Raw genomic sequence first — 1,026,741 nt, forward strand, 5'->3', positions numbered from 1 at the left:
GAACAATATACTTACATAATATTATGTGTAACGTAAGGGTTTTACAGTTTTCGGTGACAATGAATACTTACATCCCTAAAATAGAGTGGTCATCCGGCCGAGTTCCCATAACATGGATGGTGAGAATGTTAAACGAAAGACGGCCTTCATCGTTAGTTATCACATCGTTTCCTGGTCCATTAATACATTTATACGTTAGGAAAAATAATTTAACTCCGTTGGTAGAATTAATTTGAAAAGAAACAAGAAATTTAAGCCTTTATGTATCTCGCAAAAGAATTCTCCAGAATCTCCAAAAAATGCGTGACGTAATACTTGAACGCTTCCCATACACTACGATGACGTCACAGAAAAACACCTCAGTTTTCATCGTGCTGCATAGTCAGTTGTACACTTCGTGTTGCAAAATCGAGTGATGCTTCAGTTTTAGTTAAGTTTATTTCAGCTGAGGTATAGTTTTTTTATAGAACAGGAGGCAAACGGGCAGGAGGCTCACCTGATGTTAAGTGATACCGCCGCCCATGGACACTCTCAATGCTAGAGGGCTCGCGAGTGCGTATACCATGAATTCGACACAATTGATAGCATTATATACACACTATATATACCACAGGGTTGTGAGTTCAGTAAGCTGTCGGGTTCTATCAAGCCACTAGCCTGTTGCACTTCATGAATTGGACGATGTTGGCATCAAGGATTAAAAACGTGTACGAACAAGATTCGTAGAAAAGGAACCAAATCAAGGGAAATTGAAAGTCTTTATATGCTTAAACTTTATTGCACTTAAAATTATACCCCGAAGGTTAAGATTCAGAAGAAAGAGACTGGAAGCGATGCATATTTAAACACGTTTTTTATTTACGCTCTTTTCTGAATATTACCCTAAAACGGAATGTTAGATCAAACTTAATTTTATATTTCGATATTGTTTGCAGAACTTAAATTAAAACAATAAAAACATATGTCTAATATTATCAAAAACAATAGAACGTAATGAACTGTATAACAAAATATTACAATGATTTCTTTAGTACATATACAATTATTTATACGCAGGCAGGCATTTGTCTTAAATCATTTCTATAGTAAATTTCAAATATGAACTAAAAACTACCAAAAATATAAATTTTCCTTTAGTTAAAGCAAAAGTATATAACAAGTTAATTATCGATTTATACTGGATTCTTATATCTAACGAATCGTAAATTAGTGGTGGAATAGTCGAAGCGTGGTATGCGCTAAAGTGATTTTATGTTCGTCACAGGCCATTATCACTTCTTGATCATTGTTGGAGCCAGCCGGGCTTCCGATGTATTCCACGCCAACCTAAAAGATTTATAGTTCACGATTAATTCAAATTCAATAGCAATTTTATTATTAAATACTTTAGCAGCAATTAACCATTAGCGCCTAATGAACGCCATCTACTGTCGAGAGTAAACAATATATCGGCAGATTTCATTATATCATTCGCATTTATATCCGTCTGGAGAATTTTTTGTAAATATTATTTTATTTATGTATAACTAATCTTACAGCTAACATGCATATTATAAAACAAAACACTAAGGGCCTGTTTCACAATGTATGGATAGTGCCAATTAGCTATGCAACACATAAATTATTCGAAAGATAAAAGTTCCAAATAAGATACTTCGCATTTCATTACGTATAGCGCTATCTGACAGTCGTGAAACGCAAAAATATTTTATCCTACCAATAAGTAATAAATAACTTATTTGGAACTTATCCGGACATTGTGAAACAGGCCCTTAGACAATACAGAAATCCAAAGAACATGAATATAGTAAAGAAAACTGAAATTGAACATGTGAAACAACAAATAATTCTCAATATATTAAACACACATCTTTGGTGATGTGGAAAATATCAATATCCTCATAATTGGTGTAATAGTTAGATAAAACATAATTGGCAACAAATAATCGAAGAAGCATGTGCAGTATGAGATTCATGTAGGGTTATAGCGGCATTATTATTATTGTATAAGTAAATAGAGAACTTATACCACATACATCGAGTAGGTATTAGTAGCTCGTATCATTTCGTAAAGAGAATATAATATAAAATCCTACATCGTAGTTCCTAATTTGATGAAGAGATGTCGCTAAACACAAATGAAGTTATAATTCAATTAGAAGTTTGGATCATTTTGTTTTGTCTTTGGTCTACAGATATAATGTAAATCACATTTATATCCGTTAAAAAATATTATATGTTTTGTCTCTTTTAATACGTTAAATATTTTATTAGTTTTATAAAAAAAGCATTCTAACTTGGTTAAGGATGACGTTCATTCAAAAATAAAAGTATTATTGTATGTTAACTGATAAAATCTGTTGTTTTTTAAGACTTCAAAACACGTGTGCTAAATTTCAGCTGTATTTGTTCACAAATTTCTCAAAATTTGATTCGAATCTAATATATTGCAAGCAGACAGTTGGATTATCTCCAGTCACTATTTTTTTATTTTTTTCAGTTGACATGTACCTACTTAAAGCCAGTTTTTTATGGCTTCGACAAATGCAGAAACGAGGGTTCAACTAACCTGAGCAGCTCTATCAATATTATCTCTAAATGGGAAGAAGGCGTCAGATGCGAGGGCAACTTTGTCCATCTTCTTGACCCAGTCTTCGCGTTCCGCATCAGTTAGCAGGGCGGGTGGAGCGCCTTCGAACAGACTGTTCCATTGGTCGAAGGGCAGATCCGATCCTGGAAAAGATTTATAGTTGTACTAGAACGATCATTTTGAGGATTATTTTTAATAATAATAATAATTTATTGCAAGAATATGGTCCAACAATGTGTAAAATACAATCGTAAGTTCTCACATTCTGCCACACACAATGGCGCGCAAATTTGTCTTGGTAATGAATTTTACATTATTAGTTATATGTTGGTCAACTTTTATATTGCACATATCATATCATACATTATTAAATTTATATCAAATTCAGATCTTACTAAAATAATATTTTATTGAATAATATATTTTTTCTAAAAGTAATATACTTACCAAGTCGACTTTTAAAGACTCTAGTCGGAAGATCTTTTTGTTGTACCACGGCAGTACTTACTTACTTTAACTATGTCATTAGATGGATATGTCATCTCCTAAGAATAACTACGAGCTTTCTCTAAAGAGTTTTTTTATATATACAAATTTTAAATTGTTTATAGAAATCCTTTGTCGATACGTCGCTATTGCGTATATTAAGGTTACCATAGTAACATATATCATATATCATAATATATTAATAGGATTATAGCCAAGAATACAGCTGTTCCACTGCTGAGGAAATGCGATGGCCACTCTAGACTAACATTATAGTTTTCATTGATGATGGAAATCCAAAACAGGATCTCCGAACAACCCAAATTTCTGTTATGCCAACTAAACCACGATGGTTGCAGTCAGAATGCGAGCTTATTTCTTCCGATCTTAGAAGAATGAGCTTTTGAATAAAACAGAATATTATTTAGAAAAATTAAATAGATAATAGTTTCACTCACCAACTGTACCACTAACGTAATTGTCAATGGCATTCGCCTGAACCGCCCTCGTCACTCCAGCCTTAAAGTTCATGGCGAGAACACGTGGGTGGTGCCTCATCCACCACAGGGAAGCCTTGCCACCTGCCAGTCTTGTGCAGTGGATGCGTGATTGTTGGCCGGCACCAATACCTATCACCTGTAAAAACACTCTAATGAGGCTCTTTGTAAGTCAGAAATCTCAAATCGAAGTCAATTCAGAGTCAGAGAAAAGTATCTCTCCATTTAGCACATGGAAGTAATTTAGGACTAATGGTTGAAAAAGACTTGACTAGGTCTGACGTCAAACATGTACTGGATGCTTTGATACGGAAGTCATAGTTTCAGTTGGTCTTTGATTACCTTTTGTCATAGGTTTGCTCACATACATTTCTCACAATTTGAGGAAATCTAGCAACCTTTAATAAAATATAATTTATCAGTTTAAAATAAATTAGTTATATGTATTTACATTTTTTAAATACACGCACATATATATAGGTCTATAAAAATCGTAAAACTTCAATATAAATTAATAGCACAATTATGTACTTACAAAACATAAAAAAATTACTTCTACAATTTCTTAGAAATTATTACTACTTATTCATTAGTCACACAATGCGTATTGTAACATCGATGCGACCTACCTGTACTTGTGTAAAAAAAATTGTACATATTCTAATATTTTTATTTTATATAAGTAGCCTATTGATAAATAGTAGCTTATTTTTAAAACGATGTGCATTATTAACCTAATAACTAATTTCTCACTAAGTGAATGTAATTCTTGGAGAAAATTATCTTTGAACCGACCTTTAACAATGACACTGCAGTGACTTTAGTCGACTTCTAAATCGAAAAACACCATCGATTCCTATTTCCCGGATATAATTCACGACTAGGATTTAGTTAGATTATGTTTATATTGATTTCCCGCAGCCTGGTCAGGTGACCGTTAATAGACAATTACAAGATATAATTATAAAATAATATAAAAATCGAAAGCATTGTAACTTTAACTCAAACTTTATGGTAAAGTAATATATCTTATGTATTTTAGGGATGCATCCAATATCGATCCCGATACCGATATATCGGCATCGGCGATATTTCTATTCTCGATATAACGATAACGATACTTTTCAAATTTTGCGCTATAAAAAAGTAATGTACAATTTTTTATATAGACAGACTTGCGTAATAGACTTTCTACACAAAACATGAGAATGCTCTGTTTTTTAAACAAAAATCTTATCAATGTTTATTTTAATTATTGGCGTTATGATTGATTAATTATTTATTACAGACATATTAGAACACATCCTGTAGTCGATTGAGAATTCTCGTCAAGAACAGGTTTCTTGCATCGGCTATGTATGAAGCGGCGGTGTTTCGATTGTTTTAGTGCGTTGTTTGTGCAACTTTTGAGGGTAAAGGGGTTTTGTTGTATATTATGTCACTTTATTAAGTTAATTATAATTAACTAAATATTTTCGACGTCCTGGTGGACAGAAAAACTGTGTCCAGTTTATGTTTCCACCATACAAACTTCTACTATTTAAGATTATTTATACAATAAAGAAATAAGTAAGTTATTACTCCTAATTCTTAATTTTATAAAACTAATACAATTTAAGCAAACTTGATATACTATATCCGTTGGTATCGGTATCGGTATTAATATGGACGATATTTCTATAGGAGTATCGTCATCGGTATCGTATATACATAGTTAGTATCTTTATATAGTTGTTCCTCTAATTAAAATGAACTGTACAAAATCCAGCCGAGTTGTTATTTTGATCATCATATAAATAAGACTAATGTTGCCTGAAATGTTTACAATATTTTGAAAAATTACAAGTTGTTATATATTAAATATTCCTAACGATACATCATACACAGGTCAAATTATTTCAATTATTTATTGTAACCGATAATAACTCCGGTGATAAAACTGAAACCAACAAAAATGGTTTTACATAGCTACAAACGTATACGATAAGGCAATTGAGAACTAGCCCTTACAATAACTGTACGATAGAGAGAGCGAAGCAAACAGTGTGTTAGAAAGGGATAAAAAGTGGGCGGTACTTGCCACCCAGAGCGAAAAAACCGTCATAGCGACGCTTCTATATTTTGATTTGGGTATATGTGTATTAATGGTTCACATATAGCGCATAATATCCATTGTTGTGACCCGTTAATTTATATGTTTACCAACGCTTTACTTATAAATAAGCTTTTATTAAGATGACAATCGTCACTAAAGAATTTTTTTCTTTTATCAATACAAACGATTTTTGAATTGTGATTTTTTTTCTCCAAATTTAGCTTTTCTGTTTCATAATAATTATTAGAATTCCGTCGTATATATTTTGTTAAAATCAAAATTTTAAGTAATTTGTTGGTAAGATGGTTTTCTATTTCTCCAATTACAGAACGAAATCAGTTTAAAATAATATTTATAAAATCAAATATTTTTTAGGGACTCAACGCAAAGTCAAACTTCCGTGCGTCAAAAAACGTCAACGATTTTGACATATAGATACCGAAGTCCGAAGATAGTTTTGTGCCTAATTTCACAATAAATGCCAATGTCCCGAAGATAGTTCTACTTAGATTATAAAATGAAGATAAATATGTTTATTATGGAACAATATAGACAGGATCACTTATTCCACATCATTAAATTCCATCCAATTCATTAAATTTGAATCTGTAGGCATCCCTAGTCATCGACAAAGAAGACATAGGATATAGGCTGAGAGAAAAAGCCGGCGTAAGAAACTCTCGGTACTCTTTTAAAAAAGTCATCAAACAACACTTATTTTAAAACAAATATAGCAAATTAATTAGAAGCAGCCTGCCCAGCACTAAGTCCCAGGCCCTTTTATCAACTAGATAATCGCTAACTTTATAAGTAGTAAGCCTTTTTGCACAGCTTTTATTTCAGTACGGGGAAAAATTATATATTAAAATGTTTAAATCTGATAGGTCGATACAGCAGGTAAGATCACGATTTACCTATAATTGTATGGGCTACCTGTATTTCCCCAAAAGTAGGAGGAGTGAAAGGAAAACTATGGTCAAAATGAGACCCCTGCTATAGACCAATACGAATTAACAAAGAAAATAGGAGTTCGGCTGTTTATTGTTTACTGAAAAACAGTTTAGAGGTGAATTCTTACCATGTTCCTGAGGGAATTTGCGTTTTAACGTCTATTTGATATTATTTATTTATTTAATAAGGAAATATTTACACGTGCAAACAATAATTTAATTAAATAAACTGAAATCGAATTTACAACGTAAATTATTGTAGATGCCTGTTTATTTTTTCAAAAGAAAAATGAACATGAGGGTGATGTGTATCCAAACTTTAATTCATGTGAAATTTTGAATTTGGAACTTTAAAATATTCTACCCGAGAATTCTACGTGTCTCAAGGCTTAAGCGCAAAACAAAATATTCCACAGTATTGTAATAAAACAATTAAGCTTTACTAAGCTGTTATAAAGCTAGTTCTATAAGTCCTATTGTTATGTGTAACAAAAAGATATGACGTTAGAGAAAGCATATTTTTCATGGTAACACAAAATACAATACTAAAAATTTCATTATTTAAACTTTACTTTTGTCTCAGTATAAATCGAGTATTTTAATGACTAGAACTAAGGTAAAATATACCAAGGTCAATTTTATTATAATTTTATTTTAAAATATGTAAAATTATAGTAGATTATATGTTAACTAATAACACAGATTTTATTACCAGGATTTTACCAGAACTTATTTTCTAATGAGCTAGAATTGAATACATACTATAACAGTTCCTTCATAGAAGATGGCTTTCCACCGCTAGACTACTAGACTAGAATATTCTTAAAATAAACATAACCTGTCTCAATAATGTAGCTTCTAATGAAATAAATGTATTAACCAGCAATGTTACTTTTAAGCCTTCGATAGACACAGAAAAGAAAGTTCTTACTCCAAGTAAAATGTTTCTATGTTCTTTAATTAATTAGGAATTATCAATGGTCCATATTTAAGAAGTGTGATAAGGCAAACTCATACATGAGTGAGTGCGACAGAAAATCATTTCAGCAGTTTGCAACAATGTACGATGTAGGTACGGCAACGTCGCCGTACCTACATCGTATGTAATGGGATTAGACACTTTAAAGGTAATAATAATTTATTAATAATTAACTAATAAGGGTCATTAAAATAGGATACATTAATTAATAACTATTTGTAATACGTAAAATATATACTAAGTCTTAGACTTGTATTTATTTTGTGGTGGCGTGTATACACAATGACTGACACCAACTTTTGCTCTCACCTCGCTTGTATTACTTCATTTTACCATATTTTGATAAATTTAAGATTCGGTGTATAGTTTAACGTCAATGTTAACTCGGGTGGGCCTTTATCATATAGATGTATATTTTTTTTGGATCTACATACCTACATAATAAAAACGATTTCAGAGGAGTTCTACTTAGTTATTACAAAGATAACTTTATAAATAGTACATTGATACGTCTACGAGAATATCCTTTTTAAATCTTTTTACCTATAGACACCTAATTATAACGTACCATGCTTGTGATGTTGTGTATTGCCAAATATGGGACATTTGGCATTCAAATGTTGGGACACTAATGGGCTTTTCTTTAGAGGCTATAAACATATATTTTATACATATGCACTGGATTTCTTGTTACCTATAACTATTTGATTTTAGGTATTGTCGTGGAATAAGCACAATCTAAGTATTTTAAATCCTAAATGCAGAACGAAACGCATTCATTTTTTTTATAAAACTACCTGGCGTCCCCGTTAGGTCATTATAGGAGGGGCTTGAATAATTATTTGTAAGTAAATATTCATATCGATAAATGATAAATGAAATCTTGTGATACAAAGTTCAAACTAAGTTAAAGTGCTAAATCTATTGATTTATGAAATTCACTTATCACGAAATATGGCCAAAGAAAAATCATATCTACACCGGTGCATTAGAACTCTAATCGCATGTACTTTAAACTTTGAAATACAAAATATCTTTAAACCTTTTACCCTTATTCAATTAATATCTCATAATCGAATATTTATAATTACAAACATTTATTATTGCATATATAACGTATTAACATTACTGACATATAGTTCTGCGATAGATAATATAATTTTGGGATCACATAGCGTCTCGAATGTGTGAGCGAGACGGCAAACCATTCCAGAAAGAGACAAAAGCGAAGGGTCAAAATGCCCACGCACCCACGATCCCAAATCACCAATTTTGTTTTGGGTCCACGTGAACCCTTAAAAGGTTTAGGTTTTACATAAAAGGGACTAAAGCCTATTTCTATATAATAATTGGGACGTACATTGACCCAAACCCTCGGTAGAAATAAGGTACATTTAATATACAAAACAAACCCACCTCGGAGGTACTTTCAGACTAACATGATATGATAGAGAGTTCCTTCGAGATATCGCTTCAATTAAACCTGTAAAAGTATCAATAAATAAACTGCGAGTATATTTTAATGCCACGTGGTAATGTTCTATGCGTCTGTTTTCAAAGCCGTTTTCGTCTAACAAACACAAATTTACAATAGTTGGGGACTATTCCATTAATACAGATGTACCAAAAACGCAAAACAAAGTTCTATTTATTGATTATTAATTCTATAACATCACCCATATGTATTTTAAGATCATTATACAAATACGACACATTCCACACATGTTACGTTTATTTCTTACATAAAAAGAATTCCCAAACAATTCAACAAGCTGTTAGATACCCCAAAAATAGCGCATGTTCTTACCCTTATCTAAGTGCAAGAGAGACAGAGATGTAATTACAATAGTGTAGTGCAAGTACCTTATCAACGCGAGTGAAAGAGATAGACAAAACTGGTTTGCTTTACTCCCAGTAAATAGTGAAGCATTATACATATTACAAAATTAGTTGTCAACTATCTCTCGAGGAGGCATAACGTGTGAACAGAAGAAATTATTACGTGGACCTTATCACTGGAAGTTTATAGGAAAATAACAGGTACTACTTAATATAATTTAAAACTAGGAATTTTATCGTTTTTGCTACAACGAAATGCCTACAATATAAATATGTAACTAATATTTTTCTCGAATTAATAAATAATGTTATAAATTTGACTATTTGTGAATTGAAATTAATAATAACGTGCTTTTAATGTTCAAGTGTGATATTATATTTGTACTTAATACGTAGGGTGGCGAGTTAGGCTTAGGCTAAACTTTTTAAAGTGAACTTGTCAAAATGGCGCTGTAGACGCATTCGACGGACGCGCGGTACAACGGAACGATGCAAACAAATGACCAGCGCCATCTTGGCGCTTGGTCATAATGGTATATTCGTATAAAGTAATTTACTGTAAATTAAAATAACTTTCCTGCTTGGAAGCAAGCGCTCGTGTTAATATATAGTTTTATTATAAATTATTATTATTATTTAAGACAAAAAGAAAGCAATTCGTATCTCAGTTATTACAGTGTTGAGCATAATTACGTCATAATATAATTAGTGGTTATATCATTGAGTTCGTCAAATTAGTTCTTAATTAATGTTGACATTAGCGCCACCTACATGTATAAATTGTAACTAAATACAGCTGTTTGTTAGTAATGACAGAACAGTTTAGGTAATTTCTTTTAAAATATTTTTTCTAGTTACCAAATTTTTTTGCTAATTGTGTATATAATATATTGTTTCATCGATAACATTTCTACGGCAGGAAAAATTATTTATTGGTTTTTAAATACAATATATTTATTTTAGTACCATTTCGATTTCAGATCTCAAATCAGACAAAATGACAGTTGGTCCTGAAACAGAAGACTCACTATTTGGTTTTGGAATGCCATCGTTGGAGGTAAGTTTTATCAGTATCTTACAATCACATTTTTCAATTGTTTTTATATCAATAAGATGATCAAACAATACAAAGCTCAAAAAAAAACGTTCGTGTACTTAAAGCAATCAAAGAAGACTTGGAAGTTATGCTTCGGCGTAATAAGATAAAAATGTTATCAAAAAAATATTCTACGTTTGTAGAAACGACACAATGGAGAAACGGTATTTAATCAATTGAAAGTTTTATTATAACGCATTGTCTAGTTAAATAAAGTTTATTTAAATATCACAAAAAATCTAAAATGTTGACTATAGTTAACGCCAGGGTGTCGGTTTTTTATGCGACAGTGTGCATAGTAAAATTTTACACTCATAATTTTTACCTAACGCGTCAAAAGAAGTATAACTTCTAATATGTCACCACAAAGAGTATGGATTGATACAGGCAACACTTTTCAGGTCAGCTCTGTACTCAGATATCAAACAAACCACGACTAATAAATGGATCAAGTCAATTACTAAACAATTTAAAGTTAACCACATACAAATTGCATTAACATTACTACAAACCACAGAGGATTTCAAATTAAATTATAATTTATCTATTAATATGTATTTAAAAATAAACTAACATTATATTTTACAGGCGTTGGGAATCAAGAAATTGGAAAGCGAGAACCACACCGCCCACCTACATCGACCTGATACTCCACCTGATTCACCAGAACCAGACGAGGTACAGCCAGACGAAAATGTTGCCAGAATGGATGAAATGCAGAGAGGGAATGAAAATATCGCCCATGCCGATGTTATCGCTGAATTCTTCCGAAAATATCCCCAGGCGAACAATTCTTTCGCAAACATCATGGATCTATACAGTGACAGACATTTGGAGGAATTACTGCGAAGAATTGATGAAGAAAACTTACATGAAGGGGATCCTATGAAAAGGTTCATTTTGCTTTACAATTTCTATAAAGCTAGGGAAGACTTCGAAAACGATAAAGATATTTTGATGAAGGCATGCCTCGCTCGTATAGATGCAGGTGAACCGATATTATTTTGATGACAAAACGATAAACGTAGAGGAATTACTAAGACTTAGATGTCTTAAAAAGACAAACCAATGCTTAACACGTGTTTCTTATGAAAATAAGAAATTGAACGCTTCCCCCTAAGTTTCGTTTTAGAAACAGAGTTCAGTGTTAAAAAGGTTTCAGTTTTGATATAATTTATTTTTCTATTTTTTTTTAATGATCGTAAATTTTGATTCTCTGACTGACTCCGATAAGAAATAATTTAAAAATAACTACTAAAATGTAATCACTAATTTTAGCCGTTTTTTGGGCTTTATTTAGAAACTAGACAAAAGCTGTTAATGCACATATCAAAGAGTGGGAATTTAAAACGAACCATGGTCGATTAGCTAGTTTTGCGACAAGATCCGAATTTCCGAAGGACCAATCACATTCAAACGAAACTAGCTATCGTGTCGTCTTTTGTTTTTCATTACTTCCTCCTCAAGTTAGCACAACGATATTGAGGCGGTGACTTCGGTGTTACTGCATGTTTACAGACTTGGGGCCATGTGTCTAAGATAGGCTTGATTTAGATTGGTAACATATCATTAACAAAAAATTCGAATCATATTTAACATTTGTGCAAGTGTTAGCTACCTCACAGTTCTTCGCCGTACATTTTAAAACGAGTTTTTTCAATCACAAATAAGAGTAAGTTATATTAAGTAACCGTTCATAGTGAGCGGAATTTAGTGATATGTTGTAACTTTGTGATATTTTATCTAAGAGAGATAAGACTGAAAATACTGACGATAGTGAGGTTTTAGGTTAAGGTATTATAAGTTAGATGTAAACGCTATTTTTTGATATAAACCGATTCTATACAAATGCAAATACAGTTAATGAAATAAAAAGACCTACTTGTAAAAAATCAATAAATTCAGGTACTCTTTCTACTACTTTTTAAAACAACTTTCTCTATAAATTCTAATTAATTTGGTAAAATATAAATAATCGTAAATAAATTGTGAATCAATTACGAAAACTCTTGTGATTTTTGTTTTGTCTCAAATTTATTCGTTATATTAATAAAATTAATGTTATATTTATTGTGTATGTGCTGTGATTCGGTTATAAATGTTATATAAGTAACTCCATCTTTTATTTCCGCTACCACTGTTTAAGGACCTCTACCGAGTATTGCGATTCAAACATAAACGACTTGCGACTAACCACTAACTAGGGGCGCTGTCAGATTTTCAACTAATTTCATTAAATCTGAAGGAGCTTATCAATTAATCGTGTATTTTTAGTACAAAGCGCCCTCTGTACTAAAAAAATTGATTTGGATGAAAATTGTCAATTTTTGTGAAACACAAGTTCGGCTCTGTACATCGAGAGCAAACACCGTATATGGCGAGAGAACGTTGCGGTATTTGCTACCGCTAATAAATAAGTCTACCCAAGTAGATATTAGATTGCCTAACACTAACCACCATAAACTCTAAACAAAAAAACGAGTGTGCCTATGATATTAATTAACCAATGAAAACATGAAATAAATTTAAATATTTGTAGAAAATTATATATTATATATTGTACACACACACACACACACATATATATACATACAGATGGAGCGAAAGAAGTTTCACTTCAAAAACTACTTTTATATGCATTTGTCGCGTTTCATAATAAGACTGCTATAGTTACACACAACATAGAAGCCACAGCGGTTTTAGAATGTAACATTTTAATAAGAAATGCACACAGTATTTGTTATTATAATTTTTATTGAATAGGGATTTCGGATTTTTTTTTAACTAACTTGTTTAACTATCTTGTAGCTAAAGGAAAACTGCCTACTTAAGAATCCCTATCAATTTCTTCAGTTTAAAAAAAACTGTCAGTTAAGTACTTGACTTGTATTAGTAGTAGTAGTAATTGCAGCCTCCGGCCAAGAACATGGCACTGTATATCTTATTTATCAAAAATAGATTAAGTTTCTCAATTCGATCATATATTTCTTTGTGCAGATAATTTCGTCGTTTATGAACCGATTTTGACGACTCTTGGTTTTGATGATAAGGATCCGAGGATGATGAGATTACCTTCGAAAATCCGTACAAAATAAAAAAAAATACGATTCCTTCGAAAGTAGTTTTTTTGTATAATTACATACAAATTCACACAACACTAAAATTATTAGTATTACGTGTACAACCAAGTTATTTGCAGATACAGTTTCTGCACGGAAATAAACTTATTTAAATATATCAAAAATTAACCAGAAAATTTGGCACTAACCTGTCCGTCCCTGGCGTAACAGACCGAATTACTTTGAGTATATTTGAGAGCGATGGTAGCGACGACAAGATCCCTCAAAGCATTTTCCGGTAACTTCGCACTCTTGGTCACAATGTTCTTGAACAAATCAGCCGTGATCTTAGCATCATTCCTCCTCTGTTCCAGAGTGAGGCCAAAGATCGTCTTCTGTTCCATTAGATCTGGAGTGAAGCTGGGGTCCATCTGCAAAATCCCATTTTAGTTTAAGCAAGCTTATTAATATAAGACCCCAACAGGATACTTAATGGGACCTAGCGATAAGTTTCCGTTGCCTTCTATTTAATTATTAAAATCGTATGTATATAAATATATATATATAGAGTTAAATTAAAATTAATAATTATTTTTTAATGTTTGTACTTTTTACATTTTGTGTCACAGATCCAAAGGACTATGTTACTAACTGACTTAGAAAAGAGGAGGTTATTAATTAATTTAACTTTCTTTTGTGTGTTAACGTGACAGATAAATGTGGCTTAATTTGGAGTATGTATAAAACAAACCTGTAAAACACAGTAGTTTCCACCTTTCTTCTTGCTTAGTATGGCTAGAGCCTCGGGGGTGTATCCCGGAGCTACGATACCATCTGACACTTCCCGTGATATAATTTTCGCGGTGATTTCGTCACATACATCTGATATCGCTATGAAATCGCCGAATGAGGACATTCGATCGGCACCACGCGCTCGTGCGTACGCGCACGCTAGTGGCGTTAGTTTTGGAAGCAAATCACGCACCATACACACTGATGCCTGGAATAAAGATTTGGAGAACTTAGGAAAACTTGTGTGTGTAGTACTTTTAGTGTAACACTCTTTCATACTATTTTATATCGAACTTTGGAAAACATGTAATTTGTTTCTTTTTTAATTTTTTTATTGACAGTTTGGAGTAGGAGTTATGTGAAATGAACAAGATAGGCAAAGATATAACATCATCGATTTAAGTCATTTCCCTAGCTGTTTCATCAAATGGCTGAATCATTCAGGCCGCTAGTTAAACGGCGCTGTTTCGTAAAGAGACTAGGCTGTTGATTGAACGGCTTATTAAGCTTAGGGAGCGTTCAAATATCACGTAACGTAACGTACAAACTCCTTCCCTCTGTAACGCACCGTAACGTTTTTCTTTACGTTGACGTCGGCGTATACAGACGGAATAAGTTTGTGCCGCCCTAGCCAGTCATAGTCAGGTAATAGTATTCTGTATTCCATATGTATTAAAGAGGGCTCTAACTTCAAAAATATAATCCCCCCCTCCACCCTAAATTGCGTTACGTATTATTTGAACGCTACCTAGCTGCGACATATACATAAAAAAATGTTAAACCCATTGTATTTATTGTCTATGCTAGGGTTGCCAGAAAGCAAAAGAAAAATTAATGAATTTCTCACCTCTTCCTCCGTAAGTGGGAACCCTACAGCAGCCCCAGCGGGCGACACATGCTTGAAGCTAGTCGCGGCTGGCAACCCCAAGGCTTCCTTCAGCTCGCTGACCAATTGCCACGCGTTCAGTGCGTCACAAAGGTTAATGAACCCGGGCGCACCGTTTAATGTTGTTAGAGGTAGTTTATCACGGGTTGTAAACACCTGAGCGGGTTTCTGATGGGGGTTCATACCTAAAAATTAATAGTGACATCTTAATACTATTTCACTATGCCTCCTGCTGATAGAGGATGTTTGACAGTCCATTACTTAAGATGTCATGTGGAACATGGTGTAATTGGTTGTAGTTACAAACATTGTGTAAAACAAAAATAAACTTGGCTTAAAAAGAGTGGCGGAGGGAGAGTTTATTGCCAGTTCTTCTCTTCCGTTTTAATTGAGAACGGGCAGTAAATGTAAAATTAGAAGCATTTAATATATATTTCTTTTTTTATGTTCATAAGTGTTGTGTTATCTATGAGAATAAATGATTTTTGACTTTTGATTTTTTCTAACAAAAAAAAAGCAGGTTCAGAGATGTTTAGGTATGATTTAAAATAAAATTAATTAAAAAAAATGTTTATTTTGGAATATAAGATACAGGTATCACTTATTCCACGTCATTAAATAGAATTGGGTTTGCTTCACGGTTTTTTTATGAGCGTAGGTGGTTTATCTGATGTCAGTCGATACCGTGGACACTGTTATTGCTCATCGCAAGTGCGTTACCGGTCTTTTGAATATTGGTTTCGTTGCTTTAACGTTTTCGGCAATACTTTATTGTCAGCTGATTCCATAATGGCCATTTAAATTATAAAAAAGACAAATTTAAACAAATTATATACTTACTATTTATGTAACAATTGAGTATAAGAAAGTATATAAGTAAGCAAATTCGCGGTGTAATCCTCAATTTGACTATGGCAAATAAAGCTTACCTAATCGATTATACTTAGGGCCTGTTTCACAATGTATGGATAAAGTGCCAAATAGCTATGCCTTACATAAATTATTCGAAAGATAAAAGTTCCGAATAAGATTCTTTGCATTTCATGACAAATAGCGCTATCTGACAGTCGTGAAACGCAAAAATCCTGTTTATCCTACCAATAAGTAATAAATAGCTTATTTGGAACTTATCCATACATTGTGAAACAGACCCTAATTCTAATTAGAAATTTTAAACGCGAGTCCTGTGTCATTGAGTGTCTGTCAGCCTCCTACCCGTTTGCCCACTTTCATAAAAAAGGTATTTACTCACCATATCTTAGTGTTAACTGAGATTCTCCAGCGGAATACTGCTTTCGGAAGTAATCGGAAATAGCTGTATCATATTGTGACGTGTGCGTAAAAGCCTTCAATGCCAATCTTTGCCTGAAATTATGAATTATATTACCACAAACAGAAAAAGAAAGAACCACAAAAAGAAGAGTCACCCTGCATCGCTGGGTTCGATTCCAAGTCAAGAATTAAACAAACTTGTACTACTTCTCGATTTTTGGTAAAAATCTTTTACCATAAATATATTAATTTATATTTGTATACAATTTCATATAAGGAGTGATTTATCATCCGAAGCCTGGTTGGTTGTATGCTTAGATTTGTTCTGTTACGAGTGTTATACTAGAAGTCACCATTTGTTTTAAAATCGTTTATATTTCTTTGGACAAGGCTTCAAGAATATTGACCAGATTCTGCCTTAAACTTATTCCTACTATATGATGTTATTGGACACTTTATGTAAAATACTGTTTATAGTAAATTAGGTTAAACTTTAATTATCTACCAGTGGCGAAGAGTCCATACAAGCCGATTCCCACCGGGTTACCTTTCAAAAATCAGTTCCATATTCATACAAAAGTATTTACATTCTATTTCATTAACAAAGTATTATTAATTAAATGCCTGCGCGATTTACAATAGCAATAGTAATTCTTAGCAATACCCTAAGTATCACATTTCATTTTATAGTCGTAAATTAATCAGCGCGTCAATTTTTCGTACCTAAATTACATTAAAGGTAACTCGACGAATTACAGCTTATCTCGGCCAACGTTTTACTATGAGGCGAAAAGAGACAGAGCGTGTCAAACCATCTCTTTCTAATGCTCGCTAACTGTACGTAAAATTTAAAGAAAGATAAGGCTGATCGCGACCGGCTTGCAGTTCTCTCCTCTCCTCTATTAGAAAGAGACAAAGAAATTATTGTTATTGAACCACGGCACGGGAGAAAGAAAACACGACAAAATTAAAAAGAATTAGCGTTATAATGAAATCCTTCGCAAGTCATATTCTTTTTATTTTGGCATATTTTCGCGTTCCATTTCGTTTGGTTGAAAATATATTATTTTTAGTATGTGACATGTGTTCCTATACCACTGGTGCGTGATAATTTCGTTTGTTATATTTTAATATTTGTGTTATTTAAACTGTGACTGATTCTGTAAGGTAATTTAATCGCAGATTTGGTTAAATACTGTGGATTTTGTTTGTTATTATGGCTTTAATTCATATAGAGTGCTGTTCAACATTTTTTTGGACCGGCTTCCCTTTGCCAAAATTTCACCCTTCGCCACTGTTATCTACTCATAAGTAACGCTCGATCGTAATGTTCTATTATGTTTCAGTGAAGAGAATATGTAACAAAATATTCGGATTTATCAAAAACCATCACCAATATGACCCCCATACATTTTTCACGTACGATAAGACTTAGGCGCAATAAAAACTGTGATATCGAACCGTGAACGAATAGTGTGTATCGAGCCTTAGGGCTAAGTTTCGTATCTGAATCACGCCCTTATATTAGGCATATCACTAAACTTCGCAATTTATATTAAAGTGTACTTAGCAACAATTACGATGGCCAAAAGTTCAAATGAGATAATTTTTATCTTTCGGTCACGTAAACAAAAATATTTCAATGTCCATTTACGTCATTGTCCTATTGTGTACACATGTTGTTTCTCGATTGATTATAATTACCCAAAAATAAATTTTTTTCAGTGCTAAGTGTATGATTTTTAGACCCTTAATATAAACTGAATTGTCAAATCACACGACGAATATATTGAAAAGAACCTATTAAATGAACATATATATTTTATAAGATAGGTTTTATATAAGGAGCCGGAAGGCTTACGTCTTCATTTTTCTTCAGAGAGAATTTATGATAGATATTATTTGTATATTATGGTATGAATAAGGGTTGCCAAATTTAGTTTAGTTACTTGATTGTTTGTTAGCGACTCTATAAATATAATTAGTTACCAGTTGTAAGAAATATGTACATAATTTAAGAAATATGGTTAATGTTGTTAGCGAGTCTATAATTAGAATTATTTATGAGCTATAAAATATGTTCATAATTTAAGAATGGTTTAAATAAATGAATAGAATGCTTCGCCAAAGTATGTCGTGTTATCAAACGAATACATAAACGTATTATCCCCTGCAGGCCTGAGTCTCTGAGGTGTCGTGGTTCGCAACAACATTGTTAATATTATTATCAAATTCTTGTGCACGAATAAATAAATATTTTTTTATTTGTTTTGTGTTTAATTTGATATCTTTTGTTTTCGTATTTTTTGCCATAATTTTCTCTTCTTTTTGGTTTAAAGGAATTTATTATGTGGTGAGGTTAGCTACCCTTACGGGTACTAAAACTAAGAAGTAAGGGCCCGTTCGGTACGTATCCAGATTTACTGCAATTTAATCTCCCCCCCCACTCTTGTCAATAAAGTTAGCAAAGCTTTTAAAAATAATTGTACATAAACGTATTATTTTTTAGTAGGAATAGACAATGTGTGGGTGAAATGTGAAAAAAGGAAATAAATACTGTTGACGAAATCACCAAATAAGAAAATCAAAGAACCCCCCCCCCTGCCCCTATAGTGCTTACGTACTTAATCGGTAAGCAGAACAAAAATTAAAAAAAATTGTTTAGTTACCTAGTATCCAGCGACGTCTGGCGATCCTTGCTGTTCTTCAACTCATTGATAACCTTGTCATAGTCTGTGGGGTCACAAATAACAGTGACTCTGTCGTGATTTTTAGCTGCCGCTCTCAATAACGTGACACCGCCGATGTCGATATTTTCCACAGCGTCAGCAATAGTTACGTTCGGTTTTGAGACCGTCTCAACGAATGGGTACAGATTGCATACAACAATGCTTATCATATCATACTTTTGACGTTTCAGATCGGCTTGGTCTGAGTCTGTTAACCTGAAAGGAGAGTGATTCTTGTGTATATTCATTTGAAGAAAAAGCAAAGAAGAGGGTTAAGTCTTGATGCGAAGACTCAAAATTAAAAATTTATAGCATATAAAAGTTTGGTGTATGAGATTGCCTATACTTGGTCACGTGATTTCCATAGAAATTCGTCTAGCAAAAGGTTCGTTCCCCGCCTGTGTACCAATGGACTTTCTTATAGCGCATTTAACAATCGCTCGAACGCTGACGACAAACATCGTGAGGAATCCGGCCTAACTTAGACCCAAAAAATTAACGGCGTTTATCAGGAGATTGACATATAATAATGAAACAAATACAGTAATCTAAAGCCTATTTCTAAAAAGGTCGTAGCGCCACTGATTTATTTCTTATATTTTTTTTGTATTGTCATACGTAAATACGAATCGTAATATAGTATAATAAATGCAACTATGTGCTCAATTGTAACTAACCTAATAAGCATACATCCTTTCGAGTAGCATACGTGTAGTTAACTAAAGAAATTGAATATAATGCCTACTTGGCAGCTGTCAAAACTGCCATTATCGTATTTAAACTGATAAACTGAACATAAACAGAAAAGATGTTAAATTGATTCTAAATTTACATTTACTACATGTTCGCAAGTCAAGTCAAAGAATCGGCAAGAAACTCACCGCCACTCTTTTTAATCATAATCACGTCAAATAATCGTACTCAAGATATGACCCCCTAAGGTATTTGTCCTAAATAAATAAAGCATTTCTATGTTATGTACATACATAATATGTTATACAATACCTGGACAAAATACCAGCATGGACGGCTGGGTGGAGAGACTTGACTCTTCCACCCAGCATCTCAGGTGCACCGGTAATATCTGACACATCCAAAACCTTAAGACCAGCATTTCGAAGAGCTGATGCAGTACCTCCACTTCCAACTAGCGTAAGTCCAATCTCTGAGAGATACTTCGCAAGTGGAAGTAGCCCGGTCTTATCGGAGACACTCAAGAGAGCTGAAATTTGAAATCGTACTATTAGTTTAATAATAAATAAAATTTATTTAAAATTACTTGGAACATAAATATTTAGTAAACAAAAATCATTATTCAATTTAATGACATGAATAAATAATTACAATCCCTGGATACGCCATGAAAGTAAGCCTACCACTTAACTTCCAAAAGCGAATATCTCAATATTGAGTTTAGTACTACGGACTTAATTGGAACCAAATACGATAGTATTAATTTAACTTGAATTATCCTCTGAAGGTCTTGCAAAAGTTAGGTTCCACGTTTAACCCACACGTAGAATAACCAGTAATATAAATTGGAATCATATTTCTGCATTTCATATTTACAACGACGAAATCAAACATAATAGTTCTTTGAGTTACTCATTACTCAACTATATAGCCTGTTTGACTGTTAATTTCACTTTAATTCGACTCTCTGCCATTTTCAAACTCGAAACTATACTCTTCAAACCGTCTATATGGCGTCGGCAAACGACAATTTTGATGGTTTTGTCCAATGTTTCATGAAAAACAACTAGAGTATAGTGACCATAATGTAAATTTGACTGAAGCAATTTCATTTTAAAATCAATATTTCTTATGTATAATATGTAGTGTAAATGAAACCATATGTTTAATCTTTTTTATTTTTGACAAATAATGATTATCGTATGAATGGAATAGGCATTAGCCAGCCAGTTTATTAAATGTTGTAACAATTGCTACGGCTACGGGAATATCTTTCAGGCCGCTAGTTAAACGGTCGTTTAGTTAAAAGGCTAGGCTGTTAATTGAATGGCAAATTAAGCTAGTTGGCTGCCACATATACATAATATAAGCCCACGAAACTGGGTCGCCTTTTCGTATGGTCTAGAAAATATAGAACGTAGTTACAATATGATACAACAAGACGAACTAGTTATTCAAGAAAATATGACCTACTTTCAATACATTAGTTACGCGACTTAATAAACCGTATAAGTGATTTTTCACGGTTGAGTGATAATTATATATTTACGGAATATATGACTACATGATATATTTGTCATGCTGTTTTTAACTGTTTAAAATTGTTGAAATTAATTTAGTCATTTTTCAAAATGAAATCATTATATAACAAATGCAAATTATATTCTCATTACATTTCAAAACATTTTTAGTGACAATAACATAATATACTAGTTGCAATTGCAAGTATTAATTGAGAGACATTAAACCGCGTTTATAGTAAGTTACACAACTTAAAACTGGGTAATTAAAATTTAAATAAACTTGAGATCTGACGTGATAAAAATTAAAAAAACATGATCAAAGTGTTCAGAACTATGCCACCAATAGTTACTACATTTTATATTTGTTATATTCACTTTAAAACCTAATTGGTAGGTGCTAAAAATCATCTTATTGCCTTTATACTTTGTGAATTAGGTCAATAAATGTTGTTTTTGCACTTGCATAGATACTTTACAAACTTTTTATTAATGATGTATATGTCATCTACATAATTTTATAACTTACCAAACCTGCGTATGCATGTAAGATAAAACAATTTAAAGTTAATTGCATGATAGATGTGTATATGATATATAGAAAAGAGGCTGTGTCTCAGTTACAATTGTATATAGCCTGAAAACCCTCTCTCCATAAATTGACTAACACAAAAAAACTTGATAAGGTTGTTCAACCAAACAAACTGCCGCTTCAGTTCATATTATTTGTATATACATATAATATTTAATATTATTTATGAGTAACTTTACAGCTATCTATATTATAAAAAACAAGTAGACAATACAAAAAGCAAAAACAGATTACATTAATAAACAATATATATATGAAAAAGAAAACATAAGTACATTAATAGACTAGGAGAAAAAGACAAATTAAATTTTAAATGTTGGACAAACTAAAAAAAATACCTAATATTTTAAAGGAAAAACTTAATTGCTTTTCAAAAAAAAATTCTTAAAATATTTATCCACATCCTCACCTCAGTGGGAAGGTGGAAAATATTAACAAAATTATTAACTTACCTAATGTTCCATTGGAAGCCATGTTGATAGTTCAATGAATAATATGAAACTGATCTAGTAATAAAACAGCTGGGTTCAATACCACTTGACCTTTCACAGGGGTCCTGATAACAAAATTGAGAGACTTAATAGGGTTGGTTGCATACATTTCTTACTTAGTATATGGCAAAACATACAAATAAATTCAGTAAAGGTAAAATATCAGAATTTCTAAAGATTCCTTTAAAGGTTTGTTTTCCTTCACAAGTTTGAGTAAGTATTAAAAAAAATTAGAATCTTGATTGGACATTAATGTGGACATTTATTAAATTGTAAAATTTAACTTGTATAATCAACCATAACTATTATTCCATTTGGACTTCTATATATACCTAAAGTTAATTAATGGCATTTACATATTTAATTTTTACTTGTATACATAACTGCTTGTGGCAACCCTGACATAATAATATGATGAAAACACTGATGTAATCAGACATTATTTCAATAAGAAAAACAACAATAACATAATTTTAAATATGATTTAACCTATACATATAATGCAAAACATGCTGTAGAGAACTTATACATGATTATATCAAATATTATTTATCCTATAAGCAAGCTATTTAATTGATAGGTAGAATATTTTTTCTTACTTCTAGATAAAATATATAAAATGGTACTTATAAAACTAAAAGCAATATGTTCTGTTGGTCAGTTTTTTATAAGCAGCAGAAATACTGTCAAGGGTTAAAATAACACTTAATACAACTGGAATGAAGAATCTTGTTAGAATTTCTCTGGTTAGAAACAAGCTTAATTTCTTATTAAGCTTAAAGTGAAAGCAGTCTTGATAAAATATGTAGATTAACTTCTTACTTTGGTTGAATTTAACAGTCCATTGAAATCCGTAAATGGAATCTCCATTTACGGATTTCTCTCATAGTGAATAAAATATTTATTATAAAATTTAAGTACAAATTAATATTAAATAAAAGCAAATATACTTCTATTAGGATTAGGTAAAGAGAGTTAATCTAACTTAATTTATCGATTCTAGATTGGACGTACTATAGTATAGTATCTGACTTTAAAATTAGAAACTCACGTAAATTGTTTAGGTTGTAATATATAATCCGCATGCGGTTCTCATAACATACACTTCGCACTTCGCAATCCGAATTCCGAATTCCGAAGGCTCCTGGCTCGCAAGTCGCACAGTTCAAAAAATACTTTTGTAAACGCGCCACTTTATCCAACCACAGATCAAAAAAGATTTAGTTATCTTTCAATGACATTGATGACTCTTCACGAAAACTCCATTAACTTGCCAATTCATTTTAGCTCTCAACTAACAAACATCAGTTTTTAATGTCTTCTATTTTAATAATCTGTGCCATGTGTAAAGTTTTAAATAATAACCATGTGTTTTTGATATCTCTGTTTTAAACATTTTTCAGCTTAAATGTATATTCGAACTAAAATATAAACATGTCATTACCGCAAGCAGCAACTAAACCACCAGGTAAAAGTTGGCGCGATATAAATCAAGAGAGAAAAGCCTTGAAACGGCAACGAAATGAAGAGAAAATTGTAAAACGTGAAAAAAAAATGTTAGTAGAGAAAGAACTTGAAGAAAAATTCAAAGAAGAATGTGAAAAGGAAAAGAAGTATGCTGAGATTTCTACGGTCAGCATCGCCATACCGGGTTCAATTCTAGAGAACGCTCAATCAGCAGAACTACGAACGTATTTAGCAGGCCAAATTGCCCGAGCTGCCTGTGTTTTTTCTGTCGATGAGGTGATCGTATTCGATGATATAGGCGATAAATTAAATACAAAAAAGTCAAAGTTAGAAGATGGTGATGGAGTTATAGTTGCGCGAAAGAGTTGTGTGCAGTTAGCTAGAATTTTACAGTACTTAGAATGTCCACAATATTTAAGAAAGCATTTCTTTCCAATCCATAAAGATTTAGAGTTTGCAGGTCTTTTAAACCCTTTGGATGCCCCTCATCATTTACGAATGTCTAATGACTTCAAATTCAGGTAATAATAGTCAATATGTAATCTTTACTTATCCATAATTACAAACCTTTGAATGTGGATATCAAAAAACTGCTATCTTAAATTACAGGGAAGGAATAACAATGAACAAAAAGGTTAAGCCAGGAAAAGGTTCCCAAGTCAATGTAGGACTGCTGAAAGATGTCTCAACTGATAAACTTTTAAACCCAGGTATTAGAGTAACAGTTAAAATGTTACCTACTTCTGAAGGTAGTAAGAAATTAAAAGGAAAAATTGTAAGTCTGGCTACACCTCGGGCGGAAACTGGTGTATACTGGGGCTATACTGTAAGGATAGCTAATAACCTCAGTCAAGTGTTTACACAGTGCCCATATAAAGATGGGTAAGAAATTTTTACATACTTTTTATTTTATAGAACAGGGGGCAAACGGGTTCTAATACAAGAACTTATTATTTATAGATTTTTAATTAATTTGTAATTTGCCATATATCAGTTTATCTATAACATTTAATTTAAAACAATTACCAAATTTAACAATTGTATTTGTGCCACATATTAGGTTTTAATTATACACTAATTACAATATTTTTTTTTAGATATGACCTTACTGTGGGAACTTCAGACAAAGGAAATTCTATAGATGACATACCAGATAAGGCAGTCACTTTCAACCATGCCCTAATTGTTTTTGGTGGCTTACATGGCATAGAAGCAGCACTTGAAAGTGATGAACAATTACAAGTTAATGATGCTAGCCTACTCTTTAATCATTATGTCAATGTTTTACCTAATCAAGGCTCTAGAACCATTCGAACAGAAGAAGCTATATTGATAGCACTCACTAGCCTTAAAGCCAAATTAAAACCTAACAATGCTCCTATGGTTTTTAAAGAGGGTGGTATAGCAACTAGTTCAATTTATTCAATGCAGAAAAATTATAATTCTGCTGTTGCAGATAACAATGTAGATTTAAGCAAATTTGATTAAAACATATTTTTACAAAAATATTTTATTGTAATTTAATGGAAGACAACAAGAATAAGTATCCAGAATTAACAATATTTTATTGCATGTATTGCATATATACATGGATTTTGCATACAAAATCCATGTATTTAATTTATATAAAAATATATTCATGATACTTCTGCTTATATTTGGTTAAAAAAATTATTGTGAGATTGCTTGTTGTACTGTATCCCTAAGTTGTTTGATAGTGGCAGCTTGATCTTGAGCACCTATCACAGCTGTTCCAGAGACTATCATATTTGCTCCTGCCTAAAAAACAATTAAGTTTCATAGTCTACAAATTCAAGAATGGAAGAGTTGATTCCTTCCATTCTTAACACATTTTTCATCATTATAAGATAGTTTTTATTCATAATAATTACTACATCAATATATTTTGCCCACTTTAAATTGCTTTTAAGCACAAAATGAAGTAAGAAAATTTTAGACTAACTTACATTAGCACAGCACCCAATAGTGGCAAGACCTACACCACCATCCACTTCAATATTTAACTGTGGATAATGCTCCCTTAAATGCCGAACCTTTATCATCTGATCTTCCATGAACTTCTGTCCACCAAACCCTGGCTCTACTGTCATTATTAACACCATATCTGACATTGAAATGTATTTTTCAACATCTGACACAGGAGTACCAGGTTTAATTGCAAGGCCAACCTACACAATAGAACTTAATTTAAAATTTAATTATTTACAATAATCTATAATTAATAGAAGAGATGATATCCCATCCTACCTTCATTCCACTTTCTTTTATTTTTCTACAAACTCTTTCAACATCATCCACTGGTTCAATGTGAAAGGTATACTGGTTCACACCAGCATCTGCCATTGGGGAAATCCACTGAAATTTTTTTGCCACTATATGACTTTTAAGTCTTGTTACACATTTTTAGCCTGCTATTAGTACATAGCAAGGTAAAACAAAATGTTTTATTGAAATTAACACATGATCTCTAAGTTTTATGGAATGGTATGAATTAACCACCTGTGGAGGTTGAGGTCTTGTAAATTGTAATGTGTTATAGTTAGAAGCTAAGTTATTGCTAGAAACATTATGAAACCTGTATTAATAGCTATGACAATAGAGAACCATATACTATAGCTTCTTTATTTTTTTTTGAATACTTACTGGTTACTGTCTATATCTAGTCATATCAACTCAAGAATCTAAAAACTGAAGAATTTTACAGTTTAAAATAAATAGACATTAGATGCAAATATTATTGTGTTATACCTGTTCAGGATTAGCCACCATCATATGGGTTTCAAAAAAGGCATCTTTAATTTTACTTCTAAGACACTTCACTACTGGGTGACCGAAGGTTAGATTAGGAACAAAATGGCCATCCATTACATCCAAATGCAAGTAATCAGCTCCATTATCTAAAAGTTTCTGAGATTCTTCGTAGAGTCTTGATAAATCGGAATTAAGAATAGATGGTCCAATTAAAGCTTTTAAATGTTTTGCCATATTTGCTATTAAATATTTATGCAGTTCTCAGGTTATATGTAATTTTATTTGAAGTATGTATAATACTATAAACTAAATTAAACCTCGGTCCTTGGTTGTAGTCTGTACTCTGTAGGATATTTTCTAGGTTATTGATAATTGATAAAACTTAAAAGTCATAATAAAGTTATCATTTGATAAGAAATGTCAATTATAGTCTAAAGTCCTTTACCTGTCTCATTAAGGATAAATTTAATATCATCATTTTAGGGTAATGTCAATTGTCATTGATTAAGTCTCGATGTTTATAGTGTTCACAACCTGAAGCCAGGCAACTATCGTACCAGAGGCCGATAAATTATCGTACATGGATAAAAATTATCGTACAAGTCAGGAAAATGGATGAAATACTTTTAAAAATCATATGAAACGTGCAATAATGTATGTAGGAAATGATTTATAGTTTAAATCTTGTAGACTTAAGATACACGGCTAATGGCGACGTGTATCTCGCTCGTATATAATATATACATATTAATATTAAGTTTCTCATGTAAATAAAATATTTCTGTTTTGTAATGAGAAATAAAGTTCTTTAAACATTAGACTTGTGTTTTTTAAATTGAAAAAAAAAACATATGTGCAATTCACACATGGTAGAAGTGAAACCTTCAAAAACATTTTTTTTATTATTAATCATATATAAATTAATCATTTTCCATTATCTAAATGTGTGTGTTCTTTTAAAACAGTATATTTTAATGATAAATTTTAATTTATAAGTTTAATATAAATTTTTAATTTGGGAAAAACTAAAACATCGAAAGTTTGAAATTCGATCAAATGAAAAAGCGGCAGTAAAGAGAGGCTGTATAATGCCTGCTATCTCATTTTCTCCCACGTTAAATCATATGATGAATTGATGTTTCTGTCTCTCTTTACCGCTGCATCCGGTTTGAAATCACGACGATTCGAAAGAAGTTTATCTATCTCATTTTCTCCCACGTTAAATCATATGAATTAATGTTTCTGTCTCTTTTTACTGTCGCTTTTTCGTTGCATCCGGTTTGAAATCACAACGATTCTAAAGAAGTTTCACTTCAATAATAATTCAAATTAAATGTTCGACGTATGGCAAGACTTGAGCTGGGAGTGGACGTTGGACGAGGGCATTTCGAGTGTCTTGAACGTGCCAACATTTCGAATTTATATTGAACAACAGTAATAACCAATGAAAGGATTGCGCCATGAAGCAACGGCATGTGATCCTAATAAAACAATGAGCCAATAGATGGCACTAACACTAAAAACTGTAATTATTATTGGGCTATCTGTGTAATCATCAAATTTTTCATGAGAACGGAAATTATCGTACTGTGTACGATAGTCGCGTACCATCGTACATCGTACGTAGCTATGAAATTATCGTACATGTACGATAATTATCGTACGGTTGTGAACACTTCACTCTAATCATATTCTTAGGTTAAAATATGTTAAAATTGTTAAATCAGTGTTGCAAAAGTTCCCGATTTTTCGGGAGATCTACTGATTTCAGCTCGTTCCTCCCCATATACCGATTTCACGACCAAATCTCCCGAATTTCAGTTTTGCTGATTGAATTGAAGATTTCCAATCAAAAATAATCCTCTAAAGGATTTGAGAGCCTTGTCTCCAGAAAATGTAAAAAGAGGCGAACTGCCATCTATACTTCCATTATGTAGGCAGTTCCCAAATTTAATGGACACTAATGATTACCAATGCATAGATACACAATGGCGCTTGTTGCGCAATATGAAAGAAATTGCGTCGTTTTCTGACAAAACTGAGGAATTTTGGGCTAGCGTTAACGACATGAAATATGGCGATGGTACGCTAATATTTGAAAACATCTGTTCCTTCGTCTTTTAAATAATATCATTGCCCAACTTCTGCCAATGTAGAAAGAATTTTCTCTTCAATAAATCTAATGAAAACCAAAACCCGCAATAAATTATCCACAGAATCTATAGTAGTGCTTCTTTACACTAAACGTGTTGTAACAGAAGAATATCAAACATGTTTTAATTTTGACATTGAAAAGAAAAATGTTCGAAAAAATTGCTTCAAAGAGATGGTATGAGGATGAGGATAACTAAACCTTAATAGTTTGAATATATCTTTACTGTTTAATAAAGTAATAAGAGCCTAAAATGCATTTATTTTATTTTTTTAAACCTATCGTTTCTCTCCCGATTTTTGGTATAGGAATCTCCCTTTTTTTGACTTTTGAAACACTGATTGTATTCAGTTCTGAAATGCTTTTAGCGTATGACGTTATTGCACTGATTTTAGAAGATTTAAATATAATAAAATTAACAAATTTATAATAAATATAATTTTGACCAAAATGATTGATGTTTTATTTCTAAAATAGGTAATTTAAATGTTTAAAATTGATGACACTTAATACACTATAAATTTACGATGACTTATTTGAATAATTTTACCTATATTGTAAGATATTTCAATTCAAGTATTTATATCGGAGATATTACCTCTTGGTATTTGAAAAATAATAACTACTTCATTTCTAGCAATCATTGCTATATTGGTTCTTATATTTAATTGTATAATTATAACCGAATATTCAAACATTGCTGGTAGCATCAGTGTAAAAATAACCATATATGTCACTAAACATATTATTAATAGAAAAAAAGTGGGACAGCGTGGCAACAGGACCTTTTAATATTCAGGTCGCTATTATAAAGATCATGTTAATGGGTTAAAAAGGGTTACGAGGGACGGATAAATTATTTATCACAATAAAACTTCTCAAAACTATTTAAAACTTCAGTGTAAACCATGACCACGTAATGGCATGCTTATTTAATAAATACTATATATATATAATACTAATACTTAATGTATTAGAATTATGTAACGCATAGTTTCAAAAACTACTAGACTTATACGCGGACTACCGATTAGGTACACAATTTATTCGCGGAATGTTAAGAATCATATCTAAATTAATGTCCAGAAGTCTCTAAAAACCGCTACAATTTTGTAATTGTTATATTTATGTAATAATGCTAGAAATAAAACGCAAAATTACTTTAATCTGTATGTAGCAAATTATGTAAATTAATTAGGTAGGTATTCAAGAGGCAAGTCATCGAAAAACTGGTTTCCATTTGATTGTTGCTTTATTATCAGACATTTAATTTGTATAATTGTAGGAATTCTGCAAATAATATTATAGGTATATGAGAGTCGCCCTTCTGCGGCTTCGCTCAATCAAATAAATTAATTTCCTATTCATATGGTTTAGCAAAGCAAAATTTTAAATGTCAAAATGTTAACAATTTATTCTTAACATGCATATTGCGAATTGATGCACACTTTTTTGTGAGGTATGAAGTAATACAAATGATTTAAGTTCTACCGAATTAGATTATATGTAAAGTGATCTAAAAACGAATCCTTTACAGCGTAGGCGTCTCCGAACCCAGCATTAAATCTCTCAATTCTTGCAAACATATTTACCTCATTTACGACAGACAGTGTTCAGAGGATTAATATCTGCATCTTTATCATCGAGGCTGAATACGAAATTCCAGGCAGGCAGTTGTCGCCCTGCACCATCACTATGTAGAACCAGCCCACTAAAGTATTTCCGAATCAATTCCACTGGAAAAGGGCGTACCAATCCTTAAAAGGCCGGCAACGCACTCGTGAACCCTCTGGCATTGAGAGTGTCCACTTAAAAACAGATGAGCTTGCTGCCAGTTTGCCACCTGTTAGATAAAAAAAACACTGGTAAAACATTTTTTTAAATCGATTCACAAACTATCCCTTTCTGCATATAGATAATAATAATTTAATAACTCACTCGAAGAAACCCTTGAGAAATTTAAATTCTCTCCATTTCAATTGCGATTTGAATTTATTTTTATACTTTTATTGAAATTTCGTTTTATCCTTTTAAATCCTAAATCTAGTTTCAACATAATCTAAAAACAGTTTTACTTTTATATTTTTCAAGGAATTTTTCAATTTACGTGGGCAACTCTGAAAATGTTTAGAACTGGCCAGTTGGAAACATTGCTATTGATATCTTGATATCTTTTGTTGAATTTCAATTTTAGAACTCTTTAGAAACCTAATGTAGTATGTATATTGCATTCGACGTCCTGGTGGACAGAAAAACTGTGTCCAGTTTATGTTTCCACCATACCAACTTCTACTATTTAAGATTATTTATACAATAAAGAAATAAATAAAATAAAATAAAAATTCATTTGTCATTTGTTCATTTGTTCATTTTTGTGTTTGTTGTTTGTTTGTTTTGGTGAATTGGCGGCAAATCTAAAACTCTTGTTACTGGTGAAAATAAACCTTTCGTTGTAGGCTTTCTCAACAACACAGCTATGATAGGCTTAATTGGCATTTCTTAATGAAACCCCATATCGCGCCACTATTTACAATTGTTTTAACGAGTTTTAGCGTGGACGCAGCAATCTTAATCAGTGTAACATCAGACTTATCAGCAGATACCGGCATGCCCAGGCTTTGGTATGTCAAGTTAAAAAATCTTTGAGCCAGATGGATTTCCCATAGTTTAACCGACGGCCAGAAACACCTTCGTATGGACGCATGGTATCGCCAAATGTAAGATAAGTTCAACGGAGTTGATTCGAATACTGTATTTGAAAAAAGACAATCAGCTAAGTGGGTGTTTCCTTTCAGGATGTCAAATAATCAATCTATTTTTAAAGTAAAGAAAAGTTTTGTGTGTGGTGTGGCGGACCACAAAGTTTATGTTAATTCTAGAGGAGGGCCAGAATTATAAAAAAATGCATTGTGCGTTAAAGCTTTAATTCATAAAATTACAAGTAGAATCTACATTTTCTTCATCGTTCTTCATCTATCCGTGTCGATGGACCTTCGGCGGGCCAGGTTAAACACTTTTGCGGACCGTACTCTGTCCATCACTGGCCTAAGGCCAAATACCAACAGTCAAGATGCCTTAACAGTAGTTTTTTTATAGAAGAGGGGGCAAACGGGCAGAAGGCTCATCTGATGTTAAGTGATACCGCCGCCCATGGACTCTCTCAATGCCAGAGGGCTCGCGAGTGCGTTACCAGCTTATTAAGAATTGGTACGCTCTTTTCTTGAAGGACCCTAAATCGAATTGGTTCGGAAATACTTCAGTGGGCAGCTGGTTCCACAAAGTGGTGGTTCGCGGCAAAAACTGCGTAGAAAAACGCGCAGTTACAAAGTGTGCAATGGTGCATGTAGAAAGTCGAAAACTAAATATGTATGAAAATTACCGAGAGCGAGTTCGTGTCGACTCTTTCGAACGTACGTATTGTATTTATAAGACAGTCTTATAGGAATTTACGTGTTATTCGAGTTCAATATTACTGCTTTTTGTGGAGTTGTTGTGGTAAAAATATATTTTGTAACTGTTTTAATGTAGGAAGATTTTTTGTGTAAATTTTACTACCGTCAATAAAATCGAAAATTTGTGTGTGTTCTGTATGACATGATTTCTGGCAGCTCTATCTGTTGATTATCTTAAACTACGGACTTTTGACTGTGATATAGCAAAATAGAACACGGAACAAAAGGTTACATTTACCTTGAAATGCTCTGTAATAATATGCTTATATTTTCCGCTTACTCAAAAACCCATATGTCTAATAATTGCGATCTAAACGTGATTGAGTCCACACGTATGTATTTCGTGTTTTATTTTTATTTCATATTTAAAATTGTTAGTAGCGTGGCAATTGTGTAACTATATAAATTTTTATAATATTTCGTTGAGTTTATTTGATTTGGAAGTAAGTTAAGATAGATACGAAAACGGAAGTATAAAGCCGTATATTTCTGGTACCTTTGTGTATAATTATACAATCTGTAATAGTCTAAGATCATCATTTGTCAGACGAGCAAAGCGATAGGATAGGGTAGCTCCGATGATATTTAAAATATTTAATTTGCTTAAATGTTTACGATTGAATATTTGAAAAAACACTTTCACTGTAAAGTTTTATTTTACAATTAACCTTGGATTTCTTTGTCCTCGTCTGACGAATGATGTTACCCATACCTCTCTTGTCCACTATCTTAAATATTCATCATCTTTAACAGACTCTTATTTGCGACCAGATTTAATAAGCAATTAGATAAGATAATTAATATAAAAAATATATATAAATATTTCCATTTTTATAAACGAAAATGTATTGAAATCACACCTGCTTACAGCTGGCTGCGGCCAAGAGCGCAACAATAACCGTGTTTTTTTAATCTTTATATAAATAGCCGTTATGTAGACAATATTTTATTTAAAAAACAAGGGATCGAATTTTTCCAAAAGTCAATTAGAAATACGAGCGGCCAAAATTTGATAGGCAACTTAGTACATGTATTCACCTGCTTATACATATACATAAAAATTGGGTCCTTAGCAAATAATTGATGAACGCGCACTAATCACAACAACAATTTCTACTCTGGAATTAATTCCACACTTAAGAACAACTTTTTATAATGTTTCATCTCTGGTACTTACGTAAGAAGTATTTTAAAAATTCTATAAAATAGATAAAATGAAACTAGTCATAAAAAACGAATCTATAAATTATTTATAATATCAATTATGGCATTTAATTAAAAACAAATCAAAATTACTGAATGAAATCGTTTTGCCCAAGCCGATACACGTCCTAAGCCTCCTATATTGGTAAAAACAAGGACATTTATTTGGAGAAATACCAGCGATCTCGATAAAAAGGGTTGGAACGATTGGGGAAACATTTTTCCTTATTGTGGGACGTTGTACGATAGTGTGTCATCAATGTACGAGTATCACGCGATGATACCTACGTAACAATATGCAATTGACTTTATATAGATAATATAAATATGACTTTATGAGATAATAAATATAATCTGTGCCATTACATCGATTGGAAAACTGTATTATGTAAGATCCTACACAAGATTTAAATAAGGAAAAAAATTAAATGACGACATTTCAAAAATTCAAAAAGATAACAAACAGAAGACTGATTTCTATCGCCGCGGCCGATGACAAAAAAAAACATGCTTAGTTACGAAGAAATAAATTATAACAGGAAAGTTTTAGGATGACGTCACTATAGTGAAATTAGTTACAATAAATTTACCATATTATTATTACAAACTAAAAATAATGTTTTTGCACTGTTATATCGTTATGTGGCGTTAACATATTCACGGGAAAAAATATATTTATATAACAAAAAAGTAAACTATCCATATTCAAGACAATTGATTTTCTATAATAATGTAAATCACACAAAAATAAACCAGTTTCTCTATATTATTAGTATTCTAGCCAAGATGACCTTATTTAACTAAGCGCTCGTAAATAATATTTAGAAGTGAAATTTACTTCTCCCGCTTTTGGATGTTCTCTTGTCTCTGGAAGTTGCAAAAACTCTTAAAAACAATAAGTCACAATAACAACTATTATATGAACTAAAAACGTACTAAAGTGAGAAAAAATATTGAGGTTTTCAATTGTAATATTTATTAAATATACATTCCCTAGCCATAATTTTACTTATCGTACTTATTACTAATGAAATAGAAAATTTAAATTCCACACACCACATTTCCTCGTAAAACCTTATTAAGTATTGATGATTGGGTTTTCCAAAAAAGTATTCCTCAATTTTATCCAATGTGAATATATTGTTGAAATGTTAATTTGTAACCGGTAAACTAGTAAATTTTAATTACTTTTATCGAAGGTAATATTCATTAAAATTACAATTAAGCATGACTTTCTAATTTACGTACGTAACAGAGAAGTACTACACGTTTTTTTGTAATATGAATAATAATACGTAAACAACGATCGTTTAAGTTATTTCCATACCAAAATCAGAAATAGTTTAAGCAGAAAATAACAAATACATTGTGTTATTTTTTAGTACATCTATTATAAAACCAATCAACCATTTGCTGTAACAATGCTAATTATTTCCTCCACGCGTCGTTTCTTCATTCGGTCAGACACTTTTCCTAGTATTACAGACATAAATGAGATATAGGTGTAGTTACATTAATCAAGAAACAATATCTAACTTTAAAATATATTATTAAAAGGGGGCTTTTACAGATTTTATTTTTAACGAAATTCGAAATATAATAATATAGTCAAAATCTGTTAAAACGACATCGAAGAGAATATTTGGTCGTAAATCCCGATAGTCGTAACAGCCGATGACGTTGTTATTAAGAACCTTATACAATAGAATGCAGCCGGGACCTTTACTTTTGGTTAATATTAACTGTATGTTGTTCTAAATGATGTTGTAAACGGTTTTGATCGTATATACAAATACTACTCAAACGATGCATTGCAGCCGCGGAGCAATATTCATACAGAATCAACTGAGCTCTAGTTAAGAACTAACGTTGTTATTTCTTACATGAAGTACAGACGTTTATACATTAATCTGTTTTATTAATTCACTAGCTATCAATATTTCTATCTTTCATGCAAGAAGAATGATTGACAAATAGCGCAGTCATTGGTGTATTACGGCGGTTTTTATTTCTAATATTTTATGTTTTTATTTACATAAACAAAACATTTGCAAGGTTCTTCTATCAAAAGAAACTAATGTGTAAATTACATGAAAATATAAAGATTTTTTCGTGAGCTGAAATAAATCGAGAGACATTAATTTTTCCCAGGGAAGAATTTTTTAAATATATCGATTCTTTATATTTTATCGTAATTCCACAGTTCACATTTAAACGCATATCATAAGATATATGTTATCTTGCTGTTTATAAATAACGATGCTATTCGGTCTTTAGTCACACAATTGTCATCGCTGGGACTTATTTGAAGTTTTTAGTGTCGTGAAAAATGGCTCCTGAGGTTAAATACACCAAGGTTAGTTCTTTATAATTATTTTATAGTTTTTAAGCCAATTCACAGAATTTTCGAAATTAAAATTCATTCAATATTTAATAAATTTTTGCGTATCGAAATAATTGTGGTTTTCCCAGGATTATATTATATAGAGATCGAGTGTGTTCAGCTATATGGTAATGTATGTGTATAATAAATATGCCTAAACTACTCTACAGGAGAGATTAAAAACATACATTATCAACATATTTGTTTTTATTACACAGATAAATGCCCTATCAGTATCAAATTATGATACAATATTTATATAAGTACGACAATACCTGTTAATTTTCAAAAAGAAATCATTAACCGGTCGAACTATTTATGTTTTCAATTTAACCGTCTTTACATTATATAATAAAATATATATTATAGAAGCAAAATATAATTTATTGCCTAAGTAAAGTTTTTTTGCTAGTAACAATAGTTATGTAACTTAAAATTATTAAAGTTACATAAATATATTTTAGTTAATTTTTAAAAGCACAAATGTACAAACAATAGTACCTATACTTATCTATAAAGTATAATTTGCTTTTTTTCCCACACTTATGTTGTCGTTTCCGATAGAGTTTAATAGTTCACTTATATTCGTTACAGTTGACATAAGAATCATTTAAATTTAAGAACCCTTAAGTCAAGTCAACAACGCCTAATTGTATATAATTTATAAACTGAATTTTTAAGCGATTAAAAGCCACCCAATTCCAAACAAAGAGTTTCGTTTATATGAACATCCCTCCAACAATTACTTTTAACTCGGTGCTACATATCTACATATTGAAGTCTGATCGAAGTTAAAACAGTATTTATAATATTTTTCACCTTCTTTATTTAATAATAACGAAAAATTGATAAATCGGATAGGCAATATTGCCTCACTGTATTGCGATTATTCGTATATATTTAGGTTCGTTGTAGGGTATCGGGTAATCAGTTCATCTCGTTTGATGTATCGTTTATAATTCCACTTAATAATTAGAGCACATTTCTCTTATAGACTAAAGCGTTACATGTATATGTAATATATGTATGTATATTATACTTTATACTGACACAATAGATATATATCAAGGTACAAAATCAAAGTTGGATGATAGATTCGTGTATTTGACCCGTTTATTATTTCCCGCCTACTCTGCAGCAGAGCCAGCGAAACAATGAAAGAAACGCTCTTGCAATCCTCCAAGGTATCATAGATATCTGTCCGCTTGCCATCGTCTGTAGCGAAGCCTGTTGTCTCCAAATTTGTTGGAATATTGATAGTAGTAGTTCGCACTTAATGGCAATGGAAGGACATCCATTTAAAAACATATTTACATTTTTTAAATTTTCTACCGCCCAACTAACAATCCTTTTTCTATGCGTCAAATATGCCCCGGGAATATCAAATTTGATATACAAGTTTGCGTGACTCTGAGACCCTTTTTTGACCATTATTGTAAAATTATTTTAATTCAATGTACAGGCAATAAATTTTATAGCTAGTCATTATAATAGATTTTTTTTGTGTAAATTAAATCCACTATTTAATTTATGGTACAATTGACTTACAGGAAGTGTAAATATTGCTAGTTTTTATAGCTTTATACTCTATTCTCTTTTTTCTTAGTTCAATTTCAATGAAACTTATAATCTATTATAATTAAGTTTTGTAAATAAAGGCTATTACTACTAGATATATTCTATATCTAGCCTCCAGGGGTTGAAAGATAGAGACACTTTACTTCGTAAATTCTCAGTGACGTCTAAATCAATATATTCCACAGGGATTTGTTTCTTGGTCCTCTAAAAGCATGTCAATTATCTATTAACATTAATGTTGTTTTGTTTCGTAGGTAAATAAAGACAAAACGTTAATTTCTGAGAACTTTTGCATTTTGTTTGATGTGGTCGTCTTTGTCTGGTGAGATAAAACATTTATGAAACAGATGGAGAAATCTGTGACCCTGATTTATTTTTATTTATTATAATAGTGAGATATTAAACGCATTTTTTTATTATAAAGCCGATTAAAAACAATATTTCTTTGAAATGTCGTGTTTCCTTTTTTATGTATTATCAGTAAAAAAAGTTCAAGAGCTATCACTACAAAAAAAGACCCACTAAAAAAAATATGAAAAACGAATGTGAAATAAAATTTCAGATTCTAATATTCGTATAATAATATTATATCTTGTTTTCATATGGGAAACCAAATCCTACATAAACATTAATTTGATACGTCACAGTAATATAATTTTGGCCCAATAAAAAATCTCTACGCAGTTAATAATTTATTTTTTTCACGTATGTTCTTAGGTGTTCTGGAGGCCGCATCTAAATTAGCCATGAATCTTATTCTCATTAGTCATTTTCTGTGACTTTTTTCTTCACTTAAATTTAAATATCTATTGTCATATTTTCCGGACTTATTCTTATAAGTATTTATATAACTATGTTGAATTAAATTGAAGATGAGGTGGGTGAATTGAATTCGTGTATGCGGTGATGTTAGTTATTTCGACTATGATTTCCATGTTGTTCCCACGAGAAAGTAAGTGCGTGTTTTTATTTCACCATGCCTCGTGCTGATAGAGGACGAATCTTTATTTTAATTTTATTATTAATAATTTATTTATTTATTTATTTATTTTGTACTCCTACAGCTAACACAAAATACATATAATAGCAAACAAATACACCGAGAACATAGCCACAGATGGAATACATGATACATTATAATAAAAAGATTTACAAAAAGGAACAAACAAACAAAGTATTCAATACAATTAACTAACTGATTAAATTTAATTAATGAAGCCTACATTGGTTGTGTTGTGTAATGGTGTAAAGTGTGGGTGTGTACGTGATGGTGTGTATGTGTGTCGTGCTTATGATGTAGATGATTTTGCGCTATGTATATTCTTTATACATGTTTTAACCACATTCCGCGATAACCTAAACAAGTCAATGTCTAAATAGTGGTCATTGTATGTCCGAGCAGCGCGATATAAAACTGAGTTTTTAGCGTAATTTGTATTCATGTGAGGAACATGAAACAATGTATGAATACGAGTTTTATAAACAGGAACAAGGAAAGGTAACTTTTCCAGAAGTGAGCTGCAATCAATTTTATTTGAGATAATGTCATGTAATAGTATTATATCATATTGTTAATTAATAATTACTTAAGATGTCATGTGGACCATGGTGTGATGGCTGCAGCTCCTTACAAACGTTGTGTAACACAAAAAACTTGGCGACTAAAAAGAGTGGCGTAGAGTTTATTGTTAGTTCTTCTCTTCCGTTCTACGTCCTTTATTTAAGAACTGTCAGTAAAAGTAAAATGAGAACCATTTCATATATATTTCTTTTTTTGATAAGTGTATATTGTGTTACATATATAAATAAATGACTTTGAATTTCAGTTGTTTTCGTTAGAAATATTGGAGAGATTATTTTAATGCGTATTGGGTGGAATCGGATTGTTCGTCCATTAAATGGATTGTTTGTAAAAAAAGGAAACTTGTCACAAAAAAGCCTTTTTCTATATTTATAATCGATTTTGTAGACGGTTAAAAAAATACTTGGTGTACAGCAGGGTTATAACACAGGGCCTTATAGTTTTAAATATCAGAAGGCTAACCTGTAGTCTGAACTGTTTACACACTGTATACGTGCTAATGATAATATAAATAAATATTCAATCTGCGTTTACTGCACAAGACGTTATGTGACAGAATTGCCATCTAAAGTTATAATATGTAACTACTAAACGATTACCAATAGTGTGTAGTTTTTCTCGATCTCCTTTTCTCACTCTTAACAATTAAAGCCTTTCGTGGGAATGCCTATTTATTGGGTTCCACTCTTAAATATACAAAAATATGTTTTTTTTTTCATTTTTTAACGCAAAAATATATTCAATTAATATAATGCACATGTAATGAGTAATAACGAAAAGTATTATTAGGTCCATACATATGAAATTTACGTTTTGTATGGGTGAAACAAAAAGCAGATTTTTTAAATCATCATATTTAAATCATCAAAGTATCTATGCTCTTTGGTCATCTCGCATAGGTAGTTCAGTGATCCTAAATCTCCATTCGGATGGTAATAAATCAAATCTTTCAAGGCAATATCGACTGCCTCGTCTGAGTTGATTTTTTTACCTTGCAACGAGTTATTCAAATTAAAAAAAAATGGGAATCTGCAGCAAGATACGTGGAGTACGGTGGATGTCTTAGACATTCCATTCGAAACTCCACTAATCTGTATAATGTGCAGTCTGCTGTGCAGTACAGGACCTAATATACCTATGTATATACTTACACATGGCAAAATATTTTTTTTATCCAAATAAATCTCTTCACATATAGAAATAGATTGTGTAAGGAACAAATTTCCAATCATGATGACAAAGCATATTAATCCCACTCGAAGATACTATCCGAACTGATAAAGAACTTGATTACATCGATCTTTACGTAGCAGCAAGTATTTTTGTTTATTCAAGTTTACCACATCATACATATCGTATCAGCGATAATATATATACTATAATTATCTTTGGTAACCGTACGCATAATTATTTTAAAATTACTGATTATATGCTATATTGGGGTTTTCATTCAATAGCGACTTAATAAAAATATACATACATTACTTTTAATTTATAATTGATTTTATAAAACGCATCGCAGACTTGCATTGCTATTTTAAAAGAGTACCGAGATTTGTTTACGCCGGCTTTTTCTCTCATCTTCCGACACTCTGTCTTCCCTCTATGATACAAATTTAACGACTTGGAATAAATGATACCTGTATCTTATATTCCACAATAAACATATTTTATTTTAACAATAAAACTGGCCGGCAACGCACTTGCGAGTCCTTTGGCAATGTGCCTGACTTCTGCTATTTACTTGTTGTGTCGTTCTTCTTTACCGTAATTGTTTTATAACATTTTTTATTTGTTTGTGAATTTATTTGACGTATACAGTAAATAAATAAACTGCCCTTCTTGCGCGTGTCTGTCACTATTTGTTAATGCTAGCACACAGTATTGGAACTACGTACATTAGACGCACATTATAGAATATATATAGGATTTTTCGGTTTCAGCTAACTACTAGCAGACACTACGGTACTTGCAGGCTTGTAGGATACATATTCATCGTTTCTCAGTTAATGCAGTAATGATGAATTATTCTACCAATGTTCGCCAATGAATCGATAAAATTTAACATGAATTAGTCATTGTAAAACCAGAATTATTTCATTAATTTTTTATTTTTATAAACCTATTGCATTGTGTATTTCCAGATCTTCATCAACAACGAGTGGGTGGACTCTAAGAGTGGAAAAACGTTTCCCACATACAGTCCTCATGATGGCAGCGTTATAGCTCAAATTGCTGAAGGAGATAAGGTAATATAGATACTTAACTTTTTTTTATTCGGTAGGCTGATTCCTTTTCTACACTATTAAGTATCTATGCAAGGTTATGAATTTGACCCTATTATTAATATATGCCGTCGTAGTTGGATAAAAATATAGGGTGATTATTTTCAAGAGTATGTATAAAGGTTTGGCAGATTGTCATGAAAAGTCTCATCCATTGCGTCATCAAAAATATTTATCATTTCAGGCGGACATTGATCTAGCTGTGAGTGCGGCAAAAGCCGCATTCCACCGTAACTCCGAATGGCGTCTTCTGGATGCATCTCAACGTGGAAGGATCCTATGCAAGTTTGCCGATCTTGTGGAAAGAGATGCCAAGTACCTGGCTGAGCTTGAAGGCTACGACAATGGCATGGTATGTGCCTTCAGCCGAAAAATGTTGACAAATGTGCCAAATCAAATAAGATACATTGCAAGTTTGGCGGACAAAGTTGAAGGATCGACAATCCCTATGGGTAATATTTTTATTGATAAACGTTAGTTCCTTGAAGTGTGATGGACGCTTGTTTGTAAAGTTTATGTTTAGACTGATTATACAAATGATTTTTTGAGATGTATACAAAGAGATTTGTAGACAACATATTTGTTAAATTTGTTAACAAATAGTTCGGGCCTTTTCTAAAAGAGGATTTGACATAATTTAATGTTTGTATTACTTTGAAAAGAAAACAAATAAAAATAATCAATTGTGTTTCCACCACACTATATTTTTTCCATTTAAGATTATGTATACAATTAATAAATAAAATGAAATAACTAAACCAGTATCATTTCAGTTTTCATTCCATTTCAGTTGTGTTTATGTATGACTGTTTTTATATTTAGATGTTTTAAATACTAATTTTAGATGGAGAATTATTTGCATACACACTGAAGCAACCAGTCGGAGTTTGTGCATTGATCCTTCCGTGGAACGTCCCAATTCTGATGTTTGTTAACAAAGTTGTCACAGCCCTAGCAGCAGGTATTATATTATATAAGCTTTGGTAATTAAATCAAAAAAATTTCAAACAGGAACCGATTTAGTAACATACCTGAGAGGATTAAAAACCGATAGCGATAGCGAAACCAAAAATTGTTAAAAATTTAAACTTAACATTTTATTTTAATAGTTCTAAATTTACGTCTAATGGTAGATTAATAACTTTTCCAGGGGGTGATATATTTTGTAGGGGGTTGATCAATTTAAAAACAGCCTTTCTGGCCGCCCGTAATGATATTTTTAACTTCTTTATATATAGGTGCAACTGAGTAAATTTCATGCCCATTAATTAACCGCTGATTCAAGGAACCGTAGAATATATGCCTTAATCCTTACAACGTGATATGTGTCTCATATGTAATCAAAATGTAATTACAATTACTCTAATGCATCTAAAACATTAATATGTAACTTAAATGTTCCTAGCTAAGAGCTAGTAATGGAGATTGAAGATAAGAGAGTTACCAGTTAATTACAACATATCGAATCAGTTCATACCTATAGAGTAACTTCACATTTCAGTGAATTATATGTATGCAGATTTAATTAAATACAATTAATTTTATAGGATGCACAGCTGTTGTGAAACCCGCAGAACAGACCCCTTTAACGGCATTGGCACTGACAGCGCTGCTTAAAGAGGCTGGGTTGCCAGCTGGTGTGTTGAATGTGGTGCCAGGATTTGGAGAAACTGCCGGAGTGGCCCTAACGCACCACGTCGATGTTGCCAAAGTTTCCTTCACTGGTTCATTGGAGGTAAATTATGAAATTTATAAAGTACTTATTTTAAACTATTTGTAAAATTAATGATAAAAATACGACAATACATTCAATTATTAACCATATAATTTTCACTTATACATTTTGGCAAAACACATATAAACACAGACTCAAAGAGCCTGACACAGTTTGTATATGTTTTAATTTTCTACTTTTTCCGAGAAAGGGACTTCATTAAAGTTATTATAATGGAATTTTTATTAAAATTAATTAAGCCCCTTTCTCGGAAAACGTAGAAAATGAAAAATTAAGTAATCTAGATCGGGCTTTAGCTTTCCCGCTAAGCCCGAGCGACGACTGCTCTGAAAATATCTGATCCATGGAAGAATCGGCGACCTCTGACTAGAGATACCCGAGTCTCGTCTTGTGCTATTCAACTTAGTCATATTTATAATTCTGTCACAGAATTTTTTAAGTAGCGATCTGTGCTAGAGCAAGCACCAAACCACCATTGGGCCAGTTGTTTGGTCATAGTTGAACTCGCAGTTTCTCACTTTTATTCTTAGACATAGATTGGTATATTATGTACGATCTCAACGTTTATGAGTGAGGATGGCGTAGTTTTGCTCTTTCGCGAATTTTGTAAACGTTTTTGACATTCATAAGCATGCCTTAAGTCGCATCTAAACTGAATAAATAAATTTTGATTGATTGATTGATTAATTTATATTTTAGGTCGGAAAATTAATCCAAAAAGCAGCTGGTACCAATAACTTGAAGCGCGTGACCCTTGAATTGGGAGGAAAGAGCCCATTGGTCATCATGAACGATGCTAATTGTAAGTGTATTGATAACTAAACTCACAATGATTTCCAGATAAATGTGTTCGATTAAAATATTCAAACATATTTTTCACATACAAGATAGATATATTATTTTAATACTTGAAAAAATTGACAAAATAATGCATTCTGGTGATTGTAATTCATATAAACTCGTACTCTGTTTTATGAACTTAATTGAAGGAAAGAAATGCCTCACACGTAGTCGATATTTGTAACTCAAACGTTTTATCAAAGATCCACAGGACTAAAATTGCTATATATGTTGTATATGGTGTGAAAAGTATTAACACATCATATAATGACTCCTGCAAATTGAAGTAAAATGAGAATTCTGAACCAAACATTCCGACAGTTTTAGCGTTCAGATATATGTATGGATGCCTTCACGATAAGACATTAATCGTAATTATAAGACAGTCTTAAGTCGCACTTGTCTGTGACGGCTTAACTGAGTTTGCGTAATCGCATTCAAAAACATTGTCCTTGTCAAACTAAGTCTCTGGTTTCTACTGTTTACAGTAAATTTTACAAATAACTTTTAACTAATCTGTACAAATATCTGTAGTCTGTGCGAAAAGGGAACCGTCTTTGAAGTCGTAGCAATGCTACATTACCCATTTCCCAGAAAAGTATATTATTTTTGGACATACATAAATGCAATTACTCATTTGTTCGCATTACCGACATTTTAAAATTTACTAGGCGATTGAAAAACTACATACTTACATTAAAATCTAATATTTTTTACTTTAATATTCATTTACTAAATAATTTATAAAATTCATAAAACCCAAATAATGTTTTTTGCACAGCATCATCTAATACATATATAAATATTAAAATTGGATTTTAACATACTTTGTCACATACAATCTCGAGTCTAAATCACAGATCCCAGAAGTCTTTAACAAAGTTTCAAGATAGTAAAGGATTTAAGTCTTTCAAAGAAAAAGGAATGAACAGATAACTGGAAATACAAAGAAATATATTAGAATAGAAATTGCAAGCATACATGTTTTAGTATAACCCTTCGTATAAAGTGTTTTTCATCCCAAGGATCGTAGATTAATTTCAAAGATAAGGCCAACTTAAATTATTATTACAAATGTCGGCCATTATTTTGATAGACTATATTGCTGGCCATAAATATCCTATATCTATTATATAGTAGTTAGCAGTATCCGTAGATCAGCGCGTAGTAAATTGATTCTGGGTTATATGCTTTTTGTTTAGCACATTGAAAGCTTAAACAATGGATTTAAAGTAATAAGCCTGAAACCAAAAAATTTTTTAGCAAATTTTGATTAAGTCAATATGAATGTTTGAAAATATGAATGTGTCTTATTAATAAAAAAAAACATTGTTCGGATCCTAATGGTCGGCATACAACACATTGGGTGCCGGATACTCGGATTCGGGTGCTAGGGATACCAATGGTTTAAAAAAATTAACGGGTCGCCGAGTAGGCGGCACCGCTACTATGACGCCGCTCTACTCGGATCCGAGAAAAGAGCACTTAAGGTGTTAATACTTGCTAATACACCAGAAAATTGTGAATGTCTGTTAGGCTGAGTAGGTCCTTCGCTCTAACGAAAAAAAATGAATTATGTGTCTGCCCTATATCAGCTGTGTGACAACAATAAGAATGGAAAACAGTATGTGTGTATTAAACTTAGAGATGTTATTGCAGTGGAAGCGGCAGTTCAGTACGCAGCAATGGGTGTGTTTTCAAACCAAGGTCAGATGTGTATCGCAGCATCCCGTCTATTTGTTCAATCGGGAATATACGACCAATTCGTTCAAGCTGCGGCAGCTGTTGCAAAATCTCTGAAGATTGGCAACCCTGCTGATGCATCTACCCAACATGGTCCACAGGTTAATGATGATTAGTATTTTTTTTAATATAAATCTAATCTAGAAAAAAATCTACTAACAAATAATTTGGTGAAAAAAATAGGACTTTTCCTTGCGTCGAAATATACAAATGCAAAATTCAACATACACTTTGTTTACAATACTAGTTGAAGTATGATTTAAGCTTTTGTTTTCACTAAAATACGCCCAAGTAATTCTTGAAACTTTGACTTTTAAAACTTGCCTAGCTAGGTGCTTACCTTTTTAAAACCTACATATCCAATAATAAATTCAATAAATGTCTAAAACTGAAACTCTAAAATAAGTAATTTATTAAAGATAAAGATAAAAACACTGGAGTATTTGGGTATTCCTGGAAGCAAATACAGTAACGACATTTCAGCCAGGTTAATCGAAGAATATCCTCAAAGTTAATCTTACAATTATTTCCGTATTAGTCTGAACCTTTAGTACTAATTGGAAAACTTCGAGAACAGTGCACTGACACTAGTATTACGATAACAATGTTCATCAAACAACATTTTTTTTTTATAGAACAGGGGGCAAACGGGCAGGAGGCTCACCTGATGTTAAGTGATACCGCCGCCCATGGACACTCAATGCCAGAGGGCTCGCGAGTGCGTTGCCGGCCTTTTAACTTCAAATTAAAGATATAAATTATTTTAGGTTGACGAAGAGATGATGAACAAAGTGTTGGGGTTGATTGAGAAGGGCAAGGCTGAGGGAGCGACGTTGGTGACAGGAGGAAAACGCGTCGGTAATACTGGGTACTACGTCGAACCGACCGTGTTCGCTAACGTCAAGGACGAAATGACAATAGCGAGAGAAGAGGTATATTATATGTATTCATACTTTACTATATAGTAATGAGTAAGTTTGAAAATGAAAAATGAAAATGAAAAATATTTTATTTCTTCAAAAACGGTACAAAAAAAACATTCCATGGTTGCGACCCTCAATTAAGTGTAAAAACACCTGTGTTAGAAGGCCACGCTCTTCCATAGCAAAAAGATTTTCGTACCATGTAGTTGTGATATCTGTGATTCATGAAATGAAAGAAATGTGTGGTGAGTGTGTGTGTGTGTGTGTGTATTTGTGTGTGTGTGTGTGTAGGTAACAGTGCGGTGCGTGCAGCTTTATCTAGGGTACATCAAAAGATCCTCAACTTCAGCATAATCTAATGACTTTAACCATTCAGTCACCCTATGTTTAACATCATGTTTATTTAGCATGTAGATACTAAGCCTTCCATTTACCACTTTATACAGATGCTCTGCTTGTATTTTATATTGACGCCCAGCAAAACTGCTCGAAAAACTGGTCAACATGACAACTGCATCTTTTCTTCTTTTCAAAAGATGGGCGGGATCAGGAATAATGGAACTATGTTTTCTGAGTGTTGCATGAAGAACATATAGTTTTCTAATCGACAACAGGTCACAATCTTTATACAATTTCTCAGTGGAGTATAGTCTAGGTTTAAAGTAGGCAACTTTTAGAAGAGCCCTCTGTGATCTTTCTACATCCAAAAACTTGGTTCTTGCGGCACTGCCCCATACCGTAATACAATAAATTATGATTGATTGCGCAAGAGCCAAGTAAATTGAATTTAGCAGAAGCTTGGATGCCACGTGCCGTAGGTTTTTAAAGATCCAGATAAGTTTCCTTACTCTATTACCTATTGTCTCAAGATGTACATACCACGTTAAGTGCTGATCTAAGTGTATACCAAGATATTTTAAAGAGAAAACTTTTTCAATTGTGGGACAAGAGCAGTTTTCCAGGGATTGACAGCTATATTTATGTATGTATATTTTTAGATCTGGAGGAGGTTGAGTGGATTTATTTATAGTATGGCATAAATACTTCGTCTTTTGCGTGTTTAGGGTCAGTAGATTGTGGCTTAACCAAAGATCAACTTGAGAGAGTCCTGCTTGAGTGTCGCTAACTATAGATTTCCAAGTCTTACCCGTAAAAACTATAGCGGTATCATCCGCATATGAGAAAAAGTTTGCATTTTTAAGTTGAGACATTAGTAAATCGTTAATATAGATGAGAAACAGTGTAGGCCCAAGTACGCTTCCTTGGGGCACTCCAAAAGATATGTTACAATACTGACTCACCTTATTATCTACTTTGACACACTGTTGCCTATCAGATAAATAATCTTTAAAAAGAGCTAGAGGTATACCTCTTATACCTATGTATTCCAGTTTTTTTACAAGAATCGGGACAGACACGGTGTCAAACGCCTTTTTTAAATCTAGGAAAGCTGTGAGACATTTGTTTCCTTTGTCAAGTTGTTCAACAATTAATGTACTTAGAGCTAGAACAGCGTCTTCCGTTGATTTGTTTTGTCTAAATCCAAACTGATGGTCAGATATGATGTTGAATTTATTAAGATAGTTGATCAGTCTTTTATTGATAATTTTTTCTAATATTTTAGCAAAAACTGTAAGTACTGATATTGGTCTAAAGTTGCCAACATCGTCTCTGTCCCCTCCCTTGTAAACTGGTGTCACAATAGCCTTTTTCAAGGCAATGGGAAATACACCTTGATTAATGCAAAGATTTATAAAATGAGTCAGCACAGGAACTAATTCATTTTTAGCAAGTTTTATAAAGCTAGTGGGAATAGCATCATAACCTGAAGCACTTGTACTCTTTAAATTCATTATCGTTAACTCTGTTTCTTCAAAATCCGTATCTAATAGAGCAAAAGAGTCCGGTAGTCTATTTTTTAAATTTAAATAATCAGCACTTAATGTGTTAGGCATAGGTGGTGTTGTTATTTGGTTGGCTAAGTCACTTCCAATGTTAGAAAAATATTCATTGACAAAATTTAAAGACTGTGAAGTTGATTGTTTTAAGCTAAGTAATTGTGTGTTATCGGCTTTGGGTAGTTTAGAGTAAGTAATACTATTTATAGTCTTCCAAAGACTTTTTGAGTTTTTAGCAGAAATTTCCAAAAGTCGTCTTTCATATGATCTTTTGATTTTTTTAATAAGATTATTGCAGTAATTACGATAGCGTCTGTAAGTAATTTTTAAGACATCATTATCAGGATCATTTCTTAACTGTTTTTGTTGTTTATTTCTATTTCGTATGCAGCGTAGTAAACCTGGAGTTATCCACGGTTTTATGGTTCTTTTGCTATTTGGAATAGTTATAGTTTTAGTGTTTGCTTGTAAAGACTCAGATACAGCATTTGTGAGAAGGTCAATGAGTAAATGTGGGTCATTACAAAACATTAGCTCAGATAAGTTTTTCTCGGCTAAACTAAGTAGAGCTTTATTGTAGTCAGTTTTTGTAGCATATTTGGACACATTAGAACTAGTCTTAAGATTTGACAGGAGCATAACAATCATGGCGTGGTCGGTAATAGTGGTGTTTACGACAGCAATTCGTGCAATAGTTGTACTCCTATCTAACTTTATCATAAAGTGGTCTAAACAGTTATGTAGCCTCGTCGGCAACATGTGTCCAGGCATAATACCTAAAGACACTAACATATTGAGGTAGTAGTGTCTGTTTTTCCTTTTAAGAGCTGTTTCATTTTCAGTGACTATTAGATTTATATTAATGTCTCCAGTTATTGTGATATTTTTGTGGCTTTTAATAGTTTCTAAGTGTGAACACAGCGAATTTACAAAAGGAATAACATTAGTAGTTGATGGAGACCTGTAAATGCCAAGTACAATGTGGTCCTGTAGATCAATTTGAAGGCACGACGCATCATCAAGCTTGATTTCTTTAGTATTAGCTCTATGTATGTCATTTATGAAAGCTACAACTCCATCATTTTGATTAAGTTGATCATGGGTAAAATGCGAATAAAAATTGTCAAGATGTGGAATTGGCTTGTCTTTTTGTAGTCTGCATTCTGTTAAAATTATCAAATCTGGTCTAAAATCAATAGATGCTAAAGTTATTTTAAGTTCATCCATTTTGCTATACACACTTACTATGTTTTGGGATATAATTGTCATGTCATGTTTTTTAATTGGGAGGTAGCTACATATTTCTTCTGGATCGCATTTAATTGCAGAGGCTATTTCCATGTTATCTAGGTCAGCTATCGTGTTAAGAGCCATATTTGAGTGATAAACAGTTTGCAGTCTTTAACAAAGATGACTTTTTGTTTAGGATTTCAGAGTAGTTAAGCTGTAAATAGTAGTTAGTTATTATTATTACTGATTTTATAGAGTTGGTATAGAGAAAATGGGCGCGTGTGTAATAGAGTTTGTGTGTGGGTAAATCGGTGTAGTATGGTGTGTGTGAATGTGTGTTACATAAATCAAAAAATCTTATAGTTAAGTGAGTGTACAAAGAGTTAAGCTGAAATTCAGATTGACAAGGCGACAACTTACGTATTATTATCACATTAATAACTAGTCATTGCGCATTCATGAGTTGGGTACATTGAGCTTCAGACTTGATGTTGATGATTTGAGAATTTTCGTCTCTTCTGACATAAACTTTGCCATATGCAGTCCAGCAAAACTTGTAATTTTTGCTCTTCACAAGGTCACGTGCCAGGAAATGAAGTCGAGCTCCTTTACTCGTCAAATTTTCGGAAATAAAAATAGGAACATCCTCATCCTTACGGAAACCTAAATGTTTGGCAGTGAGCTTGGACTTGTGTTTTATATTGAATAATTTACACATTTTCATAAGTTCACTCTTTGTCAAAGTCGAACCAGTTTCAACAATAATCGGTGTGTTTTTGAAACTATCCGTCTTTCCGCGGACTCTGTAAATGTCTTTTATGTCTTTTTGTGATTTCACAGCCCACAGTGTTAGAGAGCTGAACCACCATCTCAATCAGGTCTTCTTTAGATTCATTATTTTTACGTGGCACGTTTTTCAGTTCAAAGTTTGCTTTGCGGTTTGACATTTGTAAGTCCTCAATTTTATTCTCAAGCAGTGATATGTACTCATTATCCTCTCTTCTTTGTGATTCCAGGGACAAAATTTTGTCTTGTAATAGTTTATTCTGCTCTGTAAGGAGAGAGATTGAGTCCACAATTCCACGATTGGATTCTTGCACCTCTTTGAGACTCGAAACCATTTGACAAATTTTCTTGTCCGATTTGGCGAAGTGGGCAGCCATTGATTTCATCATTTCGTCTCTAAAAGTGGATAATTCAGCCATTCCAATGCTATCCTCCTCTCTCCTTCTCTTGATGCGCGTGACAGCAAAGTTAGTCGGAGTCACAGACAATTCAGGCTCAGATGATGACTTCTCTAAGGACATGTTCATATCAACAAGAGCGTTTAGGTAGGTCACGTGATTATTTTGAGTTAAGTGCCGACTTCCTCAGTGCTTTGCCCGATCGCTGTACTAGGAAACTAGAAGCCTCGAATGGTTTATAATCAAAAATCAGCGAAGCGTAGTTGTAACGGATACTTCTTTACAGCGCAGATATACCAGGGGTGCAAAAGTTACCAGTAGGTCTTATAAATTGTTCAGAGTGACGTCACGACGTGACGTATTCAGCACTTCGTCGCGTAGTTAAGATTCACAAGTACCAGGCGACCAGGAGTTACAAGGCAGTATTAGCAATAATAGTGTCGTAAGGGGTCTTCATAGATTGGACGTGATCGACGATTTCATATTAAATTATTTTCCGTCCAGATTAAGTAGATCCCCGTCGCGGGAGTGGTTCTCTCACCTAATTCTTGTGTTTGAGCGCTCGAATCACCTCCTTGCAATTGATGCACTCCTATTTTACTGTTTGAATATTATTTTACAAAAGTATTATTTTAATATTTAATTAAATAGTTAAAGGTACAGTGGCACGTTAACTCAGAGCTGAGGTCCGGAGGGAAGAGGAATTTTTAAAACAAATGGTGACTTTCACAAGTATAATACGCGTAACAGAACTAATTTGAGTGTGCGACCAACCAGGCTGCAGAAGATAAACCACTCCTTATATGGAAATTGTATTCGTTTTTACAACAAACTCCCAAGCGAAATTAGAGAATTGTCACTAAATAAATTTAAAGCCCTTGTTAAAAGTAAATTAATTAATAAAGCCTTTTATAAATGTGACGAATACTTAAATGATCCTAATCCTTGGGATTGATTTGCTCCAGTTCAAACAATTTGTATTAAAAACTTGGCGATTGAAAAGAGTGGCGGAAAGTTTCTTGCCAGTTCTTCTTACCCGCTCTACGCCCTTGACTTGCGAACTGGTTGTAAATGTAAACTTACGATTAATTTAATTCGTTTTTCTTGACGTTCATAAGTGTAAAAGTTTACCTATATGAATAAAGATATTTTGATTTAATTTGATTTGATTTGATTAATAGGGAATGCAATCCTGATCTCGCAAGATCGGGTTCGATCGGGATTGCATTGAGCATTCCCATTGTATGTCGTGCCAGTTTTTGGAATTAACTCGTAGCATATCTTTAAGCGCTGAAAAAATTAAACCTCAGCGTTGTTATATTTGAGAAATCTATTTGGTTATAAAGATAACTTAGACGGTTGAAAGGCGACGAAAGTTTCCATTGGCTTAGCAAGTATATGGTGAGGAAAAAAAATGAAACTATTATATCGCTAGATAAACTATTTTCCGTTTAAGAGCTGTTTTGCAGCAGAGATAGTTAGACAAGCTGATAAAAATTACATTCACCCTTTCAATGATTTGATTCTTCACAAGTTTACATAAGGAATCGGACAAGTTTAGACGTATATTGAACAATATTAAAGTACTAATATTTCATCGAAAATCCGCAAAGTCAGCGTTAACTAGGTGGAACGTCTCATCGGGGCGAGGCCACGACATCTCATAATTTACGGAAAATTACATTTACCACCAGCAGTCTAATATTCTCTTTCTAAACTTATAAGCGAAATTATTAAACTTTAATTACCTAAAATTTTTACGTAAATATGGTAAAAGTCCAACGGAATATGGCAACATTTTTTTTATAAATCAAATTCGTCTAACATTATTTTTTTATATCGTCAATCACATTGTAATTAAGGCAGCTAAAGTTATTTATCTCGGCTTCAGCCACTGGGCCATCTGGCCAGTTGGTTGTTGGAATAGTAGAAAATCCTCTGTTTAGGAGCATCATCCTTTCTCTCTTAATATTATGAACTTCACACTTATAAATAGTCGTTATATATACGTTATATCGTCCGTAATCTGATTTTTCTGACATATCATTAGTGTTGCTACAAATAGTTCTTAACCGAAAAAGAGACAAATTTTACCCACTTAGGGGTAATAAAAATAGAATACTACGTATTTACTATGTTTACCTACAAAAAGGTAAATCTTATTAAAAACATTTGCATACTCAAGAGACCTAACACAAAAATAACATATATTTTAATACCACGAACAATATATTGGATTAACATTAATAACTTTATTTCATTTCATAGCTGGCATCACTGCCATAAATTCCAGGTTTACAAACCTTTTTAATACAATAAGATGTTATCTTTACTTGTGCGTTTTTTACTATTTGTGATGATAAGGGACGTAATTATCACTCGCCGTAAATACATTAATGTGGAGAACCGCACTTAATAAAATGGATACATTCACTATCAAGTAATATGTATGAACTATGTTCAGATTCGTATTGAAATTGAAAAATCTGCCCGGCCAAAAGGGTCATCTCTGACATATCAAAAAATGATAGATTCTTTGGAATTATAATCAGAGTTTAGCTTGTCATAACGTGTAAAAGTTTATTTCTCCCTTACAAAAACAATACGTGAAGATTGAACGGTTTTCTTGTAATCATGTATAAATTTCAGATCTTCGGGCCTGTGCAGAACATTTTAAAATTTGAAACACTCGAAGAAGTCCTTGACCGCGCCAACGATACAAACTATGGTCTCGCCGCTGGAATCTTCACTAGCAATGTCAACACAGCGCTACAGTTCAGCAAGCACGTGGAATCTGGCAATGTTTGGTATGAACACTTTTATATGAACCTTTTTTAGGGCCAAGGTTGCCTTAGTGGCTTCAGCGACTCTCTTCCCTAAGGACGTAGGTTCAACTCCGGCTTTGCACCAATGGATGTTCTTTCTCTCTACGCAGTTAACATTCGCTCGAACGGTGAAAAAAAATCGTGAGGAAACTGGCTTGCTTTAAATCCAAGATGTCGACGGCGTGTGTCAGGAGCACAGGAGGCTCACCTACTTGTCTATTAGCTTGACAAATCACCATAAAACTGATATAGAAATCTGAGACCCAGTAATAATTAGGGTTGTAGCGATATCATTTCTTTATTATATTTTATTACTTTAATACATTATGTAATTTCATAGATTATGATTAAGGGCCTGTTCAACAATATATGGATAAAGTGTCAAATAGCTATGCAACACATAAATTATTCGAAAGATTCCAAATAAGATACTTCACTTTTCATGACGTATAGCGCTATCTGATAGTCGTGAAACGCAAAAATACTATTTATCCTACCAATAAGTAACAAATAGCTTATTTGGAACTTATCCGGACATTGTGAAACAGGCCCTAAACCTATCAATAAATGTAACAGACACTCGCAAAATTTCAAATAAACCGAAACCTCCTTTTGATAATACACGTCGAGCGAGTTTGCTTATCTTGCCGAAGCGGCGTACACATTATTTGAAGAATTCTATTAAGTATGAGGGTGTGAAATTATTTAATCAATTACCGTCGCAAATTCGCAATATTAGCGCGTTTAACAAATTCAAAAGGGCACTAAATGTCTCAGACACACATGTCAGAGTGAACCTAAAAGATAAAATTGGGACGGCTAAGTGCGATGTGTATCTCGCTTGTATATTAAGTTTCTCATGTAAATTAAATATAATGAGAAAAAAGCTCTTTAAACATGAACATTGATTTAACTTTTTGACGACGCGTCGCGACGAAAGATTTTATTCGGCCTTATGTATGTGCGATCCATTAAAATATTTTTTAAACAAATACTTTACCATCCTTGTGTCGATTATCAATTTTTGAATTTACCAAGTTTGCCTTCCAGTGTGAGAAAGTGGGAATAGCAGATATAAAGAAACCTCCATTGGTTGAGTTTGTACGCTCGATATCATATCTGAATTAAATTGATAACCATTCAATATGTATAATTAAAAAACTAGCCTACTTCCGAGGTCAGCACAATTGGGGCATATTAAAATTGGAGTCCTTATTCACATAGCGGGTTATATTTAAATAAATCGTTGATTTGCCTTATCGTGCGAAGTAAATGCATGCGTTCCCACATTAACGCTTCATTAAACTTCTGCAAATTGTTTCTCAAGATATAATCCATGTCAGGTTTGTTTCTGTAATGTGCTGTTTCTTTAGCGATTCTAAAGCAATGTTTTTCTTACAGGGTGAACACCTACCTTGCCCTCGGCCCTCAAGCACCATTTGGAGGTTTTAAGGACTCTGGAATCGGGCGTGAATTGTAAGTATTATCTATTTATTTTAAAGTTTTCTTACATATATCTATATTATAAAAGGTGTGTCTTTTATATATGCAAAGACAAAAAAGTGTGGCACTTGGAGACTGCCGTGGTAAAGCTATTGCATAGCATTTTTTATCAACTTGTGCAAGTATTTACAAAGGCATTTTTGTCTTTTATATTAATTCCATCTACCACTCAACTAGACTCACGCCTATATGGTCTGTCTCACTCTTACGCGTATTGGTTGCACCGGCCACGTTTACACTACGTCACCGATCTCGTTAGCGAGATGTGAATACGCAGTATGCGTTCTATCCCACTCTAACGCAAATTGGCCGCACCTATATTGCGTTTTTATTTTCGTTACGGGATTTCTTGATTCGGTCGCCGTACTAAAATCTATGCAATAGCTTAAAACAGATTAAATTGATTAAAATCATATACGAAACAGAAAACATAAGTAAATACTTATGTCTTTATAATTTGTGATATAGTCAGCTAAAGTCCAAACCATTGGCGAATTACGCAATAATTAATACCAAAAATATTTAGTACGAGGCACATGGAACAATTGTAAATATCACATGCGGGGGAGGGATTCTTAGATAAATTAACGACAGCAAATAGGGGCTATCTATCCGCTGATTAAGAATAGCGTGCAAAAATAATAAGTCTGAGGAATTACACAAACCTTTTTTGTATATTTTGACCAGATGAAACTTGCATACTATTGTATAAATAACTAGTAACTATTTTATTTAATTGATAATTCTTTTGGCGTTTAATTAAGTTCCTTTTAATTTTTTTAAATTTCCTCTCAAACATTTCATTAAAATAAGTTTAATTCGCTTCATACTAGTATTTTTTATCTGTGTGTCATTCTGTCATTATTATTCTTTTAGTCATTTTCAACCATCTTATTGTCTGAAGGAAATTTACATATTATGTGTTTTAATTAACAGTAATTTGTTATTGTCATATCTGCGGAGAATTAGACATTCTTAAATTGATTTGCCTAGTTTTAAATATTGTATCTTATATTTTTTCTTTTCTCAGAGGATCAGACAGTCTGCAAGAATACTTGGAAGTGAAAACTGTTACCATGGCGCTACCCAAGAAAATCTAATTTATAAATCGTTATTTAATTAAATATATTTCACTCAAAAACACGTTGTTTGATTGACAACTGTAATGAATTCAACATTCATAATTTAATTTGTACGTGGAAAGAATCTTAATTTATTCCTATTTTCGTTTCTTCCTATTTGAAATATTTAATAAGTTAAGGAAGTGTATTTGTTGGGACATGGATATAAAAAGTATAATCATACATGTATTTGTTTTAATGAAGAAAGAAATAACATAATACATAAAAATATATCTAATAACTAAACTTAAAATTTAATTATTAAAAAAGTATAATTACATAAAGGCCGGAAATGCACACGCGAGCCCTCTGGCATTAATAGTGTCAATAGGCGATTTAAAATGGACAATTTAAAATAAATTGTAAAATCATATCAAGTGAATTTCATTGTTTTGTCAACATCAACTCGAGATTGGAGCATACTCGTCTCATTGTACAAGTACGAATAAAAGTTTCGAAATACGAAATTCAATAATATATAAGAACCTTACATCGGAATATGTGTAACAAACAGGCTATTTTATATTACAATTAATCTTTTATCTGATCAAACATTATTTATAGAACAGGCTCATCTGATGTTAAGTAATCCCGCTAAGAACCCTCTAAATTCCTGAAGGCTCGCGAGTGTGTGGCCGGCGTTTTCGGAATTGGTAACATAATATAACGTACTCGACGTCAGTTAGAATTGTTTGTTTAGAAGCTTCGTGATTTTTAATTGACGCGTTTAAAATTATAATACGAAACATGTATGTAATTATAAATAATAAGATCAGAATATACATATTATACGTTTATGTAACATAAAAAAAAAACTGCCACTGGGGCCTTTGGGCCGAACAGTTTCCTTCCACATGTCTGTTGTTTCCACAGTAATGTAAGTTTCTATTTCACCATGCCATCGACGACATTAAAAGCTATTATTAATATGGGGTTACAATTAAATAAAAACTCTTTACAATTAAAAAAAAGTACAAAGAGATTGCCAGTTTGTAGAACTCCTTAGACTTTTGGACAGTGCCGATATATGTTAAAGCGTTTCCTTTGTTTACTTAGTTTTCGTACGTAGTATACATTGCTACCAACACAAGGTATACTCAACATAAATGCTAACAAATTATATTTGATTTTCCTCGCCTTTCCTTAGAACGCTCACTTATAATTAAGACTCATAAATTGGTTTTAATGTTTATTATTACTTTTACAATGAGTTACAAATATTTCTGTAGTTGGTTTAAATCATTCATTTTCAAAGGACATATTAACAAGGCACTTGCAAGCTAAGTATTAAAAAAATTAAACTAGTTGCCTCTATCAAAAGGTGTCATATGGAGAAGAATGGGCAGGAAAGTGCATACTTACTCTTTAAAAAAAGTTTTTATAATATTCTGTTTACATTAATTTGATAATTATGTGTGAGAACTGAAAACCATGTACCTAGAACAAAAACTACTATACTAAAACAACGCGCATGATGTTATAAAAAAATCCAACAGCAGATGACTTTATTATTATGTAGATACATGGTCCTCAAATATTTATAACTTTTAACTGATAACTTTATAATCGTTTTTCATATTCGCATATGAACGTACGGAGAAACGGAGCATGCGCTTTGCATATCTGAGAAATTCAGACTCTGTAGTATGTATCATCGCGACGGATGTCCTACTCGTATGTCCGTTTTCAACTTTGAAACTTTAAAAGTTAAAAATTGTAATTAATTCATGAGAATTATATGAGTAGTTTTTATAGACATTATAAAGTTGCTGTGTTTGTGATATATAATATGTAAAGGTAAGTTCAATTCAGTATATATTTATTATATTTTAATTTCAAGAGACATATCAATTTTATTCACATATTTTTTAATAATTTACTTTATGTTATTATTGTGATAGAAATGACCATACAATTGATACTGCGTACATAGTTCAACATCAGCTTTAAACGAATTAAGGCTAACAGGCTTAAGATTTCTAAATTCTTATAATTTCTGGCACAAAACTTTTTAGATACAAAAACAATTGATGATGGTCGTACTTGAATTCGAGTATGCGGTGACATTAGTTGTTTCTACTATGTATTTGCATGAAATTCCCGCGAGAATGTAAGTGCGTGCTCCTATTTCATCATGCCTCCTGCTGATAGAGGACAAATCTTTGTGTTTTACCACGTACAATTCTCAGTAAATGATTATTCATTAACCGCTTAAGTTGGTCTTAATTATAAACGTACATATGCTAACAGTTAAGAAATCTTATTTTTATTTTACAATCAATCACCCCAAATCAGTTTTATAACTTACTTCGCTATTTACGTCATGTAAAGCCACGCCAATAATTATTCATAATTTCTTTAATATAACATTATATAAACAATATTACAAGTATGATGCGAACAATACAAATGAAACAATACATTTAAAACTTGTACGAGTTGGAAGAGATTCTAACAGATAAATCCTTTAAGCGCCAAGCAAAATCTCTCAACTTTTGTTTTATAAGAGATTTGAAATCTTTGGCGTTGTTACGTATACTATACAGACATCTCATCATAGAATTTTATGGGTCTATTTGCATTATTTAGCAGCTCGTGCAAACAAGGTAGGAGGTGAGGTGGTATTTCTGAGTATTTTAGTATAAGAGTGCCATCTTCCAACACGAAAAATATAATTAAATAATTAAAAAGTCAATAAATGTCTTCTAGTCGAGCACTTTTTTAGAGATGACATAAAAAAACGTGTGGAGCATGACGTACAGACTCGAGCGATAACGCAAGTTCGGCTCTGTACATCGAGAGCGAACAACGTATATGGCGAGAGAACGTCTAATAAATAGTCTACCCAAGCAGATATTATGATAGCCTAACGCTAACTAACTTAAACTCTATATTAAAAATGACTTTTATATGCATTTGTCGCGGGCCTAAACAAAACAGTTCTGGTTACATTAATTCTGGTTACAGCGGTTTTCTAATGTAACATACTGTGATATATTATATTATTATGTTATGTATCCCCCGGTACAACAAATAGCAATTAACATGATCCCAATAAATAAAAAAACTCGCAATTCTTTCGAAGGTATTTGTTTGTATTTGTATCAAAGGCGAAGTGCAATTTGCTACATTGTAGGCATTATTTAAGAAATTGGTTGCGCCATTTCTTACTTCAAACTGTATTCCTATATATATATGGTTTGGAAAATAAACTTTGCCATGTTTATTTGATGAGAATGTTAGACGAAATACAAAACGATGCGTGTTTTGTTCGATTCTGATTGGTCAATAATGTTTTGGTCCAAGACACTCTGCTACGCGACATGCTACGTCATGACATTACATCCGTTTCTGCCAATCACACGGTACCTCACACTAGAACTGGCGGTAAAAATAACATTCTAAGAATAATAAGTTGCCGGCCTTTTAAGAATATTAAATAATATTCTTAAAAGGCCGGCAACGCACACGCGAGCCCTCTGGCATTGAGTGTGTCCATGGGCGGCGGTATCACTTAACATCAGGTGAGCCTCCTGCCCGTTTGCCGCCTGTTTAAAAAACACACAAGGGTCAATAAAACGATGACGCCATTTTGAATTTCGTTTTATATTTTGACCGCATCACTTTTTCCATGCATGCCTAACAAAAATCAAACATAAGGCAATACCACGTATTACAAAAACATTGACGCTAAGGCACTGTATTATCGCCAGTCCATGACGGGGAACAATTTTATATCATGTTATGTAGTAAGTTCATCACAAGCAAAAATTCTAGGCATACTCTAAGCTGGTTGTAGCCCATAAAACCAAAAATTAATAAGGCCGTATATAGGTATTTACACTGTATATACCAAGATGTAAATAACTTAAAATACATTTCAATAGGTTTTCATTGTTTTGACTATTCATCTAACGCATTTTTTACAGTATCAATTTGATTTCGACATATTCCAAATTCGAACGTTAATTATAGCTGTAAAAAAATAGGACATTAAATTGGAATTTATGGTGTGAAAAAAAAGGTTTTATTACGCTCGTAATACGTGCGCCAGATTCAACTCGTAATGCTTGCTTCATTTGCTTTATCAATGCTTTATAACTACAATGCTTGGCCGTTGTTAAATGGCTAAAAATATTAAAATTACGTTACAATTTAATCTAATACTTTTGTTTACTTCCTTTCAGATTATTAGATACACACTTATATTCACAATCTAATCAATATACAGATTGTACTTTACAAAGAATACTTATATATCTAATACATAATATTATGAATACCATAAAATTTTATGATTAAATTATGAGATTTCTTATCTCACAATCAACTTAAATAAATATAAGGTAATTTTTATACAATAAATTCAAATAGGATATTTATCTATATAAGCGATCTTGACACATGGATAAAGTCATAACAGCAAGCAATAGTAATAATTCCTTAGGCCAATAGGGCTTCATTAACACTACATCAGGAGTACTCCAAGGATCAAAACTTAGCCCGATATTATTTAATGCTTTATTAGACTTGCAAAAAATATTCGATTACTATTCTGCCTATTCGGCTGCTTTTCTTATATGTATTCGGGCGAATACCGAATACTTAAATAATATATATTGTCACAGAGAAATAATTGGTAAAATGAAAAATTAAAATCGATTGATTACGTATATATTCATATTTCTGTTATAATCATTTAAGTAGTCATTGGTATATCTTCTGAATTGGAAAAATGGAGGAGTCTATTTATTTGAATTATTGTTGTATAAATATAAATAGTCTGTTTCGGCTTTGTGTTTTGTGGTAAACATTACTCACCATTGGGCTCCTCTGTTAAGGCACACTGCAACTCCTCTGCTCTGACACAAATAATAGAAGAGAGTAGAATAGAAGTTACAATTATTACTTCATCATCACATTATTAAAATGTATTATTACGTTATTAAATTAATATTAATTATAATGTTTCACGCAGATTATCATTGATAGTAATGATTTTTTTACAAAAGAAGTACATTAAGTACTTTCATATAATATATTTTTTACACTTTTGCACCAGAATTAAATAATAATAAACAATACTTTAAAAAAAAGGAGACTATTGTACAACGGGCGGTCGTGTCGCTACTCTTGAAGGCTTCAAAATAAATAATGAAAAAAAAAATAAAAGGGCTGTGAATAATTGCAAGCATGCGAAACTTAGTATGTCATAAAAAATAATAATATTAATGATAATTCCACAAAATTAAAAAAAATGGCAAAACAGAAAGATAAAAATGAAATAAATAAATTCAAAGATAAAAACTATTATAATTAAATAGACGGCATAACATAATTTGACGAGGCAAAGAGAGCCGGTAGGACTTGGAGCGAGGTGAAATACGAGGCTCAAGACCGAACGCGATGGAGACTCACTGTGGACGCCCCCTGCCCCACCTAGGAGTTAAAGGACATTAACTAACTAACTATAACATAATAAATAAAAGGTCAATAAGTATAAACATGGTAGAATGTAATAAATAATTTAAATTAATACTGGAAGGTGAGAAAATTCGTGTTTTATTTTACCAAATACAATTTTCACATAAATAAAACGGGAATTCTATTTATGAACACAAAAACTTTGTACTAATCAAAACAGAGTGGTCTTTATTTTTCCAGATTTACGCAGACAAAGGACATAGAAAAGAACAAGAGTAAAATAATTGTTTAAATTGTTGAAGCATATTGGATAAAATTTTTGGAAAATTGAAATTGGAGTTGGAAAAATATTTTTGTGTTATTAGGTCGGTTAGTCGATGACATTCTAATATTCCTTATATGAATAAATAAAACTATACAGCATTTTTTTGTGTTTAAACTTAAATTCTATTTAATATTTCTCTCGGATACCACGTGTAAATACTTTCGCTCTCAATATATAGAACCCCGTATATAAAATTTGACAGTTTATAAAACTTATGTAAATGCGAAATCGTAATTATTGTTTGTTTTTCATCTTCAAATATAGTTTAGAGTTATTTATATAAAAACTATTCTATCAATTCTTCAGATTATAATAATGTAAGCATTATATTCAAGTCAATGTATAATACGTTAACTTAATTTAAATATATCCTTATACATGGAGCATGTTAAGAAAAACCAACCAATTACCTTTCCAACTAGACTAATTTAATTCTAGTCTACCGTCTGGTTCATTAAATCACCATATGCATATTGGAAGTTAGAGAAAGAGTTTCTCTCAACAAAATAACACTGACATTTCTGACTGAATGACATTTTCTGCTTAAATACATATTATACTACAACTTGTGTTTTTTCTTTAAATATTATATCCTCTATGTCGTCAGTAAACCGTCAGTAAACTAGTAATCTAGTAACTGATTTCCTTTCAGGTACGACGACGAGACACGACAATGTCCATGTTCTATGTGGGCGAGAATACAACACTTAGCTATGTAATATTGTGCGGGACTGAATATTTCCAAAATGACACGCTTAATGACACGTTTGGGAATCACACCGGAACATCTCCACATTCCTGCGCTTCGATCAAGAAATCTGAAACGTTTTTCACATCATTCACATTTCACTTATGCGTTTATTTCATGTACAGTATCATCTTTGCTTCCTCTCTGTTCGGGAATGGCCTTGTTTGTTTCGTCGTAAATAGTTCAACGCAAATGAAGACAGTAACTAATCTATTTATTGTTAATTTAGCCGTTGGTGATATAATGATGACAATTTTTTGTGTTCCATTTTCCTTCGTGTCGACGTTAGTACTACAACATTGGCCATTTGGTCCCGTTATGTGTAAAATTGTGAATTTCTCTCAAGCAGTTTCCGTTCTTGTCAGTGCGTATACGCTGCTAGCAATATCTGTAGATAGGTATATAGTTATAACAAAACCATTGAAGCCAAGATTAGGAAAGAATATAGCGAAGCTGATCATTATGGCCGTGTGGATTGGGGCTATGATAACAGCAGTGCCTATTTTAGTAGTGTCGAGATTACAGCGTCCCACAATATGGCACGAAGTTTGTGAATTGTAAGTAATAGTCAAATAGATTAACGCCCGAACCCAATAATTAATCCACAATCTCAGATTTGTTAGAATTGAAATTCTGTGAGAGTCGATCGATCTCCTATCTGCATTGCAATAACCAAACCCTACGTAGATAATCCATTTTTGGCGACGAATAGAATGCAATCTCTTCGCTCTTTACACCCATATTTAATAATCAATATAAACCAAATAAAGTAAATTAAACTGTACAAATAATATTAAAATATACATGTCTATATTTAACACATATCAAGTAGCTTTTAATTATTTTAAAAACTGGTGTAAGTTCTCTCTATATAGGATATTAGCACAGTTGAACTGTCATTTTCATACAAAAGTCTATCCAAGTATCCACATACAACGATCCGACCTACCATGGATAGCTTGTATTGACAGATGGCTATTACAATCCGTCAATAGGTTATTGGCACACTTTTATCAATATTTGGATTAAGATGTCTATCTCAGATGGTCAAAAAAGGATTGAGATAGGTTATTGGGTTTGGGCGATAATAAGAGTTATTTCTAGATTTCAATTGATAGCGCTTATATTGAAGTCTACGCTTCTAACGTTATTAAGTTCTAGACAGAATTCTGAGAATACAGTAACGTTAAGCTTTCTCTGAAGTTACATGTGCAGTTTCCATTCCATTACTCTATATATTCGTAAGTAAATGCGCAAATGTTTTTAGGGATATATGTTCTGAGATGTGGCCAGAACCAAAACAAATGACACATTACACGTGGGCCCTATTAACACTGCAGTTTTTGCTTCCACTAATAGTGTTGATCAGTACGTATACAAAGATCGCCTGTATGGTGTGGGGAGAACAGCCTCCTGGTGAGGCAGATATGAACAGAGATTCTCGCATCCAGCAGTCTAAAAGAAAGGTAAGCACTTATAATGGGCTATTTAGGATTAACCTTTGATTTATTTGTGGACCACAGCTTGAAATGGTAGAAGTAGTCAATCTCAACTCTTCATACGCGTAAGAAGAGTTGAGCTTAACTACTTCTTATTTGTACAATTAAACAAAACATTGTGAGTTAACCGGCGTAACCCAAAAAGTTGTCGGCTTGTGTTAGGCGGCCGATTGCTGATTGAAAAAAACAATTGATCATAAAACACTTACAAAAATAATCTGGTTCATATGGGACTGTGACTTTATCTTGTCCAAGCTATATCGATCTTTATGGGATACAAAATCGCAGAAATTTTCTATAATGAAGATTGGACGCTGATGCTGACAGAATACAGGTATACATTTATTTTCTGGTATGGGTCAAATAAAAAACCTTATCACGTAAACTTGATTGACGGATCTTTATTAGATCTGACATTTAAGAAATAATAGATCTCGCAAAAAAATAACTTTGTTGCTTATACATATATAATGGGACAGAGTACGCTGACAGTAATAAATCTTCCTTACACTCTTTATGTTTTTTTTTTCGTGGGGAAATGCGTTACGCATACCCTCCCGCGGCACGGTTGCCTGTGTAGGGTTATGTGTGTACACTCTTTATTTAATGTAACATAAGTTATATATTATTGGAGTTTACTCCTTAAGAATCGATTTTCATATATAAGGCGCCCGGTATGAGAAAAATATGACAGGTAAAATCTACTGATGAGTGACCTCGTTACTGTTTTGGTGCGCACCTACGGTGCGCAACTTTCTAATTTGGTTCGATTGTTTTAAAAATAAATGATAATTGTCAGATAATAATAATTACATAATTTATCAACATTCCTAATGAAATATTTGTGCACATCTGAAATTGACTATTGTGAAAAGTTTAATGTAAAATATTTCGCCGATTTGTTATAATAAATGTATATAAAATGAATAAATATATATTTATATATGTATATTATTTTCATTAATTTGTTAATTTACCCTTTCATATGCTATTAATCTTATTTTCAGTTGGATAAACTCTTTTTGCGTATGTTTAGACAATCGTACTTAAGGAGTAAACTCCAGTCGTGCGTCGGAGCTGACACACACAATTTTATTATATTCTTTTTAGTTAATTGGTTAAAGCGTTAACAACATGTAAACAATTACACTTGAAACTGAAATGAGACCTACAGTTGTTACCACATGCTTAAATTGTAATTTATGCATGTGGTAAAACATTCTCGTTTCCGATAATGTCCAATAACATAAGTCTACATTAAAGAACACTTCCAAAAGTGAAGATAGTTTTTTGTTAAGTCAGCGTTGTGCCCCACTAACCCTAGTGTTTTCTTAGTTATAAGCTCATTATTTGACCTTGACCCAGCTTTAAATTAAGTGTTTCATTTAACATTATTATTATATATATATAACATTAACATTTAACAGGAACTGAACTTAACTCACTGTAAAAATAAAAAAAGCTATGATATAATTATTATTTCTATTATTGTTTATGCATATTTTTATTTATTGTTATTGCTATTTTTTCTATAGATTTTACTTTATTTTATTTATAGTAACGTGTTATTTTGAGTTTTTTATTGTTAATTAGTTTGCATTTATTGTACTCTACCCTCTGTAGGTGTTTCTTTTCGTTGTTCCACATTAGGGTCGCCTGGAAGAAATCGCTTCTTAGTAATAAGGCCGCCCGTTGCCATATAACTTTTATAACCTTTTTTTTTATTTTTGTTATGTGTATGTTTTTGAATAAGGTAATAAAGTATAAATAAATAAATATTTCAGTAAATACTGTTTCTCAGCGGCATTTATGTCGTGTCTAAAGTATACATACATATAACTAATACTATTGGGTGGGAACAAAAAGCCTTCAAGACTTCAATTTGGCTACAAACTGTGATATTGCTTTTAATAGACTCATTTTATTCTTGAATTATGAATGTTTACTTATGTCTACGCAAAGCGGACCAAATTTGAGTCTAGTTGCGGAAAATGAGTCCACCTACCCTACTTATAGTGCTACCGGTTTATAAAAAGTGGCTTTAAGGATTATTTTATCTTATACATATATTGTCTACAGATGATCAAAATGATGGTGGCAGTGGTCACAGTTTTTACGATATGCTGGTTGCCGCTCAACGTGTTTTTAGTAAGTAAATAAAGGCATTAGCTATATAAATCATAATCTTAAAAATTTATTTTTTAATAGTCAAGTTCATAGAGAAAAAAATCTGTCATGTTTCTGTCAGAAAAGTTGAGTAGCTTAGGTATTTACTTTTTTAAATTCATAATTTGTACTTTAATTTTTTCTTCCTTTATTATTTATTTTTCTGTGGTCACAAAAGTTTAAAAAAGCCTTTGGAACTTGGATAGTTTGAGATAGGCTACAATTTTTCATTTGGGGACAAATCTATCTTGTAAAAAAAATTTTAATAGGAAACGAGAAAGCAATAAATATTATGCGGCAATTTTTTTTATTGGTAAGAATGGTTTGGATAGACCTGGTCGTACATACCTAGACGAAATCCAGGACAAACAAGAGAAGTAGCCATAACCAATGGGCACCTGTCATGAAAGTGGATGAAGCGAGAGAGGTATGTCAGGACTATAGCAAGTGGAGATCTATGGTCCCTGCCTCACACTTTAACACTCATTACACTCATTCAATAGAGTTATATTATGGATAATTGCGCCATCTATGATGTTCAACTTTACACATTCTGTTTTCCATAGTGTAAAAACTAATAGTTGGCGATATTACATTCTGCCAATTAAGTTTATTGTTGGAACCTCATTTTTGATAGTTACCAATTAGGATGATTCGTCTAAATCAAGACAATCAAGATGTTTGTTACATTCGTTGAGACTTATTAAAAACTTCTAATAATTTTAATTAGCTAATTTTTTTTCCCAAATAAAATAAAGATGCCGCGCGCTTATGAATTAGTTGGATAATTTTTTATGGCCATAACTCTCGGCAAAATTCTTTTAATTAATTTATTTGTGTTAAGGAACTTAATTTAAATAATTAAAAGTTTTTATTGTTAATCTCTTTTCACTGGATCACGCTACTTTTCTCGCACTTTATCGAAATTTGGTCGGTATAAATATTAATGCTTTATACAGATACCGTCAGACTTCTTGAGCAAGAGAGTGGGGGAAAGTTTGCGCATATCGCAGCGCGGAACACAAACGTCACTCTCCCGTCGCCCCCTTTCACTGATACCTAAAAATCGCTTGACATGTGTTCAAGATGTTTGCCGGTATCTGTATTTATGAAAACATATTTCGCTTATTACATTAACAGTTGCTTACACCGTAAAAACGTCTGTCTCACTACAAAGGCGAGTCATTAATATGTTGCGTAATTCACAATTTTATAGTATACATTTTAGCGCCTGTATAATTTTTAAGGCAATACCTCTGAGCCTAATAAATATGTATTATATTTATTGTGTTTCATTTGAAGATACATTAATTATTTTTTATGGCAACAGTTTTAACGTTATGCTACACGCGAGAAAAAACAAAAAGATATCAAAAGGAAACAAAGTGTTTTTAATTGAACAAGTAGTTTTAGTAATTACGTTATTTTAAAGTGAGATATAAATAATATGTATAGATGTTCTGGAGTGCCCACGAGAATGATGAAGAATGGATTACATGGCCAGGGATGCCATACGTCTGGTTCCTTTGCCACTGGCTGGCGATGTCGCACTGCTGCTACAACCCTGTCATCTACTGTTACATGAATTCTAGGTATCGCCGAGGGTTTCAAGAGGTATTTATTTTTACCCTTCCTTTCTTCCGCACGTAATCCTAAAATTACTAGAACTACGTAGATACTTCTCGCTTCACTGCTACATTTAATGAGCTAACTCGATATTACAACATTATTATATTTTAAAAGAATCTTCATACCGTAACTTTGTGCTCTTAATGAGGTTGAAATTTCTATTTAGGTGTATTTAGGTATTTATTAGGTGTTGTATTTTTTGTTTTGTGGTTGCTTATGTGAAGTATCTTCCTGCCACTTTAAAATATTTATGATCTAATATAATTGATGTGTATGCGTATGTGTGTAAAATTTGAGATGTCATATTTTCTTGAATAATTTAAGCATTCATGTTGTTTTAGGACTTCTAAAAAAAATATCAAATTTTACAATTTCTAGTTACGGCCTCAATTGGAGTTTGTGTTATGATAAATATTTTTTTTGCAAAAAATTTTTGGCGCTTAAATACATTTCCGTCTCAACCTTCTTGCTTATACTATTACAGTAATAATCTTTGAAAGCTGTATGACGTAACTCACGTATAAACAATTGCTTCATTTATATTCTAATTATATAGGAATTTACCAGTATGTCAGCCATCAAAAAATCAGTGTTAGGACAAAGTATTGGAATATAAATGAAATAAAAAATAAATTCACGTTAAAATCCATCGAGAAGGCAATGGTGTATTTAACGAATTATTGATAAATTATACAAATTAAAAACAGTTATCATAACAGTTAAAATTGTATAAATATTTTTGTACGTCGTCGAATGGACTAATAAAGGTGCTTTTAGATAATTGATACATTTTCAAATTAATATTTTTTTAAATATACCGAACATAGAAGTCGGAATTTTATGATTATAGTTTAATTATTGGGTATTATTGACTGACGTAATTTTTTAATTTTTTTTTTAAAAACAATTTAACGTGGAGTGCCACGAAATAAAGCGATTTTTTTTATTAGAACTTTACCCTCAGGGATTTAATCCTCTTTCCTTCGTACCGACATTCAATATTTTGAATGAGCGCTTTGATGATAAGCTACAAACTGCTGCATTGTCTATGAGCAATCACTTTTTTTAATGAACCCTAGTTAAGCCCGGTTTCATTGAAGAAAAGGTTTCAATAAGAGTGACATTACAGTCTATTTATAGCTTGTTATAATTTATTACATTTTTACATATGCGTATTTAAAAAAAAAAGAAAATACTGAGCCAAAATACAATGCCAAGACGGGTTAGGTAGTTACATTGTCACGCATATAGCCAGAACGCACCATAAATGTTAAAACGATACAACGATTGTTTAGTTTTGTATAATTTTTATCATGTAAGGGTTTTTAGCTGTAAGAATGTAATGAAATTAACTTTAGTCTAACATCGACCACCGTAGATTTAGATTATGGAGTCTTAAATCGACCACCGTAGAAATAGGGTCTGGTATCGACCATAGTTTAAAATTACACTTGTAATATTTTTATAATTCAATAATAAAGTTTCTATTTTTTTAAACCTTTAAATACCGTCGCGTATTGACTACGTACTATAAGTAAATGTTATTTATATAAACACGCCATTGAAACCCATGTTACAGGCCCTAAGAAGACTCGTTTGCCGACACAAGAATGCCACAAGCTGTTCAAGCCATCGATTCAGTGTATGCGAAGCCATTCCCTTGTCTGGTAAGTTCTATTACACCCCCAGCTGACAAATTTTGTTAAATTCATTAAATCATTAAAGTTTAGTTAATAGTAAAACAATACATTATGCAAGTAAACCATATATATTTTTATATAAGATATATATATTCCTTTTGTAACCGATATAAACAAATTCAATACATTTACACTACACGACGTCTCAAGAGCTTTTAAGTATGGGGTACTAACCCATGATCAATATTATAATTATTTCAAGTTTTCATGCGAATTAATTTAAGAATCAAAATTGTTACACAAACCCTATTAAAAATCATTACAATACACTTCTACGTCTATTACCTTATTCATTTTTCTTCATATTATTCTGTAACCTTTTTTAAAATATTTTTTTTGATAACCCGGATTAAACACATCCTAATTCTTATTATTTTTATAATAATTTGCACAATCAGCCATATATAAATAGTCATGCAAATGTTATATTGATTTTTATAATGTCATATAATAAGAAAATTAATGTCATATTAATAAGTTTTAGTTTTTATTTTTTCATAAGTTAATAATAATGATCTAAATACTCGCCCACGCTTAAAGGCACTTTCCCTTTAAGAAATAATCACCTTTCCCTTGAAAGAAAAGAAGAGAAGAGAAGAACTTCTAGGAAGGTGATTATATAGTTTTGTAGCGTAACAAATATTGTCGAACATTATTTCTTGTAAGTTATACCTTTCGAATCATTCAACTGTTTTGCTACAAGGACAACACTACTGTATGTATTAGTATGTTTGGTGGCGATTATTTGAGGGATGTTCAAATGTAAAATGAATTTCTTTGTTTGAAACCGGCTGCTGGCTCTAATTGTTTTAAAGTAAATACAATTAGTAGTGAGATTGCGATCCTAACAAAAAACTTGAATTATTCAAGGGTTATTTGATCTAAGATACTTTAATATAAGTGTAGTCGAACTTTGGGCATTATCGGAAACAAGAATGTTATATAACAATTTATGAGTTTGGGATAAACTAAAAGGCTCATTTTGGCTTCAAGTATGCGATAAATGTTAACATTTGGTTGCGCTTCTAATTTACTAACTGGAATATATACTTAACTCAAGTTATGTAACAACTCTAGCAAGGTGTATTTAAAAACAAAGGAAATGTACACAACCAATGTTTGAATCCAACCTAGCCTCGTTTGAATTGCAAGTTCTAATAAGTTATTATTATGATGCTCTAAATGTTACTGAGTGCTTTCCACAACTCATTTTGCAGACTTGAAAAGTTATATATTGTGGGACACTAGCTTATTAGTTTGCTTATTTAAAGTTTTAGTGATTTGTGATAGGGTTTGTGATTTAATAAAATAATTTTACCAACGAACGAAATGCATTTCTGAGGATTCCTAAAACAATTAAAACGTTTATGTACTTTTATTTTTGGGAGCTTTGCTTAATTTTGGTGACAAAAGGAGGGGGGGGGGCGTAATAATTGCAGTAAATCTGCATCCGTAATACTTAAACGGCTCCAAGGCTTAAATCGTCTTAAGATCTGACATAGAGAGAACAAGGCTAGTCATTCGTATAATCCTCCTTTGAAGATGAAGGTCGATTAACGAAACTAACAGACACACAAACGTCTTTCACTGCATTAGCATTCAATAGTATTATTACTGAAGACGTTTGGAACATAGTAATCCAGTAGCATAACAATCCTACGGCCTCTTGCCACGTATGACGTTTGCGAACGTAGTGGATACCCTGCTAAACAAATCTTCAAAGGCCGGCAACGCACTTACGGGCCCTTTGCCATGGACTTACATAAGCAGCGGTATCACCTCACACAAATAAAAAGTTATTGTACATATTTTAAGATTAATTCGTCGTTAAGAGTAGACTCTCACGGACAAAAGGTTGTGAAATATAATGTGTCTTTCACAAAATAGTTAATTATTACATGTTTTTTCCTCTGATAAGTGTAAGGACTTCTCTAACGGATATAGACGTCAAGTTTCCCTGTCACTTGTATACAAAATCAATTCGCATTGACAGTGGCAAATACATTTAATAACAGTTTGTATACAACACAAATTATTTTCCAACTGTGAACGCTTAAATATTAAAATTTTATTAATTTAAAAGCTTCGCTTCGGGGTGTTGACTGCAAAATTACTTTCTAAAAGGTTCTTTGTTTACTTTAAGAACTTGATATCTATCTTTTTTACATTTTGCGGCGAGTTTTAGCGAGTAACTTTTATAAAAAAATATAAAAGTCACTTTGATGCCTTGATATTCTAAGCTTTTACCATTTTGTAACTGGCATCTCATCTCATGTTAAGTAATACCGCCCATGGATACTCACATTCCTAGAAAGCTCGCAAGTGTGTTCCCGGCCTTTTAAGAATTGCTACGCTCTTTTCTTTTGTACGATTGTTTATTTTTTTAAATTAACGAAGCAAAGGGGCAACTCACCTGAACTTAAGTGATACCGGCCGCCCATGGACACTTACATTCGCAGAATACTCGCAAATGCGTTACCGGCCTTTTTTTAATTTTAAAATTAAAGAAGTACGCCTTATTTATTACGCGTATAAAACGTATGTTTATTTTTTACTATTTTCGACCCAAACAACGTCTTTGGACTCACAACGTCCGCATTTCTTTGATTCTATGGGGCTCTAACTTATCGGTGTTTTTTAAGTGCTTAAGCAACACCTGGCAAAACGCAAAATGTCCATTTTGCGTTACTAGATGGTTCAAACAGCATTAATTGTCATGAACCTAACAACATTATTAATATACCTTATATTTGAATTCGAATACATTATACGTTTAATATTTTGACTTCAAAAACTAGTGTAATGTATAAATATGAAATTTTAAATATTTTCTAACTCAAATACATAATAACGTTCCTCTTGAGGCAATTTGAAGTCACTGTACAAATATTAACAACACGAGTAAACAGAATTTATCATTTTTATTTAAATTGAGTCCCCTTTTATATTGTCTAACGTTTTGATGAATAAGAACAGATAGTAACTTTTGTACAGTGTTTTTAAAGTCCTTATATTAAAAGTGGTAAATTGAAGTGGGACCAAACTTTTTAAATTTGTTTAATTTTTTTAATGGCACAGGGGGCAAACGGGCAGGAGGCTCACCTGATATTAAGTGATACCGCCGCCCATGGACACTCTCGATGCTAGAGGGCTCGCCAGTGCGTTGCCGGCCTTTTAATACTATTTAATTATTACCTAACCTACAAAATGTTAAGAAAATTATAAATAAAATTATAAATCGTAAATAGTGTTATGCAAGTGCTTAACGGGAGCGGGAGTGTAAAGTTCATTGATTTTAGGTTACTGACCTCACCTAGTATTCCTAATTTCCTAGGTAACATTGATTTTTTATAGAAATTTGCCAATACTTTTATTGTTCGAAGTAAGCTCAGTTCCACTCTACACATCGTTCGATTCAACCACTCAGAAAAGCAGTGAGTCTTCCTTAGGCATGGCATTTTCTTACGCTTTCACCGTATCTTCAGCGAATACCTCGAATTATCATTAGTGCGCTGAAGCATTGTCGTGGTGAAGGAGGATCCTGCTTCGAGGGCGCTGCTGTCAAATTTTTTCAAGAGAATAGGCAAACAGCAATTGACATACCTTTCTGCAGTAACTTTCCTTCCATCTTCTAGCACAACCTTTCCGACCAAAGAGTGAGGTAATCATCCTTTATCCTTGACTGCATCCTTTCTTTACCATAGTTCATCGATCCTCGAAAAGAAACACCCACTGAGCTTAATGTCATTTTGAATGTAATGACATTTCAGGGTTTACGACAGGGTTCGCTGTGTTCTGTGACGATCTCAAATACAGAATTTGAGTCACCGCCGTTGAACTTATCCAACTTTTGGCGACCCCAATCTATGCGAAGATGTTTCTGGTTTTCGGTTAAAGCTTGGGGAATTCATCTGATACAAAGCTTCCTGAAACCTAGGCTGCTCAGATATCCAGATTGTGAAATAATTATTTAAAGATTATAGAATAGAGCTTTTATTGCATATTACATAATATTATTACAAGGGTAATTAGAGTGTGTGAGAGAGACGACCTACGAGAGCGAGAGAGCTACCTAATGTTAACATTGAAAATTCTATTAAAAAGGCGAATTTTTTTATTATATTTAACACAGATTATGCGAAGTATTTCCTTTACAAGTGCATGAAATATTTTTATGATAGACTTGTTGTATTTATATGATTGGATGTGGCAAACGAATCGTAGTGGGATGCCGCCCAATGTATACGTGCAACACTGAATTTGATTACCAATTAAGATAATTTAAAATTATTTTTTTAACAGAATTGAACGATGGGCGACTATTCCGACGATCAACCTGTATCTGTCAACGAAGAGCCCGCCCTTCAACCGCCAAGTCGTCCAAACAAAACTCAATTCAAAACTGTCAGAGAAATGTCACTTTATCTGTTCCGTCGAAATTATTTAATTAATAATCTTAACTGTATGTCTGTATGTTGAAAATAAACTGTGATATTATAAATCGAATTTTTATTATTATACATATATATTCATACCCTTCTATACATTTATAAAACAGTAATATGCTATTTGTAATTTGGCACTATGAAAATATAACTATTCGTATTTTGCTTTGCTTAGTAAAATTTAATAAACTTATTTATTTGACGTTTAATCTGATAAAACAACGCATTAATAACGGTCATTTAATTAGATTAATAACCAAATTAAATGTTCAAAATTTAACGTGTGGTATCGGAATATTTGTGTTGTCGTATGGTAAATGTGAATACGCAGATTAAAGCCAAAATTAATATAGCGGTTCCACTCTAGAATCATACAGGTACAAGAGTAATAATATAACAAAATCATTCGTATTAAATAAGTATCCTTTGTAATAATAACCAAGGAAATTAATATATAGTAATTCCCCAGATAGGAGTAATAAATGCTGACAGTGTCTTACACATCGCCGCTCATTAATGTTAGAATGTACGCGTGTTAATTTCTATTAAAGCACCATCTGTTTTTAGTATTGTACATGTTTATTTATCAAGGGCCTTTCGACGTCGAGACAATATATTCTGAACTTGTATTGAAGCGTCTTCCAATTAATATATACATATATTACAATACATGAGAAAAATTAATTAAAGTAAAAATTACGCCGCCGTACGATATTATTGCATTCGAGTCTATCAAAAAACTTCGCAGGAGTATTCAAAGTCCACTGCTATTTCCCGTATTTCAGGAAGCAAGCTAGTGTAAAGATTCGCTCCGGTAGATTATATTTTGTGACCGTATTTCTGATTTTATATAAATGTATATAATTAGTATGAATTGTGTGTGTAGGTTCTTTCTAACTAAAACGTTGTCTATTTATGCAGCTAAATGTGGATTAATTTTAGTTATATAGTTTTGTTAGTGAAAGTAAGAGTGGGATAAAAAAGTTTATTTTAATGTATTTATTTTATAGAACCTAAGACGTCAGCTTCCGGGCATATTGACATTCGTGAAGTTTTAGACGTTTAGGGCACAAAATCTGGAAGGCAAATAAGAAAATACGTTTTAAAAATAAAATAATTATGACCATGTTTTATTTCAACCGTTACCCTCTAATATCCTATAGTTATATATACTAACATCATATTTATCACTTAATGTGTAGAATGAATACAAGATTTCCGTAGATTTTTTTCTAAACAGTTGTCAATCATTGTGACACACCAATCATCAGAAACCTTGGGGCATTTCGTAAACACATGCGTCTAAAAAAATATTGGATTCGGATACTAATAATAATAATTTATTTGCAAGAATGTGGTACAAAAATTATATGGTTGTACAAACTAATGTTCGCGTATTCTGCATCATATAATCGGGTTCAAATTTATCTTTAAAGGTAGAATAGGAGTTACAGTGTCATTATAAGTTAATTCTTAAATCTTTTTATCTCTTTTACAATATTTTTCTTTCATTAATAGAATAATATTTATTTCCAAAAAGAGAACATTAAGTCGATTTAAAAAAAACCTTCAAGTAAATAATGTAGGTACACTAGTAAAAATATATATACAAATACAGAAAAAATCTTTCGAGTTATCTGATAAAGTCATGGTAATAGTCAATGTGGGAGTACATTATCATCAATCTGTCCTAGTAATTATAATATTTTATCTAATCACGATACTTTAACCGTACAAATATTATGAAGGTGATGATATTGATAGTCGATACAAACTATCGAGAGAACGATTAGGCACAGAACAATTTCTAAATTTACAAGTTCTCTCTGGCCGCACTACTCTGTCATCATACAGTTTATATATGTACGGAGGGTAGGTGGCATAGTTCTTTCACAACAACTAGCCGATATAATATCTTGTGCCTATCTACGCCCGAACCCAATAATGAATCCATCTCAGATTGAAAACAATCTAAGATCACACCGTGAGAGGCGATCGATCTCCTATCTGCATCCCAATAACCAACCCCTACGAAGACAAACCATTTTTAGCGACGGATAGAATGCAAACTCAAAACTCAAAAACGCTCTTTACACTCATATTTTATAATCAATATAAAGCAAATAAAGTTATTATTATTAAAATATACATGTCTATATTTATAACATATTATCAAATATCTTTTTAATTTTAAAAAGGGGTGTAAGTTAAAATCTTAAGAAAGGATATAGGCTCAGTTGGACTATCATTTTCATACAAAGGTCTATCCACATACACCGATCCGACCTACCATGGTTAGCTTGTATCGACAGATGGTAATTAAATTCCGTCGATTGGTTATTGGCAGTTTTTTTCAATATATAGATTAATAAGATGTCTATCTTAGATAGTCAAAAATGAGATAGGTTATTGGGTTTGGCTGTTTTTTTTATTGCACGTGGAAAATAATTATTGCATAAATGAAAAATTAGTATAAGTTGAGTTTATCGGGGAGTGTAGGTAATATAATATACCTACGGCTACAGCGATTAAATAGATTTTGAAATCCAAATTCAAAATCATTTATTCATTTAGGTAACACAATCTACACTAATGGACGTCAAAAATAAATAAATCTCTCCATAGTAGTAGCTTATCTTTAAAATAATAAAACACACCACTAAACACAATACTTTTCTAGCTGCGTACAAATTATTATTTGTAGAAGTCTATTAAGTATGAGAGTGTAATCAATTACCGTCTAAAATTCGTAATATTAGCGCATTAACCTATTCAAAAGGACATTAAAGATACATATCAAAATATCAGCATTGCGAGCAATTCAGCATTGTAGACTAAAACTAGAACGGTGACGTGAATCTCGTTCGTATAAGTCTAATTATATATAAGTAATATAGTATAAGTCTCTCACGAAAAAAAAATTGTACTGAGAAATAAAGTTCTTCAAACATTATTACTTCCTGAATTCGTCCAGCGTCAGCTTACTATAAACGCCAATTAATTTCAAGTCCCCTTTAACGAAATTGAAAATAAAAGATAATATTGAAACCCAAATAATTAATAGGGAATTTCCTGAGCCGTTTTTAATAAACAATATGGCGTCATGTCATCTTCTGATTAATCAATATTCATAAAAGATCTTTGATGGGCGTTGTATGCGTCCGTTCATTAATTTAGGCTGATATAAACTGTAAATTAGGAAAAAGGTCTAGTAAGACTAAGTTTGTGAAAATTGGTTTTGTGGTCTAAAAGGGACTTGATACAAGATATTTGAGAACGGATTGATTGGTAACAGATATTTGAACCAAATATGTGCTAAAAGTTATTTTACGGAAATAGCTTTTGCTGCCGAAACACATTCTCGGTTATTCAATTGGAAATACACGAAAGCGATAAAGACAAAACATTAAATTTAAATACAAAGTTTCATCAATAATTTTCTTTGATACAAGGTGAAACGGTCGCATTGACATTTTTAAGATGTTCAGTCATTATTGGAAAGAGGGATTTTTATCTAATCACCATATGTTTGAAAAGGGAGATTAAAATAATTTATTATGTTATTCTTTTTTGAAAGGATTTTGATTGCATGTTCGACATTATCGCATTGGCTTACTTATTATATAATATAAAATCGGGGAATTTCATAAGCATCTGATGTGAACTCACGAGGAAGGCCTTTAGAGTGATTGAGAGAGATCACTCTGATAATTGACAGTACTGAGCACGAGCCTTTGATGGGTTGACAGACATGTCAACAAAACAAAACTGATCCTATTCACAAACAGTTCCTGTACCTTATAGACTACCCAAAGCATTTACCACAGAACTAAAACTATGGGGAAATCAAATACCTAGATATGACAAAATACTGCTCTAAAATAAACAGCTAGAATGCCAACTAAATAAAGCAACGTCACAATCAAGCAAAATCCGAAAGCCGAGACATGACGAGATATATCAGAAATAAACCATATTGGCTTATAGTCTTATTGCTTCAAATAAAGTACTCATCTATCTCTTTTTAGTTCAAAATAAAGTACACATCTATCTCTTTTCATCAAGGCGGGCACACAATTTGACAGAAATGGACGATACGGGGATTGTCTTTAAGAATGTATTTCTATATACATAATAAATCCACACTAAACAGACTATATGGCGTCTATCCCTACTATGCTTTGATGTAACCAACATTATTAGTTTTAGGGAAGGTGGGGTACAAAATATTGGGACTGGCCTATGTACTGAATATCTTGCGGCGAGTAGTGGGAAGCCCACTGGAACTTCAAGAACTCGGTTTTTTGTGACGGCCAATGTTGTTTGCGATACCAAGAACAAAACCAATATATTGTATAGATACCGGTTATGATTTTAGAATTTGAATAACTTTAATATTAATCAACATTATAGTAGTGGCATAGTCTGTAAGGATAATGTATGTATTTCTGCAATAAATAAATAAATATCTGCTCGCCCAGTCTAAGCCCTATATTTGTAAACTAACTGAAAAATATTTTTTTTATTTTAATCAGATACTACATGAAGATATACATATATGTTCTACGTCCTAATGTACAGAAAAAACTGTGTCCAGATTGTGTTTCCTCCACAGAAAATTCTTTTCTATTTAAGATTACGTATATAATAAATACTATTTTTTTTTACTAGTGCTTCATAAGTAAAATAAAAAACAATATAAATTACAATCAAAAAACCGCAGATAATAACATACACACATATTATGTAAAGCGTAAAATATTTTCCAAGAAATTTTTCCTTTGCCCTCGACTCAGTCGTCACTCATTCATGTAACTATAAATTTAGTTTTGTATAAACTATTACGTAAACTTTGTGAATGTACAGACATCACTCTTGATATTTTCAGCCATGAGCTTTTACGATGTGTGTTTAATAACCTACTACGAAATTAGAGATATTACATATTTACGCTGGTGTTTTGATTAACACCTAATTGAGTTAACAGATTTGACTTCCAATGGGATCTTCTAATATTAAATTGATAAGGTATTAATATATTTTAATGATGTCATGATGTATTGAATAATATAAGAATTGATTAAAATGATATGATTCATAATTAAATAAAAAATGTAACTTCAATGTATACTTCTAGAATTTGAAGTTATCCTTTTGGTGCGTTAGGGAAAAATTATTAAATTAAAAAATTAACCCCGAAATTAGCTATAGTCAATATTTTAGTTTTTACTTGGCTAGTGTCGTTTTTTCTACAAACGTAGAATAATGCGAAAGATACAATTTTTGAAATGATTTTTATCTTGATACGACTTGATTTGTATTTTTTTTTCAAATTTTCACACCATATATCTATATTATAGATAATATTATAAATTATTATTTTGGCGTTATTAAGAAACGAAATCCTAAGAGAAAAAATTTACAGATTTTTTAATCAAAATTAATATAATACAACTAAAGTCATAGAACTTAAACAATAAAAAACATAATAAAAATAGAAACGAGTTCTTCTAGTTCCGATTCCTTTCGAATAAAAATCTACGTTTTTACATATTTGACTCAAAAATATCAATATATTTTTTTTAATTCGGTCGCTGAAATGTATTTCAAATCTACTGAAGTCTTATCTTGGCATAACTCAGTGGCTGTAACTGTAACTGAGTAACTGAGTAACTTGGTGACAAACACTAACAAATACACAGCGCAAGCTTATAACAACTCTTATCTACTTAAATACATGCGCATACACTCCCATTCACACACTCACACATTCACTTCGTTTTATTAGTTTTCTCAAAATACTGTTCTAATCATGATTTATTGTTATCTAGTTACTCACATCACAGGCACTTCCTTTTGTTTATTTACGGTATTATTTCTATTGGTCAAGAATGAAGTCTTCATTATTTTATTAATGTAGTACATAAACAAGCTTCATATACTATCAATCCTTAGGATATTTCTGATCCTGTGTAAGAAAGCTCTTATATAAAAAAAAATTAAATGTAGCATATAATTTAACATTCACAAATAGGAGTGCTAAGATTCAAGTCAAACTGTATATTCTTATCTTGAGAATTCTATTCATACAACTGAATTCTATCACTCCTCCTTTACAGAGGCTAAATACAGCTTTTTACTTTGCAACTTTCAAATCTGAAAACTCATTTGAGATATCCTACTAGATCAAGGTTATTAATCATAAGATTTTACTTTTATATTTTTTCGATTTAAGTTATTTATTCTAGTTTCACATGTAATTATATTTTTGTTAATTTAACAAAAGAAAAGCTTTATAGGTTTTTATATGTACCTTGAAGCTAGTAAAAAGTAAAGAAATGACTTAGTTCACATGAACGCTTATATTTAAAAAGGAAGATCTAAATGTATTTTTACTACAAGTTCAAATCAAGGACTAAGAGCAAATGAGAAGTCTGGTGCGTAGATGTGTAAAACCACATTCTTAGATTTGAAGATAATTAAACCGTGATAAGAAAACCGGAAATTATAGATTCGTAATTAATTTTCATTATATTTCGCATTACTTAATTAATTTTGTTTGTAAAGGGCGTTAATAAAGAAAAAAAAAACTCAGTTATATAAGGAGGTTACGCTTTTTATTGAGACTATACAAAGCTAAATATTTCATAGGGACTAAATCATAGTACATTATATTTTTTATTGAAATCTTAGCTTAACGCATATACTATATATATATAGTATATGATATATATATATATACTATATATATATATATATTATAAGTACACCCAACTTCACATATGTACTAAACATATTAAAGATCAATTTCATAAAGTTTTACAGATACTTTTATCCCTCAAAGCAAATATTTGCGCACCCTCATTGAGAATAAAGTGTGATTAGACGCTTTGAGTCAGTCGAGCCGCGATATTCGGGGAGTTTGTCGCCTTCCGAGCTTTTCATCCGCAGCTTTTGTTCGGTGTTCGTGAAAAGTGAAATAAAGTTTTAATTCTTGTATGTATGGTGAGTATCTTTTTGGGGTTTATTTCATTCTTTTTAATATTGCTACATGAAATGTAATAGAATAACTTAGTATGAAGACATCATATCCAAAATTTTAATAGTTAAAAAACTCGTTTAAATAAAAAAGTTTATTAACAAGTTTTAGTATAAGTGTGTGTTAAACTACGTAAAAGTTTTGTAGATTTACTACGACAGAAAGTATTTTGTTTATAGGATTTGTAGACTAAAGTCGATACTGCCAGCACACAAGTGTGAAGCGTGCTATGTGACAAAACAATCATACGTCTTAAATATTGTACTTTTAAATCAAGAATAACGTAACTTTTATTATTTTATTCCTTAGTTTTGTTTTTACATAAAATCCCTGTTACTTGACTTATTCTCAAAGGCAGAGGGCGTCCACATTGAGACTACATCGCATTCTGTTTTGAGTCTCGTATTTCACCTCGATTCTTCGAAGTCTTTCCGACTCTTTTTGCCTGCAACACTACAAAGCCAGGTTTGCTTGGGACGACCACGGTTCCGCTTTTCTTGCGGTTTTAAATCAAGCGCCTGCTTGGGGATGTAATTGGAATTTTTTTGGAGTGTATGGCCTATCCATTTCCACTTGCATCCCTGGGCTCGTCTGCTGGCTAATTGGTGTTAATCGGCAGTACTCCTGTTTTAATACGTGCTCATTTATTATTTATAAGCAGATTTACTTAAGAAGCTGTTTTATACTCGTTAATTCAGCCACAACGCTTTTACCAGCCTTTATAGATAAATAGGTTAGTACGACTTTACATAAGTAGACTAGGCTAGATAAAAAAACTTTTTTTTAAAATTTGAATCCATACTTTAGCTTGCAAACACGACAGTTTTGTGGTATACCGGTATTCAGTATATGTAAAGAAATATTATTTCTTTCAGTATACTCTTGTGGAAGTTTAACTTGACAGATAACAATGTAGACAGAATGATAGCGGTAAATTGTGAGTAGAATTTGAATATGTAAGGGATCGTATATTTATCTTCGATTATGTTTTCAAGTTGATTCGATATAATCACTAGCTTCAACAAATTTCGTTGTGTAATATATTATGAACCTTATTTATTTCTTATTTGAAAAATTTCCAGTCTCACATTACAGATAAAAAGCTCATTATTTCTTAATTATCCCATAAAACTTTTCTCTTTATAGTAGATATTTATATGCACCTATTGAAATATATATAGTAATTTCTTAATCTATGGATTAAATATATTCGTGTTAAGGCCAGACTAGAATTTGTTCATTGTATCAATACACGTTTCACCAGAAATTGAACCTAGTTGCTACAGTGATATAAATAAATCTAAATTGCAGTTCTTTATTATTTCTACAAGCAATTGGACACGTGTTGTTTGAAAAACGATTTTTAAATAAAATATAACATTTTGGATTCAAAATAAGATTCAGTTTTCGAAGATTTATGATGTTGCAATGTTATTTTTAATTTGTTCCAGCTGTTAGCTGTCACAACGTGCTTCTAATTTTAAAAACACACCGAATTTTACTAATTAAATTTTCGTACGTTGAGTATAAAACTATTAAAAATTAATTCTGTAGTTAGGTATTGTTATGCTTTTATTTGAAAGATAGAAATTACTTGATTTCCTATGTTCTGAATTTCCTTTTTCTTACCTTTTTTTATGTTAAGTGATATCGCCCATGGACCCTCACATTTCCAGAAGGCACCAAGTGTGTTGCAAGCCTTTTAAGATTTAACACGCGTTCTACGAGAACCCTTACTCAAATTGGTTCGAAAATACTTCAGTGGGCAGCTGGTTCCACATAGTTGTAATACGCGGCTAAAACTGCCTTGAAAAACGCGCACGGACGCGTCCTTGAAGACGGACGTCGAGGTTACTCGGATGGTTCCTATTCTGTCTTGATATCTGATAATGTAACTCAGCTGCAGCTGCAGCATGTTCGTCTCCGATGGGATTACGAATGCACCAGTTTGATTTGTCGAAGAAAGAATCTAACTCTTACTGGAGGAGAAAATAAAATATAAATAATAAATAAATATTTTCCGTTACTTACGTTATCTCTAAATTAACACCACATTTAACCCGTGAGAATCTGGGGCGATTCTTTAAATAAATTACCATATCAAAATAACACAACAGATTGTTGTCAAGAACCTTATTACTAGCGACTTTGCTACACTTACAGTTACTTGCTGTTCAGTTTTTGATATTTATAGATATCGAAATTGGATACAAAATCGACGGGCTTAAGGCTATGACCGCTCAACAATAACAAAAGAACTGAATGCATTGGAACAAATTTATGTTCATGTTTTTTCTGCACTGCTCGATGCCCCATGCCCCCTTTCATCTTCCCTAGACATTTTAACATGGGTTTAAGCGGCGGTTAGGCGTACAGGCGTACGGCGGACACGACGTCTGGATTGGCCTCATCACACTGAACATCAGGTGGGATTGTATCCAAATACCTATTCAGTTCTGTAAACTAAAACATAATTTTTTTAAAAGATTTTATCTTTATCAACAAAATCACAAAAAAACATGGAAATAAATCATCTACAGTTTAATATAATAAACTCTTATAAGCGTTGTTTATACATTGCTTGTTTACGTTAACTTCTGAATTGTTTTTTTTATGTTCGTAAAGTTAATAATTTAACTTGTTTTCTGTTTCATATCACTCGGTCCTGTCTTATACACGTTTTAAGATGTTTTAATAATAAAACATATTTATAGACCTAAAAATATAGTAATGTTGGTTAATTCTTCATTTATTAGGTGGTATAATATAACTATGTTGTATGTACTAGCAATGTGTTGTAAAAAATTATATATAACTAGCTGAACTGGCAAACGTCGTTTTGCCATGTATATCATTTATGGTTATTGTGCCTCACTCGACATAGATAGGTATAGTGTGTCGGACTTTTTTGTAGATATTTATAAAATCTACAATTAGTTAGAACATTTTATGGTTCTATCTTTAACAGTTTAGGCAGGGTACGCCAAATAAGTAACTTTTTTGGTTGATTTTTTACACCTTGTATCCGAAAAACCCTAATATCTTACGGAACACTATTTTTGTTCAAAATTAAATATAGCCTATATTACTTGTGGATAATGTAGCTTTCGAATGGTGAAAGAATTTTTAAAATCGGTCTAGTAGTTTATGAGCCTATTCATTACAAACAAACAAACAAAGTTTTCCTCTTTATAATACATATTAGTGTAGATATGGGAATAGACTCAGTAAGGATATATGCAGGTCAATCTTCATAGTTATAGGAAAGGACTGTATTTCACATATATTAAAGAAAACGCTTTTTAAAGAGTATTAAGTGTTTTTGCGCTTTTTCTGTAAGGGTTGTCAGTTTAAGTAAGGTTTTTTAAGTTCGTAGTCGAGACTGACATTTAAAATTTTAATTAATTACCAAGATGTTTAAATTTCTATTTTATTGTTTACGGGAATCGTATCTACTCTGTGGACATTGTGTTATTAATGCTGAAATATGGGACGATGATCAAGTTAATGGAACGTAAACAAAAGCCTCCATTTTCTAGACGCGAAATAAATTGTTAATTATAACGTGTATATGTATTCTAATGAAAACATATCAACTAATGCGGAGTTCAAGTATTTTAACAATGGAAATAATTTTTTGTATAAGAACATAAATTTATTGTATTATAATATTATTATTATAATTATTAATTAAACTTTATGTTGTTTTTTGTCAGCTCTGATTCATGTTTATTTTTAATTTCTATGATGCACCACGCTTTTGAAATGCGCGCTCTACTGCCATCATCAGTGGTGTATATTAATTGTAGATTACACGATTTTGCGGGGAAAACTTTTGTATTAATGTAATTCATAATATCTCTCCCTAAAATATTGAGAGGGGGCCGATAGATGGCCATGCATCATACTCGTGAACGGGTGCTACTTGTGGTGACTGGTCGTACTTGAATTCGTGTATGCTGTGATATTAGTTGTTTCTACTACGTATTTGCGTTCCCACGAGTATGTAAGTGCGTGCTCCTATTTCACCATGCCTCCTGCAGATAGAGGGGAAATCTTTATTTTTAATTTATTTTATTATTCTTTATTACTCAAGATGTCATAACATGGTGTAATAGTTGCTCCTTACAAACGTTTTGTAAAAGAAAAAACTTGGCGATTAAAAAGAGTGACGAAGAGTTTATTGATAGTTCTCTTCCGTTCTACGCCCTTGATTTGAGAACTGACAGTAACTGTAAAAGAAGCATTTAATATATATATCTTTTTTTAACGTTCATTAGTGTACATTATGTTACCTTCATAAATAAATGATAAAAAAAATAAGGAATATTAAAATAACTATTGATTTTAAAATTTATATCTAAATTTCATTTCTATATGAGCCGAACACATTTGTGGAGACAACGTGTTTGAGGATTTGCATTTGGATGTTGTACGTAAGTAAGTTAGTTAAGTAATCTAAATATCGTAAGTTCTACCGTGATTAATGACCGACTCGCAAAGTGCAAATTACAAAGTTTAGCAGCTCGATGCTCACGTTTGTATACTTACATTTCTACATAATATCTGACAATTCTTAGTAACTTATGCTAGTGTCTCGCGGTCTATGCCGAGTATGCACGTGTATGTACAATAATTTGACATCCGTAATCCACTGGGTATATTACAAGCTAAATAATATATAATTACTAGCGGATCCGACAGACGTTGTCCTGTCTACACATCTTTAATTTCAAAATTTCAATTTTTAATAAGCCATTTTGATGAAAATTATTATTCAAATGTTATGACAATATCTAACGATCCAGCACATGGTCACACACGATATGACACAATGATAACAAAACTTTTTTTAAATTTCGGGACAGACTAAAATTAAAATTCGAATATTATTTAAAATTTGACACTGCGATGGTAGCGCCGTCTGTCGGATCCAATGTAAAACATTCCAAAATCAACAACAACTAATAAATTGAAAATTAATTAAAAAAACATTGTCCAGCGGACAAAATTGTGAATCTAAACCATTCCCAGATCCCCTTGAACACACACAAAAAATTTCGTCTAAATCGGTCCAGTCGTTTAGGAGGAGTTCAGTCACATACACACACACGCACGCAAGAAATATATATATTAAGATATATATATTGTATCCCTATTTCCCTTGGTCACGGCATCACGAGTGAATGGCTGGACCGATTTCGTTAATTCTTTTTTTGTTGTGTTTGTTATTGTCAAGAGAAGGTTCATATGAAAGAAAAAAAAATCCCGGAAATTTGTAACTTAAAGAATATTTAATCACCAAACATTTTTTTTTATATAACCTTACGTTTTATAAATGTGACAAATACTTAAATGATCCTAATCCTTAGGATTGATTTGCTCCAGTTCAAATAATTTGTATTAAAAACTTGGCGATTGAAAAGAGTGGCGGAAAGTTTCTTGCCAATTCTTCTTACCCGCTCTACGCCCTTGACTTGCGAACTGGTTGAAAATGTAAATATTACAATTAATTTTATGTTATTATTATATTTTTGAGTTTGAGTATAATATCTTTACATATACACAATTCTGCTGAACGTGTGTATGCCATTGAACTCCTCTTAAACGGCTGGATCGATTTGAATGTTTTATTCTGTATGCGTTTGGGAGGCGCCTTGCATGGTTAAGATTCACAAATCAGGCCGGCAGATTGCGATGCAGTCGGTACACTCAGACTTTGTTTAACATAGATAGATATGTTCGTTCCACTAATCGCTTGAAATTTCTATTTAATGATAGATGTTTATATCGACTTCGGGACGAAAGAGTCTACTTATATCCTACTAAAAACTGATTTGCTCAGAACATTATAAAACACCAAGAAATTTGTAAGTCATAAACAGACTGCAATAAAGTTAAGATTTTGTAAAATGTAAATTTATTCCGGCGTTATTCAGAACTTGGAATAAATTTGACAACGTCCTAAAATCTTCACACTTCCAAATTCCCTTTGTTATTAATCCGGGTACCGCTGGAACTTTCTGAGCTATTATTATTAAAATCTTAGAACATCGATTTTTATATTAATTATTGCAGAGATTGTTTTTTAATTACAATATAATTTACTGTTAATTCTTATTGTCAATAACACATTTATTTGTAATACTCGATTTGTTTGAAGAGTCCTACAGTATTTTATATAAAATAAAATACATTTTTGGGGCTTACCTTAACAGAGTGTAAGCACAAAAAAGAAAATTTAATTAACTCAAATAATGGTAAAATGCAGAAAATAAACATTAAACTTTCAACACTGTTTTTTTTATAGAATAGGGGACGAATGGACAGCAGGCTCATCTGATGTAAACTGATACGCCGCCCATGGACTTTATCAATGCCAAAGGGCTAATGAGTGCGTTGCCGGCCTTTTAGGAATTGCTACGCCCTCTTCTTTAGGTAGAAGAATTAATTTGGAAATTCTTATATACCTAATCTTAAAATATTACTTAGTACACACATAAGTTCTATTACAAATGAAAATGTATTTTTTATAAAGTAATATTATTAAAAATTTATACATATGTATGTATTCACTAAAGTCTCAGTAAAAATTTAAAAAAAATCTTCTATTTGAAATGGACACCTTTGGATATTTAACTTTAACTCCTCATTCCATATTGTAATTTGATATTGATCTTGAAAAAATATGTGAAAGGCAAAGGAAAAGGTAAAGGGCAAAATCGAAAGAAAATTTTAAATATACGTGTTCCAAATTCAAAACAATTAAAAAGTAGAAAAAAGTTTTTATTTAACAGTATTTATGGCCAGACCAGTTATGATGTTAAACAATATTTATATAGTCCCATTACAATATATTTTTAAATATATTATATCTTAAACATGCATATAATATAAATCTGTCGTTCGACTATATATGCTATTAAAAATTAACAATAATTAATTGTTTTAAATTTGTGCACCACATACTTAAATCTTAAATATATTTTATATTATTTTTTTCGATTTTGCGATTGCAAATTCATTTGATTACGCACCTGCTGAGACACAGGATTACAGCTGTACAATTATGTTTCTGTATACATGGAAAAAAAATCCTTTTCCCTTTCAAATTTAACGCACAAAAACAATATGACGTTGATTTACTAGGGTTCCAGCAGTAGTAAACAACTTTTTATTGTAGAGGAAAAAAACTCACAGGTGACATGGTCGTCAACGTTGTTAAGTCAGGGTTATTTTGAGATTTTTCTTATTATAACAACTGTTATTTTTATTTGACAAAATACTTTACTGTTCCGCCTTTAAAATGTACAAACCGATTTGACCACGACAGAATATAATCTCTCTATTGAGACTTACAATAGCACAGAGGCAAATTTGTCTTTGCGAAGACAACAATAAAATAATTTCAATAAAAACAAATATTGACGATTGATTAATAATATATTTAAAGAATGGTTTAACTCAAATAGGTATCTTTTAATGTTTTACATTACATAATAGTCTATTAAAATATAACAATTAATATTTGTTATAACGAATTAATCATTATTAACAAGGAACACGAAGCTGAAAGCCGACAACTGAAATCCTCATAGCGAAGTAAACAAAGCAAAAGCATACCCAGACTAGAGAATATTAGTCCTGTTCTCAGAAACAGAATATTCTCCTTTAACATCTCTGACTTTCTCTATTACTATGATTTGTGTAATCATAAGATATAAGGCAATTATAATCCGGACATATTTATGAAGCACTTACAAAATATGGATAGCAAAAATTTTACAAGATTTCACAAAGACGAGTTGGACCCCTGGCACCATGTTCGTTATCCACTTACTTCACAACAAGGCTAAGATAAAAAGTGTACTAGATGAACTATTTATTGAAAAGATAGTATCATCGAAAAAATAGGTATCAATTATTCAGTTTATGAATCCAGTGATCATCAGGTGAGTCCCTGCCCGTTTGCCCCCTGTTCTATATAAAAAAAGTTGGGTATTTGATAAACTTATACTAATTGCTTAAAGGCCCGTTAAAAGTAAATTAACGTCTCCAAGTTGATATAAGTTTTAACCCACTATAAATTTGATACATATTAATTAGGTCAAACGATATTGCAACCAACTGGCAATTATACAATTGAACTCAAACTTAAAATAACTTTATTCATATAGGGTTACATATACATTTAATGTTAGTTCGAAAGGCAAGGTGTGGGCAATAATAACTAGCAAGAAACTCTCCGTTTTACGGCGAGTGATAATTACGTCGCTTTTCATCACAAACAATAACAAACGCACAAGTAAAGATAGCTTTTTTAAAAGGTTTACTGTACCTGGAATTAGTATGCAATGATGCCAGCTAAAGTATAAAATAATTGAATTTAATTCGATATATTGGTCGTGATATTGATATATTTGTTATTTTTGTATTAGGTAGCTTGAGAAAGTAAATAGATTTACCTTTTTGTAGGTAAAACATAAAAAAATACGTAGCATTTTATTTTGATTGCCCTCAAATGGGTCAAATTTGTCCCTTTATCGGCGGAGAACTTTTCAGTAGCAACACTTATGAAATGTCAGAATTCTACCAAATGAAAAATCAGATATATTCAAAGTAAAGTTTTTCTCCACTTAAATTTTTTTAGTCTCTCTGAGATCTAACAGACGCTGCCTTAGTTACGAACAAATGGTTTTCTAACGGTATAACTACCAAAACTTTTTTAAAACTCTTTTTTATCAGGTTTACAAGTGGCCTAGTTTAAATGTGGCCTAAATCGACCTCGGTGCTTCATTCCCGAAATTAATATAACTGCGACTAAATATACTATATATTAAACGAGGATGTGATGTTGAGTTGATGATTTATTTACGGGGCAGCTGTCTGGCGCCAAAATTACTTCGCGCGTGTTATTTAGCACGCAACGAGCCATGGCATTTTGACCCAGCTTACACCTACGCTATGCTACAGTGCTCGAAGCATAGAGTAGCAAGAGCTTCTACAAGAGTGCTACGTTAGTGCTACATTTATCTAAAAGATCTACAAATTGCTACGATTGCTACGTCCAGATCGATCAGCTTTGATACTAACAAACTAAACATGTTACATTTGATGATTGATTAATAATAAATATGTAAAAATCTGCTCAAGTTTACCCTTTTTTCTAGAATAGCGATCTATCTCATTTACAGAAGCGAAAAAAGCTTTTAAGAATATTTAGGCTATATGGTATATATTTAGAACGACTAGGCTTACTTTGATATAAATAAGTAAAGGAAATGAACAAAATAAAATGAAAACGGATCATTAATTTCTATTGTAATTAGGTCATCTTCAGCAAACGCTGTATAATAAAGAGACTCTTGATTACTTTCTAAAAGTAGATTTTTAATGAATAACGTCGATTTAGCGAACATCTTTCATTTCTAGTCGTCTTATCGATTCTTATGAATGTAGAAGTAAAAACTTGTGTCACTTTGAAAATTAATAAGTTGGGCAATATTAAAATAATTGAGTTTGATAAGAATTAAATTTAAATTATTAGTTTTAGTAAGAAACTTAGTATGTTAGCAGGGCGCGACAGTAATTCACTTACAATATTCAGTCATATTTTCATTAATAAAATGTGTATGTTTCTATATTTCTTATATCAAGTTGCAAAGAAATATTATGTTATTATGTAATATCAGAATAGAATATTGGAACTATCTTTAAATAGATTCAAAATACATATAAAAAAATATGTATAAAGGTACTACACAGTTAATGATTACTTAGAAGATAAAAATGCTTGGCAATAGTTCGAATTATATTGTTATAATTTGTATTTTATCTTTGAAGTGTTGTAAATATGGTAAACCACAGAATAGATTTTTATTTTTTTTACTTATGTAACTTTAATGACGTTGTGGTTTATGACAATTTCCTTTGAAAAATTGTAATGCAGAGAGAGGGTAAAACTTTTTCATGCCCGTTCTTCTCAGAACAAGGCCTCCTGGTAGGTTTGCGAATGGATGGGTCTAGTCTTGCTATTTCGCAAATTTTGTAAACATTTTTGACCTTCATAAGCATGCCCTAAGACGCATCTAAACTGAATAAACGAATATTGATTTTATTTTAAAGAGTGTTGGAAGGTATAAAAGCAGTCCCATTGTGCAAGTTTCGGAAGATACTGGCAGCGTTCCCCTTTGAATAGCTAGACTATTTTTAGTCCCAGATAGCCAACTCTCTGGTCTCATTTAAAAATGATGTAAAAATGTTCTGTGACTTGTGAAAGACAGTGAACTTGTAAGGTTTAATTGTTTTATTTATCAAACAAAAATGTTTATTACGCTAATATGACTAACTTAAAACTGTCTGGTAGGTGTAATACATACTTTGTAAACATTCTCCGAATGAATAAAACTCAAGAAACCCTATAATAAAAACAATAACAAAAGCTTTTATTTACTAAAGTAGTTCATGAATGATGTTGCATTTATATGGATTCTGGAATAAAAACATAATTTTAGTAGTAGGTAAAATACAATGTAACATTTAGGAACCATCATATGCTTGCCTTGTTAGGTTTTGGTCTGTCCACTGTTGGACTTAGACCTTCTTCATCTGGTTCCACTCGGGAACCCAGGCTGTTTTAATTGTTTTCACTACCTCCTCTATGTATATTTGGGCCCAGGTAGGCAAAAACTGAATCCATATTAATCTGGCTGTAAACAGTATTGTAATCAACTAGTTCACCACACAGTGTGCAATAGGTAATTAATTTGCTACGTTTAGTTATTGAAGTTATACTTCGTTTGGCGTGTTAGGGAAAAATGATGATTTGCAAATGATTTGCAAAGATTTTTATATTGTTACGCCAAATAAGTATAATTTCTAACGCGTGTAGTAAGTATCAGTACACACACGTTTTTCATTATCATTTCTATCTCCACCTGAAAAATCTTTTCACCACGAGACTATGACCTATGCACAAGGCGTGCGCAGCGTGGTACTATTTTGCTGTAAAACCAGCAGCAGAAGTTTCTTCTGAATTAAATACATAAATTTTGCTATGTTCAGAAGACAGCTTTAAATTTTTTTTCGAATATGATATTGATAAAATATATAGAAGTTGATATTTAAGACATATTATGCATTGTAGACTCTTTAACCCCTAGTAATCATAATGATAAACTGTAATGATATAAGAAGATCTATAATAAGTCGTTGTAAACGTTTGTATAGATAAATACGATAATAATAGATAAATATATTAAATAAATAATAATAGAAGAGAATAATACAGAATAAATAATAAATAAATAATAGATAAATATATTATACATACAACAGTGTGGTCATATATCTAGTGGTGTACTTGACTTTGTCCATATTTCGCTGATTAAATTTCTTTATAGGCATAGGCATTTCTACACGCCTATTATCATTTAGAAAAGAAACCTCCTGTCCAAACATAAAATTAAAAATGTAACATAAAAAAGGGTTGACTCACACAGACACGAAATCCATTATTATACGAAAAAAAATAAGATCAAAAACATTGGGTAATTGGTGAAAGGAAGCGACCACTTTCACCAAAATGTAACCAATTTGCGGTCAGTCATCCATCTTTTCAAAGAATTTTTTCGCCTCTGATGTTATACTTGAAAGATATTTGAAACACTTCATTTTATACGTACAAGAGGTAAACATTATTTTGTCCTTTTAAAATTGTTATTACATTTACCTTTATGGCAACTATTTGCACAAGGGATATTTATTTACTATTTTCGTAACGTGTGCATATTAATATAACTTCAATAAAAACATTTCTAGAGTAATATATCAAAATTATTGGTTTTACGAATCTTTATCCATTATTCGCATTACTGATAAATTCATCTCATAGATTATTTTACATGTTTTAAAAATAGAAATTTGTATTTCTTAAAACTATAATTAGGAAATTGTATCTTTATTAGACTACACTGTAAATTTGCATAATTTATAATTTTTATTATCATCACTTCATTTCTGTATCTGAATTAATAAAATGTTAAAATGTGCTTGCATGGGTTTATAGATTACAGATGAATTTACAATTAGTGGGATATTAATTATAAAACATTAATCCTTCAATTACGTTGCATATTATGCAAATTATACTATTTTGGAATTTCCCTATAATCCAAATAATCTACTTAATGAGAAATTATATGACATGTTAACATTTCCATTAATTAACAATAACTTAATGAATCGAAATGTTGATTGTAGAGATGTAGGTATGATTTAATTTATGTTACTCTGTTCCGTTAGGTGGTAATTGTGTAATTAATTATATGAATGCATTATAGGCATTGTGCTTTCAGCGTGCCACTTTCACGACTAAGTGAAGTTAAATGTCATCTAATGCAATATATTGATCAATGCAAATTAATAGAACGTAAATACTGTAAATTGATACCTACACAAAGTATAGAAATAAAATAAGAAGATTTAAACTACCGAAGATAAACAAACAATACGCCATAAACAGTCCAACAAAATAAAAACATGCTCAGATTATATCCGAATAAAACTTCGCTGATCTTCAGATGTCCCAGAATTTTGTGAAAGGCAATTGTGAAAAATAGAAAAGGCGTCTATAGTACAATAAAAAAACTTAGTAATAATTAGTGTATTATTTTTATTTGTACCACAAATAACAAAAAAAAAATGTTGTGTGGTTTTATGAAACCACGGTAAAAGTGAAACTTTTTTCACATTATAGACATTTAACTAAAAAAATTGGAATAAAATTCCATTAAGGATATAAAATCGCTTTATCAATCTTAATTTTATACTTGGAAAATTGGAATGATAATGGGACTAACAAAAGTAGACTAAGTCTCCAACTAATATTTTAATTGAAAGCTGTTTTTTACAGAGTACGACATACATAATACTTAACAATTATTTAGATTATAAACACATATTAAAATAGCGTGGAGCACTGGCACAAATTAATAATAGTCTATACACCACACGGTCAGCTGCTGCGAACTATGTGCGCCGCCATATTGGCCTTGGCTGCTATTACGAGCGCCTTTCACTTTATCCCTACTTCGCGGCCGACCGTCACGCGACATGCGCCACACATACCAAAAAGTTTGAGACGATGTAATAAAAATTTCACTTTAATAACTAATAACGAACAGAAAAAAGTCGTGTATTGCGGATATGAATTTAGTATGGAAACCGCAGATCGCCGTGCGGCGACTGCTCTATAGCAGTCGGTCTCGACTGTAACATGCGGTCCGTCTATGGCCAGCCTTAAACACAAAAGTGGATTTCATGCTTATGATTTGAAAGAGATAATTAATATGTTTTTTGAAGTGGATTAAGTTTAGTGGCGGTTGTTGTATGGATGTTTAGACATATGTTAAATGGAACACTTTGTTTGAAGCTGGGTAACACCTCACTTAAATGATTTAAAATATGAGATCATAACAAACATGAAATAAGGGCAACGACCCTAACAAAAATTAACTTCACTTATGGAAGACTTCTTATGCTAAAGGGCTTATTTCATTGCTATATATATATTATCGCTTGAAGTGTGCGGTGATCGCTTACATATTGTTTACGTTTCTAATTATTAACTAAAATGTATATGTAACATAACTATTGTTAGATTACTCGTGCTGCATTTTCAAAAATACCTAAAAGATTTTAAAGAAATTCTGTGGTCCGACCTAAAAGCCTTCCCCATGGGGCCATAAAAATGAACCCATCCCTTAAATATTTGCTACCCACGTCCCCTTTTGTCGGTTAATACACCGTTAATAGCCTATTTCTGAAAATTCCGCTCAGGAAGTCGCGCTATAGACTATAAACTGGCCTTTAATCCAATAAATCTAAGTGATAACTAGTATATTGTGATATTTTAAATATATATATATAAGAGAATATTTTTAATTTCATTATATATTTCATAATCGTTTTGCATCTTTTTTACTAAACATTTTTCTTTCATTTTATTATTAATAAATATCCAGCCTCATTATAAACTGTGTTTATCATGTTAAGATGTTGTTTCTTTATAAAATAACGCAAATGCAAAGCTGCATCCGCGTTTTCTAATACTGGCTATCCGGTTCTTAGTAAATGCCAGTCTCAAACAACCAAGTACACATCCAGATTGCACGAAGTCAGTGTATAGCTATATACTTAATTACTGCGATTCTAATCTGCCTTCTAACATCTAAATGAACAAAGAAGTTTTGTTCTTTGACGAGAATAATATAAATAATGTTGCTTAAGCCAAGTGTCGTGTAAAAGACTCTTTCCGCAAAAGCTTCCTTATAAATTGCGTTCTGTACTCGACAATGTTTATTATCCAAACGAATGTACACATATTTTTCAGTGCTAATATATATTCACATTTACTGTACCTAATTTTTAAAATTCTTCAGCATGTTATTCTTAAGGGAAAGTTTTTAAAAAACTAGTTAGCGTTCATAGACTATAGAATGATCACGAATTTACAAAAACTGAGGCCTATTTTTTAAACAGTTTTAACATATTTTATTTCTTAAAAAAATTTCTTTTTATTTTGTATGTGAAAGTTGGCTGATACAAAAATAATTGCAATGATCCGCCGATACTTAATATTATACTTTAACCTCGCCTTTACACGAAAGGGTAATCGGATTTTCTTATACTTCCTGTCTTCGCCAATATTACCCAATTCCCACAGGATGCCTATTTTTATATTAACAACCTTGGAATCGTATCATCACAATATGCTTTAAATACCATTTTCATAATGCGAATTCACTTCATTATTTTTAAATAATAATAATTTCACAAACACAGCAGACAAATGAAACTAATAACTTCGCGAGTAAGAATAAAATGTTCTACACATAGAGAGTATATTCAGAGAGTTATGTAACCTAACATATATAGTTATATATACATGTATAGTTATATATTTAAATTATTATAGTTTAAGGGACTTAGTTTTTTTTATGTTTTACTCTTAGAAGAGAAAAATACTTTTTTAATTAATTGTATTGTTGAAACGACGTTCTAGCAATACAATTAGAATTTCTAATTTTGTTTGAACAATTTAAAAGACCATAACTTTTTTACTATTTACATTTATTTCAACCAAACATTACATTAACAACTGCATTTCTAGATCTAATAAAAAAATATAAATTTAATGTTACATCTTGAATTGCAGTACCCGAATAAATAAATTTACTGCATAGAGCATATTTACCACAAACAAAAATATTTCCAACAACAGAGAGAAACAATGTTTGAAAGGTTCCTATGTGATTTAAAAAACGGTTTGCTGTGACTAGTCAAACACGTACTTTTAGAACTTTGGATAAAAATTTTACGTTGCAACTGCTGACCGGCAGTTAAATAAAACTATGTTTCAGAACTGTTACCAATATCATGGATAGGTCAGAAACTACTTTTTTTCCGAAATGAATAAAGTTTTTTGGCTCTGGTGAACTATTGCAATATCTACTTCATTACCTACGTCGATATTTTTCTGCTTTAATTATTTGTTGTCTATTAATGATTCGTTTTACTTGTATACTAGTTTATGTATGTCCTGGTCACCTATGATCTAATCGACAGATTCGCTTCCGTTCTCGTGAAATTAATACCAACGTGTGTGGGAGCAATAAATAAAAGTGCTATAAACCTGAAGAGGAAGTTATGGTAGTTATATTAAGCGTAGGTGAGACTTATTAGATCATCTTTATATATTGATAAATTAATGTAATAGCACCGTTTTATATACTATATATAAACTTAAAACTAATTACCATTGTCTAAAATACTCATCTGTTTATTTTCATTATAGCGTAAAACCAATTTGGCAGAAAGTGACAAAATAGAAATTACACTTATTTAATTTTAATTAATGAGCGGGTAGTCTTGTTATTCAAGGGATACAAAATTGAGATATATAAGATCGAGAGCCTGCCACATGCTTAATGATATATGTAATAAACGAATTGCAGACAACATAATGGATATTCAATATACTATTAACTTCAAGCTGGACATTTTTGTAACTTTGTTAATGTAAAATACAGTTTCATTCAGTTTTTTCAGTTCTTGATATCTACTTACTAATAGATACCATTAGTACGAGATCCGGCCGCAGGATTACTTCGCTCATCGGTTATTTGCTAAAAAACAATTCTTTATGTATAAATACTTATAAGTAGAAGAATGTATATCTACCAAGTTGCCTATCAAAATTTGTCCGCTAGTTCTTTTAGTGAAATTATTTTGAATTGATTTTTGGGAAAACATTTCGTTCTATGTTATTTACATAAATTATTGTTCACATGATGACAATTTACATAAAGATTTAAAAAAAATCACGGATGCCCTTGATCACATGGCGGCACTTCTTCTAGTTTGTTTAAATTAAGAACTCTAAATGAAAAATCGTTTAATAAATAATAAAAAAATTCATTAACAAAAACTAATTAGGCGGTCAAACGAGGCGGTATGGATAAATAATCTGCTGTATCATCAGCTAAAACCCGTTAATAATAGGATATAATTTATGACCGCTTCTAATTGTAGACTGTATATAACTGTGAAATTCTCAATTCAAAAAACAGATTCAAATGGCATTTTTTAATTTCAGTCTCATTTCCGCTTCCGCTTCCTACCATAAATATTTAAAAGGCACTTCATAAACAAACACATTTGGAATTATAAGCATGCCACACAACAATTAGACAAGGTAATGGAATTTGCCCTGCCCGTAATGCTTAGTGCAATTCCTCTTGTCGCCATAAACACGTGAATATACGACAAAGCCACAAACAGTATTTGTTTTGTCTGAAAGAGCCTCGTTCTACGTTTATATTGAGTAATGAAATCATATTTTTTATTTATGCTATTTCAAAAACTAAGTTAATGTAAACTATCGTATTATATATATAAATTAAATTAAATTAAAAAAATAATTTCTGCTAAATTTTAAAGTTTATTTAAAAAAACACTTGTTAAATACGTTGTAACTACCAACGTAATTTATTTGTGTTAATGTAACCTTATTTCATAATTTATAAGCTATGTTTATAGCGAGTTAAATTGCGTGTGCAGTTTTTCAGGGTATGGTTGAAATGAAAGTGTAACTTTTTATGAATAAATATATTACATACATTAGAAGGTGGTTCAAGTATTGCATAAATTGTATATAAACTATTCATATTTAGAGTGGCATTCATCTTTCTTTAACAGTTTTGATCGTGTTCTTTGACATTTTCATTCGCTGATCTTCAGATTTCTTTTTACGTTTGTATCTTTTCCTATCCATTTTACAGTAATAGAACAGCATTAATATAAATATGACATGAATAAACTTCGGTGGTGGCTGTTGGAGGGATGTTCAAATGTATGTTAAATTACTCTTTGTTTAAAGTTGGGTTTCCACTGGCTTTAATCGTTTAAAACTTAGGCGTATAACTAATATACATTTAATGGCGTTACGAGGCTTGACTTACAAATCTAACTTTTATTTATTTATTTATTTCAGTAAATTTTTCTATCTTAACAGTTACAACTAATGCGATAGAATTCCAAAATATTTCCCACACCAACTATCCTACATACAAACATTAAAAAATTAAACTTATATTCCTAAATTTTATAACTAACAATATAGCAAGCAACTCTTGTAACTGTTGCTTGTGTCTGTATAACTCAGATCTTGAAGGATTCTTAAATCTAAGTGATACCTATATTATCTATAAAGAATATAAATGTTGTCGACTTATTTGACATTATCGAAAACGAGAATGTTATATTACTATTTATGAGTGTGTGCAAAGTGGAAAATCGAAATGGATGATCCCTTTCGTTTGGCTTCAAGTGTAAGATGATTGCTCCTTATTAACAAAAATACATATTTGTAACTTAAAGTTTTAGTTTTTTGACGTTTATAAGTGTACAATGGTTTACATGTTTGGCTGTCAATTTTTTCATATCATGGTATTAAAATGGCTATTTTAATTCTATTTAATATGGAATTCATCGTTCTTTAACGCGTTCTTTATTTTGCAGATCTTTCTCTGATTTCATGCCCAGCTTCAAACACTTCTTATGTGAAGTTAATTAGAATGATTATATAAAAAACTGTATATTATACTACCTTGGCAAAGTGTATATAACGCATAACGGTATATATGTATTATTTTAGGTCAACTTCGTTCTTTCGGAAAGACAACATAGATTGCAAAATCTAGACTTATAGACGATGTCACTATATATATAAACATGGTATTATATCTAATGTCTATGGCTGTCTCTGATATTTGTAGTAAGTCGCTTATGAAACATATAAGAACTACTTTGTACTACTTTAGAGATTACAATATTAAAAAAAACATTACATATTCCAAATGGATCTTAAAGCAGATTGACGTCCCTTCTTAGATGTTATAAATATATATTCTGTAGGGCTGTATTTATTATATATATTTAAATTTTTAGGAAAATATAAAAACAGGTAATCAATAAAGTAAATCAAATCCCACATTATTCAAACATGCCCAAGCCTAAGTTTAAGTGGAAATAAAAGGAAATCCGCGAAAATATTTCCATTTTATGTTCCCGTAAAATCCGCCCAATAAATCTGTAGAAGCTTTAACGTAAGAATTACCCGCAAGGACTTCCGGATGACCGCAAATAAAGTGGAAACAGCAAAAAGTAGTTACAATCCCATTAGGAAAGGATAAATCAGTTTACAACTTGTTTTTCCCCAGTTGTTTTGTTTGTCCTCAGGTGTAATGGAATTTTTATTTGGAACAGTTTGTATTTACAAGAAATCGTTTTGAATTAAATCCTATTGAGATTATTCGTATTCATTTGCCAAATGTTACAATGACACATGTCAGAAGTGAAACTTATTTGTAAATTAATTATTACTAAGGTAAAAGCCCCAAAAGCTCTGCACTGCTTACGCGTATCTATACGGGCTTATGACAATTTAAATAAAAAAAATCTGCGGTTACGCTATGCGACAGAATTGCCATCTAAAGTTCTAATATGTTATCACAAAACGAATACATCCACCAATCGCGTGTATTTTTTCTCGATCTCCCTTTCTCACTCTTATTCTTTCTTACTATAGCTCTCTCCCACCTCTCGCTCTATTTGCTTCATGCTACGTTTGCATTTTCTCACTCTCTCCCTTTTATTCAACAAAAACGCTCTACATCTTCGTAGTCCTAGTATTGTTATTGCGTTTCATACGAAAAAAAATTACCCTCATTCGCCTAAAGAAGGTTGACTATAAAAAAAAGCCAAAAAATTACCGGAAGAATTAAACAATTAAAACAAAATAACAAATTAAAGAATCTGCGAATTAAAAACATTAAATCGGCAATATATTTAACTATTCATTACTTCAAATGTATATGTTTAGGTTTTATCAATCAAATAAAATAATATTTCCAATTCCAGGAAATTAAATGTGAAAAATAAATTCGAATTTATTTAATCCATTTTATTTATACAAGCTGAGTGCTGCGGTTTCACTTGCGTAAGATTAATATCTGCTTTGACAAGATAAATGTGCGATAAATATTAAAGGTAGTAAAACATTTAGTTCTTGACAAAGCTCCAATTTTGGGCTTTAAATCAATTTTTATAATCGCTAAATTTAACATTTTATAAAGATTGAAACTGATATCAAATGAAGGCCCGATTTTATTTAATTATTATTGGTATTTAACTACATATGTATATTCTAGCTTAAGTAACATATAATTCAGACGACGGCATATAGAAATATCAATAATTATATGATATCTAGATATTGTATCTGGTTAACATGTTAATCGAATTTGCTCTTTTAGCATACGTACTTATCCTTCTGCCGGTTTTAAGAACAGATATTTCATGATCATATTTTAATAAATCTCTTCTTATTCTATTGTGATTCGTGTGTGAGTGCTGCATTTCCTTCGATTACAGCATCCGTAATTGTTTCTCTTATTAGGCGAATAGAGAGGTTATCAAACAGTGTGGCATCAAAATCAACAATAAGCTTTCGTAGAAGGCATGAAATTTCACCTACTACCCTATGTAATCTATTTGAAACTTGGCGATCTATAGCTATAGTGTTCTCGTACCATCTATGTTCTTAATTTGTTGATGTAATTTATATATAATTACGGAATATTATTTTTAATTAGCTGGCGTTGATAACTGTATATTAAGTTACATAAATAAATAATCTGCCCCGCAAAGCTCCAGACCTTTTGTGACTTCATACAGTTAATGATACTTTCATAACATTTCAGGCGAACGATTACATTCGCCCACATCTTTTATTATCAATAGCAGGTAGATCTAGTTATATTTTACTAATACAAGCGTAAGCATGAAAAAATCCAGAATTAGACAATATTTGTGTTATAAAGAAACCAACATAAAATCAATCAATTCTCACACTTTCAGCATTGTAAAGGTTGATGTTAAATTCTTGACGTGTTTATTTATGAACTAAATGGTTCTCTGGTGAAAGAGAGACCTTTGACATGAATACGATGATGATACCATTTGATGAGCCAATTATATAGTTATATTATTTCTGATGCAGCTCAAGGATTTTTGTTCTATTTTATGTTATTTTTTTTAACTACTTTCCGGTAACTCCATTCGTCACCACTCTTTTTGAATACTCTACACATAGCCTCAGCTAGCATATGAATACTGAGCATTGACATATAGAATGACCGTCGGTTTCACGGTAATTTGGAAGGGTAGGAAAAGCTTCATTGGTTTATTTGAGGCGTAAGAAAATATTTGAATTGGTTTAGTACGATATCAATTAAATTCAATACACACATTGTATGAATCGTTGCGTTCACATTGACAGAAGTTGTCATTATTGTACTGACTGTATTTAAACTATAGAACAGTGTTAGCCTAGCGGCTTCAGCGTGCGATTCTCATCTCTGAGGTCGTATCTTCGATCCCCAGCTATGCACCAATGGACTTTCTATGTGCGCATTTAACATTCGCTCGGAGGATGAAGGTACTGTCTCGTTGGTCCAATAGTTGCAGGTACACTTCATGAGGTATCGGTTTCGAAGATACAATCATAGTTTTAGTTTTAGTTCTTGTCTGATCTTTTATTCCTGCCTGTCGCGTCGTACATTCGTCCCATTGTAGTAGGGCAGTTATGAAATTTTGTCTTTATTTCGGACCCTACATACAAGTCTTATGTAATATAAATGAGTTTAGGTATCTATAAAGTACAGCAAGAGTTGGTCTGGAACATTATTTTTTATAATACATTGTGGTTTTTAGGTTTGAGAGATATCGCCGTTTGTAGGTTGGAGAGATAGCTTGGAGAGTTCTTAGAGTGTTTCAATGGTGGACAGTTCTTCCAACCTAAAGGTTGGATGGCCAGTCCGAAGGCTCTAGTGGCTAAGGTCGAGTTGATGTTTATGTCACAGCTTAATTAGCCATTCAATTAATAACCTAGCCATTTAACTAAACGGCGCCGTTTATCTAGCGGTCTGAAAGATGTTCAGTTGATCAAACAGCTAGGCAGATGACATGGACGTTTCAATAGTTTCTTCAAAGTGACAATATTCAAACTTCGGCAAACAACAACTTTAATTGTGTTTTCCAAAGTTTCATAAAAAACAACAAGTACTCTGGAAGAATGTAGTTCCAATAATAATGAGAATTTGACTCGAGCAATTTAATTTTAAAATTAAGCTTATGTTTCATCTTTTTTCATTTGTGCCAAATAATGACTCTATCGTACGAATGGCCTAAACATTATCCATCTAGTTTATTCAGTTTGTAACAAACGCTACGGCTGCATCGTTGAGGCCGCTAGTTAAACGGCGGCATTTAGTTAAAACGCTAGGCTTGTAATTGAACAGCTACTTAAGCTGCTGCGACATCCACAACATTCGGTATAATTTAGCACGTGTCATGACGTCATCCCAATAATTGTAATCTCGAATTATAGGTGTTGAAATAATCAGGCACAGAAAGCAGATATGTGTATTAAGAAGAAAACAAATACCGAAATCTGGAACCAAAGTTGTAGCACCACTGTTTTGTTTAATGCAGTTTCAATTATGAAAATAATCTACAAAATTGGCCATTGTCAAATGCAAACATCTAAACGCTAAAACTATTTAAATCGGAAAGCCACATACATGACCCTCGTAATATTATATAGTACTATTCCGATATGTGTTAGATAATATTATCAAGAAATATCGAGACGTCAAACAGATATAATTTAATATTCATAAAACTATCAAACACAAACCACTTGTGCCGTCAAAACGGAAATTTATTAGCTAATTTACAAAATGTTTAATGCTATTCTTTTGCCTTCACATTATATTTTTAGACAGAGCGTTGAATGAATAAACTTGATGTATCATCGTTTTATGTTCGTTTAAATGTAACATTGTTTAATGTTGTAATTGTGTACGTCTGTTAAAAAGTAATTTAGATTCAGATAGGATTTAGACAGGAATGAGGTTTAATTATAAATTACGAACTAGGATTTGACAGGGAAGTAAGTTAAAGACTAAGAATGTCGAACAGAACTTGGAACAAAGCAAAAGCAATTAATTTGTTAGCGTCAGCCATTTTGTTTCGACTTTACTTTGTAAATGCTCCTGATTTATTTGACCGCTGAATAGAATTGTGGGCGGTTTTTTTCTTTGTTGGATGGAAACTAGCTCAGTTCGAGCTGCTTTGGGGAATGTACGAACGTACTGCCGAAAATTTTTACCACGTCTAGCACAAAACTTGCGAGACTTGGTCCTCGGCTTGAGCTGTCTTGGGTCACTTTTAGGGCGGCAGCTCAATGCAAATCTCAAAAGCGAAGTACGGAGTTTTATCACTAATCAGATTTTTTTTATATAGTACAAGGGCCAAACGGCAGGAGGTCACTTGATGGTTAGTGATACCGCCGCCCATGGACACTCTCAATACCAGAGGGCTCGTGAGTGCTTTGCCGGCCTTTCAATCATTTGTAGGCTCTTTTCTTGAAGGACCCTAAGTGGCATTGGTTCGGAAATACTTCAGTTTATTAGTTTATTAGTTTGGCCACGCGCATGATGGATTTATATTTGACGAAATATTTGATAGTGTACTACTAGTGTTGCTAAAAAAAAGTGTCAGCAAAAGAAATTCTAAGGGCTGACGTATCCATCAATCATTTTGCTTAAATCTCGAAAACAAAGCTTAGCGTAGCTTTAAACCAAACTAACCTTATAGCGATGTATATGGACTTTTGTTTTTTCAATATTTAGTTCTATTTTTTATTATCAGTAAAAACAACAAAGAAAGTCATTGTTTATACATATATTGCATGCGAGGTAACAAATATTTTGGTATTTCTGTTTTTAATATTTAAAGTCCTGCGCAGTGTAACAATTATATAAATTATTAGGACGGATACAACAGTTGCAAACCCGCGTTCATCTATTTATACGGATTTGCTGTAAAGGTACAAAATACCATTTACGTAAGCTATTTAATAATTCCGACGACGACAGGCTATGTAACCGGGGAATTATCTAGAAAACATAAAAAACTGCGTTTTCAGGGTTGAAGCATGATGTTATGCCACCGAAATTTCTTGATTAATGGACACACAATTTAAAGTAAAATTCAGATTAGTGCTAAGTTTTATTATATTAGAAAAATAAAGAAATATTATAACATTTATGTTTATTGTTTCAGGAAGTGATAAAAACAGACAGAGGTGCTGTACAAACGTAATAAAGAATGATTACGCATGATGGTGGATGTGTCTGAGTACCAGGAGATAAGCACACAGTACAATAACATCAATCTGACAGTAAATAAAACATGGACGAAAGAGCTGTGCACCGTAGACACCAGAAACTTCCTTTCCACAGCATTATTTCATTCCCTAGTGTATATCCTCTACTCTACAATTTTTATCACGTCCCTTTTCGGAAACGGTCTAGTGTGCTACATCGTACAAAGCTCCCCCAGGATGAAGACTGTGACCAACTACTTTATCATGAATCTGGCTATCGGTGACATTTTAATGACATTATTGTGTATACCGTTTACCTTCGTACCGATGCTTGTATTGCGAAAGTGGCCCTTTGGCATGGTGATGTGTAAACTTGTGAATTATTCCCAGGTGGTATCTGTGTTTGTGAGTGCGTATACGCTGTTAGCGATCTCAATAGATAGGTATATGGCGATTATGAGGCCGCTAAAGCCGCGTTTGGGGCGGGTAGCTGCTAAGTTTATTGTGAGCGGTGTCTGGGCGAGTGCCTGTGCGACTGCGGCTCCAATTTTCATTGTATCGGAGATTAAGAGGCCGACTGAATGGCATGAATTCTGTGAAGAGTAAGTTTTAGATATAATCAAGTAAATACAATTAAGATATATTAAATAATTAAGAATAAAATAAATAAAATAAAATAAATAAAAATAAAAATAAGATGTTTATGGGATGCTTCGAATGAAGTGCTGAAATGATCACCTGTAAACGTCTGAGTTTTTGCAATGCGGAAGCAATGCATCTGTATTATAGTCATATTGAAGTACATGTTTAATTAAAACTTAATTAAATATATTACTGACTAATGTAAATTAAACACATAACTTTACATTAATCGTCTCTTACTGATAATGTGTGCTAGAAAGCAAGATGTTTTACTTACATAATAAAAAAATATTCAACAAATTCGTTCTAAATAAACTCTCGCAAAAAAAGAACAACTAGGAACGTTCTAAAATCGATTTTAGATAAATAATGAAAAATTTGCTGGTTCAGTAAAGGATTTCGGCATAATATCCAAGGCAGAATTTGCCAAATCCAAAGTCTATAGTTATAACTTCAATTTATATTAAAGTTTTCAATCAATGTTTGCGAAGCCAATTTTTATAAATCTGAAATATAAACCCAAAGAACAAAAAACGTGTTTATACGAAATCCGACCTGATAGATTGTGCCTTATCTTTTCATATCGCAGAACAGTTTCCGAATCCATTATAATGGAATATCTTTCATATTCTGTAAATAAACATGGTTATTTTGTAACTATTTCGGATAAATTAAATATATTCAACCCATACTAACACTACTTAGCACTCATAAACTCTTGTTTAAGCAAATTAAAATAAATATAATATGCCCCGATTTGTGAGCTTTGAGAATAAGGATCTGTGGTACCAAGTGGGTATGGGTACAGCTCAATTAATCCTCCGAGACTGCAAGCTGAAATTAATCCATCTGAAAATATCCTCTATCGCCTGATAGGAAGCTATTTAGCACTCCATTTACAAGCTATCAAATGTTTCCCCTCTACTCTTAATAATCGCTATGGAAAATATGTTATGCAAGTCACGGAATTTGATCCAATTTTCAAGTAATTTTATCGGCCATCTCATCGTTATTAACTTTTATGCATCTCTTTATACGTGATACACGTAGTTAGTCCCATTTTAGTCGTGACAAACCTTTACTAATGGTATTTTAAAATGGTACCTATTTTATTACGCACAAATACGTAATAAAAAATAGGTATGTACCCTTTTTTTCCTTTAACAAACTAAAGACAGGTAAAGCATTATAATGACTTAAATATTCAGAAGCAATCAAATCACAGGCTGTCCAAATAAACCTTCTAATCTCAGGTATTAGGGTAAAGTAAACATTATTTGCACGAATTGTACGTGCCTATTTTATCACGAAAACTTCTCAGAATTTTCTTGATAAGGGCCGTTCAAGTATCATATTAGTATTACGTGGGCAACACTAATAATGTTTACAACTGGCCAGTTAGAAATATTGCTTATTAATGAAAACTTTTTTTAAATTTCAATTTTAGAACTCTTTGGTAACCTAATGAAGTATATTGCATTCATTTGTCATTTGTATATTTGTGTGGTTTTGTGACAATGTGTGTAATATGTGTAAAAAATAAATAATGACTAGGCGCAAAATATAACAAAATCAATGAATTTCCGAAACAATTAGACTTAAGGCCCTTCAAAAAAGAGCGTAATTCTCGAAAGGCCGGAACTTGCAAACCCTCTTAATGTGAGTGTCCATGGGCGGCGGTATCACCTAACTTCAGTCTCTCTTGCTTCACATCCCCACACTAAAAATAATTTCTCTGGTTTATGTGATTACTATATCTGTGGCCATATGTCAGAATATGATAAATGCAATTTCATTACTTTACAGGACAAGCAATTAAATTATTAAGAATAAAATTCTTGAAGGCACTGTTAAAATATAAAACACTCGATATATTAATAAGTCATACTAATCAAAAATGTACTTATGATCTGATCTGATAAATATATGACCTCACATATACTTTAATAAGACTTTTTTTTAACGAATATAATCGGATCGGTATGCAAATGACAAATTTAATTAGCGTTTACATTCCTTAAAATTAGTATAGAAACCTAAGTTGTATTCTCAATACATCCAAAACGATCCTTTACAGGGATCTATGCTTGGAACAATGGGAGAAATCAGAACACAGCCAGCAATACTCATACGTCCTGTTGACACTTCAATTCGCGCTGCCATTGACAGCTCTTGTATTGACATATGCGAGAATAGCTCACGTGGTTTGGGGTGGGAAGCCCCCGGGTGAGGCTGAAAGCCTTCGGGATTCACGGATGCAGCTGGCTAAAAGAAAGGTACAACAATAAATCTGATTCATGAAACTGTTTCAAAAGGAGTGAAACATTTAAATATAAAAAAAAATCCTTTTTGCCATATTGGTAAAACGTATGAAATATTGTTTTTATTTTGAAACAGTTACATTAATAATTTCTATTTATACTTCATGTTTATATTTTAAGTAATTAAGAATTAAGTTTGGTTCACAGTGGTTGCTTCAAAGAGATCGCTCGAAAGCGATATGGCCTCCAGTTGCCTGCTATTCATTGAAATATGTCAATTGTATTATGTTTCTTCAACGAAGTGTTGATAAATAAGTACATAAAACAACCGCTAAAATTAAATAAAATTCGTATTTAATCAAATATTGTGCTATTCGATTTAATGGAAAATCTTTATAAAAATTATTTTTTGGTCGTTAATTTATTCACACGACACGCGCCTTGAAATAATAGCGACATAATGCAAAATTTAAATTATTCTTTTAAATCTACGGTACGATAAGATATCTTTATTATTTTGAATCCATCGTCGATGTTTCGCAAATATGTCGTCCAGGGCCTAAAGAACTTCAAAGTCCTATAGAAAGAAGGCGGTCTTTTTGCTGTCAAATTTGACACTGACAACTGATAAGCTTGACGTTTGTGAGACATTTTAATAAGTTTAAAGGTTAATTTCGGGGTGAGATTTAAAACAAAAGAAAAACGTAGCGTTTCGTTTGAATGATGCTTTAGTCTTGTGCTCAGTCAGTTAAACAATAATTTCAATTATTGACAGCTCTTTAGAGCTTACATAAAAAGGAAAGTGTTGAATGCAGGGTTTATAATTGGTTCTTTTCCGTATGTGTCTTGAAAAATAGTCAATTATCTAATTTTATTTTTTTTTTACGTTAGGGTCACTTGTGCCCTAAAAACCATAAGTATATATAATATAGTCATAAAATATATGCATAAATTTTAACTGGGTTTGTTGCCTTGTCTATGAACCGTAGACTTAAAATGTTTTTCTCTTTCCAATAGTGACAATAATCATACATGTATTTTTGTAGATGATAAAAATGATGGTGACAGTCGTTGTGGTGTTTACAATCTGCTGGCTACCTCTTAATATTTTTATTGTAAGTATACATTAAAAAATACAATCTACATCATCAATAAATAGTACATATTCGTGTATAATTTAATACATTGTCTCTTTACTGAGACATCATAGAGTATGACGGCCTAGCTTCTTACTTAAGATTAATAAGTTATTTAAGTCTAAACCAATTTAGTAATGAAGATATTTTTCATAAAAAAAAATTCAATATTTAGTCTCTATTAAGGAGAAAGCACTTTTCACTTTCCACTTATTCTTCGTTGGCCCTTTTCAATCTTCTCACTAGGCTTATGTCGTGAAGTCAAATAGCCTCAACATTTATGTCATATACATATTTGTATATATAACAATTTGGGCAGCACTCAAAATAGAACTAAGCTGAATTAAAGCGAAGATGAAATAATGAGCCTTCTTCTGTTACTAGCGAACTTTGATGAAAAAAGAAAAAAAATGACGAATTTATTAAATTTATTTCAATATAGCACGATATGTATAAAATAAGTAAAAAATATATCATAATTTCTGATGCAGCAAAGACGTCAAAAAATAACAAACGCAATAGCGTTCAAATAAGAATTGTGTTTTATGTAATAACTAACACTAGTCTGAAATAAACTTTTTTCTTTTCTAATACAGAAATTTGTCTTCTTTCCATTTAACGACAACTCCTTGTATCAAAATGTGCACAATGTGTGTGACGATGCGATGTTCCTTAATAAATAAAATAAATAAGTTTACTAAAGTATTCTTTCGTCTTTTTTCTCAAATAAATTGCGACAATGCTTGGATGAAAAGAACAGATAAATAGTTTTGTAAAAATGCTTAAAACGGTTAATACTAATATTTTACAGACGAAAAATTTGTATTTTGTAACAAAATAGAATAAAATAAAAAAGAATCTACTGGGCTGGTTTCATCTTTCACCTTTAGAATACTATATAATCCCGATTAACATAGATGTAAATATAAATATTACTTTCCAAAATTTATATTTTAAATTTATAAAACAAATAGATTGCAAAATTGCTTTTGCGTTAAAAAATGCTGAAATTAAGTAATACGAATACTTCAAGTACGAAGTCTGAAGAATACTATCTGATAACGAATGCTGATAGCTCAACTTACCGTATTTTACGCCCAAGTTTTTAATAAAGAGAAAAATAATCCTAGTAAAGTGATACCTCATTGTTAAAGAGATTTCAAGTATCTTGTAAATCTTGTCAATTAAGAATATAATTAATGATAATATTTACAGATGAAGCGAGGCTAATTGTTAGGAATCCTTATTAATTGAAGTAAATGTAGGTATAAAACGTCGTAATTTATTAAATTATCATTAAGTCTCTTAATCCCTGAATTGTTAGTACTGTTTGCCGATGACACTTTGGTTTTATTTAAACGACGAGGAGACTCGTGAGACGCGAATGTAAACAGTTCTATCTCAAGTGTATTAAATTTACAAACAAATTTAAAATGTAGTATTGCAAAATTTAAAAATAAATTATGAGGACAGGCTTTGTTGGTAAGTGTAGTCTGACTCATAAAGTCATTTGTGGTCCTGTGTCTAACTTCATTAAGTACAAAGCAAATACGAGACTTAATCTGTCGCAAATTCGTAAAAACCTTTCTGCTAATTTTGTATATGTACTTTTAAAATTAAATTATGTATCATATTTTATTTTGTATACTTTTCACTTTGTAATTTTTCATACAAATTTACCTGATAATATTTTACAGGAGATGAAAATATAGGTTAATTTATTCCACGGAATATAATCGCGAGCTGCAATTAAATTTTTAAGTGTAACTAAATGTAAAAAAGCCTGCTGTAAAAAGGCTGATATGAAGTCAGCGATAGACAGATTTTCCTTTTTTAAATCTGCGTCGAATATTTTCTATCGTAACTTCAAATGAATTTTCCGCTGGGAAATAAAGGAGCGCTCAACTTTTTGAGAGTATGATAACTTGACAGTTTAAGAAGTGGTTATTTTTTCATCTACTATATAATCTATCATCTATTAATATGAGATATCAAAAAATATTATGTTATGATTAAAATGTCTTTAGCTTTTTTTAAACATACATAAATACGTATAATATTTATAAATGATTGTGAATAATAAAAAATGAAACCAGCACCAGAAGAACACGTAATATTAGAAACATAATATATGCTCAAATTTAATAAAATAAGAACAATAAAACAGATGCTGATATTATCAAGACATATAAAGGATTAGTTCAGTCAGTCACGCATCAACTAGTATAGCCTCACCTCTTCTTGTAGTTTCCAAATTTAAATATTAAAGCCATCGTCATGAATTGCACATCATTATAACTGTCCTACTGTTAAAAATAATCAGTGGTGCTACAACCTCTTTAGGTCTTGGCCTCAGATTTCTGAATCTGTTTCATGATCATTTTTTAAATCTAATAGGCATGGCGGTCTAAGACATGTCCGTTTCCTCACGATTATTTCCTTCACCGTTCGAGCAAATGTTAAATGCGCACATAGAAAGAAAGTTCTTTGGTGCACAGCCGGGGATCGAACCTACGACCTCAGGTATAGGAGCCGCAGGCTGAAGCCTCCAGGCCAACACGGCTCCGTTAAAAACATATCAAAATTAACACAAGTTTTGTTATTTTACCCTTAGGGCCTGTTTCACAATGTCCGGTTAAGTTCCAAATAAGCTATTTATTACTTATTGGTAGGATAAATAGTATTTTTGCGTTTCACGACTGTCAGATAGCGGCTATACGTCATAAAATGCGAAGTATCTTATTTGGAACTTTTATTTTTCGAATAATTTTTGTGTTGCATAGCTATTTGGCACTTTATTCATACATTGTGAAACAGGCCCTTTGTCTATGTTAATTACTGTTAGGTTAAGTCCCGAGCATTCCATTTGGATCTACTCTTAGATTCCTCCATCCAAGTTTCCCCAGAAACCTTCACTATGTCGACAGGCTATCGCTTTTCGGTGTTTCCACTTTCACCTTTTAGCTTCGGATTTCGGCGATCCATTTTTAATCTGTACACACGTCGGTCTTTATAAATCAAACGAAAACTCTGAAAAGAGTCTATAATCGATATGTATGCTTACCAGATATTATGGACCATTCACGCAGAAGACATGACTTGGGCGACGTGGCCAGGGATGCCATACGTCTGGTTCGTTTGCCATTGGCTCGCCATGTCCCACTGCTGCTACAACCCCATCATCTACTGTTACATGAACTCAAGGTATCGCCGAGGATTTCAACAGGTACCTTTTCCCGTATTTATTTACAAATATTAGATAAATATATTATAACAGATAAACTAATTGTATATACGTAGAAAATCAGCATATTTTCAACACTGAGTAATTAATTGTTAATAGAAAAGATACTCGAAAAAAAAATACGCTAATTTAACTACTGGGCAAACAAAAATTGTCGGCTATCGTTAAAAAACTGTAATATTAGTCATCTTTAGCTTAAAGTACACACATGTATGTTATGTGGTGTTACTTTCACATAGTACTTGCCCTCAAGACAGAAATTCAGTACAGAGAACTGTTACTCTGTTAACTCCAATAACGATCCCTACTTTATTTTACAATCTCTGTAATAACGTAAATCCATACGTAATCGACATATGTACAAGTTCGTACCTTTTTCTCTGGCTTAGGAAATAGAGAATGGTTTTGAACAACGAAATAATATTAATTCATGCTTTCGAAATGGGAGAAACATATATTCTCCCATTTCGAAAGATACACATGGATTCTAGATTTTACAATATATTTAGCTCCTTCTTTTCTAGTTACCGGGAGCTATATGAAAACCTAAACAATTTAGTATACATTTCATAAGGTAGTAAAATTCATTTGTTTATTGCAACTACTAGACTTTGAGACGTTTATTAACGCTATTTTTAATTAGAGACGTTTATGTTTCCTAATGTTTACATTTAACATTCCTGGAAGAAATTGTTTTAGGGAGGCTACGTACGAGGAGTTTTAATGATTTGTTCGTGCTAAATATATTCTCTAGTCGTTTAATTCTCGATTCATTAATATTACTGTCTACTATCATATTTTGTAAATTTCTCGAAAAAGCCGAACAATTTTTTTAACGTTTATAGTGAATTAATAGTATGTGGATAAACTATCAAAACGTCACCCACGCTTTAAACTCCCGCCAAATGGAACTAAACTTATCACCTCAAAAAGGATTATAACTTGTAACATATAATTTAAGACTAAATGAACGTACAAAACAAGATAATATATTATCTATAAAGTGATACAATATTCATCCCAGCCTGATTAAAAGCAGAGAGAAACGCTTGAAATACTTAAAGTGAGAATAAAAAAAATCTGTGGTGAGAATCAAGTCACACTTATCTGTGAAAGCACAGTTATTTGAGGAATACCCGTGGTAAATGTTTTTATTTTTTGTTGTAGTTTTGTATTATTTCCGCTTCCTACAGAAAAATACTAATGTCCCTTTAGTTTGCTCGAGTACGTTTGATTAAAACAAAAACGATACAACTTCACTGACGCTATCATAATGTCAAAATGTTAAATGTCAACTTGATGTGACAGATGACAATCTCTCGCTGACTACGACTTTTGTAAACAAAAGTCGACTTTTTTAGCTTTACGCACTACGCAGAGCGAAAAGTCGACTTATGGCATAAATTCATAATTAATAAGGAGAGATACATTTTGTATGATAAGAAAAAACGCGCGTGTACAACCGATCTATATGTTGAGAGAAATAAATTTAATTAGAATTGGTAGTTAAGGGAACAATTAAAATGCGCAAGTTCTAGTTTGCATTTCTTGCTTTTAATGTTTGATGCGTCCATAGGGTGTGGTTACGCTGAAGGTTCTATGTTCACTCCTTATTTAGAAATTGTATTCGTTTTTACAACAAACTCCCGAGCGAAATTACAGAATGATCACTAAATAAATTCAAAACTCTTGTTAAACAATAAAATTTTGGGATTATTTAAACGATCTTAATCCTTGGGTTTAATCTGCTCCAGTTTAATTATTCATGGCTGCTCTCACTTATTTAGCTTCCTTTACAATGTGAGTGACTCAAAACATGGCGATTAAAAAGAGTGGCGGAGAGTTACTTGCCTGTTCTTCTTGCCCTTGACTTGTAAACTGGTAATAAATGTAAATTTAGAATCAATTTAACATCTTTACTGTAGACGTTCTTTAGTGTACCTCTATGAATAAAGTTATTTTTAGTTTCCGTTTAAGATTATTATTATTTATCTCTGGCCAGTATACAGAGAGTAATAACGATTTATTTTCAATGTAAAACATATGTTTTGTAATTTCTGCAAAAACTATATATTTTAATTAGAAATCAAAGTAGTTATACACTATCTGCATTCACAAATATGCTACTGCAGTCTATTTTGGAGTATACAAGTCCTCAGACAAGAGGTCACTCTTAAAAGGACACACATGACACAATGCTTGAAAATAATTAATAGACTGCATAAATTACCAAATTACAGACGTTTTAAATTGTCCATTGTCCTGAGAGATTTCCTTCATGTCAGTTAGTTCCTATACAGAATATTTGTATTACAGTAAATATATTAATCAAATTTAGCAATTTTCGCCTTTTGGCTGCAGCGTGCGGCTCTCATACCTGAGGTCGAAGGTTCGATCCCCGGACTTTCTTTCTATGTGCGAATTTAACATTTGCTCGAACGGTGGATTATCGTTAGGAAACTGACATGTCTTAGACCCAAAAAGTCGACGACGTGTGTCAGGCACTGGAGGCTGATCACCTACTTGCCTATTAGATTTAAAAATGATCATGAAACAGATTCACAAATCTGAGGCCAAGACCTAGAGAGGTCGTAGCGCCACTGATTTATTTTTTTAAATACATATTTTAATCTATTACTATTTAATTGTGTGTTGTTCTTTTTCGTTGTGTATGTATTGTTTTGTATGTGATAGAAATTCAAACAGTTACCGCATTGGAGTTATCTGTTATCACTACCGCAATAAGAGTGATGAACATGGTTACATCCTATGAATTAACTGAATGTCCATTTATAAAAGGATATTTTATATTAGAGATTTTTACAGGCTCTTAGTTGTATACTGCGCCCGCGCACTAATAGCAGCACTGGTCAACAGGGCAATTGCAGCGGGGATGCATTACCCTTAACAGGTAAAATTTAACCTAGCCTTTGACTAAATATGCTTTTTGTGACTAAGCTAGCAATTAATCATATTTTTATAACGCCCAATATGTTAGCTATTAAGCATTTTTATTTTACTATTAGCAAGACTTACTTAAGTAGCTCCTGTAAACGGCAAATCCTATGATCAAGGTTTATAAAAGCTTGTGAAACTACAACAGAAACGAAAATGAAATAAAATACAGTCAAGCGAATGAGCCTTAGAAAACTACAATATCTACAGAGGACACTCATTCTTAATTTGTAACACTAAAATTATTATTATTTTTATTTTTTTAACTGTTTGAAACATGTACCATGTACAACGGAATAATTGTTTTTTAGTTACTCACAACACAGGGCCTCCCTAGTGTGGGGACTAGCGATATATAAATTGGTCATAAAATGTGTTTATTATTATTATTCAAAAGTTTTACTTTTTTGTTCCATATCCCAATATCAAACTTTTGATAGATTCTGCCAGCAATAATAAATTGTCCACAGATTAAATCAGAATTACTCATCCAGATAAATAAGCCTTTGAAGAGTTCTTCATCTTTATTAAAGAGACAAAAGAAACTTTGAAACTCAAATCGTCAGGGAAATACCATGAATAAGTTCATAAATAATTATTCTCTTATTTGTAAAATGCCATTTGTAAGACTCTTTAGACTTCGATTCGAAGAATATATAGAATTCGAAACTTTAGATTCTTTGAAAGGCCATATTTTTCTTTTGAATAGTTTTTGTTATTATTAAGAAAATTAAGGCTTAACTATTTACCGAAAAATCTATTTTAAAATATGCCATTTTTATTAAAATTATGGCGTAATTCGAATTTAAACAAAAGATTTAAGAACTTCTTTATATTCCCTCACTCAAAAAGTTCCAAAATCCCGACTTGGCAATATTCTGGCAACCCTGGTTGTAAGTCACCTTTATGTAAACGAAAGTAAACACTATGACGCCGACAGCGACAGTAATCTCCCATTACCTAGCCAGTAGTGTCTACCGAATCTTCACACTATCTGTTTCCTGTCCAAACAAAACTAATGTACTCAGTGGCGACGGTATCACTTAAAATCAGGTTGCTCCCTAAAAGCCTTAATATGCTTAATATGCTTAATATGCTTCTATCTTCATATGAACTCTAATAAGGTTTGGAGCACTACCTAGCGATACTTTTAACCTTCAAAACTACTTTAGTGATTTTCAAAGTGTCTCGTACATTATGATCAGTAAGTAAAATTTATATCTGTGAAAAAAGTTCTGTAAAGAACAGTGTTTTTCTAGAACCTCTCATGTTATAAATATGACGGAAGCTTACACTAATCTGACAAGCATAAAAGTCGTGCAAAGAGTACTACTATAACAACGATGTTATGTTTATAAAACTAAGTTTTTTTAATAATCACTCGGCCATCTTGGCACCTTGGGCAGCATCACCCAGTGCCTAAAAAAAGATTACTTAATCACAAATTCATAATGTACAAACAACAAGGTCTAATAACAAACCCATTGATTTAATTAATATTTATTTCGTGATTCATTTGAATTTAAAGTCCTTTAAATTTTTGGATTAATAATTTCAGCTAACAGGTAATTGAAATTAGAACAAACTGTCATTAAGTGAGCTTCTGTGTCAAACAAATAGTTTTGAAGGTAAAACTTTGCCAGCAACAAATTTCAATCGAATTCTGCTATAAATGTGTGGTGACGCGTGTGAAACTAATTGCTTTACAAGTGTTAATATTGTGCTCGTTTCAATTAAAATGTTAAATAAAACAATAAGAATACCCAAGGCGCAATTTAAAAGCTGTCACAATCACGTAATGAGACGCAATTATAGTGTTTTTATTTATATCAGTACAACTTCTATTGCTTATTTAAATAATAAATCGTACGTGAAAAGGCATGAAACGTTTGTCGGTAGATAAGATTCAACCAGAGGATTGGCTTATTAATTAATTATTGCTTATTTAATTTTGATAATGTGGTATCACACTGTTCTGTGGTCGCTGTATCAAATAACATATTTACGAACAATACAAACGTATTGTTCGTAAAATACTAGTCTTGTGTTACAACACTGTAATGTTAATTCTCCCAAAAATTTTACGTTTCATTAATAATTTCTGGAATTGGCATAATATTACGTGCTTCATACTCTATTATATTCGTGACTTTTTTTTAGTTAATATTTACTGTGTTTTTTTAGTAGGGCTTGTGCAGAGCGGAATTAGGCTTTCCTCGCTCCGGAAAGAGTATCACTTGCCCCGGGGCAAAAAGTCGTAAAGCACTACGACTGTTTCAATGTCTTCTCATTTTTTACTTCAACTATTTTAACAACCATAAAGTTAGTTTTAGTTTAGATTGTTATTCTACCAAATAATTATGATGGTTAATGCGACAGTTAGAATACAATTAAAGAGTTGTATAATATATCTCTGTTTCACCAGGCTCAAAATTACCGTTGTAATGTGTCGTCTGCAATTATACAAAATGAGTCTACACATGCAGGAGTTTGAATCTGATTTAAATGTTACTCCGTAGTGTTTGTTATACTGAAACTGTTGTTGAATTGTGTCATGGGATTTATATTGTTTTTCTTATTATTGATAAATTGTTTAATTTAAATCCAAAAACGATTGCGGTGATTTATCTTATATTAATTCATGAACCGTTGGTAGTTTCTTATTATAGATTATATATACACCTACTATATATTCCACTACTGTGTGTGTTTTAGTGAATAATCAAAAGCGTAAACAAAATGTAAGCAATCATCGCACGCTTGAAGACAAAATGAGCACTTTTGGTTTAACAAGTGTTTTAAACCAAAAGTGTTCGCCCTCTGGCAAAAAAATCACACTCTAAATGGTAAAACAGTCTCGTAACCCCACTATCCCTAATAGTATCTTTGTTATGGGCTCGTGTTTTAAACAATTTAATCCAGTTGACATCCATCTTCAAACAAAGTGTTTCATTTAACATATATTTGAACATATCTAAAACAACCGAACTTAAACCTTCAAAATTATAATAGCTATAGAAAAAAATGCAAAAAAAGCTTAGGGAGCGATCAAGTATTACGTCACGCAATTTTTGGAGATTCTTGACCCCCTCCGCCATGTTACGCGCCGAAACGTTTTTCTGCACCTCATAGTATAAAATAATATTAACAATAACGCATAATTCAATCCTCGCCCCGCATCGTTTCGTTTTACCTCAAATATTCCCCCCCCCCAAATCTCTCCTTTATGAGCTGAAAATGAAATGAAAAACAATAGCCAGAATGCTTTGTTTGACTGTCAAGGGTATTAAGTCTAATACACGCGAGTGTTGATGGAAAAATTCAATCGAATATAAAATCGCATTATCGTCTAGTCTTTCGCTATACATTGTCACCCTCACGATTTATTTCGAAAATGCTGGCATGGCTTTGCCAAAGCTAATATTACCTATTCATTAACGTAATTAACGTTTCAAATTACCAATTAATACACTGATATTTATGATTAATACATAGTATATACAAAAATATTCAAACATTTAACAAAACATTACATTGTTGAAGTGAAACTTCTTTAGGCCCATGAAAGTAAAACTTTTACGGGTCGTCACGAAAATTTGCAGCTTTTTGGTCGAAGAAAAAGGAGAGAACGATTGAGACGATAGAGATAGAGAGAGAAGGGGAGATCGAGAAAAAATACACGCTATTGGTGTATACACGCATGTATTCGTTTTGTAGTTTTTTTTAATAAATATTTGCTAGATAATTCCCCGACTATATAGTCGTCGGATGTAGTGTTAAATAGCTTACGTAAATGGTATGGGTGACTCGGATGATAAACCGCTACTGCCAATTTCTTTTAACTACTTTTTGTATGACCTTCACAGCAAATCGCAAAAAGATGCCTCTTAATTTAATGTTGAACATTATTTCCTATAAATTCGTCTCCGCTACTTTTATGCCCATACCTAGCTCAGTGTTAAACCTATCGTATTCGTTTTGTAGTTTCATATTAGAACTTTAGATGGAAATTGTGTCGCATAACGTCTTATGCAGTAAATTTTTTTTATTTATTTATATTAGGATTAGCGCTTATACAGTGTGAATATATATACAAATACATGGAGTGATCATATACTGGTACATGATCATCTATTGGGGCTTTTACCTTAGAAATAATTAATTTATAAAGACACGTGTACTTTGTACGCATGCACTTTTTTATTTTAATACATAATATATATATGTATTGTTGGCTGGGAGGTATGGCAGGACTGATGATATAAATAAAAAAAATATATTTTTGTAAAACGTTTTAATACTATTTTTTTTATAGAACAGAGGACAAACGGGCAGGAGGCTCACCTGATGTTATGTGATACCGCCGCCCATGGACACTCTCAATGCCAGAGGGCTCGCGAGTGCGTTGCAGGCCTTTTAAGAATTGTTAAAATTAAAATTTATCTTGTTTCAGCAGATCTTATGGGTACCAATGGAATCGCGCGTCGGGGGACGACCAGCACAAACGTTAGTAGACGTTTCACGGGCTCGTCTTTCATAGAAATGAAACCACGTAACGCTCCTATCCGAGCGCTTTCCGTACGATCCCATTTCCATTAGAGTTATACACAGAATATTGTATTATATACAAATTGTTATTCATAATAAAACTGAGATATATAATGTTGTTATTTCTTATTATAAATCAGCCAGCCAAAATACCAATAAATATTAATAATACTACTAATATTACAACGCGAAGTTTGAAAGATGGATGTGTGTTAATCACACAAAAACTACTGAATGCATTTTAATGAAACTTTACAATAATATCGGTTATACAGCAGAATAACCCATAGGCTACAATTTATAAAGATATTGTGCGAATTTTCCAATATATCAACTAGGAAATAATCTACCATTGCGGGCTGTTCTGGCGTTCTACCAAAACCGCTAGAGTTTATCTACATATATGTAATATATGTAGGAAATGTTTAGTCTTAAATAGTCCAACATGAAAACCCGCCACATATCTATATCCATAGCCTTTATAGTCAAAGTAATCAACTTTGACTAAATCAAAACAGATACTTTTGTTGCTTCTGGATTAGGCTCTTAGTTCTCACCCTCAAATATTTAGTTATTTAGGGCGGCTTAATGCGCTCATTAAATTTAAGAAAATAAATCGAAAGTATACTGCTGAGCGCAAAACTCGAAGTCAGCTACATAGATTTTTTACGAAGAGAAGAAAATAGTTTTATTTAACACTTTAAATATTTCGGAAAGCGAAAATATATAATGCATAGCAAAGGGTTCCGTATGTTGATATGTAACTACTTAAAAGGTACTCTTGACTTATCTACCATCATCAATAAGTGCAATGAGACCGGCCCATTTCCATAAATAATAATCTAATATATAAAATTCTCGTATCAAGGTGTTTATAAAATCCTCCGAAATAGCTCAAACGATTTTCGTGAAATTTTGTGTGTGCATCATCTATTTTTCATCCTCCTAAACGTTAAGGGTTGTCCACCCCTTCACCCCTTTTGGTTTTTTTTTATGATACAGCGGACAAAAATAACCCTTAATTTTCACCACTCTACGATCAACCTTTATTTTTTATTTCATATATAAAAACATGAACTTTGTACAGGGAAAAACTCAGAAAAAAAGTTTTCATTTCCGGAAAACCGAACATTCTCTGGGGTAAATGGTCTATGTTGGTATGTAGTACCTAAAAATGTAGGATAAGTAAACACACATCGCCCGGATGGGGTTTATTACTGACATTGTTCTGTTTTTGATTTCTGCACTTGAAATAAATATTAAACGCAAGTATTAATAAAAGTACAGTGTAAAATACTATGCGGTGGTTCAGCTGTCGCGTGTAAGTATAATGAAAAAAGAAATCGATGAGACTAAGCACTTACCATCAACGGTAGTGTCCCACACCAAGATCTGAATCCTTATGAGAATGGTAAAAAAAAAATGCGGTACGATATGAAGTATAATGTTAGTGGCACGCGAACTCCTCATCCTTGCGCCATCACAATTAAAACTTCCTTTTTTTATGTTAAAGTCATTTTTTTTTCTACAAAACAGAAAACATAAATCAAGGTACATTATTATTTACAAAAAAATCTGAAATTAACCATTAAACAAACTATAACTTAATATTTTTAAGAAAAAAAAAATTGTCACTTCTGCTAAATAAAGTCTTCCAGCTTACTAAAATATTTCATCACACTTCTTTGTAAATATGTACATCTTCATATTAGTTATTTCGACTATCTATTTGCGTGTTGTTTCAACGAGAATGTACTCAAGCGTACTCATATTTCATCTACTATCCAAAATGTGTAAATGTAAGTGCCTACTGCTGATAAAGCACAAATGTTTTTAAAACTATTTATTAACTCTTAATTACCCAAGATGTCATGTGAAACATAAAGCTCCTTATAAACATTGTGTTAGACAAAAAACTTGAACTATTGAAATATGATACTGTCTACATTTTGTATATTTTCTACAGCTTTTATATATTTTAGTATATTATTATAGTGTAAACATTTACAGAGTTACTTAACTTAATAATTAACAATAACTATTGTAAATCAAATAACAAGTACGCCGAAGCAAGTAAATAAAATGTACAAATATTTAATTTCCAACTCACTGTAAACGACTGTAAGTAATTATAAATATTAAAATAGAACATAAACTTTTCTCGACTGTTAAATACAGTGAAAGAATATTTAACCTGCGGGCATTGGAGAGGGTGATTTTCTGCAGTTTCTTACAATCTCAAAGTGAAAATTCACAATTTTCTCAACAATTTGCTACGTTATCCCCTCTGAGTTTTCAAATTCATTTTTTGAATTGGCAATCTTTATGTCTTTCTATTTAAATAATATATTCTACACTGCTGATCTCAGTTTTGTTTTTTTTTGATGATCACTATAGTGTACTACTCAGTATACGAGTAGAGAAGATAAGATTAACCACAAAAGTAGAGGAGTAGAGCATTTTATAAACAAAAAAGCAATTGCTACGGCCCTAGCCCGGCACGGCGGCTTGATGATTCCTGGGTAAAACGGAATGTTTAGAACTGGCCTGTTAGAAACATTGCTAATGAAAACTTTTTTGAATTTCAATTTTAGAACTCTTTGGTAACCTTATATAAATTTTCGATCATTTTTCATTTGTTTTTATAAATTGACGGCAAATCTAAAACGGGTCAGGAAGCTTTGTACCAGATGGATTCCCCATACTTTAACCGACAACCAGAAACACCTTGGACTGCTCGCCAAATCGCCAAATGTTAGATAAGTTCAACAGCGGTGACTCAAATGCCGTATTTGACATCGTCACAGGTTATAGAAGCTGGAAATATTGCTACGACTAAGACAAGCAGCTCAGTACACTGCTTTTCTCAGTGGTTCCAAAGAATAAGATTATGTAGGTATAGAGAGGAACGGAGATTACTTCGAAAAACAATAAAAGTATTGGCAACTTTCTACATTAACTCATTTTTCAATTTCTAAACATTTTTAGTGTTACCTTGGTAATAGAGTATGCTTAATACAAAAAAAAATTTAGAAAGTACAATGTCCATAACCTCAATATTTAAAAAAAATACCATTCTCTGAGCTTGTCAATAATTAAACGACAAATTTCGAGTTGGATTAAAATTGACGTGTAAACATGAATTATATTTTAGACGTCAATGTCAACACAATCGTATGAACAATATATTAATATATTGTATATATTATATATAATATATTAATATATTGTTCAATTAATCGGCCATCTAAATAAACGAACCTGTAATTGATTGACATTGTTACATGACAACCACTTAATGAAACATATCACAGCATATATTTTATTTCTTTTGATTAAATGAGTTCATTTGATTTACATTGCGATTCTAGCCATATCTACATAAATCATAACAAAAAAATTACACTTTAACTTGGTAGAATTGTTTCATGATTTGATTTTTTTTAAGAGTACCGAGAGTATTTTACGCCTGCTTTTCTCTCGGCCAACACCCTTTGTCTTCTATGCCGATGAGTAGGGATGCCAAGAGGTTCGAATTTAATGACGTGGAATACGTGATACTACGATGATCTTATATTCCAAAATAAACGTATTTGGTTATTATTTTTTTTAATAATTAAATGTTGAGTTCTACTGCACGATCTGAAGGTTGGAAGGAACTACAACAAAAACGCTTATTATCGCAATTGAAAATTACCGGCAAGAAACACCCCTTGCCATTGCGTCGCCATCTGGATATAAAGACATTACAATTTAAATGTTTTTACTAATATTTTTATTTATGAAATGTTTTGTGGACAGCGAAAAAATTTGCGAATTGTGTTTTCAAAATAATGGCAGCAATCCATTATGCGAGGTATGTATTTATAAAATTTTCATATTTTAATATATTTTACGCCTACAAGATTTTGCACTTATTGAATGCTGCCTTGGACACTATCTACATATTTGTATGTTCGCAGAGTAAATCCACAGTAGCGTTATTATGTGTTTAATATTATATACTTTTCTTGATCTTATCGCATTGGCAAATCCTGTAAGGATAGTGTTTGTATTTCTGTAGAAAATTAATTGTGTTCATATGACCTTACAATAAAATATTTTAAACAACGAATTAGTGAACTGCTAAGAAAGATTTTGACACTTTAACTTTGGGATAACTATACTAACTATATACGTAAAGGCATCTTAAACACATTTTTGTAGCTTTTATCTAAAAATACTGTGCGTTTAGTATATCAGAATCGAAGTATGATATTTCGCTTTATCCCATGTATTGTTAATACAATATAACTATAAAATTCCTAAACCTTTTTCTAAAATATCTGCGAAATTACGGCAAAAGCCTTTATTTTCATGTTAAGATGAACGGTAAAACATTTTTTCAATACGATATTCGTTTAAGCACACCATTTATTTACTCAAAATATATTTATGCTAATTGTATATAGAAGCCAAAGAGTTTGGTCGGTTGAACGCGATTATTTCAGAAACTACTGGACCAAGTTAATTTTTGTAGGCTTGGCTACACGACAAATGATCTGAAAATTGGAAACAGTATTTCTTTCTAGAGAGAATTCGTTGCGTTGTGAGCCGCGCAAACGAAGTTATACTAAAATTGTTCGACCAAATTATTACTTTTCTCATTTAAAATCTAGAACAGCATTGTAAGGTTAACTTACTTGAACCCTATTAACATATTTTAATAATTAGGTAAACTTATCGTAAGTCAATAGTTTCAGAAGGGCCTAGCATCAAATTGCTATATGCATGAGACGTTACTAAAAACTGACAAAGATAAAGAAGAAATTCTGAATAAAATAAATAGCCGACGAAATAAAGTAGCATCGGGTGCCATACGATCATTACCACCTGCCAAAAATATGATGAAATTGGTAACTTATATAATATATAATAGATATAAATATTAATCGTACAGTGGCGCTACAATCCAATGGAACAAAACGTATGAATGGCGCCTAAATTGGAATGTCACAGACAATAGAAATCAATCACCTCGCAAATTTGCAAATAAAGCAGAAACTCCTTTCTGATTCAAACTTTTTGGAACTGTTTATTTATGTCTAACAAGGATCTTTGACTGTATAGTATTCAATTGTTTCTTTCATGTTCTAATGTTTTTCATAATTCATTTATTTTTGTATGTATGAAAACGTTGCTTAAAGTTTAAAATGAAGTCTAACTGCGCGATATATCTACAAACAATCGCTAATTCATATGTTTATATTGCATTGTATTTCATGAATCTGTCAGTACGTTACCTGTAGTTTTGTTTTTGTTTATATGGCTATGCACTTCTTGCACTTTACCTTAAATAATTCTTTCTTTATCTCCGCTAGGGTTGCCTGGAAGAGGTCGCTTGTTAGCTATAAGGCCTGACTGAAATGATTAATAATTCAGAGTCTTGTCCTCAGTTTGCAACTTCTTGACCATTGTCTTTTTGATAGACAAGTAGGTGATCAGCCATCTGTGCCTGACACATCTTGGTTTAAGACGCCGATGTTATCTGACGACATATGAGCATATGTTCTTTGTGACAATCTCATCTGACCTCATTTAGAGATGTAAGACTTCATCCTATCAAATTGTTAATTTAATAAATATAATAACTACGGCTAAGCAATCAAAACAAGATAAAACAATTTAAACTGTACATATGTAGAACATTTCTTTTGAAATCCTCCACAAATAATGAAGCGAAACAATAAGATTTATTTGCGTATGAAAGATTAATTACGCCAGTAAGCATAACGTAGGGACGCATTTTTGATGAATTAATCATAATGTATTTGTCATTCTTCATAGGGATTAAAAACAAAATAAACACCGGTCTACGTAGTTCATTTGCTATAAATATTTTATTAATTATGAAAGTTTTCCCGGTATAAACAAGAGGTATATCTAGTCTATCTATCAGTGACACTTGAATGGAACTATGAACGCCCCATTCGATGAAAATTAGCATCATCCAGTAGGCCTCGCAATGATGACGTCACCATGGTAAATCTTTATATACCAGAAATATCTACAACTCCCCTTGGTCTTGAGGAACTTTTGGAGACACCGCTTGTCCGATCTACGTAACGCCTGACTTTGTTTGGCTTTTGATATAATGTAAGACCTTGTTTTGTAGCGTATTTCTTGGTGACAAGTATGATATATTTTGTCTGATGATGTGGTATTCCTAAACCGAAGTGATTTATAATTTACAACAGTCAACATTAGTTTTATTTCAAATTATGATGCGGTTAAAAAAATCAAAGTATTAAAGAGACGTTTATTTCAAACAAATGATTCAGAAATCTTCTCAATAAATTATATCCTATATACTTTTCGTAAAAAATTAATACGTTTAATTAATTTCCATCGTCGCGGCTTACGGTCGGATTTATAAGACAACTATTTTATTGAGGGCATCAAACAATAACAAAATAATAAATAAGTGATTGTTCGTAAATGTATCTACATCTACAAAAATAATAAATACATTATGATATCATCTCGTAAGAAGATACGGAAAAAATACTACAACATGAAAGAAACAGTAGTATAATATACTCGTCAAAGAACCTTTTATGTTGGTCCCTAGAACCCATATGATGTTCTAAACAAAGTCGTAAAGTTTTACTGTATTTAACCTAGTAATGCTTAATTTGGCTGTGATGAAAAAAAAAATACTCAATTTAACCATATTAGGCGATAGCTTATAGCTATCGAAGATAGCGAAGTCAAGGCTTAAATATTGCTTGTTTTATATCCGGTTTCCTCACGATGTTTTCCTTCACCGTTCAAGCGAATTTAAAGAAAAACACTTTTTTACGGATTATAGTTATGTATTAAAAAATGTTTAAATACAATAATACATAACTATAAACCGTAAAAAAGTGTTTTTCTTTAAATGTGTAAACGTTATGTTAATGAAAGACAATACTAACGTTCGAGCGAATTTAAATAGGTGCACTGCCAAGGTTTGTACCGACGACCTCATGAATTAGTGTCGCACGCTGAAACTACTAAACACTACTCTGAAGTATGCATGAAAAAAACTAGATATTAAATATTTGTGTCATGTTATTAAAGCATGTGTTAGCCTAGTGGCTCCAGCGCGCAAATCTCATACTTGAGGTCGTAGGTTCGATCCCTAGCTGTGCACCAATGAACTGTCTTTCTAAGTGCGCATTTAACATTTCCTCGAACGGTTAAGGAAAATATCGTGATGTAACCGACATGTCTTAGACCCAAAAAGTCAGTGTGTGTGTCAGGCACTGGAGGCTGATCACCTACTTGCCTATTAGATTTAAAAAATTGATCATGAAACAGATTCATAAATCTGAGGCCAAGACCTAAAGAGGTTGTAGTGCCACTGATTTATTTATTTTTTATTAAAGCATACTCATTATTTAATTATACGTTTGTTGATATGATATAATCAAAAGTAAATACTTTTGATTATATTGTCTAAACGTTATTCTAGATCTAAGTTGCGTATAAAATAAACTGTTCACATTAAATAAAAACGTAGTCGTATTCTAAATGCTAGCATGTCTAAATTAATATGTTAATATTCTACGAAGCAGAATCTCATGCATTACGACAAGAAGGTACTTACTATTCTGGAACTTAAATTAGTTTAACGTTTCGTAATTGTTATTCAATATTAAGTTAGTTTAGCTTAGTATTATATTACAACAATATAATCAATGTATTTACTATACCGAACATTAATTTATGCCTGGGTTTGTTTCAAACAAAATACTCATGTGTGATCTTTTTTATTAATAACAAATTAGTGTTAGGATGTTTTAACTACAACGAGTTTGAACGTTGTAAATAATTAGTACGAACTTATTATTTTTCTCCAAAACGGAAGTGACTCCTGACTTAATGTCGAGTCTGATCTGTGGACTTATTTAACTCTACTTTTTCCTGATTGAGAATTGACCGGTCCGATGTGAGGAATCCGATCACAAGCTTCTTATTTTAAACTTATTCCTAATTGAGAATCGGCCAGTCTGATTGAGGAATCCGATCACAAGCTTCTTATTTTAAACTTATTCCTAATTGAGAATCGGCCAGTCTGATTGAGGTATCCGATCACAAGCTTCTTATTTTAAACTTATTCCTAATTGAGAATCGGCCAGTCTGATTGAGGTACCCGATCACAAGCTTCTTATTTTAAACTTATTCCTAATTGAGAATCGGCCAGTCTGATTGAGGTACCCGATCACAAGCTTCTTATTTTAAACTTATTCCTAATTGAGAATCGGCCAGTCTGATTGAGGTACCCGATCACAAGCTTCTTATTTTAAACTTATTCCTAATTGAGAATCGGCCAGTCTGATTGAGGTATCCGATCACAAGCTTCTTATTTTAAACTTATTCCTAATTGAGAATCGGCCAGTCTGATTGAGGTACCCGATCACAAGCTTCTTATTTTAAACTTATTCCTAATTGAGAATCGGCCAGTCTGATTGAGGTACCCGATCACAAGCTTCTTATTTTAAACTTATTCCTAATTGAGAATTGATCGCTCTGATGTGAGATATCCGATCAAAGGTTCTGGGTATATGTTGTCCATTTCCTTTTATAACGGTATTGCGTCAAAGGGGTACCGGTATGGTTATGCGTGGCAAAGGGAGTGCAATGGATATGTAACAAGTTTGTAAACAGCGTGAATATAGTTTATACACAAATACATGTAGTGTTCATGTACCGGTACATGATCATCTGTTGGGGCTTTTACCTTCGTAATAATTAATTTACAAAGTTTCATTTCTGACATGTGTACTTAGTACGGACGAACTTCTTTTTTTAATTTGTATACTTGAATATCTTAATTAATAGTAACTGACAAACTTAATACCGATATTTTAAGTTTGTCATCATGTGTTTTTAGTTGTTGACTGCGTATTTTTTATCAGAAATTTTTATATTAAGAATTTCAGGAGAGCGACCGTGTGACCTATATATGAGCATCTTAAAACGACCAGCCGTAACTTTCAGTTTCCGATCCTAAATAGCCTTAACGTATTTTAAGATATTATATAATAGTCCTTTATTCTGAAATGTAGGGACAAATTGGACGACGGAATGCCTTGTCTATATGCGACACGAATGTTAAATTAACTTAAAATGCTTGAGCAATTGTAGAGAATGCAATAACTTCCTACATTTCTTGACTGTATATATAATGAATACCCAGTTACAGTAATAATTAATCCAATAATGTATAATATGATCACAGGAGTGGAATAATGAATTGGCGTTTTTGGCACAGCGTTGGGCTGATCAATGCTCCACTAACGATTTGATGGATGAGTGTACAGGTAACATTTGGCGTGATTCTTTTTCCTTTATACTGGCTACTTCCCTTTAGTTTTATATTAGGGGCAAATGAGCAGAAGTATCATCTGATGTTACGTGATACCACTGCATTTCCAGGGGGCTGTCGAAATCCGGAAACGGGCTTTATAAAGACAGTGCCGACTTGATTATTTTATACAGTGCCATAATTTGTTTTTGAATAGCTAGGATTCTTTCCTTTCACAGTCACACGCTTAACCACAAGCCTAACATTACCGTAGTAAGTGAATTTGTACGGCAATAACATTCCCAATCATTTAAAATGTAATCAACATTAAATTCCGATACGAGCTGTTAGTTTGGTTCATTTAATAAATTATTTGAATCGCGATAATTACTGTATTTACTGGTATTACGAATTGAAATACGCTAATATACATTAATGCTTGTTTTGTGTAACATAATAATAATTATCCTGCATACAGATAAGGAGCTGTGTAAAGTATAGTGGCTTCAGCTTACAAACTGATGTCGTAGGTTCGATCCCCGGCTTTGGACCAATAACATCATGAGTAAGCTTGCCTTAGACCTAAAAAGTCGACGGCGTTATGAACGTCAAAAAATTAAATTAATTGTAAATTTACATTTACTACCAGTTCGCAAGTCAAGGGCGTAGAGGCAAGTAGAGTGGGCAAGAAACTTTCCGCCACTCTTTTTCTCTCGCCACTATTTCAAGTGAAGACAAAAGAAGAAGAAAGTGTAACTGGTATAACAAACGTAAAAAAATACTATTTATATTTCAAGGTAACGAAACAATGGGCCAAAACATTGGCACACTATATGGTGAAGCACCGAGACTCAGTCCTGCAACATTAGTCGATCTGTGGTATATGGAGCTACTTGGTTTTAATTCCACCATCATTACTGATTATCGACCGTAAGTGCGATATAATTGTATCTAAATAACACATACTCGTACGTATACATAATAAACTAAAAAAAACCGCGATGAAAGAAATTTCAAAATATTTGATCGGTAAAGAAAAATAATTGTTTTTAATAAAAACATATACAAAAATATCTGCTCTTTGCAAACTAGCAAACTTCTATACTTCAAAAAGCAGATGATTATTTTTGATCGGTAGGCAAAGAAACATCACGTGACACCCACTAATAATCATTACTGTGTTATTAATAATTATCTAATATATAAAATTCTCGTGTAATTAAACTCCTCCGAAATGGCCTGACGGATTTTCGGGAACTTTAGTGTGCATATCGGTTATGTCTACGAATCGGCTAAAATCTATTTTTAATTACCTTTCACAATTACAATTTTTCGACGAGTTTAACGACCATTACAATTTTTTTATTGTATTTATTTGTTAGTATGTACTAAAAGGATAGGTCTAACTAGAATCACATTAAGGAAAAACGAAGTTGAAGGCAGCTGGTATCTTTATATATTTAATGACTAAAATACCTATTTTAATAGTTCTACAACGTCACGCCTCGCCCACTATGAGTATTTCACCCAACTTATTTGGGCAAAGAATAGACAAGTAGGATGCGGCGCTGTCAAATTTCAGGTAAGCTTTTCAATCATAATTCCGTTAAGCAAGACAAGATGATGAATAAATTTATTTTGAGTTATACATATTTTATCTAATGTTTCTTATAAAAGATGAGGTATTTTGGTCTCTATGTATCATTTTTCTTATTATAATTGGGAAACAAATATTTTTTTCCGTACGATCAAATGAAGTTTTTTTTTTAATATTATGTTAGTTTAATTAATTATTTTTCAGGAAAGAACAGGAAATAAAAATAGAACAGTTCAGAGACTAGTGTGCAACTTCCTGCCCGGCGGCAATATAATGAAGCAAACTGTTTATAACGAAGGAAATCCCTGCAGTGACTGTCCATATAAAAGCGACTGTAATGCCAAATATACATCTCTGTGTGGTAAAATCTATGTCAAATTTGAAATATTCTCATTCTGATACATTAATTTATTAGGTCTCGGATTTTGATAATTACTTTTAAGCATTAACGACAAAGCAGGACTACTTGGTGAGGGAAAATTGCCTGCGTCTTATTCCCTTAATATATTAAGGAATAACGTACGTGCTATAATCGACAAAACGTGACAGTAATAAGCTAAAGAGCGCTAGATAGATTTTTTTAATATGCACTCGCACAGGCACAGGCAAACACATACTTTAGTTTATGTGAACTGTAAATTTTTTTAATTATATTATGTTTCTTCACACAGGGCAGATTACTGTCTTGAAAGAAAATGTCGAAAGGAGAGTAAGCAACCTATATTCGAATATTTTAATAAACAACACTTCGACAGGCTTAGATACCAATGAAAAATTCAAGAAAAGAGAATCAAGTAATGATACAGAAACAGATATCGCATTTGATTTGTATGCACATCTCTTTAACGTCAGCAACAATGAATACACTACAAAGAAGGAAAGTACTACTTTTTGTAAAAACCTGTTGGCTGTCGATGAGTTTATTGACTTGTTGAGAAAAAAATTAAGTACAGATAATATATTTAGAGAATTGTTACTTACAAAAGCTCCTAGCGGAGAAAGTCAATATACTGATGCTAAGATTGATGCCATAGTAAGTAAAATATATAGCAAAAAAACACATTCCACAACGACAAAGCCAACGGACAGTGATGTCATGAATTCTACATTACTTGCAGATTTAGTCGAAGCTGTCATATTTCGGAATCGAGGTAATATTATAATTAAATTTATTACATCGTAACTAAAAATATTATTAGAAATATAAAACGGTTATTTTCCCACAGATAAAATTACTACACTTGAAGTTGTGTTTCCCAGTACAGAATTTTTAGAGGCAAAAACAGTTCAGATGCAAGCCGAATTAGGTGAAATACCGCGCAACTTAGAATTTACTGGACATTACTTTTTCCCGGAAGATAGTGAAGACGAACAAACTGATACCACAGAATCATATTATGATCAGTCTAATATACCTGTATCTGAAATAATTATGGAACTGGAAGAATTAAAAAGAAAACAACAAACAAGAGATTTCGTAGAAGAAATTCTTGAATCTGATTCTAATGCAAACACAATAACGAAAAATCATATTATAGCGAGTGATAATAATATGAATGGTAATTAATGTAAAATTAAAAGAGTAAAATGTTCAAGTTGACTGATTTACACTGTCAGTACAAAAATCTTTAAATGTATTTTTATCTGTTTTGTTACTTACAGATATAATAAAATTAATAAGAGACAATGATTTTGAAATTTGGAAACATGTGTTTATTGGTCCAAAAGGTATTGACAGAGAAAAGCGAGATACAAGACGTAAAAATCAACATAATTTCGTAAGAAATTTATATAGCTACGGAGAAACAATATTAAGTTACGAAGAATTGTTAAAACAATTGGCGACAGATTTGAAGAAAATAAAATTAAACGCTAAATTTCATTGCTCTCATCACACAACTTCAACAACAACCTGCTCAAAAACTATAACAAAAATAAATTCATTTATGTATATTATTTATTTTTTAAATAGTCAGCGCAAAATATAATTATTACAAGATAATTTTAATATAATATTTAAAATGAACAAAAGCCAAACATTGTATTGTTTTTCAGTTGCCAAATTACATGAACACTTTTCCGATTGTATTTTATTGTTTAAATTCCAATTTGTCATCAGTTTATTGACGACCAAATAAAATAAATCTCCATACGATAATGAACCATAACTTTTAGATTCTCTTTTCTTAATAAATTTTTGTTCACTAGTTATTCTTTTATTTCTGAGATAATCGTTTTCACATTCACAGGTTTCCGATTCTATACCTTCGTGTTTGCTTTGAGCTAGATCTTTTTCCTTATTCTGTACAAAAGGTACATTAGTGTTAGGGGAAACATTAAAAACTTCTTGTACCTTTGAATCTCTTCTAACATTTAATGATCGTTTTTCACAATAATCTTCATCACTTCCATCTTCCACTTCAGGCTCAGTACTGGGTGTTGGGATTGTATCCATTTTATTACGATTCATGAAGTCACGTGTACAAGTGGAAGTTCGCGTGCAGCCTTCAACATAGCCAGGAGGAGTTCGAGAGCCTCTATTGCCGATATCCGCATTTCCTTCATTATCCCCTAACGACGCAGCGGTCCAAGTACACGTTAACTTTCTCGTGCAATGTTTTAAACGTATAAAAGGGGTATTTGCTGTATACTCTGATGTACTGGATTCGGGTTGTGTGGCTTCGGTTTCTTCAGATTGTGCTGGTGCTGATTCATCTGCACGACGTGCATTAATATCAGCAGTATTAAGTTTTCTTAGCCGTAAGAGTTCATCGAATGACAAAAACTTCTCCGTGGCAAATTTTTTATGGCTTACATTCATGGATATTGTAATTGGTTCGGTCACTTTAACAAGGTTTTGTGTATTAGATGATTTTACGGGCCTCCGTTTACGTGTCCTTTTAGTATAGCCTAAAGTTGTAAATCTTATCGATTTTAATTGGTGCTGTTTTTTATCAAATTCCTCTTCTTGCCAAAATGGTTTAAATGTAATGTCTCCTCTTCTTTTTCTTTCACTATAAATATTTAAAGACAAACAATAAGCATTTATATAGAATTAGAATAATAATAAGAATACAATCTAAGCATTATACCTTGAATCGAGTAACTTTTTTGATTTACGTAATAAAATCCGTGTAGGTACATCCGAATTCGGAAATCCGATATCTTTGAATTTTAATTCTAGTTTTGGTGTATCTACCAAGCTGTAATCATTTCCAGCATACTTATCGTAAGGATTTTTAAATTCTTCTGTGATAATTTTACTTGGCCTATGTTCTTCTAAATTCCTCCTCATTGGGCAGTTGTTTGATTGTTGACTAGCCGTTATACATTCACAATTATTATTTTGAAGGCATGGTGATAAATTAACTGACGTTAAAGTTTGACATTGGCAAAGATTTTGTGTATTCTGGCAAAATAATTGTTTAGTAGTATCAAAGTTTTGACTGTATGCACCGCAATCATTGTTCTGTCCCCTAGTACACAGCTTTAGTATATAATCGTTTGAAATCTTTGTATCAGATTTCCGAGTGCATTGATGAACGCGATTTCTTCTATAAAATCCAGTTGAATAATATTCCGGAATGGGGCTTGCCGTATCGAATTTTCTGAATTGACTTTGATCTGGATGCAGATAATCAAATTCTTCGGTGTGATCATGACTATGATATATCCGGGACTGCGCTCTTTCTCTTTGGATAATATGACTCTCAGTTCTTCCAGCATTAGGTAGGCTCCAGCGTACCTCCTTATTATCCCTCTTTAAAACTGAAACTAAATACTAATATTTAACTTCCTCCTCTCTTTAGTACATGTAGCAATAAAACAGTTAATTTTTCTTACCATAATTTTTGTTACTGTTTTGAGTATTTTGACCACTAATTAAATCCTTCTTTACCATATCGTTATGATGATGTCTGATAGGATCAATTTCACTTGTCACTGGATTAATAAGCAAACTAGTTGGTACTGTCAAGCCTGTAATGAAATAATCTTCAGAGGCAATTATATATGCATTACACAATTACACATGTATAGCGATATACTTGGATACATCCTAGTAGTATTCTATAGATTTGGAACGACCCAGACATTTGTAACAATGAATAAAAGGTTTGATTAAGTTTAGGTAAAGATCCCCGAGTAATTAATAAGAACGTTTAGGATTGCATATTATCGATAATTTCATGTTAACAACACAGTATTTTTTTATTTATAAGTAACTCCTTTTAATTGATGATCTTATTAAATGAATATTTATAATATGCTTTTAAATAATTTATTCATTATTTATTTATTACACTACATTATTCTACCTTAACAGTTACTACGAATTCGATAGAACGCCAAAATAATAACAATTATCCTACATAAAAAACATTAAAAAATTATACTTATATGCCTAAATCTTATAATTAATATTGAGCGACTATTCGTATTAAATATATAAATAAACATACCGTTATCAGTAGAGCATAGTCCTGGATAGATTTTATCAGGTTCCAAACGCTCAACACACTGCGTTGCGGGCAAACCAATAGTGTAGATGGGACGACGGTTAATATTTCCTTTTGGCATAAAGTTGCAAACCAATCTATCAACTCGTCGACGCCTACCATTCATCCTAATCTGAGGACACAATAAAAACATTTGATGTACGTTATGTACGTACGATTGCACTTACATACAATACTGTTAGGAAGAAGTCTCTCTTCACATAACAATTTTTTTAATTTACTGGCTGGAAATTGTTTGTAGGCTATTTCAGAGCAGTTTTTAAGAAGAACATTTTAGGGCGTTTTTATAATTGTTATTTGGCGATGGAATATTCTGGACTCTAGAATCCAGATTGATAACACTATCTGGTGTGGAACGAAGGATACGCGAGGGAGAAGGTAGCCTTCTCTACCTTCTCGAAGCCAAGGATGGAGCGTTAAGGCTGCGGAAGAGATAACAAGAACGTATGTTCTAGAGTTGTGCGTAAAGAATAGAACAATAGCTACTCAGTACAGCTCCCACCAGAGTTTTAGTATATCGTTGACGATTATTCAGCCGAAACGAGACTTTCAGTGCGATTCCGAGAGATAAACAGCAAATAGTCCTAAGTGTAAATATTGTGCCAAGTGATCAAGTACTGTGCGAGTGTTATGCGATTATTAAAGTAATTTGTGGCGGGGTTTCGTATCTTTACAGTGTATTTCTTGGCATAATTTGTGTCTCATTATCGTTGACTATTATTAAATAATTCTTGAAGATATCTGCGGCGTTTCTATCCACTTGTAACAGCATGTTCAAAATTAATTTAGATGTTCATATCAAATTATCTTGATAAAACAAAGGTTTAATTTACCTACATTGTTAATTTTGTAGAAACCGTTAATATATCAATGCATTAATTATGGAGTCAACGTTTTAACAATAGGCGGCTTAAAATACTCACATGAAAGAGGGCTTTTCCGCAACCGACGTTATCTGTTTGGGCCCAAATTAACTGTACGAAATTATTACATTTAACATTTTCTGACCTGTTGAATGAAGTTTTTAATTAATTTTTTTATGATGAAAAATGAAATTTTCAGTGAGAAATTATATTTTTTTTTAGTGCTTCATATCTGGTAAGACTAGGCTTTTGGTACAGAAGGGTACTTCATACAATTTTGATCAAGTATTATCAGTGAAGGACCATAACTTTCTAAAAAATGTAAGTATTTATTGAAATTAGTGTTTAAATATACTTAAAACTTGACAACCCCTGTAAACTTCGTATCACCTACCCTCATACAAAAGTTTTAAAACCAACCAAATAGATTGGAACCTTATACTACAGATATGAAACATAAAGTTCTGAAGGCATCAGGATTGGATAAATATTGGAAGTGACATTTTTATTTTATTACCGAGGAACAGTTATTCCCAACCATTTTTTTATACCATACCCCAACTTAGACTTGCTAAAAATCACTTCCTGAATGTAACATAATTTTTAGGTTTTAGGAAAAAAATACTAGGAAATTGTTAACAAAATATAGGGAAAGGTAAGATTAAAAAACAATAAAAACTACACTTTAAATTCCAAATTATTTTAATAAATTTTTATTATAGCCCCCTAAATAATCAAATTGTGGAGTGTGGGTCCCACGTTGGAAAATACTGGATTAAACCTTCCCTGTACTTCTACATAATAATATAAAGCATATGTAATATAATTATTTCTCGAGTTTATTTTTACTCATTTTTATATGTCGGAGCAATGGCGCTAGTAACAGCTGCCATTGTCATTATAATTCAATAACTTCAAAGTCAAATTAGTTCAAATTGTTCTGCGGTTTATTAGGTTTGCACTTCACATCTACAAATTAACAGACTATTTGACTATTATGTTATTAAATTTAAATGACAATGGCAGCTGATATCAGCGACGTTGCTGAAACATATATTATGTTATAGTCATTGTGCAAATATTAATATAAAATAGCAACAGTGCTGATATCAGCGACATTGCTGAAGCATATATATTATATAGTCATAGAGAAAACTTACGAATTATAGTACACAACATTTCCTCTAAAAGTGAGCGATTCCATAAACCAAATATCAATAAAATATTTCACATTCAATCCGTTGGTTACCCCTGTAACCGTTGCTATGTTTTGTCCAACTTTCGTTCCCTCTAAAATAATTTTTTGGTGCAATTTTATAAGTTTATCGCATATTACCAGCAGTAAATGAAAATACTGTAATAGATATCAATATACTTATGTGTCGTAAAGAAATAAAAATCCTGTACAATATGTTACTGGATTTTGCTGACAACGCGTATTATATATATTTTTCTTTTTGTTTTAAACGTCCGATTATATGTTTAGACAAAAGGCCAGCAACACACTTGCGAGCCGTCAAGCAATGTTAGTGTCTGGCGGTATCACTTAAAATCAGATGAGTTTCCTCCAGTTGTCCTTTTCATTTTCATGTTCAATTTTTATTATGTTAATAGTGAAGTGACCTCAGATTTACGCATCTGTTCGGTGATTATTTCTTATAGGAAAGTAGGTCATCGACCTTCTGTCCTTGACACACACTGTCGGCTTTAAAGGCAGGTTTCCTCACGATGTGTCCTTCTCGGTACGAACGAGTTTTAAATGCGCACATAGACAGAAAGTTAATTGTTGCACAGTCGGGGATCGAACTTACGGCGTCAGGGGTGAGAGCGCACGATAAAACCAACTAGGCCAACACTGAACAGTGTTAACCTAGTTTTCTTTTTTGCACAGGATGCAAACGGGCAGGAGGCTCACATGATGTTAAGTAATACCTCCGCCCATGGACACTCTCAACGCCATAGGGCTCGCGTGTGCCTAGTGTTAGTACTAGTTGTAATAATATAATTACCATACCAAAAAACATCAGTGTAAGAAAACATGTTTTCCTATTAAATTATATTTGTTAATAAATGTTAGCACTATAAATTGGCTGTCAATATAATAGTTTAGTCAATTAATACCAACCTAAATCTCTACAGTCGTCCTCTTTGTCCGGCATAATTGATGGATCACACTGGTTTGCCCAACGTTGGGCAATCACCGCCAATTCACTGGACCATGTCTGGATAAATAACGGAAGTCTTTACACTTCTGATTAAAATGTAGTACAGAAAATGACCGGAAATGGATTTCCTATTTAATCGACAATTGTCTCAGTCAACAAATCATTTGAGATTTGGCTTTTTCTGCTCGATTCATAATAAAATAATTTACAAAAAAAAATCGATTATAAAATTTGAATTGAATGTTATATCACGTAATAAATCTAAATTGAATTCAATTTTCAACAAAGGAAAAGATTTTTAATTAAACATATTATTTCAATTATTCCTATTTAGGTACTTTTTAAACTTCGCATTGATTTTCGTTTTACCTTGTCGATATAAAACTTAGAATAACGTTTGACATTATTTATTGATTATTCCTACAATTAAACAATATTATCTGTATGTCGCAGTTAAATCAGAGAGTTAATTAAATCTCTAGACAGTTAATTAAATATCGAAATTCAAGTCGCTAGCATTTTGATTTAAATAAATCAAACTTCATTGAACAAGTAAATATTCGTTATATCTAGTAATTCGTTGAACTAGGATTTGTTCAGTAAAGAGCAATTTCAACTTGAATCTTTAACAATAGTGACGAGCGCAAATGTTTACATTACTTTCGCTCAAACAACAATGATTGTTTTACGAAAAAAAGCGCGTCATGAATCACATACTATGATATTAAAATTTAACATACATCGGTGGTTTTGGGTTGAAAAAATTCCTTAATAAGAGGTTAATACTTAATAGTTGGTCTTGATAGTTCGTTATAAACAGATTGCTCGCAAAAAATGTTCGTTATGTAAAATATTTAACATTGACTCATAAAGACCATGCAATTGGATTCCGAAGAATTTGTTAAGTGACAGTCGACCTGCTTTTCATAGTCAAAGTTTTGAATAGTAGTAAAACTATGGTAACAACTTTGCTAACACTATTACAATCTAAAAACTGTTACTAATTGTGACTAGACTTAATAAATTACGAAATAAGTTATTTAGGTACAGATTTATGAACGTACAATTTTCTTCATATTTGCGGCTTGAGGAAACCCTCTTAAATATCCCATCGCAACATAATTTCTCTTTTCATTTATTCTGTCGACAATTTCCTTGATATCATTGTCTGTGAGATTGTGTTCAAATCCCATACATCTGTGATGTGGTCTTGAAACCTAGCGATTTTTATTTTAAATCAGTCTCTCACTTCCCTGGCTGTAAACGCCCTAATCTCAGGAACTACTGGTTCAAATTGAGGGAATCTCTTTGTGTTGGATATCCCGAGATATAGCACATCATTATTTGCCATGCTCAGGTACATAAAACTATTCAGAAATGATGTTTGTCTGGGATTTTATTTAATTTGTACTACATTTTGATTTGACGTTTATGCAAGAATGTGAATATTACTCAAGAATATGCACTAGGCGTTTACTTCAAAGCGGTATACTTTATACAAATACACTTTTAAGGCAATATATGGTAATGTCTGAAACTTTTCTGTATCAAAATAATTTTGTAACAAACATTTGTGGGACCAAAAACATTATTGAATAGAGTTTGATAATTTGAACTGTTTGTCCAGTATACAAACTACTTACTGTATATTTGCACATTGTATGATTTAAACATATTTTACAGTATTTATTACTCGAAACTAGAACAGCACACAAAATAATAACGCACAATTTAAATTTAAACATAACCATAACATACAAGTGAAACACAAAAACAAATCTGGGCCTTATAGATTTTTATATATATTTTCCGTCATAAAACGTTAAAATGTAAAATTTAGTTTTGGTTATGTTTATTGTGTTTTTCATTATAATTTTAATTAAAATTAATTTTAAATCTACGACTGCTGCGGTGTACAATTATGGACATGAAGGAGAACCTAATCACAATGGTAATTAAATATTATACAGTATTGGATTTTTATACTTAAACCACTGAAGCGATTTCAATTAAGTTGCATAAACGTCACGAGAGCAGCGTTGAGCACTGCGAAAAATAAAGTAATATTATTATATAATTATAAAATTAAGTTATATATTTTAGTTATTTTGCGAAATAAATACTTAGTAGTGTCACAATGTTTCAGTTTCAACAAAGTCAGATATGAACACAGCGACATTACCTTCGAAAATGTTATTTGAAGTTTCCAAGCTCCAAATCAGCAACTTGAAAAACTTAAAATCAAATATATTCGATAAAATGCTGTCAGATGAAATGCTATCAATAAAGCAACAAATATTTGAAAGAAATTCGACACCGTCCCCAGTACAAATTAGCAGCAAACGATATGTTCCTACACCAATACTTGAACTACAACAGCGATGGCCGATAGATAGAATACAATCTAACATGGAAAAGAAGTTAGATTTTGAAAAGCACATGAAGAGAATAGACGAAACCACATTCACAGAAGAAACTAACGAACAAGAAGTGTCTAAATGTAGATCAAATTATACAAGTGAGAGAGTACTCGAGTTACGAAGTCTTTCCGAGAAATTACATAAAATAGACATGACTACTAAATATCCACGTTCATCAAAACCATGCACGTGTATCAACGGTGTCGAGCACTCTCATACATCTGTACATAAGCACACCAAACACACTCTAGGTTTCAAAAAACAAGATGATCAAAATTCTAATAATCCTAACGAATGCACCAGATCCACTTCAACAGTCCCTCCAATAACATATCCTTTTTATATTACATATTCACCCTACTTTGTCGGAACCGTAATAGACTATACAAACTTTTACTATCATCCGGATGCAATAAGTGATTTAAAACTACCCAAACATCATAAAAATAGAAAACACAAAAAGCCTGCATCCGAAGAAATTGATAGTAGTGTAGAAAACGACAGAGATTATGTTTATTACGAATATGATGAGTCTCCCAAAAGTACAAGAAGACACAGAGATAAAACGAAATCTGATGATAACTTTAACATTATCGTTCATCCTACAAATGAACCAGATAATAGTTTAAATAATAGAGAAAATTTTCAGGTTGTTGATCAAGATAAATTCGTCGAAGAAATAGTAGAAGATTTGAAAATGTATTATAACGAAGCAGTCATTAAAGATTGTTACTGTTCATCGTCTTCATTTAAAATAGGTTTACAAATAATTATGTTTGTTTATCTATTACAACTTTTAATATAATCATATAACTTTAAAAGACTAGTTTTATTTGTATTAGTATTATAAAGAGAGGAGAGATCTTTGTATGTATACTTCTAACAAATTAACATCGATTGAAAATTAACTTACACAGGCAATGAGTAATTCCAAAATAATTGTCGTTAACTATGTACTTAAAAAATATTAATAAAACATTACCAATTATTATTATTATTAGCTTCAAAAATTTATAACAGTGACGTCTGTGATCTGATAAGTATTTTTTTTTTGGTTAATTGGTTTCCGTAGCTGTCAATGTCAAATTTCAGCAAGTTTACAATCAATTGACATTTAAAAATAAGTTTTACTTTGTTTTGAGTTGGAATCATACTCGCCGTTAAAATTTGCATTTTGCATAAAGTTTCACAAGAGTTCTCGTGTTGGTATGGGGTTAAGTTTGTTATTATTAGGTGAAAAACAATTCATTTAATATTGGTAAAGCACTTTAAATAAACAGCATACTTTTTTATCGCTATGGAAGGATCACATATTAACAACTTTGCATTATCATTTAAAAACAATCGGGTGAGTCCAAGTTTCTTTTGTAAAATATATTAAAAAAAGAAATATGATATATTAATAACTATAACTATCTTGGTGTATAATATGTTTATTAAAGGTATTTACAATTTAAGTAACAGTCTCAAGTCCACTCTTAAGATTATTGAGATTCTTAAAAAAAATTTAAATTTCTATTGAATATAATTTTTATTATTAAAATGCAGTTTAAAATAATAATTATAAAAAATTACTTTCTTTAAAGTAATATTTTATCAATAAAACTTGTATAAATAATTTTGTAAGACTTGTTATCAACAACAATTGAAGTACTTGAGAGAAATATTGAACAACCTGAGTTCTCAGCTTCTATCAAAAAATTAATATAAAAAAGGCTATGCATAAAGAAAACCAGCATAGTGGTTAGGGATACTAATAATATAGTATAGTTATTATTTGGTTTCAATCTATATATACTTACACAGAAATTATATACTTTTAATTTACTTTTTTTTAAGTTTCAAGATAATTACTATCAGACTATTGATTATTATTAGACATAGTCTAATAGTATGCTGAGATTCACAGCATACTGCCAGCTTAGCACCGTGATCTTAAATCCAACAACAGTTCTCTCTGTACAATGTACATACTAAAAACCATTGAACATTATAAAAAAATGTATATAGATTATATTTATATAAGCAGCTCTCAGGATAATGGACCTTGAAAATATAATTAATTAGTAACACAAAGGGAATAAAATTAAAGAGATTGTATATACATTTTTGCAAAAAACTTTGTGATATAAAACCAACTAATAAAACAATTATTAGTTCTGGATTGAAGAACCTTAGCTTACTATAAACAGAGAGGAGATAACTTGATTTAGAGTTATTAGTACAGTTTTATTTTCTTCTCAAATTCAGTTTGAAAATTATACTGTATACTGTATTAACCAGTTATAATTGGCACCCACAGTCCTATTATAGTTGCATTATATCATAAACCTTAAATGAGATTTGAGTATATAAATATGATTTTTATTGTTTATAACCATAAACATATTCCCAAAAGGTGAAAAATTTTCTGTTTTCAGAACATACTATAAAAATTAACTTTCATTGCAAATATCAAGACATACTTTATTCTCTTTTTATTGAGCACTAATGGATACTGCTCAACACTCTTCTCAGATCCAGTGCAGGAACCAATTACTGGACATTTATGCTGTTGACCTATATAAATAGGATTTAATAGTCTGATCGGCTAGCAGTCTACATATCTGCTCTTTTAATTTATAATTTTGTTTCATAATTTACTTCTTAATGTTTGATTCTAATAATGCATTTGCTGCTGGACATAGTTTAATAGTTATGTATTCCTTTTTAACCCGCCGCCATACTATTATCTCATTATAAAACCTCTCTGTTTTTTTATTAAATTATGGACTTACAATGTCTATGTTGTTATTTTTTTGTATCAGTACAAGATATCCGCGTCGTTTGTTATACAAATATTAAAATGTTTGTGTTGTTTTCACTAATATTCTCTTATATAAGGAATATTTTTGTTGAGAATCAAATAGCAATATTTAATATGAGTATTTTATTATTTACTTTGCTTGAAAGTTATCTTTGTCCATTAGCAATAATAAAATTAATGGTTATAATAAGTAACTGGAGTATATTGAAAAGATTAAAAAGGCCACAATATACATATAAACATACATACATTTTGCAGTTGAAAACTTTTATTATTAGTGATGATGTGTGCCGAATCTCATTTGTTAGTATTGTGATGGAGGGGCAGGGAAATATCCAATATTATCAGGTAAAGACTTATTAACTTCTTACAAAAATACTGAGAATTTTAATAATAAATAATAATAATTTTTTTATTGTTTCTCAAATTTTTACATTAATAAGTGAGTATGAGACACCCCCCGTAAGTAGTCAGAGACACTTGTGTTGGGGTAATTAAAATAAAGAATTGTTCATTAAATTCAGTGTATATTAACTAATTGTAATTATTATTATTTAAAGAATGCTGCATGTATCAATGTATCTAAGAAGTTTTATCACGGATATAGGATACAAGGCGAGTGTTTATGGATTTTTTTCTGAGGCAATATTTTTGGATGAAGTAAAAAATATATTTGAATATTCCTTATTGATAACATAGTGATGGTTTTGTTTAAAATCCATAAATAACACTACAAATGTATCTCTTTTTATTTCAATCAATAGAAATAAAACATAATTATGAATACTGAAAGGAAATTCTTATTTACTGTCGTAGACAATCGGCTTAATAAGATTATGTCTAAATACATCTCTTTAATGAGATCATTGTGTTCTATTCAACTCTCTGAGATAAAAGCCTTTTTACAAGGAGTGACGATTTCCGCAGGTAGTGTCGTGAAATGTGTAAGGAAATCGATGATAGATGGAATAGGTTTTCATGTTAATACAAATCAAAAATCATTTATTCATGTTGGTAACATAATGTACACTTATGAACGTCAAAATAAAGAAATTTTAAGTATTTAAATGCTTCTAATTTTTCAATGCAAACGCCAAATGTCGAAAAAAATATAAATTCAGGCCAAACACAACATCATGTTGACGAGACAATGGAGTTAATATATAATAGGAATTATAGATTACCTTATGTATGACAATTAATTTTTAACGAATATATTATTTATTCTCCGGAATACTCATTTCCTTTCGATTCATAACATAAAGTAAAATCACTAATCAATATATATATTTTTTATTTTTTTTTATTTTCTCGGTAATGTAGCCACAAAAGTGAAAGAAAATTGCGCAACTTCAAATATTCATACTTCATAGATTTTGAAAAAAATTCATTAGATGTGAAAAAATTCAACAGACGAGGCAAAGAATAGTTCTGGTACAAAATTTAATATTTCAACCGTATTTTTCATTCCATACTACACACATTACTGTCTAGTGGAGCCTATAATTTATGACATAATTATCTGTTCAATACTTAACAATAGGGTATTAGGAGCTCTTTTATTGTCTTTGTATGGCTTTACTATCAATGACAGATCGTTCAAAGGCTGGGCAACCAGCTTAATGGCCCTTGCAACCGGAAATCTAGCAAATAAATATTTTCCTTCGCTGTATTTTTTGGTTTAGATTACGATACTACAATATATCGTTCGTTTATCCCGTTACTGCAAGCTGCACATTAATTTATTTTGGCAATTCGATAAAAAATACATGGGCGTATATCATTAATTTCAGGAATCAGGAATTTTTTCTCCGCCTCTGAATACGCGACCCCAAGTGATTCCTTCATGACACAATGTAATTAATATGGCAAAAAACAACGAATTAGAATTACTGCCGTAGAAGAGACGGTAGTGTTGAACACATCTATCGGAGACTCAAGATCTTGTATCTAATCCTCTGTAGTTCTACTCTGAATTTAACAAATCAGAACATTTGTATGCAGTATCCGCGTAACCATAAAACTTGCTATGTTATTTCGCATACGAGTATACGATAGAAATATTTAACACAGACAGTTCAATTAATCGAATTAATTAATCAGCAATAATTATTATTGCTGTCTATCTATATTTTATTGCAACATAAACATACGATTGTATCGAAGTTCACTATTAATGAAACAGTCGTTAATAACAGGTTCCTACAATCGGTGGGTAGAAGCAAAGAATAATTTTAATAACGCGTCTAATTAATATTCATTGTACACACACCCACACATCTGTAAAATATTGTGTCAATTTTTATTTTGGTACTAATTCAGTTTTGAATCAGTAATTGTAATATAAATCGACGTACACAGAAAAAAAATCATATTCCTTATAGGTTTTTGTATAATTATTTAATAAATCACTAGTTAGTTATTTAGGCCTAGTAAGACGTGGCTAGCACTATATATATAATTACCTTGATTCTAGTTTAATACATCACGACTACATGATCTCAACGCTAGGTGTAACAGAAAGTATTAATTTAGATAATGTATTGAGTTTAGCTAACAGTTTCACTTAACCCATTTTGCTACATTAACTAGCAGAATGGCTTGGGTCACTTTAATTAGAGCAATGTACACTTATCAATGTTTTTATTGTACTTGTACTACACATTTCTTTGTAACATAAAGTAATCCAAGGCTAGGTGACCTTTTGAAAAGGTCAAAAACAAGGACCTTATAGAACAAAAAAATTATATAAACTTAATATATTATTAAACTTGTTTACAAAATTTGGGTTTTACGATACAATTTAAGTGGCAGTATGTAATATGACTTTATCTGAATAATAATTAATTACTTATTGATTTGTCACGATAACCCGAAGTCAAATATCGGATATTTATGACCGAGTAAACTTTAAGAGAAACACTTTAAAAAAGAGTTATCAAAAGTATTTTGTTATCTCTTTTCGAAAGTGCGTTAGATATCGTTGCAAGTATAATGCTAGTATTTTAGAGTTTAGCGGGTACGTAGAGAGTAAGTTTTGAGGGGACCTCTTTTCAGTGGTCTAAATAGATAAATAGTTGATATAGTTCATATGATAAAGATATCACTAGAAGAAATAACAAGGAAACACAAAAAATTGTGTTTCCTTGTTATGTATATTATATAATTGGATAAAAATCCAATTCTTTTGTCCTATGTAAAATGTTGTGCACTCTATTGGGACTGCCTTACCTTTGAGTTCATATGTTTCGAAATCCCTCAGATATTATCTACATGCCTTCTTTATAGAAACATTGGGTTTTACATAACGCAGTACTAATATAATTTATTTACCCTTTTGTAATTGAATTTAGTAACCCAAAACACTAACTTATTTAAAGATGAAGTTTCGTATGGACTAAATATAAATCAGCTGTTAACATAATTACTGAGTAAAATTGGACGTGTCAAAAACTCAAAAGTCTCTCTGTCAGAATAAATGATTTATTAGGGTTAATGTATTCATAATACTTCTAGACTTTAAGACTTCTGAATTTTAAGCTGCTAAGCAAATTGTAATCGTTTAAGCCTGCTCACAAGAACTCATAAAACGTTTATTCAAATCCCTCAATAGATAATTCACAAGATTGCAAGCTTGTCATATTCTTTGACAACATATGTACAAGACTGCAAACCAGTACAGTATTTCCCACTTAAGTTCATAACAACCCTTGTCGATTACAATTGTAAACTATTGAGTTTCAGGAATTTGTGGCTTCCTATATGAACCTCCTTTCTGTGTCTATGGAATTTGTGGCGAGACAAAGGACCCTTCATATCTGTTTCATTCATATTGATGGAAATGTTAGACAATTTCGCGACAGTTTTGATATTGAACTCACTATATGTGGCTTCATGCGAATACTGAAATCGTGCTTCCTAACAAATGGGTATTTATTTCTGTGCCCCAAAATCGAGATGTGTCGAGCACAGAATAGAGCACAGAAACATAGTTACATAGTAATTGTATCGACTCGATCGTATACGATTTTTTTAGTGCGAAGTACGTCTATATGTCACATACGTATTGATTCGAGTGCTTATTATTGACTCTGAGCCTTACTTAAACCGTATCAAATCCTAGCATGCAAACAAATATATACAGATATATGTTATTGCGACGTTGTACAAAGAGCAATTTCATATACGTGTAATGAAGTCCTCGGCAAATAAATGCAAACATAAAACCGATAAAGTGACCCGCGATAAAGATAACGCCGTTATAAGACACGATATAACGACAGAGTACAAATCACAGTAGGGAAATTCGTGACACCAATACGCGTATATAAAAGTTTTACCAGCAGACTGAGTAGACTGCAGACTTGAGTGGCATTTGGTTACCGAATATTTTTTGCTACTTCATAGAAATGAAAAGATTTCTGCATGACGATTTTTGATGTTTTAGAGATAGAATTGTTGTCTGCTTACGACTTTCCCCTCTCACTTGTCATTGTATATTCGGAGTAGCAGACTTCCATATTCTAGAGTATAGCAGTTAGTACGCCTCCGAATTGTATGAGTGAAAAAAGCGAAATGGCAGAAAATGTATCCTCCTCCTAACAACAACAATATCTTGAAAATTTGTAAATCCGCCACTATGTAATAAAAAATTGGCTGATGTGCTTGTGGAGAGAGGCCAGTATTGGCCTGTTCGACTGGAGGAAGATAGAGAAGGCCTACCCCCAGAAATCAATCCAAAAACTAATAATAAAGGAATGATAATAAAATTGGCTGTGTCAATATATAATTTCCTGCTAAATCCATACCGCCCTGAAATAAAAATGCAAAAGTCGGCATTTAGCAAAATTTTGTCTGAAGTTTGCGCGTGAAAAGATGTTTACCTTACTGCAAGTAACTCAGCTATAGTTACTGGAGACAAAATGGTTAAATTTGATGCGTCCAACTTATGGTGTCTATCCTGAGTTACGACTGGTAATATAGGGATTAAGAATACATATTGTGTTTCTTACAATCTTCATATTACGCATTTTACAGCGATATTCTTCACAAAAGAGATAAATAAAATATATTATATACAGCCTATATTCGAGTACCATAATAAGGATTACATTCAGTTTTTGGTATTATATTAGTACATCACGGAGTGAAGCCCTCCTCCAAATTCTTCCAATCTATCTATCTCTGTTATTTCATCTTTCCAGGGTTTTGTTGCCTCTCTCTTTTCTTTCCACTGGGTCATTCCATCTATTATATTTCTTAATATTTATGACGGAGTGAAAGCCTCCTTAAATTTCTTTCATTTATCATTCTCCCTTCTATTTTCCAATATTCCCCGCTATCTCTTTTATTTCATTATGCAAAGTTTCAGGTGGGCGTCCGCTCTTCCCATTCCAAGTAAGGGTCTTTTTGAGCGGCCACCACACCGCACCGCACGACAATGTGACCGGTTAAATTCCACTTTAATTGATTTTGTGGGGTTTACCACGTCTCTTACATTTACATTACTCCCGGGTATAGACTGAATATTTTTGAACCCTTTGATATTAATGCATTTTGTGCACATTTTAACATAATGGCTTTAATACATACGGTTATTGATTGTTCAATTACAAACAAGAGTGTTTTCATAAAAATAAATCAGTGTAATTACACCATTATAACTCCTCTCTTTCTGACACATCGTGACATCTCATTTTATCACAGAGTTTACGCTTATTATTATTATTATAGATAGAATTAAATAGATAATATATAGATATTACAGATAGAAAAAAAATGGTTTGGTCTCTGTGGCACTGTACCTTTAATGCCGGCAGAATTTCCTCCCTGTATGGTGATACTTATTCCTTAAACGAGGAGAACACCAGCTCTTGGACCACCGATAATATCTTCCAGGCGTTTACTTTATTTTTTTCTGTGAGCCCCAAGAGTTTGCCTTTAATGCTGGTAGAATTTTCTCGCTGTATTGCGATACTGAGCTATTGTGGAGCGAGGAAACAGTTTTTATCATTATTATGTAGGTGAAGAATATTGTGTACTCTATATTTGCGTTGGAAATAAATGATTATCTTATATGTTCATATAAAATTAAACTTCGTATTTTTGACTCTCGTCACTAACAATACTCTTTGCGTATGATTAAACCAGAAACGTTGTTTCTATTGGTTTATTATCTAAGTCTATAAAAATATATTGAAACACTCCATCACATATCACTTATAACACCGCTGTCAAACTGTCTTTCGCGGAGTTTGACAAGTTTTATAACGTAGTTAACGTCAAGCCATCCCTAGCTTTATTGGTTTACGAACAGTGGAAATGGGAAAATTTTAAGTTTTCGAAAGAAAAATGACGGTTATTTTACAATATACAAATTTATATTGGAATAGGTAGTGGGTAGCTTTCATAGATAATTTTGTATTAAATTTAATATCATGGTTTTTTTTTCTAGAGCAAACGCAAAGGCTCATCTGATGTTAAGTGATACCGCCGCCCATGGACATTCTCAATGCCAAAGGGCTCGCGATTGCGTTTTCTTGAAAGGCCCTAAGTCGAATTGGTCCAGAAATACTTCAGTGGGCAACGAGTTTCACATAGTGGCCTTGAAAACGCTCACTTGTGGAACGACGGCCGTCGAGGTGATAGTTACTGATACTACTACTGATACGTCCGAAGATGAAACTCAGCTGCATGATTTAATCCGAATAACTCATCTGAACACTGGTAAATACGGTAGAAGATGCAGAGTAACGTACCTCTACGTAAAGTAGGTACTTTGCTAAACTGTAGTCCTGTATAGCTAGACTCGATAGGACTCAAATCTAAGGGCCAGGTTGCAATGGCAAAATTTCTACAAGGAGCTTACAGTACACAAATTGGATTTGATATAAGCGAGTGATGCTTAGCGCTAAGTCTGGAATGCATGTTAAGGGTGGTAATAATATATTCCTCAAGTATTTTTTATGATACATTGGTCAGTCTACGTTTTATTCGTAGTTTATGAAAATATATTTTGAATGAAGTGTAAAATGCGGACCAATTTATCACACAAAGTAGGAGTTGGAATCATTGAATATTTACAATTTCAATACAATTGTTACAGAAATAAACTTCGTCTAGACTTATTTATTGGAAAATCGTTCATATTTGAATTATACTTTTATTATTGGTAGAAGAATTATGATATGTGGGTGCTCTTATAGGTATTTTTTTATTCTATAAGTGACACGACATGATCAGACGTCTCTATCTGATGCTATTTTGGTTCTAAGAAAGATAAAGTCGAGAGCTAAGTAAGCGTTTGTGTCAAAAAATGTATTGGATTTTGACATACAATAACCATTTGACAGCCTGTTTAGCACGCATGATTAAAGGGTTGAAAGTCACTATACAAAAAATATTTAGCACATATTTCACTTGAACTTTACAAAAAAACTTAATTATATTAGCGTTGTCTATGTTATTACCTATAATTTAAACATATTTTAAATAATAGGTATATTTTTAAATATGTTTAAATTATAGGTATTTGAGTACATTTGTCGAATATACCACAACAAAGGTTCTCGTAATATCGAATCATCGGCTAAATACCATAGTTTATTTTATGTGTTCTGTTACAGTTAAGTTACTGTGGTCAAGACTGTCAAAAAATCCCACCAGCTCTATGGAACATGTATGGCGCCAAAGTCAACTATTTAGACTTAAGGTATATATCATATTTGCTTTTAATTATCGAAGAATATACAATATCGAGTATCCATTTTAATAATAATTTCATAAAATCACGAAATAAAATAAAATTACTGTCAATAGTCCCTATAATTTGATCCATCACCGGAATAATCACAAAACTGGCACAAGAATCTATTACATTGTTACACCTCCCTCTCACCATATGGGCAAGAATAGGTCAGTAATACTAAATATGACTGAATGAATTTTAAAAAAATAGTCATAGACAGGAATTGACCCTGAGCTAAAGTCATGGTTTAAACGACATACCGGTTATAATAACCAAAATCAAAAGTCCCGGCTGAATTCTATTGTCTGTTTTTAAGACAAAATATTAGTAGACCTTAGATGTCGTTATAACAGATTTTGACTGTATGTATTTAATTACATTGTATCACTGAGGCATCATGGAAACTTAGAGAATACAACTCCACATTGAAATCGAGAATTGCAATCTCTATTCAATGTTACATCGTTTATTTTTGTTACTCATAAACGAAAACTTTCAAAAAAATTCTCAAAAAAGCAAAATGGCTATTTTGGGGTGAATAGTCCTTTTAGTCCTTTTTATCCTCTTATCAAAGTTCTATATACCAGAAATAGTTACAACTAAATGTTCTGTCCTTATCACTCTAGTGTAAATACGCTTAAATGTGACAAGACTGAGGGAAATTCCATTGCCATCCTCCTTATCATTCAATAATTATTAAGTATTCTTGTTATACGTTATCCTATGGGCCAGTCTTCGGCTTTTATAAAGTCCAGAACGTTGGTTTTAGAATTTTGACCGCTTTAGAATCGTGAGTGTACACCTTGTAATTTTGCTGAAAATTGTGAAAACATTTCCCTTGGGAATGACGATATTTCTGTGCTTTTCATCTGCGTATCGAGAACGAAGGCGTTTTAATCGATCCACTCTCTTTAATTGTAAACATTGATTTAGGGCATGTATATCGACGATAAGCGAGCTTCAGGTTTTTATTTATAATCCACGACAGAGTCCTGGCGGGAATTCATTTCTCGCGATAAGATTTTTTACATCCGGCTGAAAGCAAGCATTTGAAGTGTCTGTTATATGACCGACGGCTCCATAACCACTTTGTGCATGGCGATCAGCAATCCTAAAAATAGTCTTAAAGAAAACTTTAAGACCCCATTCCATATTGTAATTTGACTATGAACTCGAAAAAATATGTGAAATGGCGCAAAATACAAAAAACTTTTTGAAATAACATACGTGTTCCAAATTCAAAATAAATAAAACGTTGAAGAAAAGAAAAGTTTTATGTAACACTATTTATGGCCAGTAGCTACTATCCATTTTATCCTTTACATTTACTAATTAAGGTTTATAGTAGTTTTATTAATACAACTCCATATGCCAATAATTACGGTACACGACCTGTAATCTACTGATTACGGCATTGAACCTTTGCGTAGGCATGTTCTGTTTATGCATTGATTAAGATATTGTAAGGATATATAATATATACATATATTTAATAGCAAATTCTGTTTCAGTTACAACAGTATAGAAACATTGAAGGGGCTAGAAAAATTCACAAGATTAGAAGAACTTATTCTGGACAATAACAAACTAGCCGATACAGTTAACTTTCCCTTCCTGCCATTCTTGAAGACACTGTCTTTGAACAATAATGAGGTAATTAATATTATCTTCAAGCACTGAAGAGTTTGAATCAAAGGGAAATGGGGGAATGCAGACAGAGATCTGCGTCGTTCATTTATGTTTCTTTGTAGACAAGTTGGTGATCAGCCTTGTTTGATGTCATAGAATCAATTACGTCGATATTCTGGTTCAAGACCTCACGATCTTTATTTTTAGTAATTTTTCAAAGTTCATTACATCTTGTATATAAAAGAAATTGTTAGACACAGTAATTATAACTCAAAAACGCCTGAGCCTGGCTAAAAATTGGTGGCAGGTTCTTTTTATCGTGTTACCGTGGCACGTAACCAAAAATGTATTCTACCCGTTCGTTTGATATAAATGGTAAAACAAAACGCAACTGACAGCTAATCGTTATGTTGTCTATGGTTAAGTATAATTGAAAATATGACAAGTAGAAGTTTTGAAGTTAATCGGTTGATTTGTTTACTTCGAGTTTCTATTATTATGATGCCGATATATCATTAACATGCCACGATCAAGACGATCGAATCTTTCCGAACCGATTTTGTGTGAACCGATTTTGATGAGTTTAAGTGAATTTGAGAATAGCTTAAAGGTCGTGTCACAATGTATGGATAAAATACCAAATAGCTATGCAACAAGTAAGTATCGCGTTTTCACACTCGGCCTGCCCACTTCCCTGCTCACTACGGCTGAATGTAAATGCGGTATAAGACCCTGTAAAGGATTCCTTTCTGTCGTATGGAATCGAAAAGCGTTCCGTTATTCCACATCTTTATGGCAGAGATAATCAAGAGATATTTACATCAACATCCAACAGTTCATTAATTAATTTTATAAGCATAAGCAAAAAGCATATATTTTGCAACTACTTCGATCTAAGAAACGCATTGCGTATATAGTATCAAAATTTATAAGCATTTAATTAAAATTATAGTTAGCAAAAGTGTGCTAACAAATCAAGTATTAGCAATTTTAAATAGTTAATTCGCGTGTGCTTATGTAATGTTTTAGAAAGTTTTCTATTACTGGTTTACATCATGTAATCATGTGTGTCTTATAAACGTTATAAGTAAAACATTTTGATGGATGCGCGAATTAAGTACAAATTTAAACAACTTGACTAGACTCTATTGGGCTTGGAAATGTTTGTAGTCATTTGTTTTTTCCTACGCAAGCCTTCTGTTCCCACACGACTTTGTCTTAAGACATGCCGGTTTCCTCACGATATTTTCCTTCACCATACGAATGAGCAACTAGAAGAAAAATCTATTGAGGTATCGAGACTTTCAAGTTTCTACCCTGTCAACCTGATGTGGTCTCGTTGTCTAGTATTGTTAAAAATAAAAATAATGTGTTAAATTCATGTTTTTATTAAAAAAGGTTTTATTATTAATCTATTCCCTAAACCGCTAAGTTTTATTTCTACGAATCGTTTTGTTTGCTGTGCCACGGAATATGCTACAGTTTACTCTGATCTTTTGCCAGAAATAAAAAGGCTTTTTTACTACTGCATATACACGAATAACATATAGTGAATTTAAATATATGTTATCAAAATACCATATATTTTGCAACGCTACCATAACTTGAAATAGGTTTTAATTCCTAACTCGTAAAACTTTAGAGTTTGTAAATTATTTACTTTTTTACAGATAACCAATCTAGAGGATCTAGTCAGCAAGTTGTGTGATGCATTTCCGGAGCTGACATACCTCAGTCTACTAAGCAATAAAGCCTGCCCAAACCAGCTCTCGGATCTAGAGAAAGATGAGTCAGACTACCAAAGATACAGGTAAAACATCATATTACAGTATAATAAAGAAGAATTATTTATTTATTTCGTAATCCTACAGCTATCTAAAATTATATATACAAACTTCACTATTTGCCGACGCTTTATAGTTATAGTTTGGAGTAGAATGGCAGAAAGTGGAACTAAATTGAAATGAACAATATAAGCAAGTAATGTAACGTCATCGATTCAAGTTATTTACCTAGCTTTTTCATCTAATGGCTGAATATCATGTTTATTGAACCGCTTGAGTTTGCTGCGACATAATCGATTATTTAAGACTAAAGAGAGATACACAAGAGATAATCTCGTTCAAATATACTCTAAAGCTACTTATAGCTATAAGTTAGTATAAGTATTTAATGCGTAAAAAGCTTTTAAATCTTATGTCAGATCTGCGATGTTATCTAAAATTACTAATTCTATTTAGAACTTTCGTAATTTATGAAAAAAGAAAAATGTATATTAGAATTTGATAATCTTCGGTCGCAGACCTGAAAGCTAAATTCTTTAAACAAAATTTTATTTATAGATCTCCATAATGCGATCCATATCTCGTTAGAAAAAATAAAATGTTAAAAACCAGTTTTAAAATGGAGCACTGCACTTAATAAAATGGATTCATTTGCTACCAAATAAAATGTGTGTATAGACTCAAATGTTCAGACTCGTATTGAATTTGAAAAATGTGCCCGGCCAACAAGGTATCCATCTCTGACATGTCAAAAAATAATACCTGTCAGAATCCTACGCAAATAAAAATCTATATATTAAACATAGTAGTAGTAGTTTTAGAAGCTTTTTTTGGATGGAATTCTGAATGGTTTTTGACACACTGGAGATATGTATCTTATGTATGTCGCTTTTATTATAATATATAACTAATGGTTAATCAATACAGTATTTGCGAACATTATACTAAAAATGAATATTAGCAAATCATCGTCGTCGATCAATGTCGTGAATGCTGATCTTAGTAATTAAATAGATGAGCCCGTTACGTTTATAGATCTATATATAATTTGTTATACCCCAGTTAGTCCCCAGGGTCGTTCATTAAAACTTAACGCTTAGTAGTCATAAGATTAATTAGTACACAATATGTTAAAGAGCATTTCCTTTGAACAGCTTCAGTAAGGGCTGATGTTCAATCGTAAGTAAACGCGCGATTTTAAACCAGAGGTTGACTTTTTCTATTTATGCAATTAACACAGTGAAGGATAATATTGTGAGGAGACCAAGATGAGGCTGTTGTCTGTTGGTAAAATTTATAGATCTATGGGGTAGGACAAGGATGTTAGTATTTCTTTGAATCAAAAAAAGTGCATGCGTACAAAGTACATGTCAAAAGTGTAACTTCTTTGTAAATTAATTATAACTAAGGTAAAAGCCCCAAATAGATGATCATGTACAATTATACGGCCTGCTGATAATATACATAAATAAAAATCTGTATTTATTGCACAAGACGTTATACGACAGAATTGCCATCGAAACTTCTAATATGTAACTACTAAACGAATACATCAACTAATAGCGTGTATATTTTCTCGATCTCCCTTTCTCACTCTCTATCTATCGGTCTCAATCACTCTCTCCCTTTTCTTCGACAAAAACCCTGCAAATCTTTGTGAAGTTTGCGTAAAATATTTCCCCTGAGCACTTAAGAAGTTTCAATTCACAACAATGTCAATAAAAGATTCCAAAATCAAGAATGTCATAAGAATTTTGGAGTGCAACACACCTGCAAATGAAATGAAACAATAAATGCTTAGTACTATTAATTTATTTCCATTATCACAGTTTTTTTTTCATTGATAAAAGCTTGCCAACACTCGGCACACTTTTCCATCAAACACAAAATACTATTTTTAATATTACAAACACTTAAAGGCAAACATGACATACACGAGGAGATCATACAAATATTAAACAAAACAAACGTTAAAAAAAAAACAAAAAAAAACTAATCAAAAAATTATGGAGTTATGAATGGTATGTCGATTTTACATAGACGCCGTGACTTTGCATAAATTACTAGTGCAAATTATGATTATATTGTAAATATATAAGTGCGATGCCATCTCAGAAATGTGCTAGCTCGCCGTTTTTAAATTGAAAATACTTGGGCGGACGAAATTTGTAATTTTAAAAACGAGTTTAATTTGTGCAAATGCGATAGGATTTACTTTCGCAGGTGCGATTTGTATAATTATTTAATAACGTTAAATTATTATTATGGACGTGAACTTTTCACTATACGAATATAACTACTTCAAATAAAGAGCGTACCAATTCTTAAAAGGTCGGTAACATACTCGCGAGCTCTCTGGCATTGAGAGTGTCCATGGGCGGCGGTATCACTTAACATCAGTTGAGCCCATTTGCCCCCTGTTCTATAAAAAAAAACACGACTCTATCCAGGTGTGACAGTAGAGTGGAGCTTAATATAGAGGTGCTAACAGCTAAGCGGTTCCTTAAAATGATTGTTAAAACTGGTTTGATTCGGAACTGAATTTAAATTGTAATATCCGCCCCTGAAATAAGGTTTTGCGAGAAGCTTAATCAATATTTAGTTCAAGTAACCTATTTAATTAAATTGCGAATATACAAAACATCCGCATATTAAACTTAAAATAAGCTATATAAGTATGTATAATAATGAATCAACTTGCTAGACAATCAATAACCGGTCAGTTACAGAATTTTAAATGGCGTTTTGAACCGGTTTGGCAGACTTCCTATTATGAAATCATCTTTTTATCATAGCACACAGCCGATTTTTGCTTTATAACTTAACTCATTTTTACATTTTAATCGCCCATTCATAGATTACATTTATATATATATAATAGAGATAGCTTTCATAACCTGGCGAAATAGATATCACCTGTGGCGCGATTATTTTGTGCTGGGTTAACTAGGACTCCCTGTGCACTGAACCCCAATCGCTCTTGGCGGAACACGATAACAGACAAGCCTTGTCTTCATCAGGTCAACTATAATATCTATATATATATACAGTATTATTAGCAGCAAACAAGGCCAGTGAGTAGGAGAACATTTCAAAGTGTATTGCAAGTTTTTACGTGAGGCTTTTACGCAAATTACAACGTAACACATAACGATTACGTTTTACAGCGTCTTTATGAAGTTGGGTTTCTAGATTATTCTATGTGATTACGTGTGCTTTACTATATTTTTAAACATGATATATGAAATATGAAAAACAAATGGTATTACTGAGATAATTTAGAACATTGTTAACAATATTTAAATAAGAAAAGTATGTATCAGCCTATTTTTCAGCATATTTTTAAATTTAACACGGTTAGAAACGATTAAAACATTTCAGTCGTTAAACGTTTGTTTGAATTTTTTCCCTAACAGGAGGGACCTTGATTCTGATAAAATGATTTATCTTCTCTTCCCTGGAATATACGATTTCTAATTGTTTATATATCGCATGCTCCTAACTTAAAGGCTACAACTCTTCCACAAAAATGGGTGACCATGCGCTGCGATGACTTCCCAATTTTGATATCCCGCGGGTCGTTTGCCCTTTCTCCCCTATAAGAAAAATATCCTGAGGTCAAAATATATATCGTATATGAACTATATAATTTAATGTATCCATCAAATTCGTTAACGTGCCCTATTTGAATTAATTTGACACCCAACTTTTTTCAGCATTTCTGTGAAAATCTGACGGAAATATCTTATCAAATACCTGTGAATAACTTTTTGTCTCGATCGCTGGAGTTTCATTTTCAAAATTCGATACGATACGGGACGGGGATTGAATTATGCGTTATTGTTAATATTATTTTCGACTTTCCGATACTTTACACCACATAAATGGCAACTTTTAGGTTTAATTATTGGTAACGAAACATTTTACTATTGGGTACAGAAAATCGTCACGGTGCGTCATGTGGGGGGGGGGGTCAAGAATCTCCAAAATTGCGTGATGTAATACTTGAACGCTTCCTATATGTCGTCGCCACGTCGTAGAATTGATATGTCACGTGATATGTCAATATTTAGTAGAATTGATATGTTCCAAAGGAATATCTTGGCACAAATAATACGGAATCTCTAATAGTTTAACAGCTATTATAATTAATACAGCCAAATCCCTCTTGCTTAAAGGCGATTATGCATCTCCTGATTATTTCTATTAACTCATGGCTAAGCAAACTATTGTTTCGGTTAACCCGTGGGTTATTATACAAACACAGGAATGTCTTCTAGCTAATTTGACTGTATAATCTTGATGACGTTTCAGAAATGTCAAAAACTGACATTATATTGACTTTAAGTAAAGTTCGCTCTGAAGTCAAAAGAGTAGATTTGTTATTGTAACTCTGTCTTTCGTAATATGCACCTCAAACGGGCAAAAATGCAATTTTTAATTATATGATCTGGATGGATATTGTATATTAGGAATGCTAAGGTGGTTTGGCCACGTAAAACGAATGAATGAGAAGCGGATAACAAGACAAACATGGATAGTAGAGTCATGGATGGTTGGGTCCCTTGGATAGAATACCTGGCGAGCCCCAAGGGCCCATCTTAATGGCGTGTGATAGGTTGTTGTTGTGGGTTGGGTGTCTCAACTCGCTACCCTTCTGAATAGCAGAGTTTTTGAGAGCCAGTCCCGCATTCCTCGCGCCTAAATTTAAAAAAAGTTCTTGTACCTGGACCAAAACCAGAGAAGGGACAAGTTCAACGTTCCCGTAACCTACGAGCATGCATGGTCAATGCCTTGAAAGTGGATGAAGCTAGAGAGATATCAGGATCGTAGAAAGCGGAGATCCGTGGTAAAAGGCGTGATAAATAAATAAAACTAATATTTGACAGTCGCGAAATTTCGCGTAGTATTTGTTGGGTACACTCTATAATGTGCTATTAACGCCATTTACACATCTAAAACTAAATTAACCCGAGTTGAACAGATAAACAGTTAATGAGTCTGCTAAGTTAACTTGATTACACGATTAAAATTTAAACGACCCAAGGTATCCTAAACCACAGGAACTGTATGTGTAAAATTCGTTTTGGAATTTAAGAGATTTTCAAATAAAATCATTGCTATTCTGGTATGTAGATGATTAAGTAAGTTGATTGGTTCCCAAAAATATGTCTAAATATAATGTTATATATTAAATTCTCGTGCTCGATTACTCCTCCGAAACGACTCGATCGATTCTTATGAAATGTTTTATGCATATGGAGTTTTTGACTTACTGAATGAAAAACTTACTGACCCCAAAAAATATGTATTTTTTATGATACTGCATACAATATAATCTAGGTTATTTATAAGTTCTAAACGAAAGCATGTTATCTTTTCTCCAGATATTTCGTGATATACAAGTTGAAGAGCCTCCGGTTTCTGGATTCGAGGCGTGTCACGGATCGTGAGCGTATGGAAGCGAGCGCGCGTGGAGAATTCATGCGCGTACGCCGACCTACGAGCGACGTCATTCCAAACGATCCCGGTTCGCCTGAGCTTCGCGCCCGTCCGCTGCCGTTAGACCTCAATGCGCTTGGGAAACATAAAGGTACTACGCAGAAGTTAACTAGGCACCTCGCCAATTATTATCGCCAAATCAGGTGCCAAGTTGATTTATATTTTTATGTACGATTTCTTATAAGTGGTGTGCTGCAAACAGTTATTTTTGTAAGATTTTTTAATATTCTAATCACTCAAGTACTGAAATAGTAAATTCGGAATATACTCAATAATAATTGTCGCTATTTACGTAGCCCAAAAAATATATAAGAACCAATACACAAAAAAAACTAAATTTCCTATTTTTGCGTATTTCAACGCGGTAACTGGAGAATGATGATACAAATTTCATTCACGTTTTGATAGAAATAATTCTGAAACTTGCATAGAAACTCTTTCTTTAACGGACGGACGGAAATAATAACATATTGTTTATTCTTTATTTGAGTTAAATCGAAGACTCGTACAAAATATATGCAAAAATATTCATGACTAAACAACGCGTCTTGGGTCATGTAGAATAATATTGTTAATAAACAAAGGGTTATTTCAGCCCATCTTATATGAAACACAACGTTTTGGTAACTTTTCATTGATATTTATTTTTATAACCAATGTTCCAATCTAATGTTGGCAAAAATACTATGTAAGATCGCTTTACGATATTACTTCGGCAACGCTGTCTAATTACATAACTTTGTTCCCAAACTCAATATAATGAAACCGCTCCTTAGATACCCAATTGAAGCAGTAAATTTGAGTTAAAATAACCAACTTTGAGAATTTTCCTTGTTGGTTTTCTTAATTGAAAATATTTCGTGAAACTGCCTTCGGTAATGTAGCATCTACATATACAAGCATGTGACGTCATAACAGCCCTAGTTTACCACAAGATGGCTGATGATTTTCGGGTGTGCTTTTGTAGTAAAGGCAGATTTCCAAATTTTTTAAAGCACACCAGTAACAGTATATATGCACTATACATGCGACAACTGGGTTCGAATTTAGGATTAATTTTTAAATATTACTCTGTCTTTTTTATATAAATCCATATACATATATGAAATTGATGAAAAAATTGAGAAATATATGAAGTATATGTATATATATTAATATGAACATTTATTTAAATATCCGGACATAATATGAAATCAGGGTCATATATTCCTTTTAGGGTTAGGGTTTCATGCAACTAAATCTTTACTGTTTTTCAGGTGCTTATGGTAAATGTCTCTACAAATACACAGGAAAGCACTCAGAGGGGAACAGATTCATTTTGAACAGTGATTTGTGACACACAGTTCTCTCTGTGCCAGGATTAATAATTAAAAGTAGAACTTTTCTTTTCATATAAATTGACCGTGTAAAGAGTCAGTTTTTATGTGCATGATTTTTGTAATATTTTATATGGTTACTGCATGTTATATCTAAGTAAAAATCGTTTGTTTGTTTTGATTAGCTTAAACAATGGTATTATATAGGAAATTTGTTTCTTAAGCGTAATTTCTTATAATAAAATAAATATTTGGGAAGTTAATGGCAGGGGATGTGTAGAAAGATATACGTAAGTTGTTTTGGTGCTAAAAGTTCGATAAATATTTAGATAAATTAAAAAAAAGACTGAATTATATAATACAAATACGAAAAAAAATGCTGCCGGAATTAAAAATCAAAAGGAGTTGTCACAATAATTATAGTTATTAGATAAAATATATTTCTGTTCTCAATACTTGTTTTTATTTGTCTAGAGCCGCCTTGTTTTTTTTTCCGCCGCTGGCTGTTATACATAATTAGTCGTCATTGTAACCCTGTTTCGAAAGAATATCATTATTAGGAAAAGTTTTTGAGTCGTAAGCGGTAATTAAAATTTACATATATCAAAATTAAATACGTTTTGACATTGACATTGTAGTTATATTTTTTTATATTACCGCAAGCCCTTGGTTCGTAAAAGTACCATAATTTCAAACAGCTATTAAGTGTTTTATATTTATTCAAAGATACCAGCACTACCTTTTTAGTCTGGGCCATTCAGATCTCAACATGTTTCGTGATCATTTGATTTTTCTGTGCTTGACATGCCGTCGACTTTTTGTGTCTGATGCCGGTTGCCTCACGATGATTTCCTTCACTGTAAGAGCCAGTATTAAACGCCTGCATATGATGGAATGGCTTCGGATCGAAAATACCTGGTGGTTTGGGGCCTTACAAGTATTACGAATGCACTATAGGGGCGAGGGCGGTCTTTAATTTTTTTATTTAGTCAAGAAATCAAAATCAAAAATTTCTTTATTGAGTAGTCTTAAATCTATATTTTAGTACATCGCTTTTAAGTTCGAGAACCTGTCAGGGATGAATGCTCTTTCCTATGTTAATACTTAATCAATTTAACAAAGCAAAACAGTGTAGGTACTTAAATAGGTAATTAATATATTATACATACTTTAAAAACCCAACATCTGCCGATATTAAATCGTAATAACTAAACAAGTAAGGTAGATAAAGATCAAACAGAAAAATCGGTGGATTTGGTGATTACGTCAACAGTAATTATTTACTTTTTTACACATTACTCACAGATTGTCTATGCTTAAAAACGAAATGCATTTTCGAGGATTCCTACAGAAAATTAATACGTTTATGTAGTATTATTTTTGAGAACTTTGTTTACCTTTGCTGATTAAAGGAAGGAAAATAAATTGCAGGAAATATGCTTACGCTAGAAGTTTTGTTTTGGACATTTCTCGATATCCCTGACGAGAAAAAAGGAAAGAGCAATTTCTTCTCCCCACATTTGTTTTTTTATCGATATCTCGATAACGATGATTGATACGTGAAAAATGTATCTTAATTGTAGATCATGCAAAGAGCAACAAAAAAGTATTCTTTGAAAATTTTCGTATCTCAACGGGGAACCAAGTTATGATGAAAAAACTGAATTTAACTCTTTTTCAAGATGGCGGAAATTGCACAAGGTTATTTTGGTCGACAATATTTGAACTTGAGCTTTTCTAGCCGCCCCCACGTAATATCCAAAATTTGGCTTTCTCGGTTCATTTTCTTTTCCAAATGTATAAAATGACTGGAGTATTGATAGAAAGGGAGAAATAAAAAACGATATAATATCATAAATGTAATTATTCAATGAATACAGTACCGTAATAAAAACATCTGGAATGCACGAAGTAAGTACTAAAATATTAAAAAGTCACCTTACACTAGGTTTATCAAATAAACCTGCGAAGCCTATATACATTTGGGATTATCTAATTAATGCAGGACATTGTATTAAAACATTAATTTGGTTAGATCATAGTTACAAAATAAGGACCAGGTTTAACCGTTGGCTAGTACTGGCAGTTGCTATAGGGATAACAGTTTTGAATCTTATTACATAACAGTATGTCATTTTATATGATTTAAGATTCCCGTCCCAGAATTTCTTAACCCTAAGCCAACAGTATTATTTATGCAATGATTTCATCAATGTTTTGTTACGACGTTGTCACGTTAAACTATCGTCTGTAAACCGACTGGTCTTGAATATTCTGGATTGTCACATTCACTTTAAGAATTGTACTTATTATCGTTGTTATATATATATATGTTCAAAATAGCAACTGCAATTATCTGCCAACACTTGACCCATCTGAAATAATGTTTCACTCGTTCCTGTTCATTCTTTAGCTAAAAGACTATAAAGGTATTTGTCTTAATATTTAATAGAAATAAGTGAAACAGTGTTTACAGTAAAATAAATCGATACCTTTAAGATCTGGTAACCATTAGTGTCAAATATATGAGAATATAAAAGGCAGAGGGAAACGGATGGCGTTTCATTTTATTATGATTGGTCCACATCTCTAGCCCAATCACAGAATATAAAAATGTACAAAAAGAATATATTGTTCAGAATAAATAGCTTAGATCATTGATATCGATTTATTAATATATTCAGTTAGCAACTAAACGGAAAGTTAAAGCAAATAGCACAATGTACAGTTTTCAGCTCAGGTACCGTTCTTTGTTTGGACAGTTTGAGAAAAATAACTTTGTACCAATAAAACTACATAAGCTGCGTATATATCGAGCAATGTAACAAGCATGTAGAATTTGCAAAACATAATTTGTACCTACAAAAATATTACTATAATTATGAGCGTTCGCACATTCGGTACGTGCACGTACGAGCGTATACGCATATGAAATTTTGCTATGAAAACTATTATTAATACACTCGCTGCATAATATGTTTACATGTTGTACAATTTCCAAGATAAATAAAAACTAATTGCAAACACGAAAAGTTAAACTGATTAACTTGTTAAAATTTTCAATTGTTAAATTTTTTAACGTTATAAGTTAAGATTCAAAATACACAAGCGCCTCTGTTTCGTATCCATAGCAAAAATATTCAATGAGTATTCATATACGTCAATATATAGATTTTTATTCAATACTTAAACAGCGTGAAATTCGTGCGAATAGAATTGTGCAGTGTCAACAAATTTCATGAATAAATCGACGCCTTGAACTGTCAGACCTGGACATTATTGTATTGACGTATATGATATTAACATATCTGTGAAGTTTAAACGATACATTTGACGAAAGTATCGTTACGCCATACGCCGAGTATGCGAACGCTTGGAACGTTTGTGCACGATTAAAGCCTTAGGAAGTGTCTATATTATTTAGGCAACATTTATCACAATACCTAACATTACAACCTATCGAATTACAAGAACGTAAATAAAATTCATTACTTTACGTGTAATCAAAAATGTAAAATCAATGCAATCCAAGACGATTTCATTCAAATTTCTTTCACAAAATTATTACAATATATTATGCAATTCAGAAGTGATCAAACAAAAATTTGAGCTTCCGATTTAAAATGTAAATATTTTACAAAGAAAATTGGATATGTAGTACAAAGGTACACAGTTTTCTATCTTATACATAATAATCCGGTTATTGGAATTTACAATTTCCTGAACGTATATAAATTGCCTTTAAATCACACTCAATATTCGAAAATTAAAACTATTATGCATATGTATATCATCTTATTAAATTTCCATCTACCTACATTCTCACCTATATCCTATCCCTACTCTCTAGTACTAGAGAATTGTATCTTTCAGATTATTGGAACATCAATATTATATTAAGTTTACAGACGAATTCAGTTACATCACAACCCAAGAAAACTTAGGCCCTGATGGTTATAAGCATTGTCGTCCTTATTACAATGTGATAGGGTACATTTTACATCACTCCGGTACTCAGCTATAATCTAATCTATATATTATATAAACATTTATATTGATTTATTAAGTACGTTCATGTTATCGTTATAATTACGCGTAAGCTTCAAAATAACTTATGTAAGCGATTAAAACTACAACTTAAAATTTAAATATAATTTGAAAATACTTTTATCAAAGTAATATTACTTTTACGTACAGTTCTCGACAGCACGAATGGCACGCTTAATGTACTTAAAATCCAAATAGCACTTGTTAGGACCAAAGGTTTCGTAAAATGTCTAAGGTTCGATTCAAAATACAATATCAATAATTGGCGCTACAGCATTTTGAGGTCTAGGCCTCAGATTTATGTATCTGCTTCAGGATCATTTGTAAATCTAATAGTTAAGTCGATCAGGCTGTGCCTGACGCCGTCGAATTTTTGGGTGTAAGCCGGTGTTTTAACAATGTTTTATATCACCGTTCGAGCGAATGTTCAACATAGATAGAAAGATTGGTACAGTCGGGAGTGGAACCTACGACCTCAAGGATGAGAGTCGCACGCTGAAGCCACTAAGTCAACACTACTCATATTCAAATTTAAACTTAATTATATATTAAAAATTGTACTGAAAAATTACAGTTTTGACGACGTGAAACGGCATACGTATTGGTCATAATTTTGTTTTTCAAAAATTGATATCTTTTCATTCACCGAACGCAAGACGCCTTCTTATATTATATCTCTTCTTCTTATATCTCATTATGAACTAGTTTTAATAAAAATGATGATGAATTTTGTATGTTTAAAACTAATATTTGGATTCGATATAAATAAGTTAAACTATTGAAAATAGTAAAAAAGTATTTATTACATAACAGATTTGTCTTAAATTGACGTCAAAATTTACTATTAGACTGCGCCACTTGTTACAATTTTTTTATACCAATTGATTGAACAAAATCTGATAAATGCTAATCACATTAAACTTTAGTACCAAAAATTCTCGGTTATTTTATTTTATTTTGTATATATTTGTCTTATCTTGTATATGTTTTTAATTGCATTTTTTTAATTCAAATTTTTTGCAAAACTTATTTTACATATAATGACATACATATTAGATAGAAGATTTTATAAAATTATCAGTAAATTTCGTAATATATATGATGTTGTAGACTTAATAAATAAAATAAAATACACTTTACGATGGCTAGTTTATTCGACGTCATGGTATGAACAAGCAAGTTCGGTTGTAGATTCTCTATAAGAGCTCATGAAAGACTCCATGGACCGAAGTATTCGTATTCGTCGCTATGGTTACCATTTTTATATTGAAGAAATCATGATATTTAATTTGCGTTTTATAACACTGTTAAAACACCGTTGACAATTGACGAAAAGAATTACAAAGATCAGTCAGAGCACAAGAGAGCGAAAAAAATTATAAAAAAATATTTTCCGATATCGAACTTCAGACATTCAATCACTATTATATTAAAATCTTTTTATAATTGATATTGTTCGTCCATCTGTAATATTAAATGCATTTTCCCAAATAAACTAAACGGTGGTAAATTTCATTTCGTTGACTTTGGACTAGACTCAAAATGCAATTAACAAATTTGTGCTATAAAATATTGGCGAATGAAAAACGGCCTTTCTCCGTTGAAATAAAGTGCAAATTAAAACTACACTAGACCTGGGTGACGCACTGCGCCAACTTCTCCATTTCAGTCTGAAGCGTTTGTCTCTTCTCCGTTTCAAGAGTTAGCTTGTTTGTGAGCTCCTCAATGGCTGCCGTGAATTTGGCGTTTTGTACTTCTATTAGCTTCTCTAGGTTCGATATCTGGAAGACACCGGTTCTATCAATATCCAATATAATAAATCTTTGAGATATTACAATTTTTTTTTGTTTATTGATATAAAACATTGTACATACACATCAATTACATTAGAACAAAATACATAATTCCAAACAAGAAAGAAAAAACTTGTAAGTATACACACACATGTACATGCGTTAGAAATTAAAATACTTTGCCGTAACAAGTTAAAAACTTTAAAAAATATATATTTTACGTTTGTATAAAAACGACAATGACTATAGAAAAAATGTTAATACATTGAAACTTTTTAAGTTTATTTAAGTATCACAAAAAACTTAAATGTAACTTCAGAGTGTCGTGTTTTGTGACGCACTCATCGTAAAAATTTACCCTGATAATTTTTTCGTAAAGTACAAAAAAAAAATAAACCAGCAAATACAAAATAGAAAACAACAAAAATAAACATAAATAATTTATTTATAGATGATAAATATCTTCATTGTCAATGGTAATGGGCTGATCGTGTGCGGACAAAATCCCACCATTGAATTGCATTTTTTTTAAATTTAATACAAATAAACTAATCAATAGAAGTAAAATATCGTACCCTGCTATTTAGTTGAGCGATCAACGCATCGTTGCCTTCATGATCCTGTGTTCGTGTGTGTCTTCTTTCCAAAGTGCTAGTCCGCTCCGCGTTGGGACTGATGCCGCTCGAACTCAGTATACTAGAACTGAGAAAAGGCAACATTGATCTCATAATTCTAATATTTTTTTATGTATAGCACGTTGATATTAATGCACACAGTCCGCTCCCCACGATCGTACTTAACACACGTGTGTATTTTGTGTCAGTTATTCAAGTAAACTTTTGCATTATTGAACACTGTCTTTATTTATCAGTTTACATATATATCCCCCAAAAATTATTTAATTAACAGTCGACGAATTTTATGAGTAAAGCTTATTGTTTTTCTATAAATATAAGATTTTTGTTATGACACTCATTACTTTACGTACGATTATTAATGCACAATGAAGAATTTATTTTCTAACTTGGTTTGAAAGACATTTAATGGTGACATTTATCTTACAAATTATTAACTAAACGAAAAATTATACCTATGAAATACTTTTCCATTCATTCACAATCAATTCTTACGCATCTCAATCATCACTACATCTCTCCATTAGACCTATAAGTGCGAGCGAGACAGACAGATTTACGACGAAGAAGAAGCCTCAGTTCATGCGTCGAATTTAGGGTATAATCACAACTTTTTTTGTAATGTTTATAAAAGCTAATAAAAAGATCTTCATAGATTAAAAAAAAACATTTCATATTATTACTTTATGGCAAGCAATAAAGTTTAAAGCTTTGCCTTAAAAAAAAGCATCCAGTCTAGCAGATATGATATATTAATGAAATCTTAGAATTTTTTTTTTTTCAAAAACCTTAGAAATCTTTCTATTTAATAATTTAAGGCTTGCTTTATAAGTCCAAATAAAACACAACTTACCTAAAACTAATCCCTTTCTCTTCAACTTCATTGAAAACGCTGGAAAACCTGCTGATCGTCTCCAATCTCTCCGTTTTCAACTCCGACTTTTCCCTCAACTCCACTTTGTCCGACTTATCTAAGGACTTGTCAGACCTATCGAGCGATCCATCCAGAGATTTATCGACCGATTTGTCCAGGTCCAACCTTGCGGAGGCCAAGGGCGGAGATGGCGTTGGAGGTTTCTTGATGTCATCAAGCATCGTAGTTAATGTTCGTCCTAAAAGTTTTAATTGTGTACAATATAAAATAGTTTTAAAGAAAAACACTTTTTTACGGATTATAGTTATGTATTATATAATAATATTTAGAAATTAGATAATACATAACTATAATCCGTAAAAAAGTGTTTTTCTTTGAATGTGTAAAAGTTATGTTAATAAAAGACAATACTATAAAATAGTTTTGTACAGTTTACGTACAACGAACCTATTGAAAGTCTAAGTGCGGAAATAGAATCCACATACCGATATACCGATAACCGATAGTTTTCTACAGAGACTAACTAATTCACTATTATTTTGTTGCTGACTTGATCCTTAAATGATACACAAAACTAAAATTTTGATCTCAATAAAAAATCTCTTTGGAGATAAAATAATAATACTTAATTTCTCCCATACAACATTTGCAACAAACAATAATATTACGGTTAAGAATCTGTGAAGGGATGTTTTATTCAAAAATAATATAATACATGAATAGCGTATGTATTCGGATGGCGATGTATATAATGCTCTCTTTTCTTCAGAATTCAATTTGTTTTAGAACATTGACGTCAACCTTAAATTTTATAAATAAATATATAATAATAATATATAATATAGACTCTTTTTATAAATAGTAATTTAAACCGTTAACATAGCAAATAAACCTCTCAATAACGTTATTAAAAAAAACTTTAACTCTCCTAATATTTATTATATTACAGTTTAGTTGTCATAATTCCTCTAAAATTGAGCAATACAACAAAATGACTTCAATACAAACTATTGGTTTCTGATATAAAAGCATTCAACCAAACAAAACCTATTGGACCGCATTCGAACGAACCAATTCGATGGTCCTTCAAGTGCCGATTAAAAGACAGGCAACACACTCGCGATTCTTTAGTATTGAGTGTCCATGGGCGGCGGTATTACACAACATCAGGTTCCTGATCTTCCCCCTTCTAAAACAAACAGACACATACCAGCTGCGGTGGGTGACGTTAAAGGGGGCGGCTTTGTTGTCGGCAGATCTGGTGGCGGACTTTCCTTCTTATCCGTGGTTCTGATTTTCTGTAAGAAATTTATTATATCCCTTATCATTATAATTAATTCTATTAGATCTTAGTATGTAACGCGCTACTATACTAATATTATTAGAGTTTTATTCATAAATTCATACAAACATGGGTTAGTAACATACATAATATGAGTATTCGTTAGTATAAGTTGTAAACAATTAAGTAATCAAGGGATCAAGAATCTCCAAAAATGCGTGAGGAAACACTTGAAGCTAGTTAATTTCCTCACGATGTATTCTCTCACTGTTCGAGGGAATGTTAAAAGCGCACAAAGACAAATTCTATTAGTACACAACTGGGAATCGAACCTCAAGAATGTCAGTCGCACGTGGAACCACTACGCCAACACTAGTTTATTTAGCATTTAACCTACCCAAAATCTTCAAAGTTATTTATTTAATACTTACTTCGAAACTACACTCAGAACTCTCCATGACAGATATTCGACTGCTAATAGACGATGTGCTCTTTGACATCTCCATGGAGTGTGACGATCTCTTTTCTTCTACACCACAGTCAACAATTCTATACATATATCAAGATACAATTTATTGCTGCCACATATTTTCACAGACAAATATGGGATTTTAATAAATTACGAAATTGTGACAATTGACACCAGATTGCAATGACATGACAAATTATTAATTCATAATATTCATTTTTTTTAAACATCATATGAACACTGAGATTTTTTTAAATATTTTTTTTATCTTTTCACAACCACCAACCAAATATAACTCTAGGTATAATAAACGCATTTCTCACCTATCTGTGCTAGTATGCTGTTTTCTATCCCCTAATCCACCTTTTTTAGCTTGGTTCAATTTCAATTCCGCCATCCAAGGCGCTCTATGTTTCTCCCACTCACGCGCACGCGGCTTTATTTCCGAAGATATATCTAACGATTTATCCGACGATCTATCTGAAGATTTGTCCAAGGTCTTGTCTGGAGAAGCTAAAAAAACATTATTTTAAACTAATTCGTTTGTTAATCCACGAAATGCATTATTCAACTAATTAAGGTTTATATTCTGTAATTGAGGCGTTTATGAAGTTCAGATAAGCTTTGTTTCCAAAAGGCAAACATCGGCTTGAAAGTTGAAACATCTGGCGAAATTCACATGTCTCTTTTTATCACAGCATTAAGGCAATTTGATAGAAAGAGACGAATAGTATTTTGTTTACAGGGCAAATATAATAATAACCTTCGTGTCCGTTAGTCAAACCAAGTGAGACTGGCGAATCATCTCTCATTATTTGGCTGGGTGGCCTGCGTCGCGGTGCTTTCACTCTGTAATTTTAAAAAAATAAATATGAATAATTATTAATTCTAATAAAATATATAAAAAGCCTTAGATTTTCGTTTCGTGATTGTTTAATTGTTTTAAGTAACACATAATTTTTAACTTCACTAGAAAAACATAAATTAAATAGACAGAAAAATTCGTACACCCGAGTTCGAACGACAACATTCGCACCTAGTGAACACAAAATCATATTCAAAATCTATTATAACGACATCGAAGGACTATTCATTGGTCGTAAAAACAAAATAGAATTCAGCCCTTTGATTTTAATCAATAGGGTATGTTGTTCTAAGCGATATCGTAAACAATTTTGACTGTATAACCAAAAAAATCACTTTCAACAAAATATCTTCGCCTTGCTATGAAATTACCTGCTAGCTCTCGGGTCGTTGAGTATGGAATTCCTCTCAACATGATCAAATGTGCTAGTATTAGCAACTTTACTTGACGACACACCATCTGTTTTATCCCCTTCCACGCTGCTGTTGCTACTATTGGATATAGAAGTTGAAGTTTTTTCGCTGAAATTATTAAGAAGTCATATATTATAGCGGACATAATGCACCCATGTTAAATACAACATTTTCAAACTACCAAAACTAAAAAAAACAGAATCTTCTGCATACAATAGATTTCATCAAACGGACCAGACGTATAGGAGTTTAATTACAAGTACAAGCACAGAAGATTTGTATATAAAGATATATACAATAATTCTATATACCTAACTTCCTTACTAACTATACTTTAAGCATAAGCATAAGTTTTTTGTGACAAAAAAAACTTATTTGAATGTTTTTTGCGGTTTTCAAGGTAAATTTTTTTAAATTTATTAATACGAATTGCAAAGCGATCCATCTTGAAAAATAACCAATTTAAAAAAAATGATTTGTGTTCATACCCCACTATAGGCATGTTTAATCCGAATTTGAACAAATTCTTTTTTGCTGTCCGCTTCATTAGTTAGCTCATTATTTAAACAAAACAATATTAATTGTTTAAATAAATACACTGAAAAAAATCCTCACCTCTTGTCCGAAGAAGACAACATTTTGTTCTTAAGTCCACTAAACAGTCCTGTTACAGCAGACGTTGGGGTCGGGCTTTTCTTCACCGGTACTGGCGGTTTCTTTACCTGAAAGTATACAGTACATAAGAACTAACAAGTAATTAAATAGTTATACAAATTTATATTGTCTCCTGTTTTATATACTATAACATTATTACATTGCAAATACTCAATATCCTATTAAGAGCGCCGAATAGAAGATGGACACTAGAAATCACGAAATGGACTGGACCTTATGGAAAGAGATCACAACAAAAGAAAAGACGGACAGATGACATTATAGAACTAGCAGGGAGAAACTGGATGAATATTGCTCAAGACGGAGAGAATTGGAGAAATATGGAGGAAGCTTTTACCCTCAAAGGGGCCATACAATTAACAACAAAAATTGACTTAAATTTTGGTTTTAAACTTATACCAACTTAACTAATGCTAATAGTAAGGTATAAACTAAACAATTGTTGTATGGATTAATGAAGCTTTAGTAATAATAATAATAATTAAAAGTAATGAATACCTGTCCCTCCGGACCGTCGGTGACAGATTCACTATGTATTATCTTCTCCGAGTCGCTTTTGCTTGTGTGCGTGACTGTACTTTGTGTGCTGCTCTCTTTACTGACCGTATTTTCTTTGTGCATGCTGGAAAATATATTTTTTTATAAGTAATCATATGAACTGAATCACAATCGAAATAATTTTATTTATTTATTGTAGAGCAAAAATTAGTTTTATTTACTACTTAGGTTTTTATTCCGGTAAAGCGAACAATCTCTATGGGGTAGCATAGCAAAAATTTACTTATGTTGGTATATAGCTACAAAAAAGGTAAGCTAAATTAAAAAAGAACAAATAATGGCCGTATTTCTCTGTGTCAGCTAGAAAATTAATGAAAACTTATTAAATATTTGAGGAACGAAATACACACGAACATTTTATATTTATAGAACATTATATATTGTATCTATGAGTCAGATACTTTTCTGTATGCATTGATTTTTTGTTTAAGAGATCAGCCTACTGATAAAGTCAGTCTTTTAATTCGTCAACGAGCAACTCAAAAAGACAAATGTCTCTTGAGATTCAAACAGTCCACAAATATCACTATACACTAGAACAACCTTTAAACACAACCAAATTTTGAATTCAATTACTACCACTAAAATATATTTATATATCTCTAATTACATAACTCACTTTCAAGTTCTAGCTGACAGAATAACTATAAGATATTAAATCACGTTATATGCATTAAATGAAATCATTAACGCAAATGATGTCATTAAAAAATATGGTCAGTGAATCATTACAACAATAATGATACTATGATAATCATTAGATAAAATATTAAGTCTTAAATAAGCTTATCTATGTTTTCCGACTAAAAGCATTTTAGTAAAGGTTCTTAAAATCTTAACTATTTATAGATACCATCAATTGGATGTTTTTGTTTTCCTACAAATAAGTTCTCAAAAGAGAGTGAGACTACCTGAGCTACAATCTAGTTCATCATCATCATGTCTATCGCTTTTCAACAATTGTAATGTCACCCACGACAAAGCCAAAAAGTTAAGTTAATATATATTAAACGAATCTTTTGTGTTTGTATGTTGTTTTTATTTATTATTTTTCAACCGACTGCGACCCCAAAACAAAAAGCAATTGCCAATCTTATTAGCCTCACCGTTACTTAGAAATAAATGTTTCTTACCTTAGCTTAGTTGTGGTGAGTTCTTTGACTGACGATATTTTCTCCGAGTATTTATTGAGCACTGGGTATATTGAATTGGAGCCCTTCGACGGCGGCCGGTCCGGCTTCTTCTCCTCGACATCTTGTGCAACTGTTAATAAAGTTTAGTGTTAACTGTAATAAAACTCAAATCTAGTTCGGAATCTGTTACCATCTACATTTTCCTGAAGACAGAGTCTCCTGAGTCAGAGACCATGGATCTCCACTTGCTACGCTCCTGGCATATCTCCTACCTACTTTAAGAGATCATTTAATTTCACCATGTTTTTAATGACGGTATATAGTCAATTATTAATTAAAGATATAATTTAAACTAACTGTTCTTTTCTGTCTTTATATATTTATGCTGTTTTAATGATACATTTGTACTAATTTAATTATTCACTTAGTTTTTTTTATAAATCAGTGTAATCGTTTAATCTGATATAGCTAATAGATTTGTACAACGATTAAGTCAAATATAATTAAATAATCGTTAATAATTATTCATTAAGGTACAAGAAGAACATACAATTTCCATTATAGTCAGTGTTTTAATTTTGGGTGAGCATAATTAATAAATGAGCACGAAATATTTTTATAACCTAATTACACGAAACCCATACACACTTGTTTGCCTATAAACAAACGTCGAAATACTTTTTAGTATGAATAATTATCCAGTTGCGTGGCAATTACTTTTTTTATATTAAGGCAAATGAGCCTACGGAACATCTGTAACAGCAAGTACCGCAGCTCATAGATACCCAATTTCACTTTTCTCTTCTGGTATCTGCTGTTCAGGTCTTGGCCTCACATTTCTGCATATGTTTGATCATATCTTTAGCGAGCAAGCCTTTTACGTATGCCTGACATATCATGTAACATTTTGATGCCTAAGGCGCATCGAATACCTCACAATTACTCAAAGTCAAAGTCAAAAATAATTTATTCATATAGGTAACATAATGTACACTTATGAACGTCAAAAAAAGAAAATAAATATAAAGTGATTCTAATTTTACATTTACTTAATGCTACTATAAAGAATACCAATCTAACACAAAGCATCTTAGCTAGCTAGGTAACAGTTAGGAGGCTCGCGTTGCATGGACCATCCAAAAACAAGACCTAATCTACTAACAAAATTTTCTCAGTTTGTAAATATTCCTTAAAATATTTCACGTGAATCACTATTCGCAATGGCATAATCGAAAATAACCTTGGCAAAGTATATTTTCCTGCGCGTAGGCAACAAATAAAGAAAAGTTTTAAATAAAAATAAATGTATATATGAAGCTGCTTACAAAATTAATGAATAATTAATGTTATAATCAATTAGTTGGAGCTGATAAGACGCATCTTAAACAGTGATCGGGGCACGTCCTATATTATGTAAATTAATTCAATGATTGCATAACTTTGTAACATTTTATTTGGAAGGTCTTTAAGTGGCCTTTGCGAAACTCTAACACCACAATATCCTCGAGCCAATTATAGCATTTCTAATTACAAAAAAAAAATAAGTATTGGCCAAGTAGCCTCAACGTGAGACTCTCATCCTTGAGAACGTAGGTTCGATCCCCAGACTGTGCACCACTGGACTTTTTTCTATGAGCGCATTTAACATTCGCTTGAAAGTTGAAGAAAAACATCGTGAGTATAACCATTATGCTTTAGACCCAAAAAGTCGACGAGTTCCGTCTGTCACAGGGGGCTGCCTATTAGATTAATAAATGCTCTTGAAATAGATACAGAAATCTGAGGCCCAGGCCTTCAAAGATTTACGCGCCTCTGATTTATTTTATATAAAAAAAATATAGGATTTAACTATCGTTTGATTATTGGTGAGTGTCATTATGTTAAGTAAATAAATTTTAAATAACTTATTTAGCAAACTCACTTAAACTCAGCAAATAGAGCAATGAAAGTTAAAAGTTACCTGATAAAAATATTAACATAAACAAAAATTTTGAATTCATTAATTCTGTATGGGAATATAGATTTTAAGTCGCAGTTTCCAAAATGTAATTTTACAACGACAGCGCACGAATACTATAAAATAGATAACCGGACCTGTTTTGATTCGATGCTAATAATTAAAACAAACGATTGTTTTCTTACACCATACTTAAGTTAACTTTTCCAAAGACTAAAAAAAATTGTATTGAGAAGAACATATATTTAATATTATATTTTAAATAAAACAATATATTACATATTTTAATCCGGCATTAACAAATCTCTATTGTATCAGAAAATTATATTACGAGATAAACAATTGAAAGTTTAACATATAACAAAAAACAATCAAAAACCAATCAACGCGATTTCAGCCCTAAATTTCCTTAGTTAAGGCGCAAAATCCAACACGAAGATCAACAAAACATAACTCACTGGCAATGCCCATATTGAGACCACTACACAACACAAACGTGCTCGCTACTCGAGTGCCCGTCACGATGAGGTAATGCAATCACGACAGCCGTAACCTTCACAACAAATGTCAATAGTGGGCGACAAGTAAACATTCACTTAGAATCGGGACTTTGACCCAAAACTCAGGACTTTAGTGAGATTTTCTTGATATCGTTGGCTTCAAGTCGCCAGCGACTACTACCGGTAACGTTATGTAAATAGTGATAACTAAGTGAGATTTACTAGATTTATTTCGACAGTTTTACAGTCGTGAGTGCCTACTCTACTACTGTAATTAGAATTGCCTCCTCTTCTCATATCATACATGTTTATTGCAGTTCAGTGGAAACTTTCGAGTCTTTCGATCTTTCAACGGCATCACGATTATAACATTTGCAAATGCCATCCTCCCAGAACAATTATTTTTATGTAGAAACTCTTTTAATGTTTTCTAAAATCAAACCGGAATCCTTACGTTTAAAGCCCTATATCAGCACGAATTACTGTATCAGTGTGGATTACGATGCGCATAATATTAAAAAATAATACTAAAATGGATTACTTGGCTTGCGATAAAATAAATCGTGTAAATTTCAAATCAGGTTTTATATAAATTTTCGTCATAAAATTAAATCCAAATTGTCAAAAATTGGCCATGCTTGGATTATTTTTCTATCGAGCGAAGTTATTTAAATCGTGAATCGATCTCTCAAAATGGATACATAAACTACTCAACTTCACCATATATTTTTTCCATTTGCCCTACTTTAAGAAACGATGACAAAAATGGAAAGAAACAATATACTTTTTTGGAGTTAAGCCCAGGGGACGGTGAAATTTCCCGAGTATATCATTATTATACATTAATTGCAAATGTTATTCGCCAGCCATATGCGGTATAGGATCTACAATAATCTTAAAATTATATGCTAAAATTTATTATCAGATGTGGTTTTAATGATGAAAGATGATATTTGTTCGTCGCTTGGATGTGCGCTGTACTTTTATATCAGACCCATTCAATTGCCTTCTCTAAATACAGTCTATACATTAGTATGTAAAATCAATAATATTTACTTCTAAGCGATATCTCAAGATATAATAATTTACACAGGGCTCGACGTTTATCGGCTTGTTTAACAAAACAAATGTTATACGAACACGCGTAAAGTACACAATTACTGTAAGGAAACTGTTCAGTAATTACGAGCTATTTGTCATCATTAAAAGTAAGTGAAAACTAAAGAATAAATAACTTTTATATAACTATATTTTTCAAGCAGGCATACAGCCACGCATATTTTTGAGTTTCGAATAAGGTCGTATTGATTTGACTATTGAATCGACAACAGTTTTGCTTCGAAGACTACTGTATGAAAAACCAACGAATTGATTTTCCATACGTATGACAACTCCTATTTCACAACAGATCATCGCTTAATTATTCCATACTCCAAAAATAGTTCGATGTATCTTCAAGTATTCCATATCAAAAAAATTTTTACAGAAAGATCATACGTCCGCTTGGTTGAAAACAGCCTCTCCATCCATACAAAATGTTTGTAAAGCTTTTCGATTTTACATATCACGTGCAACTGTCCAATTTCCTAATAAGTACGTGATCTTTAACAAATAATAAAGGTCTATTTACTATCATGACGTCACCCTACAATCCGCTAAGTGACGTCAAAACCTATTGATGCGAAACGATTTTCATTTTAGAAATCAACAGTCGTTTTTTGTTTCACTATTTCTCAGTCAATGGCTTCTTCATATTTCAGTTTTGTCAATAAAGTTTAAAAATATTTTTTTGATTTATAATAAATTAAGATATAGTAGGCCCCGAAATATGCCTGATGTTTCCATGTATAAGGTTATCATTTTTTAATAATAAAAAAAACAATCCAGAAAACAACTTTATCGTCCTTTGAATCGTTATTCTGGTACAGAATAGACATAATACTCGTCACGCATAAAATTCACACGAAAAGGGTTTTTATTCTGTCCTTACAGTTTCATATAACAAATGGCCCATTCAATGGGTGCACTGTACTGATATTTGTATTATTTACGAATGCTTTATGTATATTTTTGTATTTAACAATATGCATGGGATCTTTTGTGTAACACATAAATACAGATTAAAATAGCAAATATAAAAGAGAGTCCGGATTTTAACTATGTTTTTGCTTAGGTATATAACAACTTACAAAGCCATCAGATTACCGTATAATCTTATTAATTGTAATTATATTAAATTCTATCTAGTTATAAAAACTTTGTCGTTAACGTGATGGGATATTCTTAAAATTATTGCTAGATCTTAGATCCTTTTATTTAATATATCCAGAGAAAACATGGCAGAAGAACGTAAGAGAGTAATACAGCGAGAGTATTACTCTCATACGGTCTCCTGAAGTTTTCTCCCTTTTATTTCTGTCAAAATCTGATAACGACATCGAAGGGACTACATACTCACATTTGATCGCAAAACTGATAGTCGTAGCACCTTATGACGTTGTAATTAAAAACCTTATACAATAGAATTCAGCCTAAGATTTTGGACAATATAACCGGTGTGTTGTTGATGTCGTCATAATTTTTTTGATTTTGACTGCTTTATACGGTTTTTTATATTTACATAAATTAAATACTAGTTCTCTTAAAAAATCCTAACCATGTAAAAGAACATGCTTACTCACCAGCAGGCAATAGTTGCACAAAGTTATCAGGGAACAGTCCAACGCGGCCATTAACTTCGCCACGCCACCAGCCGCGATCCGGCGCGTCCTTTGACACGATCGTGACGATATCACCGTCCGCTAACGTCAACTCGTCTTCATTCACGGCAGTGTACGGAAATAGTACTCGGCATTGTTCTTTTACTGTATAAAAAACATTGTATCTTATGTATTGTATACAGAAGTAGGTGATCAGCCAGATGCAGGTCTAAGACATGCCGGTTTCATCATCATTTCCATATCACAGGTTCTTACCTAGTTTGGAAATCAGTCTCCCAATACTGTCACTGTATTTTTTATTATTATTGTTAATGTTTAAGGGAGAAAAATAAATAAATTATTATTATTAATTATTAAATTATTATCACCACCGTACGAAGAAGTGTTAAATATGCAGATAAAATCCAAAGTAAAATAATAATTACATTATACAACAGATTTCATTACCAATACAAACACATGGTTTTAATCAAAAAAGATTTCTATTTAAATTCAAAAATTACGGCCAAATACGAACCGTGCGTCTATCATAATATTTCAGAAATTTATTTTCTCTGTACATATAGTTCAGTCATTGAGAAGCGATTACTACATTTGGTGGATGATTTTTGGAGCAAAGAGAAATTTTTAATTTTCCAACACCAATATTGTTTAACACGTAGATAAAAGTTACCAAACAACAATATCTCTTTCTGTTCCTATGGATTTAAGCAAGACAGCGCTATATCTATTATACTTGGCTTTGTGGCTGCTGACTGAGAGTTGGCTACAATTTTTTTTACTTCCTTACATCATTTCTTTTTAAACGTTAAATTAATTATAAACATATATGTAGTTTTAATTTATATTTGCAAATTAACTACCGGCAGCTTATTATCATTTAAAGGTAACCTATCGCCTAACCTATATTAGCCCTTCTCAAGTTTAGGGTATTAAATAAAACAAAACTCACTAGTAACACTTTCAATATGAAATCATTAGCTTAAATAAGTATTTATTGAAAGTGTTACTATATTCAACAATGTTTGTAAAATACCTACATATTTTTAATATTAAACGTGACGAAATCGAGTTTTAGATTTTAAAGTGGAAGTGAGGCAAGATATATTACGCTGCTATGTAAGTTCATATATTTTCTTTATTACAGTTACGGGTATTATATTCGGGTACGTGGGAGCAAATTTGCGGGGCACGTAGCATTGGCTACACCTGGCTAATCAGGCACAGATTCCTGACCTCTTCACATAAATAAGCGATAATAGCGTTAATCGTCCCGTGACAATGTTCAAAATTTTTAAATTTTGTTTTAACTTTATTTTTATTATTAGGTTAATTAAAATTGTATTAGATTGTTATACGTTGATAGCTATATTAGAATTCTAAGGCTACAATATAATTATTTAACAGTGATAATTGGTATCGCAATCAATAGACACCGGCTGACATGAGTACAATGTTATAATTTATCTGAAATTATCAAACCCATAAACTCTAGCAATAACTCACATTTATAAATGACTCTATTATTTACATTCGGCCTCCATTTACGGAGAACTCAATAATTAAACTAACAAATGATGGTTCATGAGACAATGATTATTCATAAGTTCTTTGAAAACATTACTCTCCTGATAACATTAATACTTTGTTGTTAGTTATCATCAATCATATGATATAGGAGAAATGTGAGACAATTGGAATCAGCAATCGCCATGCACTAAATTGGTCTAGAATTATCTGTGGCTCAATGTTGCCGTAATAGAATGAACAATGGAAAATGACTGAACTTACCAGGTTTGGGCGGAAGGGCGGGCGCGGGTTCGGCGGGGGCTGGTTGTTGGGTAGCGTTGGGAGGGTCAAGCATTACCACGAAGTTCGAGGGGAATACCCCTACGCGACCAGCACGACGGCCCTGCCACCACCCCTCTTCTACCTACAGACAAACAACCACTAAATGTTTAATACTAATAGACAATAATATTTTACAATACATAAGCTGAGATTAAAACATATCACTCAACTTCTTGTATTATTAAGACTATCTATAAATCCCTATTTCCCTTGGCATCACGTGTGAACGGCTGGACCGATTTCGCTAATTCCTTTTTATGTGTTTGTTATTGTCAGAAGGTTCTTAAAAAATTAAGAATATTGCGAACAAAAATTAAATTGTTTAAGAATGAAAAGTAATCTTGATTTTTGTTACGATAGCAAAACTTTATTGAAAAATTATTACATTGCATTACATATTTATATTATGTGTATATTATAATATTTTATTGTGTGTATGTCCCGAAACTGCTGAACATGGCTGAACCGAATTAAATTAATTTTTCGTATGCGTTTGTGTGGCGCCTTGGATGGTGTAGATTCACAAATCCGCCCGGCAAATTGCAATGCAGTCGGTACTTTCAAACTGTTTAATGTCCTAATCGCTTGAAATATCATGCAGGACAACGCTATCGGGTCCGCTAGTAGATAATAAAAATACTTACCTGAGACAAAGCACTATATAGTACCCGGTAACGCCAAAAACAAAGGCGACATTTGTATAGAAATATGAAGTCATTCGCTATCAATAATTTTATATTGCGATAGCGGTTCCAAATACTCTTGCCCATTAATTAATACTCTCTGTAAATTCTACTATACATACCTCTCCAAGTACTTCAAGCACGTCACCAACACAGAGCGGTAACTCGTCAGGGTTGGCAGGCAAATAGCTGAACACGGCACGGCACCGCCCTTGCACAGCGTTAGTCCTGAAAATATGAGCCTTTATAGAAAAATGAATACAACATACGTATTATTACAATATACTTATGTTTCTAGGACTTGTTTCACAATCAGAGAATATGAGTTTATTGACAAAAAAAAATTTTTTTGTTATTGCAGAGTCGAAGAGTATTTCCTGTATTTATTTGAACTAATGTTATTAAAATTGTATGTATGAGAGCAGTGTTAACTGAACCTTAAAGTATATCTATGACTACGGTTCTAATTTTCCGTTACGTATTCGGAACAGGAAGTCGGTTGTAAATTTTTTCACCGCGCACTAAAACAAAAACAGACATACTTAAAACCTACCTATAAAACAGAATCAGAAATGAGAGGCAAGTATCATGATGTCACTAGTTTATCTAAATTGACTATTGAGTATACCGTTTTAATTAAGGTATTAAAATATAACGCACACACCACAAAATGAATCACTTTCATTAATTTATAAATTTAAAACGCACCACACTCACACACACACCGTTTAATAACTCTACTACCGATTTTCGTAAAAATAAAAACACACTGAAGTCTGGTAAAACTTTGACGGGAGTTATCAGTCGTTATCATTAGTGATGACTGATTAGATAGGACAGTGATTAAAAGTCAATGATTAAGAAATTGTAATTATAAAAGAAATTGTTAACTTAAGTAATCCTCATTTGCAGTTAACAATGCTTGGTAGTTTGTAAGTACATATTACATACTTGTATAAACTATACTCTATCCTAATATTATAAAGAGGAAAGATTTGTATGTTTGTAACAAAATTGCTCAAATTTTTCTGCACCTATTTTAAAAATTCTTTCAATTTTTTATTAAGGCTACATTTAATATTATATTTTTACACCTAGGTATAGTTATATTGACTAAAATGACCTATGGATACCAATTTAATTTTAACTTCCTTATATTACTGACCACAAACTATATATTTAAGTATATTTTATTATTTTAAAACATTTAAAATGTAGCATATATAAGTAATAAAATAAATTCATGATTATGTATTTAATGAATAGTATCATAATTAGGTATACTTTCATATTTAGAAGTCAAAGACTTATAGAAGTACAGCTCAACACTTTTTAATAAAAAAAAGCTACATAATTATTTGCTAGTTAACTGCTATTTAATTGCTAATTAATGGCCATAAGAAAATAGTAGTAGGTATTTAGTATGTATGATAAATCATATAGACTTTGCATATAAAACAAAATACCTGTGAACATAAAAGTATATAAGTATAATTTTCTTAACTGTAGATAGTAGAGTAAGTAAAAAAAATACCTATTAGTTGCATGTTCTTGTAGTACGGTAACAAAATTATCAGGGAACATGCCCCTCCTGCCTCTAAGTTCACCACGCCACCAGCCACCAGGCAACCGCTCTATATCCTTCAAGACATCACCTGGTCTTATGGTCAGCTCGTCTGCTTCAGATGCATCATATGTATAGTTCACCACACAGGATACTACAACAGAAATACCAAATTATTATGTAGTCATTATTTATAAAAATAATGTTTTCTTTGGAAACATACAATTTTACAGGAATTTGTTGTATGCTACATTTGCTAAGAATAATTTTTGTATATAGTAGTTTTTAATAGTTTAAGTTTATTATTTAACAATAATTTTCTTTCAAGCCAAATCATTTTTGTTAAGAATCTTCTGTAGTACTGTATCATGAGTATATCGATATTATGTATCAAAGTCATACATAATATCAATATACATGTAATCAAGTAAGTCATTTTAAATATAATCATATACTTAATTATTTAAAATGACTTGTCTATTCATTCTGCTATAATAATAAGGGGTGAATTATATAAAGCTTTATTATAATATAAATGACAAAATTTTAAAAAGTATGTTTTTTTTTTTCAATTATTAGAATTTTTTTAAATGCAATAGAACTGTACAATGTTAACAACGAGAGTTTAACACAAGTACAGAGGCAAATTAATTTGCATTTGCTTGTATGGATAGCCCTATGTAACCTTATGTGTTTTGTTTATTAGCTTGTACATGACATCACAAATCACAATCCCAGTAATGACTCATAACTTGGCAATACTCAAGGCAAATATGTCAGTGTTTACTGTAAGATACATATCTTAATCAAGATATTTTTTTCTAAACTACTACAGGTGTTTTAAATGGATAAATAAATATCGAAGTGCGAATATTTTGATAAATATGGGAAATACAACGACTGTACTACCTCAGCCGGAACAGTGTCGCAAGAACAGTTATTCATACACAAACAACATAAGCTTACAAGTTAGTCATTACTCACCTTTTTGACTTGAATTTGTCTCCATTTCTTAATTAAACAGATACATCACAATGTCACAACATTTTCACTAACATCAAAATAGTACAATTACAATGAATTCCTCGACGAACATAAAACAATAATAATTATTCAGATTGTGATAAGTTTCGACAAAATGTTCGCGATCGCGATTCGACGTCAAATAAAATGTTATTTGACAAAATGGCAGAATGACAACCATTTGTCACAGATGTCAAACAAAGATGGTTAATGGTATAGGATATGATATAATCGAATACTTGTCATGTCTGCTTTTAAAATCCTATTTATATCTACGTTGAAATTTTAATTTAAATTAAAGTAGTGTAGAAAAAGGATAATATTGCATTGATTGAGAATTAATGTCTCTTTAACAAGCTAAACTTTGTTCGTGTCTCATACAAAAATACAAACACTACCTCAAACACTACCACATTTATTTCGCAAGACTGCGGTTTCAAAAATTTTGTTGAATTAAATCTATGAGCTACAATTGCGTATCCAGTATAGTAGTAGATTGGAGTGATTGGTTTTTTTCGCTGTTGCCTTTACAGCTCAGTTCGTGCTGTTTTGTTTTCACGCGACTCGAGCAAGGTGGTCTGCTGCGAGACTCGGAGGTCGGAGCTCAGCTTGGGCTGACGCGGATTGTACAATCGCCTTAAAGGCAGGAGTCAGGACGGAAGTTCACTGGAGTGAGCGTAGAGCAAGAATTTTTAATTTGTCGTTAGCTATCGTTATCGGATCCGAAGGGACATGTTGCCTGTCGGGGCCTTTTTTGCACAAAAAAGGCCTTGCGCGTTATTTGCTCTTTTTGAAAGCAAATTTTTTCCGGGGATTGAGCGAAAGCATCGGGTTTGACCCTGGTCAAGAGAACCGCGTCGCTTTATTTATTTGGAAGCCCCATTTCCGAAACTATACGCCTAGCGACGTGTTTACGTTCTAGAGTCTGTCCACGATGACACCTTTATCTTCGGGCTCTCTAGGGATGTCGCCAGTGAACAGCGTGGACATGAGTGGCGCGAGAACCGAGCCTTGTTGGGTCAAAAGGACAATAACGTTCTCTCAATACGATAGGGCATCGAGCAGCTGGATAAGTCGTGTACGATGCGCACGAGTCTTAGTGGCTTGTGAAGAAAGCTGTTCATGTTCTACCAGACATTTATGGGATTTTAATAAATATTTAGAGGTACTTGAATTTGGTCCTGGAAGGAACATTCGGTAGGAGTTGGCATTACTAGACATGAGTTTATTCATAATATATTCTCAGGTAATATAAAGCATAGGTTCATAGAAAGTTGTAAATAATAAAATTGTCTACCAAAAAAATGAGTACTTTTTCATTATTTTGATTTCCAGTTGATTTTTTTTTTTTCATCAATACTAAGTGCTATTTTGATTTATTGTCATTCATTAGTATCCTACAAAACCCAAAATCCATTCTACAGGGCAACAATTTATAGATAATTTTACCATTACAAAATCTCAAGTATGATGGAAGTAATATGTTCTTGTGAAGCCCTACAATAAATAGAATATTGAGTCTAACAGCAACATATTGAGTCCCCAACCACCAGGGATATCATAGCTGGTACAAAAAGTAATAGGCCATTACAAATTAAAAATAAACGGGAACTACAAAATTATATTTTACAGATATTACATAATTAATTTAACTACTCCACATAAGGTTATTTTACTTTTTCAAGGGACCAGCTGAATCATCTGGAATGCCCAATTCCTCATTAGTCCAAGTACTAGGATCAATGTATGGCCATTCACCCTGTAATCAGAACAAACTTTTTTTGACACAGTTATAGTTAAGATACGAGTTAGTTTTAAAGCAATTTCAGTTCCATTAAAGAATGGAAATTAATAAAATAGTCTATTCACTATAATGTAGACCAATAGCAGTTAATAGCACTACCCAGTTGGCTTGACAAGTGAGTTGAGTTTAGCTATACAAAATACTAGAGACAAGTACTATTTTCAGATACTCTGCATCTTATTGAAATAATCAAGAACTACTTACATAGATATGCTCAGGTTCTGTTGCAATATGATATAAAATCCACCACCAGCAAAGTGCTCCGAGACCTTCTGCTAACAAAGTCTCCCTTTTAGATGCCAAAGGTGGTGGTGCTCTGTACGTCCAGGTACTGTAATAAACATTTCCTTAAAATTAATTTTATTGTTGTGTTATCGTAAAAAGTTCCAGAAGAAAAGGGCAACTCAGTCTAAGTTAGATATTTCATTCTTTTTAAAATTTTGTATGTAGCCAATGACATAACGACTTGGAGTACTTACCCATGGCCACCGTTCCTTATTTGTTTAAGATTCGTCGCAGCATTCTTCACGTTTCGTAATAAAACCGCCTGTTTCAGTATAGAGCGACTCAGCATTTTTATTTTCTATTTTTAAGCGAAAATCACATTTAGTTTTAGTAAAAAATACTTGGTGTCAACTCAACTCTATGAGTGACTGTCAATATCAATTATTTTATTTTTATAGAAATGTCATATTTCTGATTTGTCCCAAATCACAAAAAAGTCACAACTCACTATACTGTATGCTATATCCAGTATTGAGTATTTTTTGAGCTTTGACACACGCTGTTAATTTTATGCTTTATCTGTGGCACTCTAGTTATTGTAGATTGTTCAATATTTTTACTTATTTTCCAATTTCCACTTTAACCAAAGAATTGAATAATATTTCATGCTTGGTGACTGGTGTGTAAAGAAATATATTGTAATAAACTGTTATTAAAAAATCGCCTGCCATCATGCCGCGTATTATGATAAAAGGCGGCGTTTGGCGCAATACCGAGGTAAGCATATAGTTCTGCATAAATACACACACTGAGCCCTCATTTGTTTTATATCTATTTTCTTTACTTCAAATTATAGGATGAAATCCTCAAAGCGGCGGTTATGAAATATGGCAAAAATCAATGGTCTCGTATCGCCTCACTGCTTCATCGTAAGTCGGCTAAGCAGTGTAAAGCTCGTTGGTATGAATGGCTGGATCCTAGCATCAAGAAGACCGAGTGGTCGAGAGAGGAAGACGAGAAGTTGCTCCATCTCGCCAAGTTGATGCCAACACAATGGAGGACTATTGCACCTATAATTGGACGAACAGCTGCTCAATGTTTGGAGCGATATGAATACTTACTGTGAGTTGAGATGTCAGTGGAAAAACAAGCCTTGCATGTTATGTACTTTAATAATCCAAATTAAATTTGTGTTGTTGCATAGGGACCAAGCACAAAAGAAAGAGGAGGGAGAGGATATTGGAGATGATCCTCGAAAACTTAAGCCTGGAGAGATTGATCCCAATCCTGAGACTAAACCAGCTCGGCCTGATCCAAAGGACATGGATGAAGATGGTAAAATGCTTTTTTATTAAAAAAATTTTCCACAATTAAAGTCTATGTATCTTAATGTGTAAAATGATTTAGGGTCTGTTTCACAATTTCTGAATAAGTTCCAAATAATAATATATATTATAATCCTATTTTTTACTTATTGGTAGGTGAACTTTTATCTTCCAAATAATTTGTGTTGCATGGCTATTTGGTATGTTAGCCATACATTGTGAAACAGAACCTAGTATAGTTTATGATGTATAACTAAGATTTTACTGAGAAACTAAGATTTTACATTAAAACACCACTTAATTTTTAGAGCTGGAAATGTTATCAGAAGCTCGGGCTCGCTTAGCTAATACTCAAGGAAAAAAGGCTAAAAGGAAGGCTAGAGAAAAACAACTGGAAGAAGCCAGACGGCTTGCTGCATTACAAAAGAGGAGGGAATTAAGTGCAGCTGGAATATCAGTGCCTATGAGGTAATAAGGATACTTTTTGCTGCAAAAGTACATTCGTTGATTTTAGTTTCTGATTGTTTACTAAGTAGATATTATAGTAGTAGTAGTAGTCAATGGTATATATTGCCAATCGCAAGAAATTTTTCCTTGGAGAAAATTTATTTGTATACATTTTTTGGTTCATATGGAAGTTACATACATATCTGCATTTGACTCATTAAAAATATATATTTTTTCTTAAGACAAGTGGGCGATCTGTATTCTACGAAATTAACCCAAAATAATCATTGTTACAATGGGAAAATTCAGGATCCTATGTTAACATTGTGAGCAATCTAACTACTGAGATAGTGATGAGTAACATTAAATAATTCTTTATTTTCAAGTGTAAATCTTGAAGATAATGAGTTTTAAACTAAGATATATTATATTTCCAAGCAATATCTGCTTATCCATTCCCATTGTTTATATCAATACAGACGTAAGAAGAAGCGAGGTGTAGACTACAACTCAGAAATACCATTTGAGAAGAGGCCAGCGGCTGGGTTCTATGACACTTCTGAAGAGGTTGTTGACCCCATGGCTCCAGACTTCTCAAGACTGCGACAGCAACACCTGGATGGAGAGTTACAGTCGGAGAAGGAGGAAGTAAGTTTTTAGATTTTTTAATGGTTTATATCATAGGAGAGTAACACTCCATCTAATGCCCCTCTATTTCTTGAACTTGCTTAAGCGTTGAACACTGGTTGGTTTAGCTTGTTTAACTAAGTTGTATTGAGTTGCTAAAATTTGTAAAAACAGCGCAGCTTTATATTTTGTCGCTTTATTATCCTACCCTGAAAAACCTCGTCTGTCGGCCTTGTGCATACGAACTTTTTAAGAAATTCGTTTTTTTGTTCACAAATTTGTATTGATTGAGTGTGATTAACACGTGATGCCTCAATATCGCAAGATATGAATAAAATAAGCAAAAACTACATAACTTTTTCTCAATTTCTCTCTTACAACAATAACAAAATACACTACATATTTTAGATTTATAAAATCCAAAGTAAATTATAGGCAATGTTTACATCAGTAATTATTCAGTACTATTTTGTAGTTGTTGAATCCAAATCAGCTATTAATATTATTGGGGTTTTGAGAAAGCCAAATTGGGTTGCATTTGAATTCATTAAATGAACACTATTCTATCTCTTTGCATGTTCATGTAATTGTTTTTAAATTTTGTTTCCTATATGGGCAATAAGTATAAATAAATAAATAATTTATAGCGTGACCGTCGTAAAGACAAAGGCAAGTTAAAGCAGCGTAAGGAGAATGATGTACCCCAGGCGATGTTGCAAGGAGACCAGCCGGCCCGCAAGAGAAGCAAACTTGTGTTGCCAGAACCACAAGTTACTGATCAGGTATGGAGTATATTTAATTACTATATTATATAAATACTTATGTTCATAAATTTCTCTATGACATAGGCCATAGACTATAATATAGAAAGATACTAAGCATGTGTTTATTGTGGATATTGTTTCTTTACAAAACTTTACAAATCTATATTATTTATATATCTAGGGTTGCCTGAACGAACTTATAATGTGTATTATTAAAGTAGTAATAAAAAAAAACATCTTACCTTAAACAGGAACTTCAACAAGTAGTGAAACTGGGTCGGGCGTCGGAAGTAGCGCGGGAATCGGCGGGTGGAGCGGGCGCTCCCACCGACGCTCTGCTCGCTCATTACGCTCTCACGCCCGCTCCCGCTACCGCCTTGCGTACGCCTACTGCGCAACATGACAGGTATTTTATAATTGTATTATCATATACTACGAATATAAACGTAAATTTATTAAATTTTTTCGTAACTCAATATAAATGAAAGGTATTTTAATAATTTTTACTTTTAACGATTTTACTTTAAATTTAAGTAAAGGTATTGCTACTTTTTACTTTGAATATATAAACATATAGTCAATTTGACCCTAATTTGTATTTAATGTCATAGGATAATGATGGAAGCTCAAAACGTGATGGCTCTAACGCATGTTGACACACCGCTCAAGGGGGGACTCAATACGCCCTTGCACGAATCGGACTTTAGCGGATCTCTGCCTCAGGCGCAGGCCCCGGCCACGCCCAACACTGTACTGGCCACGCCCTTCAGGTAATTTTATTACATTTAAACACATTAAATTATATCGCAATACTTCGTACCTATATATATTATAATTTATCTTAATTATGTTTTACTGCTAAACCGTACGAACAATTAATAAACTGCTTGCATGGACTAACTCTTTATGGTTATTTAACTAACTTTTAATATCTGTATACATATATATAAAATTCTCGTGTCACAATGTTAGTTACCATAGTCCTCCGAAACGGCTCGAACGATTCTTATGAACAATCTTTCCAAATCCGAAGCGATATGGGGTGTCCAGGCCAATATTTTTATTTTTAGACAGTTGTTTTTTTTATGATACGGCATATAAAAATACATACAACCCTTAATTTTCACCCCTCTACGATCAACCCCTATTTTTTATTTGTTAATTAATGACATGAACTTGAGGTTCATATAGAAAAATTTCATAGAACAACCTAAAAAGCTTTTATTCCAGAAATACGAACAGACTCTGGAGTAGCATAGCAAAATGTTCCATGTTGGTATGTACTATACAGGCCTATAACGTCGTTTCTCCTATGCCTAGCCTAAGGCATTAAGGAGAAACGACGTTCGCGGGGGCAGCTATAGTACGAACGCGGAGCACGAAGAATTTCGTACAATGACCTTTGGGCCTACTGCCAGTGGTTAAAAACATTTTTTTATAAGTACGAATATTAAAAACGGTAGCTTTGATTTTTATTTAGACTAAACGGCTTGATGGATTTATAAAAAGGAAAAGTTATGATTGCGACTAAGATTTGGTAAAAAAAAAGAAATACTATTAAAAAAACATTTTTTCTCTCTTTTTCATTTAGTCAGAGGCATCTATTTCTGATGAACTATCAGATGTTTCGCTCGATACGTTACTACTTATATACTATACTATAACATATATACTACTTATAACAAAACAAACCAAAGTACATGTGCACCACCACATGTCTTTATGGTTATGACTAAAAGGTTTACAATCTCTGAATACGGCGGTCACTGCATCTGTGTGAGCGCAACGGCAATATGTTTATGCGCGAGCGACAAAGACATAAGATGAGGGGTCATTGTACGAAATTCTTCGTGCTCCGCGTCCGTACTATAGGTAACATAATATATAATAGATTTTTTTGGGTTAGTTCTATCGAATTAGTAGTAACTGTTTAGATAGAAAAATGTAGTGGAATAAATAAATAAATATTTCAGATCATCACGTAGTGAAGTGTCCACCCCAGGAAGTTTCGCTACTCCGGGACATAATCAGACACAAACTGCACTAATGGTAAGACTTTACTCGTCTAAAGCTATCAAACCATTTCTCCTGTATGTAGTTTGATATTTTTGACAGCGCCCATGACGAAATTATGACTTACTAGCGACCCGCCCCGGCTTCGCACGGGTGCAATGCTGATACTAAATACACTACAGAAAATCTGTGAACGTTGTATATAAAAATGCGGGTTATCCATAAGAGATAGACGTATACCATCACGGACTTTTCTGTAGACCTCTTCAATGTGTACAATACTTAGTACATTATTTTGATAAAACTCGTAGGGTTCAGCCTGCGTTTGCAATGTAGGCGGAAAAAATGTAATTATTTACGACATCATATTAGAAACCTCAAAAATAACAGTACTTCTCCACTATTTAATGGATGTTATTATACATATAAACCTTCCTCTTGAATCTATCTATTGAAAAAAACTGAATCAAAATTCGTTGCGTAGTTTCAAAGATTTAAGCATACAAAGGGACATAGGGACAGAGAAAGGACTTTGTTTTATACTATGTAGTGAAGATATGACTAAGCCTACACCCTCTGTCTTTGCCGATGAGTAGGGATGCCTACAAGTTCGAATTGATTGACGTGGAATAAGTGATACCTAGATGATCTTATGTTCCAAAATAAACGTATTTTATTTTATTTATTTTATTCATATGAATCTTTATGCTGTATGACCCGTGATGAAGCAAAGTGCGTCCACTGTGTATGTCTATTGCGATTAGTCTTAAGTTTTGCCTTTTACCTCGATCAAAATCTTTCCGGCTTTCATCTGCTGTAGTATATTTGGTATTGTTTTTATTTATATTTTCTTACTGAGTCATTCATTTCACATCTCTCACATCTCTAATTAAATCTAGTATATTTAACTTTCAGACTCCAGGACTAAGAGACAAGCTAAGCATAAACCCAGAAGATGGAACAGCTGGTGATACTCCAGCGGAAAACCGTCAAATACAAAAACAGGTTATTGTTATTTATATGTCGATTCCAATTAAAAAATTGATTAAAACCTAAGTTTTGTATAATATTTACACGTGTGTGATGTACATCATTATTTTAAAAATATATGTAAATTTACATTTACTACCAGTTCCTATATAACAATACAAATATGTGTAGGGTGTTTTAGATAGCCGTTTAAGAGGAGTTCAGTGACAGACACACGTACAGTAGAATTATATATGTATTATATAAATCAAATCAAAATATATAGTGATATTAATAGTCGTGATTGAACTCGTGTATATAAGGAAGAGTCGTCGACTATATGTATAATAGGAAGGGAATTAATAATTATAACAATTTATAGAAAACATATTTTAACCCTGGACCTCAGTTATCACTTTATTTAAGACCTGCCTGCTCGTTGTCCTTCTGTCCTAGAAAAATCGCTTTCTGATGATGCTAAAAAATACAGTTTTCTTTTTAATTGTATTTTAATTTTCAGTTAAAATCGTCGGTTCGAAGCGCGCTTCTGTCTCTGCCGACACCGAGAAATGACTATGAGATTGTAGTCCCGGACCAAGATAATGAAGAGAGATCGGAGTCTTCCCTCGAATCCAGGATCGAAGATCAGGCCGATGCTGATGCCAGGTTCGCCAGAGACCAAGAAGAGAAGCGTGAGTATATCCAACGATTTCAAATAAATCACTGATACTACAACTTTTTTTAGGTCTAGGCTTCAGATTTCTGTATCTATTTCATGATCATTGATTAATCTAATAGGCAAGTTGGTGATCAGCCTCCTCCACAAAATTTGATATTTTTTATTTTATGAATAAGTTTTTTTTTTTTTTTATAGAACAGGGGGCAAACGGGCAGGAGGCTCACATGATGTTAAGTGAATCCGCCGCCCGTAGACAGTCTCGATGTCAGAAGGCTCGCGAGTGCGTTGCCGGCCTTTTAAATAAAATAAATAAAGTTAAATCGCTTTTCACACAATAATAAATAAAATAATTATTAAAATGTTAAAGGTCAAGCAGCCCTGGCGCTCCGTAGCGCAGCGATCCGCCGAGGCTGCGTGCGTCCGATGCAAGTGTCCCCAATGGGGGCCCGGGGATCAGCCCCTCTCACGCCCCTACAAAAGGCGGAGGAACTGCTCAAAGCGGAAATGATGACCATGCTGCATTATGACGCATTGCATGACCCCAATATGCCCGTGCCAAGTGAGTAAGAAGAGAGTTCGAGAAACTTCCATTGGTGCGAAGACGTGATGCATGATGATGAGGCTGCTTAATTTCTCCGAATATTTTCAGGTGAAAAGAAATGGTCGGTCCAACAGCAGGCGTCCCACTTGGCATATCTGGAACAGAATCCCTACGAAGAATTTACAGCTGAAGAATTGCAAGCTGCCAGGTCTCTCCTTGATAGCGAGATGGAGGTCGTGAAAGCGGGCATGGGCCATGGGGACCTGAGTATGGATGCGTATACGCAGGTTTGGGAGGAGTGTTTGGCACAGGTATGATATTTTATATTGATCTATTAAAAATCATTAGGATTATACATTGATGAATGTATTTTACGAAATTTTAGTTGGAACCAATAGTTTTTGAGATAAGTACGTTCAAACATACAAACACGATGTATATTTATGATTTTTTAAGAATTGTATATTTTCTTTGTTCTTCAAAGAGTTGTTCTACTTAAAAAATAATAAATTAATGATTTTTTTATGATTAATTTTAAATCTGCTTTGAAGGTACTATTTCTACCGGGTCAGAACCGGTACACTCGTGCGAACTTAGCGAGTAAAAAGGACCGGCTTGAATCGGCCGAGAAAAGGCTGGAACAGAATCGTGCTCATATGGCTAAAGAGGCCAAGAAATGCTCCAAAATGGAGAAGAAATTAAGAGTTTTGACTGGTAAGTTTTGTGATAAATTAATTTAAAACATAATAGAACACAGTATTTTTTAGGTCTAAGTTATGCCTTATCCAGCAAGTTAAATATTTAACCGACTCTCAAAATACATTAAACATGGGACATGCTTCGATGGACATTCATGTTCCAGAAATGTAAAGATCTCAAAACTACTCAAAGAATTTTGATGAAACTTAAGCTTAAGTTAAAAAAAAAACTGACTTCGAAATTAATTATGGTTTCCGTGAACGACATGTAAATAAATAGATCATCATAGTTATCGTTAAATTCCAACAATATAATACGCATACAGGTTTATTTGATGCCATATTAAAAGTAGGTAAAAATATCGAAATTAATTCTAGCGTTTTGTTATAATCAACAAGTAGTATGTCATGTCCTAATGATTACTCAGGTGGGTACCAAAGTCGGACAGCCTCCCTGATTAAGCAGTTCCAAGAACTGCAAGAGCAGATTGAGCAGGCCAATCTCGAGTTATCAACATTCCGGTTTCTCGCTGAACAAGAGAAAGCTGCGATACCACGAAGGATAGAGGTAGAGCCTTGATATAAAGTTTCTACTTTGTAACATGTTTAACTATTTACATACTATTGTATATGTGCTAATGATAGCATAATATTATATATAATATAATAATATGATATATAATATTATATATAATATTACATATATAATAATACATTTGTATAAGTGTAACCTGTTGTGGATGCATCCAGTGTGTTTGTATTGTGTTTTATTTTTGACTTTGTTTTTATTATAAGGATGTCTCTGTTTGGTTTCCCAATAAATAAATAAATATAAGTAAAAAATATGCGATATTGTACAAGATTTTCTGCTACAGATTTGAATTGAAATCATCTTCGTGATGCTAATATTATTATTAGAACGTTTCCCCCGAAAAAAATTACCCTCATGCGCCTTGAAGTTTCACTTCAAAAATAATGAAGACAAAGAATATTTCCATCCGTAATCTTACTGCTAATCTATACTAATACTTTTTAAAGCGATATCCGCTATCTAAAAATTGTATGGAAATAATCACACCGCCCATTGTGTCCATAAAGGTTTATTTACAGGCACAAAATATCTCTAATATCGAATTTATTATTAAAACTTGTATCTTATATTATAAAAATATCATAATTCTAATTAAAATTTATATTTTCAGTCGTTAACGGAAGACGTAAATCGTCAAACAGATAGAGAAAAACAATTACAGAGACGATATTCCGAGCTGCAGGCGGAATTAGAAGATATACACAAGAAGAAACAAATGCCTGTCCAACCGATGATACAATAGATTACTCATATTAATGTTTTGCGACTTATGTTAACGCCATCTAGTTTTATTGTCAATTATTTAATAAAGCTAAGAATTGTAAAAGATTCCTCTTTTTTATTTGACTTTGAAATCCGAGTTTTAACAATTCAGAAATAGTCTAAACTGAACCGTTTTTGTCTCTTTCTGACGAATTGTATTAACGCTTCTATGAAAAGAGACACAAGTTTATTACTTAATGGTGCAATTATAAGATTTAGTTCTCATCAACAAGGCAAAGACTTTATCGTTTAGAAATATTCGTTAAGGGCTCCTAAATTCTACAATAAATTACTACAATAAAAGTAGATATTTAATAGTAACTTTTATTATCTTAAATAATTATCACAGAGTTATCCACCATTGGGATATATAAAAAAAATCCAATAGTTATACAAAATTAAATAAGAAAAAATCTAGCATAATCTCACAATAAATACAAACAATGAAAGTCATGTAATTGTTGCTATTAAGAAAAGGCTTACCAGAGAGTAGATAAATAACTTCCGCAGCATGGAATATGGCAGGGTTCAGAGGGTCCTTGAGATCTCGTCAATTATTGACGCGAAAGAAGTAACTATTGAGCAATATTAACATAATATCTAGAATCCATAAATATCTGTTAATATGTATTGATTGTGTGTGTGTTGAATTTGAATGAGCATTCTGAGTAAAATCACTGTTGTTACAAAATAAACCTAAGTATTTTGCTAAAAATAAATAAATCAGTGGCGCTACAACCTCTTTAGGTCTTGGCCTCACGAATGATTTCATTTCTAAATAAATATATAATTAGAAGCTACCGTATTTTACGTATTTTGTATTTCTTCCGGTTGAGTCCGGGAAAATAATTATTTAATTAATGATGCTGATCTGTCTGTAAAGTTAAACAATGTTGGTTAGGTGAAGCCGTACATTTCATTGAAATCAAATCTAGACACCTGAGAATTGTGTACTATTTTTCTAGTGTTCAGTTCTCAAGACTAGATCCAGTACTTTATCAGCTGCTGTCAGAATCGCTATCAATCTTTCGTCTACATTTTTTAACTTTCCTAACTATCGGACTTTCGATCGTATCATTTTTTGTAAGTTTTCTCTTCTTCCTGTTTTCTAGAATCATTTCAGCGATTTCCAGTTCTGACATATCGTTAGCTTGAGTTAGACCGATATGGGAATCGACGCAAAAACTATCCTGTATTAAAAAAAAATATATTAAACAATGTATTTTTTTTAAATACCAAAAGGTATCACAATTATAACCAATAGAATTTTCAACAAGCTAGAGAATTTACAATACCTACAGAACTTACATATCAATGTTTTATATTATATCGTGAATAATCTTATACTTGTTATTCAAAATAAAAAAAATCGACTTTACTAATAAGAATATTTACCATTTCATAAGTATCTTCTTCGACAAATTGTGAAAAAATTTCTTCATTATTTAATTTCTTTGGAAGTTGTGGAATTTTGAATACACCATTTACGGGACTCCTGAAAAAAAAATTCAGGTGTTATCAATTAACGCTCCATTTAACGCGCCGTGACGTTAACCAAACAATTAAACGTTGCGTGACAACCCAGTCGACTCTTTACATCTTGAAGTTACCATTTTGTATTATGAGCGGCACGAAACTCTAGCGCTGACCGTTATTGCGCAGAAGTAAAAAATAAGGTACTTAAGGGGGGCTAGCGGAATGAAGAGCGTCGATTGGCTCTCCAGTCGCATTCCGGCATCCACGTATCAGCCAGCGCTAGACTTACGTGCCTATAATAATAGTGTAAAGTACCGGAAAGTCGAAAATAATATTACATTTACATTAGTACAAGAGGATCCCCCCCGAAATTCTTGAACGATACCTTAGAGGAAAAATCCGGAAACAACGCACCTAATGCCAACACTAATTTGAGATTTCAATCTTCAAAGGTTAAATAAAACATACTTGACAGATCGTATATAGTGCGCTTGCATATCCGTATCGAGGTGCGCTTGCGCATCATCTATGAACTCTACAAGAGATCCCGCGCTATCTTCACTCAGTTCGTCACCACTGTCACCTGATGATATCTCCGCTTCTAGGTCCAGGAATGAATTTTTTTTTTTCTAAAAAAATATTGTTTTAAGAATACAATTATGATAACATAATATATTTTTATCATTTAATAAATCCTAAAAGAAATTTTCAATTACATATTCGTGTTTTGGAGGAAGGTTGCCTATAAATCAAATCACATCAAAAATCATTTATTCAAATAGGTAACATAATGTTCATAAACGTCAAAAAAAAAATATACATTAACTGATTCTAATTTTACATTTACCGCCAGTTCTCAAATCAAAGGCGTAGAACGGAATTGAAGAACTGGCAATAAACTCTCCGACACTATACAGCATCAAGAGAGAAATATACTTTCGTATACGTGTTTAGTACACATGACAGAATTAAATTAGGGAGAAATTAATTCCTTATAAATGTGAAATCTGCTTTAGCATCGTTGTGAATTGAAAGTCGATGAAATCTTTTTTTAATTCAGAAAATGATCAAATACACACTAATTTAAAGTTTATTAATATCTTGTTGTATCTCACGTTCAATATTATGAATTTATAAGTCTGCCTCTTTTTAGTGTCGCTTTTTCGCTTCATCGATTTTCAAAGTTTAATTATTTTAATTTTTATCAAATATATATAAATATAGAAAAATTACGAAAAGTCTAATACTACATTAAGTCGGTGATAAAGTCTTATTTACATATTATAAATTATAAAAACGTTTTTAATCATTGTAGTTTTTATCAAAATGAATAGTTGATATTAAACTTTCATACTAACCGTTTTGACTACAAGTGATCGTAAACATTCAAAACATTTAGTAAATAATTTCTAAATCCGTAAATGTTTTGCTGAAAACTGTCTGACGTTATACAAATAAAATCTTACCTTTCGATTTGCAGTTCTCTGACTTCTACCAATTTTGCGCTTTTCTTTGCAAGTTCTATCACTACCAACAAAATCATCATCGCTATCATCAAAGGCACTGTTTTCCAATCTTACGGAAAAAATATTTTTTCTTGGTGTATCTTTTCTAAACATCTGAAGGATTTTATGTACATCTGGGGATTTTTCGAGTTCTTGTTTTTCATGATATACGGGCTCGTTTTCCTTTTGCGAGAACTTTTGTGAGCACGTAAAATAATTTACTTGCTTGTCTTTATTTGTATTGAAGTTATTCGATGATATGACAGCTAACACCTTTTCCCTTAACATAAGCGATTTTTTACTTTGTTCGTCCAATTTTCGCCTTTTGTTAAAGTATGGAGACGCTACTATTTGATCGTCATCATCCATCTTTCTTTTTGGCGTTTTTGAACTGTTTGGTGTATTATTTGAGTCTTTGTGGTCCTTGTTAACGTCTTGGAAAAATTCATTCATTTCATTATTACTCGTCCTTTGGGGTTCTGATTTTGGGTCATTTAATATATTTATTGGTACTTTTTCAGTGTAGTATTCTTCAGTATTGTCATCACTGTCACTTTCCAATATAATTAAACTTGCTGGTTTTGAATTAAGAGTTGTGTTTTGTTTCACTGATTCAAGAAATTTTTTATCTGCTTGTGTTAAAAGGATAGGTGATAAACTCCTTTCTTTGGGAATTTCAGATTTATTTATTGTAGAATTATTAGTTTTGTTAATCATATCTACTAGTTGGGTTATTGTGAACATACTTTTACAGTTATTGGTTTCCGAAACATTTCCAACGCATTTGGAATCATTTTCTACTGTCATATGTTTGTCAATATTTTCTGGTTCAAGTATAAGTTTTTTTCTCGCATTAAGAGGGGTTGAACTTTTCAAATTATTTTTCTTGGTACTAAGGTTAAGTTTACGAGGTTGGCTGCAGAGTATAGGAGAGGTAGGAAGATGTAGTTTTAAACTACCAGAAAGTAAAGATGGGCTTCTTATTTTTGTTTGGTTCTTATAGGTATTGGTGGATGAAGCTTCACATACGACGCAGTCATCATCATCAGAAGTTATCGCAATATGGACCTCAGCTTTATTTTCTTCTTTTTGATTAGTTAGTTCTTCATCGGAATCAGCGAATATGTCCTCTATACTAGCTAAACCAAAAAAGCCAAGAGCTTCTTTTGGAATCTCTTCTTTTTTAATTTCACTTAAACCAGCTTCTTCTGGACTACTATTTTCAAAAATATCATCAATATCACCTATATCGAAATTATTAACATTAGTTTTGACTTCAGATTTTATTTCTTCTTTCGGTGACTCTGATAAATCAAAATCAAAGTCTAAGTTGAAGTTTTTACTCTCATTCTGAAGCTTGTCAATGCTACAATTATTATTATCAGAAAGTTCATTCTGATTTGTTTTTGCGCATTTTAATATTGCTTCTGTATTTAAACTATCAATTAAATTAATATCAGGTAAATGAAGTGTACCACTTAGAAATAATAGTGGTTTTGCTTTTTGTTTATTCTTAGCATTTGCTATAATTGTACAGTCACATATGTTTGTGCAAACATAGCATTTCTTAACATTATTCGTTACTTCTAGTTTGAGATCAACGAGTAAATTTATTAAGCTCGTGGGTTGTTTACCATCGTTTTGTATACCAAGATCATTTAATAGTTTTGTATAGTCTTTGGTAGATTTTGTTGCTGTGCTAAATAGTGCTCTAATATCACCATCTTTTTTAATTGGTGATTTCATTGCTGGTTTAAGTTTTTTCTTAGCTTGTTTCGGTTTGGCAGGCGAAGGGACTTTTATATTTTGCGTTTCAAAATCTTGAGTGTTAAAAGCTGAAACTTTATTAAATGTAGCAACCCTTAAAAGTTTAAATGTATAATGTTTAATATGTACGGAGTTCAGAATACGCTATCAAGTGTTTTCAAAGGGATTAAAATTTTTATGTATGCATTTACTAGATGAAATTTATAAACGAATTTACAAAGATCTAGGTATTTTAGTATTATAACGATTTAGATACGGAATTACTATCTATGTAAGCAATTTAACAAGTATGGGGAAAAATTTGCAGAAAATCGATAAACGTTATCCAGAAAATCCTTCTCATTTATGTCTACTTACTCGGATTTTGGGTCGAGGGTGGCGCATCAAATCTCTTATCGTCACTATATTTGAGAAGGGAAATCAAAATATCTGTATCAATCGAATGTTCAATATTAATAGTTGTCTGCTTTGTCCTCTGCCATTCGAGCCAGTTGTGTAACTGGACACGATTGTCTTCTTTTTTACTGGATTCTATAATTGCTTCTGTAATTTATTAGAATAGGAAAATCGGTGAGCGAAAGACTGACAAAGCACGGTTTTTGTAATTTTATGAGGAAGTAAATGGTTATTTACGGGGAATATTAGGGAGGATTATTTAGGGAGTATATTTAAGGGGTTCCTTAGGGGGAGGCCAAGGTGGTTCGTACTACTACTACGTGTATTTTTTGTACCTAATCTTAAAAAAATTATAATATTATTTTTAAGTACCTGTATAATACAAACAAAAATATATAATCTAATCCTATTCTAGAAAATTAAGGACCATCCATTGTTTTTCACTGGCATAAAAATATTAATAAAGGGTTGGTGTAATCACGCGAAAAACATATATTGTACTTGTTTCGTTGCCTTGCAAAAGAGTAAACGTTACTTCACGCCGCTTCGGTTTAAAAATTACCGATTTTGCCGAACCAATTCCTCCCTTCAAACTTCACGTGACTATTAGTCAGCCATTTATTTGTAGCAAGAGATATACATATTTGGGGCTATGTTAAAAATGTTACCTTTATTCATATTCCAATATTCTTTAGCATCATTCAATCGGTGAACATCTTTAAATCCATCGGGAAATAACTCATCAAACTCATCTTCATGTATTAAGTCATCGTTTTCTAATAAATTTGTGCTATTTGTGCTTGTTGACGCCCTGCCTTGTAGCATACTCCTTAAATCTTTCTGACCCTAGTTTGAATATTATTTATTTAAAATAAACCCAAAAGAGTCTATTGATATGGCTAAGAGTGGTAGCTAAGTACTGTTTTCGAAAATGTATTAGATTTTAGACAATTGTATGGAAAACATCGTTAGGAAGTCAAAAGTAGTTTTATTCTATATTATCTTCACACATAATTAGAAGTAGGTAGCAAGTAGAGTCATCTTTATATTTTATTTAACGTTCGTGCCATTTTAGGTGGTCTAATTGGAATAAATGATTTGACTTTGATAGAAAATCGCTAATATGTTAAAATTTAATAAAATTTACCTTTTTCGTTTTATCGGAATCATGTTTTTTATGTACAGTGATGTGCATCTTTTGGCACTGAGGCGTGAAGTCATGCGGAATCATCCTTGGGTTCGATTTATATAGAGAATTTTCCACTTCTTTTGATTGCTGTATTCTTGTATTTAAACCATCGCGTTGGCGCATACAATCTATAAGCGTCTGAAATAAAAAAAAATATAGAAACAGTTGAACAAAAATGGTGATTAAAAAATTATTAATTATTTTCAAGTTATACGCATTTTTGAATACAGAAGTCTGGAATCCAGTTGTCTGTTTTTAAAGTAATTGCCATACTAGATGAAAACTATATAGATTGTCCTAATTTTACTGAATTAAAAATAGTGCCTTCGGGGAAAAACATGGCAATACTAATATTATCTGTCAATAAAATGACACTTAACTTAGTGATGCCAACTTCGGTTTCCCACTAAATTAAGGGGAAATCATGCCTGGTTAAGGGGGAACTTTGATATATTTATTATATTAAGCCTCAAATAGATAGTTTTATAGTTATAGATAATAAAATGCAAGATAAATAGCGGCAACATTATAATTACCGCATTTGTAAGTAGATTTTCATTTAAATGAAATACACATACAAGACATGGAAAACAGAATGATATAAATTAACTATAATTTTTGACATTTTGACTAAACCTTTCATACCTCATATGAGATCAACTGTTTCGTAGTTTAAGAATGGCAAATATTTTTTTGAATGGGACAAATGACAAATGATTTTGAACGTTTTTAATTATAATAAAGGCATTCTTACCTGATGTTCCCTGCCTTCTGTGACCAGAATATGGACTTGACCACCTCGCTCACGCCCTGTACGACCGCATCTGAATTACAATAAAATAACATTTTCAAACTGTTGACCTTACTTATTGTCTATTAAAATTTTAAGAAAATCTTATATCGGGTATTTTTTACTTTAAAGAATTCCCAAATCTATAATTATAATATTATATATATTTACCTTTGAACGAGCCGTATAGGTGACCTCGTAGATATATCAAAGCAAATAATGAGGTCCACAGATCCCACATCGAGGCCTTCTTCTGCGACACACGTGCACACGAGCGTATTGCACGTGCCCTCGCGGAACGAACGCATTACGCGCAACTGTTGTTTTTGGGATACCACTGTTTTACCATCTTTGCCTAGAAATATGTACGCATATATAATATATATCAATATTTTTTTTAAATATATAATATTTAAATGACTTAATAATACTTAATAATCTTCGATTTATAAAGTGTAAAACTGTTTATTTAAAAAAGACGTAGATTGTTGATTATACTTGAATAAAAAACTTGATGGATTTCGCGTATACTTCTGTGAAATCATCCTAAAAGGTGAAATTATTAAACGTATTTTTGTATACTTAAAAAAATGCCCTTTTTCGAGACGATATGAAAATGTATTGTGTTTTCGAAACTATTTAATTGATTCTTCTACAAAATAACTACTAGATTATTGAGTTCTTTATAAAAATCTGAAAAAATAATTCTAGAAACCCTTTTTTTACTAAAACTTACCAGAAGCTCCTTGTCCTACAAACATAAGCGGTACAATGAGTGGACGACACTGTAGTAACATACAATGGACCAGGTTCACACTTTCTCGGTATTCACAAAACACTAAAAACAAAAAGTACCATTATTTTCAGATCAATTACCCAATTATTCATACAAACTATTTATTTACTATTTATATATATATTTAAAGTCTATTTATTTATTGTATATGTCGCAGCCAACTAGCTTAATTAGACGTTCAATTAACAGTCTATGCTTTTAACTAAACGGCGCCGTTTCACTAACAGCCTGAAAGATATTCAGCCGTAGCGTTTGTACAACATTAAATTAACTGGCTTGCTGATGCTTAGGTCATTCATACGATAGTCATTATTTGGCAGAAGTAAAAAAGATGAAACATATAATACACATATAACACACATGACATAAAAATATTGATTTTAAAACTAAATCGCTTGAGTCAAATTCACATCATAATTGTCACTACACTCCACCGTACTTGGGAAACACCATCATTGTGTGGTTTGCCGACGCCATATTGATAGTTTGAAGAGTTCCGAGTTTGAGATTGGCAAAAGGTGGAATTAAATTTAAAGTAACATTCAACAAGCTAGGAAAATAATGAAATATCATCGATTCAAGTAATTGGGAAGAATTTAAGAAAGGCTAAGGCACAAAAAAGGAATCACTGGTCTAAATTCAACATTTTAAATCTATCTCCTTTTATCCAGTGTGAAAACAATTTGATAGAAAGAGAAAAACGACTTTAATTTTTAAGACCCATATATTTCTTTAGTTTTATTATACATATAATAAATAAATGTGTAAATTAAAAACGTATTTTTTAGTTATACCTGTATAAATTTTAATAGAGCTAACGAAAATATAGAACATTTTGCTTATAACCAGGTAAGTCGTCTTTAATACGTTACTTAGATGTTTTATACACCCTAGTAACATAAAAATTTAAGAAACAATATTTTGGCAAAACTCTAAAATACTAATTTATAATCTCATACCAGTCAGAGATCTGTGCATTATAATCAGTCAAAACGTCGAGTTATACAATGAATTCAAGTTGTAGTTTTCATTAAAATGAAAAGTACTGGCGTAAATCAATGACAATATTATAAAACACTCTCAGTAAAAAATCTAACTTACCGATTGCTTTGGTGGTTTCTCCCTTATTTTTTGCCCTTTGAAAGTGATCCAACATAATTTCTTTTAGTTTGTAAAACTTGGGATGGCCAAAGGTCAGATCTTTTGGCATCTAAAAAGAAGCAGAGACATATAACTAATTCAATTTATTAAAGGTAATAAACGTTGGATTATACAGTGCACCGCTAGTAGCAGAAGATCGCAGTGAGCAACATCCATTGCAGTATACATCTACAAATGGCTTCTTCTTCTTCTTCTTCTTCAAGTGCCTCTCCATTACTGGAGGTTGGCTGTCAGTTTTCTGAACCGCGTCTTGTCCTGCGCCAGATGCAATTCTACAAATGGCGCTGGTGCGAAATTCTGATTGGATAGTGCTTTTTTGTTTCTAAAATTTCTTCTTGTGCCTCTCCACTACTGCAGGTTGGCGGTCATCTCGTTAATCTTCTTATTCTTCGCCAAGCTGTTCTACCACTCCCGTCCATTTGCTGATATTGCGGAGCAACGTCTACATCCTTTTGCCAACGCGTTTTTTCCCCTCGAAGCGTTCGTGTCGAAGCGAAGTCCCAAGTAACTTATTTTTAAAACTACCCTCATTATTGACTTCATCAAAATTCTACCATAAACATTCTCATATTTGTTTTTTTATATTTCAATTAAATGACTAAATTACTTTTTTTTTGGCAATAAGGGCTTGTCATATTAGAAATTGAAAATTGTGGTTTTTTACCGATTTATCAGTGATATAAAAAATAAAATACCATTTCCAAAAATTGCTTTTCTGGAAATTGAAGATGCATGGCCATATTCACGGGGAGAAGTCATAAAAACATAAACAAAACCTATAACTTACCTCAGGCACAGTTCCGTCAGGCAACACACTTCTATCCAAAGACAGTGGATTAATTCCTAAATCATCCCTCAATCTCTCCAACAATGATGTTAACTTATCATCACTCTGTATCCAGGACTTCTCCGGATGTTCGTCAAAGAAATTTAAGAAAACCCTTGACCCGTGTTTTAGTAGTAATTCAAGACCATGATAAAGTGCTATTAGTAATGTAAAATCCTTCATTATTATATTGTGCTGTGGGTGCCTGTAGGAATAAATTAAAAAAAAAATACACATAAAAAGTAATCTATACTGATTTTTCATTCCGTAGAATTCTAACATTTTATAAGTGTTGCTACTAAAAAGTATTCCACCTAAAAATTAAAACATTTTATTTTATTGCCCTCATTTGACCCAAATGTGGGCAATAAAATAAAATGTTTGTAATGAAAAGGAACAATTTAGCTTTAGATAGCTAATTTAGATGTGTATAGCAGTTGCTTTCAATCTCGACTTCTCTATCTCTCTCTAATAACTACCTGTTAGTGAATTTTATATTTAAATTTGGTTTACGCGAGTACACATAAGGCATCCTGAATAACAAGAATATTGCTTATTCACGACAATAGATGGAGTCAATATGCATTACATAATATATATTTAAGTTTATTTCCAGTAATCAAATCTTTTTTAATGGTGTGTTATCAAAAATGAATTCATAACATACCTGGCACTCTTATCTCTAGTTTGAAACTCCTTATATAACATAACTACTCGGCCCTTTGACAAATTCCCAAGATTGTGTGGCAGAATGTTTAACTGCTTTAGTCTTCTTGCATAACCATCTAAAATCTAGAAAATAAGTTTATAATTAATATATGTACTTCAGGAAAAACTTCAATGGGTAATACAAACTATATCATTAGTAAAGTAAATACTACTGTTTGTGTTGTTTCAAAATGTGTGTTAAGTGTTTTATTTTTATATAGATTATGAAATTAATACAATCGCAACTGTCAGTACCTAATTGTGTCCATATTTATTGTAATCTAAAATAATATAGAAAATTAAGTGATTTCTTTTTTTTGTGGTAGTGTTACCTCCATGTTAGATTCCTATCCCTTTAACATCCTTTCTACATTTAATAACAAACACTATAAAACTTTGAAATTACATGAATTTGGTTGACTTGTTGTTAAACAATAATGATTATTTTGATATAACATTCTCGTTAGTGCTAGAAACAATGTCCCTTCAGTGATAATATAGAGTTAACACAGTCAATTAGCAATACTGAATTTTGTATAATTTCTTATATGAGAATTACCTCAACATATTGCTGCCTCAAGTGAGTTAATTCAGGTCCCAGCTGAATAATAACAGTATTTATTTTGCGGGAATGGCTGTAAGGAGCAACATCTATGCAATTTTCACTCCTTAACTCCAAGTGAGCTATGTTTAAATTTTTAACTACCTGCAACATTAATATTTTTTTTAATAGAACGTGGGGCAAACAGGCAGGAGGCTCACCTGATGTTAAGTGATACCCATGGACACTCTCGATGCCAGAGGGCTCGCGAGTGCGTTGCCGGCCTTTTAAAAAAATAAAAGCTCCTAATGCTGTCATAATATTAACTATAAGTCCATTTGATTTGATAGTCAAGTAGCTTAAAAAACGCTTTAACAAACATTTATTTTAAAGATATGAATATTAATGATGATTTTTTTTGCAATGAAATGTATTAATTAATCAACTTTTAAAATTGTTTTTTTTTATATTGCCCATGCTTATCATTAGTGTATTACATAACATTGATATGCAGCTGCATTAAATGAAATAGCTTACATTAACTACATCTTCCACTTTACTACCTGGGGTAGCAGACAATGCAAGCACTCTGTATGTCTTATGACCCATATCAGCAAGTGTTGACACAATTTGGCAGTATGCATAGTTCCCTCTTGCTCTATGCGCTTCATCCACAACTAAACATCGTAAACTCTCACCAGGGCATATACCAGACTTAATATCATTGTAAATAACTTGGGGTGTTGCAAAAAATACTCTTTTACTTAACCAATGTTCTTTCCTGGTACTAACTCGCATGTGACCTGAAGTTAGTTTAAATTTTTTTTAATTAAATTTGTTATATAACTAAATTAATATTAATCATAAAAAACCTTAAGATAAGATTTACTGTTCTTCAACTAGCAAGAAAATATTATATTTGTTGATGCATTTAATTTAATTTACATAAAATAAAACACTCAAGTTTAGGAAATTTACCTGTCATTTCAATGGTATCTTTTGGTGGCAATGCTACAATACTATAACAGGCGTCAATTTGTTGAGCTACCAGGGGTCTGGTTGGAGCAGTAAATATAATCTTGCCAAGGGGATACCAACGGTAAAAATTATACATAATAACTGCGGCTATAAACGTTTTACCTAAACCTGTTGGAAGACTTACCTAGAAACATTTTATATTTGACATTATAGAGATATATATGGTTTAGAATTATGTCTAATATAATGGTCCAATACAATACAAAAGTACTTAGCCATAACATCTTTCTCATTTGTTAAAACAAAAACAGAATGGGCCAAACAAGATAATGATAGTTGTAAGTCACAATTTCTGATGATAAAACAAAATACACCACTAAAACTTACGTACCAATGTGTTTTTAACTAATGTAGCTTGAATTATGTTGAATTGGTAATCCCTTATGGGATAGTTTGTAGGATATATCCATGTTTTACCAGTCAGTCTATCATATCCACTTATTTCCTCATCACAACACAAAGCACTGAAAGAATTTGGTTTAAAGTAAGGTTGGTGAAAGAAAATTCGTATTTTACGTAAGCTTTTATCTTAGCTCTCAGTTCATACCTTACGTTCAGGCTTTTATTTGCATTTCTGTCAGAAAAAGAGTCTTCTTTAAATGCAGAATTCTCAAAGTTAGCAAGTAAAGCAGAATCGTCAAAAACATCTTCAAATTCGGTTGTATCGTGTCTCTTATTTTTATTCATGTTTCAAATTGTTTTGAAAGTCATAGTTTTATTCAGAGAAGTAAAAACAATATTAGGAGCTTTTAGGTTTAATGCATATGGAACATAAATCCTATATTTAAACAATTGTTTCTTACAATCCCTGTTATAAGCTATTTTTGTCAAAACATGATAAGAATGACTACTATTTACTTAATTATTCGAAATTAATAAAATGTAAACATTTTTCTTTCAACGAATTCCTTCGTTTTCCCGTGTGAAATGTAAATTGTTGTTGTTGAATTTTGACGTTACAAAAGCACAAATGACAAGAAATTTTGGCAATGACTAAATAAATAACAGAGAACTAATACTGGGAATGGGGAAATGAAATAAACAACAGAAAGATGAAAAAGCTTTAGTTTTGTGACATTACTTTTGTCCACTATCTGTAATGTATAAACTGTCAAAAACAGCTGTTGAATTGTTTTTTGTTTTCTTTGCAGAAATTTAAAAATCACAAATCAAAACAATCTCTATCATTTCTATGGTATTTTTATAGTTAATGTAAACTGTAAAAATGGAAGAGGATGGTTTGGATGATTTACTTGCCCAAATAAGTGAACCTACATCACCGAAAAAAACAAAACAAGATGAACAGCCCGGTAAATCATAGCTTTTCCTCAGTTATAACTGGTCAATTTTTTTTAAATATTTATTACTTTCTATTTCAGGAACATCAAAATCTACATCGAAAACACATTGTGTCTTAGTTAATCAGAAACAGGTCAGAATTTATTATCAAGTTTGCCACATTATCCTGTAATCCTATATAGCTATGGCGTTAGGCTTAGCGTGACTATATTATATTAAATTCTATGTTTGCAGAGAGGAAATCCATTACTAAAGTTTATTGTTAGTGTACCTTGGGAATATGATGAAATAATACCTGACTATGAAATAGGAAAAACTATTGGCATCCTATTTCTCTCTGTACGTTATTATAACTTGAATCCTGATTATATTAACAACAGGCTCAAAGATCTGGGGAAGAAGTATGATCTCCGAGTGCTTTTGGTTCAGGTAAATTCAAGAAAGGGTGAAAAATATTTAGGCAATATCTGACTAGAGTTTGAAAAAAATATTCATAATAATAACTTAGTAAAGCCCTGTTTTTGTTCATAATGCTATGAATACTGTATTATATTAAAAACAGTGTTAAAATTTAATTCTTCGCTAATATTCTCTGATCATTATATTGTAGGTAGACCTTAAAGACCCCCATGCAGCATTAAAAAATTTAACAAGGATTTGTTTGCTAACAGACCTGACCCTGATGCTTGCTTGGAGTCCAGAAGAAGCTGCAAAAATTATAGAAAATTACAAAATCTATGAAAATAAACCGCCTGATAAGATAATGGAGAAAATAGAAAATGATCCACATCAAAAGGTAAACTTGGCCCTCAATGTTTCATAATTTGATTGAAAAGTCATACTCTGTAAAACATGCATATTACTTGACTAAGGTTTGTTTGAGTAATTCCCTGTAACAGTGTAACATTTCTTTCCAAATGACAACTGTCTATTATGCCAGTATTTACATTCATCCGTACATATAATTTGTCAGTATAAACCATGTGCCAAAAATTGCAGACATAAACATTAATTTAATTGCTACTTAAAAAACACTATAAATAATAAGAAAGACACTGACTGAAAAATATATGCATAATATTAATTTATTAATTGAAAGTAATTTATACAAAAAATCGTTATTTTTTATATACATACTATGTCACAGCATTAACTAACTTAATTAGCCGTTCAATTAACGGCGCCGTTTAACTAGTGACCTGAAAGTTATTAGGCCTTTGGTTGCAACATTTAATAAATTTGCTGGATAATGCTTAGGAAATTCTTATTATAGAGAGATTATTTGGTAAAAATAAAAAAGATAAAACGTGACATAAAAAATATTTATTTTAAAATTAAATTGCTTGAGTCAAATTCACATTATTATTGTCTCTACACTCTTCCATTGCCTTTGATGTCTTTCATGATACTTTTGAAAACACTGTGAAAATTGTGGTTTGGCGTAGCCATTTTGACAGTATGAAGAGTTTCGTTCCGAGTTTGAGAGTTGTAGAAAGTGGAAGTAAATTTTAAATTAACAGTCAACGGGCTAGGCAAGTAATAAAACGTTATCTATCTATGTCATTTGCCTAGCTGTTTGATCAACAGGCTGAACATCTTTTAGGCCGCTAGTTAAACGGGAAGGCCGTTAATTAAATTGCTAATTAAGCTAGTTGCATATATGCAAAAATATTAAACGGATATCATAAGACTATGTAACAAAAACTTAAAGCAACATTAAAGCTTTCTGTTACATCAGATTTAAGAGAAAATGCTATCAGGAATCATTATTGTGTACGTAAGTCGCAAACACCCGCTTTTTATATTAAATTCATTTTCAGATAGTTAATGCTCTTTCGTCAATAAAACCAGTGAACAAAACAGATGCATTAACATTAATAGCAACGTTTGGTACTTTAGAAAACATAATAAAAGCTACAGAAAAGAAATTATCAGAATGTCCTGGCTTTGGGGCTACTAAGGCTAAAAAACTCTACAAAGCTTTACATGAACCATTCTTAAAGAATCAAATAAAGCCAGATGTATTTGCAGGAAATATTAGTATAGAAGATATTGAAAGTGTTGAAAATATCGCTGAGTAACATGTGAAGACATTAAATAACTTGTTTTTATAGTTAGTCTATTATTTAACCCCGCCGCCCCGTTAAAGTTTACGTGAATTAGCAAAGTGACTTCCATTTTTAAAATTACGAAATCAAAATTATTACATACGAAAAATTTATTTGATCTCATAATATTGTTCATTATAGACTGTAGATGTATGATAAAATTGAGATACGTATACCCTAAGCAATAAAAGTACAAAATGTTTAGTGGCCAGTGAAGATAAATTGGAATACTATTGTGGTCATACCAATTTATAAGGTAAAAATTACGACTACATATTATACTGACTGACTAAAAGGAATTTCGCAACCTAAAAGATACATTAGAAAGCACCTAGGTCACGTTTCTAAATATGTATTATGAAAATATTGCCAATCGACCAATTAAAACAATAGAATGTGTAATTCTACTAGATTATTGCTGACAATGTTTTCTCCTAATGTCATAACCACTGTTTTCTGCATACTAATGTGTGTGCCGTGTGGTAGTGAGCTGAAAAAGAAGTTACTTTCTTCAATTTATTTTTTATGAGATTCTTGAGGCAGCGCGCGGGCGTCAAAATAAAACAATCAACAACTCAACCGGCTTTCCTTGGGTACGGACGCGCGTTTCTCGAGTCGATGCCCGCGAGGAAGTTATAACGCGGGAGATTTGAAAAAAGAACGTTATAGTTTTGAAAGTGGAAGTTTGGTGTTTTATATGATTTATTTGATCAATACAAGTTTGAAGTTAAAATTATTTGCGTTATTCTCGTGTTAAATGGATTTGGTGCTACGTTTAAATTAAAACAATAGCTGAGAAGTGTAGTTCTTTTGTTGGGAGAGAATAAGGCTCTTTATGTTGAACTTTTTTGGAGCATATTAAGGTAAAACTATTAATTTGAATTTTTGCTCTTACTTTATCTACAATAATTTGAAATCTATTTTCTTCTCAAGTATATGTATTTTTGATAAGTTATCAGGCTACATAAACCGCCTCTGTGTTTCAAATGATAAAGCGATTGGTTTTCTCAACGCGTTTTACATGAAGTAGAAGTACTTAGCGAAAAATAGTATTATAAATAAATTGTCTTTGAATACTATTAAGGTAACATTTAGTTTTTGTTATTAATTATATAATACTATAGAGAGATTGTAATTTTGTTAGAATTCAGTTTATTAAGTCTATTTTATGTTTAGTTAAAAAAATCTGAAAAAAAGCAGATTTTTTAAAAGATTTTTTCAGATCGTTACAAAATTTCTAAAGGCAAATTCTATATTTTTTTTAAACAAAATCATTAAAGTATCCGATTATTTCAAATTTAAATTTTCTTACTATATAATTTCGTGTAATTGTACCGGTGATTGACCTTATCAGAATATTACGTAATCGGTGTTATTCTCTAATTAGAAACTGAAGTTTGACCAATTCAATTAGTAAAGCCTTTACGTACATCTCCGATTAACAGCGTTTTTTACTCAATAAGCTGTAGGAAACATTAAAAAATTCTGGACAGCGGAATTCGCATATTGCTAGCCTGTGCATGCATTCCATTTGTTTTTTATACTCTATGCCCTATGGACTTGAAAAGGTCTCGCAACACGTGAATGGAAGTAAAAAAACACTTGAGAAATAGTCCTATATATAGGTCCGCTTAATTATTTTATGTTATCTTCGTTTGTAATGATTAAATATTATGCATTTTTTATTTTCTGTTGCTTAAAAGATCAAGTATAATTAGTACTGACATACATAAAATATTTTTTCTAGTATAAAATACATTGTACACAAAGAGTTAGCCATAACAGTGAAATAATTGACCAAAACCGCTCAGTATTATGATTTATTTTTACTACTGCATGCATTATGATGTAGTACAAGTGCATATACGAAGTGTATTTATGGACGATTAGGGAGAATTTATAGAAACAGGTGAAGTCAACACGTGCGCGTTCAGGTGGTAATTTTTTATTCATATTGCGAGGAAAATATAGCACCTTTCAAGTTGTCTCGGATTATAATTGTGTGTCACAAACTGTATGGTTTGCTATTTATATTGTTAACAAAGTGTTATTTAAAAGGCAGATGTTTTGTCGTAAAACATACGTAATTATATTTTGAATTGTTATAAGAATTCGTAGATACGCCAAGACTCGCTTTTATACTGCCCCAGTTGAGCACCTTAGTGTCATATTTTGTATAGCGAGTTAAGGTAACCATGGTTTGTCCTCAGCCTAATATTAACCCATCAAAAACCCATTTGACAGCTGTTATAGGCTATAGAGCAAGTTAAGTCAAACTCTTTGGTAAGAATTTGAGCACAAAGCCGTACAAATTTGCAACATCATTAAATTTGACGAGTTGCAGTCTCCGACATACTCATTATTCTAGTCACTGCTCACCAATCTTTGTAACCCTGTCATTGACGGATGATTCCTCATAATGTTACATTGTCACTGCATTAAACATAATGGCTTTATATCTTCGGATGTCCAGTCACGCCATTTAAAACTGTTTTTTTTAGACAGAGGCAAGTGAACAGCCTCATATTCACTTTAATAAATTAACTCTTATATTCGAAATATTGGCGTGTAAATCAATTTAAAATGGCGTTAAAGATACACATCAAAGAAGACTAAAATTAGGCAGTCTGATGGCGAAGTGCATCTCGTTAGTATTATAATATTAAATTTCTCATGCAAAAAAATATAATTTTGTAATGAGAAAGCCTTTTAAACTATGTCAAGTGATTCTGCCACCCATGGACTCTCCTTCCAAGACTAGTAAAACGAATAAGACATAGACAGAGACATATTATTTATTACAAACAAAACACACACACATAAATACACAACACAGCAGTAATCAAAGAGAAAATTTTAAATAAAAGATATAAAGAGAGGTATATTATGTTTTCCTATTTAGTAGTCTTACAAGAAACCAATTCAACGATCGTGAAACTTCTAAAGGTTTGGTTTTAATACGTGCATATAAAGCTAATTGATAACATCGTAGTCTCTTTAGTTTTCTGCTTGATGTTTCAAAGAGTGTAACTGGTTTGGCCCGAATTGATCATGACGCCGGCCCTTTGTTCGAACAACGCTTGATTAAATTGCAAACACCCGTACAGTCATTATTTATTACGTTAGATATTTAGTAATAATATGAATACGTACGTAATATACGTACATAATATCATGAAGTTTTGAATGGATCCAAAGCAGAAAAAGGCTTTTACTGTCTTAAACTTCTAATAGTATAATAAGTCAGTAACTTGCATTTTATTTCGTATTTGTTCAATATATCAATATCAAATCATTTATTCCAATTAGACCAACTAAAATGGCAGTTTTGAATGTTAAATAAAATATAAAGATGATTCTAGTTGCCCCTTCCAAAAGGTAGTTTCGTGTGGAGAAGAATGGGTAAGAAACTACTTACTATTAATTAGTTATAATGTAAAACACTGTGATACATTTAAATTATCTTCAGATATATTAAAATATCTTGTTAGTGTAAGTAATAATATTCAGAATTTTCATAGTTATCACTAGCCATATAACCCATACTAATGATTGATTCTAATACAATGCCAGCCGAACCAGATTTTAATACCCAATAAAATTCGTGCCGCGCTGATTTAACTCGTGCCACGGGTCGGCGCACGCGCAGCCTCCGGTTTTGCTCCTTTTGTGTCACGTACTGGTTTTATGTGTGTTCACTCTCGTGAGTTGTGTCTGTACGCACGTGCATATTATATATAATATTAATATATATATAAATATAAGCTATTGTTGATTGGTTTACAATAACATGACTCATGCATTGAGCTATGCACATTATTGTGCCGCATTTGAGAGGTCAAATTGATTCTTTAAAACTAACGCTAACTGTATATGCAATTATTATTAGGTTTTAATTTTAATTTGGTTTTATATAGGTATTATATACTATGACTATTTCTCTCTGTAATCGGTAGCTGACTGAGTGTCGTGGTCAGAAAGGAAATATGTGGAGCGGACGTTCTGTTTCCATTGGTCTGTCCAGCGCATCTCTTATGACAGCGTATAGTTTTGAGGACGATGAGTCTTTTACTTGAAAGGTCGATCAGTTTGGTAAACCGCCATATCAAATCTATAATTAATGCTTTTGTTATATTATGTCAAATCAAAACAGAATAGAAATTCGTTAGATTATTTAAATTTGACCCAGAATACGTACACTTATTAAAATAGTAATAAATGGTTTGGGTATGGAGATATGATTTTCTGTATCCTCTAATCAATAGGCTTAAATAAAGACCTAGTCGAATAAAATATTTAATTCAGTAATAAAATCTTTAGGAATGTGAATATGTGGTTTGCACTTACAGCTATATTAATTGACGTTGAATCGATGCGGCAAACTGATAGAACCGATGGCCGACGGATATACAGCAAAAAACTTAATAAAGCTTGTCAATACCTTCCGTAAATGAAATAACAGAAAACTGTAAAGTCTAATGTTAGTCATTTGACATATTTCGAATAGTATCCGTCTAGAAAAAGCATGTATGTTTCTTTAAAAAAAAATTATGTAAGGAAGGCAAACGGAAAGGAGCTTCACTTGATGCTAAGAAATACCGCCGCCCATGAACACTCATTGCCAGAAGGCTCGCAAGTGCGTTGATGGCCTTTTAAATTATAACATAAGTACATTGTAATCTTACGTACATTGTAATTCTGTACGATATACCAAAAATGTCAGGCTTCTAGTTGGCGTATTTATAGGTGCACACAACTTGATTTGGTATTGAAAAAATATTTTTTCCGAGTATCCACTGTAAGCCACTGGAATGTCTTCTATATTTAGACCAGTTTTGTATACAATACTATTCTTTGATTTACCACCATGGAATTAGATTTACCTTATCATTGTTATTATTTCGATTTGATTTTACATATTGTTCATGTAAGGGTCTAAAGAGTCCACAATATAAATACATATTTTTTCCGGTGCACATCATCGCCTTGAACTTTAAGCTCCACTTGAACCGTTATGAGAAAGCTTTTAAGTTTATCGTCTTAAAATTATTTATTACTAATGGATACTTGACTTTTTTATTATTCAAAAGCCCCACTTAAGCCGTTCTAAGAAATGGGTAGGTCCCAAAAAATATATCATCTCAATCGAATAGGGTATCTTAAAGTTCAGTTGAGAACACCAGTCTGACACGATATTTTAAAACACTGGATTGAACTCTTACAAGGGAGTCAAATTCTAGTACATTTTGCTTTTCTTGCTGTTGTTTATTTATGTACTATTAAATTGAGACATCTGAAATTCACAAGCCGCCTAATTCTTTGTTTTTGCCTCCGTCTGCATCCCAATTATTAAAGTCTACTAAAATTGTATTCAAGGATATATACTACTACATAGATTCTATAAAATAAGAGTGAAAACGCTGAACTATTTGCGCCACATATACTTAATTAGTATCTACCACAGATTTAAAAAAGAACATTATTTTTATTACTGCACTTTGAATTTTTAAAATTAATTTCAAAATGGCCACCCATGTCATATAATTTTTTCCACATTGAAAAGTGAGCGTGTCTAACAAAAGAATGCGGTCTGCGGTCGCCCGATTATAGTTGATTACAATTATTATCACTTATTACTCTAAAGAATTCACGTACTAATTTTACTCCACTTATGGTAGTTGAATTTTATTATAATATCAGGTACAACTTTTATATACATTGTATCAAATGTATTACGAGATTTTTCGTACGATGTCCATATACGAGAAGGACTGCTAATATTTAGAAACGAATCATTGCGCTAGTCTATGTATGTCTTATACGTCAAAAATACATTGGACTTAGTTAAATATCTTGCCCATAGACATAACTATATGCTATTCTGGTGTATATTGATTCTAAAATTGCATTTTTATGATTTTGTTTTCACTAGATAAAAATAGGAATTAAAAAAAATATTTAAGCGTTGTCTTTTTATATTTGGCCACCTTAACTTAATATTTCATCGTAGAGATATAGTAATTTCAAAAGTGTCAAAGAAATTTTATTTGCTACTAAATAAACAAAGGCTTCATCACGTCAAAGGTTCAACTTTTTGACACCACCGGCCTTGTGAGAAGATTGAATCGGGAAAAATCATTTGAATTAGTGTTAGTGCACGTAACTCTTAAGCGCTAAAATGGTAAGGAAAAAACACAAGACCAGAGTATCTTCCCCTCAATAGAGAGTATTATTATTATTTTTAAGTAGTATATTATTAAGTAGTATTATTGAACACTTATATAAACAATTCTTAGTAAATTTCTAATTCGTCTTAAGTTAACTTAGATCGTAATTTTCAATGATGTCTCATTGAGGCAATATATAAAAAAAACATCTGCTAGATTTAGCTATATCGAGTATTTATATAGTTTAATTATTAAGGAATCTACTACTTAAACGCTTATGAAATATAAAAAAAAAACATTGGCATTTGTTGTGTATTTCCGAATAAGAATGTTAAATGTTAAAGAATAATTATTGTAATGAAACATTACTAGTAAAAGAAATAAAGATCTACCTATATGCAATAAATAATACACGGTGAAGAAGTTTGAATCTGATTTAAAAATGTTAACACAACATTAACAGAAATATAAACAGCGTATGTAGAAAAATCTGTATACGTTAATTTGCTTCCGTAATCATTGCATTCCTGTATGAGCTACCACAGTCTCACTGCGTAGTGAAGAAACAGTTTTTCAATAGATCACCACTAGATCGTTTCTTTGTTTTTGCGACTTAAAAGCTTCCTTAGTAATTGTTTGGATATAGATTGGATATTTTACCAAAAACAAATAAAAAAATAGTGATGACTTGTTAATGTCACAATGTAGTATATATCAATAAAAATAGTACATTTTCCTCCAATTGTTGGAGTTACTCCTCGAGAGTATAACTACTACCTTCAACAATTGTATTACATTCATTTAGCATTCGTTTCATTGCAATTAGCATTTAATTTAAAGCATCCCGCTGCCCCAGGAACAAAGCCTCCAAAGTAACAACAAACAAACTATTTAGCCTTTGTATTTAACTCATTACCTTATTTTTATCTGTTTAGTAATCAATAATTAGGCAAATAAACTTACCGTGGGGGTGAGAATACAAGACGAAACGCAATGATTGTGTGCTTCGTTAGATTGTGATTGAAATTCTCAAGTTGTCATTAATATGCATTGACATATGACGTCATCTGTGTCATTCTTTTTAACATTCTCACCACTACTTGTTTTATTCAAACAAGGGTGTATTAATGTTTTTACGTTAGATAATTTCAATTACCTACCTTAATCTTAATATATATAAATCTCCGGTCACGATGTTTGTCCGCGATGGACTCCTGAACTACTTAACCGATTTTAAATTAAATTGGCACACCGTGAGCTGTCTGGTCCAACTTAAGAGATAGGATAGCTTAGATCTTTAATAATAGTCGCAATTTTATTTTATTGCAAATTATTTGTTTATTATTTGATACAATTCTAACAGATGGCGCTGTGTTAAGAGTACCAACGTTTCACATAAGGTCTCCTACCGTTTCCCTTGAATAGTTTACTACTAAGTAACAAACATCAACCTTAGCCACAGCAACGCTTGGCCGAGTCTGCTAGTATAGTATAAATCTTAAATATTGATAAGAATGAATGTATGAACAGAACATTTAAACACTGGACGTTATATAGTCTGTAATACGCCAAAGCAATTCGGTTTACGCAAGTGATATCCAGGAATTAACCTCGATTTTTGGTAAATTACCAAACATCGAATCTGATTCAAATAGTTCGATTTCGTAATATTTATAAAGTTTCAACGCTGCTCAATTTTATCAACGTATTTAAAGTGAATCCTATATGACTTTCTCATCATCGGAGACATTCAAGATAAGACAGACAGACAGATATAACATTTATTACAAACAAAAGACACACATAACCATACAAAAAAACTAAGACACTGTTTTATTATATATACCTTCAAGTCCTCAAAGAGTGTATCATTTTTTATAGGCCGGCTATGCACTTGCGAGCCCTCTCGCAATGTGAACTTAACATAAGATCAAGTCAGCCCCCTGCCCGTTATACATATATAAAATAATAAATGATACACACGAAATCTACTTCAAAGAATTATCGCGTTATAATGTTGCGAAATCGCATAAATTATTCAAAATCGAGACGTTTCAGTATTACCACAGACTTGCAAATTAAGCAGAAAATCTCAGAGCCGGCAATAAATTAGCAAATAGGTCTGTATTGCACAGAAATAAATCATTGTTTAAAATAGAACGGTTTATAATTTTACAGTCGTTTCGCCGAAGTTAACACATGTACCGGACGCATAATAATCGATGTCTGGTTTACCTCAAAATTATATTTGAGGCTAGATAATAAAATAACTGGCACATTTATTAAAACATAAATTGGCTGAAACACGATGGCTCAATATATCTCATAAATTGATTTTGACTAGTTTTCTTTCTGTAAACCACTTATAAGTGAGCTCTTGTATATGCTGCGAATTTCAGCACAAGGAATTTGGTTTTCTTTGCATTTTAATACCTAAATCAAATACAATAGAAAATAAATTGTTTAACTATTGGAAGTACAGACGGTTCAAACCATCAAAAACTCAATGTTTCTGCCTGTGAATTTTTTGTGGTCTTGGAAATGTAAATTTGTTACATAAATAACTCGACTACTCTACTGATTTTAAATCGCACTCAAAAAATTAATATCATTGTAAAGTCGACAACCTTACCTACTTGCGTAACAAAAGACAGTTGCAATCTACATTTATTATGACATAAAAGTAAGAAATCACATTAAAGAATGTACCTAATCATTATGTCATCAACTGTCAACTATAAAGGTTAGGGGCGCGGGCACAGACTATAATCACAGCTGGAGCCTTCCGCGTAGCTTCTCACACGACGACAAATGACTTAATGCTTCTTTAAAAACATTAAAATGTTTGAAGAAATACATACTGCCGTTACCTGTATAGTAGTTAGAAAAGTGTCTTTATTTTCCTGTAATGGCTTAGTACAAAATTATTTTATTCGGTATTCACTCACAACTTCGTAAATAGAGTACAAATTAAAATCAAATTTAAATATTGCGGAAAAGAAAATGTAAACAATGGATTGTTCAAAACAATGTTCGAAATTAAACAATGAATTAATAATTAGCTGCGTTTAAAACAAGGAATTGTTTTACGCAATTATTACTAAGTAATGCTGCATTTCGTAAAATCGAATGTATGAGAAACAAGATACCCATTGTTTGTTTTATTCGGGAATTGTAATTAAGATGGTGAAATGCTATTTAAATCGACTTTAAAACGGCAGAAGGTTTTTAATTCGGAGTCTTATGATTCAAGACGATTTTGAATTTTGCTGAATTTCTCCACAATTTTCAATCACGTTCATAATTCATTTAATATACAATCATATTAAAACATATATATTTTTTAAGTAACAGTACGCACGCGCCAATAATAATATTCGAATAATAATAGTTTCGAATTTATCGTAGTAATTATTTTTTTGCAAGAAGTACATAAATATTATAGTATAATCTATAGTAAATCTACAAATTCTGCCACATATACCTAATGGCGTCCAAATTTGCCTCAAAAGGAATTTTTCATAGTAGCTCCATACATAAGTTATGAGTCATGTCATTATAGAAAATTATTACTACTTCATCATAATATTATTAAAATATATAATTACGTTCTAAAATAAATATTAATTATAAAGTAGTCATTTGAAGAAATAGTTTTGTGGACTGTAGCGATATGCAATACATGATAGGCACAGTCGGGTCGGTACGTCTCGACTCGGTACTTTAATAAATAACGAACCTTAACAACTTAACCAAAATTAACATAGGTTAAACACTAAAAACAATGTTATACATATACGAAAACTTCATCGTTTACTCTATCTTCCGTTTATTGTAATTACCCAATACTCTTTCCAGATGATGTATCAATCTAGGGAAAAATCCTGACTGAAGACAAATATGGCGACAACAATGTCTGCGCCCGCGCACGATCACTACATCCACGACGGAGAGCTGAGACCTCAGCACTCTCGTGACAATTCCAGAGATTCGGGAATATTTCACACGACAAAGGGCCTCTGGAATGCGCCAGGACTGAATAATTGTTTCCTCAACAGTGCTGTGCAGGTAAGGACAAATATATAGTACTACTTAATAAACGAAGCAATGTATTATTGCTTATATAAATGGTAGTTACCTACGATATATATACTTTTCTTAGATTGTAATATTATACGATTGAATCAGTGTCAGCGTTTTTGTTTTTTTAATTAATAACTATTACATTTTAAATAATTTGTTTTGTATTTGTATATTGTATTAGGGTTTTCTTTCTTTATAATATGTATATGTCTATCTGAAAGATCAGTTATATGAAAAAATAGATTAAAATAGTATATAAACGAGTATTTCGTAATATATGCCGACTAATGTGAACGTGTAAACAACGCAAGTGTTAGTAAGTAATTGAAAGTCGTGCCAATTAACTTTTAAAATCTTTACAACCTTCAAATGTCGTTGTAATTAACAATATTTATTCTTAATACTACTTCTAACAATACTTACTGCAAGAGACTTACTTAAAAGAGTACCGAGAGTTTTTTACGCCGGCTTTTTCTCTCGGCTTACAACCTTTGTCTTATTTGCCGATGAGTAGGCATGTATGTCTACAGGTTCAAATTTAATGACATGGAAAAAGTGATACCTGTCTATCCTTTGTTCCAATTTATTTTAAACGTATTTTAATTTAAATACATATAATAAAAGTAGGTTACATAAGTTATTAGGCAACGAGTATTCTTATCCACCACAATCACGAATTGTTTTATTACTATAATAATTGTTTAATAAATAACAAATACATAAGTTTTACAACAGCTTCCAACTTACCGATCCAGCTATACCGATAGAAATTTAAATCCCATAAAAAATGTGACAGCTTTTGATATCTTTCAACGAGAATTTGTGCTTTGAGATTATGGCTTACGTAAATCGGATGATAAATGACAGTTATATATTTTAACGTTCAATTTTGGAGTCGTCTTTTATAAAAAGTGATGTCGCAATGGAATACATTTTGTGTTATCGTTAAAAATAAGTAGCTATTAAAGATTTTCTGACTCGGTTCTATGTTTTATTTATTTATTTAAATATAAGTAATCTTACAGCTAACATAATATAAAACATAACACTAAGACAACCCAGAAAGCCAAAACAGATTACATAGATAAAAAATATCTGTGAAAAAGAAAACAAGTGTGTACAAAAATAAATTATAAAAAAACGAATGTTAACTGAAATTTAACATTTGAGACAATTAATAATACTCAATATTTCAAATTACAACTTTAACAATATCATAATCTTCAAATACTTCACATCTTTTTTGATGAGGTGGAAAATATCAACAGCTAATTCGAGTTTGTACAAGGCACATGAAACAATTTTGTGTATCTTGTCGCATAAGGAGGAGGGATTTTATGGGAAATTAACGACAGCAAAGTTTCCAAGAGGACCTAGGAGGTTGACGCGTTGTTAAAGTCTCCTTTTATATTTATAGGCGATTCCCAAATATTTATTTTTCAGCATTTCATGTTAACCACGGCTCACCGCTCACGAAGGTGTAATATAAAATTATTGAATCGCATCAAACATACGGCAGTAGAACTCAGTTTTATATACATAATTATCTCAAATATTTACGCTAAAATTTTACTACTATTCGCTTTTACTTTAAAATATTTAATTGTTAAAAATACATTTTAACTTGACATATATTATTTATTAGACGGCCATAAATCACCACAGAGGTCATAGCTTTCCTTTATACTGTACGGTTAAGTGTTAGGTAAACAGTGGTCACTCTAAACAATATGTTTCATTCGTATCTTATAACGGTAGGTCTCATTTACGCACATGGTATACCAATTTAAACCTTATCTTAATAACAGGAGAGTTTAAAGTTCTTTCAAATAATAATGATGACACTAAGTTAGGGTCGGCCGATGACGTGACTTTTGTACCAAAGACGCTTTATTTTGATGTTTGACTGGTTATTCGGTTTTTTAGATGTTGATTTCTTATGTTGAATAAATTTGAATCTTATAGATTAGTCCCTTACAGAATGGTAATCTATACTAATATTATAAAGAGGAAAGATTTGTAATATCTTTGTAACGAATTGCTACAAAAAGTACTGGACCGATTTAAAAAATTATTTCATCAGTTTAATGCTACATCATCACTTAGGCATTATTTTAATTTAAAGAAGAAAATAAGGATCCCTACTTAAACTTCAATAATGTTACGTTAGGTGTAAAAAAGCCTATAAAATATCCTTCGTCGCATGCGCTGCGAAAACGATTGATGATATAACAAAAAAATGTTCCACAATATTAAAGAACATATCACTATTACCAAAATTTAAAAAAAAATCCACCTATGTGAAGCCGAGACGGGCCGCTAGTACATTATATATTAATAAAAACATTCGCGGTAAGCAACTCTCACTAATTCCTAAAAAGTCTAGTTTTGTAACTAACTAATTTGTATTTATTAATTTGTAGTAGGTACTCGCGTAAACCAAATTATTTGAAAGCACATTAAAAAAGCTTGGTTTTCAAACTCTCAATACCGAGTTTCTGAGTTCAAACCCAGATATTTCTATGTGCACAATTAACAAGCTCGTGCTGTAAAGATGTATCGTGTGGACCCAAATCGACAGAAGTCTCATCACCCACTTGCTCCTAAATCAATAAATATAAAGATGCCATCTGAGGCCTCCTATAAAGCGTTGTAGCGACATGGATTATTATTATTATTTTAAATTGAAGAAGTTTTTCCATTATTTACTTTGATGGTATAAACGTTTTTATATAGATTTGGCGATATGACAAATTTTAAAAATCACAAAACTCAAAGCTTATATAAATTTATCTCCTTAAATTATTTGTTCAACTTTATGACTTATATCACGCTCTGCGGAAGTTTAGTCTAATCTTATCTTTTTGTAACTTCACATTTCGACAAGTGTAACTTTTACTTTCTTGTTCTACATTTAAAGATATAATCTCCACGAAATAAGTGATGAAATGAAATAATAAACCATGTCACATAGACATGGTTTGCGCAGTGTAATGTTTCATGCCCAAAACAAACGTCAACGAAGAGCTGCCCAATTTGCTGCATCTGTTTATTGACAACTATAAACTGTAAACTTTCTTAATATATTCTGTGGCATTGCTGGCCGTTAATACAAATCGTACGTTCTCATCATAAATATAAAACCTATTTGCTTTAGAACTGCATTGTTATATTAAACGTGTTCTTATTTCAAATATCATTAGCTAACTACGGGTAACGAGAAAAAGTGTCGGAAATTCCAACGTAGTTCGAGGTTGATGAATACGCTCCATTTTACATGCCCGTAATTACAAGTAAGACAAAAAGTTTGGTCGGCCATCGACATCGCGTAATAGCTTTGGGTTCCAATCCATAAAAAGTCGAACAAATCATTATACGAAGACATACGAGGTTATTGTCAGCGATATTACGGTACGCTACGGTCTACGTTGAATAAAGACAATTTTTCTAAGGACCTATATACAATTTTAACATGTAAAACGTCATTCAAGTAATATATAATTATATAAATCATATTACAAATTATATGTTTCTACAAAATCATATTACATGAGGTATTCCATGTATTTTTCTTTGTGCAAATTGCATGCAAATACCAGAATCATAATACAACAATAGGCGTGACTAACATTATTTTCTAGTTTCAAACCATAATACCTAGATCGACCTAAATCCGTGAAAATTGACGCGTGCAAAAAATGTGGCACGCGCTAGGAATTCCAGAAAAAGGGAAAAATATTATATTGAAGATTACTTTGATAGATTGTACGTTGTAATGCCAGAGACGGTCGGTAATTTGCTGGTTTTTTGCTATGAAAATTTCTAGAACGAATCTTGCTGCATCTGATATAAAACTGCTGACTTTTGTTCAATAGGAATACAATTTCAAGATGTTAATCATTTATTTTCTTAAAAATACTGTAAAATCTATAATTGCAATATTTGTAAATAAGCACCATGTATGTACGTCTTCACATAATATAATAATCAAATCAATGCATAAAGTCTATATTAAAAGAGTAATTATGGAGTTGTGGCCCATTCTTCTCCATATTAAACTACATTTTGTAGTTTTCAACTGGAGTAATTTTTTTAAATAATTTTAAGTTGTAATTTTGATTTTCAAACTCCTTTTTCATTGAAATAAATGATTTGACCGTGACTTTAGTCAATAATTAATTAAAAAGTATAAACTTCAAATCTTGTTTTCCTAAGATAACAAAACTAATATTATGTATTAGTTTTATAGATCTTAGAATATCTATATAATTAAACTACTTATCTGTTCTAAATTATAATATTTGTTAGTAATAACAATAGCATAATATGATTTGATACATACATAATAAACACACCATACATTGAAACATAAATAAATATTTAAATCAACATATATCCGACCAGGTTTCTTAACACTTGTAACGTTATTAAATTATCTATGGTGCTATAGATAATACGGGAGATGCAATCTGTTTAATGAGCTTTTGATAATCTTATCTGTGGTAGGGTTCATCAAACTCTTGATGGAGTGACGCGCTTCTAACTTTGTATTGTTTGCGTAGATAAGCATTATTAAAGCTCGTTCATTTAAAGATTGTCAAGGCTTAAACACACTTTAAATTAGGTTATCGTAATACAAGCGATACAATACAAATTTTATCAATTCAATTACTAAATCTTTATTGTTTGATCAAAGATTAATCCATGGAGGTGGATAGAAAAGCCAGAATCTTGCGCAGTATTTCTTGATATACAATTTACATTAGCAAAGATTTTTCGATTTATCAGAGGAGAGATTGAAATGAGGTAGTAACGAAATGAAATAAGATATTATAAAGAGATATTTACCAAACCTAACGCAAATGAGCACCGTGGGTAGTTAATAACAGTGTAAATAATACAAATATATAAATACGTCTGAACTTCGACTTTTCAACATGCAGGTGAAAAGTTCTACATTATTCGTATATGAAATTCGAGATATCGCTCTACTACACTACTGTCTATTGTTAGTAGAAGACGTTCGTCAAAATTCCCAAATTTGTTAATAAATTACAACGCTAACGTAAAACAGCTCCAGTTTTGTGTTTAGTACCCCAAAGAGGCGCATGTCTTTGGACTCCTATTAAAAATCTGATAATATTACATGTTTGATATAAATGATATTTTCTCTGTTCCCGGTAACATTAGGGTAGAGGGTAAACCCAAGAAATGGTATTAATTTCACAATTTATGATGTTTTAATTAATTTCTATGGGGTTAAAGAGTATGCTTTAAAAGTTAAAACTTAGCTTGTTTCTAACCAATTATCTTGTTTATAACCTAAATTTGTGGCCATAAATTCGAAGCAGAGTTCCTATTATGGCTTCCAGCAACAAATTGCAGACATCACAGGATTATAAAAACGTTTAATCACACGTGGAAATAACCTGTGCGTGTCTCTCTTTCGTACATCATTGGACTTTGTAGGTGCGAGTGAAAGGGAAGAGAGTTGTTCCTGAATTGGCTTCTAAACAATCTTTGAACAGGTGCGCAGGTGATTACATAAGTTTTTTACTATTTTGTTTGAAAGAAGGTGCATTGTATGGCTGGCTGTATTTTGGGCATTAGCTTTGTTGTTATTGGACTTGGGTTTTTGGGGTTGATTCTCGTGGCCATTTAAATATGCTCATTGGTAAATTTAATTCATAAGCATGTTTAAAACTAAATTCATTTCAATGTGTTTTGGTTCCTTAGAAATAGGAAAACGAAACGAAGCACCTTCGAAGGTCGGAAGACGAGATAAGGGCAAATATCAGGAAACTTATGGAAAATGAGAGCTGTTAACCAAGTAAACGTAAAGACAGGAAGAAGCTTTTGACAAAGTTGTCGACTTAGCAGTCGTTAATGAAAGGTTCTTTGTGTGTATGTGACTGAATTTTCATTTACTTTTTACTTGCTGACCCGGCTAACTTCATTCCGCTCGTCTAATAATATCGTGTTAGCTTTGGATAAACTTAATTTAGGATTTGATTAAGGAAAATAAATGATGTTACTTTTTTTCCAAATACAGAAGTGTTTTATTGCTTGCCATTGCGAAAGAAGAATTGCAGTTTTACACATTCTCTCTAGCGCCATTATTGCGATACTGCATGTTCAAACACTTTCTTATAAACAACATGTCTTCGATCAAGATCAAAACCTCAAGATCGGAATTTCTTGAACTGTTACGAATTCGATATAAACTAATACGTAGTATTGTCAACAGATGGCACCACATGTTGTTTGCATTCGTAAAATTTATTTATTTATTTATTGTTATTCGATAAATTATCCGACATGCTACTAGTTATTTCTGAAACTAACATCGGTCGTACCGGTCTTGAGTTCTAAGTGGTGTAAGTAACACGACTTTGTTTTGTATTATATATTTTCATATACCGGTATGTTAGTAGAAATACCTGATAGCATCAGAGCTATTCGCAGTGTGATATTAAAACAAAAGCCTTTTAAAACTTCTAATCTTGAACAAAGAACATTAATCTAACAAATTGATCCCTCATGATGGCTTCGGTCAAAATGTCATACTTGAGAAATAGCTAGCACTTTGATTGATAGTTATTGGGGTCATTATGTAATATTTACATTTTAATGTTTATCAGTGGTTTTAAATCACTACTGCTACAACTGCTGGTACCATAAATTCTACTACTTTCAATTGAAGTAATTTTGTTCGGATGAGCTTTTTAACAATAAATAAAAAATAAAAAAAATATTCATGACAAATTGGTTGTAATAAAATTCACATATCGCTAGTACACTAGGGTGGTGTGGGTAATTAGATAATAATCAGGCAGGGGTAGATGATATACGTTTAATACAGTTATTTGAAAAAAAGTAGCTTTAGTGTTACAACTAAATAAGTCTAATAAGACATTAAGTGTGAGAGGTGTGTGTGCGCATGTATTTGAGAGTGCACCTAAAAATGTTTGGCACCTCAGAGGCGTGCCAAGATAGTAAGGTAGATTCGAAATTCAGCGTAATTATATGATTTGTGAGTTTGTACCTGGATAGTTATTAGTCACCTCCACAAATTTTTGTTTTATACAGTATTATTTTATATACTGTACACATATTAGCAATAAAAATTCAAATTAAGAATTCATAGTTTCAAGAACCTTCTCTAGGCAAGATGGCGTCGCTCTAGTCGCTAGGACGTACCCTACCAGTAAAACGAATAACAAACGTATACAACAAACCTATACGTATTAATCTTTCTTAAATTACACAAATACACATTTTTGAAATTAAATCTTTTGGCGCGTTAGTTTTTGTAGGAATCCTCGAAAATTCATTTCGTTTTCAAGCATAGACAATGTGTGGGTTATATGTGTAAAAAACTAAATGATTACTGTTGACGTTATCACCAAATAAGAAAATCTAAGACCCTATTGTGCTTACGTCATACCTACTTGAACGGCCCCTATACCAAGATCTTTTAACTGACAAGCCGCTATAGTAAACCCAGCCAGTGAACAAACAAATTGGTCTAACTCAATATATATCTTATTTATTAGTATATATAAGAGTGCCTGTGCCTAGTGTTACATTACTCAATACATATAAATTTACCTCACAATAGTGTGCTGAATACAAAGCATTGTTGGCGCCAATGTGACAGGGCTTTGACCATTTTGTTCGCAGAAATAGGCAAAACGTGTTTAATGCCTTAAAGAGAATAGTTTTACTGTCAATTAATTAAAACACCTCAAAGGAACCTCTTACGTTAATGGAATTAAGGTAGGATGAATGTCCTTGTAAATCAATTTCGCTGATGTTATAGCCTTTAAAAATTTTAAGGTTTTTATTTCATGCGATTCTATTTTTTCGCATTAAATAGAAGGTATATACTACTATGTATTTGCGTGTTGTTCCCATGAGAATGTAAGTGCGTGCTCCTATTTCAATATGCCTTCTGCTGATGGACAAATCGTTGTTTCTAATTTATTTTATTATTCTTTATTACTCTTGAGTACAACCATTACACCATGTTCCATACGACATCTTGATGTCGTATGGAACATGGTGTAATGGTTGCAGCTCCTTACAAACGTTGCGTAATAGAAAAAAACGTGGCGATTAAAAAGAGTGGCGGAGAGTTTATTGCCATTCTTCTCTTCTACGCCCTTGATTGAGAACTGCCAGTAAATATAAAATTAGAAGCATTTAATATGTATTTTTTTACGTTCATAAGTGTACCTACATTGTATTGCCTATACTTATGAATAAAATTTTGACTTTTACTAAAAATCAGTTTAGTTATTTTTTTGTCTATGCTAATTGTGTTTCATTTTACAAGATAACATTATTAATATATAATAGAAAATATCTAGTAAGATCTGTATCTTTGATTAGCCTTTTTATAATCAGTCGGCCGCTTTAAATTGTATACTAAAACCCGTACATACGATTGTCCTTTTAATCGTTGCATTAATTGACAATACAGTAAGCGATGTGCAGTTTTTACGCGCATTTCTTGAATAGCGACGTGTGCTGTCCGGCCCGCTCGTTATTTCCGACACAGATCACTGTTTTTCCCAGAAACATAAATATTTATGACACTTAAGTAAATTGCATTTACCTAACATAAAATCGAAATCCAGCTAAAAATATGATTTTAGAACTCGTAAAGAATATCTATATAGAACATTTTCTTCTTATTCGTGATAGCAATGATGAAGATATTCTTAATATTAATGAAAATTTACTGATTAAACATAAATTATTTGTCAATCATGGTTTACGATGGAATTTTTATATAGATATAACAATAAACATCAAATTTAGTTTATTACCACGATTCAACAATATTAAAAAAAAAACACACTTAAGTGCGCATACTTAAGTTCTAATACGACTTTTGTTGAGGTAATTGTAACACTAAGACTACTTTTTCTTTACAATATTAAAACATGCATCCCGCAATCACTGTTATCTTGTTACTCATAACATATGAGTGTGAGACTGTCATTAGATCAATATTGTATTAACCAATTTTGTATTAAATGTAGTATTTATTATTATATATTTATTAGTAATAGCAGCAACGAGTTTGTACTATGTAATATAATTTACGGAAATACGTTAGTAAGATATAGGAATAAGACGCGTGTGAAGATCTTCCAGACGGTAGCGTTACGGGTCGTCGCTCGTAGTTACCGGAAGGTACCCCGTGGGAATACAGGGTGCCTTTTATAGATCTATTTAGCATATTACTATAATCACTGGAGCGGTATCAATTGTAAAAGAATCATAGTATTATTTGTTTGAAAAAGTTGTTTTGCTGTGAGCTTCAAGTGTTGTTATTAAGCGCGCTTACGTAGTGGGTTGATTGACTTTGAAGTCTCATATCCCCCATGGCAGGGCATCCCATATATCGGGCATTGGGCAAATGTTCTAAGATATTGTAATTAAAACAGGTTAAGTTTTTTACATGTTAGTTTTGTATTTGTTATCTATATTTTTAGTGGTTATTTCATTTTTGTTAATACAGTTCTTGCATTTTCCCAATAGAATGTTTTTTATTTGTTTGCGATTAGCCCATCCGTTGCCTACAATTTATGTATATGTACTACCAATTCAATAAATTGTAAAGAAAATTCAGTCCAGTCCAAAAAGAACCTTTTTCCAACAACGTAAAAAACGAATATTAAAATTGAAAACTTTATGATTTTTTGTTTACATACTGACCAATTTCCTTAGCACCAGCACTAAAAACCTATAGTATCCGAAAGATATTAATATTAATTAATGAAAACCTTAAATATTTTAAATCCACTCCGCTGCCCTTGTACTAAGAAGTGCATTAGAATAATTAGTTACTACAGACATGAGTAATTCGCCTCAACAATAATTTTCTAATGTTACCATTATAAAAATTTCCCACGGCCACGCAGAAAGTAATTTTAATTACTATTGAAGTTCACTAGGTCGTTTTGTGGCTATTGAGTTATAATTATGAAAGTTTTACACTGTTAAATTTGTTAAAAATGAAGACGTTGAAGACATAGACGTAACATTTATTTCTAACAAAATACACAAATTACAATAATCAAAAAAATAAAAAAGAATGAGAGATAACGTTTTTTTTTTCTTTAAAGAACAGATTTAAAATGTACCTTACATTATAAGTGTGTTATGCGTGTGTGTTGTGGTAAGAAGACAATTTCTATTTTTATTGTAAGTTAAGTAAATGGTAAACACTGCATTTGATGGCTTTGATTACTTACTATATTAGAAGAATACAAAAGTATTTCTTAACAATATGACGTCTTTAAAAATATTTTTTTTTATTCTTGTGTACCAAATTTTTTAAATGTATTTTTATTTTCTATTTCTGATTTTTCTATTACTATAAATAAATAAACCTAGATGTATTATTTAGCTTTTATTTCATTGTTACGTTTAGCTTTTAGGAAATGAATTGTCATGATTCTTACTTTCGTGATAAACATCGTGTCGTGTATATAGTAATCAAACATAATGACATCAAACAAGATAAACACAAGATCAACTTTATATTGCTCACAATAGCTCCCTATAATGACGTGTCCGTTAAAAGCTTCTATGGGAAAAGCTCCGTATTATTTATGTTAAAATGAACTTAACTGTGTTTTAGAGAATTATATTTGTTATAAGTACGTTTTTTTTGAAATCACAACAAATATCCGGATTATTCTAGTTTACATAAATCCCACGCAACTAAGTACACTTTGAATCATGTCCTAAATTTATCACTTATTATTGTAAAATAATTAAACAAATTATATTTAAACCTTATTAGACATTACATACTAATACCTCTTTAGGTTCTACCTAGTTAAATACGACTACTTTACTTACACAATAATGTTTATTTTGGCGTTAATTAGAACGTAAATTCCCTTATATTGTACAGTTTTTTTGGACAGAAACCGGTGGAAGCAGATAGTCCGCGCAAGATGCATCGTTGCTGATCGCGACGCTCAGACATGAGCTGCCGATTAAAGAGAGATAGAAAGTACAATCTTTTTTCAAACGGTTATTTCAGTATACGATTTTTTAAACCGACCATTGCCAATCCAAGTCTGGTTATACGCCATAGTTACTGAACCATGACCCTCGAGTCATGACCTGTAGTTTGTTGAGTCATCCATCCTGACCTCAAAGGAACACGGGCCTTGAAACACTGTGACTAATTCATGAAATTGTAAAGATGTCCACAAAAGCGATTAGTTTGGGTCAAAGAGGGTACATATTATTACGATCGATTGAGCTATTGTCATGCATATCTTCTAGCCTATATAGGCATTATTCTGTACCTCCATCACATATGTTAGTCATAATCTTTTATACGGTGTACGCTCTTCTATTTTGGCATAGTTTGCCTAGAACGGAATTTATAAGCAAAAAGCATTCCACTCAACCTTTTGATTTATTATCGTTTTTTCGAAAGTCGAAAAAAGTGTCGCAAAAAAGATATGTTGTTGACACCGCAATGTTAAATAAAGTCAAACAAATTATTTAGAAATTATTTTGTCCTTGATTAACTTCAAAACGAGAATCTCTTGCTGATAAGGACTTCCACCTTACTCTCTTAGCTTATTTTTGCCTTTCAAGTAACTAAATACCGATATGTGGAACATTTTAATATGCTACCCCGTGATATTATACGTTTTTTTTTATTTTTGTGTGTATTTTCTTTCCTCAATGAATAAATATATAATAAATACTCGAATTGGTCCATCCCTCTTCGAGTTTAAGCAACATATTATGAGATTAAATTTTTAATTGTATAGATATTATTTAGGATAAATCTCAAGTTTCTTTTTTTTCCACTCCAATGCAATTGATCAAAACATAACCTTTACTTATAAAAAATGTAGCTAAATATTAAATATTAACTTTTTACGAATACCTTTTTGTTGAGTTATATCAACTTAAAATTATATCACTTAAAACGCCGTAACAGCGAACGATAAACAAATCTTTATTTAGTCTTAAGTTTTATTACCACACTTGATTGAACTGAAAATTATGCTGACGTAAGTATATAGAAAAAGAATTTACGCAGTCCTTGTTCGTTTTTGTGACACTTAAAAAGCTCAAAGCTTAAAGTTACGGTCATAAATTATGCATTGTGTATTCTGTTCACAAGCGCAAATTACTTTTGGAGCTTTTGTAATCATTACAACTGAGGCTCCTAATATAGTTTGTTTTTTATACAGTTTCTTTGTATTTGATTATTACAATCTCACACATTCATGGAATTGATAAAATAGTCTCTCTGAAACAAGAGACTTCCAGTGCTCCCTTTTCTGTACTACCTGCCGCCAATTGCTGGCTGACTAGATAAGTGACAGCAGACAAGTTTATATTTGGCTAATGGCTTAAGTATATGCATTAAGAATACGGGGCTTAAGGATTTCTTCTCTCCACGGGCGCCTGTAACTACATTAATACAAACCACAGCGGTTTTCTAATGTAAACATTTTGTATTATACTGTGTTATTTTGAAAATAAAGAGAAAGAGAAAAACTCTTCTTGAGGTGAAGGTTTCCCGAACAATCGAAGATATCTTGTCTTGTATTTTCTTTGACGTTGCATAATTCTATAGTTTACTTTATTCAATGTTCAACTTTATCGAACGAAAATAAAATATTATAATGCGTTGAACGAACTATTATACCGTAACAGAAAAGTTAAGATAATCTTGGTGTAAGTGTGAAGACGTGGGAAAAGCATCGATGCAAGACGCTCAGTTGATCTTATTACACAGGTGCGAGGGTTATTTATGCATTTTGGGGGAATTTGTTAAAGAAATTTTATTGTTATGTGTTCTTTGATCGTCTTTGTGCAATACGGGATCAGATTGTAGGTCTGAATGTCTTAGGTTCAGCCAATGCCAATACTTTCGTGCCTTCTAGATAACCCTGCCCGTTCGAACCTTGACATTTAGAATTTCAAAGTTTAGTGAAGTATTTCTTTTTAAATAGCATTTTAAAATTGGAATATGATACTGTTTATATGTAGAATCCCAGAACACGTTCTAACACAAAATGTTATCAATAAAATTTTACGTGTAAATAAACATAAAATATGGTTCAATTCATTGTCGACGGCACAATATCATAGAGTAAAAAAAGATGACAAATAAAGTATCATCAGTTTCAGTGCATAGACAATCGCATCGATGTTTATGGTATCGGGATAGTGTGGGATCGTGGTTGCACAGCTATTCCCTTCCATTTTTATGTTGTGGTTTCGTACTAATGAAATCATTAAATGTTTATGATGCCTATTGTAATAATCTGGAACTATTTATGTTATTAAGATTATATTATTTATTATTTGCGACTTTGACACTTTATTTGATGATATTGATATTAAATAATTTGCCAATACTTTTATTATAAGAAATTCATCCACATCTTATAAAAAATAGGTATTTATACAATTTTAACTACTCTAAGATGCGGCTCTGTCAGGGAGATGGTGATCTCCTTTTACAGCTATATTTCATTTTGTGCCATCGTCAATCGTCATTCAATTTTTTCCAGCTACCCTTTCGATCCCGTCGGCCCATCGCTCTATTGCCCCTTCTTCCTTGATTTTATTTTATTATTATACTAATTAATAACTATTATCACACAAATTTCTGTAATCTATAAGACCTTGCTCATATTTTGAGTGATTTAAAAACTTTCCTGAAACCTCTACCCAAAAATATTTCATTACGAACCAGTCAAAATGAAATAGATTAAAATAACAATATTTTTGGGCTAATGTTATTCGCAATCAAAGAATAATAGACGTCAAACCGTTACTCATATGAAATTCCCACTGGCCTCATCTAGCAAACAACCGCGTGAGAAATATAGGCCGGTCGCGGATCATGAATTCAACTGCCTTCCGGCTTATACGCGTGGACAGTTTAATTGCTTTATTTGTATACATTGTTGAAATCTAAAAACGACTTTGCAAAGACTACCCGTACTTATTCCATTAAAAGTTTTTATTTATTTAAAAAATATATTTGAATCCTCAAAGGTTGTCAGATTTTAATTGACACTTCATCATCAACAGACATATAGGACATACAGAAGTAAAACATACTGTCTTCCCTTGTCTTAATAGAAATCAAACTGTTTTGACGTTTTCTGACGCTTTACAGATCTGTCAGCAACAAATGCTGACACTTGCTGCACTTGCTGATGACTTTCCCCTCTCACAAACAGCTAGTTCGCTGTCCACCAACGGAATAGATCTCTGCTCCCTCAGCTTACACGTTGTAAAAGTGAAAAGAGCGACATTGCAGAAAATGTATTTCCCTAGGGAATCTATCAACTTCTAGATGCCAGACCTACTACTGGTTGGAGGCTGAGAACTGGAAGGTTTATGTATAATTTAGTGCTCAAAAATCAAAGCCAAAAATTATTTCGGTTGCAATTTTAACGAAATTGTTTGAATGTAAAAATAATCTAGGATGTCACAATTATAGAGGCGAGGCATAAACTTAACAATACATACTTTCTAATATCCCTATTTTAATATGTTATTTGCTAGATATAAACAAAAAAGTGAAGATGTCTTCAGGGCTATCTTCATTAAATTCGTGGCAATCTCGTGGTCGTACCTATGTCTCCATTTCTACAAAACATACAAATCAAATCAAATTATTTATTCCGATTAGACCATCTAAAATAGCACCTGAACGTTAAATAAAATATAAAGATGATTCTAGTTTCCCCCTCCAAAAGGTGGGTGGAAAAGAATGGGCAAGAAACTCCACACTTACTCTTTTAAAATAGAATTTGCAATATTTGTATACATTAGTTAAATATTTATATTATTAATATTATAAATGATATTATGATTAGGTGAATTATATGTTGTTAATAGTGACTGTCTAGACAAGAGATTTCGTAATGATTACGTATTATATCCGTGCGAAATCTATTAACTGATGCGATAATTAATATTGTATAATTACGATAGAAAGTTCGAATCTAGGACGGCCTAATTTCGTCGATTATATTAAGGTAATAATTTTAAATAATGCGATATAAAGAACTTGTAAATTTTGCTTGATTAGCAATTACTCATTAAATATATGCGCGATTAATAGAGTTCAGCGCAAAACCAACGACAATTTTTAATATTAATGTCGTTCATAAACTTTGAGATATGTAATATTTTGTGTTCAAGAGTTAAGAAGACAGTAAGCCTTACGAGTGAAATTCATTAAGAAAAATTATTAAAGTGATGCGTGTAATAGAAATTGCCACATCCTCCAGAAAAGACAAGTAATTTAAAGAAAAAAAATAATAACAAATGTGTAAAAGCTATGTTAATAAAAGAGAAGAAATACTTTTAAGGAATAGCAGAAACGCGAGACTTTAATAATTATCATAATATTTTTATAAATGTCAGGACGTGAGTTGATAAGATTTACGATGTGGAGAAAATTTCTTGTTTGAGTAGGACACCCTTAAAAAGGGTTTCTGCACGTCTCTTTCTAGCCGACGTATTTTCTAGGAAACAGAACGTATCTAACGTACGATTTATGCTGCTTTATGTTGTAATAAACTCTATGAACGTTAACAATGGTACTATCCACGTGAAACATACTCCCTGAATGAGATTTTAATTCATTTTTTATCGAACAAGCAACGATCTTATGTTTTAACGACGTGAATCAAACGTGGGAATTGGTCTCGTCGGGAAAGTTAAACAATTATTGTTATAGAACAATGGAACAGGGTGGTTTATTGTATGTTGTTTAAATATTCTTGGTAGTGTTCATTCACGTGCACATTGTCTTTAAAAATTTTTAGAATTTTGCAACCTCTAAACTAGATGATTGTCTGTGTTTGGAAGCCATTAGGCAAGGCGTGTTTTTTTTTCTTTGGCGACACTGTTTGACATTTGTTGTCTGAATACATTTACTTCAGGCTGTTTTTCGGGTAATTGATAATTATTATTTATTTATTGCCAAAAAGGGTTATAAAAAGGTATCCCATATGTAATGAATCTGTATTGTGACTTAGTAATTACATGTAATGTGTAGCAAAATCGAGAATTAATTATAATAAAAATTCAAATATTATACTCTGTACCAGAAATTGGTATATTTAAGATAGGCTTGTAGATAAACACGGTACATGAAATTCAGAAGCTTTGCCACTTAAGATGACATAATCCAAATATAATTGAGATTGATTCCCAGACGGTAACCCGTGTCGATGGTAATGAAATGAAAATTACAAAACCATGTGTTATAATTTGCATTGTAAGAGTTCTTAGACGTACAAAAGCGGATTCTAGCTCATTCACGCCATCTTGCCGAGTTACAAGTCAATACAAATGGAAATATGTATTGCTTTTAAAAAGTAGCAGGCGTTAAAAATATCTTTTATACATTCTTGTACAGGGTCATTCTATCAACAAAGCACAATAAGACACCATCATTTTTAAGTTAAATATATAATAAAATTCTGTCACTTTTATTTATTTGAAAAGTAGAAATGAAAAATCTTTACTACCTTTGCTGCGGCAACCATTTCTTTTAATTGTTTTCTTAAAATTGATTATTAAAACATAGTAGATACAATTTATTCTACTAAAATGAATTACACTAATTACGGCTAATTATTGCTTACAAGCCAGTGCATACTCTTTCATTAAAAAATAATTTCAGACAGCTGCAGAATCCAGATACCACACCAGTTCGATATACACAAATCTAAGTATATATATATCAGCTAAAACATAGTCTAATCAAGATATTTCTATTTCTTCTATAACGGTAACATGTACGTACGTTAAAAACTGGTTTCATTTTACTACGTTTACTATAGATTAAACAAAGGAAACGAGTTGTCCAAATTTGTACCTTGTTCGGGCCGACTAAGATTATTTTTTAATAAATTATAATCTCTTGGCGGGAAACGAAAGGAAACCGGTCTTAGCATAGATGCGTGTTGATGTGGTTTGAGTTTTGACCAATTTTTGACCACAACATACTTACAGAGGACCTCTTTACTTGAGTATTATGTTTATTCCAAATAAACTTAACATATAATTTCGTATCTTGTATTAAATTTGATATAGTCGCAGGAGTCGTTTTTAGGTCTTTTATATATGCCGTAAATTTTGTCTAACAGAATCAACTTGTACATGTCGATACCAATAAATATACAATCATTGTTGACCTATATAAATTTGATATAGATTTTGCGTGTCTATTTGTGTCTTTGGTAGTCCAATAATTTATAAAATATCACATATTCTGCGTTAGGGAAAATTAGTTCATGCACGCAGTCGGTGTAGTATTACTTAAGAATGTGACATAGTGTATTTAGCTATGTAAGGTTTCTTTACATACACACAGAATACCAGACGCTGTATGAAATACAGTAAACATTAATGTTATATTTACTATATAAAGTAGTCGAAGCATTTTATGTAATTATAAATTTTTTTTTAATAAATATGACCATAAAACAATATTGATAAAAAGGTAGAAATGAAAAATCTATACTTACATTGTGGCTGCGGCAACCATATCTTTAAATCATTTTCTTAAAATTGATTATTTAAACAAAGTAGGTACAATTTATTATACAAAAATAAAGTACACTAATTACGGCTAATTATTATTTATCGGCAAACTATTGCTTATCCAGTGCATACTCATTGAAATTCTTTTAAAATTAATTAATTTTTTGTTGACATCTAGATTGAATTCAATTATTATTATTGTTTCTTAAAAATATTATTATCATCTTTATCTTAATCGCAACATGTTCACAGCAAAATAAGGATGTTTTTTATATCGTAAGGATCTCCCCTCGCATCTCCGATCGCACTTACCGACAATTTTTTATCAAAACACCTGCCTTTTCGATATAAAAACGTTATAATAGTTTAATCCGGTGCACTATGCGAAGAGTGATTAAAAATTTAATCTAATACAACAATGCATACAGTAAAATTATTGTGGAAAGTGGAAAATTAGGGCCTGTTTCACTATGTATGGATAAAGTGGCAAATAGCTATGCAACACATAAATTATTCGAAAGATAAAAGTTCCAAATAAGATACTTCGAATTTCATGACGTATAGCGCTATCTGACAGTCGTGAAACGCAAAAATACTATTTATCCTACCAATAAATAGCTTATTTGGAACTTATCCGGACATTGTGAAACAGGCCCTAAGGCTTCTAATAAAAATTCTTTGTTTTGTTAACCAACTGTTAAACATATAAATTAAATTAAATCTTATTAACATTTAGTCATAGAAAAAAGGCTATACTTGATTTTTGTATATTTATTATTTACATTACATTACCAATATTCATAAACATTTATAATAGAACGATAGAAGTGACATTTTCATAATAGCTTCTGCAATATTTTTACATTTACGTTTTGAGCCCTAAACCAGCCATACCAAACCATCGCTCCCGAAGGCACAACAAAATGGCGTCGAAGGCTTCGAGCTCGGCTCATTTCACGCGTGAAAAGCCCTTAGTTCCTTACTACACCGCGCGCGGCGCCTGCTTCGAACCATCGTACACGCATCACTCCTACGTAGATTTCACATTGTAAACACGGCTACGGCGCGTTTTCCCAGAATAGAACGATTTTTCTTCAATATGCAAGTGTTGTGTATGAATACTGTGTTGTGATAAGGATATAACGATGACAAAGGCGAAAAATTATCGGAATAGTGCATTATTTCACAGCGCAAAGGTAGGTTTTTATATTGATAAACGATTTTGTGACTACTTGTGATAGTTACAGTTTACGCGATTTGCCAAATTTTAGTTCACTTTAGGTTTGCATGCTTAATTTTATAGTTCTATCAAGTTGTCTTAGATAAATGTGACATCCAGATTCCTTTAAGCTAAAGCTATATACACTTCGCTATATAGCTTTTGGACCTTGAAAGCTAAACCCGAATAGCTCAGACAAACCGGTCGTTGAAAGCTTTTGAATCCCGATTTGGATTCCTTCCCGAGCCTGAATCTTTTGTTTTTATCAACCGCCGTTCAATATATTCATCACTTTCAGCAGAGAAAGTACGATTTGGAAAGTCAATGTTATGTAAAGTGAATTAAATTTTGTATTGAATATGTTCAAACTCAATGTTTTATATATAACTTGGGGTTTGTTAGTAACATGTTTCTAGTTATGTTTTAAAACTTATCTTCTATTAAAAACCATTTAAGGGCACAGTCTTATAAAAGAACGGTCACGCTATCGAAAGACATCAACGACAGAGAGAGAAGGAAATACATTTTGTATGTTTTAAAAAGGGATGGGTATATGTAATTGCGGACCGGGATTTTGTATACAGGTACGTTGGGCAGGTAGCTACGGTTGGCCGGTCCCCCCAATTAAAGGGATGTCAAGTTTTGAATAAGGGTCCGTTTCGGGCAGTTGGTACAATTGATGCATGAATTAATTGACTGAAATACTTTATTATCCTTTCAATTCGTCCTGAGTCTTAGGGTTGCCTGGAAGAGATTGCTTGTTAGCGATAACCGTCCGTTGCATCCCTTATAATTTTTATGTATGGTGTTTCTTTGCAACGAAGTGTGAATAAATAAATAAGTTTATTGAAAAGTTTTCTCTAAATAAGAAGGATTAAGAAGACTTTCCCTTACTCCTCATTTTACCCCACGTGGAGCGTCTTGGATCAAACTAAACTAACTGTTGCAGTTAGTTTAAAATAAAAAATCTTTATAATATAGTTGCTTTATAATAAAAATCTTTAGCTTTTACCCCATTAAAGATTAATACTAATAATACATTTATTGCTGTATTCACACTAGTACATACAAATAGGAAGAAGTAATAAATTAATACCAATAATTAAGCCGGTTAAGCAGCTTGTCTTTGGACAAAGGCCTCCTCTAAGAGCATCCACTCTTCTCTGTTATAAGAGTATTAATAATATGTAATAATGACAAATTAGGGCGTCTGTATCTTTAATAATTTTAAAACTCTTACAATATCGCCATGTGAAATAATTATTACATTTCTCATCAGACATCCTTTAAGTATCATTAAAAGTAAAGGACCGAAGGACATCATTATTTGTTCATTATATACTCTAATTCATATTTAATGATTCGATGACGTAAAAAGTCAATGAGTTAAGACAAAGTTCCTAGAAACATGACCACACTCTGACCGGTTCTAGGCGGCCATTCGCCTCTTTCTCTCAACTCTGATTTGTTCTAGCCAACCTCAATTAATATTTTATTAATGACCAATATAAATACAACAAAAAATAGTATAATATTATATTAAGTACTTATTGCCTTCATATAATTTGTCTATAGTAGTCTAGTTTATAATAACAGTCAGTCAGGAATTAATATTACGTGTAAAAAAATATGTCGATTCCCGGTTTAAGTGTAGTTCGATTTTTAGAGGGAATATGGAACTACTAGCTGGTGCCCGCGACTTCGTCTGCGCAAGATTAGTTCGAGTAGCTTATATTAGCGTGGCGTAGATATTACTTCTAAAGATATTGACCATTTAAGATAAACATTTCCATCATACATACCTATGGGTTTAGGTGCCGCACGTTATAGCTCGCAGATGGTTGATTTTTTCTACTAGATATTTTGGACAATTCACACAATATGTTTATAATGTTATTCTGATGTATAAGCTATATTATTGTAAAGTTTCATTAAAATCCATTCAGTAGTTTGTACGTGAAATTGTAACAAACATCCATGCATATTTATATTCCTTTGCGTTAATAATATAAGTAGGACTATGTTCTATTAACTACTTATGCACAAACATATGTACTAAAATTATGCCAAAGATAGTGATTAGTTTAGTCAGTAGATGTTATTTTTTACTAATCTATTACTTAATTACATATGAAACACAATTTTCACTTTTTCTCGTTTCTTTCGTTAGTTAAAATTACTGAAGTAGGTACTCAACCCGTTTATACAAAACATTTATTTTCTTACTTTTCCATTAATTTCGTTGACGTGAAAATGTTAATAATAAGCCGCGATATGAAAAACGCTTGGCAATTACTTTTTGTATGTATTAATTATCTCTCATTACCATGGAATTGTGAAATAACAAGTTCTACGAGTGTCCTTCGATTCAGGTATTTCATATATTTTTTATAGAATTTCATAGGTATGGACAGCAATATGTATATGTTTATTTAATAACTGACTAAAGCAATCGTCATGACAATATTCGTATAAAACTATTAATGAATGAATGTCACAGAAATGTAACTAAAGTGGTAGTCTGGAAGAAATCGCTCTAAAGCGATAAGGCCGCCAGTTGCTTTTCATTAATTTATGTTTAATATATTCTTTTTTTTTTACCTTTTATGTAATGCAACGAAGTGTTAATAAATAAATAAATTATGGGTTTATAGAGGCTCCGTAAAACGTTTATTCAAAGTCAAAATCGTTCAATTCAATGTGCATTTATGAACGTCAAAAAAAGAAACACATTAAATGCTCCTAATTTTACATTTACTGCCAATTCTCAAATCAAGGACGTAGAACGGAAGAGAAGAACTGGCAATGAACTCTAACTAAAATACTGATAACTATATAGTATTTAACTTAACTTACAAAGTAATAATAGTAATTCATAAAAATAAAAATTAAAGCAAGTGTAAAAAGTTTGGTCCCTGTGTCAATCTACTTCTAATACTGGCAGTATTTCCTCGCTGTATTGCGATACTTATTCGTTGAGCGAGGGAAGCACCAGATCTGGCGTCATCCACTATCTACCACTCCCCAAGATATCCCATAATCGATGAAACCCCACTGCCCAAGAGTATCTACTCCAAAGGGAACAAAAATAAAGAAAAGACTAATTTGAGCAATTCATTATTTTTATTGTTTAACAATATTAAGTAAATGCTAATAATATCGTTCTTATCACTGCACACGTAGATTTCAAGATTAATTACATATATCATTTTGTTGAAGCGTGTCTGTCACGCTTTGAAGACATTGTCAAGTTTGTAAGTAGCTTTTGCGGGCGCGACTTGGTTACCATGGTAACGAGACTAGAAGTAAAGCCGAGTTCAGAACAAGTTTAAGTCAATTAAAGTACCTAATTGCAGGCGAAAGAGTATATTTACGCGACCGGTGTAGTACAAATGTTCCATTCGGTTGTTTCAACAAATTGCTTAATGTCTACTTATGAACTTGAAAATGTCATATATCTCTTATATCGATATATATGTATATATAGAAGTATATGTAGAGCAGACTCTAATCCATCTGAGCCCTAACTAAACTCATTATATATCTTGTTGGTCTGTAGCCTCCTTTATTATATTTGGCCATTGTAATCTATTTCGTGCTTCTTGCGTGAACTTCGACCCTATTTTTTCGACCCACTAACGCAGGCTTGTTTTCCGGTAAACCGGGTTTTCTCTTGCTACCTGGCTGTGAGTTTAGTTAGTACTTTGTGGTTCTCCCGTCAGCCATTATATGCCCAACCACTTGAGCCTTTTGCATTTTATTTGTTGACGCAAATAGTTCCAAAAATTATTCTAAGAATATTCATCATTCATAAAGATCAGTGATCAAAATAAGTGATCACTGATCGAGATTTTGAAAAGTTTATTTGCTTATTTATAATTCAAAAGCATTATTATTGTCGTTTAATATTTTTCGCTTCGCTCGTTTTAACAACAAATGCATGAGGCGCTTCCGTAGGGGAAATGTTCTATCTTTATTTTGATTTAAATCAGTTTCCGTTTATGCCTCAACGTTGTTTCATATATTTTGGACCCACCTCAAAAAATATCAGCCTACAATTATTGTAGCCAATATAATATAATATATAATATGTAGACCCGTTACGATCTATAAAACTATATTTATGAATGCATTACAAATTACAAAAATTAGTGTAGTATTATTGCGTAATTAGCTTAGATATGTAAAATTATCTATATTCCCATATTCATAAATACTAAATTGATCAAACTGAAGCATTTAAGTAAAGTTCTCATCTATTTCTTCTCATTTTATATTCATTAAATTCAATTAAATACAGTAAACATTATCGGAAAGAATAAATAGCTAACAATGCAGTTTTATGGAAGACATTAGTCTTACTAACTATTTTATTAGTATATCATGTATCGTTTACTAGCAAAACTTATACTTTCTTCCCACGTTAGACGCAACAAATCAACGTTCTCATATGCGAACGCATCGCTGCACTCCCGATATAAAAACGTGTGTAAAATGACCCCAGTCTATTAAAACTTATATAAGAAAGTTATCAGGAATAAATGGTCAGTTTAATATGATTAATTGCAGTGAGCTTTTTTGCTATATCATGGTGTTTATTGGCATGTTTTGAATTTGTATTGGCATGTGTAAGAATAATTCTAGAGTTTTTTTAATTGAATTAAAAGAACCGTCGTTCCCGCCCGAACGGAATAATGTATCCACAATCTCAGATTGAAAACAATCTGAGATCAGACCGTGACAGTCGATCGACCTATCTGCATTCCAATAACCGAATCCTACGAAGAAAATCCATTTTTGGCGACGAATAGAATGTAATATCCTCGTTCTTTAAATCCATATTTCTAAGTAAATAAAGCGGTACAAATAATATTAAAATATACATGTCTATGTTTAAAATATATCATATACATAATAGCTTTTTAATTATTTCAAAAACTGTTGTAAGTTAAAATCTTTAGATAGGATATTGGCACAGTTGAACCGTCATTTGCCTACAAAAGTCTATCCACATACACCAATCCGACCTGCCATGGATAGTTTGTATCGCAAGATGGCTATTCTGTTGATTGGTTAATGGCACAGTTTTATCTTTCATCTTAGATGGTCAAAAATGGATTTGATAGATAAAAAGTTTAGTCCCTGTAGCAGTGTACTTTTAATATTGGCAGCATTGTCTCGCTGTATTACTATACAACAATCAGGTCAAAATGGAAAAGACATATATAAAAGTATAGTTACATATTTATTATTATTGTAACACTAGAAATTGAACAAGGAGCGAGGAACATTAGCGGTCATAGCAATAAAGTATGGAGCAAAGTCTACATAATGCTTTGTTAGCTTACCAATTTAGTCTTAATGGTTATCGAAATAAGATTTATTTTAGCTTGAAATATACACAGTTGGTACCGTTAAATAGCTGCCGTAAGTCGTTAAACGTCTTACACATATACACGTGGAAGGATATTATATGATTTATTTTGCAGTATTTTTTTATCAACGTACATACTGCTATTTTTTTTATTACCGCGTCTAATTCAAAACCTATTAAAATGTAGTAAAATATTGTATGTAAATAAATTACACTACCATTGAAATATAATTTATGGATTTAGACTATTGTGTGGATTTTTAATAGAACATCAATAAATGAGCAGAAGTCCCTGTAATACTGATTGAGTGAATATTATATCCTGCTCAATTGTGACTTTTGTAATTCTTGATTTCCTTTTATTTTGTATTGCATCCCAAAGCATGTCTCCGTAAAATTAACTTTTTAGATTTTGGTTTGTTTTATTCATATTATATTTTTTATATAACATTTGGTAAGTCTGTTATAACACATCATAATTCTTCTTTTCTATCTCTTACTCTGATTGCCTGGAAGTTAGCGACCCGTTGAAAACTTTATTATTTTTATGTAGTATGTTATTTAATTTTGTATAAATAAATAAGTGATACCCATGGGCACTCAATGCTGAGGGCTCGCGAGTGAGTTGAAGATTCGTAGTAAAGAAAAGGGATAGTTTTTACTTGATAGTTTCTATTTATAAGTATATTTGTTGGGAAATAAAGAGCTCGTTACATATCTTTAATAGTGTGGCATGAGATGTGTTGTGGTTATATGCGAACGGTGTCGGTAGCACTGTCTCGGGTCGGAAGCCGATGACCCCACTGATTTTTACTTAGAATTACACTTAGTTTACGTGATTTAAACGAAAAATGTGTACTTGTTGTATTGTTCACATTTATATTAGAATTAATAATTTTTTTATAGTGAAGTTCATAAATACAGCTACACTAATAATAAATAAATCGTTTATTTACAAAGAAAGTGGTACATTCATATCGATTAATTGTAATTAATTAAATACAATAAATACATCGATGAAGCTACAACCTTTTTAGGATTTTGCCTCAAATTTCTGTTTCATGATCATTTGTCAATATAATAGGCAAGAAGGTGATCAGCCTCCTGTGCCTGACTCATGCTATCGACTGTTTGGGTCTAAAGCCAGCCAGTTTCCATACGTTTTACTACACCTTTCAAGCAAATATTGAATGCGCACATAGAAAGAAATTCCATTGGTGCACAGCCGGGGTTCGAACCTACGACCTCAGGGATGAGAGACGCACGAAAATAAAAATAAGCTTGAAAATGTCATAATGATAAGAACAATTACGTTATTTATAATTGTTGTCAAAACTTATTGTCTACTCGTAAATACACTCATACGCTATGAAGGCACTTAATACAAAATTTATAGAAAACAATAGATTTTAAATTAACGTACACACTGCTGACACAATGCAGATAGTATTTATGTATGATATGAAATAAATGCATAATTTTTAATCTTGCCAATCTCAATTTGTTCCAGAACATTGTTGTCATATCAAATTTAGCACACTTTTAGTTCATATATCCTGAATATCATCTCCTCCTGAATATCACATACATACAGGTTGAAAAACGGTCGATAAAAAAAAGGAAACGCGCCGATGGAATTGTGTTTCACCTCTAAAATTACGAAGAACTCGTGAATTGTTTATTCAAATACCTTTTTAGAGCACTCTTGTGGTTTGTTTGTGCTCTGATAAAGACATTGTCTGTTTCATGGAAGAGATAACAAGAGATAAAAGTATTTATTTATCTGAGTCTGCCAATTTACATATAAAATACGGGTTTAGTACGTGGGTTATTTGCAAGGTTAAAAGTACCTATATCTAAGTGTTTATTAATTTATCTCTACTTAAATTATGGCCCAATGTCCGTATACTTTAAACTTAGCAATTATAGTAATTCATAAGAATTACTTTTTCCTCATTTATATGATTTCAATGATGTTTTAATTATAAAGAAGATTATTTTATCATACAGCCGAAAGGCCATAGTATCTTTCGTTCCGCTTATTTATATAAGGACCAATGTTTTCAACATATAATATTTCGGTATAATTAATTATTAAATGAAAATGTCAGCATATTTTGTTTAATGTCATCTGAATTGCAATAAAATGTTTTTATTTACATATAATATGTAAAGATCACTCACTTGATGGAGCCTGGTGAAAAGTGTCATTGAATCTCAGTTAAAGAACTTTAAGGCTTTACCGGAAAATTGATGCATCTGTTATATGTCGGATGTTACCGGATGGTATTATTAAAACGCTCCTTGTACGTAAATAATATTGAACATATTCTTCCGGCGATCGCATTGAAATGTCAAGATTTTTATTTCATATTAACGATTCCGTTTCTTCAAAACTTTTTTTTATTATCATTGAGTATTAAAGTAATTTTAACACTAGAAAGACGGGAGCAGTCATTTGACTGTCAATTTGAATTTAATGTTGAATAATTCACAAACCATTTGACGTAACGTATTGAAACTTTGTGACTTTTATTAATATTAGTAGTTAAATGAAACTATATATCAAAATAACTCACATCGCTTTTGTTTATTATTTAAAATCTTGATATACCGACAAAGACGGCGGCAGTCATTTGACGGCTGAGATCCGGTAAGTGTTTATAAGTTTCAAGTTTAAGTTTTTAAAAGTTTCTGAGCTTCAAGGTCTTATCACCTCTACCGACGGTACGTCGTGGTCACTTCAATTAGACAAATTTGCACTAATATCAGACGTTTGGAAGAAATTTATTGAAAACTGCTTATCATGCTACAAGCCAGGAGAAAATTTTACAGTAGACGAACAACTGTTTTCTACTAAGGTTACATGCAGGTTTGCTAACAAGCCTGATAAGTTTGGAATAAAATTTCTTGCTTGTGTCGATGTGGATTCAAAGTTTGTGCAACCGTTTTTCTTATTTAATAAAGGACGAAAGCAGGCCACAAAACCAAAGCCTTGGTGAATCCGTTGTTATGCGTCTCGTGGAACCTTTTGCAAATACTGGCCGAAATATAAATACTGACAACTTCTTTACATCGATAAGCTTGGTAAATAACTTGCTCTCAAAACACACTACGATTGTAGGAACCATGAACAGGGCACTACGAGAGATTCCACCTTACGTCAAATCACTTCATATGACTTTGTTTGAAACAAAAATCCTGAAATCCGATAGATGTACACTCACAATTTATGAAGGAAAACGAACGTGTTATTCCTTAGCACGTTACATAACAATGTTGAAATAGACTCCAATCACCCTAAGAAAAAGCCAAAAACTGTGCCTTTCTACAATGCACCAAGTACGGCGTGGATGTGGCTTACCAGATGGCATAAAATCATAGTGTCAAAGCGGCATCTCGAAGGTGGCCGTACATTTTTTCAATTCTTCTCGATCTTCTACTCAAAATCCGGAAACTCGGAAAATGTTAAATGTACAAAAGTGCAAAATTAAAACTAATAAAGACGCTTGTAAAAAGCCACTTTGCGGCTCTTGTAATGTAAAGAAAATGTTAAAATGTAAAATATGTGTATAAATATTATAATTAATCATACATCAAACCCTGTTTTATTACTATAGTTACCATTTTTAACAGCTAAAATAATAAAAAAAGGTTTAATATATTGGAGGAGTCATTTGACCGGTCGCCGTCTTTGTAGGTAGTTAGATTTTCCCGTCTTTCTAGTGTTAACTGATACTTCTTATTAATATTTTGGGTAAAAAATATTCCTCGATCAACGAATAAGCGAGCTGCCAGCGTCACAGGTACCACACTCTTTAAATTTGTTTTAATTTATTTTTTATTATTTTTATTATTACTATGTAGATTAAGAAAATTGTTAATACTGTATACTTGATTGTTTTATATAGGTTATTTTTAAGAAGTGCCTTATATATATATAATATACTTGTTTTACTCGAGAATTAAGGGTAATCTTTATCCCCTATAGTCAAAAGCTTAAGAATAGAGCCTCTACAATTTGGTGAATAAAAAGATGAATTCGCATTATCAATGTCTGAACATCTGCTCAAACAAGTTGGGAGCCACCTGCCGGCCAGACGCCAAAACAATTGTGAATAGGTACGCAGGTGAACGCTATAGAATATAGATTATTGAGTTTGATGAATAATTTGAATTAATTGCTTAGAAACAACATTATGGATTAATAATGATCAAGTGTTTACACAGCAATGTTAGCAAGAAGTTGAACGCAAGACGTGGATGATCGTATAATAGAAGTATACCTATCTTGTCGTACGTGGTATTCTCCGTTGTTCAGTGGTGGTACACCATAGACAAAACCCCCCTATAATGCGAAATAATAAATTAATGTTTCTAGTTTTCAATTGTTAAAAAAAGGTTTTATGAAGACTCAAACAACGCGATTTCCCATGACGCGGTCCGGGTTATGGTTGCAATAACTACAATACTGTATATACTTATAATGTAATATTTTAAATTAAATTGTCTTAGAGAACTTATGTTTAAAAAGTCATGTATGTATATATTTTTATAAAAATCGCGGTGCTCTGGGAATATTAACCTCTATGTGGAACCAGCCTCCCACTGAAGTATTTCCGACCCAATTGTAATTAGGGTCCATCACGAAAAGAGCGTACCAATTCTTACCTATACAGCTTATATATATTGCGACATATATAATGTTATTTTGGATAATAAAAAAGAAATTCACATATTCCAATATTATATCCAAAAGGTCAAAAATCCAGTTTTTAAATGCACACTTTGTAGATATATTTTATTTTGTGCAGTTTGATATTTAAATTATATTTATCAAATGCAAATTAACTTGTTCTAAATCATAATGATCTATCTGCGTAGGCGCAGGAAATTGTTGCAATATTTCTTTATTTATTATCTATCAGAATGTGTATTACTTCATTATATGCTTTAATGTGTATCAAATTTATTCTATTTAATTTAACAAGCAGTCTTTTGTTATTCTGGATCGCTGAAAGGACCTGAGTATTTAATAATAATAGCGATCAGCGGAGAAGTAGGGCTATAAAGAAAAAAAAATTCGCCTGTTTGTTGTTTTTATGTTTTACACACGTACATCGCCATACAGAGCCATCTAGTAATAGTATTTTAAGTTAAATTTTGATTCCTTTATTGTCTGTGGTTCTATTTTTGGATGTAACAATATTGTGCGTGTTTAAAAAACGTATATATGTGATTATCTTTATAGTATAATACATACACTGTTAATAAGCAATCACTTCCAGAATATTTTCTTATGAAAGTATAAATATCTAAATTGCAGTCTCTAATGCCTAAAGATGCGTATTTATTTCCAAAACCTTTATAAAAAAAAGATTCCTTGCAATTTTCCAGTGTTAAAACTATCATTATTTAAAGTTTAATTTATACGTGGTATGTATAAATTAAACTTTAAACAGCAGTTTTTTGCGATGTCATATGTCGCTGCACCTGACGGAAAACGAGTCAATGTCACTTGTAACAGAACCTTACCGATATGCAGAAATTAATATCTTATACTACACTGGAAGTTTGATTTGATTACATTTATTGATACAATATTCCTTACCTACATAGAAATAACTAAATATTGTTAAATAGATAATTATATCAAATTGAAAAAGATTTCCTGTTGCAAAAGGTACCGGAAGCATTTCCTTTCTCAGTTGAATTGGAGGTTTAGGAAATATATCGCTATTTTATGGTTTAATATCCAAATACCTTACCATTACATCATTTAAAGGCATTATATTATTTTTATAAAAATAATAAAATAATGTATACTGTTAATAATAAGTATTATTTCCCAATGATGATGACAAGTTCGTCTAAAGCCTGTGTTATCGACTCTTGTTGAATTAAGTGAACTGAATTTAAATTATATATTTCTTGCAGCGAAAGCAGTTGTGTCTACAATATTAATCACTTATTTATTAATGCTTGTCATAATTAAGATTGCCTCTATAAACTTAATTGATTGAAAAACCTTGTTGCGTAATACTATTTACATACATAAGAATTGGTAGTCATGTGTAATTACTACATTTCGAACAAGCTTTAACTTAAGATAGATGCATAACAAAGTGTATATAGTAAACAGAGAACCTATTATTTCACTTAAACTTTCCTTCCCACTGTTATTCTTAAATACCCTTTCTTAGAAACCGCTTTGCGTTTCCATTAATTCACATGTTCTATTTATTGCGCGTGAGTTTGTTCTATTACGTGAGATTATCGATTTCTTTAGCATAATAAATGAAATAGAAAATACGTTTTAATTTTACTAAGCGTAAATTGTATGCGTGCCGGTATTAAGGAATTTTGTTAGAGATTTTTTTTAATAGTGCCACAGCGACAGTTTTATGGCGTGTTAGTATTAAAGTATATTACTATCAAATTATTATCAATTGATATCATATAAATATAAATTCAATTGATATTGTATATTTTTTATAAACAATTTCCAAATATTCTGGTATCCTTAAAGTGTTTACAATTTTCATTACTATCTATATATCGTCGGATACTTTTGATTTTCTGCTTAGTGAAACAAACACAAACCTCCTCATCTAGTCAAGCACAGATTATGTCAATGTGGGCGTTAATTGCGAATTTTATGTATAACCGGCCATTTATTGCTTTTATAGTTATTTAATTGATTACATAATAATGTTACATTATATGCTTTCTTAATAGACTCCAAAACTTATAGCTAAAGTTATTTTCTGTACCCCGCAGTAACGACTGGTGTCTTAGACGCATATATTTATGGAAAAACAATAATTGTTATAAACAAAAAAAAATGTTTTCTTTATAAAAAAATATTCCTTTACTATTCTTTCTTTAAACAATCAAACCCAAATATAACTGTTCCATACTCAACGGGACTTCAAACGTGGCGTTTGAAAATAATATATTCTTGGCGCAAACGATGTTTTTATACAAACAACATATTCTTTCTTGACCTAATTAATCTAACAGAACACGTTACTAATTAATGGAAATACATGGTGTTTTATTCTTTGCAGGTGCTCTGGCATCTGGACATCTTCCGGCGAAGCTTTCGCGAGCTGACCGGCCATGCTTGCCTCGGACCATCCTGTATTTTTTGCGCTCTCAAGGTGAGTTTTATATGCATTTTATTCACGACACAAAAATATATGGCTTTACTTATGAAGCTAAAGAGGGGTATATAATTTATATTATATAGAGTTATTATGTAACTCATAATATGTCGTAAATAAACGTACAATGGCTCTTTTAGAGGGCCATTTATTGCTTTGATATCTAAATTGTACGTAAGTGATTTTCAAAAAATTTTGGATGCAAAGTCTTTAGGATGCAAATAAACAAAAGAAGCTGTGAGGTGAAAGGATTAAAAATCAACGTAAAAAAATTATTATTTAGGATTTTATTTAATATTTTATTTAATATTTAAGATGAATTTTCTATATGACACAGAAATTAAGAAAAACGTATTGGGATCAGGTAAAAAAACTTACGTGTAGACGTGACACCCACACACAAAGTATCCTATATTTTCAATGAGCAAAAAACTGGTCTCATAGCATTTAAACCAAACGTGACCTTTTGAACAATACCCAGTTCATTGGTTGGCCCACGACCTCAATCTTGAGCGGCAACTTTCGACACACGTAAACGATGACGTTGCAAAAAGGTTTTTAAACTATTTAGATCTAGAACAATGTATTGTTATTTAATTAAACAAATAGGAACAGAACCCGTCTTGTTTTATATATATAACAAAGGGCAGACTACATTAATTTTTTGAATGAAAAAAAAATTACACAGCTAAACATCCGATGAATTTTCGTTGCAATGAGCTTTACTTTACCTGAAGGCTATAGAACAAAGAACCATAAAGCGTTCAAAGCAAAAGACAGCCCTATACTATAGGTTGAATCACGACATAATTCAAACCAGTCTTGCAATGACCGCGAATCTTGGTGCGAATCGCGTAATAGAGAAGCTATTTTAAGAGAACATTCTAGTTATTGTAAAAACTTAATGCAATTTTATAAAGAAACATTGGCTTTTACATGTGCCATTTAAAGGATATTATGTTCGACTTGAAAACTCAGATGGCTGCCATATTGGAATATTTCCATATTGGATAACTTTTATATCAAGGGGCATACGGGCAGGAAGCTCCAAGCAAAGACAACTAAATTTACGGCCGGTATACCTTGGTCCATTGTGAAGCTTAAAAACCAATCAAAACTTAGTACAATTGTTTATATTATTAAACAAAACTGCAGTCTAGCATTCATACGAGTTAAAGTAAAAAGTAGCTAAGGAAAATTAGAAAAATAAAAAAATAAAAAAGCTTTGATTTGCTCAGATAAATTCCAACAATATCTCATACCTTTGAATCACGTCTTCATAAAATGTGGTCTAAGGTAGACCTGAAAACGTAGGTACATACCATTACAAATTACGAACTGCAATCCGTGTTATACTTTTGAAAATAAAACTGTTTACATTTAAATGTATAAACATTTCTCATTTCACAATGTCTCAGATCTAAAGAACGAACGTTTTATTCATTTTATAACTGTTGGGTGCGATTTAGCTTGCGTTAAAAATTGAATTTGTCTTGCGAAGTGTCTGAATGATTGCACAATCTACTTCTGTCTGCAAGCACGTAGTATCACTGGCTTCATGGTCGCTTTGTTGTTATGAATCGAGGTATTGAATATTCATATTATTATATATTAGTTGGTATAATTATTAATTAGTGCGTAACCTATTTGAACTAAGGGCACCTACAAATTCGGATTCAGTTCCATCTGTCACATTTGCTCTATACACTAAGGGTATCATTAGTGAAGATACTTAACTTTGACTCTCATATGTAAATCTTTCATATGCTAGACACAAATTCTTCCAAAGGTCCATCTGCAGACATACTTTCGACAGGTCTCTCATTATTTTATTTGGGTTTTACTATTGTACTAAGTAGTAGTTATAATAGTTGTTTTTAATGTCACACCTCTAACTACTTACTAATACCGTCACTACTACACCATCAAATAACACAGCCAAATTAGATATTACTAACTTAAATGTATTGAATATTATTTTCCTTTTGTTAATGTTAGAACCTTTTTGTAGGTGAATATTAATTATTACACCATCCTTGGCTATATTTTTAGTGTAATTGTTTGTATTATGTATACAGTTTGTTAGCTGAACGATTATGAAGTAATTAAAAAAAGCTTAAAAAACTTTCTTATCATTGAGTGACATATATTTTTATTTAGTCCTATATTTAAAACTTTTGTAAAACACAATATCTTGTACTTTCAAAATTGCTGTGTTATTACTTTTCTTTTAAACAAGTACATATGCCTGTTTTTTGAACTGGCATTATGCTGTGTCAAAGTCGCGACCATTTTTAGATTACGTTAATTAGATTGTATTAAGCGCTATTAAAACCTTTGTGAACTATTTAATAAATTATTCATATTGAAGTAATCGCTGCTAATAAATAGCTGTATTAATGAATATTTAGTAAGCAATTGAATAAGGTATGTAATATAATAATGCACTGTTCTAGAAAGTCTTAAGTATACGTGCTATATCATTATGTAGGACAAACGTATTTGCCTATAAGTTAGGGAAAAGTAGTATTATTGGTGGCCCTTAGTCGTCGAATGTTTCGGTTCGAACCCCGAATCTTAAGAGCGCGTGGAGGAATGGTTAGGATCTTGCTGTGAATATCCGAGGGCTTTTTTTGGTGGCCCTTCCTTGGTGAACCCCGAAAAGCGTGACGAGGGCTGAGATATTTTTAGTGGGAAGGATCTCGTTACCCATCTATTTGAATAGCAGAGGGCTTTGAGGGTAGACTCAGGGCACAGGCCTAACGTCTAGCTCGATGCATGGCGCGAGCTTGCGTACATCTTCACATTAAAAAAAACCACATTTATTGGTAGAATTTGTTCCGAATGAACAAATCAGGAAAGATTTTTAATGACTTTATAAATAAAGTATAGGAAAAACATAACGCATTAGGAAATAGGTGTTGTTTATGTATTCACTTTTAATATACGATGTTATAAAACAGATCGCGTAATAACATCTCGTGAGAGTAATTACGTCGTAATGTATTGGGATTCACTAGGAAGATTAGCTTTGCATAAAAACATTAACTGCAAGTAATAGACCGGTAGCGATGATACAGGAAGATGACGTCATGTTATTGCAATGTTTTAGAATTTTGTATTTGTTGATTTCAAATAGTTTATGATTAAAGAGCCAGTGTCTTTACAACCTAACCTCAGATTTCTGTGTTCAATTCAATCTTGATGTTTTTTTTATGTACACGTCTTGATATCTAGGCACATTGATGAAAAAAGTTTCCACAGTATTGGTGAATTTAACACGCGGATTTACGTATCGAAACTAAAAAAATACATAGTTACAGGCGCGTACATTTACTTCTTAAATGCACGGCGATTCGCGATGTTACGTCTAGGGCGTTTATACACTATCTAAAAATCTTCCGTCTAGATCTAGGTTTATAGTTGGACAGACCGCATACGAAATACAACCGTGCTGGGCAGATTGTAGCAAAACAAAAAAATGCTTATGGTTAAAAAAAGGAAACTTGAATACTTCGAACAAACTTACGTAACACCAAAACATACGAACTACTCCATCTTGAAGAAACTTAAACAATGATTTGGTCAAAGCACCAAGTCATTATTCAGATGCGCGGCATCCAAAATTAAAGTAGTCATGATGATCGCCTACCTTCGGCACTTTAAGAAGTTTCTATTGGTAAAAATAGTCGTCATTTTCTAGAGCAGCTTGGTTTCATATATCATTTGTATAACAGGAGCTAAGCAGGCAATATGTAATTAAGTTTTAACGCAATGGTTCAAATGCCAGAAAAGTAGGTAAACATTTGTATATAAGTACTTTATATTATACAGTATTAAATGTAAACAAGTTATTAAAATATGATCGCGCGCAGCTGCATAGAACCGGTTTTGACTAGCACCACGAAGTACAAATTCGTGATCTACCTATATTATCTATCTATGTATAGAGCTGGCAGTGACCGATTATGAATAATTGGTTGATTGATCTATAGCTGTTCGCTAGGACTTACTTGAATCGATAAACCTCATGAACCCTTATTTATTTATTATAATTAAAGTTTTCTACAATTAAGGTTTTTTTGCGGGACGCCCAAAAAGGGCAGTCATCGTAGCCCATAGACACCCATTTTTAGTGGGTACATTGTATGCCTATAAGGGAGGAGTACGCTCGAATTTTGAACATTTTCAAACAGGGCATACCAAAAAACAACATTCAGATTGGTGTAGCTGTTTAAGGGGAGTTCAGTGATATAACACGTAATAGCATTGTTTATATATCTAAGCTATTTTATATTTTAAGTTAGATCAAACTGCAAACGATGTGCAAATTTGATTGAAATCGGTTAAGTAGTATAGGAGTCCATAACGGACTAACAACGTTAATATAATTATATAGTTAATATATATATATATATATATTATGATACTACACTTTACATAACTTATCAAAAACTGAAACGAATCTGTAGATGTTCTTGACCGCGACGTTACTATTAAAAAGTATTTGGAAAATGTTTCCTAACATCGATGATTCATGTATGGTTTAACAATACGTTGGAAATCCGCTGGCTTAGAAATCTTTACATTAGGATTGCTTAGTTCAGTAAGATTTTTTCCAAATCTTCAATTATTTATTTAAAGTTTTTGAGTCGCCAATATATTTATATAAATATTATAAACTTGTTTCTTTGGATTTTTCACATATATTTTAAAGTTATGTGGCTAAAGTTTAAATACAACAGTTTTAAATCTTTTTATTATCTACAACTTTGCCATTCTGACTTTTTTCCATAGAAATAATAGAAATAAAGCGTTTTTTACCCTTAAAAATTCCCGACCATAGCCAGTCGATTATTTTTATAATATTCTCCTCCTTTTTGAATGGGTTTTTAACGGCTTCTACACTGGTCTAATATACGTATTTTTAAATGAAAGTTAGTAGTAAAAGGCTAACCCACTCGTTTGACAGTTGACCGTGGTTCCACCCACAGCTACTAAATGTAATTAAGGCATGATCCCAATTCACTACCCACATTTGTAATTTGTTAACGTTTAAACGGAAAATATTTCCAGAGATTAATAATGTTATAATTATAACTATCGAATTCCGTGTCGGTGTCCCTTGGTTCATTTCATCTGTAAAAAATGATTTCCTAATAATTATATATAATTATAAAGTATGCAATATAAGTAATATATATTCTGACGATATAGTTCCTCGCAAATCAGCTTTAATATTCACCCCGAACAAACGAAGGTGGGTATTTAATGGCTACCAATTTAAGATATATAAAAACTTGATTCTGCCCGCTACTGCGCAAGCATGGATTTGGTGTGATTTGAATCCCTTCAATACTTATTATTTTAGTAAAATTAAGTAAAATGATTATACATACAATAAAGCTTTGAAAGAATCACTATCTATTAGTGAAAATTCACCAAATTCTTTTTCAAAGGGACAAGGATAAGGGACTTCGTATTTAATAATATACGTAATATATAGGAAATGAATAAAAAAAGAAAGCCTTTTTTGTCTAATCTGTGTTAATTATTTTATGATATGGCTTCCTTGCAGTCAAGTTGCAGTACTGCCTTTGCGTTGTAGATAAATAAATATTATATTAAAACACATTTATCCAGTATGATTCGTATTTTACTTATAAATTAAGATATTATTGAGAAAATTATCATCACCCTTCGTTATATTAGTATGAAAAAAGGTTCAATCTCTCTTTACTATTTATAGTTCAAAGTCCCTTTCCCACAAATTACGTCATTATCTCGATGAATTATTTCTGTGATGTAATTTAAGGTTTTCATCGTGTGGGTATTGCGTAGGTGTCATATATGTAAAATTTTGTAGTAAAATTAATTTTTCTTTAATGAGCTGTCATTGTGTTAATGATAAAGATTTTATTGCTAAAATGGTAAGGAGATTGTAGGTTGTGGCGCCATGAAATTTAAATTAATAATTAAAGATATTTACGACTTTGAATACGTTTTTGTCAATTGGGAGTCAGACTCCGCGATAAAAGTTTCGACCCTGAATCATTTTTTAAATAAAACATGGGCATATGTGATACCGCCGAATATAACACTGACAGTGCCATAGAGTTCGCGAGCGTGTAGTCGGCTTTTTATGAATAGGTACTCTTTTCTTGAAGGACCCTAAGTCGAGTTGGTTTGGAAATACTTTTGTGAAAATCGTTACGCTTATCCCTTTTAAGTAATTTAAATTAACAAATAAGTGCTCTTATTGAAGAATATTTCTGAAAAAGTGTAATACTTAGGGACAGCACTAATTGTAGGTACTCGAAAATGCATTTTTTTTAAATAGTATTAACTGTCATTTGAATTTATTGCTAACATCGTAGTGACTGACATTTAAATTATCATAAAACGATTCTCATATAAAGTTCATGGCAATTTAATACAAGGACAATAAAGGTATGCAACTTATTAATTCGATATAAATCCGCTACTGGAGTGTTATTCGAAAAGTTCATTATACGTAGGACACGTTTATAATTAGGTCCTTACATATGAAATTGGCGTTTTGTCATACTGGCCACTTTGACATTAAATATCTCCTCTTTGGTTAGGAAAAATTCAATGTTTTACAGCTATTTCAATCATATGTGTTGCGAAAGCCATGTTCTTTTTAGTTTCCCGTTTTATTTTTTTATAATACATGATATATCGCGTTATTTACTTGTACGAGTTCCACCGGGACACCAGTGTTAACAATGGTACATAATTTAATTAATTATGTACTATTAAAAAAAATACTTTTTGATCCTCCCATACAAAAAACCAATTTCATTTCGATAGTGTAAGGACCGATTTCCAATATTTCCAGAGGCAATCATTACCTTGTCTTCCTTAACAATTATTATTGGTATTTGATCTATATTAAGTCTCCTTGTGGAAGGACTTATTAATATCCAATAGCATTGGCGTATGGACTTAAAATTCTTTGATTTTAAACAATTCATATTTCATTAAAACCTCTTTTTATATCCATATAAGCTTATATTTGACCTTCGTCGGGTGAATGGTCAGGCAGTGTGGGTACAGTTGGAATGCGAATTACTTTGCAGCTATTATCTTGGCGCGTCTATTATCTGTGGTAATTACGAAGGCTTGATTATGATTTCACAATAGTCAAGATTTTTTTAAATATACCTCGCTTAGTAAATGTTTTGTCATATTTAGTTATTTACAAAGTAACATAAGAGTGATAAAGACACATGGGATTTAGATACGTTTAGGAAAAAAGTTAAGGTCAATATTATTAGACAGTTTATTTCAATTTAATTTTTTTTTAGTTTATAAACTTTATAGATTTTGTTGCAACTAGTCGATCTTGTGTTTATAGAAGGTATATATAACGTAAATAATATAGAATACAAAACGTTACTTTTATGTTATTTCTGGGTGACACAAATTTAGAAAAATATGGGAGTTACGTTTGGCGGTTGTGGTATATATGTTCAATTAAACACTTTGTTTGAAGCTGGGTTAGAACATGACCCAGTAGTTTAAAACATGACCTTTCAACAAAGCTAACATAAGAGGTAGTGTGTTGCGACGCTGGATTAAGAAAAAACTGACTTGACTTATTTAAAAGTTTGTAAATCTAAATGGAATTTATAATATATATACACTATTAAAACTAAAGGGCTCATATTTGTTTCTAGTATGCGATTTCTTTACGCTTTTAATTATTAACTAAAGTATACATATACAGGGCGTCCCACGGCGATGCCACACGGAGGGAAAGTACCTTAAATATTAATGATAGGATATTTTACTGAAAGAAGACATCGTTTAATTTTTAATAATAAGTAGAACTGCATTCACAGATTTTTTAAAAATCGCCTACCTCAACCGGGAATCGAACCCGCCAAATGTGACAGTAAAATTACATGTATTTTATAATAGCGTTTGAAAGGGCTACTCATAAGGATTATTTTTTCCTTAATAACCTAGCATATTAAATGAAGCTAAAAACATAAAATTTTACATTTTATTTAAAAAAAAATTTTTTTCAAATGCCCAAAATGTGATCCGTTCTGTTGTATACAAATTCTAGCTCTTTTAATAATTTCTCTCCCTGTCGATTTACTTATTTTTGCATGGTGGATGTTTAAAATAATACGTCTAAGTTCATTTTGTAACTCCTGCACACTGTTGTACCGATTCCTGTAAACTAAATCTTTTTTTTAAATGAACATTTTCCTTCCTAGATCGGCACTTTTGGACAAATTAGATGGCCACCGAGATCCCCAGATCTAACCCCACTTGATTTTTTTTTATGGGGTTATGTAAAAGATTTAGTTTCCAGGAACCGGTACAACAGTGTGCAGGAGTTACAAAATGAACTTAGACGTATTATTTCAAACATCCACCATGCAAAAATAAGTAAATCGATAAGGAGAGAAATTATTAAAAGAGTGAGAATTTGTATACAACAGAACGGATCACATTTTGAGCATTTGAAAAAAATTTTTTTTTAAATAAAATGTAAAATTTTATGTTTTTAGATTCATTTAATATGCTGGGTTATTAAGGAAAAAATAATGCTTATGAGTAACCCTTTCAAACGCTATTATAAAATACATGTAATTTTACTGTCACATTTGGCGGGTTCGATTCCCGGTTGAGGAACGCGATTTTTAAAAAATCTGTGAATGCAGTTCTACTTATTATTAAAAATTAAACGATGTCTTCTTTCAGTAAAATATCCTATCATTAATATTTAAGGTACTTTCCCTCCGTGTGGCATCGCCGTGGGACGCCCTGTATATATGTATCTTAACTAATGTTGAATTACAAAACTTGCGTTAAATTATTTTTCGTTTTAGTAAACGCGTTTTTAATATACTCAATTTATTACCGTCGTACGTCGCTAATATGAAATTTGTATGAAAACTATGTCACGTATAATTTGGTTGAAAAGCAGTTCGGCAAGTCGCGGGTGAAATGGTCAAGTGGATTGGAAGTAGCACAGCACGCATCAGTGTAGTGGTATTGGCTAAATATACCTGTTTTAGTAGAAATTGATCTGAGAAAGTGGAATTATATTAATATGGTAGTATTTTTCATTGCCTTCGTACTATATGAAGAAACTAATGATATTAACATATCAAATAGTTATGGTTAAATATGATGAAAAATCCTTAACTAGTGCTTGGAAGGTGGAATTAAGAGTAAAATAGAGCCTTAAAAGTAATTATGACGTATACGTATTGAATTTTGACATACGTAAGTCACAGATTACAACAAAATCCGAATCTGACAGCCTAAATAAGTTTTAACAATTTTCAGGGTTATTGGTGATTTAACAAATCTGATTAGGATATAAATAGTTATAGAACAAGTATAAGTAATATATACAGTAAATATAAGTTGAACGATGTCCTGTTATAAATACACTCACTTAAATGTTATATATTTCAGGTTTAAATAAAATATATTAAATAAATAACCTTTAATATTGACGCGGAAGCATCGTACATTATAGAAAAAATAACACACGTAAACTCAACACCTGGACCGATACTGAAATTCTTGGGTGAGAAGAGAAGCCGACGTATATGTATTTCCGTATAAAAATATCTTTACCTTAACCATGACTACTCCTAGACTAGAAACGGTCATGAAAACTGTTCACGTACTAAATTGCTGATTTGCCCAACCGTTTTCGAATTACCTTAATGTCTAAGGCTGCGTCGTTGGCAATTCAACAGATGTGCGCGTGATGCATTATAAATTTAGCACTGTAACTGTTAAAAACCCCCTTGGTATGTTTTTTTTTTAATAAATTTTAAAATTGTCTATGTATCCCTAAGAGCATTGTTGGCCTGCTCGATCTTCGGCTGTACACCAAAGTCCAAATGACTTTGTGTCCAAATCATTGTGTCTTGCCTTAGACAGAAAAACTCTGCGTGTGTCAGACACAGGACGTTTATCACCAACTTGCCTAGATGGACAAATCATTAAATAGGAACACATTTGAGGCCCAGACTTATACAAGATTCCCTAAAAAAAAATATTTTCTTTGAAAAATTCAGTATTTATTTTCTTTAATGTGTTTCTTCTTTGATATCCCAATGTATTAACTAAAGTTGTAAAATTGTTGAGCAATTTAACCTTATATATGCTCTGTGATTATGCGTATGAGTAGTTGACGGAAGAGGAATAACCGATGATAAGACGTGTTACAACATCGTTATCATTACGTTACTTCATCAACGGTGCTATAAGATCAGAGTTAAATATAGTACCGATGTAGTCAACCTATATTTAAATGCTTTTTACTCTAACATTTAGTTACTGTACCTTCATCATACTATGAATGTAAGGGTTATTGAATGTTTTCTCGTTGGCACTGTCAGTTTATAAATAACAGCATCAAGATGTTTAAATTTAAGCTTTTTAAATAACAAACTTGCGTGAGGATCACCTAATGTTAACTGATAGCCTATGGATGCATTGCTTTTCAAGTGCATAGGCTGCCGTAAATCCGCCATAAGTCTATTATTGATGAAACATAAAAACAATGTTTCAGTTTTGTTTTACAAGTTTGAAAACTATCTCGTCCCAAGGAGATAGTCGAGGTTTTAAAAAAAGAGCTCTCTGCCATAAATTAACAAAAGAGTATCCATAGGCTGTGGCAGTTATCTTTTGTGGCTCTTTATATAAAACAGTTTACAAAAAAAACAAATTTTATTAATAGGTAGATAATAGCCATGTTTTCTCTAAATGGCATCTTAGTTTCAACGATAGCATTTCTAAAAATATTCTATCTACAGAATTAACAAATTCGATACATTTGTATTTCAAGGTAACCATTGCCCTGGCTACATATTTACATTTTATACCTAATACATACATCTAGTTAATTATTAGAATAAATTACATCTTAATTAAGAATGTAAGAATTTCGACATGTTGTAGTACTATTTAACATAGAACCTGGCATATTCATTATACTGAGACGCTAATTAAAAGTTTTAAAAAGCTCGCAACAGGCTTCATCTCTACAACTACCATATCGAGATACGTAACCGGACTCCCGCTATTGCCTCCCATCTATCTCCCTCGCACTCATTACTGACGAGATAGGCGCTACAGCCTTACATCTGTCTCTGTCGCACCTGCGAAGCCTGTCGCTGGCGCCCGCGACCCGCGTACACGCAACTTACAACTGCTCTACGAACGCGTTCAGACGCGTATACGTTCGAAAATCGACAAAATTCGCGCATTTTGGATTCAGTGCTAAGTGATAGTGTTACTGTGAAGTGATTAGTGACGTTTTTTTATGTGGTTGCCCTTGCGCTAAACGTATGTACTAAATGTCTCCGATTGCGATAGCATTCAGGGTTGCATTCCGTGCTGGCTTGACATTAATTATTTCGTAATTATTATAATTATAAGCGGTATTGTTCATAAAACCCACTCAAGACACTTGTGTCAACAAATTCGCCAAAGTATACTCCTACGTATTTTAATGCTCTCTTTGTCCGATGTCACTCCCACTTCTATTTTATTGTTTTTAAAAAAAAGTGGTTTGTTAAAGTGTATTTTGTATCCTTAAGAGAAACCAAGCCCGCGAAACCGCGTAAGGGTTAATGGTAGCGGGTTTAAAAGTCAATGCCATCTTAAGTAGAGAGAACTCCTTGAACGGAATACGGGGCTCACCTTTTCAATTATAGTTGAGTCTTAGTCAATCGACTACATGATTCGTTGCAACAAACTAAATTTTCGCCATTTAAATAGCTGCCAAGTATATACGTTGTGTTGTAAATTGTAGTTATGCGGTGTTTCTTGCAAATTTCTATCCTTTCCCTTCTAAGTTCTAACTTAAAATGTCAATACAATGTACTTACAACACAGCGATCCGGTTTGATTGAATTTGAAGTTGCGTGAACAACGCGAGACCAATCGCATATGAGGTCATCATACGTGAGCCTTATACAGACTTATTTTATATTAATTGGTTTTAGGTCAAGAATATTTACATGTTCTTGTATGGAACAATTGAATTGCAGACCACAAAATAATAGGCCGTTAAAATACACAATCGATTATGAACAATATAGTAACTTGTAACAAAAAAATATTTTAAACTAATATAGACAAGATTCCTTCACTGCGAGTGTTAAAGCAAATAGTCAGTAAAAATCACTTTGAATTAGCTAAAACATGGTAGTCATGCATCGGTATAATACCTTAGTCGCATTCTTCATTTCTGAAGGTCGTGTTAGGCCTGTAAAATCCTTTACTTGACCGATCCAGCTACTAGGGGATCGGCCTCCAAATCTGGTCCACTCTGGCACTCACGACAAGTTTTTCTAAACTTTCTGGTGACCTGCGTGTTACATGTCCAAAAAAAGCACCTACGCCGTATAGCATATATGCCGATATAGTCTCCTAAAAGTCCCCCTATTGTCTCCATTCCAAATTTAAGACTATATACGAGGACCTATATCACCACTACATACACATCAATCGTATTCGAATTTGTGTCCCTACCTATCTGTATTGGTTTACATTTCTGTATTGCTAAACTATTGTATTAAGCTAATATTGTGTTGCCAGAATCAGTACACATGTTTAGATAACGTTTTATTACTTTAGCCATCGATTTCGGCGTAAAATTATTGCAACAACAATTCTATGAATTCAATGCGCGTAGAAGTTATAACCAATTGTTTGAATATAACAATGCATCGAAATAGCCAATTTCAAGAATTCGTATGATAATCGTACATCCTTCTATAGAACAAGTAAGTGATAAAATCGATGACTCTGTGGATATTTTCAGCAACTCCATTTGAAAGTGAAGACATCACTTTCGCCGAGTCGTTTTAGAAACTATGCTGTGTTCATTATTTTCTTTTTTCCTACATGTACATTTTTACGAGCCTGCAGGGTGCCAAAAACGTCATAGCAGCCCATAGGTACCCATTTTAGTGGGTGCATTGCCGGTTTTTGATTGTACGTTCGGATTTTGAATAGTTGGAGGTCGTATCTCTCAGGAACGACCCCGGGAGTCGATTCCACAGTTCGCGAGTTCGCAAAAGAAAATGCCTTGTTAAACGGACTGTGGAAGATTTCCAGCCATCAAGGTACATGGCGAACTCATGCTTTTTCTTCAATACAAAGAGACCCTTCGTTATGTGCTGTGATTACTGGATTGTGAGAACCTTGCATGGATTTGATTAGGGTTTCGCCATCTTTAGTTCTCATGTCATTTTCATTTTCCTTTCTACGACATATTTTTATAGATATTGATTGTCCTCGTTTTAACATGTGTGATGTTTGTTAGAAACATAAAAAAATTGGTCTTCTTCATGTTTTTCGTTTGAACTTCGCATCTCAGAAAATCAATGATCAAATTACTTAATAGGGTGCTAGTATGAACTGTATGAGAAAACCCGTATTTTGTAACGGCATGCGGACTGAATCCGCCTTGGCACTTCTGAGAAGTGATGACGAAGCTTGTGTCGAAAGCTGCAACCTTCTGCATTGCTTCATAAGGAAAATTGTATATAAATATTAAGGAAATATTATATGAGCATCATCTTTCGAACTAGGGGTGGTATATTTTACTAAACTTTCTATTAGTCAAAGTTAGTTTTTTAAAGTATTTTTTAAAGTATTAGTTTATTAAAAGAGACTATTTCAAATTAATTTTCAAATAAATAACATCCACACTAACTAAACACATAAGACTATTTAGGTCCGATCAGATTTTTGTATCTGTTTCCTGATCATTTGTAATAAGTAGGAGATCAGACTCCTGTGCCTGACACACGCCGTCGAATGTTTGAGTTTATACCGGTTTCTTCACGATATTTTCGTTCACCGTTTCAGTAAATTTTAAATGCGCACATAGAAAGTCAATTGGTGCAGCTGAGGGTTGAATCTACGACCTCAAGGATGAGTCGCCCGATGAAGCCGCTAGCCCAATACGTTTTAGCTTTTTTTTTATAGAACAGGGGGCAAACGGGCAGGAGGCTCACCTGATGTTAAGTGATACCGCCGCCCATGGAAACTCTCAATGCTCGCTAGTGCGTTGCCGGCCTTTTAAGAATTGGTACGCTCTTTTCTTGAAGGAACCTAAGTCGAATTGGTATTAATTGCTCTGCGTGTAACGTTTATTAAGACTAATAAATCCTATATGTTAATTCGTATACATCACAAATTTCCTCATTGTCGCAAATAGATCGTTACGTGTAGAATCGTGTTAATTATCTGTGAAGTTATATGTAATTGAATATATTTCTCATAGTAACTGGATCATAGACGGTGAGAATTATCTCACGATCGTCATTTCATTGATATTGTGGTGTTGTTTTACCTTTATGCTTTGGAATCATGTTAGTACCACGGATGTATCAATAGAAAATTATCGTGTTATATACAGCGGAAATTTTTAACTACCTGTTAACATTTTTCGTCCACATGAAATGATTTTTCATTACGTTATTAATCTCATTCAGTTCATTAATCTCTAATAATATTATAAAGTGGAAAGATTTGTATGTAAGCATATTTGTAACGAATTGGCTCAAAAAGTACTGAACCGTTTTTAACATTATTTCACCATTAGCATGCTACATAATCACTGATTATACGCTATTTTAATTAACACGAAACGATAAGGTTCCCTAGTAAAACTGCATTAATATAACCAAAGGTGTTAAAATATGATATGTCATTTTGTTTTCAATATTTATGTCCCGTACGCAAAGGGAGCCAGCGACACAATATTGCTAAATATGTACATTATTATTTAGGTATGTCCTGCATTTACTGTAGGTTTTTGCCAAACGTTTAAAAAAATGTCCACCTATGGGCCGGACTGTTGACTATTACTAATAATTAATAGTTGACTATTACTAATAATTAATAGTTGACTATTACTAATAATTATTACTAATAATTAATAGTCAACAGTCCGGCCCATCTATTAATTGTACTTTTAATAATATTTTGAGAAAATGAGAAGGCTAGGCCATACAAATAGATAATTACAAACTATTTTATTTTTTTATTTTACAAGCATTACCTGTCCACATGGTATCCCTAACATTCGTTATAACTGATCGGAAATTGTCGTGATTCATGTGTCCTTTTTTATTATTGGCCCTTTCACTTTTTATATATGTTATAATTGCTTTGCTTTATTTCATTTCTTTTGTCTAAATAATTATGTTTTATGTAGTTTTTCAATTCTTGAGCTCACCTTATCTACCTCTACTTTTTTCTCACAGTGGTTGCCTGAAAGAGATCGTTTGAATGCGATATTGTTCTGCTTTTTATTTCATTATTTTAATATTTCTGTATCTTAACAAAGTTTTATAAATAAATTAACACATCTAATACTTATACAAAGAAATGTACTTACCTATATTACATTATTAATAAAGCCTTAATACCTATAACTAATACTTAATATGTAATACCTTAAACTTTGATCAACACAATATGACATAATTTATTGTAACGATTTTTCATTTCGATGTTCCTTATAAATTTCCCTTATCTATGAAATTACGCTTTGTGGGCGTTGAAGTCCAAACTGTGCAGATGCCACCTAATACGGTTCTAGGCTAACGTGAATCACGCTTAACGATTTCCCATTACGATAAGAAGTAATTTAAAAAACATTTTAAGTTACATACGCTTCCGCAAACGACGTTTAGCGTTTAGACACGTTATTTACATAAAATGCTTTCTTTACGAAAGTTACGTAAACAATTGCGCACACTTACGCTTACATAAGCCTATGTCATTTATGAATAATATAAATTTGTGCCTTGGTCAATTCATACTATCAAAATAATATTTTATATTTACAAAATATCGAGTCGATTAGTTGTCGCCAAAAAAATAATTATACTGCTAAATTTGTCTTCCTCATTCCAAATATATTACGTTTTATTAATAAGTAATAACATATAAATAGAAGTTAAATAATAAACAAATAAGACAAAATAAATATCTGAAAATAACAGCCAATAATAACTTTAAAACTATGTTCATTAATAAAAATTCTTGGTTGACTGGAAAAACAAGATTCTAGATCTGTAGATATCTTCAAGGTAGGGATGTAAACGTAGACCCATTGACCAGTCTTAAATTTATAACGTTTATAAAGGATGCTGTACCACATACTTTCACACTGACTCACTATTAAGGAATGGTGATCGAGTTATTCCATCACATCTGTTACTAATATTAAGTGTTATGCCTTTTCGATGTGTATAGCAATATTTTAAAACACCTTTTTTACTCCTGTTAATTTGACAAGTGATTTGTTTATCCCATATTTATTTTCATTCTTCCTTCGTGAGTCATGTAGAATATTTATATAGTGTGGTCACCTATAATAAGTTTTTTAAGCAACTAAGAAATGTTATCAAATAACAAAAGATTTAGGAATATGTAATGAATATATTAGGGTAAATATGAATGTAATATGTCTACTAAACATTAAATTTTTAAAAAAAATTTTGTTACAAATGAATGAAAGTTACTTCAAGTCAAAATTAAAAACACGAACATCAAAACATATTATTTCGATTTGAGGTGCTAAAAGTTGCCGATGACTTGACGCACGTGTTCTCAAACAAAGCCTCCAAAAGCTCGGTTTATTTTCTAGTTACATAGAAATAAACAAAGCGCCGTAGGCCCATAAACGAACGGGATAGCAACATACACGCACCGTAAGTTGGAAAGAGAGATTGCCCACGTGAGATAAGTTAACAATAGATTATAAAAAGCGGCTCTACCTGGAAGGTTTTACGCCCGCGTTAGTTTCAACTTAGACGTCATACGAAAGCCTCGCGTTGTTTAAGTTAATTCGTGTTACATTAAACTAATTACAAGTGATTTGTTAATGTGACAAAACCCATTTGGAGTGACGCAACCCGACAGTTGTTCGATAGCTTCCCACTTTCAAACACCTGTCGCCTACCTGCTGGCAACTGGTGTCTTCCCGCCTTTAGATACTGATAGTGATACGTTCAGTTCAACAAATTCCAATGAAAAGCCAGTACGCGGTTAGTTTACAAATTACCATTTGCGTTGCGGATATTATCGAGTACATATGTATAGTACATTGTCTTGGTCTTGCAGTGATGTGTTCAGAAATTAAATTAAACTGTGGGTGTTAGTGCGAGCGATGCGGACTAAATAGAAATGATTAAGTTTCGGTATAAACGTAAGGAGACGAGCGATGGAGGGAAGAGTGGAACGGCGATTCAGAAGCAGAAGATCGAAGGGCTTAAAGATAGAGAGCTCTTGCCGCCTAAGGATTTACTTTTATCGGGATCGTTGGCTGGAGTGAGGCATAACACGCTTCCGCGATCTCGTCCGCCTACCGCTAACAAGCGAGACGCACCAGAGTCTTCTTTAAGCCAAACTACCTTGACGTTATTTCGTGTAAGTTTTATCTATATTAATATTTAAGCCTTTGACTAAATATACCTCAAAGGGAATATCGTAAATTTTATTTCGATTTATATTGGATTTAATTTTTTTTAAACCCCTTAGTTGAGATGTGTTATATGTATATTGCGTATTTTGATAGATAATTTTATACAGATGAAGACAGATTCAGATTTAAGCAAAATGCTGGCTGTCCTTATAATACAACTGAAGAGATAAAAACAGAAGAAGAGATAAAAACAAATAATGGAGAAAAAAGTAACAGAAATGAACTTAAAAGAAATAATGATGAGTAAAAGATCAACGTTAACAGAAATATGTAATAAGTAGTACAAATACTATTTTACTTACGATATATATTTACAAAGATTACTTAATACCTCTGACGATAATATAGTATGGGAATAAGCTAATTAAAATATATAAAAAATACATTTACCAGCATTTAAACTGCCTATTTTAATGCAGTTCTCAAAACTCCGTGACTTCCCATACTTAATTAGTAAGAACCACGATTGCGTAATTACAATTCGTTACATATATACATTATGTTGTTAGGATAAATATTAATGATTTACTAGTATCATTTAATCGTAAATGAGAACTTAATTATACAGTTAATCATTATGTATAATTCTTTAAAGAAAGCCAATGAATATCCGCGACTGCACAAAGAATCTTAACAGAAAACTTTAACGTTCATAAAACATACAAAATATATTATCCTTTTAAGTAAACTAATTTCATAGTCCGTTTAATTTTCACATTTGTTAAACCAGCCAGAAAAGGCTTCTAAGGGCTATGATAAAATGCTTTAACATTTTGTGTAAAGAGAATAAATCGCACACATCAATCTTTTAACAGTTACTCATTAGAGTTGGCATTCAGAAGCCGTTTTGACCCTAAAAGAGCATTAAGTTTGAAAAGTAAAATAAGACAATTGTATTCGTAGGATTTGAGAGTCGATTGCGTGTTGCGTGATTTGAATGATCTATTGTTCTTGGATATTAAATTCGATTCGGACGAGTGTTGAATTTATTAGACATTTATGTATTTTAAATATGAATATATAAATAAACTTTATATACTACCTGGGTGTTCATATATTGTTTTGTGAGATTGTTAATTTACAGGAGGTTAATAACGCTGGATTTGATGCTGCATAGGTTGTTTTAATTTCAATGTATAAGAACATTTAGTTTACATATACTGTGTATACTACCTAACGATTTGGTAAATCTACTATATTATTTATAAAATATTGTTATTGTGTAACTGGGAAGCCACAAGCTATAGGTAGGATATACAGTTGACAGTTGACACCAGGAGTCTTGACACTAGACAGTATGTTTGACAGCAAACTTGCAATAATTGCAATAAATTACTATTATTAATTAAAGATCCTCCAATACTCTTATTTTTTAAATACGAAGAGTATATAAAAAATAAGTAGTAATATTCGATACTGTTTGGATAATGTTAAATATGTTTAATATGGCCGATTGGACGCAACAGCGGAAAACACGATGCACGCCGCATCCGCCTTACATCGGCATCTTATAACTTACTAAGCATAAAGATCATTATAATTTGATCAATCGAAAGGTAGTTATTTTAAAAGTCTTACCAGGATATTGTTTAATGAGTTTCCGCCCGCAGTTTTGCACGCGTGGATTTCGTGTATTTGCGTAGAATTTTTGCATAACATAATCATTATATTTCAGTTTTTTTTTATTTATTTCCTAACTCCACAGCTAAATAAATTATTTAAAACAATTAAACTAAAGATGCTAAGTTTGGATATCCATAGTTGCTCCCCTCACACTTTAAAATCGATTTTTGTTTAGTTTTATGTAATTGTTTCTTTTTTGTAATGTATGTTTTGTTTAATAATTGTTTCGATTGATATTTGTATGTGCTCTAAATGAATGTCATGTTTGCCTCTAAGTGCTTGTCACATTAAAAATTGTATCTTGTGTTTGTTTTTACCAATGTATCAGTGTGCCGATCGAATATATAATATGTATATACAAAACGGTAAAACATTTACGATAGGAAAAAAATACATTTAACTAATACCCATTTCTACTAAATTATGTCGAAAGTGATTACGTTATCGCCTACATAAATATGTATTTTGATTTACAGAACTCGGATAATCAAATAAGTTTGTTTGCAATAATAATATATTCCTACTATATTAATCTACGACTATACTATGACTATATTAATCGATTGTAAATGTATACTAACAATGGTTTAAACTGAGGAGAAAGGCACGTAGAATCGAGAAGTGATTGTATTAAATTGTGATTACTCGTGATAAAAAACAAAATGCTATCGGGTCAGAGAACGCATATCTGTGACCTATCGTTCTTTGCTTTATGGTTCATATTGAACTCAATTTAATGTTTACTATAATTTGTTAATTCCTTTTACAGTTTGGGTTTTTTATGAGTATGAAATGGTTTGATAGATATTCCAATTTTCAATTATGTGATTCGATTTTATACCGATACCACGTATATAAATGTATAATAAAGTACCACGTATTGAAGTAGGTTCATATCTAGTTCTAAGCGAGACTTAAGAATTAATAATATGTAACTTTTATTCAGAACGTGTTGATAAAATGTAACTTCAAATCTTGCTTTCAAACTATTTCGAAAGCTTTTGGAGCTTGTTGCGAAGTTGCCTTCATGTTTCATTTTATTCTAGGTCATGTATATTTAGTCTGTAAAACGACAAAACTTCAGCTCTTTATATTATATCTCGTATATGTAAAAATATAATGACTTTAAAATAGTTTGTGAATTCTACCTTCGTGTAAGTACGTTGTTTAGTTCTTTAATTTTTTTTCAGTTCTGAAACAATTTCTCTATTTTTTCAGGAATTATTTGCGCAACTACAATGGTCAGCAGAACGCGCCCCAGCGGCGGACAGTCTGCGGCGTGCTTTGGGCGGCGGAGGAGCCAGGTTCCAGCTTGGCTGCATGGCAGACGCCAGCGAGTGCTTCGAACATCTACTCCTAAGAGTCCATGCACATGTGGCCGCTGGTACCGGCGACAAAAGGGATGATGACGCCTGCAGAGCACCACACTGCGTGCCACATAGAAAGTTCGCTATGATGCTCGTCGAACAATCTGTGTGTGGGGCTTGTCAAGCGACTTCAGAACCATTGCCCTTTACGCAGGTATGTTTTATTTATTCATATATAAACTTACATATAGAAATTTACAAAAAATGCTATAGTATCTACCCATTACAAAGAAAAGGCATTTTTGTGGACTGTGGCACTGCATCCATTTAGGTTCCTAGTGAAACATAGGTAATATGACTGAACTCAAAATTTTGTCTTTAATTTCAGATGGTCCATTACGTATCTGCCACCGCCCTAACAGCGCAGGCGGCGCTTGGCGAACATGGCGACAGCTTCGGTCTTTTGTTGAAGAAGGCTGGAGGCATGGGTGACATACGAGACTGTCCTGTAAGTGTATTATTTTTATAGTCTATAATTTTATATCAACTAATAAAAATAAACGAATGGATAACTATGATAGGTCTTAATAATACATAATGTTAACTTAGCAATAAATTTACTGTTACATTACTTTTCAGAACGCTTGCGGTGCAAAGATTCAGATCTGCAGGACTTTAATGAATCGCCCAGAGGTGGTTTCCATTGGCATGGTCTGGGACTCTGAAAGACCATCAGCCGAACACGTAGCTGCGGTTTATTCAGCTCTCGGCACTGAACTAAGACCAACAGACGCTTTTCACTCTTGTGTCGACCGCGCCTGGGCTGCCCGAGCGACGCATCGTCTCGTCGGTCTCGTCACGTACTACGGAAAACACTATTCAACATTCTTTTTCCATAGCAAACTCAAGCTCTGGATATACTTCGACGACGCTGACGTCAAAGAAATCGGACCCGAATGGTCACAGGTTGTTGAAAAATGTAAACGCGCGAGGTTCCAACCGCTTCTACTCTTGTACGCGGCAGTTGATGGAACACCGTGCGATACACGTCACGCTCCCAAAGACGTTGTTCCATTTCCAGCGCCGGAACCTCGAAGGGCCGTCACTCCCGCTCCCGAAAAGCCTACGAATGGATTCGCTAGACGCGCAATGACTCCGGGACCAGATAATGACAGTGATTATGTCAGCAGAAAAGCGGTTGAAAATATGTTAGAAGTACATGCTAGTAGACGTGCACAATTGGCACGAAGTCTTAGCACCAGCTCAGCTTCTGACACACAAGAAAGACCGCGGGCGAGAAGAGACTCTGGAAATTGGAGTGGCGACAGAAACAGTGCTTCCTCCGCATCGTCTTCCACTATTGAAAGCCCATACATGTATCCTCGAGGTAGAGGACCTGGCAGTATACCCAGTAGTCCTACACGTAAAGGAGAATTGTCTAGCGGCGGGTCTTGTGATGCAGGATACGACTCCTATTCCCTGTCTTCGACAGACAGTCTTCCATTGCAACAAGGCCTTCGACACAATTTACAACTTGCACAAATTCCTGAACTCATAACTAGAGGAGATTGCGAAGCGTTGTGCATGGAAGCTGATCGGTTACTGGAGAAATCCCGTCATGCAGAAGATGCCGCTGACTATGAGACTGCGTTAGTATTATGCGATGCAGCTGCCACAAAAGTTTGTGCAGCTATGGATGCTCCTTACAATAATCCCCATACTATGACATTTGCGAGAATGAAGCATAACACTTGTGTAATGCGAGCAAGAAGTCTTCAAAGACGAATGGCTGGTTTCATTAGACAGACTGAAATTCCACAAATGGCTCCTGTCCGAAACACAAAAGGAGGTCTTGAAAGTGCCCCTACGACGATTGAAATCTATGCTACTCTACCCAAGAAAAAGGGATCTTCAAAAAAGTCAAAAGCTATTGAAGATGACACTGAAAATTCTCCCCGGGAACGGCCACCTAGACACAAATCCCGTGAAGAAGAAAAAAGTAGGGACAAAAGATCTCGAAGTGAAGACCGTGGCCGTGCTAGGAAAGAAATAACCGTTGCTGTCGATAAAAAAGATGAACCCGTGGAAGATAAGAAATCAAACAAAAAGCAACACAAAATACGAAGAAAGTTAATGGGTGGTCTTATAAGGAGGAAAAACAGATCCATGCCCGACTTAACAGAAGGTGCTGATGTTAAGAAAGAAGAAAGCAGCAAAGAAAAGCGAGTTGGATCCGTTGATGACGGTGATGTAGGACGAAAAAAGACGGACGATAAAAATAATTTAAGCGGCTATTTATCAGAAGGGCATCTAGAGTATTCTGCAGCAAGTGGGACTAATCCAAATCTTGAAAGAAGTAAACTAATGAGGAAAAGTTTTCATGGAAGTGCGGGTAAAATGTTGACCGCCGCTAAAGTTCCTCCTCCTCCACCACTACGAACTACTTCCCAGCTTAGCGGGCCTAAGTTTGAGTCAGAAGTCTCAGAGCACGGCATACAGAACCGTCCACCACAGCCCTTGCCTCCTGCTTCGCAAGGGGTATATAATTATACCAATGATAATGATGAAGACGGAGGCTTTTCGGAGCAATACGGTGAAGAGCCGCAGTCATTGCCATTTGTACCCTCATATGATGAACAACCAACGAACCACTATAACTGTACTTTAGATGACTCTCCAAATACGTCACAAAATTTTCAGACTGTTGTTACTCAAGCAATGGTTCATCAAGAGCAAAGTCCAGTTAGGAGAGATCTGACGAGAATATTAGATATTTTGCCTTCCCATCAAACAATACAGAATCTCACTAGATCATTTGATAATGGTATTGACGTGGTAGATTGCCCTCTTCCTCAAAACGTAAGAAGATCGCCGCACTTGTTGGATTTGCCACCGTATCCGAGCCCAATGAATTCTGTCAATCATTCCAGGCAACCGAGTGAAGAATTCCCACCGCCGCCTCCACCTATAGATTTAACTCCATTACAAGATGAGCTTCATAAAATTAACCAACATTGTAACATGGATCTAAACTACATTCATAAGATAAATGATGAACATAACGATGTGCCAAAAGGGTCACTCCTAGCACAACTTCAGGAAAAAAGAAGTCAAATTTTGAGGAATGAAAATAATCTCGCTAAGACTAACCAATTTGAAACAATCGGCAGTTCCGGAGATACTTGGCTCAAGGAGCTCCAAGCCAAACAGGCTGCTATAAAACTGAAGCGATCCGGATCAATAGAGGGTCAACTTTCCTCACCAGGAGAAACCTTTTTAAAGAAACCAGCAGATAATAACTCAAGCGTTAGAAGTATCGCTTCTAGGTTTGAACCTAATCTTCAAAACTCCCCTATATCTCCCCTAGATAATGAAAGATCCCATGTCGGGTACCTCAATATGGGTTCAAATAGAGATGTTATTAATTGCTCAATCCAATCAAGTAATGGACATTATAACCGTCGTACCTCTTCATCATCGACCGAACAAAAGCAAAATGACGAAGAGTACAATTTAGGAAAAACAAACAACACCACTAATACTGGAGATAGATCAAAGCCGAAAAAGAAATCAGTATCATTTTGCGATCAAGTCATATTAGTGGCGACAGCTGAAGATCAGGAAGACGATAGCTATATACCCAATCCCATATTAGAAAGAGTTCTCAAATCGGCTATGAATAAACCAGAAATGACAACTGTCCCACTACAAACAGAGAAACCTTCACTTCATAGACAAGAGTCTTTCGATAGCCAGTCTTCAAGGTCGACTATTTCATCATTATCACAAACCTCATATACGCCGAACGAAGCCAATGAATACTTTAAAAATCAAAACTCTTACCCGAACTATCAAGTAGTTCCAACGCGCTCGCAACAACAGCTTGCTGCACAAAAGCACACGACTTCATGCGTACAAAATCAAACTGTTCAAAACAATAATCAGATATATCAAGCATTACCTGCTAATTCCCAAAATGATAGCAACCCCATACCATATACGCAACCACCATCAGTATATCCGAGTCACAACACGAGCCCACCGAACTATAGTCATAACCCTGCTAACCGTCTTACACCTATTGTTCATAATCAGCCTTACATGACAAAGCAAGTACAGAATATCCAACGAACAGTTCCCAACACATATCCACACGCTCCAAATCAACTGCACCCAGCAAATCAGTCGAATAATACATATTATCATCGTAACCCACAACCTTCGACAACGCCTACACCTCCTGCCAACTATGGTCAAAATCGTCAGTTTCCTCAACCCGTACAAAATAATAGTTCCTCGTATCAAAGCGTACCTACAAATTCACCAGCTTATCAGAGCTATCACCCACCGACAAGTTACGCTAATAACGATTATTCTAGTCGATATCAAGGTAGTAATACAAATCATTACAATGCCTCACCGTATCAAAGAGTTCCTCCCCCTCATGGTGAAGTTGAGAACTACAATGGAAACTCTTACCAGAAAATGCCAAATAATTACTACTCCGACGCTAACTCCAATCAAACACGCGTCGATCCAAGAAACTGTGTTCCCCATCGAGAAAATGGCAATGAGATCAGTCAATACCATCAGAATGGCTATCAGAATTATAATCCATATCAACATTTGGCACCACCTAAACAGATGCAAAAGAAATCAGTCTCATTTGAGCCAGGTACAAAAGGTGGTACTGATTCACCGATACCACATCAGATGAATGGAAATTATTCGGAAACCCAATCGAATACATTGTCTAATGGGCAGAAAACCGTATGCAATTTGTGTCGAAAGAAAACTCTAAGTCCCCCAGCTACGTATTGCCCAGATTGTGACTTTTACATGTCAAGATTTAAACCGCGTTCATAGCAATGATCTATGATTTTAAGTAATGTATCTATAGATCTTAATTTTAATACGGGACTCCACCGATTTTTTAGAAGTAGGTGTATATAATAATTGAATAAGATGCGACTGATCTCACGTGAGAATAAAATCCATATGCGGTAGGAATGTATTTAAATGTAACTTGAAATATAATCTCAATGAATGTAATATACAAATTTTATTGTAGAAGATATGTAGGTACTTATACCTGCGTAAATTTTTATAGCTTATTTTTATACTTTAGATGTATTATCTACTTACAAATAAATGACTTGCTTATAAAACAAATATTTTCATTTCATCATCTCCTCTCAAGTTAGCTATTATAAATTACAACCATTCGATTTCAATTCCGGCAAAAAAGGAAGCTTACTTAAGAGGGCCCTTCCCCATCCGACGAACTTCAACGCGAGCATGGCCAAAAAGCTTGTTGTTTCATCCAGCGCAATGTCAGATCAAGAGGTAAAGCGAAAAGACAGAGAAAGCGGCTGAGCACTCGGGGGCGCTCGGGCGGTAGCGAGCCATTCATAAACATAATCGCGCACAGTTACTAACTATAGTTTTGTACATTTCTCTAAAACAATGCAGGTGTTGTATTTTTAATATTAATATTAATATTTTATATTTTTAATAACACACACAGTTGTATTTTTACCAATCTAGGTACCAAACGTGCTATTTTGATAACATGGAAATTATTTATAACATAGTATTTTCGTACTTTTTGCCTCATGGGCGAACAAAGAAAGTCAGACTGATTCTCGTAAAATCTTTCTAGTAAAAACTGCGCTACTAAGATTCGGCCAATTCGCTGTAAGTTCACTTGGCGACACATCAATTAGTAAAATTATACTTATATTTATCTCTTTATCTCTTGCGATACTTGAGTCATGCCATCCTATTTTAGCAACACATCGTGATGTAGTGTGTAGTGGGTATTGCAATATTTAGTTATTCATGTGTGCGTTAGTGTGCCGATTTGAAGATAAATTGCCGTGTAGGTAACTTATCGATTCATTTGTAATATCATTGATATCTACAAATAAATGTTTGTGTAGGTTAATTTGCACCGTGGTAAAGGCGGTTGATCAGATAAAACAGTCTAAATACAGTTGATATTTTTTATTTATTTCTGAACAACTTTGTTATACTTTATAAAAAATACATAAAACATATCGGATGTCGAGAAGATTCCGATTTCCTCCAAACACGAGTTTTTCAAATTTAATTTCCAGTATATTATGTCGAATAAAGCTTTGGTATTTCATTGATTATTGATGTGCAATGAGTTGTAAGCTTCATTTTACAATTTACCCCAAGATCCGTCTGTTATAACGGTTATATACGGTAGTCCGTCCGTGTCGATATCCCCTTGATCTATCTAAACTCAGGTATCTTTTTTTTACTAATAATGGCTTTGTTTTTTCCTTCATATTAAATACATATATATTTAATCTACCAATCAATCAATCTTACAACTGTGCTTTATGTTTCTGTTTCAATGTGTATTCTGTTTTGGCTTTTGTGTGTAATGTTATTGTTTAGTGATTAGCTGTAGGAATACTTAATTATAATATATTAAATAAATAAAATAGAGAAAAAATAAACAAGCAGATATTTCGTCCAATTGGGCATATCCATTCACAGTTTGGAAAACACCTACTGCACTGGGATTTATACATAATCTTTTTTGTTAGTTTCTTGAGAATAAATTATCTTTTCTATATTACACATTTTGCTTACAAAATGGAAAGTTGACCCTTTTTTCTTTTATAAAATCCATAGAGGTGAAATTACAGTCAAATGGATGATGTGACAGTTGCAAGCTGACTGAAAAGATAAGCGATGTCGAAATCTCGATTTCCCTCTATTTATTTATTTATTTATTTCGTAATCCTACAGGTAACATAAATTATATATAATTACAAACAAATACACTGAAAATATATCCAAAGATGGAATACATCATACATTTTACTACAAAAAGATTTACATAAGGGAACAAACAAACAAAAAGTATACAATACATTTAACTAATGTGATTCAATTTATTTAAATAAGCCTTATTTGGCTGTGTTGTGTGATGGTGTAAAAGTGAGGGTATGTACGTGATGGTGTGGTCTAATAATGGTATAACATTGATATTTTCTTGTTCTTCTGTAATAATTTGTTTGTCGTCTGATAAAGATGGTGCGCTCGAGTTGGCTGAATTTCTTGTTCTGCCAGTTCTTCATCATTATTTCGGTGAAGGGGTCGCCTACAAAACATACACATTTTTAGATCTCCATTATGAAAAAAATGACATGACTATTTTTATGGCACAGTAGTGAAAAAAATCACTCACCATGGTAGACTGTGGTCAATATTTTTTAGTATTGGTCATAAAAAAGTATTTCTGAGGTAGGTAGGTACTCTTTATAACATTAAAATGTAACACAAGTATCAATGAAACAGGTACCTATACAATAGTGAAACATTGTGTAGCAATGGCAGGAATTATTTTTGTCTAATCCCTGGATCCGGCACAGGTTTTGCACGTTCGCATTTGTGTGTACCTATTTGACTCGCTCAATATTAGATTGCTTTTTATCTGTTTCGACTTGTAGGTATGTCTGTGGGCTGTATAAATAGTTACTTACGTAATAGGTATACTTAGGTATCTATTTTAGCTCTTATATTATTATGTAAAAAAATCGACTTACCCATTTTGCAAAACGATAATATCAATCTCCTTCAAATTCCTTATTAAAACAAAATCGGTGTCCGTATTCACTAGTGCCAGGTTCGTTTCACATCAATCACAATCAATAATGCTTTCTCAAGTAAAATCAGTGTCCGGTATGAAAACAAAAAATCGTCGTAGTACGCGCAGGCAACAAATTCAATATGTACCTATACCCGCCCCGCTTACTTCCCGCACATGGCTAAAAAGCAAGTGAGAACGCGATAACATTGAAAATTTGTAGTATGCGGAAATTTCAAAAAACTTGTTCCAAGAAATACGTGTTTTTTCGTAAGCCTTACAGAATTACATAAAAAAAATTTTACATTTAGAAACTCCATTAAATTTGCAAGGTTTCTATGCAAATATATTTTTGTCAGGCTTCAATTATTAAGTACGTTATAAACGCCCAAACTTCACATAAAATTGGTGCAAAAAGCTGATTTTTGGAGATCTGTACTGAATTTGTTTATGAAAATTTTAATTTTGCGTTTTGATAGAAACCTAGATATAGTGCAAAAGATGCCTATTAGTTCAAAAGTTTCAAAGAAAAATCTGTTACAACGCCATAATCACGTAAGAGCGTTTGTATGGAAAGATAGTCAGGTTGGGCCCTCTTAAAATGAATTTAATAGCTTTAAAATCTACTTTACCAAATCTGTGGGTAAAACAATACAGTTACACAATACCTCTACATTTTAAACTGTGATCATAAACTATGCCTATTTAGCTTTTTCATCATGTCATAAAATACTAAATTAATCTAATTGCATCATTTTAACCAAAGCCAAATTGAGTTTACGCTGTGATGAAAAGATACAGGTCGTTATAGCACATTAAACCATTACTTCACGTAATGATTTGAAATGTTCTATTATTAGGGTTTGTTTCGCAATGTATGGATAAAGTACCAAATAGCTATGCAACACATAAATTATTCGGAAGATAAAAGTTCCAAATAAGAAACTTCACTTTTCATGACAGCGCTATCTGACATTCGTGAAACGCAAAAATACTGTTTATCCTACCAATAAGTAATAGATAGCTTATTTGGAACTTATCCGGACATTGTGACAGACAGACCCAGACTGATATTTTCTTCATGAAAGTAAGTTTTTTTTTTGCTTTTACGTTGTGATTTCTTCAATTCTTCTGATTGACCATCTAACTAAGAGATGGCGTGTTCAACAAGTACAAAAATATGGTAAGGAAAATTCTTTGTAACATTTAATTTACTTTAAGTACAGTGGAAATTTTGTGCATCGTTTTTAATAACACTACAGATCTATAATTATTTAAGTTAAATTATACGTTCAAAGTTACTTCTGTGGTAAAGCGATGACAATGAAACGCCATAAGGTAACAACGAGAATTGACAATCTGTCATTGTAATGTTGACGTTTTGCACAAGATTTTTGTCAGTTCTTTAATGGCGACTGTTGATGACGGGTCGCAAGTTGGACATTGGTATTGTTTATTTGGAACAAACATCGTAAATTAGTAAACATGACGGGAATTTTACCGAGCTATCAAAGGTTTGTCAATGGCGTTCCCGTACCATCAATATCACGTCGCTCCTTTCGGCTTCGCGAGAAATACCTAATTATTTCAGTACTGTTGACATTCGGAATCGTGTGGTTAGGTGCTCTCTTCTATTTGCCAGAGTTTAAAAGTTCTACTAGCGTAAATGATAGTGTTTATAATGTGTACAAACGTATTCAAAAGGCGGGCCCAGAATTACTTATGCCACCGCCTCTAGCCCAGAACGAGGTAGGGGACTTTCCTGTGGTGGGTATTGTTCGCCATGGAGAAGATGGAGATGATCCTCATATTGTTCAAGATAGAAATCGTTTGCGAGCTAAGATCGACGAAGATATGGGAATGAAAGTCTTGGAAAGGCCGTTTGACTCGGCGCCGTCTATCTCATCTTCTCGAGGTCCTAGCAAACCTCCTGTAGATGCCATTGAAGAACCAAATGTCGCAAATAACGCAGCTAAAGATGTGTCCCCCGCAGGCGAAAAATCTGTCCTTGGCAGCAATAAATATGTTTTACCCATGATGGACTCAAATACAGATCCTGATATTAGACACAAAAGAGAAACTGTGAAAGAGGTAAGTTAATCTTAATAACCTGTACAGAAGTAATTCAAGTAAAAAAATATAGTTCCAAGTTCTATTTTTATATCACAGCAGTCACTACATAATGCAAAGGTTATCAGATAAATAGCTTTGTGGTTTATAGTATAAACTTTTAACTGATAAACTAATTACATGTCAATAATCATTTAAAATATTGCTACAGTACTAAATTAATATTATATTAATTTTTTACTTGATACTGTCATATCTTATGTAAAAATACATCTAGTTTTCCTTGTAAGTTAAAGTCACAAGTTTGTGGTAACGAAATAGGAATTATGTATAAGGGGTGAAATAGTCAGTAGCAGTAAAACTGAAGTACTTAATAAACCTTTCCTATTTTATGCTTATGGTATGTTGTCATTTTATTTGTCTGTGGCATATATAATAATGAAGTATTCTTAATATGGCAAAAAATCCTTTTTAAATACTATAGATTAGTCTGCGTTGAAATATAATAAACTTAATAATATATGAAAGTTCTATATAATTATAACCACTATTATTAACAGTTATTGACTTCAATACTCATTTTTTACTTAGCACTAAATCACCCATAGCAATTAAACAATTACTTATACATCTATTAATATAAAGATAATCTATGTATTTATTTAGCCTGAAATATCCAACTTAAACAAAATACTTATTTTTTTTCAAAGCTTTCTGTATTGACTCTGTATAATAAGTGTAGAATACTGAGAAAAAGAGTGTCAGTCATATAACTGATACATATATGGAACTTCACATGATCTTAGTAATATTGTTAATTTAGATCAAATCAGATTTTAGATTTGTTATACTAATACAAACAAATAGTAATACACTTCAAGTTATGGACTTTCTTCAATATGTATATGTCATATTAATTCTATGGTCATTGACTGCGAGGCGCCGCCAATTGTCGCCTACACCTACTTATTATATGATGCGTAGTTTATCTTAATCTATGTTAGTAGCACTTAATACTTTTAATCTTAATATTCACATTATATAGACAATTATTTTGTTTAGATAATAATCTTATCATATTATGATATTATTGAAAACATACAAATTTACAGAATTGTACCTGAAACATTATGATTATAAAAGTCTGCTTTTGTTCATGTTTACTGGCTGTTAAAGAACCTTTTACTCAGTCTGTAGCAGTCCACAGTACTGGCTAAGCTATTTACCTCCCTTTTTTTCTAAAAGACAATTTTCGTAAAGTTGCACGAGTGGCACGACGCCATGGCTTCGCCGGAAATCAAATCCACTTTCTTTACTTTACGTTTAATTGTTAATTTTTTATTAACATTATAATTTTAAACAAAAAAGTCCTACAATGAGTATTATTTACACTAAGTCTTAAATACTCATCGTAAATAAATGTTTTAATATAAACAATAAAGCGTCTTGAATTGTCTTGTTTGACGGAACCGGATTTCTACCAGATGTAACATGAAACTTGTTTCTGATTTTTCAATGCATAATAAAATCAAATGTATATATATACAATTCGTTTATTTTCCTTATTTCATATACTATTATGTGAGCCTGGTTTAATACTAAATGTTTTATGGAGTATCTAGAGTTACTTGTGGTGTAAACAACTATTATCAGTGACGCTTTATTATTACTTCGAATGCTGTGTGCGCTAAGGTGTATTTAACAAAGAACAGAAAAGTTGCTTTGCAGATTAGGGTAATGTCCCGATGGTTTCTGATAATTTTAAAATTAAGTAATTTTAACTTGTGCACAGCATATTGACAAAATGGCACCGCCATATGACGAGCATAGTGAGAGAGAGACGAGTATTATTAAAATTTAGCATTGTCTAGTCTACATATCGCTAAACCTCTCCTTAAATCTTCAGCTAGCATCGGAACTGGGCGGGCGACATGTCGAATTACGTACAGTTTCGCGGTCATTTGGAAGGAAAGACTAAATTAGCTTCTAAGCGAGGCGGTACTTCACTGCGGGTCACCGCTTCCCAGTCTATAAAATGCAAATTCGGGCCCATATTCTCACATGTGGGCGGGAGCTCTCCAGTACCAGGTCCCTATACTTGTCCTTATTTAACGAAGAGAGATTCGAATCGTCCACGACCGGACTTTCCGAGCGGCTTTTGCCGCGCTCTACCACTATGGGGAACCAGCTGCCCACTGAAGTATTTCTGAAACAATTAGACTTAGGGCCTGTTTCACAATGTCCGGATAAGTTCCAAATAAGCTATTTATTACTTATTGGTAGGATAAATAGTATTTTAGCGTTTCACGACTGTCAGATAGCGCTATTCGTCATGAAACGCGAAGTTTCTTATTTGGAAATTTTATCCGTCGAATAATTTATGTGTTACATAGCTATTTGGTACTTTATCCATACATTGTGAAACAGGCCCTTAGGGTTCTTAAAGAGAAGTTCGCACATTGGTACGCTACGCTCTCTCTTTTAAGGCCGGCAACGCACCTCTGGCAATGTTAGTGTCCATGGGCGGCGGTATCACTTAACATCAGATGAGTTTAAAAAACTCAACAAAATATTCCAGCAAGAAATGGGAAATAAGAGAATCGTCGAAATAACCATAAACATTTTTTTAAATCCAAATAAGTTGTTTATAGAAGCATATTACTTGCGCAATTCAATTCGTCTTGCCGTGTTTGAATCAATATTTAATCAGCTTATTTTCATTTTGCTCGCATTTTGATAATGTTTGATTATTCGAGCGGTCTCTAGACTCCTTGATTACAAAGCATTGAAATATACAATTTTCACGTTGTAAATCGCTGGCTACTTTATTGTGCTAATATCTACTGCTATAAGTTCGTTTAAAAAATCCATCCCCTGTTCTTTAAAAAAAAACTACATTAATGGTATAGGTTACAAACTATTTTATCTAATATGAATGACAATTTAGGTAAACATTAATGTTACAAAAAAAATTAAAATAAACAGGATAAAATATACCAGCAACTAAGCAATGCTTTCTTTAAAATTGATTAGCCTATTACCTACCGAATATATCCAGCTCATGATAATTATTGTTTATTCCGTTATAATCGCTAAGATTTCGAATGAGAGTTGCCTGAACTCCTCCTGAAAGGTTGGTTTTTGCACACGGACTTAGTATATTTGATGTAAGGGCATACGAAATATCAGCCCTGGGAGAAATATCTGCCCGGCCAGTGTAAAGAGTATCCCCAGTGCTGTCATCCGCATAGCAATGAATGTTGCTTAATTGCAACATAATATGTTCGCAAAGTGAATTCACAGTAGCGATATTGTGTAAATTATGTGTTTAATTTTTATGTCATTACTATATTAAATATTTCTCCACATTGTCGTATTGGCATATTATGCTGTAAAGATAATGTGTGTATTTCTGTAATAAACAAATAAATAGCTAAATGAATATTATTGATATGCAGAATAACAGTGTTGGTGTCAGAACACAGCCTTGTGAGACTCTTTGTTTAAGGTTTAAGGTCGGAACATGCTCCGTCAACGGGCTCCGATGATGACTTTGATGCTTCGATCGGCCAGAAAGCTGGTGATCCAATCGCATAATTTCCCGGGAAGCCAATAGGCTGGAAGGGCGGATCCAGGTTGACCTGGACAAGACAAAACAATTTCTTATTTAATACTATTTTGAACAAAATCATAACCATTTCGTTTATTTAGTTTTTAAGTAATTAATAATTATATAGGACGTGACTTTTGTGTCCTGTTGCGTGCGCTAGACCGCTGTATAAAATACAGTTATATAACTCTATAAAAATAATACTTCCCTCATCTAAACAATGTATGTAAGTAGACCTAAACATTTTAAATTATTCTACAGAATATAATACAGAACAATGTTGTTATTCATACAAATACGGGCCGATTTCGAAATTGTCATTGGTTCCGTTCCCACACAGTTTAATTTACCATAACTATTGTTGAAGTGGAAAACGGTAGTTTCTGCCATCGTTACGAAAAGTTTTCAATATTCCACTATTCATAGAAAACCGTCTAAACGTCAGTATAGGTGGATTTAAATAGAAACAATTGTGTTCCAAGATTTTATTGTAACATATGTTTTATTTATTATAATTGGACTATACAAACATTCTCATTCGAAATAATTTTGACTATTTCGTGGTTCATACAACCGAACAGTAATAGGCCGAGATATATTAAATATTCTCTTGTAATTAAGTAGTTGTACGAATTTTTGTCAAATGTCTAATCATTTAAACAAAGAAATGTTTTAAGTATACTTTCGCGACAAGGTCAATATAACGGCATATTGTCGCGATGCGTTGACACACATACATAATTGAGTACACAATACAATCGCACCTTATTGTCAACGGTAACGTTTTCAAAAGAAATATGTACTTAAGTTTAAAAATAAAAATAGAAAAAATATAAAAGTAGAATTCCTGATATTTCGTTGCTACTAAAACTTTCAAACGAGAACTTTAAGAAGGGACAAATTTATGAAACAAATTATTGAATTGTTTCTGTGAAACAAAACTCGACGATTCGCGACAATAGGTGGCGTTGGTAACACTTTAATATTAAATGTTATCAGTCAACGTGAGAGATTGCTACCTCATGCCGACCAAGTCTGCCGTAAAACAAATAATGTATTTTTTTTTATAGAACAGGGGGCAAACGGGCAGGAGGCTCACCTGATGTTAAGTGATACCGCAGCCCATGGTTAATATAATAATAATTTGATCGTTATGTAACAAAGGAACATAGGCTGTAAATTACTGACTTAGTTTTTGGTATCTATGTACCCCAAAAACTTACTGTTTTAACATTTTAGTCACGATTTTTTCCTGAGCACAATGCTTAAAATTTCTCACAAAATAGTGAAATTTAAAGATTTGCATTGGGATAATGGCATTGTTTGGCTTTAATTAACATACAAACGAGGTGTTTATGGATTCACTTCAAAATTCTAATTGCATTGCCGGATAAGGATTCCCCGGCACGCAATTTCTCTGTGCACTTTAAATGATTCAGCCATTTGACCATTATTTAAATTTTAAATAAACATTATTAACAAATCAAACGAAATTGATTGATTAATTGAATGATGACGAATCTTTATATTTTAGCTTGAGCTTTACTAGGTTATCATAAGCAAGAAAGAACAGCAGTTTACATAATTACATATTATGTGCAGAGGGTGCTAATTTAAAAGGTTTCGAAACTCGTTTCTATGTCCCTGGTACATGTCACCGATTTTCGGCTTAAAATATTTTTTTTGGTTACGGGGCTTCTTCACCGTTATAGGTTATGTATATATTGGAAGAGTATAATAAGATTCCATCCACTGCTCTTGTTATACATAAACTTATCGTCCTTAACAAAACGATACATATTAAATCGTTTTCGTTAAAAAACTTCATATTCATTATTTGCTCTTGTGTCATATATTAAGTAATAATTATGTCTACATTAATATATACTTTTAGACGAAATCGATTATTTTTTGATGGATCTTATTTTGTGATGTATAAAGCGTCCGCTGGGCTAATGTACATCAGAAGGTAATTAGATCGGTTGTTCCGGCCTTTTATTAGCTTTGATGACGGAACGCGAACCATTAGCCGACAATAAGTGCCATACCAAAGTTTTTTTTAGTATGAAATTTGTTTGATCTCCAAATCATTACGTACAATATAGTACTTGTGTCATAACACTAGTTACAGTGCTCATTATTTCTTTCTAACAAATTTAAAAAGCCTTCTGAAGCACGGACGTAATACTTCTGACCAATCACAATCAAGTGAAACGTGCCGTCTTGTCGTCTCATTTAAAGTCACTTCACAAATCAGTTAGTCTAGTTTCCATTAATGCCGCGGTTTAAATATATACCTAACGTTTTTATGCAACAATGGCAAGGTTTAGGTACCGCCAATATAGGTAGGTACTCTTACTTTTACTCGCGAGTAGGTTGATGTGTAATAAATTATAGATAACAAAACACAATTATACAAAAGATATCGCTAAAGACGGAATACAGAATGTATATACAAAAAGGTTCAATCATTTACGAAAGGAAAAAACATTAAATGTATTTAACTAATACCTTATTTGGCTGTGTTGTATGAAGCTATTAAAGTGTCTGCAGGTAGGGGCGTCTGTAATGCAGTTGATTTAGAGCTATGAATATTCTTAAAAGTCCTTGTAGGACACTAAGAATTAATTCAGAAATACTTCGACTGGTTTTACATAGGGTCACAAAAACCATATAAACGCTCAGCTAAACGACAACGCAATTTGCTTGAAGCGATCCTCCCGCACTCCAAACGTATAAGTACATTTGTAAATGTCATTCGAAAGAAAACTTCAAAATGCCAGACAGTATTTTGTTTCTAAGCTTCAAGGGTGTCCTAAAGCTTTACGCTATACAAAATGTCTACATGTTACATATCCATTACACTCCCGTTGCCCCGCATAAGCAGTGCCTATACCCCTCTGACCCGCCATCGTTACCCGAAGAGGACAACAGATACCAGCAGCACTTTGACAAGGCTAAACACCATCCCAACCCGATGGTCCGTAAAAGCCTCTTTCCGACAAGAAAGGCCCGAATTGTGTGTCGGGGCCCCGACACACAATTACGAATCCGGATGATCCAGTCACAGTAGCTAACAACAAATTAAAATCAGCCATTAGAATTGCTTCATTCCTGAATTAAAAAAAAAAAAAAGATTTCCGAGGACAGACTTATATATTATATAATGATAGATAAAAAGATAGAGCTCTGTTTTGAGTTGATGGTTATGAGGTGGTAGCTCCCGTTAACCTAAATCGTCTCAATATTCAGATAAGAGGCCGGTATCGGAAGAGGAAGTTCTACCAGCGGAATGGGTATTTCATGACTTACATACGGGTTTATCTCGAGATTCTGTCTTGAATAGCAGGGCCACTATGTAATACCAAAGCAAGCGCAGATGCCTTTATCATTATGACGTCATAACTATACATATTTCGATGTTCCTAGTTCTTACGGTTGTAGCCCTGATGTGAAGTAGAAGATAGGAGAGGTCTTCTCGTTGTCCTTGTTATTATTTAGGTGTTATAATTTTTCTGGTTTTGTAACGCAATTAAGAGTGAGTTTTAGATTTTGTCTTTTGTACAGGATTTTGTCTTTAATACCAATATTTTACTAATATGATAATTACTCGGAATATATTTAAGTACAATTCATTGCTTATTATAATAGCAACAATTATTTAATGACAAACTTAAAAGGTAATGGAATTTTAAATGTATCTTTTATCGTTGGTTACCATGGCAACCATCTTTCTGAGTCCATATATCATTATGTTTTGCTTCGCTAAACGGCGCTGTTATCTCTATCGTTAGTGCTTTCGGTTGCACACGATTTAGTAAACTCTCGTGTTATAACCACAACTTTATAGGACAATGTAAATCGTGCTTGGTATAATGCAGCTTTAAATGTTATATACAAAACTTTGAAAAAATATATTAGGTAATAATGGGTATATTACCGCCACTGGATATTATATAGTTAAAATATTTTAATGTCTATAATAAAAAACGGTCTATTGGGGTAAAAATCTCATATTTACCTTTTAATGAAATAATGCTGCTTTTGTAGGGTCCCTAGAAAGTCCCGGTAGAATGCTAAAGCGAGAATGTCGGTACTACCCGACGATGTTTTAGCGGCTCATCTCTGAATAGCGGAGATGAGGTGCCTAGGATTAAGTCCCACATAACCCTGCTACTTTTGAAGTCAAGTTTTTTTATATCCGAGCTATAAAAAAGTCCCTAAATCACTAAATTAGTTTCGTTAGTTATTAACCAATTTATGAAACCAAAGTTAGTCATATTAGAAATATTTAAGTCATTTGTATCTTACATTAGATTAGTATAGAATATTATTCTTTTATTTTTTTAAATCCTTTTATATTGACAAGATTTGTTTCATTTCAGTCAATTTACCGACTGTCAAAAGATTTTATCGTGTTGCGATTTCTTGGAATGAAACAATGACTTCGGCCATAATCATCTACCAATCAGGTCTTCGCACGTCTCTCTCAAAAGAACACTTTCAGTGGCCTATGCATTGTTCATTTTTATTGTGCAATTATTTAATCAATTACCATCTCAAATTCGCAATATTTGACTCTTTGACAAATTCAAAAAGGCAGTAAAGATGCATGTTAGAATGAACACAGTTGACTAAAATTAAGACGGCTTATGGCGACGTGTATCTCGTTCGTAATATATATACATATTAATATGTATTAAGTTTCTCATGTAAATAAAATATTTTTGTTTTTTGTAATGAGAAATAAAGTTCTTTAAACATTACATTATTGGCCTATATATACGTAGCTCAATCCCTTTAACTTGGGTTAAGACCAATTTTTTCCTTGAGGCAGTTTTTCTCATAACAATATAAATACAGATATGTCTATGAATTTATTACCTTACTACAAAAGTTGAAAGCAATACACAAAGTATTATATAGTAGGTGTTATGTTTTCACAATAGAGACAATAATTATATTGTATAGATTATGTATAATAATACCGTATTTATCTATTATTATGCGCATACAAGTAAATTACCTTTAAATAACTCACATTTCGTATGGAATGATAGATATTAAAGTATATATATATAGTAGTAGTATATATACGATATATAGACTTTTGAAATTAATTCTATGGTTGCTGATAACGTATTTATTTATGGTAAATTTAAATATTGTAATTTGTTTCAGGTAAGCTGTTGTTAAAATAATAAGCTGTCGGTAGAGGTAAGTTTAATATTCTTTCCGCGATTTCTACGATATGAAATTAATTTTTACCAATCCCTTGATCCCCTGCGAGGAGATGTGGGGTCCCACTACATCTTCTACCGCATTTCATTCTGGTTGTTCAGAGGAGTTGTTCGGATGAATATCTATAGCTGAGTTTCATCATGAAACGTCTAGGCAAAATACGAACTTCCAATCGTATCACCTTGACTTCCGTCTTATTCTAATACTGTATTGGAGTTTAATTTTGTGCGAAAGAAATATAATATACAACGTAAATTTCTTGACGTTTGTTTACCTGTTTACCTCGACTGGCGCTATCTTACCGGAGAAGCGTTTTTGAAATCATAAATGTTTTTAATTTTAATACTTACTTACCATAATTAAAAATTAAAATTTTAGGTTCTAAAGTAATAAATAATCTAAAATGGTTTAAAATATGGTTAGTAAAGAGGTGAGCTTTTGTAGAAATGTTGCCATTTTAATAGTTTTAAGGGTCATTAATTAAAAACATGTAATGTATTTTGCTATTTTTTTTATACCTATGTAATATCTATCGCTAAAGCATTAGACAATTGGTGTTCATAGATTGTAACATGAGCAATGAGCATTAAGAGTTAACATAATTATAAAGGGGACGGTAACCCACACGAGAAGCTTTGTGACTGAGCATCAGCTTGCTCTATTTAAAAAACATAACTGTAATGGGCATTTTTAAACAAATAATCCTCTACATTTTAAAACCAGGATAATATTAAACTCACATTTTAAATCGTGACATAATTTCCCAGGCAATTTTCCGAGTGGAAAATTTCACTCCGCAAGCGATTACATAGTAGCCAGTGACGGGTCTCGCGGATCGCATAAATTGGGGGATCAAGAAATCCACGATATAGGCCAGAACACATTTACGATTCATCACTTAAGTTAGATAATGATGATAGTTGGAAAAAAAATGCAATGTTATTTACGTGAAATAAACAAAATATATTTTATTGGTATTTAATTGTCTCTCCTCTGAAGAAGAAAAATCTCTCTTTCTGAGAACTAGACATTTTAAAATTGCTAAGTATACCTATATATATTTTTACTAACTAGGTTTATTACTTTAAGTCCATATTATGTTTCACATATTTTCGTATTTATAATTATATAATTAAAATAAATATAATAATAATAATAATTTACTAAATCGTCGATCAACAGATAGGACACATTCAGATTGTATGAATGTATACATAGGGGCCGATTAAGTAAGCACTATAGGGGGGAGGGGTATGTCTTTGATTTTCTTAATTTGTGATTACGGCAACAGTAATTATTTACATGTTTACACACATTACCCACACATTGATTATGCTTGAAAACGTATTGCATTTTGCCTACCAAAAATGCATATATACTGACAAGAGTTGCTGACAAGAGAAGGGGGAGGTATAAATTGCATTAAATCTGCTTACGTAATACTTGAACGGCCTTAATTAAGAAAATTATTTGATATCGGCACTAGTAGAAGTCTTAATTGGCTATTGAATGTTTTGTCCCTATCGATGTTGTGTCGCCTTGGGGAAGGCAAAACATTAAGTACTTATGTCGTTTTCTTAATATAAGTGTGTAGCTAGCCTTAACCTGAGAGAAATAAAACACCCCGAGGGGTGCTTTTGAAATAATCCCAATTGCTAAGATTAGCATCTCAGAAATGATATTATTCTATGAAATAATCGTTGAGCGGTAAATGGAATAATTTCAAAGAAATTTTATGATTTTTCAAATGTAATTGATGAATACTATCTCGTGTTAGACTTGTTTCTAAAACAAAAGTAATGGCTTCGATTATTAGCGATACAATAACTACTTACCCTAATACAATTTCACTTATCCGAAAACAGAATGTAAACCACAGAAATGTGCCCGTTCATTGCCAGATTGCGCTTGTATGCCCTCTAACGCCAGTATAGCGGACGGAAGTCTGCTTTTTTTTGTAATTAAATGTTTTTCTACAAGTACTAGCACACTAAGACAAATCTATGCTTACGGTAAAAGAATACAATTGTTTAATTATTTATCTATTTACTTCAATATAAAAATGGAAGAAGAATTAAATGAAAAGTAGGGCAACTGGCGGCCTTATCGCTTTCAAGCGATCTCTTCCAGGCAACAACGTTTACAAATGACTGTAGCACAATGTTTAATACTTGAATTGCCTTTAACAAATGATTATTAATATGGAAAAAAGTCTCAAATACCATAATATGTACATAGGCTTATGGAATAAAATATAAAAATCTAATTTTTCTTAGAAACTTTAATGATAGTTAGAAAGTTGTTATCAACATTTGAACCTTGCCTCTAGTGAGCTTGTGAAGGTGTCAAATTTGCACACCGTGTGTATTTTGATCTAACTTACAAGACTTAGACACTTCTCTGTTCTAATAGCTTACGTAGCTACTGTACGTGTGTATGTCACATAACTCCTCTTAAACAGCTTGTTCGATTTAAATTGTTTTTTGTGTGCGTTTGCGTGGAGCTCTGGATGATTTAGATTCACAAATCAGCCCCGGAGATGGCGCTGCAGTTGGTACTTTCGTACTTTGTTTAATATCCTAATCGCTTGAAATATCAAGCAGGTCAATGTAGCTAGTGTTCTATATTATCTTGTTCTCTGTCCTTAATTAGGGCAAGACGGAATCACTCGTTCCCCATCTCTTCATTAAATAACGGTAATTACAACGCCAAAATCCTGATAACGTTAGACGCAACTCAAAGAGCCCCAATACGTAAGATGTTAAGATAGTTCCCATATGAGACGCCCAAAGGGATTGGGAGATAGTGTGGTTTCGCCTCCGAATTAATTCGCTTATATGAACTAGATGGCAATAAAGATTTTACCTACAAAATAATTCGCTCGATAACAGCCACGTTGGTTTATGTGGCAACATGCTAATTTGTCAAAATTCCTGATCCAAGATTAGGACTGTCTCGCTTTCAATACTGCGAGATGGAGATAGCTGTGATTTAATGGTCGGTTGGTGAAATGTCGGCGGATTTACGGCTGTTCACAACAAAGAGATTCAGACGCAGGAGCCTATTATATGAGACCTATTGCTTTGCGATACGGCGTGTGGATGGCCATTTCTTGGAGTGACGTCACGCATCCTTGAATTATATCGATTTTACAAGTTCAAGTATCATTGCGTATCATTCGACATTCTTGTTCGGTAATTTAAGTTTGACATAAATTTATGAGATTGTGAAAAATTTTACTTTGAATTCAGGGGTGTATACATAATGTGAGCAGACTAGTTTTGAACTGGACTGTCCCTTTGCCAACGAGTCCCGTTGTCCCAGAAATGAACTGTGGGACGGAAATTTGTCCCGTTTTGAGAAACCGCGTGATAATTTGAGTAGCAGAATATAAAAAAACGTGCCAAGAGTTTCAATCATAATTGAAATCGTCACCAGCTATATTAATACAAATTTGTTCTTCTGATCAACTAACTCAACATTTTGGTTATATACACTTTGTGATTCGTAACTTTTATCGCCCAAACCCAATAATAATTAATCCACAATCTCAGATTGTTTTCAGACAGTGAGAATCGATCGAATTCCAGTCTAATATCAATTCGTCGATTGGTTATTGGCACACTCTTATCAATATTTCGATTAAAATCTCTATCTCAGATAGTCAAAAATGGATTGAGATAGCTTATTGGGCGTATACCAACTTATGTTTACCTAAATTAAACCAATGCCCCGTTTTCAGTCAAAGATAAAATGGTCACTTTATGCATAAAATAAAGAGAAAATAATATAATAAAATATATAGTTTTATATTAGTCCACAAAAAGCGATGCAAATATTGATAAGCGATAACAATGTGTAATGACACTGTTGCTGAAAGGTAGAGCTCAGTAGTAGCGGAATTTACCTGCAGGTTGAGAAGCGCCTAGGGCGGCAGATGAATGGGGCGGCAAGTTTTCTAACTGACTGTTTATTTTACTGGTTTTCTGACGTTATACAGATAAAACAAAATTATGTCCATGACGTTCCCCTCTCCCTTGTCATTGTACATTAATCTAATAATAACAATCTTCCAATTTCTAAAGTAAAACAGCTAGTTCTGCAGCAGTTGCACTCACAGCTAACACTTAGATGTACAAAGCGCAATTTTAGAAAATTTATTTCTTACTACCTTATTCCCTCTATCAACAACAACACTTGTCAGTCCTACTACTGTTTGAAGGCTGGGAACTGGATAGTATGTGTAGGTATTATTTTGTGCTAAAATCAAAACAATCATTTTATGTGTATTTTCAACGAAACTGAAAACAGTACCTAATGAAAAATATTCTGAGACATGACTTAGACAAAATAATTTAGAGTTTTTAATCTAATAATTAATATACGAAAAACGGCGGAAAAGACACTACAAGTTGAAACTGCAGCCCGTATTTGGATTTAGAAGGCGGTTGAATTAATTACAAATGTTTAAAATTGTAATTTGGTTGCAACATAAAATTTTTAATCAACATTTTACACGAAAATTCCGAAAGTATTTAAATGCCTCTCTTTCAGTTAAGCGTCATGAAAAGCCTCCGTCAACGGAAATATTAAAAACGTATGCGAAACAAACAATAACAGGAGGGTGGAAGGTTTTCCGCCTCTGAATCAGTGTTTGTTATGATTGCGGAGATTTTTCAACTAAAATATTTTATCTTACGATTTATTATTTTTTTATAATGATACGCGAACATGTACGTATATAACTGTTTTTAAACAAATATAAGTTTGAGATAATTAAATGATTAAACAAATTTAGTCAGGATAAACACAATATGACGACTACGTATCTTCAGGTTACATTACAGGATAACTTTTAGAGAATCAATCAGTTTTAATATATACAGTCAAAAACTGTTATAAAAACATCGAAGGGACTACTCATATTTGGTAGAAGTGGTTGTTATTAAGTACCTAATATATAGAATACAGCCAGGACTTTTGATTTTAGCCAATATAATCGGTATGTTCTAAAAGATGCAATGTCGTCTTAAACGGCTTTGATTGTATATAATCAATTATTTAACAAATCCATGAATAAAATTCATTGTTATACTATTTTTTTGTCATCTGACGTAAAAAACATGGCGATTTCGGTTTAAAGTCTCATAAAACATAAGGTCGCTTTTATGAAGTCTAGACTAGATTGATCTTATTCAAACGTACTATAAACCCCTAATAGCTAATGAATGCTATATACTTTGTCACCATACTTACTTAAATAACATTTTAATACTTATATATATAAGGGATGGATTATTCTATTATCACATAAATATGTCATTAATATTTATAAGCTATGAAAGAGTCATTGTATTTATTATAACTTTTGTATGCGTAAAATGACTGTTGCACAAGACAAAATGAAATAGAAAAAAATGTTTTCACTTTTACTCTAAAAAGGTTCGTACAAATACATATACTAGAACACTACCGAAAATAATTTAATTTTTAAAACTTCAGCTTAACTAGAACTAAGAAATGCAAACTAAACAATTGTATGGATTAATATTAATGAAGGTTTAATATAAATTACGATTTTATGCTTTTGTGCAGGTTTTGGTCAATAGAACCGGGTAACTGGTAACAGACCACTTCAGAATGCGACTTTCATCCTGTGTGCCCATTCAACATTCGATCGAGCGTTGAAGGAACACATCGTAAGAGAACTGTCATGTCTTAGACCCAAAAAGTCAACGGCGTGTGTCAGGCACAGGAGGCTGATCACCTACTTGCCTATTAGATTGACAAATGATCATGAAACAGATACAGAAATCTAAAGCACAGATCTAGATATAATATATATTATGTTTTAAGTACGTTGATAACTTATATATTTGTTTTATATACGTAAGTGATGAATTTGAAGGATGACTCTCAAGTTTTGTGTAAACCTTTTTGTTACTCCGCTTAGTGTTCTCGTTAACAGTTTTTCTGGTCAATTGTTTCTGCAATTTGTAATAATTACAGTTTCCTCGACTATTGTAATGTTGCCCATTTGTTTAGCTTTAATGTACGCTGTGAAAATATCTCGTGCAACTTGTGTCATTTATCAAGATCTGAGTAAATTGCGTATTACTAGAAAGGAATTGCTTTTTTCGTTGCGGTTGACTGCTATATTGATTGTACACGCTTCTAAAAGTAATAGTTTTGAGTCTTTATTTACTTAAAACTTTTATAAATTTGTCGAATCACAGCAAAATACTGTCGTTCTTTACGGCTTGTAATGGTACCCCAAGTAATATAACGGAGGCGAAAAGGATTTGGACGCCTAAATTTTTTAAAGATAATAATATGTAATATTATTACATGCATATAAAATGACATTGTCTCAGTTGTCAGTTCTTAATTACATTAGACAAGGTTTTTTTTCTGTGGTGATTGTGATCAGTTTAGGTTAGGATACGGGCAAAAAATTATACCTTTCATTTATTTCACAAATCAGTGAAGAATTTTTTTCCTTAATGCCAGGATGCCATTTCCTTTTGAAAATTAAATCATCCTTTTTCATTAACATGACAATAATGAAAATATGTCGAAAAGCAGGAGGCGTGATTCGATAAATTTACCAAAATTTTAAATTCTTTTTAATAGTTTTGAGTTTATGAACAATATTAAAGAACTAGAGAAGGCATATTTCGAAATACAACCTGGCAGTTGCTGACAATTTGTTTTTATGTTTAAACAGAAACTTTGACAATCTTGTTCCAAAGTATTTACGAAAGTCAAAAGAGGTAATTCTTAGTATAACTGGAGATATTGCTAACTAAGTTTGGAGAACATTCTTAAGAAAACCTCGAAATATTTCTTTGAAATCATGACGATACTCTGAATTTAATACGAATGTTTAATTCCTTACCTTCTCAATATGTGTTACATGGTCTTAATTTTAATACTAATCAACAAAGTTTTCCAAGAATAATTCTTTTTAGACACGTTCAGAAGACGAAGTTCGTTGTGTATACGTGAGTTGGGAGCGAAAAGTTGGTAAAACGATTTCGATATTTTAGTAAAGATTTTTAATAATAATTTCAATTTGTTTTATGTTCATTAAATATCATTTTTAAAGATAGGACGTAACTTTGTATGAATTGTAATGTCCTTAACCAGCTTCTTGTGTTGATTTTTTTTATTGGCTCACCTGATGTTAAGTGATACCGCCGCCCATGGACACTCTAGATGCTAGAGAGCTCGCGAGTGCGTTGACGGCCTTTTAAGAAGTTTTAAGATGGCAACACTTTTTAATTGTCATGAAAAGATTATCGAATGCGTCTGCGCTTTATTGCCGAAAATAAATGGATAGCCGATAACGTCTTTTTTTATCTCCGTTTGAATAATGATGAAAAGTATATTTAATTAAATTCGTTTACATTAAACATTACCTCCTGTTGTGATGTGTTTATCTGGATGCATTTTTAATTAATTGTTTCGTTTTGTTTGTGGGCATGAAAATGCAATTTACTTTCAAATGTAGGAACCTTCGTTACGTTTTTATTCACTTAGGATATTTTTGTAAATCCTGGAATATTTGATTCTTACCTAAATTAATTGGATTATTTAAACAATTAGTTTACTTATTACTTCACGTCATTTATAAGTTACAATCTATGGATTTGGATATGGAACATATAATAATAAAAATATCATACGTATACATATGGGTATCAATGCCGATTAGGTTACTATCGAATATAGCAATGGATAGATATACATTTCGTTCCACGTTATACATATATGCCAAGGCATAAATGAGAGCGTGAAAAACGTTTTCCATAGGTACAGACTCCTGAGAACGGATTACTTAAATAAAAAAACCTTTAAAATTACAATGCGTTTCGCAACTTAGTCGAGTTAAACTATAATATGCACTAATGTACCTGTGCAGTGGCTTCTGACTTGACCTTACATACATCTACTTTTGCATCTGTATGTCTGTCTTGTCATCTGCGGAAGACGGTTTCTTCACGATATTTTCTTTCACCGTTCGAGCGAATGTTATATTCCTAGACAGAACGGGGATTCATAGATGAGATTCGCATGATGAAGCCGCTTAGCCAACTGCTCTCATGTTTTCACTTATCATATTACTTAAACTTGCATCTTCTACCGCATTTACCATGGAGAGTGTTCAGAAGAGTTGTTCAGATTAATACCAGCTAAGTTTCATCATTGGACGGCAGTATTCAAAATTCCACATCGACATCCGACGTTCCACTACTAAGCGTTTTTCGAGACAATTTTTGCCGTGCACCACAGCTTTGTAGAACCAGCTGCCCACTGAAATTAATTGTATTTCCGAACTAATTCGACTTAGAGGCCTTCGTACCAATTCTTAAAAGGCTGGCAACGGACTTGCGAGCCCTTTGGCATTGAGAGTGTCCATGAGCTGCGGTATCTCTTAATATCAGGTGAGCCTGTTTGCCCCCAGTTCTATAAAAAAACTTTAAATATATTTAAGTAGGTATACGTCAGCAATAAGGCCGCATTCCCAAATTTTATGTCATCCTAAAACAATGATAACATTCCCCATTTGTTAATGTATAAAATGTGACGCGACCAGTCTTAGCACGCAACAATACATGATTAATGCTCGGAACACGGGAATGATTTATTAAACATGGCGACATACCATCATGTCACAAAAACCTACAAAAACGAGTAGTGAAATTAAATTTGACAATGTAATAAATAAATCTTCGAAATTTTACGTTACTTACATGTTTTCGATTATCACGGTTTAATACAACTTTTTTAAGGTTTGGACCTGTCTGTATCTGTTAGATCAATATTTATCGATATAATTGGCAAGTAAGTGATTCTCCTGTGCCTAACACGTCGATTTTTTTGGGTCTAAAGCAAGCCGCTTTGCATTTAACGAATGTTAAATATGCATACAGAAAATCCATTGGCGCACAGCCGGTGATCGAACCTATGACGTAAGACATGAGAAACGCACGCTGAAGCCACTTCTTCCTCTTCTTTTAGTTCCTCTCTATTACTGGAGGTTGGCGATCAGTCTTTTGAAGCCTATCTTGTCCTGTGGCAGATGCAGCAACTCTTCCGCAGTTTCAATATTCCCGTCCACTCCCTAACGATCAGGCCCTTTAACCTGGATTTTACCAATTATAATTAATTGAAAGAGGTGGTAGCGGTCATGGCACGTGGCTCAGGTATGCAACTGTCCTTTGTTTAATGTTCTGTATGTAATCATGAAAAAATGTGAAGCTACTAGGCCAAAACAATGTCTTATTACACTGTTATAAACATCGTAATATGAACTAAAAATGATTTTACCATACCAAGGTTATTCGCGCGGTACGGATAGCATCTAAGTCCTTGTTCGGCTCTTGACATTCTATTCATATGCCATTCTATACTTATTATAAAGATAGATTTTTTGTTATAATAACTACAGAGCTACTTCATTCATCCGAGGCTTAACGGTTTCGTCAAAGATACGGTTTTTATTCTTACGTTCCCACGCGACAAACATTTTTTATTTGGATAAATCGATAGTGCACGAGAACTATACGCGTAGGAATTCTGGTTTAATATCATCTTTAAAAAGGTTACAATTATAATGTATTTTTATTAGTGTATGTATTTTAGGCAGGCTTCGTCTTATCTTCAGATACAGGCTACCAGATTATCAGTAATCAATTCTTTTCTGAGCTGCTTGAACCCTGGCCTTGTTTAGAGATGTGGGGCCACTCTGCATCTTCTACCGGCGGAGTTTATCATGGAGTGTGTTTAGTTTGTGTTTCAGTTCATGGAGTTTTTCGTTTTTAAGGCAGCTTTTGCCGCGCTATGTGGAACCACCTGCCCACTAAATTATTTCCGAACAGAACAGAACGAAAAAGCGTTCTAATTCTTAAAAGGCCTGCAACGCACTCGCGAGTCCTCTGGCATTAAGACCGTGGGCGGTATCACTTAAAATCACATTAGGGTCCTGCCAGTTTCCGCCTGTTCTATAAAAAAAAGTTACAAAGCCCTGTCTTGAAAAAATACTTCAGCTGACTTACCACTTCAATAACGATTCTCAAATTAATATTGAGTTTCGTATCACATAACGTTGCGACATTTACTTCAAACAGGAGTTTTGTTACTTCAATTCCAGACAATTAAAAGCTTTACAAAGTAGTAGAGACTGGTTTACAGTGATATAGACATCAAGAATTCAATTGATAACTATTTCTCATGGATTTTTTATAGCAATTAAAATAGTGAACGCGGAGCTAACGAAGTAGATGGCTGTTTGCGTTGAGTCATGGTAATTGATAATGTAATGGTATGAGATTCTGAATATAAGACGAATAATCTGATATAGTTTTGATTATTTTTAAAACAAATTAATAGAATATACCTAGTGTGAAGTTATCACCTCGCACAGTAGCAAAATACCTAGCAATGAAGTCTTTGTCTTTATCTACGCATTTAAGATAAATTAAGCGTACTGATCTCTTCCTTGCTGACTTTTGTATGTATATTTATCATTTGCTCGAACGGTGAAGGAAAACATTGTGAGGAAGCCGGCTTGGCCAAACAGTCGACGTGTGACAGACACAGATGGCTGATCACTACTCGCCTATTAGATGATCATGAAGATACAGAAATTTGAGGCCCAGACCTAACGTAACTGAGGTAGGCTTTGCTCATGTAAAATTAAATATTTGTGCGTCGAAATATATAATTTACTAGAACGAATAAAAACGTTTATAATATATTTAACATAAAAGAACCTTTTTTAGTGTTATTATTTCCAGATATAGGAGTTTGTGATATAAGAGGCTTAAGAAATTTCTCTTTTGAAGTCGGTTAGAGCATAAAACGCGATTGCAGTTTCAATCTTGATTGATTGTAGGCACACGTAATGGCGGCCCCCGAAGTTTGGGAAAATTGGTTTTATTTTGTTTTGTAATTCGATGCCAGGCGGTCGTGTAACATCTGCCTCTTGCCTATATCTGTGTTATATGTATGTATTGGGTAGTCATGTGGCTTGTCAAATACACCCCTTTAGGCATCAACGCTGAGTATGTATCGATATTTGTATCTGTAAGGCGACAAAACATTTTATAACTACGAGTAATTTTAGATCTTATTGTATATTGAAATTTTCTTATTTCAATCAATATTATATCTGTCTATAACCTTGACGGTGTAAGTTTAAAAATGTTATATTGTAAATAGTAATGTAAAAGAAATCGCTTATCTTGAATTTCCATCTATAGCAGCATGACTGGACTTTTTAAACATTTTCGAAAATAAATACCCTGATTAAATCCATCTTGAGGAAGAGGTCTGGGGTTAACCGTAGACTGTGGTTTTTCAAGGTCTCGAGTGGTATCGCAGGTCCCAATTGACCTCTCACGGATATAAGCTAGCGTACCTTGGGTAGAATGCCTGCCGACGCTGTTTTTGTGGGTACTCGGTACCCTTATTAATAGCAGAGGACTTTGAGTGTATACTCAGCCTTGCAGTTCCTGTGTCTTGACAACCATGGGGCGGGCCTGCGCAAGCGCATTTTCACTTCATTGATATAATGCGATTATATTTTAATTAGATTTCTATATTAAGGCTGTTTTCGCTTGTATTGATCCTCGTTCTCAGTATTGCGTTATTGGCTTTTACGAATAATCTCTTAATCCAATATTAATAATATTAAGTACTAAGAGATTATAATTAAACCAGAGACGTCGTTCTGAATTTTGTTCGATAATCATTAAATCAATGTGCTTATATGTAGATGGGTTTATAGTATTTTTTGTCTTGTAGTGAATGAAAAGAAGATGTTTTTAAATTAACATTGGATTTTTCTTTTTCTTTTTTATAACAGTTGTCTTAGGACATATTACCGTTCATTGTTTTTTTTTCTAATATACAAGGTCACCATTACTTTCTGATTTCTTGAATATATTTGCATGGATGAGATCACCATGATTTCTTTTCTTTCTTTAAAATGTATTGTCACCTAATATTAATATAACTGTTGCGGAAAAAGGTGTAAATAAATAAAATTTCTTTTATAGTTTTTCTAATCCGTTCGACGCCCTATATTTTGGATTATTTTTACAACGTTCATAAGTCTACATTGTCTCACCGATTAAAATTCTGATTTGAATAGTATATAAATATTTCTCTTATTCGCATTATTATTAAAATGGGTGCTCACGCACTTAAATAATTAACATTAGACCACCTTAGACATGACAAACTTTTCCAATAAATTTACGCTTTAATTAAAAATACTACTCACTTCACTTCTAGTCATTATTTAGTGCGTACGTTTAATCGAAATACGATCGTAACAGTATGTTTTTATTAGGATACAAATAACGCCTCTTCATATAAAACTGCAAATGGTATTAACGCTTCGGCGGCTTACTATAAAAGCAATACCTTCGCGTTCAAACAAGATTATGAGAATCGATCATATGTTCGTAAATGGAGACAATGATCATAATCAAGGACGTGTGCGCTGAATAAGGGGTTTATTAAAATAGCACGCCAGTAGAAAGAATATTTACGATTGTAAGCGTAGAGAATGAAAGACATGTTTGATAAACTTACATGTACTATAAACTACATTTAGATAAGTAACGTTGTTCAAAAACCGATCGAAATGGTTTGGTGGAGGATTTTCAAAAAGTCGCCTATGGGGGCATATGCCCCCTTCGAGTTGTGTGGAGGGTTCGGTCCCTGCTGATGCTGCTGTTGACAGGGTGGTACGGGGGCGGTCTATCCAGCTCTGATAGAGACTGCATCGCGCGACGGAGGGTCCACTAGCAGCGCGCTTCTTTAATGGTTCAGAGCAAGAAGCTGGAAGTTAGACTAACAGAGCATTTACTTGAATTATTAAGCGTTCTTATAACTGTGATAGGTACTTTTTACCTATCTGTACAAACAAAATGTTGTTAAGCTGAAAACTCGTAGAAAAATTTGAAAATTTTATTCCTTGGAGTTTTTGATGGAGAGAAAAGTATAATTTAATTTATTATTTAGATTTTATTCCGGCACACAGCCGCAAAAATAGGGTAACAGAGCAAAATGCTCCATATGTTGGTAAAAAAAAATATGATAGTTTATTAATATTGTTTTAGTACTTAATTAAATTGTAAATTTATAAATAAGTAATAATGTTACAAAACTGGCATTGTAGAATTTATTGGATACTAGAGACAGTTACTACGTATTTATTTACCTTTTACAAAAACATACATACAAAAAAAGCAAGTTACTTAATTTATTACGCAACGGGTGGCTGTATCGTTAACAAGCGATGTCTTCCAGGAAACCCTTATATGGAACTATAAAAATACACCTAAAGAAGCTAAAGACAAGTGCATAAAATAACATGTAGCACTAACTATAATGAAAATAAAGTAAAATCTAAAAAGATCAGAGTAAAGTAAGAGTTATAGAATTCATTAAATGAATCGCTCATAATGCTAAACTAAAATATATGTGTAAACTAAGGTTAGATTACATAACTGATAACATCATCGCATTTGTCCCTTCTTTCAAAAGATTGCATGTTGGCCAAAACTCACGTCACACATTGAAATCAATTTTTCTTTTGTTTTAGAATTTATTAATCGATATATATATTTTATTCTCTCAGGTTTATTATAGGCTATAAGTGCTTGGCAAATTAAATGTTGTATTTTTTTTAAATAAGTTTATTTATATAGGTAACCAAGTACACGTATGAACGTAAACAGAAAAGTAAATTATTATAATTTTACATTTACTACCAGTTCGCAAGTCGTAGAGCGGGCAAGAAGAACTGGCAAGAAACTCTCCGCCACTCTTTTTAATTGCCAATATTGACTCTTACAAACTGTTTTAACTGAAGCACATCAATCCCAAAATTAGATTAATTTAAATAATCGTGTAATTTATAAAAAACCTTTATTTATTTATTAACGTTTAACCAGAGTTATGTATTTATTTAGTAATTTAGTTTTTTCTTAAAGTTTTCCATCTTCCATAGTACCTACTAAATTTACGGTATAGGTATGTTACAAACTATTTTATCTAAAATGTATGATATAAATATATACCAGTTAAAATAAAAATACAATATAATAACAATAAATAAATAATAAATGGAGAAAGAGTTTGTTAACCAGAGAATATGTGAAAAGCACGAATAGATATGAATATGACATAAGTAATAATCTATAAATAATAAATGTATAGATAATTGAGCCGATGCCAAATACTCGTCGCACGTTTCAATGAACTCATTTCGTTAATTATTGCAATTTTAATTGCCGAAGAAAAATGTAAGACTCTTAGCGTCGGCGACTTTGTTTTTCTAGAATTAAGTTGAAGGATCGACAATTGACTTCAAGTGATTCCGTCTTTGTAGAAATTCTGCTGTAAGGGTGGTTTATAGACTTGCGTATTTTACCCTATAAGCTATTCTTTGGAAGCGCATGTAGGAAACTTTTGGCACACGCGCAACTGGTACGAGCGTTGACGCGCTTCTAAGCTCGTATAAGTTCGCGGGTAGAGTGTATGAAAGTGACCGGATACTGTCTTGATGCAACCATCGATGTCACCCAGCATCTGTTTCGTCTTCTGATTGGTCGGACGCAAATAGCATTGTTACCTTCGTCGGAATGCATGTTGATACTAACACGACGCAGCTTACGCGCGTCCGATTTTTTGAAGCGCGTATTCTGAAACGATCGTATACGCGCAGAAAAATACGCTAGTTTATAAACCGCCCTAAGTTCGGTTGCATGCATGTTTTATGTCAAATGTGACTCAGTTTTCCTAGTATGTCAAGATATTAAAATTTATTATTAAGTTTTAACCTAAATTGTCATACATTTTAGATAAAAGGGTTAGTAATATATATCGTAGATCTAAGACTATCTATGCTGTGGTAAACTTTAATAAATAAATAAATAAGCGAGTTTTTATGTAACTTTTTTGGTGAGGTTACACATATTTTCACTTTTGTCCTATATTTAAAAATAAAATCCCATCTTTATATGACCTCCACGAATGTTGCTTAACCTAGCTGATCGATCGATGTGCGCTAAATCCAGTTAACTACGAGACTGGGAGTAAAAAGTAAACGACAAAGGAGTTCTTTATTATTGAAAGCCACATCACGAAGTCGCCAACTAAGTTTATTTACTATCGCAAACTTCTCTTTGCTCCTTTGTGAAACTCTAAAGCTATGGCCCTCCGAGCCTCTTTCCGGTTTTATTACTTAACTTTTTCCATACGTGCCTAAGGAAATTTCGAATGGCCTTAAATTTACTTAACACTTCGTGGCCTTTAGCAAAGCGCGGTACTCATTTCCGAAGTTAAGTTCTGTAAGCGTCTGAAGTTTGTTATTTAATTTTTTCGTGGTGCAAATAATTCGTATAGTACGACAGTTGTATTATTTATTACTTACGCTTCAATACTTTAAACATTCATATAAAGTATAAGTTTACATAAGTTCCCTTATAACAGGCGGCCTGACGCTATTTATTAAGAAGCGATTCCTTCCAGGCAACCCTGGTATGGATTAATAAAATAAATCTACTGAGGGTAAAGTGCGTAAATAATTAATAAAAAAACATTACATGTAACACTAGACTTTATTTTTCTTCTGCGAGTATTTGCAATCAGTCCTAAGGCTATAATCAAATCTGTGCTGTGGTGCCGTCATGTGGAAGCATCTACTCATCTTCTGCCAGTCTTCTAGCTTTAGAATATGGTGACGTTTTAGTCGTGTCACATACTATCGTGAGTTGGCGCGCAAAGTTGTTCGAGTGAAAGATTAACCGCTCTTTGTATTTAGCTGGTGACGACGGATTTACTCTTTAATTATTCTTATTTTAACGTGTTCGTGAACTTCGTCTTGCACTATACAATATTAAACTTAAATAAAAATAAGGTAAAAGCTTACGGTTAATGAGTCATAATTAATATGTTATTCTTAAGTACGATAAACATTTCAAAAGTTTCCATTCATACGTGGTTTAAGGAAAATTATTAAAACGCTACAAAAGTTTGTTTACATTAGGTATATATATATGTGTGTGTGTGTGTGTGCGTAACAATCTTGTGTCACGATATTTGTGGGTGTCCCCCGGCTCCATCGTGTTTTATATTAATGAAAATTAAGTTAATAGATTTTTTTCCTTCACTCACAGTGCTTGCCTGGCAGAGATCGCTCGAAACAGATAAGGCCGCCAGTTGCTCTCCTTTTCATTTAACTATGTTCAATTTTTATATTGTAATGTAACGAAGTGTTTATAAATCAATAAATTAATATATTCCTTCATAAAGTAATTTAATATTGGAAACAGACGTTTATCTGGTTTTTTGTTATTACAAAGAACTGGACCGTAGAGTCAAATACATGAAAATGATACTGGTCTCTGTCAGAAGTAATGGAAAACAGAAACTTGATAATGTTATAGATTGATATATATACTTGATAAAGTCTTTGATGCCTGTATATTACCGTGCCGTAAAACTAGACGCCGAGAAGAGTTCTCAGAGGAAGCCTATTTCCAAGGAGAAGCTATAAAACAGAAATTAACGGCTTGCCTATGAAGTATTAGTAAGTTAATAGTAGATAGTTCATATTTCTAGTAGGATAATTATTTTACAGCATTAAAGGTTGATAATGATTAGTATTTTGGCAATATTTTGCAATAACCTTTTCGACAATAATCCGGTTCGGTAGTCTTTCTACGTGTTCCACAGACACACATAGTGTTAGGAAGCGAGCGAACTATTTAAAATACAGAATAGACACGGAGTGTTTATTCTGTATTTTAAATAGTTCGCTATTTCGACCCAAAATGTGTAAAATAATTAACAGAAATGTTAATAATGCCTTGCAAGTTTGTAGCATTTACGTTAAATTAAATCTGCGCCAAGCTCGGGAATTCTTAAATACTAAAGAAGCTAGAGTATCTTAGGCAGCCGGGTAGACAGTTAGGTGCTTCGAAGACACGATACTTTTTGTTATTTTGACGTTCTGGTGTATAGGTGTTTCATTAAATTGAAAACCAATTTAAAACTTCACGACAAAGTTGGTTACAGTAATTCATAATAAAAGATAAATTAAACTTTTTTTATCAATTAAACTTAATGGTAATAAAATAACACTAGCGGAAAACATGCGCGAGAATTTCTAACATGCAAATAGCAATCGAAACGATGAGTTGTCAATGTCAAATTAGTTAATCAAAGTAATCTTATATTCAAAATTTTTGTTTTTTGTTATTCTTTAAAAGATTTAAGTGTAGGAATCGACACAATATTACTTACAGCAACAATATCATTTAGTCAGCGCCGTATCATATCTATAACTATTAACAAGGTAATATAACTCACTGCTATGTTAATTCGCGTCAAAGCAAAAGCGTTTTCATCTATATAGGAAAAGCGCTGTATTATGTATGTCACAAATGAAAGCACCACTTCATCATATTAAATCGATGTGTGCGGTGGGCCTACAAAAGCTTAGCGTTGGCATTTTGCCTGGAAACTAGGATTGGTGCAGCTGCATCTGCGGGCTGCCGGCTGTCCAGATCACGTAGCGAGCATTATTTGCTCTCGAGAGCCTCTGCTGAAATTTTATCTCGATGCGGTTAGCTTATTTTTATCCATAGACTAGATTTTTATAGACCATTAGCCTCGTTTATGATATGCGACCAGATGTTTGCTATTTTCAATTTTACAATCGCTCAATGGACGCAATTATTTGGAATGTTTGGAATTTTTGTTTTGACGTTGAAGATGTGAATTCATTTCGCATTATACACTTTATCATTGGTTCAGTTTTTAAATAGGAACAGTTTAACGATGAAAACCTACTTGGTTATGTACCCAAGTATTAGTTAAATATGTGTTGAAGGTTATGAGGTGGACATATTTCTGAATACCACTTAGTTAATGGTTCTTCGATGATGCCCTAAAATCTTTACGTGTAACTTAATTAGGGGCCTTTCTTTATGAGGGATTATGCAAGCCAGTTGGTTGTACGGCTGCATGTATAGCTGTTTAGTTACTTTGTGAAGTGTATATGTGTAAATATCTATAAGTACTATTTGTTAGGTCCTTACATATGAAATTGGCGATTTGTCGTAATGGCCAATTTCATCAGATATATCTCATCTTTGGTCAAGAATTTCAAAATTCGTTACAGCTTGCAATTTATTCACGCTTTGTTTTTCGAGAACCATGATTTACTTATATCATTTTTCCGTTTTACGTTTTTTTTCGTTGCGTCACTATTAAAAAAATGAAAAACCTTAAATATTGCGCTATTTACAAGTACGAGTTCCACCGTGGCACCGGTGCTGCAGAAACGTCTCGAAGATTGATGTGATGGCGGCGGTGTCGCAAAAGAAGCGTGCGTTTTTGGTCCCAACGTTTTCGTTCTGGAAATTTCGACCAGCAGAACAAACCTAGGGCTGTCATGGAAGCGGATCCATCGCGAACTACGTCCGAGTTAGCTGCAGGATGCAGTGTTAGATTATTCTAGATTAATGAAGACGTAAATTTCAGCTAAAATACAAAGCTACGGAATTACTATTGAATATTGTATTTGAAAGCACAACAACCAATATACAATGCTCCTTTGAATAGTGAAGTCAGCAAGGCGTGTTCGTGTCGACACCGCCTGCTAATTGCTACCGGCTCGAGACGTTTCGATAGCCCTTTAACTAGACCACGTCCAATTAAGGCCGGCCAACAGACACGATCATACGAACCATGTATGAATATGCATTTCTTTTTACTACAAGGAAAAGCAGGGCTGCTATATGTACCTAGTGGTAAATCACTGGTCTTGATAGAATATGAACTTGATCTTCTTTGATCCTATTGGTGCGTCCTTAGGTGGTTCTGATGGGTCACAGTCAGAGTAGACAAGTGCTAGAGTGAATCCCACATACACATAGACTTTTATACAACAGGTAGCAAACGGGTAGGAGCTTGATAACGGCGCTCATAGGCACTCTCAATACCAAAGGACTCGCGAATGTGAGAATTAAAAATTGTTACGCTGTTTTATAAGGACCCTAAGTTGAATTTCTTTGGAAATAGTTAAGTGCGCAGCTGAAGATATATAAATGAATTACCTGCATCAGCGGACGACAAATAAGGCACGAATTTTTGCCGAACCACGTCTATGTGGAATTGGCTGGTCACTAAATTATTTTCGAAACAATTTGACTTAGGCATTTTCAAGAGGTCCTGCAGCGCGCTTGTAGAGGAGTGGATCTTGATGCATGTGAGATTGTAGTGTGTAAATACTACTCTTGTAGTGCATTAATATATGTGCAGGATTAATCCAGATGTTTAAGAGTAAATATGTATGTATATTATTTAGTTCCGACACTTTACGAGATGACCCAGATTAAATGATACGTTGAAAAACATTATACAAAGTTTATTATCACTAGTTCCTGGATTAGCAAATGCATAATGTACACATATTTCATTTTAGTTTATTTTTCAAAGATTTTTTTTCTAAAAAGCTATTTTAAGTTTTCATAAATTGCATCTTATAAATGTATGAATTAATTCAAGTCAGAACTACGGGAAGTAGATAACATTTGAATTACATTTCGCTCCGATGTGTACCTCACACGAACGCTCCGTACCAGCTCGAGTGCCTACTCAGTCTACATTAAATTCTTCGAGGACCAAGTCGCGACTACATTATGCACGCCAACACGTTACTTAAGGACTTTATGCCTTTTCATTTTGTCCTCAAAGCGTCAACGTGCGTGAATGCGGTTACCATACTGATATCAAAGAATACAGTAACAGGTATGAGGGGTTTTTACTTTCAGTGAAAATGTAGTTTCACTTTTAGTTGTAGAAAAGAATGTGATACGTTTTATTAAGAAATGTTCAAAAAACGTGATGTTGAAAATTCTATTCCTGATAAAACTGCTTTCGATTTGTCCGCATTAAAATAACTGTCAATACACGCTCTGACATCATTTGATTTTGAATCTAAAATCAATTCTAAAGTACCGGTCTTAAGAATTGATTTTATATTCGCACCCACTAAGTGCCATTGGCTGCGATAACTGACATTTGACGTCCTGCGGGGTAGTTTGCCCCTCTATTAAAAGTAAAAAAAAAATAAAGCTTGTTTTAGAGTAAAATTTGTCACTTTCTCGACTAGACCGGATCCTTATACACCAAGCCACGAAAGCGATATGAATATCAAAATTCTATTATTATCAGGAAGTTGGGACCCTTGAGAACATAGCCTTATACGTTATGAGATTGTCACAGTCCTTCGGGAATTCCTGACGGATAGGAAGGCACGTGCGACACTTGCCTCAAGGCACCTGCTGTATCATGCGAATATTTCAATATCTAATATTCTGAATTAGATGAATATTCACGATAATAATATAATAATAATAGCCTCTTTTCAGAGGCATTTACTTATCATAAATTTATTTTTTCTAATTTTTAATTTTATTTATTATAAATCCCATCGGCTTACTAATGCATAATACGTAAATTGCGAAAAATCAAATCGCGAGCAGCCTGGAATGTAATTTAAACAAATACACGAGACATTTTATTCAGAAATAGAAGCAATTAATATCGATTTGTCGAAAAATTTAAAATTCCTTTAACAAATTTGCGCGCAATTGTGTCGCAGAATAACTAACGATTGTACCGCCATTGTTGTACCATATTCATGCAATAAATTATTTTTATTTAATCCTCTTCTAGTGAATCTGTGTGCCCTTTTTTGGCAAAGGTCTTCTCCAAATCCCGCCATTCCTCTCTGAACTGTGCCACTCTCTGCCATGTACCACCTGCTGTTTCCTTAATGTGGTCTTTCCACCTTCTGAGTTGTCTCCTTCTGTTACGTTAGCCTGGGCACCAGTTTAGTAGTTTTGTAATATTATTCATCATAAAAAAACTCGCAAAATATATTGCTATTTTTATAATAATGGGGCGAATGGTTTGTGACGCGCGTTTCTGTATTTTTAATTGTAGAACTTTTTAGCTATTTAATTTTTATATTGGCCAGGGGCTATTTGTTAAGATGTTAAGTGATACATACTCTCACACTGTCAGTTACTTATAAAGTTACATTAAAATGTGACTCATGACGAATCAGATGAGAGTGTGACACACACGTGTGTGTGACAAAAGTTATTCATGAATTGTTGCGTGGTCTGTACTTACTAGAATATTAGTATAACAATTATTTCTGTTTGGAAATATGTAATTGTTTTACCTAATAACGTATAACATGTGTTGCCTTTGTAAAATAAAGTTTAAAAAAAAGTTATATTAAAATTAATATAGGTCGAGTAATAGTAATATTAAAAGTTCACTTTAGGGACAGAGTCCTTCTGTTTAAACAACAAAAAAATTATAGCTAGTTTGACCTGTACCAGTTGTATTGGAATTGAAAAGTGGGGGTGACGATCTGTCTATATTTTTAATAAATTTCATATAATGAATAATAAAGTATACACATAAACCCTACTTTTAAATGTCACTATCTATTTTAATGGTATGAAAATCCGTTCGGTAATTTTTGAGTTAATCGCGTCCATACAGAGGTGGCAGGGGATTTCATTTTGTAATTTTAAATGTATTTTCATTGAACAAGCCGCAAATGTGTAGCAGGCTTTCCTCGTGTTAAGTGGTAACTCCGCCCACACACAAGTACGTTGCCCGCCTTCAAAGAATCAGTACGCTTCTAGGCCAATAATTCAAAGGGAATTGACGGCTTTGTAAGATATATACGGTATATACATCAATCCAACTTAGAAGGACCTTAAAAGTAGGCTGTGGAGTTGGCGTAACGGCCATTTTCTACATTCGATCTAACCACGAATTTAGGTATTAATCGTCATAACGTACAAAATACGTCAAAATATGTCAAAATTAAATCTTATATTTTTTTGTATAATAGGGGGCAAACGATCCTGCGCGGCGCCTAAAAAGGGCAGTCATCGCAGCCCTTGGACACCTATTTTTAGTGGGTGCGTTGTCGGCCTTTGAGAGAGGAGTACGCTCGAATTTTGAAAAGTTGGAGGTCGTATCTCTCAGAGAAGACCGGGAGTCGATTCCACAGTTCGCTAGTTCGCAATTGAAAATACCTTGTGAAACGGACTGTCGAAGATTTTCAGCCATCAAGGTGATCTGATATCTCTAAATCTGTGGATAGATCGAATATAGAAATTGGCCGTGAAAGTAGGTCTATCTATATCTATATCCAGAGTATTTAATAAGGAAACCAACATTTTCTTTTCTTTAAATATTTGGCACACAGTGTCTCGCCCGACAGCTTGTAATCATAACAATGTTTAGTCGTTGACAAGAAAAGCTACGAAAATATTCTAAGGCGCACAGAATAAATAAGCACGACATAATGCTATCTTTAAAAATATTTTCATACATTTTCCACATACTGTGACCGAAGTTAAACGAAATATTGAGAAATTGTGTCTCTGAATGCACAATTTTTCTTCCTTTTAAATTTTGTATCGCTCCTGGGAGATGAAGTCTTTTAAGATTTACGTGACTACAGAATGAATGGCCCGAACATTGCAGCTTAAACAACAGTGTAGGCAAAGTGGCTTTAGCGTGCCACTCCCCGAAGTCTAAGGTTCAGGCCCCGGTTGTGAACCAATGGACTTTCTATGTGCGCATTTAACATTCGATCGAACGGTGAAGGAAAACATCGTGAGGAAACCGGCTTGCCTTTGACCCAAAAAGTTGCGTTTGTCAGGCACAGGTGGCTGATCGCCTACTTGCCCATTAGATTGACAAATGATCATGAAACAGATTGAATCATGTTGACCGGATGTTTTTTCAGACGATCCATATCTATAAGCTCCAATTTCAACATGTAACAGAAAGCATCGCTATTTTAATATTGTTCCATTCCGGTGGTTATTTGGCCTATATTGAATCTCCGGGCACAGCTTTTGAGACAAGCTTCTGCCTACGACTCCATCTGCGCTAAATTAGTACTTCTGAAAGTCTTATTATCTTTTCCTTATTTAGTTGTAATGCATTACCATCGTTACATTTTAATTTTATTTTGAGCAGTGATGGCCTAGTGGCTATATCATACGACTTTCATCCCTGAGGTCGTAGGTTCGATCCCCGGCTGTGCATAAATGCACATTTAACTTTCGCTTGAGCGTTGAAGAAAAAAAATAGTAAGAGAACTGTCATGTATTAGACCTAAAAAGTCGACGGCGTGGGCCTTCTGTGCCTGACGCCTTGACACTTGCCTTTTAGATTGACAAATGATCATGAAACAGATACAAAATTTTCTTTTGTCTCTCAAACATCATGTTGAAATGACATCTGTGAAAATTACATAACAACTTAAGAAGTATAATTTTATTCGCAGTGCATGCCAGAATGTCTCGCGAAAAAGCATTGTACTTATCGGAGAGATGACACCATCTAATAGAAAATTTTCATATTCATAAGATAGCAGATTAGCATATAAAACGAGCGAACTCACCTTACCTCCAAGCACCTTGTTTTCATCGTAAGACGTAAGCGTCATCAGGGAAACGTTGGCGTAATGTATGCGGAAAATTTGCGGACTTATCGATTATTATTGTCGGTATATGTATCGTATCGTATCGTATATCGTACATGTATCGTACAAGCAAGCTTGGTCTAGTGGCTTTAGCGTGCGACTCTCATCAGATCGTAGCTTCAATTCCCGACTGTGCACAAAGTGACTGTCTGTCTCTGTCTAGGTGTACATTTAACATTTGTTCAAAAGGTGCAGTGAAACATAGTAAAGAAATCGGCTTAGAACTACAAAATTGACGGCGTATATCAGTCACAGAAGGTTGATCATCTACAGTCTATCAGATTGACAAATGATGATCATGAGACAGACAGACCACTGGTTTCCTTTTAAATTTATAAAATTCATATAGGTAACACAATGTACATTTATGAACGTTAAAAAAGAAATAATATAAAATGCTTCTAATTTGACATTTACTGCCAGTTCAGTAGAAAGGAAGAGTAGAACTGGCAATTAACTCTCCACCACTGTTTGTAGTCGCCAAGTTTTAAAATATAAACTTGCAACCGGTATTTTCGTAAAACGATGTTAATTTTATATATTTTTAGATGCATATTTGAATTTATGAAATTTTATATCATCGAAATCCAATGATAAATATCTACTTCGAGGATCGTTAGTCTAGTAAAGTATAGTTGTGACGCCACTCGTGTATTCTGATAGTGAAATTGTAATGCTAATAAAACTTATATATACACAGTTATACTCCACCACCTTAATAGAATGTTATCAAGATATCAACTATCACCGGCAAAACAAACTCGTCTGGAACTAAGCAAAACAATTTGTTCAACAAATTGCCTTTAGAGAACTCGGTTTTTCACGATTTAAATTAAAAGCTTAGCAGAGTTCAAAGTAAGCAGCCCGTATTTGCATTGGTCAGTTTGCACCCGAACGCTAACCGCGGGAGCATCTGGCCGGTACACTTAGATTGGAACTAAAATGAATTGTTTGCGGAGACGGGACAGTTTTGCGGTTATCCTCGATACGATAGAATGGGAACTCGTTTTATTAAAACATTTACTATATATATCTCAGATTAAATTATAATTTTGTATATGTTTATAAGAGATAATAGGGATAATATGAATTGTTCTACAGCTGTGATACTTTCTGACATACATATCAACACCTTTTGTCTTCAGTCACCGTGACCACGCACGTAAAGCACGCCAAACGTTGGAAAAATTAAAATTATGTTAAACAATTATAACTTCATAATAATGTATAGCGTCAATCAGTTAAATAAATGTTTTCTCATTAATCCTTATTGAAATACCTATTATTTATTTATTTACACACGACCGTATTGTCCTATAAATCTATGTAAAATGGCGTATATCAGTGTGTTTATTACGTCATATCATCAAAAGAGATAGTTTAAATTAAATTCTATTTGAGCTTGGAGCGGTCTGTGAGAATCGTATTGTAACAATACTCGTGACTACAGATGCGATTACCGATTCGATTAATACTTTGACATAAATCGCATTATATTTATTGCGCCGATCCGGCACTATCTTTGCCTTGGATATAAATTATAAGAAGTACACGTTTTGGTCCTTTGATCGCGTAACAAAAGGAACGGGTAAAGCGGGTCTATGTTTGCTAAATTTAAAGGCTATTTTAAAGGCCATTGTGGTGGTCACGGTAAAAATTGACTTGATGATATCCTTGTGACTTATTTATTTACTATTTCTTTATTAACACTTCGTTGCATTACATAAAAGGAAAAAAAATATATTATACATAATTTATTGAAAAGCAACTGGCGGCCTTATCGCTTTAGAGCAATTTCTTCCAGACAACCACTTATAATATAAGTAGGTATATAACAGTAATAATATAGTCTTTCTTTCTTTATTTTGGAGTAATAAGTTGGCACATCAATCTGTAATAATATTTATATTATATATATATATTTTGCTTAAAAAAAACTAAAATGTTGACCTTCAGGGTGTCGGTTTTTTGTGACGGTGTGCGCGCGCATTAAAATTTACTCTCATCATTTTTTTTTCCCAACGCGCCAATAGAAGTATAACTTCAAAAATCTTAGAAATAGAACCAGTAAGCTAGGCCGTCAATATTAATGAAATCAAATTATATTAACTTGAAAAATGAACACAATGTGGTAATAAAAGTATAACAATGCATTCAGTATGTGAAATGTTTAGTTCGGGCGGTGTGCTGGTCGTTACATCCGTGCCAAACCCTAACTGCGCCAATTTACACGCACAAATAGGGACCTCTTAGCGGTGAATACCCGGCTTATTGGTCCTAAAATGTAACCGGGAATAAATGGTAATTTCGCTGAATTGCCTTTACGCGGTAAACAGATTTTAAAGAATTAGAGTACGTTTAGTGTATTAACAAATATTGCACAGTACTTACATATATCAAATATATATATATATAAATGAACCCCTATTGTCTTTTGTCACGGCATTACCCGTGAACGGATGGACCGATTTCACTAATTCCTTTTTTGTTGTGTTTGTTACATCTAGGTTATTTATTTACACTGCAACTAAATATGTATATATATAATATCTTAAGCTTATCCGTTTCAACCCTGAAATCGTATGGTTGCATCAGCTAGGCAAATCATTTTTCTTTATCTTGTAGTCGAGGATTTGAAAAGAAATCGCTACACATGAGAAAAATACATTAAACTTTGAACGGTGAAGTTTTAAATTAAAAGCTAAACGTACATGCTTTACGGGGTTTAATCTAAAATAAATACTTAATTAATTAAATTCGAAATAGATTGCATTGGATGTTTTCAGAAATAATTGATAAGTACTAGTTGTGGTTTGCATCTGGCAGTTTTATCGTTTACCTATTATTTAAGCCGAATTTATTTGGTTGTTTAAATAAAATTGTTAAAAATAATATGAGTGTCCATGGAGGTGTCACTTAATAATGAGCTTCCTGCCCATTTGTTATATAAAAAATAACGTTTAAAAAGGACACGAAATAATATTATCTTTTTACAAAAACAGTTTAAATTCATTTTTGGCCATCTATGGTCTAACACTAGTGGTTTCAGAAAGCAAATACACAAATCAATATAAAAGAGCCTCAAAACTGCATTTCACATTTCGTGAAGATTACTCGATTTCTGTTGGATTCATGACCGCTCCTGGAAACGTAAAACCAATGAGTCAGTCGGGAAACATTAAAAAGTATTCGAACTGATTTGAGAAATTCCTTTTTTGATGTTAAAATAGGGTTGAGTTACTTGGAAATATATCATTCGTTCCATTCGTCGGTGTCACAAAGATACATTAAATCCAACGATAGATGTAACAAGGTATATTTTGTTCAGGAAAAGCTATTAACTTTGTCTTTCTCTCGATCCCTTTTTCTCGAAAATGTATTAATGGACAGCTTAAAATCAATTACTTTATTAACTCTATTTGTTTTAATGGTTTAATTGTTGAGTAGTTAATAGTTTTTATGGTATCGTTACTTTTATGATTATTTTATAATTAAAAACATATAAAGTATTTTATATATACAAAATAATTGTTAAGTTAATACTTGTTTATTTATACTTCGTTGCAGAAACATATTGCTTAATTAAATGAAAAGGCAACCGGCGGCCTTATCGCTTTCCAGTGATCTCTTCCAGACAACGACGGTGAAAAAGGAAATCATAAACAACAAGCAAGAAGTGAAAAATGCATTATAGATAAAGTTGATTTAAATTATTTTTAATAAAACATAGTTTTAATAAAATGGACACAATAGGAAAAAGAAAAAGTGCACAGGATTCACGATTATTTTACATTAGTCTTACATCAGTTAGGGATACGATGTGAACAGGTAATGTTTGTAGGGTAGAGATATCTTGATATGCTCTGATGTCCTGGTACATTATATTGTATAGTCTTTGTGTTCACTTGCCAATATTTTTTTAATCTAATAATACATACCTAAGCAATAATAACAATACCTATAAGAAAAAAAGCAATAATCCAAAAACCTGTTTATATAAAGAGCTGCTAAAAATGGTTCGATTCTATAAGGTACTTAAACATTTTTGTTACGTAGTTATACGCTTTTGAATGGGATCGTTTGTACTATGAAAGTGCACCTGGCTCGTTTTGACTAAAATTGCAGTTCAAACGAGTCGGGCGCTTAGCATAAACTCAGGAAATTGAAAAATAAATTTTGAGGTGTTCAAAAGCTAAATGTCTATCGCTCATCGTCGTAATTTTCTAGTTATTATAATCTACGAATTTGTTATAAAATATGGAACTATTCAAATTATGTTATTAAAATTTATATTTAGAATTATTTTTTTCCTTCCTACTAACCTAATTTACTGTATATAGTAGCCACTAATTGTATATTACCATCGTACCTACATATAAAGAATATTTTGTGAGCTAAGAAGCAATAGTGTAAAGGTATTTACTAAGTACTCGATTTATTTGATATTTTTTTATTGGTAAAGTCATATCTTTTCTAAGATACATTAAAGAGGACATTTTTATTAATATAACACGTTTTATTACTATTTTTAATTAATTAACCGGATGTTGCATGGTAACGTCTAATTCCGTCCGAAGCAAAGTGTGATTTCAAATATATTACGCGTGTAATATGAGAAATGCGATGGAATTTATTCTCCCACAATCCCGGGTCCTCGCTGAATTTTCGCTCAGCATATTTGATGTTTATTTATATTGCGGTTTCACTCATAATATGTTGTTTGTGCGGTGGCTGTAAGGGAATTCATCCTCGGTTTTCAGTTTTTGATTGCTACACTTCTAGCTTTTGAATATTTAGGAGTTATTTCGGAGTGTGAAACCATGTTGTCTATTCATAGATTGCCGATCGGCCTTTATAAACCGACTTCTCCAATGTTACCGACTCACGACTACGATTTTTTGAAGTTAGTTAGTTTGGCGCGCTAGGTAAAAATTATGAGACTGAATTTTACGATGCGCGCTCACACCGTAACAAACAACCGACACCCTGGAGTTAGCTATAGTCACCATTTTAGTTTATTTTATTGTTAGTGTCGTTTTTACGTAGAATAAGGCGAAAGCTAAAATTTTTGAAAATATTTTTTACGTCAAAGAAGTATAATTTCTAACGCGTATACAAACGTTTTTCGTAGTATATTATAGTCCAGTATTGTGTTAACTAATAATGGTAATGTTAAATATAATAACCAAAGTCTGTTAGTGTAAAAAAACAAAATTTTCCGTTCCTAATTCAACTGTTGTGATGCGGTACCATATTCTATTTACATTTTTCGGGTACTTATCTAGTTTTCTCTTGGTAAGAAAACTTGCGAGAGGACTGGCGCAGCCACTTTTCTAATTTCTAATGGCGCACCGCCGTCTAGCCTGCGCCTTTAGAAATACAATATTTCCTATGAAAGTAGAGGAACGTGATTTTACAGAATACTGCTGGCACCCACAGCCGCTAACCTTCGATTAAGGCGATCTTAATGATTGCTTTATTTTTGTGGCATACTTCTGAATGACCAAGCTTTGAGCATAATAGGATGATTCTTATAATTGTTTCGGCCGTTAGTAGTAAATGTCATATTTTTTAAGTTCATAAGTACAAAAGGTAATTGTTTAAATATGTATTTGACCTTTGAGTACATTTTTTTTATGTATTTTTATTTATGATGATATGATATGCCTTTTGCCGAAGGCAGAGACCCTGGATATCCTACGGTCCTTGCTACGGTCCCGTACTTCTCTCGCTTCGTCCATCACAGTTACCATGCTCTCTCGATCTCGTCGGTTATGAGAACTTTTGTTTTTAACATGCATTTTGACCTATAATATAAGTTCTAAAACGAATCAACTTTGAGCCATTAAATTAATATCTAGAAATTTTATAGCATTTCATGCGGAAATAAATTCTAACTAGAATGTTGAATAACGAGTGTTTTGCAAGTTTATGTCAGCTATTTCGTATTCTTTTCACCCGCTGCGGTATCTAGTAATTGATTTTTGTGCGATTTTATTGGGTTGAAACGCGTTCTTTTCATTAACAATTCTGAAAAACATTTTAAGGTACATATACCTGCTAAATTAAAGAATAATACTTAATAATTAATACTTTTTTATTCAAGGTTGTAGTTTACTGGATAACACAAGACTGAATTTAAATGAAATAATTATACATTTCCATTATATTTTCTGAATATATTTTACTTATGTACAGTTTTCTTTATAAATAAATAATTTACAAAATATATCACTGGAAGCGATGTCTTCCAGACCACAAAAAAGTAAACAAAAATAAAAAACCCAAACACAAGTCTGCAATTTTTAGGTTATTACTTGTTATAATCCAAAATAATTGTCCAAAGGTTAATTGAGTATTTGTTTACTATTACATTATATATTCGCGGAGGCTTGACTGAGATGCGAATTCTTCAGTGCAACTCGTCCCCTCGAGAGTTGTGTGCTAATACGGTCTACTTAATAAAGAGCGTACCAATTCTTAAAAGGCCGGCAACGCACTGGCGAGCCTTCTGGCATTGAGTATCCACTGGCGGCGGTATCACTTAACATCAGGTGAGCCTCCTGCCCGTTTGCCCCCTGTTCTATAAAAAAAAACTTGATTGATAAGAAGTTGAATGAATCTGGTTATTGCTTTTCTAATACAGTTTATACCTAAGTAGGTATTTGTGTTCATTTAAACATAAAAATAAAAATTATATAACGTTTTATATACCTTAAGAATTTATTTCGAATTAAAAGTAAAGCTATTTAAATTGAACCACGTAAGTTTACGGTTAAATATTTTTTTGTTCAATTTCAATATTCCTTGAGGGTTTTTAATATCGAGTTCACTCCGTTTCAGAGATGTCCTACGTATATTGCATTTTAGCATCATAGTACTATTTTCATGTAAATTTCAGTCTAGATTCAAGCTATCATGAAGCATGACTTTAAATTCTATTTTGTATAAAAACATGTTTTTGTATAAAGAAACAATCACCCATGGATACAACAATGTTTCGTAAATTTCAAGGAAAGAGGGTATTGATTCTTAAAAGGCTGGTTGCTCACTTGCGATACTTCAGATTACACAAATGTGTACCTTCATTACAATACTATACAATCGTATGAAACTATTCATTTACCTCGCTCTCTTGAGGTTAACGAGTTTAGAATTCGCTGAAGAAGATTGGCAGAACATGCTCTTGATACAGGGAGATGGAGCCAGTTACAGAAAGCCTTTACAAAAATATTACATATATTTCCTGGAATATTTACAATTTTTTTAAACATTCACCTTAAATCGTATAGAAACTATTATATGTGTTTTCCTAAATTAGTTCAGGAGTTTCGGAAAATACGGTTTTCCCGACATCTTTATCACAAAAAATTTACTTCGTAAGCTTGTCTGTCACGGCGTGATCACCGTCCCGTCCCGCCCTTTCCGTGTTCCCCGGACAGAAGGACTTTAATTGTCTTTTTGTCTGTTCCTATATGTGTCTATGGAAAATACTGAATGCTAAGTGTGTGCAATACAATGTTTAAGTAGTTTCACATTTTTTAGATCCCATCGATTTATTGGATTGTTCTGTCACTTTGTTCATTTAAATAAAAATAATTAAGCTTTTTTTCTATTATGTACAATAAAAATTTATATAGTATATACATGTAGTTATATTACTAATTTTATATTATATAGAATATACTCCACAATACATTAACAGCTAAGATTGTACTTATCATATGGACTCCTCTCCTCCAGCCTGCCATCATTCATCTATTCATCCGGCACAGGTATTAAGGCCAGCCTTTCGATCTTTTGTCTTCAACCCTGGCCATTTTATAAGTCTTTGTGTCCATGTTCTGTCCTATCTACCTGGGTTAGTTCATTTGCCCCGGAAGAAAAAGTAGGTAAATAAATAAATTACAGTCATTACTTAATAGTTCATTTTCTGTATGAAGACGGAATATTGAGACTCGGTTAGATATTAAATAACTCGACAAACCAGAAATTGCAAGAAAGTAGTACTTTAACGTTTCTATTTGTAAATGTGTTCATTAATATATATTCTATTAGTGGCCTTTTCAAGGTTCACACGGCCGGACATATTTTTAAACTTTTTATTTATTTAAAAAAACCTATTTACTCACTAAATTCATTCGTAACAGAGATCAAAATGTATCGCTTTAAATCAGTTATAAGTTAGTTATCAGTTCGTTTTTTTTAGATTTTTGTTTAGTAATTGTATGTTTTATAGCTTTACCCATAGATTTTTTTATTACATACAAAATTGCACATATTGCATCGCTTATTAGCGATTAGGCCAGGCAGTAAATTTCAATACAATTACCAACCGTTATCTATTATGTAGCGAAGTTTTTAAAAATAACTAGGTATTACAATTTATTACCTATCACAAATTCCATAAATTTCTTTCGTACAATATTTGAGACGATATAAATATTGTATTCTTCCGGTATCGGAGGCATCGAAGATATCAAACAAGATATAAAAACTACTGACGATAATACAAAGGATTTTCCTGGATCGTCGAAAGATAACGCAACGACCTCGTCAATGGAAAGAACAAGCCCCAAACACGGTTGACTTGTTCACAGAACCACAGGGTGGAAAGCTAACATATATTACAACCACAGAGCAGAAAGCTAACATATATTTTTAAACTTGCTGTGATATATTTTATTTTACTCCTCACACTTGGACAATAAGATACTTATGAATATATGTTATAGAAAGGATTAACATGTGTGAAAATAACATTACTAATCAGATCCATGCCTCAGAATCTAGTAGCCCGTAATATCTCAGCACACAAGGGTACTCTTTGTATTGAATGTAAGTCAGCCAAGCAATCGGGAATATACACTTTAAATACATAATTATGTAGGAATAAATAAAATGGTAAAAATAGCAAAAAACACTAAGGTTTCAAAAATGACTGGGCCAAAGTCTCCATGGAGTTTGAAGGTTCATCACAGTATTATTGTGAATTTGACACAATCTGTTAAGAGATATTGGAATTACTTAAATCGCCATTAATTAAATTTTTGTGCCAGGAGAAATGCTTTCAAGGGTCACGTGAAAAATATTAAGGACTTAATTCTTAGACGAGATGACGATTAGTTTAATATGGCTGATTGTGCTGCTTTTTCTTAATTCATTCCATGTTTTGTACCTCATCAAATAAAAAAGCTCATTCTGTAGATAACGGAAGGGTTGGGTAAGATATATAAGATAACTTTTGTTTTTCTTTAGTCCTATTAATTCAAGCGGTGCGATTAATTAGACAATAAAAGTGCTTCTTTGGGGAATTTTTGGAGTCAAGGCTAAGTACGAACTGTAACTTAAGTACCGATACGCTTTTGACGTATGGTAGGCACCGGTAGGTATACCAAACACTGTTTAAAGCCTTGTTTTATACGTATAACTCTTTCATCCACTGTATTTTTCATACTGTAAAGTCTATTCGAAATAACACGTAATACTCACGCATTTTTAATAATTAATAAAAAACAACCTACAAACTGCTGATATTAAATTCCTCAAATATATATCTTCTACTAAATAATTCACGGGTCTCGTTGTTTGTCCGCGATGGACTCCTAAACTACCGAACCGATATTAATCGCACACAGTTTGATCTAACTTACATCGCAATTTATACCCGCAATATTTTTTTATTATTTGATACAATTCTAACAGATGGCGCTGTGTTTGAAGTTCCATATATAACATAAGTTCTACTACCGTTTCCCTTGAATAGTTTACTACTATGTAAAATAACAAAAACCTGAATCACAGCAACGCTTGACCGAGTCTGCTAGTAGTTTATAGAAACGAAACTTCTATAACTCGACGAATACAATTCCTTGGATCGTAATAGTCAATGTACGCTTTAAGCTACACCTTAAACTCTGCTAAGCGCAAAAGCTCTCGTAATAAAAATTGAGGTTTGTCGGTGATTCTCGAAGTGCAACGCTTTGAAAGAGCTAAGATGCAGCTAGAAGGCTTTAAATCCAGCTTAACGAATTTTGTACAAAGAATATCTTTGAAAGTAAACTGAGGTATACCTTGCTCGATACTTTGAGCTTTCACCTTAAAAGCTCTGGAGGGCTATTGAAGATTTATATCAATGAATCGCAGGTTTATTTTAAATACACTATAAATCCTTTCAGCGATATTTGTGGTTGGAGATAGATTATGTAATAATGAATATATATATATATATATATATTTATTATAATAATATCAGTAATGTTAGAAACATACAATGTTATGTTTTATAATTGTAAATACTTATGTTAAGTAGAATGTTTATTTGTAGTTATAAAAACCATACAGTATTTACCATTTTCTTAACATACATAAGTAGTAAAAATAATAATAATTGTAAATAATACAGATTTATTAATGCGATTTATGTAAACATTTCCCTATCTACAAAAGCTAATTTTTACATAAAACTAGCTTTTGTAGTTTTGGCCAACTGGGAAGTATTCCATATTTACAATCAGAAACCTAACGTCATTTTCAAATCAAAATGTATTTATTCATATTGGTTTTTAACGTTCATATTAAAAAAAAATATATGTTTGGAAGAAACATGTTTTAGCAGTAAGACTGCCCCCTTACATACTTTGATTTCATTTATTTTATTTTCTTCTGTTTTTTGTTATTGTGATGTAAATAATTATTATTTAATAAATCTTCAATTTCAAATACCTAGATCACAAGATTCCGAATTGGCATCCTCTCTTGAAGTCAATTGAGTAGTACAACTTTGGTTCTCCTTATTTTTGTCATTACATAGTTTATTAACACACAAACATCCCCTTGGGTGGAAAAACCAATAACGCTGGTTAAGTACTCGTAATTTCGTAAGAATATGTCAGTTGGTATTTGCAAGGGTCCTTCATATCCCATAACCATTACGTACAGGTCGAACCCTCGACTTGATATTTGGTCAGTTATTTAGTACCCCATAACCGGCCATTTTTATTGTTGAGCTGAATGGTAGGTACTCTTGACACTTTTCAAGGTGTGTTTTCGCTAGGATTAATTTTGTCAGTAATTTGCAGACATATTTGTGAATTGAATTGTGTCTATGTTTCGTGTGTTACCTACACATATTTGATATTAAAGCAAATAACACATTATTTGTGTTACGCATTGCAAGTTTACTACCACAGATGAGAGTAATAAAACCAAAGTTTAGTAAAAACATTTTATTTAAAAATAACATGCGGATCTTAAACAGTCTGGATAGTTTCGAGAAATCGTTCGAGTGAATTTATCGAAAAGGCTTTAGTTGTTCAATAGTGCAATGCCATTTTAACTAATCGATTACATCGCTTTATTCACAGCGTTTTCAGACCAGTTTTGGCCATGTGTTCAGTGTGCGACTTCTCAAATGTTCGGTCGCACCAAGGGTTTGTTCAAATATACCAATATTATTTAAGATACAGGCTACCAGCTTCTTTGCCCTTAATATACTTAGTGTTAAGAGCTTGCAGCCGCCCCAACACCTGCAACACTGGAAACTTGCGTGTGCGTTGCCGGACGTTAAGAACCTATCCAGTCGCCATACTCCAAAAAAGTACATAGTTTTCCATTTTTGTCAGCGTTTAGCAGGGTCAATGGAAAAAGTATATGGTGGAGTTGAGTACTTTATGTATCCATTTTGAAAGATCGATTCACGATTTCAATAACTTCTTCGCTCGATAAATAAATCCAATTTTTTATATTTTGAATTAATTTTGTGACGAAAATTTAAATAGAAGATGATTTTGCAATTTACACGGTATATTTTATCCCATGTAATGCATATAAAAAAAATTGATTGAATTTTTTTTTACAAAATTACATTAATTTAATGTTTTACATAACTGCGCTCCGCAGACCCCGAGACACACACAATTCGTGCTGGATAGGGCCTTAAGGTACGCCCTAGTTAAACGCTCTAAGTGGTAACGCTCTAGAAGTTTCCAATAACCACAGTTTATTTTTTTTGTTTTCCTTCATAAATGTTACGTATGCCTGTAAATTATTACGATGAAATTTGTATTTTTTTAGAAATAAATAATGTCTTCCAAACTAAAGGAATAACTGTTTATCAGTGAAACAGTGTTCATAGGCTTAAACTACTCGAGCGATATTCCTGTGACGGGACACTATACAATGTTTGAACACGCTAACAAGCGTGGATGCAGACTGTTTGCGGTACAGCTTTGCGTCCGTCTCACTTTAAACAAGACTAAACGTTGCGGGCTTACGAACAGTAATTTTATGTTACATCCTCTTTACTTTCTGTATATAAATTAAAAGCTCATACAAGGATTGATACTAATGGAGTTGATTATAAGGGATCTTTTCTATCAGTCATTACTCGAGTATTCTAGCTGAAATAAAGGTGTTTTTGTGTTATAATGATTATAGTCTTATCGGTATATAAATTTATTAAATTAAAGGTTTATATGTATTATGCGTCTGAGTCTACCTAAACTGAGTCTACCTACTATTGGATTTCGATTATTATTATATTGATTCGGCAATAAAAAAAATTATGGCCGAATCATAAATCAGAAAATACCTAACATTAAAAAATAGGGGATTCTTAGACCTACCGAATAAACAGATTTAAAATTATATGTAAAGCCCTTACACATTAAAATTAGGTGACGATACTGTCACACGGGAAATATGACAAAGTGAATATATCAAACAAATTTATGTGTACGTGCGAGATTTCACCGCGATCAGCCTTCTTGAAAATTACTAAATAATCTGGTTTAATGTTTATAATTCCTATAAATTACAATAATAACACGTTAAACTATTTACATTCGAAGATTGCAAGCTATAATGATGGTTAGTTTATACTGTTCCCATGGTATATTTATGAACCTTTAAATAAATAAACATAGCCTTTATTGACAATCTTTAGTTACATTTTATCTTATTTCTTCATAATATACTACTTATTCTTATTACGAAATTTAGTTAAGGTAAATGTAAATATTATCATATTATTTCCTATTAGACACCGGTGTCTAATCAAAGAACTCAATAAGGAACAAAAACAAAATCAAGTACATAATTTGTTATATTATGTAAAAATAATTATACATCTTTAATATTATGCTCAGCTCAAAGATTTTCGTGAGTAAATGTATTGTTGAGCAATGTAGATTTATGCAGTTATCCAATTTCTTTCTGATTAAATATATTTAATTGTTAATTAGCAATTAAATTATTATTTAAACGTCAACTGCAATACGAGTTTCCCCAAACGTCGTGTTTTAATCACGAAGCTGGGTTTGTATTGGACGCTGGCCAACATCACGCCGTGCAATCTCATTCTCAATGCGAGACATTACATTCCAATTGGGAATTAACAATTCTCCTTTATTTCTTTATGCCATTGAGGTAAATGAGCATAAAGATCGATTTGAGGGGAATATTTATATGTAGCACTGTATTACCCGTGAATAGAACTAAACATTGAATAAAGCTGGTGTTCAACAAGGGTGTCTTTAGTTTTTTTTATAGAATAGTGGGCAAACGGGCAGGAGGCTCACCTGATGTTAAGTGATACCGCTGCCCATGGACACTCTCACTAGTGGTGGCCGATTGATTTAGATGCTGATATGGAGGTGTTTAAACTGATTCTATGTGTTTTGACAGTATTGACATAAAAAAAAAAATATAAATTGGCGCTACCACCTTTTTAGATCTGGGCCTCATTTGTAAATCTACTAGTCGGTGATCAGCATTCTGTGCCTGATGCACGACCTCAACTTTATGGGTATGACGCAAACCGGTTTACCCACGATGTTTTCCTTCTCCGTTCGAGCGATAAATACGTGCATTAGAAACAAAGTCCATTGGTTCACAGCCAGGTATCGAACTTACGACCTCAGGGAGAGTTGCACGCTGGAGCCACTAGACTAACACTGCTTCATGACATTTATGCGTTCAGATAAGTGTTTAGTATATGGGTAATTTTTTTCCGCTGATATAATCCAGTAAGAAGTATAACAATTATGCAGAATAATTTTAGTCAAAACTCGTTTTTTGTTTGAAATTGTAATTATGAACCCAGTTCCCACTGCACAGGTGCATTGTCCATCTAAGTTGATGAAAATTTTACTCGAATTACCACCAATATCTCTCCTGATTAAATTCATAAATCAAACGCCTCAGGCCACTTTATCACTCTAGCGTCTCGGATCCGTTTCGAAGATTTTTCTATATTTCAGAAGGGCAGGCGCGGCCAGTCGACATGATAATGACAAACGATCGCTGCCTTTCTATCAAAAATATTTATTTGCTCTCACGCCCAACAAAATTGAATTTGCATTGTTATAAGCGAGGCCGGAATACAGACTGAAATTTTTCATCGGGAAATGCTTACAAATGGTTTCATGTTTCCTTAATTTGCGTTCGTGATGTCTTTATTCGTGATCCGTTGATTTATTCTCTTGGGTAAAACAAAAGCTTATTGTTTATGTGCGGTGTGAACACGATAATTGTTTTTTAATGGGAAGATATATTTATTTTTCGTTACAACTGATATCTGGGGTTTACGAACCAGCTGCCTTTCCAGGTATAGGAAACCGTTACCATGTACGGCCCTACAAGACAAAAGCGTCTCATAAAGGCCGGCAACGTACTTGCAGGTGTAAGGGTATGTTTATTTTGTACATACATATATTGCCCATATTTTTGAAGTGAAACTTCTTTTGGCGCATTTTTGTTTTACGGAACAAGTTTCACGTCTGACATAAAAAGTACGAACATATGTTGTATGTTATATGTATATACTTATATATAATAATTATAGTATAGTATAATAAATAAATACATAAATAAATAAATAAATATGACAATAAGAGATTAAGTAGTATGCTGACCTAAATAAAAATACAATTATTTCGAAGTCCGATATAAGAAATTATTTCCAGCACGTATAGGAAATTATCTATAGATAGGTCCTTTGATTCGGCCGTTATAACGGACGGAGACTGCTCCAGGGTAAAACGTTATTGGATATCGCTTACAAGACCCCATATTTGGTTCCAAAGTCCGTCCTTTTATCGAAGTGAAGTCGTTCATTTTATATCGACTGTATAAGCAAATAAGCCATCCATTAAGGCCGATCGGAGTTTTTCCGACAAATCGAATCACGGAGGAGCCCATTATGCAGATTTTCCATTAGAGAAAACTCAATGACGAAGTTATTTTCATGCCTTAGGCAGCAATTGAGTGTTTAGATAGTTGGTAACTTTGCAACGAAACTGCCTGGAGGACTTATAATGAGTCAACACCTATCCTATCTGGAGGTTTAGAAGTTGTTAATTGAGTTATCAGTAAGTTCAGTTCATATGAGACAAAGATATATGCCACAGTATTCACATATAAGAGTTTTTTGGTATTGTTTAGGATATAAAATGTATTGCAAAGTGAAATTTGTCAATCTCTTTTTTTTTAATTATGTTGGTTTTTGTACGCTTCAAAAACGCGTTATGAACTTATCGAGTAAAGCAAAATAAATAATCCGCATCATGGATTGTTTTTATTTATTTTTGCATTAGTCACATATCCGCGACCGTGAAACAACAATTTTTTTAACAATCAGCTGTGTACTAGTGACCGCGCCATCTGCCGGGAGCGAGGAAAACACTCGCTGACAACCGCAATAGTTATGGTGCAGTCACATGAGAAACGATCTTCGTTCCCGATTACATTGTTTTTTTTTTCTTTTTTATAGAACAGGGGGCAAACGGGCAGGAGGCTCATCTGATGTTAAGTTCTACCGCCGCCCATGGACACTCTCGATGTTAGAGGGCAAATTTACAAAAAAATTTGCATCCGATTCTGATTATTGCAAAATCTGAATTAAATCAAGGAACTTTTGTGTGATCGCGTCACAATGTGCCACAGCAAAGCGTGGCAGGGTACAGCTAATTACTATATATCATTAGTATAGACTCCAATTTAAAAAAATATACATATAAATAATTTATCAACAGTTAAACGTCTAGTATTTAATAGAATTTTCTATATTATTAACACAGTAACTGCTGTGAGCGTATATTCTAATGGTATAATGCAGTAAATATAGGCCACAAACAGATTCAATATAAATAATTCGATTGAGTTTCACGTGAGTTATGAATATTCCATAGTAAGTTAACGTTAAAACAGGCCGTATTCAAAATGACTATTGATCGTGTTGATTACAGCCCGAGGCCAGATCAAAGTAATAAATTCAAAGAGAATAGAAATGTCCGTCTGCCATTATCGAGGTGACTTGTTTCTCCAATTTTAATTTTCCGTCTTCATGGCTCTTTGACCTAATGTTTTAGCTTTAACTTTAATACAGCTGCAATTATATCTTTAAATTTTAAATGAAAATTTGTGCATATACCTAGGTATGTTCTTTAACAGGCTTTCATGTGTGCTTGTACGCATTTGAATTAAAGATTTTTAAAGGATAATAGAGAAAGTGAATTTAGTATATATTTGACATAACTCAATAATTTGCATTTATAGCCGTACGAAGTGTTATATGTATATATTCGCAAATAGTTGAAAAGTATATCTACGTCCAATCTTTCTAATTACAATACGTTGTATTTATTTTTATTTTGTTGATACGGAACACCATACACATACCATACCATCTCCGGTTCGTGTGTCAAAGTGTATAAGTAGTTCTTTGACTGACACCGATTTAGCGCCAACAATTACTTATAACCGAAATGGGCTTATAAAAAAAAATGTATTCTATTTTAATCATACAAATCTTATTTTGATCTACTTCACGAATTACTACTGTAGAATTAACATTATTAACAGTATTTTTTTTATTATAGGGGGGGCAAATTTTAATAATTTATATGAAAATTAAAATTATTTATAACGTGACATACCTAGTTGAAGACATTCTTAATATCTACGTTTAATTATTAGTCACAAAATTCTTTACATGCTACAACAATTTTGGTAAAAATAACTTTCATCAAAATAAAAAGCTTTTCTAGCACAATCGATCATCGGCAGACGGTCATTTGTGACACAGCACAGACAGGGTGTGGGCGGCACTTATTGTATGATCTATGCGGCTTTACTACGAACAGCGGGACACCGATATGTGGTGCTTAGATGTATGTGCGTGCCATTGTTGCAAATGGGAGTACTTAATTTTTGTATAGGGAATATTTGCTTAACATTATAATATGAACTTTTTTTGTATGTCAGTTGACGTAATTTTTACCGTTGGCTAAAATACTATGTTGAAATCGGGATTAATATAACGAATTAATAATAATGATCTCTGTTCATATATAAAACTTTGAAACCACATTTTCAAATTTAGGTTCATATTTCATGTTTTTTTTTATAGAACAGGGGGCAAACGGGCAGGAGGCTCACCTGATGTTAAGTGATACCGCCGGCCATGGATACTCTCAATGCCAGAGGGCTCGCGAGTGCGTTGCCGGCCTTTTAAGAATTGGTACGCTTTTCTTGAAGGACCCTAAGTCGAATTAGTTCGGAAATACTTCAGTCGGCAGCTGGTTCTACCGACGCTAACTTCTATCAGTCTTAATACAAACATCATCAATATATTCTTCTAATCAGCATAGCCTTCTATTTATTGGATCTTATAAGGGCTTTTGCAAAACATCGGTAAATTTTCGCCACCAGTATTGAAAGTTGCAGACTACCAGCGCTGGTGTTAAAAATCTGTTGATCTATCTTAACTCGACCCGTTCAAGCAACATTATATTTTAAGGCTCATTAATCCTGTCTTGTAGAAGTGCCTTGAAGTACAAAGGGTCTAAGGAGTTGTTTAACCGCAAGGGAAACGCAAGATGTATGGAGGGTCGAACGGAAGAGGTTTTCTACCGTATCCGATGACTTCGGGTTCCGATTGCCAGTAATAGCTCTTAAGAGGAAGCTCGGGCAAGCTTTCTTGAGCTTAAAAGTTAAAATAAGCGTATGTATAAGAAAATGCATCGTATTTAGAAAAAACAAATTTAATATTACTGATTCTTAATTTGAATGGATACTGATGTTTTATCGTTTTAATAAGATTTAATATAATATTTGTCAGCCTATATAACACTTCGTAAAGCTGATCTTCTATTTTTTAAGGTAAGGGGGTGACACCCCTCAGTAAAATGGCTATTTTTAAGAAGGTTTGCCGCGAAACATTATGATATATGTATCTTCTACAGCATCTACCATGTTAAAAACAGTTGTTTGGTCTAATACGCGGCTGACTTTCATTATCGGCACAATACGAAATACTATCCGTATCACCCGACGTCCGTCATGAGTCATGACTGAACTTTTTCTAAGGCTTTGTGGAACCGGCTGCCCACTGAAGTATTTCCGAACCAATTCGACTTAGGGTCCTGAGCGTACCAATTCTTAAAAGGCCGGCCGCAACTTCTGCCCGTTTGCCTACTATTACATTAAAAATATATACATATAAAGGTATAAAGTATGCAATTGTTTATCAGGTTGAGAACCTAACAATCAATAAATAAAAAGGCGTAGTAAACTATAAGAAACGATTACTAGGAGCGCAGCGTATGTCAGGAGCAATCTCGGCAGGCGGTAATTAAGTGAGAGTACGGACGCCCGCTGCACCTCGAAGAATAAATCTCTCTTCAGATTTACTGTTATGGCTCTGCTAACAACCTCAAATATACTGAAAAACTTGTTGCCGTGAACATTAAGTATGAGATTAAATCTTTTTAATGTTAAGAGGTCATTTTTTAATATTAAGAGATGTAATTATTATAGTTCATTTATCTGTGCAGTCTTCATCATGTTAATGCGGTCAGATCATGTCGTTATATGAATAGCATATAGTCTCCTTCATTACCCCAATGGAAGTTTGCAATTCCTGAGATTTGCGCGATCAAAGAAACAAACTCGTCAATTTTGTCATTGTGTTGGTAAAAGTTTAAAATTTTTTTTATGTTAACTTATTTTTTTATAATCAAATTAAAAATATTACAAGCCATATAATTATGATTAAATTGGAATGTAAGTGATATTTCAATCTATATTAAAAAAGTCTACGTTATAGGAACTATAGATAATTGAAGACAATTATTTCTCCTTTTCCTCATCGGCGGTATGAAAAAACCTAAAAGAATGGAGCGTTAGAAATATGCCACTCGCTTCACGCCTCATCCGATTTTCTCGTAAATTGGTCTCGCGAAAAATTGACACGCTGCAATGTCATGTCCTGTCTACTATCAATCACTTGGAAGCTTCTTGATAAATCCCTCGATAATGCACGATTTGATACGAATGTGTTTTAACAGATTTTTCGCCTTGGGTGAATAATTGCTGTCGGCGGGATTTAAGGAAATGTTTGATTTATGTATTTATTTATTTATCACACATTATATACCAATTTCTGCAGTCTAAAATTAGTATGTTTAATACAATATTTCTGTTTTAAATTACGGTGTAAAAACTTATAATTATTTAAACATAATTTTAAATTTAACCGACGTTTCACGTGCTTTACAGCGTGGTCACGGTTACTAAATCCGTTAAAAAAGTGTTTTCTGTATATGCGTAAAAGTTATGTGTAGAAAAGAAAATACTAAGACTCAGTATTTTAAATCGGAATTTTCTAACTTTATTTTCGATTATACTACCTATATGTATTTACATACGATACTATTAAACATACGTTTTAATTGCTTAGGTTTGTTTCATTAGTTTTATCTAAAATTTTATGTCTTTTGTACATTTGCATTTCTTGCTTAGTTTATCTATATTTTTTTCATATTGGTTGCCTGAAAGAGATCGCAAGAAAATCACGAAGCCGCCAGTTTTATTATGTCAATTATATTTCTGTTAGCAATGTGGTGTTTAACGCAAGTGTTTATATATTAGTTTTTACTTTGTGTTATTTCAAGGTTTAATTTGATGAACACTTTATACATTTACAGTCTTTGAAAACCTTACTTCCGCTTTCGAAGAAAAGTAATTTTCCGCTACGCTTGTGTTGTGAATCAGCGATGGCAATGTTTAGATGAATTACTTAAATTTTGCTTGAACTCATAATCGTATAAGTTAAACCGGAATGTTGAACCGCCAAGGCTGTAAAATTTTCTTACTCAGGCTTTCTTAGTTTTATAACCGATTACCTAAATCGTCGGAGTTGCGATCCGAGACTTTAGTCTGACGCAGGCACTCTCTAAGTATAGGAACGCATTCCATTTTAAAGCATTAATAGCGTTTTATTATTTAACATTTATCCTTTTTTTGTTCTTTACCATGGAGAGACTTCAGAGGAGTTGTTCGGATTAATACTGCTGTGTTTATCATCGGACGTCAAGGTCCATACCATCCGTATCACCTGGACGACCGTCGTTCCATAACTGAGTTTGGTATTGTCGCGCACCACTATTTTCCAACTGCTCACTGATTTCCGAACCAATTCGAGTGAACCTCCTGCCCCTTTGCCTCATGTTGTTACATTAAAAAAAGTGTGTGCGACACATGTCAGAAGTGAAACTTCTTTTTAAATTAATTATTACTAAGGTAAAGCCCCAATAGATGATCATGTGCCAGTGTTATCACTCCATCAATTCATATATCTTAATACACACTGTATACTTGCTAATTTAAATTTAAATAAATAAAAAATCTGCGTTTACTACACAAGTCGTTATGCGACAGAATTTCCATCTACAGTTCTAAGATGTAATTACTAAACGAAAAGCGTGATTTTTTTCTCGATCTTCTTTTTTTTAATCTCTTTCAATCGCTGTCCCCCTTTTCTTAGACAAAAACGCTGCACTTCTTCGTGACGTTTCATCCGTAAAAAATTTACTCTCATGCCCCTAAAAAAGTTTCACTTCGGAATGTGAGTGGTTATTATAGAGTGAAAATATTTTCATATATTATTTAAAGCATCCCGTTGACCCAGGAACCGTTCAACGAAGATAGTCTTGACTGAAATTTAAAATCTGAATTTTTCCTTAATAAAAATACAAGTGTCCTTAGCATCACTGTTCAACGCTGACACAAGCTTTTAGTACGTAAGATAATTAATTATTCAAGAGGTCGCTATCAGCTATAATCAATTTTGTAAATTAAAAAATTCAATATAATAAACATAGTTTATTGATGGTACATAAAAAAGTGCGTGCGTACAAAGTACACATATCAGAAGTGAAACTTCTTTGTAAACAAATTGTTACCAAGGTAAAAGCCCCCATGATCACTCCATTTACATATTTGTATACTGTATAGGTGCTAATTCTACATGGAATTATAAACCTATTTTTTTTTAATTTAAAAGTCTTAATTGTTTTAGAAATACATATATTTTTAAAGCGTTTTCTCTAGGTAGATAAATAATGTTGTCAGAATTAGTGTCAAAATTAATTTAGGTGAAAATGTTCCTAATTAGCAGACTCATGCTTGGCCACGTGGAGCAAATCGTCGTTAAATAGGATAACCCCTGACCCACTCTATGTATGTCACTATCGTAACTTACAACATTCTATATTCTTCTTATTTACTAATAGATACGAAAAATTATAATACAGTGAAAATATATAATCTGTGTGTTCGTTTTGCCGAAATCTGTCATAATCTAATCTATTTTACAGTGTTCATAAAATTGAACTTGAAATAAATTTGTGTCGTTTTTCACAAATGTATGGCTTAGCCATTAGGTAATATTGACAGTTCTTTTGAAGAAATACAATAATTATTCATCCTTTCCTGGCAAGCTTCTTGCTTAATATGTAGTCGAGTGTCGTGTGTTTATAATTCCTAAGATTAATTAGTAAATATTATCAACGAAGCAGTAGTATTGTCAGTTGTCTCTAGTTCACGCTTACGATATAGCGTATCGTTCGCTTATCACGTTTAGATTACATTTGAGGAAATTGCTATTTGTTAGAACACAATTCGCGTGGTATGCCGCGCGAGCGTACGTCAATTCGTATATTGGAGTTATAATTATTAGGTGTTGTGTAATAAGTGTTTAGTGTGGCCTGCGACAGTAAGGTTCATAGTATTACGGCAGTGATCTTTCGTGTTTATTATATCCTGGTAGTTTATCTACAGTTTCCCATATTTTAAAGTGCAGTTGGGACTTGTAAAATATGCGTAAATTACGACTGTTGATATCTTTAGGTGCTACTTTCATAGTGACCTTCATGGTATTGGCGTTAAGTCGATTAGACAACGTGGAACAATTAGAAAGAATCTCTCGTGAGGTGGAAGACGCAAATGTTACGATGCAAGCGATTAAAACTGTTCAAGGAAAACGTCAGAAAGTTGCTGAGGTAATAATTTAAATTTGGAAAACTAATTTAAAATTGGAACTAGTTCTTACTCATACCTTCATTAAATAAATAATTAGTCCTGCATTGAAAACGTGTAAACCTAACTGTAAATGTTCGTTTTAATTGTATTTCTTTTACGCACCTCTCCCGAGCGAATACAGACCTGGTATTATCGTCCACGTATCTCTATTTTAGTCATGGTATCTTCAGAAATCGTCAACTAGGGATTCGTGAAAAAGTTAAGAAATACACTCTAGCCCATGAGTTGTTAAAAAGGTCATTAATAAATCCTACCGTACACGTCCTGTAAAGCCACTTTTTCCAAGTTCCCGTAAAGTTCGGCCTAATAATAATGAATGGCTTCGGGATCCTTTCATTAGTCTGGTCGTACGAAGCCGAGATTAAAACTTACGCTGCGGGCGACTCGCGTGTCTTGGCGCTTTTCATGCCTTTGAATGTATAGTGGCCTGTGAAGGCAGTTTTTTTCAGTATTCATTAGAAAATAGACCCGATGGATAAAGCTAGGAATGTATTATAAACCCACATTTCTAAAAAATACTTAATTGTCTTCGTAGAATTCAATATTTCTAATAAACTAAGATTTAGAATGTCTTCTTTTTTAAAGGACGGGGTAAACTTGATGTCGCTGAGTAAATTATCGATGTGTTTTATTTACCCTTGGACACTCAATGCCAGAAGTCTCGCCAGTGCGTTGTCGGCCTTTTAAAAATTGATATCCTCTTTTCTTTTCTTTAAAAACCCTGAGGCGAATCTGTACGGAAACATTGGGCAGGGCAGCTGGTTCCAAATAGTGGTGTTGCATTTTTTCTATAGTTCTTTTCATTTCTATATATAATTAAAATGTAAAATTGTATTTTAAAAATATACACTCCTGCGGCTAATGTGAGTGCAGAATTAGTATTTTTTTTTGCAGTGCTGTGAAAACACTCCACTTTCGCAATTAAATGTAGGCCACTAGGCAGCCCTCTTTATTAATAACCACGATGACACTTCACTTACATTTTGATGTGTTCGCAGAGTTTTGAAGCGAATGTAATATTTTTTATTTAACACCATAAAAAATACTACTCATTATAAATTTTTTGTACATTTAATATTGGTGAAATCTGTATAAGCATAATTGGAATTAAACTGAAAATAACAGGAATGATATTAGTTTTCGTAAAGTTTTAAAATCCTGTTTTTTTTTTAAGTAGACCCTCCAATATTTATATTTTTTATTCTATCGAATTGTGACAACTCTCGAGGGTTGAGAATCGCGCTCTAACTACTAGGCGATCAGCAATTATGAGAATATAAGACATTATATTTATTTTAATAATTTATTGTTTTCAGATGATGCGTCACGCGTGGAACAATTACAAGCTGTACGCGTGGGGCAAGAATGAACTGAAGCCAATATCGAAGCGTGCTCATCTTACCAGCGTCTTCGGTGGTGGGGACATGGGAGCTACCATTGTAGACGGCCTGGATACGCTGTACATCATGGGGCTGATGGATGAATTCCGCGAGGGACGGGATTGGGTAGCTGAGCATTTCCATGTTAATGAGATTGTAAGTATGCTTTTTTGAATGTGTTAAAGTATAATAAGTATAATATTAAACACTATAGGTATATGTAGCTAAATGCTATGTACTATTTAACATATACTAACAGTAGTCTAATGAAATAAAAAATATAAGCAGAATTTCTTAAGTTTTAAATAAAATAAAAGTATTTAGAAATGATTTTTATATTTCAAATTGAAATTGAAATCGAAGTCGGTAAAAAAAAGCAAATGCATTTAATGTCCTTTACCATCTTGTCGGTCTTCCTCTGTATGTTTCTTTATTTAATTTGATTAAACACTTCAGAAAACAGTACAATTAAAATGCAGTGCAAAAAAAGGCAACGAGCGGCCTTCGGTGTTTCCAGAACGTCTGTAGCTTTCGTTTTGTCCAGGCTTGTGTCGAAGTGTATATGTCGCAGTAAAGTAGTTCAATCAGAGAGTTATTTGAATCACTAGACAGTTAATTAAAGTTCAAAAAACAATTAAGTCGCTAGCATTTCGATTTAAATAAAGCGGCGTCGAAAACGTTTAACTGTCTGTCTGACCGAAAGCCAGCGTGTTGATTAATAATATAATGGTTAGGTTAGGTTAGTCTTGTAACTTGTTGCCTAGGGACGTTTAGGAAACTCGTGAAACATTTCGTTCAGTCACTTGTCTGACGGAACTTTATTTTTACTTTACCTTTGATTGAATATCGGTCAATAATAATAATAATAAAACCAACATAAATAATTCATATAAATATACCTACTCAAAGGATTCTAATAAATTTTGTATAGAAGCCAAAAAATAGACTTATAACCAATCTCACCAAAAAAGAGCTGGAGTTGTTAAAAAATGCTGTGAAAAACTCTTAATTAACCAACATTACGAGGAGACTATAACTCGACACGTTGACTAAAACAAAATAGGTACGCGATAAAACTACGATACGTCATAATATGTTTTGTACAAAAAGACAATGGGTTATGTCAAGTTAAGCGAAGGTTACGCTTATTTCTCGTATTTCGTAAACATTTTAAATTTACACGAAACGTTTGTATTAAGAATTAGTTTTAATTAATTGGAGGTGATCTATTCTACCTATTTATAACACGTTACTTATTTTAGGTAATAAGGTATCTTATCTTACCTTAGAAACGAGGCGTAGCGCTAAATCGGACTCCCGTACGTCATATACATTTTAAGTTGCTAAAATTTGTAAAAACAGCGCAACTGTGTACATTCTTTCGTCGCTTGATTATCCTAGCCCGCAATAAATTGGACTGTCGGTATCATGCATACGAACTTTCTAAGAAATTCGATCTTTTGTTTACAAATGGGCGGCGGTATCACTTAACATCAGGTGAGCCTCCTGCCCGTTTGCCCCCTGTTTTATTAAAAAAAAAATACAAAAAACAAATTGCAATCGCTTGCACGTGTAGACTGTTTTTGACCATGACTCTTATTAGTATGACAAATAAATTTTGGACTCAGTGAGAAATACTGAGGATGAAGAAGATGAGACGGATGAGCCTGAGCCTCCGCAGAGCATTAAAGAAGCTCTGATAGCACTTTAATTGGAAAAATACTTCCATTATCAAAGGTGCCTCATTGTCGCAAGATGAAATGAATAAGTACAAAATACAACTAAATTGGTGCAGTCAGTCAGATAAAATTAATTCAAATAGGATTCTTTTTTTATGTTCTAATTCGGATTTTTCTTCTGTCCATTTAAAGACAATCCTCAGTAAGATAGTAAGATGCACAGTCCCTTCACATTCGTTTATATATAGACACATTTTATATGGACACGTTTACATTGTATATTATATATTGACATAGGAGACTAAATACCACCCTAAGATTCCGGTTTCGTGACAATTTTCCTCTACTATTACTGTTAGTGTTAATTATGCACAGACCACAATCACATAGAACAGTGTGCAACTCTCATTCCTAAGGTAGTAGAAACTCCGGCAGTGCACCAAGTGCAGTCTATGTATACGTGCCCATTTAACACTCGTGTACGATAAAGTAAAACATTGTGAGAATCATCTACTTGCCTATTAAAAAAAAACAGATGCAGAAATAAGTTTTTTTTGTGCTTATTTACCACTTAGGTTTGAACTCTACGTTCGCCTCTTAGTTTGGAGCTTTAGCAGACATGAAGACCAAAGTTCGTGGAAGCAAAGATCCTTTCGTCACCCGAGCTGAACCTCACACACCGCCTTATGATCAGGGTAATGACAGACAGAGACATGAGAGACAGAACGAAGTCTGTCGGGTCCGCTAATAGAAAGTAAAAGCACAATATCCGCTATAATCTAGACGTCAAAAGAATTTTGCAACAAAAACTATTCGTATATCTCGAGAATACATATAACCTCAATGCATCCAACTTTAGCAACGTTGACGTGGTTTTTAACTTTTTTCATTTGCCAAATGCATTGGACCTCAGCGAAGTCCCGACTAGAATGGAAAGTCTCAAACAAAAGTTTTATTTCACAAAGAAAACGAATGTGTTTTCCTTGTATCTGAATGGAATGGAACGAGAGAACATCGAATCATTTAATGATTCTTCTCTCCTCTATTCATTAATAGATTTTACGTAATTAAATTATGTTTATTTATTTCGTACTCTTACAGCTAACATAAATTATATATAACAAAACACTATTATACTAAAGATAAAGCCAAAGATGCAAGGAAAAATCTATAAAAATAATTAAATACATTTAACTAAGTATTACGGTCAAAATCTGTTATACCGACATCAAAGGGACTACTCATATTTGGTCGTAAAAACCGATAGTCATAACAGACAATGACGTTTTTAGTTATAACCAAATACAATATCGATTATCAAATGAAAATCTACTTTACAGAAAATTACCTTAAAACAATTAAAACTCACTATCACTATACAACACGTAGAAATTTAAAAAAACGAATTTCTATTACCCGATGGGGAAAAAATATTAGACTACATATATTATTCCAAATTTAATAATAAGGTCTTTTATCTCATTATTTGGTGATCACGTCAACAGTAATTATTTACATTTTCACACATATTACCCACACATTGTCTACGCTTGAAAACGAAATGCATTTTCGAGAATTTCTACAAAAAATAATAAGTTTATGTAAGTACCATTATTTTGGAGAGTCTTGCTTACTTTTGCTGACAAGTGGAAGGGGGGGGGGGGGGAGATCTTCCTAAATCAATAATAAATAAAAAATATTACGCATTTTCTCTCAATTTCCGTTTGAATCGCGTTGCCTGAAAGAAGTCACTCATAAGGTAGTGTCGTTTACCAGCTGTAAATAAACACGTATGACGTAACACATTTTTTTTGTTCCCTCAAGAAGTACCTACACGACTCAGACGCGTGATAGTTCCGTGCAAACTTTATCGGATTGCTCTGTAGTAGTTTTTCTTTTTGTGCCCCGCACCTGCCTTTGAATCCCGACCAGCACTAGATCAATCGGTTTTAAAATAAAACTTTAACAAAAGTACTATTTTTCCCGGTTCTAAAAGGCGCTGTTTTTACTGGAAACTAGTTGTACAGATTTAGAAGTGAATTCTGGCCTTAGTATAATGATGCAGTAGAGTTTGTTTGATTGTTCTATTCATAAGAAGTAGTATTTCGTATTGTGGTACTGTTTTCTTTAATGCCATTTACCGAGAAAGGCTGTAAGTAAAGTCATGAAAATGTTTATAAAAAAAAACATGTATATGTTTAATTTATAAATACATTAACTTTAATAACGCATTTAAACACATCAACGTATATTTACGTGTTGTCAATTCTAACATATGAATGTTTCTCTAAAATAGAAAATTCAACCACATTAGTAAAATCAACAGACTATACAAAAATCATTTTTATATCACCACAAAGCATTATGAAAATGGTAAAACATAATTTAATATTGCAGTATGTTGTTTTTACTGCAGTACAAGAGAGACAAAAGGTTCTCGAGTTAATTGTTTGTGACAATCGTGGAGTGTGTCGAGGCAGAAACGTAAAATTACTGCGCGGTTTAAAGTGCTCTAACGCAATTTTTACCGTTGTTTCACTGTGGTTTACGTAAGTAGCACGTTATAGAAGCGAATTATTTACATATCTCGTCGTCTTCTTCGCAAAAAATAAACTACCGAACCGATATCAATTAAATTGCACACCGTGTGCAGTTTGATCTTAAAAGATAGGATAGCTTGCATCTCAATTCATTTGCAAATATTTGTTTATTATTTTATACAATTCTAACAGATGGCGATGTGTTAAAAGTACCAACGTTTCATAAGCTGTCTACCTTTCACATAAGTTCTCGTACCGTTTCCCTTGAATAGTTTACTACTATATAAAAAAAACCATAGCCACAGATACGCTTGGTCGAGTCTGCTAGTTTTATTATAAAAGCATCGTGGTAGGACACAGGGACACGACAAATGGTTATGATTGCCATTGCACAGTGCAACAACACTTTACTAATAATATAATTAAACGAAAAGTTATTTTAAAAAGCATAATTTTTAATGCCTTTGAATTAAATATTAATTCAAATTTGTAATGATATGATTAATTGCAATTTTCAGGATTCAGACCTATCAGTGTTCGAGACAACGATACGTTTCGTGGGCGGTTTCTTGTCGTGTTACGCACTCACCGGTGATTCTATATTCCGGGATAAGGCTGCAGAAGTCGCTGATGCGTTGCTGCCTGCCTTTGATACACCCACTGGATTGCCCTATGCGCTAATAAACCCTAGTAACAAGGTAATATGCATGATTTAATAGGATAAGTAGTTTATTTTATTATTATTATCGTTTCTCAAATTAACGGATTTCCGAGTTATGTTATAAACGCATCCATTTTGAGTACGGTAACAAAAAAGGCCTTTTTTAAACGGCCTCTTGTTTGTTAGGCAAGCGAAATTTTAAAATTGTACCAGGCGACCAAAAGTGACCGGGAGCTTTGATTTTGTTACTACACAAATAATTGCGGAATACAGGTAAAATTGTCGGTGTTCCAAATGTATTCCTAACTGATATGTAAATTGACTAATAAAGTTCGGAATTATCACTAAAACGCTACCGAACTGAACTTTAATCTCAATTATACCCTGAAAAGGGTACCGAAAGCCGATAGTGCATAAATTAATCAATGACCCTTATATTAATCGGATCCCGACTTATCGTTTCAAAGGACCACTCCACTTATTATTCAGAATACATTCCTAATTAGCGAAGGCCCTTAAAGTTTGGATATCACCTAATCGGCTGCGATACAAGAATAGCAATCAATTTGTTAACACAAAGGAAAAGCCCTTGTATATTAAGATTTACTGATAAGATTGGTCCAATCAAACCTGCATTAAACTAAAAAATGTATCACACAAAAGTTCTAAAAACACTTTTAGGCACTTCTGCGCTCAAAAACTTAACCAATTCGACTTACGCCCAAACCCAATAACCTATCTCAATCCATGTTTGACCATCTGAGATAGATATCTTAATCCAAATATTGATAAATGTGCGCCAATAACCGATCGACCGATTGTAATAGCCACCTGTCGATAAAAACTATCCATGGTAGGTCGGATCGGCATATACCGTTTTGCACAAAATATTTATTATTCTTTATTAGACACAATATACAAGAAAGTTTCGATAAAGTAGAGTGCACAGGCCAGCACTGCCAATATCTTAATATTTAAACTTACACCAGTTTTTTAAAATAAATGTAAAAGCTTTTTGCTTTTTGATTTTAATATTATTTATATGTTTTATTTATTTTATTTGGTTTACAATGATTATTAAAATTATGAGTGTAAAGGATTGCATTCTATCCGTCGCCAAAAATGGATTGTCTTCGTAGGCTTTGTTTATTGGGGCGCAGATAGGAGATGGATCGACTATCCCACGGTCTGATCTCAAATTATTTTCAATCTGAGGTTATGGATTCATTATTGGGTACGGGCGTTAAGGTCCTTCAAGAAAAGAGCGTATCAACTCATAGAAGGCCAGCAGAGTTCTCTGGCATTGAGAGTGTCCATACTTAGCCTCCTACCCGTTTGACCATTGTTCTAAAAATCAAATAAATTTTACACATTTAGGCACATAAATATGGGCAAAGCATCAAAGTTCCTATATTCATTTGATTAGTTTGTAAATTGTAAGTAGAACTTTAGATATATGATAAACCCGTTTGCTGATAACGCAACAAAATTGAACCGTATAGAATCGAGCCTCGGTAATAGTGGTTTGAACCGATAACATTTATTTATGTAGGTAATGTAAACTTATGAACGCCAGTAATAACAGAATGCATCTATATTTACTGCCAGTTCTCATAGAGCGTAGAACAGAAGAACTGGTAGTGAGCTCATTAAAATTGGCTTTTTTTTTTTGTCGTTTAGTTTCAAAATAGTATAAAAAACTCTTCTCTGTCGTAAGTTAAATCTTAAAACATAATTTTTTCCGTTTTATATGTGTATCCTGACTGAGGTTTTTTTAATTTATAATGTTTCTCAAATCTTACTCATTGTAATTTGTAATACATATCTTCCTATACCGAATAAACACATACATATGAATTTTTTTTAAATTTAGAAACAGTTCATCCCGTAGTAAAATAGAATTATAGGTAAGACGACAAGATTGCATAGTATTGTATAAAAGATATACACAAAGTTATATCGTAAATATAGTATAAATATATTACATATTGTTCTTATATAATATGTCCTTCAGTCAGTAGAATCACAGATTAACATACATTATTGTTGTATTAAATTACTTTGACATACCCTTAATCTCTGGTAATCCAATCAATGCTAAAATCTAGTTTTCGCATTTTTTTTTATCTAATCTTTTACTGTAAATGTTGTTGTTTTATTTCCGAAGAAATTCCACTTAGGGTCATTCAAAAGCGCACCAATTATTTAAAGGCCGGCAATTCACTAGCGAGCCCTCTAGTATTGAGTGTCCATAGACTACTTAACGTCAGGTGTATAAAAAAAATATTCAAAATATTATCGTTTATTATTTGTAGTTTATTATTTTGTGCGTACCATTATGCAATTAAGATCAATTGTTTTGCATTCCTGCCATCCTCGTTATAGTAAGGATTATTGTAGGCAAAAGCGCTTTTCCAAAAATTTGACTGTTAATACTATTGAAAAGATTACCTAAACTTTTCCATACAAAAATATATTCTATTCCAGCTTACGTATTATTCACAAAGATCGTATGATTTATTAATGATTAGAAACGTCTCAAGCTTTTCTCAAGAAAGCCTTTAATTGCGTACTTGACTTTTCAATAACGAGCTCCAATTTCAAGTTTTATTTAAACCGAGCAATTTGTTTATTTATAATTAACAGTATCTATTGTATCTACTTCAAACAATGCGTTGTTTGTTGTAGAAATAAGCGCGAAATTGCTATTCATGATTAGCTCAACGTTTATGAATTGAAATCGTGAAATACGGTTGAAGTATTTTGTACGCCACAACTTTTCAAGTGTCTATGGACACGCTTGATTTATTTATTCTGATGATGAATGATGATGCGCACGTCTTATACGTATTTTAAAGTTAATCTTTTACCTACCAATTACCTATTTTTAATTCCTTAACTGCAGTGTAGCCTAGCTAGTGGGTGCGATCTTCATCACTCAGGCTTCGAAACCAGTGCACCCATAGATTATACTTTCTATATGCGCTAATTAACACTTTCTCGTATGGTGAAGGATAATAATCTAAAAATGAGTTTTAAGGTCCAACCTCTTCAATTTGTCAATGTAATATAGATATAAGAAAAAGATTAGAAGTAGGTTATCAGCCTCCAGTGCCTGACACACCTTCGACTAAGCCAAGTCGGTTTCCTTACGATGTTTTCCTTCACCGTTCATGCGTTAAATCCGCATATGGAAAGTCGATTGGTGCACAGCCGGGGATCGATCCTATGACCTCAGGGATGAGGATCGCACGCTGAAACTTCTAGGCCAACACTGCTCAATTAAATTATAAAAATAGTAAGAATATTGAAAAACATTTCAGGCGAGTCGACAATACCATTGGGCAGGATCCAACAGCATTTTATCCGAAGTTGGTACCCTGCACCTGGAGTTCACCTACCTGAGCGATGTGACAGGAAAAGAAGGTATGTCGACATCCTAACGCGATGATGATGTAATGAGAATAGAACTTGATGTAAGCATGTAAAATTAGTAACAACTGTTTAATTTCGTTCACTGTTTCTCTCGGTCGCTAGCATAAACCATTCTATGCCAGATATTTTTTATGCTGGCTTATCAGCCATCACATTTGTCTTTTTTTCCAAAAGTTGATAGATAGAAAAACCTTTACAATTTGTTTTCACGTCTTTTTCCCGAAGGCAGGCAAATACCACGCACCATTTGCTTGGTCCTTACATACCTCTTTTGCTTCACTTTCATGCATGCTCGTCCCTCGGGTCAGATCCACCAACCACTTTACCCAACCCGACTTCACCATCCACGGTTGCCTGCTATACATATATCCTTTCCGTTGGCTGCTTTTCATTCGTCCGTTCCTGACCAAATCACCTAAGTATTCCCTTTTGTATCTTCGTCTAGTGGCAAGCGGGCGTAGTCGTCTATAACCGTCACAAGTATTTTTGATGATGATTATATCGAAAATAAATTTAGTCAGCTTTCACTGCTCGTCTTCTTCTTCAGGTGCCACTTTATTACAGTCGGTAATGTTGCAAGGTTGTTAATAACATAATTTTCGTTATTTAAGAGCCTATGAGAATAATTATAAGCAACAAGGCGACTTTCCCTTTTTTAAGAGCAAATATTTCGTGTCGTCCCGATTCACTCTTTCATTAGCCAATCTTGTTCATTTTGAAACATTGGCGCATCCTTGTACATGCTTTATATGTGATTATTGGAATTTAATTATGTTTGAGTATTATTATATTATATTAAGGTATGTTTAGTTTGATAAAAGTCGGAAGGTTTTCCAAGCATTTTCTGAATCTAGATAAATGAAGGCGGTTAATTTTTTCAATATTATCATTATATAATGTTGAGATAAATCATGTGTGGTATAGTTTACAGGGAGAAGGTGAAGAGGATCCGCGATGTCCTCCACAACATCCAGAAACCAGACGGACTTTACCCAAATTACATCAACCCGCGGAGCGGCACCTGGGGACAAAGTTAGTTTAAACACTGCTACTAAGATATTTGATAAATATTTTTCATTTTTATTAAGTACTTCCATATGCTACGTAAATGTTATTTTAATTAAAAGTGTATGTATTTATAATTTATAAAAAAAATTTGCCCTATTTTATTAAGCTGTATTAGCCAAATGGCTGCAATCAGTGACTCTTACGCCTGAGACCGTGAGTTCGAATCCAGTGAACCTATGATTTTTTTATGTACGCAATTAACACATGTGCGAAGAGACCGAAACGAGGCTAAGCATTTAATCTTGCATATAATCAATTGCAACAATCAATTTTTACCGCGTCGCAGTTAAAATTTACAAAAAAACATAATTGCAGGTTTTTAATAACGATAAATAAAATATCGATTCGCATGGCTGAACTTTGTTTTAGAACATTTTAAGCATTACTCAGGAATAATAAAGTATTATTCAAGTAGGAATTGCTTCAGTAGTTTTTGAATTTATTTGGAACATACATGTTGTAATCTGCCTACTGAGGCATTTCCGAACCAATTCGACTTAGGTTCCTTCCAAGAAAAGAGCGTACCAATTCTTAAAATTCCCACGAAACCTCTGGCAATGTAATCGAGAGAGAAGCCTCCTACTCGTTTGCATGCAGTTAAATACCTATACAATATTGTCTATAATATATATGTATTATAAATAAAACTATAGTATATACATATTATATATAAAACAAACTAAGAGGCTGTGTCTTTTGAATCAACAAGTGATCCTTTTAAAGTGGAAAAATATTTTATAAATATAAATATGGAAGTTCTAATCATAAATCGGATAATATTTCAATTCTTTATCAGATAATATTGAAATTATGACATATCATATGATTGTTATCAATTGCGTAACAGATGAAATCATTTAACGTGATGAATATGTTTCTGATTTCTGAATATTGCCTGTCCTTTGGGTAAATATTTTAATACATGTGTATATAATATTTTCAGGGCATATGTCCCTGGGAGCCCTCGGCGATTCCTTCTACGAGTACCTGCTGAAGGCGTGGCTCATCAGCAACAATGAAGATGAAGAAGCCAGGATCATGTTCGACGAGGCAATGCAGCCGGCGCTCGATAAAATGCTGAGAACGTCTCCATCTGGTCTCGCGTACTTGGCTGAACTGAAGTATGGCAGGATATTTGAGGAAAAGATGGATCACTTGTCGTGTTTTGCTGGTAAAGTATAAATTTAAATAGCGTTCATGCCAAGATAATGGTTCCATGAAGATGCTACCTTCATCTTCCTCTAAGATAATGTCAGTAGTATTCTTACTTCATAAAAACAAAATCAATTTGCACTCTTTCGTCACTTTCTGACAAATTATGTTGGCGCTGCGATGAAAAGGCAGATTTTGCCGCTCACCACCACTATATGGAAGTATTTCCAAAGCAATTCCACTTAGAGTCCTTCAAGAAAAGTCTAAAAAGGCCAGCAACGCACATGCGTTGAGGTTGTTGTGTTATCATATAACGTCCACAGTTTGCGATAGATTTTTTATGAACGACTAAATGTTTACAGGTGGAATGTTCGCGATGGCGTCCACGAGTTTGGAGAATTCCTTGTCTGAGCGCTACATGGACGTCGCTCGAAGGCTGACTGACACCTGTCATGAGAGTTACGACCGATCTGACACTAAACTTGGACCCGAGGCTTTTAGGTTATTTCTTCTTTATTTATTTTCACACACACACAATTAGTACTTTAATTTTTTCATAGTTTGGTTTTAGTGGAGAAAGTAAGATGTCGCTCTGCCCTCCAAAAGGAAGATTACCGAGCTGTCTAACCACTGAAGGTGATACTATGATAGGATATTTAGATGTAGACATAAACATTATATTTATTACTGACCCCTTTTTATATAAAAAATATAAAATAACAATAATCAAAGAAGAAAAAGAATGAGAGATAAGATTTTTTAAAGAGCAAGGTATGTTTTAAGTTTGTTTTGCGTGTGTGCTGTGGTTGTAATTGGCCCTGGGTCAGTATTCCGCTGAGGAACAGAGTTCCACAGCGCTGGTCATTCTGTCAGAGACCACAGCAGCTGGCATTTCAGGGTATGAAATCATCTTACATTATCGCCATTGTAAGTGTCTCAAACCCCTTCCCTTTCCGCATTGACATCTTAAACTTTGATGTCAGATTTATACAGAAGTTTGACAATTTGACAATTCTTATTTCGGCCATACAATACGCATTGGTAATGAGAACTGGAAGAAACTAATCGTGGTTGGAAACACAGAAGGCAAGAGGTCACTAAATTTTATATTAAAAATATATTTTTAAATTTCTAGATTCTCCGGGGCAGTTGAAGCTCGTGCAATGAAGAGTAACGAGAAGATGTTCCTCTTAAGACCAGAGACCTTCGAGAGCTACTTCATCATGTGGAGACTCACCAAGGAACAGAAGTACCGCGATTGGGCCTGGGAGGCTGTACAGGTAAATATTGACTTTTTGTTAAAAAATATATTCCGCACAGTGGCTATTTTTTTCTCCTTGATGCTATTAAATAAAAGTTTTAATATAAATGTCCTTATTTTATGTTTAACAGTTATGAACCACATGTGGAAAATAGGGTTTCTTACTTGCAATCGTTTCCTGGGTGAATCTACAGGAATACAACTTTTTTTTTGTATTTAAATAAAAAAAAACCCTAATCTCAGACTGATGAAATCGAATTATTATTAACTAGCAGACTCGGCCAAGCGTTGCTGTGGCTAAGGTTTTTGTTATATTACATAGTAGTAAATTAATCAAGGGAAACCGTAGGAGAACTTATGTGAAACGTTGGTACCACGACACGGACCTAAACTAAACTACCTTTAACTCAGCGCCATCTGTTAGAATTGTATCAAATAATAAACAAATGTTAATGTTATCGTAATTTTAGTAAGGATGCCTATTTTTTTTTTAAATGAAATATACCCTATGTCACTCAGGAATGATGTAGCTTTCCAACAGTGAAAGAATTTTTCAAATCTGCCAAGTAGTTTCGGAGCCTATTCAATTCATACAAACAAACAAAAAATCAAACCTTTCCTCTTTATAATATTAGTATAGATTAGCAATTTTATAATAAAATATCTAAGTTAACTTCCTATATTATTTTTTTGCCATTAAAAAAAATACAACTAACGTGTTTGCGCCATTCGGGTGGTAGGTTGCATCCTGCTGGGGGCTTTAGTACGCGAGGATTCACGGTCTTCTCCCAGCGGAAGAAGCCCTAAACTAAAAGCCCGCACTCCTTTGCATGACTTTAGATTGTTTAGTATATTATTCATTAATATTTTATTTTATCGATTACCAGGCGTTAGAAAAGCACTGCCGTGTGGAAGGTGGTTATACGGGCATCGTCAATGTGTATCACTCTACACCCGTCGGAGATGATGTTCAGCAGAGCTTCTTCCTGGCTGAAACTCTTAAGGTATATAATTAACATTTATTTATTTATTTTTCACTACATTATTCTACCTTAACAGTTACTACTGATTCGATAGAACGCCAAAATGATACCCATCAGGTTCATCAGGCTATAGCCAGCTACTGAAATTACAAAGTAAAATAAATAACTAAAAATGAAAACAAAAGCTCTCAAACAAAAAATCTAAATGAACATCCTCCCATGTCTTTATTTTTCAAATAATACTTTAAAACACTCAATCAACATTATTACACAAATATTTTTTAATATGCCACAATGTACTAAATAATTATATTTATAATTGTTATATGTAATCAAATGTATTTATATTAAATATGTATTTTTTCAGTACTTATACCTTATATTCTCGGACGACTCTCTGGTGTCTATGGATGAATGGGTGTTCAACACTGAAGCGCATCCGTTGCCGATCAAAGACAAAAACCCGCTCTACAGACAATCGTACAAAACCATAGATAACAATGTATAAATTTCATCCTATAGTTTTAAATATCGTTAATTATTTTAGCTTTGAGTCTGCTATATGTGATTCATTTTTTATCTGTGTGTGATTTTCACATTCTTTAGACTATTGCGTCATTCCAACTGTCATTGTCATTTTGAAATTATTTAATATCTACACGACACCGGCGAAGTACCTTGTGCCCAGATGGCACAAATAAAAGTCATATTAAAATTTCAGACTTAATGCTAAATTTACTTATGATACACGTAAAAAGTTATTTATTAGTTTGTGATATTTGGACTTTTGGGTTGCAAAATGACGATTGACACCGATATCTAATTTGATCGTATTCTACGCTCAAAATACGTGTTAACGGCCTAAGTTGTCAAAAACATCTACGTCATTAAAAAAATAAAAGCATGATTTGGAGTAAACACATGTCACCTAATGCTTGGTAGAGCGATGTCTTTTTTGCTCTACGACCAAACTCTAGTGCGTGATGAGCCACTGCACGAATTTTCTAGAAAAGAAGTCGATCTGATTTGAGGTAGGGAAAATAAATATCTGGCAGAAAAGTCTAATTTATTTATTGTAGTAATGAATTGCCAAAAGAATAAAAACAATATTAGTTTTTTTTAATATATTAAAAATGCATTTTATGCACCAGGCGACTAGTAATGGTACGTGATTGAAATTACTCATAATTAAAGTTTTTAAGGTTTATATATGCCTAGTATTTTTTTATTAAAAAGATTAACAGTTACATACATGATATTAAAGTGAAAACGTAAGTTTAGTAATATTATTTGTTTTGTGATGTTTCTTTCTTATTGTTAGGCATACAAGACCTTGTGTGTGCTGTTGGAATGCGTGTTCCACATTTATGTAAATTATCATTGTACCGTTACTTTTAGTGAGGCTTCTTTACGCACGCTTGACTTGGGGAGTAAGCTGGCGAACGCTTGACGTAAGCGTTACGAAAAGTGTGATCGGGCAAGGCGAACGGAAGTTGAGTGGGGGATATAAGCAAGAGACAACAGTGCGCACGCACATTTTATTTCTCTCTTCCTGTCATAGCCAAATACGTTCCGTAAATCTTAGCACAATAATTAATAATTTTACAATCAACCATAGCAATTACTGATGTATCCAGTAGTGAAAATAATGAATAAAAATAAAACATCTATGCAAACATATTAATTTACCAATGAAAACATGAAGTAAATTTAAATATTTGTAGAAAAGTAATATAATTATGTATATGTACATATACATGTATATATTGTATACATATATATATACATACACATGGAGAGAAAGAAGTTTCACTTCGTGTGGTCATAAGCACACTCGTTATTTTTTCTTTGCTGCTTCATTTTACTACGTATTGTGAATGAGATAAAATTGCTCAAGTCAATTAGTAATGAATTTTTGTTTTTAAGATTATAGGCAATCGCAAAGATATACAAACTGCGTTTATTTTAATACTTAAGAGCCAGTTGAACTACTTAACCAAACGTTTAAAGTTTACTTAACAATGAATCAATGTAATTTCTATTAATGGAGTCTATATTTTCATGAATTAACTTCGTAACATATCTGTAGCCATAGATATAAATTGTCTATAATTAAAAAAGATTTCATTACCTTTTTTATTGTTAGGCCAATTTCCGTCGGACGTCAAAATTCGCGATTAAGATAATAACACCACTAATACATAATGGATGTTAGATTTTATTCCAATAATATATACTTAGTAATAATATTAGGCGCGTTTATCGATTCATCTTAAACATGACGTAATACCTCTTAAATCATACGACAATCATTTAATTGTTCTCTGAATATTGGCAAGAGTGGTTATTTTGTTAGGCCTACTTCCTAAAAGTTTATACGCGAACATTCCTTTTAAAATCTTGCCAAGTTCAAGAGTATACAACAAAAGGAACATATATCCATCCCTTTCATATAGAAAGAACAGCTATGAATAAGAGAGGTTCGATTGTCTTCTCGATACTGCATCCGTTAGGGCATAGATTTTTATAGATTATAAAACATAGTCGTGAGATTAGCTGTCATAGACAATTGTAATAATCTGTACAGTGTATATAAATAGTATTCTAGTGTGTGAGCGTCGCAGATGAATCGCAAAAGTGCTATTTTTTTTATAAACTACGTTTAACTATAAACATATATATAATAATCATATTTAAATCTGTGTATTGGACAGTTTTGCTATTCAACTGCGATATTTTTTTTATTTTACATGGCGTTCTAATTATTAAAAAAAGTGTGTAACAAATATGTAGTTAAAATCGAGAATAATCCAATTTTAATATTCGTATATACCTACTTCCTATACAAGTGAGAATTGTTATTATCTCATGTTATTTATGTTTTCCTAATAGCTCTTTATTACACGTCTTGCTTTTATCGATTAAAAATCGGTTAACTATTCTTATTTACTGCCATCTATGTCTGTTGTATTATATTTCTATAGCGAAAACAAATGTAAAGAATTCATACTTAGACGGAATCTCACCCTTTGACTAAAGATACCGTTCTTGTTACCATGGTTACCATATTTACTTTGAACCGTCGTAACCATGGTAACAAGTAAACTATGGCCACGCATCTTTATTAGGAAGTGTATTGTCTTTTTGTCATTTGTTTTCGTTACTTAAGTCTTTAAAGACTGCATTAGCCTTATTCAGGGTCGTCCTTTAAAATTATCTACGTTGCAAATCCGTAATAATTAAACTTCAATTGTAATCATGGTAATATTTAAATAATCGTTGACTTAATGAACGATGCTGTATAAGGCTGCAAATGTAACAAGCAGATTTGCAATATTTATTTTAATTACTGATCTCAACTTTTCCTTGCGAGATTCAAGGTTTCTTGATTGTCAAATGTAGACAGCAATAATTGTTTAGTATGACACCACTAGTAGTATTTGACAATCGGGAAATCTTCAGATTTAAAAGACATTTTATTACAATATATTTTGATTAAAGGACATACCATGTAAATATTCAGTTAGACTGCTTGTTATAAATGTGTTTATGTATGAAGATGTAGTAATAATTGTAAATTTTCGTTTATTAATAAAAATGTTTATAAAATATTTATTAGTTTTATTGTAGAATTTTCCCCCCTTTTTGGGTAAGTAATAATCAAGCGTGTCACCGTTGACCACATCTTATCTATAATGAAGTAGGTACCTGTGGGACACATCAGAGCGTCTCAGTTAAATATATTTTATGTAATCTTACATTAGTTACGTTACATATATATATGTCACTGTAAGATTGTAAACATCGTTATATTACAATCTATCCAGTGAGATTGTAAACTATCGATAGATTGTGAACCGTATCATTATGATTGCAAATTAACGTATTATTTTTCGCTTGATTGTAATCTACCGAAGAGAAACCGTTAAATTACAATCTGTCCCGCGTCAAATTGTCAACTGTCTGCAAGTTCTTCCTGATTGGTCGGTCTCATTTCATTTAGAAATGAAATTGACGTGTCACTTAAATAAAATAAATAAATTATTTAATAGGAAATTAGAAATCCTGACATATGTTAGAAACAAATTGTAACGAAATATTTATTCTACATACACAAATTCTGATTAATAATTTCAAAAAAATCAACAATTATTATGTCTTTAAGCACAAATTATAAAAATAGAAATAACAAACAAATATAAAATCCGTTTTTAGTTGACCTCTACATAACGAAAGTAATATTCCTACCAAGTTTCACATTTCTAAGTCCTATAGTTCCCGAGATTTCGTGATGAGTAACTATAGAAATTGGAATTCTTAGCTGAATGTAAAAGAACATTATCCGTATAGTAAACTCGTAAACTCCGTTGCCATGGAAACAAAAGAATCAAGACAAAACGCTTGCAATTAACGGGATAAATGTTCATAAAAGTAAAACAGCAATAAAAAAATGAAGAAACGAAACGAAACGAAAACTAAATAGCCATAAACCATATAGGAAAAATTTCGCATCGAATAGTGGTAGTTTCATGTCGATACGATCAGTGGTTTAGGCGTGATTGAGCCTCAAACGAAGACCATTTTCATTATATATATATAGATGACATTTGCATGCCCATTTAAATTTTCATATGTAATGTTTCCAATTGTAATCTTAGGAAATAAACGGTTTGTTGAACGACTAAACGATTCATTTCATTTCGAGCGAAAAATACTAAGGTAAGAATATCAACGTCGGGGATGAGATGAATGTAATACGAACTGAACATGGAAGTCGTTGAACTATGCCGTATTACCCTACCTGCAATTGTAGAGAAATATTAATATAAATGTGCCATTATACACTGACGGACTTATAAACTGCATTAAATTAAGCCAGTATATATTATGCCAGTATGCAAACTTTCTACACAGATAAAAATTGAAACGTATAGATTGGTTCGTTAACTTTAAAACAGCGTACGGTCATATGTTTAAGATTGTTTTCTGTCTTTACAGATTGACCTAAAAAATTGTCCTTTGACCTTAAAACTTTTTTGAAGACAAACAGAAATTTAAAGTAAATTGATTCTGCTGGTAATAACTCAATTCAGTTGTCAAAAAATAAAAATCAATAAGAATCAATTTTAAAAAACACGCAAATCTCGATAAATTAATTTGCATTTAAGTACTACCAGTTCGCAAGATTAACGAAAATACACGAAGATACACAAAAATAAACGAAGATACACGAAAATAAAAAAAATGAAATCACTAAATAAATAATAAATCAAAAAATGGGAAAAATATGTCTTAGAATATTACATATTTAAAGTAGAATTTTCATATATCACACATAATTACTAAACTAAAATCACTTATAGGCAGATTTTGGTCAGTATCAAAATGTATTCCTCAATCCGTACGTCATTTAATTAATAATAATTGTTTAGTCAAGCCACATTTCATATATCTAATTGAAAAAATGCATACAGCATGCAAAAAACAAATTTCTAACTGACAAACACTACAAAATATATTAATAAAAGCATTATTCAGATACAATTTTTTTAACACAGACTAATAAAATCTACCAAGAAACCAAAATTATGACGATTGAACAACTATATGTTTATATATATGCACCTGTATCTTAATTTTAAAAAATTAAATAACTCTCTCCATAGTAGTCATTTAAAAAATCAAATACACAACTACACGCAATACTCGTCGAGCGAGTTTGCTTATCTTGCCGAAGCCGCGTACAAATTATTTGAAGAAATCTATTAGGTATGAGGGTGTGCATTTATTTAATCAATTACCATCTAAAATTCTCAATAGTGTATTTGACAAATTCAAAAAGGCAGTAAAGATGAATGTTAGAGTGAACACAGTTGACTAAAATTGCGCTTTTCAGCTTCACAAAATAATATTTTAAGAACAATACAATACAAAAACGCAGTACCATCAACAATGAGAATATGTACTTAAATAATGAAAAGGCAACCTACGGATTTTCATTTTAAATTAATTAGTTAAAAAATTTTTAAGTAACACACATCTGGCTGAGTGTATTACTTAAAAATTAAAAGACCCAGAAGATATATTTTTTTAAATCGATTCGTTTTCGATTCCCAAACCTAAAAAAATAGCAAGCAGGTCTCTTGGCTAAACTGACTGACTTACTTCATGAAAATAATTCACGAGAATCCCAAAGCTCCCCTCACTATATCATTACGAGGTACTAGGTAGGTAGAAGCAGTAAAGCGGCCATTGACACAAGGCCGTGGAAATGTCGCGATGTGATTGTCCAGCGCTAACATTTCAAAGGGAACCAATTAGGGTGAATTGTTTTACCTTGGAAAAGAAATTGTGATTTTGTACTTCAAACACAGAATAAATTCCGTTACATACCTTTGTAGGTTGCAAAGTATTACTGTATTTTTATTAAGTAATTGTTTAATATTATTATTATTCAAATAGAATCTCCAGTAGGTAACAGCTGATGATAGGCGATTTTTATGGTTCTTTTATATACTGATAGATAGATACTTGAGGAAAACGGGCAGGAGGCTCATCACGGAGGATGACAAGTGAAAAATAAATAAATTTAATAAATTAAATAATAAATTTAATAATAAATTTTTCCATAAATGAACTCTCAATGCGAGAGAGCTCGCGAGTGAGTTGACGGCCTTTTTCATATAGGTAATAGGGGGCAAATAAGACTACGGGACCTGCAAAGGACAATCATCGCAGGCCATCGACACCCATTTTTAGTGGGTGCGTTGCTGGCCTTTGAGGGACGAGTACACTCTAACTTTGAATAAGTATAATTGAAATGAACATAGTTTTCCTTAATAACTTTTTTTTTAGAATTGGTACACTCTTTCCTTGAAGTACCTATACGCATAACTGCTCATCACATTCAAAATTGTATTTTGTGTTTGTTTTTACCAATGTATCAGTGTGCCGAGCGTTGGCAATCTTTATCAATAAAAAAAAAAAAAAAAGAGTGTACCAATTCCCAAGTCGAATTAGTCCGACTATATTTCACGCATCAGGCTCACCTGTTGTTAAGTGACTTCCACCGCCCATGGACACTCTCAATGAGCTCGCGAGTGGGTTGCCGGCCTTTCAAGAATTGGTACACTCTTTTCTTGAAGAACCCTAAGTCGTATAGGTTCGGGCTATACTTCAGTGGGCAGCTGGTTCCACAAAGTAGTCGTGCGCGACAAAAACTGCCTAAGAAAATGCTCAGTTGTGGAACGACAATGATATTAAATTATTTAAATGATATTATGATTGTCACCCTTACTATATTATTACATGATTAACTTTAACCCCACCAATCGCATACCGGTTAAGCCTGAGAGATACAAGGCCCTGACTTCAATGCCAGCGCAATATATCTTTCTATATATGCGGTATTAACATACATATAAACCTTCCATACGTCAGACAGATGTTAGACCTATAAAAACGACATATAAGTCGCCTGCTAATAAATTAATATGAATTTAATATAGAAAAATCTACAGCCACTAGTTATAATATTAATTATTTATTTATATAAATGTGATAAAAACTTTTACGTATTATTTTATATTAATTAAGAAATAATATAGTCTAAAACAAACGATTATATTTTCAAATTAGCACCAAAACCTTACCCCGTCCAAACATAGATTCAATTAGTTCAAGACAATTTTCTTTATGGGTCGGACGCTCCCTGTCCCATGACATCATATAGGGTGGTGGGGTTTGGGGTTGAAACTTTCAGGACCAGTCGCTGAATTCAAAGCTCGCTTGACAGCCACGTCAAATTCGCGCCTCAAATGCGTTAGACAATTTTAGCAATATTTTGTGAAAAAACATCGCCATGAATATTATAGTTTTGTTAGCTGTTTTTTGTGCTGGTAAGTGTTTCTATTTAATATATATTTCTTAACTTGCATACAAACTGTAGAAAGACTTAGTGTAATGGTATATAAAGTTCAATCAGAGCGATAACTGCTTGTACTGAACTGTAAGAAACTATCATGGCTTGAGATACTTTAAATAATAATTTCGTTAACAAAGTGTTTACAATATACTTAATCTACCTAATAATAATAAATAATGGATCATTATAATTAAGTTCGAATGAACCTAAATCTGAAGAGTTAATCATTTAACATTTAGTCAGTTTTTAAGACAAATCTTTTGAAGTGTCTCCCAACTCGACTTGTCATTAGTCTCTGGAAATAAAACAGCGACCCGGACGTCAAAATTAACCTATAAGCCGAGGAGGTTAAGTTACCTCCTTTTCATGGGTTTTGGAACTCCAAATGAAAATGACATAACTGTGGGTTTTATATCGTACCTCTCTTCGCGGTATTGAATCAGAAAGTGAACTCATTTCCTGAGTTCGATTCTCGGCAAACTATATTTTACACAAAACGCATAAATGAATAATTTTTTTTTGTTAATATTCTCCAGATACTTTATTTTATCTTTACTTAATTTCTTTTAAAATGGTTTAAAATTTTGTAAAAAAACATAGTTGCAATTTCTTTCATCAAATTATATATACATATTTATTCACAGGATAAAGTCAATAAATAATTTATAGTGATAAAATACCTTTGTGTATTTAAAAAGACGCGGGTTGTACTAACACCGTTTTTTTTTTAAATAAACGACGTGGCTAAGGTGTTTCAATAAAGCAGGGCAAGCTTTTGGAACATGTCCGCCTCAAAACTGATATTCCGGACATGCAAGTTACTTTATATTTTTTTTTATATTCTTCGTAATTGGAACATTCATTTCGTTATCTTTATCATACCTACACATTTTTTATTTCGCCATCATTATCGTGTATGGGAAAAAATAAAAATATAGTACAATTGTACTACTTATATTTTTGTTTTTTTTTTTTTATTACTCGTTTCGATTTAAAATCATTAAGTACTTTTATTTAGCTTACGTAGAAAATTTCAATGTGATTTCGAAAGCATTTTTTTAACTTTTTTAAAGTTTTTTAGACGTAAGCACTATACAGAGAAACTAATTTGATGCTAATTACTGAATATTTGTTAATTAGTGTAGATTGCCAACATAAAGAATCTTTGTTTAATGCTATTTCAGGATTATATGAGTAATGGATATGAGCGTGTGTAGCATATAGGTGTAAATGATGAATTTTATTTTCCAACAATATAACAAAAAGATAGTGACATAAATAGAATAGCTATATTGTATTACTGGTACTACTACTACTAGTTACATTCCATAACACAAGGTGCAATCTTCAAGGCTTAAGGCTAAAGGGATTAATGAATCCTTCACTTTATAAGATCCTGGTATTTCGGGATAAGAAATCCCGATATTTCTCACGATCCAGAGGGGAATGTTGTTCACACATCCTTCAGGATCCGGGATCTGATGCATCACCACATTAATTATGTTTGCCTGGTGAACTGGGAATAAATATCTCACTATTTCTCACGATCCCTGTCCAGCCAAGCAGGATCTAGGGATCTTAGAGAAAAATCTTATATCGCTATCTATATGTTCCTGGTAGACTGGGAACAAAAATCTCAAACTTTCTCACGGATGCTCCTTAAGTCTCTTTATTCACATTTATTTCATTCACCTACCTGGTCTGCTGTCCTTGATAAAAAAATTGTATGCATGGTGATTTTTTTTTAAAGAAACCCTACCTCTTTTTATGTTTATAATTTTATTATTTTGCTTTACGAAAGGTCCATTCATTGCATGTATAATGCAAGCAAATTATCGTACTAGTCATACATACTTTTGTCTTGTTCTGTCTCTGAGATTAATGTATATAAATAAATAAGGCTAGGATACTTTATAATATATTTTGTATATAATAAATAAACACGGTCTCACCGAACGCTCTTAGCTCTAACGCATGCATGCCATAAAGTAAAAGGCGGCCGGCACTCCCCTGACATTTATCCGTACCCCATAAAAATAAACATAGACTAGGGTAACAGAGTTGCTGAGGGTTAGCAAAGGCCGCACCTATAAATCTAGTTATTTCATTCCGTTGATGTCCCACTAACCCGTTTGATGGTGCGCTATTTTATTTGTAACACCTACATAATTGTTTACCGAAATGGATAATAGTATACAAACGTAGGAAAAATATTTAAAGAGTATTTGTCAAGTAAATATTGTAGACGCGTAATAGGTATAAACCAAGAGACACTTCATTACTGTATGTATATATATATATATATGATATGACAACTAATAAACGAAATTAACACAAATTTGGCCTAATATTATGTTTAAATAATAGGCATAATTTAAATTTTCTTATTATTGTAGCCTGCAGTAAATAAATATATTTCTCCAAAATTTTAACTAAAACGCCTCGATCATCGTGTTGCGTGAGCCGTGACAGAATTGACAAATGACTGACATAACAGGCCATTGTCTTCATTAACCCGGCTGATGACTGGCTAAAGGAGGATTTAGGTCATAGTATATGTTTAAATAATGCCATATAAAATGTAAATACTTAGGTATAATTCTTAAATGACGGGTAGATTTGTACTTAGTGACGTTTTGATGCAGGGTTGATTATGCTTAAAACATCCATCAACCAGGATGTGAAATGAGTCGATGACTAATGAATGGATAACTGCAGTGCATTGGAGTCGAGTTGTATTGCACTTGATGCGGGTCGATGCACTTTCCATCACCACGCTGATCTGTTCGCCTGGTGCTTTGGCCGCCGCGCTTAACCCGTTCCGATGGCCACTTGGCAACGTACAGACAAACTGGCCGCCGCCAACACCTTGACCAGATTTTAAATGCATTATAGATTGTAAAAGATCCGTATAATGTTACAAATTGTGTATTCATAAAAAAAATACGTACCCATGTATATTACGTACCTAAAGTATAGTTACTTCTTATTTGAACCAAACCTCGATCACTTAATAAATATTTGTAAACATTTTTAAAATTCCATTGTACACTTACCTCCTAATAACGACTTGCACTTGAAGTTACCACATCTTTTTAAACCTGCTACCCTAGTCTAAAGAATTAAACGCAGTTCAACCCTGTCCCCGATTCACGTTTTTCACATTTTTGTTGTCAGTGGAATTCCAGTCCCGGGCCAGTGGGTGCGGTACGGTTTTGTTCCTCACTTTTCATCCCCTTCGGCTTTATTTGTTCCTGGTATGTTAGATAGAACGTTTTCAGGATGCGCAGTCTTTGGCGCACTGTTGCGGCAAACCGAAATGTTTTCTCTGTTTGATGTCGTGGCGCAATGCCCTTAGGGCGGCAAAGCCCTACATTGCTCCTTTAATATATGTTGCCCTCGTGTTTCTTCGATCTAATTACGCATATCATTATGTTTTCTTTTTGCTGTTTCTGTTTCTTTTGCCGTTTTTTCTTTTAAAGTTTTGTAAGCAACATAAAAACATTGATGTCATTTATTTCCGTACGATACGTACAATATGAAATAAAATAAATTAATTGAGTTATATTTTATACATTTCGTTTTTGTCATCTATTTTTTTCTATATAAAATATGTTTCAATATTTCATTATGATTATAATATATAATATTTATTTAGTAAATATAAAGTAACGTTTGTAAGAGTACTCTTAAAAAAATCGTCTATACGAGGCGGTAAAAGTAATCCTTCCTTGTTGTACCTGAAGACGATAGAAGGTAAAAAGAAAGGTATTGGGGAATATCGATTTCTGTTCAACCAAGCTCCTTAACAATCATGTATCCTTGGTATTTTCCGAACGGTTCGACGTTATCGGTAATCGCCAATAAACCCAACAAACCAATTCGATTGATTAATAAATAACTAACGGATTTGGGGAAGTATCATCGATATTCGATAGTAGATAGATAGATAGATGTACATAAGTTTGTTTGTTAGAACTTAGAAAGTCTATGGTTAAATTAATAAATAACTTTTATAATAATAAATAAACAAGAAGAATTTTTTAAATTCATAAAGTACCTAAACTAACTTACTAGTTAAATAAAAAAATACATACATATTAGGCGCGCCACGATAATTATTATCGATTAAATTCCGTTAGTAATAACGATTCAAAGCACCACAAACATTGAGATATACTGGGACATCAGAAATCCTAAGAAATCGTATCGAGGCTTAGACCTCGAATTTAGCATTCGGGCAATGGGTGGAGCCGCGTTGTATATGTACGAACATGAAACTCAGTTCCTGAACTAATGATTTGCAGAGCCATGCAAAAACTGTCTTTTATATTAGAAATACCTAAACAGGTAATTCAATCTGTTTCTGTTATTTTTACTCAGCATACTTATCACTAAATGGGAACTCACAAATCCAGAGGCTTATCCGGTATAAGCAGAGTCGTTACGTACGAGCTGTCAGAAACCTGACTGTATAGGAAGTAGTATGCTATAAAGTGTAGGTTGTCAATATGTGATTAATAAGAGACCATTGTACTATTCAGGATATGATCACCAAACCTTCAAACCAGACAAATTATTGATAGATATTATGCAGTTGAAAAATTAAAGCATTTTTTCCAAAGATTTTGCTATACAATTCGTTTACAACTATTACCGCCTGTTTAAATCTGATTACTTGATTGATCCACTGAGGTTTAAAAAAAGTATATGTAAGTATATAAAATTTTGTGTATTTCTTTTTAACAAAATTTTAAAAAGAAATGATTAAGCGTTCATAAGTAATTTCAAGAAGTATTTCAGTGACGTGTCCTCAGCCTTTATATTTTTTATCCTCTTATAACCAACTTGTAAATGAAGTTGTAATGCCTATAATACAAAACTGTAGGTAAGGAGTTAAAGTAAGTATATAAATAATTTGTATCTCTGAATCAAATGCGTAAGTACCTTACGCACGATTGGTCGGTGTCGCCACGCCCAAAGCTCATTGCGTGTATAAACCTTGAAAGTCGCCAAGCCCTTTGCAGGCCCTTCGCAATCGCCTTATGATTTCTGTGATCCCGGTAACTTGTGTTTTAATATAAATAATTTAAAAGGGCTTTCTCCATTAAACAAACATTCCCAGGCTCTTAATTTTTTATTCCCTTTTTAAGTTACATTTTTAAATATTTGTTGGTTGGTAACTTAAACTCATTGGTTGATTCCGACGTTCAATAGCAATAAATAATTTAATACATAATTAAAACTTGAGGAGGAGGAAGGAAAGAAATCTGGTTAAATAAAAATGACAGAAGAATAAACAAGAAAATAATGGGCATGTCACTCCCAATGACTTTGTGTACCAGGGATGTATGGGTACTGAGGAATACCTAAGAATGTATTCAAGGGCTTTATAATAAATAGAAAGAAGGCGTTCCTTCCGTAGTAGGTACTATTATTATTTGTTTAAATTATATACGTACTTTAAACCTATATATATATATATAGACATAATAAATAATTTTAGTCCAACGTTGGGCACAATGTACCAATGCAAAAAACTAATAACGATTTTTGAAGTGAAACTTCTTTATCGGTATGGGAGAAATTTTGTAAGAAAACGTCACGTTTCTCGGTTATGCGCCATGTTGGTTTTTTATCGAAGTTTAGTATAGTGACGTAAATAATATAATGTAGTATATGATAGTAATAACAACAATATATTAGATTTGAAGTTAAGTTTGAAATAAGAATAACAATATATTAATTTGAAAGAGATAAAATAAAAAGACTTGTTCAAATTTAAGTGAATTTACAAAAAAAGTGAGAGTGATTATACATTTCGTTTTATAAATTCAACACGTATGAGCATGATTTTAATATTTATTTGAGGTTAACCTCACTTTTTGATTATAAGTATCAGTGAATGTATATAAATCGTTAAAATTAGCAAGTATTAATAAATATGACTGAAAAAATTGTTTTTCTTAAGGCTTACCGCTTAAGCCTTATCTACCGCATTCGTGAAGTTGCAAATAGTAGAAAAATGAACTGTCGTAAAGAAGTTTCACTTCTTTCCTGTGTACTCTGGTACACACACATATTTTTTTTATTAAACGCATTCCGAGAACGCAGGTTTATATAATTATAATATTTGCAGCAGTTGCTCGCCCATATTCCGTAGATAATGTATGTTTAAAAAAATAATTTGGAAATAAATTTTCATTTATATTTTCCACAGGTTTATTTATTTATTTATTACAAAGTATTTCAAAATAAATGAATATTATTATTTATTCAATTGAATTCTATATATTTATTTATTTTATTAATTTTAATATCCCTTCTTCTCCCCGAGAGAGAGAGAGAGGTGCGCTTGCTTGTTCCCACCGATTGTTTGGCGAGCAAAGATGGCCTCACTTGAATCTCATCGAATAGGATAACATGAACCAAAGGCAGTAAATTGGAATGTTTTCAAATTCTTCAGTATAGTTTAAAAAAGATCTTGTTTGTGGAACAACATTGGAACACCACATATATATACACATAAATATATATATATATATATAATATATTTATGTGTAAGTGTATATATATAGTATATACCTAAGTATAAAGCCATTAATTAATTTAGATGCAGTTTTACAAATGTAATAATAATACCAATTTTAGTAGTTAAATAAATTATAAAAAATTATAAAATACAATTAAACTAATTTAAAAACTAAGCGAAAAGTACTGAATGATGTTTCTAAGTATTAGTTGTATAATATTAAAATGGTCTTAATATTTTTTCTTTTCCATAAAGATTTTCTATAAAGTAAACTGTACTTATAGGTTCAATAAAATATCGTTATTTCTACTAATTCATATATGGATAAATAAGGTACCAGTGGCACACACACGAACGGCAATAGATACACAACCCAACCATACACGTAAATTCGCAAACTCCACCCTACTAAAGGGGTTTCACTATTCCCACATATGGAACACATTGCGCTGAATTTACTCCCTCATCGGTCATACAACCTTGGTATATGTAGCCCACATGTTCAACCCTTTCGGACACGTGGCCACACACGTCGACAGTAAGAAATAAATATAAATAATTAATTATAAGTAAAATTCATAATGGAATGGGGTGCTTCCTCTCTATGTAACAAAACTTGTGATTGGCCAATTTTCTAGTTGGCGAAATGTCTTTCTATGTTAATTTTTTCAACTATTTAATTTTAATAATATGCACAGCAGTGTCGGTATGTTAATTAGGCAGCTAGGATATGTCGCATATCTGTTCTCACCTAAAGTATTGTCTATGTACTGTTTTTTATTGAGTGAGGGACAAAAAAATCATGCCATAGGTAAACTGTTACTTAAAATAAAGGACATTTAGTAACAAAACACTACCACACCAACGAAAACACGCTCTTAGGTAAGGGAAGGTAAGATAAGATGGTTGGTGTTGTTTGTTTGTAGCTCTTTCTTATAAACGCAGTAACGCGTCAACAACGTCAAATGTAATAAGGTGTCAGCGCTGCACAGGAGCTTGGAGTACATTATTGTACGAGAAACCCGTCGAACATGGGTAATTCATCGGTTCACTCTTGCTTATTATATTTTATATGCCTCTCTCTATCTTTAGTGGAAATGAGGTCTTGAAAGAAGGAGAAAAAGAGAAATAACTTATTGCAACTATCTCCCTCCCTCCCTTGTGTACATTTTCATTGCAAAAGACATCGTAAGCCACTACGGCAGCTGTAGTCGTACATATTGCATAAAGTCGTTGTTTGGTTTCATTTTCAACTATAATATTTACTTTACTATAATATTTACTTGTGAATTGATCTTAAAAGAAATATTAATCTCTATTAAGAATTGGCATATTTTATAAAGATATCCTCAAAGTTTGGTGGTTACTATTTATATTATTGTGCTTAGGTACATATAAAGCCAAGTCCAACAATATTATATTTAAGTACACATTTTATATGAGGCTTAGGAGAGACTATCATTAGGTACTTTCAATTCATGCGGCTCTATTACCAATGCACGAGTGGTAATGCCCACGCAGTTTAAATATTTTTGTTAATTTTGTTATAAAAAAAACAAACTGAATCCCTCTGGCCTCTATATACAATATATATTTTTTATTTTTTGCTATTACACAAAATTATTTACATTAGTATCCTTATTTATTCAGTAAATAAGGATACTCTGCTTTGTTTAAGAATAAAATAAAGCAACTCTTAATGTCTTAACTTTATATTACTTTTATGTGTGTTGTTGTCATGTATTATTTTTTGTATCATATTTATGTGTAACCTGTTGTGGATGCATCCAGTGTGTTTGTATTTGTTTTATTTTTGACTTTGTATTTATTAAGGATGTCTCTGTTTGGTTTCCCAATAAATAAATAAATAAATCAAAGTTTCATCAATCCTGACCCAACTTCGCATACGAACTCGCTTGTCTACCGTATGCCCACAGCGAATCGTATTTCGGTCATACAATGCGCAAAGGCGATGATAACTTGGAGAACCTGATCGTGGTTGGTAACACAGAAGGCAAAAGATCATGTGGCCGTTCACCAACCAGATGGACTTATAGTCTCCAAAGCTATACAGACTACAGTGGAAGGGAAGCGCTGGACAGAAACCGATCAAAGCAGATATTCCGCTCTAGATGCTTCGTTGCTGACCACGACGCTCAGACCTGAGCTGCCGACTGAAGAGAGAAATCAAAGTTTACAAAAAAAAAAAACATATGTGCAATTCACACATGGTAAAAGTGAAACCTTTAAAAGCAAAGTTTTTATAATTAATCAAATATAAATTAATCATTTTCCACTAACTAAATGTGTGTGTTCTATAAAAACAGTATATTTTAATGATACATTTTAATTTATAAGTTTAATATAAATCTTTAGTTTGGCAAAAACTAAAACAACGAAAGTTTGAAATTCGATCAAATAAAAAAGCGGCAGTAAAGAGAGGCTGTATAATGCCTCCTATCTCATTTTCTCCCACGTTAAATCTTATGAATTTATGTTTCTGTCTCTCTTTACCGCTGCATCCGGTTTGAAATCACGACGATTCTAAAGTTTATCTATCTCATTTTCTCCCACGTTAAATCATATGAATTAATGTTTCTGTCTCTTTTTACTGTCGCTGTTCCGTTGCATCCGGTTTGAAATCACAACGATTCTAAAGAAGTTTCACTTCAAAAATCCGATTACTCAAGTGCATTTTTCATTAGTTGAACCGAAACTTCTTTTTGTTCCCATCGAAACAATATTTGTTTCAGATTGGTAGACAATAGGCAAAGAAGGCACCGCCTGAAGCATCGGTTGGCTTGGCATAAATTTGTATTCATCAAGATTGAAGCTTCAACAGAATCGAATATTTTGACAATTTCTTCAATTTATAAATCAGACAACGGAAAAATATACCAAATATAAAAAATATAGCAAAAACTAACTATTATTTTAACGAAATGTTCATCTGTATATATACAAATCTCCACTAGGGTTGCATAAATTACACCTTATGTATAGAGTTGGCAAAATACCTTCTCATATGCATTAGAAACCTATTACATAGTTAAGTTTTGTTCATCTCTCCACTTTTAGCAGATCCTAGTACACCATCGTTACTTCCTAATTAAATGTTGGACTAATTAAGTAATTCTCGTTAATTATTTAATTTTGCGTTAAGTATAAAATATTAAGTACACATTGATTAATTCTATAAATGTAATGTAATGAAACCAGAATAAGATATTTTCGTTAATTCGTCCTTTTTTTTAAATTATTATTTAATGTGTTGCTGTGTTGTGTAAATAGGTGTAGTTAAAACAATAAACATAAGGCTTATCTAATGTTTTTTGGTAAATATATAAAAATTATATCAATACATAGGACCATATGAGAAATGGAAATACAAATGTTTAGAGAATACAACAAATTATTCGTCTTTATTTCTGTACCTAAATTAATGACGCGAATGGCGCGGTCGGCTCAAATCTTGACGCCCCTTCTATAGGCCCCGGCGCGGTAGTTGGCAAGGTTTTGGCGTAGTGGGGGCAAGTTCGCGCATCGTACACTTAGTGGAACAAAAACTGTTCACTTTTATTGATTGTCATTATGGTTATTGCCATCATTTATTTTAAATCTTGTATATAAACAAAACAGAGGAATTCGTGACATTTTTTCTCCATGAAACAGTACACATATATATACCATTTTTCTGGCATGTCTGCGTAAAACGGTATTTGGTCCTGGCATTGTAATAAACGTTACAAAAACTAAATTTAAAACAACAACAATAACACTAACAAAACCAAAACTTAATTTAAAACTGAATTCGTACCAAAAAGTCAACAAAAACAAATGGTACAACTTTCGTGTCGGCAAGTGTAATCGGGAGCGAACGTAATGTAGACGCGGTGCGGGAGGCAAGGGTCGACTGACGCACCAATAGCGCGCTGTGATCGGCGCTACGTCATACCCCGCGTCCCGCTTCACCACCAAAGAGACCTAAAAAACGACTTCTGCGCATCTAACGACTCTTGCCAAGTTCCGCGCCGGGGCCTATACCCTCATGTAGACCTAGTAAAAAGATGACGTAAGCTAGGCAGACATTTTCCTTGGGAGTGAGTCTAGAAAGAGATTCCATACACTTATTATTTTTATAAGACAAATACTATGTATCATTTAATACTTTATTTACGAAGGTTTTTTGTATATTTTATTCGGCTTAAGCATAATTTTTTTTTAATGATTAACGTTTGTTGGTTTCATGTAAAAAAGTTTTGTATATTTATTTTTATATATGTAAATTTTAAAAGCAAAAGAAACTCTATATATATATATATATACAACGAAATCGCGTATTGGGTCTCAACTCTTAATAGCAATAAAATAGGGTCTTTTAAACTATGTATGTAAGATTTAATTATCGATATTCTCAAACGGCCATTGCTGTACTTAATACAATGGCCCTGCCCTATAATGGACAACTGACCGCTATCTCCATTTCCCATGCCGCTTTGTTCATTCCAAATTTTGAACTCCACGCGACCCATATAATCCTGGTACAAAAAGGGAGCAAAGCATTGTTCTCACGCACACGCACTTTTTTATTTTTATTGCTTCCAAATCGAAAATAAAAGTTGTCTTTTCTCCCGTAGCGGGCTCGACGCTTGCCATCCACACGCCGTCCAGTAACCAGAGACCTCTACGCCTTAACAGTATGTTTTATCGAATGGGTCTTACAAAACTTGACGCACTGCATAGATGTTACATTAAATTACTCCATATGCTCGATATAACAAATAAAATACAAATGACTTAATAATTTAATACAAAAGCGCTATTTTGTTTTATTTTATTCATGTTTTTTTTTACCTAATAGGCAAAACCTATTACTATTATGCAACACCAATGGCCTTAAATGAAAAATACATTACATTTATCTTATCTTAATTAGAATTATACATATTTTAACTAGCTTTATAATACTACAATTAAAAGTGCATTAGGTGCATTTGTGAATAAAATAAAATATATTCTGTACGTATATTTAGTACTAAGTAATCAGCAGTTATCAATATTTCAATACATGACGTAGATACAATGCAAACGTGTGACACGCATCGATGCAGATGTGAATGGCCGGTGCAAGGGTGCAACGCACTGCACCGCGATGTCCTTGAATGATCCTTTCGCAGGATGACGACACGCACAAACCTCTTATATTAATGTGCTGCCCTGGTAGCCACAGGATATTTTGTCCCTTTGGGAATGCGCCTATACGTCCTTAAGGACGAGGACGATTTGAGTACCGTTTTATTTTATTTGTTTTGTAGGTAGGTAGGTACAACCGTCTTGCTAAACCGCTTATTGGCTATTTTACCGTTTCAATATATTCTATATAACTTGAATTTTATATTCAATTTAATGCCATGCTACCTACCAAAAAACACCGATAACTATGTAAACACGGTAAGATACCTATAGAAAGAGAAAGAAGATATTTTACTTCATTTGTAAGAAAGAGCAACTATGTTTATTGGTGTGATATTGTAATTAAATGCTTATTTGCAATAATTGTATGCAATGCAATGTAATTTAATTTACTTTGAGTGAAGTTCGTAAGCCGGTTAAGGAATTAATATGAAATGTAAATTAATCAAAAATTTTAAGCAAAAATATGTTAGACTAAATTAATTTTCCGTCGTTACTGGATTTAACTTCTAAAATTGATTCTATATTACTAAAGCTTCGTATATTATATTATAATATCATGCCAGAATGCCACAAAGTAAAAGGGAAAGGGATCGTTTTGAGAAGACCTCTTCGAATCTTCTGCCTCCCTATTGAATGTTGACGTCATCCCAATAGATTCTACATCCCTTGGGTACCTCAAGGCCCGGATTAGATAGATAAAGCCAGGAATAGAAAAAACATAAAACCATTTCATTCAATTTTTGACGTAAACAAAGAAATTTTTAACCTGTTTTGTATTTATTTTGTTCAGAAATTTATAAAGATTATTTATTATTTATTACCACGAAAGTTTAATTGAAACGAATTTTTCTAAAATACTGTTTTTGTCATTTATAAAACAATCATCCTTCTAAGTTCTAATCCTAAGTGGGTATGTGTGAGTACTGTGCCACTATTGTATTAGTGTGGGTCGGGTCAGGGAGAGGGGATTTGAAAGCTTAGAGTGTGAGAGAGATAATTCCGCACCCTCTATCATCCTTGTCCCACGCGGAGCTTTGAAAGAGCTTTTAAACCTTTCGAGCTGTTTATTGCTCTGATATCCTAGTACCTTCCCGCGCCATTAGCGTCGTTGTCGCTAGCCGCTTTCTCCTCTTTTTGTCCCTTCGAAAGAGATGGACAGACGTTTGGCGTAATGCCTCTCTCTATCTTATCTCCGCAGGATACAAATATTATTTTCTATTGATGAATGATTGTACGAATGGAATATTGTGAAGGGAATAAATAAATACACTATGAGATGTCGTACATACGCTTAATCTGCAAAAAAAATGTGAAGATTCCTTGTATAGAAAAGATAAAAGATAAAAAATAAACAAAATTATTATTATTACAGAATGCAGTGCAGCCCGAGTTGCCTATGTACCCACAACGAGTACCGCTGTTATGCCTACAACAACACAGATGACCACCCCATCAATGCTTCAAGAGCTTACTCCCCCTCCACAAGCCTGCCCTGAGGCCTCCAGCCTCACAAACCCGTTGGGAAAACTACGAATTGCTATGAAAAATTCTTCCTATTTGGATGCATTTCTTGTTTTCTTTAGCGACGAACATTTGGTACGCAATTCAATATTGTACGTGTCCAAAACGCTTTAATAATTAATGAAAATAATAAAGCATCTTTTTGATATATTCTGAAGCTTGAATGAACCTTATTTATAGGCAATACCTGACATTTAAAAAAAGTAAATAGGTACACAGTAAATGTGAAAACACGTAGGTTTATTGTTTTGTCTACTTTAAAAATGATATCTATATATCTTTGCTTTCTATAAGTATATAAATCATTTGCATAGAAACATCTTTGACTATTTATTACACAACACAAAAAAATGAATAATAAATAAAAGTAATTTAACAAATCTATAAATTATTTTTTTAAGTTAACAATGATGATGAAATTGTCTTATTCAAATGTAGAGTGAAGAACCATCTCCTGACGAGCGTCGTTTAGAGTACATAAGTGGATGGGATGGTGCTGGAACAGCAGCGGTTTTAGCAGCTGGTGGGGCAGCCATATGGGTCCCATCTGTTAACGTGCGTCGTGCCAAGATGTCGCTCTCATGTGCTTGGCTGGTACTTGATGGAGACGATCCAAGCCAACCAACAATTGCTGAATGGATTGGGGTATATTATGTATTGTCAAACTCAAAGTAAAAATCGTTTATTCACATAGGTAACAGAATGTACTTATGAACGTCAAAAAAGTAATAATTCTAATTTTACATTTACTGCCAGTTCCCAAATCAAGGGCGTAGAACGAAAGAGAAGAACTGGCAATAAACTCTCCGTCAGTCTCTTTAATCGCCAAGTTTTTTTGTTTTTTCACATTGCCTTAAAAAGCTGTTCAATCTTTTACCATTTCAAATTAATGTGTTCTTGTAAACATCGTTACTTTCGTCAAATTAAACGTGGCAGAACCAGAAAAAAATACAGATAGGTAGTGCATGGATTTTTTTGCGATAAACGCATTTAACGTTGTTAAAACTGTATACATAACAAAAAAATATTTATTAAGGGAACCGCCATTCGCAATGGTCGCGTTGGTGGTGACGTTCGTCTGACATCATTTGGAGAGTGGCAGGCATTGTCCACTAGCCTACAGCGGGAGAACTTGCAGCTCGTCCCTCAGTCAACTTTGCTGGACCAATTATGGAACCAGGAAACTGATCCCATGTGGAAACGACCGCAATTCACTAGAGTTGTAGCTATGTCTCACAATTCTGAGTTTACTGGTGAGGATATTTTTCCTTATTTATTGAGGTATTTATTCAATAAGGAAACATCGCAACACACAAAAAACATAACATTCCTTTTACTCGTTGAATTGAACATTTTCTATAGAAACTCAGCTTTACTAAAAACTCTCTTACTCTAATATTACATTTATTACAACCTACTTATGTTGTATTAATTGGTACTAATATTGTGATATTTTTGGTAACTGTTATATCCTTAATGAACTTTTCAGGCATGTCATGGCGAGAGAAGTTGTCATCAGTACGAAATGAGTTACAAGCGGTTGGAGCTGATGCTATGATCGTGACTGCTCTGGATGAAGTCGCTTGGCTTCTTAACCTTAGGGGCAAGGATCTCCCTTACGCCCCACTTCTCAAAGCTTTCGTTCTAGTCACTCATAGAGATGTCAGGATATACGTCCCCCCTGGGAAGCTCATGATGCCAGAACGAGATATGTTGGCTGCATATAACTGTTATCCTAATGTTGTTAATTGTACCAGGTAAAGTATAAATAAAGACAATAAGGTAAAATAAAGTAAAAAAAAATGAAGTAATAAGTATAAAAATGTAAAATAACGTAAATATAGTAGGTAAAAGAAGTAAAAAATACATATATATTTTAATTATGATAGCAAAGAATTCAAGCAACTAATTCAAAATATAAAGATGATTCTAGTTGTCAATGCCACGTCTGTTGAATATGTCCCAAACATTATTATGTTAGGGAACCAAATATGGATTAATCATAACTAACATATGAATGAAACAACCAGAAGAATAAATCTAGCATGGAACAAATTTAGGGCACATTTATCTTATTAATGCAAGACGTAGATTTTTAATAAGCCGCTAATTAAACTGCTAATAAAGAAGATTGGATAACCAAAGGGAGCGTTTTATTTATTTATTATTAATACGTAAAAAACTTCTTTTTTTTAATATTACAAAAACATCTGAAACATTCGTAACACAATCAAAATGGGTCACTTTGCCCGCGTTTGTGATGTCAGGTGAACTAATAACTTGTGTTTTAATGATTGCGAGACTTAAGTTCAGCGAAGGCTGTGTTTTGACGATATTTAAATTTTCAGCGTAAAAGACTACGAAACTGTATACTCCGATTTGCGGAAGGCAGTTGACCTGAACAAGATCCTAATACCGACGGGAGGGACGTTCCAAAGAGGGGCATCGGCAGCCATCACTCAGGCCATTACAGCCTCCAAAAGACTCTTTCAACCCTCACCAATAATTTATCTGAAAGCTCAAAAGAATATGGCTGAAATCAAAGGAATGAAGAAAGCTCACTTAAGAGATGCCGTCGCGATGTGCACTGTATTAAATTATCTTGAAAAGAAGGTAGTTTATTATATGGTCTATTAAAATATATTGAGTTGAAACCCAATCCCCAAAACGCCTAGCATTTTTAATCAGTCACTTTATTATAATTTTATCACCAGAATATCTATCAGTTATCTTTAAATACCTCTAGTTAAAAGCTTCGTAGGACAAACAAAATATGGCTAAATTTGTTTGATCACCTTTTTTAGGGTAAATCAAACCTGAATGAATTATTGGTGGGTGAGAAGATAGATGCAACACGCGCCACTCAGGCTGGCTACAGAGGTTTATCCATGAGGACTCGAGTCGCTTTCGGACCGAACGCTGCTGAACCTGAGTACCAAGCTACAAATGCAACAAATAGACGAATATTCTCTAACTCTACGCTTATTATACAGTCAGGAGGACAGTATGAAGGTATATTAGAAAAATTAAGAACCGTGTCAGCAATAGGTGATTATTAATGCTACTTAGTAAGCAGGCGTTTATGAAGTGTCGAAATCAAATTCACTCACAATTCTTATTCTTCATATAAGCAATTATGAGGTCACAGTAGGCATACCAATTACGACTTAATAAGTCAACTGCAAGATTACTAAATTTCACTTCTTTTTTTATTGCAATATATGTTAAATATATAAAAATAGAAATCGCAAAATATGTTGCTAAGCACAAACCTCGTAGACGGCTGGACCAAATCTGGACTGGTCTGGAGTTTTTTATTCTTTAAACTCTAAGGAAGGTTTTTATGGAGCAAAAATTGGATAATTTCATTTAGGGCTTATCAATCAATCAATCAAATCATTTATTCCAATTAGACCACCTTAAATAGCACTTTTGAACGATAAATAAAATATAAAGATGCTTCTAGTTGCCCCTTCCAAAAGGTAGTTTTACTGTTTTACGAAACTACCTGTTTCGTAAAACTACCTTTTGAAGAATTGGGAAAAAACTCCACACTCACTCTTTTAAAATAGCATTTGTTTACATTAGTAAAATAATATATGTGAAGACAATGTACTCCCAGAATAAAATTACAATACAGCTGAGGTTTTTATTCCAAAAAACAACAAACAAACGGCTATCTGCAATACAGGAGAGCGTAAACGAAAACGAAAAAGAAAACGCAGTATTGTTAACATTAGAAATAGTTAATTATTACGGCATTTCTAATTAAATACTGAAGGTTTGTCCACGTATATAATATCGCATTTTCCGTTCTTCTCGGTGTAAAAATAGGGTATGTAAAAAACAAATAGGCTAAGTAAAAAAAAACATATTAAGGCGAAACGAAGTTCACAAAGGCAGCTATATATAATTAAGGTTCCAAATGAAATATTTTCTATGAATTGTATTTTTTTTTATTTATATGATGACAGAGGGTACAACAGTCGTTACAAGGACTCTTCACTACGGAACACCAAGTCGTGATGAAAGACGAGCTTATACTATAGTTCTACGGTCCTTGGCGGCTTTCGCAACTCTACAGGCGCCGTCAACGCTTCCTGCAGCTCATGCAGACCCAGTCGCTAGGGCTCCATTGTGGTCGTTTCGCCAGGATTATTTACTACCTACGGGACATGGAGTTGGAGCCGCATTAAATAGACGAGAAGGTATATAATATAGTAAACTAATTATATATTTTATCAAAAGAAAAAAATCAACATATCGTTTTTAATGGTTTTAAAACTCGTAAAGTGAATTGTAATTACATATTACATACAACATTATTACAACGATAATTAGTTTTTGTTGAAAATCTTTTGAATCAATGAAATAACTTTTTACAATTTGTTACAGATCCAGTAGTGATAGATTACAGACAGGACACGAATCTCCACACGTTTCGCGAAGGCTACTTCGTTACTAGCGGTAAGTTGTTGAAACGAACAGTTTTTCGAACGAATAATCCAAAAATAACGTGTCGTTACGACGTAATTGTATCCTATACATAAATAAAAAGAATGATAATTCTGTGCGCGGTGTGTAACGCCAGGCGCAAATTTTTCATTCTTCCTTTGTAACTCTGCAGTTTATGAATCAGAATATATTATTACTGTTTTTTTATTAACTGTACGACACATAAAAAACAAAAAATTGTTATTAACTTATTGAACTTTCCAGAACCAGCTTGGCACGAGCCTCGTAAATTTGGGATAAAACTTAGCAATGTCTTAGAAGTAGTTCAACGCGCGTCGGGATACTTAGGTTTTAAAGAAACTACACTTTTGCCTTACGAACCGAAACTTATCGACAGAAATCTGCTGACTGATTATGAGGTAAATTTGTTTATATCATATTAACCATGTTGGACCGAAAATGATGAGAGTGAATTTTAATAAATATTGCAGATAAATTGGTTGAACGCATATAACAAGAGAATACGTGAGACAGTCGGTCCAGAGTTAACAGCCCAAGGATTGACTGATGTTTACTACTGGGTGATGAATAAAACCATAGCAATAGAACTGCCATCAAAGAACAAGAAAGCGACAAACTCTGCAATTATTCATAATGCAACCGCGCTATTGATTTGTATATTTGCTGTAAATGCTATTTAAGTAGACTAGAAATAATTAGATAATAACCTATATTTGTGTATTAATATATTTTATATCGTTAAATTGCACCTAACGTACAATAATATGATCAAAAACATAATAGCTGAAGCACTAGTAAGCGAACTTGAAAGTTCAAAATTAAACTAAGAAGGGGCCGTTCAAATATTACGTAAGCACTATGCGGGGGGGGCCTATAGTCTTTGATTTTCTTATTTAGTGATTACGTCAACAATTATTTACGTTTTTACACATCAATTTGCGTGTTTGCTTGAAAGCGAAATGCATTTTCGAATTTCCTAAAAAAAATTAATACGTTTATTATCAAGATATGGGAGGATAAATAGCAGTAAATTTGCTTACATAATACTTGAACGACTCCTGAATAACAAATTTAACTAAGAGAACCTACGTAGGTATATATCAGACGTGTATCTTCTAGAAAAGCGCAAATACCAAGAAAACTGCTAAGCAGATTTTAATGTAATTCTACTCCCTAAGTTAATATAAACTTACATAACCCAAATTTACATAATTTTGGTCCATTAACATCCTACTAAAAAATTGCAATATCAAATATAAGTTCAGTCTCCTTGAAGTTTGTTAGATATTAAATAATAATAACAATATTTAATACAAGGCAATCTTACTCGTAGAATACGAAATAATATAACATAAAGTAGTATTATTAATTTATTAGAAATTTGTATACATATATAAAGACTTAAAAGTTATTTTGCAATAATTAGGTAGTTGCACGATTTATATAATTAGAGTAGGAATATTTGTACGAATACGAATTGTTTAGAGTATAATATTGTAGCGAAATTTTCCAACAACGGATTTTTTTTATTACGTTTATTCACCATAAACAATATTATTCATACATTATATATTCAATATTTTACCTAGTATTAGCGCTTAAAAGAATTATATACAGAGGAAAAAATATAATAATAGAATATAGAATGATAATGTATTTAAATAATAATTATCTAAATGTAAGAAATGGTTTTGCACCGAGTGCCTTATTCGAGTAGTTTGTACATGTAAAAGTAATCGTTGTGCCTTAAGTGTGGCCTATAGTGAATGCAACTGCCTTTTTTTTTAGTTTTAATGGAAATTATTGATCGGACGTCCAGACGGAATGCAAATCTCCCTCTCTCACCCCACCGACCTTACGACTTTAAGAAGGAAGAATACTTATAGAAGAGCGTAGGTACTAAAAAGCCGCCACTTGTGCGTAAGTGGCGGCTTTTTAGTACCTATGCTCTTTTTGTTGTGTCCATGGGCGGTAGTTTAACCCCATAAAAAAAGCCGTGCTGGAAAGTTTGATTTGTTAAAAAAAAATATAATGTGTATTAGTTATCATATTGATAAATGTTTATTTTTTGCCTGATCTGTTGAATTAGGTATATTTGATTTAGGCTTAGATTATCTTCGACAAGAGTCTTTATATTTTAAAAGACTTCTTTGTAAAATTTTAGTATACCTAAGTAATAAAAACACATCGTTTTTCTAATTATAATTGGAGTGTTTGTGCTATCATATATGCATGCTTTATGATACATATCACATATAGATTCAATTACCCAAGAAAATTCGAAAACTTCAAGGGTGAATTGTAGGGACGAACTCCCGAATTTTTGGCGTTCGGGGCTGACCCCCAAGTCTGTTTTTTATTACAATTATTTTAACATGTTAAATTACGGATTAAATCTTTGCAAACTCATTTACAAATAACTTACAAAAGAAGCCTAAAACAAGTATAATATGTTATATGTACAAGTGTACTCTTGATCTCTCGGTGGTTACAAATTATACTTTTAGGTCAACATTAGTCAATATTTCGAATCAACTTACAATTTTATGAACTTCCCTTAGTATGATGGCCCCATCACCTGATGTTCAAGTATTTTACCTACCTTCAAAATTTCATTCTCATGCTTCTCACGCGATTAGTAATGTTTAGTTTCTGCACTCCTAGTACTCATCAGATTCTTGGGGTTAATTCAGATTCAAGAATTCCGTATGACTCCAGAGATTCACGTGATGCCATAACTCACAGACATTGTAAGCATTACTCGTCAGTCATGAGCGTGACATTGACATGAAATTGACATTTAATCAGACGTCTCAATGGTGGTCAGACAGAAGCCTCGACACTGAGTTAAAAACCTCATATACTTATTAAATTTTTGTCAAATGTTAGAAATTAAATGATAGAATCAAATAATTTCTGTCTAAAATTAAATGTTTATAAATCTTTGTAACACTTTTACGGATAAACATGATAGATTGTCAGCAGTCAATGTATTCAATTCACACTTAAATCCGTTAGGAAAAGTTGTAATATTGTTTTTGTTCACGTACGTGCACGTACGTCGACGTATACCTATAACAAATATATCAGGAACTAATAAATAGTGGAGTTTGTCACAATAAAACAATTAATATTTAAATGCTTTTTATTTACATTGGTCCAGCAACGATCACTTGTATTTAATTAACATACAAAAATGTACTAAGACAGCCAATTACAAAAAAAAGTTCCCCTAATGGGGCAGAGATTTCTGCTTAATAGATGATTTAAAATAACTCCATATCGTGGTTAAAAACACGTTTAAATTGGCTATTTATTTAACCTATAAATAAATAGTTATAATTAACAGGTGTAAAACAAAATAACTTTTTCATACATGAAAATTAAAATTAACACATGTTCTAATAAATAATATATAGTTTTACAACAAACATTATATTAGTAAATAAAATTTTCGATTTTAAAAAAAATTTAAAGCACCCAATTACAAATATATTTTAAATTCACAAAAAATAGATCATTTTAATGAGAATAAGTAATCAAAGTATTTTAGTATCAAGGTATAAATAACTAAAGCATTTTTCTAGACTAAATAAAAACGACATTGGATAACAGAAACATGTCTAGTTTTCAAACTTTTGACATACATTTATTGAGTTTAGATAAATTTAAAAAAAACAAATTGGTCAAGCTAAATACAATCTCAGGAGATATTCTCTTGTACTTCTTTTTAAATATAACTTAAAACAAAATATAACATTACACATATAAAACAGTTTTTCAAGATTTAAATATTTGTACATAATTTTTTAAAATTTGAATTAAAATGAAACTAATTTCATTTAAAACGGTTACCGGTTGAGTTAAATTTCATTTTAGTGACAGCGCCATCTATATCTTATGGATTTTTATTAAAACGTTAAAATTAAAAACGGTTGAAAATACTGTTTCCTTTTCGGTTCAGAAATAACATATAGCCGCTAAAATATAGCAATAAATATATAAAATCCATATTGAGATCTCCTAATCAGTGGATTTCGTGCATAGTCATTATTTTTTTATTCATCTCCGTAAATCGACCATTTCCACAGAAGAAGCGTTATCTAGGTTTATATGTGATACATTCTGTAATCAAAAATATAAACTTGATTAAAACCAGTAAGTTTTAGAGTTCACAAAGAAATATAAGGATTTCTTTACAAAATTACATAGTACACATTTTTAATTCACCCAGAATCGAATCCAATACATCTAAATTATTACATCACCCTCGATGACCATAAAGGCTGTTTCAATTAAGCAACGATATTAATAATTTAAACTTTATTGTTAAAATAAGTTATTGTTAACTTTAGGTTAACCGGAAGGAACTACTATTAGCAGTAAGTAGAAATATCATTTGTCTTAATTTTTTTTTTAATTTTTCGACTGATTCTTATAACACAGAATTAATGTGTTATTATCATTACACCCCCTCATATATAAAGATTGATGATTTGATTTTTGTTCGTAATAGACAAACTCCTACGTAGATAGAAATTCTTTTACCAATGTAAAGATACAATTATCATATCAACAGTAGTGGAGTATCAATGAAAAATTAACGTGAACAATTTTTCCTCTCAGTTTCAGGGCGCTACTACGAGATCTAACTCCGAATTAAGACGAATTGCGACACTTATGAACTAACTTTTTATTAGCAGCCAGGTTTTTAAGGAAGATAAAAAACCTCCGGTTGGACCTAAAAGATTTTCATTAATTGAGCTTTTAACTTACATAAAAGAGGGGTGGATCGTTCGAATGTGGATGAAAGCCCGCCTGTCTGCAATTAGCGATATACTTCATTCCATGATCTGGCGTTAACGCGAAATATCCAGTTCTGAAATTGGCAAATTAACTTTAGTGTATATTCAGATTTCATTTGAATAATTCTAAATAAATTTATTCATATAGGTAACCAAGTATACTTGTAAACATCAACATAAAAGATGTTAAATTGATTTTATTTTATTGTGTTCTTGTCTTATCCTGTACATGTTTTTAATTTCTATTTTTTGCAAAACTTATGTTTACACAAATTGTCATACATTTTAAATAGAAGATTTAGTACTACGAATGATTTTGTAGACTTAATAAATAAATTATAAATTTCAGTTTACATTTACTAGATGGCAAGTCAAAGGCATGAAGAGGGCAAGAAGAACTGACAAGAATCTCTCCGCCAGCAAAAGTAAGCAAAGCTCTCAAAAATAAGAAAATCAAATTATTTTACGTACTCATTATATTTAGGTGCACAGACTATCGCAATGGCTTCAGACATCATTAACTGATATGAACATTGAGTGTGAAGATCCACTGACGAGAGAAACGCCGTTTGAGTTGGGTGCGTCTGTAAACAAAGTTGAACTTAAAGGGGACGCACTGACAAGTATACAAAATGGAATTGTCAAAGTCAAAAATCATTCATTCATTTAAGTAACACAATGTACACTTATGAACGTCAAAAAAGAAATATACATGAAATGCTTCTAATTTTACATTTACCACCAGTTCCCAATCAAGAGCGTAGAACGGAAGAGAATAACTAACAAACTCCGCCACACTTTTTCTCTTCGCTGGTTTGGCCATGCAGAACGGATGAATGCATGAAGCATTTGGATCTGTTCTTTCCTCCATTCACTATTAGACCAAACAGAGAAGATAAACTTACATGTATCCATCCTAAAGTAATAAGATTATGTTGGTCCTGATAGTGAAATATTTCCTCTTCATTGTTAGTGCTGCAGGAATCCGATGTTCCCGTCTGCTTTGGCACTATTACGTGTGTTATCTTCAACTGATTTTGTTCCTAAAATGGTACGTACATGACAGATATTACGATCGTAAGCTTATGCAAGCGAGCAAGGTAATGGTAGGTAATAATTCTGTACCTAACACGGTCAAACTGCGCTCATATAAGACGATGACGTCAGACTTTAAATTGTAAAGGTACAGGGACGTATCATAGTCAGTATTTTTCCAAAACAAAAAAAAAATCAGTGGCGCTACAAACTCTTTAGCTCTTGGCCTCAGATTTCTGAATCTGTTACATGATCATTTTTAAATCTAATAGGCAAGTAGGTAGGCCAGTGCCTGACACTCGTCGTCGACTTTTTGAGTCTAAGACATGTCGGTTTCCTCACGATGTTTTCCTTCACCGTTCGAGCAAATGTTAAATGTTAAATGGGGATCGAACCTACAACAGGTAAGAGAGTCGCACGCTGAAGCCACTAGACCAACACTGCTCGATTTTTCAAAACACAGTTGAAAATTCTAGTAGTAAATTTAGAAAGCTATCGAATGGTGAAATAAAAATTATCCAAGAAATCAGTATTAGCTGAAAAAAAGTGTGTGTTTACTTAACGTACACTTCGTTAGAAGTTATACTTCTTTGGCGTATCGTTTTTTAATTAATGATTATTTCAGAGTTAATTTACTCCTTAACATTTTAAAATCCTGATTCATAATAACACTCTCAACAGCATATTTTTAAATGCTGTTTATATTCATAGCCTAATTAACTATTAACTATTAGCTGCGAACATTTAGAGATTAAAGTACACCCTACATTATAAATAATTATCAGCGAAAAGACGCTGCGATGTTTGTTGTATACCGCAAAATTAATGAGGTTGAAACTAATTTCATTTAATTATTATGGACGTTACTTTTGTGTTATAAAAACTTTATTACTTGCACGTAACCTAACGTTACTAAGTTACATGTACAATTTAGTTAATACCTTAAAAACGCATACTCAAAATTTAAAAAAGTAGTTTATATAATATATAATTAAAATATATTAATATATAATTATAATGTAACATAATATAACACTGATTTGCTTTTTTAAAAGAGTACCGAGAATTTTTTACGCCGGCTTTTCTCTCGGCCTACAACCTCTGTCTTCTTTGCCCATGAGTAGGGATGCCTACAGGTTTAAATTTAATGACTTAGAATAAGTGATAGCTTGTATATCTTATGTTACATAATAAACATATTTTATTGTGTATTTTATTAACTTCATTCTCGTTTCCGTGAATGTCCAGTTGGTCGACATTACTTATATTCTTTATAAGTATTAGGTTGTTTTAGTTTAAATAACCCATAAACCTTAAGTTACAGCTCTTCGTTGGTCTAGCGACTCGACCCTTTTTAAGCTTGTTTCAAATGATTAAATATAGTTGAAACTTAGCTTTCGATTTATCTGAACATTTTTTTTTTAATTGACCATTAAATTTATTGAAAGATAACGGTTAGAATCACTAAACTTACCAACTTTCCAGCCAATATGCCGCATAGTTCAATATTTTTTGCCGTGTTGGCAGCGGCTATGACTAGGAATTTGCTGAGTAAAGTTGCCGGTACAACAACCGTTCGCAAACCACCGGACATTGGCAACAATGATCGATATTCATCCCTGTAAAGAACGAAAGACAATAAATTTACCAATAAGAGGGTGGCCGTACAATAGGTGATTTTCTTATTAGGTGATTACGTCAACAGTAATTATTTACTTTTTTACACATATCACCCACACCATGTCTATACTTGAAAACGAAATGCATTTTAGAGGATTCCGAAAAAAAAAATACAAATGAATATTTTTGAGAGCATAGCCTACTTTCGCTGACAAGAGGGGCGGGGGGTAAATTGCAATATAGTATATTTCATTACGAGTGCGGAAAGCCTGTCATTGCAACGAGTTCCGACGAATGTCTACCCGAGCCGAGGCGCAGCCGAAGGTGAGGGTTGACAGTCGGAACAAGTTGCAATGACGGTACCGCACGTGTACTGAACGACTATTTTTAATACAGTTGCGAAAAAAATAAGCCATTTAATAAAACTATTTGCTTTTTTTTCTCTTCTCTCCACGCAATAAATTCTATGCATGTAGGTATGTAGCGACTTTTACGTTTCCGGTACAATGTTCTCCGAAGCATTTTGCGCAATAAAGTACTGAGTAAAAATATACTGAGTTCGGGTGATATTAATTCAAATAAAATATCGTCGAAATTACTCATTTTGTTTGTGAAATTACATTTTTGGAAAATGGCGCCAACCGTCAAAGAATATGAGCAAAAAAACTTCTGTGTTTTTTTTAGTAAAACCTTCGTGGTTGGTTTTTTTCTTTTTAATAGACATTGTTTTGACAGTTGGGAATGATAACGCACTAGCGGTAAAGAAAAAGCACGAGTGTGTAATAGCCCTCTTTCCGCACGCTATACGTCCCTGCAATATGCCACTTTTTGAGCAACTGTATTAAAAAATCTATTTACATAATACTTGTACGTCTCCTAGAATAATATTTAACATTTTGCTTTAAGTCTAAAATTGTTTACCGTCAGTGAATTTCTCACTAACTAAAAACCCAACATTTAAATCACCAACATCATGCTTTTTGCTCTTCTCCAAATTATATTATTATACATCAGATTTATAAATTATAGATTTTTTAGTTCTTACTTATTCCTACAATCAATAGTCAAAATAAAGATAGTATTCTTAAAATAAACATTGACTAAATGGTTCAGTGTAATGCGCATTCATATTATTAGTAAAGAATATGAATAATTTATAACATATTATTTTACTATGTTCATATACATTAACAATCAAATGAAAGAGATTCTACAAATTATAACAAATATTAACCTTGACTGAAATTACTTTTAAAAACACGCAATAGATCCATAAAATATATAGTCACATCATGACTTGGGTACCTTAATAATTAAGTAGGGACACAAGATATACATATATATATATTTGATACAAGCATTTTTATGTAAAAACTGCACATACTGTAGAGGCTTAGATGGGGGTATCAGTGGTGGAACTGGGCTATAGTGATGAGCTGGAGCCCTAGGCGGTTCACTGGCGAAGTCATCAGGATATAAAACCCCATCCACTGGTGGTGCACTTGGGTTAACTGTCCAGTTCGTCTGAAAGAACAATTTTTTCAAAACGAGAGCATTATATTTCATAACATTCCAAGTTTCGTTAATAATTATATTGGCATCAAATATCATAATAATAACCAAAGCATGCCTTATGCTCTGCTCTGTTGATCAAAGTTGTTTTAATATAAGGCACTGATTTTTTTGGTCTAACATCATATTCAACCAATCACACAGCTGTAAGAAGGTTACATCCATTTACATTCAGTTACATAATAGCCCAGGTGTGTTTATACATACTAGTATGTAGATGCAAATATCAAGTTTGTGTTCTGTGCTGAACTTTCTGAATAAATATTACATACTGTGGGTGTCAAATGTGGTTTATTCCCATCTTGCTTATTCTCATCTGCTTGAAGTCTTAGAGCTAATTTTTCATCTTCCAATTCTTGTAACTTCCTAGCCTCTTCCTCAACTTTTTTCTTTGCCTGCAAGTTAAATACAAATTACTGTGGTTATTTGTTATATTAAGACAAAATTCAAATCTTTGTATAAATACATTGCATCAAATGATATGCTATATCTAACCTTCTCTTCTCATTAATTGGATGCCCTTGGCATTTTCAACATACCTTATTTTTTTTATAAAGAATGTGTTCATTAGCATATTGTTCTAGAAGTTTTTGCTTAAGTTTCTCAGCTTTTGGCATAACTTCCTTTAGCTTAGTTTGGTTGACAGACTTAACATCAGCAGGCACTAAACTATATTCTGGATGTTTTCGAATTTTTTCCAAAAATAATGTCATAAATTTCATATATAATATATAAGCATTTTCAAGACTGCCCTCAGCAAGATAGACATTGGCCATTCTGACCATTTCAAGTCCTGAGCGATAATATCTGAAAATTAAAAATGTTATTCAAATATGTGCAACTCTTTATATCTATCTATCTTTAAATATATTTTGAGCTTAGAAAAACCCGAGTGACAGCCTAGCAAGAGCTAAAAGTCTTTATGTGGTTTGTGTGCTAAGTTTAATAACTGATTTTACCCAAAGAAAACTTTTAAAAAAATTGCCTTTTATTAAGATATACGTGAACTGCAAAAGTTATAGTTACTTTTTATAAACTGATTTATAATGTACTGATTAACTTATTTAAAGAACAATTAAAAAATGTGTACACAACTGGGTAGCAATACAAAAAAATGAATTGTATTGATATCTTTTACCTTCTAGGTGGTACATTCGGATCTACTTCAACCATCGCTCCGTAGTTCGCTAATTGTTTTACCCTAAGCGCAGGCTCAAGTGCACCTAAATTTGTTTCTCGTTTTTCAGAGGATTGCATTTTATTATCTTTAATATAATATCTCAAATACTGTAATGGTTATTTGATAACCAGTAATATATTTTTTTTTATTCTAAAACTACTTATATTAATTAATCTTAACTGTAATCTTCAATCTCATTTCCTTTATTCAAAGTCAATTTCCTGAAAATAGGAACAACAATATAATAGTTTCCCTATATTTGAAATTTTTCTAGGTACCACAGACTATAGTATCTAGACGTTAAAAATGTCTTACTTGACAGTGACATTGACGATAGTGCAAATCTAGAACAAGAACGAAAGCATAGAAAAAGATGCTATGTAAAAAATAGGCGTGATTTAAGTGCAATGCAAAATGAGACATGTAATTCACAAAGCTTTTATGCTTGGTGGTCGTAAAATTGTTTATAAAATTCGAATGTTTGATGCTTCAAAATATTAATTTTAAATTAATATTAATAAGGGGGTCTGTACACGTTTAGTTCGTTATAACTTAGATATATTTTTGTTCAATGACGTATTATTGAATGTATAAAAAAAACTTACATCATACTACTTAACTATTTTAAGCATTTCACTCAAAACCAATACAGAATTGAAAAGAAACATCAGAAACTATACAATGGTATTGTAATAAGTTTCCTCTTATAGTGTCATCTTCATGGGAAGGTAGGAGGTCATCATGGCTACTTTAATGTTGTATGTCGCGCTTCTAAACAATGACTTGGTTATATGTATAAGGTCTAGGTCCAACTATATTATATAGTACTATATACAATTCAGTTGCTGAGTTTTGTACTCTTTTTTCGAAAACCTTACTCTTTTCAAATCATGTACTCCTGAACAATTCAATTTTTTTTAAATATAAATTACCCTAGCATAGAAATCTTGAAGTTACGATCTGAAGTTTTTTATTATTTCCGGAAAATTCTCGGTTGTTACCTTTATATTGATTTGTTGCACCTGGAGGCTTCAAATACAGGACATTCTATGATGAGATGTATCACTGTCTGACTTATTTGTGAGTCGCACGTACACGACGGATCTGACTTCAAGCCAAATCTCTGCAGGTATTCAGCAAACGCCCCATGTCCTGTTAAGATCTGTATCATTTGTGGGTTGGTCTTTTTTGTTTAATAATTCAGACATCGTAGCTTTCTCTTGTACTCTTAAATTCAGAGACAGTGTGCCTGAGAGTAATATGGAGGCGTTCAGTGAAACCGTACGGTAGGACCTACATATTTTCTGGGCGAAGCCTCGTTGTAGCTTGCCCCATGTTTTGCGTACATAAAGCTTTTTCACAGCTGGTGCCCAGGCCGCAGCATCATAAATAATAATGGGCTCTATTAAAGTGTGGTATATACTGGCGATTATATCCGAATTTAGTCCCCAGAAAATTTGGGTGCTTTAGATAGTTGTTTGTGAAAGTACTCAATTGTATAATTTTATACACATCTGTACTATATATATGTATTTCTAAAAGTATTAATGCTGCTGTTGATAGGGTATTGTGACTAGGGAATGACTATAGGAGCAATGAGAACTTGTAACTTTCTCCAAAAACAATGTCAAATTTAATATTCTAAATGAAAGTTTTTCTGTGGAGGATGTGGCTATATTATTACATAGACGAATATCCTCATTCAGCAACAAAAAATCCACTCCGAAGAAGAATATGTTTTTATCTTTTTTTACATATTATGGAATACTTGTAACGTGTACTTTATTTGAACAAAAAAAGTACACGTTGCTAGTAAACAAAGTTTGAATAGTTGGTCACCTTAGTCATATTATTCAGGGTGTCCCAAAAGTCGACGTCAAGTCGAAATTTTCTCATAGGTTATCAGAAAAATTAAAAAAAAAATTAAGTCATGTATATTTTTTAAAGTTATGGAAATTTTCCCTATGAGAAAATTTCGACTTGACGTCGACTTTTGGGACACCTGTATGTAATATGTTGAATTCTGTATACTATAATTTATAAAAATACAAGAAGATAAAACACTCATACCAAATAAAATAAAAGAAGAGTTAAATTACCAAGGATTTTCTTTAACAAAATAATAAAATCTTAACGTTATTCAATACTTGAAAAGCACTAAACATTAAAAATTATAAAATATAAATTATTTAAAATAATATAATTTTATGTATAATCATTTTTAATTATCATCCTTCTAGTCAATCAATCTAGTCAAAGATAACGGCTAATAAATAAATTTAAAAAAAATCATTAAAGAAAATCCGCCAATATTATTGCCATTTTATTTCCTCGATTCTGTTATTTCTGCCAAACGCCATATTGTTTTTAATATAAATTCTGGTCATTACTTTTGTTGAGCCGCTGAGAAGTGGGACTAACTGGTCTCGTTTTCGGACTTACTTTAGATTTAACTTAAGTATCTAACTAAAACAAAATTCAAAATTTTGTTACATTATATTAACTATTGATAGAAGGTACGTTTTTCTATTAACTTACAATATACGTAACTGGTTAACATTTTCCTTTGTACTTTCATCCAACATGATGTTAATAAGCTTGTTTTGAACTTGTACACTTATTAGCATATTATATTTTTGATTAATGGTTCTAAGTTCTTTATTTAATATGAATATAACATATTTTTTTGGTTAGAAATTCAAAACTTGATAAATATACGTTAAGTTTTTTTTGTATGTTCTAAGAACGTCCATAGGACGCCATGACCCATGTTTCAAATCTTATCCGTAAATCATTATTTTAGAATGGTTACCTTATTATTACGTTTATTTTAAAATAACCTACGTTTCCTAAAATTATCCAATATAGTTGTCCTTAAAATACAAATTAAAAGCCATTTTCGGTAGGTATTATTAGTTCTACAGTAATTGTGAAATAAATATTACTACAGTATCAGCATAGTTTTAACCTACATAATATAGTATGTTATATGTGTATAACAAATGGCTATTTTTTGTGCTAAAAGCAGATTTTGCATTTATATTAGGTCGTTATGGGTGATCGTGGTGGGAGAGGAATAGCTCGCGGTCGAGCAGGGCGAGGTGGCAACGGAGAACAACAGCACAGAAGACCGGGGGAGCAAATGCGCTCATCGCAATCTGCTCCCCGTCCGAGTACATCTGCCCCCCGTCCGGGTACATCTGCCCCAAGACCTCAAATACCTAGTACATGGGGTCCACCCAGCGTAGCTCCACATGTCAGAGCTGGAGTGCCTCAACCAACTGAAGTTGCTGGCAGAGCCTCACATCGTTCAACTCCATCCACGCATGCACACCCTGGAGATTTAGATGTTCAGCAACAAATGCAAAATTTGGACATAGGTATTTAAAAATTGTTAAAATTACTATTTGTTGATAACTGTAAGGTTTAACAATTACCTTTATCTGATATATCTTATTTAAGATTCAAAACAATAAGCCACTAATTATATAAGAAATTGTCTGAAGCATTACTTCTCTTAACTTGACTAGCTTGGCTGGAAACGGCTTTAACAGTCACTTAAGTGTTTATGTACAATGCCATATAATAATATTGTTTACTTTAAAAGTGAAACGAAAAGTAGTGCTTCAGAAAGAAGCAACTAATTCTTAAATAATGCAACAGGTAGAAAAGAATTAGGAGGAGGTGATACTGCATCTGCACCTTCACGAGGCTCATTCCGAGGTGGTGGCAGAGTACTGCCTGATCAAGTTCAAGTTCTTAGGACAAGACCAGAAGCAGTTACATCAAAAAAGGGTAAGCTTGTTTTGAATTATCAAATATTTTCAAATGTAGTAATATTCACTTTTTTTTAAGGATATAGAATAATGAATGCAATTATTATTATTATTAAAATTTTACATAATAAATTTGTACAATATAAAAGTTACGTGTATGTCTTAAATTACCAATTTCTCAAAAGTTTTATAATAGTAAGCAATTTATTATTCTATTGTTACTGAGTATATTTATATTACATTGTTTTGAGAAGCTTTGTAAGCAGTTTAATCAATATGTGAAATAGGCTACCTACTGAACATGTAAGGCTTATTCTCCTTTATTTTTTACTTTTATCATTTTGTAAAGTATTATGGGGTTATAATGATCAATGTTGTAAAATGTAGCATTTACTTTTTTCTAAGTAGTATGTAATGCTTTTTAATTTAATTACAATAGTACATATATACACTTTATATACTATTTGAGGAACTTTGTATAGTATATATTTGTAAAATTGCTTTCTTAGAGATGATTATATATGTCACTAAACAAGAATTATAAAATAAATCCCTTCTGAATACATATCTTCTTAATTAATATATCACTTAAAATGTACAATTAATTTAATTCTACCCTATAATTATTATAGTATTAAATAACAAAGCTTTTACCACTCAATAAGTTGGTGTGAAAGTTGATATGAATATTAAACAAAATGATTTCACTGCTATATTATTACAAACTATTTATTTACTTTTTTTGAATACTACATATTTATTTATCTATAGGAACATTTGGTACACCGATAAATCTAATAGCCAACTATTTCACGGTGGAGACTACTCCTCAATGGTGTCTTTACCAGTACCATGTTGAATTTGATCCAGAGGAGGATCGCACTGGTGTTAGAAAGTCTCTTTTACGTCCACACACCAAAAATTTTGGGGGGTGAGTCATCTTGTCCATGCTTAATATTTTTTTTGTACTTTGTCTTGTAATTTTATGAATTGTCTTGGTAAAGTTGTTATTTTTTAATAATATAAATGGAATTGAAAATAACTTTATATGGTGTGCAATTAATAAAGCAAAACCAGCTCCAGCCGGGCAAAATTATAATTCTGATTTCGGTGGTTTAGTCTAGAAGTTGAAGGAAATATTTTTTGCACTTATGTAGGGGATCCTCAGGGACGGAAATTCCTTTGTAGTAAGTCCGAAGGTCTTTTCATCATGACCTCGATTCCAACAGGTGGACGGGATGTTGACCGATTGAGCAGTTTATAATGCACTTTTGACAAGACAACGCAGACAAATGACTTTTGACTACGTTGTATGAATATGTATGTATGTTTGCAAAGCAACGAAAGTAGTAAACTCGTTACTACCTAAGTAGGTAGTAACGTCGTTCTGACGTCTTTCCTCGTTCACCGGACGTGGAACACATTCTTTTGGTGTTTGAAATTACACTAATGTTGCCACCACAAACTCCTCCATCTGGTGGTAAACTATTCAACAGAGGAAGTCTGCTTGGCAGGTCTCCTCGACAAAAGCGCTAGTTGTATATGTACACTACATAACCCTAAGATTCGGTCGCTTGAACTGTGACTCCGGTATGACAAAATCCAATACGATAATCAGATGTTAGTGTTAACTCTTGTTCTTAACAAGCTAAACAGAAATTCTTGAATGAAACTAACAGTTTAAACATTATATTTTAATTGAAAAAGTTTAAATTGACTTTTTTGTAGATGTTTATTTGATGGAACGGCACTGTATACTGTGAATCGCCTACCACAGAGTCCTATGGAATTTTACTCTGAGCGAAAATCAGATGGAGAGAAAATACGGATGTTGGTCAAGGTATAGTTTTATATTTACTTATTATTGGTGTTGCTTTGTTATATTATTTTATTCTTGCGTTAAAAAAAGCAATGTTATCTTCTAGCAACCTATTCTGAGCTAAGATTTTGCAATAAAAAAAACCAGTTAAATTTCTCATGTTGCTTCAAATTTATGTTCTTTGGTTCTATTCTATAGAATTTGAATCTTGTGTTATAATAATGAGTTCAATATTTATAAAAATATATACATAGTAGACTCGCAATAATAGGAGTTCTGAAACGTTGTAAGGAATGTTTTGGTTACGGAATATTTTTTTATTGCAGCTGATTTGTGCTGTCAGTCCTGGAGACTACCATTACATCCAAGTCTTCAATATTATTATAAGAAAGTGCTTCACCATGCTGAATCTTCAACTGATTGGGCGAGATTTCTTTGATGCACAGGCTAAGGTAAACTCTGTTTTTTCTATTATTGTATGATTAATTGAATAGAATTTATTTAAAATTTATGAATGTGTACAATTATTTTTATCATTGCAGGTTGACATGCACGAACACAACCTGCAAATTTGGCCTGGATACAAAACTACTATCAACCAATACGAGGACCGGCTTCTGATGGTCACAGAAATAACGCACAAGGTATGTTTTGTAACATTTGTTTGTAATTTAGTTGAATTGGTCAGGTCTGTTTGTATGATGTCTGATTGTATGGAAATAAAAAAGACAGGAACTAAAATAGATTTTATGTTGCATTATTAATGAATACCATTAAATTATCTTGGCTATGTATGCAACTGAGTTGTTTCATAAATTATTCTAGGTCATCCGTTTGGACACAGTTCTGCACTTGCTGCATACATATAGCCACAGCAAGGGGTCTGGATTCAAGCCTCAATTTGCTGCAGATTTGGCAGGTAAGTTATTTTATGAGTCAATGTTAAACATATTCAATGTGACACGTATCTCGTCGTGGAGATCAGTCCATATAATGCCTTGTCTAGGCCCGTTCAGGGGAAGGTGGAAGGCACTAGACCGCGCGGCAGGTCACTTACGCGTTGGACTGATCAGATTAAGTCTGCCGTAGGAGATAAACTAAATCAGTGCAGCAGGATGACCTCTAATAGGCAACGATGGTGGAACGTCGTGAAGCGCATCACATCTGCCCCTTCTATTACCACTACTACTTAGTCATCACGACCGCTCTGTCAAGAGTGTACCGGATAAGAAGAAGAATGTTAAACATAACCAGTGAGCAGTGTTGACTTAGTGGTTTCAGCATGCGAGTCTCATCTCTGAGGCCAATGAAATTTCTGTCTATGAGAAGTTAAAATCGCAATTCGGTTGGAACGGTGAAGGGTTTGTCAGGCACAAGAGGCTGATCTTTTACTTGCCTATTAAGTTGACGAATGAATATGAACCTATAAAGGTTGGAGCGCTGCTGTTTTGTTCTAAATAGCTAAATTTAATTCTCAATTTCTGAAAAGTATTGGAATAACAAATATAAAAAAACTGATTAGGGCATCAATTTTGCAAATAGAAAAAGTTTGTGACAAAAAAGGTTTTCTATTGATCCTCTCGTTATAGGTGACATGTTTTTTGTGTAGTACTCACTTAACCCAAGACAATTTAATTATGATTCCAGGTCAAATAGTGATGACTGATTATAATATGAAAACGTATCGAATTGACGACGTGTCGTGGGATACTACTGTCCGATCAACCTTCCGTATGAAAGATGAGAATATCTCATACATTGACTATTATAAAAAGGTATGTATGTCTATTATGTCTCTTTAACTACTTCAATTATCAAATACTTAAGGATAAGAAAAATGAAACAGCTTTAACATAGTATTAGTCGTATATGGTGTATAGAGATATTTAGGAAGGAATTAGCTATGCCTTCCATATTTCAAAATCCATTTGTGATATATGGGAGTTTGACTAAGCTGTTAGTTCTAATTGTAAGTTTGTATTTCTCTCAAGCGGGAACAAAACATGTTTTGAATACTAGTCGATGCATTTCAAACTGAGTCATCAATCAATAAGTGTCACTGATAGTAGGAACTTGCACGCAATGGAACCTGTTATCGTATCTACTCCGGATTTGTATTCGAGTAATATGTGATATTTGTTTATAGGGATATTTGTTTTTCTATAAATATACGTTTTTTTTGTTATGCCACTCATTACATTACTTACCCTTCGCTACGCAATACGCACAATGGATAATTTATTTTCTAACGTGGTTTTGAAAAAATATATAAGTGGTGACATTAACGATCGAGAATGGGGTGTAATTCACGTGTTGCTGTTTTTAAAAGAATTGAGAACTGACCCCGATAAAAAAGCTTACCTCAATTTCTTTCATTTCAATTGTAAATAGTTCAATAATGCGTATAGTGAAATTTTATTTTTTATAGATACTTACTCATTATTATTTATATTTGTTGGTTTTCAAACAAGAGTCAATAAAAAAAAGTGGCGCTACAACCACAAGGTCCGAGCCTCAGATTTCTGATCTGTTTCATAATCGTTTTTCAATCTAAAAGGCTATTAGGTGATCAGCCTCCTGTGCCTGACAGCCACCGTCGACTTTTCCTGTCTAAGACGACATGTTTTAGACACAAAAAGCCGACGTTTTTCTTCACACGTTAAATGCGCACATAGAAAGAAAGTCCATTGTCCATCGCATCCTCAAGCCACTAGAGTCTAGACACTGCTTGAAATGCAATGAGTTCTATTTAGTTAGTGCATTTTTTTTATAAAACAGGGGGCAAACGGGCAAAAGGCTCACCTGATGTTAAGTGATACCGCCGCCCATGGACACTCGCTGCCAGAGGGCTCGCGTGCGGGCATTTTAACAATGTGTCCTCCGACTTCAATTCTTATCTACTTACTTTCAGAAATACAATATCACCATCACGGATATGGCCCAGCCCCTGTTAATATCACGTTCGAAGCCTCGCGACATCCGAGCGGGAATGCCCGAGCTTGTCTTTCTGGTGCCGGAATTGTGCCGATTGACTGGTCTTTCGGAGGAGATGAGAGCCAATTTTCAACTCATGCGCAGTATGGCCGTTCATACTAAAATAGGCCCCGATCAGCGAATTCAGAAATTGCTCCATTTCAATCGCAGGTTGACTCAAACTCCTGAGATCGTGCAGGTTAGTTTGTAAAAAAATCTTAATTCATATTCTTTTATAATATCAGTCCATACTAATCTATACTTCTATACTAATATTATAAAGAGAAAAGATTTGTATATATGTTTTTAACAAATGGTTTCAAAAATATTGGACCGATTTTAAAAATTATTTCACCATTTGAATGCTATATTATCACTAATATAGGCTATTTTTATTGCAACAAGTAAATAAAGATACCTACTAAAACTTTAAAAAACTTCCACGATACTAAAGAGCATATCTATCTATAAAATACTATCGCGATAGCATGGTTCTAACTATTTTGTCAGAACTAGAAAGCGCAATAGACATTCAGCTCCGATCCACAAATTGATTATGCTCATATAGTCATAGTCATCTTCAGAGTTGGTCATATTATATATGTTTATAAGTAGGTACTAATAAACATGTATTATCTGGCACAATTACCTATTTAATGGCTACAAGTGAGTTTTGTCTGTAGACAGTAATAGTAGTAATACTAACGGCTTGGAATTTAAGATTAGATTATTTTTAGATTTAAATTAAAAGTGTTAATAATGAATTCAGGAGCTGGCGTCTTGGTCATTGAAACTGTCCAATGACTTGGTGCGTTTCAAAGGACGACAATTGCCTCCCGAGAATATACTCCAGGGAAATAATGCTAAATACCCGGCTGGAGATAGTTTTGACGGGTGGACTAGAGATATGCGGTGAGTCATATTGAATCATATATTATTCCAACAAATTTATTTACAAATTCGTATAGGCAAGCATTAATTGGAAGACCCTTAGGTATATTCCAGCTATTGTAACAACCCCAGTTTCATGAATAGTTTAAGTATTTTTGGAGAACAATCTGAATCAAATCTATGCGCGTAAATAGCACTCCTACGATAATGACAAAAAACCAAAATCTTTGTTTATTGTGCTCTTCATGGGGATTAAGTTTCTGTTTAGTTTTAGTTATTTATTTATTTTTCTGCTCTAATATAATTGATGTGTATAATTTATGCATACACGTTGTTTTAGAACTTATAAATAAAGAAGCCTGATCACGGTCTATATAAAAAATAATTGAGAAACTTTATTATTTATGAGAAAATTTTATTAGTTTTTCTTTGTAATTGTATAAACAGATCGAAACAGCTACTTACAATTGCTCAAGTACCTTCGTGGGTCGTGATTACTCCGAGTCGGCAGCAACGAGATGCGGAATCTTTCGTGGATCTCATAATGAAGACTGGCGGCGGGTGTGGATTTAGACTGCCAAGGCCTGAAATTGGTAAGCCCTAATCGATCTGTATAGTGGCTTATAGGATAGGATAGGTAGCTTATTTCTGCCTTGGACCACCCATGGAAAGATCCCATTAAGATAAGAGTTCACGTCTAAAGCTTTATTTAAAGTTTCATCAAAAAGCTCAGGCTTAATTAAATTGCCTTGTAAAGAGTTAAAATCTTATAATTTTTAAATAAATTTGTGTTGTCTAATTGTCATCAAATTTTTTTTTCAGTAACAATGCAAAGAGACAGCAGTGGGGATTATTCCAATATGTGCGATACTGTTATTGCCCGTAAAAATCCCACTATAATGCTTATCGTCTTGGCTAGAGCTGCTACTGACAAGTGAGTTAATTTATTAAACGCAGATTTTTCATTTTTATTATTAAATGCTACATATTTGTATGTTTTACCTACGAAAAGATAAATCTAAATATTTACGTAGGTGACCTAATACAAACATAACATAATATATTTCAATATCATGAACAATACTATATCGAAATAACCTCGAATCGAATAAACTTTAATTACTTTCATTTTATTCTTTAGTTCATATCACTCTACTAATTCCAGGTTTAGTAAACCTTTAATAAAAATGTTTTATTTGATTATCACTCGCCGTAATACCACTTTTAATGTAGAGCACCGGGATATTAATAGACCACAACCCACATGCATATTAATAAATTGGATTCATTCACTAGCAAAAACAATTTTTTATTGAAATTGCAAAATGTGCCCGACCAACAAGGTTTCTAATCTCTAACATGTCAAAAAATGATAACTCGGAATTCTATCGAATGAAAAATCAGTTATAGTTTGTTAAAATTGTCAATTCAAATTATTGCTTGAAGACTTAATCATAGTGTAGTAGAATTTATATGTATGTAGTTTTTATGAAAGTGTTAATTATAATATATTGTTCGAAATAGATACAGGGCGATAAAGAAGAAGTGCACCGTCGACCGCGCGGTTCCCTCGCAAGTTGTGTGCGCAAGGAATATGACAAGTAAAACTGCGATGTCCATTGCTACAAAGGTCGCAATACAAATGAACTGCAAGGTTAGTTGTGTTTATACTTATTTTTTTATTTACATTCATATTAAAAAAAATATTTTGAAATATGGATGCATCCATACGCCTTTTTGCCGATACCATACCGTTGCTCTTATAGAAATATCGTCGAAAGCGACACCAACGCTTATTGAAATAAAATTCAATTAAGGTAAAATATATAAAGTATTTAATTTTTAATAAAAATATAAAGAGTTGCAAAACTTTGAATAGGAATTATGTAACTGTTAACAATTTAAATATCGCTGATGCCTATATATCGGCAAACCTAAAGTATCGCCGATATATCGGTATAGGATGCATTCCTAGAATAAACTAAAAATAGTGGGTTGAATTCAAAAATCAAAGTCTATTTTTTAGCGATAGAACGAATTCTAACTTCGGAACCTATTTGTAGACATAACACAAGATGGCAGAATTGTATTATTATTTTATTTATATAAGCATATGAAAATGTATTAGTAATTTGTGGTACAATTGATTGTAATGATTAAAAATTGTTATAAGCATTGTGGTGATGTAAATAATACTAATAATACCCCTGAAATTTTTACTTGCATCACAAGAATGGTGTTAATTATAAAAACGTAGGTACAAGATAATTGAGTGAGGAGCTTCTTTGACCACAACTCAATACATATATTAATGTTTACATATATGTATTAAACAAATTTAACGAAATGCCATTAAATTTGTTTGTACATTCTGAAATGTCACCCCTAATCAAATTGATTTCATATTGAAGTCAAACATATCAGTGTGTTATATTAAAAGGATAAAAATATTCCCCAATTTCATTATTAATCACAATACGCTAATATTTCAGCTGGGTGGAGCACCGTGGACGGTTGATATCCCGCTTCCATCTCTCATGGTTATCGGATATGATGTTTGCCACGACACGCGATCCAAGGAGCGCTCGTATGGAGCGTTTGTGGCCAGTCTTGACAGGCCCATGAGCCAATACTTCTCAGCGGTTAATGCACATACTTCGGGAGAGGAACTCTCCGCCCACATGAGCTTCAATGTCGGTTCCGCCGTTAAGAGATATCGCGAGAGGAACGGTAAGATGACATTGAAAAAACAATTATTTGAAATAATTAAATTTATAGTATCCTTTCAAGACGTGACTGAATAAAAATGTTCAATCGCTCGCGTTTTAGTATTATCGTTTCATCGTTCTTTTTAAAATTTTAAAACTCCTAGTTTTAAAATTTATAAAAAAACGAATATGATAAAGATAATTAATTAAATTATAACACAATAGAAACTATTTATGGAATTAACAAATCAATTTTTCACTACAGAAATAAAACTTACTCAAACAACACCATTAACATTTCAAGCAATCTTCGCGTTTTAGGGGGAATACCGCGTTTAATATGGAGAACGAAAATCGCGTTATAGAGGAAAATACTGTATTTTTACAGCATTATTGCAGCTTCTTACAAACAAAAAAAACTTTGCGATTAAAAATAGAGATAAGGCGGAGAGTTTATTGCCAGTTCTTCTCTTCCGTTCTATGCCCTGAATTTGAGAACTGGCAGTAAATGTAAAATTAGAATCATTTAATGTATATTTCTTCTTTTTTGACGTTCCTAAGTGTACATTTTGTTACCTGTATGAATAAATGATTTTTGATTTGATATATAAGAGCTTATGCGTTGTTTCAGGTGTATTACCCGGAATGATTATAGTATACCGTGACGGCGTTGGAGAAGGACAAATTCCCTATGTCTCCAGCCACGAGGTACAGAGCCAAACATATTTCCGATTATGAAATTACATTTATTTACGAATAATAAATAATTTTAACTTAAATACCCGGCTGGCGAGATCAGTAGATAACAAAAAGTATATTTATTTCTTATCTCTTAAACACATTAATTTGACATCAGTTTTCATTAATATTCAAAAACTGTGTAGTGTAGCTAAAAAAATATTATTAATAGTGAGAATTGACCATTAACAGGTTGCTGAAGTGAAGAAAGTGCTAACTGAAATATACGGAACTCCGCAATTCAAGTTGGCGTTCATAATCGTATCGAAACGCATCAACACGCGTATCTTCGTCGAAGGGAATCGTTACGGGGACAATCCCAAACCTGGAACGGTCATTGACGACGTGGTTACATTACCGGAGCGGTAAGATAGTGTCTTTTGCAATTTTTGTTATATTATTTTATATAAGTATTTTTGATTTATATAATCGTCATAGTAGGTATATAGGATATACCTATTATGATATATTTTATATACTTTTCAGTTTGCCTTATTTACGATGTTAAAATGACCTTTATTTGAATTATTTTTATTTGATGATTTAAATTAGAAATTTGTTATGTTTTTGCCTGTAAAAAAGTACTTACGTACAAACTATAAAGTTCACATGTAAGAAGTGCAAATTCTTTGTAAATTTATTACTAAAGTAAAAGCTCCAAGAGATGTACCAGTACATGATCACTCCATGTATTTGTATATTCACACTGTTTTCACACTGTATACGAGCTAATGATGATATAAATAAATGAAACATCTATGTTTACTGCCCAAGACTTTATGCGACAGAATAATTACTAATGTGTATTTACAAAACGAATACATTAACCAAAAGCGTGTATTTTTTATCGATCTCCTTTTCTCACTCTCTTAATCGCTGTCTGTTCCCTTTCTTCGACAATCTTCGTGTTGTTCTATAAAAAAATTACCCTTTATGCGTCAAAAAAAGTTTTACTTAAATAAACAGATGGACAAATGAGTACTTTCACAGCCCAGAAGTAATTAAAACTACAAAAAAAGTCTGAAACCTTGTCAAATGACTTAAGGACCTTTTTTAGCCACATTTAAAATACAAGTGTAAGAGAAAGACGCTAATTTCATTTTCTATTTCAGTTACGACTTCTATTTGGTAACACAGTCAGTACGCGAGGGTACGATTGCTCCAACCTCTTACAATATCATTGAAGATACAAGTGGACTGCCCCCAGACAGGGTGAGTATATTTACATTATCAATTTTAATATGGGTCTTGAATAAAGACTTAGACCGTACGGACCGACGGACGAACGAACCGTGCGTATACGGACTCAACGCCAACGATTAATTTAACATCTTTTCTGTTGACGTTGGTTACCTTTATTAGTTATTTTGAGTTTGTTATAGACTATGTAGGTAGACATAATGTTGACGCAGTGTGCGCATTTGCTCCAACAGTTAAGGAAAACATCGTGAGGAAACCGACATTTGTTAGATCCAAAATGTCTATACCCACTTGTCTATATTGAAAAATGATCATGAAACAGATTCACAAATTTGAGGCCCAGGCCTAAAGCTTACTCATTACTAACAAAGTCTGTAATTTAGTTTCTTTTTTTTTCTAGCATGTCTTGCTCCTAATCACAAATTAGATAGCATTGCATGAATTTTTATTATCTTTTTTCATATGATTTCCGTTAATTTTAGATCCAGCGTCTGACGTACAAGCTGACTCATATGTACTTCAACTGCTCCTCCCAAGTGCGAGTCCCCTCAGTGTGCAAATACGCCCACAAATTGGCTTTTCTGACGGCTAACAGCTTGCATGATCAGCCACACCGTTCGCTCAGTGAATCTTTGTACTATATTTAATTTTATTAATTAAGGTAAATACACAAAAGTGAAAATTATGATATTAATTGAACATGCCATTACAACGTATGCTAAAAATATTTTCTTTTTTAAAATTTAATTTACTTTTGTGCATTTGAATTGAGTTATTAGTTAATAGTGTTTATCACCATGGCTATGATGTTATTTCCAAGTAAATATAACATTAACCATCGAGCAAGACTCAAAACTCTCACTACACTAGTAGTACTTACATTTTTTATTTTGCATTTGTATTAGAATCTCGTAGCTTGAATAAGTCAAACATTTAACCATTAATTGTCATATTAGACTTCCAATTACCTCGTTAATACATAGTGCGAAAAGTTCAAAATATATTTGTGTTAATGTTCTTAAACATTTTGGAGTTTATATGAAAAGAATGTTTTTCTGGTTTAATTATTACTTAGTTTGTAAGTTATAGAAATAGGCAACAGAAGTATTTTTGGTTAGGGCAGGATTTCAAAGTGGCTAGAACTTCGTAACAAAATGCATCCGTATTGATTGGCTTGAAGTAACTCTTAGTTCTTCAAACTCGAGGCTGTTTAGTTGGAACGAAAAACAGCTCTTCGACGACTCGTTAACTCATTTGAAATATATAGCTATTAACAAGACTATTTTTGAAATTTTATTCATTAAAATATACCTACGTTTATTAGCTTTGAGATCTTGGCCAGGTTGTGATGTTTCATAATGACCAATCTCTGTTAAAACTTCTGGCAGCTCAGTTGTCCAGACGGGATTGGCCTTTTGGGACAAAAGTGATAGTATTAGTCATTTGTTGATTTAATTATTATTCTTGGTAAGTTAATCGTTGCCAAAACCCCACCTTGAACTAAACTTGGCAAGTGTCATATTGTTGCATTTCCTAGATGTTTACTGTGATAGTGTTTAAGATTTGTTGGAAGGTCCTCATTTTTATCGAGATGAGGGCCGGTGTACACTAGAGAGTTTTCCGAGAGGAATGATTCGAAGCAATGCTTCATATTTTTGTACTCTGGTTTTTTAAGTATTTTTTCATTAAATATTCCCGCTGTCCTATAGTTTGATAACTGTCTTCATAAATATTTAAGTCTGTGGTAAAATGTTACAGCAGATAAAAACTGACGAACGTTTTACTAAATTGTTCTTTGAATTAGTATGTTATCTAACTATAGAGGCGTGGGTTCTTTCGTAAACCTGTGTTTTATTTTTTATTATGTAACTTAGTTTTTTTAACGTCTTCAATACCTCCCAAAGTTCAAATGAAGTGTAGATAGGTGATATAAATAATTGTCATTTTATTTATAGCACACATCTGCAAAATAAGTTACAACAGATATAACACCAACAGAAAACAGGACACCAAATACACGCCGTACAAACATATAACATAGCATATGCTAAATTTTCATAAAATTTACAGAATACTAAAAAATAAGGATAAAATTTCGGCCACCGACGGTGAATCCAAGCACAGGGTCTTTTCCGTAAAGTTTGGACAAAAATATCTTCACAATTATCACAGTTCCACACTTTGCCGTCGGCCTCTCGAATAATGACCGCTGCCTTTTTTCGGAATTTTTGGCAGAACTGTGAAAATTTATTTTTGCGATTGGGTCTAGTTTTTTGCTGTATAACTTTTTTTCTAGCTTTACTTTGTCGTAATCGGCTTCGTTTTTTAGTATTTAATTTATTTGGTACAGAATATTTACGGTTGAGGCATTCTATCGGCTTATGAAGCTTACAATTACACAAACATCTTCGATGAATAGCAGGCAAAGATGGTGCCTTCTTCTCGTTCATCTTTACATTTCGCTTATTATGAACACAAGTACTTTTGAGCGAACTGCAATTCCGAAGCTGACAGGGCCTCCAATCCGCAGTACAGATACATTGTGAATCCGAATGTGGTGGTATTTTATCGTTAAATGTTACGAATTTAGGTGTTTTCTGCAAGCTGGAATAAACTGGGACATTTTTCGATTTCAGTGGTTTACATTCAGTTTGCACAGATTCACACACACAATTTACATCTTGGGGTACGTTTTTCTTTTTTTGGTCGCATACGAAATCGCTAACTTTGTTTTCTTTTGGTTGATTTCGAGAAATACCTTGAATTTGATGCTCCTTCAAATCTGATTGTTGTCTGCTTTGTGCGTAAAGATCTTGACTTTCTAATTCTTGTTCGTTTTTAGTTACTTTAGAATCTTTGGATGGGCATTTATCATTGGAAACATCATTTCCACATTTCATTAAATCAAGTGTAGGCCTATTCTTATTTAATTTATCCGCTTCAGATAATGCGTCTCCATGGGTTATAGCTTTTTCCAAATTTTTATCTTTCCTGACTTTGATTGGCTTCATTACCCAACCCCTATCCTTATCATAATACAGTTTGTACTTTTTTTGAGGGTTTGGATATTGTTTATTTTCATTCCGACGCAATAAGGAAGATTGTGAAATCCCGAACCGTTTACGGTTTCTGTTAACATTTCTATCTTTAATCAAAGAGAACATAGCTTCATAGAAACCTAATAGCTTTTTAACAGCACCAGCAACACAAGTATAAATGGACTTCCAAAACTCTTGATCGTCATTTTGGCATTTCTCTGTTTTACAGCTTTCAATATCTCTTACAGTTTTGATTATTTCGTGGGGTCTCATGGGATATGATACTATCCAGAGAAGCGACATCATCAGTATGCATGGAAACCATATAATAACAGAGAGTGCAATAAGGGTAAATTTTACGCTTTTGGTTATGAAAATAGGACAGGTAGGAACATTAGACGATCTAGAAAAATTCTTATCCTTCGACAATACTTTAGAACGACATTTCGACCGACTTTTAGGCAGAAGAGTAGGCATAGCTCCTTGAACCGGTAACGAAGCTGCATTATCTCCGCCTCCTTTAGAATTTTCAAAAGAAGTAGTGGGCACTACTATTTGCTGGGTGTGAAACAGGCGAGGTACTTGTTTTAATTTAGAAGAATCATTGGGATTGAAACGAGCGGCATTTGGAAAATCTATAACGTTGTACGTTCCGTCTAATTGATGGGCGTGATGCTGGCATGTAGAATTAAGATTCGGCTTAGTATGTTGTATGTTATGGTCTGAGTAGAAATTATGGTAACGTGCATTATCACTTGAAGCTGTTGGGATTGTTGTACTTCTGCGACGACGTTTTACTTGCGGAATGTGTAGGCGACAGCAGAAATTGTTTTTTCCATTTTTCTTATCATAATTTATGTCCTGAGATGATTTAGAGTTGTAATGAATTGCATATTTTGAAATATCTTTAGAATTTAATGTCAAAGGGCGTCTTCTTTTTGATTTCCAATTTTTTGATTTGAAAAGAACTTCTATTTTATCAGTTACAGATCCGCCACGTGGTAATTTTTTTTTTCGTTTCGTTTTACTCTTTACTTTATTGTTTTTTATATGTATAGCTCTTCTATCTGCACAAAGCGAATCATTCGACAATTTTTTTTTATGAAACAAAAAGCTATTAAATCGTTTTGAGATTTTACTTCTAGGAATATCTGAAAAAAGTTATATAGCTTAGCTCCAAATACCTACATTTTAAATCATAGATATAATTTATTTTTTCGTTGACTCAATGTGAACCAATTTTAAAAGACGTCCCAATACCAAACGTGTCATATGTTCTCGCACTAATTCTTATACACTACCTATAGTGACAAAACGATATAAAATTCAGAAGCTCAGATAAAACATAGAAACTTAGAAACGAATACTTATTAAAATATTATTAATACCAGAATTGGGTCGTCCAAATATTTGACTTATATATTGTTGCACAGATGGCTTTTTTGTTGGCTTACTGCTTTCATTTTCTGCTTGGACTTGAGGTTTAAATATTTGTGAAACTAATTTTTCCGTTTGGTTACAATGTTGTCGAACTGTTTGTGGTTTCTGTTGTACTACTTGTGAACTCCCGGGCTCTCTATCAAGAAACTTTATCAGATGTAGCCCATGCATATTTAAGATTATATTGCTATTGGTTTTGGTCACGTATTACACTGTAGTGCTATAAAAACTATGTTAGACCCCTTAAACATTATTGTAAGTACAAAAAAATATATAAAAATTATAACTTTTAGCAAAAGTGACATCAGAATGTAATAAATATATTTTTGACTACGTCATTTATACCTAAGGCTATATAGCATACCCGTGATATCATAGACCATTATATTAATTGGATATTCTGTTGACGCCTGGTTTGTTGTGAAGTCGGGATGTATTTTCCTATTTCTTCAATTAAAGCGCAACTTAGAACGAGTAACATATTATAGTTTCTTTGCTTTTTATAATCTTCTATAGCCGAAAGCATCTAGTGAGGGTTGGATTTATTTAAGGGCTCCGTGAAAACAATAGGCTGTATTTTGAATTTAAAAAAAATAATCATACGGTTGGTATCCCGGTCTAACGGAACGAGGAATTCCCCGTCGCTATTTTTTTGGTCAGGGTGTTTTCGCATGACCGTCTCACAAAGCCGTAATAATTCACGATCGGCCGATACTAGTAGTAGTAGTTCTTTAGTTATTATTTACAAACTGAATAAAAGTATTGATAAATTTGTATGGTTACTCAATTAGCTTATAATATTTGTAATTATTTTATAATAAAAAAACCAAGAATAACTTTAGTTGCATATACGAAATTTAATTTCATCTGTCACAGCAACAGGCACAAAAACAGCACTTAAATATTTCTAAGCAAAGGAATGCCGGTACCCAAAACAATATTCCAAGCAAAAACATTAAGAAAACTCGTAAATTCCTCCACTGTGCTCTAGCGCTCAAATATTGGGGATAAAATTGAGGCCATCGATGATAAATCCATAATTGAGGCGTTCTTTGTAAAGACATGAGATAGCAATCTCGAGCAGAGGCGTTCCATTTTCTTTCAGACTTAGAGGGAGTGGAGAATCTAGTGTGACAAGGGGAAACTGCATTAACTTGCGGGGGTTGAAGCAAAATTCTTCGCATATTCCCTAATAAATCGTACTTATTCACATTCGCTATGCTTTTTAAATCTTTATCCGTTTTTATGATTTTATCAAAAAACTTATGCACGGGTGCCCCATTTTGTAACTTTTTGGATTTTTCATACTTTTTGCATTTTTCTATAGCTTTTGTTACGATAAATAATTTTCTCTCTGCTTGCTTTAGTTTAGAAGTTGTATTCGATTTATCTTTTAGCTCGAGTTTGTTTAACTGTTTCCTTTTCTTTTGTAACTGTTTATCAATGCATAGTAATTCTTCTTGTTTATGTTTCAATTCATCTTCAATGTTACAAATTCTGTTAATATTATCATTTCGTTTGTAAGCTTTATTCTTACAGCAATCGTTGCAGGGGCAAAATCTTTTCCTTGCATGTTTCATTATAAAAAAATCATTACAAAGAAAACATATTTAATATATAGGCAACATCTTTCATGATATCCGGGATTCAGGTACAACAAATAAGATTAGAAAAAATCATTATTGTGTAATCATAAAATGATTTATTGTATTTAATTTTAAAATTACTTTTATTTATTACATTTTTTTGAAATTTTGAATTACAGTTTGTTTAGATTAATTTATTGCTGCTGACTGATCTGTCATTGACATTACTACTACTACTTTCACGTAGATAATAACTAAGAATACAACAAAATAATCTGTTGAAACTGTCTTCTAATCGTTTTTTATATAGTGTGTCTTCACGCGCTATAAAACATAATATACATGTTTCTCATTTATTATTTTTTTATTTTATTATTTTTAACACCTACCCTCGTTTTTTTTAAATCAATTTTGAATTGAATACGACTGGTTGAAACTTTGTTAATTTAAAGAAGGGCTTCCCTGTCACAGGTCTCTGACTTACTAGAGATGCCTCAATCTGAATCCTATCGTACATATTGCTGAACAAATAAAGAAATTTCATTTTTTTCTTTTGATTTAATTTTCTAAACAACTAGCCGAGGTCATGGTGAGATCTGGAAATATGTACTTAAAATGCAAAAGGAGGTGATTTAAATCCGAAACAATTATGTTTTGTCTGGGAAATGAAACTAGCACTAAATATGCGTTAATAACCATAGAGGTTTAATTTGATCAATTAAAATTGTACGTTACTCATAGAAAAACATAAGGCAATTTGAGGATCATTAATTACTAATGAAATAATTATTAAATCGCTTACTAATAACGTTTAGGAATATTCCCTACTATTTAAAAAAATATATATTCTAGTAAAAGCTTATGGGTTAGGTACCTTTCGTGCTCTAATGTTTAGCGCTACAAACCCTACGAAGACTATATAATACATTTTTAGTGACGGATAGAATGTGATTACTTCGCTCTTTACACTCATATTTGACAATCAATATAAACCAAATAAAGTAAATAAAACCGTACAAATAATATTAATATAGACATGTCCATGTTTAAACATATCAAATAGCTTTTTAATCATTTAAAGTATATTATATGTACATAGTTAAAAACTGGTATTGGCACAGTTGAACTGTCATTTTCATACAAAGGTCTATCCACATACACCGATCCGTCTCGACGTACCATGGATAGCTTGTATCGACAGATGGCTATTACTATTTGGATTGAGATGTCTATCTCAGATGTTTAAAATTGAATGGCGATAGGTTAGGTGTTTGGGCGTAAGTCTCAATATTAAATATTAACTACTTAAGGTGCTTTACCTTCTGTTGGTTATAAACACGTTCAAAATATCAAATAAAGTATCAAAATGAAATAAGTAAAAACAAAAATAATTCATTCGACATTCGTAACATAACATCTATGTTCCTCGTAAGTGATCTTAGCACGTGCATTTACATATAATACTTTTTGCTGTTCGTATATTCCCATAGCTTGTGTGAAATAATCTTTTAGGTAAATTGTAAGCTTTATACATTACATTTATTTGTTGTTATAATAATTATAATTTGCATGATGTGCTAACAATGCGTTAGATATACATAATATATGAGTGACAATACAAATTGCGAACATAATATTTTACCTTTAAATGTATCTATCTATCTTGATTCTTCTATGCATAGGTTATGTAATCGAAACATATATTTAATTCCTTTTTATATAATACGAAATAGAAATTAAAAATTAAAGAAGCGAAATACAAAAATTACTTGAAAATAAAAAATAGAATATATATTGGGCGAATTGATCGATTTTATGTATGTTTGGTATTATCGACTGGGCACTTTCTGGATAAATCGAGCTACTGAGGTCATCGGAATCCCTCCCTCGAAAGTTCAAACAGCCGGTTGCAGAATGCTGTAAGACACCGGCGCGTGCGCACGTGAGGCAACCGCGAGTGACTAAAGTGATTGTACAGTGTTTTCCCTGTGGATTTGCAATTAATAGGTAATTATTTGATATTAAAGTTTTATTTAAAATATTATTATATTATAATTAATTTCACTTAAGTTATAGTGATTGGGAATTAAATAAAACTCTTAATGGATTGCTGAAAGCTATCCTTGCGATCCTTTGTGTTTATTCTTAGAATGACTAAAGTTTGAATCCTGCGAGAGATTTATTAGTTAGACACGTAAATTAATAAGAGGCGACCGCGATGGTGAGAGCTTACAGGTTGAATATTATATTGTAATATTATAATAGTATAATATTAATTATAATGCAACGATCGACATTATTAAATAAACCAATAAGGAAATACTATTCTTATGACAAAATAGCTTTTGTAATAGTATCTTACAAATAAAGTTTTTTCAATTAACATACGTTTTACGACACAAAAAAATAAACAATACATGCGCTGTACTGCTGGGAAAATTAATAAGTCTTGTAACAAATTTCCCATTCATTTTCCTTCATTAATAACTTTAGATTAGTCATTTTATTGCATGGTTTAGATTTTTCAGGCAAAGATTTCGCCGCTTTGATTACCATCGTTTTGCCATTTCATAATATTTTCTCTTTCTCAGTATCCGTTTAATTTACAACTTCGCTTAAGCTTTTACAACCGCAGAGTATTTATGTGCCTACTATATCATAGTTAAGGATTATTGTGTATAACCAATAAATAATATTACAGATTGTCCAATGGCGACACCGCAGTTCACTTGTTTGTTCGTCGTGTTCGTATTAGGTAAGTTTACCTTAGATAGCATGTTTATCAACGTTAATTGGTATTTTGTTGAAATCGTGTTTGTTAATATTATAAACAAATAATGACCCCATAACTGAAACATACATTAAATGTCTTAAGGCCTGTTTCACAATGTCCGGATAAGTACCAAATAAGCTATTTATTACTTATTGGTAGGATAAACAGTAATTTTGCGTTTCACGGCTGTCAGATAGCGCTATTCGTCATGAAACGCGAAGTATCTTTTTTGGAACTTTTATCTTTCGAATAATTTATGTGTTGCATAGTTTTTTGGTACTTTATCCATTGTGAAACAGGCCCTTAGAGTTGACTGAAAGTTATTTCGAGCTTATGTATGTGTGTCCTTTTTTACGGTCTTTACATTGTCTACGTATGTTTAGATTGCTTAGTTTTGTTCTATTATTAATGTCTAAGTAAGAAGTTTAGTTTTGTTCCTCGAGCGTTCACCTATTTTTTTTCCTCACAGAGGTTGCTTGGAGGAGGTCGCTTTAATTTCTTTATTTTATTCTTAAGCTAAGCATCACTGCCTACTAAATCCAGGTTTAGTAAACCTTAAATTTTTTTTATCTTTACTTGTGCTTTTTTTAGTATTTGTAATGAATTATATAACAATTTATTATATATATATTTATAAAAACCGCTAAAAAGATTTGTCATAAACCAGTTATTTTTATTATTTCCTGAGTGTAGGAAAATCTTAACATACGGAAAACGGATATTTTAACAAAAAAAACAATGATTCACATAAGGTAGTTAGGCGCTTGGGTTATTATGAAGTAAGTATTTCACAGAAATCGGGTTGTCATTAAAATGTAATTAAATCGCGATGATCGTAATGAATGATAAGTGCGGTAAGTTCTTTGTGAATCAATGACGCAAATATATAACATTAAGTGAATACAAATCTATGAAAATGGAAAATAAAACTTAAACGGATATTAACGCGTTTAAATTCGTTTATACGTTTGGCAATAGATGGCGTTAATATGGCAAAGTTTTAATAGACTCGAACAATATTAAATATTTTTCACGATGTGGCATCACCTGCTGGTTAATGAAAAGTACCAAATTGTCATAGAAGTTTTGTATTTCTTGTTCTTAACGAAACTTCTGAAAAAGATCGGCCCAGCAATAATCGAAATGAGTGTACCAAAACAATTGATCAATAATTTTACGAACTTATAAGTTTTTAAGTAGATATGCCTTAATCTCTATAGATTTATAATGCAGCTTTCCTATAAACCCCTGACCACAGATACACAGGAAACTTTTAACTCTAAGTTTTCACAGAAATAAAACCTTAAATGTCACGATCAGAGCAGTTCTTTACAGATTACATAATTCCATAAATTCGTATTTATGTCTGTCGTATTCGTATTAGCATAATGATTCACTGTCAGTGAATGAATATTATTCTCATTTAGCGCTTACCCGAGCGTGACCTTTCGAGGTTTTGTAAACGTGACTAAGATAGGGATAGAGATTAACAATATACAGGTAGGTACATGTAAATAAATAGCCTCAGTAAAATTGCATAATGTGGTTGATACTGATCGCTTGGAGGCTCACCACTTACCGGGCTCTACTAAACTACGAAACCTCAATCTTACATATCACCTTTAACACTTAGAATCCATGCCCAATTAACAAGTAAAATTCTAACTTACTTAAAGAATGTTTATATGTTTTAAATAATAAAATATCTTTTTACAGATTATTCGTAAAAATATATAACTAATTATATATTATTTATCTGAATTCAAGTTTGACGCAATGATTGCTTTGGCCACCAAATATTAGAATCCTTTAAAAACTGGTACATTAATCTAATTAACAAACATGTTAACCTCAATAACGTTGAGTTTTTACTATGACAACTTTGTTGTCTATTTAAACGTTAAACTAAAATTGAATCAACTAATACAATTGCCATTCAAATTTAAGTTAAAATCAATCTCCCTTTAGGTTAAAAACTTTGTGGTTATTAGAATAATAATATACACAGAATACAAAGATATTTAAACACAAAGATTTGAAACAAGGTTCTCTGTAATAAGTTATTCGTGACTGGCATGTCTTCGTGGCTTTCGCTATTTTACAGCTTATGTTAACAACACAATAACTATTTAATTATTTACATGAGTAAATATGAATAATACGCAGAAGTTGAATTTGTACGAACTTCGGAAACTCGTCAAATAAACACAACATTTATTGTATTCTAACTACACATTAATGGTTTCTCTGGGACTCTTACGAAATCAATTAGCCATGTGCAGGCAAATACTAAGTTTAGTTTGCCAAAGACAAGGTCTAACTAATAATGTTTAATCTAGCATAAAAGCATCTGCCTTCTATAAAAAGAAAAGCGACACTAATAATGTATATAGTAATTTTCATAAATTTTACTTTTAGTCAGTATAACATTATTTTGCTTTCCCGCGCGATAATTTTTAACGATGATAACATAAATAACAATCAATGATTACTATTGCTTATGTCACTCAAACATAAGCTTTATGGCTAGAGCATTAAAATTGGTTTAATAGTTAAAATAGTAAAACACAAAAAAGATAATAAAATAGCGCGGCAGACCAGTTGCAAGTATGTCTAAGGGTTGGTAGGGCCATATACAGGTCACATCTGACGCAAATAATTGGTCTCTAGCTTTTGGTTTTCAACAAGATTCAGAGTCGAATTAGCGCTAACCACAACTCTTGTATGTCAAAACCGTATTGAAATTTCACTTATTAGAGTAATATTTGCGGTAAGTCACGTCTCTGTCTAAGCGTAAACCGTATTAAAGGTTCCTTTAATCTAACAATAGCGCAATTTTTACTAAAATCACTTTCATTTATGATTTATTTAGTCACAGCATAACGGATACGCTTTCTCTTTTATAAAATTATATCTCAATGTTTGCCGAGACAATTGGTAGCAAAAATATCTCCAATCTAATATTTTTTTACTAAGCATAATTATTCACGCTTTGACGGAATTAACTCAGTTAAAACCGCGGGGAATGTTGTAATAGCCAGTTAAATGTATAAATATTTTATATCAATCATGACAATGACAAATTCGTCAAGCGACAAATTTAAATGTTAACTATCCTATATGCGATAGTTCAATAGGTATTTACTGATTAGACTTATGATAACTCCTATTTTAGTATTAAAGATAGAAGGGTCTTTGCTCGTCTTATATATAAAAAAATATTACCTCTGGACCTCACACAGTGGTAAAGTTATTTTGAGATTTAGAACATTAACAGCTTTCTCTTGTATAGCAAAATTATCCATCAATTCATGCATAAACCATGCTTGGTAACTTAAGATTCGAAAAGTTGACCGAACAAGAAATCTTACCACTTTCAATGGCGATTATTTTATGTAGGGCTGTCAACAAACAAAATACAGAATAATAAAAATATTTAATTGAATTATTATTATTATTAAGATGAAATTAGATTTACAAAAGTAATTAATATAAAACTAATTATATTAGTAACAGTTATTTTTAATTTATTAGAAATAAAAAAAAATCTGATGTTAAGTGCCTATGGACACTAACATTGCCAAAAGGCTCGCAAGTACATTGCCTGCCTTTCAGGAATTGGTACGCTCTTTACTTAAAGGTCCTGAGTCCAATCGGCTCAGAATTACTTCAGCAGGCAGCTGGTTCCACATAGCGGTGGTGTATGTTTAAAAACGACGGACGTCAAGGTGATACGGATTTTTATATCTACATTATTGTAATTAGGCTTATTTAATTGGGTTAAACTTAAATCACTTGACTATAACTGGAAGGTCACGTTCAAATCTCGGAAACTATGTATTTCGGGCTGGTAGGCCCTGAAGTCGTGTATTCGTGGCAGGTTCATGAATTCGAGGTTTTTGAGGTTTTATTACAAGTGACCAAAAAGCATATGTGAAGGATTTTTGTGTGTAATATTCAGAACTAACGAACTATGAAATTGACTCCCAGCATTGTTCTTCTAAAGTTAAACCTTCAGCTATAAAGATACTATAAAAAAACGTAGGCTCTTTTGCTCTCGTATTTTATAAAATTAAAAAAAACTGCGCTCATTATAAATTTCATCATCGTACATCGTTACTAAAGGTGGCACCCCTAACTTATGTATAAAGGCCGGCTTCTAAATACAAACTGCATAAAACTGGTTTTGCGTCACCTCAGTGATTTTGTGCGTCCCCAAGAGGCAAGAACTTTCCACATTGCAGCGAGGAACTTTTCTTTTTAATTAAACACAGTCACGATGTTCAAATGATTAAGAACCGGAATTCTAATTATAACGAAACCTTTTTATACAATGTATTACTAATTATTTTTTTTTGTAGTTAAGAATGGTCATTGTAATTAGTTTTGCTAAACTTTCAAATTTGAATAAAAAACAATGATTTAGTGATTCTCTATATCGTTCTAATGTTGAGAAAAGTCATGCCTACGATACAAGATCCTAGTGTACGGGCTAGAGCTTTTTTTTCTTTTAATTAATAATATCCTTTTTAGTATGAGTATTGAGTTTAATAAAGCTTTTTTTTCTTTCGTGATGAAGAAATGTTGCAATAATTGTTATAACCGGAAAATTTAATAACTGAAGAATTGTATTTTTATTCATAGTGACTGATACTTCTCGCTGAACTGTGATGCTCATCTGCTGTACATGGAAAGTTCCAGCTATATACTGTGCAGAGTCTGTACAGTTTGTACTGTCTTTCACCAGCTAAGAAAAATATGTTTTCCTCACACGATTTACATTATCATAAATCAGTCATGTTCTGGAGGGATTAAAGATACAATACGAATAATCTTACATGCACGAGTGTTGTTGAATCGGATTAATTCGTATATGTTTTAACAATCTCGCATGTCAGTAACAGTGTTGGCAATTATTAAAATGTACGTACATTTACCGGCAATTATCTTGAACAAATGTCCTTGCCTGCGCAGAAGCGATTTTTGGTATCACTGGGAGGGCGTTTCGAGTCATATTATTTCACCGTCGGGATCGTTCAAGTATTACGTCACGCAATTTTTGGATATTCTTTACCCTCCATGTATCACGTCGTATCGTTTTTCTATACCGAATAGTAAAATTCTGTGGTTAAAGGCTTCGAAACAAAAGCCTCTATTATAAATTAAATGTGAGCCGATTTTGATAGGCCAGGCATTATTACTTAGGATGTCATAAGGTGAAATTGTTGCAGTTCCATACGAACGTTGTGTAAAATAAAGAAAAATTGCGACTAAAAACAGTGGCGGAGAGTTTATTGTCAGTTCTTCTCTTCCGTTCTACGCCCTTGATTTGAGAACTGGCAGTAAATGTAAAACCTTTTTTGACGTTCATAAGTGTACATTATGTTACCTACATGAATAATTGATTTTTAAATTTGATTTTCGAATTTGAATTTATTGGTTTCAGCGTCCGACATCACCGAGGTCGTTTTGACCCCGGCTGTGCGCCAATGGACTTTCTATGTGCATATTCGCTCGCATGGTGACGGCTTGAACTGGCATGCCTCTTTTTAGATCTAAACCTAATATCGACAGCGTATCATGGAATTCAAGCTCAATCACCTACTTGACTAAGATAAAAATAAATGACAACGAAACAGATACAGAAACCTGAGGCCCATACCATTGTAGCCCCATTGGGTTATTTGTTTCTGAAGCATTCATTTAATCTATATGATAAAAAGTTATATAAAAACACATAAAAAGTATGATATAAAAACACGCAACTCTTGGTAATGTTTGCTCAATTTTAGGAGAGCAATAATCCTTTTTTCTCTCTGATTTCTGGGGTGAATTTATTTTAATATTTACACAGCTCAAGAAAATGTTAAAACATAATGAAGGACTTTTAATTGTAATACATTGCGTGTTGATTATACAATGCTTCATACTTGAATTAAAATTATTCATTACTGTCGACTATTATCCCTTAGGATTGCATTTCTCTAAGCACAAGAACGAAAGTCGTAAAAGGTTATGGCACGTGATAGAATTTCACTGTGTTGCCATGTAAAGCTATAATATTTGCGAAGCTGACAAACAATACAATACGAGAAAAACATTACTATTCACATTTCTTCATGTATAAAACTGTCCCCACGTTTTGTGAACTTTGCAGATATAGTTTAAACATGTCAATTCGGTAAAAGTGTATTTTGGTGCACAAATTTTATTAGATACTATTCTCCGTGAACTTCGTTTCACAATTTCATCGTTTTTAAAACTAGTTTTTAGGTTTTTTCATGCAATTTTCCTCTACCTAAAAACTTTTCTGACAGTTCAAGGAAACAATAAATAAAAATACTCGAATAGTCTAACCGTCTTCGAGTTATGAGCAAGATATTCTGCGATTCATTTTTATTAATTTAATATGGTGTGCCATCTTGCTTTAAATGTATTAATCAAGTATATTCTTGGACATCATAATGAATACTATGGTGCGGCTGTCCAGACTGTAAGTTTAAAAGTCTTTCTGAATTGCGTTTGAATCAATAAATGAAATAAAAAAGTATAACAATCGGCCAAAAGCCAGAGTAAAAGAATAAATCAAATTATACCGCGATTTGACGTGGGTAAAAATAACTCGCACAACCACATAGCGGAAAGAAAAAAGAACCATAATGGTGACTAATGAAAATAAATGAATACCTTTATAAAGAGGCTTGAAAAGATGTAATCACATGTGTCTGACGATGGTCGATTCAGTTTTTGCTCCGACGCAATGTTGTATTGTATTCATATGTATCGGAATCTTCAATAGGTTTTGCAAAATAACATTGGGAAAATTATGGAAATACATTGGTGTTCATTTGAATAATAGTTGCGAACTTTGTATGAATGATGCATCTTGGACACAGATATATGCCGTTTTATCGATGATTTTTCTATATTTTTCATAGAAGTTCAGGTAGGCAGTTTACGTGCCAGACATACCTCTTCAAATTTTGGGTCTATGGGTTTCAGATATGAATGTATACGGGTTTCATACCGATGTTTTGCTTGAGTCCTCCGCGTGATGTTTTTAATAGTTTATTATATAACCTGTCTTTAATTAAATTTGCTAGACATGAAGGTCGAAATTGTTGATTAGACATAATACAAATTTATTACTACTTTTTGTTTGTTATGTTGTTAGAAAACAGCGAGCGAAAGAAAATTATTTATTACCTTATATTACAAACGTAAGATCGTAAAAAAATCAGTTTTATGTAACAATAAACCGTGTACAGTTTAACGTGAGTTTACTTGAAGAATCACAGCTAGGAGCGCGATATTAAACTTGTTAAGCAAAACTAATGAATTAAAAATGTTTCTTGTATGAGGATGCACGCTAAAGAAACTCGTGCTATACATTATACATAGACAGACACAAGCATTTACGACCCTTCCTGCTTTGTAATTAAAGCTGTTCGATGTGTTCAAAGATAATCTGAATCAATGTGTGGAAACGAATGCAGCCTTGTTTCCGTTACAAGCAGGTGCAGAAACTATGGTTTATTAAACGTGTTTGATGTGAACACTGATTTCTTATTCTATAATACGTCTTTGTTGTAATCAACCTGCGTTTATCGAATTTTATTCTATTTTGCTTTAGACTTCAGACTTCATTATTGATATTGACATACGAAATAAATTTACAGGAATGTAATTTTAATACATGCTTTGATTTTGATGTAAAATAGATACAGATTAATATAATCTTAATAATCGGGTGGCGCGTCAGTCCCCTTAAAGGTCTGGCTTTAGATTGCATGCTTTATTTCTTTTTCTTTTCTATAGACCTGGAGGAGCTGATCGGTCTACTGTAACTGACGCAAATCCTCTATTTTTAAGTCTAATTCCGATTCAAGTCAAACAGAAAAAAAACTAACTTGGTGCACGGCAGTCGTTCGAATGCATTTCCTTAGTGTTCTAGCGACTGTAGTAGATTATAAAATACTGTGTGAATTATAACTAGAACGTAACCTATAGATTGCACAAATTGCACCATACATCATTGCGATATTAGTCTAGCAACTTTTTTTGTAGCTCATAAATCACCGGATTAGCCCTTTTTATTAGGTAAACGGTTTTATATACTTGTTTATTCAATGCAATTAAATCTAGGTGTAATATGTATATTATAAACATGCTATGACTGCATTGACGCGGATAAACTAGGGTACGAGTTGATCAATTTCCTTTTTGTTTGCTTCCTTAAATATTGATGATTTAAAAAAAGATTATTATTTTATTATAAATTAACCTTCATCTTAATTATTGGACGTTAACAGAGTGTTCATTGACTGACTTCTATCTGTATAAAAAGCTGAGAGCTTCCAAGAACATCTTGGTAATATCATTCCTAACTTAACTTCCGGGTAGCGATTTATTAACAAGTGTTTTCCGGATGAGTCAGCTTCCTTACATCTGTGAAAATCATACTTGTAATGACTAATGGAATATTGTTTACTACACATACATAAATCAAAGATTTCTATGAATGAATAATTGAATATAGGTAGAATATCGAAATTAATAATACAGTTGATTAGGGTATCTGTTAAAAATATTACAAATAGTTCTCAAAAATTTCAATTCATTGTTTCAAGGTTCCAACCAACTCCAATTCCAATGTTCCCTGAGTAATTCAAAAAAAGCGAATGTTAAAACTTAAAAGCATACAAATTCCATTTGTGCCCGTTTTGAACGCATCGTGCGTTCAGAGTTCAGGGTTGACAGGCATTAGGCCAAAAATACTCGTCGCCAAAAAGACTAATAAAAACATAATAATCATATGGAGGGAGGGATTGAGAAACGAAGTAGAGGATGCAACTCACCCAAGACTTAGGTACCGGGGGTTTGACATTGTGAGTGTCTATCGGCGGTATCACTGAACATATGGTGAGCCAGATGCCCGACTGCCTCCTATTACATAAAAAATCCCTGAAGGAGGTCTTTACCTGCGGAAGGGTTCTTCCAAAATAATAAGAAAATAGATATGACATGATAGGAAGAAAATAATTATTTTATTTATTTATAAAATGGATTTTTTAATATTTAATAATAATAAATAAAACTATCGCAGTTACGTCCCTCGTAATCTATGCATTAAGGAAACTAATTGATGTAAATATCTTTACTAAGAACCTGTTTAGTATGCAGTACTCTATCCAAGAAAATTTAAAAGTATGCGCTTTCTCCAACAGAAATCCTACACACAACGAAAAAACTTTATAAGCAACGTATTTCATTGATAGAATGTATGAAATAATTAACGTTATTAGTATGTGAGTAAGTATACGCACGTAAATTAATCAATAAAGGTTTTTATAAAATTTTAAGATTTAATGATCCTAATCCTTTGGATTGATTTGCTCCAATTCGAAAAATTTGTATCACTCAAAGCTTGGCGAAATGGCGGAGAGTTTCTTGCCCCCTCTACGCCCTTGACTTTCGAACTTGTAGTAAATGTAAATTTAGAATAAAATTAACACAACTTCTGTTGACGTTTATAAATGTACTTCGTTACTTATATAAATAAAGTTATTTTCAGTTTGAGTATTTATATCCAAACGGCTGAAAATAATTTCAATGAAATATCATACGTAATTGCAGTCGTATGCGTATTTGGGCATCTCTCAATCTTGATTTATGTGATTATTACATGACTTTTTCATTAATATGCCATATTACACGACACAAAGCCCCGAAAACACGACTGCCTCGAATGCCTTATCAGAAGTATGGCAGTCCCATACCCCAATGTGTTACAATTTATTCAATGCGTCATTAATTTAACTTTAATGAATCTAATGAATGTGTCTGTAACTTCTAAGTTCAAGTCTCATACCTATTTAGGTGCATGTCGTGTCCTAAGTAAGGAATACTCTAAGGGCCACGGTACGTGCTGCGAGGCCATTATTATAATCAGTCCATAACGATATAAGGACATTAGGTACATATTAGTAATACATTGTAGTTAGTAATAACAATGTTCTTAATTACTCCGTCGGAGTAAATTTTATGTACTTCATTTTTTTAAGTTTTTGAAGTGAAACCTCTTCACTTCGTCACGAAGATGTGCAGCGTTTTTGCCGAAGAAAGGGGAGAGAGCGTTTGAGACCGATTAAGAGAGAGAGAGAGAGAGAGAGACAGAGAAAGGGAGGCCCGAGATTCGTGGATGTATTCGTTTAGTAGTTACATATTAGAACTTTTAAATACAGCAATTCTGTCGCACAACGTCTTGTGCAGTAAACGCACATTTTTCATTTATTTATATTATCATTATCACGTATACAGTGTGTGAACAGTATATACATATACTGGTACATGATCATCTATTGGGGCTTTTTCCGCACGCACTTTTTGTTCTACCGATCATTTGATTGTATAAAGAATGAATCAAAATAACTGTAAACTTAGTTAAACAAAAAAAAATTGTAGCTTATTATTACAGTGGTAAAAAAGACCCCTTTGTAAATTCGCGTACATCGCATATCACCGCTTGGGTTCGATTGCCGTTAAATACTTAGTTTGAAGTTATTAGCACAAAAATCTGAAGTACGTGGCTTAAACAATATCAGTCAAACAGTCAAGTTTATGATAAAAATTAAAAGAACAAAAAATTGTCACACATTACACTCATAGTCATAGGTACATTAAGATTTATATTGTGAGACGAAAGACAGCTTTAGCTTTAAGTTTATGTGTTCAGTCGCTAAATTGATGCGAATCGGGATCTGTCAATCTTGCGCGCAAAATGCGCAAACCCATTATGAATGACACACTATAAATCAGTCCATTTACTTTCACTCCTTTATGAGGTTACAGTGTCTAGAGGTTTAGTGACTCACTCGAGATCACGAGGTGTTAATCGTAAATATTTTAAGAAACTTGTACCCAATTTCATAAACCGTTAAAGACACAACTCCTGCTGACACTGTTTAGTCGGCTGTCACTAAAAAGTCTTCAATATTTACTTAAGGCCAGGCTAAGTGGCAGCGTCTACTTGTAATCTATTTAGAATAAAGATAACGGTACATATGATGGGTCAAAAGCTTATGTAATAAACCAGTTGCGAAAGCAATTTGATGTTTAGGAATTAGATATATTAACACTTATCAGGTCGGGTGTTAAAAGTGTATTTTATGATAGGTGTAAAACGTATTTGAGAATGGACAGACAAGAGACTCCACCTTGTAATATTTAAGCTTGAATGTAAGTGATACCAGCCCGTAAACGCCCACGAGAAACTATGCTTTCATTTGTTTCGAAATAGGTTACATAAATCGACATTTTGTTATTTAAATTTTATTGTCATTCTCATTGTAAAATTCTTGCTATGATATTGTAATATTACTCAAAGAAATTTCGTTAACCGAGTCACTTTAGGTATGGTAATAAACGATATTAAATAAAAAAAATTTATGGCTTGTCTGAACGTTTTAAATTGAGTCCATTATATTTTATTAGATTTATTAACATATTGGTTATAAGTGTAAACTGTAAACGATAGCTAAGTTAAGACAAGTTTACCAGTAGACTTCGGCTATTTTGGATTCTAAAATTTAATTTCCAACAAATAAGCGATCCAGAAACTCAAGATCAATACTTTTTCCAGCTGTTAAGACGTGTAACAGTGAGAACTCCGCGCAAGACACTCCACCAAATCTCATGAAGGAAGTAGAGGATAACAGTCGTTACAAGACATTGGAAGCAAACGCCACATTGTTGAAACTTCTTGTGGATAATAAGGATGGTGTAAGCAAGTATGTATTGTATATTATTTTTCACAATGTATTTATAGGTGACTAGATTGTCTCAATATTCAGAGTGAAACAGACAGATAGTGTGAATTCTCATTACCAAATACTTACGGGAATCACATCTTTGCGACAATTTACTGATATTTTATTTATTCAAGTAGATGATCAGTTAATTAGGTGTGGTGGACACGTTATGGCGACGTAAAGGCGACATAAAGTTTCAGAAACCACACTGTACCAGGGTCTCATTTCAGGCCATTTTGTTTCTGTGAGCTTTGTAAACGACAGGGAAAATATAGGTGCAATAAAAATAGTTTTAATAAATTAATACATTTTTAGATCTGAAGTATTCGACATGCTGCATTCGAGGGATGAAGTCGCAGAACATATCGACCTCCCGACGTTTCCAGAAGATGCTGAAGAGGGTCGCGTTGATGTTCCTATCATTCCTGACTCACAGGCCGAGTTCTTACAAGGTAATTTTTTTTTAATATTTAAACATTGAATTATTGTATGATTTTCACATTAGTCACAGTTGTGTTAAACACTTAATGAGTTCTGTAAACCCACTGACTCATTTTAACACGAGTAGGTAATCGTAATTGTTATCGTCCGTTTACCTACACGCGATTTCATGAGTACATAATATTACAGGTACACTGTACGACAATGTCTTTTAGTGACACGCCTTTTATGCGTACACATTTTCATTCAGCAGAAATTCGACATCGTTGCATAGTAATAATTATATTCATATGAGTAATTGTCTAAGATGACTGTGTCGTAACGCGAGCGATTCTAATTATCTCTAACCCTAAGCAATACTTTGTGCCTACTGCCTTTTCTTTTTAGTATAAGTAGTAGTTTTATTCTAGGAGTACATTGTCTTTACATATAATGATTTAAGTAATGTACACAAAATATTGTATACATTAGTTAAATAATAATTAGAGTAAGGGCCTGTTTCACAATGTCCGGATAAGTTCCAAATAAGCTATTTGTTACTTATTTGTAGGATAAACAGTATTTTTGCGTTTCACGACTGTCAGATAGCGCTATTTGTCATGAAATGCCAAGTATCTTATTCGGAACTTTTATCTTTCGAATAATTTATGTGTTGCATAGCTATTTGTCACTTTATCCATACATTGTGAAACAGGCCCTAAGTGTGGAGTTTCTAACATACTCCACACGAATCTACCTTTTAGAAGGGGCAACTAGAATCATCACTAGAGGCGCCACTAACGCGACCTTCAGAAATGAAGAGCGCATGAAACAGTAATAATATTTACTTCTTGATATAATATGCTAAAATAAACAACATTTATGTAAGTTCTCGCGCGCTGAGTGATTTCAAAAATAAAATAGCCTCATTGTGGGTTCTAATAGTCTTCATTTGTTTAGCATTGATCTCATTAAGAAAATAATTGATATTTCAGCTGGCGAGATAGTTCGTAAGGACTCGGAAGAATTACAGTACTCAGAGGAGCCGGTTGGAACAGCAGCTGGTATCATGGTACTCGTAACCCTCACTATCGTATGTCTCGCTTACACCGCTGTTATTGTATGGAGACGGATATATTTGTAAGTATTTTGTGCCTACTATGCATACAATAGTCATTTTGTATGGATGATTACTAATGAGGTCTTAATTGTGTAGACAATTTTAAAAACGTATCTCCTTGTTTTGTTTCACACGAATATTTCTTTCATTGAATTGATTTATATTCATACATAAAATATATGTATTAGACAATTAAGACAAACAAATTGACTTACATGCAAAAATATGAAAATATGCCGTCCCTTTAACATGCGGACACGATTAGCGAAATCAAGTAGGTAAGTACAAACAACAATAAAATTGAACCAAGCGTTGAACTATTGATACTGAGTCCTAATTCTACTAAACCGAGGCAAGAGAATCATCACGTCAAAACTCTGTACAATGGCGTCATGGTAGTGACATAACTGGAGAATTTCTGCCTGAGTTTGTTCGACGATATTGGATGTGAACACATCCTCGATTATATTCAAGATTAATAGACCGATCTCCAATTTGAATCTAGTAAAACAGTTACTAACATGTGACGTATGTTTATAAATTTCAACAAGAATATCTTAATATCTTATCTTTATCAGTTAACAGGAAGTCACAAGAGTGTTATCACTTATCAAGAAGCTGTATTCTTTACATAAAAATGTCCGTTAAGATTAAATGCAGTTTGGGTAGCTATAATTTTGCTAAGTCATAAGAGATATTATGTTTATTAATCAGTAGGCGATATACTTTTTCTACAATTTTATGAATATTATATTAGTTACTTATATTTTATTACGTATAATATATCAGTCGTTAAACATTTACACAGCATATCTGGCAATAAAAATATCAATATAAAACACTCCCCATGGTCCCATAAAGAAACCAAACAGGAGATAAAATGTTGCATTCGGTGGTGATATTTTCAGTCATATCAAACCATAAATAAGCAAGTATTAAATATCCTCATAACTCACGTTACCGTATAAAAACCCGTAGTTTCTCAGCATGAAGCCAAGTTGTAACTCGATCCTGCGCGCGAGTGCGTAGGAAGCGGTCAATAGCGACGGAAACGCTCAACGTCCCGTAAACTCGTAATTTCTTCACTTTATTTGGTTAACTGGCTATTTTCCCATCGTCTACACTGTAAATACTTAAACCCATATAGATATTGTCATTCTTGAGTCTGTGTGGGTGAACTGGTCTCTCGATGTAATAGTTTGTGCTAAGAAGTTAAGATGCCTTAAGTAGTATTTAGTATAATTGGACGATTTCTTTATATTCTATGAAATTAGCGCATATCCATTTCACAGAAATATGTAATCATTGTATAAAAGCTTACTGAATCTAAGTATTTCATTTTGCAACGCTCTTTAGTTATTTATTCATTCACACTTCATTACATTTATACAAAAATAATAATATAATAGTTAAAAGTTAAGTAATCCCTAGTAAGTAATAAAATTAAGACAGCAATATGGTTGGTAAAGTGCAAATATTGCATAACCAAATCGTATAAAAAAAAATATAAGTAACCTTAACTTGAAGTAATACAAAACAAAATATTAATAAAACAAACTAATTATTTAGCTAAATTAGATTTTATCTATATTTTAAGATCAAAGACGAATGATGTAAAAACTTAGTGATAACAAGAAATCCCAACTTGAAATCGAAATTACCTACTATCTATCGTTGCTGGATATTATGTACTGTACGGTGTACCTACTTTTTATGTTGGAGTGAATCCCCAGACACAGTAATAAACCATACTGGCTTGTATCTGTTCCATTGATGATTATAAAAGTAAGCATTTAGGTAATCCTGCCGTCTGTTTTTTCTTTCTCCAGATAAGAATTTAGCCAAGCCCTTTATTAACTAAGCAGAGGCTGTAAAGCCAGTCTAAGCAAAGTACGTAACTGTATAAGACTGTTTATTTATGTCTAAAGTAATTACTTATTACGTTTCAGGAAGAGAAATGGACTTAAACACGAGCTTTTAAGAAATGAGGAACTCATTGCCGAGACTAGGATAGAGGTATGTTGACGCCATAAATTGTATTATTAGTTAAGTAATAGCGATCCCAACTTAAATGTTGAGTAGTTGATCCCAAGATTGCGACAGTAGCGCTATAGATATTGTTAAGGGGAACTTAGACGTCGGCATCGGTATTGCTATTGAAATTTACAGACTTCCGGAACTCACTGGTTATTTCCGAAACACTTAAGGTCCTTCGAAAAAAAGTACACATACGAAGTGATAAAAGGCTGGCAACGCATTCGCGAGCCCTCTGGCGTTGAGTGTCCATAGGTGGTATCACTTAACAACAGGAGAGCCTCCAGCCCGTTTGCCCCCAGTTTTATAATAAAACTTAATTAATCATACATAATATATTTAGCCAACATGCAGTTGCTGGATTTTTCTGAAACTTCATTTTTACAAACTGACAATAATATCGTTAATTATTTTTTTTGTTACAGTTGTGAAAAAAGAAACCGTCTGATAGAGATCAACGGTATCTAATCAACGTTATCTTCGAGGAAAGTTGGAACCACGTAAAGACTGATTTAAGACATTACTGTCATCGTTTGATTTAACGAGAAAATTATGCGATTTTTTTTACAAAAATAAGAATACCTATCTATATTAAGAAAGCTGTCCTCAGTATAATACATGTATGAAATAAGTAATCTTTAAATAAGGATGCACTATTTGTATTATTTATTTGTAAAGAACATGGCACTGTACATTACATTTAGTTCATATAAAATTGTGACGTCAGGTACCATCAGAAATATGCTGCTTAATTGATCTTATTGGTCAAAGCGTCCAACTAGGAGAATAAATTTGCATTTTAGTTTCAGTTGGCAACAACCTCATTAATACATTTATGTGGCCTCAGGCACATTTCCTACTTACTGATAGTTATTACAGTCTCATTTATAAACTATTATATTGAAATACTATTTCAAACAGTAATTAAATGTACTGTTATCACTTTTATGATTCCAAGTATAAATGAAATGTAACAAGTCTTGTTACATTATAAATACTCTATGAAGCTTTATGAATAAGACATCTAGTATGTTATCTAAATATTAAGTTAAATATTGGTTTTGTCAAATATTTATATTGAATTATGTTAATAAATTCTTAAGGACGTGCCATAAAGGACGTATAGTGTAAGAGATTCATTATTTATTTACTCTAAATGTCTGTGATTTGATAATTTAATATGGAAGTAAATAAAGTAATACAAGTGATAAAAATCTTTATTAAAAAAACCTGATAACAACTAAATACTCAATACTAAAATGGTTAAGTAACAAAATTGGAACACTAATTAAAATAATAACATTTTCACAGTTATACTTATATATACTTGTTATAGACACAGATTATCAAAACCATAAACTACAATTTAAAAAATTGTATAATTTTTAAGAAAAAAGAAATATCATAAAATAGAAACCTGATTTTTTAATACAATTACCATAGTCAAATGCTCAAAATGCATAAATAATTAGAAAAATAAATTATGTTTATGGTTTTGTTCAAATCACAATTTTATCACAAATAAGAACTAGGCTATGGATCTAGTAAGAGTGTTGTTTGTTCATTGCTGTGGCTTGTGTCGGACAACTACTGGGCCAACATTATCACAGGTTTCCTTGTTATGAGTACCATGAGCACCATCACAGTATGGCCACTGAAATAGCAAAAAACCAATAAAACCAAGAATTGCAAAAAAGGCTTTTAAGCAAAAAAATTCTAATTCAGTTAAATAGGTGAAACAGTGAGGGCCTGTTTCACAATGTATGGATAAAGTGTCAAAAAGCTATGCAACACATAAATTATTCGAAAGATAAAAGTTCCAAATAAGATACTTCGAATTTCATGAAGTATAGCACTATCTGACAGTCGTGAAACGCAAAAATACTATTTATCATACCAATAAGTAACAAATAGCTTATTTGGAACTTATCCAGACATTGAGAAACAGGCCCTAAAACTTATAAATTATTCATAATAATTTAACTATAGATTTTAAGGTGGAGCCAAATGTTCTAATATTGACATTTTAAAAATAATCTTAACTCTAACAAGCAAATAATTAATTTTAGAATATGATATAGAGAATATACTATTTTAAAGTCCTTTACACCTGAAGGAACAAAATACAAGCAAACAAAAAAATTAAAAAGTATGATAGTTTTTAGATTACTTTACCGTTATAAAAACTTACATTTTTGCTTTTCCAGCATCTACATAAGGAAGCTTTTTCAGTAATGTCTTCAATATCAATGAAATCAACTACTTTATTCAAATCCTTTCTAACTAGATGGTTGACTTGTCCAGCCTCTCTTGCTTTTTTTACTGTTTGATAGGAAACATAGGAGATTCCCCCAATAGCTAATGTTGGTGGAACCAAAGCTAACCAGTCGCGGACTGAAAAAATATTATGCGAAGTTGATTTAAAAATAATATTTTAAATTATTACCAACATTATGCATAAACCAACAATAATGCAACAACAGTAATATTATTCTAAAATAAATTTTAATATAAATGATGTTACAATATAAGCAACAGACGACAAAATGTACCTAGAATCTAGATACTAGATAGAATATCTTGAAGGTATATAAGGTAAATGATTTTATAATATAATTGCTATCTAAGTATGTCAACAACCTTGACATCTTACCATGCTTCTTTCATTCTTGTAATTACGTACTTTTATAAAACAAAATTGGTAAATTTTAAGTCCAAACTTGACAATTTTTATAGCTTCATAATCTTTATTAAACTCAACATGCAATATATTATACAAAAATAACAGTGAACTTACAGCTTAGACGAAACCATCCACCGAAGGAATCCGGGATAGGCAAACCAGCTAGGTAGTTAGGAATGGTCACTTTTACAACGTTAGAAATAAAATACATTTTATATAAAATTGATTACAGCTTCACCTTATCGAAATTTCGAATACTTTGTGTTAGTATTACTGAGCAGTGAGCACTAGTGATTACGTTAGTGTTTCACAAAAAAATTGATGAATAAAATTCAAGTGACAATTGATGTATTGTACATACAAATCATTTAACCACGCAAATCTTGACAAAAATATTAGTTATCTGTTTAGTCAGAATAAAATAATTATTGCACAGATTGCTTTCCTAAAAGTCTGAATCAAATAGACTTTAATCGTACTCCACAATCCACAATAACTATTTATCCATTCATATCCATCCATAAAATCCATTTTTTTATTGAAAATATAAGATAAGAAGGATATTGATCGAATCTATCCCAACATTTCGGGTAAGCTGTAGTCGAACCATTTACTTTATTTAGAATATTCAGTAATTGACTGTCACTGTCATTTTATAATTGTCATTTCTCGTGGATGGGTGCGCTTGGATGTCGCTATTCGTTCGTTGTAATAATTTTATCATTACTTCTGAATATTTTTTAACAATTTTTATAAGTCGTATCCATCGCTTTTATATGTGATTGTGCAAAAAGTGCTCATAGTGTATTTTGTTTTAATAATGCTATCCAATGCATCCTTGCACTGAATATGGCTGAGGAAAGACTTGTAGTTCTAAACCGAAGTGACAACTTAGGTTTCGGATTTTCATTGCTAAGTGAAGCCGGTTCGCCTCACATAATTTACAAAATTGAAGAAAATTCTCCAGCATCACGCAGTGGCGAGGTAAGAATCTATATAATTACTAACAAATGCAATATTTTTACATCGATATTATTTTGTTATTTATTTATTAGACTATACCGCAATATATAAAAAAAAGCCAAATATTTAATTTTATATGACATCAATATAGTGAACAGTATTATAATGTAATACTCGAAGAAGACATTATTATTGATGCATGCTATCTCTTGTCTGGGATTTTATTAGCAGCCGGTCTTGATAAAACTCAATATAATTCAACCTGACTCTCATATAATTGTGGCTCCATTAAATGTATGTTTAGAAATAGCTTTACAAATTATAATTATAACTCAACATAACTTATATGTATAGCTATTTTTTGTCTCTATGAACAGTAATATACAAATAATTAAGACATGATAGCAATAATAGTAAGGATATAAGTTCTCGCATAGAAATATTTTTTTTTTATTATTTTCTTGCATATGTATTGCACTTGTAAAATATAATCACTTTTTGTTTTTAGTAGTTAGACTTATCTGCAATGAGACAAACACAGGTGTAAGTTCTTTAATTTATTGCCACTAAAAGCCTTTTGTGAAATACAGTATTAGACTTATCAATTCATTTGATAGAAATTGTCAAAGGCATGCAGGTCATTTATTGCAACCCAAGACGTAAACAATGAAAATTCATAAAAAGTTTCTCATTAATCATTAAATAAAAACAACAGTACTTGGTTCAGCAATAAAATGTGTTTCTCTATTACTTTTGAAATTTGGCTTCATAAATTCTTAATCACAAATTGCTAGTTTGCTGTATTTTAAACATCTACTGGCATTGCAATTATTTAATGTATTCAGGACATAAAGAATGTACTTGTCCTACCCATTTTGGAAGTAGCTGTTGTTAACCATGAAATGGAAGCTAAAATGTCATATGTGGAGTTGATTTAAATTCAATTATAATCTTGTATATATATTCTTCTCCTGTCCACTATAAGATTTATTTAAGGACCCGTAAAGATTTGTGTCAGGCCACATTTAGCAGTGAACTTCTATTGAACAGTGATTGAGTGAGATTAATTATGATGAATATTATAAATCTATATTGGGCATATGTCCTATTTTGTTTTGACCAAGGTAAACTGAAAGGATTGAATTTCAAGGTTTAGTTTATGTAATTTATTAAATGCTTGCAAGTTCAAGGAGATTTTATGCCTTGCAGTTTTTCTTGGCGTTCGTTTATAAAAACGTAAAGGTTAATTTTAAAAATGTAAAGAATATTAGTGATTGTAATTGATATTCGGGCTTTCGTGTGAAAGCATTTGATTGGGCCATGTTAAGTGTCCTATTAAATGTACCTAAGTGCTTAGGTCACAATCAAGGCGTCTGGGTGACGCACTAGACGACGTCACTCGAGATAGATATGAATTTACCCAATTATAGTTGATGTCCTATGAAGAGAAGGGCTTTCGAGATACTTTCATACAACTATTTTCACAAATTGACGTAGGATTCCTTGACATAAAATTGATATACAAATAATCAAGAAAAACAAAGTTGAAAGGTACTAATAAAAAAGTGCCAGAGAACTTAACAAGTGAATACAGGACAATGATAATTCATTAATACGTTTGCAGACCGAAAATAATTCGCACTATGACCTCTATATTACTGCTAGCATACAAACGCAATTCCTTCGAAGGGGAAAAATCAAAGGAAAATTACGCAAAGTATGTAAAACATAAGTGAATTCTTGTTACTTTAGTCTTGACCCCATAAAAGACGCCTTAACCTTAAACTTAAGTTATGCTTATCATTGCAACAAGATTGGCCAGAAAGGCTATTGTGTTTATATATCAAGACATTAAAACTGTGAAAAAGATGCCTGAAGACCAGTTTTACAAACAAGTGCGCGCGGCGACTTTTTCAGTACTTATTACGTCATTTTGTCCATCTGCCCACTTTATTCAGAGAAAATTAAAACAACGCTAAGTAGGGCGTAGTATTTTAAGAAAGAAGTAAGTACTGAGAGCTTTTTATTTGTAGACAAAACATGTGACGTCATTGGAACTGCTTTTCCAGTCAAGACAATAGCCTACTTTACGGCTCCGTTTATCATGTAAAAACATCTTACATTTTGCGATATTTTTCAGTACACTTTGAAAAGATTAAATTCGCTATTCATTAATATCAGAGTACGTCTCTCCACACAATTTTGTGACCTATTTATACAATTTGCTTTTGAATTTCCCTTAATTAGGTAACGTTTTTTAATTGTTTTAATAAATTCAATTTGTATTCCACGGTTTTCTATTGAGTGGAAAATGTTTATCGAAGGGGCAGTGGGTATCTTCAATAGTTACTTTCGTTTTTTACAACAACGGCTAATTATAAAGTTTTTAACTTTGTTTGATATTCTTGACGAAGCTTGTAAGAAGGGAAAACAATTTGTCAATAACAGGCAGCATTTTTTCAACTTGGATAGGCTACGTCTTACTTGGTGGAAGATATTGTACAGACTATGGCGTTAAATCACGCATGTCTAATATACCCATTTGTTCTACTCTAAACGCTCAAACTCAATAACCTATCCTAATCCAATTTTGACTAGTTTGTTTTAGATTTTGAAAAGTGTGCCCATAACCAATCGACGGATTGTAATAGCCATCTGTCGATAAGAGCTATCCATGGCAGTTCGAATCGGTGTATGTGTCTTAAGATTTTAACTTACACCAGTTTTAAAATAATTTAAAAAGCTATTTGAGTGTCAAATTTGAGTGTAAAGAGCGACGAGATTGCATTCTATCCGTCGCCAAAAATGGATTGTCTTCGTAGGGTTTGGTTATAGGGATGCCGATAGGAGATCGATCGACAGTCACGGTTTCGGGCGTTAAACAGTGCCATTTTAAAATTATACGCAAAAACATGTGCGATAAGCGATTGTACTCAAACGTTCTTTATGATGTTGTGAGGTTGTTATCCGATAAAATCAAGTGACAGTGAAACTTAGCGGTCTGGTGACATGTACTTCCTGATAAAGCTAAGCCGATAGAAAGGCAAAGCCGGTTCAGAACAAAAACACTAACGAGGCCCGTAGTGCCTTATCAGAACAAGAAGCGGCTTAGATCGCTTTCGATTTTCCAATAACTCATTAGAGGCGTCAATCATGCAAGCGATGTAAGCACGTATGTTTTGTAATAAGCTTTTATCGTAATTTAATATAGGTGAATTTCCCAAATGGGTCGTGCAAAACTATCCATGGGACTGAACGTTTTTAATCACGTAAACCGTTTTTTAGAAGCATACTATACAAGGTCTTCACATATAATTGTCAAATCAATATAAACAAAGTATTGTAAAAACTGTTTTAAAACAGTCAGAGTTTCTTTTTCAGATAGAGTACATTGCCAGTTTATTGCGGAGAGTTTATTGCCAGTTCTTCTCTTCCGTTCTACGCCCTTGATTTAAGAACTGGCAGTAAATATAAAATTAGAAGCATTTAATGTATATTTCTTTTTTTTTGACGTTCATAAGTGTACCTATATGAATAAATGATTTTTGATTTGAGATGAAACTCTTTTGGAAGGGGCTATTAGTCTTTTTTTAATATTTCTTTTAAATTTGACCTTTAAAAGTGCCCTTTTAATAGGTCAAATTGAAATAAATGATTTCACTTAATGGATAATTGGAATGGATACATTAAAGGGAATGAAATTAATTTAACCCAAATTACTCAATTACTAAAATCTTTCTATTCGATTAATAAACACTCCTTCGAGTGATTAATTATTGAAACGACTATTGTAAATATTCTGAATACGTTAGAACGTAAGTATCAATAAAAATAGCGATGAGAAATAGATTCGCAACTGGATATCCCAAGCAAATGATATGTTTTATAGCATCAATGTAACCGCGTGACGTAATTGTATTATTATAGTTACGGTGCACTTTAGTTTTCTTTAAATAAGTAAATACATCAGTGGCGCTACAACGTTTATAAGATCTGGGCCTCAGATTACTGTATCTGATCATTTGTAAATCTAATAGGCAAGTAGGTAATCCTCCTGTGCCTGACACAAGCCGTGGATTTTTTGGGTCTAAGCCAAGCCGGTTTCCTCACGATGTGTTCCTTCACTGTTCGAGCAAATGTTAAATGCACATAGAAATTCAGCTGCACAGCTGAGGATCGCACCTTCGACCTGAGGGATAAGACTTGCACTCTATTTATTTATTTTTTCGTAATCCTACAGCTAACAAAAATTATATATGCAAAACAAATACACTGTAAATATAGCCAAAGATGGAATACATGATACATTTAACCAAAAAAAAAGGATTTACAAAAGGGAACAAACAAACAAAAATTATTTAATACATTTAACTAATTGTGATTCAATTTATTTAACTAAGCCTTTTGGTTGTGTTGTGTGAGCTACTAGGCCAACACTGTTATATAGTTTTACTTTTTATATAGTAATTTGAATTTGGTAACAACCCCAAATTATATCTAAAAGATACCTATCCTTTATCGATGTGAACAATGTTATATACATAGAATTTTGGAGACAGAAACAGAGCATTGGTCAGGACGTGTCAAAATTATCGTGCGGTTTTAGAACTAGAATTTAACAACACCATAAGTGAAGTATTACATTATTGACTTAATACAGATTTCAGGTATTAAACTTAAATTTAAATCTAGCCTAGTACTTCTTGCACGGTTGTATAACACTATAGGTATTGTGCGTTCAAAACCCGCGGGACACGAGTAGTATGTACGGCTTTTGTTTGCGTCTCACGCTTTTGATCTCATAAAATATTCACCGGCCATACTCGGCACACGGACCTCACATTGTACGATTGCGTACACTAAGGAAAGGTCAAGTTGGCCTGATATTGCCAGGATTTTAGAATATATTAAGTTAATATTGTCTTTACCGCGAGTGTAATCGAATTTGTCACATTTTACACATCTACAGTATTATTACAACAAATATTTTGAGCCTGGGAAAATTTTATATGGTGATGTTATTGTTAAAAATATTGGTAATCGTTAAACTAAATCAGACATAGTATTGTCTTTTATTTACATAACTTTTACACATTTAAAGAAAAACACTTTTTTAACGGATTATAGATATGTAAATGTTTAAAATCTCAAAATAAACAACCCGCGAAAATGGAGGACACCGTGAGCAATTTCTGCAAAAACCCTACATCTTTTAGTCGATACCAACTCCGGGGAAATAAATACAGATAACACAACATTTTCTGCAGCTGTAATACTTTTTGACATTTAACACCTTTGTCTTCAGTCACCGTGACCACGCACGCTGTAAAGCACGCGAAACGTCGGTTTAAATTTAAAATTATGTACAAATAATTATAAGTTTAAATATAATAATACATATCTATAATCCGTTAAAAAAGTGTTTTTCTTTAAGTCAGACATGTAACCTATTAACAAATTATCAGTGTAACGGAACATCAAAATGTAAATGTTTCAAAACACAATGCTGGTTTACGGTTTCAAAGAAAATATCAATGCTATATTCACATTTGAAACACATAAAGTCGTCAACACACTAGTTTTATAAACAAGCTATATAAAAATAGAAGACAAATTTCTACCTATTTATTATAATCTCGTATTTATTTATTATATTAAAACACGTTGGATATTAAAAGCTTTAATCTTATGAACAAAATTCGCGAGTTTTCCTTTATATTAACCACTTAATAATTTTCCTGGCTGTGAGGAAAATTTTCTTTCTCCTCAATGAACGGTGTAAATTTTTTATTCACTCTAGCCTTCACACTTGTAATATCGATAAATCCATCGTGTGCACAACGGAAATTGAATTTACTACTTGATAGTTTCCTCTAGTCTATTCCCGTAGGAAGTTGGATTTTAATGAGGGATATTTATAGGACAAATATTAATAGCGCTAAATAGCAATCGTGTGACACAAACGACGAAAACTTCGCCATTTAAATTAAGAAATGAAGTTTATTGTTTGATCGTCAGTTTAAATTTGTTTAAAGTTTTTGTTATGATTTTTTTCTTATTTTGATACCTTCAAATTGGTTGCCAAAAGAAGATAATTAGATCTGAACATGCATGGAGAAAAGTCAGAGAAAAATAAAGAAAATTGGAAAAGTATGGAAGAGGCCACCAAGAAAAACTACCTTTAATTTTGAAAACTTATACTAACACAACTAAGTCTCATTAATAAATATTTACTAACAAATGTTTGTATAGATTCATAATAAAGGTCTTATAATAATCATGTATTGGGTGCAATAAAAATAAGTTTTTTTTATTATTTTTTATAGAATAGGGGGAAACGGGCAGGAGGCTCGCCTGATGTTAAGTGATACCGCCGCCCATGGACACTCTCAATGCCAGAGGGCTCGCGATTGCGTTGCCGGCATTTATTTTATTTATTTAACTTTGTTATTAATTGTATGTAAATCTTGTATAACTCAAACAAAAACTATATTTATTATATATTTCTATTAGCAAACGAACTCAGCACATCAATTAAAAGACTTAGCTTGTACAACATATCATTTTTATATATTATCAATTGGCGAGTACATTAATTCAGTGCTTTAAGAGTAAATGTCACTTTAAATTTAGCACTGTATGCTATGTGAGTGAATGATTATGATACAATGTTTTATTACGAGCGGACAGGTATAAATTGGTCCCTTAAGCGGCTGATTTAATTAAAAACTGCCCCTATAGCAAAAGCAATACTACGGCTTCCAATCTAATACGCCCTGCGCTTTGGCTTAATAACATTATTTACATCGCAATATTTACTTTATTGAGGGCTACATTACCGCGCATTGTATGTTGTGTATTTCGCTTCATCGTTGCGTTTCATACCATTTGAATTTCTATAAACTTATAATTAAAACAATCTAACTTAATATTATAAAGACGAAATATTTGTATGTAAGTAGTTTATATATATAAAAATCTGTGTAACAAATTGGCTGCCACCTGACCACCAGGCCGAGGTGCGAGGCCGGATAAGCCGCAAGTCTAATATTAAAACAATGTTTAAGGTCTGAGCATTTTTTCATTATAGGCTGGCAAAATATTAAATTCATGTAATTTTATCAATTTTTTTTTTCTGAAATGGATTACTTAACTTGCGATAAAATATATAGTAAGTTTCTATATGTTCTATATAAATTTTCGCCATAAAACGAATTCAAAGTGTTAAAAATTGTCTATGTTATAGGAGTAGGATAGCATAGTATATTTGCAATAATATTCAAATACATATTTGATAATAATTTTATATTAATGCAATTTGTGTTTTCATTGTATACATTACTTTCCCTTAAAGTGACATTTAAAAATTCGACCCGGTATTTATGTTATTTATACATAGGAAAAGGTCGCTATACCAATCATTATTGTTGTAAATCACTAATTGACGGGTGTGCTCGAACAACGATGTATGACACAGTTCGGCAAAAGTTATCGAATGATAGAACATTGCTTCATGGCAATACTGTCATCGATTGGGACTGATTTCTGCTCTGTTAACTGAAAAATTGCGAAGGTTCTCCGTCAGTTCAACTGTCATAAATTGGCATACAGTTGAACAATGGCTTATGCTTACCAAAGATGATCTTATGAGAGTTTATATGCGAGAAAGTCACAATGCTCTAAGAACATGGACTCGTCATAATATATTTAAAAGGCAAAGGAACATGAACAATTTCCAGATCCCCCTGAATCCATACCTGTCTTGTATATTGCCTATAACAAAACAAAAAAGAAGGCTTTGCTCCATATGACACAATATCTTCAGCCGGAATATACTGAATTCTATATTAATCTATCTAGTTATTAATATTTAGATTTAGTTGACACTTAAATATGTTTAATTTTTCTCTTTTATTTTGCTTAGATGAACAACTCTATAGTTATGTGTTTCTACTGATGATGATTAATATTGAGTTTTATGTTTATTAAGTGATTGTCGGTGTAAAAATTCCTAATTATAAATACATACTTATAATTACATATGTTACTGTATGGTTTTCAAAGTATTTTTTTTTATATCTCAAAACTGCAAATTGCTGCCATCAGCGTTGTTCGAGCACACACCAATAGTTGACGCACCTAATATTTAAAAGTATTTTTTGAAAATGTATCCACATATTCGTGGGTGACGGGTAAAATGTTTAATAAAATGTTGAACAAACTTTTATTTATTTATTTATTTATCACTACATTTTTCTATCTTAACAGTAATTACTAATACGATAGAATTCCAAAATCCCACACCAACTATTCTAGATAAAAACATTAAACAATTAAACTTACATTCCTAAATCTATCTATCCATAACTAACAATATAGCTAGCAACTCTTGTGAACTTAATTTATTCTTCAAAGTTCTTAAGAAAGGAGGCAGCCAACACTAATTTCAAAGGCTCTCGTATCTCAGAAGTTTGTACTTAAACCTAATTATAATTTTAAACGCTAAAATATTTTTCAAAAGCAATGCACTTCAAGTGAATGTGGGAGGACGACGTAGGCAATAAAATAGAAATGCCTGATACCTGAAAGCGTAGGCTCGCACCGGTGGGCGTCGTGGAGCGTTTGATGTTTACGATTTACGATTATCCGTTGGGACGTATGACTATACTAATTGTGCGTTAACCTACATCTATCAATCGACGTTAGCGATATTAATTCTGAAGATAGACTCCCTGTGAAGGTAGAGTTAGTTGCTAGCCGCGATGTCTGAAAAGTAATGGAATCGTTGAGTAAATACAGTCAGAACCGTTTACGACGACATCGTGTAGAACAACATATCGGTTATATTAACCAAATTCAATAGTACCGGCTGAATTCTTTTTAGTTGTAATAAGGTCATCGGCTGTTAGGACTATCGGTTTTTACGACCAAATATGAGTAGTCCCTTCGATGTCGTAGTAACAGATTTTGACTGTAATGTCAGAAATTTCTCCTTTTGAATGAACATTTTTACGTGTCAAATTAAGTTTGAGTTCTATTTTACACCTTACAAAGGTGTAAAATAGAACTCTTACTGGAAATAGTTCTACGTGACTATTGGTAAGAATGCGATTTCTTCGTTAAGAAATAACCTAACTAAATGATAAGTGTCTAACTCTCAACTGCCATGGTTGAATCATTTCACTCGTTAGATTATAGGGTCAAACTTGTAAAGCACTTAGCCAACCTAGTTTCGGAATGTATTCTACTGCAGTCATGTAATCGATACACTGATTCAACTCCCTTTGTCTATCATGTTTTTAACGTATACCTAGCAATCCAACATTCTGATTGAATCATATTGGTATGCTAATTGCCAGGTTAGGTTAAGTAATATTCACGAAGTTACCGTTAATTGAACATATTGCTTTATTTTTGACACAGACAACCAGTAGGACTATTAGAATAATTTAATGACTTGGCCACGCACGGTTTTATCGGTTTTCGGGCAACCACTGGAAAGAAAAATAAAATTGTAATAATAATAATTTATTTGCAAGAATATGGTACAAAATGTTATGATGGAACAACCTAAGTTCGGATTTGTTTTGAAATTTAATATAGAAATCATATCATTATAGTTAATACTTATATTATTTGTAGTGATAAAATCTCACATTATAAATAAATATTATAAAATATATTATTTTGTTATAATCATTAATAGAATCTTAGAGGTTTTCTTACACCTCGAGTAGGAAGAATGTTTTTGGTAAATTATTAAACGATCTTATTATATACAAAACCCCAAAAATAGAAATCCAAATGTAGACACATATTTTTTAGGTTTAATGATAAATGGATCGGTCGTCCAAAATCTCGACCGCAATTTAATCTTAAAACCTGACAAATTGTAACGTAAATGTGTATGGAGACACATTCATGGCAAAATATGGCTTTTCCAGAGTTGTAGTAAAAATAATGAATTTATTATAGCTTGTCAAAAGTCAAAGATTACAATTAAAACCAAGAACCTAGAACGTTTGGCATATGATTTCGTTATAGTCTGTGATATAGTCTGTGTATTTGATAAGAAAGCATTAAAACTGTGCTAAATTTGCTAGTGATAACACTGAAGTTATTCGTATTATTCCCAATTTATTGTTTTAAACTACGTAAATGTTGACATAGTTTTACACGTACATATAGTAATCACTTGTAATGTGTATCGCGTGTGTTCAGCTATTATTAATTCATAAATACCGAGATATTTAATAATTCTCATATAAATTTCGCTTGCATTCACAGATATGCATTAATTTTTCATTCATTTGCATAGCAACTGACGGTTCTGAAGCTTGTCTGCATTAATCTCTAGTAGTCTCTAAATCTTATTATCATGAGCTGATGAATTAATTACTTAAAATACGATAGTGAAAGGGTGAGCGAGAACATCGGTCTGATTCATAAAAACTAAATCAATCAAGTCCTATTTCGTATCATTCTCTCAAATTGTGTTTACGCTGTGTTGAAAAGAGACAGATGAGTACTTTAGTAATAAACTGATGCTTTTTATAGAGTTTTTTTTTATATCTTATCAGTATTCCTTCAGTTATAATTTCAAAACAATTACATTGTACACAAAAGCCAAAAAACAGAATACACATTCAACCATAAAGATACAGTTAACAATTATTAACTACTTATACAAAATGTAAGTAGTAATCAGATTTTTTTATGTAATTTATTAAGCATTTTTAGATACATTAAATATATATCCTTTTGCTTTATAAATAAGTATACATTTTTTTACACATGTTTTGTCAATCATATTTTGAAATAAAACAAATTAGTTAACAACTTTATTATAGATCAATCAAATATTTCTTTATGTTTTGATTGGAAAGATGAAGTCTTTTTTAAAAAAAGGCTAAAGAAGGGTTTTCAGGGAATTCAGTTGAGATAAGTTAATATTTCTTCCGTTAAGTGTATAATATCATTATAAAATAAATAAATCAGTAGCGCTACAACCTCTTTAGGTCTTGGCTTCAGATGCCTGAATCTGTTTCATGATCATTTTTTAATCTAATAGACAAGTAGGTGATCAGCCTCCAGTGCCTGACACACGTCGTCAACTTTTTGGGTCTAAGACATGTCGGTTTCCTCACGAACACGTTTTCCTTCACCGTTCGAGCAAATGTAAAATGCGCAGATAGAAAGAAAGTCCATTAGTGCACAGCCGAGGATCGAACCTACGAACTCAGGTATGAGAATCGCACGCTGAAGCCACTAGGCCAACACTGTAATGTAATGATATTATAGTCTTCATTATGTTTAGACATACGTTGTGATGTAACAAAATGTGTAGTTTTCTTTTCTCTATGGATATAGTATTATAGTGCAATCTGTGACTGAAAACTTATTGTCGAGCGAGCGCGTTGGTGACTTCGTAATGATGGAGTGCTTTTAAAGAAAGTTTTTCAACGAAAGAACATTGTGGCCTTTGTAAAATGCCTCGCTGTATTTACTCTCAAGAGGCGCACTATTGTTATAGCAAATTGTTATGATTTATGACGAGTTTCGTATCAATTTAGCGGTGTGAACTGAATAACAATTGTTTGCCTCCAATTATAAAACGCTTTATATAATGTATGGTGTATATTGGGCATCTTACGTAATGTTACGTGTATGTATGAAGTTTTTTTCACAAGAATTCATTTCATCGCATGAATGAAATAATAAAATACACATAGTTTTAGTCCTTTTTTTGTTTCTGTTTGAGTGTATCAACCCTCGGTCTCAAAGTCTTATCTAGTATAGGATTAATTAAATATTCAATTAGGTTTAGCGGTAAAATCTAGAAAGTTTAGACAATTACATTTTGTGTTATACAAATTCACAACTATTTTAATTTGCTATTATTGTCGAATTATTTTGTATAACAAATTAAGAAAAATGTAAAGATGTGAAAAAAATAAACATAATAATCATTTTCTTCCATATAAACTTAAACGAACGCAAAATGTCTGGCAATGAAAACCCACCAAAAATCGGTCTATCTAAATACCATATCATTTTATTTTATGTGAGTAATACATACTGAAATAAAACATATGCACACGCGAATTAATTACATTGTTATAGCGGTAAACGCGCAGACTTCGAATGCTTTGAAGAAGATTCGTTTGGTTTTGAATTTAAGAATTTGATTTTACGTTCCGTATTTATTTAATTTGATAGACATTAAAATGCAGGCCAAGTAGCAATAACATCCCCGTGGAATCGACAATCGAATTAAGTTCCCTCCGTAAATAAATTAGGAAGTGACATCGGTGCTCGTCAAAGCCACGGTCAGGGTTACCGATCGACGATCAGCCAACCTAATACCAATTTCCTGTGCCCTTTCGCCTTATGATTCAACTAGCGTCCCTACCTGGCTTCATACAACTCAATTCACCTTTCTGAAACCGTAGAATAAATTCTCTTTGAAGGAAATGTATGCGTAAAGCTGTGTTTTGACTGGATTCATAATATTTTATACGATACCATGCCTTGCCTATTTGAATATTGTATTTTTCAAGGTCAAGCTTCCCTAAACCATATATTCATAGTAAAACAAAATGAATGCGTTTTCCATAATATTAGAAAATAACTGCCTCTATAAAAATATATATATCACATTTTTTAACGTACTTTTATCTCCTTAGCGGGAACGTTTGATAACAATTAGTACGCAGCGGACGAGCCTCGGCGCAGTCGTCGTGCACGCGTACGCATATGTGCACGTATTCGCGCGAAAAAGTGGATAAGCAGTTAGCACTATATTTAACTAACTAGTTTTTAACAAAACCAGTTGTGTGGATACGAAGGATGTTGCGATAATTTAAGTTTTGTCAGTTCATGTGCGATTAAAGGTTAGTTTTGAAATAGGTTAAGCTTGATTAAATGGGTGTGTTGAACTTTTTTCTCCCGTAATTGTGTTATGAATGGCCATTCTCTCGCTATTCATAACGTTTTATCTCATTATTTTTCCTTGAATTGCATGAATATTATAAAACGTGTTTTCTTTTTGACGCATCAAATTACGCCCTTTTCACTGGCGACAGTTTTAGACTTGATCCTTATTTTTTATTGTGTCTCAATTATGATTTGAGTGAATATATATCCTCGTTCTTATGGTCTCATCTAGTACAGGATTAATTAGGTTTAGCGGTAAAATCTTGAAAGTGTAGTTTGTAATTTCGAGTTATACCAATTAACAACTATATTATATTTATATCATAGACTGGAATGCTTCTTAATTAGACCACATACAATTTCTTTTGATCAAAATTGATGGTATTTAATAATAAACATTTTGTCCTTATACTTTATAAAACAAATTACGTATATTTTTTTTTACGTCCAATACATGCTTAGTTGTGCATATGATAAGATCATTAGATAGGTATGTAGACACATAATTTATGTAATATATAAATCTACGTGTGTTTATAATCTGTGGGTAATGATTACGACAGATATAGCAATGCTAAATGGTTCCTAGTATATATAAATGCGAATGTTTTTTTTTCATCCCATCATTAACATTAATAAATAGTGTATGTATGTAGTAAAAAAATTAAAATTGAAATTTAATTTTCATACTTTAAGTTATAATTTATTTTATAAGATGCAATTTAATTTTACTATATTGAATTGACACTGCTCTTTAGGAATAAATATCTAGGCGTCACGTTGTGTGTTCTTAAATGTATTAACTTAAATAAGTAGGTATGAAATAAATTGTTGCCTTTTCAAAGAAAATATTATTCCTAAAATGACTGCGTCAAGATTATATTTTGGATCAAACATAAGCTGTCTCATTACAAACGTTTATTAAAGTAATTACCGTTTTAGGTACCATGGTAACCATTTATAAATAGAACTCAAGAAACAAAAACCTTAATTTAATCCAGGTTTTATTTTTTATTAACGCAAATATTTGAAATGAAATATTTTTTTTAATTGTATGACATTCAATAAAAACAATAAAATGGATGTGGCTAATAAGGTGTGTTCAATTACAGGTAGAGACAGGAGATGTATTGCTCAAGGTGAATGGGACTGATGTGAACCGGTTCACGACAAGGGAAGGTAGGAATCCACCATTTATCACGCGCATGACACTTTCCGAAAACCTCAAACCGCTACTGCCAAAATGATATTAAAAAGTGGTCAGGGTAATTGATGAACTGTGTTGCTAAAATATATTTATCGTCTTTCTATCGTTTTTGGTTTCGTTTTGTGGGTAAATAAACCCAGTCTTACTCATAAGAGTATTTAGGGCATGTATTGTTGTGTTTGCAAGAATGTTCCAAATATACAAGACTATAATATATAAGACTTTCTGTCTTATACATTATAGTCTGTTGTGTATGTTTGTATACGCAATTTTGTCCATATAAATAAAAACTAATCGCAAAATATGTTGAAGACCAAGTAAATTTTTGTAATTATTCTTTAAACTCTGAGCAAGGTTATTATGGAGAGAAAAAATGGAAATACTGAAAATTGTGTTAGTACTTGTGTTTTTATCCCGGAAAAGCGAATAATCATGGGGCTAACATAGCAAAATGTGTCATATATTATGTAGCTACTTTAAAGATAGGCTTTGCGACAGAAGTTTGCCGTTAATAAAAACAATTTGAGTATTTACAATACTAGAGGCTCCAATTGGCTTACATATTACAATCTTTTTCTAGATTATGTTTTATATAAATATTTGAATACATAGGATCCAACTGAATTTTCTAGAAATATTTTGTTTCATTAATAATATTTAATTACAGGTCAAATTGATGTTTCTTAATTAGTTTAATGTCGGCTAGTCGGCTATAACTTTCCGTGTGTTCAAAACCCATTAAGATTTGGTGTTTAAATGCGATTAATCCGCATCCAGCGATCGCATCAGAAAATAGTATTAGACCGTCAGACCGCTATCTCGCCGTGATTAAACTAATTCAATGATTGCGTTGTACTTATTCAAGACCGCCGTCACGCGATGTAGCAATTCTAATTTCACACTCATTCTGCGTGTACAAGAATAGAAGTGGTTTGAAAAATTTATATTTCTGTACACAAACCAGGGTTCCTCAAACCAATTTAATACAATATAACCAGTCATAACCGAGGTTGGTTCAGTACATCGATTAGATATGTGTATATATTTTATTTTATTTTATTTAGATATGTGATATTATAATATGATATATATGCAGCCCCACAGACCCCGAGTCAAGTTCGATACTCTTGATTCGGGCCTGCATTAGTGCATTTCCAGGTCATAAAAAAAAACGGTACTTCGTTTAATGCAGACCCATTTCTGCGCTCGGTACATTTTTTTAAGGAGTCCTTAATACAGGGGTGGGATGAGAATTTAAAATTAAACGCGATTCCTTTGGTGGTAAAGCGGAATGACGGATCGTGTCGTGTTTGTATTAGAACGGCTCTATCATTTTGTGTAATTTTATATTATCCAGAAAATATATGAGTGTTGCTAAACAAAAGAATGAATAGTTTCCCTGGTTAATAATCTACGTGCAGCTACGATGCTGTCGAATCACACTGCGCGAATTATGATTCCCGTATGTCAAATCTAATGCGTTTTTGACGCACGGCACTCATAATTAACGCTTAGTGTCGACTCTGAATACTACCCTTGGCCTCCAGTCTCCCTCGGTACAAATTTCATTTGCCGTCATGAGTCACATTTATTACGACGCAATTCGTTCGCCAAGTTCATCAACAATATATAGACTATAAAGACATCGACGTGTACAAGTATATTTTGTTACAGTTTTAAAATGTTTACGACTCTCATCGGATCCCGTCACATTACGACTGAAAAAGGGTGAGTTATTTGACGGTAGTGTATAAATTGTATCTGTTGAACTACGCCATTAGAGTTAGCCGAGTGGAATAAAATCTGCGAACTTTAGGGCTGTGTATAAGTCATACAGAGTGGATATCATGACCATGATTAAGTTGAAATGGCTTATCTTCATATCCCACATTTGGAAAATGTACAGTACTGTGGCACCTACCCTACCCATAATGTTAATGAAATTCAAAGCAATCATTTACGACATTTCGAAATTATTATGGTCATGGTTCGGGGTCAATTTTGGTAATATTTGTTTGAAAAGGTTTAAAGGTAGTTTTTGATAAAAAGTCTCATTTTCGTAATGAGACAGTTACAGAGTAAAGTATTAGTTACTGTTCGATGCAGTACATTTATAAAAGCTTTTTTAAGTTTTGTTTCATTTTTGATTAGATTTTAATCCATAAAAAAACGTTGCAAGAGATACCAACATTAAAATATATCTTTTAAAAGTACTGTTTGGCAAAAATAAAGTGTGTAAAAATGAAAAAAAAAATCATCTGATTTTCCCGCTGAGTTGGCAACCCTTATTCCCAAGTGGGTCAGTTGAGTTCGCCACAAATAAGAGCGATACCCTTTATAAATTAACTATTGGTACACGAACGACCTGTAAATATTTGATATAATATTTGCACTTGATAGAGTTATACTTGACATTACTGAAGGAAAAAGAAAATGTTCGAGCAATTGCTATATTACGTTCGGCTGCTATTAAGAGTGATGTTTTTTCATCTGTTGATTTGAAGATAGGTTTATTTATCTAGACGAGATTTAGCAATAAGTATGTATCCCGTATGTATTCGAAAGTAAAGTACGAATCAAATTTAAAGCTATATTTCGACTTAGATTTTTAGCCTCATGAATACAGAATGCTTACTAATGAATAGTGTCTGTTTTGTATAGTCTTTTTACCGGGTCACTCTTTACCACAGAGCTTTAAGCTGAAACTTGAGTGCCTAGTATCCTGGGAAGTTCGACATTTCATTAGCGCCCACAATCAGTAGCGTATATAGTATATATTTAATAAAAGAAGTAAATTCCACTCATTGTATGTTAGTTTTGTTTTCGAAATTAATCATTTGAAATACTGCGTTGTTGCTCGGTCTTTGTTAACTGATTCTGATGATTGAATCAATAATTGGCTGAAATTGGAATTCAACAAAGTACCGATAGTAATATAGGGCATTTTAAATATTGTCTGGATTTAAGGCATTAATAAAAATGATATTCGTTGATTTCATCAATTTTCCGTATTTACTAATGCGTCAGTTTGAACGATAACGGATAACGGCAATGTTCGGATTTTTTATTCATGATTCATTGACAAGTTATTTAGTCTTTGTTTTTTTCAGATCCACAGATCAAAGCAAACGTAAGGAGATACCTCACAGCCGCCGCCGAGCGACGGAATAGTGGTCCCCGGATTAAAACTGAAAAGTGAGTTCTACCAAACACATAAAGGACCTTAGTCATTGATTTGAATAATTATTGTAAGAAAAAAGGTCGGGTTTTATTAATTAATCAAATAATTTAATTGTCGATTGTGATACGCATTAATAGAGTGCGTTACTCAATTCGCTACCCAACTCCTAAATCGTATATTGAATGTTTAAGTATATGGCAATATGCGACTTTTAAGGAAATAAACACCGACCACAACGCATACACAACGCAATCTTCAGTTAATTTACCCAAAAATGCATTTTCTTCGCCCTAGGCCTTTCTCTATTTAAACGCCCTTTGTTACTATTCAAAACTTTATACATTCACTAACAATCGTAAACAACACCTTCTCGACCCGTCCATAGTGAAACGGAAAGTATTCTTGTGTAACAGTAGTTTAATTATAAAATTTAGTTATAGTTTAAATATAAATGAAAAGAGCGTCTTTAAAAGACCGACAACGCACGTCGGCCTATTGGCAATCTATCGACGGCGGTAATATTTAATTTGAGGTGAGTCTCCTGGCCGTTTGTCTCATAATATTTTTTTTAGATGCCCCCACTGCCCGCAGCCCGCAGTCATACCTACAATTTGTGCTGGGACAGGGACTTAACATACATCGTTTCGACATCGTTTAGAACAACATGCCGGTTCTATTAACCAAAATCTAAGGTCCCGGCTGAATTCTATTGTATTTGGTTCTTAATAACAACGTCATCCCATGTTACGACTATCGGTTGTTACGACCAAATATGAGTAGGCCCTTTGATGTCGTTATAACAGATTTTCACTGTATTGCTATCTAAGACACTTTGACGTATTTTTTTTCTTTGATATTTTTTTGAAATGCCCGCAAATTTTATCTTAAATGTGCTGAGTTCGTCACTATATTCTTTCCCCGTTTGCGATATAACCTAAATGTACGTATAAAAATACATACATACAAACGCAGTTTAGGGTTTTGTCTAGTAGCTCTCTATATATTACATTAAATCACAAAACAAAAGTCTTAACCAAAAAGTTCGAGTTTTAACCGTTGGTCCAATGAGGCGGTAAATTCTATTATTGGAAATGTATAAATAGTCAAGTTGATAAGCGGAAGGATAAATTTGTCTGTCCCTTCGTATTTTATTTTCGTGTTCGAGGGGCGCACAGCTGATATCGGTACGATAGTGCCATGTGTTCTGCAGACTGAGGGTTCCTACCCCTTAGTGATGACGTGTTTCATTTATAATGTTTATTTACAATTATACCAATACGATGGCATTTTCCTTCATTACATAATTACGTTAAATATAAATACATAAAAGTTAGGGTACACTATCATACGATGTGATACGATACGTTTGTTATTAAACTCCTCCAAAACGAGTGGACCTATTTTGATGAATATTTGTGTGTGTTCAAGTGGATTCGTGAACGGTTTATATATACAATTAGATGATTTTTTTATATATATCTCAGACATGTACAGTGCAACATAGAGAATAAAATTGGAACATAAATAAATGTCGCTGTATTTTGATTAAATGAATCACTTTATGTATATGAAATATTTGACGGAAATAATATTGTTAAAAATAAAATATCGTAAGTTATTAACACTTAATAATGCAATTGTTTGCGATTACCATTTGAACAGCTGGATTATTATGTAAATATTAAAATGTTTTGGCCGGAGTCGAGCGTTAAACACTGCCTTTTCACATAATGGTCCCAATTTATATAACGATGAACGGTTTAAATATTAACTCCCAAATAATGTGATTTTAAGTCCTTATTAGTCTCCTAACATAGAGAATAAGAAAACGTGACAAAATTCGAATTCTCCGCTAATGCAACAGAATTAACTTATTCAGGCGTATATATGGTATGTATACGGTAATGATCAATTTAAAAAAAACGCTATGTAAGGATCTGTCGGGTACCCAATCATTATGAGGTTAATAAGTATTTTTAAATAGATAATTTCTATTTTTCTAAAATCTAAAAAAAATATTTTTTTTTTAAATTTTTTGTATCGCAGCGTTTGTCATTACAGTTTCACTATTATTTTAACGAAAATGCATATTCCCTAAATATAAAAACTCAATGAGTAATTTCTTACCTAAAATATGTCTCATTTCACAAACATTGATTGCATGAATCGATTTTTTAACCGACTTTAAAAACCCGAAGGTTACAAACGATATTTTTCTATTTAATCTATAGTACTCGTGTTAACCCAAGGAAATGTTAGAGTTTTATATATGGCAAGGTTTGTGAGATCTATTAAAAATATTTTTTAATCAGTTTACACCTACAGTTATTTCCGTCCCTCATATGACGCGGAGATTAATTGTATTTCTGTACTGAAATTTATTTAATGATTTGTCAAGTTAATAATTAATTTTGGGTACCTTTGCACCTGTTTCAATTGTGTTGTTATAATATTCGATATTACTCCTAAAATAGTTTCTTATAACGCGGTCCGTATCTATGGGAGGTGAATTGAAAATTTTTGATTTTCTGTATACACACATACTTTGCGTAATAGTTTCATACACTGTCTTTGACCTGTTTTTCTTGTTAGCATAAAGAAAATTCAAAGTCGTGCTATAAATACTTGTTTGTTTTGATAACAATGTCATGACTGATTGCGACATGTGCCTAATACAGAAGTAAACAGTGGTTTCCCTGAAACTATTTTGCTATAATTGGCAAATTCAATCATTAATATGTATGTTGACTTTAAAACCAGTGAAATAATAAAAACGCGTTGTTTTTTTTTTTGTATTTGATGTGAGTCAATCCGTAACACGTGTATTGTTAAAACAAAATACAAATTGCAGACAATGATGTTATCAATTGCATATTATATAACTTTGTTACTGTACATTTTTATAAAATATATCTTAATAGTAGTCTCCTAGACTATTTTAAGTGTTGTATTGTTAAGTACAGTGTATACAGTTTTTTTTTATAGAACAGGGGGCAAACGGGCAGAAGGCTCACCTGATAGTAAGTGATACCGCCGCCCATGGACACTCAATGCCAGAGGGCACGCAAGTGCGTTGCCGGCCTTTTAAGAATTGGTACGTTCTTTTCTTGAAGGACCCTAAGTCGTATTGGTTCGAAAATAATAATAATAAATCCTTAATATATTAAATTATTAATTAAGAAATAATAAATATATAAAAAATACGATAAAAAGTGAACAGAATTAAAAGGCTACCTACATCACAGTGCATTTTTATGAATTTAAAAAGAAAAAAATATTACGTTTTTATACCTTATACAACATTATGTGACCATTTATTCATTCACTCAAATCGGGACATTGGTTTAACTTAGGTCAAATAATAAATAGTCAATGAAAAAAAAAACTTTTTGCAAGTTAGTTGGCTTAAAAGTTACGAAACACAAAATACAGGTACCCAAAATGTTTATATATCAGAATAACAAAATTGTTTTAATATAGTTGGTGACGTTTTTAAATAAGAATAAAACCCTTGGTACAATTGTCTTTATATTCTGCTACTCAAATCTTCCCGCAGTTTCTGAAAACGGGACAATTATGCGTCCCACAGTTTTGGAAAAAAGCTACAGTCCCTTTCAAAACGGGACGTCTACACACGTTACTTATACATATTATTGCGTCTAACATAAATTGGAGCCAAGCAACGTCTACGTTAGCTGAAGAAATACTCTTTAGTTTAATTTTACCCTTGCAATTTTCAGGTGTTATTTTTATATTTGAGGCTAATTTTTTAATCTTTAAATCTCTATAGCCCTTGTATTCGTGGAATGTTCGATACTGCTTCTCAGGGCAGTGTCGAAAATAACATTTTTTAGGATCACCTAAGTCACAAGAAGTATTTTTATACAGACCGAACTCTCCAATATCCAGCAATTCAAACAGCAACTCGTCCAGCAATTCGTCGAGCAACGGGTCGGGAGTACAGTCGGGGGAGAGCTGTGAAGCTCTTCTTACAGAAGACAGGCTTCGACCGAGGGCTAACCAGCCCAAATTCGAAGCCTACATGATGACGGGAGATCTGATGCTGAATCTGTCGAGGGTCGAACATCCACATCACAATCATCACGCGCCAACACATAGAACACATTATCACAGGTTAGATATTTATTTTAACTATATTTTAAATTTTATTGTCGGTGGTTTATTTATCTACTATTTGTATATTTTTAGGGTACATAATATTACGCTACGAGCGAACGAACGCGAATCTAATGAATATTATAAGTGAGATTAAATCGTCGAATTAAAAACTTTTTTGTGCTAGACATATCGTTTTATAATTTAAAATGTAATATATAGTGTTTTTGTAATATATATTATATTACAGATATAATTCAACACCGGCGTCTCCGAGTGAGAACAGAATAGCAGCGCGAGTCGAACTATCCCACAGACACAATTCCTCACCAGACACAGGCTTACTTGGGGAACATGCCAAATTGTAAGTTTAGATTCTGTGATTTTTAAGAAATTCCAAAGTAGTAAATTATTTTTTTGTGTACCAAATTCAACGAAATAGTTTTTCTGCTAAATATTTCGTAATATCCAAAAATAACAGCGAGATTTTTATTTTTAGAATAAATTTCTTTATCGAACAACTTTTCCATATCCTCCACTAAATCATGCGCTGGTAAAAACATCAAACAGTCGTGACCATTTTCATACAATTATTATTTAATTATTACATTTCATACATTTTCGTTAAGCGTTAGTGGGTCACGACTGATTTTCAGTCTCCAGCCATAGCGATAGTTACGATCCCCAATTTCGATATGGTTCTTGAGATATCTATAGCGATGGGTGCTGAGCCTTATCTTCTGATACCTATACTATAGCTTGAACTTAATAAAACGTATATAATACTTTATTTACAATTATTATAATAATAGTAATATAATTATACGTGTAATTTAACGCCTCCAATTTAGTTTAACGTATAAATAACCGTTTGGTTTTAACAATTCACTAATACCTCTTCACTAACACATAAGATAATTTATTATAGACATATATGTACTTTAATGTGCTGGGAATATTTAATGGAATGCCGAACCACCTGATGTTGCAGGATGCAAAATGGTTTATTTTTTTTTCTTGAAGTTTTCTGAATTATGCTTTCGCATAGATGCCCCTGCTTTTTTCGTATTCAGGGTGTGTCATTAACTGGGGTAATAATACGCTTTTGTAAGAGTCACGTTTGTTTTCTGCTCTAGATCGTACTTGGATGCCTCTATGTTTGGAATTGTCTAATGTGTCTTAAACCGTATATCTTAATAATGAACTGCATTTGTTTTCATATTAGGAATTATTTTTCATTAGACGTGATGTGAAATAACTGTTTCAGATATAACTCTCAACCTGCGTCTCCGGCAGGCGGCGCCGCATCTACCGGTGAAATATCATCACGAACACAGCAACAGATTGTTCGCACTTCACGCTCTGAAGATCACTTACAGGTATTATTATTATTATATACAACTTAAAAGGAGTCTAAACTGATTTTTTTTATATGCAGCAATTTGTTTATTTTTCCCACATATTTGCCTTATGAGATAGATTCTATATTTTGCCCTATCTATTTATGTTTTTCTAACTTTTTATGTCTTTCAGGATTGTGAGAGTTCTATCATCATTATTTGACATTATCAAGAATAGTGCTAGGTAAATATTTTAATAATTGTTACCTTATACTCAGTAAATCTATTAATTTCAGAAGGAGTCATCTCTAAGCGCTGTGGCGGTAGATATGGAGGAGGATGTGACGTCATCGCTGAACACGCTGTTGGACGCGCGACCGGATTCCGCCACACCCGGACCTAGATCTGACTCGGATGAGAGAGACAGGTATATCATTTGATTTAATAAAATACTGTGATTGAATAAATCAGTGGCGCTACAACCTTTTTAGGTCTGGGCCTCAGATTTATGTATCATGATCATTTAAAAATGTAATAGGCAAGTAGTTGATATGGCTCTTGTTAGTCGTACACTGTCGACATTTGGTGTTTTCCTTCGCTGTTTGAGCGAATGTTCAATGGGCACAAAGAGAGTCTATTTGTTGCACAGTCGGTCATCGAACATACGACCTCAGGGCTGAGAATCGCACGTTGAAGCCACTACGCCAACACTGCTCACTATACTAAATAAATATATTATACTATACTGTACATACAGACCCATACCACGAACAAATAAAATAGCTATTTGATTGAATTAAAATATATGAATATTGAATCAAGGAAAAATATAAAAATTCTAAAATATATAGATTGCATCAAAATGACGGTTTCTTTTAATTTTTGCGTGTTATAGCTGAGGTAATATCACGTATGATCGTTAGATATTTGTCTATTATACGGCATAAAAGCAAATACAGCCATCAAGATTTGTAAACATGACCATAGAATCAGTAAAAAAAAAATGTCAATGTTGTAGTTCAGTTTCCTTGACTTGGCACGGCGAAGAAAGCATTTTCATCATCATCACATTGATGAAGAATCATACATATAATGTTTGACATTAATTACGTTTCCGTTTTAGGATCGTATGGACCTACAACGCGCCGGTGTCTCAATGCAATGGTTCTGCCGCCACTTCCAACTCTACCTCCATATCTGATGGGATCTCACAGCGGTAAAACCATTTTCTCAAAAACTTTTGTGAAAACTTAAAAACAATTCGTAACTAAAATTAATTGTTACTATGTGATAAGTAGTACAAAAAGGAAGTACAAACGATGCGTTTGTTCCCAGGTCTTCGTCACCCGCATCTCCAACGTCAGCATCATGGTCCGCCTTATCCCCACCTCATAGACAACACCTCGTGCCGCAACACCATCGCACACTTAACGGTAATTTGATAGACATTTTTGCAGGCTTTTAGATTTTAAATTCAATACAATTCATCAACTCATTTACTATTCCCAGGTCAAGGGAGTTATTTTATAACAATTTTGAGAACTAAAATGTATTATACGTTGTCAATTTAATGTGAGAAATATGTAAATTATTTGACAGATTCTACTCTGATTTATAATTCCGTAGAATTCTGACACATTAAAAGTGGTTTAACGGGGAGTGATAATTAATTTTCATGACAAACAGTAAAAACTCACTAGTAAATATAACATTTTATATTTTTCTAAAGGTTCACTAAACCTGGAATTAATAGTGATCCCAGCTGAAAAATTAAATAAAGTAATTAAACTTTATTCGATATATTGTTCGTGATCTTGAAAGATTTTTTTATTTTTTTATTAGGTCACTTGAGTAAGTAAATATTAAGATTTACCTTCTTGTAAGTAAAACATAAAAAATATTACTTTATTGCCCTCAATTTGGTCAAATTTGTCGATTTTCGGTGGAGAACTTTTTAGTAGCAACACTTATGAAATGTCAGAATACTACGGAATTAAAAATCAGAGTATATAGAGATTCAAGTTTTGGCAAAAATATTTCTTGTCACCGACGTTCTGCAATTATTAGACGTAATAAGTTAAACGGTAATCTTCCGCAGGTGACATGAGCCTATCAGAGGCCGTGTCGAACATATCTAGTCCAGACTTCCAAGACCAAGACGACATGTTTGAAACTGGCCGGGAATGTCCTCGCATGGAGTTATCCGACCCATCAGATTCGGATTCCACGATTCTGGTTTCCGAACCTTGCCACAAACGTGCAAAATCGGCAACGTTATCCGATACCAGTGATGTTACACTTAACGGCGCTGACAAAGACTATAGAATAGTGATACAAGTGAAGGGGCCGGATAAGGGCAATAATAATGACAATTTGAATAATAACAATAATACAAATTATGCTCAAAATGGTAAAGAGAATGGTTGCACGTCGCCGGAGAATCAGGGTTATCAGGTATGTTTATTTTATGTCTCTAAAGGGAAGAGATATTTTTCAATCTTCACTCTTCTTTTATATATGACGATGAGGCTCTGAACATCGTATCATCTACTTGTATTTAAAAACTAAAAAATGACTACTACCCATACAAATTTATGAAAGCTATATACATATATACTTATATGACAACCAACTGACATTTTTTTATTTCTTAAAAGACATCAATTATTATCCAGCTATTTTTCTTTACTTATTATTAATGTTTCCCATTTAAACTTTATTATAAGTATTTCAACATTATAATAAGCCAAATTGATCCAGCTATTTTGGAGGTTTAGCAAGACACACAAACAGCAATTATATTTTATATAGGTACGCCCATATGATTTAATTAAAAAAAATGATATTTAGAAAAAAATCCTCATCTTTTTCAAACTGTATAATAATAACATACATATTATGTTTAGAGAGAGAACTCTGATTGATTAAAACAGTTTAATTTGTCCCAAACTACAATTATTATTATTTTTATTATAACTGTCCCAACGCCCTTGCTGACACTGATATAATAGTTAAACTTGTAAACTGAACACTTTTATTCAAATCAAATCGTTTATTTGCTAGAATAGTCTTACAATTTTTCCAGTTTATTAACAAAAATCTATATTATGAAGTATCTATATAGAAATTAATTTCAGGAATTGGCTTCAGACCAGGGGTCGGACGAAGGATCTGACGTTGACTCTTTACACTCGTTCCATTATAGTCCGAAGGCAGTGGATATTCCGTCGGCTGAAAGGCTCGCTAAGCGGCTTTACCACCTCGATGGCTTTAAGAAGTCAGATGTATCGAGACATCTTAGTAAAAAGTAAGTGAAATTGTATATCTCTTGACAGATTCTGGGTTCCTGGTACTTTATTTTTAGGTAGTTTTTTAAAGGATGTATGGTGTTAAATTGTTTATTGGCAGTTTCAAAATAACAAATGAATTGAAATGTTTAGACCCAATAATAATACCTATAAAATCAGAATTTTATATAATTTCAGCAACGATTTCTCAAAGGCAGTAGCAGAGGAATATGTAAAACATTTCGAACTGACGGGCGCGACGCTAGATGTCGCTTTACGGACGTTTTTATCAAGATTCGCGCTCAGCGGGGAAACCCAGGAGAGGGAACGAGTCCTCGTTCACTTCTCCAGAAGATATTTGGAATGTAATCCCGGCTCTTTTAATTCACAAGGTAAGAAAGTTCATGACTGGCGAAATTCATAATATCAAATCAATGGTGATAATATCGATTTATATACCAGCAAAAGATAATAAAAATATAGATAATAAATATGTAATTGTGGTGCCTAAGTACGATAGGAACACCAAAGATAAGCGTATCAGTATTTTAGTCTGTTGTATTTAAAAAAAATAAAAATTATTAGGGATGGGGGCGGCCGCTTGCAAGCTATCTCTTCCAGTGCAAGAAGTGCATAACTTAATCTTTAAAAAATATAGAATTACCAAACTTTATCATAAACTATACTCATATATAATCTCACGGATTCATGAATGGCGACGCAATACAAAAGAAGAAGAAATACAAGATATACAATAGTCACAATTGAGCAGGATAGGATATGGTTAAGAAATGTCTATGTAGAAGAATTGTGTAGTCTGTGGTACTAGCTAAAAATATAAAAGAAAATCGATTTCCGCTGATCTGTATAAAATCGAATTAAAAATCAAGATATTAATTTTATAAATTACAGACGCCGTACACACATTAACCTGCGCGATAATGCTGCTAAACACTGATCTTCACGGATGTGGTGGCGGCTCATTTCGCCGGATGTCCTGTGCGGAGTTTATAGACAATTTAGCAGATCTCAATGATGGCGAAAACTTCCCACGGGAGACGCTCAAACAGCTTTACTATGCGATACGAACACAGCCTCTACAATGGGCGTTGTAAGTATTCCTTCAAATAACTTTGATTGCGATTATAAATTAGTTTATGATTTTTTATGTTAATCGGTATAAACAATGTAAATCTAGGAAAAAAAAGAAAATGTTTATTTCAGACTAGTGTTAGTAATTACATAAAACAATATTTTGTTTGTTATTTTCGCCTCACGTCTTTTGCTGCACCAGAATTATTTTGTATATTTTATTCATATTTTGATATTGTGGCATCTTCGTGATAAAACACGTTCAAGCAATCCCAATTTGAAAACAAAAAAAAAGGATTTCTTAGAAAGTTTTGTACGTATGATGCCGATAGCCTAGATTATTACGGGCTCCTATTGCTATATCCTCCTTTGCCTATTAGAGGTTATCTCGCTGAGGTCATTGGATGAACCTCCTACGGCAGTCTTGATCTGGTCTCTGGTCTGGTGAATTTCCAGGCGGTCCTTCCACTTTTCCTTGACTGATCCAAAGAATGTAAGGCTGCGAGATTGTACTGTTGCGAACAGACGGTACTTAATCACAACCTCAATTAACTTATTTATTCTCCATGTTTTAAAGTTTACTTCAATGCTTAAAAATTGAATCAACATATCATCAATAAAAACCCGTTAAACTATTTCTTGGAAACTTCGCTTTTTATTGCGTTTTGATTGTTATTGATCGTTTTTGATCGTGAACCCGCGATATGATACTTCGTTACGTTCGTTTATTTAATTACGATTATTGCACGCATTTCTATTACAGAGACGCGGAAACACCAGCGGCAGCGAGTAACGAGAATCGAAACAATGGTGGTGGAACTAACCCATTCCTTCATGTGCCGGACCAGAGTCGGGCAGTCGAGTACAAGAAGGGTTACGTCATGCGAAAGTGCTGTGTCGAACCTAACGGGAAAAAGAGTGAGTTCTCTTACACTTACTTACACAATAGTGGTTTCAACCATTATGTACTATATTTATCCTAAGAAATTGTAATAACCAGCACACAAAAAACCTTTTCAATTCATCAGAAAGATCAGAATTAATTTGTCCCGGTTTTGCATTTTTCAAGATGATTTGTATGAGTTAACTTTGCTTTGAACATATTGAAAGAATGAGATAGAGGTAGGAGACGCTATCATAACAAGTAATTTTAATTTTCACACTAAAATATACTTATAAATACATATTTAAAATAAACAATACAAAAGATTATTGATTTTTTAGATTTGTAACAAATAAAATTGTAAGTTTAAAATAATTTTATTAATTTCACAGCTCCATTTGGCAGAAGAGGTTGGAAAATGTTCTACTGCACTTTGCGAGACTTAGTGCTGTACCTACACAAGGACGAACACGGATTCCGACGGAGTCAGATGTCCGACAATCTTCACAATGCAATACGGTACATTTTGGAGTTTTTTTTTAATTTATAGTTACGTGGAGGTAGGAAGGTTTACTGTTCTCTAACTACTGTAACTGGAAGGATGCACGCCCAGTCTAGCCACTGACTGGCTGGTCCGGAGGCTAAAGTGTAAGAGTTGGATATATGACGCAGTAAGAGAGTTAATTGAATCTCTAGACAGTTAATTAAATCGATCAATCGATCCATCGATATTCAATCAAGTCAAGAAATTTAGTAAGCTATGAGCGATTTTTTGTCTATCTGTTCAGTTGCATGGTACAATACCAGAGAAAGGATGAAGTTAATTTTTTTCTCTCGTTATTTTAGAATACATCACGCGTTAGCCACAAAGGCAACAGATTACACAAAAAAGCAACACGTGTTTAGACTACAGACTGCGGACCAGGCCGAATACTTATTTCAAACAAGGTACGCTTTTTATTTAAACCGACTTCAAAAAAACTAAAAAGGAGGTTATCATTTTTTTGGCACGAACTTCGAAATGTAACCTAATAGGATATTTAAATTAAAAACTGGAATATTTTCTTTTGAGACCTTCCCTCAATTAGAGGGCGCTATCTCAAGATCGATCTCAGGATCTTCGTATTCCATTTTTAACAGAACAAATCTAAAAGCTTTTAATAATATAACTACATCTGAATTAGCGGCAGAGCAGCAGTATCTCATACGTTTTTTTTGTACAGCGATTCAAAGGAACTAAACTCCTGGGTTGAGACGATAAACTTCGTGTGTGCTGCGTACTCAGCTCCACCTTTAGCAGGCGCAGTCGGGTCACAACGCAAGTTTCAGAGGCCGCTACTGCCCTGCTCGCATACTAAGCTCTCTATGGTAAACAACAAATATTCAATTACTATATAATTTTTAATTTACGCCTCCAATTTCATTTGCATATAACTACTGTAGCAGAAGTTAAAATATATATTTTTTAATTATTTTGAATTTGGTTTCGTACTTTATTTTTAAAAACTTCTTTGGATTTAGCGTCATTTCACATATTTTTTGTGTTCATTGTATTGTATAATATTTTTTTATTTATTGCGGAGACTGAAAGAAATATATAGGTACACATAAATAAAAATAACATTACATTACTTCGTTAAAAAAAAACATTTTCATTTATTATTATTATTATTATTATTACTCGTACGCATCACGTCATCATTTATAACAGAACTAAAAACTTTAGTAGTAAAGTTTTTTTCGACAAAACAATATTTAACCAAAGGTGATTTTCAGATTGTGTTACACATATCATATTACTTGAAAGTTTGTGCTCTTTAAACCATTAACATTATTAATAAATATCTTTCAGCGGGAACAGTTAGCGGATCACGAGGAACGCGTGTCCCGTTTAGAAGAGGAACTGGCAGCCCTGAGACACGCGAGAGATCACTCCAGAGAACAACAGCACTGTCGAGATAAAGACCACTACCTCGTCTATGAAGTAGGGTTTATTATTGAGTACTCTTTACCATAGCATTTATCTCTTTTATAGAGGGAAGCTATCAAGTCTTATCATGTTCATAAAAACAGTTTCTGTCACTCTCTTGAACAGCCTCCCAAATGAAGAGCATTCATACTAACTAATACAATTGGTTTTACTGGAGTTGGTTCAAGTTATCAGTTCCTGCATTTAGTTAACGTGAACATAATTTCAGATAAAAAGATACCGCACGTACGCGTACGTGATGCGTACGCGTAGCGGCGGCACCGGCGCCGAGGAGAGCGCGCCCGCTCTGCCCGAGCGCAACGAGAGGCCTCCGTGACGGGCCATGGCGGTCTTCGCCGCCTGCGTCTTGTGACTGCCGTGTGTCCCCGACCCCACCTACCTGCCCGTAGGACAGTGATAAGTGACCTGTATCGGCAAATATTTTCAATTGTGATTTCATGCTTCCGCCCCAAATACCCAATACGCGTGCCGTATGTCCCAACGTAGGTGATTTACCAAATATCGACTTTGGATCCCAGAATGTGTTGGCCTCATACCCAACCCCACAAGAATAGTCACAAGTAATTGCGCAGTATTTTGTATTGTTATTGTCTGACAAATCAAAATGAGGAGGGAAATCTTGAAATCAAATGTGTATGAACTATAACTATTTGATGCCTATAGTTTATAAAAGTAAGTCATTGTCTATTTTTGGCACGAACCCATTTACATGAATATTAAGAACTTTTCCTGTCTCAACCAATAAATTATCATTAAACTCCTTGGAATGAGGGTTAATTTTTCAAAAATATTTAAACATGTTAAAAATTATGTGAGTCCTTAAAGAAAAGTCAATTTGCAGTGCTCAGAGTTGGGCAATATTATAAAATCAGTGAAACTTCATAAATCATTAAGATGTATGTCATTCAATGTGTATTATGCGTGTAAGCATGTGTAAAGCCGATTTAATTTATTTATTTGTCCTGCGGCGAGTTTTGGCCTAATATGTGAAAATCTTTTCTCTTAAAAATTTGCTCATTATGCCGAATTATATTTTGATATCATTCTTTAATTTTTGCCCTAAAGGCTTTATGTTATTTTTCTTTTAGAACAAAAATATAACTACATACTAGGATGTTTTTATTGAAAATTGTGTATGTTGTATATGGCTAGTGTGATTTTGTCATGTACATAATTGGATGAAGTACTGACATTAAAAAAAAATTTCGAACATATCTCAAGGGGACACGAAAATTATGACCTCTTTAGCGTCATTTTAAATTTGTTTTTGTTATGGTGCAATACTAAATTATTTATTTTTTTAATTTATGTTTCAAAATTCTGTAAGTCCTCCATTTCTTTCATACATTTTGTACGACAAAATTATAAGCTTTGCACCAAAAGCCATAATTGTGCAGAAAATTTAGATAGGAATTAAGTAAGCCAAGAATTTTACTAAATATTCGTATGTGTAACGGTATCATCGAAAGTTTGAGTCAGTTCATTTTAATCCATCAAAAGACTGAATATTATACTCGGCGAGTATACATTCCAATTATACAGCTGATAGGACAACATGGTATGTCCACACTGACGACAAAAGTCTAAGCTTTAAATATCTTTCTAAATCAATGGCAATGTAATACAACTTTTTTAGAGATAGATTGCTGTTTTACTAATTTAAAAAAAAATATTTGTATTATGTTTAATACTACATTTATAGAGATTTACAACTAATTAATAACTGTGCAGGCTTCCTCTTTGTTGTACCCACCGTTATTGATTTGTGAGCTTATTGGGAAACATTCATGACAAAACATTTATTAAATAAATATCTATAAGCTAGGCTCTAGTCAGATCTGGTAATCAGTGTGGATGTACCCTAACACATATAGTCAACATTGCTTTATCGAATTTACGTTAATATTAGGTTCGGGAGCGTGTCATTATAAAAATTACAATTAATCTTAATAGTTAACCTTAAATCACTTAATCACACATCTAGTCCTGTCTTCCTAAACATAGTGTGCATAGATAATGTTTCACCGATACATAGCTGATGAATTATTTATGATTAGATATTAAAGTACATTAAATCATAGAGTATTATGTTAATCTCATGTAATATTTTGCCGTCTTGAATGTGTGTATGATAAGAAAATACTCTCTATGGTTATTATAGGCAAAAATTGAATTGCAAAATTTTTGTGATATTTTCTGTTTAAGCTATGTTTTAGTTGTTACACATGATTTGTAATCTGTATATTCATAAAAAGCAGATGAATAGGATTAGTTAACAAAAATCTAAATCCTGTGCTTGTTCGATCATTCGAAATTTCTCATTTTATTAATCAAACATACTGACTCCATGAAGTGTTTCTACATAATAATCTGCATTAATCCTTTTTGAAAAAGCATATGATCAGAATTGGTTCACTCTTTGGTGTTAGTCATATTGCTTGGGGTTAAACAACAAAATTTCTACTACAGTAATTTCTGTAATACCATTTAAAAAAAGGAGATTGTATTCAAATAAACGATGCCTTGTTAAAATATCATTGTAGGCATGTCTTATTCAGTTACTGGTTATTAAAGTTGATTTTAACATTGAAAAGTCCGCAAAATGTTAATAGGCATATTGAATTGAGAGTATATGAATCATTCCATATTATATTTGTTGCTTACAGCGCACAATTAGTGAGCAAAGACTATGGCTTAAAATGCGCTTTATACTTTAAATATTGTACTCGGTATTATACTAACTTGAATTTGTATTGTAAATATATTTTAATATTGAGACTGATGTGAAGTTATTTCTTTTATAAAATGTCTAAATTTTCAGATACATTGGACAATTGATATTACCTTTTTACTTTTTCGAAATCATTTAAGCTTTATTTATAAATAAATGTAGTGGTATTAAATTGATAGTGCCAGTAAAGTGATATTAGGGCCCTTGTATGTATTTATTATTACTTTAGCACATATTCTACAAATCTTAAGTGTACTGTATTAATGGTCTATGCACCACTATCACATATTTAATATACTGTATAACTATTTAACTATGTGTTAAAGTACCTATGATCATTTATCTATTTTTAAAGAAGGTACTTATTTTGGTGTTTGCAACCTAGACTGCAGAAAACCTAATGGGATCAAATGATTCTCTTAAATATCAAGACAACTCTCCATCTGATTTTCATAAAAGTTTAAATTGTAATACAATGCACCCTTTAATATTGTGACTGCATCACAATTGGTAATTTTGTCCAACAAATCAATGTAAATAGTATATTTTGTATGGTTTATTTACAGGTTACTTTTATTTTTTATTATTTACGACCATGTATAGTTTGATTAAGTTTTGAGTTTTAAATAAAAGATGATTTGTATATCTGATTTCTTATTCATCCTTTTACATAGTATTTGTAGTTATTGAAAATAACAGAGTAAGAGAGAATAAATTAGTTCTTAACATAATGTATTTAATTACAAGCTTTGCAATACATATGTCCTTTAGACAAAGATTAAATTGAAATCTAGAATTAACATCTTGTACCAAAACCATAGTCTGTATTTTTTTGTAATAACCTTTGCAAGGGATGTGCTAATAACTTTGCAATGCTTTCATGGATTTTGGCAGCGTTCCTAGACACCTCAAAGACATAGGAATATCCATTATCTAAATTCTGCAGTGCATCATATATTTCTTCACATTTAAACAGATTACATTCATCTTCATGGGCAAAGAGAATATCTATATAAAAATACATTTGTACTTTTAAGAAGGTCAAATAAGAATCATCTTGTGCTATAAGGGGGACACATTTGGAACGGGCATACAAAACAACCATTCTCACAATATATGGAGGAGGAATTATACATTCTGATTGTTTATACTCGGGTATTTCTACTTCCTGTTTAATAATATCAAAAACATGTTTAAAATCAAATGTTTCTGACACAGATTCCTCAGCATTGACAAAATCAATGGTATGTATGATATCTCTTACATTATTAGTAAAATTTTGAACCAAAAAAGCACTTGCATCCTTTAGTATTATTAAAGCAAATTCAGTTCTTTTATTAATAGTATGCTTTGAATGGATAAAAAAATCTAGAACACGTTTTAGCATGTTTAGAGGTGAAAATGTAGTTCCATCACCAAGGCGATACAATGAATTCTGATTATCACAACAGACATCAAGGCAGACAATAATTTTTTCAGGAACATTTATATTTGGTAGGTTTGGTTTCTGAAAGTTAGCGATTGCTTGTTCGCGTAGTCCTGGATAGTCATCTGTATTTCTGGGTGAACTTGGTTCTCTGTAATAGATAGTTTCTTAGTCGTTTTGTGACATCTAATCTAATTAAAAATAAAAATACATACCGTATTTCGTTAATAACATTATAACTCATGGGATCTGTTGAACTCATAGTTATTATTTCGTTACGACAGTACCCTTATTAAAAATTAATTTCATTAATATTTTCTCATGTGTGTTATTTTATAAATTAAAATTAATTTTTATGTACACAATAAACAGAAAAAAACATTAAACAATACAAGAAAACCGCAGAGGCGGGGGGCCAGGGCGCAGATGAATACTGCTGAATATATTTGATAGTTGATACAGAGTACTAGAATAATTATTTTGTGTTACTGTCAAACCATGACAGTAACACTAAATAATAACAAAGTAAGTGACAAATTTGCCGTTTTTGAAGGCTCGGTCTCACATGTGAACCTAGAACTTCGGCTATTTAATTTATATTTAATATTGTATTGAATGAAATTAAGCTTTACTGTAATTGTTGGTTTAATAGTAAGACAAACAAAATGGATTATCAATACGAGCAAACCAGTGAGATAGAAGCCTTAGATTCTATATATTATGGTGATATGCAAAGTAAGTAAATGTTTCGAAGCAGTCTTGATTATAGTAATAAAGAAATAATTCCTAAAGTAGTTGTTTTATTCGTATCGATACAGGATCGCCCTTTGTAATCTAGTCAACCTAGCTTTTAAATCCTAAATATCTAAAAGTTTTATTAAATAAGAAATTGAGGATTTGTTACTAAAACTTAATGTATATGCTTTTTCATAAATTATAATTTTTTTAAATTACAGCGTTGCAGAATAAGCCTTATCACAAGTTTAGTATTCCTATTAAATCAGAAGGATTTGATGATGGTGATGGTTTGGCATGCCACTTAGTTTTTACTTACACACCTAAATATCCTGAAGAGCTCCCTATTATTGAAGTTGCAAATGAAGAAAATTTTGAAGATGCAGTTGACAAAAATGAAATTCTAAAGCATTTGATGGAACAGGTATAATTATTCCTTATATGCATTTGGCTTATACTTAGTATTGCACACATTTATGTATTATTGACACTGTTACATTTATTTTTTAAGGGTAAAGAAAATCTGGGCATGGTAATGGTGTTCACATTAGTATCTGCAGGACAAGAGTGGCTAAATGAAAAGTGGGACTTTATTAAAAAGCAGAGGGAAGAACAGATTCTTGCTAAAAAGAAGGCTGACGAGGCGGCTGAATTGGTAAATTTTCTTGATTGATAAGCTATCATTTTTAAAGTACATACACAATATATTATGAAAGAAACATGGGTATGATATTTGTATACTCATATTATATATCAATTCAACTGTAATAGAAACAATTTTTGAATTTTGAAGTCAGTAACAAATAAAGAGTAGAATCTTCAGTTTAAATCAAAACTTCTATTTCTTAATAATTAATCAAAATCTAATTTACTATATATATGATATCTTCACAGAAACGATTTGAGGGCACAAGAGTAACAGTTGAATCATTCTTAGCTTGGAGAAAACAGTTTGAGATAGACATGGGTATACCAGCAAAAAGGGAAAAAGAATCAAAAGACAAGACAAAGCTCACAGGAAGAGAACTCTTCCTTAGAGATACAACCCTCAATGAATCTGATTTGAAATTCCTTGATGATGGTAAGTTAATGATGATGGGAATTCCAGTACTTTCCTATACATCTGATCAAATATAAAAAATAATAGTTATTCATTAACATATAAATAATACAATAACGATTGCGTTACCAGCATGTAGTTTTAGTTTCATATTTTTAAAGCAGCCATTCCTGACAGACAGTAGAAAAATCTTGCTTTGCCTTGTAATTTTGCAACTACCTTTACAAGTACCAAGTACAAATACAACAAATTTCTTGCACTGTTCAAAGCTTACATATTTTACAACAAAAGGTTTTCTTACTGTTCTTGGTCTTAATTTATATTATAATGAATACTTAAGCTCTAATAAGGTTGTTTTAAAAACTTGCAGGTGATGCAGTAAAAGTTGACGAATCATTGTTCCAAGACTTAGATGACCTAGATATATCAGATGAAGATGATGAAGATTACATTCCTGGCCAAAGTGACAGTGAAAGTGATTAGCTTTTAATTTTTATTCAGTTGTAAATAAGTTCTCTAACAATTGTAAGTATGTATTTTTAACACCTGTATGTCTTATTGGTCTTATTTAAAATTAGAAACATCATTTGGCATCAGTTAGACTATCACAATTCTTTTTTAAATAAATTATTTATTATTTTATGCAGGTCAACTCTCTAATTCTCTAATCCTTTATTGCATCATTGAGGGTAGATTTAATATGAATAAAACTGTAAAGAAATAAAATCATGTATTATAATTTTAGCTTTTTATTTACACTTCCTCAGAAACTACATGAAAACATTAATTCTATTCAATTAAAAAGCATTGAAACTTAATACATCCATATTCAATAACAGCAAAAAAATTAACACATACGCTATGATAACCTAACAGATAAAGAAATTTATTTTATTTACAAAGTGCAGTCTTCAGAACAAGAAATAAACATTCCTAGAATACCTAAGTAACTAACAGGAGATATGTATTAAAAACATTTAAATATTAACATAATAAAATTACCATTGCACATTCAAAGATAATAAAATAATTAGCAATTAGGAATTTTTTTTTAACAATCCATAGCGGGAACTTTAACATATGTGCTGAAAATATTATTCTAGTGTTCAGTTGATTTAAAAAAAAATATCGTCTGTTAAGTTGAAATTTTTAAACTAGTTTTTGCTTTCCGTCAGACTCAGAAATATCTATAATCGTTTCTATTTAAAGTGCGAAGTTGACAGTTATGTATGAAATACCATGTTTCGTTATACGCTGTAGGAGTGCATACATACATACATAAGTTTTTTCTGTTTGCTATGTAGGTTTAAAATAGTTTACGCATAATATAAGTAATTTAAATATCTGCTACAATAATAATTGTTGTTATTTGTATGTAAAATTATTCGGAGTTTATAGTGCTTTTAAATCTTAGTATTGTCATAGTCCATGCCATAGATGGTGAGAATACATATTTTACATAATTAAACTTTTGGTAACGAAACGGAACATGGAATTGTTATTAATAAATTTGTACTCCTTACTTCTCCAAAAATGAAAAATAAGTAAAATCAATAATATGTCCTAGGCCTTGAGTACTAAAAAAGAACTTTATATAGAGAAAAATATCGCTGACTTATTAACAAAAACAAACTACTCTAATACTAAGGTAAACTATAGACAATTTTATTTTATTGGACTAGCTATTATCGTGTAAAAATATCTCGATAGTCTTATAAAAGTCCATCCCGGCTTCGTTACACTAATCCTTTCATGTACAAATTACAAATTGAATCAAGAACTTCAGTAAGTTAAAAGGAATTAAATTGACCTAAATAGCCGGAAATCTTGTAATGGGATCTTTAGATTGAAACTATATATTATTACTAGATACTAACACGAAGGGTATACACACGACAACCACATAAAAAATGTAATAATAAAGCGGTTCCCACGCGCCTTCCCTCCATAACAATATGGCAGACTAAATTAACAAAAAACTAATTAACGTGCTGTCTGAAAAATTCATAATCTTCAACTACATTAATTAATTAACATGTAAATCTTGCACAATTAACATAAATTGCTATAACGCATAATATGACATTTACCTACACACAAATATTGGTAGGTATGTGGAAGTTGCGTAAAATGGAATAGTACAATATTTAACATACGTCTCATTTTACACAGTATCCAAGAACTAAAATAAAACGTTTGAGGGTAAATACAACTGTTTATATACAAATTAAGCTAACATTTAAATATGTTATTTAATTGGTGTGTATACTTAATATGTTACAGCACTTTATTACTATTTCAGTCCGTTCACGAAAGATTAAAATGGCATCAACCGTCTATATTGAGGGTTAATAAAGCTATCGGGTGTTTTACGTACATATTTTGTAATCTTGATTTTACGTACTGGAAGAATTAATATATAACCAATTCATATTTTTAAAGCAACCAGGATGGAACATGCCGCCTTAGAAATGTTAGATATATCGTTCTGTAAAATACCAGATAATAAGGTTAAACAAATAGATCGCTTATTATAAACACCAATTAGCAATAGCTCTTGATGCGCATTTAAATCTTACGTATAAAAACAATTTTAAGCATGATGAATCAGTTGTCGTGTTAAGCCCCACAGCGGTTGTAGAAACCATACGACCGAAGTCGTTTGCTGTAGGTTATGGCCAGTGCTCATTTGAGTCTTTGTGTCACATTTGCGAGCGCAACGGCGAATGCTTGTAATGCGGAAAACGGATATTGAAAGTCTAGGGTGTATGCGTTGCCGTCGATACGGCCAAATTGCATCACCTGTGGAGTAAATAATTTTTTTTGTGGAATATGTACATACACAGCACAGTACAGCATGATCACAGCTTTATGCTTTTAAGACACAAATATACTTACAATAATATTAACCTACATAGTGATAATAATAAAAAATAACTAACTAAAAAGAAATTTAAAGAGGTCCTTATGTCATATTTTATGCTGGCAGTATTTCCTCGCTGTGTGTGTGATACTTATGAATATTGAGTTAAGAAAAAAAAACCAGCTATACATAAATATAAAACAAATAAACACAAAAAAATGAGTCAATATTTTGTTATTAGATAGTTACTAATAGCTGGACAAATCCTAAATTAAATAAACTAAAACTGCGGACTTCTCTAAGGTAATATTTTGATTTACCATTAACACCTTAAGCTATTACACAAGGATCTGTTGAAACAATTTTTTAAAATATATAAAAACGGTTTTTAAAAAATAGCCCACCACGCAACATTTTACGCTTTTTAATGCCATTTTTGAATAGTCTGTGGTCTACTAAAAAAATATATAAATGCATTACAGATTAACCTACATCATGTTTGTATTCGCCTGTGCTTTTTCACTTTTTAATCTTTGAAATCTCACCTGTTTCCCATGGTATTCAATTTGGAAGTTCTTAGCGGATTCCTGTGTGACTCTGCCACCAAAATCTAGTTGGTACACTTGGCTATTCTCATTCCACATTGGCGCCTTATTATGCATCACTAACTGACGACGTGCGCCGCGGTCAGTAGATGTGGGAATGTTGCCACCTGCACGCTTTATCTATAATTTGTAGGTTACAATAAAAAATAAATTAATGCCTTCGTAACGATAGGGAATAGACGAGTATTGCGATTGCGGAAGAGTTGTTGCAACTGCCACAGGACAAGACGCTTCATGAGACTGACGGCTAACCAGTAATAGACGGTAGCAAAAGAAGAGGAATAAAAAAAAATTAAAAAGCATACAAGGTATACTTGTTTATCACTCTGAACTATAAGTCTCTTGGGAAGGATGCGGTCTTTCAGATAAAGTTATTCAAATTATGTAACAAACCTTATTTCTTAATTGTGCTTTTTGGAAACTCTCTAAATCTCTGAAGTTCTTGCTGTTGATTTCATTGTAACCGTTTGGTACCTCGTCGTCAGAACTCTCTGATAGTTTCTTGTTCCGCCTGCGATTTAGTAACGGTGAATTCAAAAGCTGTCTGAAACGCAATTGAAATAATTATGTTAGGTACGTAATAACGGCATTGTCAACATATCACGATTTTAATAAAGAAAAGGGCAAAGGCGCCGGGGGCTCACTTGATGTTAATTTTTACCGCCGCCCATGGACACACTGCCACAAGACGCCGAGACTGCCGCTATTAGCGGCCTTTATTTGTACGCTCTTTTCTTAAACGAATTTTGTGTCATTGTTGCCTTGTTGTTACTGACCATTGTTTGAAAACAAGTTCGAATATATTACACCTATGTCATAATATTTATTCTTTGCGGTTTGGAATATATGTACCATATATGCATTACCTTATAGGAGAAGCAGACGAATATCTATGTCTGCGTTGCCTTGGAGCGGGCGATGCAGCGGAAGCGGGCACAGGGGCACGCGCGGGGCGAGGTGAAGTAGGGGCGGAGCTGCTCTCACGCACCACGCCTGAACTGGTGCTTCGCCCGCCGCGGGACGCCAAAAGTCGCAGCGCTAATTGTTCTAAGGAACCTGTCAAAGATTATAAAATTTGCAATCGCCTTCATAGAAATGAAAAAGGTTTTAATAAACGTGTTCCCATCCCTTTAGCTAACTAGGACAACCCACGAGGGTTACAAAAACTGGCATGGTAGAGGTTTTGTCACCAAAGAGAGATTGAGTCAAACTTTCTTCTATTTATTAACTATATTCGCATGATTCTAGTAAATCAGATATAAATTATCATTCACTACTTAACAAGTACATACACTACCACTATCATACGGACTTAGTAATATTGCTTTTTGGTAATGAAAGAAAAGCGGAAATTGCTTTCTTTGTACTATACAGAGAAAACATTTTCCGTTTTTCTTTTTTGCTTTATGTGATTGTTTGAGAGCAAGGGCAGCAAATGAAAGCCTTGTCAGCTAAATTCTAATTTGTGCTTTACATGCCGTTGCGTTTGGAGCGCACAATGCAGGATAACCTACACTAATTCGTGCAAATCTTGTCGTCATTTAAGTGATTACCTACTTTTTGCGTTTTAGCATAAACCTGTACGTGCGTCTAGCTGGTGGTCTCAGTATGGACCACATCTCCCCCGAAGAAGTAATTAGCGGGTGAGAAAGCATCTACTACTAACTATAATACTTGCTGTAATCGGAGTCACTGTCGGTAAGCGGTGGCGGAGCGGGCGGCGCAACGGGCGTAGCACGCGTACTACACGCCACGCACACATATGTATCCGTTTCAACATCTCTCTTATCATACGGAGACACGAGCCTACACACTGTGCACACCGGGTAGTCCCTTCGCGACCTTCGTCCCTTCCCTTCCTCCGTACTTGTTCCGCTATTGTCTTCACTATTACACCGGCTCGAATGCGATTCCTCTACCTTTGAATTCAAATCGCTCTTTTTCTTGCCCTTATCGGCGGTAATTGATAACTCACTGGAGTCCAAGCTTCGTGATTTCCCGCATTTTTTCAAAGTCATTTTTGTTGTTTCAACAGCCTTCATGTCGTTCTTAAAGTATCTTCTCGGTCTTCTGTGCCGTTTGTTGTTAACAAGTATGAGGCGGCGAGGCGGTTCTCCTCTTAAGGCAGATAGGCTAACCTGAGCATGGAGAACTTGTGGGTCAACTAAGTCTAAGTAGCCGACACTACAACTTCGTGTCATAGTATCGTACATTGGAACATTTGCACAGACAGGACTAATGGGAACAACTGTGGTGGTCCTTTGAACTCTTCTCTCTTCTCTTGGCTTTTCCGTAATATTATTAATGGTCGTATCCACTGGCGTCTCCTCGTCAATGTATTTCAGATCTTCTCCTTTCTGCAAATTCTTCAAAGTCTCATTTCTCTTACACATCGCATCTGGATGGACTTCATGCTCAAAATTCTTATTACATAGCGATTTTAATATTCTAGTGTTCATTTCAAACGATGCCGATTCGCCTCTACTGCAAATGTTTTTCCGTATTTTAGATAGACAATTATCTGTCACGTGGTTATCACATTTCTTAATAGTTACTTGTCTGCTAGGTTCTAAGCTTAGGTTTAAATTAAAACTTTGGTGTTCATTATTAGACAAATTTCCTTTAAGAGATACGCTGTCACCTCTGACACTATAGTCAGTTCTACCGCCATAGAAATCTCCTCTTCCGCCGCATGTAACCGCCTGAGGGGAAGGTCTTTCAAAAATAATATCGGTTGGAGCTACCGCGTTTTTGGGAGACTGTAGAGTAGGGACAGAACTTTCACATCTTAGAGGAGATATAGCGTGTCTGTTTGGCAAGGTTGTAGGGTTATTCACTCTTCTTTCGGTAGCTTGAGGCGCGTGCCTTATAGACGTTGCATAAATGTTTTCTGGTACATTATTCATAGCATCACTCGTATCAATGAAAGGAAATTCTTCATAGGATTCTGCCCTAGCTATTGCCGGGTTCGGCGTGTTATTGTTGGACGAATCCGCTTGCGTTATTGTCGGGTTTCCAGTTCGTTCGGTAAGAATTGAAGGGTTGAACTTTCTCCTTATATTATTATTCGAATGGGTAGGTGAATTATTGTCACTAGATTGAAACACATCTTCCTCGTCCTCGGAGAATATGTTGGGGTTGAAATTAGGGTCGGGTCCAACAGGATAGTCATCCCTTAGTTCCGTAATCGTCAAAGTCATTTGCCGCGGCTGCAAATGTAATAGAGAAGTTTTGTAAGTGACTTGTCCTAGATTTGCGGGAACGTTTTTAGCGAGGCCGTGCATTTTAAACTTTGTCCCCCAAATATTCGATGTAACCTCCACTAATCGAACATCCTGCAATAAAAAAATATCATTTATTTGTCTAAGTTCGCTTCAAGTATTTAATATTTACTACGAACATCAAAACAACATTTCAATTTAATTTTTAGTGTGGTAAGTCCGTAAAAGTCACTTGTTTTACATAAGTATTTAATTTAGGTTCGTGTTAAAGTCATTGAAAAACATAGCGTTGAGCCACCTGATGGTCAAGATTGATATGATGAATACTTTAATTGCTACCTTCTAGAAATATTCGCAACTTTATTCAAATTATTATAATACCTACCTCTGGCAATGAATCGATGTAGGCAAGTTCATCTGGAGTTTCGTCTTTATCAGTTGAATTCCGAGATTTGCGTCGTTCACGTGCACGACGCCGTCGCTGCAAGCGTGGTGATCCCGAACAACCTGCTATTCCATTATATATGTTTAATAAGATAAGAATTTACAATAAAAAAATGTGAGCCGTCACGGGACGCCTGGCAGATGTGAAACATCGACATTATTTTGTAAAAGTAATATGCAGAAAAGAACAAACTGTGATAGGAACTAAATATGTTATAATGATAAAATAAAATATTACGATTTTTTTCCAGATAACGATGACTATTTGTTGAATAAACATTATTTTCATTAAATATTTTTAATGTGAAATTTACTACTGCATTTAGACTGTATATCATATAGCGTGGCGACGCGTCTGCACGGCATGCGTCGCCACGCCAGAAATCGGTTTTACGCACGGCTATAGATGTTTCACATCAAAAATCTGAGCCTATACTCATGAACTGTATACGGCTATGTGATATTAACTTAAGGTTCGAGAACTTAACTTACCCTCTTCCCTTTCGGTATCAGACGAACAAGAGTCCTCTTGCGAGAGTCTTGCACGGCGAGTGCGGGGCGTGTTAGGCGCGCGGGGGGAGGGCGCGCTACCACTTGATGAACTACCCGCACTACTACTACTTGATTCGCGAGTTACTGGTATGGTACCCTCTGCAAAAGAGTAAACATATTCTTCCTAAGCATTAGAGTATCGTTAAATTATACCTCTCCATGTAACTTATTTTATTATTAATTTTAAATTGAAAGGAAACGCTGAAGTAAAATAAAAAATGATATATCTGTTTTCACGTTTCATTTTATGATTTCTTTCTTGTCCTTCAATAAGACAGTTGTTAAGTTATTACTAAAATTACTATAAAACATATCAAATTTGTTAATAGTATGTATTTTTGTCATTGTTACTCAAAACTCACCTTCAGCTTGCGGATCAAAAATAACAAACTCCGGTCTAATCTTGCTTGTTCGTCGCCCTTTTAGTAAAGGCACCAATCCGCCTAAATGTTCCAAATACAAAGTGTATGCTCCAGCCTCTTCATCATCATGTCTCAACATAGTGCAATGTAGTCGACCACCAGCCGATGGCGGCCGTGATACAAAACGACGTAACTCACTTGTTTCTGGCACGTTACACTAAGCAAAGATAATAAAAAGATATCAAAGAGATTCCTTGGCAGATTTTGTTAAATAAAAAAAAATTGTGTTGGTTAATAGTCGATTTTTATTAAACATTTTTAATACGTAGCAAGCCGAGAATATTAAAGACATTAGAGATATTTTTTATACTAGCTTCAATTCAAAAAAACATATTGTAATTATTATACATTACTTCAATAATAAAATACATATAGAAATCCCCAAAAAGTAGAATGGTAAAAAGAAAAATAACTAAAATATACCTCGCCAAAATTAATAAAATGTTACCCGAATAGTGTGCGCGAAGAGGCTAGCCAATGCGGGTTGAAGTCTCGGGGGTAATGGGAGTTTTGCAGCCAGTCTGGGATGCCTCAAAGCTGCAGCGGCACGAACTCTTGCAAGGAGTTGAAGCGGTGCCACAACTCTCCAGACCCGCGCGGTGCAAACCGCTCCCCCCGCACTTACGAATAGACGCCGCGCTGCATGACCCCATGTTAGCGATGTCACTCGCGCCTTAGAAATTTCATGCGATTAAATTCGTTTACTGAATTGTTTTGTGTAAAACAATATTTTGATTATGTTTTATTATTAATTCATTTTCTTTTTATACATTTTTAATTATTATTATTAGACTATATGTGTTTGTAGGAAATAATAAATTCATTAATAAATGTTGTGTATATTATAACATTTTGTGAGGTTGTATTTTATTCAGGGTCCCAAACACGAATGTAATAAAAGAAAGTCCACATCTCAGAAGTGAAATTAATTATTACTTAGGTAAAAGCCCCAATAGATGATCATGTATCTGTATCACATAATTCCAGAGAGCTCGCGATGATAGCATTTAATAATTGGTACTATTTAAAAGTTTAACATTTATACCAGTACTTTCCACCCCACTATTGCACTTGTAATAAATAAACTCGCTTCAATTACAGAGAGAAATGTAAAATACATAATTTACTTAGGACGCAGTGAACACAATAACATTCCCGGATCTCTCCCGTGGGACTAAAGACATTAACTACGCCTGCTTTAGTGACCATTTTTCTTCGCATTTGCCTTTACAACAACCCCCGGATATAACTACCCAATAATGTTCTTAAAGCCCTATTATAGGCACTATAAAGTTCTCTACACATAAACGATAGTACGTTTTATCATTATTTTTGTGTAATTACCTGTGTGTATGGTATAGGCACTGTGTAGATAAGAGTCCCTGTGTCTGAGTAGAACTTTAGAATATTTTTGAAAGGCGGTGTGTCCTCTGCTTCGCCGCATTCTGTTATAAAAAAAGAGATACCCGTTAATAGCATATAGCTGCATTTGATTCGATTATATTTTTTCTTTCGAATAATAGGATAATACTGTTTGTTGGTAGAAATGTTCCGGTTTGATAAAATTGAATTAACCAAATCCTTAAAAATGTTTCCTAATAAATATACCCATAAGTTTTAGGTTATAATTACAAAGTAAAAGTTCTGAAACCTCATCGTAAAACAGGTATTACATTAGGTAATAAAATTCTTTACAATATACAAGCATATAAAATGGATGCAATGTATACTAGAAATAATAGAATCGATCGTAAAGACTGTAACGTCGTAAATTGTATGAGATTTTCAAGCGAACCTTCTATTCATGAAATAAGTGCCCATAAATCAAACTAACCTAATTTAAGCCTCTTTGTAACTGAAAAATCAATTAATAAAGGTGATCTTTCTTAGTGCTTTTTGGTATAGTTTCAGTGTATAGTTAGGATTGCATTTTTTTTTCAAATTTTAAATTTTAAAAATCTTTTAAATTAACATGAATTGTCCTTGTTGTTGTGTCAAACTACTGTCAAACTGTAACTGTATAAAATGTATACGTAGTTTTACTCTTAATGTCGCGTACATTGTCATTTAATATTTTAATAAAAAAATCAATTCATATTTACACAATAGCAACAAACAATTAACTTCCTCTTACCAGGTACCAGGGTTCCAGCGACGGCCAACAGCTCTCTCGAATTAGCCCATTCCATAGCCAGCGTATTGCCCCTTAATCCTGTGCCTATCCGAATAGTGCTTACATCATCATGTCCCCGCATTAAAACAATGTCTCCACTACCAAGAGCTACAGCTAGAACATGACCCCCGTTAGTTTCAGTTGTCTCCTCCCCTTCTTCCATTTTAAACTTCTCACAAGACCACGCCATGGAAGTGATCCCACCTTCAGCGACCAGTTGCACCTATGGAAAAGATTTTACTATCAACGAATCGAGATATCAATCGAATATGGGAACAGCGCAATTAATTCACACATAGTTTAAGTCTAGTATTCATTTATTTTCGTAAGCCCCGTCTCATCTCCATCGAACAAGCAAAAAAGCTGGGGCGGCCGCAGAGCCGGCGAAAAAAAAAAACGGCTCAAAAATAAAAGTTTCTTCCAACTTCGTTCACTTTGGAGTAGAGTACTCTTGGGTCGTAGGGTTCAAGTGCACAGGCGCTGATTAAAGATGATTCTAGTTGCCACTTCCAAATGGTAGTTTCGTTTGGAGAAGAATGGGCAAAAAACTCCACGCTTACTCTTTTAAAATAGGATTTACAATATTTGTATACAGCAGTTAAATAATAAAATGTGACGACAATGTACTCCTAGAATAAAACTAATTACACTTTACTTACATCTTGTATTTACTGTTGTAAATTTAAGATGTAAATCCTACAAGATGTAAAATTACCGTAGATGATGAAGATGGCATGAATACATAACAACATGTTAAAATTTTAATCCCGCGAATCTGCTGTCAAAAGATGTTTTCGTTGTTAATAAATGCGCGCTTCAAAAGACCACTTAACACCTTCTTGAAGAAAAGCAGTGTTATTTTTAGCGTGCACTGCATATTATGAGTAGGAAATCTCAGAAACATTGTTTAGTCGAATATTGTTCGAAAAGTAGGTTTCGTTTGCGTCGTAAGCAAAGTTTTTGCTAACATCGTTTTGAAATTCTGAAGCTAACTTAGTGACTTACGACAAAAATTAAGTAGAAAATATGATGAATCTAAAATTTTCTCCGTACCGTACAAATGATATTAAAAATACATGTCTATATTTAAAAGATATCAAATAGCTTTTTAATTATTTTAAAAACTGGTGTAAGTTAAAATCTTAAGATAGGTTATTGGCACAGTTGAACTGTCATTTCTATACAACAGTCTATCCACATACACCGATCCGACCTACCATGGATAGCTTACGGTGACAGATGGCTATTACAATCCGTCGATTGGTTATTGGCACACTTTTATCAATATTTGGATTAAATGTCTGTCCCGGATGGTCAAAAATGGATTGAGACAGGTTTATTATTGGGTTTGGGCGACTAATGTAAAATCTATAGTTGCAATATTTGTAAATATGATCATAATGTTTCTACGTAGTAATATAGTTGCTACATTGATTTGCATTGAATTAAATAACATGCTACACAATATTACCTGCGAAACCATTGCTCCATGAACATCCATGACGACAAGCTGCGCAGAGGCGGTGCCCAAATAAACCTGGCTATCATCAGGTGTCCAGCATCCACAAGTGATCCTTGCATCCAACGATAACATGGATGACCAGTACCGCTGGCCCGCCACGGAACCCACCAGGACAAAACCATCCTAAAAAGTTTGTAGGCTTCATGAGCTTAGCTCGTGGTGAAATAATCTTTTTATTATTAAGTAATTAACACAATTCAAATCTATATTGTACCTTTAAAAAAATATTTACAGTAGTCGTTGGTCAGCAAGCCTTAATGTCGAGTAATGAAATACTTTCGCATTCATATGGAATAGGATAATTTTTATTTTGCAGAAATTCGAAGACAAAGTCTGAATAGCAAAATGTTTAACGTATAAAACTATTATAGAGCATTTCCTCTTGAGCCTGATCATTATGTCAAAGTTCAGTCAGTCGAGCTTCAGAGCCAAACCTTTTAGTAAATTAAGAATGACACATTTCTCGTGTCGCGACGCGTGGAAAATTAAACATGAATATTTTAGAGAGAGGAAAGTAAATATGAATATTTTATACTCTTGAGATCGTATGTGTGTGGGCGTTGCGAAAAGGCAGTACATATTTTATTTGTATTTAATCTATAATTCTCTCAGGTTATAGTGGTTGTCGCTCCCAATTTCCATTTAATATAACAAAAATTGTTATACCATTTTCTTTTTTTATTTACTTTACGGAAATTGTATACGAAACAACCAAATAGGTACTTATGTTTTACAGCATTAATATTTCGCCAGTTTTATTTTTTTAAACATATAAATCTATGCTTTAAAAGACTTCTACGATTTTAGAATCAAGATTTCTGATACTTTTTAACAAAATGTTACTTTTTATTAGGTTTAAGCTTTAAAAAATCTAATGAAAGCCACTAATTAAAAATAATTTCAGGATCCCGCCAAAACATATTTCAAGATGGCGTCAAGCCATCCATTACAGACACGTTATACCTGGTTTTTACGTGAATAAATAAATTTTAAGTATTTAAAGCACAATTTAGATGAAAGTTTTTCCTGTGAAACCAACTTGAAATAATGTATTATTATTATTTAACTTATATTACAATTAAACAGAGTTAGAATCATGATTTATTAAAAAAGCTATCTTCCGCAAGGAACTAGTAAGCCAAAACAATCAGCTACGGCGGAAATATCCGATTATGTCCCAAGAAACGGAGAGTTTAAAAAATAAAACACATACCTGGTAACAGATAAGTGCCATCCGGCCATCATGTGACCAAGAGAAGTGGGTGACGGGTGTACTCCTGTCATTGATCAGCTCGATACTCCACCGGCCTTCATACTTGATCCATACAAAGATAACTCCGGAACTATCGCATGACGCCAACTTTTGATAGGGTTCGTTCCATTTCACCAGTATAACCTGAACAATAAAAATAATAGTGCTAAAACGAAAATGGGATTATTCGAAACCAATGGTGCTTTGATTTATAATATTAAAACCAAATATTCTTTACAATTAACAAGTCTATTGATTCGAAGTTGTGAGCAGTATGTTATGGAGCAAGCTGTAAGGTATAACCAAACAATAGAGGTAAATTAAAATATAATCTCTTCAAAAGTTATTCAAATTATTCATAAAAAGTTTTGTAAAAAAAAACAATAAAATAAACAAGCCGTACAAGTATGAAAACATCCAAGTAATAATTTAAAAGCCCATTTCTGAATGCTCTATTAAAATAAACTCGAGCAATATCTCTTAAATAAAGTCTCTATTTATTATTTAACGAAACGAGAACGCTAAAGGCGCTTTCAAGCACGAAAATCTCCAATAAAGCTTTTATCAATGATCATTAATTAAGTTTGAAAGACGATCTAGGTGCCATTGGCAGTTAGTATCATCCATTTTTCACTCAATTATTTTTAATTAATGAGCTACAAAAAGATTCACATCAGATACTGAAGCCTATTTTATAATGTACTGCGTGTGTCATGTCTCCTACATTGAAAAGCAGAGCGGATAAATCGATATTTACTATCTAAAGGTAATAAAATAATTTGATTTCATTTAAAATACACATATAAAATTAGTCCAAAACAAACAACGATTTCCCCTAAATATTTTTGCTGTATTTTGTTAGCTTAGTTTTTGTAACTTATTTTATTTAACCACAAAAATCAAGAATTTATTAAATGAAACTTTTTTGGTAGTTAAAATTACACAGAATACGAACATTCTTACGAACATCGAGTCTGTTATTAAGAAATTTACTCAAGAATAACAAATGAAAACATAAATTAAGATAACAATAACCAATATCTAACCTTGAAACATAATAGCCAAATATATAAAATTAAAAGGAGACCCTTTAGGCAAGGTTCCGAATAAACTGGCAGAGTTCCCCCTAACCTAAATCTGTTATTGCCTGTTACTGAACAAAACCATATATTGGCGACGTTCATTTCCTCACCTCATCAAATCACATCACATAACGCTTCGTCAAAGCCAAATGTAATGAAAAATGTAGTGTGGACTATGTCAGCTCACTCGGAAACATTGTATTGGAAACTTTACTACCCATATTATCAGGATAAAACAAGCGGCTGTAAGTTTTATGCTTGGTAAGCACTAATAATATTGTTGTAAGTAGGTTTTCTCTTTTGAATTGTATATACTTTTTAATATACGATATATTAGGTCGTTACATGTGGCATTGATTTAATATTTATTTTTTTGACGTTCATAAGTGTACATTGTTACCTACATGTATAAATCAATTTTGAATTGAATCGAATTGAATTTGAATTGAAATATTGTATGGGGGAAGATAAAAAATATTTTTATATATTTAATTAATCTTATAGGTAGTTCATTAAACCCTTTACTAAAAAATAAATAAATAATAAATACAATAAATAAATATAAAACAACGGATGGGAATCAATGAAATCTTTGATGGTGGTTTCGACTGCCCCTTTGGAGTTGATATCTTTACCTAGCGAGAAATTATCCAAATTTCGAAAAAAATGATAATCTGTTGGACATTCCAATTGCTGTCTGTTGTGCAGAGTGTCTAGCGTTGTCGTGAAGCAGCAGAGGCCTAGAGCGATTGACCAACCTTGGTTGTTTGGGGGCCTAGCATTTCCATAATGGTTTGCAGTTGCTGATATTAATATTTAAATACTTATTAAGAAGTAGTCAGTGAAAAGCATCTAAATCCAATAAGTGTAATATCTTTTCGTAATTTTCATTTACATATGTGACAATTCATTTATTCTCTAGTCACCTCTTCGAAAAAACTCATATACCAAATCCCTCTAAGAAATATGTATTCAATTAACCATACCCGGCCATATTTATATAACACTTACATCCGATCTATGTCCTCGTAGATTGTAATTCGTTCGCAAAGGTAACTCGTGGGGTCGTCTCGCATGTGATGACGTAAATGTTACCCCCACAACGCCGCGCACATTGCCAGTCGCCAGCCACCCTTCTTGGTAGTAGTTGTTTCGATTCAGCTTCCAGCCTTCCTCCTGAAAAGTAATAGCTATGTATATTTACATACAACGAAACTTACGTGTAAGTTATTTTGGACAACTTTACTGTATTGTTTAGATATTATGTATAATATTTTTTTCAATTTTTCCCAATTTAAAATAAAATAAAAAATAAATCAGTGGCATTACAACCTTTTTAGGTTTGGGCCTCAGATTACTGAACCTGTTTTATGATCATTTTTCAATCTGATAGCCAAGTAGATGACCAGCCTCCAGTGCCTGACACACGGCGTCGATTGTTTGAGTCTAAGGGCAAGGTCTATAGAGCGCACTTAGACTTAGTTCAAACTTTACTTACGAAAAACTTTGCTTAGTGTACACTAAAAATAGTTTTATATCTAAACTATGATTTAACATTAATAGACATTTTAACCGTGAGATTAAGTCATTAATATTAACATGTCGGTTTCCGCACGCTGTTTTCCTTCACCGTTGAAGAGTTAAGTGTTAAATGTTAAATGCGCATATAGTTATGGAGTTTTACCTCGGGATGAGAGTCATACTGTGTGAAAGGCCAACACGCTTCTCTTTCGAAATTTACTACGTTTAAACTTTTTGTATTAAACACAAAAGCTTTGGCGTTAAATTAATGTAATAAATTAGCTGCACAACCGAGTTCACGAAGCTTACAAATAAAGCTCTTTCGCCTTATTAATGTATTAAAGCACAGTGGACCGACAACGAACGAATATTAAATTTACTTTAATCACTAATAGCATCTAAGAATTATTACTATTAATTAATCTACCTGCACTGTTGTTAAAAAATATTTAGGTTAGCGAATCAATTTAACTGGGAGATTTTTTATGTAAGAGGTAAACAATCACGAGGCTCATCGGATGTTAAATGATACTGAAGGCTAGCGTTTCTAGCCTTTTAAGAATTCGTACGCTCTTTTGAAGGACCTTAAGTCGGATTGGTTCGGAATTTCTTCAGTAGGGAGCTGGTTCCACATAGTGGGGATCGGCAAAAACTGCCTTAAGAAACTCAGCTGTGGACCGAATCTTTTAATATTTGCAGAGCAACTAAAATATTTGTTTTATATTTTATAATAATTTGATAACCCGATGTATAAAACAAAACTACCTTTTATAAGGTAGGATACACTAAGTGAATGTAATTCTTTGAGAAATAAAGTCTATATATCAGGTGATGGATTACACTTCATATGAAGTAATGGAGCATGTCCTAACGGATGTTTGTACGGAGATGGAAGCGCGATTGCCTATTAACCAAACATTGAGTTAAATTCCCGCCTTCGCCGCTTATCCGAATTACGTGCACATATACAGTTAACGTAATTGCCGAATTGGCTGGATAAACTTTGTTGATATAGATACTAAATGAAGGATAAAAATATTATTTTCGTTGAAGGAAATGAAATAGATCTAAACATAAATGTAATTAATTAGCTTTTAGTTCTTTTTATTTTAGATGAAGTTTGGTAATTGTATAATAATTGTTTAGTTTGACTTGTTATTATTTTTATTGATTTGGTTATGCACTCCTTTTACCCTTAGTATTTCTCTATTTTCCCTTACTAGGATTGCCTGGAAGAGATCGATCGTTTGTGATAAAGCCCGTTGCATCTTTAATAATTTATGTTACTTGTTTTTATTTTAATGTAATGAAGTAGAAGTAAATGTCAACTTACTGGGGCATACATCCTTTAAAACGTTTTAACCAAAGGATTTGTATTTACAGTGTATAATAAAAGAAAAAATCTCACCAGAGCTTATCTGGTACACGCCACATTTAATTTCACGCTCGGCCGGTCATTCTTCGCTATACAAGCTAACACTGTTTTATCTTTAGCTAGGCAACAATAGCTATTAAAATCTTGGCTGTAGACGAAATAACGACGCATCTCCTCAGTTCTAGATCCGTAAAGAGCCTATACAAAGGTACCTTTGTAGGTAGACTATGCGTCAAGAGCGGTGACGCCCTAATCACAAGTATTTTTGAAAGTTTGCAGACAATTGCAACCAGTGTTGGAAAGTAGTTAGATATAGTTATATGTATCTACTACTTTCCAGTTAGTTCTACGCATACACCCAGCTTTTGAAATGTACTGAATTATACCATCGAGTTTTCATAGTTATAATTATTGTATATTTATTTTTACAGTAAATCCAAAGGATCACTTCTTAACGATAAGGTCGTCCTGCTACTTACGTACATAACATAGTAACATAAATTGTTATTCATATTTGACACTGAAACTCAGATTTGTCACAAAAATTAAAATGATGACGAAAACAAAGTTTATAAAATGCTTTTTAAACCATAATGAGCGCGCCACATCTGTCTGTCCGAACACAATTAACTCAAAAATTTCGGATCGGAATCTTTTTACCAATAGATTGCATGTTTGGGAAAGGGTTAGGTATATAAAGTTTACGTGGATTAACTGGAATATAACAACCATTTTACAAAAAAAAATACACGAAATGGATACGGGCAAAACTGCGAGAGTAATAACATAACTCTAAACTAGAGAGAACTAGAGGTTCAGGCAGCGATGGAATACCTTCAATTTTTGTACAAAAATGCTATAGACAACTCTCAAAACCTTTGACAAATATATTTAATCAGTCGCTTAATATATTTTGTAGTTTCCCATCCAAATGGAAAGAAACCCACATTGTTCCAATCCACAAAAAAGGATCTAGAAATAAAATAGAACATTATCGACCAATTTCGATTCTAAATTCATTTGGCAAATTATTTGAAAAATTAGTTAGTAAAACGTTAAGTCCCCTTATCCTAAGACAACTACCACAACAGCAGCATGGTTTTACGAAAAATCGGTCAACTGTCAGCAACCTGACTGTTTTTACCGAGTATATATTAAAGGGAATGGACGAAGGAGAACAAGTAGATGCTATTTATACGGACTTCGAAAAAGCTTTCGATCGGGTCGATCATGTCATTCTCCTCCATAAGTTATTAGCGCTAGGAATTCGTGGAGATCTATACAGGTGGATCAAATCATATGTAACCAATAGAAGGCAGGCGGTAGTCACGGGGGGGCATAAGAGCACATTTATAAATGTGACATCTGGTGTACCTCAAGGGTCCATACTGGGTCCGTTGTTATTCAACGCTTATCTATATGATATAAAAAGTTGTTTCAAGTATTCACAATTTCTCATGTTTGCAGACGACAAAAAAATATTTCTAAAAATTAAATCTATAGATAACTGTGTTCAGCTTCAGCAGGATCTGAGTAGATTGGAAAACTATTACAGAAAAAATAAACTTTCTTTGAATATTGGAAAATGTAGTAAAATTACTTTTACTCGCAAACATAAGAAAATACAATTTTGTTATAAATTAAGAGATACAACAATTAAAAAAGTGAATTTAGTTAGAGACTTGGGGATACTAATAGATGATAAAATGTGTTTCTCTAATCATATAGATAATATAACAGAAAAAGCATATAAACAACTTGGCTTTGTCAAACGTGTATGCAAATCTTTCAATAACATAAATTGTATAAAATGTCTATACTTTGCTTTTGTTAGGAGTACACTAGAATATGCAAGCACTGTTTGGTCCCCCAGTTACAAGAAATACATTGAAGCAATAGAAAACATTCAAAAAAAGTTCCTTAAGTTTTTAAGTTTTAAGGATTTCCAAAAGTTTAGTAGCTACTTGGATTCCTGCAAGTACTTTGGTATTGAATCCCTTGAATGTAGACGTAAACAATGCGACCTTATATTTTTACATGCTATTTGCAATGGTTTTATTGACTGCCCTGACTTGTTATCGCTTTTACTATTTAAGACCCCTTCATCACCCAATACAAGGCAAATCCAATTATTCGAGATTCCTCGTTCTAAGACCAACTATTTACGAAACTCGGTTATGTATCGCATACCTACAGATTACAACATAAATTACCAGCAAATCGATATATTTAATGTGACTAAAAAATTCTTAAAAAAATATTTTAAAAAATTCAGGTAACTTTTACCAATAATGGCTTTGTTTGTTGTTTCATGTTGAATATATGTTTTGATTTACCGATCTCGATTCTGTGCTTTGTAAAACTGTTATGTTATGTTTCTGTTTATATGTGTATTCCGTTTTGGCTTTTGTGTGTAATGTAATTGTTTGGTTATTGTTTAATGTATTAGCTGTAGGAATACTTAAATAAATAAAATAAAAATAAAATAAATAAAATAACTCATAGCAAATGAATTACAAATATAAACTACAACAAAGTCTTGTCACTGACTTCAAGTGATAGGGTTTCCATTAGCTTTGTATTAAGTTACAAGCAGAGTACAATATCCTTTATGTACGTAAGTCTTTTATATTTCACTCATGATTTTTTTTATAGATAAGTAGGGCATCAGCTGCCTTTGTACGATATTTCTTTTGGTAGTAGGCACTGAGCTTTCATCACGCAATTCTATCGGTAGATATGACGATGATTTTATTTCTGTACGTACAAGGTGTATAATCGTCGTAAATTATTTAAAATAGTTATTTAATATAGGTAAATGTTTTAAGAACTTTAGTTCTCATTACAATAATGTATTTTTTCTTCACATGAGGAACCTAATATACATATTAGGTTCCTAATGTGAATAAAAAATAAAATATAAAAAATTAAGAATTTGAGATAGGCTAAATTGGACAGAAAAGGTTATAAAACACTAGTTCGAGAAATGCTAAACAACAACTTTGCGAACATCGAAACGAAGTTATCGAACATTAGAAATCATGAAAAACTCATGAAACTTTCTCAGTATTAAGAGCAATATCGAGTATTAACCTCAAGTTACTATCTACCTATACGACTAGCTTTATCGAGGGAGTAATAAGAATTTTTAATAAAACTCCGCTTCAGACTGATTTATCCTGCCTCCATAAAATATTACGTTAGAACAGAGAATGTATTGGTTACGTACTTTTTCTTTCATACTTAAATAATACTGAGTCAATTAATATAGCTAATTACGACGGAGGTATATGTACATATATACATACGTATCGACGATATTTGTCCTACGTAACTTATGTATATTACGTATAACTTAGGTAATTAAGCACTACTTATTTATAACTTTTTACGTTTTTTAATAATTTTTTGTCTAAATATTATTTACAGGAAATTTTAGAAACATGTCTCTTGTTCAACGTTGTTTATTTCAAGTTTGTCTCTGTTTCTTTCATTACAATAATTTGTTCAATGCAATTGTAGTAGCCACGCATTAGACAATCCAGTCGCGATATGTTATACCGTTGTCAGTTTGTCTAACTTTGAACCTGTGAAGATACGACAAAAATCCACCGTGACCTGTCAACATCTGTGTGAGCAATCCCGTTGGTTTGTATTTGTTTAATTATTGAATAGGCCGAAACAACATTTGGAAGGAATGACTTATGGCGTATTCGATTTTAATACTTAATAAATTTCAATAGTGAAAATCTTTTACCGGGTTAATAACTGGGATTAAGATTTGAGATAAACTAAGCGCTTGGAAAAGATTTACAGGTGGGCGAATCGCCGAAAACCCACGCAATAAATGTATATCTACGAAAAAGCTTAGAATGTCCCGTTTCATATAAATGTATATACATTTTAACAGCACACATGATATTCATATTAAATTTTGAATTTTTTTATTAGAAATACCGTTTAATTGGAGTTTCGTTCAATTTAAACCAAACGTGGTTTTTAATTTTCAAAATGTTTCGTAACCTATTCACATTGATTTACTGCTATGTATACTTTGTGGTCGTTCTATTAAGAAATATATATTTTTAAGTGAGATTTTTAACGTTGAGATCACCTATTGAACGTAGTAAGTAGTAGTCAAAATAGATAATAGATTTGGGTTTGAGTTCATGACTCCTTATTTGATTGTAGACGTAAAATGGAGCATCTATTTACAAAAAAAGTTTCAATGAAAGCTGTAGAAACGTTAACACAACACATACTTTGTGCGTAGTTTTTAGACACACATTCTTTTCTCAAACTTTTTTATTAAATAATGTAAAAATCTTGTTTCAAAGTAATATCAAATCAATTATTTATTCCTAACGTAATTCTTTAAATTTTATAGTCGCGACAGAAATTTCAATTGAATATATTTATTTAAATACTTGTCATGTTTCAGCCGTCTGTTTGCAAATCAAATATGTTATCACGAGCTACGAAATCAGTGCAACCATTTGAATCTCATTATCGCGAGCATTCAATACAACTCATCTATTGCTTTAGCATAAACAAAGGACACAATGCATAAAATTACATATAAAACATAGCAATAGGATACAAAGGAATAGGAATTACATGTTAGGTTTTATTTATATTAATGTTATATTGAAGAAAGATATGTGTACGGTACTGTTTACTATTGGACAGATTTCACCCTTAGATTACTTAATTGTTCCTGACTAATATTGGTTATTTTTATTTTCTAAACATTTCTAAATATACAGAGTATAGAGATATCTGTGAAGATAAATTAGCTCACTTAATAACTCCAAAAGATTTATAATGGTTTTTAACGCTCGTTCAGCAGAACAAAATGTAGTCTGACATATACAATAGATGACATATGTATGATAAATAGGATGACAACTGCAAGAGAGGATTAAAAAGAAAACATATGACATCTAATATCCGAATAAGACTTGTAAACATTACAAATCCAATGATGTAATCGAATGTTATGATATACTAGTGTGTGTAGTATTTGCCTAGTAATGAGACTTTCTACACTAAGAACGTTCGTTCCTTGTTAATTCTACCACAATACAAAAATCAGTAATGGAGGAACCAATCAAGAAGCAACAGTCATGTCAAAATCCATGATGCATGTGTAATTGTGACGTTTATCTACTTAGGTTTTCTAAGCCTAAAAATTCATTCATCAATGATAATAATTAGACAAGCAAGTGCCTAGTGAAGTAGACACAGGAACATATTTACTGAAATTTAAACAATTATATAAGTACTGTTACTTAACATTTGCGTGTCACATAGGCCAATGTTTCAAGACACGACTTTAAAAATTAAGCGAGGAACAAAGCCAAGAATAGAAAATTTAATTGAATTGGGAGCATGTCCCTCTGAGGCGTCGTAACCCAGGCTTTTATTCAGGTTTTTTCGATACAATGAAAAGCGGTTATACGCTTGCAAATTGTTTTCAATTTTCGTCAATGGTAATGAGTGTTAAATGTAGTGTAATAATTGCATTCAATCAATGAACGCTTCTGCGTAATAATGAAAGTCTGTAATTTGAATTTAAACAGTCTGGGCTTTATTGAAATGCGGTTGGCGGAAAATTGTATCCGCAGAGACTTTTAAATATACGAAAATCATTTCAAATGCCCTCTTTGTAATGGAAAAAGCCATATGAAGTCTTAGAAAATCCTATTCACCCTTTGCTTTGATCTTTTCCCCTTAGGCTAGGCCTTTAGGATAACAGGATTGTGCTTCGGGAAATAGAAGCCAAAACCATCGGTGTACTCAGAGCGTGCCACTTTGACACCACAATACAGACTCCACGTAAAATGTATATTAATTATTTATGTATTATTGTTACATGTTAGAATAGTGTTTCAGACCTCAACAAATACACTAGTTAAATTGCAAAAAGCAATACAAAATACCTCAATTTTTGCTGCAAATATTTACCATTTAAATATTCTATTAACATTACTATTTTAAGCGTATGTTGCCTAGCAATCATCATTAACAATAATCAGCTAATGTCTTAGTAATTATTTTATTTAATTTGAGACGGTTTAATGTAAATATTTTATATCATAAATAATCAATAATTTAATCCAAACATGTCGAAGTTGTATTTTATTTAGATTAATTTCTGAATTCAGAATAGCTGCAGTCACGTGAAATCTACATCGTTAACACATTAACACTAACGACTCGTAATTACCAAGTAGGAAATACTCACCTCTGGCAGTTCATCAGGTACCTTTCCCATCCACGACAACGAGAGAATCGAGCAATCGCATTTAGCATTGACATTCCTCTCAAAATGTAGATGCATTATCACGTTTCCACACAACCTTGAGTCACTAAAACGCGCGCGACTTTTCCGAATATACACTTTTCATTTTAAGACATTATGTGCCTATTTGGTCTTCACAGGTATCGTTCCGTGTGAGAGGGTGACAAGGTCTGGCTCGCGAGGGCTGCACAGCGCAAGTATTGATTGTGAAGGGAGGCACCGCTACGACCTCTACAACGTAGTGAAAAACTCGGAAAACCCCGCGAAAATTGAAGATGGCGCTGGTTTGTTAGAATGAGAACGAAATTCAAGGTATTGGAATTTTAATTACATCAACATAACACGTATGCTATTTGTTATAGCTTCACTGAGATGAGTATTAATTGATGAAATGTGTTTTTAATATCCCGCCTAAACTCATTTATTTTTTGTCATTTAAAAGTAATTTAAGAACACTGTATAAAATTTCGACCTTGCAAAAACACTGAATATGAATCTACGTAAAAGTTTTTTTATTCAATACAATTTATAAATGTCATAGTAATTGCAGTTAATTATTAATAAATACTTGACTACATCCATTCCAGTCATTTAATTGGCCGAACTATTCCTAATTGTACTGGTAACATGATAAATGGTATGAATGTTTACAAATAAGGGTAATAAAAAACAGTGAGTATGATTTTAATGTGAGAAAATGGGAAAATATTTTTATACAAACGCGGAAACTCTAAAAAGCCCCGCGAAGTGCCATTCGTTGGCTTTTGTTTCAGCCTAATTGCATTTTAGCTCGCTAGCTTTGCGCCTTAATTATAACTTGCAATTTTATTTTAAAAATTAGTTTAAACCAAACATTTTGTTTTTAATTAATACAGAGTTGGTAAGATAATAAAGTAATCATTATTTATTATCTGTGGATATTCGTTAACATTGACTTGTAAATTTCTGTTATTAACGAATTTAAAAATATGATTTTTTGAATATCGAACGCCATTTTATATTTTCAACGACTTACAAACAACGAGAAAGGCTTACTGTTCGTAAAGTTTTTTATTTAGTTAATGAGTCTGTATATAAATATATAGACTCGGTTATAAGGAAATTAAAGACTAGATCCTTTAGGTAAAAGCATTTAATAAGGCGTAAATATCACAGGGCTGAACACTATCCTTATTTAACTTCTTCCAGCGAACCCCACGTCTTCCCACACCGCACTTTAACGGGTAACGGAACGTTCAGACTAACTGTGGTTTCCATAACTCTTTTTAACAATTTTATAAACTCCGCTTTCTTTGCTTCTGGTACTTCATAAATTAACTCATCGTGCATTTGGAGGATTAGGTGGGGTTTTGAATGATTATCTATAGCACACATGGCAGCCTTCGCTATATCTGCAGCAGAGCCCTGTATAGTGGTGTTAACCGCTTGTCGCTCTGCAGTACCTATAAATATAATTATTTATTTACTATATTTAACAAAACAGCGAGCAAAGGCTTTTCTGATGTTAAGCTATTGCACATGTGCGTTTCCGGCCTTTTAATAATTGGCACATTTGACAGGTCCACTCCGGATAATTCTATTTTTTTTATCGTAAACTAATATTTATTCGCTGAACGGTGCATTTTAGCAACGAAATTTTATGTCCTGTATGTAATAAGCTACTTGATGTTACGCTGTTTCGAGTGATGTGTTATGTAATTGTTTAAGCTTATTTATGCATAGATAAGCGTGTGTATAATTAAAAGAGGGAAATATTATAAATTAATAATACTGGTACAATATATATGCACCTTTTAAGCCTTGTGATGCAGCGTAAGTAATATATCTGTTACCATGGTTACTTTGTTACTTCCATACAAAAATGACAGCTATAGTAACAAATACCGTACTTAATTTTGACTGGCCTAAAAATCCGACAAATTGCACACATAATTTTCTGCACAATTGTAATGACTAAAGAACAATAACAAGTTATATAATATATACTATAATAATTCCTGAATTGACGTAAAACTTTTGACATATAGAGAAAAATGGTCTTTTATTATTCTAAGCTCTCAGACGGAATATTCGATTTAATTTCGACGGAATTTCGAAGTACTACTTTAGGTAGAGTTCGTTCGGTTCGATCAAACAAAATTACACTTAGAGTTTTGAAACTTTAATCGAATAGATGAAAGGAACGATGATAACGAGAAGCTGTAAAGAGCAAAAATGTCAAAAAAGATTTGAACATCTCAGGTGTATTTATTAAAATTGTTTCTTGACAAAGTTAGGTTTATAATTATCAGTATAACTTAAATGTAAAATTTTCATTAACATGAATGACGTTTACATAAGTGCATATTTGTCTATGCACGCATAATCTGTGGGTCCATCCGGCTGTAGTGTTAAATTTGGCTCAGTTACAAATTACCGAAATCGAAATGGTCCAACACAAAATTAGATTATATAAATTTATGGCCAATTCAAATAAGTAACATTAATATTTTATACTGTTCATACACTTTGAACGTTCGTTAATATAGAGTTGTCAATTAGGTTTGGAATTTTAACTAGAGCCTAATTCATACTGAAGGAATATGATAAAATTTATGAAATGAATATTTCTAGCTACCTATAAATTCTTTTTTTTTTCATATACAAATTTCTGTGTTGTTATGGTTTATGTGTATGTATTTGTTTACCATAAAGGAAGCAGGACAGACACATAACAAATAAAATATATACATGTTATAATTATATAGCTTTAAATTGTGTCCATGATAAAATTTGATTATATTTTTATAAAAGTATGCGTAAAACCACGAAAAAAATAGAATAACAGGCACGAAAATGTGAACGCACCAGTATAGAGTACATACATATGTATGTACATATGTGTGTCAATATGTAAGAAATGAGAAATAGGCTGGATATACGTTACTATAAGAGAAGCAGATAAATGGAGGAAAATTGTAACACTCTGGCAACCAAGGAAACCGAGTAGGTATTTAAAAAGTGGGCCGACGAAATCGTGGAAATGGCTGTAAAACCCTGGACGAGATTAATATACTATAAGGAAAAATGGAGTAGGAACACAGAATCAGTTATCGTAGATTAAGAAATGTTGTGTTTTAGGAATGTACCCAAAAAAATTCAGCATTGTTTGAAGTGAAGAACTCCGAACAACACAGCAGTTATACATATTAGTAAATAAATTACTCACATTTCTTCGACGGTACTTTGCTATTAATATCGGGTAGATAACGCCTCCGTTTCATCAAAGTCTCAACAAAGCCCCTACTCCGACACTCCTCTACAACATTTTGGGTGAATTTCTTTACTTCTGGATATGTTCTGTAAAAACTGTCCATGAACACCGCGGCCTCCATTTCTGATACGTCAAGATGCTGCGACAAAGAACGGTTGCCCATTCCATAGAGGATACCGTAGCAGAGCTGTTTCGCTTTTTGCCGAAGATCGTCGTCTACCTACAAATAATAGATTTCTTTAAATATTATTATTCATATTTTACTAACCCATTAAAGACTAAAATCCCTAAGTAGGAATTTTTTGTGTTTTTGGATGAAACTACGTAAGTGAAAAATTGTGAGTTACGAATTCACGATATATTTATCTCCTTTATACATATTTGAATTTTGAAACGTCGTCTCAAAATTCGTAGTCAATCAATACTCCATCACCCATCATTTTTAAAGTGACAAAGTGTGGCTGTTAAATATACTAATAATAATATCTAACAACTTACAAACTACGAAGTCGCTTAGCTTAGATCTGAGCTTAAATAATCAGTTAAATTTCAGACTACAAGATACTTTCATCCCGACTTAAAGACTATATCAGAAGCTTATCATACCCCGTTCGTCTGAAATCTTACAAAATTAAAAATAATTGTTACCTGACTTTCGGGTATCCCGCCCCAAGATGCCGCAATTGACTTGAAAACGTCAACATCAGACGCCATAATACGCGTCAACACAGCATCTTTACTATAGTGCGTTAGTATCCGCATCTCCAGCTGGCAATAATCCGCCGAGACAAACACAAAACCCGGCGAGGCTTTGAATATATTCCTACAGTTAAACTCTATCACATCGTCACAAGGTTTAAAATCGCCTAGTTCAAGGTACTCGAGGGGTATAGAGAACGTTCTCGGCACATTTTGTAGGTTCGGCTCGTGCATACTAATTCGTCCGGTGCAAGTGAACATCGTGTACGAAGGATTTATTCTGCAAACCAAATTACTTATTCATACCCCAACCGGAAAATGTAATATTGCCGAATGCTTGAAATAACATTGGCATTTCGTAGTTTATTTTTATAAGTTTTCGTGCTTTATTAAGACTAGTCCAAACTTATATTTGTAACTGAAAAGCGGTAGGTCTGTACTCAAAATTCAATTTATTTGTAGTTAATTATTTTTCAATTATGAAATTTGATGGGAGATGATTTTGACCTGAGACAAGAATTGAAACGCCAGCCTCAAACTTATATTAATAAATTTATTGCTATCATGAAAAATTTAAAATAGTGGCCTGCCCCGTGGCGGCCGGACGTCCGTTTTGTAAATGAATAAGAAAATAAATATAGATAATAAAATACGTTTATTTTGGAACCTTATGTTTAAACCTTAGGTTTGAACCTTATCATCAAGGTATCGCTTATTCTACGTCATTAAATTCGAACCTGTAGCCATTCCTATTCTTAAAACAAATATAGCAAATTAATTAGAAGTAGCCTGCCAGCACTAGTCCCAGGCCCTTTTATCAACTAGATAATCGCTAACTTTATAATGTAGGATTTTAATGATGATAGAATATTTCAAATCGGTCCAGTAGTTTTGAGCCTATTCAATAGAAACAAAAAAAACAAATAAATATTTTTTATAACATTACAGTAATACAAGTTACACATAACAAACTATAAGTTTCTCTTAAAGTCTCGTAAAATTTTATTTGTATAACTCCAGTATGAATACATAATGATCCAGTAGTCATCATCACATGAAGTCTAACTATTTTTTATTTATTTATATATACATTCTAAAACAATATGTGTTCGGAATAGAATTATTTAGTTGATAAAATAAATTGAGGGCCATGAGGGTGGTCCCAAAAATATTTTTAACTGGGCTGATCCGCGCATTCGCTTTGTGAACGTGTCGTGGTTGAACATTCGTTGCGTACAGTTAGATGCAATTTTATAGTGTTTTTTTGTGCATCTCTTGTCAATAGTTACGTCCTCCATTTAGACTATTATAGTGAGTGTTTTTGTGCGTATTCGTGAACTATTATTGTAAGGCAAGGTACAGCATCAGTCCTAACATTTCTTGTTCCCAAAACTAATAATCTATCCATCCTTACGGCTGACGTGTTTTTTTGTGCCTTTCGCCCTAACAAGGAGCAACCTTGAGGTATGTACTCAGGACTTATTTTAGTATAAGATTACGTATCAACGGCCACCGAACCGTTCTTTGTGATACATAATTTTTTGGTAGCAGAGCGTGGTTTCATTTTAGTTAATGATTTTTCGGTATATAAGTCCTGGGTTCATAACTTATTAATGCATATATCTTGTTATATTTGTAGGGATTATAGTGTTTTGATAGTGTTATAAATCCTTTTTTTGTAGTAAGTTATTAGCCGCTTATTATAATTTGCTTTTTATTTGATTTTTGTGCTATTGTTTGTACTTTTATACTTTTATATAATGGCGGTTTCGCACAAGGCACAAATAGCTGGTGTATTGCGGTGGCTAGGATCGGCCGTTTTAAATATTTCGCGAAAAGATCGCGTTCAGGCCCTTCTATCAAGAAGTGACGCGTTAGAGGATAGGATGAAAGATTTATATAAATCGTATCAGGCATTACTTGAATTGGGTTTGGAACCGGAGGTGATGGACAAGGTTTGTGCAGACATGGATCAGGCTGAGGATTTGGCTGATCAAATCAGGGAAGCCGTTGGTATTATTAAATTAAATTCGGCTACTCAGTCAAATAACCTTCAATCGAAGGATAGTTTAACTTTTTCAAGTGGTATTATAGGTAGGTTACCCAAATTAGATTTGCCCCATTTTAGTGGCGACTTAAGCCAATGGGTGGCGTTTATACATTTATTCGATAGTTTAGTGCACTCAAGGGGTGATTTAACATCTGCGCAAAAGTTGGCATATTTGTTGGCTAGTCTCACCGGGGAGGCTAAAGGGTTAGTCCAACATTTAGCACTTGTGGACAACAATTATGATATAGCCAGAGATTTACTAATGAGGCGGTATCAAAATATACGTAGGCTAGCGGATAGCCACGTAAATGTCATTTTAAATTTACATAGTAATGTGCAGAGCCACAACTTAAGAATTCAAGTTTTAAATCCTTTATTAGTGGCAATTAATGGCTTAAGGGGTTTAAATTTGCCTGTAGATAGTTGGTCTTTTATTTTGTTGCATATTACATTACAAAAACTAAATTTAGATATGCGCACCCGATTTGAACAGGCGTATGGTGGAGATTCAACCACTCATCTTCCCACGTTTGATGAATTGATCTTGTTTTTAGAGGATGAGTGTCGCAGACAGGATAATGTTCCAGCGCCGTCCACGACGCCGGCCCCAATTTCTACTAGGCCGCGACAACAGCATATGCGCTTAATGCGACGCCCTGACCAGCGAGTTTATAACGTGGCAACTCAACATTCAGGCAAATGTTGTGTTTATTGTCGAGTCCCTGATCACACCGTAGTGTCATGTCAAAAGTTTTTAGCATTACGTTTTCAAGCACGGCGAAATATTGCCCGACAGCGGAAGTGGTGTTATGGTTGTTTAGGTAAGCACCTGGCATCACAATGCCAAGTGTCACGACCATGCAAACAATGTAATGGCAATCATCACATTATACTTTGTGGTAATATGAATGGTTCACCCCAATCAGCTGCACCGGCACGGGAGTTTGTTGAAGATATGCAAAATACAGGTGATCAGTGGAATGGTGGTGTGAAGGTTAGACACTGTAGTTTTGGTCATGCTTCCAGGCACCGTACAAGATCAGGTTATTATGATTATCATCGGAGGCAGCCACCACCCTGCAGGGGCGGGGGAAACTTAAGGTCTCATGACAGGACTCGTGTCACCTCTGATCAGCAACAACTTCCTAAGAGCAAAGATAATTATGACTCTTGTGCATTACCTGCTATTGAACAGCAACGTCGTGATTTTGTTAGGCCTTTGCCCTTTTCTGAGTGGCCTCGTTTAGGCCAGCGGGTTCCTGAACCAGAAGGATATTGACTAGGTCACGTCCCTACTAGAACTCCTACATCTCCTATTACTGTTTTGTTACCCACCGCACAGATTTGTGTTGGTTCTCCATCAGGTGAGCAGGTAACCACGCGTGCGATTTTGGATTCTGGAGCACAGGGAAGTTTGGTGTCAATGGATTTGGTGGATAGGTTACAGTTGCGTATTTTCCCTGCTAGCGGGAGTATATTTGGTGTAGGTGGCTCTAAGGTTGCTGGTTTGCGGGGACAAGTTACACTTACTTTTTCTCCTGTTCAATGCTCTCAGCCACAGATTACAATTTCTGCCATAATTTTAGATAATGTTATGGGCAGACACCCACTTGTTAAATTACCATCGGAGATATTAGATTTTACACGTAGTCTAAACTTAGCGGATTGTACATTTCATATTCCAGGTCAAATCGATTTGCTACTCGGAGCAGAAGTTTTGGGAAGGCTGCGGCTAAGTAAAAGCACACTTTTACAACCAGCGGGTTTAGTAGCAGTCACAACTGATTTTGGTGATGTCATTATGGGTCCTGTGTTTCCAATAGAATCTCTTAGCGTTGAAGATGGTAACTTGTGTGTGGGACTCTCACTTGCTGAAGCCATTCAACGGTTTTGGGAAGTCGAAGAGCCCCCCACAGCGGCTCGTGAAAATCCGGAGCACCAAGAATGTGAATTGTTTTTTCAGAATAACACTGGTCGTCTCCGTTCGGGTAGGTTTGTCACGAGGTTACCTTTTTTACCATCCCGACCACCTTTGGGTCACTCCAGGTCTTTAGCTGAGAAAAGGTTAACATCCATGGAGAGACGAATGAAAAGAGATTCTACTTTTCGTGCTAAGTATTTAGAGTTTATGGACGAGTACTTTAAGCTCGGACATATGTCAGTTTCTGATTATGATTGGCGCACACAGGAGCACTACTTCATTCCACATCATGCTGTGTTTAAAGGTGGTAAAATAAGAGTGGTTTTCGATGGCTCAGCGCCTACTTCCAATGGAGTTTCTTTAAATCAATGTTTGCATTCGGGCCCAAAGTTACATCGTGACATTGGTGATATTTTAACAAATTTTAGAAGACATCAGATTGTATTTGTTGCAGATATTAAAATGATGTTTAGGCAAACTGTAATTCATACTGATGACCGTTGCTATCAACTTATCTTGTGGCGTGAGAAGGAATCCGATCCAGTTACAGTATTTGAATTAAATACCAATACATACGGACTCAGATCAAGTCCTTATATTGCTATTCGTACATTGTTAGAATTGGCTGAGCGAGAACGTTTGCAATTTCCAAGAGCAGCTGATGTTTTGAATAGTGATGTTTTCGTTGATGACATTTGCACTGGTGCTGCAAATGAGAAAGAAGCCTTGATACTACGCGATGAGCTAATTGGGATTCTTAAGGCTGGTGGATATGAGTTAAGGAAATGGGTGTCTAACTCACAAGCTGTTCTTGCTGGTTTACCCGAGGATCATCAACAACATCCTTATATTTTTCAGAACGTGGACAACCCTGACGCTGTTGCAGTATTAGGTATTCAGTATCAACCGTTAGGTGATATATTTACCTTTCGAGTGCAAGACATAGATGTAATTAAATCTTGGACAAAGCGTGTAGTACTTTCAACTGTAGCCAGGATATACGATCCTAATGGATGGTTAGCTCCAGTTGTTTTTTGGGCAAAATGTTTTATACAAAAGCTTTGGTTACAAGGATTAACATGGGATGCCCCTTTAGTTGGTGAATTGTTAAGTGTTTGGGTTAGGTTTGTTTCGTCGCTTCCTGAAATTCAATTGATTAAAATTGATAGGTCTTTATTGCCACCAGGGAAATGCATAGTGGATATTCATGGTTTTTGTGATGCATCGGAAAGTGGTTATGCTGCTGCAGTTTATATTCGTTCTGTCAATCAATCTGGTGTTGTAACGGTTAAACTAGTTATGGCAAAGAGTAAGGTTGCACCGGTAAGAACACGCTTAACAATTCCTAAATTAGAGTTATCAGGTGCTGTTCTATTGACACGTTTGATAAACCATGTTAAATCCATTTTTGGCCAAAAAATGAATATTCAGAAGTGTTTTGCTTGGACTGATAGTCAGATAGTTCTTGCATGGCTGCAAGCGTCAGTTCATGTTTTGGAAGTATTTGTGGCCAATAGGGTTTGTCAAATTCAGCAATCTGTCGTGACCTTGGATTGGAGGCATGTACCGGGAGAACTTAATCCGGCAGACTGTGCATCTCGAGGTTGTGAGGCTCCAGTAATATTAGACCATCCCTTATGGTGGGCTCCAGGTTGGCTGTACCAACCCGAAAATTGTTGGCCTCGCACTAAAACGGAACTTGTTGAGCCCCTTCCGGGTTTAAGAGTTATTTCTCTTGTCGTTCAGGAATCGATAGAAAACTTAGACCCGTTACTCGCAAGGTTTAGTTCATTAGACAAATTGATTGGAGTGACCGCCTGGATTAGGAGGTTTATTTATAATTCAAGGAATCCAACAATTAAGAATATGTCAAATGTATTATCACCAGAAGAAAGAAATGAATCCTTATTATTCTGGGTTCGTTATATCCAAGCTAAGCATTTTGAAACAGTCTTTGCTACTCTAAAAGGACAAGGTAAATTAAAGGGATCTGTTGCTCGGCTGAATCCATTTATTGATGATAAGGGTTTGTTACGCGTAGGTGGGAGATTACGCCATTCAGAACTACCTTATAATCATAAACATCCGCTTCTCCTTCCTAATCGAACTCCATTGGGAGATTTGATAATTACTGACAGACACGAAAATAATGCACATGTTGGCTTAAATACACTTTTGGCTATTATTCATCAACAATTTTGGATTTTGTCAGCCAGGAGGGCTATTCGAAATGTTATTTTTAAGTGTATTCCTTGTTATCGACTTAAAGCATCCTTGACTCAACCACAAATGGGAGATTTGCCTCCAGATCGCATTACTGCTGCTAGACCCTTCTCTGGTGTAGGCACCGATTTTGCTGGGCCATTTTCCATCAAGGTTTCATCATTGCGAAACGCCAAGATCGTAAAAGGGTACCTCTGTGTCTTTGTCTGTCTTGTTACAAAATCCGTACACCTGGAGGTGGTGTCATCACTTAGTACTGAAGCTTTTATCGCTTGTTTGTCTCGTTTTGTTAGTCGTCGAGGATTACCAAACTTGATTCGCTCCGACTGTGGGACAAATTTTAAGGGCAGTGAACGTTACCTCGGAGAAGTTTATAAGTTTTTGACTGAAAACCAACTGCCTATCGAAAGTTCACTTTCTCGTCGTGGAATTAAATGGAAATTTAGTCCGGCTGGATATCCATCTTGGGGTGGAATATTTGAGGCTGTAGTGAAGGTGGCCAAAACACATATACGACGAATTATAGGAGAATCAGTTCTTACATATGAAGAACTAGCCACAGTCTTTTGTAACATTGAATCTGTTTTGAACTCACGACCACTTTGTCCTATATCTTCGGACCCAAATGATCTAGAAGCTTTAACTCCTGGACATTTTTTGATTGGGGCTCCTCTCAATGCGTTACCTGAATATCCATTTGTGGACACACCAATAAATCGGCTCTCACGTTTCCAACTGCTACAACAATTATCTCAGAGTTTTTGGAAACGTTTTAATATAGAATATCTCCATTTATTGCAGCAACGAGTTCGTTGGATAGATAAAACAGATCCACCTAAGGTTGGGGACTTGGTTCTTATCAAAGAACCAAATATGCCACCATTATCTTGGAGACGCGGTCGCATTATTAAACTATTCCCGGGTGCAGATGGTACCCCACGAGTCGCCGAGGTCCGCGTTGGGGAATCGGTTTTAAAAAGAGCCGTGGCCTGCTTGTCACGTCTTCCAGTGGCATAACCTTTGCTACCAGCCTCCGGTTTTGGACTCAGTCATGTTAAGCCTGACTGGGACGGGGGACTGTTCGGAATAGAATTATTTAGTTGATAAAATAAATTGAGGGCCATGAGGGTGGTCCCAAAAATATTTTTAACTGGGCTGATCCGCGCATTCGCTTTGTGAACGTGTCGTGGTTGAACATTCGTTGCGTACAGTTAGATGCAATTTTATAGTGTTTTTTTGTGCATCTCTTGTCAATAGTTACGTCCTCCATTTAGACTATTATAGTGAGTGTTTTTGTGCGTATTCGTGAACTATTATTGTAAGGCAAGGTACAGCATCAGTCCTAACATTTCTTGTTCCCAAAACTAATAATCTATCCATCCTTACGGCTGACGTGTTTTTTTGTGCCTTTCGCCCTAACAAGGAGCAACCTTGAGGTATGTACTCAGGACTTATTTTAGTATAAGATTACGTATCAACGGCCACCGAACCGTTCTTTGTGATACAATATGTATGCCTAAAAAATACATAGAAAAAATATTAATAATAATGGATACGCCAACGTATGCCAGCACTTTACATTGAAATAAATTAATTTCATTAGGATCATGTGAATTCAACTATTGAACAATAAATATTGTTGAAAAGGTACAAAATAAAGCCTACAGCGATCGTTTGTTTTGGATCAGTGCCATAAGCTCGCGGTGTATACTGAAACCACGTACGTAAACTTTACACAGACTGACAAATGAGGACAATGTTTATAATCGATATTTTTATACTTTTTTAATTAAAATATTTTTACTGATGAATATTTAAAGCTTTGATTTTAATAAATAATACTGTGCGTCTCTTGCCGCTTTTTTCAAGTTCCGGTACACTTGGCACAAAACAAAGTTGAAACAGTGTATGTTTTTTTCCGACTTAATCGATATTATTGATGTAACAATTAAGAGTATGTCCTATGGGGTATTTTTGTTTTCTTTACTTCATTTACGATTTAAATAAACTATTTATTATGTTTTGTATTATTTTTTTTTGTAATTCTCTGGAAACACAATTACATAAAAATTGTAAGATAAGTAATTTAACTTCTAATGTTTGGCCGGAAATCGAATCAACAACCTTTGAGCCGTTATATTGACCACCTGGCTTGCTCTATTACTATAGCGATCGTATACCTATAAATCGTGGCTATAGAATAAGAAAATACTCACCTATTTTCCTTGCTATAGATGTAAGCCTTTTCCGTGAGTGGATACAGAGTTTTAGTGAGAATCGAGTTGAGTTTCCTCCAATAAATTACGATGCTTGCCATCGGACTGTTATGCGATGTTAACACGCTCTTCTTCGTGCTTACTTTGCGACCTCTGTAAAAACCAAGGACCTGAAAAAATACTATTAATGTAGCCATTCGTAAAAACACTTTGTTAGAACTTTATTAACGTACGTCACAATATTTCCATAATTCGACGTTTCAAATACTCAATGAAACGAAACTAAATTTAATAAAAACACATTTTAACGTGAAATACTGGCGTACACCAAAGACAATCCTTAAAAAAAAAGGAATAGAGACCCAAATATTTTGTTTTCACCCTATCAAAACCTTATTATAATAATATCTTATACATATTATATAGTCAAAATATATTATAACGACGAAGTCTGTATGTATTATTGTTAAATCAAAGAACGCGCGTCGCAATATTTTTATATTACTAGAATTCCTTAACCAAAATAAACAAATTTATACTTTAAATTATTATTAATTAATAAATATACCTTAGCTACGTCCTTGGACGAGTTGAAATTAAAGTGGTATCCGCATATCTTATAAGCCTTCCTTTGTAGGATTTCTTGCGAGCTTTTTACGTCTATCAACAGTCGAGACGCAAGCTCCTTATCAACCATTATACCCTGGTATTCACTCAGCGCAAGGATTCTTAATATTTGATTTTCTAAATCTGTAAAAGAGATCATGTTACATAATTTTCTGAAACAATTAAATAATATACTATTAAACCACATATATTAAATGTATAAAAGAAATTAATTTTAATAATAATAGCGTTACCACGTTTGCACAAGTCAATAAAGTTTAACATGTACCAAAACTAGATATTCAGTTTTAACCAGTACCTACTTAGTATGAACCATAAACGAATGTATTAAACTACTCAAATTAAATAGTAATGCTTTTATGGATAACTTTTTAACTATTTAATTAAAAATATGTTAAAGGGTTAAAATTATATGATATTCTCACTTAAAATATTTGGTGCAAATTGGTATCTATCCAAAAGAAACTTTTCCTGTTTAGCGGCGACATTAAACACAAGCCAGGCTTTAAGACAGGACTCTTCTATTCTATCTAATTTATTATAAGACTTTTCGGTGCTGTTGATGATAATTTTCGTTTTTGATAAGTCCACATCACAATATTTCTTGGTCTAAAAAAATAAAAAAATAAAAACATAAAAAATTGTATTTGTGGCGCGCATTCGCAATTTTAATTACAAAAGTACGTACCAATTCCTGAAAACTTGAAAAACCTTCTTCACTTTTAATAAGCCATTCCGACAATAGGACATCGGAAAATATTTTATTCAAATCGCATTTAAGTAAATTCATTAAATCTAAGTATAATTTCATCACTGATACAGATCTTATTTTACACATAGAGTTTGTAAATGTTTCAATAAATTTCACTGTAAAATGTCGTATATCAAAACTAGACAAATCTAAAAAAATACATTGATACGGACAATAAATAGTTATGCCATAAGCAGATGTTTCTGATTTCTTTATGTTATTAAAAATAGTATTTCCAATCAAATTTGATGGCGGTACATTTTGAGTCGTCAATACTAAACTGGCAAACTCAGAGATATGGAGAACATTTAGATTTTCAATAATATCACTGTCTCTAAGTATATAACATTCAAATATTTCATTATTCACATGAATGTTAAATAATTTTGATTTCATTGATTTCATCTTTAATTTGTTTTGACTAGATACGATTTTCAACAATGATTTTGAATCATTCTTTAGTTTTTTCTTTTTTACTACTGGTTGTGAGGAAGTTTTAGCTCGCCGAGTCCTTTTTAATGGACTTATAAAATCTTTTTTAACCCATAATTCGTTCACTTCTTGTGTCGATATTTCTTCAGTATCTTCAGTTTTGACAGGGCTTAATTTTTCTTCGACTTTTTCTATTTTATTGTCTTTACTATTATCTAAATCATCATCACTATCATCACTTACGTAAAATAATCTTATGTTTTCATCATTATCAACTACGGTAATTTTAAAAGCTTCCAAAATCGAGCTAGAATTAATATTTAAATAATCAGAATGTGGCGTTTTCTCGTTTTTAGATTCCATTTTTGTATCGATTACAGTATTAGGAATCGAATCTATTGGCAGGCTCTCTTCAAATAAACTAGAATTATCGCCTTCAGATGAAAACAAACTAATGTCTTTCAAAATTTTACTGTTACTTTTGACTTGGCATGTTAAACTTCTATTGGAACAATCGAAATCTTCAAGTTCACCAAAACTTATATTTGGTGAAACTACTTGAGCTGTAAGCTTCAATTTCGAGATATTGTTTAAAGCCGTTTCATTTATTTGTAATGAATCCCACAAAATATCAGGTTCTTTAAATTGAACAGGCAATTCTTCTTGTTTCTTTTCATATTCTTTTTTACAGACAGAGATATCCTTGTTTTCATTATTATTATGACGAATTTCACACTCGCTTTCCACTATGCTTTGTACTTTAGAAACCACTAAAACATTCTCTTTTGTATTTTCCGTTTCAAGTTCGTCATCCGTGCCAGTAAGTATACTCTCAGATAGTTGGTTTTCTGATTTTAATGAACATCCTATCTTTAACTCCTTACTCCCTGCCTCCTCCTTAGACACCGCATCAACTTCACTTTTCTGGACGGGATTTTCGTGCAATGTTTTAATAGTCTTTTCTTCCCATTTTATTACTTTAACTCCAATTTCTAATTGCAAATAATTTCTTGCTTCTAAAATCAAGTTCTTTGCAGCCTCCCGTGCAGTCATGCCACAATAGCCAGTAATCCATATATTTCTAATTTTATTTCGTTTTCGGATGTCTGTGTCGTCATCTTCTTCACCACCTTTTTCACTTTGAAAAGGCACGGCCTTATGCAAAGCATTTTCAATAATATTCACATCTGCTGAAGCTATACTTGAAATTGTCTCAAATCCTGCATTATACAAAGTTCGAGCTCTTACGCCATTTAATGAAGTTAATTTCATCAATTCTAACAGGTCTGAATGGACACCAAAATGCAATCGGTCTTGAAATTGTGATATGAGCAATTCCATATTTTTCCAACCTAATTGTCTGCTAAAAGCTGTGACCATTCCTGCAATAATAAAGCCATGATTTGTGTGATAAATTATAAATTTACAGTGTGTGTAAACTAGGTTACATTTACAAATTCGAACATATATTTGACTTTCATACATCCAATGGACCCTCTATAGAAATTCAAGTACAGTTAAAGACTCAATTATGTCTTTTTGCATTAATACGAGTTACGTTATAAACAAATAAAGGCATTCTTCTATTTTCAATTTATATACCTGCAAAAGTGGCAGCAGCTTGTTGAAGACCTTGCAAAAAACCACGAGCACATTGAAATTTCGCAGCCACTTCAGGAAGAGGCACTTCATTCACCAAATCTTGCAATGCTAAAGCAGTATAAAACCTAAAACCACAGTGAAATCAGTAGTCTTCAATAAAATATTTTTCCGGGTGTATGTCTCAGATTTCTGTAAGGGTGTTTCATGAAAATTTCTCAATTAAATAAGCAAGTAGCAAGCATCAGGCTCAGCCTGACAAGCGGTAGATTTTTTGGGACCTATGGTTTCCTCACAATGTTTTTCTTTACCATTCGAGCGAATGTTAAATGCGCACATAGAAAGAAGGTTTATTGGTTCAAAGCCAGGGATCGAGCCTACGACACATCGTTGGCGAATCGCATGCTGAACACTGCAAGTAGTCTTCAGTATGTATAAAAACAGTTGTGTTACAAGTTAATATATAAATACCTTTTATGAACATTTAATTTCTTTATACATGAGGCTTTATTTCCTCCTCCACCTCTTAAGCATCGAATGATAAAGCTCTCTTGCACACCAACAAGCTCTCCCACCCTTTTCATAGCTATTGTAAGTGATTCCCATAGTGTTAGTAAATGAAGCCAATCTACATCTGCCCATTGACTACTTACACTGTATGGTGTAACTAAATAAATAAGATGTAAATCAGTTTCTAGTACTATACATTGTCGAGCCTTTTGTAATTCACAAAACAGAGATAATCCATCATTTGGTGCCATGCTAGAAGACAAACATGCTTTTCCCAAAGAAGTAGCAACATAACGCTCTTCATCATCGACTAATTGAAACCGTATAAGTTCATAATCAATTAACCTTCTTAAAGTATCCTTTAGAAGAGAATTTGGCGAAGAGTCTGAAGACTGGTTAAATAATAAAGTACACTTTGAATAAAGCTCCAATTCAGCTTTAGTGCATACAGCTTGACTAGCTACCATTTCAATAACAGCCCTCATAAATTTATCCTCGCATTCAATACAACTTTTTACTGGATCTAGATTGCCCATCATAAGATCAAAACCGGCCTTTTGTTCTGACTTTGTGCATATGAGAATACTTTCTCCCTTTGTATCTTTACCCATTCTACCAGCTCTACCAACCATTTGTTTATAGGTCAAAATATTTATAGGCTGTCTTTGAAAAACGGGTGACCTAATAATTACTCTCCTTGCTGGTAAGTTCACTCCTGAACTTAAGGTAGATGTTGCTACCAAGACCCTTATAGCCCCTGATTTAAAAGCTCCCTCAATAATATCTCTTTCATCAAAAGTTAGGCCAGCATGGTGATATGCAACACCAAAAGAGATAACATTTTTTAACACTTGATCTAAACCAACTGGACAGTTGTTAAGTTGTTCTAAAACTTCTCCAATAATATCTGTCTTAAGTTGATCACGTAAGGTCAAGCCAATATTTTGGCCACTGCAACCTAATTTAAAAAATGAAGAGGCAATACTCTGAGCCAGATTTTCACATCTATTTTTTGTCATGCAGAATATTAATACTGAACAACCATCCTTTATTGTGTCCAAACAAATATTAAGAACATTGTCACTATCATTTTTCTCAGTCATTACTTCAACAGTCCCTGTAAGCTTACCATTCTTATCAAAATATTTGTTGTCAACCAAACAAAACTCATCTAGAGGAATTGGCCTAAACTCTGTGACATATAGTTCACCATCTAACCAATTTGACAAAACTTCTAAGTTTGGCAGTGTTGCAGACATGCCAATAATTTGAATTTGCACATCTTCTAACCGAGCTGAAACATACTTCACTTTAGTCAAGAGAAGCTCTAAAATATATCCTCTATGAGGATCCCCAAGTAAGTGTAGTTCATCCACAATTATAGCCCCAAGATCAGAGATACTTTTATCATCTAGCATTTTATTAACTAAGCTATTAGCTTTTTCTATGGTGCATATAGCTATATGTACTGCTTGAAGTCCACCAGGAGGAGACAGAGATCCCATAAATCCTTCAACACGAATTCCTGAACTAGATAGAATATGTTGTAAGTAAAACATTTTTTCTCTAACTATTGAAACAAATGGCAGAATTATGATAACCTTCTTTTGTCTCTCAAGAATAGTCTTTATAGTCAATATTTCCGCTACTAATGTCTTTCCAGCAGACGTTGGAGCAGAATAAACTAAGTTCTTACAGTCAAATAATACTTTTGGATTACTTAAACATTCAACCTGCCAATCAAACATTTTATGTATACCTTTCTGAGCATATTTTTGTACGATTTCATTAGGCAGCCCCCAGTTTCTCAAATCATTCTTATATTCTTTATTTTCTTTACTACTTTTCGTTAAAACATTTGTATTATAACTGCTGGAATCTAAGGTGCTTACTTGCAGCGTGTTTTTCTTACATATAGTCGAAAGTAAAGAACCATTACTTTTATTATAGCTCTCTTTTTGTTGTGATACATATTCTTTGACTTCTATTAATGAGCATTTTACATTAAATGAATTGTCGAAACAGTTATTCAAAAACGAAACATTTTCAGCTAACACTTGAGTGTCCAATGCTTCACAATCCATTATTTTATACTTTGTATACTATATAATATTTTCCCATTTCATGTGTGTCCAAATATAAAGCTAAAATATGATTAAATCTAATTTAAATTAATATAAAATTATTAGTAGTGATTCTACGACTACAAAGGTAATTTAAACAGCTGATAGATGATTTCGATGTGTATTCAGTTTTCAGAGTTGCGACTTGCGAACATTGTAAACAAAACAATAGTCTGTATGACTGTGAGTGACGTTTTTATTTTCACTTTTTGATCAGCTGTCATATTTGACAATTGATATTAAAATAGATGCAACAACAGTCTACACTCTACAATATTCATACTTGAAACAATGCAGTCGCAGGTAAAAAATTATTTATATTTTAAAGCATGCAGATAAAAAGTTTTCTAAAAAAGGGTAGGTAGGTACCAAGTAAAAACCTGAGGCAGAAGTCTAAACTTTTGGATGTACCGCGCAGGCCGCAAACAATCCAACTTGGTTAGCGAAGTGTGACTCACACGTGCAATACAAATAATAAACATGAGTTGCTCACTAGAGGTGCTTTAGATACATATGAAATTTAGGTCCGCCGTTCCACAACTGCGCGTTTTCCAAGGCAGTTTTTGCCGCGCACCACCACTTTGTGGAACTAGCTGCCCACTGAAGTACATATTTCCGAACCAATTCGACTTAGGGTCCTTCAATAAAGAGCGTAAAGATTCTTAAAAAGACGGCAACGGACTCGCGAGCATTCTGGCGTTTAGTGTCCATGGGCGGCAGTATTACTTAATTAACATCAGGTTATATTACTTAACCTCCTGCCCGTTTGCCCCCCTATTCTATAAAAAAAGGTATATTAATATACAGGGTGGTCCAACTAGTGACGTCAATATTTTTTTTTAAATACCTCGCACCTGGACCTGTACGAAAATACCCCATGTATGTTCTACGATTTTATTGTAGTTTTCTTGTTATAATTTTTTTTTTAATGCTTTCAGCCAGCGAGGTTTCAAATATTCATATCTTTTTTAAGTAGGATAATTAGTGTGGGTATCAATGTGTTGTTCTATGGAATGAGTAGTAACTGTTTAGAAAGAAAGATGTGATATAACTAAATAAATATTTTAATAAGGTAATATAGAATTAAAAGAAAATAGATTCATTTAAAACACAATTGTTTCGTAACATAATTTGTATTAAGGTCAGATAATCCCTATAAATAAAATTAGCTAGTTGTGATCATAAAATTTTTGTGGCGCTGCCTTCTTTTCCCTCGGTAAGAGCTCTTGATTCGTGAATAAAGGCAGCATAGTTAACACCCTGAAAAGTGAATTACTGTAATATTAAATAAGAAGTAATTTATATATAAATATAATATATTACACATGTTATATTTGTAATCAACATTTCTAGTGTGGTTTTCTGATTCGATCTGATTTGAATGGTTATTTACACAACTTGCATAAAATTAATACATAAGGAGACAAAATAAATAAAAGCAATATAATATAATTCTTTAACATTAATACCAATCAAACGAGAAGATCAAGGCAATAGAGCAACTCAACAATTAATACTATTTGTACCTGTTGCATTGCTGCTCTTATAAATCCCACATTAGCAGAAACAGTGAGGGCTTTAATCCTATGGCCAAAGTTGAATACTGTTTTTGATCTTAATCGAACATTGCCCCTCACTTTCAAATTTTGTCTGGGATAGTCATCAGGACCTTAAATAAACATGTAATTGGTCTAAATGTTTACTAATTGCAATAAGGAAAGTATATGGTCAGTGAAATCGTTCACTGTCGCAATTTATACCTAAAAGCCTTATCAAGGGTCAAATTGAATAATTATACTAACCTCCATAGTCATCATCGTGTATGGTTAACATTTCTTTTAAGTTCATACTTCTTTTCTTCTCCATAGGCCCTCCTAAAGTTTGTACAATTTTTTCAAAATTATCCCAAGCGGTTCTACAGCAAACTAACGTTTTACCTAAAATGAAAGTATGTACTTAAGGTTTTACCTATCCTGGTTAAATTTGCGAATGTTTTTGCTGTAAGCGCCATCTAGCGTGTTACACCTTACAGTATAAAAATCATTTTGGACCTGAGCCGATACTCTGTAACTTTTCATAGCAATAGGAATCTGTAGTATATATGTATATATAGAGAAGTGTATACATATACATTAAGAAGCCAATTATATATGATATAAAATAATGTTGCATTAGCAATTGTTTTAGATTGAACCATTCACTCTTTAGAACTCACATGCTATTTACTAATAATAAATAAAGTATTAAGATCAGAGCTTTTCCTTCCACAGTTTTACAATAACTTATCTACTATATCTCTCACTTTATAGATATTTTAGTTAATATATTATATATATATTACATATTATATTGCATGCTGTGTTTCTCTGTTAAATCTTGTATGATCAATGCTTTTATTGTAATGTCTGTTGGTAAACCTTTTTAAAATAATTAAATTAATTAAGAATTACGGTAACTAACCTTCAAACAATTTATCTAATATTGGTTTTACAGGTCTTTCATCATCCCATGCTGCTTGTTGTGTTAACACATCTTGTTGAAACAAGTATTTGCAGTATCCATTTGTCATGTTGCTCACATATGCCATCATAGCAGTGACATCTAAATTAAGAGTGTTAATACCAATGTCTTTATCATTTGAGAAGATTCCCGCATGTTCATTTGTACTAAAATATTAACATTAAATAATATAAAAGATTCTATATATACAAAATTAATAAGTTACATAAACTCTTCTAACATTTTGAAGTAAATTATGCATTCAACATTATTTTAACAAAAACCTCCATGATAAATATGTATGTTCAGGAAAGCTAGTCATAAAATAAAGTAAAGCATAAAATGCTTGCATGTGCCTTATTACAAAGATGTCATCAATATCACAAGATAAAGATTAATTAAGTGAAAGAAATACAACCTAACTACTGGTACAGTACAAAAATAACAGACAACACTATATAACAGTTGTCTGAAATAAACATTATTTTTCTAATAGTTTATCTTTCCATTTAGTGCCAACTCTTTGTAACATCATAATAATCACAGTGCCTTGAGTCTCATTATATAGAGTTTTCACTGTAGTTACAACTATTTCCTATTGTTAAAACATATAAATTTAACTGGAAATAAGGTAAAAAACAACCTATTTCCACCAGTGTCTTCAGCTGATGATGAATCTGAACATTCATCAAAATAATCAGTAGAATTTGGCAAAATTTCCCCACTTACAACAATCCCATGAGATTTCAGCCTATGAGCCAGATTCTTTTCAATGCCACTTACAAACTCGAAAATGACCTGTAACATATAACTACATATATATACAAGAATTTTATCTTACTTCATAGCTATATTCTTAACCTTGTTTAATTTTTTACTACTGATTACATTAGTAACTTCATTAATCCTATCCTAAATAATAAATCCAAGCTTTCACTTTATACCATAGCTATTTATCCAAAGCAAACATATTGGTTGGTATGGAAAGCATCAATCTTATTAACTATAATGTTTGAATAAGGAAAATTAACTTATAAAATGACACCAAATCTGATGTTTTAATATAAATGGTATATTACTATCTGCAATTTAAAAATATGTGTATACCTTTGGGGGTTTAAACATACAGGGATATAATTTAGCACATTCAACATAATCCACTGCTTGGTCTAAAATTGATCTTGCTCCATATGATGCATTACCTTCACTAAGTGCTGATAATGATTTTGGATTTCGGGCTATCACTGAAACAAATTAAACAATCCAGTGGCGCTACAACAACCTTATTAAGGGTCTTGGCCACAGATTAATTACATTTCTTCAATGGTGTTTTATTTTAATAACAGGTGAATTTTTGGATATGCATGTTCTTAGCATTGTACCTGTCTGGGGAATATTTAAAGGGATATATTTGTATATATGGAGAATTTGAGATGCAAGAAATATTGAAAACTAACATGGAACTTTTTTTAGTTGGTTGTTAGCTTTTTATAATGTAAGCCAATAAATTATTCTGAAAACAATACAGGTAACACTACACTTTATTCACAAATTGAAGTGGTAACATAAAGTGCATATTTAATGTATTAACCTTACCTTTAGTCCAAACTTTTCCATTTTCACTTATTATGTCTATAACAAGTTTGCTATCAGCATTAATGTGAAATATTTTACAAACTGATACTACTCCTGGTCTTAGAGCACAGTCAACCATTGCACCCAGATGCCTCAGATTTGAGCATGACAACTGTTCTACTTTAACCTTTTTTGATTTTTTTAACTAGAATGACAAGTTGTAGATTAGTAAAAGTTTCTGATTATTATTTTGTCTGAGTATGATATGATACTAAAGTTTAACTTTGTTCTGACCACAGAACGTAGAAGTAGAGGTATATTAAGAAATTGATAATAGGAAAATTAAGAATTTGATCTAGATTTTAAAAAGAGTATTTTTTAACTTATGTTAGGTCCACTAATAATATACCGCCTTATACCTGAACTGCAGCTCCTAACAAACATTGTGTAAAAAGAAAACTTGGCCATTAAAAAAAGTGGCGGAGAGTTTATTGCCAGTTCTTCTCTTCCATTCTACGCCCTTGATTTGAGAACTGGCAGTAAATGTAAAATTAAATTCATTTAAAATTCCCTTTTTTTTGACGTTCATAAGTGTACATTGTTACCTACATGAATAAATAAATTTTGAATTTTTACTGCAAAACATCAATCAAAGCATTCAGAGGCTAAAGGCATTATAATATATTATTCAACTCACTCTCATTAAAAAGTCCATTTCTTGTTGAATTTTTCTCTGTAATTTAGGCACTCCTTCTACCATTTTAATAATATGTAATCTTTCTATCAAGTCCCGTGCGTATTGTATTTTCTCCTCCAACATACATATTAGTTCTTCTGCAGTTAAGCTCATTTTAAACTCCAATATTTTTTCAAAAAATTAAGTATTATACATATAACCAATGCGGCAAATCCATTTACTGCGGCCAGCTTCGAGCTAGTCACAATGATCACATAAATTATATTACAGAAATAATAAATAATTTAGAATTAAAGTTCAAAATATTTAAATCGCGTACTATCAAATCATTTCATCACAATATCTATTGTTTTTAATTTAAATTCAAATTTGTGTCATGCAACATTTGTAAGGTATCATGGGTGATTTCAAAAGTATGCGGAAATATTAAAAATATGTATTTAGATTTTTTTATAAACACCTAAAATCTTCCTAGGTGTCACTTTTGTTTTTAAAGCTATCACCATTGTATGTTTTTTATCATCACGACAGTATATTCTAAATCTATTTTATTTATTTAAGAGTAAATAAAAATATCTATGTCGACAGTACAGAGTTACAGACGTTACTTCTAGTGATGGAACCGGTTTCATAAAAACCTAAAAAAAACCGGTTTTTGTTAAAACCGATAATTACCGGTTCACATTATAAAACCGATTACAATCACAAAACATGTATCCGAGACAATCCGAGTCTTTGATGTGTATCAGAAATTAAGTCTTGCTCCGTTTAAAATATTGTCTATGTTAGGGGAATCCCTGATACATCGTTTTAGTATGCAACTAACCTCACTCACTATACAAAAATATTTCAGTTTTGCTTGTGAATTCTTTGGAGGTGACAGATTTGTTTACGAACAATGCCTAAAGTAAAAGGTAAATCAATTACTAGAAATCTTTTTGAGAAGATTGACAATGATAGTGCAAAGTGTAAGCTATGCGCTAAAGTGATCAAAGTTGGAGCCAGCAACATCCGTGCCTTCAGAGAGGATGTTTTCAAAATCAGTATACATATTGTCCTCTAGAAGAAGCAGGCTACAACCAGATGCTGTTGATCAAATTTGTTTCATAAATCAAAGCTATGATTTGTTGGAAACTGGCGAACTATAAAATTTCCTGCTGTTTCTTTTATGATTGATGACCTGATTTTTTTTGTATTGTACCTACCTGATTATGTGAAGAAAAATAAATACTAAGCCTATAAATACATACTTTTTTAGAAAAAAACCTAATAAAACCTTAAAAAACCGGTTTTTTTTAATAATTAATCGGTATATACCGGTGTTGAAAATTGTAATCGGTTCACATCACTAGTTACTTCATATTTCAAAAGTTCATAGATGATGTTTCCATATCAATTAGATATTATCACTCTGTATCATAGTCATCAGTAAGTTATAAAATATATTGTGTTTTAGTACATGGCTATGCTATTGGGTATAATATATTTATATACTAAGCATTTTTTGTAAATATATTTTTATTTAATTTACTAACTTACCATCTTCCATAGGGATATAATTTTTATCCGGCTACGATCGACCACAGATAAGATATTTCTATAAATGATTTTAGGTACATGGTGAAAAAGTTATATTTATTTACGTTGCTACCAGTATAAACACTAGTTAGTAGTAAGTGTTAATAATACATTAAAAACTTCCATTTAATTTTTAATAAAAGGATTAATTATGGTTTACTGATTAATATAAAATAAAAGAAAGTGGTTTGGTCACCCGCCATATTTCGTAAGCCGCCTGCCGCCATGGCATTTGACGCTCTTTCAGGTCACGTGGTTGTCGTTTTTCCTACCAATGACCAATCACTGAAACTTCTCCAATTATTTTAACATAACCAAACTTATATGTGAGAACTGAGAAATGGCTGACGAAAAAGATGTTGAGAAAACCATTGCTGAAGACTTGGTTGTCACCAAGTACAAATTAGCCGGGCAAATTGTGAACCGTAAGTTATTCCAATCTAAATGCTTTGTTCGCTAAAATAAAATGTTTACTTTTGTTTGAATGACGAAGGGTGGACGCTGGACGCGTGTCATCACCACGCGGACATTACCGCTTTTTCCTTTCTTATTATGATAAACTCGCGTAGAGTATCTGATTTTACTTAAGACATCTTTTATTTTCAGGTGTCCTGGAACAAGTAATTGCTAAATGTGTTCCCGATGCTAGTGTCAGAGAAATATGCGAATTTGGTGATAAACTTTTGTTAGATGAAACTTCTAAAGTATTTAAGAAGGAAAAAGATTCTAAAAAGGGTATAGCGTTCTCAACGTGTGTCTCTGTAAACAACTGTATTTGCCACTTCTCGCCTATCCCAAGTGAAACGGATTATGTCTTAAAGCTTGGAGATCTAGCTAAGATGTGAGTTCCATTATTTCTTAAAAGGTTTGAGTAACACTAATAATTTTTTTATGAAAATTAGGTTATATAGATTTCATGTGATTTGGGGTTTGTAACAAAGTTGTGATTTGATGCATCCACGAACATGGCTGTTTGGCTGCCTTTAAATGATTGTTTACAAAAAATAAAATTTTATATGAGGTACATTTTTGTTGTATACTTTAACAGTGACCTTGGAGCTCATATAGATGGATTCATTGCCGTGGTGGCACACACTGTTGCAGTTGGTGGTGGAGAAGTATCAGGCCGTGCTGCTGATGTATTGCTTGCAGCACATCATGCCAGTGAAGCTGCCTTGAGGTTGTTACGACCTGGAAATGAGGTTTGTTACCCTATATCTATTCTGCAACTTCGTCCTGTCAAATTGTCAAATATTGTTTTGCAACATGGCCTTCATTTTACTTACAGAATTATGCTATAACTGATGTTGCACAGAAAATAAGTGCAGAGTATGGTTGTAAGCCTATAGAAGGAATGCTCTCTCACCAACTGAAGCAGTTTAGGATTGATGGTGAGAAGAGCATTATTCAGAACCCAACTGAAGCACAGAGAAAGGAACATGAAAAGGCTACATTTGAGACATATGAGGTTTACGCAATGGATGTTCTTATTTCTACTGGAGAGGGTGTGGTAAGTAATGAATACTTTTGTGTTTAAGAAAAATTATATTTTTAACTTAAATGGTCAGGAATTTCTATCATAAATTTTTGTACAGGGACGTGAAATGGATACTAGATGTACAATATACAAGAAAACTGATGAGATCTATCAATTAAAATTAAAAGCATCAAGAATGTTTTACAGTGAGGTTTGTATGCCCTTTTTTTATATGCAATAACTTATATTTGAAAATATAAAGTATGGACATATGGTCATTTCCCTCCATAATTATTAATTATAATATTTTTATTACACAAATATACAGTCTTTAAAATTTTCTTTACCTATAAAAATTATTACTATAATATATAATTATTAAATAATATAATTTTATGTTTAGGCATTAATAAAAAAAAATTAATTAAAACAAACTTAAAAAGTAATATCTATTTATTATGATTTTTCCCAAAAACTTCTGCACAGTGCTACCAGTGTAGTATTGCTTTTCTATTTGGGATATAACAGTGTAATGTGTTTGAACCAGTTTACTTTAGAGTAAGTTGGTATAGATCATTACCACATTTATATATCAATTGAAATTTAAAAAAAAAGAGGTTTTTTTATATTACCTTACTTATTTGCAAATCCCTTGTTTATTCTCAATATAGGTTCGCAACAAACATGGATCAATGCCATTTAATCTACGAAGTTTTGACAAGGAGACAAGTGCCAGACTGGGAGTTGTTGAATGTGTCAATCACAAGCTTATTGAACCTTTCCAGGTATGATTAAATTACTTTCCATATGAGACCTTTATTATATTGTAATTATTATTTAGATTAATAATTATTATCCTTTAGGTCCTTTATGAGCGGCCTGGTGAGTTAGTGGCACAATTCAAGTTTACAGTGTTACTGTTGCCAAGTGGCACTCATCGTATCACTGGCCTGCCTTTTGACAAAGCTCAATGTAAGACTGAGCGTACAATCAAGGATCCAGAACTGAATGTAAGTGGGAACTACATGAACAAGTAACAATTAAAAAGAAGTACTTATATTCCCTGATATCTTTCAAAGCATTCTTATTGCATAGAGTGTTTTGGTACAAGCTCAGGGAAAAGAGACGTAATATTTTTGAGCTGACCTGTTTTGTAACATTTCAGTTTGAACTATTACAACATTTGATTGCTATCTTATCTTTGATTGGTATTGAAAAATTAAGATTTTATTATAATTTTCATAATTACACTTTAACAGGCCCTTCTCAACTCATCCACAAAATCTAACAAAAAGAAGAAAAAGAAAGCTGGAGCTGAAGAGCCGATGGAAGTAGAGACGGCTGCCTAGCGACAAAATTGCTACTTTATGGACCTTGCAATAAACTGCTTTTTAACTCAGATTTTATCCATGCAACTCCCAATTCCAATTGTTAACGTTGTGCATTAAAGATGTGACCACTGTGATGATATACATAAACTTAAGTCTGTTTTACTCCTGATTAGTGGAGTATACACCTGTTGAAACTTTGATAACTAAGAAACAAAACACTACAACAAAAACTTTTATACATATTTTTTACAGATTATTATTCTCACAATCTATGCAATGAAAAAGTTGTTGTATAGCAAATTAACATCAGTTTGAAAAATTCAGAACCTATATCAAGTAATCCTTTAAATACATACCACTTCTTTTTATTTAATACCTGCATTAGATACATTCTTTGTAACTGTAAATATTTCACATTTAAATTCTTGTTTGGGCACAAACTATGATTGATATTGAATAATTGTGAAATGGGTGTCAAAGGTTATCATATAATAAAAATTTGCCTTAGTTAAATTTTTTATATTAAAATTATACTGACATTGGTTAGCTCTGAAGTGATGGAATATTGTGTAGTTCTAGTTTTATAACTATCAGATTGAGAATTTATAGATAATCTTAATACACTGTTTGTAAGATCCCTGACATGAATTAAATTAAAACTACAACAATCATTGTTGTCAGTCTTTCCAATTGGTGTTTTATTTAAAATACTAATATATTTAAGATCAAGCTTAAACACAAAACTGAAGGTTACAGTTAAAATAAAATCCAATGTTTAAAAGAATTTATTATCATGAACAAATAAATATTACAACTACATTTAATTTTACTGCTTAGATTGTTCTTCATTTTGGCTAGTATCTTGTTCTAGTGATGATGATATAAATTCATAACTTTTAACAGCAGCATTTGAAGTATGTGTTGGTAAATTCACGAGAAACCTGAATGTTGCTTTAACACCACTGTTCCAATAATATTTAAATAAGTAAGATATTCTGTCATTAGTAGGTAGCGGTGGTAGCTGAAAACATATCAATGTTGTTGAGTCCAATTTATAAAAAATATTGTGTTCAATAAGTACTTACCTCATATGGTATTTGATTTTTTAATTCTCCTACATACGGCGAAACTCCATCCTCCAGCTCTTTATATAATTCTGCTGTAGTAGTACTATCTTTCCAAACACCTTTATCAACTGTGTAGTAAACTGCGGAACCCAAAATAGCGGATTTGATGCCAAACCTACAAAGTTTAGTCGAACATTAAAAAAACGCTAAAATTACAATTCAAATTAATTTATCACACATACTTCAACATTATTTTTGTTAAACAATCACTAAAATTATGTAAGTTACTAAATTTCGCAAGCTCTAGGAATTGACATTTTTGTACTAATTTCACAGATTAGATATTAGTAGAGTGTGTGAGTGCGCGAGAAATAGGTCGGCGCGTGGACAATTGGAATTTGGAATTATATCTCTCTACGCAAAATTGTTTTTTGGACTGCAGTGGTGTTTATATTGAATTTTAGTTCATAGAATCATGATCTCTCTCTCTTTAGTCGGCAGCTCATGTCTGAGCATCGTGGTCAGCAACGAAACATCTAGCGCGGACTATCTGCTTCCACCGGTTTCTGTCCAGCGCTTTTCTTATGACATTGTATAGCTTTGAAGACGATGAGTCTTTCACTTGATCGGTCCATCTGGTTGGTGAACGGCAACGTGATATTTTGCCTTCTGTGTTACCAACCACGATCAGTTTCTCCAAGTTCTCATCGCCTTTGCGCATTGTGTGGCCGAAATACGATACGATTCGCTGTAGGCATACGGTAGACAAGCGAGTTCGTATGCGAAATTGGGTCAGGATTGATGTGTTGGTGCGCTTCGCAGTCCACGGTATTCTGAGTATTCGCCACCAGCACCACATCTCAAAGGCATCGATTCTTTGTCGAAAGGCTTTTGTATAGTCAACAAAGCTTAAGATCACGGAAGTGTTGAATTTCCTACTCTTTTCGATGATTTGGCGAATGTTAAGGATTTGTTCCCGCGTTCCTTTGCCTCTAACGAAGCCTGCCTGCTCCTCAGGTATTTGTCGGCTAAGGTAGTAATTAAGACGTCTGTTAATTACATGGAGGAGGATCTCACTCGCATTAGATATCAATGCTATAGTTCTGTAATTTCCACAGACTTTAGAAGAGCCTTTCTTGTGCAGAGGTTTAAACACCGATTCTGTCCAGTCATTTGGTCACCTTCCAGACCGCCAGATGGTGTTGCAGATCTCGATTATAGCCTTTGTACCTCGGTGACCTAGGTTTTTTAATATTTCGGCTGTCACAGCATTATTACTGGCGATTTATTGCACTTGAGAGCTTTGATGGCATGCTCAATTTCAGATGTTAGAATATCAGGCTCTTCTGTTGCCCATGAGTTGCTCTTGCTATTCCCTTCAGCGTCATATAGTTCCGCGCAGTAGTTCTTCCAGCGGTCCAACACTTGAGCCACATCTGTAATTAGACGCCCATCTGTACCTTCGATAGCACACGTTCTTGGCTTACGAGTACCAGTCAGTTCTTTTCCTTTTTGAAAAAGATATCTGGATTCGTTTTTCAAAGAGTGCTGTTCGATTTCGAGACAGATTTCGTTGATGTGATGTTCATAGTCTTTCCGACAGTAAAGTTGAACCAGACGGCTCAGATTTGCATACCGTTGCTGATCTTCTATCGAGCGAATACCATTTTCCTTTAGTTCCCGTCTCTCTGGGATGACTTTGGCCGTCTTTGGTGTTATGAAATCTTTCATTACGGGTTTCACTAGCATGTTTTCTCTAACTGTTTCTTCGATCACCCCTTTGAGGCTCTCCCATTTGCTGTTACTATCTCTCTCTTCATTATGAAACACATCCATTTTCTGAGCAATACCTTGTCTGAATCCATCGGCGTTTAGACGTTGCATATTTAGACCCTGCTTATGTTTACATATTCTCTTAAAACGCACTTGCATAGTTGCCACAAGGAGCTGATGATCGGATCCACAGTCAGCACCCGGGTAAGTAGTAGCGTTCGTCACTGAGCTTCTCCGAATCATGATACATGACGGTCTATAATACAAAAAGTGCTGGTAGAAATGTCATATATAATGTTGTGCTTGAGAACCAAACCGGGACATTATATTTCATGATTCAGCAAGACTTAGAAAAGGGTAAATCACAATATTTTCTTTAGGCAGTTTAAAACAGACAAGTGCTGCTTTATATGCAATACGGTTATAATAAAGGACAGCTTAAAACATTAGGTCTTTAACTATGAAAAAGAGCATATTCGGGCTGTGGCTGTGAGCCTCTCAATGAAGCGGTGTCCATTATCACTTTAAGTGCTGTTTTCTCGGATCCGAGTGGAGCGGGGTCATAGTAACGGTGCCGTCCACTCGGATCCGTGCGAGCGTCCCGTTAATTTTTTGCCAACCAATGCCATCCCTAGCTCTCGGACCCGAGTATTCGACATTCAATGTCCGGCACATTGCCACTTGGATCCGAAAAAAAATGTATTAAAAATTATAATATACATTCATACATATATTTAAACAATCATATTTACTTAATCAAACTTCCGGCTATTACTTTGTATGCATTGTTTAAGCATTCAATGCCAACAATATCATATATCTACTGCCCAGTAGGTAAGACATGAACTTAAGTACGACCAGGACTAAACCCTGCTAGAAAGTCTTGGAAATAGATTTGTGTTGGGAGGTGACTTCAATGCAAAACATACCTACTACGGATCAAGATTAACATCAAGTAAAGAAAAAGAACTGTTCAATGCTATAAAACATTTGAGATGTGATGCACCTTTAAAGAATCATGAACAATTAGAATTATTCGATTATAATTATATTAGAAAGCTATAAGAAATGTCAAAAAACCTACAATTCATATTCCTCCCTTACGAGAGTTTAATGGGAATTGGGCTGCAAGTAACACAAAAAGAGGTTTGCTGATCATCTAGAAAATATATTTCAAATCGATAAAGAAGATTTACGTGACTTCGAAGAAATATCGTCGGAAGAGCTTAACATCCGTCTAGTCCCACAAGGGAGTGTATTAGGTCCGGTACTCGATATTACTTAACTAGAAGATAACGTAATCACGACCTTTGCCGATGATATCATCTCTACAGCTACTAAAAAGGAACCGGTAGTCAAAGCAATAAATATTGTTGGTTGGTGGACCAAAAAATGGCGGATAAGACTAAATCAGTTTATATCAGTTCACATAAACTTTTCCAACAAAACACAAAATCACCTGCCAGTATTATATTGATAACGCCAAAGTACCGTTCCAACATTCAGCTAAGTACCTAGGTATGACGCTGGACACCAAACTCCGATGGATGGAAGGTCCAGGTAAAAAAGGTACAAGTCCTGACACCTGTATAAACTTATGGTTGTGTCTGCTCACCAGCTGTGGGGCTGTACCAAATAATAACATCCAAGTAATCCAACGATTCTAAAACAAAGTGCTCAGGGGAATATTTAATGCTCCCTGGTGCATTCGTAATTACGACGTCTATCGGTTCCATAATGTCCTGCTGATGGCGCCATCAACAGGCTCCACCATAACGTGAAAGTCGAGGGTATTCAACTCCTTCACACCATGTGCCTAGTGAGAAGACTGAAAAGGACAAAACCATTTGAACTAGTGAATTAGTTCGTAAATATTTAATAACTTAAAAAAAGAGGAATGTAAAATATTCTAATGTATATAAAGCAATAGTTCATAGTACCACGGAATTAAGTCAGCTGTAATTACCGAGTTACTCGCATATAGATGCAAATCTGTGGTTATATTATCGCAGAACTATTTGGTCTAATCGGGTTGACTCCGTTCACCGTTGTGGTTATCCGTCATATATCTATGATCATACGATTTTAAAATAAAACTAATCTGTGTTCGATATACACGATGTTCATAGGGATGTGACCTCAAGTCGAAAAAATCGATTATTTAATAATCGATTCTTTTTGTTTCAAGATAAATCGATTTGTGAAAAATCGATTTTCGAGGAAATAATCGATTTTTGTAAACATTTCGATTTTTTCATACGAAAAATGCTTGTTCGATATATTATTCATCAGTATTGTTTAAAATTTGACTTAAAAAAATAAAATAAACTGATAAGGGTAAATAATGAATAAAATGACAAATGTTTAGTATGTTTTAAAACTAAAAAACACAATAATTTTATTCTTAAACTTTGAGTTTAAATAATAAAAAAAAACTAAAATAAATAATTGCCACAAATGTTTAGTATCACTTAACATTTGACTAGAATCGAAGTAAAATTAACTGATTAGTTTAAGTAGTAAACATAATGATAATTTTAAGTATCAAACTTAGAAAAAGAAAAAAGTTTTCTTCAAGCTTTGAGTTTAGGTAAATAATAAAAAAACTAAAATAAATAATTGTCACAAATGTTTTGTATCACTAAACAATCGACTAGAATCAAAGTGAAATAAACCGATTAGTTTAAATAGTAAATGAAACGATAATTGCTAGGTATAAACATTGAAAAAGAAAAGAAAGCTTTCTTCACACTTTAAATGAAATTAAATCAAAAAACTTAAGAAAATTATTGCCATAAGTCTTCAGTCAAAGAGTTTAAAAATAATAATTTTGGCAATCGCTTTCCTAAAATGCGGTTCCTAGTTTTTCTGACAATATTTCCCGCTTTCGAAAATAACCTTTCAGCTGGTGCAGAAGTGGCCATAACTGAGAGGTGTTTCAGAGCCAAGGCAGTTAACCTTGGGAAAGTTCCTTCAGAGCTTCTCCATAAATCGAGAGGGTCCATTTTAAAATTTGATAATGGTGCCGCAATATTTAAGTCTAATTCTGAATTTTTGGTCATTGACGTATGAGCAGCCATTATTTTTTGCTGGTGTACCTGCCATATATCTTGTCCGTCGTTACAAAAATCGATTTAAAATGCCTAATTCATATAATCGATTTATTAAAAATCGATTTTTACAATTAATAAAATCGATTACAAAAAATCGATCGTAAGAAAAAAATAATCGATTAAAATAAAAATCGATTATTTATTCACATCCCTAGATGTTCATCATTGGTCACACATGACACAGCACACTTGTGAAGTTTTATTAGAATATATTTTTTAATATTACCTTATATTACGATGGAATCTACAACTAATTTATTAAGAAATATTAATCGCTGCCTAATACCAAAATTGTTCAAAAACTACGATGAATGTTCTGATCATCAGGAATTTAATATAAGAAATCAAAACTTGGCTTACAACTTTAAAATTCTCATTGAATGTTTATATGATATCAATTGCATAGACTTCAAAAATAATCCTGCGATTATCGCTCTTCTCGTGAATTTGTTCTTAGAACTAAGTTGTGATGGGCCATGGAATAACCATGTCACTGAAGATATATCAAAACATTTGAACACACACTTTGAAAAAATTACTTCAATTAGATTAGATTCTGTTTTCAAGAGAAATAATATATTTGATCATCAAGAAGTCTTTAATAAATTTTCTGATGAACTTCATTTAAAATTAACATATGAAAGTTTTAAAAAGTATCCAGCTCAAATTGAAGTTTACTATTTATTTATTAAAAATTTAAAAGTAATTGATTGTTAAAGAATAATTATCTTTTAATTCTTTGGATGAATTCTTTCATTTACAGTTGACCTTTACACTTGTATGTTTCAGGGTTATGATGTTGCTGTGGTGCCTTCAAAAATATTTCCAATAACTATTCTCCTTGTTGAAGATTATGTAGATTTTAATAAAAACAAAGGCCTAAAATGCTGTACTCATTTGTTGCAGTATCTGGTAACTGAATACATTTGTAATTATTGGGGCATTTAGTTGATTTTATTCCTTTGGTTTCATTAGTATTGTTTTACAGGATAGTAATGTTTTTCTAACTGGGAACTACTATGAAGTTATTTACAGAACTTTAAAAAGAAATCTATCTGATAGAGATGACAATATTACGAATCTTACTCATTCAAATTTATTGATGTTACTAGATATATTACCAAATACTGGAAAGGTAACTTATTAAAAATTATTTACATGTTTATTTTTTTTAGATAAAAAGTGAAATGTTTTTTTTAGAGACAAAAATTGGATGAGCTTTATAAAAGCTGTTTAGACCAACTATCAATAGAATCAAACTTATATCATAAAGTAGCTCTGATTAACTTCACATGCACTGTTATAGAGCACCATAAAATTAATTGTGCTAATAGGAGCATTTTTAAAGATATTGTGTGTCAAAATTTGGATATTTGTACCAATAATGCTGTCATTGATGTAATTTTAGCACCACTTCTGAAGGTAAGATTGTACTTGGCTAGATAAGATTATTTTAGGTTTTTTAACTAGATTAACAATCCAATCTAGATATATATCAACATTGTACCATAAGTGTGAATTAATTTAAATATATATGGTAGTTTTTTGTAGTAAAAGTTTAAAAAAAACAGATATTTGGAATCAGGTGTTCTTATACATTTTTTTCAGTGTTTAAAGAAATGGATTATCTACTGTTGGCCAGTGTGGAAGTACAACACAGACCACAAACTTCTATCTGCACTTTTGAAAGTTTTGTATACTTGTAATGAAGATCTCTATAAAGAAATATATAACATTATTGTAACACTTATCTGTTTATGTACAGAGGATGAGCAAACTCAAATTCTTAATAATTTAAACAAAGTTCAAGAAATTCAATGTGATATATTTAAAGAGAAAATAAGTAATATAATAACACATTTTGCCTAAATAAATTTTATCATTTTAATTTAACAAATAATTTTCAGTTAAAGAATCAATCCCAAATTTCAAATAATGCTTTACACACTTCATTCATTGTAGGTCTATCTTTTCTATTTCGTTCTAAGCATTTCTGTGCCAATGCAAATATGTCTTTGGCTTCTATCCAATTTTGCACATCATAATCTAATAAAACTTTTATGTCTCCTTTGTAATTTTCTTCCACATAATCTTTGATGTTTAATTTTTCTCCATTTGACACTACTATAGGTTTAAGGCCAGTAAGTACCTCCAGTAACACAATACCAAAACTGTATATGTCAATTTTCTGAGTAATTGTACCATGTAATCCTTCAGGGGCCATATATGCTGATGTTCCCATTGGACAGGTAGTCATTATAGTGAAATCATACTGCTTAGCTAATCCAAAATCACAGAGCTGTAAAATAAAAGCATAATATTAATAAATAAAGCATGTGCTACTATTCATATATTTATGAATTAACACTTTAGTCAACACTTATGCTTTTAAAATAAAAATAAAATCACCTTGGGCACATAATCTTTTGTTAATAGAATATTTGCAGTTTTCACATCTCCATGTACAAAATTTGTAGTGGAATGATCTGAATCTGATGCAATAGCTCTGCCTAAATTCAATAATTCTGCATTACTCTGTATGGGTGTTTCATTTGTATGTAAATATTTTAATCCCTTTGCTGTTCCTAATATAATGTTCATTCTGTGTTCTATATTTAAAACTTTTGCTTGAATTTTTTCGGATAATGAACCTCCATCTATATATTCACTTACAATACAAGGGACTGGACCATCTATAGAATATCCCAAAATTGGTAATATATTAGTATGCCTAAAGTGTGAAAGAAATTTAACTTCAGCATTAAATACTTTCATAGCAATATCAGGTTTTCGTTTAATATCCAAATTACTGTGGACTTTTTTTACAGCAAGCAAACCAAAATTTGGATAAGTTCCAACAAACACATCACCAAATCCTCCACTACCAATCTTACCAGCTTTAAATCCATTCGGACCTTCAACTATATTATCAGAAAAATTATTTGTGATGCTCTGTAATACCTGATACTTAAAATCCCTTAGTTTTGTATCTTGAAGTATAGCGCTATCTATATCAATAGACATATAAAGGTTTGGGAATGATTGTTGGTACACATTCTCATAATTTAAATTGGCAGATTCTTGTTCCATTGCTTTAAAATCAGGTACATTGCCAGATGCCTCCAAAGGCTTAGTATAAGATTGACTGCTTGTATTATTTTCTATATTATTTGAAGAGAATTTAATTAAATCAGATGCCGATTTAATTTCTACTGTGGTTTTATTTCCAATAGAGTCATTACTGTTTATACTTATAGGAGGATTTGATAAAGAGAATTGTATTAATGGATCTGCTGATTTCATCTCTTGTGTGGACTGACCGCAAAATCTTTGCATATTACTGTTATCTGTTGTAAATTTAGAGTCATTTAATAGTATTGAAACATCAGTAGTTATTGGTGCAGCTGGACCATCTCCAGGGCGCTGTGGTTTAGATTCTAAAAAATAATATTTTTAATTAACACTAAATGGAGAAATCAATAGTGTAAGATTAGTTGAATGTATCCAGTATATATGCATACCATTGAGAAGGTCTGCCAATTCATCTGCTGCTCTGTACAACACTTGTGATTTGTCAATAATCTTTTTTAAATCACTCAATCTTGGACGCACTCTGCCTGATGTAGCCCATTCATCTAGCAAAATTTCAGTGCACTTCAGACTACTTTCCCTAGCGTATTCTTCTATCATGCTGAAATTTTTGAAACTTTAAAGTAGAAAGGCGACAATATTTACAAACTATATAAAAAAGAATTGAACTTACCAGATATGCTCGCTGTTGTATTTAGGCTCAAAATTTGTGGACGATAAGTCATTTATATCTTTTGGAATGTTAGACATGAACTTTTTCCAATCACTGTTAATCTCCAAAATATTAATTAAATTGCACAGGAGTCCAGACGGAAGCTTACGTATTTCAACATTTTTATACATTTTTAAAAGACACATTCCGTCAACAATTGAATATTTTAAATTTACATTGATTCTAAAGAAAGAGGTTTCTATAATTGTTCATGAATTTCCTATTTACACTTATCATAATGATATTAATTTATCCTTTGGGAAAGGCAAAGGACTATTTACACTTAACGAAATGCTACAAATGTCATTTTTTGTTGAGAAATGCGAATCTGTTATGTTGACAGACAAGTCATAACAGATTAAAAACGACTTCCTGGAAGAAGGAGGTCCAGAATAGTTTTATGACTACTGTATGCCTGCAACCGCAACAATAGGTACCGAATATCGATACGATAAAATATTGCTATATCTGTGTGACATGATCAAAATACGAAGTCGTTTATCGTATGTTGGTGCGAAAAATATTGACATAATAATATAAAACGAATTTGTTTTAATCATGGTTTACTCCAATTTTTAGGTAATTTTAGATTTTTTTTTACATATTTGACTACTGGGCCTTGAGACAAGATTGCTTTTCGACAATCGTGACTGAGTGTGAATTTGGTAATAATTACATCACTTCACGCTTTGTCACAGTATATGCCATTTTCAAACAAATTGTTTTGGCGTTAATGGATCACATTTGTAAAAAGGAAGCTGTGTCTCAAGCCCCTGGTGTAGCTAAAGATAGTGGTATAATAGAAAGGCGTAATTTATAAATATACTATGTATTTCAATTTTATATAATAATTTTATATTAATAATAAAATAATTTTAATAATGATATAAAAAATCTTTATAAATCGACCCTGCTAATTTGTTCCGAGAGGTTAGAGGTAACAATATCTTGTATTTGTTTCCACTTTTGTTGCGCTTCAACTCGACGCCATAGTATTGGACATTCTGTGTTTTCACACTTTAGAAACTGATTATGTCCACAACAAGAGCTGCACATCTGTAAATAAAACACATTGCTAGTATTAAACGCCTGCTTCTTTAGATAATATAGTTATTACTTGCAAAGGCAGTAAATGAATCAAAACTATTGTTGTATAACCTAGTAAGTAAATAATTGAGTGTCCTAAGATCGTCACCATGTCATATTTCTTTAATATCTCTCGATAACTATTGTAAATGATATATGTTAAAATATAATATGTAATAGAATATTAGTGTTAAAAAGCTAGTATAATTCCCGGAAGTTAACAAGCATACTAATGGGGCTATTTCGTACCCGATACGTATCCTGTAGATTGGTCTCTGCGTGCATTTCCCTAGTTTTCAAAACAGCAGTGGCCAAGCGTGTGTCGGCACAGCGTACGCAAAGACCACGGGTGCCGCGTGTTCCACAGACTGCGCATCGACCACGCTGAAGGTACCGGGCAATGCCATCTGACACAGCTGCTCCGCGTTCTGAATGTATTAAACGAGTGTGGCCAACTTCGTTCCACCTATAAAATTGTAGTTAAAAATAAGCCCGAGAACAATATCTATTATATCTTATCTTATCTATTATAAGGAAAGGCAATATTACGAGAACATTATTATTAAAAAAATATTGAAATTATTTTTGTCCCAAGTATGTAATGTTATTACATAAATTGTAATTACACTATTTTTCAGGGATTCGTACAGATGTTCTTTCGTCCGTATGTCCGTTTGTAATATATAAATTACATTACATACTTGGGACAAACGGACATACGGTCGGACATTCCTTAGAATGGTGATCTCCTTTGTTAGGCGACGGGATTTATGAAATATGTCTGGACCACATACTTCAAACCATTACGACTCTTAAGAAATTTATATAAAAAAAAAATACCATTTAAAAACATCGACTCCAAGCAAAGAGAGGCACCGATGTAACGGTGGTAGTATAGCCCTTGTTGCGTAATAGGATATATGTGGAACGAGACTCGTATCTCGTAACAATTCTTGCGGTGATCTAGCGAGTTTAACTAGGGGCGTGGCCGGTGCGCCGGCGCAAACCAACCACGATACGCGCTCACTTGTACGCGGTGCTGACCGTGAGTCCCGGGTTAAGAGACGCCTGGTAAAAATAAATCGAATGTTAATTAGAATCTACTTGCCTATATTGACAAATCATCATGAAATAGATACATAAATCTGAGGCCCAGACCTAAAAGAGTTGCAAAGCTACTTATGTATTTATTTATACTTAAATCTAGAAGAAACTATATTACTTATATATGCTTTTCACATACTTAGCTATCTCATTCGGCGGTGCTGCAGCAGTAGCTCTATACCCTCCAGGGCCATGGTACTCCCTCGTAAAGAAAAGATCACGAGGTGGTAATGAGGATTCAGCTAATTGGGTCAGTACTTTACACACTAACTGTTTTACGCGAGACATGTCACCCGACTCGAATAACTCGCACAGGGATCGTTGGAGGAGCTGAAAAATATCACCATTTTTAACGCCTTCATGGGTATTAAGCAGGTAAGAGCAGTGACAACAGGCAAGAAAAAGAGGGTAGAGGATCAGCACCTAAGTAATGATGCAGAAAGATACGCGTGGGAAATGAAGGCATATTTGTCATCTAGCGACAGGAAGGACGGAGGAGATAGAAGAGAATACACGAATAGACAGGGACCAATTGTTGTTACTACTCTCTCTGTCGTCAGAAGTAGGATTAGGTATGAATAATCAATAAAAGCAGCTGAAGAGCCTCTTCAGCTCAGGTATGTCCTGAAAACCAAAATATGGTGATGTTTTCTACTTTCTCCTTCATATACTATTCTAAACGATTCCTTATAAACATATTCTCAATATTATTTTCTTTTATAAATTTCTCTTACTATCCTAGAAGAATTTGTTAGGTTTAGATTTGTTAGTCTTCGTTAGTAAAAAGATTTAGACCTTAAGTATAATGATCAAGTAATTATTATTTAAAATATTGCATCATATAAGTTTAACACCAATATAAAAATTAGGTATTGTTATGAAATGTTTTTTTTTTATTAATACATTAACGTACCTTTACACTCGCTGGACAACCATCTCTTCGTACTGTCTCAATACCTTTAGCTTCATATACGGGTTTCAGTTGGTCGGGACTTTCGTACATATAGCCAACATAACGTTTCTTAGTTTGAAGTATGCAAGGTTGGTATACCTGAAAACAAAGTTTTAATTCATGATGCTTAGGGCACGTCTAAATTTTATTCTAGATATAAACGAAAATGTATATTCTTATAGCGCTTTTAGCATCATGGGACACTACGTAGTCCTAAGTTCTTAAGATTTTTAAAATCTAACTGTCTTAAATCTATTGCCTACTGGCGTTTTATGGCAACATTTTAATAGTTTCTGTCAATGAAAATGAATCTCTCCCTAACCGCGATTGAAGAAAGGTACTCGGGACGTCAAATTATAAATAAATTTGCGCTTATTTATTTAATTTAAAGGTTATGTGTTAAAAGGTTTTAGTTATTATATATAACTTCAATTACTTTTGCACAACGTTTAAGTAAAATACAGAATAACCATTATTGTTTAAGGTAAAGAAATTATTTATTTCTTTATATTAAAAAAAATCTGCGCGGCGTTGATTAACATTACACTGTTTTTATTTAATTACATAAAAGAAAATACCTTCTCCAATTTAAGAACGACGGGAGATGGATTGTCTGCTGTGACAGCATCAGCAATTTGCTGGCCGATAGCAAATGCTTCAGCCCGACTTCCACCCGGTACAAGCACAAACATGGAATCAGTATCTCCGTATATTACCTGTCACCATTAATTTTGTAAATAATACAAAAAAAAATTATGTTATATATTATGTGTTATTTTTCCGTGAAATAAAATTAAAACTTAAAGCACAGTCGAACGATGTTCTTTAACAATATCGTTATAATGAAACATTATTGTTGTATACGTATATAGGTATACCAAAATCATAATAAGTACTTTCCCAGCAGCAAGACTATTGCGAATAGAATTACCTTCGCATTCCATTCACCATTCCTTACGAGTTTGATTGCCCTCTCTAAAGTTTCCCGGCCTTTGGCTACGACACTGTCACCTACTTCCACACAGGGCATTCGGCCACTGAAGTTGGCAGCTGTGTAGCCATATGTCACGTTGGCTATTAATTTTAGGCCTGGCAATAAATCAATAAATTATTAAAGGTAATAAATCCTGAAATACAAAAAATTGTGTTGCAGCATTTATTATTGGCTATTTTTAATTTATTTTTCGAATTAGTACGAACCAGTTATACACGAACTAAGGTTTATACAGGGCGTCCCACGGCTATGCCACACGGAGGGAAAGTACCTTAAATATTAATGTTAGGATATTTTACTGAAAGAAGACATCGTTTAATTTTTAATAATAAGTAGAACTGCATTCACAGTTTTTAATAATAAGTAGAACTGCACACACACATTCACATTAAAAAAATTAGGACGTTTTGATCATCGCTTACAGCAACCACATCAGCAGATAATGCCGTCAGCGATGATGAACTCAACATTCGAAGAGAAAGAGGAAGAGTTCAGTGAGGGATGGTGAAGAAGAAATTGGAATTTCAAAGAGTAGAATACATCGCGTGCTGAAAAAATACAAGTTTATAAGTTATGTTGAAGGGCGATTAGTGCAAAAATTACGGCCGGGAGATGCTGAAAGACGACTGAATTTCTGCCAACATATTGAGACTCATCCTTGAGGATCAAAATTATTTGGTCAGACGAGTCAAACTTTAGTAACAACGGCATGTACAACCGGCGTAATAATCGCATTTGGTCCAGACAGAATCCCTTACGAATCCGCGAGGCTAATGATCAAGTGCGTTTTTCTTTCAACGGTTGGTGTGGGATTGTAAGTAACCGGGTTCTCTTAATACTTTTTACGAAGGAACTCTGAATATGGAAAGATGTCTAGAAATACTTCAGATTTTAAGAAATGAGATTAATAATAATCTTCCTGACTCAGTTCGACAAAATCTCATATTCCAGCAAAATGGGGCTCCGGCTGATAACAGTAGGAGAACAGCTGAGTTTCTTAATGAACATATTCCTTCCTGGATCGGCACTTTTGGTCAAATTAGATGGCCACCAGATCTAACCCCACTTGATTTTTTATATGGGGTTATGTAAAAGATTTAGTTTACAGGAACCGGTACGACAGTGTGCAGGAGTTACAAAATGAACTTTTTATTTTATGTATTTTTTTAATTTTATGTTTTTAGTTTCATTTAATATGCTAAGTTATTAAGAAAAAAATAATGCTTGTGAGAAGCCCTTTCAAACGCTATTATAAAATACATGTAATTTTACTGTCACATTTGGCGGGTTCGATTCCCGGTTGAGGTAGGCGATTTAAAAAAAATCTGTGAATGCAGTTCTACTTATTATTAAAAATTAAACGATGTCTTCTTTCAGTAAAATATCCTATCATTAATATTTAAGGTACTTGCCCTCCGTGTGGCATCGCCGTGGGACGCCCTGTATATGTACCTAAGATATTTTAGTACCTAGGTACTAAAATATCTTTACATACGTGCTTAAAATCTTACATAGATCATTAATCAAATTCTCAAAACTCGAACTGCTAACCTCATAAAAGGGTCAAAATAGTAAAGAATAATTTCAGAAAATATTTCCTACATTTATTTCTTGTATATTTAAATGAAATTGACGCCTAATTAACTATTGGTGTGAATTTCCTAATATACCATTAAAACATACCCAATTGCCTAGAATGCATCGCCTTTCTGACAGCATCATCTGTTTGCAACTTCATGCCCTTCTTGACAGCTTGTCTCGCGGCTAATATCCGTCTAAGTAACGCTGGTAGAACCCCACGACGAACTGTGGGTTTAACGAAACCAACACCCACTGGCGACCAGTTTACTAAGTCATTCTCCGCCAATGCCTTTAATTTCGCTTGCGGTATTCGAAGACGCCATGCGCCAAATTCATATGGCGAGTTGCTGATCGTAAAAACATAGGTTAGAGTTAGAAGATTATTGTTAATATGAATAAGGGCTCAAGAAAAGGGCGTACCCATTCTTAAAAGGCTACCTACGTAATCGCAAGCATCTGGCATTGTAAGTGTCCATCGTTAAGTGGGCATCCGTCCATAGACACTAACAAGCTATCAATACAGATAAAAATATAGATCAACGAGTAAAGAGTAGGTACTGGAGAATAACAAAATGATACCAACTTTAATTATGAAAATTACTCGAATTATGAAATTAATATAGTACTTAGACTAAAAATTGTTAAAAAAAAACCGTTAATTATTTACAAATTTAACCTAATAACAGAACTTTTAAAATCACACATGATAATGTCATAGCTCAGTTTATTCAAATATGTTATGTGACATGGATCTATGTAACTTACCCATTTATATTCTGTATACGACCAATGCAAGTAGAAAAGCAGTAATTATATGCGATCATCATAGACGGGTAGAGGCTTTGGAAGTCTAGTACGATCACAGGGTCAGCGTAAAAGCGCGATTCTAAAAAAGATTTTTAAACAAGGAGTTTAAAAATTCGACATTTTCTATAATAACTAGCTGCCCGTGAAGGCGAAATCATACAATATCATTGTTCTAATTAGCCTGAAATAGCTACTAAATACTTTATGTTAATTTACTGGAGTACTTTCATTACTATTTAAAGGACAAATTTATATAGAATTTTGAATTCTTGGCTAGGTACCGCTGGAGCCACTGAGTGGATCTGCTGCAGATGAAAGCCTGTAATTAGCGGGAAGTGGCACAGGACCGTATGTGTAATGTATGTATTATGTATGTGTATGTAAATGGCCGTAATATCCCGTTACGAATGCCAAGACTTTTTGGGTCATCGGAGTGAGTGTGTATATATTTTTATTATTTTTTTAACTATATATTTTTGAACTTGTAATATAAGAATTAGGTAGAAAGAAGATTATTCATCACTTTTCTGTTCTGTTTTATCACATGTCTGTCTGTGCCATAATAAAAATAAAATATATATAGGACTTATGGTCAATAAATTACCTGGTTCAAATATAAGTGGTAAGCATTCAGGCGCTTTCATAGCAGCTCTCTGTTTCACTGTGGGTGATAACGCGACCAAGTTTAATGGTCGCGCTGCTCTCAACATGAGAGATTCCACCCTGAATTGTGATCCTCTTGATAGCACTTCCCACCACTGTAGTCCAAATAGCCTCGCCAACTCTGAGGTTCTATCTAATGCCAAAAAAGGAATTTAATGTTTTGTAGTTTTTAGCAAATAAATAATTTTATTTTTAAATTTAAGGTTGTTAATTATGTACATATATCTTTATTGATTAATTGTGTATATATAACTCTACTGTACGTGTGTATGTCTCCTACTCCTCTCTTAAACTGACCGATTTGAATGTGTTTTTTGTATACGTTTAGATGGCGCCCTGTATAGTAAAGATTCACAAACCAGCAGATGGCGCTGCATTCGGTATCTAGGTTATCTATGTATTAATTTTGTTGTGTGTTCAAGTAGAGTCGAGATAGATTTACATTATTAGATATATTTTTTTGTATGTAATATCTGTTTACAGTACACTATTTTAAGGCTATATACATATATATAAAACAAATGTTTGCTAATTAAATTACCAGTACATACTTATAATGTCAAGCTTTTCCAACATCCGTACTGTCCCAGATAACTTGGTCAGATGATATTCCACCGGTATCCATCTCAACATTCTGGATTCATCATTCCACCATTCAGATAACTGTGCATAACTGTACTTCGGAACTCTTTCTTTCAAAATCTCGTACATACAATTCTCAAAGCTATAACTCGACAACGCCAATTCATATCTAAACAATCTCCATACATTGAACGTTATTCTTCCAATGATCCTCCCTTCCATTTCATTGTCATCGCGTCGCCATTTTTTTTGTCGGTATTTCTCTGTTACCCTCGAAATTTCTCTAACAATTTCCAAACCCAGATATTGAGCTCTCTCCAAAACGTATCCCCACGACTTCATTTCTATTTCGTAACCGCACATAATGTCTGGGTCGTGTTCTTTGACTAGACTTATTAATTTTTCTAATATGTCATTTTCTGTATCAAAATACGCAATTTTTGCATTAAACACACATCTGTCTAGATGTTTAGGTGGTGGTTTGTTATCTACTACTAGTATTTGTGTTAGATGTTTTGGTAAGAAATGGTTATCTGGGCAGTTATTTGTAATAGATATAAAAATTGCTTTGATTTCATCAATAGCTGGATCTGGATATAAATCGCCCCTTGTTGCGGTTTGTATCTCAATTATCATTACTGTCAGAAAATCCACCTTAAAATTTAAATAATTACTTAATAAATCAAATGTATAATGATCGTAATTAAAAGAAATCTCATTGTCATTTCGAATTTATTTATTTGATTTTTTATCTGTTACTGATAAAAACACTTTTATATAATAGAAAATTAACTAACACAAAAGTTTGTTTTGTCTAGTAATCTTACCTCAACGACTGGGTTAACTTTGGTATTTTCTTTTTGACTCTCAGTATTAGCGAAACAAAGAAATGAACCATCCGTTTGCATTGTGACTTGGAATGTATTGTCTAAGTCTTTTTTACTCTGTAATGTAAACAATTCTGACGGATTTACGATAGTATAATACAAAAGAATCTGCCAAATATTTATCAAAAATTAGACTGGTTGATTAATAGCTGCTAGTTATGTACCCCACATTGCGCAGTTTAAACTAGTCTGTCTCTTTTTATCACAGCATAAACATAATTTAATAGAAAGAGTATAATTAGAATAATTTAAGTTATATTAATAATATGGTAGTGCGGAATGTGTCGTTATGCAAACAATCCTATAGAAGGCAAAATATTAGAATGATTAGTTATGTAAATAAAGTCTTTCATCTTTGGCTAAATAAACTTAAAAGAAAAAAAGTGAATTTAAATAAAAATAAAAACATAACTACATAAAAAGGATTCTAAAACGTTTCTTTGAAAAATATCAATACAAATATTGTGGTAGCAGAAATCTTATTTCAATTTTTTTCTCTTAATACCTTAGTTCAATTTTTAATTTAAAAATTGTAGATTAGAAGTTAATAAATTAGACTTGTCTAAAGGTGAAGATTATCTGCATGTTTTTTTTTTACAAAAATTAACAAGTATAACATACCTCTTCCTCTAAACTTATACTGTTATTTATTTCTTCTTCATTTAACCCTATCGCTTGAGACGTGTCCATTTCATCTATGTTTTTACTTATTTCACATTTATTAATATCAATTTCATTTATATGAGAAACGTCTTGATTTTCATACCATCTAATAACTTCGCTTCTAATTGGTGGGTTTTTAAGCGGCCTCATGATACATTTTTTGTTGCCAGCTAACAAAGTTTTTAAATTGTCCGGCTTTGTATTTTCATCGCTCATATCGTTTGTTTGTAAAAATAATAATTGCCGCCATTCTTCAATACTTGTGCATTCTAATATTTTCTCAAATGGCTTTTGATCTTGTGCTAACTTGCTTTGAGTTTTTATAATTCTATCACCAATCTCTACTTTATCCCCTACGTCTCTATGATTTGAGAAATATGGTTGAGGGTTTTTATGTTTCGGAATTGAATATCTTTGAAGAGTATTAATTATATGTTCCTTGCTGGGCGGACGAATTTTCGGAGTAATTACTATATTGCGCACTTCATTTGTGTTAACACTTATTTTAAATTCACTTGTATTATCTTCCTTTTTTACACTATCATCATGAACTTTATTAACGTCATCTAAAGATAAGTCGAAAAATTTAGACTGATCGTAAAAACTTTCGATTTCATTATTAAATTCTGGTGACGATTCATAGCTATCACTCAATGGTCGAACGAATTCAACTTGATTTTTTACGGTTTCTGATGGACCGGCAACAGGATGCATATTATTTTTAAGATCATAACTAGCAGCTGCATCAATTTTTTGTACTAAGTTAATGATTGATAGTTCATCTATGTGATTTTGACTGTTAGATGTTTCTTCTGTTTTCCTTTTGAGATGTTTATCTGATACGCCATCGATTATTTCTCTAGATTCATTAATTTCATCTGATTCACTTAAATCCGTTTTATGATCTTTATTTTCCTCTTCTTTAGATTTCTTTTTAGGTCTAGATAATCCTAGTTTCAGTGGTAGCTTTTTTCTTTTTCTCACCTTTTTCACATCTAAAAAGTAAAAAAGAAACATTTTCAATATTTTAATTTACTTTGATCTTCTTTTTTTATAAACACTTATCGGAAGAACATATAACCCGCGACCTCGTTTTTGTATACAAAAAGCGTTTGGCAGGCTTCTCTTTACAATTAGGGTTTATTGCTGATTGCTTATCAGTAAGCCCAGATAAGGGAAATGATTAAAAATTACTTACGGTCATCATCACAGGTGCCATCTAATTGCGGAATATTTGCCCCTTCCCAAAACGAGTCATGCCAAGAAGGCGAGCTTTCTTCTACGGGACCATCACTAAGAATAAATATTGAAATAGAATTTAATGCGACACTTCTATACTTAAAAACAAACTGCAATTCCCATAACACCATTACCTTTTATGACATACCATTTGTTTTCTAACATAATAGTTTCATCATTAAACACTTGTGAATACTCAGCATCATCTAAATCTTCTTCAGTTTTGTCATCATATGGTGTTGCCATAATACTGTCTTTGTCTATTGCAGATTTTTCATCCATTTCTTGTAGTAAACCAACAAGCTCTAAATCCTCACTATCCACTGAAAATTAAATATATACTTTTGGGAAGTGTTATTTATACCTTAACATCTTGAACCTTCCCGTCAGGAATAACACATATTCTGTGAACCTTTCTGTTGCCCTAGCCGAATAGATTAGGTAGTAATATTGTTATTGAGTTTTGCGCGAGAATCTCTTCTCATTCTTTCAGTTTGAATTAAACCATTGTGTTTTATAGTAAAAATACCAACAATAGAATTTGATGGAAAATTTCAGTACCAAAAGTTATTTTAATAAAACATAATATGATTATTTGGGAATACTATTCCATTGAAAATATTGTTACGAAGACTGGTTAAATGAAATTGATTTTATATGTTTCATAAGTTAGAAACATAGGAATTGGGTGTGCGATTTATAGCCTATTGAGTGAAGGCACACTCGACAATATAAAGGAGCATTCAACTAAAACTTATATTCTTAAAATACTTACAAGCAACTTGGCTATAATGGACTGAAAAACTACTATTTAAAGCAATGTCTTCATCAACAATTGTGTCATCAATATCCATGATTATACTTTGCCTGCTGCTTTTAGACATACTCAGACTCAAGCTTTCCTGTAGATGTGAACTTATATCTGTTGCCTTAAAAAACTGGGAGCCATCAAGAGTTTCTGCTGGATAATGCACTTTATCCTTTTCAACTTGTTCAATGGGTGTATCCAATGAACTGGTGATCTTTGCAAGAAATCCATTTTGATATTTATGATGTGATTCTGTACCTTCATTCAATCGATTTTGAGATAAAGATTTCGATGATATGGATACATTTAGCTGTTGCCGCCTCACTATTTCTTGGTTCCACACCTCTTCTAAGCCAGGATTTTCAATACCATCCATTTTACCCACCCTTGATCTATTAATAATATGAGATGCAAAGCAATCTGCTTCATAGTAGCAAATGCTTTCTGGTTTAAGAGAAAAGTCTTCAGGACTCTCTAGTAACTCATCACTTTTTTGTGAAGAAATGGATTTCCGGAATCTAACAGATTGTAATTCAATATTGCTCATGCCAAATAAGTTGAAATCAATAAAAAATTGCAAGGTAAAATTCAAATGAGATTCATAAGGCTGCAAAACTTGTCCTAATATTGCTCCATTGCTGCAAAGTTCAACAGCTTGCTTGATTAGGCCTGGATTGTATAAGAATATTTTGAGAAAAAGATGTTCCTTATCATGAAAACCGTAAAAGGGTCTGAAACAGAATTTAAAGCATAAAAAATACATTTTGGCTATCACTTCTACAAATGAAACTAATACTCACAATCCTTTAACTAATGATATCTTATAAACATGCTGGTGGACTGAATTAGCTTGTTTCAAAGCTATATTTAAAGCTTTATCTAGACTTACTGCAATCTGGAAGAAAATATATATATTAAAAACTGTTACTTTAGACAGTATGTTTCAAGAAATTTCAACAGCTTATAGATAAATTATGAATGGTTTTCATTTATAAAACCTTTTCATACTTATGTGAATTAAATAAAAAGTATATATTTTATAATTTATAATAGACTTTACTTGATATAATAATTGTGGTTCTGGGTTTGAAGTTGGGCATGGTATGTAGAAATAAGGAAATACTCCATGTACATGAAGACATGTTTTTCTCCCATCTAATGCAGATCCAAATATTCTCAAAACTGGTACCTGAAATTGAAAACCAAAACTATTGTGTATGATTGAATTAATTGGAGGTGGACATAATTTTTATTAAAATTTTGTGAATAATTTGTCATTTTTATCATATTAATTGCAAATTTTAAGATATAGAGAAATATTTAATTAATTTGTCATTAGAAAAAAACATGGAGACATTTATTATATACCTTTTAGATAATTAATTAGATAATTAAGTCAAAGTAAAGCTTACTTGTTTGACATCACTACCTCTGAACTCGGAATATATGACATCAATACCCACTGTTGGCTTTGTTAAGTATGAATCACATACAACTATCCGAATTGAAAACTCTGGCTTTAAATCAAGACTTCCTGTAATCATTTATATATAAAATACTTCTTACATTCATTGCTGCATTTAAATATCTTAATGGAGTATGTGTACCTGTTTGGTTATTTTCGTCTAATCTCATAGTTTTATCTTTCGTATCATTTTGATAGGATCTAGAGCTTTCCTGCATTATTAATAAATCATTTAGTTTGACTATTACCAAAGAAAGAAGGTAAATCAAGTTTATATATTACTTATGCTGTTTTTGTGTCATAATATTTAACAGTTTCTCTGCAACAAACAACATGTTTGTTCTTCCTTACAATTTACAATTACAAGTAAGATTAATACATAGCTTTCTTGTGCTTTGTTAATTTAATAAAAACTTTGGTAAGTTTAAAGATATTCCGTCGTATGAGAAATGCTCAACAACAATTGTTTTGAAAATTTAAATTTGATAATAATTGATAGCCTGACCGCTGAGCCCTGACGACTTATTTGACGACCACAGCCTAGTCAGAGTTTGCAGACTGCAGACTGCAGAGATAGATCATAGAACACTATAACTTCTAGCGAAGTAAGAGTGTGTTGAGTAGTGAATACATCTCATGAATCATTATCTCATTACAAAATACAAATAGACATACTTTTTTTTATGGCAATAGTTATAACTTTATGCCAGTTTGAAGTAAAAGCTAGGGAAACTAAACGCGAGAAAAAATAAAAATCTTAACATTTTTATTGATTATGAAAGAAGATAATGCATTATAATATACAATAAAGGATAAAGTATAAGCAGGAGAGTTTAGTCGGAAACGGAACATGTAGTAATTGTAAGAGCGTTTTCACATTACCCGATCCGATATCGGTGTCGGACGCCGATCCGATATCGGGGAAAGTAAAATGTATGAAATATGTACCTGTCTTTCATATTGTCCGGCCCGATATCGGATATCGGAGCCGACACCGATATGCTGGCGGCACTATCGGACACCTGTGAGCCGTCGGGCGATAATGTTTGTATGTGTGCTATACGTGTATCTAAATTATCTCTGTGTGCGTAGACCCCGATGCGTGGCGGCCATTGTTTACAGTTTGGTAGTCATCATGGCGTCGTCTTCATTTAAATACGATATAATATATAATATAAATACGATATAATGAGATGAATTAGCAAATAATTGAATGTGGATTCACTCATACGAAAGTAATTAAAAAACTTGCTAGGTGCTTTTTGTAGCTTGCTAAAAAGAGTATAAAAAGCTCCCTCTGAATATCTAGCTTCCACGATGGGATGTATCCAATACTGTCTGTGAACAGATCTTTTTTTGCGTCTCAAATATAATAGATACAGCAAATAAAGTTTTCTATTATAGTCTGCCATGATGACCTGCGCGCACTAATCTTATAGAGCAAATGGCCGTATCGGAACGATTTTGTCGGAAATATGTGAAAATAGCATATGGTGTCGGCTAATCGGATATCGGTTATTGGGTCCTACACCGATATCGGATCGGATAATGTGAAAACGCTCTAAGGAAAGGAGGTGCGATATACATACCTTGTCTGTACTTTACTTAGACTTGGGTGATAAATAACGTCACAGTGAAAAAGTCACAGTGATCAGGTGCCTGCAAAAGTCACTGTGACTTTTTAGAAAATAACAACGTTCCAAAATAACGTTGTTACTTCGCGGCTTCCAAGTCGTTCCGAGCGCGACCGCGCCGCGCGTTATTTGTCACGGTTGGCGCCAAGCGGCCGCGCTCCCTCCCGCCCGGTCCGCGGCGGCGACCAATCATCGGTAGGTTGATTGCGCGCGACGACGACAGAGCAACAAGTATAATAGACACGGAAACTATAAAAAAATGTCTTATTTGATTATTATTTTTTTCGATACTTATAGGATAATGTAACAAATATTTAGTAATTAAGGAACTTGGAATTATAACATGGTGACTTTTATCCTTGAAATAAAATAATAGTATTATGATAGTAATTTTATTTATACACTCTCGAATTGAATATCTATTTTTTATTAAGTCATGTATTAGAAATGATTTTCTCTAAATTTAATATCTTAATCAAAACATTTTTATTTATATAGATTGCGTGTAAGAAAATCTAAGTTCAACGCATAACGCATGTAAATAACAACACTTGTAGATAACTTATGTATATAAAAATGAACAAAAAAAGGTGTAAACTTGTACAAATGTATAAAAATTCAAATCAATGTAAATAGTTGATCCAAAATAATAAACACGCCGCACAGTTAAATTTTAAAAATGCGACAGTCCTAAGCCTGTAAAAAGTGTGAAGGATATTTTGTGATCAACTGTTCAGTCAGTCACTGTCGCCCGCGCTCAACTATAATCGACTATCGTTATGATTCCAAGTTCCAACCGTTCCACCTAGTTATCTAAGTTCCTAGCCCAATGTCGTTCCATGTAACCGACAAGTAACGACGTGACAAAGTCACGGTGATTTTACACAGTGTTTTTTTTGGAACTGGAACGACAGTCACGGTGATCGCAAAATAACGACTTAGCCCATGTCTAACTTTACTATGCTTTTACAATTTGCATAGAGGTTTACACTTTACAGTCTCTGATTAAAGTTTTGCCCTTTTTGGTCCATGGATGTAATTTGACAGTGAGTACTTCATTACCACAGATGATTTTTATGTCATACAGCATACCTACTTGACACTTTATAATTGTTACTTTAATATTATGCCTTCAATTCAATCACTTCAATGATCAATCTTCGTAGCAAACAGTTTCTTATTATTTTTCAGAGTTGTGACAAAAAAAATTCAAATCGTCTCGTGTAACATTTTAAAGTGCTAAATTTATTATTTAAATTTATGTTGGATTTAAAATAAAATCATTGTATAGTAGGTGAAACTCATTGAAGGATTTATACCCGTGAAAAATGTAAAAAAAGATGAGTCCAATTTTTCAAGCATATAAAAATAAATAAAAAATACCGTTGGGGGTGATGGATGATGAAGAGGCTGATTTGCGTGAACAAATATTTCACAACAATGTTCGGGAGCAAATCGTAAGTTTATTCTGTTTCACCTAACTTTATCTTGTTTAAAATATTTACAATGAAATTCTTTTGTTTTAGATATTCCTCCTTTTATTCATTTTGTTGTACCTTTTCTCGTTCATGTTAATCGAGAAATTTAGGCGACGAGACAGTGAAGATTACTTTACAGCTGATGAAGATGAGGTCAAGGTTTACCGAATCAGCTTGTGGCTTTGTACCTTTGCATTAGCTGTATCATTGGGATCAGCACTCCTGCTGCCAGTCTCAATAGTCAGCAATGAAGTGCTCATTTTGTACCCAAATAGTTATTATGTTAAATGGCTTAATAGCTCACTAATTCAGGGTAAGAAAATCATGGTTTTATTCATAACAAAATTTAAAAATCAGTTTAAATTTAGAATTTTAGCTGTCTTTTTTTTTAAGCATAAAATGTCTTGTACATGTTTGTATACTAATACTTAGGTACATAATTGCAAATTACCTGTAGACCCAATAAAAGCAAATTTTTGTAGCATATTTTTTGTTTCAGGTTTATGGAACCATGTGTTTCTCTTTTCTAATCTGTCATTGTTTGTGTTCCTACCGTTTGCCTACTTATTTTCTGAATCAACTGGATTTCCTGGATGTCGGGGGCTGAGAGGCAGAGTATATGAGACATTTATAGTCTTGTTCCTTCTGGGGATTGGTATGCTTGGACTAGCTTATGTAATCTCTGCCTGGTTAAAAGGTGATCGATCTGGAATAGATGCATTACTCAGTAAGTATTATTATATTTAAAAAAAAATTTAAATTATGGGGCATAACATTCATGTTATCTATTTGAGGACCAACCGCTGTTTAAAATGCAACAACATAATTGATTTAATTGTGATATAAATTGCAATAGTTTACATGATGAATAATACCTCTAGATTATTTGAATAATATACTTAATTAGTAATTTGTTTTCCATTTTGTTTTGCTATAAAGCAAATAAAATGGCATAAAATATTATTATACTATTGTAACTAATAAATTATGTAAAATTAATCTATTCGAGCTATTAAATATGTAATCATTAAAAAAATATAGTGAGCTTTGAACTACTGTAAATTTTAGGTTATTAGGCTAACTGTTTTATTTGTGTATTGTATATGTAATATATGAATTGTATTTATGCCATACATTATAGAATCCATTGTTTCGGTCAATGCCATGCTAGGTGCGTCTGCGATGCGCCGTTGGTCACGAATTCTGGACATCGTGTTTAAAATATTTATATTATTGACTTCATATTTTTTAATCTATCCATACACAACTAGTAACTGGGATACTTTAGTATTGTATTGTATACATATTCTATTTATTTGATTTGATTTGAATCTAAGATCACTCACTTGATAAAATTTCATTAGAAAATTTGAAAAACATATTTTATTGTTACTCTATTCTATGTATGGTACAAAATATTTATTGCATTAATTGAGTTGCCGTAACGTATAGATACTTGTTTATTATTTAGCCTTTCACTTACTAAAGGTATCCAATTACAAGTAATTTAATAGGTGTATTCCTGAGGCCCTATATAACTAGCTTGTGAGACAAGACCTTTAAAGGGAATCAAGTTTTAGCTATTTCTAAGATGTTTTACTATTTTGGAGGGAAAGTGTAAAACGGCGTCTTACTTATAGTTTTGAGATATACAAGGTATGATAACGGCCGCAGTCATTGAAGATAATCTCGCTTAAGATGCAACTTCAACCAATGGCTGAATATCTTTGACATTATTGCAAGATATCTAACAAAAGTGTATACATATTTACTATAACCATTGAATTATTGGAATCCTAAAAAAAGAATTGTGGCGAAACATATTACTATGTAAAGCCTATGGTGTTGATGGATACTCATACATATGTCAGTCAATTGACTTGCGTTGGATGTATGCATAAGCTCATTTCTTCTGTTACAGATTTATGGACGTACCTTCCGTTTCTGTATTCCTGTGTGTCATTCGTCGGCGTATTGATGTTGTTAGGTGAGTGTTTACAATGATAATATAATTCAAAGTATTTTTTTTTCCACCTATATTTTAGCGGGCGGAATGAGACCGCATAAATTTGTGTTTTCGCGTGTTGTCAATTCCCAATAAGCGAGAAGTTAAAATATTTTTATGTTGAGGCATTAATGTATATAATTTCTAAAAGAGAACATAGTATTTTCATCAAGTTACTTTATCTTATCTATTAAAAATAATTACGATATATGTATACGATATGTGTATCGTGTTACTATCTCCGATAATGGTGTATTGGTTTGAGATATTAACAGATGGTGAATTGAATGAATATCAATAAATATATTATGTATTTTTTTTAAATAGTATCAGTAGTTTAAAATAGTAATTTAAAGTTAACACAGAATTATATATCCTGTGATCCATCATCTTCAACCACTCCCTCCTCTTTATTCAGAAAATATTTAATGAGGTCGTCGTGTTGCGGGAATAAATCGTACAGTTCTTTTTTACATTCTTCCAGTTTGTCAAATTCTTCTAACTCCTTGTACGCTTTTGCCTTGTACAAGCGAGCTTTGAAGCTCTTTTCATTGAGTCGCAGTGCCCATTCACAGTCACTAAATACCTAAAAAATTGTCAGAGCTTAAATATCTTTACGCAATATAAATGAAAGACTGAAATGTTTTTTATCACTTGGCTTTGAATACATGTGTAAGACATTAGTAGAACTTTTATCTGTGTGTGCCGTTAATAAAATCGCCTTTAAATTTTTTAAGTACAATGAAACAGTTATTCACAAATCACAGGTGTAGTGCTATTTGACTATTTTAAAGATTCAAATCCTTGTAAAATAAAACAGTCAGTGCATTGCTAATAGAGCCACGAAAATATTAGTCTCATGGGATAAAAAATATTATACAATAGAATCACCCAGCCATACATAATTGCCAAAACTTGTTAGTGAACATAAAAAGACAATTCATGTTCACGATTGATGCGCACAAATGCTATATTTATGATTCCTACTCGTAGTTTGTGCTCGTTAAACAATAGCGATTCAAAACAGTCTATTTGGCAACTCAATATTGAGCTTATCGTATATAAACTACTTCTCTCACCAATATTCAATTTGTCATTTAAACTGTAAATTTTAAGTTCCCAATATATATATAATAATAATAAGTAAAAACCAGACATAGCGATATATCTGTTAACTCTCATAAAACATACTTTAACCTCAATATCTGATATCTAAATATTGTTATAGCTAATTAGATAACATTAACTAATGTGTAAGGATCTAAGGGTTGTGTTTTTTTTTCATATCACTCACAAAATTTAATATTTGAAAATTTTCCGTGCGTTAAAGGTGGCCATCATCCAAGCATCGATGAAATTATTAACTTCATAGAAAGTTCTTAGATTGCTTATGCGAATTGCGGCTTAGAATTTATCTAACGCGTTTCCACCATTATCGCCTCGAAACCAGTCGAATGCATGTCGGTGAAGGTCATTGACATACCTTCTGATAGTTTCCAAGTTTGATGTTCGTCAATGCTCTGTCGCAGTAAAACATGGGATTGTCTTTGACCTGTTCTATAGCTTTGTTGTAGCAGGATAGAGCCTTATCGTATTCTTGCCGACGGAAGGCTTTGATTGCTTGTGTTTTTAATGTGTCAGCTTTTTCATGACGAATTTTCCGGTCCAACGCCCGCCGTTCTGCATCTTTGCTTACTTCGGCCATCCATGCATCCTTGTCGAGTTCACCCTGGAATCACAGACACACGCGTATGATTTAACATCTATTCCATATGGGATAACGCCAATATACTACGAACCGGAACAAGAATATTATTTATTTGGAATCGAGACTGTACCTTAATTTTCAGAATTCTCAGTATCAGTTATAATAAATGGGCTTTTTGTACCAGATTTGAGATATAACGGAACATCTAGATTCTACAAAACAATAATTTGATAAGCTAAAACAAGACTGTAAAAACTTTGAGTGTTCTCGAATAGAAATGATAGATATTTATAGCGGTACACGAGCCAAATTGCTTTCACAATTGGAATATCTTTGCTATTTACGTACAATGAAATTACTTAACAATGTTCTATAAATACAGAAGCCGGTATTTTCGTTAATGCCCGCGTAATTAGAACACTGAGAAATTCGGAAGAAGTATTTTCGTGGAATTAATGCATTAGTTTAAACGTCATATGAATTGAGCAAGTTTTTTTTTATCGCTACGGTTAATTATAATGCAGTAAAGGTACTTAGGGCTAAAGATAAGCGCATGAGTTGGATATTGTGTTGTGTAACTTATGATAACCCAATTTAAATATGTTTAATTGAATTTTTGTTAATTCAGCAGTTTTCATTGTACAAGTCTTTTCAAATTATCTAATAATAATGGACAAAGAGTCTCCTCTCTCAGCCGATATCATTGTTAATCAGCATTCTATTATTTCCAACCCGAAGCAATAACTTTGAACCCAGTACGTATGGATTATATGCTATAGTCTTAAGGCACGGTGGAAATTTAATATAAATTATGACTTGATTTTTTTAAGCATGTTCATTACATAATTATATTATTTAGACAAAGAAGCATACCGTGTCATTTTTCTCGAGCGATTTAAAAGCCTTCTGGTTTATCACAGTTCGATCATGTTTGACTGTCATTTTCACATCGTCGACATTGATATCTTTGCCTTCTAGATAGCGATCAGCCAGCATCTTGGCAGCGTCTGCTTTGTCCTTATCACCACTGGCGAGATCTTTTACCAGACCTGACACTTCTCCTATTCTTTTCATGAAGTTCGTCCATTCTTCATTCAGCTCCATTGCTTTGTGATCTTTAAGCGCGGGATTTGTAAAACAACGACTCATGGTTCGTAAATGTAGGAATCTTTAAATCAATTTGCTGGCGTATTGATGTTACGTACATAGTTACCGTTGCCAAGCCTACGATTACGTTGTGATTAATGAGGTTTTAATTTTTGTCTTGTTTTCAGCTAATATATTACCTAGAAGTGTAATAATAATATTCCTTGAAAAAATTAAAAAATATACACACATAATTTTTTTTTCAAGGACCTCTTATTGAGTATACCTAAGCCTCCTCCAATTGGTTCCATCTCTCTCTGTTTTGAGCATTTTTCTCCCAATCCACTTTACCAACTACCTAAAGCACGGTGGGCTGACGAGCTATTGACGGGCCATTTCCACTTTGTTACCCTCTTTGTCCATCTGCAATTGTTCATTCGAGTGTTATGGCTCGCCCATTTCCACTTTAAAGCCATTAAAATAATCAACAACAATAAAGCGTTTGAATCACAAACCTTTAATCCAAATGTATTTTAATAATTAGTATTAATCAGAATTGCTTATCAGAATCCCCCTAGATTCCTAAAGGACGTATGTAGGCATAAAGATTTACTGATTAGAGAACTACAAATGACTGAGAAAAGTTGATAACAAGGAAGTGATACGCTACTTTTTGTATTGGAAAGTTGAAGCTAAACATTTAAACAGTTTAAAATTTAGCTAATGAATTTCAATAGATGTATGTAGCGATTTTTGTCAGTAGAACATAGCCCATAAGCTCATATAGTCTATAAGACAAAATCGTATAGTCAGTTGGTAAATACATTTACCATTTATTGCTTGGTATTTTTAAATTATTAAAACAATACAACGGATATTTTAAACAATTGCGAGAACTCTCTAGGTAAACAATGAAGTGGAGAAAACTGAAAACAATAAACACGTAAGAAATAACATAACCTAAAGGTGACTAAGGAAAAAGTCTATTTGAATATTGCGGAAATAGTTTTTAGGCATAAAGATGTGATTTAAATAGTATGTTAAATTTTTCGTGTTTACTTCTGCGCTTTATATACACGGTTGGTTTTAAAAAAGTTTTTAGTTATATTAAAATTGTTTTTTGTATGGAAATTTTCTTATAAAATTTTTAGTTTCAGCGATTTCAACAAATTCACTAACTTCTTTATAATATTACAGTAGTAAAATTACACGACAAAATTGTGGATGTGTGTGTGGGAGTTAAATTACTAACATTTACGTTCAACAATTTCGATAGCGTTTAAAGAAGCCTATTTTTTCTGTTCAACCTTGGCTTTAACAAATACTTATCCTGTTAGAAACATCGGACATTGTATATGTCAAAAATTCGATACTTCAGTACCGAAAGGTATCATTAACCTGACCTAGTTTTTCCAACAAAAATAGGGATGTTAGGGCCTGTGTTTTTGTGTACGTTTCCTAGAATTCTGAAAGTTTTATTTTGATTTGACTCCAGGTAAGTTCGGTGGCGGTTTCTGTATGGAGATGTTCAAATAAAACTCACTTCAATACCAGTGTAGTCAACTTTAAAAAAAAATAATTATAAAGAGTTTTTAATATGTTTTAAACATAGACGTGTATATTTTATTATTATATGATCGGGTTATTTAATTTATTTGGTTAATATTGATTATTATTAAATATGACTATAAAGAGCGAAGGGATCGCATTCTATCCGTCGCCAAAAATAGATTGTCTTCGTAGGGTTTGGTTATTGGGTAGCAGATATAAGATCGATCGACTGTCACGGACTGACCTCAGATTATTTTCAATCTGAGATTATTGGGTGCGCATTTAACTCATACGATATTGGAACATGATGAAACCAACTTTAAACCCAAAAAGTCGATGGCGTGTGTCACACACGTAAGGCTGATCAACTGATTGGCCAAAAAAAAAACAAACAAACACAGAAATCTAAGACTTAACTCAACTCCCCTAGATTTTTATGAAAATAGAAAATACTGAATATTTTACAGGTTTAGGTTTTCACATATTATTTTTCGTTTTTATCATATTACTACGATTTCAGTGTTTACGCCGTTGGGTTTCGTGAGATTGTTCGGCGTAGTTGGAGCCGTTCTGGTGAAGCCACAGTTCCTGAGGGATCTCAATGAAGAATATTATGTCTACTCGTTCGAAGAGGATACTATACGAAGGCGAATAGATAACTCTGCTGCCACAGGTATGTTAAATGCTAATGGTCTTTCTAATTTATACGTGTTTCTTTCACCAATTGAATGTTTTATGCAGAGGTGCCCTATTAGACGTAAGAAATGATGGAAATTGCCGAATTGTCAAGTGCCTGTGTTATTAAAAACTATTATGAACACCAAGGTGGAAATTTGAAACGAAAGACTTTTTCTATTATGATCAAATGGACGTATCATGTCGGGTATTGAACTAGAGATGCTGTTTACCTATAAGAATCAAACAAAACGCACAATTCGTATTTCTCTTTACATTTTCACCCCCCAGAAGATTTTTATTAAGGGTATAATGGGTTCATGTGATAATAGTGATCATCGTCCATTGCCACTAAAAGTGATCAGAGATGAAGCGCCAGAAGCTAGAAGCTTACAACTCAATTATCTCTTAAGAATCGTTTTATTATTTTCCATGAAATCGGTTAAGGTTGAGGCTTAGTAATAATCTTAAAATAATATCAAGTGATTAAAACATTTTTACAGGTATTATTAACGTGTAATAATGCTCGAAAAACCTGACTTAAATCTAAAAAGGTTAAACAAAAAATATTAAAACCATGTAATAAAAGTAAAGTTTTTATTGTCTTGCATCATTGCACGACGCGTTTTTAATATTAAATTCCATTTTTTGCAACTATTTACGTATACACGATCATCATAGTTTTTGTTGAATGACGCTTCCTATGTAGACAATGGTTTTACGAAATTTATGCGAAACAGGTTTCGTTTTTAATAAATTTGCGACAAAAAGCTGCATCAAGGTAACAATAATAAAAATTAAAGGATATATGTAGTTTACAAGTGATGTTCGTAGTAAACTCAGGAACCGATTTTAGAATATTTCTCTAGTAGAAATCAAGTCTTACAGATCATATACTTTTTATTTCGATATTAATGCCATGTATTCGTATAAATGTTGATCTGACAGCGATGATGATGGCACCATTTTAACACTTGAAAGTCTGTACATTTATAATTACAGACATTACAATTACCGGGATTTAGGAACGTTTTGAATGGTAATGTAAGGAATTCCGCATAATTATGCTCCATTTGTAGCCTCCCATATATAGCATTATCTTATGTTCAATAAAAAAAATGCGTTTGAGTAAGAACTGACGTGGACTAATGAATGATATACAAGTATCGCATTGTAAGTAAATATTAACATATAGTAATATGGTACAGTTATTTCGTCATAAATCACATTTCTATTAAATTTATACAAGGTCATAGACACACAGTTGGTGTATTATGATCCATCGAAGAGTATTATTGATTTGTAGTCGTATGTGTTTGATTTTTTGTCTTTTCTTCAATCCTATATGGGTAAACCTAATGCGAACTACATTTTACTTGTTTATTTAGCTAATTAACCTTTACATGGAAATAAGTCGTATGTGTTGAAAAGGCATGGTAATAGAATGTAATTTTTTTACTGCCTTTACATTTCATACACGTGAGCTAAGCAGGGCTAGAATTTTATACTCCTATTTTTTTTTGTAATACCATTAAGCATCATGTTTTAATCGCATAGCAAATTTTATTATGGTATTGAAACGGTTTCTATTCATATTTCTCTTTTTCTCCCTAACATTTTTTATAGTAAATATATCTTAAAAATTATGCTTTACAGACTCATGCGACTTCTTTAATACAAAGGATTGTATCCTGCGCGGTACTCGCTGCGCCTTCTCTATGTTCTCATGTCATTTTCACACATTTATATCCATTCTGATACGAGTGTAACATGTGTGATGTTTGAGAGCAAAAATAAATTAATATACTTTACGTCTTTATCTAATTTAAGTTTGTTTAGTTTTTACATATAACTTTATACGCTAGTGGGTAATATTGTCCGTGATTCGGAGACAGATCTTATACATTCTAAAATACAGATGTAACTTATCACATATGTATTTCCTTAAATTTCTGTAGGATCTAATCTATAATCTAATTAGTCAACACATACAACTTCCGTATATAATTTGGTAGACCTTCATACAATTCGACCTTCGTAATGCTTGACTTATCCGTGTGTACCTGTGTAGATAGAAACATTTTACATTAAGAACATTTGTATATAATAACATTGTTTAATACTATACTGATAAGAGCGTCTGTCGCAAACAGCGATTATTCAAAAGTACTACGCATTTCAATATATGTTTAGATTTAATAACAGTACATTGAGGTGTGTTGGTCTACTGGGTTGACTACTGGGAAAATTTCGTGAGGAATGTCAGATATAATCGATGGAGTTAATTAGGGTAGGATCGCCTGATATAATTATCACGAAACATACAGAAATCTAAGGCTAAGACTTAGAGGCGCTTGTTAGACTAAGTTTAAAATTATTAAAACTTAAATAATAATAAAAAATCCCATTTATTTCCAACAACCTTAAATAACATTTTTATCATATAACTATATTATTGGAACCCCATGTAGGGTAAAGAGCTCCTCTAGTTCACTCCATGCTTTTCTATTTTTTGCTGTTCTGCTCCAGTCTTTACGAGCTACTTGAATTATCTCGTCAATCCATCTGCTCCTTGGGTGGCCTCTTTTTCTTTTTCCGCAGGTCCTTCCCATGTTGTGGTGTTTAATGTCCATCTGTTGTCTTTGTATCTCGCTAAATGTCCTGCCCATCACCATTTTTGTGTAATAGCATGATAAAGTACGTCTATTAAGTTGGTTTTGGCTCTTATATCTTTACTTCTTATTTTTTGCATTCTTCTTATTTTCAGTATGCTTAAATACTAATATATGCGTAAAACTATATTATGCGTAAAACTTAAATAATGAGGGCCTTATCGTGAACAAGCGACGCACTTAGTCCTCAATCATCAATTATGTACCATAAAATATATGCAGCTATAAATAAATCGTGTCTATGGCATAATTCATTGTATTTCCAACGTTGTTTCTATACTCTTACGACCTTAACTGTTTTAATACACATGTTTTTTGATAATTTTGTTTATGCTATTTGAGAGACGCACTCTCTGTCCTGAGGAGCTAGGCTTAGTACAATAAAATAATAAATGAAGTTGAAATAACAAGTTTACTATTTATGTGCGCAATAAGAACTTGTTAATTAACGAATCTTTGTGAAGAAATAACAAATGAAGGTTTGTGTGTCTCAAAAAATGAATTACCAGCTGCCAAGAATTAAAAAATATTAAGATAATAGATATAAGTTCATCAATCAAGGGTTGGATCGCCATTGCATTTCTAAATTCATTTAAATTAATTTTTAAACACTTGAGATGGACAAATTAACAATCGTTCCTAACAATTTAAAAGTTCTGTTTCAATCATCGCATGAGTTTCAATTTAAAACATTGTAAATACTTATTTTATTATTATCGAAGCGATGAAGGCTACATTATTATTTTCCACATAGAGTTTAACGACCCACCTGACAACAGGGTAATATCACTAAAATATAATATTAACTTTAAAATATTCTTAAATTTTTAAGAGACATTTTTTAGTTTTAATGTATGTTGATTAGTATTTAACAACCCGGCAGTACACCAATTAAGTTTTTTGTGACTAACGCATGGTCAGTGGAGAAATCTCGTGGCGGATCCAGCATGTCTGATACCTCAAGCAGATACCGAAGCTTGACCAAGGCAAGAGTATTAAAGCGGTAATGCATGTGTGTGGTATACGTACAGTATAAAATTAAAGTCCAAGGACATTAATCGACCATATCGAGTGACGGTTTTTAACGCGAGCGATCTTTGCCTTTGTATGTAAATACCTTTCCCCTGATCTATTTTTTTATAGATCGGGGGGCAAACGCGCAGGAACTCACATAATGTTAAGTAATACACTCAATGCCAGACTGCTCGCGAGTGCGCTGCCGGCTTTTACGACACGCTTAATTGATACGCTCTTTTCTTTAAAGATCTTATGTCGAATTGGTTCGGATATACTGGTTCGCAGCTGGTTCCACATAGTGGTAGTGCGGGCAGAAATAAATTTATGTTAAAAATATTACTGGCCGTTTTTATTTTATTGTTTCGTATAAGTGAAATGCATACCATTGAGTAATCAGAACAGGAGAACTATTTTATTTCTTAAACGCAAATTTAACAATATTTTATTATGTTAACACACACACACACACAGGCTATCCATTATTATCCAGGATTTCCCTGTATAACTACACAGGCTATCTTTGGATAGCCTGTGTAGTAATACAGGAAATTAAATAAATACATACAGGAAATTAAGAAAATAAAAAAATATTACTACACAGGCTATCCAAAGATAGCCTGTGTAGTTATACAGGAAAATATTTATAAGAAGTCACAGGCTCCTGAAATACAGTTTTTATAACAGGAGCCTATGTAATCCGTGTATGGCAATACATTTTAGTATTACGTTGAGGCGCAATCTGAACAATGTATCTTGACTTAGTCTTTTGGGAGCGAGATTCCTTTAAAACAGTGTATAGGATAAGATGGTAGGGGGCTTGTTCATTAAAATTAATAAATGATGTCACGTGAAATCGAATAGCCTCAAGGCTCATCCATAAATTCTTTGATAAAGTAAAGACATTCATTAGCCTAATGGCTTTGAAGGAATGTTAATTATTTTTAAATGCTCTATTTATTTATTCAAAGCGAAAGTCACCAAATAAAACATTCGTGCGCTGGTTAAATTCGTTGCATATTTTAAATAGAATTTAAAAATGGCGTTGGCTTGGTAACTTTGAAGAAACTTATGTATACATAATGAAGTGGAATTCGTTTCCTCTCTTCAAATATAACGTAAAAACAATTGACATGAAACAAATGAGATTTTTATGTAGTATAATAACTAGTTGTTGATTATTAAAGTTTTGCATTAAGAAACAGTCGGACATCGATAGGAATACTACAATAGATCCTTGACGACTATAGAATTTACACAATGCAAAACTTAATGCCACATCTGCCGTTAAATCCAGGTGCCTGTGTGAATTGAAAGTACCGTATTAGAGGGACGGGCATAAATATGTATAAAGATATAGGTTGCTTGTTAGTTAATCAGTTTAATTTTATTTAGATTTTTAAGTTTAAAACAAACCAAACAAAACCAATCGACGGCTTGTAATAGCCATTTGTCGATACAAGCTTTATATATACATAGACATACATCTATGTAAATAGACCTTTGTATGAAAATGACAGTTCAAGTAGAAGTTTTTAAAATAATTAAAAAGCTAATTTTGTTTGTTTGCTCTTAACACTCATATTTGATAATCAATATAAAAATATACTTATATGAGTGCATACAGAGCGAAGAGATTACATACTATCCGTCGCCAAAAATGGATTGTCTTCTTATAGTTTTGTTATCGGTATGCAGATAGGAGATCGATCGACTGTCACGGACTGAAAACGATCTGAGATTCTGGATTAATTATTGGGTTCGGGCGTTAGGGTTTTAGCTTATCTTAAATTACATTTTCCAGGTGCCAGCTACATTACCCCAGAGCCAATGTGCCCGGATCGAGGGGACATATCTGCATCCGTGGACGTCAGTGTTTCCGATTCCAAAGCCAAGATTGTTGAGCCTGATGAGAAACAGATACCGCTGCTTCGGCTCCGAAATGGTGCTTTGCAGGCTGGCCTCAATGAGAGATTGCATAGGATTGTTGCCAAGAGGAAGGTATGTAAATTGTTTACTGTATTTAAATAAAACAATGTAAGTAATTTTGTTCTTGAACTTTTAGAAGCGTATAGCCGAAATAGACTTTTTTGCTTAAATTATGTTTGTTATTTTTCACTGACTTGACAAACAGGCTGCGACCCCGTTTTAAAACCAACTCGATTCCCCCAAGGGTCGCGACCCCCGCTTGAGAGACGATGCTTTACAGTTTAAATTATAAGTTACAATCTGTATATTCTAATACATGACAATTTCGGTGAACATAGTTACTTTATAAATATATATGTATGTACAAATCTTAGTTTTTATTTAATAATTACCTATTTAAAAATACATATTCGCCTCATATATCAGGTACCCAATACTTCTAATCAATTTGCTATATTTGTTTTAAGTATTGTAGTATTGTTTTATGGTTTGTATTTTTATGAGTTTCGAGAGTTTCTAACGCTGGCTTTTTCTCTCGGCCTACACCTTCTTTGCCGTTGAATAGGGATGCCTACAGGTTCAAATTTAATGACGTGGAATATGTGATACCTTGATGATCTTATGTTCCAATATAAACGTATTTTTTTAGACTTAACAACGCTTTTTTTCATTATTTTTAATCCTTGAAACGTTAGTTGGTAAGTAACGAATAGTTACTAGCTATATAGGGTCTCCCTAATGTGGGGACTAGCGATAGATGAATTTTGTCATAGTCATATTTCTAAAATAATAAACTTTTATTTTATTATAGTAACCTACCTGTAACAGACCATCAATATTTAAACTTGCACTATTATAACAAACACTAAAATAGCGACTGACTTATACATAGTGCAAAATTAAATCGCATTAGGTCAAAAAAGGTTAACATTATTGTGTAATTATAATACGAATAAATTGAAAAGTCTGCATCAATGTTCTGCTTGTGTCTGTGACTAATGAAATCTAAATGATTGCTATTTTATCTTAATAATTATATTTGTACGAAGACTAAAAGCAATATTGAATTTACATGAAAAGATAATGCATATATTATTTCTTATCTTCGATGTCATATTTTGGTAATTGTCTTAACATTTTAATAGCATCGGTATTTTTTGGGAATTTCCAATCGCTATGAATATCTTTTAACGCCCAAACCCAATAACCTATCCCAATTTATCTTAGATGGCATCTTAATCCAAATCTTGATAAAAGTGTGCCAAAAACGTCATTATGTTAAAGAGTCAACTGTGCCGATCTTAAGATTTTAACTTCCACCAGTTTTTAAAATAATTAAAAAGCTATTTGATATGTGGTTAAACATGTATATTTTATATTATTTGTACGGTTTTATTTACTATATTTGCTTTATATTGATTATCAAATATGAGTGTAAAGATCTTCGTAGGTTGGGTATTGGGGTGCAGATAGGACATCGATCGACTGTCACGATCTGATCTCAGATTGTTTTTAATCTGAGATTGTGGATTAATTATTGTGTTAGGGCGTAAATGTATCAACATTTTTACCTATTTTATTCATGTTTGAAGGTCTACAAGACCGTTTCATTTAAGGCAAGTAGGCTTAACTCATTAATGATAGTCGAGCCAATTATTGTTTCCCCACGATCGGACCCCATGTTTGTCTGACCCATTTCACTGACGGACGTTGATATTTTTTAAATAAAGTAGGTGGTCAGCCTTCTGTGCGTATAAGTTTTAACGTTCGCAATTATCGTAAATACATTAGTGTAATGTCTAAGAATATAATTACTCCTATATAGCTTTGTTTCGTTATAAATAATTTAAAGGTACAATGTCTGATTGATTACGTTCGCGTGTTAAATTGTTTTGCTACAAAGTTACGTTTGTTATAAAACTAATGATAAATATTGCTAATGTACATTTCAATTTGCGTGCGAGATAAATCATGATTCATGAGCACGTTCTTGAACGCACTTTATTCATTAGTAGACACTTATTTTGGAGAAGTAATAATGTTTTGCCATATTATACTGTTTTAATGAAATGCGTCCTAAGCGTCTGATGTTGTAAAAACTGTATTGCAGCAGTAAATTGTGTAGCGATACAAAATGTACAAATTTTAATATGTACTACGAATATATTTGACAATTAGAAATCAAGTTGACATGCAATTTCTACTAATGCTATGTATACGTTAAGCCGATCTTTCTGATACTGCATGGCCGAATAGATTTCCTTTTTATTTGTGGATATAATATTTATTTGCTATTTTATTATATTTATTGCTACTGTATTTCAGTAGTGGTGTAGTTCTCAGTTACATTTAATAAATCAATGGTTATTTTATCTCAAAATGACTCCACGCTTTGATCTTTGATCGTTAACGACTTTGAGCGATAACGTCGCTTGTTTAAAGTGTCAAAACTGCTTAAATAGTCTAATATAATGTTTGGTAGTAAATTCGTGTTTCGAATAAAACCAATTTAACTTTTTAAGCATATATCTAAGAGCGTACAAATTCTTAAAAGGCCGGCAATGCACTCGCGAGCCCTAGCATCGAGAGTGTCCATGGGCGGGCGGTATCACTTAACATCAGGTGAGCTTCCTGCCCGTTTTCCCCCTGTTCTATAAAAAAAAATCTAAAAACCATTGCTAAATAGACTAAAACATTATTATGAAAAAGAGTTAATATGAAAAATAAATCGCTGGATAACTCAACTAGTAAAGGGATTTCGTGATATTTGTGATAATATTATAAGTGTTTTATTCAGGAAGTGGAGAATAAAAGAAAAACATCGTCGCTACAACGGAACGTGGTGTACCCGCTGGCTATGCTGTTACTCCTGGCCCTCACCGCGATTACAGTTTTAATGGTGCTGCAGAACACCCTCGAATTGCTCATAGGAATTAAGGCATTACCTCTAAGCACACGGGTAAGTTTATATAACATTGGTATAGAGGTTAATATAACTATTAGTTTGTTCATATGTGTTTGATTAACATAGCTTTTACACATTTAAAGAAAACACTTTTTTTCCGGATTGAAGCTATGTATAAACTTATAATTGTTTAACATAATTTTAATTTTTCCCGACGTTTCGCGTGCGTGGTCACGGTGACTGAAGACAAAGATGTTGAATGTCAAAAAGTATCACAGCTGTAGAATAGTATATTTCATTACAAGTGCGGAAAGCCTGTCATTGCAACGAGTTCCGACGAATGTCTACCCGAGCCGAGGCGCAGCCGAAGGTGAGGGTTGACAGTCGGGACAAGTTGCAATGACGGTTCCGCACGTGTACTGAACGACTATTTTTAATACAGTTGCGAAAAAATTATGCAATTTAATTAAACTATTTGCTTTTTTTCTATTCTCTCTACGGAATAAATTCGTTGCACGTAGATATGTAGCGACTTATATGTTTCCGGTAAATTGTTCTCCGAAGCATTTTATGCAATTATACTGCGTTCGGGTGGTATTCATTCAAATAAAATATCGTCGAAATTACTTATTTTGTGCAACAAATAACTCAACTCGAAAGAAAATTTTTGGAAATTAGCGCCACCCGCAAGGAATATGAGCAAAGCTTGATTTTTCTTTTCTTCACCCATTCTGGGTAGGGAACTTGGCCCATACAGCCAATTCTTCAGTAGACTATTTTTTATTCATTGAGTCCAATCATTAAATCTGATATTTAAACAAATAGTAGCTTCTTTTTAAAATATTTGCATGAATCATAAAAACTTCTGTGATTTTTTTAGTAAAAACTTCATGGTTAGTTTTTTATTTTTAATATTTTTTTTATTGATATGAAATATAATAAACCTAACCTAACTTATTGAATCCAATTATTAGTAAACTTTTTAAAAATACGTATTTGCATATATTATAAAATTCTTTTTAATATTTTTTTAATTGATATGAAATGAAAAGAAACATAACCGAAGTTATTGAATCCAATTATTATAATATTTAGAAATCATATATGATAAAAACTTCTATGAATCTTTTTAATAAAACCTTCGTGGTTGGTTTTTTCTTTTTAATACACATTGTTTTGACAGTTGGCAAAGAAAACGCACGAGTGCGGGAATGGCAAAGAAAAAGCACGAGTGTGTAATAGCCCACTTTCCGAACGCTATACCTCCCTGCAATATGCCACTTTTTGAGCAACTGTATTAAAAAAACAGTTACATTATTCGGGGCAGATTTTGTCTTCAGCCATGAAACGTTGGAGACAATTAAAATTATTTTAAATAATTATAAGTTTATAATAATAAACATAGCTACAATCCGGTAAAAAAGTGTTTCCTTTATTGGATTGTTATTGAGAAACAAAATTACCATTTTTAAAATATCTAAATAACGAGATTCTATCGCTTTGGCTAAATTTTGTTCTATGTTTTGTTGCAGTTTTTTATTGCTAGAGTCAAAATCTAATAGTCATATTTAATACTTAAGTTACGTCCGTCTTTAAATCTTAGGCCTTGAGAACCTTAGTACCTATAATATGAGTCTCGATTTGATGTACATAATAATATAAATACATACCTTTTCCTTAGTAATAAGTGAATGCATAGCTGTTAGCGCAAAACAAGTTTCAATTACATTTTCATCACGACCTTGAATTAAATAGTTATTTTTTGTATATACTTATAGAAATTGTGAAATCGTACACCACCTGCCATAATATATGCCATATATTATAATATACATCGACAAGTAGGATATTCTATTCAACCGTGGATTATGAAGTCAGGTTTAGTAGGCCTTGTCCAGGCAAAATCCAGGAGGTACTACAGAAAGGACAAGGTAAATGTCATGAAAGTAGATGAAGCGAGAGAGGTATGTCAGGACCGTAGCAAGTGGATATCCGGTATCTACGCTATTCCTACTGGAAAAGTCGAGAAAAAGTGTGCCATGTAAATTGAACCGACTTCCATTTGCAGGAGTAATTTAGTTTGTAAATATAAAAGAGTTTTAATGTTAATAATTAGATTATTAATTTTCTTTTACAGCAATTCACGTTAGGGATCGCGTCTCTGTCTAAATTAGGATGGGCAGGAGCTACTCTAGAGGCATTCCTAATATTATATCTCCACGCGGCATCGCTAACTGGGCTCTGTACCCCCATGAGGGCGTTAAGGGTTCTACCACGTGCAAGAAGAACGCCCCTAACAAGGATAATAGCTCTCTGCGCTGTGTTATTAGCGCATTCAACGGCCCAGCCGTTGCTTGTTAAAATACTTGGTAAGTAATAAAATTTCAGTCAAAGTGATGTTTGGTAAAAGACAGTCTGTTACTGTCTTAATATTATTAAGAAATAGATGGAGAAATTTATCGTTCTCATAAAAATTAATATTGCTTATAAAAAATAAAATGAATATGATAAGTACGATTTTTCATATCTAGCAATATCTTAAAGTATACGATACGTATTTTTCTTGAAACCTACAATATGAATAAATATTATATGATAGCATAAGTAGATTTAGAAGAGTCCATCCATACTAGAAAAGATATTTTAATGAATGAAATTATAGTTTCATGATTTCCTTAGGTATAACAAACTTCGATTTGCTCGGCGAATTTGGTCGAATCGAATGGCTGGGCAGCTTCAAGTTAGTATTGCTATATAACGCCATATTCGCATCAACAGCCAGTCTTTGTCTCATCAACAAGTTCACGGCCAGCGTTCGAAGGGAATTATACAACAGGTTGGTCGAAAATGTGCATACGGTTGCGCATTGCGTGTCTTTCCTTAGTAATTGAAATGCTTTTCATTGTGAAACTGACAGACAAATTAATTGGTAAAAACTTAAAATAATGAACGGATAAGTTAGACAAAAATCTTTATTTTCGTTGAAACTGTTATAACAGTTTTTATTTACGTATTTAAAGTACGTTAATCCTTTGTTCAAAACCTAAATGCGGCGTTTGTCTGTTTTGTTGATTTTTTGTGCATAGCAACCCAAACCATGGTTTTGACAGGAATGAGACCAAAAATACAACGAAGTAAAGGAATTTAGTCTAATTTAATTTTACCCCTTTAATATTCAAAATTAGACTCCAAAACACACATGTATGTGTTTTACCAACGTTAACAAAAATGCTTAAGATCTTTTTAGTTAAAAGTTGTCATTTTTGAATTAAGTTTTAGTGTAATTGTACAGTGTGCAAAATGGGCTATAAATATTGTTTGATGTACTGCTCTTGTAAGCCATGAAATTTGTGGATTGTTACTAAACAACACATGTTGTGAAACTGTTTTAACTTGGCCAAAGATAAGTTTTATAAAGAAAATTGAATTTCATGATTTAACATCTTTTTTTACGAAATGCATAAAGATAAATTCAGGTTTGGTTATCTTGCATGGAAAATATAGATTAAGCCATTTAACGATTAGCCATTTGAATGTTACCAAAATTTTCAAATAATTTGGGCCCAACAATCGCCGTATTCGAATGAAGTATGAATATTTCGATATACAATTATTATCTTGAATGCCATAATTTTTAATAAGTATTTTTCTACTTTATGAGTTATTATAGAAATTATTTTCAATATTTAAGATAGATTTTAGAATCTTGCGCATTTATTTAAGGTATAAACATGGTTATTGAGGAAAGACACAATTATCTTTAATTTTATTATTAATGAGACTGAATTCGTTAACTAGTTACAATAAATTCGAGATTATTTATTTTGTGTTAATTTAAATTGGTATTGTGGTTGTTTGAATGTAATTGGTTTATTTTAAATTTGACATTAGATAATTGTTTAAGACTGGTATAGTTTTGCTCATCTATTTATAATGTGTATATAACATATCATATTCATATTAACATTAATATCATTATGCATGTGTTAATTACATGCTTTGCTTTTTTCATGACTATTGAAAAAAAATATTGCTATCTACTTTTATTAATGTCATATGAAAGAAGCAGAGATAATTTACTTTGATAGTTATTCATAAATCATATCAAATTTGGTAATAATTACTAGAGACACACATTACGTGGTTAGAACATGCATGTTTAAATGCTTATTAGAAACTTTCATTGTTATATAGAAATATAGAGGCTCGATAGAAATTTCTAGTCTATAGATCTCCTGAAGCAACATTCAAATTGAAGTGCCTCTCTGTATATGTGACTTATTGCGATCTGAGTAAGAATATACATACAAGCACAGTTTGCCTTTGATAATGAAAATCACACTGCCTCGTATTAACTAGCATTTGAAATAAAATTGACTGAATATGAAAACGAGAACCACAAATCGCTCGGCTCTATCATATATAGAGTAATAATTATGGTTCTCGCTTATATATACGGTCATTATGTATATATTGTTATGTATGTTCAGCAGTTTAAAAATCTAGAATTAATGATTATATTCAGTCAGTTGTACTATAACTTCTAAGTTACAAGTAAGGTAAAATATAAATTAGCTCTTGACATTTTCCTAAACCGAAACTATGTCACGGAATAGCCAATTAATTTAGAATTTAGCCACATAGAAATGTTCAAAGTTTAAAGATAATTTGTAATTTCCTTTATATATCAAACGGATATATTATGCTTCAAATGTTGAAATTGTGTTTGTGGTGCTAGAATTTAACTAAAAATAGTAAAACCACAATAAATTATATTAGTTAATGTAACTTAGATTAGTTTTGTGTGCGCATTTAAATGAAATGTACGAATTTTATACCTTTGTATTATCTTGTACCAAATGTTGAGATTGCATTTGAAATAATATATTATTAAAATTAATTTGTTGTCTTTTATTTGTACACTCCTAAATTGATGATTCTCAAGTTTCTCAAGTCAAATGATATTCAAGTTTGTTATATATTTTTCTAAATTAAATTAACTGCTATGTAAAAAGTGTGCAAGGACTGGTTACTAAAACATCATACAACAATTAAAAAATTATCACCATTTACATTTAACAAATTCATTATTTAATGTGTAAATAACAACAATCCTAACATATAAAAAATTGCCTTATTTAATTATTGTAACTATTAAACTATTCAGTCAGTTTCTACCTACATTCAGTTATTTTATTGTAAAATGAGGCATTTGAAAATTTAAAAAATCACTGTCAGAAGACAAGAGATAAACCATTAATTTAGTTAGCATAAATATCTTTTTCAGATTAAAATGGATCACTGATTTTTTTACTGCACCTGAGACTCAACTACACAGAATCTCTAGTACTTCAAGACTGTCCATGGATCAGTCAGTTTATGAAAAGACTGAAACTAATTCAGATCTAAAACCCAAATCTCAATAAGTTATTACAAACATGCATCAAGTAATTATACATATATGCATATAACTGTAAGGCTAATGGAATAACTGCAAGACTGTATGCACTGACTGTGTGTAGTACATAAATATTATAATATGATTTGTAAATAAGTTATTTTTTTATAATAAAATAAAAATTCACTCAAAACTTGCTTTATTTTCCTTAACATCTATAATTTCAATTTCCATATAATGTTTTCCACATTTTCTTCCTTGTGCCTTAAGAATAAGTTGACGAACATTAGTTCTAATTGCTTTTAAACTTTCGTTACTATTTAGCCCAAAAATAAAACCAAGATTGATAACATCATGAACACTTCTTGTTTGTATAGGAGTTAGAGCAGAACTTGTAAGAATAATGTTCCTTGACTTCCCTACTGCATGGTAGTTATGGGCAGTGCTTATTATGTTTTTCCTTGCAGAAGAATCTTTTATTGCAGGAGCATACATCAATTCAAAGAATATACCTCGTTCAACAGCTTGGCGGTACAGCTTTCGGCTAATTTTATATGGTATTCTTCCTTCTGGCTCAAATGTTATTATATCTACATCTAGTGTTCCACATGCATACTGAAAAGCTTGTAATGTTTTAGGGATCACCGCAATTAGATCATATTTTTTTAAATTATCTGAACTATTCATCTTAATAGCAACACTGGAATCTGAAAATCCTATAGTTATTCTTTGCAATATGTTGAGATTTCCCTTAACTTCATGGGAGATATCTATAGGGGGAGGAATAAAATCTTTTTTTTCCTTGATTTCACCCTTTCTTTTCTTTTTCTTGGGTTCTTCATCAATTTCTTCTATATATGTATTAATGGCTATGGTGTTAAATCCAAGTCTTTCAAAAAGATAGTACTTTTTACTATCATATTCATTACTTACAGATACATCGCTGAAACCCCAATTTTGAAAGTTCATGCTTGATTCAGTGGGCCAAATTTTATAGGTTAGATTTTATGTTGATAGTACGGTATTAATTGTAACAGTATAAATGTGATTAATTTATTAACCAGTCTTAAATGATAATATTTTACTATTAAACTACAAAAATATTTTAGATTTATTTGTTAATGTTTACAAATATTAATCTTGCAGTGTCAAAAAGTCAGTGTACTAACTAGGGTCTAGGGATGCTCGACTGACGAGTGACGACTCTCGAGGCTCGATTATCAATTATCATATCATCGAATATCGATCATCGATGTAAGATATTGAAAGCAAAAACATCGATGTTGCTATATCAAAAATATCGTAACTCACGGTCACCCGCACGGCACGACCAATGCAACTTACGAAACAAATTATGTCTTCTATGAAAGCATCCACAAAACAGGTTTATTAAAATTTTGAATACATATTCATTCTTTGCGCCCAGGTAGTAGCAGAAGTAGTTGTAGTCTCGCTCTCTCTCACACTTCCTCACTACACTTTATCAACAAAGAAATATATAAAAAGATTCTTCTTTATCAATATTACTTTTCACTCAGTCAGTTGATAGAACATATCGAAATATGTAATAATTTGTTCTATTTCTTAATAAATTTCGAACCAATGCACTGTATTTTATTACTTTGTCAATTATTAATGGAACAATCCTCGATGTTGGGATGTTCCGATTATAACATAGATATCGATGTTTTTCAAAAATCAATTATCCCGAAATCGGTCTCAGTGTTGCTAATATGGATTTTGAAAATTACGAAAGCCCGATTATAAAATTACGTAGATTTCGTAAAAATTGCATAGGAAAAATTCATCTCTGTCCTTTTATTATCAGTGAAATGAAGAGGGTAGGGTATGTAAAAATGAATAAAACTAGTTTTTTTCATTATTATTGCTGGTAAATAAAATTTGTACATGCTTTTAATATGATCTTGCGATGACTCAGGGTTACTTTTTAGACCACATTTGTAAAAAGTAACCCTGACTGTCTTCTGATATTAGTTTTCATCAAGTTTATTGAAGAAAAAAGTTGTTCAACATTTGCGCTACTATGAGGTTATGTTAATAATTTTTGTGTAAATTGGGACAGGAGGGGAGACTACTGAGTTGCATGTCCTTTTTTATTTGATTAAAAATACGTAGATTCTGTATCTGAAGTTTGTTGGTACCTATGTGCCTGACGATACTCGGTATTTAAGTAGAAAAGAATGATCAAAAACCTTCAAATACTAAAAATGATAATTCTTGTGTCCTAAAAAAACCTGAAATATTTTTTTCCCTATTCTGCTCCTAACTCGGTTGAGAAACTGCTAAATCTAGGGGGAAATCCTCTGATAGCACACTGACAGCAACACTGCTGTGGCGGCAGGGAAGGATATTTAGTTACCAGCTACAATTGATACCTTTTTAAATTAAATGTTTACACGTCCAAATAAAATATTTTATTGATGTGCGATTCGCTGATACCAACAGATAATTTCTTCATAATTGGTCTAATCAGTATATGGAATTTGAAATCGAAATTTAAATCGTTATAAACTGTTTTATCTATCAATTGACAATAATAGACGTAATCATCGTCACCTGCTTCAACAATAAAAATATTATTGTTCATTATATACTTACGTATTTAAATTTTAAATAACTATAATGGTTGTACGAATTGTAATAGCTGGTGAATCACAGTGTAAAGTTTTTGCTGAAATATGCCTCGTGGCAGATCATTTATCAAAAAAATTACCTGATTTTCGCTACGAGCGTATAGAAAAACCAGTACTGGAGTGGAATGTATGTTAAAAGATTTATCTTTTTAATTGTTTATTAACATAATATTGTTTATTAACAAGTGAACAATTGTATTATTTGACGTTATAGGCTTGGATGTACAAAATAAACCAGAAAAATAAATGGCATCATATTAGCTCACCCCTTGTTTGGAAAGAATTATTGGCTACAGGCAGTAAGGCCTTTTATATTGGAGGAGGACCTGAGTTTTTAGATTATTGCTACTCTTATTACAAATTTGATGTTTTCATGGCACCTGCGAGATATGAAAATTTAGTTTTAAACTACAGACAATACAACAAAAAAATGAAACAAGAATCTAAATTTCATCTTGATGTCGAATTTGAAATGGAAGAAAACACTTTAAAAAACACTTTTAGTGTATGTATATCTGGATCCGGAAATCCAATCACTATGCATTTGATATCTGAGTTATTAGAAATGAGTTCAAGCGAAAAGGGTGTTTATAAAGTTTATATATACGACCACCGATGCTCTTCATCTTTTATGGAATTAGTTGAACGTGAATGTAGTTTCGTAGAGACCAATTACGCAGCAAAAGTAGTCAAATACGTAGACAAAATTGGCCTAGCCCTTACTAATACGGATGTTTTAATAATACTTGATCATGTTCCGTTCAGGTAACCAATTTGAATTTAACAAACCGGTCAATGATATATAATTAATTATATATCATTTACTATAATTAGACTACTAGATATTATTATTTAGTATTAATTATATAGGATGTTTTAAATTTTAGTCCAGAACAATCTATTGGAGGATGGTTATACGAGAACAAAAAAATTATGCATAATATGGCGCAAATGATAAATGCATCAGCATCATCAAAAATGAAAATAATTTTACCAAATTTGGGCCCAGCTTGTTACAATGCAACAGTTTTATCAGAATCACTAACACATATTAGTAAACATAACATAGTAATTGCTACCTCAGATTTAGGAATGGAAGTAACACCTATTATTGCAAAAATTGCTGAAATTCCTATGAGAAATATGTTTTGCCCACCAGTTTGGGGGTTTGTTGGAGTAAATCATCTAGTAGATATTAATAATTCAATTCATAAATACAACGAATTTCATCCTTTTAATAGATATAAAAAAGTTAAAAATTCTACTTTGTGTATTGGCTCATTAACACCACAAATGAGAACTATAGAATATTTAATATTTTTCGATGAATCCTTGTGGATAAAAGTTGCAGAAGAAAAGGTAAATGCGTTATTTTTTGTTTGTTTTGACGTTGATAGACATCAAAGTCACACAAAACTATTTTAATATTGACACTACCATACTTTTACTTTTAGACTAAATCTATAGACAGTTCATGCCTTAATAAAAGCATAGCGATTTTGGATTTACTTAAATCATGGCTGATTGACGAAAATACCGAAGAAATTATAACTCTTGGTGTTCTTTGTGATGGCAAGTAAACAAACTATTTAATCTTACATATAATTAAAGTTTCTTTTTATACAAGCTGCGGCCTTGTTATAGGGTCATTTGGATTGGACTTTGATGGTTACTTCTCTCAGCCATGCCGCCTTATTAATGGAAAATGGAGACCTTTCAAGAATTATATGTTACCTAAAACGCCACATATGACTCTTTCTTACTTATTAAGCATTGCTAAGTTGACGATGACGATGCAAAAAAATGATTTACCTAGGATTATTCCAAGAAAACTTTGTATTTGTAAACGAAAACAGTATATCAAAAAGAATGTATGGTATTAGAGTTACTAACAATCAGATGGATAAAGTTATGCGACTGGTATTTAAACGTAAAGAAAAATTTTCTATAGAAATGTGTAAAATCTTGTTCAAACGTTTTTTTATTTCAAATTAAATTTATGATAAATTAATGAGTTGAAGCTTGCAATACTTTTTTATACAGTAAAACACAGGCAAACTATCATTATAGTAGTCCCGTAGTCTGTGGTTTGTCATTCACAATAGGGCTGTCAGAGTTGACATTTGAAAGCTCGCTTCAAATCGTAAACGTCAATTTTCTATCGAGTGTAAACTCGTTTGCGATGTTAAATGTTGATGTGTGATCGTTGAGTATTCGCGAAGATCGTACTTTTGTGTTTTGAGGAGAGATGTTATGACGAGTCTTTGTTTTCTGAACATCTGATTTTCTATTTCAAAGAAAATTATTATTGCTCGCGCGTAGAAATACGCTGCGATTCTAATTCAATGTATTTTTCCAAAGCATGATCGTGCCAATAGGTGTTTTTGCAATATTTAGGTGTTTTGATTGTTTAAGTTGTGTGATTTTCGTAGTAATAATGAGATAGTGGAGTGTCGTGATGTGGTTGTGGAACATGTGGGGAGCCCTGTGGACCCTGGAGGTACTGTCCCTGGTCGGAGGAGGTGCTGCGTCACCAATGGACCCTGGGTTACCAATGTCGCGAGGTGAGAAGGCCACCCACACAATCGAAAGCTTGCCCGCTCGCATGACCACAGCTTCATTATGCTTACGTTTCCATATAAATTTATAAAATATGTATTTTGTTCCTACATTATGATAGTTTTATTAAACTTTTTAATAATGTTATTTTATCTGTTTTTTTTATAACAGTGTAAAAGTTAGGTACTTAAAATTGAGTTGAAATAGTGTGTAGGTTCATTGTTTATTAAATTTTCCATAATGTTTATTTTAACCCACCAAATGTAATATATACAGTTAATTATTAAAGCTACAAAAAGTTTATCAAACTTATTTAGATATTAACCGTAATCCCAAGTTTTAGGGAAAGGGAGTTTTAAAATACTATAATAGCTGAATTGTTATACTCTTAATTAATTTATTAGGTGCCTTTTGATGTTATTTCTAGATATCTAGATATCTTTTCTTATAAGTAGAATACAACATCGTAATATTATTTAAATCACATATTATTGATTATGTTGTAAAAATTACAATATTAAGATATTTCTAAAATCAATGATGAAAACTTAAAAGTTTAAATGAAACTATATTTTTTTTGTTCTTTGAAACTTTAATCAAAAGCTTTTCATAAATATATATTTCTGAATTAAAAAAAATCTTTTTTAAATACAAGTAATTTTATATTTAAGTTTTTACATTATTTATAGCAAACAAACATTATTATAACTAAGAAGTATCTTATTTGTTTAAATGTATGTTGTACATTTACAATAAAAATGTTAAATAAAGTTTATGATAGTGTAGTAATAGAAATAGATTAAATTTTTTTCCACCATATGTTTGAATTTTGTTACCACAATAGTATGCTTTAAACCAAAAATATTTTAACTAAATAAAAATCACATGTATGTAAGTAATTTTGATTATTTTAACATACCAGAAGGAATGGTTAAAATGTATACATTGTGCTCAAAGTCAAGAAAGACAGTAAAAAAGGTAATTAGTCTGTTTAGTAAAAATATTTACAACTGTCTTGTTTCACTACTTAGAAAAATAGGGTACCTACAATAGGGCAATCATATTGGTTGATATTTGTTTGATGTTTGTTGTGTCAAAGTTACAACTATACCAGGTCTATAGGTCTTGTTTTACCATAAACTAAGTAATGATAGGATCAAGAAAATATATTGAGTTTTTGTTAGTATGTTAAAGAGGCTTTTGTTTTGGTAAAGATATTGTTTTATTTATTCTTTAGATTTCGATTTTTTTGTTTTCACTCGCGTTAAGTCATTAGAAGCGTGAAGTTTAAGAAGTAATATTGCCTATAGCCTTCCTCAATTATATTCACTTTATTGTCTTGTCGCAAGTTATTGTATCTAGAGACTCGGCTAATTTGTCACAATCTAACGTAACTCCTTTTTTTTAATTTAAATAGAAACTACGCATAGTAAATAACAAACAGAGAGGGAATATAATTTTCCAGTCCATCATTGCTAATATTTCAAACTAATGGGAATGCTAGATTACAAGTGACTGATGACCGAGTTACAGGCTCAGCCACAAATCCCTACAAATTGCTGCAAGGAACGATAATCTGACAGCTATCGAAGGTTAAACCCATCCCGGATGCCGCTACGGGAGCGGAATGTTCTCATTTTCTTTTAATCGAACCACATTAGCCGACACGTATTTCAATTTGTTACGGAAACTATTTTAAAAGCGTTAATAAGATTTAAGATCTACTGTTTATGCATCGAAGCCTTTACAAATACTGTAATTTAGGTATGAAATTATTTGTCCTTATATAACATGTGCTGGGAATATTTTTACGTAATTCTCTGCGAAATACATAACCTGTATGTATAAACCGTTTGACACACATGGTCTGTAATCTCCGGTCTGGCGTCCTGGTAATAACGAATTTGTGGAGAACTATGTATCCATATGAGTATTAGGACTATTTATGTAGTTTAGTACCTAGGTCACACTGAAAATGTTTAGAAAATGAAAAATGGCTTATTGTGAAAATTGCCAAAACTTTTATTGTTTTTAGAAGTAATCTCCGTTCCTCTCTACACATAGTCACATTTGATGGAACCACTGAGAAAAGCAGTGGGCACATCCTTCCTTAGGGGTCTCTTCTATGGCATTTTCTTACGCTTTCACTGCATCTTCAGGTGTCGTAAAGCGAATACCTCGAATTTTACCTTTAGTTCTTGTGAATAAATGGAAGTCGCAGGGCGCAAGGTCAAGACTGTAAGTCTGACTCATTATCTCGACATAGTAAATATTCTGCCATAGTAAAATATTCAATAGTCCGTTTTGCGGAGTGCGCTGAAGCGTTAGGGAGGATCCTGCTTCAAGGGCGCTGCTTTCTTTCTTAACCTTAGTTGACTGATGCTCGAAAGGAAACACTGACTGAGCTCATTGTCTTCTCGTTTTGGATTCGTAGCAATATATCCAGCTTTCTTCAGCTGTGACAATGTCAAATACAGCATTTGAGTCACCGCCCTTGAACTTATCTAACATTTGTTGGTTTGGTGCTTCTGGTCGTCGGTTAAAGCATGGAAAATCCATCTGGTACAGAGATGACGCCTAAATGTTCATGTATACATTTTAGAACTTGACTCATACAAATGCCTAGGCTTGCCTGTATCTGCTGATAGATCACTCTCTTCTTCGATAGATCATCCTCTATCATCCATCGCACAGATTTTTTCTTCAGTATTCGCTGTTAAAGGACGTCCCTCACGCGGATCTTAATTCAGATTGCTACGCCCACGCTTAAACTCGTTAAATCAATTGTAAATAGTGGCACGAGATGGGGCTTCATTAAAAAATGTTAATCACATCCTATCATAGGTTTTTTTTTTGAGTACGCCCACAACAAAAGTCATAATAAATCATTGACCGAAAATTTTCTCGCGTTAGGTTCATTTTCACGTATAACAAGAGTTTGAGATTTGCCGCCAATGCAAAAAAACAAATGACATATGAATGCAATATGCTACATTAGGTAACCAAAGAGTTCTAAAATTAAAATTCAAAAAAGGTTTTCATTAACAATGTTTCTAACTGGCCAGTTCCAAATATTTTCAATGTTATTCTGCTTTGACAATTTCTCCCGAACCTAAGACAAGATCCGTATAACATAATGTGAACGTTGTTTTTTATTATAACAAAAATATACAGAGTTGGAGAGTACCCAGTGGTGCATCTGAGTGCGACATTATTTATATTCCCATCTCGCATTGCATGCCGTTGGGACGGCTACATATTCGCGCAAGCTCTTAATGAATGTTACATAAGCAACTCCAAACTTACATGGGAAACAGCTCAGACAGTTTGTAAATTAATCTCTTTGATACTCAACTAAAGGGAATTAGCCAATTTTACGTTCTGCGTTGAATTTATCGCTATATGTGGTTTATTCCTGGAATACCACAATGAGTGAATGATCTTTTTTTTTCAAAAATACTATTCTATTATTCTTGTATATGATCTTTTTGCATTCGATTGTGAAGTATGCGACATTGCGACATGAAGGTGGCATTAATCATTAACACTCTCAGCATCGGATGACCTTCGTAAGTCGACGTCCTTTAAAGAAATTTAAAATATGATCATGTTTCGATTTAGTTGGTTGGTAGTTAGTTCTAGGAGTTAGGAGTTTAAACGACGACGTTTTTAAGTAACACTTGTCTCATTATATTTTCTTAATAAATTGTTATTTAAGTCTCTATAACGAGTGCTACGTATGATATTAATCAGGCAAAAATTATACCTTGAGTCACATTTGAGGGTTACACTTATAGTTTATAAATTAGGAGTATCCTTAAATGATGAATCCGGATGTAAGCTCACATTTTGTTATTAAAGAATCCTTATAAGTTGTGGAATTATCGCATAATACATGAACCTAAGCGCGTCCGTATAACGGTGTCTTAGCGCGAGCTGGGTGTTAATTTTTAAATTTAATATTCATGATACATTTAAATTACATAACACTAGCTTTATTGTGTACATATTTTTAAATAGTATTTAAAGGATCCACAAAGTTTGTAATAAAAATATTAAATTTTTGTTAAAGGCAAATAAAACTTTGGGGTTATATCGAAGGTGTGATATTAGTAATCACTGTGATATTAGTAAAAAGACATTGTGAATCAAGGGGTTAATTATAAATAATACAAATTTTAATAAGTAATATAATATTGATTAAATTATTTAAAAACTAGTAAAATCAATACAAAATACACCTATGTATTTCATGAGTCATTTGCAGTAGGAATTTTCCATTTATTAGGAAATTCAAAAATTGTCTATCAAGATATGGTAGCTAGTTACCGGCTTACCGCAGACATCAGACCGTAAGGCGAGATTGATAACACGTTACAGCTACGTTGACCGGTCATTTGCATCTGCCCAATTTGTGTACCATTTATTTATTGGCCACTTAATACTGTAGGTATACGATAATTAGCTATGATACTTTTCAGGAAAAGGTAGTATTTCAACTGTTTAGACAGTTGATACTGAACTCTTATCTCTTTATTATAACAATTTGATAATCCAACACTAAAATAAACTACTCTCGACACATAATTTTCGTCAACTGTCAAACTCGGGCGTTGCATTTTCAAAGCTCAGAACAAAGTATGTAGTGTGTACTTGATACTTCACTGATTTGTCTAAAAATCTGTGGTTAAATATTTTTGATTAGCGGTAATTAAATCTCAAAAACATAATCTTCCACGACATTTAATAGGCATTAATCTGACGTTATAGTTTAAGTCAAATATACACTATTTTATACAGACACTCCTTTATATACAACGCTGTAGGAACTTGGAATTGGTTAACATATATTTATAAAATATATTAATAACCGAAGTGCTGCAAGTGTCTTTACTTGTGCTTGTAAAATATTAGTATAATGTATTGACGCTGGCAATTTTCGCTGGAGACACCAACAGTAAGATTACCATAAAAAAGCGTTTATTCAATTTCCAAAAGACGAATGTTCGTGCGGTCGTGATCGAACCGTGACTGATACAAACAATGGATAGCGGATGCAATACTGCTGAGCTTAAATGAAAGCTTGCATGCAGGGCTAGCTAGGTAAAAACACAAAAGCAATTTGCTGTAAGAAGGATAATGTATATATGCTTTTTGAGAGAGTGCCAAGCTAAGAAATGTTTCCTATGCTATGTCTATAAAAGTACAGTTCATGAGTATCATGTAGGCTTATTTTGTATCGCTTTCTTTACAAGGTATTTTACAGAATGCTCCATGATTTCGTTTATTACGACTCATTTAACATGTCACATAACTACAGATCTACGCGAACAGTAAATACAAGATAAGTTTTGCATACTATGTGGCCATCATTAATTACTCAAAGAAAACAATGACGAAATCTGAAGTATGCCTCTAAAATCCAATACATTTTGGACGTTCGAGAGTTTCTTATTTTGTTTATCTAGAAAGATTTACAGCTTAAAACTAAATATAAAGTTCTCTTTTTTGTCATTAAACAAATCTTTACAAAAAATTAACTTAATAAATAACTGGATTGGTAATTAAATAATTTTATCCAACTTTCTATACATATCAAAAAAGCAATGATCATACTAAAAGTTAGTTGAGGAACACTTAGTGTAGTTACTTATACCTACACTTATAAAAATTTATGATGCACTATTTACTGAAGAACTCCGATGTCTGAACTCTGAAGTCTAAAGAGACGAACTTAGCGCTCTCATTTCTGAATCATACACTAAAACTAGGCGATTTTTTTTATATAAAAAATTATTATTAATCCAATCTAAAAAAGTGTTATTAAATTCAGTCACATTGTCTACATTTAAGAGTGTAGTCATTGTTAGGCTTTTTTGGTATTAAAGATATCACAAAAGATTGCATTGCAACTTGGTTCAAATTGAATATCAAAATGTTTCATGAACCATTCCATGGATTCGTTTTTTCGCGAAATTGGCAACCCTAGTATACGTCAAGTGCATTTATTATAGTCCCCAGGTCGTTACGTGTTTCCATGTAATTGAATCATATTCACCGTGTGAGGAAGGCACAGAGCGCGATTCCTGTTTTGTGTAGATACGTGCATTGAACTGGTTGAGGGCAATCGCGATAGGGTTGTAACCTTCTATAGGTAAGTGGTTATTGCTCAATTAAAGCTTCCAGCTTCTGTTTCATATTCTATTGAAACATGTTTTAACGTGCGGTTCGTTATGAAAATTGTTAACCGTGTATGCAGTTAAAATTTATGGTACAAGTTTTCAAAGCACGGTATTTTTTATATTATAGTGACTTAAATATTGATAATATTTAATGTATAATATTTTTGTTAATGAACACTAATGTTATAAATGGGTATCATTTGTATAATTGTAACGGATAAATTCAAAAACTATTCGTTCGATTTTAAAAAAAATATCACATTATCCCTGAGGCTATAAGCCAGGAAACTATCTCATTAGTGTAGAGTTTTTATTTAGGTTATAATTTCATACACAATCACCGTCATTACACCAATGAATGATTTTCCATTTCTTATTGTGCTATAAAAAGTTTAAAGCACTCCCGTTCCTGTGGCGTGTCGAGTGAACAAGACAGGATCATTTGACATTTACATTTATAGTGAGTTATAAAAATAATGTGACAACAAAAACCTTTTGACTGCTGGGACTAGCGAGCCTCATTATAATAATTAACTTTGAAGATTTAAACTTAGAGAAAGGACGCTTTTAGAATTATTCGTACTTCAACGCTTTATCGTTTTGTCAAAATTTTATGTATATATTTTCGACGTTATTAAAAATTTAGATTGTAAACTAACTGATGTTAAGTTTTAATATTAATTTTCACATTTAAAGCTGTGTACGGACCAAAGTAAATCAGTACTTCAAAATAAAAACTAATTTTGAGACGTTTAATTCTAAAAGTTGACGCCCAATAACAAATTAATTAAATCAAGTTGAAAATACACGTTCCTCTGATTCTCTGGCCACAGAGCTTCACAAGTGAAGTGATTTCGTCTATTAGGGAAAATATCATCTGTGCTCTTTTAATAACGTTAAGTGACATTTAAAGAATACGACCTAGAGTAAAAATATAATTTCGTATAGGGAACTTATACTCTCTGGGTCACTCTGAATGAATGTTTCCAATTTTTTTTGTCAATTGTACACAATTAGTATACTATATAATATAGTACACTATAAAGCTAAGCTAACCAGTTTTAGATTAACACAATTTACTGTCCTAAACTTCATTCGACGTCGGTTTCCTCAAATATTGTCTTAAATCCGAAGACTAACAATTTAGTCAGCCTTCGGAGTTCTAGAGAAGAGCCGAAATTAATTTAATTTCAGAGATCGCATTTGATACCGCATTTGTCTCGTATCAACCCAAATCCGCTAAATCCAAGTTTCGCCGTTCTATAAATTACTAGTGTACTCTCAAGCCTTTTTCGATATTTGTTCTCTTTGTGGAAGTATAGCAATTGTTTCGGAAGCTTGTTTAAAGTCTAGCTTAGCTCGCCTGGACAGGGTGTTAAAGTCCCTCAGAGAATTCTATTTCATGAGACAGAATTTTTGAACTGAAAGATACTTTTTAAATTCAACATTTCGTTTTGAAATTATTTGAAAAGCCGCAGTAAAAATTGTTTAGGATTCTTTTAAAATGAAATTTGTTCTATTCAAACCTGTTTCTATTTATGTTTTTTACATGATTCTGAATGAATGTATACTTAAATAATTTTAAGATTGGTAATAAAAAACATGACACAGATGTACGGGCTTGGAAGTTGGGGATCTTACGTTTAAATTTATTTTGTTACCTATACAGACTATGACCTATAAGTCATACTGCAAGCTTTGGAGTTTAGAATATGATGTCATGTAAAGAAAGGAATAGTCAAAGCAGTTCGTTCCAAATCACGCAACGAACAAACGTTTATACAATTCAATTACGTCCAAAAACCGATGAACATAATTACTAATATATGGATTAACATTAAATTATACGCTTAAAATGTCCGACAATCATTTGTACAATTGGAGGACATTGATAATGTCAAGCCTATATTTTATTGTTGTTGCGCGTACGGCCCGAGTGAATAATCTTGATAGGTGTGTGAAGGAATATAATATTACAAAACAATTATCAATGATGGGAAAGTTGCGACAGTCGTTTGTATCGGCCTCGGGGATCTCACAGTATTGTGTAAGCTTTACCTAGGCCCCCGATGTTGCGAAGATAAAGTTGTCTGTGGTATCCTCGCCGACATTTTGCTTTATGTTGCATAGGTCATCTTCACGAAATGTTGTTTCAGCATCTGTGGAGAGTTATTTTTTTGTTTAAAAGATATTATTCAAACGTAGGCGTTATTGTGATTGACAGAAAACGCCTAGACGTACTTGACGCCGACGTCGAGGCTGCATACGAATTTTAACCGCATCACCGCCACATCCGTCGTTCCAAAACTGAGCATTTTTTAAGGCAATTTTTGCCGGAAGCAGCTGTCAAATCAACTTTCCGAACCAATTCGTCTGACGGTTAGTTGTCAAATGGATGGTAAAGCACTTGCGAGCCTTCTGGTAGCGATAGTGTCAATGGTCATCGGTATCACTTAGCATTATTTAGCCTCCTAAAAGTTTTCCCCCAGTTCTATAATAATAAAATAAACATATATCCTTTGTTGTAAATGAATGTAAAACTGCCATGCTCAGAACTCCATAAAATAATCTTTTTATCGCCATTTGCAAAAAAATACTGCTACGTGGTAGTAAATATGGATTTTCATTTATAAATACTTAAGGCACGACTCGTCCTTACATTCACGTATAAGTTACGTAGTAACAGCTCGTGTGACAGTTGACCTTTTGCAATTATGGCCATAATTTAACGGTCTTGTAGGAATAACCGTTGGCTTCTGTACTCAATAGCTCTTATAACCGCTAGATAGGTTATTAGTAGGGAATTAAATATTTAACTCAGGAAATAAGGAATGCAATTATGCAGTTGTGTGGCAAATGTACTTATAGAAAGTGAAGATCCGAGAAAAAAATATAATGACAACACTGTTACAAGTTTGTAGTACCTACATAAACCAATTAGGGTGAGATGACGAGATTAAGCGCGATATATAACCTCCGTATGTCAAATGTAAAAAAATTATGTTGGTTGGGGAATAATTTAAAGGAATATGTCACGGTGGCTTAGTTCCTATTGTTTTCTGCTTTTTTACAATATCATAGTACGTTTTCATAAGTTCTTCTTATTTTATTGCCTTGTGTGAAAATTTATTACTGCTTGCCACTTTATGTTTCTACTTTTTATCATTACAGTTATAGTTTATTGTTATTGTTATATAGATATTGTATCATAAACATTCCCTACAAATAGATAAAAATATATATGCTACAAAGAGGGGAAGGTATCCCTGTCTACCCCAGGATGTCGGGTTACCGACTGGAAATTCTAGTCTCCCAAGAAAATGCTCTAAAAATTATTATTTTACGGGCTAACGCGGACGTACACCATTTGACTTTTGCATAAGAATTCCTGATGACATTTTTGCTCTACTTACTATGCGACCTAAGACAGGCCTTGATATGGTAAACCGGTTATAAATGGTTGTCACAAAATCGATATATGGGACAAATATTTGTTAAATTTATCAAAACTTCGGTGAAGTAATTTTATAAAACTATCAATTATCTTCAAGTAGCTTTTTTGCTATTTTCACTTGAAATGTTTCATCTATTAATTATTACTGTTGTCAGTTACTGATTTTGTTAACTTAAGTTTCTTGTTATTTATGCATGTGGCTTTTATGGTACTCATACTAAGACATATAGACATGTAGGTGATTAATAATTTATGATATTGGTTACAGTTTTAATATTTAAAAAGTAACCCAAATGTGAAATGATAAACATTTAATTCTTTATCTGAAGATTGAAAAAAACTGAAAGATGAAACTGATTAAAAACTTTTTAATGTGCTCTTATGTTTAGTGTTTTTATGTATATACATTCTTGTATCATGATATGAGTTCAATCATATTATACGGATAGTTGGATATATGTACAGTACCGTTTAAATCATTTTTTTTTGTACTTGAAAATTAAACTATAATTTCGAATTGAAAATTATCTTCCTGTTTCATAATCCAATTTTCGAGGTATGCTATATAAAAACATTCACCAAACACAAGTGTATAAATAAATATCATCCCTGTACGCACATTCCTGTTTACCAAAATTGTCTTCAAACACACAAATTACACATGTATCACACCTAATAACCTCCTTACGTACGCTCGCATATGTATCCTAATTTTCGTAAATTTATGTTGCTTTCTCGGTAATATTTCTTTGGTTTTCATAAATCGGCTTACTCGATAAATGTATTATCTCAAATATTTTTTCAACTTTAACGAGTGTACCTAATATTTGGTCCTTATACCCTTTAATATTAGTTTAGCCATATTAAAATATTAGTTTAGGTTTAGAAGTAGAAAATAAATAAGTTATTCATCTATTTAAATTAATTTGCTTTTCGTTTGTGTCTAAAACTCGAGAATGGCTGGACAGATTTGGCTAATTATAATCTTGAAATATCTTGAAAGTTTAGGGAAGGGTTATACAGGCGGAAAGCATAAAGAATAACACAGAAAACGATAGTTGAATTATCCAATATAAACGGTTCCCTGCTGGGAAATATTGGATGTCCATTGTTTTTTTTTAAATAAATAAATGTCTTCTGTAGTATACCTCATACTCCAGAACAACTACTTTGGTCTGTTTAAAAAATATATTAAGTTTTGACACAACATATAGAGGATACAAAGTTCACCTTTATGATCTAGCTAAAATAATATCTGGAATTTCGCATATTTTGTTTACGGCTGTATATTACACGTAAAACACTTTTGTAACAAGAAGTTCATGCTGTACTTTGGATGGCTAACGTGGTTAACAATAGACTAATTGTAACGAGGGATTAGCAAAAAGGTTTCAATCATAATTACACATTACATAAGAGTACTTTAATCCAATGCAATAAGATTACAAATAAATGTTGTTATGTAAGTGAACGTCATAAATTGCATTGTTATGTGGCCGAGCGGGCAGTGCCACCCGGTGCCAGAGATAAGCTTTATGAGGCTTATTGGATGTCGTTTGTGGGGTTTCCACTCAAATCTCTATTAGATCATTATGTACACTTTTGACACGAGTATCACTTTGATAGCGTTTATATTACATGGACTTGAAACAACATAACAGTGGCAGTTTTTTTATTAGGATTTAGGAAAGACGAATTCTGTTGTGTGTCTGGTTGAATTAGATTCTGTTGACTAATCATACCTAAACTTAACGGCGGTTGTTGTATGTATAAGTTCAAATATATGTTAAATGAAACATTTTATTTGATGCTAAGCAACAACTACCTTTAATTGTTTAAAATATGATCTTATAACTAAGATAACATTAGGGGTAGTGTTTATGACGCTGCATTAACAAAAACTTACTGAAGAGTTCGTTAATTTAAGCGACTCTTATGTTAAGGAAATTATCGGAAATGAGAATGTTAGCATTTAGTTTACGCTTCTAATTATTAATTAGAATATGTACATGTGTATGTAACTCAACTAATGTAAGGTTACATAACTCGCGTTTGCCGTCTTTTGATTAACATTCTTAAATCTATGTTTTCCTGGAAAATTTCGAAGGGTTATTGTGGAATATAAATATTGAAGGGATTATAAAATCATTAACGGATTCTATATATTTTATATATAGTAAAAGTGCATGTACTTCTTGAAGATAATAAAATGTTTCGTATGTAAATCCAAGGTAGTCGTAACTCGTTTTTTTTATTTTCCCTTCCCTTAAATAATAAAATTCTTATGAGGAACAATTCGTACTCACTTGTATATTTTCTTTCTGCATTTCCATTTAGGGCGGTCTTAGCAAGCGGTGATAAAACGTATGATTACAGGGAACTTTATAACAACAATAAAGTATAAAGACTACTTTGCATTCCTGTAAATTGAATATTACCTTGATGAAAATGTATTCGTGAAACAATGTTTCTCGCACAACTTCAATGTATTTATAAGTTTAGTACTACGTTTTCATAAATTCATGTGTAGACCAGAGTTCCTGGGATGCTTCTGGCCGTTTATAATAATAATAATGTTTGCTTGTCTTTTTTGTGTAGGACTCATGAAGTGAATTTTTAATCTATTATGTAGCCATAGTTCTGTTTTTTCTATACATATAATTTTATTTCCCAGGGAAAAAACTCTGAGCTAAAGATACACTTATTCCGAATGGATTACGTAAGCAATAATTTGTGATATTAGTTATAACAAAATTCTTTTAATTACAGTTGAGTGCCAAATTAAAATAAGGTTTGATTATGAAAATTGCTTCACCAAGTCTGTAATTTTTATTTTATTTTGAGAAATGTATCCAGTAGTGTATGAAATCTACAGGACACAATTTAAACGATAACATCGTTTAAATTGATCTCTTTTAACCGATATTTTAAAAGCATATAAGCAAGGTTAAATCGAATTTCGCAACATCCGAACAGACAGACGATTAAATTACTTTTCCCGTTCCACATGAATGTCGGTAATGTGTTTTCGTGTTTACGTTTTTTATTCTTTTTCGCGAGAAAGGAGATTACACAAGCTGTGGTTAAATGTGAACATTTGTTCATTTGTCTTCGATTATCTGTGGTTCGAAATTGGAACAACTTGAAATATTGTTTTAAAAGATAGTATTTTTGTTTAATATAATAACTTTTTAGATGATCACGGCTTCATTCAATATCGGGATATATGCGTCAAGTTAAATTTCTGCTAGTGATAGATAAAAACAGACACGGGTTTTGTCATCAGTTATTTGTATTATTCTTATTAATTCTTATTGCTATTCTAGTAGCAAAATTAATAATTATATTATCGTTTGCTAGTATTTTTCTTAAAAGGTAGTTTTTTATACTAGTAAATATATTTGTTTAAATCATATATGGCAAAAAATTACATTAAATTGGCTTTTAAGTTCACTGTGTTCGCTGAGTAAGTCATCGAGCGTCTTATTTCTATAAGTTCTGACATACATTAATGCTGTTTAACTAATAAAACCCGCCATGGTTTCATTGCACTACATTCCTTTATAAAAATATGTATGCTATAAATAATTAATAAAAATGTAATATAATCTGGTAACAGATAAAACAAAGTAAAACCACAGACAGGATAGAAGTATGCAAAATTGTTTTGTAGTCTATACTTTCTGCGCTCAAGTTTGGCGTTGATTCGTAGTCTATTGTGAATAAGTTTGTAACGGAAGTGAATAAAACGTGGTATGCCGAGAAAACGTGAATTAGTTTGTTAAGTTTTTGCTATTCTTATTATAAGAGCTTTTAAAGTTTGGAGCTAAACTTAAAGAAAATAGACTTAGCATATGAATATAAATGGGAGAATACGATTTAGAATTTTTGAAATTTGTTCACCGGGTATCGAATTCAGTCCGTCCGGGTGAAGAGTATAAGCCTAAGCTTTAAAAATAGATGCGGTTAAAAATAAACATCATACTTTAAGTATAATTTTTGACGCTGTATTTGTATATTATCTGTATTTAAAAACTTATGTACATAGAGGGTGAGGGACAGATACTGTCATACGGAACTAAGCTACTTTTTACCACATCCATGTCAAATTTAAATACCTTATTGTATTTCACCTAACAATGGAATATTTAAAATTGAAATGATAGTTCGTTAAGCTACCCACGAGTAATTGCTTACTGATACAAGAGGGGCAATGTCCTCGATGTATGGCTAACAAATTAGTTAAAACATTGGCATGTCGTCAACCTTCATAGTTACAGTTAGTCTAATTGTTGAATGTTGTTGATACGCCTACACTCCACGTTCAGATATATTTTCCTTTCATTATTAATATATACATCTTGGCTAAGTTGCGTATAATCGGTAGGTCCCATAAATTACCGACGAAAGAATAATATTTCGTCGGATAGGTGAATTTAAAGGTAATTGCAATACGTATGAACTTAGCTCCTTCAATGATTAAGTGTTAATCACTAAGTACAGATGGTCTATAATTGACGTCTCTAGTTTATATCCTGGGTAGTAAATACCAATGTAGCTGATTGTTTGATGATATATATATATATCGCGTTTTGATACTGAATTATATACTATGATGAAATCTGAATGTAAGAAGTTAAAGTAATTTAAGTTTAAAGCGGTTGATTTACGGTTACACTATTTATTTTTTTACAGCTTATATAAAAATATTTCAGAAAAAGTTATACCTATTAAAAATGTTTAAGTCAAGAATATCGAATAATCAAAAGTTATTCCATTTGTAATTAATAGATATGTTTTCATATGTACCTAGCAGTTATAATTAATAATAATATAAAGAAAATCTTACCTTAGTTTTATTTTACAGCCAATTCACGCCGCAATGTTTTGTGTCCAAAGTGACATTTAGTGTCACATGGGTTTGATTCCTATACGAATTTTTCAATCGCCAGCTCATATACACATGTTTGTCCATAGTCCGTGTGCACGACATCAGGACTATGTAGTACTGTTCATAGAATAAAAACAAATAAATAGCGTGATCAAGAAATACGCGGACGAAGCCTAGTTCCGGTTTTTATAAGTAATCATTAGTAATTTACGCATAGAACCAACAAACTGGACGCTTTGAAGTTATTCAGGAAGCAACATTTAATTATTTGGATGGTTATCGTCTTTTTCTAAATAATTTGATTGCATTTGGATTGCCTCAGAGCCTATTTATTTTAACGGGTCTTTTAAAAACAGCTTAAATAATAATGACTTCCGACTTACGGCTTAGAGGAATGCTTAAAAATATTTAATCTAAATGAAAAATTCCATAACATGTTTTTATGTCGTCAATACGATATTTTTATAGTCATGAAACCGACAACGAGTCACGACCGACACATTCTAATATTGAACATAATTTGTCATTTTATGAATGACAAAGAATATAACTTAGTAGATGTTCCTTAATAAATGGCTAATAAATTACGATCCCTTCTTTATACCCGAGGCGTCAAAGCATTTGCCCACCCACACCAGAATCTTGGCTATTCAGAGTGAGCGAGAGAGAGAGAGAGAGAGAGAGAGAGAGAGAGAGTAACTGTGTAAGCAATACCCATCAAAACCATCTCGCATTCTACCAAATTTCGACTCTCTGGCTGGTGGTCTTATTTTTTTATTCTTTATTACTCAATATGTCATATGAAACATGGTGTAGTGGTTGCAGCTCCTTACAAGCATTGTGTAAAAAATACTAGGCGATTAAAAAGAGTGGCGGAGAGTTTATTGCCAGTTCTTCTCTTCCGTTCTACGCCCTTGATTTGAGAACTGGCAGTAAATGTAAAATTAAATTCATTTAATATTTCTTTTTTTGACGTTCATAAGTGAACATTGTTACCTACATGAATAAATAAATTTTGAATTTGAATTTGTGGCTCTGAATGAACCAGGGTTTTGAGACCGATTTAGTGTTTATCACATTTAAATACATGCAAAGTGTTATTTAACAACATTTAATACCTATTTCATATAATGGTGCAAATTATCGTTTATTTTCCGAGTTTGATAACATGTCAAAGTCATTCCATATCTTACTATGTAATTAATTCTGACTTATAAAACATTGAAAAACCAACTACAGCGTGGGAAGTGGTGCAAGTGTAATTGTGTATAATTCAACCGATTATGTTGTAACTGTATTCGTATTTAAGTATGATGAAGAATTGTGTTTTGCGAGAAATATATATGCATAATTTTAAATAAGGTTCAAGGGGAACGGTGTTAGCTCGTAATTTATAATCCTAGGAGACTCATTGTCCTCCAAACTGAACACCTCTAACAGTAACACTCTCTATTTCTCTTGGGACAGTAGCTCACGTTTCAGTATTGTGGTCAGCAACTTACATCTGGAGCGGCCAATCATTTTCAACTAGTTTCTTTCCAGTTCCATATTGCAGGGTTCATTTTCGAGACTGGTGAGGCATTGACTTGAATTATCAATTTGGTCAGTCGCGTAATCCAAGTTTTCATCATCACTACGCATAGTATACTGAAAATATGACATGATATTATCTCGGCACAGATAGACGAGTCTGTATGTTGAGTTGGATCATTATTGATGAATTGCTGCGCAGTTCACATTATGCTTAACATTCGCCATTCACCACATCTCGAAGGCATCGTTGGACCCCGAAACGTCCACGTTTATACTATATTCTCCTATGTGTATTCATAACTTATTTGTCATTTTATTAACTACTTAAGAGTACAATGGGGTTTAAAAATTTGTGATATTATTTGTAGGGAGTGCTGAATCTAATAAACCGATTATATTTATAGAACAGGGGCTCGCGGCTATACGGGCAGGAGTCTCACCTATTTTTATGGCCAATGGACACTCTTGATGCCAAAAGCATCAGCATTTAAAGGATTGGGACGCTCTTTTCTTGAAGGACCTTAAGTCCAATTGGTTCAGAACTAGTCTGGTCCTAGTGCGCTGCAAAAACTCCCTTCAAAAGCGCTTTCAGTACTGATTTTTCCACGTGATTGAGCAAGGTAAATCTAGTATTGGTATAAAGAAATATTTATTTTTAGAGAGGCTTCATAATATAGTTTGTAGAGCGTGTGATACAGTTCACCGAGCTACTCAGTGATGTAACGGAGTATACGCTAATTGACATCACAGAATATGTTGGAACTTAATTGCAGTTGAGTTATTATGTACAGTTCAAGTTATGTCATCGTAATACATTTTGTTAATATTCGAAGGACAGACTGTATAACTTTCTAAATAATAGACGCACAACTGTGCGTCAGTTAAGCTAAAATAAGTTTGGTGTTGACCTTACAAAATTGTTTTTGAAGTAAAATTTCTTGAGGCACTTGAGGGAATTTTTTACGGATGAAACGCCACGAACTAGAGTCTGAAGCTTGTGTGAAAGTGCATATACTTGTGGGCTTTGTTTGTGTAATTCTTTTAAAAGCGCTTTACTGTAAAGTAATTTATCACTTAATGACAAAATATTGTATTGTATGGTTGAAGATATATTTACAATGATATCGTCAAGCTATAAGCAAAATCTATGAAGTTATATAATACAGTGTGGAGGCGGCGCCTTTCTTTTAGAGTATTAATTTCAAGTATTGAAATGCTGCCAGCTTTTGAATTGTATCCGCAATAATATAGATCTTCATAAAATATAGACTTACGAGTTTGTTTCGTTTATTTGACTTACGAGACCTACGGTTATGGAATCCATTTATTAAGAATATTATATGCAGTAACTGTTTTCCTTAGCAATTGCTAAACGTTCTTTTTGTATTTATCGTATGTCAAATGGCGTTACAAACTTCCAGTTCTCGGCCTAAAATTTCTGTTTCTGTTTAGTGATCATATCCTCATAGGCAAGAAGATGAACTTACTATACGCTTAGGAAGAAAATTGTTTGCGTGATTCGAACGAACTGAGGCGCCCGCTCAAGCCAAAAGGCGAACCAGCAATATGTTATTATTGATTCTTCGTGAAAGATCTAATAATATTAGTTTATTCATTAAAGAAATATATACATCAAAATGTCAAAATGTCGAGAAAAAATAAAATGTAATATACACAATATCGCTACTACGAATTCACTCAATAAATATGTCGATAGTGTTGGAGACGGCATTCAGTAGACGCTACGTCTTTGATAACGGGGATCTGTGCAACTGGTTCTGACCCTTACAAATAACCTAGGCCTTCGCCGTCACACATATCCTACAAATACAAAAAAACGGAGTTCTCGGAACACACTTGGGCTTCACACTACCCTTAGCAAGACTTTCATAATTCAGTACATAGTAGGCCATCATAAACATCTGTCAGGATGAGACATCCTTTTTATTATATACCAGCAGCCAGTCCCGGCTTCGTACGGGTGGATATTAATTTTTTGAACATTTCGGCATAAACGTACATGCAGGGCATACCTAAATAATGTTTTTAGCAATAGTGTATCGCTGGCTCCCTTTGTGCACGGAACTTGATGAAAACAAAATGACAACAGAATAAGTGACATCAAAGGGTAATTTTTAAAAAGATTCCACCGAGGTTTTGAATATATTTCCTTTTTTTCTTGCTATTAATATTAGATATTAATCAGTCAAATGTGAAATAACTTTTAAAATCGGTCCAGTACTTTTTGAGCCAATTTGTTGCAAACATTAACATTACAGTTACATACAAATCTTTAAAATATTATTATTAGTATACATACCATATTATTAGTATACAACCATAATGTGAACAACAAAACATACAAAATAAGAATACAGCCTCTCGAAGGCTTACGTCATTGTTAAACATCACGGATGCGAATTGTGAATACAAAATATACTATTAGTGCTCATTAATGTCAAGGCTGCAGCAATATGGCTAGGAAAGTAAAATTGGATTCACAGATTCCTTAACCGCATCCGTTGCTCTAATCGTTCAAACATTTTTAAGATGGAAAGGTCAATGGCAATATTTGTTTTATTTATTTACGCTATTATTTATTCAATACCTCCTCTCACGAGTGATCTCCTATAGGCCGCACCTTACGCCCAAACCCAATAACCTATTTTAATCCATTTTTGACCATCTGAGACACCTTGATGAATATATAAATAAACTAGCGGATCCGACAGACGTTGTCCTGTCTACACGTCTTTAATTTCAAAATTTCAATTTTTAATAAGCCATTTTGATGAAAATTATTATTCAAATGTTATGACAATATCTAACGATCCAGCACATGGTCACACACGATATAACACAATGATAACAAAACTTTTTTTAAATTTCGGGACAGACTAAAATTAAAATTCGAATATTATTTAAAATTTGACACTGCGATGGTAGCGCCGTCTGTCGGATCCAATGTAAAACATTCCAAAATCAACAACAACTAATAAATTTAAAATTAATTAAAAAAACATTGTCCAGCGGACAAAATTGTGAATCTAAACCATTCCCAGATCCCCTTGAACACACACAAAAAATTTCGTCTAAATCGGTCCAGTCGTTTAGGAGGAGTTCAGTCACATACACACGCACACAAGAAATATATATATTAAAGATAAAGTAATTATTTGGTTTATATTGATTATCAAATATGAGTGTAAAGAGCGAAAAGATGGCATTCTATCCGTCGCCAAAATTGATTATTTTCGTAGGTTTGGTTATAGGGATGTTGATAGGACTGTCAAGGTCTGATCTCAGATTGTTTTCAATCTAAGTTAATCAGTTAATCTATTAGTTAACATCAAAATGTAACTGTATAAAAAACTGCTTTTGCAATAGTCCATGATAAGAACAAAAACTTAAAATTTTGCGTGGATCTTAACATGATCCTGTACTTCTTATGCCAAACGTAACCTGATATGAGAACGACAGTCAAGTTTTTGAAAGATTTGAAGGCTGTTTGCTTCTTTAACATAGTAGCATATCCGCCCATTTATACATGTTTATGGAGATAACTGTCTGCGAAGGTGTCGTAAAAATATTCGTATCTAATAAATAAAAAAAAATAAACTAAACAGATTCAATATACTTTATTTTATAGACCCCTGGTCCATAAAAACAATTATAACATGATTGTTATCGGACATTTAAACGAACTTTTCCTAGAAGAGCTGTCATATTAATAAAATTTTGACTCATATTTTTCCGCAGTATCAATAATTTCAATTTAAACAGTTAAAATATTCAAAACTACATCGGGTATTGCCCGTCTTTTGAAACTTAAAGTTTTAAAAGTTTACCCTTTGTCTCGGCGAAATATCCAAACAGATATTGCTTATAAAGTCCTCTTCATAAATATTCAAGTAACTCTAGGAAGGGTATTCCACGGTGAATTGAGAAGGGTGCTTTAATCAGGAGGTGTGATTTTGAAAAGTTAAGAGAAAAATCAACTAAACGGAAATATTAAAACGATGCGTATTTTACGGCTTATGCCAGCGTAAATAATCTTCGTTTTTTGAAAATAGAAACCCCTTTTCAAGATTTATTTGTGTGCAAGTATAAAAGGTCAAGGCTGACAGGACTATTCGTGATAACCAGAAAAGATTTTCCTTCACCTGATCTGTGAAAGCGATATAATTATAGCATCACCAAGTAAGAGATAGAGAGAGAGATATTCAAAACACATATAATCATATCTTTACCCGAAATCACTAGCTGAGGTAACTGACGTCGTCTATGTTAAGAAAACTAAAAAATTTCCGCAATACCAATTTACAAAACCTTCAGTGCTTATTCTATGAAACTTATCACAATTTAACAAAAGTGTTTACTGATGTTCTGAAACTAAAATCCAGGATCCAATTTATTTCGTAATCGTACAGCTGTATATAAATTGTATAACACAAAAAGCAACTATACGAAACATTAAGCCAATGATGGTATACATTTATATACAAACTAGCGGATCCGACAGACGTTGCCCTGTCTACACGTCTTTAATTTCAAAATTTCAATTTTTAATAAGCCATTTTGATGAAAATTATTATTCAAATGTTATGACAATATCTAACGATCCAGCACATGGTCACACACGATATAACACAATGATAACAAAACTTTTTTTAAATTTCGGGACAGACTAAAATTAAAATTCGAATATTATTTAAAATTTGACACTGCGATGGTAGCGCCGTCTGTCGGATCCAATGTAAAACATTCCAAAATCAACAACAACTAATAAATTGAAAATTAATTAAAAAAACATTGTCCAGCGGACAAAATTGTGAATCTAAACCATTCCCAGATCCCCTTGAACACACACAAAAAATTTCGTCTAAATCGGTCCAGTCGTTTAGGAGGAGTTCAGTCATATACACACGCACACAAGAAATATATATATTAAGATTATATAAATAACGTAAGTACATAAATATGTATATTATAAAGTCTTCCACGTGTCTTACAAAATATATTTTGTCAGAAGTCTGCACCAGAAAGGAGTTTATTTGTGACAGAATTATTTCAAGATGAATTGAAGTAGCACGTGTATTTTTATTGGTACCCTATTTTTACTTAATAGAAATAAATAAATGTTATCTACCGTCATACAGTCTGCATTTAAGAATGCGGCGTAAAGCTTTTCCAGTATTTAAGTGGGCACTTAATGAAAATCTCAGTTCCGAGTATTACCGGAAAGCTCGGGATTTAGAAGGATTTATAAGTACTTTGCGTTCCGAATTCCGATTTTATTATAAAGTAGTCGATGAGGTTTGCATGTAAATGTATTAGATTATTTAGTGATAAGTTTAAATTAAAATTTTATATCTATTTGATTTTCTAGTTGTAGTAAAATTATTTTATATTTGCTATGTTTTGATTTTTTTTATAGAGCAAACGGGCAGAAAGCTCACCTGATGTTAAGTGATACCGCCGCCCATAGATACTCTCAATGCCAGAGGGGCGAGGGCTCGCGAGAGCGTTGCCGACCTTTCGAATTGGTACGCTCTTTTCTTGAAGGACCCTAAGCCGAATTGGTTCGGAAATAGCTACTTCAGTGGTAGCTCATATATTAATTTGGTTGCACGTGATTTCTTGTTGGATCGTTGTAGTTATCGCAATAATATTTTTATGCTACAAGGGGCACAAGATTATGTCTACACAAAACAGTTTTTATAGAAATAATTCTCATATCACGTTCGCATAACGTACTTTGTGGATTCAGAATTTCTTATCGATTGTAATTGCTGGTGACTTTTCTATCTGGGATCATTGTGCCTGCCAAGGCAAGCAAAAAAGCGGTATGGCCATACCATCCTTTTCTCGAAGCATTACAGGCCATTTTGGAACACTATACCTTTCTTGTGTATAGAATTAGAAGCCTGAATTGTCCGTTAGCAGACAGGGACTGTATAAACGTGGTACAATTCAAATTTCGTTTCAATGAACATATATTTCTAGTTCAGAACATATATTCTCTATAACTAGTCATATTTCTTAATTTTGTCTAACACTCACTGACTGAATGATTATCAAATCTCTAAGGTACATCTAGCAGACTTAAAATTTAAAATACAATTGTTCGTGTAAATCACGAAAAAATAATTTATAAATAGTTATGGTCACTATAAGTTGTTGTTAGGTTAGGTTAGTTATTTATATTATAACTTGGGACAGAAGGTCCCTTAAGTAGGGACTGAATTAATTAACCGACCTGGTATACCTACAGGATCTCACAACTTTCTTACTGTAGAAAAAAATAATAAGTTCGGTAGCGGCTGTTGTCGATATGTTTAATTATATGTTATAAATTTTGTTTGAAGTTAGGTGTCAACTGACATTAATTGTATAAAACATGAGCTTATAAAAAGTGTAAAATTTATTCCAAAGTTCTCAAATCTAAGTGTTATTGGAAATTCTCGGAAACAAGAATGTTTAATTACAATTTATGAGGGTCTAAATATTTTATTTGCGTTTCTAATTAACTGAAAAATATATATGTAACTGAAGTAAAGTTTATAACTTATGTTTCTTACATTATTTCACTATACCCAAGCTCTTCTTTGATAGTTCTTTCAATCTTTCGAAAATAAATGTTTTCATATTAAATATTTCATATAAAAGTTTGCCCTCCTTTTCATTTCATTAAATTTAAAATGTTCAATTTTTATATTGTAATGTAACGAAGTGTTAATAAATATATAAAGAAATATTACTTTTAGCTTTCTACTCGTAAAATGTCTTACTTTTTGATTTTATTTGTTACAAACTTATCTTTGTACTTATTGTAAAATAAACCTAAGTATTCATTATTTTTATATTATATATGTTAAAATCTAGATTAGCTAGAATTTCTACCATCTATTATTCATTTCTTATCATCCAGGAGCTTAATCGAATTCGTTAATGAGTAGTCTCCGGATCCAATGAAGAATCAGTATTCTATGGATTCGTTTAAAATCCAATCAGCAGTCAATTGGCAATGCTTTAATGAGACGGGATAATCTTCTATTAAGGCCGTCCGAAATGAAAGGAAATTATTACTTTTTAAAGGAAAATAAAAATACCCTTTGAGATTATTATATTATCTCATTCATACATTCTCATAATGGGCTACATTATTTTGTACTTCTGACTTAATTTTGTGGAGTGGTAGCTTGTAAACGACTGGACCGATTATGATTCGGGTTTTAAAATTTTTACTTTTTTGTGATAGGAGGCTAACAGGTAGGAGGCTCATCTGAGGTTAAATGATACCGCCGCCCATGGACATTCACATTGTCTGGAGGCTCGCAAGTGCGTCGCCGGTCTTTCAAGAATTGATACGCTCTTTTCTTGAAGTATCTGTTACGGCGTTGTTGTTAGTTGCGACAAAACGCATTATGATTGTCATATGTATTTAAATTAAATGTACATACATATCTAAACTATATCTCAGAAAGTAATAGTACCTACGACAGTGGTTAAATTCATACACATGTATATTTAAGGTTAGTGCTTACTAAAATTCATTATTAGCGGTGCTAGTTTCAGCCTACAAACTTTTCATCTCACCGATTATATTATATATGCATACTATAAGACTGTATTGCAAGGAATGATAATAATGCAACTTGTACGAAGCGCTAACCGTAAAAAATAAAGACCTCACAAAATAAACAGTCTGGTATAAAAATATAATGAAAAATACGTGTTATTTGACCTCCATAGATTATCTATGTTAAACAATGATGGGAATAGCTCTATTTACAAAGACTGTTAATACTAAAAGCTACCGTTTAAGTAAATGAGGGGGCATTAAGTAATGGTGAATATTGCCTGACATTATTGTTATCTTTAAATTGTCTTTTATTCTTCGCTACTCGCAAAGGAACACTTAAAATTACTTTTAAGACTATTCTTATGTATACCTAAGCATAATTGCTTTAGCTAGTATTAACTATTGAAATTATTAAATTTGGAATAAATGACATTTCATAGCAAACCTGCGATTTTAACAAATTAGCTAAACGAATGCTTAAAATTAGATTTTTAGTGCACTTAGGTGTTTTTTTATTATTTTTTATAATAAAAATTAGTACCTTTTCCCTACTTTAATGACTGAACTGAAATAAATATCTGAATTAGCTAGGAATTAAATGCGTTTTAATATCGAATCAGTGTCATACTGTATTGCCTAATGTTATTTTTTCAATATGAAAATAAAAACGGCAATTATGATAGAACAAAGCATTTTTTGGCTGACAAATTCATCACTTTTCACCTGTATGACAGCACAGAGTCGATTCATTTCATAATTGTTATATACTAAAAACTGTGTTTTCCTTCACTCTGACAAGTGCAATTATAACTTCATAAAAAATAATTATGCTTATTTTTTTCTCTAAATGGTTTTATATTAACTTGGTATAAAAATTTGTACATACATTTTCAAAGATATAAATTTTAGAAATTAGCACAAATTTCTGAAACACGTATAATATGTTAGTTGATAGGATTTGAATTACTTTAAGTATAAGTACGCTGTGGTACACTTTAACGTGACAATAAGGAGATAAATGTATTACAACACTCCAAAATACTCTACGTCTCTTGAATATACAAATGTTTGTAATTTGATTCATCAGAATAAGCTGTTACTAACTTGAATAGGTATGCAAACGCGAGTAAAGTAATTAATTATTTAGTTAATATATTATGAGAACCAACTTTACATACTTTTTATTTTTTATTTAAAAAGATCTGGGATTATTAAAAAATAATCTAACTGTGTCAAAAGTCTAAATAAACTTTTCTATATATAACTAGTTTGTCTCTTTTGTGTCTATGTTGTGATGAAAATACAGATTTTAACCGATACATTTACTGTAAATAATGAACACTTACAGATAGGGTATAAGTCGTCTGTGTAACGTCGACCACGATCTGTGGATTCGAAATGCCGTGAACATGTACGTACAATAATTAAATAATTTAATAATAAACCTATGCATATATTATGCAAATCACCTTATTTTTCATCAAATACATCGAAGGTGACACGAACATATGATTAACATTTTGAATAATGATACGCGACTAGAAATTTGACAGAACTCCCCAGGTGCAAAAATGGAGACAATATTGTAATTCTGACTGCTTGATTTATTAGCTCTGTACTCCGGTAGATTCACGGTTCACTGAGCTCAAATAAAGCCGTCTCGCACTCTTGTTTGGACAAAGTTAATGCAATAAAACTAGATCGATAGAGCCTTAGAAAAATCTCTTCTGATATTGGATTATCCTGTGGCTTATGAACTTAATTTTATAATGAAAAACCGACATAACTCATATAAATAGTGAGTGTAATTGTACCGTTTTATCTAGACCATCTGTCCCCTTTCATCGCAGGATACAGAATTAGATAAAAAAAGAGGCGAAAGAGTTCTTTATTTAACCTTATTAAAGTATTCGTAAAAAATTTGCTTTTTTTTAATCAGTTGGTAATGAAATTTCGAAAATCGCAACTATCTGGAAACTGTGAACGCGTTTTTGATGGCATTTAAGGTGTTTATTATATTTTGTCATTTAACAATTGCTTAAACATGGACTGGTTAACGCGGTTTTCATTACTAAAGCCTTATACAACCTTCTCAAAATTGTAAGTAAAATATGGTGTTGCATTTAAGGACATTATTGAATTCTATATTTAAATAAGTCCTATTCACAATTTTCTTAACGTAATATAAACATAATTGAAGATTCATATTTTTTGTGCACCTGGTAGATGTATTGGTTGGTCTAGATCTGGTGCTTTCCTCGGTCCACGAATAAGTATCGCAATACAGCGAGGAAATGCTGACAGGTACACTGCCACAGAGATCAAACTTTTTTTTTTTGTAAATATAATTATAACCCTTACCTATGTATTGGCTTCAGATCGCATCTGATTCCTTTGTGATGTTACTTTAAGATACAAGCAGGTGACCTTTTGTGCTAAGACACATGGTCTAGGTCATGTTTGTCAAGAAAACCCATAGGCCCCCGACTTCAGGGAGAGTAGCCAACGTTACTCTAAGTAAATAGCCCACTTTATATTTATTAGTCAGCTAGTACTATCCTAGTCACGTATACGACCGCATTACCGAGACATTACACGGAGTGTCGACGGACATCCGACGTCTTATTAATGGGGCGGTGACCTGACCACAGACATGTCACTCCCACGCTTACCACGACACATTGCATATACAACCTCTTTAGTTTACTCAGCGTAAGAACATATACACAACGTCACTGTAGAATCATAACCTCATATGTCAAAGAATCATTATTTTATTTATTCTAAGACTCAAACAATGTAACTGATATAATCTAATGATGTAAAGACTTATGTTATTAATAAATAAGTCCCTTGTAACATACAAAACTATACTATACGACTCAATAGTAATATTAACGAACATTGACGAATTGAAACATTTTTTTGTTTCCTTTCATGTTTGAATCTCAGGACATACGACATTATCATTCTATAACGATAAACCATACAAAGTAAGCTTCCTGTATTTAACAAAATATCGTAAATTAATTTCAATTATACCGTTTTAAGAAAAGCTTTGTCGCCTCTTCATTACAGCGTAAAGGACATTTGACAGAAAGAGACAAATTTCAGTTAAAAACTTTTCAAGCGTGAATAAAATAAAATAAAAATAAGTACATTACTTAATAGAATAAGAAAACTGAAATTGAAATAAATATTAATATTTAATATTTGATACTCCTATGCGATATATGCCATACAGCTAGAAGCATCGTTAGATGATCGCGTTCTCCGCTCACAATGGAGAGCTCCTTGCCAACTCGTTACGATAACTTCCACTCCGGTGCTTTCACTTGTTTACATAACCTATAACGTTTTATGTTTTGAAAATATATTGTTTGAAGATCAGGCGCAGGGTATTGGTAATTTATCTTTGTCAAGGTTCCCAGTACTAGACATTTCTTTACGTTATTTTCGTGCGTGCAACTCCCATCCCTGAGAGTGTAGTTGCTGCAATAGATTTTGTTTCTATGTGCGCATTTAATGCTTGATACGAAAACACCACAAGCATATTCTGCGAAAAGTCATTTATTAAAAAGAACATGAAACGGATTCTAAGGCCAAGATCAAGGTTCAAGTTGTTCAAGCGCCACTTGATATTAAATTAAGCCCCCGGCCGCTGTTGTATTTTTCGCCAATACATACTGTTATTTCTAAGGAAGGAAAGAGTGTACTGTATACATTATGGTTCTATATCAATTTACTAAAATTCATATGTAATGATGTTGCGGAAGCTATTATTATCTAACACGAATTTAGAACTTAAGAATTAAGAAGTAGAACTGAGTAGCCAAGAACGATCCACACTTGCTGGTATGGTGAAGAAAAACATCGTCAGGCAGAAAGCTGATTCTCTACATAATTAAAAAAAAACAGATACAGTCAGCTGTTATATAAGATGTACACTGCAAAAGTGTTATTGTTTTTATAAAACTTGCCATAGTATATACTATATTGAACGCGACATTACGTTATTTACGTTAATTTCTACAAGTCTTTATTTAAATGTCCTGTATGTGTATAATAACTTACGTTTATTTAACTATTACTTTGAATTACATTTTCTACTTTATTTCTTAACCTACATATTAATAATAATAATATTCCTTAAAAATTGAGAAAAAGAAAATTAAAAAATTCGTTTCCGTGGCAGTTGCACATTTAAGGCGTTTAATATTGTATATTTGTGTGTTGGAGATAAATGTTCTTTTATTTATATTATTATATATGAATAGAAAATATTATAACACATATGTTTCTTTTTTATACATGTCATAAAATAGATATAGAAAAAAACAAATTGTATCATGTAACGGAATAAAAAATAAAATAATTGTCGGGCTGCATGTATTGAAATTAAATGAAAACGTAGTATCGATGCGGTTTCGATATGCAGTTAAATAATTAAACCGAAAGCAGTAATTATAGATTCGAATTGAAAAAGTACTGTAATAACCACCCGAGGGTAGATAAAAAGAAATCATATATTGTAATATATAATTATGACTTCTTTGAAACTATGTATATCGGAATAGTTCCTATTAATTTTGAGTTTTAACATGAGTTTTGATGTAGTTCACTTTGCAATAAGACCAAAAAATAAGTCTCTATTATGTTCAAAATTATATACTACAAATCCTTTTCATAAATATAAGCGCTTAACTTGTAGCGCGAGTACTCGTTGACTCGTAAAACGCTACTCGTTTTTTTAAGGAAAGAAAAGAAAAGGAAACCATTCTTGGACCTGCTAAGTCGGCGGCGTGTGTCAGACAAGCTGATTACTAGCTTATTAGAAAAAAACAAATGATTCAATCATGACTTGAAGGTTGATCGTCATTGGTTTTTTTTAGGAAATTGGCAACGAATTGCATTTTATTTTATTTAGTACTCATTTGTGATATGCACTTTAATGTAATCTAGTTAGTGAAAATTTTTCCATTTTTTTTCAAGAATTATTAATTTAAAAAAACTTTGTTTTGTTTCTTTGAATACTTTCTGTATAGAACATACAAGTATTAAACGTTTTAACTTTAAACACCTCGATGGGAATATAACTTTGCGGTTTTATGGACATTGTAAATACGAAATTTTGCAATTTTCTTTTTCCTCATTTAACCAGTAAACAAGTGAAATTACAAACCTTTTGAAATGTACGTAAATACTGAATACTACTGTTTTAAGCCTTTTATTTCAGTGGAGGGTGTTTTTATCATTCCCCGGTCTCCACTTTATACTCATTCAACGCGTAAATGGACTCTTTAAATCCGGATAATCCACAGATGAACTTAAAACTAAAATTAATTTAATTCATGTTTGTATGTGTATCTTGCTTTAACGTCCCACCACGGAATATTTCCTACCTTTGTAGTAAACGCCTTATACGATTAGTAATAATTATTGTTTTGTTACAGGTAAATATGATTTTAAAATTCTACGCTGTTAGAATTAAAGGTAAGTTCAAGGGAGGTAAAGTTTTTCGCAATATGTACCATAATTGGTCCAGATTCGAACATTTGTAATCTCAGTTTTAATATTTCTCGTAAAAGTATATATTATTTCAGTTAAAATTACAAACCTGCAGTATCGATCATTAATTCAATTTTTTAAATACAATACAGCGTGTATTGTATTAAAAAAATACAATAATTGTATAGAAATACATTTAAACATAAATAAAACGCTTTACGCGCGAATTTTAGAGCGGAACAAATGTATATAATTGGCACAATCATTCAAAACGTTGTTCATCACTTTCATCTATTGTCACAGATCTATAGAAAACGAAAATCCAAACTTTCTATGACGCCCGTCGTGTTCGTTACAATTAATTTTCTCTATCTGAATATTAATATAGCACGCAAGATGCTCGCTCGCGGTATTAAGTCATGTTACATATAATGAAGCAATTACAATTAGTTAGACTTTAATTATTGATTAAATAAATATAGAAAAATTCCCTGTGTTTTCCCAAAAAAGTAAACAATAAATAATTTCTTAGACACATATACGAATATGACACTAAAAAAGCGATCAAGCAACGCAAGATTCACAAGTTAAACTTATAATAATGACAATTAAGAAATGCTACGTTTAATTCACCGCGTTTAATATTATTAGTAAGTTGTTTGTTTTAACAGTTTATTATTTCAAAATTAGAATTAGAATATTCATAGATTATAGAGCAATTACAAAATGCGTCGCTTGTTCTCACACTAATTCCCACTTAAGTCACGAAAATCATTAACTGGGATTTTACTATTCACATCGTGACCTCGAAGGTGTCCCAAAGATAATTTAGGAAAGGGTCAACACGTCCTTAAACCCTTCGGTTGCCTCATTTGGGGTCACTGAATATTTTTATAAAGAGGCCTAGCCGAGTGTAATGTATTTTATCACCTCAAAGTGTCGAGTTTTGTCTATATCCATACTTAATACTTTAGCGGGGTGTATTTTTAGTTTGTAATAAATAAATTCAAAAAAATTTGACCGATTAAAAAAAATCATTACCCGTGTGAAACTAACTTCACACTAAGTAGTTTACAGTTATATATTTCTATCGTCTATATTGAACTAACTTAATACGAAATTCATCATTAACATATGTTTTTTTGTGGCCAGTTATAAATTCTACGTGTATTTTTTGCGCTCCATTATCTGTAGACCAATCTTGTCAATTGTCATTCGTCCGTAAAAATTCTAATCTGTAATTTTTTCTTATTACGATATGGTAAATAAACAATTTATTTGATATTTAGTTTTCTCACAGTTTGAATAAAAAAACAAACAAATAATATTTATAAAATCACACAATATAAAACGAAATACACATTTAATATAAAATAATTTATGATAGACATATTCTATGTGTTTATTGTATGTTTTTATAACATTGAACTTTCTTACTTTTATATACATAAGTTTAACTAATAGTTCGCCAACTACCTGCTTCCGAGCAAGTCATTTCTACGCCTAACTTCAATTACTTGGGGCTACAACACTACTTAATGCAATGAAGTAAAGTTTTAATGTCCTGAAGTGTGAGTATACTTGATGTAAACTTGTCTTTGGGGACCTCAAACGCCTTCTTGACATAAGTAGAGCCTTGTCATTACTCTTAGCCTTAGTTAATTAAGTATATGCATTTAATTATTCAAAAGTCAATTGTTCAAAAAGTCGAAGAGACATAAAACATTTTTAATGTATACGTGTTCAGTTTAAATAGTTTTAAATGCAATTTTGATAACAGCATCGTTTCTTAAGAAACGGGACGAGAGTTAAAGTTCTATTTTTCGAATGCGATTTCTTTAAAAGCAACGGGTGCTTTTGATTGCAATGTTCTATAAATATGATTAAAAAATTGTACGTCGTTTTGGATGTTGTAAAAAAGTAGAAAGCCATTTCCGGGTAAACAGCAATTTCAATTAATGTCATGATTCACATGACGTCACGCATACGCACTTAGTTATATTGAGGTGTTCGCATGCTCGTTACGTTTTCTAAAGTTGTAATTATATATGTAAAGCAAATATTTAATATAAATATTTGTTACCGTCTTGTATTGGACATTTATAAAAAAGGGATATTTTTTTATGGCTATTATTATTGCTATATGAAGTACCTCGAGTTTTAAAACGTCACATTTCACGAATCGACTAAATTTGATGAAAATATTACTAATAATTCCTAGTTCTAGTCCCTTTATTTTATGTTCAAGGAAATAGACAAATGTCTGTAGGTGAATGTATTCGTTCACACGTACAGCCCCAATCGTCCGCCATTCTAAATTCTGCGGCAATTGATACGACGTATAATAAAACTCGACAATTACTTTTATAAAGTGTCTTTTAAACCGTATTAAAATGGCTCGATAACATTACATTAGACAACCGTTGTACTTCCTTATAATACATAACTTAGTACCGACTTCAAAAAAAATGATGTATGTGGTATATAGGTATATGAATAGTACAATTGTCGTTTCACACATTTAATACTCTTAGCAATATATCATTACAAATATTAAATACATATTAGAACACCTTTAAGTCAATTTTGGAGTGTTTTTAAATGATTTTTCTCAAGAAGTACAATGCTTTCATAGCCATCATAAACATGGTTTATTCCGACCTACGTGAACATAAAGACCAATTCACACGTTCTGAAAGCTATAAGTAATAACACCACAAGCTGCTCTAGTAAATTTTATAGCCTTTTAAAGGTGGCCTAAATTTCTTAAAAACTACTGGTCTAATTTTAGTACTACTTCATCTGATAACTGGTGGCTATGTAAGGCTTCATTTAGGCTTACGTCAAAACTATTCTCGGAGAAAATAAATGAAACAATTTTCAGAAACATTTCGCCACTTAAGTACGCCCAAACCCAATAATTAATCCTCCTCAATCGCAATCTCGCAATCTCAGATTGTTTTCAATCGGAATTATATAAATAGACTTTATATGTACTAAAAATAATACTTTATTTCAGATAAGTAATAATATTTATCAAACCTATATATAAATGTACTAAGTATTTCGTAATATACATTGAAGTCTCAATTATAAATTCTATATATTAAAGAAAAATATTTGAATTCTAGTTCAAGGATGTGTTGCGTTCTAATACTAATATTATTTGTTTTATATAGAAAAGGTATATAACAATTTTCATCTAAATATAATTGAGATGTTGCTTATGTGGCTGTTTTTAATAGAAGATCCTCGTTTCGCCCTTTATACTTTCAAAAGATTGTACAACTTACATATTATTAAATTTTAAGATCGTTTTCCAAAGAATGTAATTCAAAGGGGAACCGTAATTCTAAAAATCCTTTTTCGCGTAATTTTTCTATTAAATTACAAGAATTTAACCTTATAAGAGTCTAAAGAATTATTTCTTGAGAATGATTTCAATGGTAATATTTATTTCAAAGATAAATTATTGCTATTGAAGAAATCTTCGATCGAAGATGGCAACACATACGCGTATCTGACAAAAATAAGAATTACCTTATACAACAATTAATAGTTTCGGTTTTGATGTAAATATTGTAAGTGTTATAATAAAAATAAATCAGTGGCGCAACAACCTCTTTAGGTCTTGGCCTCAGATTTCTGAATCTGTTTCATGATCATTTTTAAATCTAATAGGCAAGTAGGTGATCAGCCTCCAGTCATTGACACACGCCATCGACTTTTTGGGTCGAAGACATTTCGGTTTCCTCACGATGTTTTACGTCACCGTTCGAGCAAATATTAAATATGCACATAGAAAGAAACTCCATTGGTGCACAGCCGGGGATCGAATCTACGACCTCAGGTATGAGAGTCGCACACTGAAGCCACTAGGCTAACACTGCTCTGCTGCTTAGTGTTATAATATTGTACATATTTTTGTCGTAGGTTCCGTTCCCGGCTGTGCACCAATGGCATTTCTGTATATGTGCGCATTTAAAATTTGCTCAAGCAGTGAAGGAAAAAATCACGATGAAACCGGCTTTCGTTAGACCCAAAAAGTCGACAGCGTGTGTCAGATACAGAGGACTGATCAATCTAGTCAATATAATAGGCAAATAGGTACTTGTTTATTAGATTGACAAATGATCTTGAAACAGATACTGGGGTCCAAATATAAAAGGGTTTTAGCGCCACTGATTTATCACATACTATTATATACTATATACAGGTCGAAATATAGCAATTATTTTATGGTTTTTATTACGTTATTTAGCATCAGAAAGGATTAGAGTTTCCATAGATTTGGTATACTCGTAGTTTACGTATACGAATTTTATTCGAAAGTACAGAATGCGAATGAAATACGTCCTGTATACAATTGTACTGGTATGATTTTTTTACAATACGCTTGAACGAACTAAACCATTCGAACTAGTGCATTAGTGTGAGTGCACGTTAGTCTTAAGTGCTAAACACTTGTAAGTGAAAAATGTAGTACACAAGAACGGAGTGTCTTTAATTTGATAGAGACTAAGTAATTTTATTGGACACTAAAATATCCTTTTTAGTAAATTAGGTTTTTATTAAAATATACCAGATCATATTGTTAAATGATGTCTCAGTGCAGAGACAATTTATAAAAAGTCTAAAGTAGGCTATTAGTTTGTATGTTAACAGTAATTTTTTTTTTAATTTAGCACTTGCGCTACTCAAATCGTAAATTCAATTGATAAAAGATTTTTTATGAACTGGATGTCCTGATATAATTGAAAATGCAGCAGAATCCTATAGCACTATTATATTCTTACGCCTTTTCAATCTCTCTTAAAATCTATAGTAAGTTACCATATCTGTAATACCGAAACTATAATATTCATTTATTTTCGTAAAATCGTAAGTAATCGTCAAGCTACCTACACCAGTCTGTTAAACTAAGATTTTCAATGGTTTAATGCATTCCCAACCTTTGTGTGGCATGCCCTATACCTTTTTTAAACTCTTATGCCCCCATAACAACATACTTAATTTATAATAATAAAAAAAATTGTTCACTCAAGGAACTGAAATGATCGTTTTAAGAAAAAACTAGGAAATTGTAAACGAAAAACTATAAGTTTGTAAATGGTAGAAATTTGTTGTCAGTTGCTTAAAAACTTATGTAACCTAGTTTTTATTTGTATGATTTTGTATATTATAGTAAAATAATACATTTTTAAAAAATGGACATATAATATAAAACTGAAATTCAATTTTCAAATAATTTTAATAAACTTTGGGAAACACTGGTTCAATACGTCGGAACAGTTTTGTTGTTCACCAAATCAGTATGAAATATATGTTGTTATTTTATGTTCGAAGTGAGTTACCTTACTTCAGCTTTATAATACCATCGCTCCATCAATTGATAAGTCGAAGGCTTTCCCGATAATTCACTTACTTGGAGCACTTTACTTGATTTTATTGTCTTACAACCATTCTTTGGGTTTGTACTACTTTAATTCGATAGTTTTGTTATTTTTATAATGTTTGTATGTTATTTATAAGTTAGTAAGTTGGTAATTATGGGTTTGATAACCAGTGTATTTTGTTAACTGAAGTAGGTACTAATTGGAAACATTTTAGGTGAATTTCAAACTAAAAACAGTATTTTTTTAATGAGGCAAAAGGGCAGGAGGCTCACCTGATGTTAAGTGCTAGTTGTAGGTATTAGACCGTACTACCCATCTGAACCCTCTCCATGGTAAATGCGGTAGAAGATGCAGAGAGATCCCACATATTTAAAAGGTGTGATGATTGTTTTTTTCCTCCAACTCCAAAAGCATTATTAGAAGTGATTCTATGTAAAATAACAGTAGTTGCGATCGATTTATTTTAGCTTATTAGTAAGAATCACTAAACATGTTACGCAAAGAAAATGAAATGGTTCTCATTCAACACTTCGTTACACCAATAAATAGCAATACCATATAACTCCGCAAAGCTGTCATTGAACTGATAGAAGTATTTGATTTACCCTACACATACTTAATAGCTAAGATGAAAATAGCTCTCCCCCGAAGGCTTTATTTATATAGGAATAATATCGTATCTATTAGGATGTATTAGCAACAGTCTCGGAATGTTAAACTCTGTGATTAATTGTCGAGGGCCCTTAATTACAGCCAGCCACAATCCACATAGGGGCGGGGCTTCTGATTAGTTGCCAGTTCCTGGCGATCAATAATGATAAACAATTTACATTTATTCGATCTTCGCTGATAGACTACGCATTAGTCAGTCTCTAAGGGAGGGATAGCAAAAGCTTCTGAAAGCTTTTGGAAACTTAGAGAGGTCATGAAAAATAAGAAAGGGAAGCTTTTCAATACTTGTCTACTACCTGTACTAATATATGGATCTCAAGCACCCACTAAACCGCACCATACAACACGTGTGTGTCAAAGATCGATGAAACGATGTATGATATTGGAAAATAAAAAAAAATACAGCCTTAAGAAGAATAACTTAGGTAGCAATGTACAATTAAAAAAATAAACATGATTGGAAATGGGCGGGGCACGTGGCAAGAAACATACGTACAAAAGAGGAATTTAAAAATTACCACATTAACGAAATATGCCTTTGCCAAAAAAGAGGACACAGATGTTAGGTAATGAATGAGGTAAAAACATTTAAATAATAAATTTATTTAAATGTTTTTATTCTCATCTTGTACACTCCACACAAAGCGGTCGTGATCGCTATGTACTGGTGGTATTACAATGGGCATTTACATAAAAGTGTCTGAAATAAAAGGCATTTTTTTAACGAATATTATTATTACTAAACCTTTTTAGCATCAGAGTTTCACTTGACACATAGGACTCTCCCGGCTGCTTCCATTCTTTTATATCAATCAAATCAAATCAAAATACGTTTATTCAGTTTAGATGTGTATTAAGGGAATGTCAAGATTGTTTAATAAAATTCGCGAAAGATCAAGACTACGCCATCCGTTAGCTCGTAGTTAAACAAAATTATAATGTTAGCTCTTCTGGTCCCAGTTTTGCCTCCTACACTTTTTATATCGTCTTCCTATCTCTTTCTCTGTCTTCTCCTTGTTCCACATCGTGGTTGCGATTCTCAGATTCAGGTAGTAAGTCATTCTGTATAGCGAATATTAAAAACTAAATATATTTTATCAATACGTGTATCTCAAATTAATTTACGTTGTTGATAAAAAATATGCATTCAAGTAGATGATTCTCAGAAGACGCTAATGTATAAGTTTCTCTGTTACATATAAAATTATATAGTATATATATATAATTATATAGTATAATTATATATATATATATATATATAAAATTAATATAAATCAGTGACGTCGCAACCTTTTTAGTTCTGGACCATCTATATCTATTCCATGATCAATCTAATCGGCCAGGCATACGCCGTCGATTTTTTGGGTCTCAGGCAAGTCGGTTTCCTCACGATGTTTTCTTTGACCGAACAATTAATGTTAAATGCGCACATAGAATCTGCACAGCCGAGGATCAAACCTACGACCTTAGGGCTGAGTGTCGCACACCGAAGTTACAAGGTCGGCAGCTCATATAAAGCCTTTGTTTGTACGTAATAAATTTTAATCCGTAATTAACTTAAAAGTGATTTCAACGATGTTACACAAAACCTATTTTAACAATTATCAAACAAGTTTTTTAATACTTTCGAAAGTCACATTCAAGATTAAGTTATTTACCATTACATGTTTTTATAGATTCACAAGGTTACAGACTGGTTCCTTGTGAATCTTATGAATAATTGAATATTATTAAATCTCTTGACTAATTCATACTAGAATGAACAATTTTAACATATTGTATCACGTTTTCTATTGTCAAACTATTTATTTAATTTAAAATTTCTTTCTATGTGCACTAGTGGCATTTTCATACGTTAAACGAAGTAAGGTTAGTATATATATAAGCCAGAATGTCTGTCCGACATCGTAAAAAAATAATACCTAATACCAACTTTTTGACCAAACTTTAGAGCACCGTTTTAAGTTATAAAAGCTTAGGGAGCTTAACGTAATAAATATAAACTTAAAACTGGAAATTCATTCATTCGGTATGGGTAAACAAAAGTATACACCGTCAAATTATTTACTCAGTTGCCGAAGTAACTCAAAGAGAGCCATGGCCTCTGAAACTAAAGAAACATTCCCAGATCGCGCTTTTAATTGATTTTAGAAAAATAAACTATAATTTAAATTTTAGTCAACGTCGAATTCGACAAAGTTATATTTTCTTAAAAATTAAAAAAATACAAATTCAGGGCTTTAGGCTCCGAATATGATTTTTTCACAATAGGTGTCGAAAGCCCTTCGTCCGTGGGGTCCTATCGCTATAAGGCTTTTTAGGGAAATATCAAAAAGGTTATTCGACATCACAGGAGACTGAAGAGCTGGCAGCTAACTCGCACAAAGAATTAGCCTAGCTATTCAAAGGGGGAACGCTGCCAGTATCTTCGGAACCTTGCCTAAGGGGACTCCTTTTAAAAATATATTTTAGTTAGTATATTTTAAGGTTAGTTATTTTTTTTTGCTATACAGTCAAAATCTGTTATGACATCGAAGCAACTACACATGGCCGTAAAAACCGATAGTTGCTGATGACGTTGTTATTAAGTACCTAATACAATATAATTCAGCGGGGACCTTTTGATTTTGGTCCGTATAACTGTCTATTCTAAACGATGTCGTCGTAAACGGTTTTGACTATATTTATAATGATTTTAAAATGTATTTTTACGTTCAATATTTTAATTAAATTCACTCGGAACTTGTTTATATATCCTATTGAAATAAAGCGAGTCAGCGTCAAACAATGTCTATTTCATTTCACCTTGTATTTTACCTTATTACACATAAAAAATCTATATACCATGACCCATAAATATAATGGCATGGTGTCTATAAGGGTCTTATTGTCTAGCCTATAATGAGATTTGCCCTCCGACACCTGTTAGGGCTTTGTGACATTTCATCCCTTTGTGATGTGAAGCAGAAATGCAATGCTCATTTCACAGGTATTATTCGAATGACGCGCCCCATTCCATTTGATTATTTTCCTTCTTAAGAACTGGTTTTTAATTAAAGTTCAGAGTATACCTATTGTTACGTCATATTTTATCTTATATAAAATTTCCATAAAGTTGGTGTTTTATTGTTTTTTTAGATTTGGCTCAAATCTCATCTATGCGTTAATTTTTTCAAATTGTTTCGAAAGATATCTTAAATTTGAAGCTTTCTTAAGCAATTTATATTTAATGATTTTTTCTTATAACCTAACTATATACATATGTTTATTTATTCGTTTTGGATATGACTACTTCACTATGTTCTTACATAACTATTAATTTAGTACATACTGTATACCTGGTCAGGTTTAAGTTATACTTACTAACCAGAATGTAGTATATAATAAAATCGAGCAGCTGTAGTTCAAGTTTTTGGCAACGAGATCGACCTCAAAAGCCTCTTTTCGAGTTACAAGAGTCGAATTAAAACTGCTGGAGGTTTATTAGTATAAAAATCAGGGAGTCACACTTACGCCCAAACCCAATAACCTATATCAATCCATGTATGAACATCTGAGATAGACATCTTAACCCAAATATTGATAAAAGTGTGCCAATAACCAATCGACACAGTAATAGCCATCTGTCAATAAGAGCTATCCATGGCAGGTCGGATCGGTGTATGTGTCTGAAGATTTTAACTTACACCAGTTTTTACAATAATTAAAAAGATATTTGAAATGTTTTAAACAGGTATATTTTAATGTTATTTGTACGGTTTTATTTACTTTATTTGGTTTATAATGATTATTAAAAATATGAGTGTAAAGAGATTACATTCTATCCGTCGCCAATAATGGATTGTCTTCGTAGAGTTTGGTTATCGGGATGCAGATAGGAGACCGATCGACTGTCACGGTCTGATCTCAGATTGTTTTCAATCTAAATATAAATAATTGGGATTCGGATAAATTATTGGGTTCGGCCGTTAGCGTTAAGGCTCGATTCTGTACATCTTTAGTGGCCTCACCCATCTCTTTGGGTAGGAGACTGGAATTCAGTTCTAGGTAACAATGGCTTGTAGTGTCGAAAATGCGAATCATTTAGGCAAACGAAAAACGTACTTAGCTTTCGAATTTAAGGGCTACGTTGCTATGATATAAACAAATTCCATAAAAATGTCATATGGCCGTAATGTGTGAACCCTTTAAACGGGTAAGGGTAGTTTGAGACGCTAAGCCGCGGGCGACGAGTGGAATTATGCGGCCTGAGGTGTTATAAACGCAACCCCTACATATCTTAAAAGACAATATGTGGCTTGGGGATATTATCCTGTATTACGAACTCATATTTTTAAAGCAACGATAACGTTTTAAGTGCAATTTGGGACATTTTAATGGTTAAGTTGGTTTAAATGTATCAGAAATGGTTTTCCTTAAACTTTGATTTTGTTGCTTGAGTAGAGACTTAAGCCGTAGGGTTAAAAGAAGTAAGGCGCTCATTAAAGATTTAAATTGGTGTTTGGGAGATGGTAACGGTGACTCCAGAGATGGTAATTTCTTTACTCAACGAATAAGTATCGAAATAGCAAGGAAATGCCAGGATTTATGGTACTCTACCACACTCTCTCTCACCAATCTTTTAAATTTGTTTTTATTTTCTATCTAATATCCTATCAATTTTTAAGTATCAAGTAGTAGGTTAAGAATATTGTAAAAACTGTATATTTCTGTAATAATAAAAAATATATGAAAAAACTTGCATTACATATGATATATTGTCTATATTGTGTTTGGAACTCATGTAAAAATTGTTATTTATGTACTAAAATCCCGTGCTTTGTTTATGGTCACTGAATACCAAGACTGATTATTGTTTTTTAATGTGTGAGTGGAGGAGATAGATCAGTAAGTAGCTCTTTTAAATCGCTAGGTGTCCTCAATTTTTATCTACGACCAAATGAATGCTGGTAGTAATTTCATAAATAATTGAAAAACTACTTCCTAAATTCACGTAGCTACCGAAGTTACAAGATATTGTTAGACTGCTTGAAGTTTCAAAAAGTTTAAAGTAAATAAGTTTTAATTGAAACCTGGTCGTGATATATGAGTGGTAAAGTTCTAGAACACCTTTATACTGCAGGCTATAAGTGAAGTTTGAATCAGCATATGATTGCTATATTTAATGATACGAATAAAAAATATATAATGTTTTTGCATGTAACTTGGTCGTATTTAACTAAGAGCGGTTCGAATATACGACGACCAAACCCTTTCCAAGCGCCTTCATCCCTTGGCGTGGCAAAGAGATCTGGGGCACTCTACATCTTTTACAGTAATAATCATAGACTATAGAGAGTGCATCGTTCTACAACTTTGCGTTTATGGCAAATTTTGCAATAGAAGATATATTTGTGAGTGTCATAGACTTTACTTATGCTTTAACTCCATTACTATGTTCTCTTCAGTCGACAGTTTTGTAGTGATTTTTAGTTGATTGAATTGAATTGACTTATCAGTTCTGTTTGCATTCAACACAACATCTCGAAAGTCTCTATATTTTTACCGTCCGCTTTACGAATTGACCAGGACTCATACATAGATTATATATCTATGTTATTATAGGTCACAAATTATATATCCCAAAAATAAAAATAAAATTGTGTCGAAAACTAATAATAATTCAAATAATTATTTCTTAGTAACTTAAGCATACAACAAATACATTTGACATTCAAATGTATTATTATAAAATTTACTTGTGTGGATATTTTGAACGCCTACAATGTGTAATATGTTGCTGCCTAAACTTGACATTTATGTACTTACATTAAAAAAACGTGTTTATACATTAACAGAAGTTGTTCAATACAACGCCATTTATCAATTCCAAATTGTATTATTGTCCCTAGTTATATATTTTCCGTTTTGCGCTGGCGACACCAATGGCTACTGGAAAAAAAAACTTATGCGTTTCTACTCTATAGCATTGTACTGTCATCAAATAAAATATTATTATTCTCAAGATATTTAATATATAATCAGTAGCTTTTAATATTTAGATTGGCCGGATACATTTTACATATCAAAATCAAAATCATTTATTTATCAAAATTATTTTATGCATAGGTAAGTAATACAATGTACATTTATGAGCGTCAAAAAAGAAGTTCCCAAATTAAGGGCGTTGAAACTGTCCGACACTGTTTTTAATCGCCAAGTTTATTGTTTTACACAATGTTTGTAAGGAGCCGCAACCATTATACATACCATGTTCCACATGATATCTAACGTACTTAATAATAATTAAATGAATTAGAAAACGAAGATTGTTCCTCTATCAGCTGGAGGAATTGTGAAATAGGATCACACATACTCGTGGGAACAACACGCAAAAACATATTAGAAATAACTAACAACTAACAACGTAGCTTTGAGATGTTAGAGAAACCAATGCTGTGTAGACATTCAGCATTGAAGTTTCCTGTGCTGTATTTATGTTGGGTTATGCAAACAATGGACCTCCGCAATGTTTTCCTACCTTTTCCCTCTTCGGTTTCCTATTTGCTAGGAACATGTTTGTTTATTTCACAAAGCGTAATATTAATGCAAGATTTTCTATATTCGCCTAACGCCGTATTGATTTTGGCTTGTTTCGGTGAATTACAAATTTGTAAATATATTGGGATATTCAAAAGTTATTAAATATTGATTTGCCGACGCGGTGACACTTAACAAAGTTACTGATAAACAAAAAGCAAATTCAAATTTCCTTTGGCAACAGTAATTACTAATTGTAGTCAATTACAAATTATGTGAAGGTAATTTCAGTTCACTCCGTTTTGGTACTATATTTCTGGTAGTGACACATCATTGCAACCTCTTACTAATTGATGATGTCCTGGTACTATTTCCAACAGATTTACACTACGAGTACGGCCCACTAAACGGTTTTCGATTTCCCATAAAATCGTATTACAAGAAAGAGTAACAACACGTGTTACTCTTTCCTGTAAATATCACTTACCTAAAAGCCTGCGTCATCCTGCATATTATGTAAGTTGCAATCTCATTTTGCAATTTTCCAGTACAAGGACAAAGTTAATATTTAGTTGATGCTAAAGCTCTACGCAGGTGTCGCCAAGCAGTTGGTAATATCAAGATAGTAAACTTTAGAGCTATTTATTAGAACAGAGGTTCGACGTTGAAAGTATTAATTTGTAATCTTTTTTATGAGTTTGGAATTGGTGTTGTTTTCAACTATAGAAACGTTTCTTTAACAAATAAATTTATTCGACGTTTACTACACTTTTTTTTTATCCGATCTTTTCTTGAAGGACCCTAAGTTCATTAATGATGTTATGTCACAGTCATGTTCAATACAGTCTGTGGAACAAGTTGATATATTAGCTTTAAAGCTTCCTTATAAAGGAATATATAAAATCTTATCTTACTCTTTATAATATTAGTATTATAATAATGTAAAGTTTTAAGCTTTTCTATCTTGTTTACACGCCTCGGGCTAAAAGGAAAAGATAGATTATAAAATTTAACTCCGCAAAGATCTAGGGAACTTGGATTATTTTCAAAGAGAAAAAGGCATTGTCTTTTCTTATCCCTCAAAAGGTTTTTAAACGCTTCCTTAGAGTAATTCTTAGATGGGGCGTGAAATTGTTGAGAGCTCTTTAAAAGGCATCACGAAAATAAGTTTCTGACGTTAAAACAGGTAACGAATGAGATTTTTCACAAAGTTAATAGCGAAATCGACGATCCATAAGGCTTTAGCAGTGTCTTTCTTTTGTTTTGCTTTTAAATATCTTTCTTGATAATTAGGTTTAATATATGAATAAACAACCTGAAGCTTCATTTTTATATTAAAGAAGGCACCTTTTGAGGTTTTTGTATTTAAACCAAATAGATCAAATCGCAATACCTACTAGATTTTTATTACTTCGTACGCGATGAATTTACTCTTACAGTGAAGGAAATTATCAAATGATGAAGGCATCAAACAATTAGCGACTTAACGATATCATTGAAATAACCTTTTATATTTGGGCCTTTTCAAAGGCATCTGAGTCGTACCATTTGTTTTTCAATAGGCAAGTAGGTATAAGCCTTCTGTACACATGGCTCGGTATGCGTCTTAACCATGCCAGAATTCAAACGCACTTACCATTAAGGCCAACATGGCCTTAATGGTAAGTGCGAGTGTTAAATGAATGATAGTCCATTGGTGCACAGCACAGGATTCAATCCTATGACCTCAGGGATGAGAGTAGCACGCTGAACATCAACACTAAGCATCAAGCAAGGATCTTTGATTTATTTGGTGATTATGTCAACAGTAATTCTTTACTTTTTTACACATTGTCTATGCTTGAAAATTGAGGATTCCTACAACATATGAATACGTTTATCTACTATTATTTTCGAGACCTTTGCTCTTTTTTGTCACTTTTTGACAAGAGGAAGTAGGGGAATAAATTGCAGTACATCTGCTTACGTAATACTTGATACTTGAATACATTACAAGAAAACACTAGGAATTTCCCAAGAGTTATAAATGAAGCGCAATTTGAGTATTTAATATAGAACTTCCAACTTGATCAAACGCGGTTTTACACTGAATCGTAAATCATTTCCTGATGTAGTGTATATAAGTTTTAGTTTTAAGTGATGAATGGACAGCAAAACCGTCGGGACTACATCCAAAACTCACTTAAACGTGTTACAGTTTAAATATAGTTCTTTCATTCCATTATTAACACCACAGCTAGTTGGGCAAAAGTTGTGATGCGATATAAATTATATCTATTAACATTATGGTAGATCAATAAAAAATAACTTCAGTTTTAGAGAATTACAGTTGTAATATGGCTATTGAAAAAGATTAAAAATAAGCTTTATATATATTTGAATGCCAACATATTTAAATTAAAGTGGGTCTAAGTTTTTCATCTTTCTCTGAAAAGAAAACAAAAACTCAGTTTACAAACTATTTGAGACCGACTGAATATTTGAAAAACCTCTGTGACCCGAGAATTCTACTTTGTAAATATAAAAGGTTATTAATCAGAACAGTGTTTTGTAAGTGTGCAACAGCCTAGAGGTTGTACGTTCAAATCTTGTTCCATTGAATTTTGTTTCAGCGTATGAATAAATCACTTGCCAGTACTACGGAAACTCAACGATATGGATGACTCGCTAGTTTATAAAGCCAAATCATAAATGGAACAAGCTTCAGAAGATTAAACAAATCTAATACATAGATAATAATTAAATAATGGGAAGAATTGCCTTTACATGGGAAAGCCTCCAGGCAACCTGGGAAATTAAAAAAGTAACCTATAGAGGGTAAAGTACCAGAAGTGCCTTAATATTTAAAAAAAGAACATAAATAACATGTAAAACTAAAATATAGCGAAATATAAAAATAAAATATAAATAAAACTTCATAGGGTTAATGGATCACATATACTTCACGTATATATAAATATAAATGATTTTTATGTAATACAATAGAAAAAATTACACTGCATCCCATAAAGAAGACAGTCCGGTCGTTAAAGCTATTCAACAGAAAGAGACTAAAGTATATATTTTACAATGAAGACAGAATTATTAGTCATAATAGTTACACACTGTCTGATACTGATATGAAATTGAAAAACTAGTTCCACGTATCAAATACACATGAAAATTCTTCCCCCTTTTAAGTGTTGATTCATTATAAAACGACACCGTTGAGTTTTCTTTGTGAAAGTCAGCACATTGACGCCATACAATCCCTAATAGTGTTGTTTACGAAGCCCAGCACCGCCAAACCGACGCCTATAGTCCGGGAACAATCAATAAATCTTAAAAGTTTTAACGTCTTGTATGTGAAAAAGCTTGTATGAGAATGGAGTTCATTGAATATTTCTTTGTATTTTAATAGGTAACTGATAAGGAATAATATATTTACTGAAAAAGGCTGTATAGTGTATGTAGCGTACTGTAGGATTTTTAATCTATGGATCGTAATTACTCTTTAGTTGATTGACAGTTTTTTCTTGCACTTACGTATAAATGAAATCATTAATAATCTTCATCGATTTTAATAAAGGTAGGTATTTATGAACTACGAAATTCCACCCGTATCACCTCGACGTCTGCCGTTCCACAACTGCGCATTTTTCAAGGCAGTTTTTGCCGCGCACAACCACTTTGGGGAACCAGCTGCCCACCGAAGTATTTCCGAACCAATTCGACTGAGGGTCCATGGGCCATGGGCGGCGGTATCACTTAACATCAGATGAGCCTCCTGCCCGTTTGTTCTATAAAACAAAAACATTAGATCTGGGCCTCAGATTTTTGTACATAATATGTCTTACTGCTAATTTTTGATTAAAAACATGCCACTTTGCTCACGATGTTTTCCTTCACCGTGCGAGTGTGTTAGAAACGTACAGAAAGTCTATTGGTGCAGCCGGAAAACGAACCTACGACCTTAGGATTTAGAATTGACGTCTCTATATACCTAACTATCTTAATATATATATTTCTTGTGTGCGTGTGTATGTGACTGAACTCCTCCTAAACGACTGGACCAATTTTGATGAAATTTTTTGTGTGTGTTCGTGGAGATTCGAGAATGGTTTAGATTCACAATTTCGTCCGCTGGACAATGTTTTTTTTAATTAATTAGTAGTTGTTGATTTTGGAATGTTTTACATTGGATCCGATAGACGGCGCTACCATCGCACTGGCAAATTTTAAATAATATTCGAATTTTAATTTTAGTCTGTCCCGACAGTTAGCGCTGCGATCAAATTAAAAAAAAGTTTTGTTATCATTGTGTTATTGTAGACCATGTGCTGGATCGTAAGATATTGTCATAACATTTGAATAATAATTTTCATCAAAATGGTCCAGAATGTTTTAGCTTATTAAAAAAAGTTTGAAATTTTCAAATTAAAGACGTATAGACAGGACAACGTCTGTCGGATCCGCTAGTACTTATATATAATACTAGCTGACCTGGCAAACGTCGTCTTGCCAAACTACTACCTTTAACTCAGCGCCATCTGTTAGAATTGTATCAAATAATAAACAAATGTTAATGTTATCGTAATTTTAGTAAGGATGCCTATTTTTTTGAAAATGAAATATAGCCTATGTCACTCAGGAATGATGTAGCTTTCCAACAGTGAAAGAATTTTTCAAATCTGCCAAGTAGTTTCGGAGCCTATTCAATTCATACAAACAAACAAACAAAAAATCAAACCTTTCCTCTTTATAATATTAGTATAGATTATAATAATAAAATATTTAATTGTTTGATAAGCTTTGGTAAGACTATAAGTTTATTTTATATTCGAATCTACTTTTTAAACTAGTCTAGGTGTTTGATAATGGAAGGGACGAAACTTCAATAGAAGTTGTTATATCAACAATATAGGCTTCGAACTTTGACGAGAGATTCCAGAATGAGCCCTCTAAGTTCCCTAAATTCATACTTAATAAAATAAACATTTAACATGTAATACAAGTATGTTGGAAGTTATAGAATTCTCGAAATATATTTGAAATTCCTTTGTCGAGAAGTTCCTTGGATTCTTGAGCTAATATCAAATTCACATTGAGTAATTGGTTGGTTGGAAATTATTTACGGTATGTATTATTATAATATAATGTTAAATGTATTAAACTCATGTCGTCTCTCTTTGTCACTGTGTCAAATAAATTGCACAGAAAGAGAGGAAAGATAAGTTTAAGTCAAACGAGTGCAATTAGACTTTTTAATGGATAGTTGTAAGCATATTATCAAAATATCTAAATTACTTAGTTCGGCAGCGCGAGATGTGCAAAGGGATTTCATTAAAGTTATTTAAAAGCAAAGGCGCTTTTTAATTATTTTTAGAGGCTGGCCGAAAGTGCACTTGTATCTTTATTTTTGTAATTAGTAAAACATGTCGGTTTAATTTTGTACGCTTTACGAGATTCGTAATAGAACCTTATTAGCATTTCTTTTGAAACATTCAAAAAAAGTTTGTTTTTTGTTAATTTATTGGGTTTATGAAATAGCTTTTTGTATTATGAAATAGAACTTAAAAAAATAAATTATTATTATAAAAAGTATTTGACTAAAAAAGGCACTGGTTATAAATAAACAAAGTTTGTTGAACTGTGCGTATTTTTTTTTAACTTTTTTTGTGACCAAGCTTGCACTATTTGTTTTGTATGCGTTTCTTTGTCCTTATGTAACATTTTGTGTGTGATGTCTGTTTTAATAAATAATATATTTTGTTATATTCCAAAACGCTAATTACGTCTTTACTATAAGAATATTTTGTATATTGGTTTTAATTCCCGAAGGCGTATTACATATCAATATGCTAAAATTGTAAATGTGTAATAGATTTTGGTTTAGCAAATTTAATCAAATTTGAATTTGAAAGAAATAGTATTATTTTTTGTATCGTTAAATTTATTTAAGCATTTTTAAACAATAATGGCATGTTGATAGAAATTATCTTTGTGAAAAAATATATAATATAAGTAATATACGTATAATAAAACTCTAATAATGTGGAAATATGTTCGAGCCAAATATATTTCCGATAAAAAGCGAGTATCGAAGCTCGTTACCTAAATACGAACGATTTCTGATATTAAACGATATTTTCATTTTTCAATTTTCCCACACCGTTTCGTTTTATTACGATTTTACTTGCAGTTACTGGGCGCGTTGTATCGGACGTAATTTATCGATATACAGATAGCCCTATAAATAAAAGGAACATCATAATTATTAAAGTGTGAAAATGTAACCTCATGAAATAGATCTTTAAAAGACATAATAACAAAATTAATAATTAATAATATTGGTTTAAGTTTAACTGCCATATTTTTAAAATTAATATCATTAAAAGTTCAGCTTGCGATTCTCATCCCTTATTTCGTGGGTTCGATCTCTGTTTCTTGACATATCATGAAGAAAGCGGTATGTCACAAATACAATGTTTTAGACAGAAGGCTACCAAGCGACCAAGATAAGGATTTTATTTTTAGCGCATTTAGATTATTATTAATAAAAAAAAACAGTAATTTATAACGAATTTAAATAAATTTTATTCATAAAATTAATACAGTGATATTGCATATTACATACGTAAAACCTTTTTACTTCGTCGTATTTTGGTAAAAACCGCTAGAAATTAGCTCTAACACAGTTTAAATATGTATTAAAATTTAATATTCTAGACGCAATACGTTGACGTATATTTAAATGTGAGCTTGGGGCATACGGGACAATAAATATGGGACAGTAGCGAGAGAACGTTAATTAGAAAGTTGTTCAGTCGGACAGCTTCCTATATGTTGTTGCAAATGGTGTTATATTCGCGATTTAGATTAAATTCTGTGAAATATTTATCAAAGGAACGAAGGATACACATTTCTGCATGTGTACTACATGTTACTAGTACTTTACTACATGTAAATAAATTAATACTAAACAGGTATTGTTGTGTTAAGGTAAAATTACTGCTAGAATTATATACCATGTAGGTAGTATATTTAAGAATATATACAAATATTTCCCAGCGTCGCACATCTAGATATGTATTTTTAAAATATTTTGGAAATAAATATACCTATAGCCTTTGTTTCTCAGGGATAAGGTGAATGCTACAATGAACGAAGCCCGGGTTCCTAGGGTAGAATGCCTGGCAAATCCTGAGGTCCTATATTAAGGGCGTGGGCCCGACCCCACAGAAACTGCGTCGCTCGAAAAAAAGCATTCTTGAACCGAATTTTTTGAAACAATCTAGTATTCTTTGAGTTTTTTCGTTACACGAATACAAATTAAATATTAGTTTTAGGGTAAAATAAAACTTAAAATAAGTTTTAAAAAATGTTTGTAAAAACTTAAGTAACCTCAAAGCTTAAAGCTTTGGCTGCTAAAGTGTTTATAATTTACTTCGTCTATTGGTTTATTTCTTTTTAATTAGACGATTTAGCAGCAGTAGTATATTTGCTTTTAAACCTCTTGTCAAAAAGGTTTTCAATCTCGTAACATAACTTGGATTATAAAAACCTCCCGTCAATTCATCCATATTAAAAAAGACCTTTATTCATATAGGTAACTTAATAAATGTTAATAAATGTACACTTATGAATTAAAAAAAAAAAGAAATATACATTAAATGCTTCTAATTTTACATTTACTGCCAGTTCTCAAATCAAGGGCGTAGAACGGAAGAGAAGAACTGGCAATAAACTCTCCGCCACTCTTTTTGATCGCATAAACTTGTACAAATATTTTTTGTATTAGATTGTCGAACACTACCAAAACGCATTTTGTGATTGCGACACTTACCACAGCATTATTGAGTTACCGGAGCGTACAACGGAGATGAAGCATGCATGTCACTCGTAGTGACCGCATGTTGCTTGCAGGGTTGCCATTAAATAGAAATAATATTTAATTAATTACTTGAAAGCATGTTTTCAATTATTTCCAATGAAATTTCTAGTTGTAGATTTCTGCTTCTAGTTCTAGTATGTAAACAAAATTGTTTACTGCCTTGTTTCAGTAATATATAACGAAAACCCTTTTATGTAAGTAATCAATCCAATTTGTTTCAAATACTCATTCATCTCTTTCCTTCAAAATTTGCTTATACTTTGATAAAATGAGACAGCTTTATTTAAAACGATGTAAATAGACTTAGAATTACTAACTGTTTTCTCGACCCGGCATCGAACTGCAGGATATTTTATTCAATATATATAGACATAAAATATCGTTGATGGTATGAAGACGTTTTGTCGATATTGATGTCGTCTATAAAACTGTACTAGTACATCACTTTGTTCTATTGTCAACAGTTTTCGCAGCATACGCGATATATTATTATATACGGATTTTTTCCATACCTTGGGTTAGATTATCGAAGTTTTCATACGCAGCATAGTTTGCTTGCATAAAAGTATTTGATGTACAGGATAGTCGGACTCTAATGATGAAAGGCTTATTTACGATTCTATTCTATCTGTTGTGGTGGCCCTATTGTTTCATGTCGGACGAATCCAATCGGGCCAACCAGGAACATGAAGCGGCTCATTACACTTCACATCATAGTGACACTAAGCTTATTTTTTGCCTTCAAGCGTGTCTTGTATTACATTTTAAACACTAAAAAGTTGTGTTTTCGGTCCCAGATTTAATTTCTGATGGTAAAATATCAGCTATGAAGAGATGATGATCCAGAAACGATACATTTTGATAGTAGATTTATTAGAGCCTAGAAAATCTGTCTATATGTTATGACTTGTAGGTAAATTGATTTTTGTTATTAATTTAACAATAAATAAAAGCTCCCGAGTATTGGGGATAATCAGCAGGCATTTATGTTCGACAAAACAGTGGTTGATATAAAATACTGTTTTATTTTATTAACAAAAGCTTGCCCACGCTCGGCACACTGATACATAAGTAAAATAAAGTACAAGATTTAATGAACAAGGCATAACAAAGACGAAGAGAGAAAAAATACATGGAGTCACAAATAAATTGATTTCAAATATGGATATCCAGACCTAGCTCGTTTAAGAGAATGCTGAATCTGGATCATTTTTGGCCAAAACGCATTCTGTAAAATGCTAGGGCTACCTGTACATCTACCTTCTTGCCTGCAAGCAAAAACTCGTCCCCTTTTTTTCAAAGCCGACATCAAAATGTTACCATAAATAATTGAATTCGTTTGTTCGTTTAACGCGGAAGTTACACAAAACAATAGAACGTTTATTTCAATTAAATTGAATGATGAAATATTGTACCAAAACGCTCTGTCATGCGACCACGAAGAAAAGCAACATGCAAATCAATGAATCGAGATCGGGCGTTGAACCCGCGACCCGTGAATCACCATTTATCGCGTGATACTGGACCCACGCTTTATCCGTTAAGGGTGACTGACATTTAAACATACATTTTTGTACCTTTGTTATTTTAAAAGGTTCGGCTAGGTGAATACGGCCTCCAATGTATGCACGCGATTATGTATGGCAAAATATGCGAACCTGAGATTCTACTTCCATTACGTTTTTGTACGATATTCTTGCAAATATTATAACAATTATACGCTAAATAACTACTATTTAAAAGGACTTATTAATGCTAGTCTAATTTTAGTCACAGCTTTAAAATTTAACAAAAATCCCAAGAAATCTAGTTTTTAGTCCGCCCAAAAAAAATCATCTAATTCTTAACAACTATTCTTATTTTTAACCTTTAATTTAATTTTATTTACTTCACACCATAACACAAGACTTAATTACTGATATTGCTAACTTTTACTATAATATTATTATTATTATTTTCTACTAGGTGTTATTCTTTTTTTTGCGACTATGTAAAATACATAAAAAATTCAGTTGCCTACAACGCTTGGTCTTGTCAGATTTATCCTTTTTTTAGTTTGAGGCAGGAGGCTCGTCCGATGCCTGTCAGTTACATTATGTCCATGGACATTCACGATGCCAGAGCTCGGAAGTTCGTTTCCGGAGTTTAAAAAATCAGTACAGTCTTTTCTTGAAGGACTCTAAAGTCGAATCAGGAAATATTTCAGTGGGCAGCTGGTTCCACATAGCTGTGCGGAAAAACTCTCAAAAAATTCTCAATTGTGGAACGACGGACGTGATACGCACCTCGACGTCTATCGTTTCGGTAGTATTATGCCTTTATGTAGTTATATATAAGCGATCTTTGGATTTAAGGTATGCTAGTTTCAGTAACATAGAAATGTCCATTAGTGGATAGTCGAACGTCGAGCCCATCATTGCTCAATACTACCAACAATGACAAATCTATCATAAAAAGGCGTTTTTATCGAAATACTTCCACATTTTGTGTGAAAAGATCGCGAGATAGGCTTTAGATGAGCTTGCCTATATTCAAGATATAAAGCGAATGCTACTGTATTTACAAGTGAATGCAATCGTGAACGACGAATGGGGATACAATTTGCCTACTTTCTTACATATATTTTTATCTCGTATCTCACGACATTTTTCAGTTCTTTTAATAATAATAATATAAGCCTTTATTCAGACAAGATACAATTTTTTACATAAGCTAGAATAAAAATCTTTAGTATTGAAACACCCGCTTTAATATATTTTAATATTATTTTAAAAAACGCAGTCTCGAGTCTCGAGCCCTCTGGCGTTGAGAGTGTCCATGGGCGGCGGTATCACTTAACATCAGGTGAGCCTCCTGCCCGTTTGCCCCCTGTTCCATAAAAAAAATATTGTATTTACTTTCCCTCGACAACCTTGTCTGTTTGCCTTTTGTTGGTTAAGGCCTCCTCCAAATTGCCACCATAAATTTCTGCCACGGCTGTTATTTCATCAACCCACCTTAGGAATGGTCTACCTATTTTCCTCTTCGTGTGACCTGTGTACCAATTCATTCATGTTTTGCTCCATTTTGACTGCAGATCATAGTGTGCCCAACCCACTTCCATTTTAGTTTTTTAATCGTTATCTTTTGTTCAGTTATCTTAGTAAAATATAATCAAGCTAAGTTCTACATTATAAGAAATAACCAGAAAGTGCTTAACGTGTGGTATTATGTTTCATATCATACTATCTTTCTTTGGTTTTGCTATTTCACTTATAGAAAATAATAATATACTTGAAAACTTGGGTAAAGTGAATGTTGATTTTTTTACGTTTTCTAGCTGTCCGCCGCATGGTCATAATTTTCATACGTCCCCGTGATTTTTTAATATTGAAAGAATACTATCAGAATATATTATTAAGAGTAAAACTGCGTACAATAGCTATCAAAAATCACACTATAAATTCGTTATAGTGCTCAATCAGTTTCATTGAATCGGTCTGAAATTCGGATGCAATATTTTTCGATCCGCTAAACAATTATTCTATCACGCAAAATAAAAATTGTGGAATATGGTTTAGTAATTGTTTGGGCTATGTAGACTTCATTACGAGTTCTACCTTTATTAGCTAGCGACCCGCCCTAGCTTTGCACGGGCCCGTATTCCTTGAAAAATGATGTATCGATCTTTCTCATGAATCATTATAGTTATCTGAAAAGACTGCAATACTTTACGTGTAGTGTTTAAGTTTAATAAACCGAATGACAAATAGTCTTGTGGCCATTATCAAGCTTTAAAAACTCAATCATATATCAAGGCAGCGTTCGTAGGAAACACTTTACAACAATAATTTAAAATAAACTATGGTATCTAATATAGTTGTAGCATAATAACACAAAATTACATAATGGCTTTGTATATTAAATGATTAATGCTCTTACAATTCATTATATGTGTATTTTTTTTGATAAATAAGAAATAATTGATGTCTTATGTCTATGTTCGAAAGTATATGCCGTTTATGGCTTTTGTGTATAATGTAATTGTTTAGATATTGTACAATAACTGTAGGAATACTTATGAGCAAATGAATAAATACATCTCTCATCCAAATATCATCATGAAGATACAAATCATGTAGGCATACCTGGGGCAGTATGCGAGCATTTCCTCACATAAAGACCCAGTAGAGTAATACGAATGTTGAAGATACAAATTGCGTCCTATTCGCTCGGCTCTGAAAAATGTAACCGTCGCAAAAAGGGTTGGAATGGCTTTCAATGATATTAGGTTTTTTTAAAGTAAAACTCTTTGTACGTCATTGTTAGATAAATTATGTGAGAGTATTGAACTGTGCTGACTAAAACTGTATGTTAATTTTAATTATCCTATGAATAAAGAAATTTGTCAATAATATCGTCCTTTTATACGAATGTGTTGTATACACATATTTGAGTGACTTCTTTTTTAGCACATTTTAACTGCCGTTAGGTACCAAATAGTATACGTATTATTATTATATTTTTTTATTATCTAATTATACCGCCCATATGTCACAATGCCTCGCGAATGCGATAACAGCATTTTAAGATTTGGTTAGTTACGATGCGGCTGAAGGGGAAGTAGACTTACTAAAAGTATTTGACGTTTACGAGCGCCACATTAAAATACAGATAAAAAATGCTAACCAACTTTCGAGCGCTACAGCGTGAATCTTCTTTGAAATACAAATGTTTCGAAGCTTCAGTGCAAATAAGTTAATGAAGCATTTAAATTGAGTTACTTAAATCGCTTGAACTTTGTTTTTAATTATGGAGGTCAGATTTCTGGTAAAATAAGGGTAATAGTTTTGTCTCTGCAGTAGTTTTTATCAACACTGTGCAAGCCAGCTTCAATTCGGTAAAAAAATGTATTTTTTTATGTGTAAAAGCTATGTTAATAAAAGACAACACTACTTACCTAATTTAAGCTTAATTGACTGGACTATGACTCCTGCACTGCCATACGGGAGACTCGCTATCATTATCCTAAAATTATTTTCTATCCCGTTGAAATTTGTCTAAAACAGAAAAGGAAAAAAAAATTATTTAATAAAAAAATACTTGTCAAAGAAGGTTAATGTTTAGGTTAATAATTAATTAGGTTTCTGCGATTAGGCTTAACCTTAATTACTAATTATCTGGTGGCGTGGTCGCGTAATTAATTATTAAGTTGTTATCATAATAATCTGTAAACAATACCTTTTTTTAAATCTTATGAGATTGTCGTGGTGAGACTGACCGATAGCTTTGAGAAAATCCCTCCACTTTGAACCTCTGATGGTCCCGTACGGCACTGTTACATTAGATCTCTTGGTGGGAACGTACTTATTTATATATTTATGTGATGATACGTAGGGCTGTTAGGTTTTAGTTCTCACCCTCTCATATATTTAGATATCTTGTGCAGTTCTCTGATACATAAACTATATACACATAATACCTACTCCTGAAATATTATAACATGTAATAAAGCAACAAATATATTTCACAGTCCACAGTTTTAAAATAGTTATTTTAAAGATGTGTCTGTATTAAAATTAATTTATGTTTGCATTTTTGTATTTCCTAGTTTACATAAATATTTGAATAAATTATAGTTATAGGGTCGCATTAAATTAAATAATCATTAGGAATATATATAGTCATAACAAACAGTTTTATAATAGGCTGATGAGGTAGGAGATACCCCTCGCCGAAATTTAATTAACTTCTGAAGGATTTTTCTAATAGCCTAAAAAACCGTTGACTCCAGAATTCAATCAAATATTCAGATTGACTATCAACGAACGCTATTAGTAATCAATGGAACTGTCACTACAACGATTTAACCCTTTAAATTTTTTAAAATTGTTTTCTTCCAAACCCTAATTCTAAAATATTAATGACAATTTACTAAAACTCACCCAAAAACATGCATGGCATTTCAAGATATTAAAAAAATCTTGTTACAAATTTAAGCGACCGGTTGAAATCTTATAGGGAAAACGTTTATACATTGATATTTCTACTGTATAAACTTGTGAATTTATTGTAATTCTCTTGTGCATAGTTTCACAAAGAGATCTACGAGGTAAAAAATTCAAACGGATTCCCAAAAGACGTGACTTGAACTGAATGAAACGCGATCTTTCGGACTTTTGTTTCTGTAAGTGGAATATTGTTAACGTTGCGTATTTTATCTGAGCGGTTCACTAGTAAAACTGGGAAGAACAATTGAGTAGTTTTCACTGTAAAAATACACACAAATATTTACGAAATAATTGCTAGCGAGTCAAAATTAATTATATTCTAATTAATTTGCTATATTTGTTTTAAATATTGTAGAATTGTTTGATGATTTGCTTTTTTTTAAAAGAGTACCGAGAGTTTTTTACGCCGGCTTTTTCTCTCGGCCAACACCCTCTGTCTTTTTTGCCGATGAGTAGGGATGCCAACAGGTTCGAATTTAATGACGTGGAATAAGTGATACCATGATGATCTTATGTTCCAAAATAAACGTATTTTTTAAAAATGTATAATATACATTAGTATAATAGTAAAGATACAATGTAAAACAATTGTACTCGATTAGGAAATAATTGTATGTCGTAGACGACCTCTCTATGGTTTCCGCGAATAATATTAACAAAAATTATAAAATCCTTTTTGTTATTGACAGTTATTAGTTATATGTCGCGCTTGCTTTTACGCGTTATATATACAGTACAATAAAAAATAGTTTACAATACGGCCTCAACGTTTTCCCTCGGCCAGCAAAAAACTAAAAAATCACAAAGCAGGTTTTGTTTAAAAATATAGGGATTTCTCCATCACTGCACACGGTTGCCTTTAAAGGAGTCATGTGAGAAGACCCGGTGAACGAACTCACTCGCATGAATACAGTTCATTTGCTTCGTTACTCGTGATTTTTACGTCAACATTTAAATAATCTTTAAACAATAATAATTAAAAACTGTGTAATTAATTTTAAAACTATGTAATTTGCAAAAAAAATCTCGACTTTTCGACTGATTTTTAGTAATCGCGGTCAGCGGCAATATTTTTAACTAAGCAAGTAATGCGTTATATTATTTTTTAATATTTCCTTAATATCCGTTTTCATCTTTTGCAATATACACTAGCTGTTTTCATATTATATTCCGCACTACGTTTCCTCGAGAATTCAACATAATATTCTACTATTATTTCGTATACTGTGGTATCAATTGTTCCTTCCTACACTCTTTTTCTATATTAGTATTCTTACTATGTTTTATTCTTACTATGTATTATTCTATTTGATTCAATGACCGGTAGCTAATCACGATCGTGCCATATCTTTAACAAATTTCCCTTAAATAAAATAAAAGCGACTTCAGTTGAGTTGATTTGGAGTGGTCTTTTTACCAAGAATATGTATTAAACAATAATAATTTATTATAAATACGCCGTAGGAAGATGTATACCTTTACATTAAAGTGCAAAAAATAATGTGCGGTGCATAAACCAAAGATAATATAAAGAGCAAAAAGTTTTTAATACATAACGAACTGTCATAAAAGAAACTATTCGAATTGCCCCGTTCTTTGATGTTTAATTATTAACCCTACCATTAGAAAACCAGACTACGTTGTTATCTGTTACAAGTTGCTAATAGTTTATCAGTTTTGTTTCTTAAATGAAATAAGGCTGGCAAGGGATTTTAATTAAACTTTTCATCCCTATACCTGTTGACAGTATTTCCGTAAGAAAATTGCAATATTGAAAATGTTAATAAAAACAGCGGTCTCTTTGTTCCAGGTAAATTCGAGCAATCTTGTCTCTGTTTTATGCGCCTCATCTTCAACAATATCTTTTGTATTAAGGTAACTTGTAGGTATATTTTGCTTGGGGATTGGAGAAATTATTCTTTGGTATTTCTGAAGACTCAGCTGAAAATCGATTGTCGTAATATTATATCCGATAAGTTCTGCACGTTTTTTATAATACAAATATGTAATTGTTTTTATATTTATATAAATACTAGTATTGTCTTTAATTAATATAACTTTTGCACATTTAAAGAACACCTTTTCAACGGATTGAAGCTATGTATAATAAATTTATAATTATTTTACATAATTTTGAAATATTTCCGACGTTTAGTGTGCGTGCGTGGTCATGTTGACTGAAGACGAAGGGGCGTTGAATGTCTACAGCTGTGATACTTTTTGACAATTATGTGTTCATAAGTATGAATTAGTATGTGTCTGTGTTGCCAGAAAATAACGAGATTGTTATGCCTATTGCTGATATAGGACAATTATATTTTTAAATCTTTTTATTATTATTATTTACTTAAGATGTCATGTGGAATATGTTGTAATGGTAGCAGCTCCCTACAAGCATTGTGTAAAACTTGACGATCGAAGGGTGGTCAGGGTTTATTGCCAGTTCTCTACGTCTGATCTTGATTTGAGAACTGGCAGTAAATGTAAAAATTTTCCATATAAGAAGTTCCATAGAACCATTTAATATGAATTTATTTATTTTCATAAGTGTTTTTTATAGAACAGGGGGCAAACGGGCAAGGGGCTCACCTGATGTTAAGTGATACCGCCGCCCATGGATACTCTCGCTGCCAGAGGGCTGGCGAGTGCGTTGCCGGCCGTTTATGAATTGGTACGCACTTTTCTTGTAAGACCCTAAGTCGAATTGGTTCGGAAATTTGCATATTGTGTTACCTAAATTAATAAATGATTTTAAATTTTAAATATATACTTTACTAGGTTTTATTAAAAATAGTAGTTATGAGTGTTAAACGTCATGTAATATGATATTAAAAACCAAAAGCCTTCAAAATTAATAAAGCGTGCAAAAATTAATAATTTCGAGCTATATTTACGATGGCATTATAAAATGTAATTTTAGTCTCATTAGTTCTAGGTGGGCGCGTTTATAATCTTTATTTTTACGACCATTAAAGGAATCTTTTTAAATAAGGATGGATTACATTCATTAAATGACGTCATTAAAAGTTTTTAGAGAATGCCAAAGTTGAATGGTTTTTATTAAATACTTTTTGATAAATTGTGTTTGGTAAATTAGGTTTCAGTTTGAAAGCTTAGCATTAAATCTATAAATTTAGTTGTTGACGATCATTATAATTTTTAGTTAAATTCTGCTGAAACTAAAGATTTTCTATTCTATTACACAAAACACTTATGAACGCCAGTAAATAATAATTATACTTCTAAATTTACATTTACTGTCGAAACAAATGAAAGCTGTGTTGGCCTAGTGGCTTCAACGTGCGACTCACATACCCGACGTCGTAGGTTCGATCCCGGGCTGTGCACCAATGGACTTTCTTTCTATGTGCGTATTTAACATTTACTCAACAGTGAAGGAAAACATCGAGAGTCGAACAAAAAGACGACGACGTGTGTCAGGCACTGGAGGCTGATCACCTGCTTGCCTATTAGATTTAAAAATGATCATGAAACAGATTCAGAAAATCTGAGGCCAGGACCCAAAGAGGTTGTAGCGCCACTGATTTGTTTTGTTTTTTGTTTGTCGAAACAAATGAAACGAAAACGTATGAAAAAAACTGGAAATAAAGTCTTTGTCACTTTTAAATCGCTTAAGTTTTGTTAAAAAATGTTTAAAGTACCTGCAGCACTATTACCTCATACATTTCAAAACCTGTCAGACCATAATATATGAGTTTCAGGCAGTGCGGGACACAGCTCAATTCAGCAAATCGTCGTACCTACTCTCAGTAGTGCGTTGATGCGCTAATCTCCGCGTTGAATATAAAAATTGTTTCTTTTAATAAACAACCCACAAAAATCACGAAATACAACCTACACTATATAAATTATATTTACGAGAAACATGTACGCTTCAAGCCATTGTCCAATCGTTCCCGAAGACCTAAATAAACTTCACACGGACCTTATATAGGGAATAGGGATTATCGTAAAAATGGGATTTTGTCGTAATAACGGTTTTTATCTAGTATAGACAAACTTCTGAAACCGCTATGATTTTTTAGTATTGGAAATCCTTCCTGAAGACGAACAAAATTAAACTAAATCATGGAGCTTAATTGTTTTGCGATGGAAGTAATGTAAAACTATTACTTACAAATTAATCTTCTTCATGACCCAATAGGGTACACATTCTTTTGGTCTGTTAGTAGGCCGTGGGGTGCGCGCTACTTTATTTATACAACTACAATATTGAATTAGAAGATGGATAGACCAAATTAGACAAACAGTTGGTGGTGAGAGAGAGAGAGAGTGTGTGGCACAGTTCATCTAGGGGACTTGGGTGTAAAAGTATCTGAATTAAAAGGAAAAGTTAATTCTTATATTATATTATTATATGTTCTTATTTTTTATCAAATAGCTTACACCGAATATCAGTTTTATTTATATTCCCAATAAACCTTGTCGACAGTCAAACACCTTTGTAAATATTTAAAAAAAAATCTTGAAAAACGAGGCTCTCATAAAACCAATTTAGTGGCCCAATATTCTATTACCCAAGAGATCTCGAAGCTTGAGCGAGATGTCAAAGAAATGCGTCGGAAATCGGGGCTGTGTACATAAACCCTTTTAAGCACAAAGGATCCTTTAAAATCAGCCATGCAAATGGATTTCGTTTATTTGACTTCAGAACTTTATAGTTGCCTGGTACATATGGATTTTTTTTATGAGTGATGACCGAAGTGTGTCCTCAACAGTGGTGAACATGTTTCTGTGTCTATTTTATATTTCGTTCATGCTCTCTTAAATACGTTGAATCGCAATTGAACTAGAAGAATCTGTTGATTTGTCGAACGCACCTCAGGATTGTAAGATGAACCTGAGGTGCAATCGATACAAGCTATTCATGGTAGGTGGTTGTATGAAAATGGCAGCTCAACTAAGTCAATATCCTATCTTAATAAATTTAACTTACACCAGTTTTTAAAATAATAAAAAAAACTATTTGATATGTTTTAAACATAGACATGTATATTTTAATGTTATTTGTACGGTTTTATTTACTTTATTTGATTTATATTGATTTTTAAATATGAATGTAAAAAGCGAAGAGATTGTCGCCAAAAATGAATTGAATGATAGAAATTTGTGGTTCACACAAATACATATACATTTTTATAGAATTGGGGGCAACGAACCCAAAAAGGGCTGTAATCGAGGCCCATGGAAATCCATTTTTTTGGAATTCCACCTTTGAGGGAGGAGTACACTTACTTTGATACATATATTGTATCCTTGAACTAAACAAAGGAAAAAATCAAAGAGCTCCATCAATTTATCGAAGAATGTCGCGTAAAGGCATTTCATAGTAAAGGTAGATAAAAGTTTTCGGTACGCCTATTTAGAATTCCGAGAAACTTTTCGATTTCGCAAAGCTTTCGTAAGTTCGATTTCTTCTCATGAACAGTGTTTTGTTACAGTATATTTTATACACATTTAGTAACATTCAATACATTACTTAAATAATTAAAAGTTATTAGTTAAAAAAATAAAACGTGAAAGCCTAAGGTTTAAATCTTTAATTACATACTTTAACACAAAACATTAACAGTAGATAAACCACGATTTCTTTACAACTTCCGACTCGTAAATCACCCAGAATTTTCCTAAAGCCAAATCGTGATGTAGCTGCTAGAAAAACGATAGTAAATAAAGCTAATTAAACTCAGTTAAGCCCTTTCAGACTTATCTATCTCTAGCTATTCGTTGAATCTAACCAACTACGGTATTTTATCAATAGGCACTCACTCGGCAAAGCACATTGAACGCAGCCAGGCGGAATTTTTACGTCTATTTTTAGTAATAAATTTAAGTAAGGTATAAAATAAATGAAAGATGTTGATAGACAATAGTTTTCTGTATTTGTTCAATTTGTCTAATACGTCTGTAAAACCCATATAAATTTGGTAAATCAGATATATGATAAATGCAATTTCATCACTTTACATAACAAGGAATAAAATTATTAATAAATCTTGAAGGCACTATTAAAATATGAAACACTCGATGTATTAATAAGTCATTTTGAGCAAAAATGTACTTGTGTCTGATCTATGACCACAGCATTAACTAAATGTAGTACATGAGAACATTAAAAAAAGCCAAGTTAGCCAAGGCGTTGTGATTAAATGACAACAATATAAATGATCGAGGATCGCAATTAAGCTCCGCTGGCCACATCAATCACCGGCTATCCAGAGGGAACTGATTTTATTTTATTTTCTCCATACCCATATGCGCCTGGTACCCCATCCCTTCCATGTGATGCATCACTCAATTTTTAATATATGAACCAAATAATAAAGAGACTTTATTGGCCCATTTCCTATTGAAAGTTGACCAAGTTTTAAACAAACCACATATTTGTGTCGCAGTTTGGAAACTTGAAATTCACGTTATTATTAAATATATCGTAGAAGTATTTTTGTGTATCACACTACAGAAAACTAATTCTGCCAGTGTTAACCATTAGACCTCAGAAACAAACTTTATAAATTAATTTCAGTGTTTTGTTTACAAAGTATTTTTGTGTTGTTTTATTTGTTGTAGTTATCATTATAAATACTATGTTACTTAAATATACTTAACTTCTATGGACAAGAAATAAGTCTGGTATATACTATAAATATATATATAGTCTATATACTACGAAAACAATACAATATTATTAATAGCTGAAAAGAATAAAGCAGTAATTCCATGAAAGCACAACATCGCGGTAATTTTTTTTTTATAATCCACAATAAACTTAATTTAGGAAAATTAGTAGTGCACTTTTAACTAAAGTATTATTTTGTATCATCTCTGTGCTGTAGATACCAATGCATTTATTAAAACGGTATAGTGTAATATAGTTTGTATGGGCATATTTTTAATTAAATCGTGAAAGAATAATATTGTAATAAATCCATTAATATTCCGACCCCTGTCGTTATCATTGCTAAAAGGAAAATAAGAAAAAGATGAGACAGCGGTGACCGATTTTCCTGTTTTCCGTGAGATAAAATAATTTTTTACACAGGTTGTGTAACAATTAAATTTAAACGCATTTCTTTGAAAATTGCGTCATACTATTTATTATATAGGTTATTAATAATATCGCATTACTCTGTAAAACTAATATCTATTTTATAATCTTTGATTGATTTGTCATCTAGGATTGAAATCCCATCTTGATAGAGTTCCCTCAATGTCCATAGCGTTGATATTGCTTACTTATAACGTAATACGGAAACAAAATTGAAATAGGAATCGCAGTAGATTTATTTGAAGTTTTTGCGAATGAATGAAATAATATACCTACCGATTGTCCCTTGTTTATAACACTTTCGCTTATGATAAAAATGCATGCAGAATAACAGTTTATTTATTTACTCTGTCAAATAAGTCAGTTTTGTGTTTTTTTTATTTGAATTTGTAATTGTAACTTAAGTTCGGGTGTCATTCAAAGAAGATTCAATTGATCACCTATTTGCCTATTAGAAAAAAAACGATGTATGTTCTTTTCTATGAGTTAAATCAATTCGTCTGTATGTACACTTAAATTACACGCTAAACAAGTATTTTATCAGAAAAAGTTCGTCGTCATCATTTGGGTTTTTTGAAGATTATTTATTTGGATAGTTTTGCTTCGAGTGCTCCACAGTGCCAAAACTCCTATAAAACCTTACTTACACCAACTAAATTGTATAATTCCATAATCGACTTCCTGTTCACCCCGTATAGGTGTAATTTTTCGGCTGGTTGATCAAGGCGTTGACATAAAAAAAATACCGACGTATTATTTGCATTTTCACGCTTTTAGAAGAGAAATTTGTTCAGGTGTTTACATAATGTTTTATTCGCTTTGACATGCGTTCAAATGCGGAATGTGAATAATGGAAATAGAAAAAATAGAAAGCTCTCATCGTTCATGCTGAGTTTTTGTCAAATAAAAAATAAAAATACCCGTTAAAATAATTAGGATTTGTATTTGAGTAAACTTATTTAGTTTAAATTACTATGTTCAATCAATCAATGAAATGAAATAATAAAGGTAAATAGATTTTTATGTCCTTCTGTTTTTTTATGTCAGCCAATCAAGGCCCTTTCTTGTAAGACCTTCTATATAAAAAATAGATTTTGATTAATTCCCATTAAGAAGACGATTCACTTACGAAAATCATTTAGTTACATGAAGTTAAAATTAGCAGTAATTAAGACTTAGTAGTTTTTATGTATCTGTTTTATGTACTTCACGTAAAAATAACAATGGAATAAAGCTAGTTGGGACAGCTATTTCGTTTTAAACGTTATGCAAAGTCAAAGGTAACATGAGTCAGCACTCAGACACTCGCTTAGCCATTTAGCTTGATCGGATCAACGTACAATCAGGGCTTACTTGAATTGTGTCTAGATTTTCTTCATACCGCAAACCCTATGTTACGTAAAATTGAACTTTTTCGAAATCTATTTCGAAAATAATTGACATCGTATACCTATATTTATTTATTTATTGTATACAAATCTTTAAATAAAGATAAAAAAGATATTTGTGTGTATGGAAACCTTTTTCTCAATAAATATATAATTGTCATGTATTTTAGAATTAACTTGTTTCATATACTGCAGAAAATACATATGATGTGTTCATAAATCAATAGTTAAGTCAAGTTGAACTTTAGTTTTAATAGCAAATATACATGTATTTTACTAAAATGTTTCAGTAGGCCAGGCTTCCAGTTTAATAGAAAATTATTCTTACAATAATAAGATGAATAAATTGATGTACCTTTTAGATTTGTTTGATTAATATTAAGGTTATATCCACAAGTAATTTTGACCTTCAATGTTAATATGGTACGAAAATTTTCGAACTAAAAGGAGCCGAGTTTAGTAGTTTATTTATTTATTCAATAATTTTAAGCAAACACTAATGATATAACGGCCCTTGTTTCTTCACAGTAACATAGTTTTTATCCCTATTCCATAATTTAAATTGTGTTTCATGTGTTGTAGTTAATAGTTCTTTTATATTAGGTATAGGTTTTTTCGCTACCATTGTTTCCTCTAATTGTTACACATTCTTAAACTATGCTAATTAATATATATATATATATATATATATATATATAATAATATATATGTGTGTGTGAATTGTCGTTTTAATAGTGATTTTACTTAGCCTACCTGTTTAGTACATGGCTCATTTTGCTATGCTACTTAGAGACTGTTGGGTTTTTCGAAATTAAATCTTTTTAGGTTTTTCTGTGAATTTTTCTCTATATAAACCTCAGAGTTCATAGTCATAAGTTTCTAGTTAACAAATAGAAAATAGGGTTAGATCGTAAAGAGCCGAAAATCAAGGGTTGTACTTATTAAAAAAATAAAAACAAAATGTTTTGTCTCAAAAATAATATTTACGGGACCGCCCTTAACATTTAGGGGGATGAAAACATGTCCTATTCGCTGACCTAACCGATATGCACACAGAATTTCACAAAAATCGGTCAAGCCATTTCGGAGGAGTGTAATTACAAACATTTTATTTATTTATGTATTAGATAGTCCTATGTTGTGATCTTTATATTAGAAAAATTTAATAATAAAATTGATACGCTATGAAAACCACAATAAGGGTTGTTTACAAACGTTTATAAATTAACAAGACTTTATTTGAATAACATTAGAACCTACGACAGAACATGAAAATCTCATATATTTTTAATATTCCTTTAGTGAGGGTTATTCAGTCACAAAAGCTCGTATATAAAATATGAAAGCAACAATGTAGTGATATCTTTTGACACATCACTGGATGTCCAAAGTCAGGCTTTAATTTTCCTCTGTGGTCCTCTCCCGAGGTCGCCAGATAAGGAACTTTATGTTACCAAAGCGAATACTAAAAAGTTTCCAACATTTTTATCGGGGTCAACTTTATGTGCTGAAGTAGTTTACTATTCTTTAAGGTTTTTGCAGGAATTTTTGCAAACCTTGCCACATCTAAATATGATAATTTTACGGTAAGGAAAAACAACGACACGCTTAAACTCAAAAATCTATGCATTAAAAATCTTTTTGATCAAAATACAGATACAGAAATAAGGCCATAATCCTAGCGTTGTAACACGATGGTTTAAATATAAATTAATTAATTTTGACTTTTAATGCGATAATTTTTCAGATGACCTTTTGGGCCATACATATATGAAAGATTGTTTCAAAGCCAAATCCAGAAGCTTTTAAAGGCAGAGATTTATTTTATACAGATTATTTTTATAACCGCAATACCGTAAAGTAAAAGAAAATATCATGTGAAAACAGTAATTTCTTCGAAGTAAAGAACGACGATACAGATTTTTCAACAATATATAGATTTATCACCCATCTGTATTTTAATATTAAAACTACTACTGATTTAAGTCACCTAAACACAAGTGTTTAATGTACCCGTAAATTCGCGGTATATAGCCACGTATGTCTTCAGCGCGGCCACTCGAAGTCCCTCGTAAAACTGAACATAAGTGCTTCTATAGCTAATTAATCCGCCGATCTTAACTCTTTATTAGGTTTGGAGTTTCTGTGTTTTATTGTTATTGGCTAGAGTGCTTGAAAGCTAAACGCTTCGGTGAACATTGACCTTTGAAGCAGTGCTCAAGAACACATCACATACGGGCATTCGACTAAACAGAAAAAGAAATACATGTAAATATAAAAAAATGTATAAAACCTTCTTTTGTTTTATTGATAAATGTCAAATATACATATTTAAATCTGTTTATATAATTCTTCAAAAGGGTCCATGTCATGTCATGGGTAGTCCATTTAATGACTTATTTTAATTATTACATTTTAAGGTTAGTTATAAGGTTTTTTTATAGAACAGGGGGCAAACGGGCAGGAGGCTCAAGGGGCTCGCGAGTGCGTATTATTATTATAGGTACCTATATTAGTATTGATCAAAATATTGTATTTAGTAAACAATAAATAAAGGTTAGGAATATGAAAAGATAGATATAGATAGACGTAGATATCGCGATGTATAAAACCGTTTCGTAAGGCCATAGTATACGCGAAGTCAACCAACGTCAAACTGAAATATTTTGTCAAAACAGCATGTTACAAACATAAACAGAAGCAGGTAAGAGGACAAACAGCGTGTCCTGGATTTGATCTGCATAATGTTGACATCTTTAACGCTGGCACAACGCCAGACTTGTGACAATTACTGAACTTGCCTGCACTGCGTTAAAAGGCAATTGACAGATTTTCCTTGTTGGATCATCTCCAAGTGGTCCGACCTTGCTGAAGAATAGGCCAAAATCTTTTAAAATTGAAGACTACTTGCCAGAATAAGCAGACAGCCATTTATAATATTCAATGTTATATAAAAACGTTTTGATAAAATTTCTAAAACAATTATATTTTAACGTACAAAACTGTTTTATGTTATTAACATGTCAATTGTCATGTAATAAAACTGTAAAAAAGTTTTTAGTAAAATCTCCCGTATGTGCGCGTTTTACCAATTTTAAATCCGGATCTTTTATCCGTTGTAAAGTTAATCAACTCATTAAAAAGCCAACGGATCGCACCTATTTTGTTTCTTAATTAATTATATTATAGGTTATCTTCAAAAATATATTTCATATAATTGTCATAAAAAATGTGTAAAATGTAGAACTATCAGTATTTTGTTCAAAATACTAAACCCGTTAAGATCCTAAAAATGTCCTTCATTTAAAATACAGAAGCAAACTTGGCTTTTATAAAGTTTCCACTTGTAGCTCGAGCCAACGACACCCGCAGAAGCCTCTAATGTGCAAAGCTCTTTATGGTTACCATAAGCACCTACTTACAGCTTTCTTGTTTTTATTTTAAAAACGACTTTTAGCGAAGTTTGGTACTAACATCAATTACATGACAATGTAAATTACATTCACTCTCATAAACTCTTTCGTTGTCTTTACAAACGTCTTGAATAAAATTTCGGTATTAAAAGATATTTTTTCTCACATTGTAAACAACTATTATCCTTTGAAAATCACAACGGGTTTTCGTACTTTTTTTAATAAAGGTTTTGAAAATATTTGTGTTCACCTTCAATGGATTACTTAAGTCCTGAAGGCTAAGTTATTGTCGCTGCACAATTTCCCCACTTTTTTCTGTTTTCGGAAAGCCCCAACGCCTAGATGATGTTATGACCTGAATCTTGACCTTATAGTGTATCCAGTCCAGTAAATATACATGATAAACTCATAAGATTTTTCTTTTTATAAACATTTTTATAAAGTATTCACAATTGACTTAATAATAATACTAATACTATTAATAGTAGGGGTAATATTAATACTATTAGTTGTGTTCATATTTTCTTCATTCCCACTCAGGTTTCTTGCCACCAGCTAGGCAAATAAATTATTGTTCACAATAGGACGGCGCGTCCTAACTGTGAATTAAGACAATGAAGTGCCTTTTATGTATTTCCGTGTTAAACTTTGAAATTATATTTCGCTAGTAATCGCCCCCTGCTGTATACGCTATGTGTACCTATAAGCATGGTAACGGAAAGCTAAAATTTCATTGAAAATTACCGTATAATTAAATGCTATTATAACTTGTCTAACAACCTTACTTTAAGTTAGTCTATCGCTTTAAGAAGCAGAGGGGAATTAGATTTAATCCTTTTACATTTGAAACAAAAGTATATTAAAAGTTCGTCAGATTAAAAAGGGGCTAATTTACCAGAATTTAAATTGTATTTTTGAATTACTCAATTCTTTGAAAAATGTATATGCCAACACGACACCACTATAGTATAAATCCTTTTATATAATCTTCTATGTGTGAAGCCTACAAGGTTTAAACAAGTAAGCATACAATAAACAGAGTTTGATAACAACCCATTAATGCATTACATGACTAACATGTTTGAATACCGTAGTTTGTCATTAATATCCAGTTATGTTCGATTTAAGCATTAATTATTACGCACGTGTGGCGTGCCTAGACAAACCTATAACCAATATTGCTATAATCAAGTACGCGTCCTCATCAAGCGATTCACATCTTCCGAGGTCTGAGCTCCTAGTCATTTTTGTAATAATTTCCATGTTCGGTGGCGGTTGTTGGAGAGATATTTAAATAAGTACATCAACCATTGTTGAAGCTAAGTGTTTAGGTTGGTTCTTTAATGTAAATGACATATCTGTTACCTATTAAGAATATACATAGTGAGTATTGTCGATCTATTGGACGTTTTCGGAATGTTATATTACAATTCCTGTTAATTTATGACTACCAAGACGGACGTTTTACAATTTATTGGTATGGTATTATACAGGTGTAATATGATTGTTAAAAATTACCCTTCTGATTATTAGCTATATATATTTAACTAATGTTTAGGCTACCTACACGTCAGTCTTGTCACGACTATTTCTAAAGACTGCCTCGGTCTTTTCTGTAGCCGAACTTTGATTCTTTGCTCTCCCAGTACCCGAAATATTGAAGTTTCTTTTGGTGCGTTTAGTATTTTCTATTATCAGTGTCGTTTTTACAAATGTAGAATAAAATTTTTGAGAACATTTTTATCTTGTTACGCCAAAAAAGTATAACCTAACGTGTGTATATAAGTTATTACAGACACGTTTTTTATTTATTTTAGTTATGGCCTGAAACATCACACACACAAACAGAAACATCAAATAGAAACAATTATGTCATATACATGTCATACACTACATGTTGCCCTTGATTTGAGAACTGGCATGTATATAAAATTAGAAGCATATACTATGTATTTTTATATTGACGTTCATAAATGTACACTGTACACAAAGTTAATAATTTTGAGTTTGAATTATGAAATAAGCACGAGATACTATGTATTATGAAAATGACATAAGAACTTACAAAACAGGTCGCTGCGCTAACCTCTCCTTACAATCATGAGCCCATACACATGAAGCTGCCGAGCAAGCTGACTTCTTGAATAGAAGAAATCGCATATATCTACTAATTGACAAAATATAAAACGCTGTGTTATAAGGCACACACACCCTATTAATGTACTCTGTATCGAATTATTATTTAAAAGTAAACAATTCTATTAAACTGTATTTTATACAGTCACTAATCTCCTTAAAGTGTCTAATCACATTATACAATTGTGTTCACAGTCGCTTACTGGTAAGATTACAATAGCTCAAAGGGCTAAGGCGATGATTCATGGGCCTGGCCATTTGGCTTATTTTAGTGACTTGATTTTTTTTTTCAGGGTGCCATCTTGTGGCCGTTATGGATGTTTGTTAGTATGTAGATCTATTTGTGTAAATTGATAGTACATGTAATAAAAGAATGGGATATATGTGAATGTGAATGACTGACGTAGTTTGGAAGGTGTGACAATATGATTGCAAGATATTGAGAGCTAAAGAGGATAAGGAAAATATTTAATTTGTGCAATTTTTCAATAGTTTCGTTTTTTTATTTCATAGACCACTAGGTGACCATCCTTCTTATAGAAATATGTAGTCGATTTTGTGGAGACATGCCGGTTTCTTTTCGATGTTTTCCTTCACCGAATGAGCAAGTGTTAGATGCATATTATAGACAGAAAGTCAAGCGGGATGGGAATCGGACGCTTAAGCCATTAGACGAATACTGATCTTTGAATAAGTATAGTTTATATCTTAGGTTGTTTTGACGCTGAATGGAAACTGAAATAAGCTGCTTTTTCTATAGTATAAAGCGAAACCAACATACGATCTAAGCAAGAGAGCGTCTTTGTTTTCAAGAAAATGCAAGCAAAGTAATTCTTGCATTTGATCTCTCGGTAAATAATTCACCCACTTTTAATAAAATGTTTGTTTTCTAAACGCATTTTCCCCAGAAAACAGTAAATCCGATAAAAGCCACTTCCTTACACATAAATAAAAGCAAAAATAATTTCGTTGGAAATGTATAATCTAAGACTTTGAAGACTGAATAATGTATGAGAGCAATCGGGCAGAAAGCGGTTTACTTTTGGCCACGCCCATCCCATTTTTGTCTATAGAAGTTTAATTCCATTCCCCTCAAACATTTACGAAGCCTTAAGCTTATGAACTTCTATTTCTTTAGTGTCTTTAATATTCTATTTAAAGCCTGAGAGCCTTTTAGTATGATGTCCTATGTTCGGGGGTACCGAATGGGGCAGAATATTATACGCCTGTTTCTCTAATTGTACTCTATATAGGCAAGTAGGCTTGAGTTCTTTGGTTGAGTCAAGTAAATTTCAAGGCCTGTATTTTGTATGTCAAGTCACAATTTAGAATGGTTTGACAGATATTAAAATTTGATTAACGTAGCCTGAGAATTAAGTTCTATTATAAGTATTGAATTTACAAGCTGCATGAAGCTATCTTTCATCGTACGAGCTTGTCCTTAACGATCATAAAACAAAAAATATATTGTTGCGTAGAGTTCGAAAACACAATCCCACACTGACCACTGTTAAACTGAGCCTTTTTCAAGATTTTTTTTAACTTAACAAATTGCTTACCTGATGGGTTATTTATTACCCGGTTATCGAGTAAATAAATACAGTAACGCCTTGACAGTCGATCCATTTCATGAGAACACCATTTATAACGAAGCTATATGCGTGACGCATTTGCAATACCTCAAAAGCCCCCACCTACAGATGTATTACCATCGAACTTATTTGAATAACTTCAAGCATAATTGTTTTTAAATACAATGTTAAAAATAATCCTTACAAATCATAATCCTTAAAATGAAAATTAAATTTTTGTTTCTTATTTTTATTCTATTTTATCATTCTAATCTATTTAAATAAAAATAAGTTGCCAATCCGTAAGCCCAATACTCGAAAAATGTATTTTTATTTATCCCTGGAACTCTAAGCAACGTTTTATGGAGAGGAAAAATTGGAAAGATGTAGGTATTTCTTAGTTTTTATTCCGAACAGTCTATATAGGGTAGCATAGGAAAATGTTCAATATGTTGGTATTTATACTTAAAATGTAAGTAAATAATAAGGCAGCTAGGTGTTAATATAATAAGGAAAATTTTGTTGATTTTATTGAAACATTACATTACTTACCTAGTATACACAATATGCATGTCCCCTCCAGAAATTTATAGATATCTGTAAACCAAGCAAAAAACCTTTATATGTATTAGTAAAGGATTTTTTATTAAATTTTTTTTGTTATTATTGATATTGCAATAACTTAATTAAATTTCACTAAATAGTAGTCCTATAATGCAGTACATTCAAGATGTATTATGCTTTCCTTTTTACAAGTAGGTACTCAGTGTTTCTTCTCTTTCGAGTAGATCTAATTGTACACTATTTTTAATATCTTTTTAAGACGGCATTTAATATACATACAACCTTTCATTTCCACCCTTCTAGCACTAGCCCTTTTATAATAATAATCGTTATTTCGCAAACCATATCGTCTAACATTTATATTGAATGTTATCATCATAGTTAACATTATAGAATCAATATATGAATGTATTCCTCATTAAAATAGCACAAATAATCTGTTAACAAAAATACACAAAAGCTCTTCCATTCATTAGTCGAAAGTTTCTGTTTTTGTTACAATAAAAAGCATTGTATTGTTAAGCCAGTTTGAAACTAAATATTCAATATTATTTGTCTTTTATTTACGTGAGTACAAAATTCGTTCCATTGTTTAGAAATACGTAGAACTATGCGCTTAATTTTGTCTATATGGATTTTTGGCTATGTAAAATATATATATATGAATGAATATTTGGATAGAACAGTATATTATAAACAATTTATTGATCATACACAGGGCGGAAAAACACCCCTTCTTCTGCTTTATTACCTCATATTAATAGCAGAAGATTATATGCTTGTAGTTTAATTAAATGTTTATTAAATCTACGGCATGTGTTACAAACTCTTATGTCTAAAATGTATGACAATTTAAGTAAACATGAGCAATTTACGAAAAATATTATTAAAGACAATTAAAATATGTACAAGATAAAATAAGCATGGAATAAGAATACCAGAAAATGTTGTTAAACAAAAAAAAATATAAACAATACAACCTTCTTGGCCTTGGATTTCCGTATCTAAGGACATGCATCTATGGCTATGCATAATTGATAATCCTTCTGAACCTGTATCGAATTGTGTGTAAAAATAATACAAAGCAAAATCACAAGTACTGAATCGTTCTAAATGAATTTAAATATTGAAATCCATCGTATCCGTTTGTTCGAAGCCAATATTATAAAGTCCAATACTGTGATTATTTTTCCCGAATATCGGTTCCAATATAATTGATGAGCGACATTCGCCTTCAATATAAAGTGATGAAACCTTAATTGAATAACTCACCGCTGAACTTCTCCAAGTTTAAATCAATTCAAATATTGTTTATTAACTTACCAATTTAAGAACTGAAGCTCTAATAATCCTACGGCGTCTTCGCTGTGAAACGACTATTATTTCGTATTGTTAAAAGCAGAAACCTTTACTATAAAAGATTAAAGAAACACGCGTTAATGAATGCCTTAAAGGCCTATTGGTGACAAAACTCTTCACGCAGTTTGAATTAAATTATTTTCTTTACGACCAAGTGCCTTGGCGTAAGTGTTTCAGTGTTAAAACCATAAAAACGTGAAATAGCATTTAAACCCTTTACGCATAGGTATTGAAATTTATGATCCTCTTCGCGTACAGATTAAGTTTTATTTTACATTACACAGATTTCATTCATTAATTTAAACTGACAGATGACATTTGATGTAGAAATGCATTAATTGTTTAAAAACATTTTATATACCGAATATTTAATGAAATATTCCGAGGGAAATGCAGTTTTATTCGTATAGTTATTATCATATATGTCAGAGTAGGAAGTATGTCGTAAAACACATCAGTTTAAATCTATGTGAAAAACTTAGTTTTGTGAAGTAATTTTACTTGCGTAAATATCGCCACTACGTAATTCGTGTCACATAGATTACAGCCCTATCTACTTTCGCCCAGTTGGAGTCAAGTTCAGAGACTCCTAAAAAATTGGATTGCCTTCATTTCGTGGTGCACGCATGGCTGGGCGTCCCCGAAAATTCGGTTAACTGAAATGAAGAATATTGCAAGAAGTCTAATAAAACTCGGAACCTTGTTATCCATATTTGAACGTCTTATTATTTTGTCTTGATTACATGACATAAATGTAATTATTAAAACTAATATGGATTTTCAAAGCTAAATTACAAAAATACAGCATTGTGACTTTGAAATTACAATATAATTTTATTCCTTAAATGCTTAAAGTCTAAAGGAAATAAGGCTACTTCATCTATCCCTAAATAGTTAAGCGTAAACAATTCTATCTGGGATATAAACCCACTCTCCTAAACATTAAATGCCTCTTATAAACCACCCGATCACGTTTTACATAGTTTGACTTTCACAAAGTGATAAGAATTCATGATACTTAAGTAATTTAATTCAGCTTTTTTAAGCTTCTCCTTAAGGGCTTTTGTCATTCTTAATAATAAATTAATTTTATATCCATGGGCGGTATCACTTAACACCACGTGAGCCTCTGCTATTAAATAAAAAATCAATCAAAGACTAAAAATATTACTAGAGAATGATTGATCTAATTTTAATCACATTCAGGTGAATTTTTTTTATTTTTTTTATTTATTTATTTGGTGCACAAAACACATTATAATCTTTACAAAAATAAACTTAAAACTAATAGTTATGAACAGGATTCTAATGTAAAACCATGTGCACACTGCAAAATTAATGTTACATCAATAAAAGGCTCATAACTAACAAAGGTAACATAGTAAAAAAAAAAAACAATAATAATAATAATAATAAGTTCCTCGACACCAATTTAACGTAACGTTAACCAGGACCACAAGGGTCAGCACTTAACCTACGATGGAGGATGTCTTTAACGACACTAATGAATTTATTGATGTTGCGACAGAATATGTCCACAAGTAAGTGGTTGCTCTTTGCCATCTCGTTATATTGACGAGCCATCCTGGTCAAAGGGTTGTAAAAAGAGATGTTATTCTTATAAGTTTGAAGGGAAAATAAATTGACTTCGTTAGCTCTACGGGCACTAAATCTAATGTTAAGGTTAATGTGAGCTAGTAGTTCGGGAGAGTCTATAATGGAGTGGGTGATTTTGTAAAGGTAAACTAAGTCGAAGACTATGCGTCTGGATTCTAATGGTTGAACTTTAAATTTCAGGAGTCTATCGCAATAATTTAAGTTAGACCGGCCAGGTTTTATACGATAACATAAAATTCTGAGAAATTTCCTCTGAATTCGTTCAATATCGTCAATGTGCACCTTATAATTCGGCGACCATATTGGACTACCGTATTCTAATATACTTCTTACGAGGCTGAAGTATAAGTACAAGGTGCTACGAGGATTTTTAAAACCTTTTGTGGATCTAAGAATAAAACCCAGTAGATGGTTTGCTTTAGACGTGATGTGACTATAGTGGGCACGGAATGAAAGCTTGTCATCGAACAGGATACCTAGGTCTTTTGCAACATCTGATCTGTTAACTAATTGACCATCTATGACGTAGTTCCATACGATTTTGTTTCGTTTATTAGTAAACGATATGACAAAACACTTGTCTATATTTAAATACATGTAGTTCGTCTTGCACCATAGTGATACGGTATTGATATCACGCTGTAATGTTAAGCAGTCATCTAAATTAGTAATAGAAGTAAATATTTTTAAGTCATCTGCATATAAGAGACAATTGCAGGACAGTTGTTGAATAAGGTCATTAATAAAAACTACGAAGAATAATGGCCCTAAGTGGGAACCCTGAGGTACTCCCGATGTAACTGCGATAGGTGCAGAGATGAAGCCCTTTAACGCAACCAACTGAGTTCTAGAGTCTAGGTATGAGCAGATCCATCTATATAAACTGCCGTGGATACCATGTGACGCTAACTTATGACAGAGCAGATGGTGATTTACTTTGTCAAAAGCCTTAGAGAAGTCAGTGTAAACAGAGTCAACTTGGCCACCTGTGGCAAACACTTGACAGAGATAGTTTTTGTATTCCAGAAGGTTAGTGACCGTAGACCTGTTTCTAACAAAACCATGTTGCTTGTCTGAAAGAACAGGCTTAAAATGGCTGAACAGATGAGTATACATCACTGACTCAAATAATTTAGCAGCGCAAGATAAAATACTTATCGGTCTATAGTTTTTACAATTGGACTTATCACCACTTTTATAAATAGGTATTATGTGGGCAGTTTTCCAGCGCTTAGGAAACACACCACTAGTTAACGATTTATTAAAGAGAACACATAATGGAATGGACAACTCCTTTCCGCAACTTTTTATGAAAATAGGAGGCAGAAGGTCAGGACCCGCCCCTTTGTTAATATCCAAACTATCTATTTTACGTTTGATATCTGTTACCGTAATAGAAAAGCCAGATAATATATTAAAATACGTGTTATTTACAGCACCAGATTGGTCAGTGTATATAGTTTTATTAGTTTTATCGTCAAAAACTGAACCAAAGTATCGCGAAAAAAGGTCACATATCCCCTGACCGTCTGTCTCAGAAGTATTTTCAAGTGTCATGGTGTGAGGCACTGAAATATGGCCTTTACGATTATTCACAAATCTCCAAAATGATTTTATGTCCTTGGCCAACGAGTCCTCGATGGATGCGATATACTTGTCGTAACAAATCTTGGTAAGAAATTTGCATCTCTCCCTCAGCAAAGAGAAAACGTCGTAATCGCGGGGATTCCCAAACCTCTTAAACCGTTTATGGTATAAGTTTTTTTCTTTATTACATTTAATTAAGGATTTGCTGTACCAGACTGGATAAGATGAGAATTTGCTACAACAACTTGGTGTATTTCTTGATATTATTTCAAATAAAAGCTCATAAAAAGCTTCGGTGCACTCATCAATACAAGGGGACGATAAGATTTCGGACCAGTTCACAGACTGGAGTTCAGATTTAATGTTTTCAAAATTACATTTAGCAAAATTAAGCCGTTTAATGTTAGCGCGTTGAAGCCCTTTAGAAATCTGAATCGGAGAAAGAGTAATCAAAATTGCGGGATGATTTTTATCTAACAAACTTAATGCAAGTGTTTCATTGACACTTATACAATCTATATTAGAAAGCACCAAATCCAACAAGCGAGCGTTTGCATTTGTGATAAAGTTATGCTGTTTTAGATTACACAGTGACATTAATTCATTTAGTAGAAGGAGCTTCTTACTCGGGTTAGGGGAAATTGACAGAGAGGGATTAATCGAATCAGAGTAATCAGGTGTGTTAAAATCACCAATTAATAAGAAATTATCCAAAGGGAAACGATTAAGAAGTAAATTTTGGCAATGGCTATAAAAGAGTTCAAGCTTGTTAATTCTAATATCAGGAGGCAAATAGCAAACACATAAATTTATGCGAGAAGTGTCACGTGCTTCAGGAATAAGAGTAACCCAGACATCCTCCATATCACTATCCCACGATGCTTGACGGATGACCTGGTATTTTTTATGGACGGCGAGTAAAACTCCACCTCCCTCGGTTTTAGCACAGGAGGAATCCGCACGATCTCGTCTGAAGAGATTGTAACGGGCGTCAACAACTTCGCCATCGAAAACACTCATATTTAAGTTCGTTTCCGTCAAGCATATAATATCGAAGTTAGAATTTAACAGATTTAAAGAAAATTGAGTTAACTTGCTACGAATTCTGTTTACATTTTGATAAAATATATTAATCATTGTGGAAATAACGTGTGATTCAGTATATAAAAACAAAAATTGATCAAGTAACTTACTAAGCAATGATAAACAAACAAATTAGTAGTAGTAATAACAATTAAGACAATTTAGTGAAGGAATCATGACTTTTAATTAGAATGGCCGGGCTTGATTCATCCTTACGAACATAAATTTGGCCATATCGCACCCAAACAAACCTGTAGTTCTTGTCAGTAGAAAATTTACGTGCCGCACGGTGTAACTCTTTAGCTTCAGGAGACAAATGTTCAGACAAGTATATCCTGCTCGACGACGAGCCACCAATACCAATATCGGTAGTAGATAGTTTGGTGTCAGGGTGGGACTTATTGAAGCGAGTCAACGCAGACAAGAGTGTATCACGCTGACGCTGCGTTGAGAGGGTAACTAGTATGTTTCGCGGCCTTTTGGAGTTTGAGTCCATCTTAGCTACACGACGACATGCTTTAACATCACTCTCAGATACCACAACATTTAAACACTCACAGAGTTTTTTGAATAACTCCATCAGATTCTCAGTCTTGCTTTCGGGTACCTCGTGAATCTCGAGGTTTAAGTCACGTGAAATCTTTTCAACTGTAAATAAACGACTCTGGAGTTTTGATAACGTGTTTTGAGATTTCGTAAGTTCAGTCTCGAGTACCCTGATTCGATTGTCTTTGTCTGCAATATTTGACTTCAAATCATTTTGTTCTAAGATGATAAAATCCGTTGTCGTCGTGAAGTCAGCCTTTACCAACTCAACAGCTCGGCTAACCTCGTCGGTCACCATGTCCTTCAAGTCCTTTCTAAGCGCGGACCGTAGATTTAGCATAAACGATGAGTCAGGGGACAGTTTCAAGTCTATAAGTTTGCTAATACTGTCCAACGTAACCGGCTGCTTAGAAAAGTCAGCGCCTGCAGAAGTTTTCGTAGCAAAATCACACTCCGGCTCTTTACACGTCGTTATATATGAGGAGGCGCTTGGTGATTGGTTATTGCGACCCCGCCGGACAGGAGTATTATCGTCATTGTTTTTACGCCGAGTTACATTCTGACACAGAGGACAATTAAGTGATGCCAATTGCTCAGCACTGAGCTGCTTAGTCGACCCGGCAGCAACATCAAGGCATTCATAACAAAACTTGCGTTTGCAATTATTACACTTTAAAAAATGATCGACATTTAATACGTTATTACAGCCATGGCACTTCATAGCTTGATTAGATTCACTATTATTCACTTCACTGATTTTACGTATTCTGTATTACTTCAAATTTGACTTATAAAAGCTAACACTATTGTTAAAAATTGAATAATAACACTATAACACGGCTAATAATACTTTTAACACGGCTATGGAAAGAGATTAAAGATAAAAGATGTTCCCTTTTGTAATATCGTCACAAAAGAGCCGTATGTGGAAAATTCTTCGAGTATTCTTTGTTTTGAAATAAAGATAAGAAATAAATAGGATAAAGCTCTGATGTTCTTGTGAAATAAAACTCTTTAGTTGCGTTATTGCATGGAGGCGCGATCATTTTATATTTCAATTCGTTTTCAACTTGGAACTCGAACGAAACTATAACATGACAAATCAAAACATACGTATTCTTATTGGATATTTGAGCTTATTATTCAATTATATACTTATTATTATAAACAGTTTAAGTAATATATTTTGCAATCCTTGCGCTAAATTTATCTTATTTTCTTTCTTTGCCGTGAAAGTGATAAGGTCACCAGTTCCTCTCGTTTTTAATAATTAGAGATTTATAGTTTAATATAAATAATATATCTCTTTATTGGTTTTTAATGACAGACCGTTCAGAACCGTATACGGCCCTATTATAAGGTCCTGTTTTGCATGCATAAAGTAATGCTAATTAGTTAGCTATTAGCTATTTCTTCAATCTAATTGAAATGTTTACTACGAGTATGAGCATAATGGGAAAAATAAATGCTTAAGTGCTGAGATGTTTAATATTTTTAATTATCATCAAAGGAGGTTCGATTTGAGTTTTGTTTGCATTTTAACATAAATATGATACAAGAATACAATTGAAATGGATTGTCCATAATCTATATAAAACACGTATAATTCAAGACACTTTTACAATTCGAAGATATCTTTAAGATTTTTATATATGATCTATGGGTGGCTCTTGTGTGGTCTGTGGAACATAGCCAGCAAACTATATCAAGGTCATGGCGTTTGGTCAATTGTCAGTGCCAACATTTCGTCCCTGAAACCTAAATTGGCGGTAATCCGCATTCCTCCAATGCCATATAAGTTTAATTGATACTAAATTCTTAAAATTTATATTGCACTTTAAATCTGTTCTGTGGCCATCACTGATATTGTGCCTATAATATTTTATTCTAAGTTTATTACTCCTAATAATAAGCATTTGTATACCCATCCATCCGAGACAAGTGTTGCTTACCATTATAATCGTCAAATGATTTGTGGACGCGTTAATTAAAACACACAATGGAACGTCATGTACGGTGATTTACAATTTTACACTTTCCACAATTAACTATTGCGCAATAACCTTATAACCCACTGAACTACAATCGTAATATTTGGTGCGTGAATTGTGTGAATGAAGGTTTAGGCTCACCGTACACAGGTCATGTTATGATCAATTTGTTAATATTTGTTTTATGTTAGAAGTTAGACATTAAACACCAAAAAGCTTTGCAAGTACAAGACGATATATATATATTTGTAGTAATCTATATTTATTTACATAATCCTAACCACCACAACACACACAATATTATCGTAAAGTTCTTGGAACGGTGTATAGTGAAAAACGGAAATTTATCTGCCTTACAGTTGCTTTGAGTACAGACTAAACATTTTTTGACTTTAATTTGAAATTGTTTGCAATATCGTCTTTTTATAAGACATTTAAATTAAACTACTTATCAAGATAATGTGTCGGTGCGCAGTTTAGTCGCCTTTAATGGCATTGTTATTTGCTTGTTGTAAATTTACACGATTTCGTGACTAGATTACCTATAAGTTTACGTACTAAACGCAAACAGTTTGCTTATGCAGTTTACCTATCTGTTTAGAAACAACTTTACTAGTCCACATGAAAGTAGAATTATATTTGAACAATAAATCGTAAGCCTTCGTGGATTCTATTATTGAATAGGGGGCAAACCCTGATCCTTAATACCAGAGTACGTTGCCAGCTTTTTAATTATGCCGATGATTTTGTACGCCCTTTTCTTGAAGGATCCTAAGGCGAAGTGGTTTGAACATACTTCAGTGGCCAGCTGCTGTCTCACATGTTGGTGCGCGTCAAAATTACGCTCTGATCTGGAATCGGAAGCTGAAAAAAAGAAAATGGGATTTTTATGATTGCCAATATTTTTCGAATAGCCAATTGAAACTAGAAAATAAAAGTTTAGAATAAACGGTCCCATTGTGACCTAAAAATACAAAAATTAAATAAACAACTGCACTTTTCCGATGTCTTGAACCGAAATGGTGGTAAATTGCGCGTTGACCTAGTTTAAGATCTAGCCAATTTGAATGCTACTGGGAGATTTAGAGATTTAGATTGGCGCACTTATGATACCTAACTGGTATTTCCTAAGACGATTCGAGAAATTCCACTGCGTCAGTGGATTTCCATACTGAGTTTTAGACTTGTTTCTATAGTAGTACTTAATACCAGTATTCTTTAAATGTGAAAATCTGTTATGAATTTATTTAAAAATATATTAATGAATATTACAACTTTTTAAAGTGAAACTTCTTTAGGCGCGTGACCGTAATTTTTTTACGAATGCAACGTCACTAAGATGTGCAGCGTTTTTGTCGAAGAAAAGGAAGAGAGCTATTGAGACCGATTGAGAGAGAGTTAGAGTATAGTAGTTACATAGTAGATGGTAATTCTGTCGCATTACTTCTTGTACAGTAAACGCAGATTCCTTATTTATTAATGTAATCATTAGCACGTATACAGTGTGTAAACAGTTTAAATATAGATACCTATACAAATACATGGAGTGATCATATACTGGTACATGATCATCTTTTACCTTAGTAATAATAAATTTACAATGAAGTTACTTCTGACATGTCTACTTTGTACGCACGCACTTTTATTTAGGAGTGGGCCTCAGAATTCTGAATCTGTTTCATGATCATTTGTCAATCTAAAAGGCAAGTAGATGATCAGTATCCGCCAAGCCGGTTTCCTCAAATTTTCCTTCATCGTTCTCGAGCGAATGTTCAATGATACATAAAAAGAAAATTCATTGATGCACAACCGAGGATCGAATTTAGGACCTCAGGGACGAGTGTCGTACGCTGAATCCACTAGGCCAACACTGCTAATTATAATTAATGCAAATGCAAGGCAACTAATTTAATTTAATTTAATTGAAAATTAATTTACCCAAGTATCAAATGTGATGATGGTAGCGAGCTAGAGAATCGGTTGTATTTTTTGGGCATATACAATATTTTATACGTTATTAATAATTAACTGTGGTTATTTTATTATGATATCCACCACGTTTATCATAATAACATAACATACCTTTTTTGAATTTTTAATAGTTTAGTAATTAACTTTGTTTGCAAGTATACATATTAATATTCATTACAATATAACTTCGATAGACGGAAAATTTTTGACAAATTTGTGTTCCACCGTGGAGTTGCTGTATTAAATAAATTGATACAAATGAAATGTCAATTCAATTGAGCAAATACTTTTAACAGCATAACAGTATTCAATTTTTCTTAATAAACAAACATCGTTAATATCATTAAGTGTAGCAAATGAAACTCAAACCAAAAGCCACTTGCGACTTTAGAGAATTTTTCAATCAAAACGAGTAGTGTACATCTTTTGAGAGTCAACAGAGTGGAGTGCCCTCTTCCTAGAGACCTGTCTGAGTACCTAACCTTTATTCGTTCGAACAAATCATCTGTGAATCTTTTTCGAGATGTTTATATATATCAATGCCTGTTTTTATATAACATTACACTCACAAAAATGCAAACATATTCTGACTGACTTATTCTTCCCTAAGGCAGAAAGCATCCACAGAATCCATCAACTTCAAAACTTCTAATTGTCAAATTATCAATCATACTTAACCATAGATAACATTACGTTTAGCTATCAGTTGCGTTTAGTTGTGCAAAACAAATGAACTGAATGAATTTTTTTTCATTTTTCTGTTAGTTGCGTTTTCTTATACCACGTTATATGTCACATCCCAAGGAAAAGATAAAGAGTCAGTCTCCCCATTCTAAGCTATCTTTTATAAATAAATATATATACATATTTATTACTCTTTATTCGTTAACAGTTATTGCCTTTTATACATTATGGCTCGGAAAAATTGCAGGTGTCTGTGAATTAATTAAAGAGAACAATACACATTTATGCTACATACCCGGAAAGCCCGGTTTGTAGTTTAATTATGGAAGAATGTTTTTCATAGCTGTGAAATTGCACGTAAAATGTTTGTTGCAACCGACTGCTCTGATAAAGTTTAATTATTTCAACGGCTTTCATCATAAAATCGCTTGACTTTCAAGTATAATTATTTCAGTTGATTAAGTGAAAATATAATGGATGTTTTTCGTTAAAGATTTTAAGTTACAAACACTTTACAGTTTTAAACAATTTTGTACTAGTTTTGGCACGGTTAAATTACTGGTACATCGGCTCAAAGTGGCCTTCAGACTAGAGAACTTTCGCAAAACCAACGCTCCTAATCACCATTTGGCTATTCAGTATGTCTTATTCTGATATAAACTTAAAAAACAGGTTTGTTTATTTTTGATTTATTTATTTTATTTATTTATTTTCAGAAATACACACATTATCTTTACAGCCTATACCAATACGATAATGTCGAGAAATATTTAATAAAATATAATAAAGTACATAAAAATTAAACAAAATATCGCTGCTGTGAATTCACAAAGTACATAGTGTCGGATGATATTCATCCCATCGAAGTAAAATAAAGAGTACGATATACATACATCTTCTATGTTCATTCTCTAAAGAAAAGCCGCCATGGCTGAGCCGATCACTAAGCGTAATCCGCTGTTGAGTGTTGATAGTACAATATATATCTCCCACCAAAAATATAGCCAACAAAAATTTCCAATCAAAATTTTAAAGCATTACTTATACATGATCCTTTTGAAGGCTTTTTTGCCGCCACGTCACGCTTTATTATCGTTCAATGGGAATTCTTTGGTATAAGAGAAGCCAGCAACATATTAATAGAAACATGTTCGTTTGTGTTTGAGTCCTTGACACATCTAAAGGTTTACCATCGCTTACAAAGATTTCACAATGACAATTTGTAGGCTATATATGCTATATATAAATGTACATATATATATAGTATATAGGCTATAAATATGTATATATTAATGTAATAGCAGGCGATCGAGGATCGATCCATTCTTTAGATTCCATTCCATAGATTCCGTTATACGAATGTAAAACTGTATCCTGCGATTTCAATATTGTATTAAAACCTTACTCAATAAATCTATAACATTACATTATGAAGTCATAGAAACTACTGGTTCGAATTGAGTAGTTACTGAGACTGGTGCGATCAATCAAATATTTTCTTCTGATTCATTTAAACAAAAGGTAACCACAGAAGTAAACAGTCTATATTTAAACTGATCAACTGAAAATATATATCATACATGTTTCCTTGTATTCTGGTTTTGGTGAAACTGGACTGATCCTTAAGGTGGAATATACTAACGCCCAAACCCAATAACCTGTCTCACGGTCTGATTGTTTTCAATCTGAGATTGCGAATTAATTATTGAGTTCAGGCGTCAGACATCATCGGACGTCAAGTCAGTTTTCGCCACCACCGCGCACCGTCCCTATGTGAAACCAGCAGCCCACTGAAGTGTTTCCGAATTAATTCGACTTTAAAAGGCAACGTACTCGCGAAACCCCCTGGCATTCAGAGTGTGGGCAGCAGTATCACTAACATCAGGTGAGGTTGCAGCAAATAATCAAAACTAACAATATCTTGATTTTTTAGCTAGTATAGTTAAATATTTGTGGACATACACTACACTTATGAGATTAGCACACGATTGGATATCCAATTTCAACAATGTTATACAATATTGTACAATTTTAAATAACATATTTACAAATACAAAATCTGTAATGCAATTAGGATTGCGGCAGCAATTCAAGTTTAAATAATTGCGCTTCCGATCGAATGCAGGTACGCCATTGTTTGCGTTTGGAGTTATTTAAGTTTACAATAAATTCGTTGAATCTTGTGTTGCGGTAAAGTTAGTATAGAAACAAAGTGATGACAAAATACTATTGATTTAAAAGCTCCGGGACAGTTAAAATACGTTGCAAGCGTGGATGCTTCCATGTTGATTATTTTATGAATGGCCTGACGAATGTTACGTTTTCCAATACCGAATAAGCAAGTTTAATAATACGAAATCCTTTACAGCTTATACAGGTCTCGAAAGCACTTCGGTGTTGAGACGCGCCTAGCCATTTCCCCAAAACCGCTCACTTAAGATTATTTTGATGAAAAACAAAAGAACATCAGCTCAACGTTCAGTTGTTTGTATATTTTTTTTGTTTCGTATTCAGTCACTGAAAAGTTTTATTCTGAATATAGATGTTAGGAAACAGAAAGCTTTGAACAAAACTGTTCATAATTATTTCATTAGAACACGTAAATGAGCAAAGTTTCGCAGACTGGCACGTCATGTTCGTCTATATTGTAATATCGTAGATTTGGCGTGTCTGTTACTGACATTATTAAGTGAAGAAAATTAGGATACGCAGTAAAAACAATGTCTCGTTTCGGTCGCTTGTTTGTTTACTAAGAGGGATCTGATAATTGTTATTTAAGTTCAGTTGTTTTATTATTATAACAATATGATATACAAACATCATATAATATGATATAAGAATAAGAAGATATACAAGCAACATGTCGCGTTAACTAGACCTGCGTGAAAGTCTTCTTTCAAAGACAAAACAAAACATTTTTTTGTATTGATTACATGCTCGTGGATACAAGTTCTGCGGTCAAAGATACAGAATAGAGTACGAATTTGGCTAAAAATAAATAAAAACCAACGTGTTTGTCGCCATATATAATAAAACATGGCAAGTAAATTTACTCAAAAAAAAACCAGATGAATAAGGATTTAATATTACAGATTTAGGATCCTTTTAATCTTAATTCTAACAGTCAAAGACGCATCAGCTCGTTAGTATTACCAGGAAAAGCTCAAAGAAGTATAATTACGCCTCCCTCGTTAGCAAATTCAATTTACCGACCAATAGAAACGTTAATTTTGTTTAATAAACATAATTACTTGTCATTATTCTATTTGCTTTCGATTATTTCCTCGGTAATTATTAATTATACAGTTTTAATATAGAACAACTTATTTTTGTTTACTACTTTCAATGAAATTTGGTAATTTGGTTTGCCAAGCTGAAATCTAGTATTAAATATTAAACTTTTATTAAAATTACTTTTCACAGTAGGTACTTAGCTTACTTAGTTAACTGTCAGTTTCATACAAAGGTCTATCCACATACACCGATCCGACCTACCATGGATAGCTTGCATCGCCAGATGGCTATTACAATCCGTGGATTGGTTATTGACACACTTTTATCAATATTTGGATGAATACGTCCGGACGCTCTTTTGCTAGCTTTATGTAACTACAGTTTATCGCAGACTGACTACGTATTTATCCAACGATTACCACGATATAAAAATTCAGAAGGTACATTTATCGCGGAGAATTAAGTTTAAAATCATTGAAACTAATCCGGAACTTGTTAAGCTGACAAGGCGGGATTCTCTTAGTTTTCATTTAACCTTTTTCTCGGAGTCAGCATTGCGGCTAATAAGCGTTCAAGCGGTATTCATTAAACCTCAGACGGTTATCGATTTCCAAGTTGCTCTAATAAACGTAAATTCTCTTCAATACGAGTTACGGAAAGAAGCTATACACGCTCTTTGTTCACTGAATACCCACCGCAACCTTTGAGGCGTTTCTTTCATATTTACGAATTGCATTTGAACTTTCTGCTTGGTAAAAGCATTCATTTAAATCCAATCCTTGCTTGTTTATTCAGCGATAAATAGGTAGATTCTGTATTGGTGGAAAACTTTCCTCAAATAGGTTTATTTTCGGATTCAATTCATCTTTTGTATCGTCGTATAACTTTCTGTGAATCTAATTAATAAAATTGAGCTCTGTTAAGCTCATTCGAACCTAACTTCGAAGCGAATTTATACTCGTGGGCAACTTAATTTATTAACATTCTCAATTGTGTCTAGGTTTTCCTTTACGTGTCACGTCATGTCTTTGTATCAAGAATTACTATGTATCGAATTGTAAAATGCCTTTGTATGTTTTATGTGTATTGTCAACGGTTACTAAGAACATAGTTAACATGTAATGAAAGTGCGGAAGTCAAACTATTTATGGATTATTAAGTAAAAAAAATTAAATTAATGAAAATTTATATATATATTGCTAGTTCTTAATACTTAGAACAGGCATACATCAACTCTTCGCCACTATTTTAATCGCCTACTTTGTTAGAGACGAGAGGCCTTAAATGAGTTTCCAGTAGGGAAATAGTGTCCCAATAATATTTTCGGAATTTGCTGGCCAGTAATCGTAAAGCACGTTTTCACACGCTGACGGCGTCGCACGTCCGACAACAAATGGTGCGAAAAATTATACACTCTGAATTCCGCCCAAGTTCCATGTGGACTCGATTCTTTCGCTAATATATACGGAAGTTTTATTGAAATATTTCATCCCTAAACATTTTCATATTTTAGTTATATCTAAAGTTAGGAAAAAAGCGTGTGTGTATATTTGTTTATTCGTGCAACAGAAGGCACACGAGCATGCCGCCCATGGACACCTGCGACACCGGAAGGTTTGCAATTGCGTTGCTGGCCTTCTTTTTGTTGTCCTTGGTTTTTCTTTATAATTGGCTATATTTTAACAAATTATGTTAAGATGTTCAACCTTTTCTTCGTTAATTACTTTTTACTCACCCGGAAGAAGTTGTCACATACGAGTATATATTTGCTAACCATCGATTTGCCGATAGTTATAATTAAATAAAGCTTGAATTTAACCGTCAAAAAAGCTCACAAAATGTTAAAAATTTAATTTTCAATGCATATTTTATTATTACATTACAATAAAATGCACTGATCAAACTTCTTCCGTGCCCTCTTGAGATTAACATAGCTTTCCAATTAGACCTCCGGCACATATAAACATTGCACTTAGGAATCTCTGAACCTGCACTAGTTGTAAACTTTGAAAGCAAGCCTTTTTAGGGCAAACTCATAAATTTTGCATACACACATAAAATGTGTTCGTGCATTTTACGAGTATTTTATAGACGCTGCATCTATTTTGAAGTAGGGTTGTTTTGTAGCTGTGTTTTTAGATGTTTATTTTAGTCCGGAAGTGAAAAACATATTTATATTTCGTGTTTTTGTTCAGTCAACCTGTATTGGATTTTTATGTCCTTGATGGGATAAATAGTTTAGCTGGATAATCCATCGCAAGGTTTTTAACGTTTGGTAATTAATGGATTAATCAATACAATCTTATCCTCATTTATGCCTATCATAGTTAAAATTAGGTTGTGTTTATTGTCCATAAATTGGATTTTTCTTTTAATGAAATACTACATCGACACACGTTTTCGAAGGGTTTCGAGTTTTAAGACCATGGAATGCCTCAAAAAAATCTGATAATTTTTTTATATAAAACAAACAAGCAGGAAGCTTATCTGGTGTTAAGTAATACCGCCGCCTTTGGACACTCACATTTCCAGAGGGCAAGTCCGTTGCCGGCCTTTTAAGTATTGGTGCGATCTTAAATGACGAATAAGTCGGCAACCCTTAAAAAAATAACTAAGATTTTATGTAATAATAAGTAAATTAAAGAGAAGATAAAAGAGAAGCAAATAGACATATTCGTCCAACTCTCATTTAAATACCCATCTCAAAGAGTTGGATAAGAATTGGTAGTCTGGAAATGATCGCTGGAAAGTGATAAGCCAGTTGCCCTCCTTTTTTATTATTAAAATTGTATTATATTATGCAATAAAGTGGTTATAAATAAATAAAGCAAGGAATACTCTCTAACATTCCGTAGACTAGTTGCTATTTAACTGTATACCCAAGATCCTTGTAATTGGAAAATAATTATACGCACTTAAGTTATTAAAATTCCATCAATCAAACTGATTTATTCGAACGCTGTTTCGGAAATTTTAATTAAAAATCCGGAAAGGCTGCGGTCTAACGATCGCATTATGCAAATTCAAAGCTACCTGAATGAATCGTTAATAAATAATTTCTGTTTGCGACTGAATTTCAAGTTCGGATTACCCGAGCATTCTATGTAAACTCAGCAGCCGGAAAAGCGGGGTTATACAACCAAGGTGGTTTGGAGGACTAGGTTGTGTCGTTCTAACGAAAGCTTATAAAACTTCGCTCAAGAATATTATAACTAAGTATGCAAATGCAATCAAATGATAAATGAACTTTATTTACTCAAAGAAACGCAAAGCTTACATTAGGAAAGTATGAAATTAACTTCGTGAATGTTAAGACATTAGCTAAACCGAACAATGTTTTTTTACCTCAAATATAATTAATCGAAACATTAAATAATTTGATTACACTATACATACTAGAGATAAAAATGTGTCGAAAGAAGTATTAGCTGATTGCGTGTTAGTCGTTATGTGGATTCTGGAAAGGTCCAAATAGTCTATGTGTATGTGTGTATAGTCCTTAAATTCTTCAACGGAACTTGGATGGAATTGTGTGGAAAGTGGATCTGTTTAGCCTTCTTCAGTTCTCATGACATTTTCCCACATGCATTTCCTTTCTATAACATATTATAATAAGTATCTGGTTGTCCTCATTTTAACAAAAATAATCTTTGAAAAGATTGCTATTTTTTATTGTCAATATTGCAGGAAAAAAAGTTTTCAGACTTTTTGAAACTAGAATATATCTATAATCTATGCCCTATAGACTGGTATCATTATATAATGATGTATTTAAACTCAAAAACTTTAACTTTAAATAATTTCGCATGTAAACTCAATGCAAATACATAATAAATATATATAATGAAGCGAATTGACAGATTAAGCGCTCAGTAATATCAATTTGTGCAACCAATTTTATACCAATGGAATCTATTAATTCTGCACTAATACATAAATAACGTGGTTAATATATAATGCGTATGTAATCCAGAAACAAATGAGGTCTGTGGGGATTATTTAAAAGAGTAGTTGGTTTGTCGGCGTAGTATTTATTGAGTATAAATTATAATTGTGTATATATATATAAAGAAGTACAAAGCCAGAATCCTTGTCACCAATCTAGAGTCATAACACAGTGTATTTTTTTTTCAGGGATGTCACTATCGCCATTCGTCCGACATTGGCAGCCTGCGGAGTACCAGCCACTGGCGTTGCGCAAACGCAGGTCCGCATCGCCTCCTCCCCCGCGCTCCACACCCCTGCGTCTCACCTTCAAGGCGCATAACAGGTATGTTAGTAAATATGTAATATAATTAGATATTACGAATACCTAATGAAATCGTAGGCCAGTATGACTATTGAATGTTGACTAAGTAATTATCACTATGCCTGTTCATATAATCTGTTTCAAAAATATCACTCATAATTTCTAGGAATCGTAGATTATTCTAGAAAGGAATACCCTTTCTAGAATAATCTACGATTCCTAGAAAGGGTATTTGGTAGCTGTTCTTTATACATAAAACTCCTTGATCCTTCATATTAAATAAAATATATATTATATTTAATAGGAAGGAACAAGGAGTTATTAAGTTAATCTACCAATCAATCAATCTTACAACTGTGCTTTGTAAAACTGTACCTACTTTATGTTTCTGTTTCAATGTGTATTCCGTTTTGGCTTTTGTGTGTAATGTAATTGTTTGGATATTGTTTAGTGATTACCTAGGAATACTGAAATAAAAAATAAACTCTTATATGCATATAAGAAATCACATGATTATTTAAATTGTATGCCATTCTGCTTGTATGACATCAACCACGTTTACATGGTGAACCGAATTTTCCAGCCCTTGCATAAAAACCAACATTTCGGGATTTCAAGGTATGCGTAAATGTCCCTCAGCGGACGAATAAAACTGGCCACAAGCCAGTCAATCGAACGTGTCCCAGACTAATCCATTTGTGAACCATTCCCTTAATTAAAACGTTCCGAACGTATACCGTAGATAAAGTTTATTTATTATTAGTAAGAACTTTTATTGCTTTTAACCAACTTTAAAAGGATACATATGAAAAAAATAAGTAAACCTTTTCAGGTATGGGTCTCAGATTTCTTTATCTGTTTCATTATCATATGTCAATGATCAGCCTCCTGTGCCTGACACACGACGTCGACTTTTTGAGTCTAAAACTTTGAACCAATCGAGCGAATGTTAAATAAGCACATAGTTCGAAAATCAATTGATGAAGCCGGGGATCGAACCTATGACCTAAAGGATACCTCCTGATGCCTACCTGAACATATATAGTGATTTGAAATCTCGAAATTGGCTGGGGATTGAGAAAAAAAAGGGGTGATAAAATCTTACAGCTCTATTTTAAAGAGGCCATACAAATACATTATAAAACTAACCTTTATTTATTATACAAAGCGATGTAAACAAAACATCCATCCACAAACGTTTTTTTATATAGAACTGGGGGCAAACGGGCAGGAGGCTCACCTGACGCTAAGTGATACCGCCGCCCATGGGCACTCTCAATGCCAGAGGGCTCGCGAGTGCGTTGCCGGCTTTTTAAGAATTGATACGCTCTTTTCTTGAAGGACCCTAAGCTGAATTGGTTTGGAAATAGTTATTTTTTAGTAATTGTATGGATAAATTAATAAACTTTATTAATGATGCTTATAGTTCGTTAATTGAGATAAGTAAAAGGACTGGTCATTTAATTCAAAATAAATACAGTGCGAATCGTATTTTCACGAATGTGGTTAAATATACTCGCTGGTGTTTGTTTCGGTACGTCGACGGTAAAGTAAAATCAATTACGAACTTATGGTGGACAGTTTGTGTGTTGCAGGTTTATTTGTTTGCATATGAATATTTTATTTTTTTAAGCTATTGCATAGATTTTATCGCGGGCTCTGAGCGTGGCGACTGAATCAAGAAATTCCGTAACGAAAATAACCTAACACACGATGACGTAATATAGGTGTGGCCAATACGCGTTAGAGCGGGACACCACACGTTTTTTTTATTCTTTATTTCACAAAATAATATAATATGTATATCACAGTATGTTACATTAGAAAACCGCTGTGGTTTGTATAAATATACCATAGCAGTCTTGTTTAGCGCGACAAATGCATATAAATGTAGTTTTTTAATATAGAGTTTATGTTGGTTAACGTTAGGCTATCTAATATCTGCTTGGGTAGACTATTTATTAGCCGCGGTCGCAAATACCGCAACGTTCTCTCGCCATATACGTTGTTCGCTCTCGATGTACATAGCCGAACTTGAACACATCGATCAAACTTAAATTTTTCCGATGTGGGTGTATTTATTACTAACCGGCCACTCACTAGACAATCCTTACAATATTAGATGTCATCTGTATTAATTTAGTTATCGAATTATATAGGTACGGAACTTTTTCATTGTTCATCGAGTGAACTGACAAAAGTTCTATTATTTGTTAGTGCCTATAATGATTTTATGTATTTTTGCTTTTCCTAATAAATTTCATGTTTGTTTTTTGTTTCGTCTGTAAATTTTATTCACTTGTCGTGCACTCTTGTTAATTTAGTGTCACCTGTTAGGAAACACTCGTGGTTTTTTATAAATAAATAAAATAAAATAATTTAACTACAATTTGTTCAGCAGTTAAAGCATACTGTAACAAATGCGTATCAAATACTTATTTGAGCTTAAGTGTAATTTTACCCTTTCCTTTGATACAAGGGAATTCTAAGCAAACCTAGTAATTCGATACAGTGGAACACAATGCATGCAAGCATGACTGATTATGAGGAATTGAGGTCGCCGTATATGCTCAATTACCAATCTTCCTTTTATAATTCTCAACTAGTCTAAACTGGCTTCTACAACTTGTCAATAACAGACTACTGAATAAGCTCTAGCCAATCAAAATTGTCATACCGAATTGAAGACGGAATCCAATTTGGCGACTATTCCGACGACCTATTGTCGGTATGTTGATTGTCAATTATCTTGCGATCTTGAAATAAATTTTAAACTTCGAACGATTGTACTATATCAGTGTATATTGGCTGTGTTTTTTATTAATGTCGTTCTAAAATTTTAACAAAGAATTCAAAGAGTCTTATAATGTAGGCATTATTGTTATTTAGTCATTTACGTATTACGTGTAAAAACGGTTATCGGTTGTTATTTTTCGTGTATAAATAAATGTCACGCGTAAAACCTTGAAAAATTATAAACGAATAAGTGGAATGATTTCGATAGATGATTTAGGTTGATGCACTCTTATAGAATGCTTAAATAATTTAAGAATTATGACATGAATAAGACTAATTGATACGACACATAATGTAAAATGTAAAATTCCTATAAAGACAAATTTGCACGCCATTATATGTCCCAAAATATGCTAACTTTCGATTGTACCACAATATTATTTTTCTACCATATACATGCAATAAATTATTAAATAGAAAGTATTTAGTATCACAATTATTAAGTTATCAATTTTGTAACATTATATTAAGCGTTTAACGTTCAATATTTATCTATTACGACACAATCAAAACTGTATATAACCCATAGGTGTTACAGAATATAACACTAGTAACAAAATATAAATACCATGTATGTGTCACAACGACAGAAACACTCTTGACTTATTATTCAAAAAACGAAACAGTCCCGGCGATCAATTGACTGAAATAGGCTACATATTCAATAGTCAAATCACTATCAAAAATCAATGTAGCTGTAACGATATTTAAAGATGTGCCTATATTTACCTACTAATGGTTAGAACTAAATGAATAGGAGCCCGTAATAAACATTATTGATTTGTCTTTTCAACAAGCGTTCAGATATGGGATTAAGAAAGTTTTATTGTGAGGGACAACAAAGTAACTTTTAAAGCTTCAGATTATTTGGTGTATGGGACGTGCCCTTAAATTTCTAACAATATCACGAAGTATTCGGAGAGGCAACTTCGTGACAAATTGCAAAAATATTTCAGAGGGTTTAAGAGGGAGATTTAAATTTGAAATCATACAATCTCCGGGACATGGGATGCCGTTAATATTGAATTACCGTGATACGAGGTAATTACGTTTCTGTTTTGTTTCAGTGGTTCTGTTCTGAATATTTAGATATTGCATATTTTTTTTATATCAGATGGAAATAAAATCTGATTTGAAACCGAAAACGTTTACTGAAATTATATTTTGTTCTGACATTTGAAAACAATGCACTCTTGCAATAAAGAGTTTAATTATGTTTGCGATTTTTTTTCTTCAATACTAAGGTCATTCACCGCACCAGGGTCGCGGTTAGCTATTTATTGGCGATACAATTTACACGAGAAATTGTTTTAATTTAAACGGGTATTTAATCGAATGTAATGATGCCTTTCCACTACAGTAAATGGCAAGTGAATTTAATTATATTTTTGTATTATTTATGTTACTACCAGTACCACAAAATCTTAATATATATATTTCTTGTGTGCGTGTGTATGTGACTGAACTCCTCCTAAACGACTGGACCGATTTAGACGAAATTTTTTGTGTGTGTTCAAGGGGATCTGAGAATGGTTTAGATTCACAATTTTGTCCGCTGGACAATGTTTTTTTAATTAATTTTCAATTTATTAGTTGTTGTTGACTTTGGAATGTTTTACATTGGATCCGACAGACGGCGCTACCATCGCAGTGTCAAATTTTAAATAATATTCGAATTTTAATTTTAGTCTGTCCCGAAATTTAAAAAAAGTTTTGTTATCATTGTGTTATATCGTGTGTGACCATGTGCTGGATCGTTAGATATTGTCATAACATTTGTATAATAATTTTCATCAAAATGGCTTATTAAAAATTGAAATTTTGAAATTAAAGACGTGTAGACAGGACAACGTCTGTCCGATCCGCTAGTATATTATATTTTACTAAATCTTAAAGAATAGTATATCATTTAAACTTATGATATAAAAGCTAATATATCAGGTGTAAATAATTCACACCTATTGTGCTCAGAACAAAGCTTGTTAAGAACAAAGCTCATTTTGTGTTTAGGGGCTAGCTTCCAAAGCACAGACTGAATATTCCCAAGACTCCTTTAATCAACAATACGAGGATTTACCAGAAATGAATAATGGCTTCCGGAAATTGCGTCCCCTAATAACTTCTTTCAGAGTTTTCAGTGCCTAAATAAGGATGGACGATGTTGGACTAATAAAAGTTGGTAATGTCACCACTTTGTTTTGATTTAGGGATCCGATTAATCACTGTCATGCCAAGATTGAAACTTATGTGTTAATTTATATGTCCCTTTCACCAAACAAAATAAGCGAAATTTGTTCTTTATTTGTAGTTACCTTCATGTATAATATGAGTATATAGATGTTAATTGGAAAAAGGCAGAGTATTTTAAAATAACGTATTACGTAGTTCATGTTTTCTTTTTTATAAATAGAATGACGCAAAGAAAAAAATAAAACGGGAATATGAAATTAATCATGGTTTTCGAACTGCAAAAAGTTGAAGTCATCATACCTAATCAAAGATATTTGTGGTCAAAGTGGCCAGTGCGACAAAACGCCAATTATTTATAAGGACCTAATATTAACTAATAAACATAACTGCAACTAACTACGGTAAAGCACTAAAGATTTAGAAACATAACTAAATGTAAAATGAGACAAATCGAAATCTATTATAAATAATTTAATAATTAATGAGTTCAAATAAGTAATAAAAGTTGTTATCTGAGATCAGTAAGTTAGTAAGTTATATGAAAGTACATTTTTTATTCAAAAGTCATCGTTCATAACATATTATTTCTGCAAGTAGGTACCTTCATTTCCTGGCTCTAATTATGATTATTGATCATCGATTAATATAATGAAACATTTAATTCAATATTTTTATCAATGTAATATTTAAATTAATGATCTCAAAGCTGAACTTAGAGATATTTATTAATTATTTTTGCTTCATTTATATTTCAATTTGGGCCGTAATACACATTGTACATACAGCACGTAAATTCTCTCGAAATTAATGATCGGATAAATTGACTTTTCTTAATTTAGTGTATAACTTTTTCACATTCTTCCTTTTTTCAATTTTATTAACAGTGCAATGTACTATGTCACCTTGTACACGTCTGGTATTGAACAATAACGTATATCCATTGATAACCATGTATAATTCAATTAATTACTAGAACATTACTTGGTCCTAATTATATTTACTCGTCTAATTGCATTATTTTAAGAAAAGTACTCCTTCAATTAGTAGTAGAAGTAATGAGAAGACAGATGAGTACTGTTGTTGTAATTAATAGGAATGTAAAAGTATTTATTTATTCAATGTACATTTTCGGTTCCGGATAACTTTTCATATAACTCCTGATATACCAACTTTATCCGATAATTGATTGTCCCTAAGCGGCGAATTAATAAAGAAAAATAAGCCGTATTAATCTCATTCTCGAAGTTGGTTTATTAAACTACGTAAATATAATCGGGAGAAACTGATGTTCAGGTAATTAATTAAATTATACGGTTTGCAAACAATTTGAGAATTTCAAATTTAAATGGATATAAACTTAGCCGAAATTAATCATTCTAAGTCTACCAATTACATTATAGCCAGCTGTGAACCTCAAATTAAAACTAGAAGTGGCTTTAAGATTTGAAAATTACTTTTATAGCAATTAAATTATGTCTAAAGAGTTTGTTAATTTGTCTAGAAAATTGCTATGGTTTATTAGACTCATCTATGGCGTAAACACCGAATGTTTTAGGGGGATTAAAAGGAAAAATAGCAGAGTATTTGCTAGTTACTGAAATAGAGCTATAAAGCTATGATTTGCTCGTATTTCGTATTGATAGGAATTAAAGTTCCGACCAATACGACAAAGCTTTCTTAATAAATTAAGATCGTATGTTTTTAATCTGGAGGGGTTTAAATCGTTACTAATTTTTTGTTTTACTTAATGTTTTTGTTTTGTTTATTATTTGTATGATCTGTTCGTGTATGTCATGTGTTCCTATAAGTGCTTGTCACATTATAAATAGTATTTTGTGGTTATTTTACCGATGTAACAGTGTGCCAAGCGTTGGCAAGCTTTTATCAATAAAAAAAAATAAAAAAAAATAGCAGCCTTAACAGTAATATAGTATACCTGTTTTTTTACATATTTAAGGCCAATGATGCCAATCGACAAACCACTATCATGGTGCTAAATATTCCTTATTGTGTAATTACCGCTATTAAGAAAGTCTGCCAAATGAGCAAATCATATAGATATTTTGCTCGTCAGCTCCCTAGCTAACAAACATGTGAAGTTAAAACAAAATAAAACAAAATATATGAAGTTAAAACAGTAAAAGTTGCGAAAAGATAAAGTGTAGTAGATTCTCAAGAGAAGGTAGAATGAATGAAAGAAGAGTATAACTATTTCTAATAATATGCAAGTGCAGAAGATGGATATACTAAATGCAAGCATATTTCATTTAAGTGCGCGCAGCTTGGAACGCAAGCGAGTTATTTTCCGTGTCACAACACGTTTTTATGGCTAGCCATCTGGAAGTGTTAAAATGTAGATCGTGGTGCTGCGACGATAAATCAGTCTAGGTTTGCGTAACGGAAATTTAGTGCTTCAACGTGATTGTACAAGGGAACTTTAAAACATAGGTGTCATGATATATTGTATGGGCAGTACTTTGGTCGTTAACAGAGTTTGGTAGTCGTACGGACTCGATATTTCTAACTATAGCGGTAGGTGTTTTTTGATGGTCATAGTGTGTAATACTGAGAGCGCTTGTAGACGTCCGTTTTTTTCACCGGATAACGGACCGTGTTTTTTGCCGGATTCGCAGTGGTGTATGAATTATAATGAACGTGTGTAGATGCACCGGACATCGGTCCGGCGAACAATTTACGCCGGATGCACCACCGCTTCCCCTAGGCGCGACGGACACCGGTCCGGTGTAAGAAAGGGCGGTCATCTACGCCAGTGTATTGGTGCGTGTTGACGCTGCCGGATGTATTGCCTGTTTTCTGTTTAATTAGTTGTAATTGAGTGCCGTCTACCTGCGTTCTTTTAAAAATGGGTGATATTGACATGGAATTGTTAATAAGTTTGGTTGATAATAGGCCTGTACTGTGGGACAAAACCCAAGAGTGCTATAAAAATAGACAGTCGAGTTTTGCCGCTTGGAGAGAAATTTGTCTTGCGTTAAATGAAGGTTTTGAAACGATGTCTGAGAAAGAAAAAAATGATTTTGGTTCAAAACTAACGCATATAGACGGCAATCCATCCATCCGGTAAAAAAATATGTATACAAGGATAGCCGTTTATTAACGGTCCGTTATCCGGTGAAAAAAACGGACGTCTACAAGCGCTCTTAGGGGCCGTTCAAGTATTTCGTAAGCAGATTTTCTACAATGCCCCCCCCCCCCCCCCCCCCTTATTAGTTATGTGTAAAAAGTAAATAATTACTGTTGACGTAATCACCAAATAAGAAAATCAAAGCCCCCCCCCCTAGAGTGCTTACGTATTACTTGAACAACCCCTTATTAACAAATAGAGTTATTGCGTTCAGTTACTATGACCGTCAATGCAATAATGATACATTATTTCATTAAATTTACATTGTATACTTCAATAAAGGTGACTAAGTATTTTACGAGGTGTTAAAGTCTTACTAATAATGGGCTTCGTAAAGAGAAATATTTTACAAGTTAATAAAGAGTTTTAACAAAATACTATTGTATTAGAATTCCTACCTAGTTTCTTTAGTGAATGTTTCATAATTAAAAGATTATTTTACTGTAAATGTTATTGAGTAAATAAGAGGTTTTCAAGAAATTATTACGCGAGTGTTCGTGCCGTATCTGTCATCTTTTCTCGGCTAAAGCTAAAATATGCTTTTCAAGTGAAATGGAAATTTTGTGAACTCTCTCAACAATATGAGCAATCATCTAGAAAATATCAATCTTATCTTTACCTATAATACAATTATTATATTCATAAATACTTTTTACTTTGCTAAATTAGTGATATAGTTACACTATTTCATTAATAATTTATTTATTATTGTTATTAAATTTAAACTACGGTAATTGAAAAGCTCTCATGCTCCTCCAATTATAATTAAAACAGAATCAATCATTATAAATAGTAAATTTTTGAGTGGAGCTTATAATTTTAAGGTATTTTATCTACTATTTCTACAACTTCAGTTTTCGTTTGCATCGAACAAATCAAGGCTATTGTTTAATTCTGTCAGTTTTTAATCTTCACCATCCTCTTCTTCATCTACCTTTACTGCTGAAGTCCGCACTATGTTAGGATCTACGACAGATTGTGGTATATAGGCAGTTTAGTTAAAAACAACATTGTTTTTGTTACAGGGAATTCCGACTTCTCCTCCAGCCCAGCCCAAGTTCAGTATTCACAGAAGACGTCCAGTTCCATTCCACTTCCGGCCCTCTTGACTACAATACCGCGCTTGTTTATTCCGGGAAGCTAGAAGGTAATAATTATTACCATTGCGATTACCGCTCAATGATTTTAGTCTAAGTCCTGATACCAAAACACGTAAGAATAGGTTTTATATATTTATCCATTTGTTTCTCTTTAGGTTGATATTAACATCTCTGATCTTTCTAGAGTATCACCGATAATTATTATTATTAAAATCATTATATCTAAATGTTTTCTTTAAATTAACAAATAGATATTATTAGTAGAAACGCGATATTCCTTTTCATATGCATTTAAAATTCAGTTACATGCAGCAATTTATTCAGGAAGCTGTAGAGATGTGGAGTGGAAATAGGAACAATGCAATCAAGAATATTAAAGCAGTTACGGAAATTTACATAACAATTAAACACGACATACGTTTAATATATCGCGATCGTGACCTAATTCAGCGCACAATTGGATATAACATAGGGTTGCCACAAAACACCATTGCCATTTAATTACATATTTTTCATCTTACATTTCTATGTCCAAATGACAAAAATATTTGGCCCACTTTTATGTGGATCCTTGTTCCTTTTTATTTATTTATGTATGGATTGTGACAACCCTACACAACCGTGGATTACGGATATAGGTACCGTAAGCCGGTCACGTACACCGCGGTTCGTTTGCGTCGATTCATTCAATCATCTTGACAATAGGTAAATCCGTGACGCGAACATTCTTGTGTACCTACATTTCTATGAAAATGTTTTATTCCACAGGCTTAGGACTAGGAAAATCTGGATATATAAAGAATTGAATCATTAACATTCTTATTACTAGTATAAAAAGTCACCTTCACGGCTGGAGCCGCAAACCTGATTAGCTGATCGAATAACATAAAAAATCACTGCATTCATAATAGCAAAGCCGATGATTTCCAGCGTGATTGAGCAAGCGCAACTAATTCGATTTTGCATATTAAATTTAGTAAACTCATATTTTTGCACAGATTAAATAACACTACACCATCCATACACCTTTTCTGCTTGGTCTACTTGCTAGAATGAACCATAAATGTATGCAAATGTATTTTAGTACCGCAACTGTCTGAAAGTCGAACGGTTTGAACTGAAAGACAATTGAATTTTCAATTGGTGAAATACCTTTAATTTTCCAAGTTAAGCAGAACAAAGTATAACTTCTATCCAGCTTAATAGAAGGAAATTACGAGGTGCGAGTTGCGACCCATCTGCTTCGCTAAGACAAAGTGAATTTTGATGAAATTAGTTCACGAGTTTAATGGACTGATTTCACCCCTCCCTTTGCGTATTTGTCGACATGTACCAAACATTACTACTTGTCTTTGTGTGTTACGAAAATGAGACACGACCTAGAAGCGAGCTGAAGTTAATGTACTCCTGCTCTCCTTTCATATAAAACTTAAGTTTGAAAAATCTAATTTCCGGAGCGAAATATGTACTGGAATTCGTGGTCTAAGAAAATCGAAATTTCTAGAATTTTTAAATTACTTTATAAGTGAAATTAATAAATTGTGACCCAAATTGTGTCCATTTTAGTAAAAGTTTTTCTTGCTTAATTTGCAAACTTAATTTTGCACTTAATATATAATGAACTTAAGGAAAGTCTGCGATTTGTTTGTCACGTCTATTGAGGCTTCATTCATCCACAAATTAAAGTTTTCGCCAATTTATCTAGTCTGTGAAAAGGATGGTTATTTTGCACTGTAAATAAAAACTTTTCAACTCTGCAATAAGATCAACGGTTAACTCTCTGAAAAATTTTCTTCATCAATAAAATGAATATGAAAACTGGAAAGAGACAACTTGAAAGTTGTAATTACAGTTATTTATGAGCGGTTTTCATCCCTCCGGCTGAGTGCAAGTTGTGATTTTAATTCATCGAATCCCCCAGGGCTCTTTGCACCTCGCATTAGTTTGCATAAAATATCGCTGGTTATTCATTAAAGCATCCCCAGTTGTTTGAGATTCAAAGGGTAATTTTGTAATGGGCTCCTTTCATTTCATTGTACCCACCAACTAAAGTATCTATTTCAATAAATATTCTATGGTGCATTAATAGCCTTTTTGCAATTCTTTACTGTTAACTTTAATACATTATTTATCCTTTTCAGATGATGATTCATCCCACGTCTATGGGGTGATAACGTCTGATGGATTGTTCGATGGGACCATATGGACATCTTCTGAAGAATATTACGTGGAGCCACTTTCTCGGTACAATGTAGATCATCCGACCATGCATAGCGTAATCTACCGACGCTCAGACGTAGAGCACCCACATAGCAATCGAGACGCCACGCATTGTGCCTCACATCTTCTACACATAAAAGGAACAATTGGCCAAAGCGGGGAACTATTCAATTTTACAGAAGAGCTTACTCTCACAGAGGTTCCCTTCACCAACTATTCAGATGACCTTACAACCGAAATCAATAGACGAAAGAAACGATGGCTTCCCGATGACGAAATGCAGGACGATCAGCCAAAGAAAAATCCTGATCTACCTTTAGATTTAGACGTACCATACTCTAGTAACAGTGACCCATTCGACAAATTTAGTACGAGGAAACCGAAGACCAAAATTGATAAGAGTAACTTAATAACTAAAGTGCGACTCGATTCAATAGAAGAATCGAGACCGAAGCCAAAGACTCACGTGGAGGTGATAAAGACTAAAGCAGGAGTAGTTACAGTAAGCAAAGATATTGTCAAGAAAGAGCCGGTTGGGTATACAATATTATCAGCCAATGCAACTGACGATGGGAGGCATGTAAACAAGAGAGCGACAGTTGATCCGAGAAAGACAACATGCCTAGTGTATTTACAAGCGGATCATATGTTTTACCAGCGCTACGGTTCCGAGGAAGCCTGTATCGAAGTGATGACACGCCATGTGCAGAAAGTTAACGCCATATATAAAGTAACAGGTGCGACTAATGCTTATGAACTAAGTTTCCTATTTTGTGTGTTTACAACACTCGCTTTCTATGTAGAAAAGCCATGAATTTCCGTGTAATGGTGATGTATTTTGTAAGTCTATTACGTTGATATACTGAAGTTTATTTGATGGCTTGTTCGAGTAGGACAGAACACACATTATGTTTTTGTATCTTAAATTTTCCAGGTTGAGCAATAAGGATACACATTAACGTTTAACTTTGATATAGTCTGTCTCTGTAGTTATATTCGTTTGCAAACCGTTCCGTTTATTACCTTTAAATTGAATAAATTTATAATTTATTTTCACAATATTCAATGACTTACAATTAGTGAACGATTAATTTTCATTTTCAGATTTCAACCAAGACGGAAAGCCAGACAATATAACATTCATGATAAAAAGGATAAAAGTTCATACTTTAGACGCACTCAAGGATCCCGCATATCGGTTTCCCAATAATTATGGAGTTGAAAAGTACTTGGAACTTTTTTCAGGTACGTTTTGGGAAATAATTGGTTTTTCGATTACACTTTGAATGCAAATTTTTACTTATTAAAATCTGAGAAGCCTCTGAGAAGCAGTCTATACTTTCTAGTTCCATTCCAAAAGATATATCAAGAAAAATGTATAAGTCCTGCTTTTTTCATTTAATTGGGTAATATTTTATGATATATAATTAGTTATTGATTGTTATAGGTTAAAAAGGTATATCTATTTTTAACATTAACATATCGACAGGTATAAGATTTGTTTGTTTGGTAAAAACTATTATAAGCCACACATAGCTTCCAAAAAAATAATCATTCTCTATTTATTTATAGCCTCACCAACAACGCCACACATAACAAAAATATAAAAGAAGCAATAAACAAATTTATAATTTATAAAAATAAAAAGCATATAAAGATTACTAAAGCATTACAAAATAAAGAACCTTAAATGAGTATAACATGACGAAAAATCATAAGAAAGTAGAGAGCCTTCCGAGCGTATCGATAGTAGGGCGATCCGAAAAAAAATATCAAGATTATTCGAACACTGCAGGCGATCGCACGGTCTAGTCATATCTAGCCATATTTTTTTTAAAGTCTTTATCTTTCAATCAGTCAGCTAGACTATGAGCAGATGTGTTGAGAGCTGAAAGGCGTTCAGAGCTAAATCTCCATCAAGACTGCTCCTTTCTGTCGCCTTTTAAGCCTATTTATTAGGTCTGGTATTAGGATGCGCTGGTATTAGCGTGGCAAGCTTATTAGGATGCATTTCTAGCCTTTTTCTGTATTTCACATACTACAGGTTTTTAACTCCTCTTTGACAGTCCTGAAAGCTATCTAGCCATAATTAGAATTATTTTACGGATGTAAAACAATTTTTCTTACTGATTTTCTGTGGAGTTTACAATCAATTTAAAAGTATTTCGCAATTCAAGGCTTTTCCTTATTACTTGCAAAATTTTAACTATGTCGCTTAATTTTCCCTTTTCAGAGGAAGACTACGACGCGTTTTGTCTCGCATATATGTTCACATACCGGGACTTTGAAATGGGGACTCTCGGGTTAGCCTGGACTGGAGATTTGAAGAACGCTGGGGGTGTTTGTGAAAAAAATGGTGTATGTATGCAATCATATTCGGTATATAATTTTCATTTATTTACATAGGGGCATGTTTCCCTGGTTATTTAGAGAGCACTTTGGAAGGAAGATTATATTTACTAAAATTAAATTTTCATTTTACATTAGCTTATACTTATTAAAATTATAAAACTCAATGAATTGTAGCAATTTTGAGCGAATTTAGGTAAATATATTTTTTAACATTTCATTTTTATAATATGAAGTATTAATTTTAAGGAAATATTAAACTCTTTTCAGCATTACCGGGGCAGTATGAAGTCCTTAAACACGGGCATCGTGACGTTACTAAATTACGGCAAGCACGTGCCGCCCGCTGTCTCCCACGTGACATTGGCTCACGAAATTGGACATAATTTTGGATCTCCGGTACGTGGATTTTAATGCTCATCTTTATACATATATATAATTCTACTGTGAGTGTGTATGTTACTGAACTTCTCTCAAACGACTGGACCGATTTTGACGAAATTTTTTGTGTGTCCGCTGGACAATGTTTTTTAATTAATTTTTAATTTATTAGTAGTTGTTGATTTTGGAACATTGGATCCGACAGACGGCGCTACCATCGCACTGTCAAATTTTAAATAATATTCGAATTTTAATTTTTAGTCTGTCCCGACATTAAATAATAATTTTCATCAAAATGGTCCAGAATGTTTTAGCTTATTAAAAAAAGTTTGAAATTTTCAAATTAAAGACGTGTAGACAGGACAACGCCTGTCGGGTCCGCTAGTATTTCTATAAAGAAACAATTCTTGATATATGCTTTTAGGGACACATTAAATATATTCGTAGGTAATTGAAATCATTTATGAGATTTGTTACTATTAAACAATTGCAAAATAGATATTTTCTTTCCTTCGGTCGCGATTTTCGTTGATAAAAGAATAATATTGTTATTAATTAATATTAGCGATTAAACTAGTTTTATAAAACATTATTAAACAGGCCATTATACAGGGTTTAAGGCCTTTTGTAGGCATAGTCGCGTTTCGTTTCCAAAAAGTACACCAATATACACAATTGTATTGTCTAAATGTCTAACTACGTAATAATTCGCGTATTCTCTAATAATTCTTTACAAGTTTAGCGCCTTATCTAGTTTAACGACGTGTCCCGAATCCAATTATTTACAAGATATCGCTTGTTAGCGTCCATCTATTGTCGCTTCACAATAAACTTCTTTGTTGTTTATTCTTATATTGTACCTGAATGATATAAAGGTTTTACCTGAGGTCTACGATTTTATTTATATAAATATCTTTTCAATTGGAACGAAATTAACGGGAATGTTTCCTGTCAAATATCCGTTATAGACGTGTCAGTTAGCACCAAGTCTCGACTCTAAACCTCATATTAGTATGCTAATTTCAGCACGATCCAGAGGTCTGTACCCCTTTTGGAGAAGATGGAAACTACATAATGTTCGCACGAGCTACGAGCGGTGATCGCAAGAATAATAACAAGTTTTCCCCGTGTTCCTTGAGAGCTATAGATCCTGTACTCAATAATAAAGCTCGCTCGCCCAAAGGATGCTTCACAGGTAAAAATGTTTGCTTGTTAGAAATCAAAACGTAATATATTCGCTTATATCAATAATGATATTTTTTTTTGTAATAAAGCAGACATTGTTTATAAGCAGGAAATATATAATTACAAATTTACCCTCTTTATTATAATATAATAATTTACTTTGTATGTTTAATAATCCATTATTAATCACAGTATACAAATGCTATGCATGCATAATTTATCGTGAAATAAAGAATATATTCTACGGTGTTTATAATTTTATGGTGATATATAATAAGCATAATGATAGAAATTATTTAAATATGACTAAGTTAATAGAAAATTGTAGTTAATACGCTTTGATATCATATTAATGTTTAATTTCCAGAACCGCAGCCAGCGATATGCGGTAATGGCGTGGTGGAGGAAGGCGAAGAATGCGATTGTGGCTGGGCATCCGAATGTACGGACGTGTGTTGTCGTCCGCAGGCCGTACGTCCTCACTACAAGCCGTGTACGCTAACTGAACATAGCGTGTGTAGTCCTAGTCAGGTATGTATCAGGTAGATTACATGGCCTGTATTATAGTTACATATATTAGTTAGTTGTATTATAGTTCTTACTTTGCACAGATCCTATAGGGAAACCAAAATATTTTTCTTTAGCGTATTCAGTGTCGTCAATTCGCAGATACGTACTCTAAATAGATAGCTTTATTTTAACGTAAATAGGAAGCCTCCTGATTACGTATATACTGACAAACTAAATAATGTATGCTTAAATATATGATATATATTATTATAATTTTCTTTATAATACCTGATTTATTATCAATATTAATTTTTACGTCTCGTATTACAAATAAAGTTATATCTTTAAATGAGCAATTTTTTTGCAAGTTTTGAGCAAGTTTCGGGGGTGATAAATCGATCTAGCTGAGAATGAGGATTTTTTTGTTTAAATAACCAGGTTATATATTTTTTTTATTCTCTCGGTAAGATCGAAAAATATTATTCATATTTCATAATTTTATTAGTATGTAATTTGTATTTAAATATAATTTCCAAATAACACAATTTTTAAAAAATAAAAAAATACCGATTAAAGCTCATCCAGGTACTTGAAAAATAAAGTGAAAAACTTATAACTAAAGTCAAAAAAGGCTTCAGCTATGCGTTTTTTTTCTTCAGGGTCCCTGCTGCACATCTTCATGTACACTCAAATTTGGGGATAAATGTCGCTCTGATAATGGATGCCGAGACGCGGCGCATTGCGACGGGAAGCGCGCTGTTTGTCCCGCGAGCAGACACAAGCCCAACCGAACTAGATGTGACAAGGAACTCGTCTGTTTCATGGGCGTAAGTAGCTTAACCCACAGACGAAAGAAACATTTTATTAATAAAATAACCTTATTTCTATTGATACATTACTTAACCTAAATCAATGACATATTTTGATGGGCTTAAAGATGATAATAATCTTTGAGACAAATATTAAAAATAAATTATCTAAATAAACAAAAACTATTTATTATGAACGTAGCTCGCATACAAATAAAAGTATAATTTATTTGCCCAATTAATCAAGTCGTAATATTTTTTTAAAATTTCAGTTTCGCTATTAGTTCTATTATTTCTGATTTACACAAAAATTCACTTCTTTCGTGTACCTAAAAAAAATAATAATCTATGCAGTGGATAAAATTTTGTTGAAAGGTGTTTTTTCATAGATTACACCCATATAATATGGTACCTATTTAATGTGGATAAATTTCCATTTCAATAATGGATTCTTCTAATATAGGAGAAATGTGTTCCATATATATCTATTTCTCTTTTTACTATACTGAAAGCGTTTATGTGACGTTGTGGTTTATGACATTTTCTTTTGAATTATTGTATGTAAAGGGAGGATAAAACTTGCTGAGTTTCTTGCCCGTTCTTCTCAGAACAAGACCTCCTGGTAGTCTTGCGAACGGATGGCGTAGTTTTGCTCTTTCGCGAATTTTGTAAACGTTTTTGACATTCACAAGCATGCCTTAGGTCGCATCTGGACTGAATAAATGAATTTTGATTTTTGATTTTTAATTTTTTTAAATAAAAACACTGCCATAAACGGTTAAAACAAAACATAATAATTTAATACACCATTACAGGAATGTACGGGTTCAATCTGCCTCGCCTATGGCCTGGAATCATGTCAATGCGTACCTCGTAAGGATGATCCTAGGTCAGCCTGTGAGTTGTGTTGCCGGAAAACGGGAGGACCCTGTCTATCCAGCTTCCATTGGAACACATCGCCGTATGATGTCCCGGATATGTATGCAAAACCGGGAACCCCTTGCAATGATTATAATGGGTATGTTTATGTGTTCTATTGTCTCAAAATAATTTTGTTTAGTAGTTATTCATTTCTGTTCTGATATCGGTATTTTAATATACTTCCACCTCCAATAAAAAAATGTCCAAGAGCTTTTTTTTTGTTGCAAGAACAAAGTAACAATTCATGTTCGTATATGTATACACAATAAACACTTATGACTGTCAAAAAAGCGTATATATATATTAAATGCTTCTAATTTTAAATTAACTGTCAGTTCTCAAATCAAGGGCGTAGAACGGAAGAGAAGAACTGGCAATAACCTTACCACCACTCTTTTTTTACTACGTAACAGAGATATATAAATATATGCCTTGTAGAAATTAAAAATATATGTTTTCCTACAGCTACTGTGACGTATTCCAACGTTGCCGTGAAGTAGACCCGTCAGGTCCGTTGGCGACTCTCCGGAAACTCTTATTGTCCGATGAAAGCATTGCCGGCTTCAAACGGTGGGTCCTCCGCCACTGGTACGCCGTTCTGCTCATACTCCTAGCTGTTATTGCTCTCCTGGTAAGTTATTATTACTTACTACTAAGTTATTATTAGCTTTTTTTAATTTCATTATCTTAGTCAGTTATAGTTTTGGAAAGGAAGTAGACTTCCTTTCCATACCATTCCATTATGGAAGTAATATTACTGTTTTGTCTGTCTGTCTCATTACGACAAAATAGGATTACCTAGAGATGAAGGATTATGACAGAAATGCTGAAAATTGTTAGAAGTATTTAAAAAATATTAAGATTCTATAAGGACAGTAATTATTGATTTGTTATATTTTTCTTAGCGGTGTTGCAGAATTCTAGACTCTGCCATAGAACTTGAAGAGTCAATAAAAGGTATTATTTAAAACATGCAAATAAGCCAGTGTTTTACGCTAAAAGAAACTATTGTTTGTTCCTCACTGCGTACTTCACTATAGCTAAGAAAATGCTAGAAAATCATTTTCTCATTTACTTCGCTACTTTGTATCATTTCTCTTCAAAATTGGCAGATCGAAGGCCAATTGTTTGCCAATATATCTTATGGTGGTCTTACGACAGTTTTCGTTTATATTAATGCCATAAAAATTACTAGGTGGCGAGCACCCGGTTTCTGGGGAGGCACGCTAAGAAGATGAAATCAGTCACAATCATCCACTCATCAACCACAGAAACCGTCCGTCTGCCTGATGCCGGCGACCAGATGATCGTACATACGGCCGTCAGGTACGTACTTCGAAATTAGATTAGCCTGGGTCATATGGTTAAATGTATACAAGACCTAGTACGAAAGATAGATGGTTGAAAATAAAAGAAAAGCAGATAATGTAATAATTATTGAGCAGCTTAGTGGCTTATCTGAAATCTGGGGCCACGACCTAAAAAGGTTGTAGCGCTACTGAATATTATTATTAATATAATTTTTGCCAAATATATGTTTATCATAGCTGTCACATTAAACATTAGGTTATAACTTAAACTAATTTTAATAACTAAATACAAAATAGATAGTTGCATGCACTACGAGTCGAGTCTATAATTTCAGATCCAAACTCCCTCTTAAGAAGAAGGTAGCACTTCGCACTCGAGCATACCGCAGTAAGAAGGAACAGACTAACAAACAAGGAGACAAGGCGTCGCCTGCGCATGCCGCTAAGAACAACAAGAAGAGAGTAAGTTTTCGCATAAGATAATAAGGGCCTGTTTCTCAATGTCCGGATATGTTCCAAATAGCTATTACTTATTGGTAGGATAAACAGTATTTTTGCGTTTCACGACTGTCAGATAGCGCTATTTGTCATGAAATGCCAAGTATATTATTCGGAACTTTTATCTTTCGGGTAATATATGTGTTGCATAGCTATTTGTGACTTTATCCATACATTGTGAAACAGGCCCTAAACATACAAAATTATTTGCTTGATACAATGATTTCATGTGATGAACGGTAATTTGCATTTAATGCCTCTTCAAAACAGATTTTGTACCACTGGTTGGACCCAGTTCCTATTATGTTTATCGTATGTAAAGTGAAAGCAAAAACTTACTCATTTTTTATTCTTACAGAAACCACCGGCCCAGCCCAAACTTGATGAAGTCAAAGTAGCAAAAGAATCTACTGTCGTTGTTACAAATGCCGAAGGGAAGTCTCCTAAACATGTTATATTATCGAAACATAAAGGGAAAGTTAAAAAGAGAAAGCTCAAAGTCAAAAAGGAAACCATAGATTATAGCTCAATGCAGAAACATCCTTCTTCTCCTATTAAGGACAATGAAGCTTTATCTAAAGTTCAGAAGTGGCTGCTCAGCTCCCCCCAGCCCACAGTTATCCCTAAGTCGAAATCTATACCTGTCAATTTAACTGAAAGAACGCATCGCCAAATCTCAAAAGGATCCAGGAAAGCTAGGCCTTCAAAAAGTGCGACAAACCTTTTCTCCGGAGAGAAAGCTAGATTACAAGTAGTTTTCAAACCTCCATTTAGATTTAGCGTTAAAATTTGTAAGAGCGATAAATCCAAAGTAGTTCTAGATAAGTCGTCGAAGCCCGAATTAGAAAGGAAACGTCACGATTCCCTTCCTCAGCAGACCTGTCCAACCGAATCGGGAAACTCAAACCTTATCTCTAAACTAAAGTTATCCAATTCAATTAAAAATAGTACAGAACATACAACGAATACCCAAAACGCAGACATAGGTCGACAAGAAACCGTGCACGGTTATGAAAATCTCTTACCTCGCAGCGTTAGCGATTGCAAGTTGGGAAAGAAAGCGGCCGATGTCAAAGTACGCAGCGGGCACAAGAAAAGTAATTCGGTTGGTCAGAGACGCGACACAACTGAGAGTAGACAAAATCTAATATCGCAGGAAGATTTTGACAACGCTCACGTTTACGAAAACGTGGTATTGTCGCAAGACGCCTTCGTCCCGAAAAGTTGCAGTATGCCGCGCCGTCAGAACTCCGCTGTCATCTCCAGACAGAGCAGCTACGGCCATCTACCTCGAGCACAAATCCGCCCACATAGACACAGCACCAACAACGTCACGCGATCGCGAAACAACAGCAACGGCGAACTGGAACACTTCTACAACGTGATCGAGACGTTGCGGCGCGACGCCAACCCTTGCGACACGAACACAAGTAGTTCGTCCGGTAGTACCGCGCGCCAGGGGAAAACGCGTCAGAACAGTCTGGCCGATCCGTCGAAGCTCAAACGGCAGATGAGCGAGGTCGAGCTGGATAAGAGTAAACTCAGGGGCTTCCAATTAGTGGTGGGAAAGGAGAAGCTGAAGCGGCAGCTGAGCGACAACGAGTTGGGTCGTTCGCGGCCTCAGTTGGCCATGCCGATGCCGATGTCGGCGGGCGCAGAGCCGCGACCCGCGTTCTGCTTCAAACGCGCCAGCCTCGACTGCGAAGCGTCTCTTCCGGCACGGCAAAAGTCTCGTAGCTCCAAACGGACGTATACGTTTGGAGAACTCAAGAACACCGTCCCGAGTGCCGAACCGTGCCAGTCGCCGGCCGACGGCATTCACATCTCGCCCGAGGAATTTTTGAAAATAATCGATAATTAAATTCCGAGTAGCGGTAAGCCGTGTACATTGTTAGTTCGTATATTGCTAATGTAAATATTGTACTTGCTTTTAGTGTTAAGGAACGACCCTGCCACTGAAACGGACCATTGTTTCTAATGTCTCATATTCCTTTGAGAGATTATATTCTTTTACAATTGTAGTTTTTCCTATAAACTACAATTGTAAAAGAAGGCTTCATCATAAACTTTTAAATTGAATAATTTCTCACCTCAACTGATTTTTTACAAATCAATTGTTTACTTATTTCGAAAAATATTAGTTTGTATAATACGTATTTTGTTTTAGAATAACAATGGTCCCGTTTCACTGTACGATCTCTATAAATGAATCTCTATTTTTTCTACATAACCTATTGTACAAATTGACTCATACCTATTATAATATGTAAAGTGTTCAGATAACATTATCTCTATAACTATTACAGTGTACGTAAACTTTATTTTACGTCAAAAACTTTTATTTTTCCTAAAAACTTGCAAATATGTATTTTACTGCTTTAAATCTTTATATTTATCTAAGAATGTGCTAAGTACAATAATGTATAATACGCCCGATAGGAAAATGATTTTTGAAGTTATACTTCTTTTGGCGCGGTAGGGAAAGATAATGAGTATTTTTTCACGAAGCGCGCGCATACCGTCACAAAAAACCGACACCATGAAGTTGTAATAGTCAACATTTTAGGTATTTCTGTTGAACGTATATAAAGGCGAAAGATTCAAAATTTTGAAAGGATTTTTATCTTGTTACGCCGAAGAAGTATAACCTCAAACGCGTGTATATAAGTACACACACGTTTTTTTTTTAAATCTGTCAATTAAATATGTCAATCTGTTAACAACATATAATATTTTATAGTTACAAATGAATAATTTAAAATCATTAATCGCTATAACGCCAATTATTTAATAGTGAGATAAAATGTACTTGATTAATACAAGGCAATTTAAAGGTACTTGCTCAAAACAATCGTATTTTAAACTTTGATTTGAAGACATAATCTGTCTTTTGGTACCACATTCTCGAAGATATACAACTATTTTGAGCAGGACCATTTAAATTAAGCATATTTTAGAAAACTAAGCGCGTAGCAGTAAGGTCATAACTTATATTTTTCAATAACTGCGAAATCATAATTTAAGTTTTATTAAATCCATGAACTATTTTCTCTTCAATATTGCCAGATGTCTAAAATAGACTTTATTTTTACACTTGTATTAATCAGTACTAACGAAATTAAAAGCTTTTTCACAATAAATATTTTTCTATAAATTTTAACAGAAACAAAATTAATACAGCTTCTTGCGTTACAAATATCTGAGATGGAATATTATTTAATTCGTGTATTAGTGGGACAATATTATTTAGTATGTAGACGAGTGGTTAACTCAATTAGGTAAGGAATTATGAATTGAAATATGCATTTAAGTTATTGTATTCCCGCCTAATTTTAAAAGCTGACGATATGTGATAGTCCTGTTGTATTAAATTGTCGCTGTATAACCTCGTGTGTCCAGAGAACCAAACATTACAGGAAACGAAAAGAATGTTTCATTTCACCAACGTTCGTTTATTATATGCTTTTGTCCAAAGTTATGGATGGTAAAAGGACTTATTTATTAATAACATAAGTCGTTGCTTCATAACTTATGAAACGAACTATATAAATATATAATTACTTATGAACTTCATAACTTATGAATCATAAGATTATACCAGTTAACTTTTGACATACGAGGTTGTCAATCTACAGTGACGTTATGTATATGTTCATAGAATGAAGTATGTTTTTTTTTAAATTGGCAGACTTCTTGAATAATAAACATGCTAAAATGTTACTTATACGCCTTTTTCATTCTAATTTTCCGTGTATAAAAATGACTTGATAAGTTTGCCATTTACCAAAATTAATTTATTTCTGTCTCAGGTATTGAGCAAATGCGATAATTTAGGATTGACGTGGTATGTCGCGTTTTTTCGGCTAATTAATGCGTCTATGAGCTTTGTAATAGGAGTGTAAGGGTAAATTTTAAAAATGATACTCAAAGTATTGAACGTGTTACAAATTTGTATTTTAAAATCGTTTCTTACGGGTACCTACTTAGTACTGTACGTTTGAGTAGATTGCTTCATGTTTTATTAGCTCTAAATAACGTGTTAAACTTCGTTGTCCTATGTAAAAATAATGTTCTTAGAAGTGCGTATTCCTTTTATTTGTTTATCCAGTATTTTATATATTATGTGATTGTTTGTCGTTATTACGACTGCAGTGTGTTAAATGAATTTGTAAATGATATGTACGTAATTGTAATAGAATTGAGTAAACTATTCGATCGTTTTAGGTGACGATACATTTATTATTATTCTGAACAGAAAAAATGAATTCGATATTGGTTCAAAGTGCCTTATGAGCAAATTATTACATTCCTACAAACATTCCACGTAATTTTATGGTTTCAAATGACTAAATAGAATTAATTCATATTCCATTAACATTTTCGTAATTATTTCTATTAAATAACGAATTATTGTAAAAACCCAATATACCTATAGTATAGTATAGTTATTGTTTCTGTACTTACGATTTAGTCTGTGATAGAATATTTTTCATGATCTTTTGTTTCAATCACCAGTTATTATTTGATTTTGATTTATTATATTTAAATACAAATTTGTAATTAATTCATTTTCTAACATTTACTATTTTTTCTGTATTTTTTAAACGAATAAAATGATCCAATAATATTTTAGGTTTTTTATTTATAACATTAATTTTAATCAAAATTGTAAAAAAGTCGACTTAGAATTATGATAATAATTAATTGCTAGGCAATATACCGGCAATAAACAATAAACTATGAAATATAATATGCTAAAAACCTTTTTTAATATTCATATAAACCTGGCTGTATGTAAAACATTTTTAAAAATGAGTTTACAAACCTCAGATGTGTTTTGTTTTATTTTTCAGTCAGGTGAATGTCATGTCATTTTTGCGCAATCATGAATAGTTAATAAAAATATATATTATGAACAATGGCACCAATACGTTATAGTTTACATTATGAAGATTATTCAGAGCATTTAATGTCGAGATTCGGAAAGCTTTTACAAATGCAATCATTCGTGGATATGACTTTAATGTGTAGTTCTCATACTTTACGCGTACACAAGGCTGTACTAGCTGCAAGCAGTGCTTACTTTCAAGTGAGTAGTAGGTATTTTATTAAAAACATTTATAACTTAATAATTTACGCTTATAATTATAGGATGTACTGCAAAAGCAAACTGGAGAACCGCTAATTATATTAAAAATGCGATTCGGCGTTATGAAATGCTTAGTGGAATTTATGTATTGCGGCAAAACGCAATGTCCTGAAGAGCATTTAGATGAATTAGTATCGGCTGCACAGTTTCTGAAGATAAAGGGACTATCAAAAGTAACCAAAGAGGGTCTCGGTATTACAAATACTTGTAAGATGAAAAAGTTTTTATAACAATTGGTGTTTAATTCGGTTATATATTGGCACTTACATACAATATTTTTTAAGGCGAACTACCAGTGTTTACTCCTCCTGTTGTTATCAATCGTCCACCGAATTCCATGACTGACTTGCATGCCCAGGTTCATTTTAACATTTTATAGTGTGAATATTTATAATATAACTACTAAACGTAATAGTACAAAATTTTCTTATAGGACAATCTCGAATCAAAGTCAATAGATCAAGCAGCGACAAACACGTCCCAAAGTATGGACAATCGAAATACTCAAGTAATTATTTAAACTTATTTCTTTTTCTCGTGCATTAATTAATTTTCTTATGCATTCATAACGCACGTATTTAATACATCAGATGGGATGTTATAATTCGTAGCAAAAAAATATAAATTAAAACCAAGGAATACACTCGTATATAATTTATTATTTCGTTTATGAGATAATGCTATGATTTTAGGATACAGTAGTTCGAATACCGTTTGACATCGAAAATAAAGGAATGAGTTCTGGAGATTTTGACTTAAGATCCATACGACCACGACGAGGCAGACCAAGCATGAGGGTAAGACTAATTTTACGATTTTATTGATTTTCCAAAATAATAGGATATCGATTTGACAAGTTGTTGATCAACTGAATCAAGGAGGCGACTATAAATATATTTTTCAGTCTGGCCCGTGGGACAGTAGTGGATTAATAGGCCGAGCTGCAGAACGAGCCCTGATGCGAAGAGAACAGGACTCGCGTAAAGCCATACACCACTTAAAGAATTTGCAGTCTCGACAAATGCAGGTTAGACAACTAAGCTTCAAAGTAAATTCTTAGCCGAAGACATAAATTTAGAATTATTACAGAAATAATAAAAATTTATATATTTTTTATAAAATGTTATGCTTTCCGATACGGCAGTGTCTATCATTTTGATTATTTATAGGACTATATGGATAGAACGTTGACGCAAGCAGTTAGCAGTATTTGTGAACCTGAATCTTCCACGCATAGTTATATGAATATAGACAGCGATCTTATGTATATGGACCAAACCGTATCATCCAATATGTTGGACCCACCCATTTCATTTTCGAAGGACTCTACAGTCAACGAAACGTCAAAATCCTCAGATCCTGGTACAGCTATGACTCAATACGTGAATGCTTTAAAAAGTGCTGGCCTCCCAACAGATCTACCTATTCTATTTGAATCAAGCGACGGCTCGTACATCAATGTCAACGAACAAGTTCTTCTCGATATGGTTCAGAGCAACGAAATAAAATACGAAGTAATTGAACAGCCTGACATTATTGAAAAGGTCTCGGATCCAAGTGAAATTAAAAGTATCGATGATCTATCCAAATCTATAGAACGAGGAGAAATACTGATGGGATCAAACAATTACACATCCGGCAACTCCTTTGAGAAAGATAACATTGCACATCAAGATGCGATAACCAGTTTAAATTCTATACTTCCTGATAGCTTAGAATCGTTTAACGAAAATCAAAACTACGTAGTATTAGGTAGTGGACTACAAAATAGCAATACGATGGATACTGAAAGTACAAACGATTTTACTTGCATTGAAAGTGACATGCAATTTTTTACCAAATCTATGAGTGAGGATGTTAAAAATTATTACCAACAGCAACAAATTAATGATCCAAGAGACACACTTTGCCCTGTTACTAATTCACTTGATTCTAGTTTTAGCATGTCTTTATTAGATACAAAGAACACGTCATTGGGAGAAGGAATATCCCAACAATATAATCCTCTTAATCCTGAAAGAAATGACGACTGTTATGATTTTAGTATGCAGTTATCCCAATCTTCACATTTTAAAGAAGACGAAATTGATTGTTTAATCTCACCAACAAAGCCGACGGATAGCGATAGGTTTGATGAAACAAGCGTCAACAGAGTGCAAGAACAAGATGAAATCATGAAAGACTTAATGGACTTGGAAAGCAATATTAGAAACATTCAGGATGATTCTACTACTATTCTAACAAAGCACAAAGAACAAGATAATAGTGTTAACTTTGAAAACATTAATCACGTATTTAATAGTGAATCTAGAACAAATGGAGATATTAGGAAAACTGACATAAACGGTAGCTTTTCACCTACAATCCCACATGATTTAGATTGGGATAAAAATAATGAAGAAAATTTAGCACCGGTCACTGCAGAAACTAAGCCGAATGTAGATTTCTCTGAAGTTTTGAAGACAAATGAATGGACTGGTTGCGAAGAACATGATAATGATAACGATACGAACAAAGTGTTGGGAGGCGACTTCAGTACTCTTCAAGAGGATATCCCTTTTGCCGTGGGGTTATTGCCATTAAAACCCCAGTCGCAGGCCATTGAAGATAGCAAATTGTGTAAAAGAAAATTAAGCGATAATGACTTGTGTAACGTAGATGCAAAGTGCCTTAAACGTAAAGTTAAACATAAGATTACGTAATCATTTAAAACTAAGATATGTGAAAATAATAAAATGTATGAAACCCTAAAGAGAACTTTCTATTTCCTAAACGTTAGTAGAGTAAAATATTAAAAGTCAGAATTTTAATTTAAAAGATTTTATTAAAAATAAATGTTCTTACATATTTAACAATGTTAAGGCAGTATTTTAACTAACATAGGCCTTAAAATTGATACTTAAAAGCATAGAAATATTAACTGTCATGAACATCACAAATACATTTCAAGGAGCAGTAAAAAATGTTTAAAATTCATTGGTAAATGGCGCTGCCATTCATTTTGTACTATGCATATGTTTTATACATACTGTACATAATATTCATTAAATTACTTATCTATATATTAAAAAATGGCTCGGATTCACATTGAATACAAATTATACGTATGAGATTGCTTCATTGTTAATACAAACTAAATATATCTACAGGCGTTATTGTCTAGAGTTAAAATTATAAGCATAAAAATAACAAAACAGTATAAAAATATGAGTAAATAATTTAAAATTAAGTGACGTAAAAGCATAAACCGAAAAACAAAATGGCCGGACATAATATCACCATACAAAATGAATTATTATAGATTTAAACTTGTGTAAAAGTATAAAAAATATATTTAAAAAGCTGCTATGATAGTCACTAACCTAGACGTTAACTCTAAGTATTAAAAATATATAAACATTGTTGTCTTTAAGAGTTTCAAATATTGCGAAACTGGTTTTAGCAAAATCTTTTTCTTACAAAACTAACATTTATTAATAGATGTAAAATTCAAAATAACAATTTTTTTCTGGGAATGTGTAAGTTTGCCTTCATATCTGATTTGTCATATTTCTGAGATTCATATTATAATATAGAGAGTTATTAGAATTAGAATGGATCTTAGAGGAGTGTGTTTGTTTCCTGTTCCTCTTACGTAATAGCCGTATGCGTCACTATGGTAATCGCCCATTTGGAATGTTATAGCCGGGGAGGACATTCTTCCATCACCTCCATTGGAATACGCCAGCACTCGAAGATTATATGTTTTTCCTGGTGTAAGGCCAGTAACATAGGCTTCTAGTTTGTGATCCACTGGTACTAAAGTGTCATTAGCTACACTCATGTCTTGATCGCTCTCCCAAACTCGTACCTTGAATTATTTGAATGGAAGAATTGTATTAGGGGATTTTTGCAAGACTTATTAGCAATTAAAAGGTTTTAGTCAACTTACCTTATAGCCAAGAAGAGGTTCTTCTTCAGACGTGGGTTGTACGTATCTCCATACAACACGAACAGTGCTCGGGTTTACAGCCCAAACATTGACAGAGGCTGGAGGCTTCTGCGGAGCCTTTCTGTATGTCCTCTCTAAGTATCGCTCGCTTTCTGGCCCTTCACCCGCCGAATTGAATGCCATCACCTGTAATTTATAAATTATATAAAAACATATACCGATTTCGTTGACAAGATTTTTGATACAATACCGAAAATTCGAGTGTACTCAACATGAAACATAAAATGATTTAGTTGGTAAAATTTATATTTTATATGGCATTTATAACGATTTTAATATAACATTGATTACATACTACAATAATTGTTACAATTATATAAGGTTCTCCCGTCAGTCCCGTCAGTATATCGATACTGTATAGACTGAACCTAATCGTGGATAGTAACACTAAAGACATCTCTAATTAAAATCATATTACCATATATTAATTAATAAATTACCTTTACAAAGTAGTAAGTGTCAGGTTGCAAACCCACAATAAGAGCCCAATTACGTGTCGTCCTTGATAGGTAATAGATACATTCTTCCTCTTTGTTCTCCTGCTTCCAGTACTTCAGACGATGACCGATTAACTTGCCTCGAAGTCTGTCTCGGGATTGATCAATCGGGTTCCATGTTACATTTAGAGCAGTGGAATTGAACGAATGTGATTTAACGAATTGCGGTGCAACTTGTGGCATATCTTCCGCAGAGTATATGGTAACTATCTCACTCTCTGGTCCCGAACCTAGATCGTTAAATGACTGTAATTTTACATTATAAGGTGTAAAGAAATAATCCAAAGAGATATGGACTATATGCATTCCAATATTTCCAAATTCCTTAAGCAGTAGCGATTGAAATTCAACTTCGGAACCATTTCGCCTCCAAAATATTTTATAGTGAATTCCAGGTCCATTTTGCAGAGCTGGGGGTAGCGGAGTCCAAGTAATTGTAAGGTCACCAATTTTACCCCCACCGCCTCCAATATTCGATGGGGCTTGGTAAGGTTTATCCGCTTGCGTCGAAAATTGAGGGCTTGGCGAAGATGGCTCACCAACTCCTAAACTATTTACCGCTTGCACTCTAAATTCATACACGGACCAAGGTAACAATGTTGTTGATATAACTGCTCGTTTTCGTCCATTATATCTATCAATCTCCATAACGTTCACAACATTATCATTGATCGCATACCAGGAAGAGTTCCATTGTGTGCGACCAGTGATCACGTAGCTAGTAATTGGACGACCGTTTGGATTGCTGTCCGTCCATTCTAAAGTCACAGAAGACCGTTGAATGTTTAACACTTGCAATCCCCCAGCAGGACCGGGCGGACCCTCTATGCGTAATTGCATACGCGATGATATCCGTCCAATCGCAGATTTAACGATACATTCATATTCGCCAACGTCAGACAGGCTAACGTCATATATAGTCATTTCGCCACCATCTATTTTAATTCTTTTATCTGCAAAGATATCTGAAGCCTGTTTCATACGAATACCGTTATGATTCCAGAGATATGCTGTGTCTAATAAGGGATCAATATCTGCACTGCAATGTAAGAATACAGTTTTACCAACTTCTGTAGTTATTCTAGGTGGTAATTTCTCAATAAATCGTGGGGCTCTCAAAACAATGAGGCGTCCGCGACTTTCATCTGATCCATATTGATTTTTCGCAACACATGTATAAACACCTTCGTCATCTCTAGAAAGTTGTCTTATTATGAGATTCCCAGTTTCAGTAATAAATCTTTTCCCACCAGCACCTATGACGATATTATCTTTTTTCCATGTGAATGTTGGTTTAGGAGCTGCTTCAGGATTACATTTCAAGGTAACATTGCCTCCTTCGGATCCATATGTCTCACTCTCTAAAGGTCGTTTCTTAAAAGATGGCTTTAAAGACAGAACTCGTAATTGTCCTGATGTGAACCTGGCTTTCAGTTGATTCTTTGCTTCACATTGATACATACCAGGATCTCTACTTGGATCCAAATATTTAATGATCAAAACATTGTCTTGTATTACATACCTATCCTTATCTTGTAATTCTAAAGCATCTGTGGACAGTTTCTCTCCATTTTTCCACCAAGTATAATTTACATCTGGAATACCAAATGCTTCACAATTCCAATGCAGATCACCTTTGTTATCCATATGTTTATCAGCAAGGGGTATTGTGAAATTTGGTTCTGCTTGTACTTTTAAAAATACACTGTTTAGTATATGAGCTCTATCATTACGTACATCACAAATGTATTCACCTTCATCTTCAACAGCTACTTTAGGTATTGTAAGTACCCTATCAAAATTACTTAAATATGCCTTTTTGGGCATAGGACCATTTTTCCTGGTCCAATTGTAAGATGGCACTGGATAACCAAATGATACACATTCTAATCTCACTTCTTGGCCTACTACAGGTGCTTCGGGAAATACTTTGGGAAAATTATTTGGGAATTTTAATTGCTGGTAATCAGAATGGGGATAAACAAGGAGTTGAAAGAATGGACCATTTCTTCCTGCATCTGACACTTTACTCATAACATTACAGCTGTAGTTACCTCTATCAATAGTTTCTAATGCAGAAAAATAAAGTCCACCATCATATGACACAAAAACTCTTCTATCTTCCTCTACAAGGTTAGGAAAGTAATTCCTAGCCCATAAGAAATTAACTGATGGGTAATAAGATGGAGGATCACAATACATAACTTTTCCCCAATATTGTTTACCACTCTCCACTGATCTTTTTTGGTTAAACTCTCTTATAAACCCAAAAGACAATCTGACCGATTCCGATCTAATTGTACCAAATTTATTTGTTGCTGTACAATGATACTTGGCGTTATCTTTGTCAGCATCTGGATTATAAATTATAATAGATCCTCCACTCAGTATAAATCTTGAGTCTGAAAGTGGATCTATTTCAGTAAAAACTGGGCTGTCTACCTGATAGTCTTCTCTAAACCACCTATAAGAGGGTGAAGGGTACCCTCCAGCAATACATGATAACTGTACATGGTGGTTACGAAGTGGATCATAAATGGTATCTTCTGGCTCTTGAATAAAATATGGCCCTCTTGGAATTCTTTCTGGGTCAAATGTGTCTAAACCATATGTAAAAGATCTTTTTTCTTCAATTAAATAATGCAAACGTTGAGTTTGTCCTTCACAAATAAAGTGAAAATACTGTGTACCTTCTACAGGGGCTAAGCCCCACCTTCCATCTTCCTGGGAAAATCGATATACTAGATAGTCTCTAGGCAATAAATTATAGCTCATATAAGTCAATTTGCGATCTTCAAAAAATGCATTATCCAAACCAGACAATTGGGATCCATCACCATCATTTGCCCAATAGCCTGGAGATTGCTGATGAGCACCCACATACCACGAGCCACGTTGTGGATCTATACGCATTAGTGTAGTGATTATAAAGCCATGTTCTTCAGGGCTATTCACAGACACTAAGTCTGCTTCAAAAGCTTGGCATATTTTTCGACCTTCATTACGCGGCCTATTCGGTGATTTAGTAAATCGGTAACACGACTCTCTATAACGAATCCAATTAGGGGGACACTTAAAGCGCTCTTCATAATCTAAACCCGCGTAATATGAAGCAGTGTTTTGAGGATCTACCTCATTATCGCCATCTCCGTAGGTGTCGGAATTGCCACTGTCATGATAGAATGAACTCTGGAACGTATGTTCATTTGCATTAACAGGAAAACTGCCATAGGGAATCTGTATAGGTGGACGATATGAAGTTCCATTCTGATATGTGTCTTGTTGATATGGTTTTTGAAAATTGGGATTATAAGGAGGCTCTAAGCCTTGACACGACACATAAACCACTAGAAACAATAACCGTTTCATGTTAAAGTTTTGTTTATCACTATATAAAATGCATGATAATCACCGCACAAGAAAATGTTCAGTCTATATGCATATACAAAAGTTATTTCTAAGTTGTCGGTTTAAACATTTATCATATATTTATTGTTTTATAAATAAATCTTTCAATAATGAAACCGACTCACAAAGTCACAAACCGCAAACATCAAATTCGTTATTCGATGCCCCGCCCAGTGTTGCCAGTCAACTTACCAATCTAGTATAAAACTAAACATGATTAACGACCATGAAAATATGACAAAACATAATATGCTAAGCTTTATTACATTTAAATAAATTGTGGGTATAATAAAGTAGAATAATTCAATCATACCAGTATTAGCATCTACAAAGTACAAACCTATAAAACTTTTAAATGAGTATCAGGCGGTGTCGGTATTTAGTCTGGAGTAATAATATATACTTATATAACAACCATCATATTTTTATTATAGTGTTTATCTGATTTACGAAAGTTAAATATTGAAAAAGAGGATCGTTTACGTAGTCTTATGCTGAGTATGCTGCATAAAATATTGCTAAATTGGCAACATTGCCACCGCCATAGTTATTAGTTAACTAAAAAAAGTAAAAGGAGTATTATACATACCATTGTTGTCAATTTATTACTTAGCGGCTAGCAATGCCAATGCCCCGGAGCAGTGTTCACAACCGTACATGTACGATAATTTCATAGCTACGTACGATGTACGATGGAACGCGACTATCGTACACAGATTGTACGATAATTTCCGTTCTCACGAAAAATTTGATGATTACACAGATAGCCCAATAATAATTACAGTTTTTAGTGTTAGTGACATCTATTGGCTCATTGTTTTATTAGGATCACATGCCGTTGCTTCATGGCGCAATCCTTTCATTGGTTATTACTGTTGTTCAATATAAATTCGAAATGTTGGCACGTTCATGACACTCGAAGTGCCCTCGTCCGACGTCCACTCCCAGCTCAAGTCTTGCCATACGTCGAACATCTAATTTGAATTATTATTTCTTCAATTTAAAAAACAGAAGTTTACAAGATTTAAACTATAAATAATTTCCTACATACATTATTGCACGTTTCATATGATTTATAAAAGTATTTTATCCATTTTCCTGACTTGTACGATAATTTTTATCCATGTACGATAATTTTTCGGCCTCTTGTACGATAGTTGCCTGGCTTCAGGTTGTGAACACTGCCCCGGAGTTTCACTCGTGGTCCACTTCAAAGTCGGACATTATACATATTTTCGTTATGATAAAAAGTATAGTTTATTTAGTTTTCTTAGTTGTTAATTACTTCCTTCGGACCTAGAATTGAATAGGACACAAATATTTTCTCTAGATAATATTAGATATATATAGACTAATTTAGCTTAGGTTTAATCCTTTTTATTATTGTTATTATCGGTATATTCTGACATAAATCTGTACACCATAGCCAATTTGTATACCTTTGATGATAGATAAGTTATTGGAGTATCAAAAAGCATGAAACGAAATAAATACAAAAAAATTGAATTGATGTATAAAAAATACTATTTATATTAATATTTTAAAAACCAAAAGGTAAACTATTTAAATATGCAATACTTTTAAATAGCCTTCTAAACACATGAAAGTATCGCGGGAATATCTGAATCGGACCAGTTTTACCTTGCATATTACTGTATACCACCCACAAATATATTACTTATTTCAATTCATTCAAATTAAAGCTAAATATATATGTTCGGCAAAATTACTTTTAAATTAATTTCTGATATCGAATTACTTTTTAATCGTTTTTCATTGGTTACTTTTAAGTTTACTGCATTTACGGCTTTATATCGTTATCATTTTAAGAAGGATGATAATGTAACTAGCTTACGTAATGCCAAGCTTGAAATTATTAAACTTAATAATATATATAAAAATATATTTATAATATTAAATTGCTATAAAAATTAGGTAAAATAAGACAAATTCAAATTAAGATTATTTAGTTTTATTTTTTTTATTGTTTACCAACAAGAAATATTGTGTCATTAATAATTATAATACTTACAGCATAGAGTATAGCTAAAACTGACAGTAATTACACAAATTACACAAGTGTCTTGTATACCATTGTATAAAACATCGATTACAAAGTAAGTTTATCAACAATCCGCGCATTCTCTTATAATATCATCACAGTTAAATCGTGTACTTCTTAGTTTTCCTTTCCATATTAGGGCGGAATATTATGTATGGTTTTATCGTTACTATGGAACATCCAACTACATACAAAATTTAAAAGTTAAACAAAGTAACCAGTAATATATTAATATTCTCTGGTACCTGAATTACCGAATTCAAACATTTTCAATTCGCATTGAACAATATTACCAGTATGTCACCCTTGTGCATGTGAAAATGTATCAATAAATAACGTTATTCAAGCTTTTTTGTTGGTAATTTTTATTCATTTAAAATAATTTAAAAAATAATTTGTTATCTTATGTACAACATATTTTCGATATGCATAACTATTTTGATAATTCTTATATTATTGGACCATATTTAACATAAGTAATGACAACTAATAAATATCAAATAGGAAAACATAACAACGAACAAAAATTTAGCACAAAGGAATAATTAAAACATTAACATAACTGTTTTAAGTGAATAGTGATGTTGAACAAAAATACTTAACAATGTGATGATATTGAATAATTTTAAATATATCTAATATGAATTAATTTCTTAAATAATTTGTTCAAATTTTTGTCCATATGAATTCTCCGTTATCAGTAAAAACTATAAATTGATCTATTTAAACGTAAAACGCGTTCACTTATTGCACAATCTACTCTTACATGATTCTTAGTTTAAATTTAGTTTCTGGTAACTTCTTTATCTACTAAATAATTAATATCTATCATTCTCACATATTTATCTACTGATTAAACTAGCTTTTACCATACACCAACATTAAATAGCACCCATTAAAATATCATACTGTTAAAGCGACATTTATTATTTACAACTGCGTATTTATTTACATTATTTACAAAGATACACAAAAATATTTTACACCAAACATTTACAATAGTGGCTGCCTTCAAATCTCGAATTTGTTCATAAATAAATTATTGTTTTAAATTGACAATAACTAGGAAACTTACACTGAGATTATACCTACTATATTGACGCTTTTTATACGTGCTAGTTTTAACATGGCCATAGTGCATAGATCATATTAGTGTAAAATTTTTGACATATCGTTAAAAATTATACGTCAGAGCGGCCACGAAATTAGGCGCCCTTTCCATTTATGATTATTGTCAACTGACAAGTATAGTCTCAATTTTCAAAAGTTGCCTCAATTTATCTGTAACCCGTATTAATGCGACTTTTGAAGCCCGTACATTGACTTTTTCGCCAGCACAGAGAAGTTGGTGACACTGGGCTCTCTCTAAAAACTCTTGTGTTCTTATTTCACGGAGTAGTTCCTTTGGTGACCCTGACCCGCAATGTATCTGTTTCAGTAAAGACTCCTTTGATTTTATCTGAAAAAAAAAAAGTTATTCATTATTTTTAAGGCATATATTTTTCCTTAGTATCATTCACTTGACTTATAATAAACAGAGTCCAATGTTTTTATCAATCCAGCTATAAGTAAGATACAAAAAAGTTTCAAATAAAGAATACAGTATTTACTCTTTATTGACTATGGCCGACAGCCTGGCTGGCTCTAGAATAAGATTTTCAAATACTATATAATATTTGAGAATAAGTGAAAAGGTAACTAAATAATCTTGCTTACGAACTAACAACTTTAGTTTATCTATAAATAGACATAGATAAGTCACCTGTAAAATATTAGTGACATCCTGTAAAAGGCACCATAATCCATCCGCTGGCTGGCCAGTAGCAGTCCGCAGACTATAGAACGGTGGTAGAGGGGTGTCTGTGCATTGTATCTCTATGGTAGAGTCAGGGGTAGGAGGTGGCGAAGCGGGTGGCGGGAAAGATAGGGGCTCGCATCCCATCTCTTCGCGATCTAAAATAATTATAATGATAATATAACATTCGAATAGGTATAAATTAAGTAAATTTTTTTTTATGATTGATAAGATTATACATAAATGTCAAAAATTACGAAACAACTTATGATAGCCTTTTATAATATGTATTTAGGGTAATTAAATATTATAATAATGCTTTTCTGTGTCGAATTACGTACTTCTTCAATACTTACCAATAATTTGGCTAGGTGGCGGAAATCTCCAGGGGTCTACTGACAGGCCCTGCACATCTGCTATGTAAAGGCGAAGTAGCTTTGCCGCTGTACCTTCAGCTAGTTCCTCTGGCGTTTGGCCTGCATATGTCCCCAAAAGTGGGTCCGCCCCATAGGAGAGTAGTAGTCGAATAATTTCTATATGACTACTTTCACACGCTTCATGCAGGGGCCTGTAAAGGTATGGTAATATGTAACTTCATAAGATTACTTAATACCTAGTAAAACTTCAGTCTGAAGCAATTAAATATATACGAATTTGTAGAATTTAAGTAATATATATCAAATTTATTCCTATATTCTTTCATATATGCAGGCCTATGAGTTACTGTCGCCCTAATCTAGAATTTTTCTAATACCTTCCGTGACACATTCCTCTTATATGACAAGTTTGCTATCTTATTATCTTATATACATTAAAATTACGATTGTAAAAAATATATTTGTGTAAAAAGAAGCAAGTGTATATATACCTGATTCCTCCTTGTGCTGCAGCAGAAACATTAGCACCATATTGTAGAAGTAACCGTGCGATTCTGACATGTCCTCTCGCCGCCGCCACGTGCAATGGTGTGAAACCAGCATTGTCCTTTGCAGATGGATCGGACTCCATTTTTTCTAAGCAGTAAGCGACGCAATCCTGAAACGATTAAATCGTAATATACACATACAAATTTTAACGATTTCCGAAAAATTATAGTACAAAGATTTTGTGATACGAAATGAAATAATTATAATATTGATATTTTTGACTTTTTAACTAAATATAAATATACCAATGAAGAACTTACTGTAAATCCAAGTCTGGCAGCCCGGTGTAGATGGGTTTCTCCAATACTTTTGTTAATGAACCAGCCTTTAATCTCTTTTTGAATATCATGGACGGATTCCGGACTTGGTTTAGGAGCCAAACGGCGTACTTTGTTAACATTTTCTTCCTTTTTAATCGGTTTCTTCTTCTTTCTTATATAATCAAAGCCAGAACTAAGTTTTCTTCTTCCAAATAAACGCTTAAATCGTTTCTTTGCAGGTCCTTCTGAAGTTATTATTGAAGTACCTTCTTCCTTTGTTGTTGATTTCTCTTCGAGTAATGGGCTTTTCTCCTTTTTTGGTTTATTACATATTTCCTTTATTCGTTTTCCAGACATATTTTTGAGTAAATTATTTCTCTTCTTCAACCTCATCATGCGACCCTTAGCATCATTTCTTTTTAAGGCTGTGCTTCTCAAGCCATCTCTAATTGAATTTGAGCGTCTTTTTAGTTTATCTTTTGAGATTTTCGGCTTCATTTTGGGTTTACATTCAGGTTCCTTTTTTACTTCAATAACTTCTTCTGCTTCGGCTTCTTCGGCTTCTTCTTCTCTACAAGATGTTGGTGGGGCAGAAGCGGGTCTATCATCACCAAATACTTCCTTAATAGTTGCTCTTTGTTTTAAAACTCTGCTTTCTGTCCTTGTCCTTGATTTTAACATCATTGGTGCAAACTCTTCGGTCGCACCAATTAAGCCGTTAGTATCTTTAATAAAAGCGTCTCTAAATGCGGTGACTGTTTCTTTTCTGAAAGTTCCCAAGTAAAATATGTCCTCTAAGATTTTGTCTTTTTTTCCACCCATGTTGCCCTTGTGGCCGTTTTTAGTTAAACCTAAACTTGGTGTAGGGAGCAATTCTGTAACGTTTGATGATTTCGTTACCATCTTGAGGTTTCTTTCTTCTTTCAATTTCTTCCTGGAAGAATCTCTACTGCCACACTTCTTTATGAGTTCATCTACAATTGAGCTTCGATTTTTCCTAGGTTTTGTTGTCGATATTACAGTCGACGTTGAAGCTTCCGAATCATAATGTAATCTATTAGGCGTAGAATAACTAGAATTGGACTCTAAGTCACTGTCTACGTTTGTTTTTTCTGCTCGTCTGTATAATTCATCTGTAACTACTGATGGCGCCGATGAAGGAGCTGGAGATAGGGGTACTGGGTCTAAGTCCGGGAGAGACGTAGAACCCCGTGGAAACTGTGAATTAGTGCCTTTAACAAATGGGCCACCCGAACGGCCTCTTGGAATAGCTATCAGTCTTGTAGGCATGCGTAGTGACCTTTTGTATCTGTACAGCTCTTCTTCCCAGCCAGGATGGAAATCAGAACCATCACCAAAACCAGATTTTCGCACAGGAGTAGATCTATTACTAGCACTACTGTTGTCAAGTTTTTTTGACGGCGATGATTTCACAGACGTTTTACTAATAGGTATTGTTTTATCGTCACTTTTAGTTTTCTTACGCGTTCTAAGTCTAGTGGATAGAGTTAATGAATCTACTTCGCTTTCTGTACTGGATTCGTCATTATTCGGTTCATTCTTAATATTATCAGTAGACAATTTACTTCTTGATCTTGTACTCGATCTTGTTTGTTTGGATTTAATTTGTTTGTCATCATTATCTTTCAGAGTAGACTCTATTGACATTCTTGTACTATTGCAACATTCAAGCTTAACAATAGCCGACTTCTCAGACAGATCTTTAAGCAACTGGAACTTTAATTTTTCACTTCTTTCTTTTTCTTTTAAAATCTTACTTTTTATTAAAGGTTCGTCATCATCAGTTGATTCAGTCTCTTGCTTTATAATTGTTTTCATAGCAATACTTTTCTCTTTTTCTTTTTTGATAGGTTTAACAGGCGATGAGGTTGTCGACTCCCTTTTTCTTTTACATTTATTCTTATTTAATGATTTATTTTTAATTTTATCGATAAGTGGCTTTTCAACCTTTTTGGATTTAATAATTTTATCCTCTTTTAATTTAACGGGATCTTGTAATTCTTGAGAGAGTTCATCCAAAGGTTTAGTTTCTTCTTCTTCTTCTAGTGGTTCTTGTTTAATATTTATAATTGGTGTTGTGGTGTCCGTGAAGTTTTCTACGTTATTTATAGATTCTTCTATTTTATTACTAATCATTTCATCTTTTGCTTCAATGTCTTGATTACAATTTAGGTCATTTTCATTAGCATTAACTTTCTTTTTATGGTTGCCAGTTTCTAATTGTTCCATAAAACTATCACAAGCACTGGCCCAATCCATATCTAAAGAGTCAACAACACCTTTAGAGGTATTTAGAATTTCTTCTTCCATTAAGTTTTCAGTTTTAATGGACAACATGGCGTCTTTTTCTATTTCTTCTATGTTCATTGGTTCCGATTTAACTTCAGGAATATCAACCGCATTTAAATTGTGGTTTAATACAACCGATTCGAACCGAAGATTATCTTGCCGAATCTGGTTAAACAAATGTTGCTTCTGTGACTTTGGAAGAGATTTTTCTGTATCATTTTTTGGGCGTGATTCTAATTTTACGGAGTCTTGCGATGGTGGCATTACTTTAAGTTCAGCCTTAGTTCTAATTCTTGATGCTACATCGTTTTCTGGTGATTTACTCTTGGAGTCAGTATTATCTACTTTCTGATAATCTGTATCACAAGGTATTGAATCGACGGCTTTCGGCATTTGAATGTGGTTCCCAAGATTTGGAGGCTCTTTGCTTCCGCCTACTCGGTAATGATTTTTATTATGAGTCTCTTTCTCATTTTCTTTCGTTAAATCTGTTATCTCTATAACAGAATCGTCTACATCGTCTATAACAATAAGATCTGGAATTGTGTTTGGTTTAATGTTTTCTAAAGAAGCGGATTGTCTTGTTTCTAAACTATTTCTAAGTATGCTTAAGACCTTGCTTTTTTCTGCGTGTGGTATGCCATTGGGCAAATTGAGATGATGCTGATGTATATCTCGTTGAGAAGTTTTTTGTATGATATGCCGATTAGCATATCTTTCGTGATAATGATTACGATAATCAGCCGTTTCTTTAGTGGAACTTTCAATTGCATATATTCCTCTGGAATAGGGTTGATTGACAGGCATACGACCTTCATGGTAACTGTGCGCAGGCTGTTTCATTTCATACTGGTACGCTTCGAGCTTTTTATGACTTGTATAGTCATATACCGGGCGACTCATAAGATCCCGCTGTTCTCTAGCTGACTGACTAAGTCGTTCTCGAGTGTCAGCCGGCCATGCCTCACGACGCATTATTTTTTCTGGAATGTTGCTGACAACTGGACCTGCAGTGCGTTTTCTTTCTTCAATTCTTCTATCCTCTCTTCTTCGATTGTCTACAAGACGCTCATCAGTAACCGTTCTGGTAAGGTCAATTCGGGGGACATATTCATTTCTACTCACGGAAGACCTGTTATACTTTGCTCTTTCAGCGTACACGTGTTGCCGAGATTCTACTGGATAGTTCTCGCCCACAGGACGAGAATGTTCATACGGAACATTATACCTCTGTGGTGGATTACAGTGTTGTGACGCAGTAGCATATTGAACACGTTCCCTATATTGTGCAAAATCCGGGGCAAAGTCGACTTTATGAGATGATACAAAGCGATCGGTTAAAGCATGTCTATTATTTGACAGTTGCTGTCTTGGCTGTATCGGTATAGATTTATTCTCTATGGAGGCAGAATCTATGGCGTCATCTTGAGTTGTGGAAGAATCTGCTGAATTTTTAACTGTTTTCACCGAGAGATCTAACGGCGATTCTCGCTTTTGTTTTGTTTGATTCATTTCATTCACTATGGATGTCACAGAGACCGTCATACGTGTTTGCTGATTTGGATAGCTTGACTTAATCGCTGATCGAGACGGCGATGTTTGCATATTTGTATGATTTGAGGAAGGGTACGAATAATTACTCTTTGGAGCAACTGCTTGCCGATAAGATGACCTTACGGACGTCGCTGAATGATGTTGCACACCTGGTACTGGTGGACTAGGATGATATCTCGACGATGATGTCGAGGGTGTAGGATAATGGTAACTATTTCTTGTATCTACAGATCCATTTTTGCTTATATAGTCCATTCTGGTTTGTATTCTATGAGGATCCTGAGGATGTGGCTGAATAGGTGCTGAACTACGATCAGATCTAGAGGTGTAGTGTGGATTTATGGAATCTGAAACACTATGTTTGTACGGTAGGGCTTGATGTTGGTCCATCCGATGGTTTGCCATGTTATGTTGCAACGAAGCAGAAGCAGGCCGGTATCCAGAATATGTATGTTGGTGATCATACTTTCTTTGCGGAAGAGAAGCATGTCTTTCAAAATGTGATGCTGAACGCGAAATAGATGTTGATTGTTCGCGTCTGTGAGGTAGAGATGCGTAAACACTTGCAGATGTTGGTATGCGTTTGGAAGAGGGTAGAACCTGTGGATGATAAATTGGCGGAACCCGATCGTTGTGTGGTGGCGGCGCTTGAGGTGTCATAGAATACCTTTGCGCAGGGGGACTAGATGTATTTGCTTCATTTAACCGATGAACTGCATGCTGTGTCATGGACCCCGAAATACGCGCGTATGTCTGCGGACTCTGACGCGGAATTGTAGACGGCTGCGGCGAAGGAACAGGAGGTCCATGAGAATTTCTGCTACTGTCTGGAGCTAAAGACTCATACTGATAACGAGCGTATGTTTCAGGTGGTCTACTTTGTGGGTAAGGGTCTGGTGGGCGTCCTGAAGAGAAGTCTTCTACAGGTCGCGGTGTTGAAGTTTGCACTTGATGCAATGGAGCTCGATATTGCGAAGAATCTAGCTGCTCCGGCTGTTGACATTGCTGAATTGGAAGTGACGATGGCGGCCTTGCTGGTGAAGGACAAGAAGGACAAGGAGCCGCAGGTGCTGGCGCCGGTGATGGTAACGTATGTGGTGTCGGTTTACGTATGATATGAGAAGGAGGGGAAATGGCCCCGACAGGCTCTTCCTCGTCTTCAAGGTCTGGTTGCTCCCGGCGCTTTTCCGCAGCCTCTCTCATCACTGTCGCTTTGTGTATTATATGAGGTTCAGGTTCTATTGGCTCAGAGGGAGGTCGAGGCGGCACCACTGGTGTCGGTGTTGGCGTGGAAGGCGGCGCTGCTGCCGCAGACGGTGGACGAGACGACGGTGCTGGTGCCCCTGACATTGCTGGAGTTCCCTCTTCCGGTGGAGTTCCCGATGGCCACATTGACTGTCCGGATCCTTCTTGTGCTTTTGGCACTCCCATAAAATATTGGCGCGTCCCTTCAACAACATTGTTGAACGAACCATCCATAATCCGATCCTTGTTTCCACTGGAAACCTGGAAATGATAAACGTTTACATAAGTATAAATATATTAAATTCGTGATATATCGATCGCAATTAAATAGCAAAATAAGTACATAAAACGAGTGATGGGTTCATTAGCCGTCGGGTGTCCTTGAGCGTTCTTCGCTCCCGGTTCATCGTCCGCCACCGACAACGAAAACCTCACGCACAATACGCATACGTTAATATTATTAATGCACGAACGGTACGTAAATCATAATCCGTACTAAAACATTTTAATTTCAACAAATAACAATTTAATTTTAAACATTTTGGTAATTCGATTTGTACTTATGAACAATCAGAACTTAAGCATTAAGTAAATGTAATAGCAACATTTTACTATGTATTAGACAAAAAAATATATTCTAGAAGTCCGGAGTCATGTAATATAATATAAGTTAAGTTACATTATAAATTTTATTAAATTATTAGAAGCGCAAACCAAATGTTAGCAATCATCGTACACTTGTAGGTAGTAAATTGTAAAATGTCAGTTTAGTAATAAATGTGCCCTTTGTCTTCTCATGTTTTAAACGATTACAACCAGTTGTCTAGCTTCAAACAAAGAGTGTCATTTATTCGAACATCCCTCCTACGAGCGCCACCGAACTCACTCTAGGTAAAACTATTAACGATTTAAATATTACCTTGCCTATCCTGCTTGATGAGAATGGCAACCCCTGACGTTCATGTCTCCGTACTTCGTAAAGACTCCGTCTGAAATTATAAATAAAAATAAATAAATTCAGTTAACAATCAAATCGTTTGTAAACCTATGATATATAAAGTAGCATATAATTTTTACTTATAAAAGTCTCAATTGTAAATAGACGGAAAATTAAAAAATGTTACATTTTCGACAGATTCATGTATTTTCATTCTCGACTCTATGCACTAAACGTGTTCATAATAGCTTAAATAAGTAAATAATTATTATATTTGTAATTATTAATAACATATTACATGCGCTTAAATTATCGTATAGTACATATATCTTTCTATTCGCGCAATATTTGTGAATGCTATTTACATACATGACACAATACAGCTGTAGGTCATTGCCCCTCAAAGCGCGCGAAACCACCTGAATTATAAATATTTTACACAAACATTCTTATCTTAACATGATTGGCATATTTAAGATTAAATAACCTACTATTTAATCTTAAATATGCCTACTACTTAATATTAAATAGTAGGTATCTTATTGCCCTATACGAATTTCAAGCGTTAATTTTTTATCATCTCCGCGTGTTTTTAAAACTAAAACAGATTGTAAAATATGGTTTGATTATTATATATTATGTGTATATTTTTATTCATATAATAAAGGAATCATACCATACGAAAAAAAAATAGTTATTTAATTAATCTTGCATTGCAATACAACCTCGGAATAATTGTCAAAGGGTATCGTACTGCGTACATAACATCGTTATTCTGTCAGTCTCCCTTTAATATGAGAATTGTGGGGTCGCGATTAAATCAATAAGCAAATATACGAGGAAAATTGTGTGACATTTTTCAATGTTACCATTATTAGTCACCGTATACTAAGAACGTTTTATGTAAACAATATCACAAATCATGCGATTAAGAAATTCATATATAAGAAATTTTCTTGTTGTAAAATTTTTAATTTATTGTAATAATAGATTACTTTAACTAGCAACATTTTAAGACCACAGATTAGATAAATAAGAATAATCTTACTATATATACGTAAACATTGATTTTGCGTTTGTGATACGTATGTTAGTCAATTGGGTGACACTAGATCCAGCATTACAGAACAACATTTAAAAAGAAATCGGGAATGTTAATTGCGCGCGTGTTTTGACATTTGCTATCTATATCCTCAATTGCGCTACCGCTGAGAGCTAATAATAATTAACATTCGTGCAAAGACATTGTATCTCAGGACGATAAATATTCTTGGCACTTTGCCTTATTTCGTAAAATATATCTGGTTAAACGATTTAGATCGTAATGTATAAGTAATGAATTTAATAAATTTACTTATAATCGATATGTCAATTATTACTTGCCATTTTAAATTGTAGTCAAATGCACCAGCTTCATATTGTTTTAGAATCTAGCACTTTAAGCGGCTAGACAAGGGCTGATGTTGGTCAACTTGAGTAAACGTAATTATAACAAATAAATATAATTGATATATTTAAAATGCTATGAAATGTTAAAAAGTACTCTGCGGAATAATGCAATGTTGCGGAAGGAATTTTTCAAGGCAAGGTCAGATTAATTTTGCTATTCGCAGACTTTCCGCGAAATAACCTTGCGTATTGCACGTCTTTAAAATTTGAATAATCATTCAATCTTAACAAATGGCAACACTATTGTTTGGATTACGGTGATTTCATACGCTATAAAATATAATTCAACAGTGGCCACTTCTTTATATATTTGAGTAACCAAGATCTAAGTATGACAAGGAAGACATTCATCAAAATTAGAGTTAAGTATATTTTCATGACAGCGTGCGCGTTAGCATAGCTAGGGATATACGATGCGCAAGCGCGCTTGTGTCCTACATTTGCGTTCTATTTTTCGATCCAGCGCTCTAACGCCCTCTATTATTAGATCCGCATTGTTTATTGAGGATGGCCGACTTACAGCGCAACTAATACTTCCTGCATTTGTTTTATTTTACCTTAAATAAGAAGCAATTTCCTCTAAATTACAGAGCTATTAAAATGTTCAGGTTTTAATATAAAATTCAAAAAAATATGTTAAAAATACAATGCTTCGGAGCTAATGTATATGCAATTGTACATATTTTAAGTAAGCGCTCTATTTCATTTCTAAAGTTAATGTACAAACACACTACAAACTTGATTTAATTCGTGCCAAACAAAACTTCGATAGAAAATATAAAGTAAAATAGATATTTCTGTAATTAGAGATCTAACTATCGACGGCCTCAAATATACGGCCTAAAATGTAGAAAAAAATCATTAAAATATTGTCTAAAAGCAAATAGGTCGCATTAAAATACCTACCTGATTCTATTTTAGGAACTGTAACAAGCCACGCTCATTTGGAATGTTTCCAACGCTACGACATCTGAATGTTGTTTATTCCTTATCATTTATGACGTTCAAGTTATCAACGATATAACTAATATTATTAACCACAACAATATAACGAAAACAATGGAGTTTAGCGAATTGTTAACAAAGTTACATTATTATTATTATTAATTTGAAAGTATGAAATGGACGCAGTCTTAACCTTTAACAGTCGTGTTTGCGATGTCAGAACAGATTCAGCGTATGAAAATACAAAGATTGCAATTAAATGTTAAGATAATTAACAACAAAAATTGGGGTTCCATATCTATATTTTATTGTTTTTATTTTTGTCTATACTAAGGTTTATATTACACTGTTTTATTAATCAAATATTTAGTATTTGGGATTGTATTCAAGGCCGATGATTATAGGAACACCGTTACTGATTAACAACAATTTTTTTTTTCATTTCGCAGTAAACTCAGCAGAAAGATCGGTCCAGAGACAATCAATGACATAAACGACAACTTCTTTAAATCCAGTGGCGGTTTACCATTTTTCAAGGTTATAGGCTGTGAAAATTTTGCCGCCCTTTCCTCTACAATTGTCATGTCCGAGATTATTTTTACAATCCAACAATTTCGTTATAAATTATACGTAAATTAATATTATTGGCTTCGATTTTTGATTATACACAAACCATCCAGTTCGCAGCCTTCAACCAATAGTAGGACTGACATGTGTGGATTGATGGATAGGGAAAGAGGTTAATAGATTTTCAGCAATGTCTTTTCACTCATAGTGCGAGCTGAGGGTGCAGAGGTCCATTACTGGTTGATGGGCAGCGAACTATCTGTTTTACTCTAGGATATAGACGTTTCCTACACCAAATGTAAAAATGATAGGGGCAATGTCATCAGCAAAATTTTTTGCAGACTTCTATCTGTAAAACATGAAATAACCGTCAGCAAATAAAATTCGCTTTCCAAATTTGCCGCCCTACGCTCCAGCCTACTTAGCCTGCTGGTAAATCTGCCACTGTTTCAATCATCAATCATTCTTAAAGTTTCTATATATATAGTTATAGAAGGTTTTACAATAGTTTGATTTTACACAATGTAAGGTAAAGGCTAATTTAAGGGAGCGACAATTTTTCTCAAGATATTTAATATCAAATCTGAAAGCTCAAGATATCGTGAGCCGATTGGGTCTTGTAACACGCAACATAGCCGTTTTCCTTCGTTTGTAGGCTACTAGGTCAATAACTTGCAAGAGAATAATTTTCAAACTCCTAAACCGGTTTCCTTACATCACACAGTCAAAGCGTTTAAACTCTTAATTTTTACTTCGGAATTCCGTAACTAACTATTATTGCCGCACTTATACACCGCTCTCTTGCCTCTGTCAGTTCCTGCCATTTTGGAGCCAACAGGCATCGCAAGAGATGATAGCAAGCGGCCGAATGGGATGTTCCAGTACCTTGGAAGATACGGGATGCTACTTATGTGGACAGGTTTGCCCCGTCTCAGCTCCCTCGGACAAAAAGCTGTGCAAAGAGGAGTTCAAGTGCACGGGCGCTTATTAAAGATTTCAGTTGGTGCCTGGTAGATAGTATCGGTGCCCTCCAGAGCCAGAGACCAGAGCTGGTACTTTCCTCGCTCAACGAATAAGAATCGCAATACAGCGAGGAAATGCTACATTTGCCGCACGGACCAAACTTTTTAAATTTGTGTTGTCTTTAGGTTAAGATAATTGTAAATACTGTATATGTAATTGTTATGATTACTAATAAAAAAATTACTATTTTCAGTTATTAAACATTTTCAATGCCCGTGTAGGCTTCTTTCGCCGCTGTATACTCACAAGGTGCGTTGAAAAATTATTGGTATGACATATTACTTAGATCATTATTCAAATATCTCTTCTTTAAGTCTTACAAAATAGCCAGAAGTGATAACGTTAATAACTGATAAGTAATTAGTATATTTGTTAGATAAACAGGCACTGGGTCAGCAGGCCAATGCCAAATGCGAAAAAGGCTAATTTTTATAAATGAAAACTTAAATACTATTCATTTAATATGAAATATTTAAGAATATAGTGTTAATTTATTTCAATTGAAATTCATAAAGATTATTTTTTGTCCACATGTTTAAGTACTTATAGCACTCCCAAATTTTTCGCTAAACGTTTTGTTGTAAAGTGTAAATTTAATGAGACATTATTTTACTAGGGTTTTTTATGGCAACTCTTTGTTAACATAAATTTATGTGTTAGCTACCCGAATTAAAAAAAATATTATTATAAAAATAATTATATATATATTGTAGGAGCGTTGAAAATTTATCACATCATTCAAAATACTTTAGGGTCGCAGAGTGATAGACATTGAAGATGAGAGTGAGGGAGTCTATTATTAATAAGACTACTATTAAGAAACAAACGATAGTATTTTTGTTTAAGGAATTAATTAAGTGTATATATATAAGCAGTATGTTTCATATGTTAACTAGTGCATAAATAATCAACAATAAAGCACATGAACTAAATCTTTTAAAAAAATTAACAAAAATGTAAAACCTAATTTTAGGTTCAATGAGTCATAATTAATATATTATAACTAAGAAAATATTAATATTTTTTAGAAGTCCAGAGACAGAGTAAGAAAATTCATTAGAGAACGTCGTTGCAGTTCCTACAAAGCTTTCCTCTCATATATTGGCGTAAAACTGGTTTCAATAGATAACCGTGGCGGAAGTAGCGGGTGAAAGTGAGGTGAAAGCAATATTTACCTAATAGCAGGCGCGGTTGCGTCACATTAATGTGAAAGTCAATGTTATAGCAATAGCGGATAGCCGATGAATCTGCACGTGACACTCATTGTGGGTCATGAGCTCTGTCATAGCATATAAAATATAAACTCAATATGAGAGATATTGTATAATATGCCTCTAACCTCACTAAAGGGACTGTGTGTGCATATTTGGACGTTGCAAAGATTTTAGGTTCAATGAAATGAAAACACATAAAAACTTTTATGTATTTTTTACTTATTCTATTAATATCTTGTAATATTTAGAGTACACATAATTTCATTAATACTTCGACGACAATATAGTTGGGTAATTAAACGAAGAAAATACAATATAAAATGTACTCAAAGAATCTTGAGAAAATAGGAATGTACTGGCTTGGGCCAGCGTGATATAAAAGTCAACAATGCTTTTTATTAATTAAGTTTATAAATTTACTTAGTACTAGAATTCTTAACTCAAGATACTATTTTAAAACCATTAGTGGTAAAAATTAATTTAAAATTTACGGCCTACTTTGTGGTAAGATCAAAATGAAGATGAGCTAATACGATTAATTTGTATTTGATAATAAATCCGGTCTGTATTCTTAATTTCAAGGACTGTCGTATAAAATATATAATTAAAAAACAATGATGTATATTTATGATCTAGAATAATATTAAACAGCAGTGATACTTTGGAGAAACAAAGTCCAAAGTTCTGGTTTTAGATTAATAAGTATATTTCCTATCACAAGGTTCTTTGTAATTTTAATTTCTGTATAGAATAAAACTGTTTTTTTTCTTTCTAGATAGCATATGGTGTCCTAAATTCGTAGATTATAAAATCATTTAAGCATTAACTACATCTATTTTACAAAAGACAAAAATTTCAAATCAAAGTACCTACTCAACTTTCTTGAGTGTGTTGTTGTACTGAGCTATCAATATGTATCTTTTTTTTACAATAAATATGTGTTATTCATTATAAGTGAATTACAATGTGTAAGATTTAAGAGCCCTTTTCATTAAAAATACCTGCTTGAGGGTATGTTAGGGTTCCCAACTCTTTCTTAGCAAAGTTAAAACCTTCTTAAAACTGTTTACATCTATTTATTAAATGTGTGTGTGGGTGTAATGTGCATGTGCATGAGTTAGTGTAATGTATATGAATGTGTAACTGCAGCTCCAACTCTGCGTAAAGTATGTTCAGATATCAGTAAGGAACGAGAACGGCTAGTTTAAATAGCCTATTTAATTAATCTATTAAAATAATAATTTACAAACGTAAAACTTCCGCATAGAGATCGCGATACCTTATCATGTTTGTACAATTGTGTGGCAAAGGGTTAACGATAGATAACATTGTAGTTTTGATAAAAATTTTAGTTAAAAACTAAAAATCGTGGAAATTTTATCGTGGAAGCTACCTGATTCCCATCGAGAAATCCGTATCGATACGATTTTAAACATAAGGTCATTATTCCGCCAGTTTGTTCTTCAAACAAAATAATCGGTTCGTTTTCATAAATAACGTGTTAATAAAGATTGGAGAACGTAATAAGGAAGTTACCATTATCATAGAAGCCATTATGTAATATGAATGAATTAGCTAAGCCACGTTCTCTGTGCATCAGTATTAAATCAAATAAAATTCATGTGTTGTAAGGAATTTTGACTTTTGAATAAATGCTACTCGCAAATAAATTTGAAATAAGAAAATTGATTTTTAAGTATTGGCATTTATATCCAATAAAATCAATTTAGTGTTATAAATCTAGATTTTTACATAAGGTCTTTTTTTCTTAGTAAAGAATAAATGGTTGAATAACTTTGGAATAATGAAAAAGGTTAATCTCTCCCCACAATTGGACGTTGCCAACATCTTTTCTGTGAAAACTGGCCACTTACGCAGATTATAATAAGCAAATGTGTCAACACTTAAATCTACATCAAATGAAAATAGGCTCTTTAATGTTTCTATTAACATCCTACGTCATTCAAATAAATGTGGTACAGATAAGTGATTTTAGTGTAAAGAAAGGGGGGAGGGGGATATCTGCGGCGATAGCCGGTATCTATGTAGGTCGGTGCACAGTAACTAGTGCAAACTGCTGCTATCACGTATATGATATGTTGTCTATGTATTTCGTTTGTTTACATTATTCACGTAGGTAATGTGTTAATGGTCATTTCACAAAATCCCTAAGTAGCCCAGTTATATTGTGAGTGCTTGCACAGAGGCAGCTTAGCACAGACACAAATTAAGCATAATGAAGTATTCGAACGTCAAACCTATTATTTGACAGATCGAAAACTTTGACAGTCAACAATTTGTAGTTCGTGTCTCTATAGGGGGCTGGCGAAAAAAAAATAATTTACTTACAGACTTTTTTATAGCGATAATTACACGATCAAGTTTTTTTTAAAGATTTAAACACCTGTAGCTTAAAACTCAACGCACGACCTTAATTCATTCAGAAAACTGTTGTCGTATTGATCCGAACTTTAATTCCTTTCAATACAATAGATGACCAACTCATATATTTAAATTCTTGCCAGCTACAACGAGAACTGCTTGTTGGTGCTTCGGCTTAGTTCCAAATACGCTCGCGGAGCGCTTCTTATGTTTTCCGTACATTACATTACTGTTACAATTATTGACGAACTATTCAAATTGCGGATTTTTCGTAATAAAACCCACACTTTTCATTAGTTATACGAATACGAACACGATATAAGGATAAACATTAATATAAAGGATGTTTATATGTATATTATAGTATTTGAGCTGTCAATGAAATTATCGCTGACTTTGCAAATACTTGACAAAAGTATTTTAACGCCCTTACTGTTTTTTAATTTAAGTTCTTTGAATATCAATTCCGGTTTAACGCATTAAAGAATATACGTAGGCGTTATTTTCCTGTAAATTAAACGTTTTTAAGGTTATTTTAATGTATTAATTTCAAAGTATGATTATATCCTTGACCGTAATATATTCAAGATAATGACTATCGTGTCCGATTTGAAGTTGTTCTAATTAAGTATATACTTGACAACTGATAAACATTTCTATTTGAAGAGACCCAGCCTCATTTGGCTTAGAATTAGCAAAACCATGTTCCAAGGTTCAATGGAAAACATCAAAATTAACTATTTATTTGTAAACCACAATATCTACTAAAATAGTAGATATGACGTCATATTTTTGGTAGAAACTACACTTTAAACAAAACTCATTGTTTGAAGAGAAAGTCCTATAAAAACCGGTTCTATTTTCTAATCCGCAAATGATGATCACTATTCAGGTAAATTAAGTATTGGCAACACCGAGCCGAGTAGGAAACGCGCAGACGGCGCGCGCCTTGACCCAGTTGCGCTATATCTGCGCCCGAACAACTACAAGTTCGCGATGAAATCATTTGAGCTTGTAATTTAAACGCTATTCACGGAAGAATCGTGACTATTTATTTGATAGTACATAAATAGCTATAGATAGACGCGACTTACCAATTTTCTTATCTCTGCTTTTAAATCACATTCACTCTAATAAACAAGCCACGACGTCATATATTCGTATGAAAAACTTATGCGGTCTGTCTTTGGTAGAATATGCAATAAATTGTATGGAAAAGTGGGAGGTAAATGTAACTTTATGAAAACTATTACTAAGCTCTACAGTACCAATAAACTAAAATTGTTAATGGCTCTTAAATAAATGCGTATGTTTATTTTAAATGATCATATAATATAAACTCAATAAATAAGTCGTCAGCGATTCTAAATTTGTACCGGACCACGAGGTCATGAAACGCGTCAGTCATTTTGCTCTCGCGACGTCACAAATGTAACACGTCCCCATCTTGTCATAAAGTCTATTAATTCGTCTTTTTCAGGTTATTTTATAAATACGCAACCTTAAAAAGGCCATTTAAGATATTTAATTCTCACTTGCATGAGATAATATACTAATATAATAATACATCTAGTAATAAGTCCAATCCTAAACCTATGTTTTTGTTTCGAGTCTGTTGTGTCTACCTGCATTTTTGTTATTGTATTTGTTTTTGAATGTTTGTATAGAGGTACCTTCTGTGCGTTCTAGTAATAATTATTTAGTCTCTTGTAATGTTTTTTTCTCAGTAAGCGAATTTTTTTTATTCCTATGAGAAATAAAGTTATTCTAACCGTATACATTATATACGCTATAAATGATTGTATTATAACTGTAAAAAAAGGGTAAATTTGTCGAATCACGGCCCCACCTTACAACATCTAAAAAAAATTCTTATCGCTATTTACGATTAGTATATACCCCAGGTAATATTAAAGAGGCCCCTTTTGGACCCCTCAAAAATTGATAATATTAAATGCATGGTGTACTTAGATGATATTGTCTCAGTGAACATTAGGTTTGTTTAGGCTAAGTTAAGTCACACATTTATACCCACATTCTTATTAAACAAATCATTATGTTTCAATTAATTACTATGGGGTTAAATAAGCATGCGCCACAACATTAATGTATGATACACCACTGCCGAGGGAAAAAAAATATTTAAAAAAAATTGAAGGCGTTATTGTTTTCAACATGGAATCTCGCTATTGGCCTTAAGGGCCTTTACAGCTTATTTGTTCGTGTTTTAAGGATATCTTTTTTGGAAGAGTTATGATGGCGTATTGAGTAGGTATGTCTAGTGTTGATTTTTTAATTAATAATATTATTAACAAATTGGTTTTTGTTAGATTAAATTCTTTGCCAACTAATATTGGAATCAAACAAGTTTACCAGTTGAAGTTTAATTTCTATCAGTTTTATCAAAACATAAACTAAGATCTAATAACATGAACAATTGAATCATTACTCAACTGCACAAGACAATGTGCTGTTAACATATTCAAATGAAAGTCTTGTATGCTAATCATACCTACACATGTTTAGAAAAATATTTCCTAGTAAATAATACATGAAGTATTATAATTTAACCTATTCAAATAATATATAAATATTCACATTTTTAACATTAAAACTTACCTTTAATTACATTAGTTACATTTTTTAAATTATCTAAAACTAAAGCTGTCTTATAACAGCAGTTTATACCTCTCTTTCTGTTAAGGAGTGTTTAAACTAAGACAAAAATAGATAGATCAATATGTAAGCTGTAAGATTTATTGGAAACTTGCGAATATAACTCCGAACCGAAATAGATACCGTATCTTAAATTCCATGAGGTTTTTGGCATACAGAGTCGTACCAGAGTACAATAAAGCCTTATCGCTAGGCCTATTCTTTTATAAGGCTCACTAGGACTGTTATATTTATTACTACTATAAAATTAAATATGTATTGGTTATATATCTCAAGACCGTCGAAGGGCGTATTCACTTCTCTTTCTGACAAGTCTTACTTTGGGTCGTTGAGACTTGAGCCGCAGAGTATGTATAACTCTTACTTTTTAATATTACTATACTAATACTAAGCCTTAAATGACTTAAGTATTTTTTTCATTTCCGTATTATAACATAATGTTTTAGATAGACGATATAAATGAAGCATTGATCAGCTATACTCATTTATAAAAAACCAAGCTATAGGAACACCGACACTGACTTAGTGTATAACGTCCATACATAATGCAGATAATATTTAAATTGAAAGCTTTATTAAAAAATCATTTAATCACTGACGTATTGTTGTCTTTTCCAAGTCAAACAAATTAACAAAATGATTACTTAATGACACCGAAGGTCGCGTGCCTATGAACGTAATTTAAATATTTTACGAGAGAATTACGAACTATAAGCTAGGTATGTGTAATAAAACTAACCTAACCTTGTTAGGTTGAAAAGACATCTGATAATTATACTATTAATAATCTGTAAGACTACGGCCGTCGGAATATGCACGCTTCAAGATAAATAGTCCGCATCTTGCTATGTAATAATATTGACCTTCTATATATATTCGATTTAAGCATTTCCCTTATTAAAAAAGCTGAAACATATCGTTCCCATAAGAGTCCCGATGCACCTGCATGCATTGAAACAAAATTTATTGTAAGTTCGTGACAGTTTTTGTAGGGAGATTCTACCTGGTTTTTTACAGCATTTTTTCTTACTAACTCCATATTGTTAAACTGATTTCAGTTGACCCTTGATCCAGGCTTGGTAGTTTATAAACTTTTGAGAAATTATTGTACAAATGCGCTATTCATGTTATCTGTCATGTTTAGTATACATTATTTAAATGTTATGTTAATTTTCGTTAGATATGCTAAAATTACCCGTTGTTCCCGCCGTTATTCAAGTCAATTTACCATAAATATTATGCTGGCATTCTTAAGCCGACGGGAATATACGAAATTCTAATATTCTCTTTTCTTAATTCATTAGATCTCATTTCTACAACACACTTAACATTGCGTATATAAAATCGTTTTTAATTCGTGTATTTTGAAATTGAACACCTTATTTAATTCGTAATTGGGATGATTTACTAAATAACCAAAGAAATACAGATTAAAAAGTACTTACAGTCTCCATTAGAATAAATATTAATCCAAATGTAAGTCCGAAATAAAATTTTCACATAAAACACAAACTAATTGTATTCTTTTTGTTTGTAGCACATCACACGGGATAAGTCTCACTTCACTTGTTCACACTTTCACTTCGCTGAACGATCCAAGTATGCACTTAAAATTTAACTATTGCACAGAATTTCCTTAATCGTCAGCTATTAAGTTTACATAACTCCAATGATGAAGCAGCGAAGGGTTCACACCCAGATCGAAGTACCTGTAACAAGACAAAGCAATTTAATAAAATCGCTACACAGATAATATATAAAATAAAATCATATGACCTGCACAATAAATTACCTGAAAACTCTAGTACTCTCCTTAACGCAAGATTCAAAACTAAAAAAGATTATCAACTAGGACGTGGACAAAAATTTGGGCAAAGAAGACGTAATATCAACTCTGAAGCCAAACGCTGACTGGCGGAGCGGGGAGAGGGGTGGCGTAAGAGGGAAACGGGGGAGGGGAGAACAGACGGAGGACATAATGAGGGAGGGAGACCGTCTGGTCGACTGGTTGGTCGACCTATTGGCTTGGCACGTCGCACACATATATAGCATGTATATGTTGATACATATATATAAGTATCTAGGTTGATTTGTTTAACGCTTGTAGTCTCGAGAGAAGACTGCATTAACTATAAAATTAGATTTAAAGATATAAAACAAAAGTTAAAGTAACGCTACACGAATAAATTTAACCTTAAAACCTCACGGTCATCCACTGAAGCGTAAAGGACGTAATTGCCAATACATTGCAATATAATTGAGAAAGAAAACGAACGAGCAATTCTTTCGAAATCCTTACTATCTACATTTAACAACAGATAAAGCACGTGCAGATAACGATAAACAGTTATCGGGGAACAAGTGAAGGAAACGCCACAATGATACAATACAATGATAAGTGACGAACGTGATGTAAATAAAATTAACCAGAAGTAACAAAGTACACAATGCCTGGCTTACAACCACATCGCTTAGAAACAATAGAGCATCGCTGAAATTGTCATAATAGCAAATCCAAAAGCTTTTCACCCTACGATCTTATAACAGAATCTGCTTCAGATTGATCAGATACGGCATATGAAAACAAATGCAATTAATTGAGAATTATGAAAATGCTTCTTCTAATAATAAAATGTCAAATTCATAAGGCACGTCACGCGTGACTTACTTATTAGTCATAAATTAACAATGGACACCCGAGAATAATTTACAAACATCTTTTCTCTCTTTACATAACGATTTTAATTAATTACACGATACCAATAGTCTATAAAAATACGTAGTCATCTTAATTGTTTAGTTAATTATGACTCGACAATCAACACTTATCTTTTGGTCTTATGACTGTCCTTTAATAAACAAAATAATTTAGTTTACGTAAAGTGAGTTTTAAAATTGACATTAAACAAAAATGGTCATAAATAAATATTGTCCATGTCTCTATATCTATGGTTACATGACGCGAGTAATGTGACTTGATTCTAGCCGCATATACCGTTATAAAAGTTTTATTAATGAGTTAGTTACTAAATTACAACGGAAAATTACGGTTTAATATTATCAGGTCGATCACTACGAATAAATATTAAAGTACGCAGATCTTCGCGGGGGTAACGCACTTGTTGGGCTCTACTTCTCTCCCACTCGCACACGTTCAAGTTTTTTGCTCCTACGAGTCATCGTCTTGCCAGTTCTTTATTTTTAATGATAGCCACGCTCGTGGCAAAACCTTTCACTAACCACATATTTGCACATTAAAAAACGATACTCCCTGACCCGGTGAAGCCAATTATATTTAAGTTTGAAGATCAGCTTTATCTAAGTATAAAAGTATTTAACAGCACGTACGGAAAAAAAAATACTTTGATCAAAGAGAACCAAACTCTATACATATTAGTAACATGTGGTACTGTGTAAAATGAATTTTAATTTCAATATCTACCAAATAATTTTGTCTGTGAATATTGACGTAGGTATTTGACAATGTCATAAAATGAGAATATATTCTATGTTGTATAGACTGCCAGTTGTCTCTTAAGATGGGAATAGCTTTTCTTCAACTTTTCCTTAATTATTCAAGGACTCCGATGTGAACGAGGATATTGTAAGTAAGCTTTATTGACAATTGACATACCAATTTCCGAAATTGATACAACTTATATTTTTCGTTAACATTTAGGTAATTTATCGTTAATACAACAATTGCAATTGTTAATGAGTACAAATTATGCAATGATATTATATTATATGTAATGCGAAATTTAATTATCGTTATATATCTAATGTAGGTAATTTTCAACAAATTACTGTGAATGTGACCAGTATTTAGATACGTTAATGTTTGAACGACAGTTTGAAGACTAGTTTGAAGACTAAAAAAAATATTAAAATAATGTTATGATGTTGATGGAATAATAATAAATATTTCTATTTCGCGAAGTCTTTTTCATTGTAATATAATAAAATACATACATTCATAAAACTACAAACTAATTTGTTTATGCTTCGATAATAAGCTGTATTGTTGGATTACTCAAAGGGTCATATGAGACTTAAACCCTGCTTTAAAGATAAAAGTATTGTTAGGAGTATAATAGTAGTTGATACAAAGTGAGCGCTGACCTTGCGCTTCACGGACACTGCAATTAGGTCAGTGTGTCAGCAAATTTGCACTTTTTCAAATGACGTTTGTCATAATATATCATTAAATTTTGTAATTTGTATGTATTGGTATTTGACATATTAAATTGACAAACTAGTGGCGGTAACACTTCTAATTTGGTTTCTGTATCACTATTCACTACGATACAGATACAAAAATTCGCATGAATAATAAATTAATTAAACTATATATTTGATATTTTTTATACATATATATATATCCTTTTAACATATTTTGTTATCAGAATATTATTTTATTGCATAATGACTTCGCATAATGAATATACCACCGTACCATTCTGCACCATATGATTTATACAAATTGATTCGATACATTGACACAAGTTATAAATTTCCTCTATAAATAAAAGATCGCGCACAATAGTCAATATTTTAAGGGTTCGTCATGTCCGCGTGCAGGTAGTAGATTCTCTTTGGTATAGATGAAAAACTACGACCATTGACTTGGGGTGAACGTCTATTTGTAACAAAAAAGTTAAGAGTTAAAGCGGTCGCGATTAGGCTTTTCAGGAAGATAAAATAACGTCTGCACTTATATAAATAAAAAAAAATAAGTTTTTTAAATTGAGCTGTCAAGTGTCACTGCAGTTACAGTTACCAAAATCACTATACAATTCACGGATTCTTTTAAAAGCTCCCAGAATATTCCTAAATAATATATTATACATACACATATAGATACGACAAACCAGTAAGAAGGAATAATAGTTATTAAACATGTGTTATTGCTATATATGCCTTTTATTTTCAAACACGTCTTCTTATTATTACGACGCGCAGTCTCTGCATTGCAACATTAATTGCGCAAACCCTACGTATGAGTCGACTTTTGCCTACGATAATTTGTTCCAAGAACACTGAAATACAATAAAAAGTAAAATATAGTACTTTACAGGAACTTCAAACATAACTTATGTTTACATTACTCAAAATCTTACCTAAAACTTACACAATTTATTATCTATGTTAAATTAATTAAAACATGGATTTTAACATTGTTTTACCTGTAAATTTTTAAAAACTGATAGATAAGGTGCAATCAATTGTCACTATGACACAGAACAACGCAATTATACAACATAAAACCTTAATTTATCTCTGCTATTCATTTTTCCAATGCAATAATCACCACTTTATAAAGTCGTGCAATTCAAAAATATTCGACGCACAATAAAAGAAAAAAGTAAAGATCTATTCGTTTCGAGTTCCCGCTCGTAGCGCGGTGTACGGGGCGCGGGGCGCGGGCTGTCAAATAATAATAACTCGACGATTACGAGTCATCGACCTTCGAAATATCTGACCTGCGCCGCGCTCGCAAGGTTGCGCCTGCACACGAGTCACGCTGCTCAATTTACTTGAATATTCACCGCTTATCGTCTTTTACGAATTACGAATATCGCGCGCATAAAATATAGATAATTATTGGAATTGCGATTTAAATATTTCGTTCTCACGTATCATACATAGACTCTATATAAATGTTAAGGTAATTTTATATCTTCGTAATAATAAGTAGAAAAGCTACAAAATTCAATGAATAAATACATCGCTATTTGAAACAATCAAGAATTTGCTTACATTATTCTTATCGTACGTTTGCCGGCTGCATTTTATCACGAATGTATTAAATTTAGATTATTAGCCTGTATTCAAGTATTCAATGACCTTTATTTACAGTCACTATACGTAAAAACTTGTCTTTCTCGTAAACGCAGGCGCAGCTATTTGCGAAGGTCATTTAAGCAATTACCTTGGATCGAACAAACTGACAGCGATCTCGACACAAATGAATATAGTGACGGATTTTTTAGAACTATTTTCTTTAAATACCATATTATCTATTCTAGAACTAGGATAAACCCGTTTATGGCTCGACCTTGAATTTCTTCATTTGTTTCATTGGTCTTTTCTCGTTATAGACAAGCCTTCTTCTGTGTCTGGCATACGTAATTTTTACGGTCTATATCCTGAGTTCCACTACGATGTTTTACCGTTTCTTTTGAAGGCTCATCTGATGTTGAGTGATATCGCCGCCCATGGACACTCAACGACTCGCGAGTGCGTTGTCGGCCTTTTAAGAATTGGTACGCTCTTTTCTTGAAGGACCCTAAGTCAAATTGGTTCAGAAATACTTCAGTGGGCAGCTGGTACCACAAAGTGGTGGTGCGCGCCAAAAATTGCCCTGAAAAACGCTCAGTTGTGGAACGACGGACGTGGAGGTACGAAAATGCTAACCGTATGACTTTTGAGCTAGTATCACAGAAAGAACAATCTATTGTAGCATTGTAGTAAGAAACTGATGAGAATTTTTTTTTAACGAAAGTTTTTTTCATAAATCGTAAAATACCTTCTACAATAATATAAAATCGTATTGTCGTATTTAGTCTTGTTTAACCAATTTAAAAAAAAAACCCAATGGAAGACAACAAATCGACGTGTAATTTTATTATTATCATTTCAAGAATCACATTTTAATTTTTTTTTAAAATTAAAATGTGATTCCGGGTGAAGGTACTTATTTGTGCGATAGATTAGAACAATTTCGTTTTTCTAAGATTATGTTTGAATTTTATACTTCTTCAATAAAAATATATTTAAATACTTAATGTGTATTAACAATAAATATACATTTCCTTATTAATATAAATGTGTAAGTTTGATCGTCGCGAAATCACGCTTGGATAAGGCCGAGTTGGAACAAAAAATAGTTTAAAATTAATTTCGCTTGTTGTTCGTGACTTTAAAATATGTTACAACAGCACTCGTAAAATCTACCATTGGATATTAATTTTATATGTAATTTCTTATTTTGACTTCTCAACTGGCCCAGACCAATATTAGTAGGTACAGATTATAAATACAAAAAAATATATATTTCAACAATTATCTATGCAACTTATTTTGTTGAAATTAACAGTCAATCAAAGGAAGCATGAAGAATCAATGGCGTTTTTGTTTTCATATTAGTGTCCTCTGAGGTCATTTGAGGTGAACACCCCATCAAGGAGAACCGTTGACTCTAGTCGATTATATCCGCATATCGGAGGCACCTTGGGTACAATAAATTTGAAAGAACAATTGTAAAAATGGCTTCTCAAGGTAAATCTAACAAAAAACTAGTTAAACACGCGTAAATAACAAACATTACATGCCTTGTAATGGATCTATTAATGTTTATATCAAAGCCATTTCTCATCATCATTATAATATAGGAAACAGAGCGGGTATTAGACTTAAACCAAATTGTTTTAAATGTACCCAGTTTTTTTTTTATTTTCCCAATGTCTTTTATTATTATTATTTAACATAAACATTTTTGGTTAATATGATTAAATTGTAAACTTACAAATTTATCCGACGTTTCGCGTGCTTTACTGATTCTTCCCAAGATTCCAAATTAAAATCTCAATACAAACAATCCGCGAAAATGGAGGACACCGTGAGCAATTTCTGCAGAAATCTTTCATCTTTTAGTCGATACGAACTCCGGGGAAATAAATATAGATAATACAAGTAGCGGCACGAAACTCTAGCGCTGACCGTTATTGCGCAGAAGTAAAAAATAAGGTACCTGAGGGGGCTAGCGGAATGAAGAGCGTCGATTGGCTCTCCAGTCGCATTCCGTCCCCCGCACCACAGTACACATGCGCAGCAATCCCCTCCACGTATCGGCCAGCGCTAGAGTTACGTGCCGCGGCCTATACAACTTTTTCTACAGCTGTGATACTTTTTTGACATTCAACACCTTTTGTCTTCAGTCACCGTGACCATGCACTCTGTAAAGCACGCGAAACGTCGGATAAATTTAAAATTATATTAAATAATTATAAGTTTACGATAATACATAGCTTCAATCCGGTAAAAAAGTGTTTTCTTTAAATGTGTAAAAGCTATGTTAATAAAAGACAATACTATGATTAAATTCCCGAATCAATTCACAATAAACACACAAAACAATTCAAGTATTTTGTAGTATAGTATAGTTTATGTATAACCTAACGTAAATTAAATATTATGAATAAGACGATAAAGTAGTATTCTTAAAATACATTTTCTCCACCAAAATTAAATTAAATTATACGTAAAAGCTTAATAAGTGATGCTTTATTTAATAAGATTGTGATGTGAATCGGACTTCAATATTTTATACCTATTAAATACAAGGAAATGAAAACAAGTTATCAATTAAACATCTCGCTTCAGTTCCTGATTATAAAACAACTTTTCGCACACAATGTTTGGTCGTATTCTGTGCCTCTTCGAAGGCAAAGTAATGTTTAACATTTTAAGTATATTATTATTAGCTTTATCGCGGTACGTACGTTGTAATTAGAAGAAAAAAACATCAATTTGTATAGTTATATACCTTTCTCCATATACATAGAAAATACTAACAGTATGTCTTTCAATAATAATGTACGCAAATGCTGTATAAATTATTTAGAATTGTAGTTGTAATCACATGTTTTATTCAATATATAATATCCATGAATTATGAATACCGTTGTGGTCCGCTAGGGTAACGCGCTTGATGGTTTTAACTCTTCCGGGTTCATAAAATGTTACGCTTGTTGGCCGTGGCTTCATTACTTTTTGCCGTTTTCTCAAAGGCTTTTGATTTAATTTCCTGTCTCTTTTATTAAGTCTGCGTCGCGATTAAAGGTTTTTCAACTTATGACGTCACGCATTTTCACGATAGTAAAATGGTTCGATAAAGGTAAGCAATATTATTTCTATATAACCCCTTTAACATGGTTGTTACATTATGCCGCCCTACCGTTAGGGGAGACCGAACCGAAAACCTTCAATCGTGTGTTTTAATCAGTTACTAAAATGTAAAATCCATACTTAATTTATGATTATTTGTCAGTTACTAGGCGAATGGACTAGACAAGTAATCCGTCAAGAGCAGTGATTTACAAAGTGGTCTATATCGACCCCGTTTACGTCAGCGAAAAAAAAATGGGGGTCCATGAAATGACACATACACTGATAGTACCTATTTACTTACATCATACTATCTTATAATATCAAAATATATACATTATGTATAAAAGTACCTATGAAGTAAAAAAAATATTATATATGTTTATAAAATTGTGTAAGTTGTAGAATGTTGGTACTTGCTTTGTTGTCGTAAGTAATACATTTCGAACTTGTAAAAACAAAAAAAAAATCAATTCAATTAATAAATGTATATAAATTAACATGTGTTTTTACTTTAAGTTTTTAACACTAAACTTCACTACAGATATAAATTTACAGGAAATCAATATCAGGTAGGTAGGGGGTCTACCCAACACGGAAAAACATGGCAAGGGGTTTACGACACAAAAAAGTTTGGCAAACTCTGGTCAAGAGAATCAGAAATTCGCAACAAAAGTTCGTAGAAATGAATCCTGCAAAATGCCTTGTTATAAATATCTTTGAAAGAAACATATTTTGAGTTGCACAACACCGGGTAGACATGTAAATTCAGACTATATTCAGTTTAACATAATACAGATTGTAAACATGTCAACTGCATGGAAAAAACCTTGAACTTGTGAATATCATCTGCGCATCGGAGATACGACTATGCAATGTATTGATTTAAATACTGGGAAGATTACAAAATATATTCCTTTATGTAAGCTGTACGTCGCATTAGCTTTGGAGGAAACCTGTTAGGTACTTCACTTAATCATTATATATTAAAAAATTCATACACGTTTTAACGTGTGCATATTTATTTATTTACAAGTCCTAAAACTGAATGTGTGTTTAAAATTATACAAGAAAATATGACATCACTTTTACATATTAAATTCAATTAGAAAATTTCAATCTAGCAAGTAACAAATTAAATAAGCAATATAAGAAGCTCTAGCTGTTGGAAAATCAGCAGATATTCAAGCGGTTAGATGTTCATTGCATCCAAAAACATGAATGAAACGTTCAATGATTTTCGGTTGAGTTAAATTACGAAACAGTTTGCAAATTGTTGCGCCATCTTGCAATTTTGACAACCTTCGTCGATATCATCGAAACCGGTGGGAATACTAATTGGCAATGCGTAGGATTTAACACTGGCTGAATTCACAAGGATTGCATTGAATATCATTTGATATAAATAGCTTTCTGTTTTGTTTATATGTTATGCTATGTTCTTAATTTAATTTTATATAACTTTTCTATTGTATTATTAATTTAAACGTTCACTACGGTACCATACATCGAATCGAAAAGCTAAAACCACCCATGCCTACTTAAATCAGTCTTTAACTACTCGGAGATTTCCTATCTAACATGACTTGAATGTAGTATTAGCTACTGGTCTTTATCGACAACTTTAGACACAATTTTACGATGATTTATGGAATTATTTAGATAAAGTACGTCGTAGGTCAAAATTTTGATGTTTCGTATTAAGAGCGACATGGTTTTCGACTGCCCCTTCCATTCTTTTGTCTTTCGTAAACCCTTTAGCCACATACGTCTGCTGCATTTCTATTTGTCAGATTAAACTAGATAGAGATGGCGGTAAGCTACGCGACTTGTTCGGGAACTGGTTCAACGAGGGGCGAAGAGGGCCCCAGACGAGGGACGTCATTGACCTGCGCCCCCCGCACCCTTCTAGCACCCGCGCGAACCGTAACTTCATTGTTGCACTGCGAATCGAATTCGGTATAGCGGAGACGTTTTTGCCTGCTCCACGAGAAAACTTGATTACATCGCTTTTTAGAGTTAATAGAATTTGACGGGAAAATACACCATTAACCGGCCCTAACGTTGTTATTTCAAAGTTAAATACACCGTATATATTGACAATTGCATTACGAAAGTTACTGAAGAGGTGCGACGCATTGTTAAACATTGATACATAAGGGGAATATAAGGAAACACCTGGTTATATGAATTAATGTAGAATTTTAAATCACTATAAAACCTTGTACTTTATAAAATAAAGTATCTGACACCCTATTAAAGACAATACTTATGTATATCGTAAGAAAAATTCAGCATGAGATGAGAAGAATTGAAGGCTACCCCTGCTTTACAGATGAATTAAAGAAGTATTTATAGTGAATATAGTGAATGTATAACAAAAAAAGTAGTCTAAAATGAAAAACCTATCAAAGGCCCAACTTATTTCGAACGAAAAATTTGTATAGGTAATAGATAATAAACTTAGCCACTATAGCGACAGTCGAGCTCCGAGCGCAATACAAACTTTCTTTAACTAATATTCGAGCATACGATGACATTTGACTGTTCGTCAGTTAAAGGTATGTGGGTCAGTGGGTAATGCGAAACGAAGTTCGGGCTTCTGTCACTGGGTCAAGTTCATAAAATCACTCTTAAAGGAATAAGCCAAATATCAGTCGACATTGCCACGAATTAAACCTTAATTGCTACAGCTTTTAAAAAGTAAAAGTGGCAACTATTATTTGTATGAAAATTCATATTCAACCGAAATAAAAGAGGACGTAAGCGACTACGCCAGATATTAAGCCACATGTATACAATTATCAACAAAATGATAAGGAATGACATACAATATTGTCTTTTTTCCTAAAGTGTGGGTATTAATTGAAGATTGCTTCATCCATTTCCCAAGGGCAGTTTTTAGTAGTAAGTAATTTTTATTCTTTGACACTTACGACAGTTTTGACATAACTTTTAACTACATACCTTTTGTTTCTTTAGGTGTGTGGCAAAGACAATTTCAATGAGGTTTTCACTTAGAATACAGATCTCAATAACTTAAAATATATGAACGTGCATTGCAGATCGACCCAGTTACAAAAATAAACGAAATTTCTACGAAGAACGAGAACTGGTTTTACAAAAGTATTTACGATTATTTAAAAACTAGGAATACTATGGCTTTTGTGATAGTTTGCTTAAAAATTAAAAACACCGAATATATTATATGAAAAAAATTATTCTAGATTTTAAATTCCCCCGAATTTCCCCGATTTTAGCAAATTATTAAACTCATGTAAGATAATTCTTATGACGTCATAGCATTTTCATGGCGCCATTGTAACTTTATTTAATTATTTAAAATAAACTAAAGCACGTTAACAGTTCTACGTTTTTTTACTCCAAACGCATATATTATAAACATAATGAGTAACGGTTGCCAGCAAGCAAAAAATTTAAGATTAAATACTTAACGATCCGTCGGTTGTAACAATCAGTAATAACATTTGCAAACAAGAGCATAAATGTAATTATTGAAATACTTCAGGTTTGTAGAGACGGTCACCAATTCGACCTCTAGACTACATTATGTTCTGATATTAAGGTGAAAAGTTGAATGAACTGTAAACGACAGCCAAAACAACATGAAAAGGCTTCTAAAGATAATCAAAAGGCAACCTTGCTTTCTCTTTGATATAGATTATTATCGGGTCTGAGTTTCAGCGCCTGAAAATTGATATCAAATGTCAATAATATAATGAACAAAACCATAACGAAGACCCAACATTTAAAACATTAAGTATATATTATAGTTATATACATAGTCCACAGCTTTTGTACATATTTATTTTCTTTTGTTCAAATAAATACATTCAGTAATAATGCTATGAACATTTGAGTAGTAATTTGAATTGACTAAAACGTCTTTGCAAATATTGAAGCTCGTATAAGGGTTGTTAAGCACGTGGTAAACAGGTTGGCTTAAAGGGAGTCAGACAACAAAAGCTTCAAACTTTTAAGTAGGTAGTTCACCCTTCAAATGAAGGAAGTCTAGTCTGTTCTGACGTGCGATGTTCCAAGGCACTACGTAATCTGTGCGTGTGCTGAACAAGGAAAGATTACTAGACGTTAATACTGTATTTCTTATGTTTATAAAATATAAGTCATGGCGATTGTAATCTTAGTGCTATCATTTAATGGATATTAAAGATTTGCAAATTCAAGATATGTCCAATATATGTTCTCATATAACAGTTTTATTTATCGACAAAAGGCAAGAAAGATATACGTTTAGAATTGGGTGTCATTATAGTGTTTTAAGTCCCATAGATAAGGGTTATTTGAATAGGACGGTGGATGAATTATTGTCTGACATAACATTGCACGTTTTCTTCGAATTGATTCCAATGTTTGCGATGATTATAATTTGAATAAATACGAGTGTATCAGCTATTGACTGTGCTATCATTATCTCTTGACATTCCGAATAAATACGTGACAAAATTTCTTTAATTAATGTAAACTTATGATCGTTCACTTAAAGACGACATATATTGATGTACTAACAGTGTACTACAAATATACTTTCAGGCACTCATATATACACGGATGCAGGCAATTTTCCATTGACACAACGCATTACTACGGTACTGCCACATGTATGTTATTCAATGATAAATTGCGTTGCTGGAAAGGCGGCCAAACAAAAAATGTAGATTGCAGTGTGTCGATCAAACTGGGATCTGATTTACCGACACTTAAATTGGCAAGAGTCCATATATGCAAAGAGTACTTTTATAGGTCTTTTTCATGCCAAATTCTTGCCAACTTAAGTGTTTACCTACCTATATTAACACTTAGCTGACCTTAATTGGCCTTATTGCCAATCAGATAATTTACTGCAAAAATACTTGACATTATTTATACTTAACCTGCGCACTGCTTAATAATTATTTATACAAATATAGCAAATATAAATAATGTTAATACATGATGAACGATCTCTACTGTTAAGCACCATCCATATTGTTACTCAGAAACGTCTACAGCCACACAGTTTTAAAAATGAGGTCACATAGCAGTCGCTACATTTTTAACCTCAAGCAAAATATAAGTTACCAGAACCCTTAAGCCAATAATCCCAGATACAATTCTTTTTTTGTATTTTATTAAGAAATAGTTCTCGCGAAGCGGTGCGGTAATTATAGGCGTGTGCCAATTCTTCGGGTAGGTATCGGCGCGCGCGCGGCCGCGGCGGTCGACAAGATGGCCGCCGTCGGTGAAAGTGTAAGTCATAGCTGTACCACCAGTAAGGTGGAACCGTTGCTTGACTACACTATTCGCCATGTATGTCTTAGGAATGTGCCATAGCGATGCGATCTACGCTAGAAACGACATTTTTGGTATATAAATGGGCAACGTTTTCTCTAGATTGAGTAAAAGATATCAAAGTAGTCACGTAGAGAAACAGTTTGTTAAATAAACACATGACTTATAGTGGTATAGTCAGGTCAACTAAATATCCATATTATTTTAAAAACAAGTGTTTTAATACTTGTGCAGTTTTTGAAATAAAAGCCCCGGTATATCCTTAGCACAAATCCTTCAATATTTCATCCAGTACATATTTGTTTGAAGTAGCAAGGCAAGTCGAAATATCAGCGAATTTCGGCAGTCTCAGCATAACCTCAAAAAAATAGTTTATAATACAAATACTAAATGATAAGTTTCTGTCGATATAAAAACACTTTAAGGGTGACCTCAAGTTTTGTATCGCATATAATTATCATTGCACTCTTTTTCACATACAAACGTATATTTAGTCTGATAATACGACGTAGGTGACATCATTTCAAATTAAATATAATTGTTCCAGTTTACAATTATTAATTACGTCTGTGATACTATAAAATACAACTGAGAAAACAAACCGATATACAAAGAACGTTGACATTTAAGAGGAACAGGTTTTGGATGTCTTTTAGAATCAAAAAGTTGCCAATAAGCCGATAAATATAGGAAAAGGAAACATAGAACCGAATCTGCTACTGTTTATTGGTAATAGAAAGAAAGAAAGAAAGAAAGAAATAACTTTATTAGACACAAAATACAATAATTGTTACTATAAAGTAGAGTGCTCTGGCCCCCACACTAGGATTCCCTGTGTTGTGGGCAGCCAGTCTCTTCCTTATACATCTAAACGTTACTTAATTAATTAATTTTACTTAACAAATTTATACCTATTCTATTTTTTTACGATAAGAATGTTTTCTGTGTTAGTATATGACAGCTTAATAAGATATTTTTTGAGTTTTTTAGTGAAAGTATGAAGTGTGATTTTTGAAAAGTTAGTAATAATTTTATTTTTGATAAGGTGGTTAAAGATGAATGGACCTCGGAAGGAGAAAAAGCGTTGAGCGAAGAAAGTGCGTTTTTTAGGATGCTTATATAAAGGTTTGCGTTTGGTTAGATTTGGTGTAGGGGGTGTTTGTTTCCAAAAAAGCCTGCATATTGCCATTAAATAAAGTTGTCTTACAGTTAGGAGCCCTGCTTCGCTGTACAATTTTGAGGTTGAGTATCGGAAAGGTTTTCGGAAGGATATTTTAAGAATGGCCCGTTGGGTGCGCTCAATTTTCAGCATCGAGGACAATGCCGCTCCACCCCATACCGATATGCAGTAAGATAATATCGACTGGCATAATGCAGTATACACTATCTTGGTTGTATGTGGGTCAGAAGGTTTTCTAAGGCGTTTGAAAACATTTATAAGTTTGCGAACTCGTGAACATAGATAGTTTATTTGAGGGCTCCAACAAAGCCTTGAATCTATAATTAATCCCAGGTATTTGGTTGTTTTCGTGGGCTCCAGGAGAGGACAGTTACATTTGTTGCAAGGGTTCAGACATGAGTGTAATTTAATAGGGGGGATAGGGTTTGGTTTGCTGGTTTTCGAGATGTGAAAACATATGTATTTGGTCTTAGACGTATTTAGAGATAGGAGATTATCTAAAAGCCATTGAGAGATTTGTCGAAGACCTAAATGAGCTAACCGTGAGGCTTGTTCCCAAGAGTGTGAGTAAAAGACTATAGCTGTGTCGTCAGCGAAAGAGAAGAGTTTAGCATTGGTGAGCTGAAGTGAACATAAATCGTTAATGTATACTAAAAAAAGCGTTGGACTGAGGGCACTTCCCTGTGGCAAACCGCATGAGTCGTTTTCTAGTTGACTGCTATGCCCATCAACTCGAACCCTCTGCTTTCTATTGGATAAGTAGGACTGAAACCAACGGAGGATATTTCCACGAATTCCTAGTCTTTCTAATTTTTCAAGTAGTAATGGCCTTGAAACAGTGTCAAAAGCTTTGGCAAGATCAAGAAAAACACCGATACATCTTTGTCCTTCATCTAATTTGGAGCTTATGGTTTCAACCAGTCCTGTGGTAGCTTCTTCTGTAGATCGACTTAGTCTGAATCCGTATTGATTGTCGGCAAGGATAGATTCTTTTTCCAAATAATTCAGTAATCTGACGTTAATGATTTTTTCTGCGATTTTAGCGAGGGTTGGGAGAAGAGAAATAGGACGATAGTTTGAAATATCTATTTTATTGCCTAATTTGTAGATAGGTGTGATATTAGCTATTTTCCATGATTCAGGGAAGATACCTTGCTCAATACTAAGATTGCAGATATAAGAAATTGGTGCAGCAATAATGTTTTTTAGTAGAATAGACACATGTACTTCTCAATTGCGCTTATAGACTTTCATTTTGTATTACTAGGTATATGAGAATAAACAAATATGTTGAACCCATCTTTAATTATAAAATGGTATTAAAATGAGGCCATTAGTCATTCGAGCAAGTCGAATCTTCCTTTTAATAGAAAAGAGTAATATCAAATTGTAATAAATCATTATTTATGTTATATAATAAGTTAGTAGATAAGACGGTTTATATTAAATCTAAAGAAAAACACTTTTTACGGATTATAGTTATGTATTATTGTATTTAAACTTATAGTTAAATTTAAAATTATGTCTAAATAATAATAAGTTTAAATACAATAATACATAACTATAATCCGTAAAAAACGGTTTTTCTTTAAATGTGTAAAAGTTATGTTAATAAAAGACAATACTATATTAATCTATATATATATACATATTAACCAAAGGCTGCATAAGACATAAAAGAGAGTGAGCACTCCCGGATACGGTATCGGGTATTTCAGTATGTTTATAAAGGCATTATTTCTATATTACAAATAAACGAAAAAGGTTTAACCTTATTCAGAGATATTTTTACCTTCAGTGTGGAAAGCGAAAAAGTGGGCGCAATGAACTTGCGTAAAAACAGCTATAATACTTCCTCGTTCGTTTCCATGAGGTCACGTGTAAAGTTGCCATGTCAATATACAGTGTAATCCTACGTAAAAGGCTGTCATATAAGATGGAGCATTCATAGCATGAAAACTATTCGTTATAAGCAGTTTCTTAAATAATTCACAAGGACTTTAATTTTAAATAAAATCTTATATATAATAACATATTAAGTATATTAGTATATATAATTTAATGTATGTAGTTTTAAATAAAAACACTAAACAATCTAGGGATTTGGAGTCGAAATCTTCCCAAAAAACCAGAAGGGTATATGGGGGTACGCGCCTAAATGTCATTTATTAGAAGAACTTCACAATTTTGACAAGCCCCCTATAAGTTAAATGACATGATGAATTAAATATAAAATAATTCGTAATTTTTCCATTTCGCAAAACGTTCCGATACTTGCAAATTCTAATTTTATTGTATTCTATACTTTACTAAAACATTCGCAGTAATCTGTGCTTAATTCACCCCAATCCCGAGTTAGCGGTGATAGCAAAGTACCGAATAAAACATCAATAAATCATATCGGTCGTAACTATCGTGTTCGACAAAGAAATATCGTTCATAAAGATGGCAATCTTTCTCAATTACTAAACTAACCTTGGGGTGGGAATGACCTCATGCACGCCTCGATCAAACGACTGCTTCCTTTGCGACACCCTTGATACAAGAAATAACAGAAAGATCAAGCGTAAAGTATGTAGTAATCAAATATAATTTTATTACTGCAGTGACCAAAGTTATCTCGTATTTCATTGTTACCATCGATCTTTTTACTTAAATTAATCAAAGTTTTGTGAAATAATGTGCTGCATATTATATATTTATATTGCAGCATGTTCCTGTCTCTTTTTATTACAGCGTAAACACAGGTTGAACGTGACGATGGGGTATTACAAGTATCAATCCATATTAGTTTATTAATACAGTATATTATAAATTAATAATAAATATTTTTTAATACTAGGGACCTAGGCTAAATATTTTCTATTATATTATATATACTGTGACATAATTCTAATTCAAGGGCAATCCTTGTTCATAAATGAATAATTGATTAATTGTTAGTACCTACAACAAGTCGCAACTGCAAATCATAAGTCAAGTTGAATTGTTAGTTGTTCTACCAATATTATCAATATCTCCAAAACCAAGACCTCAAAAAAATCGTAGTTTTGTCCCCTAAATGTTAGATTTTCTTAAGATTATGTCTTGTATTCATTTCAACAAGCAGCATGACTTGCTGGAACTAGTTCGTGACATATATGTTGCCATAAAGTTTATTATTTTTAGATATAATACCTTTGAATCGATTAGGTTTTGTATTAAAAATCGGTCCGATAACCCTCCGACCTTTATAAGTGCGGACTTCGATCCAAAGTCGAGGTTATTAACCCTGCCCTATCAGCTGACGACATCACTCTAACTGCGGGGAAAATTATCTTTTATGCTATATTTCGGTCATTCACTATCGCCGCCCTTTCTTTACCATTGCCAAATTGAATACAATGGAACGAAGTTTTCCACTCGGGCGATTTCATAAGTAACCTCTGATACTAATGAATTATACAAATCAAAGTTTTAAATTTAATATTTTTCTTTTTTGAAAGCGAAATCGTAAAAAACCTTAAGAAACTGCGAAATGCATGAATCATTTCCGGCGAATCTCGGATTTTGGTCGACACATTTTTAAACTTCTTCGAAGTGATGAACACCGATCTTTGGTTTTAAATAACCATGTATGTATGATTAAGATAAAAATAATCTCCACATTTTTAAAATGACTTACTTTAACTTGTCAATCGATGATGAATAAAATGTCTCCGCGGCCTAGTTACGAAATTCTTAAATTCCGCAGTGGCCTTCCCTTTATAACAGATTGTGATGGGAAAAACTAATTTTATTTTAAACTTTATATTAACTGGCCTTATTTACTTATATTTTAATCAAGATATTGAGGTCACAAAAGGGTTAAACTAAGACTTAATGTTAAGCCTTAGTATTATTAGATAAGTATTATTTTCTTGTGGCTTAGCTTTACATAATATAATACGGAAGTTTCAATTTTGGTGCGTATTTTATTAAGAGATACCTTTTTTAATTCGGAATAATATCTTATCTATAAATAGCATTGGCAATTAAATACGGTTTAGATAGTACACACATACGATAAAAAGTGCCTAACTACCCGTTAATTACCGTGTTTATTATTATCGTACAATTATTAATAATAACACCTTTGCTGAATAATAGAAAGACGAGGTTAATCGTCGACTTAACAAATGTGCCCTAAAATCTATTTTTTGCATTGACGTATTAAACAAAGAACCTAGTTAAAATCGTTACTCTTTTAATAATCAAAAAATTATCGTCATAATCTTAGAAAATAATGGCAGCAAAGTAGATGCATGTCGGAGGAGCAATAAAGCTGGCCACTTCCGCATACGTAGGTGGTTTCAACCACATGATAATGTACAATGAATGACATTGAAACACACTAACAACTCGCCATTTCCTTGTATTCAGAATCAGTAAAATATTAGATACCCGAAATCAACAGCTTAATTGGCTCCTTGGTAAGACAATGGTAACGGTACAATCAAGAGTCACTGAGGATCCTCATCGCAATTTATATTCAGAGCGCGACAAGTATTCCAATCAGCAATTCAAGTAAAAAATAAGTTAAAGTACCTTACTCTGGTCCGGTTTGCTTCCACGTATGCGTTCTGGCTCCGTTCTCAGCATTCACCTCGCGATTTCGAGGATCGACGCCAATGAACTGGACAGTACAGTTAGGTCACAAGCACTGAAAGATCCAACACTATACGTCAGTTGAGCACACAACGCACAACACAATAACCAAGTTTTGAAATAATCCAGAGTTCATAAAGAGAGCAAAAACTGAAAGTCGTTTCGACACGAAGAGCGCGAAATTGACATGCATTCACTAGGACGTCTCGTACAAGACTGGTCCATAAAATGAGACGACTCACGACAACGCGATTGGCTCTTGGATTATGAAAAGGGGCTATGAGGTCTCGTTCACTCTGACAAGGCTGCGTAATCGTGATCAGAGTAGGGGAACGAAGGAGGCCGAATCGATCCGAGAACACCCGAAGCGCTACCGTTTATCGTACTGTCTCGTTGCCATGATATCAGGGCCTTGGAAACCAGGGGAAGTCGATATTATGATCAACACCTCAGTAAATATGCCATATATATGGCTAGTGGATCGCTAATTATCGCTTGTTTGAAACTTGTATTAAATTGTTCGTTTCAAATAACGTAAATTTCACCTAACCATAACAGTAAAAACTTCACTTTCACATAACCTACCCATAATCGATTTCCCACTTATTTTCCTACTTTATGTGCTATAGGTGTTTAACTTGACTACCGCGAACCCCACCGTTAAATAAGTAAAGTGATAACAGATACTTCTCGCATGTCTGATACATAATATAATCTTGTTTGTTTGTTAAATACTTATAGAGCTATTTATGTAATGATTGTCAAAGAGATTTTTCTTATAAATTCATGGTTCAATAAACATTATATTGATACGATAGTAATTCTAACAATATATACTCCTTAATGTTATAATCACCACATTATAATAATACACCAGGAAATTTAATTCTGAATGCTCAAAATGTTCTTGACTAAAATCTTAGACTTGTTTTTATTTTAAAAGTCTAAAATAGTTAATTTAGTATTTAGACCAACTGTCATCAAACAAAACAAATTCTAAAGCGTTCTACGCGTTCAGTGCCAGCTTTTAAAATGATCATCATTTCTCAATTTAACATTTCCACTGAATACTCATTCATCTTTTTTGTAAACAAAGTTATTTATTGTTTCCTTGAACACGCGTACTTATATAGATTATGATTTCAAATTAGGATAAACTTTATTGACAGTAACAAGACGAAACTTGTTAATAAATTCATTTGTAACGTTCTGATTCCTACCAAAAAGAATGTTAAAAACTGTAAGCAAATTCCAGAGATCTATTGTCAATACATAACAATTAACTTTACGTTTTAAAAAAATCAATTACTGAAAAAGTTTACTATCCTTATTATTTAACTACATATACATTATACATAATATATACTAAGTAAGTCCTTACGTATGGCAAACTGTAAAGATTTGACATACGGGAGTCTGACTTGCCATGTTCCGATCATTTAGTAAATTACGCATTTGCGAAGAAAAAAATTGTCTTAGACGGGGTTCGAATAATGGACTTCAAGGTTAAGAACTTAACCATTTGGTTCACTCGGCTAAGCAACAAAGTTACGCTAAGTACTTTTTTATATTCTTTATCGATTGGCATAAAATAATACATGGAAAAGCAACGTTTCCACTTCTAAGTAGACAATACCTCGGAAAGTTGTGCGAACCACAAGTAAGGAAAGTCGAATCACTACAGTAAGTGAACATTGAGCATCACGAATGCTCTAGCTATTCAACCATTTCCACCTTAAGGCACTATCAGACGAATCTTAGAAAAATATTTTAGAGAACGCTTTTGAAAGTTTAAAAAAATATTACAGTTTACGTTTCCAACAGATCTATAGATAATGTCTCTATCTGTAATGACGTAATATATAAAGTAGAGTTTTAAATCTAGATATACATTTAAAATTAAGTGAAACAAATCTGAAAGATATTTTGAATTACAAAAATAATAGTTTTTCTTCCACTATAAAATAAAAATAATACATGTGCCTTCAGCAAGCTAACGCTTGTTTAAGCATTAATGGACTGGAATGTTTAAGCATTATTCGTTTTAGAATTAAATTATTTTAATTTTTGTCTATTGCTAACCAAGTAGTATGTATATAACAAATACGAATGTCAGTTGCCGTGTTAATTTCAATTAATGAAAAATGGAATCGATCGTAAACATTACAATTAACCAAAACATTATTTATGTGAAAATAAAACAAAAATAGTTTATTTGAATTATTTGTTTGTGCGTCGTAATTTGAGGCAAAGCATTGTAGGTTCTCTATACAATGAAAATAACAATTGCCCCCAAAAAGAATGCGCCCATAAAATAAATTAATTTAAATGTGTCTGAACTGGCCATCAGGCGAGTTTTCTCTCTCTTTCTCACACATTGAAGGCGCAATCACCGCGAAACCAGCCGTAGCCGTGATCCGTTGCAAAAACTCGTAGAGAAATTTCCACCGCACTTTTTGCTGCATGCAAATCGTTTTATAACGGCCGATTATCGCTAACAGTTCTTTGAGACATTGAAAGTGCTTTAATTGGAACAAACTTTGTGAGGCCGTACTCGGAGTTGTCTATTAATTTTTCTATAAGTGTAGACTATTAGTATGTCCTGGGAACGATGATTAGTTGACAGCTAATTTATGGGAAACAAAACCACTGAAACCTGTTCTATTTATCTTAAATTCATTATTTTACTAAATAGCTGTGAATGACGTAAAACTCAATTTAAACGACGCTAGCTATGGGTAAGATTTAAACATGAGACTAAACGCGATCTATAACTAACGTACTATGTCAAAATGTAATGCGTTTTTGATATAAGGAAGTCAGATATAGCGCTACGTTTCTAGTATGATAGTTTGTATTTAAATTTTTTAATAATTAATTATTTGCATGTCTTATACTTATTTCTATAATCGTGGTGCGAGTCTCATCTATTCATAGAGAAATTATATCATATCACCATTCATTACTAAAGTGAATCTAGAATTCATTAGCAGGTACAAATAATTAAAGCTTAAACTCAAAATGGAAAGGATGGACCTTTTTAATCCGCTACTGTTTAATCATGAGTGACCCTCTCAAGTAGCTAATTCTAATAAAGGCATAATTAAAACCCAACTTCGATGGACTTCTTTTAAATTCTGTAGCACTGATGTCACCCGTTTGTTAACTGGAACGAAATTTCAATATTTAATTTGAAGCTGGGACCTTAGGTGGTTTGTTTACGTGAACAAATTGTTGATCAAATTCTGTTCTTTTCGACGTCCAGACCAAATTCAGTTAAAATACTTAGTATTACATTACATTACATTGCGAGCTCAAGTCTAGTTCTTGTCTACACAGGAAATCTAAGGTATTACCAGGGGTGCGATCGTCTTAGCAACTGTAACTAAGAGCTTTAATAACATATAATTACGTAATGTCGCCATCTACCGTTAGTTGTGAGATGTGACGCAACCGGCGCGTCACTGCGTTTGTGAAAGCTGATACGAACGGAATTGGGTTAGCGTGCGCGCAGCCATACATTTATTTATTTTGGTTATGTATGTGAATTAATTAGCAGGGAATGAAATGATAAAGTTTATACTAGAGAATTTGTCTTTCGATTAGTTTTACATCTAATGGAGCCGGGAATAGATAATTAATGTCCCGAGTATTTAAAATATTTTCGTAATATATTTACCGTATGTACCTATGGCCAAGTTTCTCAAGGAAAATAGTTTTGGAGATTATTCGTTGCAAGGGTTCAGATATAAATCTTAAATACGTGTAGTTAGGTTATAAGCAATTCAAACTTTCAGAAAGTGTATCATTACGAAACTAAATAAGTAAAAAAACCTGCAGTTATTACCTTTGATCTAACCTGCAGTTAAGCTTTAAAAGTAAAAATAATATCTTAAATAAAAAACGATAAATTCAAGTTCCAAAAATTCCCAAAATAGTTCCGGTTTTAATAAACTTTATGCAACCATATACGTAACAGTTTCAAGTTAAAAAGTGCAACAAAACAGTTCAAAGACAGCTTTATTGTATTGCAGATCAACTTGTTATTCGGCCGGCGACGTGGCTTTGACCTGACGTATTTAGGTCAAGAGGAATCGATTATCCGTCTCACAGTTTACCTCTACCCATAATGCATTAACTATGTATTTTAAAGGGTTGGGGATAGCATTTAAAATTCCTGTTATATACTTTTAAAACCGATTTCATATAAAGACATTAGTTTTCTTGTTTTGGCACATTTCACCAATAGGTGAAACGCATGTATTGGCGTAGAAAAATAATTCACACAGCGCAGAGGCTATTTCCCAGCTTTGTTTTGTTAGACTTGTAACAAATGCGTGTACAATAAGTCTTCTTTTTCATGTGATATCAATAAAAATCCAATCGTTCCTCAGGTTTGTGTTTCTTCTTCTTTTCCTAATTCGATTTCAATCTTCGAAATTAGTCTTTTTTAAAATTGGCATTTTAATAAGTTTAAGGTTATATTCATTAAATTTAATATGTTAAGTTAAAGTTTGAAACTGGCTACTGACTACTCACCTATTAAATAAACTTTTATATTTTCTATAACAATTTAATTAAAGCCGTTGAATAAAAATGCTATATTGTATCACTTATGAATGAACATTAATAACTAATAAAGAATTAAATAAGCGACTATAAAACATTGTAATCTGCAATAAAACTTCGCCACGTTGGCGTAGCTTTCACGAAAATAGTTGACATTTCAAGCATTAAGTTCAAAGGTCGTTCGCTAAAATTATAAAAATCAGTTTTTAAAGTTATAACGATATACATATGTATCTTGATTTGGAAATCTACGCTTAGTTAGTGTTTAAACGTATACTATAATTATAAAATAGTTAAATTATGGTTTGTTACGTTTTTTATTATATAATAAATATTACTATTATAAATTAATAACAATAATAAAGTATAGTGATTTTTTATGGATTGGTTTGTAACTAAGTATTAAAGTGTAATTTCTCAATGTTCGTTTGCTTAGACTGAATCAGTCGTAATTATTTCGTAAATGAAATTTGATTACTTACTTTATACACCACATTAAACACATATTTTTAGTACAGAAATCGTAGTATTAAATAAACATTTAAACACAAAAATATACTAAGTTTACTTTTACGAGTGGCTAGTTTTCGTAACAATTCATTTCGTATGTAGTACTTTACCGTGAGTTGCGCAAGCGCCGAACGAGGTCGCCGCTCGGCCTCAATACATTGGGCTCTATATAATGTCAGGATCAAGGCTGATTTCGTATTTGCGACAACTTGAAATCCTTAAGCAATTTTGATTTCCTCCAAACACATATTTAAGTTAATAATGTAAATGAACTGTGTAATTTTCAACGCAGATACTTCGTCGCCATTTTGAAATTTAAGGGTGGATTTTATTCATTACGAAATTACGTTTGATATGCTCATTTAGGCTCGTATCGGGGTATTTTATTGGTATTTAAGTACGTATGTATATGTATATAGATACATAACAATAAGACAATTTAGATTACAGATTTGGGGAAACTTATAAGGGTTGGGTAATTCGAATGCTGCATATGCCTACATTTTAAACTAAAGCTGTGCTTGTTATTTTGAGGGGTAATATACCTAAAACTAACCTAATAATGTAACTAACAATAACAACTATGTATATGGACCTATTAAAAATACATACGTACCTACTGTTCACAAAAAAACAATCACGTGGGACTAGTTGGAACATGGAACTAAACGGAAGCACGAACATAATTCATATAGCAGTGGCGTACCTTGGGTGGCACCCAGTGCGGAAGTTAGTGGTGTCACCCCATTGAAAGTAAGCAATACATTTTCTATGGTAAAAGACATGGATTGTTTATTAAAAGATCGCGGGTACGGGGAATTCTTCGCGACAGCGTCAGGCTCTTTTGCGGGAATCCCTGAATTCTACATAGAGCTGAGCAAGAGCTAGTGGAAGAATTCCTAAAAAATATTTTTTTATTTATTATGATTTTTTGTTTGTACATTGTTCTCAAAGAGAGATCGGATGGGTGTCACCCCAAAAAAGGTGACCTGGTCCGGACCGCCCCCGCCGCCACCTTTTGCAACGCCATGGTCCTATTCGTGTTCTATGCTGTGGTAGCCAACAAAATCGTTGACTCGACGTAACTATCGAATAGTTCGTGTTACCGATTGTCAGTTAGTCAAGGCGGTCCATTATTGAGGTCACAAAATAAACGGAGCGCATTTTATGTTACAGTTACGCGGTGGAAGGTGTCAAACGGTACTAAGATTTGAATCGCACAACGAAAGTGTTGATGCTTGATGGCACGCCGGTAACCGCTTTCTAGTATTCATGATAAATTTTACATTGTAGCCAGGCAGCTTTTTTGTTACCAAACATAACTAGTTTCATGATATGACAAGTTTTCTCGTATAGATACGTGCGCCGGCTGACTTGCTCTTCGATACAATTTTTGCAACGCCGCCTACATTGTATGTTTACGCCATTAACTTAATAACTAAATATAATATGTATATGACTATCGTTTGTATCTCAATGCTCTAAATGTTTACGGATAAAGGATGTTTGTTTCGTATCCTTAATGTTTTATTATTACGCAATATTTTATTTAAAAATACTTTTTCGTTCTGTTCGACGATGTAGCGTATCGTAGATACGCACTAAAAATGTACATACTCTTTGGTGAAGTAGTTTCTATACGATTTTGATATATGATCAATATAAATACAGGACACTTAGAAAAGAAGAAAACAGACGTCACTCAGAATAGACTTTTAAGACGAGTGAGCATGTATTTTTTCCTTTGAGCGTTTCTATAAGAATATAAATTAATTACCGTTGTTTGTGAAGTAATATATCAATTTAACAAAGATAAAAATGGGTTGTGATTTATAAATATAGAACATCCCATAAATGGTGACCCCGACAAACAGGATGATGCTGGTGTCTTTTCCAAAATTCCTGAGGAGCATGCTGAGCACCTTCGCTCATTGTTCCGAAGATTTTCAGAATATGGCATTGTCGTTAATTCGTCGAAGTGCATTTTTGGCACCAAGGAGGACTGTTCACAGTATAAAGCGATCCAACATTTTCGACATTTTCGAAGGATAATCTGCCACTATTTATACGGACCAAAAGCCGTTGATTTATGCATTTTCCCAGCGCCAAGAAAAACTTACCCCGGTACAACTCAATCAGCTTTCATTTATTTCTCAATTCACTACTGATATCAGACACGTAAATGGAAAAGAAGATGTAGTTGTTGACGCGATGTCACGCATAGAGACAATATCGATTGAAAAAGATTATGAAGCTCTTTTAAAGTCCAAAGAGTCTGATCCAGAGCTCTCTACCATCTTAGTTTCAACTTTCTAAGGTTAATATTCCTGGAACACATATCTCTATTATTTGTGACATATCAACTGAAAAAACGCGTCCCTATTTAACACCTCCTGTTCGCCGCGCTGTTTTTGACTAGTTTCACAATTTGAAATTACGCGACACGTTTCGGCGCCAATAGGAGAATTTAAATTGCCATCTGGTCGATTTTTGCATGTACACATTGACATCGTTGGACCTCCACCTTTCAGTAACGGTTACCTTTACCTCCTCACAGCTATAGATAGTGACCAGGTAGGCTGAAGCTTGGCCTATGCATTTTATCACCGCTGAGGAAGTAGCTGAAACGTTCACCCGTGAATGGATTCCACGCTTCGGTGTCCTAGCTGTTTTGACAACCGACCAGGGCACGCAGTTCGACTCGGATCACTTCCATCGTCTGATGTTAAGGTTTGCCACAAGGCGTAAAAGAACTACTTCTTATAATCCCTGCGCAAACGGCATGATTGAGCGAGTTCACCGGCAACTTAAAGCCGCCCTAACTTGCCACGATGACACGTGGACTAGAGCGTTGCCATTGGTATTGCTGGGTATGCGGTCTGCCGTTAAGGAAGACCTGAACTGCTCAGTTGCAGAAATGACATTACGTCTACCAGGACAACTCCTTATCCCAGATGAACAGCCAACTTTCGCAATGGAAAACCAGGCTGATTTCGTTGTACCTCTTCGACGGAAAATGGCTAAAGTACAATCAACACCATCATCGCGACATGGCAACAAACGACCCTTCGTATTTAAAGAGCTACCTGGAGCGACGCACATATTTTTGCGTGACGATACCGTCAGACGTCCTCTGCAGCCACCATACACAGGTCCATTTAAAGTATTAAAGTACGCCACTGATGGTAAAACCTTGAATATCGATTTAAAGGGGAAGGACATCACTGTAAGTGTCGATCGCGTTAAACCAGCGTTCGTCGAGCAGTTTGCCTTTCCTTCAGCTCGCACACCTGGTCCTGCACCCGCTGGCCCTGAACCGCCGTCATTACTTTCGCCTACTGTGGAAAATATTCCTCCCATTTCTGCCCCTAATCCTGTGGTTACCAGGTCAGGCAGAAGGGTTAGATTTAAGACTAGATTAGATTTATAATGCTCTAGTATTTCTTTGTAATGTAAAAATTTTTATTGTGTAATATTTTAAGTACCTTTTATTTTATTGTTACATACTATCATTTGTCTACTTAGCTTTTCTGTCTCCGTAGGGGGGTGATGTAGCGTATCGTAGATACGCACTAAAAATGTACATACTCTTTGGTGAAGTAGTTTCTATACGATTTTGATATATGGTCAATATAAATACAGGACACTTAGAAAAGAAGAAAACAGACGTCACTCAGAATAGACTTTTAAGACGAGTGAGCATGTATTTTTTCCTTTGAGATTTTCTATAAGAATATAATTTAATTACCGTTGTTTGTGAAGTAATATATCAATTTAACAAAGATAAAAATGGGTTGTGATTTATAAATATAGAACATCCCATAACCGGAAAACATTTTCTTTTTAATTTCAATTTTTAAAAATTTATTTATTTGTGGATTAATTATGCTTAGTTAATATTTGACAACCGCTCTCCAATAATATTATTTGTAGAGTTTTATTTAGTTCATATTGATTATCATATATGAGTGAGAAGAGCTAAGAGAATGCATTCTATCTGTCGCCAAAAATGTCTGTCTGAAATTATTGTCTTCGTAGGGTTTGGTTATTGGGATGCAGATAGGAGATCGATCGACTGTCACGACCTATTTTGAAAACAATCTGAGATTGAGGATTAATTATTGGGTTCGGGCGTGAATCGCGAACTTATTTTTTTTTTAATTTGATTTGAAAATGGTGCTTTTTGAGACATTTATTTTGTAAAGGGTAAACCCTCCCGAGCCATTATTAAAAGAGACTTAATATGTTTTGTAATATAACTCTTCAATTATGAAAAAAATTCAGCGTTACACCTGAAATTTAGGGATGTAACAGTTCGATACTGAATTATGTATCGAACGCAACTACAGATAAAACTAATGATTATATTAATTATATAGAAAGAAGTGGATCAATAATAAAACATTTAATATTCAATAAATATATATTACGTCGAATTCTTCAATATGTGCTAACAACATTAAAAAAGTAGTTTAATTTTGCTTACAAAAACACAACCTAAAATTGACAATATTAGTCACGTATTAATTCTAATCAAACAAAAACTTGTAAACAATATTAAATCAGAAAACACATCTTAATAAAATAATCGTAGTATACGTGCTTTCTCAGAAAAATATAATTTTAGAATGTGTTAGGTTTTTATAAATATCGTCGTAATACAAACAATTTCATTCCGAAATAGATGTAACGAATTTTGATTTATTATTTTTGATAGATACATTTGAAAATGTTTAATAAGACAGGCAATGCAAAGAACTAATTTATATTAGCTGAGATTGCCTATACAATACACGAGTCTATAATTACTACTAATGTTAAATATTTAAATTGTTATAGCAATGTCATCAATACTAGTGTAAACAAGTTTAACTCTTAAATCAAATTATAAACACTAATTCTTAACACCTGCTTTTTAAGTTCAGATTACATAAATGAAGTATCACGTGTGCTTATTCATTTCGCCTGTTTAAATTATTTGTTAAATACTTACAGTAAACTGATATAGAAATATCAGCTGGTCACACTTGTAACACAGGTTTATTTTTAGACAAGACTATTGTTTACATCGTGGTTCACTGAGAAGAAACCACAATCCCTTGTCAACTTATACAACGTAATAAACGAGTCTGACCACGATCTTCATAAAATGGTTCTTAACCGCCCACTTTTAATAAATCAATACATTTGGGTGTGATATATTTCTATTTTAGAATAAACTCGTGGGTCGTTGTTGAGAATAATGAAACTACTAAATTATATATGAAAAAAAATATTCTTTTTACAAACTACATTCCAAACACATACTAGAATCATGGCAATTATATGAAAACAAAACAAAAATAAAACGACTAGGTGCATTGAACACAAATTAGTTATGAAAATTTAACGCCTAATACGAAAAATTTTCAGAGTTATCTGAAGACAATTTACGAACTTCAGAATTTTATATTTAAAACTGAATACGATAGTGGTGTGTCCGTTTGTTATCTTTGGCAGATTCAGCGGACCGGCGTCTGGCTGCCGCATACACAGCAAGCTTTGATGGTGAAGGGAGACTCGAATCCCGGGGTCGAACCAGTGATTCCCTGGATTCCGCAGCTGGCAGAGAAGCGGATGTTGGCACTGATGGTAGCTTTCGAACTGTGTCATATGGCAATGGTGAGCTCCGTGAGGCAGTCGAAGCAATCGATCCAGACCCGTCTGAATCCTGAAAATGGTTGCATCTGCAGGTTAAAGCTCCTTTAAGGAAGCTTTTAAGCTCGAGCTGAAGCTTTTAACTATATTAATTTAAGCGCGAAAATTATACATTACTAACTTTACGACCATCTCTGTGTTCCAGGCGATCATATCTGGTGTTACGAGCAGAAGGCTTTCGTGGTGGGCGTGGCAGAGCAGACGGTGGCGGCGGAAGGCTTGATGACCTGGTTTGTTGCGAAGCCCGTCCCTGACGTTCCAAAAGCAATGCTTCTTCTCCACGTCCGTTACCAGCACGAGCTCCAACTGTGCTCAGTCCGGGGAAACAGCATAGACCTCTCTAGATATGGTAAAATTAATTGGCACAGGAGCCTGATGGTGATATTGTTTACGGTATTAAAGTTTATGATAACTTGATAACTCCTGACATATGAAGAAGACATATGACAATGATGAAATGTTGAAAGATTTTTTTAGACTCATTTTCTTTTAAAAATAATTTTATATCAATTCCCGAAAAGCGATTTAAAGCTTTGGCGGACTCGCACTAATATTCTATAATTAAAAAGAGCTTTAGAATTTGATACAATAATATACAAATTGGAGACTACAGTATATTTACAGTCGTAGACAGATGTACATATTTATTTTAACATTTATTAAAACGGATATGAGTCATCAAATCATTCGTAAGACAGTGTTCAGAATTCGTGTCTTATCATATAGAATCTTTCGCCAGCAATTATTATTATAAAGCTCCAAAGCAAAATGTTAGGACAATCAGTAAAACCACAACAAACAAAACACATTTTTATTCATGCTCTCTATAAATAAATCGATTACAAAATATATTACGACAGAGTATATTTCCTTAAAATTAGCCTCCGATTCAATTGTAAAATATCATAAATTCATCTTTGTTTATAAAGATAAAATAGATATCTAACAATATCTGCTGTATAAGGTACAACAGTTAATGCTAAAAATAAATACAAAAATAAACATTTACCTAATATACCAAAAACCGGCGTCCTTGCAAATGATACAGTTATTTTTGTAAATTTCAACGATTCCAGACGTACACCAAATAGCAGAGAGAATAGGAATTCTAAGAGAATTAAACATCTTCAGAACCAATAGACAATATGTTCCCTCAAGTTATTTTATTCCCAAAAAAAAATTCAATATTTTTTTCATCCAATCAAAGTTATGAATAATTTCGAATTATTTTAAACATTATTTCGTGTCATACAAAAGTGTCTGCTATTTCTAAAGACAACTGTATCATTCACCACATCTTAGAACTAACTTTGGCATATTTTTGTGACCAATGCCTTAAAGTTAAAAATTATATCTACATTAGTTTTACGACTAGTGGAGTCAAATAGCTAAGAGAAGAATTTAAGAGATTCCTAAAACCATACATTTGATTGGCAATTTAAAATGTTTTAATAATGCCATTTTATGCGGTATAAAACGGTTATTTTAAATTTAATTATGTGTACCACAATTAACAGGTAAATTTTAGAGATATTAAGTCAATATATTTTATAAATAGTTGATCCTGTGAGGAACCTAAAAAATAAGACGAAATCGGGTAAAACTTTAAGGCACTCATAAAGGCACAAATGTTCCAATATCTATAAAAAATTCTCTAAATATACCTCTGATTAGCGAGTATTAGAAATTATGAAGCTGCAAATTCACACAAAACACTTTGAGGAATGTTGTTTGGTTTGGAATGTGTGTAAATTGTTAGAAGCACACACTACTTGATTAAGCGATATTAGTAGTTGAACAATTTAAGTGAATTGAAGAATGACTGATTAACCAGATAAAAAAATCAGTGGCGCTACAACCTCTTTAGGTCTTGGCCTCAGATTTCTGAATCTGTTTCATGATCATTTTTTAAATCTAATATGCGAGTAGGTGCCTGACACACGTCGTCGACTTTTTGGGTCTAAGACATGTCGGTTTCCTCACGATGCTTTCTTTCACCGTTCGAGCAAATGTTAAATGCGCACTAAGAAAGTCCATTGGTGCACTGCCGGGGATCGAACCTACGACTTCAGGTATGAGAGTCTCACGCTGAAGCCACTAGGCCAACACTGCTCATATCTGAATAAAAAAATTGTACCGGGGATCTACTAAATCATTATCCTAGTCTATGGTAGGTTTATAGGTATGATCCATTATTTAAATTTATAGAACTTGCTCCAAATATTCCCCAAAGACATAATTCGTTAATTAAGTAAGTACTTTGAAAATTTAACCAAGCACAGGCTTTATTCCATGTACTGGTCGATGATACAATATTTTGTTAATCAGCGTATACGTGCACGTATGAACGCGGTCAACGTATACGTGCACCGTTTTATTATAACATATTGAAATGTGTGTCTTTACGTGGGAATTGATTTGAATGGATTTTCTTCTACCATTCAGTCCGCGGATATTTAAAAAAAATGTTTTCCTAGACTGTCATGTCAGACATTTTATTTAAGAATAAAATTTCTGACATGTGTAAGCACATTTTATATTTCGGCTCAAGACTTTCTTTTTGTGAACGCATTTATCGGTTCAAATATTGTAATCTAATTTAAAATTGTAACAATTGGTTAAGTTTTTTTTTAAATGTCAAACAATCAAATGTTACCTAAGTCAGTAATCAGAAAATAATAATTTACAGTAAACTCCATGACACGCCAAACCGTAAAACATCGAAATAATTCGACTAGTTGGTTTCCATACAATGTTCAAGATGCCAGTTCTTCGAGCGTTAATAGAGTTTTCACTATAATAATGACATGTGATAAAACGCGTTAATCTTGTGTTTTTTCGCGTATTGGGTGTGTATCAGTAGTAGGAGGCATGCGGCGGGGTCAGGTCGGTCTGCTGCAGGAAACTCACGGCGGGCACAGGTGGCCGTTCCAGGCGGGATTCCAGTGCTGCCAACTGCTCCTCTAGGCGAAGGGATGTGCTGTCGAAACCGCATCCTGAAATCACAATTATAAATAAAGTATTTTTGTAACCAAAACTATGTACAAAACAAAATGCGCGGTTATGTTATAATAATAATATAATATAAGCCTTTATTCAGACAGAAATCTTAAACTATAGTCTCTAGTGAGTCGGGAACACTGATAACCGATCTGTTTTCCCAAGTTTGGTAAAGGTCTCCTCCATTTTTTTCCACTCTGTTCTGCTTTCCTAGTCCATATTTTGAAACTGTTCGAAACTGTCTACCTCGATCTCTTCTCTTGCTTCTAGGGTACCAATATATGATCTTTTTGTTCCACTTTTCTATACCTCTTATATGACCAGCCCAGTTCCATTTCAATCTTCGTATCCTCGTTGTGACGTCTTCAATTTTCGTATGGTTTCTTAGGATTTTATTATTCAATCTATCGGACTTCTTGATATTCAGCATTAAGTAAAGTTAAGCAAATAAATATGTTATGAGTTTTAAGTTTTACAGCACTAGAATATAGTGTGTGTACTGTGTACATCTCATACGTATACATGCTGCATGATTTATTTCATAAACAGATTTTTGATATGTGTAGACATATTTTGTGTGATGTGATTATAAAATTATTTAACAGATTACTCACCGCTAGCGTTATCATTATGCGGGGAATAATTTCGCCGTGCGAGATGGCGATAACGTCCGCTCACCGATACGCCCGACCCGCTCACTCCCGATACACCTGTCCCGCTCACACCTTCCGTACTAGAGAATGATGCACCGGAAGATAGACCCACTGAAAAAATAAATATAAAAAATTGCATTAAATTTAAACAAAAAACAGTTTACTCTATTATACTATATTCATAAGTTAATTAGGTTTAAATATTCCATTTTGAAAACTCTAGCAAGGCATGAATTATTTTAAGGTAAAATCTTCTGGTGAGTCTAAAATTACCTAATTCTTCGCGACTGGAATTATTCCTCAGGGAAGCACCACTCGTATGTTTCTGCAGGACTTTGATCATCGCGTCGCGTTCGGCAACCTTGGATTCCAACTCTTTCACTCTGATAAGAAAAACGTTTGTAGATGTATAAGCGATTTTTCATATATTTCATTCACTAACTAATACGGGATATAACTAACAAAATAAACTAATATTTTTATATTATTTAATTTCTGAAAAACCACTATAAGATATATGTATGTAATGGTATATAAGAAAAGGATGATAGGATAATTAGATATTCATTTGTTTGCTTTTATTAGTTTGAAGTACGAGTACGTCTGTCGATTTTTAAATGTTATTATATTAATTAATCAAATAAATTAAATAAACTCCTAACTTACAATAGCCCAGTCATATTAGGGGTTTCACCTCGGAATGAAAGATAATAAGCTGCAAATTGGTATGAACCTTTGTTTTGTCATTCTAAATGTTGTCTCAAAAGTCACAATCGTTATCGTGTCCGCGTCTCAAGATATTCAAGGTCAAAGGTCACAAAAATCGGTTTTTCGCGAATATCTGGCTTCCTATCGGTTAAATGAGATTTGCATTTATTATAAAAGTTGTAGGCTATAAAATTCCCTACAACTTTTGTTTAAACGTTTTTTTCATACGACCAACCGTTTTGAAGGTAGAGCGCGAAGTGCACATCGTACAGTCATATACGGCCTAATGCAAGGTCAAGCGTGAGTTATGGTTATCAGTACGTTATAAAGTCAATTATTTACAATAATTATAATTATTAAACAATGCCTATTATTTATGTTCTAACTATTAATTATTTATATTTAATTAAAGTAAGTAACTTGATTATTTATATATAATTATTCATATTTAACTATTTAAGTATAAAATATTATTAATTCTGGATTATATATTTTAGTTTTATTTTAAGTTAAAATGATAGTAAGAGTATATATTTTACACATATTTTTATTTATTATTAAATACGGCATAATATACATTTATCAAAATGTGAGTTCAAATATCAAAAGTATCTTTGTTGATTTTAATTGTAATGAAATTGGAAATGGAAGCTAATTATCTTCTTCTTCTTCGTCTTCTTCTTCTTGTCGCTCAAAAATGTTCGATTCATTGTCATCATCCTCATTATCTGTCATGTTTATCTCCAAACCTTCCAGAATATCGGGATCATATGTATTTTCTTCATCGGGATTACTTGGATACAGTGAAGCGTTGAGGCAAGCTTGTCCGTTGCACTGGCCGCAAGCTAAAGAACATTATAGCCCTGATTTTCTGCATCCACAGCGGGAACCACAACCATTTTTGCAATTGCAAAATATTACGTTTAGTAGTTCGGCTGGTGCTGGAGGTAATAACGTTCGTATGGGCTCCAGGATTTCATTTTCAAGCATCCAGCCCCATTCTTGAGGTTCTAAGTCCTTCCCTAACCACGTTTGAATCTGGTAGTAGACACGTTTTATGTGTTGATGAGCTGCTACACTTGTTGGTGGAAGTGTTGACAGTTGTACAGGTTTATGACTGTACGATGTGCACTTCGCGCTCTACCTTCAAAACGGTTGGTCGTATGAAAAAAAAGTTTAAACAAAAGTTGTAGGGAATTTTATAGCCTACAACTTTTATAATAAATGCAAATCTCATTTAACCGACAGGAAGCCAGATATTCGCGAAAAACCGATTTTTGTGACCTTTGACCTTGAATATCTTGAGACGCGGACACGATAACGATTGTGACTTTTGAGACAACATTTAGAATGACAAAACAAAGGTTCATACCAATTTGCAGCTTATTATCTTTCATTCCGAGGTTGACCCCTTTTCTTACCTAATATGACTGGGCTACAATAGTATTAGACAGTATTAATACCTGCTTTCAAGGTCAGCGACCTTTTTCTGTGCAGAGTGAAGTTCGTCCATGTGACGTATCTTTTCACTGCGCACTTCAGCCATTAGTCGCTCAGATTCCGCTGAAGTTTTCTCCAAAGCTGCTATCTTCGCATCCCTATGCAAGACGATATTACAATTAATATATAAACGAAAAAAAAAGAAATTTTTCGCTATAGTTTTTATTCGAATTTAAACAAAGATATTGAGCCAAATTGACAGAGAGACTTCATAGTAATTTTGTTGAAAATAAATTTAATCACATAACCTGCAAGATAAGAGTGCATAAATTTTCACATTATGATCACAGCAACGTACTTGCGAACATTCTGGAATTGAGTATTCTTCGGCGTCGGGTAACCTTTCTGCCCCCTTTTCTATAAAAATAAACTCACTTAGGTATAGACGCGGCGGAAACAGCTGCCTGCCTCAAAGCGGCCTCCTCCAAATACCGTTGTTCCCACTTCGCACACTCTCCCTCTAGAGCGAGAAGTCGTTCGTCTCTCTCCCTCACTTGTCTTCGGAGTTCGGCTTCTTCACCCCCTTCGGCCCCTCCGACACGACTGCCTACACCTCCGCAGGTGCATTCGCGTTTGCTAAAGTATAATCATTATATTACGCTGTGAATCGTGCGTGAAAAATGTACTGGAATTTTTATGACAGAGTTACCGCTTTATCGCAAATTATTTTTTAAAGGACCTCTACTAACACTAACAGCATTATATAACTAACAGTTTCTAAGCAGTTCCTGTCATTGAATAAGTAAATAAAATACACGTTGAAGGACGAAAATTCATTTGCCTAAACTTAAAGGTTAAATCAATAAAAACATTCGAAATAATTAATTTGTATTTACATAATCTATGACTACTGTTTTCATTACTTCAAACTTACCGGAGTGTCTGCAATTCCTTCTCCAACTGAGCTCGTAATTTCCTCTCAGTGTGTTCTCGTCTGTCGGAGGCCTGTTGTATTGAAGCTAAGGCTCGCTGGAGTCCCCTCACCCGTTCTACGTAACCACTTGTGTGACGACACTAAATACAATTAAAAATATAGCCAAAATAATGTTATATATGAAGAAAATTATCTACAAACTAATCCTAATTATTTATAATTTGCGGTGTGTGTGTTTTTAAGTGAACATAAATATCGTTTTGTTTATTTCCTTTAAATAAACATAAATATAGTAACAATCAAAACATCGTAATAGCGGTACAGTTATGTAATGATTCAAAATTTGGTCCGACGATCCAGAATATCTATCAGGGAAATTCACTTAAAAATGTACTTATTTTTATAAACTTAATAAAGATTGTCATTTGAAGCCGATCAAGTATTACGTAAACAGATTTACTGCAATTTATAACCCTATCCCCCCACCCCAGGACTAAAGCCAGGACTTTACGTACAACGGACCTATTAAGCGTCTAAGTTCGGAAACAAAGTCCATATACCACATCCTCCCCACCCCTATAAGCATAGCATATGTGGGTAATTTGTGTAAAAAAGTAAATAATTACCGATAATCACCAAATAAGAAACACCCCCCCCCCCCATAGTGCTTAGGTAATACTTGAACGTTACCTTTACTAAAATATTAAGATTATTAAATTATAAATTCAAATATTAGTCTTTATATAGTTTTTGTATTCACATAATTTTTTGTGGGTATTTTATTTCGGTGGTCGTGCCTGCATAAAAATTCATTTAAGTGGATATGAAAAATACAGAATTTGAATTCTTAAAATTACCTCTTCTTCAAGTCTCACAACATTAGCCTGCGCATTGGTGAGTGCTGTATCCAGGATGTCGATGTGGGTCCTCTGTTCTTGCAAAGTCGCACGCTGGGCAGACATCTCAATCTCTTGACGTTCCTTCGCGCATGCTAACTCCTTGTCTGAAATCACCATGATTTTGTATATTTTTCAGACGTTAGAATTAATTTCTCCGAATACTAGAGTATTATAAGTAAAATATATTTATAACCAATTAACTCGTTGATAAAAGGGCCTGGGACTAGTGCTGGGCAGGCTACTTCTAATTAATTTGCTACCTTTGTTTCAAAATAAGTATTGTTTAATTATTTGAATTTTTAAAAGAGGACCCAGAGTTTTTTACGCCGGTTTTTTCTCTCGGCCTACGCCCTCTGTATTCTCTGCCAATGACGTGGAATAAGTGATACCTGTCTATCTTATGTTCCATAATAAAAGTATTTTATTTTTATTTTACAGAACAAGTAAAAAACATCTGATTCCGTAAAATTAAACGTCGAATGCTACATTTTCATTCGGGGTTTCCGAAGTCGAATAAAATACATACTTTGTGTAATAAGCTGTGCAATAAGCATTTCTCTGTTTTGCAACTCTTTACGAAGCACCTCACTGTTACTGTCAGCATCTGCACGCACGCCTTGAGATAGCAATTCCACCTGAACATAGTTTAACATTTATGTAGAATTAACACTTCTAGTTGAAGAAATTATATACCTAATTTCACAAAAACATTTAAACATTATTTAACACAAGTTGGGTGTAATTTCCTCCAGCATACAAAGAGTGAAGTAGTATATGATGTTTGGTCACGATTTCATTACAAAATTAATCAGGGCTAGACGTCTATCTCTACGCTATAACGTTTTGATTAAATTTAATTGTTTGACTTGAATACTAATTAATTAAAGAAATATTTTATTATTTCGATTCTCCGGAGTGGTAAAACATTATAACTGATATATGACTTAAATGCTAAATGGAACATAATAATGGTCTTGCACATTATTACATTTCAATGCCAAGAATTTAAATACGATTGTAGATTATTTATTAGTGATATTTTTAACTCTACTAGGCTAAAACGACGCCAAAACACCTAAGCAAGTAAGCACGTAAACAAACGTATTTTTTACGTATTAATATTGATTAATAATAATTAATAAATTCTCAATTACATACATATACTACCTTTCGATAGACAGTCAACGACTTAATTTAACTCCAAGACTGTCATCGCCCATTCGACTAAGCTGTGACCGAATTGTGTCATTCTTTCAGTCAATCTTTCACTGAATTTTACATACAGACGATACTTATGAGTTATGTACCTGATGTTTAAGCGCCCTATTGAGTTCATGGAGCCTCCTGCAATCTGCCTGTAATCGTACGCGCGCCGCACGTTCTAGCCTCTCTCGACGCTCGCACGAACCAACCAAGTCTTCGTGGGCTGTACGAACTTTCTCGACTTCCTCTTCCAACTAAGACAAAGTACATTTACATTAATCAACACACAATTATAATGTCTATAATCAGTTTTTTATTACTTTACGAAATCTTCAATTAAATAATTCTTATCAATTTTTTTAACTTATAAAGGCTAAAAAAATTATTGTATTTATTATGAGTTACGTTTAATTTGAATGTAAATTTTCTGTTTATATATAAGTATTATACAATAAACACTAAAGGCTTATTAACACTACACTATCTGTGTTCTTCAACAGTTAGATTTACTACACAGATTTAAAGAAAATATATAATAATAATAATATACAAATCTATATATTATATCGTCTTAGCTTCTTACATCTGGGGGTTTAGTAAAGATGCTTTAACGGTAGTATATGTAGAAAGTAAAAAAAATAATTTGTACGAAAATTTGTCGATACGAACTGTCATTAAATCATTAACATACAAATTAAGATTTCGACTGTTTCTTCGATCATTTTTATTTCAGTAGGTCAGTTTGTTTCTGACACATATAATCGGTGTTCGGGTTCGAGAAATGCCTGTTTTTTCATAATGTTTGCCTTTACCGAAGGAGCATCACTACTGTACCTGTACTTTTAACATTAAAATTAAATATTTATTTTTATATCTATGCAGTTAGATATAAATGAAAGATCTTTTTTTATTCTAGCACTGCATCTTCTATTAGATCTTCTCCTAGTACCAAGTGTTAAACAGCTCCTTCTAGTTTTTATCGGTTAATTTACAAGTAATTAAGAACCTTCTTTCTAATTTTAGTTAACATAATAGTTAAGAGTTTCGTTGAAATAGCATTTGCGTAATTAGTTTGAGCTACGTCCCGCTTTTAGCAAGACAAATTCAGTTACAAAGCAATTAATACGGTAATTTACAGTCAACAATCGAGTGTATTCACCTCGATTGCTGCATAGATGTGCTAATTTTAGCACTTGCTGTCTTATTCAAAACGATAATAATTAATAAATATGAAACCATATGTGTTATAAGTTATAACGTTAACAGGTTTTTTAAATCGATAAAAATATTTATTTTTAATGATATAAATATTTTTAAAACATTACTTAGGTTCGTTTGTATTTCCCCACAAAATACGTTGACGTTTAAACTTTTTAGGATTTGAATCATGGCTACAATGTTTCGTGATAATTTGTTTTTAAATAAGTAGGTGATCAGCCTTCTGTGCCTGACACGCCGTCGATTTTTTGGGTCTAAGATATGCCGGTTGTTCACGATGCTACTACCTACACCGTACAAGAGAGTTTCAAATGAGCACAAATAGATTGTTCGTTGGTACGCATCCGGGGATCGAACTTACGACCTCAGGCATAAGACTCGTACGCTGATACCACTAGGCATATTCAAAGTTAAGATTTATCATGAATTGGAAAAATCTGTCACATAAAATCTGTGTTATAAATTCCCTATACAACCCACAGTATATACAAATACAATCTCATTTACGACGACATCGTTTAGACCAATATGCTGGTTATATTGACCAAAATCAAAGGTCTCGGCTGAATTCTATGTATTACTTAATAATAACGTCATCGGCTGTTACGACAATCGGTTTTTTTTATGATAGCGGAGCTAATTCGATCTTAAAGGGACACTGCTGGAGCTAATAAGACGTCCACCAATGTCTTTCGTTATACAAGACGAATATTTGACATTTGATATTATAGATTGTCTTGCTACATCAAAACCGTTTGGCACATAAATAAACTGATCGATTTGTGCTTATTGACCCTGCTCGCTTAATTACAAGGTCACGGGTGAATCACGCTGAACAAAATAAGTGCAATGTACTCAGATTTTCATTCAAACAAAGTGACGTAAATACAACTGAAAATAAACATTACTCACGATTAAATTTAGTTGTACGCGGAATCAGACGGTCGCATCGTAATATCATACGATATATTTTTAACTCTTGCAAATTGACAATATTTAAATAACAGTTTCGGTATTAAAAGGTTACATTTTTATTGCAATTAACTGTAATTGTAATATTAATTTCTTTTACGTATTTAAAATAAATAGAAAAGTTAAAAAATATATCCCATTTTTCTAATATAATTTTATTTTTATCATATTTATAGGATCTTTACTGTTGATGTTTGATACATTTATATCCATCTAACCTCCTCCTTCGTCCACCGGTTTAAGTAATAATATTTTATTTATTAATTACGAATTTCTTATAACATACTAAAAAGCACATATGAAAAGCCGCAACTCTTGTATCTATTTAGCGAGATTTATATTTATATAGCAAGGACACGTTGTTTCGCCATGTTTTTATACGCATAATCCGCATTTTACACAAACACCAAAATCATTATTTCCTCTTGAACTTACAAAAATAAAAATCGTTTTACCACAGAGCTACACTATATCTGTGGACCATAGGGTATCCATAGATTTACATGCGTCGCGTCGCCATAAATCCGCCTTTTAACTTGTGTGACAAAATGTAGTGAAATTTAAAGTACCTTAGACGTTTTAGACACCCTTTCACACGCATTAGCAAGCTGGCGTTTGAGCTGATGGTTCTCCGCAGCCAATGCATCGAGGACTGCTGTAAAGGCATCGTCTTCCTCTAAGGAACCTTCGCCACCGCTGCACCAGCCGCTAGATTCCGAACCACCTGGTACTGCTCGGACACCCACACTGCAAAATGACCACAATAATTGTTATTTCCCATCCAGTTCAGTCGGAAGACCTAAAAACTCGTCAGGCACTTTTCGAATAAAATTATTATTTTACAAATAAAAAAGTTCTTGACGTTAGGGCGGGCTTTTTTTAATATTAATCGTTCTAAACAACAGTAGTAAAGTTGTTTTTTTTAATAATAAATAACTGATGGGTTTTGTAACATGCATATAAAAAACATAATTAAACTAATGATGCCCAGTGCTAGAAAAACAATGTTAGCATTTAATGATTATACCGAACCCTTTTGTATTCACAAATCGAACTTTGAGTACTCTTCAATCATAATATGAAAGATCTAGCTATATACGAGTTGCCAAATTCGACGACAAATACAAAAGAAAATTCTGTTCCTACACTGATTATTTGAAATTGAAAATTTGTTGGGAAAGTCGAATTTGTCTTTTAATACTAATGAATAGTTAATTTTCTATAGAAAGTTTTTAAAATTTTGTTCTGAAAGTTACCTGGTCAAATCCGGCTGTGACCTTGACAAACTGAGCTTCTCCTTGCTCAGTTTAGCCTTCGCTTTGCCTTTGATTCGTTCCTCCCTCGACTTGGAGGGCGCTCGGGGGGCATGCGGTGAGGCGGGAGGGGTCGTATTTCGCGGAGTAGGTGACTGAGCTACCTCTTTAGCCAGGTGCTTCAATACAGATGATTGGTTCAAGAAGTCATCTGGAATTTCTGTTATTTCCTAAAAGAGATATCAACAATTTAATACAAAGAATATCTCTGTTTTTATGGGTCATTGGAAAACCCAGGAATAGACGAAATATTATTGTCAATGTATATTGTGTAATACAGAATGTTGGACTGAATCAAAAAGCACTCTTTTTTAACACAACTTTTGCAACTGATAAGATAGGCTGGGGTTCGCATCGCCAAATCCATATCGGCGAACGCTTAACAGATCATATTCTTCCAAATATATAAGAAGGTGACTAATAAACACTCCATAAACATGCATAGAACACAGGTCATCTAAATCGGTTGATTAGGTTTGGCACCTCTACGTTTTATAGGCACCAACTGCATGTTAGCAAACTTTAAAAACCTAAGCACCATTACAGACCTTAAGGATAGGTGTGTCAGTAAAGAAGACAGTTTATGTGCACTTGACTTAAGTACTAAAGCCGAATTCCATCTGGCACATTATCTTTGTTCATGTCCATACAGCATATGGATTTAGGAAAATCAGTTCAGCCACAATGTTGAAGGGTGGGTGGCAATAATTTAGTTGGTTCCATGCATTTTTAATTTTATTTTATTTTATTTTATGATTATTATATATGCTTTTAGTATCAATTTAAAATAGCTTATTGGAAAACTATCTAAATACAAAATGCAGATGTACATTAAAACCACTTTTGAAGAGCTATCACAACAAAGGATGAGTGGTATAATAAGTATATTATGAATAAATATAAGAATCAAATTACCTGAACACCATGGTCAGGGGGACTTGTGTATATCCGTTGACCACCAATATCTATATAATTAGCACTAGCTGTCACTTCTTGCTGTTTATGTATCTTAGGTAATGGTATCCCGCTTGGCTTCTTAATCTCTGATTTCTTCAATGTATGATATGGAGATGACTGTGTGTTTGAATGTTTCACTTCACTTGTGGTTCGTTCATGTTCTCTAAAATTACAAAATATATATGATAAATAGTCTAATAGTGCACTCTTTTATAAACTCATTAGGTTGCTGTTTGTTTTTGCCTTACCTTATTGGTGTTGGTCGAGAGGACCAAGAATCATCTTGATTGTGAATAATAAGTGTATTGTAAGAGGAAGAGGACACATCCAGTGAACTTCTGTTGCTATTACCACCACCTACTGAATCCTTTAGCGAGTTACGATTACTTCCTGTGACACTATCCTATTAAAGATATATAAGTGCTATGTTTTAATCACTTGGTACACTTAACACATAAAAATTACCATTAATTGAATAATTAATAATATAGCACCTTGAGAGAGTTCCTATTGTTGTTATTTTGGCTCTGATTTTCTTGTCCCTGGGGTTCCACTCTGGCTGTATGTCTTACCACATATCTCTCTTCTCTTGATAAGTTTTCATTAGATGTAGAAACGTCTGTCTCACTGCCTGATAGACTTTGAGTAAAACTACTTGGAACTGAAAAAAACACTATATTATTTTTACTCACATAATATAAAAGTTACAGGAAAAAAATAACAGAATTTGATAGATGTAAACAGTTAATATTACAGATAAAATTAATCAGATCACAATACTTTAGTGTAACAAGGGCATTGGACCTATGATTCATTAGAAAGGCATTTTGTTGCTACAATTTATTTGAACATTTAATATAATAAAGGTTCATTTACCTGGTTGTTTCTGTGTTCTCTGTATGTTATTTGCAAACGACATAAATCGTCCTGATGGTCGCATGGAGCCCATGTTGCTTTTTAGAGACACTTTTATTTTTACTGTATTAACTTTATCATACTACAATTAATGTATGTTTGTAATTGTAAACACAACGCATTAGTTATTTTCTTTAGGAGGAATTTGAATAATCAGACTTACTATGAACTAATAACATTTGTGATGAGTACGCCAGATACGGGTTAATACAAATTCTCTTTACTGTGCCATACACCTTTATGTTATTTTTTAGTCACTTCAATATGTATAGCAACTGTCTTATTTGTTTCGTTGCTTCTGAAATTATAAGAGCCACTGGAGTAACTAAGTAATTACTTATAAAATGACAAAAGAAATATTAAAGAAATTACAATTCCCCAATCTGAGTTCTGACTGGCTCCAGAAGGCTAGAAGCTCCACTTTAGTCTTTAAAGTTATTTACGTGTTGTCAAAATGACATTAATGGCACGACAAACTACCTACAATAGTGACATTCTAAACAGTGAACAATAATGACACACTGTTGCATGCATTTAGGATGTATATAATGTATTTTTTTATAGCATCGTAGATCTATAATAATAATTACGTCAGAAATAACTCGTTCATCAAAATATTGAATGGGAATTTTGAGAAATTGGGATTATGAGATTATACTTCGGAAATTTAAAGTTAGTTTACATTTGGGACAATCATCCTGATTCTTAAATATCTTAAACGCAACGGATATATTATCAATTAATTTTCTACCATTCTCTAATGTCAATATCGTCATCAGACAAAAAAGTGCTTTAGCCTGATTTTAAATGTAATTGGCAAATCTTTTTTCGATCTGCCACGGGAGAAATGTAGATGCCACATTAATCTATTTTGTAAACGCTGGAGTCACATATGCATATCGATTGTATAATGTGGCCTACATATAACTGTATCGCTTTCATAATAATATTTTTTGTTTTGATGTTTCGGAAACTTTGGGTATATGTCAGGACAAATCATCCTAGAAGCTTTCTTTATTCTAATGTCGTAGTGTTCTGTAAACACTGGTAAAACGTACCGTTGTTCTGTAAAGTAAGTAAAAGTACTGAATTACTCTTTCTTCTTATTATGTTACCTATATAATTAAGTTGTTATACAACAGTAGTAAATTATAATTAATAAATTTGGACATTCACTTTAATATCATTGGAAGTATACCATGAAGTAATATCATTCTGACCTGAGTAAAGCAACAAGCAATCCTCGAATTTACTAACTACACGACAAAGCTTGAGGTTTTCTGCTTACATATACTCATTACAATGATTAAAGGTTCAAAAAAGAAACAGCTTCTTATATAATTTACAAGTATATTTAATAGTATTGGCCCTAGATGAGAGCCCTGTGAAACACCGGAAGTTATGTTTTGTATAGTGAAACTAAAGTCATTAATGAGTGAAGTTATTTTCACTTAATTTAAGCAAAGGTGGCAATAAGCCGTAACTAGATAACTAATTCAAAAGTATTAGGTGAGAAGCGTGATTAAATTATTTGCTAAAATCTCTGTTAAACTTTTAGAACTTCTAACACAATTTAATGCATCACTTATATAAATTACATAATATGTATATGCACCTATAGTGTAACGAATCTATGGTTCAAAACCTAAACTTTAAGTAAAACTTTTAGATAATAAGGTATTATAATATGTCAGTATTTCTTTATTTTATTTACTCTTCCACCGACCACCTGTCATTTGTGTTTACTGGGTGTTGGAAGTTGGGAGTTGCGTGTAGACTTTAGAATTTATTATAGTCTGTGAAGTGTAAACTGTAATTAGACGTCTATTTAAATTTTGAAATTTTATTATAAATAGTAGTCAATTTTACATTTTACGCATATTTAGTAGGTTTAATTCCTTAATCCTTGACCTATCAAAACCATCGTTATTTCAATATGATCGGTCGTATTTTATCTCGCCGCACATTGGCGACATCTTATCAAGTTTTGAAAATATTATCAAATCAAAGTTTTATTTCATCAACCAGAAATGGTTCATTACAGTGTACGTAAACAATAGGATCTTGTTTTTGTAGGTTTTTAATTATACCGCAAGATTGCTGAATGTACTAATTTACTGAACATGTCCTGTCCTGCTGACAAAAATTGTATTTTTTAATATTATAATTGTATAATATTTTTTCAGCGTTTAACTATCCAACTTTAAAAAATTCACTAGTTCGCACATATGCAGAACAAGTTAAAGTTGAAGATGTTACAGTTGACTTTGAGTATGTTAATAAAGCAATAAATAATCGCAATATCCTAATTATTGATGTCCGGGAACCTGATGAAATTAAGGAACATGGAAAAATTCCGAATAGTATTAACATACCATGTAAGTTCTTATAGAATGTTAAAATTTACTGTATTTAAGTTATGTAGCTTTTTCACATTTAATGTTAAATTAGTTATTAGAATGATGAAACACAGACTCATTAGTTCAATTTTATAATAATGCTTATAAATAAAATCTATATTCATTACATACATGGAAAATATGTTGATTATTATGATTCCAGAGGCCCATGATAACTATTTATAGAAATTTATGATAAGAGTTATGTGAATTGTTGTTAAAATATGTTTCATTTCAGTGGGCAATGTAACACCCGTACTTAGTACTATGCCAGAAAATGAATTTGCTAAACAATATAATAAAGAGAAACCTTCAGATGACAGTGAAATAATTTTTTATTGTATGATTGGCAAAAGATCGGGTATGGCTCAGCAGAATGCTATCAACCTTGGTTATAAAAAGTCAGTATATCTATGGCATTGGTATTAATTGATAAGGAATTATCATTTAACATTTAATTTTGTCTTACAGTGCTAAGAATTATGTTGGAAGTTATACAGATTGGGCAAGTAAAACACAGTGAAATTTGACAATAAATGTTATATAGTTTGGAACTTGGTAACAAAATTGGTAATATTGACTTTGGTTATTGAATATAATTAGAAAATTCTGTTAGACCTGCTTGTAAAGTACATACTTGAACTGTATCTATCGTAAATAATGTTGTAAATGAATTATACTATATTTAATTTACCATATAATATTAAATCAAATTAAATGCATAAATATATTTTTTGTAAATAAATTAAATCTTAACGCCATAACTGCTAAATCCTATAATGTATATATTTGTATTAATTAATGGGTTGACCAGTCATCATAGCTCCCAATGTACACTTTAGACCTGAAATAAAGTTTATATCAAGAAACAAAGAATTCATTATTTATTTCCATGCAACACATGCATTAATAGCACTTAGTCATTTTTTTGTTAGTTTTACTAAATTATATGTACTTATTAATGTTAAGTTATCAGAGATATCTTGAAAAAAAAATATTGACCTGCAGCAAAAGATTAACTATTGCCTCATGCCATGTGTTCCTAGCTCACAATGTTGAATCAAGAAGTAGCCACTACTTCATTGTAGGCATTAATAAAACCATTTCTTGTCAGAGAGATAACACATTACACATTCTAAGATACATACTTTGAATACCCAAGTTCTAATGCATGCTCCACAGCCATAGTCGCTCGTTTTCCTGATTTACAGTAGAATATTATCTCCGCTGATTCTAAAGGTTTCTCGCTCAGGTAAGTTTTCTTGAAGACTTCCTCTGTCATTGAAAGAGCCTCACGTATAACTCCCACTGAAAAATATAAGTGAAAATTATTAAAAAAAACCTAATTCGTTTTGGTTAATACACAACGCCTTATATAATGCTATGAGCAATTACGAAATAATTTAGATTGTCCAGTCACTTTAGAATTCCTTTATTGGATTGATAGTTAACAGAAACGAAAATACTGAAGGTACATCGTTTCTATAAGTTTGAGATTGAAAATTCAAGCTGTGGGTACTACTTGCTCGCAATGCAGTACTTGTGTAAAATTTAATGTAGGTATATTTTACATTTCATTATAATGCAATCATCTTTCAGCAAGTAACAGTAAGTGTTTTGCTGAGATTCAAATGCAGGACGTCTTACCCTGAAATAACTAAAGACTTGGCCAATTCAGCTTCACGTTAATACACTAAGGGCCTGTTTCACAATGTATGGATAAAGTGCCAAATAGCTATGCAACACATAAATTATTCGAAAGATAAAAGTTCCGAATAAGATACTTCGCATTTCATGACGTATAGCGCTATCTGACAGTCGTGAAACGCAAAAATACTGTCTATCCTACCAATAAGTAACAAATAGCTTATTTGGAACTTATCCGGACATTGTGAAACAGGCCCTAAGTATATTTAATAGTAAAAATAGATACATGTACATAAATACATACCTGGTATATTTCTACTGGTCGGAATGTTCCCATCTTTAAATTCATCTGGATTACGTACATCGATTATCACTTTTGTAGGCTCATGAATGTACTTAAGCATATCGTAAAACTTAACAACTCTCGCTGGATCGGCCATTTTTGAATATTTACGAATAATCGTGCGCAAGATACTCATTTAATCCATCACACGAAATATGTGTTATTGGATTGACTAAAATTATCGTTTTTGTGATAGTGGTCCCTTGAAAGTTGCTAAGTAACTAGTATAAAACTTATCGAATATATTTATCATGATTACTCTGATAAATTTTCGTGTTCGGATACGTAAATACTCACCCACGGCGGCAACACGTTCGAAACCAAAGTGTTATTGGAATTCTTTCGAAACAGTTACATAAAGGATGATTGCAAATAAAAAAACCTAAGGGGATATAATGGAACAACTCCAAAATGACACAATATAGTGTTTTATGTTTGGTAAATAGGTAAGATAGGAGGTAAAGAATGGTCAAATAGTTTAAAATCTACAAAATACTATAAGTAACTGATTATAAGTAATCTATAAAAATAAACAATATTTAAAAATGACTGTTCGTCTGCAGAAGTTAGGCAAAGGCAAACTATATAATACACTAGATAAAAAAATTAAAACATATTCTAGAATGTCTAATAATATAACTAATTTGCAGCTAACTCTATAGATTTTTGTTCAGCTTTATTAAAGGCTCTTTAGTAATAAAGAATTATGACCTTCATTCATTTTGCGAGTCATGTTTTGATGAGGTAGTATTTGGTTATTTAGGCTTAAGGTCGTTTTTTGTTGAGAAATCCGGTTAGGTACATATTTAATAATAGAATTGCGTGAAAAATACGTAAATTAAGGGGCGAATTTCATAGGACTCTTTACGATTATAAATAGCTTAACCTACTGGAGCGTTAGAACGTAGTAGTATAGACGAGTGTATGTGACGAAGCCCCAGCAGATACATAAAACACATCATTTTGCGCAAATATTTATTTTAGGCCTTAAAATTATAGCATAACTGTAAAAAGATAATAGTGGTGATGGATCTCGATCATCGATTGAAGTTGTCTTCTCCAGTGATTGTTTACTTCTGCTTGCTTGACCAGTCCTCCCAACTTCCTAAGTACGACTTGGAGCTGAAAATATATGTTTTTATTTAACAAAATACATGGTTAAATTTCCTCCGGTGTTTTAAATAATTAAAATCACTATGACGCGTAATAAATGAAATGTTATAAATATTTTAGGTACTTTTGTATGTAGTAGGTATATTCCAATGCTTGTATCTAAAAATTAAGAATGTACATGACAATTATATTTTTACTATGACAATAAAAGGAAATCTTAATTATCACAAGATCATTTCAGTCAGATTGGTATTTACTTTGAAAATCCCAGTTTCAATGCTTTGTCAAGGGCCTCTTGAGAACGTCTCCCGGATTTGCAGTAGAAAATTAACTCGTCAGATGCTGACGGCTTTGGTCGTTGGTACTGTTTCAGGAATTCATCATCAGGCATCGACGCAAGAGTGTCGGATACAGTGTTTACTGAAAAGGAATACAGAGTACCTGAACCTGGTTTTGAAAACGTTCAATTCCTATATTATTAATCGTAATTTGATATAGCCAATATATTTAAGTAATGAAACAAATTATTCCAGCTGCTTGGGATATATACAACTTTTTGACCTTGGGGCCAGCCAGTTAAACTCAAGGTCTACAGGCCCTTTGGCCTGGAGACCAGCTGTTTACCAACTTTCATCCTTAGTACACGTAACTTTCCGAATTTTATCTTTGGGTTTTACTTACAGGGTATATTTAAACTGGAAGGAATTTTGCCAGTTGATTCAATTTCATCTGGATTGCGTACATCAATTATCACTTTCTCGGGCTCGTGAATGACCTTCAACATGTCTTCATAACTCACAAATCTCACCGGGTCGACCATTGTGCTGAAATGACGTGATTGTAAATCAAAACAGTGTTGAAACAATGCAAGTTTGGATTACACTGTGCGACAATGTGTATCTGTGGTTTTTTTTCAGGAATATTATCCTAAATTTAATTTTCCGTGATTTGATCATTGGGCACCCTGATATAAATTAATTTACATAATCGGTTTCCACAGATCTTTATATAACTATAATTATATTAACATTTTTAATATATTTCTGATATCTATTATTGTATTTTGAAGTCATTTAAATTTAATAAGTCCAATCGTTTACATCGCTATCATTTATAAGTTTTAAATTTGTTAAGGACTTTAAATAAATTAATTAGTACAATTAAATATAATTGGCACAAACCAAAAAAACCTTAAAACACTAATTGTATATACTAATTTCATAAATAGCGGTTGGTAACTAATGCTATGAAAGGTGGATTTACCTGATGCGGTAGACCGGTTTTGACATATGAAAAAATATGAATTTGTTGGAAAACCGTCTCATAATTTCTAAACTTACCTATTGCTATTTGAATTACCCATTAACTTAAAACGATCACAACTGATACAAAAATCTTAAAGCTTCTAAATATAACTTCGTATACCTGTAAAATTGATAGAACTATAGGTACTATTGTTTAACACTTCAGTATTTTATTTGCTAACGTAGACTGTAAATAAACTGTTTATATACTAGAGCTACGTGTGATGTTACTATCTGTTCACGTGATATAATTGAGATATACCTGTCATTAATCTTTGAGCAGACCAAATGGAGGGGAGATAGATTTGCCATGCACACGATACCAATCGCAAAAAGTGCATTTATTGAGCGCAAACTCTCCATGACCACAACACAATATGCAAGTGCAATAACCGTACAAATGCAATTTATATCGACTACAATTCACTTAGAATGAATTATGTAAGCACTGACCTGAGTTGCGAGTATCAATCTGACCACCCAAAGTTGTATTTGATTTAAAATTGTCTAACAAAAAACTTATGATTTGGCAAACAAAATTGTAGTGGAACCGGTTGCTCACAGCAAAACCCTGATTTTATGTTACAGAGGTGACTGAGCAGTGGCGTCAACTGATGGTAAATAGCCTTCGCGTCCTCCAAAAACTTTAGTATAGCTCGCGTCGACTGTCGACAATAATTACTGAATCAATAAAATAGTGCCGCAGCGATGGCAACAAGAAAGCAGAAATAATAAATGAAAAATAGCCTTTCAAGCTTGGAGCTTCGATTATTATCGGTCTTTTAAAGAACTCATAAATAAAATTTATTGGACTTACTTTACAATGTATTGGGTAGTAGTTGTTTCCATGATAAATCTGTAACTCTTATCTGACATCAGTATTTATTAGTTGAATGCATACACTAGTACTGATTGGCTGAATGACTACAACTACAAGATTTAATAACCTTAATTGATAGATATTAGCAACTCGGGCAGATATATTGCCAAGTACCAAGTAAGTATAGTACGCGCTTATTTTACTATGAAAATATTTTAAAACAAATTATACAAGAGAAAGTTTAGTATATAAAAAAAGTTGTTTAAAAAGGTTTTGCTACACAGCTTCCTTTGCTTCCTATCTTTGGCAAGTCTTTGCCAAAGAGGACCAGTTGTTTTTTTAAAGACATCCCACTGCGCGCATGGTCTACCTGTAAGCGCAGGGCTTGGTGATGTAGCAAGTCCAATGAGTGAGTTTTTTCTCTCTGGCCTCTGAGCAGGTGTCGTGTCCATCTCCATTTGACTTTTGCATGCATGAGCCTTTTGGCTCTGGCCATTGCGTTTTTTTTTTTTATAGAACAGGGGGCAAACGGGCAGGAGGCTCACCTGATGTTAAGTGATACCGCCGCCCATGGACACCCTCAATGCCAGAGGGCTCGCGAGTGCGTTGCCGGCCTTTTAAGAATTGGTCTTCCCATTTCTTCTTCCCTTTCTCCTCGTCTTCCTTTGGATAGGCTCTTTTCCTATCGTTGAGTCTGCTCCATTCCATGCTTCTGTGGCAAGTCACAAGCTTTTGACTTGTGACTTGCTCACTGGTCCAAGTATCGGTTTCCTTATTTTCAACATTTATGTTTTTCCACATTTTCGTCTAAGATTTGGTCACTATTATATAATAAATTACAGATTAATATCTTATCGAAAGTTATCGCTATGACTAAAATTTGACAACAGACAAGAAGTCTTTTATTGATTTATCGAATTAAAACTGATGAAATATTGATATATCGCATATTTCATCAGTTTTAATTTTAAATTTGATTACCACCCAGAATTTTTTATACCTACTGATGCGATAAATATAATAATTTCTTTATAATCAGTAAGTATAATATCTAATAACGCCACGCCATGCACTTTACGCTGCGAATAATATAGATTAAACTAGGCACCCATATACTACAATTAATAGAAAAAAAATAGCTTCAGTTTGATATATCTTCTATACATATAAAAATGAATCCCTATTTCCCTTGGTCACGGCATCACGCCTGAACGGCTGGACCGATTTCGCTAATTCTTTTTCTGTTCTGTTCGTTATTATCAGGAGAAGGTTCTTATGATTGAAAAAAATAAGGTAACCACCGCATAAAATTATTAAAATTTGACATAGAATTGACTGAATGCGTGCTGCAAATATAGTCAAAGAGAAGATAAAAAAACTAAGAATGTTGTATACCATAAAGCATTAGAATAAAAAACACTCTTTTTATGAATTATACCAATTCAAATTCAATATTCATAGTCATAACTATCGGATCAGCTAAACCTGACAAGTTTATATAATAGAACAATTAACTTAATAAAAACTAAAATCTGCTCATTTATGGCGTCTAAGGCGGAACAAAGTTCGCCGGGTCACCTAGTAAATTATAAATGTACGTTATGAACGTATAAATGTATCGAAATGGTACCTGTTTACACCTAGCTGCGAAGAAGTGCGGCCACGTAATCAACGGCAACTGTATTTTTTTTGAATCTTTATGTAAATTGCCGTCGACGTTGACGATGTTGACGATTTAAAGTAACAAAAAAAAGTAAATAAAGCAATCATGAGAACGTATATAATAGTTTGTTGCTCTTTTGTACGTTTGTTTAATTTGAAGGTCGATAGCAAGACCAATCATTTTATCTTAGCAGCATTTTAAAATGCTGAAGATTCATATTATCAACATACCTACAGGTCACCTTCAGGCTTCAATATCGACTAAGGATTCCGAAAGTAGAAACAATGTCATATAAAATGTGAGAAACTGCTTCTATTATTTCTTATTAGTCATCATACATTTAACTTAACATCTAATATTAGAGGAACGTATTTCATCACACCAAAAAAAAGCGGGAAAATTAACTTTATTTAGTATTCTAAGTTTTAATATATTAGGTTTTAACAACACTTTATTTTACGTTTTATAAATTCATACTATTAAACTGGAAAATATTAGTTATTCCCACTTTTCATTTACCAATTAGGCCGTATTACATTGTCTTGGTTCAGATGTTAACATTTACAAAATATTATATTCGATATATGTATAACACTTAAATAAAATAAATAATGTAATACTTATTTACTTAACACGAATGACTATGATAGCCGTAAAATAAATTCGTTTTAATAACACATTTGTAATCCAAAACCTTCTCAGTCTTGATTGCACGCAACCTCTTCACGCAAAATCTTTAACAAGAAATATAGATTTATATTTATCTTATATTCAGGAGCGTAAGGGCTTTTTGGGCTGCAGCCCAGAGCCCTTACGAGCCCCAGTCCCCACTGAAAACAAGAGGCGATATTTTTAATAAAGAATGAATTTAAAATCATAATGTTGGAAACCCTGAGATCAATCAACTCTTACGCGACTATCGTATTTAACGGGGATTCCCGTCGCTTATTTTGTGTTTTGTTTTGTCGTGTGTGCATGTGCGTCTGCTACGGGGCACTTCCCTGTAATAGCCCAGAGTGGAGAGCCCCATAAATTTACGAACCGCCCATGTTTATATTGAACTGGGCCTCGACGGTTTGTTGCCTTGACTATAATGATGTGTGAAATAAACATTGCTATTATTATTTTGCAGGCTGTTAAAATCACAATTCAGAAATCTTTTCAGCACAAGGAAATGCCCAAAAGACGAGCACCTAAAACTAGAAATTGTGTAGTCTACATAATAATAATACCTACTAACGATTGGGTTTGGTAAGTTCGAAATTTAATAGGTTTTCTTTGAAATTTCCTCATTTGCTTGTTATAATACAACAGGATACTTAACAGGGTGCATTTATGTTATTCAGCGAGCTTTCGTTTCAGCTATTCAAAATCATTTATTCTTGTAGGTAACACAATGTACACTTATGAACGTCAAAAAAAGAAATATACATTAAATCCTAATTTTACATTTACTGCCAGTTCTCAAATCAAGGGCGTAGAACGGAAGAGAAGAACTGGCAATAAACACTCCGCCACTCTTTTTAATCGCCAGGTTTTCTCTTTTACTCAACGTTTGTAAGGAGCTGCAACCATGTTCCATATGACATCTTGAGTAATAAAGATTAATAAAATAAACTGAAAACAAAGATTTGTTCCCTGTCAGCAGGAGGCATGGTGGAATAGGAGCACGCACTTACATACTCGTGAGAACAACAATCGCTAAAGAAAAAAAAGAGTACTTTTTTCTCTAGCGATTCTTATTTTGTGAACCACTCGATGTACTTGTTCTATAGTATCATGTTTTTTCCAGAAACCAAATTGCTGATTGGGTATAATATAATCATGTTTTGATCCAGAACTGGTTTTAATCTCCGCAAAAAAGTTTTTTCAAAAAATTTTGACATTGTAGGGAGAAGACTTATAGGCCTGTATGAGCTAGGTTCTGTTGGTAGTTTCTCTGGCTTTGCAATCATAATTATTTCTGATATCTTTGGGTAGTAATTTTCTAAAAATGGCATTGAATAACATTGTTAAAAGTACTATTACTTTTCTAAGTAGTTTAATAATAACATAGTTAGGTATTTGCAGATGAGTTTAAGTTTAACCAGATCATCAACTACTGATCCATGAATAATAAAAGAAAACTTCATGTTTAGAAAAACATATAAAATGTATTATAAAGTCTCTTATATAATAAATTGTGATGACTTCAATGTATAAAATACTAATAAATTAGTTACGAAAATAAATTGCTTCTGATAAAATACCTAGTAGTTGTTCATATTATACATTATGACGTAAAAACAGTTGAAATACATGATTAATTTATTTTTATTAGTTTCGTGATTATTATGCAAATTGATGAATAGCACCTTGTTAAAAATAGAGGGAATTATTAATTTGTGACAAAAACTTTATATTCTGCCCTAAACATGCCCTTAAAATTTTATATAATATAAATGCAATAAACTATCACACTATTGTAATCATATTTAGTAGTCTCGAAAGGCAAAAAAAAATGTGTAAATTCGAAATAGCAAGATACTGTAACATTAGATTGATGTTTAAAGGAATCAGTCAAGTTATTTTAACATATAAGGGAGTTAAATCATTTAAATAAAGTGATCATTCATAGAGTTTACACAGTATGTATAAACAAAACTTAAAAAGATAAATATTAAGTGTTTTTTATATAGGAAACAATGGCTCCATCAGTTTTTGGAGACTTTTTCAAAGTACTTTCTTTTTTCCTCTGGGTTTGGTATAATCTGTAATCAAAATAATTTGTATAAAACATTTGGAACACAACATGTGCATATAATTAACTTATCTCTTTGAAGCTATATTATGATAGATAAGGGGAGGAAAAAATGTTGATAAGTTCAATCAAACCAATCAACCTTGCTATTGTTAATAAACTTCTAAAACAGACAATAATTTTGATTATCAGTGTTCCGACTAATTTAGCTAGATTTTATATTTAAAAATTAAGAATCTCTACTGAACATATATATATATTTACTTATAACTGCTCATACTCACAGTGTCTTGACCTGGTTTCCATCCAGCAGGACAGACTTCCCCATGTTTGTCGGTATATTGGAAGGCTTGGACCAACCTCAGTGTTTCATCAACTGATCTACCAACTGGCAAGTCATTCATAGTTATCTGTCTCAGAACCCCCTTATCATCAATAATGAAGAGACCTCGTAATGTATGTCCTAAATCTTCTAAATATACACCATACTCTTTAGCTATAGAATGTGTCAGATCACTCACAAGTGGAATATTAATTTTACCAAGTCCACCTTCCTTACGGGGAGTATTAATCCATGCTAAGTGTGTAAAATGGGAGTCAACAGAACATGCCACTACTTCAGTATTAAGTTTTTTGAACTCTTCAATTCTTTCTGAGAAAGCCAATATTTCAGTAGGGCATACAAAAGTGCTGGAAAAATATTAAAAATATATATAAAAACAGTTTGGAAAATTTAAAACCATTTTTCGGTTTAAAGCAAAGCTTATTCTGCAATATAAAATGTTGATACTTACAAGTCTAGAGGATAAAAGAAAAATACTAAATATTTCCCTCTGAAACTTGACAGTTTTAATTGGGTGATTTCTCCATTTACAATAGCTGTTGCTTCCCACTCAGGGGCTGGTTTTGAAACTGAAAACAAATCACTCTAATATATACTTTATTCATTATGGATACCTCTCAAGTTACATTATAATACAAGTTACAGTGTAACGGTATTTTAATCAAAATCTATCTGACTCCTACCTCTTTTAGACGGTTTACGAACTTATCAGAATTACATAAATTGCCTTAGTTACTTAAATAACCAGTATTTGAATGGCCAATTAGCCATATGTACGTTAAAAAATTTAAGGGTACTGAATCCAGCTAAGCTATAAAGCTTCTTATGTTTATAATACAAATAAAGGATAGATAACAATCTTACTCATAGCCTTAGTAAATTGTAGTTTGTGGTCAATTTTTCTTGCTCCACCGGGAAATACATTGCCGCTTCCAAAAGAATAACAAGAATCAGATTCAAATAAAGTTGAATTACAGTAACTTGTAAAACATACAAGTAAAACAGGTAGGATTATTGGTTTTACCATTATAAATATTTATAAACTTATGAAAATATATTTATATATCGATACTCAAATTATTTAGAAATATTCAACCAAAAGGATACCAAACCAACAAACAACCGACACGTTACCACAAGTCAACAATTTGACCGGTTACCGGTTACGACTTACGGGTTACCTCTCCGCCAACTTCAGCATGCATCGGTATTCGGTACTCGGCTGTCACCAGTCGGTACAACCGAACCGGCCAACCAGGCCATCCTTTTTGTTGCCATTTTTTTTGACATTGACATTTATCAGTTGTCAATTACACTTTTAGCTTGAACAAAATCTTGTAAGCGAAAACCAATAGCTTCTCGTATTTTCTATTTTTTTCTTTAGTTTATCTTGAAACTGCTGTTTTCATAATATATATAACTAATTTGTACACATTATGACTTTTATATTGCAGTTTTCATGACATAACATTTGACAATTGATATTTTTCATACTACAAAGTTATTTACGGTTATTGTGCTTCACAAACCGATAATATCGATTATATTATAAATCAAGAAAAAAATTTAGAAGATGTCATCAGAAATCATTTCAAATGGTTTCATATTTCTCTCAATATCATATATAATATGCATACGTAGAACTTAGGGTACAAAAACCGCCTTTACTCTCTTTAGTGATATTGGTCGTGACCTGCAGGCGCTTTACCGCCCCGCAACGGTGCAAGCCGAGGTTCAAGTCTCACAGAAGACGCTCTTGCGCTAGTCGCAGGAAAAACGACCATTCAGATCGAGCTACTCTCACTAAAACAGCCCGAGCCGTATTACAAAGGCCCTTAAGGGCAACAGCGAGATTCCTTCCAAAATAATGGTCCGCACGGAAACTTTCTGCCAACATTTACGATATTTACCTTTTTTCGCAAATAAGCATAACACAAATCAGCAACAGCCATTGTAAAAATTGCCAATGGATCTATCAATTGTATTTTTACTACATGCTATATATTATTTGTTATAAAAAGAATAAACGTTATTGTGACTAAAAAACTTAGTTAAAATTTTGCAAGATTTTTGAGCTCTAAAAATTTATCATGGCAACAGGATTAACTGAGCTACAGATTGTATACTGATAGTTTGTGAAAAATAAATGCTGCCATTAATTATAATAATATTTCAACAAATAATAAAATAAAATATCAAACTGACGGTTATTATTATATGAAATTGCACGGATCTGTTTTGCCTCAACAAATAACGAAAAATTGAAATGCAATGCGATAAATTAGAAATCGATAAAAAATGAGCAACTTCATCATAATGTTGAAAAATAAAATAAAATACATATATGAGAATAATTAAGAAGTTATCTACCTTTCCATATTTGGAGCAACTAGGAAAATGTAATTCAAGCTTTTACGGTTTTTAACCGGTAATATCTATTCACACAAATTATAAGCACAGCACTACTTCCGTTTGCACTTGCTGTCGCAAGCGAGTGTTGTACATAATTTTATTTTCCATTATTTTTATAATGATGAATAAAGAAACATGAAAGCAATGAATTTAAAATCAATTACAAAAGTGTTTTCATAATTTTAGTTCTTTACAAGTCCATCGCAAAGCATTGCGGTGAGTTTTTACAGTGTATCCACTTGTCGATCATTATGGCGGTCATTACATTATTGTTTGGTGTAAAGTTTGAGCTTCCAATACTACTAAACAGTATCGTTATTATTGAATATACATTTTAGATGGACGTACCGGATGAGGGAGTCTTAGACGTGGATTCTTTAGCCGACGATGGATCTGATGAGGAATGTGAAGCGCAACCGTCTTCAGGTTCGTCCCAAGTAAAATTTTAATGAGACACGATTCCTGTTCTGTTTTTTGTTTACTTGCTTCGTTTCTGCTTTTTATGAATTCTATCAAAATCTTTATTTATATTTTGCATGTTTATATTTTTATTTATTTATCTAGATGGTTTTACGTATTGTGAAATTCTACAGACTTTTATGCAGGCGCAGCATCAACACCGACGTCATGTGCGTCATCTCCACGAGGTGAAGAGCCAGCCTCACCTCACGGTGCTATATCCCAAACACAATTTTTTCATCAAACATACACTCGTCCTTTTTTCACATCTGGGCGACGGGGCCCTGGCAGGCCACGAAAAGAAGGTGCGAAATTGGCACGGGAAGGAAAAATTGTTAGAAGGTAATATATTTAATAATCAATATAAAAATATTTATTAGAAGAATCTAACATTGTATTAGAACTTCATATGAATCTGAATTGATATTGAGTGTGTGAGATATAAACAGTTCAGTAATTAAAGAAATTAAGACATAAGAAGAGTTGAAGGTACAACAAAGAAATAATTTCAAGGAGAAACATACATGGATTTTGTTTTTCCTGAAACAAGCACTTAAAGTATAATAATTCAGTATAGTCATTTATCTTTTCATAGATATAGAGGAGTGCCAGGTACAGTTCGAGGTGCAAAAAGACATCGTACCAGTAGAGATGATGCTTTAGATGACATGGGTGAAGATGATGATTTCACTATGCCAGCTCCTGAAGAGCCTCCATATATACCCGAAAAATGGTAAGTTACACAACATGAATCAAATATTGAAATACCTGTAGAACTTGTACATGCAGATATATCTCATTATGTATATATGTATTTTGTATTTACTGTATAAAGAAAAAGTTAATTAAAAATGTTAATTTTACATGTAGAACCCTGATTCCTAATAAATTAACATTTAGGCCGGGAAAAGTTTGTGCTCTATGCAACCTCAGTGAACGAAGCCAACTAGGGCAAGGGGAAATGAGACAGTTACCATGTCATGTTGAAGAAGAAGGCAATATAACTCCAGGACCAAACTCTGGTGGAGTTACTCCAAGCAGCATAAGTGGTGGAATTACTCCTGGAAGTATTACCCCTACTACACCTACACCTAGCACCCCTACAAACATGCCGGCTGGATTAGCCTCACCTCCGCTTGATATGATGGATGTGAACCTGCAGCAAGCTTTACCTTTAAGTAGAAGACAGAAATCATTTAATAAATGCAAGTAAGTATAAAAAGGGATTTTTGATGTAAGGAACTATTATTCCTATAAATATAAATGAAAATCCTATTAATTTAAAATAATGATCATTATGTTTAAATTCAGTATTCTATGTTTTAGTAGATTTTTTAAGAAAAAAGTTGTAAATTTTTAATAACAGCTTTGTCTTAAATTGTCTATTATCAATCTATAACAGGACCCCACTTTACAACATGGAACATACAGATGAGCTATCAATCATTGGTCATCTGGAATCATTGGAATTGCCATCATTGGTGTCCTTGGGAATGATTTATATCCATCGTTGTTGCCTGGAATTCAGCCCGCCTTTTCAAGATGAGGTGGCATCAGGACCTGATGATGATAAGGAACAACTAGAGGAAGCGAGGGTTAAGGGGATTGTGACTGCTGCTCTCTCTCGAAAATGTTCATTCTGCCAGAGGCATGGCGCAAGCATACCATGCAAGGTGAGGCTTTAGATCTTATAATAATAATAATAATAGCCTTTATTTCCAAAAAACTTTAAAATTAGGGGACAATAAAAAGTCATTCACTTAAGTTTTGGTTTGTCCACCGTTGGACATAGGCCTCCTCCTTCCGGTTCCACTCGCGTCTGTCGCGGGCCAGGCGCGGCCAGGTAACCCCGGCGACTGCGATGATGTCATCTGCCCAGCGTCGGCGTGGGCGCCCCTGCGGCCGGCTCGTGCCGCGCGGGTACCAGTGCAGCACTCTCTCGCTCCATCTGTTGTCACTTGTTCTTGCTGTGTGCCCTGCCCAACGCCATTTCAGGCGGCACACCATTTTTGCCGCGTCTATTATTTTTGCTTTAGATCTTAGTAATAGAAAACATTAATAGATATTTATTTGAAATATAATGGAAATTATAATATTGTTTAATATTAAAAATGTATTCATGTATGTAGTAATATATTTGTCTTTTACAGATGAGTTGCAGTAAATATTACCATTTGCCGTGTGTTCTGGCATCAGGAGGTTTAATGGATTTTCAAAATAAATCATCATTTTGTAAAGATCACCTATATCAGGCTCCACTTGTTGGTACGTTTACTTCATTTTATGTATAATTTTTTGTATAATATGATTATGTAAAATTTTAATTCCTAGAATCAGTCAGTATTAAAAGTTACAAGCTACATTACTAGTCTAAAAAAAGTTAACGGCAAATGAGGTCCTATATATTCCACAGATTATACATAAGTATTCTATAAGCACAGACTACTACTTACCTAATTTAAAATTGGTTTGTTTTTACCTGTTCACAAAGTATATTTGTTTGGGATTTTCTTAGGTACTGCCGATATCGATTGTCGCACTTGTCGCACGATCGGGGATATGTCGAATCTAATGACGTGTGTGGTTTGCGGTGGACATTATCACGGGACTTGTGTCGGTCTTTCACAATTACCGGGTTAGTATATTTAATTTCGACTCCAATATGACAAAGAAAGTCCAACATAATTAAACGTATAATTAAAGAAAGCCATTGTTTTGACTTTTTCAGCTAGTTGCTAAAAATACATTCATATAATTAAATAGTATATGTAAAAAGAGTTTTTAATTATCTTAACCTTGGCATTTCCAAGAATAAATTCAATAAAAATTTATTTATTCATGGTAACTATATACACTTATGAACAACAAAATGTTCATTCATAAAAGCAATACAATACTTAATATACATTGTTTTATATTCTTCCATAAAAAGCATTTAATAACACTTATCTGTTAGGCGTCCGCGCGGGTTGGTCATGTCGCTCCTGCCGCGTGTGCCAAGTGTGTCGGGGCGAAGCCCTAGGTGGGCCGGAGTCTCGTGCCGTGACGTGTGAGCAGTGCGATAAGCTCTACCATGCGATGTGTTTGCGACCCGTTATGGCTACTGTACCCAAGTATGGCTGGAAGTGTAAGGTAAGCGATAATTTACAACATTTGACATTATAATTAATCGTTTATATAAAAAAATGGAACATTCGGATTGATTCATTATAAAAAAACGCGCTATCAGTCATATAAAAGTAGGCTTACAAATGTCATATAAAGTATTTTTAATAAGAACTTTTTCATAATAATAAGTTACAGTCAAAGTCTGTTGTAACCGATTAAACCGATAGACGTTGTTATTAAGTACCTAATACATAGAATTCAGCCGGGACCTTAGATTTTTGGTCAATAGAACCGTCATGTTGTTCTATACGGTATCGTCGTGATTTGATTGTGGTCAAAACATAATTTTTTAAATACGCTACCACGCTATAAAGGCACTAGGCGTTTAAAGTTATAGACAAGAGAAATATTCTTGATATACTGGTAGATTGATCGAATTGGTTCTTATTTCATTAAAAACAATATTATCTTATAAAAACATATATTTTAACTTGAGAAAGAAGCAAAAATGAACCATACTATACGATCCTAATTCAAAATTGATTTACATTTGTGCCAAGAAAAAGATATTCATAAAATCTGATACAAGCCAAGAGGCTGATTGCAGGTGGTTTAAAAAAAAATTGTGCAAAAATGATAAAATTTATTCTATTCAAACATAACAAATTACTTATCTAGTCTATTTTTGATTCCTATCATTCCTTATTTTATTCTAATATTGTGACGTAATGAACTTACGTATTTAACGATTTGTACGTAAGCGCGCACGCAGCTCTTGGTTCCAGTAAGGCAGTCCCTTTCAAAAAGTTTTTTTTTTCAAAAAAAAGTTTTTTGTTTCAAAAAAGCGACACGCCCTTTGCTGATTTTCATATAAAATGTAATTCTCTCTACAGTGCTGCCGGGTGTGTTCCGACTGTGGTTCCCGATCACCTGGGGCTGGTCCTTCGTCCCGATGGCACGCTCACTATACAGTGTGTGACTCGTGCTACCAACAACGGAATAAGGGCTCCTGTTGTCCTCTCTGCCGTCGGGCTTACCGGGCGGCGGCGTATAGAGATATGATACGCTGTGTTGCTTGCAGGCGGTAATTATTTTTATAATAATTTGTGTAGTGTGTATGATTATTATTCCTTCCAATTGGTAGTTTAAAAATATATTTTTTAGTTATATTTAAAACTGAATTGTATTTCTTTAATCTCAGCGTCAACACGAGCATCATACAGACATTAGGTTGCGATGCTTAGATAATAAGAAAAAAGGTATATTATTTATGCCTTTTACATACATTATATACCTTCGAGGGGAGGGGCTATAGATTTTCAAAAATGTGAAAAAAAACTGTGCCATGGACATACTCGAGCGCGTCAGCTATTGATAGCATCCATGGCTTACGTTTTTTTAATAATGTGTTTTAATCTAATTGTTTGCATCGTGGTACGTTAAGGTTGAAAATGAGAAAAAAAAATCGATCGCGTCAGTTTTTACTCCCGGTCCTTATTAGAATGTGCATCTCATAATCTGAATCACGGTGTAGTTAATCTCGAAATCCCCTCTTGGGCTCCCTTCCTATAAGAGATTAAAATATACTTAAATTATAATTATTTCGTATTGAATTGAAAATGAAATTGAAAGTTCTTCTTTATAATTAGTACAGATAAATAAATAAATATATTTTAATAGGTTTGTTCATGGTATGTGCGACCCTGAAGCGGATCCGCAACAATACAGACTGAAAAAGGAACAAAATCCAACATATGACTACACGTGTCCTCTTTGCAAGACTCAAATGCTAGCTTCGAAGTCTGGATGTAAGTATCTATTTTTAGTCAAATTAAAGTTAAAGACTGACACGCCGAGCAGGGCTACTCTGTAAAACTAATACAAATTTCATATGATACACTTGTACTAAGTTATGACATTTATGTCAATTACGAAGAAAGTCTTTCGATATCTTTAGCGCTGATGTCGTACTCGAAATTATACAAATTATGCATTTGAATTCTGTTACATGGTACGAAAACTTGAATTTGCGGGGTAGACCTGCAGTGCTTCTAGGAACAAGAAACTCATTGGATTTCTTCATATTCCGATCGTCGGGAATGTGATGGTTTGGTTTTTGTAATTTAATTCAATAAAAGAGTATTTAATTTCTGTTTTTTTTTCCTATAGCGTTTGATGACGACAACATGGCTTCCACATCCCAGGATTCGTCTTTTGGCGATGAGAATTCACAAGAACAAGATCCACTCGCCATTGAACCTAAGGTATATAGATGAAGCATTTTAACAATTATAGACTAATCTAGAACTACCTTTAAAAAACCTATAAGAGTTTTTTCATTTAGTATATTTTTTAATTTTTCTTTATGATATTATAAAAAATTGTGTAAGCACATTTTTTATAACAATTCTATTAAATTTCATATATAAACTTTTGATACACCTATTTAAAAAACTGGTGTTAGATTTTATCTTTAAAAATACTTCATGTAATTACACTGTTCTCTGTATATATATATTCAGACCGACATTGGGCTCGGCAAAGGCAAACCCTTCTCGGTATCCTCGAAAGTGGCGAAGAAGAAAATTGGTGGTTTCAAGCTAAAGGGCGGGTTCCCTCCGGCCGGAAAAATGGGATTTCAAAAACGCCAACGTTCTGTTTTGGAGTTTGGTAGAAAACGAGGCTCGAAACCCAAGATGAGGGGAGTTTTCGGTGTTCCCGGACTTGGACTGCAAAGGCCACAGGCTCCGGATAATAAAGCGCCTGAAGATGATCCAGGTACAAATACTATTATATAGTTAGCATGTAAATAAAATGTATATATCTTGAATTATGTTTGAAATTAAAAAAAAAGTGTACTTGTTTTGTTTTAACCATCCGAATTCACATTGGCTTTAAATGGATATGAATGTTGTATGGTTATTTTTAGGCTGGCTTATTTTTATACTGTTCCGTACATATTATAAGCGTTTTAATTTATATCCGGCTCGAAGGACCAATAAACCGATTCTTTTGTTACAGGAGTGGAAAACAAGTTAGTACTTTGTTCGAGCAAAGACAAGTTTGTGCTAACTCAAGATTTATGTGTAATGTGCGGCGCGATTGGAACCGATTCGGAGGGTTGTCTCATTGCGTGTGCCCAGTGTGGGCAGTCTTATCACCCTTACTGTGTTAATATCAAGGTGAGATGTTTATCGATTTATTTATTTATTTTCACTACATTTTCCTATCTTAACAGTAATTACTAATACGATAGAATTCCAAAATCCCACACCAACTATTCTAGATAAAAACATTTAAAATATTAAACTTATATTCCTAAATCTATCTATCCATAACTAATAATATAACTAGCTAATAATAATTTCATTGGTGGGTTGTTTTATATTTATATTTACATTAAATTAGGGAACAGTTTAAGCCTTATCATAAGTTTATAATAATATATTTTTTTAAATACCAGGTATCTCAAGTGATAGTGTCGCTCGGCTGGCGTTGCCTGGACTGTACGGTGTGTGAAGGCTGCGGGTCTCGCAGTGATGATGGATTACTTGTGCTCTGCGATGATTGCGATACAGCATGGCATACCTATTGTGCGCGGCCGCAATTGCCTGAGGTAACTTAGTCTTAACTTAAACGTTGAATTTGGCATACGGCAGTGAAATGTAGCATTAAGTCTACTCCGACTTACCCTTAGCGTCAGTTATTAGTCCAAGATTTTTCTATTTTTTATTACAACGTCTAATAATTTGTCGAACACCGGCTGCACCTACGAGAAATTGTCCTGTTACGCTTATTGTTCCGTTACGCACATTGTTCAGTTACGCTCATTGTCCGTTGCACCGCATCTATAGGCGGCTCGAAGAACTATGTATGCCATTGATGAAATATGAATGTTTTGTTTTGACGTTGTCACGTTAAACTATCGTCCTTAAATCGAGTTTACCGAACCATTTTTTCTATATGTTTAATACTTAATCTTTCCTAATAAACACAATTTTTAAACGAAATTTTTAAAAGTGTTTAGAATTTTAATACTAAGATTTTTTTATCACAACTTAATCTTTAAATGCCCATAAAGCATCCAAATCAAATGTCCTTGTTACGTTTATTATTAATTATTTGTTATGAATACATATTATATATTATAAACAAATTAAACCACAAACAAAATAATACATTTTTAATTACAGAGCATAATGTAATTAATTAAGGTAATTTCGGTTAATAAGCAATATTATTTAAATATTCAAACAGGTACCACGGGGTGCCTGGCGCTGCGAGCGTTGTAGAAGATGTCTCGTTTGTGGAACAAGAGATACTCAATTGTGGTGTGATAATTATACTGGTGAGAACAAATTTCTTATATAATATTTCCTTGCATTTAAAAACTACCTGAATTATATTAACATATTTTTATTTAACTCATATCTTGACTTGCCTTTATTTGAAAAACCAAATTTATTATTCTGCCTAACGCTTATTATTGTATTAATGTTTTGGTAATCACACAACGAATTGATGACATTCAGTTTAATAAACAAGTTAATAATCATCAAGATACAACTAGAAAACGTTATATTTTTTAATTTAACATATGTTTTGTATTCTTACACCCACTAACTTGAGTTATATAGTAAAAGTTCAAAATGTTTACGAAACTTAGAAAGGAAGAAATTAATAAAAAAAAATAGATTTAACTAAGTAATACCTGCGTGTGTATCTCTGTGATGGTGTGCCAGTGGTGCAGGTTATTTAGCGATATGGATATGCTTAATACTTCTTTCTTTTTATTCCGCGATAGCTTATCGGAACAATTTTCTTTTGTATTTTAGAATGCGCACCATGTGCATCGCTAGTGATGTGCTGCGTTTGTTCGGAGCCGTATTCGGACGGCGAATTGATAATTCAATGCGTGCCATGCGCTCGTTGGTTGCACGCTGCCTGCGATGGTGTACGCTCGGAGGCGGACGCTGAACTTTGCTGTCGGTCTGGGTAAGGATTTTTCCTTTTTTTTTTCTTTTTTCCTCATTAATATTGTTTTTTTCATGCTATTGACCTAGACTATGAAGTTAAAAGAGCAACTTAACGCTCCCAAATAAAATCTAAAGAAAAACTATAAATCTTTTTGTAGATACAAATGCTGCCTTTGCCGGGGTCGAGACATCCCCCCACCGCATTTAGCGAGGGCTATCGAGGCACCATCAAAACCAGCGGGACAGTTGACGGCTCTAGCATTGGGGTTGGCCGGAGAATACTATGTTGATGATGTATGTCTGTCACAACGCGGTGCACATCATATGAAACAGCTAGAAGCGGAACTCGGAATCACCCATACGAGACGCAAGCGCCGGTTCAAGCACGAAAATACTGAGAAAGATGCCGGTAAGTCGAATTTTATTTTTATCTCTATCTTTCTCTAACTCTATCTGTCCCTCTCTTTACGGCTTATTAATATCATCTATCTTTGTCACTCGCATTTTCTTTAAGATTTACATTATACTCACGTACGAAAGAGATTCTTTTTTTTTAAACTAAGAAACTATTTTTTGTTTATTTTTCAAACCATGAAAAATACTACTCGACTGATGTTTATAAATATAGAATCAAAATAATGAAACTCAACCATGACGCAATAGTATAATACATAGTTAATATATATGTATCATATTATGTCTAACTGGTGTTTTTGTGTTGGACGCTGGCTTTTGGATTAGAAATAATGGCATCTATTGAAACAGTGGTTCAGAACGCAGAAGGGGACGGTGATGACGGCAAACCTGACACGACCGCTGAAGTTAAAGAGGAGCCAGGTATTTAACTATTTAACATTCTCTCTCTCTCTCTCTCTCTCACTCTACTCATCTATAAAAAATACAAAACTTTATTATAACTAGTGTTATCAGTCTCTTTACTCAAAGTTGAATCTAGTTTGTTCCAATCAATAAATCTGCACAGATAATTATAAACATGTTATTTTATCTGCTTTCTGTGTCTGATTTACAATACGATTAAAAAGAAACTAATACAATATTCAAATATCTGTGTTAGGGTAAGAACATGTTATATTATTACTGACGTATTTTAATGAAAAAAAACCAATTATATATAAAGATCAGACCTTCAATACAATATGCTTTTTTAATCTTATCCAGTATAAAATTTTATATTAAATAGGTTTAGCGACAAACGCCAATCTAAAGGAGGGAATCCTATGGAACGTAGCGAACGATGGTCCGGTACCAGAGGGATTTACGATTTACACCACCGATTCGGGACTCACAGTACTTAGAAGAAAGAGACAGCGTAACCTCAATAAACTCGGGATTGGCGGGTTCGTTGTCCGACAGAGACAAACGACGTTGAAAGCTCAAGCGGATGAAGATAACGATGGGTCACAAAATGCAGGTAATTATGCGGACAAGTATTGTTGGCCTAGTGGCTTCAGTTTGTGACAGTTCAGTGACTTTTAACCTTGAGGTTGTAGGTTCGATTCCCGGCTGTGCACTAATGGACGCTCGAACGGTGAAAGAAAATATCGTGAGGAAAACTGCTTGCCTTAGACCCTAAAAAGTCGATGGTTTGTGTCTGGCAGAGCATCTACTTGCCTATTAGATTGAACAAATGTTCATAAAACAATGATATAAATTTTGATTTTTGTTTATACACTTTGTGTCTAATAACTATAATTATTTTTGTAAATACACACATCAATGGCGCTAGACCTAGGCCTCATATTTATGTATGTGTTCCGTGATCATTTCTAGTAGGAGTATTCAATTTCTATAGTTATAGTAAAATTTGTTAAATGAACTCGAATTTAAAGCATTATGATCAGCGAGAAGCTAATTGTTAAAATTTTAATACTTTTCGTCTTCTTTTGTTATTAGTTTATTATATCTAGTTGTTTTGGGAAAAGATTGCTTACATTTATTCCTACTGTATTCCTTAAAATTATTTCTAGAATCTCCTAGTAACAAACGCAAGCCTCGCCGCAAGCCGCGCTCCAAACTGATGGAACAGTTTCCCTCATACATGCAAGAGGCATTCTTTGGCAAAGATCTCCTGGAACCGAAGCCTGCAGGTATGTTGTATTTGCACTGTTATTAATAATGAGAAACCATACAATATTTTGTTAATTATTAAACAAATTGTTAGTTACATAATAAACATGCTCGTTTACTGTGGTGGGATTTCTGGGCCACCACCAAAGTTTTAGGGACTGATGAATGTTTGCCTGGGTTTAACAATGAAATGCATTTGTTGTTAAAATTTAGCAAAATATTCAGGTGATGAAAACGGTCAACGGTCCCCAGAATTGGGTGCGTTTGAAAATTCTGACTCGGACGGTGAAGACGTGCTCACGGCGTTGTGTACGTACACCGAGCGACATACTACGTCCTTTATTACGCTCAATCAGGTAATACTTATATAATGTATGTTGAACATTTTTTTTACTAAATATTTACTTAATACTTTTGTTGACTTAGGGCCTGTTTCACAATGTCCGGATAAGTTCCAAATAAGCTATTTGTTACTTATTGGTATGATAAATAGTATTTTTGCGTTTCACGACTGTCAGATAGCGCTATACGTCATGAAATTCGAAGTATCTTATTTGGAACTTTTATCTTTCGAATAATTTATGTGTTGCATAGCTATTTGGCACTTTATCCATACATTGTGAAACAGGCCCTTAATGACTTTAATACGCAGCTTTCGCGAGATGCTTAGCACTACGAATCACAATGTTTTATTACGCAATTTTGGTACCTTCAAACAATATAACTATTTAAATATTATGATCTTATTTTTGCGAATATTTGTTAATTCAAAGTAAACAAGCTTTTCTTTATACAAATAATCGTTAACTCATGATGATGATGATGATAGTCGGATTCTATAGTAATTAATTTTATTTAATAGTATTATTTCTGTTCTGGAATTGGAATAATCTGGAATAAAATCAGATCGGCAAATCTGTTCTTTGCGCTGTTTATTATTAGTTCGTATTCGTTCGTATTCCTTAGCTATTAGTAAAAATATCTATATACATATTTCATAAGTATACTAATACTCCTTTTTAATACTTAATACCATATAGGACGAAAAAGAAGTACTATGCACCCTAAAGCCTAAAGAAGAAAAGGAAGATTCTTTCAGCTCAATAACAGACATCAAAATAAAGACAGAAGGTGCTGAAGACTGCCAATTGAAGCATACAGAAGATTCCACCGCACTCAAAAATGCCATATTGGGTCCTCATCACACTGAAATGGACCAGGGAGTGTCGACAACTGATGGAGTGGCTCCGGTACCACCAAAGACGGAACCAAACACTGGTAAGTTTTTTTTTGTATTTGAGGGTAGGGGAAAAAAATTCAGAGCGGTTTTTTTGTTTCTGTCACAGGTTTTTTCAGCGCGAATAATGTAAACTAACACACACATGAGCACCCAGTGTAAATTATATGTAGTATTTCATTGTAAATGTATTGTTTTTTACTTATTGAACTTGAAAATAATCCAGTTGCCCATAACACTAAAATATTCTACACCAGCGACTGTATCAAATGCACTATGCAAAGCCTAAGGAAAAACCGTTTATTCATGTAGGTAACATAATGTACACTTATGAACGTCAAAAAAGATAAGATAAAAGATATACATTAAATGCTTCTAATTTTACATTTACTGCCAGTTCTCAAATCAAGGGCGTAGAACGGAAGAGAAGACTGGCAATAAACTCTCTGCCCCTCTTTTTAATCCAAGTTTTTTTTGTTTTACACAACGTTTGTAAGGAGCTGCAGCCATTACACCATATTCCACATGACAAAATTAAAAAAAAATCGAATTTTCTAATCCAGATAATGCATCGTCGTCACAATCGGCTATATCGCCAAAGGACGAGTTGTCTCTGCTTGGAGTAAACTTGGACGCGATGGTCCGTGACACATTACCGGACATGGACAGTAATGACGTCGATGAAATATTTAAGGGCGTGCTGACTGATGATTCGCAGGTGAGAATTTTTTTTTATAATAAAAAAAAATGGCTACTATAATAAAAAGGGTTGATCGTAGAGGGGTGAAAATTAAGGGTTGTGTGTATTTTTGTATGTTGTAGCATAAAAAAATAAAAAAAAAAATTGATTTGGACGACACCCCTCTCACTTAAGTGTTTGAAATATATATAGTAGCCGATTCTCAGACTTATTGAATATGCATAAAAAATTTCATAAAAATCGGTTGAGCCGTTATGGAGGAATATGGGAACGAACATTGTGACACGAGATTTTTTTATATATAGAGATTATAATTCGTATTTATGACAGTAATATTTACTAAGTATGTACTTGAACTGCCCCTAGTATCAAGACTGGTGTTGAAGTCCTTATTTCTTAATATTTACAGGAATCTCAAGAGTCGTCAGTGTCGTACGTTAATTCGATGGCAGGTACGCCCTATTCGCAGCAAAGGCAGCAGCTGCAAAGTCCAATGGAGTATGCATCACCTTATCATCACACAGACTTTGGTAGCAGGTAAGGTTTTTACTACTTGTTGCTACTTAACACTGCCATACTAGTAGTAGTAGGGTCGTTCCTAGGTTTGATTTTCAATCAGAAGAATACTGTTTAACACTCATACAATCACTCAATATTTTAATTAAATATAATACAATATATTGATATCAAGTAAATCTTATAAACAAGATGCTTTGAAGAATATAAGTCTTTGGTCTGTAATATTGTTTATTTTTAGTGGTAGCAGCGCTTTAAGTCCGCTGTACTCTGAAAGCGGATCCGGCGGCGGAAGCGTGAGCGGAAACGGGGCGGGCAACTGGCCTGAGTCAAGCGCTCCTCCGCCTTCGTACAACCAGCGAAGTGCTGATAAGATGCGGGCTGATGAAAGTACGTAAATAATAACCTTATTTTATTATTAAAGAACTACAATATTAATTGTAATTTTAATATAATTTAATAAACCAACAACTTTCTTATTTTATTTATGTAAGTATTATACATATATCTGGTATTTTATATGAGAAAATTGAAGGTTTCAAGGTCGTCAACACACCCGCGGCATTGCAGGTTTAAATGAGCAGCGACTCGCCTGGTCGTTTTTCCTCTTTAAGAACGACACAAGACAAACAACACATTATCATTGTTCCTAAATGAATACTATGCCTTTATCTGCTTCCACGTTCCATTTATCTTCTTAAATTTGTTGAATTGTTCCTTCGAGTGTTTTTTTTGTAACCATGGTAACAAAAACCCTTCTTCCGTTAGTCCACGTTTTATAATGTTCACAAGCATTTAACAGCAGTACAAATTGAAATATATTTAATATTTATTTATTTAACCAAATCTTTATCATCAGGCCTAGGCTCCGCAGCGACAATATCAGCCGTGCTCTACGCCAACACAAACCATCCCGAATGGAAGAGTGAGTTTCCGAACTGGGTGGATCGATGCAAGCAAATACTTAAGAAGTGGCGCGCCCTACCCGCAGAGCAAAAGGCGCCCTATTTACAACGTGCGAGGGACAATAGGAGCGCAATTCGCATGAAGAAAGCCCAACAGGTGCGTGCTTTGTGTGTGTTCACCGCAATTTGTGCTAACACTCACTTACACTTGTGTTTTTGTGTGCCAACTAAATTATACAATAGTTTAAGGCGATGTTAGTTGATTGAATTGAAACGTCTTGGGTACTTGTTAAATTCGCTTTTGTCTCTTAGTGAGTTTAGCCTAGGCCTCGATTCCAGAAGGTCTATGTCTATTTGTCTATTGTATCTGACAAGACTTTGTGTTTCTCCTGTCAAAAACGTTTTGGATTGATATACAGGAGACAGAGTTTCGAGCCTCAAGAATTTCTATAAAATTTTTCCGAACAAAATACTGACTTTAGATTTTTGGAATTAGGGCCTTAGTACCAAGAATGTAATAGCGATTAGATATTTTTGTAATAATCGCCCTTAAATTATTGTACACATTAACATAGCGTATCGGTTAAGTGTACATGACACGCGACCGCAGCTACGTTCACAATTTGCTAAATTCAATATCGCGCTATTTCCGACTATGTATTACAAATCTACTACATTGAAAATGGAGATTTGCATTGTTAACTATCTTGTATAATTCCGGTGGATCGATCGTTGATGCTATTGTTATCACGTATCAGTATAGTATGTGAATGGGTAGACTAGTATTCGCGCATTTGGATCACCAATGGACGTAATGAGCGATTGGTTGGGGCAGAGTTCGAGCGGACCGAGCGAGGAGCCGGCGACATCACCGGCACCCGTTAACGTGACGAGTGTCACCGGGGTCGGCGTGACAGGGGTGTCGGGCGTGACAGGAGTGACTGGAGTGACGGGAGTGACAGGAGTGACGGGAGTGGCAGGAGTGACGGGCGTGACGGTGAACACGGTGCGAGCGCCCAACGTGACAGTGACGGCGGGCGGACTCCTGGAGGCGGATTCTCATATCCGCGTGCTGACCCCTTCGGAGATTATGCGCACGCTGCCCAGGCTAGCTAACGCACCTCCCGCACCGACACGCAACACGGTACCCTTGCGACACTTGCCCCGTCCCACGCACTTACACTACCCTTTATTCCTAACCGCACACACTAGCATTTCGATGACAGCAACTCTTAGTAAAGTGTAAAACGCTAACGTACCAAACACCAAAACATTTGAATGAAAATTCCACGTGTTGTCAGTTTACATACAATCATTTCACACAATGAAATGATTGTATGTAAACATTTGCGTTGAATACTTTTTCGTGATAGAGCTACACATTCGACACGTATACCAGTACGTACGTGTGCGTTATTATATCGTACAAACGATGTCGTATAGCCGATTAAAAATTACAATTAAAATTTAAAAACAATCGTATTTTGCAAGTGTTATAAACAAGAGTGTGTTTAACTGTGCGAACATCCCGTCCATATCAAACCAATCCTTGAAATCCCATCAAATATCTGTAATTCAATGGCGTCGTAAGCTGTGTGATTACTTTTATTTTAGCTTATTAACAGGACATCCGACACACGATGCGCCTCCCGGACTCTCGTCCGCTGTATACGTAACGTTGTTTTATTTTATTTTCGCTTTGCCTTGGTAGAATTGGCTTTAATACGGCTAGGGTTACCACATAATAAATGGTCTTGATTTATTCTATACTAAAATATCACGACTTTTATTTGGTAACTATAGAAACCGCTGGTTGTGGTGTGCTAACGATTCTAACATTTATAATTGTTTTATTACGTTGCAATGTATCGCTAGTAATGGCTGTGAATTAGTTTTTAAGCGTGGTTGTATTGTAATATAGTTTAAGATTACTAATTAGTGTATGGTATAGGACCATGTGTTAAATACATGTTATTATTAATTACACGTTTGTTTTGTATTTATTTAAACAAATCGATTATTTTAGTGATTCAATCAGGATTTTATTGCATGAATCGTAAAGATTTTTTTTAATTAACACAGAAACGTAACACGCCCCGTATTAATGTAGAGATATTTTAAGGCATGAACACAATTACTAAAGAAAATTTTGCAATAATTTTAAATTATTAAAATGACACGATATTAATAAAACAAAAGCATGTGAAAATTAAAGTCAGAAATCTTTAGTGTATCATTTGTTTTTTATTTTGTTAATTCTTTTTTTTTTCAAAATTCCTGACATAAGTAATAATGATATAGGACCAGGAGCGAGCTTGTAATCAGCAGAGAAGCGCTCGCGAGGCGGAACAAGAGCGGCAATGGAAGCAGTTGCAGCAGATGCGACAGCAGCAGACGCAGCAGCAACAGCAGATTATACACGATCAAAGGATTCAAGGTATCTTAGGACCCTGCTTGGAAAATGTTTTAATTCTTTAAGATTTGTTTTTGTTCTTCATGGATAGTAATTTCCTAATATTATTTAGTAAATATAATTTGTTCTACGATAGTGTGGAATATACTGCAATAATCTAGTCGATTACCGTCTAAAATTCGTAATATTAGCTCGTTTAACCAATTCAAAAGGGCATTAAAGATACATGTCAGATTGGCTAATGGCGACGTGTATCTCGTTCGTATATACATATTAAGTTTCTCATGTAAATAACATGCTCATAAGAATTTACGTAGAATTATTCCGGTTAATTTACATGACTTATGCTGTGTCCCACAACAAAAATTAATGGATTTAAAAAAAAATCGTTCCATATTCAAACGTATTTTGAAGCGACAATCGCAATTGTTATGTTGCATCGCCTGTCAATTAACACAACGCTCAACGCGAGCACTGAAACGTCAAGTTGACGTAGTGTTGTTGATTTTCAAGCAGCAATGCAGCGCTTGCGTACAGACGGCAGTCCTCCCTCAGGCCTTCCCACGGTGCTGCCTTCGGGGCCGGTCAACGCGGAAGCACCGAGGAGTGCGTTCCCGGCACAGCGCTTTCCACTTCATTATGCGAACGCAGATGACAACATTAATCGCCAGTTGAGGGATCTCCTGCAGCGGCACCCGGAGAAGATGTGGCCGCCGCGTATGTAGATTTTTTATAATCGATTGTGCTGAATTTATCCATCTAATTGTATGGTTAGAAGCACGTGACTTAGTGATCTATAATCTTTTTCATAGAATTCTGATATTACATAAGTGTTGCTACTAAAAAAGTTCTCCCCCGAAAAAGGGAAAAAGTTGACCTATTTGACGGTAATAAAACATGAAATGCTACGTATTTTTGTTTTACTTATAAACAACGCCTATGCGTTATAATTATACGTGAAATTTTAGTTAAAATATTGTTATTTATATTTCCGTAATTCATATATTTTAGAAGCTGCAAATGAAGAAGGTAACAATACTAATATAGGCACAGAAGGACAGGCATTCAGACTTCCCTTGCCCGTTGGAGTCAGACCTCGTACTCCTCTGCAGTCTATGCATAGACCGGATCACCATTGTGAGTATATCACGTATTTGTATATTTGTAAATTTCTAATAATGAGACATTTTATAAATTTTTTGATATTAAATTTTAGGCAATTTTGTTAATTTTATCGTATTATAGTGTTATTCTTACAATAGGAACACTAGTTTAACTATATATTATACCTTTTAAAAAAGGATTCCCCTATAAAAACCGTTTAAAGTCCACAGCGTGCGAGTCGACCTGAGGGTCGTTGGTTAGGTCGTAGGTTTGATTCCCGGCTGTACACCAATGGACCTTTCTATGTACGCATTTAATTTGCTCTACCGGTGACGGAAAACATCGTGAGGAAACCGCCTTAGACACAAAATGTCGACAGCATGTATCTGGCACAGTAGGTTGATCACCAAATTGCCTATTAGGTTGACAAATGTTCATTGAACAGATACAGATATCTGAGGCCCAGACCTAAACAAGGCTGTAGCGTAGTGGGTTTTGATATATAAGAACAAATATAAATGACAACTAATTTTGTAATAAATACAATTTATAATTAAAGAATTTAGTATCTGGTTTAGTTAAAACTTTTTTCTTGATTATGAATTTTCGGCTTACAAGGTGTAATGTGTGTTCCATATCTAAAGATAAATATATTTTTTAGTGATAATGCAACAGCGACTTATTGCAACAGAGGGAAATCAACAGGGAATATCCAACGTAAATCAACAAAATATGGAACAGAAGCAAAATGTTCAGTCTCATTCGGGAGGTAAGAATAATAAATATATCGCGTATTTTGAGATTTAAAACTGGTGAATTTAAACACGATTTGTAAACAAACAAACTTCGAGTGCTTTAGTCAACTAGTATATCCTGTTCATACAACGTAACATTTCTATTCAACTCTATAAAAGCAGAAATGATAGAGCAAGCCGAGATAGAAGAGAATGGATAAAAATAAGAGAAACTTTTTACAGAAGACAATGTAGCTATGAGAAAAAAATTGTTTTTTTGTAAATCAGTCAGAATATAAACGTTTTATTTATTATTATAACGAAAATATCCTATCACCATTGCTAAATATAGTCTTAATAGTACTGTATGAACATTCCTTGAATAGTCCTCCACTCTCGTTCTACAAGTTTAATAAAGACATTTTAACTTGTTTTTATAGTGGAGTATATAAACGGCATATTTTATTATTTGTATTTAACATCATTGTTATTTACTACAAAATATGCGTACAGATTAGAAAAATCAAATGTTTTTTTCTTCCTAAATATATTAGAGATTAATGTTATCAATGTGTGAATAGGTGATAAGCAAGATGGCGCTGACCAAGGGAGCGATGAGATGGACATTGGCGATATGGATAAACTCGAACAAGATTCGGGGAATATTGGAGAGGTATGGTCTTCGGTACAATTTCTTTCTGTTATTCAAAATATTCTTTCGATGTTAAGTTAAGTGATACCGCCGCCGCCCATGGGCACTCGCAAAACGACTTGCATTGCGGGGCGGCCGGTTGCCGGTCAGTTGTCTATAAATGTTTATCCGATTATCATTTAAAGCGCGATTCAATTTCACACTTTAATTACAAGTTGTCTTGAGATCATGAAGATAAAATTATTAATAACACTTTTACAATTATAAAATTGTTAATTAAACCTTTACAATTTTAAAACTGTTAATAAAGCCTTTACAATTTTAAAACTGTTAATAAAACCTGTACAATTTTAAAACTGCTTTACAATTATATAATTATTATTAAAAACCTTTGCAATTATATAATTGTTGTGGAAAAACCTTTTAGGTGGATATTTTAACCGGCCTCGGCGGGGAAGATGACGAACAATTGTTGGAATCGTTGACAGCGGAAATTGGGGAACAATTCAATATCTTGGAGTATGCAGATCCGGAATTAGCAGCACTTCACGCTGCAGATCACTTGCTGGACTCGTTGGATCTGCCCGATGACCATCACCATGCATCCAATGCGGGGCAAGGGGCTGGAAGGAGGTAATTTTCTGTAACATATATGTGTCCTATTGAGATTTTGTATCTATGCAGTGTATGTACGCCCTATGGAGTGTTAGAGCTGCTTATGAGACCTAATATGTAATTATTATACACTCTATTCATTCACTCACTAACTCACTCATTCATTCGCACCCACACACTTACTCATGCACTCAGGCGTATTGATATCGGTTGGAAAAAAAAAGATTAAATAATGTAATTATTTTAAGGAATTAAGAATAAAGTTTGTTTATGGAAGAGCTGAGAACCCTGACACAGGTATTTTTTACTTAAAAGGGTTTCCCAATTTTACGCCTAGAAATGAAAATGTAACTACTTAAAATGAATAAACACTTTTTTATTATTATTATTTTTTATCTGTTCTGTGATCATTTGTCTTTTCTCATAAGCAATTGAAGCATAGGCTTCTGTGCCTGACACACGTCATTGACTTTTTTTGGGGCCAAAAGCTGCCCGTTTCCTCACAATGTTTTTCCTGTACGAGCAAGTGGTTAATGCGCACATAGAAAGAAAGTCCATTGATGCACAGCCGAGGATCGAACCTACGACCATAGAGATGAGAGTCAAACGGTGAAGGAAAATATCATGAGGAAAGCGACATGTCCTACACCCAAAAAGTCGACGGCGTGCTTCAGACACAGTCGGTTGATCACCTATTTACTAATGATCGTGAAACTGATACAGAAATCAGAGACCAAAAAAATGTTGTAGCGCCACTGATTTTATTTATTTAAATAATTTTATTCACAGAACGGAAATGGAGCAAAAATCTGATACGAAAATGACAAGCGAGCTTCAAACCGTAAAATTGGAAACGAAATCGGAAATTAAATCTGAAGTGGTGGAAGTGAAGTCCGAAGTTGTTGAAATGAAGACAGAAGTACAATCACAATTCCAAGATGGCGTACAAAGAGTGATCACGCAGAGCCAACAGATCGCTTTGCAGGTAAGAAAATTGTTAAAAATGTTTTTAAAAAATTTAGGTTTGTTTTTTATGTTTAATATATATTTCCATTTAGCTAGGTTATATATTATTTTTGTTTGGTGTTTTTTTAATAGCAATAGTTTTAACTGATGCCAGTTTCAAGTAAAAGTTGGGAAAAGACACGCGACAAAAAATAAACAGTTGTAGGGTTGAGATAAGTTTAAGCCTTTTTGTCTAAGGGACCGACATTTTCAAGATCGAAGGCTGCATAATATATTTTTTGCAATGTAAACTGCATGTGTAATAACCCGTATCGATCCACAAAATGAGCGTTTTCTAAGGCAGTTTTGCCGCTCACCACCACTATGTGGTTACCAGCTTTTGAACCAATTCGACTTGTCCTTCAAGAAAAGAGCGTATCAATTTTTAAAAGGTCGGCTACGCACTAGCTTATTCGCTAAAATCGTCGAATTTACTCGTTTTTTTTAGTGTAGCTTGTCGTGTCGTTTCTCTTAGCGTGTTTCCATAACGCCAAAAAGGCATAGTCCCTCCTAGCGATGATAGCAACGGTATAGGGATATTATAGGGAATTTTAGTAATTGTAGGGAATATAATATATAATAAGGGAGTATAATATATAATAGATAAACTCTATTTGATATCCGACATCTTTTATCTGTGTCCACTCTATGGCAGGAATGCATCTGACAACCCACAAAAACAAATTACAATTCGATGCCACCGGGAATCTGGTACTTCTCTCTATATCATCGACAAGTCACGTGATGAAGTTTCTTTGATCCAAAGTTAATAATAAATAAGTTTTTAACTAAATTTACATGAATTATATATTTCAGTCTGCCATGCAAGCGATCAAAGCGGAAGTGAAGCCAGAATCAGAGGAGACTAAATCGGAAAGTGATTGGCAGCGACCGGTGTTCTCACAGATGTTTGGAGTACAGGTATATAACTATACTGGAAATTGTATAGAGTGCTGTGTATTTGTACTATTATACAGGGTGGAATGCAGTTATGTTTGAAATATTTGTGTATTTGAAGACTACTTCAAAATATCGTCACTATCGATGTTGACATCGTCCCATCGTTCAATATTTACTTTAAATTAATTCCTTTTATTACTACAAATAACATTTTTTTCGGCTTAAACTATATCGAGCGGTTGGTTCAGGGCACCGATCTCTTTTTAAACGCAATGTATTTGACCCAACTTGGTCCAACCTCTCATCACCACACTACTTCTGAATCCTGAACCACTTACCTGCGTTCCCTGAACGCCCTGTCAAGATGGCGCGTCGACCCCACGAGTAAGAAGTGGAGAAATGTCTATAACGAAAGCAATAATAAAAATTAACAGGTCAATTAACTCGATACTCACAAAACTCATAACACTTCCTTATATCAATCAATCAATCAAATCGATCAACATTTATTTATTCAGTTTAGATGCGACTTAAGGCATGCTTATGAATGTCAAAAACTTTAACAAAATTCGCGAAAGAGCAAAACTACGCCATCCCTTCGCAAGACTACCAGGAGGTCTTGTTCTGAGAAGAACGGGCAAGAAACTCAGCAAGTTTTATCCTCCCTTTACATACAATAATTCAAAAGAAAATGTCAGAAACCACAACGTCATTTAAGTTACATAAGTAAAAATAAAATAAAATCTGTTCTGTGATTTACCACATTCACCGTTACATTACATTCCATTATATTACATTCACAACACTTCCAAGAGAACAAAGCAAATTATGACAATATAACAGTAACTATTATTTATAATCCAAGCATTTCCTGACAAGTATCTAATTATTTTGATTGTTGTAAGCTAAATTAGCAAATCTAGGAAAAAAATTGCATTCAGTGATGTTCAAAAATTCATCCAACTATCAGACCGTGTTGTAATAATGAACTGCGCTTTTGGCTCATGAAACAATAGCGTTTTTTGTTCGTTTTTATTCTTGGTATAAAAGTTTATACCAAGCACTATTTTGTAAGTACAAACAATAAAGGCAATATCACACTTCTTGTCTTGGTGTTAACACCTGTGGATTTGATCGTTATTTTTAGTTTTCTAGCATAGACAATGTTAATAGTTACTGTTCACGTAATCACCAAATAAAAATATCAAAGAGACCCCTCCCACTTAAAGGCCGGCAACGCACCCACCAAAAATGGGTGTCTATCGACTGCCTTTTTGGGCGTCCCGCAGGCTCGTTTGCCCTCCTATTATAAAAAAATTGTGCTTACGTAATACTTAAACGGCCCCGTATCTCCAAGAATATTAATAATTGTGTTATTTTTTCAGCAACAGCAGCAAAGACAAATTCAAGGCGCGAGGCCATTGCTCGTTGATGGTGCAAGACCACAGCTACAGTTTTCATCACACCCCATGCATTTTGCTCAGGTATTTTATTATGTATATACATATCCCAAAAAGTAAGAAGAAAATCTATATCAGAATACCTCCCACATTCACACAAGTTAACCGATGTATATAATTATTATGTTTGTCCCCTCCAGAAATGCGGTGATACCCATATTACATACTACTGAACCGGTTTGGATAAAACTTGTACTGGTTCCTTATTTGGACATAATTTTTGTTTGACATATTTGTAATACATAAGAATACTTACGATTTTTAGTACAAATGCTTGATAGTCGAAATAGATAATCTAATATTCATTTCTTCTCAAATACTATATGTATATGTTAAAATGAGGCCAATCAGATAATAATATTTTTAACCACAAAAAAACAATATATTATTAAAAGGAGTCCCTTAAGTTCCAAAGATACTGGCAGCGTTCTCCTTTGAATAGCTAGACTTATTCTTTGTCTGAGGTAGCTGCCAGCCCTTCTGACATTCTTAAAATATCACAAGTCAAACTGATAATGCTTTTTTGAAGTAAAAATCTGAACATCAATTATTATTCAGGGTAATTCTGGGGTAACAAGCGCAAGCGCAGCAAGTATAGTCAGCGCAATGACAGCGCAAGTGCAAGCCGCTTTGGCGGCTGGCCGGTCCATAGCACCCGGCACCAAATTGCTAGGAGCAGATGGCGCTGTGGGCGTTGTACGTCACGATAGATCAGTTCTACTCACGGCCTTGCCGCATTCCGGTACGTACTCGTATACCACTAGAGTAAGAGATTACTTGATAATTAATGGCTTTAAAAATTTTATTCAGAATTCAATCAAGGTTATATTATAATAAAATAGTAAAACTTAAGCGTAGTTTTGCGAATTTTGTAAACGTATTTGACATTTATAAGCATGCCCTAAGACGCATCTAAATTGAATAAATGAATTATGATTTTTTTAAGACAATTAGAGTAAGATTCAGAGTCGAGCCGTAACTAAGTATAATTTGTTTTTACAACTTATTGGATTGACAGTTGGCACGTTTGTCAGTTTTAGCGAACGCGAATCAAAAAAGACTTAAATTATTCACGTACACCGGAAAAGGTCGCTTCAATGTAAAAAACGTGAAAAAGGACACGAATGCTAATATTAGTTGTCGTTATTAATATTGATAAAGATGACCTATAATAGATTTGTCTTTATTAACATAACTTTTACACATAGCCCCGGATTATCCGGGTAATAAATACAGAATAATAATAATACATTTTCTACAGCTGTGATACTTTTTTGACATTCAATACCTTTTGTCTTCAGTCACCGTCGGACGCTGTAAAGCACGCGAAACGTCGGTTAAATTTAAAATTATGTTTAAATAATTATAAGTTTACAATAATACATAACTTCAATCCGTTAAAAAAGTGTTTTTCTTTAAATGACTAATAATGTAAAAAAAAGACGTAATTAAAGTCTTAACTGACTCTACAATTAAATCAGCTCGTGCGGCTCCGCCCCCATACCCAGGCGTACGACCCACGGGCTCCGCCCCATCGACGCCAGCACCTTTGCAGCATCAGCACCAACCGCTATCTCAGCACCATCAGCCACCACCGCCTTACCCTCAACAGGTACGTAACACTTTAACATGTATTTAGTCGAGCTGTTGGCCATTTATGAATTTCAATGTAAATTAGGTGGTTAAAATATTATTGATCAATACAGGATACTTAACTGGAAGGTTCTATACTCTTCAAGGTTTGCATTAGTTTTATTTATAACTTAAATCTAGTAAAACATATTTTTCGGAAAGGAAGAAATTGATAATTCTAAATATTTTATTAGAATAACTCAAGAAATATAATAATTAGGGATAAAAAATAAACTTCATGAATGGTCAAGATTGATAGTATTAAGTAATCCTTTTAAAAATTGAAGATTTTCCTAATCGATTTTATTGGCTGTTAAGTTTAAATAATTAATATATTATAATTAAAAAACCGTTAATATAAAAATGTTATGAGATGCATTATATTGTAACCGAAAATCTATTTAGGAATATCTTTATATTAGAAAGAAACTTTAACCTCGAAATTTAACGTATATTAATAATTGTTGGTGGACTATCGTGCATGTAATTATTTTAATGTTTAGGGTTGAATTTCATTATAACAAATTCAACTGCTTTTATTGTATGCAGTATAATAGGTGATTCATATTTATAAAACTAAGTTCAGTATATCGTAACTGTGAATCACCAAATTTCATGAATTCGCTTAAATTTGATCGCCTTGCAGTATTTTTGTGTGGAGCGTATATCCAGAGCAATTAATTTGTTTGTGCTTTGGTGGAGGTAAATTGTATAAGTTGAATTGCTTGTTCCATGTCAACAAGTAAAAAGGATGTGCATGGTTATAAATTCCGTACATCTTGTTTGCGTTATCATGACATTTCCTATACATGTCTGTGAAAGTTCTTTAAAGTGAACCTGTAAGTTTTTGACGAGATGTACAGAAATTGTAACAATATACTACAACACTCAAAATATTAGTCGTCATTATTTCGCTTGTTAGGTAATGCCCGTTATTTTCACTTAATTACGCAAATATTGTATGAAGGTGTACGCAAGTTTTTATAGACGCGTACGTGCACGTACGTACCAGATAGGTGTCATTGAGTGTTGTAGTGAACATTTAGGCGATACATGCGTGTTGTTTGCATGTCGGTGATTGGTTGTGGCATCAGATGGCGTATGAGATGTGCGAGGCGTGGCCCGACTGGCTGCCGCGTCGCCCGCTGCTCTTGCAGGTCAGCCCTCGCCCCTATACACCCTAAAACCCTCACATAACACCTCACAAAACACGTTCACACTATATGTCATACCATTTACATGTAAAGTTATCTTAACATTTAAAATAATAAGTAGCATATAAACTGATAATGAAATGTTTTATGTTGTTTTGTTTTTTAGTTGGTTGGATTTTTGAGTTGGTTCTTCAAGTGTAAAAAATATTTGACAATGTTATAAAAATTACCCTAAGCTCACAAATATATAAAGACACTTCACAAATGAGAAAATTCACCTCGTAGTACTGACTGCACTTAGGTGTTCCTTAAACTTTTCCCTCCTTCCTTCCAACTTAGAGGGTCTTGACACTGCTAATCTTTAGCGCTTCTCAGAGCTATTTGCACGCAAGCTTACTACTAACCTTTGTACCTTTTCAGCATCTTCCCTAATCTACACTAACTTGCTCATAAATTACTAATTAATTAATAAAACTGTAATACGATACATGTTGAAGATGTATTAGTTACGTCACATTGCGCGGTGGTGGCAACAACTTTAGAAAATTAAAGTATACCCATGTTTAAATATTTGCAGAAAAGTTCGTTTCGCTTCTTGTGTTTTTATGAATTAACTTTTGTATTCATACGAGATATTGCCAATGTTTTAAAGTAAAATAAACCTAATTTACAAGTTTATGTTAGATATACACATTTTCCTTTACAATATTCATACTTAAGCTCCCGCTGCCTAGTTTACGTCACAATAAATTATGTTAACAATTATTTTGCTCTAGAAATCTTAGTACATATTATGTTAGCACTAAATATAAGTTACACAGCATTAGAAGTACTTTAAAGATAAATGTCGTACTTGAATGTCGCAACATTGCACCTAATTTATAGTATAATGTAGTTAAATTATATTTCTTGTAGTATTGAATGTTCGCCTTTTGCTATAACTAAAATAGACAACTAAAAGCCTGACGCTCGTGGAATGTAAAACAAATAATTATTTACAAATAAAATTATTTTTATAATAATATAATACGAATATTTTTTTTTTGTATATTATAATCGTTATACATTTGCCATATAGAAAAAGTGCATTATGATTTAAATGTAATGTAAACTAAAGTACCTAGTCGTCGCGAGGAAAAGTCACCTCCCTTGTACGTAGTACACCGCGAACAGAGAATCGTCATGAAGTGACGCTCACCGCGGCCGAGAAGCGATATGAAAGCAAACATTTAACCATCAGAACGTAAACCAGGAGCAACCGTTGCTTCTGGAGGAGCTGTTGGAGCAGGAGAAGCGCGAGCAGGAGCGCGAGGGTGGGGAGTGGGGGGCGTCGGCGCTGGGGGCGGCCGCAACTCAGGCGCCGCCCCCCGCACCCGCGCCCCTTTACTCGGGGGTCCCGCCTCCTGCGCCGCCGCCGCCCCCCGAACGCCCCGTCTCCGAAGCAGACCATCACGCGCGGCTGCTCTACGAACAGTGGCTCAAGAACTACAACGCCTACGCAGCGGATCAGCTGCGCTACTACGAAGCGGAAGTACAAAAACTCCGCAAGATACGCAAGGTGAGTGCGCCGTAGTGAGCTTTCGTGTTCGTGTGCTTTGTAGTCGCGTGGTAGCCTCCTCCGACTCCCGGTTTTACGTTTCCTCATTTCAGGTATTGTCAAATATTTAGTTCACTTGTGATAACCGAATGTTTGTAAACTAACGGGTCTCTGGGTTCACTTAGGTTTTACGATGTGTACATAGCGCCACGTAACGTTTCAGTCGCTGAATAGTAAGCAGCGTCAATTAAGAAAGTCCGGAAACGAATTGATGCCGAACGACGCTCAAGAACTACAGCGAGTGTCCACCGAACAATCGGCATTACAAAAGCATTTAGAGGCGGCCAGAAAGCAAGCGAGGCAGCACAGTATGCTCGTTCAGGTATGAAATCTATTATTACTTATAAAACAAACAACAAAGATTAGAACTAAATATCAATTTTTTACAGGAATACGAGACAAAACAGCGTCAAAACAATCCCCAATTGACTCAGCAGACAGTTATAAATCAACAAGTAACTGCTAATCAGAATACCTTTAATCAAAATCAGGGTATGGGCCAATCCCAACAAATACAACAGCAAACGATAAATAGACCAATGCAGATTGGGCTTCAAGGCTCTGGAATGCAACAACAACAGCAGACGCTTATACGTACACAACAAACGCTTCTTACTGCTGACGGGCAACCATTGCAACAACAAAGAATAGGCTTGGTGACGTCACCGCTGAATGCTCAAGGCCGTATACTACAAGGAGCTCGAACTTTGGTTATAGAACAGACTGGAGCGTCACAGCAACAGCTAGTCAGACAACTTTCTGGAGTGCAAGATCGCGCTCAATCGGTTGGCGGTATAGTGTTCGGACAACAGCAACTTCGCAACCAGATGAATCCGGGCAGTCAAACGCCGCGTCCTGCGGGATCGCGACCGGCCATGTCTCCTCTTCATGTACAATCTCCTCACTCGCAATCTCCACTGCACTCGATAGCTCCACAATCTCCCCTACACCACCTCACCTCGCCGATGCAGTCGCCTTTACACTCGCAACAATCTCCGTTGCATCACACTTCTCAATCTCCACTGCATTCGTCGACTCAGTCTCCGATGCATACTCAACAATCTCCGATGCATTCGCAGCAGTCACCCATGCATGTTCAATCGGTAAATCATCCCCAACAGAGCCCGATGCATCCTCAGCAAAGTCCAATGCATCCCCAACAATCGCCGATACACCAACAGTCGCCACTTCATGCTCAGAATCAGATGACTGCGCATTCGCCGATGCATCCTCACCAAAGTCCAATGCATCCGCAGCAGAGTCCGATGCATCAACAGCAGAGTCCCATGCATCCGCAGCAGAGTCCCATGCATCCTCAACAAAGCCCGATGCATCCACAACAGAGTCCAATGCATTCCCAACAGTCGCCAATGCATATACAACAATCTCCTTTGCATACTCAGCAATCACCTATGCAATCGTCTATGTCTCCGCAACATTTTTTGCAGCAACTGCAAGCGCAAAGAACGAGCCCTCAGTTGCCTACTCCTAGTCGCAGTCCTCAGGTACTTACTTTCGCAAGATTTTCTCTTTGTTTAATGAATTGATTGTAGTGAATATAAGTACAAGTGCGGTATGTCAAATACACGAACGAGTTTTAAAAACATTTTGAACATTAATTTATAATAATTTTATGTCAAGCCGCACTCTTTTCTGTGAATTTTAGAAAGAAAAATGGATGATTAATAATAATTGTATTTTACAGATTTATCAACAATCACAAATACAGAGCCCGGTGACATCACATTCGCCGCAGCTACAAAATGTATGTAATAAGGGTCACATTCGATAGTCCAATTTAAATTTTTACTATTTTTAATATTTATTTATATGTACTATTCTTTTATAGAACGATTATTCGTCTGGGAGATTTTCTCGGCCCGCACCAGGATGTTCTCCGCTACCGACTAGATTCGCAAGGCCTCCTCATCACCAGCAAGGTATTAAATATTCAAATACATATTATTTCGTAAATTTTATTTTTCTATATTGTTGGCAGGTACGATGTTGTTTATTGCTCATACGTACTCTATTGTTTTCACCGTTTATAGCAAAGTATTTTTTTTTTAGGAATGAGAGTTGGCGTTCCGTTCGGTTCACGGCAGCAAACGTCGCCCTTGGGCAGTCCTCAACCGCTACCGTCTCCCGGGAATAATTCAAATGAATTGGCGGTTTGTACTTTTTTTTAAACTCTATGATTTCTTATACGCACTCAAATACAGTAACATACGTAAAAACTAACGTCTGTCTTATTATAATTAATGTATCTTATTTTTAGCGACAGCAAATGCTTCAACGTCAGCAATACAGCCCAATGGGTGGGGCTCCGGCTTCGCCATCAGTGGCCCGTTCGCCTCACGTGGCTCGTACCCCGACGCCTTCTGCTTCGCCGGCAGCCTCCCCGGCACCTCATCACGATCATGGAGGTGGTCATCATCACCACATGGCGCCAATCCCCCCCGGATATAGATACTTCAAACCGGGTCTTTTCGGTGGGGCCCCAGGATGGCCACTCAAAGAAGAGGACAGGCGGAGAGGTCACGCAAGCAAAATATCCATACTGAAGCGTGGAACGCCACGGCCGCGTTTCTCTGGAAAAACTGCCGCTCCCGAAGTGCACCAGGAGGAAGGAGAACACAGCGAGGCTAGGAAATACGTTCTTTACTCTGCCGAAAGTGTGGACTACGCTTCTACTGATGCTAGAATGAGTTTTTCTAAAGAGGACGATGAGATAGGAAATTTAGTTCAGCACATGGATGATGACGATATAGTAGTGGTCGAGCCAGGTGCAATCTCGCCTGAAGAGCGCATCGCCACTGAAGAGGATTTCGAAGAACTCATCGATAGTGGCAAACCGGAAGACGAGGCCGAAGATGAAATTCAGCACGAGAAAATGCCGACAAGAACTGAAACTACGACAAAAACTGTCGCCGTTATAAGCTTGGCGACCGCAAAACAACCTTCAAGTAACTTACAACAATATAAATTAGTGAACACTCCTCAAAACTCAAATATTTCCCGTATACCGATGTTAAGCGCGACTGTTCTGTCGCCTCATTCGAATACTAAAATAATAAACGAAGTCTCTCAAGCAACTGTCGCTTCAGTGTCAATAGCGAACCAGACCATTTCGGTTCCGGTTTTAAAGAATCTCTCGGTTCCTATCGGTAGTATAGGACATGGCGGTGGGCTAACCAAAACTCAAATAAAAAAAGTCCCAGTCAATATTACAAATCAACAGTTAAATTTATCTTCTCAACAATTGAACAAGCCGATGAGTTCTGTAATAAGCGTGATATCCTCCAATGTTCCGAAGGGTTCGTGTATCAATCCTGTCATTACTCTAGCTACTTCCAACACTATGACGGGACAATCGAGGGTTCCAGTGACGATCATGACCCAACATCAATTAAAGCAAAAAATTGTTAAGACAATTGAGAAACCAATGGGATTGTCTCTTTCCAATACAAAATTGTCAAGCTTGTCCGTAACACATGATGCTACTTTGCCAGCTAAAATTTTTCAAGATGACGCCGCATCTCCAGACAGTACGGTTACCTCCGAAAATGTACAGGAACAGCAGGTGGCGACATCAACCACTTCACAGCATAATATTATGCTCTCTTCTTTGACCCAGGATATAGCGGCAAAGGAACCAAAACACACTTTAAAGGACTCCAATAGAGATATCGATATTGAAAATGAAATAAGCCAACAAACTGAGCTGCCTCATACACTCTGTTTAACTGATAGGACACCATTATTACTAGGCAAAGCTGACATTAAGAGTCCGGATCCAATACCAGAGAAAATTCCAGATAATATAATGGAGGGTGATGATGAGGATAAGCCAGAAGATAATATACAAAACAATGTTTTATTACCATACAATAAAGCAACTAATGAACATACGACATCGTCGGAGGCCAAACACGAAGACAACGTGGTTAAGACAATAAAAGCTATTGCTAATCAAACTAAAGAAATGGTTATAGGCTCGAATATGCAAATTTCATCTGATTTGGCCCAAGAGTCTGTTCAAATATCTATTCCTTCACCGACACCGTCTCAAGAGCGATATCTCAATGACATTACAATGCGTGAACACCCAGAAACCTCTGAAGGTAATCCAAAACACGTGGAATCCTTTGAGGATATGTTATGTATGCTCGACAATATAGGTGATGATGGGAAAAGCTTTGGAAGTAAACAGCAACCGAACAAACAAACTGTTCAGGCTGCAATGCATAATCCAAACCATCCGCATAACAATCCTACGCCTCAGCGAGTTAATAAAGAACAACAGGAACAGCCAACATTTCAGGCACGAGAACAAGAAAGACTCAATATGCAATCGGCAACTGTGCCCCAACTGTCGCCTTTATCACAACCGGCTGAAATGACATCTAACATGGCCAGTGTATCACAGCAATTGAGAACTATAATGTCTTCTCTTAACACTAATGCGTCGAAAGTGGACACCCAAACAGTCACCAGAAAAGTTGATGCAACTCCGACACAAGTTAACTATGAAAATCTTCTACCTTCCTCAAAGGTCGAGGTGACAGCTTCGAGGCCGCCTCCGCCTCAGAAAATTGAAAAATCCCCAACAACTATTTCGTCTTCTGATCCATTGCCTATGAGTGCGGCGCAAGCTTTTGGATCACGCGTAAATACATTGTCCACATTGGGACAAATGCGAAAATCACCGACAGTGTCTCCTATCAACTCACCAAGCGTCAATATGCAAAGTAATTTAATGAAATCGCCTGCTCAGTCGCCTCTTATAACAACTCAAACCATCACAAGTCAAGGGTTTAATTCAGGAGACGATACTATTACTACATCGATGCAATCGCAAAAAATTCAAATGCCCGCCTTGTCGAAAATTCAAAGTAATTTAAATACATCGCAGGTTTTGTACTCTCATAGTAACAACACTGTGACTACAAGTATCAGTAATTTCCAGAAATCTCAGGCGTTACCTACTAGCATATTAGGTAATACATTGCTTCAACCTGCCAGGCAAATCAACACTAGTAACCTGCAATTCAATCCACATTCGATCAGTTCCAGCCAACCTCCAGCGCTGGTTATGACTTCTAGATCAATAATCACTAATAAAGAGCCTGCCCCTAATGTGACCGTCCGTACACACAATATTGTTAGTACTGCCATTAACCAGATGCAGTTAAAACAAACACAGGGACCACTTAACTTCATTACTTCTTCCAAACTTTTGCATACACAATTGACTTCACCTTTGAAAAGATCAAAATCTACGGATGAGCCAAAGAGTGAGGTGATTGTAGGCCATATCCAACCTACAAAGCGTCATAGTGTTGAGTCCGTAATAGTAAAATCGGAACCAATGGAGACCGATGACCACAATTCGACTATAACCACTGCTGACAATTCAGCAAATAAAACGTTTCAACAGCTAAATGCAAACCAAAGGAATGATGAGTCGCAAAATGTTTTATTGAAACAGCTATTACAAACAACAACCGCGACCACCAGTGTAAGCGTACCGCAAAGAACTGTGACAATTCAGAGAACGGCACCAGCCTTAGGCACTATTCCGTCATTAGAAGCACAACTGGCCAGGCCATCTATTCCACCTCCCACTATATCTTTAACACAAGAGGTAGAAATGCCTAAAAACTCTCCTAGGCATATCACTAGTATTAGTCAACCTTTTACGAGTCGATCGTTGACATCTATTCCGACATCATCGATGTCGCCAATGATGCACTCATCTACGCAGTCCTTGATGGATGTTAGAAAACAACCCGTGAAACTTTTAAGTAAAGAAGAAACAACACCGATACCCGAATGTTCTCCAACCATGAAGACAATGCCAATGTATCCAATGAGTGTAGAAAACCAACAACTATTGCATCAACAAATGATTAAAAAGGAAGTACTACCTCCACAGCAAAGTCCCGTACATAGGCCATTCACACCTATGGATGTTAAGAAGGAACTTCTAGATGAAAGCTCCCAACAGTCTGCGACTTCGGGAATATCAACTGCATCGGATCAAGGAAAGCTTGACCAACCTATGAAAGAGGAGTACCCAGAGAGTGTGATAATGGATCATGCATCTGAAATAAATCCGTCAGAAACACCGTCTGAGGCGAAAAAACGGAAACGAAGGGAATATCAACAGAAAAAAAGAAAGCAAATGCAAATGAACTTAAAAGCTGCTGCTGAAAATGGTATAAGTGCTGCAGCAAAGAAAAGACCTCGTAAGGGTTCGAGGTACGAAGAAGATTACGATACCTTCATTGATAACTTAATGGTTCAATTACGCCTTTTACCTCCTATGCAAATTCAGGAACCATCTTTAACAACAAATTTTGCAGTTTGTCCTTTGTTCGGATCTGGAGATTTAACTAAACTAAAAAACAAGGATTACGACATTTTAAAAGGAGATTTGTTAGGTGAATTCGGTAATGCTAGAATTCCAAATGTTGCCGATTATTATAACACAAAGCCATTTGGCGACGAAGAACCGTTACCCGAGAAACCACCAGCGTCGACACAAAGAGGCTTTTATGATCAAGAATTTCAACCTATTCTATTTGAAGAAGATCCCGAAGATAAGAAGCTTGACTTCATTTGTAAAGAGCGTGACACTGATACTCCAGATACAATTGTTAGTTGTTCTAGTCCTGAAGCATTTGAATTTGAATCAGATGACAGATTTCCTGGACTTAAACTTATTGATGATGATGAAGAGGAGGAAGATGAAGATATGCTCGCACCTGGTAGAATTTCTCCTATTATTCCTATTATAACTCCTATACCTATTCGTGTCAAACCATTGTCGTTGAAAGACGACGAAGACGGTCACAAACAGTTGAAGTCTGTAGACGCTATTGTCAAAACCAAAATGGAAGACTCTCCAAGTAATCCTGAGAGTAATGAAAACGTTACCGTTACCCTCACCCTAACTTCAGGAGCAGCTGAAGATATACTAGGCGTACTTAAAGAACTTGCAGGAATACTGCACATTCCACCGCCAACAGCCTATCAAATAGTAGAAAGAACTGCGACACCACCTTCTCACAAGTTAGGACTATATAGATCGAAAGGAAAAGACGGTAAAGAAGGAGCACCTATTGATATCCAAAGCATTTTGAATGGAGCGGCTAAGTTCTGCCGTCACTGCGATGTTGTTATACTAGATTCAGTCGTCAGAGCTAAGGCTTCCGAGTTTCCACTTCTCGCAGCTAATAAGGGAAACGCTGAGGAAATCCTTTGTGACAGTGACTCCGAGCTATATTTCTGTAGTACACAATGCTATGAACGATTTGCGTGGCGCCCAACAAATATTATTCTTGATGGAAAAAAGACGCCGATTAAGGAAGATAGCAAATCGGATATCGAAACTAATCTGTCTAAAGATCGCGATGACTTTGACACAGCATCAACCGAAAGTATGGAAACTGATGAATTCGACATTAAACCCGATATCAAAGATGAAAAAATGGATTTGTCATTTATGGATTCGTTAGACAATGATGAATTGATGAAAGAAGTCGGTGACGATGTGAGCGCGTTAGACGAAGACTTAAAGAGTGTCGATACTGATGAAAAAAGTAATCAAAGCGTTGAGAAAGAAAAGTTCAAAGGTATTCGTTATAAATTATGGACTCCAGGATGCATTGGTCCGCCCGTTAAATACAAACGGCCGACCGATAGAGAGCTTACTGAATTGGTGTTCCGGACAGGCGTAGCTATAATGCCCGTTACAAATGAAGATTCCCGAAAGTGCGAACTGTGTGGAATTCAAGGGGACGGTGTGGCAGACGGTGTATCGAGACTGCTGAACTCAGACGTAGACAGATGGGTGCATCTGAACTGTGCGCTTTGGTCTGAAGGCGTGTATGAGACTGTTAGTGGAGCGCTCATGAACGTAGACAACGCTTTAGCCGCCGGCTCCAGTGCAACTTGCGCGGTTTGTAGAAGATTGGGAGCAACTGTGAGATGTTTCAAAGTCCGCTGTGGGAGCGTTTACCATCTGGGATGTGCTGTGAAAGACAATTGCGTATTTTACAAGAACAAAACGGCCTTCTGCGCTTCGCATGCTCCAAAGGTATATATTGAATTTTAATTAATTCATAGACATACATTATAGTTGCCTTGTTATATTACACTCTCTCTGGACACACACAACGCTTTCTTTTTCTTGCTAGAATATTGTAGACTGTATAATTGATTACAGTCAAAATCTGTTATAACGACATCGAAGTGACTAACTCATATGTGGTCGTAAAAACTGATAGTAACAGCCGATGACGTTGTTATGTTAAGAACCTTATACAATAGAATTCAGCCGGGACCTTTGATTTTGGTCAAAATAACCAATATTTCGTCTAAACTAAACGATATCGTCGTTAATGAGACTTTGTTATTTATATAATACTAATTATACCACTTCAATAATTTAGAATGAAAAGGACAACGAGCTGACAACCCTTAGCGTCCAACGTCGTGTGTACATATCCCGAGATGAGCAGAGACAGGTGGCCTCTGTGATGCTACACTCTGACACCAACCACCTAATCCGCGTCGGCGGGCTTATCTTCCTCAGCCCAGGGCATTTGCTGCCGCACCAACTGGCTGCATTCCACACCCCCAACTATATCTACCCAATTGGATATAAAATCGTAAGTCAAACAATAAATTTCTGAAGACATAATTTTTTAGTTTAGAGTTATTCATTAAATAACTTTATTCTTTGACATTTTAAAGGTTTTTTTAATTTCATGTGTTACTACTGTCTGGTATTGAATTGTCTTCAGCCCCACCCCCCACCTGGGACATAGGATTTTTAGTATTTAAATTGTACATCATTTACATGTATATGATCGTAAAAAATTACTCTCATCATTTTCCCTAACGCGCCAAAAGAAGTATATAAAATATTATTATTTCGCACAAAACTAGACATACAATCATAGATTTCTTTGTCAGGTGCGTTTCTTTTGGTCGATGAATCGTGCCAACAGCCGTTGCCGCTACGTGTGCTGGATATCAGAAGAGGAAGGTCGGCCCAAGTTCCATGTGCGGGTTCAGGATGACTCCCGCCATGAGATGTGCGCTCCAACACCTCGTGCTGCATGGGCTAAGGTTCGGTTTTACTAAACATCTTCAGACCTATAATAACCTGCTTGGCCAGGTTTACACTTACCGAGTTCCGGACAATTTATGATAATTATAGTCTTTTATTTCAGATACTTTTACTGTTAAACTAATTTATATTTCTATTATCTCACCCTTTGACCACACCACCACAGATACCTAATCTGTGGTGATAGATACCTAATTATTATTTTTTGTGTACTTATTTTTCGGCCAAGATCTCCTCCAAATCGCGCCAATCCTCTCGGCACTCGCACAGTGTTACTCTCTGACATGTACCTCTGTTTCTTTGGTTTATCCAACTTCATAAGTTATTTTTTTGTTTATTATACTTTAGGCACAAGTTTAGGACTTTAAAGAATATATAAAATAAAGAATTAATTTCTATTTACACCAAAACATTCAATGGCCATTTCGGGATTATGGTCGTATTAAAGTGGATAATAGCTAGTCTATATTCTAAAACAATATTTACGGTGCTATATGTTTAGATATCTTTGACACAGGTGCAAAACAAACATGGGTAAATCAAAGACTTTGACTGTGGTTAATGTTTGTTGTAGGTACTAGACACTGTAGCCACATTAAGAGAGGGTCGAAATGAAGATGGCGTTTTAAAACTGTGGCCAAACTATGTGACCGGAGAAGATTTATTCGGACTCACTGAGCCATCCGTTGTCAGGGTATTGGAGAGTTTACCTGGTATGTGATATTGTCATTTTATACTTTTATACCATATATTTTGTATTGTTTGTCTGTTTTAATTTCTAAAAAGTATTAAGTCATTATCATTTATAAAGTTATATATGCTGCGATTCCTATTTCAATACTTTAATACGTTATTAAAATAACGTCTTTAATGGCATGGCGTCGAACACGTCTTACGAGTTTCTTTAAGAATTGTTTTATTTTTTGTCTAACAAAACTAAAACATCTTAATCTAATACTTCATACAACATGTACTGAAATTAAATATAACTTTGGTTGAAATAGAATACGGTCTAATAATTTATCAAAAACCATGAGAGTGTTGTACGTCCTTCGAGAGCTTAGACGTGTAAAAATAATCTATAAATTTTTAATAAAATACTTACATTAATATCGAACTGCTATCCTTAAAGGAAAATAATATTAAAACGATATAAGAAACTAGAAAAAAACACAATTTTAAAATCAATATAATATAAACATACATATAATAAAAGCATTATTATAATTGTATAAAATTATTTGGAAATAAGTAAATGAAACAGATCTTTAAAAAATAAACAGTGGTACAACCTTTTTTGGTCTAGGCGTCACATTTCAGGGGAGATATGTTTCATGATCATTTGTGAATCTTATAGACAAGTAGGTGATCAGCCTCCTGTGCCTGACACAAGACGCAGTTTTGTGTCTAATGCAAGCCATGAAATGCGCAGGGAGAAAGATAGTACATTGGTGCACAGAATCAAACCTACCATCTCGGAGATGAGGCTCCAAAACAAATTTATGAAGTGATATAAATAATTTTCATTATTATAGGTATTGAGACACTCACGGATTATCGCTTCAAGTTCGGTCGATCGGCGTTGTTGGAGGGCGGCTTGGCCATAAATCCATCCGGGTGTGCTCGTAGCGAGGCTCGTTGCGCTCGCGTATGGAGACGTAACACTCGCTCGTTGGTTCCCGCCCAACCGCCTCCCGCTACGGCCTTGGACAGTCCTGCCTGCCCTTATTCGAAACAATTTGTGCATACAAAGAGCAGTCAATATAAGAAGATGAAAATGGAGTGGAGGAATAATGTGTATTTGGCAAGGTAAGTTTTTTAGATTTTTATTATAAACATTAATACAGTACAATTTAAATAAAGATATGCGATGCAGTATCGCTAATCAGAAATATTTTTTCGTTAAGAGCTTTCGTTGCTCAACGACTAAGTATCGCAATATAGCGAGGAAATGCTGCCAGCGTTAGAAGTAAACTGACTGCTAAACATTAAATTTGTTTTAATTCTCTTATTATTAATATTTATATTATTACTATGTAGGATAAGGAAATTCTAAAGATCTCTTTAAGATCTATTTAATTGTTATGTTTAGGTTTTAATAATTAAATTATATTTACATTGAGATTTTTATACCTGTATATTTTTTTTAATCTAAATTACGTTTTGGTTATTTCAGATATACATATGCTCATGCTAAATGATATGGATTGTTTATTTTTGAATTAGAAATCTAGTTCTACAATACTCTTCGACCGACTTCTCTAAATCGATAAAAAATGACAAAAATAAATTTAACGTCTAAAAACATTACAGGTCAAAAATTCAAGGATTAGGACTGTACGCGGCGCGTGATCTAGAAAAACACACGATGGTGATAGAATATATTGGAGAGATCATACGATCGGAGTTATCCGAGATACGAGAGAAGCAATATGAAGCAAGGGTAAGTGTATTAAGTATTTTTCTTTTCATTTAAAATACACTCTTATAGGTAAGTTAATAAATGGTTTCATATACAGATTCAGCACTGACTTTACGATAGCTTCAACAAGTTCATGTCCATGTGATAACAGTTTTTTATGTTTATATAACCATTTTTTTCTTATTTTAGACTTAGGTCCCGTAACTTTATATTTTTTTTGTACATAATTCATATGAGAAGTAAAGTAAGTAGTGTAAAGTAGTAGTGGAAGTAAGTGATTTTTTATGATGGCCAAGTAGGAGGTCAATTTTTGTGTCTGAGACAGGAGTAATTTTGGGGTTAATTAAATTATTTAGATTGCAGTAGTTCTAAATTTAGTTTGCTATGTTGAAAACACTGTTACGTCATTGACAGTATTGTTTTTAAAAAAAAGGAAATGAAAGTATGTAACTGGTGGCGGTTTTAGGTGAGAAGGGAGCCATTATTATTTAATCATTCACACACACCCGCACACACACCAATTATTTAAGAGGTAACAGTGTATTTTTAAGTACAAGGATATACTAATCGAAAGAGTCGGATGCACCCACACCACAGGAACGTCCTAGTATGGGGAACCAGCGTCTATAGCATTATGTAATAATAGAATAATATTTAATAAATAACGTTTTATTATTATTTTTTTGTGAATGTATGTAATTATGTGTGACAAATGAGAATTGTATCGCAGAATGTTTCGTAAAAAAGTTGTTAAATTACCAATATGTGTTTAGAACCGTGGCATCTACATGTTCCGTCTGGACGAGAGACGAGTAGTTGACGCAACCCTCTGCGGAGGTCTCGCCCGGTACATCAACCACTCGTGCCAACCGAACTGCGTTGCGGAGACCGTGGAAGTTGATAGGCATCTCCGCATCATCATATTCGCTAAACGACGCATCTCTAGGGGCGAGGAGGTTTGTATTTAAACGACTTTTAAAATACTGTAAATAAAGGGATATGTTGGCATTGGATAATATAATCAAATGTGAGTATTTTAGAAGTTTTAGTACAATTTAAAGTGGATCTGGAGGAAAAAAATGATGGGTTATTTAAGGAACAATCCAAGTAACATTAAAGTCGGTTTAGTAGTTTTAGGTGTAAGTCGGCTTAATGTTTCCAAATTATTTTTTTATATAGAAATTAGCTGATTGTTACAAAGTTTATTTTAGGCAAGCTATTTAATAAATATTGTAAGTCTCTCGGCATTCCTACAGCTGGCGTATGACTACAAATTCGACATCGAAGACGACGCACACAAAATCATGTGCATGTGCGGAGCGCCCAATTGCCGCAAATGGATGAACTAAATGAAGACACGGAGTAATTTTTGCCTAGATTATTATATACGAAAGAAATTCTCCGATTTATTCGGCGGATAGATGATGGCTATGAGTGTCAGTTGTACCAAAGTAATTTTACATTTGACACGTTCACGTTTATGAAATGTGCGAATTTTCGACTAAAATCATTGTTATTTTTTTGACGTGTTTTCCCGAATAGGTTAAATATAATTTTATGAAATCTTTTATAATTTGAAATTTATTATCACTTTCGAATGTTTATTTACTGTTGCTATCGACATTATTCTATCGAAATTGTAAATATGTACATTGAGGTCTGTGGTTTTTTTTATTTATCATCTATATTCTCGTCGGTATCGGTTGCATTTAGTACTTTGGTTAGTTTTAGCATCTGTCTTCTTAGTTATTTATAAACTGTCACACTTTCTCTATTTCATCTTTTCTTTTCTACTTAGGACTTATTTTTTTATTTATGAATTTTAAGGAATCTTGAAAATGCTTCTGTAATTGAATTTTGCAATCCTATGTATAATTGATATAATTTTAGATAATTTTAAATAACTTTGTGGACGGATCACCACATCGTGCCTCACAGTTTTGTATGTAGCGTAGATAGACATACGGACACCAGGGCGCCTTGCTAGTTTTAGGTTAGAAGTTGACCACAAAACCTAAAAGTTAACACTTCGTTTGGTTTAAAATACTAATAAAAAATTTTTTTTGTTAAAAGTTATTTTGACGTATTTTCATATTCGACTCTTGGTTTTATGTCACGGCCAATTTTGAATCCATAAAAAACCTTTTTAGTGTAATTTATAAAATCCAAGTGAAGTGTTAAAAACTAATAATAGTTTTAAATAGATAACGCTGTGTAGTTTTAATCCAATTGTGATACCTCACGTAGTCACGACGTAGGCAATTTAGCGCGAGTGCCCAACTTAAGTTAGCGTATTGCATTTAGTTTAAGAATCCATAAATGTATAGAAAAAGGTAACGCAATCTAGATGTTAGATTTCGTAAATCGATTTTTTGTATTTAATACGAATTTGTCGCGAGATTGAACTGCATTATCTATTTCCATACGGTGTTTTCCTTTACACAGCTAATAGTACCATTGTGATAAAATAGCGTTTATCTATTGATAATCTTGACTTTTATAACAGTGCGAGTCTCAATCCGACTGAAATGAAACTGAGTTACGATCGCGTAGTTTTAAGTATTTTGTGCAATATCGTGAGATCGTTTTTTGTAAATAAATTAATAATCGACAAATATAATTAATCATGTATGAATTTCGTTTATCACTATCCAAGTGATACTGACATTGTTTTACCATCAGTTATTTATTTAAGGCATTCCCATACATTACACTAGATGAGTATGATTTCACAGAAGGAATTGTGTATGAATATTCCAAATGAAATATTTTTGTCACATTATTTTTACTTTCATTAAAGATTAATAAGTAACAATGTTTTTTTTCTTAAATCCTATTCAAATGAAACGCTGAATTTGTTTGATAAAAATTTTATTACAAACATTTTTTGAACTTATAATGCAAAAATAATATACCGAAGAACAATCCTAAGTAAATCTGGAACACCAGTTGTTGATCGCAACAAACTGTTGGAAACGGCCCGTCCTAATTACTAAAGCCATATCAGAATTTTAAAATCGATTCTGAAAATACCAAATCCATGACTATCCTACTTAAAACTATCCTTTGAACTCATCAATATCTTCATGTGATGGTAACACTAAGTTCTCGTAGAATATTCATTAGTATATACTGTTGCGCTTCGTTCTTAACGTGTCTAACGGTAGAGAGAAAAGTACAACATACAGACCAGCCGTTCCATTGAAAATTATACTGATATTACAAAAATAATCACTGTAAACAACAAAGAATGTTTCATGATAGGTGTCACTCAAATGGAATGAGACTGATAATACATATTAAACTGTATCAAATAATAAATAAAAGGCCAGACAATACTTAGGTACTATACACAAAAGCAAAATTGCACCATACTTATTAGAATGGTTTCAAAAACCAGGAAAAATCCACTGAATAAGTAGGTTTCTGCATTTATGTCATGCGGTTAAATTAACTGAATCTCACAGTACACGCGCGTGACTTAAATCCAGAAATAAGAAAGAAATTTATCTAAAAGCTTCAATAGGACAGAGTCCAACCGCTTTAAAGTCCACTCGCTCACTTTTACACTACATTTGAGTCAATTTAAAATTTACACTGAAGTTGTAAAGGCTGGCGATTTCTGGATAAATTTGATACTTGCCATATCAAACTATTTTTAAACAAAATGTAATGTTCATTCATTATCTTAGTAACAAAACCTTTGCACTTTTAAGTCTGTTGAACCCATTATGTCGTGTATTTTTTTTATGGTAATTTTAAATTAAATCTCAAGGAATATATATACAAGAACTGAAAATTTGTATTTGATGTCAATAACATATAGGTCTTCATAGATTTCGTGTGACTATTAACCCCTATTTAAATTGGCTAATCTTAAAACAATATTATAATTATAAAATACAGAAATAGTAAACAATATACCACATATTAGATTAAAAATTATGTTACTTTCGTGATAGAAATAAATTTACCAACCGCAACTAAACACCAATACTAAAACTTTTAATTGATGAGAAAATTGTCCTAACTTTAAATTATTGAATGTTTAATGTAACTATTGCTTATTAAAACAAAAAGTATGAATTAAAGGTCCGATGTGAGCGCCCATATGGGCATAGGGGGCGAGGTGAACGAGCGCTCATGGGCGGTGTGTTCAGTCAATGTACTGTGCAAGCCAACGGAAGCCTTCACCATAGCCCTGGCGCTTCAGAACTGAGCACATGAAAAGCTCTAGGGGACGGCCTGCTAGCTCTGCTCTTGGTACTTTGCCCTGTTGAATAAACCCACACTAAATAAGTATCACAGAGATCATAAATTTATATTCAAAAATACACATGTATATACACAATAGAATTCTGTACAATTATAATATAGTTATAATTAATACTTCTACTAGCTTCCTTCTTAAGATAAGGTTACACAAAGGAAATAGAAATAAGCCTTAATTGAAATACATATTGCCACAAGTGACAAAAACAAATACTATGTATATTCACCTTTCCAGTAGTCAACTGATATAACTTGAAGAACTGTCTTAGTTCATCTTCACTGGCAGCTCCATGTTTATCTATTTTATTGCCAAGGATTAATATGGGACAGTTGCTGAGGGTTTCGTCGGTGAGAAGAGAGTCTAATTCGTCTTTTGATTCCTTAAAACGCTGAGTGTCACAAACATCAATTAGGAACACAATAGCATCTACTGCAGGGAAATAATCCCGCCATACGCGCCTCGCTTGTTCATGGCCACCCAGGTCAAAAGTCGTAAATCTCATGTTGCCTATTGATAGCTCTTCTGATGCTGTAACCAGATTAATATAAAGGAGTTGAGAGACATATATAACAATAGAGAATAATTCACTCTTCAATATAATAAAATAAAATGGACTTTTTTTAGATTCAGGCAATATTTCTTAAAAAATAATTACTACTGGGACAGACTTTTGAGTATTAACAATTATATACATAAATAATAGAGATATATTATTTTGAAAGTCATGTTAAATTATGTATTATAATTTATTATGAAGGTTACACCTAAATTATAAATAATATTATATTAAAGCAAATACTTCCTACCAAATAAAATATATAAATAAAACAAAGTTTGTTGAAAACATTAGCTTAACTAATCTTAATAATACATTTGAAGGTTACTTCAAGGTATTTCCAGCTAATATAAATACATGATTATATTAGATCATAATACATTTTGTAGATTACTTACTTGGATGTAATGTAGGCACATGCTGGGCTAGTCTATCGTCTTTTAACATATGCAGCAAAGTGGTTTTGCCTGCATTATCTAGCCCCAGAAACAGGAGCTTGCCAGATTTCTTATAGAGACCTGTATAGTTAAAATATTACATTAATATCTCATTCTTTCTAATGTTACTTTCTGATACTTAAATTTAAATACTCGTAAAGAACCTAAGTGATAAAATTATTACACAGACATTCCTACTAAAGATACCAGGTTTACTTTTAATAATTTATTTACATACTAAATATATTCTAAGGATAATGCTTCAATATTGAAATTATTTAATTTAGAAAATAATGAATATGTATATTTAATGCATTATGTAAAGTAAAATAAGAAAATGCACTTACCCAAGAATCCAAGAACACCAGTGAACCAATCCCAGATAAACATTATGACACTGAAATTTAATATTAACTTTTATGTTTATTATATCACAGTTAAGTCTACACCTACTTTAATTTTTTCTGTAAGGGAACACAAAGACGATACAAATATGATGACTTGCATTAAGGAGACAGATCCCTGTTTACAAGTTGAATGAGTTTTCGGCCATCACTTTACAAATATTTCAGGCATGCGCTAATATTCCAGGCAGGGATATCGCAGTTTAATTTAACTTCAAAGATACTAGGTATTGAGTAACGCGAAATACGAATGACAGAACGTCATGCGTAGTTGGAACTTAAACAAATTACACGTCATATAATACTTACATTTAAACAATTTAACTATGGTTATTAATACTAAACTTTAAACAGTTTAATAATGCAATCTTTAATGCAATATCTTTTGTTAAAAATTGTAAAATATTCTTAATTTAGGACAGAGATAAATTTATTAACTTGGAAGTTGGAACTTGGCAAATTTGACGTAACTCCATGGAAACCATGGACATAAGACAGATTGCAATGTGTGTTTCCGGCGTTAACGGATGTATCAAATTGAAAAGATAATAAATATTTTTATAAGTAAAGCGGTAATTAAAATCATATAATAAAATAATAATATTCGTATTTATTTTACAAAGTAAACAAATAAAAATAATTATAACTGATAACCTGACCGACCAAAACAATAAGATCGCGATGGTCTGTGATAACAAAAAGAGTAACAAAATAAAATTATGTTTACTTTTATAAAAGTTGTAAATAATAATCTTAGTAATAATAATAATCGATTAATTCCTTCAAGTTTTAATTTCTGCCGTTTTAGAGATTTTATTACATACTGAGAGGACATAAAGTAAAGCGTAATTTTTTGGCTTTCAAGGAAACTTGAAAAAATTAAAAAAAAAACAAGTATCAAACAAATCCATTAGGGGGGAATACTTTTAATGGAATATAATTATGATACAGATAAATAATTTGCGAATCTTAATAATAGTAAATACTTAAATGTACCTAACCTTTACAGATAATAGCTAACTAAGCTTGCTAAACTCCCTTCGAATAAATGAAAGTGACATTAGTGAGTGCTGACATAACGTAACATGACTGACATTGGCACATTGTCATCCACCTGTCTTTTTAGTGTTTGATAGCTTTAATGCTAAAGGTATTTTTATTTTTCAGCTTATTTTTTCATGTTATTTAACGGAAATTCCAATAAATATATAAAGATTTTGTATTTAAATATTACATTAAATATATAGACGAAACATTTTTGTTGTTAGGAAAGGGATTTCAAAGATTTTTGAGAGTTAAAGAGTGATTGAAAAGTGTTGTTTTTCAGGCTAAGTCATGGCCCCAAGAAAAAACAAAGTTGCAAAAGAAGAGGTGCAAGTAACTCTCGGACCACAGCATTTGGCTGGTGAGACCGTTTTTGGAGTAGCACACATATTCGCTTCTTTCAATGACACCTTCGTTCACGTTACGGACTTGTCTGGCCGGGAAACCATCGCCAGGGTGACTGGAGGCATGAAAGTCAAGGCTGACCGTGACGAAGCTTCACCTTACGCCGCTATGTTGGCCGCCCAAGTAAGTTTGTGTAAATAATTAATATAAATTAATGTTTTGAATTTTATAACCTAGTAAAAGTCATGTATTGCCATTACCTAAACGTTTATGTTGTGAAGAAGTGCGTAATTAACGGTTCCAAACAGTCAGGAATGAAATCAGTTGACATGCTGTGGATGATGTGAACATGCAATATTGGAAAGATTATCCTATACCACTTGTTACTTATTTGGATTTAGGACAAAGAAAAGCCTTTTACTACTGATTTTTGCGTTTAAATTGCCTTTCTGATAGTATTAGTAGTAATCTATTTCATTACTTTCAGGATGTTGCTGAAAAGTGCAAAACTCTTGGAATCACAGCTCTACATATTAAGCTCCGAGCCACTGGCGGTAACAAGACCAAGACCCCAGGACCTGGTGCACAGTCTGCTCTCAGAGCTCTGGCCCGTTCAAACATGAAGATTGGTCGCATTGAGGATGTCACACCAGTGCCATCTGACTCTACCAGGAGGAAGGGTGGTAGACGTGGACGCAGATTGTAATTCTCTAGTTTAAGTTTACAAATTGTATACTGGAATAAAATGGTATACATTTATATTTTCTTTTTATTTTTTAACTGAAATCACTTGGTAAAGATAGCTTTTATCATAAAATGTTAGCTTAGCACTATCTCTGTAATATTGTGAGATATATTGCACTTGATTTCCCAATTTTGTTTTGCCTAAATATTATTTTGTTTACTTAGTCAACCATTTTAATATCTACCTACCAAATTGTGGGGGTTTTAGCCATTCTACTCCATAGAAAATTGTTTAGGACATAATTTTCAATTTTGCTTCAATTAAAACCTACATTAGAAAAACATAATTACTCATTATTCCAGCATTTTTGCACTTAGCAACATATTTTTGATTAAATTTTATTTATGATATGAATTTCATCTTGGAGAAAAGCTAAGTTATCCTAATATAAATTAATTCACAGTGAACAGTTGATTCAATATTGGTGTTCATCAATTCTATTAAATAATTTCAACCCTTTTAGTTTACCTTTGGTGTTGCCTTTAAAATTAGGTCAAATTTAATAAGTTGATGTTTCAGTTTTTTTGAAGGCTTGCCTTAACTTTATCTTAAGTTAAAGGCTTGTCATACAATGTATGTAAAGACTATAAGAAATGTGAACATACTAGTACATGCCCTTAGCATCATCAATTTTATGGGTATATAGCTGGTAAGCTACAATACCCATAAAATTTAAATGCCTGCATAATTGATTTTTAAGAAGCATTTTGCGCATGCATTTTGTTGGCCTTAGTTATTTGTTAAATTTATCATAGAAGTATAGAGAATTGATGTTGTATTTGAAGGCTGTAATAGTCAGGCTATTAATTTACCAGCGTCGTTAATTTATAGCCTTCATCATATTCAGCAAACATGATCTGCCAGGTCATAAGTCTATTAAACGTAGATTAAAAGCTAGCGTAAGTGTGCTCGTGTTGCCGGCTGTACACACTTGCCGAGACACCCCGAGACAGGCCGAGCGCGAGAGTGTACAATAGAGTTCTCGTCTCGCTTTGTCGCAGTTGTTTTCGCCTCACTCGGTCGCCTGTCGCTTTTTTGCGCACGAGTCAAAAGGTCTTGCGAATAAAACGAGAGTGCCCTGTACACACTCGTGCATTCACTTGCTTTACAATCAATTTTAGATAATATCAAAACTTTGTGAACCTAATTAAGTACCTATTTCTGTTGCGGTGCATAGTAACCATCCACCAACTTCGTGATGGCTCCGTAATTTTTGAAGTAATTTGTAAAGAAAATTATAATAACTTAATGCGCAAAGACAAACAGCAGCAGCGGTTTCTACGTCCATTATTAATGGTGTTTTAAATACAATTAACGTAACGATGTACAGGCGCACTTGTCTCGGTCGAGACTCTCGCCGTGGATTAAATGAAAAAAATGTACTGCAGGGGATCCTTACACTCTGCAGTTATAATTTATTTTGCGTTTCTATGAGAAAAAAATCGAAAAATCCATATCTTGTATCATTTTCATAATTTTCAATAGATTGGTACTGATGAGACCTACGTTAGATATGCTATTAATGATTGTTTAATGGGAGTATTGAATATATTACGTTATACTTACAAAAAAATCTACACTCAAATCAGAACTTTTTATTTACTTTTGCGGAGCAGGTATGAAGTTTCAGTGGAAAAGAGAAGATAGCAGTAGGAAAAATCCTTAAATAAAACAAACGTTGCTGTTAATCATAATATATTATTTCAGACAATAAATTACTATTTTTAATCAAGTTTAAAATGAAAATCGAGCAATGATTTGTACAATAGTTTATCGTTGTAAATAAAAATAAAATGTAATTTGTTTCATGAGATCAATATTCATAGAAAATAAATCTTAATGTGTCAGGTTTACAGGTAATTTATTTAATACGGGATATCGACGACACTTCTGTGACCACGATTGTAAAAACAAACTAAAAGTTACAATCAACGGTGGGATTTTATAGTTTTATAATCGTACTTTTGTAAACAATTTCTAGCAATATGCAATGAAAAACCATGTGACACAATTTTTATAAGACGTCAAGAACATGCAATTTCCAGTCAAAAGTAAGCACAGACTAACTAACATAGATTTCATATATTTTTGTGCTTTAATTTAATTCCAATCTTAAGAATACATATAGAATGTATAAATTATGCGTGATCAATTTTGAAGCTGTTTTTTGTGTTACCATATTACATATACAATTTAGACGAGACAAAACATATACGTCAACAAAATTCTTTATGATTAATTCCGCTCTAGGGAAATTCAGAACAATGTTTCTAATTTTCAATTCTAGTCGCGGTTTCTAATTTTTACTTTGTTTTTCTATCAAATTTATTAAACGCCTAGTATGAAACTAGTAGCGATCGTCACCTACGTCTGTTTATCGTCATAAACACTTGTTAATATTAATCAGAATAAAGACAACATTAGTTAAAATACTAAAACTCCTCGACAGAGACCTAAGCGATACGAAAACCATAAACATTCCTAATTTCAATATTATTGCACATTTAGCGTTTTTTACAAATGTAAAATATAGGTAATATAAAATTATGTAAATAACTCAAAAATCACTACATACGGTTAGAGCGGCGTCGGCGATGTGCGAAGGGCGGGCCTCGCACGCGGCTTGCGCTACAAAGCGGTCTTTAAGCGGATTTTCTTCAGGCGGGAAGGGGAAGGGGTAGGAAAGGACCTACGCTTGGACCCCATGGACATGGTATCCGGGTGGGACATCCCACTCGGGGACCCCAAGACCGTCCCGCCCGCTACGTCCTCCCAGGTCCCACTTATCATATCCTCCGAAGACGAGGAGGCCATCGCCCGACAGTGGTTCGCGGATCTGGTGACGGCCCCGCGGAGGGACCTGGCGTAGTTCCGTTTGCTGAGCTTCGAAGATACAATGGAGGCGCGATTGCTCTCGGCGTCGTCCGCAGACCTTCTGTTCATCTTGGCTTTGACCACTCCGCCCACTTGGGTCTTGCTGGCACTGGGCTTTCTGATCGCGAGTACGTTGCGTCGTTTAGTGGACAACGCTTTGGATTTCGGCTCGTTCTCCGTCAAGTAACGAGTACGCGACGGGGTCTTCACCGGTTCGTTCTTTTTGCCGTACTTCATGTTCATGTTGACCACGATTTCGTGGCCGGAGCGTTGGGCCAGGACCGAAGGGCTGCGTCGCCTCTCCGAATCGGTCTTGGCTCCCACGTAAGCGTTTTCTTTTCGTTCCTCGGTAACTTTGCCTTTAGACCGGGCGTAAAGTGGCATCCGCGTGGGTGACGCCGTCTTCGGTCGAAGCCGCGACATTGTTAGCTGAAAATTCATCAAACGTTAAAATCGAGCGATATTAAAACTTGACAAATAAATATATTTTAGTAGAGTAGGATGGGTGGTGTTAGTATATCGCACGGGACGGCACATCACTCACTTTAGCTTCTTACCATACTTTAAGTAAGAACCTGCAGTTTAATAGTAGATTTGGGGACCAATTAACACTGAAAATCAAAGATAGGTTTTAAAATATAATAATGTGAAAACGTTATAAAAAGGTCAAAGATATTAAACATAAAAGAACATTAATAGGAAAGAAATAAGAACATATCCATAAAGTTAAAAAAATATAGACAGTAGTTTCAACAGAAATTAACACTTATTATTTCGTGCTGTTACGCATTTGAGTGCAATTATTTGCATTAGAAATGCGTATACGCACCTGCGGTCGCATAGTGCGGGTGTGCGATCGGAGCCAGTCCCGAAGTGAGGTCAACGTGCGATGTTCGGAGCAAGGTATACGCGAATTCGGATGTTGTCCTGTCAGATCTAGTATCGATGCTCCCAACGATCGACCAACCTGTGGAACACCATGACAATAATAATGGAAAATAACTATAGACTTTTAAATATATTTCAACAGGTTAATGAAAATTTTACATTGAGACTCGCTATTTGCGATAGCATATACGATAATGTTATCGTAACAAGTAAAAACTATGTAGTTTTAGTTTTATTTAAAACCTGATTCATCTATGATCTTTACACTGAAATTGAGCTCCGTACTACTTCCTCAATTTTTCCTTCTTAACCTAACCTTACAAGCTTGTTACATTAACAATAAATTTGTGAAATCACGTAAAGAAAACTGATACGTTCCAGTTGTCATAAACTGGCATGGCATTGACGAAGTTTTTGTAATACATATTAAGATCTGAATTACATTAAAACTATTAAGATATGATAGATATCAATAGTGACTTTACAGCGGCGTGCAAATGGAGACGATTTGAAGAGACATCCCAAGAAGAAGCATAATTAAGCTTAGAATTTCTACCGAATCTAAATACATATTGTTTGAAAGTGGTACCTTCATTGGGTCTATCTCTTCGAACGCATCCCAATTCTTAGCACGAAGCCTTATCTGAAATGTATTGCCATTTCTAAATATTTGGCACTAATGAGGTAATTAAACGTCTGCTTCTATACTTATTTTCACATCTGCATAGGATTATTTTATGCAGGTTTTCGGAACCAAACTGCAATCGATTATTTGATTGAAATTGTTTTTTTTTCTTTTCAAGCAATTTTTGTGACATTTAAAAACTAAACTTCAAAGATTTATAATCTTCGGTTAGGTTAAAATTAATTAATAATAAACTGCCTTCATTATCACGTTTCATGAAATAGTCAAAATAAAGACCAAAAACGATAAAAGAATTTAATGAAGAATCCGAATCGAAGGACCAAAAAATTAAAACACATTTAGTTATGGCATATCTGACACGTACCTAGACTCTTAGCATCGACTGAAGTTTGGTCCACATGTAGCAGGCAAAACAATGTACCTGGAAGGGGTTTACCTCTTCGAATATGTGCGGCGTGTACTTCGGGGGCATTCCGGCATGAGGGGCGGTGGGGAGAGGGGTGTCTCTGACGGCGGGGGGCAACACGTTGACTAGGCGGCCAGTGTTGTAGTTGCACTCTAGGGTGTAGGACCGGACGAGGCCGGTCGCTTTCAAGACGGCAACTCGACCAGAACCTTCGCGAGACATACCGTCGCGCCGATCCCTATTGAGAATTAATGCGTTAACCAAATCTGAGGGGCTGTGTATTTGGCGGCTGATGGCTTTATGTATATAAGCGCAACGATTACCTAAATCGTCGGAGTAATGCCTCAAGAATGTAGTTAGATTGAAACCAGCATGACATAAAAACAAAAACAGTACATCGCTAGTTTTTCGCATTTGACCTAAGCTTCTTGTATAAACGCAAATTTATTCGTCCGATTTATTTTTAAGTACGTACAAAAATCGGTATAGCGAGCAGAAGTACGCGTACTCGCCGCACGAATTATAAAACTTCATCCATTGCTTACAAATTTTCATTTATATTACAAATTAATTGAACTAACTTGAGATACATGTTTCGTTCTGTGAAGTTGCATGAAGAGAAGTGGAAATGTAGGTTATTGAGGGACATGATGCGAGGCAGCAGCATACACTCCACGGAACTCTCCACGTCCTCAAAGTGGTTCCCATACATGAAGATACCTGATGGCAAGATATGAAATTAATATAACAAAGGTTGTTTCATTATTAAAACAAGTAAAAAGCTCTCGTCAGTTATCTTGACAAAATAAATGATCGCGACTACAAGCACTTATATATATATATATATAACTAGGACAAAGATACGCCTTGCCATTAGAACATTTTTTGACGTGACAACGTCTTATAAATTGGTTTGCCGGGTGACACTTCAAGAAACTGCGTTACGCTTCGCTCACGTTATGCGCTCACAATGAGAGCGAGTGAGAGGCACGCGTCCCTTCCACTCGAGCACAGTTAGCCCGCCTAAGAGCGAGAGAGAGAGAAGAGATGTATTGCAAGTTATTGTATGTATATTTGTATATAAATACGTATGTATGTGTAAAGGTAAAAATGAAATTTTGTTAATATGAAATTCAGTGCGAGATTCTTTGTATAAATTAATGTTTTAAATATAATTCTTTGTATAAATAAATGTTTTAAATTGTTACTATTATTTCATCCTTCTTCCTACTATAGGAATGAATATTCACATTAAAATTATTTTACCACTCAAAGTCGTTGTCACGTAAAACTTTCGCCCGTATACCGACTTTACAGGCAACCAATTTTTTTATATAATATGAGGTAAACGGAAAGTAGGCTTATCTGATGTTAAGCGATACCGCCGTTGTACGTTATCTTCTCGCTTTATTGTACGAGCCCGTAATAAACTCGTCCATTTACTCGAAAACTCTCTTTTTTTTTAAATTGGGATTGCTTGAACGTGCTTTATCACGAAGATGCCTCAATATCGCAAGATATGAATGAAAAACGTAAAAAAACAACATCATCTCTGGTGCAGCAAAAGACGTCAGGCGAAAATAGCAGACTTTACGCAAAAGCATTCAAATAAGAATAGTTTTTTTTATGTAAATACAGTGGGAAACTGGTCCACATAGTGCTGTTAAAATAAATAGGTCTTGGCCTCAGATTTTTGAATCCGTTTCATGATTATTTTTTAAATCTAATAGGCATAGTGTTGTTACGCGGCCAAAACTGTCTTAAGAAAGGCTTCGTTGTAGAAGGAGAAAAATCGAGGAGATATATAAATTGCATAGAAACACGTACAGCAGATTCACATTAACGTAAATATTTTTGCACACAAACAAATTTAATACGAGCCAGTATTTCTTCTTATCGCTATTAAATATATGAATACCAAATTAACTTTATCAGTATACCTTTTTTAGACGCATGCCCATGTAAGTCGATGTATAGGAAAAGTCCACTATCAGGTTCCTTATAAGTTGGCTTGGGTGCTGCTATGGGAGGCACTGGTTGAGTTTTCTTCTTAATCGATTTCAACGGAGATTTGGGCTTCTCCTTCGGTGGCTCCTGTGAAATAAAATTCTCGGAAACTAAAGAATTGCTACTAATGTGTCATACAATTGGACTATGTTAACTATTTAGATATTTGCATCCACTTGGTGCACCAAATAAAACATTTTAGAAATCAAATTCGATTCATTATTTCAGGCAGACACCAGACTTTGGGTTATGACGAAAGTTAGAATTAAATCAATTAAGCACCATTTTATTAATTTTCGATTCCTTTGGTCTAATGGAGATAGAACAATTTTATTATTTAAGATATATATATTTATACAGGGAGCCCTACATCCTAGATATGTGACCGAGTGGCTAAGCAGCAAGGGAGTGTTGAAATCTCCCCTTTTGTAAAAAGGGACATTTATTACTTTAAGAGTTGGCATCTCCCGCCGGGAGACAACTCCGGAAATATAGTCATAATATTTTTTACCACATATTAGGTCCTTACATATGAAATTAGCGTTTTGTCATACTGGCCTCTTTGACCTTAAATATTTCCTTTCTGGTTAGGAAGTACCGATTCATTTTTTTACAGCTATTTCGTGCAGTTTTTTCGAAAATAAGATTCATTTCATTTCCCGTTTAAATTGTATCTTCGCGTTATTCTATTAATAAAATGGATATCGTGAAATATAACATACTTACCGAAATAATAACTTCATCGGTGTTAGGCAAAGGCTTTAGTGCCGCGCACACATCGCCACTGTCGCCCACGCACACACTCACACCTAAACTAGTGCACGATAAGGGCTCTGAGAGTTTCTGTAAAGATCACCAACAATGAGATCATCTGCCTGCATGATTCGTTAAATTGTTAATTATTTTTTATTGTATATTAGAAATAAAGTCGGATCTAGAACACTTCCTTGTGGGACACCATAATGCAATACTAAAGTGTTCCAATCTTTAGTATCTATTTTCTATAACATGAGAAATCGAAACAGATTTTAAGGTACCCCCTGATGTCAATCGTATTTCGTTTATGTAAAAAAGTGGCTCATCGTATATAATATGTTTAAATAAGCGATATTTTTTATAAAGTGTATATCATAATAAATGAATCATTTGGGACGAATAGTGTATATCTTAATTTATGGAAAATTGTTCTAGATGGAACTCGACTTGAGGTAAACAATTACTAAATTAAATATTTGGCAAACATTAAACTTTTTCACTCACAATCTCCTCATTACATTCCGACATGACATATCTCTTGAAACAATTGGTACAGAAGTACACCGTAGCGCCGTCACCTGGATTCTCTGTATCCTGCAACTAAAACGAATAAATTTAATAATAATAAAGATTTATTTTACCATTTTTACAAGACTGCTAATTACGTACAGATAAACTATTGGTATTTATAATACTGGTCAAATATAAAAAAAAGTCTGTGGATTGATGTTGTATGAGCGTAGGTATTAAGCAAAATCAACAATAACATTTAATTTTTTAATTCAACAAGTTCATAATAATAACTTTATTCATTCACCCAAGTACACTTATGAACTTCAACAGAAAAGATGTTTAATTACTTATAAATTTAATTTTGTTTACAAGTGCACACATTGAGGGCTTGGAGAAGACAAGAAACTCTCCGCCACTCTTCTAATCGTATTTAACTCGAAAAATCAATCCCAAGTGTTAGAATAATTTAAATATTGTAATAGTTCTCTATGTACTTTTCCCAATTAGTTAACTATGTAAAGAATATAACATACATATAAGAAATCAATATTATCCTATATTAAAAACACAACTTAGTCGTTTATAAAGAAGACTAAACAATTATATATTTTCTAAATAGTAATAACTAGGGTGAACTAAGATTACGGATTGAGTAGAATATGCAACATGAAAATCGCATGTTACGCACTTTTCTCTCTTGCGCATCAACTTGCTGCCTCTGATGTTCGCGATATTCATCTATGGAGGTGTACTTTGGAGTATCCGCCAATATCTGTTTTGAAAATACCAATTGAATGTTACCCCGTTCCTAGTGAAGAGCGTTCCGTGCGTTCGAACTCTCACTATCAATCGAGGTGAGGAAAGTAAGAGGACCCAGCAAGTTTTACTTTAAGATTTTAAGTGGGTATTTTGCTCTCATATCACTCCCTTATGTAAAAAACATATAGGATTTGACATATGCAAGTAACAATACTTAGTGCTAAGTCTCTACTAATCGTTCGCCTAAAACTCAAAAGTTACTTAAGTTAAAGTAATAACGAGCAAGATGATAACTGGCCTGCAAAAAAAATGGTCAGGCTAGGCTTTCAGGTAAAAATCCCCGGAACCAAAATGGTTGTGTAATCTAAAATTAGGGTACCTAGTCTCATTTCTACGTCTATTCATTGTCAGCCACCTATATCTTCCAAACCAAATTGTCTTCCAAATCAAAACATTTCAATTTCAAACAGTTGTTTCCTATAGATACTACTTTCATATTATATTCTGTGCTAGTTACTTAGTAACTAAGACGACATTGCAAGTCAAGGAATAACAAAACAATCTAGCTAATACCACGATCCAGATAGAGATACAGAAAAAAATAACCTGGAGCTGTAAACTTTCTATAATTGTTTTAAAAGTCATTATTCATATTAAAATTAAATAGAGCTGTCACGAGACGCCTGGCAGATGTGAAACATCGACATTATTTTGTAAAAGTAATATGCAGAAAAGAACAGATTGTGATAGAAACTAAATATGTCATTATGATAAAATCAAATATTACGATTTTTTTCCAGATAACGATGACTATTTGTTGAATAAACATAATTTTCATTAAATATTTTTAATGTGAAATTTACTACTGCATTTAGACTGTATATCATATAGCGTGGCGATGCGTCGCCACGCCAGAAATCGGTTTTACGTGCGGCTATAGATGTTTCACATCAAAAGCTTTTTAGAATACGTTGTAGTAGTAATGTACGTAAAGTGTACGTACCATAGCGCTATACCCCGGAACCATATTAGCGATACCCGGCATTGTATCTTCCAAACGACTCACAGCGCGTTGGCATTCTTCGCACCAACCCATTTTGACATTCGCAAGTCGGGCCTCTTTGGCCTCTGCGCTGTCCCTGTGGAGATCATACCATAAATAGTCAAGCGACTCAGAGCGAGCTTACATAAGGTATATATAAAGATAACTTGTAAGTGTATGAATAGCTTAATTCATTACTATGTGCGGAAGATTTTAGTAAACGAGTTTATATCTCTCAAACTTTCGTACTTTTTCGTTTGATGTCGTACCAGTAAAGCTTGTTAAAAAGTAACTGATTTTTTTTAATGTGTGTTATATATAAATGTATAGCAAATCGACATATTACAATGTTGTTTTATATCTATACTTGATGTGTTATGCCAAAGTTTATGTGGAATTATTTAAGAAAAACACTTATTATTGTATCATTTATCAAAAATCTCTACTTAAATCTGTAAATTTTAATGTTTTTCGAGGGAAATCCTACCTATTATTATCAAATCTAGAATATTCGGTTCTCTCCTGGCAATATGGCCAAAGTAGCTAAGCACCCGTATATAAATTATGGTAGATAGTCTTGTGGTGATGGGAGTTGGTAATTGCAAGAGTCTCATCCAACATTACAGTATTTATATAATTAATGCAATAGTTGATTATGGGATAATGTATATACTTAATTAAAGATCAGATTATACCATCAATGTATTACCATATTTTTTCAAATAGTAAACTATAACATTTTATTATTTCTTAACAATGATAAATTTCAGTTATAACATAAAAAGATACTAAAATATAGCAAATTTCTAAAAATGTGCTTACCCAGTTACAGATGTACTAGACTCCATTAGAAGGCTTATGCTGTTCTTCAAGGTTTCGCGAAGTGGTCTCAAAAGATTCCCTCCATTTATTTTGAGTTCCTCACTCGTACTCAAGTGAACGGTTGATCCCAAGCACGATCTCAATACGTTGTCATTGAGGAGCGATGACGTCTCCTCTAAGTTGACAGATTCCACAGCGGATTCGTCATTCGTTTGAGACGGCATTTCTTGGAGTTTCATATCGTGTACCTGGTTAATTAAGAAACATTAAATAATAAAAATATAAGCAAAGGATAACGGAATATAAATATTAATATCTTGAAATAAAGCCAGTTGGGCAATAAAAGTATATGTTGTAGTATGTGTTTAATATTATATATGCACTTTATTATATTTTATTAAATGATTCTCGTCATTATCTTATTGGCATAGTCTGTAAGGATAATGTATGTATGTATTTCTGTAATAAATAAATAAAATGTTTTAAGAACTTTATCTTTTAACATGGAAATAAATTATTCAATGCACAGTGAATTGGACAGTTTTATTACATCTTTTATTTTATTTGGTTTTGATTCATAACTATTATTATTTCAACACGCGTGACTGCATGATATGTAACTGCGAATTAGGTATCAGAAGCATCTCCAACAAACAGTTTTAATAATTAAATTTCATGAAATAAAAAATATATGAATGTGTTGTGTTTATGATTTTTCGAAAGTAAAACTCAATAATTAGTATCAAATATTTCTCGCTAACGAGCTCAGTATTGTAATCTATTATCTCATGTTCATACCGTAACAAAATCGATCTATTTATTTAATAATCTTCACGTTATCGCCTTTATCATTCTAATTGAATTTCCACATGAGAGGAGAATATCAGGTGTACTTTAGATAAACGACCCTACTTCACTATACGAGTTTAAATTTTTCGCGGCATAGAAAAATATATTATGTACTTTATTCTTAACAAAAGCCTAAGTATCGATGCAGTTAGTAGATAACTCGAAACTTTGAGCTAAAGCTAAATAACTCGTTCTTATTCAAAGAAAATATAAAAGGCTTTTATTATTATTATAAATTACGGGAAAATGTAATTATCAAACTTAAATCGGTTTAAGAAGTTTTACTTACACACTCGCGTCAACCAACGATTTTGTAGATTAAGCTATGTAAAAGATTTCATTACAAATAGGTATTTATGTATATTTTACAAAATAAAGTGTATTTTAGGGTACGGTATATTGGCACTAAAACAAGTATTTACGAAGATTTGTTTGTAAATATGCTATTTTAAGAAAACCATACAACAGATTTTTGACATTTTCAACATTGGCTGCATACCAGCGATATTGAAATAAACCGAATTTCAAAAATCAAGTGATAGCTTCTAATATAATAAAAAAATAATTGTTTGATAATTTAATATCTCTCACTGTTTTATATATTTTTGGCTATTAGTAAGCTATAATAAATAAAATACTTTAATTTCATACCTGATCGGCTAAATGAGATGCTTCTCCCGTAAGAGATTGGGAATCCTTTGAGTCTTCATTGGAGGCTCGTTTTATGGTCATAGACGATTTATTTCGCGAAAGAGATTTCGCTGACGATGACTTTTCTCGTTTGTAATCGCTGCCCTTTAGTGCGTTTTTCTTCTTTTTTGTGTCTATGAACTGGAAAATAATTATATAAATAATTTAAACTAAGTTTCACAGACAAGTCTACTCCAGTCGAACTCGCGAACATCAATTGTCAAAATTAATTCTAATTCCTTCATACGTTAATCTTCTTTTAAGTAAACACGTTACTTAATGCGATGGGAGTTATATATATATTAATGATAGTAAATCGTTATTTTATACAATATTTGAGATAAATCTAGACCTAAAATAAATCAGTGGCGCTACAACCTTTTTAGGTCTCGGCCTCAGATTTTTGTAATTGTTTTATAATCATTACTATATTATAAGACATAACACTTCGACAATACAGAATGTCAAAACAATAATAGGCAAGTAGGTAATCAGCCACCTGTGCCTGACGCACGCCGTCGACTTTTTGTGTCTAAGGCAAGCGGGTTTCCTCACGATGTTTTCCTTCACGGTTCGAGGGAATGTTAAACGCGCACAAGTCTATTGGGGCACAGCCGGGAATCTAATCTACGACCTCAGAGATGAGAGTCGTACGCTGAAACCACTAAGCCAACACACTACACTGAAATCTAGACCTATATCGTTTAAAAAATTCGAAATGCAATTACATAATTTATAAACAATATTTTAATCGAACATGATATGAAATAATGATACCTCCGCGCTTTCACTAATATTCCCAATACTGCGTGAGGCGATACTTTTGAGGTCATCCAAAACATCTTCATCCTTTTCATAACCGTAATGATAATATCTGCGAAAGTTAGTTATTATATTCTATATTGAAATAAATAATTTGAGATTATTAATCTAAAGCTGGCTTCTTAAATCCAGTTTAAATAAGGAATTGTGTAATATAATTACTTATGTGATTATTGCAACAAATAACTAAGGGGTCGTTCAAGTATTACGTAAGCACTACAGGGGGGGAGGAATCAAAGAACCCCGATTTTCTTATTTGGTGATTACGTCAACACAAGTTTTTAGACATATTACCACACATTGTCTAAGCCTGTAAAGTAAAGCATTTTCTAGGATTCCTACAAAAAGTTAATATGTTTATGTATATGTACTATTATTTTTGAGAGCTTACTTTTACTGACAAGAGGAAGGGGGGGGGGGGGGGTGTTTAAATTGCATTAAATCAGCTTACGTAATACTTAACGGCCCCAAACAAAATATTCCTCATTCTCTCAATTTCCTCAAAACCATATTATTATATAATATGTAGTTGTACTTTTAATTTTATATATAATGTACATACCTTATTAACGAACGCGACGCATACACAGTGGGATGATGCACCAATGACGGATTCAAATACACCCTATTTAAATTGACTCCCCTTGTGTCAGTTCTATAATGACCTCTGGCAACACCGTCGGGATTCAAAAATGGAATCATTTTAAAAACATACAGCTTTCGTAATTGTATGGCTATGGGATCATTTCGGGTTAGTAAAAGGTTCAAAAATCCATTGAAAACGAAACTAGAAGGCGTCTCACCGGGATGCACACGGGCGGACATGAATATTACCTAGAAATAATGTGCACGCTTTATAAATAATACATTTATTTGATATATCAAAGACAATAGGCGTTTGGTTGTGGTTTAATTTTCTCAATGGCCGTAGCAACAAATAGGATATTAAAATTTTTTTTGAAATTCACTGTGTTTAAATCAACTATAATTTTTTAACACTAAAACTAACTTTTAAGATTTTTACAATTTTTATACATCAAAAATTTTATAATGAAAAAAAGCAAGTCCCAATTGGTCAGTAGACTTCACAATTATTTATTTTTTATAATGTTATTATACTATTTTATATGAAAATCGTATCAGACGTGAAAATAAATGGAGAGGCAATTTTAAAATTACGTAGTTTTAAGACAATGATACCGCGAGTTTGATGTAGCAGCTAGGTAATATAAAATAATGCATTCCTATAACTGTTTATTTTAATTTAGTCATAAATTTTTAATTTAATTTAAAATATGGGTGAAATGCCTGAGTAGATATAATTTACTAACCTTTTTATTCTGAAATTTGTATGGTCTCTCTTGATTATCGGGAAATAGATTTTTGAGTCTATGTTCTTTTTCTGTTGTGATACCATGATGTGATGATATAGTTAACAAATCAACACGTCTACCTATAATAAAATATTTTTAAATATGTAAAGTCAGGATATTTGTTCTTATTGAACTCTAAACATATAAGAATAGATATAGAAATAAATATAAAATATTGTTCTAAATTACCTTCAAGAGAATAAATAAGACATTCTCGATAGTAGTATATTTCATCTGGTGACTGTGCAAGGGGTAATGGCAACATTTTAAGATCAATTGAATTTAATGCTATCTGTAATTCCGCAAAAGAGAATGGATACGTAAAAGCAAAGAATGTTGTAGCTTTTGGATTCTCACTGGTCCTGTACTTAAAGCTTAGTGTGAATGTATTATCATCCGTCTGAAAATCATATATTAGAATTACATTATATTTTTCTACTCAACTGTATTTAACTTAATTATTAATGTATACATGATATTTATAGTTTAGTGGTTTGAAGACTAACATGAAATGGGATGGCCATTTCATGTAAGTCTTCAAACCACTGAAGATATTTTTGATTTAAGAAAATCAGGTGTACAATGAAATAAAAATGCTTACAGAATGAACTGGACGATCTCTTATCCTTTCCCACTGTGGCTTTCCAGGTAGTGTTCTAGTCACAGGTGCCATTCCTTGATTGTACATCTTTCCTTGCTTGTTTAAATTTATAATGTTTAAACGCACCTAGATAAAAATTGGTTAAACATTTCATAAGAAAAGAAAGTATTTAATAGAATTAATCAGTAGTTTGTTACCTGAACATTTGGTTCTGCTGCCTGAATGCCAAAATAAAACCAGGTTCGGTTTCCATTCTCAAACTCTGTTCCAGCACAATCAGGTCTTGTCCAGATGTTGAACTCATAATCTGGAGTTTCAGATGTGTTTGTTTTGAGATTTATTGTTGGAGCTGTTCGGATATTATGAAATTTATGAAATAGTTTTTATTTAATCTTATATAAATATAATCAGTACTTACAAATAAGTTCAGTCGGAACCCGTTCAACATGCCCGAGATTTCCAGAATCAAAATTGTGGATAAAATAAAATCCACCGCTTTCTATTATCTTATTGCGATCCATAATTAATTATATTGCCCTACATTATATAAAAGACACTCATTAGACTAACTTTAAGGGTTTTACTTTAACACAACAATTTGTGAACACACAAATTCATTTCAAAATACATTTTTACCAATTTCAAAATAATGACACCAATAATAAAAACTTCACTGTTTTTCTAAACAAAATTATGTAATTTTGTTGACATCGATTGACGGATAACAGCTGATTTGTTTTATTGGTAACTTTTTATATTTAGAATGATATAATTATTATTATAGAAAAATATATGTAATGAAAATGGATTTAATTGGCAAAAATTTACTTCAAATTTATCTTTTCTTGTTATAACAAAACCATGCATTCACATCTAATTAGAAGTTATTCTTTTTTCCATTTTCCATTACAAAATAAAATTCAAGATGGCTGCTCTTCCCACACAATCGACCACAGACTAGAGTACAATATCTAGATGAGCCAGACTATATATAATCATAACCATAGACTATATATACAAGGCCAAAAAGTAACATCGCTTTTAGTGATTAGAACACAATACTCTTTTATTTATAACTTGCTTAAAATTAAAAAAAAAACCGAACCCGGCAGTTGGCTCACCCGATGTTAAGTGATGCCAGCGCCCATTGAAACAAATTTTGCCAGAAGGATCACTAGTGCGTTGTCAGCCTTTTCATAAAGGATTAAGGTGAATTAATGCATAAAGAACTGCCTTAAAAATCTCTCAGTTGCGGATCAAGCGGCCCGAAAAGGCATTGGTCGTCGCAGATTCGAACCGCTTTTTTTGAATACAGTCCAGTGCTAGGAGCAAGAGTCGGTATTAGGGAGCACCCGCCCAGAGGTGAGAATAGTAGTCCACCTGGAGCCGAATTTGCGTCTGATACAGTTGCAATCGATGATCTGGAATGAAGTACCGTTTCCTTTTTCTGAGCACTTTAAATATTCAATATAATAGAATTCTTTGTCTACATTTGTAGTATTTTTAGTTTTATTTAAATTATCGTAATCATTGTAATTTATTAACATTATTAATATAAATTTCAGCTACTTCAATAAGTTAAAAATCTTAATTTACTAAAGAAAAAATTAATTTAGGGACATACACAAAAGGCAGCTTTCTGGCAACAAGTATACTTATGAACGTCAAAAAAATAAATTAATTCTAAATTTACATTTACTTCCAGTTTGCAAGTCAAGGGCGTAAGCGGACAAGAAGAACCGGCAAGAAACTTTCCGCCACTCTTTTCAATCGCCACGTTTGTAATACAAATTGTTTGAACTGGAGCAAATCAATCGCAAAGATTAGGATCATTTAAGCATTTGTCAAATTTATAAAAAGCTTTATTGATTAATTTACTTTTAACGAGAGCTTTGATTTTTTTTATTTCTTTAATTTCGCTTGGGAGTTTGTTGTAAAAACAAATTACAATTTCCATAATTAGGGAGTGGTTTAACTTCTGGAGCCTGGTTGGTCGTACACTTAAATTAGTTCTATTTCGCCTATTATACTGGTGATTTACATAGGCTGATAGATTTTATGCTTGGATATAAAAGAAAATCCGAAAGTTTTTAAGTACATTTTAAATAATATAGAATTTCGAAAAATATAAAAGAAAAACCCTTTTAAATTCAAAATTGTATTTTTCATTTCATTCATATTAAATACACTTACTAAATATTACTTAGGCATGGTACTTAACTACGAATTATAAAAATTACTTGTCCTATAATTTCAAAATCAATTGGCCAATAAATGCCGTCATCACATAAAAATTAAGATACCTAATCAGTATTTAAATAGGACTTATGTTTAATGTTTTACCACAATAATCATCTAAAGTGTATGTAATTATTTATTTAAGCCACATTTCTGTATTATGAGCAAAAAATATAATAATTAGGGTACTTTAAAATGTGTTAGGTCAATTAAAAAAATAACTAACATACAAATATCACAAAAGTTAATCGAAAATATTCTATCTACTTGTTGTTGAAGCAATTAAATATTCCTAATATTTCATGGACTTATATAATTGTTTCCTTCATTTTATTATGTGAGCAGAAAAGTTGATCATGATTACATAATATTTAACTTACGCATTCTATTATTTATGGACGTGATGAATTCATAATTTGGCAACACTTTTGGCTCCTACCTCTCACAAAGTGAATTACCTAAACTCACATATATATGTTAATTTAATGGGATTGGTATCAAACAAAACATGTCTATTTAGCATAAAAATATTATAAAACAGATTACAATTTCAAATATAGAGAATATAAAACACAACCTCACAAATTGAATACTTCTGGAGAAAACTTTGAAAATGGTAATGGAAAACTATTTAATATCTACAAATTGAAACATAAACATAATGTATTTCAGTAAATGGGCTATTCTTATATATCGAGTTAACAATCTACGCGCAAGTTATTTAACTTGATATTCATGTTTTAAAATTATATAATGATAAAGTGTATTGATTTAAGTTTAAGTTACTATAGAAGAAAGATCTTCTGGTTGTTAGGGAGCGTTCAAGTATTTCGTAACGAATTTGAGAGGGGTTGGGATAAAACGTTATTATACGGGGCGGGGATTAAATTATGCGTTATTGTTAATATTATTTTCGACTTTCCGATACTTTACACCACATAAATGGTAACTTTAAGGAGTAATAAGTACCTGGGTGATAACGAAACGTTTTACTATTTGGTACAGAATAACGTTACGGCGCGTTACATGGGGGGGGGGGGGTCCAGAATCTTCAAAAATTTCGTGACATAATACTTGAATTACTAACCTTAGGTGATGTTTGTATGATATACTCTGTGGAGTTGCACACATGTATTACAATATTATATAAAAATGTATTGGAGAAAGCATTATTGTATTATGGCATATCTGTATTTTAAAATGTCTTCACGACATTAAAAACGTGTCCAAAATTAACACTTAGACTTTTGCTCTGTTTTTGTTATTGCTACAACTTTAATGTGTATTATGGACTAGATTTAGGAGTGGTTACATACTTTAAACTAACCTAATCAGTTTATAACGAGTACTTATTTATAACTTATCAGAGTTTGAAGCCATTTAATTATTATCCTACGAAAATCAAGTCTGTACAACGTAGGAAAACCTAGATACATCAAAATTCATATCTTAAATTATATACACATGGAGACAAGTTGTTCATCCACTTCATGTCGATCTAAACGTAAATGCATAAAAAATTATAATCTGAATTTTAAAAAGCATAAACACAAATGATCACTCTTAACGGCGAGATCCTTAGACAAACCTATTTCTGCAGACGTAACACGCTCTCGCATTTTACGATGGTTACTTTAAGACAATTTCATAGGCTTGAGACAAAATCACTTTTCAACAAGCGTATCCCACTAACACTTAACTACCATTTTCATACAATTTCGTTGGTGCGTTAGTGGAACATGCCTGACGAAAAGGTATTTAGTATTGAGCCCCATGACGATCACGTTTGCCTAAATAGATTTTGTCTAGGGAGGGATTTTCTGGTTATCTACACAGCATTATTGATTTAAGACGGCATACGTGAAGAATTTTTTACCAATTGGAGTCTTTCGTCTGTTTCTTTATGAATAAACACAATTAGACTGAGTTAGTTTTTAACAATTAGGTCGTCATGTTACGATAAATACAATTCTATGTCACATTTACAAACCAACCTCGGGGGGTTTCTTACGGTATTGAAACCCCTTAATAACAGATTTTAATGAAAATACTGCGAGTAGTACGTGAGCGCTAGCGGAAGACCGATGTGATTGTTTGAGCAGTTATGTAAAGCTTATTGGTAAACATCGATTTGTAACATTAGGCTAATGTTAAACCCAACCAGTTTTATCTCAACACGTCTAGAGATCTCTCTATAATAATGTCATGCACAAATGTTGTCATAGCTTATCATCATAATATTACAAATAAATCTTTACCAAAATACATATGATCGAATAAAATTAACACTGAAAGTCATTTACAATCCGCATGGTATTGGAATGCACTCGTTTGTTGTCTGTTCACTGTTAACACTATTATCGCGTATTAACCTTTGCCTTCGTCAGGAATTGTGATACGAACTGTGGCAGGTTTTTGTTTATCACTATGGACACTGGGGTATTTATCGTTCGAGCGTATTTCGTCTGTGGTTGTGAGTTTGCATTCCACGACGCGGTAGTTGCAGATCGGGGTACCGCAATCGAAATGCGATGGCACTGAATTGGGAATGTCGCTCAGCTGTGATTCTTCCTTGAATGGTGGACAACTGTGAACAAATAAGATTATTTTTTTAAATATCAGTAAATAATTGCAATTTGCAGGGACTATTTTGTTACAACTCAATACTAGCGTTAATCTGAATGCGTGGTTATATTACCCAATAAAAAATCGAGTTTCTAATATACCAATGTCAACATTAAGTCTTAATTCTATTTAATTACCTTAATGGGGGAGGTGTCGGTGAGCGCGACAATGGAAAACTGGCAACTTCTCTCGAGATAGCCAACGATTTTATTGAACCGAAAGTTTGTTCGGGACTTAGCGGTGCTCCGAGAATGGATGCCATTCCTCTGTAAATAACATAAAATTAATTAATTTATGCAACCAATAACGAGTTACTAAGTTAGGTAGACGATTTGGAAAATGATTACTGGACCTGGATTCGCTTCCCGAATATTTTCGTATTAGATGGTACAAAATTACGCCTTACAAAGAACATCAAAGAACACGAAAACGAACACGTGAATGCTCTTTTGTTTATGTGCGCGTTATGGAACACGAAAGACTCGGCTTCAATATTGTATTAGCTGGGATCGGCTGATTAAATCTTAACTTACACAACAGAGTCGCTAGGTACAAGGAAGGGTAAAGGTGGGGGACATGGGGCATCAGCTCTTGCTGGTGACGCGGGCTCTACGGAACGGGGGCAGCGAGGTGTTGCACTCTCCTCCACCATACCAAGCCAGCCACGAAGGAAACGCCAAAGACCAGTGGGGCTTCCTGTAATATACAAATATAGGTACTATGTAAAAGTCGGTTCTTAAAATACATATAAAAGTGTGTATGCTTAGGTACCTACATAATATGAAAAATTTAGTCTGCTGAAAATCTTGAAAAATATTATAAGAATAATTTAAATTTGAAATTGATTTAGCGAATTTGAAAGATCCATCGACATAGACAAAGTTAAAAAAAAATGATATAAATGTTATTTAAAATTCGACTGTAGATAAGACTTGAAACCATAGAATATACCATAGAGTGCAGTCAATTCAAATGGTTTATGTAATGATGAATTGAAGGGAAGATATTTGTTTACTTACGTGTATATTTCCTACTATTCTGTGGACTTAATGGGTAGAAGTCCCCGTGAATGGGGCAGTGGAAGGCCAACCGACGCTGACGTTTTTGGGCCGCTCGCATTAACATACATAGCACAATACCTGGAAGTAAAAAAATTGGTTGCCTGTAAAGTCGGTATACGGGCGAAAGTTTTACGTGACAACGACTTTGAGTGGTAAAATAATTTTAATGTGAATATTCATTCGTATAGTAGGAAGAAGGATGAATCACTTTTTATGTCTGTCTCTCTCGCTCTTAGGCGGGCTAACCATGCCCGAGTGGAAGGGACGCGTGCCTCTCACTCGCTCTCATTGTGAGCGCATAACGTGAGCGGAGCGTAACGCAGTTTCTTGAAGTGTCACCCGGCAAACCAATTTATAAGACGTTGTCACGTCAAAAGGACCAATCAATTACGAATATTTACTCAAAATATTCATTTGTTTCACACATAAGAGTATCCCATTTTTTTTGCCGTGAAAGAAGTGAAGTCAGCTAAGTGTGGGTTGTATTGTATGACAATTTTTTTAAAACTAATCAATCTATATTACCAAAGGCCACTGCTATTGTTATTTTATTCTCCTAAATTTTCGATAGAAAGTAAACAGTTTCTGATATCGATCGCATATTGAAAGTAACGAAAACCTTAAGGGTCTTGTGAGCGTTTGGCTGTGTGCCAAAATGCCCCGGAAGACTGTTACGTGATTTATATATCATTTCACTTTGACATAGAACAAATAAGTAAGACCTTATGTAAAATGTCGAGAAGGTGGCCCCGCTTTATGCAACTTGTATTTATGGAACTATGTCTTATAGTTGTAATTAATCATAATGACTGTAATCCGTATGTTCTATAGGAGAACTGTAAGTTAATTTTCGTCGCAGTTATTAAGTACATCAACTTAATCAAAAAAATTCCCACGAAATTTACTTTATGAGCCGCCCAAAAATATTTATTTATCTATTCCTAATAGCAGTTTTAGTGACAATTATTCTTATTATTTTTCTACATTATATTATGTACACAAACTTACAGACAGATTGACTTCTTTACTTACAGTGTTAGACGTTATTAATATAATTTTTTCTACTACTATTATTATTTTATTTTTCTTTTTTTGCGTTGAAGTGTTATTATTCTTTCTTGATTATAAGATATTATTATTATTTTGTGTATTAAACCTGTGTGTTTTGTTAGTAATAAACGTTATGTTTATGTTTATTCCATTGCTTATTCAAACATGCGATGGGCGTTTATAATGGTTAGAGAAGGGGTGATTAAAATCGAAGATAGTCCATCGAAGTCTATAATTGTTTTACGGCACCATTTAGTTGTAATTCAATGTTAGCTAATATTAAACTATGCTTATCTACTAACTTGGCGATGAAAAAGAGTGGCGGAGAGTTTTTTGCCAGTAGGTACTTCTCTTCCGTTCTACGCCTTGATTTGAGAACTGGCAGTAAATGTAATATTAGAAGCATTTAATATATAATTCTTTTTTGACGTACCTGTTCATGTTACCTACATGAATAAATGATTTTTGATTTGATTGATTGATTAAATACAGGTTCAATATAATAATGTTTAAGGGTATTAAATGAAATAAAATTACTCGGAAAAAACTTGTAGTCTCTTTTGATTTTATTTTTGTAACGGCAAGTGATATCACCTTAGACACTCACATTGCCGGAGGGCTCGCAATAACGTTGATGGTCCAATAAGTAACGGGACGGTCTTTTGAAGGACCTTAAGTCGAATTGGTTCGGAAATACTTCAGTGCAAAAAATAAGAAGTAAAGATGTAAGGCACCAAACTCAACTTAATAGACGTACTTCATCATACTCGTACACATAAATGGCGATGGACACCTAGCGAAATAGAAGAACAATAGGTGGACATTAGACACCACAACATGGGAAGGGCAAAAGAAGCCACCAAAGGAACCGATGGATCGATGAAACAATTCAAGTAGTCGGTAAAGACTGGAGCAGAAAAGCAAAACATAAAAAAGTATGAAGTGAAATAGAGGAGGTCTTTACCCTACAGGGGGTTCCAATAACATATTTATAAGATTAAAATATTATTTAAGTTTGTTGGAAATAAATGGGCTTTATTATTATTATTTAGTTCAGTGAGAGGTTCTGATTTAATACATTTTTTGAAAATATATAGCCGTTTCTGATCTTATTCATACTAACCAGCTATGGTCATAAGAGCCCCTGCAACGATGCATACTGGACCCAGAACTCGAGAGTTTCCAGTGAAAGCGATGCGAGCGGCATAATGGTCTGGTTCTTCATTTTCACCACAACCACGATATGATGCGGCTGAAAATAAGTAAGCAGAACATTTTAAAATATTTGGTAAATAAAGATCGCTCAACACATACATACGTCACAGTAATATGCAAAGTACATTCAAGTTATAAGTTATATTAGATAATTATATTGACCTACATAGTAAAAATAAAAGGGATAAACTTTCCAAAAAAGAAAATAAACCTAAAAAAAATAACACAAAAAATAACATTAAAAATACTTAAAAAATAATCTGGAGAGAAAATTAAGATATATTTAAAAAGTTTGGAACTGTGACAGGGTATACAATTACAAACTTAAATATTTTCGAACTTTAAGCAAGCAAACTTTTAATTTTTTTAAACTATTATATCGTAATTATGTTTATACTTCATTTAAAATTTGAACGAGGATCATGTAGGTGGAAATAGTTAATTAAAATGACAATTTGCCGTTTGACTTGGAACAAAAGTTCAGCCAAAAGGCTGAGATGATATTCTCTGAGGTTAATGTCGAAAGTCAATTATACATATAATTTTAGACAATGTTTTTGAGCTAATAGCTACCATTAGTCTAAGCCTAGAATATTTTTTAAATATGAGGATCCAATAGTTTAGTGAAAAGACCTGTGGAAGTAGGAATACAAGTGTCATTCCTTTAATAAAGATGTATTTTCTTTCATTAACACTATAAGAAATGACACTTTCTTATGTAAAATAATTGTAAATTGGGTTACACTAAAATAACTTACTAGGCGAAATTTTAATGTTCAATGATGTTTCCAGGTGACATTTTTTTACTAAAATATGTAGTCTATAATCTAAGTAAACTTAGAGAAATCATTAATACGATACATATATTTATTTTCATCCTTTATTATCATGAATAAGGAGTAAATATGTAGGGGTAATGTAGGAACCCCAATCCTTTCAATCATAAAATCAAAATGGATTTTTTAATAACAATACACGACTTAAGTATATTACTTAATAATACATCTATATTTACCTGTGAGCACACAGCCTACAAGCATAAACAGGAACCCAAATATTGGGAGGACGATTTGACAGTTGGCTGCCACGACTACGCCGGCGACTGCTAAGCCGCCCTCAACTTTTTCTACGCGCAGGCGGGAAATGGCAGGGGGGCATCGGGGCTTGCCTACTGGGGCACGGACTAAAGGCTCTCCAGGGGGCGATGTTGTCCTGTAAAAATATTCTTAAATTAATTATGTTGCCAGATTTATTTATAAACGAGAAAAAACTGGTCTTGCGTAGACTTACGCTTTTATGTTTGAAAAATGATTAAAAACGTTCCGTTTGTTTAATTGCTACATACGTAACGGTTCCTATAATTTACCAAAATTACAGTAAAGAGGGTTTATGAGTCATAATTGGAATTATAATTGTAACGAATGTTAACAAAGAGATTGCAACTAGCGAAAAATAATGCTAGAAATGTATTTACGTAAGAGATAATAATAAATATTTTATTTATTTATATATTTATATACAATAAAGAATTTACGCATACTCAAGCGAACATAACTTATATAACAAAAGATGTAATACAAAAATGTGTCATGAAAGGAAAATCAATGAAAATAGATTAAATATATTTAACTAAGTATGTACTTAATTCGCCAGTGTTTTGGGATGGCGTGTCTGTCATAGTATATACGTGTTGTGAGTGTATGGCGTGTGATCATGATGCAGGTTATTTAGCGCTATGGTTATTCTTAATAATCCTTTTATATTCGCGATAGCTTAAACAAGTCAAGGCATAAATAAATGTCCTAGTATGTCCAAGCTTCGCGATACAAAACTCAGTTTTTTCCGTAGTTGGTGTTGATGGGAGGTAACAGATTAATATACTTGCAAAATTGCATGAACAAGCTGATAAGGATATACAATAAAACGGACATAGACATTTCTATCTCATATCTATTTTCCCAATAACATCGTAACAAAGTAAAAAATTACAAGAAGGAAAATATTGTAATATGGAAAAGCAATCCGTATTCGTCAGCATATCAATTTCCATCAATCAATGGAAGAGCTTTTTCATCATGTTATTCGATGAATACGGGTATATAAATACATATTTTCTTTATTGTATGTAAGCAATAATGTTCGAGAAGAATCTTAATAAACGCTATGGAATTTCTAATACACTTAAGACCTGTTTGTTGACATTTTCATCTGACATGTAAATTGTGCTTTGTGTTTACGCACGCGTTAATTTTAGTGTAATGTTTTAAATATTTACCCACAAATAATGCCCTAAAAATAGTGATACCTATACCCTTTCCTACTAAACTTCAGGGAAATTATTATACTTAAAACCAAAAAAAAACCATAGATATTCATAATTATTACCCACAGTAAAACTTAAGAGCCTACATTTCAATTTACATAACATCTAATTATGTCGTCGTATCTACATCGGAATCGAAATACACAATTGATGTTTCATATTAATCGATTTCTTGATTATGTTTCGTTGCTGGATATAAAGTAGTAATACATTGTTGATAAATTAATAATGGCTATAGAAAGAATTAATATTAACAGTTACACAATCTTGGCTCACACTTTAATCTCTCGAGGCCTGTGCATTTTTTCAGCTTTCTAACATTGACATAGCGATCTGAGAATGATATGCTAACTACTTTAAGTATTTTAGAATAGATTAAACATGTTTTTATACTACAAAGCGATCCACATATTGTAATTAACGCCTTTTTAATCACATGTCATACTATTTTATTCATGCTCTCAATACCATAGAGTTAAAATGAGGACAATCAAATACTTAAATGAAAATATGATAGAAAAGTGATATACACTATTTTTATTGTGCTAATAGTACTTTTATATAGTATTGTAGTTGATAGAGTTGAGGTGATTCGCGACTTGGGAGTGCTATTTGACTCTGCTATGTCTTTTAGACCTCATTATAATGATATATGCAGCAGAGCTGGCCGGATGCTGTCCTTCATTCTTAGAACTGCTAAACCATTCAGGCGAGCCGATTCCTTTATTATCTTATACAGCTCTCTCGTGAGAACCATGGTTGAGTATTGTTCGGCGGTATGGACCCCGATATACCAAACTCATATAGATAGATTGGAGGCTATACAAAGGCGGTTTGTCAGAGCATTGTGCTATAAGTATGGTCTTAGGCGAAAAATAAAACAATATGACCAGCGTCTTGCCCACTTTCAAATGGTAAGTCTTGAAAGGAGGAGGTGGATGAGCGACCTGTGCACTTTGCATAAAATAGCAAATGGCTCATTTGACACCTGCCTTTTGGAGAGGCTGGAGATCAAGGTACCGACGCGTTCTGTGCGCATCCAGGAATTATTTGTTATACCTATGACTGATAACAATGTTTCCCAGAATGCTCCGCTCGTAAGAATGTGCAAATATTATAATGCTGTATGTGCTGAGGTTGATATTTTTCACAATAATATTTGTAAATTTAAAAAGATAGTTCATAGTAAATACTTGCAACCTTAATTACTAATTTAATTGATTAACGTATATGTATATAAACATGTGTGTGTGTGTATGTATAGATATATTTTTTCTCTTATTTTTTTTTTTTTATATTTTTGTCATTCGGTTTGATATGTGTATGTTGTTTAGTTGATATTTAGTGTAAATGCTGTGTACAGATATAACTGGAAGTCAGATTTTTAAATGTTGTTTAGTATGTAATAATTTTATGTATGTAGTCAGTCTGTTTTCTGTTTCTGTACCTTAATGTGAAAATAAAATAAATAAAATTTATATCTAGTTATAACTACTAAGTACGGTTTAAGTCTTTTGCAATAAAACGATTCGCCGAAGATACTGATACGGTGAATTTGAAACTAACGACTTCCTAAAGAGGAAATCGGAAACCTCGATTCTTAAGTCGTTTGGTTTAAATTATGAATACCAAGAAACTGGGATATTTCGTAATTCCTGAAAACAGATGCGATGGACGTAAGAAAATTTAAAAACACGTTAAAGACCGATTTACAGAAAGCAGAATTGTATCGTAAAACTAAAATAGCTTGGTGTGGGCATTGTGGTGGATTATTGTTTGTAGCCAAGGAAACAATATAAATATTATTAGTATCACAACATGAATATGTGATCTAAGAACGTTTGACTTTCTCTTCAAAACCAACCACATATCACCAATAAAATAAAATAAAATAAATCTTTGCGTAGAAATTTGTTTATTTGCGTTGAAGTACCTACTTAGTACGATAACACTAGCGTGTCTTTTTGAAATGAAATTAAGCGTAAGCGACAGTAGAAGCAATTTCTTATTTCAATAAAATGTCGCTGGTTCTTAAAATATCTTAGACTGCAATATGTTTAATATTGATTTAGTTCTTTAAGAACAAATTATAAGTCAGAAAATTTTGTTTGCTAAAAGCCTTATTCTTAGGGTACCTACTATAAATAGAATTGATTATGTTTTTTTTATTTTGTTTGATTGGATATAGTAATCGAGAAAGAGCGTATACAACGTACAATCTAAAAATTCTTAATATAGTGAGTACTATATATATAATATATATAGTACTCACTATATTTATTTAAAAGCGTCCACACATACTACTATACCGAATGTACAGTTTTATTTAGCTTATTTTTATTGTAATATCACGCTATCGAATATGGCCGAATAACGAAGGTTAAATTGCGGGGTATAGCTTGTTTAACAATTTAATCTTAGCGAACGTCCGTTCTTTGTGATACGTCTTTAATATGATAAACCTCACACGACTTGGCTGTTAAGTATCACTACATAGTATAAAACAAAGTCGCTTTCTCTGTCCCTATGTCCCTTTGTATGCTTAAATCTTTGAAATTACGCAACGGATTTTGATGCGGTTTTTTTTAATAGATAGAGTGATTCAAGAGGAAGGTTTATATGTATAATAACATCCATTAAATAGTGGAGAAGTACTGTTATTTTTGAGGTTTCTAATGTGATGTCGTAAATAATTACATTTTTTCCGCTTACATTGCAAACGCAGGCTGAACCCTACGAGTTTTATCAAAATAATGTATTAAGTATTGTACACATTGAAAAGGTCTACATAAAAGTCCGTGATGGTAAATGTCTATCTCTTATGGGTAACCCACATTTTTATATACAACGTTCACAGATTTTCTGTAGTGTATTTAGTATCAGCATTGCACCCGTGCGAGGGGGCGGGTCGCTAGTAAATTATAATCGTCCTAAGTATAGAGTATAAACGAACAAATCTAAGCTGTAATACGTATTAAATTTTCAGGGTGAATGCTTTAAGGTGCTTACGTATACACGTGACACGTGAAAAGAAACGTGATTATCTTGTGGGTTGGACGAGTTGGGAATTCGCGGCGACATACAGACGCCCTCTCGTCACCCGACGTTCTTCCGAGTTTCATGAATCGCTAAGTATTTATTACACAAATTTATTTATATACTTTCCTTTTTATATTTCTTGTGTCATGCGTTTGATAATCGGGTTTGCGGTTATGAAAACATCCTATGCGGTTGGATCAGATTCCTTTGTTTGTTCTAGAGTTATTTTATTACACTATAGATAAATAGATTTTTGTAACGCAGATATATTTTGATGTCGTTGGAAGATAGGACCTCGTTAGTACGGTACTAACAAAAGAATTAGCCATGGCTGAGATTGTTTATTATAAATATGAGATAAAAATAAAACATTCTTATCAAAAACATACCTTTACCATACATACGTATTAAACTTTGAAAAATTACAAACTATTTTCAAATTTAACACTACAAATTTTAATTTTTTGTATATTTACCACAATTGTCATGTATTTTAAAATATATCGCTCATAATACATGCTATAGATATAGTATTATACATGATGTGGTGAAATTAAATAAAAAAAAAATAACGAAGGCGTAGTTTTTTAAAAATTTTATTGAATATACCTATATAGGGTATATTTATGTATATTCGATAAAAAAAACATAAATAAATAAATAAAATAAATAAATAAAAATGTATATTAGCGTTAATTACTCGATCTTAAAGCAACAAAAATACATTTTATCAAACGGTATTTTCCAAGCGAAAACCTTGAACTTGTGACATTAGAAATTAAAGTTATGAAAATTAGGGAAAAGGAAACTTTTGTCAGTCATTCATTTTAGCAATGACAGTTTTAAATATTACGTGCGACTGGAAATAATATAATATTAAATTATTAATAAATAGTTTATGTTTAGTTAACTAAGAGAGGTGTGCTATAAATATGAACACTTCGTATCTTTGTCCAGTGCTAAAGTCAACCACTCGCCATGACTGTTCTGGCAAAACTGAAATTATTAAAAAAAAATTACACTGTAAACGCAGATTAACACAAAACGCAAAAGCTTTTTGTTTTAGTTTAAGAAAGAGAGAGTGGGAGACAATTAGATAAGCTCTTGTCTTTTAGATATATTTCCCAAATGTGTTTAAGTATCTGCGACTAAATAGCCAGTACGAAAATAATAATTTGTTAGATTTTTGCCTACGATTATGTTATATAATTGGTTATTGACTATTCAAATGCAATATAAAATCAAATTTAAATGATAATAACGGTATTAAAATGCAATGAAGATCAATCAAAAGATATTAGTAGTAATTCTAGTGTGAAGTCAATGGGTGCTAGGATTTAAATTAAGTGAAAAAATTATTCAGACAATTAAATTAAACTCGTTACCAGCTACACTATTTACTAATATAACTAGAAACAATATTAAATTTAAATTAAAAAATTATTACATAAAGCAAACAATTATAAATTACGCATAACAAAAATCAGACTTCGTCATTTAATTCATATTTAAATATTAGAACACATCCTGTAGTCGATTGAGAATTCTCGTCAAGAACAGGTTTCTTGCATCGGCTATGTATGAAGCGGCGGTGTTTCGATTGTTTTGGTGCGTTGTTTGTGCAATTTTTGAGGGTAAAGGTGTTATGTTGTACATTATGTCACTTTATTAAGTTAATTATAATTAACTAAATATTTTCGACGTCCTGGTGGACAGAAAAACTGTGTCCAGTTTATGTTTCCACCATACCAACTACTACAATTTAAGATTATTTATACAATAAAGAAATAAATAAATAAATAAATAAATCTGTATACTGCGAGATTATGTTGGATGACATTATAATAGAAATTAAACCAGTTCCAGCTTATTATTATTATTTTTGAAATTAATAAAGCTCATGTTAGTACCATAATGTTATGAAATATGATCGTATTTTAGGGGTAGAAAGTCAAGTCGTCACAACTATGCGAAAATACTAAAATAGTGTATCTATACAAATGTAGCTGAAAATCTTTTTTTTTATAAACAACAGGGGGCAAACGGGCAGGAGGCTCACCTGATGTTAAGTGATACCGCCGCCCATGGACACTCTCAATGCCAGAGGGCTCGCGAGTGCGAGATGCTCCTCTTTTCTTGAAGGACCCTAAGTCGAATTGGTTCGGAAATACTTCAGTCGGCAGCTGGTTCCACAAAGTGGTGGAATATTCCATTAAAGAACGACAAGGCGGCCATTCAAAAAGTAACTTGAAATTTTAAGTTTAGCATTTAATATTCTATTCATACGTCCTTAATCCCTCACTGACACAGTCCCGTAACGCACTAGAAACGTGATGTTACGTAAAAATTTTAAATTGCATATCCGTTTAAGCATATTAATGTCTATGTACGGAGATTAATAAAATGACAATTTACTTCTCATAATAGAGGCATACTTCCGTTGATTTTTGTCATTCTGTCATTTAGTTTAGGTTGTTAAAACTATCTTATTTCTATTTATACGCCTTCTTCATAAAAACTGTATTGTATTTAAACAAAAATTTTCATCTGTCCCTTTTCATTACAGCGCAATTAGTCAGGAGTCGAACGAGTACTTTACTTTTAACAGCGTTGTTAGAATTATTTTATTTTTATGAATAAATGATGTTTGCTGTAGGATTACTAAATAAATAAACAAATAAAGTAAGTATGGCTATAAATGACTAAGTATAATATTCATTGGGACTTGAACACAATGAAGCAAAAGCCTGTAATCCTAATTATTTGTGACGTTAATAACAATGTCTGTAATAATTATTTTCGTCACGTTTATAACAATAGAATAACGTGACCGAACCAACATAAAATTTAAGCTATCTAAAGAATGTCATTGTAATATTAAGTAATGGATATTTTAAATAATAAATTATTAAGGCACTAAAACTCAAAGCATGTCACAACACAGTGAATGTATATTTCGCCCAATGCTGCTGCGGTAAAGAAAACGTCTTGACACTGTTATGTCATACATACGCCTTGCCTACTTACAAATATTTATTTATTTATTAACACTTCGGTACATTACATAAAGCAAAGCAATTGGCGGCCTTATCGCTATGGAGCGATTTCTTCCAGGTAACCATTGTGAGTAAAGGAAAAAAAAACATGGATTAAATCACATAAGGTAGGCACGAAGTGCAAAAATACATATTACAAATACAATAATAAAAACATACTTAACAGAAATAAAAACAAAAAACTAAACTGACATAGGATACATAAAAAAAAAGACAAAAGTGATGAAGTGAAAATATTAGAAAAAAAAATACAATCTAAAATAAATTAGTCTTATAATGTACCAAAATGTAAATGTATGTACACAATACGACTTACATACAATTAATTTAAAAATATATTTAAGTACACATTAATTTTTTAAATATTGAACCCACAGATTTAAAAATATGTATATTGTTTGTTAATAATTAACAGAATAACAGGTGCCTGCTTCGGTACAATATTTTAATTAATTTTATAAGTTTATTGAACTTTTTGTGCCATTCATTCAAATGAAAGGGAGAAAATCTAGCTCAAAATAATTGAGAGCAATAAACGCAAAGAATAAAATTAAAAAGCCTATTTATTATCTTTATAATTTGAAAGGGTGAATGGACTATAATGGATTCTATCGCCGTGTTAATTTGACAGGAGAAGGGTTGATTACAATATTGGCGTGATAATGGGTTTGAGGAACTCCGTTGTCACTTTTGGTTCTGCACTAGCTTCGTGTGCTCTATAAAAAAATCGCAACAAACTCGCAAGACAAGTCTTGAAACACTGTATTCATAAAAAACTTAATCAATTCCATTTGTCTTAAATTTTATATTCTACAATATCATAGATAAATTAATAAAATTCAAAGGTAAGGGAACAAATAGCAAACACAGTTTCCGAATCAGTGACCGCGACCGAATCAGATTCGTCCTTAGTGGAAATCAATTGATTCGGTCTATTTTATTTGTTAAGTTTCTTTTTTGTTACTAGAACGGAAGTGGTAGATACTTTTTTAATAGAATATTATTTTCTATGGATCTATAAAAACTTTATGGATCAGGATTTTTTTTTATATTGACGTGTTTGAAGGGATTTTAAAAATAAACCATAATTAAAGATGCCGTTATTAAAACCGCTACTTATACGCTACAAACCGATATTTAAACCGCCTACTAGGAACAAAAATTCCATTCTAATTTAACCACTAAAACGTTGAACGATTAAAATAGAAAATTTACGCGTTGATCATTTAGTTTTATTTTGGTCAGCGGTAGGGGGCAATCTGTAGTCCAGACAGTACGAAAATAGGATGTCCCCCACACAAATTGAGTGACAAGGGGACGTTGAACGAATATATCCTGCTGTAGATTAGTGCTTCGGAATCGTTAAGGCCATGTGATAATAATACGTGTTAAATGATGCACTTGGCTTCGATTAGTGAGCCGTTTGAATGAACAATTTATTGTTGGTAGTAAAATATTTTGGAAAAGTGTTTTAATTATGTCAATGTAAAATAATGTGTAATATAAAAAACGGGAGTGAGAATGTCTTTCCTGATCCTATTTAAACCATAGCATATATATATACCTAAATTGTGGTAGGAAATATAATTATTGAGGTTTTAATTTTATTCAAAAGGAAGTCCCGTTCATTTAATACATACAGATTTCCTTTTGGAACGGAAGAAGAATCATGAAACGAATGCTAATAGTAGTAGTATTATTTTATATGAAGTACTGGTTCATTTTGTATTTCAGTCGTTTTCGTAAAATTTTATCTAAATTAAGCATTAACTTTTACATATAGTAATCTTAAAGTTAATTAAGCTAGCTATAATAAACGTAATGACATTGTTATACTTAATGTTGTCGGCATTTTGTTTATATCAAAAAAGTCTTTTTGTTCTATAAATCTTCTAGTATTGTTTTAAGCCCGAACACAAAGCTAATTCTTTCACAAAATTTAATGAAAACTGATAGTCTGTTAAGTATATAGAGTAACTAAGTAGGTATGTAATATAGATGAGAAGTCCGATAAGGGCAGTGATGCGGAAACAGCACAAGTTCAACGGACGAGGTCCCGTTGTAACCAATCTCTTGGTTAAAGGAGACTGATTTATTCTTTAAAAAATGATGATCTCATAAAAAGATAAAGACACCGGTAACGTGAGGAATTGTTTTTATAAAATGTGTACATTATCGAGGAATTACCTAGAAGAATTTTTGTCCTGAAGAGAACAAGAATTTTTGACGACGCCAACATCGTCCAATTTATAAAACGCAAAAGGCGCATTTGGTTGCGACATGTGCACGTATTAGCAGACGACAGAACCCCAACGTCATTACTTTAGTGTACTCACATCCCCGGAAAGAGAAATCCAGGAAGACTGAGGCTGCATTCATGAGATGGAATTGTAAAGGAACTCGAATAGGAGTTCGTTGCTGGACGCAAGAAGCAAGAGATTGCGTTTGCGAAAGATAATTGTCTAAAGGCTGTTAAACCATTAATGATGATGGTACATTGCTTAAATTAAACAATTACGAATTCGACTTAGGGTCCTTAAAGAAAAGAGCGTACCAATTCTTAAAAGGCCGGCAACGCACTCGCGAGCCCTCTGGCATTGAGGGTGTCTATGGGCGGTGGTATCTCTTAACATCAGGTGAGCCTCCTGCCCGTTTGCCCCGTGTTTTGTTCTATTAAAAAAAATTGTATGAGATAATTGTAGGTATGTATCAATGCCTCATCTGGGTCCGGTCTCCCGAGAAGTTTATCTGAATTTGAAATGCAAGCCCGGCTATCACTTGTTCGTAGAAAATGTAAGGAGAGAAATCTCTGCACCGAATATTTCAATCACGAATTGCATTAAATTTATGAACGAAATAGTTCTCAAATGCATTTGATATCCAGTTTAATTTTATACCCCTAATTAATATTGTTACTATATTAAGTCCCGACAGAGTATTAATTTTCCCAATGAATTAATGGTATTGGGAATAAGTTCAATGCACGGTTTCATTTTCATCGCTCGTGAATTAACTTTGGAATATTCGCAAATCGAATTCGCACACGAAACAAGGTTTGTGAACTTCCCTCTATAGTGATGAGTTGTTTTAAGTTATTCTACAATATTGTATAAAGTTCAAACATATTAACCAGAAGAGTACTTTGGTTGGTATGTTGAAAAATTACTTTATCCATTTATATGAGTAACATTTTGAATGTGGTCTATAATTATGAAAATAAATGAGATAAAGATCTTTTCTCCTGCGGAAAAATAGTGACTATGACCTTTTTTAACAATAAACAAATTTATTTAGTATGTTATCGTAAAATTGTATTTGCAGATTATGGTTTGGATACTCGTAAACGTGCAATTAAATGAAAATAGGCCTAGGCTTGTTAGCGCAGTTAGCAACCGCGTGGACTTTAACAATGAACTTGATACATACATGGACAAAGGTTGGAAATGGAGCCACTCACGTTATTTTCATTCGTGAAAAGAACTAGGTCGGCATGAAAAGAGGCCACGGTATATGTGAATCAACTTTGTGCCAACTGCCTATTCCATATTTAGGTCTAAAGAACCTTTTAAATCTTTATTGAAGTGAAACTTCTTTAGGCGCATGAAATTAATTTTTTATCAATAAAAACATTTTTTTTTATCAATAAACGTTTTTGTCGAAGGAAAGGGAGGGAGCGATTGAGAGTGAAGAAGAGAGTGAAGGGCGAATATATAGAAATTAAAATATTAAAATAAAAATATCGTGCAATTTATCAAATATATAGTATTTTATATTTTTTGGAAAATAATTTATTGAAATCTTAAACGACGAATTGTAAATTAAAATGCCACGTGTTTTTATTTCAAAGAAATTAAAAATAAAACAAAAATTATAATATGTAATTATTTTAGACACTTAATATTTTAATGACAATTTAATTCATTAAATCCCTAAAATAACTCCCTTTTCCCTCCCTCTAAATCTAAACTTTTAGATTTTTTTAAACTTGGATAATACTTAAAAATTAGTTTGCCAAAAAAGTTTAGCTTCTGATATGTGTACCTACTTTGTAGATACGCACGAATGTCGATGTCGATTCTGTGGATTATTAAATTATATTGTAGACTCTTTTTTCAAACTAGATACCCAAATCTCGAAAGTGTTTATTCAAACTTTAGACAAAAATGACTGTACTAAATTACCTACAATCTGAAATTCGATTATTATGTTTATTTTTGTACCATATAATAATTTGAGTCATTTTCGTGGTATTGTCGTCACTCGTGTTAACACGGACATTTAGTAAACGACTGGTTCCTATTTATTTAAAACATTTACTATTGATAATACGTACGTCATTTCACGATTTTGCAATCAACTCAATTTAGTATTTTGGCTTTGATGTGCTTTACTGTAGAAGGCGTTTCATTCTATTATAGATTCTCTATTTTTCTTTATAAATTTATTTAAGACAACTCTTTGCAAAAACCTCGTTTAGTTTTGTTGACGCAGTTGAATGAAAAATTGTCAAACAGGTTAAAGTAAAAAAAAAAAGAATTTGTAGTTGAATTTTATATTTACGTATTGATTGTTGAACATACTATTCGTAATTAAAAAGCTATAAATTATATTACCGATAATATCGAATACACATCAAATGAAACGTCAAGCACAAATAAAGTAATGACATTGACGGTACATTTTTCATTAGTTTAATATTCGAGTGTTTTATTTTATTAAGCAAACGGCTGACATGTTTGTATAACCACAGAATAACAAAACTGTAATAATGTGATTAAAAACTAATTGTTTTATTTTAAGACTTTTTGTCTTTTACAATATCCAGCTTGATGCGTATCTATTTCGTTGCTTGTATGTTTTAAAAATTGCGGAGATAACGCTTAATCTCATTACATTATTAATTAAAACATTAGTTCATTCATTATTCTTTCAAATATGCACAATGTCAAATACTATGATAAACTTGACAAGAGTAACAAATAATTATCAGCATAATAATTCTCTGAAAGCGCTTGCGACCTAAAATGATGCATCTCTATCTCCATATAGAGATAGAGATATATTATATCTGTGCGTTAGCTTCACACGTCTTCCTCTTCAATAGACAATAAAGTCATAAAATGTGTACCAAAAAAAATATGATAAATATTCTTGATTTTTAATATATGTTTAAATGCGTTAGTTACTTATTGTTATTAATTTTAGTATAGAGAAAGGTATGCCTTTCATGACAAACATTTCATCAGACGTTGCTGTCGTAATTCTCTTTCGTTTGTCATGTGACTATTTGTATATAATCTAAACCCGATTATTCTACTATACAAAGTCACGGGCATTTGTTAGTACAAATATAACTTGGTACAGCTCAAAGAACTTATTTAGATCGTTTCTAGTAGTTTCCATTGCAGCAATTCTGTGTATTAGTACCATCCGGCTTATTAAACGGATGTGGGCTCACTACAATAAAGCCGTCATAATACTAATCATCCATTATGGGCTGTCATTATTGTCTGAGGCCATTTCTGATAATGCATTTACGTGTGAGAAATTTAGTTCGATATTTTTAAAAATCTGTCTTGTAATAAGTACCTTGTAAAATTATAAATTACAAACAGTCTAAAGTCAGGCGGACTTATGACTCAATAATTTACATATACAATATTATACATTAAAATGTTTCTTAGGTTATAAATTTTCTTTTCTTAAGAATTCATTAAATTCTTTTTTCATAAAAATCCTTTATATATAAAAATATCTAAGATCACAAAACGTATTTAGGCTATTTGTAAACATCAGACCCTTTCATTAGTCTCTTTCCAATAAAGTATATAGATATCTTTCCAACAAAGAAATTTCCGCACACATAAACGAAAATGTCGACATTTCCTACATTCCTTCGTGACCTTTTTAAGCGACTTCAAAGCACAAATGTCCGATTCGACCTATCTATCTACGTATGTACATATTTATACATGTTATATATGACTATTTTCTTAATAACAACCCGCCGTATAAGAATAAATTTCGTTTTTTTTTTCAAGTTTTTTGAGAAGAACAAATTAAAGATTAGAGTTAGTTCTGGTCTTAAAAAACTAACGGAAGCGAAGTGCTTTTTTTGTCTAATTGTGTAACGCTGTGATAAAGGGATATAGGAGAGGATCTGGACAGAAACTGGTGGAAACAGTCTCCAGCTGCTTCGTTGCTGACGACAGACACTGCACGTCAAACATGATCTGCCGATTAAAAAGAGAGAGAGTGATAAAGATACACTTTAGTTATGAAAGTGCAACTTTCTTACTTTTTTATCAAAAAAATATTGATAAGCTAATTTATTTATAATGCAGTAAATAATTTTGATTTAAATTTGAACATTCTGTATTAATTGATAAAGTTTATTTTCCCACGGAGACAAAAAATAATTCATTCGTAATCCAAGTACATTAACCAAGATTAAACCTTACAAATGAACTTTTTTCGACAATTCGAATGTTAATTTATTTAATTGCCTGTATTTTTATGTCTTCGTTAATCGTATTAATGGCTTAAGATTTAGTCAAATAGATTAGAATTTAACATCTATAAAAATCTAATTGGATTAATACGAAATAAAAATTTAACAAACAAACAAAGTCAAGTTGGTCGAAGTCTCTCAATATCTGGACTAATTTTTCATGGTTTTTAACATGTGTTTGTCTCACTTCCGAATTATAATGAAGGAAAAAATATTCCAATAAAACACGATTAAAATGAAATTAAACGTATTTAAATAACCGTTTCGAATATATAAGATATATTGAATGGCGTATTTGGAAATAATAACGTATTTAAGATTTAAAAAATATAGAATAAAGTCAGTAAGGAAAAAGATTGACATATATGTATATTGGTTGAGAAATATAAATGCGTGTGTTACAAAATGTATTTGCGTACACTAAGGAAAATATATCAAACTACTTAAATGTATGACAATTTTAAATTGTTGTTAGTAATAAATTAATATTTATAGTCCATTCTTTGTATTATTTTCATAAAATCATAAATTATGTTGAGCAAACCAACACGACAATCATTGACTATGCGAGCTAGTTACAGTGTTATGAATGTAAAAATTTCAATTCAAATCTGAGGCCTAGACCTAAAAAGGTTGTAGCGCCATTGATAGTTTTTTTACAAGATAAAAACTCATCAGATAGATCATTGGACAAAGGTAAAATTTCAGTAGCTTTTCTCATTAAAGACGTCATAATGTTACGTTGTACAATCTCATAATATTTACGAAAAGTCTATTTCGGTTTCTTTTAAAATTCTTCCAAACAATAAATCGTCTTAACCAGTTCTTTGAATTGACTCATATCCGGTCTGAATCTTCGTTGATTTGATTACTGGTAAATTAGTTACCAAAATCAAAAATCAAAATAAAAAAATCATTTATTCATGTTGGTAACATAATGTACACTTATGAACGTCAAAATAAAGAAATTTATTGTATTTAAATGCTTCTAATTTTACATTTACTGCAGTTCTCAAATCAAGGGCGTAGAACGGAAACAGAACTAGAGGATATTCAAAATCATAGGTCATGCAAAACCATTGATATACAAAAACCCATCCAATTAGCTGAGTAAACTATAAAATTTCTCAGTCTGACAGTCTAAGGATCCTGAAAGCAAGGGTAGTGGATCCCGATATATGCAATGCTGACTTTACATCTACGTTAGTATCGTTTACGAACATTAGTAACTATGTTACAATGACTATTTATAATTTAGACACGTATAACTATGGTAATTTTTTAAAGGATTATTAAAAATCTTTAATCAAATAAAATATCTAATTTAAGTGTTGTAATTGGTTTAGCGATTAGGTTAACAATTTTTCCATATTAAGTAGATAAAACCTCACAATTAAAATGAGAGGTGGGTCTGTGATTGATGAAAGAAAGCTAATTTTTATCAGGGTCACAATGCTAATGAGTTACTTTCTACGATAAATTGGTACATAAACACGAAATTACCTTGAAAACGAATAGAGATTATGTTAATTGAATATTTTCAGTGGTATAGGAAAAAATGATTATTATCTGTAGGTATTGTACCTAACGAATGAATATTTGATGAAAATTGATGATCAAAATCAAAATTTCATTATCCAATAACAAATTACATTGTTTCAGCAGATATACTATAACCTAAGTTATGTTATGGTTTTAACCTATTTAAATTTATTAGTATTTACTAGATTGTGTATAAGGGGGGATTTTTCGCATATATAACATACTAGCAGACCCAGCGAACTTCGGTCCGCCGTAATATCTCGCGACGTATTTTGCAAATACAGAAATGTTTTATTCGCAATAGTGCGAAAGAAGAATAACAGTTTTACACATTTGGCAGTATCAAAGTTTGGCTACGCATCTCCTCAGATCGAAATTCAGTTATAGACACGATTTCGTCGAAAATGATGAGTAGTTTTGTCAACAGCAGACACCACATGCTGTCTGCATTCGTAAAATGAATTCGTAAATTAATTTATTGTTATTCGATAACTTATCCGATAATTTATTACTTATTCTGCTATTCGGAACGGAGAAGAATCCACCAAAAAGAGACACCTCACATCGGTCCAGCCGATCTTGAGTTATAAGTGGTGTAAGTAAGTTTCTCATGTAAAAAAAATAAAAATTTTATTTACATGAGAAACTTATTACTTAGAATATTAATGTATAGAGCGAGATACACGTCGCCATAAGCCGTCTTAATTTTAGTCAACTGTGTTCATTCTAACATGAATCTTTGCTGCCTTTTTGAATTTATCAAACACTCCAATATTGCGAATTTGAGATGGTAATAGATTAAATAATGGCAGACCCTCATACCTAATAGATTTCTTCAAATAATTTGTACGTGGCTAAATCGAATTTGTTTTATATATTAAGATTACCATCGCCATATGACTGTTAATTTACAATGTCAGGTTCAAAATATGTTAATTGCATACTTACTCGTGCTATCATGATTTAGTCTACGCTAAACATTCGCGTGTTAAAGGAATAAGTTATTTTGAGAAGTAAGTTGTTTTGCGTGAAAACCGTGAACCAAAACGAAGGTCATGCGTGGAAGCCGGCGATGTTGCCTTTAATGTTACAAGTTACGTTATTAAATTAATACAATTTTTCATAGGATAATTAGCTTAGTTATTACGTTATGTAATGGTATTATTGAATGTCATTGTCTGTGGTAGTTGCAAGGCAATCTTGCATCCACTTAGCTGTAGATAGTTATATAAACTACTATCTCTACAATTTTTATATTTTATTATACATACAAATGGTATGTAACTAGTAGTATTGTGACACTTTCAATTCTGGAAAACCTCATGAGTATGGTTTGTATGGCCATTATATGATGCATTTTAATTTTAGTATGTCTTATTGATTACTGTTGATTTAGTATATTATACTGACAATGTACATTGTCAAATTCTTCTGTCGATCAAGTAGAGTCATATTGATAGAAAAGAAAATCTAATCTCTTTTTATTTGATATATTTAGAATATTAAAAAAAAGCATGTTTTATTTTCCTGCTAAAGCAATGAATTAACTTTTTAATAGACATGACTTCGTCCTAATCTTGCACAGATGACTAATAACGAAATTAAAATTTGCTAAAAGCATTATAAGAGCAAATAAAGCTTTTAAAAGTCCTTTGAAAATAAGCGACCGCATTCAGGGCCTTGCATGAAAGCACGCTAGGCTTAACCCAAGTTTCACTTAGGTGCTTATTGCTATTAATTATTCGTGAGCGAGTGCACGTAAAAATTATCCTTGGATTTTCTGCTGCAGTGATTTGTGGCTCTGGTAGATTTGTTGAAATTTCGAAATTCAAATAAAATTATTCGATATACTCTTATATTTTATGAACAATGAAATCTATAGATACATGGATGGTGCGAACAGGGGCTAACTTCACGGAATGGTTTGAGACCCATTATGTAATCTTTGACCTTGTTCCAGGGGGTTAACTCACAACTGGGTACAAAACTTCAATAATAAAATTTCGAATCCAATTTCGTTGTAGTTGATGGTGAGGTAGAAAACCTGAAGTCGTGTAGGTATCACTAGGAAATTGCGGAGTACCGCTGATTGGTTCGCAGAATTTCTAGTCATAGACACGCGAAATTTATAGTGCTGTGCAATAACAAAATATATCATAGGTTTGGTTTAAATTACTTACCAACGAAATAAATAACTTCTTAATTTTAATTACTAAATGGAGAAAGTATTTAAATAAATGCTTTAAAAGACAGATAGGATAGGATTTAATAAGGCAATAGATTGAAACATTTCCTTAGAGACTACGAGTACACTATTGTAAGAGTATTATCTTAAAATGGTGCATGAGGTATGCAGAACCTTTTTACAGATTCGTTTTTATTTAAACTATCATATCAAATGGGTAAGGATTAAGAGTAGAACAGAGATAATCAATAAGGACATAAGAATTTCAGTACGTAACTTATAATAATAATTTATCGCATAATTACTCGTTTTGACAATCAAGAAACGTATCGTATAAATTGACGAAACGATTTTTGTATCGTCAAATCACGTACAAATTTAAGTGGCTAAAAAGGTTGCAAAAAATTAACAGGATTTTGTTGGGTTGATTGACCGGCATCTTGGAATTGCTTTTATTGTAATGAAAAATGTGGTAGGTACCTAGGCTAGCGTTTCGAATCATATTTTAATATACAACCTTTGTGGCTGGTGGTTAGTTGTTATCGTACGTAGTCTGTGACGACTTAATAAATGTTAGTAGGCTTCATCTATATGAAACATTGAGCTTTGTATAATGTAATTTGACATCATAAGAGCAAATATTCAATTCTTTTCGCCAACTTCGATTTTGTTTCCTTGGAGTAGAGACTCTTGGACCGTGGGGTTCAAGTGAACAAGCGCTAATTAATAAATTAGGTTTGTACTGGTAGATGGTAATGAACTATTGATGAACCCTGACCTGGTGATTTTCTCGCTCAACGAATAAGTATTGCAATATAGCGAGGAAATGCTGCCAGTGGTAAGGATACACTGCCACACGGACCAAATATTTTAAATATGTATTTATTTTCCTTTTTATTTATTTATTTCATTTATTTATTAAGTCTACAACAACATATTACGAAATCTACTGATAACTTTATAAAATCTTCTATCTAATATGTACGACAATATATTCATAAGTTTTGCTAAAAATAGGAATTAAAAAAATACAATTAAAAACATAAACAAGATAAGACAATTACACAATAAAATAAAATAAAATGACCAAGAATGTTGGTACTTAAAGTAGAGAAAAAAAATCATCAGCAAAACAGCGAATTAGGTTTGAGAAAGGCACCCTTCCTTTAATAATTTATATATTACTATGTAGGTTAAGAAAATTGTAAATACTGTATAGTTCATTGTTATGTTTTATTTCGTATAAACGAATTAAAAATGAAACATTTATTTAAAAACTAAAGACTTTCTTTTTCATTAAACTAAAACTGTTAAATGTGGGGCTAAACGTTAATTAATGTGACCCATGGGTATAATATAAAACAATGACACGAAATGTGGACCACGTAATTATAATAATAACAATTTTATTACTATATATATGATAGTTTCCATGATCATAAACAAAACCTGCTGTTATCATTAAAGGGTTCCATTGACACTTTGTAAATTAATTTCAGAAATTGTATGACAAAGACTTCATATTAATGAATGAAAATATTTGGTATTTAAATAAAAATTTATATTATTAATCAGTGATTTGAGACGAAAATCTTAAGGACAGCTCGTTATGGACTCAAATTAAAACTTGCAAAGACATCTTCTATAGAACATTTTAAACTAACTTTAAAATATATTTATCTGGGACAGAACTACACAGTTTTGCACTAAAGAATATCTGCAAATCTGTGGCAAATATTTTGAACCTGAATTCATTATTTATAAATAATACAAAGACCTGTCAAATATATAAATGACCTAGAAATCTTAATATATATGCCTGTATTATGCAATATAAGGTCTATTTTCTGTGTGCAGTGTTAGCAAACATTTATACGATGTTCGTGTGGTACATAAATGTTTTCATTTACAATCCGGTAACGTGATGTTATAAGTATAAGAGTTAGTACATAATACAGTGAAAATCAGCAATGTTTATATTTATATGATTATATAACGTTTGCCCGACTATTTCGAATCCCAACAATTTTTACAAATAAGAGAGGAGAGTGGTCGAAAAGAGAGTGCTTGATATACAATAATTATGGCTATAGTAGTAGTTGTAGCATAATTGATATGATGACTTTTCTACAATACAAGTAAGCTTAAACTGAAGTAATGTTCATTAACAGTATTACTGTTCTATTATATCCGTTTTCCCTCCACTAGTTTTTGTTACTCAAAAGGTTTAGTTCTAGGCGTCTTGTTCCTATTGAACGCAATATAAACACCAAAAATCGAAATGCGTAAAAAAATTAGCGAATACGACTTATTCACCCCGCCTTTGTTCTTAATAAAATACAAATATTAAATGAATTAAATACTGCTATTAGCTGTGACAGAAAATAACCATTATACTGGTAAAGGAACTTTCAGATTGGTTCTGGAATTAGAATTGGAAGTTCCAGTGTACAGATAAACTCAAAGTTCAAAGTAATTTCGAGACATCTTTGTGAAGATTCTATACAAAAGTTCATCAGCTCTCGATTAACAGTTACGCTAAGAACAATTACGGTCAGACTTCGGTTGATAACCAAATGACGTATCCGTTCAATTAGAGCGTCTTTCTTTTCATTTCCTTTGATCACGATGACCTACTTGGAAAAGCTAAAATATCATGTTCCAGATTCGTATAACGGTTTGGTTTTTTGGATATTTCACCTAATATCAGAGGATTAGTCACGCACTAGGAATTTGAAGTTTTTGATTCGGGTCTCAAAAACAAAAAGCGAATTTGGAAGGCAAGGTTATCACGCGAAGATTGAAAAGACTACCTGAGTGGAATACGAAATGAATATCAAAACAGTGTAAAAAGTAAATATTATTCTATGTATTTAAGCAAAGTTAACATTCTGTTATCGCTTGAGTTTAGACTCCTTTAAAAAACGTACCATAAACCAGCTAAGATAACAATTGAATTTTTTAAATATTTTCATGTCACAGTACAAATAAATAAACGATAAAAATTCTTTAACTATCAGTATAGAAGTATACGTAGGAATTTAAAATATTCATATTTTTTGTCAATTGTCACAATGTCATATTGGGTACTTGCGGATTTTCTTATGTTAAGATATGTTTGACCTTTGTATAGCGACATGTACGCGGAATTGTATGCAAAATACTAAAAATGTATTATATTATATATTGACAGTTTCTTTGTTATAAATCTTATATCTTTAAACGAGCAATTCTTATCAATATATAATTGGAATCTCGGAATCGGCTCCAACGATTTTATAAAATTTATATACAGGGGGGGTTTCGGGGGCGATAAATCGATCTAGCTAGGAATCATTTTCTAGAAAATGTCATTTTATTTGTGTTTTATCAACTTAAACATAGAATTGCTCGTTTACAGATGTCAGTCAAATAAAAACTTAAATATGAATATAATTATCGTTATTCGAAAATTATATTCATAGTTCATCATTTTATTCGTATGTAATTCGTACTCAAATATATAATTTTCAAAAAACACAATTTATAAAAAAAAAATACCGAGCAAATCGGTCATCCAGGTACTATTCAATAACCGAAGGATTTGGATCGTACTTAAGCTGTTCTCAAAGTTGGAGAACTCCGGATTTAAATCAAAAGGGTTATCATGCTGAGATATATAAATCATTACTCGTTTAGATATTAAATTGTACGGGTTAAGGTACTAATGCCTCATTAGCTGTTTAATATCAATTTTTTAACAATATTACGTAATTTCTTCCCACCTATATTAGTATTATTAAATACGGAGAGACCGGATATTATTACCGTGGAAATGAGATCAAACCTTTGTTATATCACTATTAATTATGCATTCATAAGTTGCATCTTTAATAATTTAACATTGGGACAAAAGCGGAACTGGCTTTCCGAGGTAAATGTCCTACCAACTTCCGCTGGGTAGAAACTATATATTTTAGTCTAAACATATTTTAAAACGTATAAGTGCTATTAAGTTGAGGCGAAATGGCCAAATTTGATATAGATGTGAGCAGGCATGTTTAGAAAATATACAATGAAGAAAGAAAAAACTCGTAAAATTTTATTATTATTAGGTTTTTAGGCAAAAATATGATCTACCATTTTATATTAGGATTATAGGTCTTTGTATAAACACGACTGCATCAGTTTAAATATTCTTTCATTTAGTAGGCGAAAGAGAAAAGTGCATAAAACGTTTCGTATTTCAACTAAACAAAAGCTAGACAGCTCAGCAATAATTCATAGCGTGTCAAGATCTTTCTAAAGAACTTGCACATAGCTATTAGTCAGTGTTTTCATCTCGTATTGAAACAATAGAGTATCATTTTCATTATACAGTGACTAAATTAGACTTACTGCAGCGATTTTCCAGAATTATACATTTCCGTGTTATGTTGTAAACTGTAAAGATTTCTTGATACCGATTCGATTCAGGTAAAAGCTTGATTTTGTAACGGAAGTATTACAGTAACATAAACAGTATAATAACGCGGTAAACATAAGTAAGAAAAATGAGCCATTGTCGGCGAGTATTCAAAATTAAAATTCTTTTGCTATTTAGAATCTTGTTAAGCCAACTCATCACATTTTATGAATAGGCCTAATTGGAATAGGTCAACGTACGTAATGACAACAAAATATGTATGACATTTGACAGGCCATGAAAACGCATTAATATGACCCACTTTTCTATTTTCAGAATTTGTTATTAATAAAATATTGTACGGGAATACGCCTTGATGGAAAATATTGAGCATACTTATCAATTTTAAATGCGCCGCCAATTAGGCTACGTCTACGCTTTTTAATTAGGTTCGGTGCACAATGGAATAATTAATGAGCTCAATATATCGTGTGAAAAGGTTATCACGTAAAACGTCGCCATATTTTGTGATTTGACACTGATTTTATAACGAGAAAATATCTGTGTATTTTGAACCTACAATTGAAAACTTAGGTTCTCAAAGTATAAGTAAACACTTAGTACACTTCGTAGACTTTGTAAGAACCAACTCGAGTTATTATCCATAATAAAGGCCGACTTCAAGCCATTGTTAAAGGAACTTGGTCAAAGTATGCGGGAACAACGACCTGGCGGTATTCAGATAATACACCATAATGGCCATTCATACCTAAAGCATAACATTAACCCAATTCCAATATAAAGAATTTACAAGAATGAGGATTCGACCGTCCGCCTTGGATTAAATTTTACCAAACGGAACAGATCATTCTTTTTAAATACTTATGCTATATATATCTATCTATGTGTGTATATATATAACTCTATTTAAACTAATAAATGTTCTGGAAGTCACAGCAAGCACTTAGCAAATTCACTATTTACGCAAAAACTATCTTTCTTTAAGTATCTCTTTCGGACTTATAGAGCTTTACAGAATTTGAAACTATCAAAGATTTCCTACTGCCGTTTCACAACTGAGCGTTTTTCACGACAATTTTTGCCGCACACCACCGCTTTGTGGAACCAGCTGCCCACTGAAGTATTTCCGAACCAATTCGACTTAGGGGCCTTCAAGAAAAGAGCGTCCCGATTATTAAAAGGCCGGTAAGCCGCGAGCCCTCTGGCATTGAGAGTGTCCAAAGGCGGTGGTATCTCCTGACAGTTTGCCCCCTGTTCTATAAAAAAAATCTCATCGCAAAACATTTATATAGTAACAGATGCTTAATGGTTAACGACAGCAGAGACATTACCCTAATCATAATTTGTTATATCAGTCCAGAAGACTGCAGTGCGATTGTGTCAACAAATTAATAAATTACTTCAAGAATGTGTCTCGAATATAACCCTCGTAAAATGTAAAAGGTAAACTTATCAAATGACGACTTTGTCAACACGTTCCCGGGAAAGTTTGCTCAGACTACATGTTGGGGTCCGTCGGCTCCAAAGATATTACGACGCAGCCTTGTTTACTCGATATTCGAGAAAATTTCCGAGATAAAAACACAATCAAGGATTTAAAAAACTCAGAATATATTCTATCTACAAAATATTGCCTTTATGCTCTCTGTAGATGTGTCTTTTACACTGTTATTCAATATACAAAACCATTTATTCATTTAGGTAACAAAATCTACCCTTGTCAATATAATATAACGTCAATAAAGAAATATTTTTTAATATGTATATTAAATACTAATTGTTTCTAATTTTACATTTACTGCCAGTTCCCAATCAAAGGTGTGGAACGGACGATAGAACTGGCAATAAACTCTACGCCGCTCTTTTTAATCACCAATTTTTTGGTTTTACACAATATTTGCGCGAAACTACACACCTTTGTGCGAATATAATATATTTTATAATTGTGATTTGTACAGTAATCTGTAAACATCTTTCTCATATATTTATCTGTAATAAGCATATCTAATGCATCTGACAACTTGACGATCTGAGGAGTTTCTTGACATCCGTTACAATCAAGTAACAGGGAATATTGAAGCCAATGAATCTGTGATTTATGGAATGTGATCCTATATTGTTTCTTTATTTTATTTCACCAAATAACAAGCCCCGATTCGATGTATAAAATAGACTAATATGCAATCCGATGAGATATATTTAAGACACTTTATATAACCTTCCATTATGATGTCTTGAAGAAAAGAAAATGGCTTATTTAAGCAGAGTATTTAACGCAGTAGTAATTAGGTTAATCTTTGATATTGTGCAAGACTTTTCACAAGGCATTAAAGTCAAAAACAATTGGGTGAAAGAGTAACATCACGCCAACTTTCATGTCTATCGGTTGATTTGTTTACAAATATTGTAAAATACTAAAAATTGTTGTTTAAAAAATGAGAAGAAGCTCTTCTATATCTTGAACATACACACCATGCGTTTGTAAATAGGTAGTTCATTTATTTTATACGTGATTTTATTTTCATTGTTCCTTAGACGGTTTTACATTGAAATCAGTTTCATCACAATGTTTTTGTTTGATTACGCAAAATGTAAAATCGAATAGTTTTCACTAAAAGAGACACGCGCGTTGTGTAAAACGATACATTTAATAAGTTTTGTATGTAATATTTTGTAATAGAATTAGCAACTACGTTACTTTAAACATCAATTAACATTCGGCTTAACGTTTAATTATTACAACTCCATTTTTAATATTTAAATTAGTATAAAAAATAATACTCATGAATAAACTATTTAGATGAAGAGATATTTCAAATATAATACGTATGAAATTAACACCAAGAACGATTTATCAAAGCTTCAAAGCTTGGTTCAAAACATTCAATTACAGCGGCTTAGGATATACTTTCTAATCAGTATTCATAACTGGTGTTCTTACCAAACCGGTTGACCCTTCATGCCGACTCTACGATCCAGAGACAGGAGAGCCCGCAAGTGCATCGCACTTCAACGCACACACGCGTTTTTATTCAACCCGGTCATATTTATCACTGCACAAGTATTTAAATTCTTCAACACAAAGAAATTTCGACACGATCACTTGCGGCGCTGAGCGACGCGCGACTGCCGCGTCTGCTCAGCTCAAAATACGTCGGCATCCGATGTGAGCGCGCCCTAAATACTCGACAATCGATTTCAGATTTTATAACAAGTAAATAGAGTCTATGTTTAGATGTGGACAGTGCTATATTCTTAGCAAGTGCAAGAGATAGAAAGTAGACGTGGATGCTGCAGAGCGTATACGTAATGCGGTCAGTGTCGCAGTTCGTGAACAGATTAAATAAACATAATGACTCTTCCGGAGTGTTTTTATGCTTTAAACATAGCGTATGTAAAAAGATGTAGGTCTAATAATAATAATGATGTAATGAATTTTAATATAATATCATAGATTTAAAAATATTGTCATATTATGTTATCGTAAATTAAATATCACTTATCTTATGCCTCGTTTTACCGTAATGCACAAGTTTACTTAATATTCTTGAACTCATAACATTTAAAGTTCCTGCCAGGTCTCTACGCTCACACAGAACTTTTAACTTTCCGACTCCCAGAACCAACATTGGGTTTCGCGAGCCTCTTCACAGGATGTGTTCTTCTTTAGATTCTATCAAAAACATCGACCCTTTTTCGAACTACTCTACTGCTTTATTTAAAAAAAAAAAAAAAAAACTGTCCTAACTCTTCCATGTATATGTGTCGTTGTCATGTTTTGTTTTGTTTGTATCATATAGTTATATTAGTGAAACCTATTGTGTATACATCCAATGTGCTTATTTTATGTTTTATTTTAACTTTATTTTTATAGTAAAGATGTATCTGTTTTGTTTCCAAATAAATAAATAATTAAATAAATAAATGCGAAACCGTAAAAAAGATAGATAGTTTGCAGACATTATTTTTAATGGTTTAGTAGATGTTAACGAACGGCTTTAGCGGAAATGGTATGCTCTATGCGTCGGAGCAATCCTAGAGCATGATTACAACGAACCTAGTTGCCTGAAGAGAGATGATAACTTTAATAAAAACGATCAGAAAAACCAAAGACAATTGACGAATACATAAACGTTTCTCCGTAATTACGTTAATTAACGGTTGATCATTAAAATGCGTTAAAAATTAATCTTCATGTGTTTCAAATGTAAAAATAATTGGCTTTTTAAAAGCGCTCTTGTATTTTAAGCTACAAATAGGCAATTAGTGGAAAGACCTGCGACAGGTGCAAGTGTGGGATATGAATATTTATACGTTATTTTACTGCCGTATCTGATAGATTCTTTCTTTTATCATGAGATGTAATTCGTGCCTGTATATTCGGTTCAGTCGGTCAGTGCTGGATTAACCATGTACCAAGAGCAGTAAATGCTACGGGCCCCGCAGATTTAGGGGCCCCGCACTCCAAGATACCCGTAATAAAAAATATTAAGTAATTCATATTGCAGCGTGCTGTATCTTGCTGCACTTCTACTCAAAAATCTAAAACTATTTGTCCCGTTAAACCGTAAAAATAAGTAGGTATTTACAAACTTATTACCGTAATGTTCTAGTTTAATTATAATCGATATATTTAGACTAGCATCTATACCACGTCTACCTTTCAAGCGACCAGATTTTGTTTTGTTGAAGAATGACTTAATCATCTTGTGGAAAGTCAAAATTCATTTATTCATATAGGTATCATAATGTACACTTATCTTCGTCAAAAAAAAGAAATTTTAAATGAATCTAATTTTACATTCAATTGCACTATATTTTACAATATAGATATTAATTCCAAAAATATTTATTTGTTTTATTTTTGCTATAGGCCCCGCGTTGGCTTAATCCGGCACTGATTATAAAATAACAATCTACTTTCTTCTACTCATTCTGGCCAATTTATTTGCCGTGAAATATATATTTTCGTATTTATACTCCGATAAACAATTGTCCTTTTGTGTTTATCGCTTAAACTCTTGGTCCTGGCCCGAAATTTATGTTTCAGTTTCTAGATTATTTGTTTTCTCAATCAGCATCATGTGACTCAAAAATAACGTAACATGAAATTCCGCAGCCAAAAATTGGCAACATTTTCTTTTCTTATTGTGTCACTCATGTTTACTACGCCATGACTTATAATGCAGTACGGGTTTGAATCTCACGACAAAAATTTTCTACGTCTCAAGATTTGCATCATCATGTTCTAGAGAAAACAGTATAAACCTTAATAAATTAAACTTTTGTGCCTGAGTTACATTAGCAGTGTTTAGAGATCATATTATAATTCTAAACAAGCGCTGGTTTTCAAATTTTAATTAAATAAAAAATAACACAGCTGTTAAAGGGTGAAAGCGTACCTTAGTTTCGCAATTTAATCATTTTATATTAAAAATATTAAGAGAAATACAATATTCAGATAATTTTCATGAGAAAGCGGTGAAAGGTGTCTGGCAGGATCGAAGTTTGAGAAAAGCTGTCTCTCCTTGTCCCTTAGGAAATATACGCGATAGACGAGTATATCTACTCTATTACTATTGTTGCTAGTAAACTACGTTAATGCAGATATGCTTCAACCTGGCTTTGAAACTTACTGGAGAATAAAAATAGATAAAAATCATGATTTTAATTATATAAAGACCTTTTTCCTTCTCAAAATGGCTCTTCACTGGTGGTAACATTAGTGCCAGTCACGGCTAGCGCACAGCGAACCAATTTGATGACTTCATATTGTGGCCTATTTTGTATACAATAAAAACAACGTTATCTCACAAACTTTAGCAGCGCTGTTGTAAACTACACAAAATATATTTTAAATCGAGACGGTTGAGCTGCCCAATGAAAGATTATATTGTTTTGGTGCAGAGCTGTAGAGTGAGGCTAGGGTCCAGAACGTTTGAATGCCCATTGTAGTCAGTTTTTAAAATTGTGAGCCTGAAAAAATATTCTCGGGACCTGTTAATAAGCTCTAAATATGAAAGTGAGGGCTTATGAGCGAATATTATCGATTAATGAAGCAAGAAACTTCTGTATCAGCGATGGAAAAAAAATTACCGTCACATATTTCCGTTACGCATCATATTTTTATTGTCCCTGCCACGGTTGATTAGAAGAGATTATAAGCCATTAATAACAAAATTATATAATAAAGATAACAATAATAGTAATTTCTATTACTATTTATTTATTTTATTTATTTATTTATTTACACTGCGTTGCTAAAGAAATACAAATAACACAGTATATATAAATTACAAGGGATGCAACGGGCGGCCTTATCGCTAACAAGCGATCTCTTCCAGGCAACCCTAGTAAGAATAGAAATAAATAAAGAAAAATGATGGGTGCAAGAAGTGCAGAAGTTATATAAAAAACAAAATAAATTTATATTAAAATATAGATCCTTAATCTATTAGTAACTATATATATTATAATAACTAACTAAAACTAATCTTACAAATTCAAGAAAATAGAGAATTTACAAAACGAACAGGAGATTCAAGAATTACACAGGTCACGATTGATCAGGATAGGATAAGGTTAGGAAATATTTGTATAGAAGGGTTTTAAAAGACGATAGGACGACTATTTATGAAATTCAATAATAGTTTTAGTAGTAATAAGGTTAAATCAAATAATTGTATTATCTGTATATACAGAGACACAGCATTTAACCAATTTCTGTAAAGTTGCATATAGTAGATCATTCTTCGAAAATAAGGTCATTATGAAGTTTCATTTCTTACGTGTGTACACATTTAAAAAAAAAATCTGATACTTCGCTAATTCTACCTTACCGTTGATTACATAGGCCATATTAATTTTATAGATAGCTTAATAAATAAATGTGCATCCCTGTGAAGACGAAATCACTATATCGTACTAAATTATGTTGAAAAGTATGACTGGACATTGACGATAACCAGCATTCGTGATTTTCAGAGACCACGCCTTCATTTCACTAAACACAAAATTCTGTTTAGTGAATGAACTATAAACATCCGTGTTACTTCCAAAAGAAACTGATCATCATGATAATTGATTGTTGCTTCTACAAAGTGGAGCAAAAATAAATATTAACGCGTTTTGGACGAGTGAACTACTTTGATTCTATGATGTAAAGATGTATTATAATTTAGTACTTATAAAGATAAAAATAGGTTTAATGAACACTTTTCAGAATCCGTATCAAGCTGATTTCGTAATATTGTCTTTTATTAACATAACTTTTACACATTTAAAGAAAACACACACACACACTAAACCATACATCTTTTAGTCGAAACCAACTCCGGGGAAATATTTACAGATAATACAACAGTTTCTACAGCTGTGATACTTTTTTGACATTCAACATCTTTTGTGGTCACCGTGACCACGCACGCTGTAAAGCACGCGAAACGTCGGATAAATTTAAAATTATGCTTAAATAATTATAAGTTAAAATAATAGCTTCAATCCGTTAAAAAAGTATTTTCTTTAACAGCTGATTTCGTTTAATGAGTCCATCTCAATTCGTCCACCTCTGGTTCATAGAAACAAACATTTAGAATTAAAAAAAAGGGCTAAGTAGAATCAAGAAAATTAACACTTGGCAAGTAAAGCGTCTGATATTCTTGACTTGTTTTATTAATAATTTAAAATTTATTTTCAATTGAAAAATTATTTCAACAACAATGCATCCTTAGTGCATCAAAGTAGATGAGTTAGTAGAATTTAAAAATCTACCCGAAGCAGAGATAGTATGCTCCGCGACGGCCCAAGCCGAGGTTCGAGTCTTACAGGAGACGCCCTTGCGGCTTGCGGGAACCCCACCCATTCAGGCTGAGCTAAGCTCGCCAAACAGCCAGTGCTGAGCTGTAAAGGCCCTTAAGGCCAACAGCGAGATTCCATTAAAAAAAAATTGTATGATTCATTTATATTCTAATAGCGTGCCCAGTATCACGTGTTTTGTCCCATAGAGGCAGGTGGCACGTGTTATAAATCTAAGAATACATTTTGTTCTAAATTTGTATCTTCGATAAAGTTGCTGATGAATTCGTTCCGTATAGACTTGTATTTTCCACCTATTTGTGCCTTTATTTACTAAATTTCTTATCCTGCTTTTTTGATATTTTTTTTCATATTAAAAAATTTAATTGTTCACTTAAGGAACTTAAATGTTAGATTTTAGGAAGAACTTACTATGAATTTCTTGAAATTAAATTAAATGAAAAACAGAAATTATTATTCAATTAACACCTAAAATTCGCAATATTGGTGCGTTTGACAAAATCCAAAAAGGCATTAAAGATGCATGTTGAAGAGTGAACATAGTAGACTAAAGTTTTGATGGCTAATGGCGACGTGTATCTCGCTCGTATATACATATTAAGTTTCTCATGTTAATAAAATATTTTATCTGCAATGAGGAATAAAGTTCTTTAAACATTAAACAGATATTTAAATTTCAAATTTTTTAAATAAATTTTCGAGGTGCTTAGCAATGGAATTGGCCCCCTGACCATTTGAACCAGAATTGATCATGAATTTACCTCTGTCATGTAACCTTAGCAACTAGATATTATTTGTATTTGTATTACAAGACTGCAATGTTAATGTCGATGAAAACACTTAAGTCGATATGTTAGGTATATCCTCCTCTTGAAGGGAGATAAATTCTCATTAAAATTTGCTGAATTAATAAGTTATAATGGAGGATAAGGTTTTCATTACAGCTTCTGCAGCCTTTGATCAAAATAAAAAGTTTTTAATGAGGGTCCTCAATACGCTAAATACAATTGTGGATCCTCGAGATTATTTACGTAAAACGTTCGCTTTAATTGGGTCACAAGGGTTTTTTCTGTATATACTGTGATGAACTGTTTACACATTTCTTTGCAGCTTTAATGTCGAAGGCAAGGGAGTGTGCGTATTGCGTTTGGCAGTCTGGTTTTGTAATTTGATTTTTTATTTATTTATAAACTCTTAGGTGTCGTAATAATGTTATATGTTTTGTAGATTAAAGTGAATACACCAAATGAACCAAATAGTTGAACTCTTTTGAGCCTTTAATGTTTGAAGGTTTTTTAAATCGCTTTGTTATACTGTTTTCATATAGATTAATTTATCTGTCCAATTTAGTAATTATAAAAGTGGTTGAAAATTAACCTAGGTATCTTTATACAAGTCTAGGCCAGAAATGCGTTAAAAGCCTTTAACTATCCAACCGATTTTGAAGAAACTTGAACTATTCCCCTATTCCAAAGTTGAAACAAATCTTTAAAAATGCTTATACGAATTTGAGCACAGGCTCTAAGAAGCTTACTCAAATATTAACAGCTGAGTCACTCTCATAGCTGTGATAAGTTCTATAAAAATATAACTGAATCAGTGTTTTGACGTAAATTTGGTGGACTTTTGAATTGAGGACATCTGACTAATTTGGGATATAATGTAAAATATAAAATTGTAATACACACCCAAGTCACCGTAACGTAACATAATACATAATTTTTTTATTTTATTCATGGGATATATAAGCCTATCAGGCAGATTTGTGTCCAATCATAATATATAAGCGGCAGGGCAGTGACCAATCTCCCCTTTCTTAAAAAGAAACTTTATTTACTTAACCTAAGACTGGTGGGCTTGGCGTCTTGACGGGTCCGGGCATCGACTACTCTGGAAATATCCTCATGATATTTATGGGCGTGTCGAAGCACGCTGGCTGGCGGGACCCACGTCACCTTATTCACGTTACTGACATATTTGACAGTTCTATAGCAGAATTTTTCCAGGTTCCTTGCTTATGACGGATAACCCTCAAACCAGTCTCGAGCTCCAGATGGCATCTCTATAGAATTTTTGGACATAGTTCACAGACAGTATTTACCCTGCAGTTTATTGTAGATCTAAGTTTGATTCATGGTGGAAAATATTATAGCATGAAGATGGATTGTATATTATTAAGGTTTAAATAAGGATTATTCTTAAGATCTTCATCAAGACCGTTGACAGTATTAAAATCCCTAGTTTGATGATATAGAAATATTTGTACTTTTTTATTTAGCTTTGTAGATGCATGTATAGTAGATATTTGTAGATATATGTATACGCCATACATCTATACATCTAATTCAATCAAATAATTTCATGATTTCGATTCAAATTTAGCACTTACAAATTCAATGCAGTTACATTATTCGTAGAATATCTTTGCAGTTCAATAAACTCTTGTGTTCGTGCTTGCCAAATAAATATATGGTAAAAAATTGACTTAACAATATCTTTGAAAGCATGACTTTCAAATAACTTTAATATTAACTAAAACATAGCTCATAATTAAATAAATTTATGTATATGTTGTTCCATTTTTGGATAATTATAGCGTAAGTCCCACACGTGAATATACGACATAATTAACGCATATTATTAGTACAATTCTGATTTGAGATATGAAAGGCGAATGACCTCTGCCCCATGTGAGTTGCTATTAATACGCGGTATGATTGTGACGTAAATATCTTCCTTTTATGTAAGCATTAACGCTTAGTTCAGCGATTTATAATCCTAGAATCGTGGGTTCAATTCTGGTTGAGCACCAATATATTTTTCTGTGTGTCCAACTAATAGTCGTTCGTACGGTAAATCCAGTCATATAATCAATAAAAGCGTTGTATCATCGTGATACAAATTTTCTTAATCATATTTATCCTATAAAATTGTTTGTCTAACAATTTGAAACTAAAGCACAATTAACATTTGTAAAGTAATGTAAATTATAATATTAAAAACTAGATAATAAAAACAAAATTCAATTGTATACTGAACAAAAAGATTGTTCAGCTTCAAATGAGATCTGAAGCCTGACATTGTAGAATATGCTAATCCTTTAACATATTATATTGTACTAGAAATATCCCGCGGTTCCATTCGCGTAGATACCAATCTCCTGGTAGTGGAAAGTCCACTAAGTCGGACTATTGATACATTTTTGCTATCATAAAAGTTTTATTTTACTTAGTTTTACACACTTACATTCATAATTAATCATTAAATTTAGTAAAATCTGTTTATTGATTACGAACGAATACATTTCAATCTAATACATTTTTAAATTCGAAACATCATTTACGTAGAATGTCCCAAATTAATAAATTCTTATTTCTGGTAGGTAATGATTTTTGTAATCAGTCCAGGAAGTTTAGCTTGATTATTATAAATTGATAAAAATTAAAACAAATATTCAAAATGCATAGTTATGCAACAAAGTTTTATTCTATACAGAAGATATTTATATAGAACTTCCCTACACAAAACATTTAACGTAGTTTTGTTTGCAGAAAACCAATATCATGTTTTGCAGAAAAACAATATCATGTTTTGGAGTTCCGACTGGGGATAGGCTAACATAAAGGCCCATGGTAAAACATTATTTTTGTAGATATTGTACGTTCGTTCGTTACACCATATTGTACGTTCCATAATACTGTACAAATTTTTTTGTTCTATAATCAATGGTTATCACAACACACGCAATAACAGCTTTTAGCAGCTTTCTAATCGTAAAATTATTTTTAACACCAGACTAGTAGTTTTTGTAAAAACATTACATGCAAAATCATAAATGTTTGCTCTTTATAATATAATAGGTAGATGAAGTTTATTATAAACATTTTTTATTTTTCTGTTTCCTTAGTTCCCACGTTAGGTCACCTAATCAATAGACTTATTACTGAATTATAGGAAGTCCTTTTACATCAAACTGGTTTATACTAGAATAATTCTTTGTATTGCGGGTTAGAAATATAATTATATCATCACTGTGGTTTTGTTATTTAATATACCCTTTTAAATAACATTATTTATCTTTATGGGTATGATGATAAGATTTCCGCATGTCGCGAAACACGTAACATGAAGTTTGATTTTATTTTATATGTAATTCTCAAAAGGCCGGCAACGCACTCACGAGCCCTTTGGTATTGAGAGTGTCCGTGTGCAGCGGTATTACTTAACATCAGATGAGCCTACTGCCCGATTGCCCTTGTTATATAAAGAAAAAAACATGCGTCCTTTTGTATCAATATAAGTGCCGGAATAGTTCTCGTATAAAATGGCTTGACGAGAAAAAATCATAATTATAATTATTGTTAAATCGTACAGTCAAGCTTGGGATATATAGGTAAGGTATAACTAACCAAAATTGTAACAATGATTGCATAAATTTATTTAATTCAGAGCTATATGATTGTTAATATTAAACTTTGGAAAGTCATACTTTAACTGTCGAAGTGGTCGCAAATTATATTTAACGCGATCTTGTAAAAATAATTGTTTCGGAATGTGATGGATTTATAATCAAATAGTCACAGGAATACAGGATACACCGTCCTTCAAGAATTCGTATCGATTCTTAAAAGTCCAACAACGCATTCGCGAAAGTTCCGCCATTGTGAGAGATGATAGGCGGCGCTTATCTGGTGAGCCTAGCCCTCAGTTCTGAGTAAACAAAAACAACGATCTTTAAGTAATCTATAAAAGCCTGTGGTAAACATGGTAAACATAAAAACCTTTTAGATGAAATATTTCCACATTTTCTTACTTTTCCTATACGATACCTGTGGAAAATGCAAGCTTTTCAGTAGAAAGTGCTCTTTGCGTCTATTTTTAGATTCAATCTAAATGAAGGTTTATATGAAGGAAAAATGTTAAAAGAAACCGACTTTTATATAAATAATGTTTCTACAATTTAAATAATATATTTTAGTTATTACATTTAAAGGTTTATTGTTAGTTAGTATTATTGTTTAGAATTGACTTCTGTTTGACATCCTGACTGACTATGGCGTCTATTTAAATTTATTATATTTAATGATATTTTAAAGATTTATATTCGCGTGATTTTTTAAAAGTTTTATAAAACTTTGCAATTAAATACCAGCGCTACAATATCGTTTATAATATTAATTTACTTTATTATAATATTAAATTTTTTATAGAAGAACACTGAACATGAAGTAATGTTTTCACTTAATACATGAGCATGTACGAAAGGCCGCACAACGTTGTATTAAAGGACTCTGTGGTTTATGGAATCGCTATAAATAGTCAGTCAGCCCTGAAATACATATAATATAATGTTAATTAAATAGGCTGAACTTTCAGTGTAGGCATAGACTTGTACATTCAAGTGGTTCAACATTATGTGGCTTTATAAACTTATCTATAAAGGTAGCTGGAAGGTTCTTTTGTTAAAAAACCTAATATATATTTTTGTTCATTTGTGACTACATAAGGCTCATGATGAGGCTGCAATTTGAGGTTGTTTAATTTTAGCTGGTGTTATAATAAAGTTAGGGTATCGTATATTGCTGATCATAATTATTTTTCAAGAGATAATTATTTAAATTGGGGTGATTTGTAATTAGATTATTATATTTGTTAGATTAAAGGGGTCGTCAACTTTCTATTTATTACATATTTCGATTTCAGAAACTTGCTTCTACGAACTTAGTTAATAATTTAAAGTAAATTAAAATTGTATTTTTTAAGTCGACGCATGATAAAACAATGCAGGAAAACTAAAAAAAATATGATTTCACATTTTTTGGTGAAGTGCCAGGATTTCGTGAAATCACGGAAACCAAAATTGTCTTCTCAGAAGTAAAAGCGATCTTCAAGATTGTACTACAGTGTAATTTGTAGAAATAAATATTGTGTTTTCAGAATTGTGAATAAATAATATATGTGTTTATATTTGAAAAAATAATAAAATGTTTGGTTAAAAGTACAAATATGATTCATATTAAACATGTTTTTTATTGCATTACTCGAGAAAAGTCACGTCGAGGTTGAATTAGCGCGAATAAAACATATTAGTAATTAACATATCCATATTAAGAAGGACATCGGTCGAAACATATCTTAATATATATATTTCTTGTGTGCGTGTGTATGTGACTGAACTCCTCCTAAACGACTGGACCGATTTTTTTTGTGTGTATTCAAGGGGATCTGGGAATGGTTTAGATTCACAATTTGGTCCGCTGGACAATGTTTTTTTAAATTAATTTTCAATTTATTAGTTGTTGTTGATTTTGGAATGTTTTACATTGGATCCGACAGACGGCGCTACCATCGCAGTGTCAAATTTTAAATAATATTTGAATTTGAATTTTTAGTCTGTCCCGACAGCGCTGCGATCAAATTAAAAAAAAGTTTTGTTATCATTGTGTTATTGTAGACCATGTGCTGGATCGTTAGATATTGTCATAACATTTGAATAATAATTTTCATCAAAATGGTCCAGAATGTTTTAGCTTATTAAAAAAAGTTTGCAATTTTTAAATTAAAGACGTGTAGACAGGACAACGTCTGTCGGATCCGCTAGTATATTAATAAAATTTTAACCCAGGATTCGAACTTCCTTTTCCCACAGTATATAAAATAATATCCGTAATATCTGTCAGTAAACTGCGTAGAAAAGGGGGGTACTATACCTGGTCCTGTTGCTCTAACCTTTTTGTATTTCTAGTTCTTGTTCAAGCGGTTCTGAAGCAGTTCATACAATCAGTTAATCAGTTCAATTACAACTTAAGTTCCCAGCAAAAGATTGATGCAAGTTTTATGTTTCTCAACTAAAAATACGTGCTTTCTGGCAATTTGACTCCTTTTATATCGGGAAAGGAATATAAAGTGACATTTGTGTACAGATTTTGAGACTTCGGTAACATGTTTTATGTATCTGGGTGATATCGAGTAGGTAGGTATGAATCATAATTTTCTATCTTCCAATTACTAATTTAACGTAGGCAATTTGGATTTGTACCAAATCAGGAATAATTAATCTTATACGTCAATCTGTTTTAAACGATAGATATGGTTTTGTTTAAAAAGTGTTCTTTTCAGTAGTACCGACTTCTAGTCTAGACTCTAGAAGAGCCTTCTAATGAGCGACGCTAATTATTTATATTCACTATTCAGAAGTCTAAAATATAACTGTGATCATATTGGCCCAGATATAGGGTTTTATTCCGGAGAAAAACTACTCTTTCTATGGAATTCAAAAAAATAATCTCCTAAGAAGAAAAGTGTGCGAGTGAATTGTGCGTACCAGAATATTTAATTAGTATATCAATTGTATTACTTTATCTGCTATAATTATAAAAACCAACATACACACACGCTGCGACACTTTAATTACTAAAAAGCCTTAAGACTAACAGACATTAGATAACACTCTAATATTATGTTATTTGTTTATCTTAGAAGTCATTGAACGATTCATGCTATACAAAGGTCAATTTGATAATAATAGCGCGAGGAATATACATTGTATTTGCTACATATTACAAATCTTACAACAAACATTTTAATACTTTGACTCACGTTATTGTATGTAGACAGTAAGAGCGCGTAGATTGTCCGCACATTTGATATTAAATCCTGTTCTAAAGACAGAATGCTTTCATTTAGTTCTAAATACAGCCACAGAGCGTCGTTGAAGTTGTACATACAATTTGTTATTATTCTGCGAGCACTATATATATGATGGTATGTTTCTTAGTAACACTGATCTAGTCGTATTTACTCTCGTTTTTACTAAGTGCTCACACAATTTGACAAAAACTTTACAACTTTACAAAACCTTTAAATTCTATAATGTCAAAATTTTCAGTAGCATTAGGATTTAAATGCTAGTTTGGAACGGTAGTTTTACAACCGCTTAAAACTAAGACAAGCAGTAAAACTAAGAAATGAATAAAAAACTGCCTTAAAAACGCTGTTGTGGAACGACGGACGTCAAATCACGGGTACAGTTTCGTATTCTGCCTGGACGTCCGATGATCAAACTCAGCTGCATGATTCAACTCACCTTACAGATGTCAACACAACAACATCACATGTACTATGCGTATATAAATGACATTTACGAAACTAATTTGGGAAAATGTTTCACCGTAAACATTGTTAAACACAACATTAGAGTTAGGAATAAATATTAAACCTTTACACACATTTCTCTTGAATCTCTTTGCAATTAATCCTAGTGCAGTTCTTTAGTATTATGACATTAAGGGAATTGCACTAATGGAAAGCTCGTGATAAATACGCAGTAACTTTCTCTTTAAGTTGTGTATCAGGAAACTAGAATTCAATTAACGTTATGTAAGTATTACGAGTTGCCTTCGAATAAATAATACATTTATAAACAAATTTGATTAGCACAGATTTTATAAATTATGAGGTTATCTATGTGCCAAATCAAGAGCGTAAGATTTTGGCACTCTGAAACAGCTGAAATTTACTAAATTAGGAAACTATAAATACATATTATGTACCACTAGTTATGTAGCCAAATCATGTAAACATTTAAGTAGTATTCAAAAAAATTATATAAAAGTGGCAATATTTTGTTTGGAAATAGACAGAAACCCATGCATCGTTCGAATCAAATTTGTGTACTAACTATACAAAATCTATGGGAAGTCAATAGTTTTGAACTTTTACTTTATTATACAACTAATACTAATTGATATCGCCACCCGTGGACACTCTCAATGCCAGAGGGTATACGCTGCCGGCCCTATAAGAAGCTAAGACGAATTGGAGCGCGGCGAAAACTGCCTTTAATAACGCCCGTATACGCAAACTAAGGTACAGTGGGTTTAAATCGTGAATGAATGATGATCCAAAATTTAAGATTAGAAACTCGTAAAATGCATAGAAATCTTGCACGTAGTACAAGCTCGTAGCTCCCAAAATACGAATATTGATTGTCGTAGCGTAGTAGCCGTGACCTGAACTCGGCAGCTACCTTTTGGCAGGTCTCCAGAATCCGGGGCTTAAAATTGCCCCTCAGCAGGCTGTCACAACGACGGTGGACGATATAAGTCAATACTTTAGCGTCGTCGACCAGGAATGTCAATATGGTTTGATTCTTGCCAAATATGTAAATACTTAAATTCGCTTTGTATTACAAAATAGGTTAAATGAACACGTAAAAGATCTTGGTAATATTTCTAACGTTTTTATTTCTTAAAATTGTCAGCTGATAATAATGATTTAAAAATTATATAATTATTTAATTTATATTTGTTTGTTTGTTATGTACAAAAGGTGTTTCAATGTTTGTGTGAATGCAGTTACAGAACGCTGCAAAGCTAAATTTTTCCTAATGAAATTGCTGCAAACTCGACAGCGTTAAATTCTTTTTTAAAATTATGACATTTCTTCGGAAAAAGGCATAAAGGAGCTTCCTTTTTGTATGTCTTTTTCTCGTTGTTATGTTTTGAGATAATCTCTAAACCAACACATACCCAACCCTACCGTACAAAGTTACCTTCTTATCAACACGTGAATGATATTATTGCAGTATCATTAATTGCTATTATCTAGGTGAGTGTCGCATTGATAAGGCTTCTGATACAGTATTCGTTCCGCATTACCTTGGCTCTAATTGTAATCTTTTTCATATAGTCAAGATTGATTTTTGAAATTGAATTTTTGGCTAAATTTCTTATATACGTTTTTATACACAAATATTTGGCGAATATGCGCCAAATATTTGTGTATAAAAACGTATTATTAATAAATATATATATAACCGAAAAACTATTATGCATATTATTATCACGACGTCAACAGAATTTGTTGATAAGAGGTAGGTTATTGAAGTAGTTAAATCGTTTTTAGAGAAATATAATGGAATGAATGAAATACACTTACGCATTTATTTATTTATCAGGAAACATAACACTTTAGAGAAGTATTTAATTCATTCTACATATACAAACATGTACACCAGACGGAAATGTCATGTTGACAATATAATATTTGGAAAATCACACATAAGAAGACGAGAAAAATTCATATAATTATAAAAATATGGCTTATAAATCTTATTATTGACTGCTTGTAATACAAAATACTAAATTTATTGATGACAAAACTGTTGCATAAATGCAAGACACGGCTGTAGGTACACTTAGTGCATTAAGACGATTTAGTTCTGATAAATAAAGCGCTGTATCAGTTCGTCATGCAACGGATTCTTTTGTCTCACCTTTGTGTCGCTATTATTGTATTATGTTATTATATATTTTCATAATATCATAAAGGTGACCGATAAATTCCACATATCTTGTCAAGTGTGTTTTTTCTCATTGTGTAATTTATTGTAAATGCCTATATAATTTTAAAAATCAATTGTGTCCAAGTTAATAATTATTATCAGAAATAAAAGAACTTCTGCGATGACGCAATAATCTGATATTCAGTTTTGAATTAGACCCTTGTCTTTGACTTTGCGCTGGCCTTTTTGGTGACATAAGGCACCTTTTTGCGATAAAAATACGCGATTAAAAACCTGAAGCGTCGTTCGACAAAGGCATTACACACGATGCATTTATAATCTGTATTACTTAGCACATTACAAATTAATATTTATCATATTTTAAATTAACAAATTACAATATAAGTTTCTACTATTGTTAATAATAATTGAATGCACATGCTTATTTATCGAAATATGAAATATTTTGTTTATCGCTTCATGGATAGCAATGTACTTGTTGACAAAGAAACGTGTAATGGACTTTGAGAGGAGTATTTCTACTAACTGATACGTGTTCCATTTACCTAAATATGATAACAGTGATAATTACTGTTTATTTCTCTAATTAATATGTTTTACATAGTAGGTACATACATTTTACATACATGTTAATTGTAATAGATCTACATAAGCTATTCAATATATGTGTAATTCATAAATTAAATATTACTACTAATTATATTTGGTTAGGCGTTTAGGATATTAGACGTAGGATCGATTAGAATCTTTTTTTTATTACTTAAAATAGTAAGAGAAAGAGTAGAATCTCTTCTTTGAACTCACCCAATTTCCCGTATGTCCAAGGAATTATTTGACGAGCGCGGTACCAGTGGCCGATAACTGGATCTAGTCATGTTTACCACTTAGCAGGTTCCCCTCATCAGAATAACGGCACCTTCTCTCATGGATAATAGCTATTTATGGCACGTCACGTACAATTGATCACGACACGCCTGACACACAACGATACGTACTAACAACTGCCTAGTATTGTTTCGCGATGTTTATTCACTTGATAAGCTATCTATTGAGTATCAACGAGGTACGAGTTTATTGCAATGCATTTATAGATAAATAAAACGCCGAAAACGGCTTGTAAAATTATTTACGTGAGCGTTGTGAATGGTTCGATCAATAAAATTAAGCTTGGGGTGAAAGCTCGTCCCCACACGTTGGGCCGGTTTGCGAATTCAATTTGTTTGCACGCCATCTTTGATACAAATGCGGTACTAAGTAAGTGGTACCTGTGAGAGGTACTAAATTATGTAGTAGAGAACTCTACAAGAAGATATGGATTGTTATACGCCTATGCAATTAAAAATGTCTCAAGTGGTTGTTCACTTTTATTCATTTTTACCTCTTTTGAATTGTTATAGAGAGATAACGGCATTGTTACCTATTTAACAAATACTAAAATACAATTATCATGTTTGATAACTTATATGATAATTATGTGTCGCAATGTATAAGGTGTAAGAAGAATTGTCTACATAAAATAAAGTATTTTGTAGCAGCTGAAAAAGTCATAAAATTTATCTGTTAGCAAATAAATGTGCTGTCATCAGCTTTTATTATCTCTAAGTATTTATTTTTTAATGAATGTTTTTAGTACGGATTAAAGTAATTTAGCTTCTCCAAGACATCTTTTAATGGATTTATAAACATAGCCTTTATTTGAATTTTATTCATTTAATTACGCGGACGGATTACACAATTCAATTTACGTACAACTAGCTGAACAAACATTTTAAACAGTAATATTTAAGAAACACAAACACTCTTGTGTTTTTCCCAATTTAACTTTGATTTACGTTTTATAATTCGTATAATAGACAATTATGAGGCTGTCCAAACAGAAAAAACATAAATCAGAAAACCACGTCTAAACCAAATATTTCACTCTTAAAATAAGATTATTTTTCTTTTTTTTCCTCATCTGTGTTCTCTTCTGACTTCTTATCTTCTTTGATCAACTCATCAAGTTCTTTTTCAGCATTTTTGAGATCTTCTTCAGTTAGGTTTAGGTCCGGAAAGCGATTCTGTAATATGTTCGTTTCTATATTGATTAAACAACTTTTATTTTTATAAATTTGTTCATTTTAGTTGGATAATAATTTGGGGTCAGGGGTCCACTGCTTTGCTGCCCCAAAACCTTAAATCCGGGCCGGATTATTTAAAGTGATAATGCCGATATAAGTATTAATAATTTGGTGCAATATGCTTGGCTATGATTTAAATGTTAGCTTGGACTTCAGAGAATGAAGGAAGACCATGCTTGTCCTTAACCCATCATCTGGACGCATCCCACTGGATAGATACATGTCTGGGTCCTTTTAGTTGTTAATTTTCAAGGATCATAATGTTGTGATCAGCCTTGTCTGCGCGAAGCCGGGATAATTATTGTTTCGCTGGAAATCGATTCAAAAACTTTAAATTTTTTGCCAGACGGAAATTTTATTTAACTCGTTATTGTTTTAATATTATCAAAGAACTATAATTCGTTTACTGAAATAAGGAAGATAAAATTATTGTTTGAGTGGCAGAGATTCAAAAGTCTCTTTGTAAACTTCGTTGGTGGAAAAACATTGATACGAAACCATTATTTGTTTACAGACGTATTACAATGATATGAAACAGATTGTTAGCGTATTTTACAGCCAGTATTGTCTGTAATAGATGATTGTATAATTTGGTTTAGTACTGTGAATCAGAAGAATCTACATAGTAAATATTTACGGTCATAGAGCAAAGAGCAACGGGAGGTATATTACGACTAATAAAGCAAGACAATTCTGCAATATATATAAATAATTAAACGCGATTTCTATTCACAGTAATTATACAAATTATCTTGCGAATAGTAACATATGTTCAACGTTATAGGGACAAAGGTATTCACATCGATATAAAGAAAACTATTAGTAAAACAGACGCTCTTTGAATACGTGCCATGCAATATTATGACAACAGATATTATAATGACGATAAAGCGGTTTAAATGCAATAAATCAGAAAAACTTTTAATTTTTTTTTAGAACAGGGGGAAAACCGGCAGGATGCACTTTATTAAAATAAATTTATTTTAATAAAGTAGTTTATAATATTTAATACAATTAAACACAATTTCCAACTAGGAAATTGTGTTGTAATCAAACCGGTTCGAACCTTTGGGTAGTCAAAGCGACAAAAGGCTCGCATGCGCCGTTGCCAGCAATTACAAAGATAAATTTTCTAACGAGTAACGCTTTATAGAAAATTAAGAAATATTTTATTATTTACAAGTCAACCATTTGTTTTATTATAAAACATACGCTAGCTAAAAGAGCTTGTTTAACTATTTCTTTATCATATTAATTGTATTATTCTATCTATTATATAAGAAATAAAAGCTCAAAATTTAAGGATTTAAAGTACCTATAACATAAAATAAGTACACATAAGTACATATAGGGCAAATCCTCAAAAAGATTCACTGCTAAAATATATAACACAAAGGAAAACAAAACATGACAGCAAAAAAAATATAAATTAGGAGAACGACAAACAAGCTAGTAGCTATAAAGAAGAAAGATACAAGGCTTAGGTCATTAAAAGTTTTAATTTATTCTTAAATGAAGCACTAGAGTAGTGCGAAATGGCAGATTAGTGGCGGAATCCAAGGACGAACACATCATGTGAAGAGACTCACGGAACCCAATGTTGGTTCTGGGAGTCGGAAGGTTAAAAGTTCTGTACGAGTTCTCACCTGGAGTTCCTTCAATGAATTCTGCATATCATTTTGTTGTGACCGTAGTCGCCTGGGTAGCATAAAAACAGCATGAAAAAGCCTTATCATAACCCATCCCAGGCCTGTTAAGATGCCATACGTGAACATGCTCTTCAGCATCGCCCAATAATCGACGCTCACTTCTTGGAGTTTCATAGTAGCAGTAATATAATATAGAGAATGCGAAATTTAAAAGACGCGCGTTCATAAGTGGGGTTGGACGTAATATGTCCACCGATGGCTCATTTCCCATCGATTCAATGTCGTAGTCATTATTAATGACCCCGGGGAGGCTCACACGTGTTTGGTTATAAAAGTTTAAAATGAAAATAAAAAAAAATATATAACCTGAAAACGAACAACCTTCCGTTTTAGAACGGGACGTTTCCTTCGGATAATATAGACAAGTTGCACATGGACATTTTCAATTTCAAAAGCCTTTTATTCCCAATAATAACATTACTTTAGCTTTTATTTTGTTTTATTAATTTATTGTTAGTGTCATAGTTGAAATATTAAATAAATAATTGTTTCATTAGTTGGGTACCCGGTTACAGGTAAAGGCCTACTCCATATTTTGCCATCTGTGTCGGTTCTGGGCGTCCCTTGTCCAGGTTTTGCCGGCCACATCAACAGCTGGATAAGCTCATGGACATACAAACTGCTAAAAACGCCAGTGGGTTGCAATAAGTAGCACCTTGTAATGGAAGAATATGTCGAATATATACTTCTACACATAGCGTAGTTCGTACGATATTTTTCAATATTACATCTTATTAAGTTTCATTTAGTTTAGTAAGCTTTTTAGTTTTTTACTGTATTCAAATATTACATATTCAAAATCACTATATGCACTAACTGAGCAAAGAAAGCCATTTGTCTACAAGGATTCTGAAAAAATCAATATATGTAATTGCTGGCATTAAAAACTTTTATTTGTGCTTTTTGTGTATGACACCAATTACATTGTTGCTAGTTATTAAATTTGTATGAGTCTGGTTATTTCAATGTCTTAATTTGGCAGGTACTTATTTTGCATCCTACACGTAAGTTTGTGTATGTTAGGTAAGAATTTCTAATATATATTTCGATTTATTTAACCCAGCATCTTACCATAACTCTCATTCGCCAGATCGCCTTCCATTGGACGGAGGGGGTAAGTCAACAAAAAGAAAATATTAAAAAAGAGAAGATATATATACGTATCAATAGTGTGCAAACATAAGCATCAGAATATATACGGCGCTATCGCCAGAAGTCTTCGTATCCAGTCAGAACTTACTATTACTCCAGGCAGACATAAAACTATAAACATTTGGTATTTAAATCTAAAGAATTCAGGTTAGAAAAAAAAACACCATACAAAGAAAGTATTTATTATATTCCATTATATACAACAAAAACAAAAATAAATATTGACTTGATAATTCTGTCTTAATATACAAAAATCTTAATTCAAGTTATTTACAAACGATTATAAACATATTAATTATTTATATGAATTTTCGAAAACATTTTGGAATGAATAGGTAGTTTTTAATTACTACGAAAAACATACAGCATGGAATACGGCTTATTGATTTTTATAGCCTTCAAAGCTACATGTTTTGTCACGTTCATTTACTAGCAAAGTGACAAGGAGAGAATATCGAACTTCCGTATGCCTGTGCATTTGTGAGATGGGGTAACACAATTGAACATTCTTATGGTTATATTTATTGACAACTTCAAATATTATTAATTCTAATTATTAGCAGAGTGGAAAAGAAAGAACAAAATTTTTGTCTATGATTTTTTTTCTAGGATTGTCTATTAAATTGAACATCACTCAGTATTGAGATCACACGTATTAAGATCGATGGGATAATTACTCTTCATCAAACGCATTTAATTATCATAACTGTTTTGAATTGGCTCAGTTTGACGTGACCATTAAATTCTAAACGGTTCTAGAAATACACTTTTTAAGCAGGTAATGTACTACTGTAAGAATACTGATGTAAGCTGATTTATTAGAATGACTGTGTTTGACAGTTGAAGAGGCATTAGGTTCTGTAGTTTTATCAAAACTTTAAAGGCATGCCAATTGAATTAAATTACGAATTCAAGTTTGACGCTCGCGCCAACAGATTAGAAATACGGTCTTATTCTTGCCGATATCTTCTAGAATGTACCCCGTTTATATATTCTAAAAAATTGTATTAAATTACAAACCTTTGAAACATTTTACATAACGTATAATTTAGATCTACAAAAAGCGTCTACGGGCATTCACGGGTAACCGCCGTAAAGCCAAAAAAAATATGATTATTAAATATTGCGGTATTGTAAAGTAAGTAGTTGTCTCGATTTTAGTACAAAATTCAAAGGCACTTCCAACCTTATAGATTCGACCAGAAAACTTTAACTTTGGTCTGTTGTATAATCATTCTAATGATTATCAATGAAGTAGACTTTTTAATCACGTTATACAGCTAATAACAAAAAGCCTTTAATGAAGAGACACGCGACTAAAGCCATAAAACCTTTGTATAGATAGTGCAATTCACGAAGACGCGCCCCTACTATTTTTCTCTGAGGGATCGTCGATCGCATCTTTCACTTTGACCAGGACACTCCAGGAGACTGTCTATTCATTATTAGTCAATTAATTGTAGTGTGCATGTGTACTGATTACGCTCATTGACGGAAGCTTGCACACATATACTATAAACGGTTAGAGTGGGGCGCGTCTTCGTGGATTGCACTATCTATGCGTCAAAGTTATGACAATATTTTTCAATCCGAACTCTAGGGCTGAAAATTATAAATGCCTTTTAAACTTTCCTTATTATAGCCGTATTATATAATATTTCGTATTATAGCCTTGCCTATAATACTCATTCGTAAGGTATAAATAAGCTTTATAATTCCAGCCTAGATCCATTTGCAGTCTCTGATTATAATTATGCTTAACTATAGTTGAGAATAATCTCAGAGCAATGTGAAATATGAAATAAAATCAGGTACATATTTTGTAAAAAGCTACAAACAAAGCGGCCTTAACATTACTATTGCCTTTAGTTTAATTTATGATATGATTTTTATCCAACTAATTAAGAATTATAAACAATTATATTTAGACGAATTGATGTATTTAAATATAAATAATTTACAAACAATTCAAAGGTATTAAAGGTATTTCTTTTGCTTCTTTGTTTGATTAAAACGATTGCTTGCCCCGGAGTTTTTAAATTATAAGACATAATAAATTTACAAAAATGACAATTATAAAACTGTGATGAAAAACACGTTTTGATACGGTGAAGTGTTAACACTGTATGTATTGTGTCCAAATTTAATTACCCAGTAAAATAGAAGTCTTTGGAAGTTAATCTAAGTGAAGTTAAACATTTAACAGAAAAACCAAACATTCCCAGACATTGAAGTTACAAAGATCTATTAGAATAAGGTCTGTCTATGTCCACAGACATTGGACGGTCCATACACCAATATACATTGTTTATTTAAAACGTGACTGACAATGTCATTGGAGGCAAATAGATACACACTTTAGACTGTATATTCCGGGAAATAGACACAGATCGTTTGAGATATAAAACGCACAGATAAAATATTATTTTCGCGAATACTCGTCATAGCATGATTTTTCAGCGTCTGTCTCACCTAGGACTTCACTTCGTGTTTGGAATGCTCAGTCTATAAGATATAAACGATATTTAATGGAAATAAAATATTACCGGCAGGACCAGTTTTTGAAACAGATAATTCTCAAGAGCTGACATGAGAATTGAGATATGTTTACAAAATATAAACGTCTGGTGGCTTTATCAAAAACTCCAGCCGTCATCAACATCTTAAAAGTTCAACATTTGGTAAATCTATTATTTCCGTGAAAAGATTATCCTTGCAAGACTCAATGCAAATTAACTTATGTTTTCATTTTCAAGTTTCAATTGCGCGGCCTTATTACGTTAAATGTATACAATAAATATAGACTGCATGAAAGAATACTACATTGTCTACGACGACGCTCTATGTAAAATGTCTGTGGATATAATCGAACCATAAATTGTATGGAGGTAGAATTCCATGTACTCATTGATACATTTACATATTCGATACATGCCTAGTGCAAATATTAGAAAATGAGCTTTCTATAGAATAAATTACGACTCGTACCAAATACTGGTGTTTTATATAGAACCTATTAATGTCTACAAACAACTACGTAAAAAGTGTTATATAAAAATTTAATTTTCTTTATACAGTATAAAATATAATCTTTAGGATATGTTAGTGCCGAGCACAGTTAAGGCATATTTTGAAGACATTCTTTGATCTGTGTCCAGGCTTGGAGGTTCTGGAAGTAAATTGTCATTTAGTTGGTGTTGCGCGTTTTGGCAGTCGGCAATGGTAGTAACTCTATGCATTTTAAATACGGCATAATTTTATGAAAAGCATTCAATATTTTCTGGTTAATTCAGTTAATATTATAGTTTTTGAAAATGATTTCAATAAAACTTCTTTATCAGATAAAAATATGAGACGATTTCAAGGCTGTCTCCCTGACCACAACTGCTATAAAAAAATCGGCACGGGGTTCTTTGGAAATGTAATTCAAAATAGTGACCCATTTAGGTATTGTAAATTGCTCATGAGCGGAAAATTTACTGTAAATAAAAGAGCCATAAATACAAATCGTTAAAAATTATGACTATTACCAATATATTTTTTAAAATAAGCATCACATTTGAATAGATATTGATTCAAACATTATTTGATAAAATCGATCAATTGTCAAAATTAAATAAATAAATTTAACAAATTAATTAGATTTTGTTACAATTATCATACCTTTTTAGCGGACTTCACTTGCAACGCGATAAAATTCACAAGCGACTCGTGCAAATCTTTATCCTTTTGCTTTTGAAAGTATTCAATCTCAACGGAGGCCTTTTTTCTGAATTCTCTGAAATTTATAAAAATACAGTATAAGCCTCACATTTTATTTGCATACTTTATATACGCAGTTAGAAATAATCTCATTATCTTAATATAGTGAGCTGCTGACGCCATAATTTCGACCTCGCGGTATCTCAGTAAAAGTCTCAGATAAACAAATAATTTAAATTATGAAATAAATTCAAAGAATATGAATATTTATTATTATGCTACTTTAGTACGCATTTTTGCATGATATCATTTTTGTATTATTAATAATGTAAATATTTTAATATCTACGTACTCTAGATCGGTGCGTGCTCGTTCAATGGCGTGCGTGTCAGCGAGTATCTTCGCGTCGAGCACGCGCGTGCTTTGATCGCGTACAATGTCCGGCTCCGTGGTGCCGAATAAACGTGACATTATCCCGGACTTTCCGGCAGCTGCACGGTTACGTTCCGCTATTCTGTGTAAAAACAAATCTTGCTTAAAAATTATTTAATTTTTATGTATTTGTGTTCAGAATTACATAGAAAAACTCTGATTTGTACAAAGAAGTACCTGTTCAAAGAAGTTTTAGTACCTGTGATAAATAATGATAGATAGCCACTTGGTCCTTCGAGACATGCAGTGGTTATAATTATTAAGAATCCTCTCTTTATACCGAAATAACTGTTAACTGTATTTCCTCTACATACTGAAGTTGAGATTTTAGATTTAGTTAACAAATGTAATTCTGGCAATTGTGAGTTTTACACAAAAAAAAAAACAAAAATTCAAAATAATTTATTCATATAGGTAACACAATGTACGTATCACGTCAAAAAATAAATATATATGAAATGATTCTAATTTTCATTTACTGCCAGTACTCATATCAAGGGCAGAAGAGAAGAACTGACTATAAACTCTCCGCCACTCAATTTTCTTCAATCTTAGATACAAATTGTTAAATGTCAAAAAGTATCACAGCTGTTGAAAAAGTTATATTATTATTTATTTCCCTGGAGTAGATATCGACTAAAGGGAAGGGTTTTTGCAGTAATTGCAAAAACCCTTTATCTTTTTTCATTTTGTATTTTTATAATAATATCAAGTCATTGGAATGCTGAGAAAATAAAGTTGAAATAAAATAAAGTTGAGAAATGATTAAGTTGTTAAGTACCTGTTGGTTAACGCATCGTTGGCATTCTCCAAATTGCGTTGTAACGCTTCGTGGTTAGCGCAGAGATGTTGTAACGCAGCCGCGTAAAAGAGATATTCCTTTAACTGATCTGCTAATTGCTCTTCATCCTCTGCTATTGATTCTATTGAGTCTGCTATTGAATCTTAAAAATATAACAATAAAAAGAAAGAATTAAATTTTTGGTTTAATATAAGAAGCAAACTAACGTAATAATTCAATAGTTTAGATTTGAATAAGGGTCTAGGTCTGACTTCCGTAGTTCATAAATCAGTTGGATTTCCCTTTAAATCCTATTCTTAGACCTTGAAGGTTATCGCTACAGTATGATTCTGAATGTTTCTTTAATAATAACAGAAGTGAGTTCTCATATTTATTTATATTAAAACACGACAATAATATGCCATAACACATTATTACACATATCCAAAAATTTAAAATATACTGAAACTCTCACTATGAATGACAACAGAAAAAATATTAAATTGATTCAAAATTTACATTTACTACCAGTTCACAAGTCAAGGGAGTAGAGAATGCAAGATTTTAGATAATGAAAGACATATAACTAAGAAATATAAATAAAACAGTACAAATTGCAAAATTTTAACTAGATAATATTTATTACTAGTAGAAATCTTAAGTATTCATGGTTCACTTGCAATTATCAAAATGTGCTTGTTGTAATAATTACCTAGAATAATTTTCAAGAAGAATCAACAACAAATTAAAAGTTATTACCGAAATAATGTCCTGCCTTCTGTAGTCCATCTCCCATCTCTTTCTCAATTACACTCCACTCGCTAAACAGCTTGCCATAGTTTGCATGCAACTTGCACAGAGCATAGTTCTTCTCTATTATCTTTGATCTGAAATAGTGAAAATTGTAGGCATAAGAAAATAAAATTGGATTTTCTAGATCCTGATCCAACTAAAGACGCTATTGAAGGTCTCCATCTCAACAAATTATCTGTTTTTTTTTGTTACATTTTAATGTTACTCGATACTGAGTTTATTTCTCATAGCACATGCCTTAAATTACGTTTTGTCAACATAAAAAGAACGGTAATTCGGCACTGATCTGACCACGAGTTTCAGGCAATGCTCTATTTATTTATAAAATCTTGAAAAATAATAAACCCTATATATAAAATGAATTGAAACGTAAATGCCAATTGCTTAGTTGCGAACTTTTGACATTACTTACTTACAATTAAATACGAAATATTTACCTGGTGTAAAGAAAATTTCCTAGATTTGTCTCCAATTGCTTTCCATAATTTTTAACCCCATCAATTTCGGGATCTGGTTTCTTGAGCCTTATGGATACAGATAGAGATTTTATTTTGTTTTCAGCCTGCAAGAGGTATCCTAGAAATAGAAAAACAGAACTTCAATTTCGAATCCATTTTTTTTATACATTTAACTTATAAAAAGACCAACAGCAAGGGTATGTAGTAGTCTTGAAAACGACAAATAATAATTCAAATTTAATTATCCTAAGTCTAGGCTATGTGAAAATCGCAGGGGTATACTTTGATTGACATTTTTGATTAAAATGCTAACTTAAGCATAGTTAAAAATATTAAACTTAAACTTTATATGGACCATTTTTTGTGTTAGACTTCTATTTAAATTAACCTTTCAATAATTATACTAGAAATTTTTTTTATGACTCTTTCACCACAGCCTAAACTTCACAGACTCAATTAATTATATAGTTGAAAAACCATACCACTATCTGTAATAGTTTCTCGCCATCCATGTTCCTGCTGGAGAAAATTGATGTACTGATCATCAAAGCAAAGTTGAGGGTGTGAAGCTACTCGCAGTAAAAAGTTCTCTAGGCCAGCTCTTCTACGCTCTATAAATTCAGGGTCTGTTGTATCACTTTTTCGCCAGGCATAGATGATCTGAAAAATAAATTATTTTAATGATAAATATATGTACAAGGGATAAATTTCTAAATTTCATATATTATAAAAAGTGTAAGTGTATGAATGACTAAGGTTCACATGATTTTACAGAAAGTGAGATCAGGTATCAATTACTTTTAATACAAGGCTAATAGCATAAGAATATCAGTGTATTGATTTTTATAAAATAACACCATAAATTGTTGCATTATAACTATATCTATATATCTTATTTAGCACAAAATACTTTATGGATTGGACACAAATTACCATAATTTGTAAGTTACCATTTTCAGAATCAAAACAAATACATACCCTTTTCTCAGGCAATGGTGGTATAACTACATGTGGGTAAGTCACTTGTAGGTAATCATGAATCTGCTCAAACTCTGTGTACCTTCTCCATATTGTACTGATTTTAGTCTGAAGCTGTTTGTACTCAGAATCTGTTACTCTGAAAATAATACATTAATTTATATACATTTATAAAATAAAGATTAAATTACACATTACAATCCTCATCTGGCATTTAAATGCTATATGTATACCTAAGGGTAATCAATGGAGAAAATTATCTTTAAAAAAAATCTAGTCAAAGAAATAAATAATAACTAGACGCATATGCAGCTGGGGATAGCAGTCAGTAGTCTTAATTTCAAGCAAGCCTTTAGATTAGATTACCTATGTTAAGTACTCAAATAATTTTGCACACAATGCAATTAAAAGATAAAGATTTTTTATTTAGAAAATATATAAAGCAAATTGTCTCATCACACATACAGTCTGTATAGGTTTTTAAGAAGTGAAAAATCTTACTTCACATCTATTAGATACACTGTGTAATGATCTCGAACATGCAGGGTCCCATTAGCTCTCTTCTCAGATTCCACAATAGTAATATCCACATGTTTGATTAATGCATCCTAAAAAAATCATTGTTTATTATGAATTTTGTTACTAAGAAGTAGGCGGTAATGGTGAAAACTCGATTAATAAGTATGTACTTGGTTTTCAAAATCTTCTAATGCTTGTATATTGTTTAACGATTTCGAATGCTTAGCTGGCGAACTTTCCGAAGACATTTTTTATTTTAATTTTAATGGAATTGGAAGTTTTGATGAAATTATGAAGATTTTTAGATTGTTTCAATCTCAAAATTGTTGATTTTTGTGTCCAGTTTACAGTTTTTATACTTCAACTGTCATAATTGATTATGTCAATACCGTTGACGTTAAATAATACTTCCTCCGTCAATCAACCATGTCATAAAATTTATACAGATAGGTTCATTTATACCAGTTCCAAATCCTTGATTTTATTAGGCAAAAAAAAAAAGAGTTTCAGTAGTCGAACTAAATGCAAAACTGCAATAGATTTTTATGTTTGTAATGCTCAAACTTTTAGGTCTGCACCGAGATGGCGTTTATCTGTAAAAGTTGTATAAAATCGTACCCAGTATTAGGCACGATTTTATTTGAAAACCGCTCCGATTTTTAAAAGTTAATCTGAATAAAAGCACTTTATTAATATATTTTTTCTTAAAAACTAGATTAAAAAAAACAGAATAATAAAATTTATTCTTATAATATAACGATAAATTAAATTATTACGAAAGTTTTGTCTAGGTAACTATGCATATGCTAGCCGCACACACAAAATAATATTGTCAATGCAAGATTGTCAATAACCTTCATCAATATATGGTCCCAGCATACTACGCCATATTATTGGCAATATTTCATGCCTCATGGTACAATCTGAGTCAGTCGCTCCGCAGCTAGATCATGTGCGCACGTTTAACATAATGGATAGAAAGAAAAAAATCGTTGCATTGAGTATTGCATTAATTTTACTATCTAAAAAAATCAATCAAGAAAGAAACCATGGATTAAAGGCTAGATGAGAAGATTTACTTTAATTACAAAGGATTCCATAGTATTATTTTATTGGCTTTAGTAAATGCTCGTAAAGAATTCACGATGGTTGATGTTGGTATCAATGGTCGGATATGGTGGAGTCCTGTTCTATTCAAAATTTTGGCAGTCTTACGAACAAGGTCTACTTAACTTGCCTAACCCAATTAATCTTTCAAACATGACACACTTATTCCCTTACGTATTTGTGGCTGATGAAGCTGTTCGCTTTGAGCTCAAATTTGATGAAACCATACTAACAGAAAAACTGCAGCTCTAATGAGCTGATATTCAATAAAAAAACTATCAAGGGCTTTATCAACGGTTGAGTGTGCGTTTGGTATCTTGGCTAAACGTTTTGGTATTTTTCAAAATGCTATGAATCTAGAATCAGTGAAAGCAACGATACTGACTTTAACCTGTTGTTACTTACACAATTTTTAATTAAAGATGCTTCCCTTTATTTAAATCAAGAAAAGGACCCACCATCTGTCAGTAAAACTAATCTACAGTCTACTCAAATTAGAAATGCGACTTTAAACGCTAAAATAATAAGAGACAATAATTATTGTAATAGGATGTATTCCATAATTCTGGATAAGTTTCCCATGTTTTAATAAACACTGACAAATAGTGTTTTTCCGTGAGAGTAGCATCATCAACAGTATCAACACTATCGCTTTGAATACTGTTTTCGTTCTCCATTTTGAACAAAAAATAGGAATGCCTTGAAATCTTTTTCTCAACTAAAATATTGCCGCACGTCCGCACACGTCAATATTATTGACAATACCCCTGCCTCCCCCCAATAATATTGAACAATACCGCAATACAGGCCGTAATAATTTATGTTATTTATGTATGTATTTTGTTTTTTCCGACGAATGTTTTTAAAAATAGCATATAAGGTTTTTACGCAATGTTTGTAACAGCGGAACTAATGCGCTGAATCGTGCTTACATAGTTATTTCGACCGCTAAGGATATATTCAACTTCTTGACCTTAGTTACAGGGTCCTTCAGGCCAGGTAATCGATGGTTAGCAGTCGAGGATCCTCCGTATAGGTCGTGGAAAGAGAAATTCACTTAGTAGTCAGCAATTCATTTTTATATATTTAGATTATAATATGGCTTCAACATTTTCTCATGAAATCTATTTAATGCCTGTTTATGTGGATGTGGTTCGTTTCCCTTCGAAGAATATTATATTAATATTTCTGATCCATCTTTACTTACGACCGGAATATGATGAAACTACATACTTGACTGTTTGAAAGTTGATATTTTTTATTGTTAAAAGCTTGCCAACGCTCGGCACACTGATACATTGTGACACAGCACTCATATTACACTTTTGCCATGACATACACGAGAAGATTGTTGGGTCCGCAAGTAATTCTATAAATTTATATTGTTTTAAAATAAACAACAAATTAAACAAAGATACTTTATTCATAGTTAATAAAATTATTGAAATCAAGTCTTGTCCGTTAGTAATGATCTTTATTGTTAAAAATGGTGAATGTTACAATAACAGTACGATCGCGATAATGAGACAAGTTGAAAGGAAATAAAATATCTATAGCTGAATCGACTTTTATTTTCTATTGGCACAATCACAGTTCATTGTTAACTCGAGGCAAAATCACACAGTCCAAAATCTTTTAAAATTTATTCAATATTTAAAAATAAATTTCTTGAATAACATTATAAGGTTTGTGTATATTTATTTATTGTGCATATATGCGTTGCGCTGCCCTTTTAGGACTTCTAGTAGGCTCGTTTGCCTATCCTATAAAAAGAGATTTTTTATATTACTCTGATTTTCGCGAGTTTTTCGAGATTAGACATTTAATTTTTTTCTTTTATACAGAACAGACTTACATCTAAAATGAACGTTTTATCTTTAAAACATACCTAGAAAAAAAGCTTGCGCTTTGAAGTGAATTATGAAAAAAAAACTTTAGAATAGATACATTTTTAACTTGCGTTATAAACAATAAATATAATATATATTTTAGTTTATTTATCTTGAATCTAACTTTCATAATAGTGGATAAAAAGAATATCGCAATAAATTTCCACCGTTTTATTAAAGGAGACATATTGTGGCCAAGTTATTTTATCTTGCAGCTCAAAGACATAAAGTGAATGCGAATAATTCTGAATAAAGTTGCTCTGTAATAAAAAATGTTCACTATGGTTGTATCTGTCGTCCTGTAATACTAACTCATGTTTATAACTTTACTTTAATATGTAGCAGTCTTCTTTTAAAGAAACTTCACTGTTGGATTAAAAGATGTTTCTTACAATTGAACTAATTATTAAAATTTAAAAAAAAAAAACTGTCGGCGGTGCACTTGCTTGGTCTGATATGTTTGACTGGGTATTGGATACTTTTCCTTGGAAATAATATTGGTCAGAGCGCAATCATGACAAAAAATGTGTGCATGTAAATGTTACAGTTAAAACCAGTTTTTAGGTAGAACGCGTTATTCCTAGTTAGAAGGCGTTTTTACCAAACGCCTTTGTTAAAACTAGAATTAACTAATGCTCACAATTGAATATCAGTTAAAACTAGTTATTACTAGACAAAACGCGTTTTTTCGAAGTTAGTCAGTTAAAACTGTTCCCAAGAACCGTCGTCCGCGCGCTGTGCTTTCGTTCGCCAATAATAATACCACCAAATGACAAAGACCTCGAAGTTGTAACAAATGTGAATCAACACATAACGGCATCCAGAGAAACTGCACATCAAAACTTAAAAAAACAGGCCAAGAGAATGACATTAGCTTCAGATGCAATACACGTTCCTGTAGAAATCGGTGATAATGTAATAATACAAATCCCAGATGTCGACAGAGCAAAAGCAAATCTACGTAATATAGTCGGAGTGGTTCTTCAAAAGGATGATCAGGGTTTTCACAAGATTGCAACGAAATATGGAATGCTCGACAAATTATATTGCAGGTATGTACCTACCTATGTGTTGCTTAATTGTTTTACCATATTCAATTATATTGCCTTTAGGTAAAAGGTAACTATTTAAATATTGCTTTTCAGGTCAGAATTCGACAAGTGCAAAGAAAAATTTTTGCATGAAGAAGACGTTCCGAATACAAATTTACCTTTGAGAACTGTTGCTAAGGAAGCATCCATAGGAACAGGCCAGGGATTTATGCGCTGCGTATGTAAGAAAGGATGTATGTCAAAAAGGTGTCTCTGCAAGAAAAATGGCTACCTTTGTAATTCAAAATGCCACGATAGTTTGTCTTGCAATAACAAGTAGATCGTCATCTTTTTTAATTTTAAGGTTGTTTGATTATTTTTTTATTGTATGTTTACCAATATCCCTTAAAAATATTATTATAATGTTCCTTTTTTAATTTTATGGTTATATTCTGTTGATTTGTTTGATTATTTTATTTACTTTTAATTAATGTTGTCACCTTGGCAACTACTTTATGCTGATGTTCCCTAAAATGTTCCTTTAGTGTAAGTTTTTTTTACTAGGTACGGTACTATGTTTCTATACCCTAGATCTTTTTAATAAATATTTTTAAAACTTTATCTTGTTTTCAATCCCAAAATTCAAATTAGTTTCTCTAGTGCTAGTTGTAACTAAAGCTCGGAGTGACAACTAGTTTTATCAGAAAATGAATTATATCAGTGGTAAATTCTAGTTTTCACTTGTTATTTCTAGTTTTGACAAAGGCATATAGTAAAAACTATTTTTAACTAGGGAAAACGAGTTTTAACTAAAAACTAGTGTTAACTGTAACATAAACATTCCTAAAACCATAATCAAGAGCGAATACAGACCGTAGGGTCTAGTCAGAGTTTCACTTTTTACAAAACAATTTACTAACAGTGGTGCCAAACAGCTTTTGTTTTAGATAAATCTTAGTTTTTTATAGACCTTACACATGTCGTCATTTCTGGGTCAGAGTTGTCCAACTTCTTACGATGTTCGCCTTCACTAAATGATATTGAAATGAATAATTTATGCACAAATAGATAAATCACAACCGAGGGTTAAGAGCAGTGGCGGATCTACGTAAGGACTGCAGCCCAGGAACCCTCGTATACAAAAGTCCCCCAGTGCCCACTGAAACGGTCAACTGCTCTTTACTATTACAATTTATTTATGTAGGTAGCTAAAAGCTTACGTAAAAATTATAAGTAATTAATAAAAAATACCCATGAACTGTCTACCCATAGTGAAATATAATCTAAAGTAGATGTGTTATTTCTATACGTTACGTATATATTATACGTTCTATTCTTTTTTCATATAGAACTGGGGGCAAATGAACAGGAGGCTCTTCTGATGCTAAGTAATACCATAGCCATGGAAACTCTGAATGCATAAGGCTCGCAAGTTGGAAGAACATCAAATTTACTAACAACTTGACGTGGCTGACGGATTCATAGTAATTAATCTAATCGTAACTTTTAACATAACCCATATAATTAATTTGAAAGATATTTTTAATTGAATTAATTGTATAAAATAATTCTTCAATAATTGGTATATTATTCACCTCGTTTAGTTTCGTTATGCAGACGTTTCTGATTAATTCATTGTATTTGTATTTTCACAGGCTCGTTATAGCGATGACGTGACTGGCTTGAAAAATTTTCCTAATGTAGAGACATTCGCTCGACGCCGCCTCATCAACCAAGTAAATGGAATAGAAGATAAAGCATTCTTTCTCTGGGATTTTTCTTTTATGTCCAGTATTACAGTATTGTATTGGAGTTTTATTTTGTCGAAGTAATTTTAGTTACTGAGTAGTATTATTTAAATTTCCTTAAAAGCTGACGTTTCAAACGCTATTTGTGTTCGTAGATATTATTTTCACAATGTTTTGTTTTGAAATTATAGACAGACAATTAGTCGTATATATTATAAATTGGAAAGGTATAGGTAGGTAGGTTCCGGTATTTTGAATTGCGTTAATAAATATGCAAATCATTTCAAATGTGCCTACAAGAAATAATTACAAAGCTTAAGAGTCCCATGATCACATCAGATAATTCATAATATTATTGAAGAAGAATATCATTTAAAACATAAATTTATTTTACAAATTGTTGCAGTGGTCCCCTGTGGGACCAATTTCAGTCAGTTGAGATTCTCTTTAATACAATTCAAAGTATCGAAATATACCAGTGCCCTTTTCTATGTATTCGTATAAGCCTTATAGACAAATATATAAACATCAATAAAAAAATCTCGTCTATTTATTATTGTTCAGCAGTAAAACTAACTTAAACTTAGGTACGTGTCTAAGATAACATCATTAATGGAGGAAGATTCGATTAATTATTACTAAACACATTCAGTTTCCGTGGAATTTCCCTCACTTAACTGTTACTTAGATGTTGTGTATTAATTTGCTTCGACGTAATCTTATTAATAGTTATTTTCTTGTACATATTACAGACCATAGTCGACTCGTATAAATAAGATACAATATTTTTACTTCAACCGACTTGTTACTAAGTTGCGAGCAGCGCTAAATAATTCATTGTTCTGTGCGATACCTCGTGATAGATTTTTAGAGTTCAAACCTGCATACATAATTAATTGTACCAACAAAATATTTTATTTAGTCAAATAAAATTTTCATATTGAAATGTGGGTAGTTTAACTTCAAGTTTGGATTATTCATTTATTTAATGTACTCCTAATACTACTCTATTTATTTATAAACAAATATATATTTAATAGTATTGTCTTTTATTAACATAACTTTTACACATTTAAAGAAAAACACTTCTTTAATGGTTTGAAGTTATGTTTTATTGTAAACTTATAATAATTTAAACATAATTTTAAATTTAACCGACCTTTCGCGTGCTTTACAGTGTGCGTTATTACGGTGACTGAAAACAAACGCGAAATTATTTGGATCTTATTATCATAATTATTTGGATATATAGTATTTATTGTTGCGTTCAATGATGTTAATCTTGTACAGTAAAATGTGGTCCATTCGAATAAAGATACAAGGCTTAGACAGGTGTCGGTAAAAGAAACATGGGATTCGTGGTAAGCAAGCGATTAAATTCCCAATTCCCGAATTGATAAACAAATATATAGTATATAGTAATAAAAAGTGTTATTGCTATAATTTGAATAAAGCCGTGCGCACTCGAGCTTTAGAGCTTTCCCTTAAGTTCACTTGATTGATGGTTAAATCAGATAGAATTGTATTAGGGCTTACGGAGTTCATCGTAAGTACAGTTTCATGTGTTTCATGCAGTACGAAAATCAAGTTAATATTATGATTTATATTTATTTCTGTTATAACATCCTTCGACAATTGAAATATTATAATTTCGATTCAACAGTTTGTATAGTTTAAAAGGTTTATTAATAAATTTATAGTTGTATGTGTTTAGTGGGTGAAAATTTATTATTTTGTGACGTTAGTAAAGTACTATCCATAAAAAGTAAAATTACGTTATGCCATCATTGAGCCTCTTTTTTATTGCACAGGGGGCACTGGCAAAAGTATCATATGAATTTAGGTAATACCGCTGCGTATGGGCACTTACATTGCCTGATAGCTAGCAAGTCATTGCCAGTCTTTAAGGAATTGGTACGCTTTTTTCTACCTTCGGTATGATTACTAATATAAAGGCAGTCTTATAAAACTGCGTTTGAGGGTAAGGCCTATGGTATATACTTATCCGAATAAGTGTTGTTTACTGAGAGTACTGCACATAATTGTACTGTACGAAAAACCATTTAAAATTTGAATGTTACGAAAAAGTTTTTACCTGCAATTGGTAAAGATTACACGTATTCTTGACAGTTCAGACACAGCTCTTTTTATGCATTCCATGCAAATCATATATATATATAATAACATTTATTACCGTCTAATAATTCGTGTGTAATGCGTGTCTGCTGTGATTGTTATTGACCCTGGATCAGCATTATGCTGAGGGGCAGAGTCTTCCGCATCGGTGTTCATTCTGCTAGAAATCACAGCACTAGCTGCTGTGATTTCTATGTGCCTCAGTCGAAAAAGAAAAATAATGTCATACTACTAAAACTTAGTACAAAAAATAAAATAATATTAGTAAATGTTAGCAGTATAAGTAATGAAGTCTTCCGTGAAAGTACTTAGTAAATAAAATTAATTATAATTAATATTTTTAAGAATTAAGATTTTGTGGGATTTTTGTTAAATAAGTAGATATTTTTTATAACGGCGACGAAAATTTGATTTTAGTTGGAGATTTTTCAATGGCGGATGGATATTAATTTCAACATTTCGACGCGCTATATTTAAAACTACCACGAAATGAAGCCGTACGATGCTTGGGAATGGCGAGCTCCTGAGTACAACTCAATTAGTGAATTCCCTAATTTAATTCTTAAAATGCTAGTTGAATTACTTCACAACAAACACTTTTAAATTAAAATCAAATCCATTAATTATATACTAAAAGTACATCACAGTAATTATGCAAATTATATCCAAGACTAATTAAATCCTGGTATTATGCAATTTAAATTTAAAATGAATAGTTTTGAAATGAAATGAAATTATAAACGGGTTTAAGGAAGAATTTTATTATCGTTTGAATTTTGTATTCTGCGAGTGTTTATCAAGTTTCTACGGATATGGGTCACTTGAGGATTTGTTTGTGAGTATAAAGCATTTTTAGGAGAGTATTTTTATGTAAATATAATTATAACGATGTACGGCCTTTTTTGATGATACCTACACTTTTGAAAAATATATGTACATATTGTTAGATATTAATATTTTTAATTAACATAGCTTATTTTCATAAGATTTCATAACATGATGTACATAACTAACCCACTGTAAATTTATGTATTAATAACCTTAGTACCGATTATTTATGTAATGGCTAATTTCTATTGGGCCCATGTAAACAGGTGATATAACATAAGTGTGCGTATAGACTCAAATGCACAACCTTAAGCATACTCGTATGCTATGGGAGGGATAACCGATACACACCGATGTACTACGAGAGCAAGCACAGGATAAACAACGTATGAGGCTGCGGCATTCCTCGGTAGTTGAAAGCTATGTCGTCTGTGAAATTTGAAAAGGCGGAGAGAAGCGTTCGAATGCAACCACAAATTAAAGCATTCGAGTGCGTTGCAGACCATTATGGAGTGGTTCCTTCTTTGATTGGAGGATCAATTTTTACCAAAAAATTAGTTATTAACTAACTTCCTCATTCTTTGTCAGATTTTTGCAAAGTACTACTTTGTATGGAACAACTCAAAATCTTTCTACTTATTATTTCAAGCCAGGTAATTTAATTATAAATTTTCGTATTTCCATATTACTATATATCTTATTAGAAAAGTAGAACCAACAAGAACCTTTACCAATAATGAGAAATACTAAAAAAGATACACAAGAGAATAAGAATACAAGAATGCACTCAAAATTTTGATTCATAATTAGACCTATTTAGCTTTGATAATGGCCAATCATGTAGATTTATTTTAAGCATAGTCGAATGTTGTTATAACGGGATTTTCATTAAATGGTAATTTAAAACTCAATTTGCAATTAATTTAATTAATACCAACATAACTTATAACTGAACATTATTCATATAATATTTAACAGACTGGTAGCACGTATACCATTGTACACGGTTGTACACTACCTCAAGATTTTCAGTACATATACAACTGTAAGACCCGTCTGGTTTCCAATTTGTCAAATTTGCAAGTTTTCTGGTCTGCTTTCCTCCAAAGTGTCCGTTGTCTTGTCTCGAGTGCCAACTCACTTTTGGTTAGGCAGGGTTGATAAGTAGGTTAGACGGTTAGCCCCTTATTTAAAAAGGGAAAAATCTTTTATCTATTAATCTTCTATTGAGGATAATTTAATAGACGGCTCTGTTAAACATAGTATGGTTGTTAATGTACCTCCAGATAATACTGAACATACAATTAATGAGTGTTTCTTGTTAAGCACTCTCGGGAGTAAGTTTAATGAATTTAGTTTAAGGTTCTATAGGCCAAGGACGGTTGAAATGCGATTGGTATTTAATTATAAACGACGATTTTATAACTTTACTGATATCCGGTTTGTTACTTTGTAAATTACTGTATCGTCGTAAATGATGCTATTTAATATATTTTAATTAGTAATTTGACTAATTACGCTAACGGAACAGATGGTGATGGCAGCGCAGGGGTACCGCTAGTTTTGTAGATTTTTATGTTTTTTTTTAATAGAACAGGGGGCGAACGGGCAGGAGGCTCACCTGATGTCTCACCCTATGGACGTTGGGTGAAATGAATGCAGTTTAAGCAGCGATCCCGCCTCTAGTACAAAACTTCGAGCTTAGTTCGTAATTTGTCAACTCCGTGATGACTTAATTATTTACACTTCATTGCATTAATACAGAAGCACAATTGAAATAATTAATTATAAAGAAAACAAGCGGCCTTATCGCTTTCGAGCGACTTCTTCCTGGAAAACCACGTTGAAAAAAAAATTGGCAAATTAGACAAATTTACTTTGACAAATTATGTAACAAAATAAAGCAATTTAAACATTTGCCGTTGTCGGCCTTTTCAGAATTGGTATTCTTTATCTTTGAAGGAGCCTAAGTCGAGTTTGTTCGAAAATACTTTAGAGGGCATCTGGTTCCACATAGTATTAGTGCGCAGCAAAAACTTCCAAAGCGCTCAGTTGCGGTACGACGGTCGTCGAGGTAATACCGATGGTAATTTGATTACTGCCTTGACATCCGAAGATGAAACTCAGCTGTAGGTATTATTCCGAACAACTGAACACTGAAAATATACTCCTAAACGGTGAAGTTTAAGCGTATATTAAAAAGAATTTATTTAGGAGAATATTAAAAAAACACTAGCCCGTGGTTCCTGCCTTTCACTTTGTGTGCTGTTTGTGATTCCGAACAGAAGGTAGAGTTGACATAGTGATCATTTGATTTAACTGAATAAATGTATTTTGATTCTGACATATATACATAGGAGACTAAATCACGCAATGGAAGTAACCAAACACATTTTGGTTTTCACCTAAATGGATTGCGTCGAACTTCTGGGATACGCGTCAGAGATATTTAGCGCTACCTTCATTATAAATGTCGGAAATAAATGCAATTTGTGGAGTTGTCGTCACATGTCAGGACTATTTAAAATTCCCTTTTAATGTTATGGTCGATTGGGTTTACATATCAGGGTTGAAATATTAAACTGTAAAAATGTTTCATTATAAATTTCTTCAATGGATATGCTGTCATTACTTTACGTTAAATCAGATACTAATCTATTTAAAAACAGCATTACTATGTTTTAGAACTGGGCCCCACATTTATTTATATGTTTCGTTATCATTTGTTTTTTTTGTACCCGACACGCGTCTTTGACTTTTGGGTATACGGCCTGCCGGTTTTCTCAAGATGTTTTTGGGAGGGTTACATATGCATACGAGAGGTGTACGATCAAGCCACTTGTCTATTTGTCCTCCACAACTGCTCATGTTTAATCTGAATAGGGAGTCCTAGTTGTATAAAATACAAAGTATATAGTCGTTCTGAAGCTTTAAGAAACAGACCAGATATAAAATATATCTAGATCTATATATTATGTTATGATTATTGAAGGTTATTTAATACAGGTATTATTGTTAAACAACTTTGAAAAATAATAATCTTAAATTCCTTCACTATAGTTAGAGTCCGCACTTGAATGGAACTTTAGGAGTTTAAGATCAAATAAAATAATTTTGAAGGTTCATTAATAAAATAGTACAATTATACAACTCATATTTTATGCGGAAAGCAGTTTGTAAATTAGTTTTTCGTCACAGATTATATTAGCATTGCAAAAGCTTCTTTGACTAGCAAAGCTCTTTGACTAAAGTTATAGTAAAATTAATGTTCTTCCTGCTCTTTAGAGAAGGTTTTTACGCTAGCCTACGTGAATATTTAAATCTTATACCGTTTACTGACGGCCTTCTTGGGTCTATTTCTGTTGATGAGATATTGAATCATAAGGCGATTAATCGATGTATTCCAAACGAAGGCAGAGAAGACTGATATTGGCTTACATCAATGCACAATATGGCCTTTATAAATGCGTAATAATGCACCTGCCATTGTATATATGAATTTTCGCTTCAATGAAAAACAACATACAATTTTAGCATATCTTTTTTCAAATTAGAATAAATATTATATAAACAGCAGTGAAATCACGTCCTACCGACTATTGCTATTGCTTATAACAGCTGATCTGTCAAACCTCGCTCATCCGTCTTGAATGACGTCAAGAACATCAAAATATATTAAACCATTCATTCCCTCGGAGAACAAATTTTAAATGGTGGTAGATCGTGGCAGGGCACAGTCAAGGCTCGCTGTTACCGATACTCTCTCTAGCCAGTGTTGGTAGCATGGGTGGTTCGTGAATTTCTGAGGCTCTGGGCGATTAAGGGGAAGTTTCTGTTAGTAGATGCACACACAAAAAAATATACCGACGGGGAATTCTCCTTTCCGATCGATAGACGTGCATTGCACATGGGTTGATTGTTCACAGAGATTCCAACATAAGGTTTAAGGCAAGCATTAGGAGTCCCAAACCCTCCGCCTCAAGCACCTAGGCGGGTATGCTGGAATAACCCACTTAATTGATTACGAAACTCAAACAATATCTTGTTAAGCTGTCCTATACTGATACAGATTCTTATTGTACAAAAATAGTATAGATATAAATGTGTTATGTAGAATTAATTAAGCAATACTGTTTAGATGTGAAAAGAGACTGGCTGCCCACAACACAGGGAATCCTAGTGTGGGGGCCAGTGCACTCTACTTTATCGAAACATTCCTGTATATTTCGTCTAATAAAGTTCTTTCTTTCTTTCTTATTAATTATTTAAAGTAATAATCATATTACTTTAATTATAATAATTATTTGCACACCTATGAAGGAAACAATATAGGAAGCGTCAAATATACTTAACTAACACCTATTTTACCTCCTTTCATACACTAATAGGTTGAATTCCAAATATTGACAGACATCAAACTTTGGCGTATATAACCAAGTTATCGATTAACAAAGCAAAAAGGACAAGCTAAATTTTAAACCGGTTTTGAATTCGGTATTATGCTTGTATTAAATGAAAAGTTAATGTAATTTATAGCACTTTGTGTTTACTGGAATATAAATGTACAAACGGTAGTGAATGTGCCGCAAATTCTTGCTAAATCTTTGTAATTACTGGCCTAGATTCTTGGGGGAGCGCTTTGAATAATTCACGATACCAAACAATATGTATTATGACATTAGTATAAATTATTTATTCTGTGCTTTTATTGTTAAAGCAATAGGTGATTGTTTTTATTCGACTGTGAAACAGATTAAAACATGAATTGAAATTTTATTTAATATATTATCTGTAGTCGAAGCTCTTGTTTCTTGCTAATGTCATTAGTTATACTTATAGTCATTAGTTACTCTTAAAAGTATTCCATCATATGCATTAAATAGTTAATTATTAAAATCTTAATGAGTAAAGTTTTGTTGATTCTTATATTAATGAACTCGTGATGACAACAACAAAATAACTATTCTTTTCGTAGAGCGTCTACGAACCTCTACGAAGGTCGGGATTTACGTCAATGCTTTCGCGCGGAGGCTTTAAGACGTTACCAGGGTAGTAACGGCAAAATTATTAAAATATTAAAGCTCGACTTGAACTTGAACTCATTTCTGCTCTAAGATATAACGTATATTATCATATATCTATTGTATTTGTTGAGAATAATTAAGTCTAACAATACGAAATCTCGTTTAAAATACTATTTGGTGATACCTTTTTTAACATTTTAAAACGACATTTACTTATTTTTTAATTATTTAACAATCCAATCCTAACAGATAACCCTAAACTGATATTTACACACTAAGAATAAAAACATAATATCTTTAATTTTTTTTTAATAACTGTTAAAGTGTTAAGAAAATAATAGAGGTTTAGTCAGTTCATTCCACAGACACTAAAAAAGGTCCTTTAATCTATGCAATTCATTAACTAAAGCACATACGCTAATACATCATACATACGGTGGCCTCATGATGTAAAGGCGAACGACGTCGCTTTGTGACGTACATGACTTGCGTCGTCCTTTTGTTGGATTCCGGATCGGAATTATCACTTACAGGCGTGAGTCACTGAAATTCCCAAACTGCGCAAAGTATGATGAGAAATTTAGATGACGACAAATTAATGTATGATTTCAGTTGGAACGTTGGGCTACTTCATAGGCTGACATAGATGGCGCTACTAGTGTTACAAATAGCCCCTCAAAAGATACATGCATAAATTTGACATCTTTCGTTCTATTAGTTTTTGTAACATAGTATTTTGAGTGAAAGAACTTTTGTTTAATTGTTAAAAAGGAATTTTGTAAAAAGCATTGCTTTTTGGCGAAAAAATATTATAGAAGCCAAGGCTTGGCTGGATAAACATTATACCGACTCTGCACCTGGAAAATCACCGACGAATCAAGAAAGTTCACAAAATATATGTGGACCTCCCTCCCTCCCTAAAAGGGAAGTTGGTTATAAAAATAAAAAAATAATCGATTTTTGAGACTTTGTTATTCCGATTTCTCCACGATTTCCTTCACCAAATGTGTGACTATTGTTATACATAGTAATAAAATAATACCATTGGTGTATCGCCTTGATTTGAATGCACGGCGTCTTAAGATTTCAAACCAATTGGCCAATACTGGAAAACGGACCCTGTTTAAAAATCTGGACAAAAGACAGTTATGTTTGTCACCATGGTTACGTAGTTTCTGTATAAAAATCACAGAAACGGTGCAAGAATACCTCGTTTTACAATCTAGATTCTAGATCTACCTATCTTCAAATCACACGCAAACATCTTCAGACAAAATCACATCGTTTACATGCTCTTTTATAATTCATATATCGAAATGTACGTACGGGAATCGTCTACGTGCTGTATTGTGTTGTAAATATTTACGATAAGTTACTCTTAATGTCCACTTTGTAGCAATAGAATACTTCAATATCGCAAATTCCCTCGTCTTTTGACATCAAAGATTGGAATTTATTTGCAGAAAACTCCTGCATACGATGGCCTTATAGTCTCTTTTCAAAAAGATTGTAAGATGTGTACGTATTGACTGAATGTTTTTGAGTATAACTTTGCAGCCGTTTTCAATTACTTTGTCCATAGTGTAGTGGAATCTTCTTAAGTTGTTCTTGTATTAGCATAAAGTAGTTTGCATAAAGCAACTTCAGTTTTTACTCATATATTGGTAAATGACTATCTAATATTTTTATTTTAGTTTGTAGAAAGTAATATTTTTTATTTTTTGCTCAACGTATCCATCAAAACACAGTGAGGGAATGCTTTTAGAATTAATAGTATTTTGCAATGCTTGTTATTAAAGGCCAACCTTATTTTACTTTTATTAAGATTGTATTTAAAGTTATTATTAATAATAGTATTACAGTTCACTGACTGAGATACTTTTCATTTCATGTTGATACTGGTTAAGATTACAGTTATAATGTTTATTCTAAACAATAGCTATAAACTATAATTGAAATCGATTACGAGAACTCGATTTGAAAAATTACATTAACAACAATAAAGCTGATTTATTTTATGTACTTAAACAGAATTTAATGAAAATACTTTATCACGTATTCTAAGCGGAAATGAACAAACTCAATAAAGGAAGATCCGTTGGACAATTTGTTGTCTGTCTCGTGATGTCAAGATGCTGTAGATAAAATATAGCTCTGAGCAACCAGGTAAAGAGAAATGGTCTCTGCTTGTCGGCTTAAGAATATTTATGTACCCAGTGTAAAATATTATGACGTCTTAGATTCTTGTAATGGGCCAAGAGACTACTTATTTTTTAAACATAAAAGTAGTGTTCGTTGTTTAGCGACACAAAGCAAATATTAATAATAAAAAAATCTCATTTAAAATAATATATTATATACTAGCGACCCGCCCCGGCTTCACACGGGTGCAATGCTGATACTAAATACACTACAGAAAAACTGTAAACGTTGTATATAAAAATGTGGGTTATCCATAAGAGATAGACATATACCATCATGGACTTTTCTGTAGACCTTTTCAATGTGTACAATACTTAGTACATTATTTTGATAAAACTCGTAGGCTTCAGACTGCGTTTGCAATGTAAGCGGAAAAAATGTAATTATTTACGATATCAGATTAGAAACCTCAAAAATAATAGTACTTTTCCACTATTTAATGGAGGGTATTATACATATAAACCTTCCTCTTGAATCACTCTATCTACTAAAAACGCATCAGAAATCAAAATCCGTTGCGTTGTTTCAAAGATTTAAGCATACAAAGGGACATAGGGACAGAGAAAGCGACTTTGTTTTATACTATGTAGTGATATTGTATTGTAATTGACTTCAAAATTCAGTTTCTACACGCCTGTCTTACTATCGTGCTCATCGTTTAATGATTGTGTCGGGTTTACAATAAAATTTATAAAAAAATACTCTGCGGACCTGGAACGGATAAGGAACTCCATAGAAATCTTTGGCCGAGTCGATTCTACAAAGCAATCTTACATTGTTTTATTTACTATTGTTTTCTTTTGCTTTGTTTTTTCTTAGCATGGCGCCTTCGTATGTTCTCATGTCATTTTCACATTTGTATAACATATTTTCATATGTATTTGATTGTCCTCAATAAACATGAGTGGTGTTTGAGAAAATAAATAAAATTAGATAAACGTAGATTATCTATGATATTTAATCATCATAAGGTAGGTTCTAGCCAGCTAGGTAAGAAGTATATTTTAAGAATGTGATTTCGAGTAATCAAGGTAAATCACATATTGAGATTCACCTCTTTTTGAAAGTCATATACTTAGTTGAGATAATTGGTGTTTTCTTATGTATGTAGCGTAGACCCGCCAATTTGCATACTATAAGCTATATAGAAAGTACACAATGACATTATAAATAAGATATTGTTCAAGATACAATAAAGAGCTAAATTTAATATTAGCTATAAACTGCTTAAGTTCATTGACATGTCAAATAATTTTCGGTTTATACGATGAATGAAACGGCCAATAAATTGAACAATATTGTATTGTGGTCTATGCATACCTATAATAATATATAGTAATAGTAGAATGAACGCAGACATCTAAAAGAACTGAGGAGTCTAGACAACATCTGACTTCAATTGAAATTCTTTAAGATAGATTATAAAATCTATCTCAAAGAGTTAATTTATTGTGATTCAAATACTAATAGGTTTTCATTTAGTTATTATCTATTTATATAACTACGGTATTATCTTTATTTTTATATATATATATATATACATAAACTGAAGCTGAACAATCTTCTTAATGCGTTTCGATAGCGCCCTGGATTGAATAAGTTCACGCCCAGGTTATTTATCTATACAGCAAATATATAAGCATATATAAATCTTCTATGCATGTGTTCATAATTAAACTCCTAAAAGGCTGGACGGATTTTGATGTATTTTTTTACGTATTCAAGACGAGTCGACAAGGGTATACATGATTAAATTTTTGCAGGATACATTGTCTGTAGATTCGGTGGCTGAGTACCAAAAGGTCCTGTCATGGATGCCGAGAATGGTCTCCTCTTAGGTGAACGTGACCTACCGAAGGAGGACCTCGAGGTGATACAGTTGGAGTCTTGAGTCTCGTATTCTGCCTCGACGACCGATGAAGAAACTCAGCTGCAAGTATCAATCCAAACAACACCTCTGAATACTCTCCATGGTAAATTCCATAGAAGATGAAAAGATACCCCATATCTCTACGCAACAACAAGTGGCTTGATGTTCGGAAAGTGGAGGGTCCAGAGGTGAGAACGGTATACCATCGATCACTTATAAAAGGTTTCGTTTTCGATTCGTTTTTTAATTAGTAATTCGCAGTCGAACGTAGTATGTAAATATATGCTTTTTGACAGAACGATAGGCAGTAAAAATAATCGTTATATAGAATGGCGTCCACGTGACATGCAATCTAAAATTTAATAGTTGTTCCTCAAAATAAATTACAATTATTTGCAATTCAAATTCTATGACAAGCCAAAATACTTTGAAGCTCTTTAGGTAAACACGAGAAAGGTTTTAAAATGTCTCTTAAACTTATTAAACATGTTAAAATTAGCTGGCGTCTAAAATTTCATGTATACAAATGACTTACCAGAAAATACTTATGCGCTGTAAAAGAAAAATTTATTTTTCTTCAAGAAAAGAGCGTTCCAATTCTTAAAAGGCCGGCAACGCCCTTGCGAGCCTTCTGGAAATGTGAGTGTGTCCATGGGGGGGTATCATTTAAAATCAGTGAGCCTCCTATTAAAAAAATGTGTATAAAAGGATGTATTTATTACCTCACTTGTGGAATAGTTTGATGATGAAAAAATTCATTAAATATGAACTGTTTAACCTAAGGCTAATCCGCGTATATGCAGGGCCTGATTTAGAAGTCTAAAGACCCTCGGGGCAATAAAGGAGCGAAGGCTGTAACAATAAATAAACTCAATTTTTTCGTTGAGAGTTTCAAAAAATAATTTATTGGGAAACAAAGTAATATATTTTACCTAAATAGGTAAAATAGGTAGGTCTTGGTTATTTAACCAAACATAAAAATATATAAAAAAAAGTTGAAAAGTTTACTGGTCGGAATTGAAAACATTTCAAAGTCCCTATTATCGGCAGCCCGTTTTCAGCCCCGGGGCAGTAGTCCTGTTTGCCCCTTCATTCGTCCCTATGTATTAAATTTTGACATATATCGTACTTATCTAAGTCTCGACTCTAAATCGTACCCCTACCTAACTCAGAGGTGATTGTGTGTCTTCGGCGTTTAGGCAATCTCTGGCGCTCCATACAGCGGTCATATCAGAATGTTATCCAAGAGTGTATATCTGTTACATATTTGTAGCTATTTTTCTGCTGACAATTTTAAACTCTTGATTGAATACATGTTTAATGAGTAAGGTAATAAGTAATAATGTGTGCGTCTTGTAAATATTTATTTAAAGGTTTAAATCTCACAAAAAACTCACAACACACATACACATCCTACTTTATTTTTAAATGAGGATTGTATTAAATCTCTCGATTTTAATCTTTAATTCTAATTTGGTAGTGACATCCAAATAATGGCGTTGACTTCAGGGTGAGTCTTAAAAGTTTGGTTGAAATTTTTCTGAGGTGTTTCGACAGCCCATTTACCGAATAAGATTGTAAGACAAGATTAAGTCTTGTGTTGAGGAAAATAATAAATAGATTTAGGAATCGTATCGTCTCGTAATAAGACAAGTGTGTATTCTTTATCCTTCAACTTTGTACAAGCAATTATGCCGAGAAAGTGAGTCACGTTTTGGCTTTTTATTAAGATCTAAATATAATATCAAGACAGACATATATATTTTTAATAAATTATCTTTTTTAATTATTTTAAATTATTTTGATTATACATATAGATTAGGTAAATTGTAAATAGAGTTTATTTGTTAAGGTTTTATTTATAGCTTAATATTACAAATTTCTGTAAGGATTCATAAGGGAAATAATATTGAAATTGTATATTTCAGAAGTTAAAATAGGCCGGATTCTTCATCGTAGCTCTTTTATCGTTATTACCTTGCAGTGAAACGTCCATCCCAAGTCTTTTCATACAATTTTCTTTTTCTCTTACAAATAAATTTAAGCGGAAATTAAGGATAATGAATAGGTACTGCGATTTGCTGTTTTTGTCCTGAAAAAAATATTAGCCCAGAATTTATACACAGCTCATTTCAATGTAGTTGAAACCGTACATTTTGGGTTCAACAAAATTCCCAAAATTTTTGCGTCCATTTCATTCAAAAACGTTCGCAATAATTAAATAATAGCTAATAATCGTTTATAGAATTACAAGTTCTTTGCATCCAGCGAATGTATAAAGCGCAAATTTAGCCACAAAAACAAAAAAAAAACAAAAACTATGTGGCTGTTCTCACCTCTGAGCGGGAGATCCTTAGTACCGGCTCTTTTCAGTTGAATGTATTCAACGAAGACCGGTTCGAATCTTCGACGACCGACTTTACGAGCGGCGGCATCTTTTGACGTTGCTTTAGACCCAAAAAGTCAACAGCATGTGTCAGGTTAAGGCTGATCATCTATTAGATTAACAAATGATCATGAAATAGATGCAGAAATCTGAGCCCCAGAACTAAAAATGTTGTACCGCCATTGATTTATTTATTTTATTTATATCGACTGTACTAAAAGGTTGGAATTACTGCGTACGTAGCTCTTAAAAAACATTTTAACTAATTTAAGACACTATGTGAAACATTGAGGATATATCGGCAGTATTTGTTCATGTTAAATGTAGTCACAATACTTAGTCTATGTACATATTCAGTTCTGTATATAACCCAAAAGTTTTATTTATAGCCGAATTAAAACAAAGGATACCTAAAGCAGGTATTTTGCTGTCAAAATATGTTAATTTTAACCCTTCAACGAATTCATATCGCAAAGGGGTACGGACTATAATCCCACGTAATTCGTTCCTCCCAATTAAGTCCCAAGGTATCATAAGATAAATTTATCTTTCGTTTTTATCCAGCTTACAGGTTATTGATGTTCATAATTTTGGGTCGTTATATTATGAAAGGGATATCAAAACTCAGCAAAGTAGGATCAGGATTAGCTAAGGAATTTTTCTTGGAGTTTATTCATGACAGTATTTCAGGTTTTTCCTTTTATCGGAACTCTGACCGTATCTTCAGTCGGTAGCTCATTTTTGAACGTCATGGTCAGTAGGTAAATATATGGAGGACAATCTGTATGCTATAAGTAAAAACTGGATTAACATTTATCTGTTACGACATTTAACGACGAAATTCCGACAGCGTCGAAACCAATTGGCTTTTGTTGGTTTAGCTTTCTCTTCCATACATCAGTCTCAATAACGAGCACAATTGACTAATAAAGTTGTTTTTACGCCGAGCATTAAAGAAGTTCTGGTAGCAGATAAATTATTGGAAAAATACTTCCGTTATCACCAAGAGGTGATAATTTTTCTAAATCCTCAATATCGCAAGATATTCAAATAAGGTTTATGTATATAACTACTAACTCTGCAATAAAAAAATTCCTTTTCTAATTCTGATTTTTCTTCTGCCTTTATGCTAAGACAACTCTATAACGCTATGAAATACACAGTTCCTTCAGTGTCGTTACATAGAGTTTGCACTATAATTTGTTGTTTAGCTGATTGATTAAAATCGCGCACATTCGACGTTTCGATGAGATGGGGATGATAAATCGCCTTGTAGATGTTAGTTTCACTAGTAGCTGTAATCTAATATCACAAAATAAAAACCCGCTACGGTCCTAAGAATTACCGACAGTAATTAAGAAGAGAAAACATAAGTACTTAAGCTCTAACTCTAAATACCAAAACGCGTAAAATTGACACGGAAATGTATAGCAAATTCAAAAAGTTAATTTATCTTCAGACGTCAGTGATTCATTTGTTTCGAACTTCAGTTCGATCGTCCTTTGTTTAGTGTCACGTCTAATGGCGGGAAATTGCACAACGTTTTATTATATAAATGTCGATCAACCCTTTCAAACTGTTCTTTTATTCATGAGTTGATTAAGGTCAATAACGATATTTGAAGTGTATCTTTGAATATACACTCTTATTTTTGAACTTTACGTAAGAGAGATTTTACCTACTGCATTACAAAATATGCTCCAGTTTGCACTAATTCAAATGACATTGGGCAAAATCTAAGACCTATCTACTTGATATGTTTTCTGATCGGCAGGTTGGGTATACGACGTATTTAATTTCTCCTTTTACACCATCGCGTCACCACCACCAGATACCACTTCCACTAAAATTATGTCTGTTTTAATATAGTAAAAATGAGAAATAAATTAATGAGTGATTGTCTGACGTAAAATGTAGATTTGAGAGTGAAATGTAAGTTTTAAAAGTGTTTTAGCGAAATGTTTATATTATGAAACAGATGTATTAACTTCCGTATTGCAAAGAAATCTGCGTGCAAGTATTAATATAAAATCAATAGCTGGGATTCAACAGCATGATCTTAGGGTAGCCAGTAACTACGCTTATTAAACATGTGGCTAGATGCTCGGCAGTTTTAATAGTGAATATGATTCTAAATTACCCACGGTTTAAATATTACTACATAAACCTCGATATTCATAGATTGAAAGCAATTTACTGCAGATAGCTAGCTAGCTACGATAGCTTTAGCAATTAATTTATAATTTAAATAAATTGTCATGATAAACGCCTTTGAAACATGAAATTTACAATTAACATTATCGCAGTAAGTGAATATTGGAAGTTATGAGACTGCAATAAACCAGGATAATTTTTTTGTCTAAAATTTGAATTCTTAATAATTTAAATTCTTAATTATACAGACAATAAATTGATATAAATTTCAAAATAAATGAATCAATGAAAAAGAGGAATAATTTTCATTACAAATAAATTATATTTTTACATTAACATTACATTACAAGTTCTGGTGTATCTTAAACCATTTGACAGACGGAGAGAAAAGAGTACTTTTCAAGTCTTTATACATTTAATTTAATTGTTTATTTATTACCACTTCGTTGCAGAAACATAATACTATTGACATAAAAAAATGCAAAGGGGCGCAACTGGCGGCTTTATCGCTTTCGAGCGATCTCTTCCAGGCAACCACTGCAAAAAAAAAAATACTATGTACATTCCATAGACTAAATACTATGTATTCTCATATTATAGATAAAAATTACATTTTAGATAAAAAAGCTTTTTTATTTCTTACAAAAAAACTATGTAAACTTAAACTTAATATGAAAAAATTTGAGAATAATTATTAAAAAAAAACACAAACTTGAAATATAATAGTCAAACTGTATACGTAATTTAATCTGTGATGCACAGTTGAAAAAATTTATGCGCAATCTGTACGTAACGGCTTTCGATCTATGAATGTTGAATACAATTCATAAGTGTTTATCGATGTGGAAGGGGCAATTTTTCCAGAGGCCTTGATGCGATATATTTGCGATATTTATTTGGTGGATGGCACCGAACCGTTTTATTTGACAAGCTCACATTAATCTCTATATTCCCGCCATTTTATCTCGCAAATCGAAGGCTATTTGAAATTAGCATTTCACATTTGGTTTTTGTTAAAAAAAAAATTCGTTATGGACACAATAATTTCATTCGTATTATATACTTCCTTAGTTTCTCAGTCCGTTCCCCTTCCTACCAATATTTATTTACTTCTTCGAGATTTAAATCCCCTTGTATATAGTATTATAAGTATGTTTATTGTAAATAATAACATTAAACTATAATTTTGTTTTTTTTATTCCATTATTAATTATTCTGATTTTTTGTAAATTTATGCGCTTTCAATTATTTACGTTATGTCGCGATTGGTTTCCTTAGTTTTTTATAATGCATAAACAGTAAATAATTAAAACAACGAATTATAAAAATCCCATACTTGACGCTTTCTAATGCACAAACAGTGTTAGAGCCAAAAAAAAAAATCATTCGTAGCCTTCGAGTGTAATAAATTTACCATTCTTATCGAAATGTCAAAAACTTGTATGGGTTTTTACAGATTTATGATAACAGTAAAGGACACGCAATAAAGTTTTGAAAGTCTTGCCTGCAAAAACTTTATTGCCGTTATTCATATAAAAAAATATAATATATATATATAAAAAAATATTTATTTTTTATATTTTTATATATTTTTTTTAGTATCTTCGGAACCTTGCCTAAAGGGACTCCTTTTAATAATATTTTTTAATAATTAAATTTTAAGGTTAGTTATTAGATATATTTTTAGTTTGTAATTGTATATTAATATAATTATATATATATATATATATGGCATTTAGCTCCCGGCCCCAATGAAAAGTTTCAAAAGAAAAAAAAAACAAATATGAGTCTTTAAAACTGATTTATTTACAGTGTTAAAAACGTAGATTTTTTCAATACTTATCATATCTTAAATACACCGAGATTTACACGTTGAAGGCCCGTTTAAAATTTAGAAGTACAGAAGTAAACATCAAGGATTTTATTTTTAAAATACATTTTGGAAGGTGTGTCCAAAGTTTTATAATAAGATAAGGATATTGTATAGTTTATATTAAGATGATAAAGATAATATTTAAATGCATCACTCGTACAATATGAATAGAACCTACATTACATTTCATTGAATTTCTAACAACGTTGGCCCAATGTTTTATAATTAGGTTAAGATAGTATATAGTTTATGTTAAGATTATGAAATAAAAATATTTTTATTTAAACATTCATATATTAATAAAACGTTTTTTTTTATTTTATTGGATTTCTAACAGTTAAAAAATATTCATAATAATTTAAAAAAGAAAGAATATGATTATCTCAATATATTACAAAAAGCACACATACAAAAATCCCTAATTAACTTAAAACTTATCATATAAATCTATTCTAAAAGTCCGGTACTTTATCAGTGCGACAAGTGGATTTACATTTATAAATTGGACAAATTGGTCCGAATTTTGCCTACTTAGACTAAATGTTTAACTGAAATTTTCAGTTGTAATAAGTTTCTAAAGTATTACTTGGTATTTAATCAAAAAAATGCACTATTTTCATAATAAAGCATAATATATGTTGAAAATATTTATTGCAACGGCTTAATTTAATTAAATTTAGATCAATGTTCTAAAATAATCAACTAAATATTATTATACTTTTAAATACAATGAAACGTGAATACATGTTATTAAATAAAACAAAAAGTTTTAAACATTTTGCGATATATACTGTCTGTACTGAAAATAACACACTTTTGATATAGATAAAAATTTTAAAAGGCCGGCAATGCATCTACACGAAAACTTTCCAGCATTGAGTATCCTTGTCTTTTGGTATTGTTCTATTAAAAAATATGAATATATTTCAAATCCTTATATTATAGATAGTCGAGTCAATATTCCCCCATAAGTTAGATGTATAAACAAAGACGACGAGAAAGACTATGAATAAAAATTTTGAAATTACACAAATATATTTATATTTTGCATTAGAAACCTCATGAATAAAATAAACACAAAAATTGAATTGCATGCAGAGGATCTTAAGTTTAATTGAATTTTTCTCAACTTTCATCGGAATTTCCAAGGTATGGACGAATTCCTTCAGCTCAAGAATTGATTCGTTGACTTCATTTATTGCGTTGCTATTTTTTCTGATGTAATTAATAGAAACTCAGTGTCAAAAACTCGAGGAGGTATTCGGACCCTGGATGTGAATGAACAATGAACACTTGCACGGCAAAGACAACATTGCGAGGAATTAGCATGTCTTGTCTTTATGACCATCTAATTTAATACTTACGTGGCTGTGTTGATTACAACATTTTTTTTAAACTAAATTATTTGAAAATAAATTACCTATAAAGTAAATTTTTCAAGTCTGATCAAATTTGGAAAAATATAAGTTCTATCGAATTTAGAATGGTTAGTCATTTTTAAACAATTATTTATTCCAGATAGGATATGAACATCCTGAAAAATCGTGATTTTAGATTTAGTTTCTAAAATTAATTGAAACAACCAAACAACCTAATTTGTGGTTAATTCTGATATTTTAATGAGACAGAATAGACCTAAATACATTTAAATTTTAAACTAATTGTCAAACGTGATTGCGATGAGAGCGTAGATTTCAGTTTTAAATTGCTTGTTAGCTTTGACGTTTAAAACAATAGAAATGAAAGACTAGACAGGGATAGAGGCATATAATATAATTTCTGAATACAACGTTTTAAGTAATACTTTAGTTATAGTAAATAATTTTTTTTTGCAGTAAACTATGAATATTTTATACGTATTAGAAGCATATATATAAGGCCGGCAACGCACTCGCGAGCCATCGGGAGAGTCCATGGGCGGCGGTATCACTTAACATCAGGTGAGCCTCCTGCCCGTTTGCTATATTGTTGCATTGTTGCATATTTGTGCTATAAAAAAAAATATATATAAATCGATTCGATGGAAGTTAGACAATTGTAATTATCAGAATACGAAGGAAACTCCGCTGTGACAGTCAAGTACTGATGGTCTATATGTGGTATAAAACCCTTTAAGACTATATAAGTGTTAATATAATGTTGTTAATTCACTGTATACAAACTGATCGATGGCTTAGAATCTGGGATGCTAACAGAGGCTATGTCCAAAAAACTGGAAGCGTTCGAGATCTGGGTTTATAGATGTGTACTTAAAATATCTTGGTCTGTCTAGCTGACCGCATACGAAATACAATCCTACTGGATCCTACTGGACAGAATGCTTAGGAACAAAAACGTGCTGATGATGGTTAGAAATAGACGGTATAGAAAAAGGGACTTGAGAATTGCGGTCACGTCTTACGTAAGTCTAAAAAATACGAGCTCATTTAAATAATAATTCAAGGCAAAGTGGCACGTAGAAGCAGACCTGGCTACGGACTAAGTCTTGGTTGACCACCAAGTCACTGACCATTATTCAGAAACGCGGCATTTAAATTAAAATGGAAAACAAAATGAAAGAAGAATTTATGAACTAAGCAAAATCTAGTATTGTCTTTTATTAACATAACTTTTAAATTTAAAATTATGTACAAATAATTATAAGTTTAAATACAATAATACATAACTATAATCCGTTAAAAAGTGTTTTTCTTTAAGCAAAATCTATTTGAAAGATATGTCCGATATAAAAATGAATTAAAGTTAGAATATCTAGCAATTAGTTTTACGCATTTGTGTAGGGATATTCTTTATAGATAGTCTTAGTTTACGAAACATCATCATGTTCCACAAAGTAAATAAAATGTTCAGAAGTAAATTAGATTAGATTCGCTCGAAACCGATAAGGCCGCCAATTGCTCTCCATTTCATTTAATTATGTTCAATGTTATTGTGTTAATGCAACGAAGTGTTTATAATTAAATTAATATTTCTAAAGGAGGATTACGCTAACGTCTGATAGTGTATTTATAAAGAAACTAGCGGATCCGACAGACGTTGTCCTGTCTACACGTCTTTAATTTCAAAATTTAAATTTTTAATAAGCCATTTTGATGAAAATTATTATTCAAATGTTATGACAATATCTAACGAGCCAGCACATGGTCACACACGATATAACACAATGATAACAAAACTTTTTTTAAATTTCGGGACAGACTAAAATTAAAATTCGAATATTATTTAAAATTTGACACTGCGATGGTAGCGCCGTCTGTCGGATCCAATGTAAAACATTCCAAAATCAACAACAACTAATAAATTGAAAATTAATTAAAAAAACATTGTCCAGCGGACAAAATTGTGAATCTAAACCATTCCCAGATCCCCTTGAACACACACAAAAAATTTCGTCTAAATCGGTCCAGTCGTTTAGGAGGAGTTCAGTCACATACACACGCACACAAGAAATATATATATTAAGATAATACCCTTTTAAATAGGCAAAATAATTTTAGACATCGTCAAATTTTTTTAAGCGAAAATACCTGTACATCAGATGCGTAAATTCAAGTGAAAAAACAGCACTAATAAAAAGGAATTAGAGATACGAATTTGCTTTTACAGGGAATAAATAGGACCTCTGACAGGTTTTATAAGGCCTTAATGGATGCTCTTTGAAAGCCGGTAAGTTTTGTAGGCACAGTGTTGAAAGTAAAGAAAATTGTCGTATCGATATCAATGGCTATAAGTATCTATGTATGCTACGTAGAATCCGGCCGAGAGAATTATACGCTATAGTGAATAATTTGGATTTTGCTCTCTCTAAAGGGACTGTATATAAACATAGTAGCTGGTTAAAACCTTCGTTAATGGCTCCTACATAGATCTTAAATAATGTAATAAATTATAATAAAATGTGAAATGATACGGATACGATTTATTGTAATATTTTTACGTTTCCAATAAGTTCCAATATATATCCAATATCTATGGACTGCGATGAAGTACTGTATAAAAAAATAATCATATGTAAATTAAACTATTTTTAATACAAAAATTTACTAATTTTTTTTATATGGAAATTTTAATTTATAAGTTTAATCTTTAATTTAGCAAAAACTAAAATAACCAAGAATTTAAATTCGATAAAATGAAAAAGCGGCAGGAAAAAGAGGCTGTATAATGCCTCCTATCTCATTCTCTCCCGCGTTAAATCTTATGAATTTATGTTTCTGTCCCTTATGAACGTCAAAAAAGAAATAAACACTGAATGCTTCTAATTTTACATTTACTTCCAGTTGTAGTGTGTCTTTAACGCTGGCAGCATTAACTCGCTGTATAGCTATACTTATTCGTTGAGATAGGAAAGCAACAGCTCTGGGGTCAACGGTACCATCTACCAGGCACCAACTAAAATCTTTAATCAGCGCCTGTGTACTTGAACCCCACGGCCCAAGAGTCTCTACTCCTAAGGGAACTAAATCGAAGTTGGAGGAAAGACTATAGTTGTGGAATATTTGTACCGTTTATTATATTCTGCCTGCTCGACGGCTGCCCCAGCTCTCTTACTTGTCCGAAGATGGGAAGACATGGCAAATGAGTCCACATACAACTAGAATCCCATATTAAATCCCAACCAAGGGATCAAAGACATCCCATCCGGTCTGTTGGCTCCCAAATTGCTGTAACAGTGACGGAGGCGGAGAGTATAGTCGTTTAGCTAATGTAAAATTAAATTAAATTATGTAACATCAACAAAACGATGATGTATAAAATGGAATTGCTCGCTAATTTCTAGGAAAAGGCTCTAACTTGCTTATAACAGCGCGGTGTGGCAAATAATGTGAAGTGCATTCGTAATTTGATTTTATTTTGAGCTAATTTAAATTTAGAATTCACTCTTGTGGTGAAATGTCACTTTATACCGAATAATATGAATGCAGCAACAAACGAGTAAGCTAATCTTTTATCACATGGTGAACGTATAATATTACTAGTGATCGCCCCAGCTTCGCACGGGTGCAATGCTGATGAAAAGCAGGTTTTTATTATGTATTGTTATTTCCGTCACTGGAAAGCTCCGATAATATACGCGTTTGATCGCTGCTAAATAAGCTGTAATGGGATGTATAGATCTATATTAAATGAACAATGTATTCAAGGTATTTAATTGGTTAAGGATTAATGCTGTATTGGTTAAAATCGCTTCGAAAATTAGTCATTATATTTTGTCGTAAAAAGTAAATGAAAAAAAAAGTTATTGTTGGCTTAAGAGATAGATATATACCATCATGGACTTTTCTGTAGACCTTATCAATGTGTACAGTACTTAGTACATTATTTTGATAAAACTCGTAGGGTTCAGCCTGCGTTTGCAATGTAAGCGGAAAAAATTGTAATTATTTACGACATCACATTAGAAACGTCAAAAATAACAGTACTTCTCCACTATTTAATGGATGTTATTATACATATAAACCTTCCTGAATTGAATCACTCTATCTATTAAAAGAACCCGCATCAAAATCCGTTGCGTAGTTTCAAAGATTTAAGCATACAAAGGGACATAGGGACAGAGAAAGCGACTTTGTTTTATACTATGTAGTGATGATGTAGTGATATATAGACATGTGTTTGAGAATGAGACTAATAATAATAAACAATTAAAAGAAGCTGCGTAATTTTAATAAAATTAGATTCATCTTAAAATATAAAATAAATTAAGTTCGTTCCCAGATATAGGAACCCAAAACTCAGATATAGAAACAACAACTTGACGGGTAACAGGAAAGGATGACGAGTATGTCAACTGTTTAAGTAAGTAGGAAGAAGTAGATTATCGATTCGACTGTATTCTTATTATAACGGTAAACTCTTCGGGTATGATTTGTTAAATACGTTTAAATTATTAAAATTCGCTTATGTTTTATTTATACAAATATTTGTTTAGACTTCATGATTGATTTATCCATCAAATATTTTTATAGAAACCGGGTGATAAGGGTAGGCTCACTGTGTGTGAAGTGATTTCGCTCATAGACACACAACACCAGAGTACTGGCAAATTAATATTTTTTTTTATAGAACAGGGGGCAAACGGGCAGGAGGCTCACCTGATGTTAAGTGATACCGCCGCCCATGGACACTCTCAATGCCAGAGGGCTCGCGAGCGCGTTGCCGGCCTCTTAAGAATTGGTACGCTCTTTTTAAATTTTTTTACATGCACATAAAATGGCTTTGGAATAACAACCTATAAATCCAGTAAAAGTATATTTTCTTTTAAATGTGGAAAAGAAAATGATCTGCGGATATGTGCTATCTACCATACTCCAGGAAAAACATAATTTACGTCGATATTATGCGCAAACATGTTACACATAACACAAACTGTTTACAAAGTCGACGTCCAGTTAATAAATCTTACACGACAGTCAGTTGCCATCAAAAACACTGACAGTCCGTTAATAACAACCCCACAGACATTGTCAGGCTTTAATATTAAAATGACAGTTGCAAAACTTCGAGAACGCTTTAGGGCGTTTTCAAATTTGCCGCAATATGCCACGTTACTTTGTAAATATGTATAAGTAAATAAAAAACGCGCGTTTACAGCGCGACACCCGCGCTGTGGCCACGCATCAGATCATCGATCGACTGCCCGCACGTATTTTTTGTACAATATACTTCTAATATGAACGAAATTCAGATTGAAAAATTCGAGGTTCGACAAGACCAGCAATAAAATTGAAAGGCAGGGGAAGAAATACGCAATAAATTTATTGAGAAATTCACAAAGAAAACCGCAAGTGGAAAAAATATGTATATTTTTAACAATTCTTATTCTGGGCTAACAAAGCCTTTTTCGTTTTCATAGTTACACTAAGAACAGTATTTCTTCGTCAGAGTCCATCGACGATTTTCAAACTTACGATAGCTGACGGCGCTGTTGCATCCATATCGCCCCGCGGCGTGTTGCGGCAATTTTGTAGGCACCCTTAAATGTAATTGTCAATTTCTACTTAACTCTTTGGGGTTTAAAACTAGGACACGGAGGTTATTGTGTTACTTATTTGTTCTTTCCACACATCCTGCCGACTTGACAAAGGCTTGTTCAATTCATTTGCGTGGTGAGCAAATTCAAATTCAAAAATCATTTATTCACGTAGGTAACATAATGAACGTGAAAAAAGAAATATATTTTAAATGCTTCTAATTTAACATTTACTGCCAGTTCTCAAATCAAGGGCGTAGACCGGAAGAGAAGAACTGGTAATAGACTCCAAGCCATAGCAGAAAAAATCTGTATTTCGTGTTTCCCTTTTCATATTTAGTCTATTAGAAGCAGAGATTACATAAAAAATAATGCATACGATTAAGTACTGCAACGTATTGGCATCAAACTTCATAGATTTAGTGTGTGATGTAAAAGTGAAATAATTTCCAACTAAATTAATTTATCACTTAGTTTTAATTATGGAGTCTTAAGTGTAGTCTGAAAATTACACACTAATATAAAACTAAAATTATCTATGTCGGTAAACAAATTTTAAGGCACTGCGATTTATTATATTTTTATGTTTGAGCTTCTTAAGTACCCAAATGTTCATGAAACTCACTCGATTTATATCTTCAGGGCATCTTGTTTTATCAAACAGAAGATAATAATCTTAAAAGTTGCCTATATTTCGTATTCCTTCCAAATGTAGTAAATGTTTGGAATTTTATTGAATTTCGAGTATAAAAGTACTCATTTTATACGTAATGTCAACTAAATATAATGTCCGTTCTCTCATGATGTGGTACCCCATTACCTTTTATGGACCATATTTCATATCGAAGATGTTTCGGGATTTTGTCCTTAAGGAACATACGATATATATTTTATGACAGGCTAGTACTTATTTTCCTCTTCATTAGTTGAATATATTGAAATATATTGTATATGTATCGAAAATTACATACGAAATATAACCTTAAAAAATTGTATAAGTAGATATTTATATCTCACGTAAAAAAGTTCGTTGACAGGTGTCAAAATAGGTTTAAACATAGACCAATACTGTTTTATGGGCTATAAAAGTAACCTCAGTACTTTAATGCATAAGGGATTTCTTTTGTGCTTCTATTTTGTGAGCTTTCGAATAAATAAGCTTTTGTATTGATGCTGATTTTATGTTGAGAAGATAAGACTTTTAAGAAAAAACTTTACAGTGTTTCTACGGAGTATATTATTTATTTAAACGCGGGAGTTTCAAAAAAAATTAAACAATTTGCGTTTCTAAGTTCTTTTAAATGAATTTCAATATTTCAGTATTAGATGTAATAACACATGTATTATTCAATTTATTGCTTCAGTGTTATGTAAAAATAAACGTATACATTATTTGAAAATTAATAAATATAAATTAATAGAATTAAATTAATGAGCCGTAGAATGCTTGGAACTACAACACTCATGAGGCCTTATTTAAAATACATCTTATATAATATTATAACCAGTAAGTAACCAGTAGCCAGTCAATAAGTTTCATGCCATATCTTAAAAATCTACAATACTAGCGGACCCGTCAGACGATGACTCACTATGTCTCGAATAGCTTAAAAAAAATGTATAATGGTACTCTCTAAACCATTCTCAAATCCACACACACAAAATGTAATTCTTGGTATGATTAAATTTAAATTAGTTGGTTTGAAAATATTTGCCGTCTGAAAATATTTAACTTACGTTTTGTTTGAAGTAATTCGAGAGCTTTAATTTTAATTAATCTGTATGCCTCTAAATGGAAAATCTAATGAATAATACAAAACATTTTATGCAAAACTGATACTAAAAGAATGTGCGCTAAATGGTTAACCTAGTTTTAAACAGCACATTCTTTTAGGAATGTTTTACCAGGCGTTTGTAAAATTATTTCATTGATTACCACATTCCAATTAACGAAAGAACTTACATTGATAATTTAAAAAGAACTCGAAACATCAGTGTGCTCCTTTAACACTCGTTTTTTTTTTGTTGTTTTTTTTATAGAACAGAGGGAAACGGGCAGGAGGCTCACCTGATGTTTAGTGATACCGCCGCCCATGGACGCTCTCGATGCTAGAGGGCTCTTCTCTTCGTACGGTGAAGGAAACATCGCGAGGAAGCCGACATCTTCTTTCTTTCTTTTTTTTTCGTTCATATGTGTACATTATGTTACCTACATTAATAAATGATTTTGAATTTGAATGCCTTTAGACTCAAAAAGTGGACGATGTGTCAGCGACTGCTGACCAGGTACTTGACCATAAAACAATAGACGATGAAACAGAAGAAGCTCCGACCTAAACGTTTGTATCGCCACTGTTTTTTTATACTTCTATTTTTCAAAATTGTCTGTAGCATATGGCATACTATATACAGCTGTTCAGCGGAACGGTTGATTTCTCAATAAAGTTACAAATTGTTCAATATTTATTCTTATATAAAAGCTTATCTCTCAACTATAATACTTAGGCCCTGTTTCACAATGTATGGGTAAAGTGCCAAATAGCTATGCAACACATAAATTATTCGAAAGATAAAAGTTCCGAATAAGATACTAGGCATTTCATGACGTATATCGCTATCTGACAGTCGTGAAACGCAAAAATAATGTTTATCCTACCAATAAGTAACAAATAGCTTATTTGGAACTTATCCGGACATTGTGAAACAGGCCCTTAAGCTCATCAATCAGTTTATCAAATATACAACTGAGAGATAAGGCTAAGTATTCAACAGGTCGACCTGAGGCTGTTCACTTATCAAATAATGCTCCAACGATGTCGGGTGATTTATGTATCTCTATCTTTTCTCTACAGGGTTTTTCATCCTGACAGTTTATCTTAAATTAGCTTACAATTGACTATAATTTTAAAATCGATCCAGTATCACCATACGTTTAATTTCTGGTGAAATAACATTGTTATGCACTTGAAAAGATGCTGATCTATTTCTTTTGACACTAAAAAAAATTGACTTGAAATGATTTCTACTCGTGCCCGATTTCGGATTTACGTATGGAATCCTGAGTTCGATTCTCGGCCGTAGCATAGTGTTTCGGGGGTAGAAGGCTTTTAATAAAGTCGACGACTGAATTAGGGCATTTAAAAACAAAGTTTATTAATTCCGTAATGAAATCCAAATAGAGATTTATATTTGGAAGAAAACCCAATCCGATTTATAGGTCCAATTAATATTTTTTATATGTTTGCTGATATCTTTCGGGGGCATATTTTAGTATGAAAAATATTTAAGCCACGGGTTGTATAATGTTTTAGGTAAGTGAAAATATTATTTCATTGAAACTTTTATATGAAGATCGTAAAGAACAAAATCCATTATCTCACTATTATTACAAACATCTGTGAGCGGCCGTTTTTATAAGATCGTACTGTCACGAACTGTCAAGGTAAAGCTGAAAACGTGGAAACCTCATTGTGCCATTTCATGGAGGTCACAAAATCCTCATAAAATAGAATTTACGATAAAAGCCTGAACATGTTGTATTTCTTCATACGTTAAAGTTTCAAAATAGTCTAATCGTCATAAACACGTTTTAAAATGTTCGTGCATAACTGCATTGCATATTCATGTGTGATGCAAGCCGTAAAAAGTTTTAGCGAAAACATAAATTTTATGAATTTCAAACACTTAAAACTACAAATATAAAACTGGAGTACACATTAACACGGACTTGTTTTATTAGAATCACTTTATAGAAGCGCGATTTTAATACAAAAAAGCATTTTTTTGCGATATTTTGTGTTGCCCTCATATTGTTAATTGTCTTGTCTAATTCTATTCATTCGTTTGTTTTTGTTAATGATACTGTTGTTCAGATTTAATTTGAACATTGAACAGTTGTTGACTGACCCGGCTCACGTATTTTTTTTTAATTTTAACAGCTGAAGGTCACCAACAGCTCACAAGAATAATGTTATGTATGTGATAATAGATGTAAGTAGTATTAAAGTTTTATAACAAATGAGAGCCTTCCTCATAAGGTGGCAAAGACTATTGAAATCCTTAATTATCGTAGTGAGCCTGCCCGATGGCTTTGTGATAATCCCACAACCACGAACCTTGGATCCTACCCGTACGGTTCCGACTGTTGCGAGTTCTTAGGTCTCTTAGTCCATCCCGTACTTATATTTTATACCAATGTATTGGAATACGTTTGTATAGCTTAGAGATCCGTAGGGTTGTTAGGTTCTTACATCTCATCCTCTCATATATTTAGTTATCTAGTGCAACATGCTCATACATACACTAATACTATACAGATATTCCTGACAATTAATACATATTAATTTAAAGACACATTTCACACTACACCGGTCAGCTGCACAGCTGTAGAGTATTTAACTCAAGACGGTGCCACATAAATCAAAGTGTTGGTCCTTTTAATATCCGTATAAATGTTTGTACGCGTATAGTTTTCGAGGGATTGATAAATAATTATTTTTGTGTTCTTGCTAAGACAGACATAAAAAATATATTGACAAAATAGTGTAAATAGTATAGTTTATACATATAGTCTTCCTCAGTAAAAATTTGTAAATAGTATAGTTTATACCTATAGTTCTTTCAGTGTATGGACATGGAGAAAAACCTATATACATCGATACGACCGAATTCAAGCGGGTTCACCGCAGAGTAGTTTTAGTGTTCGTATCGCTTTGATGAAAAAGGAGAACTCGCAACGTATCTCTGCTTTATCGCCTAATTGAGTGCTTTAAGAATATCGCCTAATTAAGTGTGAACGTGTGATATAACTCAACCATTCCGATCCCATACTTGACAAATTAAATATTAAATTTTTTTATTATTTAGATAAAAAACATTTAAATCTTTTAGTTTTTATATTTTATCAATCTATGTATTACTTTTTTCATAGTCTTTGTCATGCCTAAAAGAGCTTGTCGAAATAAATCTTTTATGTTATTTTTCATTATATACCAACGTATCAGTGTGTTGGTCGTTGGCAAGAATTTGTAAATAAATAATTTTTTTAAAGATTGTGCCTGAAGTACTTAATACGCATTTATCGGTGCAAAGCCACACTATAAGTACTTTATAAGCCTTTATCGTATTTCAGCTAGTTGTTGTAACTTCCAGGCTTATACTGAAACTAAATTAAGTGCGGCTTTGTCTTTATCGAACTATTATACTCACTACATTCAATAATCAATGTAATCAAAACTTTCAATTCTCTTATAACGAATATGTTTACTGAGTTTTGCATGTAGCTTCATACTGACAGCCTGTTCTGGCTTTATGGAAATTGCTAGATTCACGTATAGCAGAGTAGAGAAAGAAAATTTCAAATACCCCTGGACTTCGTCCGTAACCTAGTCGCTGTGGGTCAAATCTTAAGAAAAATGCAAACACTGCTCAGAATCATCAATCCTTGATACACTATTGAAGGTTACGGCTAGCTAAAAATCGTAATAAAGTATTAAATTTCAGCCCACATCATTATAATAAAGAATTAGACGAAAAAACTTACGCGAAATGTTAACAAGATAATATAAGTTTATAATGTTCAAAGAAGTAATTATATTGATGTTCAATAGTAAAGAATAACTTTTGGGGAATTCGATCGGGCTTGATGAAAGCAATCAGACTTTTATAAGACAGAATAAGTTTGTAATCTGTAAAAAGTAGTACGTAGAAATATAATATTTAAAGCTATAAGGCCGCCAGTTTCCCTCCTTTTCTTTTAATTATATACAATTTGTATACAGTAATGTAACGAAGTGTTAATAAATAAAATAAAACCCAACTGCGCCACAAACACTCGCTCTGCATATGGTGTGCGGTATGATTTGGATGCAAGTAAACGCTATTATTAAATAATATATCTGGCTTGATTCTATGCAGTCTTATTTTATTGTCAGTATTCGAGAAGTCTTCGAGGCTCCACAGACGATTAAAGCTTAGGATATTGTAATTATTTGCAGAATGTGAACCTTTAATACAATGTATCCTATGTCAAATGCAGATCCAGTGTGGATCACGGCAGGTTAGCTTGACAGGATTCTTTTAGAAAATTAATAGATTTAAGATTAGGGTTCTAAAACGTGTTTAAATATTTTACAATGACATTATTAGGTATTAGGTAGGTGGACTCAATTTCCGCAAATAGACTCAAATTTGGTCCGTTTTGCGTAAAAAAAAGCCAGGGCAGCTGTTTTAGCCAGCCTAGCTCCTTCCAGAAGCACAGAAGTCTCCTGTGTGAAGTCTCCTGGGCACTTCACAGGCTTCTCGGAGCGACCTCATTGTTCCGAGGATTTCTTTACGTTGTTTAGCCACAGCCTCGCATTCCAGGACTACGTGGGTGACTGATTCCTCTGCGCTGAAACAACCTCTGCACACAATGACATTATATCATGTTCCGTGAAATTACACGCCACAAAACAACAACTTACGGTCTTGTTAATACCAACTTAACGCAAGATTTGTTACGTGTCGCGCCTGCGTAATTGCCTGTATATAGTTATATAATATACCTTCGTGAACTAATTGTTATTTAGGTCTAACCAATAACAATTAGTTATTGCTGAACATTGAACTGAGAGGAATTTTAGGCTTAAAAGCAGCGTCAGCCTGGGCTAGTAACGTACTGGTTTTAAATAGGGTTGTCAACTTTTTTTGCAATTAATGTACGTTTGTAGACAGGAAAAAAATATATAGTTTCAAAGTAAAGTACAAATTATTTTGCTTTATTATTTTATTATATATATATTTATTTCACATTTAAAATATGAAAAATATATGTCTTGTTTTATGAAACTGAAGCACTAATGTGATGTAGCCATTTGCCGCTAGACTCGATTCAGCGCCATTCCAATAAAAAAAATATTTACGACTAATAGAAATCACATCATGCGAAATAAATGATTATTATGACTATTAAAAAAGTTTGAGAATTATATAATTTTTATAATTTGATTTTATTTTTATTAAAAAATAAAAAGTAATTAGTTATTTCATTATTTTCGTGTACTTTATTGTTCTCATAAAGTATAACAATACTTTATTATAAACTACAGGTGGCAACCCTACACTTGATCACGTTTAAAAGTTGATTGGTTAGAAAAATATAGGGTATACTGTATTGTTATTGTAAGAAAAACAGCGCCTTTTAGATGCAAAAATCAACAGCGTGGGTGGCACTGAAGGCTGATCGCCTACAGGCAACTATAATGAAAAATTATTGAAGAAACAGATATTCTAACCCGGGGCTAAGACCTTTAAAATGTTTTAGTGTCACTGGATTATTCCTATTTATACAAAAAATATACTGCTCAAGCGATATTTATAATATATATTATGTCACAGCCAACCAGTTTAACAAGCCGATCAATCAACAACATAGCCTCTTTACTAAGCCGTCTAACTAGCAGCCTGAATTATATTCAGCCGTAGCATTTGTTACAACAGTTTAATAAACTGGCTGGCTAATGCGTAGATAGACCATTCGTACCATCATTTGGCAGAAATAAAAATTATTTCTTTAATATATTAAATATGTAACTGTTAGTGTCATACTATTTTCATTAAACTTTGGAAAACATCGTCATATTTGTTATTTGCTGACGTTTTATTGGCAGTATGGAGTATGCGGTAGAGAGTGGAACTATGTAGATTGAAATGAATGGGATAGGCAAGTAATGTAACGTCATCGATTTAAGTCTTTGCCTAGGTGTTTGATCCAACGACTGAATATAATTCAGGCTGTTAATGGGTAACTATTATCATTATAATTCTTATGACAATATGAAATATTATGTAAATATATTAAACTGAATTCCTGTTTTTATGTCTTGTAATGTAATGAGTTAATGGCATTAAATGGCGTAAAACATTAGTAATAACTAAAGAAAAATACTTAAAGGACAATTTAATTTTTAACTGTTCATAGCTGAGACAAGATTGTCTTTTGTTATCATATGTGTTACATAGCTGTAGTATGAGGTCAGATCTCTTTGGTCTGTTTTAAAAAGTTTGTTTTGACACAGTATAAGTTCACCGGTTCATCTAATGTTAATATTTTAAGGCACACCGACGAAACACATACAAACACGTTAACTTATTTTTTTGTAAATAAACAATGTAATTGGATACGATTATTGTTTTTCTGTGGCTGTGCCATACTATTGCGGACGCGGAAAACAATTCTTGATGCGGATTATAATAGGTAAGATTAAAATTTCAGCTCAATCGGTGCAGAACTTTTTGAGTTTTTGAAGTGTACATAACCAACAAAACATTTTTATATATAGATGCTATTACTTCGCTCGATTCTGGAAACATGGGGCTTCCAGACCACACTACCATATTCCAAAATGCTAGAGTATTGAATAATATGATTTTAGGATTTACATTTTATTATTTATTTTCCCTAGACACATTAATACCACCTTTGTGGCTATTCGAATTCAATAATATTTGCTTAGCCCGTACCAATATTACCTGACTTGTATTGATACATGCATATTCAAGGACCTAATTTAATCAATTGAAAGGGAACAGGAAACTAAGACAAGGAGGCGTATTGAGGCGAGAATGCGGTTATTAGCACGCGCTACGTTGTACATAGCGTATAAACCGTTGGTTGCATACATATATTATTGTAACATATTATACATATATATATATATATATGAATATATAACGGACATTAAATATTGGATTTAAATATAATAAGAATCAACAACGATTTACCGCCATATTTAATTTTCATTTAAATAATTGCATTTGCATTTGATACCAAATACTAATACCAACCCAACTTTTCGAACGTTGATTAATATTTTAATTTTACGCTAAACGTACGGTACGTGAGGTAGATACCACTTACGTAATACCTACGTTTGGAATTTTTAATATGTCAATGCTATAGCCGATTGCCTTATGGAGTACCCGAAGATATGAATCGAGGCATAGGTATACAGATTTATCTCCTCTGTCGGTAGCACATGTCAAAGCGTCGGTCAGCATAAAACCGTTTGGAGCGGATAACCTGTTTCCATCGGTTTCTGTCCAGTATAGTTTGTGTTGATTGTAGTAATTAGCCAACTGTGTTACCAACCATTATCAGTTTCCCCAAGATCCCATCGCCTCTGTGCATTGTGCGGCCAATATAGGATAATTCGTTGTCGATAGACAAGCAAGTTTATAACTATAAGGCGATATTATTCAAATTGAACGATTAAATAACGAAGTAAGACTCCAGCTAAATAGTTATGAAACAGCTCTCGCTGTAATTCAATTTACTTGTTTGGTTTTGAAACTATCAAATCACGGTCCGTTCAGTGAATTTTCAAGACAATTCTCAGTATAGCCGAAGTATAACTCTATTAGGTATTTGAAAGTTTAACGTCAAATGGCCATTAATTAATGTTGTAATTTTGTAACGATATGCCTTTAATTACTTGAATTTGGGGCAATTAACGTAATGTTAGTTGCGTGAAAATTCGACATTATTTTTAACAGTAAAATTCCAATGTTATTATTGATTATAATATTACAAGATAATTTTGTATTAATTGGATGATTTCACATTTGATTTTTTATGAGAATAGGTTTATGTTGGGAAAAAAAGTCTCGATCTTTATGGTATAGAATGATGACATCCCATAATGATAAACCACTCTTTATATGGAAATTGTAATCGTTTTTACAACACACTCCCAAGCGAATTAAGAGAATTATGACTAAATAAATAAAGGCTCTTGATAAACATAAATGAATTAATGATTTTATAATCTTGCCGAATATTACAAGAAATTCTAATTCATAGGATTGATTTGCTCCTGTTCAAACAATTTTTATGAGAATAAACTTAGCGTTTTAAAAGAGTGGCGAAGACTTTCGTGCCAGTTCATATTGCACGCTCTACGCCCTTGACTTGCGAACTGGTAGTAAAGATTGATTTACAATAAATTTATCTTCTTTACTGTCTTTCATAAGTGTACTTTTTTATTCAGTTATCTCATTTTTATTTCTTCACACTTCGTTACATTAATAATAATAATAAGCCTTTATTCTTCCACGTCCTATTTACACATATTTAATATAATAGATATAAATACAATTTTTACTAAGATACGGCCCCTGTCTGGAAGTAGGTCTCCTCCAACTTTTTCCACCCTAATTTATTTTGTGCCATCGTCATCCAATTTCTTCCAGCTACCCTCTCGATCCTGTCGTCCCATTGCTCTATCGGTCTTCCACTTTTCCTTATTCCTTTTGGAACAGTCCATTCAGTTAGTGCTTTAGACCATCTGTCATCATAACGCGCTACGTAGCCTGCCCATCTCAGTTTTTCTGCGAATATATTCGCTTCGTTACATTAAACATAAATAAATTAAATTAACATAAAACATAATTTAAAGAAATGTTTAGCTATATGAATAAAGTTATTTTGACTTTGACTTTGAATGAAATATGAAAATTCAACTGATCCTGATCGATAACTTATGATTGAAAGGAGTAATTTTTTTTGAGTTTTTTTTTCCAAATTTTTTCCAACAAACAGATATGTGACACGCATAAGAACTTGAGCGTCATATTGAGTATGACGTCATTATTATATTGTAATTATATTGAAAAACTAAACCATGATGGTGTAGCGTATCGAAGATGCATACTAAAAATGTACATACTACATTGTGTAGTATTTTCTATAAGATTTTGATGTATGTGGCAACATAAATACAAGACACTTAGGGAGTGTCACTCACAACATTAGGGAGTGGACGGGTATTGCAAATGCGGAAGAGTTGCTACATCTGGCGCAGGACGAGACGCGTTTCAGGAAACTGACGGCCAACCCCCAGTAATGGAGAGGCACTAGAAGAAGAAAAGAAGAAAACAGACGTCACTCTGAACAGACTTTTATGATGAGTGAACATGTATTTTTTCCTTAAATTAATTAGTATTGCTTGTGAAGAATAAACCAATTAACAAACATAAAAATGGGATGTGATTTATAACAAGATAGAACATCCCATAATATTAATATTTTTAGTATGCACAAAACAAAAGCTTTTTCAATTCGATTCGTTTATTTGAAAGCCGCAAAATCAAATAAGATGACTGATGAGACATTTGATATTTTTCAACTCAACGTTTTATGGAAATGATCAGAAATAAGCCTCGAGAAGAGGGATAATATCCAATTAGGAAGGTCTGTGGTGTAATTTGCGTCATTCTTTTTGCAAATAAAGTGATAAAAAAAATCATTCCTTTTCAATTTAAATTTGAATTATGTTGAATACGCATAATGGTATCCTTCATTGTAAATAACTACGAAACATACCATTATTTTTTCTAGTTAAAACCCGTAGTTCCAACATAAACGTGTCTAAAGAAATACCTATTCATCATTTTAATAATACCTAATGTAGATTTCTTTTTTCAAACACAAATTTCTTTTGCTTGCTCTAGCCTCTTTTATTACCCACGTACTGGCCAAGCGAGCGGCATCGCGAGGCAGCATCGGATATTGGCCGCAGTACGCTTGCCGCGCGAGGCGGCCTCGGTCAGTTTATTTTTTTAATCCGAGGCTGCCTCGCGCGGCAATTCCGAGCCACCGTGAGCATCGACGCTCCGGTTAACTTGAAGTGGAATAGAGACCGAGTGTGCGTTTGCCCGAGACCACCATGAGGCCGCACATTCGGAAAGCTGTCGCTACCACTGACTATCAGCGATTAGTCTTGATATTCTACTTATAAGTCGCCTTCGGCATACCATAGACAAGAAAATTTAATATACAAATTAAATAATAGATAATCAATATAAAATCCATAGCTCGATTGCTTACCTAATATTTAAATTTAAGCAAGCCATTTAAGCACATCCAGGGTTCAATACATTGTCATACATGACTCCAGAGTATCGCTCTTTATACACTGCCTTTCAAGAAAAATGCCAGTAGCTTAAGGCGAAACAAGGAGCTACAATATTTACTAAAATCAAATTGATGCTTTAATAACTCAATCGATCTTTCAGTGGTCCGCAGTAACATAAGGTGCCAAACTTTGTTAGGGCCCTTTAAACTAGCATTACGTTGAACTAAAGTTATTAAAGTGTTAACAACTTGACCTAATTGTAATTTGGTTCTCTAAAGGGTCAAAAAATAAGTTTACTGATTTCTGGGGATAGTTGTTTAGAGATTAAGATTTTACAGATTGGTTCCTTTAGTTAAGAGGGTTTGAAACTTACCTAATACGTATTGAATAAGTGGAGAGGTAGAGACAGTCTATGTGTAAGCTATGTTGCGATTACTCCAAGTATAAGTACATGGGGTATGCTACCAAGTACAAACCTGGTGTGGGCCTAAGTTTTGTGCATTTGTTTTTTCGGGCAGTAAGTCCTTCTGTTCACACACTTCCGACTTTTTGGATCTTGAAATATGCACATAGACATAAACTCAATTGGTGCACAGCCGTGGATCGAACCTGTGACATCAGGGATGAGAATCGTACGCTGAAACCACTAAAACTGCTCACTTTATTACAATTATGGATTAATAATTATATATTTAAAAATTCGTTGCAAAAATCAGTATCGTATAAAATATTTATTTATTATTTTATTAGAACGACAACAGACGGCTTATTGCTTTCGAGCGATCTCTTTCAGACAACCATACATAATACATACTTAGTTTAAAAAAAACGTTTGAGATTCTTTTGTAAACTGATTGTAATTTATTTGAAAAATCTTAAATTCTTCATTAAAATTAAGAATGGATCTAACGATACAATAAGGTTCTTATAGATTAATTAAATTGAAGCGAGGAATAGCACCGAGTTTGCGAATAGTTAACGGAAAAGTATACGACGCAATCGCGACATTGAAACAAACGACTTGGCAGCCTTCCACGTTATTCGTTTTGCATTAATTATTTACGACTTAACATTTCAATTTCATAATACAGATGTAAGAAATACGGAACACATACACAATTTATTTAAAAAAGGAACTCTTAACATCTATATAAACTTATAAGCCTTCTGGCAAGGCAGTGAAAAAAAAATTATTTATTTAAAAATCAAAAATCATTTTAATCCTTCTGTGTCAGACAAGAGGCGTCCGTAATGGTACTCACGATGTTTTTCTTACGAGAAAGTTGTTTGAAAGCACGACCTTAAGATTATTTGGAGCCAATATTACAGCTCAATTGCCAAACACGATGTGTTAAATAAATTCAACGGACTATTTATTATGGTAACAGTATGCCGGAATCACTCACGCGTTAATGCAGCGGTTTCATAGATTGTGTATTCACACACACATCTAAAAACATTGTTTACTTTTAACACTGAAAGTTTACTTTAAAGACAGTGTTTGTAAGCTAGCTAGACGATAAGTACGTTGTAGTGCATTGTAGTACATTTGACATTAGCTACTGACATTTTGTAAAATAATGATACCATATATAATAGTGTAGTGATGTACGCAAAAGTTGATAAACAGTCGCGATTTATGTTTATGTAATCATAATATTGGTGTACCAAAAAAAGAATAATTAATTGATTTTCATTTAAATAAATACATAATTAATATTAATTAGCAATCGCAGTTTTATTGTATAAGAAAATAATATTTTTGTTTTTTATTATAGTATAGTTTATAGTTTTATGTGAACTTTGAGTGAATCTATTTGGTTTGGTTCAAAATGGATCCTCAGCCAAGTACATCACAAAAAGATGTGGATGTTTTCTTCTCCCCAAAGTTTAAGTATATTAGCTATTTACATTTTAAGCGTACATACTATTACAAGCGCACAGACTACAAAACTTTAAGAAGGAGAGATTTATTCTACCGTCACAGACCTCTTCTTCTTCTTCAAGTGCCACTCCATTACTGGAGGTTGGCCACAGACCTCGCAAGGGGGTAATAGTAGCAGAGGGATCTAGTAGAGCCAGACATGGACTTAGTGCTTATTTTTTGTCCAATACTGGCCCTCTTTAGACTTTGACCAGCATTAGGAGAGGTCAAATATACGAGGAAACGCTACCAGTATTTAAGGTACACTGCCATAGACAACAAACTTGTTAATTTTTTTTTAGTTTTCTATATATGATCCATTTTCAATTATTATTATTACTAGGAATATTTTATATTTGTTGTCGTGTGTAATTAATTAAAGCTATTTAAATTAAAACTAGGTTTTATTATTTTATAGCCGAAACGAAAGCTATTTCGTTTCACGCACGTTTATACAACTGTATAATTTCATATGTAAGTGAAATTGTGGCTTTTCTACATAAAAGGCTGTCAATTTCATATTTCTAAATGAATACGGATTCTCGGGCTTTAAGAATCTATACAGAATGTTGTTGAAAGAGTGTTATTGAACGTCTGGCACTTTGTGACTGACATATTATTAGAAACCAACCATGCAATGAGGTTTTAATCACGCTTGGTCATAGCGTGTCATATACCTTATAAATAGTTTTAGTAAACGAACTATGTTTTCACTACTTTTTCAATATATTTAACTTTCATAGTACAAGACTAATATAACGTTACATGTTTTAACTATCTTGTATGCAAAATTTGTTCGTTTGAAAAAACATATTATGCCCTTATTTGGAAATTATATTGCGTATATTTAGGTATAATTTTTGTATATAAGCGAAAAAATACCTCAATTCTTTGTATTATAATATCTACTAAACTACTTTTACTACTAAAAAAGGATTTTCAACAATTCCAATTTAATTAAAAGTCAATTAACATTACACTAAATATGACGTTTGACGTATGACCAAAAACAGTTTTTTTATTGCAGCGAAAAAATATATTGTAAGTGCCTAATATAGAAAAAATGCTTTTAAAACTATTTTTTGAAACATTCCATCCAGGATTCACAGGCAATTTGTGCATAGCAAATTCTGTACGCCATCTGTAGGGTTCTCCACTTATTAAGCTAGAAATTTCAGTATTATTTGCACTCTGACTAGGAATTGAAGCCGATATGAGGTCCGGCTCACAGCACCGAATTTAGAATATTAGGTAACTAGTACAAAGCAATTTAGATTTGAAACTAACTGCCCCCGCGAACTATATTTCGCCATACATAGCCCATTTTCGTCGCTACATACCAATATATGAAACATCTTGCTATGCTACCCCATGGAGGCTGTTCGCTTATACTGAATAAAAACCTAAGTAAAAAAAATAAATAATAAATAAATAAAACATTTTCTTTTAATTTTCATTAAATATATTTTAAAAAAACTATCTTCATTAAAAACTCTATAAGAGTTCAAGCCATAAGCAATATATTTCGCGATTCATTTTTATTAATGTAAATACTAACTCCAAATTATTTGCTTTATAAATAAAGAGCTCTTTTAATACTGTTTTTCCTTATATTCCATTATTCCCGAGAAGATGGTTTTATACGGACCCTTATGTTGAGTAAAGGTGGTATTTATGTGATTATAATAATTGCTTTACTTTTCAGCGTGTCACATACTGTCGTAAATATTTTTTTTTGTTGTATAGAACAAGGATTATAATGTACTAGCCATCTGACCAACTTCGTACCAACAACCGTGAACCGTAAACATACATCTTAGCGCTACAAACTTAGGTTTGGCCCACAGATGTCTGTAGCTGCTGCATGATCATTTGTTTTTTTTTTTTAATAGAACAGGGGGCTAACGGGCAGGAGGCTCACCTGATGTTAAGTGATACCGCCGCCCATGAACACTCTCAATACCAGATGGCTCGCGAGTGCGTTGCCGGCTTTTAATAATTGGTACGCTCTTTTCTTGAAGGACCCTAAGCCGAATTGGTTCGGAAATACATCAGTGGGCAGCTAATAATCTAATAAGAAAGAAGGTGATCAGGCTTTGGTTTCCTCACGACGTTTTCCTTCACCGTTCGAACACATATTAATAAATGCACCTGGAAATATAGTCCATTGGTGCACAGCTAGGAATCAAACCGACGACCTCAGGGATGATAATTACAAAAAAGCCAATAAGCCATCACTGCTCCGTGCTACGTGAACCGTAAACCTAAATAATTTATCTGGAAAAAACAATGTTTTTATACGATATAAAACTTAAACATTTAGCCATTATCAAACTCTAGAGCTCAATAAATATCTCTCAAATGCAGCGTTCGTAAGAAACATTTTCGTTCGACCATTTTTCCTCCGACTACCACGAAAAAGCCTACTTCTTCGATTCCACCATTATTTTATTTTCCACGCTGAGAGAGGTTAAATGCTTGTTTTTTATTACTATAATTTGATCTATGTTAGTTAAAGATTTAACTATGTTAGAAATTTTTTTTAAAAAGTTCAAAACAACAACCCTTTGATCCAAAACGGTAGAGGAGTTAATAATAAAATAAGTAATATTCCTATTTCTTTTTTATATGGTAACAATAAGATACTATGACATGACTATTAGAGTTTACGTGTTATTTTATGATTGTGTTCGTCGAGTCTCAGAAAATCAAGATTAGTCGTCCTTAGGACTGGACCCATGGTACTCAGAGTGATGGTGTCGGATTTCTGTCCCATTGGAGCATGATAGTAGTGGAATACGGCAGTAGTATCTGCGCATTTCCTTACAATATTCTTGGCAGTATCGATAGAGATTTGCCGTGGTGACCAAGTCGGAGAAAAAAGTTATAATATATATCAATTTTAATTAATTATCGACATCAAAAAATTAGTCAAGAAGTCTAAGGGTTGAGTCGAGACCTAGCCCTGTATAAGATAAGAGAGAATTTTGTCCTACGATAATAATAATTTGCACTAAGTCTAGACTGGGTCGTAATCGTCGTTTAATTAGTTCTCTTGTAAATTTTCCCAGAAAACAAAGAATGCCATCGATAGTGAGAGTAGTACACTGTGTATGCAATACTCGACTTTGTTTTGTTTTTTTTATTTTTTTTATATGCATACACGGCCTTTTTCGGACGGAAAACCGACTCAGAGGAAATAAAATCACAGAAACGGTCACTTGATTATGATGCGTCACGTGTCACTGATATTCACAAATCGATTAGCATCAATTTCGATGAAAATATACATATCCAACAGATCCATAGACAAATGTAGAATTAAACGAAAAAGTTTGACATTCGAAAATTTTAAAGAGGAATTTGAGTGAAAATTCTTTATTCAAATTTCGAATATAAGTGTGTACTCGCACTACGGAATCTATCAAACAACATTGTCGGGCCCTTTGCATACATTTAATATTTGCCGTCTCGACTTGAGATGAACAAGACGGCGAGTGATAATGGAAATTGAACAAGATGACTTTTCAAAATTGACTTTCTTTACGCGCTATGAATATTACAATAACGGGTAAATGTGAGAATATAATAAAGCATTTTCTGATACTGTAAAATCACGCAACCTCAAGTGTGAAGTCAGTCATAATTCTCCGCCTGTGTTACTGATAATTTTTATAGATCCAGCTGACAAATATTTTTCCCCGGGAAACGAACCCACTGTACCTGACCATTTCATTGAAGAGGAGTTTTTTTCTAGGCTTCATTATAGTTGAAAACATAATAAAAATTGTTGATACCTAACCTACCTACCTAGCACTAAATTTGAATCCTAGTAATGATATTTCATTTTAATATCATTACTAGGATTCGAATTTAGTGCTACATTGTTGTAGCTTTCACTATCTGACTCATCATTTCATGTCATAATAACATAGAGTAATCTGTTAAAATATAAACAATATAAATAGCATTCAAGAATAAACTTCACTAAAGAGTAATAATTTATACGTTATATATTATTTTAACCCGTTTATAAAATAGCACAGCTGCAGATTTTAAAACGAACATTCCAAGTTCAAGTTTGCGTTCGCGATTTTTCAAAGCATTTCAAACGAATGTCTACCGCTGCGTCATACAAGCTCGCGTCAGCCGAAACGCCGGTTGCCAGTATACCTCAGACTTCACGCGATACGGCTGAAAACCGCGCATCCAACGCTCTTGCGTAAAATAAGTTATCTGTGGTTAATTTTTCGCGGGAAATAATTGTGACGCATTTTAAAATTTGAATTTAGAAATGATGTTGTTTTTACATTAGCTTTTTATTGTGGTTTATATTTTAATGCTATTTTAATTTCTTAAGCAGTTGTTGAGAGGTAAGTTTTAAACAATTTTTATTTAAATAGAACTTCTTGACATTTGAAAAAGAACAATTAAGCTATTTAATTTACATAATTATATTTCCAAATTTTATGCGTTCATAAAAAGATTTCAATAAAAATATCTATCGGTTAGATTTATTTCCAGAAAGTACCAAACCTTGTACTCAGAGTCACCATTTAAATATAAATGATTATATTTATATAGAAGATATTAGCAAAATTTAAGCAAAGTTTAAAAATAAAACAAATAGAATTTAAAAAAATGATAAATTTATTGTAAATTTGCATTTTTAAGTCTACTACATATACTATTTACTAGCTTAATTATGTTATTATTTCTGTATTTACACTAACCCTTGGGCAGCAGATGTTAAACTTAGGCAATTAGTCATGTCGGAATGTTGCACGTCATACGGGTCGGCCAATTGGTTCGAAAAACCACCCATTGCTATCTTAATTTGTAAAAGCAAAATTGCTTTATCATATTTAAACATTTCAGCGATTATAATATATATTACATTCATATTATTCCTCATGGAAAGCTTTGAATTTTGGTATGTTACAAATAAATTCCGACCGAATTTGCTCCGATTTGAAAATTCTTCACTAATAAAATTCTCTTGAGTAATAAAGGTTGTATACATTTTCGGAATATTTTAAAAATAACCTAAGTTTTAAATATTTGCTACATATGAAGATCGGATAATATCTATTTATATAATTAGGTTTAGATCTGAAATGATGTAATGTAATTTTCTTCCGCATTCCTTCAGTCTGTTGTTTTTGATAAACTTTAACATAATATCACCATTGATTCTTTGTAACGGTATCAAGATATCGGTAAGATATTATTGACATTTGACATGAAAGTAAGCTGCAAAATTTCTATAAAATGAAATCGTTGATTTGCTAAGATACAATTAGATAGATTTATTATAACAATCGGTACATTCAGCCATATATAAATAGGCATGCAATATCATATTGATTTTTATAATATTATATAATAAGAACATCAATGTAATGGCAGAATAAACAGTTAAGTTATTTAGAATTGGTGTCAAACTTCGGTCTGAATATTCGCCAAAGCTGTAAAGATGCTAAGCTTCTTTTTGATTTTTCTTGCTGCCTCGTAATTATCTCTGCTTATATATATCAATTATACTTTATATTGATAAAACCTTTGATTGGCTTTTATTTTTTGTTTATACATATTTTTATTTTTCGTTTTTTTTGTTAATTATTTTTCTGTTGGTATTTCTTCTTCTATGTTTCACAATAGGGTTTCCTGGAAGAAATTGCTTGAAAGCGATAAGGCCGCCCGTTAATAAATAATAAAGGCACCTTACCTTTAAAAAATTAATCACGTTCCCCTTGAAAGAAATACACGGCAGTGATCTATAACTTTTAGAAAGGTGATTTAACAGTTTACTAGCCACGGTGTAAAGTTTTTTTGCATACATCGTGGTGCAGCATGGTACCCACAGCCATGTTGGATCTCTATGTATATCTTCAACATTTTCAAGGTTTTCGTGTTCATCAGCGTTTTCTTAATAGGAAAGCAGGCATTGTGTGCCTTACATAAGCCGACTTTTGGTTATAAAGCTTGGTATTAATATAGCCACTATAAAATAATATACTCTTCATTAAAAACACCAGTTCATACCAAGCCAGAAAATACATGATTATGTTAAAAGGGCATAGTTCGTAAATTCATTTGTGCACAGCGGCGTTCGAACCAAAGACGTCAGAGACATCAAGCCACTCCGCTACCACTGCTCACTGCTACTTTTACTGCATTCTAAAATATGCTGTGAGAAACTGCCCGGCTTGTTAGAGTTTTAGTACGAGATGTATGGATGATTTTATTACTATTGGCTACAACATCAATGGTATAATAGATAAAAATGAATTGCATTTTTTATATCAGACGAGGAAATGCTATAAGCAAACGGATTGAGGCCCTCCGAGGATGTCTTTTCCGACTAAAAACTATAGAAAAGTTCTTCCTTTAATATTACTAAAGTATTATACAGTGTAGTAAAAAAATATTCGTATATAATTTCAATAACGATTAAACCCAAAAAACGTTCAATTGTTTTTGTGTTTCCATCGATAATAGACACACATGTTTAATTGTTTAGTACCATATAAAGTTTAAGTATATAAGTATTAATATATTAAAGAACTTTAAGATGTTGTCATTGGAGAATTGTAGAAAATTAAATCGTTTGCATTTAACATATTTAACAATCAGGTTGATTGCCTCAACCTTTTAACAAAATTTAATTCGTGTACCCTCTAGAATCTAGATACCCCAGGCCCCATTATTACATTTGTCTCTTCTTTCTGATAAACGTGTTTGGCCGGTACTGAGCATTCTAATAAACATGGTTTGGATACCCCACACCAGTAAAATTTCGATTAGTTTTAATAATTCAATTGTTTTGTTACAATTTATTTATTTTATTATCTCTTCGACCAAGCTTTTAAAAATAAAATAGTATTGTCATTCATCATGAAAGAAAGAAAGAAAGAAAGAAATAACTTTATTAGACGTCATATAATGTACATCATAATAATTATTGTCATTCGAGTAGTGCGTTTGCTATGACTGAAAAAAATAATAGAAAATAAAGCCTAAAATATTGCCCTAATTGTCCCGACGTGTGAAGCGTTGTCAAACTTAATTGCGCAGACTTAGCAGCTGGAGACACAACAGAGTTTGCCAGTGTGACCGATGGCTTTTTGATAAAATTTATGTACACGATCGTTAACCGAATTTCGGTAATAAAATAACGACAGTCTTTTGACAGGTTTTATGTGTTACTTTATATTCTACTCTTTCCCGATAGAAATACTCCGCAAAAATGACTTTAAAGCCTATGCAGATATTAAGTCTCGTTTACCTTACCTTTTCTTAGATTAACTTAGTGCTTATTTACATTATCCAGGCGGTATCATAGCCTATTGATCTTTGGCCTTGTCGTGCAAGAACCTCCAGTTGGTCCTGTTTTGTGATTTTTGCTTCCAGTTCGTGATTATGGTTTGGAGACCCTGCTCAAAACTAGCCATCGTTATTTAACCTCCCGAGGCTTCGTCTTTGGGGTCTCCATTCAAGAGCGTCCACAGTACCGTACATCCGGGCAATACTTTATTAGTCGTAATGCGTTGTTTTTAATAGTTTATATCGTATTGTGTATAGTCTTTGTCTGAATAGTATATCATGTATTCTTTTCATGTATCCAGAAATAGAGATGCTATCAGTTCAATATGAAACACTACAAATCATATTTTATAAACTCAATTCAGACGACATTCGAAGAATCGAGTTCGCAAATTGTTTTCTTGGAATTTCTTACGTTCCTTTGATTCTTTATTGCGTATTACGTAAATCTACTTACATATTATTTGGAGTTTTATCGTTATGTGTCTTTCATTTACTTTTACTTACTTAATAATGTGTCAGATAAGAGCCAAAAAGTTACTTATAACTTAATCTTACTGTAAGGTTAGTGCAAACTTGGTACGGTAGTTTTACATCGATTGTTTGTTGTTGTTTTTATACATATATGTGTATTGTTTTGTGTGTTACATAACTGTAAACACTTGCCATAGTCTGATTATCAGGTCTGAGGATCATTAGACCTTTCTTTGCATCCGAGAGGCTGTTTTGTTTCTGCCTTTGAATAAATTTAAGAAATGTATTGAAGAAAACTGTGTAAAAAAGCTTACTATAAAGTTAACGATTATCTAGTTGATAAAAAGTCTTGGCCTAGTGCTAGGCAGGCTACTTCTAATTAATCGCAATATTTGTTTTAAAATAAGTGTTGTTTGATGATTTTCTATTTTAAACGAGTACCGAGAGTTTTTTACGCCGGCTTTTTCTCTCGGCCTACACCCACGCTTGTTTGCCGATGAGTAGGGATTTTGTAAAAAATTTAATACGTGGAAAAAGTGATACCTGTATCTTATAGTCCCAAATAAACATTTTTTAGTAAGGTGACCCGTAATAGCAACTTACTTACTTATATAACAATAAATAAAAGATTATCCATATACATGTGGATGAGGAAAGGAGCAGCTCTTTTATTCTTTGGGATTCGACCAGTATAACCACCCCGGCCCAGACCCGGCCAGAAGGACCCACTGGCTAAGATTGAAATGTCATATCCGGTTGCTTTCGAAGTATTGCAAATTTTCCATACAAAAATCGATCGTAATGATAAATATCTGTCTCTTTTAATCACAATATAAACCCAATTTGTCAGAAAGAGATAATAGGTAAGCACTCTACTTGACACAAATTTTAAGATTGATTTAATTTCGATGAATCGAAGATGAAAGGTTGAAGCATATATTCGCTAAAATTTAATAAAAATCAGTCAGTCAGTAATAAAAAATCAGGTTATAAAAATTTGTCTTAAAGCAGGCTAGATCAATCTTTAGGCATTATTTTTCGTTAGGAATTGAACCTCTGGGTTATAAGTCATGAAGCGGCAGCATTGATAAGTACATTATAATATCTGGTAGAAATATTCATTGTCTTTTCCTACAAGTGAAATCTTGTTTCATTTACCATTTTCGAGTAGCTAAAATTACTTACTGGAAATCCAGTCGTTTAATGGAGCGTGAATAATATAACAATGTGAAAATTCCAGTCACTATGAGGAAACGCTGTGGGGGTGAAGTATGATGATGTGCTAACCTCGCTCCACAATAGGAGTTAATTTCCTAAATGACGGCAACCTCTTTTATATGGTTATGTGAAAAGTAAAATGTCCGGATATTGTGCTAGTCTATTTACGTTTCGAGTCATTATTTTGGCAATCACGAATTCGTGAATCTCTCGTTCAATTGAAAGAGAGATCCTACAATCTGTCATAAGTTCAAATCACTGCTTTGTAATAATTTTACACACGCTCTTATGGAGAAGAAAAACAAACATGCTTTTGTGTGTGTCAAGCACAGCTAACTGCCAAGAATTTTTTTATCACGAAAAATAAAAAAATCTGTGGACATGTCAATGGCGGATGAAAATCACACATCTAAAAATATATAGTTTTGTGCAGTTTGAACTGTTTATATAAACCATTTCTATGCAATCAAAATTCACTCCGTAATTTTATCCATGAATACGTCTTCCGCCAAAAAAACGTCAATAAATTTATTTTTTTCTTAGTCGTCCGTAAAATAAGCCTTCACAAAGCGCTTATCAACTGGCTGTTATTATAGGAGTCCGAACATCAAATTACTTTCAATATCTACCTAAGTATAGTAATGGAAGAAAATAATTTTGTTAGATGTTTGTCTTGACATGATGTTTTGATAGGCTAGGAAATTAGTTAGCTATTATATGGCTGGTTCTACTTTAATATTGTTAATTGGCCACATGTGTAAATACATTAGAAAACTATAAGGGTCTGTTTCACAATGTCCGGATAAGTTCCAAATAAGATTTTTATTACTTATTGGTAGGATAAACTAGTGTTTGTTGCGTTTCACGACTGTCAGATAGCGCTATTCGTGATGAAACCCGAAGTATCTTATTCGGAACTTTTATCTTTCGAATAATTTATGTGTTGCATAGCTACATTGTGAAACAGGCCTTAGGTCTAATAAATTAATGTCACCTGAATTAAATCTCGGTTATTTAAATCGGACGACAAAAATATAGCGGGTTTTGGCGTACGGGAGTCATTGTAGTCTCGCTTTTCGTCTTAAGAACTACATTCCGTCTGTTTCGGTTTGTATTTAAAATTAAATAACTTACGTCATTCAATACCAAACCACTCAACAACTCTTTTAAATTTAATATAATCTTTGACAAATTCCCAGTTACATGAATTTTATAGAAATATGTATCAGAGGAAATTGTCGAAAAGGCAATATTATCTCTACAGAAAAACAGATTTGTTTTCAAAATACTGTTATTCCGCAATAACGAATTGTCTGTCGAATGTGAATGACGTTCCATACATATTTTTACCAATTCTCTATAAAGGAAAATAATGAGTTATATTTCTGTGTAATATGTGTAAACAAGATATATACATTATTGGTTTGCATTGTTATACTTTTGAATTACTTTTTGTTGGAGTGTCAAAGCCAATTATTTGGATCGTTATAAACTATGGATCGTTTGTGACTTATTACTTCAATTTTTTTAGTAAAATAATAAAGTCCCTTTCTGGAGGCATAGGTCTCACAATAACATCTGTGACTCCCAATACCGATACTCACCTCTATAGGCATTACTTTTTGACAGTACTATATTACACAGACTACATAGAAATTGGGTTTCAAGAGATAATAATTATTCGGTACTTTTTAACAGATTGCCAATTTTAGGCAAATGAGTTAATATTAATAATAATATTAATGATTTATTATTGGAACGAAGTTCCTTACGGGAGGCTTGGAGGGGATAGGGATTTTGCTGCGCGACCGAACTGAAAACAATGTGATAGTAAAACCGTAAGAAAAAATCCGTGGAAAAAAGTGCGTGGAATAAAACCGTTAACTGAGACGTGTGCAGGCGCGATAGTCGCATACACAAGTGATTAGTGTATAATACCTTTCTCTTTCTCCCTCTTTCTTTTCGTTCTCTCATCCCTTCTCTTTCTATTACCTCTCCACCCGCCAATGCGTAGTATATACTCATGAAATGAAATGAATTCATGGACGAGCACGTGGCGAATACTCACATTATAGATACATTTTACTCGTGAGTTACGTACGTTTGTTTTGCAATTTGTGTCGATTCTACATTAGGCAACATCGTTCCTACCTGGTGTCCCACGACACCTCATCATTTTATAATATTATTTAAACTACTGGCGCGAAAAAAATATAAAAACACAAAACTTTTGTCAATGACTTGTTATGTAATTGGGTTTTTGTTATCATTGAAACTTAGGCCATCTTCGTTAATTTAATGTCAAACTTAAATCTAGTTTTAAAAGCTGTCAAGCCATGTTTTCTGGGCAAAATTTGAAAGCGCCCAAGAGATTAAAACGAAATAAGAAAATCACCATTAAAATAAAAACATATATTAAAAAATATATATAAACAAGCCCTTTAATTTTGAATTTTAAGAGCGAGTTTAGCAATACCTCAGTTCTATTTTCTAGAATTAGTTCTTGATGTTAAATATTTAATTATTAATTTTATCAAAGCATATAAGTCTTATATAATTTACTTATACAGTATTAGTTACTGTTGTGGTTGATTCTTATTTTTCTCTCTTTACATTTCATGGTTGTAGTGTGAAGTATTAAATATGACTCGCATTATTTTCTGATTACAGAAAGGAATAAGTATTATGTCCGCTATGTCTTAATCTAAATTTAAGCATTAATTTTTGTGCAATCATATTAATTTCAATACAAAACGGTACTTTGACTTTTGAATATAGAACCTGGACTTACACCATAGATACTCCAGTATATATAGCTAGGTTGTTGAAGAACGTAATTAACACTGCCTGTGATAAATCAGTTGGCGCTAGCGTAAATCTTTCCTCAGGTTTATGATATTTTTAATTATATATTAATAGGTACCGCCGCTGTTCAGTATTTATTGCAAGTATTTATCACTCAGATTACATTATGTACTACTTTAACATCTATCTTTTTAATCTAAAAAAACAAAAGACAAACATGTTCGAATTTCAAAAATAATATACGTGCTGAATTTTAAGGCTTATTAGAACTCCTACCTCATACAACTAACTCGTTTTACAGGCACACTACGTTTCCACTATGCACACATCCACGCAAGTGCAAATTACTACTTGCGTGCCAGATGGCAATGTGAGGGCGGTCTTCTGTTACATAAAAAAAACCTTTGTTTACATGACGTCGGTACTTTTTAATGATTTATACAAGCATTAACAAATCATCTCAAACGTTCATTAATCAACGTATTGAGTGTGAGTGCACATAATTTTTCTGAATAATTAAGTCAGGAATATTAATTTTCCTTAATCGCTTTTCCATTACACCGCGTGAACTGATATTTGCCTGAATCCACTGCTTTTTAAATCCGAATGGATTTCTACGAATAAAGCCATCAATTTGTTTCAATCCTTTGCAGATTTGTCTGTAACTCATGTAATGTGGTTAAGTCTTGAGTGTTTATTACAGAGCGATAAAAAGAATTCTTTTCATACAATTCAAAGGTGAAATTTAGTTGGTTAGACAATAAATAAACTCCTGAAATATGTATATATAAGTTTCGTTCGTATCGGTCACTCGATATTTGTCTTTCTATTTCGCATTAAGAATTAGTAGTATTTATGCTATAAAGTTGTTGTTCGAATTTTACACACTTACTTATAAAAATACTTAGAAGTTAGATATTTTTTTATATTATTAAAAGAAGAGAAAGAGATTTTTATATCATTGTGTATATCTTGTAGCAATTGAAGCAATTGACAGATGACCAATATAACCACCCTATGATTTAGGCCCTAAATCATAGGGTGGTTATATTGGTTCCCTAAATTTTAGGGAAAGGAAACTGGGCTTCAGAACCTAACCGCAGTCTCCACTAAAGAAATTCACACCACACTGGAGCCTAACAATAAAAGAATCTATTTGGTTTAAAAATAAATTATTTACTGGAAAACTTGACACAAAATGGTCCATTTCATTTGGAAAATATCCAGCCCCACAGTCCCCGCGTCAAGTTCAAAACTCTTGATGCGGGCCTACCTTAGTGCATTTCAACCTCATAAAAAAAAGAAAAAAAAAAGCTTTTAATTTATATAATACTTTAATCCAATAGTAAAAGCCTTCATGAAGCGAAATAAAAGTTACTATCGGTCGTGGAGATAATTTATATGTCTGGTCACTGATAGACCACTAATTGAAAACAATAAAGACAGCGCACGTCCATTTTCCCTTACCAATTTAGTTCGACACTTCCCATTCCCACGTTTTCATATAACAAGGAAACTTTTACGAATCCGATAACAATAGTTGTTTTTGTTGTAATTAGGAAAATTATTACAGATTTTCTTGATAACGTGTTATTTTTATACAAGTCTTTGTTTTGTGTTATGTAGTTAATAACTTAGGATAATTGTACTATATCTAAATAGGCTTGGGGGTTTTGAGATTTGGTCTGCAAATTGGTTGGTGCTCATGTTGGTGGTATATATTGTTAGATTTTGGTCCTTTTTTGAGTGTGTGAGCATGTCCGGTGCCACGTGTTATATGCTAATCACTGGTTATAACTTATCCAGTTGTATGCAAATATCCATAACGCAGCAATTTTTATTTATTTATGCAATTTATTGTTTAACAATCGTTAGCGTGTACTCATCATCTACTGATTAATTATATCTATCTATCTATACAAACAAAATTTTTACCTTGGATAATACATTTGTAAATAATTACAAATGTAACACTTCAAAGAGTTCAATATGATGTACATATTTTTAATTATGTTAAATCAAAATTATGTATACTTACTCTACTATTTTATCAAATACAATGCATACACTACATTTTCACTGTATATAACAGTTACAGAACACAAAAACCATCATTTATCATTATTCCAAAAGATTTTACTTATCTACAACTGCTTATAAGTAAAAACACGTGCCGTAAAAAAGGAAATTCCATTTCAATGGAAATCTAAAGAAATGTTGTGAGTTCATTGGATTATTACAAAATTTTACATTGCGATACTGCAGGTTTCTTTTTTGACTTGGCTTTAAAAGCGTTCATTGATTTAACCGAATAATAGATCATTTGTGAATTTCAGACTGTTTTCATTAAGTATTAGTATACACCACTCCTACAGCAGCCAGGAGTTCAGCCTTCGACTCTGAACCCTCCAAAGCGTCTTGCACGTTGTGAGTTACATGCTTGACTAACATGAAAATTCTCAGACCACAAACTTGATCAAAATAAATATAATCTATATAGGTACCTACATTATTTTTTAATTATCTACTCCTAGTATCGGCTGAAAATGGAATCAAACAGTGTCGCTTCATTGGCAGAGAAACGGTTGACTTAATCAAGCGATGCAATCCAACGTTTTGATTTGTAAAAATACTATAGAGGTTTTAGAATTCAAAATTAAACCATGCTGCATATCGCTTAGACAATATCGTTTTAGTCTAATCAATAGTACGAAACGTTTCGTAAGAGGAATAACAATTTACTTTACTTTTATTTGTTTTAAGTTATGGCACAGGCACTATCAACATTTTCGCCTCTACATGTATTGTTTAACTGTATCAATCCAATTTAACTTTGTCATAACATATCCGTGCCACTTTTAAAGTTGTTTTAGAAACGTTAATCATCAATAACACTCAGTGTCGACTATAAAACTTCTTTTTAGGCTTTACAACATAAGATTCTTGATATAGTAATGAAACTATTTAGACATGTACGTGCTTATGATAGTTAAGTGAACTTCTGTTGAATTGTATTGTGTCGCGACAAGCCGACGCATACTTCTTCGGAACAATACACGATAAATTGTTTCTTATTTTCTTTCATCACGAGGTATATAATTTTATTGGGTTTTTATTGTTATTTAAGAAGTATTTAGTAGTCATTGGCGGCTATGTGATCTTTTTTATAGGCTAAGGACAATAAAACATCAGTAAAAGATTGAATCATAGAAATTGCCTCCTGGCAAACAGTGTAATGGTAATTTTAGTAATCGAAACTTCACGGTATTGATCTTTGAATTGACTTATTTTAATATGATGTTATAATCCGTTATAATGATACCTTAACAGTTCAATTATTTTCACATATTTTATATACTAGATATGTTTTCAAATGTAAGACCAATATTTAGATCACAGAGCCCATTGGCTTAGTATATTTTATTAGTTTTACTGCTATGATTTTTTGACTCTTTGAAAATCTTAAAAAGTTTTTACGAGCAGAGACAACGCTCCTTAAACCTGATATCGCACTAGTAGCTCGGTTTATAAAAATTTTTGGTTTTACAAAAGAATTCCCGACGTTTGCCTAGAATAAAAGGCTAAGCCTACTAGCCTAAAACAAAAAATAACCAGAACATTTACACAAAGCGTTCTTGGTTCTATAAGGGTTTATTTACAGTTCGTTGCAGTAAGATAAATACAATAAAATTCAAATAATTAACTACATAAAGGGGAACTTGCGATCTCCTCCTGGCATCCACTGTGACATTTTTGTTAAAATAATCTCATTATCTGAGCTGGGCGGAATGAAGGGTTTTTATAATTCTTGTTATTGATAAGTCACGGAGGTATTTCAATGACTTAACTAGAAATGTTATTAGAAATGTCTTAATTAAAATCCTTATAGTGAATCCGCTTATTGAAGTGAACTTCGTGGCTTTCAGACAATACCTGGAGTCTACAATATTGTGATTACTGAACGCGGTTACAATAGTTCCTTTGAAATCGCATTTCAAATAAAAGAGAATGCTTTCGAAAGAAATAATTACTATGCAACGCCTCGGATTTTTTTCGTATTTTCATACTATAATCCAAGGATAATTATAACTAAACGCTATATATTAACAGAAATTTTGCTTATGTAATAATCTTTAATATGATAGGAATATGAAATAGTATTATTACTGCTATACACGCCTTTAAACAGTGTAGTTATAGTGACACAAATAGAAATTAAATAATATTAAATATATAATTTGTTGTTTCTATAAAGTAAAGCGTAATAAAATAAAGCGCTTTTTGAAGTGAAAGACTCCTCCAATAAATAAACCATGAAATACGAAACAATTTAATTTTTGGGGTAGACCGTAACCCTCACAAGGAAAGATACACAACAAAATCAAATGTAATAAAAACATCCTATGGAGGAGGCTTTTATCTTACATAAGATCCTCGAAGAACAGTAAAAATATATACGAAATAATAATAAATATAAAAAAAAAATATTTATTTTACTTGTCCACACTTCGTTACATAACAATATAAAAATAATGTACATTAAAACGTAAATTCCAACTACATCACCTAATACCTAAAAATATATCTAATAACTAACCTTAAAATTTAATTATTAAAAAATATTATTAAAAGGAGTCCCTTTAGGCAAGGTTCCGAAGATACTAGCAGCGTTCCCCCTTTGAATAGCTAGACTAATTCTTTGTGCGAGGTAGCTGCCAGCTCTTCGATCTCCTGTGATGTCGACTAACCTTTTTGATAATTCCCTAAAAAGCTTTAATGCGCTAGGACCCCACAGACCAAGGGTCTCGACACCGAATGGGACAACATCATATTCAGAGCCTAGACCCCTGTATTTGCAGACTTTAGCTTTTTCAGCCGCATCACAAGCCGCACCAGCTTGTTAGTTCCATGAAGATTGGAAGGGGCCAGTGTGTCTGAACAGGTGGCATCTCATACCAAAACCCGACCCATCTTCCATGGAATCAAACTCATACCGTCCGGTCTCTTGCCATCGTCTCTAGCAATTCCAGTCGGCTCAAGTAGATTTGGCACGTTGACGGTGGCAAGGGACCGATGTATGATATCGTTGAGTGCAGCATGTCTCGAGAAGCGGCCAGCACTTTTTTGACATGATAGTCCGTGATGTCCTAGTTTGTCGACATCACTGCCACAGGGACAGGTATGATGAGCGCAGACCGGTACCCCAAGCCGCAGACAGGCTGCGATTCGGAGCGTGTCAGGTTCAAGAAAAGTTCCTGTATTTGACGAAGGGTAAGCGTGAAGCCAATAGCCGGCCTCATGCGTACCCACGGCCAAAAGCCTAGCACGTGCTGAACCTGTACTACGGCTCAAAAGATTGTCATAAGTCATTTTACTGTCTATGTCGTCCCAGCTCCTTTGTGAATTTAGAGAAAATGGAAAATTTTGACCTGGGCATGCAATTAAGAAAGCGTTTCTAGCTTCTTCCAAGCCAGCAATCTCAAAGTTTGAAGGGGATGCCCTTAAAATTTGACTAATGAGATTTGCTGAACTATGGACAGAAGATAGGAAGGCTGGTAAAGCGACACTGGAAATTTTGCGAATCCCCAAACCACCATAACGGATTGGTAATGATGCTTGGGTCCACGATTGCTCGTTCAGCTGTATATTAAGAAGCGATTCTAAGCTAATTTTGATTACGTCGTCTACTTGTGTCAAAAGATCTGGGTGATTATTATCCATATTAATAAAAGTGCAAGTGCGGTATCTCAAACACATGAACATAATGCCAAAACATTATAAAACACTAAAACTGTTTATGACTTAGTTTATGCTATTCACAATATAAAAATTGAATATAATTAAATGAGAAGGAGGGCAACTGGCGGCCTCATCGCTTTCGAGCGATTTATTCCAGGCAACCATTATTTTTAGCTATAATGAGAGGTAAATATGAGAACTGGATTAAATTACGGATAACCTTTTTTTTAAATTTCTATTATAGCAAAAATTTATTATACATAATTTAAATAAATCAAAATGTAGAAGTAATCAAAGTTTTTTTGTTATTTTATAAAGTGCTACATATTGCGCAGTGGCATATTTTATAGATCTAAAACTCTCTGATAACAATACAGCAATCGATAGATAGAAAATATTTGTATATATTTTATTGGTACATTTCGAGACTGCGATATTCATAAGTTATGAAATAGTAACGAAATATAACAAGAAAAGTTCTATATATAAGTTCGATATTAAATCTAAAGAGGCAATCATTCTTCGATTCGTAACAGTCGAAAAACATATTGGTCCCAAACAGTAATACATTCTGATCAGGCCTTGCCAGTTCAGTGATCAGACGATTGTGGAGATTCATTACGAGTTCGTAGCTAAAGCTTATAAGGTTTTGCATTTTTCAAGTTTCGAATCACATTCGATATTTTTTTACTCAAAAGGGTTCCGATGTTTGTTATAATCTTTAAAGGACTTTATTTCTCATTACAAAAATAAATATTTTATTTACATGGGAAACCTTATATTAATATATATATATACGAGCGAGATACACGTCACCATTAGCCGTCTTAATTTTAATCAACTATGTTCATTCTAGCATGCATCTTTACTGCCTTTTTGAATTTGTCAAACACTCCAATATTGCGAATTTGAGATGGTAATTGATTAAACGTAACAAACACCGGAACATCGGCTAAGTCACCCACTTGACCGTCTTGTCTTTGGTTTATCTGAGTGATAATACTTAAGTGGCTAGTGGCCGTTTCTTAGGTATTTTTGACTCTCTGAGGCGTTCCATTTAAGGCTTGAACTGTAAGCGAGAGCGCGGAACGAGCGACAAAGAGGCATAATCAGCCTTCGCGTTCGGCAGCGTTCGTCCGTTTTCATAATTCGATCAATTCAATTGTGATTTCCATTTACCTCTTTCTCTATATCCATACAAAATATCTATCAAACAAATGGAAATAAAATTTTCTTTTGAATATTGCAATCATTATTTTCTTGTGACGTTGTTACGTTCAACTATCATCACTAAAACGACTTTACAGACAACCGATTTTTTTATATACAAGTAGATTAGTAATCATGTGACTAATACAAACAGAAAAAACAAAAAAATTAATCAAAGGATATAATTTCTATATTATGTCAGCTTTCAGTTACGAAGACAGCTCTAAAGAAACATCCTGATACTTTAAAATATCAATATCTGTGTACAACTTTATACTAATACAATATAAAACTTATTAATATAAAAATTAAACTGAGAACATAATAATTATACAACCCAAAAAAACATGGAACTGAAACTTTTTTTATAACTTATTATAAACTAGCGACCCGCCCGGCTTCGCACGGGTGCAATGCTCATACTAATACACTACAGAAAACTGTGAACGTTGTATATAAAAATGTGGGTTATCCATAAGAGATAGACATATACCATCATGGACTTTTCTGTACAAATTTTCAATGTGTATAATACTTAGTACATTATTTTGATAAAACTCGTAGGGTTCAGCCTGCGTTTGCAATGTAAGCGGAAAAAAATGTAATTATTTACGACATCACATTAGAAACCTCAAAAATAACAGTACTTCTCCACTATTTAATGGATGTTATTATACATATAAACTTTCCTCTTGAATTACTCTATCTATTATAAAATGAACGCATCAAAATCCGTTGCGTAGTTTCAAAGATTTAAGCATACAAAGGGAAATAGGGACAGAGAAAGCGACTTTGTTTTATACTATGTAGTGATAATGCAATTCTTGTTAATTCAGCCATTGTGCAACAGAGTACATATATGCGTCTCACATCCAATAATATTCATATTTTGGGTTCGAAAGACACGTGTAAATGGAAAATTTGTACTTATTTCGTACGCTCGAAATGGAAATTTGTGCGGAAATTATACATTGTATTTTCATGCGATGCCCTATTCAATGAATTTGTTATATTAACTAATTACGTAGTAACTAAAGACAGAAGGTCTCTTAAGTAGGATCTGAATAAATTAACGACATTATTACATGGATCTTACAACTATTTACGTAAAAGAAATGCGTTGCGAGACTTGTACGTAAAAGAAATGCGTTGCGAGACTTGTATGTAAGAACATAACTTGTAAAAAAAACAAGTTATGTTCTTGACGGCACTATTATTTTTTATCCCCATATGTATATGTATTTTAATTGCTATCCCATTAAGAAGTTTAATTGAACCTAACTATAGAAATCAGATTACTTATTCACATATTCATAGAATTCCGATGACCTAAGCTTAAAGCGTCTAAGTGGGAACTATTCCAGTCCAGCGTAACTTCGTCATAGCCTGCTCTTCATTTGAATATTGCACTTTGCACACTATATATCACATAGTAAGATGGTTTAGCGCTACATTGAATGTTTGTCAACTAAGCATTTTACTTTGATGGATAGAGCAACAAAATTAACCAACTGGTCTGGGCATTTTAAAGGATTTGTAACATCGGCTATATTCAAAATAAATAAATAAATAAAAATTGAAAATGAGTGCCAGCTGACCGAAGCCGGGACAAGATCCTACTTAGTCCCGTGATTTAGTCGTAAAGTGATGTCCTGTATTCATCATTGATAAATGGAAAATCCAAGTCATCAAGAATTTGACACTAATATGACAGATTAGCGCGTTCAATGAAACAAACACACTTTCCTTTACAATTGTATTTAATGTAATGAATTATAAAATAATAGAACGTCTCTTATGCTTCTTTACAAATATTTTTATTGATTTCTTCTATTAGATTTACATGGATATCGATGTTTAATATTGTTATTTTTTTAAATATTGTATGTATATGTTAATAATATTCATATTTAATTTGACACATAATATTTGATTAATTAATTATGCGCTAACTAACAAATTGTTATCACCGCAATGTGTGCGCCCAGTTATGTTAACCGCATGGAACTTTTACATAAACTACATATAAAATCACTAAAATGTAACCTATATATGTCATTTTTACCTTATATTTAGCACAATGCATACATATTAAAGTACCCATGGTCGTGGCGCCAGATATCTGTATCTCTTACGTATAGTCAAGTAGGGAATGTTCTCCTTCATTGAACGGTCGAGTCATCCTCAGAAAAGTCTATTGTTGCACAGCCGGGATTCAAACCTACAACCAGAGGGTTATGAGCCACACGCTTCAAAACTGTAACATTGTACTAAAGCTACAATTACAGATTTGACAATTACAGTTTTAAATCTCTTATGTGTTTCCAAGTGCGAATAACCTTATTATTTTTACATGAAATAACAGACTACGTTTATGATATTCATGAAAACCTTGTCTGCTTCATGAACTTAAACAAGTATGGGCCGAGGCTCACTTTTTACATGCTTGGTGAATGCGTTTCACATTATGAGAGATTCGCTGCAAACCCGTTATGTATTCGTTTTAAAAGTCCTAGTCCTAATATATTTTACACAGTAAAAAGTATTAATATATAAGTAATAATAGTAATACAGTATTTAACTGTAAATATTATTCAAAATTATTAGCAAATTAAAATAGACTTTATTAAAGGTTTATAAATTTAAACTTGATAAAGTAATAAAAACGTCTACTTTGTCAAGTCAATTAAAATGACAATGTCATACTTTTAATTAAATTATTTGCGACATAATATAAGTTAGGGTTCGTCATAACTTTTACACCTTAAGTATTAATAATAAAGTTTTATATACACTTTAATTTAGCCGTAAGCGATGTTTTTAACCCTGTCTTATGTACTTAACATTTACACTAATAATTTTAAAATGAATACTTATGTCAAGGTCGTTATTATTTTTATTAAAATATTTAGAAATGCATACTTTCAAAACCTAATTAGAAACTAATTACAAAGATTTTTTATCATATTTAAGCTTTGCTTTGAATTAAAAAAATTACTAAACACTTTTACTTCCTTTGCCTTATAAAATTCATATTATATAAAATTTGCAATGTCAGACACCCAAATATAACGACTATGAAATTGGGATAAACATGCCTTACACTGTAGAAATGTTATCTTAAGATTTCCCGGAGTTTCTTGAGTACTAGGATTCAAATTTCTTTACTACGAAACTGGATTTCAAGATCTTAAGTGATTGAAAGCAAGCTATTTTCATCAGCAAATCTGTTTGTATGCAGCAAAATGATTTAAACATTTTCTTATATATTTCCATATTCCGAAGTGATACTTAGACAATACGGAGATACTGCATTTTATTAGTAATGTCTTAGTCTTTTATTCAACAAGTAAAGATACGTCTCAATAATTGAGATAACTATAAAAGTTAAAGTGTTTACTATATTATTAGTATTAGCCTTATAATATTAGATGGAAGTTTCATTGTGTTTTGTGCATAAGCCTTCGCTCACTTTGTTGGCGATGTATTAAGTCATTAAGCTCGCTAAGGGCGTACGCTCTGCGTATGAAAATTGAGTCAACCGAGTTCCACAACTCTACGATTTGTTATCGTTACGAATCGTTCCTTACAAAATGGTTGTACACAAACGCATTTGGTCGTTTTATAATGAACTCAAAATCTCGCAGGCAATTAAGATTCTTTTATTCTTTTTTTGAATCGCGTTTTAAACAAAATCCGGCTTTCATAAATAACTTTAATGTTCGCTGTGTAATTATGTGTTCTTTGTAACGATCTTCGAATTTCGATAAATTCAGTCAAACGATAAATAGGCTTTCTCTCACAGAGCTCTCGACTCTTGAGGGCTTTAGAAATACTCAGAACAATATTGTTTACTGTAAGAAAACACTTTTGCTTTTCCATTTCACGTATTAATAAAACCCAATGTAAAGGACACGGTATCTTTTTTACTACTTACTTTAATAATCTTATATCTTTAAACGAACAATTCTTGTGTATTGTGGGATCTCGGAATCTGCTCCAATCATGAAATTTAGTATACGGGGGGTTTCGGGGGCGATAAATCAATCTAGCTAGGAATGATTTCTAGAAAATCATTTTATTCGTGTTTTCATCACACCCATGATTTTTTCTTTAAATAACCAGTTCATATTTTTATTATTCTGTCGGTAAGATCGAAAAATATTATTCATATTTCATCATTTCATTAGTTTATAATTCGTACTTAAATATAATTTCCAAAAAACAATAAAAAAAACCGAGAAAAGCTCGATTATCCAGGGAATAATATTTATCTGTGCAGTTTCGTATCCACATGGAAACTTCTTAACGATAGGATAAAATGTCATTTCTGAATTACATTGGCTTGATGGTTTAACTTTGCGTCTCGATCACCGATTCTCGACATATGCACAATTTGATAGTTTTTATTGTCATTTAGATTAAAAGTGACATAAGAATAATGCATAGTCTGACGTTCCTTTTATTGTAGAGTACAGAAATAGTTTGGTTGTCAAATATTAATTATTCTTGATTACTAGCTGCCCCTGCGAACTTCGTTTCTCCCTAATGTGAGTTTACTTAGCTTACCTGTTAAGTACATACCAACATGGAACATTTTTCTGTGCTACCCCAGAGACTTTTCGATGTTCCGGAATAAAACTTTTTAGGTTTTTCTGTTTTTCTCAATATAACCATCAGAGTTCAATATGTAAGTTCATAATAATCTTGAAAATATCCTATATACCTTAATTCTATTAAATCAGTTGTTGAATTTATAAACAAAACGCTGTTACTGTCGACTTGCAAAGCCATTGTCTACACGATGGTATAATATTTTAACTATTTTGCTTTCAGATAACAACTCTCTTTTCGAAATCAACTCTTGATCACGTTCTGAGTATTTTGTTCCTCCAATTAATCTATTTTGTACCTCCAACTGTATATTTAATAACGTTTCAATACAAAGAATAATTATAATTTAATGCTGACCAAAACATCTAATATGCTTTGTACTAATACTAGGTAACATCTGGTCACACTAGGTGACCTATTGATTGACAGATGAAGCAGCAAAAGCCGCAGCAAGCAATAGTTGGTTTGTCAAATTATAATTAATATTGTTTATATATGCGTGCTCGTTTTACGACACACTAATACACGCATCTGATGGGGTAGGTATAAAATTATACAAGTCTTAAAGAAGCCTCCCTCCTCTTGATCTTGAATTTTTGAAGATAAACATCCTTTTGGCGTGTTGGGGAAATGACGAGAGTAATCGCGCGCACACCGACACACAAAACTGACGACCGAATTGTTGAACTCTCAGAATGTTTATTAGAATGTGTATTCTAAAAACGTAGAATAAACATTTTGAGAGATTTCTATCTTGCCTTAATTTACGCCAAAGAAGTATAACTTCTAACGCGTTTATTTTGAACGTATGTTTCTATTTAATTAGACATTCTTACGATTAAAGTCTATACACAAAATAAAAACTTATATATAATTATTTCAAATAGCCGCAAGATTTTACACATAAATTCACTTCACCACTACACTAACGTAATAGTAAACGGTAGTAAGGGATATCTCAAATAACCATGGTACCTGGGTTTTATCTCGATAAAGTACGGATAACATCAGTAACGAACATTAGGAATTCCGTATACCTCTCTAACATATTAACCCTTTGTAAACTACACCCGGACTTAACACGGGACAAAATAGTTAGTTAAAACTGGTTTGACTGTGACTATTACGAACAGTTATATTTTCATCAGTTAATTATTATTTATACCCACCATATATAGGAAAAAGTTTAATTAATGTACGATGCAAGGCCATACATTTTTCCAACTGAGGTTTTCTTAGTTTTATAAGCGCTGCCATTTACTAAATCGTCACAGTTTAATCCCGAGAGCTAGTCGGTTGCAGACATAATATTATAGCATTTTCATTACAAAGCATTTACTAAACTATAAATTATTTTAGTTTTAGTTTTATTTAATGCAGATGATAAATAGTATATATTATAATCCCTGATCCAGGAATCGCACTACCATACTGATTCATATATTGTTCAATCACTCGAACACTCATTATGTACGTAAAGTTGTTTAAGTTAGTCAATATTTTGCCTCATTTATGTTAATCACTACATAGTATAAAACAAAGTCGCTTTCTCTGTCCCTTTGTATGCTTAAATCTTTGAAACTACGCAACGGATTTTGATGCGGTTTTTTTTAATAGATAGAATGATTCAAGAGGGAGGTTTATATGTATAAAATGTAAAATCCATTAAATTGTAGAGAAGTACTGTTATTTTTGAGGTTTGTAATATGATGTCGTAAATAATTACATTTTTAACACTTACATTGCAAACGCAGGCTGATTTATCAAAATAATGTACTAAGTATTAAACACATTGAAAAGGTCTACAGAAAAGTCCCTGATGGTATATGTCTATCTCTTATGGATAACCCACATTTTTATACACAACGTTCACAGTTTTTCTGTAGTGTATTTAGTATCAGCATTGCACCCATGCGAAGCCGGGGCGGGTCGCTAGTAATAAATATAAAAGATAAAACGTTATATTCGTAAATAGCTAAATATGACAAATTGTTTTTACATGTATAGTTTCCCGTGATTTCATAAATTTTCTGCAAAATTTTGTGGACACTAAATAAAGAACGAAAGTAATTCGCCTTCCGTATGGGCAATTAGGAATTTTATTATTCGCTCTAATTAAATGAAGTTTAGTCACGTTTTTTAAAACATTTAATAATTATTTAGGGTGTTTCTAAATAATCAGATGATCTATATTCTTAAAGGCTGTGAATTGCTAGTATATAAATATATTTTTCAGATTCAACCCTTATTTGCCTGAATTGAATATTTTAGAAGGTTCAACTATATAACTTGACGACAGACGGTAATTTGACATATGTAAAATTAAAATTGTCAACCCAGAGCCAAAAAATACACAAAACAACAAAGAGACACTTTAAAAAATTCATGACATTATTTTAATAACTACACAGATAGGCATGTAAAGCCAGACCACATCAAACTTCAAACTTTACTTACAAATGTAAATTCTGCTATTCCAGTGTTTTTCTCATCTGCTCACAAATTTAGCATTCTGATAGGTAAAATGTTTAGATCTTATTCTACAAACTACAGCATCGCGGATTAAACAGATGCGAGAAATGCATGGTTAGCATCCAAGCTACGCTTTAGTTTGCTTCTAGCGTCAACTTTCAAAGGAGCTAGGATGATCCTCTCTGTTAATGTGAGTTCCAAAAGTAATTCACACTATTTATTTATTTATTTATTGGGAAACCAGACAGATACATCCTTATAATAAAAACAAAGTCAAAAATAAAACACAATACAAACACATTGGATGCATCCACAACAGGTTACACTTATACAAAAACACTACAATTACATACCACACGTGTGGTTGCGTCCGCTTTGGTACAGGGGATAAGGAAATAAAAAAAAGAAAAATTCGGATAAGCGAAAAGCTGGGGTAACCGTAAAAACTGCTCAAATATGTCTTTCCGAAAATTTCCTTTTTATTCCCTTTGGAGTAGAGACTCTTGGGCCGTGGGGTTTCAAATACTCAAACAGTTGGCGTCTAGTACGATGAACCCAGAGTAATTTTCTATTTATAAATTTTTATTATGACTATGTCCATATCCAGTAGTAGGTATATTATTTTTATTTAGTATTAATGTAGATTATTTAATTAAGACAAATGCATTATGCAGTCAATATAGAATTTCAGTAGGTTGCAATTTGAATTAGGTTTTGTGTGTAAGCATGGTACATTTATAAAAATAGAATGTAGATAATATTTAAGCTACCACCGATATTAATAAGTGTATCAGTGGTGCCAGTGGTGTGTATTTGTCAACGTAACTACCACGCATCATTGGCTTTTATCCTTTATAAAGGGATTTTATCCTTAAAATACGTTGACAAATGGGCGTTATTTGCTTAGTAACAATATTGAGTAAATAGATCAAGCTACATATCATGCATTTTTAAAAATATTTCCATTTTTATGTATGTTGGATATATATAATATAACTAAATTAAAAACTATTAATTACCAATAAATAAATACTATAACAATGAACCTAAAACAAAGAACCGTAATAATATAATATAATAACTAAAATATATGATTAAAAGGAGTGTTATTTGTGAGAATTAAATGTTTAAGAAATAAAAACTGTCTCAGTTTTTTTTGGGGCAAATGGGACGCGATTGCGTTGCCTTGTGAGAATTGGTAACATCACTTAATGTTAAGTACATTGTTGGCTGATATAAAAAAATACCTTTAGTTAAAATACAAAATTTCATTAACAGTTTAAACCCCAGACACAAGATCGCGGATAAAATTGTTGATTTTAACTCAGACGTACACGCGAAGGAAACGTTTTTAAAAGTTCACCCTCTTCACGTCTTCCTTGTACGGAAAAATGTAAAGTGTGTGAACTTTAATGAAGTACCTAACTTTAAATTACAACATCGAAGTGAAATTGGCTATATCGGAGTTCATACATGACTTAACCTAAAACTTAGAAGCTCGTTGTAGCTAACAAAGTTTTTTTTCCTTTACAAAATACCTTATAAAAAATATCAAGTATATAATATTTTAAATATACCTCTTTTGTGACACTCAATCTCTTTCACGAACTTTCCTATTCCTAATTGTCTAAACGTGTTTTAAAAGTTTCGATGAATTGTTATCAAGCTTTAATTTATTTCAGGAATATCTTAAATAAATGTTTTGTGCTTGTGGGTTTTAAACTGGGATTTTTTTAGGTAAACACAGGGTGACCGTATATTTTCAGTATTTTGTTTTGTAATGTCAGTTTTGGTAAAATAAAATAAAATAATTAATGATTATCTTTTATAGAACATTTCGCTTATTCATTTCTTCAAAACAAATTGCCTAGACTCATAAAACAAACTCGAGTTGGTCGATAACAGCTAGACCGATTTTCATGTTTTTTTATTTATTCTATTTGTCTTCGTCTCGAATAGAATTATTAAAACCATAAACTATTCAAAAGCCTCCTGCCCGTTCGCCCCCTGTTCTATAAAAAACTATTGAAAAACACACGCAATATACACAATATACACTTATGAAACAATTTTAAATTTACTGCTAAATCTCAAATCAAGCGCGTAGAACGGAAGAGAAGAACTGGCAAAAAACTCTTCACTACTCTTATTAATCGCCAAGTTTTTTGTTTTACACAATGTTTGTAAGGTGCTGCAACCAATAAACCATGTTCCACATGACATCTTAAGTAATAGAAGGTTAATTAATAGTAATAAAATAAATTAAAAACAAATATTTGTCCTCTATCGACAAATCAATACCTCCTCGATACGGAAAACTTTACCTCCAAAGTAAACGTAAATAAAGGTTAAAATCTTAATAGGTTATCGTTAATGAAGGTTTTGAATAAACAAGATATTCTAATGGCGTATTTAAGATTTAAATAATGTAGAATTATTAGTAATGAAAAGGGATTGACATAATAGTATATTGGTAGTCAAATATAAGTGCGTTCTGAAATGTAACGAATATGAAAACTAACAAAAATATATGAAACTTTTAAAAAAGCTACTATAATATATGTCCAAGAAAACTAGGCACATTGTAATAATATTAGGTACTGCAATTCGGTGAACCTAATTATTATTATTTTAAAACTTTGATAAAATAATACATTTAGTTCAGCTAATCAGTAACACGAAATTCATTGGCTTATGTGATACAAAATTCCCCGCGTCAGCTAGTTTTAAATAAATAATACATTGTTACTTTAACTTTAAATTATGTATTTTGAAACATATTATTATATATTACAATCTATAACTTTTTCTAAACCTTTTTCGCGTAAATTTTTTAATAATAACCTTCATCAATCAGAATCTACAATTTAACAGTTTTTTTTTTATAGAACAGGGGGCAAACGGGCAGAAGGCTCACCTGATGTTAAGTGATACCGCCGCCCATGGACACTCTCGATGCTAGAGGGCTCGCGAGTGCGTTGCCGGCCTTTTAAGAATTTGTACTCTCTTTTCTTGAAGTACCCTAAGTGACAGTTGTAAATGTGAAATCTACCATAAATGATAATAATTGACACATTTTGTTTTGATATTGAATATCTTTGTATTACTTAATTTATCGGTAGTGTGGTTTCTCGAATACGTTTACACTGCACACTGAGGGCTATCATTATATAAATATTATGATTATGCGGATATAAACTGTATTTGCTTAGACACGGATGAGATAACTTTATAACATAGTCTTTGATCTATGCCGAAATGCCGATTTCGAGAAATTCATTTATTACTTCTGGTATGGATAAGTTTTCAAGCAAAAGGCCTCAAGCTTATCCGGCTTTGCACTTATTTCTTACTGTGAAGATAAATATCGTGAAACACCTGAATTGTCTAAAAGCGAACATCGCAAACATGTGTCAGGCACAGAATGCTGATCACTTACTTCTGTATAAAGAAATTTTCAACAGATACATAGGCCTTTAGGAATGCTACGTATATTATTAGTTGTTATAAATAATGGGGGGTAGTATGGTCCTGTTGAAGTACTATCCGCTGCGTAACATTCTCAATGAAGAATGTTACGCATCGGAGCTAAAAGAAAAAAAGTACATTGCCCCTCTTCCCATTGTGAAGACGAGCCATCATCAGACGTCGGTGCTGTACAGACGGTAACAATTAAGGTACTTATTATATCTACCGAATTATGACATTGATAATACCTAAAAAAAATTGCGATAGTCAGATTGTTCCATAAACAGAAAATTTGTGACCAATTTGTGTTCTACCGTCAGATAAATTACTGCGTCCTTTTTTTTAATAAAAAAGTAACAATATGTAAATTCAGCGACATTTTGTTTCAAACATGGTACTCCTTGTTTTGTTTATACGTGTTTCTTATATTACAGACAGGTTATAACATTCAGCTGATATATCATAAAATTGGAAATATATGATCAAAACTTCGATATGAAACGATTCATCTTGTATCAGGAAATTTCGTTTAACCGGTGTTGCGGTTCATGTTGCCTTGAGGTTATTTATACTTGTTGCTATATTCTATAAGATATATTCCTTTTAGTTGTATCATTTTATGAGATAAAGAAAACTTTTAAAGAGTAATATGTGTGTAATCTTTAATTTATAAAAGGTCGTGCAATCTTATTTTATCTAAAGCATTTATTTGATAGAAATATAAACTGTGAAATATCTATATGAAAAATATTATTTTCATTAGCCTAATCGCTTCGCTTTATATATCCGTATGTTTCACAAAAGAACAATGCAGAAACATTACAATAACTACTAACACTTTATCCTTTTAAAGATAAACTTGCAAAACCATCGTATAGGGATCGTCTACAGCTTTACAACTAAAAGCCGCGTCATTGTCGTAGGGATCTGTTGGAAGCTGGAGTCATCTCATACCTTGTTTAAGCTGAGCCTTCTTCTCCTTTGATACTTTCCAAGAAAGCGATTTTTTTATCTCCTTTAAGCGTTAGGGCTCTTCCGCTCCACTGAACAAAATGGCTAGAAATCCGCTGCTAGGCCCGAACAATCTTGATATTTTTCCGGATCACCCATCCGATTACACAAAAGACATTCTCTAACCACTTCTTCACACACAGTTCTTGTAAATGAACTTGCATCAGTATTATTTTGCGGTCGAACACAACTGCTACAAGCAGTCACTACGCTAAGTCTCGTTTCTGAATCTAACCCTTATATTCGCAGTCGAGAGCTAGCGGCTCATTTATTTATGTTAAACCTATACGTTTTTAAATGATCTTCCCCTTAATTGGCCCTTAAAGAAATTATATAGTTCTTTTAGTGTACTATGAACGAGATCCTTATTACGAAACAATACATTGGAAAAAAATTAATGATCTTTCATATGAAAAATCAACTTTAAGATACTTAACTAATCGCCTCTAAACATGTGAGCAGATTTAAAATTTTACGTTCGAGCAATCATCGTTACCTCGCTTTATTTACTATTCAAGATAAATGGCTATATCTAATGCTTTTCACGTGCAAAATCATGTTTTACTATGACGTTTTAAAATTATTAACATAGACAAGGATTTATCTATTCTCGGTGATTGCGTGGTTCGTGTGATGTTATAAATTGAAATTTATAAGATATCCTTTTCTTAACATTAGATTATAGGTATTAGTTTCAGAAAGTGTAACTGGGATAAATACGAATGTTCAAATCGTATCAAAATCATTATTAATAAAATCCTACAATGTAAGAAAATATTTTTTTTACAAATCGTTGCATTTTTAGGATTGCTCAAATAAACTCCTGAATCGTTATGTTCTATTTATTTATCTATGTGCAATTGAAATTTGGTGACAAAGTCACTGAGGGTAGGATTTAAGAGTTATTATATTTTCTTCTCAATCGTTACCCACTCCACGGGCTCTGCAATCCGAAAAGTATCTTCGCCTCCAAAACGAGGAATTTCCAGCGCTCATTGTCCTATGAGACCTACCAATTGATGTCTTTCGGCAGGTCCTCCACTCTATCGATACAGCGGTACCTAGGCCGACCTACTATCTATATCTATCTATCTATAGGTCCTGGTCTACGATCTCCAGCCTGGCTCATATAAGCTCAATTGTTACTCAATATAATTAATACGTTCCGGCCATGATGGTCTCGACCATGTTGGATTGATAATCTTCAATTATTGTACATTTATTGAGAGGAGAGTGCAGTCAGTGTAGTCTGGCTGTGATTGATCCATAAGTGATTTATTTATCGATAAGCTTTTAAAATAATTCGATATAAAACGTCGCTTTCCCGATAGTTAATATTTTATTTAAATTTTTAAAATAGTAACCGAAGATTTAGGGTACATTAAAATGTGATATAAGTCGTGTTCTGAATGTTGAAGAAGATGACTTTATCTCGAACTTTCGCTAATCTGTACTTTGCGAAGTTTTGAGATGATTTGAAATGAAAATTTAAATTTTTTTTTGACAAGATGTAAATATGATATGTCAAAAAACTTAGGTATTATTAAAACACTGCTTCTGCCCTAATAAGCCTACAACTTGTCATATTAATAAAATAAAGTTCTCATCCAGTAAAATGATCCTAAATATTTCATTTATTTAATGCGTATGAATGATAAAAACAACTCTGTTGGCCTATTTTTCATAAATGTTTACAGCTGTCGACATCCGTCAGGCTATTTTATAATTTGGCTGATCAAATAATTGGAGACTACTGATTTTAAGACACGTTTTCAAAGTCATCATATCTGTTTAAAATTTTCTATATTTAAACAGGATGGATAATGTTTAATCTCATCCTATAGCCACATAATATTTTTTCAATATAATTCAAATTATTTCGGGACATTAAAACCATTTTGTGTTGAAATAAAAAATCAAATTTTTAAAGTCACGTCAATATCTGATCTCGTCTTGTTCTTTATTAGATTAATTAATCCACTGGTTAATTTTGTTATCGACATCAACTTCCATTATAGTTCACTTTTGACAGTCAAGGGATCGTTGCTGAAGAAAATTGACGTTGTCTGAAGATAAAGCTGTAGATCTTTTCATCGTGAGTTAGCAGGCTTGGAAACCTTTAATGTTTACTTATGTATAATTTTAGCGACATTAAAAAGTATGTTAGTATATTAATTTTTGTCAGTTTTTTTTTTGCAATTTTTAGATTGAAGTGTATTGACATTTTCTCACAATATATTTGTTCAAAGTGCGTTATGCTATTGGTACGTAAAATCATTATAATGTGAAATACGGATATCAAAAATATCATAAATTTATTAAAATTGTGTTATTTCTTCCAAACCGTATATACACATTTTATTTTCGAAAAATAAACTCAAGAGTACAACCAGTACAAATAAACAACGCTACAACTTGGATGCGTTTTAACAGTTATGAACAATTTGTGTATAGGCAGGTAGGTCTAGTCTTTTGTACCTGACACAATACCTATTGAATAAATTCTATATTACCTATGATAGTGGTATATGTATGAATCATAAACAACTGCACCATCACGTCAATTAAGTGAAAAGAATTATTTAATTCAATTATTTATGGTATATTTTATGTGCGTATCAAATACCTATAGCTCCCACAGACTATAGACGCACTGTGCCTTTTAAAATCAGAACAAGATTAATCGACATTTGTTGAAAAGAGCGTTGTACTACATGCTGACACTCAGAATTAGTATTGGATCGGCTGATTAAGGAAAGTATCTTTAAATGTCCATCAATGCACAGTTATTAAAGCACACGGCCTTGCTGATAAGAGGCGCTCATTTTGCTACATCAACACAGCTCTAATTAGGGAAGTTCATACATTAAAAATACACTGCATGATGTGAAGTGTCTTTGTTTTCTAACGGCTCATTTATACCGTGTACATGGATGTGGGTGGTAGGCAATTAATTAGCAAATTAATTTTCATTTTCGACGTAGTTGATGTTGAAAAGCACGCAATACATAAAACACAACACTGTGTGTAATTTTTACGACCATTTATCCAGAAAGATCCGGCTTCTGATTAGTTAATGGGTTGATCAGTATTCGTTTTTGGTAGACCATTGTTTGAAATGGTTTTTGTTGACCAACACAGCCTTTTAGCCCAGACCAGGTAGAACACGATTACTTAATGGTATTTATATCGTAATATGGACAAATAATATACTCATAGGAAAGTTTAAACCCAACATCAAAATAACTTTATTCATATAGGAACACTTGAACGTCAACAGAAAAGATTTTAAATCGATTCAAAATTAATGTTTACTACCAAGTTGCCGAGGCAAGGAAAAAAAGTTATAAATAAATATGTATATGGAATATCGATATGTGAAATAGTTGTTTCCGAGTCACAACTAGCCGCTAAGCATGACCAATGTATCAAAGATCGTTTATCCGGGACTCGTACTAAGCCTAATACTGCATAAAAATGGATTTAAATCCACGCTTAAATTAAATCAAAATCAAAAATCATTTATTTATGTAGGTAACATAATGTACTCTTATGAACACAACATTGAATGCTTCTAACTTTACATTTACTGCCAGTTCTCAAATCAAGAAGAACTGGCAATAAACTCACCGCTACTGTTTTTAATCGCTAAGTTTTTACTTTTCACAACGTTTGTAAGGAGCTGCAACCATTACACCATGTTCCATATGACATCTCAAGTAATATAAGAATAATAAAATAAATAAAAACAAAGATTTGTCCTGTATCTCTTATGACTTGTTTATTTAGGTAAATGAATTTTAGTCTTGATATTCCTTGTTACGCACCTAATAAAAAGTGAACAAGAATCCAATAAAATGTAGCCATATCCGATTCAAACATAGATGCTTCTATAGAAATATCGCAATAATCGTAAAAGTATACAAAAATATCTGAATTCCTTTCAACGCTAACCGTAAACATGTTCATATTAAACTCGGCTTCACACGGCTTTCACAGAACAGCAGTCCAGGGAATCATTTATGAGACCCTAACCGCTCTTAAACTTTTCTTTATAGGCGAGAATACAATAAGCGGGTCTTGTATATTGGTTATACTTGCTTTTGACCCTTGGAGATTTGATAAAAATCCGCCCTCAATGAAGTTAATATTAGCTTAATAAAAATATGGTAAGATGATTGTTTTAATGGCTTCCAGATAATATATATGGCTATTTGTGTTGTGTTTTAAATCTCTTCAATGAGGCTTTGATTTTAGAGTTATTGAGATTCTTACTTCCTTCATGAACCACTTTAGAAATGTATGGTAAAGAATATCTAAGAAGGTTTAAATATATTAGAACATATTGCTACCTGTCGAAAATGAAGCCCGATTTTCTGTACAACGATTTACAGCTGACATTAACTTCATTACAGGAAAATATTGAAAGTACGAGCTTTCGACGAAGCTAAAATACAGGATACTTTTATCATGTTAACAATATGTTTCATGTTTCATATATGATTTTGTGTTGGCGTTTCAAGGACAAAGATTTAATTAATTTTCATGGAATGAATTTGATAATTAAATACGAAATAAATAATATAATAAATCAGTGGAGCTACAACCTCTTTAGGTCCTGGCCTCAGATTTTTTAATCTGTTTCATGATCATTTTTAAATCTAATAGGCAAGTAGGTGATCAGCCTCCAGTGCCTGACATACAGAGTCGCACGCTGGAGCCACTAGGCTAACACTGCTCAAATAAATACGATCTCATAGTAACATTTTCAAACAGCATTGAAAGTGTGCATGTAGCAATCTACATCAGATGATCCTCTCGCCAATCTGCCAATTTAATTGTAAAAAAAATATTCGCATCGAATCTGACCCCCATTTTACAACGATTGATATTCGTGAGTGTAAAACTTAACTCTCATTTTTATTTATAAACTTTCAAAATACATATATAAAATCCATACATAGGTATTAAATAACGATGTACTAATATGGAATTGGTACTAATTGGATCAAAAATCTAAATCATTTATTCATATAGGTAACACAATGTACACTTATGAACATCAAAAAATAATTTCCATTTACTGCCAGTTCTTAAAGCAAGGGCGTAGAACGGACCACAAGAACTCTCCGCCACGCTTTTTAATCGCAACTTTTTGTTTTACATGATTATGAGTACGCACTGACATTTTCGTAGAAACAACACGCAAATGAGTCTATATTTATATAATTCTTTTAAATGAATAAAAATGCAAAAGTATTACTAAACTTATTCCATAGCAATATTGTTATTTAATTGAAATAAGGATTCCAACAATTGATAGATTTATTGGTCTTCCATTAATAAATATAAATAATAAAATTTATATTATTAACTATCTTCCACTGTAGAACAAATTGCAAAAAACGGGCATCTAAGGAAATTTACGTTCTAAGGTCGATGTCAGTTAATTAAATGAAATTCATCCAGTAAATCAATATGTGTGTAGTGAATTCTGGCTTTTTTTATAAGTTGATGAATTCTTTAAAACCGATGGACCCGGCCAAACAATAACGTGGTTGGCAATGTAAAGACATTTTTCTCAATCAAATAAAGTCAGAAATGTAAAAATCTAATAACAAGTGTGCTCTTCCCAAAATCAAGCTTGCTTCTGGGACTAAACTAACGTATTGAGGAGTATGTATAAGCGTAGGAGCTTCTGCAACTACTCTTTTATGCCTATCTAGTGTTTTGTGTAGAAGTTAACTTGTTGAGGTTTTTGGCTGTCAATATCAGGAGTTGCCGCTAGGCCCTAAATTACTTCGTGAGCACCTTGTTTCTTGAATTCTAAACTGTGGTCCTGTTAATGGCCTGCAGGAGCAGCCTTTAGTACCTAAAACATGTTGATGTACTTGCCCATTTGTCCGTTTTGGTGGGGCGCAGTGTGGTCTTTACATGCATGGTGAAAAACCAGCATGTCGGAAATAAACGCCGTCATGTAACAGAATGAACAGAGATTTTTCTATAAGAAAATGATGAGAAAGAAACATATGCAATGTGAGACCTAGACTTAGTTCATAAATAATGTTACATAAGCTACGACAACTATACTTAAGTAGATTACATAAAAAAGGTTATAAATAATACTAAAGTAGGTTATAAATAATATAGCTTTTGACAGTAGTTTCATACCGAAGATAATTGCGGCTTACGAAATGATGAAATTCCTGTCCCGAGCTCGGTATTTTCAGGGGTCAAATAATCGATTAAGGATCGCCGAATGGTTCAGAGGATTTTCGAGTATAACTCTCGCAGCTGGAAGACGTGAAAAACTTTGCACGTACCCTTTTTCAAATTCAGGTTGTTTTCGAAAAAGTTTTGTGGTTGTTTTAAAACCCTTTTTTAACTTTTTAATATTCTGTTTTCTGAATTTTGTACTGACAGATTTTTATATATTAAATTTAAGTCTATATTTGATTGACTAAGGACGCAATGCCTCTACATTGCATCTCAAAGCGTGGTTTTATTCTGCACTACGAAGAGTCTTCTCACAATTCAGTGTTTTGTATTCTATTGATTTAGTAAATAAATCAATGAAATTTCCTGATAAACGGTTCTGTGATAAATATTTTCAATCGAAACGATTAACGGAATTGTGAATGGAACAATTCAAAATTCGTTCACTCAATAAGACATTTCATTTAACAAATTAGTCAGAAAAGTCTCGCAGCGAAGATACCGGCGCAGATCGGCCTGCGTACGGCCAGCAATGTACCCTTCATAGGTTAACTCAGAACTGTTAGCCCTCTATAAAATGAGCTATTAAGCTAAAGAAAGAATAGTTTAGAAACACGCATTTTGTATTACCTCCTTGATAATAGCAAGCAAATTATTATTTCTTAGTGAAGTACTTGCAAGCCAATATCGACAATATATAATTCCCTTAAATTTACTGTTTTATATCTTTAAACGAGCAATTCTTGTATATATTGTATATAATTGGAATCTCGGAATCGGGTCCAACGATTTTCATGAAATTTAGTGTACGGGGGGTTTCGGGGGCGATAAATCGATCTAGCTAGGAACCATTTCTAGAAAATGACATTTCATTGGTGTTTTATCGACTTAATCACAGAATTGCTCGTTTCTTTAAAGTTCTTATTTGACTTACAGAAGAAAAACTTAAATATGAATATAATAAATATAATTTCCAAAATGCACAAAGCAATACAAATATACAAAGCTCTCATCGGTCATCTAGGTAGGTACTATTAATGATATGTAGTCACTTAATAACAAACTATGTATTATTATAGAAAGTCAAGCAAAGTGAAATATGCGAGAAAAGAGTATTAATCACGGAAAATACAAGTTACGTGATATGATGGGGATATCAGGCATTAAGTAAGCCATTTATTATCGTTGACGTAGAAAAATATAACACGATATAAGTTCATAAATGGCCTCGTGCTAGACATACTGATGGACTTTAAATTAAATGTTATATATAATCTTGTAGAATATTTCATTAAATATTCATAAACGTTATTTATTTCGTCAAAGGACACTTGTAAAACTAATATCAAGCATTCTTCTATTTCATCAAAACAATTCACCGTGTCACAAATCAATGAAAACGATAGCAAAATTCCACGAATTTAGCTTTGAATTGCTTCCGCATCCACCATATTTGGAGAACCAAACGGCGATATTTTCCTATTCTCAGACTACAAGACAGACTTGCTGGATATACATTTTGCACTGATAAAGTGGTGAAGAGTATTTTGAGGACAAAGAGGAATCGTAGTTTAAAAATAGTATCGAAAAAGTTGTATGATTGCTATTATCGTTGCAGCGCTCTCAAAAGAAACCAAATTGAATAATCAAATTCTATTTAAAAAAAAGTTTTTTCTATTTTTACCTCCAAATTTTTCAGCCCAACTGTTATTGCAGGTAAAAATTATTTGAATGTATTTCAGGACGATATCGACGTTATTCTTAGATTATTCTATAGATGTAGCTGCTCTATTGATGGCAGTCATTGTGACAACATTATATTTATAATATACTAGCAGGGTCAGCCAAGCGCTGCTGTGGCTAAGGTTTTTGGTTATATTACATAGTCGTAAACTATTCAAGGAAAACGGTAGAAGAACTTATGTGAAACGTTGGTACTTATAACACAGCGCCATCTGTTAGATGTGTATCAAATAATAAACAAATAATTTGCAATAAAAAATATTGCAGGTATAAATTGAGATGTAAGCTATCCTATATTTTAAATTAGATCAAACTGCACACGGTGTGCTAATTTGATTGATATCGGTTCGGTAGTTTAGGAGTCCATAGCGGACAAACAACGTGACACGTAATTTATATATAGATACTAAGATTAATAGCAAAATATCTTAATTAATAAGTTTATTGAGCCTTTTCAAGTGTCAAATAATTATCTATTTTTTAAAAGAGTTTCCTTTTATTTTCATTTACGTATGTCGTATAAAATGCGAGACTTTTTTAACAACCAGAAATGTGAGCATAATAATTATAATTTTATCATCGGAAGTGTTCTGCTAAACTAATCATTGATTTTATGTTTCCCTTGACATAGCATATGCGTCCGATATTTATTATGATTATAAAATATGTTTTATTACAAAATAAAATAACCGAACAAATTGTATACCAGTGTTTTCCAAATTACGTTCTGCGCAAACGACGTGTGATTGACGTGATCTGAGGATGCCAAAAGTTTGATTACGTTGAAGATAAACTTCGAATTCAACGTTAGGTAAATTCACAGTAAAAGGGATTATCGGGCTTAATAAACTGTGTATACATTTGTGTGATTTTAAATTCTCTGTTTATTTGACTCTGTGACTTTACGTAATTTCAAAGCTATACGCAGACATTTGAACGAAAAACAGCATCAATTTATTCATTTGAACTAGATAATAATAGCCTGAGGCCACACCCGTACTGGTTGCCTCATTATGTTTCCCTTTTTACATATTAATTACGCAAGATTTGTATTAAAAGTACTGTTGGTCTAGTTGGCTTTGCCGTGCGAATCTCAACCCTGAGATATTGCCTTCAAATCGGGATTATGTACCGATATATGTGCGCGATACATAATAATAATTATTATTTTTACAGGGGTTTTGCTACAACAATTTGACAACATTAACAATAGATATTTAAAACTTAGTGTAATAACTTTTAAAATTAAACCTTTTCATCGTCTAAAACGATATCTTTCAGATGTGATTCGCGCGTTAACACAGATCACTTTCTTTAAATCACAATCTTTTTCTTAGAATTTCACTAATTAAATAAAAAACATATTAGTTTCTCTTTCATATATTTAATAGTCGTAAACTTAGATTAATATTTTCAACCTTATATTTAAAGTTTATTTTATAAGTAAACTTCAAATACGTGATTTGTAATATTGTAAACATTCTTAAAGAAATGCATCCGGGTGTCATTTTTTGTTAGTTGTTTGGCCGCGTTCTTGAATATACATTTGTGAATGTACATTTAGTTTTAAAAATAAATGCCTATTAGAGTTAATATTGTCAAATAAATAATCCATATTTTTCATCTTTAGCGGATAACAGGGTATGACGTCATCGCAGTGATTTGAAAGCGCAGGTTGTAGGTGTCGCATATATTTATATATATGTCACATATTCAAAAATCATTTATTCATGTAGGTAGCATAATGTACACTTATGAACGTCAAAAAAGAAATACACATTAAATGCTACTTATTTTACATTTACCGTCAGTTCTCAAATCAAGGGCGTATAACGGAAGAGAAGAACTGGCAATAAACTCTCCGCTACTCTTTTTAATCACTAAAAGGTTTTTTATTTTACACAATGTTTATAAGAAACTGCAACCAACTATTACACGATGTTCCATATGACATCTTGAATAAAAAAGAATAATAAAATAAATTAAAAACAAAGATTTGTCCTCTATCAGCAGGTGCCTCCTGCTGATGGTGAAATAGGAGCACGCACTTACATTCTCGTGCGAACAACACCCAAATTCATAGAAGAAAACTAATATCACCAGATATACGAATTCAAGTACGACAAGTCACCACAAGTAGAACCCTTTCACAAGTATGACGCATGGTCAGCCATTGACACCCCCCGCTATATTTTAGGGAGAGAGACAATCCGAGGCATGGACGCCGCCACAATAACATTTACGCGAAAGTCCATAGGTGTAGCCAGGGATTCAACCTCCATTGTTTATTTAATGTCATAGCACATTGGTTTTACTGAAATAACTGTACAATTATTACCTTGAAATAAAATTCAAAATAACAAATAACACTTGCGTTTGAATCATATAAAAATAGATTTTAATCAGTGTACAGTTGTTTGATATCAATCACCTCGAACTGTGAAGAAGGTTAGTACACCGTTTATTATTTTATTAACATTACCGCTGAATAAATAAAGTTATAATCAACAAAACATTGCGTCAACGTTATCGTCTGCTACTGGTCTGATATGACATTTCCGTGATTATGACAGACACGCGTAAGATATAGATACTTCAAAGGGTTTACCTGTGGCCATACCTCAGCGACACAATATCAACGTATATATAAAAGAATAACCATTAAAGTTCTGGAAGCCACTTTACATTTAAGCGAATAAAATAAATAAATCAGTAGCGCTATAACCTCTTTAGGTCTTGGCCTCAGATTTTGAATCTGTTTCATGATCATTTTTAAATCTACTAGGCAAGTAGCTGTTCAGCCTCCAGTGCCTGACACACGTCGTTGACTTTTTGGGTCTAAGACCTGTCGGTTTCCTAACGATGTTTTCCTTTTCCGTTCGAGCAAATGTTAAATGCACACATAAAACGAGTCCATTGGTGCCCAGCCGGGGATCGAACCTACGACCTCGGGTACGAGAGTCGCACGCTGAAGCCACTAGGCCAACACTGCTCTTTGAGATTAACTTAAAATTACTGTATAGGCAAGGACAACTCCTGTTTGAGGTAACCAAAATAGGAATGACCAAGCTTATTCTGTACGTCTCACGTTTTTTGGGCTTCACGTCGCGTCTTTTAACATGAAGTTTACGGTGTACACTTAGTTGGGGTCTTAAAGTACTTATGACGATCTTAGGTATGAACCCGCTAAAATTCTTATTATAGTAATATCATGTACATTAAAATAAGTGGCTCAAGAGATTGGGGCCTCGGCATTGTCGTGCCTACCTGGACGTACAGAGAAGGGACAGGTCAAAAGTACCTATAACTCATAAGTGGATGAAGCGAGATAGATGTGTCAGATTTCTGCGTGATAAGGGCGTGAATGTATAATTAATAAAACATAATGTACACATCATTATACATATTATCAATATTGAATCTAATCTACACTAGTCCATATTGAAACAATTATATTAACCTAAGTAAAATTTTCTAGCCCAGTTATCTAGAAGTTTGTTACCAGTTATAACTAACTACTTACCTTACTATCACTTTACAAATGTCACACAATGACGAATTTTTAATTAACGAAGTAAAAAATAGTATTTACTATTTTATTCTTCAGTTTCTGTTTATTTTTTAATAATATAATTTAGTTGATACTTTATCATATGATAAACGACTCTTGTCATACGACAAAGTTCCAAGTTGTATGACGATAATATCAACTATAACTTTGCCAACAGTCTATTACGTAGTGTTGCAAGCCTACTTAGTAACTTAATTTATTACGTCATCTAAGTCATATTGCAGCGATTATTAAACTATGTAATCAATTATAATATCCGCAATGCCAGAGACTCAAGATAATGGCAGCTAGTTTCTTATACTCTGTTGTAAAACATTTTCCTACAGCACATAAACGATAACGTAAATTATATATTTTAATTTTAATATCAGAAACAACATAAAAAAATCTAGCCCAAGAACATAGCAAGCCTATAGACAGATCGTTAGGCAAAATGATCTACAAATTTGCTTGCGCAGTTACATAAATTCCTATCATACCTGAATCTTTATTTAATAGTAACAATATTTGTCTAGCAAAATATAGTTTACACATAAATATCAAATTCAATGTATATATCATATTATAAGAACTAGTTTTAAAGATTAAGTATGGAGTTTCTTGCCCATTCTTCTCCATATAAAGCTACCCTTTGAAAAGAGCAACTTTCATATGGAGTTCAAAAGTGTCATTTTCAGTAAGCTCTAATTGACTGTATCTTTACGTTAGTCAACACAGATATGGAACTCTCGTAGGCAAAGATTTCCTCAAATCCTTGCCAGTTGTCTCTATCTTTGTCAATAGTCTGCCAGTCTTTTCCTGCTTAATACTCAAATAATTAGATCAGCCCACTTTCCGTTTGACCCGACCACTCTTCTTTTCGCTTCCACTTAATTATCTTTCATGTCTTTCTGTTGTCTAGGTCGTGTTACTTGACCAACCCATTGCCATTATAGTTTTAAAGCCTGTCATACATCAATTACTAAAGAATCATATGATGCCATAAAAATTACCGTTACATTTTACGCATCGTACTAATAAAATGTTATAAAACTTTTTTCGATATCGTGTTTTTTATCCAAGAAGCGTCTAACGCTGTAACTTTTAATAGCGCTACTGATCCCTGTATTTTTGTAAGTTCGATGTAATTTTCTCAATAACAGTAGCATATGTCGCAACCATGGGATCGCGAGGACAATATCATTATTATGATCAGGACCGCTGTCAGTATTGATCCAAAATCTGGATAAACAAAGAAAATATTTGATTTTAACATTCGGCATTCGAATCTGAAGCGATATTTTTAATAAAATTTCTTTATCCCCAGGCCATGAAAACCCAGCTCAATTCAATTAAATTCTTGCATTAGTCATGGATCAAATTATTACAGCAATTACATTCAATATTTTATACATATTTTTCTTACATAAATTTCAACAATATATACCAATAAAACCATTCACACATAAATCATTAAAATATTCTTTAACTTGTTTAACCTTTATTGTTTTTGTAAGACTTATTTTGCTTTTTTACTGTATCTTTTATTTTCAACCGAAAAATAGAACTGTCCATAGCACTTTGGCAAACTCCAATCTTCGTTATTAGCGCCTTACATCTGTATAATAGACATGAAAGTAACCAAGGATGGTTACTTTCATGTTTATATACGGATACAACAATAATAATGACATTTTACATAGTCAAAATACATTTAAAGATCAACTAAAGGCAAACAAGGACGCATCACCTACGCGACGTCTTACAGTTCCCCTCAAAAAACCTAAAGCAAGAAAAATACGTAAACGTCTACGTAGATTAAAGACGTGTGAAATCTCATTTCACTGTTTCAAAGCGTTTGATTGATGGCTGTAGCATTTTTAACGTCTTTGAAGAACCGAATCGCACTTCATTAAATTCTTAGACGTGAGGTTGCGATTTATGATCTTGAATTTAAGGTAACGTAAAGGTTGTTTAATGGAATTTATGTATACGTAATAAAAAAGTTTAATCGGATTTCTACTTAAGGCAAATACAAATTGCAAAAACAATCACACCTGTAAGTAAGCCTCTTGGCGTCAAAGATGTCCATGGGCATGGGCACTAATATTTACAATACTATTTACTAGTTGTCAGTCAAATGTGTTCGAAAAAACCACTTCTCCATAGCTGCGTATGTAGAAGAAAAAGTACAAAAATTTATTATCTCCACGATATCAATGGTATACAGTAAATAATGTAACTTTAAATTTTCGGCCAAGGATAAATAGAAAACGCAATACATGTCACGGTCATGGAAGGAAAGGCTAAGAAAGCTTTGTGTGCTGTTCAATTGATCCCTTGGAGTATGTAAAATGTGGAGTCTCTCTACAATATTTATCATTGAGTGTTTTGTTCGGATGTTAGTTTCACAATCGGAATGTCCTTGCCAGTGACTCTTATTAATTTAATATTAATAGGAGTTACAAAACTATTAGTAATAATAATGTTAGATAAAATGAATTTAAAACGTGTCTTTTATTTATACATTGTCTTTTTTAATTTCGTTTTTCATATTTTGAAGATTCCATTTACTAATATTTCATCTTTAACGTCTTGTTAATTATAGAAAAATTAAATTTTCTACTTAATTTAAGCAATTTGTACCTTAAAACTTGTTACTGTCCATAAATCTCACAAGAGTCGAGGTTGTCTTAATAAATGTTGTAGTAAAACTACCCTCCTAAGCTCTATTTTACTCACAAATTGTTTGTCCGAGCGTTCAGCTCGATTTCATTGCGGTCGGACTCGTAAACCTACTCGATCCTATTGGATACGATTTTAAAGTCCTCCAGAATGGCGCGTAAAACAGTATCGAGCTTTTGTTATGGTGTATAACGTAGCTATATTAATGTTTCTTATACAACATTGCATTTAGTCCTAATATAAGTTCCTCAATTAGAAATAGAAATCGAAATACGAAATAGAATCACCCAAATATTATTGACAAGTTATTATTATATACTGTTGAAAATACCGCTCACTTTTTTCGGAAACGAAAGATTTCTCAAAGTAAAAATTGTTCATAAACATCTGCTCAAAATTAAAATATAGAATAACAATAATAAGAAAATGTCATAACATTTTTGATAATTTCGTTTTTATCTTAGTAAAAAAGTGCTATATTTTTCCCACATAGTATACAAAGCTCATTTTTGCCCTTTTTTGAAATTATACATTAATTTATATAAAAAATAATATAAAATAGTTAAAGCTAATCGTACTTAGAATAACGACTCAACCTAATCTATTTAATACATATAATCCAATTATATAACTTCTACAATAATTAGAATCTATTGTCAAATTACAAAAACAGCTTTTGATTTAAAAAGGTTGAACTTGTCTATACTTTTTCTATCAAACACGATTGAATTATACAGAATAAAACCGACGTCCAATTATCCAATTACAGACTTATTAAATAATAATATTCATTCATCAAAGTCACAAACTAAGCCTGTCCTATGGATTACTCGGTCCCTCGAGAAATGTACTAGGTTTATTAAGCAGAGTTTTATTTTTGTACTTTCAGTTTGTCAAAGCCGCTAGAATTTATGGGATAATAGATAGATGGATGGCATGGTCTTAATTAGTTTCTACTCTGTATTGTGGTAGTATTAGTACTAATTCATCAAATAGTACTGTATCAAAAAAATTAATCGTTAAATATATCATTAAATCATATTAAAATAATGTTGTTTTGAACTATGACTGATTAGGATCGAGCTATTTGAAATACCAGTGGTAGAAACTGGAAAAATAATATAAATTATTGAGATTTAAAAATATTAACATTGTAGAACATAAAATCTTAAGGATAGTCCAATCTTTCTCGTTGGTCAAAAGGATTATGGGTTTATAATAAAATTTTATGTTACTCAGATTAAGTACAAAATTTAATACTTTTAAATGTAAAACTACTTGAGTACATACATTGCGTGTATAGTTCGAATAAATTAAACCAATATAATAACACAGTATCCTAAAAATATAATAAAGTACGCCTTATCAGATACACTAAAGTTTTTATTGCTATATAAATTAGCTTTACCCACGACTATATACACATTATATGGCCAACGAACCTAAAGCAAATTTAATAAAGCTAAGTGTCTTCTCTGTACGAAGTTTACACTTCAAAGGCTTTATTGTTGAATGCCAAATTCACACTACGGGAACATACTTTCGGATCCAATAAATCCAATTGGGCAATCGTATCTATCTGAATTACACCAAGGGGATGTTTTTCAATTACGTATTGAGAGGCGCTGGTTACAAATTTTGTTTGCTTTATACATGGATATATATATGAACAGCGGTAATTTACAGGTAAGAGTTCAAACATCAATTATAAAATCACAGTAACACATTTTAAATAATTTTCTACGGGTAGACCAGAAGACTAAATTATTTATAAATTCTCGTAGTGAAACTTTTAATGCCTTTGGAGGTAATATTAATAATAAGATTTATTTAATACATAATAATTATTCGTTGTTGCGATTTTATAAATCAATCATATATATTATTGCCTTCATCGCAACTTTATCTGTCCAATCATAGGTGATCGCGTTTATATTCATAATTTTAAATTAGGTCATTTGAAATGTTTCTTGAATTATAAAAAAATAAACAAAATTATAATGTTAAAAGTTACCAATTATTGCACACATTTTTTTGTTTTATACATTTTGATAGTTTACATAAATTGGTACTTAATATCCTAGATGTCCATAAGTAGTTTTAGCACTTGTTCGGTTATCAGCTCACAAGGAAATATGGGACAAAATCATAATGGGTGCTATATGAAGACGAAAAAGAAACCTTGCTAAACCCGGCACTCTTTTCTGTCATATGAAACTAACATAAGACGAGATATTAAGTAGTTTTAAAATGTAAAGAAAGCGAATGCTTGTAGGGTGTCATATGTAACACAGTGTTTACAAAGTTTTTGAATTTAGTAAAGAGTATAGAAATTTTATCTTTTAATACTTAATATTGATGACATCAGTCTTAACATATTGTATGAGTGATTTTCTTGGCGCTTTTGTAGCATTTAGCGTTTGCGTCAGGAAGTGATAATTATTTAAATTAATCCATGCGGAAAATCCTTGTTAATCTTTGAATAATCGTAATAATAATTTAGCTAAACTTTCTGCAAAATGTTTTTTGTATTAAAAATAATATCCAGCCGGATACACATCTATGAACAAGTGTTAATACGTAATAAGTTGTTAAATTTCACGAGTAAAACTAGTTTTAAATTTGCCGCCAATTCCCAAAAACAAAAGACAAATGAATACATTAGGTTACCAAAGAGTTCTAACATTGAAATTCAAAAAAAGTTTTCATTAGCAATGTCTTTAACCGGCCAAACAGTTTTAGTTTAGTTTAGTTTTAGTTCTAAACATTTTCAGGGCTACCTAAGTAACTGACTAGTAGTACATTTATTCGATAGCAAATACCTCAACGTTCCCTCACCATAGACGTTGTTTGCTCAAGCTAAAAAATGCTAAGTGTGAAAAGATAAGCTACTATATGATGCAATTAGGAATGAAATTGCTTTAAACTATTCCATAAACTATCGGCCGGGAAGCCACTTCAACCGCTGAATTTGCCTTAAGTTTAATGCTGAAATTCAAATTGGGAAATATTCGTATTTCGCATGCGTACCTACAGATGAGCTCATGCATCCAATTTGAGAACAATTGCTAAATTAATATTAATGGTTGTCGTGATTTCTGTTCTCACTAAAACTACGGCTATATTGCCAATTGCCTATCACTAAACCTACTATTAGGAGAAAAAGTTACTTCTGTTTCTTTAACAGAGTTTTTTAAGGAAATAACAAAAAATGTAGTTGACATCACAGGCGATGAAGAGCTGGCAGCTACCACGGACAAAGAATTAGTCTAGCTATTCAAAGAGGGAACGCTGCCAGTATCTTCGGAACCTTGCCTTAAAGACTCCATTTTAATAATGTTTTTATTTTTATGTTTATTATTCTAGTTTATAATACATCCTAAAATATGTTTAACAGATTATAAATTACTTAAAAATTTGTTCTTTATTCCTTTATTAATAGGCATACATGTCGCAAAGGTTGGAACAGAACAATATACATGAACAAAGACACTTCCTATGTGGAAATGACTGTCAAGCGGCATCTCCTCGACCCTGGAGCGCAAGCTGCCATGTCAACCTTTCAATTTAGAAAGAGAGCTTGAAGAGGCCACCGTTCGCCTAGCATATTGGAGTGTTTGACAAATTCAAAAAGGCATTAAAGATGCATGTTAGAATGAACATAGCTGACTAAAATTGTTACGGCTAATGGCGACGTGTATCTCGCTCGTATATAATATATACATATTAATATTAAGTTTCTCATGGAAATAAAATATTTCTGTTTTGTGATGAGAAATAAAGTTCTTTAAACATTAAACATTATTTGAATACATATTACACTATGTGGCAACTATTTATTTACATGAAGAAAATAAAGCAATTAAAACATACGTAAACACAGAAAAAATATGTTATGTAAATGTAGTTGGTGCATTGGTGAAGTCTGAAATAGTAACTTATTTTGGTAAAAATAAAATAAAAGTCGTATGTATGTACCTACCTCTAAAAATGCAAAAAATATTAAACATTACAATTCCAATATTTCTTGCAGTATAGATAATGACATACAGCAGTACTTTTGTAAGTTAACGACAATTAAAAACATTTGTTAATACATGTAGTTACGTTAAAAACACCAATACACCTTGGTAAAAAAACAACCGATTGAAAAAAAAAATGGCAAAGTACAAATATACCGTACTATCATACAAATAAAAAGATTTCTTCTTCAATGTTAGTGAGTCATAAAATGCTTAAAGTGAGATGTAAATATTTAATTTTTCTCATTCAGACATCTGCTCTTTTAAAATATTGTTTTAATACAGCCGTTCCGTTTATATCGACAAACACACGTTGTAATTTATCCATCAGTGTTATGAAATATTTTTAAATTAGACCATACAATTTCATTATTATGCGTCACTTCTAAATAATACACTATCTACCTTATTATAAACTAAAAGAGTACAATTTCTCTTTTTACAAGTCTCTTTCGATCAAATTGTAGTTACGCTGTGATGAAGAGACAGATACAATTATTGGCAATTAAAAAAGCCAATGAATTTAATGCATCCTGTGATGTTCTTATTACTATCTCATAAAAATATTATAACATCAAACTACTGATTGTTAAAAAAAGTAATATGCAATGTTGGCAAGTGACATAAAAATATGTCCAATTTAGTCCGGCTTCCAAAGAGATACAGAAAAATATTTTCCTATTCATTTTGCAGGTTTAACTATATTTTGTATTTCAGCTTGGCATTTTTATATAGGAAGACTAATAATTTTAAATCACGATACAAACTAGTATACAGCTGTATAAAGCTTTTATGACAGACAAAATAGGTGCTAAATTTAACAAAATAATATAAATATGTCAGCGTTTATTGTTTCATATACATTCGAGCAAAGCCGCAGTCCATAGCAATAATATCAAATCATTTCTTTAACGATATTTACATATTGATGATTGATGTTTCATTGCCTTTGAGCCCAGAACATATCCTTTGACAAACTCTTAAGTAAATATCGTTTTGTAAATAACTTCAATTTCCGGAAATATATACACATATGTATACGTATTAATCCAGATATTGAGAAACTGTCTAGATTATTTTTATTTATTGAAGAAGCTTATTCTAAACTTAAATACTACATATGAAGTTATTTTTACGCGATTAATTAATATTTAAATAGATTGGTGAAAATGAAATTATTTAATTCTTAATCCAACTATCTATATTTATCAAAAAAAGCAGTAAACTTACTAAAATAAGCTGAGGAACACTTAGGGTATAGTTATACACTTAATAAAAGTAAATTACTAAACATAAATCCGAGGTTTCGGTTTGCCAACTATCAACTAGACACCACAATGCCATGTAAAAGTTAAATAATTTTAGGATTGATATGAGTTTATATTAGATTTCACCAGCTGTAGTGCCGCTATATTATTGAACTAGTTTTTCGCGTAATTATAGATTTAGTAGAATTTTTATACTTTACGTTGTGTGCGTATTTTTATTTTATCTTAGCATTGTGTTTCTATACCAATCCAAATTTTGCTCAATCATATTGGAATTGATGGATCTCGAAGCTGTCAACAATACCTTGATAAATGACTTAGTAAACACAGCGTATGGTTTGAATCAAATAAGCAATCGTTACATTTTATAATCAAGGACTCAAGCGTAGTATTTATCGTTTTCAAGTAAAGTAAGATCTTAAAAAAGCTAGGCAACAGTGAACTATTGTGGATAGGATAGTAAAACTATTTATAGCCTTTAGTTCTAAATGCGTCCACAAAGCACTGCACAAATGTTAAAGAGTAGCGCCCCGTGGACGCATTGAGAACTAAACCCTCATTATATGATTTGGTAATACAAAAACTATTACGTGCCAATTTAATAAAACCTGCTTTGACCTAATCCCATATAATTGATTAACAAATATCAAGTGCCATAGACAACAAACAAAGCAAGGAATTAATGAGTTTGCATGAATCTCCCTATTAGTAGGTTTAGCGGTGAGTCGGCACGCCCAGTCATTTCATTACCCTATCGAATTACAGAAAATTAAATAAACTTTCTGTTGGAATATTTCAATAGAACGCAACTGGATTGTCTTTGGTATCTCTATATTGTATTATATACGTAGTTGATATGTGATTAGCTTTTCATTAGACTCCTTTGAAGATCAAATCAAATCATTTACATTATTCATTTCTTCAAATAAGCTTTTACGCTTAAAAAGGCACTTAAAAACCTATGAGTTTCTGTCAGTAAAATGAGTGAGGACTATATTTTTGACATTAATCCAAAACCGAAACAGTTACACATATATCTATAACACTAACCCAAATTCCGCGACCCTTCTATAAAAACGCCTTCATTGGAAAAACTTATCATATTCTCTATTTTATATAAATCTTTATAATTAAAATATAAATTTTAATGTTCCACTAAATTTCAATAAACTTTTTCTACTTAAGACACTGCGAAAAGAGAACAGTGGACATAAGACAGTTGAAAAGTGCTACACTTCTGAGATTGTTATACAAAGAGATATGAAAATAAAATGCTTTCTTGAAGTATACATATATAGAAACTTGTTTTTTAAATAGATTTTTATTATAAAAAAACTAATAAAGAATAGATTCACATTTACAGTTCGACGTTATGGGCATATATTATTAAACATTGGTTTAATAAGAAATCTATGAGCGACGGTATCACATAACATCGGGTGTGTCTCCTGTCGGTTTGGCCACTGTTTTATGAGAATAAAAATGATTTCGCTTATTCCTCTGCTGAAACGTCAAAAAAGTTTTAGAACGACACGGGTTTTTAACTACTTTTGTTAACACTAAGTTGTCATGAATTTCTATAATAATCGTTATGAAACATATAATATTTTTAAAATAATTTAGTAGTAGTCAGAGTCAACAAGATTGGATCGTATGTTTAGTCTTAACTTCAGTGGCATTTTTAAAATTCTTAATAAAAAATGCGCTGGTGCATTTTGCACTTGTACGGAAATCTACTTACTTAATGCACAGGTATATTGCTAGCACTTCTCACTTCTAATTAATCAGACTAAAATGTGTAATGTCGTTGCAATTAAGCGGCTATAACTAGCAAGACTTTTTGCACTTTAAACCAAATTCGAATACATAAGCGAATACTTTATAAAAATGGCCTACCTAATCCAGCCATAAGTTCTGTTACAATTGAAAATTCATTTTTTTTTAAATGAAGTAATGTACTGTTACTATATTTTTTTTTAATAAATAGTCTACTCGAAATGGCCACTTTTGGCTTTTATATAGGGCCTTTAATCTGGTTGGTCACGAATCTATGGATTTACGCCCAATAGAAATTTCGCCACTGCTTGTTCCAAAGATTTTTAAGTGACTCAATGTCGCCGTTGCCTATAAAACTGGCAATAAATTGAATACTAAAAGGGGGGAGGTCTGAGCTGGATAAAGGCCAGTCATCAGCTCTTATACAGTCCGGAACGTTGGTTTCAAGTCAGGCTTGGGTAGTTCGTGCCTTGTGGCAGCCAGATGCAGAATACTGCAGGAAAGTCTATGGTGTGGGGTTTTACAACATGATCCAAGACTGTATCTTGATACACTTTGAATTTTTCACTTCTTTTTTTCTTAATTTTGTCACTTAATTTAGACTCCTTGATAAGATACGCCCCCCCCCCCCCACCAATGCATCACTGACGCAGGATGATGACCATGTTTTACCTTTCCGACCACTTGAGCTATTTAGAACTGTAAGCGTATACTTTATAATTTTGTTCTTCATTGGTTAATTTTTTTTCATCGGTAAATAGTGGATATTATCTGCTAATATTTCTGTACTTTTCACCTGAGTGTCGTGACAGAAGGTACAAAGCGTTCTGATCAATTCACTCTCATTAACTGTGAAGATTGATTCAGGGCATGTCTTGTATATCCACGATAAGCACCAAGTTTCAGTTCTCGTTTTATATTACGCGACAGTCCTAGTGGGAATCATCATTTCGCGAAAAGATTTTTTGCTCCCTAATGCGGTTTTGACGAATACTGGCTAATTGCACGCCGCCGGCCCGATGTTTCTGCTCTTCAGTCAGACGAAGTGTTGTTGTATCTGTTGATGGGTCAAATTCAAAATAATTAAAAAGTAAAAAAAAAAGTTTTAATGCAACAGTATTTATGGCCACACTGGTTATATACGTATAGTTATATATGTTTTAATAGTAGGCAACGAATTTTTTCTAATACAGAACGATTTTGCGTCAAATGAATTTATATAAATAACGAGACTAATATAGGTCTTGAAACAGAGAGATGCGACTCTTTTAATAACTTAAACATTTTATAGGAAATATACCGTATGTTGTAAATCTCCTTATCTTTGTTAGGTCCTGGCTAATACTTGCACAACTGCTTTGTTGTGTTTGATATGTATGAAGTAGAAATTTTTCTTTGAATCTGTTTTTTAGTACAAATACTGGATATGCCTTGCAAATCGTTCTATTAGTTATTTCAGGTTCGTGTTTTTATTTTATAGCAAGACCAAATGTTATAAACGTGACTATTATTACTATTTTTTAATATATATTTTTAAGGTCGGCATATTCGCTACCCTTCTGGCAATTTGAGTGTTTATCGGTGATGATTTAACTTCAGATGCTCTGCCTGCTTGCCTCTTACATAAAAAGATTTAATTCTGTGCCGTGTAATTCAATGAATTGTAATTAACATATGTAATAACATACAATTAAATTATGAAAACAGCATCTCTAATCCAAATAGTGACGATACAAGCCATCACTCTCTTCGACTAATTACAATCAATCGAAACACGTCATCTTTCGATTCCTCACCCCCCTAGGTCATTAGTTCTTACCTCATAAAGTTGTTTCGTAAAGAATGCCCGACGCCTACACTTTATTGCCACGAACATTATGTTGCCGTAAACACATTTAATTTATACTCTACTCAACGATATTTGTTTGCTGAAGTGCCCTTCCACTTAATTGAAAAAGTAATCTTGCATTTCGCTCCTCATTTCATCTTAGTAGTTTGAAAGCATCGCTGAAAGATTTTTAAAGATACTGCGCGAATATTTTAGTTAAAATTCCTAGAGAATATTACTAATGTGTCTTTTCATAAGATTTTTTATTAATCGTATTCATTTCATTGCATTTTGATAGAACGAGTATTGAAGGTAAACTTACAGCTTAAAATCCTAGTAATTTTGATTCTTAATATTATTTTTTTACGATAAGTGTTAGTCTATCTAGTTATTATTTTATTTTTTTATTATCTTATTTTTGTTAATTTAATAATGCGCTTTTGCACAGTCTTTAGTTTTCTTATTGCTTACTAGGATTGCCTGGAAGAGATCGCTTGCTAGCGATAAGATCGCCCGTTGCTTGCTTAATAGCTTATGTTATGTTTGTATGTACTATAAATTCAACAAAGTATTAAAAAATAAAATCTACGTTTCCATAAAAACTAATCTATGGTAACCTAATAAATTTCAGACAGACTAGAAAAATAACATAACGTAAATTAGAAAACCTAGAAACTGTTAGTTCAATAAATATATTATAAAGTATATTTGCGAAAACTAAAAACAATTCCTGTTTAATTAACACTCAGCTTAGAAGCCTATTCCTGATATAATCAGGCTCCGATTCCAATATATTCTATCATATTCACTCAATTGGAAGACAGAAATGCGAAATGCGTCGATGAAACTCCCAACGACAATAGACGTTAAGTTGATGGATAGAATCGATAGGACACGCAATGCTGCGAAATAAAATTACGCAGATAAAAAATAGTGTATGTTATAAAAAGTAACTATATATTTCAATAGATAGCTAAAACAATTATTAAAATATTACATATTTTATAAAGGTTAATACTAAACTTCAGATTTTTGTTTAATTACAAACAAACTTTGCCCGCGGCGTTGCTGTCGTGGTTTTCTGGTTTACGAACAAGTTATTGCGCCGTCTAGTTTGTTAAGGTACTGTACTACTCTGTAACTATAGGCTTTAAAATGTTTAAGGAACACTTGTTATTTAATATCTTCCATTTAGCTAGAAATAATCGACAAAAAAGGAAGACCAATGCATTATTTTGGATATTCTTTCAGTAGTACGAGGAAAATAAAAATATTACGTAAAGACAGGTAACATTTACATCATACTTTATGTTAACATGGTTTTTCTTCATATATTTTTATCATAACGATTAATGTCCGCAACGAACACATTCATGCACATATAACATACGATTTCAGTATGTGAAAGTGACACTTTGTTCGAATCCAGTGAAGTATCAACCCAAGATTCTGATATTTTGAAGAATGACTTAGTTAAGAGACCCTTATGCCTTTGTTTCCATGAATGATTTTCGTAAGTTTCATAAGTTATATGTAGTATATGGATTGTGTTACAGAACAGCCAATATATAAATTATCACCTATGATTTGAGAAGTGGTTATAAATGTAAATAATAAAACATTATTTTTTTACTGTCGTTCATATGTGTACATTACCTATATGATAATATTTTGATTTTGATATATATATTTATATATTTTCTTTCATGAGAGTTATGAATAAAAAGTAATGCAAAAATTACTATCAAATTATGTATGTTTTTATTTATTAACAGACCCAAACATATTTCTATTAAAATAATTTTGAATATCCGAACCTCAGAAATAATTATTCTCTAAAAACCCAGAATTTCTTGTTAATCCTCCTAATTCCCTGGGTACTTACGAAGGCGCTTTATTCTAACGGCACATTAATTAATGGCTGATTATGTCATTAATACGAAAGGTATCGTTAATTAATTGAACCATAAATTTACGAATTAATAATTAATATTTCCTTGTTTGCTTAAAATATAAAGTCACGTGCACTGTTTTAGGTATTTAGCATTGTCATTATTCTTGGGATGTTTTCATTACATAGTGACAGATCTCAATCGAAACAAAGTGGCCGCCACAGCTACAAGTCAATCGACTTTTTGTTTGGCGTTTAAGTTAATATGACTATTTGAATAATTATTCTAGTATATTCTGTCAGGTAAATTGACATTTGTAAATTATTTTTCATCTGATACCTTCTTTCAACTTATACTTATATATTTCTTGTGTTACCTTGAAATCGATAATATATGCCTCTTTTTAACACTTTAACTTATACTAGACTGAAATAGTGCTCAAAGCTAGTGTAAAAACTTGTGAATCTTAACTTTATGTTTATATACATTTATCTATTCATATGAATCTGACTAAATTGAATATAAACGTCAAAGGATATTTCGGATAACTCTGAAATATTTATTTTTGCTACATTTGACCGAGACTAATCAAATACATTTTTCATATAAATAATAAATAAAAAGTAAAAAAAGTAGTACTCCGTACTACTTTTTCTGGCTGCATAAACTTTAGTTTGGCTATAAATTGTTATAAAAAGACACATTTGGAAAATTCTAAGAATGAGACGCGGAAGTGTGTATATTTGTAACATAAGCGCAATGCCGATTTTCACTTATTTACTTTCGCCGAATGTTACAAACATTTGAGCAAAGCCATTTTGAACGAGATTACTTTGTTACGTAAACACAAAAATAAACTCTAAGTCCACTCGCGTTGAGTGCTTTTTAGAATAAATATAAACATTTATATTTTAAGTGAAGTAAGCCAGGCATAGAGCAGACACATTTCTGCGACTGTTTACGTGCTGGACATATAATATGAGTAAAACAAAAAAGGCGGGAAAAAAATAGATACTGATTTCACTTCCTTTTGAAATTTGGCATTCACTCGGTGACCAAGTTCGTTTTGGTTTTGTTTTAAAGTTTATTGTAGCCCATAAGATAATATTATAATATTCCATAGAGTTTCTATATCTCACATTCAAAATTGCAGGTGTGATGTGACAATGCTGGAGGAGTTACGACCGACAGACATATCGAACTGGAGCACGACATATGAACAAGACTTCTACATAACATTCTACGATCAGACCAGCGGACAATATGTTAATAACACACAGAATATTACACAGGTGAATTCCCGGGTTGAGCTTTTAATTTTTAATTTTTTTTTCTCTCGGCCCTCTGTCTTCTTTGCCGATGAGTAGGGATGCCTACAGGTTCAAATTTAATGGCGTGGACTAAGTGATACCTGTATGTATATCTTATGTTCCATAATAGACGTATTTTTTTTTTCTTTTTTTATTACCAATAGCGATATCTATACCGATCTGGATGTTCTTGTTTGCAATTTCGATGTATTTCCCTGAATATGATGTCTTGAAGTAGCACGCTTCAAAAACAAGTTGAATCTACCCCTACTTGACAGTTACACAGTAACTTAAGTAACACAGTTCTCAAGCTCGGGTTCTAGAGTCTTTATAAAGACCTTATGAATATAAATTAATTTCGTAAAATTTCGATGCTACGTATCCAAAATGTTAACGTCCATCTGGCCCAGTACTAAAAAATTCACAATCCATTTCAGGCAGTTAATTGAGTTTAGGTACTTAGTGTTAATAACGGTATGATACATATTTTGAATAGTTAAGTTTGACAATATTTTGTATGTAACGATTTTGAGAACAATTTTAACCTTTAACAATATTTAGTGAGAATCGCAGTATTTTTAAAATTTATTATTACAATTTTTGATATTTTAATAAAACATATATGTACATTAGATGTCACCACTTCTGTGCCGGTGTATTAATTGTTATTATTTTATACATAGCTTTATTTATTTGAAATGTTGAAAATAATATACTGTAGTATTTCGGAACAAATCAAGAAAATCTACCAACACATAAAACTCTACTTTTTGGAATTTAAATCTAATATCGAAATTTAGAATAATTTAGCTTTGCTTTGTTAGATGTATTTTAGTGTAACTTCTGTTCCATACCATTCCTCTTTGGTTTACGCTAAGTTTTTTTTTTCAGGTTTACCAATCATTCATATTACCGTGGTGGCGACAACTTCTTTGGACCGTTCTTTTCGCCGGTATGGTCGTGGTTTCGACTGTCGGCAACCTCGTCGTAATATGGATAGTTCTAGCAAATAAACGTATGAGAAGCGTGACAAACTATTTTCTTGGTAAGGTTTTAATTATTCATATTTAATCAGCTCAATACAGATTTTACGCCCACTATTATTAGATAAGAACTCGTTTTGTTAAATTTTTAAAATTGGAATATTTTAAATTCACTCATAATTCAAGTTAGCTTTATTCGAATTAGAATGTAAGTTTTTATATTAGTTTTTTTTTTACTTAATTTACCAAATATGTTGAAACATATCGCACTTTGTAACAAAATAATTCAAACCTTTTTCAACATTTTATTTAATCGAATATTAACTGAAATTAGTAGATTCAGCGTGCTATTATCAAAACTAAAGTCGTGAGTTCAAGCATAGACTAATAGTTTGTTCTTTGTTTGTATCTGAAAAAATCATAAGGAAACCGAATTGCCTAAAAATATTTCTTTATAGAACTGGAGCAAATGGGAAGTTAACGTAATGTTAAGTAATGGCCCATGGACACTCTCATTGCCAGAGAGCTCTTGAGTGCGTTGCCGGACTACGTCAAATTATTTAGAAAATAACGGCGGTAGCAGAAAATCTACTATCTGACGTGGTTTAGCGTATATGGCTCACCTGGTTCTTGGACTAGCTGAGTTCCTGAGTACTATTTGGTTCTAAGAATTCATAATTGTCTAACGAAAAAGGACATATGTTATCATTAGTATCTGAAAGCGAAGTAGAACACCTTTGTCTAGCCTTATCTTGTACACGTCACTGAAACTGTTACATATATCTTACTAGGGCAACGCGTAGAACTTTTCCTTTGTAGGCTGATAAGTGACTTTTTAAAGCTTCTTTTGTTTTTTTCTCTCTCGTTTGAATAAAAGGACACATAACAGTTATTGCACCCGAATAGATATACAAATACATAGAGTGATCATATACTGGTACATGATCATCGTTTGGGTAGTAATTAATTTACACTTCAGACGCTCGTACGTTGTACGCACGCACTTTTTTTTCAAATTACTATGATGCCTTCGTAAGATTTTGTTGGTCGGTATAACTTTTTTTTGGGATTGTTTGCAAATTATTAACGAGCATGTAACCCTTGTTAGATATCCGGTAAGACTGTTGTGAAAAGTAGCTATAAAGAAATGATTAAATAAATTTATAAATGTATGAAGAAGATTGCAAGAATGATAGGTACGACTTTACCTCTATATTTTGCTATGTGTAAAGTATTTCCTGCAGCATCTATTAAAATTCCGAACGCTGGAAGCTACAACAAATATTTGAATAATGTTCTGTATCAAAGAGAATTTTATTTATCGTTTAGTTAAACTATACATGATACTCAAGGGCTGAGAATTCGAGAAATAATTTGAGGATTTTTTTGATAAACATCTGAAATGTCTGAAGGAATACAAAATTCTTTTAAGTTATTTATAAGTCAGTTAAGAAAGTGGGAAAATAATCGCTGTGGTATCTTTTCTGAGACCTGTGAAAATGATCATGTATCAAAGAAATAAACTCAAATATAGTCTTTGAAAATAGATAACGCATTTAAGTTTACTATTTGCTATTAAAATTTAATGGAAACTCAAGGGTAAAAATCGCTAAACTTTCAAGCAATATTTATTAAGTATTTTATAGTAGGTACATTGTAGATTTTGAAATGTAATTTCCGTTACTCAAGCTCACGAAATACATGTCAGGAGTACTAAATCTCAAAAACGAGTTATTTTCTGGGAATTCTGCGGTTGAGTTTTACTTGATACAGAAATACTTTGATATAGGTTTAACGTAATCGTTGTGACATGACATCATATATCCATAAAAGAGTAACTACTACATTTATGCGATATTCAGAATTTCAAATTTAAAAAAGAGAACATAAAACTCGAAATCCAGTTCTTTTTATTGTTTAATTACGTATATTTTGTATAACTCTTGTTACGTGTAATTTAATTTTTATTTAATTTAATCCACAGGAACTCTCAATAGCGATATCAATTCCAATGTTAAGTTTTGGCATCACGTTATAAATTTACGACTTCAGCTTTTTGGAATGAACTACATTGAAAAAGGCTTTAGTAGCAAGTAATAATATTGTCTTGATAAATATTTTTAACGTCAGAATATTTTGACAGATCATAAAACTAGAATTAAGCTTATTATTATTATAATATGAGTCTTAGCCCATAAATTCCACAACATAACTTAATTAAAAATATCAATGTTTGGTTTACAGAATAGTAAGCCAGCTCGGCCGTGTAACATAATAACTAAAAGTTTGAGGAATCACGACCATTTAATCAAGTAGAACTTCATTTCTCGTTTCTAAAGCTTCACAAGCCCGCCATCTAGTTGTCATTTACACAAACTAATTTTTTTAAGCATTTGTCATCTAGTACTAGTAGTCTACTTTAAGTACTAGTACTATATAATATATAAACTAATTTATCACAAAGGCTTGTTAAACACGTACCAACTAACTTTGCCAACGTCCTGCAGACTAGAAACGTTATCAATTCGCTGGCGAAACTCTCTATTCAGTGTATACTGTTCAAATTGACAACTTAAATTATTCTGATGTAATGTTTCCATTGTTGCTTGCTTGTATGCTGTGGTAAACGTAAATGTAAGATTAAATTCATTTAATACTTATTGTTTTTGACGTTCATAAGTGTACATTATGTTACCTATATGAATAAATGAATTTTGACTTTGACTTTAACTTTGGTATGTGAAAAACATAAGAAAATACGGTATATAGTATTTATATTCGTAGGTATATAGTTACAGTCAAAACTGTTTACGACGACATCGTATAGAACAACAAACCGGTTATACTGACCAAAATCAAAGGTTGGCTGAATTCTATGTATTAGGTACTTAGTAACAACGTCATTGGCGTTACGGCGATTTTTACGGCCAAATATGAGAAGTCCCTTCGATGTCGTTATAACAGATTTTGGCTGTATATCTGAGCAGAGAGCAGTGGGCCTAGTGGGTTTAGCACACGACTGTCATCCCAGGAGGTCGTTGATTTGATCCCCGACCAATGGACTTTCTGTCTATGAACGCTTTTAATATTCGCTTTAACGGTGAAAGAAATCCTGGGGAGTAGAAACTGGCTTGCCTTAGACCCGAAGAATCGACGGCGTGTCAGGCACAAACGGCTGATTTAAATAAATTAAATTATTATTTAATATTATATTATTTTTAAATATAATTATAACTACATATTGTTTATGGAAAATATATTTTTAATAAGCCTTTTTGTATTAGTTTCTTTTATAGGGGTTTTAACGCCTTAGTGTAACTGGACAGACTGGTTTTATGAATCTAAATCATTATAAATTACTTAATTTTTTAAATGAGTGGAATATTGTATTTTTTTGCTATGTGTATGTTTTTTAATAAGGTAATAAAGTATACATAAATCAATAATAATAAATATTCGAAGAACACACGAGAATTCTGTGAATATTATTTATAAAAGGAAAGTGAATGTGTCAGTATGGTTAGATTGACTTCGTATCAACGAATACTATTTAAAAAAAATACGAAATGCGACATTCCGAAAGCAGTGGTAACCTAAAGTCCAGACACACGAATCGTTGTCGTGCAATTATCAGGTTTTACACTCATCATACAACGGCTCCCATCAAGAAATGATCAAGAAAACATTAATTTACCAGCGAACTAGACTGACGTTCTGTACACACATACTAAGTACAGAAATCTTATTGTAAATCTAAATAATCAGATTGTATATCTACTAATCTATTCTCGAATCTTAAACACACCAAAAATTCATCATACTGATTAAAGAAGGAATTTAATTACGAACACACACACATATTGTATATATGTATGTGCGCCGCTATTTTTTTTATTTTAACCTATACAATGACTCAGATCTGTAAAACAAATGAATGTTATGCTCCAACGTATTATTGAATGACTTTATTTTATTTCAGTGAATCTATCAATAGCGGATGCAATGATGTCGACATTGAATGTTACATTCAATTTCACATATATGCTGTACTCAGATTGGCCGTTTGGACATTTTTACTGCAAATTCTGCCAATTTGTTGCCGTATTGAGCATATCTGCATCGGTGCTTACTCTCATGGCTATCAGTATTGATCGGTAAGGATTTTATATACTTAGTAACTACACAAAATATTTATTTATTTATATATTTTCACTACATTTTTCTATCTTAACAGTAATTACTAATACGATAGAATTCCAAATAACTCCAACACCAATTATTCTAGATAAAAACATTAAAAAAATAAACTTATATTCCTAAATCTATCTATCCATAACTAACAATATAGCAAGCAACTCTTGTGAACTTTACGACATTATGACAGAGTTATTACTGTCAACTACACAACAGCTATACGGTTCTACGCGCATTTATTCAGTCGTTTCCATGGTGTTGTATAGCGTTCCTGGGTTAATGGGGTTTTAAATTAAAATTTTATGGTTCTTTAAATATGTATCGTGGACATTTACGTGTACATGTCTTATAATATTAGTGTAGTAAATGACTTTGCTCTATCAATTGTTTCCGCACCGTACGCGATATAGGCATTGTTATTGATATTTTTCACACCTTGGGTCGATCGAAGGTTACTTACGCATCTTTTTTTAAAATATACTTGACGTTCATCTGGTATAATACAGTATTTTAATGTTGAAATAAATTTCAAATATGTTCAGTTGATCCTGTTTTGGACGAATTGAAACAAACAAGCTCTATGCTCTTTATAATATTTATGTAGGTCATATTTTTTATGATTTTGAAAGTATAAAATACCGACTTTATTCTAATTTAGCTTTTTTGTGTCTTCATTGTATAGTTTCTTACCCATAATAGTAGGGAAATTTCTGCCCACTCTTTTTATGGACCTGTAATCTCTAGAGTATGTAAAGGAATTCTTAATTTTATTCTGGGAACTTCTTAAAGCTAAACGAAACATATGTATAAAACAATGTTATTGCGTATTTATATTTAATATTATATTTACAGCTTTTATTTGTATTATTATTTTTTTGTTACGTTGAGTAATAGTTTAGTATTATAAGCGCCTGTTTCACAATGTATGGATAAAGTGCCAAATAGCTATGCAACACATAAATTATTCGAAACATGAAAGTTCCAAAAAGGACACTTCGAATTTCATGACGTATAGCGCTATCTGACAGTCGTGAAACGCAAAAATACTATTTATCATACCAATAAGTAACAAATAGCTTATTTGGAACTTATCCGGACATTGCGAAACAGGCCCTAAGTAGCAAAAACTCTGAAAGTACAACAGTTAAAACAACAAATAACCCGCATGATACCCGAACAGCAAAATAAATTTTTTGTGAAACAGCCAAGGGGCGTAAAGCTGTGATGCTTAGGATAGATAAATTTGCATGAAAAATGACAGTCGATGATCATACATGAAATATATGGCGTTTATCATTTCAATCGATTATTAAGTGCTAAAATATTTCTTCTATCAATGGTCTAAAATGCTTCGGTAAAGATTTTTTGGAAGTTAATAGAAAATAATCCTTCGACGCGTATTTCTATGGTTTATGTTTTATTAAATTTAAATAAGGTAACTCGCTTTGTAGCTTGAGGTCTTCGTAGATTTATACACTCAGACAATTTTGTCCTTTTTTTTCAAATTATTACATTAAATGAATTTACCACATTTACTGCACATGTAAACAGTGTAACGATTAATCTATCACTTACATAAGGAACTTCTATTTATTATAAATGTCTCTTATTTTTTAAAATATTCTAAATTCGACTGCTTTATCGGATCACTAAAGAATCGCATGCTTTTTAGTTTGGTAAAATACTTAATTTTCAAAATGACATACACTAAAATCATATAATAAAAAAATATTATATTAAAAAAAATAAGTAATGTGATGAATGGATATATTAAAAAAAAATTGTGTTAACAGTGAAATAAATCCCGGCACATGTCGTCATATATCCTGCAAAAGTCCAAAATATAGCCATCACTAATAGAATATTATCCCTTGTCGAACGCTTCATATATGAGAAGTTATTTGACAGTTGACATTTATATCGGAAGTTATGTGACAATCGCACTGTATGAGGAAGAAACTGAGTATCCTCACTATCATATCTAGGGCATCGAGCCCGGGTTTACCCGGGCCGTAAAAACCCGGGTTTTCCCGGTTCTGAGGATTACAAAAAAAACCGGGTTTAAATTTTTAAAACTCGGTTTTTCGGGTTTTTTTTTATACTTTTGTTTTTGTTGTTTATTAAGTTTAAAGCACTTTGAATGCAATAATAAGTAAATTGAATAAAAATTCGCTTTGATAAATTATTATTTATGACACAAAAAGTAGCTTCCTTGCTACGTTCCTACCCATAAACAAGACATGCAAGTTAAATGCGCGTCCATCTCAGGACATGAGAGGGGTGAACTGTGGAGCAGTTGAGAGGGGAGGGTGTATCGTTGCGCGGGTGATGAATACCGGTGCCATTTGAGACTGATGCCAACCCAAGTATGCAGGTTATGGTGTCTCATATGGCTGCAGTTGATGGAATTTCTCTTAGAACGTTCTCAAAATCACAAGATTTAAAGTACCTTTCTGAAAAGACCGGCAACAAATTACCAACTACTGCTGATACCGTTCGCCACATAATTTTCAAAGACTTTGATAAAAGGAAGCTAGAAATAATAAACGAGATAAAAATTATATTGTCAGATGAAAAGAAGTTTTCGATATCATTCGATGAATGGACATCTATGAAAAATAGAAGATATATAGGGATCACTTTACTTTCACCAAATTTTGCAAGGGATAGCAGTTTTCGAAATTTAGGTCTCATACGCATTCACGGGTTCATGAATGCTTACAATTGATTGAGGCCAAAAGATCGAAATGCTCGAAAAAACCGGTCTACCCGGGTTTTGATTACTCTTAGACCCGAAAACCCGGGTTTTCAGAATTGAACCGAGTTTCGATGCCCTAATCATATCATTCCAGTTCCGATTCGATAACGCTCCGGTATCGGTTGGTCAAAAAAGATATTTGAGTGGATAAAGGGTCCGATCATGACTTGTACCGACACTATAATAGGTTTTTGTTTCAACTTTAGTGTTACTTCGATCATGCGTGACGTTACATTTTTCTTCTAGTCATCGTTAGTAATAAATCTTGGAACTCTGATTAAGGCAAGTACTTTTTGTATATACTTTTTGATATATAATCACACTTTAATTAACAGTAACAGTATTATTTACCTTAAAGGAATATCAGATATTCTCGTGGAGAAATTGCCTTACGAATAGACGTGTTTTCATTTTTCAATCGTTTAATGTAAGAGCTTAAAACTTTTTTTCCCTCTTTTTTTTACAAAATAATATAATATATCACAATATGTTACATTAGAAAACCACTGTGGTTTGTATTAATCTAACCATAGCAGTCTTCTTTAGGAGCGCGACAAACGCATGCAAAAGTAGTTTTTTAATTTAGAATTTATGTTGGTTAGTGTTAGGCTATCTATTATATGATTGATAGACTATTTATTAGCCGCGGTAGCTAATACCGCAACGTTCTCTCGCCATATACGTTGTATGTTCTGGATGTACAGAACTAAAAGGAGTAGTGGTGTTGCCATGCCAACAAAAACTAACTTGGCTTATCTATCTTGGACTCATAAATCTATATGACACTTCAATACAAGTGCAGTCAACCATCATGGACATTATCGGAAACAAGAATGTTCAAAAAATGCGTGCGCAAAACCCAACGGGCTGATATTGGCTTCAAGAGTGCGATGATTTATTTTACAATTTGTTTACGGTTCTAATTGTTAACTAAAATATATATGTAATTTAATTAAATTTTAAGGTTAGTTATTAGATATATTTTTATGTATTATGTTATTTGTTTTGAATTACCTAAAATAATGATATGTATCGTATATATGAATTTTATTTAACTAATGTTAGGTTACTTAACATTCGTCGAAAATAATAGTCGAATAAAATAGCTATTTTGGCTGATTCAAATGAAATTTATCGGAATTATTCGAGAAAAATCCTATTTTGTCCATGGATTGAGACAAACTGATAGTGGAACTAGTATTACAACTCTTCCTCAACTCTGAACGGCATCATAGTGTGAATCGAGCCAAAACATCCACATTACTTTAACGGAACGGGAAAAGACCGAAACCGGAGCGAGATCCAACCGTGAACTGCATCCAAAATGAATGAAAACTAATATAGGCGCAGTATCCATAGACAATCACTAAATACTGGGGTTAAATAAAAATGAAACAGCAAAATGAGATTTTGTGAAAATGTTACGTGAGTGCAATTAAAGTGATTAGTGTTTTTGTACCTATAATGTGTATATATTGCAATTCAATTCCTTGTTATTTAATTTAAAATAAACCTAAGATATTTTTGTTGTTTCTATCCTTGGGCTTTTAGTGTATATGCCTTACTTCTTTAAATAAAAACACTTTACTTTAAACACTTTAACGGATTGAAGTTAAGTATTCAGTTCGTTCAGTCACCGTGACCATGCAAGCTGTAAAGCACGCGAAACGTAGGTTAAATTTAAAATTATGTTTAAATAATTATAATAATATATAACTTCAATCCGTTAAACCAAGTGTTTTTTTTTTAATGTGTAAAAGTAATGTTAATAAAAGACAATACTATGCTTTACTTAGGAAAATCAAATGGGGTATAGTTGATAATTCTGTTTGCGGTTATCAGCAAAATCCGGGTCGGAAGACACCGAGTATACTATGAACTATTCTCTTATTTTCTCGAAGTTCTCATCACCGCTGCGCATTGTAAAGCCGAAAAATATGTTTTTTTTTAATAGAACAGGGGGCAAACTGGCTGGAGGCTCTCCTGATGTTTAGTTTGATTGCCGCCCATGGACACTCTTAACGTGAGAGGGCTCGCGAATACGTTGCCGGCCTTTTGGTATGGCGTATACTCTTTTCTTGAAGAACCCTAAGTCGAATTGGTTCAGAAATATTTCAGTGGGCCGCTGGTTCCACAGAGTGGTGGTGCGTGGCATAATTTTGCTATTGGTATATGGTAGACATGTTAGTCCGTGTCGGCGGAGTGCGGAGTAGGGTCAGGATCAATGTATTGGTATACTCATCGTAATAACAATTTACAATATAGGATATTTACTTTTCTAATAAATTTGCCCTTATTACAAACAAGCAAGCTTCGTTGAATGGCGAAAACTGCACTTTATTCAATTCCTTTTAAAAATAATTAAATTAATTCATTTCAATCAGTTTAATTTCGTTTTAAAGTACTAACAATTTCCGAGATTCAACATCATAGAAGATTAGAGGGAAACATTAAAGTATTAAACAGTGGTCGGAATAAATTGGTGTTCTTAAAACAATTTAAGAATTAATGAGCCAAATGGAATCTACGGACTGTAATAATAAAGTTTTCGCCTAATAACAGGATTTTTCATTCTTTTACATTTGAATTAAATTCTTTATTTAAATTACGACATTTCATTAATTGGCGAGTGTCATTTTTAGGGCAATGAGCATTTGAATTCAAGAATTTAAATATATAAAATTCGTATATAATACGAACGAGATTAGATGTTTATTATATTACTTTAAAAATATAATTATACTTACGTAAGAATACGCCGATATCCCAAAATAAATTATTGTATTAAAATTAAAGAATCACAATTTTATGCAAGTGAACAACACTGAAATTCGAGTAAAAACGGAAGCTCGCAGCCCTTAACAAATTATGAACAAAGTGTTCATTTCACCACATTTTGCGTAATTTGAAATTGTGTAACTTATTACGTTGTTAGGTAATGGGAGACTTGCCACTCCTGCAATTAGCGAAAAAGTGAATTCTCAAAATGTTAAGCGTAGCTCCCGTATCTTGTTAATTATTTTTTTAAGAGCTTTTGACATACCGGGTGTCCAAATATACCGAAAGCTGCGAAACACAACATGTCGAAAACAAAAACTCAAATTCTACTAAATATATTGTAAAATGAAATGTTTCTAGATACTAATCATAAAAATGTTGAATGTTGTCGGTATTATGACATCGCGCGTCAGCAGTAGTCCAGAAACAGATAACAACACAAACTTTTTTTTATAGAATAATGAACTTAATTCATACAAAAGTATGGTTGTCAAAAAACTTATTATTGACAAATAGCAAGTGACCACACTATTGACGTATTTGAACGTATAGTAATCGTGTAAGCCAAACATATATTATATAAATAGGCATAATATAATTCAAGTGATGAAACGAAAAATATATGATAGAGTTATAATTATTAAAGTTTACCGATCCTATTTCATATAAGAAAAATTTACATATTTTACGAGAATTTATAAAATATGTAATATGTGTTTTACCCCTCAGAATGAATTATCGACAATGCTAAATATTCATTAAGAGAAGAAAACAGCTTCCATAAGCCCGATTTCCCGGGAGGCTTCGCGATGAAAAGCAGTATATGGAACAATCAACAACGTTTGTTACACAAATGGAATTTTAAGCGTATTCCAATAGACTAGACTTAGCTATAATGTTTTATAGGTAAATTAGAACGAAAATAAAGTCAGCTGCGAGCTGGTATTATAGAAGTCTACGAGTGGAGGTTTCTCCCTGCTCAATTTTTCTCATCAAACTCCAACCCTAACTATACAGGATTTCAGATACTGCGCTACAAGGAGTGTCTTGTAAATAATAATACTTAGGGCCTGTTTCACAATGTCCGGATAAGTTCCAAATAAGCTATTTATTACTTATTGGTAAGATAAACAGTATTTTTGCGTTTCACGACTGTCAGATAGCGCGATTCGTCATGAAAAGTGAAGTTTTTTATTTGGAACTTTTATCTTCCGAATAATTTATGTGTTGCATATCTATTTGGTACTTTATTCATACATTGTGAAACAGGCCCTTAGCATATAAAACACTGTTCCATATAAAATAAGTAAAGAAAAGCCTAAACTATTTAAATATTGTCTAAAATTGGTATAATATTACAGGTACGTGGCAATAATGAGCCCTCTCCGACCGAGGTTGGGGAAGCGGGCGACCCTGGGCATAGCAGCCGCGATTTGGGCCATCAGTTGTGTGGTCAGCAGTCCCAATTTCCTCTACTTCACCACTGAAACTGATCCATTACCAGATGGAAATGTTAGGTACGTAACTGTACACCATCCTGTGAGGAGAGAAAGAAATTTAATTATACTCGTTATTAATAAAATTGACGTTTTTATCTATATTAATATTTATAAAAATGATTATATAATTTTAATTTTATTTATTTATTGCTCATTTAATGGTACAGTAGTTTGTATACACAACGATAGTTTACATATTTGTTTTCAATCGAAACATTGACACATTCAGGCGGTGTGATGAAAAATCACAAACAATATGGAATACGTGACGAATTCAATGCAAATAATGGATTCACATAATGCTCTAAGGGATTAATTGAAAAAAAAAGGTGATATTTTCATGCCACATTTTCCCAATACTCTCGGAAGCATGAAAAAATGCTGCACCGGTAATTGCATTTTCCTCGCCCGGTCGTAGTGTGGGTTTAAATGGACTCTCATATTTACGTGAAAGGTCTCAATTGCACTTTGGTCAAATTGTTGTTGAAGAATATAAGACGCCTTGAAATTAAATTTTCCGGTTATAGCTTTTGGAATTATTGATCTTTACTTTCAGTGTTAGTTTCTTTTAACCGTTTTCACAGCTTATTGATATGAATTAAAACCTAAGTTATTTAAATAAAAATGTTTGTTTACTTATGTGCACGCGTTAGAAGTTATACTTCTTTGGCATAAGAAGATAAAAATCTTTTCAAACTTTATATTTTTTGCCATATTCTACGTTTGTAGAAAAAACAACACTAACAGTAGAAAAAAACTAAACTGTTGACTATAGCTAACTTCAGGGTGTCGGTTTTTCGTGACGGTGTGCGCGCGCATCGTAAAAATTTACACCCTTCACATTTCCCTAACGCGCCAAAAAAATGTAACTTCAATAGTAAAATGTTGACTATAGCTAACTTCAGGGTGTCGGTTTTTCGTGACGGTGTGCACGCGCATCGTATACTTCTCTCATCAATTTTCCCTAACGCGCCCAAAGAAGTAATATATCGTTACACTACTCTAATGCCGAGATCTATAGAGCGCGCTTTGACTTAGCTCAAACTTTACTAACGAAAAACTTAGCTTAGTGTACACTTAGCATAAACTATGATTTGGTATTTATAGACATTTTAACGGTAAGATTAAGCTAAGCACAAGCTAAGACAGAAAATGACGAAATACAAAGTGATGTTTCATTTCATGGAATACCTTCTTTATTATTCTTTAAAAAAGTATAACAATAACAGATATTTAAACGTCTAAAACGGTACACATTTATTGATATCTATTTATTTTATTATTGCAATAACTAGAATTTTACAAGTTTACCTTTAGAAAAATTATTTAAAAGTTAAATGACATAATTACAGAGATGACAATAATTTTTTGTTATGTAGAACGGATCGCATTGTTATGACAACTTGTATTTACAATTAAAATTTTCAATCGCTTTTTCACTTTTGCTGTTTCTGTTTGTGTGAGCTGTTACAAATGTTAAATTATACTTTAAAACAACGACTGGCTTTGACTTGGACCTGGACCTAGCTTTATCGAAAGTGACATAATGGAGAATATAGAGAGAGAGTTCTATCTTTAATAGAAAACATTGAAAGGGTAAGAACTGCAGCCGATATGAATCCCCGAATACCAAAAGTATATGTTCGGAACGAACACAACCAAAATGAAGCTAGGACTACGGTCAAAATTGACAAATACCAGTAATATAAATATTGCTTATGCTGTACTGCATAATATAGGTATAGAGAGATGGGATGCTTATGACGATGGCGATCTTGCTGATCAGACACCAGAAGTTGAAGAACACAAAAACAATGAAATATATCCTACCGGTCTAGCATTCCGGCAATCCGTGATTGCCCAATTTAACTCCGTTTTTGGTAATAAAGAAAATCAAACAAAACCTATTGTATTTAATCATTTATTTTCCGATTCTTTTTTTAACTGTAAAGCTTCTAATGATAATTTATTTTTTTGTTGAAGAATCGATTTCTAACTGATTTTTTAATTTTAAATGCTCCATTTCTATCTCATATTTTCTTTTGTTGTTGTCCAACTCTTGCCACAGCAATTTTTTTTAAGGTCCTCAAATGAAGGTTTATTTTTTCTGCTTGCTGATACACTTTTAGTGGTGACTTCAACACTGGTTTCCGTCAACCCAGCTTCTTCAGTCCAGTTGCGGCTTGTTCCCGGCTGATTTACATATTTAAATGTAGCATCTATAGAGGACGCTCTTGCCCTCTTTGGTCTCCAGCTTTAACTATTATTGTCATGATCAGTACCAGCTAAAAAAGTAAACAGTCTAATAAGTAAACATTTAGGAATGTCTTTTATTGGCTAAGATAACCATTAAATTTTTGCCGCGGGCTTATACCTAATTATTGAATGAAGTGTATGAAGATCTTTGTATTTATCTTACAGCATATTGATATTTATAGATAGTGTAGATACTTACAGTATGTGACACGGTAGAGAAGATTAAATATCTAAGATATTAATATTTTTAGGCAAACGAAAATAACAGATTTGAAGCGAGAGTTGAAGTTAGTTTGAATTTTGTTGTCAACATATGTCACTGCTATAGGGCAGATACGACAAAATAAAAAGTCAAGTTAAAGATATGATGGCAAAGTAAATTTTGGGCCATTATTTTTGTTAGGCTTATAGTCAAAGTTTTTGGTAAGTCGTCGATTTCGTGGACTTGAGATTAAGCTAAGCCAACACTCCGAGAGATTCGTAGTTTGCTCTATAAATACCAAATATGACTTAACTCGATAGTTTAGTCTGAGCAAAGTGTAAGTGCGCTCTATAGATCTCGGCATAAGACTGCTCAGTACTACCATGGAGTACTCAGTACTCAATCAGCCACCCATACTTCCTTAATTCATTCTGATATTATATTTGTCCACTTTCAACATATTAAGTTTTATTTATAAAATAAATTTTGCAAAAATTTTTAAATGTTGATGATATAAGTACTAATGTTTCACTCATATCGAAAGTCGTAAAATAGTCGTAAATAGTATCGTTAAAAATTAATGAGTTTGTTTTCAAGTTTACTCTTTAGCCAAGGAAAATACGTCAGCGTGTTCCGTTGGCTATGAGTCTTATGAGGGTAAAAATTCAATTAGTTTGCAAGTAAGCCAACAAATATTTCGCAGTATTTCATCGTGGACGGTGGAGAATAGCTTTTGCATTTCTTCCATTATATAAACTTTAAGTTAATGTAACCTAAGATACTTAGTCTACACAATTATCCGGTTTAGAATAATTTTTGCAGTTTTATTGGAATATAAGTAGGCTTATACATCGACGATTTTTCGGTCAAGTAAAAAACAATAAAACCCTCTTATATGGTAATTACACAGCAAAAGACTGGTTAATTTTATAGCCAGATACCATTTCGTAGAGCGTCCACCGAGGACGATTAAATGATCTTGTGGTATAAAAATTCACCGAACGAGCAAGTGTTAAATACCCACATAGAAAGAAAGTCCATTGGTGCACAACCGGGAATCGAATCTACGACCTCAGGGATGAGAGTCGTACGCTGAAGTCATAAGGTCACCCTGCTTCCTGCTGTATGGTGAAAAAACATCTTGAGGATCCTTCATCTTCAAGTGCTACCGAAATTAGTGATTGTATTTAACAATAATTTTGCAGGCGCATATGCTTTCCTGATTGGCCGGATGGTATCACGACTAGATCCCAGATGGAATACGTGTAAGTAATTTATACTGTTACAAAACTCATTTAATTAATTATGAACATACAGGAACTGTTAACCGACACGAAAGTTGTTTCGGTGTTATATTACATTCTATTACATTGTGTTATTCAATTAAAACTCTAAGTAATGTTTTCGTGCCTTTTCAAAAGTTTTTTGTTCTATGTCGTTTCGTCATATTTTCTATTATTACAGTAAATGATTGTATAAATTGACTCTTAGATTTAGAAGTTAAGCTTTTATGGAATACTTGACGAGGGCAAATAGAATGGGTGAGCTCTTTGAGGCCATCTGTGTATCAACATTAGATAGCGAGAGAGCCATCTAAACCGACAGGAGTTTTACCAAGTTTAAAAATATAAATGACAATACATGTGATACTGTTTAAAAAATAGCATTATAGGGTTATATATGCATGACGGACCAATTCAAGGTCCTTTAAGAAAAGAGCGTACCAATTCTTAAAAGGTCGGCAACCCACTCGCGAGCCCTCTCGCATTCAGAATGTCCATGCTCCTGCCCGTTTGCCTGTTGTTCTATAAAAAAATAATATGAGTTTAAATACGAAATCTGAGTCTATCATAGGATAACTTGTATATTAATCAACTACTTTACAGTTTAAACTTTAAATATACATAGATAGAATATATATATAGATAGATAGCTATAAGTAATCACACCATCAAGCAGGTTAAACAATTACCTATAGTAAATATTACTTAAATTTTTTTTAAGAAATGCAACCTTGAAACGTACACTGTTCAAGTATTGTTCTTGTTGAGTTAAAACTTTACATAAACTTACAAAAGGTAACGAAGAGTATATTGTGTGGAAATTGGCAAGGGAAACTGGAGTTACTTTGACGTTAAGAAATAAAATAAATTTAAATATATAATTGCATGCAAAATAATACAATTCACTATAAAAAGGAAAATATACAGTGAAGAGTAGTAGATCATTTAATATCACAAATTGGGTTACTTTCTACTACTGAACTAGAGAAGGCTAACCCGATATTCATTTACCCGCCGCCGGAACACACTGTCAAAGGGATCGCAAATCAGCTGCCGGCAATTTCAATAGTTACTTTTCAATTTGTGGAGCAGCAAGTTTTTTGTAACGGCTGTATTAAATTAAACTTGATAAAAAATTATTTAATTCAGAACTATTCTCTGGCTCTGATATAACGTACTTGGATACACTACGTTGTATGACACATGCAAGGGCATCATATTTTGTCTTTAAATATTACTATTTTCTAGGAACTAGGTTCGGGAATGGTTTAGATTTACAGTAAGATGTTTTTTTAATAAAGTTTTGTATTTCGTTTCCTAAAAACTTCAGACACCTGATATTTCTATCGCATTTTGAAAGATACTAAATACACTAAATTCCCCTAATTTTTCATTATTCATAATATACTTGCAGTTTGATTTTAGTAAAGGCATAAAATATTTGATTTTTCCTATCAACCTGTCGGCCTGTCTCGTCGCAATCACGATACTATGTTCCCAATACAAAATGAAAATTTGATCAACGAATGTTACAATAAAATGCGAAACGATAGCGGGTTTTATTGTGATGGGTATAACGGTAAGATCTAGCACCTGTCTATGATGAGCCTGGCTTTTGACCAATCACAGCGAAAGGTGTCGTTTATATATCTTTCTAACATAACAAGGGGCAAGCTAGCAGGAGGTTCATGTGATATGGAGTGATACTGCTACCAATAGACTCACATTATCTCGCAAGTGCGTTACTGGTCGTTTCAGAATTGGTACGCAGTTTTCTTGACTCACTCACTTCTTTGACCCTAAGTCGAATTGCCTTGGAAATCGGTGGATAAATAGTTCCACGCCATTTGTGCGCGGCAAAAACTGCATAAAAAATAGCTCAGTTGTGGAACGACGGACGGCAATGTGATACGGGGGATAATTTCGTATTCACCACTATTGTACTGTTTCAGGTATAACGTAATGTTCATGTTGTTGACGTACTTTCTACCAATAATGTCAATGAGTTACACGTACTCCAAAGTCGGGGTTGAGTTGTGGGGCTCCAAATCCATTGGTGAATGTACCCAGCGGCAATTGGACAATGTTAAAAGCAAACGAAGGGTAATTAGAAGTTTTAAATCATAATTTGACTTGAAAGAAAATCGCTGACCTTAATAATTTTGGGCATAATTACACAAAGGGTCTTGACTCCCCATGGGATCTTTTGTATAATGTAGGATTTTAAATGGAACTGATTTTATCTTTATCCAATATTTGACAGTTTGATTTCTTAACTATTGTATGCTTTTGAAGACAAATAATAATTCATAGAATATAAGGTTTTATTTTTAGCGAATTACATCGGGTTGTTAGGCCTAGAAATTATTGCTAAAAGAGCTAATTTGAACAACTGATGACTAATTAGTACCCCATCTACTCCTTACTTTCCTCTTACTGAATGCGCAAACATTTTTTGTACGACAATGGCACGTACCCAAACATTTTACGTCATTAATTTAATTAAATTTTCAGTGCCTCTTGACCCAAAAATACTTTTATATGGTATTAAACTTATTTAAATTGCATGCGTTCTACACAGATTATGTCATCTTAATCGTCTACTAATGAAAAAACTATATAAATACTAGATACCAATGCATAAACAACTTCTTCAAAGGTTATTTGTATTTGTCATACCAAAAAATATTAACATACGATGCTCTTTTGTTTATCCGGAATTCATACTGGTCAAAGCGATTCAAATTTGGAACTATAATACTTAGGACTTTTATGGCTAGTAGTACTCATATTGGAAAGCATTCATTACTCTCTTTTTCTCCAAAAAAAAGATCACTGATAATTCATTGCAGGTGGTGAAAATGATGATAGTAGTCGTTGTGATATTTGCCGTATGTTGGCTGCCGTTCCACGTTTATTTTATCGTGACGTCATATTACCCAGACGTGGTCAACTATGAGTACATACAAGAAATATACCTCGGCATCTATTGGCTTGCGATGAGCAATTCCATGTATAACCCTATTATTTACTGTTGGATGAATTCCAAGTAAGTTTTATCTTAAGACTAGCCCGTCCCGACTTCGCACGGGTGGACATTTCTTTCTTATACATTTTTTGTTGATATGTGTTTTAATATTGTGAAACATTTTTTTTTGTTTTATCATAAATAGTTTTCGCAGCGCATGCGAGGAAATATATTTTATATGCATTTTTTACATTATTGCAACAATTAAAATAGACAGTGATACTGCCTTCAAATGGTAAAAGAACTTTTAAAATTGGTTCAGTACTTTTTGAGCCAATTCGTTGCATACATACTTACATAGAAATCTTTCTTCTTTATAATTTTTTGGATAGATGCGTTTTCTTGTCAGTGTTCTTGGAATATTTAAATTATTTATTTTTAACATAGATTTCGTCGTGGCTTCAAACAATTCTTCTGGTGTTGTGGTGCAATGGGTAATGGTGGTTTTAACCGGCACAGAGGCTTTGGCCCAGATTTACCCGACATGTCCATGAGATCTGTGTCTCCAAGCCGTAAAAATGGTACAAGTAAGTTTAATGGACTAATTTTTTTTTTCTACGTAACGTATTATTATACTCAGTGAGTACTGTTTTGCCTCTAAATGCTTTTTATTTATTAATTATACATGTACTGTTATTTTTAATTTCATCTTTGCCTTTAATGTGAATATTTAAAAAAAAATGTTTAGTATGGAATATAAGATACACGTGTTTAATGACGTGGAATGAGTCATACCTAAATCGGTAGACTTCCCTACTCATCGGTATAGAAGACAGAGGGTGTTGGCAAAAGAAAAAGCCATCGTAAAATCTTGCGGTACTCTTTTAAAAAAGTAATGCTTACACGACTTTTTGATTAGTACATCAAGACTATTTTTTTCTTTTAAAAAAATGTTTTAAAAATACACTATTTATCGTTAGATTAATTTTACCACATTCACATTTTTGTCATGAATAAAGAGAAAGCATAAAGTAAAGCTTATTAATTAAATACTACATAATGTTAAGGGGATATATACAACTCTCTTACGCTTTCGTCTATCACAGGGCTTGTAAATATGGAAAAGTAGACAGGAATATATTCACTCTTTTTAAAAAGTATTCAGTATCCTATTAATATCTACATCAAACCAATTTTGTTCATAAATCCCTCCTCAAAATCCTTTCAAAACCTTTAAAAGGATTTGTCACCAATCAACCCTATTAAATTTAATAAATTATGACATGGAAAATAGGCTCATATTTTTTTTTTCAATAATGCACATTTTATACAATCGCATTTTAATATTGTCTGTTTTAATTGTACATCTACTTTAAACTCAACTCTCAGAACATTCTACTTCGTAGGTATGTTCAAGACGACATTCAGAATGACAAAGTCGAGAAAGTCCAGATCTCCACAATTTCTACATGTCAATAAATAGATGAGCGGTGACCAAGCCTTGGTAACAACTTTATGTTTGTGATAACCATCTACCATTGAATGGCTTAGTAGTTAGATCCTGGCATTGGTCATTGGCCATCCTGCTTATCATGCTTTTTATGGCATTTATTGCTCAAATACACATTGCTACTGCCGCTCTTGTGACTGATTCCAAAACTGTATTATCCTTAAATTAAAGGTCCAAGTTCGTATAGCATCATGAATATGGGCTTTAATACATAGTTCCAATTTATTTCTTCATAGTTGCTATTGTGAGTTATCCATGAATAAGAAACAAATCGCGGCATTCTACTTCTCCTGTGTTTGATGCTATAGCATCGAGGACCTTGCATTATTTTATCCTTAATTAAATCTTATATGTTTATTATCGCATACGTTTTTTTTATATTGGTCTCAACATCCTCACTTCTTATAATTGCATTAAATATCAAACCAATATTTAACTAATTAAATTTCCAACCGATTTGTATATATTTTAACGTAGGAAAAAATTGACCTTTCATGATATTTATAACAGGTACGATGCGAATCTCGCTTCACAGCACATACAACAATACAATGATGAGCAGCATTTGACACCGGCGAGGCACGTGCGCTCGCCGCGGCGACTTCTCTGTAAATGACCCGCAGACCGGAAACGTTGACGAACGGACATGGATTTGACGGGCATATCGCCCTCGACATACTCCTACCCCTCAAGAACTCTATGGTTGAGTATATTCTGTATAAAATATTCTATGTACTTAGTAAATAAACATTAATGATGTCTATAATGTAACTGTAAATATTATTTACGAAAGATTAAAATTTCAATGTTGAGACGTCAAATTTAATAATTGTTGACACAAACTAACAAACACTAATACACAGTTATTACTATTTTTATAAAGTACCTATAAAAGGTCGGTAAGACTAATTTAAGAGAATTACTGTCACTGAATCATCTTAAAAAAACGACTGCGTTAAAGTACTTGAAATGTTGAGTTATGCATGTAATCAATTATAATTTATGTTCGTCAATATATTCTATATTACAATCCTTGAGAAGATAATGACTATATATAATTCTTATAAAAAAACTTCAACATTGTTTGGAATTATTTATAGTATATCAAATTGTGATTAGGTACTCTGAAAGACGACCATTTATTTTGTTTTATCTCACATTTATTAGTTTACTAGTTGACCCGGCGAACTTTGTTCCGCCTTAATGGCAATAAATAAGCAGTTTGGGTTTTTTTATTGGAAAAAATACAAAAAAATTAAATACCTACATTAATCATTCATTATTATTTCTGTATTTTAGTACATAGGTTGCTCTTCACTTAAGTACCTTGTGATACACGACATATTTTGTGTTTTATTATCAGGCGCAAAAACAAACAACGCTGATGGTCTTCCGACCCGTGAACATGCCACGTATAATTGACCATGGGAAAAACATGAATGTTCTAGATTTAAACCACAAACTTTTAAGGATTGGCCTTGTGATTTGTTGATGGTCATGGCAAATGCAAGACGTATCGGAAATTGAAGTCTTTTAAATTCAAACGGCATATCGGTTGGGATCATCGGGATCCTCGGAATAAGAACTTCCTCACCTTTGAATTTTCCTATCATTATCGTAGCGTAAATTACATTGTTCTTCAATTTTCTAACCACCAAACGCATACCATTATGTAGTTCAGGTCATCTACATCTTTATTCTTTTTCTTCTTTTTTATCAGTAAGCAATGTAACTCTCATGTTTGTTGTCAGCTGCAGTTTCGTCACATAGCGCCATAGATTTGACGATTTGAGGCAAGCGTTTATTTCGTCGACAGCCGTAGATCTTGGAATTACTGGCAGTATTTGGCGGAAATCGCCAGACAGTAAAATCATTGCTCCTCCAAAACATCTCGATTCATTGCGTAAATCTTTTAATGTTCGGTTAAGTGCTTCCAATGCACGTTTATGCGCCATTGTGCATTCGTCCCAGATGATGATTTTCGATGCCGCTAAAACTTTGGCCATTGCTGAGTGTTTTGCAATATTACACGTTGGTTCTCCAATAGTTTGAAGATTTAACGGTAATTTTAATTCTGAATGAGCCGTACGGCATCCTTCTAACAATGTGGCTGCTATTTCAGAAGAAGCAACTGCAACCGCTATGTTGGATCTCGCCCGAACAGTTGCTAAAACTAATGACATGAGGAATGTCTTGCCAGTTCCACCAAGGGCATCTAGGAAATATAAACCACCATTTTCATCATCGTTTGCCTTCATTAAAGTATCATAAACTTCCTTTACTCGATTAAATGCGTCATTCGACAACAACAACAAATAGAAACATTCATCATTCTTTGGATGAACTGTATACATACGACCATACCGAGTTTTATAGTTCTCTTCACTGTTTATACGAATGGGCAATAGCACTATCATTATAATTAAATTGTAAATTGTAAAAATAATTAAACGTATTTATTTAATAGAAATATTTTGAATATTGATTTCTTACAAATATCAAATTGTCATATATACGTCATTACATAGCTGTCATTATACGTCAATTACATAGCTATCATTTGCGTTTTATTATTCCAAGTCTGATTCTTATTTGTTATACCACTTTTTATAGTGACTGACGTTTCATGTCAAGTCCCACGGGAACGCTGTCGAACGGGATAAAAAGTATCCTATGTCCGTCTCCTGGCTCTAAGCTACCTCCATACCAATTTTCACTCAAATCTGTTCTTTCGTTCTTGAGTTATAAGTGGTGTAACTAACACGACTTTCTTTTATATATATAGACTAGCTGACCTGGCGAACTTTGTTCCGCCTTAATGGCAATAAATAAGCAGTTTGGGTTTTTTTATTGGAAAAAATACAAAAAAATTAAATACCTACATTAATCATTCATTATTATTTCTGTATTTTAGTACATAGGTTGCTCTTCCCTTAAGTACCTTGTGATACACATTTTTTCATTTTTTGTTTTATTATCAGGCGCAAAAACAAACAACGCTGATGGTCTTCCGACCCGTGAACATGCCACGTATAATTGACCATGGGAAAAACATGAATGTTCTAGATTTAAACCACAAACTTTTAAGGATTGGCCTTGTGATTTGTTGATGGTCATGGCAAATGCAAGACGTATCGGAAATTGAAGTCTTTTAAATTCAAACGGCATATCGGTTGGGATCATCGGGATCCTCGGAATAAGAACTTCCTCACCTTTGAATTTTCCTATCATTATCGTAGCGTAAATTACATTGTTCTTCAATTTTCTAACCACCAAACGCATACCATTATGTAGTTCAGGTCATCTACATCTTTATTCTTTTTCTTCTTTTTTATCAGTAAGCAATGTAACTCTCATGTTTGTTGTCAGCTGCAGTTTCGTCACATAGCGCCATAGATTTGACGATTTGAGGCAAGCGTTTATTTCGTCGACAGCCGTAGATCTTGGAATTACTGGCAGTATTTGGCGGAAATCGCCAGACAGTAAAATCATTGCTCCTCCAAAACATCTCGATTCATTGCGTAAATCTTTTAATGTTCGGTTAAGTGCTTCCAATGCACGTTTATGCGCCATTGTGCATTCGTCCCAGATGATGATTTTCGATGCCGCTAAAACTTTGGCCATTGCTGAGTGTTTTGCAATATTACACGTTGGTTCTCCAATAGTTTGAAGATTTAACGGTAATTTTAATTCTGAATGAGCCGTACGGCATCTTTCTAACAATGTGGCTGCTATTTCAGAAGAAGCAACTGCAACCGCTATGTTGGATCTCGCCCGAACAGTTGCTAAAACTAATGACATGAGGAATGTCTTGCCAGTTCCACCAAGGGCATCTAGGAAATATAAACCACCATTTTCATCATCGTTTGCCTTCATTAAAGTATCATAAACTTCCTTTTGTTGGTATTTCAACAGGGGTACATTCGTTTGAACTACTAAATCTAATTCCTGGTGATCATATTCACGTTCCCGTTCCAATACTCGATTAAATGCGTCATTCGACAACAACAACAAATAGAAACATTCATCATTCTTTGGATGAACTGTATACATACGACAATACCGAGTTTTATAGTTCTCTTCACTGTTTATACGAATGGGCAATAGCACTATCATTATAATTAAATTGTAAATTGTAAAAATAATTAAACGTATTTATTTAATAGAAATATTTTGAATATTGATTTCTTACAAATATCAAATTGTCATATATACGTCATTACATAGCTGTCATTATACGTCAATTACATAGCTATCATTTGCGTTTTATTATTCCAAGTCTGATTCTTATTTGTTATACCACTTTTTATAGTGACTGACGTTTCATGTCAAGTCCCACAGGAACGCTGTCGAACGGGATAAAAAGTATCCTATGTCCGTCTCCTGGCTCTAAGCTACCTCCATACCAATTTTCACTCAAATCTGTTCTTTCGTTCTTGAGTTATAAGTGGTGTAACTAACACGACTTTCTTTTATATATATAGATATGTATACAGTTAATTATTAACATTCGCGGTAGAAGTGGTCATAAATAATAAACTGATCGTTTTCATGAGTAACTAGCTGACCTGGCGAACTTTGTTCCGCCTTAATGGCAATAAATAAGCAGTTTGGGTTTTTTTATTGGAAAAAATACAAAAAAATTAAATACCTACATTAATCATTCATTATTATTTCTGTATTTTAGTACATAGGTTGCTCTTCCCTTAAGTACCTTGTGATACACATTTTTTCATTTTTTGTTTTATTATCAGGCGCAAAAACAAACAACGCTGATGGTCTTCCGACCCGTGAACATGCCACGTATAATTGACCATGGGAAAAACATGAATGTTCTAGATTTAAACCACAAACTTTTAAGGATTGGCCTTGTGATTTGTTGATGGTCATGGCAAATGCAAGACGTATCGGAAATTGAAGTCTTTTAAATTCAAACGGCATATCGGTTGGGATCATCGGGATCCTCGGAATAAGAACTTCCTCACCTTTGAATTTTCCTATCATTATCGTAGCGTAAATTACATTGTTCTTCAATTTTCTAACCACCAAACGCATACCATTATGTAGTTCAGGTCATCTACATCTTTATTCTTTTTCTTCTTTTTTATCAGTAAGCAATGTAACTCTCATGTTTGTTGTCAGCTGCAGTTTCGTCACATAGCGCCATAGATTTGACGATTTGAGGCAAGCGTTTATTTCGTCGACAGCCGTAGATCTTGGAATTACTGGCAGTATTTGGCGGAAATCGCCAGACAGTAAAATCATTGCTCCTCCAAAACATCTCGATTCATTGCGTAAATCTTTTAATGTTCGGTTAAGTGCTTCCAATGCACGTTTATGCGCCATTGTGCATTCGTCCCAGATGATGATTTTCGATGCCGCTAAAACTTTGGCCATTGCTGAGTGTTTTGCAATATTACACGTTGGTTCTCCAATAGTTTGAAGATTTAACGGTAATTTTAATTCTGAATGAGCCGTACGGCATCTTTCTAACAATGTGGCTGCTATTTCAGAAGAAGCAACTGCAACCGCTATGTTGGATCTCGCCCGAACAGTTGCTAAAACTAATGACATGAGGAATGTCTTGCCAGTTCCACCAAGGGCATCTAGGAAATATAAACCACCATTTTCATCATCGTTTGCCTTCATTAAAGTATCATAAACTTCCTTTTGTTGGTATTTCAACAGGGGTACATTCGTTTGAACTACTAAATCTAATTCCTGGTGATCATATTCACGTTCCCGTTCCAATACTCGATTAAATGCGTCATTCGACAACAACAACAAATAGAAACATTCATCATTCTTTGGATGAACTGTATACATACGACAATACCGAGTTTTATAGTTCTCTTCACTGTTTATACGAATGGGCAATAGCACTATCATTATAATTAAATTGTAAATTGTAAAAATAATTAAACGTATTTATTTAATAGAAATATTTTGAATATTGATTTCTTACAAATATCAAATTGTCATATATACGTCATTACATAGCTGTCATTATACGTCAATTACATAGCTATCATTTGCGTTTTATTATTCCAAGTCTGATTCTTATTTGTTATACCACTTTTTATAGTGACTGACGTTTCATGTCAAGTCCCACAGGAACGCTGTCGAACGGGATAAAAAGTATCCTATGTCCGTCTCCTGGCTCTAAGCTACCTCCATACCAATTTTCACTCAAATCTGTTCTTTCGTTCTTGAGTTATAAGTGGTGTAACTAACACGACTTTCTTTTATATATATAGATAATAATTTTGTTGCATAACCTCATAGTATCCAAAAAGAAGTTTTAATATTAGGTTATAAGTAAAAGTGACGACCCAAATCCCTGCATAATGAGAAAAGTCGAGCGACTTACAACTTGAAAATTATTTATATCATACTCGTGAATTTAGGGGCAATAAAAATTTCATGAGAATGGTATTATTAAAAATTTCATCTAATAAAAATAGCAATATAACTCACCCATACTTTATTCGTTTTAATAGATTTCGCCGGAATTCGATATTAAGCATTGATTAAAATTTCCGTTATAAACACGAAATCAAAAAAAATTGTACCATATTTTTTGTGGTATACCAGTGATTTAAAAATATCATCAACTCATAAATAATCCTTCTCATCACTCTACTAATTTCGACTTCAAAGACTTTCTAAGCAAAGACAGATGAAATTAAATTGTATTTACATCAAGTCACTACGTTGGGCGTCTTACCACTGGCTTTCTTTGTCGTAACTTGTATATAAAGAAATGTAATCGTTTAATATAACTCGAAATATATTATATTTATTGTTAGCTTAAACTGTTATTAATGTACATATAAATATATTTAGGTAGAATTTAATATGTTTTTTGCGAGGCTGTTGTGTTTCTAATTAATTTTGTTATAATACAATTTAATAAACAATAATACCAAACTATCAAAAATGATAATATTATGTGAGAATGTAAAAAAAAATATGGTCAAACGACGTCGACAATGGTTTTACGTTTTACGCACCGCAGCTTTGTAACTTCCTATAGCAATCTGGAAATCAACATTGTAAATTTGTACCTAATTTCGATATCTGTTTTATAAATATAGTGTTGAGATCGCAAACGTGCTCTCAACACTATATTTATAAAACAATCGTAACTGTGATTTGTAAAATGATTTATTTATGTATGTGATAAATGTTAATAAATAAATGGATTACAATATTGTAATGTATTTCTTTTTCTGAAGGTGAAACAAAAATTACTTCGTATTAGGTACTCGTAGTCTTCTTTACTGAATTAAAAATTAACAAATTACGACTGGACGGGATGGGCGACAGGACTAAATATAAAAACGCTTGGATTATCCTAAAACTAATTTTCTTGTTTTGGTACTTTACATTTTTCTTCCTTATATTAATTAAAATATGCATTTTTGCATCTAAACGAACGCGGTCTCTGATACTTTCACACCACTACGTATCATTTTATGTTAAACTTTTAAATTATGTAAATAAATCATCATTAACAATAAATCATTTTAAATCGTCATAAACTCATTGGCTTTTCCCGGTCTCTAGAGAGGAAGTAGACTTAGGCAATCTGGTCCCTTCATTATGGGACTAAATGGACAGAACTGAAAGCATAAACATTTCCCGTCCTTTGGGTCTATTATATAGATAACACAAGAGCCAACGAGGTCATTATAAGCTATTGTACATTGCTTCAACTATTGTTGTTGAATTTTAAACAGTACTGAAATATTAATAATTTTAAAATAACGTCTAAATGCCCAATTTAAAGCAAATCTTTACCAGCTTATAAATCTTACAATATTATAGCAATTACTTTACATTTGAGAGGGAAGGTCGTTATATGTGAAACAAAAGCAAATAATAACACTCAAATCTTAATATAATTTCATAAAAGCAATTAATAGAATATAGAACAAAGCGCAATTATTACTCAAACTTGACAAAAGGTGCCTCACCGCACTCAAAAATAATTACGACTTGATGGGCATCGATTTTTTATACTCTATTTTGATACTCTGATTTTGTATGTAACTGGAAATGTACATCATTTTCAAAAAAGGAAATGTGCATGATATGAATTACAATATTTGGTTATATATATATATTTTTTTAATAATAAAAAGTCTTTATTCATTTTAAGTACATTTTCTTTTCAAAGTATTAGTTTTGGAAACCCTTTTAAGTAAAAATACC

At 32.7% G+C, this 1,026,741-nt stretch overlaps 55 protein-coding genes across 99 annotated transcripts; 28 read left to right on the forward strand and 27 right to left on the reverse strand.

Annotated features, from left to right (window-relative positions):
* Window positions 1-762: 762 nt before the first annotated feature.
* LOC110999470 (bifunctional purine biosynthesis protein ATIC) lies at window positions 763-23,758 on the reverse strand. Its single transcript, XM_022268529.2, has 11 exons — window positions 23,618-23,758; window positions 22,528-22,631; window positions 20,276-20,492; window positions 19,211-19,486; window positions 16,522-16,634; window positions 15,231-15,454; window positions 14,343-14,591; window positions 13,801-14,022; window positions 3,535-3,712; window positions 2,570-2,733; window positions 763-1,326 (listed from the first exon to the last, which is right to left on the reverse strand). The coding sequence occupies exons 2-11, from the start codon at window positions 22,547-22,549 to the stop codon at window positions 1,207-1,209; spliced, it is 1,785 nt and encodes a 594-aa protein (XP_022124221.2). The 5' UTR covers window positions 22,550-22,631; window positions 23,618-23,758; the 3' UTR covers window positions 763-1,206.
* LOC110999472 lies at window positions 9,502-12,655 on the forward strand. Its single transcript, XM_022268532.2, has 3 exons — window positions 9,502-9,637; window positions 10,417-10,493; window positions 11,121-12,655. Exons 2-3 carry the CDS (start codon window positions 10,434-10,436, stop codon window positions 11,538-11,540), a joined length of 480 nt encoding a protein of 159 aa, XP_022124224.2. The 5' UTR covers window positions 9,502-9,637; window positions 10,417-10,433; the 3' UTR covers window positions 11,541-12,655.
* Window positions 23,759-23,866: 108 nt separating the features above from the next.
* On the forward strand, window positions 23,867-25,539 carry LOC110999471 (putative methyltransferase C9orf114). Its single transcript, XM_022268531.2, has 3 exons — window positions 23,867-24,554; window positions 24,643-24,915; window positions 25,131-25,539. The coding sequence occupies exons 1-3, from the start codon at window positions 24,001-24,003 to the stop codon at window positions 25,519-25,521; spliced, it is 1,218 nt and encodes a 405-aa protein (XP_022124223.1). The 5' UTR covers window positions 23,867-24,000; the 3' UTR covers window positions 25,522-25,539.
* An 81-nt stretch (window positions 25,540-25,620) lies between these two features.
* Window positions 25,621-27,231, reverse strand: LOC110999474 (ribulose-phosphate 3-epimerase). Its single transcript, XM_045631092.1, has 4 exons — window positions 26,803-27,231; window positions 26,302-26,409; window positions 26,001-26,222; window positions 25,621-25,812 (listed from the first exon to the last, which is right to left on the reverse strand). The coding sequence occupies exons 1-4, from the start codon at window positions 27,037-27,039 to the stop codon at window positions 25,705-25,707; spliced, it is 675 nt and encodes a 224-aa protein (XP_045487048.1). The 5' UTR covers window positions 27,040-27,231; the 3' UTR covers window positions 25,621-25,704.
* Window positions 27,232-35,843: 8,612 nt separating this feature from the next.
* On the forward strand, window positions 35,844-56,462 carry LOC110999476 (aldehyde dehydrogenase 1A1-like). Its single transcript, XM_045632383.1, has 11 exons — window positions 35,844-35,968; window positions 41,300-41,404; window positions 41,625-41,892; window positions 42,285-42,401; window positions 42,988-43,175; window positions 43,875-43,977; window positions 45,675-45,859; window positions 46,526-46,690; window positions 53,643-53,800; window positions 55,220-55,294; window positions 56,352-56,462. Exons 1-11 carry the CDS (start codon window positions 35,942-35,944, stop codon window positions 56,419-56,421), a joined length of 1,461 nt encoding a protein of 486 aa, XP_045488339.1. The 5' UTR covers window positions 35,844-35,941; the 3' UTR covers window positions 56,422-56,462.
* A 6,401-nt stretch (window positions 56,463-62,863) lies between these two features.
* On the forward strand, window positions 62,864-74,406 carry LOC110999475 (RYamide receptor-like). Its single transcript, XM_045633764.1, has 6 exons — window positions 62,864-63,496; window positions 64,207-64,405; window positions 66,518-66,586; window positions 68,060-68,218; window positions 69,813-69,900; window positions 74,236-74,406. Exons 1-6 carry the CDS (start codon window positions 62,865-62,867, stop codon window positions 74,382-74,384), a joined length of 1,296 nt encoding a protein of 431 aa, XP_045489720.1. The 5' UTR covers window position 62,864; the 3' UTR covers window positions 74,385-74,406.
* Window positions 74,407-81,261: 6,855 nt separating this feature from the next.
* LOC111002195 (RYamide receptor) lies at window positions 81,262-120,097 on the forward strand. Its single transcript, XM_045632522.1, has 7 exons — window positions 81,262-81,383; window positions 105,169-105,813; window positions 107,931-108,129; window positions 109,161-109,229; window positions 112,318-112,476; window positions 115,309-115,405; window positions 119,903-120,097. Exons 2-7 carry the CDS (start codon window positions 105,224-105,226, stop codon window positions 120,046-120,048), a joined length of 1,260 nt encoding a protein of 419 aa, XP_045488478.1. The 5' UTR covers window positions 81,262-81,383; window positions 105,169-105,223; the 3' UTR covers window positions 120,049-120,097.
* A 4,666-nt stretch (window positions 120,098-124,763) lies between these two features.
* Window positions 124,764-132,835, forward strand: LOC111002197 (peptidase inhibitor 16-like). Its single transcript, XM_045632523.1, has 7 exons — window positions 124,764-124,892; window positions 129,263-129,344; window positions 130,126-130,258; window positions 130,817-130,910; window positions 131,130-131,301; window positions 131,681-132,076; window positions 132,152-132,835. Exons 1-7 carry the CDS (start codon window positions 124,764-124,766, stop codon window positions 132,490-132,492), a joined length of 1,347 nt encoding a protein of 448 aa, XP_045488479.1. The 3' UTR covers window positions 132,493-132,835.
* On the reverse strand, window positions 132,798-140,218 carry LOC111002193. Its single transcript, XM_045632530.1, has 10 exons — window positions 140,114-140,218; window positions 139,535-139,687; window positions 138,431-138,527; window positions 137,466-137,595; window positions 136,366-136,450; window positions 135,386-135,554; window positions 134,769-134,903; window positions 134,018-134,693; window positions 132,953-133,939; window positions 132,798-132,837 (listed from the first exon to the last, which is right to left on the reverse strand). The coding sequence occupies exons 1-10, from the start codon at window positions 140,213-140,215 to the stop codon at window positions 132,798-132,800; spliced, it is 2,574 nt and encodes an 857-aa protein (XP_045488486.1). The 5' UTR covers window positions 140,216-140,218.
* Window positions 140,219-140,329: 111 nt separating this feature from the next.
* LOC111002194 lies at window positions 140,330-142,001 on the forward strand. Its single transcript, XM_045632531.1, has 3 exons — window positions 140,330-140,421; window positions 140,617-141,664; window positions 141,983-142,001. Exons 2-3 carry the CDS (start codon window positions 140,634-140,636, stop codon window positions 141,999-142,001), a joined length of 1,050 nt encoding a protein of 349 aa, XP_045488487.1. The 5' UTR covers window positions 140,330-140,421; window positions 140,617-140,633.
* A 15-nt stretch (window positions 142,002-142,016) lies between these two features.
* LOC111002196 (leucine-rich melanocyte differentiation-associated protein) lies at window positions 142,017-162,101 on the forward strand. The gene is made up of 6 exons (XM_022272331.2): window positions 142,017-142,238; window positions 151,322-151,407; window positions 152,955-153,096; window positions 154,743-154,882; window positions 160,244-160,449; window positions 161,615-162,101. Exons 1-6 carry the CDS (start codon window positions 142,188-142,190, stop codon window positions 161,692-161,694), a joined length of 705 nt encoding a protein of 234 aa, XP_022128023.1. The 5' UTR covers window positions 142,017-142,187; the 3' UTR covers window positions 161,695-162,101.
* Window positions 162,102-163,520: 1,419 nt separating this feature from the next.
* On the reverse strand, window positions 163,521-184,864 carry LOC110995167 (SH3 domain-containing kinase-binding protein 1). Of its 4 annotated transcripts, XM_022262194.2 has the most exons (16): window positions 184,678-184,864; window positions 183,664-183,847; window positions 182,252-182,357; window positions 181,387-181,528; window positions 179,557-179,739; window positions 174,419-174,548; window positions 173,226-173,349; window positions 172,668-172,774; window positions 172,011-172,160; window positions 171,538-171,623; window positions 171,098-171,287; window positions 170,737-170,854; window positions 170,234-170,321; window positions 169,003-169,261; window positions 168,090-168,216; window positions 163,521-167,502 (listed from the first exon to the last, which is right to left on the reverse strand). In XM_022262194.2, exons 1-16 carry the CDS (start codon window positions 184,700-184,702, stop codon window positions 167,350-167,352), a joined length of 2,172 nt encoding a protein of 723 aa, XP_022117886.2. In that variant the 5' UTR covers window positions 184,703-184,864; the 3' UTR covers window positions 163,521-167,349. The 4 variants fall into 4 exon arrangements, with proteins under 4 accessions (XP_022117886.2, XP_022117890.2, XP_045487586.1 ...); XM_022262198.2 differs by lacking the exons at window positions 183,664-183,847; window positions 184,678-184,864 and adding an exon at window positions 182,838-182,905; XM_045631630.1 differs by lacking the exons at window positions 183,664-183,847; window positions 184,678-184,864 and adding an exon at window positions 182,794-182,812.
* A 1,459-nt stretch (window positions 184,865-186,323) lies between these two features.
* On the reverse strand, window positions 186,324-187,188 carry LOC110995176 (NADH dehydrogenase [ubiquinone] 1 beta subcomplex subunit 2, mitochondrial-like). The gene is made up of 3 exons (XM_022262214.2): window positions 187,000-187,188; window positions 186,725-186,851; window positions 186,324-186,475 (listed from the first exon to the last, which is right to left on the reverse strand). The coding sequence occupies exons 1-3, from the start codon at window positions 187,092-187,094 to the stop codon at window positions 186,389-186,391; spliced, it is 309 nt and encodes a 102-aa protein (XP_022117906.1). The 5' UTR covers window positions 187,095-187,188; the 3' UTR covers window positions 186,324-186,388.
* A 136-nt stretch (window positions 187,189-187,324) lies between these two features.
* Window positions 187,325-196,229, forward strand: LOC110995180 (cell division cycle 5-like protein). The gene is made up of 16 exons (XM_022262226.2): window positions 187,325-187,522; window positions 187,602-187,867; window positions 187,950-188,080; window positions 188,379-188,538; window positions 188,997-189,165; window positions 189,792-189,926; window positions 190,160-190,314; window positions 190,520-190,678; window positions 191,882-191,957; window positions 192,837-192,926; window positions 193,411-193,582; window positions 193,937-194,128; window positions 194,219-194,421; window positions 194,662-194,824; window positions 195,237-195,376; window positions 196,011-196,229. The coding sequence occupies exons 1-16, from the start codon at window positions 187,478-187,480 to the stop codon at window positions 196,140-196,142; spliced, it is 2,388 nt and encodes a 795-aa protein (XP_022117918.2). The 5' UTR covers window positions 187,325-187,477; the 3' UTR covers window positions 196,143-196,229.
* Window positions 196,230-196,518: 289 nt separating this feature from the next.
* Window positions 196,519-209,367, reverse strand: LOC110995193. 2 transcript variants are annotated; one of them, XM_022262245.2, is made up of 18 exons: window positions 208,903-209,367; window positions 208,687-208,819; window positions 208,296-208,479; window positions 207,855-208,120; window positions 207,336-207,482; window positions 206,736-206,860; window positions 206,030-206,273; window positions 205,183-205,291; window positions 204,022-204,123; window positions 203,457-203,640; window positions 203,250-203,319; window positions 202,454-202,633; window positions 201,975-202,152; window positions 201,268-201,453; window positions 199,105-200,978; window positions 198,107-198,267; window positions 197,558-197,657; window positions 196,519-197,352 (listed from the first exon to the last, which is right to left on the reverse strand). In XM_022262245.2, exons 1-18 carry the CDS (start codon window positions 209,040-209,042, stop codon window positions 197,161-197,163), a joined length of 4,575 nt encoding a protein of 1,524 aa, XP_022117937.2. In that variant the 5' UTR covers window positions 209,043-209,367; the 3' UTR covers window positions 196,519-197,160. The 2 variants fall into 2 exon arrangements, with proteins under 2 accessions (XP_022117937.2, XP_045489533.1); XM_045633577.1 differs by lacking the exons at window positions 208,296-208,479; window positions 208,687-208,819; window positions 208,903-209,367 and having other exon boundaries at window positions 207,881-208,116.
* A 77-nt stretch (window positions 209,368-209,444) lies between these two features.
* LOC110995179 (DNA excision repair protein ERCC-1) lies at window positions 209,445-211,767 on the forward strand. The gene is made up of 5 exons (XM_022262225.2): window positions 209,445-209,665; window positions 209,735-209,787; window positions 209,889-210,083; window positions 210,265-210,450; window positions 211,475-211,767. The coding sequence occupies exons 1-5, from the start codon at window positions 209,581-209,583 to the stop codon at window positions 211,733-211,735; spliced, it is 780 nt and encodes a 259-aa protein (XP_022117917.2). The 5' UTR covers window positions 209,445-209,580; the 3' UTR covers window positions 211,736-211,767.
* Window positions 211,768-212,348: 581 nt separating this feature from the next.
* On the forward strand, window positions 212,349-278,897 carry LOC110995186. 4 transcript variants are annotated; one of them, XM_022262234.2, is made up of 6 exons: window positions 212,349-212,625; window positions 221,788-221,997; window positions 253,256-253,348; window positions 273,711-274,013; window positions 274,188-274,307; window positions 274,439-278,897. In XM_022262234.2, the coding sequence occupies exons 2-6, from the start codon at window positions 221,830-221,832 to the stop codon at window positions 278,663-278,665; spliced, it is 4,911 nt and encodes a 1,636-aa protein (XP_022117926.2). In that variant the 5' UTR covers window positions 212,349-212,625; window positions 221,788-221,829; the 3' UTR covers window positions 278,666-278,897. The 4 variants fall into 4 exon arrangements, with proteins under 4 accessions (XP_022117926.2, XP_022117929.2, XP_022117927.2 ...); XM_022262237.2 differs by lacking the exons at window positions 212,349-212,625; window positions 221,788-221,997 and adding an exon at window positions 240,604-240,788; XM_022262235.2 differs by lacking the exons at window positions 212,349-212,625; window positions 221,788-221,997; window positions 253,256-253,348 and adding exons at window positions 264,570-264,703; window positions 270,509-270,814.
* A 3,935-nt stretch (window positions 278,898-282,832) lies between these two features.
* Window positions 282,833-356,119, forward strand: LOC110995197 (mannosyl-oligosaccharide alpha-1,2-mannosidase IA). 2 transcript variants are annotated; one of them, XM_022262253.2, is made up of 10 exons: window positions 282,833-283,517; window positions 339,667-339,885; window positions 344,467-344,646; window positions 347,933-348,035; window positions 348,969-349,076; window positions 350,056-350,283; window positions 350,627-350,765; window positions 351,400-351,544; window positions 352,413-352,529; window positions 352,876-356,119. In XM_022262253.2, the coding sequence occupies exons 1-10, from the start codon at window positions 282,912-282,914 to the stop codon at window positions 353,014-353,016; spliced, it is 1,986 nt and encodes a 661-aa protein (XP_022117945.2). In that variant the 5' UTR covers window positions 282,833-282,911; the 3' UTR covers window positions 353,017-356,119. The 2 variants fall into 2 exon arrangements, with proteins under 2 accessions (XP_022117945.2, XP_045487270.1); XM_045631314.1 differs by lacking the exon at window positions 282,833-283,517 and adding an exon at window positions 337,860-338,310.
* Window positions 356,120-360,303: 4,184 nt separating this feature from the next.
* LOC110995209 (xaa-Pro aminopeptidase ApepP-like) lies at window positions 360,304-378,985 on the forward strand. Its single transcript, XM_022262266.2, has 11 exons — window positions 360,304-360,406; window positions 373,533-373,756; window positions 374,120-374,326; window positions 374,718-374,934; window positions 375,171-375,438; window positions 376,030-376,294; window positions 376,486-376,693; window positions 377,656-377,889; window positions 378,077-378,148; window positions 378,401-378,555; window positions 378,628-378,985. The coding sequence occupies exons 1-11, from the start codon at window positions 360,370-360,372 to the stop codon at window positions 378,835-378,837; spliced, it is 2,097 nt and encodes a 698-aa protein (XP_022117958.2). The 5' UTR covers window positions 360,304-360,369; the 3' UTR covers window positions 378,838-378,985.
* A 2,651-nt stretch (window positions 378,986-381,636) lies between these two features.
* LOC110995175 (STAM-binding protein) lies at window positions 381,637-388,609 on the reverse strand. The gene is made up of 9 exons (XM_022262212.2): window positions 388,328-388,609; window positions 387,729-387,996; window positions 387,462-387,584; window positions 387,002-387,141; window positions 385,472-385,616; window positions 383,868-384,005; window positions 383,434-383,546; window positions 382,934-383,036; window positions 381,637-382,282 (listed from the first exon to the last, which is right to left on the reverse strand). Exons 1-9 carry the CDS (start codon window positions 388,444-388,446, stop codon window positions 382,220-382,222), a joined length of 1,212 nt encoding a protein of 403 aa, XP_022117904.2. The 5' UTR covers window positions 388,447-388,609; the 3' UTR covers window positions 381,637-382,219.
* A 2,119-nt stretch (window positions 388,610-390,728) lies between these two features.
* LOC110995164 (piwi-like protein Siwi) lies at window positions 390,729-404,317 on the forward strand. The gene is made up of 19 exons (XM_022262188.2): window positions 390,729-390,885; window positions 391,416-391,749; window positions 392,033-392,164; window positions 392,917-393,076; window positions 393,874-393,985; window positions 394,291-394,416; window positions 394,507-394,608; window positions 394,790-394,883; window positions 395,612-395,739; window positions 396,876-397,136; window positions 397,707-397,849; window positions 398,276-398,421; window positions 398,651-398,762; window positions 399,353-399,482; window positions 400,321-400,558; window positions 401,168-401,244; window positions 401,467-401,639; window positions 402,387-402,486; window positions 402,957-404,317. Exons 2-19 carry the CDS (start codon window positions 391,422-391,424, stop codon window positions 403,119-403,121), a joined length of 2,727 nt encoding a protein of 908 aa, XP_022117880.2. The 5' UTR covers window positions 390,729-390,885; window positions 391,416-391,421; the 3' UTR covers window positions 403,122-404,317.
* On the reverse strand, window positions 404,291-407,233 carry LOC110995208. Its single transcript, XM_045632538.1, has 3 exons — window positions 406,901-407,233; window positions 404,485-406,663; window positions 404,291-404,318 (listed from the first exon to the last, which is right to left on the reverse strand). Exons 1-3 carry the CDS (start codon window positions 407,121-407,123, stop codon window positions 404,291-404,293), a joined length of 2,430 nt encoding a protein of 809 aa, XP_045488494.1. The 5' UTR covers window positions 407,124-407,233.
* Window positions 407,234-410,449: 3,216 nt separating this feature from the next.
* On the forward strand, window positions 410,450-427,823 carry LOC110995190. 2 transcript variants are annotated; one of them, XM_022262243.2, is made up of 8 exons: window positions 410,450-410,545; window positions 411,240-411,293; window positions 422,953-423,100; window positions 423,437-423,573; window positions 424,537-424,681; window positions 426,611-426,677; window positions 427,121-427,133; window positions 427,166-427,823. In XM_022262243.2, exons 2-7 carry the CDS (start codon window positions 411,248-411,250, stop codon window positions 427,124-427,126), a joined length of 549 nt encoding a protein of 182 aa, XP_022117935.2. In that variant the 5' UTR covers window positions 410,450-410,545; window positions 411,240-411,247; the 3' UTR covers window positions 427,127-427,133; window positions 427,166-427,823. The 2 variants fall into 2 exon arrangements, with proteins under 2 accessions (XP_022117935.2, XP_022117934.2); XM_022262242.2 differs by having other exon boundaries at window positions 427,121-427,823.
* Window positions 427,824-427,894: 71 nt separating this feature from the next.
* On the reverse strand, window positions 427,895-429,708 carry LOC110995191 (CDGSH iron-sulfur domain-containing protein 2 homolog). The gene is made up of 3 exons (XM_022262244.2): window positions 429,493-429,708; window positions 428,887-429,089; window positions 427,895-428,349 (listed from the first exon to the last, which is right to left on the reverse strand). Exons 1-3 carry the CDS (start codon window positions 429,587-429,589, stop codon window positions 428,257-428,259), a joined length of 393 nt encoding a protein of 130 aa, XP_022117936.2. The 5' UTR covers window positions 429,590-429,708; the 3' UTR covers window positions 427,895-428,256.
* Window positions 429,709-430,055: 347 nt separating this feature from the next.
* On the forward strand, window positions 430,056-463,747 carry LOC110995165 (PH and SEC7 domain-containing protein). 3 transcript variants are annotated; one of them, XM_022262191.2, is made up of 20 exons: window positions 430,056-430,362; window positions 444,390-444,456; window positions 446,159-446,212; window positions 447,595-447,679; window positions 451,554-451,799; window positions 452,032-452,145; window positions 453,049-453,160; window positions 453,418-453,548; window positions 454,245-454,337; window positions 454,457-454,554; window positions 455,220-455,575; window positions 456,259-456,428; window positions 456,607-456,800; window positions 457,321-457,519; window positions 458,264-458,418; window positions 458,776-458,902; window positions 459,230-459,331; window positions 459,607-459,751; window positions 460,236-460,367; window positions 460,582-463,747. In XM_022262191.2, exons 1-20 carry the CDS (start codon window positions 430,228-430,230, stop codon window positions 460,687-460,689), a joined length of 2,823 nt encoding a protein of 940 aa, XP_022117883.2. In that variant the 5' UTR covers window positions 430,056-430,227; the 3' UTR covers window positions 460,690-463,747. The 3 variants fall into 3 exon arrangements, with proteins under 3 accessions (XP_022117883.2, XP_022117884.2, XP_045487983.1); XM_022262192.2 differs by having other exon boundaries at window positions 453,421-453,548; XM_045632027.1 differs by lacking the exon at window positions 430,056-430,362 and adding an exon at window positions 443,229-443,234.
* Window positions 463,464-464,944, reverse strand: LOC110995166 (BRISC and BRCA1-A complex member 1). The gene is made up of 2 exons (XM_022262193.2): window positions 464,746-464,944; window positions 463,464-464,681 (listed from the first exon to the last, which is right to left on the reverse strand). The coding sequence occupies exons 1-2, from the start codon at window positions 464,790-464,792 to the stop codon at window positions 463,901-463,903; spliced, it is 828 nt and encodes a 275-aa protein (XP_022117885.1). The 5' UTR covers window positions 464,793-464,944; the 3' UTR covers window positions 463,464-463,900.
* Window positions 464,945-465,065: 121 nt separating this feature from the next.
* Window positions 465,066-467,064, forward strand: LOC110995169 (RWD domain-containing protein 1). The gene is made up of 5 exons (XM_022262204.2): window positions 465,066-465,265; window positions 465,487-465,689; window positions 465,777-465,920; window positions 466,160-466,346; window positions 466,696-467,064. Exons 1-5 carry the CDS (start codon window positions 465,196-465,198, stop codon window positions 466,806-466,808), a joined length of 717 nt encoding a protein of 238 aa, XP_022117896.1. The 5' UTR covers window positions 465,066-465,195; the 3' UTR covers window positions 466,809-467,064.
* A 141-nt stretch (window positions 467,065-467,205) lies between these two features.
* On the reverse strand, window positions 467,206-489,957 carry LOC110995198 (tubby-related protein 4). 3 transcript variants are annotated; one of them, XM_022262254.2, is made up of 15 exons: window positions 489,605-489,957; window positions 481,473-481,637; window positions 479,341-479,523; window positions 478,077-478,250; window positions 476,567-476,828; window positions 475,777-475,877; window positions 474,881-475,105; window positions 474,373-474,589; window positions 473,951-474,109; window positions 473,400-473,521; window positions 471,460-473,128; window positions 470,660-470,849; window positions 470,187-470,337; window positions 469,734-469,913; window positions 467,206-469,127 (listed from the first exon to the last, which is right to left on the reverse strand). In XM_022262254.2, the coding sequence occupies exons 1-15, from the start codon at window positions 489,698-489,700 to the stop codon at window positions 469,011-469,013; spliced, it is 4,011 nt and encodes a 1,336-aa protein (XP_022117946.2). In that variant the 5' UTR covers window positions 489,701-489,957; the 3' UTR covers window positions 467,206-469,010. The 3 variants fall into 3 exon arrangements, with proteins under 3 accessions (XP_022117946.2, XP_045489737.1, XP_045489742.1); XM_045633781.1 differs by having other exon boundaries at window positions 473,400-473,524; XM_045633786.1 differs by lacking the exons at window positions 467,206-469,127; window positions 469,734-469,913; window positions 470,187-470,337 and having other exon boundaries at window positions 470,740-473,128; window positions 473,400-473,524.
* Window positions 489,958-490,782: 825 nt separating this feature from the next.
* LOC110995188 (DNA polymerase theta) lies at window positions 490,783-508,193 on the reverse strand. 2 transcript variants are annotated; one of them, XM_022262240.2, is made up of 10 exons: window positions 507,702-508,193; window positions 505,904-507,236; window positions 505,436-505,560; window positions 503,339-505,215; window positions 503,076-503,259; window positions 502,592-502,773; window positions 502,024-502,193; window positions 493,563-493,893; window positions 492,870-493,134; window positions 490,783-491,103 (listed from the first exon to the last, which is right to left on the reverse strand). In XM_022262240.2, the coding sequence occupies exons 1-10, from the start codon at window positions 508,024-508,026 to the stop codon at window positions 490,832-490,834; spliced, it is 5,064 nt and encodes a 1,687-aa protein (XP_022117932.2). In that variant the 5' UTR covers window positions 508,027-508,193; the 3' UTR covers window positions 490,783-490,831. The 2 variants fall into 2 exon arrangements, with proteins under 2 accessions (XP_022117932.2, XP_022117931.2); XM_022262239.2 differs by having other exon boundaries at window positions 505,904-508,193.
* Window positions 508,194-509,164: 971 nt separating this feature from the next.
* Window positions 509,165-513,379, reverse strand: LOC110995196 (UPF0415 protein C7orf25 homolog). 2 transcript variants are annotated; one of them, XM_022262252.2, is made up of 9 exons: window positions 513,297-513,357; window positions 512,837-513,073; window positions 512,161-512,344; window positions 511,672-511,808; window positions 511,208-511,362; window positions 510,526-510,731; window positions 509,868-510,002; window positions 509,592-509,734; window positions 509,165-509,325 (listed from the first exon to the last, which is right to left on the reverse strand). In XM_022262252.2, exons 2-9 carry the CDS (start codon window positions 512,987-512,989, stop codon window positions 509,245-509,247), a joined length of 1,194 nt encoding a protein of 397 aa, XP_022117944.2. In that variant the 5' UTR covers window positions 512,990-513,073; window positions 513,297-513,357; the 3' UTR covers window positions 509,165-509,244. The 2 variants fall into 2 exon arrangements, with proteins under 2 accessions (XP_022117944.2, XP_022117943.2); XM_022262251.2 differs by having other exon boundaries at window positions 512,837-513,379.
* A 1,266-nt stretch (window positions 513,380-514,645) lies between these two features.
* Window positions 514,646-517,292, forward strand: LOC110995206 (proliferation-associated protein 2G4). The gene is made up of 8 exons (XM_022262263.2): window positions 514,646-514,839; window positions 515,021-515,255; window positions 515,463-515,616; window positions 515,703-515,924; window positions 516,010-516,102; window positions 516,563-516,676; window positions 516,755-516,901; window positions 517,151-517,292. Exons 1-8 carry the CDS (start codon window positions 514,755-514,757, stop codon window positions 517,238-517,240), a joined length of 1,140 nt encoding a protein of 379 aa, XP_022117955.1. The 5' UTR covers window positions 514,646-514,754; the 3' UTR covers window positions 517,241-517,292.
* Window positions 517,293-523,335: 6,043 nt separating this feature from the next.
* Window positions 523,336-525,044, forward strand: LOC110995205. The gene is made up of 5 exons (XM_022262261.2): window positions 523,336-523,877; window positions 523,965-524,087; window positions 524,164-524,310; window positions 524,376-524,597; window positions 524,784-525,044. The coding sequence occupies exons 1-5, from the start codon at window positions 523,413-523,415 to the stop codon at window positions 525,042-525,044; spliced, it is 1,218 nt and encodes a 405-aa protein (XP_022117953.2). The 5' UTR covers window positions 523,336-523,412.
* On the reverse strand, window positions 524,985-527,286 carry LOC110995204 (interleukin-1 receptor-associated kinase 4). The gene is made up of 4 exons (XM_022262259.2): window positions 526,939-527,286; window positions 526,697-526,866; window positions 525,585-526,612; window positions 524,985-525,474 (listed from the first exon to the last, which is right to left on the reverse strand). The coding sequence occupies exons 1-4, from the start codon at window positions 527,121-527,123 to the stop codon at window positions 525,091-525,093; spliced, it is 1,767 nt and encodes a 588-aa protein (XP_022117951.2). The 5' UTR covers window positions 527,124-527,286; the 3' UTR covers window positions 524,985-525,090.
* Window positions 527,287-527,800: 514 nt separating this feature from the next.
* On the reverse strand, window positions 527,801-540,348 carry LOC110995203 (DNA polymerase zeta catalytic subunit). Of its 2 annotated transcripts, XM_022262258.2 has the most exons (20): window positions 539,951-540,348; window positions 539,756-539,877; window positions 539,404-539,532; window positions 539,144-539,238; window positions 538,311-539,074; window positions 537,684-537,858; window positions 537,495-537,589; window positions 536,255-537,291; window positions 535,574-535,690; window positions 534,716-535,400; window positions 534,106-534,297; window positions 533,460-533,580; window positions 532,797-533,041; window positions 531,051-531,208; window positions 530,698-530,835; window positions 530,081-530,218; window positions 529,307-529,497; window positions 528,904-529,131; window positions 528,313-528,529; window positions 527,801-528,033 (listed from the first exon to the last, which is right to left on the reverse strand). In XM_022262258.2, the coding sequence occupies exons 1-20, from the start codon at window positions 540,024-540,026 to the stop codon at window positions 527,875-527,877; spliced, it is 5,082 nt and encodes a 1,693-aa protein (XP_022117950.2). In that variant the 5' UTR covers window positions 540,027-540,348; the 3' UTR covers window positions 527,801-527,874. The 2 variants fall into 2 exon arrangements, with proteins under 2 accessions (XP_022117950.2, XP_045487255.1); XM_045631299.1 differs by lacking the exon at window positions 528,904-529,131.
* A 2,220-nt stretch (window positions 540,349-542,568) lies between these two features.
* LOC110995200 (protein Lilipod) lies at window positions 542,569-564,054 on the forward strand. The gene is made up of 10 exons (XM_022262256.2): window positions 542,569-542,899; window positions 542,969-543,233; window positions 543,420-543,647; window positions 544,842-544,907; window positions 549,791-549,943; window positions 555,436-555,632; window positions 558,358-558,519; window positions 560,603-560,834; window positions 561,145-561,301; window positions 563,753-564,054. Exons 1-10 carry the CDS (start codon window positions 542,837-542,839, stop codon window positions 563,889-563,891), a joined length of 1,662 nt encoding a protein of 553 aa, XP_022117948.1. The 5' UTR covers window positions 542,569-542,836; the 3' UTR covers window positions 563,892-564,054.
* LOC110995202 (tetratricopeptide repeat protein 12) lies at window positions 545,262-547,882 on the reverse strand. Its single transcript, XM_022262257.2, has 3 exons — window positions 547,507-547,882; window positions 546,409-546,654; window positions 545,262-545,511 (listed from the first exon to the last, which is right to left on the reverse strand). The coding sequence occupies exons 1-3, from the start codon at window positions 547,780-547,782 to the stop codon at window positions 545,293-545,295; spliced, it is 741 nt and encodes a 246-aa protein (XP_022117949.2). The 5' UTR covers window positions 547,783-547,882; the 3' UTR covers window positions 545,262-545,292.
* On the reverse strand, window positions 564,046-565,052 carry LOC110995199 (ribonuclease P protein subunit p30). The gene has a single exon (XM_022262255.2). The coding sequence runs from the start codon at window positions 564,830-564,832 to the stop codon at window positions 564,047-564,049; it is 786 nt and encodes a 261-aa protein (XP_022117947.2). The 5' UTR covers window positions 564,833-565,052; the 3' UTR covers window position 564,046.
* A 1,423-nt stretch (window positions 565,053-566,475) lies between these two features.
* Window positions 566,476-568,172, forward strand: LOC110995195 (putative malate dehydrogenase 1B). Its single transcript, XM_045634257.1, has 4 exons — window positions 566,476-566,644; window positions 566,732-567,282; window positions 567,405-567,876; window positions 567,972-568,172. The coding sequence occupies exons 1-4, from the start codon at window positions 566,507-566,509 to the stop codon at window positions 568,095-568,097; spliced, it is 1,287 nt and encodes a 428-aa protein (XP_045490213.1). The 5' UTR covers window positions 566,476-566,506; the 3' UTR covers window positions 568,098-568,172.
* Window positions 568,173-568,647: 475 nt separating this feature from the next.
* LOC110995185 (disintegrin and metalloproteinase domain-containing protein 10) lies at window positions 568,648-683,092 on the forward strand. 2 transcript variants are annotated; one of them, XM_022262233.2, is made up of 15 exons: window positions 568,651-569,081; window positions 659,027-659,162; window positions 668,298-668,419; window positions 670,514-671,329; window positions 671,697-671,837; window positions 672,826-672,950; window positions 673,212-673,340; window positions 674,349-674,517; window positions 674,875-675,038; window positions 675,677-675,844; window positions 676,642-676,844; window positions 677,213-677,378; window positions 677,943-678,073; window positions 678,393-678,519; window positions 678,914-683,092. In XM_022262233.2, the coding sequence occupies exons 1-15, from the start codon at window positions 568,976-568,978 to the stop codon at window positions 680,414-680,416; spliced, it is 4,206 nt and encodes a 1,401-aa protein (XP_022117925.2). In that variant the 5' UTR covers window positions 568,651-568,975; the 3' UTR covers window positions 680,417-683,092. The 2 variants fall into 2 exon arrangements, with proteins under 2 accessions (XP_045488054.1, XP_022117925.2); XM_045632098.1 differs by lacking the exons at window positions 677,943-678,073; window positions 678,393-678,519; window positions 678,914-683,092 and adding an exon at window positions 677,653-677,730 and having other exon boundaries at window positions 568,648-569,081.
* Window positions 683,093-683,431: 339 nt separating this feature from the next.
* Window positions 683,432-686,424, forward strand: LOC110995189. Its single transcript, XM_022262241.2, has 7 exons — window positions 683,432-683,644; window positions 683,707-683,911; window positions 683,989-684,062; window positions 684,138-684,212; window positions 684,397-684,501; window positions 684,609-684,731; window positions 684,874-686,424. Exons 1-7 carry the CDS (start codon window positions 683,474-683,476, stop codon window positions 686,404-686,406), a joined length of 2,286 nt encoding a protein of 761 aa, XP_022117933.2. The 5' UTR covers window positions 683,432-683,473; the 3' UTR covers window positions 686,407-686,424.
* Window positions 686,425-686,508: 84 nt separating this feature from the next.
* Window positions 686,509-691,770, reverse strand: LOC110995181 (contactin). The gene is made up of 3 exons (XM_022262228.2): window positions 688,136-691,770; window positions 687,636-687,821; window positions 686,509-687,554 (listed from the first exon to the last, which is right to left on the reverse strand). Exons 1-3 carry the CDS (start codon window positions 691,559-691,561, stop codon window positions 687,264-687,266), a joined length of 3,903 nt encoding a protein of 1,300 aa, XP_022117920.1. The 5' UTR covers window positions 691,562-691,770; the 3' UTR covers window positions 686,509-687,263.
* A 1,786-nt stretch (window positions 691,771-693,556) lies between these two features.
* Window positions 693,557-733,180, reverse strand: LOC110995194. 3 transcript variants are annotated; one of them, XM_022262249.2, is made up of 8 exons: window positions 732,896-733,180; window positions 714,391-714,654; window positions 702,672-702,741; window positions 696,644-702,013; window positions 696,326-696,492; window positions 695,814-696,025; window positions 695,425-695,615; window positions 693,557-695,121 (listed from the first exon to the last, which is right to left on the reverse strand). In XM_022262249.2, the coding sequence occupies exons 4-8, from the start codon at window positions 701,984-701,986 to the stop codon at window positions 694,897-694,899; spliced, it is 6,138 nt and encodes a 2,045-aa protein (XP_022117941.2). In that variant the 5' UTR covers window positions 701,987-702,013; window positions 702,672-702,741; window positions 714,391-714,654; window positions 732,896-733,180; the 3' UTR covers window positions 693,557-694,896. The 3 variants fall into 3 exon arrangements, with proteins under 3 accessions (XP_022117941.2, XP_022117939.2, XP_022117938.2); XM_022262247.2 differs by having other exon boundaries at window positions 732,891-733,180; XM_022262246.2 differs by lacking the exon at window positions 732,896-733,180 and adding an exon at window positions 714,738-714,883.
* Window positions 733,181-742,734: 9,554 nt separating this feature from the next.
* Window positions 742,735-758,402, reverse strand: LOC110995184 (angiomotin). 3 transcript variants are annotated; one of them, XM_022262231.2, is made up of 18 exons: window positions 758,311-758,402; window positions 757,900-758,236; window positions 757,518-757,684; window positions 757,272-757,426; window positions 756,982-757,186; window positions 756,010-756,236; window positions 755,323-755,500; window positions 752,668-752,817; window positions 751,887-751,995; window positions 751,319-751,464; window positions 750,462-750,601; window positions 749,963-750,163; window positions 749,551-749,685; window positions 747,653-747,762; window positions 747,341-747,490; window positions 746,637-746,722; window positions 743,848-744,066; window positions 742,736-743,739 (listed from the first exon to the last, which is right to left on the reverse strand). In XM_022262231.2, the coding sequence occupies exons 2-18, from the start codon at window positions 757,970-757,972 to the stop codon at window positions 743,482-743,484; spliced, it is 2,709 nt and encodes a 902-aa protein (XP_022117923.1). In that variant the 5' UTR covers window positions 757,973-758,236; window positions 758,311-758,402; the 3' UTR covers window positions 742,736-743,481. The 3 variants fall into 3 exon arrangements, with proteins under 3 accessions (XP_022117924.1, XP_022117923.1, XP_045489025.1); XM_022262232.2 differs by having other exon boundaries at window positions 742,735-743,739; window positions 758,102-758,361; XM_045633069.1 differs by lacking the exons at window positions 742,736-743,739; window positions 743,848-744,066 and having other exon boundaries at window positions 745,810-746,722; window positions 757,900-758,358.
* A 1,266-nt stretch (window positions 758,403-759,668) lies between these two features.
* On the forward strand, window positions 759,669-761,213 carry LOC110995182 (putative thiosulfate sulfurtransferase, mitochondrial). Its single transcript, XM_022262229.2, has 4 exons — window positions 759,669-759,983; window positions 760,125-760,316; window positions 760,576-760,738; window positions 760,809-761,213. Exons 1-4 carry the CDS (start codon window positions 759,875-759,877, stop codon window positions 760,858-760,860), a joined length of 516 nt encoding a protein of 171 aa, XP_022117921.1. The 5' UTR covers window positions 759,669-759,874; the 3' UTR covers window positions 760,861-761,213.
* LOC110995183 (putative thiosulfate sulfurtransferase, mitochondrial) lies at window positions 760,748-762,559 on the reverse strand. Its single transcript, XM_022262230.2, has 3 exons — window positions 762,289-762,559; window positions 761,486-761,645; window positions 760,748-761,181 (listed from the first exon to the last, which is right to left on the reverse strand). Exons 1-3 carry the CDS (start codon window positions 762,461-762,463, stop codon window positions 761,136-761,138), a joined length of 381 nt encoding a protein of 126 aa, XP_022117922.2. The 5' UTR covers window positions 762,464-762,559; the 3' UTR covers window positions 760,748-761,135.
* A 729-nt stretch (window positions 762,560-763,288) lies between these two features.
* LOC110995168 (thiosulfate sulfurtransferase/rhodanese-like domain-containing protein 3) lies at window positions 763,289-765,219 on the reverse strand. Of its 4 annotated transcripts, none has more exons than XM_022262203.2 (4): window positions 765,198-765,219; window positions 764,122-764,264; window positions 763,698-763,860; window positions 763,289-763,449 (listed from the first exon to the last, which is right to left on the reverse strand). In XM_022262203.2, the coding sequence occupies exons 2-4, from the start codon at window positions 764,258-764,260 to the stop codon at window positions 763,398-763,400; spliced, it is 354 nt and encodes a 117-aa protein (XP_022117895.2). In that variant the 5' UTR covers window positions 764,261-764,264; window positions 765,198-765,219; the 3' UTR covers window positions 763,289-763,397. The 4 variants fall into 4 exon arrangements, with proteins under 4 accessions (XP_022117895.2, XP_022117891.2, XP_022117893.2 ...); XM_022262199.2 differs by lacking the exon at window positions 765,198-765,219 and adding an exon at window positions 765,007-765,146; XM_022262201.2 differs by lacking the exon at window positions 765,198-765,219 and adding an exon at window positions 764,866-764,997.
* Window positions 765,220-769,378: 4,159 nt separating this feature from the next.
* On the reverse strand, window positions 769,379-771,497 carry LOC110995187 (peroxiredoxin-4). Its single transcript, XM_022262238.2, has 4 exons — window positions 771,175-771,497; window positions 770,762-770,879; window positions 770,252-770,657; window positions 769,379-769,977 (listed from the first exon to the last, which is right to left on the reverse strand). The coding sequence occupies exons 1-4, from the start codon at window positions 771,335-771,337 to the stop codon at window positions 769,921-769,923; spliced, it is 744 nt and encodes a 247-aa protein (XP_022117930.2). The 5' UTR covers window positions 771,338-771,497; the 3' UTR covers window positions 769,379-769,920.
* Window positions 771,498-772,792: 1,295 nt separating this feature from the next.
* LOC110995177 (histone-lysine N-methyltransferase 2C) lies at window positions 772,793-812,975 on the forward strand. 12 transcript variants are annotated; one of them, XM_022262215.2, is made up of 54 exons: window positions 772,793-772,938; window positions 773,061-773,148; window positions 773,316-773,523; window positions 773,777-773,914; window positions 774,082-774,390; window positions 774,584-774,854; window positions 775,332-775,446; window positions 775,697-775,816; window positions 776,138-776,313; window positions 777,183-777,373; window positions 777,970-778,097; window positions 778,459-778,553; window positions 778,812-779,067; window positions 779,311-779,471; window positions 779,753-779,905; window positions 780,547-780,637; window positions 781,125-781,284; window positions 781,424-781,674; window positions 782,007-782,102; window positions 782,467-782,697; window positions 783,254-783,373; window positions 783,579-783,709; window positions 784,394-784,631; window positions 785,154-785,308; window positions 785,700-785,827; window positions 786,048-786,196; window positions 786,666-786,868; window positions 787,547-787,717; window positions 789,013-789,148; window positions 789,638-789,841; window positions 790,136-790,261; window positions 790,890-790,997; window positions 791,544-791,635; window positions 792,042-792,247; window positions 793,019-793,214; window positions 794,051-794,155; window positions 795,520-795,618; window positions 796,153-796,336; window positions 797,076-797,206; window positions 798,321-798,383; window positions 799,621-799,938; window positions 800,141-800,299; window positions 800,367-801,482; window positions 801,683-801,742; window positions 801,827-801,917; window positions 802,048-802,148; window positions 802,256-808,081; window positions 808,437-808,655; window positions 808,963-809,118; window positions 809,694-809,832; window positions 810,655-810,928; window positions 811,433-811,562; window positions 812,315-812,497; window positions 812,798-812,975. In XM_022262215.2, exons 2-54 carry the CDS (start codon window positions 773,061-773,063, stop codon window positions 812,888-812,890), a joined length of 15,048 nt encoding a protein of 5,015 aa, XP_022117907.2. In that variant the 5' UTR covers window positions 772,793-772,938; the 3' UTR covers window positions 812,891-812,975. The 12 variants fall into 12 exon arrangements, with proteins under 12 accessions (XP_022117907.2, XP_022117908.2, XP_045487792.1 ...); XM_022262216.2 differs by having other exon boundaries at window positions 799,633-799,938; XM_045631836.1 differs by having other exon boundaries at window positions 789,641-789,841.
* A 1,420-nt stretch (window positions 812,976-814,395) lies between these two features.
* LOC110995161 (GTP-binding protein SAR1b) lies at window positions 814,396-817,701 on the reverse strand. Of its 2 annotated transcripts, none has more exons than XM_022262183.2 (5): window positions 817,521-817,701; window positions 817,155-817,204; window positions 816,769-816,888; window positions 816,041-816,342; window positions 814,396-815,814 (listed from the first exon to the last, which is right to left on the reverse strand). In XM_022262183.2, exons 2-5 carry the CDS (start codon window positions 817,195-817,197, stop codon window positions 815,698-815,700), a joined length of 582 nt encoding a protein of 193 aa, XP_022117875.1. In that variant the 5' UTR covers window positions 817,198-817,204; window positions 817,521-817,701; the 3' UTR covers window positions 814,396-815,697. The 2 variants fall into 2 exon arrangements, with proteins under 2 accessions (XP_022117875.1, XP_022117876.1); XM_022262184.2 differs by lacking the exon at window positions 817,521-817,701 and adding an exon at window positions 817,313-817,458.
* Window positions 817,702-818,241: 540 nt separating this feature from the next.
* Window positions 818,242-819,359, forward strand: LOC110995162 (40S ribosomal protein S14). The gene is made up of 3 exons (XM_022262185.2): window positions 818,242-818,361; window positions 818,539-818,783; window positions 819,088-819,359. The coding sequence occupies exons 2-3, from the start codon at window positions 818,547-818,549 to the stop codon at window positions 819,304-819,306; spliced, it is 456 nt and encodes a 151-aa protein (XP_022117877.1). The 5' UTR covers window positions 818,242-818,361; window positions 818,539-818,546; the 3' UTR covers window positions 819,307-819,359.
* Window positions 819,360-821,023: 1,664 nt separating this feature from the next.
* Window positions 821,024-835,345, reverse strand: LOC110995170 (cytosolic carboxypeptidase-like protein 5). 6 transcript variants are annotated; one of them, XM_022262205.2, is made up of 19 exons: window positions 835,265-835,345; window positions 834,812-834,930; window positions 834,591-834,742; window positions 834,394-834,519; window positions 833,982-834,192; window positions 833,751-833,872; window positions 832,982-833,253; window positions 832,375-832,471; window positions 831,559-831,738; window positions 830,059-830,306; window positions 829,198-829,333; window positions 828,124-828,207; window positions 827,427-827,522; window positions 826,893-827,009; window positions 826,100-826,253; window positions 824,741-824,879; window positions 824,175-824,397; window positions 823,049-823,186; window positions 821,024-822,648 (listed from the first exon to the last, which is right to left on the reverse strand). In XM_022262205.2, exons 2-19 carry the CDS (start codon window positions 834,912-834,914, stop codon window positions 821,974-821,976), a joined length of 3,273 nt encoding a protein of 1,090 aa, XP_022117897.2. In that variant the 5' UTR covers window positions 834,915-834,930; window positions 835,265-835,345; the 3' UTR covers window positions 821,024-821,973. The 6 variants fall into 6 exon arrangements, with proteins under 6 accessions (XP_022117897.2, XP_022117898.2, XP_022117899.2 ...); XM_022262206.2 differs by having other exon boundaries at window positions 835,222-835,339; XM_022262207.2 differs by having other exon boundaries at window positions 835,304-835,335.
* A 1,190-nt stretch (window positions 835,346-836,535) lies between these two features.
* On the reverse strand, window positions 836,536-884,892 carry LOC110995163. Of its 2 annotated transcripts, none has more exons than XM_022262186.2 (7): window positions 884,569-884,892; window positions 843,598-843,794; window positions 842,491-842,619; window positions 840,276-840,395; window positions 839,790-839,952; window positions 839,394-839,522; window positions 836,536-839,218 (listed from the first exon to the last, which is right to left on the reverse strand). In XM_022262186.2, exons 1-7 carry the CDS (start codon window positions 884,637-884,639, stop codon window positions 838,999-839,001), a joined length of 1,029 nt encoding a protein of 342 aa, XP_022117878.1. In that variant the 5' UTR covers window positions 884,640-884,892; the 3' UTR covers window positions 836,536-838,998. The 2 variants fall into 2 exon arrangements, with proteins under 2 accessions (XP_022117878.1, XP_022117879.1); XM_022262187.2 differs by lacking the exon at window positions 884,569-884,892 and adding an exon at window positions 868,585-868,775.
* A 5,236-nt stretch (window positions 884,893-890,128) lies between these two features.
* Window positions 890,129-896,777, reverse strand: LOC110995171 (sorting nexin-4-like). Its single transcript, XM_022262211.2, has 10 exons — window positions 896,599-896,777; window positions 896,411-896,517; window positions 895,910-896,048; window positions 895,414-895,591; window positions 894,911-895,049; window positions 894,420-894,547; window positions 893,661-893,823; window positions 892,800-892,961; window positions 892,409-892,523; window positions 890,129-891,914 (listed from the first exon to the last, which is right to left on the reverse strand). Exons 1-10 carry the CDS (start codon window positions 896,674-896,676, stop codon window positions 891,864-891,866), a joined length of 1,260 nt encoding a protein of 419 aa, XP_022117903.2. The 5' UTR covers window positions 896,677-896,777; the 3' UTR covers window positions 890,129-891,863.
* A 3,398-nt stretch (window positions 896,778-900,175) lies between these two features.
* On the forward strand, window positions 900,176-900,852 carry LOC111000123. The gene is made up of 2 exons (XM_022269477.2): window positions 900,176-900,476; window positions 900,570-900,852. The coding sequence occupies exons 1-2, from the start codon at window positions 900,289-900,291 to the stop codon at window positions 900,793-900,795; spliced, it is 414 nt and encodes a 137-aa protein (XP_022125169.2). The 5' UTR covers window positions 900,176-900,288; the 3' UTR covers window positions 900,796-900,852.
* Window positions 900,853-945,617: 44,765 nt separating this feature from the next.
* Window positions 945,618-1,019,683, forward strand: LOC110995334 (tachykinin-like peptides receptor 99D). 3 transcript variants are annotated; one of them, XM_045634347.1, is made up of 11 exons: window positions 945,618-945,840; window positions 997,937-998,075; window positions 998,985-999,138; window positions 1,003,056-1,003,230; window positions 1,010,168-1,010,323; window positions 1,013,969-1,014,028; window positions 1,015,999-1,016,149; window positions 1,016,899-1,017,095; window positions 1,017,462-1,017,601; window positions 1,018,421-1,018,518; window positions 1,019,035-1,019,683. In XM_045634347.1, exons 2-10 carry the CDS (start codon window positions 997,950-997,952, stop codon window positions 1,018,495-1,018,497), a joined length of 1,236 nt encoding a protein of 411 aa, XP_045490303.1. In that variant the 5' UTR covers window positions 945,618-945,840; window positions 997,937-997,949; the 3' UTR covers window positions 1,018,498-1,018,518; window positions 1,019,035-1,019,683. The 3 variants fall into 3 exon arrangements, with proteins under 3 accessions (XP_045490303.1, XP_045490304.1, XP_045490305.1); XM_045634348.1 differs by lacking the exon at window positions 1,018,421-1,018,518; XM_045634349.1 differs by lacking the exon at window positions 1,018,421-1,018,518 and having other exon boundaries at window positions 1,017,462-1,017,595.
* The last annotated feature ends 7,058 nt before the right edge of the window (window positions 1,019,684-1,026,741 follow it).

The sequence above is a fragment of the Pieris rapae genome, chromosome 2 (assembly GCF_905147795.1).
Source record: "Pieris rapae chromosome 2, ilPieRapa1.1, whole genome shotgun sequence".
In the NCBI taxonomy this organism is placed as follows: Eukaryota; Metazoa; Arthropoda; class Insecta; order Lepidoptera; family Pieridae; genus Pieris; species Pieris rapae.

Excerpts from the sequence above, each read along its gene's own strand:
- LOC110995171 (XM_022262211.2), bottom strand. The coding sequence starts at position 896,676 with ATGTCTTCGGAAAGTTCGCCAGCTAAGCATTCGAAATCGTTAAACAAT. Across the intron at positions 895,592-895,909 it reads CACCATTGCCTGAGAAAAGG|ATCATCTATGCCTGGCGAAA; the intron begins GTATGTATTTGT and ends TTTATTTTTCAG. Across the intron at positions 892,524-892,799 it reads CGAGCACGCACCGATCTAGA|AGAATTCAGAAAAAAGGCCT; the intron begins GTACGTAGATAT and ends TATAAATTTCAG.
- LOC110995189 (XM_022262241.2), top strand. The coding sequence starts at position 683,474 with ATGGCACCAATACGTTATAGTTTACATTATGAAGATTATTCAGAGCAT. Across the intron at positions 683,645-683,706 it reads CAAGCAGTGCTTACTTTCAA|GATGTACTGCAAAAGCAAAC; the intron begins GTGAGTAGTAGG and ends TTATAATTATAG. Across the intron at positions 684,502-684,608 it reads GAGGCAGACCAAGCATGAGG|TCTGGCCCGTGGGACAGTAG; the intron begins GTAAGACTAATT and ends TATATTTTTCAG.
- LOC110995186 (XM_022262234.2), top strand. The coding sequence starts at position 221,830 with ATGGCGACAACAATGTCTGCGCCCGCGCACGATCACTACATCCACGAC. Across the intron at positions 253,349-273,710 it reads GTATTTTTTGCGCTCTCAAG|GAATTATTTGCGCAACTACA; the intron begins GTGAGTTTTATA and ends CTATTTTTTCAG. Across the intron at positions 274,308-274,438 it reads GTGACATACGAGACTGTCCT|AACGCTTGCGGTGCAAAGAT; the intron begins GTAAGTGTATTA and ends ATTACTTTTCAG.
- LOC110995181 (XM_022262228.2), bottom strand. The coding sequence starts at position 691,561 with ATGAAACGGTTATTGTTTCTAGTGGTTTATGTGTCGTGTCAAGGCTTA. Across the intron at positions 687,822-688,135 it reads ACACTTACTACTTTGTAAAG|GTGATGGCATTCAATTCGGC; the intron begins GTAATTTATTAA and ends TATAAATTACAG. Across the intron at positions 687,555-687,635 it reads AACCTCTTCTTGGCTATAAG|GTACGAGTTTGGGAGAGCGA; the intron begins GTAAGTTGACTA and ends AAATAATTCAAG.
- LOC110995208 (XM_045632538.1), bottom strand. The coding sequence starts at position 407,123 with ATGCATGGGCTACATCTGATAAAGTTTCTTGATAGAGAGCCCGGGAGT. Across the intron at positions 406,664-406,900 it reads ATTTGGACGACCCAATTCTG|ATATTCCTAGAAGTAAAATC; the intron begins GTATTAATAATA and ends AACTTTTTTCAG. Across the intron at positions 404,319-404,484 it reads GTTTGTACGGCGTGTATTTG|GTTTACGAAAGAACCCACGC; the intron begins GTGTCCTGTTTT and ends AATAAAACACAG.
- LOC110995180 (XM_022262226.2), top strand. The coding sequence starts at position 187,478 with ATGCCGCGTATTATGATAAAAGGCGGCGTTTGGCGCAATACCGAG. Across the intron at positions 194,129-194,218 it reads CCCCAATATGCCCGTGCCAA|GTGAAAAGAAATGGTCGGTC; the intron begins GTGAGTAAGAAG and ends GAATATTTTCAG. Across the intron at positions 194,825-195,236 it reads GAAATTAAGAGTTTTGACTG|GTGGGTACCAAAGTCGGACA; the intron begins GTAAGTTTTGTG and ends ATGATTACTCAG.
- LOC110995185 (XM_022262233.2), top strand. The coding sequence starts at position 568,976 with ATGTGGTTGTGGAACATGTGGGGAGCCCTGTGGACCCTGGAGGTACTG. Across the intron at positions 671,330-671,696 it reads CGCCATATATAAAGTAACAG|ATTTCAACCAAGACGGAAAG; the intron begins GTGCGACTAATG and ends TTTCATTTTCAG. Across the intron at positions 673,341-674,348 it reads GACATAATTTTGGATCTCCG|CACGATCCAGAGGTCTGTAC; the intron begins GTACGTGGATTT and ends TGCTAATTTCAG.
- LOC110999470 (XM_022268529.2), bottom strand. The coding sequence starts at position 22,549 with ATGGCTTCCAATGGAACATTAG. Across the intron at positions 16,635-19,210 it reads CAGACGTCGCTGGATACTAG|GCAAAGATTGGCATTGAAGG; the intron begins GTAACTAAACAA and ends TCATAATTTCAG. Across the intron at positions 14,592-15,230 it reads TCCCACTTACGGAGGAAGAG|GCATCAGTGTGTATGGTGCG; the intron begins GTGAGAAATTCA and ends TCTTTATTCCAG.
- LOC110995177 (XM_022262215.2), top strand. The coding sequence starts at position 773,061 with ATGGACGTACCGGATGAGGGAGTCTTAGACGTGGATTCTTTAGCCGAC. Across the intron at positions 784,632-785,153 it reads AAAGACGGAACCAAACACTG|ATAATGCATCGTCGTCACAA; the intron begins GTAAGTTTTTTT and ends TTTCTAATCCAG. Across the intron at positions 800,300-800,366 it reads AGCACAGTATGCTCGTTCAG|GAATACGAGACAAAACAGCG; the intron begins GTATGAAATCTA and ends AATTTTTTACAG.
- LOC110995163 (XM_022262186.2), bottom strand. The coding sequence starts at position 884,639 with ATGACTAGATCCAGTTATCGGCCACTGGTACCGCGCTCGTCAAATAAT. Across the intron at positions 843,795-884,568 it reads TTGGACATACGGGAAATTGG|GACAACATCGCCCCCTGGAG; the intron begins GTGAGTTCAAAG and ends ATATTTTTACAG. Across the intron at positions 842,620-843,597 it reads TGTAGGCTGTGTGCTCACAG|CCGCATCATATCGTGGTTGT; the intron begins GTAAATATAGAT and ends ACTTATTTTCAG.
- LOC110995170 (XM_022262205.2), bottom strand. The coding sequence starts at position 834,914 with ATGGATCGCAATAAGATAATAGAAAGCGGTGGATTTTATTTTATCCAC. Across the intron at positions 834,193-834,393 it reads GAGATCGTCCAGTTCATTCT|ACGGATGATAATACATTCAC; the intron begins GTAAGCATTTTT and ends TATGATTTTCAG. Across the intron at positions 831,739-832,374 it reads ATATTAGTGAAAGCGCGGAG|TTCATAGACACAAAAAAGAA; the intron begins GTATCATTATTT and ends ATTATTTTCCAG.
- LOC110995195 (XM_045634257.1), top strand. The coding sequence starts at position 566,507 with ATGGTTGTACGAATTGTAATAGCTGGTGAATCACAGTGTAAAGTTTTT. Across the intron at positions 566,645-566,731 it reads AACCAGTACTGGAGTGGAAT|GCTTGGATGTACAAAATAAA; the intron begins GTATGTTAAAAG and ends TTGACGTTATAG. Across the intron at positions 567,877-567,971 it reads TAAAAGTTGCAGAAGAAAAG|ACTAAATCTATAGACAGTTC; the intron begins GTAAATGCGTTA and ends TTTTACTTTTAG.
- LOC110995175 (XM_022262212.2), bottom strand. The coding sequence starts at position 388,446 with ATGCAATCCTCTGAAAAACGAGAAACAAATTTAGGTGCACTTGAGCCT. Across the intron at positions 387,585-387,728 it reads TTCTTTATAAAAAAAATAAG|GCAAAGAAAAAAGTTGAGGA; the intron begins GTATGTTGAAAA and ends TTTAACTTGCAG. Across the intron at positions 385,617-387,001 it reads CCCCCATCTAAGCCTCTACA|GGATGAATATCGATCATTGT; the intron begins GTATGTGCAGTT and ends CGTTCTTTACAG.
- LOC110995202 (XM_022262257.2), bottom strand. The coding sequence starts at position 547,782 with ATGAGTCGTTGTTTTACAAATCCCGCGCTTAAAGATCACAAAGCAATG. Across the intron at positions 546,655-547,506 it reads CGCTCGAGAAAAATGACACG|GGTGAACTCGACAAGGATGC; the intron begins GTATGCTTCTTT and ends CTGTGATTCCAG. Across the intron at positions 545,512-546,408 it reads AACTTGGAAACTATCAGAAG|GTATTTAGTGACTGTGAATG; the intron begins GTATGTCAATGA and ends ACAATTTTTTAG.
- LOC110995176 (XM_022262214.2), bottom strand. The coding sequence starts at position 187,094 with ATGCTGAGTCGCTCTATACTGAAACAGGCGGTTTTATTACGAAACGTG. Across the intron at positions 186,852-186,999 it reads ATAAGGAACGGTGGCCATGG|TACCTGGACGTACAGAGCAC; the intron begins GTAAGTACTCCA and ends TGTTTATTACAG. Across the intron at positions 186,476-186,724 it reads CAGAACCTGAGCATATCTAT|GGTGAATGGCCATACATTGA; the intron begins GTAAGTAGTTCT and ends TTCTGATTACAG.
- LOC110995334 (XM_045634347.1), top strand. The coding sequence starts at position 997,950 with ATGCTGGAGGAGTTACGACCGACAGACATATCGAACTGGAGCACGACA. Across the intron at positions 999,139-1,003,055 it reads CGTGACAAACTATTTTCTTG|TGAATCTATCAATAGCGGAT; the intron begins GTAAGGTTTTAA and ends ATTTTATTTCAG. Across the intron at positions 1,010,324-1,013,968 it reads TTACCAGATGGAAATGTTAG|GCGCATATGCTTTCCTGATT; the intron begins GTACGTAACTGT and ends ATAATTTTGCAG.
- LOC110995166 (XM_022262193.2), bottom strand. The coding sequence starts at position 464,792 with ATGAGTTCAACAGATCCCATGAGTTATAATGTTATTAACGAAATACG. Across the intron at positions 464,682-464,745 it reads AATGTTATTAACGAAATACG|AGAACCAAGTTCACCCAGAA; the intron begins GTATGTATTTTT and ends TATCTATTACAG.
- LOC110995164 (XM_022262188.2), top strand. The coding sequence starts at position 391,422 with ATGGGTGATCGTGGTGGGAGAGGAATAGCTCGCGGTCGAGCAGGGCGA. Across the intron at positions 394,417-394,506 it reads TCTTTGATGCACAGGCTAAG|GTTGACATGCACGAACACAA; the intron begins GTAAACTCTGTT and ends TTATCATTGCAG. Across the intron at positions 401,640-402,386 it reads GTGGTTACATTACCGGAGCG|TTACGACTTCTATTTGGTAA; the intron begins GTAAGATAGTGT and ends TTTCTATTTCAG.
- LOC110995165 (XM_022262191.2), top strand. The coding sequence starts at position 430,228 with ATGGCTGAGGAAAGACTTGTAGTTCTAAACCGAAGTGACAACTTAGGT. Across the intron at positions 457,520-458,263 it reads CAGCCTCTACAATGGGCGTT|AGACGCGGAAACACCAGCGG; the intron begins GTAAGTATTCCT and ends TTTCTATTACAG. Across the intron at positions 458,903-459,229 it reads AATCTTCACAATGCAATACG|AATACATCACGCGTTAGCCA; the intron begins GTACATTTTGGA and ends TCGTTATTTTAG.
- LOC110995184 (XM_022262231.2), bottom strand. The coding sequence starts at position 757,972 with ATGGGCTCCATGCGACCATCAGGACGATTTATGTCGTTTGCAAATAAC. Across the intron at positions 756,237-756,981 it reads CCCCTGACCATGGTGTTCAG|GAAATAACAGAAATTCCAGA; the intron begins GTAATTTGATTC and ends TATCTCTTTTAG. Across the intron at positions 751,996-752,667 it reads ATAGGGCGCTTAAACATCAG|GTGGAATTGCTATCTCAAGG; the intron begins GTACATAACTCA and ends AACTATGTTCAG.
- LOC110995191 (XM_022262244.2), bottom strand. The coding sequence starts at position 429,589 with ATGTATTTTATTTCTAACGTTGTAAAAGTGACCATTCCTAACTACCTA. Across the intron at positions 429,090-429,492 it reads TGGATGGTTTCGTCTAAGCT|TCCGCGACTGGTTAGCTTTG; the intron begins GTAAGTTCACTG and ends ATATTTTTTCAG. Across the intron at positions 428,350-428,886 it reads GATGCTGGAAAAGCAAAAAT|TGGCCATACTGTGATGGTGC; the intron begins GTAAGTTTTTAT and ends TTGCTATTTCAG.
- LOC110995162 (XM_022262185.2), top strand. The coding sequence starts at position 818,547 with ATGGCCCCAAGAAAAAACAAAGTTGCAAAAGAAGAGGTGCAAGTAACT. Across the intron at positions 818,784-819,087 it reads CCGCTATGTTGGCCGCCCAA|GATGTTGCTGAAAAGTGCAA; the intron begins GTAAGTTTGTGT and ends CATTACTTTCAG.
- LOC110995161 (XM_022262183.2), bottom strand. The coding sequence starts at position 817,197 with ATGTTTATCTGGGATTGGTTCACTGGTGTTCTTGGATTCTTGG. Across the intron at positions 816,889-817,154 it reads TGGTGTTCTTGGATTCTTGG|GTCTCTATAAGAAATCTGGC; the intron begins GTAAGTGCATTT and ends TTAACTATACAG. Across the intron at positions 816,343-816,768 it reads TGTGCCTACATTACATCCAA|CATCAGAAGAGCTATCAATA; the intron begins GTAAGTAATCTA and ends ATCTGGTTACAG.
- LOC110999472 (XM_022268532.2), top strand. The coding sequence starts at position 10,434 with ATGACAGTTGGTCCTGAAACAGAAGACTCACTATTTGGTTTTGGAATG. Across the intron at positions 10,494-11,120 it reads TTGGAATGCCATCGTTGGAG|GCGTTGGGAATCAAGAAATT; the intron begins GTAAGTTTTATC and ends TATATTTTACAG.
- LOC110995198 (XM_045633781.1), bottom strand. The coding sequence starts at position 489,700 with ATGCATCTACATTTTGAGAGGAATGTCAATGCTAAATGCGATTGCTCG. Across the intron at positions 470,850-471,459 it reads CGATTACAGCAAGTATTATA|GTTCCTTAGAACAATTAGCG; the intron begins GTTAGTAGTAGA and ends AATCTTTGACAG. Across the intron at positions 469,128-469,733 it reads TTGAATACCATGGGAAACAG|GTGATGCAATTTGGCCGTAT; the intron begins GTGAGATTTCAA and ends TTTACTCCACAG.
- LOC110995167 (XM_022262194.2), bottom strand. The coding sequence starts at position 184,702 with ATGGAGACAAATTCAAGTCAAAAAG. Across the intron at positions 171,288-171,537 it reads TTTGACTAACGGACACGAAG|CTTCTCCAGACAAGACCTTG; the intron begins GTTATTATTATA and ends ATGTTTTTTTAG. Across the intron at positions 170,322-170,736 it reads GTTCTGAGTGTAGTTTCGAA|AAAATCAGAACCACGGATAA; the intron begins GTAAGTATTAAA and ends AATTTCTTACAG.
- LOC110999474 (XM_045631092.1), bottom strand. The coding sequence starts at position 27,039 with ATGGCAAAACATTTAAAAGCTTTAATTGGACCATCTATTCTTAATTCC. Across the intron at positions 26,410-26,802 it reads TGGTGGCTAATCCTGAACAG|TGGATTTCCCCAATGGCAGA; the intron begins GTATAACACAAT and ends AAAAAATTTCAG. Across the intron at positions 26,223-26,301 it reads TAAAAGAAAGTGGAATGAAG|GTTGGCCTTGCAATTAAACC; the intron begins GTAGGATGGGAT and ends TCTATTGTGTAG.
- LOC110995205 (XM_022262261.2), top strand. The coding sequence starts at position 523,413 with ATGGAATCTACAACTAATTTATTAAGAAATATTAATCGCTGCCTAATA. Across the intron at positions 524,088-524,163 it reads CTCATTTGTTGCAGTATCTG|GATAGTAATGTTTTTCTAAC; the intron begins GTAACTGAATAC and ends ATTGTTTTACAG. Across the intron at positions 524,311-524,375 it reads TATTACCAAATACTGGAAAG|AGACAAAAATTGGATGAGCT; the intron begins GTAACTTATTAA and ends TGTTTTTTTTAG.
- LOC110995197 (XM_022262253.2), top strand. The coding sequence starts at position 282,912 with ATGACGGGAATTTTACCGAGCTATCAAAGGTTTGTCAATGGCGTTCCC. Across the intron at positions 349,077-350,055 it reads GAGCGGCACCTGGGGACAAA|GGCATATGTCCCTGGGAGCC; the intron begins GTTAGTTTAAAC and ends TAATATTTTCAG. Across the intron at positions 352,530-352,875 it reads TCCTGGCTGAAACTCTTAAG|TACTTATACCTTATATTCTC; the intron begins GTATATAATTAA and ends GTATTTTTTCAG.
- LOC110995179 (XM_022262225.2), top strand. The coding sequence starts at position 209,581 with ATGGAAGAGGATGGTTTGGATGATTTACTTGCCCAAATAAGTGAACCT. Across the intron at positions 209,788-209,888 it reads TCTTAGTTAATCAGAAACAG|AGAGGAAATCCATTACTAAA; the intron begins GTCAGAATTTAT and ends CTATGTTTGCAG. Across the intron at positions 210,084-210,264 it reads TCCGAGTGCTTTTGGTTCAG|GTAGACCTTAAAGACCCCCA; the intron begins GTAAATTCAAGA and ends ATTATATTGTAG.
- LOC110995168 (XM_022262199.2), bottom strand. The coding sequence starts at position 765,107 with ATGGAGAGTTTGCGCTCAATAAATGCACTTTTTGCGATTGGTATCGTG. Across the intron at positions 764,265-765,006 it reads TGCTCAAAGATTAATGACAG|CACAATGGTCGACCCGGTGA; the intron begins GTATATCTCAAT and ends ACGTCATTTCAG. Across the intron at positions 763,450-763,697 it reads TTGAAACTGGGATTTTCAAA|CTCCAAGTCGTACTTAGGAA; the intron begins GTAAATACCAAT and ends ATATATTTTCAG.
- LOC111002196 (XM_022272331.2), top strand. The coding sequence starts at position 142,188 with ATGGAAGGATCACATATTAACAACTTTGCATTATCATTTAAAAACAAT. Across the intron at positions 151,408-152,954 it reads GTCAACTATTTAGACTTAAG|TTACAACAGTATAGAAACAT; the intron begins GTATATATCATA and ends ATTCTGTTTCAG. Across the intron at positions 160,450-161,614 it reads TGCGCTTGGGAAACATAAAG|GTGCTTATGGTAAATGTCTC; the intron begins GTACTACGCAGA and ends ACTGTTTTTCAG.
- LOC110995196 (XM_022262251.2), bottom strand. The coding sequence starts at position 512,989 with ATGAGCTTAACTGCAGAAGAACTAATATGTATGTTGGAGGAGAAAATA. Across the intron at positions 510,732-511,207 it reads GAAGACACTGGTGGAAATAG|TACAAATGAACATGCGGGAA; the intron begins GTTGTTTTTTAC and ends TTAATATTTTAG. Across the intron at positions 510,003-510,525 it reads ATTAGATAAATTGTTTGAAG|GTAAAACGTTAGTTTGCTGT; the intron begins GTTAGTTACCGT and ends CTTTCATTTTAG.
- LOC111002194 (XM_045632531.1), top strand. The coding sequence starts at position 140,634 with ATGAACACAGCGACATTACCTTCGAAAATGTTATTTGAAGTTTCCAAG.
- LOC110999475 (XM_045633764.1), top strand. The coding sequence starts at position 62,865 with ATGTCCATGTTCTATGTGGGCGAGAATACAACACTTAGCTATGTAATA. Across the intron at positions 64,406-66,517 it reads TCCAGCAGTCTAAAAGAAAG|ATGATCAAAATGATGGTGGC; the intron begins GTAAGCACTTAT and ends TATTGTCTACAG. Across the intron at positions 69,901-74,235 it reads CGAAGCCATTCCCTTGTCTG|AATTGAACGATGGGCGACTA; the intron begins GTAAGTTCTATT and ends TTTTTTTAACAG.
- LOC110995206 (XM_022262263.2), top strand. The coding sequence starts at position 514,755 with ATGGCTGACGAAAAAGATGTTGAGAAAACCATTGCTGAAGACTTGGTT. Across the intron at positions 515,925-516,009 it reads TTTCTACTGGAGAGGGTGTG|GGACGTGAAATGGATACTAG; the intron begins GTAAGTAATGAA and ends ATTTTTGTACAG. Across the intron at positions 516,103-516,562 it reads CAAGAATGTTTTACAGTGAG|GTTCGCAACAAACATGGATC; the intron begins GTTTGTATGCCC and ends TTCTCAATATAG.
- LOC111002195 (XM_045632522.1), top strand. The coding sequence starts at position 105,224 with ATGATGGTGGATGTGTCTGAGTACCAGGAGATAAGCACACAGTACAAT. Across the intron at positions 105,814-107,930 it reads TGGCATGAATTCTGTGAAGA|GGATCTATGCTTGGAACAAT; the intron begins GTAAGTTTTAGA and ends GATCCTTTACAG. Across the intron at positions 115,406-119,902 it reads GGATGCATTACCCTTAACAG|CAGATCTTATGGGTACCAAT; the intron begins GTAAAATTTAAC and ends ATCTTGTTTCAG.
- LOC110995203 (XM_022262258.2), bottom strand. The coding sequence starts at position 540,026 with ATGCAGGAAAGCTCTAGATCCTATCAAAATGATACGAAAGATAAAACT. Across the intron at positions 535,401-535,573 it reads AAGTTAACCCAGTCGTTGAG|GTGGATTTTCTGACAGTAAT; the intron begins GTAAGATTACTA and ends TTAAATTTTAAG. Across the intron at positions 533,042-533,459 it reads CGTATACAGAATATAAATGG|CAACTCGCCATATGAATTTG; the intron begins GTAAGTTACATA and ends TTTTACGATCAG.
- LOC110995200 (XM_022262256.2), top strand. The coding sequence starts at position 542,837 with ATGGATGATGAAGAGGCTGATTTGCGTGAACAAATATTTCACAACAAT. Across the intron at positions 555,633-558,357 it reads GGATTGTTGCCAAGAGGAAG|GAAGTGGAGAATAAAAGAAA; the intron begins GTATGTAAATTG and ends TGTTTTATTCAG. Across the intron at positions 558,520-560,602 it reads CATTACCTCTAAGCACACGG|CAATTCACGTTAGGGATCGC; the intron begins GTAAGTTTATAT and ends TTTCTTTTACAG.
- LOC110999471 (XM_022268531.2), top strand. The coding sequence starts at position 24,001 with ATGTCATTACCGCAAGCAGCAACTAAACCACCAGGTAAAAGTTGGCGC. Across the intron at positions 24,555-24,642 it reads TCTAATGACTTCAAATTCAG|GGAAGGAATAACAATGAACA; the intron begins GTAATAATAGTC and ends CTTAAATTACAG. Across the intron at positions 24,916-25,130 it reads CAGTGCCCATATAAAGATGG|ATATGACCTTACTGTGGGAA; the intron begins GTAAGAAATTTT and ends ATTTTTTTTTAG.
- LOC110995190 (XM_022262242.2), top strand. The coding sequence starts at position 411,248 with ATGGCGACACCGCAGTTCACTTGTTTGTTCGTCGTGTTCGTATTAG. Across the intron at positions 411,294-422,952 it reads GTTCGTCGTGTTCGTATTAG|CTGTTAAGACGTGTAACAGT; the intron begins GTAAGTTTACCT and ends TACTTTTTCCAG. Across the intron at positions 423,574-424,536 it reads ACAGGCCGAGTTCTTACAAG|CTGGCGAGATAGTTCGTAAG; the intron begins GTAATTTTTTTT and ends TTGATATTTCAG.
- LOC110999476 (XM_045632383.1), top strand. The coding sequence starts at position 35,942 with ATGGCTCCTGAGGTTAAATACACCAAG. Across the intron at positions 41,405-41,624 it reads AAATTGCTGAAGGAGATAAG|GCGGACATTGATCTAGCTGT; the intron begins GTAATATAGATA and ends TTATCATTTCAG. Across the intron at positions 55,295-56,351 it reads TCTGGAATCGGGCGTGAATT|AGGATCAGACAGTCTGCAAG; the intron begins GTAAGTATTATC and ends TTCTTTTCTCAG.
- LOC111000123 (XM_022269477.2), top strand. The coding sequence starts at position 900,289 with ATGACATTAGCTTCAGATGCAATACACGTTCCTGTAGAAATCGGTGAT. Across the intron at positions 900,477-900,569 it reads CTCGACAAATTATATTGCAG|GTCAGAATTCGACAAGTGCA; the intron begins GTATGTACCTAC and ends ATTGCTTTTCAG.
- LOC110995209 (XM_022262266.2), top strand. The coding sequence starts at position 360,370 with ATGAATATTATAGTTTTGTTAGCTGTTTTTTGTGCTG. Across the intron at positions 360,407-373,532 it reads GTTAGCTGTTTTTTGTGCTG|AATGCAGTGCAGCCCGAGTT; the intron begins GTAAGTGTTTCT and ends TTATTATTACAG. Across the intron at positions 375,439-376,029 it reads AATGTTGTTAATTGTACCAG|CGTAAAAGACTACGAAACTG; the intron begins GTAAAGTATAAA and ends TTAAATTTTCAG.
- LOC111002193 (XM_045632530.1), bottom strand. The coding sequence starts at position 140,215 with ATGTTTAAATTTAAATTGTGCGTTATTATTTTGTGTGCTGTTCTAGTT. Across the intron at positions 137,596-138,430 it reads GGACGACTGTAGAGATTTAG|AGGGAACGAAAGTTGGACAA; the intron begins GTTGGTATTAAT and ends AAATTATTTTAG. Across the intron at positions 133,940-134,017 it reads AAAAAGTTACTCGATTCAAG|TGAAAGAAAAAGAAGAGGAG; the intron begins GTATAATGCTTA and ends AAATATTTATAG.
- LOC110995182 (XM_022262229.2), top strand. The coding sequence starts at position 759,875 with ATGATCGGTCGTATTTTATCTCGCCGCACATTGGCGACATCTTATCAA. Across the intron at positions 759,984-760,124 it reads CAGAAATGGTTCATTACAGT|CGTTTAACTATCCAACTTTA; the intron begins GTACGTAAACAA and ends ATATTTTTTCAG. Across the intron at positions 760,317-760,575 it reads GAATAGTATTAACATACCAT|TGGGCAATGTAACACCCGTA; the intron begins GTAAGTTCTTAT and ends GTTTCATTTCAG.
- LOC110995183 (XM_022262230.2), bottom strand. The coding sequence starts at position 762,463 with ATGAGTATCTTGCGCACGATTATTCGTAAATATTCAAAAATGGCCGAT. Across the intron at positions 761,646-762,288 it reads GACCAGTAGAAATATACCAG|TGGGAGTTATACGTGAGGCT; the intron begins GTATGTATTTAT and ends TATATTTTTCAG. Across the intron at positions 761,182-761,485 it reads TTAGAACTTGGGTATTCAAA|GTCTAAAGTGTACATTGGGA; the intron begins GTATGTATCTTA and ends ACTTTATTTCAG.
- LOC110995193 (XM_022262245.2), bottom strand. The coding sequence starts at position 209,042 with ATGAATAAAAATAAGAGACACGATACAACCGAATTTGAAGATGTTTTT. Across the intron at positions 208,480-208,686 it reads CATTAGTTAAAAACACATTG|GTAAGTCTTCCAACAGGTTT; the intron begins GTACGTAAGTTT and ends AAATGTTTCTAG. Across the intron at positions 203,320-203,456 it reads CCTATACGGCTCGTTCAAAG|ATGCGGTCGTACAGGGCGTG; the intron begins GTAAATATATAT and ends ATTGTAATTCAG.
- LOC110995188 (XM_022262239.2), bottom strand. The coding sequence starts at position 508,026 with ATGGATTGTGAAGCATTGGACACTCAAGTGTTAGCTGAAAATGTTTCG. Across the intron at positions 505,216-505,435 it reads AGCTGCTGCCACTTTTGCAG|GAATGGTCACAGCTTTTAGC; the intron begins GTATATAAATTG and ends TTATTATTGCAG. Across the intron at positions 491,104-492,869 it reads CAAAGTACCGTCGAAGAAAT|GTACTGCAGAGCGACAAGCG; the intron begins GTGAGTAATTTA and ends TTATATTTATAG.
- LOC110995204 (XM_022262259.2), bottom strand. The coding sequence starts at position 527,123 with ATGTGTCTTTTAAAAATGTATAAAAATGTTGAAATACGTAAGCTTCCG. Across the intron at positions 526,867-526,938 it reads TACAACAGCGAGCATATCTG|CATGATAGAAGAATACGCTA; the intron begins GTAAGTTCAATT and ends CAAAAATTTCAG. Across the intron at positions 526,613-526,696 it reads ATTGGCAGACCTTCTCAATG|AATCTAAACCACAGCGCCCT; the intron begins GTATGCATATAT and ends ATTATTTTTTAG.
- LOC110995194 (XM_022262249.2), bottom strand. The coding sequence starts at position 701,986 with ATGGATGGTTCGTTCAACAATGTTGTTGAAGGGACGCGCCAATATTTT. Across the intron at positions 696,493-696,643 it reads CTGCCAGACTTGGATTTACA|GATTGCGTCGCTTACTGCTT; the intron begins GTAAGTTCTTCA and ends TAATCGTTTCAG. Across the intron at positions 696,026-696,325 it reads GCAGCACAAGGAGGAATCAG|GCCCCTGCATGAAGCGTGTG; the intron begins GTATATATACAC and ends ATACCTTTACAG.
- LOC111002197 (XM_045632523.1), top strand. The coding sequence starts at position 124,764 with ATGCATGAGACGTTACTAAAAACTGACAAAGATAAAGAAGAAATTCTG. Across the intron at positions 129,345-130,125 it reads TTTGATGGATGAGTGTACAG|GTAACGAAACAATGGGCCAA; the intron begins GTAACATTTGGC and ends TTATATTTCAAG. Across the intron at positions 130,259-130,816 it reads ATCATTACTGATTATCGACC|TTCTACAACGTCACGCCTCG; the intron begins GTAAGTGCGATA and ends CTATTTTAATAG.
- LOC110995199 (XM_022262255.2), bottom strand. The coding sequence starts at position 564,832 with ATGAACTTTCAAAATTGGGGTTTCAGCGATGTATCTGTAAGTAATGAA.
- LOC110995187 (XM_022262238.2), bottom strand. The coding sequence starts at position 771,337 with ATGGTAAAACCAATAATCCTACCTGTTTTACTTGTATGTTTTACAAGT. Across the intron at positions 770,658-770,761 it reads TTCTTTTATCCTCTAGACTT|CACTTTTGTATGCCCTACTG; the intron begins GTAAGTATCAAC and ends ATATTTTTCCAG. Across the intron at positions 769,978-770,251 it reads GGAAACCAGGTCAAGACACT|ATTATACCAAACCCAGAGGA; the intron begins GTGAGTATGAGC and ends TTTTGATTACAG.
- LOC110995169 (XM_022262204.2), top strand. The coding sequence starts at position 465,196 with ATGGATTATCAATACGAGCAAACCAGTGAGATAGAAGCCTTAGATTCT. Across the intron at positions 465,690-465,776 it reads TAAAGCATTTGATGGAACAG|GGTAAAGAAAATCTGGGCAT; the intron begins GTATAATTATTC and ends TTATTTTTTAAG. Across the intron at positions 466,347-466,695 it reads TTTGAAATTCCTTGATGATG|GTGATGCAGTAAAAGTTGAC; the intron begins GTAAGTTAATGA and ends AAAAACTTGCAG.